The 1,034,801-nt window shown below is 51.4% G+C and overlaps 34 protein-coding genes, 9 long non-coding RNA genes, 1 other non-coding gene and 6 pseudogenes across 172 annotated transcripts, besides 188 other annotated features; 21 read left to right on the forward strand and 29 right to left on the reverse strand.

The window, feature by feature from the left end:
• Positions 715-1,652: an enhancer, noted in NCBI's record as "H3K27ac hESC enhancer chr19:38751829-38752766 (GRCh37/hg19 assembly coordinates)". NCBI's record gives its function as "activates a minimal SCP1, AML or CMV promoter by ChIP-STARR-seq in naive H9 embryonic stem cells {active_cell/tissue: H9 hESC(naive)}" and the evidence as "EXISTENCE:reporter gene assay evidence [ECO:0000049][PMID:30033119]".
• Positions 1,653-2,589: an enhancer, noted in NCBI's record as "H3K27ac hESC enhancer chr19:38752767-38753703 (GRCh37/hg19 assembly coordinates)". NCBI's record gives its function as "activates a minimal SCP1, AML or CMV promoter by ChIP-STARR-seq in naive and primed H9 embryonic stem cells {active_cell/tissue: H9 hESC(naive and primed)}" and the evidence as "EXISTENCE:reporter gene assay evidence [ECO:0000049][PMID:30033119]".
• Positions 2,730-3,647: an enhancer, noted in NCBI's record as "H3K27ac hESC enhancer chr19:38753844-38754761 (GRCh37/hg19 assembly coordinates)". NCBI's record gives its function as "activates a minimal SCP1, AML or CMV promoter by ChIP-STARR-seq in primed H9 embryonic stem cells {active_cell/tissue: H9 hESC(primed)}" and the evidence as "EXISTENCE:reporter gene assay evidence [ECO:0000049][PMID:30033119]".
• Positions 3,804-4,123: a silencer, noted in NCBI's record as "silent region_10565". NCBI's record gives its function as "represses an Ori minimal core promoter by ATAC-STARR-seq in GM12878 lymphoblastoid cells {active_cell/tissue: GM12878}" and the evidence as "EXISTENCE:reporter gene assay evidence [ECO:0000049][PMID:35858748]".
• On the forward strand, positions 4,099-32,141 carry SPINT2 (serine peptidase inhibitor, Kunitz type 2). Of its 2 annotated transcripts, NM_021102.4 has the most exons (7): positions 4,099-4,524; positions 23,153-23,323; positions 27,402-27,461; positions 28,664-28,717; positions 29,645-29,806; positions 30,063-30,101; positions 31,366-32,141. In NM_021102.4, exons 1-7 carry the CDS (start codon positions 4,419-4,421, stop codon positions 31,530-31,532), a joined length of 759 nt encoding a protein of 252 aa, NP_066925.1. In that variant the 5' UTR covers positions 4,099-4,418; the 3' UTR covers positions 31,533-32,141. The 2 variants fall into 2 exon arrangements, with proteins under 2 accessions (NP_066925.1, NP_001159575.1); NM_001166103.2 differs by lacking the exon at positions 23,153-23,323.
• Positions 34,039-34,540: an enhancer, noted in NCBI's record as "H3K27ac hESC enhancer chr19:38785153-38785654 (GRCh37/hg19 assembly coordinates)". NCBI's record gives its function as "activates a minimal SCP1, AML or CMV promoter by ChIP-STARR-seq in primed H9 embryonic stem cells {active_cell/tissue: H9 hESC(primed)}" and the evidence as "EXISTENCE:reporter gene assay evidence [ECO:0000049][PMID:30033119]".
• Positions 37,726-38,359: an enhancer, noted in NCBI's record as "H3K27ac-H3K4me1 hESC enhancer chr19:38788840-38789473 (GRCh37/hg19 assembly coordinates)". NCBI's record gives its function as "activates a minimal SCP1, AML or CMV promoter by ChIP-STARR-seq in primed H9 embryonic stem cells {active_cell/tissue: H9 hESC(primed)}" and the evidence as "EXISTENCE:reporter gene assay evidence [ECO:0000049][PMID:30033119]".
• Positions 40,046-40,738: an enhancer, noted in NCBI's record as "H3K27ac-H3K4me1 hESC enhancer chr19:38791160-38791852 (GRCh37/hg19 assembly coordinates)". NCBI's record gives its function as "activates a minimal SCP1, AML or CMV promoter by ChIP-STARR-seq in primed H9 embryonic stem cells {active_cell/tissue: H9 hESC(primed)}" and the evidence as "EXISTENCE:reporter gene assay evidence [ECO:0000049][PMID:30033119]".
• Positions 41,103-41,350: a silencer, noted in NCBI's record as "fragment chr19:38792217-38792464 (GRCh37/hg19 assembly coordinates)". NCBI's record gives its function as "represses an EF-1alpha promoter that drives an FKBP-Casp9 reporter gene in an ReSE screen in HepG2 liver carcinoma cells {active_cell/tissue: HepG2}" and the evidence as "EXISTENCE:reporter gene assay evidence [ECO:0000049][PMID:32094911]".
• Positions 42,899-43,636: an enhancer, noted in NCBI's record as "H3K27ac-H3K4me1 hESC enhancer chr19:38794013-38794750 (GRCh37/hg19 assembly coordinates)". NCBI's record gives its function as "activates a minimal SCP1, AML or CMV promoter by ChIP-STARR-seq in primed H9 embryonic stem cells {active_cell/tissue: H9 hESC(primed)}" and the evidence as "EXISTENCE:reporter gene assay evidence [ECO:0000049][PMID:30033119]".
• Positions 43,084-61,413, reverse strand: YIF1B (Yip1 interacting factor homolog B, membrane trafficking protein). Of its 8 annotated transcripts, NM_001145463.2 has the most exons (9): positions 55,395-55,473; positions 48,931-49,169; positions 48,750-48,854; positions 48,505-48,583; positions 48,318-48,375; positions 47,123-47,278; positions 46,954-47,047; positions 46,440-46,516; positions 43,084-45,033 (listed from the first exon to the last, which is right to left on the reverse strand). In NM_001145463.2, exons 1-9 carry the CDS (start codon positions 55,441-55,443, stop codon positions 45,015-45,017), a joined length of 876 nt encoding a protein of 291 aa, NP_001138935.1. In that variant the 5' UTR covers positions 55,444-55,473; the 3' UTR covers positions 43,084-45,014. The 8 variants fall into 8 exon arrangements, with proteins under 8 accessions (NP_001138935.1, NP_001034762.1, NP_001034761.1 ...); NM_001039673.3 differs by lacking the exon at positions 46,440-46,516; NM_001039672.3 differs by lacking the exon at positions 46,440-46,516 and having other exon boundaries at positions 55,386-55,473.
• Positions 43,637-44,374: an enhancer, noted in NCBI's record as "H3K27ac-H3K4me1 hESC enhancer chr19:38794751-38795488 (GRCh37/hg19 assembly coordinates)". NCBI's record gives its function as "activates a minimal SCP1, AML or CMV promoter by ChIP-STARR-seq in naive H9 embryonic stem cells {active_cell/tissue: H9 hESC(naive)}" and the evidence as "EXISTENCE:reporter gene assay evidence [ECO:0000049][PMID:30033119]".
• On the forward strand, positions 43,777-44,532 carry C19orf33 (chromosome 19 open reading frame 33). 2 transcript variants are annotated; one of them, NM_001317801.2, is made up of 4 exons: positions 43,777-43,809; positions 43,901-44,016; positions 44,091-44,212; positions 44,371-44,532. In NM_001317801.2, exons 1-3 carry the CDS (start codon positions 43,788-43,790, stop codon positions 44,208-44,210), a joined length of 258 nt encoding a protein of 85 aa, NP_001304730.1. In that variant the 5' UTR covers positions 43,777-43,787; the 3' UTR covers positions 44,211-44,212; positions 44,371-44,532. The 2 variants fall into 2 exon arrangements, with proteins under 2 accessions (NP_001304730.1, NP_277055.1); NM_033520.3 differs by having other exon boundaries at positions 44,150-44,212.
• Positions 44,375-45,112: an enhancer, noted in NCBI's record as "H3K27ac-H3K4me1 hESC enhancer chr19:38795489-38796226 (GRCh37/hg19 assembly coordinates)". NCBI's record gives its function as "activates a minimal SCP1, AML or CMV promoter by ChIP-STARR-seq in naive H9 embryonic stem cells {active_cell/tissue: H9 hESC(naive)}" and the evidence as "EXISTENCE:reporter gene assay evidence [ECO:0000049][PMID:30033119]".
• Positions 47,070-47,239: a silencer, noted in NCBI's record as "fragment chr19:38798184-38798353 (GRCh37/hg19 assembly coordinates)". NCBI's record gives its function as "represses an EF-1alpha promoter that drives an FKBP-Casp9 reporter gene in an ReSE screen in phorbol 12-myristate 13-acetate-treated (for megakaryocytic differentiation) K562 erythroleukemia cells {active_cell/tissue: K562(+PMA)}" and the evidence as "EXISTENCE:reporter gene assay evidence [ECO:0000049][PMID:32094911]".
• Positions 55,308-55,797: a silencer, noted in NCBI's record as "silent region_10566". NCBI's record gives its function as "represses an Ori minimal core promoter by ATAC-STARR-seq in GM12878 lymphoblastoid cells {active_cell/tissue: GM12878}" and the evidence as "EXISTENCE:reporter gene assay evidence [ECO:0000049][PMID:35858748]".
• Positions 59,199-59,822: an enhancer, noted in NCBI's record as "H3K4me1 hESC enhancer chr19:38810313-38810936 (GRCh37/hg19 assembly coordinates)". NCBI's record gives its function as "activates a minimal SCP1, AML or CMV promoter by ChIP-STARR-seq in naive H9 embryonic stem cells {active_cell/tissue: H9 hESC(naive)}" and the evidence as "EXISTENCE:reporter gene assay evidence [ECO:0000049][PMID:30033119]".
• Positions 59,371-71,602, forward strand: KCNK6 (potassium two pore domain channel subfamily K member 6). 2 transcript variants are annotated; one of them, NM_004823.3, is made up of 3 exons: positions 59,371-59,798; positions 66,119-66,514; positions 66,706-71,602. In NM_004823.3, the coding sequence occupies exons 1-3, from the start codon at positions 59,477-59,479 to the stop codon at positions 66,927-66,929; spliced, it is 942 nt and encodes a 313-aa protein (NP_004814.1). In that variant the 5' UTR covers positions 59,371-59,476; the 3' UTR covers positions 66,930-71,602. The 2 variants fall into 2 exon arrangements, with proteins under 2 accessions (NP_004814.1, XP_047295682.1); XM_047439726.1 differs by lacking the exon at positions 59,371-59,798 and adding an exon at positions 64,569-65,103.
• Positions 59,464-59,553: a silencer, noted in NCBI's record as "silent region_10567". NCBI's record gives its function as "represses an Ori minimal core promoter by ATAC-STARR-seq in GM12878 lymphoblastoid cells {active_cell/tissue: GM12878}" and the evidence as "EXISTENCE:reporter gene assay evidence [ECO:0000049][PMID:35858748]".
• Positions 75,095-75,389: an enhancer, noted in NCBI's record as "tiled region #11361; HepG2 Activating DNase matched - State 12:CtcfO, and K562 Activating DNase unmatched - State 1:Tss". NCBI's record gives its function as "activates a minimal TATA promoter and a strong SV40 promoter by Sharpr-MPRA in HepG2 and K562 cells {active_cell/tissue: HepG2 | K562}" and the evidence as "EXISTENCE:reporter gene assay evidence [ECO:0000049][PMID:27701403]".
• Positions 75,095-75,403: a biological region, named in NCBI's record as "Sharpr-MPRA regulatory region 11361".
• Positions 75,194-75,403: an enhancer, noted in NCBI's record as "active region_14570". NCBI's record gives its function as "activates an Ori minimal core promoter by ATAC-STARR-seq in GM12878 lymphoblastoid cells {active_cell/tissue: GM12878}" and the evidence as "EXISTENCE:reporter gene assay evidence [ECO:0000049][PMID:35858748]".
• Positions 75,356-110,469, forward strand: CATSPERG (catsper channel auxiliary subunit gamma). 2 transcript variants are annotated; one of them, NM_021185.5, is made up of 29 exons: positions 75,356-75,401; positions 76,747-77,030; positions 77,119-77,172; positions 83,106-83,250; positions 83,519-83,645; positions 83,822-83,894; positions 85,976-86,131; positions 91,787-91,958; positions 94,236-94,373; positions 96,010-96,069; positions 96,268-96,387; positions 97,804-97,854; positions 97,958-98,087; positions 98,996-99,107; positions 100,015-100,173; positions 100,257-100,369; positions 101,174-101,387; positions 101,736-101,798; positions 101,902-102,100; positions 102,240-102,358; positions 104,417-104,497; positions 104,587-104,643; positions 106,682-106,838; positions 107,035-107,098; positions 107,207-107,302; positions 107,574-107,663; positions 109,498-109,590; positions 109,685-109,784; positions 110,052-110,469. In NM_021185.5, the coding sequence occupies exons 2-29, from the start codon at positions 76,761-76,763 to the stop codon at positions 110,316-110,318; spliced, it is 3,480 nt and encodes a 1,159-aa protein (NP_067008.3). In that variant the 5' UTR covers positions 75,356-75,401; positions 76,747-76,760; the 3' UTR covers positions 110,319-110,469. The 2 variants fall into 2 exon arrangements, with proteins under 2 accessions (NP_067008.3, NP_001317425.1); NM_001330496.2 differs by lacking the exon at positions 96,268-96,387.
• Positions 75,524-75,603: a silencer, noted in NCBI's record as "silent region_10568". NCBI's record gives its function as "represses an Ori minimal core promoter by ATAC-STARR-seq in GM12878 lymphoblastoid cells {active_cell/tissue: GM12878}" and the evidence as "EXISTENCE:reporter gene assay evidence [ECO:0000049][PMID:35858748]".
• Positions 75,974-76,143: a silencer, noted in NCBI's record as "silent region_10569". NCBI's record gives its function as "represses an Ori minimal core promoter by ATAC-STARR-seq in GM12878 lymphoblastoid cells {active_cell/tissue: GM12878}" and the evidence as "EXISTENCE:reporter gene assay evidence [ECO:0000049][PMID:35858748]".
• Positions 82,871-83,820: an enhancer, noted in NCBI's record as "H3K27ac-H3K4me1 hESC enhancer chr19:38833985-38834934 (GRCh37/hg19 assembly coordinates)". NCBI's record gives its function as "activates a minimal SCP1, AML or CMV promoter by ChIP-STARR-seq in naive H9 embryonic stem cells {active_cell/tissue: H9 hESC(naive)}" and the evidence as "EXISTENCE:reporter gene assay evidence [ECO:0000049][PMID:30033119]".
• On the reverse strand, positions 88,535-88,636 carry LOC124904798 (small nucleolar RNA U13). The gene has a single exon (XR_007067381.1). It is a non-coding gene; the product is annotated as a small nucleolar RNA U13 (small nucleolar RNA).
• Positions 91,199-91,700: an enhancer, noted in NCBI's record as "H3K4me1 hESC enhancer chr19:38842313-38842814 (GRCh37/hg19 assembly coordinates)". NCBI's record gives its function as "activates a minimal SCP1, AML or CMV promoter by ChIP-STARR-seq in naive H9 embryonic stem cells {active_cell/tissue: H9 hESC(naive)}" and the evidence as "EXISTENCE:reporter gene assay evidence [ECO:0000049][PMID:30033119]".
• Positions 91,701-92,200: an enhancer, noted in NCBI's record as "H3K4me1 hESC enhancer chr19:38842815-38843314 (GRCh37/hg19 assembly coordinates)". NCBI's record gives its function as "activates a minimal SCP1, AML or CMV promoter by ChIP-STARR-seq in naive H9 embryonic stem cells {active_cell/tissue: H9 hESC(naive)}" and the evidence as "EXISTENCE:reporter gene assay evidence [ECO:0000049][PMID:30033119]".
• Positions 101,511-102,452: an enhancer, noted in NCBI's record as "H3K27ac-H3K4me1 hESC enhancer chr19:38852625-38853566 (GRCh37/hg19 assembly coordinates)". NCBI's record gives its function as "activates a minimal SCP1, AML or CMV promoter by ChIP-STARR-seq in primed H9 embryonic stem cells {active_cell/tissue: H9 hESC(primed)}" and the evidence as "EXISTENCE:reporter gene assay evidence [ECO:0000049][PMID:30033119]".
• Positions 102,185-102,264: a silencer, noted in NCBI's record as "silent region_10570". NCBI's record gives its function as "represses an Ori minimal core promoter by ATAC-STARR-seq in GM12878 lymphoblastoid cells {active_cell/tissue: GM12878}" and the evidence as "EXISTENCE:reporter gene assay evidence [ECO:0000049][PMID:35858748]".
• Positions 114,006-114,636: an enhancer, noted in NCBI's record as "H3K27ac hESC enhancer chr19:38865120-38865750 (GRCh37/hg19 assembly coordinates)". NCBI's record gives its function as "activates a minimal SCP1, AML or CMV promoter by ChIP-STARR-seq in primed H9 embryonic stem cells {active_cell/tissue: H9 hESC(primed)}" and the evidence as "EXISTENCE:reporter gene assay evidence [ECO:0000049][PMID:30033119]".
• Positions 114,097-123,350, forward strand: PSMD8 (proteasome 26S subunit, non-ATPase 8). The gene is made up of 7 exons (NM_002812.5): positions 114,097-114,487; positions 115,686-115,758; positions 115,878-115,980; positions 118,766-118,931; positions 120,425-120,525; positions 121,643-121,754; positions 122,779-123,350. Exons 1-7 carry the CDS (start codon positions 114,128-114,130, stop codon positions 122,914-122,916), a joined length of 1,053 nt encoding a protein of 350 aa, NP_002803.2. The 5' UTR covers positions 114,097-114,127; the 3' UTR covers positions 122,917-123,350.
• Positions 114,267-114,406: an enhancer, noted in NCBI's record as "active region_14571". NCBI's record gives its function as "activates an Ori minimal core promoter by ATAC-STARR-seq in GM12878 lymphoblastoid cells {active_cell/tissue: GM12878}" and the evidence as "EXISTENCE:reporter gene assay evidence [ECO:0000049][PMID:35858748]".
• A 442-nt stretch (positions 123,351-123,792) lies between the features above and the next one.
• Positions 123,793-127,910, reverse strand: GGN (gametogenetin). 4 transcript variants are annotated; one of them, XM_011526603.3, is made up of 4 exons: positions 127,713-127,910; positions 127,287-127,348; positions 124,947-126,555; positions 123,793-124,055 (listed from the first exon to the last, which is right to left on the reverse strand). In XM_011526603.3, the coding sequence occupies exons 3-4, from the start codon at positions 126,536-126,538 to the stop codon at positions 123,938-123,940; spliced, it is 1,710 nt and encodes a 569-aa protein (XP_011524905.1). In that variant the 5' UTR covers positions 126,539-126,555; positions 127,287-127,348; positions 127,713-127,910; the 3' UTR covers positions 123,793-123,937. The 4 variants fall into 4 exon arrangements, with proteins under 4 accessions (XP_011524905.1, XP_005258676.1, NP_689870.3 ...); XM_005258619.5 differs by having other exon boundaries at positions 124,947-126,806; NM_152657.4 differs by lacking the exon at positions 127,713-127,910 and adding an exon at positions 127,501-127,560 and having other exon boundaries at positions 124,947-126,806.
• Positions 127,356-127,595: a silencer, noted in NCBI's record as "silent region_10571". NCBI's record gives its function as "represses an Ori minimal core promoter by ATAC-STARR-seq in GM12878 lymphoblastoid cells {active_cell/tissue: GM12878}" and the evidence as "EXISTENCE:reporter gene assay evidence [ECO:0000049][PMID:35858748]".
• Positions 127,911-128,222: 312 nt separating the features above from the next.
• SPRED3 (sprouty related EVH1 domain containing 3) lies at positions 128,223-139,113 on the forward strand. Of its 5 annotated transcripts, none has more exons than NM_001394336.1 (6): positions 128,223-128,333; positions 129,825-130,005; positions 131,472-131,640; positions 131,738-131,814; positions 134,169-134,312; positions 135,006-139,113. In NM_001394336.1, exons 2-6 carry the CDS (start codon positions 129,829-129,831, stop codon positions 135,669-135,671), a joined length of 1,233 nt encoding a protein of 410 aa, NP_001381265.1. In that variant the 5' UTR covers positions 128,223-128,333; positions 129,825-129,828; the 3' UTR covers positions 135,672-139,113. The 5 variants fall into 5 exon arrangements, 4 of the variants coding, with proteins under 4 accessions (NP_001381265.1, NP_001381266.1, NP_001381267.1 ...); NR_073032.2 differs by lacking the exon at positions 128,223-128,333 and adding an exon at positions 133,887-134,002 and having other exon boundaries at positions 129,317-129,912; NM_001394337.1 differs by lacking the exon at positions 134,169-134,312.
• Positions 129,055-129,349: a silencer, noted in NCBI's record as "tiled region #13764; K562 Repressive non-DNase unmatched - State 7:EnhWF". NCBI's record gives its function as "represses a minimal TATA promoter and a strong SV40 promoter by Sharpr-MPRA in K562 cells {active_cell/tissue: K562}" and the evidence as "EXISTENCE:reporter gene assay evidence [ECO:0000049][PMID:27701403]".
• Positions 139,685-139,843: a silencer, noted in NCBI's record as "fragment chr19:38890799-38890957 (GRCh37/hg19 assembly coordinates)". NCBI's record gives its function as "represses an EF-1alpha promoter that drives an FKBP-Casp9 reporter gene in an ReSE screen in K562 erythroleukemia cells {active_cell/tissue: K562}" and the evidence as "EXISTENCE:reporter gene assay evidence [ECO:0000049][PMID:32094911]".
• Positions 142,406-142,735: a silencer, noted in NCBI's record as "silent region_10572". NCBI's record gives its function as "represses an Ori minimal core promoter by ATAC-STARR-seq in GM12878 lymphoblastoid cells {active_cell/tissue: GM12878}" and the evidence as "EXISTENCE:reporter gene assay evidence [ECO:0000049][PMID:35858748]".
• On the forward strand, positions 142,619-148,614 carry FAM98C (family with sequence similarity 98 member C). 3 transcript variants are annotated; one of them, NM_174905.4, is made up of 8 exons: positions 142,619-142,744; positions 142,864-143,012; positions 143,086-143,220; positions 144,434-144,639; positions 144,870-144,947; positions 145,045-145,161; positions 146,436-146,603; positions 148,277-148,610. In NM_174905.4, exons 1-8 carry the CDS (start codon positions 142,680-142,682, stop codon positions 148,406-148,408), a joined length of 1,050 nt encoding a protein of 349 aa, NP_777565.3. In that variant the 5' UTR covers positions 142,619-142,679; the 3' UTR covers positions 148,409-148,610. The 3 variants fall into 3 exon arrangements, with proteins under 3 accessions (NP_777565.3, XP_016881843.1, NP_001338604.1); XM_017026354.2 differs by lacking the exons at positions 146,436-146,603; positions 148,277-148,610 and having other exon boundaries at positions 144,901-144,947; positions 145,045-145,137; NM_001351675.1 differs by lacking the exons at positions 144,870-144,947; positions 146,436-146,603 and having other exon boundaries at positions 142,661-142,744; positions 148,277-148,614.
• Positions 142,926-143,125: a silencer, noted in NCBI's record as "silent region_10573". NCBI's record gives its function as "represses an Ori minimal core promoter by ATAC-STARR-seq in GM12878 lymphoblastoid cells {active_cell/tissue: GM12878}" and the evidence as "EXISTENCE:reporter gene assay evidence [ECO:0000049][PMID:35858748]".
• On the reverse strand, positions 148,584-165,745 carry RASGRP4 (RAS guanyl releasing protein 4). 8 transcript variants are annotated; one of them, XR_935732.3, is made up of 18 exons: positions 165,595-165,745; positions 161,495-161,679; positions 160,621-160,726; positions 160,434-160,496; positions 159,657-159,788; positions 159,386-159,539; positions 157,917-158,090; positions 156,578-156,694; positions 154,374-154,649; positions 152,920-153,000; positions 152,719-152,823; positions 152,457-152,575; positions 152,198-152,342; positions 150,871-150,907; positions 150,641-150,775; positions 150,412-150,524; positions 149,481-149,622; positions 148,584-148,896 (listed from the first exon to the last, which is right to left on the reverse strand). XR_935732.3 is itself a non-coding variant. In NM_001146202.2 (17 exons), the coding sequence occupies exons 1-17, from the start codon at positions 165,615-165,617 to the stop codon at positions 149,566-149,568; spliced, it is 1,980 nt and encodes a 659-aa protein (NP_001139674.1). In that variant the 5' UTR covers positions 165,618-165,745; the 3' UTR covers positions 148,584-149,565. The 8 variants fall into 8 exon arrangements, 7 of the variants coding, with proteins under 7 accessions (NP_001139674.1, NP_001139677.1, NP_001139676.1 ...); NM_001146202.2 differs by having other exon boundaries at positions 148,584-149,622; positions 159,386-159,497; NM_001146205.2 differs by having other exon boundaries at positions 148,584-149,622; positions 157,917-157,988.
• Positions 165,621-165,680: a silencer, noted in NCBI's record as "silent region_10574". NCBI's record gives its function as "represses an Ori minimal core promoter by ATAC-STARR-seq in GM12878 lymphoblastoid cells {active_cell/tissue: GM12878}" and the evidence as "EXISTENCE:reporter gene assay evidence [ECO:0000049][PMID:35858748]".
• Positions 166,573-167,087: an enhancer, noted in NCBI's record as "H3K4me1 hESC enhancer chr19:38917687-38918201 (GRCh37/hg19 assembly coordinates)". NCBI's record gives its function as "activates a minimal SCP1, AML or CMV promoter by ChIP-STARR-seq in primed H9 embryonic stem cells {active_cell/tissue: H9 hESC(primed)}" and the evidence as "EXISTENCE:reporter gene assay evidence [ECO:0000049][PMID:30033119]".
• Positions 169,202-169,402: a silencer, noted in NCBI's record as "peak3471 fragment used in MPRA reporter construct". NCBI's record gives its function as "represses an SCP1 promoter by STARR-seq MPRAs in K562 erythroleukemia cells {active_cell/tissue: K562}" and the evidence as "EXISTENCE:reporter gene assay evidence [ECO:0000049][PMID:32103011]".
• Positions 173,100-173,239: a silencer, noted in NCBI's record as "silent region_10575". NCBI's record gives its function as "represses an Ori minimal core promoter by ATAC-STARR-seq in GM12878 lymphoblastoid cells {active_cell/tissue: GM12878}" and the evidence as "EXISTENCE:reporter gene assay evidence [ECO:0000049][PMID:35858748]".
• On the forward strand, positions 173,217-327,090 carry RYR1 (ryanodine receptor 1). 6 transcript variants are annotated; one of them, NM_000540.3, is made up of 106 exons: positions 173,217-173,400; positions 180,271-180,390; positions 181,875-181,979; positions 183,084-183,158; positions 183,244-183,322; positions 183,675-183,787; positions 184,110-184,203; positions 185,998-186,091; positions 186,220-186,294; positions 187,881-188,037; positions 188,175-188,339; positions 191,290-191,411; positions 192,345-192,540; positions 194,761-194,896; positions 194,977-195,072; positions 195,159-195,277; positions 197,023-197,156; positions 197,577-197,818; positions 198,672-198,864; positions 199,901-200,117; positions 202,949-203,053; positions 203,273-203,376; positions 204,165-204,248; positions 205,617-205,924; positions 207,136-207,338; positions 208,492-208,666; positions 208,831-209,039; positions 212,903-213,297; positions 214,844-214,976; positions 217,236-217,396; positions 217,961-218,126; positions 222,553-222,639; positions 222,816-223,042; positions 225,116-225,728; positions 228,703-228,969; positions 229,602-229,802; positions 230,147-230,258; positions 232,016-232,162; positions 233,878-234,151; positions 235,741-235,855; positions 235,935-236,067; positions 236,386-236,480; positions 238,634-238,769; positions 239,161-239,347; positions 239,434-239,542; positions 240,132-240,252; positions 240,347-240,516; positions 242,033-242,253; positions 242,406-242,496; positions 243,746-243,886; positions 244,274-244,437; positions 244,529-244,607; positions 244,835-244,924; positions 245,332-245,472; positions 245,829-245,903; positions 245,997-246,072; positions 246,355-246,478; positions 247,238-247,353; positions 250,024-250,091; positions 250,186-250,307; positions 251,087-251,136; positions 251,598-251,658; positions 251,771-252,009; positions 254,552-254,633; positions 255,613-255,743; positions 256,885-257,217; positions 258,740-258,980; positions 262,554-262,641; positions 262,743-262,835; positions 263,441-263,455; positions 264,858-265,028; positions 266,519-266,578; positions 267,173-267,310; positions 267,832-267,944; positions 268,125-268,221; positions 268,477-268,583; positions 272,016-272,067; positions 272,197-272,262; positions 274,246-274,345; positions 274,667-274,746; positions 274,842-274,918; positions 275,523-275,596; positions 276,276-276,293; positions 277,406-277,486; positions 282,873-282,961; positions 283,058-283,186; positions 283,297-283,401; positions 285,971-286,052; positions 287,759-287,946; positions 300,639-300,980; positions 304,485-305,297; positions 306,437-306,513; positions 307,299-307,443; positions 310,133-310,219; positions 311,545-311,796; positions 312,703-312,833; positions 315,445-315,487; positions 317,444-317,574; positions 317,670-317,730; positions 319,508-319,654; positions 319,896-320,030; positions 324,469-324,625; positions 325,464-325,528; positions 325,617-325,717; positions 326,051-326,102; positions 326,851-327,090. In NM_000540.3, exons 1-106 carry the CDS (start codon positions 173,356-173,358, stop codon positions 326,944-326,946), a joined length of 15,117 nt encoding a protein of 5,038 aa, NP_000531.2. In that variant the 5' UTR covers positions 173,217-173,355; the 3' UTR covers positions 326,947-327,090. The 6 variants fall into 6 exon arrangements, with proteins under 6 accessions (NP_000531.2, XP_011525507.1, XP_006723380.1 ...); XM_011527205.3 differs by lacking the exon at positions 310,133-310,219; XM_006723317.3 differs by lacking the exon at positions 276,276-276,293.
• Positions 173,971-174,546: an enhancer, noted in NCBI's record as "H3K27ac-H3K4me1 hESC enhancer chr19:38925085-38925660 (GRCh37/hg19 assembly coordinates)". NCBI's record gives its function as "activates a minimal SCP1, AML or CMV promoter by ChIP-STARR-seq in primed H9 embryonic stem cells {active_cell/tissue: H9 hESC(primed)}" and the evidence as "EXISTENCE:reporter gene assay evidence [ECO:0000049][PMID:30033119]".
• Positions 181,249-181,424: a silencer, noted in NCBI's record as "fragment chr19:38932363-38932538 (GRCh37/hg19 assembly coordinates)". NCBI's record gives its function as "represses an EF-1alpha promoter that drives an FKBP-Casp9 reporter gene in an ReSE screen in phorbol 12-myristate 13-acetate-treated (for megakaryocytic differentiation) K562 erythroleukemia cells {active_cell/tissue: K562(+PMA)}" and the evidence as "EXISTENCE:reporter gene assay evidence [ECO:0000049][PMID:32094911]".
• Positions 181,868-182,828: an enhancer, noted in NCBI's record as "H3K4me1 hESC enhancer chr19:38932982-38933942 (GRCh37/hg19 assembly coordinates)". NCBI's record gives its function as "activates a minimal SCP1, AML or CMV promoter by ChIP-STARR-seq in naive H9 embryonic stem cells {active_cell/tissue: H9 hESC(naive)}" and the evidence as "EXISTENCE:reporter gene assay evidence [ECO:0000049][PMID:30033119]".
• Positions 192,313-192,840: an enhancer, noted in NCBI's record as "H3K27ac-H3K4me1 hESC enhancer chr19:38943427-38943954 (GRCh37/hg19 assembly coordinates)". NCBI's record gives its function as "activates a minimal SCP1, AML or CMV promoter by ChIP-STARR-seq in naive H9 embryonic stem cells {active_cell/tissue: H9 hESC(naive)}" and the evidence as "EXISTENCE:reporter gene assay evidence [ECO:0000049][PMID:30033119]".
• Positions 194,682-194,882: a silencer, noted in NCBI's record as "peak3472 fragment used in MPRA reporter construct". NCBI's record gives its function as "represses an SCP1 promoter by STARR-seq MPRAs in K562 erythroleukemia cells {active_cell/tissue: K562}" and the evidence as "EXISTENCE:reporter gene assay evidence [ECO:0000049][PMID:32103011]".
• Positions 202,619-203,120: an enhancer, noted in NCBI's record as "H3K4me1 hESC enhancer chr19:38953733-38954234 (GRCh37/hg19 assembly coordinates)". NCBI's record gives its function as "activates a minimal SCP1, AML or CMV promoter by ChIP-STARR-seq in primed H9 embryonic stem cells {active_cell/tissue: H9 hESC(primed)}" and the evidence as "EXISTENCE:reporter gene assay evidence [ECO:0000049][PMID:30033119]".
• Positions 203,631-204,227: an enhancer, noted in NCBI's record as "H3K27ac-H3K4me1 hESC enhancer chr19:38954745-38955341 (GRCh37/hg19 assembly coordinates)". NCBI's record gives its function as "activates a minimal SCP1, AML or CMV promoter by ChIP-STARR-seq in primed H9 embryonic stem cells {active_cell/tissue: H9 hESC(primed)}" and the evidence as "EXISTENCE:reporter gene assay evidence [ECO:0000049][PMID:30033119]".
• Positions 218,223-218,566: a silencer, noted in NCBI's record as "fragment chr19:38969337-38969680 (GRCh37/hg19 assembly coordinates)". NCBI's record gives its function as "represses an EF-1alpha promoter that drives an FKBP-Casp9 reporter gene in an ReSE screen in K562 erythroleukemia cells {active_cell/tissue: K562}" and the evidence as "EXISTENCE:reporter gene assay evidence [ECO:0000049][PMID:32094911]".
• Positions 235,361-236,252: an enhancer, noted in NCBI's record as "H3K4me1 hESC enhancer chr19:38986475-38987366 (GRCh37/hg19 assembly coordinates)". NCBI's record gives its function as "activates a minimal SCP1, AML or CMV promoter by ChIP-STARR-seq in primed H9 embryonic stem cells {active_cell/tissue: H9 hESC(primed)}" and the evidence as "EXISTENCE:reporter gene assay evidence [ECO:0000049][PMID:30033119]".
• Positions 244,716-245,915: an enhancer, noted in NCBI's record as "BRD4-independent group 4 enhancer chr19:38995830-38997029 (GRCh37/hg19 assembly coordinates)". NCBI's record gives its function as "activates an origin of replication core promoter dependent on BRD2, P300/CBP, MED14 and CDK7 cofactors, and independent of BRD4, by STARR-seq in HCT116 cells {active_cell/tissue: HCT116}" and the evidence as "EXISTENCE:reporter gene assay evidence [ECO:0000049][PMID:35650434]".
• Positions 246,827-246,956: a silencer, noted in NCBI's record as "silent region_10576". NCBI's record gives its function as "represses an Ori minimal core promoter by ATAC-STARR-seq in GM12878 lymphoblastoid cells {active_cell/tissue: GM12878}" and the evidence as "EXISTENCE:reporter gene assay evidence [ECO:0000049][PMID:35858748]".
• Positions 252,854-252,903: an enhancer, noted in NCBI's record as "active region_14572". NCBI's record gives its function as "activates an Ori minimal core promoter by ATAC-STARR-seq in GM12878 lymphoblastoid cells {active_cell/tissue: GM12878}" and the evidence as "EXISTENCE:reporter gene assay evidence [ECO:0000049][PMID:35858748]".
• Positions 252,914-253,003: an enhancer, noted in NCBI's record as "active region_14573". NCBI's record gives its function as "activates an Ori minimal core promoter by ATAC-STARR-seq in GM12878 lymphoblastoid cells {active_cell/tissue: GM12878}" and the evidence as "EXISTENCE:reporter gene assay evidence [ECO:0000049][PMID:35858748]".
• On the reverse strand, positions 275,039-276,639 carry LOC124904710 (uncharacterized). Its single transcript, XR_007067250.1, has 2 exons — positions 276,521-276,639; positions 275,039-275,460 (listed from the first exon to the last, which is right to left on the reverse strand). It is a non-coding gene; the product is annotated as an uncharacterized LOC124904710 (long non-coding RNA).
• Positions 283,719-283,778: an enhancer, noted in NCBI's record as "active region_14574". NCBI's record gives its function as "activates an Ori minimal core promoter by ATAC-STARR-seq in GM12878 lymphoblastoid cells {active_cell/tissue: GM12878}" and the evidence as "EXISTENCE:reporter gene assay evidence [ECO:0000049][PMID:35858748]".
• Positions 284,129-284,218: an enhancer, noted in NCBI's record as "active region_14575". NCBI's record gives its function as "activates an Ori minimal core promoter by ATAC-STARR-seq in GM12878 lymphoblastoid cells {active_cell/tissue: GM12878}" and the evidence as "EXISTENCE:reporter gene assay evidence [ECO:0000049][PMID:35858748]".
• Positions 296,818-297,007: an enhancer, noted in NCBI's record as "active region_14576". NCBI's record gives its function as "activates an Ori minimal core promoter by ATAC-STARR-seq in GM12878 lymphoblastoid cells {active_cell/tissue: GM12878}" and the evidence as "EXISTENCE:reporter gene assay evidence [ECO:0000049][PMID:35858748]".
• Positions 305,138-305,207: a silencer, noted in NCBI's record as "silent region_10577". NCBI's record gives its function as "represses an Ori minimal core promoter by ATAC-STARR-seq in GM12878 lymphoblastoid cells {active_cell/tissue: GM12878}" and the evidence as "EXISTENCE:reporter gene assay evidence [ECO:0000049][PMID:35858748]".
• Positions 308,842-309,042: a silencer, noted in NCBI's record as "peak3473 fragment used in MPRA reporter construct". NCBI's record gives its function as "represses an SCP1 promoter by STARR-seq MPRAs in K562 erythroleukemia cells {active_cell/tissue: K562}" and the evidence as "EXISTENCE:reporter gene assay evidence [ECO:0000049][PMID:32103011]".
• Positions 308,905-309,024: an enhancer, noted in NCBI's record as "active region_14577". NCBI's record gives its function as "activates an Ori minimal core promoter by ATAC-STARR-seq in GM12878 lymphoblastoid cells {active_cell/tissue: GM12878}" and the evidence as "EXISTENCE:reporter gene assay evidence [ECO:0000049][PMID:35858748]".
• Positions 319,077-319,578: an enhancer, noted in NCBI's record as "H3K4me1 hESC enhancer chr19:39070191-39070692 (GRCh37/hg19 assembly coordinates)". NCBI's record gives its function as "activates a minimal SCP1, AML or CMV promoter by ChIP-STARR-seq in primed H9 embryonic stem cells {active_cell/tissue: H9 hESC(primed)}" and the evidence as "EXISTENCE:reporter gene assay evidence [ECO:0000049][PMID:30033119]".
• Positions 323,435-323,684: an enhancer, noted in NCBI's record as "active region_14578". NCBI's record gives its function as "activates an Ori minimal core promoter by ATAC-STARR-seq in GM12878 lymphoblastoid cells {active_cell/tissue: GM12878}" and the evidence as "EXISTENCE:reporter gene assay evidence [ECO:0000049][PMID:35858748]".
• On the reverse strand, positions 327,167-357,479 carry MAP4K1 (mitogen-activated protein kinase kinase kinase kinase 1). Of its 3 annotated transcripts, none has more exons than NM_007181.6 (32): positions 357,323-357,479; positions 357,094-357,151; positions 356,880-356,970; positions 355,721-355,785; positions 353,916-353,971; positions 353,771-353,818; positions 353,569-353,611; positions 353,406-353,478; positions 352,137-352,268; positions 350,769-350,831; positions 350,577-350,658; positions 349,435-349,551; positions 349,122-349,200; positions 347,638-347,696; positions 347,516-347,559; positions 347,390-347,437; positions 345,699-345,741; positions 345,094-345,256; positions 344,935-345,017; positions 340,967-341,051; positions 339,603-339,679; positions 339,451-339,511; positions 337,012-337,120; positions 336,852-336,910; positions 336,560-336,663; positions 335,838-336,012; positions 335,465-335,527; positions 335,166-335,255; positions 335,011-335,081; positions 332,808-332,863; positions 328,704-328,801; positions 327,167-327,343 (listed from the first exon to the last, which is right to left on the reverse strand). In NM_007181.6, exons 1-32 carry the CDS (start codon positions 357,419-357,421, stop codon positions 327,336-327,338), a joined length of 2,502 nt encoding a protein of 833 aa, NP_009112.1. In that variant the 5' UTR covers positions 357,422-357,479; the 3' UTR covers positions 327,167-327,335. The 3 variants fall into 3 exon arrangements, with proteins under 3 accessions (NP_009112.1, XP_011524706.1, NP_001036065.1); XM_011526404.2 differs by lacking the exon at positions 328,704-328,801 and adding an exon at positions 346,422-346,541; NM_001042600.3 differs by lacking the exon at positions 328,704-328,801.
• Positions 335,873-341,220, forward strand: MAP4K1-AS1 (MAP4K1 antisense RNA 1). The gene is made up of 3 exons (NR_134907.1): positions 335,873-335,962; positions 336,779-336,921; positions 340,939-341,220. It is a non-coding gene; the product is annotated as an MAP4K1 antisense RNA 1 (long non-coding RNA).
• Positions 336,260-336,760: an enhancer, noted in NCBI's record as "H3K4me1 hESC enhancer chr19:39087374-39087874 (GRCh37/hg19 assembly coordinates)". NCBI's record gives its function as "activates a minimal SCP1, AML or CMV promoter by ChIP-STARR-seq in naive H9 embryonic stem cells {active_cell/tissue: H9 hESC(naive)}" and the evidence as "EXISTENCE:reporter gene assay evidence [ECO:0000049][PMID:30033119]".
• Positions 346,996-347,496: an enhancer, noted in NCBI's record as "H3K4me1 hESC enhancer chr19:39098110-39098610 (GRCh37/hg19 assembly coordinates)". NCBI's record gives its function as "activates a minimal SCP1, AML or CMV promoter by ChIP-STARR-seq in primed H9 embryonic stem cells {active_cell/tissue: H9 hESC(primed)}" and the evidence as "EXISTENCE:reporter gene assay evidence [ECO:0000049][PMID:30033119]".
• Positions 347,497-347,997: an enhancer, noted in NCBI's record as "H3K4me1 hESC enhancer chr19:39098611-39099111 (GRCh37/hg19 assembly coordinates)". NCBI's record gives its function as "activates a minimal SCP1, AML or CMV promoter by ChIP-STARR-seq in primed H9 embryonic stem cells {active_cell/tissue: H9 hESC(primed)}" and the evidence as "EXISTENCE:reporter gene assay evidence [ECO:0000049][PMID:30033119]".
• Positions 352,225-352,725: an enhancer, noted in NCBI's record as "H3K4me1 hESC enhancer chr19:39103339-39103839 (GRCh37/hg19 assembly coordinates)". NCBI's record gives its function as "activates a minimal SCP1, AML or CMV promoter by ChIP-STARR-seq in naive H9 embryonic stem cells {active_cell/tissue: H9 hESC(naive)}" and the evidence as "EXISTENCE:reporter gene assay evidence [ECO:0000049][PMID:30033119]".
• Positions 358,003-358,052: an enhancer, noted in NCBI's record as "active region_14579". NCBI's record gives its function as "activates an Ori minimal core promoter by ATAC-STARR-seq in GM12878 lymphoblastoid cells {active_cell/tissue: GM12878}" and the evidence as "EXISTENCE:reporter gene assay evidence [ECO:0000049][PMID:35858748]".
• Positions 358,714-376,480, forward strand: EIF3K (eukaryotic translation initiation factor 3 subunit K). 3 transcript variants are annotated; one of them, NM_013234.4, is made up of 8 exons: positions 358,714-358,853; positions 359,863-359,961; positions 363,603-363,723; positions 365,554-365,628; positions 371,956-372,022; positions 372,127-372,204; positions 374,519-374,644; positions 376,415-376,480. In NM_013234.4, the coding sequence occupies exons 1-8, from the start codon at positions 358,795-358,797 to the stop codon at positions 376,444-376,446; spliced, it is 657 nt and encodes a 218-aa protein (NP_037366.1). In that variant the 5' UTR covers positions 358,714-358,794; the 3' UTR covers positions 376,447-376,480. The 3 variants fall into 3 exon arrangements, with proteins under 3 accessions (NP_037366.1, NP_001295322.1, NP_001287921.1); NM_001308393.2 differs by having other exon boundaries at positions 358,714-358,843; NM_001300992.2 differs by lacking the exon at positions 372,127-372,204.
• Positions 361,746-362,606: an enhancer, noted in NCBI's record as "NANOG hESC enhancer chr19:39112860-39113720 (GRCh37/hg19 assembly coordinates)". NCBI's record gives its function as "activates a minimal SCP1, AML or CMV promoter by ChIP-STARR-seq in naive H9 embryonic stem cells {active_cell/tissue: H9 hESC(naive)}" and the evidence as "EXISTENCE:reporter gene assay evidence [ECO:0000049][PMID:30033119]".
• Positions 363,253-363,754: an enhancer, noted in NCBI's record as "H3K4me1 hESC enhancer chr19:39114367-39114868 (GRCh37/hg19 assembly coordinates)". NCBI's record gives its function as "activates a minimal SCP1, AML or CMV promoter by ChIP-STARR-seq in naive H9 embryonic stem cells {active_cell/tissue: H9 hESC(naive)}" and the evidence as "EXISTENCE:reporter gene assay evidence [ECO:0000049][PMID:30033119]".
• Positions 370,701-371,492: an enhancer, noted in NCBI's record as "OCT4-NANOG-H3K27ac hESC enhancer chr19:39121815-39122606 (GRCh37/hg19 assembly coordinates)". NCBI's record gives its function as "activates a minimal SCP1, AML or CMV promoter by ChIP-STARR-seq in primed H9 embryonic stem cells {active_cell/tissue: H9 hESC(primed)}" and the evidence as "EXISTENCE:reporter gene assay evidence [ECO:0000049][PMID:30033119]".
• Positions 371,493-372,284: an enhancer, noted in NCBI's record as "OCT4-NANOG-H3K27ac-H3K4me1 hESC enhancer chr19:39122607-39123398 (GRCh37/hg19 assembly coordinates)". NCBI's record gives its function as "activates a minimal SCP1, AML or CMV promoter by ChIP-STARR-seq in primed H9 embryonic stem cells {active_cell/tissue: H9 hESC(primed)}" and the evidence as "EXISTENCE:reporter gene assay evidence [ECO:0000049][PMID:30033119]".
• Positions 371,493-372,739: a biological region, named in NCBI's record as "CDK7 strongly-dependent group 2 enhancer GRCh37_chr19:39122654-39123853".
• Positions 371,540-372,739: an enhancer, noted in NCBI's record as "CDK7 strongly-dependent group 2 enhancer chr19:39122654-39123853 (GRCh37/hg19 assembly coordinates)". NCBI's record gives its function as "activates an origin of replication core promoter dependent on BRD2, BRD4, P300/CBP, MED14 and CDK7 cofactors, with strong dependence on CDK7, by STARR-seq in HCT116 cells {active_cell/tissue: HCT116}" and the evidence as "EXISTENCE:reporter gene assay evidence [ECO:0000049][PMID:35650434]".
• Positions 374,168-375,126: an enhancer, noted in NCBI's record as "H3K27ac-H3K4me1 hESC enhancer chr19:39125282-39126240 (GRCh37/hg19 assembly coordinates)". NCBI's record gives its function as "activates a minimal SCP1, AML or CMV promoter by ChIP-STARR-seq in naive H9 embryonic stem cells {active_cell/tissue: H9 hESC(naive)}" and the evidence as "EXISTENCE:reporter gene assay evidence [ECO:0000049][PMID:30033119]".
• Positions 374,230-374,279: an enhancer, noted in NCBI's record as "active region_14580". NCBI's record gives its function as "activates an Ori minimal core promoter by ATAC-STARR-seq in GM12878 lymphoblastoid cells {active_cell/tissue: GM12878}" and the evidence as "EXISTENCE:reporter gene assay evidence [ECO:0000049][PMID:35858748]".
• Positions 376,371-377,310: an enhancer, noted in NCBI's record as "H3K27ac-H3K4me1 hESC enhancer chr19:39127485-39128424 (GRCh37/hg19 assembly coordinates)". NCBI's record gives its function as "activates a minimal SCP1, AML or CMV promoter by ChIP-STARR-seq in naive H9 embryonic stem cells {active_cell/tissue: H9 hESC(naive)}" and the evidence as "EXISTENCE:reporter gene assay evidence [ECO:0000049][PMID:30033119]".
• Positions 376,744-376,883: an enhancer, noted in NCBI's record as "active region_14581". NCBI's record gives its function as "activates an Ori minimal core promoter by ATAC-STARR-seq in GM12878 lymphoblastoid cells {active_cell/tissue: GM12878}" and the evidence as "EXISTENCE:reporter gene assay evidence [ECO:0000049][PMID:35858748]".
• Positions 379,191-380,129: an enhancer, noted in NCBI's record as "H3K27ac-H3K4me1 hESC enhancer chr19:39130305-39131243 (GRCh37/hg19 assembly coordinates)". NCBI's record gives its function as "activates a minimal SCP1, AML or CMV promoter by ChIP-STARR-seq in primed H9 embryonic stem cells {active_cell/tissue: H9 hESC(primed)}" and the evidence as "EXISTENCE:reporter gene assay evidence [ECO:0000049][PMID:30033119]".
• Positions 387,015-387,204: a silencer, noted in NCBI's record as "silent region_10578". NCBI's record gives its function as "represses an Ori minimal core promoter by ATAC-STARR-seq in GM12878 lymphoblastoid cells {active_cell/tissue: GM12878}" and the evidence as "EXISTENCE:reporter gene assay evidence [ECO:0000049][PMID:35858748]".
• Positions 387,175-471,115, forward strand: ACTN4 (actinin alpha 4). Of its 7 annotated transcripts, none has more exons than NM_001440296.1 (22): positions 387,175-387,433; positions 440,126-440,240; positions 440,528-440,647; positions 444,460-444,546; positions 445,570-445,657; positions 447,643-447,721; positions 448,921-449,002; positions 449,783-449,868; positions 453,995-454,087; positions 456,612-456,842; positions 457,453-457,600; positions 461,064-461,214; positions 463,140-463,248; positions 463,463-463,603; positions 463,683-463,865; positions 463,957-464,091; positions 465,250-465,429; positions 466,483-466,629; positions 467,472-467,552; positions 467,842-467,907; positions 468,522-468,680; positions 468,800-470,057. In NM_001440296.1, exons 1-22 carry the CDS (start codon positions 387,272-387,274, stop codon positions 468,956-468,958), a joined length of 2,802 nt encoding a protein of 933 aa, NP_001427225.1. In that variant the 5' UTR covers positions 387,175-387,271; the 3' UTR covers positions 468,959-470,057. The 7 variants fall into 7 exon arrangements, with proteins under 7 accessions (NP_001427225.1, NP_001427229.1, NP_004915.2 ...); NM_001440300.1 differs by lacking the exon at positions 449,783-449,868 and adding an exon at positions 450,802-450,887; NM_004924.6 differs by lacking the exon at positions 467,842-467,907 and having other exon boundaries at positions 468,800-471,115.
• Positions 387,435-387,514: a silencer, noted in NCBI's record as "silent region_10579". NCBI's record gives its function as "represses an Ori minimal core promoter by ATAC-STARR-seq in GM12878 lymphoblastoid cells {active_cell/tissue: GM12878}" and the evidence as "EXISTENCE:reporter gene assay evidence [ECO:0000049][PMID:35858748]".
• Positions 388,698-388,896: a silencer, noted in NCBI's record as "fragment chr19:39139812-39140010 (GRCh37/hg19 assembly coordinates)". NCBI's record gives its function as "represses an EF-1alpha promoter that drives an FKBP-Casp9 reporter gene in an ReSE screen in K562 erythroleukemia cells {active_cell/tissue: K562}" and the evidence as "EXISTENCE:reporter gene assay evidence [ECO:0000049][PMID:32094911]".
• Positions 388,855-389,149: a silencer, noted in NCBI's record as "tiled region #11915; K562 Repressive DNase matched - State 2:TssF". NCBI's record gives its function as "represses a minimal TATA promoter and a strong SV40 promoter by Sharpr-MPRA in K562 cells {active_cell/tissue: K562}" and the evidence as "EXISTENCE:reporter gene assay evidence [ECO:0000049][PMID:27701403]".
• Positions 388,855-389,149: an enhancer, noted in NCBI's record as "tiled region #11915; HepG2 Activating DNase unmatched - State 1:Tss". NCBI's record gives its function as "activates a minimal TATA promoter and a strong SV40 promoter by Sharpr-MPRA in HepG2 cells {active_cell/tissue: HepG2}" and the evidence as "EXISTENCE:reporter gene assay evidence [ECO:0000049][PMID:27701403]".
• Positions 389,778-389,857: an enhancer, noted in NCBI's record as "active region_14582". NCBI's record gives its function as "activates an Ori minimal core promoter by ATAC-STARR-seq in GM12878 lymphoblastoid cells {active_cell/tissue: GM12878}" and the evidence as "EXISTENCE:reporter gene assay evidence [ECO:0000049][PMID:35858748]".
• Positions 391,651-392,260: an enhancer, noted in NCBI's record as "H3K27ac-H3K4me1 hESC enhancer chr19:39142765-39143374 (GRCh37/hg19 assembly coordinates)". NCBI's record gives its function as "activates a minimal SCP1, AML or CMV promoter by ChIP-STARR-seq in naive H9 embryonic stem cells {active_cell/tissue: H9 hESC(naive)}" and the evidence as "EXISTENCE:reporter gene assay evidence [ECO:0000049][PMID:30033119]".
• Positions 392,261-392,869: an enhancer, noted in NCBI's record as "H3K27ac-H3K4me1 hESC enhancer chr19:39143375-39143983 (GRCh37/hg19 assembly coordinates)". NCBI's record gives its function as "activates a minimal SCP1, AML or CMV promoter by ChIP-STARR-seq in naive H9 embryonic stem cells {active_cell/tissue: H9 hESC(naive)}" and the evidence as "EXISTENCE:reporter gene assay evidence [ECO:0000049][PMID:30033119]".
• Positions 393,408-394,276: an enhancer, noted in NCBI's record as "H3K27ac hESC enhancer chr19:39144522-39145390 (GRCh37/hg19 assembly coordinates)". NCBI's record gives its function as "activates a minimal SCP1, AML or CMV promoter by ChIP-STARR-seq in primed H9 embryonic stem cells {active_cell/tissue: H9 hESC(primed)}" and the evidence as "EXISTENCE:reporter gene assay evidence [ECO:0000049][PMID:30033119]".
• Positions 394,277-395,145: an enhancer, noted in NCBI's record as "NANOG-H3K27ac hESC enhancer chr19:39145391-39146259 (GRCh37/hg19 assembly coordinates)". NCBI's record gives its function as "activates a minimal SCP1, AML or CMV promoter by ChIP-STARR-seq in primed H9 embryonic stem cells {active_cell/tissue: H9 hESC(primed)}" and the evidence as "EXISTENCE:reporter gene assay evidence [ECO:0000049][PMID:30033119]".
• Positions 395,265-395,314: a silencer, noted in NCBI's record as "silent region_10580". NCBI's record gives its function as "represses an Ori minimal core promoter by ATAC-STARR-seq in GM12878 lymphoblastoid cells {active_cell/tissue: GM12878}" and the evidence as "EXISTENCE:reporter gene assay evidence [ECO:0000049][PMID:35858748]".
• Positions 397,357-398,002: an enhancer, noted in NCBI's record as "H3K27ac hESC enhancer chr19:39148471-39149116 (GRCh37/hg19 assembly coordinates)". NCBI's record gives its function as "activates a minimal SCP1, AML or CMV promoter by ChIP-STARR-seq in naive H9 embryonic stem cells {active_cell/tissue: H9 hESC(naive)}" and the evidence as "EXISTENCE:reporter gene assay evidence [ECO:0000049][PMID:30033119]".
• Positions 399,784-400,474: an enhancer, noted in NCBI's record as "H3K27ac-H3K4me1 hESC enhancer chr19:39150898-39151588 (GRCh37/hg19 assembly coordinates)". NCBI's record gives its function as "activates a minimal SCP1, AML or CMV promoter by ChIP-STARR-seq in naive H9 embryonic stem cells {active_cell/tissue: H9 hESC(naive)}" and the evidence as "EXISTENCE:reporter gene assay evidence [ECO:0000049][PMID:30033119]".
• Positions 404,615-405,304: an enhancer, noted in NCBI's record as "NANOG-H3K27ac-H3K4me1 hESC enhancer chr19:39155729-39156418 (GRCh37/hg19 assembly coordinates)". NCBI's record gives its function as "activates a minimal SCP1, AML or CMV promoter by ChIP-STARR-seq in primed H9 embryonic stem cells {active_cell/tissue: H9 hESC(primed)}" and the evidence as "EXISTENCE:reporter gene assay evidence [ECO:0000049][PMID:30033119]".
• Positions 405,305-405,994: an enhancer, noted in NCBI's record as "OCT4-NANOG-H3K27ac-H3K4me1 hESC enhancer chr19:39156419-39157108 (GRCh37/hg19 assembly coordinates)". NCBI's record gives its function as "activates a minimal SCP1, AML or CMV promoter by ChIP-STARR-seq in naive and primed H9 embryonic stem cells {active_cell/tissue: H9 hESC(naive and primed)}" and the evidence as "EXISTENCE:reporter gene assay evidence [ECO:0000049][PMID:30033119]".
• Positions 405,635-405,929: an enhancer, noted in NCBI's record as "tiled region #8317; HepG2 Activating non-DNase unmatched - State 14:Gen5'". NCBI's record gives its function as "activates a minimal TATA promoter and a strong SV40 promoter by Sharpr-MPRA in HepG2 cells {active_cell/tissue: HepG2}" and the evidence as "EXISTENCE:reporter gene assay evidence [ECO:0000049][PMID:27701403]".
• Positions 405,635-405,929: a silencer, noted in NCBI's record as "tiled region #8317; K562 Repressive non-DNase unmatched - State 14:Gen5'". NCBI's record gives its function as "represses a minimal TATA promoter and a strong SV40 promoter by Sharpr-MPRA in K562 cells {active_cell/tissue: K562}" and the evidence as "EXISTENCE:reporter gene assay evidence [ECO:0000049][PMID:27701403]".
• Positions 405,995-406,684: an enhancer, noted in NCBI's record as "OCT4-NANOG-H3K27ac-H3K4me1 hESC enhancer chr19:39157109-39157798 (GRCh37/hg19 assembly coordinates)". NCBI's record gives its function as "activates a minimal SCP1, AML or CMV promoter by ChIP-STARR-seq in naive H9 embryonic stem cells {active_cell/tissue: H9 hESC(naive)}" and the evidence as "EXISTENCE:reporter gene assay evidence [ECO:0000049][PMID:30033119]".
• Positions 406,255-406,549: a silencer, noted in NCBI's record as "tiled region #467; K562 Repressive non-DNase unmatched - State 14:Gen5'". NCBI's record gives its function as "represses a minimal TATA promoter and a strong SV40 promoter by Sharpr-MPRA in K562 cells {active_cell/tissue: K562}" and the evidence as "EXISTENCE:reporter gene assay evidence [ECO:0000049][PMID:27701403]".
• Positions 407,523-407,602: an enhancer, noted in NCBI's record as "active region_14583". NCBI's record gives its function as "activates an Ori minimal core promoter by ATAC-STARR-seq in GM12878 lymphoblastoid cells {active_cell/tissue: GM12878}" and the evidence as "EXISTENCE:reporter gene assay evidence [ECO:0000049][PMID:35858748]".
• Positions 413,922-413,971: an enhancer, noted in NCBI's record as "active region_14584". NCBI's record gives its function as "activates an Ori minimal core promoter by ATAC-STARR-seq in GM12878 lymphoblastoid cells {active_cell/tissue: GM12878}" and the evidence as "EXISTENCE:reporter gene assay evidence [ECO:0000049][PMID:35858748]".
• Positions 414,142-414,211: an enhancer, noted in NCBI's record as "active region_14585". NCBI's record gives its function as "activates an Ori minimal core promoter by ATAC-STARR-seq in GM12878 lymphoblastoid cells {active_cell/tissue: GM12878}" and the evidence as "EXISTENCE:reporter gene assay evidence [ECO:0000049][PMID:35858748]".
• Positions 414,242-414,321: an enhancer, noted in NCBI's record as "active region_14586". NCBI's record gives its function as "activates an Ori minimal core promoter by ATAC-STARR-seq in GM12878 lymphoblastoid cells {active_cell/tissue: GM12878}" and the evidence as "EXISTENCE:reporter gene assay evidence [ECO:0000049][PMID:35858748]".
• Positions 417,149-417,308: an enhancer, noted in NCBI's record as "active region_14587". NCBI's record gives its function as "activates an Ori minimal core promoter by ATAC-STARR-seq in GM12878 lymphoblastoid cells {active_cell/tissue: GM12878}" and the evidence as "EXISTENCE:reporter gene assay evidence [ECO:0000049][PMID:35858748]".
• Positions 417,725-418,310: an enhancer, noted in NCBI's record as "H3K27ac hESC enhancer chr19:39168839-39169424 (GRCh37/hg19 assembly coordinates)". NCBI's record gives its function as "activates a minimal SCP1, AML or CMV promoter by ChIP-STARR-seq in primed H9 embryonic stem cells {active_cell/tissue: H9 hESC(primed)}" and the evidence as "EXISTENCE:reporter gene assay evidence [ECO:0000049][PMID:30033119]".
• Positions 417,915-417,974: an enhancer, noted in NCBI's record as "active region_14588". NCBI's record gives its function as "activates an Ori minimal core promoter by ATAC-STARR-seq in GM12878 lymphoblastoid cells {active_cell/tissue: GM12878}" and the evidence as "EXISTENCE:reporter gene assay evidence [ECO:0000049][PMID:35858748]".
• Positions 422,865-423,648: an enhancer, noted in NCBI's record as "NANOG-H3K27ac-H3K4me1 hESC enhancer chr19:39173979-39174762 (GRCh37/hg19 assembly coordinates)". NCBI's record gives its function as "activates a minimal SCP1, AML or CMV promoter by ChIP-STARR-seq in primed H9 embryonic stem cells {active_cell/tissue: H9 hESC(primed)}" and the evidence as "EXISTENCE:reporter gene assay evidence [ECO:0000049][PMID:30033119]".
• Positions 424,192-424,331: an enhancer, noted in NCBI's record as "active region_14589". NCBI's record gives its function as "activates an Ori minimal core promoter by ATAC-STARR-seq in GM12878 lymphoblastoid cells {active_cell/tissue: GM12878}" and the evidence as "EXISTENCE:reporter gene assay evidence [ECO:0000049][PMID:35858748]".
• Positions 425,502-425,561: an enhancer, noted in NCBI's record as "active region_14590". NCBI's record gives its function as "activates an Ori minimal core promoter by ATAC-STARR-seq in GM12878 lymphoblastoid cells {active_cell/tissue: GM12878}" and the evidence as "EXISTENCE:reporter gene assay evidence [ECO:0000049][PMID:35858748]".
• Positions 433,245-433,836: an enhancer, noted in NCBI's record as "H3K27ac-H3K4me1 hESC enhancer chr19:39184359-39184950 (GRCh37/hg19 assembly coordinates)". NCBI's record gives its function as "activates a minimal SCP1, AML or CMV promoter by ChIP-STARR-seq in primed H9 embryonic stem cells {active_cell/tissue: H9 hESC(primed)}" and the evidence as "EXISTENCE:reporter gene assay evidence [ECO:0000049][PMID:30033119]".
• Positions 433,245-433,865: a biological region, named in NCBI's record as "H3K27ac-H3K4me1 hESC enhancer GRCh37_chr19:39184359-39184950".
• Positions 433,806-433,865: an enhancer, noted in NCBI's record as "active region_14591". NCBI's record gives its function as "activates an Ori minimal core promoter by ATAC-STARR-seq in GM12878 lymphoblastoid cells {active_cell/tissue: GM12878}" and the evidence as "EXISTENCE:reporter gene assay evidence [ECO:0000049][PMID:35858748]".
• On the reverse strand, positions 441,450-467,882 carry LOC107985291 (uncharacterized). Its single transcript, XR_001753937.2, has 2 exons — positions 467,714-467,882; positions 441,450-441,690 (listed from the first exon to the last, which is right to left on the reverse strand). It is a non-coding gene; the product is annotated as an uncharacterized LOC107985291 (long non-coding RNA).
• Positions 442,031-442,531: an enhancer, noted in NCBI's record as "H3K4me1 hESC enhancer chr19:39193145-39193645 (GRCh37/hg19 assembly coordinates)". NCBI's record gives its function as "activates a minimal SCP1, AML or CMV promoter by ChIP-STARR-seq in primed H9 embryonic stem cells {active_cell/tissue: H9 hESC(primed)}" and the evidence as "EXISTENCE:reporter gene assay evidence [ECO:0000049][PMID:30033119]".
• Positions 444,141-444,910: an enhancer, noted in NCBI's record as "H3K27ac-H3K4me1 hESC enhancer chr19:39195255-39196024 (GRCh37/hg19 assembly coordinates)". NCBI's record gives its function as "activates a minimal SCP1, AML or CMV promoter by ChIP-STARR-seq in primed H9 embryonic stem cells {active_cell/tissue: H9 hESC(primed)}" and the evidence as "EXISTENCE:reporter gene assay evidence [ECO:0000049][PMID:30033119]".
• Positions 447,330-448,116: an enhancer, noted in NCBI's record as "H3K27ac hESC enhancer chr19:39198444-39199230 (GRCh37/hg19 assembly coordinates)". NCBI's record gives its function as "activates a minimal SCP1, AML or CMV promoter by ChIP-STARR-seq in naive H9 embryonic stem cells {active_cell/tissue: H9 hESC(naive)}" and the evidence as "EXISTENCE:reporter gene assay evidence [ECO:0000049][PMID:30033119]".
• Positions 457,282-458,127: an enhancer, noted in NCBI's record as "H3K4me1 hESC enhancer chr19:39208396-39209241 (GRCh37/hg19 assembly coordinates)". NCBI's record gives its function as "activates a minimal SCP1, AML or CMV promoter by ChIP-STARR-seq in primed H9 embryonic stem cells {active_cell/tissue: H9 hESC(primed)}" and the evidence as "EXISTENCE:reporter gene assay evidence [ECO:0000049][PMID:30033119]".
• Positions 458,162-458,882: an enhancer, noted in NCBI's record as "H3K27ac-H3K4me1 hESC enhancer chr19:39209276-39209996 (GRCh37/hg19 assembly coordinates)". NCBI's record gives its function as "activates a minimal SCP1, AML or CMV promoter by ChIP-STARR-seq in naive H9 embryonic stem cells {active_cell/tissue: H9 hESC(naive)}" and the evidence as "EXISTENCE:reporter gene assay evidence [ECO:0000049][PMID:30033119]".
• Positions 466,155-467,038: an enhancer, noted in NCBI's record as "H3K4me1 hESC enhancer chr19:39217269-39218152 (GRCh37/hg19 assembly coordinates)". NCBI's record gives its function as "activates a minimal SCP1, AML or CMV promoter by ChIP-STARR-seq in naive H9 embryonic stem cells {active_cell/tissue: H9 hESC(naive)}" and the evidence as "EXISTENCE:reporter gene assay evidence [ECO:0000049][PMID:30033119]".
• Positions 469,718-484,219, reverse strand: CAPN12 (calpain 12). 19 transcript variants are annotated; one of them, XM_047438237.1, is made up of 22 exons: positions 484,059-484,219; positions 483,455-483,972; positions 482,559-482,628; positions 481,936-482,054; positions 481,303-481,436; positions 479,577-479,745; positions 478,100-478,174; positions 477,944-478,029; positions 477,799-477,873; positions 477,001-477,164; positions 476,682-476,914; positions 476,078-476,089; positions 475,636-475,844; positions 475,028-475,070; positions 474,896-474,955; positions 474,339-474,396; positions 473,845-473,915; positions 473,668-473,730; positions 473,229-473,307; positions 470,633-470,749; positions 470,491-470,549; positions 469,718-470,404 (listed from the first exon to the last, which is right to left on the reverse strand). In XM_047438237.1, the coding sequence occupies exons 2-22, from the start codon at positions 483,689-483,691 to the stop codon at positions 470,378-470,380; spliced, it is 2,160 nt and encodes a 719-aa protein (XP_047294193.1). In that variant the 5' UTR covers positions 483,692-483,972; positions 484,059-484,219; the 3' UTR covers positions 469,718-470,377. The 19 variants fall into 19 exon arrangements, 17 of the variants coding, with proteins under 17 accessions (XP_047294193.1, NP_653292.2, XP_047294194.1 ...); NM_144691.4 differs by lacking the exon at positions 484,059-484,219 and having other exon boundaries at positions 483,455-484,000; XM_047438238.1 differs by lacking the exon at positions 484,059-484,219 and having other exon boundaries at positions 482,559-482,659; positions 483,455-484,000.
• Positions 473,674-473,723: an enhancer, noted in NCBI's record as "active region_14592". NCBI's record gives its function as "activates an Ori minimal core promoter by ATAC-STARR-seq in GM12878 lymphoblastoid cells {active_cell/tissue: GM12878}" and the evidence as "EXISTENCE:reporter gene assay evidence [ECO:0000049][PMID:35858748]".
• Positions 475,753-479,380, forward strand: LOC124904711 (uncharacterized). The gene is made up of 2 exons (XR_007067251.1): positions 475,753-476,708; positions 476,870-479,380. It is a non-coding gene; the product is annotated as an uncharacterized LOC124904711 (long non-coding RNA).
• Positions 475,783-475,932: a silencer, noted in NCBI's record as "silent region_10581". NCBI's record gives its function as "represses an Ori minimal core promoter by ATAC-STARR-seq in GM12878 lymphoblastoid cells {active_cell/tissue: GM12878}" and the evidence as "EXISTENCE:reporter gene assay evidence [ECO:0000049][PMID:35858748]".
• Positions 476,680-476,729: a silencer, noted in NCBI's record as "silent region_10582". NCBI's record gives its function as "represses an Ori minimal core promoter by ATAC-STARR-seq in GM12878 lymphoblastoid cells {active_cell/tissue: GM12878}" and the evidence as "EXISTENCE:reporter gene assay evidence [ECO:0000049][PMID:35858748]".
• Positions 477,150-477,209: an enhancer, noted in NCBI's record as "active region_14593". NCBI's record gives its function as "activates an Ori minimal core promoter by ATAC-STARR-seq in GM12878 lymphoblastoid cells {active_cell/tissue: GM12878}" and the evidence as "EXISTENCE:reporter gene assay evidence [ECO:0000049][PMID:35858748]".
• Positions 509,379-509,548: a silencer, noted in NCBI's record as "silent region_10583". NCBI's record gives its function as "represses an Ori minimal core promoter by ATAC-STARR-seq in GM12878 lymphoblastoid cells {active_cell/tissue: GM12878}" and the evidence as "EXISTENCE:reporter gene assay evidence [ECO:0000049][PMID:35858748]".
• Positions 510,494-513,043, reverse strand: LGALS7 (galectin 7). The gene is made up of 4 exons (NM_002307.4): positions 513,013-513,043; positions 512,541-512,629; positions 511,355-511,556; positions 510,494-510,665 (listed from the first exon to the last, which is right to left on the reverse strand). Exons 1-4 carry the CDS (start codon positions 513,016-513,018, stop codon positions 510,552-510,554), a joined length of 411 nt encoding a protein of 136 aa, NP_002298.1. The 5' UTR covers positions 513,019-513,043; the 3' UTR covers positions 510,494-510,551.
• Positions 513,044-528,725: 15,682 nt separating this feature from the next.
• LGALS7B (galectin 7B) lies at positions 528,726-531,280 on the forward strand. Its single transcript, NM_001042507.4, has 4 exons — positions 528,726-528,758; positions 529,142-529,230; positions 530,215-530,416; positions 531,106-531,280. Exons 1-4 carry the CDS (start codon positions 528,753-528,755, stop codon positions 531,217-531,219), a joined length of 411 nt encoding a protein of 136 aa, NP_001035972.1. The 5' UTR covers positions 528,726-528,752; the 3' UTR covers positions 531,220-531,280.
• Positions 531,957-532,656: an enhancer, noted in NCBI's record as "H3K27ac-H3K4me1 hESC enhancer chr19:39283071-39283770 (GRCh37/hg19 assembly coordinates)". NCBI's record gives its function as "activates a minimal SCP1, AML or CMV promoter by ChIP-STARR-seq in primed H9 embryonic stem cells {active_cell/tissue: H9 hESC(primed)}" and the evidence as "EXISTENCE:reporter gene assay evidence [ECO:0000049][PMID:30033119]".
• On the reverse strand, positions 536,529-536,635 carry RNU6-140P (RNA, U6 small nuclear 140, pseudogene; annotated as a pseudogene).
• Positions 536,609-537,523: an enhancer, noted in NCBI's record as "NANOG-H3K27ac hESC enhancer chr19:39287723-39288637 (GRCh37/hg19 assembly coordinates)". NCBI's record gives its function as "activates a minimal SCP1, AML or CMV promoter by ChIP-STARR-seq in primed H9 embryonic stem cells {active_cell/tissue: H9 hESC(primed)}" and the evidence as "EXISTENCE:reporter gene assay evidence [ECO:0000049][PMID:30033119]".
• LGALS4 (galectin 4) lies at positions 541,200-552,471 on the reverse strand. Of its 2 annotated transcripts, NM_006149.4 has the most exons (10): positions 552,368-552,471; positions 551,957-552,045; positions 548,270-548,474; positions 545,987-546,121; positions 543,395-543,421; positions 543,268-543,306; positions 543,048-543,077; positions 541,842-541,930; positions 541,518-541,683; positions 541,200-541,436 (listed from the first exon to the last, which is right to left on the reverse strand). In NM_006149.4, exons 1-10 carry the CDS (start codon positions 552,410-552,412, stop codon positions 541,290-541,292), a joined length of 972 nt encoding a protein of 323 aa, NP_006140.1. In that variant the 5' UTR covers positions 552,413-552,471; the 3' UTR covers positions 541,200-541,289. The 2 variants fall into 2 exon arrangements, with proteins under 2 accessions (NP_006140.1, XP_011525275.1); XM_011526973.3 differs by lacking the exon at positions 543,268-543,306.
• A 2,476-nt stretch (positions 552,472-554,947) lies between these two features.
• Positions 554,948-571,320, reverse strand: ECH1 (enoyl-CoA hydratase 1). Of its 2 annotated transcripts, none has more exons than NM_001398.3 (10): positions 571,247-571,320; positions 570,835-571,042; positions 570,604-570,692; positions 556,977-557,101; positions 556,842-556,890; positions 556,591-556,655; positions 555,979-556,049; positions 555,810-555,881; positions 555,383-555,533; positions 554,948-555,243 (listed from the first exon to the last, which is right to left on the reverse strand). In NM_001398.3, the coding sequence occupies exons 1-10, from the start codon at positions 571,296-571,298 to the stop codon at positions 555,139-555,141; spliced, it is 987 nt and encodes a 328-aa protein (NP_001389.2). In that variant the 5' UTR covers positions 571,299-571,320; the 3' UTR covers positions 554,948-555,138. The 2 variants fall into 2 exon arrangements, with proteins under 2 accessions (NP_001389.2, XP_016881937.1); XM_017026448.2 differs by having other exon boundaries at positions 571,222-571,320.
• Positions 555,281-555,481: a silencer, noted in NCBI's record as "peak3474 fragment used in MPRA reporter construct". NCBI's record gives its function as "represses an SCP1 promoter by STARR-seq MPRAs in K562 erythroleukemia cells {active_cell/tissue: K562}" and the evidence as "EXISTENCE:reporter gene assay evidence [ECO:0000049][PMID:32103011]".
• On the forward strand, positions 562,366-579,377 carry LOC124904712 (uncharacterized). The gene is made up of 2 exons (XR_007067252.1): positions 562,366-562,923; positions 576,402-579,377. It is a non-coding gene; the product is annotated as an uncharacterized LOC124904712 (long non-coding RNA).
• Positions 563,699-564,256: an enhancer, noted in NCBI's record as "OCT4-NANOG hESC enhancer chr19:39314813-39315370 (GRCh37/hg19 assembly coordinates)". NCBI's record gives its function as "activates a minimal SCP1, AML or CMV promoter by ChIP-STARR-seq in naive and primed H9 embryonic stem cells {active_cell/tissue: H9 hESC(naive and primed)}" and the evidence as "EXISTENCE:reporter gene assay evidence [ECO:0000049][PMID:30033119]".
• Positions 571,219-571,368: an enhancer, noted in NCBI's record as "active region_14594". NCBI's record gives its function as "activates an Ori minimal core promoter by ATAC-STARR-seq in GM12878 lymphoblastoid cells {active_cell/tissue: GM12878}" and the evidence as "EXISTENCE:reporter gene assay evidence [ECO:0000049][PMID:35858748]".
• Positions 575,896-591,873, reverse strand: HNRNPL (heterogeneous nuclear ribonucleoprotein L). Of its 8 annotated transcripts, none has more exons than NM_001005335.2 (13): positions 591,822-591,873; positions 586,842-586,960; positions 585,379-585,616; positions 585,176-585,261; positions 583,534-583,630; positions 583,368-583,440; positions 580,014-580,085; positions 579,622-579,902; positions 578,420-578,541; positions 577,923-578,124; positions 577,120-577,177; positions 576,910-577,005; positions 575,896-576,306 (listed from the first exon to the last, which is right to left on the reverse strand). In NM_001005335.2, the coding sequence occupies exons 3-13, from the start codon at positions 585,601-585,603 to the stop codon at positions 576,248-576,250; spliced, it is 1,371 nt and encodes a 456-aa protein (NP_001005335.1). In that variant the 5' UTR covers positions 585,604-585,616; positions 586,842-586,960; positions 591,822-591,873; the 3' UTR covers positions 575,896-576,247. The 8 variants fall into 8 exon arrangements, with proteins under 8 accessions (NP_001005335.1, NP_001524.2, XP_047294693.1 ...); NM_001533.3 differs by lacking the exon at positions 591,822-591,873 and adding an exon at positions 589,226-589,512; XM_047438737.1 differs by lacking the exon at positions 591,822-591,873 and adding an exon at positions 589,397-589,507.
• Positions 582,275-582,354: an enhancer, noted in NCBI's record as "active region_14595". NCBI's record gives its function as "activates an Ori minimal core promoter by ATAC-STARR-seq in GM12878 lymphoblastoid cells {active_cell/tissue: GM12878}" and the evidence as "EXISTENCE:reporter gene assay evidence [ECO:0000049][PMID:35858748]".
• Positions 582,437-582,937: an enhancer, noted in NCBI's record as "H3K4me1 hESC enhancer chr19:39333551-39334051 (GRCh37/hg19 assembly coordinates)". NCBI's record gives its function as "activates a minimal SCP1, AML or CMV promoter by ChIP-STARR-seq in naive H9 embryonic stem cells {active_cell/tissue: H9 hESC(naive)}" and the evidence as "EXISTENCE:reporter gene assay evidence [ECO:0000049][PMID:30033119]".
• Positions 587,773-588,711: an enhancer, noted in NCBI's record as "H3K27ac hESC enhancer chr19:39338887-39339825 (GRCh37/hg19 assembly coordinates)". NCBI's record gives its function as "activates a minimal SCP1, AML or CMV promoter by ChIP-STARR-seq in naive H9 embryonic stem cells {active_cell/tissue: H9 hESC(naive)}" and the evidence as "EXISTENCE:reporter gene assay evidence [ECO:0000049][PMID:30033119]".
• Positions 588,550-588,639: an enhancer, noted in NCBI's record as "active region_14596". NCBI's record gives its function as "activates an Ori minimal core promoter by ATAC-STARR-seq in GM12878 lymphoblastoid cells {active_cell/tissue: GM12878}" and the evidence as "EXISTENCE:reporter gene assay evidence [ECO:0000049][PMID:35858748]".
• Positions 588,712-589,649: an enhancer, noted in NCBI's record as "H3K27ac hESC enhancer chr19:39339826-39340763 (GRCh37/hg19 assembly coordinates)". NCBI's record gives its function as "activates a minimal SCP1, AML or CMV promoter by ChIP-STARR-seq in naive H9 embryonic stem cells {active_cell/tissue: H9 hESC(naive)}" and the evidence as "EXISTENCE:reporter gene assay evidence [ECO:0000049][PMID:30033119]".
• Positions 588,840-589,379: a silencer, noted in NCBI's record as "silent region_10584". NCBI's record gives its function as "represses an Ori minimal core promoter by ATAC-STARR-seq in GM12878 lymphoblastoid cells {active_cell/tissue: GM12878}" and the evidence as "EXISTENCE:reporter gene assay evidence [ECO:0000049][PMID:35858748]".
• Positions 589,390-589,649: a silencer, noted in NCBI's record as "silent region_10585". NCBI's record gives its function as "represses an Ori minimal core promoter by ATAC-STARR-seq in GM12878 lymphoblastoid cells {active_cell/tissue: GM12878}" and the evidence as "EXISTENCE:reporter gene assay evidence [ECO:0000049][PMID:35858748]".
• Positions 589,800-589,889: an enhancer, noted in NCBI's record as "active region_14597". NCBI's record gives its function as "activates an Ori minimal core promoter by ATAC-STARR-seq in GM12878 lymphoblastoid cells {active_cell/tissue: GM12878}" and the evidence as "EXISTENCE:reporter gene assay evidence [ECO:0000049][PMID:35858748]".
• Positions 590,220-590,289: an enhancer, noted in NCBI's record as "active region_14598". NCBI's record gives its function as "activates an Ori minimal core promoter by ATAC-STARR-seq in GM12878 lymphoblastoid cells {active_cell/tissue: GM12878}" and the evidence as "EXISTENCE:reporter gene assay evidence [ECO:0000049][PMID:35858748]".
• Positions 591,370-591,749: a silencer, noted in NCBI's record as "silent region_10586". NCBI's record gives its function as "represses an Ori minimal core promoter by ATAC-STARR-seq in GM12878 lymphoblastoid cells {active_cell/tissue: GM12878}" and the evidence as "EXISTENCE:reporter gene assay evidence [ECO:0000049][PMID:35858748]".
• Positions 592,071-592,715: an enhancer, noted in NCBI's record as "H3K27ac hESC enhancer chr19:39343185-39343829 (GRCh37/hg19 assembly coordinates)". NCBI's record gives its function as "activates a minimal SCP1, AML or CMV promoter by ChIP-STARR-seq in primed H9 embryonic stem cells {active_cell/tissue: H9 hESC(primed)}" and the evidence as "EXISTENCE:reporter gene assay evidence [ECO:0000049][PMID:30033119]".
• Positions 596,734-596,793: an enhancer, noted in NCBI's record as "active region_14599". NCBI's record gives its function as "activates an Ori minimal core promoter by ATAC-STARR-seq in GM12878 lymphoblastoid cells {active_cell/tissue: GM12878}" and the evidence as "EXISTENCE:reporter gene assay evidence [ECO:0000049][PMID:35858748]".
• Positions 597,004-597,163: a silencer, noted in NCBI's record as "silent region_10587". NCBI's record gives its function as "represses an Ori minimal core promoter by ATAC-STARR-seq in GM12878 lymphoblastoid cells {active_cell/tissue: GM12878}" and the evidence as "EXISTENCE:reporter gene assay evidence [ECO:0000049][PMID:35858748]".
• Positions 599,676-599,844: a silencer, noted in NCBI's record as "fragment chr19:39350790-39350958 (GRCh37/hg19 assembly coordinates)". NCBI's record gives its function as "represses an EF-1alpha promoter that drives an FKBP-Casp9 reporter gene in an ReSE screen in K562 erythroleukemia cells {active_cell/tissue: K562}" and the evidence as "EXISTENCE:reporter gene assay evidence [ECO:0000049][PMID:32094911]".
• Positions 604,375-604,669: an enhancer, noted in NCBI's record as "tiled region #3140; K562 Activating non-DNase unmatched - State 6:EnhF". NCBI's record gives its function as "activates a minimal TATA promoter and a strong SV40 promoter by Sharpr-MPRA in K562 cells {active_cell/tissue: K562}" and the evidence as "EXISTENCE:reporter gene assay evidence [ECO:0000049][PMID:27701403]".
• Positions 605,229-605,804: an enhancer, noted in NCBI's record as "NANOG-H3K27ac-H3K4me1 hESC enhancer chr19:39356343-39356918 (GRCh37/hg19 assembly coordinates)". NCBI's record gives its function as "activates a minimal SCP1, AML or CMV promoter by ChIP-STARR-seq in primed H9 embryonic stem cells {active_cell/tissue: H9 hESC(primed)}" and the evidence as "EXISTENCE:reporter gene assay evidence [ECO:0000049][PMID:30033119]".
• On the reverse strand, positions 607,356-617,801 carry RINL (Ras and Rab interactor like). Of its 6 annotated transcripts, none has more exons than NM_198445.4 (12): positions 617,758-617,801; positions 616,219-616,307; positions 615,857-616,000; positions 613,412-613,514; positions 611,324-611,396; positions 611,173-611,237; positions 610,604-610,753; positions 610,096-610,518; positions 609,469-609,786; positions 609,099-609,230; positions 608,773-608,936; positions 607,356-608,692 (listed from the first exon to the last, which is right to left on the reverse strand). In NM_198445.4, exons 5-12 carry the CDS (start codon positions 611,365-611,367, stop codon positions 608,630-608,632), a joined length of 1,359 nt encoding a protein of 452 aa, NP_940847.1. In that variant the 5' UTR covers positions 611,368-611,396; positions 613,412-613,514; positions 615,857-616,000; positions 616,219-616,307; positions 617,758-617,801; the 3' UTR covers positions 607,356-608,629. The 6 variants fall into 6 exon arrangements, with proteins under 6 accessions (NP_940847.1, XP_011524757.1, NP_001182762.1 ...); XM_011526455.4 differs by having other exon boundaries at positions 607,356-608,936; positions 610,096-610,177; positions 610,274-610,518; positions 615,857-616,016; NM_001195833.2 differs by having other exon boundaries at positions 615,857-616,016.
• Positions 608,817-608,876: an enhancer, noted in NCBI's record as "active region_14600". NCBI's record gives its function as "activates an Ori minimal core promoter by ATAC-STARR-seq in GM12878 lymphoblastoid cells {active_cell/tissue: GM12878}" and the evidence as "EXISTENCE:reporter gene assay evidence [ECO:0000049][PMID:35858748]".
• Positions 608,947-609,517: an enhancer, noted in NCBI's record as "H3K4me1 hESC enhancer chr19:39360061-39360631 (GRCh37/hg19 assembly coordinates)". NCBI's record gives its function as "activates a minimal SCP1, AML or CMV promoter by ChIP-STARR-seq in naive H9 embryonic stem cells {active_cell/tissue: H9 hESC(naive)}" and the evidence as "EXISTENCE:reporter gene assay evidence [ECO:0000049][PMID:30033119]".
• Positions 609,257-609,476: an enhancer, noted in NCBI's record as "active region_14601". NCBI's record gives its function as "activates an Ori minimal core promoter by ATAC-STARR-seq in GM12878 lymphoblastoid cells {active_cell/tissue: GM12878}" and the evidence as "EXISTENCE:reporter gene assay evidence [ECO:0000049][PMID:35858748]".
• Positions 609,547-610,153: an enhancer, noted in NCBI's record as "H3K4me1 hESC enhancer chr19:39360661-39361267 (GRCh37/hg19 assembly coordinates)". NCBI's record gives its function as "activates a minimal SCP1, AML or CMV promoter by ChIP-STARR-seq in naive H9 embryonic stem cells {active_cell/tissue: H9 hESC(naive)}" and the evidence as "EXISTENCE:reporter gene assay evidence [ECO:0000049][PMID:30033119]".
• Positions 609,567-609,816: a silencer, noted in NCBI's record as "silent region_10588". NCBI's record gives its function as "represses an Ori minimal core promoter by ATAC-STARR-seq in GM12878 lymphoblastoid cells {active_cell/tissue: GM12878}" and the evidence as "EXISTENCE:reporter gene assay evidence [ECO:0000049][PMID:35858748]".
• Positions 610,154-610,759: an enhancer, noted in NCBI's record as "H3K4me1 hESC enhancer chr19:39361268-39361873 (GRCh37/hg19 assembly coordinates)". NCBI's record gives its function as "activates a minimal SCP1, AML or CMV promoter by ChIP-STARR-seq in naive H9 embryonic stem cells {active_cell/tissue: H9 hESC(naive)}" and the evidence as "EXISTENCE:reporter gene assay evidence [ECO:0000049][PMID:30033119]".
• Positions 617,588-617,637: a silencer, noted in NCBI's record as "silent region_10589". NCBI's record gives its function as "represses an Ori minimal core promoter by ATAC-STARR-seq in GM12878 lymphoblastoid cells {active_cell/tissue: GM12878}" and the evidence as "EXISTENCE:reporter gene assay evidence [ECO:0000049][PMID:35858748]".
• SIRT2 (sirtuin 2) lies at positions 618,081-639,144 on the reverse strand. Of its 7 annotated transcripts, NM_012237.4 has the most exons (16): positions 639,032-639,144; positions 637,905-637,951; positions 633,345-633,393; positions 632,940-633,053; positions 629,629-629,670; positions 629,381-629,487; positions 629,215-629,271; positions 628,613-628,681; positions 623,153-623,282; positions 620,958-621,017; positions 620,626-620,681; positions 620,347-620,423; positions 620,211-620,262; positions 619,158-619,228; positions 618,960-619,026; positions 618,086-618,836 (listed from the first exon to the last, which is right to left on the reverse strand). In NM_012237.4, the coding sequence occupies exons 1-16, from the start codon at positions 639,045-639,047 to the stop codon at positions 618,681-618,683; spliced, it is 1,170 nt and encodes a 389-aa protein (NP_036369.2). In that variant the 5' UTR covers positions 639,048-639,144; the 3' UTR covers positions 618,086-618,680. The 7 variants fall into 7 exon arrangements, 6 of the variants coding, with proteins under 6 accessions (NP_036369.2, NP_085096.1, XP_047294424.1 ...); NM_030593.3 differs by lacking the exon at positions 637,905-637,951; XM_047438468.1 differs by lacking the exons at positions 637,905-637,951; positions 639,032-639,144 and adding an exon at positions 636,882-637,901.
• Positions 618,178-618,297: an enhancer, noted in NCBI's record as "active region_14602". NCBI's record gives its function as "activates an Ori minimal core promoter by ATAC-STARR-seq in GM12878 lymphoblastoid cells {active_cell/tissue: GM12878}" and the evidence as "EXISTENCE:reporter gene assay evidence [ECO:0000049][PMID:35858748]".
• Positions 618,338-618,437: an enhancer, noted in NCBI's record as "active region_14603". NCBI's record gives its function as "activates an Ori minimal core promoter by ATAC-STARR-seq in GM12878 lymphoblastoid cells {active_cell/tissue: GM12878}" and the evidence as "EXISTENCE:reporter gene assay evidence [ECO:0000049][PMID:35858748]".
• Positions 633,091-633,592: an enhancer, noted in NCBI's record as "H3K4me1 hESC enhancer chr19:39384205-39384706 (GRCh37/hg19 assembly coordinates)". NCBI's record gives its function as "activates a minimal SCP1, AML or CMV promoter by ChIP-STARR-seq in primed H9 embryonic stem cells {active_cell/tissue: H9 hESC(primed)}" and the evidence as "EXISTENCE:reporter gene assay evidence [ECO:0000049][PMID:30033119]".
• NFKBIB (NFKB inhibitor beta) lies at positions 639,192-648,415 on the forward strand. Of its 8 annotated transcripts, none has more exons than NM_001243116.2 (6): positions 639,192-639,265; positions 644,541-644,646; positions 644,728-645,061; positions 646,747-646,835; positions 646,925-647,185; positions 648,257-648,415. In NM_001243116.2, the coding sequence occupies exons 2-6, from the start codon at positions 644,620-644,622 to the stop codon at positions 648,356-648,358; spliced, it is 813 nt and encodes a 270-aa protein (NP_001230045.1). In that variant the 5' UTR covers positions 639,192-639,265; positions 644,541-644,619; the 3' UTR covers positions 648,359-648,415. The 8 variants fall into 8 exon arrangements, 6 of the variants coding, with proteins under 6 accessions (NP_001230045.1, XP_006723290.4, NP_002494.2 ...); XM_006723227.4 differs by having other exon boundaries at positions 644,597-644,646; NM_002503.5 differs by lacking the exon at positions 639,192-639,265 and adding an exon at positions 639,495-639,737.
• Positions 648,506-651,712, reverse strand: CCER2 (coiled-coil glutamate rich protein 2). Of its 3 annotated transcripts, XM_011527219.4 has the most exons (6): positions 651,624-651,712; positions 651,338-651,378; positions 651,092-651,179; positions 650,089-650,609; positions 648,804-648,851; positions 648,506-648,715 (listed from the first exon to the last, which is right to left on the reverse strand). In XM_011527219.4, exons 1-6 carry the CDS (start codon positions 651,682-651,684, stop codon positions 648,707-648,709), a joined length of 768 nt encoding a protein of 255 aa, XP_011525521.1. In that variant the 5' UTR covers positions 651,685-651,712; the 3' UTR covers positions 648,506-648,706. The 3 variants fall into 3 exon arrangements, with proteins under 3 accessions (XP_011525521.1, NP_001230141.1, XP_011525519.1); NM_001243212.2 differs by having other exon boundaries at positions 648,506-648,851; XM_011527217.3 differs by lacking the exons at positions 648,506-648,715; positions 648,804-648,851 and having other exon boundaries at positions 649,643-650,609.
• Positions 651,312-651,938: an enhancer, noted in NCBI's record as "H3K4me1 hESC enhancer chr19:39402426-39403052 (GRCh37/hg19 assembly coordinates)". NCBI's record gives its function as "activates a minimal SCP1, AML or CMV promoter by ChIP-STARR-seq in naive H9 embryonic stem cells {active_cell/tissue: H9 hESC(naive)}" and the evidence as "EXISTENCE:reporter gene assay evidence [ECO:0000049][PMID:30033119]".
• Positions 651,939-652,563: an enhancer, noted in NCBI's record as "H3K4me1 hESC enhancer chr19:39403053-39403677 (GRCh37/hg19 assembly coordinates)". NCBI's record gives its function as "activates a minimal SCP1, AML or CMV promoter by ChIP-STARR-seq in naive H9 embryonic stem cells {active_cell/tissue: H9 hESC(naive)}" and the evidence as "EXISTENCE:reporter gene assay evidence [ECO:0000049][PMID:30033119]".
• Positions 654,792-670,289, reverse strand: SARS2 (seryl-tRNA synthetase 2, mitochondrial). 2 transcript variants are annotated; one of them, NM_001145901.2, is made up of 17 exons: positions 669,996-670,289; positions 665,731-665,826; positions 661,764-661,793; positions 661,528-661,604; positions 661,053-661,122; positions 660,918-660,972; positions 659,612-659,675; positions 659,288-659,393; positions 658,292-658,339; positions 657,948-658,056; positions 657,620-657,665; positions 657,447-657,534; positions 657,250-657,359; positions 655,747-655,840; positions 655,563-655,655; positions 655,367-655,432; positions 654,792-655,275 (listed from the first exon to the last, which is right to left on the reverse strand). In NM_001145901.2, the coding sequence occupies exons 1-17, from the start codon at positions 670,260-670,262 to the stop codon at positions 655,132-655,134; spliced, it is 1,563 nt and encodes a 520-aa protein (NP_001139373.1). In that variant the 5' UTR covers positions 670,263-670,289; the 3' UTR covers positions 654,792-655,131. The 2 variants fall into 2 exon arrangements, with proteins under 2 accessions (NP_001139373.1, NP_060297.1); NM_017827.4 differs by lacking the exon at positions 661,528-661,604 and having other exon boundaries at positions 661,053-661,193.
• Positions 657,665-658,535: an enhancer, noted in NCBI's record as "H3K4me1 hESC enhancer chr19:39408779-39409649 (GRCh37/hg19 assembly coordinates)". NCBI's record gives its function as "activates a minimal SCP1, AML or CMV promoter by ChIP-STARR-seq in primed H9 embryonic stem cells {active_cell/tissue: H9 hESC(primed)}" and the evidence as "EXISTENCE:reporter gene assay evidence [ECO:0000049][PMID:30033119]".
• Positions 669,914-670,373: an enhancer, noted in NCBI's record as "active region_14604". NCBI's record gives its function as "activates an Ori minimal core promoter by ATAC-STARR-seq in GM12878 lymphoblastoid cells {active_cell/tissue: GM12878}" and the evidence as "EXISTENCE:reporter gene assay evidence [ECO:0000049][PMID:35858748]".
• On the forward strand, positions 670,470-672,694 carry MRPS12 (mitochondrial ribosomal protein S12). 3 transcript variants are annotated; one of them, NM_033362.4, is made up of 3 exons: positions 670,470-670,524; positions 670,802-670,869; positions 671,859-672,694. In NM_033362.4, the coding sequence occupies exons 2-3, from the start codon at positions 670,821-670,823 to the stop codon at positions 672,224-672,226; spliced, it is 417 nt and encodes a 138-aa protein (NP_203526.1). In that variant the 5' UTR covers positions 670,470-670,524; positions 670,802-670,820; the 3' UTR covers positions 672,227-672,694. The 3 variants fall into 3 exon arrangements, with proteins under 3 accessions (NP_203526.1, NP_203527.1, NP_066930.1); NM_033363.1 differs by having other exon boundaries at positions 670,480-670,697; positions 671,859-672,546; NM_021107.1 differs by having other exon boundaries at positions 670,480-670,869; positions 671,859-672,546.
• Positions 674,349-680,924, reverse strand: LOC124904713 (uncharacterized). The gene is made up of 2 exons (XR_007067253.1): positions 680,740-680,924; positions 674,349-676,378 (listed from the first exon to the last, which is right to left on the reverse strand). It is a non-coding gene; the product is annotated as an uncharacterized LOC124904713 (long non-coding RNA).
• FBXO17 (F-box protein 17) lies at positions 680,927-715,268 on the reverse strand. 3 transcript variants are annotated; one of them, NR_104026.2, is made up of 6 exons: positions 715,112-715,268; positions 689,497-689,862; positions 688,093-688,204; positions 685,998-686,131; positions 684,495-684,630; positions 680,927-682,277 (listed from the first exon to the last, which is right to left on the reverse strand). NR_104026.2 is itself a non-coding variant. In NM_024907.7 (6 exons), exons 2-6 carry the CDS (start codon positions 689,843-689,845, stop codon positions 682,134-682,136), a joined length of 837 nt encoding a protein of 278 aa, NP_079183.4. In that variant the 5' UTR covers positions 689,846-689,862; positions 715,112-715,268; the 3' UTR covers positions 680,927-682,133. The 3 variants fall into 3 exon arrangements, 2 of the variants coding, with proteins under 2 accessions (NP_079183.4, NP_680474.1); NM_024907.7 differs by having other exon boundaries at positions 685,998-686,093; NM_148169.3 differs by lacking the exon at positions 715,112-715,268 and adding an exon at positions 692,099-692,213 and having other exon boundaries at positions 685,998-686,093.
• Positions 689,431-689,490: a silencer, noted in NCBI's record as "silent region_10590". NCBI's record gives its function as "represses an Ori minimal core promoter by ATAC-STARR-seq in GM12878 lymphoblastoid cells {active_cell/tissue: GM12878}" and the evidence as "EXISTENCE:reporter gene assay evidence [ECO:0000049][PMID:35858748]".
• Positions 692,335-692,629: a silencer, noted in NCBI's record as "tiled region #3914; K562 Repressive non-DNase unmatched - State 12:CtcfO". NCBI's record gives its function as "represses a minimal TATA promoter and a strong SV40 promoter by Sharpr-MPRA in K562 cells {active_cell/tissue: K562}" and the evidence as "EXISTENCE:reporter gene assay evidence [ECO:0000049][PMID:27701403]".
• Positions 709,629-709,839: a silencer, noted in NCBI's record as "fragment chr19:39460743-39460953 (GRCh37/hg19 assembly coordinates)". NCBI's record gives its function as "represses an EF-1alpha promoter that drives an FKBP-Casp9 reporter gene in an ReSE screen in K562 erythroleukemia cells {active_cell/tissue: K562}" and the evidence as "EXISTENCE:reporter gene assay evidence [ECO:0000049][PMID:32094911]".
• Positions 717,215-717,264: an enhancer, noted in NCBI's record as "active region_14605". NCBI's record gives its function as "activates an Ori minimal core promoter by ATAC-STARR-seq in GM12878 lymphoblastoid cells {active_cell/tissue: GM12878}" and the evidence as "EXISTENCE:reporter gene assay evidence [ECO:0000049][PMID:35858748]".
• Positions 717,715-717,814: an enhancer, noted in NCBI's record as "active region_14606". NCBI's record gives its function as "activates an Ori minimal core promoter by ATAC-STARR-seq in GM12878 lymphoblastoid cells {active_cell/tissue: GM12878}" and the evidence as "EXISTENCE:reporter gene assay evidence [ECO:0000049][PMID:35858748]".
• Positions 736,050-736,109: an enhancer, noted in NCBI's record as "active region_14607". NCBI's record gives its function as "activates an Ori minimal core promoter by ATAC-STARR-seq in GM12878 lymphoblastoid cells {active_cell/tissue: GM12878}" and the evidence as "EXISTENCE:reporter gene assay evidence [ECO:0000049][PMID:35858748]".
• FBXO27 (F-box protein 27) lies at positions 745,368-772,075 on the reverse strand. Of its 5 annotated transcripts, XM_047438172.1 has the most exons (7): positions 772,029-772,075; positions 771,390-771,779; positions 770,735-770,846; positions 770,555-770,650; positions 766,396-766,531; positions 753,913-754,073; positions 748,053-753,788 (listed from the first exon to the last, which is right to left on the reverse strand). In XM_047438172.1, the coding sequence occupies exons 2-7, from the start codon at positions 771,751-771,753 to the stop codon at positions 753,701-753,703; spliced, it is 957 nt and encodes a 318-aa protein (XP_047294128.1). In that variant the 5' UTR covers positions 771,754-771,779; positions 772,029-772,075; the 3' UTR covers positions 748,053-753,700. The 5 variants fall into 5 exon arrangements, with proteins under 5 accessions (XP_016881779.1, XP_047294128.1, XP_047294129.1 ...); XM_017026290.2 differs by lacking the exons at positions 748,053-753,788; positions 753,913-754,073 and adding an exon at positions 745,368-747,076; XM_047438173.1 differs by having other exon boundaries at positions 771,390-772,075.
• Positions 746,006-746,175: an enhancer, noted in NCBI's record as "active region_14608". NCBI's record gives its function as "activates an Ori minimal core promoter by ATAC-STARR-seq in GM12878 lymphoblastoid cells {active_cell/tissue: GM12878}" and the evidence as "EXISTENCE:reporter gene assay evidence [ECO:0000049][PMID:35858748]".
• Positions 760,671-760,950: an enhancer, noted in NCBI's record as "active region_14609". NCBI's record gives its function as "activates an Ori minimal core promoter by ATAC-STARR-seq in GM12878 lymphoblastoid cells {active_cell/tissue: GM12878}" and the evidence as "EXISTENCE:reporter gene assay evidence [ECO:0000049][PMID:35858748]".
• Positions 770,654-770,763: an enhancer, noted in NCBI's record as "active region_14610". NCBI's record gives its function as "activates an Ori minimal core promoter by ATAC-STARR-seq in GM12878 lymphoblastoid cells {active_cell/tissue: GM12878}" and the evidence as "EXISTENCE:reporter gene assay evidence [ECO:0000049][PMID:35858748]".
• Positions 770,872-771,054: a silencer, noted in NCBI's record as "fragment chr19:39521986-39522168 (GRCh37/hg19 assembly coordinates)". NCBI's record gives its function as "represses an EF-1alpha promoter that drives an FKBP-Casp9 reporter gene in an ReSE screen in K562 erythroleukemia cells {active_cell/tissue: K562}" and the evidence as "EXISTENCE:reporter gene assay evidence [ECO:0000049][PMID:32094911]".
• Positions 770,872-771,143: a biological region, named in NCBI's record as "ReSE screen-validated silencer GRCh37_chr19:39521986-39522168".
• Positions 770,904-771,143: a silencer, noted in NCBI's record as "silent region_10591". NCBI's record gives its function as "represses an Ori minimal core promoter by ATAC-STARR-seq in GM12878 lymphoblastoid cells {active_cell/tissue: GM12878}" and the evidence as "EXISTENCE:reporter gene assay evidence [ECO:0000049][PMID:35858748]".
• Positions 771,170-771,962: an enhancer, noted in NCBI's record as "H3K27ac-H3K4me1 hESC enhancer chr19:39522284-39523076 (GRCh37/hg19 assembly coordinates)". NCBI's record gives its function as "activates a minimal SCP1, AML or CMV promoter by ChIP-STARR-seq in primed H9 embryonic stem cells {active_cell/tissue: H9 hESC(primed)}" and the evidence as "EXISTENCE:reporter gene assay evidence [ECO:0000049][PMID:30033119]".
• Positions 771,294-771,373: a silencer, noted in NCBI's record as "silent region_10592". NCBI's record gives its function as "represses an Ori minimal core promoter by ATAC-STARR-seq in GM12878 lymphoblastoid cells {active_cell/tissue: GM12878}" and the evidence as "EXISTENCE:reporter gene assay evidence [ECO:0000049][PMID:35858748]".
• Positions 771,574-771,723: a silencer, noted in NCBI's record as "silent region_10593". NCBI's record gives its function as "represses an Ori minimal core promoter by ATAC-STARR-seq in GM12878 lymphoblastoid cells {active_cell/tissue: GM12878}" and the evidence as "EXISTENCE:reporter gene assay evidence [ECO:0000049][PMID:35858748]".
• Positions 771,784-771,853: a silencer, noted in NCBI's record as "silent region_10594". NCBI's record gives its function as "represses an Ori minimal core promoter by ATAC-STARR-seq in GM12878 lymphoblastoid cells {active_cell/tissue: GM12878}" and the evidence as "EXISTENCE:reporter gene assay evidence [ECO:0000049][PMID:35858748]".
• A 17,357-nt stretch (positions 772,076-789,432) lies between the features above and the next one.
• Positions 789,433-789,493, reverse strand: LOC124904801 (uncharacterized; annotated as a pseudogene).
• Positions 792,000-792,049: an enhancer, noted in NCBI's record as "active region_14611". NCBI's record gives its function as "activates an Ori minimal core promoter by ATAC-STARR-seq in GM12878 lymphoblastoid cells {active_cell/tissue: GM12878}" and the evidence as "EXISTENCE:reporter gene assay evidence [ECO:0000049][PMID:35858748]".
• Positions 798,031-798,532: an enhancer, noted in NCBI's record as "NANOG hESC enhancer chr19:39549145-39549646 (GRCh37/hg19 assembly coordinates)". NCBI's record gives its function as "activates a minimal SCP1, AML or CMV promoter by ChIP-STARR-seq in primed H9 embryonic stem cells {active_cell/tissue: H9 hESC(primed)}" and the evidence as "EXISTENCE:reporter gene assay evidence [ECO:0000049][PMID:30033119]".
• Positions 812,973-814,172: an enhancer, noted in NCBI's record as "BRD4-independent group 4 enhancer chr19:39564087-39565286 (GRCh37/hg19 assembly coordinates)". NCBI's record gives its function as "activates an origin of replication core promoter dependent on BRD2, P300/CBP, MED14 and CDK7 cofactors, and independent of BRD4, by STARR-seq in HCT116 cells {active_cell/tissue: HCT116}" and the evidence as "EXISTENCE:reporter gene assay evidence [ECO:0000049][PMID:35650434]".
• Positions 818,155-818,449: a silencer, noted in NCBI's record as "tiled region #11111; HepG2 Repressive DNase matched - State 9:DNaseU". NCBI's record gives its function as "represses a minimal TATA promoter and a strong SV40 promoter by Sharpr-MPRA in HepG2 cells {active_cell/tissue: HepG2}" and the evidence as "EXISTENCE:reporter gene assay evidence [ECO:0000049][PMID:27701403]".
• On the forward strand, positions 823,314-851,019 carry ACP7 (acid phosphatase 7, tartrate resistant (putative)). Of its 12 annotated transcripts, none has more exons than XM_017026807.3 (13): positions 823,314-823,483; positions 824,618-824,916; positions 837,984-838,184; positions 838,486-838,668; positions 839,753-839,876; positions 840,106-840,168; positions 840,265-840,379; positions 840,475-840,582; positions 840,676-840,733; positions 840,814-840,881; positions 840,992-841,063; positions 846,473-846,610; positions 849,579-851,019. In XM_017026807.3, exons 2-13 carry the CDS (start codon positions 824,796-824,798, stop codon positions 849,642-849,644), a joined length of 1,317 nt encoding a protein of 438 aa, XP_016882296.1. In that variant the 5' UTR covers positions 823,314-823,483; positions 824,618-824,795; the 3' UTR covers positions 849,645-851,019. The 12 variants fall into 12 exon arrangements, with proteins under 12 accessions (XP_016882296.1, XP_047294780.1, XP_011525268.1 ...); XM_011526966.4 differs by lacking the exon at positions 823,314-823,483 and adding an exon at positions 823,894-824,038; NM_001004318.3 differs by lacking the exon at positions 823,314-823,483 and adding an exon at positions 823,894-823,926.
• Positions 823,747-824,247: an enhancer, noted in NCBI's record as "H3K4me1 hESC enhancer chr19:39574861-39575361 (GRCh37/hg19 assembly coordinates)". NCBI's record gives its function as "activates a minimal SCP1, AML or CMV promoter by ChIP-STARR-seq in primed H9 embryonic stem cells {active_cell/tissue: H9 hESC(primed)}" and the evidence as "EXISTENCE:reporter gene assay evidence [ECO:0000049][PMID:30033119]".
• Positions 849,960-850,029: an enhancer, noted in NCBI's record as "active region_14612". NCBI's record gives its function as "activates an Ori minimal core promoter by ATAC-STARR-seq in GM12878 lymphoblastoid cells {active_cell/tissue: GM12878}" and the evidence as "EXISTENCE:reporter gene assay evidence [ECO:0000049][PMID:35858748]".
• PAK4 (p21 (RAC1) activated kinase 4) lies at positions 865,312-922,342 on the forward strand. Of its 17 annotated transcripts, none has more exons than NM_001014831.3 (11): positions 865,312-865,445; positions 907,756-907,838; positions 908,151-908,366; positions 909,058-909,283; positions 912,444-912,902; positions 913,102-913,536; positions 914,457-914,590; positions 914,838-914,964; positions 916,116-916,241; positions 917,201-917,335; positions 917,950-922,342. In NM_001014831.3, exons 4-11 carry the CDS (start codon positions 909,080-909,082, stop codon positions 918,103-918,105), a joined length of 1,776 nt encoding a protein of 591 aa, NP_001014831.1. In that variant the 5' UTR covers positions 865,312-865,445; positions 907,756-907,838; positions 908,151-908,366; positions 909,058-909,079; the 3' UTR covers positions 918,106-922,342. The 17 variants fall into 17 exon arrangements, with proteins under 17 accessions (NP_001014831.1, XP_011524618.1, NP_005875.1 ...); XM_047438037.1 differs by lacking the exons at positions 865,312-865,445; positions 908,151-908,366 and adding exons at positions 906,833-906,912; positions 907,390-907,611 and having other exon boundaries at positions 907,756-907,828; XM_047438038.1 differs by lacking the exons at positions 865,312-865,445; positions 908,151-908,366 and adding exons at positions 906,833-906,912; positions 907,518-907,611 and having other exon boundaries at positions 907,756-907,828.
• Positions 871,431-872,012: an enhancer, noted in NCBI's record as "H3K27ac-H3K4me1 hESC enhancer chr19:39622545-39623126 (GRCh37/hg19 assembly coordinates)". NCBI's record gives its function as "activates a minimal SCP1, AML or CMV promoter by ChIP-STARR-seq in naive H9 embryonic stem cells {active_cell/tissue: H9 hESC(naive)}" and the evidence as "EXISTENCE:reporter gene assay evidence [ECO:0000049][PMID:30033119]".
• Positions 872,013-872,593: an enhancer, noted in NCBI's record as "H3K4me1 hESC enhancer chr19:39623127-39623707 (GRCh37/hg19 assembly coordinates)". NCBI's record gives its function as "activates a minimal SCP1, AML or CMV promoter by ChIP-STARR-seq in naive H9 embryonic stem cells {active_cell/tissue: H9 hESC(naive)}" and the evidence as "EXISTENCE:reporter gene assay evidence [ECO:0000049][PMID:30033119]".
• On the reverse strand, positions 873,713-876,089 carry PAK4-AS1 (PAK4 antisense RNA 1). Its single transcript, XR_007067254.1, has 2 exons — positions 875,948-876,089; positions 873,713-874,730 (listed from the first exon to the last, which is right to left on the reverse strand). It is a non-coding gene; the product is annotated as a PAK4 antisense RNA 1 (long non-coding RNA).
• Positions 874,667-875,412: an enhancer, noted in NCBI's record as "H3K4me1 hESC enhancer chr19:39625781-39626526 (GRCh37/hg19 assembly coordinates)". NCBI's record gives its function as "activates a minimal SCP1, AML or CMV promoter by ChIP-STARR-seq in naive H9 embryonic stem cells {active_cell/tissue: H9 hESC(naive)}" and the evidence as "EXISTENCE:reporter gene assay evidence [ECO:0000049][PMID:30033119]".
• Positions 878,563-879,152: an enhancer, noted in NCBI's record as "H3K27ac-H3K4me1 hESC enhancer chr19:39629677-39630266 (GRCh37/hg19 assembly coordinates)". NCBI's record gives its function as "activates a minimal SCP1, AML or CMV promoter by ChIP-STARR-seq in naive H9 embryonic stem cells {active_cell/tissue: H9 hESC(naive)}" and the evidence as "EXISTENCE:reporter gene assay evidence [ECO:0000049][PMID:30033119]".
• Positions 883,616-884,612: an enhancer, noted in NCBI's record as "H3K27ac-H3K4me1 hESC enhancer chr19:39634730-39635726 (GRCh37/hg19 assembly coordinates)". NCBI's record gives its function as "activates a minimal SCP1, AML or CMV promoter by ChIP-STARR-seq in primed H9 embryonic stem cells {active_cell/tissue: H9 hESC(primed)}" and the evidence as "EXISTENCE:reporter gene assay evidence [ECO:0000049][PMID:30033119]".
• Positions 884,613-885,607: an enhancer, noted in NCBI's record as "H3K27ac-H3K4me1 hESC enhancer chr19:39635727-39636721 (GRCh37/hg19 assembly coordinates)". NCBI's record gives its function as "activates a minimal SCP1, AML or CMV promoter by ChIP-STARR-seq in primed H9 embryonic stem cells {active_cell/tissue: H9 hESC(primed)}" and the evidence as "EXISTENCE:reporter gene assay evidence [ECO:0000049][PMID:30033119]".
• Positions 889,965-890,466: an enhancer, noted in NCBI's record as "H3K4me1 hESC enhancer chr19:39641079-39641580 (GRCh37/hg19 assembly coordinates)". NCBI's record gives its function as "activates a minimal SCP1, AML or CMV promoter by ChIP-STARR-seq in primed H9 embryonic stem cells {active_cell/tissue: H9 hESC(primed)}" and the evidence as "EXISTENCE:reporter gene assay evidence [ECO:0000049][PMID:30033119]".
• LOC124904716 (uncharacterized) lies at positions 891,909-896,077 on the reverse strand. The gene is made up of 2 exons (XR_007067255.1): positions 895,877-896,077; positions 891,909-894,079 (listed from the first exon to the last, which is right to left on the reverse strand). It is a non-coding gene; the product is annotated as an uncharacterized LOC124904716 (long non-coding RNA).
• Positions 895,945-896,610: an enhancer, noted in NCBI's record as "H3K27ac-H3K4me1 hESC enhancer chr19:39647059-39647724 (GRCh37/hg19 assembly coordinates)". NCBI's record gives its function as "activates a minimal SCP1, AML or CMV promoter by ChIP-STARR-seq in naive H9 embryonic stem cells {active_cell/tissue: H9 hESC(naive)}" and the evidence as "EXISTENCE:reporter gene assay evidence [ECO:0000049][PMID:30033119]".
• Positions 897,277-897,942: an enhancer, noted in NCBI's record as "H3K27ac-H3K4me1 hESC enhancer chr19:39648391-39649056 (GRCh37/hg19 assembly coordinates)". NCBI's record gives its function as "activates a minimal SCP1, AML or CMV promoter by ChIP-STARR-seq in primed H9 embryonic stem cells {active_cell/tissue: H9 hESC(primed)}" and the evidence as "EXISTENCE:reporter gene assay evidence [ECO:0000049][PMID:30033119]".
• Positions 897,943-898,606: an enhancer, noted in NCBI's record as "H3K27ac-H3K4me1 hESC enhancer chr19:39649057-39649720 (GRCh37/hg19 assembly coordinates)". NCBI's record gives its function as "activates a minimal SCP1, AML or CMV promoter by ChIP-STARR-seq in primed H9 embryonic stem cells {active_cell/tissue: H9 hESC(primed)}" and the evidence as "EXISTENCE:reporter gene assay evidence [ECO:0000049][PMID:30033119]".
• NCCRP1 (NCCRP1, F-box associated domain containing) lies at positions 936,490-941,410 on the forward strand. Of its 2 annotated transcripts, NM_001001414.2 has the most exons (6): positions 936,490-936,845; positions 937,579-937,641; positions 937,728-937,779; positions 938,696-938,791; positions 939,872-940,010; positions 940,142-941,410. In NM_001001414.2, the coding sequence occupies exons 1-6, from the start codon at positions 936,509-936,511 to the stop codon at positions 940,280-940,282; spliced, it is 828 nt and encodes a 275-aa protein (NP_001001414.1). In that variant the 5' UTR covers positions 936,490-936,508; the 3' UTR covers positions 940,283-941,410. The 2 variants fall into 2 exon arrangements, with proteins under 2 accessions (NP_001001414.1, XP_011525208.1); XM_011526906.4 differs by lacking the exons at positions 939,872-940,010; positions 940,142-941,410 and adding an exon at positions 939,404-939,850.
• Positions 941,411-942,350: 940 nt separating this feature from the next.
• Positions 942,351-943,789, reverse strand: SYCN (syncollin). Its single transcript, NM_001080468.4, has 2 exons — positions 943,386-943,789; positions 942,351-942,522 (listed from the first exon to the last, which is right to left on the reverse strand). Exons 1-2 carry the CDS (start codon positions 943,778-943,780, stop codon positions 942,513-942,515), a joined length of 405 nt encoding a protein of 134 aa, NP_001073937.1. The 5' UTR covers positions 943,781-943,789; the 3' UTR covers positions 942,351-942,512.
• Positions 943,790-974,924: 31,135 nt separating this feature from the next.
• Positions 974,925-977,365, reverse strand: LOC124904717 (uncharacterized). Its single transcript, XR_007067256.1, has 4 exons — positions 977,124-977,365; positions 976,742-976,819; positions 976,333-976,482; positions 974,925-976,227 (listed from the first exon to the last, which is right to left on the reverse strand). It is a non-coding gene; the product is annotated as an uncharacterized LOC124904717 (long non-coding RNA).
• IFNL3P1 (interferon lambda 3 pseudogene 1) lies at positions 976,151-976,863 on the reverse strand (annotated as a pseudogene).
• Positions 977,348-977,437: a silencer, noted in NCBI's record as "silent region_10595". NCBI's record gives its function as "represses an Ori minimal core promoter by ATAC-STARR-seq in GM12878 lymphoblastoid cells {active_cell/tissue: GM12878}" and the evidence as "EXISTENCE:reporter gene assay evidence [ECO:0000049][PMID:35858748]".
• On the reverse strand, positions 982,981-984,776 carry IFNL3 (interferon lambda 3). Of its 2 annotated transcripts, NM_001346937.2 has the most exons (6): positions 984,594-984,776; positions 984,314-984,495; positions 983,943-984,020; positions 983,534-983,683; positions 983,350-983,433; positions 982,981-983,256 (listed from the first exon to the last, which is right to left on the reverse strand). In NM_001346937.2, the coding sequence occupies exons 1-6, from the start codon at positions 984,601-984,603 to the stop codon at positions 983,158-983,160; spliced, it is 603 nt and encodes a 200-aa protein (NP_001333866.1). In that variant the 5' UTR covers positions 984,604-984,776; the 3' UTR covers positions 982,981-983,157. The 2 variants fall into 2 exon arrangements, with proteins under 2 accessions (NP_001333866.1, NP_742151.2); NM_172139.4 differs by lacking the exon at positions 984,594-984,776 and having other exon boundaries at positions 983,079-983,256; positions 984,314-984,532.
• IFNL4 (interferon lambda 4 (gene/pseudogene)) lies at positions 985,840-988,382 on the reverse strand (annotated as a pseudogene). Its single transcript, NR_074079.1, has 5 exons — positions 987,955-988,382; positions 987,450-987,521; positions 987,234-987,377; positions 986,915-986,989; positions 985,840-986,757 (listed from the first exon to the last, which is right to left on the reverse strand). The product of NR_074079.1 is annotated as an interferon lambda 4 (gene/pseudogene), transcript variant 2 (transcript).
• MSRB1P1 (methionine sulfoxide reductase B1 pseudogene 1) lies at positions 993,555-994,907 on the reverse strand (annotated as a pseudogene).
• Positions 997,750-998,495: a transcriptional cis regulatory region, noted in NCBI's record as "candidate enhancer chr19.4063 targeted for multiplex CRISPR interference". NCBI's record gives its function as "positively regulates SARS2 gene expression with high confidence in K562 cells {active_cell/tissue: K562}" and the evidence as "EXISTENCE:mutant phenotype evidence [ECO:0000015][PMID:30612741]".
• Positions 1,003,904-1,004,482: an enhancer, noted in NCBI's record as "H3K27ac-H3K4me1 hESC enhancer chr19:39755018-39755596 (GRCh37/hg19 assembly coordinates)". NCBI's record gives its function as "activates a minimal SCP1, AML or CMV promoter by ChIP-STARR-seq in primed H9 embryonic stem cells {active_cell/tissue: H9 hESC(primed)}" and the evidence as "EXISTENCE:reporter gene assay evidence [ECO:0000049][PMID:30033119]".
• On the forward strand, positions 1,003,908-1,005,343 carry IFNL4P1 (interferon lambda 4 pseudogene 1; annotated as a pseudogene).
• Positions 1,004,483-1,005,062: an enhancer, noted in NCBI's record as "H3K27ac-H3K4me1 hESC enhancer chr19:39755597-39756176 (GRCh37/hg19 assembly coordinates)". NCBI's record gives its function as "activates a minimal SCP1, AML or CMV promoter by ChIP-STARR-seq in naive and primed H9 embryonic stem cells {active_cell/tissue: H9 hESC(naive and primed)}" and the evidence as "EXISTENCE:reporter gene assay evidence [ECO:0000049][PMID:30033119]".
• Positions 1,005,063-1,005,640: an enhancer, noted in NCBI's record as "H3K27ac-H3K4me1 hESC enhancer chr19:39756177-39756754 (GRCh37/hg19 assembly coordinates)". NCBI's record gives its function as "activates a minimal SCP1, AML or CMV promoter by ChIP-STARR-seq in naive H9 embryonic stem cells {active_cell/tissue: H9 hESC(naive)}" and the evidence as "EXISTENCE:reporter gene assay evidence [ECO:0000049][PMID:30033119]".
• On the forward strand, positions 1,007,922-1,009,714 carry IFNL2 (interferon lambda 2). Its single transcript, NM_172138.2, has 6 exons — positions 1,007,922-1,008,104; positions 1,008,203-1,008,384; positions 1,008,678-1,008,755; positions 1,009,014-1,009,163; positions 1,009,264-1,009,347; positions 1,009,441-1,009,714. The coding sequence occupies exons 1-6, from the start codon at positions 1,008,095-1,008,097 to the stop codon at positions 1,009,537-1,009,539; spliced, it is 603 nt and encodes a 200-aa protein (NP_742150.1). The 5' UTR covers positions 1,007,922-1,008,094; the 3' UTR covers positions 1,009,540-1,009,714.
• The last annotated feature ends 25,087 nt before the right edge of the window (positions 1,009,715-1,034,801 follow it).

Below are 1,034,801 nucleotides of genomic sequence, written 5' to 3' on the forward strand. Positions count from 1 at the left end.
TGTAATCCCAGCACTTTGGGAGGCCAAGGCAGGCAGATCACCTGAGGTCAGGAGTTCAAGACCTGCCTGGCCAACATGGTGAAACCCCATCTCCATAAAAATACAAAAATTAGCCGGGTGTGGTGGTACAAGCCTGTAATCCCAGCTACTTGGGAGACTGAGGCAGGAGAATCGCTTGAACCCGGGAGGTGGAGGTTGCGATGAGCCAAGATCGTGCCATTGCACTGCAGCCTAGGCGACAGACAGAGTGAGACTCCATTTCAAAAAAACTGACCAAAAGTTGGTCTAATTTTTATTTTACTTTGCAGTGACATTTCTAAACAGTGTCAATGATAAAATAGTCCTCCCCAGGGAAGAAACAGAAACAAAAACCTTTTGGTGGTCTGCTTTCTAAACAATTGATGCAATATAAAAAAGGGGGAAAAAAACAATTGATGCAATTACTGTCGGTTTTTTTTTTGTTTTGTTTTTGTTTCATTTTTTGAGACGGAGTTTCGCTCTTGTTGCCCAGGCTGGAGTACAATGGCACTATCTCAGCTCACTGCAACCTCCACCTCCCAGGTTCAAGCGATTCTCCTGCCTCAGCCTCCTGAGTAGCGCGGATTACAGGCATCCGCCACCACGCCCGACTAATTTTGTATTTTTAGCAGACAGGATTTCTCCATGTTGGTCAGGATGGTCTTGAACTCCCGACCTCAGGTGATCCGCTCGCCTCGGCCTCCCAAAGTGCTGAGATTACAGGTGTGAGCCAACCACGCCTGGCCTACTGTCAAGGTTTTTTTTTTGGTGTTTTTTTTTTTTTTTTTTTTTTTTTTTTTGAGACAGAGTCTCGCTCTGTCACCCAGGCTGGAGGGCAGTGGTGCAGTCTCAGCTCACTGCAACCTCCGCCTCCCGGATTCAAGCTATTCTCCTGCCTCAGCCTCCCGAGTAGCTGGGACTACAGGCGCCCGCCACCGCGCCCGGCCTCTTTTTTTTTTTTTTTTTTTTTTTTTTTGAGAACGAGTCTCGCGCCGTCGCTCAGGCTGGAGTGCAGTGGCGCAATGTCGGCTCACTGCAAACTCCACCTCCCAGGTTCAAGCGATTCTCCTGCCTCAGCCTCCCAAGTAGCTGGGACTACATGCGCCCACCACCACGCCCGGCTAGTCTTTTGTACTTTTTTTCAGTAGAGACGGGGTTTCACCGTGTTAGCCCAGATGGTCTCCATCTGCTGACCTCGTGATCCGCCCACCTCAGCCTTCTAAAATGCTGAGATTACAGGCATAAGCCACCGCACCCGGCCCTTCTTTTTTTTTTTTTTTTTTTTGAGACGAAGTCTCACACTGTCGCCCGGGCTGGTGTGCAGTGGGGCGATCTCGGCTCGCCGCAGCCTCCACCTCCCGGGTTCAAGCGATTCTCCTGCCTCAGCCTCTCCAGTGGCTGGGACTACAGGCGCGCGCCACCACGCCCGGCTAATTTTTGTATTTCTAGTAGAGACAGGGTTTCACTATGTTGGCCAGGCTGGTCTCAAATTCCTGACCTCGTGATCCGCCCACCTCGGCCTCCCAAAGTGCTGGGGATTACAGGCGTGAGCCACCTCTTTTTAATGAACTCTGAAGGATGATAAAGGCCAAGGGACAAACATTCCAAGCATCAGGAATGTTGATGCTTGGAATGTTTCTCAGGACAGATATGGAGATGCCCAGGCCTCCCAAAGTGCTGGGGATTACAGGCGTGTGAGCCCGGCCTCTTTTTTTTTTTTTTTTTTTTGAGAACGACTCTCGCGCTGTTGCTCAGGCTGGAGTACAGTGGCACAATATTGGCTCACTGCAAACCCCGCCTGCCGGGTTCAAGAGATTCTCCTGCCTCAGCCTCCCGAGTAGCTGGGACTACATGCTCCCGCCACCACGCCCGGCTAATCTTTTTGATTTTTTCACCGTGTTAGCCAAGATGGTCTTGATCTGCTGACCTCGTGATCCACCCGCCTTGGCCTCCCAAAGTGCTGGGATTACAGGCATGAGCCACTGCGCTCAGCCCTCCTTTTGAGTTTTTGTGTTTAAAGTTCAAAACTGGACAGATGCAGTGGCTCACGCCTGTAATCCCAGCACTTTGGGAGGTCAAGGTGGGCGGATCGTGAGGTCAGAAGTTCGAGACCAGCCTGGCCAACATGGTGAAACTCCATCTCTACAAAAAATACAAAAATTAGCTGGGCGTGGTGGCGGGTGGTGCCTGTAATCCCAGCTACTCAGGAGGCTGAGGCAGGAGAATTGCTTGAATCCAGGAGGTGGAGGTTGCAGTGAGCTGAGATCACAGCATTGCACTCCAGCCTGGGCAACAGGTGAAACTCTGTCTCAAAATAAAATAAAATAAAGAAAGAAGAGGCCTATACCTTCTTCCAAGCCTTGACGGCTCAGCACATACTTCTCTGTTTTCATGCTCAAGCCTAGGTTTAGTAGGCCTGAGTGGCAGTGGGAGATTCAAGTGCTGGGGGAGACCTTTGGCCTCACATTCAGATTCCACCTTGAGTCCCATGATCTCATTGCAAGGTTAGACTTCCATTGTTTAAGGTAAATACCATTTTGATAACTCAGTTACGGCTTTTCATGTATTATTATGCTAGGAGGGAGGCTGAAGAGTGGGAGTGGCCCTGGCTCCTGAACACACTATTCTCTTTCCTGCCTGAAGGCCTCCGCATGTGCCATTCCTGATTCTTGGAATGTTTGTCCCTTGGCCTTTATCATCCTTCAGAGTTCATTATCAAAGCCACCCCTCACAAAGCCCTTCCTCCGCCACCCCATTCAAAAGATCTCTTGTTATTTTCCATCCCAGCCCCTGATTCCTTTTCTGTATAGCACTGTCAAAGTGTTTTCAGGCCAGGTGTGGTGGTTCACGCCTGTAATACAACACTTTTGGAAGGATGAGACAGGAGGATCCCTTGAAGCCAGGAGTTTGAGACCAGCCTGGGCAACATAGCAAGTCCCCTGTCTCCACAAAAAATTTAAAAATTAGCTGGATGTGGTGGCTCACATCTGTAGTCCCAGCTACTTGGGAGGCTGAGGTGGGAGGATCCCTTGAGCCCAGGAGGTCAAGGCTGCAGTGAGCCAAGATCACTCCATTGCACTCCAGCCTGGGCAACAAGAGCAAAACTTCCATCTCAAAAAAAAAAAAAAAAAGAAATAATCTAAAAGTGTTTTCAATAATAATGCATTTATGTTGATTACCTTGTTGGCTATCCTCTACTCGTGTGCCTGCCCCACTCCATTCCCCTTTCTAGAGTCTGTTCACGTAACTCCTCTTCCAGGAAGCCCTCTTTGACTCCCAGGCTTGGTCAGGTGTCTTCTCTGGGTTTCCCCAGGGGCTTCCTTCCTCTCAATTCTGATGCTGCCTGTGCTAAGTATTTGTCTCCATATCTGTCCTGAGAACCTTGGAGCCAGGGCTCGGGGCTGTTTTTGCATGGGCCTATCACCTCCTCCAGGAAGCCCTCCTTGGCCCTCTCTCAGGCTGGATGGGAAAGCTGTCTGGGCTCCCATCATGCCCTGGTTTTCTAGCGACCCAGCCTCTGATCCCTAAGCTTGGCCTTCCCCATCACAGCTTTCATCACTTTGTGCTAAGCTTCCGCTATCACTACTCTGGGCCGTTCCTGTTTGGTGACTCAGGGACCAGTCTGGCATGGCCACCGCTGGGTCCCCAGCATTAAGCCCTGGAGCATGAGCCCAGTGAACTTTGAAATTCAGGAAGGAATTCACAGGAAAGCTGCGGCGAGGCGGGCAGAAAACCACAGGCTTCCAAGAAACGCGTGTCTGCCGCCCCCTCCTCCCACCCTGAGGCCAGTCCTAGAGCGAAGGCCCTCCTCCGACGTCGTCACCAAGCCCAAGGGAAGGGTGGCAGGTGCTCAGCGGGCAGACGCCCCGCCCCGCCCCGCCAGGTTCTGTTGGGGGCGAGGCCCGCGCAAGCCCCGCCTCTTCCCCGGCACCAGGGGCGGGCCCAGGTGCGCCCAGGGCCGGGGAGCGGCCGCGCAGGTGCCTGCCCTTTGCGCCTGCGCCCAGCTCGCCCTGCCTAGCCAGGTGCGCCCCGCCCCCTGCCTGCCCGGCCACCTTCGGGAGCCGCTTCCAATAGGCGTTCGCCATTGGCTCTGGCGACCTCCGCGCGTTGGGAGGTGTAGCGCGGCTCTGAACGCGCTGAGGGCCGTTGAGTGTCGCAGGCGGCGAGGGCGCGAGTGAGGAGCAGACCCAGGCATCGCGCGCCGAGAAGGCCGGGCGTCCCCACACTGAAGGTCCGGAAAGGCGACTTCCGGGGGCTTTGGCACCTGGCGGACCCTCCCGGAGCGTCGGCACCTGAACGCGAGGCGCTCCATTGCGCGTGCGCGTTGAGGGGCTTCCCGCACCTGATCGCGAGACCCCAACGGCTGGTGGCGTCGCCTGCGCGTCTCGGCTGAGCTGGCCATGGCGCAGCTGTGCGGGCTGAGGCGGAGCCGGGCGTTTCTCGCCCTGCTGGGATCGCTGCTCCTCTCTGGGGTCCTGGCGGCCGACCGAGAACGCAGCATCCACGGTGAGGGCCGGGCGGGTAGGCTGGAGGCGGGGCGCAGGGGGCAGAGGCTCGGGGGTCAACGGGGGTCTGAGCAGGGAGAACTGGCGGGGGAGGAAACTGGGGGCTACTTGATGGCGTTCAGCGGGTGTGGTGGAACCAGCCCTGGAGGATTGAGCCTTGAAATGAGGTTTGGGAGCCTTCGACAGCGAAGACGGGCGGAGGAGCGAGGGTTAGGAGAGTTTCCTTCGGGTGGAGGAAGAGTCAAGGGGTATTGACCAAGAAGGCGTGGCACTGCCCCTTCCTGTGGCAAGAACGGGGTGAGGAGCCGAATTGAAGACCAGCCTTCTCCTGGCGGTGGAAAGTTCCATGGCCAAAGCTCAGGGAGAGGCCAGGCCTGTGAGATGGTGGGGGTTGGGTTGGGTGACCTGGTGGCCGTTTTAGACTCGGAAGAAGCCCATCTCACCCCTGCCTCTTTGGAGATTGGACAAGAGCCTCCCCTGAAGTTTTTGTAGTTGAGTTGCAGTAAAGTAGGTGCCCGAGAAGGAGGGAGCAAGAAAGGAAACAAGCTTTGGGGAAGAGGAAGCTCTGCTAAGGCTCGAGAGAGTATTGGCGTTGAGCAGCTGGTGTTGGGGTCTTTGGATTGGCCCTTAGAAGTCGGTGGTGAATAAGGTGATTTAAACTTCTACACTCTTAAGGAAGTGTGGTCTGAAAGGTCTCTTTGAACAAGTGTTGTTATAACCTTAACTGCTTCAGACAAGCACCAGCGTGTTTTGAAAAGAGCTCTCTTGAAAGCAAGAATTCATTGATTCAGCAAAACTTACTGAGGCCCTGCTACGTGTCAGGCACTGGCGCTGGTTATAACAGTTAACTCAGACTAGCTGGGTTCCTGCATTCACAGAGCTAATATTCCAGTGGGAGAGGCAGAGCTAGTGAAGGTTTAAAAAGCACTTGCCATGAGATTAAGTTACTGAGAATTAAATGAACCAGGTGAAGTACACCAACAGGGTGACGTAAGATGTTGGGGGCGGCTTTAGCTCAGGTGGTCGGGGGACGTCTCCGTGAGGAGGGTGACATCTGAGCTCTAACATGAAGAATGAGGCAGTAGCCACACGGAGACCTGGGGGACCAGTGTCCAGTTGCAGGCAATAGAGTACAAAGGCCTTGAAGCTGGAACAAGCTTGGTTGGGTTCAGGGAAAAGACAGAGCCAGCCTGGCTGGAGCAGGCGTGAAGGAGGGGAGGACTGGAGGAGGATGGGAGGTGGGAGAGGTTGGCTGCAGCCAGATGGCCTAGGGCTTTATAGACAGGTGCTGGTGCTTGAACCCGGGAGGCGGATGTTGCAGTGAGCCAAGATCGCGCCACTGCATTCCAGCTTGGGCAACAAGAGTGAAACTCCCATCTCAAAAAAAAAAAAAGAAGGCCGGGTGATGTGGCTCATGCCTGTAATCCTAGAACTTTGGGAGGCCAAGGCGGGCAGATCACTGGAGGCCAGGAGTTCAACACCACCCTAGGCAACATGATGAAACCCCGTCTCTACCAAAAATACAAAAATTAGCTGGGCATGGTGGTGCACACCTGTAGTCCCGGCTACTCGGGAGGCTGAGGCAGGAGAATCGCTTGAAGCCCAGAGGCGGAGGCTGTAGTGAGCTGAGATCAAGCCACTGCACAGCAGCCTGGGCGACACAGCAAGACTCAGTCTCAAAAAAAAAAAAAAGAGCAGGCTAGGTGTGTACCAAGTCATCACCTGTGGTAACTTCTGGGGACTGGTTAATTTCTCTGTGCCCTAGGCAGGAGAAAAAAGTGAATTGGTGGGGAGAGGCTCAGCTGTAGGTGACTGGGAGTCAGGAATGCAGACGTTGATCATTCTTGCAATTCGAACCAGAATTTGGCAGCTCTGCTGGACTTTTTCAGTTTAAGTAATTACGTTAGGATGTACCTCCCAGTTACCTGGCCTCTTGCTACCTCTGGTGCTTACTCTGAGCTGGGACATGGCCTCTTGCTACCTCTGGTGCTTACTCTGAGCTGGGATGTGCCATTTAACCTTTGAAACAGCCGGGTGCGGTGGTGAAGTTACTTGCCTTGCCCGAGGTCACTCGGTAGTAGTAATTGACAAAGCCAGGTCTCACTGCAGAGGCCTTCTCTGTTCAGAGTGGCCTACCTGACTGCTGCTGCCGACTGGACCTACTGACCTTTCAGAAGTACTAGTGTCTGACTGGGTGAACTCATGCCCTCACTCATCGTAAGTTCTGTTTGTTTGAAAGCTTGAACAGCTTAATCGGAGGCAGAAGGCAGTTTTGACTTTTTTTTCCTCGCTCCTTCCTGATTGCTTCTGTTTTCTCCGGAAGCGAGTCATCCACTGGGAGTGTGGTGTTGCTGAAGCTCCATGCAGTGGCTCAGGTGCTGCTGGATGAGTGTGGTGGTGAGGGAGGAGTGAACAGAGAATGTGTGAGGGAGGGAGGATGGGGGTTGGTCAAGGAATTTATTCTGTATGAAAACATGAGGGGGCGGAGGGCCGAGGTAGATGGTAGGGCCAGCAGATTGTTGGAGTTGAGGTTCTGAAGGGAATGAACCAGACAGATAGGATGCAGTGGGTAGTGAGTGAGATGCATGAGAGGGAGGTTCTGAAGAGGTGGCAGTTACTGAGACAGGTCTAGGTGTGACCCTGAGAGGAAGCGGGGGGGCGAGGGTGGGAGGAGATCAGGTGGAGGTCTTGGGACCTAGAGGTCAGAGGACCATCTACCTGGATATAGAAATCTCCAAGAATGATCATAAGAGCAGCGGGAGAGGTGGCAGGCCCGGAGCTAAAGTTGGGAAGGAAGAAGTAGTTGTCTGGGTTGGCAGATAACGTGCCAGGCGGGGTAGTGAATGATTTACTCTAATAATGGAAGTCTCCCAGCTGGGGATTTTGGGGAGGGTGGAGGGAGAACAGTCCAGAAGCAGCTCCCAGGAGCAAGGAGACCTCCCCACTTGGAAGGGCCCCAGGAGGTGTGCCCTCAGGGGAGATTCCAATTAGGTAAGAGGGTGGCAACAATGTTCAGAGGAGATTGAGGACATGGAAGATTTGCTCAAGACCAGTCCTGAGTACCAGAGGGCCCAGGAGTTGGGGGAGGGGAGATGGGGACAAAGCAGGCCCCACCGTGTGAGAGTGAGGGTTAACTCAGGGGTCGGGGCTTCTTGTGAGAAGCATCATGTGGTCTATGATTGATGTGTTGGTGACGCTCTGAGTAGTGAGGGCAGGTGGGAAGGGACAGGTGGACGGGCCGGACAAAGAGTGTCCTGACTCCAACCTCTGCAGACAGAGGTGGGGGGAAAGCTGAGCTTATGCCAGGTGAGAAAGCTCCCCTATCTAGCGTTAGGGACAGTTACCGTCTGGAGTGGAAAGCACGCAGAGATTATAAACTGTCCACTCCCAGGAAGCTTCACACAGCCTTTATGTGACTTGTACTTTTTCCAGAATTGGGATTTTTTAAACGTAAAAATGTAGTTTTTGGCTTTGCCTGAAAGACATGAAGATGTAATGGAACCAAACCAGAACACAGGCCTGTTTTCCTGCCCAGCAGTCCCTGGCAGGAGCCGAGTACCTCTTTCAGGCAGGAGATATGCCATTCCCTAGCCTGTAGATCTTACTCAGCTTGCCTCATCTCAGCTACTGCTTGCCCTCTGTCTCTGTAGGCCTTTGGCTTGTGACCCCTACCTTAAACATATGCTCCATTTAGTAAATGGTAACACGTAACAGTTCTTTATAAATTGCACATTACAGTGTGAGACAGAGAGAGAGCATGCGCGCGCGCGTGTGTGTGTGTGTGTGTGTGTGTTACGGCTGGCTGTTGGGGAAATCCTTATATCAGGTAGCTGCAGATATGCAGGATTTTTTTCTTTTCCTTTTCCCCACCCAGGTGGTAAATCCTGGTATTTGGAGGGTCCTGAAATGTGTAATGTTGCTCAACACCAGGCCAGATCATATATTTCCTCAGCAGAATAGAAACTTGAAAGGTCCTTTAGGAGTGGCCAGTTAGGTGTAGTTCTTGCTGCCAATAACTTTGTGCCTGGCCCTGGGCATCAGAACTTGTGTTAATGGTTACTTGGCTTAAGGTCTTTTGTTTTTGTTTTTGTTTGTTTTTGTTTTTTTGGGTTTTTTTTTGAGACGGAGTCTCTCTCATCGCCCAGTCTGGAGTGCAGTAGCGCGATCTCAGCTCACTGCAATCTCCACCTCCCGGGTTCACATCATTCTCCTGCTTCAGCCTCCTGAGTAGCTGGGACTACAGGCGCCCGCCACCACGCCCGGCTAATTTTTTGTATTTTTAGTAGAGACAGGGTCTCACCACCGTGTTAGCCAGGATGGTTCAAGGTCCTTTGTTGATTCTTCTTGGGAATTTCCACTGGAGGCAAGCAGGGCAACACTTATTTGAGAACCTCTCCTGCACCTTTTTTTTTTTTTTTTTTTTTTTGAGACAGAGTCTTGCTGTGTCACTCAGACTGGAGTGCAGTGGCGCCATCTTGGCTCATTGCAGCCTCTGCCTCCTGGGTTCAAGTGATTCTCCTGCCTCATCCGCCTGAGTAGCTGGGGTTACAGGTGTGCACCACCACACCCAGCTAATTTTTGTATTTTTAGTTGAGATGGGATTTCTTTTCTTTTTTTTTTTTTTTTTTTGAGACGGAGTGTCTCGCTCTGTCGCCCAGGCCGGAGTGCAGTGGCGCGTTCTCGGCTCACTGCAAGCTCCGCCTCCTGGGTTCACACCATTCTCCTGCCTCAGCCTCCCGAGTACTGGGACTACAGGCACCTGCCGCCACGCCCGGCTAATTTTTTGTATTTTTAGTAGAGACGGGGTTTCACCGTGTTAGCCAGGATGGTCTTGATCTCCTGACCTTGTGATCTGCCCGCCTCGGCCTCCCAAAGTGCTGGGATTACAGGCGTGAGCCACCGCGCCCGGCCTGAGATGGGATTTCAACATGTGGGCCAGGCTGGTCTCGAACTCCCGACCTCAGGTGATCTGCCCACCTCAGCCTCTCAAAGTGCTGGGATTACAGGCTCGAGCCACGTGGCCCAGCCCTCTCCTGCACTTCCAAGGGATTTTCGAAATGCATGGACCTCTCAGGTTAATTATAGTGTCTGTAGAACCTTAACTGCTGTAAGCTTTCCAGCAGACTCCACAGACGTGTTATTAGTTGCCACCCTTTCTTTACTTTCCTCCTCACCCCCATGGATAGTCGTGACCCTGGTGGTCAGAGATAAGATGACAGAAGAGCTAAAGTAAAGCTGGTGTTGGCGATCAGCTGGGAATTCTCTAAAACAGCTTCTCACATTATTCTTATCCTCCATAGAAGGAGTGCTTGTCCTACTTGCAGGCAAGGCAGTTTGGTTCCAGGGTAGTTCGAAATCTTATTCACTGATATAGTCAGCAAATGTTTATTGAGCACCCACCAATTGCCAGGCACTGACTCACTCAAATTAGAGCACTGAACAAAATAGACCCCCTCCCCCATCCGTGGCAGACGTGTCATAATGAGAGGAAGACAGTACAATAAATGAACAGATGAATGTATGTCTGGTGATGAGTGTCAGGGTTGGTGTGCTTAGCACTGAAAATGGGGGCTTCTGAGGTTCAAATGGTTGCAGTTCCTAAAGAAGGTTGAGGGCCTTGCCTTCAGGTCACCGCGGGAGACTGGCCCCTTTCCACTGGAAACATTGCTTTGCCCAGTCAGTATTTGAGAGCTCAGCCTGCAATGGAGAAATCACACTTCTCCTCTTTCACCCTGCTCCCCACCCTGTTTCTCATTTTACCCATCCCCAGCCATTTGCAGAATGCATGCAGAGCTTCTGTTTGCCATGTCTGGAGGCTACAGGGGAGGCTGAATAAGGGGTGATAAGCCTGTGGCTCATGTGAGGCGGGAGAGAGCCCAGCAGGAGTCACACTGAAATGACTCCATTAGCCCCAGGAGGCCTTGGCCCACCGGCCATGACTAATGTGGACATTAGAGTGTGGATTCCGATGTCCTGCAAGATCCTCCTCACAAGTGTCATTTCATGGTTTTTTTCTGGCAACATCTTTTTGAAAACTCCCTGTAAAGAAGTGCTGATGTTGATGCTGAGGCCCAGGAACTTTGGAGTTTATTTACCTTTTTTTGTTGTTTTATTTTCCTTGGCAGGTGAAGTAGGAGCTAGAGTTTACTTATTTTGAAGTTTATTTGAAATATGCTTTTTATGATTAGAAGCCATTTTAGAAATGAGGGCGAGGCCGGGCGCGGTGGCTCATGCCTGTAACCCCAGCACTTTGGGAGGCCGAGGCAGGCGGGTCACGAGATCAGGAGATCGAGACCATCCTGGCTAACACGGTGAAAACCCGTTTCTACTAAAAATACAAAAAAATTAGCCTCGCGTGGTGGCGGGCGCCTATAGTCCCAGCTATCTGGGAGGCTAAGGCAGGAGAATGGCGTGAACCCAGGAAGTGGAGCTTGCAGTGAGCTGAGATCATGCCACTGCACTCCAGCCTGGGCAACAGAGCAAGACTCTCTCAAAAAAAAAAAAAATGTTATGCTAAGTGAGAGGAGCCACTTACAAGAGACCACCACATGTTTGGCCGGGTACAGTGGCTCATGCCTGTAATCCCAGCACTTTGGGAGGCCGAGGTGGGTGGATCACGAGATCAGGAGTTCAAGACCAGCCTGGCCAAGATGTTGAAACCCCATCTCTACTAAAAATACAAAAAAAAATTAGCCGGGTGCAGTGGCAGGCGCCTGGAGGCTGAGGCAGGAGAATCGCTTGAACTCGGAGGGTGGAGGTTGCAGTGAGCCGAGATCACGCCACTGCAGTCCAGCCTGGGAGACAGAGTGAGACTCCATCTCAGAAAAAAAAGAGGGCAAGAATTCACATGTTGTTTTACTCACACGTGTTGGAGATGGAGCTCAGGGTGATTCCTGACTGGGCCCAGGGTCCATGGCCTCAGAAGTCCCTTAATCTGAAGTCCTTCACTTTTATGTGATACTGCTGGGCACAATGGCTCACGCTTGTAATCCCAGCACTTTGGGGGGCTGAGGCAGGTGGATTGCTTGACTGAGGAGTTTCAACATGGTGAAACAAAAAATACAAAAAACTAGTCAGCCTGTAGTCCCAGCTATGTGGGAGGCTGAGGTGGGAGAATTGCTTGAGCCCAGGAAGTGGAGGTTGCAGTGAGCCGAGATCGCACCATTGCACTCCAGCCTGGGCGACAGAGCGAGACCCCATCTCAAAACAATTTTATATGTGATAGTTTGTCCATGTGTATGCCAGGGTCTGTCATTTAGAGTGTATGGCATGTTCTTAAAGGGGTGGGGGAACAAAAAGATACTATAATAGTTTGTGACCTTTTGAAGGGCCGCTCTACATGAATAGATATATAGTATGTCTGTGGTGTTAAAATTTTGTGGGGCGATTAGGAAAAACATTTCCAAAAAGTCTTAGGGGGAAGGTAGTAATGAAAAAAGGTTGAGAAACACCATTCCAGAGAGAGGGTCCAAGAGCTTTCCTCAGTTCTGAAAATGGTCCATGATTTGCACAAGGTAAAGAATGGCTGAATGCGAATTAACAGCAGACAGTTTCTTAGAAGATTTGAAACTATTGTTTCCTTCCCAGCTATTCAGATGGACTGCTCGGGTTCTTGTTATGGATTGAGGCGAGGGTAGACTTAATAGTCTTGTTTCAGAGTGGAATATGGAGTGATGGTAGGCATGAGTAGTGATGAGTTGCATTGTGCTGATAGGTTATGAAATGTAAATTTTTTATTTTTTGATATGGAGTCTCTGTCGCCCAGACTCTGGAGTGCAGTGGTGCGATCTCGGCTCACTGCAACCTCCACCTTCTGGGTTCAAGCGATTCTCCTGCCTCAGCCTCCTGAGTAACTGGGATTACAAGCATGCACCACCACGCCCGGCTCATTTTTTTGTATTTTTAGTAGAGACGGGGTTTCACCATGTTGGCCAGGCTGGTGTTGAACTCCTGACCTCAGGTGATCCACCTGCCTCAGCCTCCCAGAGTGCTGGGGTTACAGGCGTGAGCCACCGTGCCCGGCCTGAAATGTAAACTTTTATATCTAAATATTTTATATAGAAAATACCAAGATTTTATATCTGAAACACCAAGATTTTATGAGCCTCATAACTTAAGTAGGATTTGTAATTGTAAATGTTCTTTCCTCATAAATACCTGAGGTTTTTTTTTGAAAGGTTCTGAATTGTCTCAATAATGAAAACTTCCAGACACCCAAGCCTAGAGGAGATGGGTAGTTGGTAGCTTTCTGTACTGGAAACAGAAACACTCAAATATATAGAACCTAGCCAGCTAACCAAAGTAGGTAGATTTATAGATCATCTTAAAATAAGGCTGATTACACAGTAAATGTCACCTTTGGAATCTGGCTTGGTAGAATTGAAATAGGCTTCAGTACCTCCTGTCATTCAGTACCTGTTTTCTTGAACTCCTGACTTCAGGTGATCTGCCTCGGCCTCCCAGAGTGCTGGGCTTACAGGCATGAGCCACTGTGCCCGGCCTCAGTACCTCTTTTTAAGATGCTCTCATTCATTCCCTGGTGAAAAGATGCTTGAAGTGCAAGTGCAAGTAGGTGTGGAAAGCATGGAGGGTTTGTGTTGCTTCATTTGTTTTGGTATTTGTTTTTTCCACCAGTCCCTCCCTCTGGCTTTCTGCCTCCCAGCCCAGCATATCCTGATCTTGTAGCCATGCAGGACTTTGACCCGTGTGGTGGTTTGCCATTGTCTTCCTCCAGGTGAAGATAAGACATCATTGGTTTGGCTTGAGGTTGTACTTTTGGCCTTCCCTGTATATCCTCTTCCTCCTTATCCTCTCCGTCAGCATGCTTGGTTGGACTCTGTAGTGAAATGTGTCATTCTCTTTATTCTGACTGTCCCTATATTAGTCCTGTCTTCATAAAAAATACAATCGTAAAGATACAATATCTACTATTTGTTAAAAGTTTTGTGCTAGGCCAGGTGCGGTGGCTCACGCCTGTAATCCCAGCACTTCAGGAGGCCGAGGCGGGTGGATCATTTGAGCCCAGGACTTCAATACTAGTCTGGGCAACATGGTGAAACCTCGTTTCTACAAAAAATGCAAAAATTAACCGGGTATGGTGGCACACGCCTATAGTCCCAGCTACTTGGAGGCTGAGGTGGGTGGGTCACTGAGCACAGGTCAAGGCTACTGTGAGCCAAGATTGTACCACTGTACTCCAGCCTGGGTGACAGGGCAAGTCCCTGTCTCAAAAAAAAAAAGAAAGCTGTGTGCTAAATACTATTTTAAGCAATTATAATGGATTAAAAACTCCTTTAATCTTCACAACAATGTTTTTTCTTTCTTTTTTTTTGAGATGGAGTTCTTTGAAACTCTTGGATTAAATGACTCTTCAGAGCTTTCTTTGCTTTTTGATACTAAGGAGTGGCATGTCTGGGGATTTTTATAGCAAATAACTTCTCCTTGGCTACTATCCTTAGAATTCCAAGTGTTTTTAATGAAAAGAGGAGACTTGTTTTTAGTGATGTTAGTTGTTTTTAGGAAAGGTGTTCTGCAGTGTTTTTCGCTAAGGTGGCTCACGCCTGTAATCCCAGCACTTTGGGAGGCCGAGGTAGGCAGATCACTTGAGGTTAGGAGTTTGAGGCCAGCCTGGCCAGCACAGCAAAACCCTATCTACTGAAAATACACAAAGTAGCCAGGTGTGGTAGTACACTCCTGGAGTCCTAGCTACTCAGGAGGCTGAGGCAGGAGATGACTTGAACCCGGGAGGCAGAGGTTGCAGTGAGCCTAGATCGCACTATTGCATTCCAGCCTGGACGACAGAGTGAGACTGTCTTAAAAAAAAAAAAAAACATAAAATGGAGAGGTAGACCAGCTTACGGGAGGTGTTGCACTTCCCTCTGCCACTGGAGAGACTCTGGATCTGCAGCCAGGGAGCTTGTGAAGGCTTCTTGTCCACGGAAATGAGGGCGGCAGTTGTGACTTTCTGGATGGTGGCCCAGAGGAAGCAACACTGGCAGAGCCTCTTCTGTGAAGCAGCTCTGCGAGCAATTTTGTGACATTGAAAGAGCAAAGGATAAAACGTTGAAAGCTGATCCAGATCTAGAAAAGTGTTTGGCAATTGCTGGAAAAGGTGTAGAAATGATGCTTGCTCTGTATCGTAAGTTATATGGTGAGAAGACCACAAGCACGGTTCAAACTCCCCTTAGAAATTCTTTTGCACAGAAATTAACACTTTAATCCTAAATGTTTCCAATGTTTTAACTTACAGTATGCTAAATAAACATTCTTTCTGTTTGTTTGTTTTGTTTTGTTTTGTTACTCTGTGCATTTATAGCCAATAGAGTTTTTCTTTCCTTATTTTTTTGACACAGGGTCTTGCTCTGTCGCCCAGGCTAGAGTGCAGTGGTGCGATCTCAGCTCACTGCAACCTCCGCCTCCTGAGTTCAAGTGATTGTCCCGCCTCAGCCTCCCGAGTAGCTGGGACTACAGGCGCGCGCCACTGTGCCGGGCTAAGTTTTATATTTTTAGTAGAGATGGGGTTTCGCCATGATAGCCAGGGTGGTCTTGAAATCCTGACCACAGGTGTGAGCCACTGTATCTGGCCAAAAAAATTTTTTTATTTTTTGTAGAGACAGGGTCTCACTATGTTGCCCAGGCTGGTCTTGAACTCGTGACCTCAAATGATCCTCCTGCCTCGGCCTCCCAAAGTGCTGGGATTATAGGTATGAGCCACCATGCCCAGCTTGACAAAAAAATTTTTTTTTTTTTTTGAGAGATGAAGTTTCACTCTTGTTGCCCAGGCTGGAGTGCAATGGATCAGCTCACTGCAACCTGTGCCTCCTGGGTTCAAACGATTCTCCTGCCTCAGCCTCCAGAATAGCTGGGATTACAGGCATGCACCACCACGCCCGGCTAATTTTGTATTTTTAGTACAGACGGGGTTTCTCCATATTGGTCAGGCTGGTCTCGAACTCCTGACCTCAAGTGATCCACCTGCCTCGGCCTCCCAAAGTGCTGGGATTACAGGTGTGAGCCACCACGCCCAGCTGACAAAAATTTTTAAATGTCATTGAGCAGTATCATTTTTCCCACTGATTATGAGATTGCTTTGTGTGATCACACACTGACGGGCAGGCCAATTGCTGCTTGTATTCAGTATTTGGCCCCTTATAGAAAACATTTGCAGACCCTTGTTCTAGAAAAAACAGATGGGTGGGAGGAGGAGGAGGAGAAGCATTTCAGGAGTGGCTTTGGGCTTTCCTGTCCTGCACGTGGTGAGGCAAGAAGCTCTTGTGCCTCAGCTCATAGCACTCATGGGAGTCTGTCAATAACTAGAACCCTAGGAGTTATTTTTGCTTGTTTTAAAAATAAGCTTGTTTTGGGGCCAGGCGTGGTGGCTCACGCCTGTAATCCCAGCACTTCGGGAGGCCGAGGCGGGTGGACTTACAAGGTCAGGAGATCGAAACCACTGTGGCTAACATGGTGAAACCCTGTCTCTACTAAAAATACAAAAATCAGCCGCGTGTGGTGGCGGGCGCCTGTAGTCCCAGCTACTCGGGAGGCTGAGGCAGGGGAATGGCGTGAACCCAGGAGGCGGAGCTTTCAGTGAGCCAAGATCGCACCACTGCACTCCAGCCTGGGCGACAGAGCGAGACTCCATCTCAAAAAAACAAACAAACAAAGCTTATTTTAATGGATATAAAAACATGAATGAAATAAGACACCAAGTTCAAGGTGGTAGGGGGTTAATTTGGAAGAGGCAGAGCAAATGTGATTGAATGAGGGGTATGCAAAGGGTTTCTGCTCTATCCATATGTTTTATTTATTAATTTATTTTTGGAGAACAAAGTCTCGCTTTGTTGCCCAGGCTGGAGTGCAGTGGCGTGATCTCGGCTCACTGCAACCTCCACCTCTTGGGTTCAAGCGATTCTCCTGCCTCAGCCTCCCGAGGAGCTGAGACTACAGGCACGTGCTACCACACCCGGCTAATTTTTGTATTTTTCAGTAGAGATGGGGTTTCACCATATTGGCCAGGCTGGTCTCGAACTCCTAACCCCAGGTGATCTGCCCAGCAGGCCTACTCTATGTTTTAGTCCTTGAGAATGTTAGAATTTGATGACACTGAGATGTGGATATACCAGACATGGGGTATTTTCTGTACTCATCAGCATATTTGAAATATTTCATTAAAGTTCTTACTTTGCAAAGTAGACACAGCTGCAATTATGCATTTTTGGAAAATGATTAGGTACTATCTCATCTGTTTTGTTTTTTTGTTTTTTTGTTTTTGAGATGAGGTCTCTGTCACCCAGGCCTGAGTGCAGTGGCGCAATCTCAGCTCACTGCATCCTCTGCCTCCCGGTACAGGTGATCCTCCTACCTTAGCCTCTCAAGTAGCTGGGACTGCAGGTGCACACCACCACACCCGGCTCATTTTTTTTGTATTTTTGAGCTCAAGCAATTTGCTCGTCTCAGCCTCCCAAAGTGCTGGGATTACAGATGTGAGCCACTGGCCCAGTACTATCTTGCTAAGCCTATAAAATTAGATTAGATTGGTAGTACTTGGGACCCCTCAGAATTCTATAATGTCCTTCTTAGAAGGTGACAGCAGATCTATCCAGCAGACTGTAGATTGTTGTCTTAGTCACCGGCTGATTGTCTTGGTTAAAGCTCTAGTGACTTCAGAACCAGAGAAACTTGTTTTCCAACACATTCAAAGACCAGTTTGCTTTGCAATTTTGCAATAGCTGACATTCAGAATGCCTGCGAGGATTTTGTAAGTGAGGTTCATATTTCGGATAATGTGTGACTTTTGCCATTTCTGATGCTTTTCCAAAAGAAAGTTACTCTTCCCTAAAGGCAGGAATTCTACTTTTGCTTAGATATTCTGAAGCTTATGAGTTCATCCAAATTTGGTTCCTTTCAGCATTTTCCTGTTGGTCCGTCTCCGTTTTGAAAACATACAGAATGTACTTAATTTTGCCCTACCATTTGTGAGCATACAAAATAGCACTTGAGTCATATTTTTCATGATTGCTTCCCAATACTATTCTAAGACCAACATAGCATTTTGTCATTTCATAATAATAGAATTCCTCATTAAGGAATAACTTTCTAAAAATGTGTCCAGCCCATTTCCCCCCCAGCCCTGGCCGTTTCCTTTGGTATGTTGGTGTCCGTGACCCTGTCATTGAGTGTGACTGAAAACAGAGGCCTGGCAGAGGGCCTGGCCTTTGTGAGCCCTCAGATTGTGATAAAGACCCTGAGGAATGTTTTGGCTTTTAGGCAACCTCAGTTCTGTTTTCCTGCTGCCTGTTGATGCAGTGGCTTTTTCTTCCCATCAGTCTGAAGGGTCGTGTTAGTGCCTGGGCTCTCATCAGACCACAGGGAACTCATCCTGGCACTGCTGGCTGCCTCACTTTAACCACCTCAAGTCTCAGCATTCTCGTTTGTAAAGCGGAGATATTATTACGTGATTCACAGTTTTATTGTGACCATTAGAGGTAGGGCACATGATATGCCAGGCATCATGCTTGGCGAAGGCAATAAGTAATGCAGCCAGGTGCTGTGGCTCATGCCTATGATCCCAGCACTTTCAGAGGCGGAGGCAGCAGGATCACTTGAGACCAGCCTGGGCAACATGGTGAGAACCCCATCTTTACAAAAAATTAAAGTTAGCCAGGCGTGGTGGTGGGTGCCTGTAGTTCCAGCTACTCAGGAGGCTGAGATGGAAGGATTGCTTGAGCTCAGGAGGTCGAGGCTGCAGTGAGCTGTGATCATGCCACTGTACTCCAGCCTGGGTGACAGAGTAAGACTGAGTCTCAAAATAAATAAATACAAGGTTTTTGCAGAACAGTGAATGAGAAAATGCACTGTTGTTATTTGTGGTGGAAGTGAATACTATATGGCCTGTGTTTCCTGAAGGAACACTGCCTCCATTAAAACAAATGAGCAAACAAAATCCCTTTTCATGACTTCAGTTCTCTCAGGCCTGAGAGTAAAGTTTACATCATAGATGCTTAAAAACAATTCAGTTAGTGAAAGCATGTGACAAGATGAGACGATTTGTCTTCAACGAGGAGCTTCCTTCCATACTCACAAAAAGATGTGTGTCTTAACATAGTAAGGACATGGTTAAATTTAGTCTTATTTGGACCTAACTTCAGCCAATTAATCTGCTACTTAGAACTCTTTTACTCAAATGAAATTTGAGTAAAAAAAAAAAAAATTTTTTTTTTGGCCAGGTGCGGTGGCTCGTGCCTGTAAACCCAGCACTTTGGGAACCCGAGGCAGGTGGATCACCTGAGGTCAGGAGTTCGAGACCAGCCTCACCAACATTGAGAAACCGCGTCTCTCCTAAAAATACGAAATTAGCTGGTGTGATGGCGCAGTCCTATAATCCCAGCTACTCAGGAGGCTGAGGCAGGAGAATCACTTGAACCTGGGAGGTGGAGGTTGCAGTGAGCCGAGATCGCACCATTGCATTCCAGCCTGGGCAACAAGAGCAAAACTCCATCTTAAAAAAAAATTATTATAATAATTTTCAAGTATATACAAAGCAGTGACACATTTTGTAAACCCCCATGCACCATCACACAGCTTCAACAACTACCAACATCTGTCTTTCAGACATGTTTTTAGTCCAAGTTTTCTCTTAATAAAGAGACTTTTTCTTTTTCTTTTTTGTTTGTTTGAGACTGAGCGTTGCTCTGTCGCCCAGGCTGGAGTGCGATGGCAAGATCTTGGCTCACTGCAACCTCCGCCTTGCGGGCTCAAGTGATTCTCCTGCCTCAGCTTCCTGAGTAGCTGGGACTACAGGTGCCCACCACCATGCCCAGCTAATTTTTGTATTTTTAGTAGAGATGGGGTTTCGCCATGTTGGCCAGGCTGGTCTCGAACTCCTGACCTCAGGTGATCCGCCCACCTCACCCTCCCAAAGTGCTGGGATTACAGGCGTGAGCCACCATGCCTGACCATAAAGACATGTTTCTAAATTCTCCTGGGACAACAGTGAAGTTCTACCTTTCCTTCCTACTTTACCGAAGGAACCTGAAAATAAGGCTGCTTTCTGAAACTTAAACTACTAAGTCAGTGATATTTAGAGCAGATGTAAGCAGCTGTCTAGACACAGAATGGCTTCCCAGGCTCGCAAGACTTGTCATGAAGCCCCCAGCACGTCAACAGAAAGCATCCAAGCTAGAAGAGGCACTGGCTCACAGCAGCACCCCAGAAAGGAAGCGTCTCAGGGACAGATCGTGACCGTGCTCCGGAAGAGCTGTCCTCAGCCGCTACTGTGAGCATTTGGCCTGCCTGACAGATTCTGTTGGTGAGAATGTTCTTAGGAATCATACAGTAAACTAACTTTATTCTGACTTCAAGCATCGTGTTCCATTGATGCTTGCTTTCCAAGGTGTTTTGCTGATTCACATCAGCATGCAACCTGCTTGACAGAATACAGTGATGTTCTCACTGTAAATTCATCACCTGCTGCTGTGGTCTCATGTATCATCCCGTGCGCTGTTAGCTGAGGCCAGTGCTCCTGTGTCTCCTCAGCACGAGGGCACTGGCAAGAGTGCATGTCTGGGCCTATAAAGATGTTGGCCAGGTTCTAGGCAGGGTTGAATTCACCAAGGTAACTGCCATCCATCCCTCAATAGGCATTTTTTCTCCTACACACCCTCAGGCACATGCCACGTGTACCTGGCACCCTTACTTACGAAGTTACCGAATTCCTGCCATGATACTGTGGGTCACCCTGCTTCATTCTCAGGTGTGGTGTCGGGTGGTTCCTGCCTGGGCGCCGGGTGTTGTTGGGCCCTCCCTCAGGTTATTGGTTTTTGTTTTGAGATGTAATTCACATGCCATATGATTCACCCATTTAAGGTGTACAATATTCCCCTGAAGTTTATTGTGGAAAAAGGCTGTGTCTGACACTGCTTAGGAAGCTAAGACACAAAGCAGCCAGAGGGGCTGCCAGGGCTCACTGTGGCAGGGCGGCGGAGAGGCTGCTGGCGCCTCTGTAGCTGTTGGGTGCTCTTGCCTTGATGCTGTTTTCAGCTTTGGATTGTAATTGGGTCCCACGTGGGTCCTCTTCATCTCGTCTTGTTGGTGGCAGTGTTGCTCCCAGCGTTGGGGTGGGCAGAGTCACACACCAGAGGACCTCCTCCTGCTGTTTTCTCTGGACCTTGTTGATTATGTGTTTTGTGACCTTTGGCATATTGTACCTGTTCCAGGTGTACAGCCAGCTGGTTTTGGTTGATGTGTAATGGACAAAAGGTGCCCCTATTTAAAAAAAAAATTTTTTTTCTGCTTGTAGTCCCAGCTACTCAGGAGGCTGAGGTGGGAGGATCACTTGAGCCTAGGAGGCAAGGCTTCAGTGAGCCATGGTCCTGCCACTGCACTCCAGCTTAGGTGACAGAGGAAGACCCTATCTCAAAAACAATTATATAGGCCGGGCGCGGTGGCTCATACCTGTAATCCCAACACTTTGGGAGGCTGAGATGGGCGGATCACCTGAGGTCAGAAGTTCGAGACCAGCCTGGCCAACATGGTGACACCCCATCTCTACTAAAAATACAAAATTAGCCAGGTGTGGTGGTGCATGCCTGTAATCCCAGCTACTTGGGAGGCTGAGGCAGGAGAACAGCTTGAACCTGGGAGGTGGAGGTTGCAGTTAGCGGAGATCACGCCTCTGCACTCCAGCCTGGGCAACAAGAGTGAAACTCTGTCTCAAAAAAAAAAAAATTATCATAAAATCACTCGTTTTAAGTATATCATCCAAGGATTTTAGCACCTTCTACAGAGCTGTGCAGCTATTGCCACAATCCAATTTTAGAACATTTTCATCATCCCCTAAAGATCCTTTTACCCATCACTCCCCATTCCCACCCCCAGTACCAAGCAGCCACTCATCTACTTCCTGTGTCTATTGATTTGCCTTTTATGGACATACTGTACACTTTCATTCATATGAAGTGTCTAGATAAGGTACCCTCTAACGGGTGACTTTTCATGGTTAGCTTTTTTCAAATGATAGGGAATTTCCTGCTTCAGAAGATGCTTTTTCTGCTGTGCTACTTACCTGTGATCTATTGTGTGGGTGGGATTTCCTTGGAGGCATGTATGTGTTTGTTTGTTTTGCAGAGTAGCAACCTTTTTTGTCCGTTGATTAGTGTTCTGTGGAACATCTGGTTTCATGCCCATCACTGTGACATATTTGGGGAGACACAACAGAAGATATATCCCTAGTGGGTGAAACAAACCTAACAAACATGAAAACAACTAGCGAGGAGTCAATGACAACATCTAAGCAAGCGTTTGGCTGTGGGATGCTTTTATTGGAGACATGTTTATCAAGCATCCTGTGCCAGGCCCTGTGCAGGTTGGAATGCCCTTGTGCTGAGCAGGCAGAGGTGGGTGAAGGCCAGGGTTAGGGAGGGGTGATAACCGTGATACAGGAGCAGACATGGAGCCACACAGCCAGGCTGTTTTCTTTTCAGGTCGCCTTCAATCCTTCCAGTGGAAAGGCTTATTTTGGTGCAGGTGTTGCTTCTAGCAATTGTTTCTCTCTCCCTTTCAAGAGAGCGTACCGACCTTTTGCAAGAAGTGTTTCTGGCTGGAATTTTATAACATTGGCTTTTGTTTCCCTTTTACTAAAGTAGGGCCAGATTTGAGGGTGCCTTGAAACCCAGGCCCATCTTGGTGTGCCCAAATAGGAGCTGTAACAAGCCGTGGTGCAGGGGTAGGACCTGTGTTGTCTTTGGAGCCATGGGCTGGGCTGCAGGCACTCGAGTTAAGAAGCTTCCTTCTGAGGCTCTTCCAGTAATTTGAGTGTCCTGTGGCCTGCCTGGGCAGAGAGTGGACAGGAAAGATCAGGAAAAGCACGTGTGAGGACTACCGAGGGTGCTGATAGCGCCTCTCCTTCCCAACTTCACTTCTCTGGCTCTGACCTTTCAGCCCTAAGCTCCCCTTGGCCCTGTGGGATGGGGCAGCATCCAGAAGGGTCTTGGAGTCAGGTTTTGTTTTGTTTTTTTTTTTTTAAGTCATGTTTCCATTGGGCGTAGTGGCTCGTGCCTGTGATCCCAGCACTTTGGGAGGCCGAGGCAGGCGGATTGCTTGATCTCAGGAGTTGAAGACCCTCCTGGGCAACATGGTGAAACTCCATCTGTACTAAAAGTTCAGAAAAAAAAAGCCCAGCATGGTGGCGCACGCCTGTAGTTCCAGTTGCTTAGGAGGGTGAGGCAAAAGAATCGTTTGAACCTGGGAGGCAGAGGTTGCAGTGAGCTGAGATCGAGTCACCACACTCCAGCCTGGCGATGGAGTGAGACTCTCTCTCCAAAATAAATAAATAAAGTTATGTTTCTACACTGGATGTGCATGTCTTCAATAATGGGGACAGGGGACAAAACACACAACTGAAATACAGTTCAGTGGGTGGGTTGCTGTCTTTATTGTTGGGTGATGTGTTTATACAAGGAAGGAAGCACTGAGTGGGCCTGTTGACGATCTGGGCTTGGGAAACAGCTCACAGGGGAACTGCTGGAACTCAAGGCTCTGGTTCTCCTGGGGGATCCATGTACAGGTCTGTGCGTGTCCTTTGTTGCCAGGATTGCCCTGCCAAGCTAACCGGGTTGTGCTTCGCGTTTCAGACTTCTGCCTGGTGTCGAAGGTGGTGGGCAGATGCCGGGCCTCCATGCCTAGGTGGTGGTACAATGTCACTGACGGATCCTGCCAGCTGTTTGTGTATGGGGGCTGTGACGGAAACAGCAATAATTACCTGACCAAGGAGGAGTGCCTCAAGAAATGTGCCACTGTCACAGGTGAGATGGCAGTAGTTGGAGCTTTTGTTTTTTTCCTTTTTTTTTTTTTTTTTTTTTTTTTTGAGACGGAGTCTTGCTCTGTCGCCCAGGCTGGAGTGCAGTGGCGCGATCTTGGCTCACTGCAAGCTCCGCCTCCCGGGTTCACGCCATTCTCCTGCTTCAGCCTCCTGAGTAGCTGGGACTACGGGCACCCACCATCACGCCCAACTAATTTTTTGTGTTTTTAGTAGAGACATGGTTTCACCTTGTTAGCCAGGATGGTCTCGATCTCCTGATCTTGTGATCTGCCTGCCTCAGCCTCCCAAAGTGCTGGGATTACAGGCATGAGCCACTGCGCCCAGCCCCTGCTTTTTTTTTAGACAGGGTCTCACTGCAGCCTCCACCTCCTGGGCTCAAGCAGAACCTCCCACCTCAGCCTCCTGAGTAGTTGGGACTACAGGCACATGCCACCACACCTTGCTCATTTTGAAATTTTTTATAGAGGCGGGGGTCTCCCTATGTTACCCAGGCTGGTCTTGGACTCTTGGCCTCAAGTGATCCTCCCACCTGGGCCTTCCAAAGGGCTGAGATTACAGGCGTGAGCCACTGTGCCCAGCCAGATTTTGCTCTTTAGAGACAATTTATTAACTGGAATGTGGATACTTTCCTCTCTTTATTAGTTCTTGACAGTGGAATCTGGGTGACGTTTTAAAAAGCAGAAGAAACAGGCACCGTGTGAATGTCCTGGTGGCCGTACAGTGGTTTCACAGCAGACCCTCACTCCTCCTCTTCCCAGAAAGGGAGCAAAACAACAGGGCAGAGCTGGGGCCAGCGTGACCCAGCTTCCTTTCTCCCACTTTACTAAGTGCAAGTTTCAGAGCAGACCAAAGAGGAAGTAGCCTTGCCTTCTTGAGCAGAGGCTTTTTGATCCACTCCGACAGGGCTGCCCCTCTTGTTCCCTGGGTATTTGGGTTATTTTATTTTATTTTGAGACAGAGTCTTGCTCTGTCGCCCAAGTTGGAGTGCAGTAGAGCAATCTCGGTTCACTGCAACCTCAGCCTCCTGAGTAGCTGGGATTCCAGGTGTCCACCACTACGCCTGGCTAATTTTTGTATTTTTAGTAGAGATGGGGTTTCGCTATGTTGGCCAAGCTGGTCTTGAACTTCTGGCCTCAGGTGATCTGCCTGCCTTAACCTCGCAAAGTGCTGGGATTACAGGTGTAAGCCACCGCACCTGGCCGCTATTTGGGTTATTTTTAATTGTGGGACAAGTGACTTGAATAGCTCACCCAGCCAAGTTACCGATCAAGTTAAAACAAACATACGTCCTGGAATCCATCCTCTTTGCGGCCCTCACCTGCGAGGAGTTCTGTGGAATCAAGGTAATTTTGACCCTGATAACCTCACAGTTTAAATTAAAACCTAAACCTCCCAGCAGCGTGCCCTGGCTCTTAGCTGAGTGAGAAGGACTTCCTGAGAGCTGGTGGTGATGAGACATTGGCCCTTTGGGGCTGCTCCATCCCGAGTGTTCCAGAGACCCGAGGGTTTGGCCATCCAAATCCTATGTTAAAGATTTTCACTTTTTTCTTTTTTTCTCGCTTAGTCGCCTACCAGGCTGGAGTGCAGTGATGTGATCTTGGCTCACTGCAACCTCCACCTCCTGGGTTCAAGTGATTCTCGTGCCTCAGCCTCTCAAGTAGCTGGGACTACAGGCGTGCACCTCCACACCTGGCTAATTTTTGTGTATTTGGTGAAGATGGAGTTTCACCATGTTACCCAGGCTGGTCTCAAACGCTTGAGCTCAAGCAATCTGCCTGCCTCCCAAAGTGCTAGGATTACAGGCGTGAGCCACTGTGCCCAGCTAAACATTTCACTTTAACTGAAAAAACAAACAATTACACTGGCCTTTAAGTAAAAAATAAATAAAAATATTTTCAGCGGCACTCCCCCTAACATGTTTTTTTGATGACTTGGTGTTGTCTCTGTGAGCCACCGTTGACCCAGTTACTGTATTTCTATCGTCAGCTGTGATTCATTATGAAGGAGGACTTGGGAGAACTATCTTTTGCTACCTTTTCTGAGCTATCCCAGTCAAGAGTTGCCTTTAGCAAATGTATCTGTCCATCCTGGCTGTTTGTTACCTCCTCAGGAAGGGAGCTGAAGTGTTGAGAACTCAGGCAGTAGACAGTGAACATAGCCAGGGGACATGAGTGGCTGTGTGTTCCTGGGAGCAGGCAGGTTAGCTGTCTCCCTAGAGTCCGGCCCCGCCTTGCAGGTCCAGAAAGCACATATTGGCATCTGACTGGCTGCAATGTGTGTCTCTCGAGGCGCTCCCATGTGAGTCTGTAAAGAGCTAAACACTGCCAGGGCTGCTAGTGCCTGGGGTCCTTTGCCGGCATATTCTCTCCCAGGCAGGCAGGCTCTGTGGGAAGGCAAGTGAGAATGAGACTGCCAGTGTATTAATTCATCATGAGAACCAGGACCGCCCCGGGGAGCAGGCACTCGTGTCCCCGGGCCCACGCCTTTAGTCCGCATAGGCAAGTCTCTAGTCCAGTTGCCAGAAGACTGCTTGATGAAGAGAGAGGCAGAACGCGGGGAGCTGGTTTGCAAGGTGACCGTTTAATAGCATCAGGCTAGGCCAGGCCCGAGGATGCGGAGGAGCCAGGGTTCCCTCCATCTTGGACGAGGTGTGGGAGATAAGCGCTGTGTAAAATGTATCATGTGGGCCGGGTGCGGCGGCTCACGCCTGTAATCCAGCACTTTGGGAGGCCGAGGTGGGCAGACCAAGAGGTCAGGAGATCGAGACCATCCTGGCTAACACGGTGAAACTCCGTCTCTACTCAAAATACAAAAAAAAATTAGCCGGGCCTGGTGGCGGGCGCCTGTGGTCCCAGCTACTCCAGAGGCTGAGGCAGGAGAATGGTGTGAACCCGGGAGGTGGAGCTTGCAGTGAGCTGAGATCGCGCCAGAGCACTCCAGCCTGGGCGACAGAGCGAGACTCCGTTTCAAAACGAAAAATTTGTCATGTTAACCTTTAAAAAAAGTGTCGTGTTTTGTTTTGTTTTTCTCCCCCCAAAGAGATTAGGTCTTTTTATGTTGCCCAAGCTGGTCTCAAACTCCTGGCCTCAAGTGATGCCCCCCACCCTTCACCCAGTGTAAGCACTGGTATTACAGTTGAATTAGTTAGATGAGTTGATACAGTTAAGCAATTATTTGGCCCTGGAAGTCACTGTGTTTTGATTGTTTGTTTCTTTCTTTGAGACGGAGTTTCACTCTTGTTGCCCAGGTTGGAGTGCAATGGTCAATGGTGTGATCTCGGCTCACTACAACCTCTGCCTCCCAGGTTCAGGCGATTCTCCTGCCTCAGCCACCCGAGTAGCTGGGATTACAGGCATCTGCCATCACGCCTGGCTAACTTTTTGGGTTTTTTTGTTTGTTTTTTGAGACGGAGTCTCACTCTGTTGCCCAGGCTGAGTGCAGTGGTGCGATTTCGGCTCACTGCAACCTCCGCCTCCCGAGTTCAAGCAATTCTCCTGCCTCAGCCTCCGGAGTAGCTGGGACTACAGGCGCGTGCCACCACACCCGGCTAATTTTTTGTATTTTTAGTAGAGATGGGTTTTCGCAGTGTCGGCCAGGATGGTCTCGATCCCTGACCTCGCGATCTGCCCACCCTGGCCTCCCAAAGTGCTGGGATTACAGGCGTAAGCCACCGCACCCGGCCCTAACTTTTGTATTTTTAATAGGTTTTGCCATGTTGGCCAGGCTGGTCTCAAACTCCTGACCTCAGGTGATCCACCTGCCTTGGCCTCCCAAAGTACTGGAATTACAGCCATGAGCCACCACACCCGGCCAAGTCACTGTCTTTTTAAGGTCACTTTGCACATCTCTGCTCTGATTCCCTGCAAGTTAATCTTAAGTTTCCTCTTCGGGAGGCAATCTTGGTTCCTTATTTCCAAGTTGTGGTCTGGCATGCACATTGAAGGTCCCATGTAAAGGAGAAGTGGATGCTGTGGTGAGAGGCGCACAGGGCCAGCTCATTCTTTGTCCCTGGCAGTCTCTCGAAAGCTCTTTCACTGTGCTGTTTCTTTGTCCCCTTGCAGAGAATGCCACGGGTGACCTGGCCACCAGCAGGAATGCAGCGGATTCCTCTGTCCCAAGTGGTAGGTTCTTAAAGAGACCCGCGATGGAGTGAGGCCACCGGATGGGTCATTGTGAAAGGACACTTGTCATTTGGGAACTGTCACAGGCTTCCCTCTCATGGTTCTGTTTACTCAAAATTGGCAAACCGGGGGCTCTGCCTGGGCTGCCGGCTTCTGGCTCCAGCATCCTTATGGGGGAGTTTATACTGTCCAGCTGACACAGGGGCCGGGGATCCTGCAGCACTTCCTGGCTGGCCCCCATCTCCTCCTGGAGGATGGGATGGAGGTGGCTGCTGCCCATGAGGCTCAGGCCCCTCCTTGCTGTGCGGGCCTCCAGCTGCTCTGCTGACCCCACTCCCCACCCACCCTCCTGTCTGCCTGTTCTGTCTCCTCTGCTTCCTTTGCTCCCTGTTGCCATCGCTGTCCCCTGCCCCGTGGGCATCCTCTGTCCTCTGCCACCCCCGCCTCCCCGCCACTGCAGCTTGTGATCTCAAGATGTGTGTTAGCTTGCTTTGTAGTGCTGGCGGCTGCTGCCCCATTCCTCCTTTATGGTTTAAGGACTCTGCATCGGGCGCCTGGGGTGAGTGGTCCCGATGCACTACCAGGTAGCAAATGCACCCTCGGGGCAGACCTCAGGCCATGGACTCTGGGAGGCTGCTGTGGAGGGGGTACTGCACCGCACCCCTGCTGGAGGATGGGACTCCCCCGGCAGCTGCTACCCACCGAGTGCACTGTAGCTCAGCAGCTGTTGGGCCGGCTGGCTTGCAGAGTGCTGGGGCGTTAGGGTGGTCACTTTCCAGCTTTGCTAGGCCTGGAGTCCTGTGCCTGTCCTGGCTTTGCTCTGCCTGGCTCCCTGTTTATCCTCTGCTAGCCCCCCCACACACCAGCTCTGGTTTCCATCTTGTTGGAGAGGAACATGTCCCCCTCACTGTATTAGAAAGTGTGAACAAGACCGTGTTCCCTATAATATTAGGAGCTGTGGCAGGCTTGGTTTCTATAGGAACCCTGAGGTGGCGGCAGGGCCACCACATCCAGCACTCTCAGTGTGTGCGTAGAGCCCATTAGGGCTGGGGTGACGTGGCAGAGCCGGCCATGGAAGGGGCTACACACCCCTTCTTAAAGGCGTGTCCACACTCCTCAGTGGGCCCTTCCAGACCCAGACCCAGCTAGGCCTGTGTCCTGTGTCCGGCCCAGCCTCCCTAACACAGATGTTTGTGTTTCAGCTCCCAGAAGGCAGGATTCTGAAGACCACTCCAGCGATATGTTCAACTATGAAGGTAAAACTCCAAAGAGGCCAGGTGCGGTGGCTCACACCTGTAATCCCAGCGCTTTGGGAGGCTGAGGTGGGCGGATCACGAGGTCAGGATATCAAGACCATCCTAACATGGTGAAACCCTGTCTCTACTAAAAATACGAAAAATTAGCTGGACGTAGTGGCATGCACCTGTAGTCCCAGCTACTCAGGAGACTGAGGCAGGAGAATTGCTCAAAGCCTGGGAGGCGGAGGGTGCAATGAGCCAAGATTGCGCCACTGCACTCCAGCCTGGGCAACAGAGTGAGACTCTGTCTCAAAAAAAAAAAAAAAAAAAAAAAAAAAAACTCCGAAGAAACTTATATATGGGGCAAAACATGTATTCTTAGTTGGGTATTGAGAGACACTTGCGGATTTTCACTGAGGAAGTTGTAGAGCAGGGCTCTCCCCTCCCCAGGTGGTGGCAGCCCCCTGAGGTTGGGGTCAAGGTGACAGGCCCCACGTGGATGCCGCCAGCAGTGGGAAGGAGGCTGCGCCTGTGGAGATGTGCGTTAGAGGCGTAGCCTGGCACGTGGCTCTGCAATTTACATTGTCCCTGAACCTCTCGCCAGCGGCTTGGCTGTGGGCAAGTGACTGTTGCCCCGCCTCAGAGTTCCCATGTATAAAATGAAGGGTCCCAGATAGGTCTCATAGAGACTCAGCCACTGCATGTAAAAGGCCTAGAACAGGGCTTGGCAGAGAGCAGCCTTCAAAGCTCCGAAGCCGTCACCTGGACCCAAGGAGCAGCGCGTCAGAGCCGCTGCACTGGTCTTGGGTGTAATTTACAGGCTTCTTTACCAGAGAGATGTTTCTCCGTCTGCTGGAGCCGCAAGCCTCCTCAGGCACTTTCTGGCTTGCTTCCCCTCCTTGCGGGCCCTACTAATTTGTATTCCCTGGGCTGTCTTACTCCTAGAATACTGCACCGCCAACGCAGTCACTGGGCCTTGCCGTGCATCCTTCCCACGCTGGTACTTTGACGTGGAGAGGAACTCCTGCAATAACTTCATCTATGGAGGCTGCCGGGGCAATAAGAACAGCTACCGCTCTGAGGAGGCCTGCATGCTCCGCTGCTTCCGTAAGTCTGCAGCCCCTCAGCCCAGGAAGCCCTGCCCTTGAGGACCCCGGTCCATCTCCCCATCCCTAAAATATGAAGGCCTTGGAAATGCTGTTCTTGGGCCCACCAGGGCAGCAAGGCCTCTAAGCCCCAGAAAAGCTGGAAGAAAGCCCCTCAGAAAGAGCTCCCCATGGAGGCCCTGGCTGAGGGGATCCCCTGCGGCAGCTCTGTGGAATGGGGGCTGTGAGCTGACCTCAGGCTGTGTGTTCTCTTCCAGGCCAGCAGGAGAATCCTCCCCTGCCCCTTGGCTCAAAGGGTAAGTGGCCCCTTACCCTCCTCCTGCCATCAGCCTGCCTCCTCCCTTCCTTGACTGAGCTCAGCCCTGCCCAGCTGTGGTTTACATTATCCTTCACTGTGAACATCATCTTGGCAGAAAGTCATGTTTCTGCGTGAGAATGGCGAGGTGGTGGTTTGTCCCACCGTTCAGTGTACACAGTTGGGGCTGGAGTGAGTCAGTCACAAGGCAGGCCCTGCCCAGGCGGCGTGGGTGACTGGGGATGAGGTCTTCCTGTTGAGCATTTGAGGACTGCTGCACACGGGCCTGAGGCTGGCCTGAGGTGTGGAGGGAGCGCTGCTATGTGGGGCATAAGAGTTGGTCACGGGTGACAGGACGGAGGACCACGGGCCAGGGTGTTTCCCAACACAGTCTGGTCTGAGCGGGAGGCCAGGCCTCTGGCCTGTGTTTCTGAGCTTGAGTTGCAGGTGATAATGTTGGCACAAAAGACCTGCCATGCCAGTCTGGCCTCTTTCTCCACCTGTTTCCCGGTGAAGGAGCCAGGACCTGGCCTGCGAGTCTGTCCTGTTCTAGCAGTGAAGCCTGGTTTGCCAGGCACGGGGCTGGGAAGCAAGCAGTCTGGGTCTGGAGGGTGGCCCCAAAAAGGCCAACTCTGCAGCTCCACAGCCACATGGGGGAGGCTGCCACAGGTCACACTCCTTAGCCGGATCCCCTCCTGAAGAAAAGCATCTGAGCTGACCAGCGAGACTGCAGTGGGGCAGACACTATTAAATTTGCTGGCACAGCTCTGAGTACCCCCTCGCTTCCACCCTGACTTCATCCCGCAGTAGCTCTCAGCCCTCCCAGCCCCTGCAGGGCCACGTCTTTCTCTATTGCCGGTCAGCGTGTGTGTGCACAAAGCCCCTAAGGTTTCATGTGTACACACCGGTGCTAAGTGTTTTTTACACCCTTGTGCATCTCTCGGCCTGGGGCTCCTGTGCAGGTTGCCCTGAGAGTTGGGTTTTTAGTTCAAAAAGAAGGAACACAGATGACTACTCTGCTGGCGACACGGCCACTCTGCTGGCACGCACATAGCATGGCGCCTCCTTTTTTGGGGGACTCTCCTTGGTGGCATCTCTGGCAGGCTGTGTCCTCTCCAGCTGCAGTTCTGGACCCTGTCTGGGTTGGGGAGGGGCATTTGGTCCTCAGGCTGAGCCCACCTGGATTCCCCAGGCCCTTGGTGAGCGCCACTCTGGCTGCAACTCCCCTTGCCTGGCCCGTCCTGAGGCCCCTCTCTCGTCCTCAGTGGTGGTTCTGGCGGGGCTGTTCGTGATGGTGTTGATCCTCTTCCTGGGAGCCTCCATGGTCTACCTGATCCGGGTGGCACGGAGGAACCAGGAGCGTGCCCTGCGCACCGTCTGGAGCTCCGGAGATGACAAGGAGCAGCTGGTGAAGAACACATATGTCCTGTGACCGCCCTGTCGCCAAGAGGACTGGGGAAGGGAGGGGAGACTATGTGTGAGCTTTTTTTAAATAGAGGGATTGACTCGGATTTGAGTGATCATTAGGGCTGAGGTCTGTTTCTCTGGGAGGTAGGACGGCTGCTTCCTGGTCTGGCAGGGATGGGTTTGCTTTGGAAATCCTCTAGGAGGCTCCTCCTCGCATGGCCTGCAGTCTGGCAGCAGCCCCGAGTTGTTTCCTCGCTGATCGATTTCTTTCCTCCAGGTAGAGTTTTCTTTGCTTATGTTGAATTCCATTGCCTCTTTTCTCATCACAGAAGTGATGTTGGAATCGTTTCTTTTGTTTGTCTGATTTATGGTTTTTTTAAGTATAAACAAAAGTTTTTTATTAGCATTCTGAAAGAAGGAAAGTAAAATGTACAAGTTTAATAAAAAGGGGCCTTCCCCTTTAGAATAAATTTCAGCATGTGCTTTCTTTATGGGAGTCCTAATTTCAACCCTACCAAAATGATCACAAGACACTATCTGAGGTGTCCCATTCTAGAAATAGACCCCTCAAAATAGCGTCTTTCAGATCTTTTTGAATGAATCCACAAGATGAAATAAATGTCCTATTACTGAGTGCCCGTGAACTTTCGCCAAACCACACTTAGCCTCACCACCTGTGAACACTGATATTTTATTACTCTATTTCACTTTTTAAAACTTCTGGCTACAACCCTCTGAACTGATCTTGATGTCCCACTATAGACTGTAGCCCACACCTTGAAGCACTGCCCTCGAGGGCGCAGGAGGGGCGCATGCTGTCCAGGGAGGACCAAGACCTTCCGGGGTTGGAGGGGCTTAACCGAGTCCTTGTGGCGTCCATGACGCTTCTCCTCTCGTGGTTCTGTGCTCTCTGCATCTTGAAGGGGTGGTGGGAGGGCGCTCTAGGTCAGGCCTTGCACCGCCTGCCCTGGGCTTTTCTGTCAAGTCTCCAACACACCCCTGTGTGGGAACGGGGACAGAGAACTGCCCGGCTGAATTTGGCCTTCAGGCCCAATCCTGCTGCCTCCTGTGGGTGTTCCTTTCCTGACACTAGACTCTAGAAGCCCCTTTCCTCCCTCCTCTATTCCAACAAGGAGGTCCTGGGGTACAGGCATCTGGGCGCCCCATGAGGTCCGGCAAGCAGCTGGACTCTACCTGCCTCAGAGACACAGGAGGAGTGGCCAGGTGCAGTGCCACAGGCCAGACTGCTTTCGACTGCTTGGAACCAAAGAACTTCCATGTCTTTCCCTTGGCCCTTCCTAGAAATCCCTTAGGGCTTAAAACTCTCTTCCAGAAGCAAGTTGGGCAAATAGCTCATCTGCTCCTGCCCCGCCTCCCTCACAGCAGATGCCGCAAAGGGATCCTGGTGTCCTCCCAGCTGATCCCCGCATGCCTCAGCCCACTCTCCAGTGGTCATTGCAGCTGGCTCGGGGTTGGTGAACAAGTGGAATCTACTTACCACGTCCCAGACAAATCAGACACACAGGGGTCTGGGCGAGCCTGTGGTCCAGGGAAAGAGGGCCTGGGAGTTGGGCAGAGCCTCTCCACCTGCAGCGCTCTGTGTGTGGCAGTGGGCGCGGCCCCTAACCCCTGCAAGCCTGCAGAGTCTGCACATGCACCTCTGCCCAGCAGGAGTCTTTCTCCACCAACTCCAATATGGACTGTCTCCTATCTCAGTCATGTTGAAAAAAAAAAAATTGTGCCTTTGGACTTTTTTAAAAACTTGAGAATTGGCCGGGCACAGTGGCTCATGCCTGTAATCCCAGCACTTTGGGAGGCTGAGGTGGGCGGATCACCTGAGGTCAGGAGTTCCAGACCAGCCTGGCCAACATGGTGAAACCCCCTCTCTACTAAAAATACAAAAAATTAGCCGGGCGTGGTGGCGGGTGCCTGTAATCCCAGCTACTCGGGAGGCTGAGGCAGGAGAATCGCTTGAACCTGGGAGGCAGAGGTTGCAGTGAGCCGAGATCACGCCATTGCACTCCAGCCTGGGTGACAGAGCGAGACTCCTTTCAAAACAAAAAAGCAACAAAAAAACTTGAGAATCACTTAATTCTACCATAATAGGAAGTTAGATGAAGGGAATTCTCTGAAGCCCAGTTGAGCTTCTGTAGGTTTCTAATACAATGAGCCTTTATATGTTTCTAGTGCAGAAGCTGCTGCTCTGTGACCCACTTCTCCTGCCTAAACCTGCCCCTTCTCACGGCAAGGGAGGCCTCAGCCCCTCCGCTCCTGGCAGCTCAACTCCATCCGGGCCTCTGGACTCTTTCCAGGGCGACTGGTGGGCCTCACCACAGCAGACACTCTTCAGGCTGCTGCCGCCGTGGCCCTTGAAGCTCAGCTGTGTCATGTGTTCAATTCTTGGGGCATTTTACGGCCTGACAAAGGCCCTCTTTTTGTTGGAAAGGCCACCCAACAGTGGGTCAGTGGCCTCGGCATTCAGTGGCCACTTCACATCTCTGTCTCCCTCGGGTTGCTGGCACCATTGAGAGGTGGAATGGGCTTTATAAAAAATCAACTCATTGCTGGTCCAAGTGCAGTAGTGTAACAAGTAATTGATCACAACCAGTTACAGAGTTCTTTGTTCCTTCTGCTGCTTTCCTTGACCAGCCTGAAAAAAAATCAGCTCACCGAAAATCAGCTCAGAGCTTCTCACTATCTCTTCCCCTGGTCCACAAGCTTGAGGAAGGCAGACAGTGTGGCTGTCCCTAGAAAGGGTTCCCCTGGGCCATCTCCTGGGTAAAGATCAGGACAAAGGGCTCGGCGGTTATACAGACCCATAAACATTAGGGGCCGGTGCAGTGGCTCATGCCTCTAATCCCAGCACTTTGGGAGGCTGAGGCAGGTTTATCACTTGAATCCGGAAGTTCGAGGCTAGCCTGGGCAACGTGGCAAAACCCCATCTCTACAAAAAAACAAAAATTAGCCAGGCGTGGTGATGCATGGCTGTGCTCCCAGCTACCCAGGAGGCTGAGGTGGGAGGATCGCTAGAGCCCAGGAGATCGAGGCTGCAGTGAGACACGATTGCACCACTGCACTCCAGCCAGGGCAACAGAGCACGACCCTGTCTCAAAAAAAATACAAATTGGGCACAGTGGCTCACACCTGTAATCCCAGCACTTTGGGAGGCTGAGGTGGGCCAATCACTTGAGGTCAGGAGTTAGAGACCAGCTCGGCCAACATGGTTGAAACCCCATCTCTACTAAAAATACAAAAATGAGCCAGGCGTGGTGGCACACGCCTATAGTCCCAGCTACTTGGGAGGCTGAGGTAGAACTGCTGGAACCCAGGAGGCAGAGGTTGCAGTGGGCCGAGATCGCGCCATTACACTCCAGCCTGGGTGACAGAGCGAGACTCTGTCTCAAAAAAATAAATAAAAAACAGGCCGGGCGCAGTGGCTCGCACCTGTAGTCCCAGCACTTTGGGAGGCCGAGGCGGGTGGATCACAAGGTCAGGAGATCGAGACCATCCTGGCTAACACGGTGAAATCCTGTCTCTACTAAAAATACAAAAAATTAGCCGGGTGTGGTGGCGGGCGCCTGTGGTCCCAGCTACTCCGGAGGCTGAGGCAGGAGAATGGTGTGAACCCGGGAGGCAGAGCTTGCAGTGAGCCGAGATCGCACCACTGCATTCCAGCCTGGGTGACAGAGCGAGACTCCGTCTCAAGATAAATAAATAACAAATAAATAAAAATTAGGAATTCTACCCTTATCATTCCTGGGTATGTGTGCCTCTTTTCTTCCCACAACATCAAGCCCAGGCCTGCCTGATGGGTGCAGCCTCCAGGGGGCAGGCCCACCGGAACAGGACCTATGGGGCTTGGCCTTAGTTCAGGTTCTGCCCTTGGGACTCTCCTGGACTCGCTTGTCCTAGGTCCCAAAGACAGTGGCCACTTGGTCGAGTGTCCTTTTTGCCAAGTCTCCCTACTTGGCACATCAGACAACGTGAGGGAAATCATAAGTCTCTAAATTTGTAAAAATGCCCATGTTCCATTCACATCGGACTCTTCCAAAAACAAGTCTGGGTGTGAGTAGATGTTGAAAGAAGAAGTGAAGCGGTACTTCCGGGGTGGGATACAGACTGATTTCATGTCCTTGGAGGGAGACCAACAACCTGGCACCTGAGGAGGGAACACCTTAGACCCCAGGAGGTGGGGGGAGAGGGGTGGGGAGGGTGCAATCAGTCCTCCCTCTGGCCTCCAGACCCAGCACCGCTGCTTGGCCAGACTGTCACCTGATCCTCCCAAGTCCAGCAGCATCTGCAGCTGCTATTCTGACCCACTATAAAAACACACCTGTAAGCTGGGCGCAGTGGCTCATGCTTGTAATCCCAGCATTTTGGGAAGCCCAGCACTTTGGGAAGCCAAGGCGGGCAGATCACTTGAAGTCAGGAGTTCCAGACCAGCCTGGCCAACATAGTGAAACCCCATCTCTACTAAAAATACAAAAATTAGCTGGGCGTGGTGGTGCATGCCTGTTGTCCCAGCTACTCGGGAGGTGGAGGCACGACAATTGCTTGAACCTGGGAGGCAGAGGTTGCAGCAAGCGGAGATTGTACCACTGGCACCCCAGCCTGGGCGACAGAGTGGGACTCTGTCTCAAAAAAAAAAAAAAGAAAAACCCCACACTTGTAGACATGGCCAGTCTAGAGCCATTCTGCACCTGAAGCCATCAATGGCAGCTCCTGAATGTGGGGCCCCCTCCCCCAACACACAAGATGTTTCTAAACGTAGGGACAGGCCCAGCCTTGTTCCAGTCTGGCTGGTACAAAATCATAGGCTTCTGATGCCCAAGGAGCTCTGAGCTCTACCCCACGTAGTCATTGAGCCTGCAGCTCAGTAGCACTGCCCATGGGGCTTAACCAAACCAATGCTGTGGTGTTCCAAGTGACGTTTCCCAATTCCTGCCTGGGCACAGTACTCACGCCTGTAATCCCAGCACTTTGGGAGGCTGAGATGGAAAAATCGTTTGAGCCTGGGAGGTCAAGGCTGCAGTGAACCATGCTCACAATGCTACCACTGCACTCCAGCCTGGGCAACAGAGCAAAACAAGACCCCATCTCTAAAAACAAAAACAGAAAAATTCCTGAGCTGGGCACCCTGGACCCCTCAGGTTGTGTGTTTGCATGTGGGAAGGTGGCCCACAGAATGTCTCTCCTCTGGGGAGGAGGTTGTTTTTTGGGTTTGTAATGACAGGCAATGACACCAAAGATCAGATCAGACTTGACTCCCTTGTGTGAATCCTAGTGAAGTGCTCCCAAACCTTTCTGGCACCAAGGACTGGTTTTGTGGAAGACAGTTTTTCCACAGACCAGGGTGGTGGGGGGTAGGGGGTGGTTTCATGATGAAACTTCTACCTCAGATCATCAGGCATTAGATTCTCATAAGGAAGCTGGGTGCATTGGCTCACACCTGTAATCCCAGCACTTTGGGAGGCTGAGGTGGGTGGATCACTTGAGGTCAGGAGTTGGAGACCAGCCCGGCCAACATGGCGAAACCCTGTCTCTACCAAAAATACAAAAATTAGTTGGGTGTGGTGATGCACACCTGTAATCCCAGCTACTCGGGAGGCTGAGGCATGAGAATCACTTGAACCCAGGAGGCGGAGGTTGCAGTAAGCAGAGATCATACCACTGTACTCCAGCCTGGGCAACAGAGTGAGACTGTGTCTCAAAAAAAAAAAAAGATTCTCATAAGGAGCATACAACCTAGATCCTTCGCATGCACAGTTCACTATAGGGTTTGCACTCCTATGAGAATCTGATGCTGCTGCTGATCTGACAGGAGGCGGAGCTCAGGCAGTGATGGTCACTCGCCTCCTGTGCATCTGGGTTCCTAACAGGCTGGGGACCGGTACTGGTCTGTGGCCTGGGGGTTTGGGGACCCCTGTCCTAGTGAATAGGAGACTGTGTCTGGGATGTCTGAAGTAAGACCTGGTGGTCCCCTCGCCCCTGGAACCTGGCGGCATGGTTGAGGTTAATGCTGCAGATTGGAGTCCAGTTGATCATAGATGCTTAATGAGATGCTGTATGAAACAACACATTTGGCCCCAGCCTCTGTTGGTCAGATTCATCAGAGTGGAAGCAGAATGACACATTCATTCAATTTATCAGCAGCTAAGGTGGTAGAGGGGAGTCTCTCATTCCTACAGGTCTTGCTGAATGTACCAGGAATGCATGACCCTGATAGCTCTCTCCCTTGGTTTTATTTTTTTTTTCTTTCTTTCTTTCGAGACAGAGTTTCACTGTGTCACCTAGGCTGGACTACAGTGGCACAATCTGAGCTCACTGCAACCTCTGCCTCCCAGGTTCAAGTGATTCTCTTGCCTCAGCCTCCTAAGTAGCTGGGATTATAAGGGACACACCACCAGGCTCGGCTAATTTTTGTATTTTTAGTAGAGATGGGGTTTCGCCACGTTGGCCAAACTGGTCTCAAACTCCTGACCTCAAGTGATTGACCTGCCTCGGCCTCCCAAAGTGCTGGGATTACAGGCGTGAGCCACCACGCCTGGCCTCCCTTGGTCATTTCTTACGGTTGTGTTTGCAGCAAGCACGTTGAGGGGTGAGGGCAGGCTGCGTATAGCCAGGCAGGTCCCCAAGCTTAGCATGCCTCTTTCGTAACAACCCACTCCCTGTGCAGGTGTCCATCTGGGTCCCCGGCTCTGCCTCTACAGCCCAGGGGAATCCCACACATGGTGGCGTCTGTGCTGCTTCGTGCGAGCAGGAAAGCCTTTGTCTCTGACCCTGGAGTCTCGAGACTTCTCCCAGCATTTTTGAAACAGTAAGAGGCTCACATACTAGCCTGTTAAGTGGAATCATATCAAATCCCAGACCCAGCAGTCAGCTGGGTGGAGGCCAAGCCTGGGCCTTTCCAGCTGGGTTGTCAGCCCCTTGGCACTTCCCACGGACGGTCCGTCGAGATTTCCTGACGATCAGGATCCCAGAACATCAAGGACCAGAGCAAGACTGACTGTGGTCAGAGGTTCCAGTCCAGAGCTTTCGTCTTCTGGGAAAGGAAACTGGGTCCCTGCATACTGTGTGCTTAAGGTCATCTGTCTCCCAAGATGTGGTTGATTTCAAAGAAAACATTCAGGAACAGGGATTATGGTGTTTACAGAACCAAGGCACTATATTCCTGTGAGCTTCAGGAAAGAAACCAAACCAGCCTTGCTGCAGCCGCTTTTCCAGTCCACCCATCAGCCCTTGGGCATGCAGGAGTGTGAGACCTGCCGGGAGGGCTAGACAGTGCCCTTCTTGGTCCCACACCGTCTTGCCTTCCCAACGCAGTTAAATTGACATCCAGAAATCTTCCTAAATTGCAGAGATTAAGTAAAAGCTTTCAGGGTTAGAGTGTCCCTCGGAAGGATGGCTGCTGGTGAAATGTTAGAGAAGGGGTAAGCTGACCTAGCAGTGGATGACATCAATACTGCTGCCAGCTGGGAGCACAGGTCCCTTTTTCCTACAGGGGAGAAGGCACTGTTTATACCCTCAAGGCATTTTAGGCAGAGATCATCAGGGAATAAACAGGAAAGGGCAGGCTGGGTGCAGTGGCTCATGCCTGTAACCCCAGCATTTTGGGAGGCCAAGGAGGATCAGTTGAGCCCAAGAATTCAAGACCAGCCTAGGCAACATAGTGAGACCCCATCTCAAAAAATATATATATATTTTTTGAGATGGGGTCTCACCCTGTCGCCCAGACTGGAGTGCAGTGGCGCAATCTTGGCTCACTACAACCTCCACCTCCCAGGCTCAAGCGATTCTCCTGCCTCAACCTCCCAAGTAACTGGATTACAGGCGCCAAGTAACTGGATTACAGGCGCCCACCACTACGGCCTGGCTAATGTTTGTATTTTTAGTAGAGACGGGGTTTCATCATGTTGGTCAGGCTGGTCTCAAACTCCTGACCTCAGGTGATCCACCCGCCTCAGCCTCCCAAAGTGCTGGGATTACAAGTGTGAGCCACTGCGCCCAGCCCCCAAAAAATTTTTTGTATGAGCCAAGCATAGTGGTGCATGGCTGTAGTCCCAGCTACTCAGGAGGCTGAGGTAGGAGGATCCCTTGAGCCCAGGAGGTTGAGGCTACAGTGAGCTATGATCATACCACTGCACTCCAGCCTGGGTGACAGAGCAAGACCCTGCCTCAAAAAAAAAAAAAAAAAAAAGTTACTGGGTGCGGTGGCTCATGCCTGTAATCCCAGGACTTTGGGAGGCCAGGGTGGGCAGATCACGAGGTCAGGACATCGAGACCATCCTGGCTAACACAGTGAAACCCCGTCTCTACTAAAAATACAAAAAATTAGCTGGGTGTGGTGGCGTGTGCCTGTAATCTCAGCTACTCGGGAGGCTGAGGCAGGAGAATCGCTTGAACCAGGGAGTTGGAGGTTGCATTGCAGTGAGCCGAGATCAGGCCACTGCACTCTAGCCCGGTGACAGAGCAAGACTCCGTCTCAAAAAAAAAAAAAAAAAAAATAGAAGAAGAAAACAAAAACTAACATTGATTGAGCATCAGTTTAACTTGTGCCAGGCAGGTTCTGTGCAAAACCATTTCCTAGATGAGATAAGTTTTCCTTTTTACAGACGAGGAAGCAGTAGTCCAGAGTGGCTAGCTGATTTGTCCACAAAGCAGTAAGCGGTAGAGCGACTGACCTCCAGGACCCAAACTTGCAGCCCCTCTGTGCCGGTGGTGACTCACCCTTAGCACAGTACCTGGCAGCAGGCGATGCCACCTGTTCACTAAGGCATGGCGAGCAGCACCTCTGAGTCACACCATTCTGGGTGGTGCACAAAGCAGATGAGTTCTCACCCTCATGGAATGCGCACTCTGCCTCGAGAGACGGACACTTTCTCTCATATCCTGCGTCCAGTTGCAGGCAAAGCCACAATCATTGCTCACCTCCCAGTCACACTCAGGGTAAAGAGCAAAGGTCTTTGATTTACAAGTCCACACCCGCCACCCGCCTCTCCTCCCCTCTCCCTCATCTGCCTCTCTCCTTCTGCTCTCTCTGCCACTCTGACCTCAGCGCAGCTCCTCAGACACAGGCACATTCCTGCCTCAGGGGCCTTTGCATTTGCTCTTCCCTCTTCCTCTATATGCTTGCATCGCTTGCCTGCTTGTCTTCAGGTCTTTTTTTTTTTTTTTTTTTTTGAGTCTCGCCCTGTTGCCCAGGCTGGAGTGCAATGGCACAATCTTGGCTCACTGCAACCTCCGCCTCCCGGGTTCAAATGATTGTCCTGCCTCAGCTTCCCGAGTAGCTGGGATTATAGGCACCCACCACCATGCCCAGCTAATTTTTGTATTTTTAGTAGAGAGGGGGTTTCACCATGTTGGCCAGGCTGGTCTCGAACTCTTGACCGCCTGCCTCGGCCTCCCAAAGTGCTGAGATTACAGGCATGAGCCACTGCACCAGGCCTGTCTTCAGGTCTTTTTTATTTTATTATTTATTTATTTATTTATTTATTTATTTATTTATTTTGAGACAGAGTCTCGCTCTGTCGCCCAGGCTGGAGTGCCGTGGTGCGATCTCGGCTCACTGCAAGCTCCACCTCCCGGGTTCACGCCATTCTCCTGTCTCAGCCTCCCGAGTAGCTGGGATTACAGGCGCCTGCCACCATGCCCAGCTAATTTTTTTGTATTTTTAGTAGAGATGGGGTTTCACTAAGTTGGCCAGGATGGTCTCGATTTCCTGACCTCGTGATCTGCCTGCCTCGGCCTCCCAAAGTGCTGGGATTACAGGCATGAGCCACTGCACCCGGCCCACATACTACATTTTCTATCCACTCACCAGTTGATGAAGACTTAATTTGTTTCCAGTTTTCTTTTTTCTTTTTTTTGAGATGGGATCTCCCTGTATTGCCCAGGTTGGTCTTGAACTCCTGGGCTCAAGTGATCCTCCCACCTAAGCCTCCCAAAGTGCTGGGATTTGTTTCCGGTTTTTTTCCTACTATGCTATACTTTTGACTTTGTTTCCCTGACTAGGATGTCAATTCCGTGAGGCTGGATTTTTGCTGATTTTTTTTTTTAACCTCTGTACCCCTAGCTTTTTTTTTTTTTTTTTTTTTTTTTGAGATGGATTCTTGCTCTGTCGCCCAGGCTGGAGTGCAGCAGTGTGATCTTGGCTCACTGCAACCTCCACCCCCCGGGTTCAAGCAATTCTCCTGCCTCAGCCTCCCAAGTAGCTGGGATTACAGGCGTACGCCACCATGCCTGGCTAATTTTTGTATTTTTTTTAGTAGAGACGGGGTTTGACCATGTTGGCTAGGCTGGTCTCAAACTCCTAACCTCAGGTGATCCGCCTGCCTCAGCCTCCCAAAGTGCTGGGAATTACAGGTGTGAGCCACTGTGCTCAGCCTGTGTGTTTTGAGACAGGGTCTTGCTTCGTCACCCAGGCTGGAGTGCAGTGGCTCAATCACAGCTTACTGCAGCCTGGACTTCCCAGGCTCAAGTGATCCTCCCGCCTCAGCCTCTCAAGTAGCTGGAACTACAGGCGAGTGCCACCATGCCTGGCTAAGTTTTAATTTTATGTAGAGATGGTCTCAGTATGTTGCCCAGGCTGATTTCAAACTCTTGGGCCCAAGTGATCCTCCTGCCTTGCTTCCCTCCCAAAGTGCTAGGATTACAGGCATGAACCACTTCACCTGGCCCATGCTATATGTTTGCCCCTCGTCTTCTTACCTACTCCCTCAGTTTTCTCATCTGTGAAGCAGGGGTTGGAACAGTAGGGGTTGAATGTTTGTGTCTTCCCCAAACTCCTGTGCTGAAGCTGAGTGATGGTATTTGGAGGTAGGACCTCTGGGAGGTCATCAGGTGATGTGGGTGGAGCCCTTATTAATGGGATTTGTGCCCTTATAGAAAGGGACACAACATGAGATGATCTTGCTCTGGGCCATGCCGGGAGGAAGGGAGAAGGTGGCTGTCAACGAGCCAGGAAGCGGCACTCCTGACACTGGATCTACCAACACCCCTATCTCAGACTTCCAGCCTCCAGGACCGTGAGAACTGTTTCCTGTTGAAGCCACCCTCTCTATATTTGTTACAGCAGCCCACACTGATTAAGACACTTTTTTTTTTTTTTTTTTTTTTTTTTTTTTTGAGATGGAGCCTCGCTCCATCACCCAGGCTGGAGTGCAATGGCGCAATCTCGGCTCACTGCAACCTCTGCCTCCCGGGTTCAAGTGATTATCCTGGGTCAGCCTCCCAAGTAGCTGGGATTGCAGGCACCTGCCACCATGGCTGGCTAAATTTTGTATTTTTAGTAGAGACAGGGTTTCACCATGTTGGCCAGGCTGGTCTCCAACTCCTGACCTCAGGTGATCCACCTGCCTCGGCCTCCCAAAGTGCTGGGCGTGAGCCACCATGCCCGGCCTGACACTTATCTTTTATATCTATATATTTTTTTCTTTGTTGAGACGGAGTCTCACTGTGTCGCCCAGGCTGGAGTGCAGTGGTGTGATCTTGGCTCACCGAAACCTCTGCCTCCCAGGTTCAAGTGATTCTCGTGCCTCAGCCTCCGGAGCAGCTGGGATTACAGGCGTGAGCCACCATGACTGGCCTAAAACACCTACCTTTTATTTTTTAAAAAACCAACACATTATCAGTACTTCATGCCAGACACCATTCTAGGAAATTAACTCCTCTGACTTTCACATCAATCCCATGGGTAGCTGTTATTTACAGATGAGGAAACTGAGGCACAGAGGTAAAACAACTTTGCTGAGGTCACCTTGCTGCTAAGTGACACAGCTGGCATCTAGTGCAGCAGGCTGGCTCCAAGTCTATGCCCCTCACCCCTCAGACGCTGCTCACCAAGCCGGAGGGGCTGTGGGAGCGAGTTAGAACACGGGACGCCCCTGGCAGCAGCGCCCTGCGTGTTAAAGCGCCGCGGAGGAAGCTGTATTGTCGCGGTACGCAGGAAGGCAGGGGCAGCACCTCCCTCTTCAAGAACGAGCATCTGAGCTTTTGGGGGAAACCTGTAGCTCCCCGAATGCCATCCACAGAGCCCCCCTCAGTCGGCCTCCCCTGAGGCACCAAGGCTGGCGGAAGCAGTCACCTGTCCATCTCCCCCACTTCTCACAGAGGAAATCCTGGGTGGTGCCGGGCAATGAGTCAGGGCTGAGGACCAGGACAGAGGTTGGGTGGGGCGTCTCAGCATTCCTCCAACGGGCAGGTCTCAGCGCTCCTCCCCCTGCTCCGCTCCTCTGCAGGGCCCAGGCGCCCTTGGCCTTAGGACCCAACTTCTCTTACCGCCATGGAGTTCGACCTGGGAGCAGGTGAGCTCCTGGGGAGTGTGGACTGGAGGTGCAGGGGGCCGGACTCAAGCCCAGAAGCTGCCTGCACCAACCACCCAACTTCTCTCCACAGCCCTGGAGCCCACCTCCCAGAAGCCCGGTGTGGGGGCGGGCCACGGGGGAGATCCCAAGCTCAGTCCCCACAAAGTTCAGGGCCGGTCGGAGGCAGGGGCAGGTCCGGGTCCAAAGGTAAGTCGCCTCATCACCGGCTGCGGAGGGGCGGGAAGGCTGGGGTTGCCCCTGACCCCAGGGTCCTGCCTTAGGCCTCCAACTTCAGGGGGCTGGGTAAGGGGCGCCGCCTCACTGCCGCACCTCCATCCAGCAAGGACACCACAGCTCTTCCGACTCCAGCAGCAGCTCCAGCGATTCGGACACGGATGTGAAGGTAAGGGGCTCTCGCCAGCGTCCCCAAGCACGTGCCCTGCACCCCAGAGAGGCGTCCCCGCACTGGGGCTGGCGGGGAGGGTGCGGGGAGTGGTCCCCCTGTCTCGCTTCCAGCCCAGAACCATCTCTTCTCTCCCATCCCTGCCCTCGGCCCCACAGTCCCACGCTGCTGGCTCCAAGCAGCACGAGAGCATCCCGGGCAAGGCCAAGAAGCCCAAAGTGAAGAAGAAGGAGAAGGGCAAGAAGGAGAAGGGCAAGAAGAAGGAGGCTCCCCACTGAAGGGCCCTGGACAGGGCTCATTAAACCTTCCTCTCTGCCTTCTGCGACTGGTCAGCGTGGTGCCTACTCTGGCCCGTCCCCAGCTCCCTGCCCCCTGCCCAGCGCTGGGCCCGCCCATTCGTGCGCGAGGCCAAGGAGAGGCTGTCCACGCCATGCCCATCAGGGTTTATTGTTTCTGTAACAGCGGCCACGCCCTGGGGCGGTGGCCTGTGCAGCTGGAGATCTCTCAGCACCTTGGGTTGGGGGCGGGGCTGGGCGGGACATGGGATGGAGGCGGTGCCTGTGGCCAGACAGGGTGGACCTTGGGGCCTGCAGGCAGGAGATGAGTTCGGCGGCCACAGTGGCCCCCAGCAGCAGCAGCAGCAGCGGGAGGTTCAGCGGGCGCGCTCACCGCACCAGGTGGAAGGTGAGCCAGTACATGAGCATAGGCTGCGCCGCCGCCACCGCCATGGTCAGGTACATGCGCAGCTGGTTCCGGGCCCCACGCACCGGGACCCCCTCAGCTGCTGCGTCTGCCAAGATCTTCAGCCGCAGCGTCCGGATCTGGGTGGGAAAGAGAGAGAGGAACCAAGGGATTTACCCTTGAGCCCTCTGGGCCAGAGTGAGAGCCCGGACATACTTCCAGCCTCTGCCTAGAAGCCCCAGGCAGCTGGGGACAAGTCCCTGGCCCTCTGCAGCCTCAGGTTTCTGCTCCCGGGGCCTCAGTTTCCCCAAACCTCCTAACATGGTGAGGATTTGCTTCTCCCCGGGCCCTGTGGGCAAAATCTGAGAAGGTTCCATACTCAAATGCCAGGCAAGGTCTTGGAGCGGGTGAAGGGGGACTTCCCGGTGGACACCCGGCCTGAGGGGGTGGGAGACGTGGCCCAGGATGCTGCCCCCCCTTATGCTGGCCACACGGCAATTTCTGAAGACACGCCAGAAATGCTATCTTTATTTTTATTAAAGGACAGGGTCTCTGGCCTGGTGCGTTGGCTCACGCCTGTAATCCCAGCACTTTGGGAAGCCAAGGCGGGCGGATCACGAGGTCAGGAGATTGAGACCATCCTGGCCAACACGATGAAACCCCGTCTCTACTAAAAATACAAAAATTAGCTGGGCGTGGTGGTGAGTGCCTGTAGTCCCTGCTACTCAGGAGGCTGAGGCAGGAGACTTGCTCCTGAACCCAAGAGGCGGAGGTTGCAGTGAGCCAAGATCCCGCCACTGCACTCCAGCTTCCCGACAGAGCGAGACTCTGTCTCACAAAAAAAAAAAAAAAAAAAAAAAAAAAGTCAGGGTCTCACCCTGTCCGCCAGGCTTGACTGCAGTGGCGTGACCTCAGCTTACTGCAGCCTCAACCTCCCAGACTCAAGTGATCCTCCCACCTCAGCCTCCTGAGTAGCTGGGACTACAGGTGCACACTGCTATGCCTGGCTAATTTTTATATTTTTTTAGAGATGGGGTCTTGCTATGTTGTCCAGGCTGGTATCAAGCTCCTGGCCTCCAGTGATCCTCCTGCCTCAGCCTGCCAAAGTGCTGGGATCACAGATGTGAGTCACGTGCTTGGCCTAAACTTTTAAATGATGAGACTTAAGTCAAAGTTTATCCAAGGCTCTGCCCTGGCCCACCAGCCACCACAGTCTGCCCTCTGCTTCTCACATGCTCACAGTGAATCCTCCCAGCACCTTGAGGTGCAAGTATCATCATCCTATTTTACAAAAGGGGAAACTGAGTTTATTTTTTATTTTTATTTTTTTTTGAGACGGAGTCTCGCTCTGTCACCCAGGCTGGAGCGCAGGTGTGCGATCTCGGCTCACTGCAACCTCCACCTCCTGGGTTCAAGCGATTCTCCTGCCTCAGCCTCCTGAGTAGCTGGGACTACAGGCACACACCACCACACCCAGCTAATTTTTTGTATTTTTAGTAGAGATGGGGTTTCACCGTGTTAGCCAGGATGGTCTTGATCTCCTGACCTCGTGATCCGACCGCCTCGGCCTCCCAAAGTGCTGGGATTACAAGCATGAGCCACCGCGCCCGGCAAAAGGGGAAACTGAATTTAAAGAAAGGAAGTGATTTGCCCAGGATCCAACTAAGCTTGGGGTCCACCCAGCCTGCAGACCCCAGTGCTCTTCACCAGCACCCCTGACTCCAGTGGGAAGGGCTCTAGAGAATCTCCTTCCAGGGAAATTCTGGCAGGAAGGCTCCCATGTAAGGAGAGTGGAATGAGAGTGAGAGCCCAGCCTGGAGCCTGTGTGCTGGGGATCCCCAGCCTCTAGCAGCCTGGCTGGTGTCTCCTCTTCCAGGGCTCAGGATACCCCCTCTTCCAGGAAGCCCTCCTGACCCCCCAGGCCGGGCAGCCACTCCAGGGCTCCTCAGTTCAGCAATGTGTCTCTGGTCTGAACCCCACACCTGACATCCTCTGCTTGGATGCCTGGATGCCTCCGGGGCACCTGTGCCTCAGCCTCACCAGCCCCGAGCCCAGCTCACCATGAACACAAAGATGGCTACGCAGCACCAGCCCAGCACCAGGTAGTAGCCAATCTTCCCGAAGAGCAGGCCCATGAGGACCCCGCCAATCATCCTGGGGGAGGGAGAGGAGGCTGTGTGAGGACAAGGCCCAAGGGCTGGGGCTGGCGTGAAGGGCGGGGGTACTCACCCGACATATTTGTAGCCCAAGAAGGCCACCAGGTCGATGGTGGTGAGGTCGGTGTTGACAGTGACCAGATAGAGGCTGAGCAGGATGGCCAGCACCTCCAGGGTCAGCCAGGCCAGGGCTGAGCTCGCTTGCAGCCCCAGGAGGTCTGGGGAGAACCTGCAGGCACAAAGCCCCGCCACTTGGTTGGCTGGTTCAGACCCCCCACCCCCAGCACCCATCTGGGGACAGCTCTGTGTTGGGTAGGGCTGGACACCTGGCAGTGACCAAGATGGATGTGCGCGCTATCCTATTCCCACGGAAATCCCATCCAGAGAGGATGGCAGACCCATCCCTAGACAGTGACACCCAGAGCAGGCAGGGCTGGAGTCACAGGGGGCTGTGCTGACAGTCAGGAGACAGGTGTCAGAGAGGGCTTCCCAGGAGAGGGGACACCGAGCTGAAGCCTGCAGGAAGGAGCTGGTCAGGGACAAAGCCCTTGGCCTCTGCCACATCCCCAGGGCCTCACCAGTTAGTTAATGACAGATGTGTTCAGTGCCATAAAGGAAAAGAACAGGGCGATGTGAGCAAGAGGAGGGGCCTGATCTAGCCTGGGGGGCAGGAAGGCTTCCCGGAGGAGGTGATACTGGAATGGAGCCAGCAGGGATGTGCAGGTACTCGGCAGTAGTGGAGGGGAACACGCTCCTGGGCAGAGGGGAGTTGATGTGACAAGGCCCCAGGAGACAGTGCCAGCCCTCCCAAGGAAAGGAATAGACCGGAGCGTGCAGCGGGAGGGGCAGTGCCAGGCTGAGGAGCTGGGGCTTGATTGGGAGCCATGGATAGCAGGGCGGGGCAGGGTGGGCCAGGCCCGCACCTCAGACAGGACCATCCTGGCTGCTGCTGGAGTAGGGGTGCAGTGGGGAGCTGGTGATGACAGAGGGAGGATGAGGATGGGTCTGGTAGTAGAGGCCAAGAGGAAGGGTGGATGGAGAAGGGTCACCCAGCACAGGGGATGGTGACGCAATGCATGTGGGTAGGAAGGACAGGGAAGAGGCGAGGGTGATGCTGACAGTGACCCTGAGGGCTGTATCTTGGGCCAACTGGGAGCAAAGTGGGGCTGTCCTGAAAGGGGAACTGAGACCTTGGAACTGAGACCTTCCTGACCAACCATGGGCCTCCCAAACCCCACCTTATTCGGCCTGCCCCAGGCCTCCCTTACCTATCCTGGGTCCCCAGCGCAAGACCAGCCACCAAAACGTAGGTGATGAAAGCCATTGCTGTGGGAGACAGACACACAGACACTGGTCACCAGAGGAAGAACTGCCCTGGGCCTCCAGGCACCCACACACCCGCTCCATATAGGCCCGGAAGAGAGAGGAGGGTGCAGGGTAGGGGGAGGGTGAAACCTGGAATGTAGAGGTCCGGGGCATTGACGTCAAAGCGGGGGGCCACCGGGGTGTCCTGTTGGTACTGCACTTCCCAGTCCTGCGGGGATGGGGAGACGGGCAGGACCCTCAGAGCCAGGCCCCTCCCACCCTGCTACAGGCCCTCCTCCCTCGAGGCGAATCTCCCGGCTCCACCATGCACCTGCCCCCACCCCTGAGCCCCCCACAGGCCCACTGCAGACCCACATTCCCCTGGGGGTGCTGACCTGGTGTAGGTAGGGGAAGAACAGCAGGCCCAGCTTTCTGCCCACATACATGGTGTCCACAGCAAAGTAATACTTGAGCTTGGTGATGGGGATGAAGCGGTCGATCTGGGGAGGCAGAGCTCAAGTCTGAAGCCCTGTGGCCCCGTGCATCCCCCCACTCCCACCAGCCCCGCCCACTCACGTTCTTATCCACCAGCTCCTTGCCCTGCGCGGCCAGGCTGCTCCCATAGGCCATGGCCATGTTGGACACCGGGTCAGCCAGGAAGGCTGCATGGGGCGTGGGAGAGGCTGCAGGATAACTCAGGCCACCAGGTGCCCGCTGGGCCCCATAGCCCCGGCTCTGGGCTGAACTTGTGTCATCGAAAAGCTGGTGGGGGTCGGCCATGCCCGGCTGGGACACAGGGATCCTCCGCTTCGAGGCTGCAAGGGAAGAGAGTGAGAAGGAGCTGGGGACCCAGGATAGGTAAGGGAGACCTGGCGAACCTCATTCATCCCACAGCTCTGCCTCCTGCTGCAGAGGAGGGTGGTGTCACCATTAGAGACACTGGCTTTGATGTCAGATGGACTGGCAGGTGCAAGCTCTGCCATTCATCCACCAACCCACCCATCTAGCCAACTATCCATCCACTGATACATTCATCTATGCATCCATTCATCTACCCACCCATCCATCCACCTATCCATCTACCCACCCTCCCACTCACCCACCCATCCATCCATCTATCCATCTAACCATCCATCCATCCATCCATTCATCCATCCATCCATCCAGCCATCCATCCACCCACCCATCTAGCCAACTATCCATCCACTGATGCATTCATCTGTCCATCCATTCATCCATCCACCCATCCATCCATCCACCCTCCCACCCATCAATCCATCCATTCATCCATCCACCCACCCATCTATCCATCTATCCATCTACCCACCCACCCATCAATCCATCCATTCATCCATCCACCCATCCATCCATCCATCCATCCACCTATCCAACCATCCATCCATCCACCACCCATCTAGCCAACTATCCATCTAATGATGCATCCACCCACCCACCCACCCATCCATCCATCCACCTACCCATTCATCCATCCACCCACCCACCCATCCATCCACCCATCCACCCACCTATCTAGCCAACTATCCATCCACTGATGCATTTATCTTTCCATCTATCCATCCATCCATCCACTCACCAAGCTATCTATCCATCCACCAACTCATTCATCTATCCACCCATCTATCATCCATCCATCCATCATCATCCATCCATCTAACCATCCATTCACCCACCCACCCATCCACTTATCATCCATCCATCCAGATATCAATGATGATGATTATCTCAAAAGCTACTATGTGCGAGAGGAAGGGGGGGCTATTGGGCACAAAATCCTGTACCAAGCCTTTTACACAAGGCCGCTGTCCATATCTCCTATGCTCCCCCTCAATGACTTGGCTCCAGCCACCTGCGCCTCCCAATGCTCACTGAATGCACCAGGAAGGTGCCTGCCTCAAGGCCGCTGCACCAGCTGTGCCTCTGCTTGGAACGCTCTTCCCCCAACATCCTCAGAGCTCCCTCCTCTCCTCCTCAAGGGCTTTGTTCAGTGAGGCCTTCCCCAGCCATCCTGTCTACAACCGTACCTCCCTTGGTGGCACTCCCCACCCCCTGCCCTGCTTCACTGATATCCATAGAACTCGGCACTAGCTGACATGCTGGCTGTCTTATTTTGTTCACTGTCTCCCCCACTCAACTGTGAGTCCCCCAAGGTGGGGATCTTGATCTCGTTCACAGCTGAGTCCCCAGCCCCTTGCACAGGGTTAGAGTAGGCACTTGATAAAAACCTGATCAATGAATAAAGGCAGCCTGGGCAACATGGCGAGACCCCATCTCTACAAAATATAGAAAGATTAGCTAGGTGTGGTGGTTCACGCCTATGGTCCCAGCTACTCGGGAGGCCAAGGTGGGAGGATCGCTTCAGCCTGGGAGACAAAGGTTGCAGTGAGCCGAGACTGCACCACTGCACTCCAGCCTGGGCAACACAGTGAGACCCTGTCTCAAAAAAAAAAAACAAAAAACAAAAAACAGAATAAATGACCACTCCCAATTTACAGGTGTGGAAACCAAGGCCCAGACAGCTAAAATGACTTGTGCAAAGGGCCAAACTGAGTGAGTGGCAGAGCAGGAGTCCAGCCCTGCTGTGCCTGATAAATATTACAATAATCCTGTGGATGAACTCATCTCATCTTCACAACCACCCTGTTTCTGCCAGCTGCCAATGCTATCATCATCCCCATTTTACATATGAGAAAAGCAAGCCCTAAAGAGGCTCAGGCCTTTGCCCAAAGTCATAGTATGAGAGCCAGGTTTCAAAAGTTTTTAAAAGGTCCCTGTGGCCTCACGTGGGGAACAGATGAGGGGTGGGCAGGGAAGGGAGAGAGGCTGCTGGGGTGATCCAGGTGGGAGACCATGGCAGACAGGACTGGGGGTGTAAAAGAGGAATGGGTTATTTCTGGATCAGTTTCAGAGCTAGGAGGGACAGGACTTGCTGAGGGGTGCTCAGAGGAGGTGTGTTAAGAAGTGGGAAGAGGCCAGGCGCAGTGGCTTACGCCTGTAATCCCAGCATTTTGGGAGGCCAAGGCAGGTGGATCACCAGGTCAGAAATTCAAGACCAGCCTGGCCAACATGGTGAAACCCCATCTCTACTAAAAATACAAAAATGAGCTGGGCATGGTGGTGCGTGCCTGTAATCCCAGCTACTCCGGAGGCTGAGGCAGGAGAATTGCTTGAACCGGGACCGGGGAGGTGGAGGTTGCAGTGAGCCAAGATCGCGCCACTGCACTCCAGCCTGGGCTACAGAGCGAGACTCCATCTCAAAAAAACAAAACAAAACAAAACAAAAAACGTGGTAAGAGGCTGGGCATGGTGTCTCACGTCTATAATCCCAGCACTTTGCGAGGCTGAGACAGGCAGATCACCTGAACTCAGTTCAAGACCAGCCTGGCCAACATAGTGAAACCCCATCTCTACAAAATATAAAATAGCAGGGCATGGTGGCGTGCACCTGTAGTCCCAGCTATTCAAGAGGCTGAGGTGAGAGGACTGCTTGAACCTGGGATGTCAAGGCTGCAGTGCCAAGATCATGCCACTGCACTCCAGCCTGGGCGACACAGCAAGGCCCTCTTTAAAAAAAAAAGAAGTGGGAAGAGCCAATACTGTCTCTATAGATCCTGGTTTGAGTAATGAGGCAAATGGGAGTGCTCTCTACTGAGATGGAGAAAATAGGGAGGGCGGGATTTGAACCCAGCACTCTGCCTCCAGGGCCTCTGTTCCTAATCAATAACCAATGCTACCCTGCAAATATCTGCTGAGATCCTACTATGTGCCACCCACTATTGCAGGCACAGGGAATGAGTGATCAGATGACAGTGGGAATGGGGAGAGGAATCGAATTATCCACGTCATGACTTTCTCTGCACCTGGATGTTCTCATCTACACAACGGAGTTAACTGTCCCACCTTGCAGAGCTGTTGTGACACTCATAAACTCCTTGGCCCCACAGAAAGCAGTCCATCCATGTCACTCCTGATCAGCTACTAGCCTCGAACCCTTCCTCTCAATTATTCGAAGCCTGAAGACGGACCCAGGTCTCCTCAATTCCAAGGCAAGCAGCACTGGCCCCAGCCTCTCTGCAAGCCCCACTTCCCTTTTCTTTCCCCTACTTCTTCTTCTTTTTTTTTTAGACAGATTCTCGCTCTTGTCACCCAGGCTGGAGTGCAATGGTGCGATCTCGGCTCACCACAACCTCCACCTCCCGGGTTCAAGCAGTTCTCCTGCCTCAGCCTCCTGTGTAGCTAGGATTATAGGCGCACGCCACCAAGCCCAGGTAATTTTTGTATTTTTAGTAGAGATGGGGTTTCACCATTTTGGGCAGGCTGGTCTCGAACTCCTGAGCTCAAGTGATCTGCCTGCCTTGGCCTCCCAAAGTGCTGGGATTACAGGCGTGAGCCACCAGTGCCTGACCCAGAGTGATCTTTTTTTTTTTTTTTTGAGACGGAGTCTCACTGTCACCCAGGCTGGAGTGCAGTGGCGTGATCTCAGCTCACTGCAAGCTCCGCCTCCCGGGTTCACGCCATTCTCTTGCTTCAGCCTCCCAAGTAGCTGGGACTACAGACGCCCACCACCACGCCCGGCTAATTTTTTTGTATTTTTAGTAGAGACGGGGTTTCACCGTGTTAGCCAGGATGGGCTTGATCTCCTGACCTCATGATCCGCCCGCCTCGGCCTCCCAAAGTGCTGGGATTACAGGCGTGAGCCACCTAACCCGGCCCAGAGTGATCTTTTTAAATACAAATAAGACCACGTCATCCTCTGCCTAAGATCACTATTCACTGTGCTCTGAAAAAAATCCAAAGGCCTGCTAGGCCCTGCATGACCCACTCCTGCCAACCACCATGGTTTGCAACCTCTCCTGGGGATCCCATGCACCAGCCAGCCACATGGCCTTTCAGGCCCCGACTCTGCCAAGCTCCTTGCCCCCACTGGCTTTTGAATATGCAGAGCTTTCATCCTGGAACAACCTCCCTCCATCAGCACCTCCCAATATCACACAGAGGCCCCTGCCTTTGCAGAGACCTTCCTCACTCCTCCCTGTAATGCACTAACCTCGTCTGGTTCCTTCTCATAACATGTGGTGCTTTCTTTTTCTCTTCTGAGCACTCACAATAATTTCTGAATATATATTCATATGTCTACTTGTTTACTTGGCACAGGCCTCCAATGCCTTTCCTTCTCTCTCTCTTTTTTTTCTTTTCTTGAGGCGTTGTTTCGCTCGTTGCCTAGGCTGGAGTGCAATGGCGCAATCTTGGCTCACTGCAACCTCCGCATCCTGGGTTCAAGCGATTCTCCTGCCTCAGCCGCCCGAGTAGCTGGAATTACAGGTGCGCGCCACCACGCCCGGCTAATTTTTTTTTTTTTTTTTTTTGAGATGGAGTCTCACTCTGTCACCCAGGCTGGAGTGCAGTGGTGAAATCTCGGCCCACTGCACCCTCCACCTCCCAGGTTCAAGCAATTCTTCTGCTTCAGCCTCCTGAGTAGCTGGGACTACAGGCGCACACCACCACGCCCAGCTAAATTTTCTATTTTTAGTAGAGATGGGGTCTCACCATGTTGGCCAGGCTGGTCTCGAACTCCTGACCTCGTGATCCTCCCACCTCGGCCTCCCAAAATCCTGGGATTATAGGTGTGAACCACTGCGCCCAACCTAATTTTTTTGCATTTTTAGTAGAGATGGGGTTTCATCATGTTGGCCAGGCTGGTTGGCTGGGCACCGTGACTCATGCCTGTGATCCCAGCACTTTGGGAGGCCAAGGCAGGTGGATCACCCTCTTTTTTTTTTTTTTTTTTTTTTTTTGAGGCGAAGTCTTGCTCTGTCGCCCAGGCTGGTGCAATCTCGCCTCAGTGCAACCTCTGCCTCCTGGGTTCAAGTGATTCTCAAGCCTCAGACTCCCAAGTAGCCGGGATTACAGGTGCTCGCCACCACACCCGGCTAATTTTGTGTACTTTTATTAGAGATAGGATTTTGCTGTTACCCAAGCTGGTCTCCAACTCCTGGCCCCAAGTGATTCGCCCACCTCGACCTCCCAAAGTGCTGAGATTATAGGTGTAGGCCAGCACGCCCAGCCTGCCCTCTCACTACAAATCTCCTTCTCCTGGGTAACTTTTCATGATCAGAATTATCCTCTTCCATGCCGGGTGCGGTGGCTCACGCCTGTAATCCCAGCACTTTGGGAGGCCTAGGCGGGCGGATCACCTGAGGTCGGGAGTTTGAGACCAGCTTGACCAACATGGAGAAACCCCGTCTATACCACCCCGGGCGTGGTGGCCTGCGCCTGTAATCCCAGCTACTTGGGAGGCTGAGGCAGGAGAATCGCTTGAACCCGGGAGGCGGAGGTTGCGGTGACCTGAGATCGCGCCATTGCACTCCAGCCTTGGCAACAAGAACAAAACTAGGTCTCAAAAAAAAAAAAAAAAGAAAAAGAAGTATCCTCTTCCAGGAAGCTTCACTGACACCCCTAGGCTGGGTCATGTGCCTCCTCAGGGCTCCCACAACATCTCCATCCCAACACAGGGCCTGACACATGGGAGTTGAGACAAGTTAGGTTGAATGAATAAATGAAACACACAGCACACTCACGGAGATGAAGAGACAGGAAAAGGGGGCCAACAGCACAATACAGGTTCGCTTCTTAAATGAGCGGTAGGCATGGCCCTCTGCGCTCCCGGGGGGCCACGAAGCTGTCCTAAGGGTGTGGGCGACAGCAGGCGGGTACTGGGGAGCCACGGAAGGGTGGGGAGCAGGGAAGGGCGGATCGCTAACTGCAAATGAATGAAAGTTGCATTTCTCTGCATATCGCACGCTATCCAGTCCCAAGTTGTTTTCTTCTAAAGGAATTTCCTAAAGAATCGCCCCCCAAGGGGCCTCCTACCCGAACCTGGCATCCCAGCGCTGTGCACACCTCAGGGTTCCAGATCCTTGATCTCGTGACCTCTGACCTGCAGTGACCTCGCCAACCGACGCGGCCGCCCCGCCACGCCCCCGCCCGCCCGATCTCCTCCGCCGGCCACGTACGCCACTTACGCAGCCGGGGCGTCCCCGCAGCCGCCGCCGCCAAGCCTGCCGGGTGCATCCTTCGCCGCCGCCACCTAAGCCGCGGTTCGGAGCGTGCCCGCCCGGCTCCCGTACCCACGCCCCGCCGGCGAAGAGACAGCCAATGGACGTCAGGATTGAGGGAAGGCCTCGCCCCCACCCCCCCGACCCCTCCAGCCCCCCCCTTCACGGAGGCCTGGACGACTGGGCGGTGCCTTACGTAAGAGGCGGAGACTGGGCTACTGGGCTCATGCAGTAAAGCGAGTCAAGGCCTGAGTGGCAGGAGGGCGAGGCCGGGACCAATCCCAGGAGGAGGCGGTGTCTGCCACGACAGAAAATGAGTGTCTGCCCCTTGCCGGGGCTCACGCCCCTAACTCCAGCACTTTGGGAGGCCGAGGCGGGAGGATTGCTTCAGCCCAGGGATTCGAGACTAGCCTGAGCAACATAGTGACCCTCGCCCCGCCCCATCCCTACAATTTTTTTTTTTTTTAATTTAGCCAGGCTCAGTGGCTTAACGCCTGTAATCTCAGCACTTTGGAAGGCTGAGGATCGCTTGAGCCCAGGAGTTCGAGACCAGCCTGGGCAACAGCGAGATCTCCATCGCTACAAAACATTTTTTAAAATGTAAATATCGAGCGAAAAGGTCGATGGGAAATGCAGTTCTCTGCAGACAGCCGTTCAGTTTGGGTCATTGAGAGCACTGGAGAGCCAGAAAAGGCTGTGGAGCAAGGAAAAGAGAAACATTTGTGTTCCTGAGGGGCTAATTGGAGTTGTAGGGGCTTATACAATTTTTGACATCCCTTAGGTATTAAAGTAAATATTTATTTATTTTGAGACAGGGTCTTCCTCTGTTTTCCAGGCTGCCTCGGACCCCCTGAGCTCAAGTGATCCTCCTGCCTCAGCCTCCCCAGTAACTGGCACCACAGGCATGCACCACCATGCCCAGCTAATTTTTAAATTTTTTGTCAAAACAGGATCTTGCTATGTTGCCCAGGCTGGTCTCGAATTCCTGGGCTCAAGCCATCCTCCTGCTTCAGCCTCCTAAAGCATTAGGATTACAGACATGAGCCACAGTGCCCGGCCTTAAAGTGAATATTTAGAGTGAGAAAAGGAAACCCAACAAGTTAGGTGAGAAGAACCAGGTGTCTCTCTTGGAATAGATCTTAAGGCAGTTTCCCAGAAATTCATAAAAATGTTCTCACATTGCAACCTGGTTCCCTCTGTCCACCAAAAGCATTCTACAACCCCCAGCAACTCACAGCACACAGGCGCACCTGCAAGTGAAGAGCCCTGCCCACCTAGCGTCCTTAGTCTCTCCTCTCTCTGACTCTCAGTCTCCCCCCTTCTCTCCCTCTCAGACTCCCCGACTTATCTCAGGAAAACATAGTGGTGGAAGTTACTTCTGCGCAGCGATAGCGCATCCGGAAGGATGTCAGCAAGTGACCCTATCGCTGTGGCTTCCTCTTCCTCCTCTGAGACGTTGTCTTTTTGGAGACCTTAAGGGCTGCTCCTGGTTTCTCAGTGATGAGTGCTGGCTCCACTGTGGTTCCTTTTTGTGAGCGAAATGCCCGCATTCTTCTTCACCTCTGATTTAGCCTCTGTCCCCTGGGCTCCAACACCATTTTCTCCTCATCCTCAGCCCTCTCTTGCTCTGGTTGCTCCAGATACATCTCTTCCATAAATGTTTTTTTTTTTCTTATTGCTTTTTTGTTTGTTTTTTGAGATGGAGTCTTGCTCTGTCGCCCAGGCTGGAGTGCAGTGATGCGATCTCGGCTCACTGCAACCTTTGCCTCCTGGGTTCAAGTGATTCTCCTGCTTCAGCCTCCCGATAGCTGAGATTACAGGCGTGTGCCATCGCACCTGGCTAATTTTTTGTATTTTTAGTAGAGACAGGGTTTCGCCATGTTGGCCAGGCTGGTCTCGAACTCCTGACCTCAGGTGATCCACCTGCCTTGGCCTCCCAAAGCACTGAGATTACAGGCATGAAACACCGCACCCAGCCTTATGTATATATATTTAATTAATAAAGCAAGTACTGCCAAGTGCAGCGGATCACGCCTGTAATCCCAGCACTTTGGGAGGCCAAGGCGGGCAGATCACCTGAGGTCAGTTTGAGACCATCCTTGCCAACATGGCGAAACCCTGTCTCTACTTAAAATACAAAAATTAGCTGGGTGTTGTGGCGGGCATCTATAATTCCAGCTACTTAGGAGGCTGAGGCAGGAGAATTGCTTGAACCCAGGAGGCAGAGGTTGCAGCGAGCCGAGATTGTGCCATTGCACTCCAGCCTGGGAGACAGAGCGAGACTCTTGTCTCAAAAAAAAAAAAAAAAAAAAAAAAAAAGCAAGTTCATTAGTTCATTGGCTTCCTGCTGGCCTCATGTTCACCCCTTACCAGTTGTGTGACTACTACTTTTTATTTTTTTGAGGCAGGGTCTACTCTATCACCCATACTGGAGTGCAGTGGTGCGACCATAACTCATTGCAGTCTCTAATTCCTGAGCTCAAACGATCCTCCTGCCTCAGCCTCCCGAGTAGCTGGGACTACAGACGCATGCCACCACACTTGGCTAATTTTTGTATTTTTTGTCGAGATGGGGTTTTGCCATGTTGCCCGAGCTGGTCTCAAATGACTACTTCATTTTTAAGCCTAAATTTTCTCATCTGTTTAGTGGGAATTATATTGGGACGGGGTTGAGAATTCAGTGCAAGTTCAGGTGTCCACAGGGCCTGGCAGAATGTAAGCCTTCGATCACTGGCACCTATTGTGTTACTGATTCTATTATCAGGTGCCTCTGCTTCTGGATTGTCAACCCCAAGTTGGGCTCTGCCCGGTGATCTGCCAGCTCTTTAATAGAACCAGCTGGGACATGTCTGAGCTGAGCCCCAAGCCCCACTCCTCTGCCAGTCGGATGGGGTTAGGACTCTGGGCTGCCCTCCAAAAGGCTGTCAGGAAGGCGCTGAGTTCTGGCTGGAGGCAGAAGTGGAGAGACTTACGGGGGGGCGCAGAAAGAAAAATTTCCTCTTAAATAGAGGCGTGTATTTGTGATTCTGCCTGGCTTGTTTCCATTCATCCTTCATGCTTCAGCTCAGCTAGCCCCTTCCTCAGGAAGCTCTCTTGACCTCCCTAGGCAGGGGTGGTTGCTTCCTCTGGACTCCCAGGGCCCTCTAGGGCTCCCTGATTCCAGGCTTGATCATTGTACCCTTGCTTCCCTCATCACAGCCCTGACCACTCTGGGCTGTCTTTTTTCTTTTTTTTAGAGATAGGGTCTCACTCTCTCCCAGGCATAGCTCACTGCAGCCTCGAACTCCTGGGCTCAAGCAATCCTCCGACCTCAGCCTCCCGAGTAGCTGGGACAACAGGCGTGGGTCACTCTTGTGTCAGTCTCCCAGTTAGACTGGGAGCCCCATGAATGCATGGCGCAGGATGGTCTCATCATTACTGAGTCTCCAGGATCATCCAGCGAGGGGTCAGCAGAAAGTGGGCATTGAACAAAGCTTTGGTGAGTAGCTGAGGATCCCCACTCTGTCCACACGGGCACAGGGGACACCTGACTCTGTGGTGTCCGCTGTTCCCACTCCGAGGCTCACAACTTGGCGAATGGAGCGAGAATTGGATTTCAGTTTGCCCCTTGCTCCGTCAGCCGCGCGCCCTGATGCAGTGCACAACCTTAGCTGCTGTGCGCGATGGGGGGCGACTCCTCGGCCTGCGAGCAGAGAGGAAAGTTCAGATTCTTCTAACATAGAGAACCAGCCTTCCAGGAGGACGAGAAGGAAGGAATGAGGGGAAGAGAGGACTACCTCCACCCTTTCCATCCCGTTGGTCTGCTGGGTCTGGGAGCACTGGGCTCCACCCTCTCCGAACGAACACCTGGCGGTTGGGCGTGCCTCAGTTTCCCGGAGGCGGGGCATTCCTCCGTCGCCGCCCCCCACCTCCCCTTTTTCCTCTTCCTCTTGGGGCATCTGCTGCCGCGCCTGTAGCACTCCCGGAACTGGAACTAGGTGCCAGACGGTCCGGAGGCGGGGGCCACGTCAGCGGGGCCACCCAGGGCTCGCGGGGTCCCGGTGGGTGCCATGCGGAGGGGCGCGCTTCTGGCGGGCGCCTTGGCCGCGTACGCCGCGTACCTGGTGCTGGGCGCGCTGTTGGTGGCGCGGCTGGAGGGGCCGCACGAAGCCAGGCTCCGAGCCGAGCTGGAGACGCTGCGGGCGCAGCTGCTTCAGCGCAGCCCGTGTGTGGCTGCCCCCGCCCTGGACGCCTTCGTGGAGCGAGTGCTGGCGGCCGGACGGCTGGGGCGGGTCGTGCTTGCTAACGCTTCGGGGTCCGCCAACGCCTCGGACCCCGCCTGGGACTTCGCCTCTGCTCTCTTCTTCGCCAGCACGCTGATCACCACCGTGGGTACGTAAGCGCCTCACCGCAAGGCGGCGAGGACCCGGGATCCCCACTTCATCCTTAACCCCTGGGGACCCCGGGGCCCTCACGAATACCCTTATCCCAATCCCCTCTGGGCTTCGGATCCCCCGAAAAGACCCCAGTGAGGACCCGGGACCCAGGCTCATGATATCTGCTCTGCTCGGGGAGCCCAAGTCCGAGCCCTTCCTCCTAAGTAGGAAACACCCAGCTCCCCTCAGAGTACCTTTGCAGAGACCAGCTGGGACCCCGTTCCTCGGTCTTTTTTTTTTTTCTTTTCTTTTTCTTTTTTTGAGACAGGGCTTACTCTGTCGCCCAGGCTGGAGTGCAGTGGCACGATCTCGGATCACGGCAGCCTCCGCCTCCCGGTTTCAAGCTATTCTCCTGCTTCAGCCTGCCGAGTAGCTGGGATTACAGGCACATACCACCATGCCTGGCTAATTTTTGTATTTTCAGTGGAGACGGAGTTTCACCATGTTGGCCAGGCTGGTCCCAAACTCCTGACTTCAGGTGATCAGCCCGCCTCGCCCTCCCAAATTGCTGGCATTACAGGCTTGAGCCACTGCACTGGGACTGCATTCCCCGGTCTTAATCCTCTTGGTGACCCGGGTCTGTCCAGCCCCCTCTAAGCCTAGGACTGTCCTCAGAGACCTCCAGCAAGGACCCAGGACACGCCACCCTCCAAGGGAGATCCTTGCCCCCTCTGGACCCAGAACTCAACCATGCCAGGACCCCTGACTTTATCTCTAGTCTGGGCCTGCCACCCTTGCCATGTCTCCTGACCCTCCAGATATGTCCTTCTGGGAAACCCCCCTGGAGAAACCCCATCTCAACCTCCTCCTGACCCTGGCGCCTTAGCGAGGACCCTAAATCTCCAGACCTCTCAGGGTGTCCTCACTAAAGACCTCCCTCCCAACAGAGATTCCTCAGCAAGGACCTGGCACCGCCATCTGGGACTCCTGGCCCTCTGGACCTGGGCCTCTGCTCCAGACTGTCATCTGTCTCCTGGCCCCATACTCCCCAGCAGGCAACTCTGACCCCAGACACAAAACCCTTCCCTAGGTACCCCACCCCATCTTGACATCTCCCCTATATGGGGTCACTCTCAATGCAGGATTTTCCTCCCAATAGGGACACCACCTGTTCCCTCTGGACCTGGGACTCCCAATTCAGCAGCCCCAGCTAGGGATGTGTCAAAAGGACCCACCGTGGAGGGACCCCGAGTTTTGGGAAACCCTGAGAAGCCAGACTTGGGAAATCTCTTTGTTGCCAGGCTCTGCTGCTCCCCCAGCCCCTTCTCAGCTCCCAGACTTCCTCTTTGTTTCTTTGTTGGGGATTTGTTGAGGAGAGGAGGCTGGTGCAGGGTTAGCCCAGACTCCTAACTCGCCCTCCCGGCCAACAATAGGGGGCAGCTTTTGCTTTTGGTCCCCTGGCAGCAGAGCTGGGTGACTTCTCGTTAGCTGACCTCCCCTGGGTCTGCCCATGCTGCCAGGGCGGCCTGACCTGCTTCTGAGCTTCCCTGGGTCATGTGCACGCCTCCTACCTCTTCCCAGATCCTGGCTTCTAAGAAGTCATCCCTGGCAGGGCAGATGAGGGAAGCCAGACACACGTCAGGCACAGCCTGGCTACATCCCTGCTCAGCCGCGGCTCATTGCCAGGCCTCAGTGTCCTCCCCCATTGCTAAAATGGAGATAATAACACTCCCCATTTCCCTGTAATAGCAGTAGCCTGACAGAGGACTTGCCAATGCATGCTTTAACTCACTTAATCATCACAACAGCCTTGTGAGGCAGGCGCCTTTATAGGCTGTATATTTTTAGCCATGGAAACCGAAGCCTAGAGAAGTTGGGTAACTTTCCTAAGGTCACACAGCAAAGACGGCATAGAGTAGAGATTTAGTCAAGGCCATCAGGCTCTAGAGTCCCATGCTGCTAGCCAACACACCACACTACTTAGAAGAAGGGTGCTGTGTGTGTTGTAAAAGAAAAAAATATGCTAACACTTGTTAAAAATGGAAAGTTATTGTGGTAGAGGAGAGACCATTGCAAAGGCCAGAGAGACTGAACTCAACTGTGAATATAGCAAACACAGCTGGAGTTTTATGGCTAACAAGTAGAATAAGGGAGTCAGTGGATGGAAGAATACTAAGAGGAGAGACATTCGGGTAGGGGGATTCTTGCTAAACTCAGCTTAACAAGATTCTTGCTAAAGACAGGCCAAGGACTTAGATATTGAGAGGGGGTGGATGAGGGCCAGGCGCAGTGGCTTACGCCTATAATCCCAGCACTTTGGAGGGCCGAGGTGGGCAGATCACCTGAGGTTAGGAGTTCGAGACCAGCCTGACCAACATGGTGAAACCCCGTCTACTAAAAATACAAAAATCAACCGAGCATTGTGGCAGGCACCTGTAATTCCAGCTACTCGGGAGGCTGAGGCAGGAGAATCACTTGAACCTGGGAGGCAGAGGTTGCAATAAGCTGAGATTGTGCCACTGCACTCCAGCCAGGGCAACAGAGTGAGACTCCATCTCAAAAAAACAAAAAACAGGCCGGGCAAGTTGGCTCACGCCTGGAATCCCAGCACTTTGGGAGGCTGAGGCGGGCGGATCACCTGAGGTTAGGAGTTCGAGACCAGCCTGGCCAACATGACGAAACCCCATCTCTACTAAAAATACAAAAATTAGCCAGGCATGATAGTGCGTGGCTGTAATCCCAGCTACTTGGGAGGCTGAGGCAGGAGGATCACTTGAACCTGGGAGGCGGAGGTTGCAGTGAGCCGAGATCTCGCCCCTGCACTCCAGGCTGGGCGTTAGAGCAAGACTCTGTCTCAAAACAAACAAACAAAAAAGAGTGGTGGATGAGGAATTTGATCAGATATCGGGGTGGGTGGCTTGTAGGATTCTTGCTAAAACTGGGCCTACTTAAGGACTCAGGAGTCAGACTGAAGTGCGGTCAAGGAGGGAGTCTTTGTCCGTGCGAAGCGCTGGTAATAACTGATGTTTATTGAGTTAATGTTGACTGTTTTCATAGTGGGTGAAGCCTTGAATGCATCTGGAGAAGTGGAAAACCAATTAAACGTGATTCAGAGAGACCTCTTCCCACAATGCCCCTCGTTTGGTCATAGGCCCAAATCTTGGCCCTGGAATTGATCTGGGCAGCCTTGCTGCACTTGAGGCAGGAGGAAGCGGGTAGTCCTACCCGGAACTGGGAATCGGAGAGAGGAAGTGAGCATTACAATCCTTGTAACTCTTTCCACGCTCTTGCTAGGCACTATGCCCTATCCCAGCCTAGTAGGATTACTACCACATTTGAGGAAGGGATTGTTTTTTGTTTTTCAGACAGGGTCTTGCTCTGTCACCCAGGCTAGAGTGCAGTGGCGCAGCCTTGACCTCCTGGGCTTAAGTGATCCTCCCACCTCAGCCTCCTGAGTAGTTGGAACCACACGTGCACGCCACTGCACCCAGCTAATTTTTTTATTTTTTATTTTTTGTAGAAGGTGGTCTCCCTATGTTGCTCAGGCTGGTCTCAAACTACTCCTAGGCTCAAGCGGTTCTCCTGCCTTGGCCTCCCAAAGTGCTGGAATTACAGGTGTGAGCCACCTTGCCTGGCCAGGAAGGGATTGCTTACGAGCCCATTTTTGCAGAGAGGGAACTGAGCCTCAGAGGGGAGAAGTCATCTGGCCAAAGTCATGCAGGGAGTAAATGGCAAAACACTGTTTTGGACTCTTCTCTTTGAAATAGTAACTTGAGGCTCACAGGCCCCATGCTTTTCAAACTCTATGATTTGTCTATTTATAAAGATCTCTTTTATTATTATTATTTTTTTTTACAGAGATAGGGTCTTGCTATGTTACCCAGGCTGGTGTCAAACTCCTGGGCTCAAGTAATCCTCCCACTTTGGCCTCCCAAAGTGCTGGGATTATAGGAATGAGCCACCTCACCCAGCCTGTTTATAAGGATTTCATGTCATTTGCAAACCTGCCAGGCTGCTGGAGTTTCCCCATCAAAAACCCTTGTATTAATGAGGGTTGGGGGTCATAAGTGATACACCTCAAATTACAGTTGCTTAAATAAGAAGTGTATTTCTTGTTCACATTCCAGGTAGTCAGTCCAAGTCGTACTGCATGGTCAGAGACCTAGGCTCCTTCTCAGCAAAACCCTGGTGTTCCTGCCTAACTCCTCTGCGCAACTTCCATTCCCAAGGTCGCCTAATGGTCCAAGATGGCTGTGTAGCTCCAGCCTCCATGTCTGTGCTCCAGCCAGCAAGAGGAGGGAGGAAAGAAGGGAGACTGGCATCCCTCGCTCCTTAAGGACCCTTCCTGGAAGTTGCCTGACTCTTTCATGAATACCTCATTGGCCAGAGATTAGTCACAGAACCACACCTGGCTCTGCAAGGGAGGAGGGAACGTCCTGATTCCAAAAGGCCATGTATCCAGCTAAAACCCAGGGGGAGCCTTTTAAAATTATTATTATTGTTATTATTTTTTAAAGTAGAGATAGGGTCTTCCTATGTTACCCAGGCTGGTCTCAAATTCCTGGGCTCAAGTGATCCTCCCACCTTAGCCTCCTAGAGGGCTGGGGTTACAGGTGTGAACCACCATGCCTGGCTGGGATCATTTCTTTTCCCAAGTTTTTTATTATAGTAAAATACACATAACATAAAATGTACCATCTTAGTCATTTTTAAGGGTACAGTTCTGTGACATTAAATACATTCATATTGTTACCATCATCACCTTCATCTTTTTTTTTTTTAATAGATACGAGGCTGGCCATGCCATGTGGGAGATGGAGTTATTGCTCAACTCAAATCACTCTCCACCATCCATCTCTAAAACTTTTTTTTTTTTTTGAGACGGATTCTTGCTCTGTCACCCAGGCTGGAATGCAGTAGCACAATCTTGGCTCACTGCAACCTCCACCTCCCAGGTTCAAGTGATTCTTCTGCCTCAGCCTGCTGAGTAGCTGGGACTATAGGCGTGAGCCACCATGCCCGGCTAATTTTTGCATTTTTAGTAGAGACGGGGTTTCACCATATTGGTCAGGCTAGTCTTGAACTCCTGACCTCATAATCTGCCCGCCTAGGCCTCCCAAAGTGCTGGGATTACAGACCTGAGCCACCACGCCTGGCCCATTGTCTCGCCCATTTTAGAATAGGGCAAGCTGAGGCTCAGAGCCAGGCAAGAGCCTGCACCCTTCATTCTTTGTTTTGAGAAGTACTGATCGAGCGCCCACAGCAGTGATGAAACACGCAGAACCTCCTGCTTTGCTGAACTGGCAGCCTATGAGAAGACGGTAAACCATAGAGCATGCTAGAAGGTGTTAAGTGCTATGGGAAAAAAAAGTGTTGGGTAAGAGGATGTTACCATTTAGGGTGCTCAAGGGAAAGCCTCACTGAGAAGGTGACATTTGGATGAAGAAGACCTGGAGAGGAGAGAGGGGAGCATTCTTTGGGGAAGGAACAACCAGTGCAATGGCCCTGGGGTGGGAGCGTGCTGCCCTGGTGGACCCTGTGGGGCTTCATGGGTCATGATGAGGACTCTTTCCTTTTACCTGAGTGAGGTGGGGCCACAGAGGGGCTCTGTGCAGGGAAGGGGCATGACTGAACTCAGGTGTTGGCAGGCTCTGCTGGCTGAACAGATTGTAGGGGCTGGGGATGGGGAAGGGAGACCCAGGAGGAGGCTGCTGTGGTGGACAGGACCAGGGTGGGGGCCATGGGACTGGGTGGGGGAGAAGTAAGTGGGTTTTGGGCCTATTTGAAAGTTGAGATAATAGGCTTCACTGACAGATGGAGTGCGGCATGAGTGACGAGGGCGTCAGGGATGAAGGCAAGGCTCTTGGCCTGAGCGTCGAAGGACAGAGGTGCCATCACCTGGGACAGGAGGGGATGTGGGGAGAGGCAGGTTTGGGATGAAGCCATGTGTAGGTGTGGGTGTCCGCAGACCTCTCGCTGCAGGTGTTGAGTGGGCAGGAGGGTTTTCCCTGGCTGGGTCCTGGGGATCAGATCTGTAACTCCAACACCTTGGAAGGCAAAGGTGGGAGGATCACTAGAGTCCAGGAGCTCGAGACTAGCCTGGGCAACATAGTAGGACCCCATCTCTACAAAAAAATTTAAAATCAACGGGGCGTGCTGGACATGCCTGTAGTCCCAGCTACTTAGGAGGAGGCTGAGGTGGTAGGATCACTTAGGTCCAGGAGTTCAAGACTGCAGTAAGCTATGATGGCACCGCTGCACTCCAGCCCGGGTGACAGAGTGACCCCCATCTCTAAAAAGAAAAAGATTTACCCTTTACTCTCTTTACTCCCCTAGGCTATGGGTACACAACGCCACTGACTGATGCGGGCAAGGCCTTCTCCATCGCCTTTGCGCTCCTGGGCGTGCCGACCACCATGCTGCTGCTGACCGCCTCAGCCCAGCGCCTGTCACTGCTGCTGACTCACGTGCCCCTGTCTTGGCTGAGCATGCGTTGGGGCTGGGACCCCCGGCGGGCGGCCTGCTGGCACTTGGTGGCCCTGTTGGGGGTCGTAGTGACCGTCTGCTTTCTGGTGCCGGCTGTGATCTTTGCCCACCTCGAGGAGGCCTGGAGCTTCTTGGATGCCTTCTACTTCTGCTTTATCTCTCTGTCCACCATCGGCCTGGGCGACTACGTGCCCGGGGAGGCCCCTGGCCAGCCCTACCGGGCCCTCTACAAGGTGCTGGTCACAGGTGAGCTGGGTGGCTAGGGCAGGGCTTTGAGGAGGACCTAGCCCTGTCCCTGGGGGAGTTAAAGGCTCACAGTCCCACTCTGGGACTTCCAAAAGGGATCCAACCCCACCCTGCAGGGTCCAGTAGAACTGCGGCCCCGCCTGGAAAATCTGAGCCCCAGGATGACCAACGCCCCTTCTCCGCCTTTACAGTCTACCTCTTCCTGGGCCTGGTGGCCATGGTGCTGGTGCTGCAGACCTTCCGCCACGTGTCCGACCTCCACGGCCTCACGGAGCTCATCCTGCTGCCCCCTCCGTGCCCTGCCAGTTTCAATGCGGATGAGGACGATCGGGTGGACATCCTGGGCCCCCAGCCGGAGTCGCACCAGCAACTCTCTGCCAGCTCCCACACCGACTACGCTTCCATCCCCAGGTAGCTGGGGCAGCCTCTGCCAGGCTTGGGTGTGCCTGGCCTGGGACTGAGGGGTCCAGGCGACCAGAGCTGGCTGTACAGGAATGTCCACGAGCACAGCAGGTGATCTTGAGGCCTTGCCGTCCACCGTCTCTCCTTTGTTTCCCAGCATCTGGCTGGGATGTGAAGGGCAGCACTCCCTGTCCCCATGTCCCGGGCTCCACTGGGCACCAACATAACCTTGTTCTCTGTCCTTTCTCTCATCCTCTTTACACTGTGTCTCTCTGGCTCTCTGGCATTCTCGCTGCCTCTGTCTTTCCCTCTTGCTGTCTCTGTTTCTCATTCTCTTTCATGTTCCGTCTGTGTCTCTCAATTAACCACTCGTCAACTGCTGATTCTACTGGGCTGTGGGCTCAGACCTCATTTCAGGCACCAGATTGGTCGCTACACCCTGGACAAGTGACTGCCCGTCTCTGAGCCTTGATTTCCTCAGCTGCCAAATGGGAAGAATAGAAGAATTTGCCCCTAAACCCCTCCTGTGTGCTGGCCCTGTGCTAGACAGTGCTGGAGACATAGTTGGGGGTGGAGAACTGCCCTTATGGAGCTTGCAGTCCAGTGAGGTGGACAGACCTGTCCCCAGACAGTGATGGCCCAAAATGGTCAGGACTTTAATGGAGGAGGTGAGGTGTTGAAAGCACAGGCAGAGTGGTCAGGGCTGAAGTCGGAGAAGCATAGGGACTAGGCCCAATCCAGCCTGGAAAGTCAGGGAGGACTTCCTAGAGGAAGGGACATCGAACTAAGACCTGAACTATGAGAAATAGGCAGGAAGAAGTTGTACCTGACTCATTTTTCTCAGGTGTCTCCAGGGAGCAGGACCCATGGAGGGACCCCTGGTGTAGGCCTGGGCGATAGACTCTTCCTCAGCAGCCTGGCAGGCAGGAAACAGACATAGGACCCCAGCCCAGATCTGAATGGCATGGGAGGTGCTGCCCTTAACCATGACACCATTGTAAGAGCTGTCCACATTTGTATGTTGTGCCCTGGAATCAGCCTGGTTGAGCTCAAATCCCAACTTAGCCACGTCTGGCCTGTGTCCTTGGGCAGTCACACTACCTCTCTGATTTTGTTTCCTTATCTGTAAAATGGTGATCATCATAATACAACTTCAAAAGGATTTCAGGCTGAGTGTGGTGGCTCACGCCTATACACCCAGCACTTTGGAAGGCTGAGGAAGGAGGATCGCTTGAGGCCAGGAGTTTGAGACTAGCCTAGGCAACACAGTGAGGCCTTATCTCAACAACAACCACAAAATCTAAAAATTAGCTGGGTGTGGTGGTGCATGCCTGTGATCCTGGCTACTTCAGAGGCTGAGGTGGAAGGATCACTTGAGGCCAGGAGTTTGAGGCTGCAGTGAGTTATGATGGCACTGCTGCACTCCAGCCTGCGGGACAGAGTGAGACCCTGTCTGAAAGAAAGAGAGAAAGAAAGAAAGAAAGAGAGAGAAAGAAAGAAAGAAAGAAAGGGAAAGATGGAAGGAAGGAAGGAAAAAGAAAGAGAAAGAGAGAGAGAGAGAAAGAAAAAGAAAGAAAAGTAAGAAAGAAAAAAGAAAAAGAAAGAAAAGTAAGAAAGAAAAAAAGAAAAAGAAAGAAAGTAAGTCCTGGCTAACACGGTGAAACCCTGTCTCTACTAAAAATACAAAAAATTAGCCAGGCGAGGTGGCAGGCGCCTGTAGTCCCAGCTACTCGGGAGGCTGAGGCAGGAGAATGGCGTGAACCCCGGTGGGGGCGGAGCCTGCAATGAGCCGAGATCGCGCCACTGCATCCAACCTGGGTGACAGCAAGACTCCGTCTCAAAAAAAAAAAAGAAAGAAAGAAAAGAAAAGAAGGAAAGAAGCGGGGCACAGTGGCTCAGTCCTGTAATCCCAGCACCTTGGGAAGGCCAAGGTGGGAAGATCACTTGAGGCTAGGAGTTTGAGACAAGCCTGGCCAACATAGCAAGACCCCATCTCTACAAAAATAAAAATTTTAAAAAGGGCTGGGGCATTTGAGCTGGGTCCCAACAGTAGACAAGTAGAAAAGGCATGGAGAGGGCATACCAGGTGGGAGGAGCTGTGTGCAAAGGCCTGGAGATGGAAAAGCATGCTGGCCACCAGCTTCTGACAAGCAGTTTAGTATGAACGGTATGCAGGGAAAGAGGGAAGGAGGGCAGAGGGGTGCGCACGAGCACCCGTTAGTGTCCTTAAATGACCAGCATGGGAACCTGGTCTCTTTCCTGAGGGCCCTAGAGAGCCATGGAAGGGTTTAGAGTAGGAGTGGGTCATGGTTAGGTTTGGGTTTTAGGATGATCCCCCTAGTTGCTCTGGAGAGGTGGAGCAGAGCGGGTACTGAGGCTGGGTGCCTGTGGGAGGCTGAGGCAGGAATGAAGAGGGAGACGATGGGCCTGGGCTGAGCCATGGAAGGGAGGAGGGGTGAGTGCGGGCACACTCAGGAGCCAAGTGGACAGGCCATAGCCCCCACAGACTGGAGGGACGCGGCTAGGGAATGTCCCACAGAGTGGCCAGTTATCCCTGAGAGAAAGAGCAGGTTTTAGCGGAGACGCTGAGGCTGCTTTAGAATATGGTGGGTGTGTGGGGCAAAAGGGACACCCAGGGGTGTATCAAGAGGTCATAGGGGGCAGGCCAGGTGGCTCACGCCTGTAATCCCAGCACTTTGTGAGGCCGAGGCAGGTGGATCACCTGAGGTCAGGAGTTCAAGACCAGCCTGGCCAACATGGTGAAACCCCGTCTCTACTAAAAATACAAAAATTAGCTGGGTGTGGTGGCACATGCCTGTAGTCCCAGCTACTTGGGAGGCTGAGACAGAATTGCTTGAACCTGGGAGGTGGCGGCTGCAGTGGGCCGAGATCACACCACTGTACTCCAGCCTGGGCGAAACAGAGACTCTGTCTCAAAAAAAAAAAAAAAGTCATAGGGGCTGGGCATAGTGGCTCTCACCTATAATCCTAGCAAATCGTAGTACTTTGGGAGGCCGAGGCAGGAGGATTGCCTGAGCCCAGGGGTTCAAGACCAGCCTCAGCAACATAAAATACAAAAAATACAAAAATTAGCTGGGTTTGGTGGTGTGCACCTGTGGTCCCAGCTACTCAGGAGGCTGAAGTGGGAGGATCACTTGAGCCTGGGAGGTCAAGGCTGCAGTGAGCTGTGATTGCATCACTGTACTCCAGCTTGGGTGACAGAGCAAGACCCTGTCTCAAAAAAAAAAAAAGAAAAGAAAAAGAAAAAGAAAAAGAAAATATGTATATTGGATATACTATGTGCCAGGCACGATTCCAAGCCCCTGATACATTCTCTACATTTTACAGATGGGGGAAGGAGGTCCAGAGATGTTAAATACTTGCCCAAGGTCACACAGAAAGTGGAACACTGGGATTTGAACAAGGTTTTGGTTGGGCATCTTTTCCTATGGGAGCTCAGAAATATCTGTTGTCTAGCCCTTTCTCAGCCTCCCAACCTTCTCGGTTCCTTACCTATGTCACAGCTGACTTTGAGCTAAAGTCATCTCGGGGCAGCTAGGTGCCTATGTGAGCTGGCGTTCATTTCTCACTGTTTCTCCTTCCAAATACCTCCAGGAAGAAAAGCAAGTCCTTTTTGGTCCAAGACATTAAAAAAGCCAGGCTCAGCGGCTCATGCCTGTAATCCCAACACTTGGGGAGGCTGAGGCAGGAGGATCGCTTGAGCCCGGGAGCTGGAGACCAGCCTGGACATGTTAACATAGCAAGACCCCTCTACAGAAAATGTTAAAAATGAGCTGGGTGTGGTGGCGCACACCTGTAGTCCCAGTTACTCAGGAGGATGAGGCAGGAGGATCACTTGAGCCTAGGAGGTTGAGGCTGCAGTGAGCCATGATCACACTACTGGACTCCAGCCTGGGCCATAGAGCAAGACCCTGTCCTAGGAGAAAAAAAAGGGCCAGGCACAGTGGCTCACGCCTGTAATTCCAGTACTTTGGGAGGCCGAGGCGGGCGGATCACAAGGTCAGGAGATCAAGACCATCCTGGCTAACACAGTGAAACCCGTCTCTACTAAAAATACAAAAAAATTAGCTGGGTGCGGTGGCACGCACCTGTGATCCCAGCTACTCGGGAGGCTGAGGCAGGAGAATCACTTGAACCCAGGAGGTGGAGGTTGCAGTGAGCCGAGATCCCACCATTGCACTCCAGCCTGGGAGACAGAGCGAGACTCCGTCTCAGAAAAAAAAAAAAAAGAAAAAAGTGTGTGCTAAAAAATTCATCAGGTACTAAAGAGTGTACGGTGGAAAGTAAGTCTTTCTCCTACACTCAGATCATGGATGGATGTCTCAGGTCTTCCCAGGCACATTTGATGTTATGTACCAGCCATATGCATGTGTGTGTCATTTATTTTTCACTCTACACAAGTAGTACCTAATATGGTGAGGTTGTTATGATTACAGACTCTGGAGGCAAAGTTCCTGGGTATAAATCTGAACTCTGTCACTCCCAAGCTAAGTGGCTTTGGGCAAGTGATTTCACCTCCATGTGCCTCAGTTTGCTAGTCTGTACAATGGGATGGTAATAGCACCTACCTCATGGACTTGAGAAGTCAGCAACTTCATACCTCTAAAGCCCTTAGAGCTAGCAGTGTGTGGCACTCAATAAAATGTTGACTAATGATGATTCTCACTTCTGTACTATGCTTTTTCGTACCAATTATAAATATTAATATTTTAATGTCACCTTTCTTTTATTCATGTTTCTGTACCTTGCTTTTGTCACCAACACAGTGTAATTCAGAGATAATTTCAGAGACATACAATAGGTCTTTTTTTTTTTTTTTCTTTTTTGAGACTAAGCCTCGCTCTGTTGCCCAGGCTGGAGTGCAGTGGCACGATCTCAGCTCACTGCAACTTCCACCTCCTGGGTTCAAGCAATTCTCCTGCCTCAGCCTCCCGAGTAGCTGGGATTACAGGCACCTGCCACTATGCCCGGCTCATTTTTGTATTTTTAGTAGAGACAGGGTTTCACCATGTTGGCCAAGCTGGTCTCGAACTCCAGATCTCAAGTGATCCACCCGCCTCGGCCTCCCAAAGTGCTGGGATTACAGGTGTGAGCCACCACACCTGGCCACAATAGGTCTTATATCTTACGGTGTCTCCTCTAGGACACATTTCCCATAAATAATTTCAACATCCCCTGTTGATGATACGTGGGTGTTTTCCAGTCTTTTGCTGGTACAACAATGCTACAGCAAACATCTTATGGTTTAAGATCTAATGAAGGGATCGAATGAGGCAGGAGTTCAAGACCACCCTGGGCAACATAGCAAGACCCTCCCTGTACAAAAAATTTAAAAATTAGCTGGGTGTGGTGGAACACCAGCTAGTCAGGAGGCTGCGGCAGGAGGATCACTTGAACCCAGGTGTTTGGGACTAGCTTGGACATCATGTGAGACCTCATCTCTGCTGGACATGGTGGCTCATGTCTGTAATTCCAGCACTTTGGGAGGCCGAGATGGGAGGATTGCTTGAGGCCAGGAGTTTTAGACCAGACTGGTCAAAATGGTGAGACCCCATCTCTATTTTTTTTTTTTTTTAAAAGATGAATAAAGGTCGGGTGCAATGAAGCACATCTGTAATCCCAGCACTTTGGGAGGCTGAAGCGGGTGGATCGCTTGAGGTCAGGAGTTCGAGACCAGCCTGGCCAACATGGTGAAACTTTGTCTCTACTAAAAATATAAAAATTAGTCGGGTACGGTGGCAGATGCCTGTAATCCCAGCTACTCAGGAGGCTGAGGCAGGAGAATTGCTTGAAACGGGGAGGTGGAGGTTGCAGTGAGCTGTGATGGCACCACTGCACTCCAGCCTGGGCGACAGAGTGAGACTTTGTCTCAACAAAAAAAAAAAAAAAAAAAGGGAAAAAAAGAAGATGAAAAAGAAACCCCCATCTCTAAAAAAAAAAAAGTAAAAATAAAACAAATTAACTGGATATGATGACTCGCATCTGCAGTTCCAGCTACTTGGGAGGCTGACATGGGAAGATCACTTGAGCCTGGGAGTTCGAGGCTGCAGCGAGCAATGATTGCGCCACTCCACTCCAGCCTGGGTGAGAGAGTGAGACCCCGTTTCTAAAAAAACAAAATAAAAAAAAAAGGGCTCTGGTACATGGCTACTGAGTTTCTTCCCCTAGAAGATGTCACCGTTCCCTAGCCTGCGGGGGTGGGCTGGGGTGGGAAGGATAGACCACCATCATCGGTTCATTTACATAAAACAACTATTATATGCGGTGCCTGGCAGGGCTGGGGGACAACAGAGGCAGAGAAAGCCATACACCCTGCCCTCACGGAGCTTGTGATCCAGTGGAAAAGAAACACCCATTTCCAGTCATGAGTGGCCTAGAGGGGCCAAGAGGTAGGATGAGGGCTGGTCATGTATCACAGAGAAGACCTAAAGGAAGGAAAGTGGTGGGCCCTGTTAAAAAGCATGGAATGGTATTCCAGAGGGCATTACTGAGTCTGCACAGGTCTGGAGCATGCATGGCTCACACCTGACCAAGGATATTCAAGTCGCTCCATGTGACCAGACTGTGGACCACAGAGGTCTAAGGGGGAGAGGGCAGATGAGCCAGATAGAATGACAGGGAGGAGAGTATGAGGGGCTCTGGAAACCGAGGGGTTTGGAAGTTTTCCTGAGGGCCTAGAGGGTCATGGAAGGTTCTAGAGCACTGGTTCTCAAGGTGTGGTCTCCAGACCACTAGTATCAGCATCACCTAGGAACTTGCCAGAAATACAAATTATCAGGCCCCACTCCAGATCTACTGAATGAAAAATTCTGGAAGTAGCCAGGTAGTTACTCAGGAGGCTGAGATGGGAGGCTCACATGAGGCCTGAAATTCAAGGCTAACCTGAGATAGGGTGTTGCTCTTTTGCCCAGGCTGAAATGCAGTGGTGTGATCACAGCTCACTGCATTTCCGTGTATTTCAGAGCTCACTGCAGCCTCAAACTCCTGGGCTCAAGTGGTCTTCCTGCCTCAACCTCCCAGGTAGCTGGGGTCACAGGGATGGACCACCACACTGGGCTAATTTAAAAAAATTGTTAGCAACAGGGTCTTACCATATTGCCCAGGCTGGCCTCAAGCGATCCTCCTACCTCAGCCTCCCAAAGTACTGGGATTACAGGTGTGCAGCACCACATCTGGCTTAATTTTTTTTTTTTTTTTTGAGACAGGGTCTCATTCTGTCGCCCAGGCTGGAGTGCAGTGGAGGGATCTCGGCTCACTGCAACCTCCGCCTCCTGGGTTCAAGCAACTCCTGCCTCAGCCTCCCGAGTAGCTGGGATTACAGGTGCCCGCCGCCATGCCCGGCTAATTGTTGTATTTTTTGGTAGAGACAAGGTTTTATCATGTTGGCCAGGCTGGTATCCAACTTCAGACCTCAAGTGATCCGCCTGCCTCAGCTTTCCAAAGTGCTGGGATTATAGGCATGAGCCACTATGCCCAGCCAGAGACTCCATCTTTAAAACAAAAACAAAAACTCAGGGTGTGGTACCCACCAACCTGGCTTACCCAGCCTTTTAGGTGAGTCTAATGCATGCTCAAATTTGAAAACCACTGGGTTAAACGTCTGGTCTGGAGTTCATCAAAAAGTCATGGCCTGAATCCTTACCTGTAAGGCATCAGAATGCAAATGAAAATTAACTTAATGAATATTTTACTTGAGCCGGGCACACTTCCCACAACAGTATAGGATGGCTGTCCTTGTCCTGTTTTGTAGAGGACGGTGCTAAGCAGCCTATTCATTCTCACAAGGTCTCCAGGAAACCACACTTTTTTAAGGAGTAGAATTTTGGGGTAGGGCCGGGCGCAGTGGCTCACGCCTGTAATCCCAGCACTTTGGGAGGCCGAGGCGGGTGGTTCGCCTGAGGTCAGGAGTCGAGACCAGCCTGGCCAACATGATGAAACCCCGTTTCTACTAAAAATACAAAAAATAAATTAGCCAGGCGTGGTGGCGGGAGCCTATAATCCCAGCTACTCGGGAGGCTGAGGCAGGAGAATCGCTTGAATCCGGGGCAGGGGCGCGGAGGTTTCAGTGAGCCGAAATCGCGCCACTTCACACTCCAGCCTGGGAGAAAGAGCGAAACTCCGTCTCAAAAAAATATATATATATATATATTTGGGTAGGAAGCACAAGTAGGGACCGTGCTTGCTGCCAGAACAACCAATAGAAACTCCTTGAAGGCCTTCCTGGCACAAACGTAGTCTCCAGCACCCTCTGCCGACCAGGCCCCGCGCCCTCAGTGCTGAGACAGCCTCCAGCCCTCGGTGCCTTAGGGGTTGCGCGTCACCTTGGAGACCGCGTGAGAGGAGGGCGTGCCTCTGCAAAGGCGGAAGTCGGCTGTGGAAGTGTGGGCGGCCATTTTGAGACCGGGCAAGAGGGGCGGGACTGGTGCGGCCGAGTGACAGTTGACCGGTTTTAACCAAGTGACTGGTACCACGGGGCCGGGGAAAAAGCTGTGCCATCCAGGGGCGGGGGGATGCCGGGGACGGGGAGGAACTAGGAAGGGGAGGGGAAGGGGAAGGCGAGAAGGGGAGAGGCAGGGGAAAGAGGGGAAGAGTCGTGGGAGCTGGGAGAGGAGGGAAAGAGGGGAAGAGTCGTGGGAGCTGGCAGAGGAGGGAAAGGGGGAGCCGAACGTGAAGGGCGAAGGGCGGGGCGGGGCAGGAGAGTCGGGGTATAGAGCAGGCAGGTGTTAATGGCATGGGAAGGAAGAGTAAGAAGTGGGGCAAGAAGGTGTCGCGGTACGAGGGGAAGGTGAGACTCAAGAAGGTGCCGGCTAAGAAGCTGGTGCCGGCGTGGAAGGAGAAGGTGTGGGGCGAGGAAACAACGAAGGGCGAGGAAAGATCCCGAGGCGAAGAGACAGTTTTCATCGAGAAGGGGCAGGGCGAGGAGGAGGGGCGTTACCAGAGGGCGGGACGGGGCGACGGGCCCGCGCGGGAAGAACCAATCGCCGAGAACCCGGGGAAGGAACGGGTCCATAAAGACCAAGTGGAGGAGTAGGGGCGCGGTCAGGAGCGGAAGCAGAGTGAGGAGCAAGCCCCGGGCGAGAAACGGGGGCCCGGCCGGGAGCAAGAGCAGGGGCGGGGCCGGGAGCAAGAGCAGGGGCGGGGCCCGGAGACGGGCGAGACCAGGTACAGTACCCAGCCCCTGGGCAGACCCCGAGCGAGGAGAAAGCGGCGATACCAAGAGAAGTGCGAGGGTGGGGCAAGAGGTTGGGGCACAGCCGGGTGGAAGTACACGGGTGCGATCGCAGGCAGAAGCAGTACGGGGGAACTTAAGAGGGGGACTGTCAAAGCGAGAAATAGAAACCAAGACCAGGTGAAGAGCAAGAGTGGAATACAGGGAGGGGGCGGAATAAGGAGCAAGGTGAGGATAAAGTTAAAGGAAGAGACGTGGAGGCGGCGGGGCGGAACGAGGCGGAGGAGCAGGGGTGTGGCCAGAAACATTAGTAGGGCTGGGGCCCGGAGCAATAGCAGAGGTGCGATACCCACGAGGGTCGGGGGCAGGGCCAGGAGCAAGAGCAGGGGCGGGACCAGGAGCAAGTGCAGAGGCGGAGCCAGGAACAAGAGCAGAGGCGGGGCTAAAAGTCCGTGCGGGGGCAGGGCCAGGAGCAAGAGCAGGGGCGGGACCAAGAGCAAGTGCAGGGGCGGGGCCAGGAGCAAGAGCCGGGGCGTGGCCAGGAGCAAGTGCTGTGAGAGGCGCAGAAGCGAGGTGGAATCTTAAAAGTGGGCTCCAGAGAGCTGTCCGGCGCGTGGGTGTTGACTCCTGCGTTCTCCAGGTTCTAGCCACGTTATGTGCGGCCCAGCCATGTTCCCTGCCGGTCCTCCGTGGCCCAGAGTCCGAGTCGTGCAGGTGCTGTGGGCCCTGCTGGCAGTGCTCCTGGCGTCGTGGAGGCTGTGGGCGATCAAGGATTTCCAGGAATGCACCTGGCAGGTTGTCCTGAACGAGTTTAAGAGGGTAGGCGAGAGTGGTGTGAGCGACAGCTTCTTTGAGCAAGAGCCCGTGGACACAGTGAGCAGCTTGTTTCACATGCTGGTGGACTCACCCATCGACCCGAGCGAGGTGAGGGGACCAGGGTCAAGTGAACCAGAGGGATTTTGAACCCGCACTCCACTCATTTCTGGACGTGTGGCCTAACCTCTCTTTGCAGAAATACCTGGGCTTCCCTTACTACCTGAAGATCAACTACTCCTGCGAGGAAAAGGTGAGTGGGTGCAGCACGGATAGGCTCATTCTATGAGCCTTGGTTTTCCCACCTCTAACATTTTTATTTATTTATTTATTTTATTTTTTTGAGACGGAGTCTTGCGCTGTTGCCCAGACTGGAGTGCAGTGGCGCGATCTCGGCTCACTGCAACCTCCGCCTCCCGTGTTCAAGCGATGCTCCTGCCTCGGCCTCCCAAGTAGCTGGAACTACAGGCATGTGACACCACGCCCGGCTAATTTTTGTATTTGGTAGAGACAGGGTTTCACCACGTTGCCCAGGCTGGTCTCAAACTCCTGACCTCATGTGATCCACCTGCCTCAGACTCCCAAAGTGCTGGGATTACAGGTGTGAGCCACCGTGCCTGGCCCCCATCTCAATATGTGGTAGCACCATCCAACCCTGGTGGCTTTAAGGATTCAAGAAGGCTGTCTGTGTACAGTTCCCAGTAACCCACCAAGCACCTAGTAGGTGCTCAAGTAAGCTTTTTTGTTCCATGTTTTTTTTGTTTTGTTTTGTTTTTGAGACGGAGTCTCGCTCCGCCCAGGCTGGATTGCAGTGGCGCGATCTCGGCTCACTGCAAGCTCCGCCTCCTGGGTTCACACCATTCTCCTGCCTCAGCCTCCCAAGTAGCTGGGACTACAGGCGCCTGCCACCACGCCCGGCTAATTTTTTGTATTTTTAGTAGAGATGGGGTTTCACCGGGTTAGCCAGGATGGTCTCGATCTCCTGACCTCGTGATCCGCCCGCCTCGGCCTCCTAGAGTGCTGGGATTACAGGCGTGAGCCACCTCACCCGGCCTTGTTCCAGGTTTTTAAAGCTATGAGTAGGAGTTTACCATATATATAATTCACACACCATAAAATTCACCATTGTTATTTTTGTTATTTTTCTGAGGCAGGGTCTCACTCTGTTACCCAGGCTGGAGTGCAATGGTGAAATCACAGCTCATTGCAGCCTTGACCTCCTGGGCTCAAGTGAACCTTCTGCATCAGCCTCTTGAATAGCTGGGACTAGTTGTGCGCCACCACACCAGCACGGGAGGATCACTTGCATCCAGAAGCTCAAGACTAGCCTAGGTGAATTTGGCTGGGCATGGTGGCTCCCACCTGTAGAAATGCTAAGGCAGGATCATCATAATGAGCCTAGGAGGTTGAGGCTGCAGGGAACTGTGATCATGCCACTACACTCCAGCCTGGGTGACAGAGTGAGACCCTGTCTTTGTTTTTATTAATTAATTAATTAATTTTTGAGATGGAGTCTCACTCTGTTGTTGGGGTGATCAGACCCAACACCAGGTCGGGGGGAGGGGGTGGCGACGAAGTCCGGCGGAGTCAAAGGATTGAGAAAAAGGCAGTTTGAGAGAGAGAAGTAAAGTGGGACCAGAGGGCCATTGCTAGTGTATGGAGGCTGCTAAAGCCCCGAGCTCTGGGAGCCCACGCTATTTATTGGTAATCCAACAAAGAAACAGGTGGTGAGAATGTGGAGGTCAAAAGGGCACATTGCATTAAGCACATGATTTACAGCTGTGATGGTTTAGCATTTGCTCTGCTGCTTGAGATAATGGAGAGCAGGTTCTTTTAACTCAAGATACAATCAATCCTGGGAGCGCAAGGAGCAAGCAAGTCTAGACACATTCCAGAGCCATGAGCCCTGGATTCTATCGAGGCCATGAGGGATTTTATGCCCTTGGCTTAGATTATGGTGCATGATGGTAGGCTTCCACCCTTTAGCACAGAGCTTGGTGTTCCAAAGGCCACAAGGGGTTTTAGACCCTGGACCCCGGACATGTTCCAAGACTCTTTTACATTATGTCAGACATGCAAGCCCTGCCTCAGCTTCTCCTAACACTCTGTCGCCCAGGCTGGAGTGCAGTGGCGCAATCTCGGCACACTGCAGTCTCTGCCTCCTGGGTTCTAAGCGATTCTCCTGCCTCAGCCTCCTGAGTAGCAGGAATTAAAGTTTTTAATTTTGGTGAAGCCCAGTTTATAAATTTTTTTCTTTTTTTTGCTTGTGTTTTTTGTGTCATTTACAAAGGCCTTGCGTAACTAAAGATCATGAAGACTTACTCATATTTTCTTCAAGAGATTTTTAGTTTTAGCTCTTACATTTAGGTCTTTCATCCATTTTGAGTTAATTTTTGTATATGGTGTGAGGTCCAAGCTTTTACACGTGCATATCCAGTTGTCCCAATGCCGTTTGGTGAGATTCTTCTTTTTTTTTTTTGAGACAAAATCTCATTCTGCCACCCAGGCTGGAGTGCAGTGGCGTGATCTTGGCTCACTGCAACCTCCCCCTCCCAGGTTCAAGCGATTCTCCTGCCTCAGCCTACTGAGTAGCAGGAATTACAGGCATGCGCCACCATGCCTGGCTAATTTTTATATTTTAGTAGAGACAGGGTTTCACCATGTTGGCCAGGCTGGTCTCGAACTCCTGACCTCAGGTGATCCACCTGCCTTGGCCTCCCAAAGTGCTGGGACTACAGGCGTGAGCCACCATGCCTGGCCTGTTGAGATTATTCTTTCCCCGCTGAATTGTCTTGGCACCTTTGTCAAAAATCAATTGAATATAAATATAAGGGTTTCTTTCTGGACTCAATTCTATTCTAAATGAATTGATTTCTCAATAATTCATTGCTCTAAATGCCTATTCATATGCCAGTATCACAGAGTCTTTTTTTTTTTCTTTTTTTGAGACAGGGTCTCACTCTGTCACCCAGGCTGGAGTACAGTGGCATGATCTCGGCTCAGTACAGCCTACACATTCTGGGTTCAAGCGATTCTCCTGCCTCAGCTGCCCAAGTAGCTGGGACTACAGATGTGCGCCACCACGCCCGGCTAATTTTGTATTTTTGGTAGAGATGGGGTTTCTCCATATTGGTCAGGCTGGTCTTGAACTCCTGACCTCAGGTGATCCACCTGCCTCGGCCTCCCAAAGTGCTGGGATTATAGATGTGAGCCACCGCGCCCGGCCAATAATTTTATTTTTTTAGAGACAGGGTCTTGCGCTGTCACCCAGGCTGAAATGCAGTGGCTTGATCATAGCTCATTGCAGCCTCGACCTCCTGGGCTGAAGTGATCCTCCTGCCTCAGCCTCCCAAGTAGCAGGGACTACAGGCTCAAGCCATCACACCAGTGTACTTTCAATTAGACAGGGTCTCACTATGTTGCCTAAGGCTGGCATGAAAGAATTTCTGAGAGTAGTATTAATAAATGCAAATAATAAAATGAGGTAATACGTTAGAAAGGAGGGGGGGGCACTGTTTTAGTGGGGGTCGTTGGAGAAGGTCACTCTGGAAAGGCTTGAGCAGAGACTCAAATGATAAAAAGTGGGGATTATTAGGAGAGCCAGGTAAAGCTTTCCAGGCCGAGGGAAGAGCCAGCACGATGGCCCAGAGGTAGGAAAGAGGTCAGCATGTGTGAGAAACTATGAAGAGGACTTTGTGGCTGGAGCAGAGTGAGTGAGAGGGAGTGTGGGAGGAGAGGTCAGGGAAGTGATGGGGGAAGGTTTTTGGGGCTTGATGGGCCATGGTGAGGACTTGGCTTTTACTCTGAGACAGAGCCTGAGAGGGCCCTATGCAGAGGAGGGATTGGATCTGATTCCAGGCTTCACTGGCTCCCTCCTGTTGTTGGGGGAGCAGGGCAGGAGCAGTGAGACAAGGAGGAGGCTGCTACATTGCCCAGGCAGGAGATGACGGGGACAGGACCAGGGTGTTAGTGGCTACTGTCATCCTCACAGGAAGGAGGTCCCTGCCCCACTAGCACCTTCTCCTCTGCAATGGGAACTCAGGCAGGGCCAGGGACAGGTGTAGTTGACAGGATTGAAAAGAGCCTGGTGCTGGGTGTGGTGGCTCATACCTATAATCCCAGCACTTTGGGAGGCCAGGGAGAGAAGATTGCTTGAGCCCAAGAATTCAAGACCAGCCTGGACAACATAGGGAGACCCTGTCTCTACAAAAAAAATCAAAAAATTGGGCCGGGCATAGTGGCTCATGCCTGTAATCCCAGCACTTTGGGAGGCCAGGGCAGGTGGATCACCTGAGTTCAGGAGTTCGAGACTAGCCTGACCAACATGGTGAAACCCCATCTCTACTAAAAATGCAAAAATTAGCCGGGCGTGGTGGCGCATGCCTGTAATCCCAGCTACTTGGGAGGCTGAGGCAGGACGATCGCCTGAACCTAGGAGGCAGAGGGTGCAATGAGCTGAGATGGCGCCCTTATACTCCAGCCTGGGCAACAAGTGCAAAACTCCGTCTCGGAAAAAAAATAAAAAATAAAAAAATTAGCCAGGCGTGGTAGTGGTACCTGTAGTCCCAGCTATTTGGGAGGCTGAGGTAAGAGGATTGCTGAAGTCTGGGAGAGGTGGAGGTTACAGTGAGCTGTGATGGCACCACTGCACTCCGGACTGGGCAACAGAGCAAGACCTTATCTTAAAAAAAAAAAAAAAAAGCCAGGTGCAGTGGCTTACACCTGTAATCCTAGCATTTTAGGAGGCTAAGGCTGGAGGATTGCTTGAGGCCAAGAGTTCAAGACCAACCTGGCCAACATAGCAAGACCCTGTCCCATGTAAAAAATAAATAAATAAATAAATAAATAAATAAATTACAGAAATAGCCAGCCTGGGCAACAGAGTAGACTCTGTCTCTACAAAAATTAAACAGTTTTCAAAGAAAGAATGGCCTGGTGGCTCATGCCTGTAATCCCAGCACTTTGGGAGGCCGAAGCGCGCAGATCAGTTGAGGTCAGGAGTTTGAGACCAGGCTGGCCAACGTGGTGAAACCTCATCTTTACTAAAAATACAAAAATTAGCTGGGCATGGTGGTGCACGTGTGTAGTCCCAGCTACTCAGGAGGCTGAGGCAGGAGAATCACTTGAACCCAGGAGACAGAGGCTGCAGTGAGTCGAGATCATGCCACTGCACTGTAGCCTGGGCGACAGAGTGAGACTCCTTCTTGAAAAAAAAAAAAAAAAGGAAAAGAAAGGAGCCTGGCAAAGAAAGTAAAGAAAGTCAGCCCTCTCGATGAAGGGCTGTGCACAGGTGCTGAATCTGGTAAATCCCTCGCCCTGGTCCCACAGCAACCAAGGCCTCCCCTTGGTGGCCTGAGTGCCGCCTTCTCTCGGGGACGCCTCTTAGCCTTCACTGGTGCTGTTCTGCATGCCTGAAACATCCTTCTCCTCTTCTCCCATCTCCACTCTAAGCGCTCCCCACCCTTTTCTATTCAGCCAGGATCCCGCATCCCTGGGAGGTTGTCCAGGCATGCCCTGTCACCCTCGTCCTCAGTCCCTTCCTGTGTAATCGCCCCATCCTACACTCACCCCAAGCTCAAGGCCCAGAACTTGGCTGTCCTCTGACTTGCATAGGTGGCAGAAAGTCTGCTGCAGAGAGGGTGGAAGCCCACCTCAAGAGTGAGACTGGGGGCCAGATGAGATGGCTCACGCCTTTAATGCCAGCACTTTGGGAGGCCAAGGTGGGAGGCTCACTTGAGACCAGGAGTTCAAGACCAGCCTGGGCAATCTAATTTTTTTTTTTTAAGCCTGGAACTGGGAATCCCTGGAGTGGAAAGCAGCACCCTGGGTGCCACATCCCTCCCACCTTCCCAGCATCCCTCCCACCTGCACAGTTTTGTTCATCCCATGCTGCCCTTCCCTATGTATTCCCTACATGCACATTCTGTCTGCAGACACTGGCTCTGGAGTCATCTCCTCCAGGAAGGCCTCCGACTCCCTCCACAGCCCCTTACCCCTCTGCCCCCTCCTAGGCTGTTCCATCCCCCATCCAAGCCCCAAACCTAGACCATGTCCTCTGACCATCACATGGTGGACAGTGTGCTGCCCCCGGACAGCCCAGGAGACAGACTGTTAGAGGCGGGCTTAAGGCAGGGGGCACCCAGAGGCTACCATAAGGACACACTTGTGGGGCCATCTCACCCTCAGCCCTCTGAGGACCTGGTGCGCATGGGCCACCTGACGGGGCTAAAGCCCCTGGTGCTGGTCACCTTCCAGTCCCCAGTCAACTTCTACCGCTGGAAGATAGAGCAGCTGCAGATCCAGATGGAGGCTGCCCCCTTCCGCAGCAAAGGTGGGCCTGGGGGAGGCGGGAGGGATCGCAACCTGGCAGGGGTGTGGGGTTTGCTGGGGGCCTCTGTGGGGCCATGATCTGAGGAGGGTATGTGGGGGGCGGGAGCTCAGCACATTCCATGGCCTAGAGGGGCCACACAGAGGCCCCAGTGGGACCCATGGCGTGGAGGCAGGTATGGGGAGTTGTGGGGAGATCCCAGGGTGGTCTGGGGCCTGGAACCGGCCATTGGGAGGCCCCAGCAGTTTCAGTGCCCAGGGCCTCCCTGCAGAGCCATGCATGGCAGAAGAAGTGTGTAGCATGAGCTGGTACACGCCCATGCCCATCAAGAAAGGCAGTGTGGTCATGCGTGTGGACATCAGCAGCAATGGCCTGGGGACCTTCATTCCAGATAAAAGGTACCCTTTCCCAAGACGGGGGCTGGGGTGGACTCCGGGGGAATTCCTCACCCCAGGGTCCCCAGAGGAGCCAGTGGGAGATCCAAGGGAGAGAATGGGGAGAGGAGAGGCAGCTACGAGCTGTGGAACCCCTGACACTGGGACCTCACCTGCGCCTATTCTGCACCTGCTGCTAGGTTCCAGATGAATATCAACGGCTTCCTGAAGAGAGACCGGGACAATAACATCCAATTCACTGTGGGAGAGGAGGTGAGGGAATATGGCAGGGGAAAAAGACAATGGTCTGGGCCTTAGGCTGACGCCCTGGTTACTTCCCAGACAAGCAGCAGATCCCATTTAGGGAGCACCAACTTCATGCCAGGCCCCACATGAAGATCCCATTAATCTCCCCAGTGACCTGTCGAGGGGACGTACTCTCACATACTCCATTATAAAGAGGAGAAAACTGAGGTCCCAAAGGGATGGAACCATTTTCCCATAGTCCCTCAGCATGGAGGGAGTCTTGAAGTTATCTGTCTGACTCCTATACACACCTGTACATCCATACCTGTACATACATATATAGTACATACCTGTACATACATATATAGTACATACCTGTACATACATATATAGTACATACCTGTACATACATATATAGTACATACCTGTACATACATATATAGTACATACCTGTACATACATATATAGTACATACCTGTACATACATATATATGTATATACCTGTACATGAACAGACACACACACACACACACACACACACATATATATATATATATATATTTTTTTTTTTTTTTTTTTTTTTGAGACGGGGCCTCGCTCTGTCATCCAGGCTGGAGTGCAGTGGTGCAATCATGGCTCACTGCAGACTTGACTTCCTGGGCTCAAGCAATACTCCCACCTCAGCCTCCCAAGTAGCTGGGACCACGGGCATGTACCACCATATCCAGCTAATTTTTAAATTAATTATCATTATTATTATTATTATTTTTGAGACAGAGTCTTGCTGTGTCGCCCAGGCTAGAGTGCAGTGGTACGATCTTGCCTCATTGTAACCTCCACCTCCCAGGTTCAAGCAATTCTCCTGCCTCAGCCTCCCAAGTAGCTGGGATTACAGGCACCCATCACCACGCCCTGCTAATAATTTTTTTATTTTTTGTAGAGGCAAGGCCTCACTCTGCCACCCAGGCTGGAGTGCAGGGGAACGACCTCGTCAGGCTCAGGTGATACTCTCACCTCAGTTTTTGTATTTTTAGTAGAGGCAGGGTTTTACCATGTTGCCAGGGTGGTCTCAAACTCCGGGGCTCAAGTGATCCGCCTACCTCGGTCTCCCAAAGTGCTAGGATTACAGGCGTGAGCCACTGTGCCCGGCCCATGCCCATATTCAATTTTTTTTTTTTTTGAGACAGAGTTTCGCTCTTGTTGCCCAGGCTGGAGTGCAGTGGTGCGATCTCGGCTCACCGCAACCTCTGCCTCCCGGGTACAAGCAATTCTCCTACCTCAGCCTCCTGAGTAGCTGGGATTATAGGCACGTGCCACCACACCCAGCTAATTTTTTTTTTTTTTTGTATTTTTATTAGAGATGGGGTTTCTCCATGTTGGCAGGCTGGTCTTGAACTCCCAACCAGGTGATCCACCTGCCTCAGCCTCCCAAAGTGCTGGGATTACAGGCATGAGCCACCACGCCTGGCCTCATACCCATATTCTTAATCCCGATGCATTCACCCATTCATTGATGCAGTCACTCAGCAGGCACTTACTGAGCACACGTTGTTGCATCATGGGGACACAGCAGTGAACACACAGACCCAAATCTCTGCCCTCCTGGAGCTGACACTCTAGTGGGGGAGACAGATGGCAAACCGGCAAACTGGTAATGTGAAAATCAAGTGAATTCTGTAGTAGGGTAAAGGGCGGTAAGCGCTCTGGAGAGAAATGGAACAGGGCAACGGGAGTTGGGTCTGTGCAGAAGAAGAGTGCAATATTTAATGGGATGGTCAAGAAAGGCCTCATTGAGGAGGTTAAGCTTCCAAGGAGAGAATTGCATGGATACTAAGGGAAGAGCAGTTCATCAGGAGAAACAGCATTTCATCAGGAGAAACAGAGGCCCTGAGGTGGGCATGTTCCTGGGAGGTCTGAGAAGCAGAGAAGAGGCCTTGTGGCTGGGAGAGAGGGACCGAGGGGGAGAATGGTAAGGAATGAGGTCAAGGAAGTGAGAAGGACAAATCGCGTGGGGCCTTGTGGGTCCAGGTCAGGCCTTGGACCTAAATGAGATGGAGTCTCAGGAGAGTGGGGAGAGTGTTGGCGTCCCTCCTGTCCCTCCTTGGCAGCTCTTCAACCTGATGCCCCAGTACTTTGTGGGTGTCTCATCGAGGCCCTTGTGGCACACTGTGGACCAGTCACCTGTGCTTATCCTGGGAGGCATTCCCAATGAGAAGTACGTCCTGATGACTGACACCAGCTTCAAGGACTTCTCTCTCGTGGAGGTGAACGGTGTGGGGCAGATGGTGGGCGGGGCGTCTTGGAGGGAGCTGGGCCTCAGCCCCTGAAATAAGGTAGGGGCCTGGGGCTCTAGAAGTCCCCAAAGACATATCTGTCCCCATGAGAGGCAGATAGCATGAAGAAAAAACACAAGATTCTACAGCCAGAGGGCCTAGGTTCAAACCCTGGTTCTGCCACCTCCTGGCTGCCTGACCCTGGACCTGGCAGTTCAACGACCCGGTCTTCAGATTCCCATTTGTAACATGGGAGTAATATTTATATTTACTTCATAGGATTGTTGTGAGGATGATATAAGTTAATAGTTTCTGGCCGGGTGCAGAGGCTCATGCCTATAATCCCAGCACTTTGGGAGGCTGAGGTAGGAGAATCGCTTGAGAGCAGGAGTTTGAGACCAGCCTGGACAACATAGTGAGACCCCATCTCTACCAAAAATACAAAACTTAGCCAGGGGTGGTGGCATGAGTCTGTAGTCTCAGCTGCTCAGAAGGCTGAAGCAGGAGGATTGCTTGAGCCTGGGACTTTGAGGCTGCAGTGAGCTATGATCACACCACTGCACTTCAGCCTGGGAGACAGATCGAGACCCTGTCTCAAAAACAAACAAACAAAAAAAACTGGGCGTGGTAGTGGGCGCCTGTAATCCCAGCTACTCAGGAGGCTGAGGCAGGAGAATGGCATGAAGCCGGGAGGCGGAGCTTGCAGCGAGCCAAGATTGTGCCACTGCACTCCAGCCTGGGCGACAGAGCCAGACTCCGTCTCAAAGAAAAACAAAAAAAAAAAGTTAATAGCTTCCATAACCAATGGTATATATGTGCCATTACATTCTACACTCTGGAAAATTCTGCATTGCAATATACATCTCTGCCCAAGGGTTTCCTATTAGGCATTGAGAGCCTATATTATCCCAGAATAGGGAGGGAGTGTCTGAAGTAAGGATCTTTTGGCTTCAGCGACAGAACTATGTTGGAATTAGTGCAGCTACAGGAGAACGCCAAGGCAGGTTGGTTTACCCAGAGAACTGGCTTTAAGAAGTGCACCCACAGCCGGTGCAGTGGCTCACGCCTATAATCCCAGCACTTTGGGAGACCGAGGCGGGTGGATCACCTGAGGTCAGGAGTTGCAGACCAGCCTAGGCAACATGGTGAAACCCTGTCTCTACTAGAAGTACAAAAATTAGCCAGGCATGGTGGCAGGCACCTGTAATCCCAGCTACTCTGGAGGCTGAGGCTGGAGAATCGCTTGAACCTGGGAGGCGGAAGTTGCAGTGAGCCAAGATCGTACCACTGTACTCCAGCCTGGGCGATAGAGCAAGACTCTGTCTCAAAAAAAAAAAAAAAAAGATTGCCTTAACCTCCTCCCATCAAGGTCAAAAGCCCTACTCACAATTTCTGAGGATCCCACGTGGATTAGTATTCTCCTGACCCCTTCTGGCTCTGAATTCCTGCTTATGTGGAATTTGTTCAGTTTGTGGACCATCTTCCTGTCCTGTGTCAGCTTTCTCTGTTCTGAGCCAAGTCTATTCAGACATTGTTTAATTTACACCAACTTTTTTTTTTAAGAGACAGGCTTTTGCTCTGTTGCCGAGGCTGGAGTGCACTGGTGTGATCATAGCTCACTGCAGCCTCCAACTCCTGGACTTAAACGATCCTCCTGCCTCAGCCTACCAAATAGCTGGTATTACAGGCATGCGCCACCTTACCTGGCTAATTTTAAAAAATTGTTTGTAGAGACACGGTCTCACTATGTTGCCCAGACTGGTCTTAAACTCCTGCCCTTAAGCAATCCTCCCATCTAGGCCTCCTAAAGTGCTGGGATCACCGTGCCTGGCCAATTTCCACAAACTTCGTTTTTTTTTTTTGTTTTTTTTTTTTTGAGATGGAATTTCACTCTTGTTGCCCAGGCTGGAGTGCAATGGTGTGATCTCAGCTCACTGCAACCTCCACCCCCCGGGTTCAAGTGATTCTCCTGCCTCAGCCTCCCAAGTAGCTAGGATTACAGGCATGCACCACCACACCCAGCTAATTTTGTATTTTTAGTACAGATGGGGTTTCACTATGTTGGCCAGGCTGGTCTCGAACTCCTGACCTCAAGTGATCCACCCGCCTCAGCCTCCCAAAGTGCTGGTATTACAGGTGTGAGCCATCGCACCTGGTCATAGAGAAGGTGTTTATATTCACAGGAATGAAAACAAGTTCAATGTGAATTCAGGCATCCAAATTCTTGTTCCTTATTTTTTTTAACTTGTTGAAGTGAAATCCATAAATTTAACCATTTTAAAGTGAACATCAGTGGCATCTAGTTCATTCACAATATTATGCAACCACCACCACTATCTACTTCCAAAAAATTTCCATCACTCCAAAATAAACCCTGGGTTTGTTTTTATTTCATGTCAGACAGGTAATGGGCCGACACCATAACAAGGCTTGAGGGAGACACATCTCAGATGACGGTGAAAACCCAATCGCCACACGTAGAAACTACAAGAAGATCCTATGATCCTGTTTTAGTTCTTTTTCTTTTTTTTCTTTTTGTCATGGTCTCACTTTCTTACCCAGGCTGGAGTTCAGTGATGCAATCTTGGCTCACTGCAGCCTCCATCTCCTGGGTTCAAGCCATCCTCCTACCTGAGCCTCCCTAGTAGCTGGGACTACAGGCGCATATCACCATGCCTGGCTAATTTTTGTATTTTTGGTAAAGATGGGGTTTTGCCATGTTGCCCAGCTTGGTCTTGAACTCCTGACCTCAAGCCATCCTCCTGCGTTGGCCTCCCAAAGTGCTGTGATTACAGGCATGAGCCACCGTGCCCAGCCTTGTTCTTGTTCTCTAACCAAGGAGATTTCTCCCTGATGGCCTCATCTGTTTGTCTCCTCTCTTCCCTGCTCCTGTCTCTCTCCACCACTCCCTTCCACACTGCCCCCAGGAAACGAATCCTCCCCTGGCTCATGGTTGGGGTCCAGGTATAGATGCTGTAACAAAGAGACCCTGGAAGGGAATTACTTAAACAGAGACTGTTGCTCATTGTTTTTTTTTGTTTGTTTGTTTGTTTGTTTGTTTGTTTTTTGAGACAGAGTCTCGCTCTGTTGCCCAGGCTGGAGTGCAGTGGCATAATCTTGGCTTACTGCAACCTCTGCCTCCCAGGTTCAAGTGATTCTTCTGCCTCAGCCTCCCGAGGAGCTGGGATTACAGCCACCCACCACCACACCTGGCTGATTTTTGTATTTTTAGTAGAGATGGGGTTTTGCCATGTTGGCCAGGCTGGTCCCGAACTCCTGACCTCAAATGATCTGCCCGCCTTGGCCTCCCAAAGTGTTGGGATTACAGGTGTGAGCCACCGCACCCGGCCGTTGCTCATTCTCGTAACAGTCTGGAGATGAGGAACCTTGTTCCTTCCATTTTCTCTCTTCACCATCCCCTGGGCTCAAGGTGTTGGCCTCTGTATGATGGCAGCCACTGGGAAAGGGGAGGAGCAGAAGTAGAGGGCAAGCCATTTTCTTTTAAGCAAACTTCACTTCCACTGACATTCCACTAGTGAGAAGGGGTCACCTGGCTACATCCAACTGCAAGGGACACTGGGTGGTACATGCCCAGCTAAACTCAATCACCAAAAAATATGGGGAAATGGATTTGAGAGCTTTACTAGCCATCTCCTAAAAGTGGAGAAGAAAATTTATTGGTTCACGAGACCAGATTTCAAACAGTATCACTGAGACGGGGTTTCTCGCCTCATCTCTTGGACCACATTCCTCTGTTTTTTGTTTGTTTGCTTGCTTTTTGAGACGGAGTTTCGCTCTTGTCACCCAGGCTGGAGTGCAGTGGTGCAATCTTGGCTCATTACAACTTTTGCCTCCTGGGTTCAAGCGATTCTCTTGCCTCAGCCTCCCAAGTAGTTGGGATTACAGGCACGTGTCACCACGTCCAGCCAATATTTTGTATTTTTAGTAGAGATGGGATTTCACCATGTTAGCCAGGCTGGTTTTGAACTCCTGGCCTCAAGCAATCCACCTGTCTAAGCCTCCAAAGTGCTAGGATTACAGGCACTCGGCCACATTCCTCTGTATTGACTTGATGCTCAAAACAGTCCTGTTGGCTGGGTGTGGTGGCTCAGGCCTGTAATCCCAACATTTTGGGAAGCCAAGGTGAGCAGATCACTTGAGCCTACGAGTTCGAGACCAGCCTGGCCAACATGGTGAAACCCCGTCTCTACTAAAAATACAAAAATTAGCCAGGCATGGTGGTGGGCACCTGTAATCCGAGCTACTCGGGAGGCTGAGGCAAGATAATCGCTGGAACCCGGGAGGCAGAGGTTGCAGTCAGCCAGGATTGTGCCACTGCACTCCAACCTGGGTGACAGAGTGAGATCCTATCTCAAAAAACAAACAAACAAAAAATGGTCCTGTTTTCTGGAACTGAAGACTACAGAGGCTGCATCTTCTCAAGCCCACATTCAGTGGGAAAGATCTTTCCCAAGAATCACCACATCCCCAAAGTCACAAGATTCCTTCCACTTGGTACAGCTCAGGTCCCTACCACCCCAACAAAGCCAACACAATCACCATGCCCAACATGATGCCTAGTGAATTAAATGAGTCAGAACTTTCCAATGAGGCTGAGGCGGGAGGACTGCTTGAAGCCAGGAGTTCAAGACCAGGGCAATGTAGCAAGACTCCCGTCTACACAGTTATTTATTTATTTTAATTAGCTGGGAGGCCGGGTGCGGTGGCTTACGCCTGTAATCCCAGCACTTTGGGAGGCCGAGGTGGGCGGATCACGAGGTCAGGAGATCGAGACCATCCTGGCTAACATGGTGAAACCCTGTCTCTACTAAAAATACAAAAAATTAGCCAGGCTTGGTGGTAGGTGCCTGTAGTCCCAGCTACTCGGGAAGCTGAGGCAGGAGAATGGCGTGAACCCGGGAGGCGGAGCTTGCAGTGAGCCAAGATCACGCCACTGCACTCCAGCCTGGGTGACAGAGCAAGACTCCGCCTCAAAAAAAAAAAAAAATTAGCTGGGAATGGTGGCAAGCACCTGTAGTTCCAGCTACTCGGGAGGCTGAGGCGGGAGGATTGCTTGAGCACAGGAGTTCAAGACCAGCCTGGGTAACATAGCGAGACCTCACCTCTACAAAAATAAAAATTAAAAAATTAGCTAGGCATGGTGGTGAGCACCTCTCTTGCCAGCTACTCGGGAGACTGAGGTGGGAGGATCGTTCGAGCCCAGGAGTTTGAAGCTGCAGTGAGCTATGATCATACCACTCCAGCCTGGGTGACAGAGCCAGATCCAGCCTTTAAAAAAAATGTCCCTTGGGGCGAGCATGGGGTGTTGTATCCATGTAGGTATAACACTGACTGTAGCCAAGGGCACAAGGACCGCTAAGGACCGTTGAGCATGCTGTGCACTGCCCAACTCCAGGGGGCACACGAAGCCTGAACTGGCTCAGGCCTGGGTCACCTGCTTCTCTGGTCCATATGGGGGAGGTTTGGCTACCAAGGTGCTGCTGCGGGGTGAGCAGGGAGAGCGCCCTGGGGCAGCTACATGTGTCCCTCCCAAGCAGCTGTCAGAGCAGGAGCTTCCCCGCAAGGCAGGACATGGGGGCTGAGGCCAAGGCCACCTGCTCACCACTAGCCTCTGCTCCCCTGCAGCTGAGCATTGACAGTTGCTGGGTGGGCTCCTTCTACTGCCCCCATTCTGGCTTCACAGCCACCATCTATGACACTATTGCCACCGAGAGCACCCTCTTCATTCGGCAGAACCAGCTGGTCTACTATTTTACAGGCACCTATACCACACTCTATGAGAGAAACCGCGGCAGTGGTGAGTGTGCTGTGGCTGGACCCACGCCTGGGGAGGGCACCCTGGTGAACCCCTCCACTGAAGGTGGCTGGGGGCTGGAATTGCTGTGGGTGAGGCATTGGGGAAGGAACTTGCCAAGGCCCCAAATCACCCTTGCCCACCCCGAATGGGCCTTGCCTTGCCCTTTTTTTTTTTTTTTTTTTTTTTTGCTGGGATGAGGCTTCCACCCAGACCCTCCTGGGAATTGTGAGCAGCTGTGAGAAGAGGGGGTGCGAGAGTAAAGGGAGGTAGAGAGAGGCAGACCCACGCGTGTGCCCACACACAGTGGCAGAAGGACTTGCCAAGACAGACCAGACGGGGAGAGAAAGTCAGAGGGAGAGGGGCATGGCAAATCAGAAAGACAGAGCGGGAGGAGAGAGAGAAACAGATGGGCAAAGCCTCAAGGGAAACTCATTGGAGAGGAAAAAAGAGAGTCTAGGCACAGTGGCTCAGGAGGCCAGACTATTCAAGAGGCTGACGGGAGGGGGCATCGCATGAGCCCAGGGGTTTGAGGCTGCAGTGAGCTATGATCACACCACTGCACTCCAGCCTGGGCGACAGAGCAAGACCCTGTTTCAAAAAAAAAAAAAAAAAAAAAAAAAGCTGGGCATGGTGGCTCATGCCTGTAATCCTAGCACTTTGGGAGGCCGAGGCGGGTGGATCACTTGAGGTCAGGAGTTCAAGGCCAGCCTGACCAACCTGGTGAAACCCCATCTCTGCTAAAAATACAAAAATTAGCCGGGCATTGTGGTGGGCACCTGTTATTCCAGCTACTCAGGAGGCTGAGAAAGGAGAATTGCTTGAACCCAGGAAGCAGAGCTTGCAGTGAGCTGAGTTCACGTCACTGCACTCCAGCCTGGCCAACAGAGCGAGACTCAGTTTAAAAAAAAGAGAGAGGAAAAAGCGAGAGAGATGAAAAAGAGAGACTATTCAACTTAATCTTTAAATGATACCGTGGCTGGGTGCAGTAGCTCACACCTGTAATCCCAGCACTTTGGGAGGCTGAGGCAGGTAGATCACATGGTCAGGAGTTCGAGACCAGCCTGGCTAACATGGTGAAACCCCGTCTCTACTAAAAATACAGAAAATTAGCAAAATTAGCTGGGCGTGGTGGCACATGCCTGTAGTCCCAGCTACTCGGGAGGCTGAGGCAGGAGAATCGCTTGAACCCGGGAGGCGGAGCTTGCAGTGAGCTGAGATCGTGCCACTGCACTCCAGCCTGGGCGACAGAGCGAGATGCCATCTCAAAAAAAAAAAAAAAAAAGAAAAAGGCCAGGCGCGGTGGCTCACGCCTGTAATCCCAGCGCTTTGGGAGGGCGGATCACGAGGTCAGGAGTTTGAGACCAGCCTGGCCAATATGGTGAAACCCCGTCTCTACTAAAAATACAAAAATTAGCTGGGTGTGGTGGCATGTGCCTGTACTCCCAGCTTCTCAGGAGGCTGAGGCAGAAGAATTGCTTGAACCCAGGAGGCGGGGCTGCAGTGAGCCAAGATCGTGCCACTGCACTCCAGCCTGGGCGACAGAGTAAGACTCTGTCTCAAAAAAAAAAAAAAAAAAAAAAAAAAAAGATACCAAAGCTCTCTTATTTCTTCCAGTTTCTCCCGCCATCTCAGTGAGAACTGTCAGCTTACAGAGTCACTGGAAATTGGACTGTAACTTACATTTCATAAGTGAATGCGTGTTCCCAGCAGCTTTGCTTAGTCTCTTTCTTACTTTGGGCATTTTGACAGTGGGAGGAACCAAATTCAAATTGGCTTAATCCAAAGAAAAGTGGTGTTTATTGGCTTCCGTGGCTGAAAAGCCCAGGAGCATGTTGGTTTCAGGAAAGGCTGCACCATGGGGTCACTGTCACGGTTAGACAGTCACCTCCTTGTGCATGCCACGGTGATTCAGGCCTCTACGCAGCAACTGTAGACTTTTATGCCCCTCAGTAGCCCCAGAAAAGAGCATCTTGTTGCGGATTGCAAGCTGATATTGCCTCTGATTTGGCCGGCTTGGTCACATGCTAATCATTGTGGCCTAGGGAGTGCAAGGGAGGTGTCAGCCCAATCTGACCCTCATGGACAGAGTGTGAGCAAGGAGGATTTTCTCAAAGGCAGCGGGTGCCCTCTGCCAGGTGCTCCCTGACACCACACTGAACGGGTGCTTCAGCATGAGAGGACAGATAACAGGCTCACTAAAGCCAGGGAAATGTGGGCAGGGGGCAGAGGCCCCAGATCCAACCACCTGGGTCTGAGGCCCCATACTGACTTCACTAGGCAGTTGGATTCGTGTCCTGGCCAGCGAGTGCATCAAGAAGCTGTGCCCTGTGTATTTCCATAGCAATGGCTCTGAGTACATAATGGCCCTCACCACGGGCAAGCATGAGGGTTATGTACACTTCGGGACCATCAGAGGTAAGGGTGTGGGCCTCTGTCAGCCCCAGGGACCCCTCCATACCCTCTCTCACCTCCGAGAATTCTAACCTTGGGCCCTCACTCATTACCATGTGCCCTGAGGAGGGCCCCTAGGCTGAGGGTGATGGTGGTGGTGGAGGGATGCGTTTGTAGGGGTAGGGCTTGGGGGTATGTTATGTATCTTTCATGATGTACTTGGTTTTAAAGGGCAGAAGAGCTGGGCACAGTGGCTCATGCCTGTAATCCCAGCACTTTGGGAGGCTGAGGCAGGCGGATCACTTGAGGTCAGGAGTTCAAGAACATCCTGGCCAACATGGTGAAACCCCATCTCTACTAAAAATAAAAAAATTAGTTGGGCGTGGTGGCAGGCGCCTGTAATCCCAGCTATTCAGGAGGCTGAGGCAGGAGAGTCACTTGAACCCAGGAGATGAAGGTTGCAGTGAGCCGAGATTGCACCACTGCACTCCAGCCTGGGCAACAGAGTGAGACTCTGTCTCAAAAACGAACAAACAAATCCCCCAAAAAAACAAAAATAGCAGAAGCCCAATTCAAAAATAATTGAAGTACAGCTGGGCACAGTGGCTCATGCCTGTAATCCCAGCACTTTGGGAGGCTGAGGTGGGTGGATCACCTGAGGTCAGGAGTTCGAGACCAGCCTGGCCAACATGGCGAAACCCCATCTCTACTAAAAGTACAAAAATCAGCTGAGCATGGTGGCATGCACCTGTAGTCCCAGCTACTTGGGAGGCTGAGGCATGAGAATTGCTCGAACCTGGGAAGCGGAGGTTGCAGTAAGCCAAGATCATGCCACTGCACTCCAGCCTGGGCAACAGAGTGAGACTGTCTTAATAATAATGATAGTAATAATAATAATAACTTAAGCACAAAGAATTTGTGGACTTACATAAATGAAAAGACTACGGTTCAACTTCAGGTATGGCTGGATCCAGGGGCCCACAGGGTAGGTCATCAGGACTCCATCTCTTGGTAAGGTAGTGCAGCATAGTAATTAATTATAGCACAGATTCTGGAGAGAGACTGCTCCATCACACCTTCGCTGTGTGCCTCTCGATATGTAACTTGACCTCTCTGATCTCGTTTTCTTCACCTACAAAATGTGGCTAATGGTAGTACTAGCATCTAGGTCACCGGGTTGATATAAAGATTAAATAAGTTGGTTTTTGTAAAGGTCTTAGTGCTAGTGATGTGGTGAGTGTTACAAACAGTTTATTATTATTGGTCCTATAATTTGGGTCCATTTTTAGGTAGCTATTCCTCCATGGAGGTTAAAGGTGGCCCCTTAAAGCTTCAGACTCAAGTCACCTACTAGTCTGAGTCACGCCAAGAGAATGAAGACAGCATCTTTCCCATTAATTCTAACACAAATCCCAGAGTAAACTCTGATCGGCCCACCGTGGGTCACATGGCCAGACCTGAGGCATGAGACCCACAGTCTCATGACTGTGACCAAAGACAGACATGCTCTGATAGGCCAGGTGTGAGTGACGAAAGGCCAGAGAATGAGATCCCAAGGACGGAGGGGCTGGTGGGCATAAGGAGGGCAATCGGAGTTGGCTTGATGGGCTGCCAGACAGGAGGGAGAGGGCCTGAACATGAACCCGACCTTGCTCTGCAGATGGCCAGGTGTCCTTTGAGATGCTGCCCAGGCAGTGGTCTGTGTGCGAGCAGATAGGAGGTACTCATTACCCCGATGGGTCTGCGGTGGGAGGCTGGGGGAACTGAGGATGCAGAAGAGCAGGGGAGGGTGGCAGGGGTCATGGGAAAGAATGGGCAGTGTCTTAGGGAGGGGTGAGTTATGGGGAGGGGTACAGCTGGCACAGGACCAAGGCTATTGAGCCCTGGGGCGGCTCTGGACTGCCCCTTTCCCTCTCAGTTACCACCTGCTCCATAATTTGGTCTGAATACATCGCGGGTGAGTATACTCTACTGCTGCTGGTGGAGAGTGGATATGGTAATGCAAGTAAACGTTTCCAGGTGGTCAGCTACAACACAGGTAATGAGGGTGATGCAAGGGGCTGGGCACAAAGGGGCAGGATCCCAGACTGTGGACTGCATGCCCATCCTGAGGGATCTGTGCCCAGCAGACAGAGGGAGGGCAACATTACCTGTGTCACTCCTGGTTGAGGAGTAGCAGTGGAGAACAGGATATAGGCTTGGTGATCTGAAAGGGCCCTGTGGCTCACAATAAAGAGATTTTATTTTACCTGCAGTGAGAATAGGGCCCCTATGTAGATTTGTGCAGGCTGTGCAGTGCACAAAACCCCCAACCGAGGGGTCAGAGGAGACAGGTCCTGTGCCTTAACAGGACTGTTTCCTCTCAGGCAGTGCCTTTTTATAATTCACATGAAGAAATTCTAAAGGGCTAGGCAAGGGGCTCACACCTGTAATCCCAGCACTTTGGGAGGCCAAGGCCAGAGGATCCCTTGAGGCCAGGAGTTCAAGACCAGCCTGGGGCAACATGGCAAGAGGCTGTCTCTACAAATTAAAAAAAAAAAAAAAAAAAAAGTAGCTGAGTATGGAGTCGCACCTGTAGTCCCAGCTACTTGGAATATACCTGAGGTGGGAGGATAGCATAAGCCCAGGAGGTTGAGGCTACAGTGAGCTATGATCATGCTACTACCTGGGTGACAGAGCAAGACCCGGTCTCAAAAAAAAAAAAAGAGCAGAGCCAGGCGTGGTGGCTCGTGCTTATAATCCTGGCACTTTGGGACACCAAGGTGGGTGGAATGCTTGAGCTCAGGCGTTCAAGACCAGCCTAGGCAATATAGCGAAACCTCATCTCTACTAAAAATACAAAAATTGGCCGGGCACGGCGGCTCACGCCTGTAATCCCAGCACTCTGGGAGGCCGAGGCGGGGGGATCACCTAAGGTCAGGAGTTCAAGACCAGCCTGACTAACATGGTGAAACCCTGTCTCTACTAAAAATACAAAAATTAGTCGGGCATGATGGTGGGTACCTATAAACCCAGCAACTCAGGAGGCTGAGGTGGAAGAATCACTTGAACCTGGGAGGCAGAGGTTGCAGTGAGCTGAGATCATGCCATTGCACTGCAGCCTGGGCAACAGAGCGAGACTCCATCTCGAAAAAAAAAAAAATTAGCTGGGCATGGTGGTGGTGTGCGCCTATAATCCCAGCTACTCCATAGGCTGAGGTGGGAGGATCACTTGAACCGAGGAGGCAGAAGTTGCAGTGAGCTGAGATCACACCACTGCACTCCAGCCTGGGCGACAGGGAGATCCTGTCTCAGGGGGGAAATAAAAGAAAAGAAACTCTAAGGACTAGCAAACCCGAGTGGGAAGCTCTTTGGAGGGTTTTACAGGAGGCTGAGAAGCAAACAACTTGCTCCAGCTCCAGGTTTTGAAAGTGCAGGGCCTCAGGAGATTTTGCTGTGTTCTCCCCACCTGTAGCTAGTGATGACCTGGAACTTCTCTACCACATCCCAGAATTCATCCCTGAAGGTAGGAAGGGAAGGCAGACGTGGCCTCAGGGTGGCTGTGGGCCAGGAGGGGCCCAGGTGACTCCACTTCACTGCTGTGTCCTCTCTTCCTCTGCTCCGGTCAGCTCGAGGATTGGAGTTCCTGATGATCCTAGGGACAGAGTCCTACACCAGCACTGCAATGGCCCCCAAGGGCATCTTCTGTAACCCGTACAACAATCTGATCTTCATCTGGGGCAACTTCCTCCTGCAGAGGTGGGCCTCTACCACCCCTGGGTGGGCCAGGCATACTCTGTCTCCCCAGCAACTTTACGGTGGGGACCCTTTCAAGCCCAGGCTAGGCAAGTCTCACCAAGCCTTCAAAGGATGCACAAATCCAGAAGTTACCAGGACTGTGATGAGGAACACACCGTTAGGGTAGTCAGTGCTGGGATGGGGGAAGCCAATGTTTTAAAGCTGTGGGAGCCCTTTTCTTAAAATGAAACCTTATATAAAGACCCAGCCTGTGTGAGCAATAGATGAGCAGTTTCTAGGGTTTTTTTTTGTTTTTGTTTTTGTTTTGGGACAGAGTCTCACTCTGTCACCCAGGCTACAGGACAGTGGCAAAATCTCGGCTCACTGCAGCCCCCGCCTCCCAGATTCAAGCGATTCTCCTGCATCAGACTCCCGAGTAGCTGGGATTACAGCTGCATGCCACCATGCCTGGCTAATTTTTGTATTTTTAGTAGAGACGCGGTTTCACCATGTTGGGCAGGCTGGTCTCAAACTCTTGACCTCAGGTGATCCTCCTGCCTCAGCCTCCGAGAGTGCTGGGATTACAGGTGTGAACCACCATGCCCGGCTAATTGACAAACATTTTCTAGGGACAGTTTAGGATCCTCCCCACCCCAGCCACCCTCTCGACCCTCAGGAACCTAGGGGCCCCTGAGCCACCTTCTTGGGTGGCTGGCAAACTGCCAGGTTGGCCCAATGCTCCTGTTTTACAGATGGGGAGCTGAAGATTCTCAAAGGGTTTGGGGTGGGGGGCGGGAGCTAGGATTTCAAGCTTCCTTTGCATGTTCTTACAAGTGGAGAAACAGTAAGTGGCTCCCGTGTTATTAGGCCTGGGATTGGGGGAAGCGGCTGTCCAGCATGCGCCTAGCTCTCCATCTCTGTCCCTGCAGCTCTAACAAGGAAAACTTCATCTACCTGGCAGACTTCCCCAAGGAACTGTCCATCAAATACATGGCCAGATCGTTCCGTGGGGCTGTGGCTATTGTCACAGAGACGGAGGAGGTGGGCTGCCCCGCCCCTCTCCCCGTTCCCTCTCTGCCCACCCCCAAACCCCAGGGGCCCCTCTTTCCCCCGTCACAGTAAAGGAGCCAAGGGAAGGGGGCACCCTCGGGGACCCTGAGAAAGGGCAGTGAAGCTCCATTTATAACTGAAACTCCTGGAACTCAGGGTAAGTGTCAGCTCCAAAGTCACGCAGACCGGAGCTATGATCCGATGTTCAGAGGCGGCCCTCTTTCATCCCACAGTGTGGTCGTTCACTTCATAAATATTGAGCATTTACTGTGTGCCTGCCCCCGTGCTGGAGAACACAGAGTGATCAGGGCTGCAATGGGGAAAATATTACCTATGGAAGCAGGGGGACCTGGCCCCGTCTGGGGGCTTGTGCATGTCAGGGAGGGCTTCATGGGGGAGACCACATGGAGGGGGACATCTTGGAGGCTGGAGGGGATCCCCCAGGTTGTGGCTCAGGAAGGGGAGTGAAGGTTCCCTTCAGATGTGTATGGGGGTGGGCATCAGTGCAGAGATGGGAAACTGAGGCCAGGGAAATGGTGAGACCCTGGAAGCTGCAAAGAGTGAGAAGAAAAGAGGTCTCGGCTCTAGGAACCGTGGCTGTTAGGGAGTGTGTGTGTTAGAGATGCTTAGGTCGCAAGTGCCAGAAACCCAAACAGACCGAAAACATTGAAAAAAGTGATCATAGTGTGTGAGGGCTGGAACCAGAGGTGATTGGGCTCAGGGAAGTAGAGCCGTGGCACCACAGAGAAAAGGAAGGGGAGCGCCCTTGGTCCCAGTGGAGGTGAGTTTCCAAACTTCATCCCTCAAACAATGGGGCCACCACACTGGGCAGAGGGTGAGGTGGGATCAGAGGACCCCATGGTCCTGACACACACACATCCGGCTGTCATACCCGCAGATCTGGTACCTCCTGGAGGGCAGCTACCGGGTCTACCAGCTGTTCCCTTCCAAGGGCTGGCAGGTGCACATCAGCTTAAAGCTGATGCAACAGTCCTCTCTCTACGCATCCAATGAGACCATGCTGACCCTCTTCTACGAAGACAGCAAACTGTACCAGGTGCCCGGTGGAGCTATGCGGGGACATCGGGGCACCCCAGGAGGGCTGACCCCAGCTCACCTGGCCCTGCCTTCCCCCTGCAGCTGGTGTACCTTATGAACAACCAGAAGGGCCAGCTGGTCAAGAGGCTCGTGCCCGTGGAGCAGCTTCTGATGTATCAACAGCACACCAGCCACTATGACTTGGAGCGGAAAGGGTGAGAAGACACCGGACCATGACAGGGGTCTGAGGGCTCCCGGCACTGCCCTCCTGAAGCTACCATTCTTGAGAGAGGGGAGACCGAGCTAACCCCAGTGAAAACCTCAGGGCTATGATGGCAGGAGTTCAGCACTTATGGAAGCTCAGAGGAGGAGCCCAACCTAGTGGGGGGAAGGTGCATCAGGGAGGGCTTCAAGGAGGAGGAGGTGTATGCACTGTGGCAAGAAGGGTGAGGAAGGATTAGCCAAGTGATAAGGTGGGGAAGGGTGTTCCAGAAAGGGGGAACCACCTGTGCAGAGGCCCTGATGGGAGGGGGACAAAGTGAGCCTGGTGGTCATGGGGAGAAACTTGGGCTTCATCTTGAGGGTCTTGGGAGAGCCATGGATGGGACTAAGGGAAAGGACTGCAGGATCGGATTTTACCGCGTGCCGTAATGATGCCTCCGGTCATCGTCCTGCGGAGGGTGGATCAGAGCAACCCAGGGAGGCAGCTGGAGTCGGGACAGGGAAGGGGCGCTGGGGTGGAAGGAGGAAGCAGGAGATGGAATAAAGATAAGAGGTCAAGTGGACAGGCAGATGGCGACTGCCCGTTGAGTAGGGAGGACTCTGGTCTCAGGGATCAAGGGAGGGACGTCCGAGGGGATGTGTGCAGAGGCCTCTGGGCAGCAGGGGCTGACGCTGAGGAGGAAGATTCGGGCTGGATTCGATACGGGAAGTGGGTGGGGTGGGAAAGAGGCCTGCGGAAGCTTCCAGTGCGCGGGGTGCCTTAGAGCCAGCAGCCTTTCCCCCTTGCCACTGCCCAGGGGCTACTTGATGCTCTCCTTCATCGACTTCTGCCCCTTCTCGGTGATGCGCCTGCGGAGCCTGCCCAGTCCGCAGAGATACACGCGCCAGGAGCGCTACCGGGCGCGGCCGCCGCGCGTCCTGGAGCGCTCGGGCTTCCACAACGAGAACTCGCTCGCCATCTACCAGGGCCTGGTCTACTACCTGCTGTGGCTGCACTCCGTGTACGACAAGGTGGGCGTCCGGCGGCGGGCGGGCAGGCCTGAGACGGGACTGGGGCAGCCGGGAGCTGGCTTAGAGGGCGAGGCCTGTGGAGCGGAGCGCAGCGGGATTGGAGAACAGGACTGGTGGTGGGTGGGCGGGGGACCTGGGGGCGGGGCCTGGCTTGAGCAGGACTTCCAGGGGAAGGCGTTGGGGGTGTGGCCGGGTTGAAAGCAGGGTTTGGGGATGGGCTGGGGTGTGTATCTTCTGCTCTGGGTTGGGGGCTGGCTTTGAGGCTAGGAGGTGGTCTGGGGATGCCGCTTGCCTGGAGGCTCTCGCCCCGCTGCCCAATCCCTTCACGGTGCCGGGCGATCCCTGCAGCCGTACGCGGACCCGGTGCACGACCCCACCTGGCGCTGGTGGGCGAACAACAAACAAGACCAGGTAGGCGGAGCGGATTGGGAGCCGGGAAAGGGGCGGCGCCCGGACACCCCTCACCGTGCCCCACCCCCGGCGCTGACTCTGCCCCGCGCATCCGGTACCCCAGGATTACTACTTCTTCTTGGCGAGCAATTGGCGAAGCGCGGGCGGCGTGTCCATAGAAATGGACAGCTACGAAAAGATCTACAACCTCGAGTCCGCGTACGAGCTGCCGGAGCGCATTTTCCTGGACAAGGGCACTGAGTACAGCTTCGCCATCTTCCTGTCGGCGCAGGGCCACTCGTTCCGGACGCAGTCAGAACTCGGTCTGCGCGGGACCAGAGTGGAGCCCGAAGGGCGGGGCGAGGGCTACCAGAATCTGGGAGCCTGGGGGGCGGGGACACCATCGGAGGGGCGGGGCCTGTCTGTGAGGGAGGCCTTAACCCCGTTTACTGCCCGGAGCAGGCACCGCCTTCCAGCTGCATAGCCAGGTGGACGTGGGCGTGGTGCTGGCCGACCCCGGCTGCATCGAGGCCTCGGTGAAGCAGGAGGTCCTGATTAATCGCAACTCGGTGCTATTTTCGGTGAGGCCCCCCGGGGAGTTGGGATCAAGGGAGGTTTTGTTTTTTTTTTTTTTTTTTTTTTTTGGAGACAGGGTCTTGCTCTGTCGCTCAGGCTGGAGTGCCAGTGGAGCGATCACTGCATTCTTGGCCTCCTGGGCTCAAGCGATCCTCCTCCCTCAACCTCCTGAGTAGCTGGGACTGCAGGCACGCACCACAGTGCCCAGTGAACTTTTTGTTTTTCTTTTGAGACGGAGTCTTGCTCAGTCGCCCAGGCTGGAGTGCAATGGCACGATCTCGGCTCACTGTAACCTCTGCCTCCCAGATTCAACCGAGTCTCCTGCCTCAGCCTCCCTAGTAGCTGAGATTACAGGTGCATGCCACTACACCCAGCTAATTTTTTGTATTATTAGTAGCGATGGGGTTTTACCATGTTGGCCAGGCTAGTCTTGAACTCCTGACCTCAAATAATCTGCCCACTTTGGCCTCCCAAAGTGCTGGGATTACAAGCGTGAGCCACTGCACCCAGCCTTAACTTTTTATTTTTTGTAGAGACGGGGGTCTCCCTATGTTGCCCAGGCTGGCCTCGAATTCCTGGACTCAAGAGATCCTCATGCCTCGGCGTGAGGTGTGAGGTGTGAGGCATGAACCACCCTGTGCTTGGCCCCGTTAGCCTATTCCTTTTTTTTTTTTTTTTTTTTATTGATCATTCTTGGGTGTTTCTAGGACAATAGTGGAGGGAAGGTCAGCAGATAAACAAGTGAACAAAGGTCTCTGGTTTTCCTAGGCAGAGGACCCTGGGGCCTTCCGCAGTGTTTGTGTCCCTGGGTACTTGAGATTAGGGAGTGGTGATGACTCTTAACGAGCATGCTGCCTTCAAGCATCTGTTTAACAAAGCACATCTTGCACCGCCCTTAATCCATTTAACCCTGAGTGGACACAGCACATGTTTCAGAGAGCACAGGGTTGGGGGTAAGGTCACAGATCAACAGGATCCCAAGGCAGAAGAATTTTTCCCAGTACAAAACAAAATGAAAAGTCTCCCATGTCTACTTCTTTCTACACAGACACGGCAACCATCCGATTTCTCAATCTTTTCCCCACCCTTCCCCGCTTTCCACTCCACAAAACCGCCATTGTCATCATGGCCCGTTCTCAATGAGCTGTTGGGCATACCTCCCAGACGGGGTGGTGGCCGGGCAGAGGGGCTCCCCACTTCCCAGCAGGGGCGGCCGGGCAGAGGTGCCCCTCACCTCCCGGACGGGGCAGCTGGCCGGGCGGGGGGCTGACCCCCCCACCTCCCTCCCGGACGGGGCGGCTGGCCTGGCGGGGGCTGACCCCCACCTCCCTCCAGGACGGGGTGGCTGCCGGGCGGAGACGCTCCTCACTTCCCAGACAGGGTGGCTGCCGGGCGGAGGGGCTCCTCATTTCTCAGACGGGGCGGTTGCCAGGCGGAGGGTCTCCTCACTTCTCAGACAGGGCGGCTGGGCAGAGACGCTCCTCACCTCCCAGATGGGGTCGCGACCGGACAGAGGCGCTCCTCACATCCCAGACGGGGCAGCGGGGCAGAGGCACTCCCCACATCTCAGACGATGGGCGGCCGGGCAGAGACGCTCCTCACTTTCCAGAGTGGGCAGCCAGGCAGAGGGGCTCCTCACGTCCCAGACGATGGGCAGCCAGGCAGAGACACTCCTCACTTCCCAGACGGGGTGGCGGCCGGGCAGAGGCTGCACTCTTGGCACTTTGGGAGGCCAAGGCAGGCGGCTGGGAGGCGGAGGTTGTAGCAAGCCGAGATCACGCCACTGCACTCCAGCCTGGACACCATTGAGCACTGAGTGAACCAGACTCCGTCTGCAATCCCGGCACCTCGGGAGGCCGAGGCTGGCGGATCACTCGCGGTTAGGAGCTGGAGACCAGCCCGGCCAACACCCCGTTAGCCTATTCCTGAGTAGAAAATGGCAGCCTTCCGTTTTCCTACCAGCCACCACCTCGCCCCAGCTATGGGTTATTTGAACTGTTTGTTGGACTTTGGGGAGACCTGTTCACCCCTTCATTTCTGCCTCTCCCCTCCTTCAACCCCAGATTACGCTCAAGGATAAAAAGCTTTGCTATGACCAAGGCATTAGTGGACATCACCTTATGGAGACTTCCATGACGGTCAATGTGAGGTCCAAGCCTGGAGGGGAGGGTGCAGGATGGTGGGAAAGCCTGGGCCGGCGGGGATCACCATCTTCACCTGCTCCTACCCACAGGTGGTGGGTTCATCCGGGCTCTGCTTCCAGGAAACACACCTGGGGCCCCATATGCAAGTATTGGAGCTTGGGATACTGGGCCCTGGGAGGGGAAGGTTGGGGTCGGGTCTCAACAGGGCTAATCCCCCTGAGAATCCCACTAATGCATTCATAATTTCCTTTCTTCTCATTCTTTCTCAACATTCATCCACCCACCCACTACCACCCACTAACTCCTTTCATTCTTTTTTCTTTAAGACGGAGTTTCACTCTTGTTGCCCAGGCTGGAGTGCGGCGGCGCGGTCTTGGCTCACTTTGCCTCCTTGGCTCAAGTGATTCTCCTGCCTCAGCCTCCCAAGTAGCTGGGATTATAGGCGCCCGCCACCACGGCTGGCTAATTTTTTGTATTTTTAGTGGAGACAGAGTTTTTCCATGTTGGCCAGGATGGTCACAAACTCCTAAACTCAAATGATCCACCCGCCTCAGCCTCCCAAAGTGCTGGGATTCCAGGTGTGAGCCACCATGCCCGGCCTAACTCCTTTCATTCATTCACGTTTTCAGAAAGGGCCACCTTCCCAGTTGTGCAGGTTGCACACAAACTGGTATGTTCCCTCTGATAACTTTTCTTCAGAGGGAGAATAGAGTGAGCAACAGGGCCGTTTTTTTTTTGTTTTTTGTTTTTTTTTTAACGATGTCTCACTCTTGTCCCCCAGGCTGGAGTGCAATGGTGCAATCTCGGCTCACTGCAACCTCCACCTCCCGGGTTCAAGCGATTCTCCTGCCTCAGCCTCCCAAGTAGCTGGGATTACAGTTGCATACCACCATGCCTAGCTAATTTTTTATATTTTAAATAGAGACGGAGTTTCACCATGTTGGCCAGGCTGGTCTTGAACTCCTAACCTCAGGTGATCTGCCGGCCTTGGCCTCCCAAAGTGCTGGGATTACAGGTGTGAGCCACCGTGCCCGACCTAGGGCCACTTTTTGCAATTGGCACAAAGGTGGCATAAGGGCTGGCCTGGCCCTGCTTTCACATCTCTCTCTTCTTCTGCCCACTCACACATTCCTCATTCAGTTCTTTGGGTGCTTGGTGCTTCACTTGCTTATACACGTGATATCGCCTTTGCCCGGGGCAGACACTGAGGCTCAGAGAGGTGCAGAGTAACCCAGGGAGCTAATAAGTGGTAGAGGAGGGGCGTGCCCCAGAGTTCTTGTTCTCACCCATTTCCCTACCCACTCCCTGGCATGCAGATCCTGGTGTTCCTCCCTCCTGGCTTAGAATGACCTTGGGCAGTCAAAAGGGGTTGTAACAGCCCCCACCTCCTTAGAGTACATGAGATTTCATGTGCTAGACTGAATAAACAAGGAGGAAGTGTGATTGCATCAGGGTGGGCAAGGGGGAACGTGGTGGGATGAGCTCGGAGCAGTGATGGGGCAGAGTAAGCGGAGCCCTTATGGGCCATGGTATGTGAGCTGGCTCCTCGGGAGGGCTCTAAGCAGAGGAGGGACTCGGGTGTCCCCAGGGCCCATCTGGCTGCATGGGGTGGGGGGACATCAATGAGGGGACTGGAAGCAGGGAGACTCTGGAAGAGACAAGGTTGGACAAAACAGGGTGGGGGCAAAGGAGTTGGAGGTTTAGGGGAGAGAACAGGCAGGCTCTCGGTCTTTTTTTTTTTTTTTTTGAGACAGAGTCCTGCTCTGTCACCCAGGCTGGAGTGCAGTGGTGCAGTCTTGGCCTCTACCTCCCTGGTTCAAGCGATTCTCCAGCCTCTGCCTCCCGAGTAGCTGGGATTACAGGCATGCACCACCACACACCCAGCTAATTTTTTGTATTTTTAGTAGAGACAGGGTTTTACTGTGCTGGCCAGGCTAGTCTCGAACTCCTGGACTCAAGTGATCAGCCCGCCTCGGCCTCCCGAAGTTCTGGGATTACAGGCATGAGCCACTGCACCAGGCCGTGTTAATGATATTAATGACCATATTGCCCTTGGGGGTGAGGGAGAGCCAGGCAGCTGGTGGTGGTGTTTGTGGGAGGGGGACTGTCCTTCCTGCCCCTTACCCCTCCAGGGGCCTGAGGAGACCCTGGCCACCCCTGTGAGCCTTTTTTCCTCCCACCGAGGGCAACCTGATGGTGCCAGTGTTCATTGGCTGCCCCCCAGGCAAGCGCCTGGCCTTCGACATCACCTACACGCTGGAATACAGCCGCCTGAAGAACAAACACTACTTTGACTGCGTTAACGTGAACCCGGAGATGCCCTGCTTTCTCTTCCGGGACAGTGTGTGTCCAGTCCCTTCCCCTGCACAGTTCACTGCCCTCTTGCCCCCACTACTTTGTGCTCTCCCTCCCCATTCCTCTCCCCGCAGACTACCCACCCTTTTTCCTGCGGCATCTCACTTTCCCCCGTCTCGGTCCTCAGCTTCTCGGGCCAAGCTAATTTCTTCTTCTGGTCTCAATCCCCTCCAACCCCATAGTTTTCTACCCCTTCTTCTTGATTCAAGATTTGGTGACAGGAGACTCCGGCAGTTTCCAGGGCAGGTAAAGGCGTGGCCAGCTTGCAGCTAGGGCAGGTGGAGGGAGTGGAAGGAGATGGGTGCAGGACTCGAGACCCGGAGGCCAGTCTGTGTGCACTTCTGTCCCTGGTAGCTATGTTCTGCTGGTGGTGGGTGGCGGGCCCACACTGGACAGCCTCAAGGACTACAGTGAGGACGAAATCTACCGCTTCAACAGCCCCCTGGACAAGTAATCCCCGTGGGGTCCCACGTGTAATCCACCTTGCTTCCCCTGGAGGCCTTTCCCACTTCCAAGCCAAGCCCACCTCGCAAGCCCCCACCTCTGCGTCTCAGGCCCTGCCCACAGTGGGGCTCTTAGGATCTCACAGGCAAACTCCTGCCCGCCCCTAACACCATGTCCCCTGCACCCACCTGTGGCCTCCCTCCACACTGACCACTGAGGTCATACCTCCCCTACACCGCCCCCCAACCCCTGGCTGAGATGACCTGGGCCTGCACAGGACCAACAGCCTTATCTGGACCACGAGGACCACAAGGACCACCAAAGACTCAGCCTTTCACATCATGTCCCACGAGAGCCCAGGCATCGAGTGAGTGCGTAGCCTGGCCCCTCTTGGCCCCCATCTGTCGGTAGTCCATTGGGCCCACCTATCCTTTCTGCCCCTAGGAGGCCTCTTGATCCCCAAGTCACACTGACTGCCTTTGTGTTACTTAAATGGGGCTGAACTTTGCACAAGCTGAAGTCTCTGCCTGGAATGCTGCTCCCTCCGACTCTTTTCAGGCCTTAGGCAGATGCCCCTTCAGCCAGGAGGACTTTTCTGTTTCAAGATGGGACAATTGTCCCTTCATGGCTCCTATGGCCTCTTGGGGCTCTCCCATCCTGGCCCTGAGCCCCCTACCTGTGCGTCCCCATCCCAGAGTGGACAGCTCTGGGCAGTCACTGTCTGGTGTGGGGTCTGTCTCTCCTCCAGAACTGGGTCCTGAATAGACTCATAAATTTGTTTTTATTTTTGAGATGGAGTTTTGCTCTTTGTTGCCCAGGCTGGAATGCAGTGGCAAGATCTCAGCTCACTGCAACCTCCACCTTCCAGGTTCAAGCGATTCTCCTGTCTCAGCCTCCTGTTTATTTTTTGAGACAGGCTCCCTCTGTGGCCCACCAGGCTGGAGTGCAGTGGCACAATCTCAGCTCACTGCAGCCTCTGCCTCCTGGGTTCAAGCAATTCTCCTGCCTCAGCCTCCCAAGTAGCTGGGATTACAGGCACCCGCCACCATGCCTGGCTAATTTTTGTATTTTTAGTAGGGATGGGGTTTCACCACGTTGGTCAGGCTGATCTTGAACTCCTGACCTCAGGTGATCCGCCTGCCTCAGCCTCCCAAAGTACTGGGATTACAGGCACATGCCACCATGCCCGGTTAATTTTTGTATTTTTTTTTCTAGTAGAGACGGGGTTTCACCATGTTGGCCAGGCTGGTTAACATAGCATGTATTGAATGAAAGAATGAACAAATGAATAAATCAATTCGTGGCAGGCATTTATTGATATCTGAATGGGGGTATTAATGAATGAATAAAACAATGGAGAAACAAATTCATATATAGGGGCTCAGTAAGTTTCATTCAATGAAAGGAAAAAAATGAAGCCATGAGCAAATGAAGGCAGTGAATGAACGAACAACTTGCACCTAGTCAGAATTTAACCTGCTTTATTTTTTATTTTTATTTATTTTTTTGAGACAGAGTCTTGCTCCGTCACCCAGGCTGGAGTGCAGTAGTACAATCTCAGCTCACTGCAACCTCTGCCTCTTGGGTTCAAGTAATTCTCCCAACTCAGCCTCCTGTGTAGCTGGGATTACAGGTGCATGCCACCATGCCCCGCTAATTTTTGTATTTTTTGTAGAGACGGGGTTTCACCATATTGGTCAGTCTGGTCTTGAACTCCTGACCTCAAGTGATCCACCTGCCTCGGCCTCCCAAAGTGCTGGTATTATAGGTGTGAACCACTATGCCTGGCCTAACCTGCATTTATTGGATAATGAATAAAGAAGGGAATAAATGAAAGATGTGACTTTGTACCTAGTAAGTGCTCAAGCTATATTTATGGGATAAAGGAATGCAAGCAGCAAAGAATGAATAAGGATTTGGCATATGATAGATACACAGCCTGTAATCTGGATGGATGCACAGTGACAGAGGAATTGACAGATGGAGGTGTGAAGGCAGGAGGAAATGAATGAGTAGACAACCTGTGGCACAGTAGGCGTTCAGTCAGCATGAATGAATGAGTGAATGAAGGAATGAATGAGGGAAGGCATGAGATTGCACCCATTTGGTCCTCACCGAAAACATTGGGTGGAGGAAGAAATTGGGAGTTGGCACAGACTAGGCATGGTTGGTAGCACAACTGCCTGATCTTTGGCTTGCAGGTGGCTCTGTCTGGAGAATGCCCCATGCTATGACAATGTTCCCCAAGGCATCTTTGCCCCTGAATTCTTCTTCAAGGTGTTGGTGAGCAATAGGTGAGCCAGGCAAGTGGCCCAGGTGCGGGTCAGGGGCTGCCCATGGAATGCCTGGCTTCTCCTCTAATCCTGGATCCCCTCCCAACCCCTGCAGAGGAGTGGACACGAGCACCTACTGCAACTACCAGCTCACCTTCCTGCTGCACATCCACGGGCTGCCACTCAGTCCCAAGCGGGCCCTTTTCATCATCATGGTGAGTGGCTGTCCGGGAGCTGCCCTACTGGGTGGGCAGGGGCCCACGCCTCCATACCTATGCTTGTTATACCTTCGCTCATTCATTCCTTTATTCACTCATCTAGCCATGCTGACTGAACGCCTGCCATGCCACAGGCTGTCTACTCATTCATTTCCTCCTGCTGTCATGCCTCCATCTGTCAATTTCCCTGTCACTGTGGATGCAGATTGTGGACTGTGTACCTTATCATGTGCCAACTCCTTACTCATTCTTTGCTCCCTGCAGGTGTCAGCTAGCGTGTTTGTGGGCCTGGTGATCTTCTACATCGCCTTCTGCCTCCTGTGGCCCCTCGTGGTGAAGGGCTGCACGATGATCCGGTGGAAGATAAACAACCTCATTGCCTCAGAATCCTACTACACCTACGCCTCCATTTCCGGAATCTCGAGCATGCCGTCTCTGAGACATTCCAGGATGGGCTCCATGTTCAGCTCCAGGATGACAGAGGACAGGGCTGAACCCAAGGAAGCCGTGGAGAGACAGTTGATGACCTGAGTGTCCCACCTGCCCCAGCCCCCAGTTACTGTCACGCCTCTCTTATGAGGCCCATCTTGAAGATGCAACCTGTCACCCAGCCCAGGCCTCTCTTTCTGTTTTGCTTGATGTTTACTTCTCGTTCAGACTCAAATAAAGCCTTTTTTCAGGACCAGCAGTGGGCTCTCTTAAAAGCTCGAGTTCAGAAGGTTTGTACCAGCATAGCTGCACATTAAAATATCATAAACCTGGCTGGGCATGGTGGTTCATGCCGGTAATCCCAGCACTTCGGGAGATCGAAGGAGGCAGATCACTTAAGGTCAGGAGTTTGAGACCACCCTGGCCCACATGGTGAAAACTCGTAACCCTGTCTCTACTACAAATACAAAAAATTAGCTGGGCATGGTGGTGCGTACCTGTAATTCCAGCTACTTGGGAAGCTGAGACAGGATAATCCCTTGAACCTGGGAGGCAGAAGTTGCCGTGAGCCAAGATTGCGCCACTGCACTCCAGTCTGGGCAACAGACCAAGACTCCGACTCAACAAAACAAAACAATAAATAAAATATCAAAAACCTTCTAGGCCACCTGTTAAATAGTGGCTTCTCTGTGTGCCTGTTGGCTGAGCCTCTCCCCAGTGTACCCCAGACCTCCCTGTGGTCCAGCAGGATCCTCCACAATCCAGGCCCATTGCTATGGCCGACCATCTGTTCTGATTGTTCAGTGTTAAATATTCTGAATGTCAACACCTATCTAATGTCTTAAGGAGGGGACCCTGGAGACGTCAGGATTCTTATTTTAGTTGCAAGTAGCAAATATTTCCCTCAAATGGTCTACATGAAAATGGTAATTTACAGGCTTCAGGTACAGTTTGATCCAAAGTCCCAAGGTCCACAGGATTCAGCCTTCATTTCTCTGTAGTTTTTTCTTCTCTGTCCTCCTCAGAGTGCAGTCTCTGACCTCAGGACAACTCCCCTCACCATCTGAGGCTAGTTATACAGTCCATAATCTGGATGGATGCGTAGTGACCAATGAATTGACAAGATGGAGGAATGAAGGCAGGAGGAAATAAATGAGTAAAAAAATACCCTGTTGCATGGTAGGCATTTGGTCAGCATTAATAGATGAATGAATGAAGGAGCGAATGAGGAAAGGTATGAGATTGCACCTAGTTGGTGCTCACCCAGAGTGTTGGGTTGGAGGAATACATTGGGGTTGGCATTGACTAGGCATGGTTGGTAGCACAAAAACCTGATGAAATTTGACAATAACAAGAGTTGGCAACACTCATGTGTGTAAGGGCTGCTGGCTAAGGTTGTTTCCACCACCAAGATTCTACCGAGTCACCTCATGGTCCAGGTGAACACATCATAATCCTGTATCAGCCAAGTCAACATGTTATTTAAATATCACCATCTGCACTTCCAGCCAAGATAGAGTGACAGAGACTGGATTTCCCCTCATACTTGAAACTATTTATGTTTTTTGAGATGGAGTCTCGCTCTGTTACCCAGGCTGGAGTGCAGTGGTGTGATCTCGGCTCACTGCAACCTCCGCCTCCTGGGTTCGAGCGATTCTCCTGCCTCAGCCTCCTGAGTAGCTGGGACTACAGACGCATGCCACTATGCCCGGCTAATTTTTTGTATTTTTAGTAGAGACGGGGTTTCACTGTGTTAGCCAGACTGGTCTCCATCTCCTGACCTCGTGATCTGCCCGCCTCAGCCTCCCGAAGTGCTGGGATTACAGGCATGAGCCACCTGGCCTGGCCATATCAACGTGGTATTTTGTTTATTTGTGTCTTTTTCTTTTTTTTTTTGAGATGGAGTTTTGCTCGTTGCCTAGGCTGGAGTGCAATGGTGCGATCTTGGCTCACTGCAACCTCCACCTCCCAAGTTCAAGTGATTCTCCTGCCTCAGCCTCCCGAGTGAGTAACTGGGATTGCAGGCACCCGCCACCATACCTGGATAGATAATTTTTTGTATAGTAGAGACGGAGTTTCACCATGTTGGCTAGGCTGGTCTCAAACTCCTGACCTCAGGTGATCCATCCACTTCAGCCTCCCAAAGTGCTGAGATTACAGACTTGAGCCACCACACCCGGCCATCATTTTTGTTTAAAACATTTTTTACCACCACAACTTCTTTCACATATTAATTTACTCATTAATTCAACACATATATAATTTCTTTCTTTTTCTTTTTTTCTTTTTTCTTTTTTTTTTTTTGAGCACAGTCTCGCTCTGTCACCCAGGCAGGAGTGCAATGGCGATCTCAGTTCACTGCAACCTCTGCCTCCCGGGTTCAAGTGCTTCTCCTGCCTCAGCCTCCCAAGTAGCTGTACTACAGATGTGCACCACCACGCCCGGCAAATTTTTGGTATTTTTACATTTATTTATTTATTTTCTCTGAGACAGAGTCTCACTCTGTCACCCAGGCTGGAGTGCAGCGGCACAATCTCAGCTCACTACAAGCTGACCTCCTGGGTTTAAGCGATTCTCCTGCCTCGGGCTCCTGAGTATCTGGGATTACAGGTGTGTGCCACCACGCACAGCTGGTTTTTTTGTTTTTTTTTTTTGGTATTTGCAGTACAGATGGGGTTTCGCCATGTTGGCCAGGTTGGTCTCGAACTCCTGACCTCAAGTGATCTATCTGCCTCGGCTTCCCAAAGTGCTGGGATTACAGGCATGAGCCACCATGCCTGGCCAACAAATATTTATTGACTGTCTACTAATATTTGCCAAGCACTGAGATACTGGGAATTCAGTAGTGAAGGAAATCGTCCTGCCTTCATGGAGATGACATTCTAAATGGTGGAGACGGAGAGTGAAAGTCGGGTTTGAGAAAAACGTGCTGCCCAGGCGCAGTGGCTCACACCTCTAATCCCAACACTTTGCGAGGTCAAGGCAGGAATATCGCTTGAGCTCAGGAGTTCGAGACCAGCCTGGGCAGTATAATGAGACTCTGTCTCTATAAAAAATTTAATTTTTTTTAAAAAGAGAGAAAAAGCGATGTTGAATGTGCAGATGTAATATCAATCAGTGGAGGAAGAAGTTGGTATAAGAAGTTGTGAATACTGGCCAGGCAAGGTGGCTCATGCCTGTAATCCCAGCATTTCGGGAGGCCAGGGCCCAGGGAATCGCCTGAGTTCAGGAGTTGGAGACCAGCCTGACCAACATCTACTAAAAATACTAAAATTACGTCTCTACTAAAAATACGAAAATTAGCCAGGCGTGGTGGCACATGCTTGTAATCCCAGCTACTTGGGAAGCTGGGGCAGAAGAATCACTTGTACCCAGGAGGCGGAGGATGCAGTGAGCCAAGATTGCTCCATTGCACTCCAGCCTGGACAACAAGAGCTAAACTCCGTCTCAAAAAAAAAAAATTGTGAATCCTCCACTTACACATGACATTGAAAGCCATAGAGCTGGATGAGTTTTGTAACTAGTTAGTTCATATAAGCTTGGGAAAAAAATGTGGAAGGATGCATTGAAAAAGACTGGAGAGGGAGCCCCAGGTACACATCCTAGCTGTTAGTCCTTTGGAAGGTTACCCAGCCTCTCAGTCTGTCTATAAAATGAGAATAACACAGCTCTCCAAATGGCACGACACCCGCTACCTTTTGGCTTGGAGACGCTGCCCCGAAGGCGGAACCTCCAGGACAGCTACGTAGCGTCCCGAGCACTCAGACTGAAGCCAGGGCAGCCATGTTCATTATTGGAACCGTGAGGTGGGTAGGGGGGGTGGTGTTGAGACAGCTGTCATTTTCAGTTAGGGCAAAAGCCAACTTCCGGTCACCATCTTGAGTGACGACAGAGGCGGAGCTCCAACTGACATGTTCATTAAGGGCAGGGCTCCGAGGGCGCCACCTCGAGAGCGACGGCGGGCTACCCGGGGCGGGCTGAGGCAGGTTGTAGCCCCGCCCCGGGCCTTGGGCTCCACCTCTCGGCCCCACTTCCGCCGGGCAAGCGTTTGTAGGCGGCGCTGCCGTAAATCAGGCGGTCTGCTTGCCGCATCACGCAAGATGGCGGCCGCGGCGGTGAACGGGGCGGCAGGCTTCTCGAGCTCCGGGCCCGCGGCAACCTCGGGCGCTGTTCTGCAGGCCGCGACCGGCATGTACGAGCAACTCAAGGGCGAGTGGAACCGTAAAAGCCCCAATCTTAGCAAGTGCGGGGAAGAGCTGGGTCGACTCAAGGTAAAGTCGGCAGGCCCAGGAAACCGAGTGTTGCGGGCGTGGGAGGCGCTACGAGGTGTCTGGACCCAACCAAGTCCCGGGCCGCGGAAGCCACCTCGGTGCCAGCGAGACTGAGGCGGGCTGGGGGATCCGATGGGGTGAAAGATTTGGAACAGCCAAAGTGGGGGCTCGGAGGGCGTCAAGAAGCGAGAGAGGGACAGGGAGCGTTGATGGTCACGCCTGTAATCGCAGCGCTTTGGGAGGCCGAGGCGGGGGAGCGTCGCTTGAGCCCAGGAGTTCAAGATCAGCCTGAGCAACATAGCGAGACTCTGTCTCTACATTTTTTTTTTAAGTGAGAGATGACTGGAATGGACCCACGCGGGGGTGGTGGGGGAATGATTGGAAGACTTATGGCAGAACTGAGTGAGGGGTTAGATTTTTGGTGCGTGGAGGCTTAACTGGTCGGAGTGGCAGGATTGGGATTCGGGCTTTTCCTGATGGTGGATTCCAGGCAAGACCAAGTGGGAAGTGAGGACTGCCCGGAGTGATAAAAGAATGAGGCTGAAAAGGTGGGCTGTGTAGAGGGTGTGTGGTTAAGACCAGGCTGGGTTAGGATCTGAGAGATCTGGGGCTTAGGCTCGCATCTGTTGGGAGAGGGGGCAGCCTAGTTGTGAAGGCAGGACTGAACCTAGAAGAAATATTCTTACAAGTAGAGAACAAGAATACGGGGCCCAGAGTGCTTCAGACCAAACATCTGTTGGGAGGGAGTGTAAATCCAGTGGCTTGGAACAAGCTGCTGAGCCTGCTAAGGAAAGATGTATGGGCTGAACTGTGGGGGGAGATTTGGACCTCCCCCTCCCAGATATAGATTTTGGGGATAGCCCAGCTACCCCTTCCCCAATAGATTGTGGGGAAGATGGGCCAAGAATGGAATGTACTCCTGTCCCCACCGCCGCGTGATTCCACTGGGTCAGGCACTGAGTGTCCCTCCTTGTTTCCCCAGTGGGGCTATTAATAATTGTAATGTGATGTAATCTTAAATGGGCATGTGTTGCGTGCTCAGGCCCTGTTCTGAGTGCTTTATGAGAAAGCATTCCTCATGAGTCTGGATGATGGTTAGCTCCATTTTCCAAGTGGGAAGACCAGAGCGTAGAGCAGGTAAGTCATCTGTATTTGAATTCCCTTCTTTTCTTTCTTCCCTCCCTCCCCTCCCCATCAGCTAGTTCTTCTGGAGCTCAACTTCTTGCCAACCACAGGGACCAAGCTGACCAAACAGCAGCTAATTCTGGCCCGTGAGTGTCACTGGGGTTGGTTGGGGGTGATAATCTGGGGGTCATGGCAGGAATGGTAGCACTGGTGGTTGGGGAAGAGACCTCAGTCACCTCCTGAGAGCTCACTCTGTCACCCACAGGTGACATACTGGAGATCGGGGCCCAATGGAGCATCCTACGCAAGGACATCCCCTCCTTCGAGCGCTACATGGCCCAGCTCAAATGCTACTACTTTGATTACAAGTGAGAATGGGCCCTGCCCCCAACTGGGGGGGTGGTTGCATGGAAGCTCCTTTATTTCTGGAGCTCTGGCTGCTTGGGTCCTCTTCCTTCATCTGGGAACTCCTCCTGGCTTAGTTCTCTCCTCAGTGGTGCAGGGTCAGGGCTTGGCTTGGAGGTCCTGAGACTTGGCTTGACTAGTCAGTCTCCCCCTACCCATTCCCACATTGCACCCCCTCTGCCCAGTGGGGCTGCCATCACCTTTCACGTGTCCTGGCCCCAGCCTTGCCCCTCTGACTCAAACCCCTGTGGCAGCCAGTAGGATCATGTGACACTAAAATTTGACACTGTCCATACCCCGCTCAGAACCTGCCGTGGCTCTTCATGGTCCTCAGGCACAAGACCAAGTTCTTTCCTGTGGCTTCCAATGCAGTTCCAGCTCACACCCCTCTGCCTGTGCCTGCTCATCCCAGCCCTTTCTCTCACTGGACTGTGAGCTTTCTAAAGGCAGAGCTTGGAACTGTCTCAGTTACTGCTATGTCCCTAGCACTGCCTACCACAGGGCCAGGCCCAGAACAGGGACTCACTGGATATGTGTTGAATATAAAACTGAATGATACCTGCACAGATTAATGATTGGGAATTTGACATCAGACAAATCTGGCTTTGAAACATCCAGCCGCTTCCTGATTATGAGGTCTTGGGCAAATGACTTTACCTCTCTCAGTTTCCCTGTTAAAGTAGGGAGTGGTGATTCTTTTATTTATTTATTTTTGGAGACAGGGTCTTGCTGTGTTGCCCAGGCTGGAGTGCAGTGGTGCAGTCATGGCTCACCACAGCCTTGACCTCCTGGGCTCAAGCGGTACTCCTACCTTAGCCTCTCAAGTAGCTAGGGCTACAGGTGCACACCACCACTCCTGGCTCTTTTATTTTAATTTTTTGTAGAGATGGGGGTCTCGCTTTGTTGCCCAGGCTGGTCTCGAACTCCTGGCCACAAGTGATCCTCCTGCCTTGGGCTCCCAGAGTGTTGGGATTACAGGTGTTGAGTCATTGCATCTGACTCCAATAACTTTTTTTTTTTTTGAGACGGAGTTTCACTCTTGTTGCCCAGGCTGGAGTGCAATGGTGCAATCTCGGCTCACCACAACCTCTGCCTCCCGGGTTCAAGCTATTCTCCTGCCTCAGTCTCCCAAGTAGCTGGGATTACAGGCATGCGCCACCACGCCCTGCTAGAGTCCACCCAGGCTAGAGTGCAACGGCTGGATCTCGGTGCACTGCAACCTCCGCCTCCCAGGTTCAAGTGATTCTCCTGCCTCAGCCTCCCTCAGCCTCCTGAGTAGCTGGTATTACAGGTGCCCACGACCACGCCCAGCTAATTTTTGTATTTTTAGTAGAGATGGGGTTTTGCCAGGTTGGCCAGGCTGGTCTTGAACTCCTGACCTCAGGTGATCCACCCGCCTCGGCCTCCCAAAGTGCTTGGATTATAGGCGTGAGCCACCGCGCCCGGCCAGTAACTCTTAATATAGTTATAGCTAACACTTTGTGTTTATTTGGGCCAGGTATTGTTCTAATCACCTTACCTGGGTTGAATCATTTAATTCACTTAACCCTTGTTCATTCAACCCATCTCTACGAAATGGATACTGTGAGGCCGGGCATGATGGCACATGCCTGAAATCCCAGCACTTTGGGAGGCTGAGACAGGAGGATCACTTGAGCCCAAGATTTCCAGACCTGCCTGGCCAACATGGCGAAATCCTGTCTCTACAAAAAATATTGAAAAATTAGCTGGGCAGGCTGGGCATGGTGGCTTACACCTGTAATCCCAGCACTTTGGGAGGCCAAGGTGGGCGGATCATGAGCTTAGGAGGTTGAGACCATCCTGGCTAACACGGTGAAACCCTGTCTCTAAAAGAAAAATACAAAAATTAGCCAGGTGTGGTGGTGGGCGCCTGTAGTCCCAGCTACTCGGGAGGCTGAGGCAGGAGAATGGCATGAACCGAGGAGGCAGAGCCTGCAGTGAGCCAAGATCGGGCCACTGCACTCCAGCCTGGGCGACAGAGCAAGACTCCGTCTCAAAAAAAAAAAAAAAAAAATTAGCTGGGCATGGTGGTGTGCACTTGTAGTCCCAGCTACTTTGGAGTCTGAGGTGGGAGGATGGCTTGAGCGTGGGAAGTTGAGGCTGCAGTGAGCCTGGGTGACAGAGCAAGACCTTGTCTCGGAATTGAAAAAAAAAAAAAGGGCTGGGCGCAGTGGCTCATACCTGTAATCCAAGCACTTTGGGAGGCCGAGGTGGGTGGATCACGAGATCAGGAGTTCGAGACCAGCCTGGCCAGCATAGTGAAACCCCGTCTCTACTAAAAGTACAAAAAATTAGCCGGGCATGGTGGCATGTGCCTGTAGTCCCAGCTACTTGGGAGGCTAAATCAGGAGAATCGCTTGAACCCGGCAAGCGGAGGTTGCAGTGAGCCAAGAACGCACCATTGCACTCCAGCCTGGGCAACAGAGAGAGACTCCTTCTCAAAAAATAAATAAAAGGATACTATGGTGATACCCAGTTTACACTTTGGGAAACCGAGGTTGTCATTTCACTGAAGTGAGGTCACTCGCTCTTGTATGACTCAATATGACTCTTGTAAATGACTTATTCATGCATCTTTGGGACACAGTTTCCTCATATGAAAACCCAGGACCTGATACCTCTTCAGGAAGATGCATGGGGCGTTGTGAGGATTCCTGGAGCCTGGGGTAGAGGGCTCGCTAGGCCCTTAAATCCTCCTTAACCTGCTTCCCCATCCCACGTCCACAGGGAGCAGCTCCCCGAGTCAGCCTATATGCACCAGCTCTTGGGCCTCAACCTCCTCTTCCTGCTGTCCCAGAACCGGGTGGCTGAGTTCCACACGGAGTTGGAGCGGCTGCCTGCCAAGGACATACAGACCAATGTCTACATCAAGCACCCAGTGTCCCTGGAGCAAGTGAGATGGCAAGGGGCAGGGGAGGACCTGGCCAAAGTGGGTGGTGCAGGGGTGGTCTTAGGAGGGCTTTCCTGAAGGAGTGGCCAGGGTTCACCCATCTTTCCACCCACGGACCCATCCTCTTGTTTGTCCAACAAATACTGAGTCCCAGCTGTGTGCCTGGCACTGTGGTAGGTTGTCAGACTGTGCAGTGAGCCAAGCAGGTGAAATTCATGATCTTGTGGTGATGACACTGGGGTGTGGAAGCAGATAGTAAGCCCGAAGAGTGAGTGGCCTGCGCAGTCTGTCAGATGCTGAGTGCTGTGGAGAAAAAGCAGGAAGGAGGGTGGAGAGGCAGGGATGGGTGATATTTATCTCGGGGAGTCAGAAGGCCTCACCTAAAAGGTGAAATTGGAGAAAGACTTGAAAAGGGTGAGGAACTGGCTTATGCCTGTAATCTCAGCACTTTGGGAGGCTGAGGCAGGAGGACTGCTTGAGCCCAGGAGTTCAAGGCTGCAGTGTGCTATGATCACACCACTGTATTCTAGCCTGGGTGACAGTGAGATTCTGTCTCTATTTAGAAAATAAATGAATAAAAACATATTTTTTAAAGAAAAGGGTGGCCGTGCACAGTGGCTCACGCCTGTAATCCCAGCACATTGGGAGGCCGAGGCGGGTGGATCACCTGAGTTCAGGAGTTCGAAACCAGCCTGGCCAACATGGTGAAACCCCGTCTCTATAAAAATACAAAAACTAGCCAGGCGGATGGTGGGTGCCTGTAATCCCAGCTACTCGGGAGGCTGAGGCAGGAGAATCACTTGAACCCAGGAGGTGGAGGTTGCAGTGAGCCAAGATTGTGCCATTGCACTCCAGCCTGGGCAACAGGCTCAAAAAAGAAAAGAAAAGGGTAAGGGACTGAACCCTGTGGACAGCCGGGCAGAGGAACCAGCCAGTCCAAATGTCCTGAGGCAGTACTGTGTCTGCTGTGTTCGAAGGACAGCCAAGAAGACAGTGTTTTTGGAACAAAGTGAGCAGGGCCAGGGCAAAGCCTTAGGACCTAAGGTTAGGAAGTTGTTCCTGGAGCTGACATCTTATGGGAGGATTTGGTCAGTGGGGAGAGGATGGGAGAGAGGGCAGTTAGGGCGGGCAGCACAGTTCGGGCAAAGGTGTACAGGGATGAGCCTGTGGTGGAGCCAGCGCTGTCTCCCTCCTGGAAAATAGATGGATAATTGGACAGTAGATGAGATAATGAGATGCCAGCCCAGAGCAGGCTTGGGGGGAGGGAGGGAGGGAGGAAGAGGGGGTGAGAGAGAGAGAGAGAGAGTGTGTGTGTGTGTGTGTGTGTGCGCATAAACCAGCAAGGGCTTTCTGGAAGAGGGGGTACCCAGGGCAGGGGTGTGGCTGTGTGGCAAAGGGATTACAGGGGCACTAGGAGTGTGATGAGGCCCACACAGGTAGGCCCCTTTGCAGCCTCCTCTTCATTCTCTCTTCTTCCCCCTTCCCGGCTTCTGCAGTACCTGATGGAGGGCAGCTACAACAAAGTGTTCCTGGCCAAGGGTAACATCCCCGCCGAGAGCTACACCTTCTTCATTGACATCCTGCTCGACACTATCAGGTGCGTAGCGGGGCCGGGCCCTGTGGAGTTTGGAAAGAACTTGGGCTTGAGTCGGACAGCTCCGAGTCTGAATCTCATTCCAGCCATTGGTTGTCTGGGTAGGCTAGGTGTGTTTCTTATCCTCCTAGCACCTCAGCTCTCCTTTTCAGTGAATTGGGCCTGGTCATGGGATTGTGGATAACGGCTCTCATCTCACCACCCTTGGCTGTTGACATGTGTGGCCACGTGTGTCAAACCTGAGCATGGAATTGGTTCAGCAGGCAGGGATTGTGCGGCCTGTCTTAGCCCATCTTCCGTCCTAGATACCCATCCAGTGAGTCATGAGACTTCACCTCCGGCCACCAAAACTGTGGAACCCTCAGTTTCTCCTTCTCTAGAATGGGTTGACCAAATCCCAGCAGCCCCTTGGGTTGCCGTGTGCACAAGTGACATCCCACGGGCAGATGGATGTGACATACAAATCCCTTGAGGAGTAAAAGGGTGTCGAAGTGGTGGCTGAGCTGATGCACTCGGGCAGAGCACCAAATCAGAATGAGTTTCCATGCCTTAGGTGCAAAGGCAAGCCCAGAGGCATTCGAGTGAGGAGTGGTAGCCAGTACCCACTACCTACCGCATGGCCTAAGCGATATTGGAGGCACTCCTCCCCATCACTGGCTTTTCCCCAGAGCTTACCCCCTCCCTCACTACAGTGACTTCATGCCTTGCTCTATTTCTACTTCGGTGTTGTTCGTGGTGCCTCTTGATGGGTACAAGGAACCCCCTCAGGATCTATGAAGTGGGGTGCAGCACCCTGGTGATGGGTGTTATGAGAAGAGATGCCCTCATGTGAGTCCCAAGCTGGGTTTCAGACCTGAAATCCTGTGGCTGGGAGTGGGATTCAGAGTGTGGGCCCAGGAGTCAGAGATTTCAGTGGGGATCACCCGTGGCCCTTGCTTGCTTTGCGAGTCTGGTCAAGTTTCTCCCCTTCTGAGCCTTGATGAATAAAACAGGGCCCTTCACATATTCCTGCCATCAGTGCTGAACTCCAGGGTCAGAGCTGACACATGTCAGGTCTGGGGGGACAGGTCCTGGGAGGTTGTTGATGCTCAGTAATGAGGAGCTTCTCATCTTCCCCCAGGGATGAGATCGCTGGGTGCATCGAGAAGGCCTACGAGAAAATCCTTTTCACTGAGGCCACCCGGATCCTCTTCTTCAACACACCCAAAAAGATGACAGACTACGCCAAGAAGGTGGCTGGGGTACAGGGCAAGGGGCCGTGGGACCAAGGGGTGAAGTCACTAACAACAGTGTGGGGTGGCTTAGAGGGACACTGGAACAAGACTGCCCAGGTTTAAGTTCAACTGTGTGACTCTAGGCAAGCTGCCAAAGCTCTCTGACATCAGTTTCTCTATCCACAGAATGGGGCTAGATACATGGGATGAGCTTAGTACCTGGCAGCAGCTGGAGGTGGGCGCTGCACGCATGTTGGCTGCTGTCTTTATCAAAATTTCTTAGAGGTGGCAGCTTTTTCTGCAAGACTTTGCTTCATTTGGTCTCAGGCGTTTGAGCACGAGCAACGCTTGGTGTTGCAGGAGGAGGGCTGGGACCAGGCTATGGAAGGTGAAATTGGGCTGGGTGCAGTGGCTCCCGCGCACCAAGGTGGATCCTCCCACCTAGGCTCACTCTGGGAGGCTGAGGTGGGAGGATCGCCTGAGGTCAGGAGTTCGAGACCAGCCTGGTCAACATGGTGAAACCTCATCTCTACTAAAAAATACAAAAAAAATTAGCCGGATGTGGTGGCGGGTGCCTGTAATCTCAGCTACTCGGGAGGCTGAGGCAGGAGAATTGCTTGAACCCAGGAGGGTGGAGGTTGCAGTGAGCCGAGATCACGCCATTGCACTCCAGCCTGGGTGACAGAGCGAGACTCTGTCTGGGGAAAAAAAAAAAAAAAAGAAGAAGGTGAAATTGAATTTTAGTGATGGTGACAGCTGGTAACTGATCTGTCACTCAGGCCAAACACTATCCTCAGTGCTTTAAAGATGTTGATTCACCAAATCCTCACAGTTGACCCAGAGAGGTGTGTAATTAGGGTCCCAGTCTCAACACAGAGAAACTGAGGCACAGAGAGGTGAAGTTACTTGTCAAGGGTCGTTGGGCAGAGTACGATTGGTGAGAAAAGAGAGCATAGGACACGTGGGCAAGTGCTGGCCCCATAGGGTGGGGATGGAGCCTTTGTGATCACTCTACTCGTCTCTAATCCCTCCTTTCCTGCAGCGAGGGTGGGTCCTGGGCCCCAACAACTACTACAGTTTTGCCAGCCAGCAGCAGAAGCCGGAAGACACCACCATTCCCTCCACAGAACTGGCCAAACAGGTCATCGAGTATGCCCGGCAGCTGGAGATGATCGTCTGAGCCCCCCGGGCACTGGGTGGGGCAGGGCACGAGTTATTTAAAACAGTTACACTGCAGGGTTTCGCCCAATAAAGGTGGACTGACATTCCCTCTTCCAGGCCCTTGTCTCCCCAGTTGGGACGGCAGAGAGACAAGTTCTTATATCTGAAGAACTTGGAGGTTTTGGGGCATTCAGGAGTTGGAGATAGCCTCCAACTGGGTCAGCCTCTGTCTGGTGGGCATTGCTCAGGGTCTCAAACATGGACGCCCACTGTGGGGCCCCAGCAGCACTGTGGCCTGCAGGAGGGCATGGCCCCAGGTAGGGGGACTGTTCTAGCCAGCTGTGGACACATAGGAATGCTGGACCAGGGTACCAGATTTTTTCAACAAAGGGGGTGAAGTGTCCTACTAAAAAGAATAAATGTTGGCAGTGAATTAAACAATTTTTCAAATGACATGTGAAATGGAACCCATCTGTAGGCTGCCAGTTTGGGCTCTTTGTGGAACAAAAGGTGTGGGCCCTGGTGTGGGCTTGTGGGTCCCACCCTCCCTGAGCCAGCATGTGATTGAGGACCTCCCCGCACACCCCCCAGCCTAGGTTTCCTGCCTTGAAATTCTTGGGAAGGTGTTCAAGGCGCAGGGTCCAAATCTGGCTGAATCCCTTGTGGGATGTGGAAATTTCACAAGTCTTCCAGAGTTAGTTTTCCCAACTGTGAAATGGGAATGATCACTCCTTTGCAAAGTGGTTTGTGCTGAGCCTGTGAGCTTGGTACCAGGTTAGCTCAGAATTGGGGCTTATGGATTAAGGGGAATCAGATCCCCCCCGCCCTGGACCCATCAGTCTGGGTGCTGGGTGAATGGAACCTCAGTTACTGCTGCTCTGGTCCAGCTTCACGATTGTTTCCAAGATGTGCTTTAATGGCGATCCTGCCCTGCTGCACCCTACCCACTGCCTTGGCGAGTGATTGACAGGCTGCTGGCATCTGGATTGGTTATTTTATTGGCATGGAGGGGAAGGTGGAGGGTGTTGAGCCGACTACACTCAGTTGGAATGGGTGGCCTGCAAGTCGTAGTGCTCCAGCTTGGCCACCAGAGAGCCGGACAGCTTGATGGTGGCAACCCAGGGTGGCTCGCCCAGGTGGTTGGTGGATGTGCTCAGCCTAGTGGGGGAGGGTAGAGTCAGCAAAGCCCAGCAATGGGACCAGGCCTCTAGCCCTTCTAGGGCCTCCCTGTCCCCATATGAATAGGGAAGCTTCTGAAGGCTATATTGGAATATCCCAAAGGCAGTTTAGGGCAGGGCTGTGGCCACTTAATAGGAAAGGGAGCTGAGGGCTGGCGAGTGTCCCAGCTAAGCTTCAAGAGGTCCAGGGCAGTCTCCCAGTGGTTCAGCACTCCCAGGAGTCAGTATCAGACCCCAGTGGCCAGATCTGGTGATTCAGTGTGGGTAGGGGGTGGCTGGAGGATGCATTGTCCCCCTGGATGTGGGACTCAGGAGGAGCCTCCCCAGCACAAGGGCTGGGACATCAGTGCCCTCTGGCGGCTGAAGCCTTGAGTCCCAGAGTCAGGAGAAGTCCTCAGAGGCTAGAGGGGTCAGGAGTCCAGGGCTGCCCCTGTGCCCAGTAAAGTTGGAGGCGTGCATCTACCCCCATTTAGTTCCAGGAAGACAGTCATCCCCTCACCCCCATCCCTGAGTGGCCTCGGACGTGGTCCTCCTTGATACCCTCAGGGACAGGGTCAAGGCAGTGTATAGGGTCAGGCCAGCTGGGACCAGCCTCCCTCTCTAATGGCTCCAAGAGAGGTACAGGAGGGCCAAGAGTCCACTTAGGGATTGGATGCCATAGGGCTGGGCCAGGGTGTCCCCCTTTCCCCGTCAAAGGTCAGCATGGGATCATGGGTCCTCTTGGTCCTGAAGGGTGGGAGCTCAGCTAGGTTTGAGATGTGGCAGAGATGAAGGCCACGGGTCATTCTAGGGTCAGGAAGCCAAAGGGCTGAGTAGGACTCTATCCAGCAGTCTGGGGTTCGGCACCCTCCTGTCCCTTCTCCCCTCTCACCAGGCAGAGACGTTGCGTGGCAGGCGGCGATGGCGTGGCTGGTGGTGGCAGTAACACTTGCAGGGACAGGAGTTAAGCACCTGGAAGGGCAGCCAGTGGCGCGCAGCGCGGGTGTTAGCTGCCCCAGTCTGAGAGGCCCCGCTGCCACCACCCCCTCCACCACTGCTGTCAGGCACGGTAGCTGTAGCTCGTTCGCGAGGACCATCTCCATGCAAGCCATCCTTACGGGTCGCGCCCCGGGCTGCACGGGAACCCTTGTTCCTGCGCGTGCGGGTCTTGATGGGCGCAGCCGCGGGTGCGGGCGCGGACACAGGCGGCGAGGGCTCAGCCACGGTGGGAGCTGGAGCCGGGGATGGGGCCGGGGCCTGGTCGGCGGCTAAGGCTGGGGGCAGAGCAGGGGCTGCGGTGGGAGCCAGGGCTGACTCCTTGTGGCCCAGACCCGGGGTGAGCGGGGGAGCCACCGGCAGCGGCGTTGGCTGGAGCGCTGGTGGCTGCAGTGTGGGCGGCGGTGTGGGCGGTGGCAGCGGTGGTAACTCCTGCAGGCCTGGAGGCCCCGGGCGCATGGGCTCGCCATTGGTGGGTGCTGGGAAGATGAACGTAGGCGGCGCCAGCAGGGCAGGTGCGGGCCTCCGGGGCCCGGGAGCTGAGTGTATCTGCTCTGGTGGTGGCGGAGGGGAGCCCCAAGGCCCAGAGAGTGCGGCCGCACGCCGTCGCGGCGCCCCGATGCCTCCGCCAGCCCCGTTGAAGCGGAAGTGGCGTTCAGGGCCGTCGGGAGCGCTAACCCAGTCGAATTTGGGCTTCGAGCCTGGGAAGGTGGTGTAGGGTGGCGGCGGTAGGGCCCGGGCTTGGGACGCAGGCGCCGAGGGAGGACCAGAGCACCCTTCGCCGTCTCCATCACCTCCCTCGGCTTCCTGTGCCCCTCGAGAAACCTCTCCCAAGGGGCGAGCGGCTCCAGGAGGCAGGGGCCCTTGCTTCAGGACCTCGGCGTAAGAGATGGCACCTGAGGCAGCAAAGAGGCCGCCGCCTCCGCCGCCCCCCAGCGAAGCTTTGGCTGCTAAGGAACTCGAGGCTGCCGGAGGGGCCAAAGAGGGCCTCGACTTGAAGGTGATTTTACACAGCAGGCTCAGACCGGACTCGGAATCCGCAGGCTGGGCCATTTCGCCTTCGCCCGCATGGGGAGGCGCCCCTCCGCGAGCCCTGCCGGCCGTCTGGCCCTGGTTGCGGGGCCCAGCCTGGCTTTCTGTCGGGGGTGAGGCGGGTGTGGCCAGAGCAGGAGTGATTCTGCGGTCCGCCGGCTGCCGTTCAGAAGGTAATGGTGGTGGCGGCTTCCAAGTCTCCAGGGGCGGCGGAAATTGGGATGGGGCCCTCGGGACAGTGTCCTTCACGGATAGTTGCCGGGGCGGCGGCGGCGGCTTCAGCGGGCGGAGGCTCGGAGGGTCGCCCTGGCCGCGATGGCTCGCCTCCAGCAGGCGGCGGATCCGGGGAACTGGAGTGCCCGCGGGCTTTTGCCATTTAGACGGGCCGGGCAGCAGAGTCCCCGCGGGGGCCGGGGGTGGTGCAGAGACCGCGGCCGCCTCTTCAGGAGGGGGCATCACTGGAGAGGGCCGTTCTAAGGTGAGGGGCAGGGTCGAGGGTGAGGCCTGGGGCTCCCGGGGTACCATGAGTCCCGGGGGTGTGGCGCTGCCAGGGAACCAGACACCCAGCCCACGAGTCAGGCGCATGGCCTGGGAGGTCATCTCGGGCTCCACCAGGGACGTCCGGCGGGAGTCGGGGGCGCGGTCCGAGGGCTGCACTTTTCGGGAGCCCCCGCCCGCGGATGGCTCCGACTGCAAGTTCCCCATTTCTGACGGAGCTCGGAGACTAGTCAGAAAAATTTACTCCAGTCAGCCTGCCAGGGCCGTGGGGACCCTACGAGGCTGGCTGTACTTGATCTAATGCGTCCGCACCGGCCCCGCCCCTGTTCTCCAAGATCCGATCAGGCCCAAGTCCTTAGGTCGCACTCCTGTTCCCCGACCTTCGACACTCACGCCTTCTTGCCCATGTCCCCAACACAGCTGCTGTTAAGATACTTCACTACCAGCCCCATTATGTACTAAGGTTCCATGCCTGTCCCCTTGGCTGGTCATGCTGATCCCTCAGTCCTCTCCTCTAACTCTCCGACTCCCCGCCTCTCTCTAGAGCACCTGGGTCCCGCCCTCTTCCCAGGCAGGGGCAGATCCTCAGGCCTCACCCCTAAACCTCTTCCCGCTCCAGGTCTACTAGCTGGCATCCACAGTCAAGCTCCACCCCTGTCCCCAAGCTCCGCCCTGGCCCCGCCTCCCCCCAGAGGAACCCACTCACCGAGTCCTCCAGCCGAGCAGAGTTCAGACCGCGGCGCCCTGGGCCCGGGGCAGGGCAGGGAACTGCCGTAGCAGAAAATAACCGAAAAGAACGGGGGTGCGGGTGAAGGCAAGTGGGCGAGACAACTAGGGCGGACCCCGAGATGTAGGCCCCGCCCCCGGAGCTCGAGGCCCCGCCCTCCTGCGAGCCCGCGGGAGCCCGGCCCCTTACGAACCTAGGTCTCCCCTTGAAATACTCCGAGGTCTTGTTCCTCGCCCCCAGGCCTTCTGGTTCTAAGCTCCACCCCTTTGGGTTGTTCTCCTTAGCCCCTCCCCTTTAGAATGTCCCGCCCCTCTCATTCCCTCCCGAGGCCCCGCCCACGCGAACACCGATGCGTCGCTCCTCCCCTTTGGACCTCTCATCTGCCCCGCCCCTAAGGCAATTTACCTCTAAGCTCCGCCTTTTTAAGACCCGGCAACATCGCTTCTCAAGACCCTCTCCTTCCCCCCGGGCGCCGAGAAGGCCCATCCACCGTGGGCCCGCCCCTTCGTGACGCACGCACTAGTCCTCGCCTGCAGCATCCAAACCTCCTTATACCCAGGCCCTCCAACCCCACCCACTTGTGAAGGCTCCCCTCTCGCCCCACCCCTTATCGAACTCTGCCAGGCACCCAAGCCACAGCGTAGACCACCACCTCTTTAGAACCTTGAGACCAGTCCCTGTCCCTGCCCCGTCCCCTCCTCATAGCATTAGAGACCAATGGCGCAGATGGGTGGAAAAGTGGGGGATCCCCTCTGGATCTTAAGAAAATGGGGGCTGGGGGGTTGCTCTCTGGAGCTAGTGCCGGGCTCTAGGACCCAGCAGGCAAGTAAGCCCGCCTCGCTCTTACCCCTCCCCCAAGCCGCCCCTTCCCCCCCCACCCGTCTTCCAGGTTCCCCCTCCCTCCCCCCTCGCCCCGGCTCCCGGTGCCCGTCTCCAGCGCCGCCGGAGCCAGCCAGGGAGCCGGAACGAAAAGGAGGAGGAGGAGGCCGCGTCGCCGCCGCTCGGAGCCCGGCCGGAGCCTCGCAGGCAGGTGCCGAGGGGGGCGAGGGGGCGGGGGCTGACAGACTGCCTGCCCCGATGAGGGGGCGGCCGTGACCGCGCTGCGCCTTCTGCCCACCCAGGCGCCCCCAAGGCCCCGGCTAGGAGGACTAGAGAGTGGGGACCCCCCAAACTGCGCGGCAGCCATTCAGGGTACCAGTCTTCATTTGTGGGGTCTGGACTTTCTCCGAGGATGCCCCATTCACAAAATTCCGTCCTGGACCCTCACCGTTGAGGAACGCTGAGGACCACTCCCCCCGGGGGACACAGGATGTGTGGGGAGCGTAGGCCACCCTGAAATGCCAGTGCCCCATTCCAGCTAGGCCCTGGGGGGACCCCTGCTCTCATTCCCTGCTTCACCTGTTGTCGGGGGAGGCGGGCGGACAAAGGAAGCAGCGTCACGTGACTGCTCATTCACAAAATCCCATCCCATTGAGAAAAGGGGGCTGGGGGCGCTGCAGCCGCCCCTTCCCCTCCTGAAGGGCCCGGGAAACCCAGCAGCCTGCAGGTGGGGGAGGGGGCTAGAGCTCGTCCGGGTCCCTAAGGTTGGGACGCCAGGGTCCCTGTGCTGGATGGCAGTGAAGGGCTGGACACTGATCCCGATTACTGGGCGGAGGGCTACGTCCTCTGAGCTGGGGGGCGGGGTAAAATGGTTCTGAAGGATGCTGGGGCTGGGGGGCGGGAAGGGAAGAGGGAGGAAGGATCAATCTGCCCCCCCATCCCATCTTTCCCCCCTGGCTTCCCTCGGCTGGGGCCTGGGGGAGCAGCCTTGATTTTTGTGAATGAAATGCTCTCTGGATGTGTCTTCGGTCGCCCGTTTCTGACTTCCTCTGCCTCCGTCTCCCTCTGAGCCTCTCTTTCTGGCCATTTCTGGTTCTCTCCCTGTTCCCTGCCCATCTCCCGTTGCTGGGTGACTCAGTGAGCTTTGCATCCGGTCTCATTCATAAATCCGGGAAGGGGTGGGTGGGGGGGAAAGAGCCTGGGTTTCTCACCCAGCCTGTGGCCTGGACGACAGGGTGCGGAGGCAGGGTTGGGAGAACAGGAGCTGAGTTGATGGGCCCAGAGAAAATATATATGCGCAGGCACCCAGCTGTGAGGGGGAGCACTGGGTGGGGCTGTGGGTATGTGCTGAGGGAGGAGAAGGGGGTGATAGGGATAAGCAGGAGGGGGAGGGAAGGGCAACACCAGGGCTATGGGGGTGGGGACGGAGAGATGGGGGAAAGGTGGGTACAGAGAGAAAGGGCAGACATGGAGAAGAAGATAGAGGTGAGAGAGAAGAGATGGCATGAGGAAGAAAGGAGCTGTGTGGAAGACGGTGGCCATGGGGTTGAAGGTGGGTATTGCTAGCTTAGGGTGCAGTGGACCTGGACGTGAGAGATGAAGTTGGAGGGGAGATGAGGGTTGAGGGAACATTCCATGGGAGAGCAGGGTTTGAGCTCATGACTGTGTTGTCCCTGTCCTTCCCCCCACCTCCTGCAGGTACATGGTGCGGGTCCGAGCTGTGGTGATGGCCCGAGATGACTCCAGTGGGGGCTGGCTGCCTGTGGGGGGCGGGGGCCTCAGCCAGGTGAGCGTGTGTCGGGTCCGAGGGGCCAGGCCCGAGGGGGGGGCCCGCCAGGGGCACTACGTCATCCACGGGGAACGCCTCCGGGACCAGAAAGTGAGCCACCCTGGGGCATGCGGGGAGGGTAGGGACCTGGGGAGGGAGGGGAGAGGGGCTGGCATGTGGAGCAGAGGTCAGGTTGCCTCCCAGCCTAGGAATCAAGCTGGGGTGTGAAGTTTGGGAGTGAATATCTGTCCTGTAGATAAGAGTTGGGAATTGCAGGATACATGGGGTGTTTGGAGGGTCCTGTCCACTGCCACTTCCAGCCAGACTATCCTCGCTGTCTCCCTGTACTGCTCCTCCTCCCCGCTCCAACCCCAGGCTGTTCCACAGGGGGCACTGCCCCCCCCCCCCCGCCCCGACTCACACCATGTCCCTCCTCTGCTCAAAACCCTCCATCTTGCTCAGAGATCCTTGCCACGAGGCCCTACACCACCTGGCCCCTGTCTGCCCTAAGTATAGTGAAGCATTTGCTGGGGTCCATTTGAAAGTGTCAGAGATGGTTGACAATTCTATACATGGGTTCATCAGGAATAACTGGGCTGTCGGGCACAATGTGGAGGGACAGTGTTGAATCAGTTTCAGCTAGGGATGTAGTAGAAAGATATGGATTGTGTGAAAGGCTTGGGGGAAAGGTTTTTTTTTTGGAGCAGGAGTCAGTGGAGGGATTTGAAATGGAGTGAAGGAATATGGTGATACTAGGCAAGGATTTGAGGGAACATCAATAGGGTGTTGGCTAGCATCTGAAGGGGAATCTGTGGAAGTCTGATAAGACTGTTTTGGAGTAAGTGCTGGCTGGGTACAGTGCCTATAATCCCAGCCACTCATGAGTCTGAGGCCGGAGGAATGCTTGAGTCCAGAGTTTGAGACCAGCCTGAGCAACACAGAGAGAGCTCATCTGGAAAAAAAAAAAAAAAAAGAGAGAGAGAATATTTTTTGGGTAAAGTTTCCAGAGATTATTATCAGAAGAGGATTCACAATAATATTGTGAGATGTTCAGTAAAGTCTGGGAAGTATTGTTGAGCCAGAGGGGGGATGTTGGGTTATCAGAAAGGGGTTAACAATGTTTTGGGCCATTCAGCAAGATTCGGGGTTTCTACAGGGGCATCAGAGGGAGGTATTAGGAAAATGTAGGGATCAAGGGGTTGGGAAAATATTTGAGCATCAGAGGTGTGTTCAGTAAAATTGGGCGTAGCTGGGTGTGGGGGTTCATGCCTGTAATCCCAGCACTTTGGGAGGCTGAGGCAGGAGGATCACTTGAGACTGGGAGGTTGATTCCGTAGTGAGCCCTGATCACACCACTGCACTCCAGCCTGGGTGACAGAGTAAGACTGTTTCAAAAAACAAAACAAGTAAAACTGGGGAGTCGTATCAGTGTTGATCAGAGTTCAGGGTTACACTTAGGGTTGGGAAATGAGGTTTGTGAGAAGACACTAGGGTATGCATGGGGGCTGGTGATGGACGAGACGTCACAGGCATGTCTGGGTTGGGGTATCTGACCCTGCTTTCCTTCTGCCCCTCAGACAACCTTGGAGTGTACACTGAAGCCAGGCTTGGTTTACAACAAGGTGAATCCCATCTTTCACCACTGGAGCCTGGGTGACTGCAAGTTTGGACTGACGTTTCAGAGCCCTGCAGAGGCTGATGAGTTCCAGAAGAGCCTGCTGGCTGCGCTGGCCGCACTGGGTCGAGGTGAGCAGCCCAGGTGATGTGCACTGTGGGCTGGCCTGGGAGCGGGAGGAGAAGCTGGGCTCAAGGAACTCACTCTCTGCCTCTCTCCCTGCCCCAGGCTCACTCACCCCCTCCTCCTCCTCCTCCTCCTCCTCTCCTTCCCAGGATACTGCAGAGACCCCCTGCCCTCTGACGGTGAGTGTCCAGGATGCCTCTCTGCTGGGGGAGGGTAGGGGTTTTGTTTTTATTCTATGAACATTCTTGAGCACCTACTGTGTAGCAGGCACCATGCCACACACCGGGTACACAAAATTGGGCCGGAACTATGAGTGTCAATTCAATCCCAGTTATTCTAGTCTTTCTGCCCTGTCATGATTCACACGTTCATTCAAGGGTCCTTATTGTGTACCTTCTGTATACCAGGCAGTGCTTTAGGCACTGGGTTACATCAGTGAACAAAAAGTTCCTTTCCTCCTGGAGCTTCTATTCTAGTGTGGAAAGGCAGAAAATTAAAAAAAATATATATATAAACAATAAAAATGAATAAATATTGAAAGTAAATGGATGAACAAATTATTGACAACCCCATGCTTCCAGTTACTCAGGCTCTAAATCTTGGAGTCATCCCTGACTCCTTATCTTTTATGCGTCTCATCTCATCTGTCAGCAAATATTGGTTCTACTTTCCAAATCATCACAATCTGCCTCCAACCTGGTACCATCCAAACTCATCTCCCAACTGGACCATCTCAATAGCTTCTCACTGTCAACTCCTTCCCTCCTGCCCCCACACATAGCCAGAGGATCCCTATCAACGGCTGAGTCAGATCATGCCCCTCCCACACTCAGAAGCCTCCCAGGGCTCCAACTCACTCAAGTAAAGGACAAAGTCCTTACAGTGGCATATGAGATCCCATGCCATGTGGCCCTGTGTGTCTGGCCCCCTCACTTACTCGGCTTCGGCCACATGGCCTCTTCACTCTTATTCTAACGTGGCAGGCACAGCCCTGCCCCAGCGCCTTTGCACTGGCTGTTGCCTGGAACACTCTTTCCCAGATTTCCTTGTGGCTCATTCCCTTGTTTCTTTCAAGGCTTTATACAAATATCATCTTCTCAGGGAGGGCCTCCCTGAGTATTTAAACTTAAGTATTCCATTTAAAATTGCAATCTGCCAATGCCCCTTGTCTAGTGCTAAATTTTTCCCATGTTCTAAGGCATTTTCCTTATTTCCTTTCTGAAAATACTATTATCTTTTTTTTTTTTTTTTTTTTTGAGACGGAATCTTGCACTGTTGCCCAGGCTGGAGTGCAGGGGCACGATCTTGGCTCACTGCAACCTCCACCTCCCAGGTTCAAGGGATTCTTCTGCCTCAGTCTCCCAAACAGCTGGGATTACAGGCACCCAGCTATTTTTTTTGTATTTTTAGTAGAGACGGGATTTCACTATGTTGGTCAGGCTGATCTCAAACTCCTGACCTTGTGATCTGCCCGCTTTGGCCTCCCAAATTGCTGGGATTACAGGTGTATTTCCCGGCCTATTTTCTTATCTATTAGTTTACGGTCTATCTCCCATGCTAGAATGTCAGCTCCAGGCCGGCAAGGATCTTTTGTTCGTTTCTTGCTGTGTCTCCAATGCCTGAAACAGTGCCTGGCACACAGTAAGTGTTTAGTAAATATGTGTTGAATAAACGGAATGAATGAATGCACATAATATCGGGTGCAATTTGGCACTTGCTGGAAACCTTGGGAGTTGCCTAAAACACCTGGAGGAACAAAACTGATTCCCTGGGCAGAAAAGGGGAGGGTTCCAGGGTCATGGGAGATGAAGTGGGGCCACAACAGTTGCAGACAGTTCCCATCCATGGAGCACTTACCCGGGAAAGATGCTCTGCTGTCCAGGCCCCCTCTGGAATCTGCACAGTGGTCTTCGTGAGTCTGGCACGTCGTGGGTGCTCAATGAATGTCTATTGAAGGCAGTGTGCAGATAAGGTAGGAGTTATGTCCAAGTGGCAGAAAGGAAGCTAAGGGTCTGAGAAGTCGTTTCAGCTAGTTTCAGAACAGAGGCTGGTTTGCATGGGAAGGGGAGCACTCGGAGTGGGCGGGACTGCCCCAATAACAGTGTGGGGCTGGGAGTGAGAGAGGAAGGCAGCTGGCTGCCCAGGGGAGAGGGATTCTGAGAAGCGGGAAGACGATTAGATGTTCCTCAGGTTTGGCGAGCTGATTAGATCAGGAGAAGAGTCCCACAAAAATAACAATAACCATTTCCAGCTCTCCCAGTACTTCAGGCATATGCTGTGCCCTTGACAGTGGCCCTAACCGCATCCTTATGAATAGGTACTCTTAGGATCCCCGTTTTACAGAGGAGGAAACTGAGGCTCAAAGAGGTGAGCTCACTTGCCGGAGGTCACACAACCAGTCAGTGACAGAGCCGGGGTTTGAACCCAGGCCTTCCTGGCCGCAGAGCCCTCGCTCTCAATGGGAGGGGGTCTATGTGAGGGCATCGGCTGTGCGGGGGCGTGTCCCCGCGCTGAGGCCGCCAATCTCCTCCAGTCCCACGTGGACAGCGACTCCTCCTCCAGTCACAGCCGCCAGGAGACTCCTCCCAGCGCCGCTGCGGCCCCCATCATCACGATGGAGTCAGCTTCAGGCTTCGGGCCGACCACGCCCCCCCAGCGCCGCCGCTCCTCCGCTCAGGTGCGACCTGGGAGCCTGGGGCTCCTGGGGGAATGGGGCGGTGCACTCGGGGCCCGAAGGGAGCGGGAGCCATGGCCCGGGGAGGTGGGGAACACAGATTCCAGGGGATGGCTGACCTGATAACTGGGCCGGACTGGGAGAAAGCGGCGGGGAAATAGGGAGAGGCTTGGAGGCCTGGGTTTCTAGGAGGCTTGGGTGCGGGCCTCCCGAGTCTCCTTGCGCTCTTGGAGATTTTGAGGGGTTTCGAAGTCCAGAGAGGTTTAGGACCATTTTCAGAGTGTATATTTGGGGAACTCCTGGAAGAGGACTGTTAAATTCACGGGGAGGGTGGGAGAGTCGGTACCCAGAAGGGTAAAAGAGGCCCAGGAACCAAACTCCTGCGCCTTTAAGGAGGAGGTGGCTGGGTCCAGAACCCCTGGATCTCAAGGTAGAGGGGGCTGGGAGCTGGGGCTCTTGGATCTTAAGAGAGGACAGGACTAGGAACCTTCGGCCTCTGGGTCCTTAAAGGTGTGGGGTTGGTGCGTGGATTCCTCTGTCTGTCCCTGGAGAAAAGTGGGGATTGAGGGACCTTGGGAGAGAAGCAAGCTGGGGTCTTGAAAATCTGAATCCCAGACCCAAGAGTGCGCTAGGGAACTGGATCCTTGAGGCTAAGACTGGGATGGATTCTGATCTGTTTGTCCCTTCGTTCCGCAGAGCTACCCTCCGCTTCTACCGTTCACGGGGATTCCGGAACCCTCAGAGCCCCTGGCAGGGGCAGGGGGCCTGGGGTGGGGCGGCCGCGGCTACGAGGATTACCGGCGCTCCGGGCCACCCGCGCCCCTCGCCCTGTCCACCTGCGTCGTGCGCTTCGCCAAGACCGGCGCGTTGAGGGGCGCTGCCCTGGGTCCCCCAGCGGCACTACCTGCCCCTTTGACCGAGGCTGCGCCCCCAGCGCCCCCCGCTCGCCCACCCCCCGGCCCGGGCCCATCCTCTGCGCCTGCCAAGGCCTCCCCGGAAGCGGAGGAGGCAGCGCGCTGCGTGCATTGCCGCGCGCTCTTCCGTCGCAGAGCAGACGGGCGTGGCGGCCGCTGCGCAGAGGCCCCGGACCCGGGTCGCCTCCTGGTGCGCCGTCTAAGCTGCCTGTGGTGCGCCGAGAGCTTGCTCTACCACTGCCTGTCGGACGCCGAGGGCGACTTCTCGGACCCGTGCGCCTGCGAGCCGGGCCACCCGCGCCCCGCCGCGCGCTGGGCCGCGCTGGCCGCGCTCTCCCTGGCAGTGCCCTGCCTCTGCTGCTACGCGCCCCTGCGCGCGTGCCACTGGGTCGCAGCGCGATGCGGCTGCGCCGGCTGCGGGGGTCGCCACGAGGAGGCTGCGCGGTGAGGACGGCCTGGTGGGTCCCCTAGCCGGCCCGAGGACCCAAAATTGAGGGTCCAGGACCCCGGACTCCGTTCGGACCTAAAACCCAAACCTAGGCACATCCGGAACTTGGAGCTTGAGTTTGGATTGAGAGATCTCAGACCTGGAACCTGGAACCCAAACCTAGGACTGAGAGACCCCAGCCCCAGCTTCATTGGGGTGTCTGTCTAAGAAGTCCCAGGCGTCCTGAGTTCTGGCGTTCCCCCACCCCCACACCCCACGAGGAGGCTCCAGGCGTCCCCATACTTTGCATCTCAGAAAGGCCAGGGAGCACATAGATCCCGAAAAGGGCAGGTCCCTGTTGAAATGAACAACCTAGAACCCGGTCACGCCTGGCACCATGTCCCTCAGATTACAGCCCCACAATTAGTCAGGACTTGCCCATAACTGGCTCTGCCTTTATTCAACTCCCAGATCAGATCTTGAGACCATAGGACCTGGAGTCACCCACAAACAGTTCCTGAATATTCACCTAAGACCTGGTGCCCCCACATCTGAGACATTCTCATAGTCCCAGGACCCCTGAGACAGCAGGACCCCTGAGAAAGTTTCAAACAGAGTTTGAAACTCTGTTATGCTCTGGAATCTCCAGATGCTGCCCCTCAAATCTACCCACGACTTAGTGCCCACAGACCTGGCCTCCAGTCCGGGAACACTGAAGTCTAAGATGTCCAGGGAACTCCCAGACACCCTGGGACCCCAGACTCTTAAGATGCACTGAGTGCTCGGATATACTGAAACACGAGCTGTTCTCTTACCAAAATGACTTGGGAGACCCATCCCAGAGCCCCCAAGATCCAGATATCAGACACCAAGATGCTCTGGAAGCCAGGGATCAAAGACCTCCATAGGTCCACCCACCCCCAAGCCAGGGTTCTCAGGAGCTTTGGATATCATTTATAGGACTCAGAGGTGCCTGGGGTCCTCAGATGTGCGACTGAAGGCCACCAACACCTCAGGACCCGAGATACTGGTCTCGAGTTCTCAAATAGCCCTCTCTTGCAGTCCCTCCTGGACCTGGATTTTGAGACCCCAAATGTCCTGGAATCTTCAGCTTCTTTCTACCCACAGATTCCCAACCCCTTAAGGGCTGGGAGTCCAGCTCCCAGAAGAGGGGATGCTCATGGTGACCCAGACCTCTGATGCCCTTGGCCCTCAGCCCTTGAGTGACCCTAAGGTACTTTAGGAGCACTGGATCCAATACCCCAAAGGTGCCACTGACCCCCAAATGCAAGGCTCAAGACCCTACAACATTGGGATTGTTCCTGATCCAAGACCTTCATCCCTCCATACCAGAGGCGTTCAGATTCGAGGTGCCCCAAGACCCCAGCACCCTCAGACCCCAGATTTCTTTGGATTCAAACCTCTCTAGTCTGATGAACCCCAAGTTGCCTCTACACCTGATTCCCCCATCCCCACTTGTCGGACCTCAGAGACCTGCTGCCCCTTGAATCCTGTCATCCATAGGCCCCTAAAACCCCAAGGTTCCAGCCTCTGGAATTCTGGTCCCAAGGATCCCAGCCCAAGCCCCCAGCAATCCTCAGAATTACCCCTTTATCTTAGGGTGGGATCCCTACCATTTGGAACTCATTGTAGGACCACCCAGGGTGGGGCACAGTGGCTCATGCCTTGTAATCCCAGCACTTTGGGAGGCCAAGGGAGGAGGATCGCTTAAGGCCAGGAGTTTGAGACCAGCCTGGGCAATGTAGTGAGACCGTCTCTAAAAAAAAAAAAAAAGGACCAAGTAGGAGCTCCCTCACTGTCACGTCTAGGACCCAGCATTGTCACAGATGATTATGCAGGGTCTTCATTAAGTGAAGGCACACAGCCCAGGGTTTCGAGGAGCTGGAAGTCACACCAGTCTGCTGGCCACACTGTGCCCTCAGAAGAAGTGTGTGCAATGGAAACTTTCAGGCTAGTTATGGCTCTGCTGTCCCACAGCCCCCAGTCTTGCAGACCTTCCTTCAAGCACAACCTTAATTCCTAGTCCAGGTTCAAGTCCCACCTTTTATGTTCTCCCCCTCCATTAACCCCTTCTCTTCCTATTTATTTATTTATTTATTTATTTATTTTGAGACAGAGTCTCGCTGTATCACCCAGGCTGGAGTGCAGTGGCACAATCTCGGCTCACCACAACCTCCCCCTCCCGGGTTCAAGCCATTCGTCTGCCTCAGCCTCCCGAGTAGCTGGGATAACAGGCATGTGCCACCACACCCAGCTAATTTTTTGTATTTTGAGTAGAGACAGGGTTTCACCATGTTGGCCAGGATGGTCTCAAACTCCTGACCTCATGATCCACCTGCCTCAGCCTCCCAAAGTGCTGGGATTACAGGCATGAGCCACTGCACCTGGCTCTCTTCCACTTTAGAGTGAGAAGTTGCTTCAGGAAGTTTGAAAGCCTGTTTCATGGCCCACTGAGTCTCTTCTGTGCAAAGGGGGGTGCCACAGGCTTTTTTCCCCCAAGTGAAATGGGGCTTCCAGTGGATCGAAGATCTGGTGTCCTGTATGGGGGCCTCAAGGTCTTGGAGCAAGACAGTCTCAATGTTGTATGGGCTTGGGACCTGCATCTGGCCCCAAGCATCTGGAACTGTGCACTTAACCTTTCTTCATTACCCAGACTTGGATGGCCTTGTTGGGGTTCAAGGGATAGGTCCTCTGTCTCTTCCTTTAAATTATTAACTATTTATTACATCCGGAACCTGTGAGATTCAGCACTCCCAACCAGACCCTGGGATGGGTGAGAGAAAAGCGGGGGTGTCTCTCCCCTCCCCACTCTGCCCAGCTCTCATCACTGTCAGACCCACCAGAGCTGAGGGCGGAGGGATTGGGGGCTGGGGCAGCCTGGGTCCCCATGCCCCTCTCTGTGCCTCGGTCTCCCCCCTTCCATGGTGGGCGGGGGGGAAGCTCCATTCTTAACCTACCTCGTTTTGGGGAGGGGTGGGACGGGGGACCAGAGTGCTGTACGGTGCTGTGGGATCTGCAGATGAAGCGGTGGGGGCTAAGGAAAGGTCCCCTGGCCGCCACTTCCCAGCAGCGCCTCTCCCAGGTCCCCCAGTCCTGCTCCCTGCTGAGACCCACCTCTGATCCATGATTCCCCTTCATTGCCCCCAAATCAGGGGTACATGGAGGGCCGCCCTGGGAGCCAGGCAGACCTCAGACCCTGGAGCCCCCAGGCCCAATTTCCCAGCCGCTTGCCCCTCAGATCGGATGCTTGGCCCCCAGATTTGGGGGAGGCACCCCAACATATATCTTCCTGATCTTGTTTCTAAGCCAGTCTGTGACCTCAATATTGTTAGTGTCAGTGCAGGCTGAAGTGGTGGGGGAGGATGGGGGCCAAAGACCCAGCCTTGTCATCGGGGGAGGGGGCACGAGATCTGCTCCAAGAAATGTCTGTGACAAAGTCTCAGCCTGTGTTATTTATTTGCCTCTGTGCACCCCACCCACTCACCTTCCTGAACTGCTAAACCAGTCTCCTACTTAAATTCTCCCTTCTCCCATCAGACCCTCAAGCTGAGTTTTATAAGACACTCAACAAATGCATTTATTGAGCACCTAATTATGTGCCAAGCCCTGTTGAAAGCACTGGAGATAAAGCAGTGGGCAGAACAGACAAAAGTCCCTCCTGCAAAGAGCTTATGAGCTTTATAGTAGGGGAGACAATAAGTAAATGACTTAATATGTTAGAAATGATAGAAAGCAGAAAGAAAAAAAAAAGTGGGAATGGGGGATACATGCCATTTTAGCTAGAGTGGCCAGGTTAGACCCTCCTCAGGAGTTGGCATTTGTTGTTTTGAGACAGAGTCTGACTCGGTCACCCAAGCTGGAGTGCAGTGGCATGATCTCTGCTCACTGCAGCCTCTGCCTCCTGGGTTCAAGTGATTCTCCTGCCTCAGGCTCCTGAGTAGCTGGGACTGCAGGTGGGTGCCACAACGCCCGGCTAATTTTTGTATTTTTAGTGGAGTCAGGGTTTCACCATTTTGGCCAGGCTGGTCTCGAATTCCTGACCTCAAGTGATCCACCTGCCTTGGTCTCCCAAGTGATTCCAGGTGGAAATCTCCCAAGTGATTACAGGTGTGAGCCACTGTGCCTAGCCAGGAGCTGGCATTTGAACAAAGCCCTGACGGAGGTGAGGGAGTTCTGGGGATGTCTGCAGGGAAGGGTATTTTAAGTAAAGGGAACAGCCAGTGCAAGGCCCTGAGACAGGAGTGTGTCCGGTAAGTCTGAGGAGCTTCAGGGAGCTAGAGTGTTGAGAGGGGAGGAAGCAGAGAAGAGAGCGCTAGGAGATGAGGGCAGAGAGGCGATGGGGCAGATCTGTCAGGCCTTGAAGGGCATTGAATGGACTTAGGTTTTTACCCTGAGTGAGACGGAGCCACAGGAAATTTCAAACATGGGAGGCATGTGACCTGACTCAGTTCACAGGCTCCTTCTGCTGCATGTGGTCAGCAGAGTAGGAGTGGGGTGGGGGACAGCTTCACAGAGAGGAGGCTGCTGTGATGGTTCAGGACAAGACAGCAGCGGACAGGCCCAGGGTGAGGGCCCTGAAGGGTGGAGAAGTGGGCAGGTGTTGGGCCTACTTTGTAAATAGAACCCACAGATTTATGTATGGGATTTGAGATAGAGGAGTCAAGATAGTAAGTCCAGGTTTTTGGCTGGAGCAATTTTTTTTTTTGTTTTAAATTGAGTTCATCACCCAGGCTGGAGTGCAGTGGCATGATCACTGCTCATTGCAGCCTCAAACTCATGAGCCCAAGTGATCCCCCCACCTCAGCATCCCGAGTAGCTGGGATTACAGGTGCACACCACCAAGCCTGGCTAATTTTAAAAATGTTTTTGTAGAGACATGTTCTCACTATGGTGCCTGGTCTGGTCTTAAACTCCTGGGCTCAAGCGATCCTCCCACCTCAGCCTCCTGAAAGGCGGGGATTACAGGTGTGAGCCACTGTGGCCCACCTCTGGGCAATTTTTAACATTTGATTTATGTCAAAAAATAGCCCCCCAAGTGTCCTGCCTTGGGGTAAACAGGGTTATGGGGTTACTCGTATCTGCCCTTAAGGAACAAGTTCTACCCCTGTTCTTCCCTCCAGGCTCCTGGTCCACCCCCAACTTCCAGCAGAATTGTCTAGGAACTACTGGATACCAGGATACAGTAAGGAAGAGATTAGATCTGACACAATGTTTACTTAGCAACAGCAACAAAACAACAGCAGTAGTAACAGTGGAAATAGGTTCCGTGGTTTAAGAGTATAGAGTCTGGAATTTCATCTTCAAGCCTTGGCATCACCATGAATTCACTCTGTGACTTATCTTCTCTCAACCTTAGTTTTCTCTTCTGTAAAAGAGATAAGATACTTCGCCCAATAGTACACATTAAATGCTGTATATATATTAGTTATTCCTTATTAAGTACTCCCTATATATCTGCTAAGCACTTTTTACATATGAAACTCTAATTAATCCTCAGCAACAACTCTAAGAGGTAGGTACTATTATCCCCATTATACAGATGGGAAGCAATTTGGCAGGAACATGGAGCTGGCGAGTAACAGAATCAAGCCCTAACCCTTTGCCTGATTCCTAGGGTGTAATCTCTTAACCACTATGGTGCATTGCACCTGCTCACTCCAAGGCCTAAGAGGGAGAGGAGTGAAGGCCTAACAGGCACATCGTGATCGATGAGGAGGGCCTGGTGTGTGAGGGGTGTGCTGGGATTCCTGGGTCCCTTATGTAATTCAAACCCTGAGGTGGAAAGGAGGGAGGAAGTTTTGGATTTTAGGCAGAGTTGGGTGAACACCACTCCGTCTGGGCTGCTTTAAGAGCAGAGGACAGGGCCAGGAACACTGGCTCAAGCCTGTAATCCCAAGCTTTGGAAGGCTGAGAGGGAAGGATTGCTTGAACACTGGAGTTAGAGGCAAACCTGGGCGACATAGCTAGACCCCTCTCTACAAAACTTTATTTCTTTTTTGACACGGAGTCTTGCTCTGTCCCCAGGCTGGAGTGCAGTGGCGCGATCTTGGCTCACTGCAGTCTGTGTCTCCCGGGCTCAAGCAATTCTCCTGCCTCAGCCTCCCAAATAGTGGTGACTACAGGCGTGTGCCACCACGCCCGGCTAATTTTTGTATTTTTATTAGAGATGAGGTTTCACCATGTGCCCAGGCTGGTCTCGAACTCCTGACCTCAAGTGATCCACCCACCTCAGCCTCCCAAAGTGCTGGGATTACATGCGTGAGCCACCGTGCCCGGCCTCTACAAAACTTTAAAAAAAAAAAAAAATTGGCCGGTTGCAGTGGCTCACGCCTGTAATTCCAGCACTTTGGGAGGCCGAGGCAGGCGGATCGCTTGAACCCAGCAGTTGGAAACCAGGCTGGGCAACATGAGGAAACCTTGTCTCTACAAAAAAATTAAAAACAAATCAGCCAGGCGCGGTGGTCTGCGCCTGTGGTCCCAGCTACTAGGTGTAAGCCACCAAGGCTGACTGATTTTTAAAAATTTAGCTGGGAGGCTGAGGCGGGAGGATCTCTTGAGCCCAGAAGGTCGAGACTGCAGTGAGCCGCGATGGCGCCACTGCAGTCCAGCCTGAACGATAGAGCGAAATCTGCCTCAAAAACAAACCAACAAAACACCAGCAGAAGACAACTGAGGGAGGAAAAGGAAAATGGCACCGAAGTTGTTTTTATGTCGCCGCAACAGTGACACCCGCCGCCAGCTTGTCTTGACAGCGGAGATCCCGAACGCACTGCAATTTACAGCTCCAGGGGGCGTTCCTACAACCCCGACAGGTTAGCCGAGGGGCGGGGCGGGCGGGCCCCGGGGCGGGTTCGGCGTCCTCCTGCGCCAATGGGAGCACCCAAGCCCCTGCGCGGGAAGATGCCGATTGGTCAGTGCCGCCGGACGCTGCGGGGAGCTCGTGCGCGCGGCGCTTTTGGGGCGGAGCCTGCCACCGGCCGCCAGGGGGCGCGCCGAGACCACACTTTCATGGAGGCGGTGAAGGCGGAAGCGTGGGAGGGGGCCGCGGTGGCCCAGGACCTGCTGGCTCTGGGGTAAAAGGGTGTGCGGTGAGGCTGGTGGGTGCAGGAAGGCCAGGTCTGCCCCCTGGACGCGGACGAAAAGGGATTCCCAGTGACATCCCCGCCCCCTCCCGCTGCCTCGGTCCCCACAGGTATGGAGGTGTCCCGGGGGCGGCGTCGCGGGGCGCCTCATGCCCAGACTTCAGGGGGCTGTGCGTGCGGCTGGCGGCGGAGCTGGCGACGCTGGGCGCCCTCGAGCAGCAGCGAGAGGCGGGCGCGGAGGTGCTGAGCGCCGGCGACGGTAAACACGGAGCGGGAGGGTGGCAGGGGGGCCGCCACGGGGCCACCGAGCCCTGACACCCCTGTCCTCGCAGGCCCTGGCGCGGAGGAGGACTTTCTGCGGCAGCTCGGCAGCCTGCTGCGGGAGCTGCACTGCCCGGATCGCGCGCTCTGCGGCGGGGATGGCGCGGCTGCGCTTCGGGAACCCGGTGCCGGACTGCGCCTGCTGCGTGAGTCCCGGGATGCAGAAGTGGCAAGGCCATGGCCTCCGGAGCGGCGGGCTCTGACTTTTTAGGGGAAATCGAGGTTCCCAAGGGGTGTGGTCAGAACTTTGGGGCGGCCCAGAGGGTACGAGGTGGGTGGGGTGAGCATGTTGGGGCAAGCAGAGCGCTCTAAAATGGGCGGGGGTAGAATTTCGTTTTATTTTTTATTTATTTTATTATTATTATTTTTGAGATGGAGTTTCACTCTTGTTACCCAAGCTGGAGTGCAGTGGCGTGATCTCGGCTCACTGCAACCTCCACCTCCCAGGTTCAAGTGATTCTCTTGCCTCAGCCTCCCGAGTAGCTGGGATTACAGGCGCGCGACACCACACTCGGCTATTTTTAGTAGAAACGGGGTTTCACCATGTTAGCCAGGCAGGTCTCGAACTCCTGACCCCAGGTGATCTGTCCACCTCGGCCTCCCAAAGTGTTGGGATTACAGGCGTGAGCCCACCACGCCCGGCCCGGGGTTAGAATTTTAATTGGAGGGCCTAGGAGCTCAAGTGGGTTGGATTAGGAGGAAGGCTTGAGGTTTCAAAGTGGGCAGGAGTGGAATTCGTAGGAGGGGACAGGGTCTCAAGGTGGGGCTTACTCTGGAAGGCTTTAGGTGGGGGGGACTAGAAGGTGGAGGATTTTGTTTTGTTTTGTTTTTAAGTGGAGGTGGGGTCTCCCTATGTTGCCCTGTCTGGTCTTCAACTCCTGGCTTCAAGCGATCCTCCCACCTCAGCCTCCCAAGGTGTTGGGATTACAGGCTACAGGCATGAGCCACTGTGCCTGGGCAAAGGTGGAGGTTTTAAAGCCGGTGGAGCCTCTTTTTTTTTTGAAATGGAGTCTCGCCCTGTTGCCAGGCTGGAGTACAGTGACATGATCTCAGCTCACTGCAACCTCCAACTTCCTGGTTCAAGCGATTTTCCTGCTTCAGCCTCCCGAGTAGCTGGGATTACAAGCACTCACCACTATGTCCTGCTAATTTTTGTATTTTTAGTAGAGACACAGTTTCACCATGTTGGCCAGGCTGGTCTCCATCTCCTGACCTCGTGATCCGCCCGCCTCTGCCTCCCAAAGTGCTGGGATTACAGGTGTGAGCCACCGCACCCGGCCATCAGTGGAGCTTTTTGACCAAGATGGATGAGTGGGTAGCAGCCTCCCTGAGTGCACAGCACCCATTTATTACTTTCAGGCTTTCTCTGCTCAGAGCTCCAAGCCACCCGCCTCCTGTGCCTCCGCTCTCTGCTGGATCCGAGTCCTAGGCCACCCCTTGGTGAAGGGGTAGTGGAGGGAGCCGGCATGGTCCAAGAACTGGACCTTACCCTCCAAGCCCTGGGGCTGCCCAGACCTGCACCAGGGACCCCCGCCAGCCAGCTGCTGCAGGAGTTGCATGCTAAGGTAGAGAGTCAGAGTCCCCTCCCGACCTGGGCTACCCCACTTTCCTTGTGGGGGTGGGGGTCCTCTCTCCACTTCTGGAAGGAGTATTCCAACCACTGGCCTGTTTTTTCTGGAGCTGTGACTGGCATTCTCACATCTGTGGCCTAGGTCCTCAGGGGTGTGGGGAGCTGAGTTTACAGAGGGGCCCATCCTCTCTGCCCCAGTTGGCCTCTGACTTCTTCTCCCATCAGATCTCAGAGCTGCAGCCTTCTCTGCCCCCAGGGTCCCTGCAGCCCCTCCTCAGCTGCTCGCTAGATGCACCCAGATGGGTAAGACTGTGTGCGACTGACTGAATGTGAACTGTGTCCTCATCAGAGGTGGCAGTGAGAGGGACCCCTAGCCTGACCTTGAGACCTTTTCTCCCAGGAAGCGTTGGAGTCTCTGTCCCAAAGCCTCAGAGATCAGTACCGCTGCCGCCGCTGCCTCCTCCTCAAGCGCCTTGACCTCACTACATCTGCTTTCCACTGGAGTGACCGGGCAGAGGTGTGGTGGGCAGGGGACCATGCAGAATTGGAGAGGCCCAGTTGTGGGGGCTGCAGTTGCAGGGAGGAGGAATGAGGGCCAGGAGTATCACCCTCTTGCAGGTTCTCAGGCCATGGACATTTTATAATTTTTTGAGGTTTGGGGCTCCTAGAATCTCAGGGTCCCAGGGTATTGTTGAATTCCCAGCTCTGAGCTGGCAGTATATTCAGAGGCATACCCCATCATTTTTTTTTTTTTTTTGAGACGGGGTCTCACTCTGTTGCCAGGCTGGAGTGTGGTGGTGCGATCTCAGCTCACTGCAACCTCCGACTCCCGGGTTCAAGTGATTCTCCTGCCTCAGCCTCCTGAGTAGCTGGGATTACGGGCACATGCCACCATGCCCAGCTAATTTTTGTATTTTTAGTAGAGACAGGGTTTCACCATGTTGGCTAGGATGGTCTCGATCTCCTGACCTTGTGATCTGCCTGTCTTGGCCTCCCAAAGTGCTAGGATTACAGGCATGAGCCACTGCACCCAGCCTTTTTTTTTTATTTTTTATTTTTTGAGACGGAGTTTTGCTTTTGTTGGCCACGCTGGAGTGCAATGGTGCGATCTTGGCTCACCGCAACCTCCGCCTCCTGGGTTCAAGTGATTTTCTTGCCTCAGCCTCCCGAGTAGCTGGGATTTCAGGCATGCACCACCACGCCGGGCTAATTTTGTATTTTTTAGTACAGACAGGGTTTCTCCATGTTGGTTAGGCTGGTCTCAAACTCCCAACCTCAGGTGATCTGCCTGCCTTGGCCTTCCAAGGTTCTGGGATTGCAGGCATGAGCCACCACGCCTGGCCAAGTGTACCCCATCTTTAAGAGATACGAGCAGAGTCAGGCACAGTGGCTCATGCCTGTTATCCCAGCACTTTGGGAGGCCAAGGCAAGAGGATCACTTGAGCTCAGAAGTTTGAGACCACCTTGGGCAACATAGCAAGACCCCCGTCTCTACTAAAAATTAAAAAAAAAAAAATTAGCTGGGCATGGTGGCGCATGCTTGTCCATCTCAGTTACTCAGGAGGCTAAGGTAGGAGGATCACTTGAGCCCAGGAGATTGAGGCTGCAGTGAGCCACCATCACGCCACCACACTCCAGGCTGGGTGACAGCGAGACCCTGTCTCAAAAAATAAATATTTATTTGAGCTGTGGGCAGTGAGGTCTTGAATGGTAAAGTAATGCTTCCAAGATGACAGGTCCCACGTGGGGAAGGGCTCCAGGGTACCTTCTCTTACCTCCTCCCCACTCCAGGCCCAAGGAGAGGCCATGAGGGCAGTGCTGATCCCAATTCGAGAGGTTCTGACCCCAGAATCGGACATCTCCATTGCACACGTTCTGGCTGCCCGAGCCGACCTGTCTTGTCTCGTCCCAGCCACCAGCGTGGCTGTCCGCAGAGGGACCTGCTGTGCCATCAACAAGGTGGGCATCTGGGGTAGGGAAGGGCCCTGGCATCCTTGGCCTTCAGATTGGCCTTTCAGCCTCTGCTCCAGTCCAAGTTTCAGACTTACCACCTCTAATCCACCCACTAGACATGGCAGCTAGAAGGACCTCGCTCACACAAAAACTGACTGTGGACTCCCCAGCTCAGAATGCTTCCGTGGCTCCCTAATGATCTGAAAACAAAGTCTAGCTATTTACTGAGTCCCTGGCTACTTCTCCAGCTTGGGCTTAAAATCCTTCCCTATCACCAAACACTACCTATTTGTTGTTTTTTAACCTTTTTTTTTTTCAAGACAGAGTCTTGCTCTGTCACCCAGGCTGCAATGCAGTGGCTTGATCTTGGCTCACTGCAACCTCCACCTCCCGGGTTCAAGCGATTCTCCTGCCTCAGCCTACCGAGTAGCTAGGATTACAGGCACCCACCACCATGTCCGGCTAATTTTTGTATCTTTAGTAGTGACGGGGTTTCACCATATTGGTCAGGCTGGTCTTGAACTCCTGACCTTGTGATCTACCCGCCGTGGCCTCCTAAAGTGCTGGGATTACAGGTGTGAGAAACCGCACCCTTTTAACCATTTAAAAAAAAAAAACAAAGACAGAAATAGGCCAGGCACAGTGGCTCACGCCTGTAATCCCAGCACTTTGGGAGGCCGAGGCAGGCGGATCACGAGGTTAGGAGATCGAGACCATCCTGGCTAACACGGTGAAACCCCATCTCTACTAAAAATACAAAAAAAAAATTAGCCGGGCGTGGTGGCAGACACCTGTAGTCCCAGCTACTCAGGAGGCTGAGGCAGGAGAATGGCGTGAACCCAGGAGGCGGAGCTTGCAGTGAGCCAAGATGGCACCACTGCACTCCAGCCTGGGCGACAGAGCAAGACTCTGTCTCAAACAAACAAACAAACAAAAAACAGAAATACCCTCTGTTTTAGTGATTAGGTATCTAGCCGCATGCCTCTGTAAGTAGTCTTATGTAAAATGAGTATTAGGGAATAAAGTCTAACACAGCAACTATTGAGGCAAAATTTAAGTTAAGAAAAAAACTGAGCCCGAGGTGGGTGGATCACTTGAGCCCAGGAGCAGAGGTTGCAGTGAGCCGGGTTCTCGCCACTGAGCTCCAGCCTGGGCGACAGAGCCTAGGCGACTCTGTCTCAAAAAAAAAAAAAGAAAAGAAAAGTAGGCTGGGTGCAGTGGCTCACGCTTGTAATCCCAGCACTTTGGGAGGCCAAGGTGGGCGGATCACAAGGTCAAGAGATCGAGACCATCCTGGCTAACACGGTGAAACCCTGTCTCTACTAAAAATATAAAAAATTAGCCAGGCGTGGTGGCACGCACCTGTAGTCCCAGCTACTTGGGAGGCTGAGGCAGGAGAATCTCTTGAACCCGGTAGGTGGAGGTTGCAGTGAGCTGAGATCACACCACTGCACTCCAGCCTGGGCAACAGAGTGAGACTCCGTCTCAAAAAAAAGAAAAGAAAAAAGAAAGCTCATGCTAGTATCTTCCACCAGTTCAGTCCCCCCTCCCCCAGCCACTGTACTCAAATAGTCAACATCTGCTGTTTCTTCTTCAGCCTCATGCTGTTCCCTTCGCTCTCTGGCCCCCTTGTCCAAGATACTTTTTTTCTCTGCAACTCAAATCTCATAAACTCTCAGGTGCTTATGGGCAACGTTCCAGACCGGGGGGGCCGCCCAAATGAGCTGGAGCCTCCCATGCCCACCTGGAGGAGCCGAAGAGAGGATGGAGGCCCCCAGTGTTGGGGTCGCAAGAAGAAGAAGAAGAAGTAAAGGGGGACTGGTGGTCGGGGGCGGGGGGTCCTCCATGAGATGCTAATGCTATCGGTAATCTCTGGGGAGTCCGTTTAAGGCTTTCCTTGGTATTTGGCACCCAAGCCCCCCATCTCCTATTCCTGAGTCCCCAAATGCCCTGCTCCCATTCACGTCAATACCAAGAACCATGTTCTCCAGAGAATAAATTTAATTTATGACAGCTGTAGGACCTCTCTCTGTGGGGGCCAAGTCAGGGGTGTTGGGGTTTGTGAAGGGGTTGGGGGGGTCTCTGCTCCCTGGGACTGAATGGGCCCCTGCTGCTCGACCCTCAAAGTTCTTTGCCCTATAGCACATCTATCCTGTGCCGTGGGCATGGGTAAGGAGACATTCAGGCATCAGACAAGCATCTGTCAGGCGCCTACCACCTGCCAGCCCTGTTCTAGGCACTGGGGATGCAGCAGTGAATGACATTGATAGAAATCCCTGTTCTCCTGGAGTTGATGCTCCTGTTGAGGAAAGACAGACGTTCAACGAGATAAAGAGGGAAAAAGTATAGGCTGTCAGAGGGAGCACATTCTATGCAGAAAAACAGGAGCTGGGCGTGGTGGCTCACGCCTGTATTCCCAGCACTTTGGGAGGCTGAGGCTGGTGGATCATGAGGTCAGGAGTTTGAGACCATCTTGGCCAACATGGGGAAACCCCGTCTCTACTAAAAATACAAAAATTAGCCGGGCATGGTGGCGCGTGCCTGTAATCCCAGCTACTTGGGAGGCTGAGGCAGAAGAATCACTTGAACCCAGGAGGCGGAAGTTGCAGTGAGCTGAGATTGCATCATTGCACTCCAGCCTGGGTGACAGAGCAAGACTCTGTCTCAAAAAAAAAAAGAAATGGAGATGTAGGGAGTTGGTAGAATGAGGCCTGAGTCTAAATGTATCCAACACACAGCCGCACAGATACTAAGTGCAGGGAAAGGGAGCAGGATTAGCATCCACCAGGATGCAAAAGAGGAAAGTCACTTCCAGGGAAAAAGATGACGGACGTACCACTAAAGGCAGTGTGGATGGGAAGGCGGATGCCTCTGGAGGCCTACCTCTGGGAGCCCTGCCAGAGTCTGACGGCAGGACTCAGGACTGACTGGGGGAAGGGAGTGAGGAAGAGAGGAGACCAAGAGATGTCTAGGAATCCAGCTTGGAGGATGCAGTTGATGGTGGGTCCATCACCGGGCAGGGGACCTGGAAGGAGGAAGGGAGGAAGAAAGATGACAGATGATGTGGGGAGCATATGATGTCTAGGAGACGCTTCACTGCCAGGAACACTTCCCTGCCCAGACTGGTAAGTGGATGAATGAACGTCCCCTGTGGAATCCTTTTTGTAACCCAATCTGAGAGTCTCTGCCCTCAAATAGTGGCGTTTACTCCATTAACCCGTACAGTAGCTCCTGATATATTTGGCCTTATTCTTGCTATCTTATTGGCTAGAATCCTTTTTTCTGTTCTCCTAGTGGTTATTGTCCCCACCCTACCCCCAACATGTTGAAACTTCTATTTTTCTTTTTTTTTTTTTTTTGAGACAGGGTCTTGCTCTGTCACCTAGGCTGGTGTGCAGTGGCACAATCTCAGCTCACTACAGCCTCTGCCTCCCGGGCTCAAGTGATTCTCCTGCCTCAGCCTCCCGTGTAGCTGGGACTACAGGCACCCGCCATCACACTTGGCTAATTTTTGTATTTTTAGTAGAGATAGGGTTTTATCACGTTGGCCAGGCTGATCTCGAACTTCTGACCTCAAGTGATCCTCCCACCTCAGCCTCCCCGAAGTCCTGGGATTACAAGCATGAGCCACCACACCCAGCCTATTTTTCTATCAATATTAAAAAGTAACCAGTATCCATACCCTCCTACCCCAGCAGTCAAGGACTTCTGCATATTTGTACTTTCTATGGGTCTCCAAATCTGTCCAGTCTTCCCCACGCCAATGGCCTGTGTCCCCTGTATCCACTTGGGGGTAGGGGCGGTTTCTCCTCACCGTATCTGTTTCCCAGGAAGGGTGTGGGGATTCAGTCTGGGTCCAGGCATGGCGAAGCTGGCACCCAGTCTCAGGCTCCAGGGATAGCGTGTAGGAGTGATTTTCCTCGGAGCCTGTTTGTGGGTGGATGGAAGGGATGTGGGTCTGATGGGAAGGACCTCTTCTTGACCTTGGACTCAACCCCTTTCCCCCAGGCCCCTTCCCAGCACCGGTGTGCTCTAGGTCTTACCACAGCTGGCATGGGGAGCTGGTGTGGATGGGACAGGAGCTCCGGGGGGTCCTGCATCGCCCTTGGCCCCTGGCCTCTTCTTACATTCTACCTTCACCTGGTCTCTGCAGTGTTTGTGGCAACACAGCCCGCACTCTGGGGGAAGGCAGCGGCAGGGGTCCGATCTGTGTCATCCATTCTTCCAGCCTGCGGGCCAAGGCTTCCCTCCCACTCACTGACACCCCACTCACCCCGACAGCGGTAGCCTTGCTTGGTGACACCCCAGAGCTGGGAAGAGAAAGGAGAAAAGGTTACCCATCCTAGGAGAGGGAGGGCTGTGGATTGGCAGGGCAGCTGGGGAGTGGAAGTGTGGAAGCTACCCAGGTTTTGAAATTCTCAAGGCTAGAGATTTAACTGGAATTAAAGGAATGTGGGTGGGGTACAGTGGCTCATGCCAGTAATCCCAGCACTTTGAGACGCCAAGGTGGGAGGTTGGGAGGCCAAGGTGGGAGGATCGCTTGAGCTCAGGATTGGAGGCTGCAATGAACCATGATCGTACCACGGCACTCCAGCCTGGGTAATAGAGCAAGACCCATCTCTTAACAAAATAAATAAAGGAAACTTGGAGATTATCTCAAGTTTAGATAATCACCTCAGATATTAGATTTAGGTAAAATTTAGAGTTACTAAAATGCAAATTCTATGGGCAAGAGTTGTCTGCTGTATTCCTGCTGTAACCCCAGGGCCTAGGATTACCTGGCACACAGGAGGTGCTCAGTAAATATTTCATGAATGAATAAATGAATGTGGGAAGTAATCCAAGGTTTGTGAATTAGTCTCGGGTTATAGGTTGAGAGATTGATCCACTAGCCAGAGTTTGAGGATCTCTTGAATTTGGAAGTTATTCAGAGTTTGAATGATCTGGAGTCTAGAGATTTGGAGGATGATTCTGTTTGAACATAATCTACCCGGTTTGGAGATTATCCAGGTTTGTTGTTGTTGTTGTTGTTGTTGTTGTTGTTGTTGTTGTTGTTGTTGTTTTTGAGACAGAATCTCGCTCTGTCACCCAAGCTGGAGTGCAGTGCTGCGATCTTGGCTCATGCAACCTCCACCTCCTGGGTTCAAGCAATTCTCGTGCCTCAGCCTCCTGAGTAGCTGGGATCACAGGTATGCACCACCACATGCAGCTAATTTTTGTATTTTTAGTAGAGACGGGGTCTCTCTTGCTATGTTCCCTAGGCTGGTCTTGAACTCTTGAGCTCAAGCAATCCGCCCACCTCAGCCTCCCCAAGTGCTGGGATTACAGGCGTGAGCCACCACTCCTGGCCTCCTATCTAGAGTTTTAGGTATTATCCATGGTTCAGCAATTGTCTGGGGTGGACATTATCTGGGATTTTGGGATTATCTGGCATTTGGAGATTATCCAGGATATAGGGAATGTCTGGTGTTTAGGGTTTATATGAAACAGGATGATTTGAAGCTGGAGGATTTCTGGAATTTGGGGGTTATCTGGGGTTTGCGGACTGCCGGCTTCAGGACAGATGGAACCTAAGGGTGGTGATGGGGTGGGGTGCTCACGAAGCCACTGCAGCTGTCGCAGAAGGTAGGCTTTCGGAAGGTGACCTCATGGAAGGTGTGCAGGAAGGCCAGGCCCAACTTGGAGCAGATGGCGCTGGCCCGGAGCAGGTACCCTGTCAGCTCCTCTCTGCTGAAGGATCCTCTCCTGGGGGCAGAAACTGAGCCTCAGCATGACCTGCCCCAACGTCCTCCAGACCCAGGAGTCCAGGCAACCCCAGTGTCCTCATCTTCGGAGGATCCAGGAGTCACAACCACTTACCCCTGGCGTGGGGGTGGGTGAAGCCCATGGCAGGCGAAGGGAAAATTGCCCGAGAGTCGCTCAAAGTCCTCCTGAGAGATTGTTCCTCGGCCTTCAGGGTCATAATTCTTGAACACAGACTTCAGAGGAGTGTGGGGAAGCAGATAAGGCCCAGTTGTCGAAATATGATCCCCATGGCCATAAGTCCCCACCTCCAGGCTCAGGGTTCTACAGATGTCTTCCCTCCTGGCTGCTGGCGGCCGGGCCACCCTCCCCTCCTTACCTCCACCAGCTGCTCCACATGCCGACCCAGTGTGACCCTGTCCGGCTTGGGTGTCACACCAGGGGCCCACTCCACCACCAGAGGTGCATTGAAGGGGGAGGGTGGCTGGGGCGGGGACAGAGGAGCACAGTTAGTCACTGCATAGGCTTAGGGGGGGTTCGAGGTAATTGGGGGAGTCCGAGGCCAGGGGTTGGGTCTCACCAGGCTCTTGGGACAACGCGGCTCCCGGGCATAAGAAAGCTCATAGATCTCGTCTTCCGTGTAGAAGAGGTCCAGGGAGAGCTGGAGCAGACAGGGGTGTTACGGATCCTCCCATCTATAGCCCTGCCCCAGACCCCCACACCCACTCGCAGGCTCTTCCCAAAGCCCCTCCTGGGTTCAAATCCTGGCATTACTGCTGTGGGACAGTGGGCAAGGGACCTCACCTCTCTGGGCCTCAGTTTCCCAATCTACAGAATGGGCACAGTAAGGGTCCCGACCTCATAGGGTTGTAAGGTGGAATGAGGTACCTGGCACACAGTCAATGATCAATAACTGTTAGTAGCCTTTTGCTTAGATTCTTGGATATGTCAAAGCTTGAGATTTTGGGCTATCAGCATGAGAAGCTCAGAACCTTGGAGTTTAAGAATGTGAACCCCAAAGCAATTCCAGAGCTCAGATCAATGGATACTTGAGTCATTGGAGGAAGTGGGGAAAAAACATGTTACTTAAATAGAATACAGAGCTCACTCTGCTCCATATACTGTCGTTTTTTGAGACAGAGTCTTGCTCTGTCACCCAGGCTGGAGTGTAGTGGTACGATCTTGGCTCACTGCAACCTCCGCCTCCCAGGTTCAAGCGATTCTCATGCCTCAGCCTCCCAAGTAGCTGGGATTACAGGCGTGTGCCACTATGCCAGGCTAATTTTTTGTATTTTTAGTAGAGATGGGGTTTCACCATGTTGCCTAGGCTGGTCTCAAACTCCTCAGGCAATCCGCCTACCTCAGCCTCCCAAAGTGCTAGGATTAGAGGCATGAGCCACTGCGCCCGGCTAGACACTGTCTTAAAGACATTCTTTGAACGATGTCATTGGCTGTCTCTCCTCAACCACCCTCTGAAGTGGGTCCTTTTATTTTATTTTATTTTTATTTATTTATTTATTTTGAGAAGGAGTTTCGCTCTTCTTGCCCAGGCTGGGGTGCAATGGCGCAATGGCGCAATCTCAGCTCACTGCAACCTCCACCTCCCGGGTTCAAGCAATTCTCCTGCCTCAGCCTCCCAAGTAGCTGGGATTACAGGCACGCACCACCACTCCTGGCTAATTTTGTATTTTTAGTAGAGACGGGGTTTCTCCATGTTGGTCAGGCTGGTCTCGAACTCCTGACCTCAGGTGATCTGCCCACCTCAGCGTCCCAAAGTGTTGGGATCACAGGCGTGAGCCACTGCGCCCGGCTGGGTCCTTTTATTATTCCCATTTTGTGGATAAGGAAACTGAGGCTTAAGGGTTCAGTGACTTGCCCAAGATCACGCAGCTAGAAAAAAACCTAGAAGTTCTGGCTTCAAAACCCATGCACTCCAGCACTTTTCTATCCTGGTCCTGGAGACACTCACACACCCAGGACCCTATATCTCAGTACCCTTGGAAGCCCAGCCTGGGCGGGGCCAGGGGGGCTCACCGTGAGCAGGTGCAGCAGATCCTCATTGGCGCTGCAGGGTGGATGCTGCCCTTGGAGGGCCACCAGCTCCTGCAGCCGCAGGTAGAGGTTGTTCAGCTTGGGTAGGTGCAGGCGGCCGTCAGGCAACCTGTCGGGCTGTGCCTCATGCAGGGACACCAGGTCCTTGAGGTGCACGCCCAGTACAGGCAGCCGGAAACCCGCGCAGCCAGCCCAGGTGCGGCGGTAGCGGGCGTAGTTGTTGTGGGAGGCAAGGAGCTCAGTGAGCTCCAGGAGGGCCTGGGGAGGAGGGACATGGGATTGGGGCGTTATCAGGACAGTCCCATCCCCTGAGCAGCCTCCTGTGTGGGCTCTAGGCCTTCAGGGACCCAGTGGCATTGTGGAAACCTCTGGAGCCCTTCCATATCCCATGCCGGTCTCAGCATCTCCCCCAAACTGCTCTTCCTCTTGGGTCCCCATCTCAGAGAAGTTCCACAATCCCCCATTCTTTGGCTAAAATGATTTCTTTTATCTTTCTTTCTTTTTGATTTTTTTTTTTTTTTTTTTGAGATGGAGTTTTGCTGTCTTGCCCAGGCTAGAGTGCAGTGGCGTGATCTCGGCTTACTGCCACCTCCACCTCCTGGGTTCAAGCGATTCTCCTGCCTCAGCCTCCCAAGAAGCTGGGATTACAGGCATTGAGCCACCACGCCAGGCTAATTTTGTATTTTTAGTAGAGACAGGGTTTTACCATGTTGGCCAGGCTGGTCTCAAACTCCTCACCTCAGGTGATCTGCCTGCCTCGGCCTCCCAAAGTGTTGGGATTACAGGCGTTAGCCATCAAGACCGGCCTTTTTATTTATTTATTTTTTAGGCTAGGGTCTCACTCTGTCACCCAGGCTGGAGTACAGTGTCATGATCACAGCTCATTGCAGCCTTAAACTCCTGAGCTTGATGGCTGGGCACGGTGGCTCACACCTGTAATCCCAGCATTTTGAGAGGCCGAGGCAGGCGGATCATCTGAGGTCAGGAGTTCGAGAACAGCCTGGGCAACATGGTAAAAACCTGTCTCTACTAAAAATACAAAAATTAACTGGGTCTGGTGGTGCAGGCCTGTAATCCCAGCTACTCGGGAGTCTGAGGCAGGCGAATCGCTTGAACCTGGGAGGTGGAGGCTTCAGTGAGCCAAGATTTCGACACTGTACTCCAGCCTGGGAGATAGAGTGAGACTCTGTCTCAAAAAACAACAATGAAAAGGCTGAGGGGGAGGCTCCAGCAGTCCTCCCCCTCAGCCTCCCAAGTAGCTGGGACTACAGGCATGGGCCACCATCCCTGGCTAATTTATTTTTAAATTTTTTTTCAGCCAGGCGCGGAGGCTCACACCTGTAATCCCAGCACTTTTGGAGGCCAAGGTGGGTGGATCGCCTTAGGTCAGGAGTTTGAGACCAGCCTGGCCAACATGGTAAAACCCTGTCTCTACTAAAAATACAAAATTAGCAGGGCATGGTGGTGCACCCCTGTAATCCCAGCTATTCGGGAGGCTGGGGCAGGAGAATTACCTGAATCCGGGAGGCAGAGGTTGCAGTGAGCCGAGATTGCACCACTGCACTCCAGCCTGGGCGACAAGAGCGAGACTCTGTCTCAAAAAAAAAAAAAAAAAAAAAAAAAAATTTCTGGAGATGGGGTCTCGCTATGTTGCCCAGGCTGGTCTGAAACACCTGGGCTAAAGTGATCCTCCAATCTTGGCCTCCCAAAACGCTGGGATTACAAGTGTGAGCCACACTGTACCCAGCCTATAATTATTTCTTAAAAACCCAGATTTTATCAAGGGTGTGTCATCACTCTCAAAACTTCCCTAGCTTAGCCCATCTTACAAGGCGCTATAGGATCTTCCCAGGGCATCTTCGGCTTAATTTCCTGCCACTTTCTGACCTCAGCCAGTCCTCCCCATGGGGACTGCAAAGTTCTCTGCTAGCCTGTCTCCCATCTGTCTCCCTCACAGTCCAGCTCCGGACCAGACACACTGAAAGCAGAGAGGGATCAGCACCATGAGTGGATGGATGACAGGGAGGAGGAATGCTGGCAGAGCCTGGGGGTCTGGGATTTGGAGGAGCAAGGACTTCATGTGGTACCAGGACCCCTGGGCAGGAATGGACAGGGCTTGGGGAATTAGGTGTGGGGGCTCAAGACAGCTGACCACTTGGAGCTTTGGGGAGGGTAGTGGGATTCACCTTGGTGCTGTCAGGGCTCAGGTGGGCATGGGAGTCCTTGAGTCTGGAGATGGCACTGTGACACAGGCCCCCTGTGACTGCCATCAGCGTGTTGAAATTCTGCAGCTGGTGGAGCCTCTAGGAAGAGAAGCATGCACACAGGGCCGTCACGGGAGGGAGGGCAAGTCAGGAGTTCAGATGACAGCATCCCAGTTGAGGTGGGGTCCCAGGCATGTGTGGACCAATGTGGGGATCAGACAGGTGAGAGAAGGCGGGTGTGTGCGGCAAGAGTGGGACATGCCATGTGTGGGCCTCACAGGGGTGTCAGATGGCTATCTGAGCCGGGAGGGTCAAGCAAGTGATTGACTGATACGAGGTTAGAAAATCTGGGGAGACAGGAAGTACGAGAAGTTGGGCGGATTTGGGGAATAGACAGGTGTGTGTCAGGTGGAGGAGGCTTCAGACATGTCAGGGTGTCAGCCATCTGGGGGTCTGACTGCTCTGAGAGTCACACAGGTGCGGGGAGGCAAGAAGGTGCAGGCTCTGGGCAGGAGCTGGGAGCCAGGCAGAGGTGAATAGGGCCAGAGAGATATGGAGGAGTCAGACAGATGCTAGACAGGTGTGGGGCCACCAGGGCAGCTGGGGAATTCCCTTGCCCTCCTTTTGACAAATTTCGGCAGAGGTTGCTGTGGAGAGAGTGGGGCCAGGGAGGAATGGAAAATGCTCAGACTAAGGACACCCCAGGCGGACGTCGAGACCCCCAGGTCTCAGGGGCCCTGCAGGAGTAAGCAAGCCAGGGAAGACACCAGAGGAAGGGCGTGGTCTGCGTGGAAATACGCAAGGGGGCGCGGCCACAGCGGGGCCGTAGGGCTTCCCTTTTCCCCAGAAGGGCGAGAAGGTGTCCGGAAAGGAGGGGGAAGGGAGGGGAAGAGAAGGGCGTAACACAATGGGGCGGGGCGGGGAGAGCCCGGACGCAATGGGGAGCGATGCACAATCCCGAAGCGACCGCTGGGGCCTGGGGACTGGGGATTGAAGCCTCGGGCTTCCATGCCCCACAAAGGTGGGGGCATGGAAGAGACACTCTCATTGACCTGGGGATAGAATATTCGGGCATAGGGCTTGGGAGCCTGTCACGTCTAGGGCCAAGGGGTGGGGCCACGGTGGGTGCGACGCGGTGACATCAAGGCCAAAGAAGAAGTTACGGTCCTTGGTTGGAATGCCCAGGCTGTGGCCTCGGGGGCGGGGCCGGGAGATGCGTGACGTCACCGCCGGGATGACCCTGTGGGGTCGAGGGTCTGGAAGGGGAAGGACCAGGTGGCTGCGTGCAGTGGAGTTCGCAGCCCCAAGGGGCGGGCCTCACCTGTGCCACGTGAATGAACTTGTCCAGCACCTGTGCACGCTGTAGGGGCCCGGGACGGCTCAGCACCATCACCTGCACCCAGCGGGACACGCTGTTGCTGAGACCTACGGAGCCCTCCAGGGCCGGGCAGCCTCGTACTGAGCCCTGCAAAACGTAGCTCCGCAGGTCCTGGGGCTGGGAGCGAGGTGGGTGTCAAGGTGGGCCGTGGCGCTCAGGCCCTGCCCTTCCATGGCATCCAACTAGCAGTCACGATCTCTGATGTCCTAGCCTGGTCTAGCCGGAGTGACCTTTGTCATCTGTCCCCCAACCCTCAGGCTGCTACATGTCCTTAACGTCACCATGCTCCTCTCCCATCTGAGGAGGCATGTTTCAATATAGCCAGGCACTATATTTGACAAGTAATCATATTAAATAATTTAATCCTCATAACTCTATGAGGTGAGTATCATTCCATTTTAGAGGTGAGACAGTTGAGGCACATAGAGGATAGGTAATTTGCCCAGGGTCACACAGGTGTGAGTCAGGGTGGGCGTCTATATGCTCTTAACTGTACACCTGACTGGTATACAGTAAGCAAAGGGAAGGCTGGGGAAGATGAATTGAAATCAACCTCTATCTGTTCTGCCCAAGGAGTGTTCATTTCATACCCACATCCACTACACTGAGTATATTTGCATACACACTCACACACACAACACACACATACAATCGGGACAGTTTCACATGAAGGAAACAGATCCCCACCTTCCCTTGAAATGATGATGTCCAGATGGCAAAAGCTAATGCATATATATGTTGAAGCACATGAAACTGATCCTTGGGTAGGTAATATATGACAATTTCAAATGGTTCAAGCAGATAGCATTTACCCTGGACCAGGCACTGTTCCTGCAAGGCAGGAACTGTGCATATCCCCTTTTTACAGATGAGGAAACTGAGGCACCATGAATTTAAATGCTTGTTGAATAAATGATAAAATATTTTGAGCACTTACTAAGTGCCAGTCGCTGCAATAAGCCTTTTATTTATTTATTTTACTTTTTTGTTGTTGTTGTTTTTCGAGACAGAATCTCGCTCTGTCGCCCAGGCTGGAGTGCAGTGGTGTGATCTCAGCTCACTGTAATCTCCGCCTCCTGAGGTTCAAGTGATTCTCCTGCCTCACCCTCCCAAGTAGCTGGGATTACAGGCATGCACCACCACACCTGGATAATTTTTGTATTTTTAGTAGAGATGGGGTTTCACCATGTTGGCCAGGCTGGTCTCAAACTCCTGACCTCAGGCGATCTGCCTGCCTTGGCCTCTTTAACTCATTTTCCTGGACCTTCTAGCATACAGGTTTGAGTTTAAGACTTTGAGATCTCTGCCGAATGACCATGCAGGTGTCCTCTCAGTCCTACCTTCCCCCAGCCAATCCCTCCCCTACCCCAGTGTCTCCCCTGCTTGGGACGGGGATGGGAGGGGGTCCTCACCGTGATAGCCTGGAAGGACCGGAACTCCAGGTAGGTGAGGTGCTGAGCCAGCTCCCCCGTCTCCAAGTGGTCGAAAAGCAAGGACACTTTGCGCTTTTTGCCCAGGCCTGGGCTGCTCATTGGGAGTGGGGGGCCAGGGCCACCAGGGCTCAGGCTGGGGGCCAAGAGGGGCAGGGTATTGGAGTGGCTCACAGTTGAGGGCTTGGGGATATAGAGGGAGATGGCAGAATGGCGATGGGGCAGGGAAGAGGGGAGCACAGGGCTGACTCACAGGTCAGAAGAGTCTCCCAGTCTTCTCTGGGCTGAGTTGCCCTCCCGGGCCACGGTGGCCCAGAAACGACCTATGACTTCTTCTAGCTGGGGATCCTGGTGCATCACCTCAGGGTGTCGCATCAGCCAGTACCTGAGAGTGGTTTGGAGATGGTGAGATGAGGCCGGGGGTGGCGAAGGTCTCTACAAGGGGTATTTTGGGCTGAGGAATTTCTAGGTGCTGAGCTAGGGGGTCTCTAAATGTGTGTGGGGGTCCCTGGAGGGTTGGGGTTTGGAGGGGCACCAGGCTTGGAGAATCTCTGGAGTAGGATGGGGGTCTCTTAACAGAGACTGGGGGGATCTGTGGGAAACAGACCGGGGAGTCACTTGGAAGTGGGATTATTGGGAAGCAAGATCGTGGAGCGTCCTAGGAACTAGACTGGGGGCTTCCGGGGGTGAAATTTTTGGAGGGACAGAATGAGGGGGTCTTATGGGCTAGGCTGGGGTCTGTGGGAGGTAGAGATTTTGGGGATCAGAGTTGGAGGTCTCTGGGCACCAGCTAGGAGGGTCTATGGGATCTGGTTGGTGAGGGGGGTCTCTAGGAAGTGGGGGTTCTAAGGAACGGAACTAAGAGGGTCTTAGGAACCAAGCTACAGGTGTCTCAGAAGTGGGATTTTGGCCTGTGGGGCTGGTTGGGTCTGTGGGAACTGGCCTGGGGATTCTCTGAGGAATGTTTTTTGAGGGGGAAGCAGGATGGAAGTCGTGGGTCCTGAGAGTGGGGATCTCGGCCCAGCCCTACCTGACCAGGTGACAGATCTGCAGCCGTCTCAGCTCCTGGGTGTCCCCTGTGGCCTTCTGGTATTTGAGTTCTGGTCAAGGCTCTGTTTTCCAGGATCCATGACCTGCCTGCTCCCCATTCCCATTGCCCAGGTTCTCACGACTCTGCCCTCTGCCCTCCACCCATAGCTCACAGTCCTGGAGGATATGAGGTCAGCAGGCGGGCAGCCAGGTCGGCGGACGGCAGCACCCAGCTGTGCATGGCCAGCACCATGTTGAGCATGTGGTCCTCGTGGCACAGGCTGCCAGCTGAATCTGGGGTGGAAGGAGGGGTACTCTGTGACAGAATGGCCCTCAAGCAATGCAGAGCGTAGCTCCAGATCCTGCCGGACCACCTGGTTCAAAGACCAGCTCTAACGGTGATCCCCAGCATGACCTTGGACAGGCAACCTAACCTCCTGTGCCTCAGTTTCCTTATCTGTATTGTGCATGGGGCAGCATCACCCCTGGCAAGTCTTGCTGAAGATTGAAATAGCACCAGACTGGCCGGGCACAGTGGCTCACACCTGTAATCCCAGCACTTTGGGAGGCTGAATCGGGCGGATCATATGAGGCCAGGAGTTCGGGACAAGTCTGGCCAACATGGTGAAACACCGTTTCTACTAAAAACACAAAAATTAGCTGGGCCTGGTGGCATGTGCCTGTAATCCTAGCTACTCGGGAAGCTGAGGCAGGAGAATCTCTTGAACCCAGGAGGTGGGGGTTGCAGTGAGCTGAGATCAGGCCACTGCACTCCAGCCTGGGTAACAGAGCGAGACTCTGTCTCAAAAGAAAAAGAAAAGAAAAGAAAAAAGATTTATATAAATATATATAATATACACATATATTATATATATATATAAATGTATATATTTCCATTTCAGGAAAGAAGAAATGCAGGTGTTTCTGTTATCTCTAATGTAGTGATTGAGTTTCATTCCACCCAGCCCTGTTCTCATTTTACCTCCAAAAACTGAGGTGGAGAGAAGCGAGTGCTGAGCCCGAGGTTAGGGCCAGGGAGGCTGCTGGGGAGAGGACACTTACCGAAGGACTGGATGCATTTCTCCAGCAGCTCATCTTCGCTGCAGCCGCCCTCACTCAGCAGGCCCAGGTTCATGGAAGCCATGACCTTGCTGATTTCCCGAGGGCTGGGGCATGTCTTGTGGCGGCGCACTTGGCGGGGCCGGCCTCGCCCTCCTATTTTTCCGGTGCATTCCTGGTGGGACTTCCTGTGGGCACAGCCCCCAAGGAGTCATGGGAGCACCTTCTTTCGGACAGACCCTAGAATTCCTTTTGACTCTAATGCCCCAAGGCACCACGGGAGAGGCTTCCTAAAGGCAAAGCCCCAGGGTTACCCCTGACCTACCAGGGACTCTAGAGAGAATCCCCAGGAATATTCCAGATCCCTGGGGGAATCATGGGAGCCCTCTCCCACAAGCAAACTCCCAGGGATATTCCTGCTCCCTTCAGGGAATCAGAGAGGAAGATCCTCAAGACCAGGGGTCCCCAGCCCCTGGGACACAGACAGGTACCAGTCCGTGGCCTGTTAGGAACCAGCGGGCAAGCAAGCACCCCCGCCTGAGCTCCACCTCCTGTCAGATCAGCTGGGGCATTAGACTCTCTTAGGAGCATGAACCCTATTGTGAACTTCACATGCGAGGGATCTAGGCTGCGTGCTGTTTATGATGCCTGATGATCTAGGCTGCGTGCTGTTTATGATGCCTGATGCCTAATGCCTGATGATCTGTCACTGTCTCTCATCACCCCCAGATGGGAGCATCCAGTTGCAGGAAAACAAGCTCAGGGCTCCCACTGATTCTCCATTATGGTGAGCTGCGTAACTATTTCATTATATATTACAATGTAATAATAATAAAAATAAAGCACAGGATACATGTAATTAACTTGAATCATCCCCACACCATCCCCACCCCCTTCCACAAAACTGGTCCCTGATGCCAAAAAGCCTGGGGACCGCCGCTCAGGACTGCTCTGAATCTCCCAGGGAATCACAGTAGAAGACCCCTGGGACCACTCAAGACCCCTCAGGGAATCATAAGAACTCCTTCCCCAGGCATTGCCCCCAACTTCCTCTTGACTGCTTCCAGGGCATCCTGGAAGAGACTTCCTTTTGGCAGATCCCAGGATTACTCCTGGCCTACCAGGGACTCGGGAGAAGACCCCTGGAATCTCTTCTGTCCTCCCCAGGCAGAGGCATGGGAGGACCTGCCTTCAGGAATTGCCTCCTCAGGGCTCCCGTTTGGTCTCTAACACCCTCCCCTCCTTCCTCCCACAGCCCTCAAGAGAGCAAGGCTCTTGGACCAGTGTGATGGCTCACGCCTGTAATCCCAAAGCTTTGGGAGGCCAAGGTGGGTGGATCACTTGAGGCCAGGAGTTCGAGACCACCCCGGCCAACATGGTGAAACCCCCATCGCTACTAAAAATGCAAAAATTGGTCAGGCGTGATGGCGGGCGCCTGTAATCCCAGCTACTCAGGAGGCTGAGGCAGGAGGGTCGCTTGAACCCAGGAGGTGGAGGCTGCAGTGAGCCGGAACTGCATCACTGTGCTCCAACCTGGGTGACAGAGTGATTTCTGTTTCAAAAATAATAATAAAAAAATTAAAAAGAGAGGCCAGTCACAGTGGCTCACGCCTGTAGTCCCAGCACTTTGGGAGGCTGAGGTGGGTGGATCACTTGAGGTCAGGAGTTCGAGACCAGCCTGGCCAACATGGTGAAACCCCATCTCTATTAAAAATACAAAAATTAGCCAGGCGTGGTGGTGGGCTCCTGTAATCCCAGCTACTCAGGAGGCTGAGGCAGAAGACTTGCTTGAACCCAGGAGGCGGAGGTTGCAGTGAGCCGAGATCGTGCCACTGCACTCCAGCCTGGGCAACAGAGCGAGTCTTAGTCTCAAAATAATAATAATAATAATAGTAATAATAGTAATAATAATTCTCCCTCTGCCTGGTGCCTCCCAGAGGCTGCTGTTCCTGATAGGGGAAGAGGGTAATGGAGAGACAAGGATGGTGGGAGCAGGGAGGCTGCTGAATCCAAGCTTCAGACGAAAGTAGAATCCAGAAATTTTTGCCAGCTGTTGTGACTTCGTGTTAGTCACTTAATTTCTCTGGGGCTCAATTTCCTCGAAGGAAAAATGAGGATAGTCCTTGGACCTTCTCCAGGGATTTCTTTTTTCTTTCTTTCTTTCTTTTTTTGGAGACAGGGTCTCACTCTGTCACCCAGGCTGGAGTGCAGTGGTGCGATCTCAGCTCACTGCAACCTCCACCTCCCGGGTTCAAGCAATTCTCCTGCCTCAGCCTCCCAAGTAGTTGGGACTACAGGCACGTGCCACCACGCCGAGCTAATTTTTGTATTTTTAGTAGAAATGGGGTTTCACCATGTTGGCCAGGCTGGTTTCAAACTCCTGGGCCCAACTGATCCTCCCACCTTTGCCTCTGAAAGTGCTGGGATTACAGGTGTGAGCCATCACGCCAGGCTCCCACCTCTACCCTTTTTCAGACAGGGTCTTGCTCTGTCTCCCAGGCTGGAGCACAGTTGTGCAATCAAAGCTCATTGTAACCTTGAACTCCTGGACTCGAGTGATCCTCCTGCCTTAGTCTCCCAGGTAGCTGGGACTACAGGTGTGCACGACCATACCCAGCTAATTTTGTGTGTGTGTTTGGGTGTGTGTCAATGGGGGGGGGGGTCTCACTATATTTCTCAGGCTGGTCTAGAACTCCTGGCTTCAAGTTCTCCTTGTCTTATCCTCCCAAAGTGCTGGGATTAGAGGCATGAGCCATCGTTACTAGAAGGGACATTTTAAAGTATTATATATGTCCTAGGCTAAGGAAGGAGCATTCTAACTAAGTCAGCATTTCCCTAAGTGTGGGCACCCAGCTAGTACCAAAAGCATCACCTGGGAACTGGATATCAATACAGATTCTCAGGTCCCAACCCAGACCTACAAAATCAAACACTTTAAGGCTAAGGGTGGTGGCTCATGCCTCTAATCCCAGCACTTTGGGAGGCCGAGGTGGGTGGATCACGAGGTCAAGAGATCGAGACCATCCTGCCCAACATGGTGAAACCCCATCTCTACTAAAAATACAAAAAAGTAGCTGGGTGTGGTGGTGCACACCTGTAGTCCCAGCTACTTGGGAGGCTGAGGCAGGATGATCGCTTGAACCCGGGAGGCAGAGGTTGCAGTGAGCCAAGATTGTGCCACTGCACTCCAGCCTGGCGGCAGAGCGAGACTCCGTCTCAAAAAAAAAAAACAAAAAAAAAAAAACCAAACACTTTAAAGGTAAGCCCAGCAACCTGTATTTTACAAGCCCTCCAGACAGTTCTGAGGCTCGCTCCAGTTTGAGAACCACTGGTCTAGAGTGTCTCATTGAGTACTTACAGGCCTCTCCGAGGTAGAGGATATGATTGTTCTACTGACAGAAGAAAAACCCGAGACACAGAGCAGTTAAGTGACTTACCTAAGGTCACACAGCTAGGAAATTAGGCAGCCAGGAGTCTACCACTAAACTGCTGGGTGGGGAGGAAAGCCCTTTGCCCATCAGAGTGGTGCTGGGGGTGGCAGGAGGAGTTACCCAGGCTAGGGAGCCACCCACCATCTGCCTCTGTGGGGACAGAAGGGCCAGCTTGCCCAGGAGATGAAGCCCATTCCAGAACCGGCCGCACAGCCAGCCACTAGGCCCTGTCCTGCAGCCCCCTGTAGGGGTCTGGAACAGCCAGGAGTGGTTTAAGAGGCAGGGGAGTCGCCTTGCCCTGTGCCACACTCCCCTCTCCTGGGCCAGGCCCTGCAGGAGCCTGGAGTTTCCAGTCCACGGGGATGGGGAACCAGGAAGCCCCCAGGGAGGGCAGAGACACTCAGCCCAGGCCAGGGATGGAGGTGGGGTGATGAGGAGTGGAAAAGGGGCACGGAGCAGCTCAAACTCCAGGGACAACACGGTACAGATGCCACATACAAGCGACTGCAGCCGTAGCTGGCTCCAGACTCCCTGAAGCATCCACCTGGCCCCCCTGCGCCTGATCCCAAAGAAGTCAGGAATCCTGCCACCCTGGCGAGTGATCTCCCCAGCCCTCCCATGCAGAGGGAGGCCTCAGGGTGCTGCCGGGCTCCCTGGGGAGGGTCCTCTCACCTCTTACTGTCTTTTCTGTTCATGCTTCCCGCGTGGGGTGAGGAGGCCGGGGGTCTTGCAAGAGTAGGGCTCAGCTCCTCCCCTTGCCCAGGACTCCAGCTTCTCAGCCCCTAGGGAGCTGGGGCCTCCTCGGTGCTTGGGAAGGAAAGAGGAACTGCCCCTCCCCACCCACCCTCAGGCCAGGGGGAAGGAAGAGGCTGGGGAGAGACCGAAGGCCCCCCTCCCCCACACGGGGATCCCTTCTGCTGAGGTTTCCGGCATCGCTGGCTCTCCCACCCTCAAGCTCCCCGGCGGGCTCTCTATCTCCCCCATCTTTCGGTGTCGAGACCCGTCACTGTCATACTTCAATAAAAGAAGGGGCTTTTCTTTTTAAAGCATGACTGATATTTATGTAAAAACACACACACTCACTCAAAAAGATAAGTCTGTCTGTCTAGAAGGACATATTCATATATATAATTCATGAAGGTTTGAATGGAAACTCACAAGACATAGTATTTTGTATATTTCTTCATAGGCGTCTCTTATTCCTAGTTTAAGTGATACCATTTGTACCCTGGAAAACATTTTCACTTTCTGACTTTATTGTAACAAACCTCCACATAGCACCTACTGTGTACCACACACTGCTGTAAGGACTTTAAAAATATTAACTCATTTAATCCTCACACAATCCACTGTTACCTTAAAAAAAATTACATACCGGACCAGGCACGGGGGCTCACAGGGGCTCACGCCTGTCATCCAGCACTTTGGGAGGCCAAGGCAGGCGGATCGCTTGAGTCTAAGAGTTTGAGACCAGCTTGAACAACGTGACAAAACCCCGTCTCTACAAAAAATGTAAAACGTTAGGCCGGTGTGGTGGCTCACTCCTGCAATCCCAGCACTTTGGGAGGCCGAGGTGGGCGGATCACCTGAGGTTGGGAGTTTAAGACCAGCCTGAGCAACATGGAGAAACCCCGTCTCTACTAAAAATACAAAATTAGCCAGGCGTTGTGGCACATGCCTGTAATCCCAGCTACTCGGCAGGCTGAGGCAGGAGAATTGCTTGAACCCAGGAGGCGGAGGTTGCCGTGAGCCGAGATCGCGCCATTGCACTCCAGCCTGGGCAACAGGAGCGAAACTCTGTCTCAAAAAAAAAAAGTTAGCTGAGCGTAGTGATGCACACTTGTAGTCCCAGCTACTCAGGAGGCTGAGGCTAGAAGATTGCTTGAGCCCAAGGAGGTCGAGGCTGCAGTGAACCATGATGGTGCCACTGCACTTCAGTCTGCGTGGCAGAGCCAGACCCTGTCTCAAAAAACAAAAAACAAAAAAAAAAAACACACACACACATCAAAAAACATTAGAGATGGAGGTAAAGCCTTGGGGAAGCCCCTCCCCATCCCCTGCCTTTCTTAAGCAGGGTGTGACCAATATGACACGTTGTCGAGTTTCGTCCAAACTGCTGTCTGTGCGTTTAAGCACATCATATAAACATGTGCTCCTAGAAACAGACTTTTCTTTTGAGTGTGCATTTTTTTCTTTTTACCTAAATGTGTCATGCTCGACACTTTTTTTTAAATTGAAGTACAAAAAAGATCACGAATCATTAAGTATTTAGGTTGATGAAATGTCACCAACTGAGCAAACCTGTGTGACATTCATACAAATCCAGACACAGAACATTCTCACCCTCCACAAGCCCCCTGTCTTTCTTCCCAGCACGAATTCCCACAGATCCCCACTCGCCCGAAGTCTGGCGCAGTAGTTTTGTCTTGTTTTGAGCTGGATAAAAATGGACTCCTGTATTGAATCTGGGTTCTTTCTCTCCACGTCTTGTCTTTGCAGTTCTTCCATGTTATCATATTTGGTTATAATTTATTCCTTTTTTTGGCCGGGCGCGGTGGCTCACGCCTGTAATCCCAGCACTTTGGGAGGCTGAGATGGGCAGATCACTTGAGGTCAGGAGTTCGAGACCCGTCTGGCCAACATGGTGAAACTCCCATCTCTACTACAAATACAAAAATGAGCCAGGTGTGGTGGTGCGTGCCTGTAATCCCAGCTACTTGGGAGGCTGAGGCAGGAGAATCGCTTGAACCCGGGAGGAGGAGGTTGTAGCGAGCCGAGATTGCACCACTGCACTTCAGCTTGGGCGACAGAGCGAGACTCTGTCTCAAAATAATAATAATAATAATAATAATAATAATTCCATATAGTCTTTCATTATGTGACAATTCCATGACTTATATATATATATTTATTTATTTAGAGATAGGTGTTGTGGATAGTGACTAAGCGGGCTGGTGGCATGCTAACTTCTATTTTTTTTTTTTATTTTTGAGACAGAGTCCTGCTCTGTCGCCCAGTCTGGAGTGCAGTGGCGTGATCTCAGCTCACTGCAACCTCTGCGATTGAAGCGATTCTCCTGCCTCAGCCTCCCCAGTATCTGGGATCACAGGTGTGTGCCACCACACCCAGCTAATTTTTGTAGAGACGGGGTTTTGCCATATTGGCCAGGCTGGTCTTGAACTCCTGGTCTCAAATAATCCACCCGCCTCAGCCTCCCAAAGTGCTGGGGTTACAGGCGTGAGTCACAGCACTAAGTTCTATTTTTCATCAGTCTAGAGTCTGGTAATAACTAGACACTAAAACATTTTAAGTTAAGTGAGTTATCTATACAAGAGGACTATATGTCCTAGACTGTAAAAAAAAGACAAACTTATAGCTTCTCTGTTTTTTTTTTTTATTTTTATTTGGTCCTACCAACCTGACTCTTTTTTCTTAATTAAGACTCCACAGCAGGGTCTCCCTCTGTCACCAAGGTTGGAGTGCAGTGGCGAGATCCTAGCTCACTGCGGCCTCGGACTCCTGGGCTTAAGCCATCTTCCCACCTCAGCCTCCTGAGTGGCTAGGACTACAAGTGCACACCACTGTGCTCTGCTAATTTTTTTTTTATTATTTTCCTGTAGAAACAGGGTCTTACTTTGTTGCCTAGGCTGATCTCGAACTCCTAGGCTCAAGCAATCGTCCTTCCTATGCCTCCAAATTGCTGACTCTCCAGGCGTGAACCACTGTCCCCGGCCTCCGTGATTTATTGATCAATTTTCCTGTGATGGACATCTGAGTTGTTTCCAGGTTGGGGCTGCTGTGACTATTTGAGCATCTGACTTTTGATGAACATAGAGTGTACCATATTGTAGGGCAGTACCCAGGAGTGGAATAAATGGGTCATAGTAGTTACTGTGATTCTACCAAACATAGCATGTTAGCAATTCATTGAAATCGTTCTCTCAGAAGTATATTTTTCCACTTTTTTTTTCACTAAAAGAAAGAACCGTGGATGTATATTTTTTCCAATGCAGAACATTTAGACAGTCACTGAACTCGCCGTCTTTAGTTTTTCCATCACGCGATGTTACCATAGCTTCAGACTCTCTCTTCCTGCCCGTTTTCACCCTCTCTCCCCCTGGCCTCATGGTGTTCTGTCTGACTCTCTCAGACCATCTCCTGTAGCACCTGCATCTTGAATGTGACTTAACAATCCTGGCTGAGCAGAGACTTCGTAGTGTGGCAGTGTCTCCAGGCCCTGGGGACCCAGAAAAGCCTCAAGGAGGAGGTCAGAAATCCTGGCACTTGTTTCTACTGTACACAGGCAGCCTTAGTCCTCGGGCTGGCCAAGAATACCCACAATACCCGTGCTGATGACTACAAAGGAAGGGACTTCTGAATCAAACCACAGAAACTCCTAAGGCAGAAAAATGATGGACATGATAACATGCAAATACAGACTTTCTTCTTTTGTTGCTGTTCTTCTTTCTTTCTCTTTTAAATTTTAAAGATGGGGTCTTGCTATGTTGCCCAGGCTGGTCTCAAACTCCTGGGCTCAAGGGATCCTTTCACCTAGACCTCCCAAAGTGCTGAGATTACAGGCAGATTTTCTTTTAACGAAGACACCATGGGACAAATGTCAGATGACAGAAGGGGAAAAGGTGTTTGCAATATTTAAAAATCAATGAGATATTAATATCTAGAATATAGGTCAGGTGCAGTAGCTCATGCCTCTAATCCCAGCACTTTGAGAGGCTGAGGCGGGCAGATCACTTGAGATCAGGAGTTCGAGGCCAACCTGGCCAACGTGGCAAAACCCCGTCTCTATTAAAAATACAAAAATTAGCAGGGTGTGGTAGTGGGTATTGCTCTGTCATCCCGGCTACTTGGGAGGCTGAGGCATGAGAATCAGTTGAACCCAGGAGGTGGAGGTTGCAGTGAGCTGGGATTGAGCCACTGCACTCCAGCCTGGGAGACAGAATGGGACTCCATCTAAAAAAAAAAAAAAAAAAAAAGAATATAAAAGGAACAGCTGCAAATCAGCAAGCGAAAAAGACAGCAACCATAATAGAAAAATGGCCGGGCTCAGTGGCTCCTGCGCCTATAATGTAAGATTACATGCTTGTAATCTCAGCACTTTGGGAGACCGAGGTGGGTAGACTACCTGAGGTCAAGAGTTCAAGACCACCCTGGCCAACATGGCGAAACCCCGTCTCTACTCAAAATACAAAAATTAGGCTGGGCACAGTGGCTCACGCCTGCAATCCTAGCACTTTGGGAGGCCAAGGCAGGCGGATTGGCTGAGCTCAGGAGTTCGAGACCAGCCTGGGCAACACAGTGAAACCCGATCTCTACTAAAATACAAAAGAAATTAGCCAGGTGTGGCAGTATGCGCCTGTAGTCCTGGGGGTGCTGAGGCAGGAGAATTGCTTGAACCCAGGAGGCGGAGGTTGCAGTGAGCCGAGATGGTGCCACTGAACTCCAGCCTGGGCGACAGAGCAAGACTCTGTCTCAAAAAAAAAAAACAAAAAAAAGTGAGCAGGGATCACAATGAGCAGATAACAAAGAAACCCAAAACTCTGATAGGCACTTGAGAAGATGCTAGAAATTGTTGGTAACTCATCAGGGAAGTGGAAATTAAAATGACAGCGAGTCCAGGCGCGGTGGCTCTTGCCTGTAATCCTAACACTTTGGGAAGCTGAGGTAGGAGGATCACTTGAGACCAGCAGTTCAATACCAGCCTGGGCAATATAGTAAGACCCCACCTCTATAAAAAATTTAAAAGTTAGTTGGGCGTGGTGGCACAAGCCTGTTGTCCCAGCTGCTCGGGAGGTTGAGGTGGGAGGATCCCTTGAGCCCAGGAGTTCCGGGCAGCAGTGAACCATAATTGCGCCACTGCACCCCAGCCTGGGCAACAAAGTGAGATCTCATCTCTAAAAATAAAATAGAGAAAATAAATTAAAAAACAGTGAGTCACCCTATATAAATCTGGCAAAAATTAGTTAAGTTGGAAATGCCACATGAGGGTTGGGGATATGGGGACCCGGGGACCCTCATGCACTGGTAGTGAGTAGCCATTCCGAGGGCTACCCAGCACTACTTACACAAATGGTGCGCATGGATATGTCACCCAGCAATTAGCTTCTGGGTACGCACAATAAAACATTCTCCCTCAGCTTCCTGGGGGACCAATACACAGATGTTCCCTCCAGCATTATTTCGGGAGAGCTGGAGGCAGCCTGGGTGTCCGCTCCCAGTAGGGGTAGGTGGAAAAACAGAAGGGATCAGTCACCAGAGAATCCTGCAAAGCCACCACTGTCACACACCAGGTGTCCACAGAGCAACAAGGGTAGGTCTTAAAACACATAATGATGACTGACAAAAATAAGAAACACTATTAATATCTTATGATATAATGCTCAATGACACAGAATCATTTTACATTTACATAAAGTTTTAGGGAAAAACAATATTTAATATACAACTATGCGTTGGATAATGTATAACAGATACAACATAGAATTGTATTGTACTGTATAATTATATTAGCCTAAATATATAATTATATAATTATACATTATATAATGCCAAATTATATAATTCCATAATATGACACAAACTTTTGTGCTATTTATTGCAGTTGTGTTAACATCAGTATTTAATTATGGAACACCTAGAAACCTGCTATACCTTGAAGAACGGTTTCTATGTAATTTTGTTTAACTATGGGATATTGTTTTATATAACTTACTGTATACCACTACATGTTAATAAAAAAAATTTTTTTTTTTTTTTTTGAGGTGGAGCCTTGCTCTGTCACCTGGGCTGGAGTGTAGTGGTACAATCTCGGCTCACTACAACCTCTGCCTCCTGGGCTTAAATGATTCTTGTTCCTCAGCCTCCCAAGTAGCTGGGATTAGAGTCGTGTGACACCATGCCCAGCTAATTTCTGTGTTTTTAGTAGAGTCAGAGTTTCACCATGTTGACCAAGCTGGTCTCAAATTCCTGGCTTCAAGTGATCTGTCTGCCTTGGCCTCCCAACGTGCTGGGATTACAGGCATGAGCCACTGTGTCTGGCCTAGTAATAATTTTAATAGGGCTGGACGTGGTGGTTTACACCTGTAATCCCAGCACTTTGGGAGGCTGAGGTGGGCGAATCATGAGGTCAGGAGTTCGAGACCAGCCTGGCCAACATGGTGAAACCCCGTCTCTACCAAAAATACAAAAATTAGCCGGGTGTGTTGGCAGGTGCCTGTAATCCCAGCTACTCAGGAGGCTGAGGAGGAGAATCGTTTGAACCTGGGAGGTGGAGGTTGCAGTGAGTCAAGATCTTGCCACTGCACTCCAGTCTGGGCAACAAGAGCAAGAGTCCGTCTCAAAATAAATAAATAAATAAATAAATAATAATAATAGCAACACTTACATTACATTAACCAGGCACTGGCACTGTTTTAAGTTTTATCTCATTTAATTAATTATCTCATTTAACTCTCCCAACAACCACGTGAGGTCGGTACTATTAATATTCCCCTTACTGGATGGGGAAACCGAGGCACAGAGAAGCTAAGTGGCTTATCCATGTAACTCAAGGAAGTGGCAAGGCTGGGTGGGATTCAGATCCAGATTATCTGGCTTGGAGTCGGAGTCCTTGTTCTTTTTTTTTTTTTTTTCAGACGAAGTCTCGCCCAGGCTGGAGTGCAGTGGCTCAATCTCGGCTCACTGCAGCTTCTGCCTCCCGAATTCAAGGAGTTCAAGCAATTCTCCTGCCTCAGTTTCCCAAGTGGCTGGGATTACAAGCATGTGTCACCACGCCTGGCTAATTTTTGTACTTTTAGTAGAGACGGGGGTTTCACCATGTTGGCCAGGCTGGCCTCGAACTCCTGACCTCAAGTGATCCACCCACCTCGGCGTCCCAAAGTGCTGAGATTACAGGGGTGAGCCACCACTCCCGGCCGGAGTCCTTGTTCTTAATCACTATGTTTGGTGCTTTTTAAAGTCAGGAGATCTGGTGCACATCCCTGCTCTGCTGCGTGATATCTTGCAAGAACTTCCCCACTCAGAGCCTCAGTCTGCCCTCTGTGAAATGGGAGAATGATGGCACGTTACTTACCGTGGTGGGGAGAAAGCGCAGGTACCTCCTAGATACTCTCTCTCCCACCCCACCTCCGGCGGCCAACGGCCAAGCAAACCTCCAGCCAAGATTTGGGGTATGTGGGCAGGGCTCCGGCGAAGGGGAGTGGCCGGGGAGTCCTGGTCCAATGGGGCCCGGGGGCGGGGACTTCCTCCCATCTCTGTCCAGCATGCGTGTACTCCTCGCAGTTCCATCTACCTCGCGGGTGCCTCTGGTGTCTCCAGAGGTCTCCGACCCCAGCCCGCCCCCAGCCCTCCCGCCCAGCCCGCAGCCCCCTCCCTCTGTTCCCCGACCTCAGACCCTGGGCTTCCGACCTCGACATCATGGGTGACGCAGAAGGCGAAGACGAGGTCCAGTTCCTGCGGACGGTGCGTATCTCTGGGTTAGGGGCCTGTGGGGCTATCTCTTGGGGCTCTCTGAGGGTCTCTCTGTCTCTGAATGTCCCTGTCCGGCTTGCTGGTGGTCTCTGAGACTCGAGGTCTCTTCCTATGTCACTTTGAGTGACTGTCACTCTGTCTTTTAGTCTCCTTCACCTTTCTCACTACAGAGAATTAGTAGGATTGGGGACTCCAGAATGGGAAAGGGATCTTCGGTTGCCCTCTCTTCTGACTTTAGCGATTTGTCCCCCACAAGAAGGACCCCCGAGGGAGCACACCCTCACACCATCTTGGAAGCAGGCACTTGGGGAAGGTGGTTCTAATTCCTGGGCTTGATTTAGCCATCCCCCCACCCCCACCTTAGCCCTAATTCTCTTTTTGCTCCAGACTCTGACCTATTTAAATTCTTGAGAAGGGAGCTGGAGTGAGCTGGAGGACACAGCTGCTTCCAACTCCTAGCCCTTGAGGGTCTTGTGGGGGAGGGATCTCTTGGGTTCTGGGTCTTTCTTTCCTTCTTCGTTTTGGGCAGGAGGGCTGCTCCCAATGGCTGCTAATGGTCTTGCAGGGTCTCTGGGTGGTGTCTCTCCCCATCTGTCTCTTTGGGTGTCTCCATGTCTCTGTCTCTTCCTCCATCTCAGTCTCCCTGTCTCTGTTTCTTAGCTTAAGGCCCTCTGATTTTCGCTGTCTCTCTAGCTGGGTTACTCCCTGCATCTGAGCCCCAGCTGGGGGCAGGGATGGGAATTGGAACAACAGGTGTCCCTCCCAGAATAGCCGGCTTTTCTGGGGCCTGGGCAGGGGATGGGGAGGGGATGAGAGGGAGGAGGGGCTGCCATCTCCTTGTCCTTCCCATCTTCCCCTCCCAGTGGCTCCGCAGGGTGTGGGGTCGTAAATATGGGAGGGGACGTCCTCTCCTCTGGGCTAGGTCTGCTGACCAGACGCTAGCCCCGCCCCTCCCCCCGGGGCCCTGGAGCCACACAGGAAATGCTGACACAGCATTCCTGCCCCAGAATAGGACCCTGGCGAGCCGGGTCCGGTTTCCTGGGAGAGAGGAACAAACAGCTGGGGCTGGTAGTGAAGGATGGGGACAGCTGGGAAGGGGCCTAGCTTCAGCCGAGACTCTCTCCCCAGCCCCAGCCCCTCAGCAGACACCATGGGTCGGGCCCTCCCCAGCCCTAATAAGACCATGGCCATGGCCACTGGCTCTTGAGCTGTCGCTCTAAACCAGGCCCTGTGCCCTGGGCCTCTGCCTCCTGAGACATCTAATTATATCCTTGCTGCCCTGTCTTCTGAGGTAGGGTCCTATCTTTATCTCCCTGACAGATTTGAGGGAAACCAAGGCCCGAATGGTAGAATCACTCACCCAAGGTCAAGGCCAGGAAGTGGCATCTCTGGATGCCCCTGGTGCCCAGCCCCATTGCCTTCACCAGAGAAAATCTGGGCCCAGACTTGCCAAAGTAGTCAGCGTTAGGGTTCTGGAGGCTTGGCCCTGGAATCTCTCCACCCCAGACTGGGTCAGTTTTTCTGATTGTTACTGAGGTCGTGGTGGATTTCTCAAAACTTTCTGGAGGCTGGGCTCAGTGGCTCATGCCTGTAATCTCAGCACTTTGGGAGGCCAAGGTGAGCGGATCACTTGAGGTCAGGAGTTTGAGACCAGCCTGGCCAACATGGTGAAACCCCGTCTCTACTAAAAATACAAAAAAATATTAGCCAGGCGTGGTGGTGCATGCCTGTAATCTTAGCTACTCGGGAGGCTGAAGTGGGAGGATTGCTTGAACCTGGGAGGCAGAGGTTGCAGTGAGCCGAGATTGCGCCACTGCACACTCCAGCCTGGGCGACAGGGCGAGACTCCATCTCAGAACAAAAAACCTTCTGGACCACATCCCGCCCATAAGAAACATTCTGTCTTACAACTCAGTACATGCACACATGCATAGACATGACTAAAAACCAACTTTATTGAGGTATAATTGACCTGCAATAAATTTTACCCAGTTTATGTGTTCAATGAGTTGTTTTGTTTTTGTTTATTTATTTATTTTTTTGAGATGGAGTTTCACTCTTGTTGCCCAGACTGGAGTGCAATGGCGTGATCGCAGCTCACTGCAACCTCTGCCTCCTGGGTTCAAGCGATTCTTCTGCCTCAGCCTCCTGAGTAGCTGGGATTACAGGCGCGTGCCACCAAGCCGAGCTAATTTTTTGTATTTTTAGTAGAGATGGGGTTTCACCATGTTGGCCAGGCTGGTCTTGAACTCCTGACCTCAGATGATCCACCCATCTTGGCCTCCCAAGGTGCTGGGATTACAGGTGTGAGCCACCACGCCCGGCCTTTTTTTTTCTTTTTGAGACAGAGTCTCAATCTGTTGCCCAGGCTGGAGTACAGCAGTTTGGTGGTTGGTTCAACGCAACCTCCACTTCCCAGGCTCCAGTGATCCTCCCACCTCAGCCTCCTGAGTAGCTGGGACTACACGTGCATAGCACCATGCTTGGCTAATTTGTAAAATTTTTTGTAGAGGTGAGGTCTCACTATATTGCCCAGGCTGGTGTCAAACTCCTGGGCTCAAGAAATCCTCCGGCCTTGGCCTCCCAAAGTTTTGGGATTACAGGCATAAGCCACCATGCCCGGCCTTTCTTCTTTCACTCAGCATAATATTTTTGACATTCATCCATGTAGCATGTATTGAGTTTGTTGCTTTTTGTTGCCGAATATTATTCCATTGTGCGACTATACTGTGGTGTGTTTATCAGTTCACCTGCTGATGGACATTTGAGTCGTCTCCAATTTTTACTATTATAGACAACACAGGGCCTGTGACCATTCACTTGTACCTATTTTTAACTGAAACAAGTCTCATAAAATGTAGATGGCCCCTGAAGCATGATGGGCACGCTGTGATTTTCTATTCTTGCTCCATTTTGCTTCGTTTGGTTAAGTATGATGGCCACAGCCCCCCCAAACTGATTTCACTTCCCTTTGGTGGGTGGTGACCTCTACCCTTACCCAGGCTGGGGTTTCTCAAACCCTGGCCCAAGTTAGAAGCTCCTGGGGTCTGGTAAACAGTACGTATTCCCTGCTGACCCCAAATCAGGCTCTTGATGGTGGTAGGGGACTGGGCCAGCAGGGAAGCTATATTTTTAACCAGAACCCTCCGCTTCCTTCATTTTTTTTTTCTTTTTCTTTTTTTTTTAAGATGGAGTCTTCCTTTGTAGCCCAGGCTGGAGTGCAATGGCACAATCTCGGCTCACTGCAACCTCCGCCTCCTGGGTTCAAGCGATTCTCCTGTCTCAGCCTCCCGAGTAGCTGGGATTACAGGCATGCACCACTACGCCCGGCTAATTTTTGTACTTTTAATAGAGATGGGGTTTCACCATGTTGGCCAGGCTGGTCTCGAACTCCTGACCTCAAGTGATGCGCCCACCTTGGCCTCCCAAAGTGCTGGGATTACAGGAATGAGCCACCTCGCCCAGCCTGCCTTCATTCTAATTCAGGAAAAGTTTGAGAATCAATGTGGTAATGATTGGGCTCTCTGTCGCTGCTTTGCACTCTGGCTTTGCCATTTGCCTGCTTCCTAATTTGGGGCAAGTGATTTTTATTTTTCTCTCTGAGCCTCAGTGTTCTCATCTGGAAAATGGGGACAAGATTATATACAATAGCCAGACCCCATGGCTCACACCTGTAATCCCTTCGCTTTGGGAGGCTGAAGCAGGACGATTGCTTGAGGCCGGGAGTTCAAAAACAGCCTGGGCAACATAGGGAGACCTTGTCTTTACAAAAAATGTTAAACTTTAGCTGGGCGTGGCAGTGTGCACCTGTAGTACCAGCTACTTGGGAGGCTGAGGTGGGAAGATCACTTGAAACCAGGAGTCGGAAGCTGCAGTGAGCTGTGATCTCGCCACTGCACTCCAGTCTGGGCAACAGAGCAAGACCCTGTGTCTACAAAAATATATATATCTTAAATTAGCTGGGTGTGGTGGCATGAGCCTGCAGTCATAGCTTCTCAGGAGGCTGAATGGAGAGGATCACTCAGCCTAGGAGTCCAAGGCTGCAGTGAGCTATGATCGTACCACTGCACTCCACCCCAGGAGACAGAGTGAGACCCAGTCTCTTAAAAAAAAAAAAAAAGTTATTTTTCAAGGGGCCCATGCAAGTATCTCTCTGACCTCATCTCCTCCCTGTTTGCCCCTCCTCCTTGCGGCCACCATCCTGCTCCATCTCCTGTGCTGTCCCTCAACACCCCAGCACCCAGACTCCCTCCTCTTACCCCAGAGATGAGCAGGCCTGATTCCTTCTTGTTATTTGGACAAGGCTCAACTCAAATGTCACCTCCTTGGAGAGGCTGTCACTTCACTCCCTCACTGATCTCATCCCCATCCTAAAAGCCACTCTCTTACATCAGCCTGGGTTATTTTTTCTATAACACCTATCACTGACATTAACATTACATATTAATTCACCTGTTTATTCCCTGTCTCCACCATGAGGATTTAAGCTCCCTGAGGGCCGTGATTTTTTTTTTTTCCTTTTGAGACATGGTCTCAATCTGTCTCAGGGGCCCCAGGGAGGTGGGGCTTGATTATGACTCACTGCAGCCTCGATTTCCCAGGCTTGGCAGTCCTCCCACCTCAGCCTCCCGAGTAGCAGGGACTACAGGAACATACCACCATGCTCGGCTAATTTTTAATTTTTAACTTTTGTAGAGATGGGGGTCTCATTATGTATATTGCCCAGGCTAGTCTTTTTTTTTTTTTTTTTTTTGAGATGGAGTCTCGCTCTGTCACCCAGGCTCGAGTTCAGTGGTGCGATCTCGGCTCACTACAAGCTCCGCCTCCCAGGTTCACACCATTCTCCTGCCTCAGCCTCCCGAGTAGCTGGGACTACAGGCGCCCGCCACCACACCCGGCTAATTTTTTGTATTTTTAGTAGAGACGGGGTTTCACCATGTTAGCCAGGATGGTCTCGATCCTCTGACCTTGTGACCCTCCCACCTTGTCCTCCGAAAGTGCTGGGATTACAGGCGTGAGCCGCCGTGCCTGGCCCCAGGCTGGTCTTAAACTCCTGGGCTCAAGTAATCCTTCTGCCTCAGCCTCCCAAACTGTTGAGATTTGCAGGTGTGAACCACCGCGTCCAGCCAAGGCAGGGATCTTGATCTTCATTGACTTTATTCACTGCTCTATATTTAGTGCCTAGAACAGCACCTGGCCCATGGCAGATGCTCAACCAAAGTCTGTTAAATGAGTGTAAGGCCCAGAGCATAAGGCCTGGGAGCCAGTAAAGTGCCTAATAAAAACAGCCTATACCATTACTATTTTTTTTTTTGTTTGTTTTTTGAGATGGAGTTTTCCCCAGGCTGGAGTTTCACTCTTGTTGCCCCAGACTGGAGTGCAATCTGGTGGTAGCAACCTCCACCTCCCAGGCTCAAGCCATTCTCCTGCCTCAGCCTCCCAAGTAGCTGGGATAACAGGCATACGCCACCATGCCCGGGTAATTTTGTATTTTTAGTAGAGACAGGGTTTCTCCATGTTGTTCAGGCTGGTCTCGAACTTCTGACCTCAGGTGATCCACCTGCCTCGGCCTCCCAAAGTGCTGGGATTACAGGCGTGAGCCACCGCACCCGGCTATTTTTGGTTTTGTTTGTTTGTTTTTGAGATGGAGTCTCACTCTGTCACCCAGGCTGGAGTGCAATGGCTCGATCTCAGCTCCCTGCAACCTCTGCCTCCTGGGTTCAGGCGATTCTCCTGGCTCAGACTCCCGAGTAGCTGGAACTACAGGCGTGCACCACCACACCCCGCTAATTTTTGTATTTTTTAGTAGAGATGGGGTTTCACCATGTTGGCCAGGCTGGTCTCGAACTCCTGACCTCAAGTGATCCACCTCCTCGGCCTCCCAGAGTGCTGGGATTATAGGTGGGAACTACTGCGCCCGGACTCAATACTGTCCTTTATGGTACTTCCAGGATCCAGCCCGGGCTGTCACATTGCATTCAGGTGCCATTAGAAAGCAGTCTATAAATAAAGATAAAATAGCAGTCTATTATTAAAACAACACGCAAAAGAGAGAATTTAGAGAAAGATGAGCTTAAAAAGCAATTTAACTTGAGCAAGTTTCCACCTTCCAGTGGATCACTTTGCAGACCCCACTTGGGAGGCCTCTGGAGCCAGTTGGACTGAGGTTCAAATCCCAGCTCCTCCTGTTACCAACTGTGTGGCCTTGGTCCATCTGTGTCCCACTTTGAGCTTCAGTTTCCCCATTTTAAAATGGGGATAAGCCAGGCACAACAGTTCATGCCTGTAGTCCCAGCTACTCAGGAGGCTGAGGCAACAGGATTGCTTGAGTCCAGGAGGTCAAGGTTGCAGTGAGCTATAATTTACACCACTTCACTCCAGCCTGGGTGACACAGCAAGACCCTGTCTCTAAAAATAAAAATAAATGGGATGATTACTTGAGGTCAGGAGTTCGAGAGCAGCCTGGCCAACATGGCGAAACCTTGTCTCTACTAAAAATATAAAAATTAGCCAGGTGTGGTGGTGCACGCTTGTAATTTCAGCTATTTGGGAGGCTGAGGCAGGAGAATCGCTTGAACCCAGGAGGTGGAGGCTGCAGTGGGCTGAGATTGCACCACTGTGCTCCAGCCTGGGCAACAGAGACTATTTCAAATAAATAAATAATAAAAAATAAAATAAATGGGATGATGCTGGCTTGTATCTCAAGGAGTTGTCAGGAGCAGGTAGAGGGCTTGGGTGGGTTGATCTTGTCAGTCACTGTCTTTTTCATAAGGACCAGGGTGGGAGGAGGGGCCTGTGGTCTGCAGTATTTGTGGTATCCGGGCCAGGCCCCCCTGGAGACGCTGCCCCTCGGTTCCGCAGGACGATGAGGTGGTCCTGCAGTGCAGCGCTACCGTGCTCAAGGAGCAGCTCAAGCTCTGCCTGGCCGCCGAGGGCTTCGGCAACCGCCTGTGCTTCCTGGAGCCCACTAGCAACGCGCAGGTCTGTGCAGGAGGGAGAGGGGCCTGGGGACAGGGGCGTCTGAAGGGGCAGAGAATCTTGGGTCCAAAGAAGAGGGTTCTGGGAGTCTGAAAGGAGGTGCTGACAGGAGAGAAAGTGAGGAGGGGGGCTAAGGCTAAGAGGGGCTACCTGAGGTGGGGAGGGGTGGAGGTCTGAGAAGGGAGGGGCAGGGGGTCTGGGGTGTTGGAGGGAATCCCTGTGTGCACAGAAGTGTGGTAGGCCAGGGCGGGGGCTGCTGATCCAGAACGTTCCTTGGCAGGTGGCTGAGTGGGCAGAAAGCCTCGGGTTTAAGGGGAGGTAGCCTGAGAGTCCAGAAGAAGGGCTGGTTGGGGAACGGGTCTCAGGAGGGAGGAGCAGGGAAACTGAGGGACGGCTGGGGCGTGGGGAGGGGGGGTAGGGAGGGACGAGGCAAAGGACCTGGAGCACAAGGAGGAGGGGTTTTATTTTTTATTTTTAAAAGTTTTTCAGGTAACAAGACTGAATTATTATGGGGTGTTTTAGGGGGAAGGAGGCCCTCGGCGGGGGCGGGGGAGGATGGGACAGGGCCTGAGATGCGGAGGGCATCTGATGGGGGTGGGGGCTTGAGGGTCTTAGGTAGTGGAGTCTGAGGGAAGGTGATCCCCAAGTCCGAGCTCGGGAATTCTGAGGGTGGGGGCAGCTGGAGTCTGAGAGGGCAGGGGATCGAGGGGCCGAGGGCCTTGGATCCAAGGCAAAGGGGCCTGGAGGGTCAGGGGACACCCGCAGGGGCCTGACTTGGGAGACTGGGGGCTGAGAGGTGGAAGGAGCCTGGGGTCTGAAAGGAGGAGACCTGGAGGAGGGGCAGGGGCTGGCAGACCAGGGGATGTGGAATCTGATGGGGGGGAAGTTTCAGAGTCTGAGCGAGTGGGGTCTGAGGAGCAGAGTCTTGAGTTTAGGAGTTGGACGGTGGGAGACTGAGGAGGGAGTATAAGGTTGAGCGCCCTCCTGTGTCTGTGAAGCAGAGGTCAGAGGTGTTTGAAGGAAAAGGCAGGAGCGAGGACTGTGTGATGGTGGAGGCAGGAGGTGGGGCTTCCTTTGGGGTTGGAGGGATGTGGGGTCATCTGCAGAGGAGGACACAGAACAGGAGATTCCTGTCCTTGGAGCAGGGTCAGTGTGTCTCAGGGGAGAGGCATGGGGGTGAGGCTTCCTATGAGATTAGGTGGAACACGGGTTAGTGGGGAGGGTTAGGGTTAGGGAAGTTTCTATGGAGTCTGGGTGGGTCTGAGGTGTTTGAGGGAGGAGGCACAGAAGAGGTGTTTTCGTGATGTTGGTCTAGATTCAGTGTGTCTGAGGGGGATGGCAGAGGGCAGGGCCTTCCTGTGGGGTGGGGGTGGGGTCTGGCGTCTCAAGAGTGTGGGCATCCAGACTAGGGGAGGGAGTGTGGCAGGGAATGTTGCTGGGGTGGGGGGGTCTTCTGACCCCTCACTTACATCCCCCTCCCACCCCAGAATGTGCCCCCCGATCTGGCCATCTGTTGCTTCGTCCTGGAGCAGTCCCTGTCTGTGCGAGCCCTGCAGGAGATGCTGGCTAACACGGTGGAGGCTGGCGTGGAGGTGAGGACCCCACCTGGGGGTGGGCGGGGTGGCAGAGATGGGCGAGAGGACCCAGGGGTCGTTTAGGGCACGGTGGCAAGGATGGGTGAGAGGACCCGGGGGTCGCTTACCATCTGCTCTTCTTCCTCTCTCTGCCCTGCCCCCCACAGGCCCTCAATTTGGATAAGTGGGTAGGTCCGGCCTTGGATGTCACCTGTCCTTCCACCCCTCCTGACCCCAGGCAGGCCCGTCTCTCAGGCCCACGCCCTGCACACAGGGGCTGGAGGGTCCTCCCCCACCCCAGTTGTCAGGGGCTGTGGAGCCCAGAACAGGCCAGGCAGGAAGGAAGGAAGGGGATGGGGGCTTCTGAGCCCCTGTCCCCGACGCCTGCTCCTTTCTCCTCTTTCCAGTCCTTTCCCCCAACCCTGATCCCAGCTCCTCTCCGCATGGGACCTCTCCCACCTCCCCCATCCCAAGCGTGAGTCCCTCTGGTCCAGGAGTGGGTCCACCATGTGATCACCTGGCCCCATCACATGGTACCCCCATGGCGCCCTTGGAGCATGGGCATGTGACAGCCATGATGGGAGGCATGGTGACATCGAGCAGTCAGATGTCTGCCCCAAGGTCCGGGTTGGGGACCTTGTGCTGGGGAGGGGCGGCTGTCTTAGACTGCGGGTGACATTCACCTATGGAACAACTGCTAGGCCTGTCCCAGAGCACACGGGCTGCAGCGCAGCATGATGGGGGAGGTCAGAGCAGAGGGGCCAGAGTACACGGAACACGAGATCTTGGGGGTGTCCTCAGGGTCCCCAGGAAACTAGAAGACGGGTTCATTCTCCTGAGTGATTTCCAGCCAAGGTGAAGGCAGCAGAGAGGACAGAGTGGGCTTTGGGGAATATAAAATGCTCCATCCATAGGCATCTCAGAGATATAGTCCCTGCTTCCGTGAATGGGGAAACTGAGGCAGAGAGTCCTGCAGGAGTCTGAGCTGAGGCTGTTTTACCTCTAGGCCTGAGCATGGTATTTTACAGGGAGCATCTTGTCACCTGTGACTAGGCCAGACCTCTTGGGGATCTGGAGAGTCCGGGGATCTGTGCTTATTCTGTTCCCTCCCTCCCCCTGCAGTCATCCCAGGGCGGGGGACACAGGACGCTCCTGTATGGCCATGCCATCCTGCTCCGGCATGCACACAGCCGCATGGTGAGTGCAACCTCGGTGGGCGTGGGCAGGGGCCAGGGCATGTGGGGCCTGCTAGAAGGAGGCTGACCTCCCTCTACAACCCTAGTATCTGAGCTGCCTCACCACCTCCCGCTCCATGACTGACAAGCTGGCCTTCGATGTGGGACTGCAGGAGGACGCAACAGGTGCAGCAGCTGGAGGGGATGGGGGTGTGAAGGGGCCCCGCAGCAGGGATTCAGGGGGTAGAAGGTCTGCAGAACGCCAAGGCAAGCATGAGACTACCCTGGGGACATGAATGGGGGCTTCGTAGCAGAGAGTCTGCGGTACAGTCCAGACAGGGAGACAGACACACGTTGGGGACCACTAGGCAGAGAGTCTGAAGTCAGGAACGGGGAACTGTTAGGCAGAGAGTTGGTGGCAGTGATAGGAGAGTTGTGGGCCAAGGGCCCGGGAGGCCTGGTGGAGGGAGAGCCCTGGGGAAGAGCATTCTGGGAAGCCATCATCTGACAGCCACCCCCATTCCATCCCCACCCATAGGAGAGGCTTGCTGGTGGACCATGCACCCAGCCTCCAAGCAGAGGTCTGAAGGAGAAAAGGTCCGCGTTGGGGATGACATCATCCTTGTCAGTGTCTCCTCCGAGCGCTACCTGGTGAGCCATTGCGGTTCCTCCTGCTCCCAGGTCTGGGGGCGCATGGGATGGTCCCCATCTTCTCACCATGGGTTTGCCTGGCTGATCTCCCACCCCCAAGGTCCTGACTCCCAATTTCCCATTTCCTGACCCCTGACATCCAATTTTCTGATTTCTGACCTCCCATTGCCCGACTTGATCATTTCCTGATCTGTGATCTCTGATGACTCTGTCTCCCATCTGCCGGTTTCCGGGTATCCACCCTTGATTTCTGGCCTCTGACGCTGGGACTCTCGCCCACCCCTGCAATCGTCTCTGACTGCCGCATCCTGGTGGCCCCCAGCACCTGTCGACCGCCAGTGGGGAGCTCCAGGTTGACGCTTCCTTCATGCAGACACTATGGAACATGAACCCCATCTGCTCCCGCTGCGAAGAGGGTGAGGGCCCCAGACCTCCCCCTAAATGGAGATCCCCCCAAAACAGACCCTTAATGTTGCCCTTCAGGCATACCCAAATGGAGCCTTGGAACCTCAGACCTCAAACCTAGATCTCCAAATTATGGCTCTCACACTTAGATCTCCAGCTGACCCCAAATCCAGACCCCCAGAGCTCAGAACCCCCCCAAACCCCGAACTAAATATCAGGCTCCCAAACTTAGACCCCAAAGTATTAGCCCCCAAGGCTCCTAAACTCAGATTCAAATCTTAAAACATCAAGTTTAAAGCTTGTTTAAAGGCCGGGCATGGTGGCTCACGCCTGTAATCTCAGCACTTTGGGAGGCCGAGGCAGGTGGATCACCTGAGTTCAGGAGTTTGAGACCAGCCTGGCCAACATGGCGAAACCCCATCTTTATTAAAAATGCAAAATTATCTGAGTGTGGTGGCATGTGCCTGTAATCCCACCTACTCAGGAGGGTGAGGCAGGAGAATTGCTTGAACCTGGGTGGCAGAGGAGCCTGGGTGACAGAGCCAGACTCTGCCTCAAAAAAAAAAAAAAAAAAAAAAAAAAATTAAACTCCTTAGACAATAAGCATAGACTATGATCTCAGCCCCTCAAACCCAGACCCCCAAATTCAAACCTCAGATCCCCAAACCAAGACTCCAATCTTCAGCCCTCCAACCTCAGACTTCCAAACTTCAATTTCAAATCCCAAAAACCAAAATCCACCAAAGCAAACTCCCAATTCAGATTCCCATGCTAAGACTCCAGGCATGGCCCAATACTTTGACCCCAAGTCTCATACCCCAAACTTCAGAGTCCTAAACCAGACCCACGCTGGGACTCAAACCACAGATGGTTTTTGACCCTCAAACTCAGACCCTGAAACTCAGACTCATCAACTTCTAACTACAAAGCTCAGATCGTTCCTACGTCATACCCCAAAGCTCAGACTTCCAAACCCTAGATTGTAACCTCAGATCCCCAACCTCACTTTCCAGCTTCTGGCCTCCAAAATCAATACTCAAGGCCAAGCGCGGTGGCTCACGCCTGTAATCCCAGCACTTTGAGGGGCCAAGGCGGGTGGATCACTTGAGATCAGGAGTTCGAGACCAGCCTGGGCCAACATGGCAAAACCCCATCTCTACTAAAAATACAAAAATTGGCTGGGCATGATGGCGGGCGGCTGTAGCCCCAGCTACTTGGGAGGCTGAGGCAGTATTGCTTGAATCTGGGAGGCAGAGGTTGCAGTGAGCCAAGATTGCACCACTGCACTGCAGCCTGGGCAACAGAGCAAAACTCTGTCTTAAAAACAAAACTAAACAAAACGAAACAAAAAAACCCTCAAAATTCAGGCCCTAACTCCAGAACCCAGCCTCAGACCCAACCATCACCCTTCTAAACCCAGAGGCCAAACCTCAACCCTAGAACTCAGACTCCAACACCAGTGAACATTAGACCTCCACCTTTCACCACACACACACTCTGACCCCAACCTCAAAAGTCCAAACTCAGAACCTTAAATGACAGACTCACAACTCCCCCAGCCTCAGCTCTGCAGACCCAGACCCCCCAAATTAGGTGCCCAGCTTCAGACCCCAAGTCTCATATCCCCACTTCAGGCCTCAACCTTGGCCTGAAAATACCCTGAAACTCAGACCTCCAACTGCAAAACCCCAAACTCAGCCCTCAGGTTCCCCCAGGGGAGGAGCAGGGCCCCTGACTTCATCTTGGCTCCTGGTCTTCCTGGGGCTCCAGCCTCCCATTGACCAACTTCCCTTGCTCCTCTCCAGGCTTCGTGACGGGAGGTCACGTCCTCCGCCTCTTTCATGGACATATGGATGAGTGTCTGACCATTTCCCCTGCTGACAGTGATGACCAGCGCAGGTCTGGGCTGTGGACGAGAGGGCCTGGGGTCTAGGGGTGGACGTGGAGGGCTGGGACCCTATGAGTAGGATTAGGGACCAGATTCCGGGGAGCTGAACCCTTGACTTCACTCTCTTCTGTGTCCCCAGACTTGTCTACTATGAGGGGGGAGCTGTGTGCACTCATGCCCGCTCCCTCTGGAGGCTGGAGCCACTGAGAATCAGGTAGGGCGGGGAAGATGGGGAGAGACCAGGGAGAGGCTGGGGTCACCTGGCAGGCTGGGAGGACAGAAAAGGTCTTGAGGGAAGATCTGATAAAGAGACTGAAGGGTCTCGAGGGAAAATCAGAGCAGCCTGAGAGAGAGATGAAAATCTCGGCCAGGCGTGGTGACTTCATGCCTGTAATCCCAGCACTTTGGGAGGCTGAGGCAAGAGGATCACTGGAGGCCAGAAGTTCAAAACCAGCCTAGGCAACATCATGAGACCCCCGTCTCTGCAAAAAAAATAAAATAAAATAAATAAAATAAAGAATTAGCCGGGTGTGGTGGTGTGCACCTTTAGTCTCAGCTACTTTGTGGGGCTGAGGTGGGAGGATCACTCGAGCCCAGCGGGTCAAGGCTGCAGTGAGCTGAGATCCTGCCACAGTACTCCAGTCTGGGTGACAGAGCAAGATCCTGTCTCAAACAAACAAACAAACAAAACAAAAACAAAAAGAGGCCAAGCGTGGTGGCTCACGCCTGTAATGCCAGCACTTTGGGAGGCCGAGGCAGGTGGATCACTTGAGGTCAGGAGTTCCAGACCAGGCTGGCTAACGTGGTGAAACCCTGTCTCTACTAAAGATACAAAAATTTGCCTGGTGTGGTGGTGGGCACCTGTAATCCTTGCTACTGGGGAGGCTCAGGCAGGAGAATCCCTTGAACCCAGGAGGTGGCGGTTGCAGTGAGCTGAGATTGCACCATTGCATTCCAGCCTGGGCGACAGAGCGAGACTCCATCTCAAAAAAATACAAAAACAAAGGCCGGGGGCGGTGGCTCACACCTGTAATCCCAGCACTTTGGGAAGCCGAGGCAGGTGGATCATTTGAGGTCAGGAGTTCAAGACCAGCCTGGCCAACATGGTGAAACCCCGTCTCCACTAAAAATACAAAATTAGCCAGGCGGTAGTGGCACGCACCTGTAATCCCAGCTTCTCGGGAGGCTGAGGCAGGAGAATCACTTGAGCCTGGGAGGCAGAGGTTGCAGTGAGGTGAGATTGTGCCACTGCACTCCAGCCTGGGCAACAGAGTGAGGCCCTGCCTTAAAAAAAAAAAAAAAAACAAGCAAAACAAAAATAAAAAATGAAGTCTCTCTGGAGTCCTGTGGGAAAAGGAGGTTTGGGGGGTTTTTGAGGGAGAGATTGGGGGCCCTGAGTAAAATGATGGGGGAATTTAGGGGTCTGGAAAAACGAGGGCACTGGAGACATTTGGGAAGCCCTGAGGAAGCTGTGAAGGCCTGAGAGAGGATTGGGGTTCCTAAGGGAGGACTAGGGGTCCTAATTAAGATGGTTTGAGGAACACTGGAAGAGGGTTCGGGGCTTGAGGAGGTTTGGACCAAGACTATAGTGTCCAGGCCGGGTGCAGTGGCTCATGCCTGTAATCCCAGCACTTTGGGAGGCCGAGGTGGGAGGATTGCTTGAGCCCTGGAGTTCAAGATCAGCTTGGGCAACATAGCAAGACCTGGTTTCTGTAAAAAAAAGAAAAAGAAGAAAAGACTGTAATGTCCATGGGAGAACTGGGGGGTCCTCTGACTCCCCTTGGCTCTCACCCTCCACAGCTGGAGTGGGAGCCACCTGCGCTGGGGCCAGCCACTCCGAGTCCGGCATGTCACTACCGGGCAGTACCTAGCGCTCACCGAGGACCAGGGCCTGGTGGTGGTTGACGCCAGCAAGGCTCACACCAAGGCTACCTCCTTCTGCTTCCGCATCTCCAAGGTCAGTGGGGTTTGTGGCGCCCTCCCTCACCTGAAGCCCCCAGTCCCAGCCCAGCCTGCACTCTGCAGTCCCTCAGGGGGGCTCCCCTGCTAAACACACAGGCAGAGGAGGCTGACCTGTGTCCCCTGCCCCTGTAGGAGAAGCTGGATGTGGCCCCCAAGCGGGATGTGGAGGGCATGGGCCCCCCTGAGATCAAGTACGGGGAGTCACTGTGCTTCGTGCAGCATGTGGCCTCAGGACTGTGGCTCACCTATGCTGCTCCAGACCCCAAGGCCCTGCGGCTCGGCGTGCTCAAGAAGAAGGTGGGTGTAATCCCAGCTACTCAGGAGGCTGAGGTGGGAGAATCGCTTGAGTCCAGGAGGTCAAGGCTGCAGTGAGCTGGTGATCATGCCACTGTACTCCAGCCTGGGTGACAGAGTGAGATGGGGTGCAGGAGGGTACTGAGGGGTGGTGCTTGAGACCTTGGGAGTTTGAGGATGAGACTGAGAGAAAGATAGAGACTGGGAGAGAAACTGAGACTGAGAGAAACAGCAAAAAAGACAAAGGGATATATCTACATGGAGAGAGAGAGAGAGCAGAAATCTGTAGACAGACAGGGAAAGGCAGAGATAAAGAGGCATGGAAACAGAGAAATAGAGAAAGATAGAGACAGAGAAACAGAGACACGGCCGGGCGTGGTGGCTCATGCCTGTAATCCTAGCACTTTGGGAGGCCCAGGCGGTTGGATCACCTGAGGTCAGGAGTTTGAGACCAGCCTGGCCAACATGGTGAAACCCTGTCTCTACTAAAAATACAAAAATTAGCCAGGCGTGGTGGCAGCTGCCTGTAATCCCAGCTACTCAGGAGGCTGAGGCAGGAGAATTGCTTGAACCTGGGAAGTGGAGGTTGGGAGTGAGCCAATATCGTGCCATTGCACTCCAGCCTGGCTGACAAGAGTGAAACTCCGTCTCAGAAAAACAAAAACAAAACAAAACAAAAACAAAAACAGAGAGAGTGAGAAAAAGATGGATAATGACCAACTGAGAATAACTTTCAACAAACAATTACTGAGTACCCGCGTTGTTCTGGTTGTGTGTGCAGAAAATAGATGAGCTGTAGCGACCTGTTCCCTGCCCTCCCAGTGCTCAGAAATTGTGAACAAACTGCCTTTAGTGAAGTACATAGTTTTACAATTAAGGAGTGGGAAAACTATTTTTGGCAGCAGGAACAGCATGTGCAAAGGTCCTGAGGTTAACATGAGCTTGGCTTGTTGCAGTAGCAGAAAGAAGCCACAGTGTGGAACAGGGTGAGCAGGCTGGAGTAGTGGTTGGTGAGGAAAGAGAGGGGATGGGAACAGCTCGTGTGAGGCCTTGTGGGCCATGGGAGAGGTCTAGTTTTGTTTGTTTGTTTGTTTTTTGTAGAGACGAGGTCTCATTATATTACACAGGCTGGTCTCAAACTCCTGGGGCTCAAGTGATCCTCCTGCCTCAGCCTCCCAAAGTGCTGAGATTAAAGTGAAGTGTGAGCCACTGCTCCTGGCCAGGTTCTAGTTTTTATCCTGAGTGAGATGGGCTCACAGGAGATTTTGAGCAGGGCAGGGAAGTGACCTGACGCAGGATCACAGAATTCTTAGGCTGTCTCTGGGAACAGACTACGGTCAGGGGACAGAGCCAGAGCAGGGAGACCAGAGAAGAGACTGCCATGATGTTACAAATGGGAGATGACAGTGGACAGGACCAGGAGGGGACTGTGGAGTTGGGAAGAGTAGTAGATTCTGGTGGGGTCCTGAGGGTAGAGCCAACAGGATTTGCTGACAGATTGGCTGTGGGGTGAGAGAAGGGGAGGGGTTGAGGATGATGCCATGATTTTTTGCCCCAAGCAACTGGAAGGATGGAAGTGCTGAAACAGCCTCATTGTCTGGAGTATCACCCAAGGTTTGTGGTCTCACAGCCACAGAGAACAAGGACGCAGACACACAAAGAGTGAGGTTAAGAGGGGACATTTAATAGGCGAAAGAAGGAGCTCTCTACTGCAGAGAAGGGTCCCAGAAAAATGGGTTGAAATGCAGGGGGTTCCATGGTGAAATGCAGGGGGCTTTACAGATGAGCTGGTGGGGAGGTGGTATCTGATTTACCTAGGGTGCAAAAGACTGGTTGGACCAGTTGTGCCATTTGCATAGGGCACAAATTTCTGGCTGCCTCCACCCTAAGCTTTTATTGTACAAGCGGGTCCTCTGCCTGAGCTGGCCATGTTGCCCATTCCTTTTCTGTACAACGTGGAAACAATAAATAAATAAATAACTAAATAAAGGGAAGATGGAGCCTCCATGTTGGACATGCGTAGCCCCAGGTATACCTTTTCTATCGGCACATTCCCCCATGCAAGCTTGTAGCTCGATTTTCCAGGCTGCTCTTTGTTAGAAAAGAAATTATTTTGGGGGCTGCTTTCCGTTAGAAAGGAAACTCTGCCGAGGACTCTGTTGCCCTTACTCTCTGCCTAAATAATTTTTTTCTACCTCTTGTATCAGTGCCATCAACCAAGTTAGGGGACAGTCAGTGTTGGCTCAGAAGGACAGGGATCTTAGGCTTTACTGCCAGTGCCTAGAACAGAGCCACTTACTACAGCCTTGCTGAATGGACAAGTAGGAATCCTTGGGGAGGCACTCGTTTGCAAAAACAGGCCTGTAGTTGAATACATGAGCCAAGGGCGTAGAGACGGGGCCTGGGCCATGTCCAAAGTGGGGACACGTGAGCATCATCAGCAGGTGGATGGTGTTTACAGCCGCAGACTGGATGAGTTCTGGGGAGGTCGGCTTGGGGTGAAGCTGGCAGCCATGATGGTCTCACCTCGTGGAAAGGTGGTCTGGCATTCTATCTGGGACAGGTTCAATTTGGGGGTTAGAGCTTTCTGGTCGGGGGGAATGTTAAGTCAGCAGTAGGTACAGGTGGAAAGGGTCTGGCCTGGAGACAGAGACAGGAAGGAGATAGGGATAGAGAGATAGAGAGGGAGAGGCAGGGACAGAGGTGAGAGAGATAGAGAGACAAAGACAGACAAAACCAAAAACAGGGACAGAGAGAGACAGAGAGGAGAGAGAGAATCAAAGACACAGAGGAGACAGATGACGGGGGACAGAAAAATGAGGAGGAATTTGCAGTGAGATTCTGCAGAGCAGGGAGGAGGGGGCAAGTGCAGAACTCAAGTCTAGACAGACGTCTTGGGGGCATGGCCCTGGGTGGCTGGGCCCACTCCAGACCTCTGTCTCCCCACTCCTAGGCCATGCTGCACCAGGAGGGCCACATGGACGACGCACTGTCGCTGACCCGCTGCCAGCAGGAGGAGTCCCAGGCCGCCCGCATGATCCACAGCACCAATGGCCTATACAACCAGTTCATCAAGTGAGCAACCTGCCCTCCCTGCTGGGGTGACTCCTGTGCTGTCCCATGCTCCGGGCATCCATACACTTGGCCTCTTTCATCTCTACCTCTGTTGCCCACACCCTTGTCTAACATATACATGGGCCAAGCGCAGTGGCTCACACCTGTAATCCCAAGACTTTGGGAGGGCAAGGCATGAGGATCGCTTGGGCCCAGGAGCTTGAGACCAGCCTGGGCAGCATAGGGAGACCCCGCCTCTACCAAAAAAAAAAAAAAAAAAAAAAAAATTAGGCTGGGCACAGTGGCTCATGCCTGTAATCCTAGCACTTTGAGAGGCTGAGGCGGGCAGATCGCTTGAGCCCAGGAGTTCGAGACCAGCCTGAGCAATATAGTGAAACCCTGTCTCTATAAAAAAAATAACAAAATATTGGCCAGGTGTGGTGGCACGTGCCTGTAGTCCCAGCTGCATGGGAAGCTGAGGAAGGAGGATTGCTTGAGCCGAGGGGGCAGAGGCTGCAGTGAGCCACTATACTCCAGCTTCACTGACAGAGCGAGACCCTTCTCAAAAAATAATAACAATAATATACACATGACCCCTAACCTCTAAACTCCTGACCTCTGTACACTTGACCCCTAATCTGACCTTGACAACCATGATCACATTCCTGATCATCACCCAACTTTCACACCCCTGACACCCAGAGCCTGGACCCTGGACCTCTCCATCCCTGAGTTCCGGGACCCCCCTGTACCTACACAGGAGCGAGTCCCAGTCCCAGCTCTGCCCTTGGCCATTGTGTGACCTCGGACAAATGCTTTTCCCTCTCTGCGTCTCGGTCTCCCTCTCTGTAAAACGGGTGGGTCTGGGGGAGTCTTGCGGGAGTGAGGTTGCGGCAGTGACGTTGCGGCAGTTAGCGCTCCCAGCCGTGGCTGACAGCTGCGAGGTCCCTGTAGGAGCCTGGACAGCTTCAGCGGGAAGCCACGGGGCTCGGGGCCACCCGCTGGCACGGCGCTGCCCATCGAGGGCGTTATCCTGAGCCTGCAGGACCTCATCATCTACTTCGAGCCTCCCTCCGAGGACTTGCAGCACGAGGAGAAGCAGAGCAAGCTGCGAAGCCTGCGCAACCGCCAGAGCCTCTTCCAGGAGGAGGTGAGGACGTGGCGAGGGCGGAGCGGGGCCTGTGGGCCCAGGGGGCGGGACCACTGAGGGGCGGGGCCACGGCGCTGGGCGGGGCAGGGCCTGAGGGACCTGGGGAAGTAGGGTCTGAGAAGGGGGCGGGGCAGGAGAAGGAGCCGGACAGGAACCCCAGCCAGTGAGAACACGATGGGGCGGGGCCTTGGGAGGGGCGGGCCTGCTGTGCTGGTGGGCAGGACCTTTGGGAAGGGGCAGGGCGTATGGCCGACCAGGGGGCGGGGCCTGGAGAGAAGGATGGAATAAAAGAGCTGAGGGGCGGGGCCTATGTGAAGCTCAGGTATAGGGTGAGGCCTGGGGAGGTGAGGCCAGGAGTGGGGCCAGAGGTCAGAGGTAGGGCTGCCGACTCAGCGGGCGGGGTCTGCTGGCGCGGGGTCTGTGGGGTGGGCGGACAGAATCAGTGTGGGGTATGGGAGGTGCCGAGGCAGAAATAGATCTTTGGGCATTAGGGAGGGGAGGCCAGCTGTGAACAAAACAGAAAAAAATCTCTGTCCTTATGGAGTTGACATGGCGGGGAGAGACAGGAGATCAATAAAATAAATAAGTAAATTGTATGGCATATTAGATGGTAATAACTGTTAAAGAGAAAAATTCAGCAGGTAAGGGGTAGGGAGTGTTGGGGTTTTGCAGTTTAAGACAGAGCTGTCAGACAGGGTGACCTGGAGGAAGAGAGGAAGCCATGTGCAAAGGCCATGAGGTGGGCGGGTGTTTGGCATGTTCCAGAAACAGTCAGGTGGTGATTGGAGCAGGGAGGCTTGGGTGGGGGAGTGGGAGGAAATGAGGGCAGAGAGGTGACGAGGGCCAGGCCTTGGTGAGGACTTTGGCTTTGGGAGCCACAGGAGGTTTTGGTCCTCTACAGTCACAGCTAGTTAGTGGCAGAGCCGGTCAGTGTGATGCCACTTTGGTTGTGCTCTCCACTTTGAGGCACTGCTCCTCTCACTACTGATCTAGGCCCCAGGATGCAGATACAACAATTGTTTTGTTTTGTCTTGTTTTTTGAAACAGAGTCTCTCTCTGTCACCCAGGCTGGAGTGCAGTGGTGTGATCTTGGCTCACTGCAACCTCCACCTCCCAGGTTCAAATGATTCTCCTGCCTCCTCAGCCTCCCAAGTAGCTGAAACTACAGGTGTGAGCCACCACGCCTGGCTAATTTTTGTATTTTTAGTAGAGATGGGGTTTCGCCATGTTGGCCAGGCTCGTCTCAAACTCCTGACCTCAGGTGATCCACCCGCCTCCACCTCCCAAAGAGCTGGGATTACAGGCGTGAGCCACTGCACCCAGACAGTTTTGTCCTTTTTGTTGATTTCACTGTTTATAATGTCTCCCAAGTGTAGTGCTGAAGTGCTGTCTAGCTTTCCTAAGTGCAAGAAAGCTATGATGTGCCTTACTGAGAAAATATGTGTTAGATAAGCTTAATTAAGGCATGAGTTATAGTACTGTTGGCTGTGAATTTAATGTTAATGACTCAACAATATATATTAAATAACTGTCTTTAAACAGAAACATAAAAAACAAGGTTATGTAATAAGTGGTTGATGAAAATACTGTCACAGACTCTCAGGGACTCCCTGTATTTCCCCTAGAAGCAGTGGTTCAGTATTTGATAATTCAGTCTTCATAATCACTTTATAGAACATAACTATGAATAATGAGAATTGATTGTATATGTTTTATGTACTTTTCTGTATGTATATTATGATTCACAATGAAATAAGAAAAAATATTAAAATGTAAAAAAAAAAAGAAAAGAAAAGATAAAGTGAGAAAAATCTTTCTGATGGTTGGTGTGGAGAATGAACTGGGCCTCTCCAGTTGGTGGGAGTGGGGTTCCAGTTGGATGGTTGGTGGGAGTGGGGTTCCTGGAAGTGAGTAGGATGGAGAGAAAAGTGCAGGAAGGGGAAGTATAAACTCAGTCCTGGTGTTAATAAGGACTGAATTATCATAGACTGAATCTCATATTGGGGATAGAGTCAGAGAGGACAAGAATAGATATGGGGAGCCAAGGAGGAGAGGAGAGCAATGGGACTGATTGGGAATATGAAACCAAAGGGGCTGATTTAGATCTGGGAACACACCGTCACTAGTTGTTGAAGGAATATGAATTCGTGAATCCAAGAAAGACAAGGAAGGGAGGGCCTGGGTCTCCTATTGTGATGCCTCTTATTTTCCTCATCCTAGGGGATGCTCTCCATGGTCCTGAATTGCATAGACCGCCTAAATGTCTACACCACTGCTGCCCACTTTGCTGAGTTTGCAGGGGAGGAGGCAGCCGAGTCCTGGAAAGAGATTGTGAATCTTCTCTATGAACTCCTAGGTAGGGGTCCCAGTCCTGACTCCCCTGAGAACACCCCAGATCCCCAGTCCTATTGGATCTGACACCTCTTCCCCCCTCAGCTTCTCTAATCCGTGGCAATCGTAGCAACTGTGCCCTCTTCTCCACAAACTTGGACTGGCTGGTCAGCAAGCTGGATCGGCTGGAGGCCTCGTCTGGTAGGAGAACCCGGGGGAGTGGGACAGAGGCTTGTGGGAGGGGATGGGCATGGCCGCTTCACCTCTCATTCTGGGCACCCTGGCAGGCATCCTGGAGGTCCTGTACTGTGTCCTCATTGAGAGTCCAGAGGTTCTGAACATCATCCAGGAGAATCACATCAAGTCCATCATCTCCCTCCTGGACAAGCATGGGAGGAACCACAAGGTCGGCCCCTCACCCCTGACCTCTCATCCCCTGAACTCTGAATGCTGGCCTCTCCCCAGGGCTCCAGAACTCTGCTCACTCCCTCACTTCCCTCCTCCATCTCATCTCTCACCTGTACGCCACTCCCACTGGCTTTCATCTCCACACAGGGGTCTCAAACAATGACTCTTAAGTTGATTCTGGGCCACAGATGTGCTTGGTTAGATCTCTGAAATGTTTTTTTTTTTTTTTTTTTTTTGAGACAGAGTCTCACACTGTCGCTCAGACTGGAGTGTAGTGGCGCTATCTTGGCTCACTGCAACCTCTGCCTCCTGGGTTCAAGCGATTCTCCTGCCTCGGCCTCCCAAGTAGCTGGGACTACAGGCACACACCACCACGCCCAGCTAATTTTTGTATTTTTTTTTTAGTAGAGACAGGGTTTCACAATGTTGGCCAGGATGGTCTCGATCTCTTGGCTTCATGATCCGTCCACCTCAGCCTCCCAAATGCTGGAATTACAGGCGTGAACCACCAGCGCCTGGCATTTTTTTTTTTTTTTTTTTGATACAGAGTCTCGCTCTGTCACCCAGACTGGAGTGGGAGTGCAGTGGCATGATCTCAGCTCACTGCAACCTCTGCTTCCCGGGTTCAAGCAATTCTCCTGCCTCAGCCTCCTGAGTAGCTGGGATTACAGGTGCCCGCCACCACGCCCAGCTAATTTTTGTAATTTTAGTAGAGACAGGGTTTCACCATGTTGGCCAGTCTGGTCTCGAACTCCTGACCTCAGGTGATCCACCCACTTTGGCCTCCCAAAGTGCTGGGATTACAGGTGTGAGCCACCGTGCCCCACCGGTGGCGCTGAAATGTTTTTAAAATTTTCAAATATTACAGCCTCTAGGTGGACTGTATATATATACACACACTCTGTAGTTTGCCATAGCCCTACAAGTTCCTGTTGCATTATTTCTAACCACTTCACACATTTATTCAGTCGGAGCAAAAGTAATTGCAGTTTTGCTATTAAAAGGAATGACAGCCGGGCATGGTGGCTCACGCCTGTAATCCCAGCACTTTGGGAGGCCAAGGCGGGCGGATCACGAGGTCAGGAGATCGAGACCATCCTGGCTAATGCGGTGAAACCCTGTCTCTACTAAAAATACAAAAAATTAGCCAGGCATGGTGGCAGGCGCCTGTAGTCCCAGCTACTCGGGAGGCTGAGGCAGGAGAATGATGTGAACCCGGGAGGCAGAGCTTGCAGTGAGCTGAGATTGCGCCACTGCACTCCAGCCTGGGCGACAGAGCCAGACTCCATCTCCAAAAAAAAAAAAAAAAAAAAAAAAAGGAATAACAAAAACCAGAATTACTTTTGCTCCAGCCTAATACATTTTCCACTTGGCCCCTAAAGACACAAGTTTGCAACCCCTGCTGATTTAAAATTTCATCTTGATTCCTGTGTCTCTCACTGGTCGTTTCAGTCTGCCTTCTGACCTCTTACCTCACTACTCCAGTATCTCCTTCCTTACATTGCTGATACCTTATCCCAACTCATGTGACCCTCCCTCAGCCTCTTGCCAGATCTTCCTCTTTGACCCCTAACCTTTCTCTGATCCCTGACCTTCCACTTTCACCACCTCCTCTCAGTCAAAATTGCCACATCTTATCCCGATGCGCTGTCCTTTCCTCCTGGCTTCCCTCCCTCCCAGGGTTCTTCTGTAGATCCTGCCCTGGTGCCTACACACCCTTTAACCTCTGACCTTGACCTCTAGGTCCTGGACGTGCTATGCTCCCTGTGTGTGTGTAATGGTGTGGCTGTACGCTCCAACCAAGATCTTATTACTGAGAACTTGCTGCCTGGCCGTGAGCTTCTGCTGCAGACAAACCTCATCAACTATGTCACCAGGTCTGGCTCTCAACATCTGACCCCAGAACTCAGAACCTCTCAACCCTCTCCCTGACTTAGAGACTCCACACCCAGATGGATGTCCTTTCCTTAATCTCCCACCCCAGGGTTAACAACCAGTCCTCACAGATGTCCACTGTGGCCCCACTCTCCCTTGGCATCCACTCCTCTTGTTCTGTCTTCCTGGCTCCATTTCTGCCTCTATCTGTTTCTCTTTCTTTCTCCCTCTCCCTCTCTCTCTGTTTTCTCTTTTTATCTTTGCCTGTTTCTGTCTTGATTCTTCCTCCATGTCTTTCTCCCTGTCTCTCTCCCATCTCTCTCTCTCTGTCTTTGGATGTCTGTCTCTCTCTGGCTTCCCACCACTTGGCTCTCCTCTCTGCCTCTCCGTCATCCCCCTCTCCTGTCCCATCTCTCCTGCAGCATCCGCCCCAACATCTTTGTGGGCCGAGCGGAAGGCACCACGCAGTACAGCAAATGGTACTTTGAGGTGATGGTGGACGAGGTGACTCCATTTCTGACAGCTCAGGCCACCCACTTGCGGGTGGGCTGGGCCCTCACCGAGGGCTACACCCCCTACCCTGGGGCCGGCGAGGGCTGGGGCGGCAACGGGGTCGGCGATGACCTCTATTCCTACGGCTTTGATGGACTGCATCTCTGGACAGGTACCTGACCCCTTCCAGGGGACCCTCACCCCTGACCATTGACCCCAGCATTTCTAAGTCTCTGACCATACACCTTGGGGTTCTCAGGATCCTGACTCCCTGAAAAGGTCAACTTTTGACCTTTTAGTCCTCATTTCCCAAGACCCTAACCCCAGAGCTTCTAGATTCCCGGCTCTGACTTGTATCCTCGTTACCTACAGAACTCTGATCCCAGAGTAGGTGTGACCTCTGACCCTAGATATCCCAGAAGACCACGCAGATTACTGTGATCTCTGATCTTTGACTTCTAACCCCAGGAGAATTTATTTATTTATTTATTTTGTTTGTTTGTTTGTTTGTTTGTTTATTTTGAAATGGAGTCTCACTCTGTCTCCTAGGCTGGAGTGCAGTAGCATGATCTCAGCTCACTGCAACCTCTGCCTCTCGGGTTCAAGTAATTCTCCTGCCTCAGCCTCCTGAGTAGCTGGGATTACAGGCATGCACCACCACGCCCGGCTCATTTTTGTATTTTTAGTAGAGACAGGGTTTCACCACATTGGCCAGGCTGGTCTCCTGACCTCAAGTGATCCATCCGCCTTGGCCTTCCAAAGTGCTGGGATTACAGGTGTGAGCCACTGCATCCGGCCCCCAGGAGGATTTAATCTCTGGCCCCACAGCTCAGAATCCTAACTTCAGGGGAACCCTGACCTCTGCCCTTCATTTCAGAGCTACGGGAGCATCCAAGGGAGCACTTTCCATTAGGGTTTCCAGGATGCAATCTCCACAGGAGCCTCCAATATCTGTCCCTTTTCTCTTGTTATCATTGGTTCTGTGGGACCTGTGACGTCTGACCCATCTCTGGTGACTGATGCAGGACACGTGGCACGCCCAGTGACTTCCCCAGGGCAGCACCTCCTGGCCCCTGAAGACGTGATCAGCTGCTGCCTGGACCTCAGCGTGCCGTCCATCTCCTTCCGCATCAACGGCTGCCCCGTGCAGGGTGTCTTTGAGTCCTTCAACCTGGACGGGCTCTTCTTCCCTGTTGTCAGCTTCTCGGCTGGTGTCAAGTGAGAACTTGCCCCCACCCCACGGCCAGTCCTCAGACCTAGGACTGACCTGAGACAGCTTCCCCAGTCACTCCATGGTCCCCCAGGAGGCCAGGACACTGCAGCCTACCATCAAGACTGACTGGTGTCCAGAACCCTTACTTGAAGATCCCAGGGACCTCCACGTGACTCCAGACTCTTTCCAATGACCTCAGATTCTCCCTAACCCCACGTCCTTCCAGTAACCTCTGAGATAATGGTCTCAGACTCTCCTAGTGGTCTCTCAACAACCCAAGGTTCTTCCGGTGACCTCCCAATGACCTCAGACTTTCCCAGTGACTCCAGAATCTGATGATCTCATGACTCCAGACCTTCCTTGACTCCCCAGTGGCCTCAGACTCTCCCAATGACTCCAGAATCTGATAATGATCTAATGACTCCAGACCCTCCTTAACCCCCTAATGACTTCAGACTCTTCCAATGACACCATACTCTCTCAATAATCTCTTAATAATGCCAGCATCTCCCGATGACCTTTCAATAGACCCAGACTTGCCCAGTGACCCTGCTCCCGAATAACCCCATTTATTCCAAAGACCCCCCAATGATCCAGTCCTTTCCCAATCACCCCAAGCTCTCCGAATGTCCATTCAGTGGTGTTTATGTTTATTTCATAATTGTAACAGATGCTCAGTGACTTCTCAAATGACCTTCTTATTGGTCTCCCCAACCTTCCAATGACCCCGAATGCTCTGTTGACCTGGGGTCTCCTCTGAAGGACTGTTCCATGACCTTGCAGTCATCTGAACTCTTCTAGATTAACCAGAGACCCTCCCGCTCTCAACTCCCTGGCTCTTAATTCCCTTATGATATTCCTTTGACTCTAGACTTTCTTTTATGACTTCTAAATGACCTCCAGGACACTATGACTGCCCGGTGACCTTTGGTCTCCCCAGAACTTTCCATTGATCCCAGGACTGCTTCCATGTCCCCCACTGACCACAGACTGTCCCCCATAACCTCCCCTCAATGATCCCCATTGTCCTTCCTTACCCAGGGTGCGGTTCCTCCTTGGTGGCCGCCATGGTGAATTCAAGTTCCTGCCCCCACCTGGCTATGCTCCATGCCATGAGGCTGTGCTCCCTCGAGAGCGACTCCATCTTGAACCCATCAAGGAGTATCGACGGGAGGGGCCCCGGGGGCCTCACCTGGTGGGCCCCAGTCGCTGCCTCTCACACACCGACTTCGTGCCCTGCCCTGTGGACACTGTCCAGGTACTGCCTGCCCTGCAAAGGTTTTCTGGCGAGGCAGGGTCTCTTAGGAGTCAGAGAGGGGGCAGGGTGCCATCGTTCATGCCTGTAATCCCAGCACTTTGGATGGCCAGGCGTGGTGGCTCACGCCTGTAAGCCCAGCAATTTGGGAGGCCGAGGCGGGTGGATCACCTGAGGTCAGGAGTTCAAGACCAGCCTGGCCAACACGGTGAAAGTGAAACCCTGTCTCTACTAAAAATACAAAAAGTTAGCTGGGTGTGGTGGCGGGCGCCTATAATCCCAGCTACTCGGGAGACTGAGGCAGGAGAATCGCTTGAACCCGGGAGGTGGAGGTTGCAGTGAGCTGAGGTCACGCCATTGTACTCCAGCCTAAGCAACAAGAGTGAAACTCCATGTCAAAACAAAACAAAACAAAAAACAAAAATTAGCATGGTGGCAGGTGCCTGTAATCCCAGCTACTCGGGAGGCTGAGGCAGAATTGCTTGAACCTGGGAGGCAGAGGTTGCAATGAGCCAAGATCGTGCCACTACACTCCAGCCTGGGCAACAGAGTGAGACTTCATCTCAAAACAAACAAACAAACAAAAACAACCAACATTTTGGGAAGCCGAAGTGGGGGCCTCGCGCTTGAGCCCGAAAGTTCGAGATTAGTATGGGTAACATAGTGATACCCCGTCTTTATAGAAAAAAATTTTTAATATTTACAAATTTAGACAATTTTTTAAAAGGAGTGAGAGAGGTGGGGAGCTGCCCTAGAAGCTGGGAACCTCGTTGTTTAACAGATGGAGAAACTGAGCACAGAGAGGCAAAGGATTCTGTCAGAGCAGAATCGCAGTCTCAGGGAGTCCTCACCACTGCCCCACAAAGAAAGGGTGGCTCACACCTGCGATCCTAGAACTCTGAGAGGCCGAGGCAGGATTGCTTGAGTCCACGAGTTTGAGACCAGCCTAGGCAACATAGCAAGACCCCATCTCTACTAAAAATTAAAAGTTAGCTGAGGTGATGGTCCACGACTGTAGTCCCAGCTACTTGGGAGGCTGAGATGGGAGGGTCACTTGAGCCCAGGGATTCGAGGCTGCAGTGAGCTATGATTGTGCCACTGCACTCCAGCCTGGGTGACAGAGCAAAACCCTGAAAAAAAAAAAAAAAAAAAGAAAGGGAGAGAGAGAGAGAAAGAAAGAAAAAGGCTGGGTGTGGTGGCTCATGCCTGTAATCTCAGCACTTTGGGAGGCTGAGGCGGGCAGATCACCTAAAGTCAGGAATTCAAGACCAGCCTGGCCAACATGGTGAAACCCCATCTCTACTGAAAATACAAAAATGAGCCAGGCATGGTGGCAGGCACCTGTAATCCCAGCTACTCAGGAGGCTGAGGCAGGAGAATCACTTGAACCCGGGAGGTGGAGGTTGCAGTGAGCCGAGATCGCACCACTGCACTCCAGCCTGGGCGACAGAGCAAGACTCCATCTCAAAAGAAGAAAGAAAGAAAGGACTGTTTTTGCCTTCCCTCCAAGCATGTCCCTATAGGAGGGAATATAGGTTAGGTTTAAAAGCCTGACAGCAAAGGTTTGGTTTTCAGTCACGTGATCTTGGGCATGTGACCTCCCCTCCCTGAGCCTCAGTTTGTTCCTCCGTGAGGAAAAGGGGATAACACCCTGATATCTGATAGCATTGTTCATTGTTGTGAAGGTAAGATGAATGGATATAGGCAAGATGCTTAGTCCAGTCCTGATTAAACAGTAAGCACTCAAGACAGTCACTCATTATTAGTAGCAGTGATATCATCTGCGGGGGTGACTTCATCCCCCTGTCCCCAGACCAGTGCCCTGGGCCTCACCCTGGATGCCTCTGTCCCCATCCCCCAGCCTGTCAGCCTCGTGGGCTGTCCACTCGGCCTCCCAGACATCCCCCCGACCCCGCTTTCCTCATCCCCATGTCCCGCCCAAGTCCAAACCATCATTGCCTCTTGCCTGCGGAACGCCAACACCGCTACTGTCTACTAGGCTCTTACCCTCTGCCAGGCATCGATATTAACTATGTAACATTTAGTAATTTACATTAATGATCTCACTGAGTCCTTATTAGGTATCGCTATGATCCTCATACGGAGAAGGAAGGAGACTCCTCCATTCTTTTCATTCAGCAAACATTTCCTGAGCCTCTCTTCTGGGTCTGAGTCTGGTTCTGGGCTGGATAGGGCTGGGGACTTGGTGGAGACCAGGGCAGCCCCAGGCCCTGCCCTCATGGAGCTCCCAGTCCACGGGGGAGACAGACCCGTCCCAGATAATTCCTTAATACTCTCTCTTCTTTTTTTTTTTTTTTTTTTTTTGGAGACAGAGTCTTGCTCTGTTGCCCAGGCTGAAGTGCAGTGGCACAATCTTGGCTCACTGCAACCTCTGCCTCCAGAGTTCAAGCAATTCTCCTGCCTTAGCCTCCCAAGTAACTGGGACTACAGGTGCGCACCACCACATCTGGCTAATTTTTTGTATTTTTAGAAGAGAAGGTGTTTCACCGTGTTGCCTAGGCTGGTCTTGAACTCCTGACCTCAGGCGATCTGCCCCCCCCCCCCCCACTTAGCCTCCCAAAGTGCTGGGATTACAGATGTGAGCCACTACGGCTGGCCCTGGATAATTCCTTAATTCTGAGAATGCTAAGCCCTCACCCATCTGAGTGTCAACCCTGGAGTCAAGGCGAGGGATGGGGAGCAGGGCTGCTGGATGGTGGGAAAGGGGGTGCTGGAGGAGCCTCCCAGGGCTCACAGGTGTTCTTGGAAAGAGGGGTCATGATGGAGGAGGGTAGAGGGACCTTGGGGTCTCAAGAACGTCCCTCTGCCTCTAGATTGTCCTGCCGCCCCATCTGGAGCGCATTCGGGAGAAGCTGGCGGAGAACATCCACGAGCTCTGGGCGCTAACCCGCATCGAGCAGGGCTGGACCTACGGCCCGGTGAGGGGCTGCCTGCAGCCTGCGGGAGGCCGGCTAGACTTGCGGTGCCAGGAGGGAGAGCGGCTCACCGGCGGAGAGGAGGGAGGGACCACAGGGCACCAGGGGGTCCTTGGACTGAGGGTGGCAGAACTAGGGTTGGAGGTCAGGGGTCATAGTCTGGGCATGTGGGGAGTGGGAAGGAAAGGGGAGCACATGGAGTTGACCCTGGGTTTTCTCCAGGTTCGGGATGACAACAAGAGGCTGCACCCGTGTCTTGTGGACTTCCACAGCCTTCCAGAGCCTGAGAGGAACTACAACCTGCAGATGTCTGGGGAGACGCTCAAGTGAGGGCCCAGGGGAGCCGGGGGTTGGGGCTGGCTGCTGGTGCGGTGGGGGAGGGAGGCATGGAGAGACAGGGCAGGAGGTAGAGACTGAGAGAGAGAAGGATGGAGGGGACAGGGATTGTGAGACATAAACAAATGGGGAGTGGCCGGGCACGGTGGCTCACACCTGTAATCCTAGCACTTTGGGAGGCCGAGACGGGTGGATCACTTGAGGTCAGCAGTTCGAGACCAGTCTGGCCAACATGGCAAAACCCCGTCTCTACTAAAAATACAAAACTTAGCCGGGCGTGGTGGTGCACCTCTGTAATCCCAGCTCCTCAGGAGGCTGAGGCAGGAGAATCATTTGAACCTGGGAGGCAGAGGTTGCAGCGAGCCGAGATCACACTACTGCACTCCAGCCTGGGCGACAGAGCGAGACACCGTTTCAGAAAAAAAAAAAAAAAAAAAAAAAAAAAAAAAGAAGCAAACGGGGAGCAAGAAAGGGACAGAGGCAGAAAGAGAGAGAAAGAAAAGGTGGGGATGGAAAGAGAGAGAGATGCAGAAAGAGACAGGGAGACAGGAGAAAGTGGCAGACAGGAAAAGACAGACATAGTTAGTTATACAGACAAGGCGCAGGGAAAGACAGAAGTCATGAAGCCTGAGGCCAGGATCAAGAGAGACAGGGCCAGAGCGCCCCAGGCACTGAAGCAGCAGAGGTAGAGGGAGCTGGAGACCCTGAGGCCGTGGGAGGAGACGGGGCAGGGAGCTCTGAGGGGCGTGACCTGTCGCCTCCACTCCCCCACCCCCAGGACTCTGCTGGCTCTGGGCTGCCACGTGGGCATGGCGGATGAGAAGGCGGAGGACAACCTGAAGAAGACAAAACTCCCCAAGACGTGAGTGTGGGCAGCCAGGTCCCGTCTGGGGATGGACTGGGGGCTGGGGATGCTGTGCTAAGGGCTGGGGAGGTCGAGGGGTCTTGTGGGGAGGCTGAGGTTAGGGAGGAAGGAGACTTGGGTTAGGGTGAAGGTCATAGGGTCAGGGCTCTGGGGTCAGAGGTGAATGTCCAGGATTGAGGAGTTAGGAGTTTCAGAGAGAGAGAGAGGGAGGGTATGAGTCCAGGATCCAGGCTCAGGGTCTGCCTAGAGTCAGGGAAAATGAGAGCAGAGGTCACATGTCCACGTAAGGGGTAAGGGGCCAATGGTAAGAGGTGAGAATCTGGAGGTCGTTGGAGTCGTCTAAGTAAGGGATCCTGAAATTATAGGTGAGCAGTTACACGTCCTGAGTTCAGAGGTCAAGGACTCCAGACCCAGGAGTTTGGGGTGGATGAGGACTGGGATCAGAGTAAGAAACCTCAGAGTGGGCTGGGTGAGGTGGCTCACACCTGTAATCCCAGCACTTTGGGAGGTTGAGGCAGGAAGATCACTTGAGCCCAGTTCAAGACCAGCCTGGGCAACATGGTGAGACCCCTCTACAAAAAATTTAAAAATTAGCAGGACATGGTGGTGGGACATGCCTGTAGTTCCAGCAACTTGGGAGGTTGAGATGGGAGAATTGCTTGAACCCAGGAGTTTGAGGCTGCAGTGAGCCATGATTGCACCACCGCACTCCAGCCTGGGTGACAGAACGAGAAAACAACCTCAAAAAAACAAAAAGAGCCGGGCTCAGTCGCTCACGCCTGTAATCCGAGCACTTTGGGAGGCCGAGGCGGGCGGATCACCTGAGGTCGGGAATTCGAGACCAGCCTGACCAACACGGTGAAACCCACCCTCTACCAAAAATACAAAATTAGCCGGGTGTGGTGGCACATGCCTGTAATCCCTGCTACTCCGGAGGCTGAGGCAGGAGAATCACTTGAACCCAGGAGGTGGAGGTTGCAGTGAGCCGAGATCGTGCCATTGCACTCCAGCCTGGGCAACAAGAGTGAAACTCCGTATCAAAAAAAAAACAAAGAGAGAGAAAAACCTCAAAGTTAGTGGTGAGAGGTCTGAGAGAGTTCCGGGGTTAGAGATAGGGGTCCCAAAGTCAAGACAAAGGGGGCTAGAGGTCATTGATGTCAAAGCCCTTGCTAGGGTCCCAGGATCCTAGGGTCAGAAGCCAGGGATCTCAAAACTTATTCTAAAATTTCATAGAACTGCAACATTATATCAAAGGTCAGAAACGCCGAAGCTGGGACAAGGGTCAGCAGTCAGGGATCCCATATAGTGCAGAGCCCGGAAGTGGAGGTGAGGGCCTTGTCCCATGGAGCCCTACCATGCCCGCAGGTATATGATGAGCAATGGGTACAAGCCGGCTCCGCTGGACCTGAGCCACGTGCGGCTGACGCCGGCGCAGACGACACTGGTGGACCGTCTGGCAGAAAATGGGCACAACGTGTGGGCCCGAGACCGCGTGGGCCAGGGCTGGAGCTACAGCGCAGTGCAGGACATCCCAGCGCGCCGAAACCCTCGGCTGGTGCCCTACCGCCTGCTGGATGAAGCCACCAAGCGCAGCAACCGGGACAGCCTCTGCCAGGCCGTGCGCACCCTCCTGGGCTACGGCTACAACATCGAGCCTCCTGACCAGGAGCCCAGTGAGTGCTCACCCCTGGCCCTGGCCCTGACTCCTACCCCAACTCTGACCCCAGCCCCGATCCCTGATCTCTGACCTGACTCAGCCCCCAAATGGGCTATATCTTTTTTTTTTTTTTTTTTTTTGAGACGGAGTCTCGCTGTCCCCAGGCTGGAGTGCAATGGCGCGATCTCTGCTCACTGCAAGCTCCACCTCCTGGGTTCACACCATTCTCCTGCCTCAGCCTTCCGAGTAGCTGGGATTACCGGCGGGTGCCACCACGCCTGGCTAATTTTTTGTATTTTTAGTAGAGACAGGATTTCACCGTTTTAGCCAGGATGGTCTCGATCTCCTGACCTCGTGATCCGCCTGCCTCGGACTCCCAAAGTGCTGGGATTACAGGCGTGAGCCACTGCACCTGGCCCAAATGGGCTATATCTATCACATCGAGCAGACTGACCAGGAGGTCAGAAAGGACTGACCCCTCCCCGAAACTCTGAGCCTTACCCCAGTTCCAACTCGGAACCTGATGGAACCACTTCCCTTTACCTGACGCCAGCCCTGCCTGGGCTATGACTGCAAACCAGAGCCGTCAGCCTAGGAACCCAATGAGTGCCAACCCCACCTTTGACTCTGATTCCTGACCTCTAGCTTTGATCCCTAATCACTAATCTCTGAACTGTAGCTACCACATGAAGGCACCCAACCAAGGGCTTAGAGAGCCTGGTCACCCCTACCCCTAACCTGACTCCTGACCTATCACTGGCTTCCAATCCCAGCCTTGACCCCAAACCCTGGCCATGGTCCCCAACCTTCAGTTTCTCAACTCTTGGCCCCAACCTGAATTTCCATCCCTTCCATAATCCTGGCTCTGACCCTCCAATCCTGGTCTCAGCCCTTCATTCTAATCAACCCTGATCTTGACCCTTAACCCCAGACCATAACTCTGACCAGTTCACTGAGCTGGCTTTTTCCTTCTGTGTCTCTGCCAGTATCCCTGTTTTCTGAGAATTCTGACTGCTACAGAGATGGGGGTCTCTCTCAACAGGTCCCTGCCTCTCTCTGACTTTTCTGAGGTTCCCCAATTCTCCTCTAACTCCAAGAAATTGACCCTCTTCCAACAGTTCCCCAAAGCCCTTACTGTCCCCCAAAGCCTGTCTTCTACCAACTTCTCGATGTCTTGGGATCCACATCTTCCCTAGCCTCTCTGACTCTGCCTGGCCTCATTTATAGGTCAGGTGGAGAACCAGTCTCGTTGTGACCGGGTGCGCATCTTCCGGGCAGAGAAATCCTATACAGTGCAGAGCGGCCGCTGGTACTTCGAGTTTGAAGCAGTCACCACAGGCGAGATGCGCGTGGGCTGGGCGAGGCCCGAGCTGAGGCCTGATGTAGAGCTGGGAGCTGACGAGCTGGCCTATGTCTTCAATGGGCACCGCGTGGGTACCTCCCTGGGCACCATTCTGCCAGGTCCTGTGGTCTCTCCCACAGCTTGTCTACTCTGGCCCTGCCTCTGTCTGTGCCTCACTCTGTCCCCACTTCATGCATCTACTGTACCACTCATCCACCCATCTATCCATCCATTCAACCAATGATTCATCCATCCATCCATCCATCGATCTATCAGACATCCATCTATCCAACCAACAATTCATCCATCCATCCATCCATCCATCATCCATCCATCCATCCATCCATCCATCCATCCATCCATCCATCCAACCATCCATCCAGCTAACCAACCATCCATTCATCCAGCCAACATAGGGAGACCCCATCTCTACAAAAAATAAAAAAATTAGCTAGGCAAGGTAGCATGCACATATAGTCCCATCATCCATCCATCCATCCATCCATCCATCCATCATCTATCCATCTGACCAGCCAACCATGCATCCATCCATGCATTCAACCATCCATCCATCATCCATTCATCCCTCATCCATCCAACCAACCATCCATCCATCCATTCTTCCAGCCAACTGTCCATCCATCCATCCAATAACCATCTGCCCATCCAACAACCATTTATACAACCATCCTTCCCTTCTTCCCTCTATCTGTCATCCATTTATTTATGCTTGCCCCTACTTACACTTTGTTCTTTCTCTGTATCAACCCAGGTAAACTCTCAACTTTCCAATCATTCTTCTGTCCAGCCATGTACCCAATTTCTCATCCATCTATCTGTCTCATTAGCCACTCATCTATTTTGTGCATGTATATAAGCATATATGGATCTGTATGGGGACACTGATAGGTTCATTTTTCCTTTCCATCCCTCTACTTACTGCTGCTTCCAGCCCCCCACTACCACTTTGGTGGTCTGCATAATGCTAGCCATGGCAACAGCAGAGAACCCAGGCAGAAGGGATGAGACACAGAGATTAGTGGGGAGAAAAATTCCTGTGATCATGGATGCAAATGTGAGGAAAGATGGAGACACTGTGGGGTGACCCCTCTTCCATACCACCTGCCCTGAACCTGACACTTCGAATGTCTGTCTTCATATATCTCTCCCTCCCTGCTTCCTTATCTCTCCATTTCTCTGTGTGTCTCCCCACACCATGTCTTCTCTGGCTGTCCTCACAGGGCCAGCGCTGGCACTTGGGCAGTGAACCATTTGGGCGCCCCTGGCAGCCGGGCGATGTCGTTGGCTGTATGATCGACCTCACAGAGAACACCATTATCTTCACCCTCAATGGCGAGGTCCTCATGTCTGACTCAGGCTCCGAAACAGCCTTCCGGGAGATTGAGATTGGGGACGGTGAGGGCTGAGACCCCTTCACATGCCCTTTCTTGTTTTCCTCTGTCTCTCCCAACCCTGCACTGCCCTTCTGCCTCCAACTCTCCCATCCCTACCTCCTCCCCTCGGCTCCCTCTGCCCTGCCCACCTGCCCTCACCCCTGCCCATCCATCCCCTCCCACCAGGCTTCCTGCCCGTCTGCAGCTTGGGACCTGGCCAGGTGGGTCATCTGAACCTGGGCCAGGACGTGAGCTCTCTGAGGTTCTTTGCCATCTGTGGCCTCCAGGAAGGCTTCGAGCCATTTGCCATCAACATGCAGCGCCCAGTCACCACCTGGTTCAGCAAAGGCCTGCCCCAGTTTGAGCCAGTGCCCCTTGAACACCCTCACTATGAGGTAAGGACTGAGCCCCTCAATGCCTTCTCATCTGCCTCCAAAGCTCCTTCCTTCCACAGTGCTCTTCTTTGAGTTTCTCTTTTCCCTCCATGTTAGGACACAAACCACATGGAAGCAAGTGTCAGAGTGATGGGCTCACGGGCTGTATGACTCCGGGTGTAACTTTGGCAAACCACAGCTTCCTGAGGTCCAGGTGCCTCACCTATAAAATAAGGGAAACCCTGCCTGGGCAACAAGCAAAACTCCATCTCTAAAAATAAAAAAAAATTAAGTCTAGGCATGGTAGCTCATGCCTGTTATCCCAGCACTTAGGGAGGCTGAGGCAGGAGGATCCCTTGAGCCCAGGAGTTCAAGACCAGCCTTGGCAACATAGGGAGACCCCGTCTCTACAAAAAATAAAAAAAAAAATTAGCAAGGTGTGTAGTATGCACATATAGCCCTAGCTACTCAGGAGGTTGAGACTGGAGGATTGCTTGATTCCAAGAGGTCAAGACTGCAGTGAATTAGCCAGATGTGGTGGCACATGCCTGTAATTCCAGCTACTTAGGGGGCTGAGGCAGGAGACTCGCTTGAACACGGGAGATGGAGGTTGCAGTGAGCCAAGATTGCGCCCTTGCACTCCAGCCTGGGCAAGGAGAGCGAAACTCCATCTCAAAAAAAAAAAAAAGTTAAAGGCTGCAGTGAGCTGTGTTCACACCACTGCACTCTAGCCTAAGAGACAGAGCAAGACCCTATCTCAAAAAAAAATTTTTTTTTAATAAATAATTTTTAAAACTTAGCTGGGTGCTGTGGCACATGCCTGGTGTCCCAGCCACTCGGCAAACTGAGGCAGGAGGATCCTCTGAGCTCAGGAGGTCGAGGCTGCAGTAAGCTGATTACACGACTGCACTCCAGCCTGAGTGACAGAGAGGACCCTGTCTCATTGAAAAAAAAAAAAAAAAAAGAGCTGGGCATGGTGGCTCATGCCTGTAATCCCAGCACTTTGGGAGGCCAAGGCGGGCAGATCACTTGAGCCCAGAAGTTCAAGATGAGCCTGGCCAATATGGCAAAAACCCATCTCTACTAAAAATACTCCCCCAAAATTAATGGCGTGGTGGCGGGTGCCTGTAGTCCCAGCTACTCAAGAGGCTGAGGCAGGAGAATCACTTGAACCCAGGAGGTGGAGGTTGCAGTAAGCTGAGGTTGCACCACTGCACTCCAGCCTGGGTGACAGAGCAAGACCCTATCTTTACAAACAAAACAAAACAAAACAGAAGGACTCTGCAAAAGGAGTTTTAAGTATGGGAACGTCCAGTTGAGGTCTGAGTTTTGGAAAGGTCCCTATTGGCAGTGGATTGTAGGAGGTGACAGTGGAGTCAGAAGGATCCTAGAGGTGGCTGGGACGGGGCAGTACTGCAGAGTGGACGCAGAGTTCCTGACACCTGCCACTACCAGATGTCCCCAACCCAAGGCACAGCATGCTACACGGAAGTGAGAATGAATACCTGGAAATACACACAGCCATGTGGACGAATCTCAGACATAATGTCGAGTAGAAGAAGCCGGAGACAAGAGAGCACAGGCTGTGGGATTCCATTCACAGAAAGTTCAAGAACAGGCAGAGCGGATCTGTGGTGTGCTCAGTTGGGAAATTGGTTACTATGAAAGAATAACTCAGAGACATTGTTAGTTACTTTGAATGCAAATCACAGGAGGGAGCTCAGTCAGTAGACTATTGCCAAAGAACAAAGGCTGGTTGGATGCGGTGGCTCACGCCTGTAATCTCAGCACTGTGGGAAGCCAAGGTGGGAGGATCACTTGAGCCTAGGAATTCAAGACCAGCCTGGGCAACATAGCAAAACCCTGTCTCTACACAGAATAAACAAAATTATCTGGGCATGGTGGTATGTGCCTGTGGTCCCAGCCACTTGGGAGGCTGAAGTGGGAGGATTGTTTGAGCCCAGGATTTCGGGGCTGCAGTGAGCCGTGGTTGCACCACAGCACTCCAGCCCAGGTGACAGAGCAAGACCTGTCTCTAAGAAAAAAAGAGTGAATGCAGAAACCAGATTTATAAGACAGAGGGGAGAAAGAGGAGAGAAAAAAGACCCCTAAAGAGTCTGAGAACAGGCTGGGCTCGGTGGCTCATGCCTGTAATCCCAGCAGTTTGGGAGGCCGATGTGGGTGGCTCACCTGAGGTCAGGAGTTCGAGACCAGCCTGGCCAACATAGTGAAACCCCGTCTCTTCTAAAAATACAAAAAATTAGCCAGGCATGGTGCCGGGCGCCTGTAATCCCAGTTACTCGGGAGGCTGAGGCAGGAGAATTGCTTGAACCCAGGAGGCAAAAGTTGCAGTCAGCCAAGATTGCACCATTGCACTCCAGCCTGGGTGACAGCGAGACTCTGTCTCAAAAAAAAAAAAAAAAAAAAAGATTCTGAGAACAAAGAATCTTGTATGCACAGTTTTAGGGCAAATTCATTGGCTGGCAAGGAGTACCTAGGTTCATCTTGGCAACTGGTCCTTGGAGAGGTCAACGTGAGGAGGGGCATGAAAGAGAACAACTTTCATTGTTTACCGAGTCTCTAGGAGACTTTTGAGAGTCCATTGTTTTTGGTTTTTGTTTTTTGAGACTGGGTCTCACTCTGTCACCCAGGCTGGAGTCCAGTGGCAAGATCTCAGCTCCCCACAACCTCTGCCTCCCGAGTTCAAGCGATTCTTTTGCCTCAGTCTCCTTAGTAGCTGGAATTACAGGCATGTGCCACCACGCCTGGCTAATTTTTTTGTATTTTTAGTACAGATGAGGTTTCACCATGCTGGCCAGGCTGGTCTCAAACTCCTGACCTCAGGTGATCAGCCCGCCTCAGCCTCCCAAAGTGCTGGGATTACAGGCATGAGCCACTGCGCCCTGTCGCTATTTGTGGAATTGTAACTGAACACAGGTTCAGTTGCTCATCAGTTACAGAGTCCAATTAACAAGAGCGAGGTCTGGTAGAAAGAAAATGACTTTATTCATCAAAACTAGTCATGGAGAAGTGACCGGATTCCCATCCGAAGCAACCACTTCAAATCTAGGGGGGAAAGCAAGGGTTTAAAAAGGGGAAACTTGGCTGGGGGTGGTGGCTCACGCCTGTAATCCTAGCACTTTGGGAGACTGAGGCAGGCGGATCACATGAACTCAGGAGATTGAGACCAGCCTGGGCAACATGGTGAAACCCCGTCTCTACCAAAAATACAAAAATTAGCCAGGCGTGTTGGCTCATGCTTGAATCCAGGAGGCAGAGGTTGCAGTGAGCCAAGATCACACCATTGCACTCCAGCCTGGGTGACAGAGCAAGACTCTTGTCTAAAAAAAAAAAAAAAAAAAAAAGAAGTCTGAGAACAAAGAATCTTGTACGCACAGTTTTTGGGGCAAATTTTCAGGAGACTGAGACACAAGAATCATTTGAACCCTGTAGGCAGAGGTTGCGGTGAGCCGAGATCCTGCTATTGCACTCCAGCCTGGGCCACAGAGCAAGACTGTGTCTCAAAAAAAAAAAAAAAAGCATTGAAGTTGAGCTGCCTGGTTACTGGTTACAGAATGACAGAGTAGATTGTTAGATGGATGTAGGGAGGTTTTGGAAGTTACCCCAAGTGATTCCAGTGTGTGTCCGGGGCTGCTAGTGTACACGACGCCCAGAGAAATGTTGCAGAGGGCTGCAAGCACCCCAGGGCCCAGCGGTGTACCCGGCCGGGAGCTTCATCCCCCTGCAGGAGTGGGGGGCCCTTGACTAATTCCCATGCAGGTGCACTATGGCCTAATGGTGGCTCCGTGTGTGACCAGGTGTAGGACCAACGGCCTGGCCTAGCCCGCCTGCCCAGCCCAGTACTCCATTCCCTGCCACCTCAGGTATCCCGAGTGGACGGCACTGTGGACACGCCCCCCTGCCTGCGCCTGACCCACCGCACCTGGGGCTCCCAGAACAGCCTGGTGGAGATGCTTTTCCTGCGGCTGAGCCTCCCAGTCCAGTTCCACCAGCACTTCCGCTGCACTGCAGGGGCCACCCCGCTGGCACCTCCTGGCCTGCAGCCCCCCGCCGAGGACGAGGCCCGGGCGGCGGAACCCGACCCTGACTACGAAAACCTGCGCCGCTCAGCTGGGGGCTGGAGCGAGGCAGAGAACGGCAAAGAAGGGACTGCGAAGGAGGGCGCCCCCGGGGGCACCCCGCAGGCGGGGGGAGAGGCGCAGCCCGCCAGGGCGGAGAATGAGAAGGATGCCACCACCGAGAAGAACAAGAAGAGAGGGTGAGTCGAGGGGGGCCCAGAGTGGGGATTGGGGGCTGCCTTGGGACCCCCAAGTAGGCAACCACAGTAACCTGAGAAACCCCCATTGTACCCCAAAGTAGACCCATATATGCTAAGTGGAGTAAGAATACCGAGAGATTCTATCATGTCTCCAATGAACCCCATTATTTTCCTGGGATGCCCTAATGTCCCCAAGAATATATAATTGGGTACCCTAGTATCTATATGGAGAACTCTATTATCCTTGAGTACCTGGAGGGCCCCAAAGGGCTTCGCCCAATGGACCTTATCATCCGTGGACACTAAAAGGGACTTCAGTATCTTCCTAGGAGAGTTTACTGCACAGTAAGGTATCCCAGTGAATACCCAGTGGTCTTCTAAATGGGGATCCTTTCTGTGTCACAAATGTACCCCCCGAAATCTAACTTAAAGGGAGATTCTGAGAAGGTACTAAATCTGCTTTTTCCCTACAATGGCAGTGGTTTCCTTTTTTTCTTTCTATCTTTTTTTTTTTGAGGAGGAATCTCTGTCGCCAGGCTGGAATGCAATGGCGCAATCTCAGCTCACTGCAACCTCCACCTCCCGGGTTCAAGCGATTCTTCTGCCTCAGCCTCCTGAGTAGCTGGGATTACAGGCACGCGCCACCATGCCCAGCTAATTTTTGTATTTTTAGTAGAGACGGGGTTTTGCCATGTTGGCCAGGCTGGTCTCAAACTCCTGACCTCAGGTGATCCACCCACCTCAGCCTCCCAAAGTGCTGGGATTATAGACATGAGCTACCACGCCCGGCTCCTTTTTTTTTTTTTTTTTTTTTTTTTTTTGAGATGGAGTCTTGCTCTGTTGCCCAGTCTGGAGTGCAATGGCACGATCTTGGCTCTCTGCAATCTCCGCCTCCTGGGTTCAAGCAATTCTCCTGCCTCAGCCTCTTGAGTATCTGGGACTACAGGTGTGTGCCACCACACCCGGCTAATTTTTGTATTTTTGGTAGAGACAGGGTTTCACCATGTTGGCCAGGCTGGTCTTGAACTCCTGACCTCAGGTGATCCGTACGATGGCAGAGGTTTTCAATGGGATTGAAAACCCATTGTGTCTCTTGGTGGATGTTTGGAAATGATGGAGTCTTTGTGGTCATTACAGTTTGGGAGGGGCTGCTGCTGCTGGGCGGGGGCCCCAGGGTTCCGCCTGCCTTGCAGTGTACAAAACAGTGCCGCACAATGAAGAATTGTCCTTTTCCAAGTGCATTTAGCACCTATACGAGAAATGCATGTGGGAAATGCTGACTTAGGGGGACCCCCATATAACCCAGTGGGGACCTCCATATTCCCAGAAGGCGCCTTTAATTTGGGTAACTCAGCATCCACAAGCGCAGAGCATAGCACTTCTAGAATGGATTAGTCTGGGGTAGGTGGGAATCCAGCCCTCTAGAGGCAAGACCTGGGGTATTAGAAGCAGGGTGTATCCAAGCTGGATGTGGGGGCATGAATATTGCGGTGGGAGGGCTGGGCTTGAAAGCTGGCTCTCATGGCGCCTCTCCTCCCACTACCAGCTTCTTATTCAAGGCCAAGAAGGTCGCCATGATGACCCAGCCACCGGCCACCCCCACGCTGCCCCGACTCCCTCACGACGTGGTGCCTGCAGACAACCGCGATGACCCCGAGATCATCCTCAACACCACCACGGTGTGGACCAGTAACCCTCAATTTTGGGGTCCCCCCGCATAGCATAGGCACTCCTGAATTTCCAAGTTTAGTGTGACAGTCCCCAGTAGCTGCCCACCTTACACTGGGGACTCCCCAATATACACTAGAAACTCATAAAATATGGCACACACAGATTTAATCCTTTGAACCCCTAAATCCATATAGCTATGGCCCACAAACGGCAGGGAGTACAGTAGAGGTGTACAGCACACTGATATAACTCCTGGGGATCCCCAAAGCCATGATATAAGCCAATATAGACTAGGGACCCCAACATTTGGGCTCACTCATATAAACACAATACCCTCAATGTAATACCTACTCTAATATATTACTGGGAACAAAAATTCATAATTGTCTTAATATAGTTTTGGGATTTCCCCAAATCCAAAATATTTCATAGACAGACAGCCTAGTGCAGTGCTCCCCAACTATTTTGGCACCAGGGATCAATTTTGTGGAAGACAGTTTTTCCGTGGACCACGGATGCGGGGAAGGATGGTTTCAGGATGAAATGTTCCATCTCGGATCATCAGGCATAGATTCCTTTTTTTTTTCTTTTTATTTTTGAGATGGAGTCTTGCTCTGTTGCCCAGTCTGGAGTGCAGTGGTGTGATCTTGGCTCACTGAAACCTCTGCCTCCTGGGTTCAAACGATTCTCCTGCCTCAGCCTCCTGAGCAGCTGGGATAACAGGCTCCTGCCACCATGCCCAGCTAATTTTTGTTTTCTGTTTTTTGTTTTTTTGAGATGGAGTCTCAGCCTGTCGCCCAGGCTGGAGTGCAGTGGCGCGATCTCGGCTCACTGCAACCTCTGCCTCCCGGGTTCAAGTGATTCTTCTGCCTCAGCCTCCCAAGTAGCTGGGACTATGGGCACACGCCACCATGCCCGGCTAATTTTTGTGTTTTTAGTAGAAACGGGGTTTCACCATATTGGCCAGGCTGGTCTCAAACTCCTGACCTCGTGGTCTACCCGCCTCGGTCTCGCAAAGTGCTGGGATTACAGGCATGAGCCACCGTGCCTGGCCTAATTTTTGTATTTTTGGTAGAAACGGGGTTTCACCATGTTGGCCAGGTTGGTCTCAAATCCCCGACCTCAAATGATCCTACTGCCTCAGACTCCCAAAGTACTGGGATTACAGGTGTGAGCCACCGCGTTCGGCTGTAGATTCTTACAAGGAGTACTCACCCTAGGTGGCTTGGATCCCAGTACCAGCCCACAGCCTGGGGTTGGGGATCCCTGGCCTCGAGATTAGATCATGGGCCGACTGGGTGCCACTTGGGCAAAAGTCATTTCACCACTCTATGCCTTCTCTCCTATGGAGGTGCTATGGTTTTCCATCAGTAGAATGGGGGTAAAAATTATACCTACCTGATATGGAGGATGAAGTGAGTTAATCTGTGTAGACCTTAGAACAGGCCTGGCATGATGGCTCACACCCGTAGTCCCAGAACGTTGGGAGGCCAAGGTGAGAGGATCACTTCAATCCAGGAATTTGAGGCTGCAGGCTACGATGGTGCCTCTGCACTCCAGCCTGGATGACAGAGGGAGACTGCAACTCAAAAAAAATAAAAATAAAAAAATAAGGAAAGAAAAAAAAGAAGAAGAAGAAGGAAAGAAAAAAAAGACCTTAGCACAGTCAGTGCTATTTGTGAGCAATTATTTAATTATTTTTTGTATTTTTTTATTTTGAGATGGAGTCTCACTCTGTCACCCAGGCTGGAGTGCAGTGGCACGATCTCGGCTCACTGCAACCTCTGCCTCCCAGGTTCAAGCGATTCTCCTGCCTCAGCCTCCCGAGTACCTGGGACTACAGGCGCCCACCACCATGCCCGGCTAATTTTTGTACTTTTAGTAGAGACAGAGTTTCACCATATTGGTCAGGCTGGTCTCAAACTCCTGACCTCAGGTGATCCACCTTCCTCAGCTTCCCAAAGTGCTGGGATTACAGGCGTGAGCCACCATGCCTGGCCTGCAATTATTTATTTGTCAGTCTACTGTAACCTGGGAGGAACCCAAATATGGCACTGTCACACAATATTCCCAAGGGACTCCTAAATCTAGAATTGCACAAATTGACACAGAAACAGACATAACCAGGGGGTGGGGGACTCAGATCCAACAACTTCCTGTTAAACTCCCAGAGGACCCAACAGTCCAGGGAAACCAATTTCGAGTCCCAGGGAGCCCGAGTCCCTGACTTCCAGACTGACCACTAGTTCCCCTCCTTGTGTCACCAGTACTATTACTCCGTGAGGGTCTTTGCTGGACAGGAGCCCAGCTGCGTGTGGGCGGGCTGGGTCACCCCTGACTACCATCAGCACGACATGAGCTTCGACCTCAGCAAGGTCCGGGTCGTGACGGTGACCATGGGGGATGAACAAGGCAACGTCCACAGCAGGTGCCGGGGCTGGGGGGAGGTGGGAGGTGCAGGGTGGGGAGGGCAGGAGGCAGTCAGAGCTCCCGACACCAGCTCTGTGGCTGCCTGGTTGTGGGACCTAGGAACTTTCTGGAGCGGGAGGATTCTCTGGGGCACTGGGCACCCAGCTCGGAAGCTTCCCTCCTCCTCTTTTTCCTCCTCTCTTCCTGCCCTGGTATTTTTCTTCTCCTCCTCCTCCTCTTTATGCATTTCTCCTATTCCATTTTCTCCTTTTCCTTCTCATCCTGTTTCATCTCACCCTTCTCCTTCTCTGTCATCTCATTCTCTCTCCTCCTGCTTCCCTTGCTTTCCCTCCTTTCAGACCCCCACCCCCATCCTGACTCCCCACTGCGCCAGCTGCTAGGAATCCCAGCTCCGAAGAGCTCAGTGTCCGGGGCGAGGGGTTTCAGCTCTCAGGTCTGCAGGCGGTGGGTGTTTGGGGATGGGACTCTGAGGTTGTGTGTTTCCGGGAGCTTGGGGAAGGGGGTGTCCAGGGTCCAGAGCTACTCACATGAGGAGTGCAGTGACCGCTTCTGTCTCCTGCAGCCTCAAGTGTAGCAACTGCTACATGGTGTGGGGCGGAGACTTTGTGAGTCCCGGGCAGCAGGGCCGGATCAGCCACACGGACCTTGTCATTGGGTGCCTGGTGGACTTGGCCACTGGCTTAATGACCTTTACAGCCAATGGCAAAGAGAGCAACACCTTTTTCCAGGTGAGTCCAGGCCACAGCAATTTAGCGAGAGCATCATGTCCCAGCATCCCAGGACAGCTCTTATAGATGTCCCCTGAGGCCAGACCTCAGAGATGGAACAAAAACAGCTCCTAGGCTGTCCTCAAGAGGTCGCTGGGAGACCACCTTGTTGAAACTTCCATGAAACTAAGGCCCAGACTGGAGGAGATACAGAATCTCACTCTGTTGCCCAGACTGGAGTGCAATGGGACGATCTTGGCTCACTGCAACCTTCGCCTCCTGGGTTAGAGGGATTCTCCTGCCTCAGCCTCCTGAGTAGCTGGGATTACAGGCGAGCACCACAACAGCCGGCTAAGTTTTATGTTTTTAGTAGAGACGAGGTTTCACTGTGTTGGCCAGGCTGGTCTCAAATTCCTGACCTCAAGTGGTCCACCCACCTCGGCCTCCCAAAGTGCTGGGATTACAGGCGTGAGCCACCACACCCAGCCAGAGTCCAGCCTTGACCTTGGAAAGAGGTTTCTGTTCCCTCTTGAGCTGGGTGACACCAGTCACCAACTTCTCTCCAACCAGGGAACACGCTAGGATGGGCCAGAATCCTAAGGTGGCCTTTTCCTTTTCAACATTTTATTCTGAAAAATTTCAATCATACAGCAAAATTGAAGGAGCTATGTAGATAACACCCTGTACCCACCACCTGGAATCTACTATCAATGTTGTAGATATTGGCTTTATCACATATTCACCTACCTGTCCATTAATCTAAGGTGGGTTTGTACAACTTTATTTTAATTTTTTGGCATCCATTGTTGGTTATGAAATTTTATTGCATTTTATTTTCTTTATTTTGAGACAGGGCCTCACTCTGTCCCCCAGGCTGGAGTGCAGTGGTGTGATCACAGCTGACTGCAGCCTCAACTTCCCAGGCTCAAGCAATCCTTCTGTCTCAGCTTCCTAAGTAGCTGGGACTATAGGCATGCACCACCTTGACTAGCTGATTTTTTGTGTGTATTGTTTGTAGAGATGGGTTTTCCTCATATTGTCCAGGCTGGTCTCTCGCTTCTGGGCTCAAGCGATCTCCCCACCTTGGCCTCCCAAAATGCTGGGATTACAGGCTTGAGTCACTGTGCCTGGCTTATTTTTTATTTTTATTTTTTGAGACAGGGTTTCGCTCTGTTACCCAGGCTGGAGTGCCATGGTGAGATCACAGCTCACTGCAGCCACAACCTTCCTGGACTCAAGCGATCCTCCCACTTCAGCCTCTTGAATAGTTGAGAACACAGGCACGTGCCACCATGCCCAGCTAATTTTTTTTGTATTTATTGTGCAGACGGGGTCTCACTATGTTGCCCAGGCTGGTCTCAAACTCCTGGTCTCAAGCAATCCTTCTGCCTCAGCCTCCCAAAGTGCTGGGATTGCAGGCGTGAGCCACTGCTCCTGGCTAAAGCTTTATGTTAAATGGAGAATTAAAAACGTATACAAGAATGGAATAGTATAATGAACTGCCATGCCCCTGTCACACAGCTTCAACTGTCACCCACTCACAGCCAATCTTGTTTCATCTTTTTTGTCTGTTTGTTTTTTGAGAGAGGGTCTCCCTCTGTCACCCAGGCTGGAGTGCAGTGGCGCAATCTCGACTCATTGCAACCTCTGCCTCCCAGGTTCAAGTGATCCTCCCACCTCAGCCTCCTGAGTAGCTGGGACTACAGGTATGCACCACCATGCCTGGCTAATTTTTTTTAGTTTTAGTGGAGACAGGATCTTGCTATGTTGCCCAGGCTGGTCTCAAACTCTTGGGCTCAAGCAATCCTCCTGCCTCAGCCTCCCAAAGTGATGGGATGACAGGTATAAGCCACTGCGCCTGGCTTGTTTCATCTTTTTATATCTACTTCCCTTCCACACCCACTGGATAATTTTGAAGGAAATTGCAGACATCAGATAGTTTCCTCTGTTTTCAGTGTGTAGCTTTAAAAGATAAGGATGATCTTAAAGAGCATAACCACAATACCACTATCACCTAAAAGAAAAAAAAACAATAGTTTCTAAATATCATCAAATATCCAGTTTGTGTTCAGATTTCTCTGGTTGTCCCCAAAATGTCATTTTACCATTTCTTTGTTTGAATCAGAATCTAAGTAGGGTCATATATTTTATTTTATTTATTATTTATTTTTATTTTATTTTTTGAGACAATGTCTCACTCTGTCACCCAGTCTGGAGTGCAGTGGCATGGTCTTGGCTCACTGCAACCTTCGCCTCCCGGGCTCAAGCCTCCTAAGTATGTGAGATTACAGGTGTGCGCCACCACACCCAGCTAATTTTTGTATTTTTAGTAGAGACGGGGTCTGGCTATATTGCCCAGCCTGGTCTTGAACTCCTGGGCTCAAGTGACCCTCCTGCCTTGGCCTCCCAAAGTGCTGGGATTACAGTGTGAGGCAGCATGCTCAACCTTATTTATTTAATTATTTATTTTAATTTATTAAGACAGAGTCTTGCTCTGTCACCCAGGCTGGTGCGCAGTGGTGCCAACCGTACTCAACCTTATTTATTTATTTATTTTAATTTATTAAGACAGGGTCTCATTCTGTCACCCAGGCTGGTGCACAGTGGTGCAATCTTGGCTTACTGCAGCCTCAACCTCCTGGGATCAAACGATCCTCCCACCTCAGCCTCCCAAGTGGCTGGGACCACAGACACGCACTACCACACCTGGCTAATTTTTGTATTTTTTGTAGAGACGGTGTTTTGCCATGTTGCCCAGGCCAGTCTTGAACTCCTGACCTCAAACTATTCGCCCACCTCCACCTCCCATGTAATCCCAGAATATAAAACGTGCTGGGATTACAGGTGTGCACCACCACGCTCGACCAGGGTCATATATTTTAGGTGGTTGCTCTGTACCTTGAGTTTCATTTCATATGTAGATTTCCCCCTCCATTCCTTCTTCTTTCCCAACCCCCCAGAAATGTATTTGTTGAAGGAACCAGGCTATTTGTCCTGTGGCACTTTGCTCCTCAAAGTGTGGTCCCTGGACCAACCAGCAGGAGAGCTGCAGGATCTTTAGCTGGGTCTAGTCATGGGCACCTGCAGTTCCAGCTACCCTGGAGGCTGAGGCAGGAGGATCACCTGAGTCTGGGAGGCAGAGGTTGTAGTGAGCTATGATAGCGCCACTGCACTCCAGCCTGGGTGGCAGAGCGAGACACTGCTTCTTTTTAAAAAAGTTAAAATGGGCCGGGCGTGGTGGCTCACACCTGTAATCCCAGCACTTTGGGAGGCCGAGTTGGGCAGATCACCTAAGGTCAGGAGTTCGAGACCAGCCTGACCAACATGGTGAAACCCCATCTCTACTAAAAATACAAAAATTAGCCTGGCGTGGTGACGGGCGCCTGTAATCCCAGCTACTTGGGAGGCTGAGACAGGAGAATCGCTTGAACGTGGGAGGTGGAGTTTGCAGTGAGCCGAGATGATGCCACTGCACTCTCTAGCCTGGATGACAGAGTGAGACGTCATCTCAAAAAAATAAATAAACAAAATTAAATAAACCCAGAGTCTCAGACCCCTTCCCATGCCTGCCAAATCAGAATCTGTATTTTGACAGGATCCCAGGGGCTTCCTGTGTATATTAAATCTGGAGAGGGCTGGCCTGGTTTCCCATAGCCTGGATCTGGCTGGTGCATTCCTGTGGTGGCTTTTTAACATTTTCCTTTGTCCCCCATATTTCCTGTAAACTGGGAGTTGGGTCCCAGGGTGCAATTAGATCAGGTTTGGTGTGGGCGGGACTGCTTCAGAGACAATGTTGTTTGTGGAGGCAGAGGCTGGCTGGATGGGCTCCACTGGGAAGACGGGAGAGGGGCAAGACAGTCTGAGGACACTTCCTGGAATTTTTTGTTTTGAGATAGGGTCTTGTTCTGTCACCCAGGCTGAAGTGCGGTGGTGCAATCATGGCTCACTGCAGCCTCGACCTCCCAGGATCAAGCGATTCTCTCATCTTAGCCTCCTGAGTAGCTGCAACTACAGATATGGACCGCCATGCCTCGCTAATTTTTTATGTTTTGTAGAGATGGGGTCTCACTACGTTGCCCAGGCTGCTCTTGAACTCTTAGGCTCAGGTGACCCTCCCACTTCAGCCTCCCAAAGTTCTAGGATTACAGGTGTGAGCCATCACACTCTCTGGGTTTTGAATGAGTATGCTTGGGAGAGAAATGCGAAGGGCATTCCCAGTGCGGGGTGTGATGTGTGCAGAGACAGATGACAGGTTGCTCTGGGAAAGTTGGAGGAGGTTGGCCTGGCTGGATCAGAGGTGGGACAGTCTAAGGGTGACCTCTGAGCCATTTTGGAGCCTCTAACGCCCAGATGAGGACCTACAAATTGGCCCCAGAGTTTGAGGTCCAGAGTCAACCCTCCCTCCAGCCCACCCGTTTGCTCACCTCGTCCTCTTCTCCTCTGCCAGGTGGAACCCAACACTAAGCTATTTCCTGCCGTCTTCGTCCTGCCCACCCACCAGAACGTCATCCAGTTTGAGCTGGGGAAGCAGAAGGTACAAGTGCAGTGATGGGGGCACTAATGGGGCCAGGCTGAGGCAGGAGATGTGGGGAGGCCAGGCGGGCAGAGCCACTGAAGGGGAGGGGGCAATCCAAGAGGTCTCCCTGGAAGTGGTGTGGTGGGACAGAGGGGGCTGGCCATCTTGACCCATGTGTGTCTCTCTGCCCTCAGAACATCATGCCGTTGTCAGCCGCCATGTTCCAAAGCGAGCGCAAGAACCCGGCCCCGCAGTGCCCACCGCGGCTGGAGATGCAGATGCTGATGCCAGTGTCCTGGAGCCGCATGCCCAACCACTTCCTGCAGGTGGAGACGAGGCGTGCCGGCGAGCGGCTGGGCTGGGCCGTGCAGTGCCAGGAGCCGCTGACCATGATGGCGCTGCACATCCCCGAGGAGAACCGGTCAGGGCCAGCCCAGCTATGCAGGGGTGGGCAGGTGTTGCAAGCCCTCTGGGGTCTGGGTCCCACTCAGTGCCCCTCCTCAACACAACCCCGGGATTCCAGACTACACCCCAGGAATCTCCAGACCTACCTCAGGGGACTCGGGCTCAGCTCAGACATCCCCAGATTATGTCCCAGGGGGATTCAGACTCAACGCAGGAGGCTCTACACCATCCCAGTGGACCGCAGGCCCACCCTAAGGGAACCCAGACAATACCCCAAGGACCCAGACCCACTCCACAGGGCCCCAAACCCATCTCAGGGAGCCAGACCCACATCAACACCCCAGGGGGCCCCAAGTACACCCCAGGATCCCTGGACATGATTCAGGGAGGCTTGGATGCACCCTAGAGTCTCTTGGGCATATGCAGGGAGGCTTTAAGAAGAATCCCGTGGATATTTCAAACCCACCCCAGGGGACCCAGACACACCTAGGGCCACAGATGCGTTCACATGGATGGCAGGGTTACTCTTAAGAACTCTGAACGTGGCCAGGCACAGTGCCTCACACCTGTAATCCCAGCACGTTGGGAGGCTGAGGCAGGCAGGTCACCTGAGGTCAGGAGTCTCTACTAAAAATACAAAAATTAGCCAGTTGTGGTGGTGTGCACCCATCGTCCCAGCTACTCGGGAGGCTGAGGCATGAGAATTGCTTAAACCCAGGAGGCGGAGGTTGCATTGAGCTAGGATCACGCCACTGCACTCCAGCCTGGGCAACAGAGCAAGATGCCATCTCAAAAAATAGAATTCTGAACGTGGGAGGAATCCCAGACTCACCCAGGAGGCTTCTGACATGCCTCTTTCTTTCTTTCCTTCCTTCCTTCCTCCCTCCTTCCCTCTCTCCTTCCCTTCCTTCCTTCCTTCCCCTCTCCCTCCCTCCCTCCCTTCCTTCCTTCCTCTCTCCCTCCCTCACTTCCTTCCTTTATTCATTCATCCATTCAACAAATAGCTTTGGGTCCCTCCTATGTGCTAGGTAGTATTCCAGGCTGGAGACACCAAGCCCCTGTGAAGTGACATTCTAGTAATGCTTGTACATAACTCAGGATGCTCGGACATGCCCAAAGGGACCCAGGGTCATCCCCAGGGCCCCAGACACACCCGTTTATTAATTTATTCATTCAACAAATATTTATGGGTACAGTGGCTCATGTTTGTAATCTAAGCACTTCAGGAGGCTGAGGAGGAGGGAGGGTTGCTTGAGGCCAGGGGTTTGAAACCACCAGGAAGCACAGTGAGAACCCGTCTCCACATTTTTTTTTTCTTTTTAATTAGCTTGGCTTGGTGGCACACACATGTAGTCTCAGCTACTTGGGAGGCTGAGGCAGGAGGATTGCTTAAGCCCAGGAGTTCAAGGCTGCAGAGCTAGGATCGCACCACTGCACTCTAGCCTGGGCAACAGAGCAAGACCCCATCACTAAACAACAACAACAACAAATGCTAAGCACTTTACTATGTGCTAGGTGTGGTTTTAGGTGCTGGGAATATAACAAACAAAAGCAGAAACAAAACAGGCAGAAATGTCCTGCCCTTGGAATTTACATTCTAATGGCACTCAAACACAACTAGTATACTCAGACCTGCCAGAGGGGGACCCAGTCTGGGGGCCCAAACACATCTTGGAAACATCAGATGTTCTACATGGACTCTCAGACTCTTACGAAGTCCCAGACCATCCCAGGGACCCCAGAGGTATCCCAGGGGCCCCCAGATCCCTTAGGGACTTCCAGAACCATTGAAAGACTCCTAGACCCAGCTCCACTGCCCTCACAGAACCCTAAGCTAGGAGGCCACTGGAACTCCCTGCTGCAGCCTTCGACACTCGTCTAAGCATCTCTGCCTTTCTGGGGTCTGTGCCTCTGTCTCCCATCTTCTCCCAGGATGGGTGAATTGATAGATGGAATGGTAGGGGTTTGAAGGAAAGACGAATGAATAAATGGGTGGATAGTGATGAAGGAAATGGAGGAAGAGATGGTGGCTTGACTGATGCAGGAGGCTCATTCATCTGTCCCTGTCTGTTTCCCACCTCTGCTGCAGGTGCATGGACATCCTGGAGCTGTCGGAGCGCCTGGACCTGCAGCGCTTCCACTCGCACACCCTGCGCCTCTACCGCGCTGTGTGCGCCCTGGGCAACAATCGCGTGGCGCACGCTCTGTGCAGCCACGTAGACCAAGCTCAGCTGCTGCACGCCCTGGAGGACGCGCACCTGCCAGGCCCACTGCGCGCAGGCTACTATGACCTCCTCATCAGCATCCACCTCGAAAGTGCCTGCCGCAGCCGCCGCTCCATGCTCTCTGAATACATCGTGCCCCTCACGCCTGAGACCCGCGCCATCACGCTCTTCCCTCCTGGAAGGAGCACAGAAAATGGTCACCCCCGGCATGGCCTGCCGGGAGTTGGAGTCACCACTTCGCTGAGGCCCCCGCATCATTTCTCGCCCCCCTGTTTCGTGGCCGCTCTGCCAGCTGCTGGGGCAGCAGAGGCCCCGGCCCGCCTCAGCCCTGCCATCCCGCTGGAGGCCCTGCGGGACAAGGCACTGAGGATGCTGGGGGAGGCGGTGCGCGACGGTGGGCAGCACGCTCGCGACCCCGTCGGGGGCTCCGTGGAGTTCCAGTTTGTGCCTGTGCTCAAGCTCGTGTCCACCCTGCTGGTAATGGCTTCCTCCTGCTTTCCTCTGTCCCATTCTTCTCCCACATTCCCAAAACTCCAGAGATACATGCATCAATCCTCCTCTATTTATGCATCCAACCACCCATTCATTCCCTCCTCTATACATCCATCCACCTTTCTTTTTATTATTATTATTTTTTCGAGACGGAGTCTCACTGTCGCCCAGGCTGGAGTGCAGTGGCGCAATCTCAGCTCACTGCAACCTCCGCCTCCCAGGTTCAAGCAATTCTCCTGCCTCAGCCCCCCGAGTAGCGGGGACTACAGGCATGTGCCACCACGCCCCGCTAATATTTGTATTTTCAGTAGAGACTGCTTTCACCATGTTGGCCAGGCTGGTCTCAAACTCCTGACCTCCTGATCTGCCCACCTTGGCCTCCCAAAGTGCTGGGATTACAGGCGTGAGCCACCGCGTCCGGCCTCCATCCACCTTTCTATGTATCCTCCCACCATCTCCCTATCTTTCATTCACCTTTCCCTCCATCTGCTCACCTGTCATCTCTTTATGTTTATTCATCTCTTCTTTCTTCCTATTCATCTATCCAACCAACCATCATTCATCCATCCATCAATCCATCAGTCCTCCACCAGCCTTTCCATCCACCCATTCATCCTATCCATTCATGTGTATAGATCATCTTTCCATCAACAAGATCTTTCCATCAACATCTTTCCATCTGCCTTTCTATCCTTTTGTTCTCCACCCACTCCATTCATTCATTCATGTACCCATCTATCCAAGTTTCAATCTATTTGCCCATCCATCTTTTCATTCATTCATACAGCAGTCCATCTACCATTCCATCTGTTCATCTATCCACCTACCCATTTATGTATTAATCTATCTTTCCTTCCGTAGGTCCAATAATCATCTCCTCCCACCTATGCGTCCATCCATACCTACATCCACAGATCCATCCGTTCCTCCAGTTCCCACCTACCCTTCATCCATCCATCCATCTCTCCATTCATATGTACGTACACCCATCCACCTACCCACAAATCCATTTAGCCATCCACACCCATCCATCTACCCGTTCCCTATCCTTCTCTCCATCCCTTGTATCATGTACCCTTTTATTCGTAGACCCATCTAACTATTCATTTATATATCCATCTTTTTGGTTTTGTTTGTGTGTTTGTTTGTTTTGAGACAAAGTCTTGCTCTGTCACCCAGGCTGAAGAGTGCAGTGGAGCAATCTCAAATCACTGCAACCTCCGCTTCCCATGTTCAAGAGATTCTTCTGCCTCAGCCTCCCAAGTAGATGGGATTACAGGTGCCCGCCACCATGCCCGGCTAATTTTTGTATTTTTAATAGAGATGGGGTTTCACCATGTTGACCAGGCTGGTCTTGAACTCCTGACTTTGTGATCTGCCCACCTCGTCCTCCCAAAGTGCTGGAACTATAGGCGTGAGCCACCGTGTCCAGGCAAGACAGGGTCTCGCTCTGTCACCCAGGCTGGAGTGCAATGGCACAATAATGGCTCACTGTAGCCTCAACCTCCTGGGCTTCAGCAATCCTTCTGCCTCAGCCTCCTGAATAGCTGGGACTACAGGTGTGCACTACCATGCCCAGGTAAGTTTTAAATTTTTTGTAGAGGTGGAGTCTCGCTATTTTGCCCAAGCTGGTCTTGAACTCCTGGGCTCAAGCAATTCTCCCACCTTGGCCTCCCAGTGTTAGGATTACAGGCATGAGACGCTCTGCTCAACCTAATTTTGTTTTTATTTATTATTTTTAATTTAATTTTATTTTGTAAGAGACAGGGTAATGCCCAGGCTAGAATGCAGTGGTATGATTGTAGCCCACTGCAGTCTTAAACTCCTGGGTTCAAGTGGTCATCTTGCCTCAGCCTCCCGAAGTACTGTGATTACAGGTGTGAGCCACCACACCTGGCCCCAACTTTTCATACACAAACCTATCCAGCCATGTGGCCAACCATCCCCCCACCCTCATGGCTATTCACTAATTTATCTATTTATCCACATATTCATTTACTTCCTCATGCATCTATCAACCCATCCATCACCTACTCACCTACCTATACATCATTTATCCTTCTCTCATCCATCCACCCATCATCTCTTCCTCCATCATTTCCTTCATCTCTCCATCATCATCCACTTATTCATCTTTCCTTCAAACCTCTACCATTCCGACTCGGGATTCATCCAGCCAGCCATCCAATCCTCCCTCCATTCATCCATCTCTCTCTCTCCCCTGCACTCTTCTTCCCTTTCGTCTACTCCCTCTTTACTTCCATATGTTAGCATCTTTTAAACTTTAATTTATTTTGTTTTTGAGACAGACTCTCCGTCTGTCATGCAGGCTGGAGTGCAGTGGCATAATATCAGCTCCCTGCAACCTCTGCCTCCCAGATTCAAGTGATTCTCTTGCCTCAGCCTCCTGAGTAGCTGGGAATACAGGCGTGCACCACCACACCCAGCTAATTTTTTTTTGTATTTTTGTAGAGACGGGGTTTCACCATGTTGGCCAGGCTGGTCTCGAACTCCTGGCCTCAAGTGATCTGCCCGCCTTGGTCTCCCAAAGTGCTGGGATTACAGGTGTGAGCCTCGCCTCATGTGTTAGCATCTTCATTATGTTGACTGAGAGCTGGTGTATGCTGGGAGCTATGCAGGCGTAGGGTGTGTCCTGGGCCAGAGGACACAGCACATGCTTAGGCTTGGGAGAAAGGACACTCGCCTGTGATGGGAGAGGCACTCATATTTGGGTCTGTGGTCTGGGCTGTGTGGGTGGGACACAGGGTGTGGACCTGGGTGGATCTTAAGGAGGGTGGATGGCAAGGCGGGGGATGCCATTCCTGCTGTGGGAGGAATCGGATCAGCCAATGCAGGAATGATTGGCATGTGCATGAGGGGCAGGTCTGGAGAATGAGGCCAGGGCCTGATGATGGAGGCCTTGCAGGCCACAGTGAAGAACCGAGACTTTGTCCTGTAGGTGATGGGCATCTTTGGCGATGAGGATGTGAAACAGATCTTGAAGATGATTGAGCCTGAGGTCTTCACTGAGGAAGAAGAGGAGGAGGACGAGGAGGAAGAGGGTGAAGAGGAAGATGAGGAGGAGAAGGAGGAGGATGAGGAGGAAACAGCACAGGAAAAGGAAGATGAGGAAAAAGAGGAAGAGGAGGCAGCAGAAGGGGAGAAAGAAGAAGGCTTGGAGGAAGGGCTGCTCCAGATGAAGTTGCCAGAGTCTGTGAAGTTACAGGTGGGCTGCTGCTTCCTGCTTTTCGGCCTCTGTCCATCTGGGCTGGGAGACACAGGGTAGGTGGGATGTGAGTCTGGACTTCGTCCTCAGGCAGTGGGGAGCTGTGGAAATGCATATGGCAGTGAGCAATGCCAACTTGGAAAGATCTCTGTTTTCCATGGAGATGAGACCATGGAGAAGGCAGTCTTTTTTGTTTGTTTTTTGCGACAGAATTTTGCTCTGTCACCCAGGCTGGAATACAGTGGTGCGATCTCGGCTCACTGTAACCTCCGCCTCCCGGGTTCAAGCAATTCTCCTGCCTCAGCCTCCTGAGTAGCTGGGATCACAGGCATGTGCCACCACGCCCAGCTAATTTTTTGTATTTTTAGTAGAGATGGGGTTTCGCCATGTTGGCCAGGCTGGTCTTGAACTCCTGACTTCAGGTGATCCACCCACCTCGGCCTCCCAAAATGCTGGGATTACAGGCATGAGCCACCATGCTTGAGGAAGGCAGGCTTAAGGTTCCAGGCGGGAAATGATTTTGGCTGGACCTGGGCAGGGCCATGGAGAGGGGAGAGGAAGCAAGAGAAGTTTCAAGGAAGTCCTGATGGTCTCACCTCCATCTCTCCTCCCACACGGCTGTCCTTCCACAGATGTGCCACCTGCTGGAGTATTTCTGTGACCAAGAGCTGCAGCACCGTGTGGAGTCCCTGGCAGCCTTTGCGGAGCGCTATGTGGACAAGCTCCAGGCCAACCAGCGGAGCCGCTATGGCCTCCTCATAAAAGCCTTCAGCATGACCGCAGCAGAGACTGCAAGACGTACCCGCGAGTTCCGCTCCCCACCCCAGGAACAGGTCATCTGACCCCTGACGCTGGCCACTTTTACTGTCTAAACCCCAACCTCAACATCTCCTGACTCTGATCACTGAGGACCCTCAACCTCTAAACCCGTGCTTGACCCCTGACCCTAGTGATACATTTATCTCCTACTCTCTGAATCAACCTGACCTCTGAGTCACCTCAGACTGATGCTGACTCTTTTCAAACCTCTGGCCCTAGTCTCCCAAATAGTCTTCATTAACTCACACTTCGACTCATGACCTTAGACATGGACTAACAATTGCATCTTCTATCTCTGATCTCAGAGTTCCTGCTTTGGGATCTCAGACCCTCATTCTAATCTTTGACCTTCCCCTAGATCAATATGCTATTGCAATTCAAAGATGGTACAGATGAGGAAGACTGTCCTCTCCCTGAAGAGATTCGACAGGATTTGCTTGACTTTCATCAAGACCTGCTGGCACACTGTGGTAAGGAGTGGGGATCAGAGAGTCCTCCCCATGCTAACTTTCTCTCGAGACCTCTCCAGAAGTTTCCCTAAGATTTCCTGACAACCCTCTACAGTATCGGTGCTATGTAACTATTGGTTGAATGAATGAATGAGTGAGTGAATGAATGTGTTAGTGAACAGTTAGACAATGCGTGTTTATATGGGTATTTGGGTGGATGGCTATAAGCCAGATAAATGAATGGGTATGTGAATTGATGGATAGAAGAAGTGGGTAAAAAATGGCTGGCTGGATAGATGGAAGGATGAAGAGAAGGATGGATGGATGGTTGAGAACTGGGTGGAGAGATGGCTGGCTGGGTGGAAGGACAGATGGATGACCTCCATAGTTTCTGATGAGAAGTCTGCTGATAGTCTTACTGAGATTCCCTTGCACATGATGAATTATTTTTCCTTGGCTGACTTTTAAGATTTTCTCTTTGTCTTTGCCTTTCAACAATTTAGTATGACGTGTCTAGGTGTAGAGCTCTTTGAATTTATCCTGTTGAAAGTTTGTTGAGTTTCTTGGATATATACTTACTTTTTATCAAAGTTGGAATATTTTTGACAATTATTTATTCAAATACTTTTCTGCCCCTTTCCTCTTCCTCTGGGACTCTCATTATGCATATATTGGTACACTTGATGGCATCCCACAGGTCTCTGAGGATTTCTTTCATTTTGCTTTTTTTTTTTTTTTGAGACGGTCTCACTCTGTCACCCAGCAGGAGTGCAGGGGCACAATCTTAGCTCACTGCATCCTCTGCCTCCTGGGCTCAAGCCATCCTCCTACCTCAGCCTCCAAAGTAGCTGGGAGAACAGGTGTGTGCCACCACGCCTGGCTAATTTTTTAATTTTTTTATAGAGTCGGGGTTTTGCCATATTGCCCAGGCTGGTCTTGAACTCCTGGGCTCAAGCAATTTGCATGCCTGGGCCTCCCAAAGTGCTGGATTACAGGTGTGAGCCACTGCACCTGGCCCATTTTTCTTCATTCTTTTACTTTTCTGTTCTTCAGGCTAGACAATCTCTATGTCCTATCTTCAAGTTCACTGACTGTTTCTCCTATCAGCTCAAATATGCTGTTGAACCCCCCTAATAATTTTTTATTTCAGTTATTTTATTTTTCAACTCCAGAATTTCTATATTTTAACAGTCTGCCTTTTTATTAGTATTCACTACTGGATAAGTCACTATTATGATATTTCCTTTTAATTCTTCAGACATGGTTTCCTTTAGTTCTTTGAACATATTTGCAAAATTGATTTAAAAGATAAATGTTTGATAGAATGAATAAATGAACAAATACATGAACATACAAAGAAATAAATGAGGCCAGGGGTGGTGGCTCATGCCTGCAATCCCGGCATTTTGGGAGGCTGAGGTGGGTGGATTGCTTGAGCTCAGGAGTTCAAAACCAGCCTGGGCAACATGGCAAGACCCCCATCTCTACAGAAAAAGATACAAAATTAACAGGGCATGGTGGCATACACCTGTAGTCCCAGCTACTCAGGAGGCTGAGGTAGGAGGATGGCTTGAGCCTAGGAGGCAGAGGTTGCAGTGAGTTGACATCATGCTACTGCTCTCCACTGCAACAGAACAAGACACTGTCTCAAAAAAAAAAAAAAAAAGGAAATGAAAAACTCCATGCATGCATGCACATATGCACAAATAAATGAGTGTGTAAGCAGGTGAATAAGCAAACTAATGAATGACATTTCCCGCCTTCTTGACCACTTCCAGGAATTCAGCTAGATGGAGAGGAGGAGGAACCAGAGGAAGAGACCACCCTGGGCAGCCGCCTCATGAGCCTGTTGGAGAAAGTGCGGCTGGTGAAGAAGAAGGAAGAGAAACCTGAGGAGGAGCGGTCAGCAGAGGAGAGCAAACCCCGTGAGGACTGGGGTCACTGGGGAGAGGGCAGGGGTGGGGTGGGTAGCCCCATGCCTGCGGAGCCTCTGGGTCCCAAAGAGGGCATGAGGACAGATGCAAGGGAGGGGTAGATAGGCAGGAGTGAGAGGGGAAGAGTGGCGGGCAAAGTGGAAGCAGGCGTGGTGGCTCACGCCTGTAATCCCAGCACTTTGGGAGGCTGAGGCGGGTGGATCACTTGAGGTCAGGATTTGGAGACCAGCCCGGCCAACATGGTGAAACCCCCTTCTCCACTAAAAATACAAAAATTAGCTGGGTGTGGCGGTGCATGCCTGTAATCCCAGCTACTTGGAGACTGAGGCACGAGAATTGCTTGAATGCAGGAGGTGGGGGTTGCAGTGAGCCCAGATTGCGCCACTGCACTCCAGCCTGGGTGACAGAGCGAGACTCTGTCTCAAAAAAAAAACAAAAACAAAGATGCATGCTGGAGGTTTGCCTCCAGAGATGGGGGCTGTAGAACGTGTGTGTTGGACCAGGGTGACACAGCCTACCAGCTTAGTGGCAAACCTCTAACTAAGGGATGGCGGTAACCCTGAACCACTGTGGCTTCCGTGGCCTTGGGGCTTCTCTTTTCTTTCTTGATGAGAGGATTACCATGCTGAGGGATTAGACAAGCAGCTATCATTAATGTTGGGCCAATGTGTTATTTTGCAAACTGTATATTAGCCACATCTAACAAGGACAGATTTCCTGACGTTGGTACAGGTTTTATCCCACAACATTCAGGAAACTTTTATGGGGCCAACTATGGGCCAGGCACTGTTACCAGGGCTGGGAAATACAGCCGAGGGGGGAAAGTCAAAGCCCCTGCCCACGAGTTTAGATTTTTTCTTTTTCTTTTTCGTTTTTTTTTTTTTTTTTGAGGCAGGGTCTCACTGCGTCGCCCAGGCTAGATAGAGTGCAGTGGCGCGATCTTGGCTCACTGCAACCTCCGCCTCCTGGGTTCAAGCGATTCTCCTGCTTCAGCCTCCAGAGTAGCTGGGACTACAGGCGCGCAGCACCATGCCTGGCTAATTTTTGTATTTTTAGTAGAGACGGGGCTTCACCATGTTGGCCAGGCTGGTCTCAAACTCCTGACCTCAGGTGATCCACCCGCCTCAGCCTCCCAAAGTGCAGGGATTACGGCTGTGAGCCACCGCACCCAGCCAAATCCACAGTATTTTTATAGAACAAGTGGGATTGTGACATGTGCCTTCAAAGGTGCATGGCGAAGTGCTTCTGGTCGGCTCTGGTATCTTGCAGTTGTACAGTTTATTATTCCTATTGAAATTTTTAGGAAGCCCTTGTGGGCTGGATATTAGGGTGAACAGAACAGAGAGATTCTTGGGCGAATAGAAAAAAGTTTGCCAGGCTGGGCACAGTGGCTCACACCTATAACCCTAGCCCTTTGGGAGGCCACAGTAGGAGGATCACTTGAGCCCGGGAGTTCGAGGCTGAAGTGAGCTGTGATAGCCCCACAGCACCCTAGCCTGGGCAACAGAGCAAGACACTGTCTCTAAAAGAAAAAAAGGAAAACAATCTGCTAGAATCTGCCTGCTCCCAGCAGGTGGAGGGCGCAGGTGGTAGTAACTGGGAAAACTTCTGGAACAGGGGGCCCCTTCCACATTGTTCTGGTCCAAGGCCCCATGTGCCGACCTGCCCTGCATGGTGCTCCAAGCCTTGCATTGTCTCCTTCCCAGGGTCCCTGCAGGAGCTGGTGTCCCACATGGTGGTGCGCTGGGCCCAAGAGGACTTCGTGCAGAGCCCCGAGCTGGTGCGGGCCATGTTCAGCCTCCTGCACCGGCAGTACGACGGGCTGGGTGAGCTGCTGCGTGCCCTGCCGCGGGCGTACACCATCTCACCGTCCTCCGTGGAAGACACCATGAGCCTGCTCGAGTGCCTCGGCCAGATCCGCTCGCTGCTCATCGTGCAGATGGGCCCCCAGGAGGAGAACCTCATGATCCAGAGCATCGGGTGAGACACCGCCCTTCCCCCTTACTTTGCATATCCCCTTGGGTAATGAATACCCTCAGGATACAATAACATTCCCTTCCCCAACTTCTGGCCCATCCTCTGGGTGATCTCAGTCTCTCGATGGCTAGCTCACCTCCTGGGTAATGTCTCCTTCCCTTACCTCTCCGCCCTCAGTGGTAGCAGCTCCGCTTCTGTGTGACTCTCAGCAGGACATTCCCCACCCCCCCCTTTTTTTTTTTTTTTGTGAGACTGAGTCTCACTCTGTCACCCAGGCTGGAGTGCAATGGCGCAATCTCAGCTCACTGCAACCTCCGCCTCCCAGGTTCAAGCAATTCTCCTGTCTCAGCCTCCCAAGTAGCTGGGATTACAGGCACGCACCACCATACCAGGCTAATTTTTTATATTTAGTAGAGACAGGGTTTCACCATGTTGATCAGACTAGTCTCGAACTCCTAACCTCAGGTGATCCACCCGCCTCGGCCTCCCAAAGTGCTGGGATTAGAGACGTGAGCCACCACACCCAGCTGAGGTTTACCCTTTTTGAGCTTCAGTTTCCTCATCTGTAAAACCGGGGAGAGCCAAGCCTACTCTGAAGGGTTGTGCTGTGGCTTCAGTGAGCTCATGCGAATAATAATAATTATGGTAGCAGTATTGAGCACTCATTGTCAAATAAATCTCATTCACACAGTAAACATTTATTAAGCACCTACTTCGTGCCAGGCATTTCTAGGTGTTTTTGAGACAGGGCCTCACTCTGTTGCCCAGGCTAGAGTGCAGTGGCCCAATCACAGCTCACTGCAGCCTCAACTTCCTGGGCTCAAGCGATCCTCCTGCCTCAGTCTCCTGAGTAGCTGGGACTACAGACACACACCACCATACCCAGCTAATTTGTAAATTTTTTTGTAGAGGTAGGGTCTTGCTATGTTGCCCAGGCTGGTCTTGGACTCCTGGGCTCAAGTGATCCTCCTGCCTTGGCCTCCCAAAGGGCTGGAATTACAAGGCAAAAGCCACCATGCTGGGACAACATTTGACAAAGGGCAACATGGCAAAGATCTCTGCCCTAGAGGAGCCTGCCTTGGGTGCACGCCTCAGTCTCCTTATGAGGGAAACAGGGACCCTTCCTCCCACAGTGGCTGTAGGAATTTTTTTTTTTTATTTTTTGAGATGGAGTCTTGCTCTGTTGCCAAGCCTGGAGTGCGCAATGTCTGCTCACTGCAACCTCCGCATACCGGGTTCAAGCGATTCTCCCACCTCAGCCTCCTGCGTAGCTGGGATTACGGGTATGCGCCACCACGCCTGGCTAATTTTTGTATTTTTAGTAGAAATGGGGTTTCACCATGTTGGCCAGGCTGATCTCGATCTCCTGACCTCAAGTGATCCTCTAGCTTCGGCCTCCCAAAGTGCTGGGATTACACGCATGAGCCACCGCACCCGGCCAGCTGTAGGAATTGAGTGAGTTCAGATCTGTAAAGGCGGTGGTGCTAGGCACAGAGTGAGAGGGTCAAGAATGCCAACGCTGTCACAGTGGTGGCTATGGCCCTCTCCGGACCTGGGCCCCTGGTGACCCCGCACACTCTGCCCGTGCACAGGAACATCATGAACAACAAAGTCTTCTACCAACACCCGAACCTGATGAGGGCGCTGGGCATGCACGAGACGGTCATGGAGGTCATGGTCAACGTCCTCGGGGGCGGCGAGTCCAAGGTGAGGGCCCAGGCAGGTGCTGGGGAGCTCAGGGGAGGCAGCCACAGAGGGCAGGCCCTGACCACCCTGCCTGTCCCAGGAGATCCGCTTCCCCAAGATGGTGACAAGCTGCTGCCGCTTCCTCTGCTATTTCTGCCGAATCAGCCGGCAGAACCAGCGCTCCATGTTTGACCACCTGAGCTACCTGCTGGAGAACAGTGGCATCGGCCTGGGTGAGAACCCCCGAGCCCAGGGGCTGTCCCCCAGAACCCACTCCTGGCACCCCGTCCAGGCCTGCCCCACTTTCCACCAGCTCACTCATTCAACAAACACTCCCTCTCAACTGTGGTTCTGGCCCTGTAATGAGTAATGCTGGGGACACAATAGTGACCCCAATAGTGACAGCCCAGAGTGGTCAGAGCTTGGATGAGGGAAGTACAGACCAGAGGAGGCACCTGATCCAGGCTGGAAAAAGGGTGGTCAGGGAGGGCTTCCCAGAGGAGGCGAGACAAGCAGGAGTGAGATGTTCTCCCCACCTCTCGCCCCTGCAGGCATGCAGGGCTCCACGCCCCTGGACGTGGCTGCTGCCTCCGTCATTGACAACAATGAGCTGGCCTTGGCATTGCAGGAGCAGGACCTGGAAAAGGTGTGGAGGGCAGGGCTGGGCCCCAGGCCTAAGGGAGGAAATCGGGCCGCTACCCGGCTGCTTGGGACACCTGCTGATTCCAAACTCATTCTGGGGGGCAATTCTGGATGGTCCAGTGCCCAACCAGAAGGAGACTAATTTGCAGGGAGAGAACGGCACCCAGTTGTTCATTCATGGGATGCTTCCTGGCTGTGGGCCGGTCCGCACTCCACGCTTCCCGTCTGGGGGCAGGTCCACAGTCTACGCTTCCGGGATGGGGGCGGATCCGCACTCTAACTTCCAGGCTGGGGGCGGATCCGCAGTCTACACTTCCGGGCTGGGGGCGGATCCGCACGCTACGCTTCCGGGTTGGGGGCCGATCCACAGTCTAGGCTTCCAGCCAGGTGGCCTTGGCACATTTCTTCGCTCTCCGAGCTTCCACTTCTGTGTACAGTGGTGAAATGCGTGGGCTCCAGACTTCAGCAACTTTGCTTCTGCTCCCCTCGCTCCCTGGCTGTGTGGCCTTGGATAAGTGACTTAGACTCTCCAGACCCCTGTTGTCTCATCTGTACAATGAATGTAGTCATAGAAACGACTTCATGGAGTCATTCTGAGGATTAAATGAATTAATCCAGTAAAGTGTTTGTAAAGGGGCAGTCAGTAACGTTAGCTGCTGTTATATTATCATTCAACAAATATGTAGTGTTAGCTTACCATATGCAAAGCAGTAGCAATATGACAGTCAAAAATCCCTGTCTGGCCAGGCAAAGTGGCTTACATCTATAATCCCAGCACTTTGGGAGGCCGAGGCAGGAGGATCACTTAAGCTCAGGAGTTTAAGACCAGCCTGGACAATATAGGGACACCTTGTCTCTACAAAAAATACAAAAAGTAGGTGGGTGTAGTGGCACGTAACTGTAGTCCCAGCTACTCAGGAGGCTAAGGTGGGAGGATTTGATAGAGCCTGCGAGGCTGAGGCTGCAGTGAGCTATGGTCACACCACTGCACTTCACCTCAGGGACAGAGCGAGACCCCTTAAAAAAAAAAGTGGCCAGAGAAAGCCTCATTGAGAAAGTGACATTTGTGTAAAGCTCTGAAGGAAGGTGACAGGTCAGGTGGTCATCATGGGGAAGAGCATTCTAGGCAGCGGGAACAGCCAGTGCAAAGGCCCTGAGGCAGGAGCAAACCTCATAAGCTGGAGGAACAGCAGAAAGACAGCTGTGGCTGGAGCAGAGGTAGTGAGGGTGAGGGCAGGAGGTGACAGGTGGGTCATGTGGCATCTCATCGGTCACAACAAGGGCTCTGGCTTTTACCCTGAGTGAGAGGAGGCCAGGATTCTGAGCAGAGGAGGGACGTGACCTGACTCAGGTGTTCACAGGGTCCCTCTGGCTGTGTGTGGGGAACAGATTGAGGGGAAGGCAGAAGGACAGAAGGACAGGGAGGAGGCTCGTGTTGTGGTCCAGGTGGGAGACAAGGGTGGACAGAACCGCTACAGGAAAGGGGTCTGGATCCAGGCCCAAAGAGAAGGTTCTTGGATCTCATGTAAGAAAGAATTCAGGGCAACTCCATAGAGTAAAGTGAAAGCAAGTTTATTAGGAAAGTAAAGGAATAAAAGAATGGCTAATCCATAGACAGAGCAGCCCCAAGGGCTGCTGGTTGCCCATTTTTATGTTATTTCTTGATGATATGCTGTTTAGCATAACAAGGGGTGGATTATTCATGCCTCCCCTTTCTAAACCATGTAGGGTAACTTTCTGATATTGCCATGACATTTGTAAACTGTCGTGGCGCTGGTGGGAGTGCAGCAGTGAGGATGACCAGAGGTCACTCTCGTTGCCATCTTGGTTTTGGTGGGTTTTGGCCGGCTTCTTTACTGCAGCCTATTTTATCAGCAAGGACTTTATGACCTGTATCTTGTGCCAACCTTCTATCTTGTTCTGTGACTTAGAATGCCTTAACCATCTGGGAATGCAGCCCAGTAGGTCTCAAGCTCCTGTTCAAGATGGAGTTGCTGTAGTTTACAGGCCTCTGACAGGACCAGGGCTAATGGGCCGAGGGATCAGAGCTGAACCGGACTGAGGAGCCGCAGGGCAGGGCAGGGCAGGGCAGAGGGCTGAGCCCCAGGAGGAAGGTGGCATGGGTCTGGTCTCTGACTGAGCCCCTTCTGCCCCCAGGTTGTGTCCTACCTGGCAGGCTGTGGCCTCCAGAGCTGCCCCATGCTTGTGGCCAAAGGGTACCCAGACATTGGCTGGAACCCCTGTGGTGGAGAGCGCTACCTGGACTTCCTGCGCTTTGCTGTCTTCGTCAACGGTGAGGAGGGGGTGGCAGTGGCAGAGCGGGAAGTATGGAGTCACTGGTCACACACCTCCCTCGAGATGACTGCTCGCACCCTGAGCCACAGATGGGGTCCAGGCAGGAATCCCTTCCAGCAGGCCTGGGGCTGGCAGGGGCCTGTGTTACCCCTGGAGGTGTTGGGTCCTGTGGCTGGCAGTGTTGGATCCTGGGGCTGGCGGGAGCCTGGTGTTACCCCTAGAGGTGTTGGGTCCTGGGGCTGGCAGGGGCCTGGTGTTACCTCTGGAGGTGTTGGGTCCTGGAGCTGGATGGGACCTGTGTTACCCCTGGAGGTGTTGGGTCCTGGGGCTGCATGGGGAGGTCTCTGATGGTGGCTCATGAGACCCCCTTTCCCCATGCGGGTGGCCAGGCGAGAGCGTGGAGGAGAACGCCAATGTGGTGGTGCGGCTGCTCATCCGGAAGCCTGAGTGCTTCGGACCCGCCCTGCGGGGTGAGGGTGGCTCAGGGCTGCTGGCTGCCATCGAAGAGGCCATCCGCATCTCCGAGGACCCTGCGAGGGATGGCCCAGGCATCCGCAGGGACCGGCGGCGCGAGCAGTGAGTCTCCCGGCCCCCTCCTCAATAGGGCAACCCGCCCTCCCTGGCCCCTGGCTGCCTCCCCAACCCACCCACCTTCCCTGCAGCTTTGGTGAGGAACCGCCTGAAGAAAACCGGGTGCACCTGGGACACGCCATCATGTCCTTCTATGCCGCCTTGATCGACCTGCTCGGACGCTGTGCACCAGAGATGCATGTGAGACCCTGAGCCAGGGCAGGATGGGAAGGGAGGGCAGGCACAGCCGCTTTGAACGCCTCATGCAGGCACTCGGTGACACGGAGTGAGCTCCCATATGTGGGTGGTCCTGGACTAGCAATGTTGGGGACACAACAGTGACCAAGACAGCCCCAGGGCCTGGTCTCACAGAGCTCCCAGTCCAATGGGGGAGACGGACAGTGACACCCAGAGTGGTCAGGGCTGGGATGGGGGAGCACAGGAAGAGGGGTCGGGGCTGGGATTGCAGGGCACACGGAGAGGACTCAGGATGGGGATGGGGAACACAGGGAGAGGGGTCAGGATGGGGATGGGGTCACAGGGATAGGGGTCGGGGCCAGGATGAGGGGTCGCAGGGAGAGGGGTCAGGATGAGGTTGGGGGGAACAAGGAGAGAGGTCGGGACTGGGGTGGGGGGGCACAGGCAGAGGAACGAGGGCTGGAAACTCTAGACAGCCTCCTGAGAAAGAGGCCTGCTCTACCCTCCTGTGTGGTAAGGGAGGGAGCAGAGCAGTCACTGAGTGGGGCACCAGCGCCTGATGAGTGCCCCTCTCCCTCCCTCTACTCCCCAGCTAATCCAAGCCGGCAAGGGTGAGGCCCTGCGGATCCGCGCCATCCTCCGCTCCCTTGTGCCCTTGGAGGACCTTGTGGGCATCATCAGCCTCCCACTGCAGATTCCCACCCTGGGCAAAGGTGCAGAGGGGATGGAACTTGGCGAAGGAGTGATGCTGGGGAGGGAGCGGCTGGGTCCGCAGGGCATCCCCGAACCCACCCTCCCTGCCTGCAGATGGGGCTCTGGTGCAGCCAAAGATGTCAGCATCCTTCGTGCCGGACCACAAGGCGTCCATGGTGCTCTTCCTGGACCGTGTGTATGGCATCGAGAACCAGGACTTCTTGCTGCACGTGCTGGACGTGGGGTTCCTGCCCGACATGAGGGCAGCCGCCTCGCTGGACACGGTGAGCAACCCTGCCCAGCCTGGCCACCCTCCCCACTTCCACAGAGGGACAGGAGATGGGTCACGGTAGAGCAGCAGCAGCTGCTTTTGTTTTTCTTGGGATTGTGGACATATCATAATCCCCAATACCATCATCAAGATAGAAAATGAAAACGAAGAAACACTGAATTCCGATGAAGGGTGAGTAGGAATCTCCAAGACCTCCAGTTATAAGAAATCATCATTTGAGGTCAGGCGTGGTGACTCGCGCCTGTAATCCCAGCACTTTGGGGAGCCGAGGCGAGCGGATCACAAGGTCAGGAGTTCGAGACCAGCCTGACCAACATGGTGAAACCGCATCTCTACTAAAAGTACAAAAATTAGCCAGACGTGGTGGCGCACACTTGTAATCCCAGCTACTCAGGAGGCTGAGGCAGGAGAATCACTTGAACCGGGGAGGCGGAGGTTGCAGTGAGCCGAGATCGTGCCGCTGCACTCCCGCCTGGCAATGGAGCGAGACTCCATCTCAAAAAAAATATTTTGTTCGCAGTATTGGTTTGGTACTGTGGGCACACAGAACTCTGTACAGGAACAGCAATAACAGAAGGGTGACAGGGCAAGGAAGATGAGCACTGAGAAGTGACCACCGATTTGGCAAAGTCAAGGTCACTGGAAATGGGGATGAGCAGTTTCAGCAGGGGACAGAAGCCTTCCGAGAGGGGGTTTAAGAGAGCCTGGGGCTGTGCATGGTGGCTCACCCCTGTAATAACTTTGGGAGGCCGAGGCGGGTGGGTTGCTTGAAGCCAGGATTTTGAGACCAGCCTGGGCAACATGGAGAGATCCTGTCTCTACAAAAAAAATTTAAATATTAGCTGGGCATGGTGCTGCACACCTGTAGTCCCCTCTACTAGAGAGGCTGAGGTGGGAGAATCACTTGAGGGACAGACATTGAGGCTGCAGTGAACCATGATTACATCTCTGCATTCCAGCCTGGGCGACAGAGCGAGACCTTATCTCAGAAAAAAAAAAGAAAAATAAATTAGCCAGGCATGGAGGTGCGTCCCTGTAGTCCTAGCTACTAGGGAGGCTGAGGCAGGAGGATCACTTGAGCCCAGGAATTCGAGGCTGCAGGGAGCTATGATTGCACCACTGCACTCCAGCCTGGGCGACAGAGACCCCTGTCTCTAACAGATGAAAAAGAATGTATTACAGGAAGAAAGATGAGGGTTAGAGAGGAGATAAGCGTGCAGACCATTGATATTTACAGAAGAGCCAAATCTGTAATGGGGTTCATTAATCTCATCGACCAGTTGTGTGTGTTTGAAATTTTGCATAATCCAAAGTAGTAAGTGGTGGGGTGGGGGCTGTGGGCATAGGGGTGTGGGCATAGGGTGGGAGGAGGGTGGTAGAGATTGGGAGGAGCAGGTTTTGGGGGAGTCATCAGAAGCTTGGATCCTTTGGCCACAGTCGCTCAAGACAGGTGCCAGAGCAGCCCCAGGGGTGTGCAGCGGGCCTGATGTCCTCACCCTGCGCCCTAGGCCACTTTCAGCACCACCGAGATGGCGCTGGCGCTGAACCGCTACCTGTGCCTGGCCGTGCTGCCGCTCATCACCAAGTGTGCGCCGCTCTTTGCGGGCACAGAACACCGCGCCATCATGGTGGACTCTATGCTGCATACCGTGTACCGCCTGTCTCGGGGTCGTTCGCTCACCAAGGCGCAGCGTGACGTCATCGAGGACTGCCTCATGTCGCTCTGCAGGTGGAGCGGGGCAGGCTTCAGGGTGGGGCAGGGGCAGGGGCAGGGGCAGGGGCAGGGGCAGGGGCAGGGGCAGGGGCAGGGGGAGGAGCAGGGGCAGGGGCAGCAGAGCGGGCCTGGACGGGGGATTCTACATCTTGTGCATTGTCCCGCAGGTACATCCGCCCGTCGATGCTGCAGCACCTGTTGCGCCGCCTGGTGTTCGACGTGCCCATCCTCAACGAGTTCGCCAAGATGCCACTCAAGGTGAGGGCAAGCGCTCTTTAGCATCTCATTTCCAGGCCGCACCCACTGGTTTGCTCTTCCCTCCTACTGCGGGGCTCATTTGTGTCGGCACTGCCCAGCCCAATAAACCTGCACTAGTTAGGGCAGCGTCCCCGTAGAAATCTCTTAGCATCCTTATTTGCATACTAGGATTCCCAGAACATTCACTTTGCTTCATTGATGCCTCTAGCGTTCCCTAATTAGCATTTAATTTGCTTAACAGTGAGCCAGCCCCCGCTTCAATTAGCATATATTTGCATGGAGCACACCACTTTCCCTAATTAGCATGTTTATTTGCATGCCTGGACCACCAGACTTCCACTATTCAAATGAGTGCATTTATTTGAATAAACATTATCACAGCTATTCTGAATATTTGCACACTGTCTCTCTTATTTTTTCATTTGCATGCTAATTTGCATAAAGAGATACCCCCAACTCAGATATTTTGACTATTTTGCATAATACATCGAAATCAGCTCCTATTTCAAATTTGCATTTTAGCCAGGCGCGGTGGCTCACGCCTGTAATCCCAGCACTTTGGGAGGCCGAGGTGGGCAGATCACTTGAGGTCAGGAGTTCGAGACCAGCCTGGCCAACATGGCGAAACCCCATCTCTACTAAAACTACAAAAATAAGCCAGGCATAGTGGAGCACGCCTGTAATCCCAGCTACTCTGGAGGCTGAGGCTGGAGAATTTCTTGAACCTGGGAGGCGGAGGTTGCAGTGAGCCGAGATCGTGCCACTGCACTCCAGCCTGGTCAAGAGAGTGAGACTCCACCTCAAAAAAAAAAAAAAAATTTGCATTTTGGATAGTGGAGGCCCTCTTCCCAATTACCATATATTTGCATGGGGTGCAGCCTTTGTTTCTACTTGGTATGTTAATTTACATAAGCACAGATTGCTGCATCCATATGCCCATTTACTCACTACATACCCATGGATTAATATTAGCACGCTTATTTGTGTAAAGCAATACCAGACACAACCAGCTCTAGTTTAATGCCCATTTTAACTCTAAATTAAGAATGCTAAATTTGCATACTAAGCTGTCTAGGACCACTCCTCAATAAACATACCATTTCTTCCCTTATTAGCATATCATTTGCATAACCCACACCTCCTTCATAATTTAAAAGCACTGGCATGCCTGTGTCTCTCTGGGCCTTCGTCTGCCTGCCATTCGCTGGTGCCCCCCTCATTTGTGTGTCCCCCTCTTGTTCCCACCCAGCTCCTCACCAACCACTATGAGCGCTGTTGGAAGTACTACTGCCTACCCACGGGCTGGGCCAACTTCGGGGTCACCTCAGAGGAGGAGCTGCACCTCACACGGAAACTCTTCTGGGGCATCTTTGACTCTCTGGCCCATAAGGTCTGGGCAGCAGGGAGCCCCAAAATGGCCTATGTGGAGGGTTTGGGGCCCAAAATTGGGGGTCCAGAGTGAAATCCCTCAATTTTGGGGGGTTCAAGGAGGAGAAGGTTCTGCAAGTTTGGATCTAGGAGGATCTATGGGTTGAGGCTTCGATTTGGAGGTTATGAAAGAGGGGGTGGACCTCTAGTTTGGGAGCTTGGAGAGGGCAATATGGGGATGATTTGAGCATACAATTGGGACTGACATTTGGGTTTCAAGGAGAGGGACCATAATTCAGGTTTGGGGTTCAGGGAGGAGGGCTGATGATTGCAGTGTGTGAGTTTGAGGTCCTGGGGGTCAGTAAGGCTTATAGCGACCTCCTACCCCTGCTTCACCCGGTTTTCCCAGAAATACGACCCGGAGCTGTACCGCATGGCCATGCCTTGTCTGTGCGCCATTGCCGGGGCTCTGCCCCCCGACTATGTGGATGCCTCATACTCATCTAAGGCAGAGAAAAAGGCCACAGTGGATGCTGAAGGCAACTTTGATCCCCGGCCTGTGGAGACCCTCAAGTGAGGCCTGGGGGCTGGGAGACAGAGAGGAAGATTTCAGGGGTGGAGGGAACCCCAGCTCCAACATCTGCTGACCCTGTGCCCCCAACAGTGTGATCATCCCGGAGAAGCTGGACTCCTTCATTAACAAGTTTGCGGAGTACACACACGAGAAGTGGGCCTTCGACAAGGTTGGCCTCAGGGTCCTCCTATCCAAGAAACCCTCAAGACCCCAGCTTTCCCCCCGACCTGGTTCTTCCCTGAGGCCCCAGATCTCCCTGAGACCCCCCAGCCTTCCCTAAGACCCTTAGCTTGTTCTGGGACCCCCCCAGGATTCTCTGTCCTCGGCTCCTCCAGGGTCGCCCCGTGTGTCCCCAACTGCTGCCTCCCCCTCACCCTGCCTCCCCTCCATCTCTAGATCCAGAACAACTGGTCCTATGGAGAGAACATAGACGAGGAGCTGAAGACCCACCCCATGCTGAGGCCCTACAAGACCTTTTCAGAGAAGGTGACCAGGCCTTGGGGCCCAGCATTGAGGGTCAAAATGAAACCCCCAAATTTGAGGATTCGGGGAGGAGTGAGGCAATTTCACATGTTTGCATCTAGGTGGATCTGTGGGTTAGGTCTCCCCATTCATGGACTTTGCCTTCTCTCAAACTTGGTAGAGTGGGTAGAGACTCCGAGAGAGTGGGTTTGATTCCTTGGCTGTAGTAAGACTTCTCGGAGACTCAAGTGTCTAATGGGATAAGGAGATTGGGTTTGGGAGGCTCTGTTACAGAGCAGGTAAGAGACTTGAGTTGGAATCCAGACTGGACCATTGCCTAGCCACATGGTCAGGGTTTTCTCCTTTGGGGTCCTTCCTCCACCCCTCTCTCATCCCATTCCACCAACTCCCCACCCTCCTGTCCACCCCAGGACAAAGAGATTTACCGCTGGCCCATCAAGGAGTCCCTGAAGGCCATGATTGCCTGGGAATGGACGATAGAGAAGGCCAGGGAGGGTGAGGAGGAGAAGACGGAAAAGAAAAAAACGCGGAAGATATCACAAAGTGCCCAGGTGAAGGCGGGGCCTGGGTGGAGGGCAGGGGCACGATGGGGGGAGGGTCTAGAACAAGGGGCATGGCCAGACAGGGAAGGGATGGAGAGGAGAGGGGCCCAGGGAGGTAGGTGGGGCAAGAGGGGTGCAGAAACCTGAGATCTGGGAAAGGAGAGGGCAGGGGTCTGAAGAACTGCAAAGGGCAGAGGAGAGAAGGATGGGGTGGTTTAGAGACAGGGCCTTAAGGAAAGGACAAGGGGTCTTGAGCCAGGGGAGGGTGGAGGGGGTAGAATGGACTAGTGGGGCCTGGGGAGGGGCTGGCCTGGGCTTCCTGCTAGCCCATCAGCCCACCTCCCATCTTCCCCTTGTCCTCTCAGACCTATGATCCTCGAGAAGGCTACAACCCTCAGCCCCCCGACCTTAGTGCTGTTACCCTGTCCCGGGAGCTGCAGGTGAGAGCCCTGATCCTTTTGGGGGGACATAGGGTGTCTTTGGGGGGGCTGGCATCCTCTGAATCTAGCCCTTGACTCTGCATCCACTCCCAGGCCATGGCAGAACAACTGGCAGAAAATTACCACAACACGTGGGGACGGAAGAAGAAGCAGGAGCTGGAAGCCAAAGGTGAGGGCGCCCATGCCGCCCCCACGCTACCCCCGTGGATTCACCGTGTGGTTTTGCTGATTGCCTTCATGCCCCTGAAACTCGGTTTCTCCATCTGTAGATGGGAATAATAACAGCGTTTACCACCATGGGGTAATGAGATGAGCACCAGCAAGCAATGTTTCCGTTATTCGTATCTTCTTTATCACCATAATTACGCATGCCGGGCACTGCAGGAACCACTTCAGTGAGAGTGGCCCGGGTCTTCCCCAGAGCCCTGATTTCTGGTCTTTGCCTCCCCAGGCGGTGGGACCCACCCCCTGCTGGTCCCCTACGACACGCTCACGGCCAAGGAGAAGGCACGAGATCGAGAGAAGGCCCAGGAGCTACTGAAATTCCTGCAGATGAATGGCTACGCGGTTACAAGGCACGCGGGTTGGGGCTCCCGCGGAAGAGCAGCAGGCAGAACACACCCGGCAAAGGCTGGAAGGGGCGGGGCCAGAGAGGGGTGGAGCCGAGAGGAACGGGGCCTGAGGAGCAAAGATGGAACCAGAGGGGAGGAGCTAAGGGAGTGGGGCCTGGACACAGAGGCGGGGCCAGATGGGGAGGAGTTCGAAATGGGCGGGGCTTAAGCACAGGCGGGACCAGAGAGGAGAGGAGGAAGAGAAGGGCGGGGCCCAGGGAGCAGAGGCGGGGCCAGAGAGTGGAGGAGACTGAGAGGGGCGGGGACCGGTGATTGGAGGCGGGACCAAAGAGGAGAGAAGGCTGAAAAGGGTGGGGCCCGGGGAACAGAGGTAGGGCCAAAGAGGAAGAGGCTGAGAGGGGCGGGGGCTGGGGAGCACAGGCGGGGCCAGAGAGGGGTGGGGAGGTACAGAGGGGCGGGGACTGGTGAGTGGAGGCGGGACCAAAGAGGAGAGAAGGGCTGAGAAGGGCAGGGCCCGGGGAACAGAGGTGGGGCCAAAGGGGAGGAGGCTGAGAGGGGCCGGCCCTGGGGAACAGAGGTGGGGCCAGAGAGGGGAGAAGGCTAAGTGGGGTGGGGCATGGGGGACTCAGAGTGGAGCCCCAACCTGGGGTGAAGCCAAAGCTGATAGAGACGGGGCCAGCAGGAGCAGAGGCGGACCTGAGAAGGGTGGGAAACTGTAGGGCCGGCGTCTGGGCTGATCCTTCTCTCCACATCTCCATGCAGAGGCCTTAAGGACATGGAACTGGACTCGTCTTCCATTGAAAAGCGGTTTGCCTTTGGCTTCCTGCAGCAGCTGCTGCGCTGGATGGACATTTCTCAGGAGTTCATTGCCCACCTGGGTACGGAGAAATACCCCCCGCTTATGCCCGCCCCACCTGCAGACACCAGTTCTGCAGACCAGACTCACCTAGGACACCTGTTCATGCACTCAATCCGTCCTCCCCTTATCTGATGTTTATTGAGCTTCTACTATGTGCCAGACACTGTTCTAGATGCTGGGGTACAGCAGTGAAGATGACAAATGACCCCTGCTCTCCTGCAACTACTCCTATGTTGGATTCAGGCAATTAGCATCATAAATAACTAAATCGTTTAGTGTTAGAAGGTGATCAGTGTTATGGGAAGAAGAAAACAATAGAGCCAGGTAGAGGGGATTGGGAGTGTGGAGCCAGTTGTAATTTTATTTTATTTCATTTTATTTTATTTTTATTTTTTATTTTATTTATTTATTTATTTTTGAGACAGAGTTTCGATCTTGCTGCCCAGGCTGGAGTGCAGTGGCACGGTCTCGGCTCACTGCAACCTCTGCTTTCTGGTTTCAAGCGATTCTCCTGCCTCAGCCTCCTGAGTAGCTGGGACCACAGGCACGGGCGCCGCCACACCCAGCTAATTTTTTGTATTTTTTAGTAGAGACGGGGTTTCACCATGTTGGCCAGGATGGTCTCGATCTCTCGACCTCGTGATCTGCCGCCTCGGCCTCCCAAAGTGCTGGGATTAAAGGCGTGAGCCACCGCACCCGGCTTGCCAGTTGTAATTTTAAATAGGGTGTTCCAGAAAGACTTTGATGAGAATGTGATATCTGAGGCAAGCCATGAAGGAGGTCAGAGAGGAGCTGTGTGGACCTCTGGGGGCATCTGTTCCTTGCAGGCAAAGGAACAGCGAGTGCAAAGGCCCTGAGAGGTCCCTGGTGTGAGTGTCAGGATGCCCTGTAGCTGAAGCAGAGTCATCGAGGGGGACGGTGAGATAAACGAGGTCACAGAGGTGACTGGGGCAGATCATGCAGGGCTTTGCAAGCTGTGATGAGGACTTTGACCTTACCTGGAATGAGATGGAGTTGGGGGTTGGGGGCTGAGCCGAGGAGGGACGTGATCCATAATTCTGGTGTTCACAGGGTCCCTCTGGCTTGACTGGGGTGGGGACAGGAGCCGAAAAGGGTGAGAACTGGGCAGATTTCTGGATCTATTTTGAAGGCTGAGGCTGCTGGGGTGCCCCCCAGTGCCTCTTACAGGCCACTAAGAATTACAGCTAGGCCCTACAATCCCCTCCAGTTTCCCTTAGAGACCCCCCCCAGCATTCCCCTTGAGAGCTACCCTCAGGAACCCCCAAATTCCCTCCAGGTGAGTGGCAGAGCAGGATTCGCTGTCACGTCTCACCTCAAAGCCTGCCTGCTGAGCTTCAGTGCTGCACATCCCCCTGACAATTCCCTTCCCTCTCTAGACCTCAGTTTCCTCACCTGTGATATGGGCATATGTTCACCATAACTAGCCATGGTTCTGTTACTTACTGGGTGACCTGGGGTTAGTTACTTCACCTGAGTTTCCTCATCTGAAAAATGGGGGTTGGGAACCAACTGCACAGACCTCCAAGTTGTAAGGAGACTGTGTGAGGATGACATGTCTCACAGTGCCAAGGACATAGCAAGTGTTTAATAATTGGAGCCAGTATTATTATTATTATTATTATTTTTTTTTTTTTTTTTTTTGAGACGGAGTCTTGCTCTGTCACCCAGGTTGGACTGCAGTGGCGCGATCTCAGCTCACTGCAGGCTCCGCCTCCAGATTCACGCCATTCTCCTGCCTCAGCCTCCCGAGTAGCTGGGACTACAGGCGCCTGCCACCATGCCCGGTTAATTTTTTGTGTTTGTATTTTTAGTAGAGATGGGGTTTCACCATGTTGGCCAGGATGGTCTCGATCTCCTGACCTCGTGATCCACCCGCCTCGGCTTCCCAAAGTGCTGGGATTACAGGCGTGAGCCACTGCGCCCGGCCCAGTATTATTATTTTAATAGTATCAGTTATGACTGTCACCATTATTATTGTTTGAAATTTATTTCCATTTTGAAATTAACTCTAATTTGTTTACATTGACTTCTTGTTTCATTTGGTTCATTCATTCATTTATTGCAGATTAACTCAGTGCCATGTATTCAAGTTTAGAATGAAAAGCACTTATGGTGGGTGAGGAAGGGCATGTTCCATGACCTTAACCCATTCCAGTTTGTTTTCCCCATTGTCAGCTTCAGAAAGGGTTTGATCAAGGAGTTGTCAGCTTCAAGAAGGATTTGATCAAGAAGTTGGGGGAAAGCACATTGGGAGGTTGAGGCGGGTGGATCACCTGAGGTCAGAAGTTTGAGACCAGCCTGGACAACATGGTGAAACCTTGGCTGTACTAAAAATACAAAAATTAGCTTGGTGTGTGGGAGCATGTCTGTAATCCCAGCTACTTGGGAGGCTGAGTCAGGAGAATCGCTTGAACTCAGGAGGCAGAGAGTGCAGTGAGCCGAGATCGTGCCATTGCACTCCTGTCTGGGTGACAAGAAAAAAAAAAGGAGTTGGGGGAATCAGATGAAAGATAGGAGAAAGGTTTATCTCAAAGCCAACACAAATGACTTCATACCAATACTTTATCCCCCATCATTTCCCAACTCTGCTCCCAGCATCCTTCCCATCAGAACACCCTGGGTTCCCCAGCCTTGAACCCACTGTGAACCCTATTTGCCCTCCCTACAGAGGCTGTGGTCAGCAGTGGGCGAGTGGAAAAGTCCCCACATGAACAGGAGATTAAATTCTTTGCCAAGGTGAGAGGTGGGCTTAGAAGCTGGAGGGCGCTGGGGACTCATAGGCTCTCCCCACCCCTCATTGGACCCTTTATCTCCCCCAACCCGTCTCCAGATCCTGCTCCCTTTGATCAACCAGTACTTCACCAACCACTGCCTCTATTTCTTGTCCACTCCGGCTAAAGTGCTGGGCAGCGGTGGCCACGCCTCTAACAAGGAGAAGGAAATGATCACCAGGTGGGCCGCCTGTGACCCTGGACCCAGCCCCCTGACCTCACAGGATTGTAATCCTTTGCCCATGGAGGCTCTGTCCTGGGTGCTGGGTGTTGGGTACTGACCGTCTCCTGCAAAGGCGATTGAAGGGTGACCAGCCATCCTAGTGTACCCGGGACTGAAGGGTTTCCCAGGATGTGGGACTCTCAGGCAACTTGGGACAAATCGATCACCCTGTCCAGGAAGGCCAACTCAAGGCCGGGCGTGGTGGCTCATGCCTGTAATTCCAACACTTTGGGAAGCTGAGGTGGGAAGATCACTTGAAGCCAGGAGTTTGAGGCCAGCCTGGGCAACATACTGAGACCCCATTTCTACAAAAAATACAAAAATTAGCCGGGCTTGGTGGTGCATGCCTGTAGTCCCAGCTACTCAGGAGGCTGAGGCGGGAGGATCACTTGAACCCAGGAGTTGGAGGCTGCAGGGAGCTGGGATCGTGCCACTGTACTCCAGCCTGGGTGACAGAGCAAGACCCTGTCTAAAAAAAATAAACAAACAAAGAATAATAAGAAAGGCTGACTCACCCCTCACCTCCCCAGCATCCCAGTTACTGCCTGTGACATTCCAGCTTGCCCATCTCTCTGCCCCTTCCCATCCCTCCTGTCTCCATCATTTGGACCCCCTCCTGGTTCCTCTCTCCTTGTCTTCTCTGTCCCTGTCTCCTCTAATTGGGTCACGCTGTCCTCGTCTCCTTGGCCTCCTCACTCGCTGTTTCTCCTGCCTTCTGTCCCTTTCTCTTTCTTCAGCCTCTTCTGCAAACTTGCTGCTCTCGTCCGCCACCGAGTCTCTCTCTTTGGTAAGTGGCTCCACACCTTCGGTCTTCCTCCCTAATCTTTCTCTTCCCCACCCTGAAGAAATAGCTCCCAGGTTCTGCCTTAATTTGAACAACCTTTGTTGTTTTCTTCCCCTGGACCTGGAGACATGGACCAGGTATCCGGGGGGTAGGGCAGTGACTGAGATGCCCTGGGCCTGCCCTCAATGGAGCTCCCAGGCCAGTGGGAGAGACAGACCTATCTCCAGACAAGGACAGCCCAGTGGGGTCAGGGCTGGGCAGGAGGAAGGCCAGGAGAGTGGTTGGGCTGGGGAGGAGGGACATTTGGAGGCGCTGTAGGAGTCTGGGGGGGTGGGGGTGCAGTAGCATTCCAACTTAGCCCGCAGGTAGCCTCAGGAAGAGAGCGGTTGGGGTGGATGTAGAGGGAGGCACTGTCCTCTGTCCTCTTAGCCATGGCATCCCCCCGGCCCATCTTCCTCTCCCAGGGACAGACGCCCCAGCTGTGGTCAACTGTCTTCACATCCTGGCCCGCTCCCTGGATGCCAGGTAGGGCCATAGGCAGTGGCGCCCACTCCCACCATCATCGGGCCCCCACCCCAACCCCTGGTCTCCTAGACTCTCCGATTCCAGAGCTGATGTTCCCCCGCTGCCCTTCTAGGACAGTGATGAAGTCAGGCCCTGAGATCGTGAAGGCTGGCCTCCGCTCCTTCTTCGAGAGTGCCTCGGAGGACATCGAGAAGATGGTGGAGAACCTGCGGCTGGGCAAGGTGTCGCAGGCGCGCACCCAGGTGAAAGGCGTGGGCCAGAACCTCACCTACACCACTGTGGCACTGCTGCCGGTCCTCACCACCCTCTTCCAGCACATCGCCCAGCACCAGTTCGGAGATGACGTCATCCGTAAGGGCGCCTGACCCAAGGGCAGGTTGCGGGGAGTCAGTGTGGCCAACACCACCCATCCGGGTGCCTGTGAGAGTCCCTGGGTGTTTGAATGTGTGGATTTCTTGCTGTAAGCAAAGCATGCAGTCAGTACCTTGGCAGGTGGCAAATGAGTTAATGAGGACGCGAGCTCAGCAGCTCTAACAAAAGACCCTAAGTGGACTGGCGCAGTGACTCACACCTGTAATTCCAGCACTTTGGGAGGCTGAGGCAGGAGGACCGCTTGAGCTCAGGAGTTCAAGACCAGCTTGGGCAACATAGCGAGACCCTGTCTCTACTAAAAAAAAAAAGAAAAATTTAAAGATTAGCCAGGCATGGAGGCACATGCCTGTAATCCCAGCTACTGGGGAGGCTGACAAGGGAGGATCACTTGAGTCCAAGAGTTGGAGGCTGCAATGAGCTATGATCATACCACTGCACTCCAGCCTGGACAACAGAGCAAAATTCTGTCTCTAAAATAAATAAATAATAAAATAGGGTCCTTGATGTTAAAAAAGAGAGTCTATTGATAAAGGTTAGGAAAAGTAGCACTTGGCCGAGCGCAGTGGCTCACGCCTGTAATCCCAGCACTTTGGGAGGCCAAGGCGGACAGATCACCTGAGCTCAGGAGTTCAAGACCAGCCTGGCCAACATGATGAAACCTTGTCTCTACTAAAATACAAAAATTAGCCGGGCATGGTGGTGGTCGCCTATAATCCTAGCTACCTGGGAGGCTGAGGCAGGAGAATTGCTTGAACCCAGGAGGCGAAGGTTGCAGTGCACCAAGATCGTGCCATTGCACGCCAGCCTGGGCAACAGAGCGAGACTCCATCTCAAAAAGAAAAGAAAAGTAGCAGTTGGTGGCCAGCCACAGTGACTCATATCTGTAATTCCAGCACTTTGGGAGGCCAAGGTAGGAAGATCTCTTGAGCCCAGGATTTCAAGACCAACCTGGGCAACATAGCAAAACCCCATCTTAAAAAAAAGAAGAAAAGAAAAGTAGCACCTGGATAGGGTTCTTCTCCCATCCAACTTTGTATTTTGAAATTTTCAAAACATACAGGAAGGTAGAAAGAAGAAAATTGTTGGCGGGGCATGGTGGCTCACGCCTGTAGTCCCAGCTACTTGGGAGGCTGAGGCACAAGAACTGCTTGAATCTGGGAGGTGGAGGTTGCAGTGAGCTGAGATTGCACCACTGCACTCCAGCTTGGGCGACAGAGCAAGACTCCATCTCAAAAAAAAAAAAAGAAAATTGTTAACAATTTGCCCTGTGTGCCTACCCTTCACTGTATGGTTGAAAGTATTTAGTTTTTTTTGTTGAACTTTTGGGTGTAAGTTGCACACACCAGGGTAACCTCATCCCTTAATGTTCATCAGCTGGCTTTCCTAGAATAGGAACCTTCTCTTGTGTAACCACGGTATCATTATCATACCTAACCTAACCATATTTAAATTTCCCTCATTACCCACAAAATGTCTTTGATTTTTTTAAAAGAAATTCAGAATCCAGTCAAGTTTCTCCTGCTGCATTTGGTGGTTGTGTCTCTGTAGTGTCTTTAAAGTCTAGAATAGCCCCGCCCTCTTTTTGCCTCATGATGAGCTTCTTAACTTGGCCTTCTGGAGGGCATGTGGTTAACCTAAAATTGGTCTGGGCACAGTGGCTCGCACCTGTAATCCCAGCACTTTGGGAGGCCGAGGTGGGCAAATCACTTGAGACCAGGAGTTTGAGATCAGCCTGGGCAACATACTGAGACCCCATCTCTAAAAAAATTTTTTTTTAATTTTTTTTTTTTTTTTGAGACAGAGTCTCGGTCTGTCACCCAGGCTGGAGTGCAGTGGCGCAATCTCAGCTCACTGCAACCTCTGCCTCCCGGGTTCAAGTGATTCTCCTGCCTCAGCCCCCCGAGTAGCTGGGATTACAGGCATTCACCAACACACTCAGATAATTTTTGTATTTTTAGTAGAGATGGGGTTTCACCATGTTGCCCAGGCTGGTCTCGAACTCCTGACCTCAGGTGATCCGTCCACCTCAGCCTCCAAAGTGCTGGGATTACAGGCATGAGCCTCTGCGCCAACCCTAAAAATATATACATTTTAAATAAAATGAAAAAGATAGCCTAAAATTGCAGCAATATTGCAGTTCTGTTTGCATTTTTCTGGAGGAAGTACCCCTCACTTTCATTATAGAGGGCCATGAGTCCTCTCCACGGAAGAAACAACATCTAGCCTTTATTGAGTGCCTACTGTGTGCCCCGTTCTAGTGGCTTTCCAAGTAGTAACTCATTTGATACTCACGACCACCCCGTGAGGAAGGTACTATAACTATCCCCATGTTACAGGTAGGGAAGCTGAGGCTGAGAGAGAGTTGGTAACTTGCTCAAGTCACAAGACTCGTACATGGAAGGCTGGCTGTACATCTGCTTGCTCTTCCCCACTGCATGGGCCTATTTGAGACAAGGGAGGTGGGGTGGGGAGGGCTTGTCTTGTGAGCGCATGCCGCAGCCTCGCCCCCTGTCTCCCTCAGTGGACGACGTCCAGGTCTCTTGCTACCGAACGCTGTGCAGTATCTACTCCCTGGGAACCACCAAGAACACTTATGTGGAAAAGTAAGGAGAGGGAGCCATCGTTTGGGGCTGGGTGGGGCTGGAGGGGAAGGGAGGGAGCAGGGGAAGAAGATGGGGTGGGTGAAAAGCAGGGTAGATGTTAAGAATTTTCCCGCACACGGCGGCAGCCGCGGTTCCCCACGGCGGCCGCGTGAGGGCGCTCAGGGACAGGTCAGCCACGGAGGTAGAGCCGCCAGGTCTGGGGCTGTGAAGCAGGCAGGCCTCGCTGGGGAAGAAAGGGAGGCGCAGACCACGGGGGCTGCACACAGGAGCCACGCAACACTGGGGTCACTGGGGAGGGCCCCTGGCAGTGGCCATGTGACCGCTTCTGAGCTGAGATTACTGATACAGCAAGAGCGAGGCTGCGGCTGTTTCCACCAGCTCTGAAGTTATTCAGATTTCAAGTGACACCAGCGGTGCGCGGTGGCTCACACCTGTGAGCACTTTGGGAGGCTGAGGCGGGAAGATCACTTGAGCTCAGGAGTTTGAGACCAGCCTGGGCAACATAGTGAGACTCCATCTCTACAAAAAAAAATTTTTTTTAATTAGCCTGGTGTGGTGTGGTGTAGTGGCGCTGGTGCCTGTAAATCCACCTACTCCTAAGGCTGAGATGGGGGGATCGCTTGAGCTCCAGCCTGAGCAGCATAGGGAGACTGCATCTCTACAAAAACGACTTTTTTTAAAACTAGCTAGGCATGGTATGGTGTGTGCCTGTAATCCCAGCGACTCAGGAGGCTGAGGTGGGAGGATCACTTGAACCCAGGAATGTGAGGTTGCTGTGAGCCAAGATCAGGCCACTGCACTGCAGCCTGAGTAACAGAGCGAGACCCTGTCTTAAAAAACAAAACAAGTGGCACACATGGATGAATGGCAGCTCTGTCCCAAAGGGTTCTGGGAGGAGCCGTTTCTATGGAGATGGGGCTGGGACCCAGGACCCCAAAGAGGGGGACACGTGGCAGCTAAACACAGCCCCGTCTTCCAGGCTTCGGCCAGCCCTCGGGGAGTGCCTGGCCCGTCTGGCAGCAGCCATGCCGGTGGCGTTCCTGGAGCCGCAGCTGAACGAGTACAACGCCTGCTCCGTGTACACCACCAAGTCTCCGCGGGAGCGGGCCAGTAAGCTGTGTGGGGCGGGAGCAGTGCTGGGAGTCCAAATCTCCCCAGCACAGGGCCTTGGGGAGACCCTAATTTGGGGGTAGTGTGGCTGGGCTGGGCTGTGAGCGGCTGAGGATTCCCCAGGTTGGGAGTGCCACACATTCAGGAACCCCAGAGTTTATGGTTCGGGGGCATTTCAAGGCCGTTACATGGGGAGAATTTAGAGATTAATTTGATTTTTGAAAACAGAATCTATTGATAAAAGTTAAGAAAAGTAGCACTTGGTGGCCAGGCGCAGTGGGTCACGCCTGTAATCCCAGTACTTTGGGAGGCCAAGGTAGGAGGATTGCTTGAGTCCAGGAGTTCAAGACCAACCTGGGCAACATAGCAAAACCCCATCCATGGAATTTGGAGCTATGGAATTTATTTTAGTGATGGTGACATTTGAGGGCATCATCAAGCTTGGAGACATAGGGTGAGGGGTATTTGAGCATAAGAGGATTGAGGGAAGGCAGGGTTCATTCATTCATTCAGCAAATATGTATCGAGCAGTTACTATGTATGAGGCGCTGTCCTAGTCACCTGAGGTTCAGCAGTGAACAGATAAAACAGACAAAAATCCCCTGAGTCCTGGGTCCAGAGGCTAGAATGAGGTGTGGACCTGGGGGAAATATACGCTCCAAGGCAGGAAACTTGTCTTCTTGGTCAGCTGTTCTCCCAGAATGGCACCTGGCCCAGAGTCAGCAAGTGAGCAAGTGACAGGTTGTCGGTTTCAAGGGACTGAACCGGGTGTGGGATTCAGAGAGACAAGGCGGGGAGACAGGGTGGGGTTGGAAAAGGTCTCTTTTGGAGTATGCTGTACAGCAGGGGTGAGGGGAATGGGCTTGGGATGTGGGAGATTTTAGGAGGGAAGGTTTCTAGGGGTGAGATTTTAGGGAGCAGACAGGCTCGGGGGTGTGAAGTGTTTGCGGGGCCACTGAGTTTCAATGTGAGGGTTGGGAGAGGTAGTTGGGTTGGAGGGTGAGATGGGAAGAATAGGGTTTGGGAGACTGTTTAAGGGGGGTGGCAATTCAATGGTGTCTGATGTATTGCGGGGGAGGCCAGGGCACTGAGGTCTGGGGGTGATGGCTTGACATTCCCTGCCCCCGTCCCTGTACCCCAGTCCTGGGGCTCCCCAACAGTGTGGAGGAGATGTGTCCCGACATCCCGGTGCTGGAGCGGCTCATGGCAGACATTGGGGGGCTGGCCGAGTCAGGTGCCCGCTACACAGAGATGCCGCATGTCATCGAGATCACGCTGCCCATGCTATGCAGCTACCTGCCCCGATGGTGGGAGCGCGGGCCCGAGGCACCCCCTTCCGCCCTGCCCGCCGGCGCCCCCCCACCCTGCACAGCTGTCACCTCTGACCACCTCAACTCCCTGCTGGGGAATATCCTGAGAATCATCGTCAACAACCTGGGCATTGACGAGGCCTCCTGGATGAAGCGGCTGGCTGGTGGGTCGGGGGGCACTGGGCCTCTGAGGGGTGGGTCAGCAGCCTGGGCTCCCTTGGCAGATGGTCTGAAAGGGAGACCCATGGTCCCCTCGGAGTTGGGAGGAGTCAGAGTGTAGGTTTTTTCAGCATCAAAAGACCAGGGGTCAGCTGGGCACCGTGGCTCACAGCTGTAACACCAACACTTTGGGAGGATCAGTTGAGGCCAGCCATTTGCGACCAGCCTAGGTAACATAGCACGACCCCATCTCTTTAAAAAACAAAACAAAACTTTTTTTTAATTAGCCAGGTGTGGTGGCACATGCTTATAGTCCCAGCTACTTGGGAGGCTGAGGCAGGAGGATCTCTTGAGCCCAGGAGTTGGAGGCTGCAGTGAGCTGTGATTGCACCACTGTACTCCAGCCTGGGTGACAGAGTGAGATACTCTCTCAAAACAAACAAACAAAACAAAAGGAAAGAAAGAAGGAAGGATGGAGTGAGAGAGGGAGGGAATAAAAGGGAAGGAAAGAAGGAAGGAAGGCAGGAAGGAAGGAAGGAAGAAATGGATCCTCAAAGCGTTAGGTTTCCTGATTCAGAAGTTTCATGTCAGGGCCAGGCACAATGGCTCATGCCTGTAATCCCAGCACTTTGAGAGGCCAAGGTGGGTGGATCACTTGAGACCAGGAGTTCAAGACTAGCCTGGGCAACATGGTGAAACCTCGTCTCTATTATTTAAAAAAAAAAAAAAAAAAAAAAGAAATATTTGTGTAAGGAAACAGGTTGTAGATCAGGGTCAACCTAGAAATCAGGAGCTGGGATCAGAGGCCAGGGTAAGGGGCCAGAGGCTGGGGTAAGAAGCCCATTCACAACCTTGGGGTCATAGCCAGAAATCACATAGTGAGGTAAGACTCTGGGTATGGGCCAGGTCAGAGGTTAAAGATTGGGGTCAGGGGTCATGCTAGTTAAGGGTGAGGTAACAGGCCAGGTGCAGTGGCTCACGCCTGTAATCCCAGCACTATGGGAGGCCGAGGCGGGTGGATCTCCTGAGGTCAGGAGTTCGAGACCAGCCTGGCCAACATGGTGAAACCCCATCTCTACCAAAAATACAAAAGTTAGCTGGGTGTGGTGGCAGACGCCTGTAATCCCAGCTACTCGGGGCTGAGGCAGGAAAATCGCTTGAACTCGGGAGGCAGAGGTTGCAGTGAGCCAAGATTGCGCCATTGCACTCCAGTCTGGGTGACAAGAGTGAAACTCTGTCTCAAAAAAAAAAAAAAAGTTAGGTAACAGGTGAGGCGTCTGTTGTTGGGGGTCAGAGGTCAGGGATTTGTGCCAGGCTGGGGTCACAGGATAGGGACTGGGTCTTAGGTTCAGGTTAGGGGCTATGGCTGGGATCAGTGTTCAGGGACTATATCCAAGGTTAGGGTCAGGCTGGGGTCAAATGGCAGCTGCTAGGTTGGAGATGCTGTTTGGGAGTCGGGCTGGGAACGGAGTTTGGGGCCTGTGTCAGAGGCCGGAGGTGGCATCAGAGCCCATCGCACCCCTGCAGTGTTCGCACAGCCCATTGTGAGCCGTGCACGGCCGGAGCTCCTGCAGTCCCACTTCATCCCAACTATCGGGCGGCTGCGCAAGAGGGCAGGGAAGGTGGTGTCCGAGGAGGAGCAGCTGCGCCTGGAGGCCAAGGCGGAGGCCCAGGAGGGCGAGCTGCTGGTGCGGGACGAGTTCTCTGTGCTCTGCCGGGACCTCTACGCCCTGTATCCGCTGCTCATCCGCTACGTGGACAACAACAGGTCAGCGGGGCCCCGCTGTCCCCATGCCCTCCGCCCCGACCTCCCACGTCCTCCAGCCCCATCTGATCTCCGCCTCCTGACTGGCTAGAAACTTCTTCCAATGCTCTGGCCCCACCAACCTTCTGACTCTTCCTCCTGGTTTCTTCTGGCTTTGAGCACATTGGTCCAACGACAGCCAGCCCACTTGTTTGTTTCTTTTTGTTTTTGGTTTTTGGGTTTTTTTTTGTTTGTTTTTGTTTTTGGAGACAGAGCCTCGCTTTATTGCCCAGGCTGGAATGCAGTGGCGCGATCTCGGCTCACTGTAACCTCCACCTCCCGGGTTCAAGTGATTCTCCTGCCTCAGCCTTCCCAGTAGCTAGGATTACAGGTGCATGCCACCACGCCCAGCTAAGTTTCGTATTTTTAGTAGAGACAGATTTTCACCATGTTGGCCAGGCTGGTCTTGAACTCTTGACCTCATGATTTGCCTGCCTCGGCCTCCCAAAGTGCTGGGATTACAGCTGTGAGCCAATGCAGCTGGCCAGTGTGATTTTTTTTAAATCATTCTCCTAATGCTGGACATTTAGATTGTGTCGATTTCTTTGTCACTATGCACAACACCGTAAGGAATAGTTTGCTTTTTTTTTTTTTTTTTTTATTGAGACAGGGTCTCTCTCTGTTGCCCAGGCTGGAGTGCTGTGGCATGATCATGGCTTGCTGCAGCCTCGGTTCCTGGGTTCAAGCGATCCTCTGCTTCTGCCCCTGAGTAGCTGGGATTATAGACTCACACCAACATGCTCGGCTAATTCTTGTATTTTTATGGGGTCTCACTATGTTGCCCAGGTTGGTCTTGAATTCCCGGGGTCAAGTGATCCTCCCACCTCAGCCTCCCAAAGTGTTGGGATTACAGAAGTGAGCCACCACACTTAGCTGCTTTTTTTTTTTTTTTAACACAACAATACACCATGAAAGACATATAGGCCGGGTGTGGTGGCTCATGCCTGTAATCCCAGCACTTTGGGAGGCCGAGGTGGGCAGATCACCTGAGGTCAGGTGTTTGAGACCAGCCTGGCCAACGTGGCGAAACCCTGTCTCTATTATGAATACAAAAATTAGCCAGGCGTAGTGACGCAGGCTTGAAATCCCAGCTACTCCAGAGGCTGAAGCAGGAGAATCGCCTGAGCCTGGGAGGCAGAGGTTGCACTGAGCTGAGATCGTGTCACTGCACTCCAGCCTAGGAACAGAGCGAGGCTCCACCTCAAAAAAAAAAAAAAAAAAAAAAAAAAGATGTATAGATTCACCTCTTTTGTCTTGGTGGTCGTGTGACATTCTCTGCTGTTGGATATAGTTCAATTTTTCAATCAGTAAATATGAACAAATTGTGGTTTATTCATACAACAGAAGACTCCACGGCAGTGGGAGTGAACAAGTTGTTTCTATGCACAATGTGATTGGCTTTCACAAATGTTAGGTGGAATGAAAGAAGCCAGAAAACCAAGAAATAAACTACATATTTTACCATCTGTTTAATGTTCACGAGCAGATAAGAATAAGTTTGGGGCCGGGTGCAGTGGCTTACAACTGTAATCCCAGCACTTTGAGAGACTGAGGCGGGAGGATCACTTGAGCTCAGGAATTTGAGACCAGCCTAGGCAACATGGCTAGACCCTGTCTCTACAAAAAAAGAAAAGAAATACAAAAATTAGTCAGGCATGGTGACACACACCTGTAGTCCTTGCCTCAGGCTGGGACTGGGAGGCTGAGGTGGGAGGATCGTTTGAGCCCAGGAGGTCAAAGCTGCAGTGAGCTATGATCACACCGCTGCACTCCAACCTGGGCAACAGAGATAGACCCTGTCTCAATAAGGTTTGTTTTTTTTTAATACAAGTAAATGAATAAAATAAAATATGTGAACCTACTTAGATTCTGACCCTGTCTCAAAAAAAAAAGAAATTTTATGCTGGGTGCAGTGGCTCGTGACTGTAATCCCAGCACTTTGGGTGGCCAAAGAGAGTGGATCACTCAAACTCAGTCTCAAACTCAGAAGTTTGAGACCAGCCTGGGCAACATGCAAAAACCCTGTCTCTACTGAAAATACAAAAATTAGCCGGGCGTGGTGGCGCATACCTGTAGTCCCAGCTAAGTACTCCTGAGTGGGAGGCTGAGGCAGGAGAATCACTTGGAACCTGGGAGGCAGAAGTTGCAGTGAGCTGAGATCACACCACTGCACTCCAGCCTGGGCGACAGAGCGAGACCCTGTCTCAAAAAAGAAAAAAAGAAAATTTTTTTTTTTTTTTTTGAGATGGAGTCTCGCCCAGGCTGGGGTGCAGTGGTGCGATCTCTGCTCACTGCAAGCTCCACCTCCCGGGTTCACGCCATTCTCCTGCCTCAGCCTCCTGAGTAGCTGGGACCACAGGTGCCTGCCACCACACCCGGCTAATTTTTTTGTATTTTTTAGTAGAGATGAGGTTTCACCGTGTTAGCCAGGATGGTCTCGATCTCCTGACCTCGTGATCTGCCCGCCTCGGCCTCCCAAAGTGCTGGGATTACAGGCATGAGCCACTGCGCCCAGCTGAAAGAAAAAATTTTAAAAAGTTTTTAGCCTAGAAGTTAGAATATGGATGATTTTTCAGGAGGAGGAAGGGGGAGTGGCTGGGAGGGGCCATGATAGTACTTCCAGGGACCAGAAATGTCCTATTTCTTGACTTCGGTGCTGGCTACACAAGTGTGTTCATTTGTGATAATTCACCAGGTTGATATTTCTTAATATGTAGGTTATATAATACATATGTATGTATCATGTGTGTCTATGTATTGCATGCATGTATTATATTTATGTATTTCGATGAAAAGGTTAGACAAAGTTTTTTAAAAAAGGAATAGTCAGGCCAGGGAAGGTGGCTCACACCTGTAATCCCAGCACTTTGAGAGGTCAGGGAAAGAGGATCTCTTGAGCCCAGGAGTTCAAGACCAGCCTGGACAACCTAGGGAGACCCTCTTCCTACAAAAAATAAAATAAAACATTAGCCAGGCCTGGGCATGGTGACGTGCACCTGTAGTCCCAGCTACTCAGGGAGGCTGAAGTGGGAGGATCACTTAAGCCTGGGAGGTTGAGGTTGCAGTGAGTGGAGATCGCATCACTGTACTCCAGCCTGACAGATTGAGACCCTGTCTCAGAAAGAAAGAAAGAGAGAGAGAGAGAGAGAATGGATCGTTAAAAAATTTTAAATGTTCAGCTGGGCACAGTGGCTTACACCTGTAATCCCAGCACTTTGGGAGGCCGAGGTGGGTGGATCACGTAAGGTCAAGAGTTCAAGACCAGCGTGCCCAACATGGTGAAACCCCGTCTCTACTAAAAATACAAAAATTAGCCCGGTGTGGTGTCGGGCCCCTGTAGTCCCAGCTACTCGGGAGGCTGAGACAGAGAAAAAAAATTTTTTTAATGTTCATCTGCATGGCCAGATGACCCTAGAAACCCCATCCCTCTGACTGGATGTCTCCTGGTCCCCATCTCCTCCTCCAAGATCTCTCTCTGGGCAGCCCCCTTCCCTGGGATCCCCACCCCCTCCCTCACCTCCCCTCCGCTGACCCCAGGGCGCAGTGGCTGACGGAGCCGAATCCCAGCGCGGAGGAGCTGTTCAGGATGGTGGGCGAGATCTTCATCTACTGGTCCAAGTCCCACGTGAGTGCCCACCCCAACCGCCCTCCCCACAACCAGAGGAGCCGCAGCCCACAGGCGCCTGCCTTCACCTGTCCGGTCTGCAACACTGCTTCCCCCACCAGAACTTCAAGCGCGAGGAGCAGAACTTTGTGGTCCAGAATGAGATCAACAACATGTCCTTCCTGACTGCTGACAACAAAAGCAAAATGGCTAAGGTCGGGGCTTGGTTCTGGGAGGAGCACTTGGCAGAGAGGGCGGGAGCACCCTCTAGGACTTCCTACCTGGCCTGTCCTCACCCAGCCAGCCCGTCCTGGGCGCAATCCCTGCAGTCCTCAGAGCAGCCCCTCTTACCTCCTCTCCCTCTCCCTTCCTCCCCAGCTCCTTCCTCCTCCTGTATCTTCTCCCTCCTCCCATCTCCCTCCTCCTCTCCATCTCCCTCTTCTCTCATCTCTGTCTCCTTCCTCCTCCTGTATCTTCTCCCTCCTCCCATTTCCCTCCTCTCCATTTTCCTCTTCTCCAAGCCTCTCTCTCCTCCCATTTCCCTCCTCCTCCTCCTCCCCATTTTCCCCCTCTTCCATTTCTTTCTTCCTCTCCCCATTACCCCATTTCCTGCTTTCCTCCCTATCCTTCTCAGCACTGCCCTTCTCAGGTCTCAGAGAACGACCCCCCACCCCGAGCCAAGGCCTGGAAATGCCCAGCTAGAGAATACATGGCGGGTGGGGCAGAGGAGGTGGGGTGCTGGCAACTTGGAGTTGGGCCTGGGCTTCTCTGCGGGGCTGGGGTAACCCTTCTTGTCTCTGTCTGCGGTCCGGTGAAGCAGGCGGGAGATATACAGGTCAGCCCCACATCTGGGACCTTCCGCATGTCTCTTGGCTAATGCCCTCTTCCCCCAGCCTCTGCACGCCCCCGCCTCGAGAAAACCCCTGCTTCTGTTCCCCACCCCCGTCCTCCCCTCCCAGCCCCCACCCATCCTCCTTCCCTTCCCTTCCCTCCCCACCACCCCCATCCGTTCCCATCCCAACCCTCAGCTTTTGGCAATTTGACTTCTTTTCTTTTTCTTCTTTCCTTTTTTTTTTCTGGACTTTTGTTCCCAAAAAAAAAAAAAAAAAGAAAAAAAGAGCAACTCTCAGCTTTTACCAAAGCATCGTGGGCTGAGGTCAAGGGTAATGGGGGTGGGAGAGGCACACGGAGCATGGTTGGGGAGGGGGCAGCACCCTCGCCGTGGATGGTTTAAAGCTTGGGCTCTGGACTGTATGGACTGGGGTTAGAATCCTGTCTTGATAGTTAGCCGTGTGACCTTGGTTGGGGTCATCCTTTTGAGCCTCTGAGGGCATCCAGCCAGCAGCCCCCACCCCAGGGCTCTGCGAGGACTCAGGGAGAAGCTGCATGTGTGGCCTGCAGCAGTGCCTGGCACAGGGGTCATGCTCAAAGTTGCCAGCCGGCGTGGATGTGGCTCTGCCCAAAAGCTTGTCATCAGGGCTTCTCGCTGGCGTGACTGGGGTGGCCCTGGCCCCGGGTCTGCACCCAAGGCTCCAGAACACGGCTGTGGGACTCTGTGCCCTGTGTCTCTGCTTCCAGATCTTTCTGGATGTCTCTTGCATCTTTGGTCTTCCTGTCTCCTTGTCTTTTTCAGTCTCTCAGTGTCTTTTTCTTGCAACTTCTCTTGTCGCTTGAACTCTTTGTGGACCTGCATCTTTGTTTCATTCTTGAGAACTTGGTTTTGGGATGTGAAGTGTGGGGTTGTGCATGCTGTGGAGGGGGTATTGTACTGGGGTTCCTAGGGGATTCTGGAAGAGGACTGCTAGAAGTTGAGACAGGCCCAGAACGGGGGAAAATCTGGATGGGCCTGGGTTAGAAATTGGAGCCAGGCAAGCATGGTGGTATGTGCCTGTAGTCCCAGCTACTTGGGAGGCTGAGGCAGGAGGATCACTTGAAGCCAAGAGTTCAAGTCCAGCCTGGGCAACATGGCAAGACACCATCTCTAAAAATAAATTTGTTTAAAAAACAAGAAACTGGGAATTTGGGTTGTGGACTTGGGTCTGGAGGGTCTCCGGTCATGGCTGTGGGCCTGAAGTGTAGAGTCAGCAAGTCTGGGGTGGAAATTGAGGTGTCGTCGGCAGTTGGGGAGGGAGTGCCTGGTGTCCAGACTGGGGCCTGGGGTGTGGATGATGGCCGCGGGTTGGGGCTGAGGCATGGGATTGGGGCTTGGGCTGGTGCTGAGCCCTGTGTCCCCACAGTCCGGTGGCTCGGACCAGGAACGCACCAAGAAGAAGCGCCGGGGGGACCGGTACTCTGTGCAGACGTCACTGATCGTGGCCACACTGAAGAAGATGCTGCCCATCGGCCTGAATATGTGTGCGCCCACCGACCAAGACCTCATCACGCTGGCCAAGACCCGTTACGCCCTGGTGCCTGCCCAGCCCCGTCCTCGGAACCTTCCAGGATGCCGCCCAGCACCCACTGAACCCCTGGGACCTTAGGGAACAACCACAATGCCACTGAGCCCCCCAGGTCCCTGGGAGCCTTCCCTTCAGACCCCACTGAGTTCTTTTCCGGGATGCTGAGGACTCACTGTGCCCCTGGGATGCCCTGAGGACCCCGTTCAAGATATTGCCAGGGCACCACAGACCTAAGAGCCCTCACTGAAACCTAGAAAAGCTCTAGGACCCCTGGGACCCGCATGAGGACTGCAGGACCCCACTGCCCCCCCACCGGACCATGCCAAACCTGCTGAGACCCTGAGAGTCCCCCCAACAAGATGAGCCCCTGAGATCCTCTGAACCCTCCACCAAGGCCCCTTCAAGCCCCTTGGGACCTACTGAGACCCTCATGACCCCTCCTTCCCTCCCTGCCAAGACTGAACCTCTGGGTTCCTGCTGAGCCCTTGGCTCACCATCCCTTTCCTTCAGGACCCTGCTGACACCTGGGCCCTGTTGAAGCCCAACTAAGCCCCCAAGACTCTCAGGGGCTCAGGGAGCCCTGCGACCCTGCATAACTCCCCAGGATCCATGAACCCCAAGCCCGGGACTGTACCCAAACCTCTGAGGTCTCAACTGTCCTGGAGACCAAAATACCCGGGCTGTAGAACCTCTTAAGCTTGCTGGGATATCAAGGAGGCCTCCCGGGACCCCACTTACCCCTTGTGTGGGACAACAAGGACAATCTCCCTCCTCTCCGATCCTTTCCAGCTTCAGGGACTCTAAGGAACCCTCCCAGGATTCTGCCCCAAGACCCCTATAGCCCTCCCCCCAGGACCACACCAACACCCTGACAACCTACTAACCCCCTGGACCCCTAAAGACCACCGACTTCTCCCCTGCTACCACCAGGACACCCCTTCCCTCAGAACCTCAGGCACCTCCCAGGACTGCTGAGTCCTGCCAGGACGCCAGAGAGCCCTCCAGGGCTCCATGGACCCCTCACCTTGGTCCTTGAGGGCTCCCCGTCCTAGAACCCCAGTGAACCCCCACCCTGCTGATGCCCCCTTTGGCCCCTGTGTAACCAGTGACTCCGTTGACCTACGTGATCCCCCATGACCTCTGCTGACCCCTTCTGATCTTCAAAGACTCCCTGCCCCACTCTGACCCCCCAGTCATCCCTCTTTGGCCATATTTGACCTTTGATGAGATCCTCTTGTCACCCTTTGCCTCTTCCCAGACCTCCACGAGGCCCCTCGAATCCTTACTGTATCTTCAAGGTGACTCTGTGACCCTCCGGCCCCTCTAGGACCCCTTCTGACCCCGTCAACCTCTGCATCCTTTTGTTTCTCTCAGACCCCCACCCCCACCCCAGAAAAACCTCTTCAGTTCCTGGGGTGCTGGGCCTGGAAGGAAAGGGTTGTGGGTCAGGAAGGAGGATGGGACCTCCAGAGTGACCCAGCCTGGCTCTGTCTCCCCAGAAAGACACAGATGAGGAGGTCCGGGAATTTCTGCACAACAACCTTCACCTTCAGGGAAAGGTATGCCTCCTTCCTCTGCAAGCAAAAGAAGCAAGTCAGAAAGTAACCACAATATTAGTGAAGGTTTGAGCATTTACCAAAGACCAGGCATTGAAGAAAGACCTCAAAGGTCAGGAGTTTGAGACCAGCCTGGCCAATGTGGCGAAACCATGTTTCTACTAAAAATACAACAATTAGGCCGGGCACAATGGCTCATGCCTGTAATCCCAACACTTTGGAAGGCCAAGGCGGGCAGATCACCTGAGGTTAGGAGTTCGAGACCAGCCTGGCCAACGTGGTGAAACCCCGTCTCTACTAAAAGTACAAAATTAGCTGGGTGTGATGGCGGGTGCCTGTAGTCCCGGCTACTCAGGAGGCTGAAGCAGGAGAATCGCTTGAGCCCAGGAGGCAGAGGTTGCAGTGAGCTGAGATCGCACCACTGCACTCCAGCCTGGGTGATGGGGCGAGGCTCCGTCTCAAAACAAAAAGATGAAGAAGAAGAAAGGCCTCAACATGCACTCACCCATTGAGTCCTCCCAAAAACGGAAAGGGGACATCCGGCGGACACTGTGGGAAGGGTCCCTCACGCCGGCCACTCCTTCTTCCTCCCTTCAGGTCGAAGGCTCCCCGTCTCTGCGCTGGCAGATGGCTCTGTACCGGGGCGTCCCGGGTCGCGAGGAGGACGCCGATGACCCCGAGAAAATCGTGCGCAGAGTCCAGGAAGTGTCAGCCGTGCTCTACTACCTGGACCAGGTGGGTGGGGCCGGAGGGGTCTTTCTACTGGGTCTCTGGGCGGAGCCTGGCGGGGGGAGGGGCTTCAAGGATGTGGGTGGGGTCTGGAGATGACTATTAAGTTTTGGGGCAGGGCAGGAGGTGGAGCCTCGAGTTTAAGGCGAGGCTTAGAATGGATCGGGGGAGGGGTCTGCTGCTTAATCTTGCATCTGGGGGCGGGACAGGGAAGGGGCAGATCTTTAGGTCTAGGGGTGGGGCCTAGAGGAGATGCGTTGAGTTTGTGGGCAGGGCCTTGGGTGGGTCGTAGAATTGGTCGTGGCCTGGCTCGTGGTCCTGGCTCTGTGGGACCTGGCCTAGGATGGAAACTTAGGTCTGGAGGCGGAGTCAGGACCCTGACTCTGTTGGTGGAGACAAGGTTTTCCTTCTGCCGTGTGAGTCTTAACCTGAATATGGACTTCGACACAGCTGGGCAGTTTCATCCAGGGCTGGGAGTGAGAGGGGCAGGGTCTGGGGATGTGACTGTCCTGCTATCCCCTCCCCAGACCGAGCACCCTTACAAGTCTAAGAAGGCCGTGTGGCACAAGCTTTTGTCCAAACAGCGCCGGCGGGCAGTCGTGGCCTGTTTCCGTATGACGCCCCTGTACAACCTGCCCACGTAAGGCCCCCAGGGACAAGGGAAGCGTGAAGGGCTGCGGAGAAAGGGTGGCTGGAGAGTCTGGAGAATGGAGGGCCAACGTGATGGGGCCTTGAGGGTGGTTGGGGGCTGCAGGCGCATGGGAGGTCGGGAAGCACGGAGGAGGGCGCGTCCCAGTGACGTCACACCTCTCCCCTGCAGGCACCGGGCATGTAACATGTTCCTGGAGAGCTACAAGGCTGCATGGATCCTGACTGAAGACCACAGTTTTGAGGACCGCATGATAGATGACCTTTCAGTGAGCTGGGACCCGCCTGGGGGAGTGGGGGGCGAGCTGGATAGGGCTGGGGCGGAGGCCACCCTTGGCACACCTCCAGGGGTCGGCCCTCCACATCAAGGGGTATAGAAATGCCAGCTCCTGGCTTGAGTAGAACCAAAGTAGGGCGCAGGATGTGGGAAAAGAGAAAAAAAAATCCAGACCAACAGGGACATGGGGGCAGTGACAGGAGGGGACTCTAGAAACCCTCTCCCCAAGTCTCCCCTCTCCCACCAGAAAGCTGGGGAGCAGGAGGAGGAGGAGGAAGAGGTGGAAGAGAAGAAGCCAGACCCCCTGCACCAGTTGGTCCTGCACTTCAGCCGCACTGCCCTGACGGAAAAGAGGTGAAGACTCTTGCCAGGGCCCCAGAAATGCCCCCAAGGTCCTGGGGCCACCCCCAGCCCAGCAGCTTCCCTGTGCCTCAGGAGAGGCCCTCCAGGTCCTGGGGGAGCCCAAGACAGACGGATCTTTAAATATCACTTTGCTGGTCAGGCACGGTGGCTCACGCCTGTAGTCCCAGCAATCTGGGAGGCTGAGGCAGGCAATCACTTGAGCCCAGGAGTTCAAGACCAGCCTGGCCAATATGGCAAAACCCCGTTTCTACAAAAATACAATAAATAGCCAGGCTTGGTGGTGGGCACTTGTAATCCCATCTACTCAGGAGGCTGAGGCGGAAGAATCGCTTGAACCTGGGAGGCGGAGGTTGCAGTGAGCCGAGATCATACCACTGCACTCCAGCCTGGGCGACAGAGCGAGACTCTGTCTCAAAAAGAAAAGAAAAGGAACGTAAATGTCACTTTGCTAGGACAGGCACAGCCAACATACACCGTTGCATGGCTGAACACTTCACAAGGGCATGTCTGAGGGGTTCGTATCACAGACAATGTAGATTAACTAGGCTTTTCTAGAAGAAAGTGTCTTGCTCAAATAAAATCAGTATATTATGAAAAAAATCCATATGTATGACAAATTTCCAACAGACAGAAGTAGTGGGGAGGTTTTCTGTAATTCCCTCAAAAGCTTCATGTAGGCTAATGACAGGCTTAGTAATAAATAATTGTGATGCAGATGGCGCAGCTGCTGCCGCTGCTGCTGACAGTAGCAGGCAGCCATTCATCAAATGCTTATTATGTGTCAGGCACCAAGCTAAGCGGGGATATCTATATCCTCTCACTTAACCGCCACACTGTGAGACGGATTATTGCATCTCCTTTGTGTGGATAAGGGAATGAAGGCACAGGGATTTATTTTTCATTTTGTTTATTTATTTATTTATTTATTTTTGAGATGGAGTCTCGCTCTGTCACCCAGGCTGGAGTGCAGTGGCACAATCTCAGCTCACTGCAACCTCCGCCTCCCAGGTTCAAGCAAGTGGGATTACAGGCGCCCACCACTACGCCCAGCTAATTTTTGTATTTTTAGTAGAGACGGGCTTTCACCATGTTGGCCATGCTTGTCTCAAACTCCTGACCTCAAGTGATCTTCCCGCCTTGGCCTCTCAAAGTGCTGGGACTACAGGCGTGAGCCACTGCACCTGGCCTACTTTTTTATTTTTTGAGAAGATCTTGCTCTTCTTGCCCAGGCTGGAATGCAGTGTCATATCATAGCTCATTGCAGCTCAGACCCCCCACTCCACATCACCCCAGGCTCAAGAGATCCTCCTGCCTCAACCTCCTGAGTAGCTGGGACTACAGGCACGTGCCTCCATGCCTGGCTATTTTTTTTTTTTTTTTCTGGTAGAGATGGGGGTCTCACTATGTTGCCCAGGCCGGTCTCAAACTCCTGAACTCAAGCAATCCTCCCCACTCAGCCTCCCAAAGTGTTGGGATTACAGGCATGAGCCACCGCGCCTGTCAGGGATTTGTTTTTCTTACATAACGTGAAGTCAAGAGCTAAAGACTTCAGGACTGGGCAGTGGCACAGGGACACTGACAGGGGCCCAGGGTCTTTCTAGCTTTCTGCTCTGCCCTTCTTAGCTTTTGTCTGTAGTCCTGGGTGGATGCTGCACTTCTAGGCATCACAGCCACATGCCAGGCAGAAAGAAGGACAAAGGGTCCCCACTCTTCACCCTCAGCAAGATCTTTGGTCTCTCTCTCTTTTTTTTTTGAGACGGAGTTTTGCTCTTGTTGCCCAGGCTGGAGTGCAATGGCGCAATCTCGGCTCGCTGCAATCTCCACCTCCCGGGTTCAAGCGATTCTCCTGCCTCAGCCTTCCGAGTAGCTGGGATTACAGGTGCATGCCACCATGCCCAGCTATTTTTCTTTTTTCTTTCTCTTTTTTTTTTTTTTTTTTGTATTTTTAGTAGAGACAGGGTTTCGCCATGTTGTCCAGGCTGGTCTCAAACTCCTGACCTCAGGTGATCTGCCCACCTTAGCCTCCCAAAGTGCTGGGATTACAGGCACGAGCCACCGCGCCCAGCCTTCTTTGGTCTCTTTATCTCTCTGGTGAGCTTCCACACAGATCTCATTGGCCAGAAATTCTGACATAAGGCCATCTCGGGCTGCAAGGTGATGAAGAATTTGAGCATCCCATTTTGCATCCTGTGGGAGAGCGATGGCTCTGGAGTTTGGCCATCCAAGTTGAGTCCCAGCGCAAGCTGTGTGATCCCAGCCGAGAAGGGTCTTTGTATCTTAGTTCCCCCACCGATAAAATAGGGCTATTAACATACCCACCCAATTGGATGACTGTGAGGGTCAGTTTGTTAATATATACAAGGCACCTAGAACAGGCACTGACATGGTGTTAGTGTAAACACTCAGCAGGTGTTGGCCATTGTAGAGGAGACCCAAGCAGAAAGGGATTGGCCATACTTGTTATTGAGCTGACAGGTGGCAAGATGGCTCTGGGAGCTCCAGCCTTCCATCACTCCATTTTAGCATCCCCAGTGGAAAGGGAGTGCCTCCACCATTAGCTCCAGCAAACCTCACTGAATGGGCCAGGCGCGGTGGCTCACACCTGTAATTCCAGTACTTTGGGAGGCCAGGAGTTTGAGACCAGCCTGGGCAACATAGCAAGACCCTGTCTCTACAAAAAAATGGAAAAATTAGCCAGGTGTGTTGGTATGTGCCTGTAGTCCCAACTACTCAGGAGGCTGATGTGGGAGATCACTTGAGCCTGGGAGGTTGAGGCTGCAGTAAGCCTTGATGGCACCACTGCACTCCAGCTTGGCCAACAGAGCAAGACCCTGTCTCAAGAACAAAATAAACAAACAAAACAACTCCCAGAATGGATTTTACTGGACAGCATGGACAACATGACCATTTCTTACCTGTCATCATGGCCACACAGATAAAAGTCCTCATCGGCCATGCATTTGTCACAAGCCACCCTGGCAATGGCCACTCCAGCCACCTGAGTCACACAGCCTGAACATGGGGAGGGTTGGCCCTCCAAAGAAAACCAGAAGCTCTTTTTTTTTTTTTTTTTGAGATGGAGTCTTGCTCTGTCACCCAGGCTGGAGTACGGTGGCGCAATGTCAGCTCACTGCAACCTCTGCCTCCCGGGTTCAAGCAATTCTCCTGCCTCAGCCTCCCGAGTAGCTGGGATTACAGGCAAGCACCATCACACCCGGCTAATTTTTTGTACTTTTAGTAGAGACGGGGTTTCACCATGTTGGCTAGGTTGGTTTCAGACTCCTGATCTCAAGTGATCTGCCTGCCTCAGCCTCCCAGAGTGTTGGGATTACAGGCATGAGCCACCGCACCCTGCCCAGAAGCTCTTATAAGATGGGGGTCCTCTCCACCGGGTCCTGACCACTCCCCTGCTTACTTCCCCAGCAAACTGGATGAGGATTACCTGTACATGGCCTATGCTGATATCATGGCAAAGGTGAGGCCCTACCCCCCTCTTCTGGGGCAGATTTCCCTCTCCCCACCTGCAGTGCTTGTCCACAAAAAGGGCTGGGGCGGGATGGAGGGGTCTGCTTTGTTCATCCCTTAACTGATGCCCCCTCCCCAGAGCTGCCACCTGGAGGAGGGAGGGGAGAACGGTGAAGCTGAAGAGGAGGTTGAGGTCTCCTTTGAGGTAGGTGGGCTCAGGAGGTCCTGGAGGGAAGGGATGGGGGACCCTGACTGCAGTCATCTCCCATTCATTCAGCATGTGTTCACAGAGCAAAGCTCTGGGGACACAGCAGTGACCAAGTCAGTCCACTGGGGAGACAGATACACCCGCCAAACTAACACCACGGAGTGTACACCATGGTCATGGGGGAAGCTCAGGCAGAGGGGTCAGGGCTGGAATTGGGGAGGCTCAGGCAGAGGGGTCAGGGCTGGGATTGAGGAGGCTCAGGCAGAGGGGTCAGGGTTGGGATGATGGGGATACAGGCAGAGGGGTCAGGGCCAAGATGGGGGAACCTCAGGGGGATAAAGCAGCCCAAACAAGGTGCCTGACCCAGCCTGCAGGAAAATGTATCAGGGAGGGCTTCTCGGAGGAGGGGACTTCTGAGCAGAAGGATAAAAGGAGCCTGCCAGTTGAAGAAAAAGAGAAAAATGTTCTACGTAGGGAGAATAGTATATGCCAAGGCCAGGCAGCAAGAAAGAGCTAGTAAACATGCAATTCACCGATCCATTCATTCATTGAGACAGTTAGCAAGCATTTACTTCATAGTTTTCTTCACTGTTTCTGTGCCAGAGTCCCTTCTGGCATCTGGTGAAGACTTTCTCAGGATCATGTTTTTAAATGTATAAAATGAATTCATAGCAGAGGAAACAAGTATTGAATAGCTATCAAAATATTTTAAAAATGAATTTGTGATCCAGTAATACTTGTACATTGTTAATCTATCAAATAAGATCTAAGGCTGGGCGCAGTGGCTCACACTTGTAATTCCAGCACTTTGGGAGGCCAAGGCGGGTGGATCACCTGAGGCCAGGAGTTCAAGACCAGCCTGGCCAACATGGTGAAACCCCATCTCTACTAAAAATACAAAAATGAGCTGGGCATGGTGGCAGGCACCTGTAATCCCAGCTACTCAGGAGGTTGAGGCAGGAGAATCGCTTGAACCCGCGAGGTGGAAGTTGCAGTGAGCCGAGATCACGCCATTGCACTCCAGCCTGGGCGAGACTCCATCTCAAAAAAAAAAAAAAAAGATCTAGCAGTAGATCCAACAGCTACTATAATTGAGAAGTAGTGATGAACATAACTGATATTTAAAGACATCTTTGAGCCATTGTGAGTGAGTCTCTCTTCCTGGACCAAAAGAGCAGAATTTGAATAGGAAATGGTTCTAATTCTGCAACAATAATGTGATATGGAATATACAGCAATAATAATGTGATATGGAACCATCTGTAATTTTTTTTTTTTTTTTTTTTGAGACAGAGTCTCGCTGTGTCGCCCAGGCTGGATGGAGTGCAGTGGCGTGATCTCAGCTCACTGCAACCTCCACCTCCCGGGTTCAAGCAATTCTCCTGCCTCAGCCTCCCAAGTAGCTAGGACTACAGGCTCATGCCACCACGCCTGGCTAATTTTTTGTATTTTTAGTAGAGGCGGGGTTTCACTGTGTTAGCCAGGATAGTCTTGACCTCTTGACCTCGTGATCTCCCTGCCTCGGCCTCCCAAAGTGCTGGGATTACAGATGTGAGCCACCTTGCCCAGCCACATCTGTGATTTTTATTGGTGACAAAGCCACAGGTTCTGCTAATATCGCTGTGATTTATGGCTTCATCCATATAGGAAGGAAATGCTTCATTTCTGTTAGAGGGCGGAAAACATAAAAATGTAACTTTTCATCATCCAAGTTCACAGATGGCCTGGAGGCCCATGGGCCCAGGTTAAGACTGCTGCATGCCCAGCTCTGATTTATGTAGATCTTGCCTAATGCCTAGCCCCGTGCTAGGTACAGGAGATACATCGAGGGTGTGAGCCCCAGGGGATGGAGGGAGCTCATGGTTGAAGGAGTGAGTTGTGGATGTGGCTGGAACAGGGAGGGCAGAAGTGAGAATGTGAGGGGGAAAGGCTGGGCTGGAAAGCCTGGACTTGCCTTCATGTGTCTGCCTCCCTTCCCAGGAGAAACAGATGGAGAAGCAGAGGCTCTTGTACCAGCAAGCACGGCTGCACACCCGGGGGGCGGCCGAGATGGTGCTGCAGATGATCAGTGCCTGCAAAGGTGCCCCTCACATGTGCACTGGACTCTTCCGAGTGCACTCATCCTAACCTCACTCCTCCTGGCTCGCCCATTCCCTGTGGACCCATTTGCCGCCCCTCAATGCCTGTGGTTTGCACGCACACCCCAGCCCTTGCAGCTTCCCCTTGTATACCTGCCTTGCAATTTCTCACTCATCCTTCAATCACGATCACCCCTGCATGCACACCTTGGCACACTCTTAAATCCCCTTCTCTCACATCCCTTGGGATGGCTGTTTTCTGGTGGGTGGAACACACTGCCTTCCAACTGGGTGGACCATCTTTTTTCTCCCACTCCCTCCAGGAGAGACAGGTGCCATGGTGTCCTCCACCCTGAAGCTGGGCATCTCCATCCTCAATGGAGGCAATGCTGAGGTCCAGCAGGTAACAGAGGCAAAGGGACTTCAGAAGAAGGCAAGGAGGGATGAGAGGTTCCTGTGTGACTCCCAGTTTCTCCTCCCCTGCCTCGCCCTCTGCAGAAAATGCTGGATTATCTTAAGGACAAGAAGGAAGTTGGCTTCTTCCAGAGTATCCAGGCACTGATGCAAACATGCAGGTAGGTTCGAGTGGACCTCTTCTTGTTAAGCTGTGTTTGGTGCCACTGCCACCCCACTCCTGGTACCATTTCCAGTTCTGATTCTGCTCTTTCAGTCCAGGGAAAGAGACTCACTCAGAATCGCTCAAATAACAGGGAATTTATTATAAGAATTAATGTAGAACAATAAGGGAGGCAAAATGTCATAGACTTGAAGAATGAGTTGCATTATGAATTCCAGACAGTGGAACCAAAAACTTGAGAATTTAAGGGGAACTTGGCAGTGGGAGATTTAGGAGCTCTCTGATGATCCCAATTAATCTGCCTCTACTGTTGTCTGCCTTTATTCACCTCTTGCTGCCGGCTGATTTTTCCTACCCTCTGCAGCTTTTGCTAAATGGGTGGTTTCTGGTTCCTCATTATTTCAGCTTGCGCATGGTTCATCCTGGCCCAACCATATGTCCTAGCTTCTGCCAACTCTTCATTTCTGCTTCCTCTTGATTTCAGCGCATAGATGGTTTACTGTGGCTCTCCAGGCTACCATGGTGGGGAGCTGCCAGGCCCTGGGAGAGAGGAGGGCAGAGGCTTCATCACATACCCCCTATCTTTCCTTTCTTTTCCTCAGCGTCCTGGATCTCAATGCCTTTGAGAGACAGAACAAGGCCGAGGGGCTGGGCATGGTGAATGAGGATGGCACTGGTGAGGCCCTCCCTTGGGCTTCCCACCCCCTGAGACATCTTCCTTTGGGATTCCTCCCACCCCACCCCCACCCGCCATTGCCCAGAGCTCCCTTCCTCCAAGACACTGGTTCCCAAGGGCTCCCTCGGGTCCCTCCCTCTGCTGTGGTCCCCCAGTCCCACCCCCTCCATCCCCCTGGGGTCTCCCTCCCCATGTCCACCACCCACCTCCGCCCCCCCCCGCCACCAGAAGTCATTCTGTCTTGTGTTCTCACCCATCACTACATGGACCCCACCCTCCACGTGCCCCAAATGTCACGCCCTGGTTGCTGTTCTCTTATTAATGTCCCTAATCCGGGTTAATCGCGTCTCCTCTTTGCCGTGTTGTGACGTGTCTAACCTTTCTACCCGGATCCTCGCTCCTGCCTTTCTACCTCTATGTCTTCATCTCTCTCTCTCCCTCTCCATCCTCTTCTTTCATTCCCTCTGCTTTTACCCTCATTTCCTACCCTCTTCCCTGCTAATCCATTTCCTTCTGTCTCCTTATCACTCTGCCTTTCTCTCTGTGGGTTGTTCCTCTCTCTCTGTGTGTCTTTCTGTGTCTCTGTCCCTGACTGTCATTGTGTGTGTTTGCGGTCTGTCTCCCTCTCTTTTTCTCTCTTTTCTCCTGCTTCCTCCTCCCATCCTGTTGGCTGCCCCAGTCATCAATCGCCAGAACGGTAATTCCCCCAGCCCACCCCCGTGCTGTGCTGCTGTCACCCACCCCTCCTAACCCCGTCCACCCCTCCACCTAGGGGCTGAGGATCTGGGACGTGGAGGGGAGGGAGGGACCCTTCAGCAGGTGCACCCTGCCAGTGCAAAACCTGGAGATCAGGAGTCTGGGGAGCATGATTCAGGTCCCAGATCAGCCACTGAGAATACATGGGCCTGTGAACAAGTCTCTTACCTTCCCTAAGCTTCACTTTCCCCATGTGTGAAGCAGAAGCTAGAGAACATGGTAAAGATCTCTTTCCAGCTGGATATTGTCGGACTTCCAGACCCAGATTCGCAGTCCCGGTGTGGAGTGATCCCCACTCCCACCTACTCTGCTCTCTGCACCCCGACCTCAGATTGGTCAGTCAGCGTTTCCCATCCACCAACCGAATTGGTTGCCTCCGGCATCCACTCTGATTGGTGTGCGCCTGCCTCCTCTGCGCCTGCCTCCTCTGTGCCTGCTCTGGTTGGCCCATTTGCGGTCTAGCCTCCTCCCCTACCGCCCACCATGATTTGCTTCTTTCAGATGCCCATTCTGATTGGCCCTTGTTTACACGCCTCCCCTGTGCTACTCCTGGATTGGCTGCTTTCAAGGCATCTGGGCCAATTGGCTGGCTTTCAATCCCCATCCCTTATCCCTCCCAGCCCAATCTTCCCCTGCCCAGAGCCTTTGTGTGAAGGTGACCCAAACCCCCATAATCCATTAACCTCCACGGTCTGAAGGGGGGCTGAGGGCATTACCAGCTGCCTGAATGTCTGCTAGGTCAGCAGACTCTCCCGAACGTAACACAAGTGGTGACATCAGAGGGCACTGATGTAGAAAGACACTTGAGGCCCCAGCTTCATGACTCAGGGCCCCTTGGGTCTCCGTCTGCTGATGTCATGGGCTCTGAGGTCAAGACCGCCTGGCGTCATGGATGCCCATGGCCCTCACAGTGTCTTTGGAGTGGCAGCTGCTCCTCCCAGCACCCCCATGCTTTGTGCATGCGTGTGCAGTGTGCATGGGCCTTGTGCATGTGTGCGCTGTGTCTTGGCGCATCTGACCCCTCCTGGGCCCTGTCCCCTCCCTTCCACCTAGGAGAGAAGGTCATGGCGGATGATGAATTCACACAAGACCTGTTCCGATTCCTACAATTGCTCTGTGAGGGGCACAATAATGGTGAGGAGGAGGGGTGTGGGGTGGAGGGGAAGCCGAGGTTTGGGGCTGGTACGGAAGGGTTGACTGAATTAGTTTCCGCCCCTCCTCCTCCCCCGGTCAATGATGGCCACTCTCCAGCCAGTGTCAATCCACCTAGCTTTCAAAATCTCTCTGGAGGCTGGGCGCAGTGACTCAGGCCTATAATCACAGCACTTTGGGAGGCAAAGGCTGGTGGATCTCCTGAGGTCAGGAGTTCGAGACCAGCCTGGCCAACATGGTGAAACCCCGTCTCTACTAAAAATATAAAAAAAATAGCAGGGCGTGGTGGCACATGCTTGTAGTCCCAGCTACTCAGGAGGCTGAGGCAGGAGAATCGCTTGAACCCATGAGATGGAGGTTGCAGTGAGCCAAGATCGCACCATTGCACTCCAGCCTGGGCAACAGAGCAAAACTCCATCTCAAAAAAAAACCTCGCTGGAATTTCTGGAATCTAGCCACTTTGTTTCCCCCTCATCTCCTCTGGCCAGTCCAATTCCCCAAAAGCAACCTGCCAAAAACCAATTTGGCCAAAAATCAATTTGCCCAAATGGACAATTTGTCACATGCTATTTTCCCACAGGCGCTCTGCAGTGGCTGCCAAAGTTCTATACACGTGGTGGATTTCTGTACTTTAGGTCCAGAAAAGACCTAAGGGAAAAAACTGCCTGGCATTTAAAAATAAATCTATTAGAATCACTTGTTTATTTTGCTTATAAAATCTTTGCAGAGGAAAGATCTGTACAAAGGCCTACAGATTCTTTCCTATCTTAAGCAAGAGTTTTGTTTTGTTGTGGTTCAGCCAATTTAACAAGATTGAGGATGACAGCAAATTAATTACACAACATCAATGATGAGAAATGCAGTCTCATGCAGCAAACCTAGCTTACAACTTTACAGAACAGACAAAATTCTGCACAAAAAACATTCTACCCAATGCCATTTCCTATAACAAACATGTACAGTCTCAAGATTGTGGTTATAACCTTTAGCAGGTGATTAGGAAACCACAGACTACCCGGAAATCAACTTTCGTGACAAGAATTGGAGTAATTAGTAATCTTACTTCCATAGAACCTTCACCCACTTGGTTAGTGCTCTTTAAGGTAACTGATTTGTAAATATCTTTAATCTTCATTCTTTTTCTTTCAACAAAGGATAAAGTATGATCTCTTTGTCTTGAATTTTCAAAAGCTCTTGTGTCCACAACGAGTTTTTCAAGGTTTATTAAATACCTTTGTGCCATGGGACTAAGATTTTTTCTTTTTTTTTTTTTTTTTTTTAGACAGAGTCTCACTCTTGTCGCCCAGACTGGAGTGCAGTGGTGTGATCACAGCTCGCTGCAACCTCTGCCTCCTGGGCTCAAGTAATCCACCCCTCAGCCTCCCGAGTATCCAGGACTACAGGCATGCATCACCATGTCTGGCTAAGTTTTTTATTTTTTGTAGAGATGAGATCTCACTGTGTTGCCCAGGGGATCTCAAACTCCTGGATTCAAGCAATCCTCCTGCCTTGGCCTCCTAAAATGCTGGGATTACAGGTGTGAGCCACCATACCCAGCCGGGACTAAGATTTTCATTCTTTAATTTTAACTAAGATGGAATCAGTCTTTGGGTTTAAAATAAATTTTATTCCTCAGGAATATGAAGTTTTGAAAATGAGAATGTTGTTATGAAAGGGATTGCTGTCTCCCAACATATTTGCAACCCAGTCCTCGCCTAAATTCATGACCTAATCAAATAGATATTTGAAATATCTTTCAAATCTCAGACCCCTTGCATGTCTTGAGGAGTCAGTGCTATTCAAAGCAGACAAAAGGTTTGTCTCTCACTTATTTGCACATGTCTATAACAGGTGTTGTCAGTTGCCAGAATTTTTTTTACAGGAGCTGTGTATCTTTTATTTTTGCATATAGCCCAATTTAAATTAACACAATTTAATTTAACAATTTAAATTAACACAAATAAAGGAGTTAGAAAGCAGGGTTGATGGGAAAACCTGTACCTTTGCTTATAAAATTTTGAATATTTGAGTATGCTTTGTCTATGTCATGAAACTAGGCAAAATGGGCCTTCTGTTGAGCCAACCTGATAGAGCAATTGTGAACTGACTGTAAAAAAGTTAAGGGGAAAGAAAAACGGGGGGCAAAAATACTTTCAGGGGCTGTTAAAACCTTCCTGTGCAACATGATGTTGCTATAAACATTTAAAAGGACTTGGCTGGGCACTGTGGCTCATGCCTGTAATCCCAGCACTTTAGGAGGCTGAGGCAGGAGGATCACTTGAGCCCAGCAGTTCAAGACAAGTCTGGGCAACATAAGGAGACCCTGTCTCTACCAAAAAAAAAAAAAATCATATACTACAGTATAATAAACCTCCAATCATATACTACAGTATAATAAACCTCCAATCATATACTACAGTATAATAAACCTCCAATCATATACTACAGTATAATAAACCTCCAATCATATACTACAGTATAATAAACCTCCAATCATATACTACAGTATAATAAACCTCCAATCATATACTACAGTGTAATAAACCTCCAATCATATACTACAGTGTAATAAACCTCCAATCATATACTACAGTGTAATAAATCTCCAATCATATACTACAGTGTAATAAACCTCCAATCATATACTACAGTGTAATAAACCTCCAATCATATACTACAGTGTAATAAACCTCCAATCATATACTACAGTGTAATAAACCTCCAATCATATACTACAGTGTAATAAACCTCCAATCATATACTACAGTGTAATAAACCTCCAATCATATACTACAGTGTAATAAACCTCCAATCATATACTAAAGTGTAATAAACCTCCAATCATATACTACAGTGTAATAAACCTCCAATCATATACTACAGTGTAATAAACCTCCAATCATATACTACAGTGTAATAAACCTCCAATCATATACTACAGTGTAATAAACCTCCAATCATATACTACAGTGTAATAAACCTCCAATCATATATTACAGTATAATAAACCCCCAACTACCCATCACTCAGCTTTAACAGTTTGCTTTCACAGAACAATGTTTTTTAAATAGTGGGAACCAACCCATCAGACAGACGTTCATGAATCAGTTTCACGCAGAGGTTCTCATTGTAATTGTACACTGGCATGCCTGGGGAGCTTTAAAAGAGACTTAAGCCCAGGTTTTGCCTTTACAGGTTCTAATTCAATTGATCTGGGGTTGGGCCTGAGCACTGGGGTTTTTAAAAGCCTCCTAGTTGTCCTGATGTGCAGCCAAGGTTGAGAGGATGAGAAGCACACACTTCTTCTTTTGTAGTTAACTAGAGCAGTACAGGACAGAAAAGAACAGAATGCATGGCACAGAGTAAGGCAATGTGAAACTTCTCTTTCGGGAATAGGTGAATATAATTTCAGATTGAACACATGTATCAGGTCTCAATGTAAAAAGGATTTCCTCGGCTGGGTGTGGTGGCTTACACCTGTAATCCCAGCACTTTGGGAGGCCGAGGCAGGTGGATCACAAGGTCAGGAGTTGGAGACCAGCCTGTCCAATATGGTGAAACCCTGTCTCTACTAAAAATGCAAAAAAATTAGCCGGGCGTGGTGGCGCATGCCTGTAATCCCAGCTACTCAGGAGGCTGAGGCAGGAGAATTGCTTGAACCTGGGAGGCAGAGTTTGCAGTGAACTGAGATCATGCCACTGCACTCCAGCCTGGGTGACAGAGCAAGACTGTATCTCAAAAAAAAAAGGATTTCCTACCATAGATTGCAGTCAGAAAAGATTAAAAAATTACTGCACAAGAATATAAACTTCACAAGGGCAGGGGCTGGACATACGGCTCATGTCTGTAATCCCAGCACTATGGGAGGTCAAGGTAGGAGGGTTGCTTGAGGCCAGGAGTTCGAGACCAGCCTGGGCTGGTCTCAACAAAAAAATTAAAAATTGGCCGGATGTGGTGGCTCACACCTATAGTTCCAGCTACCTGGGAGGCTGAGGTGGGAGGACCACTTGAACCCAGGAGGTCAAGGCTGCAGTGAGCTATGATCATGCCACAGTACTCCAACCTAGGCAACAGAGGGAGACCTTGTCAAAAAAAAAAAAAAATCCCCCCCAAGGCCGGGGACTGTTTTTTTTTTTTTTACTACTGTATCCCCAGAGCCTAGAATACTGCATGACACATAGTAAGAACGCAACAAATTTGTTGTAGCAAAGAGGATGTGACAATCTTAATCTCGTGAGGATGTAGTATACACTCAATAAAATATGTTGAATAAATGAACAAGTGACCAATCCATATGTTCCCTGGCCTTTAGTAGGTGCTCAATAAATATTTGTTGGATAAATGCATGAATATCCCCAGCACATAGGAGGAATTTGATAAAATTGTTTGGAAACTAACGAGGAACTGAATCTCTATTTCTCCCTGCTACATAGTTGGTGGTCAATATACAAATTTGTTGGAAAAAACTGAATGAATAAATGACGCTCCACCACATTTGACACATAGCAGGCCCTCAATAATATTTATATTTTATTTTTTTATATTTATTTATTTTTTGAGACGGAGTTTCACTCTTGTTGCCCAAGCTGGAGTGCAGTGGCATGATCTAGGCTCACTGCAACCTCTGCCTTCCGGGTTCAAGCAATTCTCCTGCCTCAGCCTCCCAGGTAGCTGGGATTACAGGCACATGCCACCACACCTGGCTAATTTTGTATTTTTTTTAGTAGAGACGGGATTTCACCATGTTGGCCAGGCTGGTCTCAAACTCCTGACCTCAAGTGATCCACCCACCTGGGCCTCCCAAAGTGCTGGGATTACAGGTGTGAGCCACCGCTCCCAGCCTATTTTAAAATTATTTATTTATTTATTTATTTATTTTTGAGACGGGGTTTCCATCTTGTTGCCCAGGCTGGACTGCAATGGTGAGATCTCCACTCACTGCAACCTCTGCCTCCGGGGTTGAAGCGATTCTCCTGCCTCAGCCTCCCAAGTAGTTAGGATTGCAGGTGCCCACCACCACACCCAGCTAATTTTTGTATTTTTAGTAGAGACGGGGTTTCACCATGTTGGTCAGGCTGGTCTCAAACTCCTGACCTCAGGTGATCTGCCTGCCTGGGCCTCCCAAAGTGCTGGAATTACAGGCGTGAGCCACCCGGCCAGTATTTTTAGACAAATGAATAAATGATCATCCATCTTTCTCTGTCACATAGTAAGTACTTGATAGTTATTAAATAAATTGATGATGATATGCTTTCTGGCATACAATAGGAACTCAACACATGAGTATTGCATAAATGAATAAATGACCCACTGTTCATCTCCCCTAGCACATGGGAGGTGCTGGATAAATGACTTTTCATCTCCCCAGATTTCCAGAACTACCTACGGACACAGACAGGGAACACGACCACTATTAACATCATCATTTGCACTGTGGACTACCTCCTGCGGCTGCAGGTGAGGACGTGAGACGGTTCAGGTGTGACTTGGGTCGGGGGCTGCAGGGCCATGGTCGGCCCCAGCACCCCCTCACACCCTACCCGCCCCCACCAGGAATCCATCAGCGACTTCTACTGGTACTACTCGGGCAAGGATGTCATTGAAGAGCAGGGCAAGAGGAACTTCTCCAAAGCCATGTCGGTGGCTAAGCAGGTGTTCAACAGCCTCACTGAGTACATCCAGGTAGGGCGCTCCCCCTGGGGCGGGAGTGGGAAGGGAGGGGGTCCCGCATCGTGATCCCTGATCCCTTCTCGGGGATTCCCTTCCCCCCCACACGGCACTCTGCCTCCCAGGGTCCCTGCACCGGGAACCAGCAGAGCCTGGCGCACAGTCGCCTATGGGACGCAGTGGTGGGATTCCTGCACGTGTTCGCCCACATGATGATGAAGCTCGCTCAGGTTCGAGCCCCTCTGGTCTCCATCCACCTGCTTCCGGGCGTCCCCCAAGTGGTCCATTTCCAAGTCTTGCCCCTTTGGTCAGTTTGTCACCCGAGTGCTCCCGGCATGTTCCAGACTGGTTCCCTCTCAGTGGCCAAATCCATCCTCTTTCTGGATTGGCTGTCTGCATGACCCCGCCTCCTCCTCTGCCCCTCCCTCCCCACCAATCAGCTGGTTTTCCATCCACGCTTCCATTGGTCTGACGTGTTGGCCCCGTCCCAATGGCCGGAGCTCCTCTATGATTGATTGCTGTTTTTCTCTCTGATGAGTCATCGCAGATGTGGACAGTCCTTGGGCTAGGATGGGGCTGGTTTCTAGATTAGAGCCTGGGGCTGAGGAAATGTTTTGCTTCTTTATCTTACTTGCGGCAGATGACACCCATATCAGGCATTCATGATGTAAGGTCCCTGTTGAGCACCACCTTCCATTTCCATAATCCTTGTTCCTCTTTCCCTCACCCCTTTGCAGCCTTGCCAATGTCTCACGAACACTTAATCCATTTGCTCTGCTTCTGTCTGGTAACTATATTCAAGGCTGCCATATACTGTTCCGCAGGTCGTGCACTGCACAAAGGCACGATCTCTGAGAGCATTCACATCCTACACATAATGGTGTATTTATTACAATAGTTTAGTTTTCCAGCAGATGGCAGTAAAGCATCCAGCATGTTATAACTTCCCTACAGGAAGTGTTTTAGGGGACGCCTTTTTTTCTAATTTGCTCAAAGGTGCCCCAGGGGCTGGCAGAAACCCTAATTCGTTGTCATCTGACTTTTTAAAAGGAGTTAAACTTAGAATGCAATTCCTCCGTGTCACAGCAGCTGAAGTTGTGCTGTTGGTATCCTAAAATTCTAGAGAGTGTTGGTATCATCATGTAGAATTCCAAATCCTGCAGGGCTAATTCATCCGCCACCATCTAGTCTAGGTTGCAAAAGCTAGAAATCCAGTGCAAAGTGGTGGCTTAAGAAAAATAAAGAATTTATCAGTTCATATTACAGATCCAGGGCTTAGAGTGATGTCAGCAGAACTGCCTCCTCTTTGACTGCATTTGCAAGCAGGCTGTCTCCCTGGGCTGGAAAAAATGGTGCCTCAGGCTCCTATCCACTCTACTTCTTAACAGCCCTAGAGGGAAGAGATCTCCTCTTTCCTGAAAGCTCCAAGAAAAAAAAAAACCTGAGATTCTCTCTGACTAGCCTATTGGGTCACATGTCCCTCCCTGAACCAATCATCATAGGCTTAGGAAAGAAAGCTTTGACTGACCAGGCCCGGTCATATACCCACCTATAGAACCAGGAGGTAGGGTTAGCCCCATGTGCTCTGACTGTGGGATGGGGGACTCCGCAGGTGAAAATTGAGGGATTGTAAAGAGAGGAGGGGGACTGAATCATGGGTAGGCACAAACCACAGGCGCCCACCCACTGTAAGATCTTGAGATTAGGAGTGTCGGGACCTTAGGCGCAGAATGCAGAGCTTTGGAACTGTGGAAATACATTAGGATTGGAATCAACAACTGATAGAACTAGCATGGGAGCAAAAGATCCTTACATCCCATTTATCTGGTATCATCTCCTCCCCTCTCCATTTTATTTGGTGGAACCATATGAAATTACCACTTTGGATCTGGCACGGTGGCTCATACCTGTAATCCCAGCACTCTGGGAGCCCTAGGCGGGCAGATCACCTGAGGTCAGGAGTTCGAGACCAGCCTCACCAACATGGAGAAACCCCATCTCTGTTAAAAGTAAAAAATTAGCTGGGTATGGTGGCGCATGCCTGTAATCCAGCTACTCGAGAGGCTTAGGCAGGGGAATTGCTTGAACCTGGGAGGCAGAAGTTGCAGTGAGCCGAGATTGCGCCATTACATTCCGGCCTGGGCAACAAGAGCAAAACTCTGTCTCAAAAAGAAAGAAATTACCACTTTGTGAGCCAAAAGTGATCACATGTTGGCAATTTTATGTGACTCAACCTAACATAAATAGGGGCCATGAGGCAAAACTTTGTATTGGAGGTTTCTATGGGCCCTACACTGTGGCCCTATGTTCCCCGCAGACGGCTTACCAGAAAGCACATGGCTGTCTCTGCAGCCTTCCTCCTGAACCCAGAGTCCCACTCTTGCCATCACACATTATATTCAACATACATCTGTCAATCCCACCGTAGGCCAGGCACAGTGCTGGGCTCACATCCCTTCCTAGACCTGGGTCTCTGTCCCCAGTGTTTGTCTCTGTCTGTCTCTGTCTCTCTCTGCCCCAAATGTCTGCCCCGCAAGCCTCTCAGTCCTCCTTGTCTGCCAGCCTTCCCACTACCCATCACCTATCGAGCCCGTCCCCCAAGTGCCAACCCCACCCCCACAATCTTGTCTCTCTGCCCCTTCCCCTGCTTCCGAGGAACATGTCTGGACTCGGGTCCCCTCGGAGGTAAGAGGGGAGAAAACGGGTTTAGGCCCTGCTGGGTAGGTGAGGAGGGGGAGAAGCAACAGAGGTGGGGGAGGTGTATGCTGAGACCAGCCCTCACCGAGCTGGGATCTCTAGGACTCAAGCCAGATCGAGCTGCTGAAGGAGCTGCTGGATCTGCAGAAGGACATGGTGGTGATGTTGCTGTCGCTACTAGAAGGTAAACACCCAGGAGTGAGGGTGAGGGAACAGTAAAGAGGTTCAGAGAAGCCTGAGAATGGCCCCCTGAGACCCGGGAGACCCTAATCCTCAACCCCATCTGACATCGTGTCAGGATCCATGGGTTGATGAAGAAGCCATAATAGGCCAGATGCGGTGGCTACACCTGTAATCCCAGCACTTTGGGAGGCCGAGGTGGGAAGATCACCTGAAGTCAGGAGTTTGAGACCAGCCTGGGCAACATGGTGAGACCCTGTCTCTACTAAAAATACAAAAATTAGCCTAGTGTGGTGGTGTGTGCCTGTAGACCCAGCTACTCGGGAGGCTGAGGTGGGAGGATCACCAGAGCCCGGGAGGTCCAGGCTGCAGTGAGCTGTGATCACACCACTGCACTCCAGCCTGGGTGACAGAGCAAGACCCTGTCTCAAAAAAACAAACCCCAAAAACAAACCAAATGTCCAAATGTGGCAAAAGATAAACAATTGATGAATGTGGATATATTAGGATCCCTTTTTTTTTTTTTTCTTTTCTGAGACGGAGTCTCGCTCTGCCGCTCAGGCTGGAGGTGCGGTGGCGCGATCTCGGCTCACTGCAAGCTCCGCCTCCCAGGTTCACGCCATTCTCCTGCTTGGCCTCCCCGGTAGCTGGGACTACAGGCGCCCGCCACCACACCTGGCTAATTTTTTTTTTTTTTTTTTTGTATTTTTAGTAGAGACGGGGTTTCACCATGTTGGTCAGGATGGTCTGGATCTCCTGACTTCGTGATCCTCCCGCCTCAGCCTCCCAAAGTGCTGGGATTACAGACTTGAGCCACTGCGCCCAGCCTACATTAAAATTTAAAAATTACAAAAATAAACTGGAGCCAAGCTTCAGCTGCTGCCTTTAGAGGGAGTGTGGGATCGCAGTTTGCCAATCTCTACCTCTCCTTGCTGCTTACCACTGGCTAGCCTCAGTCTTCTGTGGACCCTCCTGACTGTGTGTACTGGTGGAAGTTTTAGTTGTGTAAGCCCTGAGGTCATGCAGCTCTGAGTTCAAATCCATTCTCCCCACTTTACTGGCTATGTAACTTTGAGTGCATGACTTTCTCTATGTCTCAGTTTCTCTTCCTAAAAGTAGAGTCACACACTTCCCTTTTTGTGTGATTGTGCCAGGGTAGCATTTGGCACCTACCTTTAGCGTACATCATCATTATCTTTTTTTTTTTTTTTGAGACAGAGTCTCACTCCATCACCCAGGCTGGAGTGCAGTGGCACGATCTCGGCTCTGCAACCTCCGCCTCCCAGGTTCAAGCAATTCTCGTGCCTCAGCCTCCCAAGTAGCTGGAAATACAAGCACATGCCACCACGCCCAGCTGATTTTGTATTTTTAATAGAGACGGGGTTTCACCATGTTGGCCAGGCTGGTCTCAAACTCCTGGCCTCAAGTGATCCACCCACCTCGGTCTCCCAAAGTGCTGGGATTACAGGCGTGAGCCACCACGTCCGACCTGACATCATTAGCTTTACTGGGGGAGGTGGGCAAAGGCAGGATCAGCCAGGTTGGCACAGGAGGCTGACGCAGGTCAGGAAGGGACCTGTGGAGGGGAGGCTGTGGCTGGCCAGGGACACTCCAGCAGCGTGGTGGCTCCTGGGCTGGAAAGAGAGGCAAGCCTGGTGGGGCCCCAGAAGGGAGTGTTCACCGGCCACACTGACCTGGGGCTGCCTGCAGGGAACGTGGTGAACGGCATGATCGCCCGGCAGATGGTGGACATGCTCGTGGAATCCTCATCCAATGTGGAGATGATCCTCAAGTTCTTCGACATGTTCCTGAAACTCAAGGACATTGTGGGCTCTGAAGCCTTCCAGGACTACGTAACGGATCCCCGTGGCCTCATCTCCAAGAAGGACTTCCAGAAGGTGGGTGTGGGACATCGTGTGGGCCCAGGACTTGGGTGGGGTTGCCAAGGGCCAGCCATACCCTTCTGGCTGGCTGCCTCAGGCAAGAGACATCTCTGCAAGCCTCACTTTCCTTGTTTGTAAAATGAGGATAAAACAGTCCTTGGGTTATATGTATTCTGTTTTATTTCATTTTAGAGACAAGGTCTTTCTCTGTTGCCCAGGCTGGAGTGCAGTGGCGTGATCATAGCTCACTGCAGCCTTGACCTCCTGGCTTAAGCAATCCTCCCACCTCAGCCTCCTGAGTAGTTGGGACGACGGGTGTGTGACATCATGCCTGGCTAATTTTTAAGTTTATTTTTTGTAGAGATGTGGTCTCACTACATTACCCAGGCTCCTCTTGAACTCTTGGGCTCCAACAATTCTCCTACCTTGGCCTCCCAAAGTGCTGGGATTATAGGCATGAGCCACCTCGCTCAGCCCCCTTGGGTTATTTTGAGGATGAAATGCATTAACACAGATGAGAACCGTTATTACTGTTATCTTTATTGATAGTCATAACATTATCATTATTGTGAATAGGCATCAGTTATTCCATCAATAAACATTGGCTGGCTTTCTTCTCTGTGTAGGGCCTGTAGTGACACTATTGACGCATCAATGACCAAGATAGACACAGCCCGTGCTTTCATGGGTTTATAGTCTAATGGGGGAGGCAGTCACTAACTAGACCATTCCAAGTCTAAATAATGAGCCTGCTAGGAGGGAAGTGCTGGAACATCCTTATTCAGAAACCCACTCCTCCTCCTCTAACCACCTCTCCCATCCTAACTCTCCATCTTTTCTTCTGAGCCTCAGTTTCCTACTCTGTAAAATGGGGATAGGATAATCACATTAACCACTAACTATTGGCAGTGTGCGGTGGTTCATGCCTATAATCCCAGCAATTTGGGAGGCCGAGGTGGGAGGATCGCTTGAGCCCAAGAGTTCGAGATCAGCCTGGGCAACCTAGTGAAACCCTGTATCTATAAAAATAAAAATAAAACAACTATTAACTATTGTGAGGATGGGCAGTGCGGGCAGTACCTGGAATATGGTGAGTCCTCAAGAGATGTTAGCTGCTATTACTACTCCCTGATCTTTAATGTTACCATTTTGTTAACTTTTTATTTTGAAATAACTTCAGGTTTATAGAGACGTTGCAAGAACAGCACATAGAATTTCTGAATACCTTTCACCCACATTGCCCAAATGTTTTCTATTTACTATTTACTCCATCATGATTTCCCTTTCCTTTCCTTTTTTTTTTTTTTTTTTTTTTTTGAGACGGAGTTTTGCTCTTGTTGCCCAGGCTGGAGTGCAGTGGTGCAATCTCAGCTCAGTGCAACCTCCGCCTCCTGGGTTCAAGCGATTCTCCTGCCTCAGCCTCCTGAGTAGCTGGGATTACAGGCACGCACCACCATGCCCAGCTAAATTTGTGTGTGTGTGTGTGTGTGTGTGTGTGTGTGTGTGTGTGTGTGTGTGTGTTGTATTTTTAGTAGAGATGGGATTTCACCATGTTGGCCAGGCTGGTCTTGAACTCCTGGCCTCAAGTGATCTGCCTGCCTCGGCCTCCCAAAGTGCTGGGATTACAAGCATGAACCACCTCGCCTAGCCAATTTCCCTTTACTTTGAAACACTTCAGCGTGTATCTCCTGAGAACAAATTCATTCTCCTACCTAAGCACAGGACAATTATGCTAATCAGGAAATTAACATTGGCACAATGCTGCTATCTAATCCTAGACCTTATTCAGTTTCCCTTGTTGAATAAATTTCTTTCGTCAATGTCTTTTCTTTGCCAACCCAGAACCAGGGATTGTATTTAGGTGTTCTGTCTGTTTTCCTCCTTCAGTCTGGAACTGTGCCTGGGTCTGTCTTTATCTTTCCTGACATGTTTGAAGAACGCAGGCAAACTGTTTTGTAAAATGTCGTTCAGTGTGGGTTTGTCTGAGTTTTCATCATTATCAGACTAGGGTTATGCATCTTTTGCAGGAATATCAGAGAAGTGATGTGTCCTCAGTGTAATGTATTAGGAGGCACATGTGGTTTCATCCCATTACTGTTTATTTTCTTATTTATTTGTTTTTAGAGTCAGAGTCTTGCTCTATTGCCCCGGCTGGAGTGCAGTCAAACAATCCTAGCTCACTGCATCCTTGACCCCCTGGGCTCAGGCGATCCTCCTGCCTCAGCCACCCAAAGTGCTGGGATTACAGGTGTGAGTCACTGCACCTGGCCAATGTCTCTTCCCATTACTGTTGTTAACTTGGATGGCTTGGTTAACTCGGTGTTCACCAGGGGCTCCACAATGAAGTTACTGTTATTCCCTTTGGAATCAATAAGTGTCTCATGAGGATATACTTTGAGGCTATGTAAATATTCTGCTAACTCTGGGGTCATCATCCATTGATGATTCTTGCCTGAAACAATTATTCCTCTAGTAGCTGACAAATGGTGGTTTTCTCATTTCGCCGTATGCTTTACCATCACTAGGCACCATTTTACTGTAAGAAAGAGTGTTTCCTTCTTGTCCATTTCATTTCATTTTCTCATTCATCCATTCATTTATATCAGTGTGGATTCACGGCTTTTTTTTTTTTTTTTTTTTTTTTTTTTTTTTTTTTTTTGAGACGGAGTTTTGCTCTTGTTGCCCAGGCTGGAGTGCAATGGTATGATCTTGGCTCACTGCAACCTCCGCCTCCTGGGTTCAGTGATTCTTCTGCCTCAGCCTCCCAAGTCGCTGGGATTACAGGTATGCACCACCATGCCTGGCTAATTTTGTATTTTTAGTAGAGACGGGGGTTTCACCATGTTGGTCAGGCTGGTCTCGAACTCCCGACCTCAAGTGATGGTCAGGCTGGTTTCAAATTCCCAACCTCAAGTGATCCGCCCGCCTCAGCCTCCCAGAGTGCTGGGATTACAGGTGTGAGCCACTGCACCTGGCCCATGGCTTCTTAGTCTATGGGTTGCAGCTGTGACTGGCCATCTGCACTTAGGTAAGCTCAGGGTTCCCTGAGTTAAAATCAAAGTGCCCCATGCCTTCCAGTTGTCCCCCAAGAGCCTCACTGTGTCTCTCTGCTTCTCAGCCACGCCTTGCAAGAGTCATCTGCCCTTGATCATCTGTTCTCACCTCCCACTCCTTCCCTGATTCGGGGCTTGCCGGCTTCCGTCCCTGTCAGGCTCCTGAAACTCCTCTGACCAAGATCATCAGTGACCTCTTTACCTCTGACTGTCCCCTCTGACTTGTCATCTTGGCAGCCTTTGTCACAGCTGGCCTTTTCGTTTCCCTCCCCAACCCTGAGGGGCAATGCCTGCTTCCCTGAACCTGAGCCTCACATCCTTCGGACCCTGCCTCCCAGCTGATCCCTCCTAGCCTCTTACCCTTCACTGTGCCTGAGCCCTCCACCTTCATGAAGAGCTCATAGTTACCATATTCTCACTCTGTGCCCTGCGTATAAATGAATTTGCTCATTTAGTCCTTACAGCAACCCTACATGGTAAAACATTTTTGTTTTGTTTTGCTTCTTTGAGACAGGGTCTTGCTTTATCAGTCAGTCTGGAGTGCAGTGGCGTGATCACAACTCACTGTAGCCTCCACCTCCCAGGCTCAGGTGATCCTCCTACCTTAGCCTCCCAAGTAACTGGGACTCCAGGTGTGTGCCACCACACCCGGCTACTTTTATTTATTTATTTATTTTAGAGACGGGGTTTGACATGTTGCCCTAGCTGGTCTTGAACTCCAGGACTGAAGCAATCAGCCCACCTCAGGCTCCCAAAGTGCTGGGATTACCAGCATAAGCTACCATGCCCAGCAGGACTGCTTTTTTTTTTTTGAGATGGAGGAGTCTCACTCTGTCACCAGGCTGGAGTGCAGTGATGTGATCTCGGCTCACTGCAAACTCCGCTTCCTGGGTTCAAGCGATTCTTCTGCCTTAGCTTCCCGAGTAGCTGGACTACAGGCATGCGCCACCACACCCAGCTAATTTTTGTATTTTTAGTAGAGACGGGCTTCACCATGTTGGCCAAGGTGGTCTCGATCTCCTGACCTCATGATCCACCTGCCTCGGCCTCCCAAAGTGCTGGGATTACAGGCGTGAGCCACCGCGCCTGGCCAGGATTGCTTTTTATTCCCATTTTATGGATGTGGAAACTGAGGCACAGGGAGATTAAACGGACATGCTTAAGGTCACCCATCTTAATAAGTGACAAGGTTAGGGTTAGACCTCAGGCGGTCTGGCCTCAGAGTACACTGCCTTCAGATTCATCTGTTAATCTGGTCTAATCGATAGTCAGTGAGCACTTCCTGGGGGCTGGGCCCTGGCTGGGGGTCTCAGCCCTACTCTCGAGCCTGGCAGGTTTAGGGAGAGAGTCTGGGGTGGCTACAAGAGAAGCAAAAAGCATTTGCAGGAGCTAAAGTACACATGATTCACAATTGAAAATGAGTAATGATCTCTCCTGACTGGGGCTGCACAGATCACAGGGTTTAATGTCACCTACCTGACATTTTACAGCTCAACATCTGTTACACAAAGTTATAATCTGCAACTGGGAAAAGTGTATTCATTTTATTTTTTGAATATATAATTACTCACGATTTTAAAAATCAAAATATAGGCTGGGCACAGTGGCTCACGCCTGTAATCTCAACACTTTGGGAGGCCAAGGCAGGCAGATCACTTGAGGTCAGAAGTTCAAGACCAGCCTGGGCAACATGGCGAACCTCCCCATCTCTACTAAAAATACAGAAATTAGCCAAGCATGGTGGCAGGTGCCTGTAATCCCGGCTACTCAGGAGGCTAAGGCAGGAGAATCCCTTGAGCCTGGGAGGCAGAGATTGCAGTGAGCTGAGATCACGCCACTGCACTCCAGCCTGGGTGACAGAGTGTGACTCCATATCAAAAAAAAAAAAAAAAAAATCAAAATATAGCCAGGTGCTGTGGCTCACACCAGTAATTCCAGCACTTTAGGAGGCCAAGGCAGGAGGATTGCTTGAGGCCAGGAGTTCAAGACCAGCCTGGACAATATAGCAAGACCCCATTGCTAAAAAAAAAAAAATCAAAAAATTAGCTGGATGTGGAGGTGTGCACCTGTAGTCCCAGCTCCTCTGGAGGCTGACTGAGCTGGGAGGATCCTTTGAGCCCAGAAGGTCAAGGCTGCAGTGAACCATGATTGTACCACTGCACTCCAGCCTGGGCAACAGAGCACAAGACTTTGTCTCAAAAAAACATTTATCAAAATACAGCAAGGCGTGAAGTGAGAAGTCTTACTCCTGCTCTTTTCCAATCCACTCTTCCCCACATCTACCATGGTAAAGCCCTTTCGTTAGTTTCTTTTGTATCCTTCCATCATTTTTTAAATGAAAATACAAACAGATATTTTTGTTTTTCTCGTTTTGTACATAATAGGTATAACATCACTGGTCTGCATTATTTAATAACATATTCTGGAGATATAGGAAGTGTCGTCATTCTTTTTTACAGGTGTCCAATATTCCACGCTGTGTGTATATTATGGTTTATTTGCTATTCCTTGTTGATGGACACTGGCTTTATTCCCAATGTTTTGCTATACAACCCATGTTGCAGTCAGGGCTGTCATGGATAGTTGCACCCATTGTGCACTGCACAAGGATGTCATTTATACCACAGACATTTTACATTTGTACATGTTTTACTGCAGAGTTCCAGCAGATGGAGGGAAATGTGCTGAGGAAGGCTGTAGTATTTGGGCCTAAAGCAATGCTGGCTATAACAATTACTCTTGCTACACTTTGAGAGGCTGAGGCATGTGGATCACCTGAGGTCAGGAGTTCGAGACCAGCCTGACCAACACGGTGAAACCCCATCTCTACTAAAAATACGAAAAAATAGCGGGCATGGTGGCATGCACCTGTAATCCCAGCTGCTTGGGAGGCTGAGGCAGAGAATTGCTTGAACCCGGGAGTTAGAGGTTGCAGTGAGCTGAGATTGCGCCACTGCACTCCTGCCTGGGCGACAGAACAAGACTCAGTCTCAAAAGAAAAAAAAAATAAGTAGCATTGTTCTATAATTTCCCAAGTTCTTCATGGTTGCCAGAGTTCTTGACAGTTTACAAATCACATCTTCATTGATGAAGTACTTTGTAGATTTCAAAACATCTACTATAGCTTGGAAGGCCCTTTCTGGTGTTTGAAATCACATTTTATTTATTTATTTATTTAAATGTTTAATTATATTAACAGAGATGAGGTCTCCCTATGTTGCCCAGGCTGGTCTTGAACTCCTGGGTTTAAGGGATCCTCCTGCCTCAGCCTCCCAAAGCGCTGGGATTACAGGAATGAGTCACCTCACCCAACAGAAACCACATTTTAGGTTACTGATTTATTCCTGGTCAGTAAACAGTCTTGAGGTTATCTTCATTGTTTTCCTATCTGCAAATTTTATTTGTCTCTTAATTAAAACACTTCCTTTTTAAAGTGTCTTTACTGAAATAGAATGTACATACCATAAAATCCACCCATTTAAAATGTACAGTTCAGTGGTTTATAGTGTGTTCACAGAATTATGAAGCCATCCCTGCAATCTAATTTTAGAACATTTTAATCATCCTTTGAAAACGAACCCCATACCCATTAGCAGTCATTTCCCACTTCCCCCACCCCAGCCCCCGGTAACCACTGATCTTTCTGCCTCTATAGATTTGCCTATTCTGAACACTGCATATAAATGGTATCATAAAATATATATGGTCTTGGCCAGACACGGTGGGTCACGCCTGTAATCCCAGTACTTTGGGAGGTCCAAGAGAGTGGACTGTTTGAGTCCAGGTGTTTGAGAAGAGCCTGGGCAACATGGCGAAACCCTGTCTCCACTAAAAATACAAAAAATTAGCCGAGTGTGGTGGCACATGCCTGTAGTCCTAGCTACTTGCGAGGCTGAGGTGGGAGGACCGAGAAGTTGAGGTCGCAGTGAGTCCTGAACACACCACTGCACTCCACTCCAGCCTGAGCAACAGAGTGAGACCCTGCCTCAAAAAAAAAAAAAAAAAAATGCATGTGTGTGTGCGCACGTGTGTGTGTATGTGTGTGTGGCCTTAAAAGACGTTCCTTTTATTTAACAAACCACAATGTCATCACTCCTAACCCAAAATAAAACAGTACAAATAAAAAAGTCACAGTCCTTTAAATCATCAAATATCTAGTGAGTGTGCAAATTTCCAAATCTCATAACTTTCATGTAACTATCAGGATTTTTTGTAGCTTCTTTAAATCAGAATCCAAACAAGGGCCACCCATTGCAATTGGCTGATACTTTTTAAAATCATCTTTCATCTCTTGCTTCCCCTCTATTATCTTTTCTTTTTCCTTGCAATTTATCTCCTGGAGATCCAGTCCTGCAGATCTTTACTGTCCAACAGAAATACAATATGAGCAATATGTATATTTTTAAATTTTCTTCTTTTTTTTGAGACAGGGTCTCACTCTGTTGTCCAGGCTGGAGTGCAGTGGGGCAATCTCAGCTCACTGTAACCTCCACCTGTCAGGTTCAAGTGATTCTCCTGCCTCAGCCTCCTGAGTAGCTGGGATTACAGGCATGCGCCACCACACCTGGCTAATTTTTGTATTTTTAGTAGAGACAAGGTTTCGCCATGTTGGCCAGGGTAGTCTCAAACTCCTGGCCTAAAGTGATCTGCCCTCCTCACCCTCCGAAAGTGCTGGGATTACAGGCGTGAGTCACCATAATTTTAAATTTTCTAATAGCCATGTTTTTTAAAAAGTAAAAAGAGGACCGGCATGGTGGCTCGTGCCTGTAATCCCAGCACTTTGGGAGGCCAAGGCGGGAGGATCACTTGAGGCCAGGAGTTTGAGCCAGCCTGCGTAACACAGCAAAACCCTATCTCTATAAAAACTTTAAAAAATAACCAGGTGTAGTAGTGCATATCTGTAGTCCCAGTTACTGGGGAGGCTGAGGCAGGAGGATCTCTTGAACCTTGGAGGTTAATGCTGCAGTGAGCCATGTTCATGGCACTGTACTTCAACCTGGGCAACTGAGCAAGACTCTGTTAAAAAAAAAAAAAAGTAAAATGAAACACTACACATAATCTAGTACACTCAGGATATTATTTCAACATGGAATCAATCCTGTTTATTTATTTATAGAGATGGGGTCTTGCCATGTTGCCCAGGCTGGTCTCAAACTCCTGTGCTCAAGCAATCCACCCTCCTCAGCCACCCAAGGTGCTGGGATTACAGGCAAGAGCCACTGTGCCTGGCCATAATCAATCTAAAAAATGATTAGCTCGACATTTTTCATTCTTTTTTCACACTAAGTCTATCAGTGGATAGTGCTGTCCTAGTTGTAGAGCTTCCCATAGTCTGGACCTGACCAATGCGTCCTTGTGGTGTCATTTCATGTGTTCCTGTGTCCCCTGGGTTTCCTCCAAAGTGGGACTCAGCCAAAGTTCGAGCAGATTCAGATTTGGGTGTAAGGAGTTTTTTAGCCAGAACCTTCCTATGTGGGGCTACTGTATACCTCCACCAGGAGGCACCTCCTTTCCAGATGCCAGCAGCTGTTTCTGCTCAACACTCAGACATATTCATTCATTAGAGATTGCAAAATGGCGATAGTCTCATTTCTTTTTTTTTTTTTTTTTTTTGTGACAGAGTCTCATTCTGTCACCCAGGCTGGAGTGCAGTGGCATGCTCTCGGCTCACTGCAACCTCCGCCTCCCAGGTTCAAGCGATTCTCCTGCCTCAGCCTCCCAAAGTGCTGGGATTATAGGCATGAGCCACGGCGCCCAGCCTCTTAGTTTTCATGATGCTTCCTTCACTTGACAAATGAGTATGAGTACCTACTGTGTGTCAGGCACTGCCCTGGTCCTGAAGGTACAGCAGTGAACAAAACAGAGAGCCCACTGTGGGGGCTGATAGTCCAGTGGGAAGGGGCAGATGCAAATAACGAAATACACGAAGTAATTGCAGGTTATAATCTGTGGTCTGAAGGGTGTGGGAGTGAGCAGGGTGTGGTAAGCCCTGTAAACCGGCTGGTGGCGGAAGGCCTTCTGCAGGAGGGGACAGCGAAGCTGAGAGTTGAAAGATACCATATGACTCAGCGAGGCTGTGGTGTCCCAGGCAAAGGGGACAGTAAATGGAAAGGCTGAAAAATGGGAACAAGAGGGACAGAGAGCAGCCTGGGCAACATGGCGAAACCAAACCCTGTCCCTACAAAAAATACAAAAATTAGCTAGGCATGGTGGCCTATGCCTGAAGTCCCAGCTACTTGGGAGGCTGAGGCAAGAGAATCACTTGAACCCAGGAGGGGGAGGTTGCTGTGAGCCAAGATCGCGTCATTGCACTCCAGCCTGGGTGACAAGAGCGAAATTCTGTCTCAAAAAAAAGAAATAAAAATACAAAAATTAGCTAGGCATGGTGGTGCATGCCTGTATTCCCAGCTACTCGGGAGGCTGAGGCAGGAGAATCGCTTGAACCCGGGAGGCGGAGGTTGCAGTGAGCCGAGATTGCACCACTGCACTCCAGCATGGGCAACAGAGTGAGACTCTCTCAAAAATAAAATAAAATAATACAATAAAATATAAAATAAAATAAAATACTAGCCAGGCACGATGACTCATGCCTGTAATCTCGATACTTTGGGAGGCTGAGGTGGGAGGATCGCTTGAGCCCAGGAGTTCAAGACCAGCCTAGAAAACATAATGAGACCTTGTCTCTACAAAAAAACTGTTTAAAAAATTAGCTGGGTATGGTGGTGCATGCCTGTGGTCCCAACTTGGAAGGCTAAGACGGGAGGATCACTTGAGCCCAGGAGGTCGAGGCTATGGCAAGCCATGATCACTCCATTACACTCCAGCCTAGGTAGTAGAGACAGACTTTGTCTCAAAAAATTAATAATAAAGTAAAACAACTAAAAGACTATAAGTAGACTGTAACACAAAGAAAGGATAAATGCCAGAGGGAATGGATAACGCATTAACCCTGATGTGAGTACGTATTGCATGCCTATATCAAAATAGTTCATCTACCCCATAAATAAATACAACTACTATGTACCCACAAAAATGAAAAATAAAAAGGCCTGGCTCATGCCTGTAATCCTAACACTTTGGGAGGCCAAGGCGGGCAGATCACTTGAGATCAGGAGTTCAAGACCAGCCTGGCCAACATGGCGAAACCCCATCTCTACTAAAAATACAAAAATTAGCTTGGCGTGGTAGCACATGCCTGTAATCTCAGCTACTCAGAAGACTGAGGCAGGAGAATCGCTTGAACCCTGGAGGCAGAGGTTTCAGTGAGCCAAGATCACGCCACTGCACTCCAGCCTGGGTGACAGAGCAAGACTCTGTCTCAAAAAATAAAAATAATTTTTTAAAAAAATAGTCCAGGTGTGGTGGCTCACACCTGTAATCCTAGCACTTTGGGAGGCCCAGGCAGGCAGATCACCTGAGGTCAGGAGTTCAAGGCCAGCCTGGCCAACATGGCGAAACCCTGTCTCTACTAAAAATACAGAATTAGCCAGTGTGGTGGCACACGCCTGTAGTCCCAGCTACTCAGGAGGCTGAGACAGGAGAATCACTTGAACCCAGGAGGCGGAGGCTGCAGTGAGCCAAGATCGTGCCACTGCACTCTAGCCTGGGCAAGACAGAGCAAGACTCCGTCTCAATAAGTAAGTAAGTAAATAAATAAATAAAGGGATGGGCAATGAATGATGACACAGAGAGATCAGCAAATCACAAGAGCAAAGTCTAGGAGTGAATGGAGGTGATAGTGTCCCAGGCGCCTGTGGAGAGGTGGGCTTCTTTTTTTTTTTTTTTTTTTTTTTGAGACAGGGTCTCGCTCTTATTGCCCAGGCTAGGTGCAATGGCACAATCTTGGCTCACTGCAACATCCGCCTCCCAGGTTCAAGCCATTCTCCTGCTTCAGCCTCTCAAGTAGCTGGGATTACAGGCACGCACCATCATGCCTAACTAATTTTTGTATTTTTAGTAGAGACGGGGTTTCACCATGTTGTCCAGGCTGGTCTCGAACTCCTGACCTCAGGTGATCCACCCGCCTCGGCCTCCCAAAGTCCTGGGATTACAGGCATGAGCCACCACACCTGGCCAGAGGTGGATTTTTGAGACAGACAGTGTCACACTGCTCATGATAGAGGGGTAGGCAAGCAGACGAGGTGAGGGCAGAAGGTGAGGGGTTCCGGTGTGATTATGTCTCCATGCTCTGTGGTTTCTAGAGCCCTTCATGATTTGCAAAGCATGTTACTCATTTAGAAAGCATTTTGCAAAGTTCTGGGGTTTTTACAAAGCACTTTTGAGAGCCAGAAAATTTTGCTTCTGTTCATACCCCAGAGCAACATTTCTCACACTGCATGTTGCTACCCGTCTGGAGGTAATGAAATTAATTTAGCAATGCGTAACTCGTGACCAGCATCTTTAGAAATAAAATAGAACACTGCAGAGTGTGCTACACAGCAAAGGTCAGAATTATGTCATGAAACCTTTTTTTTTTTTTTTGAGTCACATTGTAAAATGTATTCTTATGGTTGAGTGAGTGCGGTCAAGAACATTTTATGCTGCTCTAGAGAACCTCTTGCAAAAATGCATGGGCAATCAGCACAAGAATGTTCAAGAAAAGTGTTGTCTGAAAGAAATCTGTGGGTGAACTTGGTGATTTATGCTTGTAATCCCAACACTTTGGGAGGCGGAGGAGGGCAAATCACCTGAGTTCAGGAGTTTGGGACAAGCCTGGGCAACATGGCAAAACCCCGTCTACAAAAAAATACAAAAATTCACCAGGCACAGTGGCATGCACCTGTAGTCCTAGCTACTCAGGAGGCTGAAGCACGAGACTCATTTGACCCTGGGAGGTGGAGGCTGCAATGAGCTGAGATCGTGCCACTGCACCACTCCAGCCTGGGTGAAAGAGTGAGACCCTGTCTCAGAAAAAAAAAACAAAAACAAAATACAAATCTGGAAGCAACCTACATTTCCATTAGCAGGATAACAGATAAAGAGTGTTATGGCTGGGCGCGGTGGCACACACCTGTCACCCCTGCACTTTGGGAGGCCGAGGCGGGTGGATCACCTGAGGACAGGAGTTCGAGACCAGCCTGGCCAACATGATGAAACCCTATCTCACTAAAAATACAAAAAATTAGCCAGGTGTGGTGGCGGGCACCTGTAATCCCAGCTGCTCAGGAGGCTGAGGCAGGAGAATCACTTGACCCTGGGAGGTGGAGGTTGCAGTGAGCTGAGATCATGCCACTGCACTCCAGCCTGGGCGACAAGAGCGAAACTCCGTCTCAAAAAAAAAAAAAAAAAAAAAGAGAAAGAAAAAGAAAAAAAAGCAAGTTTCAGCTGAGGTGGGAGGATCCCTTGAGCCCAGGAGTTTGAGACCAGCCTTGGCAACATAGGGAGACCTTATCTCTACAAAAAAAAATTAAAATTAAAATTAGCCAGGTGTAGCGGTGTGTGCCTGTAGTCCCAGCTGCTCTGGATGCTGGGTACTTGAGCCCGGGGGTGGGGATGGGGACGAGAGGGGATGTCTTGAGGCTGGGTTGAGCTGTGATTGCGCCACTGCACTCCAGCCTGGGCGACACAGCGAGACCTTGTCTTAAAAAAAAAAAAAAAAAGAGAGAGAATTGAGGCTCTCCAGGTCACCCCACTGACCTCCCTGCCCGCCCCCAGGCCATGGACAGCCAGAAGCAGTTCAGCGGTCCAGAAATCCAGTTCCTGCTTTCGTGCTCCGAAGCGGATGAGAACGAAATGATCAACTGCGAAGAGTTCGCCAACCGCTTCCAGGAGCCAGCACGCGACATCGGCTTCAACGTGGCGGTGCTGCTGACCAACCTGTCGGAGCATGTGCCGCATGACCCTCGCCTGCACAACTTCCTGGAGCTGGCCGAGAGCATCCTTGAGTACTTCCGCCCCTACCTGGGCCGCATCGAGATCATGGGCGCGTCACGCCGCATCGAGCGCATCTACTTCGAGATCTCAGAGACCAACCGCGCCCAGTGGGAGATGCCCCAGGTCAGGGAACCCGCGCGCGTGCAAGCTCGCCTCCTGGGGCTTCGGGCATGCGGGTGCTCACTTCCTGCACCCTCAGACCCCACGGGGGCTGTGCGTGCCTCGCATATCTGCCCTGCTCCGGCAAGCCCACGCCCACCCTTTTGTACACATTTCGTCCAGCTGCGCCCTTGCACATCCCTGGCTCGCCCCTGGCCACTTCTTGCGGACCTGGCCCACACAAGGATGCACACCCCTTGGGCATGAAGCAGGGTCAGTGTGTCCTGACTGTGGCTGCTCACACGCCATGCTTTCCCCTTACACCCACACCCTGGGAGCTCTGGCAGGCCCTTATAGCCCTGATGCAGCCCTACCCACACTCTCACCTCCTCGAACCTGCATGGCGACACACCCCTTGCTCACCTTCCCAGTAGCCCCCGGCGTGCCGTCTCTTGGTCCTGGCCCGCTCATGCTCACTCTTGTACACGCTCGCCTTGGGGGCTCTGGGGTGCCCTGGCATGCTGACCCACCCTTCACCAGTCATCACGTTTGCCCCCAGATGCCTTCTGAAGTCCTAGCATATGTGTACCCCAACTTATTCTGGGCCCACACGTGGGTGCACACCTCTTGCACACACACCCTGAGGATGCCAATGAGCCCTCTCAGAACCCTGGCATGCTTCATTTGTTCACTGTCCACTTGCCCTCACTGTAGCCCTGGCACAACCATGCTCACCCATGCACACTTGGGCCACGGTCTCAGGCTCACCCAGAAGAGCCCTCAGACCTACTCTCTAATCTGACATGCCCTATCTCAGCTCCTCCTATGCCCAGCCCACAAATGCTTGAACATCCCTCACACACTCGCTTGCCCCAAGGGTACACTCACGTGGTCCCGGCATGTCCCCAGCAGAGCTGGCACACCTGGCTGACATATGGTTCCCCTCCCCATTCCCTCACACTCCCCACACGCCCCTGACACACCCTCACCTCATTCTCTTGCACACACACTTGCTTGTTGTTCCTCAGATGCCGCCAGGTACTTGCACACCCCTTCTTGTCTCACACACATAGCCCGGGAGGTTTGCGCACCCGTCACCTCCTTCATGAGTGGGCCCTTCATATGTCTCCTCAGGGGACACCAGCTCATGCACGCGGGCTCATGTCCCACACAGAGCCCTGTCCTCATGTTCTGGGAGCCAGTACACAAACCCTTGGCTCCCCTTCCCACATTCATGCCTGCCTCACGCACACTGCATAACTGCAGGCCCCTCTCACACTCATACTCCTCCTGTCCCCCCACAGAGTCCCAGGCCCTTGCACACCTGCCCCGTGTGCCCACGTCCACCGTGCACACTGAGCCTCTCGTGGTTGCACACTTTTGGCATCTTCCCATGCCGCCACGCCCTCCTTACTCCTGATCCCTCCCTGGCCCCCGGTGTCTCCTCACATACTCCGCAGGAACCCTTGAGATCTTGCACACTCATCTGTGCCCCTCGGGGCCCCACTGCATACACACCCCCATCTGGCACACAAGTGGTTGCAGCATCCTGGCACCCAGGATGTCCACACATCCCTGCCTCTGCAGGAAGCCCCTGTTCACCACGGCCCTTCCCACTCATTCTTTGCACGTGCTGGGGGAGCTCTGCCCTCCTCTCTTCCTCTGACCCTGCGTGCTCCCCATACAAACACTCTTTGCCTTAGTGCTATTCCTCCAAACACCCGCTTCCTTCTGCTCACCCCTTCCCATTCCACTTTCCCCTGCTTCTCAGGCATCCACGTATGCCCATGTGGCCTTGGAGCACCTGTGGGGCAGTATAATAATAGGTAACACTACGGTGTTGTTGTTGTTTGAGACAGAGTTTCGCTCTTGTTGACCAGGCTGGAGTGCAATGGCACGATCTCAGCTCACTCAACCTCCACCTCCTGGGTTCAAGCGGTTTTCCTGTCTCAGCCTCCTGAGTAGCTGAGATTACAGCCATGTGCAACCATGCCCACCTAATTTTTATATTTTCAGTAGAGGCGGGGTTTTGCCATGTTGGCAAGGCTGGTCTTGAACTCCTGACCTCAGGTGATCCGCCCGCCTCGGCCTCCCAAAGTGTTGGGATTACAGGTGTGCGCCACCGTGGCCTGCCCACTATACAGCATTTATCAGGCACCGGGCGCTGTTCTAATCATGCAGCATCTATTAACTCATTTAACCCTCACACCAACCCTATAATGTAGGTCCTATTATGCCCATTTTACAGAGGGGAAAACGGAGGTCCAGAGAGTTAATTCAAAATCACCCAGCTACTCAGTGGCAGAATCAGGATTTGAACCCAGGCAGGCTGGCTGCAGAGCCTTTGCCTTTAAGCACTATGCTCCTCCTCTCAAGGAAGCTAAACACATCCATTCTGGAGCCAGCTCTCTGGGGGTTCGAATCCTATATGTGCCACCTTGTCTGTGTCACCTGGGCATGTAACTTTCTGGGCCTCCCTGTCCTCATCTATAAAATGGGAAGAAAACCCGCTAGCCCTAGGCTTGTTTGTGAGGATTAAATGAGTTTTATGGAAACTGCTTGTATGGGGCCTGGCCTTATTGAAGCATTTACAGGAGTACCCACAGTGAGTGCTCTCTATAAAGCTCTCTCTATAGGTTTGCTATTGATAATCAAAACAACAACTTGGCCAGGCGCTGTGGCTCCTGCCTGTAATCCCAGCACTTTGGGAGGCCAAGGCCAGAGGATTGCTCGAGGCCAGGAGTTCGACACCAGCCTGACCAACACAGACAGACCCTGTCTCTGCAAAAAAATTTTTTTTAGAAATTAGCAGGCCAGTCATGGTGGCTTATGCCTGTAATCCCAGCACTTTGGGAGGGTGAGGCGGGCAGATCACTTGAGGCCAGGAGTTCCAGATCAGCCTGGCCAACATGGCAAAACCCTGTCTCTACTGAAAATTCAAAAACTCAGCCCAGCATGGTGGCAGGCGCCTGTAATCCCAGCTACTCAGGAGGCCGAGGCATGGGGATCATGTGAACCCTGGGGACGAAGGTTACAGTGAGACAGCGTCACTTCATTCCAGCCTAGGAGACAGAGCTAGATCTTGTCTTTTTTTTTTTTTTTCTTGAGACAGACTTTCACTCTGTTGCCCAGGCTGGAGTGCAGTGGCACGATCACAGCTCATGGCAACCTCCGCCTCCCGGGTTCAAGTTATTCTCCTACCTCAGCCTCCCGAGTAACGGATTACAGGGGTGCGCCACCACACCGGCTAATTTTTGCATTTTTAGTAGAGACGGGGGTTTCACCATGTTGGCCAGGCTGGTCTCGAACTCCTGACCCCAAGTGATCTGCCAGCCTCAGTTTCCCAAAGTGCTATGATTACAGGCGGAGCCACCGCGCCCAGCCTGACCCTGTCTCAAAAACAAAATACCAACAATGCATTTAGAACAGCGCCTGCCGCGGTGACCCCTTGTAGCTGCCACTGCGCTGTCGCTGCTGTCCGAGCCCCCGCTGACGGCGCCCTATCCTGTCTGCCGCCCCTCGCTTCAGGTGAAGGAGTCCAAGCGCCAGTTCATCTTCGACGTGGTGAACGAGGGCGGCGAGGCTGAGAAGATGGAGCTCTTCGTGAGTTTCTGCGAGGACACCATCTTCGAGATGCAGATCGCCGCGCAGATCTCGGAGCCCGAGGGCGAGCCGGAGACCGACGAGGACGAGGGCGCGGGCGCGGCGGAGGCGGGCGCGGAAGGCGCGGAGGAGGGCGCGGCGGGGCTCGAGGGCACGGCGGCCACGGCGGCGGCGGGGGCGACGGCGCGGGTTGTGGCGGCCGCAGGCCGGGCCCTGCGAGGCCTCAGCTACCGCAGCCTGCGGCGGCGCGTGCGGCGGCTGCGGCGGCTTACGGCCCGCGAGGCGGCCACCGCAGTGGCGGCGCTGCTCTGGGCAGCAGTGACGCGCGCTGGGGCCGCTGGCGCGGGGGCGGCGGCGGGCGCGCTGGGCCTGCTCTGGGGCTCGCTGTTCGGCGGCGGCCTGGTGGAGGGCGCCAAGAAGGTGACGGTGACCGAGCTCCTGGCAGGCATGCCCGACCCCACCAGCGACGAGGTGCACGGCGAGCAGCCGGCCGGGCCGGGCGGAGACGCAGACGGCGAGGGTGCCAGCGAGGGCGCTGGAGACGCCGCGGAGGGCGCTGGAGACGAGGAGGAGGCGGTGCACGAGGCCGGGCCGGGCGGTGCCGACGGGGCGGTGGCCGTGACCGATGGGGGCCCCTTCCGGCCCGAAGGGGCTGGCGGTCTCGGGGACATGGGGGACACGACGCCTGCGGAACCGCCCACACCCGAGGGCTCTCCCATCCTCAAGAGGAAATTGGGGGTGAGAGAGCAGGCGGGGTTTTGGGGTTTTGGAAAGATGGGGGATTGGAGGGAGGAAGAGAGCCCGGCTGGGTGGAGACACACACAGAGGAGAGAACTGGCTAGGGGGATGGGCACACGCACCCACGGAGGACGCACCCATGGAGGACGCACACGGGGACAGCGGGCGCCGGGCAAGAGAGACGCTCAGAGACAGAGGGATACTCAGACCCACAGAGAAAGAGACTCAGAGATGGAGACCTGGAGAAAGGGCCGGGGAGAGAGAGTGCAGGGCCGGACAGAGTGCAGGGCCGGACAGAGTGCAGGGCCCGGAGAGGTAGAGAAAATGATACCTGCAGAGCCAGAGAGAGTAAGAAACCCAGAGACCAAATTAGAGGGCAGGAAAGACCAAAACTAAGCCAGGCGCGGTGGCTTACACCTGTGATCCCAGCACTTTGGGAGGCCGAGGCGGGCCGATCACCTGAGGTCAGGAGTTTGAGACCATCCTGGCCACCGTGGTGGAACCCCGTCTCTACTAAAAATATAAAAATTAGCCGGGCATGGTGGTGTGCGCCTGTAATCCCAGCTACTCGGGAGGCTGAGGCAGGAGAATCGCTTGAACCCGGGAGGCAGAGGTTGCAGTGAGCCAAGATGGTGCCACTGCACTCCAGCCTGGGCGACAGAGCGAGACTCTGTCTCAAAAAAAAAAAAAAAAAAAAAAAAAAAAAGGAAAAGAAAGACCAAGACTAAAAAAAGTCCCGAGACAGGGTCAGGGCCACTAGGAAAAGACCCTCGGAGATACTCGTTGTGGGAATGAAGTACACCGTGGAGGAAGGGACCCCAAACATCCTCAGGCCCTTGGTGCTGGGAATGCCTTGGGAATGTGGAGGTCAAGGTGGTGGGAAGCCCTGGGGACAAGCAGAGCTGCACTTGGAGTCAGCCCGACCCTGCGCAGTGCTTTGGGCAAAGGGCTTCACCTCGATGAGCCTCAGTTTCCCCTCTGTAAAACGGGAATCATAATCTGCCTCTTTCTGGTGGAGGGAAGTGTAAAACTTAGATTACCCAGGGGAAATAAGAGAGAAAGGAGATGAGAGGAGCAGGCAGGCAGCCTGAGAAGCGCTTAGGGTGAGGACTCAGCCCTGATGCTTGCCCTGTCCCTAGGTGGATGGAGTGGAGGAGGAGCTCCCGCCAGAGCCAGAGCCCGAGCCGGAACCAGAGCTGGAGCCGGAGAAAGCCGAGTGAGTGGCCTTGGGGCTGAGGGGCCTAGCCCCTATCACTGCCTCCCTCCTAGAGTAGGAGCCTCCAGAGGTCAGGCCCCAAGGCTGTCCTGGCCACCCTGTGTCCTCGGCATCACCCAGCCCAGACTCAGGCACGGAGGAGGGGCTCTGAGTAAAAGAATCAAGAAATAAATGCTCCAACCTGGGCAACATAAAAAAAAAATTAAAATTAGCCAAGCATGGTGGTGTGTGGGGAGGCTGAGGTGGGAGGATCACTTGACCCCTGGAGGTGGAGGCTGCAGTGAGCCCTGATCGCAGCATTGCCCTCCAGCCTGGGTGACAGAGCAAGACCCTGTGTCGAAAAAGAAAAAAAAATATGGAGAGATAGAAAAATGAAAACTCCCATCTAACTGCCAGGCCTTCGCATGTGCTTTCCCGCTGCCTGGAACACAGGCCCCCATGCCTACTCTGAGTCTTTCTCATCCTTTCCAATTCTCCAGGACACCTGACCCCCTCCTAAGTTGAGGAGGTGTCTCCTCCAGATTCCCACAACCCCCTGAGCTTCCTCCATCCCAGCCCCGACCACTCTGGGCTGTCACTGCCTGGTGTCACTGTCACTGCCTGTCTCCCACATTGGACTGGAGCCCCATAAGGGCAAGTCCTGATTATCTCATCATCCCATGTACCCAGTACCATCCAAACCTGGGCCAGGCACAGGGCGGGCCCTTGGTGAATGGTTTTGAATGAATGAACTCATGCATTGCCTGCCCAGGCACCTCCTGACCTCTCTCTGTCCTGCCCTGCAGTGCCGAGAATGGGGAGAAGGAAGAAGTTCCCGAGCCCACACCAGAGCCCCCCAAGAAGCAAGCACCTCCCTCACCCCCTCCAAAGAAGGAGGAAGCTGGAGGCGAATTCTGGGGAGAACTGGAGGTGCAGAGGGTGAAGTTCCTGGTAAGGATCCAGCCAGGTCACCTGAACCTTCTTCTCCCCGGGAGCCCCACCTCTGGTGCCCACCTCTCCTGCTCACCTTGTTCTTGAGTTCATCTGTTCAAGCTCGTCTCTAAGAAGAACCCTAGCTGGGGAAAGGGCAGAGGTATCCCCAGACCTGCGGACAGGGTAGCATTTTCAGATGGCCCTCACTTGGTTCCTTGTCCCTTCCCTGCTCACTATCCTTATTCCAACCTCCATACCTCTGTTCATCGGGGCCACCCACCCACACTTCCACCTCCATCCTCTGTCCAGAGCTACATTCAGTGAGGCCACCACTCTGGCCTTCCCACCGTGGCCTGTTCTTGGCTGTCAGCCCTTACAGTCTCAGTCCCTCCACCACTCCCAGTGCTGCTGTGGAGGTCTGAGCTCTCCCAATTCCTGGGGAAGCGTTCATCTCATCCAGGCCAGGAAGAAGGGTGGGTGTTGGGAGGCAGGTCCCAGGGTTCCCTCCATCCTGTCTCCCCTCCAGGCCTGGCCCGATAGGAGGGGGTGAGGGAGGCTGGGCACGGTGGGTCACACCTGTAATCCCAGCACCTTGGGAGGCCGAGGCAGGCGGATCGCCTGAGGTCAGGAGTTCAAGACCAGACTGGCCAACATGGTGAAACCCCATCTCTACTAAAAATACAAAAAAAAAAAAAAAAAAAAATTAGCCAGCCATAGTGGTGCATGCCTGCAATTCCAGCTACTCAGGATGCTGAGGCATGAGAATCGCTTGAACCCAAGAGGCAGAAGTTTCAGTGAGCCGAGATCGTGCCACTGCACTCCAGCCTGGGCGACAGAGTGAGACTCTGCCTCAAACAAAGTGGTGGTGGGGGGCGGGGGGGCGGTGAGGGAATCATGTGGAACGAAGGTGGTTCCGTCAGAATTTGTGGGAAGAATGAGGGATGGAGGGAAAGGTGGAGAGAAAGAGGGAGAGATGGAAGATGTTCCTGGCCGTGCGAGGGGGCTCATGCCTGTAAGTCCAGTACTTTGGAAGTCCAAGGTAGGAGGATCACTGGAGCCCAGGAGTTTGGGGCAAGCCAGGGCAACATAGGGAGATCCCTGTCTCTACAAAAGAATTTTTTTTTTTTTTGAGACGGAGTCTCGCTCTGTTGCCCAGGTTGGAGTGCAGTGGCACAATCTCGGCTCACTGCAAGCTCTGACTCCTGGGTTCACGCCATTCTCCTGCCTCAGCCTCCCGAGTAGCTAGGACTACAGGCGCCCGCCGCCACGCCTGGCTAATTTTTTGTATTTTTAGTAGAAACGGGGTTTCACCGTGTTAGCCAGAATGGCCTAGATCTGACCTTGTGATCCACCCGCCTTGGCCTCCCAAAGTGCTGGGATTACAGGCGTGAGCCACTGCACCTGGCCGAATATTTTTAATCTTTTTTTTTTTTTAATTACTGCTCCTTGCAGAGCAGGGCTACCCTCTAGGCAGTGCACCCAGAGTAGCCAAAAATGTTTTTTTAATTAGCTGGGTGAGGTGACACATGCCTGTGGTCCCAGCTGTTCAGGAGGCTGAGGCGGGAGGATCACTTAAGCACAGGAGGTTGAGGCAGCAGTGAGCTATGGTTGTGTCACTTCACTCCAACCTGGGTGAGAGTAAGACCTTGACTCAAAAAAAAAAAAAATTCCCTTTCATCTTCTGTAAAGCAGGCAGGGCGACAGGTGGGGTGACCTCACTCAGGAAGCAGCATGGCCAAGTGGCTTGGAGCTTGGACTCTGGAGGCTGACTGCCCGGGTTCAAATCCCATCTCTGCCACTCGTTGGTTATGTTACCTTGAGCAAGACACCACTTCCCTGAGCCTCAGTTTCCTCATCTGTAAAGTGCGCATAACAGTAGTGCCCACTTCACAGGGGTGTACTGAGAATTAAACAAGCTCATGCAAATAAAGTTCTTAGCCCAGATGTTGGTATAAGCAAGCACTCAACAAATAGGAGGTTGAGGCCAGCCGAGGTGGCTCACACCTATAATCCTAGCACTTTGGGAGGCTGAGGTGGGTGGATCACCTGAGGTCAGGAGTTTGAGACCAGCCTGACCAACATGGTGAGACCCCGTCTCTACTGAAAATACAAAAACTAACTGAGTGTGGTGGTGCATACCTGTAATCCCAGCTACTTAGGAGGCTGAGTCATGAGAATTTGAACCCGGTAGGCAGAGGTTGCAGTGAGCCGAGATGGCGCCACTGCATTCGAGCCTGGGTGACAGAGTGAGACCTTGTCTCAAAAATAAATAAATAGGCTGGACGTGGTGGCTCAAGCCTGTAATCCCAGCACTTAGGCTGAGGAGGGCGGATCACGAGGTCAGGAGTTTGAGATCAGCCTGGCCAATATGGTGAAACCCTGTCTCTACTAAAAATACACAAATTAGCTGGGCGTGGTGGCACACGCCTGTAGTCCCAGCTACTCGGGAGGCGGCAGCAGAGGAATTGCTTGAACCCGGGCGGCAGAGGTTGCAGTGAGCCAAGATCGCACCACTGCACTCCAGCCTGGACGACAGAGCAAGACTCTGTCTCAAAAATAATAATAATAATAATTAATAAATAAATAGGAGGTTGTAGGAAAGATATTGAGAGCCCAGGTACTTTGATTGCAGGTAAATGATGGGATGAATTCTCCAGGGAAGAGGCTGATCTGTGAGCGCTTTCTCTCTTTTTCTCTTCTCTCTCAGAACTACCTGTCCCGGAACTTTTACACCCTGCGGTTCCTTGCCCTCTTCTTGGCATTTGCCATCAACTTCATCTTGCTGTTTTATAAGGTGCTGGTCCTGAAGGGCTGGGAGGGTCAGGCCCTTTTCCATGCTGTGGGATGGGAGGCTCAGCCCCTATCAGAATTTCAGGGTTCCTCCACTGAAGGGATAAGGTATTGGGCTTTGGGTCGTTAGGAGGGTTCAGGCTGGACACCTGGATCCTGGGACCCCCCTCCATGGGGGTGAGTAGGGGATATCTGGATCCATCTGGGACAGAAGCCTGAGTGTCTGTGGGAGTTAGAGCAGGAGCAGGAGCTGAGTTCTCTGCTCAGCTCGGCCACATGCCAGTCCTGTGCGCCTGGGTGCAGGCCCTCAGCTCTTGGCAACACCCACTGATTCTGTTAAGCATCTTTGGTTTCACATAAGCTAAACAGAAGTTTGCAGGGAGGAAGAAATGGGCCACTCACAGAATGGAAGGAATGGGTTAAGAACCAGGCCTCCTGAAGGACAAAGGGACCCTTGGGGTCTTGCCAGGGGTCTAGATAACAGGACAGTAAGGTAGACTAGAGAGATCGAAGCATGGCTTCTGTGGGACCCAGAAGTCCCACAGTGGGACTGCCCACTGGCGCATGACGATAGGCAAGGTGCTTACCATCCCTGTGCCTCAACTCCCTCATCTGTAAAATGGAATACCTCTTAGAGCTGTGGGGATTGAAAGAGGATAAGGCACCAGGCACAGTGGCTCACGCCTGTAATCCCAGCACTTTGGGAGGCCGAGGTAGGTGGATTACCTGAAGTCCGGAATTCAAGACCAGCCTGGCCACATGGTGAAACCCCGTCTCTACTAAAAATACAAAAAAAAATTAGCCAGGCCTGGTGGCGGGCACCTGTAATCCAAGCTATGCAGGAGGCTGAGGCAGTAGAATCCCTTGAACCCAGGAGGCAAAGGTTGCAGTGAGCCGAGATTGCACCACTACACTCCAGCCTAGGTGACAAGAGTGAAACTCCGTCCACCCCACCAAAAAAAAGAGGATGAGTGTGTGTAAGGCAGTTAGAGCAACAGTACCTGGCATATAAAAAGCACTGTGTAAATGTTTAGCTGCTACTAATTTTCATGTTAGTGTTAATATTAGTGGGCAGTCTCTTTAGGGCTCCACTATCAAGATGAACCAACTCTGTCTTCAGTTCTGTGCCACTCAGTTCAATAGGCTAATTCCCAGGTCAGAGTCTGATTTGCTAGCTACAGCCCTAGGCCCAACCCTTGATCTTGATTGACAGCCACACCAAGACTGTATCTGGTATGGTCCCAGTCCAATCTCGGGAATGGAGGCTCAATTTTGTGAGTGGGCTCTGCATGTGGCAGACCCACAGATGAATCTCTGTCCCCATTTCAGGTCTCAGACTCTCCACCAGGGGAGGACGACATGGAAGGCTCAGCTGCTGGGGATGTGTCAGGTGCAGGCTCTGGTGGCAGCTCTGGCTGGGGCTTGGGGGCCGGAGAGGAGGCAGAGGGCGATGAGGATGAGAACATGGTGTACTACTTCCTGGAGGAAAGCACAGGCTACATGGAACCCGCCCTGCGGTGTCTGAGCCTCCTGCATACACTGGTGGCCTTTCTCTGCATCATTGGCTATAATTGTCTCAAGGTGGGCCCATGGCCATGGTTCTGGGGCAAGGGCTTATTGGCTGGGTGGGGGTGGGGGCAGTGCTGGAGCACTGGCTGGGGCTGGGGGCCCTCAAAGTGGTTGGGACAGAGGGGGCCTAGGGTTGGGGTGAGGGCTGGGGAACTGGGTACAGGATTGGGGTCTCCAGCAAGGATGACAGGGGTCTCCAGTAAGGACGACATTCAGATTGGGAACGGACACGGCTTATAGCTGAGGAACCAGGTTCTGGACCACTGTCTTGATACTTTGCTATTGAACTAGAGTTCTTTGGGCTTAAAACTTTCATACATGCTATTCCCTCTGCCTGCAATACTTTGCCCTGCTTCCACCTCCTTGCACCTGCCTGTTTTATTCATCCTTCAGTTCTGAGTTCAGACCTCCCTCCCTTGGGAAGCCCCAGGTGGCATCAGGCACCACTCCTGGGCTCCCACAGCTCCCCTGTTCTCACATCCTGGCCCGATCCCTCTGCCTGTGCCCCACCCCCATTCCAGCCCTGACCCCTATATGCCCCTACATCCCAGCCCTGACACCCCTGCCTGTGCCTCTCCACTGCCAGCCCCGACTGCTCTGCCTGTGCCCCCCAATTCCAGCCCTGACTCTTCTATCTATGCCCCCTATCCCGGCCCTGACCCCTCTATCTATGCACCACATTCCAGCCCTGACCCCCCTGCCTGTGCCTCCCCCATCCCTGCCCTGACCCCTCTGCCCATGTTCCCCACATCCCAGCCCTAAGCCCTCTGCCTGGGCCTCATTTCTACCCTTATCACTGGGAAAGCACTTCTGATGTGGGGTCACACACAGACCCCAGCAAGATGTCATGGCTTCTGCTGAGACTATGGTCCAGCCAAGGTGCCTGACGCCCACCTTTGGCCTCCTCCCACTATCCAGGTGCCCCTGGTAATCTTTAAGCGGGAGAAGGAGCTGGCCCGGAAGCTGGAGTTTGATGGCCTGTACATCACGGAGCAGCCTGAGGACGATGACGTGAAGGGGCAGTGGGACCGACTGGTGCTCAACACGCCGTAAGGACCCAGCCCCCACCTCAGGGTGGCAGCAGGAGGGGACCTGGGTTTCCACCCAGTCCAGGCCTGGACCCCAAAAAACTAGGGTTTCGGTCCGGGCACGGTGGCTCACACCTGTAATCCCGGCACTTTGGGAGGCTAAGGCGGGCGGATCACGAGGTCAGGAGTTTGAGACCAGCCTGGACAACATGGTGAAATCCCGTCTCTACTAAAAGTACAAAAATTAGCTGGGCGTGGTGGCGGGCGCCTGTAATCCCAGCTACTGGGAAGGCTGAATCAGAAGAATCACTTGAACCTGGGATGTGGAGGATGCAGTGAGCCGAGATCGCACCATTACACTCCAGCCTGGGCAACAAGAGTGAAATTCCACCCCCTTCCCCCCAGACAAAAAAAAAAAAACCTAGGGTTTCAGTCCCTGCAGGCCCTGCCTCATTCTCCCCAAGTCTTACTCTTTCTTTCCATAAAAGAGGCACATTTCCCATGCATTACAGCATCTGTGTGGGTGAGGTTGGCACACAGAGATTCCTAGACTTGAGGCCTGGAGGTTCCTGTTCAGTGACTCTGGGGTGTGAGCCCAGGAACCCGTGTTTTAAACCCTGTCTCCAGGTGTGATTCTTACTCAGGTGCAATGAGTGCAAAATAAAAAAACATGGCCAGGCACGATGGCTCATGCCTGTAATCCCAACACTTGGGAGGCCAAGGTGGCAGATCACTTGAGGTCAGGAGTTCGAGACCAGCCTAGCCAACATGGTGAAACCCCATCTCTACTAAAAATACAAAAATTAGTCTCTACTAAAAATACAAAAAGTAGGCATGGTGGTGGGTGCCTGTGGTCCTAGCTACTCCGGAGGCTGAGGCATGAGAATCACTTAAACCTGCGAGGTGGAGGTTGCAGTGAGCCGAGATTGTGCCTCTGCACTCCAGCCTGGGCAACAGAGCGAGACTCCATCTGAAAAAAAAAAAAAAAAGGAAAAGAAAAAGAAAGGAAAAAAAAAAAAGAAAGAAAAGAAATCATTAGGGGCCCTAGGGGCCGCACTCAGTGGCTCACGCCTGTAATCTCAGCACTTTGGGAGGCTGAGGCAGGAGGATCCCTTGTGCCCAGGAGTTCAAGACCAGCCTGGACAACATAGAGAGACCTATATCTTTAGAAAAAAAAAACTAAAAAGTTAGCCAGACATGCTAGCCTGGCTAGCGCATGCCTGTAGTCTTAGCTGTTTGGGAGGCTGAGGCTGGAGGATGGCGTGAGCCCAGGAGTTCTAGGCTGCAGTGAGCTATGATTATGCCACTGTCCTTCAGCCTGAGTGACAGAGCAAGACCCTATGTCTGGGGGCCAAAAAAAAAACAAGTAGGAATTGGAAGTGCAATGAATCAAAGCACTTCAAATAATTGCAAATCCGTGAATTCATAATCAATCATCGCTCCACCCTCTCAAAAAACAAAACTCGTGGCTGGGCACAGTGGCTCACATCTGTAATCAATCCTAGCACTTTGGGAGGCCGAGGCAGGCGGATCACGAGGTCAGGAGATCCAGACCATCCTGGCTAACATGGTGAAACCCTGTCTCTACTAAAAATACAAAAAAATTAGCTGGGCGTGGCAGTGGGTGCCTGTAGTCACAGCTACTCGGGAGGCTGAGGCAGAAGAATGGCGTGAACCGAGGAGGCGGAGCTTGCAGTGAGCCCAGATGGCACCACTGCACTCCAGCCTGGGCGACAGAGCGAGACTCCGTCTCAAAAAAAAAAAAAAAAAACTCGTTGGCCATATTTGAGGATGTTAGGGCATCAATTTGTCACTTGGAAAACTGGTGAATAAAGGGCCAGAATCATGAAATTAAATGAAATCAACCAGTATGAGGAAGCAGGCAGTTGCACTGGAGTTGGTGCTGAGTTAGGCTGCTGTTTTGGACTCCTCCCCACCCATCACCACGCCAGAGCCTCTTTATCAGAGTGCCATTCTGAGGTCTTTTTTGCACATCTGGCTCTGAATGCAAATTCTCTGCCTCATTTGGGGTCTAGCAAAGATGGCAGTGGGGTCCCCACTGTTCAAGGTTCCTACAAGAAAAGCAGTGGAGCCAGGCGCAGGTGGCTCACGCCTGTAATCCCAGCACTTTGGGAGGCCAAGGCGGGAGGGGGGATCACCTGAGGTCAGAAGTTTGAGACCAGCCTGGCCAACATGGCAAAACCCTGTCTCTACTAAAAATACAAAAATTAGCCGGGCGTGGTGGTGGGCGCCTGTAATCCCAGCACTTTGGGAGGCCAAGGCGGGTGGGGGCATCACCTGAGGTCAGAAGTTCAAGAACAGCCTGGCCAACATGGCAAAACCTCGTCTCTACTAAAAATACGAAAATTAGCCGGGCGTGGTGGTGGGCGCCTGTAATCCCAGCTACTCAGGAGGCTGAGGCAGGAGAATCGCTTGAACCTGGGAGGCAAAGTTTGCAGTGAGCAGATATCACACCACTGCACTCCAGCCTGGGCAACAGAGTGAGACTCCATCTCAAAAAAAAAGGAAAAAGAAAAACAGTGGAGTTTCAGCCAACCCTGTCGTGGCTGACAGCTCTGATCCCTCTGGCCCTAACATCTTATACTCACGCTTTCTCTCTCTCTCTCTGCAGGTCTTTCCCTAGCAACTACTGGGACAAGTTTGTCAAGCGCAAGGTGAGAGGACATGGATGCCCTGGGTCCTGGATTGGGTCCCTGCCTGCCACCAGGCCATCACAGGCCTGCCAAGCACTTGCTTGGTGTGTGACCTTGGGCAAGAGGTTTTTTTGCCTTTCTGAGTAGCACCTCAGTTTCCCCATGGGGAGATGGGCATAGTAAGCTTGCTTCCCTTTCTTGAATGGGCACATGGAAAGAGCAGAGCATCAAGGCCAAGCGTGGTGGCTCACGCCTGTAATCCCAGAACTTTGGGAGGCTGAGATGGATGTAACACTTGAGCTCAGGAATTTCACAGCAGCCTGGGCAACATGGCAAAATGCCGTCTCTACCAAAAATACAAAAAATTAGCACGGTACCGCATGCCTGTAGTCCCAGCTACTCAGGAGGCTGAGGTGGGAGGATCGCTTAACCTGGGAGGCAGAAGTTGCAGTGAGCCAAGATTGCACCACTGCACTACAGCCTGGGTGAAAGAGTGAGACCTCATCTCAAAAAAAATAATAATAACAAAAAATAAGAAAGCATAGCATAGTGCCTGGCACAGAGTGAATACTCAAGAAATACTGGTTGAGGCCAGGAGCAGTGGCACACGCCTGTAATCCCAGCACTTTGGGAGGCCGAGGTGGGCAGATCACTTGAGGTCAGGAGTTTGAGACCAGCCTGGACAACATGGCAAAACTGCATCTCTACTAAAAACACAAAAATTAGCTGGGCACCTGTAATCCCAGCTACTTGAGAGACTGAGGCAGGAGAATCACTTGAACCCGGGCGGCAGAGGCTGCAGTGAGCCGAGATCGCGCCATTGCATTCCAGCCTGGGTGACAGAGCGAGACTCCGTCTCAAAAAAAGAGAGAAATACTAGTTGAAAGAGAGGAAGTTAGCAATATGTCTTAAGCACACACACTCTGGAACCAGATTGCCTGCTTTTCTTTTGTTTTTTTCTTTGAGACGGAGTCTCGCTCTGTTACCCAGTCTGGAGTGCAGTGGCACAATCTCAGCTCACTGCAACCTCCACCTCCCGGGTTCAAGCGATTCTCCTGCCTCAGCCTCCCGAGTAGCTGGGATTACAGGCACCCACCACCACGTCTGGCTAATTTTTGTATTTTTAGTAGAGACGGGGTTTCGCCATGTGGGCCAGGCTGATCTCGAACTCCTGACCTCAGGTGATCCACCCGCCTCGGCCTCCCAAAGTGCTGGGATTACAGGCACGAGCCACCGCGCCCAGCCGATTGCCTGCCTTTCTATTTCTGGCTTATTGACCTTTCTGTACCTCATACTCAAAGTGGGGTAATAATACGGCCAACCCTACAGGGTTGTTGTATTATGTACTACATGAGCAGTATCTGGCATATAGGAGAACACTAGATATGTTGGCTGTTACTATAATTCGTTCACTCATATTTACGGAGCACCTATTATGTGCCAGGAACAGTTTTAGAAACCTGGGATCCCGTGTTAAACAAAACAGTGATTCTGACCTTCAAGTTGGAAAGATAGATGATGAACCCAAGTACAGTATGTCAGTGGTGATAAATGCTGTAGAAAAAAACAAAGTGGGCTGGGCACGGTGGCTCACGCCTGTAATCCCAGCACTTTGGGAGGCCAAGGAGGGCAGATCACTTGAGGTTAGGAGTTCAAGACCAGCCTGACCAACACAGAGAAACCCCGTCCCTACTAAAAATACAAAATTAGCCGGGCATGGTGGTGCATGCCTGTAATCCCAGCTACTCAGGTGGCTGAGGCAGGAGAATCGCTTGAACCCGGGAGGCACAGGTTGCAGTGAGCAGAGATGGCGCCACTGCCCTCCAGCCTGGGTGACAGAGGGAGACTGTCTCAAAAAAAAAAATGCACCTCCCATTTCTCACTCAGAGTTTGGAGTGTCCCCAGAACCCCCTTGCAGGCCACGACACACACCCACACTCCAGCTGTGTCTACACAGCCTGATGCTCTCTTGTGCAGGTCCTGGACAAACATGGGGACATCTACGGGCGGGAGCGGATTGCTGAGCTACTGGGCATGGACCTGGCCACACTAGAGATCACAGCCCACAATGAGCGCAAGCCCAACCCGCCGCCAGGGCTGCTGACCTGGTGAGCCCAGGACACCCCTGCACAGGCCTGGGGCATGCAGGGGAGGTGACTGGAGTCTGACACTCAAGCATCTCTCCCCACCCCCGCCCCCACAGGCTCATGTCCATCGATGTCAAGTACCAGATCTGGAAGTTCGGGGTCATCTTCACAGACAACGTGAGCAGGGGCCCACAGACTGGGGAGGGACTCTGCAGGGGTGGGGCGTTAGGAGGGTTCCCAACGTCGGGTGTTCCTGACCAAAGAATGACTCCTGGGACCCTGAGTGGCTGTGACCCTAGGGTATCTTCTTATCCACACAAGGCTCCTTATCCCCCTAGACATCTTATTAGTATTATTATTACTATTTTTTTTTAAATAGCTGGGATTGGGTGTGGTGGCTCACGCCTGTACTCCCAACACTTTGAGAAGCCAAGGCTGGTGGATCACTGGAGCCCAGAGTTTGAGACCAGCCTGGGCAATATAGTGAGATCCTCTCTCTACAGAAAATTTAAAAATTAGCTGGGGCTGGGCGTGCTGGCTTACGCCTGTAGTCCCAGCACTTTGGGAGGCCGAGGCAGGCAGATCACTTGAGGTCAGGAGTTCAAGACAAACCTGGCACTGGGCATGGCAGCAGGTGCCTGTAATCCCAGCTACTCAGGAGGCTGAGGCAGGAGAATGGCTTGAATCCAGGAGGTGGAGGCTGCAGTGAGCCAAGATCGCACCACTGCACTCCAGCCTGGGCGACAGAATGAGAATCCATCTCAACAACAACAACAACAAAAACACAAAAAATTAGCCAGGCAGACAGGCACAGTGGCTCAGGCCTATAATCCCAGCACTTTGGGAGGCGGAGGCAGAGGTTTGCTTGAGCTCAAACGTTTAAGACCAGCTTGGGCAACTTTTGTAGAGACGGTGAAACCCTGTCTCTACAAACAATACAAAAATTAGCCAGGCGTGGTGGTGCACACCTGTAGTCCCAGCCACTCAACAAGCTGCGGTGGGAGGATGGCTTGAGCCCAGGAGGCAGAGGTTTCAGTGAGCTGCATGTGCACCACTGCACTCCAGCGTGGATAACAGAGCGAGACCCTGTCTCTAACAAAAAACAGAGAGTGGCCAGGTGCGGTGGCTCAGGCCTGTAATCCCAGCACTTTGGGTTGGGAGGCCGAGGTGGGTGGATCACTTGAGGCCAGGAGTTAGAGACCAGCCTGGCCATCATGGTGAAACCCATCTCTACTAAAAATACAAAAATTAGCTGGGTGTGGTGACCCACGCCTGTGGTCCCAGCTACTTTGGAGGCTAAGGCAGGAGAATCGCTTGAACCCGGGAGGCGGAGGTTGCAGTGAGCTGAGATTGCAACACTGCACTCCAGCCTGGGCAACAGACTAAGACTCCATCTCAAAAAAAAAAAAAAAAAAATTAGCTGGGTGTGGTTACCCACACCTGTGGTCTCAGCTACTTGGCAGGCTTAGCCTCCTTCACTTGAACCTGAGAGGCGGAGGTTGCAGTGAGCTGAGATTGCGCCATAGCATTCCAGCCTGGGTGACAAGTGTGAAACTCCATCTCAAAAAAAAAAAAAAAAAAAGACAGAGGAAGAGATGATGGAGTCTCGCTATGTTGCCCAGACTGGTCTTCAACTCCTGACCTCAAGTGATGCTCCTGCCTCAGCCCCCCAAAGCACTGGGGATACAGGCATGAGCCACCACACCCGGCCCAGAACATCCTTTGGCTCCCTCAGTGTGCCCTTAGATTGCCAGATTATTTCCTTCTGGAGGGGGCTCTCATCTCCCCGCAGGATGCCTTCTCACCCGGAATGCCCTGATCCTCCATGTACTCCCCAAACAGAGCTGGCACCCGACCCCCAGGGCACAGCTGACTCTCGAGTGGCCCCTACCCTCCAGAGTGCTCCTCGTGTGTCCCTGCCTTCCCCCTGACCCCTGGCCCTGTGTGCCCACAGTCCTTCCTGTACCTGGGCTGGTATATGGTGATGTCCCTCTTGGGACACTACAACAACTTCTTCTTTGCTGCCCATCTCCTGGACATCGCCATGGGGGTCAAGACGCTGCGCACCATCCTGTCCTCTGTCACCCACAATGGGAAACAGGTGTGGGGAGGACCTGGCTGTGGGGCGTGGGCCAGCAGGGACCAGCGTGGCAGTGGGTGGTGAAGGGATAAGGGCCGGGCAGCTGGGCTGAGGAGGGGCAAGGCCAGGTGCGCTGAGCCGGGGGTGTGTGGGGCAGCAAGGTAGAGCCACAGGGACTGAACCGGGGCCAGGACCCAGCATGGGCAGGGTGGGGGGAGGGCAAGCCCAGGGCGGAGCTGACCTGGCCCCATCCTGCCCCCAGCTGGTGATGACCGTGGGCCTTCTGGCGGTGGTCGTCTACCTGTACACCGTGGTGGCCTTCAACTTCTTCCGCAAGTTCTACAACAAGAGCGAGGATGAGGATGAACCTGACATGAAGTGTGATGACATGATGACGGTGAGCCCCTCCCCTAGCACTCTGGGACCCTTCCTTCTCGCATCTGTTGAAGGAGTTAATAATGGTACCTCCAGGCCGGGCGTGGTGCCTCCAGCCTGCAATCCCAGTGCGTCGGGAGGCCGAGGCGGGACGATTACTTGAGTCCAGGAGTTGGAAACCAGCCTGGGCAACAAAGCAAAAATCCTGTCTCTATAAAAAAAAATTTAAACGTTAGCTGGGTGTTGTGTTGTGTGCCTGGAGGCTAAGGCAAGAGGATCACTTGGTCCCAGCAGTTTGAGGCTTTAGTGAGCTACGAATGGGCCACTACACTCCATCCTGGCAGACAGACAGAGACCCTATCTCTAAAAAATGAAAATAGTACCTACAGTTTGGCAAGCTGATGCATGCCAGGCACATTTTTTTTTTTTTTTTTTGAGATGGAGTCTCACTGTGTTGCCAGGCTAGAGTGCAGTGGCGCAATCTCAGCTCACTGCAACCTCCGCTTCCTGGGTTCAAGTGATTCTCCTGCCTCAGCCTCCCAAGTAGCTGGGACTACAGGCGCATGCCACCACACCCAGATACTTTTTGTATTCTTAATTTTCTTTCTTTCTTTTTTTTTTGAGACAGAGTCTGGCCCAGGCTGGAGTGCAGTGGCGTGATCTCAGCTCACTGCAAGCTCCGCCTCCCGGGTTCATGCCATTCTCCTGCCTCTGCCTCCCGAGTAGCTGGGACAACAGGCGCCCGCCACCACGCCTGGCAAATTTTTTGTATTTTTAGTAGAGCCGGGGTTTCACCATGTTAGCCAGGATGGTCTCGATCTCCTGACCTGGTGATCCGCCCGCCTGGGCCTCCCAAAGTGCTGGGATTACAGGCATGAGCCACTGCGCCCGGCCAATTTTTGTATTCTTAGTAGAGACGGAGTTTCACCATGTTGGCCAGGATGGTCTCCATCTCTGCCTGTGCCGTCGTGATCTGCCCACCTCGGCCTCCCAAAGTGCTGGGATTACAGGTGTGAGCCGCCGCACCTGGCCATGTCAGATACTTTGAACAGTGCCAGGCATATGAGTGCTCCACACCTCTTCGCCATTGTTTCAATATTATTTGAGCTGAGGTTTTTTGTTGTTGTTGTTCCTGAGACAGAGTCTCGTTCTGTCACCCAGGCTGGAGTGCAGTGACATGACCTCAGCTTACTGCAACCTCTGTCTCTCAGGTTCAAGTGATTCTCCTGCGTTAGCCTCCTGAGTAGCTGGGATTACAGGCGCACACTACCACACCCAGCTGATTTTTGTATTTTTAGTAGAGATGGAGGTGGGGGGGTCTCACAATGTTGGCCAGGCTTGTCTCGAACTCCTGACCTCAAATGATCCACCCACCTCGGCCTCCCAAAGTGCTGGGATTACAGATGTGAGCAACTGCACCCGGCCTTATTTGAGCTTTTCAAACTATTATTATTGGAAAGGTACTCAGGGAGCGTGCCCCTGCCACTTATGAGCCGTGTGATTTTGGGGCAGGCTACTCAACCTCCTCCCTATGCCCTGGGGGCCTCACCTGTAAAATGAGTGTGTAATAGTAGTTGCTTTTAGGACTAATAGGTGCTCCCTGGCTATCGAAGACTTAAAAGACTTAGACCATTGCCTTGCACGGTGGCTCATGCCTGTAATCCCAGCACTTTGGGGGGCTGAGGGGGGCAGATTACCTGAGGTTGGGAGTTTGAGACCGGCCTGACCAACATGGAGAAACCCCATATCTACTAAAAATACAAAATTAGCTGGGCATGGTGGCGCATGCCTGTAATCCCAGCTACTCGGGAGGCTGAGACAGGAGAATCACTTGAACCCGGGAGGTGGAGGTTGCCATGAGCCGAGATTGCGCCACTGCACTCCAGCCTAGGCAACGAGAGTGAAACTCCGTCTCAAAAAAAAGGAAAAAAAAAAAGACTTAGACTAGTGCCTGGCACATCCTCAGGATTATATAGATGTTAGCTTCTATCATCATTATCCACAATTAAAAGTTTCACCCAGGCCGGGCGCAGTGACTCACGCCTGTAATCCCAACACTGTGGGAGGCTGAGGCAAGAGGATTGCTTGAGCTTAGGAGTTTGAGGTTGCAGTGTGCTATGACTGCGCCACTGCACTCCAGCCTGGGTAACACATTGAGACTCTGTGTCAAGTTTAAAAAAAAGTTTCACCCAAGGTATACCCAGCGTTCAATGCACATTTATATTTTCTCTTCTATTCTAATAATGGTGATCATAACCCAAATTGATGCGAACTTACTAGAGACACAGGCCACAATCCACAATTAAAAGAATCATTTCTGGGGTTTATCTCCAAAGATGTCCTGCAGTCTGGCTCCGTGGGTTCCTCCCTGCTCTCAGGACAAAGTCCAGCTCCTCAACCTGACATCTGAGGCTCTTCCAGACACGGCCTCGCTGCCCACAGCCTCGTTCTCATTATAGTCACTTATCTTAGTTTTTACTCTAGGATGACTGTGTTCTCTCACATCCTGGGGACACGGAAAGAACAAGTGTATGCCGGGCGCTGTGGCTCACGCTTTTAATCCCAGCATTTTGGGAGGCCAAGGCAGGTGGATCATCTGAGGTCAAGAGTTTGAGACCAGTCTGGCCAACGTGGTGAAACCCTGTCTCCACTAAAAATACAAAAATTAGTGGGATGTGGTGGTGGGCGCCTATAATCCCAGCTACCTGGGAGGCTGAGGCAGGAGAATCTCTTGAACCCCGGAGGCGGAGGTTGCAGTGAGCCGAGATCACGCCATTGCACTCCAGCCTGGGCAACAAGAGCAAAACTCCATCTCAAAAAAAAAAAAAAAAGAAAAAAGTACAAAAATTAGCTGGGTGGGGTGACACGCACCTGTATTCCCGACTACTCAGGAGGCTGAGGCAGGAGAATCTCTTGAACTCGGTGGTGGAGGTCGCAGTGAGCCAATATTGCACCACAGCACTCCAGCCTGGGCAACAGAGCAAGACTCTGTCTCAAAAAAAAAAAAAAACATATGTAAAGTTGTTCCCAAATGCCAGGTAGACCATGCTCCCTCCCCACCCCCACTCAGACCCTTCTTGTGGCTCCCCAGCCCACTGTAGATAAAGTCGAATCACCCTGCCGTGGCTTACAAAGCCTGGGAAGGGCTGGCCCTGCCTGGGTCTAACCGCAAACCCTCTTGCTTTTTGCTTTCTAGCCGCCTGGTCCTCTTTCAGTTCCCCTAGGACTGTGTGTTTTCTCCCAATTCAAGCCCTTTGCACCTGATGTTCTCTCTGTCCCCTACCCCAGGCCTGACATACACACACACCCCATTCACTTGATACCTCACCTTTCCACTTAAATGCCACATCCTACAGGAAGCCCCTTGACCGCGGGCTGGGCCAGGGCCCACAGAGCCACATGCCCAGGCCCTGCCTCATCTCTCCCTGCTCTCCTGCACAGGAGCTCTATTTTCCAGCCTCACCCAACCATTTTCAGTTCCTCACAGCAGCAGGATGTACTCTTTCCTCACTGATGGCGAGGCAGCATGTGGCCTTCTCTGCTGGGAACACTCTCCCACCACCCCTCCACCTAAGGCCTCCTTTAGGTTTCAGCTCACACCTGCCTCCTCTTCCAGGAAGCCTCACCTGATCACCTAGGCTGGATCAGATGCCTCCAGCGGGCTGTTAAAGCTTCCAGTGCTTCCCCTAGCTCATCCCTGGTCACACTGTGCCTCCCCACCCCAGCCTCGACCCTCTGCCTGTGCCCCTCCCATCCTCGCCCTCACCCTTCTGCCTGTGCCCCCCTATCCTGGCCCTGATCCCTACACCTGTGCCCCCCCCCACCCATCCCGGCCCTCATCCCTCCGTCTGTGCCCCCCATCCATCCCGGCCCTGACCCCTCTGCCTGTGCCCCACTATCCTGGCCCTAACCTCTCAGCCTGTACCCTCCATCCTGGCCCTGACCCCTCTGCCTGTGCCCCCCACCCAACCTGGCCCTGACCCTTCTGCCTGTACCCCCCATTCCAGCCCTGACCCCTCTGCCTGTGCCCCCCCATGCTAGCCCTGACCCCTCTCCCTGTGCCCCCCTATCCTGGCCCTGACCCCTCTGCCTGTGCCCCCCTTATCCTGGCCCTGATTCCCCTGCCAGTGCCCCCCATCCCAGCCCTGACCCCTCTGCCTGTGCCCCCCTTATCCTGGCCCTGACCCCTCTGCCTGTGCCCCCCATCCTGGCCCTGACCCCTCTGCCTGCGCCCCACACCCAACCTGGCCCTCACCCCCCTGCCCGTGCTGTTCCTGTCACAGCCCTGACCATTTCTGGCTGTTGGTCCCTGTCTGATGCCGTATCTGTGAGCCCTTTGAGGGCAGGGCCCAGGGCTGTCTCAGTCGTTACCATGTCTTCAGCCCTGCCTATCCCGGGGCCTTGGCTGGTACTCAGTGAATGTCGAATGAATGAGTGACCAGTGTGCTCCCCTCCCTCAGTGTTACCTGTTTCACATGTACGTGGGTGTCCGGGCTGGCGGAGGCATTGGGGACGAGATCGAGGACCCCGCGGGTGACGAATACGAGCTCTACAGGGTGGTCTTCGACATCACCTTCTTCTTCTTCGTCATCGTCATCCTGTTGGCCATCATCCAGGGTCAGTGCTGGGAGTGGGCGCTCAGGGCCCGGAGGCAGGCTAGCTCCATGGCTAAGAATGCAGGCCCAGGATCCAGTCGGCCTGCATTCATACCCCATCTCTACCTCTCGCTACTGTGAGACCTTGGGCAAGTCACCTCTCGGGGCCTCCGTTTCTCCATCTGCAAAACGAGGGTGTCAATGGTACTAACCTCATAGGTTGTGATCAGGATTAAGTCAGTTCATAGGCGCTCGGTGTCTGGCTCATATGAGTGCTCAATAAAGGCCTGAGATATATATATATATATATGTTTATTTATATATATATGTGTTTATATATATTTATATATGTGTTTATATATATTTATATATATGTGTGTGTGTCTATATATATATATGTATAATTTTTTTTTTGAGAGGGAGTCTCGCTCTGTTGCCCGGGCCAGAGTTCAGTGGTGCAATCTTGGCTCACTGCAACCTCTACCTCCCAGGTTCAAGCGATTCTTCTGCCTCAGCCTCCTGATTAGCTGGGACTACAGGCACATGCTACCACACCCAGCTAATTTTTTTTATTTTTTTATTGTTAGTAGTGAGGGGGTTTCACCATGTTGGCCAGGCTGCTCTTGAACTCCTCACCTCAGATGATCCGCCCACCTCAGCCTCCCAAAGTACTGGGATTACAGGCGTGAGCCACCGCACCCGGCCAATAAAGGCCTAATACTATCTTCTTAGGAAGCGAGATTAGGGGTGAGATTAGGGAAATGGGGGATGGAGGGCAAGCCCTGGAGGTAGGTAGCTGGAGAGGGGGGAGTCTGAACCAGGTCAGAGGTCGGGCACTGACTTGTGTCCTGCCACCCCAGGTCTGATCATCGACGCTTTTGGTGAGCTCCGAGACCAACAAGAGCAAGTGAAGGAGGATATGGAGGTAGGTCATGTCTGGGGGTGACCCAGAGGGATTACGGGATTCAGGGGGTCAAGTGGGCCTCCACTCTGATGTCTCTTGCCACTCACAGACCAAGTGCTTCATCTGTGGAATCGGCAGTGACTACTTTGATACGACACCGCATGGCTTCGAGACTCACACGCTGGAGGAGCACAACCTGGCCAATTACATGTGAGCAGACACACTGGCCAGTCAGGAGGGTGGGGGGCATGGCTGCCAATAGCCAGCAGTGGGGTACTTAGCTTTGGCCAGTTAGGAAAGGGGGTGTAGTGTCCATGTGGGCAGATTCCCTGCCAGCCAATCAGAAGGTAAGGGTGGGGCCCCGCAAGATGGTTCACACCTGTAAGCCCAGCACTTTGGGAGGCCAAGTGGGGAGGATTACTTGAGGCCAGGAGTTCGAGACCAGCTTGGGCAACATAGCAAGACTTCCTCTCTACTATAAATGAAAAATAAAATAAGGTAAGGGTGGTTCTGACTTGTCTCCTGTGGTCCTCTCACCCTCAGGTTTTTCCTGATGTATTTGATAAACAAGGATGAGACAGAACACACGGGTCAGGTAAGGGGGTGTTAATGGGAGGACAGTGGGCAGGACGTGGAGCCCTTTAACATAAGGCCAGTCAGTAGGTGGCAGTAAAAAGCTCCTATCAATATCAAGGGTTAGGGCTGGGGGCTGGGCACGGCGGCTCACGCCTGTAATCCCAACACTTTGGGAGGCCAAGGCGGGTGGATTACTTGAGGTCAGGAGTTCAAGACCAGCCTGGCCAGCATGGTGAAATTCAGTCTCTACTAAAAATGCAAAGATTAGCAGGGCGTGGTTGTGCATGCCTGTAATCCCAGCTACTTGGAAAGCTGAGGTGGGAGAATCGCTTGAACCCAGGAGGCAGAAGTTGCAGTGAGCCAAGATCATGCCACTGTACTCCAGCCTAGGTGACAGAGCGATACTCCATCTCAAAAAAAATGGGTTTGGGCTGGGCGTCCTGGCTCACGCCTGCAATCCTAGCACTTCGGGAGGCCACAGCGGGAGAATTGCTTGAGACCAGAAGTTCAAGACAGCCTAGGAACACAGCGAGACCCTTTCTCTATTAAAAAATTAGCCAGGGGTGGTGGTGTGCACCTGTAGTCCCAGCTACTCTGGAGACTGAGGTGGAGAATCGCTTGAGCCAGGAGGCTGTAGTGAGCTGTGATTGTCGCCACTGCACTCCAGCCTGGGCAACAGAGCAACACCCTGTCTAAAAATATATATATATATATGTCTCAAGGGTTTGAAGATGTGACCAATGAACTCTTTCTATCCCCAATCCTAGGAGTCTTATGTCTGGAAGATGTACCAAGAGAGATGTTGGGATTTCTTCCCAGCTGGTGATTGTTTCCGTAAGCAGTATGAGGACCAGCTTAGCTGACACACCCCCAGCTGGCCCTCCACCCCCACCTCAAGTGCCTTATTCTCACAGCAAGCCCCTTAGTCCCCAAGCCCCTCCCCCTAAGGCAGCTGGGGGAGAGGTGACCTAGTACTGGAAAATAAATCTGTGCTACGCCCCCCAGCATCACTGTGTTGGCCTGCTGAAATTTTGGAGGAGTGGACATCCAGGAATTGTTTCCCCCAAGAAAAACAAGATGACAGCAGAGGCTAAAGTCATGTTTATTGGGAGATGAGGACATGCCATGACCACTAGTGTGTCTATGGGGGAGGGGGTGCAAGGACTAGTTCCTGACACCCCCCTAGGGACTCATTCCTGGATGTAGAGGTTGCTGGGAGCAGTAGGATCATCCACTGGGCGTGTCTCCACCACTACAGGCCTGTGGAAGGAAGAGATAAGTCAGTTCATTTATTCATTCATATGTTCATTGATTCATTAATTCACAAAGTAGTTAATAGAGACTGTGCCAGCCCCATGCTGAACTATAGCAGTGAATGGGCAGACACGGTCCCTGCCCTTAGGAAGCTTGCATTCTAGAGAAGGAGATCAACATGAATCAGTGAATTACATGAGTGCAAAAAAGCATGGCATGTCTGGCAGGGAAACCTAACCCAGGAGGTCAGCCCAGACTCCCCAGAGAATGGATGGTGCAGCCTGAAGGGGGGTTAGGAGGGAACTTGGTGAAAGGGCAAGGAAGAGTGTTCTGGCTGGGGAGAACAGCCTGTGCAAAGGATTTGAGGTGGGAGAAAGGCTGGGACTTGGCTGGAGATGTCATGGCCTTGTGGGCTGTGGCCAGGATTGAGTCTTTATCTTGAGGCCATGGGAGGATTTTAAGCAGGGAGACAGTGACACGATCAGATTTGGATTTAAAGTGACCCTTCTGGCATGTCAAAAGGACACAGGGGCTACTTAAAGTGGTTCCCACTGGCTAAATTTAAGACCATTTGTGCCTCAAAATAAATAATGACAAGGCCGGGCATGGTGGCTCATGCTTGTAATCCCAGCACTTTGGGAGGCCAAGGGGGGCAGATCACTTGAGGTCAGGAGTTCAAGACCAGCCTGGCCAATATGGTGAATCCCATCTCTACTAAAACTACAAAAATTATCCAGGTCCATCCTGGCTAACACGGTGAAACCCCATCTCTACTAAAAATACAAAAAAAAATTAGCCAGGTGTGGTGGCAGGCACTATAGTCCCAGCTACTCGGGAGGCTGAGGCAGGAGAATGGCGTGAACCTGGGAGCCAGAGCTTGCAGTGAGCCGAGATAGCGCCAGTGCACTCCAGCCTGGGCGACAGAGCGAGCCTCTGTCTCAAAAAAAAAAAAAAAAATTTATCCAGGCATGGTGGTGCACGCCTGTAATCCCAGCTATTCGGGAGGCTGAGGCAGGAGGATCGATTGAACCTGGGAGGCAGAGGTTGCAGTGAGCTGAGATCACACCACTGCACTCCAGCCTGGGTGACAGAGCGAGACTCCATCTCATAAATAAATAAATAAATAATGACAGTAATAGACTATAACCCACAGAATAAAAATCCATGAGACCATGCTGGTATAAAGAAAGAAGAATGGAGAAGACACAGCTCTTCTTTAGAGTAGAATGCCAACTAACACACGCAGAAGGAAACATAGAATCAGAAAATCACCATTTATTGTTAGTAGCCACCTAACAATAATAGATTCAGGGAAAAATCAATTGATTCTAAAACTAGTGGGCAGGCCAGGTGCGTTGGCTCAAACCTGTAATCCCAGCTACTCGGGAGGCTGAGGCAGGAGAATTGCTTGAACCTGGGAGGAGGAGGTTGCAGTGAGGCGAGATCGTGCCACTGCACTCCAGCCTGGGGGACAGAGTGAGACTCTGACTCAAAACAACAACAAAAGACAAACAAAAAACAATAAAACTAGTGGGTGAAAATCTGATGAGAAACAACGTATTTACAGACTATTTACCTCGTCTCAGTGAATCTCCCCAAAAGATACTTCTTTTTTTTTTTTTGAGACAGAGTTCACTCTTGTTGCCCAGGCTGGAGTGCAATGGCGCGATCTCGGCTCACTGCAACCTCCGCCTCCCGGGTTCAAGCGCTTCTCCTGCCTCAGCCTCCCGAGTAGCTGGGATTACAGGCATGCAACACCATGCCCGGCTAATTTTGTATTTTTAGTAGAGACAGGGTTTCTCCACATTGGTCAGGCTGGTCTCAAACTCCCGACCTCAGGTGATCCACCTGCCTCGGCCTCCCAAAGTGCTGGGATTACAGGCGTGAGCCACCGCGCCCGACCGGTGGGATACTTCTTATTACAAAGAAAAACAGAGGCTGGGTGCGGTGACCCCTGCCTATAAGCCCAGCACTTTGGGAAGCCTACACAGGTGAATCTCTTGAGTCCAGGAGTTCCAGACCAGGCTAAGTAACATGGCGAAACCCTGTCTGTACAAAAAATACGAAAATAAGCCAGGTGTAGTGGTACGCGCCTGTCATCCCAGCTACCCGGGAGGTTGAGGTGGGAGGACTGATTGAACCCAGGAGGTCGAGGCTGCAGTGAGCCATGATCGCGTCACTGCACTCCAGCCAGGGTGACAGAGAGAGAATCTATCTTTAAAAAAAAAGAAAAAGGGAGAAAAAAGCAACTTCACAGTGGAGAGAACTGGCTGATTCTACCTTAACCAAATGACCGAAGTTAATATCACCAGTAATGGGACAAACTAGCATTGTGTACTTCCTGAAATGATGCACTGAGAAAGACATCTTTCTGCAGTATTCCTGCCCAAAATTCAGAACGTGGAAACCTCAAACACAGTTAAGGGACATTTTAGAAAACAAATTTCCTTTAATTTTTAAAAAGGTCAAAGCTCCTTTAAGACAAAAGAAGTTTTAATTATTTTTTCCGGCTTAATTATAAAGAAACATGGCTCCTAAGTGCCACCTATGATCTTGGACCAGAAAAAAAAAAAAAAAAAAAAAATATATATATATATATATATATATATATATATATATATATATAATCACGGGCGTCACTAGGACAACGGGTGAAATTTTTTGTTGTTGTTGTTGTTGTTTTCTGAGACAGAGTCTCGCTCTGTCACCCAGGCTGGAGTGCAGTGGCGTAATCTCGGCTCACTGCAACCTCCACCTCTCCGATTCAAGTGATTCTCCTGCCTCAGCCTCCCAGCTGGGATTACAGGCACGTGCCACCACACCCAGCTAATTTTTGTATTTTTACTAGAGGTGGGGTTTCTCCATGTTGGCCAGGCCCATCTCCAACTCCTGACCTCAGGTAATCTGCCCACTTCAGCCTCCCAAAGTGCTGGGATGACAGGCGTGAGCCACCACACCTGGCCAACTGGTGAAATTGAGTAGGGGTATGAATTAGAAGGTTGTGATGTTTCAGTGTTGTTTTCTTGATTTTGACAGCTGTGCTGTGGTTTGTAACATTATGTCCTTGCTTTGATTCAGGAAACATACACTGAAGTATTTTAGGGGTAAATGGGCATCACGTCTGCAATTCATTCCCAAATATTCATTAAAAAATCACACACACACACACACACACACACACACACACACATATACTTGTATGTGTGGTGTGTGCGCATAAGAAAGAGAAGAGGCCGGGCATGGTGGCACATGCCTGTAATCCCAGCTACTCGGGAGGCTGAGGCAGGAGGAGTGCTTGAACCCAGGAGTGGGAGGTTGTGGTGAGCTGAGATTATGCCATTGCACTCCAGCCTGGGCAACAAGAGCGAAACTCTGTCTCAAGAAAAGAAAAAAAAAAGAATAATAAGGCAAATGCGGTTAAAAAGATTAACATCTGGCCAGGTACAGTGGCTCACGCCTGTAATCCCAGCACTTTGGGAGGCAGAGGTGGGTGGATCACCTGAGGTCAAGAGTTCGAGACCAGCCTAACCACCATGATGAAAGCCCACATCTACTAAAAAAACAAAAAAATTAGCTGGGCGTGGTGGTGTGCAACTGTAGTCCCAGCTACTCAGGAGGTTGAGACAGGAGACTTGCCTGAACCCGGGAGGCAGAGGTTGCAGTGAGTGGAGATCCACTGCACTCCAGCCTGGGCCACACAGCAAGACTCCATCTCAAAAAAAAAAAAAAAAAAAGATCTGGTTAATCTGGATAAAAGGGATTTTTGCAACTTCTCTGGGAGTGTGAGTTTTAAATTATGTCAAAATAGTTAAAATAGTTATTTTTAATAGTTAAAAATTTTTAATAAGATAAAAATCTAAAATAAAAATGCAGCCAGGGCTGGGCACGGTGGCTCATGCCTGTAGTCCCAGCACTTTGGGAGGCCGAGGCGGGCAGATCACCTGAGATCAGGGGTTCAAGAGCAGCCTGGACAACATGGCGAAAGCCTGTCTCTACTAAAAATACAAAAATTAGCCGGGCACAGTGGCACATGCCTGTAATCCCAGTTACTCGGGAGGCTGAGGCAGGAGAATCGCGTGAACCCAGTGGGTGGAGGTTGTGGTGAGCTGAAATCACGCCACCGCATTCCAGGCTGGGCAACAGAGCAAGAATCCGTCTCAAAAAAAAAAAAAAAATGCAGCCAGGTGTGGTGGCTCATGCCAGTAATCCTAACATTTTGGGAGGCCAAGGTAGGAAGATTGCTTGAGGCCAGCAGTTCAAGGACAGCCAGGGCAACATGGCAAGACCCCGTCTCTACAAAAAAATTTTAAAAATTAGCCAGTTGTGGTGGTGTATGCCTGTGGACCTAGCTACTTGGGAGGCTGAGGTGGGAGGATCAGTTGAGCTCAGAAGGTCAAGACTGCAGTGAGCTGTGTGTGTAACACTGCACTTCAGCCTGCGCAACAGAATGAGACCTTGTCTCAAAAATGAAATAAAATTAAGGCCAGGTGCAGTGGCTCACTCCTGTAATCCCAGAACTTTGGGAGGCCAAGGCAGCTGGATCACCTGAGGTCAGTAGTTTGAGACCAGCCTGGCTAACAAGGCGAAACCCCGTCTCTACTAAAAATACAAAAAATAGCCAAATGTGGTGGTACACACCTGTAAACCCAGCTACTTGGGAGGCTGAAGCATGAGAATCACTTGAACCTGGGAGGCAGAGGTTGCAGTGAGCTGAGATTGTGCCACTGCACTCCAGCCTGGGCAACACAGCGAGACTCTGTGTCAAAAATAAATTTTAAAAAAATTTTATAAATAAAAGAATTAAAATTAAAAAATAAAAGGATTGGCCAGGTGCAGTGGCTCATGCCTATAATCCCAGCACTTTGGGAGGCCGAGGCAGGTGGATCACCGAGGTCAGGAGTTCGAGACCAGCCTGGCCAACATGGTGAAATGCCATCTCTACTAAAAAATATAGTATTAGCCGGGTGTGGTGGCACATGCCTGTAATCCCAGCTACTTGGGAGGCTGAGGCAAGAGAATCGCTTGAACCTGGGAGGCAGAGGTTGCAGTGAACCAAGATCACACCATTGCACTCCAGCCTGGGCAACAAAAGCAAAACTCCATCTCAATAAATAAATAAATAAATAAATAAATAAAAGAATTGCTGGGCATGGTGGCACATGCCGGTAGTTCCAGATACTCAGGAAGCTGAGGTGGGTGGATCACTTGAGCCTGGGAGGTCAAGGCTGCAGTGAGCCGTGGTCGTGCCATTGCACTCCAGCCTTTGAGTACAGTGAGAAACAAAACAAAAAGAGAGAACGCCCCCGTGGCTGCAGTGCAGAGAACAGACTCTAGGGAGCAGGGATGGAAGCAGGGTGACCAGGTGAGACACTGTCCAGGCTAGAGATACCTTGCTGGGGACACCTCAGAATGCTCTCTTCACATCAGAAGCCCCCTCCCAGGTCCTTCTGCACCCCACCCCACAACATACCTGGGGGAGCCAAGCAGACGGAAAGTGAGGGTAGGGTCTCTCAGCTCCTGTAGCAGCTAGGGAAAAAAAGTGTGTGTCTCAGTGCCTGGAAGATACCTCCACTGTCACTACGAACATGGCTCCCTTAAAGACAGCAAGGAGCTGGGCACGGTGGCTCACGCCTGTAATCCCAGCACTTTGGGAGGCCGAAGTGGGTGGATCACCTGAGGTCAGGAGTTCGAGACCAGCCTGGCCAACATGGCAAAACCTCGTCTCTACTAAAAATACAAAAATTAGCTAGGCATGGTGGTGCGCGCCTATAGTCCCAGCTACTCAGGATCTGAGGCAGAAGAATCACTTGAACCCGGGAGGCAGAAATTGCATTGAGCTGAGATTGCGCCACTGGGCGTGCCACTGGAGCCGAGATCTCCAGCTGAGATAATTTTTGTATTTCTACTGAAAATACAAAAATTAGCCAGCTGTGGTGGCGCATGCCTGTAGTCCCAGCTACTTGTGAGGGTGAGGCACGAGAATCGCTTGAACCTGGGTGGCAGAGGTTGCAATGAGCCAAGATTGTGCCACTAACACTCCAGTCTGGGGAACAGAGCGAGACTCCATTTCAAAAAGAGGGAAGGAACTGAGTGAGCAAAAATAAATAAATAAAAATACTAAAGTGTAAGGGCAAAGTCTGACACAGTATTCTGTGAGATAAACACCATTTTCCAAATGAGGACAGTGAGGCACAGGAAGGTTAAGTCATTTGCCCAAGGCCACTCAGCTGAATTCCAACCCAGACAGTCTTGTCTTAACTATCCATATATCTCTATAGTGGTCCCCATTTTACAGTTGGGGAACAGAAGCTTAAAGAGAAGCAACGTTGCCAGCCCAAGGTCACAGTAGTGGCCCAGGATGAGATTGGGACTCAAGAAATCCAAGAGCAGCCAGGTGCAGTGGCTCACACCTGTAATCCAAGCCACTTGAGAGGCTGAGGAGGGAGGATTGCTTGAGCCCAGAAAGTCAAGGCTACAGCTAGCTATGGTTGCACCACTGCACTTCAGCCTGGACAAGAGAGAGAGACCCTATCTCCAAAACAAACAGGCCGGGTGAAGTAGCTCACGCCTGTACTCCCAGCACTTTCGGAGGCTGAGGCGGGCAGATCACTTGAGGTCAGGAGTTCGAGACCAGTCTGGCCAACATGACAAAACCCCGTCTCTACTAAAAATACAAAAATTACCTGGGCATGATGGAGTGTACCTGTAATCCCAGCTACTCGGGAGGCTGAGGCAGGAGAATCACTTGGACCCAGGAGGCAGAGGTTGCAGTGAGCTCGGATCATGCCACTGCACTCTGCCCTGGGTGACAGAGCGAGACTCTGTCTCAAAAAATATATAAAAATGGCCAGGAGTGGTGGCTCACACCTGTAATCCTAGCACTTTGTGAGGCCAAGGAAGGCAGATTGGCTGAGCTCAGGAGTTTGAGACTAGCCTGGGCAACATGGTGAAACCCTGTCTCTACTAAAAATACAAAAAAATTAGCTAAGCATGGCGGCATGCACCTGTAGTCTCAGCTACTCAGGAGGCTGAGGCAGGAGAATTCTTTGAACCTGGGAGGCAGAGGCTGCAGTGAGCCGAGATCGCGCCACTACACTCCAGCCTGGGTGACAGAGCAAGAATCCATCTCCAAAAATAAATAAATTTTATCTATCTATCTATCTATCTATCTATCTATCTATCTATAAAATAGGCCGGGTGTGGTGGCTGACAGCTGTAATCCCAGCACTTTGGGAGGCCAAGGCGGGTGAATCACCCCAGGTCAAGAGTTCAAGACCATCCAGCCTGATGAACATGGTGAAACCCCGTCTCTACTGAAAATACAAAAATTAGCCAGCTGTGGTGGCGCATGCCTGTAATCCCAGCTACTTGGGAGGCCGAGGCAGGAGAATCGCGTGAACCCGGGAGGTGGAGGTTGCAGTGAGCCGGGATCGCACCACTGCACTCCAGCCTGGGCAACAAGAGTGAAACTCCGTCTTAAATAAATAAATAAATAAAAATAAAATAAAAAATAAATCCTGGGGCAAAGAAGGGGATCTATCTGAACTGAAATTTGGAAGATGTTTCCCCTCCAGGACTTCACACTCTGACTCAGGAGTTCTCGGAGCCCATCTGATGAATGTCATGATGGAGGCTGGGGGGCAGTGATGTGGAGTTTGGATGGAGGGGCTTACCTGATCCGAGCCTAGAGCCCACACCTGCACTCCATGCTTCCAGAAGGCCTGAAGCTGACCTCCAACCATAGCTGGGGAGAAAGCAATGCCCGTTACCCTTGGGGATCACTTGAGTTTCCACCCCTGATCCTGGGCTCTCCCGTCCCTGCACAGACCCACGGCCTCCACCGCTTCGGTCATGGGGATCTCAGGTGTGCGAAGTCCCCGGACTGGGGACCCCTCCGGGGTCACCAGCTTCACAGAGCCTGGAAGGAGATAGACGGTTTTAAGAACTGTGAGCAAGGCTTAGAGGGTTACTAAGGGACCAATCCATAAATTCAGTGTGAAAGCTATGTAGGACAGGGGCAAGGCCCAGAGGGGCTCAGGGGGTTCTGAGAAGCACAAGTTCGGAGGCAGAGATCTAGGGACTGCAGCTGGAGGGGTGGGGAGGAAGGGGAGGAAGGAGGGTTCTCACCATCCATCAACACCATCACCATATCTTCCTCTACCTGGGTCACCTGCACGGGTCCCCTGTGCTCTGTTTGGGGGGAGTGGGTTAAGGATTGACCCCACCCCATTCCCCTTTCCCCACACCACCCCCAGAAGGCCAGTACCTGTGCTTTAGCCACCGCCTCAGTTCACAAGCAAGTGGGCTAAACCCCGCCCACCATCCCGGTCCCACCCCATCATCAATCTCCCCAGTTAACTAAAACCTGCCATTCTCCCTTCTCCGCCCTTCCAGCCCTTTCTCAGTCCCGTAGTGCCTCAGGCTAAGCGAAGCCCCGCCTCCAGCTCCGCCCCTCCGGATCTGATAAGCCCCGCCCTCAGCAAGACTCCGCCCCACTCACCGGTGCTCATCTCGCCCAGCCAGCAAGAGAGCGCGCCAAAGCGCACCGTGTGGAAGAGCACCGACTTCCCCGGCCGCCCGGGGCTCACGCCGATGCACACAGCGGGCAGCTCAGAGCCTGGCCCGGTCAGCAGCGCGAACACGGACAGAGGCGTCGGCAGTGGGAACAGCACCTGCTGCGGGCCGCACAGGGAGGGGCGGGCTAGGGGGTGGTTCAGGACGGGGCCTCAGGGGGCGTGGCTTGTAGCTGGCCTGGGACTTCCGAACCAGGGCCCTAAGTCTTGGGGGATGCCGTCTAGAAATGTCAGGGGATAAGGCCTGGTGCCTCCGCGGGAACGGGGGTCGTGACCTCCGAGTGGGTGTGGCTTCCATGTGGGGGCATGCCACCTTGGCGGCAGACGGGCAGGGCCCCAAAGATAGCAAAACCTGCTTAGACACTCAAAGAGACAGGCTCTAAATGGGCTCTACTAGGACACCCAGGGAGTGGCAGCATTGAGCCTGAGGAATAATTAGGCCCAGGTGTGAGGGGCGGCGCTTAAGGATCAGGATGGCTTCAGAAGGACGAGGCTCCAAGCGCAGACCGCAGGTGGGCGGGGCCTCGGGAGATTGGGGCGGGGCCTCGACGGAGGTGGGGCTTCATGGAGCTCTTGATAGAAGCGCAAAGGGTGCAAGGCCTTAGCCACCCACTCCTCAGAGTTCCCAGCACCCTCCCAAGCCCCTTACCCGGACAAGCAGGAATTTGTTCATGGGCTGGTACCACTGAAGCAGGACAACGGACGTCTCCAATGCACCGCACAGGAACGGGCCCCCAGAGCTCGCACCCTCCGCTGTGGCATGGGCAAGGATGAGTCAAGATCAATGCCCTCTATCCTCCTCGCCACCCACACTACCACCCATCTTCTGGGTTCTGGACACATTGCCTTAACTCTGTAACCTTCTCAGGTGGATGCAGTTCAAGCCCCTCCTCTGGCCTGGCCCCGCCCACTCTCTGCACACCCGTGAAGCTCTCTCTCACCCACACAGCACGCCCGGCAGCCTTTGGTGTCCTGGATCTTGGTGGAAACCATGTTCTTCCTGGAGAATAGGTAGGTGTGAAGGGGGGTAGGACAGCAGGAGGCAGAGGGGCATGGGAGGAATTATAAGGCTGTGTGGTGCCATTCATTGGGAGCTGGTACCTTGCCAGTAGGCGGTGGGGGCTAATGTGAGCGATGGGGTTTCCTGCTCTGGTCTCTTTCCGTTCCAGCAGGCCAAGGATGCTATGAGAATACAGGTGGGGGGTCTTTCCTGCAGGGTGTGTGTATGTAGGGGGAAGCAGGAAGTTATAGGATCCCATATACCACTTCCTTTCCTCCATCCCTTCCCTCAGCCCCATCCCTTTGTCTGAAACTCCCAAGCCTGCAAGTCTCAAGTACTTGTCATTCATTCATTCATTTCTCACTCCACATAGATTGAACGTCCATTGTAGGCCAGGCCTGCTGTGCTTGGCTCTGGTGAACAGTGATGAGCATAAAAAATATGTTCCCTACCCTCGTGGTATTTGTAGCCGTATCAGAAACTCTGGACACATAACCAGTCAGATGAAGTTACACATCTTACAAAGTTTTAGAAGAAACACATCTAGAAAATCTTCTAGTTTGTCATCACAGATGTGGCTTTCACTAACTCATGAATCCCATTTGGCTTGGTGTTTCCCCCAAAACTAGAAATTATTTCATTTATTTATTATTATTATTATTATTTTAGACAGTCTCGCTCTGTCACCCAGGCTGGAGTGCAGTGGTATAATCTTGGCTCACTGCAGCCTCTGCCTCCCAGGTTCAAGCAATTCTCATGCCTCAGCCTCCCAAGTAGCTGGGAGTAGAGGTATGCGCCACCATGCCTGGATAATTTTTGTATTTTTAGTAGAGACGGGGTTTTACCATGTTGGCCAGTCTGGTCTCGAACTACTGACCTCAGGTGATCTACCCGCCTCGGCCTCCCAAAGTGTTGGGATTACAGGTGTGAACCACCGCACCCGGCCTATTTATTGTTATATATAGACAGGGTCTCATTCTGTCTTCCAGGCTGGAGTGCAGTGGTGTGATCATGACTCACTGCAGCCTCTAACTTCTGGGCTCAAGTGATCCTCCCACCTCAGCCTCCCGAGTAGCTGGAACCATAGGTGTGTGCCACCACACCCAGCTAATTTTTTTTTAATTTTTAGTAGAGACGAGGTCTCACTATGTTGCCCAGGCTGATCTAGAACTCCTGGGCTCAAGCAGTACTACTGCCTTGGCCTCTCAAAGTGCTGGGATCACAGGCATGAGCCACTGCACCCCGTCCAGATTTTGAAATCTATAACTTGCTCACTCTATCTTAGTAAAGTATGGAATAAGTTCTGATTGTCATCTGAACATGAAAGCTATTTAAAGACTAACTTAGGGCTGGGCACGGTGGCTTACACCTGTAATCCCAGCACTTTGGGGGGCTGAGACGAGTGGATCACCAGGTCAGGAGTTCGAGACCAGCCTGGCCAACATGGCGAAACCCCGTCTCTACTAAAAACACAAAAAATTAGCCGCGTGTGGTGGCAGGTGCCTGTAATCCCAGCTACTTGGGAGGGTGAGGCAGGAGAATCGCTTGAACCTGGGAAACGGAGGTTGCAGTGAGCCGAGACTGCGCCACTGCACTCCAGTCTGGGCAACAGAGTGAGAGTCTATCTCAAAAAAAAAAAAAAAAAAAAAAAGGACTAATTTAGGCCAGGTGCGGTGGCCCACACCTGTAATCCCAGCACTTTGGGAGGCCAAGGCGGGTGGATCACCTGAGGTCAGGAGTTTGCGACCAGCCTGGCCAACATGGTAAAACCCCATCTCTACTAAAAATAAAAAATAAAAAAAGTAAAAAAAAAAAAAGCCAGTCATGATGGCTCACATCTGTAATACCAGCTACTCGGGAGGCTGAGGCACGAGAATTGCTTGAACCCAGGAAGTAGAGGTTGCAGTTAGCCAAGATCACGCCCCTGCACTCCAGCCTGGGCAACTGAGTGAGACTCGGTCTCAAAAAAAAAAAAAAAAAAAAAGGCTAATCTAAGGCCAGGTGTGGTGGCTCATGCCTGTAATCCCAGCATTTTGGGAGGCCAAGGCAGTTGGATCACCTGAGGTCAGGAGTTTGAGACCAGCCTGGCCAACAGGGTAAAACTCTGTCTCTACTAAAAATACAAAATTTAGCCAGGTGTGGTGGTGCACACCTGTAATTCCAGCTACTCAGGAGGCTGAGGCATGAGAATCACTTGAACCTGGGAGGCAGAGGTTGCCGTGAGCTGAGATTGTACCACTGCGCTCCAGCCTGAGTGACAGAGGGAGACTCTGTCTCAAAAAAAGAAAAAAAAAGACTAATTTATTGTAGAAACTACCTCAAAATTGACTTGAGAGGTGAGGACTATTGTGAACCCCATTTTACAAATGGAGAAATTGAGGCTTGGGGAGCACAGTCAAAAAGTGTCTGGGATTTGAACCTAGGACTTTGTGACCAAGCAGTCTAAGTTTTTTTTCAGCTGTGCCCGTCTACTTCCCAGCCCCCGAACCCTTGGACCCCTTAACTTCCGACCCCATCCCACCTGCTACCCACAGCCAGACCTGAGAGAGACATGAGAACGTTGTTGATGGAGTACACCCACGTAGTCCGGCTAGGAAAGAGCTGCAGGGAATGGGAGAGATGGCTCTGGTGACACCCCAGCAACCCCCGACTCCGGCCCTTGCCCTTGCCCTGGCCCGGTATGGTTCCTCACCATTTCCAGCGTGGCCTCCTGGTCATTCCGGTTCAGGATGAAGATGCCTTCCTCTGCCCCCAGGAGCAGGTGCTGGTCTGGAGGCACAGACAAGGACGCTGGGACCGACTTCATCCTCAGGGACCTCCCAGATCCCCACCTGTCTGACCTCAAACACTGACACTCTGTCCCCAGCTCTGACCCTCTATTCTTTCTCCAAACCAATACTCCCAGCCTCTGTTTCCCCAAACAAAGCCAGAGCGGACGGTCCCGCAAGCCAGTCTCACTCTCCCTCCTTTTGACTACCCATATTCTGGTGGTTCTTTCTTCTCTGCCCAACTGTCTTCTGAACCAAACTGACCCCAACCTTAGACCTGTCCCCCAAAATAGTCCTCTGATTTCCTCCCCTCTTTCTCCCCAGTTCTGATACCCTAATGCCAATCCTAACATTGACCTTCAAACTCAGACACCCCCAAACAGGACTTTTTCTGTCCAGTGTGACCTGTTCCTTTAACACTGACCTTGTCTTCATCTCTTTGATCTCTAGATTCTGTCCCTTTCTGGCTGCATCCTAATCTCTAAAATTCCTCACCCCAAAATGCTGCTCCCAGTCTCCCTATCATTAACCTCCAGCTGTCCATCTTTCTCGTGCTCCAAACTCTAACCTTTTTGTTATATTCTGACACTCCTGGCCCCTGAATTCCAATATTCCTACTTTCACTCTCCAACTCATCCCTCTACCCATTTTTTTTTTTTTTTTTTTTTTTTGAGACTGAGTCTTGCTCTGTTGCCCAGGCTGGAGTGCAGTGGCATGATCTCAGCTCACTGCAACTTCCGCCCCCTGGATTCAAGCAATTATCCTGCCTCAGCCTCCTGAGTAGCTGGGATTATAGGCACGTGCTACCACGCCTGGCTAATTTTTGTGTTTTTAGTAGAGACGAGGTTTTACCACGTTGGCCAGGCTGGTCTCAAACTCCTGACCTCAAATGATCCGCCCGCCTCCGCCTCCCAAAGTGCTGGGATTACAGGCGTGAGCCACCATGCCCGGCCTACCTAGCTTCTTTTGTATTTTTAGTAGAGACGGGGTTTCACCATGTTGGCCAGGCTGGTCTTGAACTCCTGACCTCAAATGATTCACCCGCCTCAGCCTCCCAAAGTGCTGGGATTACAGGTGTGAGCCACCACACCTGGCTGCCCTCTATGCATCTTTGATCACCAAATCCTGAGTGTAAGGACAAGCTCCGCCCCTGTTTCAGCCTGGCCACACCCCAACTCCATTAAGCTCCTCCCCGTCCCTGCCTTTGTGCCTTCCTTAGGCTTCTCCCCACCCCTACTTTTGCTCTCCCATTCCCTACAGGATCTCCTTGACCCTCCAGAATGCCCACCCTTGGTGGAGGGATGTGTCCAGGCGGCCGTGCTGTGGATCCGGAGGGGGCAGCCATTGAACAACTTTACGAGAAGGGCACATCCCTGGGCAGGTCGCCGCGGGGCCAGGCAGCAGATCCGGCAAAGAGAGCAGGGAACAGGAAGGGGCAGTGGTTACGACTTTGGAGCGAGAGTGCCAAGGTTCAAATCCTGCCTCTTACCTTGGTGCAATTTCCCATAATCTATCCCTGTAATACACTTTTTCATACATTGAGTTTTCTTTTCAGTTTGTTTTTGTTTTTTTTTGTTGTTGTTATATATTTCTTTTTTTAGTTTTTCCTCCACTATCCTAAATCATCAGCATTTGTTTTTTTTAAGACAGAGTCTCACTCGGTTGCCCAGGCTGGAATGCAATGACATGATCTCAGCTCACTACAACCTCTGCTTCCCAAGTTCAACTGATTCTCATGCCTAAGCCTTCTGAGTAGCTGGGACCAAAGGCGTGTGCCACCACACCCAGCTAATTTTTGTATTTTTAGTAGAGATGGAGTTTTGCCATGTTGCCCAGGCTGGTCTTGAACTCTTGGCCTCATGTGATTCACCTGCCTCAGCCTCCCAAAGTGCTGAGATTACAGGCGTGAGGCACCACTCCCAGCTGTCAGTTTTGTTTTTGGAGATGGAGTCTCACTCTGTTGCCCAGGCTGGAGTGCAGTGATGCAATCTCAGCTCACTGCAACCTCCACCTCCTGGGCTCAAGCAATTCTTCTGCCTCAGCCTCCTGAATAGCTGGGATTACTGGCACACAACACCACGCCTGGCTAATTTTTGTATTTTAGTAGAGACAGGGTTTCGCCATGTTGGCCAGGCTGGTCTCGAACTCCTGACCTCAGGTGATGCGTCTGCCTTGGTCTCCCAAAGTGCTGGGATTACAGGCATGAGCCACTGTGCCTGGCCAGCATATATATATATACACATATACATATATATATAGACACACACACACACACACACATATATATACACACACACATACATATATACACACATATACATATATACACACATATACATATATACATATATACACGTGTACATATATACGCATATACATATATACACATATACATATATATACACACATATACATATATACATATATATACACATGTACATATATACGCATATACATATATATACACATATACATATATATACACACCTATACATATATACATATATACACATGTACATATATACGCATATACATATATACACACATATACATGTATACATATATACACACATATACATGTATACATATATACACATGTACATATATACGCATATACATATATACACATATACATATATACACACATACATATATACATATATACACATGTACATATATACGCATATACATATATACACATATACATATATACACATGTACATATATACTTATATACACATGTACATATATACACACATGTACACATATACGCATATACATATATACACATACATATATACACACATATACACATGCACATATATACGCATATACATATATACATATACATATATACACACATATACATGTATACATATATACACATGTACATATATACGCATATACATATACACATATACATATATACACATGTACATATATACACATGTACATATATACACATGTACATATATACGCATATACATATATACACACATATACATGTATACATATATACACATGTACATATATACGCATATACATATATACACATACATATATACACATATACATATACACATATATATACACATGTACATATATACGCATATACATATATACACATACATATACACACACACATACATGTATACATATATACACATGTACATATATACGCATATACATATATACACATATACATATATACACACATATACATATATACACATGTACATATATATGCATATACATATATATACACGTATACATATATACACACATATACATGTATATGTGTGTGTATATATGTATATGTATATATGTATGATTAATTATGCTATGCATTTCATCTTTGAATCATTTCCAGTGCTGGAGGTATAAATTATACATACTTTTAGCCGGTAGCCAACCAGGCACGGCTGTAATCCCACCAGTTTGGGAGGCCGAGGTGGGAGGATCACTTAAGCCCAGGAGTTCAGGACCAGCTTGGGCAACATAGTGAGACCCTGCCTCTATAAAACATTTTTTTAAAAATTAGCCAAGCTGGGCCGGGCGCGGTGGCTCACGCCTGTAATGCCAGCACTTTGGGAGGCCGAGGCTGGCAGATAACTTGAGGTCAGGAGTTTGAGACCAGCCTGGCCAACATGGCAAAACTCCGTCTCTACTAAAAATACAAAAATTAGCTGGGCGTGGTGGTGGGCGCCTGTAGTCATGGCTACTTAGGAGGCTGAGGCAGGAGGATCACTTAGACTGGGGAGGCAGAGGTTGCAGTGAGCCAAGATAGCACCACTGCACTCCAGCCTGGGCGACAGAGTGAGACTCCATCTCAGAAAAAAAAAAAAAAAATTAGCCAAGCGCTACTAGGGAGGGTGAGGTGCATGGATTGCTTGAGTCTCCGAGGTCAAGGCTGCAGTGAGCCATGATCGCGCCACTGCACTCCAGCAGCCTGGGCGACAGAGCGAGATACTATCTCAAAAAAAAAAAAAAAAAAAAAAAAAGACTTTAGAGAGTTCTAATTCATTTTATGCATTTGTTGGCAAATTTGATGCCACAAAGGTGCATTATCACAACACTGACTACGTGTGTAGGCATTATGCATGTACGTAAAAACACTGAAACTTCCTGAATAAAGAGATGTTCTTTTTGTACATCTCCATTTATGAGAGGTAAAATTTCTTGAGATCTTGGCTCTTTGGGCAACTGCATATGTGGTAGTGACTCATGGAGGTTTTGATGGATCTTGTCAAAAGACTCTAACTTCTGGACTCAAGCAATCCTCCCACCTCAGCTTCCCAAGTAGCTGGGACCATAGGTGTGTGCCACCACGCCCAGCTAATTTTTTAAATTTTTAGTAGCTGGGCGCGGTGGCTCATGACTGTAATCCCAGCACTTTGGGAGGCCGAGGCGGGCAGATCACAAGGTCAGGAGATCGAGACCATCCTGGCTAACACGGTGAAACCCCGTCTCTACTAAAAATACAAAAAATTAGCCGGGCCTGGTGGCGGGCACCTGTAGTCCCAGCTACTCGGGAGGCTGAGGCAGGAGAATGGTGTGAACCTGGGAGGCGGAGCTTGCAGTGAGCCGAGATCGCGCCACTGCACTCCAGCCTGGGTGACACAGTGAGACTCTGTCTCAAAAAAAAAAAAGCATGCCAGACGCGGTGGCTCATGCCTGTAATCCCAGCACTTTGGGAGGCCGAGGCAGGTGGATCACCTGAGGTCAGGAGTTCAAGACGAGCCTAACCAACATGGTGAAACCCCACCTCTACTAAAAATACAAAATTAGCCGGGCATGGTGCTGCATTGCCTGTAATCTCAGCTACTCCGGAGGCTGAGGCAGGAGAATCACTTGAACTAGGGAGGCGGAGGTTGTAGTGAGCTAAGATCGCGCCACTGTACTCTAGCCTGGGCAACAAGCAAAACTCCGTCTTTAAAAAAAAAAAAAAAAAAGCAGAAACAACAATCCTGCCTCAGCCTGCCTCCTCAAAGGTATTTATATGACCTTGGGTAAGCCACTTACCCTCTCTGTGCTTCAATTTCCCCATTTGTGAAATGGGGGATAACATCTCTGTGATATCTTCTTCACTCTGTGAAGCTTTATGCCATGTAATGATAGGAGATAAGTGTAGGGCACAGAGAAGCGCTCAACAAATGTCACCTGTTGTTACTGTCAGTCCTGCCACCCCCTCCCCACCCCACCAGGCATCCCCAGCCCCGTCCAGAGGTGTAAGTCCTCAGCAGAGCTGAACCTCACCTTTCTCTTCATCTTTTCCTTCTTGGGGGGCAGAAGTGGGGGCTTGTCAAGCTCCCGGGAGGGTGGGTTCCAGAGTGAGGGTTCTGAGAGGGGTTAGGAGAAAATCAGCCCCCAAGAACCCCCAACCCTCCCGCCCTCCACCCTAGCCTGTCCCATTACCTGAATGGGCGGTGAGGTGGGGGCTGCTGGTGGATGGGGGAGGCCCAGGACGGGGGCTGTTTGGTGGGGGCCCACTGGCACACCGGACCAGCACCCCCGGGCTCAGCTGCCCATCATCCCCCATGCTCCCAGGACCCTCGTCTGATGGAGAACGGAACTTGGGCTTTGGAGACGGGAATGGAGCGTGGGGAAATACATCAGATGATCTCAGAGAGGGCACCCTTTTGCAACTCAAGTCCCTGCCTCCACCAGAACTAACAGCTGTGGCTCTGACCCACCCCCCCGACAACATCTTGTGCCCCCTCCAGCCTTCCCCTGACATCCCCAGCCTGGACATCAACACACTTCAGAAACTAATGGGTTAATGCTGGATATATAGCAGGGGCTTCCTAGGACCAGCTACTGACCAGTGTCTAAGAGGCTAAATATTTTGAATCCGACCCTGAGGTTGAGGGATGCCACTTCCAGATCCCAATGTAGCCATCATCCTGGTCTCCCCAATTCCCTGCCCTGGAGAGCCCAGTATCCCAGCATCTAAGGACCTGGCCTCCTGGCCCCCAGTGGCCCTGAGGCCCCAGCCTCCCAGCTCTGGCCCAGGGCCTTACCTTGGGGGGAAGTGGAGGAGGTGTGTCCTCTGCAGGGGTGGGGCTGAAACACAAAGATGGGTTAAATAGCTGGGGGGCTGGGGAACAAGGACTCGGGGAAGATGGCATGGTTCTGGGCTGGAGGCCCGGGACTGGGGTCTGAGGTGAGGAGGATTAAGGGATGACTGGTTCTGCCTGGAGCAGAGGATTAAAGGATTAATAGCCAGGCTGGACATAGTGGCTCATGCCTGTAATCGCAGTGCTTTGGGAGGCCAGGGCAGGATGGCTTGAGCCCAGGAATTCGAGACTAGCCTGGGCAGCATAGCAAGACCTTGTCTCCAGAAAAAAATTAAAAATTAGCCAGGCGTGGCAGGTGCGCCTGTGACCGCAGCTACTCAGGAGGCTGAGGTGGGAGGATTGCTTGAGCCTGGGAGGTTGAGGCTGCAGTAAGCCATCATTGCACTCCTGCACTTAGCCTTGGTGCCAAAACAAATCATGAGTTTGAGACCAGCCTGGACAACATGGCAAGACCCCATCCTACAAAAAAATGATTAGCCTGTTTCCAAAAAAAAGACTAATAACAGTAACAGCAACTCTTGGAGGTGGAGTGCTGACAGTGCACCACGGCTTTGCACCTTTACACCACCTAGTAACACAGGTGACATCAGCGCCGTGGCCCTGCTCTCCCTGTGCTGGCGCCACACACAGGCTGTCGCACGTGATGGGTGAAGTGAGTGCGCGCACCTGGATGGAGCCTGACTCGGCCTGTGGGCTGGGGAGTATGGGGGCCTGGGCTGACTGTTGGGTCTGGATCTGGGGCTCAGTATCTGGTCTTTGGGAGATTTCCAGGTGCCAAGGTTCAGCCTGAGGGCGGGCAAAAAGATAGGAAAAGCTGAGGGCTGGGGCTGAAGGCTGGAGGGTGGGTCTGGGGTGAGAGTGACATTCGGGAGGAGTTTGAGACTGGGATGTGGCTGAGGGTGCAGGGTCATGGAGGATAGGTGGGGTCAAGTCAGAGATTGGAGCAGCAGCACATTCTAGAAGGAACTGGGGTCAGCTCTGGGGTGGAGAGCAGGTGGGGGGCTGACGCTGAGGGTCAAGTCAAAAGATTGTATAAGAAGATGGAAGGAGGCCAAGTGCAGTGGCTCACACCTGTAATCGCAGCACTTTGGGAGGCTGAGATGGGCGGATCATGAGGTCAGGAGTTTGAAACCAGCCTGGCCAACATGGTGAAACCCCATCTCTACTAAAAATACAAAAAATTAGCTGGGCATGGTGGCAGGTGCCTGTAATCCCAGCTACTCAGGAGGCTGAGACAGGAGAATCGCTTGAACCCGGGGAGCCGAGGTTGTAGTGAGCTGAGACTACGTCACTGCACTCCAGCCTGGGCCACAGAGTGAGACTCCATCTCAAAAAAAAAAAAAAAAAAAAAGAAGAAGGTGGAAGGAAAGAAGGAAAGTGGGAGCTGGAGCTGGGATCAGGTTGGGGGTCAGGGGTTGGAGGTGAAGGGTTAAGGGAGGTGGGGTTAGGGAACAGGGCCTAGGTAGCTGGGCAGAGGGGCTGCATTGAGGGTCTAATCAGGGCTCAGGGCTCGGGGCTAGAAGAAAGGCAGGGGTGCAGCGGGGTCAGGAGTGGAGGAAAGGCCACATCAGGGGATTGTAGGAAGGTGGGGGCTGAGGTGGGGCCTGTGGAGCTGCAGGCAGGGCCTCACTTACATGTCCACGTCGTCATAGTCATCGTCAGACGACTCTGACAGTTGCTTCCTGAAGGGTGACAGGTATGAGCCTTGGGGGCCTTGTCCACATTCCAGCCCCCTCCCCATCCTCCCTGGGGTCCCTGACCTGGGGCTGCTGCTCCTGAGGTCTCGAGGAGGCTGTAGGCGAGCCTGTGGGGTAGGAAAAGGGTCAGCAGTGGCCTCAGGGAAGCAGGCGGTGTGGTGGGGAGTGGGGGGACAGCATCTCACGGTGTTGGCTGGGGGTCTGGTCTCCATTCCTCGGAGCTTCCTGAACTCCATGTGCCGCCCTAGGGTGGGTGGGGGAAGATAACCTGCTGTGAGCTGGGGGCAAGGGGTAACGAGATGGGTTTAAGAACAGAAAGAGTAGAATTGGCGGGGGGGTTGCAGTCAGGATCTTGGGGACTGCAAATGATCTCAGGGAACTGTCCCTTGGGGAAAGGGGTCTTGGATTACAGGGACTTCATTTGGGGGTCAAGTTTGGGATCAAGACCAGGTGCAGTGGCTCACGCCTATAATCCCAGTACTTTGGAAGGCTGAGGTGGGCAGATCGCTGGAACCCAGAGTTTGAGACCTGCCTGGACAACTGGGCAAGAACCCATCCCTACAAAAAATGATTAAAAATTAGCCAAGTGACTGGGCACAGTGGCTCACGCCTGTAATCCCAGCACTTTGGGAGGTGAGGCAGGCAGATCACCTGAGGTCAGGAGTTCATGATCAGCCTGGTCAACATGGTGAAGCCCCGTCTCTACTAAAAAAAAATACAAAAATTAGCCGGGCATGGTAGTATGCGCCTGTAATCCCAATTACTCTGGAGGCTGAGGCAGGAGAATCGCTTGAACCCAGGAGGCAGAGGTTTTGGTGAGCCAAGATCGCACCATCGCACTCCAGCCTGGGCGACAGAGTGAAACTCCGTCTCAAAAAAAAAAAAAAAAAAAAAAAAAAAAAACATTAGCCACGCGTGGTGAATAAGCCTGTAGTCCCAGCTACTCAGGAGGCTGAGGTGGGAGGATTCCTTGAGCCCAAGAAGTTTGAGGCTTAAGTGAGCTGTGATCACACCACTGCACTCCAGCCTGGGTGACACAGCAAGATCCTGTCACAAAAAAATAAACAAATAAATAAGTTTTGGGATCAGGAAGTTGGGGGCTCAATGTAGTTACAGGGTGTTTTCAGGATCCGTTTGGGTATTGAGGTTCTGATGAGATTTCTGAGGTCTCCCTGGGAACTCTATGGTCATTTTGCTTTTGTTTTTGTTTTGTTTTGTTTTGTCCTTGAGACGGTCTCGCTCTTGTCACCTGGACTGGAGTGCAGTGGCGCAATCTTGGTTCACTGCAACCTCCACCTCCCAGGTTCAGGCAATCCTCCTACCTCAGCCTCCCAAGTAGCTTGGACTACAGGCGTGCACTACCACACCCGGCTAATTTTTGTATTTTTAGCAGAGACAGGGTTTCACCATGTTACCCAGGCTCGTCTTGACATCCTGACCTCAGATGATCTGCCCACCTTGGCCTCCCAAAGTGCTGGGATTACAGGCATGAGTCACCACGCCTGGCCTCTACGGTCATTTTGTAGTTCAGGTGCTGATGAGATTGTCTGGGGTCTCTTATAGGATCAGATGATGCTGAGGGTCTCTGGAGGCCTGATGGTAGGGGAAGGTGGTCTCTTAGGTCTATTATAGGGTCAGGTGTCCCCAAACATAAGGATTCTCTACTCACGACAGCAGTCTGCATCTGGGATCCCCAGAGAGCTGGAGCGGTGGGTGGATCTGATCCGCCGAGGGATAGCAGGGGGTAGCTGGGCAGAGGGGCAGCCACGTCAGGGCTCAAGACCCCCAAGCAGCCTCCTACCCTGCCCGGGGTCCATCTGCTCTCTCCTGTAACCCTCTGGGCACACAGCCTTTTACCAAGCTCCCCATCCTCCCTCCCTGTTTTCCCCCTAAGAGAGGCAGCAGGAAGGCACTGCTGGCAGCAGGCACAGCCTGAGAAAGACCGAGAGGTCCCCAGTGCTCTTGTCAGCCAAGGCTCTCACCTCGGGCTCCTCATCCTCAATGTCCCCAATGGAGGGTCCTTTCCCGGGATTCTTCAGTTTGTCAAGAAGATCCAGGATCAGGCCTCGATTCAGCCCAGGCTGGGATACCAGTTGATGCTGGCGGAGGGAAGAGGTGTCCGTATCCAGAGGGATGGTGTGGACAGAGAGGGCTGGTGTGGACAGAGAGGACTGGTACAGGGCCTTGGGGACTGGACTAAAGGAATCTAGCTGGGGAGAAGGTGCCAGTGAAGGCAGAGGGCGGGGAAATCCAGGGAACTCAGAGGCCTGGGGTATTCTTTTTTGTTTGTTTGTTTTAAGACAGAGTCTCACTCTGTCACCCAGGCTGGAGTGCAGTGGCACAATCCAGGCTCACTGCAACCTCCACCTCCTGGGCTTAATTGATTCTCGTGCCTCAGCCTCCCGAGTGGCTGTGATTACAGGCTCGTGCCACCACGCCCAGCTAATTTTTTTTTTTTTTTTTTTTTTTTTTTTTTTGAGACAGGGTCTCGCCCTGTCACTCAGACTGGAGTGCAGTGGCACGATCCTGGCTCACTATAGCCTCCGCCTCCTGGGTTTAAGCAATTCTCCAACCTCAGCCTCCCAAGTAGCTGGGATTACAGGCGTGCGCCACTATGCTCAGCTAATTTTTGTATTTTTAGTAGAGACGGGGTTTCACCATGTTGGCCAGGCTGGTCTCAAACTCCTGACCTCAAGTGATCCATCTACCTCAGCCTCCCAAAGTGCTGGGATTACAGGTGTGAGCCACCATGCCCAGCCGACCGGTGGGAGTCTAAGACATTTTTAGGAATTAGAAGAATTTAGGTTTCTCAGAGCGGGGCTAGGAGAATTCCAGAGTTGTCTTGGAAGAGACTGTGGTTCCCTGGGGATTCAAGAGGACACTCAGGACAAGTCTTGAGTCCTTTGGGAATTTGTCAGTTCCGGCAACTCGGGGTATTTGGGAAAGGTCTGGGGTATAACCCGGAGGGTCTCTGGTGGTCGGGGGTGGTCCTGGGAAATTCTGAGGCACTAGGGACTTTGGAAAGGCCACGGGGACTCCATGGAACAAAGTTATCCATGTCCTCGGGAGTTGTGGAAGGCCCCAGGGAATCCTAGGCTGAGGATCTTGGGGAAGGGAGGGTTACACTGAGCATCTTGGTGGCGCTGGGTCGTTTCTTGGGACTCTTAGTCAGAGTGACTTTGATGAAGTTGTGGAAGGCAGCCGACCTTGGGAAGAAGAAGCCAGGTTCTGGATGAGGGGACCAGAAACCCTCCCATCAGGCCACCCAGCCCCAGCCCTGCCCTCTCTCACCCTCCCTCCTGTTACTCTCTCGTACCATTTGCCTTTTTCCTTCAGTCGGGGAGGCTGGTAGCCACTCTTGGTCATGAGGAAGAGAACTCTAGAATAGTAGGGAAAGGACATGGGGTTCAGACCCTCAAGGGGGCCAGACCTCATGGCTTGAGGGGTTCCTAGTAGCATTGTGGTCAGCAGAGGGCAAAGTGAGAAACAGCATGGAAGTGAGGTTCAGGTTTTACAGTGCACCAGGGTGCCTCTCCTAAGGGAAGCCATTTATGAAGTGATAGAGCTATGGCAAGGCCAGGTGTGGTGGTTCACGCCCGTAATCCCAACACTTTGGGAGGCCAAGGCGGGAGGATAGCTTGAGCCCAGGAGTTGGAGACCAGCTGGGGCAACATAGTGAGACAAAAAAAAAATTTTTTTTTTAAATAGCTGGGTGTGGCAATATGGGTCTGTAGGACCAGCTATGTGAGAGGCTAAGGCAGGAGGATCATTTGAGCCCCGGCATTCAAGGCTGAAGTGAACTACGATCGTGCCGCTGCACTCCAGCCTGGGTGACAGAGCCAGATCCTGTCTCTAAAAATAATAAGAATTAATTAATTAATTTAAAAAATGTCTGGGCGTGGTGGCTCACACCTTTAATCCCAGCATTTTGGGAGGCCAAGGCAAGTGGATCACTTGAGGTCAGGAGTTCAAGACCAGCCTGGTCAACATAGTGAAACCCCGTCTCTACCAAAACATACAAAAATTAGCCAGGCATGGTGGCGTGCACCTGTAATCCCACACTTGGGAGGTTGAGGTGGTAGAATCACTTGAACCCTGGAGGCAGAGGTTGCAGTGAGCTGAGATCTTGCCACTGCACTCCAGCCTGGGCAACAAGAGTGGGACTCCATCTCAAAAATAAATAAATAAATAAAAATAAAAATAAATAAATAGGCTGGGTGCAGTGGTTCACGCCTGTAATCCCAGCACCTCCGGAAGCCAAGATGGGCAGATAACCTGAGGTCAGGAGTTCGAGACTACCCTGGCCAACATGTTGAAACCCCGTCTCTACTAAAAATACAAAAATTAGCCGGGCGTGGTGGTGCACACCTGCAGCCTCAGCTACTCGGGAGGCTGAGGCAGGAAAATAGCTTGAACCCAGGAGATGGAGGTTGCAGTGAGCCAAGATTGTGCCACTGCACTCCAGCCTGGGCAACAGAGCAAGACTCTGTCTTAAAAAATAAAAAATAAAATAAAATAAAATATTAAATTAAATTTAAAAAATAGAGCTGCAGCACGTGCAAAGGTAGGCTCAAGTGGTGATCCCTGAATTGGAGGTTCCTGGGATGGAAGGCGGAAGCTGAGGGTGGGCTTTGGGCCAGGGCTAGACAGGATCTCTGGGCCTGGGGACCCCACGCCTGCCTACCTGAGAGGGTGCACATCAAAGAGCGGTGGCTGTAGCTCGGCCAGTTCGATGGCCGTGATGCCCAGGGACCAGATGTCACACAGCTCATTGTATCCTCCCTTCAGGGCCACAGCTGCCACTTCCGGAGCCATCCTGGGGGCAGACACGCTCAGAGAGCCAGAGGTGGCATGGGGACAGGAAGGGAAGGAGGGGCAGAGAAGGAGAAGGAGTTGAGGGGAGACGCAGCACACAGAGAGTCAGATGGAGAGACAGAGGGACAGGAGTAAAGACAGACACAGGCAGATGAAGACAGAGATGCAGACGGGGCGCGATGGCTCACGCCTGTAATCCCAGCACTTTGGGAGGCTGAGCAAGGAGAATGGCTTAGGCCCAGGAGTTTGAGACCAGCCTGGGCAACTTATCAAGACCCTATCTCGGCTGGGCACGGTGGCTTTTGCCTGTAATTCCAGCACTTTGGGAGGTCAAGGCGGACAGATCACCTGAGGTGAGGAGTTCGAGACCAGCCTGACCAACATGGTGAAAGCCCGTCTCTACTAAAAGTACAAAAATTAGCCGGGCGTGGTGGCAGGCGTCTGTAATCCCAGCTACTTGGTGGCTGAGGCAGGAGAATTGCTTGAACCTGGGAGGTGAAGGTTGCAGTGAGCTGAGACCATGCCACTGCACTCCAGCCTGGGCAACAGAGCAAAACTCCGTCTCAAGAAAAAAAAAAAGAACGAAAAAGAAAAAAAAAAAAAAACAACACCATCTCTACACAAATTTTAAAAATTAGCCAGGTGTCATGGTGCACACCTGTGGTCCCAGCTACTTGGGAGGCTGAGGTGGGAGGATCTCCTGAGCCCAGGAGTTCTAGGCTGCAGTGAGCCGTGACTATGCCACTGCAATCCAGCCTGGGCCACAGAGTGAGACCCTGTCTCTAAAAACAAAACAAAATGAAAAGACAGAGAGGCAGAGACAGAGAGTGAGAGAGACAGAAACAAAGAGACAGAGAGCACTGCAAACTGAGCTAGAGGAAAAAGACAGAAATGGATATGGAGGGACAGAGAAATCAAGATAAAAATCAACACAAACACCGAGAGCAATGGCCAGAAAAGGGCACAAAGAGAGAGGAAAATGGAAAACTCAAGCGACACCCAGAGAGAATGAAAGAATCTTCCAAGGAGAAAGGACGAGGCAGGGGAACGGAGCCAGGAAAGAGGATCCCGGGGAACCAGGGTAGGAAAAACCACTGACCCCCACTCCACCCCTAGCTGCCCGCTGGGCGCCACTCACCAGTAGGGTGTCCCAATGAAAGAGAGGCGTCTGGCCAGTGTAGCCCCAATCTGGGCCGAGATGCCAAAGTCAGCTGGAAGCAGAGGGAGACATAGTGATCTGGGGTCCACTGCGCTTCCGGCCCCCCAGTCAGCCCCCCTGCTCAACCCCCAGCCTTACTCACCCAATCTGACCTCCCCAGCATCATTGATGAGGATGTTAGCTCCCTGGGAATGAGAGGGGATATGGGAGGCTGCAGAGACTCTCCCCAGCCCAGTGCTAGCCCACTCCGCCAGCTCAAACTACCCTGATCCCTGAGCCCCTGAAATGCCACTCCCATCTCCTGGGCCCCACCCCCCAACAGCACCCCTACACCCCCAGACCACCTTGATGTCCCTGTGTATCTTCTTCTGTGAGTGCAAATAGGCCAGTCCCTGGGGAGAAGGGTGGACAAGGGGACAGTGAGTGTTTGGGGGCTGGAGTGGGGCCACCCTCCCCTCCCATCCCCAGAATCCCCAGGCCTCTCCTTACCTGGAGCACTTCCCGGCAGACATAGCTAATCTGGAGCTCTGACAGGGAGCCTGTCACTGCAAAGGTCACCCCGGCCAGGCCAGGCATTGGATGGGAGCCAGGGAACCTGGGCTGGGGAGTCCTGCCCCCCCACACCAGCTAAGAGGGTGCCATAGGGAGAGGGGAAATAGGATAGGACCAGTGGGAGGGGGAGATGGTGGGGTGGTCAGTGACAGAAAGAGGCAGCAATGCAAATAAAAGAGGCCAATAGGCCTGGCGCAGTGGCTCATGCCTATAATCCCAGCACTTTGGGAGGCCAAGGTGGGTGGATCACTTGAGGTCAGGAGTCCGAGACCAGCCTGGCCAACATGGTGAAACCCCATCTCTACTAAAAAATACAAAAATTAGCCAGGCATAGTGGTGCATGCCTGTAATCCCAAGTACTCAGGAGGCTGAGGCAGGAGAATCGTTTGAACCCAGGAGGTGGAGGTTGCAATGAGCCGAGATCGTACCACTGCACTCCAGCCTGGGCAATAGAAGGAGGCTCTGTCTCAAAAAAAAAAAAAAAAAAAAAAAAAAAGGAAAGAAGGAAAGAAAGAAAGTAAGCAAGATAAATAAGTAGAATATGATATAGTTCCTCAGACGCTGATAGACAGCAAGAAGAAACATAAAGCAAGAAAGGTGCGCGTAGGAGGAGCTATGACATTTCACAGAGGTGGTCAGTCAGGGCTGCTCTCTGAAGGTGACAGTGGGTGAAGACATGAGGGCTCCCACTCTGAGTGGGACCAGCCACAGCAAGTGCAGGGCCCCAGGTGGGATAGTCCCTGGTGGGTCTGGAAAGCAGCAAAGGGGGTGGGGTGGAGTGGAGGGGGAGGAGGAAAGTGGGAGGAGGTGAGATTGGCCAGCATGGGGTGGACCCTGATGAGGAGTCTGGGCTTCTCCTCCGAGAGAAATGGAAGCTGTAGGAGGGCTCTGAGCAGGGGCGTCATGTGACTTTGCAAAATAAGGAAAGGCACAGAGACAGAGAGAGACAGAGAAACGGAGACAGATCATACATGAGACATACAAAAGGAACAGGATTGAAAAAAACAAAAAAATGAGACAGAAGACAAAGACAGAGGTCAGAGGCCAAAATATGGGGAGACAGACAGATTTAGAGAGAGACCCAGAGGGTAACGAGGTAAGAACAACACACAGGCAGAGAGACAGAGAGACAGACAGACAGAGAGAGGCCGTCAGACATCAGGTCTGACAGACCAGCTGTGGGATTCACTTCCTCTCTTTGGGCCTCAGTTTCCCTCCTGAGGACTTCTCAATGACGTCCTTCCTTTTCTAACATTTGAGGTCTAGGGCTGGAAGGAATCAGAGGTTTTCCGCCTCCCAGAATCAAACGATTCTCCTGCCTCAGCCTCCCGAGTAGCTGGGATTACAGGCGTCTGCCACCACGCCCGGCTAATTTTTTGTATTTTTAGTAGAGGCGGGGTTTCACCATGTTGGCCAAGCTGGTCTTGAACTCCTGACCTCAGGTGATCCGCCCACCTCGGCTTCCCAAAGTGCTGGGATTACAGGCGTGAGCCACCACACCAGGCCCAGCAGTTATATTAAAAAAAAAAAAAAAAAAAGCCAGGCACAGTGGCTCAAGCCCGTAGTTTCAGCACTTCGACAGCTGAAGGCAAGAGGATCAGCTCAGCCCAGGAGTTTGAAATATGGCCCAGAAAGACAGTTCCTGTGAGATACACACACAGAGACGGAAGAGGTGAATTTGGGTCGGGGTTGGGGGGTGGGGATAGGGAGGGGTGCTTGGGTCCCGTTGTCCTTTCTCTAACCTTGGTAGATGTCCTGGAGAGAACCAGCCCCACAGAATTCCATGCAGATCCAGAGTTTCTGCAACCTGCAGTGGTTCAAGAGTAAGAATAATAATAGCAGTAAATACATTATTATTTGCAGGAAAGCCCCTGGTTTGCTTCTGTCTTGTTCTAGTTCAATAAGAACTTTAACGTAACAGCTCTCATCACTCCACCTCTCCTTGTCTACCAGAGTGAGGTTGTTTCATTCCCATTTTACAGACAAGGAAGTTAAGGCTCAGAGAGGAAATGTGAGTTCCGGGGCAAGTCAACTCAAACCTAGGCCTTTGGGCGGGACCCCACTGCCGTCCCACGCCAACCTAGGAGGCAGGGCAGAGATCTCACGGGTTGTGGAGATTTGGAGGGGACAGAGGGGCCCAGGGCACCTGTTCTGGGGAGCAGAGGTCATTATTGGGGCATCTGGAATATTAATTTGGGGATCAGGGAATTTAGGAGTTTATATTAAAGGAGCAGAGAGTGAAACTGGGTGAGCCAAAGAGCAGAATGGTGAGAGCTTCGTTTCAAGGGAGTTGATTTCAAATTCAGTTACTATGAAGAGATCAATTTGGGGTACTCTTGGTCAGAAATGGGAATTTTAGATTGGAGATTAGATTAGAGGCTGCTCTGGTCAGAAAAGTGGGACTTAGGAGTGAGGATCATGGTAGGGTTAGCCCAGTCAAAAATGGGGGTCCAGGATGGGAGGTCGGGTTATGGTGAGAAATGGAAGTTCAAGGTTAGAACTGAGGGTGCCAAGACCAGGCGCGGTGGATCACACCTGTAATCCCAGCACTTTCGGAGGCCGAGGCGAGTGGATCACAAGGTCAGGAGTTCAAGACCAGCCTGGCCAAGATGGTGAAACCCCATCTCTACTAAAAATACAAAAATTTGCCGGGCAGGGTGGTGAGCGCCTGTAATCCCAGCTACTCGGGAGTCTGAGGCAGAGAATTGCTTGAACCCAGGAGGCAGAGGTTGCAGTGAGCTGAGATCATGCCACTGCACTCCAGCCTGGCAACAGAACAAGACTCCATCTCAAAAAAGAAAAAGAAAAGAAAAAAAAAGAACTGAGGGTACCCCCATCAAGAAATGGGGACTCCGGGTTAGGGGCTGGGCTGGGTGCCAGGGTGGGTCTGAGGTTCATCACCAGAGATAACTCCCATGGTAGGCCACGATGTTGGCGTGCCGGCAAGTTTTCAATATGAGGATTTCCTTCTGAAGGGTGGAGACATCATCATCTGTGAGGAGGGCGGGAGAGAAAAGGCAGCTCGCATGGGGAGAGAGCTACAGGGGAGGTGATCCCAGTGTCCCAGGAGGCGAAGGTGGGGATGTGGGGAAGGAGCTCCATGTTCCCTCCTCACCAGGCTCCATCTTCACCATCTTCAGTGCCACCAGGTCCCCTGACACCTTGTCTCGAGCCTTGCAAAGGGGAAGTTGGCAGTCAGGCAGGCTCCATTTGCCAGAGTCCCTCCACAGCATCCCTGAGTCAAGGTCAAGAACTGGGACCCCCTCTTGCAGCCTCCTCCCTGCCGAGGGCTTGCCTTAAAGGTCACTGGTTGTAGGGTGTTGGGGACAGAGGGGCTTCCTCACCTTAAAGACTTCCCCATACGTGCCGCCACCCAGCCGCTGTAGCAGGTCATAGTGGTCCCGGGGGTCTCTATTGAAAATGTCAGGGTCCACGACGTCCATCCCTGGGGGCCTGAGCTGGGCCTGCGCCCAGGGGCCAGCAGGGCCTCAGGGCTCAACTTCTGGCACCTCCCTCCGTCCCCAGAAGCCCTGCACCCGCCTTGCCTCCGCGGGCTGTGGCCTCCCCCCTCCTCACTCTCGCTTCCTGCCCCAGCTGCACTGCACGACTGTGCAACGGGCTCCACCCCCCCGTCCCCTGGGCTCTGAGAGCCTCTGAGGGGCAGCTTGTCTTGGGACCCAAGGGACCACCCTCAACCTCCAAGGCCCAGGGCTGGATGTAAATGTGATGCAAATGATCTTAATCGTAACTGGGTTGGAGGGGGGTGCCTTAGAACCCCCGCCCCCGTCTCCTAGGTAGTGTCTAAACCTCTGCTGGGTGCTTGAAGGTTTGGCCACAACCCGAAGGCGGCAGGTCTGCAAAGGGATGGCTATGCAGTGTACATGCCTGTTCACCTGTCACATACATGCACTTGGGTTACCTCCTCTGCACTGCGCAGGCGTGTAGACGTGCATCTGCCTGGATACCTGTGTGCACAGTACACACGTGGATGTACCCAGGACATATACCTCCACATGCATGGCACATAACTGCATTTTGTAGGCCTGCAGTGTACAAAACCTATACATAATATATAATTCATGGCAGTACAAATGGGACGCTCGCCCTCAGCTCCAAGACCGGAACCTAATGGAGACGGGGCGCGATCCGGCGAAGTCCAGGAGCCCTCACCCCAGCCCCTGCCCGGCAGAGCACAGTAGCTTTGTGGGACCCTCCTCCTGGAGCTGGGGACCAAGGGCTGAGACTTGAAACTGGAGAGCTCAGGATCCTGCACCAGGCGCCCAGGCCTGTGGCAAGAGGGACCTCAGAACACCTCCCTCGGAACTTGGCCATGGCCTAAACGTAAGGCTGCTGCGTGCATTCCCGCAGAGCTCCGTGGCCTCATGGCCGCGCGCAATACAACGCGCGCGCACGCCGCCAGAGCTCCGGGTGCTTCCCGGTGAGTTCGCGCGCGCACGCTCCCGCGCTACCGGCACTGGAACTGGGTCTGTGAGGCCCGGGAAAAGCTTAGCCCCGCCCCCTCGCCACGAGAGGCGCCTGCGCACTGGGATCCAGTAAGATTTTTCTCACGCTGTCTGTCCAGCTTGAGTGGCGCGAATGCGCACGCGCCAATTGCGCCTGCGAGGAAGAAGTCACGTGGCAGCCGGAAAGCGTGGCGGCTGCTGCTAGAGCCTTTCCCTTTACCGCACCCAAGGAGCTGGAGCGACAACAACGACGTCGTTTCCGTTTCCACCACCTCTTCCTGTTCCCGTCCTTGAGGACGCCGTGCCGGGTCAGTGTTAGCCTCCAGCCCTGGTTGTGGAAGGCGACAGAAGTCATGGCGATGTTTGAGCAGATGAGAGCCAACGTGGGCAAGTTGCTCAAGGGTATCGACAGGTCTGAGCCCGGTTGGAGGAAGCGCTCTGGCCAAGCGGGGCGGAGGAGAGGGTTTTCCGGAGACAGCAAGGGGTGTTCAGGGTCCTGGGCTTGCCGCGGGGTGGGGTTTCTCTATCCTCCTGGAGGAGGAGATGCTTAAAGAAACGGCACTGAGCTGGGGGTAGTGGCTCACGCCTGTGATCCTAGCACTTTGGGAGGCCGAGGTAGGTGGGTCGCCTGAGCCCAGGAGTTAGAGACCAGCCTGGGCAACAGCCAAACCCCGTCTCTAAAAGAAAGAAACAAAAGCACTGCAAAGGCCTAGAAGCGAGAGAATCTTGGTACCACTCAGTCTCTTCGTAAATTGCCTTAAGGTTTCCTTCTCTGCTCCGCCTCCTTTGAGTGCCTCTTAATCTCTCCCTTCTCTGCTCTATAAGTCATTCATTCTCCACACGTTTACTGAAATAAACTGTCAGTGCTAGGCAATGCTGGGAACCACAGGCGAATCAGACAGCGGCAGATCATGCCTTCACGGTCTGAGTTCCCTTTCCATAAGGGAGACAAACCTGACAGCAGACAGCGATAGCCGGGAGAGATTAGAACTGAAATGGGGGAAGCAAAGGCCAGAGTGTTCAGGTGGACATGGAGGAAGTAGGCAGCGAGGTAGGCAGGAGAGGATGGGGCTGGATCAGGGTGGAGGCCTGAACAGGGGAGGAAGGGGTGAGTAGCAGAGACATTCAGGAGGCCAGGTGTACAAGCTGCAGTGACTGACTGGCTCAGAGGTTGAGGAGGCATCCTAGGGAAGAGCCAGGGCTCCAGTGGAGTTTAGAGCTTAGGCGAGAGGTCTGGGATAAGAATAAGTTTTACTAGAGATTATACTGGACATAATTCACTACCTGGATAGAGCAAGTGGCCAGTGCCAGATTTAGAGGGGAAGGGCGGGAGGAGCAGGTTACAGTGGCCCCTTGCTCCATAAGGTGGCTGGCCTCAGCTTCTGTCTCCTCTGTGCTCACCTATCTTGATTCTCCTTTAGGTACAATCCTGAGAACCTGGCCACCCTGGAGCGCTATGTAGAGACGCAGGCCAAGGAAAATGCCTATGATCTGGAAGCCAACCTGGCTGTCCTGAAGCTGTAAGTGTCTAGCTCTCTGTCTACACTCCCATTGCAGCAACTAGCAGGGTGCCACTCCCAGTACAGGGCAAGGGGGTGGCTGGTAGTATCCTGAACAATGCAGCATCTCTTGGTGTGCAAGACTAGGAAGCCAAGGAAGTTGGGACAGGAGGAGGGATGGTTTTTGAAAAATCAATTGCCGGGCGCGGTGACTCACGCCTGTTATCCCAGCACTTTGGGAGGATGAGGCAGGCGGATCACCTGAGGTAGGGAGTTTGAGACCAGCCTGGCCAACACGGAGAAACCCCATCTTTACTAAAAAATACCAAATTAGCCAGGCGTGGTGCCACATGCCTGTAATCCCAGCTACTCGGGAGGCTGAGGCAGGAGAATTGCTTGAACCCAGGAGGCGGAGATTGTGGTGAACCAAGATCGCGCCATTGCACTCCAGCCTGGGCAACAAGACCGAAACTCCGTCTCAAAAATAATAATAAAAAATCAATTAGGGTGGCCGCAGGGGCTCATGCCTGTAATCCCAGCACTTTGGGAGGCTGAGGCGAGAGACTCACTTGAGCCAAAGAGTTCGAGACCATCCATGGCAACATAGCGAGACCCAACCCTACGAAAAAATTTAAAAATTAATGTAGCGGTGTGTGGCTGTAGTTCCAGCTACTTGAGAGGCTGAGGTGGAAGGATCGCTTAAGCCTGGAAGATTAAGGTGCAGTGAGCCATGATAGTGCCACTGCACTCCAGCCTGGGGGACAGAGTGAGACCCCTCTTTTTAAAAAAAAAAAAAAAAAAAAGAATTACCAATTTGGGTGACATGGCACAACCCTGTCTCTACAAAAATTAGCTGGGCCCAGTGGCGCATGGCTGTAGTCCCAGCTCCTTGGGAGGCTGAGGCAGGAGAATTTTTTGAGCCTGGGAGGCAGAGGTTGCAGTGAGCCAAGATCATACCACTGCACTCCAGCTTGGGCGACAGAGTGAGACCCTGTCTCAAAAATAAATAAAGGTTAATTACAGAACACATGTACAGGCTAATACATTAAGCAAACATGTAGTTTAACAAATCATTATAAATGAAAGCCTACATAATCACCATTTATGTTGCAAAGTTATTGCTAGCACCACAGGCTCTTTGCCCCCTATGCTCTATGCCAACCAATTCCCCTGCTCCCCCATGCTCTCATGGCCTGGCTTTATGTGATGGTTTACTATGCATGCATACATCTGGCTCAGCTCAGCTCAGGTTTCCCTGCTTTGAACTTGATACAGATGGAGTGCATACAGCACAAACTCTTCTGCATTTGCCATTTGCTACTCAGCACTGGGTTTGTGAGATCCATCCAGTGTTTTTTGTTTTTTTGTTTTGTTTTTGATATGGCTGCAGTTTGTTGTCATGGATGTATAGCTCTCCACTGTGTCACTTGTGTGGCTGTCCTAATGATCTCTTCTGGCTCTTGATGGACATTGTGGGTTCTTCGTGCCCTTTTTTTTTTTTTTTTTTTTTTGGAGACAGGATCTTCTGTTGCCCAGGCTGGAGTACAGTGGCACAGTCATGGCTCACTGCATCCTTAGCCTTCTGGACTCAAGTGATTCTCCCGCCTCAGCCTCCTGAATAGCTGGGACTACAGGCATGCACCACCATGCCCAGCTAATTTTACTTGGGTGCTTTCTTTCTTTCCTTTTTTTTTTTTTTTTGAGACAGGGTCTCACCTTCTTGCCCAGGCTAGAGTGCCTTGGCGTGATCTCATGATCTCAACTCAGTGCATCCTTTGCCTCCCAGGTTCATGTAATCCTCCTGCCTCGGCCTCCTAAGTAGCTGTACGTATCGGGGGGCCTGCCCCGATAATCACGTAGGTTCTTTTCTATATTCCTAAGCATTGGCTGGCTTGAGAAATAGAAGGACAGAGTACAAAAGAGAGAAATTTTAAAGCTGGGCGTCCGGGGGAGACATCACACATTGGTAGGATCCGTGATGCCTCACAAGCCACAAAAACCAGCAAGTTTTTATTAGGGATTTTCAAAAGGGGAGGGAGTGTGCGAATAGGTGTGGGCGACAGACATCAAGTACTTAACAGGGTAATAGAATATCACAAGGCAAGTGGAGGCAGGGCGAGATCACAGGACCACAGGATCAAAGCGAAATTAAAATTGCTAATGAAGTTTTGGGCACCACTGTCATTGATAACATCTTATCAGGAGACAGGGTTTTGAGATCAACCGGTCTGACCAAAATTTATTAGGCGGGAATTTCCTCTTCCTAATAAGCCTGGGAACGCTATGGGAGACGAGTTTATTTCACCTCTGCAATCTCGACTATAAGAGACAGGTACGCCCCGGGGGGCCCGTTCAGAGACCTACCCCTAGGTGCGCATTCTCTTTCTCAGGGACGTTCCATGCTGAGAAAAAGAATTCAGCGATATTTCTCCCATTTGCTTTTGAAAGAAGAGAAATATGGCTCTGTTCTGCCCGGCTCACCGGCAGTCAGAGTTTAAGGTTCTCTCTCTCATTCCCGGAACAATTGCTGTTATCCTGTTCTTTTTCCAGGGTGCCCACATTTCATATTGCTCAAACACACATGTTGTGCAATTTTTGTAGTTAACGCAATTATTACAGGGTCCTGGAACGATATACATCCTCCTCAACTGACAGGATTAAGAGATTAAAGTAAAGACAGGCATAGGAAATCACAAGGGTATTGATTGGGGAAGTGATAAGTGTCCATGAAATCTTTACAATTTATGTTTAGAGATTGCAGTAAAGACAGGCATAAGAAATTACAAAAGTATTAATTTGGGGAACTAATAAATGTCCATAAAATCTTCACAATCCACGTTCTTCTGTCATGGCTTCAGCCGGTCCCTCCGTTTGGGGTCCCTGACTTCCCGCAACAGGTACGCACCACCATACCCAGCTAATTTTTGTATTTTTAGTAGAGACAGGGTTTTGCCATGTTAGCCAGGCTGGTCTCGAACTCCTGACCTCAGGTGATCCACCCGCCTTGGCCTCCCAAAGTGCTGGGATTACAGGCGTGAGCCACTGCACCCAGCCTAATTTTTGTATTTTTAGTAGAGACGGGGCTTTGTCATGTTGGCCAGGCTGGTCTCGAACTCCTGATCTCAGGTGATCCGCCCATCTCGGCCTCCCAAAGTGCTGGGATTACAGGCTTGAGCCACCCACCTACCCACCCCCACCGCCACCTTCTGTTGTCCTCTTTTGCAAGGGAGGAAACCGTCAGCCCCTCAGTTTCCTTTCTCTGCTCCTCAGCCTTTCAGTGCCTCTTAATCTCTCTCTTCTCTGCTCCTCGTGTCATAAATAAGCAGTCCAAGGTCACTCAGCAGGGAAGTTTAAACCGAGGCAGTCTGGCTCTGGTTCCTTAGCCACTACTCCAGACCACTGCTGCTGTTCTCATTTGTTTATAAATCACTTAGCAGTGTCTGCCCCATTGGGTAGTTGTGAGCATTAACTGTCCCTGTTCACAGAGGAGAAAGGTAGGCTCAGGGAGGTGAAGGTTACACAGCTGGGAAGCACTGGGACTGGGATTGGAACCCAGGCATGTCCAATTCCCAAACTCCAGAATAAAGCAGCTGCCTGGCACCTGGTGAGGATTGGGGACTTGGAGGTGCCACTGTGGCCACGTCTCTTGTTCTTTTTCTTAGGTACCAGTTCAACCCAGCCTTCTTTCAGACCACGGTCACCGCCCAGATCCTGCTGAAGGCCCTCACCAACTTGCCGCACACAGACTTCACCCTGTGCAAGTGCATGATCGACCAGGCACATGTATCCTTCCAGCACTGGGGCCGGGGGGTGTGTGGGAAGGGGTCAGAGTCAAGGTGCATGAATTCCCAGGGAGATGGTCTGTGGGTGTATCCACAAACAACAAGTGCCTGCTCTGGTCCAGCGTGGCAAGGTGCTGGACAGTGCTGGGACACTGGTGACTGAGACAGTCCTGGGCCCTGTCTTCACAAAGTTGTCGCAGTCCAGTGAAGAGTCAGTGATAGACTGGAGTGGTCAGGGTTGGGTTACAAGAGTCACAGCAGCCGGGCACAATGACTCAGGCCTCTAATCCCGGCACTTTGAGAGGTCAAGGTGGGTGGATCACCTGAGGTCAGGAGTTCGAGACCAGCCTGGCCAACATGGCGAAACCCCATCTCTATTAAAATACAAAAAATTAGCCAGGCACAGTGGCACACACCTATAGTCCCAGTTACTCAGGAGGCTGAGGCAGGAGGATCACTTGAAGCTGGGAGATGGAGGTTGCAGTGAGCCGAGATTGCGCCACTGCACTCCACCCTGGGTGACACAGTGAGACTCTGTCTCAAAAAAAAAAAGAAGAGCCAGAGTAGGCACCTGACCATTTGGGTGGGGGAATATGTGGACATGAACACAGCCATCTGTATTTACATTCTATAGAACAATGTCTGGAAAGGTGGAAAGGTACCCAAGAATTGGAAATGACTGTTACCTCCCAGGAAGGATGGCTGTGAGACAGGGAAGGGAAGACCTATTTTGCCACTGTTCACTCTTCTGTATTTTTAACTAGAAACTATAAACCAGGGCCTCCTGGAGGAGGGAACATCTAAAACATAACGAGTTAGGTGGAGGGGTAGGCAAAGGTGATCCAGGCAGAGAGGACACTCATGGGCTAAAGGAAGCAGAGCTCGGTGCTGTCTTTCAGGAATGGTAGAGGAAGCCTGACATAGGAATGATTTAAGGTGGGTTTTTTTTTGTTGTTGTTTTATTTTATTTATTTTATTTTTTTTTTGAGACGGAGCCTTGCTCTGTCACCCAGTCTGGAGTGCAGTGGCGTGATCTCGGCTTCCTGCAACTTCCACCTCCCAGGTTCAAGCTATTCTGTCTCAGCCTCCTGAGCAGCTGGGACCACAGGTGCATGCATGCTACCACGCCCAGCTAATTTTTGTATTTTTAGTAGAGACGGGGTTTTGCTATGTTGGCCAGGCTGCTCTCGAACTCCTGACCTCAGGTGATCCACCCGCCTCAGCCTCCCAAAGTGATAGGATTACAGATGTGAGCCACCGTGCCCAGCCTATAGGTTTTATTTTATTAGTAATAATAGTAGGGTTTTTTTGTTAATATTTTCTTTTTTTTTGAGATGGAGTCTTGCTCTGTCATCCAGGCTGGCGTGCAAAGGCGTGATCTTGGCTCACTACAACCTCCTCCTCCCGGGTTCAAGTGATTCTCCTGCCTCAGCCTCCCAAGTAGCTGGGACTATAGGCACGTGCCACCACACCCAGCTGCTTTTCGTATGTTTAGTAGAGATGGGGTTTCGCTATGTTGGCCAGGCTGGTGTCGAACTCCTGACCTCAGGTGATCCACCCGCCTTGGCCTCCCAAAGTGCCAGGATTACAGGCGTGAGCCACCAGGACTGGCATGTCATTTCTCATCTTTTGCCATTACAAACAGTCCTGCAGCCAACATCCTTTCTCCTGCATACACCTGCAGGAGAAATAAGCTGGCTTCCTTTTCCAGCTGTTTTTCTGAGCTGAAGCTTTGGAAGAAAGCAGCCAGAAGAAGGTAGGTGGGGAGGGGTGATCTGGGGTCCAACCTTACGCTCCGAGGCCAGTTTTCCTTAATGCTTCCTCCTCCCAGCAAGAAGAACGGCCAATCCGACAGATTTTGTACCTCGGGGACCTGCTGGAGACCTGCCATTTCCAGGCCTTCTGGGTAACTTCCCTGGGGTCCAGGGGCAGGGGAGATGGCAGGGCCATGTGGAGCTGAGTGCTAAAAGTAACAACGGTGCACACTGACTGGCTTCCTGCTTTGGCGGTGGGCCCAGTGCTCTGCATGTGTGTGTTTGTGGAATTATCATCCTCTCGCGGAGCAGGTACTCACAGGTCATCCCCGTGCCCACAGGCTGAGGCCGACCCTTTCCCCTTTCTCCCATCTTTCCACTGAGCCCTCTAGTACACACCGTTGATCAGAAGTCCTCCAGTGGCTGGGTGTAGTGACTCACCCCCGTGATTCCAGTACTTGTGGAGGCCAAGGTGGGAGGATTGCTTGAGGCCAGGAGTTCCAGACCAGCCTGAGCAACATAGTGAAACTTCATCTCTACAAAATTGAAAATTAATTGGGTGTGGTGGCATGTGCCTGTACTCCCAGCTACCCAGGAGGCTAAGGTGGGAGGATCGCTTGAGGCTGCGAGTGAGCCGTGATCACACCACTGCACTCCAGCCTGGGCAACAGAGCAAGACCCTGTCTCAAGAAAGAGAAATTCTCCGTCTCTTCTACCTGTCTGACATGCTCTGCCCTTCTTGCTCTAACTGGAACCTGGCCCCCCACTTCTGCAGCCCCCTAAGTGGGAGGCTAGATCACCTCCTGGCTCCTATCTCTTCTGATACCCTCAGTCTTTTTTGTTGTTTTTTGTTTGTTTGTTTTTTGGTTTTTTTGAGATGGAGTCTCACGCCATTGCCTAGGCTGTAGTACAGTGGCACGATCTTGGCTCACTGCAACCTCTGCTTCCCGGGTTCAAGTGATTCTCCTGTCTCCCGAGTAGCTAGTACTACAGGCACACGCCATCATGCCCAACTAAATTTTATATGTATTTTTTATTTTATTTTGTTTTATTTTTGAGACAGAGTCTCAGTCTTGCCCAGGCTGGAGTGCAGTGGCGCGATCTTGGCTTACTGCAACTGCCGCCTCCCGAGTTCAACTGATTCTCGTGCCTCAGCCTCCTAAGTGGCTGGGGTTACAGGCATGTGCCATCACGCTGGCTAATTTTTGTATTTTTAGTAGAGACGGGGTTTTGCCATGTTGTCCAGGCTGGTCTTGAATTCCTGACCTCAGGTGATCTGCCTGCCTCAGCCTCCCAAAGTGCTGGGATTATAGGCGTGAACCACCACGCCGGGCCAGAAACCCCCAGTTTTGAAGTGTGTGTGTCGTCACTTCCTGCCCGGTATCAGTCCCTCTGGTGACTGCTCTTTGTTTCTTGAAGAATTCAGCCCCTGGCTGGCCACGGTGGCTCAACGCCTGTAATCCCAGCACTTTGGGAGGCCGAGGCAGGTGGATCACCTGAGGTCGGGAGTTCGAGACCAGCCTGACCAACGTGGAGAAATACTGTCTTAACTAAAAATACAAAATTAGCTGGGTGAGGTGGCACATGCCTGTAATCCTAGCTGCTCGGGAGGCTGAGGCAGGAGAATCACTTGAACCCAGTGGGTTCAACCTCACCCAGAGGTTATGGTGAGCTGAGATCATGCCGTTGCACTCCAGCCTGGGTGACAGAGTGAGACTCCGTCTCAAAAAAAAAAAAAATTCAGCTCCTTCTCACTGGCGCTCTCTACCACTCCTGCCCTAATTCTTAGACGCTTAGAAAGTAACACAGAGGATCCTTTGACCACCCAGACCTCTGGGTCCCTTGCTCTCTTGGCCAGCTATCTTGTGCTACACCTGACCTCAGCCCTTCTCTTCCAATCATACCCCAGGCCAGTTCTCTGCACATTAGACCTCTGAGGCATTTATTTTCTTTCCTTTTTTTTTTTTTGTTTGAGACCATGTCTCGCTGTGTCACCCAGGCTGGAATGCAGTGGCACAATCTCAACTCACTGCAACCTCTGCCTGCTGGGTTCAAGCAATTTTCCTGTCTCAGCCTCCCAGGTAGCTGGGACTACAGGCATGCACCACCCCGCCGGCTAATTTTTGTATTTTTAGTAGAGACGGGGTTTCACCATGTTGGCCAGGCTGGTCTCGAACTACTGACCTCAAGTGATCTGCCCGCCTTGGCCTTCCAAAGTGCTGGGACTACAGGTGTCAGCCACCACGCCCGGACCTCTGAGGCATTTTTAAAAATTAATACTGATACTTGGGTCCTCCCTCACAGAGTCTGATGTAATTGCTTCAGTGTAGCCTAGGCCTTGGGATTTTAAAAGGTTACCCTGGGTGATTTGGACATCTGGCCAATGTTGGGAGCCACTGCCGTCACCAATAATGGCTCCCCTCCTCCCTCTGTGAGTTTCCAGCATCTCCATTCTCTGACCGCTTCCTCCTAGCTTCTCAGCTCACCCCCACAGGGTCTCCATCCCCACATTCTTGGGCCTGACCATTAGCTCCAACCCTCTTTCTCTGCAGGCTTCTCTGTTCCGCTTCCTTCTCTTAAATCGCATGTGCTGGCTGGGCATGGTGGCTCACACCTGTAATCCCAGCACTTTGGGAGGCCGAGGTGGATGGATCGCCTGAGGTCAGGAGTTCGAGACCAGCCTGACCAACGTGGAGAAACCCCATCTCTACTAAAAATACAAAGTTGGCCGGGCGTGGTGGCGCATGCCTGTAATCCCAGCTACTCGGGAGGCTGAGGCAGGAGAATTGCTTGAACCTGGGAGGCGGAGATTGCGGTGAGCCGAGATCATGCCATTGCACTCCAGTCTGAAAAAGAGCGAAACTCCATCTCAAAAAAAAAAAAGAGAAAAAATGTCGCATGTGACTCCCCTGTCCCCAGCTGCAGCTACGGTCTTGCTTCCTTCCCCAACTCCTGGATGTTTCCTCATGCTTTATCTGTCTCCCTTTCTTCTCACCTCAACTTATGATCTGGCTTCTTGTCTCGGGAGAAAATGGAAGCAGCCACTGTAGAAATTGCACCTGTTCCTATCCCAGACCCTGACATTTTATGTGCAGCTGACTGCACACTTTTTTTTTTAATTCTTAAACATTTTATTTTTTATTCAAGTAAGAAATTATTGATTAGCTTCAGTTAATCCCACAAAGAAAATGATCAAATGCTTAAAATAATAGAGTTTACTAGTTCTACAACTGTTCTCACTAGCAAACTAGCAAATGAGATGTGTTGGAGATCTTAGACCTATTCCATGGAACAGATAGACAGGTTTTTTTTGTTTGTTTGTTTTGTTTTGTTTTGTTTTGTTTTGTTTTGTTTTGTTTTTTGAGACAGGGTCTCACTCTGTCGCCCAGGCCGCAGTGCAGTGATGCAAACACAGCTCACTGCAGCTTTGACCTCCCAGGCTCAAGTGATCCCCGCACTTCAGCCTCCTGAGTAGCTGGGACTAACAGGCCCACGCCAACACGCCTGGCTAATTTTTCTATTTGTAGTAGAGGTTGGATTTCGCCATGTTGACCAGGCTGGTCTTGAACTTCTGGCCTCAAGTGATCCTCCTGCCTCGCCTCCCAAAGTGCTGGGATTACAGGTTGAGCCACCACGCCCGGCCACAAATCTGGATTTCTGCCCACCTCACTGGCTACACCTTCCCGGCATCCATGTGGGGGATTCCCTCCCTTTTGTTGGAGAGAACCTATACCACAGACCTAACCTTTGAGCAGAAATCTGAAGGAGGTGAGGGTGGTAGCCATGGAGGAGAATTCCATACACAGGCCCTGAGGTAGGCGGGTGTCTGGCGGGTTTGGGGAGCAGCAGGGAAGCCCCTGTGGCTGGAGCAGGGTGAGTGAGTAGCGAGTAGGTGGAGGTGAGGGCACAGAGGTGACAGGCAGATTCTGTGTGGCCTAATGGGCTATGGTAGGAAAATTGGCCTTTTCTCTGAGTGAGACAGAAGCAAGGGGAGGTGGCTGAATACACTTAGCCAATATGTGTCTGCCCCCTTTCTCAGGGCTCTGGTTTCTGCCTGCCAGGTTCAAGCCTCACCTCCAGGATTTTTGGAAAATCATGTAGCTGCCCTGGTCTCCTCATCTCTAAAATGGATATAACTTACATCACATGGCTACACTTAGAAGAATGGCTATAGCATGTGGGGTCAGTGCTCAAAGTGGTAGCTGCTTTTTTTTTTTTTCTGAAATGGAGTATGGCTCTGTCGCCCAGGCTAGAGTGCAGTGATATGATCTTGGCTCGCTGCAACCTCTGCCTCCCAGGTTCAAGTGATTCTTCTGCCTCATCTTCCCAAGTGGCTGGGATTACAGATTTCAGGCATCCACCACCACACCCGGTTTAATTATTTATTTATTTATTTATTTTTTTTTTTTTTTGAGATGGAGTCTCGCGCTGTCGCCCAGGCTGGAGTTCAGTGGCACAATCTCAGCTCACTGCAACCTCTGCCTCCTGGGTTCAAGTGATTCTTCTGCCTCAGCATCCCGAGTAGCTGGGTCTGCAGGCACATGCCACCACACCTGGCTAATTTTTTGTATTTTTAGTAGAGACGAGGTTTCACCATGTTAGCCGGGATGGTCTCGATCTCCTGACCTCACGATCGCCCGTCTCAGCCTCCCCAAGTGCTGGGATTACAGGTTTGAGCCACCACGCCCAGCCAGCCTAATTTCTGTTTTTTGTTTGTTTGTTGTTTTTTGTTTTGTTTTGTTTTGAGACAGAGCCTCCCTCTGTCGCCCAGTCTGGAATGCAATGGTGTGATCTCGGCTCACCACAACCTCCATCTCCTGGGTTCAAGCGATTCTCCTGCTTCAGCCTCCTCAGTAGTTGGGATTACAGGAATGTGCCACCACGCCCTGCTAATTTTGTAATTTTAGTAGAGTCAGGGTTTCTCCATGTTGGTCAGGCTGGTCTCGAACTCCCGACCTCAGGTGATCCGCCCGCCTCAGCCTCCCAAAGTGCTGGGATTACAGGCATGAGCCACTGTGCCTGGCTGATTTCTTTATTTTTAGTAGAGACAGGGTTTCACCCTGTTGGCCAGGGTAGTCTCGAACTCCTGACCTCAAGTGATCCACCCACCTCAGCCTCCCAAAGTGCTGGGATTATAGGTGTGAGCCACCACACATGGCCTGGTAGCTGCTATTCTTGTTAACATTACTGAAGGGGTGGGTTGCCCCTCCACACCTGGGAGTGTTTCTCGTTAGGTGGAATGAGAGACTTGGAAAAGAGACATAGAGACAAAGTATAGAGAAAGAGAAAAGGGGGCCCAGGGGACCGCGTTCAGCACACGGAGGATCCCACCGGCCTCTGAGTTCCCTTAGTATTTATTGATCATTATTGGGTGTTTCTCGGAGAGGGGGATGTGGCAGGGTCATAGGATAATAGTGGAGAGAAGGTCAGCAGGTAAACACGTGAACAAAGGTCTCTGCATCATAAACAAGGTAAAGAATTAAGTGCTTTGCTTTTGATGTGCATACACATAAACATCTCAATGCCTTGAAGAGCAATATTGCTGCCCGCGTGTCCCACCTCCAGCCCTAAGGCGGTTTCCCCCTATCTCAGTAGATGGAACATACAATCGGGTTTTACACGAGACATTCCATTGCCCAGGGACGGGCAGGAGACAGATGCCTTCCTCTTGTCTCAACTGCAAAGAGGCGTTCCTTCCTCTTTTACTAATCCTCCTCAGCACAGACCCTTTACGGGTGTCGGGCTGGGGGACTGTCAGGTCTTTCCCTTCCCACGAGGCCATATTTCAGACTATCACATGGGGAGAAACCTTGGACAATACCTGGCTTTCCTAGGCAGAGGTCCCTGCGGTCTTCCGCAGTGTTTGTGTCCCTGGGTACTTGAGATTAGGGAGTGGTGATGACTCTCAAGGAGCATGCTGCCTTCAAGCATCTGTTTAACAAAGCACATCCTGCACCGCCCTTAATCCATTTAACCCTGAGTTGACCCAGCACATGTCTCAGGGAGCACGGGGTAAGGTTACAGATTAACAGCATCTCAAGGCAGAAGAATTTTTCTTAGTACAGAATAAAATGGAGTCTCCTGTGTCTACTTCTTTCTACACAGACACAGTAACAATCTGATCTTTCTTTTCCCCACACATTACTGATAAGAACGTTGTTGATAGGTAAGATTACCAGTGTAGGCTGGGAGTGGTGGCTCACCCCTGTAATCCCAACGCTTTGAGAGGCCAGCGTGGGCAGATCACTTGAGCCCAGGAGTTTGAGATCAGCCTGGGCAATATAGTGAGACCTCGTCTATGTAACAACAGCAGCAACAAAATCTTAGCACTTTGGGGGGCTGAGGCAGGAAGATCACTTGAGCCCAGAAATTCAAGACCAGCCTGGGCAACGTAGTGAGACCCCATCTCTATAAATAAATAAAAATAAAAGCAAATAATTTAAAAGAATAAACATTGTGAACATCAATTCCCATCACAGCAAGCCCTGGATGAAAACATGGACCTCTTGGAAGGTATAACTGGCTTTGAAGACTCTGTCCGAAAGTGTAAGTCCCTCTCTGAGGCTGGGCTCCCCAAGGGGAAGGGGTAGGGAGTGGCAGCCAGGTCCGGGGGGACAGCTGCTCACCGGTTTTGTCTCTGACCTCCACAGTTATCTGCCATGTTGTGGGTATCACTTACCAGCACATTGACCGCTGGCTGCTGGCCGAGATGCTCGGGGATCTGTCGGGTAACGCCCTCTGGGTCCTGGTGCACATCTGGGAGGTTGGGGGTGGCTAGGGCAGTGGACCTCAGTCAGCTCCTCCAACAGGCCTGTCTGGGTCTCATCAGGTCAGCATGGAAGGCCCAGCCCAAGGAGGAAATAAGAACTTGGTATAAGACAGTCTCTGCCTTGAGGGAGATCCTATGCCATTTGCTCATTTATTTTGCATTAATTGAGTGCCTACCGTGTGTCAGTGTGCTAAACTGGGCGTGCAGCAGTAAACAAAGTGGGATGGCTCCAATTCATTCTCATGGAGGTAGCAAAGCACATGGCGACATGGAGGTGTCCAGTGGTGATTCCTGTCATGAAGGAAAGCAAGACAGCTCACAGACCAGCGGCATCTGAGCCCTTACCTCCGTAGAGAGAGGCCCGTGGCCTGAGGTAGTGCAGAGGAGGATAGTAGAGCAGGGCCCTGACTTGTAACGTTCATGGGTAGCCAGGGTGTATGTGGCCAGAGCAGAGTAAGCATGGGCGAAAGTAGAGAGCTGGGGGTTGGAGGGGCATTTCCAGGTCATGTGGGGCCTCGGGAGGACCTTGTCCTTTCCCCTGACTGAGAAGGAGCCACCGGAGGGCTCTGAGCAGGGTAGGGCTCTGATCAGATGGATATTTTTTAAAGATCCCCCCAAGAACAAAAAAAGAAAAAATAACTTATTTGCTTACTTTTGTAAAAAGAAACGTAGAAAAGGAAGTCAAGAAACTAAGGAAGGCCGGGTGCGGTGGCTCCCGCCTGTAATCCAGCACTTTGGGAGGCCGAGGTGGGCGGATCATCTGTGGTCAGGAGTTCGAGACCAGCCTGCCCAACATGGTAAAACCCCCTCTCTACTAAAAATACAAAAAATTGCTGGGTGTGGTGGCGTGCACCTGTAATCCCAGCTACTTGGGAGGCTGAGGCAGGAGAATTGCTTCAACGCAGGAGGCGGAGGTTGCAGTGAGCTGAGATCGCACCATTGCACTAGTGATAAGATCGAAACTCCATCTAAAAAAAAAAAGAAACTAAGGAAGGCCACGTGTGATGGCTCATACCAGTGAGGGAGGCAGATCACGTGAGGTCAGGAGTTCGAGACCAGCCTGGCCAACATGGGGAAACCCCGTCTCTACTAAAAATACAAAAATTAGCTGGACGTGTTGGCATGTGCCTGTAATCCCAGCTATTCGGGAGGCTGAGGCAGGAGAACCGCTTGAGCCCAGGAGCAGAGGTTGCAGTGAGCCAAGATCACACCACTGCATTCCACTCTGGGCACTTTTAGTAGAGAAGGAGTTTGACCATGTTGGCCAGGCTGGTCTTGAACTCCTGACCTCAAGTGATCTGCCCACCTTGGCCTCCCAAAGTACTGGGATTACAGGCGTGAGCCGCTGCATCCAGCCAAGTAAAAGCTAACTTTTTTTTTTTTTTTTTTTTTTTTTTTGAGGTGGAGTCTGGCTCTGTCACCCAGGCTGGAATGCAGTGGCATAATCTCGGCTCACTGCAACCTCCTCCTGGTTTCAAACAATTCTCCTGCCTCAGCCTTCCAAATAGCTGAGACTATAGGCCTCTGCCACCTCGCCCAGCTAATTTTTTTTTTTTTTTTTTTTTTAGCAGAGATGGGGTTTCACCACGTTGGCCAGGACTTGGCACGGTGGCTCACACCTGTAATCCCAGCACTTTGGGAGGCCAAGGTGGGCGGATCACCTGAGGTCGGGAGTTCGAGACCAGCCTGACCAACATGGAGAAACCCCATCTCTACTAAAAATACAAAATTAGCCAGGCGTGGTGGCGCATGCCTATAATCCCAGCTACTCGGGAGGCTGAGGCAGGAGAATTGCTTGAACCTGGGAGGTGGAGGTTGCAGTGAGCCGAGATTGCGCCATTGCACTCCAGCCTGAGCAACAAGAGCAAAAACTCCGTCTCAAAAAAAAAAAAGTGTATTGTTTCTGGTAATGGTCATGTTATAATTTTGCAACCGTTTCATATAGGTTGTGGGAAAAGGTAGATAAATACGCTGCTCTTGTTAGGAACCAAAATTTGCCCAGGGAGAGAAAACAGAGGAATAGAAATTAAGGCAGAAGCCCCACGATGAGGCTGAAAGAGCTCACAGGCTCCCTCTGGCGGCCATTCAGAGAATGACCCGTGGAAGGGCAGGGGCGGAAGCAAGGAGACCAGGCCAGCTGCTGCTGTCCAGGAGATGTCAGTGGGCAAGGGGGGCTGCCCTGGCTTCCTGAGCCATGACTCTGTTGCCTCTCAGTCCCCTGGAACTGTGGGATCAGGCTGACTGAAGCCCCTTGCTGCCCCTGTCACCTGCAGACAGCCAGCTAAAGGTGTGGATGAGCAAATACGGCTGGAGTGCCGACGAGTCGGGGCAGATCTTCATCTGTAGCCAAGAAGAGAGCATTAAACCCAAGAACATTGTGGAGAAGATTGACTTTGACAGTGAGTGGTGACCCACGGCCTCGGGCTTTGGGGCTAAGGGGGTGCCCCTCAAGGGAGGCCGAGGCAGGGGCCCAGAGGACCTGGGTAGATCTGCTCGTGTTCTGGGCTGGGAAGTCTGCACCTGCCAGATTCCATTCACCTTGTGTCTTGGGGCTCCCGCCCAGGAGGAATAGCGGGGAGCTGGGTGATCTTCCCTGGAACTTCTAGGCCCTGTGTCCTGCCCCATAGCACTCAGCAAGACTTCCTGGGGCCCAGCGGGGCCTCACAGGGGGTCTCTGCACCCTTATTTGTCCCTGAGGCCTGTCTCGTTGGCCATCTTTTATTCTTGGGGTGCCCAAGCCTCATGTGCAGACTTGGAATCCGGTGAACAGTAGGAATCTTGATTCTCTAGTTTGGGTGATTCCACATTTTTGTGCCTCAGTTTTCTCATCTAAAAAATGGGGACGACTGCAACAGTAACTATGATAAACACTGTGTAGGTCCTTACACTTACATCATTTGATCCTCAGTTGCTAAATGATATAAATAGTATCATACCTACCTCATGGCATCATAAGTGTGAATGCATGTATAACACTTAGCAAAGAGCTAAGTGACCACACAGTTCATTAAATGTTCATTATGACCATCGTCTACACACATGTAACTAACACAGGCTCAACTGCTTGCTCAACTAAAAAGATTGCAGTGGCTACTCCGGCAGCGGGTGCTGCTTCACTGCCGCTCATCATGGCACTGAGCAGATGTCCTGGAGCCAGGGAGAAAGGCACAGGCGGGCTGCTGCCTTCATCCCGGGTCTCCCCCACCCGCTTGAGTGTGATTCAGGTGTTTTAAAGATGTGTTTGGTACAACGTGGTTTCTTAACACAAACCAGCTAATTTTGTACTTAACTGGGGAACAGCATTGAGCAGGCAGCCATCTGCGCACTTGCAGCCCGTGGTATCTCACCTCTAAACGCCGCGTGACTGCTGTGTCGGGGTTCTCAGTGAGAACTCCAGCAAAAGATTCTGTAGTGAGGAAAGGGCCTCCTTTCTTCTCCCCTTTGGCTTCTGTTGCCCCACCCCACCTTCCTGACCTTTTAGGTCACAGGTGGAGAGGGCAGTGCTGAGTCAACAAGGAAAAGGAGGAGGAAGGTGTGAATCTCAGGGAAGTAGGAGCCCAGCCCTGCCGGGGGAGTAGACGGGAGGGTTCCCTCTGTCTCAGTTCTGGCTCCATTGCTCTGTGTCCTGGGTCAAACAGGATAGGTTCAAAATACTCAGGAGGCTGAGGCAGGAGAATCACTTGAACCCGGAAGGTGGAGGTTGCAGTGAGCCAAGATCGCTCCACTGCACTACAGCCTGGGCAACAGAATGAGACTGTGTCTCAAAAAAAAACTTAAGAGTATCCTGCAAATAGTACCTAGTAAATATTATCATGTAGGTAATTACAAACAACACTTCCTTGGCACTTTGTTCTAAGCACCTCGTTTGGTCCTACAATCCTATAAGGTAGGTGCTTCTTAAAGATAGGAAGGTAGGTGATGCTCAGAGATGTTCAGTAACTTGTCCAAGTGACCCAGCTGTTAATTGGCAGAGCTGGGATTTGAACCTAGCCCTCCTTGCTCCAGAGTCCATCTTTTTAAAATACTGCACCAAACTGCCTTTGTGATGGTAACTGGGGCCTGGAAGGAGTTTATGATCTCCCCCTAAAGAATTGTGGGTGCTGTAGCAGGTGGCTGGAGGTTTGTCTCCCGCCCTTCTCACCTTCAGTCTGGTCTCTCCTTCCCCACAGGTGTGTCCAGCATCATGGCCTCCTCCCAGTAACTTCAGGTGTTTAATAAAGATGTGTTGACTCAGCCCTACTGTCTCCTCCCTGGCTTCCTGCCTCTGCCCCTTGCCCACCAGAGGGAGCTCAGGAGCAGGCCTCTGCTCTGGGTTGGCCCCCGCACCGTACCCCCAGCCCCCACCACACCACACCCCATGGCGGGGTTTCCGCCTCCTTTTTCCCCTGCTTCGACTTCCTCCCTTGCCCCACCCTACCTTCCTGACCTTTTAGGTCTTGGGTGGGGAGGGCAGCATTGAGTCAGCAAGGAGGAGGGAGTATGAATGGGATGTGGCAGCCCAGCCCTGTGGTGGAGGCTGAGCACCTCTGGGAGGAGTGAAGGTGAAGTTTCCCTCTGTCTTGATGGTGGCTCTTGCTTTGTGACCTTGGTCAAGGGACTGTGCCTCTTTTTTTTTTAGACGAAGTCTCGCTCTGTCGCCCAGGCTGGAGTGCAGTCGCGCGATCTCGGCTCACTGCACGCTCCACCTCCCGGGTTTATGCCATTCTCCTGCCTCAGCCTCCAGAGTAGCTGGGACTACAGGCGCCCGCCACCATGCTCGGCCAATTTCTTGTATTTTTAGTAGACAGGGTTTCACCGTGTTAGCCAGGATGGTCTTGATCTCCTGACCTTGTAATCTGCCTGCCTCGGCCTCCCAAAGTACTGGGATTACAGGCGTGAGCCACCGCGCCCAGCCGGGATTGTGCCTCTCTAATTCTCAGTTTCTTCATCTGCAGAAGGGGAAGAATAATGCACCCTTCTGAAACCTGTGAGGGTTTCTCCGGCCCTTGCCAGTAAAGGCCTGAGATTGGGGCCTGTCCTGTCCTGTCCTTGCTCTTAGAAAATGTGAGCCACAGGCCGGGTGCAGTGGTTCACGCCTGTAATCCCAACACTTTAGGAGGCCAAAGCAGGAGGATTGCTTGGCCAGAGTTTGAGACCAGCCTGGGCGACAGAGTGGGACTCCGTCTCAATATATATATATATATATATATATATATTTTTTTTTTTTCTTTTTCTTTTTCTTTTTTTTTTTTTTAGAGACAGAGTCTCACTCTGTCGCCCAGGCTGGAGTGCAGTGGCGCGATCTCAGCTCACTGCAACCTTTGCCTCCCAGGTTGAAGCAATTCTTCTGCCTCAGCCTCCCAAGTAACTGGGACTACAGGCACACACCTCCACGCCCGGCTAATTTTTTTGTATTTTAGTAGAGATGGGGTTTCATCGTGTTGCCCAGGCTGGTCTCGAACTCTTGGGCTCAGGCAGTCTCCCTGCTTCGACCTCCCAAAGTGCTAGGAATACACACGTGAGCCACCGCGCCTGACCAAAAAGTTTATTTTAAATAGCTAGGCATGGTGGCGCGTGTCTGTAGTCCCAGCTATTTAGGAGGCTGAGGTCGGCAAATCACCTGAGCCCAGGAGGTCAAGGCTGCAGTGAGCTGTGATCACACCACTGCACTCCAGCTTGGGTGACAGACCCTGTCTCAAAAAAGAAAATATAAGCCATTGTTAATTTCAGGCTCAGAAGTGTTTGTCACCAAGGTTGCAAGCTAGTCCTCAGTACTATTCTGTATGGAGAGACTTCATGAGAAAATTAGTATATATATATTTTTTCCTCTCAAGGTGTCATAGGTAGACAGCTCCTTCAGCCACACCATTCTTTCCAAGTCGCATGCCGCTCCCCTGGTTAGTGTTACCTGACAGGAGACCTGACTCACCTTACATGTTCATTCCCTTCTTACCTGAGGAATTTGGGGCACTCCCAGTGGCCCTTAGGCAGTGCTTTTCCCCTGTGAGCATATTGCCTGGAGGGCTAGGGGGTTGGGGGAATGCAGGAATTAAAAAGACCCAGTAGAGGCTGGTTTATGCCTGTAATCCCAGCACTTTGGGAGGCTAAGGGAGGAGGATGACTGGAATCCCTCTACGCAAAAGTAAAAATTAGCTCAGGTTGGGCATGGCGGTCCATGCATGTAATTCCAACAGTGGGAGGCTGCAGCAGGAGGATTGCTGAAAGCCAGGAGTTCGAGACCAGGTCAACAAAGCGAGACCCTGTTCCTATAAAAGTTTTAAAATTAACTGGGCCTGGCCAGGCACAGTGGCTCACGCCTGTAATCCCAACACTGGGAAGCCAAGGCAGATGGATTGCTTGACCTCAGGAGTTCGAGGCGAGTCTGGGCAACATGGTGAAACCCTGTCTCTACAAAAAACTACAAAAGAAAATAGCCAGGCATGGTGGTACACACATGTAATCCCAGCTACTCTGGAGGCTAAGGTGGGAGGATCACTTGAGCCTGGGAGGCAGAGGTTGCAGTGAGCCAAGATGGCGTCACTGCACTCCAGCCTGGGTAACAGAGTGAGACCCTGTCTCAAAAATAAGTAAGTTGGCCAGGCGCGGTGGCTCACGCCTGTAATCCCAGCACTTTGGGAGGCCGAAGTGGGCAGATCACGAGGTCAGGAGATCGAGACCATCCTAGCTAACACGGTGAAACCCCGTCTCTACTAAAACTACAAAAAAATTAGGCAGGCGCCTGTAGTCCCAGCTACTCTGGAGGCTGAGGCAGGAGAATGGCATGAACCCGGGAGGCGGAGCTTGCAGTGAGCTGAGATCGCACCACTGCACTCCAGCCTGGGCGACAGAGCTAGACTCCGTCTCAAAAAAATAAATTAAAAAAAAAAAGTAAGTAAGTAAAAATTAGCCAGGCACAGTGGTATGTGCCTGTAGTCCTGGCTACCCAGGAGTTTGAGGCTGCAATGAGCTATGATTGCACCACTGCACACCAGCCCAGGTGACAGCAAGACCCTGTCTCCAAAAAAGGAAAAGAAATGCCCTAATAGATGTTCATTACTTAGAGTAGACTGGCAGCTGCCCCTTGGTGATTTATTGATGGATGCTGGTGTGCATAAGCGTTGCCTTGGAGAGGGCAGCTGTGGTACCCAAGCTGCCAGCCGGCCTGACCTCCCTGTGTGCACTCACAGCCAGCATTCCTCAGAGGGCCCTGCCTGTGGGAGCAGACACCCCTTGCCCTGGGGCCCAGACCTCAGCAGGGCCCCAGTAGCCAGGGAGTGCCTAAATCCTGGGGACTGAACAAAAGTGTGCCTCTGCAGCTCACTGGGATAAAAAGGACTGGGAGGCCTGGCACAGTGGCTCATGCCTGTAATCCCAGCACTTTGGGAGGCCGAGGTAGGCAGATCACCTGAGGTCAGGAGTTTGAGAACAGCCTGACCAACATGGTGAAACCCCGTCTCTACTAAAAATACAAAATTAGCCGGGCGTGGTGGCGGGCGCCTGTATTCCCAGCTACTTGGGAGGGTGAGGCAGGAGAATCGCTTGAACCCGGGAGGCAGAAGTTGCAGTGACCCGAGATCGCGCCATTGCACTCCAGCCTGGGCAACAAGAGCGAAACTGCCTCAAAAAAATAATAATAAAAAGGACTGGGATGCCTCTACCACCCATGAACTTGGGCACATTAGCAAAAGGCACCCCTTCTGGGTGGGGACAACTCCCAGTTACCCACTTGGCAGGTGCCCTTATGCAGGATACAACCTGCACAATTGGCCATGGCTGCTCTGCAAGGGAAGAGGAAATGACCTTTTTCCCCTCCTCTGGGAGCCACATCTCATCCTGCCTCACTGGGCTGCTTTCACTATCAGAGGGTCATTCATACTCCGAACAGCTAGGAGGTGGCTCTGGAGAAAAACTGCCTGAGTTCACTCCCCAGCCCAGCCGCCTCAGGGTATGTGAGTTGTCTTCTCTGTACCTGTTTTACAGCTGGGGAAAGTAGTAATTGTACCCACGTCAGTAGTTAATGCCTGCAAAGAGTTTAGAACAGCTTGGTGGGTGCAGTGGCTCACGCCTGTAATCTCAGCACTTTGGAGGCCAAGGCGCGTGGATCATCTGAGGCCAGGAGTTCGAGACCAGCCTGGCCAACGTGGTGAAACCCCACCTCTACTAAAAATACAAAAATTAGCTGGGCTTGGTGGCGGGTGCCTGTAATCCCAGCTACTCAGGAGGCTGAGGCAGGAGAATAGCTTGAACCAGGGAGGTGGAGGTTGCAGTGAGCTGAGATCACGCCATTGCACTTCAGCCTGGACGACAGAGTGAGACCTTGTCTCAAAAAAATAAGCTGGGCGTGGTGTCTCACTCCTATAATCCCAGCACTTTGGGAGGCTGAAGTGGGCGGATCATGAGGTCAGGAGTTCAAGACCAGCCTGTCCAATATAGTGAAACCCCATCTCTACTAAAAAACACAAAAATTAGCTGTGTGTGGTGGCGCATGCCTGTAGTCTCAGCTATTCGGGAGGCTGAGACAAGAGAATCGCTTGAACCCGGGAGGCAGAGGTTGCAGTGAGCCAAGATCATGCCATTGCACTCCAGCCTGGGCAACAGAGTGAGACTCCGTCTCAAAAACTAATAATAAATAAATAAATAATAAATTAAAAAATAGCCGGGGCGCAGTGGCTCATGCCCGTAATCCCAGCACTTTGGGAGGCCGAGGCGGATGGATCAACTGAGGTCAGGAGTTCAAGATCAGCCTAACCAACATGGAGAAACCCCGTCTCTACTAAAAATACAAAATTAACCAGGCGTGGTGGCGCACGCCTGTAATCCCAGCTACTCGGGAGGCTGAGGCAGGAGAATCACTTGAGCCTGGGAGGTGGAGGTTGGGGTGAGCCGAGATCGCGCCATTGCACTCCAGCCTGGGCAACAAGAGCGAAACTCTGTCTTAAAAAAAAAAAAAATAGCCAGGCCTGGTGGCGCGTGCCTGTAATCCCAGCTACTCAGGACACTTGAGGTGGGAGAATTGCTTGAACCCGGGAGGTGGAGGTTGCAGTGAGCCAAGATTGTGCCACTGCACTCCAGCCTGGGTGACAGAGCGAGACTCCATCTCAAAATAAATAAATAAATAAATAAAAATAAAAGAAACTCAAATTGGTTCTGTCTCCAAATTCCATCCTGGTGGGTGCTTGTCATGCTCACTTGGGGTTCAGGGCTGCTGCTCCAGCTGCTTCCTGAGACATCTCTAGACATTGCAGTATTTGTTCATGTCCCCGCCCTGTGAGGACACACCCTCTCTAGTTGCCTTCCCTGAAGTAGTGTTAACAATGGGATACAGCATTTAATAAATTCTGACTGAGGTCTCACGGGTTCAATGGTAAACCTAAAAACGCCTGTAGGGCCCACTGGCCATACCCCTTCTCTCAGAGCCCCTCCTGGTCCCTTGGACATCAATAGACACATCAGCTATTATTACTACACTGCCCATAGATGGCTGCCAGGAAGTAGCCTCAAGGCTGACAATTAAAGGGAGGCTTTAATTTAAACTTCAATGGCTGGGGCTGTCGCCTCCATCTGGGAGCACTTGGTCTGGACGGTTTCTCAGAGTCCACCAGGAGCTGCAGCGAGGGGCAGATGGCCCATCCCCTGAGGAGTTTTTCCCCCAGGCCAGACCATGCATAAGAGTCCTGAGCTAGTTCTTCAAGTCAGGCTGGAGGAGACCGCCCTGCCCTGCCCCACTCCAGCCCAGCTCTGGAAACAGCCAACACGCCTGGGGGTCTTTGGCCAGGTCCTGGCATCTCCTAGGACATCGGGCTGCTGCCTGGGCCTCGTCCCCTTCCTCTGCTGTCACTGGATCCATCCCTTCGCGTTCCTTTGGCAGAGGCAGAGAAGCAGAGAAGGATCCTTGCAACTCCCATAGCTGGAGAAACCATAAACCATGGTGGTTGGTTTTTTTTTTTTTTTTTTTTTTTTTTGAGACAGAGTCTCCCTCTGTTGCCCAGGCTGGAGTGCAGTGGTGCGATCTCAGCTCACCGCAACTTCTGCCCCCTGGGTTCAAGTGATTCTCCTGCCTCAGCCTCCTGAGTAGCTGGGACTACAGGCGCGTGACACCACACCCAGCTAATTTTTTGTATTTTTAGTAGAAACGGGGTTTTACCATGTTAGCCAGGATGGTCTCGATCTCCTGACCTTGTGATCCGCCTGCCTCGGCCTCCGGAAGTGCTGAGATTACAGGCGTGAGCCACCGCACCTGGCAATATTTTATTTTATTTATATTTTTGAGACAGGTTCTCACTTTGTCACCCAGGCTGAAGTGCAGTGGTGCGATCTCAGCTCACTGCAACCTCGACCTCCTGGGCTCAAGTGATCCTCCTGCCTCAGCCCTCCAGGTAGCTGGGACCACTGGCATGCAACACCACACTTGGCTAATCTTTTGTATTTTTTGTAGAGACAGGGTTTCACCATGTTTGCCAGGCTGGCCTTGAACATCCCATGCCCGATGGGATGATATTTTAAATCAGGTGATCCGGGAAAGTCTCACTGAGGATGTGGTATTTCCACAGAGACCTATAGGAAATGGGGCTGTGAGCCCTAGGGACTCAGTGTCTGGGGAAAGTGTTCCTGGGAGTCGTGACTCCACCTCACAAGTACAAAGGCCTCATCAGAGGCTGAGTTTGGCACCTGGTGTGCTTGAGGGACAGCAAGGTGGGGGGTACTCGAAGGCTTTTTTTTTTTTTGAGACAGTCTTGCTCTGTCACCCAGGCTGGAGTGCAGTGCCGTGATCTCAGCTCATTGTAACCTCCACCTCCCAGGTTCAAGCAATTCTCCTGCCTCAGCCACCCGAGTAGTTGGGATTATAGGCGTGCACCTCCACACCCGGCTAATTTTTGTATTTTTAGTAAAGACGGGATTTCATTATGTCGTCCAGGCTGTTCTCAAACTCCTGGTGTCAAGTGATCTGCCCGCCTCAGCCTCCCAAAGTGCTGGGATTACAGGTGTGAGCCACCATGCTAGCTGACTCTAAACTGTTTCATAAACTAGGTTGAGGCAGGGCTTGGGTGGCTCACACATAATCCCAGCCTGTAATCCCAGCATTCCCTGAGGTAGGAGGATCACTTGAGGCCAGGAGTTCCAGGCCAGCCTAAGCAACCTAGCGAGACCACCCCCACACACTCCCCTCACCCCCACCACTTGTCTCTACAAAAAATTTAGCAATTGCCGGGCACAGTGGCTCACGCCTGTAATCCCAGCACTTTAGGAGGCCGAGGTGGGCGGATCACAAAGTCAGGAGATCAAGACCATCCTGGCTAATACGGTGAAACCCCGTCTCTACTAAATATACAAAAAATTAGCTGGGCATGGTGGCAGGTGCCTGTAGTCCCAGCTACTTGGGAGGCTGAGGCATGAGAATGGCGTGAACCAGGGAGGCGGAGCTTGCAGTGAGCCAAGACCGTGCCACTGCACTCCAGCCTGGGCGACAGAGTGAGACTCCGTCTCAAAAAAAAATAGAAATTAGCCAGGCGTGGTGGGGTGCACCTGCAGTCCCAGCTACTTGGGAGGCTAAAGCAGGAGGATCATTTGGGCCCAGGAATTTGAGGCTGCAGTGAACTGGAACGGTGTCACTGTACTTCAGCCTGGTGACATAGCGAGTTGCTGTGTCAAACACCATCACCACCACCAGCACCAAGAACAATATCAACAAAACTTGGCTGAGCTGGATGTGGTGGTACGTGTTCACAGTCGCAGCTACTCAGAAGGCTGAGGTAGGAGAATCAAGAGTCTGAGCTCAACTTGGGCAAAATATTGAGAACCCTGTCTCCAAAAACAAAAAACTAAAACACTGGGCTGGCCGGGTAGAGTGGCTCATGCCCGTAATCCCTGCACTTTGGGAGGCTGAGGCAGGCAGATCACCTGAGCTCAGGAGTTCAAGACCAGCCTGGCCAACATGGCAAAACCCCTCTTTACTAAAAATATAAAAATTAGCCGGGCATGGTGGCATATGCCTGTAATCCCAGCTACTCTGGAGGCTGAGACAGGAGAATCGCTTGAACTCGGGATGCGGAGGTTGCAGTGAGCCGAGATCATGCCACTACACTCTGGTCTGGGTGACAGGGCGAGACTCCACCTCCAATAAAAAAAAAAAAAGGAAAAAAACACTGGGCTGGGCTGGGCTGGGCTGGGCAAGGCAGGGCAGGGCAGACTCCTCTGCAGCCTTTCTTCCTTTCCTTGACTTTGACTGTTACCCTGAGCGTGGAGCCACAGGAAGGTTTGAACAGAGGAGGGAGGAATGTGATCTGACTCAGTCATTCATTCACAGGCTCCCTCCAGCTTCTCCTGGGAAAGAGAAGGGGGTGGGAGGGGGAGCTGGGAGACAGTGGGGAACTGCTGCAATGGCCCAAGGGAAGGCGAGGCGAGGGTAGACAGAACCTGGGTGGCGCAGTGGGGCAGGGGGAAGTGGGTGGGTTCTGTGTATTCTTTCAAGATGGAATGACAGAATTTCCTGAAGAACTGGATGGGGTTGTGAAGACAAAGAGGCATTAAGGATGACCGCAAGGTCTGTAGCCTCAGCAACTGCAAGGCTGGAGGTGCACGAATTGAAGAGGGATGACTGTGGGATGGGATGACCAAGCTTGGGGGGAAGATCAGGAACTCTATTTTGGATATTTATTATTATTATTATTTGAGATGGAGTTTCGCTCTTGTTGCCCAAGCTGGAGTACAATGGTGCAATCTTGGCTCACCACAACCTCCGTCTCCCAGGTTCAAGCTATTCTCCTACCTCAGCCTCCTGAGTAGCTGGGATTACAGGCATGTGCCACTATGCCTGGCTAATTTTGTATTTTTAGTAGAGACGGAGTCGTTGGCCCGGCTGGTCTTGAACTCCTGACCTGGGGTGATCCGCCCACTTCGGCCCCCCAAAGTGCTGGGATTACAGGCGTGAGCCACCACACCTGGCCGGATATTTATTTATTTATTTTTATTTTTATTTTAGACGGAGTCTTGCTCTGTCGCCCAGGCTGGAGTACAGTGGCGCGATCTCGGCTTACTGCAGCCTCTGCCTCCCGAGTTCCAGTGATTCCCCTACCTCAGCCCCCTGGGTAGCTGGGATTACAGGTGCATGCCACCAAGCCCGGCTAATTTTTGTATTTTTAGTAGAGACGGGGTTTCACCATGTTGGCCAGGCTGGCCTCTAACTCCTGACCTCGTGATCTGCCTGCCTCGGCCTCCCAAAGTGCTGGGATTACAGGCATGAGCCACTGCGCCCGGCCATTTATTTTTAATGTAAACATTTTTTTGTAGAGATGAGATCTTGTTATGTTACCCAGTCTGGCCTCAAACTCTTGGGCTCAAGCACTCTTCCAGCCTTGACTCCCCAGAGTGCTGGGATTGCAAGAGTAAGCCACCAGTGCCTGGCTGAATATTTAAATTTAAGATGCTTCCTGATGCAGTGGCTCGCACCTTTGTTTAAATGTCTGCCTTCTCCATGAAGCCTACCTGAGTAGTTTATTTGCATTCCAGCCCATGCTTGATTTTTCTCCAAATACTCAACACCTTGGAATATACAATACTACCTATTTTTTACTTTTATGTATATTTTTGAGACAGGATTTCGCTTCTGGAGTGCATTGGTGTGATCACAGCTCACTGCAGACTGGAACTCCTGGGCTCAAGTGATGTCCCTTCCTCAGCCTCCTGAGTAGCTGGGACTACAGGTGCACACAGCCATGCCCAGTGAATTTTTACATTTCTTGTAGAGACAGGTTCTTGTTATGTTGCCTAGGCTGGCCTTGAACTCTTGGGCTCAAGCCATCCTCCCGCCTCAGCTTCCCAAAGTGCTGGGATTACAGGTGTGAGCCCCTGTGCCTGTCTACATATTTTTTAAAATTTTGAGTGTTGAGGCCAGGCGCAGTGGCTCATGCCTGTAAGCCCAGCACTTTGGGAGGCCGAGGTGGGCGGATCACCTGAGGTCGGGAGTTTGAGACCAGCCTGACCAACATGGAGAAACCCCGTCTCTACTAAAAATACAAAATTAGCCAGGAGTGGTGGCACATGCCTGTGATCCCAGCTACTCGGGAGGCTGAGGCAGGAGAATAGCTTGAACCTGGGAGGCGGAGGTTGCAGTGAGCCCAGATCACGCCATTGCACTCCAGCCTGGGCAACAAGAGCGAAACTCCGTCTCAAAAAAAAAAATTTGTGTGTTGGTTGGGCGCGGTGGCTCACGCCTGTAATTCCAGCACTTTGGGAGGCTGAGGCGGGAGGATCGCTTGAGCTCAAGAGTTCAAGACCAGCCTGGCCAACATGGTGAAACCCCGTCTCTACTAAAAAAATACAAAAATTAGCCGGGTGTGGTGGAGCATGCCTGTGTTCCCAGCTACTCGGGAGGCTGAGGCAGGAGAATTGCTTGAATCCGGGAGGCGGAGGTTGCAGTGAGCCGAGATCGCGCCACTGCACTCCAGCCTGGGAGACAGAGCGAGACTCCGTCTCAAAAAATAATAAAAATAAAAGTAGATTTGTGTGTATGTGGCTTCCTTTACTAGAAGGTAGTTTCATGAAAGTTGGGATTTTTTTCTGTTTTTAGTGCCTGCGTAAAACATAGTCTGGCACAGAATAGGTGTTCAATAAATATTTGTTGAATTTGTGTCGCTGAATGGGAACCCGGTGCAGTGCATTCCAAGCCTGAGCTGGTTCAGGTCCGATGGCGGGGCCTGCCCTTATGAATCATTCATGATCTGGCCCCGCCCATACGCGAACGACGCGCGCGTTCACGCCGGAGAGGGGGCGCGGCTCGCCCCCGGGCTGAGTCGGGCGGCCAGGAAGCGGGACTCTGCGCAGGCGCCAAGCTCCGGAGCGCGGCCTTGGTGCCTTTTCTGGTTTGGCAGGCGCGCGCGCGCGGGAGGGCGGCAACCTCGGCGCTGTGCGCAGGCGCGGCGGGCAGTGCGCAGGCGCGGGCGGAGGGCGGGCTGAAGCAGCTGAAGCGGCGGTAGCGGCGGCGGCTCGGGCAGAGGGGCGGGAGCTGAGGCGGGAGCGGACAGGCTGGTGGGCGAGCGAGAGGCGGCGGAATGGTGGACTACCACGCGGCGAACCAGTCGTACCAGTACGGCCCCAGCAGCGCGGGCAATGGCGCTGGCGGCGGGGGCAGCATGGGCGACTACATGGCCCAGGAGGACGACTGGGACCGGGACCTGCTGCTGGACCCGGCCTGGGAGAAGCAGCAGCGCAAGGTGCGCGGCCCGCGGGCCGGACGGGCTGGAGGGGCTTTTCTGAGGGGGCCCGGGGAGGGGTGGGAGGTCCTGAAAGGTAACTGGAGCGTCTGTGATGGGAACGGGGGGGTCCCGAGAAGGAATTGGCGGGTCCGGGAAGGGAATTGGAGTCCTGAGGAGGAATCGCCGAGCTAGAGGAAGGAATTGGGAATCTGAAAAGAGAATTGGCGGCTGGGTGGGGAATATGGGAGTCAAATAAAAGGAATCGGGAAGGCTGATGAAGGATTTGGAGGGTCTGGGCGTGCCATTAGGGGAAACCGAGGAGATGACTGGGCAGGCTGAAATGGAACTGGGATCCGAGGCGGGCTTGAAGGGTCGGAGCATGGGTTGGGGGTGCTGGGAGGAGAATCAGGGGAGGCTGAGAAGGGAATTTCTGGGTCTGGGAAGTGTGAGGAGGAGCTTGAGTGTGGAGGGGTTGGTTATTTGGAGAGCAGAAAGATCTGAAGGAGATTGGAATTGGGGGAGCCTCAGGTTGGGGGAGTTATAAAGGGGATGAAGAATCAAGTGTGAGGATGGAGTGGAGATTGTGGGGTCTGAAGACGGGTGGGAAGACTAGGGAGGCTGGGAAGATGAAAACAGGGGCTAAGGGTAGAATTGAGCATGAAAAGACATGGGCTTAGGGTGTGAGGAGGGTAGAGGTGCCAGGACTGGGGGTCTGAGGAGGGTGGGGTGCGGAAGGAAGAAGTTAAGGGGCCCGTGAATCAGACGTTTTTGAAGGGGGTGAGATTTATTTGTGGTGCCCTGTTCCAAAGGGGAGAAGATTAAGAGATAGGAGGAATAATAAGAGGAATTGATGAGGGATGGAGAAGCCGAAGTAGAGGGGATACGGAGAGTGGGGATAATTTGGGGAGGGATTTCTAAAGAATTGATGGGAAGCTGAAAAGCTAAAGCGTTGGAGAGAATGAGGAAGTGTAGAGGGAGAAGGTGAGATCGGTGGGAGGGAGGGTGAGCTGGAATGGTGGATAATGGGAGAGAGGTTCGTTTAGGAAAATGAAAGTCTCATTAGAAAGGGAATGCGTAATGGATAGACTGAGAAAGGAATTTGAGGAGGGGGTGCTGGCTCCTGGAGGTGCAGTCCCGGGACTGGAGAGCGTGTGTGTGTCGTGCAGGCAGAATGAGTTTGGGGAGGAAGCGTTGAGAGTGTCCAGGAAGAATTGTGTCTTTTTTGGAGAGACCGGAGGTAGGTGAAGGGATCCTGAAGCAGAGACTGTGTTCAGGTGGCACTGTTTTTTTGGGGGGCGGGGGGGGCAACTTGGTAGGGCCCCACAGCAGTGAAAAGGTGATCAGAAGTGGAGTGGGATCCCCGAGCGAGGTGTCAGTGTCTGTGGGGGGGGGATAAATCCAGTGTGGTTGAGGGGGGAGCTCTGAGTGTGTGCAGGAAGAGCTAAAGAAAGGAGCGTGGTGAGTGGGTGTGTGTGGGGGGAAGGGGTTGTTCAGAAGTTTTGTGCGTGAAATGGGTGGGAGGTACTTGAAGTTGGAAGCATTTCGTGGGATCTGGAGATCTGGATTTTCTTTCCAGATTTGTTACTGATTCGCTCTGTGGCCTTGGACAAGACCCTTGAACTCTCCGGGCAGTTTTGTTATCTGCAAAATGCAAAGGGATCCGAGGGTTCCCTGCGGTGATTCTGTTAATAAAGAGGGATGTGTGTAGAGTTGGGACTTTGGACAGGGCTCTGAAGGTTTGGGAGAGTGAGTTTGGTGGAGATTTTTCAGGAACAGGCTACAGGGCTTTGAGTGGTGACCTGGCAGAGTGGGGAGTGACTGGAAGCCTCTCGAGGGCGCGAGTTGGTGGCCAGGAGCTTGGCACAGGCAGCCTAGCCCAGGCTGGAGGGGAAAGGGTGGGAAGGGTGGAAGGAGCAGCTGTTCCAAGGCAGCCTGAGGTGGGGCCGGGCATAACCTTGGGTCCATTACCAGCGTTGCTTGAATTTCCTCATCCGTAGTAACTGAGGGGCATGGCAGTGGCTTGGTGGGAGGGGTGTCCTTATCCGTGGCCCCACCTACTGCAGGATGGACAGGTTGCGATAGTTGGCATAAATTCACTTTTTGAGGGGAAGGTGAGATCTGTTCTGGAGTCTCAACAATAATTTATTGCCTGAGGCAGTGCCAGGTTGGAAAAGGTTGCCAAGAGACCTGGAAAGTTGGGAGGGAGCAGGGGCCACAGTGGTGGTTTTGAGAATGTCTAGGCTTTGTCTTCTGCAGCTGAAGGTGCTGGAGAAAATAAACCCCTCCCCCTTTTTTCTCAGGTGATAAGGGTGGGGGGACCTTCCTTTTCTCTCCCTTCCTGTCTTCTGCCACTCCTCAAGTGACTCCTTTTGCGAGCCGGGTTTCACTCCCTCCCGAGAGTTAGGGTGTGGGCTTTGTTCGTGGTTATAGTGTCCCTTGCCTACAGGGTGAGGCTGGGGCACCATTCAGGCCCTGGGTGGAAACCAGGACTCCCCAGAACCTCCAGGCCTTGCTGCCATGTGTCATTCTCTTACCTCCCAGCTCCCTTCCTCTGGGGCCGGGCAGGTTTGAGGGAAAAGGGTGGCTCACAGAGTCCGCTAATACCATCTGCTTTCGTGTCTCAGCCAGAGCCAGATTCTAGTACCTCCTGCTTTACACCTCCTCCAGCAAATATTTACCCTTAGCTGCTCTGTGGGGGAAACTACTGCTTCACCTCTGTGCCCTTTCCTGTTATGGGGTAGGGATTCTTTTTGAAATGGGGGAAGGAGTAATGGAAAGGAATACACCAATCTGTGTGGCTCTCTACCTTCCTACTAAGAAACATCCCTGCACTCCCAGGCTGGCTGGGTTGTTTGTTTGTTTGTTTGTTTGTTTTTGGAGACGGAGTTTTGCTCTTGTTGCCCGGGCGTGATCTTGGCTCACCGCAACCTCCGTCTCCCGGGTTCAAGCGATTCTCCTGCCTCAGCCTCCCGAGTAGCTGGGAATACGGGCATGCGCCACCACGCCTGGCTTTTTGTATTTTTAGTAGAGACGGGGTTTCTCCATGTTGGTCGGGCTGGTCTCAAACTCCCGACCCCAGGAGATCCGCCCGCCTCGGTCTCCCAAAGTGCTGGGATTACAGGAGTGAGCCACTGCACCCAGACTGGCTGGGTTTTTTCTACATTGCAGTGTTGCTTTAGTGAATGACAGATTGCCCTTCTTGCCTCTCCAAGGCTGAGCCACTGGGCACGGGAAGAATGACAGTCCTGGGGGTTCTGTACATGCATACTCCAAAAAAATATGCATCCAGAACAGCTGTAGGCCCTCAAAGTGGGTAGAATTGAATTCTTCTAGGAATTAAGCAAGAGTTGGCCCAAATCAGAGGGGACGTGTGTCTCACTTCTGCTTGGAAGCCCTTTGCTCTGACTTCTAGGGACCCCTGTAACCCGTAAGTAGGTTATGCAACGGTTTTTACATGAGAGGGCCATGAGTGTTCTCCTGGCGGGATGGAGAAGCATTGTTCTGGTCTTTGAGCAAATTCTTGAGCAATTACAGTTCTGGGCCACAGTTCCCTCTCCCAATTTCTAAAAGTGGCCTGGGTAACCTCATCACCCTCTGTTGTCCTGGAAGGGTGAGATCTCTTGAAGGTTATGCCAAATCTCATTACAGCAAGAAGAAATGACTCACTTGCTAAGTTTTCGTGTTCATTGAAACATCACTATTTCAGGGGCCTCAATGTTTCAACCCTGACCGTTGGCTTTTTTTTTGGAGACGGAGTTTTGCTCTTGTTGCCCATGTGGCTGTATTAGGTATGAGTTAACTATTTGAAAGTTTTTGTTTGTTTTTTGTATTTGTTTTTTTTGTTTTGTTTTGTTTTGTTTTTTTTGAGACAGAGCCTCACTCTGTCACCAGGCTGGAGTGCAGTGGTGTGATCTTGGCTCACCACAACCTCTTCCAGGTTCAAGGAATTCTCCTGCCTCAGCCTCCTGAGTAGCTGGGACTACAGGCGTGTGCTACCGTGCCTGGCTAATTTTTGTGTTTTTAGTAGAGACAGAGAGTTTCACCATGTTGGCCAGGCTGGTCTGAAACTCCTGACCCCAAGTGATCCGCCTGCCTCGGCCTCCCAAAGTGCTGGGATTACAGGCGTGAGCCACTGTGCCCTGCCTTGTTTTTCTTGAAGTAGATCTTTTTTTCTTTTTAAAGGCTGATAATGGAGGCCCCAAAGTAGCCATCTGTTACTTTGTTCCATTACTCTAATTGCTTGCCTCTTAGGATCTGGCTAGGACTAACAGTTTTCAAAATTGAGTAACACACTTGACAAAAAAAAAGGAACCAAACTCAAACTCAACTGTTATCTAGAAAAAAGACTGTGTAAATATGTGTGAGAGGCAAGTATACTCTGTTTGCCCTCTTGTAAGAGGGATAGGGGAGGCCACTCAGCTGCTAGCACTCTGTTCTCTCCCCTCATCCTCTCCAGAATGTATTTTAGAACTTGACTCTTCTAATGACTGAAGAAAAGGTGGGGTATGGGAAGATGGCCTGGGACTGCAGGGTCACTTACACTCACCTGGCTAAGAGTTGAGATCTGGCTGGTGCCCTGGAGTGGCACCTGCCACTCACCTAATCCTAAACAATCCAGGGTGTGGGCCCAGGATTGCCCTCTGCCTTTTGAAACACCCTCCCTGGTTCCGGCTTCTAAGACCAACAGGGAGGCTACTTTGGTGGCAGGGAGCTGACTCACCCTCCAGTTGGAACTGGTGCTAAAAGCCTCCATTTAACGGCAGCCGACTGCTTGGCCCCAAGTGGGCTGCCTTGTGGGGGGGAAAGTTCAGTGGAAAGTGTTGGAGGAAGCAGGGTGGTGTGTGAATATCCAAGTAGTGCTGGTGCTATTAAGCTCTGACACAGTCAGGGAGGTCAGTTAAAATGTGGTCTTATGGCCGGGCGCAGTGGCTCGCGCCTGTAATCCCAGCACTTTGGGAGGCTGAGGTGGGCAGATCACCTGAGGTCAGGAGTTCGAGACCAGCCTGGCCAACATGGTGAAACCCCGTCTCTACCAATAATACAAAAATTAACTGGGCATGGTGGCAGGTGCCTGTAATCCCAGCTACTTGGGAGGCTGAGGCAGGAGAATCGCTTGAACCTGAGAGGTGGAGGTTGCAGTGAGCCAAGATCGCGCTACTGCACTCCAGCCTGAGTGACAGAACAAGACTCCATCTCAAAAAAAAAAAAAAAAATCAGATGACAGAGGGGAGCGGGGACAAGTTTTAAGTCTAAGCCTCCTGGGTGGGGAGTTCTGCTGTTTCAACATATGCTCCAGTCATGGCAGACTTTGGCCAGACAGCGCCCTTTTTCAGAGTGAACTGAGTGTAGCACAAGTTATCTGCCAGTGCTAGTTAGCAAACAGAATGGAGCCAAAAAAGAATTGATTTGGGAAGGCCCAAGGAATTTGAAACCGTTGAGATGAACACTTTCCGTTTTTGCTACACTGATTTATGTTGTGCTGGGAATTGTACAAGCCTTTGACCAGACCTTAGGGTTGTTCTTTAAAAAAAAAAAAAAAAGATTCCCTTGCTGCTGCTTTTACTTTTTTGAAGGGCAGAAGGGAAGGGCAAATATAATTAGTGAACAGCTGTTTGCTCTAGTATCACTTGCTCGTTCAGGTTTTCTGAATAGCTGAAATATCAACATGTTTATCTCTTCCCTTGCCTTAGTATATCCTAGAGCAGTGTTTTCCCCGGCTTTATCTTTATTCCTTCATTTAATGAACTCCGTGTTTTCATCACTCACATTTTGTTCCCTTCCCTCAGTTTCCTTCCTTTGCCTTCATTTATGTATTTAGTTTACAGAATAACAAAAGCACTCGTGTTACTTTTAAACAAGGTAAAACTTAAACAGTTTTTTCCTCCGTTTCTTTTTTTATGGAAATAAGAGGCAAGTGATAGCAAGTGGGTAATTCAATGGCAGTGGTAACTGAAGCACTGACCTGTTACAAGAGAGACGGAAGCTTCTACTTGAGCAGATACAAATACTGTCATCCGTGGAGATTTGAAAGAAGTCTTTCTATCACTGGGTAGTTTGAGAGCTCATTAGTCTTCTTTAGAATGGGTTTAAACTTGGAAACATCAAAGCAAGTTACAAGGAAACTTAGTTTTACAGTGTTGGCAGCCTAGGCGCCAGAATTTGTTATAAAGTGTCTGAAAGTGGCCCAGGTATCACTTAACTTTTCTTCAAGAAGGTCTATGAGTTACATTTTACTCGGTATCCCAGGCATCAAGGAGTGTAACTTTCAATGAATCAAAGAGAAACAGAATCATTTTAAATTCCAGCCTCTGTTTAAAGAAGGATCTTATGAAGGGGAGAAATTAACCACCTGACCCAGGGAAGGATCCCGCCTCCTCCAGAAAGTGAAATCGCCGGGTGTGGTGGCTCACGCCTGTAATCCCAGCACTTTGGGAGGTCGAGGTAGGTGGATCACGTGAGGTCAGGACTTCAAGACCAGCCTGGCGAACATGGTGAAACCCCATCTCTACTAAAATGCAAAAAATTAGCCGGGCACGGTGGTGCACCCCTGTAATCCCAGCTACTGGGGAGGCTGAGGCAGGATAATCACTCAAACCTGGAAGGTGGAGGTTGCAGTCAGCTGAGATCACGCCACTGCACTCCAGCCTGGACGACAGAGTAAGGCTCCGTCTCAAAAAAAAAAAAAAAAGAAAAAGAAAAGGAGTTAAATCTTTGCATATATTTAACTGGCAAGAGCATCCTTACATCAGTGCATGGGAAGTTTTATCCAAGTAGCAGTTTCCCTGGGATTATAAAAATCCCCGAGGCATTTGTCTTGGTGTTGTGCCTTTTTTTGGTTGTGTTTTTTCACGTCCCTCCCCTCCCCTTTCTCCATAAACAAGAGAGGCATTAACTTGGAATGTCCGTGGAAAGTCTTAGAAGCTGATTGGTGTAATTTGCCTGCCTTCCCTTTAGTTTGAACAGCGTTTACTCTGGAAGAGGTCAGTGGCCTTTTTCTTGGTTGTGATTTATGCAAGTGTTATCTGAAGGCGAGTGGAGTGAGTTTACGTGGGATTTGCTGTTTGCCACCTGTTGTTGTGCTGGCTCCTTCCTTCCTGGGATGAGTTCCATTCTCTCCCCCTCCCCCAGGAGTGAGGCTCCCCAGCCAGAGCAGTCCCCCTGTGCTTATCCCCTTCCTTCGTAAACTGCAGCCATTTGTGATTTTCCATAACCACTTTTATAGACACATAATAATTTCCTTTGAATCAGTTTGCATTTTAAATTAAGTTTTGAAAGGAAAACTGACAAGAGTATGGCAACTGGAAAACCCAGCTCCCCTGGCCATAAATATAATAGAAGGAAACTGCAAAAATAAACACATTGAAAACAAAACAGTGTTGTTTCCAGGTGGTTACCACTCGGGCTGAAGGCCCCCCAGGCTTGAGGCCTGCTCCCTTTGTTAGAAAGGGATTGGCAAGTGTTGGTGAGGTGTTAAAGACCCACCAGCACCAAGCAGAGACTTTCTCTTTGAAGTCATCAGGTTTACAAGAGAATCAAAGGAAATAACTTTCTCAATGTGATTCAGGGTGTAATGTAAGGTGTAGATAACCCTTAAAATTTTCCATGTGTGTATGTCACACTTGGGAAAAAAACTTGATCTCATCTGGTCGAGGTGGGCAGGGCAGCACCTTGTCCAGGAGCACACAGCCCCTCTTGGCTCTGTGTGTCATCCGGCCATACTAGACTCGAACATATGGCTCATGACTGGATGATGCTTGATTCATCTTCAGTTTCAAGTGTTAGTGCTTTTGAGGTTTTGTAAGAAACCAGGACACATTGAAAATACAGTCATTTCTCAGTATCTGTGGGGGATTGGTTCCAGGAACCCCCTTATATACCAAAATCCACAGATGCTCAAGTTCCTTATGTAAGATAAAACGATGTGTAATTTGCATTTTAACTATGCACATCCTCCTGAATACTTTAAATCATCTCTAGATTACTTATAACCTAATGCTAAATGCTACGTAAATGGTTGTTACACTGTGCTGTTTAGGAAATAATGACAAAAATATGTACATGTTCAGTGCAGATGCAACCATTCATTTTTTTTCTTCCAGTATTTTCGATCCATTGTTGGTTGAATTCACAGATAGAGAACCCATGGATACAGAGGGCTAGCTGTAAGAAATGTGGGTTTATCATTTGTTCCTCACACAACTTTTTTCTTTCTTCGTTTTTCTTGCCTTTGTTCCTTTTTTTTGAGACAGGGTGTCACTCTTTTTACCAAGGCTGGAGTGCAGTGGAACAATCTTGGCTCACTGAAGCTTTGACCTCGGGCTCAAGCCATCCCCCCACCTCAGCTTCCCAAGTAGCTGGGACTAGAGGTGCACACCACCACGCCTGACTGATTTTTGTGTTTTTGTAGAGATGGGGTTTTGCTGTGTTGCCCAGTCTGGTCTCAGCCTCCCAAAGTCTTGGGATTACAGGTGTGAGTCACCACGCCCAGCCAACTTTTTCTCTTAAGGCTCCAGTTTTCTTCTTAGAGTTGGGCCCCTCCCACGAAGAAAGCACACTGCCACCCCTTCATCGGATTTGAACCCTACATTTTGAAAGGAAAGCAGTGCCCTCCTGCTGAGTTAACAAGGCTTATTTAAATGTTTTTCTTCCAAATATCAGAGCAGAACAGATTCTTTGTCTTCCAGTGGAACTATCCACATGGGGCAGAAGTAGTTGGAAGCGGCAGTTACTACCCTGCAGAACACAATGAAGTCATCTTGGGAAATATCGTGGATGGTGTTGCAATGATTGAATGGGATGCTAGAACACCAGCAATACAATAGCATTTGTGTCTTCAGCTTCAGGCAGGAATAAAGAAGACTTTGTGGTTTGTTTTATGTTTTTTAAAGTTTCCCCCCCAAAGGTGTGGGGCTGAGTGATGTCTGTCACTAGCTTTCTAGTGGGTTTTTCTTTTCATCTTTTCCCCTCCCTGATGTCTTTTGAGAGTGGGTGGAAGCCACAGTCTAGGTGGATCAGAGGAAGCACAGAAGGCAGGCAGTATACCCCACTTTGTGTTTTCCATGTCTGAAGGGAACACATTTGGTTTTTGTTCTGTTTTGATTTTTTAGAGACAGGGTTTCACTGTCACCCAGGCTGGAGTGCAGTGGCCTAATCATAACTCACTGCAGCCTTGAACTCTTGGGCTCAAGGGATCTTTCAGCCTCAGCCTCCCTAGTAGCTGGGATTATGTGTGCACCACCATGGCCAGCTAATTTTAATTTTTTTTTTTTTTGAGATGGAGTCTCACTCTGTCACCCAGGCTGGAGTGCAGTAGCACGATCTCAGCTCACTGCAACCTCTGCCTCCCCGGTTCAAGTGATTCTCCTGCCTCAGCTTCCCAAGTAGCTGGGATTACAGGCGCGCGCCACGACGCCCAGCTAATTTTTGTATTTTTAGTAGAGACAGGGTTTCACCATGTTGGCCAGGCTGGTCTTGAGCTCCTGACCTTAAGCGATCCACCCACCTTGGCCCAACAAAGTGCTGGGGTTACAGGCATGAGCCACTGTGCCCGAACTAATTTTTAAATTTTTTGTAAAGACTGGGTCTCACTATGTTGCCCAGGCTTTTAATCTGCAAAAAGCCCAAGATAAAGAGTTTTAATATCTTACCTCCTGAGTAGTAATGACTGATTCCAGTTCTAATAATGTCTTAATTACAGCTATACAGATTGAGGGGACTGCAGGAAGTGAAATAGATGCATTTCTTTTTTCTTTCTTTCTTTTCCTTTTTTAAATACACACTTCGTTTCGGTGGTGAAGGCCAGTTTGAGGTTAGGAGAGGCATCTTGGAAGGAAGCTCGCAGGTGGTTCGGCATCTGGACATGCTGGGAAGTTGCCTGAGGGGGACGTCACAATAAGAGGACTGTGGGTCTACAGCCTGCCTTAGCAAAATGACAGGCCTTCTTTTACCAAGGCCAAGGGCAGTGGTGGAAGCTGACTTCAGTTGGTGTCATCAAGGCCTCAGTATGTGTAACGGTTAACAAATTACTATTCTATGATCAATCTCCATCTGGGTGTGAGTAAAAGGTATTTAGTTGCTATCACCATGGAAACCAAGTTGCTTACTTACTGTTTTGGGGAGTGCCCTCATACCAGAGGCAGTGCTAATGGTGGAGTGTTAGGCCCCGGGCAGAAAAAAAGATCCTGCCACTTGGTATCACAGGAAAATACCTACAGGCACAGCAGCCTTGCCAGGTAGGGGATGAAGGCCCTCTGTCCTCGGGGCAGGAGTTGGGCCAGTTGATTGTGTTGATGAGGAGTGTGCATTTGTGCATGAGAGAGGGAGAAGAAAAAGGAGAGCACTCCATGAAATCCGCTGCTGGCTTTGTAGCCTAGAAGAGTGCTTTTTTTCTCTAGGAGTTTGGAACTGGAATCTCAGCTATGTGACTTCTTAATAATAGGACAAAATATGCCTGTATCTTTTGCCTACTTCCACAAACACTGATAAATTAAAAAGAACTCTAAATTTCCCACAAATCCCAAGCACAAGTAACTTTTTTTTTAAATCCACATCCTCCCTAATCCAAATCTAACAGCAAATCCTTTTCTCTCTGTCACTCCCTGCTTTTCTTTAAGAAAATGAGTACCTTGCCTTAAACTATATATTGGATGAAAATATTAAACACTTTCACAAAGTGCTTCTTTGGCTGTTACTGGTATGCCTTGCATTTGGAAGGGTCAGAGATTTGAAGACTTCTGTGATCTTCCAGTTCTGGCCTATGAAATACAGTCAGTTTCAAAATTCAAAATGTCTGGAAGAGCCAACTTGCCAGGCCGGTTCAAGGGCAGTCAGATGAATCGACCCTTCTTACAGGCTGTCTACGAACCAGTCATGATTCAGATATTCAAGTCCTGGAAGGTATCCAGACGGTAAACATCACCAGGATTGTGAGGCAGTTACTTTTTTTTTTGGATCGTTTGAGCTACACTGCCAAGACTGTGGTAGGACTTGTCTGTGTAAAACAGAAAGGGCTGTCTCTAAATGTCTTTTTCAAGAATGTCGGCTATAATCACCCGACACTGTGTCTCATGGTGGGGTGAGATGAAATACCTAGACCGGTTAGGGGAGGGCCTTCTTGGCCATTTTTTGAACTAATTTTCCCTTTCCCTTTGTAACTTTTTTTTCTTCTTTTCTTTTCTTTTTTTTTTTTTGAGACGGAGTCTTACTCTGTCACCCAGGCTGGAGTGTAGTGGTGCAATCTCGGCTCATTGCAACCTCCGCATCCTGGGTTCAAGTGATTCTCCTGCCTTAGGCTCCCGAGTAGCTGGGACTACAGGCATGCATTCCACGCCCAGCTAGTTTTGGTATTTTTTAGGAGAGACGGAGTTTCACCATGTTGGCCAGGCTGGTCTTGAACCCTTGACCTCGTAATGCCCACCTAGGCCTCCCAAAGTGCTGGGATTACAGGTATGAGCCACCGCGCCCAGCCCCTTTGTAACTTTCATTAACACTGATGAGGCACAAGCCATAGGATAGAATTGAATCCATTGAGAGCTGTGAGCCAATTGAGGGATGATTGGTTAATAGATTGTGGCTTGAAGCTGTGGAAGGTAAGGGGTGACACTTGACTCCTATTAGCCTTGTAGAAACACCTCAGAGATTCACAGGAAGCAAACTTTGACCATAAAAATATAAGACTCACAGCGCACCGAGTTCTCTTAGCAGCTACCTTAGAGTTGAGAAAGTTTTGGGCCTCTTTAATAAACAAGCACAAAGCAGTTCTTGCCAAATACGGCCTGCTCTGGGGCCACAGGGTTAGCTTAGGAGACAACTTTCTTGCCTAAAAATAAATGCATGTTCCTATCAGACATTCCAAGCATAGTTTAAACATGAGACTTCTGAGCAGCAGCTCAAGCTCTGTGGGTTCAATTATGTCAGAGTATGGGCAGTGAGGGTCTTTGGGGAGTGTGCCCCCTTATTTGGGATTGGTTGTGGCTACCAAGGAAATCAGATGATCAAATGCAAAACTTCCTCCATCTTATTTCTATATGATCTTTTTTTTTTTTTTTTGAGTTGGAGTCTTGCTCTGTTGCCCAGGCTGGAGTGCAGTGGCAGGATCTCAGCTCACTGCAGCCTCTGTCTCCCAGATTCAAGCTATTATTCTCCTGCCTCAGCCTTCCAAATAGCTGGGACTACAGGCGTGGCCATCATGTCCGGCTAATTTTTGTATTTTTAGTAGAGACAGGGTTTTGCCATGTTGGCCAGGCTGGTCTCCAACTCCTGACCTCAGGTCATCCACCCGCTTTGGCCTCCCAGAGTGCTGGGATTACAGGCATGGGCCACCGCCCCCAGCCTTATTTCTACACGTTCTTGATCTATCACAGGCTGGTGGGGGAGACAGCATGCATATAGATAATGAACAAGGTAACTTCAGATAGGATTATGTGCAATAAATTAAATAACAGCTAGCATTTTACCTTGTGCTAGACACTATTCTAAGTGCTTCCCATGGACTGACTGGTTTTTGTTTTTTTTTCTTTCCTTTGAGACTGAGTTTCGCTCTTGTTGCCCAGGCTGGAGTGCAATGGCGTGTTCTTGGCTCACTGCAACCTCCGTCTCCTGGGTTCAAGCAATTCTCCTGCCTCAGCCTCCCGAGTAGCTGGGATTACAGGCACGTGCCACCATGCCTGGCTAATTTTTGTATTTTTAGTAGAGACGGGGTTTCTCCTTGTTGGTCAGGCTGGCCTTGAACTCCCAACCTCAGGTGACCCACCCGCCTCAGCCACCCCAAGTGCTGGGATTACAGGCGCGAGCCACCATGCCCGACCCATGGACTCACTTGTATAATCTTGTGAAGCAGGTGTTGTTACCCTTACATGCAGAAATGGATCCATGGGCCTTTAAGCCACTTGCCCCTGTGACAGTGCCAGGATTTGAATGTAGAAGTTGAGGCTTTCAAGTTTATGCTGTTATTTCTACACTACACTGAAGTCTAGTGATTGGGAATGGCTTTGCGAGCGGGTGGTGAGGGGAGGAGTGTGCAGTGCAGGTACTTCAGATGGAGAGGAAGGTCTCAAAGAGGTGGCATTTCAGCTGTTCCTTAACGGATGAGAAAGAGAGAACCAAGAGAGCACCAGAGGAACGCGCTTCCAACAGAGAAAACCAAGCAAGGGGGCCCCCGAGGAGCAGAAAGGCCCGAGTGGTCAGAGCGGAGCCCGTGGAAGAGATGGGCACAGCCAGATTGCTTAGAGCTGTGTTGTTAGAAGTGCTGATGAGTCTACATTCAACTTGCGCCTGCAAACTCAGTCCCTCTTAGATGCCAGTAGGTCAGGAACCTCATGCTTCCAGGACTCTGGCGCTCCTACCCTTTCCTCCCAGGCCTCCTGGACAGGCCAAACCAGAACTGACTTCTAAAGTGGGAACCCCAAGACGGCAGAACATGAATCAGCCAAACAAAAGCTGCAGTTATCTCTGTGATGATTTCGGCAGTCGGCACGTGTATTTGATTAAAGCGTTGGTAACTTTGAATCTGGAGTTTTATGGCACTGTGTACTACTCATAATGGCTTTGTAGTGTGGCTCTCTTAGGGAGCTTAACTTTTACAACATGAACAAGTTCCAGCCTCCTTTGGTCCCATCAAGAGGCCATTTCTACCTGGTGGGATGCCACTTGCTTTACAAAGCATCTTTTGTAAAATGTTGAGTCTCCTTCTTTGAAGTTGGAAGCCAGGAAGCCTGATTTTTTTTCCAATAAGTATTGTAGAAGATGGCAGCCTGATTTATTTTTATTTATTTATTTATTTTGAGACGGAGTCTCACTCTGTTGCCCAGGCTGGAGTGCAGTGGCACAATCTCGGCTCACTGCAAGCTCCACCTCCCAGGTTCACGCCATTCTCCTGCCTCAGCCTCCCGAGTAGCTGGGACTACAGGCGCCCGCCACCATGCCCGGCTAATTTTTTGTATTTTTTGTAGAGACGGGGTTTCACCGTGTTAACCAGGATGGTCTTGATCTCCTGACCTCGTTATCCGCCCGCCTCGGCTTCCCAAAGTGCTGGGATTACAGGCGTGAGCCACCGCGCCCGGCCTGGCAGCCTGATTTTTAAACTGGCTTTTCTCCTAGGTCCTTTCCTTCTCTATAAATCCCTCTTTCACTTAGTATTTCCTCCTTGTTTCCTTTGGTCAGTTGGAGTGAGGGTGGTTCTAGTTCAGAGAAAGAGACAGGCATACAGGCTGATTCAGTCTGAGGTGCTTAGCTTTCTGTACCTCACTGGAAACCAGTCCAGGAATATGACAGGTTTCAGTAGGTTTCATTGGACCCACAACTCCCCATTTGAAGGCAGAGCTTGTCAAACGAGTTATGTGGCTTTTACTCAAGGAGGGAGGAACAGCAACAGGGAGCTCTGGGCTATTGATAGACACTCCTGCCTCTGAACACACAGCACCCAGCAAGAAGTTACCTTCATGGGTTGTCTAGAGTGAACATGGGCTGGGATTCTCTCAGCCTTAGCACTGATGATTTGACAACAAAAATCGCCCCGTGGGTAGAGTATAACGGAGCAAATGATTATGGTGGCCTGTGATGGTGCAGCCAGCCCAGCTGCTTCAGCTGGAAAGAAGATGGCGAGGTTTCCATTCTCCTGGCAGCATAGCCATGTGAACTTGTTAAATCTTTTAAGTAGCTGTATAGGAGGGGAGATAAGTGTGTGTGTGTTTATTCTTATCCCCTTAAATACAAAAACAAAACTTCCACTTTATAAAATCAATTCAGAGTGGGAAGAGGTGCATGGCACATGGAAAATGTGTCGGATTAGGTTGAGTCCTACCCCACGTTTGGGACACAGCTGTAAGTTTCCATGGTGGGTGGCTTATTATGCATTTATGCTGAGCTGAACCTGCTCCAAGCTGCTGCAGATAGGAAAGTCTGTCTTGGAGGGGGAGCTGCCTCTTTCTATCACACTATAAAGACATAAAAGGTCCTTTGAAAGACTCCAGCAGTCACCACTTGGGTAACAGAATTAGGGGCTGCTGAGCAAAGTGGGTCTGTTTTTTTTTTTTTTTAAAGACAGAGTTTCCCTCTTGTTGTTCAGGAGTGGAGTGCAATGTCACAATCTTGGCTCACTGCAACTTCCGCCTCCTGGGTTCAAGTGATTCTTCTGCTTCAGCCTCCCAAGTAGCTGGGATTACAGGTGCCGGCCACCACGCCTAGCTAGTTTTTTGTATTTTTAGTAGAGACGGGGTTTCATCATGTTGGCCGGGCTGGTTGTGAACTGCTGACCTCAGGTGATCCACCCGCCTCAGCCTCCCAAAGTGCTGGGATTACGGGTGTGAGCCACTGCGCCCGGCCACATTTTATAGCCAACCGGCTTCTTGTGTAACATGAGTTGGGGCTTCTTGGGCCCCAGAGTCCAGCACTCAGGTAGAAATATGACCGCCATGGCCAGACAGCAGCCCTCGCTGGGCCCCTCTTCAGAGCAGAGCTCTGTGCCGAGCCTTTAGGGGTATGAGAGAAACCGGAGACCTGGTCCGTGCTCTCAAAGAGCTCGCGGTGTAGCTGGGGAGAGAGCAAGGCCACATGAGACCTCAGAAGGACACTAAACGGCACACCGACAAGCTCACAGCACTCTAGCTGTGTCCCGGGAGAGGAAAGGGGTGAATCAGGGCAGGTGGGGTCAGTCATGGAAACTTTCATAAAGGAGGTGAGTGTGCAGGAGGGGCGGGCCTTTGCCCCCGCTGCGGGCAGGTTGCCGAGGGCAAGTATTAGGGGGTCCGGCGTGCAATCGAACATTTCTTAGCTGCCTCTTTGGAGTAGCGCTACCAGTTCCTGTCCCCATGAGCATCGTCTTCGGGGAGCTGCTGGTTTGAAGGATGAGGTACCATGCTCATCTTGGCCATGTCTTAGAACCTGTGATAGCCAGACCTGTCGTTCTGGGTCCGTATCCATTCATGCGTCCTGTCACTGTCACAGATATCGTGAGTGGGCCAGACTCTTCTCCCCAGGTGGGAGGGGGTGCCTTCTGAGGCATATGTTTTCAGCCTGCTGATGGCCTCTTCAGAATTAGCACAGGTTTCGACAAAAAGAATGGAGAGACTCCCTTCTCATGTCCAAGGGTCTCCCCAAGCCCTGTGTCTCAGCCCCTCAGGGCGTGTGGTGCTGCACACTGCCGCCCAGATGACCACGCGCAGCCGGAACGGCCGCCCTGTATTGAGAAGTGGGATCGGCTCCCAGTCTGCTGGCGAGGCTGGGTTGCCACAGCTCCTCTGTTGCCCTGCAACGCGGGTGGCCTAGGAGTGTGCTGCCTTCAGTTTATTCCTGCCTGCCAAGCTACGCTTCCAGGTGCTATTCTTTTCTTTAAATAACTGCCTTAGTGCTGCTTGTGGAACTTAGCGTTCCCATCCCAGGAAATACTCCAGTGTTGTGTTTTTTTTTTTAAACTCATTCAGATGCTCATGGCCAAATGTGTGACTTAAATACCGCAGTGTCCTTGATATTGCCTTCCCCACACCGACAAACCGAGTTGCATTCTGGTCCCACTGTGGGATAAGGTTAGGGTAGCGGCGCTTGCCTCTTTGTGTGGTTTCAGATGTGTTTCTCCCCACTTCAGATAACACATGACAGCTGTAATATAGCTCAGTTCGTGCAAGTAAGGTAGGGGCAGAAATCATCCAGGAGAACTCCAGCCTCCATCCTAAAGGATTAGACTGCCTAGCATCAGTAGGTTTACCATAGAAGGATTCAGTGGAGATAGCGAGGGTGGTGAGTGTTGCTGGATTGAGCCCGTCCCTGCAGCCTGGGCACGGGAGCACTGCAGTGCCATGAAGGAGAGGGCTGGGGGATATTAGCACAGCCGGTTCCTATTTCCTTTTCCACCTGGTTAAGACTTCCGGGGAGGCCCTGCCCAGCAGTCCTTATGAGATGCTGCCTTCCTCTTTTTTGAAAGGCATAGATGATAAGGAGGTGGACATGTTTTGAGAAGAGAACCTAGAGCTCATTACTTGTATTTGAGGCATGTATTGCTTCACTCCCACTTTGGGAGAGTTTTTTCTGGGGAAGTTAAAGGCTATTCAGGATCAGAGAGTTTCCTGCATGGTCCCAGGGGCTGGGAGGAGCCACCTGCTCAGCTGGTGGTTAGCTGATAGCACCCAGCCTACCCACCAAGATAGGAGGCAGCTCAGATGTCACTGGGATTCGCAGTACCACAGGCTGTCCCTGGGCCCAAGCAGTTAGCTAGCTGCACCCCGGGAGGGGGTGTTGAGAGCACTGAAGCTCCTGTGGGAGAGTGCCTTTGACATCCCCCACTCCCCACTGCCCAGAACTAGGAGGTAGTGAAAGGTGTCAGTGGCAAGAAGGCTGGGCCAGAGCATGGAGGGAGGCCGACCTGGGCTCCACACCCACCTCCTCCACCACCGGCTGGCTGTGCGACCCTGGGCAGGTGGCGGGGGTTAAGCCTCAGTGTCCTTCTTTGAAAAGGGGCATCATCCTATCCTCAGTTTGAGGATTAGACGTGATAGTGCGCAGGAAGCACTCTGGTGCCTGGTACATTGTAAGTGCTCAATAAATGCAGCTTCCCAAAATGATTTCAATGGCACATGGTCCTGCATCCAGGTGGGATCTGCTACTTGAGTCTCCCCCTCAAAGGGGCCTGCTGAAATACGCAGCTCAGTGGGAAACCAAAACATACACCCCTTTCCTCCAGTGCTCCCCAGGAAGCGCCAAGTCCTGAGCCCAGCCAGCAACTTCGAAGAAGTGCCCTCCAACAAGTGGCAGTGGGCACTTGAGCAAGTGACTTAACGCAGCCCTCTCCCCAGCCCCTGCATCCATCTGGGCCTCATTATCTGGGAGGTGGCTTCTTGTTTCAGAGTTACAGGCCCTGAACAATTTTGTGTTGGGATGTGCCATAGGCAGTGCCAGGAAGGTTCTTTCATGAGTAATTTAACTTGTTACTAAGTTTGCTATCAGCCGGGGGGCTCTTTCCCCGGGTTCCCTTCTTTCCCTGGGTCCCCTTCCCCGCAAAGCAAAGTCCAACTCAAGTTAGAAACATCCCACAGCCTGGAGTCAGGCTGCCCTCTCTTCAGTTGGTGTGTGATGTAGAAGCAGGAAGGGCTTCCCACTGATAACCCTAAAAATAACTGCCCAGAAATGCTGTCAGATGGGGCCAAGAGGTGCACAGGAGCCTGTGCCCAGCTGCCGACCTGGAACGTGGGACTTTCTAGAGGGCTTGGAGGAGCCCTGCCCCTTCCAGGCCTCTTCCCAACAGTGCTTCTCACGCCTGCTGCTCCATTCCCTTTTCCTCCTTCCTCCCGCGCCCCCCCCTTTCCTGGGGTCACTTCCTGATGCCATTCTTCAACTTCGCCCCTGTCCCCCCCAAAAGCAATCAAATCCACAACCTAATAAGGCAAAAGAATGAGGAGAATGTCCGCCTCCCAGCCTCTCCCCTAACAGGGTGCAGGCCTGAAGCAAATTTGGAAAATGTTACAACGGAGTGACAACCGATGGGGGCTGGGGGTGGGGCGGTGCAGCCTTGTTCAGGAGCTGCCCATTGTTGGCCTGAGGCAGGACCCTAAGGGAAGGCCACCCGGTTTGCGCTTTCCTGATCAGGCTGTTGACACCCTTCTAGCACAAGAAAATGTATGGAAAGTAACTGCCTGAGTCAGCTGCATCTCCAGTTGTGGGATCCACGTGCCAGGAGAACACGAAGTACACACAGGTCCGCAGTGGGAGCCCGCTCGGAGACACCTCCCCGCCATCACGGCTGGGACTGTGCATATCCAAACACTTCTTGCCTCTGAGATGAGCAGTTTTCTTCCCCTTGACTGTGCCAGGGTTCAATTAGCCTGGGCATTAATTAAAACTTGTCAACACTTAGAGTGGGGCCCCCAGAAATCTGTCACCCCTCCTAGATCATTATCCCAGGCTAATCAACCCTCTCTAAGGCAGTTTCCATTCTTGACTTAGTGGGAGGGAGGAACAAGCCCCTCGGTGCTGGGGAGCTCTGGGGGAGGTAGGGACTGACTGGGCCCAACCCACTTTGTTTTGGAAGGTCAAGCTTAGTAATTAACCTGAATGCTTGGGGGAGGGGGTGAAGGAGAAAGAACTGAGTCTAGGGATGTGCCAGGTCTTTCAAATTGCTAATTATCAGCGAGCATGAGGTCATCCGTAAATATATCTAATTCTTTAGCTTGTAATTAAGGTGCTCATTAAAAGTGCAGGGAAGTCTTGTTTTCCTAAAAGGGGAAAAAAACAACAACACAAAAAGTCTTTGTTTTGACCTGACACGATGGCTCAGAACAGGGGGAGGACTCAAGGCACAGGACTAGTTTCCTGCCTTAAAGAGCCTTTACAGGAAATTGACTGCAAACAGTATTGGTGACCCTGCCAAGGAGGCAAACCTAGGGTGATGTCATTGTTCGAAGCTGTCACCGCCAAGCCTCTGGCCTTGGGGCGAGGAGAGTTGGTGGGATTAAAAAATGAGTGTGTGTATGTGTGTGTGTGTTTAGCAGTCTCTAAAGAGGCGAGTCAAGGGAAAATCCTAGCGGGAGAAAAATCACAAGGGGTGGGGGGTGTCTCAGAAATATTCTTAGCTGGGTTCAACTTTCCTCGTTTTTCTAAGTTTAAAAAATCCTCTCTTACTATTTTTGCTCATCAAAATGCTGCTGCTTTTTCAGAGACAGCCTTTTTTGAGCCATTCCCTATTTAGTGTTTTGGGTAATTGGCTGTTACAGTATGGAATTTGTGGCCCAAAGGCAGCGTGGTAAGTTAGACACTAGGTGCACGGTGCCCCATTGTTATGAAGTGTGGAAACTGAGACGCTGGACTAGTCTGATGTATCTGTTTCTTCCACCAAAAAAAAAAAAAAACCATTTTGGAGAACTACCCAATGCCAGTGACTTGGCATCTCTGAGTCGCTAATCTTCCCATGTGCCTCCAGGAACCGTCTGGAGCGTCCCTGAAAAAAGGACAAGGTTTGTATCTTGTCATTTTTCCTCTGGCTGGAAGTCTAAGAGGTATAAACACAGTCTTAAAATGAAAGCAACAAAAATAAACTCAAAGCAGCCCTGCGTGAAGGCATTAATGCAAAATATGCAAGCTGGCTTCCTATTTATACGGCGGAAGGCAGTCAGAAGAGCCAGGCCTGGTTAAGGAAGGAGTTATGTCTCTGGAGGTGCCTGTTCCTTAGAATTACAAATAAACCCTGGGTGATTACTCAGATGAGGTTGTAATGTGGTGTCTCATTTCATGCTTTGCACAGTCCAGTTTCTTGATGGAACCAACGGCCTCTGAAATGCTAATGCAGGATCAGGATACAGTTAGAGTGCCCCCCTTCCTGTGCCCCTCCTAACATCCTAACAGCTTTAGAAGGAAGTTTGAAGATTAAACAGGAGAGCCATGTAAGTTTCCTGTGATCCTAGATCCTGTGATTTGTTAATATTCTTTCTCTTCAATCCACCTGACATTTACCCAGATACCATATTAGGCTTGGAGATACAACAAGAAAGAAAACCAACCCAACCCTGTCCTTAAAGAAAAGATGGACGATGAAGGGCCAGGCGCAGTGGCTCACTCCTGTAATCCCAGCACTTTGGGAGGCCAAGGCGCACAGATCACGAGGTCGGGAGTTTGAGACCATCCTGGCCAACATGGTGATACCCCGTCTCTACTAAAATACAAAACATTAGCTGGGCATGGTGGTGCGCGCCTGTAGTCCCAGCTACTCAGGAGGCTGAGGCAGGGGAATTGCTTGAACCTGAGAGGCGGAGGTTGCAGTGAGCCGAGGTCGTGCCACTGCACTCCAGCCTGGCAAGAGAGTGAGACTCCATCGCAAAAAAAGAAAAAAGAAAAAAAGAAAAGATGGACAATGAATTGCATGATGGAAGTGAACAGTGTTAGGGCGATATGCAGATGTAAATGTGGTCTTGTTTTACTGCTCACTGACTTACTGAAGTAAACCCATTGACTTCGCCTTCATGGGTTTGAAAAGGGTTTTTCCAATGTGCTCTGTGTGTCTCGGAGCTCAGGTGTTCAGAGCTGCCTCCCTTATAAATCGACCTCCAGGAGAGTTGTGTGTTTGGTTCTTGGTGTATGGTTTCGTAGGCTCCCCAGGGCTGAGGAGTCACCTTGGGATCCAGCTTTTTTTCTTTTTTCGAGACAGTCTCTCCCTGTCGCCCAGGCTGAAATGCAGTGGTATGCACTTGGCTCACTGCAACCTCTGTCTCCTGGGTTCAAGCGATTCTCCTACCTCAGCCTCCCAACTAGCTGGGATTACAGACGCCTGCCACCGTGCCCAGCTAATTTTTGTATTTTTAGTAGAGACGGGGTTTCACCATGTTGGCCAGATTGGTCTCGAATTCCTGACCTCAGGTGATCCACTGCCTTGGCCTCCCAAAGTGCTGGGATTACAGGCGTGAGTCACCGCGCCCAGCCAAAATCCAGCTTTTTCTTAGTTCCTGGCTTGGGGCATGTTGCTGGAAAGGAATGACAGATTGAGGCAAGAAGGAGGCAAGAAGGATGCATCTCCTGGCCAAGGAAACTAGAGTTTGGAGGTGTCCCCTGTCAATGGCATCTGAAGAATTTCTACATTGGAAAGGCATAGGTGACCCAGTCTGGTTTGGAGTAGATGGGACTGGGTAGGGGACTAGTCTTGAAGCTGCAAGCATGCTGTTTTTACTTAGAGCACAGGTAGCTGGGGAGGAGATCACTGTGGTGTGGGTGGCAGAAGCCATCCCTAGCCATCACCTAGGAAGATGGTGGCCCTTGGGTTGCCCGAGCTGCTGCTTGTTTTAGTAGCTGCATTTGGTGCCACATTTTTGTGGTAACTGCCAGGAAGCGGAGCCCAGCGTGGCCTCAGGAAGTTGGTGAGGTTTGCACCACTTTTTAACAGGCTGGTAACAGTGCCGGAGCTGACACCCTCATGGTTGCAGCCCTGGGATTTTGTTATTTGGGGACACTTTGGAATATGTCACTCAGAATGCTGGCTCACTAGCTCCACAAGCAAAAGACTCCTTGGGTAGCTGGAAGCAAGCGTTGGGGGAAGGAGGGAGAGGCAATTGCAGTCCAGCCAAGAATCTCAAGGCTCAGTCTTCAATGTATGGAAACTTCAGTCCTTTTCTGATCTTTAGTGGAAATAGCTGTTCACTCTTAGCGCCAATTGGAAAGTGTTGGCAGCTGAAGGGGGTCGTTCCTCAGGGGTCCCCAGAGCCAGTGTATCTGGTATTTCTAACATTTTCCTAGCCACCCCTTTCTCCTCCATATGCCCCTCCCAGCCCCACCATTCAGATAGGGTGGCTGGAAAGAACATCTCCTAGGTCCTCTAGGAAACTTGGTGTTTCCACTCAAGGGAGTTGGGGATCACGTAACACCCTCCACTTCCACCTGGGATTTCAGGCCATCTGTGGGAGTGCAAGAGCATGGTGGGGTGGAGGTCACAGGAAGGTGGAAGCAAAGCCAGGGCAGCTCCACATGCAGCCCCCTTTCAGGAACAGCAAGGATAGGCCGGCCTGTATCTTGTTGCTCAGAGCAGGTGATCCTGTCATTTGGACCCTTGTGAGGAGAATGGATGTGAGTGTGCACCTGGTTCTCTTCTCCTGGGGCTGAGGGACTGTGGTCTTGGATTATCACATGGTAGGTGAGGTGACAAAATGGAGGGAAGTAGCCTGGGTGGGGACTGGGGTGGCCACTGCAGAGCTCTAGCTGATGGTGGCCAGGTGGGAATGGGGACCTGGGACTTCACGAAGCTGGAAATGGAGAGTTTTATGGGGCATTTCATTCAACTTAAAAACCTGGCCGGGTACAGTGGCTCACGCCTGTAATCCCAGCACTTTGGGAGGCTGAGGAGGGTGGATCACGAGGTCAGGAGATTGAGACCATCCTGGCCAACATGGTGAAACCCCATCTCTACTAAAAATACAAAAATTAGCTGAGCGTGGTGGCTTGTGCTTGTAATCCCAGCTACTCGGGAGGCTGAGGCAGGAGAATCCCTTGAACCAGGGCGTCGGAGGTTGCAGTGAGCTGAGATGTCGCCATTGCACTCCAGCCTGGTGACAGAGCAATACTCCAACTTAAAAAAAAAAAAAAAAACCTGCAGGCCATACAAAATAGGGCCTATTGGGTGTGAAGAGCTACCCATTTGTGACCCCTAACCTTGCATGGTCTTGACCCTGTCTCTGCCTCTCCTCTAGTCTCCCCTTTCCTCTTGTCTGAATTGCTGCTGCTTAATCCTCTCACTAGGAGCGAGAAAATTGTACTTTGCCCCTTAGTGACAGCTCTGATAAAAGGTGGTTGAAGTGGATGGTAGTAAAAAGGGTTTGCTTTAGCTGTGGTTTTCCAGCCTCCGGACTCCTCCCCCTTTCCCATCACCATAGATAATTAAGAGTTGACTCCTCAAAATTCCTCCCACCATATTGCATATTTTTAGGCTTCAGGTTTTTGTGAACCAAAATAGTGGAAAGTTTTTTTGTTTGTTTGTTTTGGGTAGCCCAAAGCAACACTTTTCTACAGAGGCAGCCATTCTGCACGCACAATAACCTGGTGAACAATGCCAGCTTTCTATTAATAAATGAACTGCCAGTTCAGAATTTGTACCCATGTGGCAGATGGACAGAAATAGTTTCTTTAGGATTGATCTCTTAAATTTGACTTTGGGAAGATACTGGCAGTCCAGGTTTTGTGACAGAGATCCATCCTGAGATCTTTGTAAATGGAAAAGCCTGAATGCAGCGTTTCTTATTGATAGGAGAGTTGATGGATTTCAGGAAAATGGGATATAGTAGATGTGCAATGAATTTGTTGACTTGGAAACAAATTTGGACACTTATCCCTGAAAACTTCAGGCCATTTTTTCCTAAACTCTAATTGAGTCCCTGTGATTGGAGTACTAGCCCCACAGTCCTTATCAAACTTCGCATTTGGAGCAGGCAGTCTGTCTGGGAAAAGCCAGGAAGCTCGCCATGAAGGCATCGCCCTCTGCTTTTAACTTTTTTAGGCTCTGTTACCTCTGCACTGGCTTGAGTATTTCCTGGCTCAATTGTTTCTCAGGCTGGCCTTGAGTCCTTAGATGTTATTTGTGTGCCTAGAAATAGCTGGAAGAAAAATGGTTGTAATGCTTTGCATTGCTCACTGCTCTCCATGGATGGAAATTCTGTGAGGGAAAGAGGGCTTTCCACCCAGAAAAAGAGCTGGGCAGCGTAGACTTCATTGTCCTGCTGGCCTGTCATGTTATTCTGCTATACTACAGCGATTAGGATGAGAGAGTTTCTCGCTCTCCCTGGGTGTGCCACCTAAGGTACATTAGGGTAGGGACGAACATGGCGGGAGTTCTCATAGTGGGCTTTCCTGCCAGACGTATGGCCCACACAGCAGTATTTCTTACATGTGGTTCTTTTTTTTTTTTTTTTTTTTGAGACGGAGTCTTTCTCTGTCGCCTAGGCTGGAGTACAGTGGCGTGATATCGGCTTACTGCAACCTCCACCTCCCAGGTTCAAGCAATTCTCCTGCCTCAGCCTCCTGAGTAGCTGGGACCACAGATGCATGCCACCACACCTGGCTAATTTTTGTATTTTTAGTAGAGACGTGGTTTCTCCATGTTGGCCAGGCTGGTCTTGAACTCCTGACCTCAAGTGACCCACTCGCCTTGGCTTCCCAAAGTGTTGGGATTACAGGTGTGAGCTACCACACCCTGCCAAGGTTCTATTATTTGATCTATGTTCTTTGTTTGTTTGTTTGTTTGTTTTGAGATGGAGTTTCGCTCTTGTTGCCCAGGCTGGAGTGTAATGGCACGATCTCGGCTCACCGCAACCTCTGTCTCCCGGGTTCAAGCAATTCTCCTGCCTCAGCCTCCTGAGTAGCTGGGATAACAGGCATGTGCCACCACACCCGGCTAATTTTGTATTTTTAGTAGAGACGGGGTTTCTCCATGTTGGTCAGGCTGGTCTCAAACTCCTGAACTCAAGTGATCCACCTGCCTTGGCCTCCCAAAGTGTTGGGATTACAGGCGTGAGCCACCATGCCCGGCCCCTGTAACCATTTTTAAGTGATTGATCATCTCAGCATGATTGATGGAGATGATGGGGTTGGCCATCCATTCTTTTTTTTTTTTTTTTTTGGAGACAGTCTCACTCTGTCTCCAAGGCTGGAGTGCAGTGGCACAATCTTGGCTCACTACAACCTCTGCCTCCTGGGTTCAAGCGATTCTTCTGCCTCAGCTTCCCAATTAGCTGAGATTACATGCATGCACCACCATGCCTGGCCAGTTTTTGTGTTTTTAATAGAGACAGGGTTTTATCATGTTGGCCAGGCTGGTCTCAAGCCCCTGACCTCAGGTGATCCCCCCACCTCAGCCTCCCAAAGTGCTAGGATTACAGGCATGAGCCACCACACCCGGCCTATTCATCATTTATTGAGCATTTATTTATACCCACTATGTGCCGTAAACAAGGTGCTGAGTAATGAGATGTGAACAGAATAGTCCTTCTTCTTGTCCTCATGGAGCACACAGCCTAGTCGGGGACAATAGGCATTAAAAAATACCAACAATGAAAACCCAAGACATACATAGAGTGTTCCAAATTGTGGTTTTATTTTTTATATATATATATTCATATATATTTATATATATTTATATATATATTCATATATATTTATATATATGAATATATATTTATATATATTCATATATACTTATATATATTTATATATACTTATATATATTTATATATATTCATATATATTTATATATATTCATATATATTCATTTATATTTATATATATTCATATATATTTATATATATTTATATATTTATATATATTATATATATTTATATATTTATATATATTATATATATTTATATATTTATATATTTATATATACTTATATATATTTATATATTTATATATATTTTTATATATATATATTTATATATGTATAATTTTTTTTTTTTTTTTTTTTGTGATGGAGTCTCTATCACCCAGGCTGGAGTGCAGTAGCGTGATCTCAGCTCACTGCAACCTCTGCCTCCCAGGTTCAAGCAATTCTCTGCCTCAGCCTCCTGAGTAGCTGGGATTACAGGTGCCTGCCACCACGTCCGGCTAATTTTTGTATTTTTAGTAGAGATGGGATTTCACCATCTTGGCCAGGCTGGTCTTGAACTCCTGACCTTGTGATCTACCCGCCTCGGCCTCCCAAAGTGCTGGGATTACAGGCGTGAGCCACTGCGCCCGGTGTGATTATTTTTATGAAGGAAAAGACCAGAGTCCTTTAAGAGGGGACAGTGGGGGACTTGCAATAGATTGTGTGGGAGCTGTCAGGGGAGACTTTCCAAGATGATGACAGTGAAGTGAGGCCTGGAGGGAGAGTTAGAGCCAACCTCAGAGAAGGGAACACTGTTCTAGGCAGGAGGACCCAGGGTTGTGGGAAGAGAGAAATAAAATGAGACCAAGACAGTGGGGAGAGCAGTGTGAGTTGAAGTCAGAGGGGTGACAGCAGCCAGAATGTGCCGGTAGCGAGGATCTTGGATTTTATTCTAGCTGCAATGAGAGCTTTGATTCTACAAATATTTATTGCGTGCTAGTCACTGTTTTAGGTACTGGGTGTACAACAGTGAAAAAAGAACTTCCCAGCCGAGTGGAATGCCGTGGAGCATATCTGTTTCGATGCTGGGACAGATCCCTAACACAGCTCATTAAAGCAGATAGCACCATTCCGTCTCTTTCTTCAGCTTCACTTTACGTCAGTCCCAGCATTTTTATCCCTACCCTTACAGATGAGAGAACTAAAGTTCAGAGAGGTGACGTGACTTGCCCCAGGCCCCTCAGTCAGTAAAAGACAGAACTGAGAATCCAACCAGACTCTTCCCTTTTTAGGTTATTTCTCTAACATTAGGGCCGAGTATCGATTCTCTTTACCTCTGACTTCGTGTCCCTGGTATTAAGACTCAGGGCCCACAGTGCCTCTTGGAATTCAGGCATATGGTGACATCAGTGTGCCTACCATTCAGGTCTTGGAGAATAGGGTATGGCGAAAGGAGAGAACTCGTGATATCGCTGATTCAGTAGCCCAGAGTTGTACGAGTCCTTGGGTGTTTCACCTTCATCCAGGCATCTGAGATTGGAGACAAGCATGTGGCTGAATGACGTATCTGGGGGAAGCTGTCTAAACAGCCGTGTGGAGTTGGAGAGTTGAATTAGCTCTGTGGCCAAACCTCTGGGCTCAGTCTGCCTATATATGGCTTGATCTCAAAGAACAGGTGATAGCAGTAGGAGTTGTTTTCTGTGTTGCTGGTGGGAGATGCCCAGGCACATTCCTTTGTAGACAAGCACAAACTAGATATTTTTGAAATCGGAGGTCTGAAACCAGCCGAAGAATTAATCCTGGCCTGGAAAGCATATGGGAGAGTACAGCCAACCTGGCTTGGGTGTTGCTTTCTTGGTTTTGTTGCATTTTTGAGGCAGGGTCTTGCTCTGTCACCCAAGTGGGATCACAGTGGTACAATCATGGCTCATTGCAGCCTTAACCTCCTGGGCTCAAGTGATTCTCCTGCCTTATTTTTTGATTTTTTTTGTAGAGGTGAGGTCTCACCATGTTGCCCAGGCTGGTCTTGAGCTCCTGGGCTCAAGTGATCCTCCACCTTGGTCTCCCAAAGTGTTAGGATTACAGGCGTGAGCCGCTGCCCCTGGTGACTTTGTTGCTTTTTAATAAGCCCAGAAATTTCTTTCAAGAGGGAGGATCTTTGTGAACATCTTGAGCCGCGTTCTTGATCGCTGGCTGTGGAAGCCTCCACCTATCAGGCTCAAGTCCATGTTGCTATCATGTGCACTTTGGCTGGTGAGGTGCTGAGCAGAGGTTTCAGCCTCTACCACAAGGTTTCCTGATGAAAGGTCAGCTGGGTGGGCCCAGCTTCTCCTTACCCAACTGAGAGGCCTCATAGAGCACAAGGCCTGGGTACGGAGGTTCCTGGGGCTCCTGCCATACCCAGCCAGGCCAAGCAGAGGGCCCCAGTGTGTTGTTGGGTGCTGAGAGGCTGCCCGCAGCTCTCGCCTGTGTTGGAAGGCTGTAGACTTGGCTTCTCCCAAACGTAAGCTGTGAAGCCATGGACTCAGATTCTCAGCCTGGCCCTGCTACTTACTGTGGGACCTTGGGCAAGGAAGTCTCCATTTTCTCTTTTACAAAATGGGGCCAATAATCTGACTACCACAGGGCTGTCAGGATGCAGCGGGATGGAGCCTTTATAGGGTCTTGTTCTGTGGGATCTGGAGTCCCATATGGGAGTTATTAGTTGAGGGACGAGGCATCTGGGAATCTTTATTCAACTAGGAAACTTCAGCCAAAGAACTAATGCCATAGAGATGTCTTATGGTGTCTGCATTTGAAGCCAGCGGTTCTTTGAAAATTTATCCTGAGTTCCAGAAAGCCAACTGCTAGATAAGTAAGCATTGAGCATTTAAGGGGTCCTGGAAGTAAGATTCCTGGAAAGAAGCAGCAATCTCTTACTCATCCCCGATTATCTCAGACACAGAGTGGTGGATGGAACCTTTGTGGTTTAGGGGCTGACTCTTGGTATTGCTGGATAAGGAATATGAGCCAGTAGAGACGAGTGTGTTGTATAGCAGTGTCCTGCGACTGGGCTGGAGACGTGGCTGAGGGAGGCCAGGGGGCCTCAGAGTGCACGGGAGGAGGCTTACAGAGGTCTTTTGCATCCTGCAGAACACCACATGTGTCCTTCCCTCTGGGAAACCTCCCACCCGGGCAGGGCCTCTGGGGCCGGATGTGGAAGGTAAACAGGCTGCCTTTCTGCTCTCTACCACAGACAGGCCCGGAAAGGCCTGAGTAGGAGCTTTTCATCTCAGGAAGCCCTGAGGTCCCACAGCTTCTCCTGAAGCAGCCTCATTGTCCCTTTGTAAGAGCATGACCAGGTGCTCTAGCTCCTGGAGCACCAGTGGAGAACTAGAGTGGCCCAGGTGCTGATGCCAAGTTCGAGCAACAGCTCCTGGCGGGTTTCCCTGCATCCCCCCACTCACTCCCATCTATTCTTCACATAGGGGCCAAAGAACATCCTGCTTGACATCTTGATCAGTGTCCCTTGCCCTCAGGATCAAACCTGCAAGTCCCCAAGGCCCTGCAGGATCTGTTTTCTCCTCTCTGTGCTCCGGGCGCATGCCAGCTGCCTCTCTGCTCCATGCTCATTCCTGCCTCCTGAGGGACTTCACACGGGGCCCTTGCCTCTGCCCCTTTCGCCTCAGCTCGCCACCTACCTCCTCCTCATTCTTCAGATGGCAGTTTATGCTTCACTATTTGTAGGGCCGTCGCACCTGACACCTCCAGCCTAGGTTAGGAGCATGTCCATCACCTCTACTTCTCCTTTTAACTCCAACCATCCTTGGCTCTCCCTCTCGAGGGTCACGAGAGCAGAGAGAGAATCTATTTTGTTCACCACTGTGTCCCTACCATGTGGGACATTGTCAAGGCAAATGTAAGTGTGCACTAAATAAATATGTATTGAATGAATAGATAGCCAAACAGACAGAATGGATCTGCCACAACACAAACAGGATGCTTTTCAAGTGGGCAGAAGATGGAGACATCACTTGTCGAGACACTCAAACAAGTGGCTGGATGGATGAGTGGCAGATCCATTCTGTCTTTCTGCTTGGCTTTAGGAGTAGAGGGATCACCCATGGTCCATCCTCTGAGGACAAGGGTATCATGACCGCCCAGGCCCCACTCACCCCTGCCAGGCTCATTGCATCCCATCTAAAAGTGTGCTCTGGAAGGTCATAAGAAGTCCTCACCTGGGACACTTCTAGGCCCAGTGTTCAGCCAGCTGTCCTGAGTTCTGCATCAGTCCCTGCTAGATATGAAACACAAACAGGATGCGATGCTTTTCTTTTTTTTCTTTTTCTTTTTTGAGACGGAGTCTCGCTGTGTTGCCCAGGCTGGAGTGCAGTGGGTGCAACCCCTACCTCCCGGGTTGAAGTGATTCTCCTGCCTCAGCCTCCCAAGTAGCTGGGATTACAGGTGCACACCACCATACCCGGCTAATTTTTGTATTTTTGGTAGAGACAATGTTTCACCATGTTGGCCAGGCTGGTCTCAAACTCCTGGCCTCAAGTCATCTGCCTGTCTCAGCCTCCCAAAGTGCTGGGATTACAGGTGTGAGCCACCGCGCCTGGCCAAACAGGATGCTTTGCAAGTAGGCAGAAGAGGGAGACATCACTGTCCCATGGAGAGGTGGGAAAATCATCGTTAGCACAGGATAATTCATCCTATTTTGTGCTCATGTTTACTGAGCTAGGATTGACCTGTGTCCGGGCAGCAGGGACACAGAGGTGAGTAAGACAAAGAGAAGGCCCTTGCCCTTAAAAATGATACGTGTGGCTAAAACGCTGTAGACCTTTTTGTTTTTTCCTTTTTGAGACTTCCTTTTTATACAGAAATTGCTACCTGCAGGTAAAATTAACTTACATCGTGAAAGCGACAGTAAAGTGTTTCTAGGGATAGCTAAAGACCTAAGAACACAGCCCTGTGGTTTGACTGGCTGGCCACCTTCCTGCAGCTGGGTTTACTATGGTGCTGTGTTCTGGGACAGCCCACTCGTCTCCATTTATTGGGCTGAGCCTCGAGACCTGCAATACCAGGGAAGGAAGGGAAGTCTAGGCTGTCTTTGGTGGCCATTGTTATTTATGGGGCATCGGCAGAGAAGTCAGTACCATGGAAAATCTAGAGAAAGATAGAGGATACGCAGTGTGGTTGAGCAGAATCTGATAGCTCCCTGGCTCTCTCCGGGCCATGGGACCCAGGGCGACACAGCCACCCTTTTTCTCTCTGCTGTCTGGCTTGGGCTTGGGCTTTGTCTCCTGTGTCCCTCCACACCTTCTTCGCTGTCAGTGGTGACCAATCCCGTGGAATCAGCCACTGTGTGTTACCCCAAGTCCTTGCCCCTGGGACCTCGCTCTGTTCGGAGACAAAACCCGGGACTGTTTCTCCTTTTAAATGCAACCTTGTTCCACAGGAGAGGAGAAAAGCAAGAAAGAGGTGGCTTGTTTATCTGATGGTAGTGGGGTGTGCTCTGATATGCCTTTGAAAGGGGCCCAGCTTTGCTTTGCCCAGCGGCCTTTGCAGGATAATGAGAGAAGGAAAACACAGGGAACTTAGTGGGAATTTGAAACTGGAGTGTGGGAGTGGGAAAGTTCAGCTTTTACCTTGGAGCAATCCAGTCTTTCTCCTGTAGGAAAACAGAATGGTGCTGTATGGCCTCCAAGCTGGGTTACATCCTGGGAAAAAGACACGTGCTTGGCTATTGGCCTGGGCGCAGTTTATGTGTAAGCCTTTCCTTGTGGATTCCATTTTCTTATTTCCCGAATACTTCTCAGCCCCACAAGTCCACTGAGTCTTCTGTCTCCAGAGACTGCCTGGTTTCCATCCCCGAGGGCATCTGCGCATCACTTACCATGGTGTACCATGCACCTCCAGTGTGCCCGGCACTGTGTCAGGAGCTGGGGATACAGGTGCTGGTCCCCACCTCACTCCCCTCAACCTCTGCAATATATGATACATAACCCACACACACAGACCATATGCAAAAGTGGTGGGACTCCTTTGTACCTGTCACCTGCATCAGTGATTATCAGCATTTTGCCAGACTTGTTTCATCAGTGTCTCCCAACACACTCCCCCCAGACATTACCCATACGTGCTCAAATAGATTTGGGTGTGCGTGTGTGTGTGTGTGTGTGTGTGTGTGTGTGTATTTTTTTAGAGACAGGGTCTCGCCCTGTCACCCAGGCTGGAGTACAGTGGTGAGATCATAGCTCACTGCGGCCTCTGAACTCCTGGGCTTGCTTTGTTGCCCAGGCTGGTCTCAGAACTCCTGGCCTCAAGCGATTCTGCCACCTTAGCCTCCCAAAATGCTGGGATTACAAGTGTGAGCCACCGCACCCGGCCAATGTATGTATTTTTAAACATAACCACATACTGTTATATTTAATGCTTCTGACCATGTCTTAAGAAAAAAACAAAAACTCCCTTTGGCTTCCTTGACATCACAGTCTCTCTGTTTCTCTGACTCTTCTTCCTCATCTCCTATGGCTAAATTCTCTCCCTCTGTCCACTGCTTACACATGGGCATTTCACAATGTCCTTTTTCCCTGAAGGAACTTACCCCCTCCCCTCAGCCTTAAGTACCCCATCTGTGGGGATGATGCCCATGCCTGTAGTCCTGACTCACTCACCACGCTCTATCGCAGTTATTTACTGATGCATCTCTCTCCCCTATCAGACGCTGAGGTCTTTGATGGAGCAACCTTGTATTTGTCCGTGTATCCCCAGCACCACACCTGTCCATAGCTGGAGCTCAGGAAGTTTTTTTTTTTTTTTTTTTTTTTTTTTTTTTTTAAAGTCAGAGTCTCACTCAGTCGCCCAGGCTAGAGTGCAGTGGCACAATCTTGGCTCACTGCAACCTCCACCTCCTGGGTTCAAGCAAGCACGTCTGGGTAATTTTTGTATTTTTAGTAGAGATGGGGTTTCACCATTTGGCCAGGCTGGTCTCGAAGTCCTGACTGCAAGTGATCTGGCCGCCTTTGGCTCCCAGATTGCTGGGATTACAGACAGGCATGAGCCACTGCGCCCGGCCTCAGGAAGTAGTTGAATGAGTGACTGAATGAATGCCCACGTGAGCAAATGACCTGTTTGCTGAACTTTAGACTGACGTTGCCTGATGCCCACTGCTTGTGCAGTACGTACTTCAGTCTCAGCGTGTCTGAGACCAAACTCATTTTCAAGTCCCACTTCTTGGGCTTGGCATTGCCCATTTGTCAGCCATCCGAGTCAGAAACCTTGGAGTCAGCTTTTGACTTCTCATCCTGTAACAGGCACCAAGTTTGATTTCTTTCCCTTGAATATCTCTTAGAACCCTCACCTTCCTCCTTCTCTTTATTCCTACCATTGTCCTTACTCAGGACCATATAGTGAGGGTTTAAAAGTGCAGAGTCTTGGCCGGGTGCGGTGGCTCACACCTGTAATCCCAGCACTTTGGGAGGCCAAGGCGGGTAGATCACCTGAGGTCAGGAGTTCGAGACCAGCCTGGCCAACATGGTGAAACCCCGTCTCTACTAAAAATACAAAACTTAGCTGGATGTGGTGGTATGTGCCTGTAATCCCAGCTACTCAGGAGGCTGAGGCAGGAGAATTACTTGAACCCGGGAGGTGGAGGTTGCAGTGAGCTGAGATTGCGCCACTGTACTCTAGCCTGGGTGACAGAGTGAGACTCCAATCTCTAGAAAAAAAAAAAAAAAAAAAAAAAAGCAGATTCTAAACTCACAGTGCTGCTGCTGGCTGCCTGAGCTTGTGTGGCTTTGGACAGATGACTTAACCACTCTGTGAAGATGGTATCTGATGCACAGGAAATGCTCCAACGTTGGCTCTTGTCGTCATCTGTGCCCATGTCTCCCTCAGCAGCCTCCTGACTGGCCTTCTCCAGTCTCCTGGTTTGGATTGAGGCTCCCTAGACCCTACCTTTCTGAGACTGGTATCTAGTCAGGTTACTCTGGGAGATCTCCACCCCCCACTGCCCAGAGAGCAGGTTCTGAGCTCTTCAGTCTCTCCACCTTCTGGCCCCGGCTGACACCATCCCTGCCACTTCTCCTGGGGTCCCCAAACATCTGTGGTACTTTTGTCTTTCTTGCCCTTGGTGTTCCCACTCTGCAGAACAACCTTCTCTCCAGGTCACCACTGATCGCAATCGCGCTCTCCTTTCAAGGCCCAGATCAGGTGTCACCTGACCTTTGCTGTCCTCAGATCACACCTCCCTGTAGCGACTGGCTCGCCAGTGTCCCTCTCTGACCGAGCTGTGCACTCCTCCAGGGCAGCACTGTCAGGGTCTCCCCCAGACCCTTGGTTGTGATTCTCTCTCCTTGTCCTGAATCTCAGTTTTCCTGATACATGGGATGCTACCTGAAGGCAGGTTTCAACTTTCAATCTTTTTTTTTGTTTTTTGGGTGAGATGGAGTCTTGCTCTGTTGGTCAGGCTGGAGTGCAGTAGCGCCATCTCGGCTTACTGCAGCCTCCGCCTCCTGGGTTCAAGGGATTCTCGTGCTTCAGCCTCCTGAGTAGCTGGGACCACAGGGGCCTACCACCACACCTGGCTAATTTTTGTATTTTTAGTAGAGACGGGGTTTTGCCATGTTGACCAGGCTGGTATCAAGCTCCTGGCCTCAAGTGATCCACCCACCTCAGCCTCCCAAAGTGTTGGGATTACAGGCGTGAGCCACCGCTCCTGGCCTGGAGGATTTCAGATTTAAAGCAAAGAGGATATTTTCCAACAAAGCAACTGCTTTTCTTTTTTCTTTTTAAATTTTGTTTATTTATTTTTAATAAAGATGGGATCTTGCATCTTGCCCAGGCTGGTCTCAAACTTCTGGCCTCAAGTGATCTGCCTGCCTCAGCCTCCCGAAGTGCTGGGATTACGGGTGTGAGCTACCATGCCCTGTCTCTTTTTTTGTTTGTTTTTTTTCCAAATTGAAACAGGGTCTCACTATGTTGCCCAGGCTGGATTGAACTCCTGGCCTCAAGCAGTCCTCTCGCCTTGGCCTCCCAAAGTGTTGAGATTAGAGGTGTGAGCCACCATACCTGGCCCTGTAGAGGGGAGGCATTGATGAAGGTCAAGAAGTCCTGTTAGCTCTGCCTTCAGAATCTACCCCAGGTCCTTTTAGTTCTCTCCAGCCTCACTGCTGGAACCCTCACCCAAGCCACCACCTTGCAGTCCACACACGGCCACTGGGATTGGGGCGGCGTTCTCCGCGCGAAATCTGGCTGTGCTCCTCCCCCATGAGGCCCTCCAAAGGCTTCCTCTTCTTAGGATGAAACCCACACTGCCAGCCGAAGCTCCTCAGGCTCCCACCCTCTACAAGCTCCTTCTGCTCCAGCCACACTCACCAGGCCCGAGTTCCCACCTAGCACCTTCCCTGGGAATGATCTCCCCCTGGTTGGCTCTTTCTACTTATTCAGCCTCAAATGTCATCTCCACTGAGAGGCCTTTCCTGACCTGCTGAGCTTGATTCCCTCCCCTCCCCAGTCACATTACTCCGTGTTATGGTACCCATCCCTGTCTCCTTAGCTTGTTTTTGTCTGTATTGGCTCTTCCACTAGACTGTAAGTTGCATGAGGGCAGGGATGTCTGTTTAATCCCAGTGCTCAGGATAGTGTATGGCTCGTGATAGATGCCTAGTACATTTTAAAATGAGAACGAATGAAGTTTGGGAGAGGCTCAGAGCAGTGAGTCTCCCCCTTGTTGGGGGACTGGGGAGTGCCTGGGAGGGGCTATCTGGTGCCAGCGGTTTGGAGTGGCTGGGATGACTCTGGAATCCTGTGAGGCCCAGTCAGTTTCTTTGGTTCTCATGCAGTGCAGTGCCCTCAGACCTAACCATTTTGTTCCGTGCTGGCTTGAAAGGGTCTGCCTCCCTCCCAGTGCAGCCCCTGCCTCTCCTCTTTCTCGCCCCCCGCCCTCCTCCAGAGAAAGCAGGTGGTGAGGGCTCTCTAACCCAGACAGGACTTGCTGTTCAGCCCCAGCTTGAAATTGATTTCCTCCAGCCCTCCTTGAGCCAGGCCCCGTGAACAGAGGAGGGGTCTGAGCCAGGCCTCCTAGGCCATTGGTGGGAGGGAGAATGAGACAGCCATTTGGCCCACAGGCCACCAACTTTTCCCCCCCTTCTCTAAAAGACACACAATGGCAGTTGGGCTGCACCTTTGTGAGTCACCGGTGATAGCCCATCATAAATTGTTATTTCCTATATTTCCAGAGCAGCTTTATCGGGCGTTGCCTGTGCAGTCCGGGAACCGATTTGGTATGGGGTCAGTTAACATGCTGTCTTGTTGAAATCTGTCATCATGCCCATATAAGGCAAACTCCTTGGATTACTTTTTACCTTGGCAGAATCACAGGAATGTCAAGGTAACCAGGCCACCTCAGCATAGCTCTGATTCTCACCCGGTCACCTGACTTGCCCGCCCTCCCCCATGACTCACCCAGTGGCTCAGCATGGGGCCTGCTGCACTGTGGCTGCTGGAATCTGCCAAGGACCTCCTGGGACTGCCCTTGGTTTTGTGTCTTCCTTAGAGTAGATCAAATGAGAGGAACCATGTGAAGTAGCTCACACAGGGCCTAACAGAGCAAACACAAGACGTGGAAAGCAGACTTGGTGAGGCTTGAGTTTAGTTTGGGGGTTGCGGGGGTCCCAGCTCTGCTGCTTAACAGCCCTGTGGCCATGGGTATATCCCCCAGCATTCAGAGCCTTATCTGTAAAATTAGAGCACGCAGAACAAACCCTGGTACACACTAAGTGCTCAATAAATGTGAGTCATTTGTGTAATTATAGTAGGGTAGGCCTTATGCCCCACCCAGTCATAAAAATGCCTCTTGCTGTTGTTGGTTCAGGCTCAGCCCCTTAGTGGCTTTCATGGGGCAGGTTGACATGGTACCCAGAGTCCTCCTCGGTCCTCTTCCCATGGTGTAGTGAGAGCACTCAGGACCACCTAGGCCTTTCCTAGAAAACTGAACCCACACCTTCCCAGTGCTGCCCCACCCTGGTCCCCCACCCCCTGCAGGACAAACCACTCCTCCCTTGTTTTGGGGCCAGGAGTCAGATCTGCCCCTGAGAGCAGCAGGGGCCCCTTTGTCCTTTGACGTCATACCCACACCGCTCCTGGAGACAGCCACCCCTTCATGCCAGCCCCAGGAAGGCTTGTAGGTGGGGCGAGCCAGGGTGAGAGTGTAGCCCTGTTCCTCGGCCAGGGCAGATGTTTCACCATTTTTAATGGAGCAATTATGAGTCAGAGGTTTCAGTCTCTACTGGTTCCTCCCGATCCTATAATTACTCTTTGGCTATAGAATCCTATTTTGATCTCTTCTTTTCTTTTCTCTTCTTTCTCTCTCTGTGGTCATGGTCAGGTTTTTCTTTTTTTAAATCCTCCCAAGACACTGCTAATGTTGTCTGTCTCATGCATCCAAGGAATCTGAGATGGACTGAATATTGTCAAGGGAAAAAAAAAGAGACCCCCAAATCCAGAGTGATTTCTTAACCCACCCAAATGGCTTTTTGTTTGTTTGTTTGTTTGTTTGAGACGGAATCTCGCTCTTTAGCCAGGGTGGAAGGCAGTGGCGTGATCTCAGCTCACTGCAACCTCTGCCTCCTGGGTTCAAGCGATTCTCCTGCCTCAGACTCCCAAGTAGCTGTGATTACAGGCACATGCCACCAAGCCCAGCTAATTTTTGTATTTTTAGTAGAGATAGGGTTTCACCATGTTGACCGGGATGGTCTCGAACTCCTGACCTCGTGATCCACCCACCTTGGCCTCCCAAAGTGCTAGGATTACAGGTGTGAGCCACCGTGCTTGGCCAACCCACCCAAATTGTGTACCCTACACCATCCTAGTGCTTGGGAGCCAACACCCACTCACAGGAGGCTAAGGGCAAGTTTAGGTAACTCTTAACACCACGAATTAGTTGCCTGCTGGCAAACTTCAAACTCCAAGCCTGAAATTTCTGGTTGGAGTCACCTCCCAGATGGACTCAGGGATTCATTCACCCCCTCATCCAGTGCTCACGGAGCCTCTGTGAGGTGCAGGCCTGGAGAGGAGCCCTGTGGCCTCAGCAAAGGGCAGGCAGGCTGGTGAGCACCCAACCTCTGGATCGAGGGGACTCAATTATGCGGATAAAGGCCCCTAATCCTCTCAGTGCTCCAAACTCACTCTGCTTCTGAAAGGGATCTTCGTACCCTGGGTTCAGAGAGTAGGAAGCCCGCAGGGACCGAGTATGCATGAAACAAGCCCAAGTCTGTGGGGGCTGTACATGGTCAAGATCACAGATTTCCAGACCAAGCCAGCTCCACCCTAGCTGGGATGCCCACCCTGAGACACCCCTCTCTGCTTTCACTGGAATAGGATGGCCCTGACTTGGCCGGGTGGACTGTTGAATCAGAGCCTCTCAAAACAGGAAAAAGGAAAAGGATCACCAAGCAGGAGTTTCAGTTGTCAAAGACAAAACCCTTACCACGATTAAAGATTACTCCAGGGCCTCGCATATTCACCCTTCCACCAGCAGGGCCCAGTTTACGGATCATTTGAATACTAGCAAAAAAACAAGCCATCTGCTGGAGAGATTGAACAGAGGGAGAAACAGGAGTGTTTGCCCTGCTTCCAGACACCCCTTTCCTGTGGCAGTTCCTGCACCTGGCAAGATCTACTGGGGAATTCCCGGGGTCCCACTAGCTCAGGACGGGTGTGTAGCACTTGCCTAAATAACAATCCCATCAGTGCCCTGTCTGACCTTTTCTCCCCAAATGCCAAAGGCCTCTTGTCTGGATGAACAAATCCCTGGGCGGATTTGTCCAGACTAAAACGTTAATTCTAAAGACTGGGCCCCTTAGGCACTCGCTAAGATTCCAGGCCACACTGTCTCAAGGCCAGAATTGGCTTACTTGGCTATCTTTTTGAAAGATCAAAGTTTAAACCAGATGATCTGTAGTCCCCCACCCCCACCCTGAAACCTGAGCTTAGCTGTAAGCATTGAAAGTAAATGGGGTGTTTGTAGCTCACCCTCCCTGTTCTCCAGGTGAAGGGCCCCGTGTGCCTGATCATTTCATAGCAAAATGCTAGATGGGGCCAGAGGAGGCCCCAGCCTCTGCTGCTGCCCTAATTTTAAAACTGCCTTTTGGGAGTGTAAGTTTCCTCTGTTAAAGGTAGTTATTTCAAGGTAGGCCTCACCATCTCCTCCTCCTGGTGAGAAGCTCTGCCTGGAGGGCTGAGCACTGCCTCCCGCTCTGTGGGCCCCACCTGCCTTGGGTTGAGACCTATCTCTTCCTGGACTCTGTGTGGGGAGTGCAGGCTCTTCCCCTTGGGGAGAACCCAGTTCTTTGACGTATAATCTGAGTGGTTTGGGTTGGTTGGTTGGTTGGTTGGTTGGTTTCCCATGTGTGGGATGGCTCCGGAAGTCTGTTTGAGAACAGAGGCAGGCTCAGATGGGAGCAGCTCCTACCCCGGGCCGCCTATCCCCCTTTACCCTGGGGTTTCTTTTAGCTCCAAGCATCCATTCCAGTCTAACAAATCTGGTGGCAGAGTCTCTTTTTTTTTTTTTTTTGAGACAGAGTCTCACTCTGTTGCCCAGGCTGGAGTACAGTGGCACAATCTCGGCTCACTGCAGCCTCCGCCTCCTGGGCTCAAGCGATTCTCTTGCCTCAGCCTCCTGAGTATCTGGGATTACAGGCGTGTGCCACCACGTCTGGCTAATTTTTCTGTATTATTAGTAGAGACGGCTGGTCTCTACTAATAGTTCAAGACGGCTGGTCTTGAACTCCTGACCTCAAATGATCCACCTGCCTCAGCCCCCCCAAAGTGCTGGGATTACAGGCGTGAGCCCCTGCACCCAGCCCCTCTGGTTCTACTGAGACCTCAGATCTTTCATTTATGGAACAAGGGGGTTGGATTAGATTGTTCGCTCTCAGCCCTCACTTCATGTTAGACTCACTAGGTGGACTTTGTCAAATGTCATTGCCCAGGGCCCACCTTGAGGGAATCTGTCTCATTTTGCCTGTGGTGAAATTCAGGTATTTTTAAAAAGCTCCCAGGTCCCATACATCTATTGTCAATTGATTTTCAACAAGGGTGCAGGACCATTCAATGGGGGAAAGAATAGTGTTTTCAACAAATAGTGCAGGAACAACTATTAATAGATACCCATCTGCAAAGAATGAAGTTGAACCTTTACCTCACACCATATACAAAAATTAACTCCAAACGGATCAGATACCTAAATGTAAGAGCTAAAACTGTAAAACTCTTAGAAGAAAACACAAGTGTAAATCTCATGACCTTGGGTTAGGCAATGGTTATTAGATATGACAGCAGAAACACAACCGAAGAAAAATAGATAAATCAGACTGTTTCAAAACTGGAAACTTTTTGCTTCAAAGGACACTATTAAAGTAAAAGGACAACCCGCAGAATATTTACAAATTGTATATCTGATAAGGGTCTACTGTCCAAAATGTATAAAGGACTCTTAAATTCAACAGTAAAAAGACACACCAGTTAAAAATGGGCAAAGGATTCAAATAGACACTTCTCCAAAGAAGATCTACAAATGGTCAATAAGCACATGAAAAGGTGTTCGATGTCATTACTAATTAGGGCAAATCAAAACCATAACCACTACAAATGGTCAATAAGCACATGAAAAGGTGTTCAATGTCATTACTAATTAGGGCAAATCAAAACCATAACGTGGTTGGGCCTGGTGGCTCATGTCCATAATTCCAACATTTTTGGAGGTAGAAGTGGGAGGATGGCTTGGGGCCACGAATTGGAGACCAGCCTGGGCATCATAGTGAGACCCTGCCTCTACAGAGAATTAAAATAAAAAATTAGGCCGGGTATGGTGGCTCATGCCTGTAATCCTAGCACTTTGGGAGGCCGAGGCGAGTGGATCACCTGAGGTCAGGAGTTTGAGACCAGCCTGGCAAACATGGTGAATGAAACCTTGTCTCTACCAAAAAAAAAAAAAAAAAAAAACCCACAAAAATTAGCTGGACATGGTGGTGGGCGCCTGTTGTCCCAGCTAGTGGGGAGGCTGAGGTGGGAGAATCGCTTGAACCTGGGTGGGAGAGGTTGCATTGAGCCGAGATCACGCCATTGCACTCCAGCCTGGGCAACAGGGTGAGACCCTGTCTCTAAATAATAATAAAAATGAGAAATTGGCCAGGTGTAGTAGCATATTCCTGGGAGGCTGAGGTGGGCAGATTGCTTGAGCCCAGGAGTTCAAGGCTGCAGTGAGCTATGATGACACCACTGTACTCCAGCCTGGGCAACAGAGTAAGACCCCAACCCTAAAACAAAAAAAAACAGAAAACCACAATGAGATACCACTGCACACCCACCATGATGGCTATAATCAGAAAGTCAGATAATAAGTATTGACTAGGATGGGAGAAATCAGAACCCTCACATTGCTGGTCAAAGTGTAATGTGGTGCAGCTTCTTGGGAAAACAGTCTGGCAGTTCCTCAAAATTTAAACATGTTTTGTATTTTTAGTAGAGACGGGGTTTCACCATGTCACCCAGGCTGGTCTTGTCTCAGCCTCCCAAAGTGTTGGAATTACAGGCATGAGCCACCACGCCCAGCCAAGTTCCTCAAATTTTTAAATATAAGAGGTATCATATGACTCAGCAATTTTACTCCTAGGTATATGCCCAAGGCAGTTGAAAACATGTCCACATAAAACTTGTACATGAATATTCACGGTGGTGCTAATATCCAAAAGATAGAAGCAACACAAATAATGCCCATCAGCCAATGAATTGATAAATAAAATGTGGTATATCCATACAATGGAATGTTATTCAGACAGGAACGAAGTACTGGTACATGCTACAACATGGCTGAACCTTGAAAACATGCTAAGGAGAAGCCAAACTCAAAGATCATATACCATATGGTTCCACTTATATGAAATGCCCAGAATAGGTAAATTGCAAGAGACGAAAGAAAGGTAGGTTAGTGGTTGCCAGGGGCTGGGGGCTGGGTAGGAGGGAAGTGGGGTTGGAGAGTAACTGTACCAGTTTTGCGGTGGTAGACATGTTCCTTGTATTTTTGGTTTTTTGTTTTGTTTTGTTGTTTTGAGATAAGGTCTCACTGTCGCCCAGGCTAGAGTGCAGTGGCGCTGTCATAGCTCACTGTAGCCTCGAATTCCCAGGCTTAAGTGTTCCTCCCACCTCAGCCTTCTGAGTAGCTGGGACTACAGGCAAGAGTCACCATACCCAGTTAATTTTTAATTTTTTTTTTCTTTTTCTTTGAGATGGAGTCTCGCTCTGTTGCCCAGGCTGGAGTGCAGTGGCGCGATCTTGGCTCATTGCAACCTTTGCCTCCCGGGTTCAAGCGATTCTCCTGCCTCAGTCTCCTGAGTAGCTGGAACTACAGGCGTGCGCCACCATGCCCGGCTACTTTTTGTATTATTAGTTAGAGACGAGGTTTCACCATGTTGGCCATGAGAGACAGGACTAGCTGGATTTCCTAGGCCGACTAAGAATTGCTAAGCCTAGCTGGGGAAGGTGATCGCACCCACCTTTAAACACCGGGCTTGTAACTCAGCTCACACCTGACCAATCAGGCAGTAAAGAGGGCTCATTAAAATACCAATTAGGTTAAAAGCAGGAGGTAAAGAAATAGTCAAATCATCTATCATCTGAGAGCACAGGAGGAGGGACAATGATTGGGATATAAACCCCAGGCATTTGAGGCGGGAGTGGGCCACCCCCTTTGGTTCCCCTCCCACTGTATGGAAGCTCTGTTTTCACTCTATTAAATCTTGCAACTGCACACTCTTCTGGTCCACGTTTGTTTTGGCTTGAGCTGAGCTTTCGCTCACCATCCTTCACTGCTGTTCACCGCCATCACAGACCCACTGTTGACTTCCACCCCTCCGGATCCAGCAGGGTGTCTGCTGCATTTCTGATCCAGCGAGGCGCCCATTGCTGCTCATTCGGGCTAGAGGCTCGCCATTGTTCCTGTGCGGCTCAGTGCTCGAGTTTGTCCTAATCGAGCTAAACACTAGTCGCTGGGTTCCATGGTTCTCTTCCATGACCCACGGCTTCTAATAGAGCTATAACACTCACTGCATGGCCCAAGGTTCAATTCCTTGGAATCCGTGAGGCCAAGAATGTTAGGTCAGAGAACAAAAGGCTTGCTGCCATCTTGGGAGCAGCCACTACCAACTTGGGAGCTCTAAGAACAAAGACCCACCGGTAACAGCCAGGCTGGTCTTGAACTCCTGACCTCGTGATCTGCCCGCCTTGGCCTCCCAAAGTGCTGGGATTACAGGCGTGAGCCACCTTGCCTAGCCTTGTTCTGGAATTAGTGGTGATTGTTGCACGATCTTGTGAATATACTAAAACTCCCTGAATTTTATGTAAAAGGGTGAATTTTTTGGTATGTTATGTGAATTACATTTCAATTTTTAAAAATTGATTCTCCAAATTATGTACATATTTAAAGAGTACATGAAAGAGAGGGAGAGAAAGAAAAGCTGGATGCGAGATGCCGCAACCTGATTCCACTCACTCCTAGATTTGTTGAGTACCTGCTATGTGAAAGGTACCAGTCCAGGCAGTGGGTTCCCACAGCAAACAGAACCCTCCTCTGGGGAGCTTATGCTGCACTTGGGAGGGAGACTGGTTATGAACAAAGAACATAGTTTTTGATGATGAAAAGTGCAGTGAGTAAAACAATGCAGTGTGAGGCCGGGTGTGTTGGCTCACGCCTGTAATTCCAGCACTTTGGGAGGCCGAGGTGGGCGGATCACCTGAGGTTGGGAGTTCGAGACTAGCCTGACCAACATGGAGAAACTCCGTCTCTACTAAAAATAAAAAATTAGCCAGGCCTGTAATCCCAGCTACTCGGGAGGCTGAGGCCAGAGAATAGCTTGAACTCAGGAGGCAGAAGTTGCGTTGAGCTGAGATCATGCCATTGCACTCCAGCCTGGGCAACAAAAGTGAAACTCCGTCTCAAAAAAAAAAAAACAAAAAAAACAAAAAAAAAAACCCAACAACGCAGAGTGGAGTGATAGCCTAGGGGAGATGACAGAGTCCAGGAAGGCCTCCTGGGTTGCTGACATTTGAGGCAAGTCCTGAGTGATGAGACAAAACCAGCTCTATAAAGAGCTAGACGAAAGTCTTAGACCAGTATTTCTCATGAGGAGGAGACAGCACTCCAAAATCCATCCTTTGGCCTGGCGCGGTGGCTCACGCCTGTAATCCCAGCACTTTGGGAGGCTGAGGCGGGTGGATTACCTGAGATCAGGAGTTCGAGACCAGCCTGGCCAACATGGCAGAAACCCGTCTCTACTGAAAATATAAAAATTAGCCGGGTGTGATGGTGGGTGCCTGTAATGCCAGCTACTCGGGAGGCTGAGGCAGGAGAATCACTTGAACCCGGGAGGTGGAGGCTGCAGTGAGCCGAGATCATGCCACCGCACTCCAACCTGGCGACACAGCGAGACTCTGTCTCAAAACAAACAAACAAACAAAATCCGTCCTTTGCAGCAGCAACACGCACGCTTTCTGGCACCTCAAAGGGGATTGTCCAAGACTGGAACACTGGCTGCAGGGAGGGGGCCGGGTGCAAAGAGCTGGTTTCTGGGTGGACACGCAGGACCTTTGGAATGCTCGCTACCCCACTCAGCAGTATTTATACCTCTTCTCCAACTGCGAAGTCAGAGCTTTTTCATGCAGGCTGAGAAAACTCCGAATAAGGCAACTTCAGGCCAGGACATAAGACGCATTCCATATTTCACTGTAATTGCTTTCAAATTAGGTTATGTCGTCATGTAACAGGCACACACAGTGCACTTGCTTTGCCCCTGGCTGGGGTTGGGTCCTGGACAGGCTGCCCCGTGTGTCGCTGAACTGCCGCAGTGCTAGCCCTGATTGCCTGGGCAGTAGGGCTGTCTGCGTCCCACGTTGCTGCACCCATCTAATTTGTGGCTGTGTTATTGTGACCTGCTCGTTTTCTGTTCTTTCAACCTGCTTCCTGGCTTTTATCTCCTTCAGAATCTGGTGGCAGTGGATCTTCAAAAAGTGCTCAGGTGTGCAGTCTCACAGGCCAGAGGCTCCACGGGCCCCCTTGCCAGGGCGAGCATCTCTGCCTGTGCCGCTGGTAACCCAGATTCCAGAAGGCTTAGCCGTCTGGCCCTGAAAGCGCCTTTATAGTTGGTGATGAAGCCCATGGGCTGGGGAGCCGTTTCTGCTTTCAGGAACTGAAAAGATGCCCCAGTGGGGCTAGGCCTTGCCTGAGGTCTGGCAATAGCCTGCCAGATGGGTGATAAGAAGGCCTACCCAGGTGATAAGCCTACCCAGGAATAAATAGCTGTACCTCCCCTGTGTCCAAGCCCTGGACACCCTTCCCTAGGACCCATGGAAGCAGGAACCATGGGCAGCGTCAGAGGCCACAGCAGGCAAGGTGGAAGTTCAGGAGGTGGGACGGCGCCCTCCCCCTCAAAGCAACTGATGCCCCAGCGGAGCGACAAACCCTACACGGTATTTCAGAGCCAAGGTTTGAAAACTCCCAGGGTGCTAGGGAGCTCCGTCTGGCCTCCGGGTACCTGGGGTTGGGGCTGGCTGTGGCCAGTTGCAGTCAACCCTGAGCCTGGGCAAAATGCATGCAGGCTGGTCCTCCTGGGTGATATCCTGCTAGGCGGGTGGGCAGTGTACACGGCAGAAGAGGGTTGCGGCATGAGGCAGCAAACGTTTTTTTCTAAAATCTTGTCAAGCGTGGGGTCCGTGGAATCCACATGTGAGCATCAGCCTGGTGGGTGGGGAGAGTGAAGCCTGCGATCCAGTCTGGATCATGTGCTACACAGTGCAGAGCCGGCATGCTCACCCCTCCTGAGGGATCGCTCGAGCCTATTTCTAGGCCCAAAGCGACTTTGCAAGAGACTCCCTTTATTCTGGGCTTAGTGGAATTCCAGCTTCCAACAGCCATTTCCCTCCACCCCCTTCAGTTCTGAGAACATGTTTTGTAACAGGAAGGCAGGAAGAAAAGAGAAGGCGAGTTTGTTCAGCTGGGTCAGCCGCATCCCACCAAGGCCCTTTCTTCCCTCCAGCTCACCATCGCTCTGCCCACTGGAACCACTCGGTTGCCCTGTGTCTGCCGAATGTTTGTTTCTTAATCAGCGCCCCAGAGTAGAGAGGGCTTTGCCTCTTCGGGTTGAGGGAGGGAATCATTGATGAATGGCTCATTAAAGCCCACTGCTGCCACATTCCTGGGTGCTTAGGTCACCTCCTGAACAATATCCATCATTCATTCACCTACCGCCCCACATCCTGGCGGCTGGGAGGGGTCCCTGTGACGCAGGAAGGACTTTATGACCAGAGATGCTAGGTCTCCGTCTCCCTCCTGCAGCCCACAGTGACAAAGCAGAAACTGCTCTTGGGGCCCCCTGAAGCCCGCCTTAGCTGGGTCACCATGGGCCTTGGCACACGGAGGGGTGACAGTGGATCCCAACTCAACTGACAAGCTTGCCTTTCTCTGTTCTTCCACCCCCCTTCCCCGCACTCACACCCTGTGCTATTTTAGCAACCAGAGAAGCCTCTTTAATAGGCTGCCCGTGTGCAGGGGCAAGCTCTGAAGCCTCCTCTCTGTGGTTTGGTTCACATGTGTTCTCAAAGACAGATGAGTCCACATCCTTCCTTCCTCCCTAGATAGGTCAAGGGCTGGGTGCAGGCTGCCTTCACAGGAGGGCCAGGGACAGGCTGGGAGGAGCGGGGCCACCTTTTGCGAAGCGGGTGATCTGCTGGGGCGTTGCTCTGCCTGCCTGCCTTGTTCTCTGAGTTTACCTCTAGCTTGGGGACCAAGGGTGGGCTGGGGCCTTCTTTTTTTTTTTTTGAAACCGAGTCTTACTCTGTCTCCCAGGCTGGAGTGCAGTGGCGCGATCTTGGCTCACTGCAACCTCTACCTCCCAGGTTCAAGCGATTCTCCTGTCTCAGCTTCCCGAGTAGCTGGGTTTATAGGAGCCCGCCACCACGCCCAGGTAATTTTTGTATTTTTAGTAGAGACGAGGTTTCACCATGTTGGCCAGGCTGGTCTTGAACTCCTGACCTCAAGTGATCCGCCCGCCTCGGCCTCCCAAAGTGCTGGGATTACAGGTGCGAGCCACTGCGCCCGGCCCTGGCTGGGGGCTTCTTGACCTGACTCTGCTGTCTCTCCCTCACTGGCCAGCACCTCCCATTCTACTCAGACATCGTGGAATGAATGCCCACCCCGTGTTTGTATGTATCATCTGTGTCTGTGTGACATTAAGCAAGTCACTGAACCTCTCCCTGCCTCAGTTTCCTCATCAAATGGAGATATATCGCATGTGATCATGGGGTTGGAGGTTTTAAAGAGTTGCTAATGTGTAAATAGTAAGAACTAGCAATTAGCCGTTATAGCATAATTACCTTTAATATGTCATGCCCCCCGCACCCCCGTGCTGAATGTAATTTTGCGGGGGGGCGGGTTGAGACAGGGTCTGGCTCTGTCACCGAGGCTGGAGTGCACTAACACAATCTCAGCTTACTGCAACCTCTGCCTCTCAGGCACAAGCTGTCTTCCCACCTCAGCCTCTCGAGTAGCTGGGACTACAGGCGCTCAGTACCACGCCTGGCTAATTTTTGTAGTTTTTGTAGAGATGGGGTTTTGCCATGTTGCCTAGGCTGATCTCAAACTCCTGTGCTAAAGCAATCCTCCCGCCTCGGCCTCCTAAAGTGCTGGGATTACATGGTGTGTGCCACCATGCCTGGCTGGCCAGAATGTAAATGATAACTGTTTTGCTTCCTCCTGTGTCCAGTACATAATAGGGCTCCAAGTCAGTATTTGTGAGGCAGGTGCATGCCTCTTAGTTGCGGTCCTGAGGGCATGGCCACTGCCACGTTCTGGACAGTCAGAGTCGCTGCTGCCCCTGGAAGATGACCGCGATCATGAAGCCCAGGAGAGCTCGATGCTTTTTGCCTTTCCCTCCTCCCACAGAGGGCTGGCAGCTCTGGTTCCTCCCAAATGAAATAGAAACCTTGAGTTTGCATTTCTTCTTTGGCGTGCCGGCAGGGCACCTCTGCCTTCCTCTTCCTGCCAGGGGGAGGAAGTTTCTCTCAGGGGCTCTTCACCCTGCTTTATTCCTGGCCATCACACATTGACCCTTGTCCCCTTCGGCTCTTTCCCTGCATGGCAGGGACAGCATGACCGTTTAATGGCTTTGTGAGGCCAGCATGCCAGCCTCACTTCTTTACTCCCTTCCTTCTCGGAGTGGGCTCTGTCCCTTCTGCAGGAGGGCTTTGGCACATGCTCTTCCCAGTATCTGGAAGGTCTCCCTCATTTTTATCTTATTAACTCCTCATCCTTCAGCTCAGAGTTTGAGAATGACTTCTTCAAGGACACCTTTCTGTGTCTGCCTCACCAGTCGCTTGGTGCCCCCCCACCCCGCCACCATGCTGACCGCACTCTTCAGCTCCCATCCCAGGGGAGGTGACACAAACTCGGCCCCAGGAGCCCAGCACCTGGCTTTAAACCCAGCTCTGTAACTTTCTAGGTGTGTGACTGATGGGAGCAAGCCACTTCACCTCTCAGGCCCTCCGTTTCCTCATCTGCAAAATGGAGGCAGTACTAGCACCTCCCTCCAGAGATGATTACGAGGGTGACAGAATTAGTAAGTGACCAAGTGCCTCGAGCAGTGCCCGCCCCTAGTAGACTCTATGGAAGTGTCTGCTGCAGTTATTGCTGTTATTATTACCACTTTTCCTAAGGGCGTTATTTCTGGAGTGGACTGATCGCTTGATTAATGAGATCAGACCTGGAGCCTCATGAGAGTGTCTGCTTTTGCTCACTGTTATGGATTCAGCACAGGGCCTGGCCCTCTGCTGACCCCCAGCATATGCTTGTCCAGAGAATGAATATGTACGGACCCATGGTGGCCTGGGGCATCATGAGGTCGGCTGCCCACATTCTGAGAATTTTGCATGGTGGAGGGCGGCGTGGTGGGCGCATAGGGCCCCCATCTATAGAAACCACCTCTCCACACCATCCACCCCACGCAGCGTAGTCTAAACCGGGTAGGGAGAGGAAGGATGGAAGCAGAGTGTTATTTTTGTAACCAAGTAGAAGAAGCGATGAATTTTTAATGTCCCATTCGAACTCCAGCTCCTACTCACCAGTCTCTCCGCATGGAGAAGTGGCCGTCATGGTCGACCTGTTCCCAAGGGTGGCCTTGTGAGTGCAGGCTCTCCTCACCAGAGCTGAGGGCTTTGTGAACCTCTGATGTCAATAGATGCCCCTCATCTTCCAGGAGGACAAAACAGGGCAAAGCAAGACATGGGGTGAGAACAGGAGTGCATCAGTGGGGTTCCCCAAGCCTGTGTCAGGTCCGGATCTGGGTGGGAGTTCCCTTCTGCGTCATCCAGGCCAGGCGAGTGGGCATCCTCCCTGAGCACCTGTGCTTGGGGCTTTGCCTGTGTCAGTCAGGAAGACAGAGTACACGGAAGAGTTACCATTGCTTTCAGAGCAAACCTTCCTTTGACATGCATTTAACACAGCACGGAGTGATTGACATGTGTCCTTGTGTTTAATCCCTATCTTAACCTCTCGGTTACTGTCCTGTTTATCAGTGAGGAAACTGAGGCTTATTGCTTGCCTGAGGCCTCAGTGGCAGAAGCAAGATGTGAATCCGCACCTGTGTGATGCCCAAGCCAGAGCTCTTGTTTACTACCCAGAGAAGATGAGCACAGGTGGGATGTACGTATGGAGGGCGGGTAGGGCAGCAGCCCCTCTGAGGACAGGTGGCCAGAACCCAAGCGGCGAGGTTTGTTCACAGCCTCCACAGGGTGGGGTGGGGCCATCCGCAGAGGGTCTCCTGCCATCCCATTTTCCCTGCATACCAGTGGGTGGTCTGAGAGCCTTTGCAGAGAAGAGACTGGATCTCAGCACGTGCTTATGTGCGTGTGTACATGCACACACATGCGTGTGATTCATCTGGCTCTTACTTTATGCCAAGGAGCCTGTCACATGCTTTAAATGTATTTTCCCTAGTTTAATTCTTAGAGCACACTGCAGGAGGTAGATTCTGATAAATCCATCTTACAGGGAAGGAAACAGACTTAAGTAGGTAAAGTCACTTGGTTGAAAACATGGAATGAGTAAGCCAAGGGGCAGGTATTCAAACCCAAACCCAGGTCTGTGCCCCTGCAGAGCCTGCAGGAGCAGCCCACACAGGCCAAGGCTGTGAGGGGTGCTGTTTGCACGCGTGCGTGGCCCTCCCTGCAGCCCAGGTGCCTAGGTCTGGGCCTGGCAACACCAGAGCACGGGGCCTTGCCCTCGGGGAACAGCCCTCTTTTGTCCTCAGGCTGTGGGATGTGTCTTGGCTACTTTGCTGCCCAGCAGTGCCTGCTCTCAGGCACATGTGAGAGTAGAGGCCTAGCATCCGTGGCCACTTCCTTCCCAGCCCATTTGCTGCTGCCCTTTGCTCTGCAGGGCTGCTGGGCTCCTGGGCTCCACGCCTGCTTGCTGCCTGCCATCAAGGCTGGCAGTGCTCTGGGGCTGTAAAGGTGCAGGCGCCGTACTTCCCAACCCCTGGAGCTCGCACATGGTAGGAGAGAAAGCTCATGTGCATGCAACATCCAATAAGACTAAAAGTGACTGGGGGTTGCTACGGGAGAGGTGCTGAGGGTGGGCCGGGGACAGAGCAGGCACACTGTGGAGGGGGTGGGCAGGACTCCTGAGACCAGGGCAGGGAGGGAGGAGATGCTGGGAGGCACAGGGCCATCCAGAGAGCTGCCACTTCCTGAGCATTGCCATGCACGCTGCAGGCATGGCCATCTTGAGTCCTCACACTGCCCGTGGCCTAGGTGGGGTCTTCATCCCCACGTTGCAGAGGAGGAAATGGAAGTTAGGAAGGTTAGGTGACGTGCCCACATGAGTGGTGTAAGCATGGTTCCCGCCCTGGGCTCTCTGAATTCAGTATTGTATGGGGGAGGCTGGGAAGGTGAGTTAGTACTCTCCGCAGTGAGAACCTGCCTTGGCTCCCCTCCCCTCAAGGAGTTCATAGCCGTGGGAGGGAGGGAGACAAGAACTGTTGGAGACAAGAACTGTTAGAGACCAGAGAGCAAGGGCGTGATGTGGTCTGCAGGGAGGAGGCTGTCTGAGGCAGAACCGGGTCAGGGAGGCCATGGTGCGGGTACCCTCCAGGCACGGCATTTGGCCTGACTTTTGAGGGGTGCCCAGGGTTGGCTACATGGCGGGGCGGAGGTATCTTTAGTGGGGGAACAGCGTTGTGCCACCAGGAGGGGTCTCTGTCTCCCAGGTAGAGGAATTCTCCATGGTGAGAGGTGGTGGTGGGGGATGGTCTAGCTGTCCACTCTTGCCCCCTTTCGGATTTGGAAGGAAGCCCCATGCTGGGTCCACACTGGTATGGCGTATTAATTAGGCAGCTGCTTTGTCTGGGAGGGGGCTTTGTGTCGAGTCTCCCTGAATGAGCAGGGCTGGCGACAGTTGTCAAAACACATGGTGCTTGGTCAGAGCCCCCGTAGAAGCCCCTTGTCCTCCGCATGGCCTCCGCCTGCACCCGGGGCGTGGAATGTGCTCTTGTGTGTCCCTGGCTGTCTGCTTGCTTCTACACTGGCCCCTGCAGATGGAGGGGGTGGGGTACAGGGGTTCCTATAAGAAGCAGACACTTGGGGTTTTTCCCAGGTCCTGTTGCAGGAGGGTGCGTGGGCTGGTTTCCCTGAAGGCGCCTGGGCGTGTTGGTGTTAACTGATCTGAGATCTTCTGTGGCCCTGATGTCTATGAGCATGCCCCAGCTTGCAGGGGGCTGAGTAGCCGGGCACCACCAGGAGGCTGCGTGCCCTGTGCTTGGGTGTACCCATGCCCTGTCAGCATCGTTGGTCTGTTAGGGTCAGGGACTTCGGCTTCTTGTTTAGTACCCTCCATCCCTTCCAGTTGATCATCAGAAACATTCTCCTTAGATGCGGCTGCCTGACCCCGGTGAGGGGGCCTGCCTCCCACTTGCCTTCCAGCCTCCTCTAAGCTGCACTGAGTCTTAAAAATAGGAAGGATAGGGCTGGGTGTGGTGGCTCACGCCTGTAATCCCAGCAGTTTGGGAGACCGAGGCGGGTAGATCACTTGAGGCCAGGAGTTCAAGACCAGCCTGGCCAACATGGTAAAACCCCATCTCTACTAAAAAGACAAAAATTAGATGGGCATGTTGGCATACACCCGTAGTCCCAGCTACTCAGGAGGCTGAGGCATGAGAATCGCTTGAACCCAGGAGGTAGAGATTGCAGTGAGCTGAGATTGCGCCACAGCACTCCAGCCTGGGTGACAGAGCGAGACTCCTTCTCAAAAAAAAAAAAAGGAAAAAAAAGAATAGGAAGGATAGGGCATGGCATGTTCTCCAGGAGACAGAGGGACGGGGGCATCTTGCTTGCAGGAAGCCAGGCGACACAGGCGTGTGTGCAGGGCTCAGAGGGTCTGTGTTCCTGGCCTTTCCTGGGAGGGCTTGCTCTTGGGCTGCCCAAAGCTCAAAGAGAGACTCGAGGAAATCCTGCATTTATGGGAGCTTTTCTTTTCCTGCCACTTTCCTGTTCTGGGTTGTATCTGTGCACGTGATTGGAACGTAGCAGCCTGAGCTCCTGCCTGAGGAGAGCAGCCACGGGTCACGGAAGCCAGGGTCCAGCTGGGGCCTTTGGGTCTAGCTGGCAGATGAAGGGCTGGCCTTCATCAAGAAAACAAGCCCCATGAGGGCAGGAGCCCGACCTGTTCATTCCACACCACCGAGCCTGGTGCTCAGTCATGTTTGTGTGACTGAGTGAGCCGGCGGCGGGCTGAGGCGCTTTTGTCTGGTGTGCGTACTGGTCTCCCTTGAGGCAGCTTGGGGGTGTGGAAAAAGCACATGTTGCCAAAATTGACAGACCTGGGTTCAAATCCAAGCTCTGCCACTTACCGCCTGGATGGTCTTGTGATGGGTCATTAACCACCCCGAGCCTCAGTTTCCTCACATCTGCCTCCCGGGGTCACTGTAAGGATCAGAAACAATGTGTGTATCGGCCATGTACGGTGTGTGTCGGCGAGTGCTCCGTGGCAGCTGCGGTTCTCCTGAGGTCAGAGCTGCGGCCCTGCAGGTGTGTGGAGAGAGCCCCGACAGCCAGGCTGACTCTGCGCACTGTCCTTTGTTCTGCTTCCCCAGACCTTCACGGCATGGTGCAACTCCCACCTGCGGAAGGCAGGCACACAGATCGAGAACATTGATGAGGACTTCCGAGACGGGCTCAAGCTCATGCTGCTCCTGGAGGTCATATCAGGTGAGACTCCCAGCCACGCAGTGCGGCCGAGCCCTGGCACAGGTGCTCTGCCACAGCGGTCCCCAGAGACCCTGCCCACCCAGCTGTCCCATTGCTCCTGGGGAGGAGAGGGCACCCCTTAATAGCTGCACGGTGGTCTGATGGGTGGGGCCAGAGTGGCCTGGTGGGCCAGCAGAGGAACCTGCTTTTGGAGAACAGAGGAGACTCTAAAGCCTCTCTCCCTCTCGCCCTCTCTCCCTTTCTCTCTCTCTGTCTCGCCCCCTCTTTTCTCTTTGTGCACTTCTCAGGGGAGCGGTTACCTAAGCCGGAGCGGGGGAAGATGAGAGTGCACAAAATCAACAATGTGAACAAAGCGCTGGACTTTATTGCCAGCAAAGGCGTCAAGCTGGTCTCCATCGGGGCAGAAGGTGAGCTGGAGGTGGGGCAGCGAGGGTCCTGCTCGGTTTCTGACCTTTAGGCTCTGAAGCACAACATCTGCATCCTGAAGAGAAGTTTTGTTGGTGGCAGGGCGCTTGGGGCACTCAGAGCCCCAGTACATACTCAGCAGTGATCACAACAACTGCTCTTGATATGATGCTGGGCCCACAAGCTCCCCCAAACCCTTGGAAAAATCCGGTGGGCGCAGTCCAAATCTAGGAAGTGCAACCCACCCAACCACGGGGGCGACGGCTTCTGCAGGGGGAGGAATGGTTTTGACTCGGACTCAGGTCGCCCTCACTGGTTCTCCTTGTGCCAGGCTCAGCAGACAGTGACAAACATGTGCCATGGCCTCTCTCTGTACCAGGAACACCTTTCTCATTATGCCCTGCCCGGTATCAGAGAAGGACTGGAGGCCCCATGTCAGGCATTGGGACAGGGAGTGCACGGCCAAAGGTCAGTGCCTAGACTTTGCCCTGTGTGCATGGGCTTGGAGAATTTTGCCTCTGACCACCCCAGGATCCTCCTGGGCCCCACGTAGATAACCAGGACCACAGTCCACTACCTGCAGGCCCTCACTAGAGCAGCAGGCTCTCAGCAGGGGCCCCTGGGTTGAGCTCCCAGGCGCTTTTAGAGACAGGCGAGGCCTGATGGAGCCCCAGCAGCATGAGCTCGCAGTCCACTCATTAGTCAGAGTAAGATTTCTTCACCCTGACATCCATGTTGTCCCAGCTTCTAGAAAAACAAAGTAAACTAATTGCCGTTAATGACAGGGCTCTGAGAGTTTGGCCAAGACTCCGGGCCAGAATGTGTGTGCTGAGTTCCAAGGCTCTGCCCCGGCCCAGGACCTCTGCGATGAGGGGTGCCAAGCCTTGCATGCCACAGTCGAGGTGGTTGGTGTTTGTTTAAAAAAATCACAACCCAAAAATTCAGTCAGGCCCTGAGATTTTCTGTCCTTGCATGGGTCTTTCCTCCAGGCTCTGTTCCAGCCTTCTGCTTCTCACAGCTGCATTTATTTTGCTCAAATGCTAGTCTGTAAATACAGAAGGGGTTAGAGGAGAGACCCATGTCAGTCATCAGTTTTCATTTGGAGAAAAACTTGGTCTAAAAATGTTCTCTGTTCATGCCCAAATTGGTTCACTCCCAATCCCTGTGACTGTGGGGCCTTGGAACAAAGCCTAATGGAGGCGTTCCTGGGGCTCAAGGCACCTGAGAACCCCGCCCCACCCTGTCCCCCTGTCCTTCCACATGATTGGGCATTCGCGGGAGCATTGGCTTCCCGTGGGGGTGATGAGAGGGGCCGGAGGCACAGCTGCAGGTCAGAGAAGCAGCTGGTGGATGTGTCATGAGAAACGCCATCCTCCTCTCCTCACCGGAACTCCATAAGCCCTCCGTTACCAGCTGCACCTGTACTTGCTGAGCCGGGGAGCTGCGGCCTTGCCCAGCTCTGCAGGCCCGGCCCTCAGGAGGTGCACAGAATAGATTTCCTGAGGCTCGAGCTGCCTCGCTGCACTAAGGGGCAGGTGGTGCTGCTCAGTTTCTGGGTCTGGGGCTCTGAACCCTAGGACAGGGTGGACACTGGGTCCCTCCCCTGTCTCTGGGCAGCAGAATGAGCATATTTCCTCCTCTCAAAACCCGAAAGCTGTGGCTCATGGACACCCCCTTCCTCTGGGTGTGTCCCCGGGGGAAGGTGAGCCCCATCTTCTCTGTGACCTCTCCACCTGCTTCCAAGCAAGCCTGCCCTGGAGTATTCTGCTCAGAGGTCAGTGAGCAGGGTCTCCTGTGGTGTCCTGGGCCTCCAGCTCTGCAGTTAGCTTTGGAACTCACCCCTGTGCCCAGCCCTTCCCCGAGAGTGCTTGCAGCAGTGGCGCCCCTCTGTCTTCTTTGGAAGCCACTCCATCATGCCCCTTGCATATGGCGTGTTGACAAGTTGGGAGGACTGCCCTAGGCACGGCTGGCTGATGGACTCTGGGATGAGGCACTGCCTTCTCTCACCCAGCCGCAGACACACAGCTGTCCTGGGCCTTGCAGAGATGATTTTTCTCTTAAGTTACTGAGGCTGAAGAAGGTGTGGTCCAAGCCCTTCTTTTGAGAAGTTTCAGCAATTTTTTTTTTTTTTTTTTTGAGATGGAATCTCACTCTTGTCACCTAGGCTGGAGTGCAATGGTGCAATCTCAGCTCACTGCAACCTCTGCCTCCCGGGCTCAAGCAATTCTCCTGCCTCAGCCTCCAGAGTAGCTGGGATTACAAGCACCCGCCACCACGCCAGGCTAATTTTGTGTTTTTAGTAGAGACGGGGCTTCACCATCTTGGCCGGGCTGGTCTCGAACTCCTGACCTCAGGCGATCCACACCTGCCTCAGCCTCCCAAATTGCTGGGACTAAACAGGCGTGAGCCACCACAGCCGGCCGCAAATGTTTGTTTTTAGGTTAGTTCAGAAAGCGTGCAGTCTGGCCTCAGGCCCGTGCTCTCCCCTTCCTGACAACACAGCAGCCATGCTTGTTCCTCACTGGCCTTCCAGGCACTGGATCCAGTGGTGGTCAGAGCAGCCCCGCCCTCACGAGGGCAGGCAGACAGTGAACAAGTAAACAGCCCGACCAACATGTGATTTCACTAGTGATGCCTTGGGGCAGCACAGGGGCCAGGGAGAGGAACTGGGTGGCGGGTTGGGGAGCTCCTTGGGACGGGCAGTCAGGGAAGCCACCACGAGAGGTGACACAAGCAGAAGCTTACACGATGAGAAGGACCAGCCAGTTGAGGGTCGCAGGCTAGGGGCGTGCTTTGTGAGTGGACAGAGCGTATCAAAGCAAGAAAGAGCCTGGCTTGCCCAGAGGATGCAGCTAGAGAATTCCAGCAGGATGGCAGGGCCTGGGCCTTCAGGGCAAGCCCTTTCCCTGTGGGCCAGGCATGGTGGCTCACACCTGCAATCCCAGCACTTTGGGAGGCCAAGGCAGGAAGATCACTTGAGCAGGAGTTTGAGACCAGCTTGGGTAACATAATAAGACCCAGCCTCTACAAAAAGTTTAAAAACTAGCAAGATGTTGTGGCATGCGTCTGTGGTCCCAGCTACTCGGGAGACTGAGGCAGAAGGATTGCTTGAGCCCAGGCAGTCAAGGCTGCAGTGAGCTATGACTACACCATTGCACTCCAGCCAGCCAGACCCTGTCTCAAAAGAAGGAAACCAACCATGCTCGCTGCTGTGTCGATGTGGATTATGGGCGGGAAGGGTACATAGGAGGCAGCCGCATTGAGCTCTGGAGATGACAGTGGCTTGGTGGAGAGTGTCGGCAGTAGGATTGGAAGGAAGTGGACAGATTCACAATAAACAATAATGTAGTGCACATTTGCTGACTGCGAGATGAAAAAGACCACCTTTGCCCTGAGAGTGGGGGCCCGGGGTGCCCCCCTGTAGTCAGGAGGTACGCAGATTACGGCAGAAATGTACAGAGCACTGAGAGTTGAGAGAGGTGTGAACAGAGGCCACACGCCTGGGACCAGCCTCTTGGAGGAGCGGTTTTTTGAGTTGGGTCAGGAGAAGGAGCTGGCTGCGGGGCCAGGGACCCTTGTGGCCAGAAGCCTGCAGGCGCTCAGCAGCAGGAGGCTCTGGGACAGTGCTGCCTAGAGACTGTTCCCTGCATTTTCTCCTGAGGGAGGTGGAGGAGGACAGGCCTGGGAGATGCAACCAGGGGGTGGTTTGGAGCCTTTCTCTAGATGGGGCTGGAAGGCCACCTTCAGGTTGGGCGGAGGAGCCTCACTCTGGTTTTAACGACCTTCTGCCCTCTGCCCCCTTCCCTGTGTGCAGAGATTGTGGACGGCAACGCAAAGATGACCCTGGGAATGATCTGGACCATCATCCTTAGGTTCGCCATCCAGGACATCTCCGTGGAAGGTGACAGCCACCTGTACTGCCCCCGCTTCCCACCTGAGTCAGGGCGGGTTAGAGGAGAGCTGAAGTGTGATCTTCATGCTTCAAGCCTCTTCCTGTTTCCTTGGGGTCACTCACAGGGCCTGGCCCTTGCAGGGGTAGTCAGTGGGTGGCAGGTGAAGGGAGGCTCCTCCCAGCTGCCTGCCTCTTGGCTCCAGTGCCTTCCGAGTGCCTTTGCTCTCACAGCCTCATCTCAGTGGACCCTCACGCCACCCTCATGAGATGGGCTAGGATGGCTGGGCCCGTTTTACAGTCCAGGAACCCAAGTCCCAGAACAGACTAGTGAGAGAGTTGGGCCTGGGCCTGGTTCTCTGTCTGCTTGACATCCCCATCCTTGAAACTTGGCCCCCATGGACCCGTTATGAGCTCAGGCCGTCCAGGAATGGACAATTTCGCTTCCCTGCAAGCACCTGTGTGCACACAGGATGGGCAGAGCCACCTGGGCTAGCGTGCAGGGGCTCCCAGGTGCCAGGTCGCAGTGATGACTGGGAGAGATGTGCTTCCTGCCCTCGAAGGGCTCCCGGTCTGTGAGGACAGCCGAGCTATCCACGGGGAACAGAAGGGCCCCCTAGGCCTCTCTACAGCTGGTATTTCACCTTGTTCAAAAGAGGCCAAGGCCGGTATCAAGGGCCTGTCTGCAGTGTGTTCTGGTGGTGAAAGGCACAGGCTTGGTGGCCAGGCACATGGCACAGATTCAGGCCCTGACACCACCACCTCCTGGGGCAGCCCTGGTCAAGCGACTCTCCTCGGGGCCGTGAGGATTAAGCAGGGCCGTGTGTCCTGGCAGTTGGGCCTGGCAGCATCCGTCTGCATCCGGAATGGGAGTGGCTGTCCCGCTGCTATCACTGCTGCTGTTGTTAGGACAGATATCCTCTCCCCTTGGGTTTCGTTTGACCCCAGGCCTGAGCCGAAAGTCCCATCCAACTTGGGCTGAGTTCTGAGGGTTTATTTTTGAGCCAGTGCTCACTGTCTTTGTGTGTTTTGCAGAGACCTCGGCCAAGGAAGGGCTCCTTCTCTGGTGCCAGAGAAAGACAGCCCCGTATAAGAACGTCAATGTGCAGAACTTCCACATCAGGTAAGCGCCAGTCCTGGTCATCCTCTCCTTTCCTCTAGGAACCTGAGATCCTTCCTCCCACCTGCCCTGTTTGCTGTGTTTTTGTCGTGGTCTGTGAGATGCCAGCCCTCAGTCAGCCCCTCCCTGGCCACGGGCCCTACAAGCCCATGGGAAGGTCACCTGGTCCTCTCTGAGGAAGAGGAGGCAGTTTCCCAGCCATCCTGGCTGAAGGCAGTAAGGTCAGCCCTCTCGCCGGCCTAATAGAACGTTCTTCGTCCCCAGGCAAGGTGACTCTCAGAAGCAACAATAAAGCTTTTCATTTTTGAGACAGGGTCTTGTGCTGTCACCCAGACTGGAGGGCAGTGGTGTGATCACTCATCCCTGCTGCCTTGGCCTAGGCTCAAGTGATCCTCCTGTCTCAGCCTCCCAAGTAGCTGGGACTGCAGGTGCATGCAGCCACACCTGGCTAATTTTTAATTTTTATTTTTAGTAGGAACAGGGTCTCCCTATGTTGCCCAGGCTGGACTTGAACTCCTGAGCTCAAGCAGTCCTCCTACCCCGGCCTCCCAAAGTGCTGGGACTACAGATGTGAGCCACTGCCTGCCTCTGGCCTCTTCCTTTATTTTGACAGCTCAGGAGTGAATTGTTTTTAGAATTGCTAGTAAATTTAGTGTTGGGGAAAAATGTACTCTGTGGCTGCTAAGATGAACAAGCCTCAGCTCCACCATGAACCTGCTTCCCTCAGGGTGAGCGGGAGATGAGACATGTCCACCATCCCCGTAGCTGAGGCGAGCATGGGCACTGCCGCATGAGGTCCAGGGGGCGGCAAGAGGCAGGCCTGCCTGGTGGTTGGGAGCACTGGCTCTGGGGGCGGTCCTGAGGTCAGATCCGGTTTGCCTTGTGGCTCCACCCTCTGAGTCTCCTGGATGGCCCGCACAGGAATGAAGAGCAGGGCCTCATGGGGTTTGCAGCGGCCTCAGGCTCTCTGGGACCCTTGCTGGGTACAGAGGGCTTTTCCCATCGTGCTCACCCTGATAGCATGTGGTCCCTCCCTTGGTCACTCTTCTCTGTGTGTCTTCTTTTTTTTCCTGCCACTAACTGACTGAATCTTTCTATAGTTTCCATTCATTTTCTTCAACTAGTAAGTATCTAGCATGCCCGCTGCATGCCGTTAGTGGAGATACAGTGGCACCCAAACAAAGTTCCCATTTGTGGGAAGTTTACACCACAGCGCGGGGACCAGCTGTTAGCACAGCGGCCAGTAATCCTGCAGCATAACTTCAGTGAGAAGTGCTGCACAAAGACAGGGAAGTCAGATGAAGAAAGTTCCCTGGGTGGCCTTTCTGAGGAGGTGACATCGAGCTTGACCTCAGAGGGAACCAACCCTTAGAGGGTCTCAGGGAGGAGAATGTGACCCATATAGCTTGTAACTGACCAACTTGTGGCCTTGGGGAAGGTCTCTTTCCTCCAGAGACCAGCATGCCAAGTGAAATCCTGGCATTTAGCCAGCCCACGGACTGGCCTTCCTGTAAGTCAGGTCCGCCAGGGTGTGGAGGCCACACAGCACAAACACCAGCATCCTGCAGTGGCCACCTCCCCCGAAGCGGCCTGTCTGGTTCAGGGCGGCCTCCCATGGAAGGTGCTAGCAGTTATAAAGCAGTTGTCAGGAGTCAGGCACTGATCCAAGCATTTACTCATTTAATCCGCACAACAGCCCTATGTAGCAGGTATGTCACTATCCCCATCATACAGATGTGGAAACCGAGATAGCCTGGCTTACCCGAGGTCACACTGTCAGTAGGCAGAAGAGTCAGGATTTGATCACAGACTGCCTGGCCCCAGAGGTCATGCTTGCAGCCTCTCTGCCACACTGTCTCCATGCAGTGCCTGGCACAGGCCAGACTGCAGTGAATGGGAATTAGTCACTGCTGTGGGTGCACAGGGCCATACGGCACTCTCATGACAGTGAGCGGGCCCTCCTATAACCTTTGCCTTTCCTTCCCCAGCTGGAAGGATGGTCTTGCCTTCAATGCCCTGATCCACCGGCACAGACCAGAGCTGATTGAGTATGACAAGCTGAGGAAGGTGAGTGTCTCCAGCTCCCCTTGATGGCCCACAGACGTGCCCTGTCTGACCCCCTAACTCCGGGTCACCATCCCCATGCCCTTCCATCGCCAGCCTCCAGATCTGGGTTCTGCACGCAGATGGGCAGCCTGGGAGAGCCTTGTGCAGGCTCTCCGCAACCCCTGGCTCGGTGGCTGACTCTCACCTCCCTTATTCCCCTCGTGGACTGTCCAGTCTCCCTCCATGGCACTGCAACCAACCCGGGGTTATTTAAGGGCCTGGCCAGCCATGCTTTATAACTCCCCTTCCTCAATCTTCTGGATTCTAGAACCTCCTCTGCCCAAAGGGGCAGAGGGCAAGGAATTCCAAACCATCACCACAAGCCCATGTTGCCCATGCAGGGTCCTGCTGTCATTTGCCTGTACAAAGCCTGTATGGATCCAGGCCCTGGCCACCAGAAGCTGCCAGCCTCGTGGGGGAAGGCAGGACAAAAATTGTGTCCAAAGCAAAGCACCACACCAGGCCGTGTACATGTGCTCAGGCTGAATGGGGTGGCAGGGCATGGGGTCAGATCAGTGCTGCGGAGGAGGCTAGTGTACCCCGAGCGAGCAGGAGCCAGGAAAGGTCCCGGAAGAAGAGGCAGCTTAGAGCCAGAGGAGGGCTTCCTGGGGGAGGCACCAGATGGCACCCAGCCCGTTCCAGCCACAGTGAGCAAGAGAGCTGGGCCCCGGCCAGGGAGAGTTGGAGTGCAGTGGGCTTTAGTCCTGTAAGCAGTGGGGAGCCTGTGAGGGGGCTGGGGGACACTTTAGGGTGGTTGGGACCTGGGACCTCTCGGTTTGCTCCCCTTACCCAGTCCCCAGTGCTCTCTCAGGCCTGGCCCACATCTTCCAGTCAATGTGAAAACCAGGTTTTAGGGCAAGGGGCTTAAGCTAGGGTCTGTGGGTGGCTGGAAATTGTATGAAAAGAGTACACCTGCATTTTTCTGGAGAAAAAGCCCTGGTTTGCCCCACAAAGATTTCACGAGGCACTCCTGTGAGTGGGAATTGAATTTATCCAGGCGGTGCCCTCCCGCTCACACATCACACGTGGCTGAGAACTGCCTGAAGAAACCCCCAACCCTCGCCCTCCCGGGTCTCTCCCTCTGGGCCAGCCCTGCCTCCCTCCTGCTCCTGCACCCTGCCCTGACGGAGTTCTTGTTGTCCCCACTTGCCTCCTTCTAGGACGACCCTGTCACCAACCTGAACAATGCCTTCGAAGTGGCTGAGAAATACCTCGACATCCCCAAGATGCTGGATGCAGAGGGTAAGTCATCTCTTCTGTTCAGCCACCACTGTGCTTCCTGATGGCCTTTTCTGTCCAGGGCTGGCCTCGGGCAAGGGGCTGTGGGCACATCAGAGCTTTGGGTCACCTTGGGGAGCTGGCAGAGCCAGCAAGAAGGGCTGAATGATTCTGGGTGAACTGGGGACAGCCATGTCGCCCTGGGAGACAGAGCAAGGGTAGCCTGGGCTGGCCAGATGCCTTCAGGGATGAAGAAGCGTATGGGGAGGGGGAGCTGAAGGATCAACTCTCCTGAGGGTGCATCTCCTCAGGGCCCAGGAAGGGCAAGGTGGCTGAGGAGGGGTGCTTCAGGCTTCCTGCGAGCAACCCTGGCCTCTCCCTCCCTACCTGCAGCAGGCATGGAGTATGGAGCCCGACAAAGTGGAGTGTTTTGTTTTTTCCTTTTCCGGCTTTGCTCCATTTCCCAGCCATGCACTGCCCCATTTCCTAGCCATGCACTGCCCCAGCTGGGACCTGTGTCTCTGGCCTCTGGTGGCCCTTGGAGTTGACTGTCCTGCTGCTCCTTGAGGCCATTCTCAGAGAGAGGAAGTGGCCTCATTTTAATCCGCTTCCCACAGCCTTGTCCTTTCCAGACCCATGGGAGAGGGAGGGGCTGAGGGTGTGGCTGAGCCCACCCAAGTCACGCGTCACTCTGCAGGTCCCTCTCCCCCAAGGCCGTGGCCTTGGGAGCCCGTGGATCCCAGTGAGTGACGCCTCCACCCCCCGCCCTACTCGGGCAGTTTAACCCTTGTTGTTCACTTGCAGACATCGTGAACACGGCCCGGCCCGACGAGAAGGCCATAATGACCTATGTGTCCAGCTTCTACCATGCCTTTTCAGGAGCGCAGAAGGTACCGAGCAGGGCCAGGCAGGCCCTCCTCGCCGCCACCGCGCAATGCCGCCGCTGCCTCTCGCCTCCCGTGCTCACCTCATTTCTCTTGCAGACGGCAGTGGCCTCTCTCCAACTGGAAGCCACCCCCAGCTCCCTGGCGTTGCTGCCCCCTCAGCCTTAGCTCACACACCTATTGGGTACCTCATCTGTGCCAGGCTTTTCCAGGCATTGAGGATGCCCTGGTGACTGAGTCAGACAAGGTCCCTGTTCTCAGGGCACTTCCATGCTAGTGGGAGAAACATACAGCAGGCCTGTCACAGGAGTGGAATAGAGAAAATGGGGCCAGATGGGGGACAGAGATGGCTGGGGTGACCTTCAGCTGGTGCTGTCAATGTGGAGGGGTGAAGTGAGCAGGTACTTGCAGCAGGAGCTGCTAGATGCAGGCTGGGGCACAGGTGTTCCAGGCAGAGGGTGAAGCACTACGAAGGCCCTGAGACAGGAAGAAGCTTGGCGTATTCAGGGACCAGCTAGAGAGGAGTGAGTGACACGCAGTGATGGGTCAGGCCCAACAAGACCCTTGTGGTGTGGGATAAGAAATTCATGTTCCACTCTGAGGGCCATGGGAGCCCCTTAGGGTCTTACTCCGTGGTGGGAGCTGCTCACTCACATTTTCAGACAGATCATTTAGCAACTGACTCCTCCAACCCAAAACAAAGCTGCCTTTATAGGGCCCACAGCTAGTCTGTCTCCAGCCCAGGCCGGTTAGAAAAGGAATGCACCCTATTCGGACTCCACAAAACCCCGCAAGGCATGTCCACGCAGGCCTGGGGCTGGCTTCCAGTCCAGAGCAAGTGCTCTTCCTCCTGCATGAGCCTCAGGCCGGCCCGGCCGCCCTCCCTGCGTCTTTCACTCTCTCCTGCCTCTCTCTCTCTTTCTCTCTCTCTCTGTGCAGATATTGTGGGCACTCTGAGGCCAGATGAGAAGGCCATCATGACTTACGTGTCCTGCTTCTACCACGCTTTCTCGGGGGCTCAGAAGGTGAGCTGGGCCAGGCACACCTCGCTGCTGGGGCTGCAGACCTGCCTTCACCACCGCCCTTGCATCACCGCTGGCCATCTGTGGTTGGAGCCCTGGCCAGGCCGTGGGCCGCCACACCACACAGACTGACCCTGCCGGCCTCTGACTCGGAAGGTCCCCTGGGGCAGGTTTCCCGCCTGGCCGGTGCTGGGCCTGTGCTGAGGAGTCACAGACCTCTGTTTGAACACAGCCCACCCTGGGAGGTGGGTGGTGGCATCCTAGGCTCTCAGGCGGGGAAACTGAAGCCCTGCATTACAGTCAATGGCAGAGCTGGGATTTGACTGCCCGGCGTTCCCACTCGCCCTGTCCATCATCTGCACCAGGGCTGCCTGCCTGCCCCTGCCAAGCCCTTCGTGGGGAGCACTGGGCTTTACCCGTTTTGCAGCTCCTTCCTGCCAGGAAAGGCTCAGCATGTGCAGCCCAACCTGCACTCACGGTCCCAGCCCTCCAGAGGCCAGGCAGAGCCCACAGAGCTTGCGTGGCAGTGGCCGCCCTCCTGGGCCCAGCTGACCTCATGCTGCCTCACAGCTCCTGCCGGGCCCTCAGCGTTCACGCAGAGGCCCAAGCACTGCTCCCCCCGCTTGCCTTGTGGTCTCTGAAGTATCTCAGGCAGCATTCCCGATGCCTGCTTTGAAGTGTCAGCAGTTGGCACAGGTTCAGAGGAGGAGGCAGAATCGATTCTTGTTTACTGAACATGTACTACACGCTAGGCACCCTCCAAGGCCTTCACATGCACAGGCTTCCAGAGGGTCCCTGTGCACACCCCCAGGAGGGCTAGGCGCAGTTAGCCCCATTTGAGAGAGGAGGAATTGAAGTTTAGGGAAACAGCTATTCCTAAAACTAGAAGGGGGGGGCCGTACCTTCTGTGGACCCCTGCTTTGAGCCTCCCAACTAGCAGGTGCATTACCTACCGTCAGTCTGGCCTGGCCCCACTCTGCCACCTCTTGGTACTGTGACCTTGGGTGGGTCACTTGACCTCAGCTTCCCCACCTGTGAAATGGGCATCGCTGTAGTTCGGTCTCACAGGATTGTTCTGGGCGTGAAACGAGCTCCTGCAGGCAAAGGGCTTAGCACAGTGCCTGGCACGGCAGCTGCCATTTAGGCAGCTGCCAGGGAGCCACAGTGGTGGGGAGTGTGGTTCTTCCCAGCCTCGGGCCAGAAAGGCCTCTTCACCTCCTCAGCATGCGATTGGAGCTTGTGTTTGGAGTGTTCTGCTAGAGGGCACGGGCCAGGAGGGTGGAGGGAGGACCCCTGACCCACACTCCCGCGGGAGGGTGGGCAGGGACCAGCAGCAATGGACGATTCGTCACCACAGACCCCAACTAACAGCATGTTTGCCATTGGACTCACCCCTACGGGCCCCGAACCAGCCCCCTGCCCACCACATGGCCTCACCAGATTGCTTTTCTTTCTACCCACACTGCTCCCCTGTGCTTAGGGCTGAACTCCAGTCTGGAGGCTCTGAGGGATTTTGGGGGAGCAGGGACTGGCAGGCAAGCCCAGGACAGTATGGGTGGGTGCTGAGGCACTGGGCCTGGAGGCTTGTCACTGGCCCCTCTCTGAGGGGGTAGTGGAGGCCCGGCTGCAGGGCGCTGGCTGGTCAGAAAGGAAAGTGCTGGGTCCCTGTGTGCTCCTCAGGACAGCCCCGTGGTGCTGCTCCTGCTGCCTCGTTTCCCCAGAGACCCAGTCCAAGCTCTTGCAAGAGTGCTCTCTGGGGTTCATGTTTTATAAACGCAGAGTGAACCCCAGGTCTAGCGCCAGTGTGCCCATTCTGTCCTGAGATCATTTATTTCTAGTCACCGAAGCGTTCCCGCCTCGTTCCTTTATTCACTCACTCATTCAGCAACCCTGAACACCGCCAGTGCACTGAGCCCCAAGCTGGATGCGGGAACTCAGCGGTGAAACATGATTCCCTTGCCTTGCGGCAGCCCCGTGCTCACAGAGAGGACTTGAGTTTCGGGTGCCAGTTGTCTCTGCCAAGTTAGGAGTCAGGGACTGACCTCTGTGACCCCCACAAGCTGCAGCCCTGGCTGTGTTTTCCACACTGGCCTGGGGCCCATGTTCATTGGCTGAGGAACCTCTTGGACCTCATCTCTGAGGAGCACCGCCTGGGGCCCTGGGTGTGTGTCCCGCAGCATGGCGCGGGGTGTGCACGTGCGTGTGTGCGCTCACACGAGCACCGGCTGCCGCCTCCCCGCCTGTCTCCAGGTGCCATGTGTGGAGGGGAGAGGCTGGGCGTCGCTGCCTGCAGCACTGGCTCTGAGCCGTTGGCCAAGCCTCTCCATTTTCCTTCCCCATCACTCTGTAGACCCTCCTCACTCTTTCTGTTCCTGTTCTGTTGCCGTTTCAACTCCTCCTCTTGGACCCTTTCTGTGCTTCCTGAAAGGTACCTGGTCTCTCTCTCCCCGTGTGCACCCCCTGCCTCCTCTACACTGTTCACTGCCCCCTAGCAGGACAGGGCAGGACGCTCTCCTGTAGTTCAGGCCCAGGGACTATGTCCACCACTCTCACCCTCCAAAGCCCCAGCACTTTTCTGCCCCACGGATGGTGACTTCTGTCCTCTGGAGCTCCTATTAACATTGCCTCCAAGGCAGGAGAGTGGACAGGCCTGAGTGTGCTCCTGTGCACGGACCACTAGGCTCCTCCGGGACCCGGGCGCCCCTGCTCTGTTGCCCCCAGCTCTCCAGCTCTCGGCTTCCCATCCTTTCACCTTCCCACCGGGAGAGACTCCTCCGCAGTCTTAGGTCCAACGCAGCCGACCCGTCCAGCCTCACCCTCCTCTGTGTGGGGCACTAGAGGGTTTGCGAGCAGCAGTGGGAGGGCTCCCCAACCCTCCTCGGTGCCTCCAGGGTCTGGGCTTTCTGGACCCAGGGGCATTTTGCAGTCAGCAGTGAGGATGCCAACAAGGCCTATTGGGACAGGGCACCATCTCACTGGAGCTGTGCTTCCTCTCCTTCCCCTCTGTGAGGAGTTCCGTGGGCCATGGACCAGCTGCTTTCAAGGGACGTGCCCGTCAGGAGGGAGGGTGGCCAGCCCCCAGGCAGCCCTGACTGTGTGCTCCCCTCCAGGCTGAAACTGCCGCCAACCGGATCTGTAAGGTGCTGGCTGTCAACCAAGAGAACGAGCACCTGATGGAGGACTACGAGAAGCTGGCCAGCGACGTGAGTGTTCCCCCAGTGAAAGTCAGGGCCACCTCATTATCCTCAGCCAGAGGTCACTGTGACTCTTGCAGGGGGAAAGCAGGTGTGGCAGCGAGATGACCTAGAAAAGGCTGCGTGGTCACAGACCATGGCATTTAGCCAGCTGGTGTGTACACGACCTCTCCGTTTGCTTCCACAAGGCTAAGGGTCAGACCGGCAGCCACCTTGCCAGCCAGCCCCTGGGCTCCCGAGCTTGGGTTCCTACAGAGATGCTCAGGGACAGTGTTTCCTGGGCACCTCAGTGCTTTAGAATCACCTGGGGAGCTTTGTGAAAGCCCCTCTTCCCGTGCCCTGGCCCTGGAGAGAGTGATTCAGAAGGATGGAGAGGGGCCTGGGAACCAATAGGATAGCAGGCCCTGTGCAGGTGCTTAACGAGCAGCCCAGCAAGACGGGAACTCGGATTATCCTCCTTTCCAAGTGAGGAAACTGAGGCCCAGGGAGGGTCAGGCACGTGCCTGCTGTTACATGACTAGTGGGACAGAGAGCTGGGCTTCACCCAGGCAGCCCTGCTCTAGAGTCCAAACCCAATGCTTCAGTTGGAAATAAGGGTGGTTAGTACAACTCTTCTGGAGGCTCTTCATTTTTGAAATCTCCATATTTAAAAAATAAACGTAGGCTGGGCGCAGTGGCTCACACCTGTAATCGCAGCATTTTGGGAGGCCAAGGCAGGTGGATCACTTGAGGTCTGGAGTTCAAAACCAGCCTGGCCAACATGGTGAAACCTTGTCTCTACTGAAAATACAAAAATTAGCCGGGTGTTGTGGCACACACCTGTAGTCCCAGCTACTTGGGAGGCTGAGGCAGGAGGATCGCTTGAGCCTGGGAGGCAGAGGTTGCAGTGAGCCAAGATTGCGCCACTGTACTCTAGCCTAGCGACAGAGCAAGACTCCATTAAAATAAAAATAAAATAAAATAAAATTTCCCAAAGAGCAGTGGTTTGACTGCTCATCTAGAACCAGTGGTTCCCAGATTTTGCAATCTCATAGACCAGGAAAATTTGAAAAACTATTGGATGTCCAACCTAAGAGGGCCAGCTTTTTATTTTGCCAAGTTACGGATGTTTTAAAAAGAAACACTACCATCTGTTACCACCAGCACTTCTAACACCAAGATAAGGTAAAAAGGTTATTCTTAGAACCCCAGCCATTGCCAAGAAAGGGCAGCTGGCAGCACGCCTCACAATGTATCCACACAGAGGTATTTCTGTCTTTGAATTTCTCACTTTGCCAGAAGTTGGCATTTGGGAACCACTTCTCCAGCTTGTCCGTGCTGGCAGATAACTGATTTTGTACTTCTAGAATTGTTTTATTATTTTTTTGAGATGGAGTTTCACTCTTGTCACCCAGGCTGGAGTGCAATGGCACGACCTTGGCTCACTGCAACCTCTGCCTCCCAGGTTCAAGCAGTTCTCCTGCCTCAGCCTCCCAAGTAGCTGGGATTACAGGCGCGCACCACCACGCCCAGCTAATTTTTGTATTTTTTTTAGTAGAGATGGGGTTTCACCATGTTGGTCAGGCTGATCTTGAACTCCTGACCTCAGGTGATCCACTCACCTCAGCCTCCCAAAGTGCTGGGATTACAGGTGTGAACCAGCGTGCCTGGCCTAGAATTGTTTTAGAATGTCCAACTGTTTGTTACCCTTTCTCACTCCATTAAAGATCTGAGTAGTTCCTAAAAGAATATGTTTGTTTCTTTTTCAATTTTATTTTCTAATTTATGTCCCAGGCCCAGTGCACATACTGGCCTAGCCAGACTGAGCCAGGTGGGCTTGTCGGCCTTGCCCTTGAGGCACTTAGTGAGCCCAGAAGCAGTCAGGCTCTCAGCATGGAGCTCAGTGAAGACAGCGGCAGTGGGGCATGTGACAGCATGGAAAGGGACCTTTTTGGCGGGGGCATGGGAGTGGAGGTTTCCCCTCTTAGACCTGAGGGAAAAGACTAAGAGCAAAGGCATGGGCCAGGCATGGTGGCTCACCCCTGTCATCCCACCACTTTGGGAGGCTAAAGTGGGATTGCTTGAAGTTCAGGAGCTCAAGACCAGCCTGGGCAGTATACTGAGACCCCCTTCTCTATAAAAACTTAAAATAAAAATCAGCCAGGCTCGGAGGTAGGCACCTGTAGTCCCAACTACTTGGGAGACTGAGGTGGAAGGATGGCTTCAGCCCGGGAGGTTGCTATGATCATGCCACTTCACTCCAGCCTGGGTGACAAAGCGTGAACCTGTCTTTAAAAAGAAAAGCACAGGCAGGAACAGGAAGTAACAAGAGAACAGTACAGTGATGCAGGGACAGGGAGGGAGCCCACGCTCCCAGAGTTCCAGGTTGGGGGTTCTAGCAGGAATCGTGGAGAAGTTGGGCTGGGGAGCAGGGGTAACCCCCTAAGGTGGGGCCCTCAAAGATCCAGATCCCATGTGCCCATAAGCTGGGGGGCAGCCCGTCAGCACTCTGAGGGTCCCCCACAAAGGCCACGCTGGCTTCTGTGGCCCACAGCTCCTGGAGTGGATCCGGCGCACCATCCCCTGGCTGGAGGACCGTGTGCCCCAAAAGACTATCCAGGAGATGCAGCAGAAGCTGGAGGACTTCCGCGACTACCGGCGTGTGCACAAGCCGCCCAAGGTGCAGGAGAAGTGCCAGCTGGAGATCAACTTCAACACGCTGCAGACCAAGCTGCGCCTCAGCAACCGGCCCGCCTTCATGCCCTCCGAGGGCAAGATGGTCTCGGTGAGCACCAGGATTCACATGGGAGCAGCTGTGAGGGGCAGAGGCAGCCCTAGAACTGCCTGTGGGCAGTTTGGCCAGCGTAATCTTTCCTAAGTTGTTGATGTCCTGTGGGACATGGCATGGCCTTTCGGATGCAGTGGTCGGGGAGGGGTGCACTTCACTCGGCATTGTGCTCCCCTTTGGCCCTCACTCACTGTATTTTACACCCAGGGTTTTATACGCATCCCAAATCCTTGCCACGGGTTGTGTGGGTGTGGAGTGGTGTGAATTTGGAGCCGTGGTCTGCCATGATGGCATGACCGCCATGTGCTTGAGGCCCTTCATCAGCGGAGGGGCAGTGCGCCCTGGACGGTACCACCTCCCCATCTATGGTATTCATCCATTCATTCATGCACTCACCCGTTCACGCATTCATTTTGTTAATCCAGAATTGATTGTACCTGCTGAGTGCTGGGGGGCCCTGTGTAGGCATCCAGGTATAATAGCAAAGCATGACACAGACATGACCCCAGCCAAGTTCTGCCACCTTCCCATCAGCATCCCTTGGAGACATCCCCCTGGGTGCCTCCACTTCCTTGTGATAGCCCTGCCTGCTCCTGCCCTGCCCCAGGACATCAACAATGGCTGGCAGCACTTGGAGCAGGCTGAGAAGGGCTACGAGGAGTGGCTGCTGAATGAGATCCGCAGGCTGGAGCGGCTCGACCACCTGGCAGAGAAGTTCCGGCAGAAGGCCTCCATCCACGAGGCCTGGACTGACGGTACGGCCCAGCTCTGCCCCACTCTGCCCAGCCCCGCTCCCGTGCTCCCCTCCTGTCTCTCAGGCATGCATGGGTGTGCACACACAGCCCCCTGCCACGTTGGGTCTGTTTCTCAGGTGCCCTTTCTTGCTGCTTGGGAGCATGTGTGTGTGTCAGAAATGCTGCTTTAGAGCCAGGTTCAGTGGCTCACACCTGTAATCCCAGCACTTTGGCAGGCCAAGGCAGGAGGATCACTTGAGCCCAAGAGTTTGAGACCAGCCTGGGCAACATAGCGAGACCCTGCCTATACAAAAAAATTTTAGAATAATAAAATTAGCCAGGCATAGTGGTGCACACCTGTGGTCCCAGCTACTTTGGAGGCTGAGGTGGGAGGATTGATTGAGCCAGGGAGGTCAAGGCTGCAGTGAGCCGTGATTGTACCACTGCACTCCAGCCTGGGTGACAGAGCAAGACCCTGTCTCAAAAAAAAAGGAAAGAAATGCTGCTTTGGATTCCTTCAGCCCCAGAAAGCAGGGACCATTCAGGGGCCAGGTCCTCTTTGTTGCCCAGTCTGCCCTCGCCTCAGAGGTGGGACCCTGTCAGTCATCCAGGAACACAGCCAAGCCCCCTCCAGCACTTCAGGGAAGTGACCTTACACCCATCTGTTTGTCCCCTCTGCGTGTCTTCCCCATCCAGGGCGAGTGTGTGGGGCAGGCCTCTTCCATCCCCCGCACCCTGTGTTCAGAGTCGGCTTCCCTCTCCCACACCTCTGTGAGCGTGGACGGAAGGCTGGGGAGCCCATGTTCACTGGCACGTCCCTCAGGCTAGAGGAGGGCCTGCCTCCTGGGCCTGCTGCCGGACCACAGCCAGTGCTCACCCTCAGACAGTGCTCACCCACTGCCTTCGGCCCACCCTTCAGCATGGCCCACCTGTGAGCTCCTCCCACCTCCCATCCCTTCCCAGAGCCTCCTTCCCGGGCCTGGCTCCCCCTGCAGGAGCGCCACTGTGCTTTCTGTTCTCGGCAGCCCTGCAGCTGCCTGGCCGTTGGCTCCAGATGTGGGATTTCATCACGTCCCTGGCCCTCTTTTGGGTCATGCCAAGGTTGAGATTTCAGATCCCAGGGGTCTGGAAGCCTTCAGAAAGCTGCCAGTGCCTGGGAGAGCCACAAGAGCCACTCACAGGACTCCTCTCCCACTCTGGCCACCACCTTCCCAACACAGTCTCCCTGGCCCTCCGGCCGCCACTCCGCCCAGCTGAGCCCTTCCTTGCATTCCTGAGTGCATTTTCTCACCCCTCCCCACCCTGGCCCGCATGCGAGTGTGCAGCTCCACACGGCCTGCAGCCCTGGCCACGGCCCAGCTTGTGCCCTCCTCACATGAGCTCAGCTCGCCATTCCCGCGGCAGCTGCCAGCCTCAGAGCAGCCCAGCCCCTTTGCTACCAGGAAAGAGTGCGAGTGAGAGAGTGGATAGTGAGGGAGGAAGGGCCTGGCCAGGCCGGGTGCCGCACTTCCCTCTTGCCTGGCAGAAAGGCACCCATGTGAGGAGAGCGTGTTAGCACCGATGCCATCTTGTGTGGTTGGTGGCCTCCATCCATTCCCGGATTCACTCATTCGTTCAACAGACAGCTCAGGTGGCTCCAGCCGTCCTTATCCATGGAGGCCTGGGCGTCGCCCTGTGGCTGAACCTTCTGGGGGTCTTTCTGCCCACCCATCAGCTCTTCAGTCCCTCTACAGGGCTCCATGAGGCCCTGCAGATGGTTTCCTGAGGCCAAGGGGCTGGGTGTGGTGGCCCCACTGGCATTCCTCCCCTGGGAAGGGCTCTGGGGCAGCCTTCACCTGAGGTGTTTAGAAGCCAGCTCAGTCTCCGGCCAGGGCCCAGCTGGTTCAGCGGCCTCCACACGTCCCTGCCCCACCCCTACCTGACTGGGCATCCACGCGGGTCTGCCCATGGCGTCTGCCAGAGCCCCCAGGCAGGCTGGCCTACTAATTCCCAAGACTCAGAGCCTCTGTCCTCTCAAGTAGCAGTTACGTGAAACAGGACAGGCAGGCCCTCCACACCCCAGGGTCTGGTCGTAGCGGCCTCCTCCGCCCTGGGGTGGGTGGGCCACCTTCACTCCACACCCCTCACCATCCCCCACAGCCCGCAGCGGGAGGGTCGTCGTGGATGCTTCTCTGAGGGACTTGATTTCCTGGGAATACGACCAACCCCGAACGACCCCTTGTCCCCACTCCAGTTGTCCCTTGGCCTGGATCCCAGATAGCTGTGGCAATGGTCCGCTGCCCACATCCTCTCGGTGCACCCTTGCCAGGACTCTGCGGAGGCAGAGGGAGATGTCACCTGCTGTTTCTGGTTCCTGCCCCTGGGAGAAAGCAGTTGGAGAAGGGAATTGCAAGGCCGCCTTGTGGCTGAGCCTCCTGCCCCAGGGCTGCGCAGCAGGGCCGGTGGAGCCAGAGTCTCCCAGGCCTCCCACTTCTTGGCCATCAGTGCCAGAGCCGATCCTGTGGGGAGTCTGGTAGGTGCCTGACAGTTGAGACTGGGAGAGGCTGAGGTGAGGCTGGTACTGGCTCCATGCCTGCTGTGCTCGAACACCACCTCACTGAAACTTGAGAATAGTTCCATGCCACACAGGTACTGGGGCTGGCCCCATTTTACAGATGAAGGCACAGGCCCAGAGAGGCCTCGGTGGCTGCACTGGGCGGGCAGCTGTCAGGTGCTGGGACAGAGCTGAGGGGATCTCCGCTACCACTTGGGGGAAGCCCAAGGTGGTGTGCCTGAGGCAGGGCCCCTGTAGGAGCTGGGGTGCAGCCACCTTCCCAGGCTGGCATTTTCCCTGCGGTTCCCTAAAGACCTTCACTTGCTTGCAGGGCTTCCTTGAGCTTTGGTTCTGGGATGTGTAATTAGCCAGGATCAGGGACTAATAACAGCGTTCCTCCTTTCCTTTAAAGGGCCTGATGGTGGGCCCGCCCCAATGCACACAGGACACCTTAGGACAGCGTGGGGCACTTAGACGTGGAGAGGACCACCACCTGTGCGGGTGCAGGGTCAGGGTCCTAGAAGAAGCTGGCTCTGATGCTTCCCCTTCCCCAAGCCTGCTGGGACATGGGCTTTGACCCCGGGTGCTTCTCCGGATCAAAGCCCTCCAGAAACAGGTGCTACCTTTCTAAGCCGTGCTACCACGGCCCGATTTGTATGGTTTCCTACTAACAAAAGTTGCTAAGTTTAGGACACACAGGTTGAGATGGAATCTCTCTCTCAGGCTGAGCAACCCTGAAGTGTCCATCCAGGTCCATCCAGGTTACAGTTGGGCTTAGAGATCCCTGGAGGGTACGGAAGAAGATTCTGGAAGTTTCCATGCCACTGTCATTGGCATGGAAGGATGTGGGGTCCACAGTCTCTCTTTCCCTCCCTCTGCTTGGACAGCCCCTCCAGACTCCTGCCCCACAGCTGCCGTGCTGTGGTCTAAGCGTCTCTCTGCTCCTACCAGGGAAGGAAGCCATGCTGAAGCACCGGGACTACGAGACGGCCACACTATCGGACATCAAAGCCCTCATTCGCAAGCACGAGGCCTTCGAGAGCGACCTGGCTGCGCACCAGGACCGCGTGGAGCAGATCGCCGCCATTGCCCAGGAGCTCAAGTACGTGCGGGCTCAGGACACTATCATCACCTGGCTCTCACCACAGCCTGCCCAGACTGGTGGCGGCAGCACGCCGAGGCCCAGCCTGCCTCAAGGCCTGGAATAGGGTCCCCAGTGCCCCAACTGCACCTCCTTCCAGAAGCCAGGGAAGGGCCTTATGGGATGAGGCCTTTTGCCCATCCTGTCTCAGCCCCAGGTGGGACACCTGAAGGATTTGGATTCTCTAGCAGGAGGGAGGTGTCTGGCCCCTTGTCTTGATTCTTCAGGCTTTAGGGGTCCCTGGGGGTGTCACCTCTCCTGGCCACCCCAAGTAGGCCCTGGTCCCCTGATGGGATGGGCCCCAGCCTCCGTTGCTCCCAGCCATAGGTCCCTGAGGGAACCAGGCTGCACAGTGAGCCTATTGTTCTGCTCGGCCCCTTCCCTTTCTTGCTCAGAATACACTTATTGTAAGAGCTTCCAGGCAGCCGGGCTCCTTCCCCTCCCCACCCAGTCAGATAAACTTGTGTACACAATTAGTACGCTGAGGGTCGCGCTGGTGAATGGGGCCTTATTCCACCAGTGCAGCGGCCAGCAGCAGGGCGGGCCCAGGCAGCAGGAGGCCCAGGCCATTACTTCATGGAAAATCCACAGGCCCTCGAGGGGCAGCAGGGCTCCCAAAATAGCCATCTGCTCAAAAATAGGATCCTTGGCTATAACTGCTCTTTCCACCGACACCCCCACCCCACCACAGTCACCCCCAAAGGTCTGCTTATTCCTATGAGTCCAAGGCCCGTTTATTCCTGAGTCCAAGGCCCAGCCCTGATGCCCCAGTGGAGCCCCATGCTGGGCAGAGCTGGTTTCCTCCCCGACTCACTACCCACTACTGTCCGGGTGCTTTGAGGGTTCCCCATTGGCTCAGCCAGAGGCAAGAGTCCCGTGGGGCCATCACAGCATTTGGCACAGTTGGGGCACTCCAGGGGTCCTGCCACCACCACGTCCAGGCCAAGGAGAGCAAGGTCACAGATGCAGCACCCTCGGGGGTGTGGGGGTGGGACACAGGCAGCTTCCCCAGTGACGGAAGAGCCCCTGGAAGCTGGTAGGAAACAGACTTGAAATAAACCCTAGGCTTGCCCCCTTCTCAGGCCCTGGGCAAAGCTATGTGAAACCCATTACTCTGCTCAGGAACAGGCGGTCCCCGAAGCAGCTCTCTGGACGGTAGCCCTGAAGGAACGGAAGGGAGGGCTGTCCGGGTCCTGTCTTTTCTGCTGAGGGGGAATTACAGAGGCCTGTGGACCGTCCAGGATGAGCCGGATGGGCAGCCCTGCTGAGCACTGATTAATGGCGATAGCAAAAACTCACTGAGCTCTCAGGGCTTTATGTGTACCAGCTCATTTAATCCCCACAGCAACTGTGTAACTGAGGGAACCGAGGCACAGAGAGGCCAAGAGGTTTGCCCAGGGTCACACAGCAAGGGAGTGGTTGAGATGGGAATGGAGCCCAGGCCCCCAGCCCTACTGTGGAGCACAGCCTCAGCCCCTGTCCGCTGTCTGTGGCTGGCTCGCCTGCTCCCCATGTCCTGTTCCTCCCCAGAGTCGTTCCCTGCCCCCTACCCCTCCTCAGGCCCCAAGGCCTGGTTGAAGGGCCACACTCTTAGCTGATAGTGGCAGAATGAGTCAGGGATGGGTGAGCAGGAGGAAGCCGCTTCCCTTCTCACCCCTGGTTATCACCTGTTAACCAGCTCTGTTATCACCCCTTCCCTTCTACCCTGGGGGTCCCATGGGCCAGAACCAAGCTGTGATTTGATTGACCAATTAGTGATTGGTTGCTGATATCCTGGAATGTTGACTGCCCCAACACCCTGGCCTGGGAACCTTGGGGGTAGATGGGTCCAATCCATCTAGCCACTTGCCCTTGCCGAGTCTCATTGCTCTCTGCCCGGCCCGCAGCGAGCTGGATTACTACGACTCCCACAATGTCAACACCCGGTGCCAGAAGATCTGTGACCAGTGGGACGCCCTCGGCTCTCTGACACATAGTCGCAGGGAAGCCCTGGAGGTGAGGAGGGGGTGACATCACCCACGGAGCTCTGTGCCCCTGCTGCCCCGGGGCTGGTGGTGTGGATAGTGTCCAGACCTGTGAGCTCCCCCCACCTCCCACGGAGAGGATGTTCTCTGACTCCTCAGGGCCCTCTGGACCCCTCCCCACCCCTCCTGCTCACATACTGACCTGCCTTCCCTCTGTCCCTGCCCCCTTCCCTCCCACACACTAGAAAACAGAGAAGCAGCTGGAGGCCATCGACCAGCTGCACCTGGAATACGCCAAGCGCGCGGCCCCCTTCAACAACTGGATGGAGAGCGCCATGGAGGACCTCCAGGACATGTTCATCGTCCATACCATCGAGGAGATTGAGGTTCGCACCCCCCGGCCCCCCATCTTCCCAAGAGCCTCTGTGGGGCTGGGCCGCCCCCTCACTCCAGCTCCTCCCCTAGGGCCTGATCTCAGCCCATGACCAGTTCAAGTCCACCCTGCCGGACGCCGATAGGGAGCGCGAGGCCATCCTGGCCATCCACAAGGAGGCCCAGAGGATCGCTGAGAGCAACCACATCAAGCTGTCGGGCAGCAACCCCTACACCACCGTCACCCCGCAAATCATCAACTCCAAGTGGGAGAAGGTGGGCCGGGGCCATCCGTAGGGGCTGGGGCAGGACGGCGGGGCTGGGGGCCACCTCCCTGACCGCTCCCACACCGCGTCTCCTCTGCCAGGTGCAGCAGCTGGTGCCAAAACGGGACCATGCCCTCCTGGAGGAGCAGAGCAAGCAGCAGTCCAACGAGCACCTGCGCCGCCAGTTCGCCAGCCAGGCCAATGTTGTGGGGCCCTGGATCCAGACCAAGATGGAGGTGAGGCACGGCTGAGCCCCACAGAGCTGAGAAGGTTCCAAGAGAGCTCCCGTAGTGAGGGGGTCCCCGGCCAGCCCAGGGCCTGCAGACTGAGGCGCCTGGCAGAGCAGGTCCCAATTCTCACCACCCAGGGGCCGTGATCACCCTGCGGGGTTAGGAGAGTCCACAGAGCTTGCGCCTGGAATCCCGGCACCTGGGGAGGCTGAGGCGGGCGGATCGCTTGAGCCCAGGAGTTCGAGACCAGCCTGGGCAACATAGTGAGACCCCAACTCTACAAAAAATACAAAAATTAGCTGGGCATGATGGTGCGCAGCCCAAGGAGGTCGAGGCTGCCGTGAGCTACGATCATGCCACTGCACTTCAGCCTGACAGCGAGACCCTGTGGTCTCTAGTGGGCTACCTATGGGAGGTGGGTTTGATCCCTGAATGCCCTGGTCTGATGATTGTGAGACTCAGGCACTATTGAACCTCTGATCCTGTCCTCCCAGCTCTAAAATGGGGATGAAAACAGTTACCTTATTACTTCAACAAATGCTTTTTGCACCAACTAACCAGCCACATGAGTGCTGTCATTCTTACAGCAGTTCTGACCACCACTCACTGAGCACTCACTACATACCAGGCAACCAGGCTGGCAGCAGGCAACCTCGTTTAAACCCAGCAAGCCTGAGAGGGGGTCCGGGTGCCAGGCAGGTCAGCCCTGAGGTTCATGCCAGCCACGCAGCATGTGGACTTGTGGGTGCCGAGACATGGAGTGCCCGAGGTCAGGAGCTGCAGCCAGGCCAGGGTTCAGATCCCAACTCTGCCTCTAACAGCACTGAGCTGTCCTCCGTGAGCCTCGGTTTCTACCTCTGCAGTCAGGGCCTGCCACAGCCCTGGCCTCACAGAGAGGTCAAGGGTAAAATGAAGTTGGGCACAGGGAGCGCTTGGCAGAGAAAACCTCCCTGTCATTGTCATAGCTGCTTTAACATGAGAGGGCAGGACCGGAGGGGACAGTTGTGAGCAGTGGGCCTTCCCTCCCAGGGACCCATGGGCCAAGGCCCCAGGCCAAAGGGGCCCCGGGGAAGATGCAGGCCAGCAGCGCGAGTGGGCTCCTCCAGGTGGTCAGTGGGGGCAGGCCCACCAGCCTCACCCCACCGCCTGCACCCACCCCCGTAGGAGATCGGGCGCATCTCCATTGAGATGAACGGGACCCTGGAGGACCAGCTGAGCCACCTGAAGCAGTATGAACGCAGCATCGTGGACTACAAGCCCAACCTGGACCTGCTGGAGCAGCAGCACCAGCTCATCCAGGAGGCCCTCATCTTCGACAACAAGCACACCAACTATACCATGGAGGTGCGCGGCTGCCCCGCCCGCTGGCCTTTCCACCAGCATGGCCGGCTTCCTCACTGGAAATGGTTCGGGCCAGTGAGAAGATAGCTGTCTGCTGTCTGTTGTTTTTCACTCTGTTTAAAAATTATTGAAGAGACCAGCACTTTGGGAGGCCAAGTGGGAGGATGGCTTGAGCCCAGGAGTTCAAGACCAGCCTGGGCAACATAGCAAGACCCTGTCTCTACAAAAAATGAAAATATTAGCCAGGCATGGTGGTGCATGCCTATAGTCCCAGCTCCCCAGGAGGTTGAGGTGGGCAGATTGCTTGAGCCAGGGAGGCAGAGGTTGAGGTGAGCCGAGGTCATGCCACCACACTTCGGTCTGGGTGACAGAGCCAGACTCTGTCTCAAAAAAAAAAAAAAAAAAGATTGAAAAGACTAGATCAAAATGTTTAGACATTTTTAAAAATTACACTTTCCCTAGCACTGCTCTCATCACCATGACAATGCCCCTCACAGGACAAGCTGTTCTAGGGGCCCACAGAGGGCACCGTTTGCCCTGTGGCCTTAGCAGTATCAGCCTTGCTCAGGGCCAGAGCCAGCCAGCGGGTGCCGGGTCAGGGCAGCAGCTCCCACTGGCTAACACTCCGGGGACATTACAAGCTGGTCGCCGTCATATTGGTAGCTTGAGAAACCAAAAGACTGGACACTCTTGATCCAACCCATACAGGTCCACAGATGCTTCAAACCAGAGTTGGCTTTTTTGTTTTTTTCCCCTGAGAGCCAGTGGTGAGACACTGACCAGAGTTTGTCCAAACAGTCTCCACAGGGATCCCGGCACAAGATTCATGGGTCCTTGCCCTTCTGCTGCCCCTGTAGCTGGGAAACACACTTACTGTGGAGACAGACATTGGCAGAGGCAGCAGGGAGGCACCATGGCCCGTGTCCCCTGTGAGGTGTACAGGAGAGCAGGGGCTTTCCCCAGGGCGGGAGGACAGTTCACAGTCCTCCACGTGTGAACCACGGTGAGGACAGTTCACAGCACCCGGCCCACGATCACGCCCCCGTCTTTCCGCAGCACATCCGCGTGGGCTGGGAGCAGCTGCTCACCACCATTGCCCGCACCATCAACGAGGTGGAGAACCAGATCCTCACCCGCGACGCCAAGGGCATCAGCCAGGAGCAGATGCAGGAGTTCCGGGCGTCCTTCAACCACTTCGACAAGGTGAGCAGCCTGCCACCTCCTCGGCCTCTCCCCTCCCGCCGTTGCCGTACCAGCCCACACCTTCGTCTCTGCATCTGTTCGTCCATTCCCATCACAGTTGCTGAGCGTCGGCCGCCACTCCCAGGGCCAGCAGGGCCCTGCCACTGTCAGGGTGTAGGTGTGCGGCACCAAGACCCCAGCCTGGGCCACTTCACACGCACAGGCAGGGGGCCGGAGGTCCCAAGTCCTGCCTTCTGGGGTGGCATCCTCACCACCCCCAGGGCAGATGAAGTCTCAGCACACCCAGGCTTTGCGACCCGGTCTGTGAACCTGGACACAGACACCCCGCACAGTGCTTTTAGAATTCAGATTTGGTCCGGCAGCCTCATCAGAGGGGCCCTGAGCGCCAGAGTTTGCTGCCATCCCCAGCCCACCCCTGCCGGGCTGACGGACTGAGAAGTGTGCAGCCTCAGCTCTGCACCTGGCGCCCCCAGGACAGGATACAGTCCCCTCTGTCCCACTCCAAATCCCAAAGGCAAGGAGAACCCCCCCCCCGACCCTCCACCAGTCCTGGGACTTGTCCTCAGTTCTGTAGCATCCAGCTGCCACCCCTGCTGTGGGCAGAGAGGTCGGGGAGGCCTCTGCCTTCCTTTGAGCTTCCGAGGTTGGGGAAAGGATGAAAGGGGCCCGTGCCGCCCCCGACCCCACGTGTCCCTGGCCATCTCCTTGTCCATGTTGCCTCTAACTCTGTGTTTCCCTCCCCTACGTGTCCCTTCCCCCTGCCCTCTGCATGTGACCCCGATCCCTCATCCTGGTCTCCACGCCGCCCCTCCCGCACACCTGCCTTCGGATGGCCCCGGCAGGATCATGGCGGGGCGCTGGGGCCCGAGGAGTTCAAGGCCTGCCTCATCAGCCTGGGCTACGACGTGGAGAACGACCGGCAGGTACTGCACCCTGGGCCCCAGCGGACCATGGCATTAACTGCTCTCTCTCTCTCTCTCCTTCTCTCTTTCTCCCCTCGCCATCCCACCCCTGCCATCCTGTGTGCCATCTCATGGCTCTCTTGCCTCCCTGCCCACATCTCCCTGGACCCCTTCCCTTTTACCTGGTCTCTTGGGGCCGCTGTCTCCCTGCTCCCCGCCACTGTCCTGTCTGCCTGCTGTGCACATGGGGCGGCCCCTCTTGCCTACTCTGGGCCCGGCCTCCTCTGCTATGCCTGCGTCCTCGGAGCAGAAGCAGACAGGCAGCATGGACTCCGATGACTTCAGGGCTCTGCTTATCTCCACAGGATACAGCCTGGTATGCAGCTCTGTCTCCCCAGCCACCCGCTCCTCCTCCTCCTCCTCCTCCTCCTCCTCCTCCTCCTCCCCCCCACCTCTCCCCCTCACCGCCTCCAGAGCTTCCTCGTCCTCGGGGACACTCCTCCGCCCGAGCAGCGCAGCCGTGCCTGCCTCTTCCTCTGCTGCATCTGCCGGGGTGGGGTCCCTCCGATGACTTCCCGAGCCCCCCTTCTTCCCTAGAAGTCTCCAGAAAGAGGGGGCAGCTCTCCCACTCTCTCCCCTTTTTCTTTCTCTTTCTCTCTTTCTTCCCCATCCTCCAGAGCTTACTCGTGAGCCTGGGCTGAGGGCAGTAGACCCCAGTTCCCTGCTGTGGGAGACCACGAGAGGGGAGGGTGCAGAGAGGCCCTGCTTCCCGGCCTGGGGCACTGGGGGCTTGGAGGCCTGGGTCAGCTGGAGCAGTGGCAGGCTCTGCCCGGGGCCAAGGCTGCTGGAGCAGGCGGGGAACAGGGCGCACGCACACGTGGGTTGGGCCCTACTCTCTCGGCTGTTTCCCTGGAGACCCCACCAGTGTGGGCCTGGCTGCCCCTGCCCCACTAAATGTCGGGTGTCCCCCACCCCACCCTCTCCTTGCAGGGTGAGGCCGAGTTCAACCGCATCATGAGCCTGGTCGACCCCAACCATAGCGGCCTTGTGACCTTCCAAGCCTTCATCGACTTCATGTCGCGGGAGACCACCGACACGGACACGGCTGACCAGGTCATCGCTTCCTTCAAGGTCTTAGCAGGGGACAAGGTGAGCGAGACCCCTACGAGGTGCATGGGGGCTGGCGAGAGGGGTCCCTGCAGTGGGAGGGGCTGAGGGGGCCAGTGTGTGGGTGGGGATGGCTCAGAGTCCCATCCTGCCTGCCCCAGAACTTCATCACAGCTGAGGAGCTGCGGAGAGAGCTGCCCCCCGACCAGGCCGAGTACTGCATCGCCCGCATGGCGCCATACCAGGGCCCTGACGCCGTGCCCGGTGCCCTCGACTACAAGTCCTTCTCCACGGCCTTGTATGGCGAGAGCGACCTGTGAGGCCCCAGAGACCTGACCCAACACCCCCGACGGCCTCCAGGAGGGGCCTGGGCAGCCCCACAGTCCCATTCCTCCACTCTGTATCTATGCAAAGCACTCTCTGCAGTCCTCCGGGGTGGGTGGGTGGGCAGGGAGGGGCTGGGGCAGGCTCTCTCCTCTCTCTCTTTGTGGGTTGGCCAGGAGGTTCCCCCGACCAGGTTGGGGAGACTTGGGGCCAGCGCTTCTGGTCTGGTAAATATGTATGATGTGTTGTGCTTTTTTAACCAAGGAGGGGCCAGTGGATTCCCACAGCACAACCGGTCCCTTCCATGCCCTGGGATGCCTCACCACACCCAGGTCTCTTCCTTTGCTCTGAGGTCCCTTCAAGGCCTCCCCAATCCAGGCCAAAGCCCCATGTGCCTTGTCCAGGAACTGCCTGGGCCATGCGAGGGGCCAGCAGAGGGCGCCACCACCACCTGACGGCTGGGGACCCACCCAGCCCCTCTCCCCTCTCTGCTCCAGACTCACTTGCCATTGCCAGGAGATGGCCCCAACAAGCACCCCGCTTTTGCAGCAGAGGAGCTGAGTTGGCAGACCGGGCCCCCCTGAACCGCACCCCATCCCACCAGCCCCGGCCTTGCTTTGTCTGGCCTCACGTGTCTCAGATTTTCTAAGAACCAAAAAAAAAAAAGGAAAAAAAACACAAAACAACAAAAACCAAAAAAAAAAAAAATCACAAAAACAAAAAAACTATAAAAAAGAAAGAATTAAAAACTTTCAGAGAATTACTATTTACTTTATTAACTTACGGATTTATTATATAAATATATATTCACCTAGCAACATATCTCTGCCGTCTCTCCTGCTCTCATAATGAAGACATAGCCGATTCTCTGCCCGGGCCCCTTGCTGATGCTCCTCCGGGTCTGCGTCGGGCGTGGGTCTCTGGGGACCCTCCAGAGGTGGAGGTGGGCTGATGGCCTGGCTGCCTGGTGGTTGATGGTTTTGCTCCCCCTACCTTTTTTTTTTGAGTTTATTCTGATTGATTTTTTTTCTTGGTTTCTGGATAAACCACCCTCTGGGGACAGGATAATAAAACATGTAATATTTTTAAGAAGGATTCCTGCAGCATCATCTTTTTTTATTTCTCCTGTGTCTGTCCTCCACCTTCTAGGAGAGCCAGGGCAGAGCTAGCACTGTCTTAAGCTGTCAACGTGGACTAGCTCGTGTCATCTGCTCGAGAAGGGCTGTCGCTGTTCTTGTTTCTGAGTGAGGAGTACGCAGGCCAGAGTGGTCACCCGGCCGTGAGCAGTGAGGGCCAGAGACTAGCCCCAGACAGGTGGATGCCAGAGAGAGTGGCACCCATGCCAGGCAAGGCCTAGGGAGGTGGTCTTGCTCAGCAACCCTGCCCTGAGCAGCAGGTGCGCCCATCCGGAGATCCTAGGAGAAGGTGGCCACCTCCATCCACTAAGGAAGAGAAGGAAGACAGTGGCTTGAGGCAGGGAGCTCGCAGGACAGAGCCTGAGCCACCCTGTCCCTCCCACCTGGCTCACCTGTCTGTGGGTCAGGCAGATGACCCCCTCACCCCCATCCAGGTGCTGGCTGCAGTGGCCTGTGCAGAGAGGGGCAGGGTGAGTGCCCACCAGTCCCCGTACCCCTTCCCCCCATGCCCCACCATGCCGGGGTGGTACTCACAGAAGATGCAGGTGAGGTGGGCCACACAGGACACGAACCGCTCGAAGTCCACACGCAGACGGCTATCCCGGTAGCGGCTGGTGAGGGTCTGGGTCAGCTGGTTGTTCAGGTGGAAGCCTAGGGGGAGGCTGCTTCTGAGCCCAGTGGCCCACAGGGAACCCACCTTGGCATTGCATCCCCACCCCACCTCCTCAGGGAGGACATGAATGCCACAGGGTGTCACACCCCAACTCTGCCCCATCCCGGCAGGGTGAGTACAGGCTGATCCCTTCAATCCTCTGGGCCTGTTTCCTCATCCATCAAACGGACTAAGACAGCCCCGACCCCATAGGGTGTGTGAAGACAGAACGCTCAGGACAGCGTCTGACACGTGACTCGATGTGTGGGTACTGTTACTCCTTAAATCCTGTGGGGCTTTCTCCTTGCCAGTGGGCACTGGAGGATATTTCTGTGCAGCAAAAAATATAGTCAATCCCATATGGAGTCAGTTTCCTTACAGTCTACCTCAGAGGCGATTTCTAAAGCTGAGAAACCATGTCTGCTGTGGAGTCTCATTGGAGGCTTTTAAAAACCCAAAACAATGGGTTCTTGACCCCTTCTGAGATGCAAGGTTGTGCCTGATGACCTTTGTCTCCCACACGGCCAGACAAACCCAGTTCCAAGTACCGTTTCATGGGCTTCTGCTGCTTCCAAAGCCCATCTTCACCCCCATTCTGTGTGTTCATTCTCTTCACAAATATCTACCAAGTAAGTGCCATTTCATGCTGTGCCCAGTGCCAGGTGCTGTTTTAACAGGAGGGCAGGTGGCCTGCAGCCTCTTCCTGCCCGTGTGACCTGCCCCAGGTCACTCCCTCTGGCATTCATCTGCCCTCGGGCATAGGGGTGGAGGCTGCCATGCCCAGGGCTATGGGGAAACCCAGCCAGATGGGGTGGAAGGACCCGAGAAGGCGCTGGAGCCCCTCAGCTGCCACTGCAGGAGTTCCCGTTTGAGAAATTCTCAAGGGCACTTTATCAGTTTCCTTCTTCCTGGAATAACTCCTGGCATGTAACAGGCACTCACTGGTGCCAGATGCGTGAACACAAGCCTGCCACCTGCCACCTGCTGTGAGTCCTTGCTCCCTCACCTCCACTCCTGTCTATCTCCGGCCCAGCCTCTCCCTCTCTGCCCCACGTCTCCCAATCCTTGGCTGTCTCTGACCCCATTTCTCCCCCTTTGACTTGGGCTTTTTCTTTTTTCTTTTTTGAGACGGAGTCTCGCTCTGTTGCCCAGGCTGGAGTACAATGGCATGATCTTGGCTCACTGCAACCTCCACCTCCCGGGTTCAAGAGATTCTCCTGTCTCAGCCTCCCAAGTAGCTGGGATTACAGGCACGCACCACCACGCCTGGCTAATTTTTGTAGTTTTAGTAGAGACGGGGGTTCCGCCATGTTGCCCAGGCTGGTCTTGAACTCCTAGGCTCAAGCAATCTGGCAATCTGCCTGCCTTAGCCTCCCAAAGTGCTGGCATTACAGGCGTGAGCCACCACGCCCGGCTGGCTCTTTTGGACACTTGACCACCTTCTCTGGGTCTCACACTCACAGCCACACCCAAACCCTCTCCCTCTGGCTCTCCGACTCCATCACAGTCACCCCAGCCCCCATCTCCCTGTGGCTCCATCTGCTGTGTGGTGGCAGACAGGCCCCAGAGTGGGGTTGGGGATCTGGGAACTCCAAGTTCTGACCCCAGCCCACTCTCCAAATCCCCTCCACATGAGGGTCACAGTGCTGTACTGTCTCATCTGCCTTGGAGCCCATGGAAAGCCTTTCTCTCTGGCTCTCTTTCTTGGTTAGGATGTTGTGCTGGGCTTGTTCCAGCTCATCAGGAGGAACTCAGCCTAGTAGCAGAGGCCATTGGCCGGCTCTCTTTGGGGCTTTTGGTAATGAAAGCTGCATTCTCCAATCACTAAGTGCTATGCCCTGCAGTGCATGGACGACTCCTCACCACCCTGTGTACTAGCTTTTTTTTTTTTTTTTTGAGAGGCAGGCTCTTGCTCTGTCACCCAGGCACAATCACGGCTCACTGCAGCCTCAGCCTCCCGGGCTCAAGCCATCCTCAAGCCTCAGCCTCCTGAGTAGCTGGGACCATAGGTGTGAGCCACCACACCAGGCCCTGGCCATTTTAGAGAGGAAAATGGAGGCTCAAAGAGATGAAGTCAAGTGCCCAGGGCCCCTCCTGGAGTCAGTAGAGTGAGGATTCCAACCCCGGTGCACCAGAATCCAGAACATTCTACCATGCTGCCCTGGGGGCCAGACCCTCTCAGATACCAGCTCCTAATCTTCCCCTTCCTGGAGGGGCCTCTCCCTGCCCCAGAACCCCTACCAGGCACATCCCCCTTTCATGTCCTCCCCACCCCACACACGCCCCTTGCCCTTCTCCTTCCTTATTTGGCCTCTTTCAGGGTCACCCAACCCCTGCCAGGGACTGGCAACAAGCTAAGGTGTGGGCCTGTGGATGGCCACAGTGCAGACGGCCACAGCTGAGCAGGGGGACTTGGAGACAATGGGATGGGAGAGAACAGGTCCTGTCCCCACGACCACCCCAGGACCCTGTCCACACCTGCTGCATTCAGTGCCAGCCTCAGCTCGTAGGAGTTCATGGTTCCAGAGGTGTCCTCATCGAACTTGTTAAATATGGCCTGGGCAGGAAGGATGAGTCAGGGCTGCCCTCCATGCCCTGAAGAGGGCTGCCAATGGGGCCTCCCAGGCAAGACAGCCTGGTGCCCATCCCAACTCCCTTTCTTCTGGTGTGGACCCCCAGCAAGCAGCCTAGCCACTTGGGACTTCTGTTTCCCAATCTGTAAAATGGGAATAAGAGCAATGACCCAGAGGACAAGCTGAGGCTGGGTGGGGGCAGGGATATCCCAGCCAGATCTCTCCAAGTCAGCCTAGTCCAGTACCCCCTCGTTCCCTGGGGACCTGATAGCCCACAGGGTGCCTATGTCTCTGTTAGTAAAGGTTTCTCTCTTTCTGGGAAGAGGCCCAGTCTCCCACCTCACCTGCCACTCCAGGAGGTAGCCCCAGAGCTGCTGGAAGTGGTGTAAGGCCAGGCTTTGCCCATGCTGTGTTGGGGGTCGGGGGCATCTGGTTAAGGTCAATCTCTCCAGAAGGGGAGGAGAGACCCCAACGTCCCCTTCCCCACTCCCTCCCTCACCCAGGCACTGCCCCCCATGTACCCCGAAACACTGCAGCAGCTGCTCACAGGTCCTGAGCCCGATCTCTCTGGGGGTGGAGGTATGGGCCCTGGCTACAGGAAAAACAAAGTCAAACCACAGCACTTCCTGCATTCTGGCCACCACTTTAAGGGCTGGGTGGATGTGACTCCCTTAAGCAGGTGATGTTGTCAGTCCCATATTATAGAAGCCGAGGCACAGGGAGCCAGTGACTGCTGCGCCTAGCAGAGCTGGGATTCAAATCCAGGCAGGGGGTGCCCAGTCTGTGCTCAAGGCAGCCTTGCCTTTCAGCGGAAGGGGAGCTTGCGAGCAGCCGTGGCCCAGGTCACGGGGCCCACACAAGATCCCCTGCAGGGAGATGCTGCCAGGCTGAGCCCTGGCTTCCTGAGCCCAACTCCCAGCAGCGCGGTGGGTTCATAGACATAGGGTGGCACCGGCTCTGGTTGCAGGACCCCTGGCTAAGACCCCTCCTCCTGCCCCTATCCCAGCCAACTCACCAGGCTCCAGGGCAATGCTTAGTAAGGCCTGGAGCTGAGAGGCATTGAGTTCTTCCTCCTAGTCCAGGAAAGAGGGCTTGTGAGGCCATTTACTCATCCAGCTGCTCTGGGCCAAGCCCTGTGCTAGGGACACGGCAGGGGCTGACAGAGCCTCAGAGCCCTAGCTCCAGGAGTGGGGGAGACAGACCTGTCCCCACAGGGCCAGGGCTGTGACGGGGGAAGCACTGGGCTGTGGTTGCTGGTGGGGGGCCAGCAGACCGGCCTGGGGCAGGGGGGTGGTCAGGGAGAGCTTCCAGGGCTGGGCACCTTAGATGAGACCTGAGCCTGGCTGGAGGTGTCAGGAGGGAGAGGGTGGTCCTGGGAGAGGGTATGGACTGAGCCCAAGGCCCTGAGGCAGGGAGGAGCTGTGAGCATTTCAAGAAAAGGTCAGGAGATTTAAGCCCGGAGGGAGGAAAAAGCAAGCAAAATGAGACACCTGAGATGCTGGGGTGGGGGAAGGGGGGTCCCCAAGGGGAGGCCGCAGCGGGATACCCCCTCAGTCCAATCCCCCTCCTCACCTCTCCAGCCAGCTCCTGAAACAGCTGCTCCAACCCCAGCTCCAGGGGCAGGTAGGGGCCCTGCCGCATGGCGGAAGTTTAGCGCTGGCCAAGATCCCCGCCCCATGCCGCCCCTCCAGGAACAGTCCCCACCTGGAGAGACTGCAGGTCTGCGCTGATCACGTCGTCGATCTCCCTGCAAATTACAGATGGGAAGTGGGGAGGGGGCTGTTTGCCCCAGCTGGGGCTGTGTGGGACGGGGTCTCAGGTGAGGAATCGCGTGGGGTCTAGGTAGGGACCGTGGAGCCCTGGGCTCATCCTCGCGGGGCGGGGGTTCTGGGGGCGGGGCGGGGGTTCTGGGGGCGGGGCGGGGGTTCTGGGGGCGGGGCGGGGGTTCTGGGGGCGGGGCGGGGGTTCTGGGGGCGGGGCGGGGCGGGGGTTCTGGGGGCGGGGCGGGGCGGGGGTTCTGGGGGCGGGGCGGGGGTTCTGGGGGCGGGGCGGGGCGGGGCGGTGGTTCTGCGGGCGGGGCGGGGCGGGGCGGGGCGGGGCGGGGGTTCTGGGGGCGGGGCGGGGCGGGGCGGGGGTTCTGGGGGCGGGGCGGGGCGGGGGTTCTGGGGGCGGGGCGGGGCGGGGCAGGGGTTCTGGGGGCGGGGCAGGTCAGGTCTCGGGGGTCTCGGGGGTCTCGGGGGTCTCGGGGGTCTCGGGGGTCTCGGGGCCTGTCTAGGCAGGGATGGGGTCGGATTTGGGTGCCCGGGGCTCACACGGCCGTGTGGCGGCGCTCGGAGAAGACACGCAGAGTGAAGTCAGCCTCGTCGCCGGCGTGGGCGGTGCTCGGCACCACCAGGTAGTGGCCTGGACGCAGGCAGCAGCGGCGGGTCACGTCGCGGCGGGCGCTGAGGGGCGAGCGGTCGGCGCGCAGCAGCCGGGGCAGGAGCGCATGGCTGCGCGGGGAATCCCAGAGGCCCAGCAGCTGGGGACGGGGCGGCATGACCACGGACCAGGCTCACCCCCGGCCCTTCATCCCCGCACCCTCCAGCGCGCCCCGTCCACCCTGCCTAACCCCTGTCCACGCCTCCCCTGCCCCCGGACCCGGCTCTGCCCCCCCACCCCCAGGGCAGTTTGACCAAGCCCCAGGGCAGGTTGACCAAGCCCCAGGGCAGGTTGACCAAGCCCCAGGGCCGGTTGACCCCATCCCAGACTCACCTCCTCTGGAATCTGAAAGAAGCAAGAGCAAGGGGCGTCGGGGCAGGGGAGAGGTGGCCGCCGCTCAGGGTCTCCTCCCTGCCCCTTCTCACCTCTGTGCTCTCTCCCTCCTTCTTCGTCCTATTAGACCCTTATTGAACCTTTGCCCCGCAGTCCCCGACCCAGGCCCTCGCCGACCCCTCCCCAACTCTTCCTTCCCCATCTGCGCTCCCAGCGCCTTCTCTGTATCCTTGGTCCCCTCTGGCCCTTCTAACCCCCAGCCTCTCTCTGTCCCTAACCTCGTCCCTCTGTCTGTCCCTGAGCCCCTCCCTCTCATTCCCTTAGCTCCCTCTCCCCTCTGAGACCTGGCCCCCCAGCCCTACTAGCCCCCTACTCCCCTCCCAGCGCCGCCCCCTCTTGGCCCTGCTCCTCCACTCCTCCCCTCCTCCCCGATCCTCTTCAGTCCCACCCCTCCACCACTCCCCCTCTTCCCCCTTGGCCCCGCCCTCCACACCTCCCCTCTTCCCACTGGCCCCGCCCCTCCATGCCTCCCCCGCTCCTTGGCCCGGCCCCGCCCCTCCACCCTCCGGGTTCCCTCCAGCCTCAGCTTTGCCCAGGACCTCACCTGGAACACGTGGAAGCCAACGGTGAGGTAAGTGAGGCCCTTGGCTCTCAGGCGCCGCCGGTTGCGCTGGATGAGGGACAGAAGGACCGTGCACTTGGGCGTGCGGCCCCCCCGCGCTGGGCCCCGTGCCCCTGCAGCCCCCCAGCCCCCCCAGGGCCCTTCCTCATCCTCGTCATCCTCCTCATCAGGCTCCAGCAGCGTTAAACGGAACTGAGGATTGGTCCAGAAGGTTTCTAAGGGAGGAGGAAAAAAGGGGGTTTCCTAGCCGGCCACAGCGCCCCCCACCCCAGGAAGCCTCTCAGGGCCCCTCAGGCCTCACCAGCATTAGGCTGGCTCCCGCCGGAGTTGAAGCCACGCACCCAGCGGCCTTGGAAGGTGTGGACGTGCCAGCCGCCCCCCTCCGGGCTGGGGCCCAGCACCTCCGGGCTCAGCGAGCAGATCTGCACGGTGTCGAAATGGAGGAGGAAGTCCCGCAGCTCCATCCTGCACGGTGGCCCAGTCAGACCCTGCCCGGCCCCACCTCGAGGGGGTCCCAAGATCCCGGAAATGACTCCCAGATCCCAAAGCCCCTCACATTTCTTAAATATTGTCAAATACCCTTCAGGCTCCAGAAATGAACCCCAAATGCCTGGGCCTCTAGCTCTGCCAAATTCCTCCAAGTCCTCAGACATGCCCCACAAATCGCCAAGATTCACAAGCTGCCCCCAAATATCGTTAAATTGCCACCAACCCCCAAATAGCAAGACCCTCAGACTCTAAATTACCAACAAGTACCCTTCAGCCCCTCAACATTGCCAAATCTCAAGAAATGCCCCAAATATCACCAAGCCTTCCTCCATTGCCCTAAATACTGCCCATCCCTTTCAATCCTCCACAGATAACTAGGCCTTCAAATTCCCCTCATATTACTACTTTTTTAAACCCACTCCAATCAGAGGTTCTCTAATATTACTACCAATTCTTCCTTGATTTCCCAAAATAGAACCTGGCCCCAAAATTACCACCGATGTACACAGTTTCTCCCTATTAGGACCCATCCTTCAACTGGGGCTCGCCCTCCCTGAACCCCTTGGCAGAGACCCTCCCAGAGGCAGAGCTGGGACCCTGACGAACTGACCAGAACTCGCCATCCTCCTTTTTCACCAGCAGGGCATCGCGGCACTCGGTGGGGAGTGTGTCCCAGCGTGGGCAGCTGGAGAGACTGTGGTGTGAGGGGCGGGCAGGTGGGGTCCAGCCCCACACCCACCCCAGACCCATCCCACCTGTCGCTCCAGGCCCCCGTCCACTCCACGCAGCCCCATGGGTTCCGCAGCCGCAGCAGCCGCACCTTGGTGAAGCCCAGGAACACCTGGGGCAGCATCGTCAGTGGGGGTGATGCCTGGACATGGCCTGCCACCCCACCCATGGGGGACACTTACCTTGTGTGTGCCCGTGATGGAATACGCGTGTCCCTTTACCAGGCCCTCTTCTGTGCGGTACTCACCCCGATCACTCTGGGCAGGGGATGGGATGGTGAGGCCAAGGTAGGGGACAGGAGGGCAGCTGCTCCTCCCTGCCCCCAACCTCCTGCCACCAAGGCAGGAGCCAACCAGAGCACTGAACTGAATGGCACGCAGCTCAGAGACCATGTCAGGGTTAGTGACTGAAGGCGAAAGAGAAAAGGAGAGGAAGGGAGATGGAAACGAGACAAAAGGAGATGGAGGTACGGGCTCACGCCTGTAATCCCAGCACTTAGGGAGGTCGAGGTGGAAGGACTACTTGAGGCCAGGAGTCCAAGACCAGCCTGGGCAACATAGCAAGACCCCAAGTCTACAAAAATTTTAAAAATTCAACAGGCGTGGTGGTGCACACCAGTGGTCCCAGCTACTCTGGAGGCTGAGGCAGGAGGATCCCTTGAGCCCAGAGGTCAAGGCTATAGTGAGCTATGATGACACTACTGCACTCTGGCCTGGGTGACAGAGTGAGATGAGACCCTGCCTCCAAAAACAAAAACAAACAAAATAGATGGAAAGAGGCCTGTTGTGGTGGCTCACACCTGTAATCCCAGCACTTTGGGAGGCCGAGGCGGGCAGATCACAAGGTCAGGAGATTGAGACCATCCTGGCTAACACAGTGAAACCCCATCTCTACTAAAAATACAAAAAACTAGCTGGGCATGGTGGCGGGCGCCTGTAGTCCCAGCTACTCGGGAGGCAAAGCAGGAGAATTGCTTGAACTTGGGTGACAGAGGTTACAGTGAGCCAAGGTCGTGCCACTGCACTCCAGCCTGGGTGACAGAGCAAGATTCCGTCTCAAAAAAAAAAAAAAAAAAAAAAAAGATGGAAAGAGTAGAGAGACAGAGACAGAGACAAAGAAAGATACAGAAGAGAGAAACAGACACAAAAGAAAAAGAGAAGCAGTAACTCAGAGGATTTAAGTAAATGAATGAGTGAAGGAGTTAGACCAACTCAGTGAATGAATGAGTGTGTCATGGGGTCACAGATGAACACATGACCCAAGCTAAGCCCACGAGAATCAATCCTGGGACTTTTACTGAAATTCTCAGAAAGAGGCACTTTTTTTTTTTTTTTTTAAATAAACCCTAGGGTGGTAGGAGATACCTGCAGCTATGGGGGATCCTTTTATGCCCATGAGGGGAGAGCCTGGCTGAGAGTGACACTAACACAGAATGAGAAATAAACATAGTTGCAACACCCTCAGCATCTGGATCCAGCTGTGCCTGAAGCCCCTGATTCATGAGAGCAAATGAATTTATTTTTGACTAGTTAGATTTATGAGCGAGCCTAAGCCAGTAACGGAAGCAGAGAACAGAGGAAGCACTCCGCCCACCCCACCACACCCCTGACTGTGCTCTGGTCCTGGTGGGGGTTCCGCATGCGAGTCCAGGTCTCTTACCAGGGCAGTGGCGCCCACGAGGGACTCCTTGGCCAGGGCATGGCGCAGGGCAGAGAACAGCCCCATGCTGTTTTGTCTCAGATAGAGCACCTCGCCCACGCCGCCTGTGAAATCCACAAAAGCCTCATTCATGTGGCCGCCCCGCATCACCTCATAGGAGCCGTGGAGCCTGTGGGGGCAGATCTGGGGTGAGGGTTGAGGCAAGTACAAGCGTCTCAGGCACCCCTGCCCTGGGATCTGCAGGGGCCTGTGTCTCAGGGTGTGGAATCCCCAGGGGAAATTCCTGAAGTTTTGAGACTTTTTCCAGGGTCACCCTGTGGCCCAGGCCGGAGTGCAGTGGCGTGATCTCATCTCACTGTAGCCTCAAACTCCCGGGTTCAAGCGATCCTCCTCCCACCTCAGCCTCCCGAGGAGCTGGGCCCACAGGTGCACACCACCACACCCAGCTAAAACAATTTCAGACTCTTGGCCAGGCATGGTGGCTCACGCCTGTAATCCCAGCGCTTTGGGAAGCCGAGGCAAGTGGATCACCTGAGGTCAGGAGTTTGAGACCAGCCTGGCCAATACGGTGAAACCCCGTCTCTACTAAAAATACAAAAATTAGCTGGGCGTGGTGGCACATGCCTGTAATCCCAGCTACTCGGGAGGCTGAGGCAGGAGAATCGCTTGAACTCGGGAGGCGAAGGTTGCAGTGAGCCAAGATCACGCCATTGCACTGTAGCCTGGGCAACAAGAGTGAAACTCCATCTCAAAAAAAAAAAAAAAATTCAGACTCTTGACGGGGGGAACTGTGGCACATACAGAAGCCCTTGGAGATTGGGCCTGTGGTCCTTGGGGTGACCAGGACTTCGGTTTGGTGGGGGGCATGGGAGAGCTGTGTTAGAATTCTGAGAGTCCTGGTGCTGTCTGAAACCTTGAACCTCTGGTAGATGTCCGCTTTGGGGGATCATCCCTATGGGGGCTTGTCAGGAATTTCAGAGCCTCAGAATGGGGAAAAGGCAAAGATTTGAGGGTCCCAGGGTGACCCCCAATATTTTGGGGGTGCTTTAGATTTCTCAATGGACCAGGAGAGACAATCTAAGATATACAGCTCACCCGAGGGGATAAATCCCAGATTTGGTGAATCCAGGGCCTGATATATGAGATTTCAGGATCCTTAAGAATTATGAGTGACTGGGGGTCTCCAGGAATGTTTTGTGTGAAATATTGATGGAGAGAGGGGTTTAAGATTTGAAGGTACAGCTGAGCACAGTGGCTCACACCTGTAATCCCAGTACTTTGGGAGGCCAAGGAAGGTGGATCACCTGAGATCAGGAGTTGGAGACCAGCCTGACCAACATGGTGAAACCCCATCTCTACTAAAAATATAAAAATTAGCCAGGCATGGTGGTGCGCTCCTGTAATCCCAGCTAGTCGGGAGGCTGAGACAGGAGAATCGCTGGAACCTGGGAGGCAGAGGTTGCAGTGAGCCAAGATCGCGCTACTGCACTCCAGCCTGGGCGACAGAGTGAGTGAGACTCCGTCTCAAAAAAAAAGAAAAAAAAAAAAAACATGAAGTTGCTCAGGTGATGTTGTGATATGAGGGTTCTGGCGGTTGTCACTTGGTTTGGGATTCTTGGTGGGGTGTTTGGAGGATTGCAGAGCTTGGGGGACTCTGGGTCCCCCTGTGGCTTGATGCCTGCTGTGGGGACTTAGGGCTGCAGCTGGTTGGAACTGGGGTCCTCACTTGGCGTAGGCCTTCTCCAGGAGTGGGGCCCAGAACTCATTCCGCTGTTCCGAGCGCACGAACATCAGCTTCCCCTCACGCACGGGCAGCCTGTCATCCACCACGACGTCCATCCAGCGGCCAAACTGCCAGAGCTGGTGGGAGAAGATGCAGGGCCGGACTCGGCTTCCAACCTCCAACCCTGCCTGGGCCCTGCCTCTGCTGTGCCAGTCCCAGAGTCAGGAATTACAGCCCCAAGTCAACGTTAACTATGAAATCCATATGGCTGGCCGGGTGCGGTGGCTCACATCTGTAATCCCAGCACTTTGGGAGGCCGAGGCGGATGGATCACGAGGTCAGGAATTCGAGACCAGCCTGGCTAAGATGGTGAAATACCATCTCTACTAAAAATAAGAAAAAATTAGCTGGGCATGATGGCGGGTGCCTGTAATCCCAGCTACTCAGGAGGCTGAGGCAGAGAATTGCTTGAACCTGGGGGCGGGGCGAAGGTTGCAGTGAGCCGAGATTGTGCCACTGCACTCCAGCCTGGATGACAGAGTGAGATTCCATCTCAAAAAAAAAAAAAAAGAAAAATCCATATCACCAAGTCACCATGGGGGAAACGGAGGCATGGGCAGAGGAACTGAGCTGTACCTGGAAGTGGAAGACGCCTGCGTAGCCATGCTGGAAATCCTGTCCAGGAGGGACCACCCGGCGCAGGAGCCGGGGATACAGAGTAAGGGAGGCGGCAGCTGCAAGGAACCAGCAGTTACCTGGGAGGAGAGGCCAGGATTAGGTGAGGATGGAAGGAGGGAGGCCTGGTGCGGTGGCTCATGCCTCTAATCCCAGCACTTTGGGAGGCCAAGGCAGAAAGATCACGTGAGCCTAGGAGTTCAAGACCAGCCTGGCCAACATGGCAAGACTCCACTACAAGAAAATTTAAAAATTAGCTGGGCATGGTGGCATGCACCTGTAGTCCCAGCTACTTGGGAGGCTGAGGCAGGAAGATTGCTTGAGTCCAGGAGGTTAAGGCTGCAGTGAGCTATGATGGTGCCACTGTATTCCAGAATGGGTGACAGAGTGAGACCCCATCTCAAAAAAAAAAAAAAAAAAAAAAGGAAGGAAGGAAGGAGGGAGGAGGGAGAGAGAGGCCTAGGGAGAGAAGAGACTGAGGAGGGATCCAGGGGCCGGGAGTGGGTGGACAAAGGGATGGAGCTGTCAGGATCTCAGCTGAAACTAGCTGGATCTGAGGACTCCAGGTGGGTTCAGGGTCTCACCCAGGCTCCCCTGACACACGTCTGTGCGGCTCATGTCTTCACAGATGAACTTCGGCTCAGCACAGAACTCCTGTGGGTGGTGGGGGATTCCAGGCCTCAGCCTGAGAAAGCGAGGAAAGGTCTCATCCAGAGGAGTGAGGGCCTCCAAGCCCATGAAAGGCCTGGAAGCCTGTGGGCAGGAGCATGGCTTCCCTGGGTCTCCAGAAGTTGTGCTGAGCCAGTCCCATGGTAGCCCCCTCCTCCCTCAGACCCGGGAGTCCAGGCCCAGCCCCTCCTCCCTCAGACCCAGGAGTCCATGTCCCGAGCCCCTCCTCCCTCAGACCCAGGAGTCCAGGCCCAGCCCCTCCTCCCTCAGACCCAGGAGTCCAGGTCCCGAGCCCCTCCTCCCTCAGACCCAGGAGTCCAGGCCCAGCCCCTCCTCCCTCAGACCCAGGAGTCCAGGTCCCGAGCCCCTCCTCCCTCAGACCCAAGAATCCAGGTCCCCAGCCCCTCCTCCCTCAGACCCAGGAGTCCAGGTCCAGCCCCTCCTCCCTCAGACCCCGGAGTCCAGGTCCCCAGCCCCCTCTTCCCTCAGACCCAGGTGTCCAGGCCTTGGCCTCTCCTCCCTCAGATCCAGAAGTCCAGGTCCAAGCCCCCTCCTCCCTCAGACCCAGGAGTCCAGGTCCCCAGCCCCTCCTCCCTCAGACCCAAGAGTCCAGGCCCAGCCCTTCCTCCCTCAGACCCAGGAGTCCAGGCCCAGCCCCTCCTCCCTCAGACCTAAGAGTCCAGGTCTCGAGCCCCTCCTCCCTCAGACCAGGGAGTCCAGGCCCCCAGCCTTCCTTCCTCAGACCCAGGAGTCCATGCCTCCAGCCCCTCCTCCCTCAGACCCCAGAGCCCAGACCCCAGCCACACTTTACATGGGGCCTCATCCATTTCACGCCTTTGGCCTTCTCCGAGTCCGGCCCCAGCTGGTCATAGCCAAGGGCATCAGGGCCAGCAGGGAAGTAAGGGTCGCGGAACAGGATCCCCGAATCCAGGCAGGCTGCCCGAATTGCCTCATAGCTCTGGCCCCGAAAAAGCTGCAGGCGCCCGGCTCCGACCCCAGCCTCCTCATCCACGAGCTGGATGGTGACCCTCCCACTGCTGGATGCCATCTGGACACTGGCCTCACAAGCCGGCACCAGGCCCTTTAACCTCCTGAGTCACGGGGGCGGGGCCTCTCTTCCATTGGAGCCCCAGTGGGGTCTTTAGGCAATGAGGAGCCTTCCCTCGTTAATATTAATTGATGGTTTGGGGTGCTGGGGAGCAGGGACGCCTCTTCAGTAGCTTTCTTCCCAGGGCGTGGGGCCTTCAGTTGTGGCCAAGGTAGCAGCTTAATGGGCTTGGCCAGCAGCAGGAGAGAAGGCGGGCAGAGCTGAGGGAGGACCGGCTGCCGCTGTCAGAGCACCAAGAAGGAGGTCAGTGTGGGGGTGAGCTTCTGCCTACTTATGCCTGTGGGGCTGGGGAAGGAGGCGGGTTTACCTCGGTGTCTCTATCTCTCAGACTGCCTCTCTCCCCCTCCCTCTGACAGTTTCTCTCTCCCCGCCTTCATGTTTCTTCTCCATCAGTTTCTGGAGTGCAGTGGCACGATCTCAGCTCACTGCAACCTCCGCCTTCTAGGTTCAAGTGATTCTCCTGCCTCAGCCTCCCAAGTAGCTGGGATTACAGGCTCGTGTCACCATGCCCAGCTAATTTTTGTATTTTTTGTTAGAGAAGGGATTTTACCATGTTGACCAGGCTGGTCTTGAACTCCTGGCCTCAAGCAATCCGCCCACCTTGGCCTCCCAAAGTGCTGGGATTACAGACGTGAGCCACTGTGCCTGGTCAGGTTTTGTTAATTAAAAAAAATTTTTTTTAAAGTAGAGACAGAGGGGTGGCGGGGGGCGGTCCCATATGTTCCCCAGGCTGGTCTTGAACTGCTGGCCTCAAGTGATCCTCCTGCTTCAGCAGCCTCCCAGAGAGCTGGGATTACAGATGTGAGCTACTGTGCCTGGCCCTTTCTTGTTTTTTGTTTCTGGCAATATTTGTGTCTCTGTATTTCCCCAACTCCACCCCTCTCCCCACCCCACCCTCTTTTTTTTTTTTTTTTTTTTTTTGTAGAGATGGGGCGGGGATCTCACTTTGTTGCCCAGACTGGTCTCGAACTCCTGGGCTCAAGTGATCCTCCCCGCTTGGCCTCCCAAAGTGTTGGGATTACAGGCGTGAATCACTATGCCTGTCCCCTCTCTCTTTGTGTCTCTTTCAGCGTGTGTCTGTTCCTCTCTGTACCTGTCAGACCCAGGAGTCCAGGCCCCCAGCCCCTCCTCCTTCAGACCCTGTCAGTGTACCTTGTGTCTGCCTCCCTGTCTCTTCCTCTCCATCTTTCTGTCTGTCCCTGTAACCCATATGTGGCTCCTCCATCATCCACCGAGGGACCCTGAGCTCCCCTCCGCTCACGCCCCCTAAGCCCTCAGGATGCGCCTCCTCCCCTCCCGGACAAGGTAGACTCAGCCTGCTTGCCCAGGGAGGCTGACCCTGGAGGGATGGCTCTGTACCTCTCCTGTGCTGGGAGCCATCTGGTGACCATGATGCCCTGCCCTGGCCCACGCCACTCAGAGTCTGGATGGAGCAGTATTTCCCCCAAAGGACTCTGGAGCCATTGGAGGAAATGGGAGAAACAGGTACGGAGATGCCAGAGCCTCAGCAGTGCTGGTCCCAGCAGACCTTCCACCCTCGTTGAGGGTGTCTGCTGCCCTCCCAGAGCCTTGTCACCTCCACGCCACTCAGATGTCCCTCAAGCCTTTTGGCCTTCTTCCCTCCAAGTGGACCCACAAATATTGTCCAAGCCACCCACGTACACGGCTACCAAAAGTGGGTTACAAAACAGGCTTTCTGGCTGGGCGTGGTGGCTCATGCCTGTAATCCCAGCACTTTGGGAGGCCGAGGCAGGCAGATCACCTGAGGTCAGGAGTTCGAGACCAGCCAGGCCAATGTAGTGAAACTCCGTCTCTACTAAAATACAAAAATTAGCCGGACATAGTTGCGGGCACCTGTAATCCCAGCTACTCAGAAGGCTGAGGCAGGAGAACCGCTTGAATCTGGGAGGCGGAGGTTGCAGTGAGCCGAGATTGTGCCACTGCACTCCAGCCTGGGCAACAGGGCAAGACTGCATCTCAAAAAACCCCCCAAAACAGGGCCGGGCATGGTGGCTCATGCCCGTAATCCCAGCACTTTGGGAGGCTGAGGTGGGCAGAACACTTGAGGCCAGGAGTTCAAGACCAGCCTGGCCAACATGGTGAAACACCATCTCTATTAAAAATACAAAAATTAGGCTGGACGCGGTAGTTTACTACGCCTGTAATCCCAGCACTTTGGGAGGCCGAGACGGGCGGGTCAGGAGTTCCAGACCAGCCTGGCCAACATGGTGAAACCCCATCTCTACTAAAAAATACAAAAAAATTAGCTGGGTGTGGTGGCACGCACCTGTAATCCCAGCTACTCAGGAGGCTGAGGTAGGAGAATCGCTTGAACCCGAGAGGTGGAGGTTTCAGTGAGCCAAGACTGCACCACTGCACTCCAGCCTCGGCAAGAGAGCAAAACTCCATCTCAAAAAAAAAAAAAAAAAGGCCGGGCACGGTGGCTCAAGCCTGTAATCCCAGCAGCACTTTGGGAGGCCAAAGCAGGCAGATCACGAGGTCAGGAGATCAAGACCATCCTGGCTAACACGGTGAAACCCCATCTCTACTACAAAAAATACAAAAAATTAGCCAGGCATGGTGGCGGCCACCTGTAGTCCCAGCTACTCGGGAGGCTGAGGCAGGAGAATGACGTGGACCCAGGAGGCGAAGCTTGCAGTGAGCCGCCACTGCACTCCAGCCTGGTTGACAGAGCAAGACTCTGTCTCAAAAAAAAAAAAAAAAAAAAAAATTAGCTGGGCATGGTGGTACACACCTGTAATCCCAGCTACTCAGGAGGGTGAGGCAGGAGAATCGCTTGAACCTGGGAGGCGGAGGTTGCAGTGAGCCAAGATCACGCCACTGCACTCCAGCCTGGGTGAGAGAGTGAGACTCCATCTCAAAAAAAAAAAAAAAAAAGTTTTCTTCGTGTAGGATTGCCAAGCCCACCCCAGCCCCACGGGAGTCATATGGGAGTGCTTCCAGCCTGCCGGGATTAGGAGCCACAGCACCTGGGGTCCAATCCCAGCTCTGCCACCTACACCTGTGTGTCTTTGGGCACATCACTTAACTTCTCTGTGCTTCAGTTTCCTCATCTCTGCAATGCGGATGATGATAGGGCGTACCTCGGAGGGTTGCTGTGGGAAGCGAATGAGTTCGTACGTGGGATGAGTTCAGAGAAGTGCCTGACACAGAGTCGCTGCTCACTGCACGAGGCATTGACCATGCCTTGGCGTTCAAGAGTGTCTGCTGCCCTCCCAGAGCCTTGTCACCTCCATGCCACTCAGATGTCCCTCAAGCCTTCTGGCCTCCTTCCCTCCAAGTGGACCCACAGATATTGTCCAAGCTGCCTACGTACATGGCTACCAAAAGTGGGTTACAAAACGAGCTTTCTGGCTGGGCGTGGTGGGTCACGCCTGTAATCCCAGCACTTTGGGAGGCCGAGGTGGGCGGCCTCGGCCATCCACAGTCAACCTGTCTCCTTGGATCTGGGCTGCTGTTTCTTTCACTTGTTTGTTGGTTTATTTTTTGGGACAGTCTCGCCTCGTCACCCAGGCTGGAGTGCAGTGGCGTGATCTTGGCTCACTACAACCTCCGCCTCCCAGGTTCAAGTGATTCTCCTGCCTCAGCCTCCCGAGTAGCTAGAATTACAGGCATGTGCCACCACGGCTGGCTAATTTTTGTATTTTTAGTAGAGACAGGGTTTCACCATATTGGTCAGGCTGGTCTTGAAAGCCTCACTTCAGGTGATCCACCCGCCTTGGCCTCCAAAAGTGCTGGGATTACAGACAGGAGCCACCGCGCCATGTCTTACTGTTTCTTTTTTTGTATTGTTTTGTTTTGTTTCTGAGACAGGGTCTGACTCTGTTGCCCAGGCTGGAGTGCAGTGGCACAATCTTGGCTCACTGCAGCCTTGACCTCCCGGGCTCAAGCAATCCTCCTGCCTCAGCTTCCTGAGTAGCTGGGACCACAGGCTTGTGCCACCATACCCAGCAAATTTTTAGACTTTTTGGTGGAATGGAGTCTCACTTTGTTGCCAGGGCTGGTCTTGAATCCCTGAGCTCAAGCAAACTTCCCATGTCAGCTTCCCAAAGTGCTAGGATTATAGGCCTGACCCACTGCACCTGGCCAGATGTACAACTTTCAAACCACTGAAGTAGCTTAAAATGAAAGGAAAAGAAAATGTAATCTATTTGGCAATGGTCGAAAAGCAAAGGAAAATGCAGCGAATCATAGAAAATAAAAGCAAAAAGCATCACACAATGACCTAAATAAAACCAAGCATATCAGTTATAACAACATTATGCAAATGTGTGAAACGTACTTGGGAACATCAACAAACAAAATTCAACTGTTTAGCTTTCAAAACACTTTCCAAAGATAACACCACCAAGTTTTAAAATAAAAGGATTAGAAATAGCTATCAGTCAAAAGCAGATACACAAAAATCAGGGCAAATCTGATATTAGAGAAAACCGGATTTAAAGCAGATAGCATTACTTTGGACAAAAGGAGTTATTTTCTATTGATAAAGTGTATGATCCAGAATGAAAAGTGATTGGATGGGTGCAGTGGCTCATGCCTGCAATCCCAGCACTTTGGAAGGCTGAGGCAGGTGGATCACTTGAGGTCGGCAGTTTGAGACCAGCCTGGCCGACATGGTGAAACCCCGTCTCTATTAAAAATACAAAAATTAGCTGGGCATAGTGGTGCATGCCTGTAATCTCAGCTACTCGGGAGGCTAAGGCTCAAGAATCACTTGAACCCAGGAGGTGGAGGTTGCAGTGAGCCCAGATTGTGCCAGTGCACTCCAGCCTGGGTGACAGGACAAGACTCTGTCTAAAAAAAAAAAAAAAAAGGCTGGGAGCGATGGCTCACGCCTGTAATCTCAGCAGTTTGGGAGGCCCAGGCAGACGGATTACTCAAGGTCAGGAGTTCAAAACTAGCCTGGCCAACATGGTGAAACCTGGCTCCACTAAAAATACAAAAAGCCAGGTGTGGTGTGTGCCTGTAATCCCAGCTACTCACGAGGCTGAGGCAGGAGAATCACTTGAACCTGGGAGGCAGAGGTTGCAGTGAGACACTGCACTCCAGCCTGGGTGACAGTGTGAGACTCCATCTCAAAAAAAAAAAAAAGTGATCATTTATTACACTATTAGAAACAAAAGGAAAAATACACAGAAACACAGTAGTGGTCATGGGTAATTTGAAACCACCATTATTCTTCAAATATCAAGTCTTTTAAAATGTGATATTTTGAATAATAGAATACAGTGAATTTAATATATATGCACACTCATTACATCTATATACACTCATGATTTTCAAGCATATATCAAACATTTGCAAAGACTCAATTTAAAAAATAAAAGGCCGAGCACGGTGGCTCACGTCTGTAATCCCAGCACTTTGGGAAGCCGAAGCGGGCAGATCACCTGAGGTCAGGAGTTCGAGACCAGCCTGGCTAACATGGTGAAACCCCGTTTCTACTAAAAATACAAAAATTAGCCGGGCATGGTGGCAGGCACCTGTAGTCCCAGCTACTTGGGAGGCTGATACAGGAGAATCACTTGAACTTAGGAGGCAGAGGTTGCAGTGAGCCGAGATCGCACCACTACACTCCAGCCTGGGCAACAGAACAAGACTCTGTCTCAAAAATAAAAAGGCTGGGTGAGGTGGCTCACGCCTGTAATCCCAGCACTTTGGCAGGCTGAGGTGGGCGGATCACAAGGTCAGGAGATCCAGACAATCCTGGCTAACACAGTGAAACCCCATCTCTACTAAAAATACAAAAATTAGCTGGGCATGGTGGCGTGTGCCTGTAGTCCCAGCTGCTGGGGAGACTGAGGCAGGAGAATGGTGTGAACCCAGGAGGCGGAGCTTGCAGTGAGCCAAGATTGCGCCACTGCACTCCAGACTGGGCAACAGAGCGAGACTCCATCTCAAAAAAAAGAAAAAAGAAAAGCGCCTCTGAGACCAGCTGAATAACATCAAGCAAACAAACATATGTATAATAGGACTCTGGGGAAAGGAGAGGAAGGAGAAAAATTTTTGAAGCATTAATGGCTGGAAACTTTTCAAACTTGGTGTAAACGTTAATTTACACAAACTCCAAGAAGTATAAATACAAAGAGAGCCATATCTAGATTCATCGTAGTAAATGTCAGGCCTTTGAGCTTAAGCTAAGCTATCATTATCTTTTGTGACTTGCACATACACATCTAGATGGCCGGTTCCTGCCTTAACTGATGACATTCCACCACAAAAGAAGAACCCCTCAACCCCTTCTCCTTCACCGTTAGTGGCAAGTCCCGCTTTTCTGGGGGAGGGGCAAGTACCCCAACCCCTTCTCTCCGTGTCTCTACCCCTTCTCTGCTTTTCTGAGTGGCAAGAACCCCTCAACCCCTTCTCCTTCACCCTTAGTAGCAAGTCCCGCTTTTCTGGAGGAGGGACAGGAACCCCGACCTCTTATCTCTGCACCCCGATCCCTTATTTCCATGCCCAGACCTCTTATCTCTGTGCCCCATCCCTTATTTCTGCACCCCAACCTCTTATCTCTGTGCCCCAACCCCTTCTCTGCTTTTCTGGAGGGCAAGAACCCCCCCACCCCTTCTCCATGTCTCTACTCTCTTTTCTCTGGGCTTGCCTCCTTCACTATGGGCAAGCTTCCACCTTCCATTCCTCCTTCTCCCTTAGCCTGTGTTCTTAAGATCTTAAAACCTCTTCAACTCTCACCTGATGTAAAATCTAAGCATCTAATTTTCTTCTGAAACGCCGCTTGACCCCCATACAAACTTGACAGTAGTTCCAAATAGCCAGAAAACAGCACTTTCAATTTTTCCATCCTACAAGATCTAAATAATTCTTATCATAAAATAGGCAAATGGTGTGAGGTGCCTGACATCCAGGCATTCTTTTACACATCAGGCTCTCCCTAGCCTCTGTTCCCAATGCAACTCGTCCCAAATCTTCCTTCTTTCCCTCCCACCTGTCCCCTCAGTCCCAACCCCAAGTGTCACTGAGTCTTTCTAATCTTCCTTTTCTACAGACCTATCTGACCTCTCCCCTCCTTGCTAGGCTGAGCTAGGTCCCAATTCTTCCTCAGCCTCCGCTCCTCCACCCTATAATCCTTTTATCGCCTCCCCTCCTCACACCCGGTCCCCCTTACAGTTTCGTTCCGTGACTAGCCCTTCCCCACCTGCCCAGCAATTTACTCTTAAAAAGGTGGCTGGAGCTAAAGGCATAGTCAAGGTTAATGCTCCTTTTCCTTTATCCCAAATCAGATAGTGTTTAGGCTCTTTTTCATCAAATATAAAAATCCAGCCCAGTTCATGGCTCGTTCGGCAGCAACCCTGAGACACTTTACAGCCCTAGACCCTAAAATGTCAAAAGGCCGTCTTATTCTCAATATACATTTTATTACCCAATCTGCTCCCGACATTAAATAAAACTCCAAAAATTAAATTCCGGCCCTCAAACCCCACAACAGGACTTAATTAACCTCGCCTTCAAGGTGTACAATAATAGAGGCAGCCAAGTAGCAACATATTTCTGAGTTGCAATTCCTTGCCTCCACTGTGAGACAAACCTCAGCCACATCTCCAGCACAAAAGAACCTCCAAACGCCTAAACCGCAGTGGCCAGGCGTTCCTCCAGAACCGCCTCCCCCAGGAGCTTGCTACAAGTGCCAGAAATCTGGCCACCAGGCCAAGGAATGCCCGCAGCCCAGGATTCCTCCTAAGCCGTGTCCCATCTGTGCAGGACCCCACTGGAAATCGGACTGTCCAACTCACCTGGCAGCCACTCCCAGAGCCCCTGGAACTCTGGCCCAAGGCTCTCTGACTGACTCCTTCCCAGATCTTCTCGGCTTAGCAGCTGAAGACTGATGCTGCCCGATTGCCTCGGAAGCCCCGTAGACCATCACGGACACCAAGCTTTAAGTAACTCTCACAGTGGAAGGTAAGTCCGTCCCCTTCTTAATCAATACGGAGGCTACCCACTCCACATTACCTTCTTTTCAAAGGCCTGTTTCCCTTGCCTCCATAACTGTAGTGGGTATTGACAGCCAGGCTTCTAAACCTCTTAAAACTCCCCAACTCTGGTGCCAACTTAGACAATATTCTTTTATGCACTCCTTTTAGTTATCTCCACCTGCCCAGTTCCCTAATTAGGCCGAGACACTTCAAATTATCTGCTTCCCTGACTATTCCTGGATTACAGCTGCATCTCATTGCCGCCCTTCTTCCCAATCCAAAGCCTCCTTTGCATCCTCCTCTTGTATCCCCCCACCTTAACCCAAAGGTATAAGATACCTCTACTCCCTCCTTGGCGACCAATCATGCACCCCTTACCATCTCATTAAAATCTAATCACCCTTACCCCGCTCAATGCCAATATCCCATCCCACAGCATGCTTTGAAAGGATTAAAGCCTGTTATCACTCGCCTGTTACAGCATGGCCTTTTAAAGCCTATAAACTCTCCTTACAATTCCCCCATTTTACCTGTCCTAAAACCAGACAAGACTTACAGGTTAATTCAGGATCTGCGCCTTATCAACCAAATTGTTTTGCCTATCCACCCTGTGGTGCCAAACCCATATACTCTCCTATCCTCAGTACCTCCCTCCACAATCCATTATTCTGTTCTGGACCTCAAACATGCTTTCTTTCCTATTCCTTTGCACCTGTCATCCCAGCCTCTCTTTGCTTTCACTTGGACTGACCCTGACACCAATCAGGCTCAGCAAATTACCTGGGCTGTACTGCCTCAAGGCTTCACAGACAGACCCCATTACTTCAGTCAAGCCCAAATTTCATCCTCATCTGTTACCTATCTTGGCATAATTCTCATAAAAACACACGTGCTCTCCCTGCTGCTTGTGTCCGATTAATCTCCCAAACCTCGATCCCTTACAAAACAACAACTCCTTTCCTTCCTAGGCATGGTTAGTTCGGTCAGAATTATTACACAAGAGCCAGGCCCGCACCCTGTAGCCTTTCTGCCCAAACAACTTGACCTTACTGTTTTAGCCTAGCCCTCATGTCTCCGTGCAGCGCGTGCCGCTGCTTTAACACTTTTAGAGGCCCTCAAAATCACAAACTATGCTCAACTCACTCTCTACAGCTCTCATAATTTCCAAAATCTATTTTCTTCCTCACACCTGACGCATATACTTTCTGCTCCCTGGCTCCTTCAGCTGTACTCACTCTTTGTTAAGTCCCACAATGACCATTGTTCCTGGCCCGGACTTCAATCCGGCCTCCCACATTATTCCAGATACCACACCTGACCCCCATGACGGCATCTCTCTGATCCACCTGACATTCATCCCATTTCCCCACATTTCCTTCTTCCCTGTTCCTCACCCTGATCACGCTTGATTTATTGATGGCAGTTCCACCAGGCCTAATCGCCACACACCAGCAAAGGCAGGCTATGCTATAGTACAAGCCACTAGCCTGCCTCTTAGAACCTCTCACTTCCTTTCCATTGTGGAAATCTATCTTCAAAGAAATAAATTCTCAGTGTTCCATCTGCTATTCTACTACTCCTCATGGATTATTCAAGCCCCCTCCCTTCCCTACACATCAACTCGAGGATTTGCCCCCACCCAGGACTGGCAAATTAGCTTTACTCAACATGCCCCGAGTAAGATAACTAAAACACCTCTTAGTCTAGGTAGACACTTTCACTGGATAAGTAGAGTCCTTTCCTACAGGGTCTGAGAAGGCCACCACAGTCATTTCTTCCCTTCTGTCAGACATAATTCTTCAGTTTAGCCTTATCATTCCCTTCTGTCAGACGTAATTCCTCAATTTAGCCTTCCCACCTCTATACAGTCTGATAACAGACCAGCCTTTATTTGTCAAATCAGCCAAGCATTTTTTCAGGCTCTTAGTATTCAGTGACAGACTAAAACACACCTCACCAACCTCAGCCACCAACTTAAAAAGGACTGGACAATATTTTTACCACTTTCGCTTCTCAGAATTCAGGCCTGTCCTCAGAATGCTACAAGATACAGCCCATTTAAGTTCCTGTATAGACACTCCTTTTTATTAGGCCCCAGTCTCATTCCAGACACCAGACCAACTTAGACTGTGCCCCCAAATAACTTGTCATCCCTACTATCTTCTGTCTAGTCATACTCCTATTCACCGTTCTCAACTACTCATGCATGCCCTGCTCTTGTTTACACTGCCAGTTTACACAGTTTCTCCAAGCCATCACAGCTGATATCTCCTCGTGCTATCCCCAAACTGCCACTCTTAACTCTTGAAGTAAATAAATAATCTTTGCTGGCAAGGCTATGCTGAACCTCCTTAGGCACTCTCTAATTAGATGTCCTAGGTCCTCCCAATTCTTAGTCCTTTAATACCTGTTTTTCTCCTTCTCTTATTCCGTTTAGTTTTTCAATTCATACAAAACCGTATCCAGGCCATCACCAATCATTCTACACGACAAATGTTTCTTCTAACAACCCCACAATATCACCCTTTACCACAAAATCTTCCTTCAGCTTAATCTCTCCCACTCTAAGTTCCCACGCCGCCCCTAATACCGCTGGAAGCAGCCCTAAGAAACATCACCCATTATCTCTCCATACCACCCCCAAAAATTTTCACTGTCCCAACACTTTACTACTATTTCATTTTATTTTTCTTAATATAAGAAGACAGGAATGTCAGGCCTCTGAGCCCAAGCTAAGCCATCATATCCCCTGTGACCTGCACGTACACATCTAGATGGCCGGTTCCTGCCTTAACTGATGACATTCCACCACAAAAGAAGTGAAAATGGCCTGTTCTTGCCTTAACTGATGACATTGTCTTGTCAAATTCCTTCTCCTGGCTCATCCTGGTTCAAAAGCTCCCCTACTGAGCATCTTGTGACCCCCACTCTGCCCTCCAGAGAACCCCCCTTTGACTATAATTTTCCTTTATCTACCCAAATCCTATAAAAACAGCCCCGCCCTTATCTCCCTTCGCTGACTCTTTTCAGACTCAGCCCGCCTGCACCCAGGTGAAATAAACAGTTTTATTGCTTACACAAAGCCTGTTTGGTGGTCTCTTCACACGGACGCGAGTGAAAGTAAAACTGCTGAAAACAATTCAAAAAGGGCATTTTTTTTTTTTTTTGAGGCAGAGTCTCACTCTGTCGCCCAGGCTGGAGTGCAGTGGCACAATCTCGGCTCACTATAAGCTCCATCTCCCGGGTTCACACCATTCTCCTGCCTCAGCCTCCCGAGTAGCTGGGACTACAGGCACCCACCACCACGCCTGGCTAATTTTCTGTATTTTTAGTAGAGACGGGGTTTCACCGTGTTAGCCAGGATGTTCTCGATCTCCTGACCTCGTGATCCACCCTCCTTGGCCTCCCAAAGTGCTGGGATTACAGGCGTGAGCCACCGTGCCAGGAAAATGGAAAATTTTAAAGGAGCAAGTGAAAAACAGCTCATTATGTACAGGGGAACAATAGAATTAATGGCTAGATTCTCCTAGGAACAATGGAGGCCAGAAGGCAGATGAATGATTTATTCAAAACACTGAAAGAAAAATAAAACTGTCAACTGATAATTCTATATTCAACAAAACTATACTTCAAAACAAAAGGCAAAAGAAAATCATTCCCAGATAAACAAAAAGAGAATTCCTGACTAGCATATACCTAAACGCAGGGAATACTCAAGGAAACCCCTCACACTGAAAATGACAGTAGACAGAAACTCAAATCCACAGGAAGAAATGAAGAGCCCCAGAAATGTATTTTTCTTTTCTTCTTTTAATTTATTTTAAAACATAAGGTCAGGCTGGGCACGGTGGCCCACGCCTATAATCCCAGCACTTTGGGAGGCCGAGGCAGGCAGATCATGAGGTCAAGAGATCGAGACCATCCTGGCTAATGTGGTGAAACCCCGTCTCTACTAAAAATACAAAAAAAATTAGCCGGGTGTGGTGGCGGGTGCCTGTAGTCCCAGCTACTCGGAAGGCTGAGGCAGGAGAATGGCGTGAACCTGGGAGGCGGAGCTTGCAGTGAGCTGAGATTGCACCACTGCACTCCAGGCTGGGCGACAGAGCAAGACTCCATCTCAAAAAAAAAAAAAAAAAAAGAAAAAAACCATATAAGGCCGGGTATGGTGGCTCAAACCTGTAATCCCAGCACTTTGAGGCCAAGGTGGGTGGATTGCTTGAGCTCAGGAATTCAAGACCAGCCTGGGCAACATGGTGAAACCCCATCTCTACCCAAAATACAAAAATTAGCCAGGCATGGTGGTGCAAACCTATAGTCCAGTCCCAGCTGTTCAGGAGGCTGAGGTGGGTGTATTGCTGGAGCCTGGGAGGTCGGAGCTGCAGTGAGCTGTGATTGTGCCACTGCACTCTGGCCTGTGTGACAGAGCAAGACTCTGTCTCAAAATAAATAGACAGACAAATAAATAAAATTGTAAAAAATATATATATATAAAATTGTTTAAAGTAAAGGTTATGCCAGGCACAGTGGCTCATGCCTGTAATCCCAGCACTTTGGGAGGCCAAGGACAGTGGATCATCCGAGGTCAGGAGTTAAAGACCAGCCTGGCCAACATGGCAAGACCCTGTCTCTACTAAAAATATAAAAATTAGCTGGGAATGGTGGCAGGCACCTGTAATCCCAGCCACTCGGGAGACTGAGGCAGGATAATCGCTTGAACCTGGGAGGCAGAGGTTGCGGTGAGCCAAGATCATGCCATTGCACTCCAGCCTGGGCTACAAGAGCGAAACTCCATCTAAATAAATAAATAAATAAATAAATAAATAAATAAAGGAAAGGTTATAAGGCCGGGCATGGTTGCTTACGCCTGTAATCCCAGCACTTTGGGAGGCCGAGGCGGTGGATCATGTGAGGTCAGGAATATGAGACCAGCATGGTCAACATGGTGAAACCCTGTCTCTACAAAAATACAAACTTAACCAGGCATGATGGTGGCTGCCTGTAGTCCGAGGTACTCAGGAGGCTGAGGCAGGAGAATGGCTTGAACCCAGGTGGTGGAGGTTGCAGTGAGCCAAGATCACGCCATTGCACTCCAGCCTGGGCGACAGAGCAAGACTCCATCTCAAATAAATAAAAATAAATAAATAAAATACAAAAAATTAGCTGGGTGTGATGGTGCACGCGTTTAGTCCCAGCTACTCAGGAGGCTGAGACAGCAGAATGGCTTGAACCTGAAAGGTGGAGGTTGCAGTGAGCTGAGATCATGCCATTGCGCTCCAGAGCGAGACTCTGTCTCAAAAACAACAACAACAAAAAAACGCGAGGCACAGTGGCTCACGCCTGTAATCCCAGCACCTTGGGAGGCTGAGGTGGGGGGGATCACCTGAGGTCAGTTCAAGACCAGCCTGGCCAACATGGAAACCCCATCTCTACTAAAAATACAAAAATTAGCCGGGCATGGTGGCGGGTGCCTGTAATCCCAGCTACTTGGGAGGCTGAGGCAGGAGAATCACTTTAACCCAGGAAGCAGAGGTTGCAGTGAGCCAAGATCGCGCCACTGCACTCCAGCCTGGGTGGCAGACTGAGACTCCATCTCAAAAAAAAAAAAAAAAAAAAACCCAGTTATATAGCACTGTATTTTTTTAGAGACATGATCTTGCTCTGTCACTCAGGTTGGAGTGCAGTGGCATGATCATAACCCATTGTAACCTCAGACTCCCAGTCTCAAGCAATCCCCCTGCCTCATCCTCCCTAGTAGCTGGGACCACAGGTATACACCACCACACCTGGATAATTTTTGATTTTTTTTTTTTTTTGTAGAGACAGGGTCTCACTATGTTGCCCAGGCTGGTCTCAAACTCCTGGCCTCTAGCAATCATCCCACCTCGGCCTCCCAAAATGCTGGGATTCCAGGCGTGAGCCACCACACCTGGCCTGTATCCCTGACTAGGTGACATACACAGTCGGGTGCTGCATCACCACGTTTCAGTCAGTGATGGACTGCACATGCGACAATGTCCCATAAAATTACAACGAAGCCGGACTCCTATCACCTAGTGATGCTGCAGCCATCACAATGCTGTAGCACAATTACTTTATTTTTTTAAATTTAGGGTAGCCTAAGAGTACAGTGCTTATAAAGTCTACAGGAGTGTACAGTGCTGTCCTAGCCTTCACATTCACTCACCACTCACTCACTCACACCTGGAGCAACTTCCGGTCCTGCAAGCTCCATTCCTGGTAAGTGTCCCATACAGGCGTACCATTTGTCATCTTTTATTTATTTTTCTGAGATGGAGTCTCACTCTCTCACCCAGGCTGGAGTGCAGTGGCATGATCTCCGCTCACTGCAACCTCCATCTCCCAGGTTCAAGTGATCCTCCTGCCTCAACCTCCCAAATAGCTGGGATTACAGGCGTGCACCACCACACCTGGCTAACTTCTTTGTATTTTTTTTTTTTTTCAGCCAGAGTCTCTATCTGTTGTCCAGGTTGGAGTGCAGTGGCATGATCTTGGCTCACTGCAACCCCCGCCTCCCGGGTTCAAGCGATTCTCCTGCCTCAGCCTCCCAAGCAGCTGGGATTACAGGCACGTGCCACCATGCCTGGCTAATTTTTGTGTTTTTAGTAGAGATGGGGTTTCACCATGCTGGTCCTGCTGGTCTCAAACTCCTGACCTCGTGATCCGCCCACCTCAGCTCCCAAAGTGCTGGGATTACATGCGTGAGCCACCGTGCCTGGCCTAAACTTCTTTGTATTTTTAGCAGAGACGAGGTTTCACCATGTTGGCCAGGCTGGTTTCGAACTCCTGACCTCAAGTGATCTGCCCACCTCAGCTTCCCAAAGTGCTAGGATTACAGGCATGAACTACTGCTCCTGGCCCATTTTCCATCTTTTATACCATAGTTTTACTGTACCTTTTTTATGTTCAGATATGTTTATATACACAAATACTTACCATTGTGTTACAATTGCCCACTGTGTTCAGTACAGTTAAATGCTGTGCATGCTTGTAGCCTATGAGCTGTAGGTTACTTTATATAGCCTAGGTGTGGGGTAGGCTGTACCATCTACGTTTGCATAAGTCACTCTATGATGTTCACACCCTGACGAAATTGCCTAACCATGCATTTCTTAGAACTTAAGACCGTATAGATGACCATATAGAAAACCAGAGACTGGGCCAGGTGTGGTGGCTCACACCTGTAATCCCAGCACTTTGGGAGGCCGAGGTGGGTGGATCACCTGAGGTCTGGAGTTGGAGACCAGCCTGGCCAACATGGTGAAACCCTGTCTCTATTAAAAATGCAAAAAATTAGCCGGGACTGGTGGTGGGCACCTATAATCCCAGATACTCAGGAGGCTGAGGCAGGAGAATCACTTGAATCCAAGAGGCAAAGATCGCACCATTGCACTCCAGCGCCTGGACCACAAGAGTGAAACTCCGTCTCAAAAAAAAAAAAAAAAAGGAACCGGGAAGGTCATGAAAGGAGCGTGCTCATGCACAAATGCCTGATAGGAACGATTGCGGAAGACTCTCCAAAAACCACAACCTCGCACAAAGTCCACTGCAACGTTACACAGAAAGTACTTTTGTCCAGTAACTGCCTGTCCAACCTTGGACTGATGCCACCCTTGTTTCAAGTCTCGTAGCCAAGGATAATTGATTCAAAACACTTTATGTAATCCTCCTCATTTTGCCTTTGAAAACTTCCCCTTGGCTGGGCATGGTGGCTCACACCTGTAATCCAAGCACTTTGGGAGGCTGACCCAGGCAGACCCCTAGAGTCCAGGAGTTTGAGATCGGCCTGGGCAATATGGTGAAACTCTGTCTCTAGAAAAGATACAAAAATTAGCTGGGCATGGTGGTGTGCGACTGTATTCCCAGCTACTCAGGAGGCTGAGGTGGGAGGATGGCTTGAGGACGGGAAGCGGGGGTTGCAGTGAGCCGAGATTGCACCACTGTTCTCCAACCTGGGCAACAGATCGAGATCTTGTCTCAAAATAATAATAATAATAATTATTATTGTTATTATTATTTAAAAATTTAAAACTTCGCCTTGCCTCAATCTCCTCTTTTTTTTTTTTTTTTTAAGATAAGGAGAGGCCAGCTATGCAGTGGCTCACACCTGTAATCCCAATACTTTGGGAGGCCAAGACGGGCAGATCACAAGATCAGGAGTTTGAGACCAGCCTGGCCAATATGGTGAATCCCCAACTCTACTAAAAATACAAATTAGCTGGGTGTGGTGGCAGGCACCTGTAGTCCCAGCTACTCGGGAGGCTGAGGCAGGAGAATCACTTGAACCAGGTTGCAGTGAGCTGAGATCACACCACTGCACACCAGCCTGGGCAATAGAGAGAGACTCCATCTAAAAAAAAAAACACACACAAAAAAAGAGAGAGACATAGGATTGGGCCGGGCACAGTGGCTCACGCCTGTAATCCTAGCATGTTAGGAGGCTTAGGCAGGTGGACCACCTGAGGTCTGGAGTTTCAGACCAGCCCAGTTAACATGGCAAAACCCCATCTCTACTGAAAATACAAAAATTAGCCAGGTGTGGTGGCACCTGCCTTTAGTCCCAACTACTTGGAGGCTGAGGCAGGAGAATCACTTGAACCCAGGAGGCAGAGGTTGCAGTGAGCTGATTGCATCAGTGCACTCCAGCCTGGATGAGAGAGACTCCATCTCAAAAAAAAAAGAAGAAGAAGAAAGAAAGAAAGAAGGAAGGAAGGGAGGGAGGGAGGGAGGGAGGGAGGGAGGGTGGGAGGGAAAGAAATTATTATGTGAGATAAGACAGGTGGATCTCGTGAGCCCAGGAGTTTGAGGCCATCCTGGGCAACATAATGAGACCCCCATCTCTATTAGAAAATAATAATAGTAAAAATAAAAAATAATTTAAAAAGTATTACTTCTAACTATAATGGAACTAAGCTAAAAGCCAACAATAAAATGAAATTTAGAAAATCTCTAAATATAAGAAAACTAAACAACATACTTGTAGATGACCTATGTGTCAAAGAAGGAATCTGGCTAGGTGTGGTGGCTCATGCCTATAATCCCAGCCAAGGGAGGCCAAGGCCAGTGGATCACCTTAGATCAGGAGTTCGAGACCAGCCTGGCCAACACGGTGAAACCGTGTCTCTACTAAAAAATACAAACATTAGCTGGGCGTGGTGGCTCATGCCTGTAGTCCCAGCTACTTGATAGGCTGAGGCAGGAGGATTGCTTGAACCTGGGAGGTGGAGGTTGTGGTGAGCTGAGATCACGCCACTGTACTCCAGCCTGGGTGACAGAGTGAGACTCCATCTAAAAAAAAAAAAAAAAAAAATCAAAAATGAATTTAGAAAATACCTTGAGCTGAATAAAAACAAAAACACAGGAAATAAAAATGTACAGGATGCTGGCAATGTAGTAATTAGCGGGAAACTTATAGCTTAAAAAACATATTAGTGTTGAGTCAGCCTGGTGAAAATTTTAAAAACCCCAACACATTAGAATGGAAAGAAGGCCTAAAATCAATAATTTAGGCTTCCACCTCCAAAGCTAGAAAAAGAAGAGTAAATCAAACTCAAAGAAAATAGTAAGAAGGAAGTAATAAAGATCTAAATGGACAGCAATGAAACAGAAATATAAAAACAATAGAGAAAAAGCAATGAAACTGAAATTGGCTCATTGAAAACATCAACAAAACCGGTATTGAAAAGATTAACAGGCCAGGTGTGGTGGCTCACACCTGTAATCCCAGCAGTTTGAGAGGCCAAGGTGGGTAGATCACTTGAGGTCAGGCGTTCGAGACCAGCCCGGTCGACATGGAGAAACCCTGTCTCTACTAACAATACAAAAATTAACTGGGCATGGTGGCACACACCTGTAATCCCAGCTGGAGGCTGAGACAGGAGAATCACTTGAACCCAAGAGGCCGAGGTTGCAGTGAGTCGAGATCATGCCACTGTACTCCAGCCTGGGTGACAGAGTGAGACTCTTGTCTCAAAAAAAGAAAAGATCAGCAAAACTGGGCCGGGTGCAGTGGTTCCCACCTGTAATCCCAGCACTTTGGAAGGCCGAGGCAGGTGGATCACCTGAGATCAAGAATTCAAGACCAGCCTGGCCAACATGGTGAAACCCCGTCCCTACTAAAAATACAAAAATTGGTGGGGCATGGTGGTGGGCACCTGTAATCCCAGCTACTCAGGAGGCTGAGGCAGGAGAATCGCTTGAATCCGGAGGTGGAGGTTGATGTGAGCCGAGATCACACCACTGCACTCCAGCCTTTGGCGACAGAGTGAAACTCTGTCTCAAAAACAAACAAACAAACAAACAAACTAGTATACTGGTTTTCAATGAAATCAGTTAGCTCATTAAAAAGTTCAACAAAAGAGTAAGAAAAATAAAAAAGACAGAAGCCCTCAATTACCAAAAGCAAGAATGAAGGAGGGAAAAACACTAACATGGTACACAAATTTTAAAAAATCACAGGGGAATATTATGAACAGATTTAGGTCAACTAATTAGGCAATTTAAATGAAATGAACAAATCCCTAGAGAGACACAAATTACCAAAACTGACTCAAGAACAAAATAGAAACACAGATACAATTTTTGTACAAGTATCCATTGAAATGTATTGAAAAATGAAAATGACATAGAATAAACAAAACAATTTTGAGAAAGGAGAACAAAGTTGCAAGGCATATAATGTGACTTTAAGACTCACTATTCACTTTGGGAGGTCAAGGTGGGTGGATGGCTTGAGCCCAGGAATTCCAGACCAGCCTGGGCAACATGGCGAGACCATGTCTCTCCAAAAAATACAGAAATTAACTGGGTGTGGTGGCATGTGCCTGTAGTCCCAGCTACTTAGGAGGGTGAGCCCAGGAGGTTGAAACCACAGTGAACTGTGATCGCACCACTGCACTCCAGCTTGGGAAACAAAGTGAGAATCTGTCTCAAAAAAAAAAAAAAAGAAGAAGAAGAAGCCAGGCGCAGTGGCTCATGCTTGTAATGCCAGCACTTTGGGAGGCCGAGGTGGGCAGATCACCTGAGGTCAGGAGTTCGAGACCAGCCTGACCAACATGGTGAAATCCCATCTCTACTAAAACTACAAAAATTAGCTGGGCATGGTGGCAGGCACCTGTAATCCCAGCACTCAGGAGGCTGAGGCAGGAGAATTGCTTGAACTCAGGAGGCAGAGGTTGCAGTGAGCTGAGATTGTGCCATTGCACTCCAGCCTGGGTGACAGAGAGAGACTCCGTCTTTTTTAAAGGAAAAAAAAAAAAAAGGCCAGGCGCAGTGGCTCACGTCTGTAATCTCAGCACTTTGGGAGGCCGAGGCAGGTGGATCACAAGGTCAGGAGTTAAGAGACCAGCCTGGCTAACACGGTGAAACCCCGTCTCTACTAAACATACAAAAAAATTAGCCGGGCGTGGTGGTGGGTGCCTGTAGTCCCAGCTACTCTGGAGGCTGAGGCAGGAGAATGGCGTGAACCCAGGAGGCGGAGCTTGCAGTGAGCAGAGATCACGCCACTGCACTCCAGCCTGGGCGACAAAGTAAGACTCCGTCTCAAAAAAAAAAAAAAAAAAAAAGAGAGAAAGACTCACTATAAAGCTACAGTAATCAGGAATATGCTATCATGATAAGGATAGATATATAAATCAAGGAATCAGAAGAATGATTAAGTCCAGATTTAAAACAACAAAAATGGTCAATTAATTTTTAACAAAATTGCCAATATAATTCAATGAGGAGAAAAAACAGTCACTTCAACAAATGGTGCTGAAATAACTGGACATCTATAGAGTGAGAAAAGAACCTTGACCCTTAACTCATACCACACACAAAAATTAACTAAAAATAACTAAAAATTAACTAGAAATAATATATTAACTAATGAGACAAAAATTAACTAAAGTTAGGCCGAGTGCTGTGACTCACGCCTGTAATCCCAGCACTTTGGGAGACCAAGGCGGGTGGATCACCTGAAGTCAGGAATTCAAGAACAGCCTGGCCAACATGGTGAAACCCTGTCTCTACTAAAAATACAAAAATTAGCCGGGCGTGGTGGCGGGTGCCTGTAATCCCAGATACTCAGTAGACTGAGGCAGGAGAATCGCTTGAACCCGGGAGGTGGAGATTGCAGTGAGCCGAGATCACGCCATTGCACTCCAGCCTGGTTGAGAAGAGTGAATTTCCATCTCAAAAAAAAAAAAAATTAACTAAGGTTTAAAAACTAAACTTAAATGCTAAAACTATAAACCTTCTACAATAAAATGTAAAAAGAAATCTTTGTGACAAATGTTTCTCACGAAGATTTCTTAAGCAAAGATTTAAGTAGGTCACAAAAGCACACTACATAACAGAAAAAATAACTGATAAAATGAACGCCATCACGATTAGACTTTTGTTCTGAGGAAGACATCTTTAAGAAAATAAAAAGGCTCGGTCAGGCGTGGGGGCTCACCTCTGTAATCCCAGCAGTTTGAGAGGCCGAGGCGGGTGGATCACCTGAGGTCAGGAGTTCCAGACCAGCCTGGCCAACATGATGAAACCCCATCTCTACTAAAAATACAAAAATTAGCCAGGCATGGTGGCAGGTGCCTGTAATCCCAGCTACTTGGGAGGCTGAGGCAGGAGAATCACTTGAACCTGGGAGGAGGGGGTTGCAGTGAACTGAGATTGTGCCACTGCACGCCAGCCTGAGCGACAGAGACTCTGTCTCAAAAAATAAAATAAACTAAAAATAAAGAAAATGAAAAGGCTAGCCGGGCACGGTGGCTCACACCTGTAATCCCAGCACTTTGGGAGGCCAAGGTGGGTGGATCACCTGAGGTCAGGAGTTTGAGATCAGCCTGGCCAATGTGGTGACAACCCGTCTCTACTAAAAATACAAAAATTGGCTAGCGTGGTGGCGGGCGCCTGTAATCCCAGCTACTCTGGAGGCTGAGGCAGGAGAATTGCTTGAACCTGGGAGGTGGAGGTTGCAGTGAGCCGAGATCCTGCCATTGTACTGCAGCGTGGGCAACAAGAGCAAAACTCCGTCTCAAAAAAAAAAAAAAAAAGAAAAAAAGAAAAGAAAATGAAAAGGCTAACCACAGAAGGAGAGAAAATATTCATATTACATATATTTGACAAAGGAAATATCCAGAAAATATGAAAAGCTCTTGCAACTCAATAAGAAGAAAATAAACAATCCAATTGAAAATGAGCAAAAGATTTGAACAGGCGATTCACAAGAGAGGATATCGAATGGCCACAGGCATGTCAAATAATGGTCAAGAACATTAAAGGAAAATGCAAATGGAAACAGCAATGAAATATCAATAAACATCCACTAGAATGGATAAAATTAAAACAAACAAAAAAACCCCAAAACCTGACAATACCAAGTATTGATAAGGATAAAGCTTAGCTGAAATGTTCATATACTGAAGGTTGGGAGTATAGAGTGGTTCAATCATACTGAAAAATAGTTTGGCCATTTCTTTCTTTTTTTCCTGAGCAGATCACAAACTTGAAGTGTTTTTTGTTGTTGTTCATTTTGTTTTTTGTTTTGTTTTGTTTTGGAGACGGAGTTTTGCTCTGTCGCCCAGGCTGGAGTGCAATGGCATGATCTCGGTTCACTGCAACCTCCGCCTCCCGGGTTCAGGCGATTCTCCTGCCTCAGCCTCCCGAGGAGCTGGGAATACAGGCACCTGCCACCACACCTGGCTAATTTTTGTATTTTTAGTAGAGACGAGGTTTCATCATGTTAGTCAGGCTGGTCTCAAACTCCTGACCTCAGATTATCCACCTGCCTCAGTCTCCCAAAGTGCTGGGATTACAGGCATGAGCCGCCACGCCCGACCTGAAATTTCTTATAAAGGTAAGCATATTGGGCAGGGCACAGGGGCTCATGCCTGTAACCACACCATTTTGGGAGGCTGAGGCAGGAGGATTGCTTGAGCCCAGGAGTTTGAGACCAGCCTGGAGAATACAGTGAGACCTTGCCTCTAAAAAAAATTTAAAAATTAGGCTGGGCGTGGTGGCTCATGCCTGTAATCCCAGCACTTTGGGAGGCCGAAGCAGGTGGATAACCTGAGGTCAGCAATTCAAGACCAGCCTGGCCAATATGATGAAACCCTGCCTCTACTAAAAATACAAACAATTAGTCGGGCATGGTGGCACACGTCTGTAATCCCAGCTACTCGGGAAGCTGAGGCACAAGAATCGCTTGAACTCAGGAAGTGGAGGTTGCAGTGAACAGAGATCGCGTCATTGCACTCCAGCCTGGGTGACAGAGTGGAACTCCATCTCAAAAATAAATAAATAAATAAATAAATAAATAAATAAATAAATAAAATCAAATAAAAATTATCTATGCATAGTGGCATACACCCATAGTCCCAGCTGCTCTAGAGGCTGAGGCAGGAGGATTGCTTGAGCCAAGGTGGAGGCTGCAGTGAGCTATGGTGGTGCCACTGCACTCCAGCCTCAGTGACAGAGGGAGACCCTGGCTCAAATAATAATAATAATAAATAAATAAACTTAAACATACACTTATATGACACAGCAACTCAACTCCTGGGTATTTACCCAAAAGAAATCAAAACATCAGCCCACAAAAAGACTTTTCATACAATCTTTATTCATAAACATCCACACTGGAAACAACTCACGTGTACATCAACAGGTGAACAGATCAGCAAACTCAGGTTCACACAATGGATTACAACCCAAAGAAATGAACTGCATGAAGAAAACACACGAATGAACTTAAACATTATGTGCGCTAAGCAGAAGTAGCCAGACTTTTACAAAAAGAGTACTATACTTTTCTACCCAGATTTATTTATTTATTTATTTATTTAGAGAAGGAGTTTCGCTCTTGTCCCCCAGGCTGGAGTGCAGTGACGTGATCTCGACTCACTGCAACCTCCACCTCCCAGGTTCAAGCGATTCTCCTGCCTCAGCCTCCCGAGTAGCTGGGACTAGAGGCATGCGACACCATGCCCAAATAATTTTTCTATTTTCAGTAGAGACAGGTTTCACCATGTTGGCCAGGCTGGTCTTGAACTCCTGACCTCAGGTGATCCACCCACCTCAGCCTCCCAAAGTACTGGAATTATAGGAGAGGGCCACCGCGCCCAGCCTCCACCAAGTTTTAGAGCAGGAAAAACTAATTTAAGAAGCTTGAGAGTGGATCAGTGGTCACCACCCAGGTGCCAGGGGTGTGGCTGGGAGGGGTGATGGAAATCTCATAAGTAGACTCTACCTTGATCATGGTGGCCACACAATGGGATGTGTTTGTCTAAATTCACGGAAATGTACACTTTTTAAAATTTTTTTTATTTACTTATTTATTTTTTTGAGATGGTGTCTTGCTCTGTTGCCCAGGCTGGAGTGCAGTGGCACCATCTCGGGTCGCTGCAACCTCTGCCTCCCAGGTTCAAGCGATCCTCCTGCCTCAGCCCCCATAGTAGCTGGGATTACAGGCATGCGCCACCACGCCCAGCTAATTTTTGTATTTTTAGTAGAGATGGGGTTTCACCATGTTGGCCAGGCTGGTCTCGAACTCCTGACCTCAGGTGATCCACCTGCTTCGGCATTCCAAAGTGCTGGGATTACAGGCGTGAGCCACCCCACCCAGCCAAAACTGTACACTTTAAAAGGAAGAATTTTACTGTGTATAAATGACATCTCAATGAAGTTGATATTAAAAACACCAAGGCTAGGTGAGGTGGCTCACGCTTCTGTTCCTAGCACTTTGGGAGGCTGAGGCAGCAGGATTGCTTGAGTCCAGGAGTTCCTACTGTGTCTAGCCACTGTGCCAACCCTTCCTTGAGTTCCCAATTGGGAAACTTCCCAATGAGGAATTTGATGCCTACAGAGGTTGAGTGACCCTGTCCTTAAAAAAAAATTTTTTTTTTTAATTAGCCAGGAACGGTGGTGCGTGCCTGTAGTCCCAGGTACTCTGGAGGCTGAGTCAGGAGGATCGCTTGAGCCTTGGAGGTCGAGGCTTCAGTGAGCTGGGATCATGCCCCTATGCTCCAGCCTGGGTGAGACAGAGCAAGACGTTGTCTTTGAAAATATATAAAAAGTGGCTGGGTGCAGTGGCTCACATCTGTAATCCCTGCACTTTGGGAGGCTGAGGTGGGTGGATCACCTGAGGTCAGGAGTTCGAGACCAGCCTGACCAACATGGTGAAACCCCATTTCTACTAAAAATACAAAAATTAGCTGGGCATGGTGGCACACACCTGTAATCCCAACTACTCGGGAGGCTGAGACAGGAGAATCGCTTGAACCCAGGAAGTGGAGGTTGCAGTGAGCCAAGATTGCGCCACTGCATTCCAGCCTGGGCAATAGAGCGAGACTCTGTCTCAAAAAAAAAAAAAAAAACAAAAACGGATATATATATATGTATATACATATATACACACACATATACACATATACATATACACAAACACACACACACACGCACACACACACACACACATATGTATAAAGTAATAAATGAAAGCAAACAAAATGTAATTTCCAGAGGCTAAGACCCCAAGGAGAGGAATCGCATTCACTTGGGTCCACCATCTACTTGATGTGTGATCTTAAACCAATTCACTCAACCTTCGTGGGCACCAAATTCCTCATTAGGAAACTATGCATAGAGGATCTCCTTCAGAAGGTTGTTTCGGGGATTGAAGGAATGGTTAGCGCAGCGGCTACACATAGTAGGAACTCAGGGAATGCTGCTGGGACTCACGTTCCTAAGCCATGAAAACCGTCCAGTGGGTGGAGGGTGCTACCATTTATGCATGGAGGGGAAGAAACTACCCGTGCATATGTGCAGAGGTCCACAGGGGATTTTCTGAAAGATACACATGAAATGAAGACCAGGGAAACAGCAGTATTCTCCCAGTAAAGAGGATAGATGTATGTGTACATATATGTGCATATACATATATACACGTATATTTATAAATGACAAACACACAAAAATAACAGTATAAATCTCCATTTGTTATATATTTAAATTTTTTGTAGCGATCGGGCTGTTGCTATATTATCAAGGCTGGTCTCATACACCTGGCCTCAAGCGATGCTCCGACATCAGCCTTCCAAAGTGCTGGGATTACAGGCCTGAGGCATCGCGCCCAGCTCCAAATCTCCATTCTCGGTGAACCATTTGAGAAAAAATCGCAAACATGTTGCATCTCCAAATACCTAACTATGTTTTCCACAAACAGGGACAGGTTCCCACGTGCACACTGTAAGGCACGGTGAAAATCGGGACATTAACACGGCTGAATCGCTACCATCTAATCCGAAGGCCCAACCACATTCACCACTTGTGCCAATAATATGTTCATTTCACTGTATGTTTTGAAATGTGTACCACATGTATATGTTATCTTTACGAAAAAAAAAATAGTATGTTGAAACCACTCGTCACAGCCAAATGAAATAAGAGCTAACTCATTCAAGCAGGAGCCCCGGAGGACTAAAAGAATCCGGCCTCTCCCAGGCCTCCTCACCTGAGCAGGGCTCCCTCCTGACTACCGCCCACCCACTCCAGGGCAGGACGCGGGAAGAGACTGCCCAGCCCGAGGGTCGCAGGGGCAGAAAACCCCAGGTCCTGAACGCGCCTGGGCCCCGCGGCGAACCTGGCGTCCCCACCAGACACCAGAATCAGATTCAGGCCAGGCCAGGAACCACCCCAGCTTCCTGCATCCGCCTTGGTCCAGGCAGCAATGACGGCGGCGGCCGCCAGGGGGACGGAAGCTCAAGGGCGGGGATCCAGGCCCAAGCCTGGGCGCGCCCACCAAGGCGTGGATCCGGACGAAGGTTCCGGAACAGCCGGTCCCGAGCACCCACGTGCAGCTTCCGATCACAGCCCTGGCGTGGCTTCTCTGTCCCCGGCTAAGGCCCGCGGTCGCTGCAGGGTGCCTCGCCGAGGGTGCGGGCTCGGGGCTCACAGTGCTCCCAGCCTCTCCCACCCCAACCCCGCCATTAAGGGGAGCCCCAGCGACGCCCTGAACCCTGAAAGTCACACTGGGGCCGGGGCTGCACTTGGCGTCCGCTTCCCCTCCCGTCACAGTGACCAGGGCTAGGGCCGCGGTCGGGGCCGTCGGGGAGAGCGGAGGGCGCGTGGGAATGGGGCTCGCTGCGCCACGGAAATCCCGCGCCGCCCTTCGAGTCCTCCCAGCTGCTCCGCAGAGCCGGGGCCGCTGCCATCGCGTCTGCCCCGAGGGTGCGCAGGCGGGTACCTGTCCCGACTCGGGGAACAGCGGGAGCCCGGAGACGCCCGTCGGGCTTCCCAGCCCCACCTGGGACGTCTCTAGGGGCGGGAGGCCAGGAGAGAAGAGGGTGGGAGAGATGAGCTGCAGGGGGATACGGGACCCAGGGACCCGGGATCTTATAACACGCTTTCCACCCGTAGGATTGGGGCCCACAAATGACCAGAAAGGTGGGACTCATTCGCCCCCTTTGCAGATGGACCCATGTTGGCGCCCCTTAGATCTGCAGTGGGGGCACCAGGACCTGCGGTGAGCGCCTCTGCGCCCCAAACGCCAGCAGGTCCGCCCGACCGCATTCCCAGCTGGCTTGCTTTGCACAAATGCTGCGTCAGGGCACGCCCCACACCCACTCCTTCCCAGATCGCGACCCTCACGCCTTCGCAGACAGAAAGTGTCCTAAGCACAGGCAGGCTCAGAGCCCGCCTCCGCCTCGGATTCGCTGTGTGGCCCGGAGCCAGTATCTTGGCCTCTCTGGGTCTCAGTTTGCTCATCTCAGTGAATGGGACACAGACACAGTCGCGCTGCGGGCTAACGCTTTATTTGCCAGCCAAGGCCCCGGGCCCGCCTGGGCTTCTGCTCAGAAGATCCTCACGGAGTCCAGCTGCACGTCCCCGCCCACCTCCACCAGGCGCACGCGCGCCAGCGGCAGGCGGTGGCGGAAGTGGTGGTACTGGGCGTCCCCAACCACGGCCTGCAGGGGAGGGTCGGTGGTGAGGATTCCGGAGGCCCGTGCTGGGTGGCCCTGGGGAAATCACTCATCCCCTCTGGGCCTCAGTTTCCTCACTGGGAAAATGGGGCTATTGTTCATTCTAACTCTTGCGTGAGGATCAAACGAGTTGACTGTGTGGCACAGTAAAAAGAGGCTTTTTTAGTGCTGGTAATGGATATTCTCATTTCAGCGACCATTACCCGCTATTAAAGCGCAGAGGAGGGAGGTGAATTCGCGTAAGCTGTGGGTGGTGGAGGATCTGCCGCCACTCCCACCCGCCAATCCTTGCTAGGACGAGTTCCTGGGCGCTGTTTCCAACCCATCCCTCCCCATGCCTCAAACCCCGGACCTCAGGAAGGAATGAACTGGGAGTAGGGTCTGGGATGGCGAGTCTGGGCCACGCCTTCCCGCTAGGACGCCCACCCCTTGGACACTTGGCTGGTGCTCGCCTCGTCCTGACCCTGCTGTCTCTCTGTCCCTCGGACCCAAGTGGGAGTTGTTTAGGCGAGAGAGAGGGTCGAAGGACACCCTTCTCCGCCTTGGCCACGACTTCCCTACCCCCCTCACCCCGCCCCGAACCTCCCTGCCTTCCACCAATAGCCTGGCTTTGCCCAACCCTCTGCTCCAGGGACCTAAGTCTTGGCGTCCACGCCCCTGTCGCAGAGACGCACCTTGAAGCCGTCGTCTGACGCGATGATGAGCACCTCGAAGGGCTGCCCGCGCTGGAAAGGAACGCCCGGCCCGCGCTCCTCGCGGCCCCAGGAGCCTTGCTCCTTGCTGTTGAAGACCACCTCCGACGTGTCCAGCCGGGGGTTGAAATGCAGCGCGGCATCGGAGCCCTGCTCCTCCCCGCACAGCAGGTTTACATGGAACCTGGAAGAGGAGGATGGTGGCCGTCAGGGCTCAGAAACCACCCAGACCAAGAAATGTTGAGGGTGAGGAATACCGATGTCTACAATTTACTTTGAATGAATAAGTAAATGAAATGTTGGCTGGGTGCAGTGGCTCACCCTGTAATCCCAGCACTCTGGGAGGTGGAGAAGGGAGGATCGCTTGGGCCCGGAAGTTAAAGACCAGCCTGGGCAACATAGCGAGACCCCACCTTACAAAAAAACGAAAGAACAAACAAAACATAAACCGCCCAGACCAAAGTGAAGGTCTTATGGACTGGCACTCCCCATTCCCAGAGTACCCCCAAATTAACAGGGACCTGAAGACAGGCACACACCGCAGAAGGAGAGGTAGGCGACTAATGACCAGGGAGCTTAGATTCCCAAGGCAGCCAAAATATCATGAGGCCCTTGGCAGAAACCTACCCAGACCAAACTCACTACGCTTAGGGCAGGGTGCCCTCATTTCCAAAGAGCCTGGGAGCTGCCCAGGAGGTCTGGGTGATAGCCAGGGTGCTCCTGATGCTCAGGGAACCCTCAGCTTCTACAGGACAAAGAATAATACCAGGAACCCCAGTATTTCCAGGGTACCTCAGAATCCAGAAGGCCCGAAGTTCCTTAGCCAGGAAGTCAAAGGATGGCTTGGCAAGGACTCCCAGGGTCCAGGGTGTCTCCAGGACTTGGAGTATTTCCAGAGTTCCCTGGGACTCAGACATGGAAGTCATAGGACTATATCTAGGAACCCTGAGATTACCCAGGGACCTCAAATGCTTAGGGAAACTTAGGGACCCCAGCCACAAAGGCACGGGGGCAAATACGAATACATCAGATTTGAGGTCAGAAATGGCCTCGGACTCCTAGCCTGGTGGATACAGGTGGCCTCGGGCCCCTACTTCTGGACTGCAAAAATTGGGAGTCAGCTGATCCTGAGACCTGTACCCTTTACCCCTAGGGCCTGGGGCCTCACCTGCTGGCATTGGGAGGAACCAAGCCGCGAATTCTCAGCACCGTGCCAGGGCGGATGCCCTCGGGCAGTGAGGACTTGTGGGGGACGTTCTGCAAGAGTGGGGTGCAGGGGCCACTGTGAGCCGGTGAGACCGAAGGAGGGAGGCAGAAGGTGGGTCACCCCTCAGAGGAGCCGACCAGGGCTGAGACTGGCAGAAATCAGTGGAAGAGGAAAGGGTGGCGGAGAGGCAGGAAAGAGACCAGAAACAGACAGGGAAACAGATGGGGAGAGCAACAAAGACAAACAGAAAGATCCTCAAAGAGGGCCCCAGAGGAAGCCACAAAGAGGTAGAGGGGACAGTCGGGATGGGGGTTACCCGGAGGCCACAGCCCAGGCCAGTCCGTGGCACACTCACTGCCCACTTGCTCCTTTGAAAGAGGAGCCCCCAGCCCCCTCCCTGCTTGGCCCCGCCCCGGGCCCCTGGAGCACTCACGGACATGGCTGGGACCGGGTTGGGCAGCCGTGGTGGTGGGGCCTGCTGGGGACCTTAAATAAAAGCAGGGCGGGGCTGGCCCTGATGACTCACCCCACCCCTTCCCACCCACCACCCACACCTGGCACGGACCCTGGCCCTGGGGCAAGCCCGGCGAAGCGGGAGTGGCACCTCTTCTTGGGGGCCCTGATCCCCCCATCACCCAGGGCCCGGGTGCACTGCCCCTCTCCTAGGAGCTGATAATAAGAGGGAATGTTTAATAGTAATAAACTCACAGCAGAGAAGGCTCCTTGTGCCACTGCCCCTCCACCCCTGTCTTCCCGCTGCCTGGCACACGGAGAGCCTCTATCTCATTTCATGTATTTATTTGTTAGTAATTTCTCTTATTTTATACACAGACATATTAGGTCCTGGGAGGCCAATCTGGGTGGGAACTCCAGACCCTTCTCTCCAGCTGAGAACCTCCTGCCTGGACTGATCCGTGCTGAAATCTAAGCTTCTGCCTCTGTAATGGAACAGCGGCCACAATAGGAGCACTAGTGACTGACAGGGTGGCTTCATGGGTTCACAGGGGGCCTGCCTGATCCCCTCAGCGCTGCACCCCTGGGTCCTGGAGTGTGCCCAGTTCATGGAAGTCCTCAGTCAGGAGGGGTGAAAGGAGGGGATCCACTAGGACTATGCCTGTCATTTCCAAGGCCCCTCGGCTGCCCAGGAGATGCAGGAAATCACTGATTGGGACCCCATCATTCCAACAGGGAGGAGTATGGGTCACCCCCATTGTACAGAGGAGGAGGCTGAAGCTGGGATGGGAAGCGATTTGCCAAAGGCAGGAGCGTGCAGGACCCGTTGCCCTGACCTCTGGCTCTCCTCACCTCTGCTCGCACCTCTCCTGTGGGTTCTGTCTCTGGGGCTGGCTGTCTCACTCTGTCCGTCTCTGCCCCTAACTCTGTCTACCACATATTCCTGTCCCACTTCTCTCCTTCAAGTCTCTCTTCTTCCTCCTTCCAGGACTGCTACCATCATGCCACCAAGTTTGTAGGTCAGGATGAGGTGGGTTTTGGGGTGGTGGGTGGCCTAGCATTCCATCACCACCTAGATCAAAAGCAGAGCAAGGCGGGGACCCTCCCGCCAGGCCCGAAACAGCCCCCTTGGGCCTAAGACTCTGCAAGAGAACTCAGGGTTGGGGAATTGGCTTGGTGGAGGGGCGGGTAGGGCTGAAAGATGCTTCTGAAAGGCAGGGATGGTGTGGGAGCTGAGCAGAAACCACTCCTAGCAGCCCAGCAGCCCTCCTGGACCTTTTCCACTCGCCACTCCAGCTCCTGCCCCACCCAGCAGGCTGCTGAGAGGCCTGGGCAGAGGCAGGCTGGCAGTGGAAAGTTTGGGTGGAGACAGCAGACCCAGAACCATCCTCCACCCTCTGCGTCCCAGGCCCCCAGCCTCTCGCCCCCTCCCCACACACTCCAAGGCACCAAGCTCAGGGACCAGTTCTTGGGAACATGAGCTCAGAGAGGGAGGCTAGCAGCTGCATTTCAGTAGGGGCTGCAAGCACCCCCATTCTGCAGAGGACAAAACTGAGGCTTAGACAGGGGCCACCTCTCAGTCAAGGAAGAGGCCAGCCCCTCAGCTCCAGAGGGGTCTTTGTGCCAAGGACATGTCATGGGCACGGACAGAGAGGATAGCAGGGTGTCCGGTGATCATACCACCAGCCCAGCTCAGTTAGTTCCCGAGAATGTTCCCCTGAATGGTGGACTCCATTGTTCTAACATTATTGACCATTCTAAAGAAGACACTCTCGCCTGGGCAACACAGCAAGACCTCATCACTACAAAAAATAAAAATAAAATAAAATAGCCCAGTGGGTTGGCGCACATCTGCCTGTAATTCCAGCTACTTGGGAGGCTGAGGCAGGAGAATTGCTTGAGCCCAGGAGATCAGAGGCTGCAGGGAGCTATGATCACACCACAGCTCTCCAGCCTGGGCAACACAGTGAGACCTCAGTCCACAAAAAGAAAAGACACTCCTTACATTACTTGATACATCATTCTGTACCTTGCTATTGTTTCCCAAGAACATCTTTTTATTTATTTCTATTTCTTCACTGTGGCTGGATATGACTTCACACCCAACCAACGTGCAAGTCCCAACTTGCCTTAAGTGATTGGTCAAATGGTTGCAGTCAATCTGTTACCAGTCTAAAAGGCTGGCTCCTTTCCTGTAACTGAGATATGCATCCTCGATGGGCTCTTATTCATTAGTGTTGGTTATGTTTCTCATCAGTTGTGAAACAATATTTTCTTTTGTTTTTTTTTTCTTTTGTTTTTTTTTTGAGACAGAGGCTCACCCTGTCACCCAGGCTGGAGTGCAGTGGTGCGATCTCGGCTCGCTGCAACCTCCACCTCCCGGGTTGAAGTGATTCTTTGGCCTCAGCCTCCTGAGTAGCTGGGATTACAGGCACCCACCAACATGCCTGGCTAATTTTTTTGTTTGTTTGTTTTTGGTTTTTTTTGAGACAGAGTCTTGCTCTGCCGCCCAGGCTGGAGTGCAGTGGCACCATTTCGGCTCACTGCAAGCTCCGCCTCCCTGGTTCACGCCATTCTCCTGCCTCAGCCTCCTGAGTAGCTGGGACTACAGGCTCCCGCCACCACGCCCAGCTAATTTTTTGCATTTTTGGTAGAGACGGGGTTTCACTGTATTAGCCAGGATGGTCTCGGTCTCCTGACCTCATGATCCGCCCGCCTCGGCCTCCCAAAGTGCTGGGATTACAGGCATAAGCCACCGCGCCTGGCCTAATTTTTGTATTTTTAGTAGAGACAGGGTTTCGCCATGTTGGTCAGGCTGGTCTCGAACTCCTGACCTCGTGATCTGCCCTCCTCGGCCTCCCAAAGTGTTGGGATTACAGGTGTGAGCCACTGCGCCTGGCCTGAAATAATATTTTCGTGAGCCTTTTTTCTTTTTCTTTCTCGTTTTTTGAGACAGAGTCTCGCTCTGTTGCCCAGGCAGGAGTGCAGTGGTTTGATCTTGGCTCACTGCAACCTCTGCCTTCCAGGTTCAAGTGATTCTCCTGCCTCAGCCTCCCAAGTAGCTGGGATTTCAGGTGCCTGCCACCACGCCTGGCTACTTTTTGTATTTTTAGTAGAGACGGGGTTTCACCATGTTGGCCAGACTGGCCTTGAACTCCTGACCTCAGGTGATCCACCTGCCTCAGCCTCCCAAAGTGCTGTGATTGCAAGTGTGAACCAACGCACCTGGTCACCTTTTTTCAATTTTAAATAGTTAATGTAGGCCGGGTGTGGTGGTGCACACCTGCATTCCCAGCTACTCGAGAGGCCGAGGCAGGAGAATTGCTTGAACCCAGGAGGCAGAAATTGTAGTGAGCCAAGATAGCTCCATTGCGCTTTAGCCTGGGCAAAAAGAACAAGACTCTGTCTCAAAAAGTATATATAATAATAATAATAATAATAATAATAATAATAAATGTATATATTTCTCAATAGTCTTTCTATCAAGGTATCCTTCCCATAAAATAAAAGATGCAGATATTAAAGGTATAGTTCACTGATTTTGAGAACTGTGGAGACCTATCTAACCACCTCCTCAATTAAGTTTCCTGGTGTCCAGGAAATAGTGGCCTCTCTTCTAGTTCCAGGAAGCCACTGGCCAGTGTCACTCCTGACCATTTTTTTGTTTTGTTTTGTTTTGTTTTGTTTTTGAGATGGGGGTCTCACTCTGTCACCCAGGCTGGAGTGCAGTGGTGCAGTCTCCGCTCACTGCAGCCTCAATCTTCCAAGCTTAAACCTCCTGGGCTCACCACCTCAGCCTCCCGAGTAGCTGGGGCTACAGACACACGCCACCATGCCTGGCTAATTGTGTATTTTTTGTAGAGAGAGGGTTTTACGATGTTGCCTAGGCTGGTGTTGAACTCCTGGAGTCAAGCGATCTGCCTGCCTTAGCCTCCCAAAGTGCTGGGATTACAGGCATGAGCCACTGGGCCTGGCCACTGCTGAGCATTGACTAGCCACCGAGGTTCTTTTGTCTCAAAATAAAGAAGAGGGAGTAGACTGATTTTTCTTACTTTATGCCTCTTTTAGGAAATAATTTAGATGAAAAGTAGCTAATTGCACACTAGGTGGTTGTAGAGATTTAAAATTCAGGCTCCATGAATGTCATTTGTTGGTCACATTTTGGTTATTTTTTATACACAGTGAAGGTAATTCTGGGGCTGCTTTTTGTAAATCAACATTCTGATGATGAAAATGACACTTAGAAATCTCACTTTGGCTGGGCACGGTGGCTCATGCCTATAATCCCAACACTTTGGGAGGCCGAGGCGGGCGGATCACCTGAGGTCAGGAGTTCGAGACCAGCCTGGCCAATAGGGTGAAACCCCGTCTCTACTAAAAATAGAAAAAATTAGCCGGGCATGGTGGCAGGCACCTGTAATGCCAGCTACTTGGGGGGCTGAGGCAGGAGAATCGCTTGAACCTGGGAGGCAGAGGTTGCAGTGAGCCAAGATCACGCCATTGCACTCCAGCCTGGGGGACAAGATCGAGACTTCCTCTCAAAAAAAAAAAAAAAAAGGAAAGAAATCTCACTTTGTTCTTGGCCAGGCGCAGTGGTTCACCCTGTAATCCCAGCACCTTGGGAGGCCAAGGCGGTGGATCACCTGAGGTCAGGAATTTGAGACCAGCCTGGCCAACATAGTGAAACCCTGCCTCTACTAAAAATACCAAAAAATTATATATATCTATATTAGCTGGGTGTGGTGGCACACACCTGTGATCCTAGCTACTTGGGAGGCTGAAGCAGGAGAATCACCTGAACCCGGGAGACGGAGGTTGTGGTGTGTGATCGCACCACTGCACTTGAGCCTGGGCGACAGAGCAAGACTCCATCAAAAAAAGACCAAACAAAAAAACAAAAACAAAAACAAAAAAACCCCAGAAACTCACTTTGTTCTTAAGCTTTTATGCCCATTGGAAATCTCACGACTCTATTTTTATAAATATAGTAAATATTAATAAAACAATCCAATTACCGCTAAGAAAAAGTCTATTCTCTAGTGTTCAGTTCCATTTATAAACTTAGTTAATTAAACTCTCTTAAATATTTTAAACTGAATGCATAATTTTAGAGGTTATTCATTTTTCAGTGTTTCAATTGCTCTATAAACTCATCCAAGTAATTCTTGTAAGTTTCCTAGTGATTCTTGTACATTTCAATGCTTAAACAGTAAAATACATGCATAGCTTTTTCTTCTTCCTTCCTTTCCTTCCTTTCCTTCCTTTCCTTCCTTTGCTGAACAATTGGGCCCTAAAGCTATTATGTGGGGCTGAGCAAGGTCATGGTGGCCCTGAATGGGCTGATTGGGGTGGGATGTCCTTGGGAGAGGTGTTTGGGGGTCAGGGCTGAGCAGGATGAGGAGCGCTCAGCAGAGGCTGCGCGTAAGTGCCCAGTGAGGGCCAGCAGGACACGTGACAGGGAGCCTGCACTCCCAGCATGGGAGGAGGACACCTGTGTGGGGTGGGTGCCCGACGAGGGGCATTGGAACCAGCCTCGGGGGGAGGTGCCATGTGGGAGTCAGAGATGAGGACTGGAACTGCTTTTTTTTTCTGGGAGGGAGTTACAGATATGGAAAGGGAGAGGTAGGCACCAGCCCTGTGGAGCTGGACTGGAAGTGGAGGCATTAGCGTGAGCTAATGGTTTGAGGATTGGGTTATTTGGTGGGGCAGGTTTGGACTCTTTTTATTTTTATTTAATTTAACATATTTATTTATTTATTTAGACAGAGTCTTCTCTGCCACCAGGCTGGAGTGCAATGGTGTGATCTCGGCTCACTGCAACTTCCGCCTCCCAGGTTCAAGCAATTCTCCCACCTCAGCCTCCCGAGTGGCTGGGACTACAGGCATGTGTCACTGCGCCTGGCTACTTTTTGTATTTTTAGTAGAGACGGGGGTTTCACCATGTTGGCCAGGCTGGTCTTGAACTCCTGACCTCAGGTGATCCACCTGCCTCGGCCTCTCGAAATGCTGGGATTACAGGCGTGAGCCTTCTTATACCAGTTTTTTTTTGTTTGTTTGTTTTTGTTTGTTTGTTTTTTAGACAGAGTGCAATGGCGTGATCTCGGGTCATTGCAACAACCTCTGCCTCCTGGGTTCAAGGGATTCTCCTGCCTCAGCCTCTCAAGTAGCTGGGATTACAGACATGCACCACCATGCCCGGCTAATTTTGTATTTTTAGTAGAGACAAGATTTCTCCACGTTGGTCAGGTTGGTCTCAAACTCCCGACCTCAGGTGATCCGCCCGCCTTGGCCTCCCAAAATGCTGGGATTACAGGAGTGAGCCCTGCGCCCGGCATTCTTATGGTAGTTTTATACCCAAGCCCACTGAAGACCGTAGGAGGGAGAGGTAAAGTTTTCTTTCCCCTGCAAAGGACATTCGAGTTGTTTCCACTGTTTGGCTGTTATGAATAATGAACGCTTCTACGAACATTTTGTTTAAATATTTAGCACGAACATGTTTTTATTCCCCTTGGGCATATCCCTAGGAGTAGAATGCCTGGGTCCCAAGGGTAACTTATGTCACACTTTCCTCCCTTATTCAGCAGTCAGTAAAGGCTGGTAAATTTCATCTGGCTGTCCTGTCATTCTCTTTGAATTTGGAACAATCATCCACCCTTTTTGGTTTATATGACATTGACTCTTCAAAACTCCCAACTATGGCCGGGTGTGGTGGCTCACATCTGTAATCCCAGAACTTTGGGAGGCTGAGGTGGGCGGATCACCTGAGGTCAGGCATTTGCGACCAGCCTGGCCAACATGGGGAAACCCTGTCTCCACTAAAAATACAAAAAATTAGCCGGGTGTGGTGACGCACGCCTGTAATCTCAGCTACTCTGGAAGCTGAGGCAGGAGAATCACTTGAACGCAGGAGAATCGCTTGAACCCGGGAGGCGGAGGTTGCAGTGAGCCAAGATCACGCCATTGCAATCCAGCCTGGGTGACAGAGCGAGACCTTGTGTCAAAAAAAGACATGGGACCTTCATTCAATTAAGATTCATAGTATGCAGCAAGATAGAACCCCCTAGTAGGGAGCAGTGGCTCACGCCTGTAGCACTGTGAGAGGCTGAGGCAAGAGGATCGTTTGAGACCACGAGTTCAAGGCCAGCCTGGGCAACATAGCAAGACCCTCATCTCTAGAAGAAATAAAAAGCTGGACATGACCAGGCGTGGTGGCTCATGCCTGTAATGCCAGCATTTTGGAGGTGAGGTGGGTGGATCACCTGAGGTCAGAAGTTTGAGAACATGGCAAAACCCTGTCTCTACTAAAAATAGAAAAATTAGCCAGGCGTGGTGGTGCTCGCCTGTAGTCCCAGCTCCTCGGGAGACTGAGGCAGGAGAATCACTTGAACCTGGGAGGCAGAGGTTGGTTGCAGTGAGCCGAGATCCTGCGCTCCAACCAGCCTGGGCGTCAGAAAGAGACCTTGACTAAAAAAAAAAATCCCCTGTTTAAGACAGATGGATTAATTCCTTCTGTTTCTGTCCATAGGCTCTTGATTGCTTCTTAGGACTTCTCCAAAAGTGGAAGAAACAAGAAAACGTTGTCATTCTGAAACATCTTTACTATTTTTCTGAGGCTGCAGCCTTGGCCAGCCCGCAATCTGCCTTTCCAGGCACAGCAGGTGACAGTGTGAGTGGATAATTTGTTACCATGTAGCAAGAGACACTGGCTTTCCACCCTGCAATACAGGAGTCCTTCCTATCAGCCTCTCCTCTATCTCCTCCAGCCACGCCCTCATTTTAAGTTCTGCTGCCTGTATCAGCCACTTCTCCCACTGTCATGTTGGGGTTGCTGGTTGCTGGCAACAGAACCCTCCTCCGCTAGTTTACAGAGATTATTAGCGGCTATGACAGCTTACAGAATTTTTTTTTTTTTTTGAGACGGAGTTTCGCTCTTGTTACCCAGGCTGGAGTGCAATGGCACGATCTTGGCTCACTGCAACCTCCGCCTCCTGGGTTCAAGAAATTTTCCTGCCTCAGCCTCCCGAGTACCTGGGATTACAGGCATGAGCCATCATACCCAGATAATTTTGTATTTTTAGTAGAGAGGGGGTTTCTTCATGTTGGTCAGGCTGGTCTCGAACTCCCAACCTCAGGTGATCCGCCCGCCTTGGCCTCCCAGAGTGCTGGGATCACAGACATGAGCCACCATGCCCGGCAATAGCTTACAGAATTTTCAGAGGACTAGGGAATAAGCTTCCGTGCTGCAAAGCTAGAGGGTGGATGCGGAGAGCATTCCCTGGCCAGAGCTTCCTAGGCTGTTCTAGATAAAAATAAATACCTCCATCACCTAACTAGCCAGAAGGCTCATCTCCCTCCCGTAAGTGTTACCTCATTTTCACCTTCTAAGTTTTGCAGGTGGTGGAGTGCAGTGGCTGATACCTGTAATCCCAGCACTTTGGGAAGCTGAACTGGGAAGACTCCTTGAGGCCAGGAGTTTGAGACCAGCCTGGGCAGCAGAGGAAGACCCTGTCTCTACAAAAAAAAAAATTTAAAAATGAGCCAGTTTTGGGCCAGGCATGGGGGCTCACACCTGTAATCCCAGCACTTTGGGCAACTGAGGCTGGTAGATCGCTTGAGCCCAGGAGTTCAAGACCAGCCTGAGCAACACAGTGAGACCCTGTCTCTAAAAAAAAAAAAAAAAAAAAAAAAAAGCCGGGCACAGTGGCACATGCCTGTAATCCCAGCTACTTAGGAAGCTGAGGCAGGAGGATTGCTTGAACCTGGGCTGTTGAAGCTGCAGTGAGGCGAGATCACACCACTGCACTCCAGCTGGGGTGACAGAGTGAGATCCTGTCTCAAAAAAAGAAAAGAGTCAGGCGCGGTGGTTCACGCCTGTAATCCCAACACTTTGGGAGGCCGAGGCGGGCAGATCATGAGGTCAGGAGATCGAGAACATCCTAGCTAATACGGTAAAACCCCGTTTCTACTAAAAAATACAAAAAATTAGCCGGGCATTGTGGCGGGCGCCTGTAGTCCCAGCTAGTTGGGAGGCTGAGGCAAGAGAATGGCATGAACCCAGGAGGCAGAGCTTGCAGGGAGCCCAGATCACGCCACTGCACTCCAGCCTGGGCGACAGAGCGAGACTCCGTCTCAAAAAAAAAAAAAGAAAAGAAAAGAAAAGAAAAAATTAGCCAAGTGTGGTAGCACACAACCGTTGTCCTACCTACTACTCCAGAGACTGAGGAAAATTGCTTCAGCCTGGGAGTTCTAGGCTGCAGTGGGCTATGATGGTGCCACTGCACTCCAGGCTGGGTGACAGGGCAAAACCACAGAGCAAGACCACTTCTTTCTTGGCTGGCTGGCTTTCTCTTTCTTTCTTTCTTTCTTTCTTTCTTTCTTTCTTTCTTTCTTTCTTTCTTTCTTTCTTTCTTTCTTTCTTCTTTCTTTCTTTCTTTCTTTCTTTCCTTCTTTCTTTCTTTTTCTTTCTTTCTTTCTTTCTTTCATCTCTCTCTCTCTTCCCTCCTTCCCTCCCTCTCTCCCTCCCTCCCTCCCTTCCTTCCTTCCTTCTCTCTCTCTTTCTTTTTGGACAGTCTTGCTCTGTCACCCAGCCTGGAGTGCAGTGGCACAAATTCTGCTCACTGCAACCTCCACCTTCTGGATTCAAGTGATTCTTGTGCCTCAGCCTACCCAGTAGCTGGGATTACAGGTGCGTGCCACCATGCCAGGCTAATTTTTTGTATTTTAGTAGAGACGGGGTTTTGCCATGTTGCCCAGGCTGGTCTTGAACTCTGGAGCTCAGGCAAACTGCCCACCTCAGCCTCCAAAGTGCTAGGATTACAGGTGTGAGCCACAGTACCTGGCCACGAGGGCATGTCTTCAAAAAAAGAGTTTTCCAGGGGTGCAAACTCAGCTTGGGGAAACCCAGTCCTATGTGAATCTAGCTACAAATAACTCTGGGAAATGTAGTTTTTAACTGCCTAATGCAAGAAAGCAGGCCAGGCTGGGTGCGGAGGTTCACGCCTGTAATCCCAGCACTTTGGGAGGCCAAGGCAGGAGGATACTTGAGTTCCAGAGTTTGAGACCAGCCTGGGCCACATAGTGAGGCATCAGCTCTACTAAAATAAAATAAAAAAAAAATTAACTGGGGGTGGTGTCACATGCCTGTAGTCCCAGCCACTTTGGCGGCTGAGGCAGGAGGATTGCTTCAGCCCAGGAGGTTGAGGCTGCAGTGCATGATGATCTTGCCTGGGCAATAGATTAAGGCCCTGTCTCAAAAAAAAAAAAAAAAAAAAAAAAAAAAAGGTGGGCCCGCTGGGGAGTGAGTTAGAAGCTGAGTAAGCCAATCTTCAGTGGTGGTTACCAAATTACTTGGAAAGATATAATTAGTTACATAGTGGGTAAATGTCTTTAACTGTGGGAACAGTTAGAATTCACTAAAAAGATTTTTACCTGTATCATTTTCATCACTGGAATGTTAATATATAAAACCAAAGGAGTCCCTGAAGTATCTTCACTGTGTTTAAAAAATAACCAAAACCACAGGGCATGGTGGCTCACACCTGTAATCCCAGTACTTTGGGAGGCCAGAAGTTGGAGGATCACTTAAGCCCAGGTTCCAGACTAGCCTGGGCAACATAGCCAGACCCTTGGCTAGGCACAGTAGTTCACATCTGTAATCCCAGCACTTTTGAAAGCTGAGGTGGGTGGATCACTTGAGGTCAGGAGTTCGAGACCAGCCTGGCCAACATGGTGAAACCCCATCTCTACTAAAAATACAAAAATCAGCCAAGAGTGGTGGTGCATGCTTGTAATCCCAGCTACTAAGTAGGCCAAGGCAAGAGAATCGCTTGAACCCAGGAGGCAGAGCTGAGATTGAGCCACTGCACTCCAGCCTGGGCAACAGAGTGAGACTCCATCTCAAAAGAAAAAAAAAAAAGAACCCATCAAGGACGTAGATCTGTTATCAGAAATGAGTCAGGACTTCGGGCTGATAACAGAGTTAATGTGCAAACCCTTGGCCAATCAGCAAAGGCACATTGGGACTTGCAGTATGTTGGCTACATGTGAAGTTACATCCAGCCACAGTGAAGCAATCACTAAAAAAAAATCAAAAATAAAACAAAAAACAATAACTCAAAATATCACTAACAAAATGGCACTGACAGAACCTGGGGTTTTAAATCCCTACAAACACTTAGTGTGCGATTAGTTACTTTTCAACTAAGTTATATCCTGAAAGAGGCCTAAAATCAGAAAAATCAGTCTGTCCCAACCCACTTTCTCATTTTCACGGCAAATGAACTTATTTTTCTTTTCTTTTCTTTTCTTTTTTTGAGACGGAATCTTGGAGTCTTGCTCTGTTGCCCAGGCTGGAGTGCAGTGGCGCGATCTTGGCTCACTGCAAGCTCCACCTCCCAGGTTCATGCCATTCTCCTGCCTCAGCCTCCTGAGTAGCTGGGACTACAGGTGCCCGCCACCACGCCTGGCTAATTTTTTGTATTTTTAGTAGAGACGGGGTTTCACCGTATTAGCCAGGATGGTCTCGATCTCCTGACCTCGTGATCCGCCCGCCTCGGCCTCCCAAAGTGCTGGGATTACAGGTGTAAGCCACCGCGCCTGGCCTTTTTTTTCTTTTTTGAGACCGAGTCTCGCTCTGTCACCCAGTCTTGAGTGCAGAGGTGCGATCTTAACTCACTGCAGCCTCCGCCTCCCAGGTTCAAGTGATTCTCTTGCCTCATCCTCCCCAGTAGCTGGGACTACAGGCAGGCGCCACGCTGTCGCATTGGCCAGGCTGGTCTCAAACTCCTGACCTCAGGTGATCCGCCCGCCTTGTTACCCAGGCTGGAGTGCAGTGGTGTGATCTTGGGTCACTGTAGCCTCCACCTCCAGGGCTCAGGTGATCCTCCTGCCCTAGCCTCCCGAGTAGCTGGGACTACAGGCACATGCCACCACAATGGATCAAAGGAAACTTTGTGGCTACTAACTGCTCAGGAGTGACAGTGGCTTCATGTGGCAGAAGGAGCAGTGACTGTTTCTAGGGGCACCAGGAAACTTGATTGGGGAGGTGGTTACACAGGTGACTATATGTGTCAAAACTCATTGAACTATTCCATTAAAATCTGAACCCTGAGCAGGGGCTCACACCTATAATCCCAGCACTTTGGGAGGCCAAAGCAGGTGGATCACTTGAGTCCAGGAGTTTGAGAACAGCCTGGACAACATGGCGAAACCCCATCAGTACAAAATAATACAAAAATTAGGCAGGTGTGGTGGCACACTCCTGTAGTCCCAGCCACTCAGGAGGATGAGGTGGGAGGATCACTTGAATCTGGGAGGCAGAGGTTGCAGTAAGTTGAGATCATACCACTGCACTCCAGCCTGGGCGACAGAACAAGACCCTGTCTCAAAACAACAACAACAACAACAAAATCTGAACCTTTTATTTAATGGGAAAAATACCTCAATGAAATAACAATTGGGAAATAAACACATTAGTTATTTAAAACCGAAAAAAGACACACAAATATTACCGTGGCCAGGCCTGTAATCACAACATTTTAGGAGACCAAGGTGGGAGGATCGCTTGAGCCCAGGAGTTTGAGACCAGCCTGGGCAACATGGTGAGACCTCCTCTCTAGGAAAAAAAAAAAAAAAAAAAAAAAAGCTGGGCATGGTGGCGTGCAACTGTAGTCCAAGCTACTCCAGAGGCGGGAGGATTCCCAAGCCCAGGAGGCCAAGGCTGCAGTAAGCCATGATCACAGAGAGAGCCAGACCCTGTCTCAAAAAAAAAAAAAAAAAAAATTATTGCACAACTAATGAGAAAGATAACACAATTGAATAAGAACTCATCAAGGGCTGGATGCAGTGGCTCATGCCTGTAATCCCAGCATTTTGGGAGGCTGAGGTGGGTGGATCACTTGAGGGCAGGAGTTCAAGACCAGCCTGGCCAACATGGTGAAACCCTGTCTCTACTAAAAATACAAAAATTAGCCATGAGTGGTGGCACATGCTTGTAATCCCAGCTACTCAGGAGGCTGAGGCAGGAGAATCACTTGAACCTGGGAAGCAGAGGTTGCAGTGAGTCGAGATCGTGCCACTGCACTCCAGCCTGGGTGACAGAGCAAAACTCTGTCTCAAAAACAAACAAACAAACAACAACAACAACAACAAAAACCCATCAAGGATGCAATCAAGGATGCAGATCTGTTACCAGAAAGGAGTCAGGACTTCAGGCTAATAATAGAGTGAATGGAAAGCTTTGGCCAGTCAGCAAAGGCACGTTGGGACTTGCAGCATGTTGGCTGCATGTGAAGTTACATCCAGCCACAGTGAAGCGATCACTAAAAAGTTGAGTTCCTGGGAAACACGGTACACAGCATGAGGCGTCAGTAATGTGAGGAGTGTGTTCTTTAGAATGGTCAATAATGTTAGAATGATGGAGTTCACCATTCAAGGGAACATTCTCGGGAACTAACTGAGCTGCGCTGGTGGTGTGATCACCGGACACCCTGCTGTCCTCTCTGTCCGTGCCCATGACATGTCCTTGGCACAGACACCCCTGTGGAGCCCAGGGCCTGGCCGCTTCCTTGGCTGAGAAGCTGTCCCTGTCTAGGCCTCAGTTTTGTCTTCTGCAGAATGGGGGTGCTTGCAGCTCCCACTGAAATGCAGCTGCAAGCCTCCCTCTCTGAGCTCACGTCCCTAGGAACTGGTCCCCCACCTTGGTGCCTTGGAGTGTGTGGGGAGGGGGCAAGAGGCTGGGGGCCTGGGACAAAGAGGGTGGAGGATGGTTCTGGGTCTGGTGTCTCCACCCAAACTTTCCACTGCCAGCCTGCCTCTGCCCAGGCCTCTCAGCAGCCTGCTGGGTGGGGCAGGAGTGCAGGAGTTGGGTGGGGAGTGGAAAAGGTCCAGGAGGGCTGCTGCATTGCTAGGAGTGGTTTATTTTTATTTATTTATTTGTTTGTTTGTTTATTTATTTTTGAGATGGAGTCTTGCTCTGTTGCCCAGGCTGGAGTGCAGTGGCGCGATCTCGGCTCACTGCAAGCTCTGCCTCCCGGGTTCATGCCATTCTCCTGCCTCAGCCTCCCGAGTAGCTGGGACTACAGGTGCCCGCCACCATGCCCGGCTAATTTTGTTTTGTATTTTTAGTAGAGACGGGGTTTCACCGTGTTAGCCAGTATGGTCTCGATCTCCTGACCTCGTGATCCACCCGCGTCGGCCTCCCAAAGTGCTGGGATTACAGGCTTTATTTTTATTTTTTGAGACAGAGTCTAGCTCTGTCGCCCAGGCTGCAGTGCAGTGGTGTGATCTCGGCTCACTACAACGTCCGCCTCCCCAGCTCAAGCAATTCTCCTGCCTCAGCCTCCCAGGTAGCTGGGATTACAGGTGTCCACCACCACACCTGGCCAATTTTTTGTATTTTCTATAGAGAAGGGGTTTCACCATGTTGGCCAGGCTGGTCTTGAACTCCTGACCTCAAGTGATCCACCTACCTTGGCCTCCCAAAGTGCTGGGATTACAGGCGTGAGCTACCATGCCCAGCCAGGAGTGGTTTCTGTTCAGCTCCCACACCATCCCTGCCTTTCAGAAACAGATTTCAGTCCTGCCCGCCCCCCCCCCCCCCCCCGCCTCCCCCAGTCTACTTCCCCAACCCTGGATTCTCTTCTAGAGTCTTGGGCCCAAGCGGGCTATATTGGGGCTGGCGGGAGGGTCCCCACCTTGCTCTGCTTTTGATCTAGGTGGTGATGGAATGCTAGGCCACCCACCACCCTAAAACCCACCTCATCCTGACCTGCAAAATTGGTGGGAAGATGGTAACAGTCCTGGAAGGAGGAACAAGAGAGACTTGAAGGAGAGAAGTGGGACAGGAATACGCGGTAGACAGTTATAGACAGAGACAAACAGAGCCAGACAGCCAGCCCCAGAGACAGAACCCACAGGAGAGGCACGCCCAGAGGTGAGGAAAGGCAGAGGTTGGGGCAATGGGTCCTGCCCGGCTTGTGGAAAATCACTTCCCATCCCAGCCTCAGCCTCCTTCTCTGTACAATGGGGGTGACCCATGCTTCTCTCTGTTGGAATGGTGGGGTCCCAATCAGTGATTTCCTGCATATCCTGGGCAGCCCAAGGGCCTGGGAAATGACAAGCGTAGTCCTAGTGGATCCCCTCCTTTCACCCCTCCTGACTGAGGACTTCCCATGAACCCGGCACACTCCAGGACCCAGGGGTGCAGCACTGAGCCAACCAGGCCGCCCTCCGACCCTGTGAAGTCCCCCTGTCTGGCACTATCGTCGTTGTTGTGGCTGCTGTTCCACTGGAGACTTAGAAGCAGGGATTTCAGCGCAGACATTTCCAGTCTAGGCAGGAGGTTCTCAGCTGGAGAGAAGGGTCTAGAGTTCCCGCTGGGCTTGGCTTCTCAGGACCCAACATGTCTGTGGATAAAATGAGCATGAGAGACTCTCCTGTGTGCCAGGCAGTGGGAAGACAGGGGTGGAGGGGCGGTGGCTCTTATTATCAGCTCCTAGGAGAGGGGCAGTGCACCCGGGCTCTGGGTGATGGGGGGATCAGGGCCCCCAAGAAGAGGCGCCACTCCCACTTCGCCAGGCTTGCCCCAGGGCCAGGGTCCGTGCCAGGTGTGGGTGGTGGGTGGGAAGGGGTGGGGTGAGTCATCAGGGCCAGCCCCGCCCTGCTTTTATTTAAGGTCCCCAGCAGGCCCCACCACCACGGCTGCCCAACCCGGTCCCAGCCATGTCCGTGAGTGCTCCAGGGGCCCGGGGCGGGGCCAAGCAGGGAGGGGGCTGGGGGCTCCTCTTTCAAAGGAGCAAGTGGGCAGTGAGTGTGCCACGGACTGGCCTGGGCTGTGGCCTCCGGGTAACCCCCATCCCGACTGTCCCCTCTACCTCTTTGTGGCTTCCTCTGGGGCCCTCTTTGAGGATCTTTCTGTTTGTCTTTGTTGCTCTCCCCATCTGTTTCCCTGTCTGTTTCTGGTCTCTTTCCTGCCTCTCCGCCACCCTTTCCTCTTCCACTGATTTCTGCCAGTCTCAGCCCTGGTCGGCTCCTCTGAGGGGTGACCCACCTTCTGCCTCCCTCCTTCGGTCTCACCGGCTCACAGTGGCCCCTGCACCCCACTCTTGCAGAACGTCCCCCACAAGTCCTCACTGCCCGAGGGCATCCGCCCTGGCACGGTGCTGAGAATTCGCGGCTTGGTTCCTCCCAATGCCAGCAGGTGAGGCCCCAGGCCCTAGGGGTAAAGGGTACAGGTCTCAGGATCAGCTGACTCCCAATTTTTGCAGTCCAGAAGTAGGGGCCCGAGGCCACCTGTATCCACCAGGCTAGGAGTCCGAGGCCATTTCTGACCTCAAATCTGATGTATTCGTATTTGCCCCCGTGCCTTTGTGGCTGGGGTCCCTAAGTTTCCCTAAGCATTTGAGGTCCCTGGGTAATCTCAGGGTTCCTAGATATAGTCCTATGACTTCCATGTCTGAGTCCCAGGGAACTCTGGAAATACTCCAAGTCCTGGAGACACCCTGGACCCTGGGAGTCCTTGCCAAGCCATCCTTTGACTTCCTGGCTAAGGAACTTCGGGCCTTCTGGATTCTGAGGTACCCTGGAAATACTGGGGTTCCTGGTATTATTCTTTGTCCTGTAGAAGCTGAGGGTTCCCTGAGCATCAGGAGCACCCTGGCTATCACCCAGACCTCCTGGGCAGCTCCCAGGCTCTTTGGAAATGAGGGCACCCTGCCCTAAGCGTAGTGAGTTTGGTCTGGGTAGGTTTCTGCCAAGGGCCTCATGATATTTTGGCTGCCTTGGGAATCTAAGCTCCCTGGTCATTAGTCGCCCACCTCTCCTTCTGCGGTGTGTGCCTGTCTTCAGGTCCCTGTTAATTTGGGGGTACTCTGGGAATGGGGAGTGCCAGCCCATAAGACCTTCACTTTGGTCTGGGCGGTTTATGTTTTGTTTGTTCTTTCGTTTTTTTGTAAGGTGGGGTCTCGCTATGTTGCCCAGGCTGGTCTTTAACTTCCGGGCCCAAGCGATCCTCCCTTCTCCACCTCCCAGAGTGCTGGGATTACAGGGTGAGCCACTGCACCCAGCCAACATTTCATTTACTTATTCATTCAAAGTAAATTGTAGACATCGGTATTCCTCACCCTCAACATTTCTTGGTCTGGGTGGTTTCTGAGCCCTGACGGCCACCATCCCCCTCTTCCAGGTTCCATGTAAACCTGCTGTGCGGGGAGGAGCAGGGCTCCGATGCCGCCCTGCATTTCAACCCCCGGCTGGACACGTCGGAGGTGGTCTTCAACAGCAAGGAGCAAGGCTCCTGGGGCCGCGAGGAGCGCGGGCCGGGCGTTCCTTTCCAGCGCGGGCAGCCCTTCGAGGTGCTCATCATCGCGTCAGACGACGGCTTCAAGGTGCGTCTCTGCGACAGGGGCGTGGACGCCAAGACTTAGGTCCCTGGAGCAGAGGGTTGGGCAAAGCCAGGCTATTGGTGGAAGGCAGGGAGGTTCGGGGCGGGGTGAGGGGGGTAGGGAAGTCGTGGCCAAGGCGGAGAAGGGTGTCCTTCGACCCTCTCTCTCGCCTAAACAACTCCCACTTGGGTCCGAGGGACAGAGAGACAGCAGGGTCAGGACGAGGCGAGCACCAGCCAAGTGTCCAAGGGGTGGGCGTCCTAGCGGGAAGGCGTGGCCCAGACTCGCCATCCCAGACCCTACTCCCAGTTCATTCCTTCCTGAGGTCCGGGGTTTGAGGCATGGGGAGGGATGGGTTGGAAACAGCGCCCAGGAACTCGTCCTAGCAAGGATTGGCGGGTGGGAGTGGCGGCAGATCCTCCACCACCCACAGCTTACGCGAATTCACCTCCCTCCTCTGCGCTTTAATAGCGGGTAATGGTCGCTGAAATGAGAATATCCATTACCAGCACTAAAAAAGCCGCTTTTTACTGTGCCACACAGTCAACTCGTTTGATCCTCACGCAAGAGTTAGAATGAACAATAGCCCCATTTTCCCAGTGAGGAAACTGAGGCCCAGAGGGGATGAGTGATTTCCCCAGGGCCACCCAGCACGGGCCTCCGGAATCCTCACCACCGACCCTCCCCTGCAGGCCGTGGTTGGGGACGCCCAGTACCACCACTTCCGCCACCGCCTGCCGCTGGCGCGCGTGCGCCTGGTGGAGGTGGGCGGGGACGTGCAGCTGGACTCCGTGAGGATCTTCTGAGCAGAAGCCCAGGCGGGCCCGGGGCCTTGGCTGGCAAATAAAGCGTTAGCCCGCAGCGCGACTGTGTCTGTGTCCCATTCACTGAGATGAGCAAACTGAGACCCAGAGAGGCCAAGATACTGGCTCCGGGCCACACAGCGAATCCGAGGCGGAGGCGGGCTCTGAGCCTGCCTGTGCTTAGGACACTTTCTGTCTGCGAAGGCGTGAGGGTCGCGATCTGGGAAGGAGTGGGTGTGGGGCGTGCCCTGACGCAGCATTTGTGCAAAGCAAGCCAGCTGGGAATGCGGTCGGGCGGACCTGCTGGCGTTTGGGGCGCAGAGGCGCTCACCGCAGGTCCTGGTGCCCCCACTGCAGATCTAAGGGGCGCCAACATGGGTCCATCTGCAAAGGGGGCGAATGAGTCCCACCTTTCTGGTCATTTGTGGGCCCCAATCCTACGGGTGGAAAGCGTGTTATAAGATCCCGGGTCCCTGGGTCCCGTATCCCCCTGCAGCTCATCTCTCCCACCCTCTTCTCTCCTGGCCTCCCGCCCCTAGAGACGTCCCAGGTGGGGCTGGGAAGCCCGACGGGCGTCTCCGGGCTCCCGCTGTTCCCCGAGTCGGGACAGGTACCCGCCTGCGCACCCTCGGGGCAGACGCGATGGCAGCGGCCCCGGCTCTGCGGAACAGCTGGGAGGACTCGAAGGACGGCGTGGGTTTTCCCTGGCGCAGCGAGCCCCATTCCCACGCGCCCTCCGCTCTCCCCGACGGCCCGGACCCCGGTCCTAGCCCTGGTCACTGTGACGGGAGGGGAAGCGGACGCCAAGTGCAGCCCCGGCCCCAGTGTGACTTTCAGGGTTCAGGGCGTCGCTGGGGCTTCCCTTAATGGCGGGGTTGGGGTGGGAGAGGCTGGGAGCACTGTGCGCCTCGAGCCCCCACCCTCGGCGAGGCACCCTGCAGCGGTCGCGGGTCTCTCAACCGGGGACCGAGGAGCCAGGCCAGGGCTGCGATCGGAAGCTGCACGTGGGTGTTCAGGGCCGGCTGTTCCGGAACCTTAGTGCAGAGCCACATCTTGGTGGGCGCGCCAGGCCTTGGGTCTCGATCCCCGCCCTTGAGCCTCCGACCCCCTGGCGTCCGCCTTCCGCATTGCTGCCTGGACCAAGGCGGATGCAGGAAGCTGGGGTGGTTCCTGGCCTGGCCTGAATCTGATTCTGGAGTCAGGTGGGGACGCCAGGTTCGCTGCAGGTCCCAGGCGCATTCAGGACCCGGGGTTTTAGGCCCCTGCGACCTTCGGTCTGGGCGGTCCCTTCCCGTGTCCGGCCCTGGAGTGGGTGGGCGGTGGCCAGGAGCGAGCCCAGCTCTGGTGAGGAGGCCTGTGAGAGGCCGGTTTCTCCCAGTCCTCCGGGGCTCCTGCTTGAATGAGTTCGCTCTTATTTCATTTGGCTGTGTCGAGTGTTTTTAAAATATCAGTTTTTTCATAAAGATAATATATGCATCTGGTATACATTTCAAAACATACAGTGAAATGAACACACATTATTGGCACAAGTGGTGAATGTGGTTGGGTCTTCGGATTAGACAGTAGCGATCCAGCCGTGTTAATGTCCTGAATTTCACCGTTGACTGACAGTGTACATGTGGGAACTTGTCCCTGTTTGTGGAAAATAGAGTTAGGTATTTGGTGGTGCAGCATGTTTGCGACTTATTCTCAAATGGTTCTGAGGCAGGAAAATAGGGTCTGGAGGCAGGGAACATAAGGCTGATTCACACTTCAGCTATGACAGGAAACATCCTCTCCATTTACATAGGGCGTACAGCAAGTAACCAATGGAAACCTCTAGAAGGTATTTAAATGCCAAAAAATTATGTAACCCAGCCCTTGAGCCCCTATGCTCCGCCGCACCCACACTGTGGGGTGTATTTTTATTTTCAATAAATCTCTGCCTTTGTTGCTTCATTATTTCCTTGCTTTGTGCGTTTTGCCCAATTCTTCATTCAAGAGACCAAGCACCTGGACACCCTCCATCGGTAACAGTTCATCAAAAATTTTTAAATAAAAAATTTTTTTTGTTGAGGCAGGGTCTTGCTCTGTTGCCCAGGCTGAGTGGAGTTGTGGATAAGGGCTTACTGCAGCCTCAACCTCCCAGGCTGAAGCCATCCTCCCACCTCAGCCCCCCAAGTAGCTGAGACTACAGGCACGTGCCATGGTGCCAGGCTAATTTTTTTGGGGGGGGCGGGTGTTTGTAGAGCCAGGGTCTTGCTATGTTGCCCAGGCTGGTCTTGAACTCCTGGACTCAAACTCCTGAGCTCAAGCGATCCTCCCACCGAGGCTTCCCAGAGTGCTGGGATTACAGGTGTGAGCCATGGTGCCCAACCTAAATCCTTCTTTATTAAGTTTGTCTTCAAAGAAATTTAGAATTTATGATTCAGCTTCCCTTCTCTCCTCCCCATCCTCCTGGATCTTTCTGTAACAGCTCTATTGACATATAACTCATATGCTATACAAGTCACCCATTCAAAGTATACAAGTCAATGTTTTTCAGTATATTCACAAGGTTGTGCATCCATCAACACAATCTAATTTTAGAACATTTTTATCATCTCAAAAGACCTTGGCTCACAGATGTAATCCCAGCACTTTGGGAGCCTGAAGCGGAAGGATTGATTGAGCCCAGGAGTTCAAGACCAGCCTGAGGCCGGGCGCTGTGGCTCACACTTGTAATCTCAGCACTTTGGGAGGCTGAGATGGGCGGATCACTTGAGCTCAGGAGCTCGAGACTAGCCTGGCCAACATGGCAAAACCACATCTCTACTCAAAATACAAAAAATTAGCCAGGCGTGGTGGCACGCACCTGTAATCCCAGCTACGTGGGAGGCTGAGGCAGGAGAATTGCTTGAACCCGGTAGGCGGAGGCTGCAGTGAGCAGATAGCACCATTGCACTCCAGCCTGGGTGACAGAGCAAAGCTCTGTGTCAAAAAAAAAAAAAAAAAAAAAAAAAAACAACCTGGGAAATATAGGGAGACCTCATCTCTACAAAAAATAATTTTAGCTGGGCATGGTGGTACACACCTGTGGTCCCAGTTACTCGGGAGGCTGAGCTAGGAGGATGGCTTGAGCTGGAGAGGTCGAGGCTGCAGAGAGCCGTGATCGCTCCACTGCACTCCAGCTTGAGCAACAGAGTGAAACCCTGTTTCAGAAACAAAACAAAACAAAAAAGAACAACTAAAAGAAACCCCATACCCATAAGCAGTCACTCCCCAACTTGCCCCTCCCCCAGCACCTGGCAATCACTAACCTACTTTCCAGCTGTATGGATTTATGAATCTGCTTGTTTTCCACACGTGGAATCATACAATATGTGGCCCTGTATATCTGGCTTCTTCCACGGAGCATCATGTTTTCAGGGTTTGTCCATGTCATAGCATGCATCAGCACTTCATTCCTTTTCATGGCTGAATGCTGTTCCAATGTGTGGATCGAATATACGCGTTTACCCATTCATCATGGTGAATAATGGATATCTGGGTTGTTCCTACATCTTGGCTATTATGAATAATGCTGCTATGAACCTATTGTGTGAACATGTTTTCATGTCTCTTGGGTAAGTACCTAGGAGAATTTCTGGGTCAGGCCAGGTGCTGTGGCTCATGCCTGTAATTCCACCACTTTGGGAGGCCAAGGCAGATGGATCACCTGAGGTCAGGAGTTCGAGACCAGCCTGATCAACATGGAAAAGCCCCATCTCTACTAAAAATACAAAATTAACCGGGCGTGGTGGTGCATGCCTGTAATCCCAGCTACTTGGGAGACTGAGGCAGGAGAATCGCTTGAACCCAGGAGGTGGAGGTTTCAGCGAGCCGAGATCGCACCACTGCACTCCAGTCTGGGCATCAAGAGCGAAACTCCGTCTCAAAAAAGAAAAAAAAAAAAAGAATTCCTGGGTCACATGACTCTTTTAAGTTCCGTTTCAAAGAACTGCCAAACCATTTTCCAAAGTAACTGTAACATTTTACATTACCATCAGCAACATATGTGTTCCTATTTCTCCATGTTCTCTCCAACACTTGTTATTGTCTTTTTTTTTTTTTTGAGACAGGGTCTTGTTCTGTTGTGTAGGCTGGAGTGCAGTGGTGAAATCATGGCTCACTGCAGCCTCCACCTCCTGGGCTCAAGCAATTCTCCTACCTCAGGCCTCCCAATTAGTTGGAACTATAGGTGTGCGTCCCCATGCTTGGCTAATTTTTAAAAATTTTTTGTAGAGACAGGTTCTTGCTATGTTGCCCAGGCTGGTCCTGAACTCTTAGCCTCAAGTGATCCTCCCACCCCGGCCTCCCAAAGTGCTGGGATTACAGGCATGAGCCACCACACCTGACCTATCTGTCTTTTTTATTATAGCCATCCTAATAGGTTGGCTTCACCACTTGGTGAAGAGATATGTCATGTGGTTTTGATTTGCATTTCCCTAATGACATGGGTTGCCGTTTATATATCTTCTTTGCAGAAATGTTTATCGAAATTTTCTGCCCATTTTAAATTGGATTTTTAAAAGGTGTTATATAATCTTATCCATAAATATGTGTATAATTCTAAATGATATTTATTTTTTAATTTTTATTTTTGAGATGGGGTCTCACTATGCTGCCCAGGCTGGTCTCAAACTCCCAGGTTCAAACAGTCTTCCCACCTTAGCCTCCCAAGTAGCTAGGATTACAGGCATCTGCCACCACGCCTGGCAGGCTCTCTTTTTAAACAAAACCTCATTACCATTCTAACTCCTAAAAAATTTACAGTTCATATCATTGTATGATACAATGTTTGCAAAGTTTGTATGCAAAGGTTTCCCCCAACATTTTATTATGAATTTTTTCAGACATGCAGAAAAGTTAAAAGAATTATTCTATGAATACCTCATATACCCTAACCAGATTCTATATAACATTTTACTCAACTTGCTTTATCACACATAGATCCATCTATCCACCCTTCTATCCATCCATCACCATCTTCTTTTTTTCTTTTCTTCTTCTTCTTTTTTTTTTTTTTTTTGAGAGGAGTCTCACTCTGTTGCCAGGCTGGAGTGCAGTGGCGCGATCTCGGCTCACTGCAACCTCTGCCTCCCAGGTTCAAGCGATTCTCCTGCCCCAGCCTCCCGAGTAGCTGGGATTACAGGCACCCACCACTATGCCCGGCTAATTTTTTGTATTTTTGGTAGAGACAGAGTTTCACCACGTTGGCCAGGCTAGTCTCAAAAATTCCTGACCTTGTGATTCGCCTGCCTCGGCCTCCCAAAGTGTTGGGATTACATGCGTGAGCCACCACACCTGGCCAAAAAATATGGAACACTTCACAAATTTGCATGTCATCCTTGCGCAGGGGCCATGCTAATCTTCTCTGCATCATTCCAGATTTTAGTATATGTGCTGCTGAAGCGAGCACTATTTCTTTATTTTATTTTAATATTTTGTATTTTTGTATTTTTGTATTTTTTTTTTATTGATCATTCTTGGGTGTTTCTCGCAGAGGGGGGATTTGGCAGGGTCACAGGACAATAGTGGAGGGAAGGTCAGCAGATAAACAAGTGAACAAAGGTCTCTGGTTTTCCTAGGCAGAGTGTGTGTGTCCCTGGGTACTTGAGATTAGGGAATGGTGATGACTCTTAACGAGCATGCTGCCTTCAAGCATCTGTTTAACAAAGCACATCTTGCACCGCCCTTAATCCATTTAACCCTGAGTGGACACAGCACATGTTTCAGAGAGCACAGGGTTGGGGGTAAGGTCATAGATCAACAGGATCCCAAGGCAGAAGAATTTTTCTTAGTACAGAACAAAATGAAAAGTCTCCCATGTCTACTTCTTTCTACACAGACACAGCAACCATCCGATTTCTCAATCTTTTCCCCACCTTTCCCCCTTTTCTATTCCGCAAAACTGCCATTGTCATCATGGCCCGTTCTCAATGAGCTGTTGGGTACACCTCCCAGACGGGGTGGTGGCCGGGCAGAGGGGCTCCTCACTTCCCAGTAGGGGCGGCCGGGCAGAGGCGCCCCTCACCTCCCGGACCGGGCGGCTGGCCGGGCAGGGGGCTGACCCCCCACCTCCCTCCCGGACGGGGCGTCTCGCCTGGCGGGGGGCTGACCCCCCCACCTCCCTCCCGGACGGGGCGGCTGGCTGGGCAGGGGGCTGACTCCCCCACCTCCCTCCCGGACGGGGCGGCTGGCCGGGCAGAGGGGCTCCTCACTTCCCAGTAGGGGCGGCCGGGCAGAGGCGCCCCTCACCTCCCAGACGGGGTGGCTGGCCGGGGCGGCTGGCCGGGCGGGGGGCTGACCCCCCCACCTCCCTTCCGGACGGGGTGGCTGCCGGGCGGAGACGCTCCTCACTTCCCAGACAGGGTGGCAGCCGGGCGGAGGGGCTCCTCACTTCTCAGATGGGGCGGTTGCCAGGCGGAGGGTCTCCTCCCTTCTCAGACGGGGCGGCCGGGCAGAGACGCTCCTCACCTCCCAGACGGGGCGGCGGGGCAGAGGCGCTCCCCACATCTCAGACGATGGGCGGCCGGGCAGAGACGCTCCTCACTTCCTAGATGGGATGGTGGCCGGGAAGAGGTGCTCCTCACTTCCTAGGTGAGATGGCGGCCGGGCAGAGACGCTCCTCACTTTCCAGACTGGGCAGCCAGGCAGAGGGACTCCTCACGTCCCAGATGATGGGCGGCCAGGCAGAGACGCACCTCACTTCCCAGACGGGGTAGCGGCCGGGCAGAGGCTGCACTCTTGGCACTTTGGGAGGCCAAGGCAGGCGGCTGGGAGGTGGAGGTTGTAGCTGAGATCACGCCACTGCACTCCAGCCTGGGCACCATTGAGCACTGAGTTAACGAGACTCCGTCTGCAATCCCGGCACCTCGGGAGGCCGAGGCTGGCGGATCACTCGCGGTTAGGAGCTGGAGACCAGCCCGGCCAACACAGCGAAACCCCGTCTCCACCAAAAAAATACGAAAACCAGTCAGGCGTGGCGGCGCGCGCCTGCAATCGCAGGCACTCGGCAGGCTGAGGCAGGAGAATCAGGCAGGGAGGTTGCAGTGAGCCGAGATGGCAGCAGCACAGTCCAGAGGGAGACCGTGGAAAGAGGAGAGGGAGAGGGGGAGGGGGAGGGGGAGGGAGCTATTTTGTATTTTTTTAGAAACAGAGTTTTGCTCTGTTGTCCAGACTAGAGTGCAGTGGCCTGATTATGGTTCACGGCAGCGTTGAACTCCTGGGCACAAGCCAACCTCCTGCCTCAGCCTCCCTAGCAGCTGGAACTACAGATGTTTGCTACATCTGGCTTACTTTTTTATTTTTTGTAGAGACAGGGTCTCGCCATGTTGCCCAGGCTGGTCTTGAACTCCTGGGCTCAAGCAATCTTCCCACCTCGTCTCCCAAAGTGCTGGGATTACAGGCTCATGCCATCGCACCCAGCCATCATTTTATTTACTTATCCATTCGAAGTAAATTGTAAACATCAGTATTTGTCACCCCTAAACATTTCAGAAGTACATCATTAGCTAGAGTACAATATTTGTTTATGATTCTTTCCTTGTGGTAAGCTTTGCGGAAAGATTCTTTGTTTATATTGGTGAAATGCACAAATCTAAAATGTACAGTTGGCTGGGCACAGCGACTCACGCCGGTAATCCCGACACTTTGGGCGGCTAGGGCAGGAGCATTGCTTGAGCCCAGGGAGTCGAGATCAGCCTGAGCAACATAAGGAGACCCCCGTCTTTATAAATATATATATTTTTAATTAGCTGGGCATGGTGGTGCACACCTGTGGTCCCAGCTACCTGGGAGGCTGGAGTGGGAGGATCACTTGAGTCCCAGAGGTTGAGCCTGCAATGAGCTGTGATCACACCACTGCACTCCAGCCTGGGCAATAGAGTGAGATCCTGTCTCAATAAAAACAAAAATAAAAAGAATTTAATAAAATAAAATATACAGCCAATGAGTTCTAACAAATGCACAGAGCTGTGTGACCTAGGGTATGGAACATATCCATCACTCCAGAAAGTTGCTTTAGACATGCAAACATTTAAACTTAGTTTGAGTCATGCTAATAACCGGTTTTACAGCATTTTATCCAATTAATAATATAGAGGGTTTAATTCGTCACTTCATGGTTTGTCCTGAAGCTTGCTAACCCATTACATCAGAAAGCCAACCCAGCTAATTTGAAAGTGGATGAGTCAGTGACTGGTGAATAAGTAAACACGAGAGTGAATAAAGAATAGATGGATGAATGAAAATGTAAAGAAATCAGCTGGGGGCAGTGGCTCACGCCTGTAATCCCAGCACTTTGGGAGGCCAAGGTGGGTGTATCACGAGTCAAGAGATTGAGACCATCCTGGCCAACATGGTGAAACCCTGTTTCTACTAAAAATACAAAAATTAGCTGGGCATGGTGGCGCATGCCTGTAGCCCCAGCTACTCAGGAGGCTGAAGCAGGAGAATCACTTGAACCCATGAGGCGGAGGTTGCAGTGAGCTGAGATGGCACCACTGCACTCCAGCCTGGCGACAGAGCAAGACTCCGTCTCAAAAAAAGAAAGAAAAAAAAGAAAGAAATCAATGAATGGGCCAGGCACGGTGGCCCACGCCTGTAATCCCAGCACTTTGGGAGGCGGAGGCAGGCGCACCACCTGAGGTCAGGAGTTCAAGACCAGCCTGGCCAACATGGCAAAACCCTGTCTCTACTAAAAATACAAAAATTAGCTGGGCGTGGTGGTGGGTGCCTGTAATTCCAGCTACTCAGGAGGCTGAGGCAGGAGAATTGCTTGAACGGGAGATGGCAGTTGCAGTGACCTGAGACAGCACCATTGCACTCCAGCCTGGATGACAAGAGCAAAACTCTGTCTCAAAAAAAAAATAAATAAAAATAAAAACAAGAAATCAATGAATGATGAAATCAGCAAAAGAGTGATTTGATGAAAGCATGGTTGGGTGGACAGATGGAGAGAAGAAAATATAAATGAATGGATAACTTTCCAGCTTGAGTTGGAAAAGGGTTGGAAAAAAATAGATAATGAAGAGATGAATGGATAATTGGATAGAAAGAGATGGAAAAGTGATGAATTGCTGAATGGAGGGATGAATGGGCATATGGAGGACAAATGGATGACTGTGATGGAAAGCAGAGAATTACATGGACAAATGGAGGGATGAATAAATGAATGGATGGACGAAAGTTAGACTTCGTAAGGATGGCTGAATGAATAGACAGATAGACTGGTATATGGTTAGATGTTTGGATGGATGGAGAAGATGATGGATGATCAGATGCATGGGTGATGGATAAAAGGTTGAATGAAAGAATGGATGGATAAACAGCTGGATAGAGCTAGACAGACTGGTGAGTAGATGAATAGTTGCATGTTTGGATGAATGGGTGAACATATGGTTGACTGGATGTTTGGAGAGATTGACGATGAGATGATGAGTGCAGAGGTAAATGGATGGGTAGATGGATAAAGGGTTGGATGAAAGGATGGTTGAACAATCAGCTCAATGGATGGATTGATGAGGTCTAGATGGTTGGATGTTTGATTGATGGATGGTTGGATGGACTTTTGGTTGGATACATGGAGAGATTGATGGATGTTGGGATACACGAGTGGAGAGATGGATGCATGGATGGATGGAACGACAGGCTGTATAGTGGTTAAGTGTGCAGATCCTTGGGAGCCAGATCAGCTGGATTTGAATCCTCCTTCTGCCATTTATGCAATGTATAATTTGGGCAATTTGTTTTATTTTCCTTTGTTTCCTCATCTGTTACAGAGGGATGATAATAATTGTTTCTACCTCTTGGGGTTGCTGTGAGAAGTGAATGAGCCCTAAATCAGTGCTTGGGGCATAACCAGATTTATGATGACAGGAGGATGGATGGTCAGATGACTGGATGGATGAAGGATAGATGAAGTGCATGACTGAACCAAGGAAGGGAAGAGTAGCCGGGGAGCAGATGGAGACACACACTCATGAGACACCCTCAGACATTTTATTAGGGGCTTAGAAAGGAGTCCTAGGGGATAATTCTGTTTTCCCATGAGTTATGGCCCCAGGAATAGATTAGATCTGGACATAGGACAAGGTGACATCACCCTGGATTTCCAATGTGTCCACCCTCTGGAAGGCCGAGAGGCGATGGGCAAAGTCAAAGAGGTGCTGGCCATTGGCGTAAACCTTGAAGCGATCCAAGCCACAGCGAATGGACAGCTGCAGGGAGAAGGGTGGGCATGAGGCCAGGGCCAGGACTGAGGCCCTGGAAGGAAGTGGGAAAAGAGAGCTCAGACTCACATCAAAGAACTGTCCGGGACCAAATGGGTTGTGGGTGATCTTCTTCTCCTCGGATCCCCACGAGCCATTCAGAAGGCTGTTCCGGACCACGGTACCGTTGCCCATGCGGGGATTAATGTGCAGAGCTATGTCCCCTGAGGAGCCCACCTTGAAGTTGATAGCAAAGCTGGGGACAGAGAGGGATGGGGGAGTCAGATGGAGTCCAGTGGGAAGAGGCCAGTGGGCTGGACCTCTGAATCCCTAAAGGAGGAGGGGACAGAGGGTCTAGATTGTTGGGTCTGAGGGAGGAGGGGGCTGGGGGTTCCCACCTAGTTTACGTTATACCTCTTGCCTGTGGGAGGCACATAGCCCTTGATGATGATGGTTCTTCGAGCTGTGAGCCCTCCTTGCAGCCTCCCGAAATATGGCACAGGCTGTGGGAAGAGAACGGGGGGTCCCATTCTCTCTCAGCTTAGCAGAGCCAGATGTGGGAAGAAATTTTCTTTTTCTTTTCTTTTCTTTCCTGTCTTTTTTTCTTATAAGAGATGGGGTCTTACTCTGTCACCCAGGCTGGAGTGCAGTGGCATGATCAAGCCTCACTGCAGCCTCAAACTGCTGGGCTCAAGCAATCCTCCCATCTCAGCCTCCCGAAGTGCTGGGATTACAGGCGTGAGCCACCACGCCCAGCCTTGCAGGAACAAAGGAACAAATTTTGTTTTTTTTTTTAGGCAGAGTCTCCCTCTGACGCCCAGGCTGGAGTGTAGTGGCATAATCTCAGCTCACTGCAACCTCTGCCTCCTAGGTTCAAGCAATTCTGCTGCCTCAGCCTTCCTAGTAGCTGGGATTACAGGTGTGCGCCACCACACCTGGCTAACTTTTGTCATTTTAGTAGAGACGGGGATTCATCATGTTGACCAGGCTGATCTGGAACTCTTGACCTCAAGTGATCCACCTGCCTTGGCCTCCCAAAGGGCTGGGATTATAGGCATGAGCCACCGTGTCTGGCCAAGAATAAATTTTCTTTTTCTTTTCTTTTTCTTTTTTTTTTTTTTTTTTTTTTTTTGAGATGGAGTCTCGTTCTGTCACCAGGTTGGAGTACTGTGGCACGATCCCGGCTCACTGCAACCTCCGACTCCCTGGTTCAAGCGATTCTCCTGCCTCAGCTTCCTGAGTAGCTGGGATTACAGGCGCGCGCCACCATGCCCAGCTAATTTTTGTATTTTTAGTAGAGACAGAGTTTCACTATGCTGGCCAGGATGGTCTCGATCGATCTCCTGACCTCGTGATCTGTCCGCCTTGGCATCCCAAAGTGCTGGGATTACAGGCGTGAGCCACCATGTCCAGCCCAAGAACAAATTTTCTGAGAGGTCCCACTCCTCCTGGAAAACATCCCCAATTCCTTCTGCTCCCTAAACCTGACCACGAACTCTATCTACCCTTCCCCTACCTCCCACCCCAAAACCCTCAGCCCACTCCCTTTCTGGCTGTCTCAGATTCCCTGGAGATCCGTGCCCCCTCCCCACCATCCATCTCTGTTTCCCCAAGCCATACCGGGTTGAAGGTTGGGGGTCCTTCCATGGTCTGTGAAGTGAGGAAGAAGCGATATTATTCTCCAAGAGTCGACAGATATCTATGACACACCCATTAGACTCCGGCGTTTCTCTAGGTGCTGGGTTAGTACACCTTGGGCTGCAACCCCTCTTAGCTCCCCCTACCCCAATTCTCACCATTCCCACTCCTCACCCGGGGCCCTCCCAGCCCTCCCACTCACGGGCAGGCTGTTCAGCTGTTGATGGCAATGTCCGGGACCCTGAACGATGGACAGAAGGCAGGAAGGGTGAGAGGGGCTGAGGGACCCCACTAGGGAGGAAGACCCTCACCTATCAGCAAGTACTTACAGGGTAAGGTGGCATCATCGGGGGTCCCTGTGGGCACAGAAAGAGAAAGCGGTTATGAGAGGGTCCCCAGATTTGCGACTGAAAGATGTCGAGAGTGCCTGCCCTGGGGTGGCCCACCACCACCACCACTATGCCAGAGAACTCTGGCATCAAAGGGTGGCACCCCGATCACAGATTCACGGAGAGGGGCACCCCATGTTCTGGGATCGCTGATGCCCAGTGAGTCACCCCAAAGCTTTAGGACAATGCTTGGTCCATTTTGTTCTCTGTGCCCTTCCCCTTGCTGTCTTCCTGCTGTCCCGGGGCCCTCACTCGCTGATCTTGATCTCAGTTTCTGCCTCTGTCCCTGTGTCTCTGCCTCTCTCTCTGTCTTGGCCACACCTCAGCGCAGGGGCTTCCTTCTGCCAAACACTTTTATTTATTTATTTGAGATGGAATTTCGCTCTTGTTGCCCAGGGTGCCGTGCAGTGGCACGATCTCTGCTCACCTCAACCTCTGCCTCCTGGGTTCAAGTGATTCTCCTGCCTCAGCCTCCGGTGTAGCTGGGATTACAAGCATGCGCCACCACGCCCAGCTAATTTTGTATTTTTAATAGAGATGGGGTTTCTCCATGTTGGTCAGGCTGGTCTCAAACTCCCGACCTCAGGTGATCCGCTCGCCTCACCCTCCCAAGTCTAACACCTTTAACTTTTACTCTCTCTCTTTCTCTCTGTTACCTTCTCTTTTCTCCTCCTTGTAATTAACTCCATTCTGCCTTGACTTCTATTCTCAGCCAGCTATTCTGAAGGCCTTTTAAAAGTAGCTTTATATAGCCGGGCGTGGTGGCAGGTGCCTGTAATCACAGCTACTTGGGAGGCTGAGGAAGAATTCCTTAAACCTGGGAGGCAGAGGGTGCAGTGAGCTGAGATCATGCCACTGCACTCCAACCTGGGCCACAGAGCAAGACTCCATCTAAAAAAAAAACAAAAAACAAAAAACAAACAAACAAATAAACGTAGCTTTATAAGCCGGGGGCTGTGGCTCACGCCTGTAATCTCAGGACTTTGGGAGGCTGAGGTGGGTGGATCACCTGAGGTCAGGAGTTCAAGACCAGCCTGGACAACATAGGAAAATTCCTCCCCTCTGTCTTTACAAAAAATTTAAAAACTAGCTGGGGCTGGTGGTGCGTGCCTGTAGTCCCAGCTACTCAGGAGACTGAGGTGGGAGGATCACTTGAACCCAGGAAGTCAAGAATACAGTAGGCTGTGATTGCACCACCACACTCCAGCCTGGGTGACAGAGCCAGACCCTGCCTCAAAAATAATAATAATAATAATAATAATAATAATAATAATAATAATATTGATAAACTCAATTTAATTGTATGTTATTTATTTTTAATGATTGTGTTAAGCAACCTCTAGGGAATTCATTCACTATCGTGTGTTCTTTGCCTTTCCTTATCCTCACTTTCTGACTCACCTTACACACTTCCTCCTACTCCAGGAAGCACTTCCTTCCTGACCCATGACTAGTCAAGCCCTTCCTGTAGGCTCCCAAACCTCCTGTATACTCCATATCCCAGCCCCTGCCCCTCTGCCTGTGCCCTCCCTATCACAGACCTGACCATTTCTGGGCTGTCACTCTCTGATGCCATGTCTGTGAGCCCAGTGAGGTCAGGGCCCAGAGATATCTCAGTCATTCCTGTCTCCAGCCCTGGGCCTGACCCCTCTGCCTGCCTCCACCCACCCTCCTGTCCTGGCCCTGATCCCTCTGTCTGGGCCCAAACCCAACTGCAACCCTTCAGCCAGGGCCTCCCCATCCCGGCCTTTATCCCTTGCAGTGATGGGTCTGTCTTCCCAGTGGGATCCCTTGATCATCACTGGGCTCTTGGCATAACTCAGCAGAGGGAGATGCTTGGGAAATAAATGAATGTGGAATGCGCTGGGCACCATGGCTCACACCTGTAATCCCAGCACTCTGGGAGACTGTAGCCAGCAGATCACTTGAGGCCAGGAGTTCCAGACCAGCCTGGCCAACATGGTGAAACCCCGTCTCTACTAAAAATACAAAAATTAGCCAGATGTGATGGTGGGTGCCTGTAATCCCAGCTACTTGGGAGGCTGAGGCAGGAGAATTGCTTAAAACTGGGAGGCAGAGGTTGCAGTGAGCCAGAATCACACCACTGTACTCCAGCCTGGGAGACAGAGCAAGACTCCATCTCAAAAAGAAAAAATAGACCAACTGCGGTGGCTCACGCCTGTAATCCCAGCACTTTGGGAAGTCGAGGTGGGTGGATCATGAGGTAAGGAGATCGAGACCATCTTGGCTAACACAGTGAAACCCTGTCTCTACTAAAAATACAAAAAAATTAGCCGGGCGTGGTGGCAGGCTCCTGTAGTCCCAGCTATTTGGGAGGCTGAGGCAGGAGAATGGCGTGAACCTGGGAGGCGGAGCTTGCAGTGAGCCAAGATCGCGCCACTGCACTCCAACCTGGGCGACAGAGTGAGACTCCGTCTCAAAAAAAAAAGAAAAAAAGAAAAAAAGAAAAAAAATGAATGTGGAACTGAATTTAGAAAGAAAGGACGCAAGAAGGGATGGGACCCCTCACACCTGGGGCCGGAGGGGCTGGCCTCCGATGAAGTTGATTGATTGAAGTTGCAGATCCCCATCCACTTGCAGGTGGGTGACCATCTGTAGGGGAAGCCGGTGCCCGTACTCATAGAAGGGATTTCCATTTACCACCACCTGGAGGGCAGAGATGGGAGGTCAGGAGTCAGCACCCATGATCCTGGGAAGGTACAAACAGGAAGCAAGGGCAGGGCACCCTGGCTCACGCCTCTAATCCCAGCACTTTGGGAGGCTGAGGGGGGTGGATCATTTGAGATCAGGAGTGTGAGACCAGTCTGGCCAACATAGTGAAACCCCATCTCTACTAAAAATACAAAAATTAGCCAGGCATGGTGGCGGGCTCCTGTAATCCCAGATACTCAGGAGGCTGAGGCAGGAGAATCGCCTGAACCCGGGAGGTGGAGGTTGCAGTGAGTGGAGATCACGCTGCTGCACTCCAGCTTGGGTGACAGAGCAAGACTCTGTCTCAAAAAAAAAAAAAAGCAAGGATCAGGGATCTTTTTCATTGGGAGTCGATAGTCTTGGGGATGAGCTGGGACAGCCTCAGCATCAGGAACCTTGGAGTCCACAGCTCAGAGGTCAAGCTAAGGTCAAAAATCAGCTCACTGGCCGGGCGCAGTGGCTCATGCCTGTAATCCCAGCACTTTAGGAAGCCAAGGTGGGGGATCATTTGAGATCAAGAGTTCGAGACCAGCTTGAGAAACATAGCAAGACCCCGTCTTTACAAAAATATACAAAAATTAGCCGGGCGTGGTGGTGTGCACCTAGAGTCCCAGCTACTCCGGAGGCTAATGTGAGAGGATCACCTGAGCCCGGGGAGGTTGAGGCTGTAGTGAGCTGTTTGCATCACTGCACTCCAGCCTGGGCAACAGAGCGAGACCCAGTCTCAAGAGGAAAACAAAAAGTACACGTTTTGCAAAAAACACAAAGTGGTAGGAGGAAATACACATGAAATGTATTACAAGACTCTCAGCAGTAGGGTAATGGGACTAAGGAAAAGCGCTAAAAGAGGATTTTTAAAAATAGGCAGGAAACGGCCGCCCTTCGTCTGGGAGGTGAGGAGCGCCTCTGCCCGGCCGCCCCGTCTGGGAAGTGAGGAGCGCCTCTGCCAGGCCGCCCTGTCTGGGAAGTGTACCCAACAGCTCCGAAGAGACAGCGACCATCAAGAATGGGCCATGATGACGATGGCGGTTTTGTCGAAAAGAAAAGGGGGAAATGTGGGGAAAAGAAAGAGAGATCAGATTGTTACTGTGTCTGTGTAGAAAGAAGTAGACATAGAAGACTCCATTTTGTTCTGTACTAAGAAAAATTCTTCTGCCTTGAGTTGCTGTTAATCTGTAACCTTACCCTGTGTTCCCTGAGACATGTGGTGTGTCAACTCAGGGTTAAATGGATTAAGGGCTGTGCAGGATGTGCTTTGTTAAACAGAGGCTTGAAGGCAGCATGCTCCTTAAGAGTCATCACCACTCCCTAATCTCAAGTACCCAGGGACACAAACACTGTGGAAGGCCGCAGGGCCCTCTGCCTAGGAAAACCAGAGACCTTTGTTCACGTGTTTATCTGCTGACCTTCTCTCCACTATTATCCTATGACCCTGCCACATCCCCCTCTCTGAGAAACACCCAAGAATGATCAATAAATAAAAATAAATAAATAAATAAATAATAAAATAAAATAAAATAGGCAGGAAAGAAGGAAAAGAAAAGAAAGAAGTTGACATAAAAAGTGGGGATGGAAAAAGGAAATAAATGAAGGAGGGAAGGAGAGAGAAGGAAGAAGAGAGGAGGGAAGGGGGAAGGAAGGAGGGGAGGAAAGAGGAGAGAACAGAGAAAGAGGAAGGAAAAAGAGGAAAAAGAAGGAAGGGGCTGGGTGTGGTGGCTCACGCCTGTAATTCCAGCACTTTGGGAGGCCAAGGAGGGCAGAACACCTGAGGTCGGGAGTTCGAGGCCAGCCTGGGCAACATGGTGAAACCCCATCTCTACTCAAAATACAGAAATTAGCTGAGCGTGGTGGCACGCGCCTATAATCCCAGCTACTCGGGAGGCTGAGGCAGGAGAAGCTCTTGAACCCAGCAGGCAGAGGTTGCAGTAAGCTGAGATCATGCCACTGCACTCCAGCCTGGGCAACAGAGTGAAACTCCATCTCAAAAAAAAAAAAAAAAAAAAGAAAGAAAGAAAGAAAAGGAAGGAAGGCGGGAAGGAAGGAAGCAGCCAAGATGGCGCCACTGCACTCCAGCTTGGGAAACAAGAGAGAAAGCATGCAGACCTTGTAGTGCTCAGCCAGGACTATGAAGACCAGCTCAAAGGCGGCACCCTTTTTGAAGGGCATGCTCCTCTTCCTCTCCTCGCTGCCCCACTTCCCGCCCTGCAACGTGTTGAAGACCACCTTGTCCCAGCCGTCAAACCGCGGATTGAAGTGGAAGGCGACGTCTGAGCCCGGATCCTGCCCAACCACAAAGTTCACGAAGAACCTGGCGGGACACAAAGGGCTCATTCCCCTGGTGCCACCTCCCGGGGCCTGGGGGCCTCCTCCAGGAAGCCCTCTCCCTGCCGCCCTGTCCTCGGCCTCCCTGGCCCGGACCTCAGCACCAGCTCTGAGGGGCAACCTTGGCACTGTGGGCCACAGCGTGGAGAGGACCTGAGTTCTGAGGGGGGCAGATTCCCACCACCACACCTTCGCTCACAGCCTTTCCTTCTTTTTTTTTTTTTTTTTTTTTTTGAGATGGAGTCTTGCTCTGTTGCCCAGGCTGGAGTTGGAGTGCCGCGATCTCAGCTCACTGCAACCTCCGCCTCCTGGATTCCAGTGATTCTCCTGCCTCAGCCTCCCAAGTAGCTGGGATTACAGGCGTGCACCACCACGTCCGGCTAATTTTTGTATTTTTAGTAGAGACAGGGTTTCACCATGTTGGCCAGGCTGATCTCAAACTCCTGACCTCAGGTGATCCACCTGCCTCGGCTTCCCAAAGTGCTGGGATTACAGGTGTGAGACACCGTGCCTGACATTTTTTTTCTTGAGACAGGGTCTTGTGTTCTCACCCTGTCCCCCAGGCTGGAGTACAGTGGCCACGATGGTGGCTCACTGCAGCCTCAACCTCCTGGGTCAACTGATTCTCCTGCCTCAGCCTCCCTAGTAGCTGGGACTACAGGTGCATGCCACTATGCCTGGCTTTTTTTTTTTTTTTTTTTTTTTTTTGTAGAGATGGGGTCTCACTATGTTGCCGAGGCTGGTCTCAAACTCCCGGGCTCAAGCAATCCTACCACCTCGGCCTCTCAGAGTGCTGGGATTACAGGTGTGAGTTGCTGTACCCAGCCCACCTTGCCTTCTTAGACCACCTCCTCCACCCTCTTCCCAACTTCCAGTTATGACTGTTACAAGTCTGCCACGGGCCAGGCCCTGTCCTATGCACTTTGGGTCTCCCTGCTCCCCTCCTGGCCCTGAAGATCATTTCCCTCATGCAGCCAGAGGGTCCCTGTGTACACCCATGACGCATCATATTCCGCACCCCTGGGCACACCAGCATCCTTGAAATTACTCCCCAGGACAGGCCTGTCTCAGGGCCTTTGCACTGGCTGTTCCCTCTGCCTGGAAGGCCCTTCCCTCAGCTGTCCCTGGGGATCCCTCTCTCCGTTCCTTCTGTTCTTTGCTGATATGTTCCCTTCCCAGGCAGGCCTTCTCTGGCCACCTTTTTAATTTTTTTGAGACAGTCTCCCTTTGTCACCTAGGCTGGAGTGCAGTGATGCGATCTCAGCTCACTGCAAACTCTGCCTTCAGGATTCAAGTGATTCTCCCACATCAGGCTCTCAAGTAGCTGGGATTACAGGCACCTGTCACCATGCCTGGCTAATTTTGTATTTTCAGCAGAGATGAGATTTCGCCTTTTTTTTTTTTTTTTTTTTTTTTTTGAGATGGAGTCTCGCTCTTTCGCCCAGGCTGGAGTGCAGTGGCGCAATCTTGGCTCACTGCAAGCTCCGCCTCCTGGTTTCACGCCATTCTCCTGCCTCAGCCTCCCGAGTAGCTGGGACTACAGGCACCCGCCACCATGCCCAGCTAATTTTTTGTATTTTTAGTAGAGACGGGGTTTCACTGTGTTAGCCAGGATGGTCTCGATCTCCTGACCTCGTGATCCGCCCGTCTCTGCCTCCCAAAGTGCTGGGATTACAGACGTGAGCCACCACGCCCAGCCAGATGCGATTTTGCCATTTTGGCCAGGCTAGTCTCGAGCTCCTGACCTCAGGTGATCTGCCTGGCTTAGCCACCCAAAGTGCTGGGATTACAGGCGTAAGCCACCATGCCCGGCCAGGCCACCCTATTTAAGGGGACAATTTAAAGGGAACCTCTGTCCGCACATACACTCCCCATCTCCCTTCCCTCCTCATTTTCTTCATAGCACTTAATATCATCTGACATCTTACATATTTGACTTTTTTTTTTTTTTTTTTTGAGACAGAGTCTCACTCTTGTTGCCCAGGCTGTAGTGCAATGGCACGATCTCGGCTCACCGAAACCTCCACTTCCCAGGTTCAAGTGATTCTCCTGCCTCAGCCTCCTGAGTAGCTGGGATTACAGGCATGCGCCACCACGCCCTGGTAATTTTGTATTTTTAGTAGAGACAGGGTTTCTCCATTTTGGTCAGGCTGGTCTTGAACTCCCGATCTCAGGTGATCTGCCTGCCTAGGCCTCCTAAAGTGCTGGGATTACAGGCCTGAGCTACCGCGCCCGGCCTGGACTTATTTTTTATGTTTCCCCTACTAGGACATCAGCTCCACGAGGGCAGGGGTCTCTGTCCTGTTCACTCCTCCATCCCTAGTGCCAGGACACAGAATAGGCACTCAGTGAAGAAGTAAACAATAAATAAATAAACAACAGGCTGGGCAGAGTGGCTCATACCAGTGCCTGATCCTCCCAGCACTTTAGGAGGCCGAGGCTAGAGGATCGCTTGAGCACAGGAGTTCAAGACCAGCCTGGGCAACATAACAAGACTTTGTCTCTACAAAACAAATAATAATAATAAATAAAAATTAAAAATTAAATTAGTTGGGCATGGTGGCACATGTCTGTAGTCCCATCTGCTTGGAAAGATGAGGTAGGAGGATCACTTTAGCCCAGGAGTTGGAGGCCGAAGTGAGCTATAATATTGTGCCACTGCACTCCAGCTTGGGCAACAGAGCAAGACCCTATCTCTAAGGAAAAAAAAAGTCCTATGAGGCCAATCATTATCAACGTGTTAAGGCCCTTTTTAAAAAGCTAAGACTGGGCCAGGCGCAGTGGCTCACGCCTGTAATCCCAGCACTTTGGGAGGCCGAGATGGGAGGATCACTTGAGGTCAGGAGTTCGAGACCAGCCTGACCAACATGGTGAAACCCCATCTCTACTAAAAATACAAAAATTAGCCAGTGTGCTGGCACATGCCTGTAATCCCAGCTACTCAAGAGGCTGAGGCAGGAGAATCGCTTGAACCTGGGAGACAGAGGTTGCAGTGAGCCAAGATCATGCCATTGCACTCCAGCCTGGGCGACAAGAGCAAAACTCCATCTCAAAACAAAAAAAAAAACAAAAAAAACAAAAACAGAAAAGAAAAGAAAATGAAGCACAGAGAGGTATAGTCACTTTCACTCTTTCACCAACACAGAGCTGGGGAGTGGCAGAGCTGGGATTTTAACTCGGGGACCCGGCTCTGAGCCTGTGATCTGAATTCCTGCCATTGCACCCATCAGCTTCAGTCTAATGTCCAACTCAGGGACTGCCTCTCACGGTGAGCCCTCCCTGAACCTTCTGGCCCCCACGTCCCCACTCCTGATCTGCCCCAGATTCATCTCTGGCTATTGGGTGGGGCAGAAAAAGAGTCCCCTCTCCACCAGGGTGGGGTAAGGGCAGAAAGCCCCCAACAGCCAGGCCCAGAGCACCCAGTTGGAAGTCCCCTGCCAGCCCGGCCTGGCTTGGGGAGGGTCTTACCGCTTCATGTGCTCGCTGGCCACTCCTTGGATGTAAACAGACATTCCCACGTTGAGCCCGCCCGGGATGGGCTGGTAGTAAGGCAGCGTCTGGAGAAGAGGCCTGGTGAGGGGACTCACAAGCCATCTGCCTGTTGCAGCCTTTACCCCTCCCAGAAAAGCCCCCCAGTCCCTTAAGCAGGAGAGAGGAAACCATGGGGGAGGACCAGGTTGAAGATGACGAGGGCCAACAGTTAGACGTGGACACAGACAGCCTGAGGTCAGGGTAGGAGTAAATCGAGGGTCGGGGTCAGCTTTGGGTAAATCAGACCACAGAGTCAGATGGGGCCCCCCAGGATCAGAGTGGGGAAAATTGGTGTGAGGGCTTATGGACGGAGCTGCGGGCGGAGTGGGGCCTGAGCTGGCATCTCACCGGGTTGTAGGTGGGCTGGTAGCCCGGTGCGGGGACATAGGCCATCGCTCGAGGCTGCGCTAGTGGCTGGTCCTGTGAGAAGAGCTGCAGGAGTGGGAGATGGTGGCGGATGGCAGGCGGTGGTGGCTCTTATACCCAGGGTAAGGGAGTGGCTGGCAGGGGAGGGTCCACAGGGCTCCTCTTCTGGGACTCTCAGGCTGTCGGCTTCTCCTAGAGCGCACCCTAGTCTCCCTTCCCTTGCCAGCTTCCCTGGTGACCAGCCAGGACCCAAATCACCTGGGTCCCCTCCCCTACGCCCTCCTGCAAAGAGGAAGTGCTCATGAACTTCGGCCCTGCCAGGGCCTTATCAGAGCCCATAAAACCCTGCCCAGACTTCTGTTGGCAGAGGGAGGGTGAGACCAGGCAGGGCAGGGCAGGCTGCAGGAATGACCCAGGACAGGTGGGCAGCGGAGGAGGAGAACGCGGAGGAACTGCAAATTCCTGCCTCTCCCAGCAACTGTGAAGGGACCTACGTTGATTGCGTGCCCACCACACATCTTTACCACGTATGTTGTATTGTAGGGAGAGTGGTTTAGATTACTAGTGTGTGGAGCCAGAGGTTCTAGGTTCAAATCCTGCCTTTGCCACTTCTCAGCTGTATGATCATGGGTCAGTGCCTTACCCTCAATTTGCCCATGTGCTCATCTGTAAAATGGGGATATAGTAGTATCGGCTGGGTGCAGTGGCTCATGCCTGTAATCCCAGCACTTTGACTGGCCGAGGTGGATGGATCACCTGAGGGCAGGAGTTCGAGACCAGCCTGGCAAAATCCCAGTCTCTACTAAAAATACAAAAATTAGCCAGGCATGGTGGTGGGTGCCTATAATCCCATCTACTTGGAGGCTGAGGCAGGAGAATCACTTGAACCTGAGTGGAGGAGAGTGCAGTGAGCCAAGGTCACGCCACTGCACTCCAGCTTGGATGACAGATGGAGACTCTGTTTCAAAAAAAAAAAAAAAAAAAAAGGAATTCATAAGAGAGGAAACAAGTATTGAATAGCTATCAAAATATTTTAAAAATGAATTTGTGATCCAGTAATGCCTGTATGTTATTAATCTGCCAAATAAGTTCTAGCTGTGGGTCCAACTGCCACTCAGAAAAATAAATAAATAAAGAAAAGAGTAGTATCAACCTTAGGCTGGGTGTGGTGGCTTGTGCCTACAATCCCAGCAATTTGGGAAGCTGAAGCAGGAGGACTGCTTGAGCCCAGGAGTTCAAGACCAGCCTGGGCAACATAGTGAGACCCCCATCTCTACAAAAATAAAATAAAAATTAGCTGGGCATGGTAGCACACATCTGTATTCCTAGCTACTCAGAGGCTGAGGCAGGAGGATCGCTTGAACCCAGGAGTTAAGGTTACAGTGAGCTATGATCATGCCACTGCACTCCAGCCTGGGTGACAGACTAAGAGTCCGTCTCTAAAAATAGCAACAATAATAGTCATAATAATAATAATCATAATAGTATCAACTTCATAGAGTCCTTGATCATTAAGATAATAAATGCTCAGAACAGGACATAGCATATAGAAGTCATTAACTTAATGCTTGGTCTCTTGCAGTCATTCCAAACATAAATCCGGAAGATTGGGATGATATATGGATAAAAAATCCCAAAGTTTTGTTTGCTCATTTTTGAGACAGAGTCTTGCTCTATCACCCAGGCTGCAGTGCAGTGGCACCATCTCAGCTCACTGCAACCTCCACCTCCCAGGTTCAAGGGATTCTCCTGCCTCAGCCTTCTGAATAGCTGGGATTACAGGCTTACTCCACGCCTGGCTAATTTTTGTATTTTTAGTAGAGACCAGGTTTTGCCATGTTGGCCAGGCTGGTCTCAAACTCCTGACCTCAAGTGATCCACCTGCCTCAACCTCCCAAAGTGCTGGAATTACAGGCATGAGCCACTGCACCCGGCCAGAAACCCCAAAGTCCTTTTTTGTTTTGTTTTTTCTTTTTTTGAGACAGAGTCTCACTCTGTCACCCAGGCTGGACTGCAGCAGCATGATCTCAGCTCACTGCAAACTCACCTCCTGGGTTCAAGGATTCTCCTGCCTCAGCCTCCCGAGTAGCTGGGACTAGAGGCACCTGCCACCACACCTAGCTAATTTTTGTATTTTTAGTAGAGACTGGGTTTCAACATGTTGACTAGGCTGGTTGCAAACTCCTGAGCTCAGGCAATCCACCTGCGTCAGCCTCCAAAAGTGCTGGGATTACAGGTGTGAGACGCCAGCATCAGATCCCATGTGCTGTGCAGTGAGAGGTGCCAGGCAGGGCACGAACGCCACCCTCAACCCCAGGGCAGGCAGGGAGACCAGGAAGCCTTGCAACCCAGAGGGACCCCAGCGACTTTTGCTCACTCCCTCCGCCCCGGAATTCCTTGTGCCCCTCGCCTGCCCGCTGCCAGTCTGAATGGCCATCACCTCCATGCCACCCATTCCCATGCATCCAACCTCTAGCCCCAGCCTTCAGGACTGCAGTCTCTGGAGCCCCTAGGTGCATCCCAGCCCCTCCCACCTCTCCTCTATCCAAGAAGGGCACCAGGTTCTTTACTTTGCTTTATTGTTTGTGGGGTGAAGATAAGGCCTTGGGCTTGAGAAACTCATTGTCATAAAGTTATAAACTGGGAAACTGGGTCAGAAGGCATAGAAACAACTGTCATCGCCCATCCTCCCTTTCTGTGGATGAGGCGGGACAAGGCCGGCCCCCTGGCTGGGGCCTGGGACGCGAGGGCTCTCAGAGCTTGGAGAAGGTGACGGTTTTCAGTTCCTTGTTCTCAGTCGTGGCCTGGACCGACTTCACGAGGTCTTGGGTCTGCAGCATGCTCATGTTCCAGGACGCCTGGTACCGAGGGTGTTGAGAGAGAACGAGGAGAGAGATTAGCAGGGGCCAATCAGGATAAAGCATGAGAGCACCCTGCACCCTGGTTGGTCGCCTGGGGTTAGAGGAGGGCTGTGATTGGTCGGAGCGTGCACCTTACCACGTAGTTGAGGCTCTCGGCCACCGAATGGTCGCGGGAATACAGCAGGTTGACCTTGGTGCTCTGCACCGCCACGGGGCTCTTGCTGGAAATCTCGGCCGCCAGCGCTAAGGCAGCATCCAGCATGACCTCTTTGTCTGGGAACACCCGGCTGCAGTGAAAGAGATCAGGGACCGGGTGGGCTGGGAAGGGCTCTCTCCTCCAGCCTCCCGCAGATGAAGAAGTGGCCACTCACAGAGGAAGGCCCAAGACCCCAGAGAAACAGCCCAATCAGAGCAGGGGGCTGACCCCACAATAAAGAAATGAGCTCACCAAGAAAGGATGCCACTAGGAATTCTAGAGCGAGGAGACAAGGGGACCCGGAGAGGCCTCCAACCCTCCAGGCCTGGCTGCCCCCAGCACTGAGCTACCACGGCCATGGCCCTACCTGACCAGCCCACTGCCCAGGGCCTCGTCAGCCATCATCTTGCGGGCGGTGAAGGCCAGCTCGTTGACCAGGCTGCAAAGGCAAGCGTGCATCAGGAGGCGGCTGCCACCCCGGGGCTGGGAGATGCTCTGGGGTCTCCTGCCCACACCCCCACACCCCCTGCACCCACCTCTGGTTCCCGATGACCTTGGGCAGGCGCTGCAGTGTTCCTACATCGGCAGCCAAACCCACGTCCACCTCCTGGGGGAGGAATCGGGTCAGTGTTTGGTTTCTGCCCAATACTGTGCCCCTCGCAATGTCAACGTCCATGAAATTTCATGTCTACTGGAGAGTCCCGCCCCACCTTCACCCCAGTGACTTCCTCCAAAGTCCCATTCCATTGCCCAGGCAGCTTCTTGACTCAGGCAAGTTCCTTCAACCTAGAATAGAGCCCACCTTCCCACTCATGCACCCTCCCATTCCCTCAGGGCAGCTCCATCTGTGAGAGAGGAACCCTCCTCACCCTACCTGAGACCCCTTTACTGCATCCCCCGGCTCCATCCTGCCTCCCACCCTCACCAGTATGGCCCCAGGAGCAATCTCTGCCTCTGACACCTGCCAGCCTCAACCCCACCTCATACCTTACCCACTCACAACTTCACCTCTTGACTTCCTCTATGGGCAAGTCTTACTTTGTCGGGTTCAACTCCGACTCTTCCATGAAGCCCTCGAGGCTCACTCCAGGCCCCCCAACCTCACCCCACTGCCCAGCTCTAAGCAGGAGCTCGGGAGGATGACTCACCTTCACCTGGAAGAAAGCATCCTGGGCACAGTACCGGATGTCACAGGCGGTGACAAGGTCCACACCTAGGAGGTAGAGGCCAGGGATGCTGAATGACCACCAGAACCAACCCTGGCTCCCGGGAGGTGGGGCTGCCTCTTGGGACACAGTCTGGCCCATGACAGAGCTGAGGCTGGATGCCAGTGGCCGCGGCATCGGAGCAGCAGCCCCACCTGGGGAGCACCCGAGCAGGAGGATAGCCGCAGACTCACCTCCGCCAATGCAGCCCCCATGGACGGCAGCAATCACGGGCTTGGGGCACTGAGAGGGAACAGGAAGAGTGGGGTCAGGGCTGGCCCAGGGGAGGCGCGTATGGAGAAAGATCCCCTCCAGACCCCTAGAGTCACCCTCTCGATGACGTTGAAGGTCTCCTGGTATCGAGTGATGATGTCACGGAGGTACCAGCTGATCCGGGCCACATCATCTCCTTTGGGCTGCAGGATGTCCGAAGCCATGTCCATCAGGTCAATACCTGGTGAGAAGGCATGATGGAGCTCATCCAGGCTCCCAGGCCCCACCCATTGACTCAACCAGGGATCAGAACCCAGGCACAGCAGGTTCGAACCCCCAAACCACCAAGGCGGAAAAAAAACAACTCACACAGGACTTGGTGAGGGATTGATTGCATGTTGGGTGGGAAGGAAATAAAAGCTAATATTTGTGGAGTCATTACTCACAGAATCCTCACAGCAACCGTACCAGCTAGGTCCTATTACTATTTGTGTTACCAATGGGTAAACTAAGGCACAGAGAGGTTAAGCACTTGCCCAAGGGGGTCACACTGGCTGGTGAGTAGTGAGTAATGAACTATTTAAATTAACTCATTAATGTTTTTAGAGACAGGGTCTCACTCTGTTATACCAGCTAGAGTGCAGTGGCACGATCATGGCTCACTGCAGCCTCGAACTCCCAGGTTCAAGCAATCCTCCCACCTCAGCCTCCTGAGTGGCTGGGACTGTGCCGAGGCTGCTCTTGAACTCCTGGGCTCAAGCGATCCTCCCACCTTGGCATCCCAAAGCACTGGGATTACACGTGTGAGCCACCATGCCGCATCAGAAGTAGGATTTTAAAATCTGGAACCATGCAGCTGGCTCCAGAGGCCATGCTTTTCCCCAAGATGCCAGACAGCCTGGGACTCAAGGTCTGCAGCGTGAGCAATGCAGTCAATGGTGGTGATGTTTCCTGAGATGAGAAACATCTCACGATGCAGCAATTTCTGTGGCTCCAACTTCAAGATGATCCTGAATCTGACCTTTCCTGCATCAGTTGTTCTCCATGAGCCCACCCTGCTCTCCCTGTTTCCACCTGTGTCCCCAGTCTATTCCCTACAGGCAGCCAGGGGAAGCCAGTGGACACCTTCTTGGGTCAGATCCTCTTTTTTTTTATTTTATTTTTTTTATTTCAGACAGAGTCTCGCTCTTGTCGCCCAGGCTGGAGTGCAGTGGCAGGATCTCGGCTCAATGCAACCTCCGCCTCCCGGTTCAAGTGATTCTCCTACCTCAGCCTCCCAAGTAGCTGGGATTACAGGCGCCCACCACCATGCCCGGCTAATTTTTGTATTTTTAGTAGAGACGGGGTTTTGCCATGTTGGCCAGGCTAGTCTCAAACTCCTGACCTTGTGATCCACCCACCTCGGCCTCCCAAAGTGCTGGGATTACAGGCGTGAGCCACCGTGCCCGGCCCAGACCCTCTTTTTCCCACCTGTGGCTCTTAGAACAAAATGGAACGTCCTTGTCATGACTACCCTGCATGAACACTGTTCCCAACCTGTTACTTTGGGCACACTGGCCTCCAACTCTGTGTGTGTGTGTGTGTGTGTGTGTGTGTGTGCACTGTTCCCAACCTGTTACTTTGGGCACACTGGTCTCCAACTCTGTGTGTGTGTGTGTGTGTGTGTGTGTGTGTGCGGGCACGTGCATTTGAGCCCAGGAGTTGGAGGCTGCGGTCAGCTATGATCGCACCACTGCACTCCAGCCTGGGCGACAGAGCAAGACCCTGGCTCAAAAATAAAAAATAAAAAGAAAAGAAAATGGCAGGACAGAGAGGTGAAAAGACAAGTGGAAATAGGATCCAGATCACTGCCTGAGGGCTGTGCAGTGGTACAGAATCTTCTCATTGAGAAGGTGACCTTGAGTAAAGACCCAGAGGAGAGGGAGGGAGCCAAGGACCTTTGGGCTGACAACCATCCCTCCCTCTTCAACAGCCACAGACTGACTCCTTCACTTCCTTCAGCTATAGCTCAAAGGTCACCTCCTAGAGAGGCCCTCCCTGGCCAACCTGGCTCAACGATGGCCCCATCCCCCGCATCCTGACCCCGCCTTACCTCCGGGCTGCACAGCTGCTATCCTATAATTAGGTCCTTATCTGCTTGAGGGTCTGACTCCCTTTCTAGAATGTGAGCTCTGAGAACACAGGAGTTTTTGTCTTTCTGTCCACTGCTGCATCCCCTGGGCCTAGCACAGGGCCTGGCGCACACGAGCTGCTCAATAAATGATCAATACAGACAACAGTCCCTGTCCTCATGGGGAGGCAAACAAATGAATAAAAAAGTATATTTTGGGGCTGGGCGTAGTGGCTCACACCTGCAATCCCAGCACTTTGGAAGGCAGAGGCAGGAGGATGGCTTGAGGCTAAGATTTTGAGAACAGCCTGGGCAACATTGCAAGACCTCTTCTCTACAAACAATGAAAAAATTAGCTGCACATGAGGCTGGGCATGGTCACCTGTAATCCCAGCACTTTCGGAGGCTGAGGTGGGCGGATCGTTTGAGCCCAGGAGTTGCAGGCTGCGGTCAGCTATGATCGCGCCACTGCACTCCAGCCTGGGCGACAGAGCAAGACCCTGGCTCAAAAATAAAAAATAAAAAGAAAAGAAAATGGCAGGACAGAGAGGTGAAAAGACAAGTGGAAATAGGATCCAGATCACAGCCTGAGGCCAAAGTCCCCCTTACTTTTTTTTTTTTTTTTTTTTTTTTTGAGATGTAGTCTCACTCTATCGCCCAGGCTGGCGTGTAGTGGCGCGATCTCGGCTCACTGCAAGCTCCGCCTCCTGGGTTCACGCCATTCTCCTGCCTCAGCCTCCCTAGTAGCTGGGACTACAGGCGCCTGCCACCATGCCCGGCTAATTTTTTACATTTTTAGTAGAGACGGGGTTTCACTGTGTTAGCCAGGATAGTCTCCATTTCCTGACCTCGTGATCCGCCTGCCTCAGCCTCCCAAAGTGCTGGGATTACAGGTGTGAGCCACGGCGCCCGGCAATCCCCCTTACTTTTAACCAGCATGCCAGCTACTCAGATGACAGACATTTAGCAGCTAAGAGCAAGGACTCTATAGCCAGGCAGCATGAGTTCCAAAATCCCAGCTCTGCCACTTACAAGCTGTGATTATTGGGTAAGTTTCTTGCTCTCTGGATCTGTTTCACCTTTAAATGGGGCTTATAGCAGAACCTGTCTTGTGGACTGTGATTAGAATTAATATGTTTAACGTGCTTAGAAAGGGGCGTCACACACCATGAGTGCTACATAATTGTGGCCACCTTTTTCTTTCTCTAATTAGTAGTTCTACTCTATCACTGGGTCACTGCATGACCTGCCGTTTCTTCCTTCTGGCCTTCGGGGTCTTGCTGCTGAAAATAAGATAAGACGGCCACATTCAGCTGGGAGCTGAAAGATGAAGGACCTGGGCCCGGCACAGCCACAAAAAAGCCCCATTTTTCTGTTCTCAGACATGATCTCTATGAGAGCAAGGGGTCAGGAATCGGGGCTGCTTCCCGTTTCCACATCTGCAGCACCCAGGAGGGGGCTCTGGCACTGGACTGTGTCACTGAATGTTTGTCAAATGAATGAACAAATGAACAAGAGGAGGAACAGAGGGAGATGCAGAAAGAAAGCAGGAGGCTGGGTGCGGTGGCTCATGCCTGTGATCCCAGCACTTTGGGAGGCTGAGGCAGGAGGATCGCTTTAGATCAGGGGTTCGAGACCAGCCTGGGCAACATAGCAAGCCCTGCCTCTACAAAAAGTGAAAAAACTTGCTGTGCATGGTGGTGCACACCTGTGGTCCCAGCTACTTGAGGGGCTGAAGTGGGAGGATGAGGGGAGGTGGTAGGGGCTGAGGTGGGAGGGGTTGAGCTCAGGAGGTGGAGGCTGCAGTGAGCTGAGATTGCTCCACTGCATTCCAGCCTGGGTGACAGAGGGAGACCCTGTCTCAAAAATGAAAGAAAGAGAGAGAGAAGGAAGTGAGAGGTGACAGCATGCTGGCAGCCCTTGCTCGCTGGCCTCAGAGCCCACTCTGGCCATGCTTGAGGAGCCCTTCAGCCTGCTGCTGCACTATGGGAGCCCCTCTCTGGGCTGGCCAAGATCGGAGCCGGCTCCCTCTGCTTGCAGGGAGGTGTGGAGGGAGAGGCGCGGGCGGGAACCCAGGCTGCACGCAGTGCTCTCCGGCCAGCGCAAGTTCCGGGTGGGTGTGAGCTCGGCGACCCCGCACTCGGAGTGGTGGGCCGGCGCCACCTGCCCTGAGCAGTGAGGGGCTTAGCACCTGGGCCAGCAGCTGCGGAGGGTACACCGGGTCCCCCAGCAGTGCCGGCCCGCTGGTGCTGCACTCGAATACTTGCCGGGCCTCAGCTGCCTCCCTGTGGGGCAGGGCTTGGGACCTGCAGCCTGCCATGCCCGAGCCTCCCCCCGCCGCCGTGGGCTCCTGCACAGCCCGAGCCTCCCCGAGGAGCGCCACCCCCTGCTCGGCGGCGCCTGGTCCCATCAACTGCCCAAGGGCTGAGGAGTGCTCCGCCTGCGGCCCTGGTGCAGGATCCACTGGGTGAAGCCAGCTGAGCTCCTGAGTCTAGTGGGGATTTGGAGAACATTTATGTCTAGCTGAGGGACTGTAAATGCACCAATCAGCACTCTGTATCTAGCTAATCTGGTGGGGACTTGGAGAACGTTTATGTCTAGCTAAGGGATTGTAAATACACCAATCAGCACTCTGTTTCTAGCTCAAGGTTTGTAAATGCACCAATCAGCACCCTGTGTCTAGCTCAAGGTTTGTAAATGCACCAATCAATGCTCTGTGTCTAGCTCATCTGGTGGGGACTTGGAGAAACTTTATGTCTAGCTAAGGGATTGTAAACAACCAATCAGCACTCTGTGTCTAGCTCAAGGTTTGTAAATGCACCAATCAGCACCCTGTGTCTAGCTCAAGGTTTGTAAATGCACCAATCAGCACTCTGTATCTAGCTAATCTGGTGGGGACTTGGAGACTCTTTATGTCTAGCTAAGGGATTGTAAACAACCAATCAGCACTCTGTGTCTAGCTCAAGGTTTGTAAATGCACCAATCAGCACCCTATGTCTAGCTCAAGGTTTGTAAATGCACCAATCAGCACTCTGTATCTAGCTAATCTGGTGGGGACTTGGAGAATCTTTATGTCTAGCTAAGGGATTGTAAATACACCAATCAGCACTGTGTGTCTAGCTCAAGGTTTGTAAATACACCAATCAGCACCCTGTGTCTAGCTCAAGGTTTGTAAATGCACCAATCAGTGCTCTGTGTCTAGCTAATCTAGTGGGGACTTGGAGAAGTTTTGTGTCTAGCTCAGGGATTGTAAACGCACCAGTCAGCACCCTGTCAAAATGGACCAATCAGCTCTCTGTAAAACAGACCAATCAGCTCTCTGTAAAACGGACCAACCAGCAGGATGTGGGTGGGGACAGATAAGGGAATAAAAGCAGGCTGTCCGAGCCAGCAGTGGCAACCCACTCACGTCCCCTTCCATGCTATGGAAGCTCTGTTCTTTTGCTCTTTGCAATAAATCTTGCTGCTGCTCACTCTTTGGGTCCACACTGCCTTTATGAGCCATAACACTCACCGCGAAGGTCTGCAACTTCTCTCCAGAGGCCAGCAAGACCACGAACCCACTGGGAGGAATGAACAACTCCGGACGGGAGGAACGAACCACTCTGGACGCACCGCCTTAAGAGCTATAACACTCACTGCGAAGGTCTGCAGCTTCATTCCTGAAGCCAGCGAGACCACGAACCCACCAGAAGGAAGAAACTCTGAACACACCCAAACATCAGAAGGAACAAACTCCGAACACATCAGAAGGAACAAACTGCGGACATGCCGCCTTTAAGAACTGTAACACTCACCACGAGATTCTGCGGCTTCATTCTTGAAGTCAGTGAGACCAAGAACCCACCAATTCCGGATACATTTTGGTGACCCAGATGGGACTATTACCTATCGCCAAGCGGTGAGACCACTGCCTATCGCTGAGCGGTGAGACTATCACCTATCGCCAAGCAGTGAGTACCACTGGACCCCTTTCACTTGCTATTCTGTCCTATTTTTCCTTAGAATTTGGGGGCTAAATACCAGGCACCTGTCTGCCAGTTAAAAGTGACTAGCATGGCCGCTGGACTAAAGACATGGGTGTCAGGCTTTCTGGGAAAGGGCTCTCTAACAACTCCCGACTCTTTGGAGTTGGGAGCGTTGGTTTGCCTAGAACCAGCTTCTGCTTTTCCTGTACTTCTGGGCTGAGCCGAGGGTCGACAGAGAGGAAAGCCATGCAGCTCTAGGGTCCCGACAAGACAACAAGTTCGTTGACCCTGCAGCCATGAGCGGAACACTCAAAGGCATGTCGCCCAAGCGAGACTCGCCCATCTATCCTATCTATCCTGACTCTTGCCCCCGGGTCCTAATGCCTGCCAGACAAACTTCCTCTCACCTCTCTTCTCCGAGTTTAGTCCTGCTTCTAAAATTTGCTGTCTCTGGTGCTTTTCTAGTTTCTCCTATAAGAACGACTTCTAGAACTCTGTTACATTCTTTAGGCACCCAGGCTCACCAATCAGAAAGACATAATTTTTGCCCAAAGCCCTGTCATAGTGGCGACTACCTGGAATTTTACGATCCCTCCTCAGACTAACAGGCCTAACAAAGGTATTCCTGAAGCTAGGATATGGGGAGCCTCAGAAATTGTAGCTTTCCTATTCATATAAGTGAGGACAAAAGGTGTCACTCTTCCAACCCTGGAGATCCCTTCCCTCCCTCAGGGTATGGCCCTCCACTTCATTTTTGGGGCATAACATCTTTATAGGACAGGGGTAAAGTCCCAATACTAACAGGAGAATGCTTAGAACTCTAACAGGTTTTCAAGAATGCGTCGGTAAGGGCCACTAAATCCGACCTTCCTTGGTCCTCCATGTGGTCTGAGAGGAAAACTAGTGTTTCTGCTGCTGCGTTGATGAGCACAACTATTCCGATCAGCAGGGTACAGGGACTGTTGCAGTTTCTTGGGCAGGGGGAGAAACAAAACAAACCAAAACCGCGGGTGGTTTTGTCTTTCAGATGGGAAACATTCAGCCATCAACAGGCTCACCCTTGAAATGCATCCTAAGCCGTTGGGACCAATTTGACCCATAAACCCTGAAAAAGAGGAGGCTCATTTTTTTTCTGCACTATGGCCTGGCCCCAGTATTCTCTCTCTGATGGGGAAAAATGGCCACCTGAGGGAAGTACAAATTACAATACTATCCTGCAGCTTGACCTTTTCTGTAAGAGGGAAGGCAAATGGAGTGAAATACCTTATGTCCAAGCTTTCTTTTCATGGAGGGAGAATACACAACTATGCAAAGCTTACAATTTACATCCCACAGGAGGACCTCTCAGCTTACCACCATATCCTAGCCTCCCTATAGCTCCCATTCCTATTAATGATAATCTTCCTCTAATCTCCCCTGCCCAGAAGGAAATATGCAAAGAAATCTCCAAAGGACCACAAAACCCTCCTGGCTATTGGTTATGTCCCCTTCAAGCTGTAGGGGGAGGGGAATTTGGTCCCACCCGGGTACATGTCCCCTTCTCCATCTCTGATTTAAAGCAGATCAAGGCAGACCTGGGGAAGTTTTCAGATGATCCTGATAGGTACATACATGCCCTACAGGGTCTAGGGCAAACTTTCGACCTCGCTTGGAGAGATGTCATGCTACTGTTAGATCAAACCCTGGCCTTTAATGAAAAGAATGCAGCTTTAGCTGCAGCCTGAGAGTTTGGAGATACCTGGAATCTTAATCAAGTAAATGATAGAATGACACCTGAAGAAAGGGACAAATTCCCTATCGGTCAGCAAGCCATCCCCAGTATGGATCCCCACTGGGACCTTGACTTAGATCATGGGGACTGGAGTCGTAAACATCTGTTGACCTGTGTTCTAGAAGGACTAAGGAGAATTAGAAAAAGCCCATGAATTATTCAATGATGTCCACCATAACTCAGGGAAAGGAAGAAAATCCTTCTGCCTTCCTCGAGCAGCTATAGGAGGCCTTAAGAAAATATACTCCCCGGTCACCCGAATCACTCAAGGGTCAATTGATTCTAAAAGATAAGTTTATTATCCAATCAGCCGCAGATATCAGGAGAAAGCTCCAAAAGCAAGCCCTGGGCCCTGAACAAAATTTGGAGGCATTATCAAAACCTGGCAACCTCAGTGTTCTATAATAGGGACCAAGAGGAACAGGCCCAAAAGGAAAAGTGAGATTGGAGAAAGGCCGCAGCCTTAGTTATGGCCCTCAGACTAACAAACCTTAGTGGTTCAGAGAGGACAGATAGTAGAGGCCAATCACCCGGTAGGGCTTGTTATCATGCGGTTTACTAGGACACTTTAAAAAAGATTGTCCAATGAGAAACAAGCTGCCCCCTCGTCCATGTCCACTATGCCGAGGCAATCACTGGAAGGTGCACTGCCCCAGCGGACGAAGGTTCCCTAGGTCAGAAGCCCCCAACCAGATGATCCAACAACAGGACAGAGGGTGCCCGGGGCAAGCGCCAGCTCATGTCATCACCCTCACTGAGCCCCGGGTACGTTTAACCATTGAGGGCCAGGAAACTGACTTCCTCCTGGACACTGGCGCGGCCTTCTCAGTGTTAATCTCCTGTCCTGGACGACTGTCCTCAAGGTCTGTTACCATCCGATGAATCCTGGGACAGCCTGTAACCAGGTATTTCTCCCACCTCTCAGTTGTAATTGGGAGACTTTGCTCTTTTCACATGCCTTTCTTATTATGCCTGAAAGTTCCACACCCTTATTAGGCAGGGACATATTAGCCAAGGCTGGAGCTATTATCTACATCAATATGGGGAACAAGTTACCCATTTGTTGTCCCCCTACTTGTGGAGGGAATCAACCCTGAAGTCTGGGCATTGGAAGGACAATTTGGAAGGGCAAAAAATGCCCGCCCATTACAAATCAGGTTAAAAGATCCCACTGCTTTTCCTTATCAAAGGCAATATCCCTTAAAGCCTGAAGCTCATAAACGATTACAGAATATTGTTAAACATTTAAAAGCTCCAGGCTTAGTAAGGAAATGCAGCAGTCCCTACAACACCCCAATTCTAGGAGTACAAAAACTAAATGGTCAGTGGAGACTAGTGCAAGATCTTAGACTCATCAATGAGGCAGTAATTTCTCTATATCCAGCTGTAACCAACACCTATACCCTGCTCTCTCAAATAACAGAGGCAGCAGAATGGTTCACAGTTCTAGACCTCAAGGATGCCTTCTTCTGTATTCCCCTACACTCTGACTCCCAGTTTCTCTTTGCCTTTGAGGATCCCACAGACCACACGTCCCAAATTATGTGGACGGTCTTGCCCCAAGGGTTTAGGGATAGGCCTCATCTGTTTGGTCAGGCACTGGCCCAAGATCTAGGCCACTTCTCAAGTCCAGGCACTCTGGTCCTTCAATATATGGATGATTTACTTTTGGCTCCCAGTTCAGAAGCCTCGAGCCAGCAGGCTACTCTAGATCTCTTGAACTTTCTCGCTAATCAAGGGTACAAGGTGTCTAGGTCAAAGGCCCAGCTTTGCCTACAGCAGGTCAAATATCTAGGCCTAATCTTAGCCAGAGGGACCAGGGCCCTCAGCAAGGATGGAGAGGGAGGACAGGGAGGAGAGGGAGAAGGAGGGGAAGGAGGGGAAGGAGGAAGGGAGGAGAGGGAGGGAGGGGAAGGAGGAAGGGAGGAGAGGGAGGGAGGGGAGGGAGAAAGGGGAGGGAAAGAAAGAAAGGGACCTGGGAATATGTTAATGGACAAAACAGAAAGAAATAGTTTACTGTCTGTCTTCCCCACTGAGTTGGGAACGCCATGACAACAGGGCCTGGGACTGTCCTAGTCAAGACTGGGTTCCCAGCACCAGGCTCTGGGCCCTGTGCAGAAATCAGTGTATGAAATATTTTGCTTCTGGTTCAGTCCTAAAGGGCCAACCCTCCCACGGACAACTACATACGCTGGCTGGACAAGAAACAAACAATTATCTGAAGGCACTGGGCAGATTCTGGAGGGAGTGACCACTTAGGAGAGTGGCAGAACACTCTCTCGGTGTTTTTGAAAATGGTTTTGAAAACTTTCAGCCTGAGGGCAGACTGAAATTGTGCTTGAAGAGCCACAGGATAGAGTCCAAGGTGACCAAAGCTGCCGGGAAGTGAGGGGGGATATTCCAAAGAGGGGAGAGCCAGAGCGAGGAGTCCCGAATTCTGTGTATCAACTCTGCCCTAATCTCTTGCTGGGAGATGTATGTTTTTGTTGTTGTTTTTGTTTTGAGATGGGTTCTTGCACTGTCACCCAGGCTGGGTGCAGTGGCACGACCACAGCTCACTGCAGTTTTGACCTCCCTGGTTCGAGCCATCCTCCCACCTCAGCCTCCAGAGTAGCTGGGAGTGTGGTCATTCATCACACCCAGCTAATTTTTGTTAGAGACAAGGTCTCAGTGTGTTGCCCTGGCTGAAGATTAGTTTTTAAATCTTTTGCTGGGGGTGCATGTATGGTCTGTAAATCAGCAAGAAGCCAGGCACAGTGGTTCACGCTTGTAGTCCCAGCACATTGGGAGGCCGAGTCAGGAGGATCGCTTGAGTTCAAGAGTTGAAGACCAGACTGGGCAACATAGCAAGACCTCATCTCTACAAAAAAATAAAAATAAAAACAGAAAAACCAAAAAAACTAATTCCAACTAAGCTACCAAAACACGAAACTCAACACTCTTTGGAACTATATGATAGAATCCAGAGTATCCACATCTTATTCCTATATCCCAATATCCAAGAAACAATCCAAACTAACTCAAAATACAAAGAAACAGGAAAGTGAAGCCGTTTTCTTTTTTTTGAGACAGAGTCTCGCTCTTGTCACCAAGGCTGGAGTGCAATGGCGTGATGTAGGCTCACTGCAACCTCTGCCTCCTGGGTTCAAGCGATTCTCCTGCCTCAGGCTCTCCAGCAGCTGGGATTACAGGCATGCACCACCACGCCGGGAAAATTTTTGTATTTTTAGTACAGACGGGGTTTCACCATGTTGGCCAGGCTAGTCTTGAACTCCTGACCTCAAGTGATCCACCCACCTCAGCTTCCCAAAGTGCTGGGATTACAGGCATGAGCCACTGAGCCCAGCCTGCCATTTCCAAGCGAAAAGATGATAAGGAGACTGACCCCAAGATGACCCAGATGTTGAGATTAGAAGATAAGGAGTTTTTGTTTTGTTTTTATTTTGTTTTTAGAGGGAGTCTCGCTATGTCACCCAGGCTGGAGTGCAGTGGCGCCATCTCGGCTCACTGCAACCTCTGCCTCCCAGGTTCACGCCATTCTCCTGCCTCAGCCTCCCGAGTAGCTGGGACTAAAGGTGCCCGCCACCATGCCTGGCTAATATTCTTTTTTTTTATTTTTAGTAGAGATGGGGTTTCACCATGTTAGCCAGGATGGTCTCGATCTCCTGACCTCGTGATCCGCCTGCCTCGACCTCCCAAAGTGCTGGGATTACAGGCGTGAGCCACCACACCTGGCCAGAAGACAAGGATTTTAAATCAGTCATTATAACTATGCTCAATGGCAGGAAGAAAAACATGCATGACAAAAAATATACAACTGACCAGGCACAGTGGCTCACGCCTGTAATCCCAGCACTTTGGGAGGCCGAGGGGGGCCGATCACTGGAGGCCAGGAGTTCAAGACCCGCCTGGCCAAAATGGTGAGACCCCGTCTCTACTAAAAATATAAAAATTAGCCAGGCGTGGTGCCGGGTGCCTGTAATCACAAGTACTCAGGAGGCTCAGGCAGGAGAATGGCTTGAATCTGGGAGGTGGAGGTTGCAGTGAGCCCAGACTGCACCACTGTACTCCAGCCTGGTCAACAGAGTGAGACTCCTTCTCCAAAAAAAAAAAAAAAAAAAAAAAAAATTAGCTAGGCCTGGTGGCGGGCATCTGTAATCCCAGCTATGCAGGAGGCTGAGGCAGGAGAATTGCTTCAACCCAGGAGGCAGATGTTGCAATGAGCCAAAATTGCATCACTATACTCCAGCCTGGGTGACAAAGCGAGACTCTGTCTCAAAATAAATGAATAAATAAAATAAAATAAAATATGAACCAAATGGAAATTGGAGAATTGAAAACTACAATATCTGGGCTGGGCGTGGTAGCTCACGCCTGTAATCTCAGCACTTTTGGAGGCCGAGGCGGGCAGATCACGAGGTCAGGAGATCGAGACCATCCTGGCTAACACGGTGAAACCCCGTTTCTACTAAAAACACAAAAACTTAGCTGGGTGTGGTGGCAGGCACTGGTGGTCCCAGTACTCGGGAGGCTGAGGCAGAAGAATGGCCTGAACCCGGGAGGCAGAGCTTGCAGCGAGCCGAGATCGCACCACTGCACTCCAGCCTGGGTGACAGAGCGACTCTGTCTCAGAAAAAAAAAAAAAAGAAAGAAAACTACAATATCTGAAATTTAAAATCAGTGGGTAGTAGCTGGGCACGGTGGCTCACGCCTATCATCCTAGCACTTTGGGAGGCCCTAGGTGGGTGGATGACCTGAGGTCAGGAGTTTAAGACCAGCCTGGCCAACATGGTAAAACTCCGTCTCTACTAGAAACACAAAAAATTAGCCGGGCGTGGTGGCGGGCACTTGTAACCCCAGCTACTTGGGTGGCTGTGGCAGGAGAATCACTTGAACCCAGGAAGCAGAGGTTGCAGTGAGTTGAGATTGCACCATTGCAACAAAAGCAAAACTCCGTCTGAAACAAAATAAAACAAAATAAATCACTGGATGGGCTTTACAGAAGGATAGAGATGACTAAACAGTTAGTAACTGTGACCAGTGGAAATTCTCCAATCTGAAGAAAAGGTCAGTGGGTCAATCCAAAGATCCAACTGACCTGTAACTGGAAATCAATTAGTGAGTTGAATAGTTGCACGAAAGCATGTTATTATATTATATGCTGACACAGCTATAGGCTGAGAGGTTAAGCATGTTGTTCATGGCCACAGATCCAGGATGGAAACCTAGACTTCAGAGCCTATGATCCCATCGTGTTCTGTCAGACTAATACTTATATTTGAATGTTTTAAAGTAGGCCTTTTTTTAAAAAAATGATAGGGCTGGCCATGGTGGCACCTGCCTGTAATCCCAGCATTTTGGCAGGCTGAGGTGGGAGAATCGCTTGACCTCAGGTATTTGAGGTTACAGTGATTTATGATTAGGCAACTGTACTCCAGCCTGGGTGACAGAGAAAGATATTGTCTCCAAAAAAAAAAAAAAAAACACACAGATAAAAGTGTGAGTTAGGGGCCAGGAGCAATGGTTCAGGCCTATAATCCCAGCACTTTGGGAGGCTGAGGCAGGCAGATCATAACGTCAGGAGATGGAGACCATCCTGGCCAATATGGTGAAACCCCGTCTCTACTAAAAATACAAAAATTAGCTGGGTGTGGTGGCCCACGCCTGTAGTCCCAGACAGAAGAATTGCTTGAACCCGGGAGGTGGAGGTTGCAGTGAGCTGAGATTGCGCTACTGCACTCCAGCGTGGCAACAGAGCAAGACCCCGTCTCAAAAAAAAAAAAAAAAAGTGTGTAAGTCAGAAGCTGCTTAAAACCCTAATTCAGAAGCACTGCTCCACTGTCTATTGCCAGGAGCTAGGAAGGCTGGCAGGGTGTGTGAAGAGCGTCTGGTACCTGCAGTGAACATTTTTCCTGCACCAGAGATCACCACCGCCCGACAGTCAGCGTCTCTCGAAATCTTGTTGAAGCACTCTACCATCTCTCTGTGAAGCAACGAGTGAAGGGTTACAAATGGGGCGGGAATACCCTGCCCTCATGTCCATCTTCCCACAACGTTCCACTTTCACCCAGTCCCGCAGCCCCGCCTCCCCCCGCAGGCAGGCCTCCAGGATCTGCAGGTCAGACCTCCAGAAGACCTTGTTCATGGCATTCCTCTTGTTGGGCCGGTTGAGCTGGACATGCAGAACATGTTTCTGCGCAGACGTCACACGAAGGGACTCATAGCTGTGGTCTGGGGCTTCACCGAGGGCTACTCCGGAAGCCTCCTCTTGTGCAGAGGAGCCAGTGAGGCGAAGGCTAATACTGAGTCCCGGGTAGTTGGAGCCTGTCAGTCCTGGGGAGAAAGGAACAGCCTTTGATGACCCCAGACTGCAAGACACAGGCCTATCGAATTAGGGAGTCCTTCAAAAGGGAGCACACGCACCCCTGAATTTAGGGGACTCGGGCCCTTCGTGACCCCGGATAGCCCTCCCCGTCCTACATCTGCTATAACAGCACGACAGCGCGACGCACCCCCATAAGGCAAGAGGTGACTCACGCCGGGTCAGTAGGTCGCGGAGTCTGCGAGAAGCCACTATCCCCGCCGCCATCGCCGCCGCCTTCGTCTACTGCGTTCGGACGGAGTAACGTGCCCGTTAGCGGAGGGGGCGGGCACAGAAGGCCGCCATGTTGAGCGAGGGCACCGATGCCGCAACCTGACAGGCAATGACGCCGTTCTTTCCGCCATCTTTACTAAGGGCAGTCGATTTCCGGTTGCCTTACATAGAGCCAGGCTCAGAAATGGACCCTTTGCCCCAGTGGGAACCTGGCCAAAGAAAATAGCTCCTGCAATGGCGTGAACCTGGGAGGCGGAGTTTGCAGTGAGCCGAGATCGCGCCATTGCTCTCCAGCCTGGCGACCGAGCGACACTCCGTCTTAAAAAAAACAAAACAAACAAACAAAAAAAAAAACAGAAAAGCAAACAGCTCCCGCTAAAGTTCATCACACAGCTGTTTCATAATGGTGGAATAATAGGCGACAGCTGAAATGTCCAAGGACATAATTGCAGCAGAGCTTGTAATCATGCATGTATATATCATGTTAACTAAAAATAAAAGAAAACTTGCAGTACTGTGAGTTTACTCAGGTAAAGGAATGAGTACAGACGGGCCAACATTAAGCGCTGACTGTATAATATGAACTCCCACCAGGAGGTCGTACTATTTCCTACTATATGCAGAGGAAACTGGCCCAGGCACGGGAAGACACTAGGTTCAAGGTCGGTGGGCTTCAGAAGGGCTAAAGCAGGATTACCTGGCACCAGAGTTCATGTTCTTAGCCTGGCGCAGTGGCTCACGCCTGTAATACAAGCACTTTGGGAGGCCGAGGCAGGCGGATCACCTGAGGTCAGGAGTTCAACAGCAGCCTGGTCAACATGGCGAAACCCCGTCTCTACTAAAAATACAAAAATTAGCCGGGTGCGGTGTCCGGCACCTGTAATCCTAGCGGGAAGAGAATGGCTTGAGCCCAGGAGGCGGAGGTTGCAATGAGCAGAGATGGCACCACTGTACCCCAGCCTGGGCGACAGAGCAAGATCTCAAAAAAAAAAAAAAGAAGAAAAAAAAGTTCATGTTCTTAAAAAAAACAAACAAAACAAAAAAACCGAAATTCCCTTGGGAAAAGCCAGCTACCAAAAGGCATAAAAAGTACTGTAAAACTGCTGGCCGGGCGCGGTGGCTCACGCCTGTAATCCCAGCACTTTGGGAGGCCGTGGCGGGCAGATCACGAGGTCAGGAGATCGACCTCCTGACCTAGCTAACACAGTGAAACCCCGTCCCTACTAAAAAAATACAAAAACTTAGCGGGCATGGTGGCGGGCGTCTGTAGCCCCAGCTACTGGGGAGGCTGAGGCTGGAGAATGGCGTGAACCCCGGAGGCGGAGCTCGCAGGGAGCCGAGATGGCGCCACTGCACTCCAGCCTGGGGACAGAGCGAAACTCCATCTCAAAAAAATAAAAAAAAAAAGTACTGTAAAACTGCTTAAGTATGCTTTTTGGGGAGACATTGAGCAAGGCGGTGAACAGATGTCTCTGGGCCAGTGAGATTGAAGGAAGTATCTTTCCTTAATGAACCTGTCTCCTGTGTGTTTTCACAGACTAGAAAAGCAGGCTCTTTTGAAAGACAGAACCATTAACTACCCATCAACAGTAGACTGTTTATACCATAGAAAACTCTGAAACCTCTATGCAAAAATAAAAATGTGTGAGAAAAAAATGTGAAGATGTAATAGAACATTTAGTATGATCCTTTGTTCCTTTGGTGTAAGAAAGTATAGCTGGGCTGGGTGCGGTGGCTCAGGTCTGTAATCCCAGCACTTTAGGAGGCCCAGGCAGGCAGATCACCTCAGGTCAGGAGTTTGAGACCAGCATGGCCAACATGGTGAAACCCAATCTCTATTAAAAATATAAAAATTAGCCAGGCGTGTTGGCTCATGCCTCTAATCCCAGCACTTTGGGAGGCCAAGGCGGGTGGATCACAAGGTGAGAAGATCGAGACCATCCTGGCTAACACGGTGAAACCCCATCTCTACTAAAAATACCAAAAATTAGCCGGGCGTGGTGGCGGGCGCCTGTAGTCCCAGCTATTCGGGAGGCTGAGGCAGGAGAATGGCGTGAACCCAGGAGGCGGAGCTTGCACTGATGTGAGATCACGCCACTGCACTCCAGCCTGGGCCACAGAGCAAGACTCTGTCTAAAAAAAAAAAAAAATTAGCGGGGCGTGGTGGCAGGTGCCTGTAATCCCAGCTACTTGGGAGGCTGAGGCAGGAGAATTGCTTCAACCCAGGAGGCAGAGTTTGCAGTGAGCTGACCTCATGCCACTGCACTCCAGCACTTCAGCCTGGGTGACAGAGTGAGACAATGTCTCAAAAAAAAGAGTGTAGCTGGACCTGCACAGAATATGGTGTATGTATGTAATATCTCTGGAAGGAGACTCAAACTGGTAACAGGAAATGAAATTGGATGCTAGGAGACAAACTGGTAAAATTCACTTTTTATCACCTTGACTGGCTTAAAAACAATAAACCCTAGTTGATTTTATTTATGGCTGCAAGATGACTGTAGTTTTTCCTTGTCTAAAGATTGTTTGAAACTTCCCATAGTGAAGCAAAACTTGTTCATCTGCCAAATGATGCTTTTGTGATGTCATTAAATGTTAAAAATGTAAGGCCGGGCGCAGTGGCTCATGCCTGTATCATAGCTACTTTGGGAGGCCGAGGCCAGTGGATCTCAGGAGTTCGAGACCAGCCTAGCCAATATGGTGAAACCCCATCTCTACTAAAAATACAAAAATCAGCCAGGCATGGTGGCACATGCCTGTAATCCCAGCTACTTGGGAGGCTGAGGCAGGAGAATTGCTTGAACCAGGAGGCAGAGGTTGCAGTGAGCCAAGATTATGCCATTGCACTCCAGCCTGGGTGACAGAGCAAGACTCCATCTCAAAAAAGAAAATTTTATTCACAGTAAATTCCCCAGAGTGGGCTATTCTCAAGCACACATGCATAAACTTCAAGGTTTGTGACCTGCTCCTCTGCAGGTCACCTCTTCCCTCCAGTAGGAGTCAAAATCCTTAAACCAGGATCCTTCCGGGTGGTACCCGCCACCGCAAGGCATCTTCACAGATTTGCATCTGCAAGTGGGAAGCTATCTACCGTATGATGCAATTATATAGATCCTTTAAGTTTTGAGACATGGTCTCGCCCTTTCGCCCAGGATGGAGTATAGTGGTGCCATCACAGCTCACAGCTCAAGTGATCCTCCTGCTTCAGCCCCCATGAGTAGCTGGGACTATAGGCACAGTGTGTGCCACCATGCCCACATCATTTTTCTATATATTTTTTTCTCGAGACGGAGTTTCACTCTCGTCACTCAGGCTGGAGTGCAATGGCACAATCTCGGCTCACTGCAACCTCTGCCTCCTGGGTTCCAGCGATTCTCCTGCCTCAGCCTCCTGAGTAGCTGTGACTACAGGAACGTGCCACCATGCCCGGCTAATTTTTATTTTTTTAGTAGAGACAGGGTTTCACCATGTTGGCCAGGCTGGTCTCGAACTCCTGACCGTAAGTGTTCCGCTCACCTCGGCCTCCCAAAGTGCTGGGATTACAGGCGTGAGCCACCATGCCCGGCCCACTTTCTTATTTTTTGTAGACAGGGTTTTGCCATGTTGCCCAGGTCTCAAAACTCCCGGCCTTAAGTGATCTGCCTGCCTTGGCTTCCCAAAGTGCTGGGATTACAGGCATGGGCCACTACATCCAGCTATATATATCCTTTAACCCAGCAATTCCACTGGCAGGAATTTATCTCCTGATCAGTATCAGGGAAGCTGGCCAAGATACTTGTGTAGATACGTGTTACAGCGCTGTTTGCAATAGCAAAAATAGACCTGGAAACTACCCTTTGGGACCAGGTTAAATCATGACACATCCACACAATGATACTGCAAGGGTAAAGACAAGTCACTCTGAAATGATACAGAACACAAAGGTTTTGGGTTTTTTTGACACCCTGTTGCCCAGGCTGGGGTGCAATGACCCCATCACAGTTCACTGCAGCATCACCCTCCAGGGTTGGGGTGATCCACCTCAGCCTGCTAGGTAGCTGGGACTACTGGCATGCGCCACTATGCCCGGCTGATTTTTGTATTTTTAGTAGAGACAGGGTTTCACCATGATGGCAAGGCTGGAAACCTTTTTTTTTTTGAGATAGGGTCTCATTGTCACCCAGGTTGGAGTGCAGTGATGTGATCACTGCACTGTTAACCTCCTAGGCTCAACTGACCCACCTGCCTCAGCCTCCCGAGTAGCTGGGACTACAGGTGTTCCACCAAACCCACCTTTTTGTAGTGACGTTTCACCATGCTGCCCAGGCTGGTCTTCAACTCCTGAGCTCAAAGTATGTGCCCCACCTTGGCCTCCCCAGATTGCTGGAATTATAGGTGTGATGACCCACTGGGCCTGATAGAGCTTGCTCGGGCAGGGCCCAGTAAGAATGCCACTAAGCCTGATGGATTTTCCTCAAAGACTCAATTGCTAGCACCATTCTCAGTCTGCAGCCCACCCTGCTCCTCTTGGGTCTCTGTATGCCTCCAGAGGGCCTGTGACTGTGCTCAGGCCTGCCTGTGTCTTCAGGACAGAGAGGGAGAAAAGCAGACATCCTGGAATCCCAGCAAGTGCTGTGTTTATTTTCCAAACAATTTTATTGAAATGTGCCAAGAGTACATGGGCAGCACAAATGTATGAACAGGAAAAAAAAAAATCACATGTACAATAATTTTTTAAAAGTGAAGGTTAATCTTGGGAGATAACAGTTCCCCTCTCCCTCCCCCTGCAGATTTCCAGCGTTTCCATTAAGGTTAAGTAAGCCTCTACAAACCTAGCATTTAAAAAAAAAAAAAAAAAAAAAAAAAAGGAATACAAGATCTTTTGCAAATAACAAAAACAAAAAATGGCATAAAGGAAAGAGAAATGTCTTCCTGCTCAGATGGGACTCTTCCTAGGCACCTAATTAGGAGGCGTGCTGAGCAGTGGAGAAACACAACTTCAGAGTGTAAGGGTATGGACCATCTGCAAAGGAGAGACAAGTTTGGTTGGTTCCCGTCTTTGGAGGCTCCCCAAACCCAGGTCCCCTCAAGTTTGTACCCATCTCCCATTTTCTGCAGGTCAACGGCAGGGGTCTAAGGAGTGACTGCCCAACGTGAGGCTTCAAGATGAGCCAATTACCAATTATGCACGGCGTTTCTCCTTCTCTTCCTTCATTCCCATAGAGAATCCCATTCCTATCTCCTTCGCCAGCCCAAGGCAATGGGCCTCTCCCAGCAACTGGGTGGGCAAGTTTTACCTGCTGGATAGTGTTGCCTCTTTCCTAGGTAACAGAGTGGCTTTCCTACCTAAGCCAGTCTCTGATGCAAAGAAGAGAATGCCACCTCCCTGGAGGACAAGCCTGAGCAACTCCCAAGCTGGCAGAGTGAGTGGCAGCAGGCAGTCAGGCTGGCTCTCCCAAGAGGAGCACAGGCTGCTCTCCTGATGAGCAGGTCCCACCTGCCTGTGTCACCAACAGTGCGAAGATCCCGGGGTCCTATCTCAAGGGCAGGAAGGACATCCCTGGCCTGAAGCCAGCCAACCCATTAGGTCACCAGGTTGATGCCTGCAGGACACACAGATACTCACTTGGGTTTTTCATCTGGTAATGGTTCAGGAAGCCCAGAGTCTCCAGGGCATCGCTCTTGGATTCCCACTCCAGCAGTCCAGAGGAGCTGCGCTCACCTGATTGCAAACCAAGGGGAAAAGTAAAGGTTTTAGACTCACCCAATAGGAACTAGGCAGCTGCCCACCAACCACCATGCAATTAGGGCAAGGAGGTGGGCACACTCGACTCACTTTTGCCTGAGAATACTTTCACAGAAGATGGCCGCTTCACTCCCAGCTCATCGCAGATCTGCAAAAGAAAACAGGTAGTAAATGAACTCTGAAACAAAAGGGCCGCCACACAGGATTCAAGCAGACCAGGCCCTGCATGACTCAGTACTTGAAGTTTTCAGGAGAAAAGGCTTGTAGATTTTATCACATACCCTAAGGCATCCCTGTGTCATAAAAAGGCCAGCAACAATGCTCTTTAATTATTAAGTTGCCTGAGACTGGGAAGCTGCTTTTTCGTTCCCAACTTCAACAGCTATGTGGATATCTGCACCCGGCTGTTTGCTGAACACTGTTTGCTGAATGCAAGGTCAACATTTCAGACCACAGCCAGATCCACTTGAGTTCCTCCTCCCTTCCGCTGCCTCAGTTCCCCCTGACTGAGCTTTACAGGGCCCCACCTTCTGATGGTATCAGGGTGATGGCACCCGAAGCCTACGCCAATGCGGTTCTTGTGAAATTGGGCCCTCATCACTGGGCCTGTGAAGCAGCTTTCCCAGCAAACGAGCAGTTGCCCTGCTTGCCAAAAATGTAAAAGGAAGGAACGCGGCAAATGGTGTTGCTAGAAACTTGGTGCCATTCTCACCCTGTCCAGTTTGAGAGCACAGATTCCTATCTGTCCTGGCCTCTGCTGTGTCCCTAGCACTCAACCCAGGGCCAGGCAGGACAGGAGTTCAACAGCTATTTGCAGAAAAGACTGAAATGAATGGCCTACTCAGACGGCCGTGGCAAGGACCCGACTGCCTGCGCAGCTCCACGGCACACACCTCAAAGAAGTTCTCCTCGGTCACCTCCAGCGGGGCGTTGAAGAAGTGCAGCACGTTGCTGGGGTGCTGGATGCGGTTCTTGGCTGCCTGCTCTGGGGTGGAGAACCGATTGTTCCGGGATTCACTGAAGTCTTTGTAACTGCAAGACCCGTCTTCCAACCCGTATGACTGACCAGGCATGATGGCTGGCTGCTTGGAGACACTGCAGCAAGGAAGAAAGGGGAGCCTTTGTCATACCCAAAGTTGTCCCTGAAGCTTTCCCCTGTGGCCTCCAGAGGCTTAGCTTGCCCTGTGTGCCTTGGGGCATTGCTCTACACCTGAGGCAAGGCTGACTCACTTTCTCCTGTGGTGTCAGAGACACGTCTGGGAACACACCTGCCACATCCCATTTCTGTGTGAGTCAACACCTCGGCCTCACTGTGCTCCTCTGCTGGGCCCCATTCCCCTCCTTTTCTCTCCCCTGTACCTCTGCTGCCCTCCCGAGCCTGAGCACCTACCAGACATTCAGCTTCTGCCCAAACATGAAGTTGTTGTTGAGGTGGGTAATGGCCCGGTCTACAGCGTAGCCATCAGCCATCTCCACCATGGCGGCCCCCGGCTTGCTTTTCATGAATTTCACCTTGGGGAGAGTAGCTGCAGTCAGCACCTCTGTCCAGCTGCCAGGGTCCCCTCTCCTGCCCCTCCCAAGTTAGTGATAATAACCCCTGCTCTGGCCTCCCATGTCCTCACAGTTAATCGGGACCACTAGAAAAACATGCCTGGCCCACACCAAGTGCTCAACCCATAGTGAGAAGCAGAGCCTGGGCCATGTTTTTAACTGTGGGACATAACCCACCAGTAAATCATTTAGTGAAGCATGACAGAAAACTGTACAGGAATCAGAAATCAAATCAGCCATTTTCACCATTTTGTCTGTTACACACAGACGTGTGTGATCTATGGATGGCTGTGTCTACAGTCACAAGGTAAAATACTCCTTCAGCTGGGTTACAACAGAGCAGTGCCGGCTCTGGAGCCAGGCAGTCTGGCTCTGAGTCCTGCTTCACATAAAGGCTATGTGAACCTGGGCGCGTTATTTAAGCCCCGTCCTCCACTTCCCCTGTCCATCTCATTAAGGATTAATGTGAGAAATTACACAGGTCACTACATGTAAAGCATCTTTAACAGTGCCTGGTAACTAACAACACTTCACCTGTGTTACGAACTACTCTAAGTAATGGGCCAAGTCATGAGCTGCACAAAGGCCCCCAAGACCCAGACGGGTTTAATGTTAAGCAAAATGCCGCCTGGTCTCAGGTAGACACTCAGCCACCGCTAGCCCCAGTCAACTGTCCCATGGGAAGGCAGAAGGCCCGGTGTTGCCAGGTCTTAAGTTTTCAGGAGGAAATCCTTAAACGATGGTGTTTCACTATAATGGATTCATTTTTATGTTTTATAAATCTCTATGTTCATGTACTGGTATTAGTACTTTTATGTGATAAAATCTTTTTTTTAAACATTGGTAATTCAAAAACACAACACCCACATACAGTGAGGACCAAACAAAACCCGTCTGCAAGCAGGCTGCCTGAGCTCACTGAGTCACTCATTGGCGTCTGCCCGCCCAGCGCCACACCAGGCTCCCCCCTGGTTCTTTCCCGTGCTGACTGGCAAGATACGAGGCTCAGCGAGGAACCCAGGGGGCCCGGCAGCAGCTCACCTTCTCCACATTGCCATATAAGCAGAAGACATTGAAGACTCGGTCACAGTTCATCTTAGATTGATCCAAGCCATAGACCATGAGCACAGGGCTGTCGGCGTGAGGGCCATACTCGGGTGGTGGGGGAGGGGGTGGGGGGTGCCCATACTGGGGGCCGTAGCGACTTGGGCCCCGACGGTGACCCCCCACTGGTGGACCCATCCTTCTCCCTTCGTAGTGAGGTGGGGGGGGCCCGTAGCCCTCATCATGGTAATGGCTGTGGTACCCACCGTGGGGCCCTCCTGGGGGGTGGGAAGGAAAGAGAGGGAGGACGGGTGAGAATTTGCACGGCGGGCGGCGGGCAGGGGCACATGAGCCACGGGAGTCCACGGAGGGGAACCCCCTGCCCTCACCATATTCTGCGGGGTGATCTCCCAGGAGAGGGGGCTGCCTCTGGCGTTTGTTGGGGTTGCTGCCAGGGTCACCTGTGGAGAGAGAAAACAGTTAGGAGTCTCACTCAGAAATTGGGGTCTCTCCCTCCCTCCTGACTGCACAGGCTGATCTGAGCCCCCAGCTCCTGCCAACTGCAAGCCCTCCCTTCCTCGAGGGCTGTGGGGCCTCCTTTTGTGATCTGACCTACGGCGGGCATGAAGCCCGAGCCTCAAAGCTGGTGCCCACTCTCCTTCCCCTGCTCATACCAAAGGGCTGGCCTTGTTCTGTGAAGGACAAGGCCAGATTCTGTGCTCTCACCTACCCTGGCCCTGGGAGAAAGCCCAGCTCCCAGGCCCTCTGGGGAATGTGCAGCTGCTACAGAAGCTGATATATTATGGCGGGCCAAAAGCAGCTTTCTAAAGTGACTCCCAATGAAGGGAGAGTAGATTAAGAGGAAAATAACCCCAGAGGGAAGCAAGCAAGTTTGACCCCCAAAGCCCCCAAAGTTCTAGGAGCTCCAGACTGTCTCTGTTAGATCCCTTCTTTCTTAATCCCAGTCCCCCCTCCCTCCCAGTCCCGCCAGCCCAAGAGGGACTGACTGTAGCTGACAAGCAGGGCAACAGCAGAATCAGTTCAAATAAGCAATCATGTACAAGGCATCGACATTCCCACACCCAGCAATGGCGCAGATCCACCCCGACCCCAGCAGTTCGTAATCACTGCCTTTAACTTAGCGCTTAAGTGGCAGGCACTGGGCTAAGCGCTTTACAGACATCACAGCTTCTGAAATTCCTCACAACAACCCTATGAGGTAGGTTCTGATATTTCAGCCCCATTTTACAGATAAGAAGACTGAGTTGTTAACTTTTAACTGAGCAGTTAAAAGACACTTTGGCCCAAAGTCACAAAGCAAGACAGTGGCTGAGCCATATTTGAACCCAGGTCTGGCTGACTCCAAAACCCAGGGCTCGAAACCACTGCCCTTTCCTGCCACCCGGCCTGGGTTTTGTTACCAGTCATTACAAAATGGAAAAGGACTACTTACAGCAGAAGTACAGAGTACAATGTCCATTTGTCACAAAAAACAAATCTGTATTTTCTCTTACCATTGGACGCTTCAACAGTGAGTTAGCACAGTTCTGAAAGATGGCGTCCCATCAAACATACACTGCGACCCTGCATCACATGGTTTTACAGTCATAAATACAAGTCACGGTACACATCCGCTACAATTTTTTTAAAGAATTGTTTTAAAAGTCAATATTTTGATTAAATCAAAAATGGCTCACAGATGTTCTGTCCTCAGAAGATATCAGAAAAGTGGAAATAAAGGTGTATGAAGTGGGTAGTGTCCCTCCATGTTGTCACCTCCTCACATATGTGCTGCAGTGCGGTGGTGCGGTGCTTCTGGCTGTGTAGCGCTCCGTGTGCGTGTCTCCTGGTATGAGGTGTGCCAGTGGCCCCACTACGCTCGCGCTTTTGGCCTTGGGAGCGCGCCTGGTTACCCGGCAGCAGGTAACTGTGTGCCTCTGAGCTGTTTGGCTGTCTGGTTTTAGGTCTGTTTTGGTTTTTTTGATTTTTTTTTTGTTGTGGTTAAAATTTTTTTTTTTTTTTTTGGTTTCTGATCTCCAGTTGGTGCAGATTATGTTGGCAGCCGGTGACTGCAGAAAAAATAAAAATATCAAAACAGAAAAAAAACAAGGCCCTCCCCAAACCAAATGACTTAAAAAACAAAACCCATATGGCGAGGAATGGAGAGAGGATCCTATTGTCTTGGAGGCCCATGGAATCTACTTCCGTCTATGAAACGTTCTCCGAAAAGAGCATCGCTCGCTGGCTGGCTGGGACAGCTCTGTTCTCTGTGTTTCCTACTTCTGTGTACATTCTCGGGTTCAAGTTTGCTTGGATTTTGACCTTTTTTTTAATGTTTAATAAAAAAAGCAGTGTCTGCTGCCATGTTGCGTCTCTTTCTCTCTTTGTCTCTGTATGCCTCTGTCTCTGTGCTTGTAGCTGTTCCTTGGAGCGCGGTGTGGTGTTCTTGATGTAGTGAGCTCAAGTCTGCGGCTGTTTCTGGGGACGTGGTGGAGGCTGCATGTTCTGTTCTCTCCAGGAAGAGCTAGTGGTTTTCTACCCTGTGTGTTGGTGAGCAATGTGCAGAGGCAGAGCCGCTGAAGTATGGTTCCTGAGGGGTGGCGAAGCACCGCCCTCACTCCAGGTCACCTCATCAGCCCTCGTTTTTTTTTGGGCCCCAGCCTTGGGGCTGCCAAAGCTGAGAGGCATCAAAACCAATGCACAGCCAGCCCCCTGCCACTAGCCCCTGCCGGTCTGCACATCTTCTATTTATGTTCCTTGGAGAAGAAATGGTTGTTGCCATGTTTCTGTTAGCAGTCATGTAATGCCATTGCCCGCTCTGGTACATTCACTTGGTCACCAATTTGCCTCTGACCTTTGGAGGGAGCAGCCAGGCCCACAGGGCCCACTGTGAGGATCCTGGGGAAGAGTCTAGCCCACCCTGCCCACTGCTTCCCAGATGCAAGGGCGAGCAAGACAGGCCTGCCTAGGAATGGGGGGCTCTGGCCTCTCAGGGCCTGTGCGATGTCAGCATCGAGCCTCCTCCCTCAGCCCATGGCCTGGTCCGACGTATCAGACCAAGACAGACACCGAGATGGATGGTCTTGTTGGGGGGCTGCCGCTGTTTCTCATAGGCAATCCTCCACCTCTCCCTGCTACCAAAGGCAAACCATTCTTGACAGACACTAGGAAGGGAGTTGTCCATTTGGGCCACCTGCAGAGATGTTGCGTCCCCTCTACAAATGATGTGAGGCATGTCCGCCCTGGTCCAATCCAGAGTGTCTCACCTCCACAGGGTCAGCTTGCTCACAAGGCTCACTGCAAGAGCCCAGGAGACCTCATCGCCCCCCAACACTGTCACTCCCCCAAATCAGACCCTCTCAACAGCGCAGAACAAGAGGACAATTCCTGGTCCAGCAAGAATGGAGTGAGTGACCCTCACCAGACTCTCAAAGGAGCCACTGCTGGTTTCTAAGGCCGCCCCCACGCCTCATCCTCAGTGAGGCCCTGCTCCCCGCCCATCCAGGCTTCTGCCTTGCCTCTGTATCCTGAGCAGCATCGGAGGGCCCCAAGCAGCAGTGAAGACCCATGGAGGCCTCTCACTCCCCCATCCCACTAGGGTGTCCAAGTGCTGACCCCAAGGCCCTCCCATGTCCATGGGGGGCCCAATGGCATTACATAACCCTGAGCCCAGGCCTATTAAGTGCACTAGTCGAGTGAAAGCAAGGCGGGTATGTTTAGAACAAAGTGGTCGTCAAGATTACCTTGTCCACTGAGATTGGGGTTTGTGTAGTCCCAAGTATCCTGATCATTCTTGAACACATTCAAGCGTGTAGGCTGCAAGGACAGGACAAGACAAGACTTGAGGTCAGCCATGCCCCAGCTCACCTGGAAGCTGACAAGGGGCAGTCAGTCACCTCCCAGATGTACCTTTGCGTATTCGATCTTCAGAGTGCAACAGCCAGAATAGATATCAGCCCCATTGAGAGAGGCCTTGGCCCGCTGGGCACTTTGAACTGAGTCAAATGTGAGTCAAGTTAAGGAAAGTCCCATCACAGGAGATCTTTGAGAAGGGCTTCAAGTTACCCCAGAGTGTGATAAGGACAAGGTAGCACCCCAAGACTGTGGTACAGACGGAAGCTTTGGGATTAGCTCACTGCCCAGCCACTAGCCTCAGGTTAAGAGACCAAAACGGTGTTGATGGACTCAACGCTGCCCCGGGTGAGCAGTCACTGGCCAGAGTTCTCTCATAATCTGCACCCCGACCCATGGCCACCAGCAACCTCTTCTGCCACACCACTTTCTCCGTCTCAGCCCTCTCACACCCTTCGACTAAATCTGAAACATCAACTCGATTACAGCTCTGCCCTGAAAGTCCATCAGTGGCTTTTTCCTGCCCCTGCCCCAAGCATCGCAACGCTGTCTAGGATGCCCTAAAAGCTTCTTCCAATGTCTATTCCAAACCCGTCTGCTTGCCAGCCACTTTGCAATCCTCAGGTCTTTCAATTTCTCCATCCAACACAAGCTCCTTCTGACTTTACAACCTTTGCAGAGGCTGTTTCCTCCACCTTGAGTATAAGCTCCTATTTGCTCATAGGACATCACCTCCTCAGCAACCTTCACACATGCCCCACCTTTTTTTTTTTTTTTTGGATATGGAGTCTCGCTGTGTTGCCCAGGATGGAATACAGTGGCACAGTCTCGGCTCACTGCAATCTCCGCCTCCCAGGCTCAAGCGATTCTCCTGCCTCAGCCTCCAGAGTAGCTGGGATTACAGGCGTTCACCACCATGCCTGGCTATTTTTTGTATTATTAGCGACAGGGTTTCACCACGTTGGCTAGGCTGGTCTCGAACTCCTGACCTCAGGTATCTGTCCACCTCGGCCTCCGAAAGTGCTGGGATTGCAGGCATGAGCCACTGTGCCCGGCCCCATATCCCCTTTTAAATAAATTCCTTTTCCCAGGGGCACATTTTCTCAGGACCTCTTGAGACTATGTTCCCCAAATCTTTGTCACTCATATTTGAACTTAGAATAAACATCTTTAAAAATAAATTCCTAGCCAGGCGCGGTGGCTCACACCTGTAATCTGGGAGGCTGAGGCAAGTGGATTGCCTGAGGTCAGGAGTTCGAAACCAGATCTCTACTAAAAATAAAAAAAATTAGCAGGCGCCTATAATCCTACTAGGAAGGCTGAGGCAGGAGAATTGCTTGAACCCAGGAGGCAGAGGTTGCAGTGAGCTGAGATCGCACCACTGCACTCCAGCCCAGGCAACAAGGGCTAAACTCCATCTCAATAAATAAATAAGTAAATAACAGAAAGAAAACAAAAAGAAAAATAAATTCCTTTGTATCTCCCAACACACTGCTCTCTCCCCTAAGATCTGCACGTCCACACGATATGCCTGGTCCTTTAACTGCCTCCCTACTCAGTCACTGGGCTCTGTGAAGGCATCTGGCACATGGCAGCCACTCCCGTGGTCAGCAGACACATGCTGGCTCAAAGAATGGCCACTGTCAAGCCCTGCAAGAGTCCCTACCCTAAGGAACACCTGTTTTCCAGCAAAGGATATTCCACCATCGCCTGAACTCCATTCTTCCTGAAAATGACAATTCTCTGGACAGGGCCACAAGGATTACAGATAGTGTAAAGAACATCCTGCAAAAGCAAACACAGGCAAGATGAAGGGGCACTGGCAGATCAGTCTGGCTTGGGGGAGGGAATAAGGGGAGAAAAGGAAGGGAGACCTCACAAGAAATGCCTGCTGGCACGTACCGTGGTGATCGAATAAATGGGGTTCAGGATGGTAAAGAGAAGCACACTGTTCACGCTCCGGGAGTCATCCGAGTCCCCAGGGCGGGAGATCTTCTGGCTGGTAGAGTAGTTGACAAAAGCTGGGTGACCAGCAATGTATATTTGGTTGTCGGCTGCGTAGTTCACTGCGTTGCAAGCCCCCAACACATCTTCAAACTCCACCAGTGCTTGTCTCTTTTTAGGCATTACCACCACATAGCTGGCAGAGAGAACACAGGTTTCAATCCTCTCAGGAAAATGTAGACAGGAGGAGGGTATCATTTGATTTTTTGAGAACTGACTCCTCCATGGCCTCTGAACTCCTCTGCAACCCTATCATGGTTCCCCGACCTGAACACCCTGTGCCACAAGTAGTACCAAAAGCCAAAGAGGTCTAGCTGAGCCATCATGTCCCTCTGGGAAGCCTTCCTGACCTCTCCTCACCAGACTGTCAGATGCCACCCACAGACGGCTTCTTGAGCTTACACTATGACAGTGCAAATCACTCTAGGAGGGCAACTTTCTAAGAGAAGCATCCAGATACAGCTCACTACTGTATTTGCAGTATATAGCATGCACCAAATATTCAGTAACTACTTGCTGAATGAAAGAACACTGGCCAGGAGCAGTAGTAGCTCATGCCTGTAACCCTAAAACTTGGGAGGGCTAGGTGGGCAGACTGCTTGGGCCTAGGAGTTTGAGACCAGCCTGGCCAACATGGCAAAACCTCACCTCTACAGAACAATATAAAAATTAGGCCGGGCGCAGTGGCTCACGCCTGTAATCCTAGCACTTTGGGAGGCCGAGGCGGGCAGATCACGAGGTCAGGAGATTGAGACCATCCTGGCTAACACAGCGAAACCCCATCTCTACTAAAAATACAAAAAATTAGCCGGGTGGGGTGGCCAGCGCCTGTGGTCCCAGCTACTCGGGAGGCTGAGGCAGGAGAATGGCGTGAACCCACGAGACAAAGCTTGCAGTGAGCTGAGATTGTCACTGCACTCCAGCCTGGGCGACAGAGCAAGAGACTGTCTCAAAACAAACAAACAAACAAAAAATATATATATGTAAAAATTAGCCGGGCATGGTGGCGCATGCCTATAGTCCCAGCTACTCAGCAGGCCGAGGCAGAAGGACTGCCTGAGCCTGGGTGAGACTGCACCACTACACTCCAGCCTGGGCCACAAAGCGAGACCTTGCTCTGTCTGAAAAAGAGAACACTGACTAGAAACTACAAGGCAGAGGAAAAACGAAGGAAGGAAAAAGGGTCATGGAACTTGCTGTAATCTGACACAAAGTACAATGGCCAACCCAAAAGCAGAGCGGCCACAGAATCTAGACCAGGATGGCAACAAAATCACTATTTCCAACCAGAAATCGTGGACACACAAGGACACCCAGGAGTCAACTTTGGAAGCCCAACACCTGGCCTCTGAGCCCAGTACCTGATGGGTCCAAACTCCTGCAAGGCCTCCACAAGGTCTGCTTCCACCACACCGTCAATCAGGCCCCTGATGTGGACAACTGGGGAGGCAGGGGTTTTGTGCGGGTCATCGTAGTTCTCCTGAGAAAGGAAGCAAAAACAAGAATTATTTTCTTGCTGTACAAGATGACGCCCCACTGGCCTCTGTACTGTTGTAGACCCAGTCAGATAAAACAGTTGGAGGTCATCCGTGAAGGATGCACAGGAAAGACTAGGGGCAGCAATTGAAGCCAATCAGCCCAGAAGGATTCTGGGTCAGCAGAACAGTGGTCCTGAGTGGGTGATCACTTGCCCACTGGCTCTTGCTGTAGCTTCTGAGGAAGGTATAACGGAGGGAGGGCCACACAAGTCCCAAATCTTACGTTCTTCCAGGGACCCCCCTCTCTTCCCACTGGTCCACTCGACCAAGGAAACATGGGAAAAGAGTAGCTGGAAAAGGAGATACACTGGCAGCAAGGGCTCTAACAGCTATCTGCTACAGTTTGAATGAGGACATCCCCTTTGCATGTGCCCCAAATTCCTTGCCCTTTAACTGGCTGAGCCACCATCATCTAGCTAAGCACACCTGTTCCCCACCACTCACACCCAGGTTCAGTCAGGGCAAAAAACAACACATGCCCCAGAAACTGGGGCAGCCAGGCCAGTCTTGACCCCTTCTAGTCTTGAATCGCCCTCCCACCAAAATCTGCTTTGGAAATTACTGCCTAGGTCAGACTAAGAAAAACCAGACAAGAAAAGTCTTTTATTTATTTTTTGAGATGGAGTCTCACTCTGTCACCCAGGCTGGAGTGCTATGGCGTGATCTTAGTCCACTGCAACCTCCGCCTCCCAGGTTCAAGCGATTCTCCTGCCTCAGCCTCCCGAGTAGCTGGAATTACAGGCCCTCGCCACCACACCTGGCTAATTTTTTTGTATTTTTAGTAGAGACGGAGTTTTGCCATGTTGACCAGGCTGTTCTCGAACTCCTGACCTCAGGTAATCTGCCTGCCTCAGCCTCCCAAAGTGCTGGGATTATAGGCATGAGCCCCCACTCCCGGATGGAAAGTCTTTTAGAAAGACCAGAGACTCCAACCCATACCATTAAGAACCGACTGCTCCTTCCTAAGAGAAGTATCTTACACCCACCGACAAAAGCCTCTGGTCATCAGGAGAAAGATTAACTCTCTTCCGCCTCTCCTGGGCTCTGGGGCCGGCCCCCTGTCTGAGAATCACTGGGCAGAAGTGCGTGGAAGGTGGGTAGAATTGGATTCTATTTCAGGAGCGATCCACGCGAACCACAGGGTGAGGCACTCCCGCCAGGTTAGCAGCTCCCACAAATGGGAGTTCTAACTCCAGCCCTGCCCCTCACTAGCTGTGCCACCTACAGTAATTCACCTCATCTCATCTCTCTCCTGGCCCATTTCCTCCTTTGTAAATCGGGAATCCCAGTATCTCCCCCAACCTCAGGAAGCGTTAAGGATTTTCAATTAAGATGTCTTTAAAATGTGTGGGACAAGGCCAAGATTAAAACGCTAGCAACTCGTAACCCCTAAACCCTGGAAAACCCTGCAAATAGGCGGCCCTGTAAGACTTCAAGATTTTGGAAAGAGTGGGGACTGGGCCCCACTCCAAAAGCAACGACTGGTGTTTTCGGAGGGACTGATTACAGGGGGTCGAAATGCTTCCAACATGGCCAGGAAATAGTTTGGTTTATCAAATCCTCGGTACCCAGTGAATCCCCGGAAACTGTAAGCAAACTTGTGATGGTTTCAAGGCTTCGCTCAACTCCTAAAAGGCTAAAAGTGCATTTCACAAGTCCTCTTCCCATTTTCAATGCCTACAAAAATGAGAGCATCTAGGCTCAAACACATCCATTTCTGTATAGACACAAGGCTGGGCCTTAGAGATTAAGCTGCCATCAGACGGAATTCCCCACTCTAGAGAACAAGGCCGCCGCCCACCCGTTCCCGCTCACCAGGCGCTCCCCTAACCGCCCACGAGGCCGGGCGGGAACACTGCGCCTGCGCATGGAGCCAGCGAAGAAAATGATAAAGGGGAAAAAAACCGGCCGGGCCGCGTGCCCGGCCCCCACACGCCAGCCCGCGGCGCCTGCGCACTGGGCCATTCGCCTCACGAGCTACTTCCTCTGCGCTCCCCCACACCCCGCTCCGGACCCCGCGCACGCGCAGGCGCCTGTCCTCGCGCAAACCCCGCCGTTTGCCCAACGGCCGCCCCTCCCCCACACCGTCAACGACGCGATGGCCTGGGCGCGTGCGCAGAGGCCCCCCTCAAAAAATAAAATGCCCTCAAGCTGGGAAATTGTCCCCCAGTTCCCGGCCTTCCCAGCGCCTAGGGCCCTGGCCTCACCCCACCGCCGCCGCCGCCCGCCGCCCCGGCTCCTCCACCGCCACCGCCGCCGCCTCCGTGCTGGTCGCCGGCGTTGTCAGTCTTGAGCCGCTTAGGGGCCCGGCCGCCCTCACTGCCGCCGCCGTAGTAGCGGCCACCGCCGCCTCCGCCGCCCGCCGCCGCCATCTTCACCATCGCTCCCGACCGCCTCCGCTGCTCGTCCGGCTGCTGCCTCTGCTCCAGCCGCCGACGCCGCTTCTCCGCCCGGGGCAGCAGCCTCCGCGACATGGCGGCGCAGAACCCGCCTCCCCCCGCCTCTCATTGGGGGAGGGACACGCCCGTCACCCGCCGCCCCCACCCGATAGGGGGAGCCACTGGTCCCGCCGCGGGGGGAGGGTAGGCCGCCACACGCCTTGCGCGCTTATTGGACATTGCCCACGCCGTTCTGCAGGAGGGCCCGCCCTTGTTTGTCTGAGACACTCCTTATAGGTGGTCGCTTTCTGCCAGTCTTTCCGTCGACCCCGCCGCCTTAAAATAAAATCCAATTTGATAGGTCGGATTTCTGGCGCTGCTGGCCTCCCTAAAAGCACCTGATAGGAACGGCGCTCTAAACCTCCCAAGAATCTCCGCCTCCCTCCCACTTTCATTGGTCTCCTCGCTAATCCGTCAGCACCAGTCACAATGACGACCTTCCCGCGCCACTTCGCAAGGAGACAAGGAAGCCCCGCCCTTTTTTGGTCTCTCTCCAGTGGTGGTTACAGATGCCCATTCTTCTGCGTCTCCACTGATTGGTCAATGGAGAGTGGAGCGCACCCTCTCACCAGATGGTAGGACTGTTGATACGCTCTGATTGGATGAAATGGGGAGCCCCGCCCCAGGGTAGGCGCTCTTTGGTGCAGTATACGAAACGAGCGAAGGCGAGAACGCATGCGCAAATACGCTTTCAGGCACCGCCCAGAGGCGGGGCCCCCTTATGGAGCGACCGCTGTGTGTGCGCCGGAAGGCTAGACCAAGATTGACAGGAACTCCCAGGGTATCTCTGTCGCCATCACTATACCGTGTTCATTTCTACCTCTAGGAGGAATTGTTAAAATCCCAAATCTGAGCCTTTTCCTCAGTAGAAAACCACTCGCTGCTGCCGACTGTCTTCGGACCCTGTCCAGTTCTAAATTCAGCCGCAACCCCTTTCAGTTTCCCTTGGGAGAAGGCTCTTCCGCGCACTCTCCATGTGTGCCCATGCAGTCCCTTCCACCTGCAATAGTCCACTACCCCTCCTGCAGGAGCTAAGGGCCAAGTCATCTTGTCCGTGCGATCTAAATTAACAGGTCCCTGCCATCCCAGACCCCCAGGATTCCCTTCAAAGCCATAACTCGGGCCAGTGGTTTTCACCTGACAGCTCGACCCCTCTGAGCACCACAGGAGGTCCTGGCCCCGACCCTGGAGAGGGTGGCCACCTACCAAGCGCCCAGTACAGCACCTGGCACAGTGCAAGCCCCCTGCACAGGGGAGGCGTTCTTGTGATCTGTGCCTGCGTCGGGCCTTTCTTCCTCAAGGGCGGGGTAAGACCACCCGCACTGCACCAAGAGAATGTCGGAGGGTATCTCCAGACTCCGGCGAAGCCCAACTGGCGGAGCCTGGGGGGTGGAGAGGAGCGCGCCCCAGTTATCACGCGCAGGCAGCGGGGTCAAACGGGGATTAACCCGGGATCCCGTCCTACGGCATTTAACATTATGGGGCTGCCCGCGCAGGGTGTGGGGGGGAACACCTTAGCGAAGCTATTGGCAAGTGACGATATCGCCAAAGGGGGGAAAAGAAATAAAAGCGAAGCTAGCGTCGTGAGAAACGCGGCGGACGCCCCAAAAGTGCTCCAGGACCTTTCTGCCCGGCTGATGGGGGATTTCGAGTTGAGGTCCGGGTGGAAACTAAGTTTGAAATGGAGGCCGTGTGTGGTGGCTCACACCTGTAATCCCAGCACTTGGGGAGGCCAAGGCGGAAGGCTCGCTTGAGCCCCGGATTTCGAGGTTGCAGTGAGCCGTGATCGCGCCCCTGCACTCCAGCGTGGGCGACGGAGCGAGACCCTATCAGAAAAAATGGGGTTTATGGCAATACAAGAGGGGACAGGCCTGGTGGCTCTGCCGGTGAGGGGAAATAAAGTTAGGGGAGGGGGCCTTGCTGGGGACCTCGGTCAGCTCCCCCGGACACCAGGAAGATCCGACCACGCCAACGGAACAGAGACGGGGGCGGGGCCGCGTCTGAAGCACGTGGCCCGCGTGACGGGAGGAGGCCGGGCCGGTCGCGACGAAGGGCGGGGTCGCTCCGTCCCAACGTCAGAGGAATGCGGTGGGGGGAGGGGGAGAGAGAGGGCCCCTCCCCTCCCCGCCCCCGCGGCCGGCCCGGACGCCCCTCGCGCCGGCGCGCACGGCCGGAGCACGGCGGAACGGTCTCCCCGGCGCCGCACGTTCCAGGCCGCCGGCCCGGCCTGGTGACCCGCACCCCCCGCGCTCCCGGCCACCGCCCCGCCCCCACCCCGCTGCTCGGACCCTGGCCCCCGGCCGCGCGCGGCGCCGCCCGCCAGTGCCCCGGTCACCTTCCCGCACCCCTCGCCCCCAGCCCCTACCAGCTCGGCGGCGAGCCTGACCGGCCGTCCCGGATCGAAAAGAGCAGACACTGGGAAGTTTTGGGAGAGGGAGGGGCGGGCCTTAAAGGGACCACGACCTTTTTTCAGCCCCGTGGGGGGAAGAAAAATTGGGGGCAGGGGGCGCGGGAGCGGGGACACGGCAGGAGACCGAGGGTCGCCCCGCGGGGGAATGGAGGAAACCAGGCGAGAAAGGAGCGGGAAGACCTTGGAGCCGCGGTGTTCGGGCTCCGCGTCCCTTTTCCCCAAAAATCCACCCCCGCCCCCCGCAGACGGAAAGTCACGCAGTTGTTTGAGACTCGCGCATCTTTCCTCCTGGTCAGGCAAGTGTCTTGGCTGAGGCAAGTGTTTGGGGTGTACATTGCTCACATAAGGAAATGGGCTGGAGGGACGCAAGTGACTAACCCAGGATGCCACAGCTTGCAAGTGGCATGGCGGGGCTGGTCTGACGCCGGAGCAGACGCATCACCACTGCACTTGCAGGGCTTATTAGGGTGATGGGGTAGGCTGTAGAGATGGGGGGTTCAGAGCAGGGGACTGGAGCCACCCTACCGGGGTTCCAACGTGGAAGCTGCATTTACTGTCTCTGGCCTTAGGAAAGTAACTTAGCCTTCCTCATCCGTTAGGGGGATGGCAGTAGGAGCTTCGTCTGGGTCGTCATGAGGAATGCAGAGAATGGAAACGGGACCTTAGAGGACTACCCCCATTTCACAGTTGAAGTAAAACTGGCCCAGAGAGTGGAAGAACCGCGAAAAATTACCACAGCTGGGCAGCCTCTGAAAGAGCAGGTCGCTCCCGTTCTTAATCCACACAAAACTTAATCGGACCCTTGCAGATCCTTGTAAACCCATGCCAGCCGGGCACGGTGGCTTCCCCTGTAATCCCAGCACTTTGGGAGGCCGAGGTGGGCAGATTGTTTAAGTCCAGGAGCTCGTGACCAGCCTGGGCAACATGGTGAAACCTTCTCTCTACATAAAATACAAAAAAATTAGCTGGGCGTGGTGGCGTGCAACTGTAGTCCCAGCTACTGGGGAGGCTGAGGCGGAAGGATCACTTGAGCCCAAGAGGTGGAGGCTGACAAAGCGAGACCCTGTCTCAAAAACAAACAACACCCCAGAAAAATATGGCTGGGCGCCGTGGCTCACGCCTGTAATCGTAGCACTTTGGGAGGCCGAGGCAGGAGAATCGCTTGAGGTCAGGGGTTCGAGACCAGCCTGGCTAACATGGCGAAACCCGGTCTCTACTTAAAATACAAAAATTAGGCTGGCGTGGTGGCAGGCGCCTGTAATCCCAGCTACTCAGAATGCTAAGGCAGGAGAATTGCTTGAACCCGGGAGGTGAAGTTTGCAGTGAGCCGAGATTGTGCCACTGCACTCTAACCTGGGCAACAGAGTGAGACTCTGTCTCAAAAAACTAAAATAAATAAAATAGGCCGGGCACGGTGGCTCACACCTGTAATACTAGCACTTTGGGAGGCTGAGGCGGCTGGATCACGAGGTCAGGAGATCAAGACCATCCTGGCTAACACGGTGAAACCCCGTCTCTGCTAAAAATAAAAAAAAAATTAAAAAAAAAATTAGCTGGGCATGGTGGCAGGCGCCTGTAGTCCCAGCTACTGGGGAGGCTGAGGCAGGAGAATGACGTGAACCCAGGAGGCGGAGCTTGCAGTGAGCCGAGATCGCTCCACTGTACTCCAGCCTGGGCGACAGAGCGAGACTCCGTCTCAAAAATAAATAAATAAAAGTAAAAAATAAATAAATAAATAAAATAAAGAAAAAATAGTAATGCTGCTGTGACCATTCCTAGTGATATCTTCTTGTGTCCATGTGTGAGAGTTTTAAGGGCATGTAGGTAGGAGTGGGATTGCTGGGTCGTGTAACATATTTTGACATTATTGGGTAGTAACAAATTGTTATTCAATATATCTGTACCATATATTCCCACCAGCAGTATATGAGAAGGTCTCATTCTTTTTTTTTTTTCTTTTGAGACAAGAGTTTCAATTTGTCCCCCAAGCTGGAGTGCAGTGATGCATACACAGCTCACTGCAGCCTCGACCTCCTAGGCTCAAGTGATCCTCCCACTTCAGCCTCCTGAGTAGCTGAGACCGCAAGCACATGCCATCATACCCTAATTTTTTTTTTTTTTTTTTTGAGATGGAGTCTCACTTTGTTGCCCAGGCTGGAGTGCAGGGGTGTGATCTCCACTCACTGCAACCTCTGCCTCCCAGGTTCAAGCGATTCCTCTGCCTCAACCTCCTGAGTAGCTGGAATTACAGGCACACGCCGCCATGCCAGGCTAATTTTTGTATTTTTAGTAGAGACGGGGTTTCACCATGTTGTCCAGGCTGGTCTTAACTCCTGGCCTCAAGTGATCTGCCCACCTCGGCCTCCTAAAGTGCTACTAGCATTACAGGCATGAGCCACAGCGCCCAGCCACCCTAATTTTTTTAAATTTTTTTAATTTTTTTATTTTTATTTATTTTTTTTTTTGTAGAGGCAGGGGTCTCACTATGTTGCCCAGGGTGATCTTGAACTCCTGGGCTCAAGCAATCCTCCCACCTCAGCCTCCCAAAGTGTTAGGATTGTAGGTGTGAGCCATGGCACCAAGCCTAGGTTTCTTTTTTTTTTTTTTTAATTTAATTTAATTTTATTTTATTTTATTTATTTTTTTTTTATTGATCATTCTTGGGTGTTTCTCACAGAGGGGCTTTTGGCAGGGTCATAGGACAATAGTGGAGGGAAGGTCAGCAGATAAACAAGTGAACAAAGGTCTCTGGTTTTCCTAGGCAGAGGACCCTGCGGCCTTCTGCACCGTTTGTGTCCCTGGGTACTTGAGATTAGGGAGTGGTGATGACTCTTAAGGAGCATGCTGCCTTCAAGCATCTGTTTAACAAAGCACATCTTGCACCGCCCTTAATCCATTTAACTCTGAGTGGACACAGCACATGTTTCAGAGCACAGGGTTGGGGGTAAGGTCACAGATCAACAGGATCCCAAGGCAGAAGAATTTTTCTTAGTACAGAACAAAATGAAAAGTCTCCCATGTCTACCTCCCTCTACACAGACACGGCAACCATCCCATTCCTCAATCTTTTCCCCACCTTTCCCCCCCCTCCATTCCACAAAGCCGCCATTGTCATCCTGGCCCGCTCTCAATGAGCTGTTGGGTACACCTCCCAGACGGGGTGGTGGCCGGGCAGAGGGGCTCCTCACCTCCCAGATGGGGCGGCCGGGCAGAGGCGCCCCTCACCTCCCGGACGGGGCGGCTGGCCGGGCGGGGGGCTGACCCCCCCACCTCCCTCCCGGACCGGGCGGCTGGCCAGACGGGGGGCTGACCCCCCCACCTCCCTCCCGGACGGGGCGGCTGGCCGGGCGGGGCCTGACCCCCCCACCTCCCTCCCGGACGGGGCGGCTGGCCGGGCAGAGGGGCTCCTCACTTCCCAGTAGGGGCGGCCGGGCAGAGGCGCCCCTCACCTCCCGGACGGGGCGGCTGGCCGGGCGGGGGGCTGACCCCCCACCTCCCTCCCGGACGGGGTGGCTGCCGGGCGGAGATGCTCCTCACTTCCCAGACGGGGCGGCTGCCGGGTGGAGAGGCTCCTCACTTCTCATACGGGGCGGCTGCCGGGCGGAGGGTCTCCTCACTTCTGAGACGGGGCGGCCGGGCAGAGACGCTCCTCACCTCCCAGACGGGGTGGCGGCCGGGCAGAGGCGCTCCTCACATCCCAGACGGGGCGGCGGGGCAGAGGCACTCCCCACATCCCAGACGATGGGCGGCCGGGCAGAGACGCTCCTCACTTCCTAGATGTGATGGCGGCCGGGAAGAGGCGCTCCTCACTTCCGAGATGGGATGGCGGCTGGGCAGAGACGCTCCTCACTTTCCAGACTGGGCAGCCAGGCAGAGGGACTCCTCACGTCCCAGACGATGGGCGGCCAGGCAGAGACGCTCCTCACTTCCCAGACGGGGTGGCGGCCTGGCAGAGGCTGCAATCTCGGCACTTTGGGAGGCCAAGGCAGGCGGCTGGGAGGTGGAGGTTGTAGCGAGCCGAGATCACGCCACTGCGCTCCAGCCTGGGCGCCATTGAGCACTGAGAGAACCAGACTCCGTCTGCAATCCCGGCACCTCGGGAGTCCGAGGCTGGCGGACCACTCGCGGTTAGGAGCTGGAGACCAGCCTGGCCATCACAGCGAAACCCCGTCTCCACCAAAAAAATACGAAAACCAGTCAGGCGTGGCGGCGCGCACCTGCAATTGCAGGCACTCCGCAGGCTGAGGCAGGAGAATCAGGCAGGGAGGTTGCAGTGAGCCGAGATGGCAGCAGTATAGTCCAGCTTCGGCTCGGCATGAGAGGGAGACCGTGGAAAGAGAGGGAGAGGGAAACCATGGGGAGAGGGAGAGGGACAGGGACAGGGAGAGGGAGAGGGAGAGCGCCTAGGTTTCTTCTGCTGTTCTTTTCCAAAACTTCTTAAATTTTGATACGTCTTTCTCCTTTTCTAATATAAGCACGGAGGCTCTGAATTTCCCTCTCCATTTTAATTTGGCTGCATTTTACAGAAAGGTGTTTTGGAACTTCCATTCTAATTTCTCTCAGACAGATGGCATTTTTAACTTATTTTGTTGTTGTGGTTTGCTAAAATACTTGCAAGTTGGTACATTTTGCATTTTGAAAGATTTTGCCAAATTACCCTCCATTAGCACTGTAACAATTTGAGTTCTCAGCATTTCTATGTAAAAAATGAATTTTCCCCACTATCTCAAAATACTGCACATTTTGTTTTACATTTGTCAATCTGAGGTAAAAACTGGTTTTAATTTTAATTTACTTTATATTTACCTTATTGAATGAATCGTGTGTGTGTATGTGAGCGTATACCATATGTGTTCACATGGGAATTGGAACAGCTAGAGAAAAAACATCCCAGGGAGAAGAAACAGCAAATGCAAAAGCCCTGAAGTCGGCTGGGCATGGTGGCTCACGCCTGTAATCCCAGCACTGGGAGGCCGAGGTGGGCAGATCACGAGGTTCAAGACCAGCCTGGCCAACACGGTGAAACCCCATTTCTACTAAAAATACAAAAATTAGTTGGGCGTCGTGGTGGTTGCCTGTAATCCCAGCTACTCAGGAGGCTGAGGCAGGAAAATCACTTGAAACCGGAAGGCTGAGGTTACAGTGAGCTGAGATCACACGCCACTGCACTCTAGCCTGGGCAACGAGCGAAATTCCGCCACACACACACACACACACACACACACACACACACACACACAAAAAGCCCTGACATGAGAACTGAAGACCTTTGTGGCTGGGCAGAGGGAGTGACAGGGTGAGTCTGAGGGGACAAGGTCAGAGGGGTGATGGGGGCACGTTATGTGGGGCCCACTGAGACGGGCTGAGGATGAGGACTTTGGTCTTATTACTAAGTGAGAAAAGAACCATGAGAGGGTTAAAAACCAGAATGACAAGCTGAGCATGGTGGCTCAAGCCTGTAATCCCAGCACTCTGGGAATGTTAAGGCAGGAGGATCCCTTGAGGCCAGGAGTTTTAGATGAGCCTGGCTAACATAGTGAGACACCATCTCTACAAAAAAAAAGTAAAAGGCCAGGTGCGGTGGCTCATACCTGTAATCCCAGCACTTTGTGAGGTCAAGGCGAGTGGATCACCTGAGGTCAGGAGTTTGAGACCATCCTGGCCAACATGGTGAAACCCCATTTCTACTAAAAATACAAAAATTAGCTGGGCATGGTGGTGGGTGCCTATAATCCCAGCTACTTGGGAGGCTGAGGCGGAAGAATCAACTTGAACCTAGGAGGCAGAAGTTGCAGTGAGTCAAGACTGTGCTATTGCACTCCAGCCTGGGCAACAAAAGTGAAACTCCATCTCAAAAAAAAAAAAAAAGGAAAAAAATTAGCTGGGCATGGTGTAATGCCCCTAGTCCCAGGTCCTCAGGAGACTCAGGCAGGAGGATCACTTGAGCCCAGGAGTTTGAGGCTGCAGTGAGCTATGATTGCACCACTGCACTTTAGCCTGGGCAACAGAGTGATAACTTCTTTCCAAAAAACTCCACAAAAAACAGAAGAGTGATGAGATCAGATTTTTTTTGGATTAAAAAATATAACATCTTTATTAAGCTATATTTCACATACCATAATATTAACTCTTTATATATTTATTTATTTATTTGAGACGCAGTCTCGCTTTGTCGCCCAGGCTGGAGTGCAGTGATGCGATCTCATCTCACTGCAACCTCTGCCTCCTGGGTTCAAACGATTCTCCTGCCTCAGCCTCCCAAGTAGCTGGGATTATAGGCACCTGCCACAATGCCCGGCTAATTTTTGTATTTTTAGTAGAGATGGGGTTTCTGCATGTTGGCCAGGCTGACCTCGAACTCCTGACCTCAGGTGATCCGCCCGCCTCAGCCTCCCAAAGTGCTGGGATTACAGGCGTGAGCCATTGCACCCAGCCAAATATTAACTCTTTTAAAGTGTATGACTGGCTGGGCTGGTGGCTCACACCTATAATCCCAGCTATGTGGGAGGCCGAGGTGGGCAAATCACTGAGGTCAGGAGTTTGAGACCAGCCTGGTCAACATGGCGAAACCACCTCTCTACTAAAAATACAAAAATTAGCCAGGCGTGGTGGTGCACGCCTGTAGTCCCAGCCACTCTGGAGGCTGAAGCACCAGAGTCACTTGAACCTGGGAGGAAGAAGTTTTGTGTGTGTGTGTGTATGTTTGTGTATATGTATGATTGAGTGTTGAGTGGTTTTTAGTATGCTCACATAGTCATGCAACCATCATCACTGTCTGATTCTGGAATATTACCCTCAAAAGGAACTCCATACCCTTTTTTTGTTTTTCGAGACAGAGTCTTGCTCTGTCGCCCAGGCTGGAGTGTAATGGCGTGATCTCGCCGCACTGCAACCTCCGCCTCCTGGTTCAAGCAATTCTCCTGCCTCAGCCTCTGGACTAGCTGGGATTACAGGCGCCCACCACCATACCCCGCTAGTGTTTTGAATTTTTAGTAGAGACGGGGTTTTGCCACGTTGCAATCCGCCCACCTCAGCCTCCCAAAGTGCTAGGATTACAGGCGTGAGCCACTGTGCCCAGCCTCCATATCCTTCAGCAGTCACTCCCCTCAGCCCCCGGCAGCCGCCAATTTACTTTCTGTCTCTATGGATTTGTCTAGTCTGGACATTTCATATTGTAGGGTCCAGCCCTACGGGGCTTAGCAGGTGTTCTCCCCGTGTGCAGAGATGAGAGATGGTAATAAATAAAGACACAAGACAAAGAGATAAAGAGAAAACAGCTGGGCCCGGGAGACCACTACCATCAAGTTGTGGAGACTGGTAGTGGCCCCGAACGGCTGGGCGCGCTGATATTTATTGCATACGAGACAAGGGGGGCAGGGTAAGGAGGGTGAATCCTCTAAGTGATTGATAAGGTGAAGCAAGTCACGTGATCATAGGACGGGGGTGGGGGGCCCTTCCCTTTTAGGTAGCCAAAGCAGAGAGAGAAGGCAGCATACGTCAGCGTTTTCTTCTATGCACTTATAAGAACGATCAAAGACTTTAAGACTTTCACTATTTCTTCTACCGCTATCTACTACCAACTTCAAAGAGGATCCAGGAGTACGGGAGGAACGTGAAAGTGGACAAGGAGCGTGACCTTTGGAGCACAGCACCACAGGGAGGGGTTTAGGCCTCCGGTGACTGCAGGCAGGCCTGGATAATATCCAGCCTTCCAGAAGAAGCTGGTGGAGCAGTGTTCCCTGACTCCTCCAAGGAAAGGAGACTCCCTTTCGCGGTCTGCTAAGTAATGGGCGTCTTCCCAGACACTGGCATTACCGCTTGACCAAGGAGCCCTCAAGCGGCCCTTATGTGGGCGTGACAGAGGGCTCACCTCTTGCCTTCTAGGTCACTTCTCACAATGTCCCTTCAGCACCTGACCCTATACCCACCGGTTATCCTTAGGGTATATTAGTAATGCAACAAAGAGTAATATTAAAAGCTAATGATTAATAATGTTTATAATAATGATTGATAATTGTCCATGATCATCTCTATATCTAATTTGTATTATGACTATTCTTATTCTAACTATTTTCTTTATTATACTGAAACAGTTTGTGCCTTCAGTCTCTTGCCTCGGCACCTAGGTAATCTTTCACCCACATCATATAAATGGAAAAATATAGTATGTAGCCTTTTGTGTCTGATTCTCTTAGCATGTTTTCAAGTTTCACCCATGTTTTTTAAATTAAATTAAATTTTTATTTTTGGGGGACGGAGTTTAGCTCTTGTCGCCCAGGCTGGAGTGCAATGGTGCAATCTCGGCTCACTGCAACCTCTACCTCCAAGGTTCAAGCGATTCTCCTACCTCAGCCTCCCAAGTAGCTGGGACTACAGGCGCCCGCCGCCATGCCCGGCTAATTTTTGTAATTTTAGTAGAGACTGGGTTTTGCCTTGTTGGCCAGGCTGGTCTCTTATCTCCTGACCTTACGATCCGCCTGCCTCGGCCTCCCAAAGTGCTGGGATTACAGGCATGAGCCACTGTGCCCGACCTGCTTTCTTCTTTTTTGTTGTTAAGCCTCCTCCGGCTCCAAGCAGAAATAGCTTCACGGTCTGCTGTGCTTCAGATTGAAAACTCAGACACCCTCAGGGACCAGTGGGGAAAGCCACCCCTTAGAGGAAAGTTTCTCATTTGCATTACGCAGTCCTGACCCTTTCCCTACCTTTCCCCGCCCCCAGCTTCAATCAGGTCTAACTGATATGTGAGAAACCAGACCTTTAAAGTGTACAATTGATGAGTTTTAACTTACATATACACCTGGGAAACCATCACCACAAATCAAGATAGTGACCACAAGGTAAAAACAGTATTCATCATCCCCAGGAAGTGTTTTTGTTTTTTTGTTTTTTGTTTTTTATTTTTTTTTTTGAGATAGTCTTGCTCTGCTATCCAGGCTGAAGTCCAGTGGTGTGATTATAGCTCACTGTGGCTTACTCCCAAGTAGCTGGGACTACAGGTTCCTGCCACCCCATGGCCATTTTATATATATATATATATAATATATATGTATATAAAATATATATATAGTTATATATATACACACTATATATACTATATATTATATATAATAGTTATATATACCATATATTATATATACTATATTATATATAGTATATCATATATAGCATATATTATATATACTATATTATATAGTATCTCATATATAGCATATAATATATACTATATTATATATAGCATATCATATATAGTATATATAATATATACTATATTATATATAGTGTATAATATATACTATATTATATATATATTATATATATAAATATAATTGGGTTTTTTTTTGTTTGTTTTTTTGGTAGAGATGGGGTCTTGCTACGTTACCTCGGCTGATCTCAAACTCCGGGCCTCAGGCAATCCTCCTGCCTCAGCCTCCCAAAATGCTGGGATTACAGTAGTGAGCTACCACACCCACAGAAGTTTTCTTTTCGTTTTTGAGACGGAATTTTGCTCTGTCGCCCAGGCTGGAGTGCAGTGGCATGATCTCAGCTCACTGCAGCCTCCACCTCCTGGGTTCAAGCAATTCTCCTGCCTCGGCCTCCCTAGTAGCTGGGATTACAGACATGCACCACCATGCCCAGCTAATTTTTTTTTTTTTTTTTTTTTGAGATGGAGTTTTGCTCTTGTTGCCCAGGCTGGAGTGCAATGGTGTGATCTCGGCTCACTGCAACCTCCATCTCCCAGGTTCAAGCGATTCTCCTGTCTCAGCCTCCTGAGTAGCTGGGATTACAGGCATGTGCCACCATGCTTGGCTAAATTTTTTTGTATTTTTAGTAGAGACGGGGTTTCTCCATGTTGATTAGGCTGGTCTTGAACTCCTGACTTCAGGTGATCTGCCTGCCTTGGTCTCCCAAAGTGCTGGGATTGCAGGCATGAGCCACCACACCCAGCCGCTAATTTTTATATTTTTAGTAGAGACAGGGTTTCAACATGTTGCCCAGGCTGGTCTTGAATTCCTGACCTCAAGTGATCCCCCTGCCTTGGCCTCCCAAAGTGCTGGGATGGGTGTGAACCACCACGCCTGCAGAAGTTTTCTTGAGCCTCCTTGTAAACCCTCTGTTTTTCACTGTCCCCCGCCCAGTGTTACAGACCACAAGTTCTTGGGATCTGAATGCAACTGAAATTGACTTGAGGCCAAAACAGTTTTCCCAGACAAGACTTCATTGGAGTTTATGCCTGGGTATGAGGGAGACAGCACAAGAGAAAGAGAGCAAATTTGCTGGCTGACTCTTGGAAAAGAGCCAGTAGGGCTTTTTTATTAGGCAAAGCTCTGGAATTGACATTAGCGGGAGGATATACAGGCTGAGCTGGGCAAAACATGTGAGGAGTAGAGCACTCATGAGGACACTTGTCTGGCTGCGATGGTTATCTTGAGTAATGGGCCACATGGTGTTCTGGCAGGTGCAACAAGGCTGTAAATCAATTGTTCAGCTTTCCTTCCGGAGCTGGGACACTCACACCCTCGGTTACTTCCTAAGGCCAGTTCCTGAAATTCTTTTTTTTTCTTTTGTTTGAGACAGAGTCTTGGTCTGTTGTGCCCAGGCTGGAGTGCGGTGGTGCTATCTTGGCTCACTGCAACCTCCTTCTCCCAGGTTCAAGTGATCCTCCTGACTCAACCTCCCGAGTAGCTGGGATTACAGGCGCCTGCTACCACGCCCAGCTAATTTTTATATTTTTAGTAGAGATGGGGTTTCACCATGTTGGCCACGCTAGTCTCGAACTCCTGACCTCAAGTGAGCCACCCGCCTCGGCCTCCCAAAGTGCTGGGATTACAGGCGTGAGCTACCGCGCCCGGTCTCGCTATTGATTCTTTTTGCTTCCACGGACAACTTTTTATTTCCTATCTTCCATCTGTGAGGGCGTTCAGGACTTTTGGGCCTTTGTGAGTAAACAGTCAACTCTGTGGAGCGGAGACCCTAGAGAATATGGCCAGAGAGAAATGTGAGCTGTACTCCATTGGCAGCTAGCAAAACTTTCCTTTCTTTGAGCTGTCTTTGCAGTGGTTCTAGATCTTGGGAGGACGGCTGTAGATGCCCTGCATCCTTGGTTAAGTCATAACCTTGGTTAAGGCTTATAGGTTTCACTTGGGAGAGTACCTGTGGTGAAGAAGTTCACAAGCCAGGAATACCAGCTGTTTGTCCCAACTAAAAGCTGGTAATACGGCTGGGCACTGTGGCTCTCACGCCTGTAATCCCAGCACTTTGGGAGGCCAAGGCGGGTGGATCACCTGAGGTCTGGAGTTCGAGACCAGCCTGACCAATATGGTGAAACTCTATGTCTACTAAAAATACAAAAATTAGCCGGACATGGTGGTGTCTGCCTGTAGTCCCAGCTACTTGGGAGGCTGAGACAAAAGAATTGTTTGAACCCAGGAGGCGGAGGTTGCAGTGAGCTGAGATTGCACCACTGCACTCCAGCCTGGGCAACAGACAGACACTCCATCTCAAAAATAAAATAAATAAATAAATAAATTTATTTATTTTAATAAGAAATTTAATCTGGTAATAAGAAATTTAAGAGTAGTTATTTTAAAGAGCTTTATAGTTAGAAGTCAGCTTAATCAAAAGCTAATATCCAAGTTTTTTTTTTTTTTTTTTTTTTTTTTTTTAAGACTGAGTCTTGCTTGTCACCCAGGCTGGAGCGCAGTAACACGATCTCGGCTCACTGCAACCTCTGCCTCCTGGGTTCAATGAAGCCATTCTCCTGCCTCAGCCTCCCCAGTAGCTGGGATTACAAGGGTGCACCACCACGCCCAGCTAATTTTTGTATTTTTAGTGGAGACGGGGTTTCACCATGTTGGCCAGGCTGGTTTCGAACTCCTGACCTCGCGATCTGCCCGCCTCGGCCTCCCAAAGTGCTAGGATTACAGGCGTGAGCCACCATGCCCGGCCCCAAGTTTTATATATATATATATATATATTTAAAAGGGCTTTCTGACTTTTCTCTTTGAATCTTTTTTCGTGGACTAGAACTTTTTTTTTCAAAAACAAAAAAACCCTGTGTGCTTGGTATGACCACTTCCTTTGTTCACTTCCTCCCTTTTTCTTTTTTTCTTCTTTCTTGAGGTGGGGTCTTGCTCTGTTGCCCAGGCTGGAGTGCAGTGGTGTGATCACAGCTCTGCAGCTTTGACCTCCTGGGCTCAAGCAATCATTCCACCTTCACCTCCCAAAGTGCTGGGATTACAGACATGAGCTTCTATGCCCGGCCCACTTCCTTTATTAAAAATTATTTTTCCATGATGTGAGTGAGAGCCCAAGGGGAGACTTCTAGCATGAAGCCCAGAGCTCCACAGCAAACAGGAGCTTGAGTTTGACCCTAAGCCCTCAACCAGCGATACCCCAAACAGCTGCCATTTGAGTTTCACGTCCCTTTTTTTTTTTTTTTTGCCACACATTCATGCATCACCTGCCCACTTCACTGCTTAATAATTTTCTTTAAATCAACCCACTCTTTTGTTTTTAATTCAACACATTTATTTAAACAGGAGATGTCATTTCACTCCAGGAAGTGGAAAACCAGTGTCAGTTGGCACACATAGACTCTAATAGTACAAATAAATCCAATGATTCAGCAACAACAGAGAAGTGCTAAAAGCATTGGGTGAAAGGTGTTGAGGAACAGGTTGGTCACCAGGTCTCAAGGTGACACCCACAGATGATGCAAGAATTCAAAGGCTCACGCCTATAATCCCAGCACTTTGGGAGGCCGAGGCGGGTGGATCACTTGAGGTCAGGAGTTCAAAACCAGCCTGGGCAACATGACGAAACCCCATTTCTACAAAACATACCGAAAATTAGCCGGGCATGGTGGTGGTGTGCACCTGTAGTCCTAGTACTACTAAGCTGAGGTGGGAGGATCGTGGGAGGTGGAGATTGCAGTAAGCCTAGATCACACCACTGCACTCCAGCCTGGGCGACAGAGTGAGACCCTGTCTCAAAAACAAACCGACAAACAACAAAAAATAAAACAAAAAACAAGGGGAGAAGATGACCATCTGCAAGCCAAGGAGAGAGCCCTCAGAAGGAAGTCTATTGTGCTGACACCTCGAACTGGAACTATTGTAACCGCCCAAGGGGTTCACGTTTCCTGCTGCCTAGACAGAGCCCATACATCAAAACAGGGGAATTGCAATAGAGAAAGAGTAATTCGCTGGGCGCAGTGGCTGACGCCTGTAATCCCACCACTTTGGGAGGCTGAGGTGGGCGGATCACGAGGTCAGGAAACCGAGACCATTCTGGCTAACACGGTGAAACCCTGTCTCTACTAAAAACACAAAAAATTAGCCGGGCGTGGCGGCACGTGCCTGCAGTCCCAGCTACTTGGGAAGCTGAGGCAGGAGAATGGCGTGAACCCGGGAGGCGGAGCTTCCAGTGATGCAATGAGCTGAGACCACGCCACTGCACTCCAGCCTGGGCAACACAGCAAGACTCCGCCTTAAAAAAAAAAAAAAAAAAGAGTGATTCACGCAGAGGAGCCAGAGCCCGCTGTGCGCTGTGCGGGAGACCGGAGTTGTATTATTACTCAAATCAGTCTCCCTGAGCATTCTAGGATCAGAGCTTTTAACAACAACGCGGTGGGTGGGGGGAAGCTAGTGAGCCAGGAGTGTTGATTGCTCAGGAATGAAATCATAGGGAGTCGAAGCTGTCTTCTTGAGCTGAGTCAGTTCCTGTATAGGGGGCCACAAGATCAGAAGAGCCAGTTTATTGATCTGGTGGTGCCCACTGATCCATCAAGCGCAGGGTCTGCACAATGTTCCAAGCACTGATCTTAGGAGCAGTTTAGGGAGGGTCAGAATCTTGTAGCCTCTGGCTGCATGACTCCTAAACCATAATTTCTAATCTTATGATTAATGTTAGTCCTACAAAGGCAATCTAGTTCCCAGACAAGAAGGAGGTCTGCTGTTGGGCGCGGCGGCTCACGCCTGTAATCCCAGCGCTTTGGGAGGCCGAGGTGGGCTGATCACAAAGTCAAGAGATCGAGACCATCCTGGCCAACATGGTGAAACTGTGTCTCTACTAAAAATACAAACATTAGCCAGGCGTGGTGGCACATACCTGTAGTCCCAGCAACTCAGGAGGCTGAGGCAGGAGAATTGCTTGAACCCGGGAGGCGGAGGTTGCAGTGAGCTGAGATTGTGCCACTGCACTCCAGCTTGGGCAACAGAGCCAGACTCTGTCTCACCAAAAAAAAAAAAAGAAAAAAAGAGGGAGTTCTGCTTTGGAAAGGGCTGTTTTCAACTTTGTTTAAACTATAAACTCTTTCTCTCAAAGTTAGTTCGGCCTACATCTAGGAATGAACAAGGACAGCTTGGAGATTAGAAGCAAGATGGAGTCAATTATGTTAGATCTCTTTCACTGTCTCAGTCATAATTTTGCAAACACAGTTTCACTGGGAGGAAATAAATTTCTGTTGTTTAAGCCACACAGTCTGTGATCTTTTTTTTTTCTTTTTTGAGACAGAGTCTCGCTCTGTCGCCCAGACTGGAGTGCAGTGGCACAATCTCAGCTCACTGCAACCTCCGCCTCCCAGGTTCAAGCGATTCTCCTGCCCCAGCCTCCTGAGTAGCTGGGATTATGGGCGCGCATCACCATGCCTCAGCCTCCCGAGTAGCTGGGATTACAGGCGCGTCACCATGCCCGGCTAATTTTTTTTTTTGTATTTTTAGTAGAGACGGGGTTTCACCATGTTGGCCAGGCTGGTCTCGAACTCCTGACCTCGTGACCCACCTGCCTCAGCCTCCCAAAGTGTTGGGATTACAAGCGTGAGCCACCGCACCCGGCCATCTGTGGTCTTTTTGATGGCAGCTCTAGCCGACTAGCCTATCTCCTTAGCTCAATGGTCAAAGTTAGCTTTACCAATCACGGCCCCTGATGGGATTCAGGTACCGAGAAGGACACAGCGTCCCTGCGGAGTATTCTTCCCCACAGCTGCAAGACCAGATTTTAATCATGAGGAAGCAGCAGACGAGGCCAGAAACTGGGACTGTCCACAGGACAACTGGCCAGGGCTCTTCGAACAGCCAGGGTCAGTCCAGCTGCTACACATGTGAGGTAAGAAAAAAAAAAGCCAACGTCAGGAGCCTCTCTGAACCTATTGTGGTTTGGAGGCTGTCCAGTTTATTTACAAATTGAAAAAAAGTTATATATATATAAATTATTATATTATTGTTTTATAATATTTATATTATTTTATAAATTAATATAATTATTATGATTATAAATTAAATATTTTAATTTATATATAAATTATTTTTTATTTTTGTAAATATATAAATCTATCTATATATAGATATATCTATACGTATAGACACAGATAGATACCTCATGTAGCTAGTGCATACTTGAAATGTGACTAGTCCAAACTGTGATGTGATTAAGTGTAAAATGCACAGTAAATTTCAAAGCTTTAGCATACACACACACAAACATACAAAGTTTTAAATATGTCAGTAACTTTTTAATATGGATACATGTTGAAGTGATAATATTTGGGATACATTGTGTTAAATCAAATATATTATTATTAACGTTAACTTCACTTGTTTCTTTTTATTTATTTATTTATTTTTGAGATGGTGTTTCACTCTTGTTGCCCAGGCTGGAGTGCAATGGCGCAATCTCCGCTCACCGCAATCTTCGCCTCCCGGGTTCAAGCCATTCTCCTGCCTTAGCCTCCGGAGTAGCTGGGATTACAGGCATGCGCCACCATGCCCGGCTAAGTTTGTATTTTTAGTAGAGACGGGTTTCTCCATGTTTGTCAGGCTGGTCTTGAACTCCCGACCTCAGGTGATCTGCCCACCTTGGCCTCCCAAAGTGCTGGGATTACAGGCATGAGCAACCGCACCCGGCCTCACTTGTTTCTTTTTAGTTTTTTAAATTGTAGTTACTATGAACAATGAAATACATAAATATATGGTTTGTTAGCATGTGATACATTCTTTGGGAAAAACGATCACAATTGGGCACGGTGGCTCACGCCTATAATCTCAGCACTTTGGGAGGCCGACGTGGGCAGATTGCTTGAGGTTAGGAGTTTGAGACCAGCCTGGGCAACAAAGAGAGACCTCATCTTTATAAAAAATTTTAAAAATTAGACAGGCACGGTGGTAGGTGCCTGTAGTCTCAGCTACTTGGTAGGCAGAGGCAGGGGGCTTGTTTGAGCCAGGAGGTTAAGGCTGCAGTGAGCCGAGATCATGCCACTACACTCCAGCCTGGGCAACAGACAGAGACGTTCTTTCAAAACAAAACAAAACCCCCTGTTCCTCAAGCAAGATGCCAGACGTACCTGGGTCAGTCCAGACTCCTGACCTATGTGGTTTAGGAGCAGCAAGGAGGAGGGAGGGGTCCCAGGAAAAGGGAACAGCCTACCTCTGGGCCTTTGCACTGGCTCATCCTGCTTCTCGGAATGCTCTTCCTAATACCCACTCTGCTCCTCCCTTCCCCTCCCCTCCTTCAGGCCTTTCTGCAGATGTCACCTCAGTGAGGCTTTCTCTGATACGCCTGTCTAAAACTGCAAAGCCTCCTGAGTAGCTGGTACCACAGGAGTACGCCACCACGCCCGGCTAATTTTTGTTTTTTTTTTTTTTTGGTAGATGGGGGTCCCACTGTTTTGCCCAGGCTGGTCTCAAACTCCTGGGCTCAAGCAATCCTCCCACCTTGGCCTCCCAAAATGTTGGGATTACAGGCATGAACGGAGGGGTGTGAAACCCCTAGTTGTCACTGGTCCCTGTCACAGTCTCTTCTGCCCATGGCTCCTTAAAGGGCAGGTTGGCCTGTGGGGAGAGGTGGGAGCTGGGTCAGAAGGGCACCAGGTCTCACCCTCCCTTCTACTTGCAGCCAGATGGGCAGTCACCTGGGCTCTGGGATGATCCTTTCTGTGCAGCGTCCGCCTGCGGTGCCACTGGTGCAGGGAGGCGCGGGCCTCGGAGCTGAGCCCCCGGGGAGCGCGGTCTGTTTCGGGCTGGTAGTGGGCAATGTGGTGCAGCGCCCCAAACCACGTGGTCAGGTAGTACCCAGCTGGGGACAGAAAGGGAAGTCAGCTCCGCCCTCTCGGCTTCCCTGGTCGCCCCAAATCCCCCTGCAGTTTGCCTGCCGTCCCTCCTGCTGCGGGGGGAGGCTGTTTGGGATCCCGGAGGTACTGGATCGCTGGGCTCCAGCATTCTGGAGTTGGGGGCTCACCCTCTCCCCGCAGCTCATCTGGATCTAAGAGCTCCATAAGAAACTCTACGTCCAGCTGCGTGTCCCCAATGTCCGGGCTCCAGATGAGTTCCTCGGTCAGCGCCGGCAGGAAGGCGTCGGCCCCCAGGGGATCTGGGAAAACCAGAGGAAAGGTCTTGAGATGGATCCCCATCTCAAGGCGCGTAGACACCTTCCATCCGATCCCCAGGACCACGAGGGCTGGCTGCCCCTCCACCTTGTCGGGCATGACAGCGCCTCCTACCAGAATCTTCAGGACCGCATAGATTCCTCCCACCAGTGCTACCCTCTCCCGCCTGGCTCCAACTCTCAAGGCTCTCCCCACCACGCTAGACGTTGACCCCTCCCTTACCTTGGTTCTCGCCTCGAGCCAGGCCCGCATAGACATCTCTGCACACCTCCAAGAGGAGCGCCACCTTGCGGCGCGGGGCGCAGGCAGCGTGGAGGTGCGCAAGGCGCTCGTGGATGCGGCTCCGCAAGGCGGGGGCGGGGCTCTGCCCTTCCGGTCCCGGCCCCTGTGCCCCCGGAGGCCCCGCCCCCGCCCGCAGGGCTGTCTGTCGCCGCCGCAGCCGCCGCAGCTCCGGTGCTCGGAGTGTGCGGAGTCGTGTCCACAGGGCCGGCTTCAGGGGCGCCAGCACCGCCTGGCACACCGCCGTCTCCAGCGCGGGGCCTGCGGGGTGTGGGGGACGGGTGAGCACAGGACCGCCAAGTTGTCCCACGCCCACCCACGCGCTCCAACAACCCACCCTGGCCCACAGCCACCCCTGCCTAGCTCTGGTCCCCCGTGAGTGTAGACATGGTTGTGAACATGTGTGGAAGAGTTAGCCTGGGTGTGAACTTGCGCGCATACGTGGGCGATAGAACGCGTGGGATGTGTAGGAAGGGCGTGTGGGTGCAGAAGGAAACGTGTGCGCACCGATGGAGAGGACGAAGTTGCACACTTGAACCCGTGGGGGCTCCCTTCCAGTCCTCCCATTACCTGGATCCTCGTCCTTCTTGGGGAGCCCAGGACCCCTGCTTCCAAAGACAGCCCTGATGTAGGAGTCCTTTGCCAGGTGATCCTGGAGGTCAGTAAGGAGGTGCCGCACATCCTGAAGCAGCTCCGTGGCCGGGTCCCCAGACCCGTGGGGACCCCCAGAATCTGAGGCGATGCGCACCCGAAGGCTTCGGTACTGCCTGGCCACGTAGCTGCTCCGGGCCCTGACCAGAGACTGGACGTGAATGGTGAGCACGTCCTCAGGGCCTTCCTCTTCAGGGTCGTCCTCCCTTCCTTCCTCCTTTCCTTCAAGGTCTTCCTCCTCCTCTTCCAGTAGGCTGGCGAGAGCCGGCCCAGGATGGTCCACTTCCGGGCTGAGCGGGCCTTTCACCCAGGAGACCCCGTGAGGCGCAGGGTTCCTGGGGGCTGGAAGTGAGGAGGGCATTCGGTCGCCTAGAACAGGGGCAGCAGCTCCCTCCCCTTCAGAGGCCCAGGGCCCCGCCCAGCTAACCTGGATCATGTCTCTGAGCAGCCTCTGGCTCTGTTTCTTGAGGGGTCTGCTCCCTCCCCCAGCCTCTGTGGGTCTCCAGGTAGAGCTGGTTCACAATGGAAAGCACCTTCCCTGGGGTGTCCTGTTGGACCCTGCCGATCTGCACAGGATCTGGAGCCAGCAGAAGTGAGAAGGTGTCCTAGGTATCCAAGGGACCAACCCTGGTCCCCTCAAGGCGCCAGGAGACTTACTTCCCAGCTTCATTGCTGGAGGTGCTGAGGCTTAGCTCCTGGCCCCTCCTCAGTCAGACCCAGGAGTCCAGGCCCCTAGTCCCCTTCTCACTTAGGCCCAGGCGTCCGGGACCCCCAGTTCCTTCCTCCTCCAATCCTCTCCTCTGTTAGGACCTAGGAATACAGGCCCCCATCCCCTCCTCCCTCTGGGACTACAAAGTCCAGGCCCCCAGCTCTCTCTAGTCTCCAGTTCTATATTCTCCTCAAACCCAGTAGTCTGGGCCCCAAAGCCCCATTCATTCCCTTGGAGCAAGGAAATTGGCAGGTTGGCTGTGCCCTCTTTAGAGAACCGTGCCTCACCTGTGTGTTCATCTCTGGGCCCTAGAGTGGGAGGGGGCAAGAGCAGGGTTCTGGGCAGAACATCCCTGAGAATAAAGAGGTGGGAGCCACAGTGTCAGTGGGGTGTCTTAGGGAAGGGTCCCCCTTAGTGCCTCAGATGGGTGACCTGTACCTGCTGGCTGATAGAAAGGCCAGGAGATGGGGCAGGTCTGGCATGCAGAGGTTGGAGGATTCCAGGGACACACCTGTGGTGGGGGGAGGAAGAAGGAGAAAGTAAACTTGAGTGGTGGCAGTTTTCTGTCCCCTGGGATGCTCTTGCTCCTCCATTCCTTCAGAATCCCCCCAGGGACCTTCAGAACAGGGAAGTTCCCACTCTTTGGAGTCTCCATCTTTACTCTTGTGTACCACTTATGCCACCAACAAGGATTCATTCATTAGACAAACATTTACTGAGCCCTTAGTCCTTTCTAGGCACTGGAGATACAGTTATCAAAAGGCAGACAAGTTCACTGCCTTCCTGTAGCTTACCTTTTAGCGGGGGGCGGAGGGGGAAAAGGCAGAATATAAATGAATAAACAGTCAGGGTACGGTGGCTCACGCCTGTAATTCTAGCACTTTGGGAAGCCGAGGTGGGTGAATCACCTGAAGTCAGGAGTTCGAGACCAGCCTGGCCAACATGGCGAAACCCCATCTCTATTAAAAATACAAAAATTAGCTGGGCATGGTGGTGGGCGCCTGTAATCCCAGATACTTGGGAGCCTGAGGCAGGAGAATCACTTGAACTCGGGAAGTGGAGGTTGAAGTGACCTGAGATTAAGCCATTGCACTCCAGCCTGGGCGACAAAAGTGAGACTATCTCAATAAATAAATAAATAAATAAATAAAAATAAATTTTAAAAACGAGTAAACAAAGTGGATATTGTATTGAGTGCTATGAAGAAAATGGAGTGATTGAAAGTGACCAAGAGGCCAGGCATGGTGACTTACGCCTGTAATCCCATCACTTTGGGAGGCTGAGGTGGGTGGATCACTTGAGGTCAGGAGTTCAAGCCAGCCTGGCCAACATGGCAAAACCCATCTCTATTAAAAATACAAAAAATTGGGAGGTGGGGGCCTAGGGGAGGGATAGCATTAGGAAGAAATACCTAATGTAGATCATGGGTTGATGGGTGCAGCAAACCACCATGACACCTGTATACCTATGTAACAAACCTGCACATTCTGGACATGTATCCCAAAACTTAAAGTACGATAAAAAATAAATAAATAAAAATAAAAATAAACCAAAAAATTAGTCATGTGTGGTGGTGTGCACCTGTAATCCCAGCTACTTGGGAGGCTGAGAGGCATGAGAATTGCTTGAACCTGGGAGGTAGAGGTGGCAGTGAGTTGAGATTGGGCCACTGCACTCCGCCTGAGCGACAGAGTGAGACTCTGTCTAAAAGAAAAAAGAAAAAGAAAGTGACCAAGGTGCCATCTTTTAACTATGATGGTCAAGAAAGGTTACATTTCTGCAGAGGCCTGGAGGATGGAGACTAAACCAGCCCCTCTAGGAAAAGCATTCATACAGGATGAACCCAAGCAGAGGTCCTGAAGCTGGAACACACTTAGCATGCTAAAGACACACAGAGTGTAACAGTGTGTATGGGGCAGAGTGAATGAGGGGCAATAGATAGAGAGACAGGAAGGAACTACATCACACAGCACCTTATAGATCATGACAAGGAGTTTACATTTTGTATCTAAGGACGTTGCATGCTCTTTGCAGGATTTGGGGCAGGGGTGTATAACATCTGATTGATACTGAAAAATATCTTGGGCTCAGAATGGATTGTGGGAAGGAAAGGGAGACAGGATTGGAAATATTCATCAGATATTTTGGAAACAAAGCTGACAGGTGTTTTTGTTTTGTTTTGTTTTGGCAGGGTTTCCCTCTGTTGCCAAGGCTGGAGGGCAGTGGTGTGATCTTGGCTCACTGCAACCTCTGCCTCCTGGGTTCAAGCTATTCTCGTGCCTCGGCCTGCCAAGTAGCTGGGATTACAGTCGCGCGTCACCAAGCCCGGCTAATTTTTGTATTTTTTGTAGAGACGGGGTTTTGCCATGTTGGCCAGGCTGGTCTCAAAATCCTGGCCTCAAGCGATCCACCCGCCTCGACCTACCAAAGTGCTGGGATTACAGGCGTGAGCCACCGCGCCGGTCCAGCTGATAGTTCTTAGTGATCAATTGACTGTGGGCTGGAACCTCAGGGGAGGTGCCTTACCTCTGGGAATCTTCTGGATCTGGTAGGTATTGACTTCTCCTGGTAAAGGTCCTGACCTCAACACCAGGGCCTGGCTGGGGTCACGTCCTGTGACCAAGAAACTCTGGGGGATAGAGACAAAGGCCAGCGTGACAAAGGTGTGCGCAGATGTCTGTTGCTTTTGCCTGACTAGCATCCATTTCCCTTATTTTGGGTTCCACACCCCAAATTTCCTTTAGGGAAACCCTCTCCCTACTTTCAGTCCATGTGTGTTGGGCTGACTTCCCCCAAGCCCTGGCGGGGTGGGCCCATGACCTGATCTAGCCAACAGGATGAGGGTGCTCTCGGCCCACTGTTTGGTTCAGGGAACAGGCATGTGACTCAAGCTCAGCCAATGGACATCTTCCACAGGATTTTTTTTTTTTTGAGACGGAGTCTTGCCCTGTCGCCCAGGCTGGAGTGCAGTGGCACAATCTCTGCCCACTGCAACCTCCGCCTCCCGGGGTCAAGCGATTCTCCTGCCTCAGCCTCCCAAGTAGCTGGGATTACGGGCGACTGCCACCACGCCCGGCTAAGTTTTTGTATTTTTAGCAGAGACAGAGTTTCACCACATTGGCCAGGCTAGTCTTGAACTCCTGACTTCAAGTGATCCGCTCTTCTCAGCCTCTCATAGTGCTGGGATAATAGGCGTGAGCCACTGCGTGCTGGAGCTCTTTTGGAAAGACTTCATTTGTTACACTGGTGTTGCTAAACTGGTGGGATACAGCTCTGAGCTGGGAAGGATGATACCCTCCTGAGGAGGAAGCTGTGGTAGCCCCCGTTTGCTGTCGTCTCCAAACCTATTCCACATTCCTTGCAGAATTCCTTGTTCACGGCATTAATATACCCAGCCATGAGTATGATTGATATATGGATCATGATTGATATAGGTGGTGGTTCTTAGCTCTGGCTGTATACGTCCCAAGAGAGCTGTTAAAAATATTGCTACAGCCGGGCACGGTGGCTCACGCCTGTAATCCCAGCACTTTGGGAGGCCGAGGCGGGTGGATCACCTGAGGGCAGGAGTTCGAGACCACCCTGGCCAACGTGGTGAATCCCAGTCTCTACTAAAAATACAAAAATTAGCCGGGTGTAATGGCGGGCGCCTGTAATCCCAGCTACTCGGGAGGCTGAGGCAGGAGAATCGCTTGAACCCGGGAGGCAGAGGTTGCAGTGAGCCAATATCGTGCCACTGCACTCCAGCTTGGGTGACAGAGGGAGACTCCATCTCAAAAAATAATAATAAAAATAATAAATAAAAAAATTAAAAATATTGCTACCTGGGCCCCATCCTTTTTTTTTTCTTTTTTCTTTTTTTTTTTTTTTTAATAGAGACTGGGCCTTGCTCTGTTGCCCAGGCTGGTCTTGAACTCCTAGGCTTAAGCGAGCCTCCTACCTCAGCCTCCCAAAATGCTGGGATTACAGGCGTGAGTCAGCACACCCGGCCAGCCATCTATATTTTCTGAATCAGTTGTGAAAACCTTTATTTTGGCCGGGGACGGTGGTTCACACCTGTAATCCCAGCACTTTGGGAGGCAGAGGTGGGTGGATCACCTGACGTCAGGAGTTTGAGACCAGCTTGGCCAACATGGTGAAATCCCATCTCTACTAAAAATACAAAAAATTAGCCGGGCGTTGTGGCAGATGCCTGTAATCCCAGCTACTCAGGAGGCTGAGGCAGGAGAATCGCTTGAACCTGGGAGGCGGAAGTTGCAGTGTGCCGAGATCATGCCATTGCACTCCAGCCTGGGCAACAAGAGTGAAACTCTCAAAATTAAAAAAAAAAAGAAAAGAAAACCTTTATTTTTCCTGTAAAATAAACAGATGCAAGTGGTGCCTCTGTTCTTCCTGCCTGGAATGCACGCAGGTGCTTGGGCCTGGGGCAGCCCCCGGGAAGCTGTGAGAGAAGTCCAAGAGAATTATAGCTATGCTGGCCTCAATGTCACTGCACTGCTGATCTAAAGCCAGCAGCTGCCTTTTTGGTTATGTTAGGAAGATAAATGCCTATTTGTTTAAACCGCTGTAGGACAGGTGTTTGTTATATTCAGTCCCAAATATCCAAAATTCCCCGCAGTTGAAAGCAAAGCCAAGAAATGGGATGAAGAGGAATTTATAAGTGTTCTGAAGTTCAGGATCCAGAGCTTCTTGAAATTACATTTTTTTTTTTTTTTTTTTAGACAGGGTCTTGCTCCATCACCCAGGCTCAAGTGAAGTGGCATGATCTCAGCTCACTGCCGCCTTGACCTCCTGAGCTCAAATGATCCTCCCACCTCAGCCTCATGAGTAGCTAGGACTGCAGGCATGAGCCATTGCACCCAGCAATAAATAGCCTTTTTGGTTTGCCCAATTTGTGTCATGTTTGTCACTAGTAACCAGCAGAGTCCTAATCTAGGGTGTCAGGATGGGCCCCCAGCTGTGAGTACTCACCCCTAGTGGCCACAGCCCCACAAGGGCCTCCGCATCCTGGGTATCCAGCTCTGGCACATGCCACACCCCCCATGTCCTCTGCAGGCGAGTAAGTGGCTCTAGGGTGCTGAGGACCCCTAGAGGGGTCCTGTCTGCTTTGTTCACCTGTGGTGGGACCAGCCTGGGATGGACAGTGTCCAGGGAGTCAGGGGTCAGAGGTGGGCAGTGGGACAATGAGGTGAGGTCAAAGGTACAGGAAGGGGCAGGCCCAGGGCAGAGGCTCAGAGATGTGATTCAGGATTCTGTAGTGAGGGAGGTATTGGATGGAAAGGGTTTCTGGATGCAGGGGAAGGAGGGCATAGCCTCAGCCCTAGTAGCCTCACCTCACCCCCTCTGTGGGGACTTCAGGTGCCTTGTCTTCTGGCTGGGCCATCGTCAGGTTGCAGGAAGCCAGTGAGTCATGACCTGGCCTCTGGCAGGGAGAAAGGTAAGACTCAAAGCTGCTCTAGCCCTCGGGTCATGTTCAAGATATTTACAATCAATATGGCAGAGACCCTGACCAATCAGAATGGACCCCAGAGGCCGCTTGCCGTGGCAGGGGTTAATTCTTTATTTTATTTTTGAGACGGAGTCTCACTGTATTGCCCAGACTGCAGTGCAGTGGCACGATCTCAGCTCACTGCAACCTCCGCCTCGTAGGTTCAAGCGATTCTTGTGCCTCAGTCTCCCGAGTAGTTGGGATTACAGGCGTGCACCACCACGCCTGGGTAATTTTTGTATTTTTTAGTAGAGACAAGGTTTTGACGTGTTACCCAGGCTGGTCTCAAACTCCTGACCTCAAGTGATCCCCCCGCCTCGGCCTCCCAAAGTGCTGAGATTACAGGCATGAGCCACCACACCCGGCCGGCAGGGGTTAAATCTTTAGTACCGGATGGTGGGGAATCTGGGGATCCCAGGAGAGAGGCCAGTGTGTCTTGCGGTGTGGGGAGAGGACTCAAAACAATAGCTCTTTACTGAAGTGGTAGGAAATATGTTAAGATTTTTAACAGCCATGGGGGCTGTGTAAATGTGGGCCAGCCCTTGGCAAAACCCAGTCAGCGCCTGGAAAAGTTCTTGGCCCAGAGTAGGCAGTCCCTATATCTGGAAAGGTAATAACATCCCCTCTTCCTCCCTTCCCACACCATGGAGGGGCCACTGAATCTCTTCCCCCAGCATTTTATTATGAAAAATTTCAGACATAGAGAAAAGCTGAAAGAATTGTACAGGAAACATCCCTATGCCCACTACCAAGATTCTACCATGAACATTTTACTCATCTTGCTTTATCACACATCTGTTCCTCTCTCTCTTCATCCACCCATCAGGCCCCAGCTCCTAACCAGGTACAGAGTCCTACGTAGGTTATCACTTAGGGTGGCACTTATCCCAGCAGCAGTCCCAGGAGCAGGAGACCTGGATCGGGGGAGGATCCATCCTCCCTCCCTCCCTCCCTCCCTTCCTTCCTTCCTTCCATCCATCCAGTATTTACTGAATACAGGCTGGAATTAGGTGCCTCTGCCCTGGAGAGAGGGTGATGAACAGGACAGGCTCCTCCCCTCAGGGCCTTCCATTCTTGTTTGGGGCAGGTGTAGCATATGGATAATAGGCAGCTAAACAAATACATTAGGCCATTGACCAGAAGGCCAGGGTGTTATTAGGAAGGAGGGAGGTGGGCAGGGAGGCGCAGGTGCCCTGCCCAGGCAAGAGCAGGAAGGAAGGGAGGGGAGGGGAGGGGAGAGGGAAGCAGATGCCTGCTTGTGTACCGTGGCAGGAGAGGAGGCTGTGGGCAGTGCGTGGCAGGGGTGGGTCAGGGCAGCTGCCTCATACCAAAGGGAGGCAGCAGGGGCTGAAGATGCCAGATGCTCGGTTCCTGGGGGCCCTACCTGTTCTCGGAGGAGAGGCCTGCAGTAGCAGGAAGTGGAGAGAGGAAGCTGAGCAGGCAGGGGGAAGAGGCGGGGCTGGGGTATCTGAAGTCAACTTTCCTCCCTCTTTCTGGGGCCTCAGGCCTTTAGTGACGGGGCTTAGAGGAAGGGACACTGGCAGGCTGGGAGTCCAGGGGTCAGAGCCACGAGGGCCCCCGTGAGGACCCTCTTGTTACCCCTCACTCTGGATCCCGGAGACTTTCTGGTTCCTTAGTGGCCCAAGATCTAACCCCCTCCCTTCAGAGATTTCCCTGGGTGCCCACAGAAAGAAACAGGAGGCCAGACCGGATTGTTAGTTGTTTTTGTTTTTAATTTGTCTCCAATAAGCAATGTCTTCTGCCCATCCAGCATGGGAAGTGGGTCCCACGTGAAGGGGGCCCACCACCCACTTTGGGAGCTGAAGGCAGAGACTCGGGAGCCCTCCCGGCTCAGACTCCCCCTACGCTGGGTGTGGGTTATATTCAGAGGCCCACACCCACACTGGGGTAGGTTAGGTATGGTTTACTTAGCCACAGGCCCCCGGGGGCAGGAGACAGAGTGGGGGCCCGAAGCTCCCTGTCCTGGAAGAGTTAAAAGTTCTGGGGTAGCCCTGGCCCCGTGGGGGCAGTTAGAGATGAGGGAGGTTACTCCTTAGCCCAGGAGTGGTTAGAGACAGTGGGGCTGGTAGAGATGCCTGTTTAAGCCTTGGCCTCTAGGAGGTGTTAGAGATTTGCTGGGGTTGGGGGCCAGGGTTGCTGGGACCCCAGTTTTGGGGAGGGAGCTGTAAGAGATTGGGGGATGTTCTGAGCTCCCCAGACAAGAACTGCTGGTTAAGAGGGGGCCAGGCCCGGTTGGGGCTCAGCTGTCCCTGAGGAGCTCGGCATCCCGCCTGGGAGATGCAGCTGTCACTGGGGTTTCTCCCTCTCTGTTGTCCTGGCCTCGTCCTTGGCAGGTGGCGGGGACTTCTTGGGGGAAGCTGAAGTGCTGGGGTTGGGGACCCCCGCCCCCGACTGGGCATCTATGCTGGCGTGCTCCCTCCGGACAAGGTCCTCCAGCTCCTTCTGCAGGAGCAAAGGTCACAGAAGTCAAAGGTCACTGTGCATCATGGGGTCAGAGGACCCATGGGGTGGGGAGAGGGTCCAGGGATGGGGCTCAGGACAGGCTGGGGTTGCTCAGCTCCTCACCTTCCATCCAAGGAGCTCAGCAAGGGCCAGGCAGCCCTGGTCGCATTCACCCAGCCAGGCCACGTCCCTGCGGTGCAGCAGGAGATCAGAGTTCCCAGGCGGGCTCGCCCCTGCCTGCTCCTCTCATCTGCCTTCGTGCCCCCGCTCCCACCTCACCCTGTCCCTTCCAGGCTGCCCCAACCCCCGGCGGGGCCTCACCTGTAGGCCTTCTTGGAGTCAAAGTCCATGCCTCCTCCGAGGCCCATAATCATCCCCAGGAAAGGGTCCGACTGTCAGGGAGGGGGTGGGTCAGGGGCAGGAGCAGGGAAGGGAGAGCTAAGAGCACAGACCCTGGAGCCAGGTGGCCTGGGTTTGTATCCTAGCTCTGTGACTTTGTTTTTTTTTTGTTGTTGTTTTTTTGGTTTTTTTTGAGACAAAGTTTCACTCTTGTTGCCCAGGCTGGAGTGCAATGATGTGATCTCGGCTCACTGCAACCTCCACCTCCTGGGTTCAAGTGATTCTCCCGCCTCAACCTCCCGAGTAGCCTGGATGACAGGTGCCCAGCACCATGCCCGGCTAATTTTGTATTATTAGTAGAGACGGGGTTTCACCATGTTGGTCAGGCTGGTCTCGAACTCCTGACCTCAGGTGATCCACCCGCCTCGGCCTCCCAAAGTGCTGGAATTACAGGCGTGAGCCATTGCGCCCAGCCAGCTCAGTGACTTTGGTCAAGTGACTTGTCCTCTCTGTGTCTTAGTTTCCTGTAGAATAGGGGTGATCACAAAACCGCGATGGGGTTGTGGCGCCAGTGAGTTCACGCAGGCTAAGACTTGGGACAGTGTCTGCCCACAGCGTGCGCTGCTTGCCCGGTGACCCTGCCTACTTCCCCTGAGGGGAACACCTAGGAGGGAGCACCTGCCCTAGAGTGAGGCTGCCCAGGAAAAACAGACCTGAGAGACCCAGAGCGTGGACCCAACCCCGCCCCCCGCACTGTCTCTCCTGACCCCTGCACCCCCTCCCACCTCCTCAGTCCCTGGAAGCCCGGCCTTCCTATCTGGCTTCAGCTGGTTTGAGTTGGAATTCTATCACTTGCTCAAAAGGGCAGTGAATGTCCCAGAGGCCTGGAACCCGACCCCTCTGGATTCTAGAGCCCCAGGTTCTGAGCTGAGGAATGCAAAGTGCTGGGGTTCCACAGTGGGGGTTCCCTCTGAGGAAAAGGGTGAGAGGGAAGGGGGAGCCTGTGACGACGGGGGCTTGAAGAAGGGCTCTTACCTGGCCAGCTTTCTCCTTGTTGATGAGCAGGCGAGGGGTGGAGAGGGGTGCCCTGTGGGGAGGGGGAGCTAAGGGGTCAGGGTCTGTCCTGGCCCTGGGTGCCCAGCCGTCCTCCCAGCCACAGCCCCCAACCTACTTGCTGATGAGGGAGGCAAAGGGCTGCACCTGCAAGGAGGTACCCATGACCAGGAGGAGGTCCACCTTCAGGAAGTCCTGCGGGGAGGGGCGTGAGCTTGGGAGCCTCCGCCCAGGCTGCGCCACCGCTCCCTCCCCCGCCCCCAGCAGCAAACCTCCCTGCCGCCCCCCATAGCTGGGGAGGTGACCTTTCCTGAGGCAGGGCCCAGGCTGCCCCCATGGGGCCCAGCACAGGTGGAGGCGGCGGTTGGGGATGCGGGGAGGCTGGGGGGCCACTTACTGACTGCATACAGGAGAAGAAACGCGCTGGGAGGCTCTCACCAAAAAAGACGATATCTGAGGTGGAGACAGATGGACGGACAGAGACAGTGACATGGGGAGGCAGAGAGGACAGGTGGGAGCAATGGCAGACCCGGAGGCCACAGTGGGAGTTGGGAGCAGTGGGGACCGGCCAGGGGCACAGACCCCATTCTCCCCAGGATGGATCTGGGGCACTGTTCAGAGAGACAGAGGTGGCCAGATGTGTGCGGGTGTGGCCTTTGGGAGGGGGTCAGGGGGAGGAGGGGACCCCCACCCAAATCCACCTGGGCAGGTCCCTGGCCAGAGGCTCACCAGGCTTCACCAGGCTCTGACAGTCTTCACACTTGGGCGTCACCTCAGAGAAGATCTTCTCTGGGTATGGGGAAGGGGAAGAAAGAGAAGGCAGTAAGAGGATCTGGGCCGGAGTCTGGAGGTGCAGCACCCCCACCCCTCTTCCACTGTTAACATGAACACACCTCCATCACTTGGAGTGTGATGGGTGTCTCCTGAGGTGTCCACTCTGCTCAGAAAAGACCTCTCTTCTTGTTGTTGCATTTTTTTTGTTTTTTTCTTTCTTTTTTTTTTTGAGATAAGGTCTCACTCTGTTGCCCGGGCTGGAATGCAGTGGCACGATCATGGCTTACTGTAGCCTCAACCTCCCAGCTTCAAGTGATCCTCCTGCCTCAGCCTCCTGAGTAGCTGGGATTACAGGTGCATGCCAGCACGCCCGGCTAAATTTTGTATTTTTTGTAGAGACAGGGTTTCGCCATGTTGCCCAGGCTGGTCTCAAACTCCTGGGCTCAAGCAAATCTGCCCACTTTGGCTTCTCAAAGAGCTGCAATTACAGGTGTGAGCCACTGCGCCCGGCCTTATTGGTTTGTTTGTTTTTTTGAGACAGGTTCTCACTCTGTTGCCCAGGCTGGAGTGTGGTGGTGCAATCATGGTTGAGTGCAGTGGTGTGATCATAGCTTACTGCACCACCGACTTCCCAGGCTCAAGTGATCCTCCTGCCTTAGCCTCCCGAGTAGCTGGGCTCACAGGCATCCACCATCGCACCTGGCTACATTTTATTTTTTTTAGAGATGGGATCTCCCTATGTTGCCCAGGCTGTTCTCAAACTCCTGGGCTCAAGTGATCCACCCACCTCGACGTCCAAAAGTGTTGGGATTACAGGCATGAGCCACTGTGCCTGGCCTTATTTCTTATTGATTTAGGAAGCTTGAAAGCATTTCTGGCCGGGTGTGGTGGCTCACGCCTGTAATCCCAGCACTTTGGGAGGCTGAGGCGAGTGGATCGTTTGAGGTCAGGAGTTTGAGACCAGCCTGGCCAACGTGGTGAAACCCCGTCTCTACTAAAAATATAAAAATTAGCCAGGGGTTGTAGCACGTGCCTGTAATCCCAGCTACTTGGGAGGCCGAGGCAGGGAGAATTGCTTGAACCCGGGAGGCGGAGGTTGCAGTGAGCCGAGATTGCACCACTGCACTCCAGCCTGGGTGACAGAGCAAGACTCCATCTCAAAAAAAAAAAAAAGAAAGAAAGAAAGCATTTCTGTCACTTGCAACCCACTGAATTCTAAGTCATTTGCTCAACTGTCCATTCATTCATTCAGCACACATTTATAAAGCATTGTTTCAATGTCAGTAGTCGGTAATTTTCTTTAAAATATTTCTGCATGGACAGCATGACACCGTGGGTGCTGCCTGTGACGCTGCTGTCAATGACACATAATGGGGGTAATGTGAATTGTACACTGCCCCCAGCTGCTTGCAGTTGGGCTATTCAGGAATCCTCAGCCCAGGGGCACTCAGCTGGCATTTTATCAGAACAGCCACACTCCAGAGGCCCTTCTGCAAATGCTGCAGCTGTCCTTATCTCACAGGGACACCAGAGGCTTTGTTAAATCAGCATAAAGAATGTCAGAAATGGCTTTCCATGAGTGGAATAAGTGACTTCTTGTTTTTTTTTTTTTTTTTTTTTTGAGACAGAGTTTTGCTCTTGTTGCCCAAGCTGGAGTGCAATGGTGCGAACTCAGCTCACTGCAGCCTCCGCCTCCCAGGTTCAAGCGATTCTCCTGCCTCAGCCTCCTGAGTAGCTGGGATTACAGGCGCATGCCACCACACCAGGCTAATTTTTTTTTTTTTGTATTTCTAGTAGAAACGGGGTTTCACCATGTTAGCCAGGCTGGTCTTGAACTCCTGACCTCAGGTGATCTGCCCGCCTTGGCCTCCCAAAGTGCTAGGATTACAGGTGTGAGCCACTGCTCCTGGCCTACTATCATATATTAAAAACAGCCAAAGACAGGAAATCAGGCAGTTGGGCTGCAGTGAGCCATGATCACCCACTGAACTCCCCGCGTGGGCGACAGAGTGAGACTCTGTCTCAAAAACAAACAAACAAAACAAAAAAACCCCAAAGAATTGAGCAGGACAGAATGGGTGCCCACTGCATGGAGACACTGCTCCTGGTGCTGAGAGGAGGCCTGCCCTCAGGATGCCCTCCAGCCTCACCTTTCATCCAGCTTAGCGGGTATTCGTGCCGGCAGCTGGCGCTGACGCAGTGTGATGTGTAGAAGGTGCCGTGCGCCTCCACCAAGTCCTCCTGTTCCAGCCCGGCTATTCGCTCCAGGGTATCTATGTTCTAGAGGGAGAGATGGAGGGAAGAGGGGTGAGGAGTGAGCCACCCCTTGTAGGCCAGAAGGCACAGTAGGGAGTTGAGGGCCACGAGGAGCAGTGAGGTGGTGGGGACAGGTGGAGAAGGGAGGGAGGAGAAGCAAGTGGCAGGGTTTATCTGAAGACTCTTCTGTTCATCCCAATGGTGCCACTTAAAGGGTGACAGTCAAGGCTGCTTAAAGGCAGGGGCCAGGCTGGGCATGGCGGCTCACGCCTATAATCCCAGCACTTTGGGAGGCTGAGGTGGGAGGATCACTTGAGGCCAGGAGTTCAAGACCTGCCTGAGCAACATATCAAGACGCTTGTCTCTACAAAAAATTAAAAAAAAAAAAAAAAAAAAAGGGGCCCAAACCTAAATATCTATGAGGCCAGGCCCACAGCCACTCCACAGCCTGTGTGGCTTTTATTCTGCAAATTCAGGCCATTTGCTTTCATTTTTCAGAAAAAAAATGTTGTTTTATTAGAGCCAGATGCTTTATTTCCACCTGTCATTAATTGCTGAAATTAACATACATTTACAATGTCTCTGTTATTAATGGAGCCCCCTCAGATGTGGCATCCTTGTGCAGTGCGCACCCTGCACAGCTGCATGTGGCAGCTCTAGGCAAGCATTAACATAAATGAATCAGGAGGGCTTACTAGGTGTGGTTTGTTTGTTTGTTTGTTTGTTTGTTTTTTGAGATGGAGTCTTGCTCTGTCACCCAGGCTGGAGTGCAGTGGCACAATCTCGGCTCACTGCAACCTCTGACTCCCAGGTTCAAGAGATTTTCCTGCCTCAGTCTCCCAAGTAGCTGGGATTACAGGCACGCACCACCATGACTGGCTAATTTTTGTATTTTTAGTAGAGATGGGGTTTCACCATGTTGGCTAGGCTGGTCTCGAACTCTGGACCTCGTGATTTGCTTGCCTCGGCCTCCCAAAGTGCTGGGATTATAGACATGAGCCACTGTGCCTAGCCATGTTTTTTTATGTATTTGAGACAAGGTCTCACTCTGTCGCCCAGGCTATAGTGCAGTGGTACAATCATAGCTCACTGCAGCCTCCAACTCCTGGGCTCAAGCAATCCTCCCACCTCAGCCTCCACATCTGGCTGATTTTTAAAATTTTCTGTAGAGATGGGGTCTCACTATGTTGCCCAGGCTGGTCAGCGAGCCTTCTGCCTCAGCCTCCCAATGTGCTGGGATTACAGTGTGAGTCATCATGCCTGGCCCTTCCTTGGCTTTAATCACTATCTTCCCCTTTAGTAGCCAGGGTCCTTTCTTACTATGGCCTGTTTCATAGATGGCATATTCACCTGTGTTCTTTTCTTTTTTTGGAGGCAGGGTCTTGCTCTGTCACTCAGGCTGGAGTGTAGTGGTCTGATCACAGCTCACTGTAGCCTTCACCTCCTGGGCTCAAGCCATCCTCCCACCTCAGCCCACTGAGTAGCTGGGACTACAGGCAAATGCCACCATGCCCGGCTAATTTTTTATCTTTTTAATTATTTTTGTAGAGATGGGGGGTGGGGTGGTCTCCCTATTTGCCCGGGCTGGTCTTGAACTCCTGGGCTCAAGTGATCCTCCCACTTCAGCCTCCCAAAGCGTTGGGATTACAGGCGTGAGACACCATGCCCAGCCACTGTTTTCTTTTCTTTTCTTTTCTTTTTTTTTTTTTTCAGATGGAGTTTCACTCTTGTTGCCCAGGCTGGAGTACAATGGCGCTATCTCGGCTCACTGCAACCACTGCCTCCTGAGTTCAAGCAATTCTCCCTGCCTCCGCCTCTCAAGTAGCTGAGATTACAGGCACCCGCCACCATGCGTGGCTATTTTTTTTTTTTTTTTTGAGACGGAGTCTTGCTCTGTTGCCAGGCTGGAGTGCAGTGGCGCAATCTTGGCTCACTGCAAGCTCCGCCTCCCAGGTTCAAGTGATTCTCCTGCCTCAGCCTTCCAGGTAGCTGGGAACACAGGCACGCGCCACCATGCCTAGCTAATTTTTGTATTTTTAGTAGAGACGGGGTTTCACCATGTTGGTCAGGATGGTCTCGATCTCCTGACCTCGTGATCTGCCCACCTCAGCCTCCCAAAGTGCTGGGATTACAGGTGTGAGCCACTGCGCCCGGCCACTGTTTTCTTTTAAGACAGTGAGACTTTCCATATTAAACAGGTGGGAATGTTCTTTTCTGCACAGACATTTGTGCGCGCTCATTTTTCTTAAAACAACCACCCCCTTTGGAGCAGCTGTTGTTTGCCTGTGAGGAATGCCGCTAAAACAGGTGCTGACAGAGGACACTGGCAGAGGTTACGCAGAGATGGCTCGCATGTGTGGCCCAGGGCCAAACTGACAGCGTTTCCCAGGGACTCCAGAAACAACGGGAAGGGTTTGTTTCCCTTCAAGGGCAGAAAGAATGCTCTAACTGCCTTCTGGGCTCCCTACCAGCAACCACCTTATCTCCAAAGCCTACAGACAAGAGTCACTGTCACTGTTCCCACACGCCCTGTAACTTTCCTCCCTTGCCCACTATTCTAAATCTTGGTTTTGCCTTTGGTACTTGACTCAGTCTACCCACTGACTCCCTCACATGTGAGTGAGCAATTTGCAAATAACTGAACAGTAAGCAAATAACTGAACAGCGTGGAAAAGAACCACCGAAATACCTCTGCGTTCTGTTATTCTTTGACAACATGGTTTTTTTTTTTTTTTCTTTTGACAGGATTTTGCTCTACTGGTCCAGGCTGGAGTACAGTAGCTTGATCATAGCTCACTGTAGCCTTGAAATCCTGGGCTCAAGCAATCCTCCTCTCTCAAGCTCCCAAGTAGCTGGGACTACAGGTGTGCACTACCATGCCTGGCTAATTTTTTTTTTTTTTTTTTTGAGATGGAGTCTTGCTCTGTTGCCCAGGTTGGAGTGCAATGGCGGAATCTTGGCTCACTGCAACCTCTGCCTCCCAGGTTTAAGTGATTCTCCTGCCTCAGCATCCTGAGTAGCTGGGATTACAGGCACGCACCACCACACCCAGCTAATTTTTGTATTTTTAGTAGAGACAGGGTTTCACCATGTTGGCCAGGCTGGTCTTAAACTCCTGACGTTGACTTTGGCCTCCCAAAGTGCTGGGATTACAGACGTGAGCCACCGCGCCTGGCCTTTATATAATAGTTTGTATGTGATGTGTCATTTTTTTTCTTTTTTTGAGACGGAGTCTCTCTCTGTCACCCAGGCTGGAGTGCAGTGGGGCAATCTCAGCTCAGGGCAACCTCCACCTCCCAGGTTCAAGCAACTCTCATGCCTCAGCCTCCTGAGTAACTAGGACTACAGGCATGTGCCACCACGCCTGGCTAATTTTTGTATTTTTCGTAGAGATGGGGTTTACAACAGCACCCCCTTTCCCGAACACATACACCGTTTCTGACTCCCCTTCCAGCTTAACTGTGTTCCAGGGACCCATGACCATCTTATATGCTCAGTATATGGTGTCTCCATCTTGTCCATCATCTCCCTCCCTGCTGTAGGGAATCAACTCAGTGAACATTTACTTTGACAGAAGCTGACAAACAAGGGCCAGCGGGGTCTTGGGGTGAGTGTCATGACATCAACCACAAAAAGCACTTGGCTTCAAGCAAGCTGTTATCATATCTGAGCCACGTCCTGGAATAATGGTGACTCTCTGGGCAGAAGGTTTATTCTGAGCCCGGAGTCTCCCTATGTTGCCCAGGCTGGTCTTGAACTCATGGGCTCAAGCGATCTCCCACTTTGGCCTCCCAAAGTGTGGGGATCACAGGACTCCTCCTCTTGGAAGAAGGAGGCCTCCGCTGCCCTCTGCCTCCTACCAGCCCCAGGTGGGAACACCTCGCCCACCTGAGAAATCTGAACTTAAAGCCAGTTGTTCCTCCCCCTGGCGGTAGCTTTTGGGGCTGCAGGTGCCAAACTGCAGGTACAGGGAGAAAACACTAGAACACTTATTTATTTTCAATGTTACCACTCTTTTTTGTTTGTTTGTTTGTTTTTTTAAATTGAGATGGAGTCTTGCTCTGTCACCCAGGCTGGAGTGCAGTGGCACAATCTTGACTCACTACAACCTCTGCCTCCCAGGTTCAAGCGATTCTCCTGCCTCAGCCTCCCGAGTAGCTGGGGTTACAGGCACCACCACACCTGGCTAATTTTTGTATTTTTAGTAGAGACCAGATTTCATGATGTTGGACAGGCTGGTCTTGAACTCCTGACCTCGTGATCTGCCCACCTCGGTGTCCCAAAGTGCTGGGATTACAGGCGTGAGCCACCGCGCCCGGCCACCTGTTTTATAATTCGGGGTTCTGAGGTGTGATCTAGAGCTTGAATTAATACTGTTGTAGTGCATCATGTCATTTCTATACATATTCATAAAACAGGTAGAGGCAGCAACATTTTGTTGTTGTTTTGATTTGTTTTTTGTTTCTTTGAAACCAGGTCTCCCAGGCTACAGTACAGTGGCACCATCATAGCTCACTGCAGTCTTGACTTCCTGAACTCAAGCAATCCCCCTACCTCAGCCTCCTGAGTAGCTGGGGCTACAGGCACACGCCACCCTGCCCAGCTAATTTTTGTATTTCTTGTAGAGACAGGGTCTCCCTATGTTGCCCAGGCGGGTCCCAAACGCCTGGGCTCGAGCTATCTCTCGCTTTGGCCTCCCAAAGTGCTGGGATTACAGGTGTGAGCCACTGTGCCCAGCCCATCAAGATTTTTTTACTGTTAGGGGTGTGAGACTCTCCAAACCAGAAGCCAACAATGTGAGCCATCCTTGCTTGAATGCCCCAGGGAGAGGCCCTTGGCTAAGCACCTGACGTGTACGAGACATGTTTATAATTGGGCAAAGCACAAAAAACTATAAAAAGGTGCCCCTTCCTTAAGGCACAACATCTACTTGTTGGACACGTGTCATAGTGTATGGATTTTGTTAGATGAAGTCACTTTGGAAACTCGCTCATAACCAATGTGAAATCTGGGGTGCCTATAGTGCACACAGAGTCCCTTCAGCCATAGGCTCCTTCCACATCACACATGGGATGGCCCTGAGAGGAGGTCACTGCCACCGCACTGCAGACCTGAGAGGGCAGACCTGAGAGGGCAAACCTTTTCTGGCCCCTGTTTGACGGAAGGGGAAACTGAGGCAGAGAAGACGTGACTCACGGCAGGTCATGCAGCAAGGAGGCAGTAGGCCAAGCCCTGGCCCCGCATTGCTGGAGTCCCCGCCTGAGCTCTTGGGCACGCAGCTCTGCTCCTCTGCTGAGGACACCATGCCCGTTCCACCCGCCCATCCTCCTCCCAGGATGCTCGCATCCGCCTACCTGCGTGTAGCAGCGCAGGAGTAGCCCCTTGTCCTTCAGCAGGCGCATGAAGTAGTGACAGATGGTTGGCTGCAGGGAAGAGCGACAGCACTGCTGACGACTGCAGGGAACAGCCACAGGCCACTGCCGCATGCCAGGAACTGTTCTAGGCACTGTGACTGTTTTACCCCCAGGGAACCGTCACAGCAGCCGCGTCGGGGAGAGACCACTGCTATCCCCAGATCACAGATGAGGAAACTGAAGGACAGGGAAGGGGATTGTGTTGCCAAAGTCACACGGTGGGTAAGCTGCAGAGCTGAGATTCACACCCAGGCAGCCCGGCTGCAGGGTCCCGGGCTCTCAACGGCATCATTAGTCAGCTAAGCCTCGCAGCAGCCCTCTTCAGACAGTACCATTAGCTTCACTTCACAGGAGGCAAATCGGAGGCTCAAGGTCGTAAGATGAAGACACGAGGAACCAGGACTTGAACCGAGGCAGTCTGGGCCCAGCACCCATGTACTTAATGGCTACATAATATTTGTCTGCAGGGCCTTGGCGGGGCTTCTCATGCGTGCCCTCCCCCAACCCTTCCTGTTTCGCCCCCTGCAAAACAAAGATCTCACCTTGAACTGCCCAGGATAGAGTTCCTTGGCGAGGGCGAAGAAGGGTTCCGGATGTTTCTGTAGGAGAGACAGCCAGAGGGCCAGATGCCCCAGGTAGCGTGAGGGTTGGAGCCAGGTGACCCCATCCCCACCCCTCACAGACGCCCCTTCCTGGGGGAGCACAAACCTTGAAATAGCTGATCTCAAAGATGGCCTCTGGGTAGGGAAGATGGTACTTCTCTAGGTTGTCATAGAGGCCGGTGGATGGAGAGCGAAAGTCGGGGATGCCTGCGGCTAGGAAAGGGGGGTCAGGGAGCAGTTGGTCTATACCATACTAACCCTCCCAGGACAGGGCTCAGATAGGGCTCCTCCCCAGCCCTTGGGAGGGACTCCCCAGTTCCTGGGGGTAGCTGCTGGGGGAGAAGGGTTACTTACATGTGGAGATTCCAGCTCCCACCAAACAGATGACTCTGCGACCTGGAGGAGAGGAACTTATGCACCATATGACACCGTTTGCTCAGTCCCTACGATAGCACCACCCATCACAGCCCCTGACATCGTTTACTCCATGCCAGGCCCTGGGGCAAGCATCTCAGATGCATGACGGGCCTTCCAATCATCTAGACGGGGATGGTGTTAACATCCCCATTTTATAAATGAGAAAACTGGGGCTCAGATAGGGGAAGAAGTCACACAATCAACTGCGGAAGAGCCAGCCAGCGGATAAAGAATCCAGTGTTGGGCTGGGTGCAGTGGCTCATGCCTGTAATCCCAGAACTTTGGGAGGCTGAGGCAGGCGGGTCATCTGAGGTCAAGAGTTTGAGCCCAGCCTGGCCAACATGGCAAAACCTCATCTCTACTGAAAATACAAAATTAGCCAGGCGTGGTGGCACGTGCCTGTAATCTCAGCTACTTGGGAGGCTGAGGCAGGAGAATCACTTGAACCCGGGAGGCGGAGGTTGCAGTGAGCCGAGATCATGCCATTGCACTCTAGCCTGGGTGACAGAGCGAGACTCCATCTCAAAAAAAGGAAAAAAAAAAAAAAAAGAGAATCCACTGTTGGAAATCACACCAACTTGGACTTGAGAAAAGGCCACTTTAGGATAAGAACCCTGGGCTGAGCAGAAATAGCTAGCTGGTGGCTGGTGAGTAGCCACCAGGCCATAGTACCCTGGCATCTGCCCATCAGCTGATAGACAGGCACAAGTGTGATATGCTGTGGATCAGATGCCTCTGGGATGCCCTGTCCAAGGGAGGACAGCAAAGGTGAACAGAGCACAAAGCCTGCCACAGCTTCAGCCCTGAGCTTCAGCTCTGAGATGCCATCAGGCCAGGCCTGGTTGAATCCAGTGGTGGCTACATGTGGTCTGGATTCAGGGGACCTGGGGTCAAATCCTGGCTCTGCCACTTGGCAACTGTTTGACCCTACACTGAGTCGTGACCTTTTTGTGCCTCCTTTTCCTCCTCTGTTCAGATCACTTCCATAATGATCTTACAGGTATAATGTGAATATCAAATAATAGGGCACTTGTAAAGTGCTGAGCCCAGTGCCTGGCAAATAGTGAAGCCTCAATTAAGTGGTTAAAAAGAAATTTTTAGGGCCGGGCCCGGTGGCTCACTCCTGTAATCCCAGCACTTTGGGAGGCCGAGGGGGGCAGATCACCTGAGGTCAGGAGTTCAAGACCAGCCTGGCTAACATGGTGAAACCCCGTCTCTACTAAAAGTACAAAAATTAGCCGGGCGTGGTGGCACGCGCCTGTAATCCCAGCTACTCGGGAGGCTGAAGCAGGAGAATCGCTTGAACCCGGGAGGCAGAGGTTGCAGTGAGCCATGATAGCGCCACTGCACTCCAGCCTGGGTAACAGAGTGAGACTCTGTCTCAAAATAATAATAATAATAAATTTTTAGAGCAGTGAGGTGAGGGTTGGAGCCTCACCTTTAAATTTTTGCAGAGAGGGGGTCTCGCTTATTGCCCAGGCTAGTCTTGACCTACTGGCCTCAAGCGATCCTCCTGCTTTCAGCCTCCCAAAATGGTGGGATTATAGGCCTGAACCACCACTCCCGGCCTCAACTAATTGTTATTTTTCATTACTATCTCCTCCTGGGCACCCTCATGAGCCAATTACCCCAGAATCCAGGTGCAGGAGGACACAAGGAACAAATGCTTTGTAGCCACTGCCTGTGTTGTCTTTGGGGCCTGCCCAGGCTAAAAGATGGCTGCAGACAGCTGCTCGCCTGCCGCAGGAGAGGGAGGCTCAGGGCAGCAGGCCTGGCTGCCTGAGGAGGGAGACAGTGGCAGCTGGAGGACAGGGACACAGGAGAAGATGTCCTCAACAAAAGGCTGCTCAGGAACCACAAAGGGTCGATTGTTCTAGTTGAGGACTGCCAAGGGCCTGGTTTCTCAGACTTTGGTGACCTCAACTTGTGGCAAGAAATATAAATTTCAGGCCGGGACGGGTGGTTCATGCCTCTAATCCTAGCACTTTGGGAGGCCGAGGAGGGTGGATTGCCTGAGCTCAGGTGTTCAAGACCAGCCTGGGCAACATGGTGAAACCCTGTCTCTACTAAAATACAAAAAATTAGCCAGTCGTGGTGGTGTGCGTCTGTAATCCCAGCCACTCGGGAGGCTGAGGCAGGAGAATTGCTGGAACCCGGGAGGTGGAGGTTGCAGTGAGCTGAGATTGTGCCACTGCACTCCAGCCTGGGCAACAGAGCAAGACTCCATCTCAAAAAAAAAAAAAGAAAAAGAAATATAAATTTCATGCTGACTCAGTAAGTGGACACCTATCCACCACATCTGAAATAAGCCTCCTGTAGTAATAACCACGGCACACCCTGCCACAGCTCTCGCTATGTTCCAGGCCCTGCTCTAAGCATTTGCATTTTTATTTATCTTTTAAATTTTATTACTTTATTTTTTTTTAGAGTCAGAGTCTCACTGTGTTGCCCAGGCTGCAGTGCAGTGGTGCCATCATAGCTCACTGCAGCCTCCAATTCCTGGGCTCAAACAATCCTCCCTTCTCAGCCTCCTGAGTAACTGAGACTACAGGCAACGCCCCCATATCTGACTATTTTTTTTTTTCTTGTAGAGATGGCGGGGGGGTCTCACTATGTTGCCCAGGCTGGTCTTGAACGCCTGGCGTTGAGTGATCCTCCCACGATGGCCTCCCAAAGTGCTGAGATTACATACATGAGCCACTGCCCCTGGTCCTATATTAATTTATTTAGCCCCGCCAATAACCTTATGAGTTAGATACTATAATCATTATCCTCATTTTATGAAACAGGCCTGGTCAATCAGAGTGCAGTAATTCACTCAGCAATGGAGAAGCGACCCAGGTCTGGCCAATCAGAGGCATGGGGGCAGGCATTTGACTCAACCGGGACCAATGGGAGCCAATCTCTGCTGTTTGGTTTGAACTACTGGGAAAAGGTGCTCTCTCGGTGGCAGCTCCTAGGCTAGTGGAACCTGCATTTGCAGCTGCCAGGAGTTACCTTTACCCCAAAACAAGAAAAGCAGCATCAGAGAGAGTTATGATTTTTAACAAAGTGGAAGCACCTGGACCCAGCCGTGCTTCAAGCTGGATTAGAGCCAACACACTCCTTTTTGGCTTAAGCCAGTTCCAGCTGGGTTTCTTGCTACTTATAAAGAAAAGGTTTCAATAAATGGTTCAAGTGGCTGGGGATGGGAGGTCACTTGGGGCCAGGAGCCAGGCAAAGTGGCCCAATCCTGACAGGGGACTCACAGCGTTCGCTCTGCATGTACCGGGCCACCCCTTCCAAGGTCAGCTCGTCCAGCAGACGCTCCTTCTGGCTGCCCAGGCTGAGCGTCTGGGAGAATAAGTTCCGCAGGAAGTCCACTGACCGGAAAGAAGAGAGACAGCGGCAGGACGGGCATTCAGCCAGGGGCATGGATGTCTCCGGCACCCTGGCCCCAGCCCTGGGGTTCCCGGCCTCCCCACATCTAAAGGCACAAGGCCCGGCCCAGCCAGCGGCCTCCAGGAGCCTGCTCTGGCACTGGTACCCAACCCACTGCTACATACTTTGGATGTCACTCCTGATGGAGTTGAGGAGGTATCACCCACACCCCTGCCCTGAAATCCCCCCGCCCCCCAGAACCCTGCTCCCTGTCCCTCCAGGAAGATACTCACTGTCTGCTTCTCCACCAGCGGCTCCTCCCTCAGAGTCTGAATCTGAGTCCTGGAAGGGGTGGGGTGGAGTGGCCAGGCCCGAGAGGTGGGATTAGGGAGGGAGGAGAGGGGGTGATACCAGGTTTGGGGAAAAGGCTGTGGCAGGAAGGTGGCCTGAGGAAGTGCGGGGTGGTGGAGAGACTGCACTGGGGCTAGCTCCAGGGCTCTGGGACAGGCTGCCGGGGTTGGAGTCCTGGCCATGCCCGTCCCCAGGAGCAAGACCTCATGTGAGTGGCTTTGCTTTGCTTTTCTTTTTTGAGACAGTGTCTCGCTCTGTTGCCCAGGCTGGAGTGCACTGGTGCAGTCACAGCTTGCTGCAGCCTCAACCTCCCAAGCTCAAGGGATCCTCCCACCTCAGCCTCCCAAGTAGCTGGGACCACAGGCACGTGCCACCATGCCAGGCTCATTTTTTGTTTGTTTGTTTGTTTGCTTTGTAGAGACGAGGTCTTCCTCTGTTGCCCAGGGTGGTCTTGAACTCCTGGGCTCAAGCAAGTCTCCTGCCTCGGCCTCCCAAAGTGCTGGGATTACAGGCGTGAGCCACTGTGCCTGGTCGTGACTTTGATTTTCTAAGTCTTGGTGTCCCTCACCTTGGAAAGGGAGCTTGGGTGCTGGGCGCAGCACCAGGGGCGGGGGAAGTGCTTGGTAAGCGCTGGCTGTTGCTGTTATTATCACAGCCTGGGGTCTTCCCTTCGTTCCCGGGTCCCCTGGAGCGTGGGCCTGCTGTCCCTTCCCAGCAGCCCTGGGGGCCTCTGAATAATGTCCCAAGTCACTCTGGGAATGATTCCAATGCAAAGCCTTGGCCCTCACTTCAAGGACCTATGTGCCCCCTGCTCGAGGCCTCAGACACTCTGCCCACCTCTCCAGCAACCTCTGTCTCCTTCCTCGAAGCCTCCCCTCAGCCCAGCTCCAGACTGGCAGGTCTCTGGGACTCTGTCCAGGGCCTCTCTGCTTTCTCTTTCCACTTTCCTGGGGTTACCTGTCTCATCCATGCCAATGACCTCTGCCTCGTCACTCATGATACCATCTCTCTGCCCTCAGATCCGGGGTTCCCTGGCTTCCTGGACACCTTGCCCTAGGTGCCCCCCAGCCTCTCACTCCTACTATGTCCCAAATGGACCCTGGCATCTCCTCCAAGCCCATCCTCCTCCCAGGCCTCATCTCAATGCGATCGTACTGTCCCCCCCATCAGCCAGATGTTTCCTGCCCCCGCCTCCCTCCTCGCCCTCCTGCCACAGCCCTTCAGCTCCAGAGCATGTACGCTGAGCCTCCTAAGGGTCTGTCCACCAACCCCCTTTCCCTCCCCGGCGCTCCACCTGGTCCAGCCTGTCCTCTCCTCCGGGGGTCCTGCCCCAGCCTCCTCCCCCAGCCTCCCAGCCTCAGTCTCCACCTCCCATCCACCCTGCTGCCCTGCATGTGAGGCTGTCTGGGTCAGCTCGCCCCTCTCCACTTCAAAGGCCCTTCTCTCTGGCTTCTGCAGTCTTCCCAGACATCTATGGAATTGCCAGGATGTCCACAAGGGCAGGGACTTTGTCTGGGTGCCCAGCACTGAGAACAGGGTCTGGCTCCTGGCAGGAGCTCCAGGAGCTCCTCTACCTTGGAATGAATGCCTGCTTCAGGCTGGACCACGGCTGGGCCCTGCAATGGATTTCACCAAAATGCAGTTCTGACCAAGCCACCACCTCAGACAACTCCCTTCCCCGGATACTCACTGCTCTGCGTCCAAGTCTTTTTGAATAAGACCCTCCCTTCCGAACATACGACAATTTAAAAAATTGCTTTTTAAGACTGTGCAACTCCGGCTGGGCGTGGTGGCTCATGCCTGTAATCCCACCACTTTGGGAGGCTGAGGCAGGAAGGTTGCTTGATGCCAGGAGTTCAAGACCAGCCTGGGCAACACAGTGAGACTCTGTCTCTATTTAAAAAGAGAGAGAAAGGCTGAGCACGGTGGCTCACGCCTGTAATCCCAACACTTTGGGAGGCTGAGGTGGGTGGATCACGAGGTCAGGAGATCGAGACCATCCTGGCCAACATGATGAAACCCCGTGTCTAATAAAAATACAAAAAATTAGCCAGGCATGGTGGCACGTGTCTGTAGTCCCAGCTATTCAGGAGGCTGAGGCAGGAGAATCGCTTGAACCTGGGAGGTGGAGGTTGCAGTCAGCGAGATCACCCCACTGCACTCCAGCCTGGGTGACAGAGCGAGACTCCGTCTCAAAAAAAAAGAGAGAGAGAAAGAGAGAGTGAGAATGAGAGAGAGAGAGAGACAGAGAGAAAGAGAGATTGGACAACCTCTGCAAAAACCTTGATTATACTCATGTATACTTCAACAACATATAACTTGCGGCACTCACCTTGTAATTGCCCAAGCCCACCCTTATAAAGATAACCACTGTTAGCTAAGCTTAATGGAAATTACTCCAGTTTTCTCTGCATAAAACTAATATTTTTTACAGAAATAGGTCATAGTACAATACAACATCTTGAGTTTTCGGCAGAACAATATGCTACAGACCCACCTAATTTAAAAAATAATTTTTTAAAAAAGAGACGGCATCTTGCTATGTTGCCCAGGCTGGTCTCAAAACTCCTGGGCTCAAGTGATCCCCCTGCCTCCCAAAGTGCTGGGATTACAGGTGTGAGCCACCGTGCCCGGCCTCACCTCGTTTTTCAGAGCAGCTACATAGTATTGGATTGTATGGATGAACCATAGTTCATTTAACCCATCCACTGACAGCCATTTGGACTGTTTCCAGTTTTGCCCTGTGACGGACAATGCTGCATTTTACATCCTCGCCTCTCTCTCTTTGGGACTGAGGATCCTTTTTAACATTCAACCTTTTTCTCTGACAGTGGTCGTGCTTTGGGAGCCAGGCGAGTGAGTTGCCACAGCCTAACAGGAGGCTCTTATATCCTTAGCAAAGCTCCACTGTGCATTTGTGAGGTATTCTGATGCCCGCTTCTGCACCACCCCACGTCTGAAAGGCAATCTCAGGGGTGTGGGTGGGCTGGCACTCTTTCAGGCTGTACACAGTGAGGCTGTGTGGAAGGCCTGTGCCCAGCATGTGTCTGCAGCTTGGCCTAAGGGAGAGCCGGAGGTGCTGACGGGGGCCTTCAAGCTCCTATGAGACTGCCTGTCCACCTCTCCTGGCAGCCTCTGACAGGTGGCGTGCCCAGTGCTGGGGGACTCAAACCCTTCCCTGCTCCTGTAGCCGAGGGACGGGGGATAAGTGACTTAACAACTCTGCCTCAGATTCTGCATCTGTAAAATGGCCGTGATAGGCGTTTCTCTTCACAGGGATGCCAGGAAGATGAAATTGAGATGAGGCACGTTTGGCACTAAACAGTGGGCCCAGCTTTAGTAAGCCGTCAGTAAATGCTAACCACGACTATAACAAGCTGACCACCACCAGCCACCCAATTATGGAACACATCACACCCCTTCATGCCCCCCAGGTCTTTGCACAAGCGATACCTGTTGTGTGGATCACCATTTCTCACCTTGTCTAAGAAAATTCTAAGTCACTCTTCACTTATGCTGTGTCTGTATCTTGGTCTGACAGCTAGACCAGCCTGTGGATTCCTCCAGGGAATGGCCTGGCTAGAATCTTCTTTGACCCAGAAAATTTTCTCTGTGCTCCCACAGTACCCTGAGTTTCTTTACTTTTCTTCCTTTTTTTTTTTTTGAGACCGTGTTTTGCTCTGTCGCCCCGGTTGGGGTGCAGTGGCACAGTCAAGGCACACTACGGCCTTAACCTCCTGGGCTTAAGCAATCCTCCCCCAACTCAGCCTCCTGAGTAGCTGGCAATGCAGGCATGCACCACTACACATGGCTAATTTTTAAATATTTTGTAGAGGTGGGGGCCTCCCTATGTTGCCAAGACTGGTCTGGAACTCCTGGGCTCAAGCGATCCTCCTACCTCAGCCTCCCAAAGTACTGGGATTACAAGCATGAGCCACTGTGTCTGGCCCTGAGTTACTTTCTTTCTTTTTTACTTTTTAGAGAAAGGGTCTTGCTCTTTCACCCCGGCTGGAGTGCAGTGATGCAATCATAGCTCACTGCAGCCTCAAACTCCTGGGCTCAAGCGATCCTCGCGCCTCAGTCTCCTGAGTTATTGGAATTACAGGCATAAGCCACTGCATCTGGCCCCCTGAGTTACTTTCGTCATCACGCTGTGAGATCATTTTTTCCCATCACTTGTCCACGAGATCTGTGCGTTCCAAGACCAAATGGGATACCTGTCTCTTCCAGTCCCAGGACAAATGTGGTTCAGAAGGGATGGCAGGCAGTGGCAAGGAAGAAGGAAAGTTTGGGAGGACAGGCCTGGACTTGAGGCTGGAAACTCTTCTCTGACAATCCCCAGAATCTGCCTTTCCCCAGAAAGCTGCACTGGGTGGTGTGAGGGATTGGGGCAATGAGCCGAGGGCCCTGGGGTGACTGTTTCCCCTTTGCCACCTCCCCCCAGTGTGGGATGTGGAACAAGTCCGTCTCTCTCCTCCCCTCCACCCTTTCCCCCATCTCACCTGAGCCTCCTGCACCTTCCCTGCCTGGGTCTCCAGAGGGTGAGAGGCTGGGGGAGGGGAGCAGAGGTGGTTACAGTGGGGAGAACGATTAAGGGGGGAATAAAGGGGTTCAAATGGTCAGTGAGGGGGCAAGAACACCCACCAACCTAGTTACACTGGGATGGGATGGTGGTAAAAATGGAGCAGAGGGAGGGAGGGGACGGAGAAAAGATCTTATCTACATGCAAAGTGATGCCGGGAGAGGTGATTAGTGAGGGGCAGAGAGGCTGGAGAGGAAGATTTAGGGGGACAGGGAGAAAGTAGGGGCTTTTGCCCAGGCTGGTCTTGAACTCCTGGGCTCAAGCGATCCAACCACCTTGGCCTCCCAAAGTACTGGGATTACAAGCATGAGCCATTGTTTCTGGCCCTGACTTACTTTCTTTCTTTTTTACTTTTTAGAGAAAGGGTCTCGCTCATGTCACCCAGGTTGGAGTGCAATAGTGCGATCATAGCTCACTGCAGCCTCAAATTCCTGGGCTCAAGCGATCCTCCTCCTCCTACCTAGGGGATTCAGGGCATGAAGGAACACTCAGGAGGAGTTAGGAAGGACACGACAGTGTGTGAGTGTGTGTGCGGGGAGGGTTAGATTTACAAGGCAGAGGGAAGTTTAGAAAGGAAAAGAGAAGGGAAGAGACGCTTTGGCTGGGAGGCAGGTTTAGGAGGGAGGTGCAGTGGTGCAGTGGAGGCGGTAGGTTTAGGAGAGGCGCGGAACAAGGGGAAGCCATAGGAGGGGTCAGCAGGGGTCCCTCAGCATCCTCTGGTTGCCTCTAACAATCAGGTACCCATAGCAAGCGGGACCGGGGCAACTTATGTTCTTTGCAGCGAGGGACCTTAGCAACCAAGGTGCGAGAAACACGCGATCATTGGCAACTTGGCAAGTGGATGTGGTAAACGAACCCTGAACACACTGCGACCCAGAAACCCACCAGCCTAGCGATACAGATCGCTAAGCAACAGCCCTCAGAATCCCACTCCCCGAAGCGCTCCCTACTTCCCGCCCCACCGCGGCCACCCTTGGGCCCCGGGGCCTGCAGCATTCAGCCAGGCCCCGGCGCGGCCCGACCCTCCTACCCGGATCCCCGACTCACGGTCTGGCTCTGCCATGGGCGCGGTGCTGAAGCCCTTGAGGCTGTCACCGACCGCTCTGTCCCGTCACCAACCACTGTGTCCCGTCACCGACTGCTCTGTCCTGTCACCGACTGCTCTGTCCCGTGACGGCACCAGAAATGGGAGTGGCCGTGATAGGGCACAGAACTACAACTCTCAGCAGACATTGCGGCCGCAGACGCGCTTTCGTACAACACCCAGAGCGCCCCAGTTAGGTAAGAAAGCGCGCGAGGACCGGACTACGAGTCCCAGAAGGCGTGGCGTCAGCAGCCATGTTGGTAAAGGGCGCCCGGAAAATGTGGGAACGGCTAGAGAGTTGTAGTCCTCCCGAATACTCTGATTGGTCAGGATGCAGTACGAGGGCGGGGTGTGAGCGATTCAGCATATTATCATTGGGTGAATCAGGGGGCGTGGTGGGGAATTTCCCGCAGGGCGGAAGCTCCAGAACTCCCGGCAAAGCCCAGCTACAGGCGGGCGACTGCGGGGGGCCCCTGAGGCGGCGGGGGCCATGGCTGGGGTCGCGTGCTTGGGAAAAGCTGCCGACGCAGATGAATGGTGCGACAGCGGCCTGGGCTCCCTGGGTCCGGACGCAGCGGCCCCCGGAGGACCTGGGTTGGGCGCGGAGTTGGGCCCGGGGCTGTCGTGGGCTCCCCTCGTCTTCGGCTACGTCACTGAGGATGGGGACACGTGAGTGAACCTTAGGCTGCCAAACGGAGCCCTAGGACCCGGCGTCACATTCCTCATTAATCTCTGATCCCTGAGGCTTCCTAACCTCATACTCCTAAATCTGACTTCCGATGCTGAACTTCCTGACCTCTAACCCCCGAGTCCTAACTTTTAACAAAACCAATCTTCTATCTAGCTATGATCCTAACCCAATCATTTCTTACCTTCTTTTCTTGAACTATGATTCTCAGCTCCTGGAATCCACATTGTATCCACTGATACCCAAACCTGACTCCAGTCCTGAGACTTCTGTTAGAACTGTGGCTTCTCCTGACTTCTAACCTCCAAATATGATCTTTGATTCTTAGTTCCCGATTTGAGCCCTAGAGTTTGATTTCCGAAATTAATACTTGGTCCCTGACTCTAAGATCCTGTCTTCTGAGCAGTGTTCTTCAAATCTTAAATTCAAAGAGAGAGAATGTAAGCTCTTCTATGTTGAATTCCTAATTAAAGTAAAAAAATAGGAAAATTAAAAAAAAGAATGTTAGCTCCATGAGACCAAGGATTCATCTGTTAAACAAATATTCTTTACACATTACCACGTTCCAGGCTCCGTTTAGGTGCTAGTGATAAAGGCAGTGAAGAAAACAAACAAAAACTTAAGCCCTTGTGGAGCATACATTTTAGTGGAGCTAAATAAACAGATTGATAAGACCACAAGGAAGGAAAGAAATGGAAAGACAGGAAGAAACAAAGAAAGACACGCAGAAAGAAAGAAACATAGAAAGTAAGAAAAGGAAATAAAGTCAGAGGTAGTTAAGTACTTTGGAGAAAAATAAAGCAGGAAAATGAGGCAATAGATAAACAAGATAAGAGCATTTCAAGGAGAAGGAACTGCAGTTGCAAAGGCCCAGATGAGGGATTGTACTGGGTTTTTTGTCTGTTGTGTTTACTGCTGTATGCCCAGTGATGCAAGCAGGGCCTGATCCAGGAGGCACTGAATATTGATCTCAACCAGCTTTATAGTCTCGTTAATTTTCATTAAATTTCATTAATTAATTTTGGTTTCATTAATTTTTTTTTACTTTCTATTCAATTGGTCTCTGTTCTGACTTTTTTTTTTGAAACGAAGTCTCACTCTGTCGCCCAGGCTGGAGTGCAGTGGCATGATCATGGCTTACTATAGCCACAACCTCCTGGCTCAAGTGATCCTTGCACCTCAGCCTCCTGAGTAGCTGGGACCACAGGCACATGCCACCATGCCTGGCAAATTTTTAAATTTTTTTGTCCCCCTATGTTCTCAAACTCTTTTTTTTTTTTTGAGACAGAGTCTTGTTCTGTCACCCAGGCTGGAGTATAGTGGCACTATCTCTGCTCGCTGAAACCTCTGACTCCTGGGTTTAAGCAGTTCTACTGCCTCAGCCTCCCAAATTTGGGATTACAGGCACGTGCCCCCACACCTGGCTAATTTTTGTATTTTTAGTAGCAACAGCAGTTTCACCATGTTGGCCAGGCTGGTCTCAAACTCCTGACCTCAGGTGATCCACCCGCTGTGGCCTCTCAGAGTGCTGGGATTACAGGTGTGAGCCACTGTGTGCAGCTGTGGTCTCAAACTCTTGAGCTCAAGCATTCTTCCCACCTTGGCCTCCCAAAGTGCTGGGTTACAGGGATGAACCACTGTGCCCAGACAGTCTCTGCCTTTTAATTAGTGTTTAGACCATTTACATTTAATTTGATATTGATATGATTGTGTAAATTTATCCCATGTCTATTATATATATTCTACTTACCTATGTTTTCTTTTTCCTCCCTCCTTTTTGCCTTTTATTGGGTATAGTTTTTGTTACTTTTTTTTCAATCCTGCTCCTTCTGTATAGTGTTTTTCATTTTATTTCTTTTTTTTTTTTTGAGATGGAGTCTCGCTCTGTCACCCAGGCTGGAGTGCAGTGGTGCAATCTCGGCTCACTGCAAGCTCCGCCTCCCAGGTTCATGCCATTCTCCTGCCTCAGCCTCCCGAGTAGCTGGGACTACAGGCACCTGCCACTTCGCCTGGCTAATTTTTTTTGTATTTTTAGTAGAGACGGGGTTTCACCGTGGTCTTGATCTCCTGACCTTGTGATCCGCCCGCCTCGGCTTCCCAAAGTGCTGGGATTACAGGCGTGAGCCACCGCGCCCGGCCTCATTTTATTTCTTTTGTTTGCTTATTAGATATTCCTCTTTTTGTTATGTTAGTGGTTGCTTTAAGGTGGGGGTTGGCAAACTATGGCCTCCAGGCAAAATCTAGCCAGCCATCTGCTTTTGTATGGTTGTGAGCTAAGAATGGTCTTTACATTTTTAAACAGTTTCTAAAAATCAAAAGAATAATAATATTATATGGCTTTTGTATGGTTGTGAGCTAAGAATGGTCTTTACATTTTTAAACAGTTTCTAAAAATCAAAAGAATAATAATATTATATGGCAAGTGAAAGTGTATGAAATTCATATTTCAAGCTCCATAAATAAAGTTCTTTTGGAACGCAAGCAAGCTCACTCATTTACATATTGTCAGTGGCTGCTTTTGCACTGACACAGCAGAGTCGAGTAGTCAAAAGAAACTGTATGGCTGCTGGGCTCAGTGGCTCATGCCTGTAATCCCAGCACTTTGGGAGCCAAGGCGGACAGATCACAAGGTCAGGAGATCGAGACCATCCTGGCTAACATGGTGAAACCTTGTCTCTACTAAAAATACAAAAAGTTAGCTGGCAGTGGTGGCGAGCGCCTGTAATCCCAGCTACTTGAGAGGCAGGAGAATCGCTTGAACCCGGGAGGCGGAGGTTGCAGTGAGCTGAGATCACGCCACTGCACTCCAGCCTGGGCAGCAGAACGAGACTCCATCTCAAAAAAACAAAACAAACAAACAAAAAAAGAAAAAGAAAAACAAAACCAAAAAGAGAAACCATATGACCTACAAAGACTAAAATAGTTATCTGGCTCCTTACAGAAAAAGTTTGCTGACTCCTGCTGTAGGGTTGATAGTTTACAACTTTAGGTTATCATGGGCTACCTTAAAGTGATATTATGCCATTTCACATAGAGTAAAAGAAATTTATTTTATTTTATTATTATTATTTGAGACGGAGTCTCACTCTGTTGCCCAGGCTGGAGTGCAGTGGCACGATCTCAGCTCACTGCAACCTCCATTTCTCAGGTTCAAATGATTGTCCTGCCTCAGCCTCCTGTGTAGGTGGGATTACAGGCGCATGCCACCATGCCTGGCTAAATTTTTTTTGTATTTTTTGTAGAGACAGGGTCTCATCGTGTTGGCCAGGTTGGTCTCAAACTCCTGACCTCAAGTGATCTGCCCGCCTTGGCCTCCCAAAGTGCCAGGATTACAGGTGTGGGCCACCGTGCCCAGCATAATGAACTGTTTTAATATTCTTGTTTGCAAATTCTAACATCTCTGTCATTTCTGGGTCAGTTTCAATTCACTGATGGTTCCTATTATGGATCATGTTTTCCTGCTTCTTTACATGCCTGATAATCTTTGGTTAGGTGCCAGACATTGTGAATTTTGCCTTGTTAGTCTGGAGAATTCTGTATTCCTATAAATATTCTTGAGGCCGGGCGCCGTGGCTCACACCTGTAATCCCAGCACTTTGGGAGGCCAAGGCGGGTGGATCACGAGGTCAGGAGTTCAAGATCAGCCTGGCCAACATGGTGAAACCCTGTCTGTACTAAAAACTGCAAAAATTAGCCAGGTGTGGTGGCACGCACCTGTGGTTCCGGCTACTCGGGAGGCTGAGGCAGAAGAATCGCTTGAACCCAGGAGGTGGAGGTTGCAGTGAGCCACGATCGTGTCACTGCGCTCCAGCCTGGGCGACAGGGCAAGACTCTCTCTCAAAAAATAAAAATTAAAATAAATAAATAAATAAATAAATAAATAAATATTCTTGAATATTATTCTGGGATGGAGTTAAATTACTCGGAAGTAGTTTGAGTCTTTCCAGTTTTGCTTTTATGATTTGTTAGGTGGGTGTTGAGCAGTGCCCCATCTACAGTTAATTATTCCCCACTATTGAGGCAAGACCTTCCTGAGTATCCCACCCGATAGCCTGTGATGATGTTTTTCCAGCCTGGCTGGTGGGAACACTCACTATTCCTGGCCCTGTGTGAGTAACGAGCACTTTTCTGAAATCCTTTTGGATGGTTTTCCCATCCCCACAGACTCACAGGCATGGCTGATCCGTATTCTCCGGAATACACAAGAGAACCTCCTGCAGTTCCCCAGCAATCTCTCCTTTGGCAACTCTGTTTTGTACTCTGTCCTGTGACTCTAGCCACGCTGGCCTCCACAGACTCTTCCTCCATATCCATCTCCTGACCTCAGACAACCTGATGCGCTCTGCTTGGATTCCCCTCTCTGCACCGTGGCTTTGAAACTCTCTCAAGACAATAAGCTGTGGCAGTCAAGTGTGGGGCCCACCTCGTGTTTCCTGTCTTTCAGGGGTCACTGTGATTCATTGCACGATGTCCAGTGTCTTCAACACTGTTGCTTCATATACCGTATTTCGTCTGACTCTTGTTTGTTTGTTTGTTTGTTTCACGTGGGAGTGAATTCTGGTCCATGTTACTTCATTTTGGGCAGAAGTGGAAATCCCACTGAATAAACATTGATTCCACGAATTTGCTGATGAAACTCTGACCTCTGACCTCCCAGATAGCTGACAGGGGGTTCCAGAACTGTGGTCACAAGGCCTAGCATACAGTAGGCGCCCCATGTTTGTTCAATGAAGGAATGCAAGAGGACTTGAACTTTGCCCTCTCACCCCGGTCTTTGTCCCCAGGGCACTGCACTTGGCTGTGATTCATCAGCATGAACCCTTCCTGGATTTTCTTCTAGGCTTCTCGGCCGGCACTGAGTACATGGACCTGCAGAATGACCTAGGCCAGGTGAGCCACGAGGGATGGTGTAGGGCTTGGGGTCCAGGGTTCCCAGTGTGACTCCCTACCGCCTGTCCTCTGCTTCTGCAGACAGCCCTGCACCTGGCAGCCATCCTGGGGGAGACATCCACGGTGGAGAAGCTGTACGCAGCAGGCGCCGGGCTGTGTGTGGCGGAGCGTAGGGGCCACACGGCGCTGCACCTGGCCTGCCGTGTGGGGGCACACGCCTGTGCCCGTGCCCTGCTTCAGCCCCGCCCCCGGCGCCCCAGGGAAGCCCCCGACACCTACCTCGCTCAGGGCCCTGACCGTACTCCCGACACCAACCATACCCCTGTCGCCTTGTACCCCGATTCCGACTTGGAGAAGGAAGAAGAGGAGAGTGAGGAGGACTGGAAGCTGCAGCTGGAGGCTGAAAACTACGAGGGTGAGGGTCGTCACCAGGGAAGGACTCAGCTCCTGGGCTAGGCGAGAGCACCTGGCCCTGGGCTCAGCTTCCCTGATTTGAGACTGAGCTCCTTGGGAAATCATGCCTAGGCTTCAGGAGCCCACACATCGGGACCAGGGACCTCCACTCAGGGCCCAGATGATTGAGAATTGGATATGTAGGACCCAGGACCCCCACCTGGAGGCCCCAGGTCACTTGGGATGCAGACCTGTCACCCACAGACCCAGAGCTGCCAGGATCCAGTTGTCGGGCCCCCGGGCTCCCCACCTGCAGAGTGTATTGCAGACCCCTACCCTACCCAGGACCGGGGAATGCAGAGCTCAGGCCCTCTGTGAAACTCTGGCACCCCAGGCTCCCAGCAATGGGCAGCAGGGTTCAGAGACAGCCCTCCTCAGCCTCATGGGAAGAAGGGCTCATCTGCCCACAGCCCTGACATCCAAGTTTCTGCTCCCCTGCCTATAAGCCCAGCCACCTGAGACCAGACCCCTCCTCAGATGGACTGACGTCATTCAGGACCCAGTGTTCAGGGCCTGCCTCTCGCCCCCAGGTCACAGGCTTTTCAGCTACTTGGTACCTTTTTTTTTTTTTTTTTTTTTTTTGAGACAGTCTCACTCTGTTGCCAGGTTGGAGTTCAGTGGCGTGATCTTGGCTCACTGCAACCTCCACCTCCCAGGTTCAGGTGATTCTCCTGCCTCAGCCTCCCGAGTAGCTGGGATTACAGGGATTACAGGCACATGCTACCATGCCCAGCTTATTTTTGTATTTTTAGTAGAGACGGGGTTTTACCATGTTGACCAGGCTGGTCTTGAACTCCTGGCCTGGCCTTAGGTGATCTGCCCGCCATGGCCTCCCAAAGTGCTGGGATTACAGGTGTGAGCCACCGTGCCTGGGCAGGAACCTTAATTTAAGGTTTTTTTTTTTTTTTTTTTTTGACATGGAGTCTCACTCTGTTGCCCAGGCTGGAGTGCAGTGGCGCCATCTCAGCTCACTGCAAGCTCCGCCTCCTGGGTTCACACCATTCTCCTGCCTCAGCCTCCCGAGTAGCTGGGACTACAGGCGCCCGCCACCATGCCCAGCTAATTTTTTGTATTTTTAGTAGAGATGGGGTTTCACCATGTTAGCCAGGATGGTCTCGATCTCCTGACCTCGTGATCCACCCGCCTCAGCCTCCCAAAGTGCTGGGATTACAGGCGTGAGCCACTGTGCCTGGCCTTTATTTTTTATTTTTAGTAGAGACGTCTTGCCATGTTGCCCAGGCAGCTTCTTGAACTCCTGAGCTCAAGTGATCCTCTTGCTTTGGCCTCCCAAAGTGCTGGGATTACAGGTGTGAAATAGCGTGCCAGCTCAGGTCCTTTGAGTGATAAGAGCAGAGACTTGGGTCTCCTCCTGGCCCCAAAATCCAGGCTCCCTGTCCACAGACCCCAGGCTGTTTACCCGCGGGCCCCAGGCTTCAAACAACTCAGGCACTAGCACTTGCCAGCAAGCTCAGGCCATCTGAGATAGGCATTTGGTACCCAGGTACCTCTTTGCCATACCCAAGAATTCAGGAACCAGCCCCCAAACCTAATCACCCTCACGCCACATGACCCTCCCCCAGGATCAAAGCACGGTGGGGTGGGGGGGGCCCTCACCTCATCATCTGACGCCAATCACTCTGTCCCCAGGCCACACCCCACTCCACGTGGCCGTTATCCACAAAGATGTGGAGATGGTCCGGCTGCTCCGAGATGCTGGAGCTGACCTTGACAAACCGGTGAGCCCCAACCTCGGGGAAGATGCCGTCGGCGGGAGGGGGCTTGTCCCCTCTTCGGGCCCTCTGACCTTTCTGTTGCACCCCCACAGGAGCCCACGTGCGGCCGGAGCCCCCTTCATTTGGCAGTGGAGGCCCAGGCAGCCGATGTGCTGGAGCTTCTCCTGAGGGCAGGCGCGAACCCTGCTGCCCGCATGTACGGTGGCCGCACCCCACTCGGCAGTGCCATGCTCCGGCCCAACCCCATCCTCGCCCGCCTCCTCCGTGCACACGGAGCCCCTGAGCCCGAGGGCGAGGACGAGAAATCCGGCCCCTGCAGCAGCAGTAGCGACAGCGACAGCGGAGACGAGGGCGTGAGTCAGGAGGAGAGACAGGGCAGCCCAGCTGGGGGGTCAGGATAGACCGGCAGGCAAGAAGCCCAAGAAGATAATTAGGCACCGACCTTGGGCTGCTGTTAGAGAACTCAGGCAGCAGCGCCAGTGACACGGGGCACTAGTCAGGAGAGACCTGGACAGGGGTGGTGGGAAGAGCTTGGGCAGAAGTGGCTGAAAAACTAAGGCAGTGGCAAAGGTAGAACTCAGGCAGGGGTGGAGAAAAGGCGTTGGTCGCAGTGATTGGTGAACACAGCGGGGGTGGGTGGTAGCGCTGGGGGTGATTTTAGGCAGCAAGAATTGGAGAACTCACACTGCGAAAAGAAAACCTTGGGTGGCAGTGATTTGAACACCGGCAGTGCTGGGGCAGGACCCGAGCCAGCGGTGGGGAGAGATATAGTCAGAGAACCCAGCAATACAGATCCGTCCTTGGGCAAGGCGCGGTGCTGGATGATGGGTGCGGAGGAATTTGGGTAAAGGCAGAGGGAAGGGGTGGAGGAGGGCCAGCTCAGTTGCCGAAACTCTGGAGTGGCGGCTGGCTAGAAATTGGTCTGTAGAAATGACCTTGAAAATGGAGTTCTGGCCAGGTGCGGTGGCTCACGCCTGTAATCCCAGCACTTTGGGAGGCCGAGGCAGGCAGATCACGAGGTCAGGAGTTCGAGACCAGCCTGGCCAACATGGCAAGACCCTGTCTCTACTAAAAATACAAAAATTAGCTGGGCGTGGTGGCGCATGCCTATAATCCCAGCTACTTGGGAGGCTGAGGTAGGAGAATTGCTTGAACCTGGGAGGTGGAGGTTGCAGTGAACCTAGATCACGCCACTGCATTCCAGCCTGGGCAACAGAGCGAGACTCCATCTTAAAAAAAAAAAAAAAAAAAAGAAAGAAAAGAAAATGGAGTTCTGAGAGCTAGGAAACTGGGAGGTTGAGCCAGGAGCAGGGGAACTTGGGCTTTGAGGCGAGACCTAATTCTTAGGGTGCTCTATGAGGACATGGGTGGTGGGCAAAGTGACAGCCGCCTGAGCCCCTCTGCCTGGTCCCCTTTGCCCCCAGGATGAATACGACGACATTGTGGTTCACAGCAGCCGCAGCCAAACCCGGCTGCCTCCCACCCCAGCCTCAAAACCTCTTCCTGACGACCCCCGCCCCGTGTGATTTGTTTCATTGTTAATATAATTTCCAGTTTAATAAACAAAACCCTAGTTCTGACAACCAGAGACCAGACTGATCTTGTCTTCCCAGTCCTCCGGGTCCTTCTGGGGCCCATCCCTGTCACATCAAGTGCTGCTCACGGAGGCAGGGTGCGTTTCTTTGTGCTTTATTCACTCAGAAGGGTTGGAGTGGGAGTGCATAGGTGTGGGGGTGCTTCCTGTGTCAGGGCTGAGCCCAGCCCCCGGCCCAGCTCAGACTCACCTCCTTGGGTGTGGTTCCAAGGCACGTCCGCCTCCTCCCCTGTTTGGGTAGGGGTGGCGTGGGGTGCTAGGTGAGGTGGAGGCTTCGGGGTCAACAGTCCTAAGCCACAGGGTGTGTCAGGAGGAAGGAGGGACTGAGGTAGGGGTCAGCCCTCCCTCCTGAGCTGCTCCCCCAGCGTCTCTGTCACCTTCTTCAGTTCGTCTCTCAAGTGCTCCAGCTGCTCCACCTCCTTTTCCTGGTGGGGTCAGAAACGGGGTAGTCAGCACCCACCTTCAAAGGCAGGCCACCTCGGTCACTGTGATTGTGGGCCATGTCGGTTCTCATAGTGGCATCCAGCAGCGGTCGTTCTGATCGTCGTGGACCGCGATGGTGACCATGCTGATTGCCATAACCCCGGAAGAGTGGTGCTGGCTAACGCGACCACAGCCAACAGCAGTAGCTTGGCACTGGCAAAGGTGCCTGGGATGAGCACCTCGTGATGGCGCTTTATTTTTATTTTTAAGATGGAGTCTCGCTCTGTCACCCAGGCTGGGGTACAGTGGCACGATCTCGGCTCACTGTAACCTCCACCTCCCGAGTTCAAGTGATTCTCCTGCTTCAGCCTCCCGAGTAGCTGGGATTACAGGCATGCAACACCATGCCTGGCTGATTTTTTGTATTTTTAGTAGAGACAGGGTTTCACCATGTTGGCCAGGCTGGTCTCGAACTCCTGACCTCAGGTAATCCTCCCGCCTCAGCCTCCCAAAGTGCTGGGATTACAGGCACGAACCACCATGCCCAGCCATTTTTTTTTTTTTTTTTTAAGATGGTTTTGCTCTGTGGCCCAGGCGGGACTGCTGTGGCACAATCATGACTCAATGCAGCCTCAAACTCCCGGGTTCAAGCAATCCCACCACCTCAGCCTCCTGAGAGCTGGGACCACAGGCGTGCGCCACCATTGCTGGCTAATTTTTTAAATTATTTGTAGAGTCACGGTTTCACTATGTTGCCCACGCTGGTCTCAAACTCCTGGCCTCAAGGGATTCTCCCACCTTGGCCTCTGAAAGGATTAACCCTCCCTAGGATTACAGGTGTGAGCCACCATGCCCACCCTGTTACGGCACTTTTGGTGCCACCAATCATGGTGACATCTTGTTTTCCATGACCCAGCAATGGTGTCTGTCTGTCACCTAGTGAAGTAGGCACAGCAGCCACTTTTCACAGTGGCCAACTTGCTAGTGATGGTGGCTTGCTTCTGTGCAATGGTGCCATCTTGGTTGCTGTAGTCCATACAGTAGTGTGGAAGTATAAGGTAAAGGCCTTGCACGGAAGTTGTTAGCCAGTCGTGGTGTCAGTCTTGGCCACTGTGATCCACTAGTGATGGATCTGGTGGTGCAGGGCCAACACCGGTGGCTGTGAGTTGTGACTCCACTGACCATCATCAACCCTGCCTCCAAACTGTGTTGGTGTTCCTCCTTCATCCCCCTACTCACCTCCCTCTCCGAAGCCTCCTCCTTCTCCTGCCTGGGCTCAGCCTCTGGCTGGTGGTGGTGGTGGTGGTGGTGGGGCAAGTCCTCGCGCCTCTCTCCTCCGCCTCTCTCGGCCCCCTGCCACAGGCTGCGGTCCCCGCCCAGCACCCGCACCCCCTTCTCCTCTGCCTGGAACTGGGCCGTCTCTTTGTCACTGGCCTTCTCTGCCACCCGCTTCTGGAGGTCCCCTCCATTCTCTAGATGCCGCTGCCACAGGTCCTCAAAGGTCTCCATGGGCCCCCTCTTCCTCTCCTCCTTCTCCTCCTCCTCGTCCTCCTCCTGGTGGAGCTGGCGATGCCCTTGCATGCGGATGGCTTGTTCCTGGACCTCAGACTTGTGGGTCCTCTCTGCTACCTCCTCCTCTTCCTCATCCCTCACCTCCTGGCTGGACCTCATCTTCCCAGCCTCCTGCTTCTTGAAATCCCCAAGCAGCAGGCCTTTCTCCTCGGTGGACGCACAGCCGTGGGGCTCTGTCCCGCACAACTCTGGCAGAAAGGGAAAGGACACTCTCTAAGCATCCAATTGGGAAACTGAGGCCGAGTATGGAGGCTCACGCCTGTAATCTCAGCACTTTGGGAGGCCGTGGCGGCCGATCACCTGAGGTCAGGAGTTTGAATTGGGAAACTGAGGCCTTGAGGAGTTCTGGGCCCTGCCGAAGGTCTCACAGGGGGGCTGCCCAGACTACAGGGGGAGGGTCCTATTTCATCCCACCTGGGAGGGGATGTTCCCTGCCCCATCTGGCCCCTCTGCAGGGAACCACAAGGGTGTTGCTGGTGGCCAGGCTCTGTCAGGTGTGAATGCTGGGCAGTGCCCCGCTGGTCCAGGCAACAGGGCTCTGGGAATGAGGACCTCTTCCTCCAGGTAGCCTGGGTGGGAGAGCATGTGGGCACCTGGGCAGGACCCTGGGTGGGGTAGGGTAGGGTCCCATGGGGTTGTGGAGGGCAAGTGGGGCCCGGGGCCTCCTTACCCTTGTGGAGAAGAGCAGTGCAGGGTCCTCTCTGGACCTGGCCCACGGTCAGCACCTCTGTGACCACCTCTGCCAGACAGCGGGTCAGCTGGGGGGCAGGGGTGCCGGGTCAGAGGGGAGGTTGAGGGCAGGGGAGATGGGGAGGAGAGCAGCTGGTTTGAGGGCAATGAGGATCATGGGGCAGGCTGTGCAGGGAGGGCAGGGCCCCAGCTAGGTGAGGCAGGGCAAGGCCTCCACACTCCTCACCTCCTCCTTGGAGGGTCTCGGTGCCAAGGGAGCAGCGGTGGCTGTGGAGAAAGGAGATGGCACTGGGCTTTGCCGCCCTGGCTGCTGTCCCCGGTACCGACCCCAGCTCCATGGGCGTCCCGGTCCCCACACATCCCCTCCCCATCCCACCCGGCGGGTGTACTGTCCCCCGCTGGAGGCTCGGCCCCTGAAGCCTCTCCACTGGGTGCACTGCCTGCCCCCTCCCACTGGAGTCCCCGCTCCCCGGCCCCTGGCAGGTCCCGCACTCGGCAGGTCCCGCACTCACCCGCCCCCAGCAGGAGCAGCCGCAGCAGCAGCAGCTCAGAGGCTGGCCCTCGGGGCGGCATGGTGGGCGTCCAACGGGTCCAAGGCGCTGTGCGGGCCAGGGTTGCAGCGCCTTATAACCCACGCGGGGACCCTGCAGGGGAGGAAATGATGTCACCCCCGCCCCCTCCCCGCCCGCGGCGGGGCGACATCTGCGGGGCGGCTGCCTGCCTGAGACCCTCAATTATTCATGAGGCCTCCGCCCTGCACGCGCTCCCCTCGAGGCTTCAGGCCAGGAGCTCAGCGCAGATGGTGGAGGCCTCCCTTTTTTCGTTTTTTTGAGACACGGTCTGGCTCTGTCACCCAGGCTGGAGTGCAGTGGCGCCATCACAGCTCACTGCAGGCTCCTGAACACACTTGATCCTCCCACCTCAGCCTCCCGAGTAGCTGGGACCACAGGCGTGTACCACCATATCTGGCTAATAATGTTTATTTTTTGTAGAGGCAGGGTCTCACTTTGTTGGCCAGGTTGGTCTCAGACTCCTGGGCTCAAGTGATCCTCTCGTCTGGGCCTCCCAAAGTGCTGGGATTACAGGCCTGAGGTGCCACACCTGGCCTGGGGGGATCTCTTCCCAGAGCAGCAGGGTCTGGTACACTCGCCCTCCACGCTGGCAGGTGGACCGGGGTGGGAACCCAGAAGCAGCCACTCACAGATGGTCCCCAGGCAACTCCTTCCCTTCCTGGGCCTGTTTTCTCACAGGGTCTTGTTACAGGCTGGAGTGCAGTGCCTCAAACTCTCACACAAGGGATCCTCCTGCCTCAGCCTCCAGATCAGTTGGGACTGCAGGCTTGCATTATCATGCCACAGTAATTTTTTTCATTTTTTGTAGAGAGGGGTTCTTGCTATGTTGCCTAGACTGGTCTGAAACTCCTGACCTCAAATGATCCGCCCACTTGGGCCTCCTGAAGTGCTGGGACTACAGGCGTGGGTGAGCCACTATGCTTGGCTGAGAGTGGGTCTCATAAACCCGCTTCCTCAGAGGCTGCAGTTGGCTTCTGGCCTAAGCCCCAGCTCCACCACGTGCCAGCTGTGCAGCCCAGGATAACCGCTTAACTTCTCTAAGACCTGTTTCCTCACTGTAAATAGGGTTGGTGACAACCTACTCTACAGTTGGACAGTGAGGATTAAATAGTTGTGTGTACAGTGTTTAGGGAAGTGCCTGGTACTGGGAACGGCACACGTCCAAGCATCTTCAGTGCAGTAATTTTTGTTGAGCATCTACTACATGCCAGGTCCTCTTTTAGACCTGAGGCTACAGCCCTGAGCCAATGGGTGGATACCTCTGCCCTCCTGGAGCTGGTATTTGACACACATCAATACATATTAAGGAAAGAAGGCAGAAATGCATCAAAAATATAGTATCTCAGGCTGGGCGTGGTGGCTCATGCCTGTAATCCCAGCACTTTGGGAGGCCAAGGCAGGTGCATTACCTGAGGTCAGGAGTTCAAGACCAGCCTGGTCAACATGGCGAAACCCTGCCTCTACTAAAAATACAAAAAATTAGCCGGACATGGTGGCACCTCCCTGTAATCCCAGCTATGCGGGAGGCTGAGGCAAAAGAATCTCTCAGAGGTTGCAGTGAGCCGAGATCACACCACTGCACTCCAGCCTGGGACAGTGAGACTCCATCTCAAAAAAAAAAAAAAAAAAAAAAAAAAGTATCTCAGATGTAGGTACTGAGTGCTGGGGGGGTTTTACTGTGGTCACGGAAGACTTCTTGGAAGAGGTGACATTTGAGCTAAGGCCTGAGTGACAAGATGGAGGCCAGCACACACCATCTAGGGGAGAGACAGCCAGAGAGGGAGACTCACCAATGTAAGTGCACGAGTCAGGAAGGAGTTTGGAGAGTTTCAATGTCAAGGCGGGTCGGGTGGACCAAACAAGACAGAAAGATGGGCTGAAGAGGAAGGTGGAGCAGCTCAGGTGGGGTCTTAGGGGCCTCGATGACCACTTTACCCTTTTACTCTGAGACGAAGCCACAGGAGACCTCTGAGCAGGGGTGGGACACCCAGCTGAGGTGCTCACAGGTCCCTCTGGCTGTGTGGCGAGGATGGAGAACAGGGAGCCAGTGAAGAGGCTTCCAGGGTTAACCAAAGGGGAGGGATCGGGGAGCAGGGCCCAGGTGGGGTCAGGGAGGAGAGAACAGTAGGCAGAGTCTGGAAATCTTTTTTGAGACAGAGTCTCGCTCTGTCACCCAGGCTGGAGTGTAGTAGTGTGATCCCAGCTCACTGCAACCTCTGCCTCCCGGGTTCAAGAATTCTGCCTCAGCCTCCCAAGCAGCTGGGATTACAGGTGCCCGCCACCACACCCAGCTCTTTTTTTTTTTAGATGGAGTCTCGCACTGTAGCCCATGCTGGAGTGCAGTGGCGCGATCTCCACTCACCACAACCTCCGCCTCCCAGGTTCAAGTGATTCTCCTGCCTCAGCCTCCCGAGTAGCTGGGATTACAAGCGTGCGCCACCACGCCCAGCTAATTTTTGTATTTTTAGTAGAGATGGGGTTTCACCATGTTGGCCAGGCTGGTCTTGAACTGACCTCAGGTGATCCGCCTGCCTTAGCCTCCCAAAGTGCTGGGATTACAGGCGTGAGCCACTGTACCTGGCCAGATTCTGGAAATATTCTGAAGGCGGTGTTGCCAGGGTTGCTAATGAAGTGGAGTGGATATGAGATAAAAGTCGAGGCTAACCCGAAGGGCTGTGGCCTGGGCAGCCGGGAGAATGTGCTGGGATGGGCATGCCTGAGGAGGAGCAGGTGCAGGCCAAGTGATCAGAGGACCAGGTAGCTTCCCTGAGTTTGGGATGCCCACTGGGCCCCTACCTGGAGCTGCAGAAGGGACAGCTGCATGGGGAGCTGGGGACTGAGGGGTGAGGCTGGGGCTGGGGTCAGCTCGAAGGAACCCTCAGAGGGTGACTCTGTTCTGGCTTGTCCCAGAGGAAGGGGAGAGAATTCAGCATCCTCTCAGCAACCCTGGTGGCCCCAGGCCAGCCTCCATGTGCACTGGGGGGTGGCTAGGCACTTCCAGCCATGGTCTTTGCAGCCACAGACCCTTTGAGGATAGTGCCTCCAAGCGGCTGCTCAGCAGCTCCTAGAGAGCCAGGCATCTCCCTTGTTCACAGATCCACAGAGGCCTTTGTCCTGACCATTTATTGGGGACTTTTTGCTCAGCACTGTAGGAGGAAAGAAGGAAGGAGGGATGGAAGCCTCTTCCTCTGCTTCTCCTGTCCCTAGAACCGTAAAGCCCAGACGTCCTGCTTCCCACTGGGACCCTCAATGATAACAGGGTCAGTGACTGACTCTGAGGCAGCAAGGACAGAGGAGAGGTGGACCCCGTGGTCCAGGGGCCCGGGCGTGGAGCTGACAGGAAGAACACAGATGTCAGGACGGGCTCAGCAACACAGGTCCCAGGTGTCCGGGGTCTCCTGAACTCCAGGAAGCAGTGACACCCCCGAGGGCTGCTGTGGGTGGGTTCTTAGCTTACAGCAGGCTGGCCAGGCAGCCCAGGCTTCCGGGGCTGGTTGGGGCCGATGTACTGGAGAGGCACGTGGGTAGGGGCTGTGATCCGATCAGTGCCGAGGTAGGACTGGAGGGCAGGGGGCACGAGCACTGAGCCGTCCTGGGGACAGAGCAGACCTCAGGACACTGCAGATGCCCCAGCCCTCCCCGGCGCTGAGCTGCCTCTCTGGGTGGGCCCCTCAGCCCCTCACCTTCTGCTGGTTACTCTCCAGGAGCGCGATGAGAAGGCGGGGGACAGCACAGGCGGTGGCGTTCACCTGTGAGACAGCCATGCTCGGAACTGGCGCCCACCCCAAGCTGAGCCCGGGGAGGAGCCAAGGTGGGTGGGTCTAGGGCGGCAGAGGCTGCGGGCGAGGGCACGCGGGCAGGAGGCTGTGCGGGCCTCACCGTGTGGGCAAACTGCAGCTCCCCAGCCTCGGTCTGGAACATGATGTGGAGGCGGCGGCTCTGGAAGTCTGTGCAGTTGGAAGCACTGGTGACCTGGGGTGGAGGAGCGGCAGGCTGAGCGGATCAGGGATGGGGGGCAGGCCTGTCCTCCTGCCCACCCCGTCCCCAGCGGCACAGGGCTCACCTCTCCAAAGCGGCCTCGGCCTGGCATCCAGGCCTCAATGTCAAACTTGCGGTAGGCGGGGAGGCCCAGTTCTTGGGTGGGCATATCCAGGACCCTGCGGTCAAGGACGAAGGTGTGGGGAAGGTCAGCGGGTGAGAGGAGGAGCAAGAGGAACAAATGGAAACGATGGAAGAGAAGGCAGCCAAAAAGCAGGAAAAAGCCCAGGAGTTTGAGACCAGCCTGGGCAACATAAGGAGACCTCATCTACTCCAAAAAAACAAACAAAAAAAAGGAGACGATAGTGCCAAAGGAGAGAGTTGTGAGGCCAGGGGTGGTTATGGAGAAGGTGGTACATGGAGGGGGAAGCACAAAAGAGGTTGATGGGAGGGGAAAAAGGCACGTGGCAGGGTCCACCGGCTCTTCACAGTGGCCATTCACACATTTGCACCTTCTAGGCACCCTCGGTTTTTTTTTTTTTTTTGAGACGGAGTCTGGCTCTGTTGCCCAGGCTGGAGAGCAGTGGCGCGATCTCGGCTCACTGCAACCTCCACCTTCAGGGTTCAAGTGATTCTCCTGTCTCAGCCTCCTGAGTAGATGGGATTACAGGTGTGTGCCACCATGCCCGGCTGATTTTTATATTTTTAGTATAGATGGGGTTTCACCATGTTGGCCAGGCTGGTCTTGAACTCCTGACCTCAGGTGATCCGCCTGTCCCGGCCTCCCAAAGTGCTGGGATTGTAGGTGTGAGCCACCGTGCCTGGCCTTTATTTTTTTTTTTTAGAGACAGGGTCTCACTCTGTTGCCCCAGGCTAGAGTGCAGTGGCATGATCACAGCTCATTGTAGCCTCCACCTCCTGGGTTCAAGCAATTCTCCTGCCTCAGTCTCCCAAGTAGCTGGGACCACAGGTGTGTGCCACCATACCCGGCTAATTTTAAAAAACGTAAAGACGAGCTCTCGCTGTGTTGCCCAGGCTGGTCTTGAACTCCTGGCCTCAAGCAATCCTCCTGCCATGGCCTCCCAAAGTGCTGGAATTACAGGCGTGAGCCACCACACCCGGCTTACGCTCCCAGTTTTTTACAATGGGTCACCCAGAAAAGAAGTCCACATTTCTCAGCCTCTCTTGAAAGCTGCGTGTGACTGACAGGGTGAGAGGAAGTGGGGTTCCCAACCTCTGGCTCCCCCTTTTCCCACCCCCACTCTCCACTGGGAGGTGAAAAAGTATCTTGGGTTGCACAGATGAGGCAGTGGCCCAGAGAGAGGGGGAGCAGCAGGAGGAAAGGGGCCCGGGTCTCCACTCTGGCACACCGTGCACTGTTCGTGCTTCTGTTACAGTCCTGTGAGGGACGACCGGCACACGGCAGACAGATTGGGATCCTGTATATGCTCCTGTAATCCTTGTACAGGAAAATGGGGGCAACGAGGGGGCTGGAGAGGTGGTTCCAGAGCGAAGAGCAGCTGGCCAGCCCCTTGTCCCTCCCCTACCCCACCCCTGCCATCCCTGGATCCCTGGCCCCTCTCCACACCGGAAGTGCAAGCCCAGCTCTGTCAAGATCTCCATCTGAAGGGACAGGAACTCCTCCAGCAGCTGTGAGCTCTGCTCCAGCCCAGGGCCTGTCACCCCAAACATCTCCACCTGGGACAGAGGGCACAGGAGTCAGGAGGCTCTGAGCTCTTGGGGTGGCCCCCCACCCCAGCCCCGTTTAGTCCCAGCGACACCAGCCTTGGTGAAGTGGTGTACTCGATACAGCCCCCGGGGTTCCTGTCCCGTGTTTGTCTCTGCCCGGTAGCAGGTGCTGGAGCAAACCATCCTGGCAGAGAGCAGGGAAAGTCGGGTCAAGGAGGGAAGACTGATTGTCACAGGTGGGGTCAAGGTCTAAGGAAACCAGGTGTCACCTGACTGGCAGGTCCCTGAAGGCCACGGTGTGGTCCATGAAGTAGCCTGGGAGGAGAGACCACAGGGTGAGCCAGGGCTGCCAGTGCCCAGAGGAAGCCTTTGGAAGATTAAGAGGCACTCCCTCTGGTGGATGCAACCCCAGGTCAAGGCCCGGGGCTGGATTATCACTGTACTGCTGTACAGTAAACAACCTACACAGCCGTACATGTTGGCCCTGGGGCTGCTGAGCTGCTCGGGGCAGGTGATCCCCCCCAGTGCTCCCTGGACGCTCCCAGTTGTCCTTCCACATCACTCCTGCTCCTCCCCACCACCCACACAGGTCCTCACCTGCAAGCCCCACCTCCGCTGTTCCAGCCAGGTTGAGATCTTTGAAGCGGGCAGGGTCGATGTTGTAAATTTGGGATGGGTTGGCATTTGGTGTCATCCCACAGCCTTCCTGGGGGAGGAGGCCAGGCCACAGGGATCAGGGGACAGGTAACCCTGGCCTCTCGTTTTACAGTCCCAACCCCAGCTCCTCCCCTGAAAACATCTGGAGCTGCCCTGGCCTCCCTGGTATGGCCTGGCCCCCTCAACCCAGCCCCAGGGCGGTCTCCTCAGGTTTCCCTGCCTCGGGCACCCACGGCAGGGCCTGACACCCAGGTGGGCGAGGGAAGCGGAGAGGCCTCACTCACAAACACTGCTCCGCGGAGAAGGTCTGGCACCGTCATGGGGGTGAAGCCCTGTTCAGGGGAGAGGATGAGTGAGCAGAGCTGGGACCCCTACCAGACCCCAAGCTCAGCCCTGAAGAAGGGGTGCTGCAGAGCCCCTTCCTCCTCAGACGAAACTGAGGCAGGGGCTGGCGCAGTGGCTCACCCATGTAATCCCAGCACTTTGGGAGGCTGAGGTGGGCGGATCACTTGAGGCCAGGAGTTTGAGACCAGCCTGGCCAACATGGCAAAACCCCCTCTCCACTAAAAAGGCAAAAATTAGCCGGCATGGAGATCGTGCTACTGCACTCCAGTCTGGGTGACAGAGCGAACTCTGTCAAAAAGAAAAAAAAAAAAATTAGCCAGCATGGTGGCATGTGCCTGTAATCCCAGCTACTCAGGAGGCTGAGGCAGGAGAATTACTTAAACCCGGGAGGTGGAGGTTGCAGTGAGCCAAGATTGCACCACTGTACTCCAGCCTGGGTGACAGAGCGAGACTCCGTCTCAAAAAACAAAAAAGTACAGATTTGGCCACACCCTCCCCTGCTTAAAAGCCTCCCATGGCTCCCTAGTACCCTCTGAAAATGTCTGAGTTCCTCACCGTGACCAATGCTCCATGCAACCAGTCCCTGCCATGTTTCAATGGATGCTATGATTCCCAAATGCTCCCTTTATACCGCAAGCAGGCAGTGAGGTGCAATGATTACAAGCACAGGCTCTAGGCCCAGCTCCAGACTGGCTGTGAGACCTTGGGCTATAGGTACCTCCCCTCTCTGGGCCTCAAGCCCTCTCTGTAAAGTGGGGATGATGACAGCACCCACTTCATAAAGTTGTCGTAAGGACTAAATGTGTCAATGATACACATGAAGCTCTGAGAGCAGTGACTAGGGCAGAGCAGAGATCACTCCCATCCCCGTTGGGCCCTCTGAGCTCAGCTTCGATGCCACCCCCTCCAGGCAGCCCTCCTATCTTGGCCCATACCCGGCGGAGAAGCTTGTTGAATGTGAAGTTGACCAGGCCGTGCTGCAGGAGGGCTCCAGCCCCGCGCAGGTAATAGGACCGGTGGCCAGACACGTGGGACAGGCGCCTGGGAGACAGACAGACAGGCGGGTGCACATGGGCCAGGCTGGCAGGGAATGTGGGGATGAAAACACCCGGGGGAAGAGGCCCGGCTGCTGGGTGGGGCTGGGGCATCAAAGATTCATGGCATTTCCACATCTCACGCTGAGGCCAATGAGGCAGGAGCCAGCTGTCGGGGTGCAGGCAGCTGGGAGAGGGGCGTGGGGAGCCAGGGGAGGGGCTCACTTCTGACGGATGATGTCGAGTTTCTCGCCAATTTCCAGGTGGCCCCGAGGTTGGAAGGAGAAAACTGGATGTGGGTGAAAAGCACCGGTGTAAGGCAGCGGGGAGAGAGGGATGGGGCCCAGATAGAAGCTTCCAGAGACAGCAGAGAGGAGGGACGGTGAGAGAAAATAAAGGAGGGGCAGGAGGAGAGAAGGGAGAAGAAGACACGGAAAGGGAGGGAAAGGGAAGAAAAGACAGACAGGAAGGGAGGGAGATAAAAACAGAGACAGGGAGAGGAAATGAGAGGAGGCAGAGAGGGAAATAAGAGGGCGCGGGGTGGGGAAGGCAGAGTTAGAAACAGAGGAGAGAGGCCAGAGGAGAAGGAAACACCACGAGGAAGGGAGGAGGAGAATCAGAGAGGAGGCACAGAGTTGGGGAGAAAAAGCCCCGGAGACAGGGACCAAAGCAGGGGGGTCAGAGAGAGAGACAGAGACACACACACACTCACACACATACATACACACACAGAGATACACACAGAGGTACGAAGACACACACACATATACAGACACACAGAGACAGACACATACACAGACACGCAGAGACAGACACACAGATACACGGATACAGACACACAAAGACAGACACGCACACACAGATACACACAAAGACACAGATACACAGACACAGATACAGACATACACACAGAGATACACGGAGATATGCAGATACACACACAGACACACAGAGACAGACACATACACACAGACACAGAGAAAGACACACAGATACATACACACAGATACATAGACACACACAGACACACACACACACAAACACAGATATACACACACAGAGATAGACACACACATAGACACACACACACAGACACAGACACAGATACAGACACACACAAACACAGACACACACACACAGATACAGACACACACAGATACACAGATACAGACACACACAGATACACAGATACAGACACACACATACAGATACAGACACACAGATACAGACACACATGACACACAGTCACACAACACATACATACACGACACACACTCACACACATACGATACAATCACACAACACAGGGTGAGACTGCCCAATGGTGAAGGGGGAGAGAATGAAAACCCAAGGACCGCCTCTCAGAGACAGCTCGAGCTCGGCCAAGGCAGGAAGCTGGAGCCACCTCCTGTACCGCCAGGAGTTCTCCAGGCTCCAGACATGTTCCCAGACCCCAGGGGCCCCCACCCCGAGACCCCAGAACCCCCACACCGCAGGGCTTGTCAGCTCCCAGGCCTGGGGTGTGGCCCACCTGGCTTGTCTCCGACCATGTGGAGCACTCGAGCCTGGCTCTCATCCCCGACGGGCTGCAGGGAGACAGCAGGAGTCACGGAAAGGTGGCACTAGGTGGGCCCCTGGCCTCCCTGCCACCCAGCACGGTGCTCACCACGTCTGGGTGGGTCTGGTTGGGCAGCTTCAGCGCCTGCAGGTAGAACTGCTCCTCAAGCTGGGCCTCCCTGGGGTACAGGTGAACAAGCTCCTTCCGGATCTCCCGGCCACGTGCCCGCAGACCCTGGTACTTGGGGTCCTGGGGGCAGCACAGGTGGGCTCAGCCCGGGAGAGGGTCAGGACTCCCTCATCCAGTGTGACCTTGATCCTGACCGGCAGAGCCCCTGTGGTGGACATTCATGCCTCTTCTCCAGGCCCAGGATCCTGAACGTCTTCGCAGAACTTCCCTTACCACCACATGGCAGGTTTGTGGGGAAAAGAATCAGGCCTGGCCAACTAGAACGTTCTATTGCCTTGGCCACAATGACTGGCTCAGAGACAGGCACCTGATGTCAGCTGAACTCATGAGAATCAGCCCCAGGACTTTAACTGGAACTATCAGGAAAGCGTGCTTGACTTTGCCTCCTACTTACACAAGGAGAGAAAGCTGGCCTGGGAATGGGAGGAACGTAGGACCAAATATGGAGCCAGCACCTGGATCCAGCCGCACCTGAAGCCAGTTTTAGTTTCATGCATCAATAGAGCCTATTTTTTTTTTCCCCTTAAACCTGTTTGAGTTGTTTTCTGTTACAATAGTAGAATCGTGACTGGCAGGGTATCCTCCCTGCCCACCCCCAACCCTGGATAGGACATCAACTCTTCACAGTACCTGCTGCACTTCACCACTGTCCTGGTTTGCCTGGTAGAAAAGAGACAGGGTGGGTGATTAGGTTGACAAAGTCGAGGGTGGGGAAGAGAAAAAATGGTGAAAGGTCAAACAAGGCCAGAGGATCTTAGTCTCCTGCTCTGTCAGTGCCTAGCTGGGTCCCTCTGCAACTCTGTGTTTCTGTTTCTCTATTGCTAACGCTACAAGGAGGCAAGATAATTAACAGTAATCACAGCCGCAGATCCGTATAGGAAGTGATGCCTCCATGCCAGGCTCTATGTACAGGGCTCTCCCATGCCATGATTTCTTCAAAATCCACTTTAGGAGGTAGGCATTCGTGTAAACCCTGTGATATGGTTTGGCTGTGTCTCCACCCAAATAATATCTCAAATTGTAATTCCACCTGTTGAGGAAGGGACCTGGTGGGAGGTGATCGGGTCCTGGGGGCGGTTTCCCCCATGCTGTTATCCTGATAGTGAGTTCTCACGAGATCTGATGGTTTAAAAGCATTTGGCAGTTACCCCCTGTGGCTGTCTCCAGCCACCATGTGGAAGGGAAAGTGCCTTGCTTCCCCTTCCGCCATGATTTTAAGTTTCCTGAGGCCTCCCAGCCATATGGAACTGTGAGTCAATTAAACCTCTTTTCTTTATAAATTACCCAGTCTCAGGTATTCTTTTTTTTTTTTTTGAGACGGAGTCTTGCTCTGTCGCCCAGGCTGGAGTGCAATGGCGCGATCTTGGCTCACTGCAAGCTCCACCTCCTGGGTTCACGCCATTCTCCTGCCTCAGCCTCCTGAGTAGCTGGGACTACAGGTGCCCGCCACCACGATCGGCTAATTTTTTTTGTATTTTTCGTAGAGACAAGGTTTCACCATGTTAGCCAGGATGGTCTCGATCTCCTGACTTTGTGATCCACCTGCCTTGGTCTCCCAAAGTGCTGGGATTACAGGCGTGAGCCACCGCGCCCAGCCTGATCTCAGGTTTTCTTTTTTTTTTTTTTTTTTTTGAGACGGAGTCTCGCTCTGTCGCCCAGGCTGGAGTGCAGTGGGGGGATCTCGGCTCACTGCAAGCTCCGCCTCCCGGGTTCACGCCATTCTCCTGCCTCAGCCTCCCTAGTAGCTGGGACTACAGGCGCCCGCCACTACGCCCGGCTAATTTTTTTGTATTTTTAGTAGAGACGGGGTTTCACCGTTTTAGCCGGGATGGTCTCGATCTCCTGACCTCGTGATCCGCCCACCTCGGCCTCCCAAAGTGCTGGGATTACAGGCGTGAGCCACCGCGCCCGGCCTCAGGTTTTCTTTATAGCAGTGTGAAAATGGGGCCAGGCGTGGTGGTTCACAAATGTAATCTCAGCACTTTGGGAGGCTGAGGTGGGCAGATCACCTGAGGCCAGCAGTTGGAGAGCAGCCTGGCCAACATGGAGAAACCTCATCTCTAAAACCTTGTACTAAAAATACAAAAATCAGGCCGGGCTTGGTGGCTTACGCCTGTAATCCCAGCACTTTGGAAGGCTGAGGCGGGCGGATCACGAGGTCAGGAGATCGAGACCATCCTGGCTAACATGGTCTCTACTAAAAATACAGAAAAAAAATTAGCTGGGCGCGGTGGCGGGCGCCTGTAGTCCCAGCTACTCGGGAGGCTGAGGCAGGAGAATGGCGTGAACCCGGGAGGCAAAGCTTACAGTGAGCCGAGATAGTGCCACTGCAGTCTGGCCTAGGTGGAAGAGCGAGACTCAGTCTCAAAAAAAAATTAGCTGGGTGCAGTGGCACGTGCCTGTAATCCCAGCGACTCAGGAGGCTGAGGCACGAGAATCCCTTGAACCTGGGAGGTGGAGGTTGCAGTGAGCCGAGATCGTGCCACTGTACTCTGGTCTGGGTGACACAGTGAGACTCTGTCTCAAAAAAAAAAAAGAAGAAAATGGACTAATATACCCTGTCTGTAGATTCGAAAATGGAAGCTCAGAGAGGTAAAGTCTATCAGTGTGCATTTGAGGGCCTGCAACCAAGGCCCCTTGACATTCTGAACCTTCCATGATCCTAAGCAGCTGAGGGAATCGAACAGCCTGGGTCTGAATGTTGGGCACCTACATGCTGTGAGCCCTTGGGAAAATCTCTGCCCCCTCTGAGCCTCAGTATCCCCATCTGTGAAGTGGGATGATAACAGGACCTCCCTGGGCAGGGCTGTTGTGCAGCTTCCCTGAGATGAGTTAGCACTCAAAGAACATTAAATGATCCATTGTGTTGCTTTCATTGGTTGTCCATGATGTAGACAGCCCGAGGCTGGCCACTCAGTAGGTGCTGGGAGATGTGATTCTTGGTGGCAGAGGCCTCCAAACAGAGTGGTAAAAACCAACTGCCTAGGTGCGAACCTTGCCTCTCCCACTTCCTGGCTGTGAGACTTACGTACTTTTTCTGGTTGTTTTTTCTCGGAGACAGGGTCTCACTCTGTCGCCCAGGCTGCAGTGTGATGGTGCGATCATAGCTAACTGCAGCCTCAAACTCTTGGACTCAAGCGATCTTCCTGCCTCAGCCCCAGAGTAGCTGGGACTACAAGTGCGTACCCCCATACCCGGCCATTTAGGCCCGTTTTAATCTCTTAGGGCCTCACTTTTTCCCAGCTGTAAAATTGGGTTTGTATTGTTCCTGTGTGACAAATGGCTGTGAGGATTAAGAGTATGGAAAACACCTGGTATGGTGTGTAGCGACTTCTACATAAAGGTCTGCTGTTGTTTTTATGATTGTTTTTAAGCCGTCTGTGGCAGACACTGTTGGTTGTATAACCCAAGATCCCTCCTTCCAGGCCAGGCGCAGTGGCTCACACCTGTAAGCCCAGCACTTTGGGAGGCCAAGGCGGGTGGATCACCTGAGGTGATGAGTTTGAGACCAGCCTGGCCAACATGGTGAAACCCTATCTCTACTAAAAATACAAAATTAGCCGGGCGTGGTGGCGCATGTCTGTAATCCCAGCTACTGGGGAGGCTGAGGCAGAAGAATCACTTGAACCCAGGGGGCAGAGGGTGCAGTGAGCCCAGATCATGCCACTGCACTCCAGCCTGGGTAACAGAGTGAGACTCGGTCTCAAAAAAATAAAAACAAAATAAAGATCCCTTCTTCCTCCTTCCCCACAGAACTCTGACGCAGTTCACCCTTCCCTGGTAGCCTGTAGTTCAGGGGAAGTGGGCCCAGGTGGAGGATGGCCTCTGATCAGCCTATGCCGGCTGCCGGAACTCCATTCCTCCGGCTGACAACTGGAGTGTGGTGGGGGTCTGGGCCCAGGGGACACGAGGGGACTTTGCTGGATGCTTCAGGAAAGGTGTACTTGCTCCTGAAAAAGGAACTCAAGCCAGAGAAGTCTCTGTCTCCTTCCCCTGGCACAGTCATGTGAGGAGATGCTGGACTACAGCAGCCATCTGGAAACCCTGATGGGAAACTGAGGAAAGATCAGTGCAGTGAAGTTGCCGGTACAGAGAGAAGGAAAGGACCTGGGCTGGGGATGCTGGAAGAACCGCTAATTAATCAGCCCTAGGGATGCCAGGGTCCTGCAACAGCTCGCTATGTGAGGTAATGCATGTCCACATTGTTCACGCTTGCTTATTTATTTATTTAGGGAGTCTCGCTCTGTCGCCCAGGCTGGAGTGCAGTGGCGCCATCTCAGCTCACTGCAACTTCCGCCTCCTAGGTTCAAGCGATTCTCCTGCCTCAGCCTCCCAAGTACCTGGGATTACAGGTGTCCACCGCCATGCCGCCTAACTTTTGTATTTTTAGTAGAGATGGGGTTTCACCATGTTGCCCAGGCTGGTCTCAAACTCCTGACCTCAGCTGATCCACCAACCTAGGCCTCCCGAGTAGCTGGGATTATAGGCGTGAGCCACCGTGCCAGCCTGTTCAAGTTCTTTAAATTCGGTTTCCTGTTACCTGTGTCTAGAGACACCCTCGTGGCCACTCCCCACCTACTCAGGGCACCATGCTCACCAGCAGGGCCCGCACTGCCTCAGTCACAGCTGCCTTCTCTTCCTCCAGGCTCCGGATCTGCTCCTGCAGCTGCCTCAGCTCCTGCCATGTCGAGATCTGGGGTGGATATAAGAGAAAAGGAGATGAAGCAGCCATCACCCCTACCCTTCTCTCTGGAGCCCACTGGCCACCTGGACCTGCGGCGCAGTGAGGCAGAGATCCCTACCTAGCCCTCAGTGGCCATCCTCCCCTCCTCCCTTCAGTACTGGAATGCCCTGAGGTTCAGCTGGCCACACAGATGCCCAGAATTCAGACACACTGGCCGAGCATAGTGGCTCATAACTATAATCCCAGCACTTTGGGAGGCCAAGGTGGGTGGATCACTTGAGATCAGGAGTTCAAGACCAGCCTGGTCAACATGGTGAAACCCCATCTCTACTAAAAATACAAAAATCACCCAGGTGTGATGGCAGGCACCTGTAATCCCAGCTACCCAGGAGGCTGAGGCACGAGAATCGCTTGAAACCAGGAAGCGGAGGTTGCACTGAGCTGAGATCGTGCCACTGCACACTCCAGCCTGGGCAACAAGAGTGAAACTCTGTCTCAAACAAAAAAAGTCTCTAAACTAGCACTTTAAAAAATCATGGCTGGGTGTGGCACTTTGGGAGGCCTAGGTGGGAGGACTGCTTGAGTGAGCCCAGGAGTTCCAGACCAGCCTGGGCAACACAGGAAGACCTGCCTCTAAGAAATTTTTTTTTTTTTTTTTTTTCTGAGACAGAGTCTCACTCTGTCACCCAGGCTGGAGTGTAGTGGCATGATCTTGGCTCATTACAACCTCTGCCTCCCAGGTTCAGGTGATTCTCCTGCCTTAGCTTCCTGAGTAGCTGGGACCACAGGTACGTGCCACTGCACCTGGCTAAGTTTTGTATTTTTTAATAGAGGCAGGGTTTCACCATGTTGGCCAGGCTGGTCTGGAATTCCCGGCCTCACGCAATCTGCCTGCCTTGGCCTCCCAAAGTGCTGGGATTGCAGGTGTGAGCCACAGCACCCGGTCTCTACAAAAAAACTTTAAAAAAATTAGCTGGGTGACAGATTGACACCTTGTCTCAAAAACAAAAAAAATTGTTACAATGTACATAATATGGGAGGCTGAGGCAGGTGGATCATTTGAGCCCAGGAGTTCGAGACCAGCCTGGGCAACATGGAGAAACCCTGTCTCTACAAAAATTAGCTGGGCATGGTGGCACATGCTTGTAATCCCAGCTACTTGGGAGGCTGAGGTTGGAGGATTGCTTGTGCTTGAGCCTGGAAGTCTCACGGAGCCTGAGAGGCTGCCATGAGCCAAGATCATGCCACTGCACTCCAGCGTGGGTGACAGAGTGAGACCTTGTCTCCAAAAAAAAAAAAAATTTATTATTTTTTTGAGGAACTGCCATACGGTTTTCCATGGCAGCCGTACCACTTTATACACATTCCCAACAGCAATGCACAACGATTCCGACGTTTCCACAACACAATTCTTGCCAACACTTGTCCTTTTCTGTTTTGTTTTTAATAATAGCTACTTGAGGCTGGGTGTGGTGGCTCACACCTGTAATCCCAGCACTTTGGGAGGCCGAGGCAGGTGGATCACAAAGTTAGGAGTTCGAGACCAGCCTGGCCAAGATGGTGAAACCCTGTCTCTACTAAAAATACAAAAATTAATTGGGGGTGGAGGCGTGCGCCTGTAATCCCAGCTACTCAGGAGGCCAAGGCAGGAGAATTGCTTGAACCCGGGAGGTAGAGATTGCAGTGAGCCAAGACTGCACCACTGCACTCTAGCCTGGGCGACACAGCAAGACTCCATCTCAAACAAACAAACAAACAGCTGCTCAAATGCACGTCTAAACTACTACTTTGAAAATGAAGAGAATAGCCAGGCGCAGTGGCTCATGCCTGTAATCCCAGCACTTTGGGAGGCCGTGGCCAGTGGATCATTTGAAGTTAGGAGTTCGAGACCAGCCTGGCCAACATGGCAAAATCCATCTCTACTAAAAATACAAAAATTAGTTGGGTGTGGTGGTGCACAACTATAACCCTAGCTACTTGGGAGACTGAGGCACGACGATCACTTGAATCAAGGAGGCGGAGGTTGCAGTGACCGGAGATTGTGCGACTGCACTCAGGCCTGGGCGACAGAGGAAGACTCAGTCTTAAAAAACAAACGAACAAACAACAAAAACACACCCCTGGCCCCCCCCCCCGCAAAAAAAAAAAACAACAACTAGCACTTTACAAATGAAAGAGAATATAATTAAAGAACAAGAATGCATCACACGTGGTAAGAGCAATAATTGTTAATGAAACCGGTTTCAATTTTGGGTGTGTGTACTGGGTCAGGATGTGAAATGTATTTCTTACTCTTGGCCACAAAGTTTGAAAAAGCCTGCTAAAGGATGTGACGCTCTAAATTATCTACATGGCCATCAAATGGAATTTTCCATCCTACCTCCAGGCTTTTGTATATTCTGGTCCCCTACTTGGGATACTCTTCTTCCCTCTTCCCTGGTGATTTCTCAATCCACAGATCTTTGTTTAATGCCACCTCCTCTGAGAAGTCCTCCCAGGCTGTCCTCCACTTTGCCTTCACAGCATTTACCACAGATTATAATGAGTATATCTGTCTCTATGAATTTGATTACTCTAGGTAGTCAAATTTACCAGAAATTGTAATTAGTATATATGTATAGTTGTATATGTTAAATGTCTTTTAGTGGGGCATGGTGGCTCACATCTGTACTCCTAGCACTTTGGGAGGCCAAGGTGGGTGGATCACTTGAGGTCAAGAGTTCGAGACCAGCCTGGCCAACATGGTGAAACCCCGTCTCTACTAAAAATACAAAAATTATGCAGATGTGGTGGCATGTGCCTGTAATCCCAGCTACTCGGGAGGCTGAGGTGGGAGAATCACTTCAACCTGGGAGGCAGAAGTCGCAGCGCACTCCAGCCTGGGAGACAAGAGCAAAACTCCATCTCAAAAAAAAAATGTCTTTTACTAGACTGTGAACTCAGATCATGAGAGGGCACAGCAGGGTACTTAAGATTGTGGAGTCTGGGTGTGGTGGCTCATGCCTGTAATCTCAGCATTTTGGGAGGCCAGGGTGGGAGGATCACTTGGGCGCAGGAGTTCAAGACCAGCCTGGGCAACATAGTATGTCCCTGTCTCAACAAAAAATACAAAAGTTTAGCCGGGCGTGGTGGTGTCTGCCTGTAGTCCCAGCTACACGGGAGGCTGAGTGGGAGGATTATTTGAGCTCAGGAATTCAAGGTTCCAGTGAGCTATAATTGTACCACTGTACTCCATCCTGCCATCCTGGGCGACAGAACAACACCCTATCTCAAAAAAAAAAAAAAAAAAAGTGGATTCTAGGCCAGAAAGCACAGGTTAAAATTCCCACTCTGCCACTTCCCAGTTGCATGACCTAGCGCAAGTGAATTAGCTTCTCGAAGCCTTAGTTTCCCCTCTGATAAAATGGGAGAAATAATGGCACCTACTTCATAGAGTTGCTGTGAAAATTAAACGAGGTTAAAGTGAATAAAGCACTTCAAACAGGCTGGGAGGGGAGTCCAAGAGAGGAATGGGAAGACGTGGGGACCCCACTATCGTTAGCACCTCAACACAGAGATATTGTGAACCCGGTCCTAATTCCCTTTTATAAGTGCTAGCAATTTTATTATTATTCACCGCATATTTGCAACATCTAGAACACCGGAATATAGCAGTTGCACCTTAAGTATCAGTTTAATAGAACCATTCATTAATGGATTCATTCATTCATTCATTAACTCTATTTAACTGCCTGCTATGTGTGGCGGAGGTGCACAACTCTCCCTACCTCTCTCTCTAAACGCAAGAGCTCCACCACACCCCAGCCCTGACCCCGTCCGATTCACACTTGGCTCCCCATTTTCCTTTGTGGTCTTAGGGAAAGGCTGGCATGAGGTTGCAGCACGGAGGGCAATGTCACATAGCAAGTTCCTAAAGGACAGGAGGTACCCAGCGAGCAGTATGAAACAAGCGCATAATGGGTGTCCAGGACACAGTAGGCATTCTTGGCACATAGTAGGGCCTCAGCACTCACTGGACAACTGGCACATAAGTGGGTGCCATGCACAAGACGTTGGCTAACTTGGGAAATAACTAAAATTCCTACTACAGGTTCGCCCCCTGCCGGAGGGCATCTTGCAAACCCAATTCTTCCGTAAAGCAAACGTCTGCGCCCCCCGGCCGGCGCAGGCGCACTCACGATCGCGGGCAGGTCCGCCGAGCGCAGCTCCCCCTTGCGGAGCTCCAGGGCGTGTGCGGCCTCTTCTGGGCATGCGCAGAACCGCTCTATGTCCAGCTGAGGGAGTGCGCTGTAGCCCTCGCGCGCATACTCGTACAGGAGGTTCCGGTTTCGTTTCTCTGTAGTGAAACTTCTCCTTGGACTATCGTTGGAGATGCAGCCTCCCCGGGGCCGGAACCCCCGACGAGTCAGCAAAGGCCACAAGCGCCGCGCCATGGACGCAGCCATCTTGGACCGGGAACAAGGCGGCACTTCGTCCCGCCCACTCCGCGTTTAGACCAATTGCAAGGCAGCGAACCTGACCGTGACGAGCCAATCAGATCCTGAGGAAAGTTGACCGCGATAGAGTCCTTCGTCGCCCAATCGTCGTCTGTGTCCCGCCTCTTCAGTGACGCGAGGCAGAACCAGCCAATCCCTGCACGGATAGCGCCCGGAAGAGGCTAGAAGCTGGATTCAGCGTGTCCGCGACCTCACCTTTAGGTCCTGTGAGGTCGGTGGAATCCTGGGGTCCTCCAAATCTACCAGGCCATCTCCCCAGTTTCCCAGTTCTTCCTGCGTGCGGGCGAGAGTGGTTGGGCCCTCGGGAACCCACTCAGAGCGAGGCTAAATTTACGGAGGGACTTTCTGTTAGCAGCATGAGGGCCTGTGGTTAGACCTATAGAGGTATTTCCTTTGATTTAAGCCAGAAAGTCCTGAGAGCGGATCGGGGAGCATTTGCGGATCGGTCACTTTTTCCTCCTTTCTGAGTCTCTTATCCCCTACCACAGGGACGGCCCAGGTGGCAGGATGTCCTGGTCTGGCCTTCTCCATGGCCTCAACACGTCCCTAACTTGTGGTAAGTGGGGGACTTGGGCTTCAGGGACGAGGCTAGAGGGGGAGGGTTATTCGCTCTTGGACTTGTGTGCCTCCGTCGGAGCCCCGAGGGAAACGGGGGTGGAAAAACACGGTGGGGTTTTGGCAGAGCTAGGGCTGCTAGAGCAAGAGGTGGGAAGCAGCTGCATGGAGGGCTACTGCGTGTCAAGCGGCGTTTGGGTCAGTTTTATTATTTATTTATTTAAGATCTCCCTCTGTCGCCCAGGCTGAAGTGCAGCGGTGTGATCACAGCTCACTGCAGTCTCGACCTCCTGGGCTCAAGTGATCCTCCCGCCTCAGCCTCCCAAGTAGCTGGGACCACAGGCCTGCAGAACCACAACCAGCTAACTTTTTGATTCTTTGTAGAGAGGGAGGTCTCCCTGTGTCGCCCAGTCTGGCCTTAACTCCTGAGCTCAAGTGACCCTCCACAGCCTCCAAAAGTGCTAGGATTACATGCATGAGCCACTGAGCCTACTATTATTTTAAACAGCATTAAAAATAATGCTTCCTGGCCAGCCGTGGTGGCTCACGCCTGTAATCCCAGCACTTTGAGAGGCCGAGGTCAGGAGTTCGAGACCAGCCTGACCAACATGGTGAAACCCCGTCTCTACTTAAAAATACGAAGATTAGCCGAGCGTGGTGGTGGGTGCCTGTAGTCCCAGCTGCTCAGGAGGCTGAGACAGGAGAATTGCTTGAACCCAGGAGGCAGAGGTTGCAGTGGGCCAAGATTGAGGTACTGCACTCCAGCCTGGGCGACAGAGTGAGACTTTGTCTCAAAAAAAAAAAAGAAAAAAAAAAAAAAGGTAATGCTTCCTTGAAGAATAAAGAGTTACTTTTGTCTGTAGATAACATTAGATGTGAACAAATGCATCTTTGTAAAGTGCTTTAAACAATGCCTAAAACACCAAAATTGAGTTGCTACTACTCTAAGATCTGTTCTCTGGGATAATAACCCCTTTCGGCCCTCTCCAGGCCCAGCTCTGGTTCCCCGGCTCTGGGCTACCTGCTCCATGGCTACCCTGAACCAGATGCACCGCCTGGGGCCCCCCAAGCGGCCGCCTCGGAAGCTGGGCCCCACGGAAGGCCGGCCGCAGCTGAAGGGTGTGGTCCTGTGCACGTTTACCCGCAAGCCGAAGAAGCCCAACTCAGCCAATCGCAAGTGCTGTCGAGTGCGGCTCAGCACTGGCCGCGAGGCCGTCTGCTTCATCCCTGGGGAGGGCCACACCCTGCAGGAGCACCAGATTGTCCTTGTGGAGGGCGGCCGCACCCAGGACCTGCCAGGCGTCAAGCTCACCGTTGTGCGTGGCAAGTACGACTGTGGCCACGTGCAGAAGAAGTGACGGCTGGGGGCACAGTGGGCTGGGCGCCCCTGCAGAACATGAACCTTCCGCTCCTGGCTGCCACAGGGTCCTCCGATGCTGGCCTTTGCGCCTCTAGAGGCAGCCACTCATGGATTCAAGTCCTGGCTCCGCCTCTTCCATCAGGACCACTATTAAGCCATAGGAGTCCTGGGGGTGCAAAGGGTGCCCCTCTGTCAACACCCTTGGCTCCTGTGTTTAGAGGGGTGGCCTGAAGGACCTTTTCTGCTGGGACAAGACACTGTACTGCCCTCTGCTGGGAAGGGGTTTTAATAAACAGACCCTGGCGCTTGTGATGTAAATCCCCTTGTGGAGTATTTGCCCTCTGTGTGGCTGTGGCAGTGGACATCTCTGAGCTTCAGTTTCCTCCAGAAAATAGCTCCATTGGTGGTATCTCCTTTGTTTGGTTTGGTGAAGATTAAATTCGATGCTCTATGTGCATAACACGCACGGAGGGCTCTTTTTTTTTTTTTTAGACAAAGTCTCACTCTGTTGCCCAGGCTGGAGTGCAGTGGCCTGATCTCAGCTCACTGCAACCTCTGCCCCCCGGGTTCATATGATTCTCCTGCCTCAGCCTCCCGAGTAGCTGGGATTGTAGGCACACACCACCAGGCCTGGCTAATTTTTGTATTTTTAGTAGAGACAGCGTTTCACCATGTTGGCCAGGCTGGTCTCAAACTCCTGAGCTCGGGTGATCTGCCCACCTTGGCCTCCCAAAGTGCTGGGATTACAGGCGTGAGCCACCACGCCTGGCAGAGGGCTACTGTATTTTAAGCTTAGGAGTCAGGTAGGTGGCACAGAGGCCCAGGTCTTCTTCCTGCAGGCCATGGGTTCTGGGCACATAAACTCTGCCCTCAAGCATGGACAGCTGGAAAATGGCAGTAATTGTAATGTTGATGTGGAAGGGGTGTGGAAAGGATTCAATGGGGTGTGCTGCTCCACACCCGGGAGCTGTTCTTTTATTTTATACGTGTGTGTGTGTGTGTGTGTGTGTGTGTGTGTTTGTGTGTGTTTGTGTAGAGAGAGAGACAGAGTCTCACTGTGTTGTCCAGGCTGGAGTGCGGTTCTATGATCAAAGCTTACTTCAGCCTTGACCTCCTGAGCTCAATAGATCCTCCCGCCTCAGCCTCCTGAGTAGTCAGGACCACAGGTGTGTGCCACCACACCTGGCTAACTTTTCCATTTTTTTAGAGTGGGAATCTGGCTTTGTTGTCCAGGCTGGTCTCGAACTCTTGGCCTCAAGAGATCCTTCCACCTTGGCCTCCTAAAATGCTGGATTATAGGTGTGAGCCACTATTATATTATATAATAATATAAAATTATTACTGGGTTCACCTGAGCTCAAATTCTGCTCCCCGTCATAATTGCTATGAGACCTGGCTATGTTGGTTCCCCCTATGGGCCTCGGTTTCCTCCCTTGGAAAATGGCACTGATGATAATGCTGACTGCACCTGATCATGTTTTTGGCCATGTAAGATTTAAGAAGTGGGGCCAGGTGCAGTGGCTCATGCCTGTAATCTCAACACTTTGGGAGGCCGAGGTGGGCCGACCACTTGAGGTCAGGAGTTTGAGACCAGCCTGGCCAACATGGTGAAACCCTGTCTCTACTAAAAATACAAAAATTACCCGGGCATGGTGGCATGTGCCTATAATCTCAGCTACTCAGGAGGCTGAGGCAGGAGACTTGCTTGAACCTGGGAGGTGGAGGTTGCAGTGAGCTGAGATCAGCACCACTGCACTGCAGCCTGGGTGACAGAGTGAGACTCTGTCTCAAAAAAAGAAAAAAGAAAAAACAATGTTGGAACTGTGTTTATATCATTGGGCTCTGGAGCCCAGCACTGCTCCAAGCCCTGCCTCCCCTACTTACTGGCTGGGTGACCTTGGGCAGGTTGTTTACACTCTGAGCCTGGACCAAATGGCGCTGATAAGGGTGCATGCTTGAGAGCTGTTTGGAGCATCATAGCTGTCTCCGAGTTCCTCTTGACGCTCAACACACAGCCTCCTGAGGGTCTCCTGATTGTAAACATGAGGCCACAAGGTCTTTTAGGATCAGAGCTGGTGGCAGATAAGTGCACTGATTACAGATAAAAATTGCCCATCCCCTCATATTTGGCACCAGTTTTATTGAGCTAGTTTGTTGGCCATGCCTAGCTGAGAAATAGAGAAGTGGAGGGAGATGGGGGGATGGGAGAGCTTTTCCTCATGGCACACTCTGCTCCAGGAGTCTGTATACAGGAGTGTGGAGAAAAGGAAGTGTTACCTTGCAGGAAGTTGCCCCCAAAGCAAGGGCAGGAGGTGGGGGTGGGGGACTTGGCCTCTGATGGAATTCTGGAATTCTGATGAGAGAGGTGCTAGCCTGACCTGAACAGGAGATGCTGACAGGCAGTGCTGGGCATGTTGCACAGAGATGGCTGGTTACACAGCCCCGTGGCAGGATCCCAGAGTGCCGAGACCAGCTGGGTCGTGGAGACCCTAACCCAGTGGCGCTAGAGGAATTAAAGACACACACCCAGAAATACAGGGTGTGGAGTGGGAAATCAGGGGTCTCACAGCCTTCAGAGCTGAGAGCCTCGAACAGAGATTTACACACATATTTATTGACAGCAAGCCAGTGATAAGCATTATTTCTATAGATTATAGATTAACTAAAAGCATTTCTTATGGGAAATAAAGGGATGTGCCAAAATAAACGGATGGGCTCTGGCTAGTTATCTGCAGCAGGAACATGTCCTTAAGGCACAGATCGCTCATGCTATTGTTTGTGGTACAGGAACCCCTTTAAGCCGTTTTCCATCCTGGGTGAGCCAGGTGTTCCTTGCCCTCATTCCAGTAAACCCACGACCTTCAGGGTGGGGGTCATGGCCATCATGAACATGTCACAGTGCTGCAGAGATTTTGTTTATGGCCAGTTTTGGGGCCAGTTTATGGCCAGATTCAGGGGCCTGTTCCCAACATGTCCCCTTTTTTGTTTTGCAAAGTGATAAAAGCAAAGGCAGCTTTGTCACGGTGAGCTACTTCTCACAGGAGTCAGGATCCGCATCTGCACACTATACAAAGACAAACAACACAGAGTAAAAGCACAATCATCATTGAAATCACAGAGCCTCCAAGTGTTTTTATCCATTTGAATGGGTTACTAGCTGCTAATCTGTCTGCAGCTCCTTCAAGCACTCCAGTTCCTGGCATTAAGTTCACGTGTGCCTGGGATACTTTAAATATTTGTTCTTTCAATTTTGCAATATCCAAATACAAGTTTGTAGAGTGGCCTTCTAGATGCTTTTTTATTCTTTCCCAAATTTTGATTTTATTAAGAGCTATTAACAGTTTCCACAAATGCTTATGTTTAGCTCCTAGAGCAGGCCATATCATTTGAGGCTGAGGTGCCACTATACTGCCATGGTTCCAGATAATAGGAACTCTTGCTGTATTTCTTACCATTTCTATCATCTGACCATTTTGTTCAGATGAGCTGATCACAGTGTGGCCATGGCATGCAGACTGAGAGGTGCAGTTCAAGCTAAACATCCCCATAGGTGACCAATTAATAATGATTCCATAGGAATTGTTGTGCAGCACCTCTGCCTGTTCTGCAAAGCAATCTTCCTAAACAAGTACGTTCATTTTTGCTAACTGGGTCCAATCCTGTTTACAAATATGTTTTTGAGGGCAGTATGCCTCAATTATAGGAGCAGATTTATTATGAGATCAGAAAGCTTGTATAACTGTGTCATAGAGTGATTACATCCAGGCATTATTGCCAGCCAAGATTGATAAATATGCCCAATAAGTATAATTGTCCTCTGTGTCAGCCCTTATTGAAGGAATACTCATGGCAGTGGTGATCATCGCTATCATAGCTACCATTAAATTACTCATTGCGACTGGTTGTCCCACTTTCCTCAGGTTTTCTTCCACCATCTGTGACAGCTTCTTGATCTGTCTCCAGGTGGGTGGCTGTGTTTGACAGGTGTTGCTCGTGACAGTTGGGGTCTTCCTCAGCGTCAGTCTCGACATGGCTGCAACCGGGGGTGGGGGGGGTCCTCAGTTTCCTCCCGGAATCTCTTCCTCAGCATCTGGCTCATGATAAGGTTTCAGGTGTCTTGATGGTATCCAAATCGGCTGTTGAGTCAGTCCTGGAGAAACACAAGCATAACCTCTACCCCAAGTTATTATTTTACCTATTTCCTAACTTTTTGTTATTGGATCTCTCCACCAAACTAGTTGTTCTGCTTCTGTCTTTGCAGCTGGTTTCTGTAGATGCTGTTCAGCTACTGATAGGATCTGGCCTTTAGGCAGGCTCAAAAAATTTAAAGTTAACAATGCTAGATTCAGTTGCATATGGGGTGTCCCGTAGTCCTTGTTTTCCCCCCTTTTTTTTGCTTTTGCAACTGCTGTTTCAGGGAGAGATTCATTCTTTCCACTATGGCTTGTCCTTGAGAATTATATGGGATACCAGTAATGTGTTTAATATTCCGTATAGAGAAAAATGTAGCTAGAGCTCGGCTAGTGTAGCCTGGGGCTTTATCTGTTTTAATAGAAGCTGGAATGCCCATCACTGCAAAACACTGCAAAAGGTGACGCCTGGAAGAGGTGTATGAGCCCTAATGTGAGTGATGTAAAAAGGGTGCATTCTACTCCTAACTGCTGTTTGCAGTTGGGTAAATAAAATCATCAGTTGTTCATCTGCAGGAAATTGTAACTGAGCATTTTCAGTTAATTGTGTGGAATGAATCACGTATGAAGAGTCAGAAATCACATTAATAGGCATATGAAAAGCAGTCACTACCTCAATTACAGCTACAGGCTCCACTTTTTGAGCTGAAGTATAGGGCATCTGAAAAACTTTACTTTTTGAGCCAGAATAAGAAGCTTTACCATTACTAGACCCATCTGTAAAAACATTTTCAGCACCTTCAATTGGTTTAAATTTAGTTATTTTAGGGAGAATCCAATTAGTTAATTTCAAAAATTAAAACAGTTTTGTTTAGGAAAATGGTTATCGAGAATACCCACAAAGTCAGCTTAATTGGTTTGCCAAGTAAGACTATTTATAAAAGCTTGCTGTATTTGTGCCTTTGTGAGAGGGATAATAATTTTTCCAGGATCATATCCATGTAATTTAACAATCCGAGTTCTCCCATTTCCTATCATAGTAGCAATTTGATCCAAATAAGGAGTTAGAGTCCGTGAATTAGTATGTGGAAGAAAAAGCCACTCTACAAGATCTCACTCTTGAACAATAACACCAGTAGGTGAATGCTGAGTTGGAAAAATTAGCAAATCTAGAGTCTTCTCTGGATCTAATCTATTTATTTGAGCTTTATGGACTTGCTTTTCGATTAGCCGCAGCTCTGCCTCAGCTTCTCTTGTTAATTACCGAGGGCTTGTGAGACCAGGATCTCCTCTAAGGATAGAAAATAGATTACTCATGGCATAGGTAGGAATGCCTAGAGCAGGTCGTATCCAATTAATGTCCCCTAGTAATTTTTGAAAGTCCTTTAATGTTTTCAATTGATTCCTATGTATGGTTGCTTTCTGTGGCACAATGGTAGTGTCATTTACTAAGGTCCCCAAGTAGGAGTAAGGAGTAGTAGTCTGAATTTTGTCAGGAGCTATAATTAAACCAGCGCAAGAAATCGAATTTTGTAAGTGATCATAACATTGGAGTAATACTTCTCGAGTGGGGGCAGCACAAAGTATATCATCCATATAATGAATAATGTAACACTGTGAAAACTTTTAACGAGTAGGTTCAATTGCTTGCCCTACATAAGTCTGGCAAATTGTTGGGCTGTTTAACATGCCTTGTGGCAATACTTTCCAGTGAAAACGCTTAGCAGGCTGCAGGTTGTTTACTGCAGGAATTGTAAATGCAAACTGTTCACAGTCTTGCTCAGCTAAGGGGATAGTAAAGAAACAGTCTTTTAAATCTATGACTATTAAAGGCCAATTTTTTGGAATCATAGCAGGAGAAGGCAATCCTGGCTGTAATGTACCCATGGGTTGTATAACTGAATTAATGGCTCTTAAGTCAGTTAACATTCTCCGTTTATCTGATTCTTTTCTTAATTACGAAAACTGGAGAATTCCAAGGGGAAAATGTTGGAGCTATGTGTCCGTTTTCTAATTATTCAGTAACTAATTCCTCTAAAGCCTTCAGTTTCTCTTTACTTAGCGGCCATTGTTCTATCCAAATTGGCTTATCTGTTAACCATTTTAAAGGTATAGGTTCTGGAGGCTTAACAATGGCCGCCATCAAAAATAATATCCTAAACCTTGGCGGAAACTTGTATTTCTGCTTGAAGCGGTTCCTTCAAACCTTGTAAATTTTTTCCTAGTCCCATACTAGGGACATACCCCATTTCATGCATCATATGTTGACTTTGAGGGCTATATAATTGTTCTGGAATTAGAACTTGTGCTCCGCATTGTTGTAATAAATATCTTCCCCATAAATTTATAGGTACAGAAGTTTTGGTTGAATAGTCCCAGGTTGTCCATCAGGCCCTTCACAATGCAAAATATAACTACTTTGATATACTTCAGGGGCTTTACCAACTCCAACTATGTTAAACTGAGCAGGTTGAATTGGCCATGTGGACGGCCATTGCTATAGAGAAATGAAATGTCCGCTCCTGTATCTACCAAACCTTTATATTTCTTTCCCTGAATAGTTATTTCACAGGTAGGACGTTTATCAGTAATTTGATTCACCCAATAAGCTGTTTTGCCTTGTTTATTTGTGCTTCCAAATCCTCCTGTTCGTTTAATTTCACTTTTTCCCATTCCCACATATGGCACATTCAGGAGCTGTGCTATGCGCTCTCCTGGCTCTGCTTTCCAGGGAACAGAAGTAGAAAAAACAATTTGAATTTCTCCATTGTAATCTGAATCAGTGACTCCTGTTTGTACTTGTACCCCCTTTAAATTTAAACTACACCTCCCTAGAAGTAATCCTATTGTCCCCACTGGCAAGGGTCCACAGACCCCTGTTGGAACTTTTTGCGGGGGTTCCTCAGGCAGAAGGCTCACAGCTTTTGTGCAGCATAAATCTACTGTGGCATTACTGGCTGTGGCAGGGGACAGACATTGTACAGGGGTGAAGGAGTGGCCTGAGGCGGAAATGCCCCTGGTTTCGAACAGGGCCCGGGATGGGCCCCTCATGGCATTTCCCGAAATCGGGTTCCCATCTTTATCAAACTTAGAGTGACACTGATTAGCCCAATGTTTTCCTTTTTTTACATTTTGGACATATATCAGGCTCAGCAGTTTTCTTTTTTCCCCTGTCTGCCGGCCTGACTTGCTGATTTTTTTCTGCATTCTTTTTTAGTGTGCCCATGCTTCCCACAGTTGAAACAAGCTCCAGGAAATGGAGTATTTCCTTTATCCACTTTCAGTCCTGCCATTGCCTGTGCCAACAAAGTAGCTTTATGCAGATTACCTCTGATACCATCTCAGGCCTTGATATAATCAACTAAATGTGCTTTCCCTCTAATAGGTCACAGAGCAGCCTGGCAATTGAGATTAGCATTGTCAAAAGCTAATAACCGCAACACTATATCCTGAGCAGCCGAATCTGCAATCACCTTTTTAAGATACTCCTGTAACCGAGCTATAAAATCTGTGTACGGTTCTTTTGGTCCCTGTTTTACAGCACCAAAGGAAGGGTACTGTTCTCCACCTGAAGTGATTTTTTCCCAAGCTCTGATGCACACTCCTCTAAGCTGCTCTATGGCATCATCCTGCATGACCACCTGTGCATCTAAACCAGCCCAGCCGCCGACCCCCAAAAGTTGGTGTGCAGTTATATCAATTTGAGGTTGGGCCTGGGTGTTGCGAGGAGCCTGAATGGAAGCTTCATCTGCCCACCAAGTTTTAAATTGTAAGAACTGAGCAGGAGTTAGACAAGCTCAAGTAAGAGCGTCCCAGTCAGGAGGAATCATCCGACTGGAAACAGCAACATTCTTTAACAGTCCCGTTACAAAAGGAGAACCTGGTCCATATTGATTAATAGCTTGTTTAAATTCTTTGAGTAATTTAAAAGGAAAAGGCTCAAATGTAGCTGTAATATTTCCCTGTTGATCTGGGGGATGTATTCTAACAGGGAACTGCCAAGCCTCTAAATCACCCTCTCTTCTAGCTTGCTGAATTCCTGCCTGAATGGAACTGAGAGCAGTCGCTTGAGGCACTGCCCAAACAGTCACTGGGGCAACTACTTTTCACCCAGTGTCCTCTGGAAAAGAAAGATCTGGAGGGTCAGGTCACTCTTTTTCTTCACACTAAGGAGGGGATGCAGAAGGGTAGGGATGAACCTCTTCCTCCTTTGCCACTTTAGCTTTAGCTGGCAAACAAACCTGCTCTGTTACCTCTTCCATTACTTCATTACACTCTCCCTGCTCCTCATCAGTGTGAAAAGGTTCCAAGGTGGAATGAACCAGAACCCACACCTGTCCCATTGCTACCCTGATGCTTCCGAGCTCCCCTTCTTACTCACCATGGGGATTGCTTAAGAGTACTCGGGTGTCCTCCAGCTTAGTTCCACGTTCTCCAACCGTCGCTCCAGTGACTCTTCGACCTGGGTTCGAGCCCCCACGTATGGGTGCCACTTGCCGAGACCAGCTCGGTTGTGGAGACCCTAACCCAGCGGTGCTAGAGGAATTAAAGACACATACACAGAAATATAGGGTGTGGAGTGGGAAATCAGGGGTCTCACGGCCTTCAGAGCTGAGAGCCTTGAACAGAGATTTACCCACATATTTATTGACAGCAAGCCAGTGATAAGCATTATTTCTATAGATTATAGATTAACTAAAAACATTTCTTACAGGAAATAAAGGGATGGGCTGAAATAAAGGGATGGGTCTGGCTAGTTATCTGCAGCAGGAACATGTCGTTAAGGCACAGATCACTTATGCTATGGTTTGTGGTTCAGGAACCCCTTTAAGCGGTTTTCCGCCCTGGGTGGGCCAGGTGTTCCTCGCCCTCGTTCCAGTAAACCCACAACCTTCAGGGTGGGGGTCATGGCCATCACAAACATGTCACAGTGCTGCAGATATTTTGTTTATGGCCAGTTTTGGGGCCAGTTTATGGCCAGATTTGGGGGCCTGTTCCCAACACCAGAGATTTCCCCAAACAGCAGATGACTTTGTTAGTCTCAAGGACAGACTGCCTCAGCGGACCTCTGCTCCCTGCCCACGATCATTACCCCCAAAACATGCCGGCAAGTCTCTGCTCCCTGCGTCGGCAGAGGGATTTATAAGCCCTCTCTTATAAATCCTGGTTTAGCCTTTGTTTTGTGACTGAGTCCACCGAGATCCTTGCAGGAGAAGAAAATTTGCAGGCAAATGAACTAAATGTCTCTTCCTGACACTCCCCTTCTGGGGGGCTGAGGAAGCTGTGAACAGCCTGGTTTGTCACACAGCATGATGGCCACCACACTGAAGCAGCAGCAAGCAGATTCATGGAAGGTGTGCTGAGAACCAGCCACCTGGGAGCCCTACTGTCCCTGGGTATCCTCTGGCTTCTGGCTGCAAAGCTGGTCTTTTTTTTTTTTTTTTTCATTGATATAGGGTCTTGCTTTCTCACCCAGGCTGGAGTGGTGGTGAAATCACGGCTCACTGCAGCCTCAACCTCCTGGTCTCAGGCAATCCTCCCACCCAAGCCTCCTGAGTAGCTGGGACTACAGGCGGCACCACCATGCCTGGCTAATTTTTTAAAAATTATTTGTGGAGACGGTTTCACTATGTTGCCCAGGCTGGTCTTGAACTCCCGAGCTCCAGTGATCCTCCCACCTCGGCCTCCTGAAGTGCTGGGATTCCACAGGTGTGAGCCACTGCACCTGGCTGCAAGGCTGGTCTTGACTGACAACGTCAGGCAGTAGTCCAGTCGCTAGGACAGACGGATCCTGACCCTCACACTGGAGTGGGTCACAAGGGCGCCATAGTGCCCCACCCAGGAACTCACGTCTCTCCCGTACTGCTCAAAAGATACGTAGCGGATGCCCTTGCCAAAGTTGGTGAAGACGTGGGAGACCTGCAGGGGGAAGGGGAGTGAGAGGGTGAGGGCCTGCGGGCCCCTTCTCTTCCTCCACTTCAACAGATAGGCCCAAAGGACTGAGGAGGTGCCAGTCCTGCGCTAGTTTGCTGGGGACGGAGCAGTGAATAAAACCGGAAAAGGACCCCGCCCTGGTGTCAGTGCCATTCTAGCAGGGGGCCCAGACACTGGAGATAGGTGGGGGTGAGGGGCCAGGGGCATTCTGCCAGGAAGGTGGCAGGAATGTGAGTAGAGTGAGTTAGCAAAGGCCCCACAGAGGTGACACCTGAAGGAGGAGAGGGAGCCGGGAGGGGCTCTGGAGGGTGTCCCAGGCAGCAGGAACGGCCCGCGCAAAGGCCCTGAGGTGGGAGAATGCCTGGAGCTGAGTGAGGGGAGAGGTAAGAGAGGGGTCAGGGAGGTCATGGGCAGATCATGGCCTTGTGGGCCACAGGAGGACTTTGGCTTTTTTTTTTTTTCCAATTTAAAAAAGTTGAGATAAAATTTTCGTAAAACAAACTTTTTATTTATTTATTTATTTTTGAGATGGAGTCTCACTCTGTCGCCCAGGCTGGAGTACAGTGGCATGATTTTGGCTCAATGCAACCTCCACCTCGCAGGTTCAAGCGATTCTCCTGTCTCAGCCTCCCGAGTAGCTGGGATTACAGGCGCGCACCACCATGCCCGGCTAATTTTTGTATTTTTAGTAGAGACGGGGGTTTTGCCATGTTGGTCAGGCTGGTCTTGAACTCCTGACCTCAGGTGATCCACCCGCCATGGTCTTCCAAAGTGCTGGGATTACAGGTGTGAGCCACTGCGCCCAGCCAAAATTTACCATTTTATTTTATTTATTTATTTTGAGGCCAAGACTCGCTCCATCGCCCAGGCTGGAGTGCAGTGGCATGATCTCAGCTCACTGCAACCTCCACCTCCCCCGGTTCAATAAATTCTCCCGCCTCAGTCTCCCCAGAAGCTGGGATTACAGACGCCCATCACCGTGCCTGGCTAATTTGTGTATTTTTAGTAGAGACAGGGTTTCACTGTGTTGGCAGGCTGGTGTTGAACTCCTGCCCTCAAGTGATCTGTCCGCCTTGACCTCCCAAAGTGCTGAGATTACAGGCATGAGCCACCACACCCGGCCCAAAATTCATTTTTTAAAGTGTACAATTCAGTGGTTTTTAGTTGATTCACGATATTATGCAGCCATCACCACTACCTAATTCCCATCACCCCAGGAAAAAACTCTGCATCCATGAGCTGTCATTTCCAAGACCTCCCTCCCCCAGCCCCTGGCAGTCGCCAATCTTCTTAGTGTACATTTCATATATGTGGAATCATACAGTATTTGTCATTTCATGTCTGGCCTCTTTCAGCATCATGTTTTCAGTTTATCCACGTTGCAGTGTGAATTCATGCTTCATTTCTTTTCCGTGGCTGCATAACTTTGGCTTTTACTGTGAGATGTAGCCACAGGAGCATTACAAGCAGTGAGACTTCTGATCTGACTCATTATTATTATTATTATTATTATTATTTTTAGTTAGCGTCTCAGTCTGTTGCCCTGGCTGGAGTGCAGTGGGACCAACTGGGCTCCAACCATCCTCCCACCTCAGCCTCCTGAGTAGCTGAGACTGCAGGTGCAAGTCACCATGCCCGTCTAATTTTTAATTTCTTTGTAGAGATGGAGGTCTCGCTATATTGCCCAGGCTGGCCTCAAACTCCTGCCCTCAAGCTGTCCTCCCATCTTGGCCTCCTAAAGTGGTGGGATTACAGGTATGAGCCACTGTGCCCAGCCGAAACATTTACTTTGGTAACTGAGGTGTGAGGATCAAGACAGCATAGTCTTGGTGCCAGATTGGGCTTGAGTCCAGCTCTGCACTGGACCAGTCACATAACCTCCCTGTCTGTGCCTCTGTTTCCTCAACTCTAGAATGGAGATAGGATTTTGCTTCACTGCTGCATTTCCAGCACATAGAGTGGTGCCCAGCACACAGTAGGTGCTCAATCAGTGTTTGTTGAACATTAAGGGGTTTTGCTAATGAAATGAATCGATATGTAAGCGTCTTGACACAGGGCTTGGGATGTAAGAAGGGCTCGATACTTCTTAGCTGTTATGATTATAGATATCCAGGAGTGACAGAAGGGAAACCGAGCAGACGAGAGGCTGGGCGTGTGTGCCTTTAGCGGGTCGGGGGGAGCTGGAAGCTAGTCTGGACCCACCTGTCGGCAGCCCCTCTCAGTCCACTGAAGGACCGGGTCAGGTGAGGCTGAGAACTTGACCACTTCCTTTTCATACACATCCAGAAGGCGGACCCGGAGCTGGTAGACGCAGCCGCAGTTCTCTCGAGCGCCCCACCTGCCAGGCAGCAGTCAGCCTCTATGCCCCCGTCACCCAGCCAGCTCTCTGGGTTTCGGGGCGGGAGGCTGAGGGCTGGCTCCATCTTGATGAAGGTCCTGCACATCTGGACCACATTTGGAGACGTCCTGGCCTGGGAACCTCTAGGGGAGGAGCCTTGGTGGTTCTGGGGTGGAACCAGAGCCTGGCGGAGGAGCCTGGGTGGTCCTGGGGAGGAGCCAGAGCCTGGGGGAGGAGCCTGGGTGGTCCTGGGGTGGAGCCAGAGCCTGGGGGAGGAGCCTGGGTGACCCTGGGGTGGAGCCAGAGCCTGGGGGAGGGTCCTGGGTGGTCCTGGGGGAGGAGTCTGGGTGGTCCTGGAGTGGAGCCAGAGCCTGGGGGAGGGGCCTGGGTGGTCCTGGGGGAGGAATCTGGGTGGTCCTGGGGTGGAGCCAGAGCCTCGGGGAGGGGCCTGGGTGGTCCTGGGGGAGGAGTCTGGGTGGTCCTGGGGTGGAGCCAGAGCAGGGGAGGAGCCTGGGTGGTCCTGGGGGAGGAGCCTGGGTGGTCCTGGGGTGGAACCAGAGCCTGGGGGAGGGGCCTGGGTGGTCCTGGGGGAGGAGCCTGGGTGGTCCTGGGGTGGAACCAGAACCTGGAGGAGAAGCCTGGGTGACCCTGGGGTGGAGCCAGAGCCTGGGGGAGGAGTCTGGGTGGTCCTGGGGTGGAGCCAGAGCAGGGGAGGAGCCTGGGTGGTCCTGGGGGAGGAGCCTGGGTGGTCCTGCGGTTGATTCTGGAGGCTTTTGGGTAGGTAGTTGGGGGACGGGAAAGGATGCTCTGGGGAAGAACCACAATGCAGGGCAGGTGCCTGATGACTTCAGGGAAGAGCCAGAGCCCCAGGGAAGAGACCAGATTTTCTATGGAAGAGCCACAGCCTGAAGGAGGAGCTGGAATGCTTTGGGGCAGAACCTGGGTGTTTTGGGAAGAAGGCATTCATCCTAAGCCTGTAGGCTCTGAAGCCAGTCCTGTCCCAACTATGCTCCCTGAGCCTCAGCTCACAGGGCACCATGCTCCCACCCCTTCAGAGACCCTGGGCATCCACAAGGTGGTCAGGGGAGGTGTCTCGTTTCAGAGGGGTATCAAGCCAGTCAGTGGCCCCCTGTGGACCACCCCAGCCTGCTGGGATGAGGGTGGGCAGGAGTGCAGAGTGGGGGCTCTGGCTTCTCCAAAGCTCTACCTTCCCCGGCTCTGCATCACTTCCCCTCTCAGCCTCATCACAAAGGGTGCACAGTGACAGCCGCTACCCGTGGGGTTGATGGGGCGGGAAATGAGCCCCTGTTGCAGAGCCGCTGCCAAGCCTGCTGCTGCTCTGGGGCAGGGTGCCGCTCCTCACTCACCAGTCAGCCACACAGATCTCAATCTGGGCGCTGTCCAGCAGCTCCTGCCACACCCCTTCCATCACCAGGTCCACAAGCTGCCTCTTGGAGCACCATCTGGGAAGGAGAGATGGCAGGGGGCAGGGCAAACAGTCCTGGCATTCAAGTCACAGTCAGAAGCCACCTCCTCCAAGAAGTCTCCCTTGATAACCCTCTCTAAAGCAGCCCTCAGGGTTTGCTCTAGCAGACCTGAAGATGCATGATGGGCTATACATCTCTCCTTGGCCTCTTGGAGTCCCTTTGCCATTCTCCACCCTGCTGCGGGCTCCAGGCAGCTGACCTCTATGAAAGCCTGACCCTCATCTTTGTGGGACAGGACATGACTACAAATGAAGGCCACATACTAGACATGTGAGCGGGGAGCTCTGTGGCCTCCTAAAGTGTGAGGGCCCCGGGTCTAAAGCTGGACAGCCTTGTCTCTGTCACCCATTGCTTCCTGTTGGATCAGCCAATGGGATGCTCCGGCAGGGGATGGAAGTGAAAGAGGTGACTAAAATCAGGGTATTTATCCTCTTAGGTCCTTCTCAAGGGACTGCCTTGTCCCCCAAGGAAAAAGCAAATCTCCATGGCACTCTCTCCTCATTTTCCAGTAACTGTTTCCTCCCCTCACCTCTAGCAGTCTAGGGGTGGTAACGTTCCTTTCCTAACTGTTACTAGCTCAGGGGCTCCTGCCTACAACTTTGTAAACAGTCCTTCTCCTCAAACTAGAATGTGCCATAATAACATAAATTGTGCAGTATTGGTGGAAGGATGGGTAAGTTGAGCAATGGAATAGAACAAAGTGCCAGGAACCGGCTGAGCGCGGTGGCTTAGACCTGTAATCCCAGCACTTTGAGAGCCCGAGGCAGGCGGATCACCGGAGGTCGGGAGTTAGAGACGAGCCTGGTCAATATGGTGAAACCTCTTCTCTACAAAAAATACAAAAATTAGCCAGGCATGGTGGCGCACCTCTGTAGTCACAGCTATTCGGGAGGCTGAGGCAGGAGAATCATTGGAACCCAGGGAGGCAGAGGCTGCAGTGAGCCAAGATTGCGCCACTGCACTCTAGACTGGGCAACAAAATGAGACTCTATCTCAAAAAACAAAAACAAAAACAAAAAAAACAGAGTGCCAGGGACAGACGTAGGTATACACAGAAACTTCATAAACTGTAGAGGTGGCACCATCATTCCATGGAGAACAGATTCTCATTTTTTCTTTTCTTTTGAGTCAAGGTCTTATTCTGTTGCCAGGCTGGAGTGCAGTGGCATGATCCTAGGCTCACTGCAACCTCAAACTCCTGGGCTCAAGAGATCCTCCCACTTCGGCCTCCCAAAGTGCTGGGATTACAGCTATGAGCCACCGTGCCCGGCCTTCAGTTTCCTGTTATAAAGTGGGGGCAATAATAGTATCTATGTCACAGGGTTGTTGCCAGAATTATATGTAAAGTGTCTAGTATAGAGTAACTCCTTGTGGAGGCAAAAGCGACTCCATCTTGGGTGCTAATCTGCCATGTTCCCTTTTTTTTTTTTTTTGAGACAGAGTCTCATTCTGTCGCCCAGGCTGGAGTGCAGTGGTGCAATCTCGGCTCACTGCAACATTTGCCTCCTGGGTTCAAGCGATTCTCCTGCCTCAGCCTCCACGTCCAGCTAATTTTTGTCTTTTTAGTAGAGACGGGGTTTCCCCCTGTTGGCCAGGCTGGTCTCGCACTCCTGACCTAAAGTGATCTGCCCACCTCGGGCTCTCAAAGTGCTGGGATTACAGGCGAGAGCCACCGTGCCCGGCCCAAAACCCTGTCTTTAGATCAAAGCTGTCTTGCTGTTGTCTCACAAACTGCAGGCGATGATGCACAGAGCATTGCTGCCTGTGGTTGCTAACCTTCCTGATCTTTCCTTGTATCCCTGGCATATGAAACAGTACCCTCAACAAGTATTTGTTGATTGATGGAATGAATCAATGAATAAATAAATGGGGGAAGGAGAGGGTGAAGGTGACGATGAGGACAGTGTGGGGGGTAGGGTCCCTTTCTTTGGGGCCTTTGCCCCAGGGATCGGGGCCTCTCACTTGGGCCACTCACTCGAAAGAGGTCACGAAGCAGGTCTGCGAAGGAGCCCCAGGCACCGGTGTTAGGTTCTTTTCTATGGCCCAGCCGTTCCCGCCATGCTCCACCTCCCAGCCTCTGAAGCCCTCTGTGGGAAAACAAGAGTTGAACATATGGTTCACCTGCCAGCCTGCCCAGAAGAGACCCCGCAACCAGCCAGCTTGTGCTGTCCACCAGCCTCTCCCTCTTGTGCTCCAATCCTCCCTGGTTTCTCCTACCGACTCCTCCTCCCATTATTCTGTATTCCTGGTCCTACCCCACAACTGTGACTCTCAGCGGTGCCCATCCACTCAGCTTCTCTTCAGCCACCCTTACTTGCTCTTTCTCCTTCAGTCCTGCTCTTCATTGTGTGTGTGAGAGACAGGGTCTCACTCTGTCGCCCAGGCTGGAGTGCAGTGGCTCCATCATAGCTCACTGCAGCCTCAAACTCCTGGGCTCAAGCGATCCTCCCACATCAGCCTCCAGAGTAGCTAGGACCACAGGTGCATGCCACCACGCCTGGCTAATTTAATTTTTTAATTTTTTTTTGAGATGGAGTTTCAATCTTGCTGCCCAGGCTGGAGTGCAATGGCATGATCTCAGCCCACTGTAACCTCCGCCTCCCAGGTTCAAGCAATTTTCCTGCCTCAGCCTCCCAAGTAGCTGGGATTACAGGCGTGCACCACCACACCTGGCTAATTTTGTATTTTAGTAGAGATGGGGTTTCACCATGTTGGTCAGGCTGGTCTTGAACTCCTGACCTCAAGTGATCTGCCCCCTCGGGCCTCCCAAAGTGCTGGGATTACAGGCGTGAGCCACTGCGCCTGGACTAATTTTTAAATTTTTTAGAGACAGAGTCTCACTTTGTTGTTCAGGCTGGTCTCAAACTCCTGGCCTCAAGCGATCCTCCCACCATAGACTCCCAAAATGCTGGGATTACAGGCGTGAGCTACTGCACCCCACCATTTTTTTTTTTTTTTGAGACAAGGTCTCTGTCACGCAGGCTGTAGTGCAATGGCACGATCATAGCTCACTGCAGCCTTGAACTCCTTGGGCTTAAGCGATCCTCCTGCCTTGGCCTCCCAAAGCGTTGCCATTCCCACCGCGCCTGGCCCCTGTCCTGTTCTGCATCCCCTCTGCATACCAAACTACTTGCTTTCTCCCCCGGCCCAGCCAGGGTCTTCCTGCCTTGCCCCGCCCACTCGTTCGGATTCCCGGCTTCACCTTCTCCAGCCCCGCCCACCGGGCCTACCGCCCAGGCACTGCGTCCCTCAGCCCCGCCCCCTGGCTCCTCCAGCGGTCTCGCCCATTGGCTACATCTCTCAGACTCTGTCCCGGCCCCGCCCCCGCCTCGCTCGCGCGGCCCCCCTCAGCCTCCTGGGCCCCGCCCCCGTCACCCACGCTCTCCGCAGGAGTTGAAGATGAGATTGCGGCCGAAGGGCGCGCGCAGACAGTAGCGCGCCAGGGCGCACAGCGGGAACTCCTCCTTGTCTTCGTTGCTGGGCAGGCAGCGTTGAGCCACTGCGTAGAGTGCGCGGCCCTCGGCGCTGCGGTCGCGGGCCAGCTGCAGCAGCCACACAGTGGGCCCGTCCACTATGTCGCGCCAGGCGCGGCACACTGGGCGGCATCGCGTGACCAAGGAGCGTGGCGGCACGTGGCTCAGCACCTGCACCAGCAGCTCCGGGGGCAGCGCGTCCAGGGCCAGGGATGGGTCCGCCGGCAGCCGTCGCCGCGATAGCCGGGCGCCCATCTCCAGTAGCCAGAGTCCTGCAGGTCGAGAGGGGTCGGTAGGCGGGTCAGCGCAGCCAGGCCACCCCCTCCCTACCTTGTCCCCCAGGGCGCAAGGCCCCTGCTGCTCGAGAGACCCCATTAGGTCCATGGGCAACCAGGGACCCATTTCCCTCTCTGATCCTAGGCCTTTCCCAATCTTCCCCACTTGGGTAAAAGACCCCTGGTCTGACTCTGACCCCCGTCAGGACCGCTGATCACGGCTTCCGTCTGGCGTTCAATTGTGTCAGGCTAAGCGCTTCAGGTATATGACCAGTGAAATGGCAAAAGAACTAACATAACTAACCCCATTTTTGTTTAAGGGGACTTTACCCATTCCTGCACATGGCTAGGTTAATTTTAGACCGCTGAGATAATATGCAAAAACAGCAATCATGTAGTTTTTAAAACTAACTCTGGGATTAAAGAAGTATGTAAACAACTATGTTTTGTCAAAGATTTTTTTTTTTTGAGACACAGTCTTGCTCTGTTGCCCAGGCTAGAGTGTGCAGTGGCACGATCTTGGCACATTGCAACCTCCGCTTCCTGGGTTCAAGCGATTCTCCTGCCTCAGCCTCCCGAGTAGCTGGAACTACAGGCGCCCGCCACCACGCCCGGCTAATTTTTGTATTTTTAGTAGAGACGGGGTTTCACCATCTTGGCCAGGCTGGTCTCGAACTCCTGACTTCGTGATCCACCCACTTCGGCCTCTCAAAGTGCTGGGATTACAGGTGTGAGCCACCACGCCCAGCCTGTTTTTTCAAAGATTTATAGGGGCATTGTGACCCAACCAAGGACAAAGAAGTCATCAACCTCCTCGGACCCTAGCTGGCACTCAGATGTCTGCAGTGGTCACCTCCTTATTTTTATTATTATTACTTTTTTATGGAGCTAGAAACCAGGACTATAGCCTCTACCTCCTGGGCTCGAGTGATCCTCCTGCCTCAGCCTCCCAAGTAGCTGGGACTATAGGTGCATGCCACTATGCCCAGCTAGTTTTTTATTTTATTTATTGTTTTGTAGAGATGGGGTCTCACTACATTGCCCTGGCTGGTCTTGAATTCCTGGGTTCAAGTGATCCTCCTGCCTCAGCCTCCCAAAGTGCTGGAATTGGTATGAGTCACTGCGCCTGGCCTGTTGGTCACCTCTTGATCACAATGCCCTTCTCTTCCCTCTGCCCCTAAAAAAAAAAAAAATTGTACTGATTTAAGATGGTACTTTAGGATGATAGTCCACTGTGTTCTCGGTTTGCTGGCTCTCCAAATAAACTTGCTTTTCCTCCCACCAACTGTCATCTCTCTTGAGTTTGGCTTTCTATTTTTTTTTTTTTTTTTGAGGCAGCCTCACTCTGTCACCCAGGCTGGAATGCAGTGGCCCGTCTCGGCTCACTGCAACCTCTGTCTCCCAGGTTCAAGTGATTCTCCTGCCTCAGCCTCCCGAGTAGCTGGGACTACAGGAATGCACCACCACACCTGGCTAATTTTTGTATCTTTAAGGAGAGACAGTTTCACCATGTTGGCCATGCTAGTCTCGAACTCCAGACCTCAGGTGATCCACCCACCTCGGCCTCCCGAAGTGCTGGGATTATAGGCTTGAGCCACCACGCTCGGCCCGAGTTTGGCTTTCTTTTCTGAAACCGAGTCTTACTCTGTTGCCCAGGCTGGAGTGCAGTGGCACAATCTTGGCTCACTGCGACCTCCGCCTCCCGGGTTCAAGCGATTCTCCTGCCTCAGCCTCCCAAGTAGCTGGAATTACAGATGTGTGCCACCACACCGAGCCAGTAATTTCTGTAGTAGAGATGGGGTTTCACCATGTTAGCCGGCTGGTCTCAAACTCCTGACCTCAAGTGATCCACCTGTCTCAGCTTCCCAAAATGCTGGGATTTCAGGCGTGAGCCACCACGCCTGGCCTGAGTTTGGCTTTTGAGTGTTGAGCGGCCAAACCTCAGTCGGGTTACAGACCCACAAGGAAACCCACTGCGGAAGAAACCATTTCTACCCCATACCCCAATGTGTGCCAGCTACTGTGACCTTTGGAACCCATGACCCATCTTCAACAAAATCTCTTCTTGCCTCAGTTACTTCTCTGAACATTCCTACCACCTTCTTGCTCTAACTGGAACCCAGCTCTCCTGTGGGCCTTCCAAGTGGGGAGGTCTCCGTGCTCCTGGGAGCTACTTCCTGACCATTCTCCCTCCACCCTCCCCAAAACCCCCAGCGATGAATCTCATCACTACCTTGCTTCATGCGTCATCTGCTGACCCAGATCATGACTCCTCTCTTCTCCCTAATTTTAGCTCTGGGCTCACGGCCGCTCCCGCTGCTCTTAGCATCATTCTCAGTGATTTCTATAACCAGATAGTTCTTCCGCAGCCCCAACCTCTCTGTTCCCTGACCTCTCTCTAGTGACTTTTTCCTTCCCCAACATCTCCCTCTCGTGGTCAAACCCAGACCTTGTTTGAATAACAGCAGCCTCTTCAGAACCTCAATCTCACACTCACTCTCCACCCATCACTTTTTCTTTCCACCTCATTCCCTCCAGTGCCCCACTCGCATGATCCTTCCAACCCACTGTGATCTCCCATCCGTTGTCCCTTTCATATTTTACTCCCCCTCACCCTCCCATGCCCTCATTTCTTCCTTAGCCAGCTTAAATTCCATGGTTAATCATTAAAAACATTCTTGACCTGGCACGCTGGCTCATGCCTGTAATTCCAGCACTTTGGGAGGGCAAGGTGGGAGGACTGCTTGAGGCCAGGAGTTTGAGATCAGCCTGGGCAACACAGCGATACTCCACCTGTACAAAAAATAAAATGAAAAAATTAGCCGGGTGTGGTGGTGCACACCTGTAGTCCCACCTACTCCAGAGGTTAAGGTGGGATGATCGCTGGAGCCCGGGAGTTGGAGGCTGCAGTGAGCTATGATTATGCCACTGTACTCCAGCCTGGGCAACAAAGCGAGACCCTGTCTCTAAATAAAATAAAAAGAATAGCAAAAAAAGTGGGGCTGTAGCTAGAAGGGGAGGTGAAGTCAAGAGAGGGTTTGGGCTGGGCACGGTAGCTCACACCTGTAATCCCAGCACTTTGGGAGGCTGAGGTGGGCAGATCACTTGAGGTCAGTAGTTTGAGACCAGCCTGGCTAACATAGTGAAACCCCATCTCTACTAAAAATACAAAAATTAGCTGGGTGTGGTGGCGCACCTGTAATCCCAGCTACTCGGGAGGCCAAGGCAGGAGAATTGCTTGAACCCAGGAGGCAGAGGTTGCAATGAGCTGAGATCGCACCACTGCACTCCAGCCTGGGCGGCAAAGTGAGACCCTGTCTCAAAACAAAACAAAAACAAAAACAAAAAAAGAGAGAGGGTTTGTTTTGAGATGGGAGACAGGATGCTGTGTGGGCTAACAGGAGATCCAGTGCATGGGGGAAACTGAATGAGCAGCAGAGAGAGGTGAGAACCAGGGACGGTGGCTGGAAGTGGGCGGGAAGGTGGGAGCAGGTGATGGGACAGTCACAGCAGGAGAACGGGTGTGGGCAAGGGTGCAGGTAGGTGGTAGAGGCGGGGGTGGCTGTGGAAGTTCACTTCTCATCTCTTGCATTTTCTCTGCAAAATAAGAAGCCAAGGGAGAGTGAAAGGGGGGGAGGAGGTGTTGGAAAGGATTAGAGGAGAAGGGAAAAGGTGTGAATTAGTTGTCTAGAAGACAGGAGGAAGGAGGGGATCAGAGAAATGTCATATGGCTGCCAGGCAGCATTGGGGTCCGCCTGAGGGTCAAGTTCACAGACTTGAAATTAGCCTGGCCAGGGGGCTGTGTTGTTTTTTAGCTCACTCAAGCTGTGTGGGTGCAGGCACGGCAGAGAGGAAGGCTGGATTTAACCAGGGTCTCATGCAGGAGGAAGCCAAAGTGGGCAAGGGTGTGTGCAGAGAATGTGTTATTTTTTATTTATTTACTTTTTTGAGATGGAGTCTCGATCTGTGGCCTAGGCTGGAGTGCAGTGGCGCGATTTCAGCTCACTGCAACCTCCACCTCCTGGGTTCAAGCGATTCTCCTACCTCAGCCTCCCAAGTAGCTGGGATTACAGGCCTCTGCCACCACGCCTGGCTAATTTTTATATTTTTAGTAGAGACAGGGTTTCACCATGTTGGCCAGGCTGGTCTCGAACTCCCGAACTCAGGTAATCCACCTGCCTCAGCCTCCCAAAGTGCTAGGATTACAGGTGTGAGCCACTGCGCCGGGCCGAGAATGTGTTTTTTTTTTTTTTTTTTGAGACAGAGTTTCACTCTTGTTGCCCAGGCTGGAGTGCAGTGGCGCGATCTCAGCTCACTGCAGCCTTCACCTCCCAGGTTTAAGCAATTCTCCTGCCTCAGCCTCCTGAGTAGCTGGGATTATAGGCGCCCGCCACCACACCTGGCTAATTTTTATATTTTTAGTAGAGACAGGGTTTCACCATGTTGGCCAGGCTGTTCTCAAACTCCTGACCTCAGGTGATCCGCCCACCTCAGCCTCCCAAGGTGTTGGGATTAACAGGCGTGAGCCACTGCGCCTGCCCTGACAATGTGTTATTTTATTATTATTATTATTATTATTATTATTATTATTATTATTATTATTATTTTTGAGACGGAGTCTTGCTCTGTTGCCCAGCCTGGAATGCAGTGGTGCGATGTCGGCTCACTGCAAGCTCCGCCTCCTGGGTTCACGCCATTCTCCTGCCTCAGCCTCCCGGGTAACTGAGACTACAGGCGCCCACCACCATGCCCAGCTAATTTTTTTGTATTTTTAGTAGAGACGGGGTTTCACCATGTTAGCCAGGATGGTCTCGATCTCCTGACCTCATGATCCGCCCGCCTTGGCCTCCCAAAGTGCTGGGATCACAGGCGTGAGCCACTGCAACTGGCCTTTTATTTTTATTTTTGAGACAGGGTCTTGCTTCTTCACTCGGGTGGGAGTGCAGTGGTGTGATCATGGCTCACTGCAGCCTCAACCTCCCAGGCTCAAGTGATCCTCCCACCTCAGCCTCCCAAACTGCTGGGATTAGAGGCATGAGTCACCGCATGCAGCGTCTTTGTTTCTCTTTGTGGTAAAACTTCTCAAAAGAGCTGTCTACCCAGTATTTTCTGCTTCCATTCTTTCTAAAACATTTTCTTTCTTTCTTTTTTTTTTTTTTTTTGAGACAGAGTCTCCCTCTGTCACCCAGACTGGAGTGCAGTGGCACAATCTCAGCTCACTGCAACCTCTGGCTCCCAGGTTCAAGTGATTCTCGTGCCTCAGCCTCCTGATTAGCTGGGACTACAGGTGCGTGCCACCAGGCCCTGCTTATTTTTGTATCGTTAGTAGAGACAGGGTTTCACCATGTTGCCCAGGCTGGTCTTAAACTCTTGGGCTCAAAGGATCCTGCTGCCTTGGCCTCCCAAAGTGCTGGGATTATAGGTGTGAGCCACTGTGCTCGGCTCCAGCTCCACTTCTTGCTATAAATTATATGACCAATGGCAAGTCACTTAATCTCTTTATACCTCAGTTTCCCTTTCTGAAAATGGGGCTGCTAACGGTGCCTCCATCATAGGGCTGTTGTGAGGATGAAATGAGTATTTTAAAGCACTTAGGAAAAGCCCCTGTAGGCTCCTAAATAAGAGTGATATTAATTTAATATTAGTCCAGGCATGGTGGCTCACACCTGTAATCCCAGCACTTTGGGAGGCTTAGGTGAGCGGATCACCTGAGGTCGGGAGTTCAAGACCAGCCTGGGCAACATGGCGAAACCCCATCTCTACAAAAAATACAAAAAGTAGCGGAGCGTGGTGGTGGGCACCTGTAATCCCAGCTACTCAGGAGGCTGAGGCAGGAGAATCACTTGAACCCGGGAGGTGGAGGTTGCAGTGAGCTGAGATCGTGCCTCTGCACTCCAGCCTGGGCGATAGACTGAGACTCTGTCTCAAAAAAAAAAAAAAAAGATGATGTCAGGAATTTTTGCTACATTCATGGACTACTTGCCTGACACAGGCTTATTTCTTTTTTTTAAGTAAAACCTTAATTTGTTTAAAAATGACAATAGCTGACATGAATTGAGCACTTATTGGGCACATGAAGATAACAAGCATTAGATCATTAAAGCCTCTTAACCAAGGGCATCCTCAAAGGAGAGTTTTGCCCATTAAACAAGATGATAGAATTCATGAGCTGATCCAGCTTAAATGCTCAGCACCGTGGCTTAATAAGGGCCAATAAATGCCACTAAATGAAAATGTCACAGCTAAAATAGTTGCTGTCAGCCAGGCACAGTGGCTCATGCCTGTAATCCCAGCATTTTGGGAGGCGGAGGTGGGTGGATCACTTGAGGTCAGGAGTTCAAGACCAGCCTGGCCAACATGGTGAAACCTGTCTCTACTAAAAATACAAAAATTAGCCAGGCATGGTGGTGGGAGCCTGTAATCCCAGCTACTCAGGAGGCTGAGGCAGCAGAATCGCTTGAACCTGGGAGGTGGAGGTTGCAGTGAGCCAAGATCATGCCACTGCACACAGCGAGACTCTGCCTCAAAATAAATAAATAAATAAAATAGTTGCTGTCACTTTTTAAAAATGATGTGTCATAATAATGGCAACTAACATAATTTAGTGTTTCACATTAATTTTTAAAATATTAATATTAATTTTCACAGGTGTGAGCCACCATGCCCAGCCTCTGACATCATCTTTATTCCTACCGCAGAAAGAATGAAGCTGTGGAGACAGACTTTACAAAGACCAAGCTGTGCTTTTCTCCAGGTGGTTCTGAGTTGCATTAATAGTTCACTGAGGCCCGGCGCTTGAACCCGCGAGGTGGAGGTTGCAGCGAGCAGAGATCACATCACTCACTGCACTTCAGCCTGGGTGACAGAGCGACTCTGTCTCAAAAATAAATAAATAAATTCCCTAGGTTTATAAACAAGTCTACCAGTCTGCCTGGCATGGGTGTGATGTGCACCAGAGTTTAGTTTCCTGGAGTTCTTCTTAGGAGGAGTTCTTAGTTCCCACTCTTCTTCTTTTTTGTTTTTTTGAGACGGAGTCTCACTCTGTCGCCCAGGCTGGAGTGCAGTTGCATGATCTCGGCTCACTGCAACCTCCGCCTCCCGGGTTCAAGCGATTCTCTGCCTCAGCCTCCCGGGTAGCTGGGATTACAGGCACCTGCCACCACGCCTGGCTAACTTTTGTATTTTTAGTAGAGACAGGGTTTCACCATGTTGGCCAGGCTGGTCTTGAATGCCTGACCTTGTGATCCGCCCGCCTAGGCCTCCCAAAGTGCTGGGATTACAGACTTGAGCCACTGCGCCCGGCAGTTCCTGTTCTTCTTAGGAGTGTGTTCCCACTGGCAAAAGGAGGATCTCTGGGGCTAGGGGTAGGCCCCTCGCCCAACAAGGGCAGCCAGACTTCACCAAGGAGCAGAGATGTTCAAGAAATGTACTGAATGAGCCCTCAGCTATCCACACAAACCATATTAAATGCTTGTATGGGGCCCCAGTGTGGTGGCTTACGCCTGTAATTCCAGCACTTTGGGAGGTGGAGGCGGGAGGATTGCTTGAGCCCAGGAGTCCAAGACCAGCCTAGGCAACATGACGAAACCCTCTCTCTACAAAAGAAATACAAAAAAATTAGTCAGGCATAGTGTCATGCACCTGTAGTCCCAGCTACTTGGGAGCTGAGGGGAGAAGGATCACCTGAGCCAGGGAGGTTGAGGCTGTGGTGAATCGTGAAGGGGCCACTGTATTCCAGCCCAGGCAATAGAGTGAGATCCTGCCTCAAAAAAAAAAAAAAAAAAGTTTGTGGCCAGTCACAGTGGCTCATGCCTGTAATCTCAGCACTTTGGGAGACCAAGGTGGGTGGATCACCTGAGGTTAGGGGTTTGAGAGCAGCCTAGCCAACATGGTGAAACCCGTCTCTACTAAAAATACAAAATTAGCCAGGTGTGGTGGCATGCTCCTGTAGTCCCAGCTACTTGGGAGACTAGTGGGAGAATCCCTTGAACCCAGGAGGTGGAGATTGTGGTAAGCTGAGATTGTGCCACTGCACTCTAGCCTGGGCAACAAGAGTGAAACTGTCTCAAAAAAAAAAAAAAAAAAAAAAGGAAAGAGGAAAGAAACACGAAAAGTGGCTCAACAGTCAAAGACAGGCTTATTTTGGAGAATAAGCCTGAGAGGGGCTTCTGGCCAATTTTGGGAAAGGTTGAAAAGTACCCACTGCAAGATTGAATGCCAACTACTAGCTGGGTCACAATAGGACAAGTAGGGCCTAGTATTGCCTGCTTCCAGGGTTTTTGGGAGAGTGTGTGTTTGGAGGAAGGTTACTGGCTGTCAGAGTGACCGGGGAATGCTATTGGTACTCAGCTACCCAAAGGGACCCAGGATGCTACTACAGCAGACTGTATTTTTCAAAAGTGGCTATGAGAACATTTCCTATCTGACACGCTTTTTCAGTTCACCACTGCTCGTGAAGCTGTGGGGTCCACATTCCTCCCCTGGGCACGTGCAGGCTTTTGCAACTGCCTCAACTTTCAGAGCACTGCAGAAGGGACATTGCTAAGGGATTTCATTCTCTCTCTCTTTCTCTCTCTTTTTAAGAGACAAAGTCTCACTCTGTCGCCTGGTTGGAGTGTAGTGGCGTGATTATGGCTCACTGAAGCCTCGAACTCCTGGGCTCAAGCGATCCTCCCAACTCAGCCTCCTGAGTAGATGGGACTGCAGACACATGCCACCATGCCCAGCTTCGTTTGTTTTATATTTTTTTTTTCTAGAAGTGAGGGGTCTCCCTATGTTGCCCAGGCTGGTCTCTTCCTGGGCTCAAGTGATCCTGTCGCCTTGGCCTCCCAAAGTGCTGGGATTATAGGTAGGAGCCACTGTGCCCGGCCTGCTAAGGGATTTCTGAGGCTGGATCATAAAAGAGTATGCAGCCTCTGCCTGTCTTTCTTTCTTTCTTTCTTTCTTTTTTTTTTTTTGAGACAGAGTCTTCCTCTGTTGCCCAGGCTGGAGTGCAATGGCCCAATCTCGGCCCACTGCAATCTCCACCTCCTGGATTCAAGCAATTGTCCTGCCTCAGCCTCCAGAGTAGCTGGGATTACAGGCACACGCCACCATGCCTAGCTAATTTTTGTATTTTTTTTTTTTTAGTAGAGACGGGATTTCACCATGTTGGCCAGGCTGGTCTCGAACTCTTGACCTTGTGATCAGCCCACCTTGGCCTCCCAAAGTGCTGGGATTCATTAGGCTGTGCAATTTGTGCACTTTCTATAAAAGGTTTGCTAAAAATGAGCTGGGTACCATGGCTTATGCATGTCATCCCAGCACTTTGGGAGGCTGAGGTGGGAGGATCGCTTGAACCCGGGGGTTCGAGACCAGCCTGGGCAACACAGTGAAACCCCATCTCTAAAAAAGTAAACATTAAAAAATTAGCTGGACCTGGTGGTGTACACTTGTAGTACCACATACTCGGGAGGCTGAGGTGAGAGGATTGCTTGTGGCCAGGAGTTCAAGGGTACAGTGAGCTATGATTGCACTACTGCATTCCAGCCTGGGTGACAGAGTGAGACTCTGTCTCCAAAAACAAACAAATAAAAAACACCACCACCACTACCAAAACAGAACACATACCCAAAACCCTCAACGTTTGCTAAAAATGATGAAAACAAGAAAAACAGATATGGCAGTCCATGGAAAGGAACAAAAAGATGTCCAAAAACTTTCCTCAAAGCCATCAAACAAAAGATGTTACTATTTTAAAATAGAAGAATCTGTGAAAATGATTAAGAGTTAGCTTATAAGTATCTCCTCAGCAGATTCTCAAATTGTATAGTTTTTTTGAGGCCAGAGACCTTTTTATACTGACTGGAAAATTCTGCACAAAAAATACCTCTGTGAATCATGATACCAGTTTGTTTTTGGTCTGTCCAGAGTATAATTTTGCCAGAGTATATTTATAATAAGCCATTATTCCTTTTTTTTTTTTATGGCTCTGGGGACTGGGATCAGCTATGCGGTCCTCACTTAGGGAACTTGTGCCTTTGCCGTCAGATGGTGGATGGGGCTGGGTCATCTGAGGCTTCTTCCATCCTAGTCTAGCAGCTGAAGTGAGGAGACCCGAACAGCTGGCGCTCCTTAGACATTTCTCTCTATTTTCACCTGGTCTGTCCAGCTACTTTCGGAAACAAACCAAATAATATCTTTTTTTTGAGACAGAGTCTCGCTCTGTCCCCCAGGCTAGAGTGCAGTGGCACGATCTCGGCTCACTGTAACCTCCGCCTCCCAGATTCAAGGGATTCTCCTGCCTCAGCCTCTCGAGTAGCTGGGATTACAGGTGCGTGCCACCCACACCGGCTAATTTTTGTATTTTTAGTGAAGACAGGGTTTCACATGTTGGCCAGGCTGGTCTTGAACTCCTGACCTCAGGTGAACCACCTGCCTCGGCCTCCCAAAGTGCTGGGACTACAGGCATGAGCCCCTGCACCCGGCCACTTTTTTTTTTTTTTTGATATGGAGTCTTGCTCTGTCGCCCAGGCTGGAGTGCAACGGCATGATCTCCGCTCACTGCAACCTCCGCCTCCCAAGTTCAAGCAATTCTCCTGCCTCAGCCTTCTGAGTAACTGGGATCACAGGTGCGCACCACCACGCCAGGCTGATTTTTTGTATTTTTAGTAGAGACGGGGTTTCACTGTGTTGGCCAGTCTGGTCTCGAACTCCTGACCTCAAGTGATCCTCCCGCCTTGGCCTCCTAAAGTGTTGGGATTACAGGCGTGAGCCACTGCGCATGGCCCAGATAATATACTTTCATCTTCAAGGTTCATTGTATTGAACGGGTTTTACTAACACAGCAGCAGCCTCAATTAACTGTGTTCATTTTATAAAGTATTATTTTTACTTTATTAGTTAAGTTTTATTAATTGTATCTGTTTAAAATGTAGCAATTTTATTTCAATTGATTTTAAATCTTTTTTTTTTTGAGATGGCGTCTTACTCTGTCACCCAGGCTGGAGTGCAGTAGCATGATCTCAGCTCACTGCAATCTCTTCCTCCCAAGTTCAAGCAATCCTTCCGCCTCAGCTTCCCAAGTAGCTGAGATTACAAGCGTGCGCCACCACACCCAGCTAATTTTTATATTTTCAGTAGTGATGGGATTTCACATGTTAGCTAGGCTGGTCTCAAACTCCTGACCTCAGGTGATCCACCCAACTCGGCCTCCCAAAGTGCTGCGATTACAGGTGTGAGCCACCGCTCCCAGCCGATATGGAACATTTCTATTGCCCCAAAAGGTTTATCCCTTCCCAGCCAACCTCCCTACTCCCACCCAAAGTCAACTACTATTCTGTTTTGTTTTGTTTTGTTTTTGAGACGTAGTATTGCTCTGTCCTCCAGGCTGGAGTGCAGGGGCGCGATTTCGGCTCACTGCAACCTCCGCCTTCCGGGTTCAAGAGATTTTTTCTACTTCAGCCTCCGGAGTAGCTGGGATTACAGGTGCGCACCACCACACCCGGCTAATTTCTGTATTTTTAGTAGAGACAGGGTTTCACCATGTTGGCCAGGCTGGTCTTGAACTCCTGAGCTCAAGTGATCCGCCTGCGTCGGCCTCCCAAAGTGCTGGGATTACAGGCGTGAGCCACCGTGCCCGGCTTCTTTCTGTTACTATAAATTCAATTTTTCTTTTCTATAATTTCACGTAAATGGAATCATATAGAGTGTCGGCTATCAACCTACGACCTCATTGTTCTAAGCTGCGAAACTGGAGTTTGGTTCTAGCCCACCCAGGGACGCTGTTAAAAAAAAAAAAAAAAAAAAAAGCTCCGGGAACGGTGGCTTACGCCTGCCTCCTGCCTGGACAAGAAGAGCGAAACTTCGTCTCAAAAAAAAAAAATAAAAAAAAATAAATAATAATTGGAGTTTGGCCCTTTAAATCTTCTTCCTTTGCTGACTGACATGATGCTAAGTTTTTTTCAGTAGAGGGCGCTGGAGAGACGTTGTAGGAGGAAAGGGTTTGGCTTCCAGTTTCCAGACTTGGCTCCTGCAGGGCAGCTACTCCTGCAGCGAGCATGCTTCTCCAGCCTCTGACTCCTACATGCGTGCGGTTTCTTTAGTGTCAGGAAGTTTCTCTGGCACATGGCTCCTGAAATATGGCAGTCAGCAGCACCCACCTCAGCTGAGACACTTCCCTGTCAGCTGCTCTCCCCACCATCTTACTGAATGGACTTCTGCCGCATTCTACTGGTGCCGCACCATAGGGATGCCTTTGTCCTTCGGTGAGCCATGGCCAAGACTACTCCAGCAAGGTCGGGGTCTCAGCCTGGGGCTCTCATCTTTCTCGGGCTATCTTAGACTTAGGAGGAGTGGCTGCTCCTTGTATCTGCTATTTCTTTCTTTCTTTTTTCTTTTTCTTTCCTTTTTTTTTTGAGATGGAGTCTCTCTCTGTCACCCAGGCTGGAGTGCAGTGGCAAGATCTCGGCTCACCGCAACCTCTGCCTCCTGGGTTCAAACTATTCTCCTGCCTCAGCCTCCTTGAGTAGCTGGGACTACAGGCACACGCCACCACGCCCAGCTACTTTTTGTAGTAGGGACGGGGTTTCACCATGTTGGCCAGGATGGTCTCGATCTCTTGACCTCGTGATCCACCTGCCTTGCCTCCCAAAGTGCTGGGATTACAGGTGTGAGCCATTGTGCCCAGTCTATTTCTACATTCGTTAGCATTCTCTTTATTTCTTAGTAACCAGTTCCTCTTACTCAAATCCCCTATCATAGTTAACAATTCTGTATATTAAACAATCGCTGTTTAAATTACTGTGTGGTTTGTCTCCTGGTTGGATCCTGACTGATACACACAGTATGTGTCTCCTTGTGAAGAAGTCATCTGGGCCAGGCACAGTGGCTCATGCCTGTAATATTCCTTGAGTTGTAGGCATGGCTTAGGGTTATTTGTCCTCTCCTTCAGCATAATGTCCGTGTGATTCACTCATACTTTTTTTTTTTTTTTGAGGCAGGGTCTCACTCTGTTGCCCAGGCTGGAGGGCAGTGGCGCCATCATAGCTCACTGCTGCCATGACCTCCCAGGCTCAAGCAATCCTCCCATCTCAGCCTCCCAAGTAGCTGGGACCACAGGTGCACCCCACCATGCCTGGCTAATTTTTAAATTTTTTTTGAGACAGGGTCTTGCTATGTTGCCCAGGCTAGCCTTGAACTCCTGGGCTCAGCGATCTTCCCAGCTTGGCCTCCCAAATTGCTGGGATTACAGGCATGAGCCACCGCGCTTGGCCCATCCACTTGTTGTGTATCAATCAGTAGTCTATTCCTTTTTATTGCTGGGTAATAGTCCACTGAACACATAATCTACAACCTGTTTATCCACTCAGTATGATGGACATTTGGGTTGTTTCCAGCTTAGGGGTATTATGAATAAGGCTGCTATGAATATTCATGTACAAGTGTTTGTGTGGACATATGTTTTCTTTGCTTTTTTTTTTTGGAGACAGAGTCTTGTTCTATCACCAAGGCTGGAGTGCAGTGGTGCAATCTCGGCTCACTGCAACATCCACCTCCCGGGTTCAAGCAGTTCTCCTGCCTCAGCCTCCCAAGTAGCTGGGATTACAGGTGTGCGCCACCACACCTAGTTAATTTTTGTATTTTTAGTAGAGACAGGGTTTCACCATGTTGGCCAGGCTGGTCTCAAACACCTGACCTCAAGTGATCTGCCTGCCTCGGCTTCCCAAAGTGCTGGGATTGTAAGAGTGAGCCATCGTGTCCAGCCATTTTCATTGCTCTTGAGTAGATACTTAGGAGTAGAATTTTTGAGTCACATGGCAGGTGTATATTTAACGTTACAAGAAAATGCCCAGCAGTTTTCCAGCATGATTGTGCCATCTGCATTCCCAAAAATTCTATATGCATTGCAGTTGCCAGCACCTGGTATTGGTATTGTCAATCTTATAAAAAGTTTACACAGAATGGTTTCCTTTTCATACCTTCAGGATACTTTCCTCTACCCGATTCTCCCTTATTAATTTTTGTTTGTTTGTTTGAGACGGAGTCTCACCCTGTCACCCAGGCTGGAGTGCAGTGGCGTGATCTCGGCTCACTGCAACCTCTGCCTCCCAGGTTCAAGCGATTCTCCTGCCTCAGCCTCCCATCCCTTATTAATTTTTAACTATTTTAGCCAGGCATGGTGGCTTATGCCTGTAATCCCAACATTTTGGGAGAATGAGGCAGGGGGATTGCTTGAGGCCAGGAGTTCCAGACCAGCCTGGGCAACATAGCAAGACCTCCATCTCTACAAAATATAAAATTAACCAGACATGGTTGCAAGCGCCTGTAGTCCCAGCTACTCGGGAGGCTGAGGTGGGAGGAGTGCTTGAGCTCAGGAGGTGGAGGCTGCAGTGAACTATGATCACACCACTGTGCTCCAGCCTGGGTGACAGAGTGAGACCCCATTTCAAAGAAAAAAAGAAAAGAAAAAAAAATTGCATGCAGCCCCTGGGAAGTGTGGATGCTGCTGGTGTTACTGAGTAAAGCCCTCCCCATCTGGCATCCGGGAGTGAGCTCCCAGCACAAAGACTGTTTTTGTCCCTGCTAACATGAACAAGTGCTGTCCACAGAACACAGAGTTCACAGTCATCCATCCAACTTGACCAAGAGGCCAGTGGGAAAGGACTGTATTTATAACAGCCCCAAATGTCATACCAGTGACTTAAAAACAAGCAAACAAAAAACCACAGTCACCCAGCCTCTTGTTTGAAAAAGTGGCGGGATAGCAAGGACCATCAGATGTTTAAGAAAACTAGCAGCCTGAAAGAGAAACATTTAAGTAAACAAGCAGAAGGAAAGTGAACTGACCCCAGAGGAAACAGACAATTCACAGGACCAAAAGAACATGGAGGAAAAGAAAAAACCCTAACTGGTACACTCAGGACTGGCTTCATGGGCATGCAACCTGTGCGTTCACATGTGGCCCACCCTCTTTTCAATGCTCCACTGTGGCCATCTCAACATTCTTTTTCTTTTCTTTTTTTTTTTTGAGATGGAGTCTCTCTCTGTCGCCCAGGCTGGAGTGCATGACACAATCTCAGCTCACTGCAACCTCCGCCTCCTGGGTTCAAGTGATTCTCGTGCCTCAGCCTCCTGAGTAACTGGGACTACAGGCGCCCACCACCACATCTGGCTAATTTTAGTATTTTTATTTTTATTTATTTTTGAGATGGAGTTTTGCTCTTGTTGCCCAGGCTGGAGTGCAACAGAATGATCTCAGCTCACTGCAATCTCCACCTCCTGGGTTCAAGCGGTTCTCCAGCCTCAGCCTCCTGAGTAGCTGGGATTACAGGCACGAACCACCAAGCCAGGCTAATTTTTGTATTTTTAGTAGAGACGAGGTTTCGCCATGTTGGCCAGGCTGGTCTTGAACTCCTGACCTCAGGTGATCCACCCACCTCAGCCTCCCAAAGTGCTGGGATTACAGGCATGAGCCACCATTCCCAGCTAATTTTTATATTTTTAGTAGAGACGGGGTTTCACCATGTTGGGCAGGCTGGTCTTGAACTCCTGACCCCAGGCAATCTGCCCACCTCAGCCTCTCAAAATGCTGGAATTACAGGCATGAGCCGTTGCTCCCAGCCTCAACATTCTTTTTATTTATTTATTTTTATTTATTTATTTATTTTTTGAGATGGAGTCTTACTCTGTCACCCAGGCAGGAGTGCAGTGGCGTGATCTTGGCTCACTGCAACCTCCACTTCTGGGTTCAAGCGATTCTCCTGTCTCAGCCTTCCGAGTAGCTGGGACTACAGGTGCGCACTACCACGCCCGGCTAATTTTTGTATTTTTAGTTGAGACAGGGTTTCACCATGTTAGTCAGGCTGGTCTCGAACTCCTGACCTCAGGTGATCCACCCACCTCGGCTTCCCAAAGTGCTGGGATTACAGGCATGAGCCACCATGCCCGGCCAACATTCTCTTAAATTAAAAATTTTGTGTGTGTGTGTGTGTGTGTGTGTGTGGAGATGGGGTCTCACTATGTTGCCCAGGTTGGTCTCAAACTCCTGGCCTCAAATGATTCTCCCGTCTCAGCCTCCCAAAGTGCTAGGATTACAGGCCTCAGCCACCGAGCCTGGCCTCAACATTCTTAATTATTTCTGAACAAGGGACCTTGCATTTTCATTTTGCAATGGGCCATGCAAATTATGTAGCTAGTCCTGGGAACACTTAGATTTGCAAAGATGTTCTAAACAGAGTAAGAACAGGATACTATAAAAGGAAGAATGTCTACAAGAAGAAAAAGAAATCCAAAGAAATGGATTGGATGAGTTACTAACAGAAAAACGCCTCTTTCAAAATGGAAAAATTAAAGCTATGAGAAATTCTAGGAAAAACATAAAACTGTATCTGTGTTACAGCTATTTGATAAAGTTCACAAAAAAGGAATCCTTTTGACCTGGAGGCTAGGGGCATTCTCTTTACATTGGCTTTACTTACGGGTTTTCTTGGGAAAAAGACTCTTTTCAACAAATGGTGCTGGGACAACTGGAAATCTATATGCAAAAAGATGAATTTAGACTATTACCTCATACCAGAATCAACATGAAATTAATCATACATCTAAATTTAAGAGTTAAAACTATAAAACTTTGAGAAGAAAACAGGAGAAAATCTCATGATCTTGTGTTAAGCAGAGATTTTTTAGATCCAACACCAAAAACTATGATTCATAAAAGAAAAACTGGATAAATTAGACATTATCATAAGTTAAAACTTTTGTACTTGCACATTATATATCTGATAAAGCACTTGTGTATAGAATATATAAATAACTCATAAAACTCAATGAGATAAACCAGTTAAAAAATGGACAAAAGGCCGGGCACAGTGGCTCACGCCTGTAATCCCAGCACTTTGGGAGGCTGAGGCAGGTGGATCACCTGAGGTCAGGAGTTCAAGACCAGCCTGGCCAACATGGTGAAACCCTGTCTCTACTAAAAATACAAAAAATTAGCCTGTAATCCTAGCTACACAAGAGGCTGAGGCCGGAGAATCGCTTGAACCTGGGAGGCAGAGGTTGCAGTGAGCTGAGATCACGCCATCGCACTCCAGCCTGGGCAACAAGAGTGAAACTCCATCTCAAAAAAATAAAAATAAAAAAGAAAGAAAGACAAAAGATTTGAGTAGACATTTCACCAAAGAACATATACAAATGAGTAATGAGCACATGAAATGATGCTCCACTTCATTAGTCATTAGGAAAATGCAATTTTTTTTTTTTTTTGAGATATGGTCTTCTCTGTTGCTCAGGCTGGAGTGCAGTGGCACGATCTTGGCTCACTGCAGCCTCAACCTCCTGGGCTCAAGTGAGTCTCCCATTTCAGCCTCCCAAGTAGCTGGGACTACAGATGCACCCACCACCACATTCAGCTAATTGTTGAATTTTCTATAGAGATGGGTCTTCCTATATTGCCCAGGCTGGTCTTGAACTCCTGGGATCAAGGGATCCTCCTTCCTTGACCTCTCAAAGTGCTGGGATTATGGGCATGAGCCACCATGCCCAGCTGGGAAATGCCAATTAAATTCACAATGAGACACCACTTCATACCCACTACCCTGGCTATTACTCAAACTGACGATACTGACAGGTGTAGTCGAGGATATAAAGAAACTGGAACCCTCAGGCATCGCTGGTGGGGATGTAAGATGTACAGCTAACCTGGAAAACCATTAGGCAGTTTCTTTAAAAGTTGAGGCCAGGCTCGGTGGCTCATACCTGTAATCCCAGCACTTTGGGAGTCCTGAGGTCAAGAGTTCGAGACCAGCCTGGCCAACATGGTGAAACCCTGTCTCTACTAAAAACACAAAAACTAGCCGGGTATGGTGGTAGGCGCCTGTAATCCCAGATACTCGGGAGGCTAAGGCAGGAGAATCACTTGAACCTGGGAGGTGGAGGTTGCAGTGAGCCAAGACTGTACCACTGCACTCTAGCCTGGGCAACAGAGCAAGACTCTGTCTCCAAAAAAAAAAGTTGAACATGGCTGGGTGCAGTGGCTCATGCCTGTAATGTCAGCACTTTGGGAGGCCGAGGTAGGAGGATCCCCTGAGTCCAGGAGTTCCAGGCTGCAGTGAGCTATGAATGCGCCACCACCCTCCAGCTTGGGAGACAGAATAAGAGCCTGTCTCTAAAAAAAAAAAAAAATTAAAAAAAAAGTTAAACATAAACTTATATGAAACCTAGCAATTCTACGACTAGATTATCTACCCAAGAGAAATGAAAATACACCTTCTACCTCCATGCAAACTCTCATATGCTAATGTTCATAGCAGCTTTATACATTTGGAAACACTCCAAATGTCTATTAGCTGATGAATGGATATATAAAATGTGCCATGTCCACAAAATAGAATATTTTTAAGCAGTAAAAAGGAATAAACATGCTATAGTATGAATAAACTCCAAAGCAATATGCTACATGAAAGAGGCCAGATGCAAAAGGACACATATTATATGATGTGCTTCTATGAAATGACCAGAAAAGACAAATCTTTTTGATCAGAAAGTAGATTAGTAGTTGCCTTGGGCTAGGCTGGGAACAGAGTGACTACAAATAGGCACAAGGGATATTTTGGGGGTGATGAACATGCTTTGTTACGGTGGTGATGGTTGCACAACTCTGTAAAGTCACTAAAAGCCACAAAGTTGTCCACTTTAACAGGGCTGAATTTTTTGGTATGTAAATTACACCTCAAAAAAGCTGATTAAAAAAACACAGCAAACTTTGCAATTAAAGCATGTAGGGCTTAAATATGGAAACAGAACAGACTGTAGATGTTTCCACCTTGACAATGTAAAAGCAAATGTACAGCTGGGTGCGATGGCTCACACCTGTAATCCCAGCACTTTGGGAGGCTAAGGTGGGATGATCGCTTGAGCCCACGAGTTCAAGACGAGCCTGGGCAACATAGTGAGACCCCCGTCTCTACAAAAAAATTAGCAGGGCATGGTGGCGTGTGTGTGTAGTCCCAGTTATTAGAGAGGCTGAGGTGGGAGGATCGCTTGAGCCCAGAAGTTGAGGCTACAGTGAGCCAAGATCCCGCCACTGCACTCCAGCCTGGGTGACAGAGACTCCATCTCCAAAAAAAAAAAAAAAGAAAGAAAAGAAAAAAGAAAATGAGCAAACACAAAACAGTGCAATGTTACTGCAATTCACTAAAAATACTATCAAAGAGAACTCCCATACATTCCTGGTGGAATCCATTTGGAATCACTTTGGAAACCACTGGGCTTTTTTTTTTTTTTTTTTTTTTTTTTGAGACTGAATCTCACTCTATCGCCCAGGCTGGAGTGCAGTGGCATGATCTCGACTCACTGCAACCTCCACCTTCTGGGTTCAAGTGATTCTTGTGCCTCAGACTCCCAGGTAGCTGGGATTACAGCTACTCTGCCACCATGCTCTGCTAATTTTTGTATTTTTAGTAGAGACAGGGTTTCACCACGTTGGCCAGGCTGGTCTCAACCTCCTGAGCTCAAGTGATCCTCCTGCCTTGGCTTCCCGAAGTGCTGGGATTATAGGCATGAGCCATTGTGCCTGGCCCACTGGACATTTTTTACTGAAGTAAAAATGAAAATGTGCCTGCCCCATGACCCAGCAACTCCACCCCAGAGCCAGAAAACACATACAAGAATATTCATGGTGGTGGTGTTCCTAACAGCTTCAGATTGGAAAAGTCCCAGATGCCTGTCCACTGTAGCACATACAAATAAGTCATTAATAAGATAAGATGGACTACTATATAGCACAATAATACAAATATTGCAAATACAAATATTATAAATAATACAAATACAAAATAAGGAATAAGCCACAAGTACCCAGAACATGAATGATTATCAAAAGCAAAAAAAAAAAAAAATTTTTTTTTGAGACAGGGTCTCACTGTGTTGCCCAGGCTGGAGTGCATGGCCACGATCATAGCTCACTGCAGCCTCCAATTTCTGGACTAAATCGATCCTCCTGACTCAGCCTCTTCTGGACCTGGGACCACAGGCACACACCACCATGCCTGGCTAATTTTTGTGTTTTTAGTAGAGATGGGGTTTCACCATGTTGGCCAGGCTGGTCTAGAACTCCTGACCTCAAATGATCTGCCCACCTCAGCCTCCCAAAGTGCTGGGATTATAGGCGTGAGCCACCACGGCTGGCCCTTTCTCTCTTCGTGTGTGAGGATGTCCCCTCTGCAAGATGGGAAATATGCAGGTCCACATCTGTCATCCACAATCTACATGTTCAAAAGCTCAGAAAACCAACAGTTTTTCCCAGACCCATTTGGTGGCAGGAGCTGACTTGAGCTGTCATGAGGTTTTGTATAGTCTTTAGTTACTCCCCTGAGAATGAACGTGCATTTCACTGAAGGCCTATTAGTGTTTGATTACACAAATGCTCCTCAGCCCTACTAGGGGACTTATGTAACATACCAAATGGGCTCCGTATGACTTGCTTAATATTCAAAGTCTAGGCTGGGCATGGTGACTCACGCCTATAATCCCAGCACTTTGGGAGGTCAAGGCAGGCAGATCACTTGAGGTCAGGAGTTCGAGACCAGCCTGGTCAACATAGTGAAACCCATCTCTACTAAAATACAAAAATGAGCTGGGTGTGGTGGTGCATGCCTATAATCACAGCTACTTGGGAGGCTGAGGCAGGAGAATGGCTTGAACCTGGGAGGTGGAGGTGGCAGTCAGCCAAGATCACAACACTGCACTCCAGCCTGGGTGACAAAGGAGAGTCCATCTCAAAAAAAAAAAAAAAAAATTCAAAGTCTAGACTCCCAAATGCATCTGGCCCCAAGAGCTTTGGATCAGAGATGATGGACCTCTAATAACCCCTGCCCCTCACGGTTGTAGGGAAATTTCATGAGATCAGGGTCTGGCCCTCGACAAATGTTTGCTGCCACTGTGAGGAGTTACTATGATTAGCAGCAAACACCCAGCTATGGGATTGGAGGAGTCCACGTGGGCACCTCCATATGCTGCCATCAGAGACTAGAAGAATGTGGGATAAGGACAGACACGCTTAGGAAAAAACAAGGCGAAACACAGCAGGACAAAAACTGAACCTCTGGCACGATCATTCGTTGAATTTGCAAAAGGAAAAAGAAAATACCAAGTTCCAAATCTATCCCTAGAAAAATGGGTGGTGACTGGGTGCTGTGGCTCACGCTTGTAATCCCAGCACTTTGAGAGGCCAAGGCAGGAGGATGGCTTGAGCCCAAGAGTTTAAGACCAGCTTGGGTAACATAGTGAGACCCCTGTCTCTACAAACAAAATTTAACAATTAGCCAGGCATGGTGGTGTGCACTTGTGGTCCCAGCTACTCGGGAGGCTGAAGTGGGAGGATCACTTGAGCCCAGGAAGTTGAGGCTGCAGTGAGCCAAGACTGTGCCACTGCACTCCAGCCTGGGTGAGAGTGAAACCCTGTGCCAATTAAAAAAAAAAAAAGAAGAAAAGAAAAAGGGCCCAGCTGCAGCAGTTATGTTGACAGTGTTAGTCATAGGTGAACAGGCTATAATAGTTAAGGAGATGCCTTCACAGAATACTAACAGCTACTGTTAACTGAGCACTTACTTTGCTCTAGGCATGTGGGAATTGCTTTACAAAATCTCACAGAAGCCTCAAACCACCCCATGAAGTAGGCACATGGGGAAACTGAGGCTTGGAGGATGACAGCAACGTGCCCAAGGTCACCCAACAAAGAAGCAACAGAGCCATGTCAAAAGACAAAATTACAACAAATTTAGTTATAGATCTAATGGGCTTTTATTCAAGATTCTTGAATGGGGCAGCCTCCATTTTACAAAACAGACTGAGACCCCCACTGGGTAGTAAGAGAATGGTGGGTTTTATAAGCTGGGACCAAGGGAAAAGAATGATAGAAAAAAACAAACAAAAAAACTAGGCCGGGAGCAGTGGCTCACTCACACCTGTTATCCCCAGCACTCTGGGAGGCCAAGGCAGGTGGATCACCTGAGGTCAGGAGTTCGAGACCAGCCTGGCCAACATGATGAAACCCCATCTCTACTAAAAATATAAAAATTAGCTGGGTGTGGTGGCACGCACCTGTAATCCCAGCTACTCAGGAAGCTGAGGCAGGAGAATTGCTTGAACCCAGGAGGTCAAGGTTGCAGTGAGCTGTGATTGTGCCACTGCACTGCAGCCTGGGCGACAGAGTGAGACCCCATCTCAAAGAAAAAAAAAAAAAACCTGCTGGGATTTGAATCTTGGTATATTGGACTCCATAGTTTGTGCTACTGTATACATGTCTTCTGTCTCTTTCTTTGTTTCAAAATAATCTTACTTTATTTTCTCCCAATTTTTACTATGAAATTTCATTCTATAGACAAGTTGAAAGAGTAATCAAATGAACATCACTATCTGCTCCATATTTTGCCATATTTGCACTCTCTCTTTTCTTTTTGGACAGAGTTTTGCTCTTGTCGCCCAGGCTGGGGTGCAATGGCGCGATCTCGGCTCACTGCAAGCTCCACCTCCTGGGTTCAAGCTATTCTCCCGCCTCAGCCTCCTAAGTAGCTGGGATTACAGGTACCCGCCATCATGCCCTGCTAAATTTTTATTTTTGTCGAGACAGGGTTTCAACATGTTGGCCAGGCTGGTCTCGAACTCCTCAGCCTCCCAAAGTGCTGGCATTACAGGCATAAGTCACCGGCCTGGCGGCCTTGATGAACTACTCTTCAGTACTTCCTAATGAATCTCCTAAGATTAAGGGCAACCTGGCCAGGCGTGGTGGCTCACGCTTGTAATTCCAGCACTTTGGGAGGCCAACGCGGGTGGATCACGAGGTCAGGAGTTCGAGACCAGGCTGACCAACACGGTGAAACCCCATCTCTACTAAAAATACAAAAAAATTAGCCAGGCGTGGTGGCACATGCTTGTAATCCCAGCTACTAGGGAGGCTGAGGCAGGAGAATCGCTTGAACCCAGGAGGTGGAGGTTGCAGTGAGCCGAGATTGTGCCACTGCACTCCAGCCTGGGCGACAGAGAGAGATTCTGCCTCAAAAATTCATTCTGCCATCAATACCCACTCCGTGAACAATTTCCCCTGCTGTCTCTAGCAGGTCTTCTGTGGCTGTTTCCTCCTAACAAGATCCCCGTGGGGGCTCAAACACCAGTGGGGGTGGCAGGTCTCACTCATCTCTTTTAATCTAAAACACTTCGTTTTCCATTCTTCTAAAAGAGATTACATACTTTTATTATAGAAAAAATTAAGGCAAACTTTTCTATTTGATTTCTAAGCCATATGTAGAATTTGATTAGAATTGAAGAAATTAATATTTACATAAATACAAAAATGTTATTTTAAAAATATATCTTTTTGTTTGGGCGCCGGTGGCTCACACCTGTAATCCCAGGACTTTTGATGGCCAAGACGAGCAGATGGCTTGAGCCCAGGAGTTCGAGACCAGCCTGGGTAACACGGCAAAACCCCGTATCCACAAAAAATAAAAAAATTAGTGGGGTTTGGTGGGGGGGCGTGCACCTGTAGCCCTAGTTACTCAGGAGGCTGAGGTGGGAGGATCTCTTGAGCCCAGGAGGTTGAGGCTGCAGTGAGCCATGATTACGACACTGTACTCCAGCCTGGGCAACACAGTTTTGATTTGATTTGATTTGATTTGAGACAGGGTCTCAAATATATATGTGTATATATATATATACATATATATATATACACATATATATACACACATATATATATGTACATATATAGTTTTTTTTTTTTTGAGACAGAGTCTTGCTCTTGTCACCCAGGCTGGAGTGCAATGGCACAATCTTGGCTCACTGCAACCTCCACCTCCAGGGTTCAAGCGATTCTCCTTCCTCAGCCTCCTGAGTAGCTGGGATTACAGGCGCCTACCACCACGCCTGGCTAATTTTTGTACTTTTAGTAGAGACGGGGTTCATGTTGGCCAGGCTGGTCTTGAATTCCTGACCTCAGGTGATCCGCCCGCCTCGGCCTCCCAGAGTGCTGGGATTACAAGCGTGAGCCACCGCGCACGCCCGGCCTAAAAATATATTTTTTAAAAAGAAGCTCCTTAGCCAAGCCTTACAAAAAGAGAGTCAACAGATACTAGGTATATTTAATGGAACAATAAATACAAGTTAAAAAAATTATTTTATGTTAGAAAAGTAGCCAATAGAGAAGCCGAAAGTAATGTCCTGACTATACAGGGAGGTGATTATATAGGGAGGAGGAAAACCACGGAGATGATCAAAGTTGTCTCCTATTTTTAGCAAGGGATCCATGGACGCGTTGTCTAAAAGTTGATGAAATAAGAAATAACAATCCAAAAATATGCTGTAAAGATTTGGAAATAGATACCAGAGGAATAAAAAGTGGAAAAAGTTAAAAACGAGGCACCAGCGATCACGAGTTACTTCTTGCCATTTTTGAAAAGTAATGTAGTTAACAAAAAAATGTATTTGGCCGACAGGGGTTGGGGGCGGTGGTGAGGGAGAGGTTGTTGTTTAAAGGCGTGTTGTTTTCCATGCAAAGCTCTGTCCTGTCCTACGTGTCTGAGTGTCGTGTATTACTGGAACATTTTTAAAGAAGTATTATTTATTTTACAACTAGACTCCCATAATATTTGTCTTTCAAAATATGGAGTAAATAGACGCTGTCTAAAGTTGAAGAGGCAGTATACAGAGCTTTCGAACATATCACTGAACATTGCAAAAGTAACTTGGCAGAACAAAATTTAAATTGAGGGTTGGGGCCGCAGCGAAACACATAATGTGCCCAAGTTGCTAAATCGAGAAACCGCCCTCCAAGGCTTCTGATTCACAGATTCTGCGAAGGGACTGACGGCCAGAAGACAGAAAATCCAGCAACGGTAAAAAGCGGCCTGGCCTTCCCCGGGCTGTTGCGCCCACGTGTTGGTTTGCAGCGTTTGGCAGGGGTTTTGGATGGTGGCCTCCGCGGACGAGCGCAGGGATGGAGAGGCCTGGGCGTTCGAACACCCACGTTCAAAGCAAAGCCCTTCCAGATTTAGGGCTTTCTAACGTGCATTTGTATAACTTTGGGTTTAAAGGAGCCTCAGGCCGAGGGAGGGCCCGGGAAAGCGACGCTGCGGGTTATGGGACTCCCAGGGACCCGCCCCTCCGGGCAGGGCCTGGCGCGGGAATCCTTCCCGGGGCGCCCCAGCTGTGGGCGAGAACGGGACTGACGCTTGGGTCCCGACCTGGGTCCCCTACCTGTCCCGGCGCTCACCTGGCGGGCTGCTCGGAGGCGGCAGCGGCGGGCTAAGCTTCCCTTTCCCACTTTGTTCTGGGAGGCAGTCGAGGGGCTCCCCGTGATCGGCGTGGCCCAGGGGGCCCCGGGACCGGCGGTCTGGGCGGTCGGTCCTCTCCCGGGGCGTGGCGGCTGCAGCCCGGCGCCGGGGGCGGCGACTCTGAGATCCAGCGGGCGGGGGCGGGAGGCCGCCCCTCCTCCGGCTGCGGGGCCCAGCGGGAGCGAGGGCGGGCGGGCGGGGGAGCTTGGAGGGCTGCGTGCAGCGAGGGGGAGGCCCAGTTGCCGCGAGGCCAGCGGGGAGCGGGGCCAGCCCCGCGCCCCTAGGATCCGGGGCCCACCCCTGGGAGAGCCACCTCCTCTGGGTGTGCGAGTTCCACATCCCCAAGACGCCCCCGCGGGGGGACTGGTCCTAGCTCCCCACCCCCACCCAAATTCCGTTTCCTTCTGGTCCTGGCCTCCTGCTTGCGGCCGTCTCCACCCCTCACATCCATGGGATCCTGCACAGGTCCACGGTTGGTAAACCGCTTAGCTGTGAGCCCGACCCAGGGCCTGATTCGAAACACTTGGATCAAAGTCCCTGGCCACAGGGATTTTCTTGTATTTACGTTGCTTCCCAGGGCCAGATTCTCAGAAGCCCGGGGCTGATCTTAAATTAAATCCCTTCACCACACGCACTCTCTGTGGCAATGACAAACCTGTACCCTTCCACCTTAGGACTCCCCTGTCCTCCCCATCCCCCCAGCTATAGACAACTGAATTAATCCGGAGGTTCAGTTTCGGTCAGGCTGGGGCCGCGACCCATTTTCTCCCTTTACCTCTGCCCTTGGGTCTTTGCAGTCCCTTCTGATGGCCCTAGATTGCACCAGGGACCTCAAGGTGACTGATCTCAGACACCCCAGAGCTAGTTTTCTGGAAGCCAGGCCTCCCCCACGCTGGTAAATCATTCTCCAGGCCCACTGGCTCATATCTGCCACTGTGCTAAATGCTTTGTATGCATGACCTCCTCATGGACGCCTCTCCCGAGAAACTGAAGTCCAGAGATACCTGGTCTGTTGCACGTAGTCCAAGTCGCTAGCTTGGAGGGGTCACACAGCCAGAGAGCCTGGATTCCCTAAAGCCCCTTCCCCTAGAAACCTCAGCCAGGCCCCACAGCGCCATCGTGAGGACGGCGTGAGACTGCGTGTGCAGCGCGGAGCACAGTGCTGGACTCAGAGCCAACGCTAATTTGACTACTATTACATTATTTGTAACAACCGCCTTTGAAAGCATTTTCTGCTGTGGGTTGTAAAATTACTGTATTATTGGTAGAGTTTTTAGCACAGATCCACACGCAGTTCCTTATGTGAAAGGCGTAGGCCTAGGTTTGTTTTGCATTCCGGATTTTGGGGGGTTTATTTATTTTATTTTAGTTTTTTGAGACGGAGTCTCGCTCTGTTGCCCAGGCTGGAGTGCAGTGGCTAGATCTTGGCTCACTGCAAGCTCCACCTCCCGGGCTCAAGCAATTCTTGTGCCTCAGCCTCCCGAGTAGCTGGGATTACAGGAACGCGCCACCACGCCTGGCTAATTTTTGTATTTTTAGTAGAGAGGGGGTTTGGCCATGTTGGCCAGGCTGGTCTCGAACTCTTGACCTCAGGTGATCTGCCTGTCTTGGCCTCCCAAAGTACTGGGATTACAAGCGTGAGCTACCACGCCTGGCCGTAAGTAGCCATTTCTTCATGCTGCTCAATTCTCTGACATCCAGGGGCTTGCATATGTAGGGACAAGAATACTAACTAATCTTTGTTCTTTGATAAAACATTAAACAGTTGTTCCTCTAAGTCTTCCTCGAAACCAGATTTCCCTAATCATTTCAACATTCCTTCCAAAAGCCATCGCTTAAAGCCTTCCCAAATCTAATGTCAGATGTTTGCGATTGTTGTAAATACCTTAACAAATAGACAAAGCAATTGTGTGTTATTATAATGATTACAAAGCTAATGCATACTTGTGCTGACACGTGTCACCAGTGTGCTGATACCCATGGACTTGAGCTTGTTTCTTTATTGTTATTATTACAAAAAGTGGAATTGTTTATTTTTCATTTATTGATTTATTTTTGAGTCAGCGTCTGGCTCTGTTACCCAGGCTGGAGTGCAGTGGCATGATCACAGCTCACTGCAGCCTTGATCTCCTGGGCTCAAGTGATCCTCCCACCTCAGCCCCTCAAGTAGCTGGGACTACAGGGGCACGCCACCATGCCCGGCTAATCTTTGTATTTTTTGTAGAGATGAGGTTTCGCCATGCTGCCCAGGCTGGTCTCGAACTCATTAGCTCAACAATCCGCCTGCCTTGGCCTCCCAAAATGCTGGGATTACAGGCATAAGCCACTGCATCTGGCCTTGTTTCTTTATTATTGGTATTCTAGTTTTTAGACTCCTTTCCTGCAGGGAGTGTGATTTGACTCACCCAATATAAGGAGCCCTGGTAACCGCCTCAGACCTGCTGAGGTTTCGGCTTTAGGTCAGAGCCAGTTTCAGGAAGGCTGATGATTCAGGACCGGTGGAGAGGCCTGGGGAACCTCTAGCAGGGCAGCCCACTGAATGCGGTTGTCACTCAGAGCCTGTCCATGTGCTTGGATCTGAACAGGAAGAGAGGTTTTATTTATGGTCTTGGTCGTGCTTTCCCTCGGAGTCACATTTGTTCCTGGTGTCTCCTCACATGGTGCAGGCTGATGTGCCTACTTTGCAGCTCTTTCTGCTGAGCAAGGCCTGTTTCTACCCAATTAAATCTAAAGCCTTCTATCACAATAAAACCTCAACTGTCATTCCCATCAACCAAGAAGAACTGAACTAGGAGGCCCTGACATTTGCCAATCTGATGTGTTATCAAATGTTTACATTGGCCGGGCACGGTGGCTCATGTCTGTAATCCTAGTGCTTTGGGAGGCAGCAGGATCACTTGAGACCAGGAGTTCAAGACCAGCCTGTGCAACATAGTGAGACCCCCATCTCTACAAAAAATTTAAAAATTACCTGGCTATGATGGTGTGTGACTGTGGTTCTAGCTACTTGGGGGGCTGAGGCAGGAGGACCGCCTGAGCCTGGGAGGTTAAGGCTGCAGTGAGCTGTAATGGTGCCACTGTACTCCAGCCTGAGTGACAGAGCAAGACTCTATCTCAAGACAAATAAACAGGCCGGGCGCGGTGGCTCACGCCTGTAATCCCAACACTTTGGGAGGCCAAGGCAGGCGGATCACCTGAGGTCAGGAGTTTGAGACCAGCCTGGCCAACATGGCAAAACCCCGTCTCTACTAAAAATACAAAAATTAGCTGGGTGTGGTGGCATGTGTCTGCAGTCCCAGCTACTAGGAGGGCTGAGGCAGGAGGATTGCTTGAACCCAGGAGGCGGAGGTTGCACTGAGCTGAGATTGTGCCACTGCACTCTAGCCTGGGCAACACAGCAAGACTCTGTCTCAAAACAAACAAACAAACAAACGAAGTTTACATCTTTGCCTATCTAAGAAGTCAAAAGAAAACAAAAAAAGGTATTGCCCTGGTATCTTCCTTCGCATTTCTCCTAAGATGAGGACATTGGTCATCTTTTCATGTGTTTAAGAGCTATTTGCATTTCTTTCTACATAGTTTGTCATTAATCACCTTTGCCCATTTTTCTGCAATTACTGGTCAGGTGTTGTGTTTTAAAAATGGTGCAATGGGCCAGTGCAGTGGCTCACTCCTGTAATCCCAGCACTTTAGGAGGCCAAGTCGGGCGGATCAGAAGGTCAGGAGTTTGAGACTAGCCTGGCCAATATAGTGAAATCCTGTCTCTACTAAAAATACAAAAATTAGCCAGGTGTGGTGGAGGGCACCTGTGGTTCCAGCTACTTGGGAGGCTGAGGCAGGAGAATCACTTGAACCCAGGAGGCGGAGGTTGCAGTGAGCTGAGATCGTGCCACTGCACTCCAGCCTGGGTGACAGAACAAAAGTTTGTCTCAAAAATAAATAAATATAAAAAAATACAAATATAAATACAAAAATTAGCCTGGAGTGGTGGCAGATGCCTGTAATCCCAGCTACTTGGGATGTTGAGGTGTGAAGATCACTTGAACCCAGGAGGTAGAGGCTGCAGTCAGCTGAGATTGCTCCACTGCACTCCAGCCTAGGCGACAAAGTGAGACTCCGACTCAAAAAAAAAATGGTGCAATTATTGCAAACAGTGAAAAATGGACGGATGTCACATACAAATCTAACTTTCCAGCCTCTGGAGAGATGGCCTACGCTATAGGGCACGTGTTCTCACAGTCCCTTACCTTGTGCAGTGCATTGCCTGGGCCCATCATCCATAACGTTAATATCCTGGCTTGTGGTTATCTGTGGTGGTGATAGTGGCAGGAGGCAGTCAAATCCCTTGGCAGATAGGGGTGGTTCCCCAGTGAAACCTCATCTTCAAGCCAAAGACAGTTTTAAGCCTGAAGGCCAAGCTGCAAGTCTCAGATAAATCCACGGACCAGATTGAGAACTTGTCTTCCTGTTTGGTGCACTTTCCTCTGATTCCTCCCCACCCTTCATCTATTTTACATGTACCTACCCTTCCCTAATTTTTTTTTCTTTTCTTTCTTTTTTTGAGATGGAGTCTCGCTCTGTTGCCCAGGCTGGAGTCCAGTGGCATGATCTTGGTTCACTGCAACCTCCGCCTCCTGGGTTCAAGCAATTCTCCTGCCTCAGCCTCCCAAGTAGCTGGGATTACAGGTGCCCGCTACCACGCCTGGCTCATTTTTGAATTTTTAATAGAGACAGGGTTTTACCATGTTGGCCAGCCTGGTCTCAAACTCCTGACCTCAGGTGATCTGCCTGCCCTGGCCTCCCAAAGTGCTGGGATTACAGGTGTGAGCCACCACACCCAGCCCGTAATTGGTTTTTTACACTGTCATGCCCATCTTTGAATGGTGCCTTTGTTTTAGCCTCTTTTGCATACTCACAAACCAATCAGCATGCACTCCCCCATTCTAAGTCCATAAAAGCCCCAGACCCAGCCACACTGAGGGAGAGACCACCTGACTTCAGGTGGGGGACTACCCTCACATCCCCTCTCTGCTGAGAGCTTTTATGTCACTTAATAATAAAAATCTTCTCCACCCTTCTCACCCTTGGATTGTAAGTGTGATCTCATTCTTCTTGGACGTGGGACAAGAACTTGGGACCCTGCCGAATGTAGGTACAAAGAAGGCAGTAGCACCATAGCTCCCCACGATTGGTGCCTAGCGGCCACCCCATGCAACAGAAAGCAGTGGCAAGACCAGGCCAGCCCTGGAGCTACAGGCCAGAGTGGGGCAACATAACAGAACTACTAACATGCCTCCTTTCGTCAGGCTGTGGAGGGACTAACAGAGCTGTTAGCATGCTATAACACCACCTCTGGGACTTCAGGGTCATGGGCTTCCCTGTTTGGGTGCCGCCGTGTTCTCCTTGTCTGAACGCCAGAGTACACAGTGGGAGCCGCTTGCAACACACCTGGTCCAGCCACAAACCCTACATGGAGCCTGCCCCTGTGTCAGTGCTTGCAGGGGCCAGTGGGACCCCACACTTGCTAGTTCACACACCCCCTCCCACCCAGGGGCTGAGTGCAAAGTCACGGTGGCTGTGGGATCCATGCCAGAGTGCAATCCAGCTGTGCCCTGGTGGGCTGAGTGGGCAGGGTGCCTCCTGCAACAAACCTGGGAACAGTGCAAGGCCAGGGCAGTGGCATTGCTGGCCAGAGGTCTCTGGGCAGCAATGTGGCTGAGAAAAATCCTGCATCGGTGGCAACTCCTGGGATGATCCTCTCGAAGCACTCAGCCGGGAGCCTGGCCCTGCAGACTCCTACATTATGAGCCTTTAGAAGACAAAAGAAATGCCCAAAACAAAGCAGTCCAGCTTTGCCTTAGTGATGGCTGTCAAGGGACCCAGTTAATCAATTAGAGATACATCTGCACTGTGAAGATGTGCATAGTTGGAGGGCAGAAAGTTAAAAATTAAAAGCTTACCAGATAGAGAAAAATCTTTTTTTTTTTTTTTTTCAGGCAGAGTCTTTCTCTGTCGCCCAGGCTGTGTGCAGTGGTGCCATCTCGGCTCACTGCAACTTCCGCCTCCCGAGTTCAAGCAATTCTCCTGCCTCAGCCTTCTGAGTAGCTGGGATTACAGGCGCCCACCACCATGCCTGGCTAATTTTTGTATTATTAGTAGAGATGGAGTTTCACCATATTGGCCAGGCTGGTCTCAAACTCCTGACCATGTGATCCACCTGCCTCAGCCTCCCAAAGTGTTGGGATTACAGGTGTGAACCACCGTGCCCGGCCAGGAAGATCTTCTGAACAAAAAAGGAAACTTGCAAGGAATCCTCTTGGAAAATGTAGGGCACAAAAAATATCCATTTAGATATAAATAGAGACATAGAGACACAACCCCTGGTAGGGATAGAGACAGGTACACACACACACAGAACTGAAGGCACACACACACACACACACACACACACACACACACTTTTTTTTGTTTTGTTTTGAGACAAGGTCTTGCTCTGTTGCCCAGGCTAGAGTGCAGTGGCATGATCATGGCTCATGACAGCCTCGACCTCCTGGGTTCAAGTGATCCTCCCACCTCAACCTCCCAAGTAGCTGGGACTACAGGTGTGCACCACCACACCTGGCTTTTTTTTTTTTTTTTGGGGTAAAGATAGGGTATCACCATGTTCCCAGGGCTGGTCTCCTGGGCTCAAGCAATCCTTCCGCCTCAGCTTCCCAAAGTGCTGGGATTACAGGCGTGAGCCACAATACCTAGACAGGCACAGACTCATAGAGTAAGCTCCAAAAAAATTCTCAAGCCACATGCCACCTGGAGAGACTACTGTCTGCAAGGGTGTCACAGGAGGCCGTGTGGGGGTCTGGGTTGCCTCCCACCTAGATACTCCAGGATAATCTTCTTGTCTCAAAACCTATAACTTCGGCCAGGTGTGGTGGCTCACACCTGTAATTTCAGCAGTTTGGGAAGCTGGGGCAGGAGGATAACTTTAGCTTAGGAATTCGAGACCAGCCTGGGCAACGTAGGGAGACCTCGTCTCTAAAAAACAAAGATCCCCCCACCCACCTTAACGTCATTATATCTGCAAAGTTATTTTTGCCATATAAGGAAACATTCACAAATTCCAGAGGTTAGGACCTGGATAATTTTGGCAGAAGGGGGGATTATTCAGTCTACCATACACCATAGTTATTTATTTAAATTTTTTTTGAGACACAGTCTCACTCTGTTACCCAGGGTGGAGTGCAGTGGTGCGATCTTGGCTCATTGCAATCTCCACCTCCTGGGTTCCAGCAATTCTCCTGCCTCAGCCTCCCAAGTAGCTGGGATTATAGGTGCACTCTGCCACGCCTGGCTAATTTTTGTATTTTTAGTAGAGATGGGGTTTTACTATGTTGGCCAGGCTGGTCTCAAACTCCTGACCTCATGTGATCCACCTGCCTTGGCCTCCCAAAATGCTGGGATTATAGGCGTGAGCTACCATGCCTGGGCTCTTTTTTTTTTTTTTTTTTTTTTTTTTTTTTGAGATGGAGTCTTGATCTGTTGCTCAGGCTGGAGTGCAATGGCATGATCTTGGCTCACTGCAACCTCCATCTCCCAGGTTCAAGCAATTTTCTTGCCTCAGCCTCCCTAGTAGCTGGGACTACAGCCATGTACCACCACACCCAGCTAATTTTTTTGTATTTTTAGTAGAGATGGGGTTTCACTGGTGTTGGCCAGGCTGGTCTCCTGACCTCAAGTAATCCTCGGCCTCCCAAAGTGCTGGGAATACAGGCATCAGCAACCACGCCTGTCGTCTTGCTATGTTGCCCAGGCTGGTCTTGAACTCCTGACCTCAAGTGATCCTCCCACCTCGGCCTCCCAAGGTGCTGTGATTACAGGCATGAACCACCATGTCTGGCTCGGACCATAGTTCTTTTATAATAATAGTGGTCATCATTCTAGTAGTTGTTATCTAATCACATTTTATAATCATTAGTTCTAAAATATTAAGTGCCAAAATAAATAAATAAAAAAGAAAAAAAATAAAAATAAAATAAAATCTTAAGTGCCAGGTTCTGGGCTAAGAGATCTAGGTACAGTATCACATCTAATTCTTCCAGCAACTCTCTGGAATAGGGACCTTTGCTACCCTGAAGAAACAAGTAGAGACAATAGCGCTAAGAAACAGAGAAGCCTAGGCCGGGTGCAGTGGCTCACGCCTGTAATCCCAACACTTTGGGAGGCCTAGGTGGGTAGATCACCTGAGGTCAGGAGTTTGAGACCAGCCTGGCCAACATGATGAAACTCCATTTCTATTAAAAATACAAAAAATTAGCCAGGCGTGGTAGCGGGTGCCTGTAATCCCAGCTACCTGGGGGACTGAGATAGGAGAATCGAGGTAACGGTTGCAGTGAGCAGAGAGAGTGCCACTGCACTCCAGCATGGGTGACAGAGCAAGACTCCATCTCAGAAAAAAAAATAAATAAAGAAATATAAAAATACAAAAAGTTATCCAGGCATGGTGGTACATGTCTGTAATCCCAGCTACTTGGGAGGCTGAGGCAGGGGAATCACTTGAACCTGGGAGGTGGAGGTTGCGGTGAACCAAGATCGCACCATTGCACTCTGGCCTGGGTGACAGAGCAAGACTCTGTCTCAAAAAAAGAAATTATATATATATATATATATTTGTGGAATGAATGAGTAAATTAATATGTGAAAGAAGCTGTGGTGTTAAAAAATATTTTAAACAAAAACGATGGCCGGACACGGTGGCTGACGCGTTGAATCCCAGCACTTTGGGAGGCTGAGGTGGGTGGATCACTCAAAATACAAAAATTTACCCGTCTCTACTAAAAATGCAAAAATTAGCCTGGCGTGGTGGCACATGCCTGTAACCCCAGGTACTCGGGAGGCTGAGGCAGGAGAATCGCTTCAACCGGGCAGGCAGAGGTTGCAGTGAGCCGAGATCGTGCCGCTGCACTCCAGCCTGGATGACAGAGTGAGACTCCATCTCAAAACAAAAAAAAAACCTCGGTGAAGTCTGGTCTGACCCCGGAGCCCTTAATCACCACCCCAGGATACCCCATTCACAAGCACAAGAAACACAGTTACACTCAGATGCCCCCTTCTCTGGGCAGAGGTTTCCTAAGACTTTGTATATATTAAGTTTTGTTAATTGCACCTCACTGAAAGGTGTTGGCCCTCTGTGCTCTCCGCCTGCCATGATTCTGGGATTTTGGTCCTCCCTGGCATCGACCCTGCTGAATCCAGACAGTAGAGACTGGGGAGTTGCTTGTTGGTGTCAGGGGATCTCTGAAAACCATGGGCTCAGGTCGTGACTTTGCAAATAATACTTCCCGGGGGAACACTGGGCATAGCATTTTTTTTCTTTTTTTGAGACAGAGTCTTGCTCTGTGGCCCAGACTAGAGCTCAGTGGCATAATCATAGCTCACTGCAGCCTCAACCTCTTTGGCTCAAGTGATTCTCTCCTCTCAGCCTCCCGAGCAGCTGAGACTACAGGCATGTACCACGGAGCCTGGATAATGTTTTGTTTATTTTTTGTAGAGACGAGTTCTCACTAGGTTGCCCAGGCTGGTCTTAAACTCCTGGCCTCAACTGATCCTTCTGTCTTGGCCTCCCAAAGTGTTGGGATTCCAGGTGTGAGCCTGGGCATAGATTTTTTATAAGTCAGTGTTTGCCAGATGTCAAATATTTGTGCTGTGGCCTGAATGTTTGTGTCTACCCAAATTTCTGTGTTGAAAGCTAATCCACAGTGTGATGGTATTAAAAGGTGGGATCTTCAGGAGGTAATTAGCACTTGAGGGTGGGCCCCTCATTAATGGGATTAGTGCCCTTGTAAGGGATTGAAGAGACCAGAGTTCTCGCCTTCTGCCACTTGAGGACAGAGTCCAAAGGCACCATGGGCTGGGCACTGAGGCTCATGCCTGTAATCCCAGCACTTTGGGAAGCTGAAGAGGGAGCATTGTTTGAGCCCAGGAGTTCAAGACCAGCCTGGGTAACAGTGTGAAACCCCATCTCTACAAAAAATATAAAAACTAGCCAGGTGTGATGGTGGGTGCCAGTAGTCCCAGCTACTCAGGAGGCTGAAGTGGGAGGATCGCTTGAGCCCGGGAAGTTAAGGCTGCAGTGAGCTGAGATCGTGCCACTGCACCCCAGCCTGGGGGACAGAGCAAGACCCTGTGTCAAAAAAACAAAAACAAAAACAAACCAAAAAAACCCACCATCTATGAACCAGAGAATGTGCCCTCACCAGACACCAAATCTACTGGTGCTTTGGTCTTGGACTTCCCAGCATCCAGAACGGTGAGAAATACATTTCTGTTGTTTATTGAAATACCCAGCTTATGGTATTTTGCTACAGCAGTCCAAAGGGACTAAGACAGTTTGTAAGTGGATCTCCTTTGAAGATCCAGGCTCAAAAAGAAAGGCAGCCAGTGGCTTTGGTCTAGCTGGCCAGCTGGGTCACCAGGGACCTGTGCATTCCCAGAGGGGCTAGCCCATGGGAAGAGGATTTGAAAAGAAATGTGAGAATCTTGCTTCACAGACAATATTTCCCTGGGGGAGAGAAAGAGAAGAGCATGTTTACATGACCAGTTTCATGTGTATTAGTGGTGGGTTGCCCTACCACTAGAAATACACATTCCTAGGAGAGAATGTAAATTTCCTTCCTTCCTTCCTTCCTCCTTCCTTCCTTCTTTCCTTCCTTCCATCCTTCTTTCCTCCCTTCCTCCCTCCCTTCCTCCCTCCCTTCTTTTCTTTCTTTCCTTCTTTCTCTCTTTCCTTCTTTCTCTCTCCTACTTTCTTATTTCTTTCTTTTTGAGATAGGGTCTTGCTCTGTTGCCCAGGCTGGAGTGTAATGGTGCAATTATGATTATGATCTTTCTTTTCTTTTCCCTCTCTTTCTTCCTTCCTTCCTTTCCTTCCTTCCTTTCCTTCTTTCCTTCCCTTCCTTCCCTTCCTTTTTTTTTGAGACGGAGTCTCGCTCTGTTGCCCAGGCTGGAGTGCAGTGGTGTGGTCTTGGCTCACTGCAACCTCTGCCTCCCGGGTTCAAGCAATTCTCCTGCCTCAGCCTCCCGAGTAGCTGGGATTACAGGTGCTCATCACCACGCCCGGCTAAATTTTTTTTTTTTGAGATGGAGTCTCACTCTGTTGCCCAGGCTGGAGTACAGTGGCATGATCTTGGCTCACTGCAAGCTCTGCCTTCCAGGTTCCCGCCATTCTCCTGCCTCAGCCTCCCGAGTAGCTGGGACTACAGGCACCCACCACCACGCCTGGCTAATTTTTGTATTTTTAGTAGAGACGGGGTTTCACTGTGTTAGCCAGGATGGTCTCGATCTCCTGACCTTGTGATCCACCCGCCTCAGCCTCCCAAAGTGCTGGGATTACAGGCGTGAGCCACCGCGCCCGGCCAATTTTTTGTGTTTTTTGTAGAGACAGGGTTTCACCGTGTTGGTCAGGCTGGTCTTGAACTCCTGACCTCATGATCAGCCCATCTTGGCCTCCCAAAGTGCTGAGATTACAGGCATGAGCCACTGTGCCTGGCCCAAATTTTTTTATACATTGCAAATACTTAAAACACCAAATAGCCCAGATGATTCTTTTTTTTTTTTTTTTTTTTTGAGATGGAGTCTTGCTCTGTCGCCCAGGCTGGAGTACAGTAGTGCAATCTTGGCTCACTGCAACCTCCATCGCCTGGGTTCAAACGATTCTTCTGCCTCAGCCCCCCAAGTAGTTGGGATTACAGGTGCACACCACCACTCCTGGCTAGTTTTTATATTTATAGTAGAGATGGGGTTTCTCCATGCTGGCCAGGCTGGTCTTGAACTCCTGACCTCAGGCAATCCACTCGCCTCAGCCTCCCAAAGTGCTAGGATTACAGGCTTGAGCCAACGTGCCTGGCCTGATGATTCTTAAATATAATATAAAAGTCTTAATTCTGGGGCTTTGATTTCCTTCATCTCTGTATTCAATTTTAAGGCTTCGTGGCTGAACATGAAAAGACACATAAGAAAACAATTTTATTGGCCAGGCACAGTGGCTCACGCCTGTAATCCTAGTACTTTGGGAGGCCAAAGTGGGAGAATCACTGGAAGCCAGAAGTTTGAAATCAGCCTGGGCAACAAAGCAAGACCCTATCTCTGTTCTTATTTGTTATTATTTTATTTATTTATTTATTTTTTGAGATGGAGTCTTGCTGTGTTGCCCAGGCTGGAGTGTGCAGTGCAGTGGCGTGATCTCAACTCACTGCAACCTCTGCCTCCCGGGTTCAAGTGATTCTCCTGCCTCAGCCTCTGGAGTAGCTGGGATTACAGGCACCTGCCATGACGCCCAGCTAATTTTTTTGTGTATTTTTAGTAGAGATGGGGTTTCACCATGTGGGCCAGGCTGGTCTTGAACTCCTGACCTCAAATGATCCATCTGCCTTGGCCTCCCAAAGTGCTGGAATCACAGGCGTGAGCCACCACGCCCGGCCTCTTATTTATTATTGTTTTTTGTGGTGGGGACAGGGTCTCACTCTGCAGCCCAGGCTGAAGTGCAGTGGTGCAATCATGGCTCAGTGCAGCCTCAGCCTCCTGGGCTCAAGTGATCTTCCTGCTTTCGCCTTCCGAACAGCTGGGACTACAGGTGCGTGCCACCACATCCAGTCAATTTTTCTATTTTTTGTAGAGACAGGGTTTTGCCATGTTGCCCAGGCTGGTCTAGAACTCCTGACCTCAAGTGGTCCACCCACCTTGGCCTCCCAAAGTGCTGGGATTACAGGTGTGAGCCACCTCCTGTCTCACCTCACAGGAGTGCTGGCCTCCTGTCTCTATTCCTAAAAAAAAAAAAAAAAAAAAAAAAAAAAAGAAAGAAAGAGAAAAGATAACAATTTTGCTAGCTAGGTGAGATTAATTCTTGGCCAGATAATTTATTATTGGGAAGGGAGTTCTGACTTTCTAGTTACGGAAAAAAAACCTTAGCCTGGCATGGTGGCTCACACCTGTAAGCCCAGCACTTTGGGAGGCTGAGGCAGGAGGATCACTGGAGCCCAGGAGTTTGAGACCAGCCTGGACAACCTAGGGAGACCCCCGTCTCTACAAAAAATTTAAAAAATTAGATGGGCATGGTGGCATGCACCCATGGTCCCAGCTACGTGGGAGGCTGAGGTGGGAGAATCGCTTGAGCCCAGGAGGTCAAGGCTGCAGTGAGGTGTGTTTGCACCATAGCACTATAACCTGGGCAACAGAGCGAGACCCTGTCTCAAAACAAAACAAAACAAAACAACCTTTTCAAAAATGCTGCTGAGCCCTTCTAAAATTGTTACCATAACAAATGGGCTTCATGGGCTACAAAGGTTTGGTCCTCTGGCCTTCAGTCTGGGTTCATGGTGTACCATCAGCTCACTTTCCTAACCAGTGACATTAGAGGGAAGTCTGTAGCTACCCAGGTGGCTCGCGGCTGGACTGGCATCAGCCGGTCTCTCTGTCGCCCAGCTCTATTCTGCATTCTTTCTGCATTCCATCTCACCGTCTGGCCTGGCCACGGCCCCTGAGAGTAGTTACATGATGCCTGGCAGGCCGATGATATTGCCTGTCACCCCTTCGGCCAGCTTTCCTCCTGGCCAGGCTGATGTTGGGGTTGTGACCCAGAGATGAACAGGCAGGTCTCAGGGGGCCCCTTGGGGAGGCTGTAGATTGTTCCTGGGAGGGATCAGCTCTCATAATGTCAACAGAGTGCAAGGGGGATGCAACTCATCTGTCATCTACCAGCCCAGGGGCGGCACCGTGTGTGGCTGCCAGGCTCAGCTTACAAACCTCAGAGTCTGGAGACCTGGAGGAGGGGAGGCGAGGAGCCCATGTTGGGGGAGATCAAATAACAGGCTCTGGGCAGGCTGGAGGGGGACAGAGGGAGGAGGCTGGCCAAGCAATCTCCAAGCCCAGCCCTGCCACCAGTCAATCCACAGATGAGCGCCTACTGCATGCAGCCCTCCCTCCCTCCCTCTCTCCCTCCCTCCCTCTCTCCCTCCCTCTCTCTCTTTCTCCTTCTTTCTTTCCTTCTTTCTTGCTTTCTTTCTTTCTTTCTTTCTTTCTTTCCTTTCTTTTTTCTCTCTCTCTTTCTCTCTCTTTCTTTCTTTCTCTCTCTGTCTCTCTCTCTCTTTCTTTCTTTCTTTCTTTCTTCCTTTCTTTCAGACAGGGTCTCACTCTGTTGCCCAGGCTGGAGTGCAGTGGTGCCATCATAGCTCACTGCAGCCTCCAACGCCTACACTCAAGCATTCCTACTGCCTCAGCCTCCTAAGTAACTGGGATTACAGGTGCACACCACCACACTCAGCTAATTTTTTTATTTTTATTTTTTTAATAGAGACAGAGTTTCACTATGTTGCCCAGGCTGGTCTTGAACTCCCGGGCTCAAGTGATCCTCCTGCCTCAGCCTCCCAGAGTGCTGGGATTACAGGTGTTTGCCACCACGCCCAGCCTAACACCTGTTATGTGCAGTGCGCTCTCTTAGGGTTCTGCTGTCTCGAAGGTGGAGGAGTGATAACCCAGCTGCGGGATGATCCTGTCTGAGGGATGATGGCAGAAGTCAGGCGTGTTCTGAATGTCCTTTGAAGGAAAGATAAAAGGATTTGCTGCTGGACTGGATTTGGTGTGAGAAATGGGGAGAGACAGGAGTCCAGGACAAGGCCAGGCTCTTGGGTCTGGCAGCTGGTGAAATAAGAGTGCCGCTCCCTGAAGATGGCGTGCGGAATCTGAATAGGTTCAGAAGGTTGCAAAATCTTTCTGGGTATGTGCTATGAACTTCAAGGCCAATGTTTCTCTACATTTTGTAACCATAGTCTGAGTAAGAAATGCATTCTGGCCGGGTGCGGTGGCTCACACCTGTACTCCCAGCACTTTGGGAGGCCGAGGTGGGTGGATCACCTGAGGTTAGGAGTTCAAGACCAGCCTGGCCAACATGGTGAGACCCTGTCTCTACAAAAATACAAAAATTAGACAGGTGTGGTGGCGGGCGACTGTAATCCTAGCTACTCGGGAGGGTGAGGCAGGACAATTGTTTGAACCTGGGAGGCAGAGATTGCAGTGAGCTGAGATTGTGCCATTGCACTCCAGCCTGGGTGAGAGAGTAAGATTCCATCTAAAAAAAAAAAAAAAAGAAATGTATTTTACACAACAATCAATACACCTGAAAGTAGAATTTCTGCAGCAATGTTTACCCGTTGCTGTGTGCAGTGCACTCTGATGTTTTCTATTGAATTTCATTTTTTAAAAATTGTGCTGGTTGTGACTTTTATCCGTTGGTCATGATCTAAAAATTGAAAATTATCATTCTAGGTTCTACCTCTTCAAGACTTAGCTTGAGTTCTTTACTGCCCTGGAGAAGTCTGGGAGTGTGGCCGGGTGACCACGGGGCAGCCAGAGCCTGGCAGGGATGACTGGAAGGAGGGGAGCTAAGACTTTGCAGTGTTCCTCCAGGGATGATGATGTAATCATGGAAGGGCTCAAAGCCTTTCCCAAGGACAGGGTCAAGGCTACTAAGTCCAAGTAGCAGGGACAGGCACAGCCCGGCCAGTAAGGGTGTGTGGCCCGGGGCTGGTGCCTCCCTTACTCCCTGGTCCTGCAGAGGACGCCTGGGATCTGCAGCACTGTGGCAATGACATGTTGGGGAGAAGGGACCCTCGCAGGCTCCCAGACCTGCTTTGTGACTTACTGAGTGAGTGCCCGACCCCTGCCTCACCAGCCCTGGGCTTCAGAGCCTGAGAATGAAACCCGCCCTTCTTCCACCTCCTCTCCTGCCCATCTCCTTCCCTCCTTCCTCTTCCCAGCTGGTGCCACGAGGAGCTGGCGGACCTCCAAGAGAATTGGCCAAGAATGCAGCCTCTGGACAGTGACCTGGGTGAGAATCATCACAGTGGCTCACCCCGGACCCAGGAATTTCACTTAGTCCTTGTCATCATCCACCAATGCGGGACAGCTCGGCCCAGATTGTTCATGGCTCAAGACCCCCACCCCACCCCATTCTGCTTGGTTGGGCTGTGTTGTTTATTTTATTTAATGAATTAATTTATTTATTTGAAACAGAATCTTGCTCTGTTGCCCAGGCTGGAGTGCAATGGCACGATCTCAGTTCACTGCAACCTCTGTCTCCCGGGTTCAACTGATTCTCCTTGCCATGGTCCCCTAAGTAGCTAGGATTACAGGTGCCTGCCACCACACCCGGCTACTTTTCATGTTTTTAGTAGAGACAGGGTTTCATTGTGTTGGCTGGGCAGGTCTTGAACTCCTGACCTCAGCTGATCTGCCTGTCTCAGCCTCCCAAAGTGCTGGGATTACAGGCATGAGCCACCATGCCCGGCCGCACTGTGCTGTTTTTAAGCCTCTTGAATATCATCACCTCTCTTTGTTTACAGATGGGGAAACAGTTTACAGACGGGGAAACAGGCTCAGAGGGAAAAAATACCTTTTCAGGGTTTTCCAGGCAAAGAGTGGCAGAGCAGAGACCAACCTCCGCCTGGCCAAAGCCCTTCTCTGCTTCCTGTCCATTTGTGGGTGATCTGGTGGTTTCTCCTTTTCTTTCTTTCTCTCTCTCTCTCTTTCCTTTCTGACAGAGTCTTGCTTTGTCGCCCAGGCTGGAGTGCAATGGTGTCATCTCGGCTCACTGCAACCTCTACCTCACGGGTTCAAGCGATTCTCCCACCTCAGCCTCCCAGGTAGCTGGGACTACAGGCGTGTACCACCACACCTTGCTTTTTTTTTTTTTTTTTTTTTTGTATTTTTAGTAGAGACGGGGTTTCACCATGTTGGCCAGGCTGGTTTCGCACTCCTGACCTCAAGTGATCTGCCCACCTTGGCCTCCCAAAGTGCTGGGATTATAGGCATGAGCCACTGCTCCCGGCCAGATCTGGTGGGGTTTTTTTGAGACACAGCCAGATCTTCACAGTGCCAGGTGGGGTGATGTGCAGGACTGCAGCTGTGTCTGGATTCTGGACAAGGCTCCAAATGATCACCACCATATCTTGGCTGTTCAGTTAGGTGGGTCTGGGCTAGAGATGAGAAAGGAGGGGTGAGGGAGGAGGAGAGGAATCTGAGCCTCAGATCTGAGGCTGCAGGCCTCTCTGCATCATCTCCTCTTCCACATGGTACCCACTTTTGGGAAAGGCATCCGGATGTGTGCATTGAACAGTATACAAGGGCCTGTGGTCCTGGGACAATATTTTAACACAGGCTTTATTATTATTTGGGTATAGTAAAACCAAGAGATCCTGAGATGACAGTTATTAGGAAGGTTGTTGTACTTACAAATTCCAAGAGGAGGGGACATGCCATACTATGGAGACCACACAGGGACTCACCAGGGTAGGTCAGGAGGCAGAGGGAACACAGGGAGCTCTGGGCAAGAGGCTTTATTGTGGGCAAGATGGGGACACACAGTAAAAGCTTACTTCTCATTCCTGTTATTGCCCAGGCTGCCTGGGCAGATGCTCTACTCCACGCAGTCATTTAGGGATCCAGGCTATTTCCATCTAGTGGCCCCACCATCCTCCCAGGCCTCATAATATTCCACTGGATCAGTCCAGCAGGTGAGAGGGATGAGGGCATGGAGAGTTATGGGGGAGATATTTGTGGGTCAGCCCCAGAAACGTAACACGTCACTCCTGCCCACATTCTCTACTGAACTGCAGAGGAGGCTTGGAAGTGTAGTCAGGCTCTGTGTGCCCAGAAGGAAAACAAGACAGGGCTTGATGAACACAGATCCCAGTCTCTGCATTGAGAGCATTTCCCAGAAGCCACCGTAAGGGCTTCTCCTTTTGAGTCACGGATCAGAGCTGAGTCACATGCACACTGGCAAGAGGAACCAGGATCACCCTGATATCTAAACCATCAGGATTTCCTTCCAGACTTGGGAATGGGAGGAGATGCCAACAAACTCAAGGCTGTATTAGACAGGAAGTGGGGATGGCTAATGGATAGGTGACAGACAGTTTCAGCCCCTTCTTCTCACAGCTCCCTGCCATTTCTCCTCACCACTCCACAATCCCCATCCTTTTTTTTTTTTGAGACGGATTTTTGCTCTTGTCACCCAGACTGGAGTGCAATGGCGTGATCTCAGCTCACTGCAACCTCTGTCTCCCGGGTTCAAGCGATTCTCTTGCCTCAGCCTCCTGAGTAGCTGGGACTATAGGCACATGCCATCACGCCTGGCTAATTTTTGTATTTTTAGTAGAGACATGGCAGCAGGCAAGAGAGAAATGAGAACCAAGTGAAAGGGGTCCCCCGTTATAAAATCATCAGATCTTGGCCAGGCGCGATGGCTCATGCCTGTATTCCCAGCACTTTGGGAGACTGAAGCAGGCAGATCACCTGAGGTTGGGAGTTCGAGACCAGCCTGGCCAACATGGAGAAACCCCGTCTCTACTAAAAATACAAAAATTAGCTAAGTGTGGTGGTGCACGCCTGTAGTCCCAGCTACTTGGGAGGCTGAGGCAGGAGAATCACTTGAATCTGGGAGGCAGAGGTTGCAGTGAGCTGAGATCACACCATTGTACTCCAGCCTGGGCAACAAAGCCAGCTCAAGAAAAAAAAAATCAGATCTTGTGAGACTTATTTACTACCATGAGAACAGTATGGGTGAATCCGCCTCCATGATTCAATTATCCCCCCCAAGTCCTTCCTATAACACGTGAGAATTATAGGAGCTACAATTCAAGATGAGATTTGGGTGGGGACACAGCCTAATAATATCACCCCCTCCCTCACTAACCTCCATTAGTTCTTCTTCCCTGAGGGTTGAACAGAAACCAGCCTTTTGTGTTTTGTTTTTTATTTGTTAGTTTGTTTTTGAGACAGTCTCGCTCTGTTGCCAGGCTGGAGGGCAGTGGCATGATATCAGCTCACTGCAACCTCCGCCTCCTGGGTTCAAGCGATTCTCCTGCCTCAGCCTCCCGAGTAGCTGGGACTACAGGTGCGTACGACCATGCCCAGCTAATTTTTGTATTTTTAGTAGAGACGGGGTTTCACCATGTTGGTCAGGATGGTCTCGATCTCTTGACCTCAAATGATCCGTTCACCTCTGCCTCCCAAAGTGCTGGGATTATAGGCATGAGCCACCATGCCCAGCCAAACCAGCCTTTTTGAAAGGCTCATTCCACTGTTGATATCAACCAATTGCCCGATGCTACCTGTTTTGTGATTTTGACACAACTGACCAGCATTCCTTCGTGATAAGATACTATCAGTCACAGAGTGGTTCTGGCCAGTCTACAGAGTTTGCACACTGAGGGCCCTCATGACCTCGGCTTCGCCTTTTGTTTTTGTTTGTTTGTTTTTTGAGAGAGTCTTACTCTGTCTCCCAGGCTGGGGTGCAGTGCAGTGGTGGGATCTCGGCTCACTGCAATCTCCGCCTTCCAGGTTCAAGCGATTCTCCTTCTTCAGCCTCCCCAGTAGCTGGGATTACAGACACCTGCCACCATGCCTGGCTAATTTTTGTATTTTTAGTAAAGACGGGGTTTCGTCATATTGGCCAGGCTGGTCTTGAACTCCTGACCTCAAGTGATCTGCCTGACTTAGCCTCCCAAAGTGCTGGAATTACAGGTGTGAGCCACTGCACCCAACCCTCTGCTTCACCTTTTGATGTATAGGGCCTAATTGTAATGTGTTTAAATGTTAAATTGTAATACATTTAAATATTCACCCCAGATGAACATGGGATGCATGTGCATATGTTGGCCTACTATGCATGCACACGTTTCCCCTTTGTGAATATTCATAGCTCCTCCTGTAACCTGTTGAATATATATATTTGGCCACCCCATTCAGCATAAACCCCTGTCTTCATCTTCCCACCTTCAAAGTGCCTGTTTTTGGCTTCTGGCCAGAGGCTACACTTCTGAGCTTGTCAGAATAGACCACCTGCAGGCTGCAACCCCTTATGAGAAATAAAGCTCTCCTTTCCAAGTGTATGAACCTCATCATTCTTCAGCTGACACAGCTAAATTTCAGGGAACACTACAACTAAAGGGAAGAAGGGAAGAAAGGCTGTGGGGATGCTGCTTAGTTTCTACCATGACATGATGGCAGGCACAGTGCTAAGCTTGCTCATGTATCTTTTTTTTTGAGACAGAGTCTCACTCTGTCACCCAGGCTGGATTGCAGTGGCACAATCTCAGCTCACTGCAACCTCCACCTCTCAGGTTCAAGCAATTCTCATGCCTCAGCCTCTTGAGTAGCTGGGACTACAGGCACCCGTCACCACACCTGGCTAATTTTTTGTATTTTAAGTAGAGGCAGGGTTTTGCCATGTTGCCCAGGCTGGTCTCGAACTCCTGAGCTCAGGCAATCTGCCCGCCTTGGCCTCCCAAAGTGCTAGGATTACAGGCATGAACCACTGCACCTGGCTGCTCATGTATCGTTTAATTGAACCTCCCGCAATCCTATGAGGATGCTGGATCAGGGAAAAGGACTTTGGTTACAAGCAGCAGGAAGTCCAGTTAACATTGGGGCCTGCTAATACAAGGGTACTTATTGTTTATTTAACAAGCACTCTTGAGATAAGCTATCTTGGGATCTTGGGGTTGGTCTAGCAGCTCAGTTATGTCTTCAGGGAGCCAGCCTGCTTCTCTTCCTTTCCATCACCCTCAGCATGTTGGTGTTTGTCTTAGAGGTTGGCAGCCTCAGCGGCTGGGACCATAACTTCACACACAAAGGCAGGAAGACATAGGAAGGGAAGGGCGCCCAGCACACTTCCCCTGATGCCTTCTTGAGCAGAACTGGGTCAAAGGGCTACCTTTAGCTGCAAAGGAGGCTGTGAAAGCAAACATCCAGCAAAGGGGAACAAGCTAGCCACATCTGGTGTATTCTTTTTTTTTTTTTTTTTTTTGAGATGGAGTCTCGCTCTATTGCCCAGGTTGGAGTGCAATGGCACGATCTCATCTCACTGCAAACTCCGCCTCCTGGGTTCAAGCAATTCTTTTGCCTCAGCCTCTCAAGTAGCTGGGATTACAGATACCCACCACCATGCCCAGCTAATTTTTTGTATTTTTAGTAGAGACAGGATTTTGCCATGTTGGCCAGGCTGGTCTTGAACTCCTGACTTCAGGTGATCTACCCGCCTCGGCCTCCCAAAGTGCTGGGATTACAGGCGTGAGCCACTGTGCCCAGCTACGTCTGGTGTATTCTAATTCATCATCCACGGCTGGGCACATGGCTGCACCAAAAAAAAAAAAAAAAGAAAAAAATAGCTAGGTTCTGTTAGCCAGGAAGTGGGGGATGGCCTGCAAGTAACAGAATCTGCCACAGTAGGAACAAGGTGACATCTACAATGTTTAATAATGGCATGGTATGGCGGTGGCCATCATTGCTGACATAGGCTGGGGCACCTGATTAGGGTCTCAGACACTCCCTTGTGTGCCCCTTTGATTATGGAGAGACAAGGAAACTCCAAAGAAGGAGCAAAAGAAAGGAGGGCACTTGGCAGTGAACACTCAACAAGCAGTGTAGAAGATTTTAACATTTACTGCAATCCCAGCACTTTGGGAGGCTGAGGCGGGAGGATCACTTGAGGTCAGGAGTTCGAGACCAGCCTGGTCAACATGGGGAAACCTCATCTTTACTAAAAAAAAAATACAAAAATTAGCTGGGCATGGTGGCACGCACCTATAATCCTTACTACTTGGAAGGCTGAGGTGGGAGAATTGGTTGAATCCGGGAGGTGGAGGTTGTAGTGAGCTGAGATCGTGCTGCTGCACTCCAGCCTGGGCAACAGAGCGAGACTCCGTCTCAAAACAAAACAAAACAAAATTAACATTTAAATGACCTGTTCGGCTGATAGAGAGTTCCCACTCCAGACCCCCATGAAGGCAATCAAGAGCCCTCTGGTTGCTCTGTGGCCCCCTAGGAATGTTCATAAAGGCAGAACATCACTGTCTCAGTCTGTTTGTGCTGCTGTGACAACATATCTATGACTGGGTAATTTACAAAAAACAGAAATTTATTTTCTCACTGTTCTGGAGGCTGGGAAGTGCAAAATCAAGGTGCCAGAAGATTCAGTTTCTGGTGAAGATCACTCTCAGCTTCCAAGATAACAGCTCATTTTTTTTTTTTTTTTTTTTTTTTGAGATAGGATCTTGCTCTGTCACCCAGGCTGGAGTGCAGTGGTGCAATCATGGTTCACTGCAGCCTTGAACTCCTGGGCTCAAGAGATCCTCCCCTGGCCAGGCACGGTGGCTCACACCTGTGATTCTAGAACTTTGGGAGGCCAAGGCAGGCAGATTGCCTGAGCTCAGGAGTTCGAGATCAGGCTGGGCAACATGGTGAAACCTCGTCTCTACTAAAAATACAAAAATTAGCCAGGTATGGTGGTGCATGCCTGTAATCCCAGCTTACTCTGGAGGCTGGGGCAGGAGAATTGCTTGAACCCAGGAGACAGAGGTTGCAGGGAGCTGATATTGCACCACTGTACTCCAGCCTGGGTGACAGAGCGAGACTCTGTCTCCAAAAAAAAAGGTCCTCCCATCTCAGCCACCTGAGTAGCTAGGACTACAGGTGCATGCCACTGGGCCCGACTAGTTTTTTAATATTTTGTAGAGACGGGGGTCTCACTATGTTGTCCAGGATGGTCTCAAACTCCTGGACTCTAGTGATCCTCCCGCCTCAGCCTCCCAAAGTGCTGGGACTACAGGTGTGAACCACCATGCCCAGCCAATAAAAACCACAAGAATCTAATAGTCATCCCCTGGGCCAGACCTTGTTCTAAGCACATTGCACATATTAATATGCAGCTTGTGCAGGTATATACGGTTATATTATATGGGTAGGTAGAATATATAATATATATAGAATAATAAGTAGATACTTTATTGGCACTATTATGTAGAGGAGAAAGGTCTTAGAAATTAAGCAGTTTGTAGCCACGCGCAGTGGCTCACGCCTGTAATCCCAACACTTTGGGAGGCCGAGGAGGGCGGATCACTAGAGGTCAGGAGATCGAGACCAGCCTGGCCAACATAGTGAAACGCTATCTCTACTAAAAATACAAAAATTAGCCAGGCGTGGTGGCTGGCGCCGTAATCCCAGCTACTCGGGAGGCTGAGGCAGGAGAATCACTTGAACCCAGGAGACAGAGTTTGCAGTGAGCCGAGATTGCACCACTGCTCTCTAGCCTGGGCGACAGGGCAAGACTCCGACTCAAAACAAAACAAAAAAAATAAGTGGTTTGCCTAAAGCAGTGGTTTTCAGTTGGGAATGATTTTTCCCCCTGGGGATATTTGGCAGTATCTGGACACATTTTTTGGCTCTCACAACTGAGAAGCAGGGGTGCTATTGGCATCTAGTGAGATGAGGCCAGAAATGCTGCTAGACATTTTCCAATTCCCAGGGTGGGCCCTTCCAGCCAGAATTATCCAGCCCCAAATGTCACCAGTACCAAGAATGAGAAACTCTGCCCTACAGACATTGCTGCCCATGGCCCCTGGAGGAAGGTAGATAATGTTCACAGCAACATGGGTGAGAAATAGTCCCCAAACTGGGGGCACTAGCACACTAAGGACACAATGACACATAGATTGTAGTCCACTCCCATATTGGACAAAATTGATGAACAGTAGTTATCTTCATCAAAATGGATGAATCTCATATTAATGTTGAATGAAAGATGCAGGTCACAGAAGAATCCAGGTGGTATGCTTTCATTTGTATCATTTATATCATTTATATCAAACACAGGCCAGGCACGGTGGCTCATGCCTGTCATCCCAGCACTTGGGGCGGCCAAGGTGTGTGGATCACTTGAGGTCAGGGGTTTGAGACCAGGCGTGGTGAAACCCCATCTCTACTAAAAATACAAAAATTAGCAGGACGTGGTGGCGGACACCTGTAGTTCCAGCTACTCGGAAGGCTGAGGCAGGAGAATCGCTTAAATCCAGCAGACAGAGGTTACAGTGAGCCAAGATCACGCCACTGCACTCCAGCTTGGGCAACAGAGTGAGATTCCATCTCAAAAAGAAACAACAACAACAACAAAAAAACTACACACACGCACACACACTCACACACACGATAGATGGCCAAACACTAAAAAAAAAGCCTGCAAGAGATTATTACAAAAAATTAGGATATTGCCAAGCATAGTGGCTTTCACCTGTAATCTTAGTGACTTGGGAGGCTGAGGTGGGAGGCCAGAAGTTTGAGACCAGCCTGGGAAACATAGTGAGACCCCATTTCTGCAGACAAAAAATAAAAAGTTAGTTAGGCATGGTGGTCCACACTTGTAGTCCCAGCTACTTGGGATGTTGAGGTGAGAGGATCGCTTGAGCCCAGGAGTTTGAGGCTGCGGTGAGCCATGATTGCATCACTGCACTCCAGCCTGGAAAACAGAGTGAGGCCTCCCACTCTAAAAAAACAAATCAGGCCAGGCGTGGTGGTTCAAGCCTATAATTCCAGCACTTTGGGAGGTCGAGGTGGCCAGATCACTTGAGGTCAGGAGTTCGAGACCAGCCTGGCCAACATGATGAGACTCCATCTCTACTAAAAATACAAAGAATTAGCCGGGCATGGTGGCACATGCCTGTAATCTCAGCTACTCGAGAGGCTGAGGCAGGAGAATCATTTGAACCCAGGAGGTGGAGGTTGCCGTGGGCCAACCTTGAGTGGAGGTTACACCACTGCACTCCATCCTGGGTGACAGGGTGAGACTCCATCTCAAAAAAAAAAAAAAAAAATATATATATATATAATTATATATTTTATATATTATTATATATATTATATATTATATATTTAAAAATATATATTATATATTTAAAATATATATTATACATATTATATATTTATATATATTATATATTATATATATATAAATAAATAAAAATTAAAAAACAAATGAGAGGCTGGGCATGGTGGCTCACGCCTGTAATCCCAGCACTTTGAGAGGCCAAGGCAGGAGGAGCACTTGACCCCAGCAGTTTGAGACCAGCCTGGGCAACACAGTAAGACCCCGTCTCTATAACAGCAAAAACAACAACAAAAATTAGCCAGGTGTGCTGGCTCACACTTGTAGTCCCAGCTACTTGCGAGGCTGAGGTGGGAGGATCCCTTGAGCCCAGGAGACGGAGCCTGCAGTGAGCTGAGATCACAGCACTGCACTCCAGCCTGGGTGACAGAGCAAGACCCTGTCTCAAAAAAAAGATCAGATTATTGATGATCTCTGAGTATGATGGAAGGGAAAGGAAAGCAGGCTTCTAAAGCACTGGTAATATTCCATTTCAGAACTTAGTTGGTGGACAGAAAAGTATTTTATTGTTGTTTAAAAATAAATACACAAGCACACACACTTTTTTACTTATGTAGGGTTTCCTGGGAAACAGATTCTGAGGTGGAGATTTGCAGGCAGATGGTTTTGGAGGAGTGCTCTGTGGGGGGAAACTTCTAAGGGAGAGAGGAGCGCAAGGTGGGCAGAGGGAGACGTGGAAGTGTGATGTGCTTGCCACCAGAGCCTCAGCCAGGATGGCAGAGAATGCGGAGCTGGGGTGGCCTGTCCGAGGGATCCCCGGCTGAGGCATGGAGCCAGGCCTTTGTACTTCCTTATGAACCAGATATAGAATGTGGGCTGCCCCTGGGGATTGGGGATAACCTTGGGCCAGATGGCTTTCTTCAGCTGAAGTCCCAGAGAGAGGTGCAGCTGTAAGCCATCAGCTACCAACACCCCAGGCTGCTGGCAGAAAGAATGCCTCAGTCCTAAAGAGGGGGTGTGGGTGGCATATTACAGCATCCAGCACGCCTTTGTACCTACGATGTATTTGACAACAAAAATTTAGAAAGAGGCCGGGTGCAGTGGCTCACGTCTGTAATCCCAGCACTTTGGGAAGCTGAGGCAGGTGGATCACTTAAGGTCAGGAGTTCAAAACCAGCCTGGCCAACATGGTGAAACCCCGTCTCTACTAAAATACAAAAATTAGCCAGGTGTGGTGGTGGGCGCCTGTAGTCCCAGCTACTTGGGAGGCTGATACAGGAGTATCACTTGAACCCAGGAGGCGGAGGTTGCAATGAGCCAAGATCTTGCCCCTGGACTCCAGCCTGGGTGACAGAGAGAGACTCCATCTCAAAAAAGAAAAAATAAATTTAGAAAGAAAATATATTCATGTAATACATCATATTAACAGATGAAAAGATACAAATAATTTGATAGAATTTGACACTCTAGGCTATGCACAGTGGCTTACACCTGTAATCCCAGCCCTTTTCGAGGCCGAGGTGGGAGGATCGCTTGAAGCCAGGAGTTTGAGACCAGGCTGGGAAACAAAGAAAGACCTTGTTTCTACAAAAATTAAAAAATTAGCCACACACTCCTGTAGTCCCAGTTAATCAGGAGGCTGAGGCAGGAGGATTGCTTGAGTCCAGGAGTTTGCGGCTACAGTGAGCCATGATAATAGTCTTCAATCTGATAAAAGGAACCTACCAAAATCCTATAACAGGTATCCAACTTAATTAGAAAAATTACCTTTAAAGAACTGTCTTAGTCCATTTTATGTTGCTGTGACTGAATACCTGAGACTGGGTAATTTATAAAGAAAAGGGGTTTATTTCTTACAGTTCTGGAGGCTGGGGAGTCCAAGTTTGAGGGTTTTTTTTCTGGTCAGCCTCTGGTGAGGGTCTTGTACTGTGTCATAATATGGCAAAAGGCATCATGGCCAAGAGGGGTGCACTGAAGTCCAAACTGGCTTTTTATACCAAACCCACTGTGGCGATAACTCACCCACTCCCATGATAACTCATTCAACCATTAATTTTTTTTTTTTTGAGAAGGAATCTTGCTCTGTCACCCAGGCAGGAGTGCAGTGGTGCGATCTCAGCTCACTACAACATCCGCCTCCCGGGTTCAAGCGATTCTTTTGTATCAGCCTCCTGAGTAGCTGGGATTACAGGTGCGTGCCACCACATCCGGCTAATTTTTGTATATTTAGTAGAGACAGGGTTTCTCCATGTTGGCCAGGCTGGATTCGAACTCCTGACCTCAGGTGATCCCCCTGCCTCAGGCTCCCAAAGTGCTGGGATTACAGGCGTGAGCCACTGTGCCTGGCCAATTTTTGTATTTTTAGTAGAGATGGGGTTTAACCATGTTGGCCAGACTGGTCTCGAACTCCTGGCCTCAAGTGATCCACCCGCCTCAGCCTCCCAAAGTGTTAGGATTACAGGCGTAAGCTACCGTGCCCAGCCTCACCCCCAGTCTTTCATCTGATGCCTGACGATGTCCAGGCAACGTGGTAATAATCATCCAGTTCCATTTTCCTTGTATTTAGTTTTCCTGCCGTACATCTCAAAAGGCTGAATCAACTCATTTGCCCATGCATCTCCTCCACCAGCACATTCTCCCAAGCCTCCATGGGTGACAGTTTCAACAACTGGACTGTCACCTGTGCCAGGGACTGTGCTTCCCCTACCCCCTGGGATGGTGTCCTCATTGTCAGCCAGGCACCGAGAGATTTGGTTCCCAAGCCTCATGTTACCATCTGCTTTCTCAGACCACTCCTGGTAGAAGCTATGCGGTTCTGCTTCACTAGGAAGCAATCCTGAGATGGATTTTGAAGTGCAGGCCAGAGACGCTGCCTCACACTTATAATCCCAGCACTTTGGGAGGATCACTTGAGGCTAGGAGTTTGAGACCAGCCTGGGCAACATAGTGAGACCCTGTCTCTACAAAAAATAAAAAATTACCTGGGCATAGTGGTGCACATGTAGTCCTACTTACTCAGGAGGCTGAGGCAGGAGGATCACTTGAGCCCGGGGGGTTGAGGCTGCAGCAAGCTATGATTGTGCCACTGCACTCCTGGGCCTGGGCAACAGAGCAAGACCTCACTTCCAAAAAAAAAAAAAAGTGCAAAAGCATTTTCAAGGAGTTACACTTGTGAAATGAAAAGTATTGACCGGGTGCTGTGGCTCAAGCCTTTAATCCCAGCACTTTGGGAGACCGAGGTGGGCGGATCACCTGAGGTCAGGGGTTCGAGGCCAGCCTGACTGACACGCTGAAATCCCATCTCTACTAAAAATACAAAAAATTAGCCGGGCGTGGTGGCGCATGTCTGTAACATATATATATATGTAAAGGATTAGATAAATAAATATCTTCTGCAGTAGGACTGTTGAAAGAAAAATTAAAAAGAAAAAATAAAAATAAATATAGATAGAATGTGTGTTTATCTCCATCTATCCATGTATTCATCTATCAACATTATACACACACACACTCCCTAGTTCTGTCCACTGAGAGGTCCTGGGAGTGGTGACACCCCAGTAGTAATGAATACACCAAGCACCCAGATATGGTGTGCTTGGTGTGTTCTACATCCCTCCACTATGGAAGTATGACAGGAACTTGGCACATATCGTTGTGCCGGAAAAGTAAGGAAGTGCTTGAGGAATGATGAGGGCATATTAAAATGACATAGGAATCAGCCTGAAGGATCTCTCAATGGCCAAATCTGGGGCAATTTTATTTATTTATTTATTTTTTTTTTTGAGATGGAGTCTCCCTCTGTCACCCAGGCTGGAGCACAATAGCGCGATCTTGGCTCACTGCAACCTCCGCCTCCTGGGTTCAAGCAATTCTCCCACCTCAGCCTCCCGAGTGGCTGGGATTACAGGCATCCGCCATCATGCCCAGCTAATTTTTGTATTTTTGTAGAGACAGGGTTTCACCATCTTTGCCAGGCTGGTCTAGAACTCCTGACCTCAGGTGATCTGCCCTCCTCGGCCTCCCAAACTGCTGGGATTAGACGCATGAGCCACCACTCCCGGCTAATTTTAGAACCAAAATGAATAAGAAGAGTGTGATGAACGGAATTGTGTCTCTGTCCCCAGATTCATATGTTGAATCCTAATCTCTAGAGTGACTGTATTTAGAGACAGCGTCTTTAGAGAGGTAATTAAGATCACATGAGGTCATGAGGGTGGAGCCCTACCCCATTATGCTTTGGGTTTTTTTTTTTTTTTTTTCTGAGATGGAATCTAGCTCCATCACCCAGGCTGGAGTGCAGTGGTTTGATCTTGGCTCACCGCAACCTCCGCCTCTTGGGCTCAAACGATCCTCCCACCTCACTCCCTGAGTAGCTGGGGCTACCGGCATGCGCCACCATGCCTGGATAATTTTTGTTTTTTTAAGTAGAGACAGGGTTTTGCCACGTTGGCCAGGATGGTCTTGAACTCCTGACCTCAGGTGATCTGCCCACCCTGGCCTCCCAAAATGCTGGGATTACAGGCGTGAGCCACAGCACCCGGCCAATTATGCTATGTCTTTATAAGAAGAAGGAGAGAACAAGGATGTGTGCCCACAAAGGAAAGGCCATGAGAGAGAGGACACAGCCAGAAGGTGGCCATCTGCAAGCCAAGGAGAGGCATTAAGAGAAACCAAGCCTGCCAGGCTGGGCACCGTGGCTCATGGCTGACGTAGCAGGATCACTTGAACCCAGGAATTCTAGACCAGCCCGGGCAACAAAGAGAGATCCCATCTCTACAAAAAAATTTTAAAAATTAGCCGGGCGTGGTGGTGCACGCCTTGTAGTCCCGGCTACTCTGGGAGGCTGAGGCAGGAGGATGGCTTGAGCCCAGGGAGCCCGGGAGGTTGAGGCCGCAGTGAGCTATTGTCGCACCAGTGCACTCCAGCGTGGGTGATAGAGCATGACACTCAAAAGAAACAAAAACCAAAAAAGACATCAACCTGCCAACACCTTTTTTTTTTTTTTTTTTTGACAGAGTCTCGTGTCCTCCAGGCTGAGGCTGGAATACAGTGGCGTGATCTTGGCTCACTGCAACTTCTGCCTTCCAGGTTCAAGTGATTCCCATGCCTCAGCCTCCCAAGTAGCTGGGATTACAGCATGAGCCACCATGCCCATCTCATTTTTTTGTATTTTTAGTAGAGTCGGGGTTTCACCATGTTGGCCAGGCTAGTCTCAAACTCCTGACCTCAAGTGATCGCCCACCTCCGCCTCTCAAAGTGTTGGGATTACAGGCATGAGCCACCACGCCCGGCTATGCCAACACCTTGATCTTGGACTTCCAGCTTCTAGAACTGTGAGAAGTAAATTTCTGTTGTTGAAGCCCCCAAGTCTGTGAATTTTGTTACGGGAGCCCAAGCCAATGGATACAGAGAGTAACATTGTAGCCCACTGAATAAAATAGGAAACCACAAGTCAATACTGATATATGTAGATAAATGAATGAATCCAAAGGTTGATGAAGAATGGGATATTTACAGTGTTTTAAAGAACTTATGAAACACTAATTACAAAGAGGAAAGTAACTTGACAGTGAAGGTTGGCTGACACCACTTTAAATCAAGTGATCAAGGTGAAATGTCATCAATACTGGGACAAATTGAAATTGTGCAGCACATGAAAAATGCAGTGGGGACACACAGAAAAGTCTCTTTGGTGATATTCTTGCCAAAGATGTTATAATCTGAATCTAATTATAAAGAAACATCAGACAAAAGCAAATGGAGAGACACTGTGCAAAGTAAAACTGGCCTGGCCAGGAGTGGTGGTTCATGCCTGTAATCTTAGCACTTGAGGCTGCCGAGGTGGGCGGATCACTTGAGGTCAGGAGTTCAAGACCAGCCTGGCAAACATGGTGAAAAACCCGTCTTTACTGAAAATACAAAAATTGGCCAGGCAAGGTGGCCTACTCCTGTAATCCCAGCACTTTGGGAGGCCAAGGTAGGTGGATCACCTGAGGTTGGGAGTTCGAGACCAGCCCAACCAACATGGAGAAACCCCGTCTCTACTAAAAATACAAAAAATTAGCCTGGCGTGGTGGTGCATGCCTGTAATCCCAGCTATTCGAGAGGCTGAGGTAGGAGAGTCGCTTGAACCCGGGAAGCAGAGGTTGCGGTGAGCCTAGATCACGCCACTGAACACCAGCCTGGGCAACAAGAGCGAAACTCCTTCTCAAAAAAAGAAAAAGAAAAAAGAAAAAAAAGCACATCCCGCTAACCACAGAGATCTATCTTCGAAAGCCAAGTGGCTTCCTCCTTGTTTCTGTATGAATTGTTTTATGTGGTTCAAGACATTGACTCAGGCACAGCAAGTACAGCTGACCAGTAAGTTGAAGCTGATCTGAACAGTGTTCAGGGCTGAGACAGTGTCCTAATAATCAGGGGACAACACACACACGAAATATAATCCCAGGCCAGGTGCTGTGGCTCATGCCTATAATCCCAGTACTTTGGGAGGGTAAGGCGGGAAGATCACTTGAGCCCAGGAGTTCAAGACCAGCCTGGGCAACATAGAGAAACCCCATCTCTACAAAAGATGCAAAAAAGGCATGGTGGTGTGCGCCTATAGTCACAGCTCCTTGGGAGGCTGAGGTGGGAGGATCACTTGAGGCCAGGAATTCGAAGCTGCAGTGAGCTGAGATCATACCACTGGACTCTAGCCTGGGTGTCTCCAAAAAAAAAAAAAAAAAAAAATACAGAAAAGTACAATCCCAGAGGGCACACGTGGTGCCCCCTGGAGACAGAGAGTTTACAGTTTTTAGGGAACCCCAGGCAGGAGGTGCATTCATAAGAGGTTCAGGGGCCCCAGTGTGGTGTTCCAGCCTGGGCCTCCAGCCCTAAAGTTGCCAGACCAGTCCAAACGGATCTGCTCAGTCCTTGCTGTCAGAGGGAATGCCCAAGGCAGTCAATTCCAGATGGGTTTTGCATGTCCATGACAACAGTGTCTCTGCCTGAGGAGTGTGGACAGCAACCCCAGCTGGGCGTTCTGGTGGAATATCCAGGAGCTGGGCCACCCCAGGTGGCAGGTGAGCAGGTGGAAGTATAGGGATCAAATGGAGGGTCACAGTCAATTTGAATTCAAATCAGTCCAGCAGCTTGGAAAGGCAAGACCGGGTGTTTCTTCTTATTTTTCTTTGGGAGGAGGGGAAAGTTCTCGGGAGTAGTTCTGAAAGGCAGAGGTCATTACTGCCCACCCCCAACTCTGCATCTCCCCAGATGCCAAGTTTGTGTTTGGGCTTTTTTTCAAACATTAATTAATTAACTAGTTAATTTTTAGAGACAAGGTCTCTCTCTGTCACCCAGGCTGGAGTGCAATGGCGCGATCTCAGCTCACTGCAACCTCCGCCTCCCAGGCTCAAGCGATCCTCCCACCTCAGCCTCCCAAGTAGTTGGGACTACGGGCACATGCCACCACGCCTGGCTAATTTTTGCATTTTTTGTAGAGATGGAGTTTCCCTATGTTGCCCAGGTTGCCCAGGCTGGGCTCGAACTCCTGGGCTCAAGAAATCTGCCTGCCTCGGCCTCCCAAAGTGCTGGGATTATAGGTGTGAGCCACCGCACTCTGCCTGTGTTTTGGCTATTTAAAAATGTTTTATTGGCTAGGCATGGTGGCTCACATCTGTGATCCTAGCAATTTGGGAGGCTTAGGTGAGCGGTTGCCTGAGCTTAGGAGCTCGAGACCAGCCTGGCCAACATGGTGAAACCCCCATCTCTACTAAAAATATGAAAAATTAGCCAGGCATGGTGGTGCACGCCTATAGTCCCACTTACTTGGGAGGCTGAGGCACAATACTCACTTGAACCTGGGAACCAGAGGTTGCAGTGAGCGGAGATGGTGCCACTGCACTCCAGCCTGGGCAACAGAGTGAGACTCTGTCTCAAAAAAAAAAAAAAAGAAGGTTTTATTTATTTAAATATAAATGGGGTCTCACTATGTTGCCCAGGCTGGACTTGAACTCCTGGGCTCAAGCGATCCTTCTGCCTCAGCCTTTTGAGTAGCTGGGATTACAAGCATGTGCTAATGTAACCGGCTCTGTTTTTGCCTTTTTGTTACAAAATCAGTATGTCTCATTCGGTCATTATAACTTTAGATTTTTTTCCATTTTTACGGAGGTAAAATTCATACAATATATAAATCACTATTTTAGCCATTTAAAAATGTATATAATTCAGTGGTTTTCGGTACATTCACAATGTTGTACAACCATCACCACCATCTAGTTCCCAAATCACCCCAAACAATCCGTGTACCTGTGAGCAGTCACTCTCCATCCTCCCTCCTCCTCCCTGGCAACCGCTAATCTATTTCCTGTCTCCACAGATTTTCCGATTCTGGGCAATTCATATAAATGGATTCATAAAATATGTGGCCTTCTTTCATTTAGCATGTTTTCAAGGTTCATCCATATTGCAGCATATATCAGTATTTCATTCCTTTTTTGTACGTTTGTTTTGAGACAGAGTCTCGCTCCATCGCCCAGGCTGGAGTGCAGTGGGGTAATCCTGGCTCACCACAACCTCTGCCTCCCAAGTTCAAGCAATTCTCCTGCCTCAGCCTCCTGAGTAGCTGGGATTACAGGCACCCGCCACCATGCCCAGCTAATTTTTTGTATTTTTAGTAGAGACGGGGTTTCACCATATTAGCCAGGCTGGTCTCGAACTCCTGACATCAAGTGATCTGCCCGCCTTGGCCTCCTAAAATGTTGGGATTACAGGCGTGAGCCTCCATGCCCAGCCTATTCCTTTTTATGATGGAATAATTTCCCATTGTATGGATGGACCACTTTTGGTTTATCCATTCATCAGTTGAAGGACATTTGCTTGTTTCCACTCTTTGTCTCTTATGAATAATGTAGTTATGAACATTTGTGTATAAGATTTTATTTGAGCACTTGTTTTAAATCCTCTTGGGTATATATGTAGGAGTGGAATTGCTATGTCATGCAGTAGAATTCTACGTTTAGCTTTTTGAAGAAATGACAAACGGCTTTCTAAAGCAGCTGCACCATTTTACATTCCCATCAGCAATGTGTGAGGATAATCTCCATATCATCACCAACACTTGCTGTTTTCTTCTTTTTTTCTTTTTGCTCATATTCATCCTACTGGGTAGGAAGTGGTATTTTACTGTGGCTTTGATCTGCATCTCCCTAAGGATTAATGCTGTTGAACGTCTTTTCATGTACTTACCGAACACTGGTATATCTTCTTTGGAAAAATACCTATTCAAGTCCTTTGCCCATTTGAAAACTGAGTTGCTTATCTTTTATTGTTGAGTTGTAAGAATTCTTTATATATTTTGGATACTAGACCCTTATCAGATATATAATTTGCAAAACATTCTCTCCCAGTCTGTGGGTTGTCTTTTCATTATTTGGTTGTGTCCTCTGATGCACAAAAGTTGTGGGGTTTTTTTTTTTGTTGTTGTTGTTTGTTTGTTTTTGAGACAGAGTCTCACTCTGTCCCTCAGGCTGGAGTGCAGTGGCGTGATCTCAGCTCATTGCAACCTGCGTCCCCTGGGTTCAAGTGATTCTCAGGCCTCAGCCTCCCGAGTAGCTGGGATTATAGGCAGCTACCACCACTCCTGGCTAATTTTTATATTTTTAGTAGAGGTGGGGTTTCACCATGTTGGCCAGACTTGTCTCGAACTCCTGGACTCAAGTGATCCTTCTGCCTCAGCCTCCCAAAGTGCTGGGATTAGAGGTGTGAGCCACTGCACCCAGCCTAAAAATTTTAAATTTTGATGAGGTTAAATTTACTTTTTTTTTTCCTATTGTTGCTTGTGCTTTTAGTGTTATCTAAAAATCAATTACCAAATCAAGATCATAAAGAGATATCCCTGTATTCTTCTAAGAATGTTATAGTCTTAGCTCTTAGTGTTTGAGGCACTTTGACTTAATTTCTGTAGATGGTGTGAGATAGGGGCCCAGTTGCACTCCTTTGGATGTCGTTATCTGGCACCATTTGTTGAAAATATGATTCTTTCCCCCACTGAATGGTCTTGGCACCGTTGTTGAAAATCAATTGATCATCGAGGTATGAGTTTATTTCTGGACTCTCGATTCTATTCCATTGATTTATGTCTCTCCTTATGAGGTAGGAGGTGGGACTTGACTCCAGAGGCAGGGCTCGGACACTGGACCAAATTGAGGACTAGCTGAAACAGGGCTGGGGTGGAATGAGCTTTCCGTAAGACACGCTCATCAGTTGCCATGTCAGTTTACCGTTGCCATCGCAACACCAGGGGGTTATCCCCCGTCTCTTCCATGGCATTGACTCGATGACCCAAAAGTTATTACCCATTCCCTAGAAATTTTTGCACAAATCACCCCTTAATCTGCATGTGTTTAAAGTAGATATAAATGACTGCAAAACTGCCCTGAGCTGCTAGTCTCTGCCAGAGCCCTGCTGTGCAGGAGTAATCAGAGTTGTAACAGGGCTGGAGCTATAACACTGCCCCTTCAATAAAGCTGTTTTCTTCTACCATTGGCTTGGCCTTGAATTCTTTCCTGGGCAAAGCCAAGAACCTCATGGGCTAAGTCTCACTTTGGGGCTCACTTGTCCAACATTACTTATGCCAGGACCACACTGTTCTGATTACTGTAGCTTTGTAGTAAGTTTTGAAACTGGAAAGCGTGAATCCTCCAACTTTGTTCTTTTTCAAGATTGTTTTGGCTATTTGGAACCTCTTGCAATTCCATGTGAATTTTGAGATCAGCTTGTCCATTTCTGCAAAAAAAATGGCTCTTAAAATTTTGACAAGTGGCCGGGTGCAGTGGCTCACGCCAGTAATCCCAGCACTTTGGGAGGCTGAGGAGGGCGGACCACCCGAGGTCAGGAGTTTGAGACCACCCTGGGCAACATGGTGAAACCCCGTCTCTACTAAAAATACAAAACATTAGCCGGGCGTGGTGTCACCCGCCTGTAATCCCAGCTACCTGGAAGGTGGAGGCATGAGAATTGCTTGAACCTGGGAGGCGGAGGTTGCAGTGAGCTGAGACTGTGCCGCTGGACTCCACCCTGGGCAACAGAGCGAAACTCTCTCTCTCAAAACAATTTTTTTTTGATAGGCATTGCAACTGAATCTGTAGATCAATTTAGGGAGTATTGTCATCTTAAAAATATAAAGTCTTCCAGTTGATGAACATGGGGTATCTATTTATTTAGCTCTTATTTAATTTCTTTCAGCAATATTGTAGCTTTCAGTGTAAAAGTAGAATTGTTTTCTTAATTTCATTTTCAGATTGGCATTGCTAGTGTATTGAAATACAACTAATTTTCTTTTCTTATTTTTCGCAGAGATGGCGGCGGGGGAGGGGGGGTCTCCCTTTGTTGCCCCGGCTGGTCTTGAACTCTTGGCCTCAAGCAATCCTCCCACCTCGCCTCCCAAAGTGTTGAGAATTATAGGCATAAGCCACTATGCTGAGCCCTGATTTTCTTTTCTTTTTTTTTTTTTTTTTTTAGACGGAGTCTCTTTCTGTCATCCCAGGCTGGAGTACAGTGACGCAATCTCGGCTCTCTGCAAGCTCCACCTCCCGGGTTCACGCCATTCTCCTGCCTCAGCCTCCCGAGTAGCTGGGACTACAGGTGCCCGCCACCATGACCAGCTAATTTTTTGTATTTTTTTTTTGGTAGAGACGTGGTTTCACCATGTTAGCCAGGATGGTCTCGATCTCCTGACCTCGTGATCCGCCCGTCTCGGCCTCCCAAAGTACTGGGATTACAGGCGTGAGCCACCACGCCCGGCCGAGCCCTGATTTTCAATATTGATTTGTATCCCAAAAATGTCCTGAATTTATTAACCTTTTTTTTTTTTTTTGAGACAGTTTCGCTCTTGTTGCCCAGGCTGGAGTGCAATGGCGTGATCTTTGCTTACCGCAACCTCAGCCTCCCGGGTTCAAGCAATTCTCCTGCCTCAGCCTTCCGAGTAGCTGCGATTACAGGCATGGGCAACCACGCCCGACCCATTTTGTATTTTTAATAGAGATGGGGTTTCTCCATGTTGACCAGGCTGGTCTCAAACTCCCGACCTCAGGAGATCCACCCACCTCGGCCTCCCAAAGTGTTGGGATTACAGGCGTGAGCCACCACGCCCAGCGTCATTTTCAAATTCTCATCTAAATGTTTCATCCAGAAGGGTTGGATACAAAAGGGATGGAAGCATTTCACAGAAGAAACATTTTTATACAAGTTGACTAGAAACACACATCACATCCAGGAATTGGTCAGGATGAAATTCTAAATTTTCTTCTTTTTTTTTGTTTGTTACCAGCTTATATATCAAGAAAAGAAGCGGGGCACGATTGCTCATGCCTGTAATGCTAGCACTTTGGGAGGCCGAGGAGGCCGGATCACCTGAGGTTGGGAGTTTGAGACCAGCCTGGCCAACAGAGTGAAACCCCGACTCTACTAAAAAAATACAAAAATTAGCCAGACGTGGAGGCGCGGGCCTGTAGTCCTAGGTACTTGGGAGGCTGAGGCAGGACAATTGCTTGAACCTGGGAGGTAGAGGTTGCAGTGAGTCAAGATGGCGCTACTGCACTCCAGCCTGGGCAACAGAGTGAGACCCTGTCTCAAAACAAACAAACAAACAAACAAACGAACAAACAAACAACAGAAATCCTAAATTTTCAAAATGTTTTTCTATAACCTCTTTCCCGATCATCATCCAATGAACTTCCTGCAAAAGCTCAATCCCTTTCTGGGGACCGCTGCATCAGTAATCAAACTGCCTTCCTAAGGTGTGTGTTGTAGCAGGAGAGAAGTGGGGAAGTAGAGTCAGGCTACAGGCCACAGTTGCAACCTACAACTAATCCAGAAAGTTGAGCACAAGGCAACAGAAATGAGGCGTCTCCCAAGTGTCCAACCTGTCAGAAGCAGCCAGAGGGGTCACAGTCCCTGAGAGGTGCCCTCCTTGAACTTACAGCTTTTGGCAGGAATCACAGGTTAGAAATACATTCGATGGCCAGGCGCGGTGGCTCATGCCTGCAATCCCAGCACTTTGGGAGGCTGAGGCGGGAGGATCACCTGAGGTCAGGAGTTCGAAACCAGCCTGGCCAACATGGTGAAGCCCCGTCTCTACTAAAAATACAAAAATTAGCCAGGCATGGTGGCGTATGCCTGTAATCCCAGCTACTTGGGAGGCTGAGGCAGGAGAATTGCTTGAACCCAGGAGGTGGAGGTTGCAGTGAGCTGAGATCACACCACTGCACTCCAGCATGGGTGACAGAAGGAGACTCCGTCTAAAAAAAAATTAAAAAAAATAAAAGAAAATAAAAAGAAAGAAATATAGAGCCAAGAAGCCAGTTGATTGTAGATGGTTTCCTCAAAGAAGAAGCCCTTTCCTTGGCCTGGCGTGGTGGCTCACATCTGTAATCCCAGCACTTTGGGAGGCCAAGGCAGGCGGATCACGAGGTCAGGAGATCGAGACCATCCTGGCTAATACGGTGAAACCCCGTCTCTACTAAAAATACAAAAAATTAGCCGGGTGTGGTGGTGGGCGCCTGTAGTCCCAGCTACTCGGGAGGCTGAGGCAGGAGAATGGCGTGAACCTGGGAGGCAGAGCTTGCAGTGAGCTGAGATCACGCCACTGCACTCCAGCCTGGGGGAGACAGTGAGACTCCGTCTCAAAAAACAAAAAGAAGCCCTTTCCTGTGGGCATTTTTATGTGATCCAGATGGTCCAGTCAGCATCCATGATGTTTTCAGTTTAGGTCCCACGGAGGGTGCCCTAAGTCTGCAATGGTCTCATAGTCGAAGTGCTGTTCCTGGAGTGTGCGCCCGTTTTTAATTTAGCACAGCACATGCTGAGACTGAAACAGCACAGAGCAGACAGCAGTATCAGGTTTTGGCTTACAGTCAGGTCCAGGCCAGTAGGATCTGTGAATTCAGGAAGCCACAAGTCAGTGGCTGTTCTTTGGCAGCAGCAAAGCCAAGATGCTGCAGGCTAGAAGGTTCTGTTTCAAGTGCAAGTGACAAACAAGGCTTTCCTAAGCCTTTTTACCTCGTCAATCTTAGAGCTGGAATTGGTGCACTCAAAAACACGCACGGGCTGGATGCAGTGGCTTGTGCCTGTAATCCCAGCACTGTGGGAGGCTGAGGCGAGAGGATTGCTTGAGCACAGGAGTTCAAGACCAGCCCAGGCAACATAGTGAAACTGTGTCTCTACAAAAAAAAAGAAAAAAAAATTAAAATTAACTGGGCGTGGAGGTGGGCACCTGTAGTCCCAGTTACTTGGGAGGCCGAGGTGGGAGGATCGCTTGAGCCCAGGAGGTCGAGGCTGCAGTGAGCCATGACTGCATCATTGTACTCCAGCTTGGGTAACAGAGTAAGACCCTGTCTAAAAACAAAAAAACAAACAAACAAACAAACAAAAATGCATACCTTCAAGAAAAAGAGAAGACAACCACAGACCGGGAGAAGGGATTTGCAGAAGACATATCTGATAAAGGACTATTATTCAAAATGTACAAAGAACTCTTAAAACTCATCAATAAGGGTGGTGTGTGCCTGTAATCCCAACTACTTGGGAGGCTGAGGCAAGAGAATCACTTGAACCTGGAAGATGGAGTTTGCAGTGAGCCGAGATCACGCTATTGCACTCCAGCTTGGGCAACAGAGCAAGACTCTGTCTCAAAAAAAAAAAAAAAAGGTTGGGGGCAGTGGCTCACACCTGTAATCCCAGCACATTGGGAGGCCAAAGTGGGTGGATTGCTTGAGTCCAGGAGTTTGAGACCAGCCTGGGCAACGTGGCAAAACCCCCTCTCTACAAAAAAATAAAAAAACATTAGTTGAATGTGGTGGTGTGCCCTTGTGGTCTCAGCTACTTGGGAAGCTGAGGCAGGAGGATGGCTTGAGCCTGGGAGGCAGAGGTTGCAGTGAGCCATGATCACACCACTACACTCCAGCCTGGGTGACAGAGCAAGACTCTGTCTCAAAAAAAAAAAAAAAAAAAAAAAAAAAAAAGGCTGAGTGTGGTGGCTCATGCCTGTAATCCCAGCACTTTGGGAGGCCAAGGCGGGCGGATTGCTTGAGCCCAAGTGTTTGAGACCAACCTGGGCAACAAAGCAAGACCTCATCTTAAAAAAAAAAGTATTAGCCAGGTGTGGTGGCATGCGCCTGTAGTCCCGGCTACTTGGGAGGCTGAGGCAGGAGGCTCGCTTGAGCCCAGGAGTTTTAGGCTGCAGTGAGCCATGGTCTGATCATGCTACTGCACTTCAGCCTCGGCAACAGAGTGAGACCCTGTCTCTAAAAGTGATCTATCAAGCCATGAAAAGACCTGGAGGAACCTTAACTACATATCACTAAGTAAGAGACCAATTAGGTAAGGATACATACTGCATGATTCCATCAATATGACATTCTGGAAAAGGCAAAACTATGGAGTCAATATAAAATCAGTGGTCGGCCAGGCGAGGTGGCTCACGCCTATAATCCCAGCACTTTGGGAGGCTCAGGCGGGTAGATCGTTTGAGGTGAGGAGTTCAAGACCAGCCTGGCTACATGGTAAAACCCCGTCTCAACTAAAAATACAAAAAAATTAGCCAGACGTGGTAGCAGTCACCTGTAATCCCAGCTACTCGGGAGGCTGAGGTGGGAGCATCTCTCGAACCCGGGAGGCGGAGGTTGCAGTGAGCCAAGATCATGCCACTGCACTCTAGCCTGGGTGACAGAGTGAGACTCCATCTCAAAACAAATACAAAACGAAACAAACAAAAAGACCAGTGGTCCTCTGGGGTTGAGGGAGGGAGGAGTGAACTGGTAGAGCACAGAGGACTTTTAGGGCAGTGAAACTAGTCTGTGTGATACCGCAATGGTAGATACATGTCGTTACACATTTGTCCAAATCCAGAGAATGCACGACACCAAGTGTGACCCTAATACAAACTATGGAGTTTGGGTGATAAGGATGTGTCAACATAGGTTCATTGATTATAACATGTACCACTCTGGTGGGGGATGTTGATAGCGGGAAGGGTGTGTGTGTGTGTGTGCGTGAGGGGCTGGGGGAAACGGGATATAGGAGAACTCTGTACTTTCTGCTCAATTTTGCTGTGAACCTAAAACTGCTCTAAAAATAAAGTCTAGGCTGGGCGCGGTGGCTCACGCCTGTAATCCTAGCACTTTGGGAGGCTGAAGTGGGAAGATAACTTGAACTCAGGAGTTCGAGACCAGCCTGGGCAACATAGTGAGACCTTGTCTCTAATTTGAAAAAAAAAAAAAAAAAACCCAAAAGCCAAAAAAACAAAAATTAGCTGGGTGTGGTGGCACACGCACCTGTAATTCCAGCTACTCAAGAAGCTGAGGTGGGAGGATTGCTTGAGTCTAGGAGGTCAAGGATGCAGTGAGATGAGATTGCACTGTTGTACTCTAGCCTGGGCAACAGAGTGAGAACGTCTCAAAAAAAAAAGCATATTAAATAAACGAAACTTTTTCAGACATACAAAAAAATATGCACACCAGGCTGCCTCATCAGCTGCCTTTAAGGGTCCAGCATTTGATTTTAACAAGGGCTTATTAGCAAACTAGAAAGTGTTTTTTAAAACTCTAAAAGTAGCTGGGTGTGGTGGCATGTGCCTGTAGTCCTAGCTACTCAGGAGGCTGAAGCAGGAGGATCATTTGAGCCCAGGAGGTCGAGGCTGCAGTGAGCCATGATCGCGCCACTGCACTCCAGCCTGGGTGAGAGTGTGAGATCCTGCCTCAACAAATAATTTTTTTGCTTTAAAGTGAAACTCCAAAAGTTTATTTCCATCCAGAGATTGCGTCGCTCTTTTTACTGCTTCTTCCTTTCTCCAAAGGCTCCAGTAAGCCAAAATCATGGCAGAAATCATCGTTTACAGACACTGTACTTGTTCTGTTTCCAATACTCAGAGAATTTAAATTCCAATCCTCCCATTGTTGGCAAAAAGCAAGGGATTTGTTTTATACACACACAATGATTTTTGCAGCTTTCCCTAATCCAGATGATCCTCATAGTGTATAGTGCAAGCATAAACATTTTACATTGATTTTAAAAAATCATACGTTTAGGCCAGGTGTAGTAGCTCACGCCTGTAATCCCAGCACTTTGGGAGGCCGAGGAGGGTGGATCACCTGAGGTCAGGAGTTTGAGACCAGCACAGCCAACATAGTGAAACCCTGTCTCAACTAAAAATACAAAAAATTAGCTGGGCATGGTGGCACGTGCCTGTAATGCCACTTACTTGGGAGGCTGAGAATCACTTGAACCTGGGAGGTGGAGGTTACTGCACTCCAGCCTGGGCAACAGCGAGACTGTCTCAAAAAAAAAAAAAATCATACATCTAGATGAAACAGTCACAAAATACAAAGGAGCTTTTCAAATTTCTCCCTTTTTTTTTCTCATTGCAAACCTACTCAAATGTCTATCAATAAATTCAACACTTAATAGTTGGAATAGAAGGCAGGGTTGCTGCAACCTGTGGGCTGAAGAAATGGGTAGAATCTACAGTCAGCCTTTGGTATCCATGGGATTGGTTCCAGAAACTCCCATGGATCCCAAAATCCACAGATACTCAAGTCCTTATATAAAATGCAGTGATATTTGCATATAACCTCCACACATCCTCCCATATACTTTATTAATTATTATTTTTTCGTGATGGAGTTTCACTCTTGATGCTCAGGCTGGAGTGCGATGGTGCGATCTCGCTCGCTGCAACCTCCACCTCCCGGGTTCAAGCAATCCTCCTGCCTCAGCCTCCCAAGTAACTGGGCTTACAGGTGCCCGCCACCATGCCCAGCTAATTTTTTGTATTTTTAGTAGAGATGGGGTTTCACCATGTTGGCCAAAACTTACACACATAAACACAGACTTTGCATGGTACCATTTGCAGTTGAGACAAATGTAAATCAATACAAAGAGGCAGTGTGAAATCATAATTGCACGAAATTAACTGAAGTAATACTGTACTACTGTAATAATTTCATAGCCACCTCCTGTTGTTATTGCAGTGAGCTGAAGTGTTGTATCAGCTTAAACACCATGTGATGCTAATCATCTCCAGGAGTTCGTTTCTCCAGTAAATTGCATAGCGCAGTAAACAGTGATATCTTCCGGTTCTCGTTCATTTTTCATCCTGTTGAGTGCAATATCGTAAACCCTGAATAACACCACGGGACCCATGCAAAGTGCCACTGATGAAACTGACAGTGCTCCCAAGAAGTAGACAAGTCATGACATTACGAGAGAGTTGATTTGCTTGATATGTACCATAGATTGAGGTCTGCAGCTGCAGTTGCCTGACATTTCAAGATGAATTCAGCATTGAGGAGCATTGTAAAAAAAAGAAAATGAAATTCCCGAAGTGGTCACAGTTATGCCGGCAAGCAGGAAATCCTTGCACTTTTTGTGAAATACCTTTTTATCTCATACTGAAAATGCAAAGCCAGGTGTGATGGCTCACGCCTGGAATCCCAGCACTTTGGGAGGCTGAGGTGGGTGGATCACTTGAGGCCAGGAGTTCGAGACCAGCCTGGCCAACGTGGCGAAACCCTGTCTCTACCAAAAATACAAAAATGAACTGGGCATGGTGGTGGGTGCCTGTAATCCCAGCTACTTGGGAGGTTGAGACACAAGAATCACTTGAACCCGGGAGGCAGAGGTTGCAGTGAGCCCAGATCATGCCACTGCACTCTAGCCTGGGTGACAGAGCAAGACTCTATCACAAAAAAAAAAAAAAAAGAAAGAAAGAAAATGCAGTTTTTCTGTGGGTGCAGAATTGCTATAAGAAAGGCATACTTGCCGAGCACGGTAGCTCACGCCTGTAATCCCAGCACTTTGGGAGGCCAAGGTGGGCGGTCACGAGATCAGGAGATCGAGACCATCCTGGCTAACATGGTGAAACCCCGTCTCTACTAAAAATACAAAAAAACTTAGCTGGGCATGGTGGCGGGCACCTGTAGTCCCAGCTACTCGGGAGGCTGAGGCAAGAGAATGGCGTGAACCCAGGAGGCGGAGCTTGTGGTGAGCCGAGATCGTGCCATTGCACTCCAGCCTGGGCAACAGAGTGAGACTCTGTCTCAAAAAAAAAAAAAAAAAAAAAAAAAAAAAAAAAAAAAAAAAAAAAAAGAAAGACATACCTATAGACTCTAATATAATTCTAGAAAAGTGTAGCCATTATATGACAACTTAAAGCTAAAGGAAGGTGAGGGACATAAATCTGGAGAGTTTAATGCCAGCAAAGGATGGTTTGATAATTTTAAAGAGTTTGGCTGAAAAAAATATCAAGGTAACAGGAGAGGTGGCTTCTACCAACCAAAAGGCAGCAGATGGGTTCCCAGGTGCCAATGAGAAAATCATTGAGGAGAAAAGTTATCTGCCTAAAGAGGGTTTTTTGTTTGTTTGTTTTGTTTGTTTGTTTGTTTTTGAGACAGAGCCTTGCTCTGTTGCCCAGGCTGGAGTGCAGTGGCTCCATCTCAGCTCACTGCAACCTCCGCCTCCTGGGTTCAAGCGATTCTACTGCCTCAGTCTCCTGAGTAGCTGGGATTATAGGTACCCGCCACCATACCCAGCTAATTTTTTGTATTTTTAGTAGAGATGGGATTTCACCATGTTGGCCAGGCTGATCTCAAACTCCTGATCTCAAGCGATTCTCCCCACTTGGCCTCCCAAAGTGCTGGGATTACAGGCAGGAGCCACACCTCGCCTGGTCATGAAGAGGTTTGTAATGCAGACTAAAGTGCCCTATTCTGGAAAAAATGCCTCAAAGGACATTTATTAGTAAGGAAGAGAAGCAAGCACTTAAGGCAGGTAGGGATAGGCTGACTCTACTGTTTCGTGCAAATGGTGTCAGATTTATGATGAGGCTGCCCTTACACAGAAAACTGCTAACCTCCAAGACTTGAAAGATAAAGCTGCCAGTCTTTCAGTTGTACAACAAGAAGGCCTGGACAACAAGAACCCTTCTTCTGGATTGGTTCCACCGACGCTTTGTCCTTGAAGTTAGGAAGTACCTTGCCAGTTAGTTACTTTGATATTAGACAGTGTCCCTGGCCACCAAGAACCCCACGAATGCAACAATGAAGGTGCCGAAGTGGTCTCATTGCCCCCAAACACAGCATCTCTAATTCAGCCTCTAGATCAGGGGGTCATAAGGACCTTTAAGGCTCATTACACACTGTGGAAAGGACTGTCAACACTATGGAAGAAAAGCCTGATGTAGAGAACATTAGAAAAGTCTGGAAGGATGACACCACTGAAGAGGCCATCCTTGTTAGAGAAAGGCTACAAATACCATTGAGCCAAAATAATAAATTCCTGCAGGAGAAAACTGTGTCTATATGTTGTACATGACCTCACAGGATTTATAACAGAGCCAATCAAGGAAATCATTAAAGAGATTGTGGATATGGCAAAAAAAAAAAAAAAAAGGTAGGGGGTGAAGGGTTTCAAGCCATGGATCTTGGGGAAATTCAAGAGCTAATAGATACCACACCAGAGGAATTAACAGAAGATTTTTTTTTTTTCCCTGAGATGGAGTCTCGCTCTGTCACCCAGGCTGGAGTGCGGTAGCAAAATCTCAGCTCACTGCAACCTCCGCCTCCCGGGTTCAAGTGATTCTCCTGCCTCAGCCTCCTGAGTAGCAGGGATTACAGGCACCCGCCACCACGCCCAGCTAATTTTTGTAGTTTCAGAGACAGGGTTTCGCCATGTTGGCCAGGCTGGTCTCGAACTCCTGACCTCAGGTGATCCACCCCCATCCCAAAGTGCTGGGATTACAGATGGGAGCCACCGTGCCTGGCCAGAAGATGTTAACTGAAGATGTTTTTGACTTCTTTCACAACATGGACCCCTCTGTGATACAGGAACTGACACTAAAGCAAACCGTGGAAGAAGTTTTGGTGCCATATAGAAACATTTTTAGAGAAATGAAAAAGCAAAAAGTCAGACAGAAACTATGATGTATTTCTGTAAAGTACCTGCCTGTCCTGCCTCCCTCTCCACCTCCATCACCTCATCCACTTTTGCCACCTCTAAGACAGCAAGACCAGCCCTCCTCTTCAGCCTACTCATTGTGAAGATAACGAGGATGAAGACTTTTATGATGACCACCTCCACTTACTGAATAGTAAATGTACTTTCTCTTCCTTATAATTTGCTTAACAACATTTTCTTTTCTTTAGCTTACTTTATTGTAAGAATACAGTATATAATATAATAACATACAACATATGTGTTAATTGACCATTTATGTTATCAGCGAGGCTTCTGGTCAACAGTAGGCTATTAGTAGTTAAGTTTTGGGGGAATCAAAAGTTATACTCAGATTTTTTTTTTTGAGATGGAGTCTTGCTGTGTTGCCCAGGCTGGAGTGCAGCGGTGCAATCTTGGCTCACTGCAACCTCTGCCTCCTGGGTTCAAGCGATTCTCCTGCCTCAGCCTCCCGAGTAGCTGGGATTACAGGTACCTGCCACCACGCCCAGCTAATTTTTGTATTTTTAGTAGAGATGGGGTTTCACCATGTTGGCCAGGCTGGTCTTGAACTCCTGACCTTGTGATCCACCTGCCTTAGCCTCCCAAAGTGCTGGGATTACAGGTGTGAGCCACCACATCCGGCTATCCTCAGATTTTTAACAGCAAGGAAGGTCAGCACCCCAACCGTCACGTTGTTCATGGGTCAACTATATAATATTTCCACATCACTTCATTCTCACGGATTCAACATGGTACTTGGCATGGGGCAAATTCAAGTTTTTACTTTTTGAAACTTTGTGGAAGTTTTTTTCCCCAAATATTTTCTATTCTTTTTTTTTTTTTTTTTTTTTTTTTTTGAGACAGGGTCTCACTCTGTCTCCTAGGCTGGAGTGTTGTGGTCTCAATATCGGGGGCTCCAGTGATCCTCCCACCTCAGCCTGTCAAGTAGCTGAGACTACAGGCACACGCTCCCCCACCACACCCAGCTAATTTTTTAAATTTTTTTGTAGAGATGGGTCTCACTATGTTGCCTAGGCTGGTCTTGAACTCCTGGGCTCAAGCAATTCTCCTGCCTAGGCTTCCTACAGTGTTGGGATTATAGGCGTGAGCCACCACATCCAGTCTTTCCCGAATATTGTCTTTTGTTTGAGACAGAGTTTTGCTCTGTCACCCAGGCTGGAGTGCAGTGGTGTGATCTTGGCTCACTGCAACCTCCGCCTCCCAGGTTCAGGTGATCCTCCCACCTCATGCTCCTGAGTAGCTGGGACTACAGACGTGTGCCTCCATGCCTGGCTAATTTTTTTGTTTGTTTGTCTGTTTTTGAGACAAAGTCTCTGTCGCCCAGGCTGGAGTTCAGTGGAGCGATCTTGGATCACTGCAACCTCTGCCTCCCGGGTTCAAGCGATTCTCCTGCCTCAGACTCCCAGACAGCTGGGATTACAGGCACCTGCTGCCACGACTGGCTAATTTGCATTTTTATTTTATTTATTTATTTTTTGAGACAGAGTTTTGCTCTTGTTGCCCTGGCTGGATAGCAATGGCGCGATCTTGGCTTACGGCAACCTCTGCCTCCCAGGTTCAAGCAATTCTCCTGCCTCAGCCTCCCAAGTAGCTGGGATTACAGGTGCCCACCACCATGCCTGGCTAATTTTTTTTTTTTGTATTTTTAGTAGAGATGGGGTTTCGCCATATTGGCCTGGCTGGTCTCGAACTCATGACCTCTGGTGATCCATCTGCCTCAGCCTCCCAAAGTGCTGAGATTACAGGTGTGAGCCACCATGCCCAGCAATTTTTGTATTTTTAGTAGAGACGGGGTTTCACCATGTTGGCTAGCCTGGTCTCGAACTGACCTCAAGTGATCCACCTGCCGCGGTCCCCCAGAGTACTGGGATTACAGGCGTGAGGCACCAGGCCCAGCCTCCCGAATATTTCCAATCTACAGTTGGTTGAATCCACAGATGCAGAAGCTAGCCACATGGAGGGCCAACTGTGTATGTTTATCTTATTCTTTTTTTCCCATCTGGCTTATCGAAAGCTTTGAGCTGGCCGGCAATAGATTTAATTTCTTTTACTCCCAGTTGGAGGAAAGAGCACCTATAAACTGTTTACTGTCTTTGACCCACCAAAAACTCATTTTGGGAAAGTCTTGGCCCTTTCTCTTGCAGCCTACAGAAGAGAGGGAAAAAAGCCAAAGGTGTCACTTGGGCCATGCTTTTCTTCCTCATTGTAGCCAGCACTCACCAAAATCAGCCAGGGGATCCAGGGAGTCAGCTCTCTAGAGGCTGGACCTATTGTCTTTTTTTTTTTTTTAATTTGAGACGGAGTCTCGCTCTTTCGCCCAGGATGGAGCGCAGTGATGCGATCCTGGCTCACTGCAACCTCCACCTCCCGGATTCAAACGATTCTCCTACCTCAGCCTCCCGAGTAACTGGGATTACAGGCGCGTGCCACCATGCCTGGCTAATTTTTTGTATTTTTAGTAGAGACAGGGTTTCACCATGTTGGCCAGGCTGGTCTTGAACTCCTGACCTCAAGTGATCCGCCCACCTCGGCCTCCCAAAGTGCTGGGATTATAGGTGTGAGCCACTGCGCCCGGCCTCAGCTAGTGTTTGCTTTCGTACAGTTTTCCCTCCTCAACTGGGACTACTTATGATTCTCAACCAAGGCAGTAACTCTGCATTTCTATTAAAAAGATCTGAAGTGGTTTTGGCAAAATAAGAAATTTATTACATATGATTGGCAGATACATGCTGCTGATATATTATTCTTACTGTTTGAAAAAAAGTCAAAATAAAAATAATGTTATTTTAATTTTAAATACCACACAATTACAGGTCCTTGAGGATCAGGGTTGGGCTCAGGGAATTACCTCGTTTTTTCAGAGAAACCAGAGTGGGCAGAACCATCTCCAAATTCTTTTTTTTTTTTGAGACAGGGTCTCGCTCTGTCACCCAGGCTGGAGTGCAGTGGTATGATCATGGCTCACTATAGCCTCAACCTGGGCACAAATGATCCTCCCACTTCAGCCTCCCAAGTAGCTTGGACTACAGGTGTGTACTACTGTACCTGGCTAACTTTTGTATTTTTTGTAGCGATGGGGGTCTTACTACATTGCCCAGGCTGGTCTTGAACTCTGGGGCTCAACTGATCCTCCCACCTTGGCCTCCCAAAGTGCAGGGATTACAGGTGTGAGCCACCCTGCCTGATCCAAACTTTTTCTTTTTGAGACGGAGTCTCGCTGTGTTGCCCAGGCTGGAGTGCAGTGGCATGATCTTGGTTCACTGCAGCCTCTGCCTCCCGGGCTCAAGCAATTCTCCTGCCTCAGCCTCCCGAGTAGCTGGAATTACAGGTGCACACCACCAAGCCCGGCTAATTTTTTGGATTTTTAGTAGAGACGGGGTTTCACCATGTTGGCCAGGCTGGTCTTGAACTCCTGACCTCAGGTGATCCGCCTGCCTCAGCCTCCCAAAGTGCTGGGATTACAGGCATGAGCCACTGTGCCTGGCCCAAACTTTTTTTTTTTAACGTAGACTTTCAGCTGCATGACCTGGTCCCAGCCCTGTAGCTCGGAAGCCCCAGGAGGTGAGGTTCACACCCTTAGGGCTGGGACTCTCTGAGCCCTAAGGATGAGATTCTAAGTTCAGAGATGAGTTGAGGGCTTCCCTGAAGGGACCAAGGAAGTCCCTGTGGCAGAAACAACAGGAGACAAGAGGTCAGTGGTGCGGAGGGGAGGGGATGGTACAGAGGGGCCTGGGGCTGGATCGGAGGGTTTTGGTTGGGAGGAGAAGAGAGGGGAGGGCAAGAATTCTTCTCCAGGATGGGCATTCCCCCATGCTCACTTGTGGGTTTCCCCTCAGTACAGTAGGGCCCCCCCGCAAAGCAGCAGCTGCAGTAGGTAGATAAGATGGAAGAAGCTTCTTCTGGTAGTTTCTAGAACCTGAAGACAGGGCCCGTCAGGGCCTTTGATTGGACCCAGGAATTCTCAGTATGCCAGGGAGGTACAAGTGCTTGGTTGGTTAATGAGGGGTCCCAGCCAATGGTCCCAGGCCCTGGAAGGCACAGTCAGGCTGTCTTGCAAGAAGGGTAGTGCTGGACTAGGACAGACGGACTCGCACGATCACACTGGAGTTGGTCACACGGGCTCCATAGTGGCCAGCCCAGAACTGTGTGTCCTGGCCCCGGTGTTCGAAAGACACAAAGCGGACGCCCATCTTGATGTTGGAGAACACGTGGGTGACCTGTAGGCAGAGGAGGGGCTCAGCTCCATTGTGCCACAGCCTCCCCTCCAAAGCTGAGGTTAGGGCCTTCTGGAAGATGGTTATTTTCCAAGGATGGCTATAAAATCTCCAATTGGGCCACATGTTCTTCTAGAATCTTATAGAATCTTCCACTCCCTCATTAAAAAGTAGAATCTGGTCGGGTGCGGTATGGCTCGTGCCTGTAATCCCAGCACTTTGGGAGGCCGAGGCAGGTGGATTGCTTGAGGCCAGGAGTTCGAGACCAGTCTGGCCAACACGGTGAAACCCTGTCTCTACTAAAAATACAAAAAATATTAGCTGGGCTTGGTGGCACGTGCCTGTAGTCCCATCTACTCGGGAGGCTGAGGCAGGAGAATCACTTGAACCTGGCAGGCGAAGGTTGCAGTGAGCAGAGATCATGCTACTACACTCCAGCCTGGATGATGGAGCGAGACTCTGCCTCAAAAAAAAAAGAAGTAGAATCTAACTCCCTTCCCCATGAATCAAGGTGGGTTTGCTTGTCACCAAGAATGTGGTGAAAATGATGCTCAGTGACTTTGGCCAAGTGACTTTTTAAGGCTAGGTCAGAAAAAGCAAGGCAGCTTCTACTGTTTCTCTGGAACCCTCCTCCCTGAGCAACCACATGAGCAATCTGACTGCCTAGGAGCCGCCATGGTGTGAGGAAGCCCAAAGGAGCCCAAGCAGAGAGATCCCATGGAGAAGCTCTGAGACTAAATGAAGAAAGAGATGTTTGGCCAGCCACCAACAGCTACACACATACTACCCACCACCCTGGCCTGCAGCTCCAGGCATCATCAGAATGTCACTGTCTGAACGCTGAAAGACAGGAGCCAGAACTGCCCAGGTAAGCCCTCCTGAAATTACTGACTCACAGAAATCACGAGAGGTAGTCAAATGACTGTCATTGATTTTTTTTTTAGACAGAGTCTCGCCCCGTCACCCAGGCTGGAGTGCAATGGCGCAATCTTGGCTCACTGCAACTTCTGCCTCCCAGATTCAAACGATTGCCTGCCTCAGCTTCCCGAGTAGCTGGGATTACAGGCATGTGCCACCACGCCCAGCTAATTTTTGTATTTTTAGTAGAGATGGGGTTTCACCATGTTGGCCAGGCTGGTCTTGAACTCCTGACCTTGTGATCCGCCTGCCTTGGCCTCCCAAAGTGCTGGGATTACAGGTGTGAGCCACCGCACCCAGCCAGACTGTCACTGATTTTAAGCCACTAAGTTTTGGGGTGATTTATTTTGCAGCAATAGGCCCCCAGCATCCTTTCCCCAAACCCCCATAGGAGACTCACGTGAAGGCAGGCATTGTTGTTCCACTGCGGGATGGGATCAGGCACAGCAGAGAATTTATCTAGAACAGTCTGGTTGGCGTCTAGAAGTTGGACGAGGAGTCTGTACATACAGCCGCTGTCGTGTCGGGCTCCCCACCTGTGGGAGGAAGGAGCCATGAAGGCTGGACCTGCCACCCCATCTCTTTGGGTGTCTGCCTACCTTGTCCGAATGCCCTTCCCATGTGTGCAAATCCAGTTCCTCTAAAGAGACTCCTGGGAGGTGATCTCTGGACCTTTGGAATGTTGTGTCAGACAGGAGTGTCTTTGATGGGGACCCAGGTGGTACTGGATAATCTACCAATATGATTTAGGGCAGGGGCCAGCCACACTCATATAAATAGTCTCAGTGGGGAGTCTCCGGAAAGACCCACAATGTGACTTTCGGTGGGGGCTGGGAGTCAGGGAACGTCAGTTGACCTGGAGGCTGAGATTAACCACGTGGGCAATCGATCAATCCATCAGGCCTTGTGATGAACCCAAGAAACACTCTGGACACCGAGGCTCAAGTGAACTCCCTTGGTCAACAAAATTCCATGCATCTTGTCACACATCAGTGCCAGCACGGTAACATGTCCTGATGCCATGGGAGAAGGACAACAGAAGCTCTGTGTTTGATCTTTTCCCTGGATGCTGCTCTATGCCCTCCTTTTCTTGGCTGATTTTAATCTGTATCTTTTCCCTGTAATAAACCAGAAGTGTGTAGTAGCTTTCTGTGAGTTCGTCCAGTGAATTATTGAATTGTGAAGGTGGTTTTGGAAGTCCTCCAAACTTGTAGTTGGTAAAGATGTAGAGATGGGGTTTTGCCATGTGACCCAGGCTGGTCTTGAACTCCTGGACTCAGGCGATCTTCCTGCCTCCGCCTCCCAAAGTGTTGGGACTATAGGCGTGAGCCACCATGCCCAGTCAGATTTTGTTTTTAATTATTACTCATCAAACTACATAACATATTTGTGTTGTTGTGACATATCATGTCAGAAGCGAGGATGGTCTTAGGGATTCCATCCCCGAACTTTGTAGCAAGCTCTAAACTTCTCACAAATATTGATGCCTGTCTGGGCGAGGTGGCTCACGCCTGTAATCCCAACACTTTGGGAGGCCGAGGTGGGTGGATCACTTGAGGTTAGGAGTTCGAGACCAGCCTGGCCAACATGGTGAAACCTTGTCTCTACTAAAAATACAAAAATTAGCCAGGCGTGGTGGCAGGTGCCTGTAATCCCAGCTACGAGGCAGGAGAATCGCTGGAACCCAGGAGGCAGAGGTTGCAGTGAGCTGAGATCGCACCATTGCACTCCAGCCTGGGCGATAGAGGGAGACCCTGTCTCAAAAACAAAAAACAAACAAATATTGGTGCCTGGCTCTCACCCTCAGATGCTCAGATTTAATGGGTATGAATGGTGCCTGGGCATTTTATGTTTTAAAAGCTACCTTTATGAGGTGCGGCAAAATTTGGGAGCCACTGATTATCACAATCAAATAGTACCCACTGATCAAAACAACACAAATATGTTACATAGTTTGATAAGTAATAACAAAAAATAAAATCTGGCCAGCCGTGGTGGCTCACACCTGTAATCCCAGCACTTTGGGAGGCAGAGGTGTAAGGACTGCTTGAATCCAGGAGTTCAAGGCCAGCCTGGGTGACATGGCAAAACCCCGTCTCTACAGAAAATATGGCTGGGCATGGTGGCTCACACCTGTAATCCCAGGACTTTGGGAGGCAGAGGCGGGCAGATCACCTGAGGTCAGGAGTTCGAGGCCAGCCTGGCCAACGTGGCCAAACCCCGTCTCTACTAAAAATACAAAAATTAGCCAGGCGTGGTGGTACACACCTGCAATCCGAGCTACTGGGGAGGCTGAGGCAGGAGAATCACTTGAATCCAGAAGGCAGAGGTTGCAGTGAGCTGAGATTGTGCCATTGCACTCCAGCCTGGGTGACAAGTGAAACTTTGTCTCAAAAAAACAAAAAATTCAAAAATTAGCCAGGCATGTAAAATTAGCCAGTATGCACCTGTAGTCCCAGTTACTCAGGAGGCTGAGGTGGGAGGATTTTTTGAGGCCAGGTGGTAGAGATTGCAGTGAGCCGAGATCACGCCACTGCACTCCAGCCTGGGTAAAAGAGCAAGACTCTGTCTCTAAAAAAAAAAAAAAAAAAAAAAATCTTATTGGAGATGTATCTCTTAATGAGATGGAGTTGGGGAATAGGGTTATGGTGCCTTGATTAAGAGTGAATTTGCTGGCCAGGCACAGTGGCTTATGCCTGTAATCCCGGCACTTTAATAGGCTGAGGTGGGCAGATCACCTGAGGTCAGCAGTTCAAGACCAGCCTGGGCAACATGGTGAAACCCCATCTCTACTAAAAATAAAAAAAAATAGCCAGGTGTGGTGGTGCACACCTGTAATCCCAGCTACTCGGGAGGCTGAGGCAGGAGAATCACTTGAATCTGGGAGGTAGAGGTTGCAGTGATCTGAGATTGCACCATTGCACTCTAGCCTGGGCCACCTAGTGAGACTCTGTCTCAAAAAAAAAAAAAAAAAAAGTGAATTTGCTAAGGCCCCAAATTTCCAATGGCCACTTTGCCTGGCTCCCCAGTAGTCCTTACATCTGGGGACCACACCTTAGTGAGGGGCTTTTTTCCTATAAAACTAGAGAAGGGGGACACTGAGAAAGAGATTGGGGAACGAGAATCATATGATACTTCCCACACAGATGTAACCTATAGCAGATTAATTGTGTAATAGGGGGCTCATGGCTGTAGTGGACCTGGAATTTGACTCCCATAAAACCATCTGGGTCATATATCCCCTGGAAAGTCTTCATGCACCCCAGTTTCAAGACCATCACTACAGAGGACAAGCTCTGGAGTCAGAATCTGACTCTGAGCCTTATGCCAGGTTCTGCCAAGCCCAGGCTGTGTGACCAGACCAGGGCAAGTCATCTCCCCTTTCTTTTTTTGATGGAGTCTCGCTCTGTTGCCCAGGCTGGAGTGCAGTGGTGCCATCTCAGCTCACTGCAACCTCCACTTCCCGGGTTCAAGTGATTCTCCTGCCTCAGCCTCCTGAGTAGCTGGGACTACAGACACTTACCATGACGCCCAGCTAATTTTTTGTATTTTTAGTAGAGATGGGTTTTGCCATGCTGGCCAGGCTGGTCTCGAACTCCTTAGCTCAAGAGATCTGCCCACCTCGGCCTCCCAGAGTGCTGGGATTACAGGCATGAGCCACCGTGCCCAGACTGCCATCTCCCCTTTCCCAACCTCTCAATTTCCTGAGAAGCTCTGAATGATCTGAGGGCTTGAAATACACCTTCCCACAGGATCAAGGTTCAAAAAAAGGTGCTCACATAAAGTACTTGCTATGTGTTTGCCATATAATAATTGTCATTGCAAGAGCCCTATCTTGTAAACAGGGGAAACAGAGGTATGCTGTGACTTGCCCAAGGCTACAAAGCCACAGAGCTAGGGTTTGAATCTGGGAGGTCTGGCTCCAGAACCTAAGCTCTTGGCTAACTATGCTGTTTTCTCCTCCTAAGGCAAGGAGCATCTCATTCATTCACAGACAAGACTGAGCTGGGCCAAAGGTCTCTGTACTGGATCTCATCTTCTGTCTTCCAATCCACATCCTTTTGGGCATGAGCAGAAAGTGTGTACTCTGCTAATTACTAGAACTGTGAGTGTGTTTTTCACTTCACCTCCCTGAACTTCAGTTTCTTTTCTTTCTTTTTTTTTTCCAGGACTGAGTCTCACTCTGTCGTCCAGGCTGGAGTGTAGTGGTACAACCTCCACCTCCTGGGTTCAAGTGATTCTCCTGCCTCAGCCTCCCAAGTATGTGGGACTACAGGTGTGCACTACCAGGCCCGGCTAATTTTTTTTTTGTATTTTTAGTAGAGACGAGGTTTTGCCATGCTGGTTGGGCTGGTCTCGAACTCCTGACCTCAAGTGATCTGCCTGCCTCGACCCCCCAAAGTGCTGGGATTATAGGTGTGAGCCACCATGGCTGGCCTGAACTTCAGATTTTTTATCTGTAAGGAGGGGTTAGGAGGCCTAAATTAAGTCACCCATAAAAAGGCCATGTCACATGCAGTCAGTGCTTAGCAAGGGGCTATTTTAATCGTCACACTCACCAGTCAGAGACACAAATCTCAATCCTGCCACTATCCAGCAGTTCTGGCCACAGACCCTCCTCCTCTAGGTCCAAGACCTGCTTCTTGCAACACCAGCTGGGAATGCAGGAGACAGGGTAATGAGAACAGGCAGGCCTTTCTCAACAAGGGGCCGGACCTTTGGATAGCAGGGGCATTCACCTGAATGAAGTCACGAAGCACGTCTGAGAAGGGGCCCCAGGCACGGTTGTCCTGTTTTCCTCCACCACCCAGCCGTCCCCACCGTGTTGCACCATCCACTTTCGGAGGCCTTCTGTGAAATAAAAAAGGCTTGTGCCCAAGTTCCAGTCGCCCGCCTGTTGGTTCCTAGTGAGACCCCGCCCCTAGCCCCTCCCACGTGCTCACAGTGCAGCTCACTCACCTGACCCTTCCCACCGAGGCCCCGCCCCCTTCCCCTCCCACCAGCTCAGGGCAAAGCCCCGCTCCTCTGGCCCTTCTCACTGATTTGCAGCAAAGCCCTGCCCCTCCAACCCCTCTCTCGGGCTCCCAGAACTGCCCCACTCCCACCCCTCCCACAGGCAAACGGTGAAGCCCTGCCCAGTCAGCCCTGCACCCTGCGTGCCAATGCTGCCTCGTCCCTCCGACACCTCCCACCGGCTCCCAATGCTGCCCCGCCCCTCCGGCACCTCACACCGGCTCCCAATGCTGCCCCGCCTCTCCGACTCCTCCCACCGGTCCCACTGCGGCCCTGCCCCTGCGGCCCCTAGTACCGGTCCCAGTGCGGCCCCGCCCCTCCGGCCCCGCTACCGCTCCCACTGTGGCCCAGCATCCTGGACTTCCTCTTCCGAGATCCCACCTTGGCCGCAGGGGTTGCGAATAAGGTTGCGTCCGATGGGTCTGCGCGCGCAGAAGCGGCCCAGGGGGCAAGGCCTGGCGTTACGGGCGGGAGACTGGCAGCTGCGGGCGAGGTGCAGCAGCGCGCGGCCGGTGGCGCCGTGGTCGCGGGCCAGGATCAGCAGCCACAGGGCCTGGCCGTCCACCAGGGCTCGCCAGCCCCGGCACACTTGGCGGCAGCGCCCGAGCAGCGTGCGCGGGGGGACGTGGCTCAGCACCACCAGAAGCAGCTCTGGGGGTAGTTGGCTCAGGTCCAGCGCCTCTTCGGGTTCCGGCTCCGGCGCGGGGACCCGGGCGGCCCGGCCCCTGGAGACCGAGGCGCCCATGGTCCCCCCGCCAGGCCCGGCTGTGGCTGCGGGAGAGGAAGGGTCAAGGCGTCAGGGACCAGCAGCCTCCGCGGCGCGCAGCCTCTGCCTGCCCTGATTCTGCCAGCCGCACCCCCGTCTTCACCATCCCTGGGCCCCGTCCCCAAGTCCCCATCCCCCAGCCCGTCCTTGATAGCCCCGATATCCCGGAGACCCCGCGGTCTGTGTGTATGCCCCGAATTGCATGCAATCAGCCCCCCTCGGCGGCCGCACCGACACCGCACCCCAAGTCCTACCCCGGGGCCTGGCGGCGCTCCTCGCCGGGATGCCCTAGCTGTGCCGCAAGCTCCCCACGCCCCTCTGCGTCCTTTTTACTCGCCGGCCCCTCCCCTCTTACTAGCCAGCTTCACCCACCCCTGCATCCTCTTTCTTACTCGCCAGCCCCTCCCGCCTGCTCCCTCCCGCTCTCCAAACCCAACCTGCTTCCCGCGACGGGGCCAGGTGCAGCCAGGAGCCAAGGCCTGCTGCTCACAGCCGTCCCCTCCAGCCGGCCCCTTGAAGTGTCCCTAATTCGTTAGTAGCAATGAGACGTCTGGCTCTGAGCAACCATTGTTATTTTGGTCAGGCTTCTGAGTGGGAGGCCTCGTATCCGTTAACGTGTTAAAAAATTTCCATCACCTTTAAGGTCGGGCGTGGTTATCTTCATTTCACAGGAGAAAACAGGCTCCGGCTGCTAAAAATTAATGCAACCAATAGTAACACCAGCCAACTTTTATGGACGGTTTTACTGCCAGCCAGGGTGGCAACCCCATGAAGTAGGTGCTGTTATGCCCTTTACTTCACAGGTGAAAAAACTGAGACCAGCAGAGGCCAAGTGGCTTGTCTATGATCACCAGCTAGTAGGGATTTGAATCCAGCCAGCCTAGCTCCGGAATTCCTCATTTTAACCTCTAGATCAGCTCTGTCCAATAAAAATACAATTGTGGCTGGGTGCGGTGACTCATGCCCGTAATCCCAGCACTTTGGGAGGCCAAGGCAGGCGGATCGCTTGAGGTCAGAAGTTCGAGACCAGCCTGGCCAACATGGTGAAACCCCGTCTCTACTAAAAATACAAAAATTAGCTGGGCGTGGTAGCACGCGCCTGTAATCCCAGCTAATTTGGAGGCTTAGGCAGGAGAATTGCTTGAATCCGGGAGGGGGAGGTTGCAGTGAGCAGAGATTGCACCACTGCACTCCAGCCTGTGCAAAAGAGTGAGTGAGACTCCGTCTCAAAAAACAAACAGAAAAAAAAAATTGTGAAAGTTGATCATGTGAATTGGATCCTTCTTGTCATATCCAACTAAAACAAAGTTGAGAGGCCGGGGGGAAAACACTTAGGGCAGATACCATTGCTCCAAGAAAGTGATTCTCTGCAAGCCTGGCTGTTAAAACTGCCTGTTGTAACCTGGAAGCAGTCTAACTGGTACTGAAAAAACCTGCCGTGACTCTAAGACTAGTTTTTCCCTCTGCTGTCACTTACCAGTCAGAACTTGCCAGCTCCCCAGAACGTTGCTAGTGTCAATGAACTTTCTTGCAAAACAATACCTAACATTTCTGTTTCTTATAAAAACCTCTAACCTCTTTGTTCTTTGAAAGTTCTGAAGACCGCCTGGTCTGTGTGGATGCCTCGAATGTCAATTCTTGCTTCCCAAATAAAACATTTTATTATTTTTTTGAGACAGAGTCTCGCTCTGTCGCCCAGGCTGGAGGGCAGTGATGCAATCTCGTCTCACTGCAACCTCCGCCTCATGGGTTCAAGCGATTCTCCTGCCTCAGCCTCCCGAGTAGCTGGGATTACAGGCGCATGCCACCATGCCCAGCTAATTTTTGTATTTTTAGTAGAGACGGGGTTTCACCATGTTGGCCAGGATGGTCTCAAACTCCCGACCTCAGGTGATCTGCCCGCCTCAGCCTCCCAAAGTGCTGGGATCGCAGGCATGAGCCACCGCAACAAAACATTTTAAATCGAGAGATTTGTCTCTATATCTCTATATTTTATTTGGCTTCGACATAACGTGAGCTGTATACATAGTTTAAGACATCAACAAACAAAACCAGACATGGATTCTTCCCCACAAAGAACTTACCTTCTAGAGGGAGAGACATGATAAACAGTTGGCATAATGAGCAAATTACGTAGTATCAGGGAAATAATTAAATATAAAACCTCCAGGCCGGGCATGATGGCTCACGCCTGTAATCCCAGAACTTTGGGAGGCTGAGGCAGGCGGATCACTTGAGGTCAGGAGTGTGAGACCAGCCTGGCCAAAATGGCGAAACTCCGTCTCTACTGAAAATACAAAAATTAGCCGGGCATGGTGGCGCATGCCTGTGATCCCAGCTACTCGGGAAGCTGAGGCATGAGAATCACTTCAACAAGGGAGGCAGAGGTTGCAGTGAGCTGAGACCTCACCACTGCACTCCAGCCTAGGCGACAGAGTGAGAAGCTGTCTTAAATAAATAAAATAAATAAAACCTCCTTTTGACCCTCTTAGAATCCTCTCCACAAATGCAGAAAAGAATTAAATGGGTCCTGGCATGGGGGCTCACACCTGTAATCCCAGCACTTTGGGAGGCCGAGGCAGGAGGATCTCTTGAGCCCAGGAGTTTGAGACCAGCGCTGGCAACACAGTGAAACCCCGTCTCTACAAAAAATTTAAAAAGTAGCTGCAAATAGTGGTGTGCACCTGTAGTCTCAGCTACTTGGGAGGCTGAGGTGGGAGGATGGCTTGAGCCTGGGAGGTTGAGGCTGCAGTGAGCTGTGATCATGCCACTGCACTTCAGCCTGGGCTACACATCGAGACCCTGTCTCAAAAAAAAAAAAAAAAAAAAAAGAAAAAGAAAAAGAAAACAAGTAAAAAAAAGAATGAAACGGTTGTATTAGTGTATACACTTCAAACTAGCCTGTAATGTGCTTCTGTCATGATGAACAGTAAACATAATAAGTGTGTGTGTGTTAAAAAGTGATTAGTGCTGTGAAAAATTAGAGCAGAGAAGGGAAATGGGGCATAACGAGGCTGGGTTGGGTGGATAGGAGAGGGAGACCCTGAATTAGGAGAGATGGATGAACTATTATGCTGGTCTAATTTCTTCTCAATATGTATATTTTCATTTTTAAAATTTTGTTTCAACTGGACACGGTGGCTCACACCTGTATCCCAACACTTTGGGAGGCCGAGGCAGGTGGATCACCTGAGGTCAAGTGTTTGAGACCAGCTTCACCAACATGGTAAAACTCCGTCCCTACTAAAAATACAAAAACCTAGGTGCAGTGGCTTATGCCTGTAATCCCAGCACTGTGGGAGGCCGAGGTGGCAGATCACGAGGCCAGGAGTTCGAGACCAGCCTGGCCAATATGGTGAAACCCCAACTCTACTAAAAATACCAAAAAAAAAAAAAAAAAAAATTAGGTGGGCATGGTGGTGCGCACTTGTAGTCCCAGCTACTCAGGAGGCTAAGGCAGAAGAATCACTTGAACCCAGGAGGCACAGGTTGCAGTGAGCTGAGATCCCACCATTGCACTCCAGCCTGGGCGACAAGAGTGAAAATTTGTCTAAAAAAAACTGTTTATATATATATATTTGAGACCAGGTCTCACTCTGTCGTAGCTCACTTTAGCCTCAAACTCCTGGAGTCAAGCCATCCTCCTGCCTTAGCCTCTGGGGTAGCTGGGACTAAAGGAGAGACAAGGTCTTGCTGTTGCCCAGGGTGGTCTCAAACTCCTGAGCTCAAGTGGTCCTCTCGCCTCCACCTCCCCAAGTGCTGGGATTATAGGCATGAGCAACTGTGCCCACTAAAACTAATATATTAGTTTTAATGTAATATATAAGCAGTGGGAATCTTGTTGATAATGAGATATGATGACTCAAGTATTTGACTTTTTTAAAAACTTTTTTCACTTTGTCATCCAGGCTGGAATGCAATGGCTTGATCTCAAACTCCTGACCTCAGGTGATCCTCCCGCCTTGGCCTCCCAAAGTGCTGGGATTACAGGCATGAACCACTGCACCTGGCCTGATTTTTTTTTTAACAGTTAAAAGGTTTAAAAAGTTTGAGTAGGTTGGCCAGGGACTGTGGCTGATGCCTGTAATCCCAGCACTTTTGGAGGCCGAGGCAGGCAGATCACTTGAGGTCAGGAGTTCGAGACCAGCCTGGCCAACGTGGTGAAACCCCATCTCTACTTAAAATAAAAAAATTAGCTGGGTGTGGTGGCACACACCTATAGTCCCAGCTACTCAGGAGGCTGAGGCAGGAGAATCGCTCAAACCTGGGAAGCGGAGGTTGGAGTAAGTTGAGATTGAGCCACTGCACTGTAACCTGGGTGACAGAGCAAGACTCCATCTCAAAAAAAAAAAAAAAAAAAAAAAAATTCCAAGTAGGTCAAAAGGGCAGATACTGAAAAGTCAGTGTCCTTTTCCAGTCCCTGGTTCTCCTCCCAAGGGCAAGACTCTTGGTGTCCACCCCAAAGACACCACACCCAGACAGGATTCACCCATCTCTCTGAGGGCTGCTACCTGAGAGACTTTATCTGCAAATAAGATGACCTTTGTTCTTAGTGCAGTTCTGCCCTTCACCCTACCTTAGCTTGTCACCACCATGGTCCAGAAGCCTCCTAGCCCCTATCTATTTCTGTATCTCAAAATGCTATTTAAGCTTCAACCATCTGGACCTTCTTTGAATCTCATACTTTGTGGGGTTTCTCTGTGTGTGCACATAATGGATTTGTGTGCCTTTTCTCTAGTTCATTTGTCTACTGTCAAGTTTATTTCAGAGACTCAAATTATCAAGCCTTCAGAGACGGTGGATGGAAAGTTTCACTTGTCCCTTCACTTGTTAAAAATTTTATAAAGTTCTTTTGAGATGAAGTCTCACTCTGTCACCCAGTTTGGAGTGCAGTGGTGTGATCCTGGCTCACTGCAGACTTGACCTCCCAGGCTCAAGCCATCCTCCCACCTCAGCCTCTCAAAGTGCTGGGATTGCAGGCATGAGTCAGGTCACTGCAGCTGTGACCTCCCAGCCTCAAGTGATCCTCCCATCTCAGCCTCTCGAATACATGGGATTATAGGCACAGCTATAGTCCCACCATGTCTGGGTAATTTTAAAATTTTTTTTGCAGAGATGGGGTCTTGCTACAATGTCCATCCAGTCTCATCTCAAACTCTTGGCCTCAAGTGATCCTCCTGCCTTGGTCTCCCAAAGTGCTGGGATTACAGGTGTGAGCCATCACACTGGCCTTGTCCCTATACTTTATAGCCAGAAAAGGGCTGAGGAAAGCAGAAACAGAGAACAAAAAAACGGATTGGCACTTTCAAAATTACCTTCCTTGTAATGGATAAAGCAGAGTTGTTCTTCAGTTCAGCAAACCAGGAAATCTCTTAATTCAGGAGGGCCAGCTGTGGGTTTTATGGAGCTGTTGCTTCAGAGACTCCACACAGAGGGGGAAATGTTCTAGAGATATACCAAACCCCCTGGGGATTCCAAATCATCAGGCCCACATTTGTAACAAACTCCCAGAAGATGCCAAAGCCTATGCTCCCAGGACGAAGCATTGAGTAGCTGAATCTTACAGGAATCAAGCCAAACATCCCTTGCATGTTGATACACATTTTTTTTTTTTTGAGATGGAGTCTCGTTCTGTTGCCCAGGCTGGAGTGCAGTGGCACGATCTCGGCTCACTGCAACCTCCGCCTCCTGGCTTCAAGTGATTCTCCTTCCTCAGCCTCCCGAGTAGCTGGGATTGCAGGCACACGCCACCAGGCTCTGCTAACTTAAATTTCTCTCCTTTTATTTCCCCTTTACCTTATAGTTAGGGCATTTTGGAGCTAGGTTTTATTATCTAAGTGTTTCATTTCAAGGTAAGAAATTATTTGCTATACATCGGGAGCACTGGCTCTGATGAGGTTGAGCAACACTGATGCAAAGCAAACGTGAGTGGGGGCTGCAGTCTTCTCTCTCTGCTAGGGGTGTGGGTGGGAAGCTGGGGAAAGTCCTGCTGGTCCAGTTTGCAGAAGTAGAAATGTCATGGACCTCCGGGAACAGAGAAGTGGGCTGCACGACTAATTCCAAGGGTGTTAGAGGTTCCACCAATGCGGCTTTCTGGACTACAGCTCTCCCTGGAGGCCATTGTTAACAGGATTAGAGTGAGGTAGGAGGCGGGACTCGACTCCAGAGGCGTGGCTTGGACACCAGATCAGACTGAGGACTTGGTAGAACAGGGCGGTGGAGGACAGCAGGAGGGTGGGAAGCAGTTTTATTTATTTATGTATTTATTTATTTATTTGAGATGGAGTCTCGCTCTGTTGCCGGGCTGGAGTTGGTCGGCTCACTGCAACCTCCGCCTCCCAGGTTCAAGCGATTTTCCTACCTCAGCCCCTCGAGTAGCTGGGACTACAGTCATGTGCCACCACGCTCGGCTAATTTTTTGTGTTTTTAGTAGAGACTGGGTTTCACCGTGTTAGCCAGGATGGTCTCCATCTCCTGACCTCGCAATTCGCCCGCCTCAGCCTCCCAAAGTTATGGGATTACAGGCGCGAGCCACGGCGCCCGGCCAGCTTTCTATTATTATTATTATTATTATTATTATTATTATTATTATTATTATTAAGACAGAGTCTTGCTCTGTCGGCCAGGCTGGAGTGCAGTGGTACAAGCTCAGCTCACTCCAACCTCTGCCTCCCAGGTGCAAGCGATTCTCCTGCCTCAGCCTCCCGAGTAGCTGGGATTACAGGCGCACCCCACCACACCTGCCTAATTTTGTATTTTTAGTAGAGACGGGGTTTCACCATGTTGGCCAGGCTGGTCTCGAACTCCAGACCTCAGGTGATCCACTCACCTGGGCCTCCCAAAGTGCTGGGATTACAGGTGTGAGCCACTGCGCTCAGCCGGAAACGGCTTTCTATGAGACAGGCCCACCAGTGTGCCATGTCAATTTACTATCGCCATGGCAACACCACGAGTTACTGCCCCTTTCCACAGCAATGACCCAATGATTACTCCTCCTTCCCTAGAAATTTCTGCATGAAACGCCCCTTAATCTGCATGCAAAATTAAAAGTGGGTATAAATATGACTGTGGAACTGCCCTGGGCTGCTACTGCCTGCCTATGAATAGCCCTGCTCTGCAGTAGCGACCACCGAGCTGTGACACTGCCACTTCAATAAAGCTGTTTCTTCTACCTCTGGATTGCCCTTGAATTCTTTCCTGGGTAGGCCGGGCGTAGTGGCTCATGCCTTATTCCCAGCACTTTGGGAGGCTGAAGGGGAGGTGGATCATTTGAGGTCAGGAGTTTGAGACCAGCCTGGCCAACATGGCGAAACCCCATCTCTACTAAACATACAAAAATTAGCCAGGCATGGTGGTGCACACCTGTAGTCCCAGCTACTCAGGAGGCTGAGACAGGAGAATCGCTTGAACCCAGGAGATGGAGGTTACAGTAAGCCGAGATGGCGTCACACTGCACTCCAGCCTGGTTGACAGAGCAAGACTCCATCTCAAAAAAAAAAAAGAAAAAGAAAACCTTGACAAATAGAGCCAGGGAACGCCATAAAGACAGAGTTCTCATGTTTATACGCCTGATAACAAAAATGATTACAAAAGACTCTACAGAAACCATAAACTTGCCCAAAGGGCATTACAACTTTACACAAAAAATGGTTCTACAAAGCCCTCCGTGGAAGAGCTGCCTGTCTGACCTCGAACGGGCATCACCCTCGATTTTGATCTTTGTAGTCAAGGATAATTATTTCAAAACAATTATGTACTCCTCATTTTTTCTTGTAAGAGCCTTTGTCTTCCTTTACCTTCCTGAATCTGCACATAGTTCACTATGGCATGCAGATTCTCATTGCAGTGCTGTATTCCCAAACAAACATCTTTTCTCTCTTTTTTTTTGAGATGGAATCTGGCTCTGTTGCCCAGGCTGGAGTGCAGTGGCGCAATCTCGGCTCACTGCAACCTTTGCCTCCCCAGTTCAAGTGATTCTCCTGCCTTGGCCTCCTGAGTGGCTGGGATTACAGGCGCCCACCACCACACCCAACTATTTTTTTTTGTATTTTTAGTAGAGATGGGATTTCACCATGTTGATCAGGCTAGTCTTGAACTCCTGACCTCAGGTGATCCGCCCACCTCAGCCTCCCAAAGTGCTGGGATTACAGGTGTGAGCCAACGTGCCTGGTGCAAACATCTCTTCTTTTATAGAACCTCTCTCTGTTTGTTAATTAGGTTCACACTGCAGCCTCAATCTCCCTGGGCTCAGGTGATCCTCCAGCTGAGCCTCCCAAGTACCTGGAACTATAGGTGTGCACCACCATGCCTAGCTAAGTTTTTTATTTTTTGCAGAGACAAAGTTTTGCTATGTTGCCCAGGCTGGTCTTGAACTCCTGGGCTCAAGTGTTCTGTCTGCTTTGGCCTTCTAAATTGCTAGGATATAGGCATGAGTCACTGTGCCCAGCTAGCTTCTTTTTCTCTTCTTCTTCTTTTTCTTGTGATGGAGACTCGCTCTGTCTCCCAGGCTGGAGTTCAGTGGCATGATCTCAGCTCACTACAACCTCTACCTCCTGGGTTCAAGAGATTTTCCTGCCTCAGCCTCCCAAGTAGCTGGGATTATAGGCACCCACCACCGTGCTGGGCTAATTTTCGTATTTTTAGTAGAGATGCGGTTTCACCATGTTGGCCAGAGTGGTCTCAAACTCCTGACCTCAAGTGACCCACTCACCTCAGCCTCCCAAAGTGCTGGGATTACAGGCATGAGCCACCATGCCCAGCTCCAGCTGGCTTCTTATAATTATAAAAACTAAATATTTTGGAGTCTATTAATACACGAAAATTATGGGAAAACATGTTTGTAAAGTTATTAAATGATTTTCGTTTATAAAATACTCATATGTGACAGGCAATGCAATATTTCTTGCTTCCCAGGTTTTCACTAAAATTTAAGGTTACTGTATTAGTCCGTTCTCAAGTTGCTATGAATAAATACCCAAGACTGGATAATTTATAAAGGAAAGAGGTTTAATTGACTCACAGTTCTTCAGCATGGCTGGGCAGGCCTCAAGAAACTTACAATCATGGCAAAAGGGGAATCAACATGCCCCTCTTCACAGGGCAGCAGGAGAGAGAAGTGCTGAGCAAAAGGGGAAAAGCCCCTTATAAAACCATCAGGTCTTGGCCAGGCGTGGTGGCTCATGGCTGTAATCCCAGCACTTTGGGAGGCCGAGGCAGGCAGATCACTTGAGGTCAGGAGTTCGAGACCAACCTGGCCAACATGGTGAAACCCTGTCCCTATTAAAAATACAAAAATGAGCCAGGCATGGTGGGACACACCTGTAATCCCAGCTACTTGGGAGGCTGAGGCAGGAGAATTGCTTGAACCCAGGAGACAGAGGTTGCAGTGAGCCAAGACTTTGCCATTGCACTACAGCCTGGGTAACAGGTGATAGAGCCAGACTCCTCCAAAAACAACAGCAACAACAACAAAAGGTGAAAGCATTTGCTTTTTCTCCTCACTTGATTCCTCCAAAATCTGGAAACTCTTCGTGAGTATTCTTATTTTTATTTACATAAGTTCAGAAAAAGTCTGCCCTTTCTTTATAAGCAAGATATAATAGAAAACACTGGCTATATCACCAAGGCTTTGACTGAAGTGTCATATTTTATTTTAATTAATTAATTAATTAATTTATTTATTGAGACCAAGTTTCACTCTGTTGCCCAGGCTGGAGTGCAGTGGCACGATCTCAGCTCACTGCAACCTCTGCCTCCCAGGTTCAAGTGATTGTCCTGCCTTAGCCTCCCGAGTGCTGGGATCACTGGTGTGCACCACCATGCCCAGCTAATTTTTTTTTTTTTTTGTATTTTTAGTAGAGACAGGGTTTCACCATGTTGGCCAGGCTGGTCTCGAGCTCCTGACCTCAGATGATCCACTCACCTTGGCCTCCCAGAGTGCTGTGGTTACAGGTGTGAGCCACCATGCCTGGCCTGAAGTATTATATTTTAAAATATACATAAATGCCTGGCTTCAAGAGTTCCCAGTCTTACAATGAATGAGTAAAAATGGCCCCTTTCTGGCAGGCCCAAGAACCTTAAGAACCTGTTGGTAAAATCTAAAGTCTGCCTTGGTTTGGCTTCTGAGCCTCAAGAGGTTTCTAAATCTGAGATTCCTATATGATAAATGTGGAGAGAAAAAGTTACATTTCTAAAGAAAAACTATAATATACCTATTAATAGATTGCAGCCCTGTGCACTGTTTTTAAGTTCTTGTTATCTACCTATAGACTGGACGAGTTCCTGAATTCTCCTGACTTCCTCCAATATATTGCTACAACTCTCTGACTAAAAGCAACGGCTGGATGGGCGAGGTGGCTCACGCCTGTAATCCCAGCGTTTTGGGAGGCCGAGGTGGGCAGATCACTTGATATTGGGAGTTCGAGACCAGCCTGGCCAACACAGTGAAACCCCATCTCTAATAAAAATACAAAAATTACCCAGGCTTGGTGGCATGTACCTGTAGACCCAGCTATTCGGGAGGCTGAGACACGAGAACTGCTTGAACCTGGAAGGTGGAGGTTGCAGTGAGCTGAGATTGCGCTGCTGCACTCCAGCCTGGGTAACAGAAAAAATTCTGTCTAAATAAATAAATAAATAAAGTAAAAGCTGCTCTGTTTCCAAAGCCCTATACGCTGAAATGAGACCAATTTTAAGGAACAAACTTTGTGCCCAATGTATGGGCCACACAAAAGCTCACCAAACTGTCTGACATCATGACCAAAGACACACAAAGTGAAAATCAGAAGTTGATGTTTTCACACTGCAGACAGCTTTTCCCAAGACATTTGGAAGAAGACTAACTCATAATAAGATTTGTACCCCCTCAATGCTATCTTTTTCATTTGGCAGGATAATGATGTAGTTGAAATTTCATGACCAATAGCTTCCATTGGCAACTTAACAAAACCTAACTTAAGAAATCCTTTAGTATCCATTGGTTAACTAAGACATGTCTGCGCTATTGCTAATACTACATGCTGTACCTGTAGTACAGGCCAGTTCTTCCGGGAAAAGTTGAGATCCATATACATAAAAGAAGAAAACAGATCACTTGGTTACAGTTGGTCTCACCTAATTTCCTAAGGCCTTTTGATTCATTCAATTCATTCTGTAAGCCTATGAAGTTGTCTGAAAGCATTATGAAGAGTGGAATTTTCATATTACTACTAATTTTACTTTGTATTTCTCCATTTTAAAACCCTGTATGTGTAATTCGAGCACTTTGTGGGGCTGAGGTGGGAAGATTGCCTGAGGCCAGGAGTTCGAGACCAGCTTAAGCGACACAGCCAGGCCCCATCGCTAGAAAGAAAAAAGAAAATTAGCTAGGTATAGTGGCATGGGCCTGTAGTCCTGGCTACCTGGCAGGTGAGCAGGAGGATCACTTGGGCCCAGGAGTTGGATGCTGCAGTGAGCTAGGATCATACCACTGCACTCCAGCTTGGGCAACAAAGCAAGATCCTGTGTCTAAAAAACAAAACACAAAACCAAACAAAACAACTTTGTATGTTGTTAAATTTTTGCATTAAGTACAACTCCTAACAAAATAATGTTGGCCTAACATTTTGAGATGTTAATAAAAGACTACAGAACAGATAAAACTGAACTTAATAACGGACACCATGAAAACTTAGTCTGAGAGCCACTCCCGTCACACTTCCCTTGTTGTTCAAATATGTTGTTTTTTTCAGTTCCTTCTCAGGCTTTAGATTAAAAGGGTTTTGAGGCTGGGCGCAGTGGCTCATGTCTGTAATCCCAGCACTTTGGGAGGCCGAAGCGGGCGGACCGCTTGAGGTCAGGAGTTCGAGACCAGCCTGGCCAACATGGTGAAACCCCATCTCTACTAAAATTGCAAAAATTAGCCAGGTGTGGTGATGTGCTCCTGTAATCCCAGCTACACAAGGCTGAGGCAGGAGCATCGCTTGAACCTGGGTGATGGAGGTTGCAGTGAGCCAAGATTACGCGACTGTACTCCAGCCTGGGCGACAGAGTGAGTGAGACTGTCTCAAAAAAAGAAAAAAAAAAAAAGGAGAGGGGTTGATAGGGTTTTGATACTGACTTCTAGACACCAGTCACTCCCCCACAATATGCATTGAGATCAGCAATTGGGACAGGTACATCACAGCATCAAGATACATCAAAACCCAAATACAGGATGATCAATCAGTGATGCTTTTGGAGAAAGATCTTAATCAAAAAGGGGAAAGGTGAAAGTTGTCAGAGTCACTATGGAGTCACTAATATTAAGAAAACCCTGAAAAACAGAGCTGGGGAAGGCCATGAAGAGAGGGTTCTCACACTTGTGTGGCTGATTATAAAACTATCACAAAAGACTGCAAAAACCACAACCTTGGCCAGGCACAGAGGCTCACATCTGTAATGCCAGCACTTTGGGAGGCTGAGGAGGGAAGATTGCTTGAGGCCAGGAGTTTGAGACCAGCCTGAGCAAAATAGCAAGACCCCCTGTCTACAAAAAAATATAAAAATCAGCCAGGCATGGTGGCATGTGCCTGTAGTCTCAGCTAGAGGCGAGAGGATTGCTTGAGCCCAGAAGGTTGAGGCTGCTGTGAGCCAAGATCATGCTACTGCACTCCTGCCTGGGCAAAAGAGCAAGACTCTGTCTCAAAACACAAAACAAAAAGCACATAAAACAATGCTATACAGTGTAATAATTTTGGAACAACAATATGTAGAAAAAGGAGAAAATAACCCAATGTATATCATTTATGGGAGAGGAGAGTCTTCCCAGCAAGGCTGAGCTGACCTTTGAAGCAAGAACAGATGAGGCAGAAGGAAATAAGGACTTTTGAAGTCATTAGTTCTGCCCATCAAATATTTCCAGCTGGCAGCAGGATGCGGTGGTGTGTGCCTGTAATTCCAGGTACTTGGGAGGCTGAGGCAAGGGGATCACTTGAGCCTGTGAGTTCGAGACCAGCCTCAGTAACATAGCAAGACCCCATTAAAAAAAAAAAAAAAGGAAAAAAGAAATCAGAAGTAGAAAGTCAGGTGCAGTGGCTCACTCCTGCAATCCCTGCACTTTGGGAGGCCAAAGCGGGTAGATCACCTAAGGTCAGGAGTTTGAGACCAGCCTGGCCAACACGGTGAGACCCCGTCTCTACTAAAATACAAAACTTAGCCAGGTGTGGTGGCAGGCGCCTGTAATCCCAGCTACTTGGGAGGCTGAGGCAGGAGAATCGCTTGAACCCAGGAGGCAGAGGTTGCAGTGAGCCTAGATCATGCCATTGCACTCCAGCCCGGGTGACAAGAGCGAGACTCCATCTCAAAAAAAAAAAAAAAAATTTCTTCCTGAATTAAACGTGGGCTGTCACCTTTATTCCCATAGCCAGGCAATGATTTCCTGACATGGCCCGTAACTGTCCTCACGTGGCAGCCCCACACAGAAGCTAGTTAAAATGAAACCATGGCCCTGCGAGGAAGTGCCATCCTCCCTCACATTCCACAAGCATTTGCTGAGCACCAGCTTTTTGCCAGGCTTTGGGTTAGGCACTGGGGACACAACAGTGAAAGAGAGGGGTAAAATGTCTGCTATCCAGGAACTGATGTTCTATAGCATAAAACAGGCAGTAAGGAAGGATGTAAATAAGTAGAACCTACAAGGGTGGTAAGTGCTATGGAGGCAGAAAGCAAACTAAGCCAGGGAGGTGGTAGGAAGAGGGGGAGGGAGTTGTAAGTTTCAGGCAGGGCACCCAGGGAAGGCCTCTCTGAGAAGCTGACGTTTGAGCTGAGATCTGGCGGGGATAAAGGATTAAGCCAGACTGAGGTAGGAGACCAGCAGGACTTGTTTTCTGGTCACAATCTTGCTGACCAAAACAGGATCTGGTCCAGACGGGATGAAGTAAAGAAACTGGCAGGAACCAGCCGACCCCTAGGCAGCAATCCCTAGCTGCTCTCATTGTCTATTAGCATAAGACACTCCCACCAGAGCATGACAGTTTACAAATGCCATGGCAACGACCTGGAAGTTACCGCCCCTTTTCTACCAGGAAGTTATCTCCCATTTCACACAGTTCTAAATGACCCACCCTCTCAATTTGCATTAACCCACCCCCTAATTTGCATGTAACTGAAAGTGGGTAGAAGTGAGTGTAAATAGTTGCCAACAGCTCATATGTTGTCTACTCTGGGTGCACTGCCTATGAGCCGGTTCTGTTCTGCAAGGAGCAGCACTGTTCTATGAAAGATTGTTGTCAAACACCACGGGCTCATCCTTGAATTCCTTCCTGGGTGAAGACAAGAACCCTCCCAGGCTAAGCCCCAATTTTGATGCTTTCCTGTCCAGCATCAAGATCACTATCTGGGGAAGGAGTGCTCTTAGAATAGAGAACAGCAAGTGCAAAGCCCATGAGGCAGGAGCAAGGGACAAGAAGGCCATGGGGCTAGAGCCAAGGGGAGATTGGTAGGAAATGCACTTTGAGAGGTGATGGGGGCAGACTGTGGGGGCTTTGTGGTCTGTGGTAGGAACTTACTTTTCCTCTGAGTGAGATGCAGCCATGGGAGGGTTTGAAGTAGGGATGTTATCTGATTCAGGCATTGTGATATTGTGATTTACAATAAGATATATGTACAATTGGCTGGGCGTGGTGGCTCGGTGGGAGGCCGAGGCAGAAGGATCGCTTGAGGTCAGGAGTTCAAGACCAGCCTGGCCAACATCGTAAAACTCCGTCTCTACTAAAAATACAAAAATTAGCTGGACATGGTGGTGTGCACCTGTAGTCCCAGCTACTCGAGAGGCTGAGGCAGGCGAATTGCTTGAACCTGGGAGGTGGAGGTTTCAGTGAGCTGAGATCATGCCTCTGCACTCCAGCCTGGGTGACAGAGCTAGACTCCATCTCAAGAAAAAAAAAAAAAAAAAGAAACATCCTTATCATATCTTGCTGGACAAAAGTCCAAGGAACACCATGATGATATCCTACTGGAACAAGGGCCAGAACTGCCTTATCATGGGAGCGTCTTATCAATATCCTGCTGGGCAGCAAGCCATACTGCCCAGACCCCTCCCACCCATACCTATAAATTGCCCCAGCCTGTAAGCAGTGATGGGCTCTGGCATTAGGCTGGTCCCCCACTTCTGTAAGTTTTATGCTGGACATAAAGCCTGTATTTGATGTCCAGCCCCCCCTTCTTTCTGTGTATCTTTCTTTAACCCTCACCATCGCTTCAAAACCTAACAAAGACGGGTTCTCACTATTTTGCCGAGGCTGGTCTTGAACTCCTGAGCTCAGCCGATCCTCCTGCCTTGGCCTCCCAAAGTGCTAGGATTACAGCAGTGAGCCACAGCACCTGGCCTGAAATTTTTTTAATTAATTAATTATTTTGTAGAGCCACGATCTTGCTATGTTGCCCAGGCTGGTCTCAAACTCCTGACCTCAAGTGAGCCGCCCGTCTTGGCCTTCCTAAGTGCTGGGATTACAGGCATGAGCCACCACACCCAGTGAGTGTCAGAACTGAACTGAATGAGAAAACACCCAAGTGGTGTCTGCTGTCAAATTGCTTGGTGTGGGACAGAAAACCCCCCTATACACCCAGAGTCCCTGAAGTATTCTGTGTTGTGAGAATACAGCAGGAGAAACTGGATTTGTTTTTCTTGTGTGGGGGGACAGGAGGAAGTAAGGAACAGAGAAAGAAGGATGCTGCTCAGAGACAGGTGAGACAGGAGGGTGGACCAGCCCAGGACCGGGGCATAGGAGCCAGGAGAAGTGGCTAATTCTGGATAGATTTGAGGGTGCCCACAGGATTTGCTGAAGAATTGGGCATGGGATGCTGGGCCACACAGAACACGTTCAGGATATCAGGCGATGTTTTTTGTGAAGTCCTTGTCTATAGAAACAGTTTGATTGAAAGATGTGGCCAGGTGTGGTGACTCACGCCTGTAATCCCAGCACTTTGGGAGGATGAGGTGGGAGGATCCTTTCAGGTCAGGAGCTTGAGACCAGCCTGGGCAACATGTAGAGAGCCCATCTCTATTTTTTTAAAAAAGGGAAAAAGCAATTTAATTTCTTTTTTCTTTTTTGACTAGAGACAGGGTTTAGCCATGTTGCCCAGGCTAGTCTGGAACTTCTGGGCTCCAGGGATCTGCCCACCTTGGCTTCCCAAAGTGCTGGGATTACCAGCACCCTAAAAAAAGGAAAATTTTAAAAAAAGAAAAATTTGTTACAAAATTCATGGACCTAAGTGAGGTATAGTGATTTATCAGTGATAGAGAATAATGCACAGAGAAGAGGTACTTAGGTATTTGCTTTTTGTTGAACCCACCACCGTGAAATCCACCAAAGCGTCCAGGTACCATCTCCTCATGTCCCTTTTTTGTCATCCTGTGTCATTTTGGGCTAATTTAATATCCCTCAGCATGCAAAAGAGGCAGCATTGCTGTTACACTCAACATCCTTGCTTCTGCTGATCTTTTTTTTTTTTTGAGACAGAGTCTTGCTCTGTCGCCCGGCTGGAGTGCAGTGGTGTGATCTTGGCTCACTGCAACCTCCGCCTCCTGGGTTCAAGTGATTCTCCTGCCTCAGCCTCCCAAGTAGCTGGGACTATAGGCATGCGCCACCATGCCCGCTAATTTTGGTATTTTTAGTAGAGACGGGGTTTCACCATGTTGACCAGGATGGTCTCGAACTCCTGACCTCAGGTGATCTGTCCACCTCAGCCTCCCAAAGTGCTGGGATTACAGGTATGAGCCACCGCGCCTGGCCACCTCTGCTGATCTCTATGGCTATCTGTTTAACACTGGTCACATCGTTCCTCATGACACTGCCCCAGGAGGCTGCTTCATCTGTTGTGACATCCATGAATACCGGCTTCTGGTGACTTCGTCAGAGGTTTTCTTGGGCTGAGTGGATGACAAACACAAATGCCAATGCCAATCTTTATTCTTCTTGTCAGACAGTAATGTGCTGATGTCATAAGAAGGCTTAAAAGGGAGGCGCATTGTATTACTCCGTTTTCACGCTGCTGATAAAGACACACCTGAGACTGGGTAATTTATAAAGAAAAAGAGGTTTAATGGACTGACAGTTCCAAGTGTCTGGGGAGGCCTCACAATCATGGTGGAAGGCAAAGAGCACGTCTTATATGGCAGCAGAGAAGAGAGAGAATAAGAACCAAGTGAAAGGGGAGAAACCCTTACAAAACCATCAGATCCGCCGGGCACGGTGGCTCACGCCTGTAATCCCAGCACTTTGGGAGGCCGAGGCGGGCGGATCACGAGGTCAGAAGATCGAGATCATCCTGGCAAACACAGTGAAACCCCGTCTCTACTAAAAATACAAAAAAATTAGCTGGGCGTGGTGGTAGGCGCCTGTAGTCCCAGCTGCTAGGGAGGCTGAGGCAGGAGAATGGCGTGAACCCGGGAGGCAGAGCTTGCAGTGAGCTGAGATCGCGCCACTGCACTCCAGCCTGGGTGAAAGAGCGAGACTCCATCTCAAAAAAAAAAAAAAAACCCATCAGATCTCGTGAAACTTATGCACTACCAAGAGAACAGTATGGGAGAAACCGCCTCGATGATTCCATCATCTCCCACTGGGTCCCTCCCACAACACATGGGAATCATGGGAGCTACAATTCAAGATGAGATTTGGGTGGGGACACAGCCAAACCATTTCACGCATCTCACTTAAGAGCATGAAAACCCAATCATCAAGTTTACGAACTACAAAAGGATCAAATGCAAGTCTTTTATTTATTTATTTATTTATTTATTTATTTTTGAGATGGAGTTTTACTCTGTCACCCAGACTGGAGTGCAGTGGCACGATCTTGGCTCACTGCAACCTCTGCCTCCCGGGTTCAAACAATTCTTCTGCCTCAGTGTCTTTTAAAAATTTTTCAAATATTTTTTAGCAGTGGTGAGGTCTTGTTCTGTTGCCCAGGCCGGCCTCGAACTTCTGGTCTCAAGCAATCCTCCAGCCTCTGCCTCCCAAAGTACTGGGATTACAGACGTGAGCCACTGCACCCAGCCAAAAGCAAGTTTTTGTTTGTTTGTTTGTTTGTCTGTTTGTTTTCTGAGACAGAGTCTCGCTCTGTCACCAGGCTGGAGTGCAGTGGTGTGATCTCGGCTCACTGCAACCTCTGCCTCCCAGGTTCAAGTGATTCTCCTGCCTCAGCCTCCCATGTAGCTGGGATTACAGGCGTGCACCACCACGCCCGGCTAATTTTGTATTCTTAGTAGAGATGGGGTTTCACCATGTTGGCCAGATTGGTCTCAAACTCTTGACCTCATGGTCTACCTGCCTCGGCCTCTCAAAGTGCTGGGATTACAGGTGTGAGCCACCGCGCCTGGCCCCAAAAAGTTTTAACCAGAGTAATGTGAGCAAGAACTTTTCTGGTCATGTTAAATGATCATATTTGGAATTTCCTGGTGGAAATGTAGAACCACACACCTTCCACCCAAGTCTGTCTTTAGGCCACCATCCCCGCATTCAAAAAGCCTTTTTTTTCTTTTTTTTTTAGACAGGGTTTCACTCTGTCACCCAGGCGGAGCGATCGCAGTTCACCTAAGCCTTGGCCTCCCAGGTTTAAGCAATTCTTTCACCTCAGCCTCCCGAGTAGCTGAGACTGCAGGTGCATGCCACCACGCCTGGCTAATTTTTCTGTATTTTTAGTAGACATGGCGTTTCCCTGTGTTGGCCAGGCTGGTCTCAAACTCCTGACCTGAAGTGATCCACCTGCCTCGGCCTCCCAAAGTGCTGGGATTACAGGCATGAGCCACCACACCCAGCCAAGATTTTTAAAACTTTTTACAATTTTATTTTTAGAGCTGAGGTCTCACTATGTCACGCAGGCTGATCTCAAACTCCTGGGCTCAAGCGATCCTCTTGCCTCAGCCTCCCAAAGTGCTGGGATTACAGGCGTGAGCCATCGTGCCTGGCCCCTAGAGTCCTTCAACACTGACCTTGTCTTAGCCTTCAATATCCCTGCAACCTGTGAGAATAAGCAAAGCAAATACAGTGACCACGTGTCTGTCCCTCCTGGAGCCCAGCTGTAGCTGACCGGAGAGCATCGGGTGCCCATCATGTTGTGGAGTCACGGTCTCGAAAACCCTGGGAGGGGAGAGGCACAATTTGCCCATTATGGAGAAGAAACTGGCCAGTTCTTCAAGAGCTTGATGTCTCTTTTCCTGGCAGCAGGAGTTACAGGCCATGAATACTAGTTTCTGTGGGAGAAATAAAGGAATCTTTGCAGATGGCAAGGGAAAAAAACAGCTCCTTTCTAAAAGGACATTGCCTGCCAGGGACGGTGGCTCACGCCTGTAATCCCAGTACTTTGGGAGGCCAAGGCAAGCAGATCGCTTGAGCTCAGGAGTTCAAGATCAGCCTGGGCAACATGGTAAAATCCTATCTTTACAGAAAAATACAAAAATTAGCTGGGCATGGTGGCACACATCTGTGATCCCAGCTACTGGGGGAGGCTGAGGCAGGAGGACTGCTTGAGCCCGGGAGGCAGAGGTTGCAGTGGGTGGAGATCAGGCTGCTGCACTCCAGCCTGGGCAACAAAGTGAGACTCTGTCTCAAAAGAAATAACAATAATAAATAAAATAAAATAAAATAAAGGGGCATTGCCTTATTGTAAATCCAAGTTTACTAAGTAACTAGCCTCAGTCTAAACACTGGGGAAAGTACAATTCTGAGATGATAGGCCGTTTAGATATGAAGTACCAGATGACATCCTACGTGTATATAATCTGTATTTTGGCTGGGCATGCTGGCTCATGCCTGTAATCCCAGCACTTTGGGAGGTCGAGGCAGGTGGATCGCTGGAAGCCAGGAGTTTGAGATCAGCCTGGCCAATGTGGCAAAAACCTGTCTCTACTGAAAACACAAAAATTAGCTGGGCATGGTGGCAAGCACCTGTAATCCCAACTACTTGGGAGGCTGAGGCAGGAGAATCGCTTAAACCCTGGAGGAAGAGGTTGCAGTGAGCCGAGATCGCGCCACTGCACTCCAGCCTGGGTGACAGAGCGAGACTCTGTCTCAAAAAAAAGAAAAAAGAAAGTTGATACATGGACCCATCTACCTGGCTCCACGCTAAGAGGTGGTCATGGACCATTGATGACCCAGTGTCCTGAATGTGTCCTGTGCCCAGGGTACGTCCAGAAGCTTCGTGGCAGCACCATTCTGGTGGCCGCCAGGGGGCGCCATGTGCTTGCCAGGCAGCAGTCCTGGAACTGGGGTCCAGCCACAGGGCCCCAGGACCACGCCACAGGGCAAGAGTCCTAGAGTTCCTGGTAGTTTCCAGCTGAACCTATGCACACGGGGTCGTTGGTGGAGGTGGAACTAGATCTCTGCAGAGCACCCTAAAGGGGAGAAACGGGACAGGCCCACACAGGTCTTGGTCTGAACTGGGAGTACCCTGCCCTGAGAGCACTGTGGCTTGGCTGGCCCCAGCTGCTGGAGAGGGACTTAGAGGAAAGTGCCACACAGTGTAGGATGCCCACTTGCCTGGTCCAAGGATGCTCCTGGTGGGTGTGAGAGAAACAGCAAAGTCCAGCATTTCCAGACTTGGATTTCTCCAAGGTTTCCAGTCATGTTGCCATTTATTGGGAAGGGGAATGGTGCAGGACTGGGGGAAGGAATAGGAAAATCAGGGCTTCATTTTGGGGAAACTGAGGCTCAGAAAAGCCCACAGGCACCGAGCAAGGATGTGAAACCATTTCCCTCGTAACCCCCGGGCGACACCGCCTGCCCCAGTTCCACGTGAGGTTGTAAAGCACTGATGCTGCTGAACATTTTCATAAATGACTTCATTTAGTCTCATCAACAATGAGCATTTTGATCCCATTTAGGGGGAACAAAGGGAGGCTCAGAAAGACCTTGCCGAGGCCTTAGATGGAGGAGGTGGCAGATTTTAGTGTGCTCTGAGTCCAGGCCCACTTTAGGCTCACAGAACCACCTCAACCCCTTTCTGCCCTAGGCCGGGCTTTTCCGAGCCTCCCTCTGCCCACTTGCCTCCTCCTTCCAGGAGTCAGGGTACTGGGGGGCTTCCCGCCTGCGCCCAAGGGGCCATAGGGCCTCATTCCCATCCATTCCTGCCTCTGTGCCTTGCTCTAACCCAGCTGGCCACAGCCCCACCTGGCCCAGGTGCCGCCGGCCCTGCTTGGTCCCCATACAAAGGCCTGTGGGAGAGGCTGGGAAATTGCCATCCACCTGGGGACAGTGGGAAACAGTCATCGTCAGCCTGTCCATATCCAGGACACCGTGCTGCATCCTGGCTCACAATCAGGAACCAGAAGGCAGCACGGCCCCCACAGGGCTGGCACGGGCAGCCTCACTGTGGCCTGTGCCCTGGGCAGTACCAGGCAGCTCCATCCTGTGGTACCCAGGCTGAGTCCATCTCTTACGCCCACGCCCAACCTCTCAGCAAACCCAGGCAGCTCCAGGTGCACAAAATCTGCACAGCACCTGCCCTTTCTCGCCCGACCATGGCCACCACCCTGGCCCCATCCACCCCTGTCTCCATCTGGACCATCACTCCCATCCACAGACTCCCTGCTCCTTCCCACCCCACCCTCGCAATCTGTTCCACAGCCACAGGGAGACTGTGAACACCTGTGTCACTCCTCCGCCCAGAACCCTCCCGGGGTGCCATCCTGCCCTGAGTAAAGGGCAAAGTCCTCCCCTACGGCCCACCAGGCCTCACATGATCTGCCCCGCCCCACTCTGACTCTGTGGCCTCCCACAGCCTCCTTGCTCACCCAGCCTGGCCACTGCTTATTATTCTGTTCCCACCACGGGGACTTTGCTTGGCTGCCCCTCCCCATAGGTCACTCCCTACCCTCCTTCCAATGTTTGCTCAAATCTTGCCTTCCCAGCCAGGCTTCCCCTGACCACTGCCTTTAATACTTTAACCACCCTGCCTTTTTTTGAACTCCTAATTTTTTATTTTTATTTTTATTTTTTGAGATAGGATCTAGCTCTGTTGCCCAGGCTGGAGTGCAGTGGCGTGATCATAGCTCACTGCAACTTTGAACTGCTAGGCTCAAGGGATTCCTCCTGATTCAACCTCCCAAGTAGCTGGGACTATAGGTGCACACCCAGCACTTATAATTGTAATTTTTAATAGAGATGGGGTTTCACTATGTTGCCCAGTCTGGTCTCAAACTCCTGGCCTCAAGTGATCATCCCACCGCAGTCTCCCAAAGTGCTGGGATTGCAGGTGTGAGCCACCACACCTGGCCACCACACTGCCCTTTTTACCCCCTTTGCCTACTCTGATTTTCTTGGAAACCTTCCATAGACTTCACAGCTTCCTCTCACCATCCCACTCATCCAGCCACTGGCCATGGCCACCTTCCCTGTTACTGTACGCAGGCTCCAGGAGGGCTGGTCAGCTCAGCCTCTCTGCTGGAGTCCTTTATTAGTTTCCCATTGCTGCTGTAACGAATTACCACAAACTTGGTGCCTTCAAACACATTTATTCTCTTGCTGCTCTGGAGGCCAGAGTCTAAAATCAGTTTCACTGGGCTGGAGTCAAAGGAGCGGAAGGACTGCCTGCCTTCTGGAGGCTCGGGGGAGCCATTCATTGCCTCTCCTGGCTTCTGGAGGCTGCCAGCATTCCTTGGCTTGTGGCTGCATCACTCCAATCTCTGCCTCTGGAGTGATTTTGCCTTCTCCTCTTCTGTGTGCAACCTCCCTCTGCCTCTAATTTATAAGGACACTTGTGACAGCATATATGGCTTACCAGGTAGTCCAGGATAATCTCATCTCAAAACCATTAACTTGGCCAGGCGCGGTGGCTCATGCCTGTAATCCCAGCACTTTGGTGGGCCGAGACAGATGGATCACCTGAGGTTAGGAGTTCGAGACCAGCCTGGCCAACATGACGAATCCCTGTTTCTACTAAAAATACCAAAATTAGCCAGGTGTGGTGGTGCGTGCCTGTAATCCCAGCTACTTGGGAGGCTGAGGCAGGAGAATTGCTGGAACCTGGGAGGTGGAGGTTGCTGTGAGCTGAGATTGTGCCATTGCACTCCATCCTGGGCGACAGAGCGAGACTCCATCTCCAAAAAAAAAAAAAAAAATCATTAATTTACATCTGCAAAGACGCTTCTTTTGTATAACATAACATTTATAGGTTCCAGGGATTGGGTTGCTGTCTTAGTCTATTCAGGCTGCTAGAACAAAATACCATAAACTGGGAGGTTTAAAAAATTTATTTCTCACAGTAGTAAAGCCTGGGACATTCAAGATCAAGGTGCTGGCAGATTCGCTGTCTGATAAGGGCCCTGCTTCCTCATAGAGGAGGTCTTCTCCCTGTGTTCTTACAGAGTGGAAGAGGCAAGGGCTCTCTCTATGGCCTGTTTTATAAGGGCACTAATCCTATTCATGTGTACTTTGCCCTCTTGACCCAATCACCTCCCGCAGGTCCCACCTCCTAATACCATCACCTTGGGGGTTGGGATTTCCATATATGAATTTTGGGGGTTTTTTCTAGAGACAGGGTCTCTCTCTGTTGCCCAGGCTGGAGTCACAGATCACTGCAACCTCAACCTCCCAGGCTCAAGTAATCTTCCCACCACAGCCTCCCAAGTGTCTGGGACTTCAGGTGCATCCCACCATGCCTGGCTAATTTTTTTGTAGAGATAGGGATCTTACTATGTTAGCCAGGCTGACCTTGAATTCCTGGGCTCAGGCGATCCTCCTGCCTTGCCCTCCCAAGGTGCTGGGATTACAGGCGTGAGCCACTGCTCTTGGCCTCAGTATGTGAATTTCAGAGGGGATACAAACATTGAGACCATCGCATACCTGAATATATTTGGGGGTCGTTATTCAGCCTACTGATAATCAGGTCCTGACTGATGGTGGTTCTAGGAGAACAGAGCCTCAGGGAAGCTCATCTGCAGCTGGTTCTCTAATCTACAGGGCTTAAGAGCATCATCAACCCTGTTGCCATGGTTAAGGGGGCACTGGTAGTTCACAACATGCAGAGACAAAATGGTGACTTATACTGTGACCTGTCGTCACCTGTCATTTACAGGGTCAGGTCCATTCTGCACTGGTCTCCCTGTTGAGCAAGGACGGTGGCCATTGTCAGTCCAGGCTCCCCACTTCCTTGTTCTTTTTTTTTTTGATAGAGTCTCTCTCTGTCACCCAGGCTGGAGTGCAGTGGCACGATCTCTGCTCACTGTAACCTCCGCCTCCTGGGTTCAAGTGATTCTCCTACCTCAGCCTCCTGAGTAGTTGGGATTACAGGCGCCCGCCACCACGCCCAGCTAATTTTTGTATTTTTAGTAGAGATGGGGTTTCACCATGCTTTCCAGGCTGGTCTGGAACTCCTGACCTCAGGTGATCCGCCCACCTCGGCCTCCCAAAGTGCTGGGATAATAGGCGTGAGCCACTGTGCCTGGCTGCTTGTTCTTATCCCTTTTTTTTTTTTTTTTTTGAGACAAGGTCTCGCTCTGTCACTCAGAGTGGAGTACAGTGGCGCGATCATGGCTCACTGCAGCTTCGACCGCCTGGGCCCAAGCAATCCTTCTCCCTCAGCCTCCTGAGTAGCTGGGACCACAGGTGCACGCCACCACCCCCGGGTAGGTTTTTCCAATTTTTTTTTTTTTTTTAAGATGGAGTCTAACTCTGTTGCCCAGGCTGGAGTGCAGTGGCACAATCTTGGCTCACTGCAACCTCTGCCCCCACCAGGTTCAAGTGATTCTCCTGCCTTAGCCTCCCGAGTAGCTGGGATTACATGCACATGCCACCACGTCCAGCTAATTTTTTGTATTTTTAGTAGAGACAAGGTTTCACCACATTGGCCAGGTTGGTCTTGAACTCCTGACCTCAGGTGATCTTCCCGCCTCGGCTTCCCAAAGTGCTGAGATTACAGGCGTGAGCCACCGCACCCGGCCGACTTTTACAAAATTATTATTATTATTTTGTAGAGATGGGGTCTTTCTATTTTGCCCAGGCTGGTCTTGAACTCCTGGCCTCAAGCCATCCTCCCACCTCAGCCTCCCAGAGTGCTGGGATTACAGGCATGAGCCACCACACCCAGCCAACAAGGGGAGCCTTAAGTACAGAGCAAAGTCTCCTGGTAGCTCACCAGCCAGGTGGTGGACTGGTATTGGGGAGTCCACCCCAGTGGGGACTCACTGAAGCAGACCAGTATGTGGGAAAACCATGGACATGACCCCCAGATCTAAGAGCAGTGGACACTGGGGAAGACCCTCTACTCCCACTCAACCCTTTCTCCGGTAAGGACCCAAGAGGGCAGAGGCCTAACCCAGCCCCCGGCGTTCATCCTGATTCATCCAATGAGTCTAATCTTCTGTGGTGTGACTTGTTCAGGAATGGGCATCCAACCTAGTTCTGGCCAATGGGGTGCAAGGGGAGGAGGATGTTCTGAAAAAGTGTAGAAAAAAGAGGATCACAGATCTAAGGTTTGTAGTAAGAGTCTGTGGTTTCCAGAATGACATGGAAGAAGGAATGAGGGAGGACACCTACAAGTTAGATGATGGCTACACCCCAAGACTTCAGAGGTGTGGACTGAAAGCCACAAAAGAAGGAAGTAAATGGTCAGATAATGCATTTCCTTTAGGAATGTAAGTCATGAGGCCAGCTGACCACGGTGAAATCTTACATTGGGAAATAGTGTGGGCTGTTGACTTGACAATGGAGCCATAGGTTAGCCGCCATTTTGCAGAGCTATCTGTGAAGGTGCTGATGACACTCTTGAAAGGATCCCAGTACTGGTCGAAGGTGAAGACACAGGAATCCATCATGTGGTGAGATTCTAACTTCATCCCTAACTGGCGGTCTACATTACGTGTAGATCTGTTTACTAAGGCAGTTGATCTCTTCTTTGGCGTGTCTTTGAAAGGGGTTTTCTCATTCCTTATGTTACCAAATAAAGGAGGTGTTTTTATTGCACTCTCCAGGAAGGACAAGTGGAGGAAGAACAGCTGCAGTTTGTCTCTGTCCCTCATGCCTTCCCTGGGGGTGACGGTGGGGGAGGACCCATGGTTTAGTGGAACTTATTCTTGTGCCTATAAACCAGCTAGAGAGGAGCCGCCATTATTTATGTATTTATTTAGAGATGGAGTCTTGCTCTGTCACCCAGGCTGGAGTGCAGTGGCGAGATCTTGGCTCACTGCAACCTCTGCCTTCTGGGCTTAAGCGATTCTCCTTCTTCAGCCTCCCTCCCAAGTAGCTGGGATTACAGGCGTGCGCCAACATGACTTGCTAATTTTTTTTTTTTTTGTATTTTTATTTTTATTTTTTTTTGTTTTTTATTATTATTTTTTTTTAATTTATTTTTTTATTGATAATTCTTGGGTGTTTCTCACAGAGGGGGATTTGGCAGGGTCATGGGACAATAGTGGAGGGAAGGTCAGCAGATAAACAAGTGAACAAAGGTCTCTGGTTTTCCTAGGCAGAGGACCCTGCGGCCTTCCGCAGTGTTTGTGTCCCTGATTACTTGAGATTAGGGATTGGTGATGACTCTTAACGAGCATGCTGCCTTCAAGCATCTGTTTAACAAAGCACATCTTGCACCGCCCTTAATCCATTTAACCCTGAGTGGACACAGCACATGTTTTTGTATTTTTAGTAGAGACGTGGTTTCACCATGTTGGCCAGGCTGGTCTTGAACTCCTGGCCTCAGGTGATCGGCCCATCGTGGCCTCCCAAAGTGTTGGGATTACAGGCATGAGCCACTGCACCTGGCCAAGGAGCCTCCATTTTAGATGGTAAGTTCAATTTGGGGGTGTTGGGAAGCCCGCTGCGGCCACCCAGCTAAGCCTTTACCAACAGGCTGATATATATTTTTTTAATTTTTAATTTTTGTAGGTGTACTTATTTATGGGGTAAATGAAATGTTTTGATACAAGCATGGAATGTATAATAATCACATCCTGGAGAATGGGGCATCCATCCCCTCAAGCATTTATCCTTTGTGTTACAAACAATCCAATTATACTCTTTCAGTTATCTTTAAATAGGCGAGTTATTATTGACTATAGGCGCCCTGTTGTGTGATCAAATAGTAGGTCTTATTCATTATTTCTATTTTTTTATACCCACTAACCATCCTCTCCTCCCCCCAACCTCCACTATCCTTCCCAGCCTCTCTATGTCCATGAGTTCAATTGTTTTGATTTTTAACTCCCACAAATAAGTGAGAACATGTGATGTTTGTCTTTCTGAACCTGGTTTATTTCACTTAACATAATGGTCTCCAGTTCCATTCATGTTGTTACAAATGACTAGATCTCATTCTTTTTTATGGCTAAATAGTACTCCACTGTGCATATGTACATTTTCCTTATCCATTCATCTGCTGATGGACACTTAGGTTGCTTCCAAATTTTGGCTACTGTGAGCAGTGCTGCAATACACATGTCAGTGTAGATATTTCCTTAACAGATACACTGATTTCCATTCTATGGGGTATATACCCAGCAGTGGGATTGCTGGATCATATGGTAGCTCAAATTTTTAGGTGTTTTGTTTTTTTTTTTTTTTTTGAGACAGAGTCTAGCTCTGTCCCTCAGGCTCAAGTGCAGTGGTGTGATCTTGCTCACTGCAACCTCTGCCTCCCAGGTTCAACTGATTCTTCTGCCTCAGCCTCCTGAGTAGCTGGGATGACAGGCATGCACCATGACGCCTGGCTAATTTTTGTATTTTTAGTAGAGACGGGGTTTCACCACATTGGCCAGGCTGGTCTTGAACTCCTGACCTCAAGGGATCCACCTGCTTTGGCCTCCCAAAGTGTTGGGATTACAGGTGTGCGCCACTGCGCCCAGCCTCAATTTTTAGTTTTTTGAGGAACCTCCAAACTGTTCTCCACGGTGGTTGTACTAATTTACATTCCCACCAACAATGTACGAGGGTTCCCTTTTCTTCACATCATTGCCAGCATTTGTTATTGCCTGTCTTTTGGATATAAGGCACTTTAATTGGGGTGAGATGATATATCTCACTGTAGTTTTGATTTGCATCTCTCTAATGATCAGCGATGTTGAGCCCCTTTTCATATGCCAATAGGCGGATATTTCTAGCTGTCTGTGTGATTCCTGGGTCTACTTCTCCAAAATCAGACTGGAAGCAGAGAGGCAGTGTGGAGAGCAGATAAGAGTCAGGGCTCTGCTGCCAGACTGCCCGAGTTCAAATCCTGGCTCCACCTCTGGCTCACTGGGGGGACTTTGAGCATGCCACTCAGTCTTTCTGACCTCAGTTTCCCCCTGTATAAAATGGGGATGATAATGCTACCTATCTCATAGGGTTGTGGAGAGGACCAAATGAGCTAGTATGGGGTATTTCATGGATCCACGGAATTGGGATGGGTGTTAAAATAGATGATCTGTTGTGGTTTAATCAACAGTGGTCTTTTTTGCTTCCTTTTTTTTTTTTTTTTTTGAGATGGAGTCTCACTCTTGTTGCCCAGGCTGCAGTACAGTGGCGCAATCTTGGCTCACTGCAGCCTCTGCCTCCTGGGTTCAAGCAATTTTCCTGCCTCAGCCTCCTGAGTAGCTGGGATTACAGGCATGTGCCACCACGCCCGGCTAATTTTGTATTTTTAGTAAAGATGGGGTTTCTCCATGTTGGTCAGGCTGGTCTCGAACTCCTGACCTCAGGTGATCCACCTGCCTCCGCCTCTCAAAGTGTTGGGATTACAGGCGTGAGCCACTGCGCCTGGCCTTTTTTATTTTTATTTTTATTTTTTTTTTAGATAGAGTCTTCCTCTGTCGCCCAGGCTAGAGTGCAGTGGCACGATCTCGGCTCACTGCAACCTCCGCCTTCCGGGTTCAAGTAATCCTCCCGCCTCAGTCTCCTGAGTAGCTGAGATTACAGGTGTCTGCCACCATGCCCAGCTAATTTTTGTCTTTTTAGTAGAGACAGGGTTTCACCATGTTGGTCAGGGTGGTCTCAAACTCCTGGCCTCAGGTGATCCACCTGCCTCGGCCTCCCAAAGTGTTGGGATTGCAGGTGTGAGCCACTGCACCTGGCTGCTTTATTTTTTTCTTTCTAAGATGGCTCTTATGCACAGAGCACCTTAGAGTTGGTGTAATAGGGCACATGGGAAGGCTAAGAGCAGTGCTTGTAGCACAGAAAGTAGCATGTGACTGTTGATCAGTATCATTACTGTTAATTCCCCTCAAACACCCCACAGCTCCCTCCGCTCTCTTGAGGGAGTCCCGCAGAAAGACAGCTTCTCTCTCTCTCTCATTCTGTCTTTCTCTCTCCCTTGCCTCTGCTGAACTCAAACAAGAAAGCGTGTTGCAGTGGTGTTGGCAGCCTTTCACTTACAACCTTATCTTCAGGATGAAGATAAAACTAGATAGAGATTGCAGAGCAGAGAAACGGGAACCCAGGATGCCAATGACATCAGTGAGCATCTGGACAGACTACACATCTTCTGTGGGTTTCCTGTTACTTGCAGCCCAAAGCATTCATATGTGGAGTGTGTGTGTGTGTGTGTGTGTGTGTGTGTGTGTGTGTGTGTGAAATGTTCTCCTGAAAGCACTGGGGGGTTTCTGAGACTTCTGAACATGGGCTATCTTTACTAGTGTTTTTTCAGGCCTGTCTCCCACTCCTGAGCCCCCTAAGCCAGTATTCTCTCCAACAAGGCCTCTTTCCCTACCCCATGCTACAGATCTCTGGGAAGCTGAGCCCAGTGGTCTGATTGACAGGTGACTCCAAGATGTTGCTTGTTCAAAGATGCTGAGATCTCTCTGGAAATTGTCACTAATTTCCACTTAGGACAGCATTTCCCAAAGAGTGGAATATGCTAGTGAGATTTGACACATTTAGGTGGTACACAAAACATTTGTTATGTGAATAGCTCTGTGTTTTCTTTTTTTCTTTTTTAGAGATAGGGTCTCACACTGTCACCCAAGCTTGAGTGCAGTGGTGCAATCTTGGCTCACTGTAGCCTCGGCCTCCTGGGCTCAAGTGATCCTCCCACCTCAGCCTCCCAAGTAGCTTGGACTACAGGCACACGCCACAGTGCCCAGCTAATTAAAAAACATTTTTTTTTTTTGTAGTGATGGGGTCTTGCTATGTTACCCAGGCTGGTCTTGAACTCCTGGCTTCCATCAATCCTCCTGCCTTGGCCTTCCAACATGCTGGAATTACAGGCATGAGCCACTACACCCAGCCCAGCTCTGGGTGTACAGGCGCCTGGGTGTTTTTTTTTTTTTTTTTTTTTTTTGAGACAGAGTTTCACTCTTGTTGCCCAGGCTGGAGAGCAATAGCTCGATCTCAGCTCACTGCAACCTCTGCCTCTGGGTTCAAGAGATTCTCCTGCCTCAGCCTCCTGAATAGCTGGGATTACAGGCGCCCGCCACCATGCCGGCTAATTTTTTGTATTTTTAGTAGAGATGGGCTTTCACCATGTTGGCCAGGCTGGTCTCGAACTCCAGACCTCAGGTGATCCACTCGCCTCAACCTCCCAAAGTGCTGGGATTACAGTCGTGAGCCACCACGCCCAGCCCTGTATTTTCTTTGAAAAAGTATTAAATGATTTTGGTTTTCTCTTTATAGTAGTGATACAATGTTGCCTTCAAAATGAATTAAGCCTAAACATTATTTAAAGAAATTAAGTAAATAAGAGTTTAAGTAGTCCTTGAATAGGACAAAAAAATCTCAAGTGGTATGTGAGCCACTGAAGTTTGGGTAGCTTGGTTTTAGAGAAACCCTGCACTATTTTTTTTCCCCCTGGCGACGGTCCCCAGTTTGTCTGGCCTGGGGGTGAGACTCGCTCTTCTTTCTTGGGTTTGCTTTTCAAATGCACAGAGCAGGGCACTCAGCCGACAACATGAGGGCTGACGGTTGTCACCAAGCAGCGATGTCTCTCCACTGGGAGCCTTTAAAAAGGCTACACTTGGCCCGGCGTGGTGGCTCACGCCTGTAATCCCAGCACTTTGGGAGGCTGAAGGGGGCAGATCACCTGAGGTCAGGAGTTCGAGACCAGCCTGACCAACATGGAGAAACCCCGTCACTAAAAATACAAAATTAGCCGGGCATGGAGGCGCATGCCTGTAATCCCAGCTACTCGGGAGGCTGAGGCAGGAGAATCGCTTGAACCTGGGAGGCGGAGGTTGCAGTGAGCCCAGATCGCGCCATTGCACTCTAGCCTGGGAAGAGCAAAACTCCGTCTAAAAAAATTTTAAAAAGGCTACACTTGCAGTGATTTAAAATAAACTGAGGCTTTTAGGAAATCTCTGCTGAAGCGGCTCCTGCTTCAGCAGAAACACCTGTGTGTTTTAATGCTGAGGATGGGCGGAGTATGGAGCCTTGGGCAGAGTACGGAGCCTTCGGTGAAACTGCGGACTGGGAGAGACCTGGACCAGTTACAAGCTGTGTAATATCAGACAAGCTACCTGTATTTGTCTGTTCTCGTATTGCTATAAAGAAATACCTGAGAGGCCCAGCGTGGTGGCTCACGCTTGTAATCCCAGCACTTTTGAGGCCGAGGTGGGCAGATCATTTGAGGACATGAGTTTGAGACCAGCCTGACCAACATAGTGAAACCCCGTCTCTACTAAAAATACAAAAAAAAAAAAAAAAAAAATTAGCCAGGCATGGTAGCGGGCGCCTGCACTCCCAGCTACTTGGAAGGCTGAGGCAGGAGAATCACTTGAACCCAGGAGGTGGAGGTTGCAGTGAGCCGAGATCGCACCACTGCACTCCAGCCTGGGTGGCAGAGTGACTCTGTTTCAAAAAAAAAAAGGAAGAAATGTGCCCAGGCCAGGCGTGGTGGCTCACATGTGTAATCCCAGCATTTTGGGAGGCTGAGGCAGGAGAATCTCTTGATCCAGGGAGATTGAGGTTGCAGTGAGCTGAGATCGAGCCACTGTACTCCAGCCTGGGCAACAGAGTGAGACTCTGTCAAAAAAAAAGAAAAGAAAAGAAAGAAAGAATAAATAAATAAATAAATATGCCCTGGGGCGGACGCAGTGACTCATGACTGTAATCCCAGCACTTTGGGAGGCCACGGTGGGAGGATCACTTGAGCCCAGGAGTTTGAGATTACAGTGAGCCATGATCATGCCACTGCACTCCAGCCTGGGTGACAGGGCGAGACCCTGTCTCAAAACAAAAAAACAAAATTACCTAAGCCCAACATGGAACTCCATTATACTCATAACCAGGTTTGTTGTCGTCGTTGTTAGAGACAGGGTCTCGCTCCATCACCCAGGCTGGAGTGCAGTGGTGTGATCATGGCTCACTGTAATCTCAAACTCCTGGGCTCAAGCGATCCTCCCAACTCAGCCTCCCAAACTGTTGTGATTACAGGCATGAGCCACCGCACCGGGCCCGTAAACAGTTTTAAATTTTTCAGGAATGCAACTACTGGGTAGAACCAGGAATGTGTGTTCATTGTTCACCATTTGGTGCCAGAGTCACAAAGCTGTGTCTGTCTTTATTTGTGGCTCTCCAGCTGGCATTCACAAAGCTTCTGCCCCTGGCACACCCCTAACCCTTTATTATGTTTTATAGCTTAGTTAAGTCTGAGCTTTTTGAACATTTTACTATAAATTACTTTCCGCTTATTCTTTCTTCATTATAATAAGGACATTATCTTGATTAAAAATTTTATTTTGTATGTGGGTGGGTTATATTATCCATAAACTTTATTTCAGGGTGGTAAAGGGAGCATATAAAATATTTATTATAACACTAATCTATGCTAAAAATCAAAACAGCCGTTACCCCTGGGGGTGGGGGGCGGGCGGTAAGAGGATTGACTGCAAAAGGGCACAAAGGAATGTTCTGGAGAGAAATGTTCTCTGCCTTGATTGAGGTGGTGTACAATTGTCAAAACTCATCCAACTGCACACTTAAAGTGGGCGCGTTTTACCGTAATTATAATGTAAATTATACCTCACTCGAGTGGAATAAAACAAATTTTAAAATATCTGCATAGAAACTTTAAAAGTATAGATTTGGCCAAGCATGGTGGCTCAGGCCTGTAATCCCAGCACTTTGGGAGGGCAAGGTGGGTGGATCACCTGAGGTCAGGAGTTCAAGACCAGACCAGCCTGGCCAACATGGAGAAACCCCACCTGTACTAAAAATACAAAATTAGCCAGGCGTGGTGGCGGGTGCCTGTAATCCCAGCTGTCTGGGAAGCTAAGACACAAGAAGCGCTTGAACTCGGGAAGCAGAGGTTGCAGTGAGCCAAGATCTTGCCACTGCACTCCAGCCTGGGCAACAGAGCAAGACCCTGTCTCAAAATTAACAAAAAACATAGACTTGTTCTAGAAAGCAGATAGAGATCTGCTAAGGCCTTGAAATCAATTAAGTGGATTTAGACCAGCATTTAAAAACAAAAGCAAAAACAGAAGAGATTAGAGGCTGGCACTGCCCACATTGTGAGTCTTGCACAAGTTATATAAAACTTTTTTTTTTTTGAGACAGAGTCTCACTCTGTCACCCAGGCTGGAGTGCAGTGGCATGATCTCAGCTCACTGCAACCTCCGCCTCCTGGGTTCAAGCAATTCTCCCACCTCACCCTCCCGAGTAGCTGGGATTACAGATGCGTGCCACCATGCCCGGCTAAATTTTTTTGTACTTTTAGTAGAGACGGGGTTTCACCATGTTGGCCAGGCAGGTCTTGAACCCCTGACCTCAAGTGATCCACCTGCCTTGGCCTCCCAAAGTCCTGGGATTACAGGCGTGAGCCACCGCAACTGGCCAAGTTTTGTAAACTTTAATTATGTAATAGATATACATATATGCATGTGTGCTAGGTTGTGATATAAGTACATGTCTTATTTTGAACTGTAGTCAAAAACATTGAAAAAACTAAAATGGTACTTGCCAGACTTTCAAACATAGATCTCTTACCTCTTTTGCAGCAATGTCTGAGATATGATTAGATCATCATGATTTTATCCGAGAAGACTGACAGTCAGAAGCTTGTGTTTGAAAGAGGATTAAACGTGGTAGAGTGAGTTCTAATAACAGAAATCACAGGGATGGGGAATAAAAAGAGTGTTGGGGTGAGAGCTGAATGCTCATCGTTCATAATGATGTCTATATTTGATCAATCCAGAATTAACATGACAAACCTGGAAAAATACTTCCAAATTGCATCACATGCAAAGGGCTAATTTTAATAGATTTCCCACAAATGAATAAGAAAAGGAACAATCTCATCAGGGGAAAAAATACACAGAGAATGTGAACAAATAGTTCATAGAAAAGGAAATAAGAATGGCTCTTAAGTCCGGGCGCCGTGGCTCACGCCTGTAACTCCAGCACTTTGGGAGGCTGAGGTGAGTGGATCACTTGAGGTCAGGAGTTCGAGACCAGCCTGGCCAACATAATGAAACCCTGTCTCCACTAAAAATACAAAAATTAGTCGGGCGTGGTGGTGGGGGTCTGTAATCCCAGCTACTCGGGAGGCTGAGACAGGAGAATCGCTTGAACTCAGGAGGCAGAGGTTGCAGTGAGCCGAGATCGCACCACTGCATTCCAGCCTGGGCAACAGAGCGAGACCGTCTTTTTTTTTTTTTTTTTTTCTGAGACGGAGTCTCGCTCTGTCACCCAAGCTGGAGTGCAGTGGTGCGATCTCAGCTCACTGCAAGCTCCACCTCCCGGGTTCACGCCATTCTCCTGCCTCAGCCTCCCGAGTAGCTGGGACTACAGGCGCCTGCCACCGCGCCTGGCTAATTTTTTGTATTTTTAGTAGAGACGGGGTTTCACCATGTTAGCCAGGATGGTCTCGATCTCCTGACCTCGTGATTCACCCGCCTCGGCCTCCCAAAGTGCTGGGATTACAGGTGTGAGCCACCATGCCCGGCTGCCACACACTTTTAAATGACCAGATCTCTTGAGAACTCACTCACTACCAAGGGGATGGTGCTCACCCATTCATGAAGGATCCACCCCATGATCCAATCACCTCCCACCAGGCTCCACCTCCAATGTTGGAAATTGCAATTCAACATGAGATTGGTGGTGATAGCACCTAGACTATATCGGCCACGGTACCTAGAGCATAACGTGCAGTGATGAAAAACAAATCCAACAGCTTGTCAAGGTCATCAGTGACTTCCATGGTGCCAAATCCAAAGTTCAATTCTTTTTTTTTTTTTTTTTTGAGATGAAGTCCCTCTCTGTCACCCTCTCTGTCCAGGCTGGAGTGCAGTGGTACAATCTCAGCTCACTGCAACCTTGGCCTCCTGGGTTCAAGCGATTCTGCTGCCTCAGTCTCCTCTGTAGCTGGGACTACAGGCATGTGCCACCACACCTGGCTAATTTTTGTATTTTTAGTAGAGATGGGGTTTCACCGTGTTGGCCAGGCTGGTCTCAAACTCCTGACCTCAAGTGATCCGCCCACCTCAGCCTCTCAAACTGCTGGGATTACAGGCATGAGCCACCGCACCCAGCCTCAATTCTTATTTTCTTTTCTTTCTTTTTTTTTTTTTGAGACAGTCTTACTCTTGTCACCCAGGCTGGAGTGCAGTGGCCAATCTCGGCTCACTGCAACTTCCACCTCCTGGGTTAAAAAGATTCTCCTGCCTCAGCCTCCCAGGTAGCTGGGATTACAGGCACCCGCCACCACTCCCGGCTGAGGGCCTCGTATTATAAGAATATTTGTGATTGCATTTGGAGCCTACATGGATTATCCAGGATCATCTTCCCATTTTAATATTCTTTTTTTTTTGAGATGGAGTTTCGCTCTTGTTGCCCAGGCTAGAGTGCAATGACACGATCTCAGCTCACTGCAACCTCTGCCTCCAGGGTTCAAGTGATTCTCCTGCCTCAGCCTCCTGAGTAGCTGGCATGTCCGCAATTTATTCCTTCTGATGGGTTCTTGGTCTTGCTGACTTCAAGAATGAAGCCATGGACCTTCCTTCGGGGTGAGTGTTACAGCTCTTTAAGACGGTGTGTCTGAAGTTTGTTCCTTCAGATGTTCACATGTGTCTGGAGTTCCTTCCGGTGGGCTCATGGTCTCACTGACTTCAGGAGTAAAACCGCAGGCCTTCACAGTGAGTGTTACAGCTCTTAAAGGTAGTGTGGACCCAAAGAATGAGCAGCAGCAAGATTTATTGTGAAGAGCCAGAGAACAAAGCCTCCACTGTGTGGAAAAGGACCAGAGCAGGTTGCCACTGCTGGCTCCAGTGGCCAGCTTTTATTCCCTTATTTGGCCCCGCCCACATCCTGCTGATTTGTCCATTTTACAGAGTGCTGATTGGTCCATTTTGCAGAGTGCTGATTGGTCCATTTTATAGAGTGCTGATTGGTGCGTTTACAATCCTTTAGCTAGACACAGAGTGCTGATTGGTGTGTTTTTACAGAGTGCTGATTGGTGCATTTACAATCCTTTAACTAGACACAGAGCGCTGATTGGTGCGTTTACAATCGTTTAGCTAGACAGAAAAGTACTCCAAGTCCCCACTCGACCCAGGAAGTCCAGCTGGCTTCACCTCTCACTGGGATTACAGGCATGTGCCACCACACCCAGCTAATTTTGTATTTTTAGTAGAGATGGAGTTTCTCCATGTTGGTCAGGCTGGTCTCAAACTCCCGACCTCAGGTGATCCACCCACCTCAGCCTCCCAAAGTACTGGGATTACAGACATGAGCCACCACCCCCAGCCTCTGTTTCTTTTTTTTGGGCACCAGTAATCCCAGCTACTTGGGAGGCTGAGGCAGGAGAATCACTTGAACCCAGGAGGCAGAGGTTACAGTGAGCCAAGATGGCACCACTGCACTCCAGCCTGGGCAACAGAGCGAGACTCTGTCTCAAAAAAAAAAAAAAAAAAAAAGAGAGAAAAAAACCTGAGGGTGCTGTTATAGAAGGTGCAAATGTGCAAATGGCCACTGTGAACAGCCAGTGGACCCTGCTGCACCTTTCCTCCCCTCCCATCAACCTCTTTTGTGCCTCCCCCTCCGTGTACCACCTTCTCTGTCACCAACCCTGGCCTCACAACTCTCTCCTTTGCCACTATCATCAACAAACAAACAAACAACAACAACAAAAACCTCAGACTTCTCAAGAACAATACTGCAAACAAGATGAGAGAAAAATGCCTTTAAAATTCTGAAACAAATGGAGTTTGGTCCCTGAATTCTGTGGCCAGTCAACTATCAATCAAGTCAGAGGAGAGTTTGAAGACATTTTCAGACGTGTAAAGTCTGAAACGTTTACCTCCCATGACCTTGCTCAAGAAGCTCCAGGATGGCCAGGCACGGTGGCTCACGCCTGTAATCCCAGCACTTTGGGAGGCTGAGGCGCGTGGATCACGAGGTCAGAAGTTCGAGACCAGCCTGACCGACATGGTGAAACCCCATCTCTCCTAAAAATACAAAAATTATTTGGGCATGGTGGTGTGTGCCTGTGATACCAGCTACTCGGGAGGCTGAGGCAGGAGAATCGCTTAAACCTGGGAGGCGGAGGTTGCAGTGAGCCGAGATCGCGCCACTGCACTCCAGCCTGGGCGACAGAGCAAGACTCCATCTCACAAAAAAAAAAAGAAGAAAAGCTTCAGGATGCACTCAACTGAAATGAGAGCACCACCAAGAAAAAGGGGAGCACTGAGATCCAGGACACAGGGGACCTGACATAGGAGAGAAGTGAAGAGGCACCTCAGGATGGCAGTAAAGGAGGTCCCAGCATGGCAGCAGGGCACCACAGTCTGAGGGCAGGCCGGGTATGGTGTTGTGTGCCTGTGATCCCAGCTACTGGGGAGGCCGTGGCAAGAGGATCACTTCAACCCAGGAGCTCGAGGCTGCAGTGAGCCATGATCATGCCACTGCACTCTAGCCTGGGTGACAGACAGAGACCCTTTCTCTAATATAGACATAAAAATATTATATAAAAATAAATATATAATATTTCTATTATATAAAAATTATTTCTACATATTTCTATAATTATATAATATACAAATTATTTATTTATTTATATTATATAAAAATAAAATAGAAAAGGTTAGAGGGCAACAAGTCCAGATAGGACCGTGTGACTCATGAGGCCAATGTGGGGGCAATCATCGCCAGCATGCCAACTGCCATTGTACTGTTTTTTTTGTTTTTTGGTTTTTTTTGAGACAGTGTCTCACTCTGTTGCCCACGCTGGAGTGCAGTGGTATAATGATCTCAGCTCACTGCAGCCTTGACCTCCTGGGCTCAAATGATCGTCCCACCTCAGCCTCCCAAGTAGCTGGGATGACAGGTGCACACCACCACACCTGGCTAGTTTTTGTATTTTTTTGTAGAGACGGGGTTTCACCGTGTCACCCAGGCTGATCTCGAACTCCTGAGCTCAAGCAATCTGCCCACCTTGCACTGTGGCCTCCCAAAGTGCTGAGATTGCAGCTTGAGCCACTGCACCCGGCCTTTGTTTTGTTTTTTAAGTTGAGGAGAGTATGGCTGGGTGAACATGAACCACATTCTTCCTTTCTTTTTAACCAGAGACAGGGTCTCACTACATCACCCAAGCTGCTCTTGAACTCCTGGGCTCAAGAGATCCTCCCACCTCAGCCTCCCAAAGTGCTGGGAGCCACCACACCCGGCTCACATTCCTGTCTATACTTGACTTGCCTTGACCATGGCAGAGAGCCTGTTCTCCCTGCGAGACCTGCCATGGACCATGGCAGAGAGCCTGTTCTCCCTGAGTGACCTGCCATGGACCCAGGGGTATACTCGTTTCCCTCTAGTAACTGTGCTGCTGGGCCCACGCCTGAGAGCCTGTGGAGGGCTGGGGTGTTCCTGGAGGTAGGATACACAGAGCTGACCACACTCCTGCTGACCATGCACAGCGTGACCCACGCTTCAGCCCTGACAGATCCCCCAGTTGGTGGTGAGTCATGTGCCCTCTAGGACTCAACTCCTGTTCTCACCCACTGAACTCACGAGGAAGGATTAGTGTAGACCCTCAGGGAAGATCACACCAGATTTGATCTTGATATGACCCAGCTCATCCTTCACACAGCAGGGGCCAGGCTGCCCTTTCCTCACACAGAAGGATGAGCCTTGCTCTCCAGTGGGTTTTTATTTATTTATTTACAGACAGGATCTACCAAGGCTGGAGTGCAGTGGTGAGATCTTGGCTCACTGCAACCTCTGCCTCCCTCCCAGGCTCAAGTGATCCTCCCATCTCAGCTTTCTGAATAGCTGGGACCACGGGCACACACCACCACACCTGGCTAATTTTTGTATTTTTTGTAGAGACGAGGTTTAGCCATGTTGGCCAGGCTGGTCTCAAACTCCTGGGCTCAAGCGATCGGCCCGCCTCGGCCTCCCAAAGTGCTGGGATTACAGGCGTGAGCCACTGCGTCCAGCCTAATAAGATATTTTTTAAGGCAATTTTTTGGGGGGGACAGGGTCTTGCTCCGTTGCCCAGGCTGGAGTGCAGTGGCATGATCACAGCTCACTGCAGTCTCCTGGGATCAAGTGATCCTCTCACCTCAGCCTCCCGAGCACACCCCCGTAGGACTTTAAAATCTTCCAACACTCCTCAATGTGACTACAGTGGAAAATGGTGTACCCAACAATGGTACAATAAATAGTTGGGGCCAGGCATGGTGGCTCACACCTGTAATCCCAGCACTTTGGGAGGCCGAGGTGGGCAGATCATTTGAGGTCAGGAGTTCAAGAGCAGCCTGGCCAACATGGTAAAACCCTGTCTCTACTAAAAAAAAAAAAAAAAAAAGTCCGGGTGCAGTGGCTCACGCCTGTAATCCCAGCACTTTGGGAGGCCGAGGCAGGTGGTTCACGAGGTCAGGAGATCGAGACCATCCTGGCTAACAAGGTGAAACCCCGTCTCTACTAAAAAATACAAAAAAAAATTAGCCGGGCATGGTGGCGGGCACCTGTAGGCCCAGCTACTTGGGAGGCTGAGGCAGCAGAATGGCATGAACCCGGGAGGTGGAGCTTGCAGTGAGCCGTAATCGCGCCACTGCACTCCAGCCTGGGCAACAGAGTGAGACTCCGTCTCAAAAAACAAAAAACAAAAATTATCCAGGCATGGTGTCATGTGCCTGTATTCCCAGCTACTTGGAAGGCTGAGGCAGGAGAATCACTTGAACCCAAGTAGCAGAGGTTGCAGTGAGCCAAGATCACACCACTGTGCTCCAGCCTAGGCGACAGAGCAAGACTCTGTCAAAAAAAAAAAAATAATAATAAAATAAAAATAAATAAATAGTTGGGCCAATATTTATAAGAGCTCATGTTTGTTTGAGGGTTTAGTCTGTCCCTGGCCTCAATTCCGGATTTTATGGAACTGTTATGTCCACCTGATGATACAGTGATGCTTGGAGGCCACGTGCAGTGGCTCACGCCTATAATCCCAGCACGCTGGGAGTCCAAGGCAGGTGGATCGCTTCAGCCCAGGAGTTTGAGACCAGCCTGGTCAGCAAGGCGAGACTGTGTCTACAAAAAATTTTTAAAAATCAGGTGGGTGAGGTGGTGTGAAACTGTAGTCTCAGCTACTAGGGAGGTTGAAGTGGGAAGATCACTTGAGTCCAGGAGTTCGAGGCTGCAGTGAGCTATGATCATGACACTGCACTGCAGCCTAGGCAACAGAATGAGACCCTGTCTTAAAAAACAAAATACATGGCCAGGAAGGGTGGCTAACGCCTGTAATCCTAGCACTTTGAGAGGCCAAGACAGGTGGATCACCTGAGGTCGGGACTTCGAGACCAGCCTGACCAACATGGAGAAACTCCGTCTTGACTAAAAATGCAAAATTAGCTGGGCGTGGTGGTGCATGCCTGTAATCCCAGCTACTCAGGAGGCTGAGGCAGGAGAATTGCTTGAACCCCGGAGGCGGAGATTGCAGTGAGCCAACATTGCGCCATTGCACTCCAGCCTGGGCAACAAGAGCAAAACTTCATCTTAAAAAAAAAAAAAAGAAAAGAAAAAAAGACAAAAACAAAACCATGCTGGGAGATGACACAGGACCTGAGGCCTGAAATCCAGGATGAGATGGCAGAGGGATGAATCGGAGACAGTGGGGCCTGGTGGTTAAGGCCAAGTGTGCAGAAAGGAATGAATCTCAGGTTTTTTGTTTGTTTGTTTGTTTGTTTTTTGACACAGAGTCTTGCTCTGTTGCCCAGGCTGGAGTGCAATGGTGCAATCTCAGCTTACTGCAACTTCCACATCCCAGGTTCAAGAGATTCTCTTGTCTCAGCTTCCTGAGTAGCTGGGAACACAGGCGTCCATCACTATGCCTGGCTAATTTTTGTATTTTTAGTAGAGACAGAGTTTCACCATGTTGGCCAGGCTGGTCTCGAACTCCTGACCTCAGGCGATCCACCCGCCTTGGCCTCCCAAAGTGCTGGGATTACAGGCATGAGCCACCGCACCTGGCTTAGCTATTCTTCTTACTGACAGTGTGATGTCAGGTAAGTGAGCTCACTCCTCTGAACCTCAGTTTCCTCTTCTGTAATACAAAATGGGACCATGTGAAGTGGTGAGGAATCCATGCAATCATACACGGTTCACAGGAAGCCTCCAGTGAACTGGCTGTGGCTGTGATTATGAGGTGAAGTGTGGGGTGGGCTGTCCTGGGTCCGTCACAGGAAGCCTCCACATCTGAGAGGGTGAGTCACTCTTCCTTCCTGCTGTAATTTGAAGCAGGGTGGCATCTCTCGGGAGGTGAGCTGTGCCCTGGGCATGCTGCTCACCTCCGGTGGCTCACAGGTCCCCTGACATGTGACATCATATGCAGTCAGGATGAAATCATGGAGCTCAAAGTTTGGGATGAAAGGAAATGGTTCTGCTGGGAGGCGGAGATTGCAGTGAGCCAAGATTGCACCATTGCACTCCAGCCTGGGCGACAGAGTAAGACTCGGAAAAATAGAAAAGAAAAAGGAAAGAAAAAAAGAAGGAAAGAAGGAGGGAAGGAAGGAAGGAGAGAGAGAGAGAAACGAAAGAAGGAAGGAAGGAGAGAGAGAGGAAGGAAGGAAGGAGAAAGAAAGAAAGAGAAAGAAAGAAAGAAAAGAGAGAGAGAGAAAGAAAGAGAGAGAGAGAAAGAAAATGATTCTGTGCTCTCCTCCTCCTCTCAATCTCAAATTCTAGGGTCCAGCACTTAGCCGGGCAGCAAGAATGGGTTCATGATCCCAACAGTCATTAGGATTCATCCATGTATTTGATCATTTAATAAATCCTTACTGCACACCTGCTATGTGCCAGACAGCCAACATCCCTGCCTTCCTGGAGCTGTTAGGAAGCTGGGGCTGATAGCTCCAGGGGAGATGCTAGAAAATAAACATAATAAACAAGTAAATATTACAGTCTGTTAGAAGGTGATGAATGCTATGAAACAAATATTAGCCAGGGTAAGCTTAGGGCAGGGGTCAGCAAACTACAGTCGGGTGGCCAAATCCAGCCTGTCATTTGTTTTTATACAGCCTACAACCTAAGAATGGTTTTTACTTTTTTTTTTTTTTTAAAGACGAAGTCTCTCCCTGTCACCCAGGCTGGAGTGCAGTGGTGTGATCACTTCTCACTGCAACCTCTGCCTCCTGATTTCAAGTGATTCTCCTGCCTCAGCCTCCCGAGTAGCTGGGATTACAGGCAAACACCTCCATGCCCAGCTAATTTTTGTATTTTGAGTAGAGACGGGGTTTCACCATGTTGGCCAGGCTGGTCTCAAACTCCTGAACTCAGGTGATCTGCCTGTCTTGGCCTCCCAAAGTGCTGGGATTATAGGCATGAGCCACCATGCTTGGCCTAGTTTTAACTTAAAAAAACTTTTTTTTGAGACAGGTTCTCACCTCTGTCACTCAGGCTGGAGTACAGTGGTGCGATCATGGCTCACCACAGCTTCAACATCCCGGGCTCAGATAATCCTCCCACCTCAGCCTCCCAAGTAGCTGGGACTACACGCGTGCACCACCACACCCTGCTAATTTTAGTATTTTTCTAAGAGATGGGGTCTTGCTGTATTGCCCCAGCTGGTCTCAAACTTCTGGACTTAAGTGATCCTTCTGCCTCAGCTTCCCAGAGCACTGGGATTACAGGCATAAGCAACCATGCCCGGTTGATTTTTATGTTTTTTAATGGTTGGAAAACAAAAACAAAAGAAAAATAATATTTTCTGGTGTATGAAAATTATATGAATTTTGGCTGGGCGTGGTGGCTCATGCCTGTAATCCCAGCACTTTGGGAGGCTGAGGCGGGCGGATCACCTGAGGTCAGGAGTTTGAAACCAGCTTGGCCAACATGGTGAAACCCCATCTCTACTAAAAATGCAAAAATTAGCCTGATGTGATGGTGGGCACCTGTAATCCCAGCTACTCGGGAGGCTGAGGCAGGAGAATCGCTTGAACCCGGGAGGCAGAGGTTGCAGTGAGCTGAGATCGCGCCATTGCACTCCAGCCTGGGCAACAAGAAAGAAACTCCATCTCAAAAAAAAAAGAAAAGAAAAGAAAAGAAAATTATATGAATTTCCAATTTCAGTGTCTGTAAGTTTGTTTGTTTTTTGGAGATGAGGTCTCACTATGTTGGCCATGTTGGTCTTGAACTCTTGGCCTCAAGCAATCCTCCTGCCTCGACCTACCAAAGTGCTAGGATTACAGGCATGAGCCACTGCGCCTGGCCTCCATAAAGTTTTACTGGAATACACCCACACTCATTGGGTCCTGTAATGTCTGTAGGTGCTTTTGTTTGATGACAGAGTCCAGTAGCTGTGACGGAGGCTACGTGGCCTGCAAATCTTAAAATATTTAATATCTCGCCCTTTACCAAAAAACTTTTGCAGACCCCTGGCTTGTGGGGTGGGGAGTAGTGTGTGGAGGTGGATTGTAATTTTAAATTAGTCAAGGGGAGGGCTGCCTGAGAAAGTGTCATCTGGGTAAGGCCTGAAGGAAGGAGAGAAGGGGCTACATGGGCACCTGGGGAAGAATGTTCTAGGTCGAGGGAACAGGCAATAAGAAGGCCCTGAGAAGTGGGGACATGACTAATATGTTCAAAGAACAGTGTAGAGGCCAGGTGCAGTGGCTCACACCTGTAATCCCAGCACTTTGGGAGGCCGGCGTGGGCGGATCACTTGAGGTCAGCAGTTCAAGACCAGCCTTGGCAACATGGTGAAACCCTGCCTCTACTAAAAATACAAAAATTAGCCCGGCATGGTGGCATGCACCTGCAGTCCCAGTTGCTCGGGAGGCTGAGGCAGAAGAATCGCTTGAACCCAGGAAGCAGAGGTTGCAGTGAGCTGAGATTGCACCACTGCACTCCAGCCTGAACAACAGAGCAAGACTCCATCTCAAAAAAACAAAACAAAACAAAAAACAGCGTAGAAGCCTGGTGCCTGAACCAGTGTGGGTGAGGGGCAAGTAGTAAGAGATAAGGAAAGAGAAGTGACGGGGAGGTCACGTGGGGTCTCGTGGGCCATAAGGAGGTCTCTGGCTTTCCCCTGAGTGAGAGGATCAGGAGGGCTTTGAGCAGGTGAGAGACGTGATCTGACTCAGGTGTTCACAGGACCCCTCTGGTTACATGTGAGGGACAGACTGCAGGGGGTGAGGAGGGGGACAGGATGGGAGCGGGAAGACCAGGGAGGGACCTGCTGAGACAGCCCAGGAAGGAGAGGATGGGTAGGGGCTGCAGAATTGGGCAGGTTCTGGATAGATTGGAAGGTGGAGCTGACAGCATTTCACACTGGATAATATTCTAAGCAGGGAAGAGTCACTCCTAAACGTATTCACACACCTGTAATCCCAGCAGTTTGGGAGGCCAAGGCGGGTGGATCACCTGAGATCAGGAGTTCGAGACCAGCCTGGCCAACATGCCGAAACCCCATCTGTACTAAAAATACAAAAAATTGACCAGCCATGGTGGTGCGCACCTGTAATCCCAGCTACTCCATAGGCTGAGGCAGGAGAATCGCTTGAACCCGGGAGGCGGAGGTTGCATTGAGCCGAGATCATGCCATTTCACTCCAGCCTGGGCAACAAGAGCGAAACTCTGTCTCAAAAAAAAAAAAAAAAAAGTTTTCACACACCAGGCTTTGAAATCAGACACACCAGGGTTCTAGTCCTGGCTTCTCTGCCACACACCAGTTGTGTGATTTTAGGTAAACTGCTCAATGTCTCTAGCCTCAGTTTCTCCATCTATAAAATGGGCTTAATAAGCAGCATGCAGTATCAATGGGATTACTCATGCAGAGCATTCGGCACACAGCCAAGCACTCCATACAGGGAAGCTGCGATAACGGGGATCATTCCCGGGGGGACCCCAAGACCTGTTAGCCCTGGTCCCTGTCCCCAGGTGCATGCTACCGTTCTTTCTGGAAGGGAGCTGTCCCTCTACCATTCACCTTGTCTGCCCCCCACCCAGTCGGTGACCTGTAGGTCACACGACAAGGTGCTTAGCCTTGCTGAGCCTCAGTTTCCTCGTCTGTAAAATGGGTCCATCTGTAAAATTTCTAAAGTCTGCATTAAAGATTGTCAGGGTCATTAAATGAACACACAGCGTGTCAATCACTCGGGAATCAGTTGCTGCTGTGGCTTCACCATAAAGGTCGACAACAGCAACTACGTGGATGTCCCCAAGCATTTTCCCCAACATCTTATTATGAACATTTTCAAATGCACAGGAAAACTGAAAGACCTTTACAAGGAACACACATATATCCGCCATATATCCAACTGGATTCTATCATTAACATCTTACTATTCTTGGCCAGGCACAGTGGGTCACGCCTGTAATTTCAGCACTCTGGGAGGCCAAGGTGGAAGGATCCCTTGAGCCTAGGAGTTTGAGACCAGCCTGGGCAACATCGCAAGTCTTCGTCTCTACAAAAAATACAAAAATTAGCCGGGCGTAGCAGTGTGAGCCTGTAGTCCTAGCTACTCAGGAGGCTGAGGTGGGAGGATTGCTTGAGCCCGAGAAGTTGAGGATGTAGTGAGCTGAGATCGCACCGCTGTACTCCAGCCTGGGGAACAGAGCAAGATCCTGACTTTAAAAAAAAAAAAAGAAAAAGAAAAAACCAAACCCAAAAAGCCTACATCTTACTATTCTTTATATATGTACATATATAACTATACATATATAAATTAGAGATGGGGGTCTCACTATGTTGCCCAGGCTGGTCTTGAACCCCTAGGCTCACATAACCCTCCTGCCTCAGCCTCCCAAGTAGCTAAGACTGCAGGTATGTACCACCGCACCCAGCTAAAACCTTGAAATATTTCTATTAAGATTTTTAAGGACTCGGTTTATAACAAGTGCTGTTTTTACCACAGGTCTTAGTTCATTACATCCATTCATTCACTCATCTAATTCTCACAACTCTCTAAAATACGTCAAATATACAGCATGGTTTATTATCCCCATTTTGCAGATGTGGAAATTGAGGCACAGAGAGGCAAATGGCTCACAGCTACTCAATGCTGGAGCTGGGTTTAAACGCAAGCTGTCTGTCTCCAAAGCCCTGGCTTTTTTCCATGGATGGCATCTCTCAGATTGGGTAAAGTAAACCACACAATGGAATATTATGAGCCAGTATCAAAGAATGCTTAGAAGAGTCCAGTAAAAATAACGTCAGACTGTGGTATGACCGTGATTCAGCCCAATTCCTGTGTACAAGAAAAAATGCTCCAAGCATTCTCAATGGCCACTGAGTGATTGAATGAAATCTTTTGTAAATAATTGTGGCTATTATCTATGGAGCTCTTTCTTGATCAGCCCCACCCCGTGTTACACGTTTTACTTGCTGTATCTTTCCAAGCATTTGCAAAGTAGGCACTGTTGTATCAGTTTTAGATATTAGGTCACTGAGGCTAACACAAGAGCAGACACTCACCCAAGGTTACCCAGTCACAAAGTGGCAGAACCAGAATTCAAACCCAGGTTTGTGGCTATGCACAGTGACTCACGCCTATAATCCCAGCATTTTGGGAGGCTGAGGTGGGAGGATTGCTTGAGGACAGGAGTTTGAGGTCACAGTGAGCTATGATTGCATGATTACACCAATGCACTCCAGCCTGGGTGACAGAGTGAGACCCTGTCTCCAAAAACAAAAACAAAACCCAGGTTTGTTAGTTCCTTGAGCCATGAAACCTCCCTGGCTCTTTCTAAGTTTTCAGTAATGAGATGTGAATATTTTCTTTTTTCTTTTTATTTTTTGAGACGGAGTCTGACTCTGTCGCCCAGGCTGGAGTGCAATAGTGTGATCTCAGCTCACTGCAATCTCCGCCTCCCGGGTTCAAGCGATTCTCCTGCCTCAGCCTCCTGAGTAGCTAGGATTACAGGCGCTCACTACCATGCCTGGCAAATTTTTGTATTTTTGGTAGAGATGGGGTTTCACCACGTTGGCCAGGCTGGTCTCGAACTCCTGCCCCCGTGATCTGCCCACCTTGGCCTCCCAAAGTGCTGGGATTACAGGCTGGCCAATGATGCTACTATTTTCATAATGGAGAAATAGTTTTTAAAGAAGTCTCCTTAAGAAAGTAGACTCATTTATTTTTATTTTATTAGCTATGTGCATTACTTTGATAAAATTTAAAACCCTAACTTACACCGTACACAAAAATCAGTTCCAGATAGATTGCCAACCTAAGGGTAACTCACATGAGAAAGCTATTGGAAAATAACAGAAGAGGCCAGATGCGGTGGCTCACTCCTGTAATGCCAACAGTTTGGGAGGTCAAAGCAGGAGGATCACTTGAGTCCAGGAGTTCAAGACCAGCCTGGGGAATATGGCAAGACCTTGTCCCTACAAAAAAATTAACAAAATTAGCTGGGCGTGGTGCACGCACCTGTAATCCCAGCACTTTGGGAGGTCGAGGCGGGTGGATCACCTGAGGTCAGGGGTTCGAGACCAGCCTGGCCAACATGGTGAAACCCCCGTCTCTGCCTAAAATACAAAAATTAGCCGGGCATGGTGGCAGGCGCCTGTAATCACAGCTACTCGGGAGGCTGAGGCAGAATAGCCTGAACCCGGGAGGCAGAGGTTGCAGTGAGCCGAGATCATGCCATTGCACTCCAGCCTGGGCAACAGAGTGAGACTCTGTCTCAAATAAATAAATAAATAAAAATAGAAATAAACAAAATTAGCCAGGCATGGTGGTGGTGCATGCCTGTGGTCCCAGCTACTGGGAGGCTGAGGTGGGAGGATTGCTTGAGCCAGGGAGGTAGAGGCTGCAGTGAGCTATGATGCCACTGCACTACAGCCTAGGTGACAGAGCAAGACCCTTTATCTAAAAAATAAAATAAAATAAAAATAAATAAACCAATAAAAATGGACAACCCAGTAGAAAACCGGACAAGACACTTGAACAAGCACATCACAAAAAGGATATCCAAAAGGCTGATATGCAAATGAAGAGATGTTCAATTTCATTACTCAGCAGGGAAATGCAAATTAAAGCTACAATGAGCTACCTCTACACACCCACCAGAATGACTAAAAATAAAGCACCTGACAATGCTTTATTGGTTCCAAGTGTTGGCAGCGATGTGGAACAATGGAAGTGTTCTAACGTGGCTGGTGGGAGGAGAAGAAATACCACTTTGGAAACCTCTTTGGCTGTATCTACCAAAGATAAAGATACATGCACCTTATGACCCAGCCATCTTATACTTCTAGTTTACATCCAAGAGAAATGTGTATATATGTTTAACAAAATATGTACTAGAATGTTGATCACAGCACTATTTGCAAAAGCCGAAAAAAAAGGAAGTAACTCAAAATTCCATTGACAATTGGTTTTGATAGATAAACCAACTGATAAATAAATTGATAAATAAACCACTGATGGCTGGGCACGGTGGCTCACGCCTGTAATCCCAGCACTTTGGGAGGCTGAGGCAGGCGGATCACCTGAGGTCGGGAGTTCGAAATCAGCCTGGCCAACATGGTGAAACCTTATCTCTACTAAAAAATACAAAATTAGCTAGGTGTGGTGGTGCATGCCTGTGATCCCAGCTACTCAGGAGGCTGAGGCAGGAGAATCGCTTGAACCTGGGAGGCGGAGGTTGCAGTGAGCCAAGATCACCCCATTGCACTCCAGCCTGGGCAACAAGAACGAAACTCCGTCTCAAAAGAACAAAACAAAAACAAAAACAAACAAACAAAAAACCACCAGTGATACATAAATTGGGGTGTATTCACACAGTGGAGGGCTGCTTGGCAATGAGAAAGAAAATGGGTTGCAATTATGCGCCCAACTCAGATACATTTCCCAATCATAAAGTTGAGTGAAAGAGTTAAACCTGTATATTTCTATTTACGCCATGTGCAAAAATAGGCAAAATGAAACCACTGTGTGTAGGGAGGTGTACTTAGGTGGGGAAACCAAAGTCAGGTAAAAGTTAAGTGGATTTCTTCATGGGAAGGAAGAAAGCTGTGCTGGAGAGGAAGCAGGAGGGGGCTTGGGGGAAGGCGATAAGATTATTTTTCTTGCACCCGGTTGGTGGTTACACAGTTGTGTTCACTTTGTCATATTTATTCAGTGGGACATTTATGTCTCATTACTTTTCTGCATGTATATCACATTTCATAATTTAAAAGGTTTAAATTGACTGGGCACAGCAGCTCACACCTGTAATCCCGGCACTTTGGGAGGCCGAGGTGGGCAGATCACTTGAGTCTAGGAGTTCGAGACCAGCCTGGCCAACACAGTGAAACCCCGTCTCTACTAAAAATACAAGGCCGGGCGCGGTGGCTCACGCCTGCAGTCCCAGCACTTTGGGAGGCCGAGGCGGGCGGATCACGCCGTCAGAAGATCAAGACCATCCTGGCTAACAAGGTGAAACCCTGTCTCTACTAAAAATACAAAAAATTAGCTGGGTGTGGCGGCACGTGCCTGTAGTCCCAGCTACTTGGGAGGCTGAGGCAGGAGAATGGCTAGAACCCGGGAGGTGGAGTTTGCGGTGAGCCGAGATCACACCACTGCACTCCAGCCTGGGGGACAGAGTAAAGTGACTTAGAAAACTAGGCTTATTAAAACTCTGCCTTACAAACTGGGCAGACTAGATGTCTTGGTAATAATTAGAAGATTATTATCAATAATCTTCTAATTATTATAATGATAATTAGAAGATTATACGGGGGCACTTGCTCTGTGCTAGGCACTGTTCTAAGGGGTTTATTATTTAATCCTTGCAACAACCCTATAAGGTGCTACTATTGTTCCCATTTCACAGATGGGGAAACCGAGGCACCGTGCGGTTAAATCACTTGTCTAAGTTAGTCAGTGCTGAAGATAGATTTATAACCAGGCCATCTAGCCCCAGAGTCGATGCTCCATTCCCCACCGCAAGCTTATACCTGAGCTATAAGCCCTCATCCGCCAGTCAGGGTCCAACCAGAGGCAACTCCAGTGGGCTCTTTTCACCTGGGCTGGTGGTTGGGAATTCAGGAGCTACGTGAACTTGGATAGGGGAAACTTTTTTTACCTCTCCTTTTACTACACTTTAATCTAGCAGTTCTCAAAATGTGGTCTGGGGGCACCTGTGGGTCCGCAAGACCTTTCTCAGGGGCTAGTGAGGTCAAAAGTATTTTCATAATGATATTAAGACGTTTGTCCTTTTCATTCTCCAGAGACTACCTGACCTGTGATAATGTCATCACTCTGATGGCTAATAGAAATATATGCATGTATATTCGTGTGTTTTTAAAACTTCTCGTTTTCAGCCAGGTTCATGCCTGTAGTCCCAGCTACTCGGGAGGCTGAGGCTCGAAAATCGCATGAACCCAGGAGGCAGAGGTTGTAATGAGCCAAGATCGTGTTACTGTGCTCCAGCCTGGGCAACAGAGTGAAACTCTGTCTCAAAACAAAAACAAAACACACACACACACAAAACCAAAAAACAAACACAAAAACAAAACAACAACAACAAAAAAACCCCCCAACACCTTGTATCACAATAGCACTGGTTTCCTTTGTATTTCTGTGTATTTATATTATGCATGTAACGACATGATCCTGAGAAGGGCTTGACCAGCTTGCCATAGGCATCTTTAGCACAAAAAAGCTTAGGAACCTCCCATTCTGGACGAACTAAGAATACGGGGAGGTTATAATTGGGGGCCACAGGAGTGGCAGGTACTCAAGTTTGGTTATGAGAGCTACTTTCATTATATTTTAGGCTGTAATGGAGACTCTGGAAGTGGGAAGAAAAAAAAAAAAACTCAAACAGTGCAAAGGGCTCGTTTTGATTTTCCCACACTCCTAGTGCCAATTTCTGAAATTGGTGTCCACAATCAGTAGAAGCCTATGTGCTCTGAATTTACAAAGCCAAGTGGTGGCGGGTCATTGTATCTGCAGTCAGGAAGGGGAAACGACTGGAAATCCGGGCCCCCCCAGTTCTTCCCTGCTTCTCTTTTTGTGGCAGCCGCTCCTCACGTTCAAACAGATTGCAAAGGTTTACAGGGGAGAACCCTAACTTGTTCCCTAGACGTCAGTTTCTGGAGTTCCTGCATTAATACGATTAAAAAGAACAGCTGATTCTTATCCAGCCCTTACTCTGGGCCGGGCCCTGTTATCGGCATGAAATTTCATGCAGCAACTCGTTTACTCCTCACAACAGCCCACGGGGTATATACGAGCATCACCTCCTTTTTACAGGTGAAAAAACCCAAGGTCCAGCGAGGTTGAATAACTCACCTAGGTCGCACAGCTCAGAAAGCCCACTGCAATTCCGGGATTCTGGTTTTGTTTTGAGGTTGCCCCGGGCTTCTGAGGAGGGGTCAGTGGGCTCAGCATGGAAAGGAAGGAAGCCGGAAGGCTGGAGGAAGATGCAGCGAGGCTGGAAAGGTTGGGGATCCCCCGGTCCTGCACACCTGGGTACCTGGGGATCGGGCAGGGCCAGGATAGGGGCCGGTGTCCGTGCCCTGGGGCTCCCCAGCTGATGAGTGGGCGCCTGAGGGACGAGCGCAGGGTTACCTGCCTGGGCTCTCACCTGGTGGCCGGCTCAGAGGTGGCGCGCCGGAGACGTATCATAACCTTCCTGGGTCCCCCTTCCCGCGCCACGCCCTGGTGGGGTGGGCGGGTGGGTGTGGGGCGCCCAGGCAGGACCGGCCGGACCTGTGGGACCCGGGGCCCTGGCTGTCTAGGGAGGCTGTCACCCCGAGGCGACCGGCTCTTCCGGGGCTGGGACGGCTGTAGGCGGCAAGAGGCCTCGGCACCCGCGAACTCATAAATACCGGGGCGGCGCTGGTGGCGGGAGAGGCGCGTGCGGGCAGCCGGCGCCCCCGAGGGTGAGCCGGGGTCCGGGAGGGCGTCCCCTTTCCCGGATGGTCCCGACCCGGCTCCATCCTGGCAGCTGGAGACGGAGCTGGAGCAGGCGGGAAAGCGCTGGAGAGAAGGGGGGTGGGTACAGATGGGGGAAGGGCAGGGACGCTGGGGATGGGGAGAGAGGATGCGGCCGCTCTGGCCATGATGGGCTCTAAAGGATCTGGGGGTGGTGTGGGAGGATTGGGGTCACTAGGAGCAAAATAGAAGGCTAAGGATGGAGTAGGGAGGCGAGGTCCCGGGGGCAGGCGGGAATGCTTGGAATCTCGGGAGTAGGTAGGAGAACTGGGGTTTCTAACAGCAGGATGGAAAGCTGGGGATGGGGCTGCGGAATGCAACCTCCTACACAGCCTCCACCCCGCTCCCAGACCCCCAGCACTGAGAGTGAGCTCTGGTTAGGAGCAAGGCTCTGGAATCAGGCCCTCCTGGGTTCAAATCCTGGCTCCATCCCATCCTAGCTGTGCAGCTGAATCACTCAGCTGCTCGGTTTCCTCATCTGTGATATGGGGATGACAATGCTCACAGCCACCACTTCATAGCAATGTCGTGAGGCTTCCGTGAATTAATCTATGTCAAGCGGTTGGCACACTGTGAGTGAGGCTCAGAGAGCTCTGCTGCTGTTCCTTAGCGATTCTTATTTTTGGTTTCTCTCTCCAGCACCTGGATAACCACCCATCTTGAAGGAGACCTCCCTGCCCTGCCTCTGTTGTCCCCCAGAGCACTGCCTGATCATCCTCTGTTCCCCATCCTCCCAGCCCTTCCTGCTGTACCTGTGGGGAGCTGATCTCCTCAGTCCCCCTGCTTTTCCCCGGTCTGCCATCACCACCCCACCACCATGCACCCCCTTCCTGGCTACTGGTCCTGTTACTGTCTACTCCTGCTATTCTCCTTGGGAGTCCAGGGGTCCCTGGGGGCTCCCAGCGCTGCCCCAGAGCAAGTCCATCTGTCTTACCCAGGTAAGTGTCCCTGACTCATTTCTATGCCTCTACCAGAGAGGCCCAGCGGTGCTTCGTTGTTTGAGGGCTCAGGAATCCCACACTGTGAGCCCCTAGGCGGGTGGCTCATTCCTCCTGAGCCTCCATCATCCACCTCTGTGGAATAGGAAGTACAGGCTGTGGAACACCTGGAAGTGTGGGGAATGATCATGGTGCTCAGCCCACAGAGAGTGCTCCCCTGCTCTCAAAAGGGGACCGCTGCTGTCCTTGTTCATTGCATCTCTGTTGTGTTTCCGGGACCTGGCACGTTTGTTCGTTCATGCACGGTAGGCCTCAGAGCCAGTTGTGGAAGGAACCAGTGGATGAATGATAACAGAGCTGGGTTACCCAGCCCCTTCTCCATCCCTCTTCTCCTCTTCCCCACGAGGCTGACTGCCTCCCGATCTTTGATTAGGATCCTTCCACTGTGGGAGTAAGAGCTTGGACTCTGGACCATTGGCACCCAGACCACGTGGGTTAGAATCCCAGCTTTGCTATGTACCTGCTGCCTAATCTTGGGCAAGTGGCTTAACCTCTCTGTCCTCAGTCTCCTCATCTGGATAATGGGGTAATATTAGTACAACCTCATGGTGAGGTGTAAATGAGTTGCTACCTGTAAAGGGGCAGAACTGAGGCTGAGTGTGGGGGCTCACACCTGTAGTCTTAGCAGTTTGGGAGGCTGAGGCGGAAGGATCACTTGAGCTCATGAGTTTGGGACCAGCCTAGGAAACATAGTGAGACCTCTGCCTCTTAGGGAAAAAGAAAAAATCTTAGACAGGTGTGGTGGCATGCACCTATAGTCCCAGCTACTTGGGAGACTGAGGTGGGAGGATCGCTTGAGCCCAGGAGTTCAAGGCTGCAGTGAGCCATGATTGGCCACTACACTCCAGCCTGGGCAACAGAGAGAGACCCTGTCTTTAAAAAAAAAAATGTGGAGGAGGCCAGGCACAGTGGTGCATGCCTGTAATCTCAGCAATTTGGGACACTGAGGTGGGTGGATCACTTGACCTCAGGGGTTCAAGACCAGCCTGGGTAACATGGGTGAAACCCGGTCTCTACAAAAAAATTAAAAAATTAGCTGGGCATGGTGGCTCACGCCTGGTCTCAGCTGCTTGGGGAGCTGAGGCAAGAGGATCGCTTGAGCCCAGGAGGCAAAGGTTGCAATGAGCCAAGATCATGCCATTACACTCCAACCTGGCTGACAGAATGAGGCCCTGTCTCAAAAAAAAAAAAGGGGGGGGGGAGGGGGATAGAACGGAGCTTGGCATGTAGCAGCAATTTCCATACACTTTAAATCTCAGGACTGTTTGTTTTAAACTGTTAATCTCAGGACCATTTTACATCACTAAATTTTATGGAGAACTAAAATTTATGGAGAAGTTCAAAGAGCTTTAGTTTATGTGCATTACAGCTAGCAATATTTACTAAATAAGGTATTAAAACTGAGGCATTTAAAATTTTTTATTGTCATTTAAAATTAACAATAACAAACACCTTCAGTATTAATGTATATGATATTTTTAAGGAACAAACTGTATTTTGCAAAAGAAGAAATTGAGTGAGGAAAGTGGCATTGACTTGCATCTTTTAAAAATCTTTTATTTATTTATTTATTTTTGAGACAGGGTCTCGCTCTGTCAACCAGGCTGGAGTGCAGTGGCACAGTCTTGGCTCACTGCAGCCTCTGCCCCGCAGGGTTCAAGTGATTCTCCCACCTCAGCCTCCCGAGTAGCTGGGATTACAGGCACCCACCACCCCATACTTGGCTAATTTTTGTATTTTTTATACAGATGGAATTTCACCATGTTGCCCAGGCTGGTCTTGAATTCCTAAGCTCAAGCGATCCTCCAGTCTCGGCCTCCCAAAGTGCTGGGATTACAGACATGAGCCACCGCGCCCCGCCTAAAATCTCTTTAGTATCTGGTTTGGTAACTGACAACTGGATTCTCCTCAGATCTGTTTTCATTTTAGTCTGTTGTGATTTGTTGTTTTGGATTTTGCCTGTGAAGAAAATCTGTTCTTGCACAGACATGTGGTTGAAACAGGGAGAAAAGTTGCTTGTTTTTTGACACAGGGTTTGGCTCTGTCAGGGTTTGGCACTGGAGTGCAGTAGCACAAACATGGCTCACTGCAACCTCAACTCCGAGACTCAAGCGATCCTCCCACCTCAGTCTCTTGAATAGCTGGGACCACAGGGGCATGACACCATGCCCAGCTAATTTTGTTTTTTTTTTTTTTTTTTTGAGATGGAGCCTCACTCTGTTGGCCAGGCTGTAGTGCAATGGCATGATCTTGGCTCACTGCAAGCTCCACCTCCTGGTTTCAAGCGATTCTCCTGCTTCAGCCTCCCAAGTATCTGGGATTACAGGCATGCACCACCACACCTGGCTAATTTTTGTATTTTTAGTAGAGACGGGGTTTCACCATGTTGGCCAGGCTGGCCTCGAACTCCTGACCTCAAGTGATCCACCCACCTCTGCCTCCCAAAATGCTGGGATTACAGGCGTGAGCCACCGTGCCTGGCTCTAGTCCTACTCTTTTCTATCTGTGCCAGTTCCTCAGTCATTCCTTATCTTTCCTTGTTTTTCATGTCTTTTACATCTTCAAAGAAGATAGTTTCTTCTTTTTTTTTAGATAGGGTCTCACTCTGTCACCCACGCTGGAATGCAATGGCGCAATCATAGCTTACTGCAGCCTCTAACTTCTGGGCACAAGTGATCCTCCTGACTCAGCCTCCTGAGTAGCTGGGACTACAGACGTGCACTACCATGCCTGGCTAATTCTTTTTATTTTTTGTAGAGACAAGGTCTCACTATGTTGTCCAGGCTGGTCTCAAACTCCTGGGCTCAAGTGATCCTCCCACCTCAGCACCCCAAAGTGCTGGGATGACAGGGGTGAGCCACCATGCCCAGCAGAGAGAGGGTTTCTTAAAGGTTAGTTGCAATGTGGAATCAGAAACCACATGAATGAACTGGCTTGGCATTTGCCAGCCTAGTGACCTTGGACAAAGCGCTTTGCCTGGAGGCCTCTGTAAAAATGGGAAAGGCAGTAAAAACCCATCTCGTAGTGCTGCTGTGACAATCCAGTGAGATCATGGCTGTCCTTTTTCAGCCTACACAGTAACAATGGCAAATACACTCTTATAAGTGCTTTAGACGGATAACTCATTTAACCTGGTATCAACCTTAAGCTGTAGGTACCATTGCTACTCCCATTTGACAAGAGAGACTCACAGCAGGGGAAGAGTCTGACCCCAGTTCACACAGCCTGGGAATCTGAATGCCGGCAGGCTAGCTCAGAAGCCCACGATCTTTGTGGGTTTGTTTGTTTGTTTGTTTGTTTGTTTGTTTGTTTTGAGACAGAGTCTCACTCCGTCGCCCAGGCTGGAGTGCAGTGGTGTGGTCTTGGTTCACTGCAACCTCTGCCTCTCAGGTTCAAGGGATTCTCCTGCCTCAGCCTCCCGAGTAGCTGGGACTACCAGCGCGCATCACCATGCCTGGCTGATTTTTGTATTTGTATTTTTGCATTTTTTTTTTTTTGAGTCGTAGTCTCACTCTGTTGCCCAGGCTAGAGTGTAGTGGTGAGATCTTGGCTCACTGCAACCTCTGCCTCCCAGGTTCAAGCGATTCTCCTGCCTCAGTCTCTCAAGTAGCTTGGACTACAGGTGCATGCCACCACACCCAGCTAATTTTTGTATTTTAGTAGGGACGGGGTTTCACCGTGTTGCCCAGGCTGGTCTCGAACTCCTGACCTCAAGTAATCTACCCACCTCGGCCTCCCAAAGTGCTGGGATTACAGGCATGAGCCACTGTACCCGGCCCCTAATTTTTGTATTTTTCAGTAGAGATGGGGTTTCACCATGTTGGGCAGGTTGATCTTGAACTCCTGGCCTCAAGTGATCCACCCGCCTCGGCCTCCCAAACTGCTGGGATTACAGGTGTGAGCCACCATGCCCGGCCTATTTTAAAACTTTTAAATTTTGTACTACTTTTGGATTTAGCAGAAACATTCCAAAAATATTACAGAGTTCCTGTCTCCCCTCACTCAGTTTCCCCTGATGTTAACATTTTACGTAACCATGAACAATGATTAAAACTGAGAAATCAAGATTGGTACAATCCTGTTAACTAAACTACAGATCTCATTTGAATTTCACCCGTTTTTCTACTAATGTCCATTTCCCCTTCCAGAATCCGATCCAGGATCTCACATTGCATTTAGCTGTTGTGCCTCCCTAGTCTCCTCCCATCTATTAGTTTCTCAGTCTTCCCTTGTCTTTCATGCTCTTGGTATTGCCGAGTACCGATCAGCTATTTTGTACAGTATCTCTCGTTTGGGATTTGTCTGATACTTTCTCACCACTGGAATTAAGTTATGTATTTTTGGCAAGACTATCATAGATATGATGTTGTGCCCTTCTTGGCGCATGATACGAAGAATCAAGATGTGGCTGTGACTTATTGCTGTGACTTATTGATGTTGACCCTGATTGTTTCATTAAGGAGGTGCCTGCTGGGTTTCTCCACTATAAAGTAATTATTCTTCCCTTTGTAGTTAATAAATATCTTGAGGGAGATGGCTCAAGACAATGCAAATCCCATTTCTCCTCAATGTTTGCTCACTAATTTTAGCATCTTGTTAAAAGATCCTGCTGATAAGTGGATCTTATCGGCAACAATTAGTGTGGTATTTGCCTAATGGTGATTTTCTAATTTTCTAATGCCCTCCTTCTTTTTTTTTCTTTTTAAATTTTATAACCTTTGTTTTGTTTTGTTTTTGAGACGGAGTCTTGCTCTGTTGCCCAAGCTGGAGTGCAGTGGCGCAATCTCGGCTCACTGGAACCTCCACCTCCCAGGTTCAAGCAATTCTTCTGCCTCAGCCTCCTGAGTAGCGGGGATTACAGGCGCACGCTGCCATGCCTGGCCAAGTTTTTGTAATTTAGTAGAGACGGGGTTTCACTGTGTTGCCCAGGCTGGTCTTGAATTCCTGAGCTCAGGCAATCTGCCTGCCTCATCCTCCCAAAGTGCTAGGATTACAGGCATGAGCCACTGTGCCCGGCCAATAACTTTTAATTAATTAATTAATTAATTTTGAGACAGAGTCTTGCTCTGTCACCCAGGCTGGATTGCAGTGGCGCGATCTCAGCTCATTGCAACCCCTACCTCCCGGGCTCAAGTGACCCTCATCACTTCTGCCTCTTGAGTAGCTGGGACTACAGGGATGCACCACTATGCCTGGCAATTTTTGTATTTTTGTAGAGACAGAGTTTCACCATGTTGCCCAGGCTGGTCTGGAACTCCTGGGCTCAAGCAATCCACCTGCCTCAGCCTCCCAAAGTGTTGGGATTATAGATGTGAACTACTCGCCCAGCCTTCCCACTTCTTTTTTTTTTTTTTTTTGGTCTATTGTTCCTATTCAATATAGTAGCTCCTTCCATCTAATTGAAATTTTATTATAAGAAAGAGCTGTCCCTCCCTGCTCCCTTTATTACTTTATTCAATGATTTATTTACATCATGGACTCATGGATATCCATTTTATTCCATGGGTGAAAAATCTGATGTTATGATTGTCCCAGATTTGGTCTCTCAGAATTCCTTCAGATTGCGTTCTGTGTTCTTACAACAAGCCTCCATCATTTGTGAGCACTTCCTCACTTGATGACATCACAAATGATTCCAGGCTCCTCTTGTGTATTTCCTGTTCCATCCTGGGAAGCACCTATTTCCCACAATAAGTTCCAGTTTCTTTTCTTTCTTTTTTTTTTTTTTTGAGATGGAATTTTGCTCTTGTCACCCAGGCTGGAGTACAGTGGCGTGATCTCAGCTCACAGCAACCTCCGCCTCCTGGGTTCAAGCGATTCTCCTGCCTCAGCCTCCCAAGTAGCTGGGACTACAGGCGTGCACCACCAAGCCCAGCTGATTTTTGTATTTTTAGTAGAGACGGGGTTTCACCATGCCGGTCAGGCTGGTCTCGAACTCCTGACCTCATGATCTGCCTGCCTCAGCCTCCCAAAGTGCTGGGATTACAGGCATGAGCCACTGTGCCCAGCCCTCCAGTTCCTTTTTATTGGAGTATTTAGAAACTAAGATCTGGGCACTAGGTGTGCTCATTGCCACTGGGATGTCATTGCTTCTAGTTCCTCTCAACAAACACAGCGAGGCAATACATGCATGTACACGAAGCTGCATATTCACACATCTATGTTTGAATCTGTATAAAAATTAATTACCTGGTTGGCCACAGTGGCTCAGCACTTTGGGAGGCTGAGGTGGGTGGATCACTTGAGGTCAGGAGTTCAAGACCAGCCTGGCCAACATAGTGAAACCCCATCTCTACCAAAACTACAAAAAATTAGCCAGGCGTGGTGGTGTGTGCCTGTAATCCCAGCTACTCAGGAGGCTGGGGCAGGAGAATCACTTGAACCTGGGAGGCGGAGGTTGCAGTGAACCAAGATCACACCACTGTCCCTCCAGCCTGGGTAACAGAGCAAGACAACAACTAAAAAAATAAAAAAATAAAAAAATTGAATTACCATGAGATCATACTGATATCCCTGATTTCAGCCCAGCACCATGGGTTTATTTTAGCCTTATCTTTCCTTATTTGTAACTTCTTTCTCTAACACTCAGAAACTTCACTCTGTCTACGATATATTTATTTGTTTAATCCTAGTGTATACATAAAGCATGCGGTGGCTCACACCTGTAATCTCAGCACTTTGGGAGGCAGAGGCAGGTGGATCACCTGAGGTCAGGAGTTCAAGACCAGCTTGGCCAACATGGTAAAACCCGGTCTCTACTAAAAATACAAAAAATTAGCCATGTGTGTTGGCAGATGCCTGTAATCCCAGCTACTTTGGAGGCTGAGGCAGAAGAATCGCTTCAACCCGGGAGGCAGAGGTTGCAGTGAGCCGAAATTGTGCTATTGCACTCCAGCCTTGGCAACAAGTGCGAAACTCTGTATATATATATATATATATATATAGCAGTTGCAGAATCATTTACAGGTGTGCCTGTGGGAAGCACACGATGCCAAGGTGACAGCCTTTATGCACAGTCCTTTTTGTCTTTTGTCTTGTAATAATACCCAGTTAGGACACTGTTTCTTGCGGTTATTATTCTTCCTCACCCCCTTCCATGTGGTTATGTTATGCTTTTTTTTAATCTGGTTAGGTCCACTTATTAGTGTTTCTATTCCATATTGGGTTCCCCCCACACCCTGATAGTTTTAATTATTTATTTTGTGGGTGTGTGAGGGAAATGTGAAACATGACTATAGTTCCAGGAGTCAAAATTATACGAAAAGCCTGACTCAGACCAGTGTCTCTGTTTCTTCATCCCTACTACTCTTTCCCATTCCTCTTTTTTTTTTTTTTTTTTTTTTTTGAGATGGAGTCTCGCTCTGTCACCCAGGCTGGAGTGCTGTGGTGTGATCTCGGCTCACTGCAACCTTCGCCTCCCAGATTCAAGCGATTCTCCTGTCTCAGCCTCCTGAGTAGCTGGGACTACAGGTGTGTGCCACTACACCCAGCTAATTTTTGTAGTTTTGGTAGAGATGGGGTTTCACTATGTTGGCCAGGTTGGTCTTGAACTTCTGACCTCAGGTGATCCACCTGCCTTGGCCTCCCAAAGTGCTGGGATTACAGGCGTGAGCCACCGCGCCTGGCCCCCGTTTCTTTCTTTTCTTTCTTTTTTTCTTTTTCTTTCTTTCTTTCTTTCCTTCTTCCCTCACTCCTTTCTTTCTTTCTCTTTCTTTCTTTCTCTCCTTCCTTCCTTCCTTCTTTCTTTGTTTCTTTCTTTCTCTCCCTCTCTCTCTCTTTCTCTCTCTCTCTCTTTCTTTCTTTCTCTTTCTTTTTTTCGAGACGGGGTCTTGCTCTGTCACCCAGGCTGGAGTGCAGTGAGTGGCACAATCTCAGCTCACTGCAACCTCCGCCTCCTGGGTTCAAGTGATTCTCCTGCCTCAGCCTCCTGAGTAGCTGGATTACAGGCACGCGCCACCCTGCCCAGCTAATTTTTATAGTTTTAGTAGAGACCGGGTTTTGCCATATGGGCCAGGCTGGTCTCGAACTCCTGACCTCAAGTGACCCACCTTCCTGAGCCTCCCAAAGTGCTGGGATTGCAGGCATGAGCCATCGCGCCCAGCTAATTTTTGCATTTTTAGTAGAGATGGGGTTTCACCATGTTGGCCAGGCTGGTCTCAAACTCCTGGCCTCAAAGTGATCTACCCACCTTGGCCTCCCAAAGTGCTGGGATTACAGGCTGAGCCACCATGTCTGGCCTCCTCTTTTCTTCTACCTCATTTTCCACTCATCCCCTGTAAGTAATTCATCTCTTTAGTACCTGGTGTACCCTTTCTTTATTTCTTTTGTACAAATGAACAGAGACACCTGCATATTTTCTATACCCCCTTACATTAAGGGCAGCTAACTATACTCTTATGCACTTTGCTTTTTTTGGTTTAACAATATGTCCTGGAAACATTTCATAGCAGTTCTTGGAACTTGTCCTCATTCTTTTTTACACCATTGTGTGGATGTTATTGAGTCACTCTCCTAAATATGGGCATTTAGGTTGTTTCCCGTATTTTGCAATTACAAAGAGTACTGCCATAAATAACCCTGAGCACATGCATTTTTGTATGGCTGGAGGAAGAACTCTTAACATTACACTACACCACACGGTATTTTTAAAACCTTGACTTGGGTGCTAACGTTTAAGAATTTGAAGCTATCACTTCAAAATCTGGATTTTCGTATCTATCTGTATATGCTCCTGGGATATAAAAACCACTGTGTAAAGATATGTTGTAGGCTGGGCGTGGTGGCTCACCCAAAGTGCTGATCCCAGCACTTTGGGAGGCCCAGGTGGGTGGATCATGAGGTCAGGAGTTCGAGGCTAGCCTGGCCAACACGGTGAAACCCTGTCTCTACTAAAAATACAAAAATTAGCCGGGCATGGTGGCACGCACCTGTAATCCCAGCTACTCAGGAGGCTGAGGCAGGAGAATCACTTCAACCCAGGAGGTGGAGGTTGCAGTGAGCCAAGATTGCATCACTACACTCCAGCTTGGGCGACAGAGTGAGACTTAGTCTCAAAAAAAAAAAAAAAGATGTGTTCTAGAAGTCAATAGAAAAGCCGGGCACATGTTCACGCCTGTAATCCCAGCACTTTGGGAGACCGAGGAGGGAGGGTTGCTCAAGTCCAGGAGTTCAAGACCAGCCTGGGCAACATGGCAAGATCCCATCTCTATGAAAAAAAAAATTAAAAATCAACTGGGCATGCTGGTTCATGCCTGTGGTCCGAGCTACTCAGGAGGCTGAGGCGGGAGGATCACTTGAACCCAGGAGGCAGGGTATATTAGTTTTGATGCTGTTGATAAAGACATACCTGAGACTGAGAAGAAAAACAGGTTTAATTGGACTTACAGTTCCACATGGCTGGGGAGGCCTGAGAATCATGACAGGAGGTGAAAGGCACTTCTTACATGGTGGTGGCAAGAGAAAATGAGGAAAAGCAGAAGCAGAAATCCTTGATAAAACCCTCAGATCTCATGAGACTTATTCACTACCACAAGAACTGCCCCCATGATTCAAATGATCTCCCTCCACGTACCTCTCACAACATGTGGGAATTATGGGTGTACAATTCAAGATGAGATTTGGGTGGGGACACAGAGCCAAACCATATCATTTTGCCTCTGGCCCCTCCAAATCTCATGTCCTCACATTTCAAAACCAATCATGCCTTCCCAACAGTCTCCCAAGGTCTTAACTCATTTCAGCATTAACCCAAAAGTCCACAGTCCAAAGTCTCATCTGAGGCAAGTCAAGACCCTTCCACCTATGAGCCTGTAAAATCAAAAGCAAGCTAGTTACTTCCTAGATACAATGGGGGTACAGGTATTGGGTAAATACAGCCATTCCAAATGGGAGAAATTGGCTAAAACAAAGGCATTACAGGGCCCATGCAAGTCCAAAATCCAGCAGGGCAGTCAAATTTTAAAGCTCCAAAATGATTTCCTTTGACTTCAGGCCTCACATGCAGGTCTCACTGATGCAAGAGGTGGGTTCCCATGGTTGTGGGCAGCTCTGCCCCTGTGGCTTTGCAGGGTATAGCCTCCCTCCTGGCTGCTTTCACAGGCTGGCATTGAGTTTCTGCAGCTTTTCCAGGAACACAGTGCAAGCTGTTGGTGGATCTACAATTCTGGAGTCTGGAGGACAGTGGCCCTCTTTTCACAGCTCCACTAGGTGGTAACCCAGTAGGGACTCTGTGTGGGGGCTCCAGCCCCACATTTCCCTTCTGCACTGCCCTAGCAGAGGTTCTCCATGAGAGCCCCACCCCTACTTCTGCCTGGGCATTCAGGCGTTTCCATACATCTTCTGAAATCTAGGCAGAGGTTCCCAAACCCCAATTCTTGACTTCTGCGCACCTGCAGGCTCAAAACCATGTGGAAGCTGCCAAGGCTTGGGGATTGCACCCTCTGAAGCCACGGCCCAAGCTCTATGTTGTCCCCTTACAGCCACAGCTGGAGCAGCTAGAATGCAAGACACCAAGTCCCTAGACTGCACACAGCACAGGGACCCTGGGCCCTGCCCATGAAACCATTTTTTCCTCCTAGACCTCTGGGTCTGAGATGGGAGGGGCTGCCGCAAAGGTCTCTGACATGCCCTGGAGATATTTTCCCCATTGTCTTGGGGATGAACGTTCATCTCCTCGTTACTTATGCAAATATCTGCAGCCAGTTTGAATTTCTCCTCAGAAAATGGGGTTTTATTTTCTATCCCATCATCAGGCTGCAAATTTTCTGAACTTTTATGCTCTGCTTCCCTTTTAAAACTGAATGCCTTTAACAGGACATCTTGAATGCTTTGCTGCTTAGAAATTTCTTCCACCAGATACCCTAAATCATCTCTCTCAAGTTCAAAGTTCCAATAATCTCCAGGGCAGGGGCAAAATCCACCAGTCTCTTTGCTAAAAGATAACAAGAGTCACCTTTGCTCCAGTTCCCAACAAGTTCCTCATCTCCACCTGAGAGCACCTCTGCCTGGATTTCATTGTCCATATCATTATCAGTATTTTTGTCAAAGCCATTCAACAAGTCTCTAGGAAGTTCCAAATTTTCCCACATTTTCCTGTCTTCTTCTGAGCCCTCTAAACTTTCCGACCTCTGTCTGTTACCCAGTTCCAAAGCTGCTTCCACATTTTCAGGTATCTTTTCAGCAACACCCCACTCTACTGGTACCAGCTTACTATATTAGTCCATTTTCATGCTGCTGATAAAGACATACCCAAGACTGGGAAGAAAAAGAGGTTTAATTGGACTTACAGTTCCATATGGCTGGGGAGGCCTCAGAATCATGGCAGAAGGTGAAAGCCATTTCTTTTTTCTTTCTTTCTTTCTTTTTTTGAGACAGACAGAGTCTTGCTCTGTTGCCAGGCTGGAATGCAGTGGCGTGCTCTTGGCTCACGGCAACCTCCATCTCCCGGGTTCAAGTGATTCTCCTGCCTCAGCCTTCCAAGTAGCTGGGACTACAGGCACATGCCACCACGCCCAGCTAATTTTTGTATTTTTAGTAGAGATGGGGTTTCACCATGTTGGCCAGGATGGTCTCGATCTCCTGACCTCGTGATCTGCCCACCTTGGCCTCCCAAAGTGCTGGGTTTACAGGCATGAGCCAATACACCTGGCTAGTGAAAAGCATTTCTGACATGGCGGTGGCAAGAGAAAATGAGAAAGAAGCAAAAGTGGAAACCCCTGATAAACTCATCAGATCTCGTGAGACTTATTCACTACCATGAGAACAGTATGGGGGAAACCACCACCTTGATTCAGTCTCCCACTGGTCCCTCCCACAACACGTGGGGATTACGGGAGTACAATTCAAGATGAGATTTGGGTGGGGACACAGAGCCAAACCATCTCACCGAGGTTGCAGTGAGCCGAGAATGCGCCATTGCACTCCAGCCTAGGCAACAGGGCAAGACTCCTCAAAAAAAAAAAAAAATTAGCTGGGCATGGTGACATGTGCCTGTGGTCCCAGCTACTTGGGAGGCTGAGGCAGGAGGATCGCTTGAGCCCAGGAGGCCAAGGCTGCAGTGAGCTAAGATGGCACCACTGCACCTCCAGCCTGGGCAATAGAGTGAGACCCTATCTCTAAGAAAAAAAAAAAAAAAGTCAATAGCTTTGCTGGTACTGGGCCCGTTTCCTGCTTGCTTTGTGGCTATTGCCAGATCTGAGTGATGGCTGCCCCTTTGAGATAGGGCAGGGTCTACAGTCTTGGCCTCCAGACACCCAAGCTGGCAACCCTTAAATGATATCATGTGTGTACAATAGTTGGCACAAGACCTGCACACAGTAAATAATGATATTAATAATAATACTCATTCCCGCATATAACCCTAAGTGTACTAGGTACTGTTTCACGTGCTTTATTTATATTTATTCATCTAAGCCTCATAACAACCATATAGGGCAGAGACTATTATTTTTCCATTTTACAGACAGGAAAACTGAGGCTCAGAGAGGTGAAGTGATGTGCCCCAGGAAAGCTCAGCTTAGAAATGGCAGAGCTGGCTCATGCCTGTAATCCCAGAACTTTGGGAGGCCAAGGTGGGTGGATCACCTGAGGTCAGTAGTTCAAGACCAGCCTGGCCAACATGGCAAAACTACATCTCTACTAAAAATGCAAAAATTAGCCAGGCATGGTGGCACATGCTTGTAATCCCAGCTACTCGGGAGGCTGAGGCAGGAGAATCGCTTGAACCTGCGAGGCGGCAGAGATTGCAGTAAGCTGAGATTGCACCACTGTACTCCAGCCTAGGAGGCAGAGTAAGACCCTGACTCAAAAAAAAAAAAAAAAAAAAAAAAAAGAAAAGAAAAGAAAAGAAAAGAAATGGCGGGGCTGGGATTGAACTTGGGCAGTTCCAGAACCTGTGTCCTTAACCACTAACTGTTCAACAGTGGTCAACGCCCCTCACTTTTTCTGCATATCCCTCCCACCCTGCCCAGGCTTCACTCCCGGTCTACCCTCTGTCCCTTTCTCCCCAGGTGAGCCAGGCTCCATGACTGTAACTTGGACCACATGGGTCCCAACCCGCTCTGAAGTGCAATTCGGGTTGCAGCCGTCGGGGCCCCTGCCCCTCCGCGCCCAGGGCACCTTCGTCCCCTTTGTGGACGGGGGCATTCTCCGGCGGAAGCTCTACATACACCGAGTCACGCTTCGCAAGCTGCTGCCAGGGGTTCAGTATGGTGAGAGGGGCCCCAGGCTGAGCTGTTGAGGAGGAGTGGGAAGAGGAGTGGGATGCAGACTAGAAGCTACCACTGGCCGGTGGCTCAGGCTGGGCTGGTAACTCCACTGCCTATCTGCAAGCCTGTTGTATGAGACCCCAGGATGAAAACGGAAGGTGCCGGGGAAGGCAGACCGAAGGGGCATGGGCCAGCCCCCACCAGTCCCCCCATCTCCTCCCCTCCACCAGTCGGGGAAGGATGGGGTTGGAGGGAGGGTCCCGGGGCGCCCCAGCTGACTGCGACCTTTTCCTCTCCCATTCAGTTTATCGCTGTGGCAGTGCGCAGGGCTGGAGCCGTCGGTTCCGCTTCAGGGCCCTCAAGAATGGGGCCCACTGGAGTCCCCGTCTGGCTGTGTTTGGAGACCTGGGGGCTGACAACCCGAAGGCCGTCCCCCGGCTGCGCAGGGACACCCAGCAGGGCATGTATGACGCCGTTCTCCATGTGGGTGAGGCATCCGCAGGGGCGCGCGCAGGGACGGTGGGGGGCGCGCGCAGGGATGGTGGGGGGCGCGCGGGTCGGGGGCGCGCGGGTCGGGGGCGGTGCTAGGACCGTGGAGGGGACAGGGCTGGGGCCAGTGTGTCTCTGAAGGGACAGGGGATGAGACTGGCTACGGAGACGGTGTCTGTGGCCAACCAGCCTGCCTAGGTTAAAATCCCAACTCTGGCGCTCTTGCCAGGAGCAGGGGTTTTCCCCCGTATATTTTGATTAGAGAGAAAGCTGGTTCCGAGTTCGCAGGACTGTTGTGATGACTACGTTAGTTCGCTTTGCCTCGCAGGGTGCAGGTGCACTTCGGTGTCCTTGTGCTGGTTATTATTATTATTGCTGCTGTTGTTATTTAAGAGGGGGAAGGGAATTAGATGGGTAATGGGGATTGGGGATTGTGTGCTTCAAAGTGCAGACTCTGGAATCAGGCTCCCTAGGTTTTATTTCTACATCTTCACTAGCCAGCTGTGTGACCTGGGGCCTCAGTTTCCCCATCTGAAATGGGAATAATAATAATAATACTCATCTTGGGCCAGGCGCAGTGGCTCATGCCTGTAATTCCAGCACTTTGTGAGGCCAAGGTGGGTGGATCACTTGAGGTCAGGAGTTCGAGACCAGCCCAGCCAACATGGTGAAACTCCATCTCTACTAAAACTACAAAAATTAGCCAGGTGTGGTGGCAAGTGTCTGTAATCCCAGCTGCTTGGGAGGCTGAGGCAGGAGAACCGCTTGAACCCAGGAGGCAGAGGTTGCAGTGAGCCAAGATGGCACCACTGCAGTCCAGCCTGGGCAGCAGAGGGAGACTCTGTCTCAAAAAAAAAAAAAAAAAAAAAAAGTGCCCATCTTGGCCCGGCACAGTGGCTCACACCTGTAATTCCAGCACTTTGGGAAGCTGGTTTTGAATTCCTGGGCTCAAGTGATACTCTTGCCTTGGCCTCCCGAAGCGCTGGGATTAACAGGTGTGAGTCACCATACCTGGCTCTCTCAATTCCAGTGAAAGCAGAGCTGGGCCTGGGTCCTCACCCTCCTTCCGCCCCCTCCCCCAGGAGACTTTGCCTACAACCTGGATCAGGACAACGCCCGTGTTGGGGATAGGTTCATGCGGCTCATTGAACCCGTGGCTGCCAGCCTGCCGTACATGACATGCCCTGGGAATCATGAAGAACGCTAGTGAGGACTGAGGGTGGTGGCGGTGGGCGAGGGCTGGATCAATGGAAATGGTCTCGTTCTTCTTAGTGTCTCCCTTGAGTCTCTCATGCTGCAACATTTCAATTGTGGTAGCAAGAGGAGATGGGGGTGGGCTGGAAGCTGGACTCAGGGCCTGACAGTGGCGGGGTATAGGAGTAGGGCTATGAAATTCAGTCCTTCACCTCCATCCCTTGTACTTCCTTTATTCCAGCAACTTCTCTAACTACAAGGCTCGCTTCAGCATGCCGGGGGATAATGAGGGCCTGTGGTACAGGTAATGTGGGGGTGCTGGGGGACTGGCCCTCTCCCCTGAAGGATGGGAGATGCAGGGGAGCCCTGGTCCCTGACCCCTGCCCTTTGACTCCTCCAGCTGGGATCTGGGTCCCGCCCACATCATCTCCTTCTCCACCGAGGTCTATTTCTTTCTCCATTATGGCCGCCACTTGGTACAGAGGCAGTTTCGCTGGCTGGAGAGCGACCTCCAGGTAACCTGGGTGGAGGCCCCTATAGTCCCCTGGCCAGCCCCACCTCCCCCTCCACCCCTGACTCCTAGCCCCTCACCCTGGGCCCTTCTCCCTAGAAAGCCAATAAGAACCGGGCAGCCCGGCCGTGGATCATCACTATGGGGCACCGGCCCATGTACTGCTCCAACGCAGATCTGGACGACTGCACACGACATGAAAGCAAGGTGAGGTCCCTCCCTGGGAGACAGTGGGGACATGCTGAAAGCCAGGTGGGCGTCAGTCTGCGTCACCCTCACCCGCTCATTCACCCTGCCCAGGTCCGCAAAGGCCTCCAAGGCAAGCTGTACGGGTTGGAGGATCTTTTCTACAAATATGGTGAGCGACCCTCAGGACCCATGCCCCACACCCCACCTCTCCCCAATTCAGAGGTCTGATCCCCGCTTGCTCTATCTCAGGAGTGGATCTGCAGCTGTGGGCTCATGAGCACTCGTATGAACGACTGTGGCCAATTTACAACTACCAGGTGAGGCACGTGAAGGGCTGAGCGCCCACACAGCTGGGGTCAGGGTGGTCAGAAGGCCCAGGCATGGCCTCGAGTGACTGCCTGCCACCCAACGTTGTTCCCTTCCCCAGGTATTTAACGGCAGCCGAGAGATGCCCTACACCAACCCGCGAGGGCCTGTCCACATCATCACAGGATCTGCTGTGAGCAGGGGGAAGGGTGGCTTTGCCTTCTCTCTCTATTCCTATCTATGGAGGGCTAACTTTGTTCCAGACTGAGTGCTGGGTGCTTTATATAGTGGATATCACTTAACCCTCAGCCCTAAGGTCGGGAACTCCTAGCGGTATGTTCATTGGACGGATGTAGGAACAGAGGCACAGACAGGAAAATACTTGCTCAAAGTCGCAGGTCAAATAAGTGGCAGAGGTTGGGAGCTCCCCCACCATAAAGTTACTCTAGTTCCCTTTTTAATTAATAACTACCATGGAGGTCCAGGCACAATGACTCATGCCTGTCATCCTAGCACTTTGGGAGGCCGAGTCTGGAGGATCACTTGAGGCCAGGAGTTGGAGACCAGCCTGGCAAATACAGCAAAACCTTGTCTATACAAAAAAAAAAAAAAAATTAAAAAAGAAATTAGCTGGGCGAGGTGGTGCTTGCTTGTAATTTTAGCTATTCAAAAAGATGAGTCAGGAGGATTGCTTGAGTGCAGGAGGTCAAGGCTGTAGTGAGCTGAGATCTCACCATTGCACTCCAGCCTGGGCAACAAAATGAGACCCTTTCTCTCACACACACACACACACACACACACACACACACACACAAAAGATACTGGGTGGCTAGGTGCAGTGGCTCATTCCTGTAATCCCAGTACTTTGGGAGGTTGAGGCAGGAGGATTGCTTGATCCTAGGAGTTTGAGGCTACAATGAGTTATGATCGCACCAATGCACTCTAGCCTGGGTGACAAAGCAAGATCCCATATCTAAACAACAACAAAAAAACTATCTTGGGGGAGATCCTGTTAGACCATGCAAATGTCATGTTTCTTTTTTTTTTTTCGAGACGGAGTCTTGCTCTGTTGCCCAGGCTGGAGTTCAGTGGCATGATCTCAGCTCACTGCAACCTCCGCCTCCTGGTTCAAGAGATTTCCGGCTAATTTTTGTACTTTTGGTAGAGATGGGATTTCACCACGTTGGCCAGGCTGGTCTCAAACTCCTCACCTCAAGTGATCTGCCTGCCTCGGCCTCCCAAAGTGCTGGGATTACAGGTTTGCCTGGCCCAAATGTCCTGTTTCTCCTCAAACTTTCACCCTCTTATTTTCAAACCCATTAGTGGACGCTGCCTGTTAACAGTTATTACTAAGCTGTTCCAATGAAGACTTTTCTTTCTTTCTTTCTTTCTTTCTTTCTTTCTTTCTTTCTTTCTTTCTTTCTCTCTCTCTCTCTTTCTCTCTCTCTCTTTCTTTCTTTCTTTTCTTCCTCCCTCCCTTCCTTCCTTCCTTCTTTCTTTCTTTTTTTTTGAGACGGAGTTTCACTCTTGTCACCCAGGCTGGAGTGCAGTGGCACGATCTCGGCTCAATGCAACCTCCACATCCCGGGATCAAGCAATTGTCTTGCCTCAGCCTCTCAAGTAGCTGGGATTACAGGTGCCCACCCCCATGCCCGGTTAAGTTTTATATTTTTAGTAGAGATGAGGTTTCACCATGCTGGCGAGGCTGGTCTCAAACTCCGGACCTCGGGTGATCAGCCCACCTCGGCCTCCCAAAGTGCTGGGATTACAGACAAGAGCCACTGTGCCCGGCCTTACAGTGCCATTCTAATGGGGATTTTCTGTCGCCCTCACTCTTCCAAGATTTACGAATTGAGATCCTCTTGCAAGGCTGACTTGTGTCTTCTGCCACATTTGTTCAGTTGGTTAATTGTTTATTTATGTCCGTGTGAACTCATGGGTAATTTATTTTACTCTGCGGGTTATTATCCAACATGAGTGTTATTTATCTGGATGTTTAAGTTGTGCCAGCTTTGGCCATCAGTGGGCTCCTGTCTCCTTTCCACTCATCCCCTCCTTATTCTCTGGCACTTCAAAACATTCCAGGATCATCATGTGTTTTTTTTTTTTTTTTTTTTTTTTTGCTCAGCCTTAGAATCTACCCCTTCTCCATGGAGCGAGGCTTAGTTTTTTAATTTTTTAATTTAATTTTAAAAATTTTGGCCACATGCAGTGGCTCACGCCTATAATCCCAACACTTTGGGAGGCTGAGGCAGGCAGGTCACTTGAGGTCAGGAGTTTCAGACCAGTCTGGGCAACATGGTGAAACCCCATCGCTATCAAAAAATACAAAATTTAGCCATGCGTGGTGGTGCACACCTGTAGTCCCAGCTACTTGGGAGGCCAAAATGGGAGGATCATTTGAGCCCAAGAAGTCAAAGCTGCAATGAGCTGAGACTGTGCTACTGCACTCTAACCTGGGGACAGAGCGAGACCCCATCTCAAAAACAAAAATGTTTTTAATAGAGACAGTCTCACTATGTTGCCCAGGCTGGTCTCGAATTCCTGGGCTTAAGTGATCCCCCAGCTCGGCCTTCCAAAGCTGCTTCTTACAAATGATTAAGAGCAAAGTGAGGCTGGGTGCGGTGGCTCATGCCTGTAATGCCAGCACTTTGGGAGGCTGAGGTGGGTGGATCGCTTGAGTCTAGGAGTTCGAGACCAGCCTGGGCAACATGACAAAACCCTGTTTCTGGTAAAATAATAATTATTATTATCATTATATATATGTATACATATATATAAAAGTAAGAATCACTTGTAATAAAAATTCAAACAGTTACAGAGGGCAGGAGGTGAACAGAAGCCACTCACACCACACATTGCCCCACTCTCGGTTGTTGACTCTTTTTAGGCATTTTACAATGTTCTCTGCATATACAAAGGAGTAATTGTTTAGATAGAGACATGTTACTGTATTGCTTACTTAAAAAAAAAAGCACTTAGATCGTGGGTCATGCCCTAGTGGTTCTCAAACTTGGTGCACATCAGAATTACCTATGGAGCTTTCAAAAGTCCAGTGCTTGGGCCTGACCCCGGACAAAATACCAGAATCCCTGGCATTGATCTCCCAGAGTAGCTGCCACACGGAGCATGAAATAGAATGCTGTGAGCACCAGATGGCTTCTCACGGCCCTTGGCAGCCAGGCTCTGCCCATGGGTGATTGCTATTCTGATTTTATCAGCACAAATTGGTTTTTTTCTTTAATTAAGAAATTTGAGGCCGGGCGCGGTGGCTTACGCCTGTAATCTCAACACTTTGGGAAGCTGAGGCGGGCAGATCACCCAAGGTTAGGAGTTTGAGATCAGCCTGCCCAACATGGCAAAACCCCGTCTCTACTTAAAACACAAAAAATTAGCCGGGCATGGTGGTGGGCACCTGTAATCCCAGCTACTCAGGAGGGTGAGGCAGGAGAATCGCTTGAACCCAGGAGGCGGAGGTTGCAGTGAGCCGAGATCGTGCCATTGCACTCCAGCCTGGGCAACAAGAGCAAAACTCTGTCTCAAAAATAAAAAAGAAAAAATAAATTGAAATTATTTCAGACCAACAGAAAAGTTGCGCTAACAATACAAGGACTTTCCATATCCACTTCACCAATATTTCCCAAATATGAACATTTAACCACTTTTATTTATTTATTTATTTATTTTGAGACACAGTTTCACTATTGTTGCCCAGGCTGGAGTGCAATTGGCGTGATCTCGGCTCACCACAACCTCTGCCTCCCAGGCTCAAGCGATTCTCCCACCTCAGCCTCCTGAGTAGCTGGGATTACAGGCTTACGTCACCACGCCCGGCTAATTATTGTATTTTTAGTAGAGACGGGGGTTTCACCGTGTTGGCCAGGCTGGTCTCGAACTCCTGACCTCGTGATCTGCCCGCCTCGGCCTCCCAAAGTGCTAGGATTACAGCCATGAGCCACTGTGCCCGGCGTCTCTTTCATTCCTTTCATCAGAAACATTCTCTACTCTTTCTTCATTTTTCATGACCTTGACAATTTTGAAAAGCACAGCGAGTTGTTTTGTGGAATTTCCTTTGGGTTTGTTTGATGTCTGCTCATGATTAGATAGAAGTTGTGCATCTTTGCTAAGAATACACAAAACAGATACTGTGTTCTTCCCAATACATCCTGCAAGGAGGCGCATGGTGTCTTTTTTGAGTTAGGATCTCACTCTGTCCCCAAGGCTGGAGTACAGTGTTACAATCTCGGCTCACTACAGCCTGGACCTCCCAGGCTTAAGCAATTCTCCCACCTCAGCCTCCTGAGTAGCTGGGATTACAGGCATGCACCACCACGCCCAGCTAATTTTTGTATTGACAGGGTTTCGCCATGTTGCCCAGGCTGGTCTTGAACTCCTGGGCTCAAGCAATCTGCCCGCCTCGGCCTCCCAGAGTGCTGGAATTACAGGCGTGAGCCACTGTGCTCGGCTGCACGATGTCTTTTTAACCTCTTTGAGCCTCTGATTTCTCAGCTGAAAGTGTGGTACGGATGGGTCTCATTACTGATGATGCTTACTTTGATCACTTGGTTAGGGAGGTATCAGCCAGCCATCTCCACCATAAAGTGACTCTCTTTTTTCCTTTGTAATTAACAAGCATCTCCTGGAGAGATACTTTGAGACTATGCAAACATCCTGTTATGCCTCAAACTTTCCCTGCTAGTTTTATCATCCATTCATGATCCTTGCTTCAATCCAGTACTATAATGCTGGGTGCAAAATGGTGATTTTCCTCACCCTGGCATCCTCTCTGCTCCTCATGCCTGGCTTTTCTGCTGCAAGCACGAGCATTCTGTTTCCCCAGGCGCTGTTGTTTTAAAAAGCTTTCTTGGAGGGTCTACTGTGCAGCCAGGCTTCAGATCCAGTGATTTCTCTGTTCTTCAAATTGCTTTTTCTCCTTCACACACATCTTGGCCATCTTTCTGTATCACCCCGCTTCCCTGCTTTGCGATGGCTGTGCTATAATGTATTTAACTGACTCCCTGATGGGCGTTGGGATGGCTTCCAGTTCAGGGCTTTCACTGTAATGCTGTAGTGGGCAGCCTTACACAGCCGTGTACTTTTCTAGAAGTCAGAGACCCGGAGCAAGGGAAGCCTGCCTGGGACAAATTGTTCAATTGTGAGTATTATTGTGGCCAAGTCTTTTTGTTTTTGTTTTTGTTTGAGACAGTGTCACTCCGTCTCCCAGGCTGGAATGCAGTGGCACAATCTCGGCTCACTGCAACCTCCACCTCCTGGGTTCAAGCAATTATCCTGCCTCAGCTTCCCAAGTAGGTGGGAGTACAGGTGCCCACCACCACACCAGGCTAATTTTTGTATTTTTAGTAGAGACAGGGTTTCACCATGTTGGCCAGGCTGGTCTCTGACTCCTGACCTCAAGTGATCCGCCCTTCTTGGCCTCCCAAAGTGCTGGAATTACAGGCATGAGCCACTGCGCCCGGCCTCTATGGTGGTCAAGTCTTCACTGTCTTCCTTGAGGGCAGCAGGGTCCTGGGCTAGCAGGTCATTTCTGCTTCCCCGCGGGTCCTCCACCTGCTCTGGGTCTGATCAGTTCTCCCCGCCCCAGGGCTGTGAGGAGCGGCTGACGCCCTTTGCTGTCTTCCCGAGGCCCTGGAGTGCCGTGCGTGTGAAGGAGTACGGGTATACGCGGCTGCACATCCTCAACGGGACCCACATCCACATCCAGCAGGTGTCGGACGACCAGGTCAGTGAGGGGCAGGCCGAAGTCACCTGACTGTACAGCCAGGCCCCTCCAAGCAAATGAGCTGTTAAAAACGTGGGCTCGGCCGGGCGCAGTGGCTCATGCCTGCAACACCTGCAATTTGGTGGGGCTAAGGTATGAGGATCGCTTGAGTCCAGGAGTTCAAGACCAGCCTGGGTACCATGGTGAGACCTAGTCTCTACAAAAAATACAAAAAATGGCCAGGCACGGTGGCTCATGCCTGTAATTCCAGCACTTTGGGAAGCCGAGGCAGGCGGATCACAAGGTCAGGAGATCGAGACCATCCTGGCTAACATGGTGAAACCCCTTCTCTACTAAAAATACAAAAAAAATTAGCCAGGCGTGGTGGCAGGTGCCTATAGTCCCAGCTACTCGGGAGGCTGAGGCAGGAGAATGGCGTGAACCCGGGAGGCAGAGCTTGCAGTGAGCCGAGATCGCACCACTCCAGCCTGGGCGACTGAGCAAGACTCTGTCTCAAAAAAAAAAAAAAAAAAAAAATTAGGCCAGGTGCGGTGGTTCATACCTGAAATCCCAGCACTTTGGGAGGCTGAGGTGGGCAGATCACTTGAAGTCAGGAGTTAGAGACCAGCCTGGCCAACATGGTGAAACCCCGTCTCTACTAAAAATACAAAAATGAGCTGGCCATGGTGGCGGGTGCCTGTAATCCCAGCTACAAGGGAGGTTGAGGCAGGAGAATCACTTAAATCTGGGAGGTGAAGTTTGCAGTGACCCAAGATGGCACCACTGCCCTCCAGCCTGGGAGACAGAGTGAGACTCTGTCTTGGAAAAAAAAGGAAAATTAGTCAAGTGTGGTGGCAGATGTCTGTAGTCCCAGCTACTTGGGAGGCTGAGGCAGGAGGATCACTTGAGTGCAGGAGTTAGAGTTTGCAGTGAGCTATGATCTCGCCTCTGTACTCCAGCCTTGGCAACAGAGTGAGACCCTAACTCAAAACAAAAAAACGAACAAATGTGGACTGTAGAACTAGAAACCTGCTCCTGCTGCTTACCAGCTGAGTGACCTTGAGTCACTCATCTAATTTTTTTTTTTTTTTTTTGAGATGGAGTCTCGCTCTGTCACCCAGGCTGGAATGCAGTGGTGCAGTCTTGGTTTACTGCAACCGCCACCTCCCAGGTTCAGGCAATTCTCCTACCTCAGCCTCCCGAGTAGCTGGGATCACAGGCGCCCACCACCACACCCGGCTAATTTTTTGTATTTTTAGTAGAGACAGGGTTTCACTGTGTTGGCCAGAATGGTCTCGAACTCCTGACATCAGGTGATCTGCCTGCCTCAACCTCCCAAAGTGCTGGGATTACAGGTGTGAGCCACTGTGCTGGGCCCACTTATCTAACTTCTTTGCCTCAGTTTTCCCATCTGTGAGAGGGGATAATCATAGTTTCCACCTCACAGGACTACATGGGGGTTGAAGGACTTATTATATATAAAATGCTTAGAAGAGTGCGGAACTTGGTAAATTCTGTAGGTATTTACCATTGTGAGGCAGGGGAAGATAAAGATGGGGGGTGGGACACAGGTAGGGGAAAACAATAAGATGAGTATGTGGTACAGGTGGCTTAAGGTTAGGTGGATCCAAATAATAATGGCTCACCTTTCTTTATTTTTGCCATTGTAGTTTTAAAATAATGACAATATTTATGATTTATTGAGCACCTACTGCATACCAGGCACTGCCTAGATGCTCTGCATTTAGTAGCACTTTATTTATTTATTTGTTTTTGAGACAGAGTTTCACCCTGTCGCCCAGGCTAGAGTGCAGTGGTGCAATCTAAGCTCACTGCAACCTCCACCTCCCAGGTTCAAGCAATTCTCCTGCCTCAGCCTCCCGAGTAGCTGGGATTACAGGCACATGCCACCACACCCGGCTAATTTTTTGTATTTTTAGTAGAGATGGGGTTTCACCATGTTAGCCAGGCTGGTCTTGAACTCCTGACCTCAGGTGATCCACCCACCTGGGCCTCCCAAAGTGCTGGGATTACAGGCATGAGCCACCGCATGCGGCCCCAGTAGCACTTTATACACCAAAACAATCCCACAGGAGTGGATTTCCTCTCCATTTTATAGGTGAGGGAACTGAGGCTCAGAGAGGGGAAGTAATTTTCCCAGGGTCACACAGTTGGAGGACGGCCAAGCTGGGATCTGATAGCTACCATTTATCGAGTGGCACATGCACCGGGCGCAGACTTTTGTGTGCATGATCTCACTCTGTTCTCATGATGACTCTGGGCATCTATTACTTTGTGCATTGCATAGAACATGGAAGTTTTGCTCAGAGAGTCCAGCAACATGCTTAAGGCCACCTAGAGGGTGGATGCGCTGGCCAGGTGCAGCAGCTCATGCCTTTGGGAGGCTGAGGCAGGCGGATCACTTGAGGTCAGGAGTTCGAGACCAGCCTGGCCAACATGGTGAAACCTTGTCTCTAGTAAAAATACAAAAATTAGCCAGGCATGGTGGTGCATGCCTGTAATCCCAGCTACTTGGGAGGCTGGGGCAGGAGAATGGCTTGAACCTGGGAAGCGGAGGTTGCCACTGCACTCCAGCCTGGGTGACAGAGCAAGACTCTGTCTAAAAAAAAAAAAAAAAAAAAAAAAGGAGAGAGAGAGAAAGAGTGGATGTGCTGGAATATAAAGCAAGGTCTGTCTGACTCCAGAGTTTGTGCTCTAATAATAGCCTACACTTACATAGCCCTTTCCATATGCTGGGCTCTGTTTACAAATACTATCTCATTTAACTCCCACAACATCTATGATGTGGGTACTGTTACTCTTCCTATCACTTTTCAGATGAGGAAAACTGAGGCCCAGAGAGGCCTAGCCACTTGCTCAGGGTTGTACAGCCCATCAGAGGGCAGAGAGGGGACTGGAACCCAGGCCATGTGGCCCCAGAGTTCAGGCTTTCAGCTCTAACTACTGTCCCTGTTTTTGTCCCTCACAGGATGGGAAGATCGTAGATGATGTCTGGGTGGTGAGACCCCTGTTTGGCCGGAGGATGTACCTCTAGGGATGGCGGCAGCTCTCCTCCAGAAGCCTAGGTTTTGCCGCCTTGGCTGCTGTGACCAGAAACTGCCCAGGCCTGGGTGGGGAGTTGGGTGGGCCCTGACTCCCCTGCCCTCCAGAGGCCCCATGTAGGGTACATGCAGCCCTATGGAGCTGGGGCAGCTGTTCCCTCCTGGAGAGGTGGGAGTCCTGGCTGGCTGTGGAGGGAGGGCAGGTGTGCGGGCACAGAGTGACACACGGCAGGTTTCTGCTGGCAGGGCCCCACCCTCCTGCATAGCTCTGATCGGGCGAGGTGCCCACGGGGCTTCAGGAATGAAGAGGCTTAAGCTCTGGCTCCATGGATTCTGCACATCTGCGGGGGATGCCGCTGGGCTTCCTCCTCTCCTGCCCACCTGGCAAGGGCATCGCCAGGTGGGCACAACCGTCATGACACTACTCACCAGCAGGTGGCGTCAGGGGCTTTTTCTTCTGAGCCCGGCACTGAGAGTTGGTCTGAAGCCTGGCTCCTTCTTCACTGCTCCAGGACTGCTATGAAGAGTCCCTTCATGCCTCAGTTTCCCAGCCTGGCACCATCTTATTCGGGAAGAGGAGACGTGTTAACACTCTTGCCTCCTAGCTAGGACAGATGACAAACCGCAAGAGCCACAGACTTGCCAGTTCCTTCCCTCTTTCCTTCCTTTCTTTCCCTTCTTTTATTTATTGAATCATAATTTATTGAGCATCTACCATGTGCCAGGCTCTGTTCTCAGTGCTGGAGAGACAGCTGTGAATGAGACAGAGATCTCGGCCCTCACAGAGCTGACATCCTAACCAGAGAGTTGGACAAAAATCACGATAAATGAGTTGGTTAAATAGCGATTTGTGAGTAGAAAACGCAGGGACGGTGAGAGAGCAGTTTCAATTTTCAGGGGGATCTCACTGAGAGGGCAACATTTGATCTGAAGGAGGTGGGGAAGGAGCCAAGTGGGCAGACATCTGGGGGAAGAGCATTCCAGGCAGAGGAACAGCCAGTGCAAAGGCCCTGAGACAGAAATGTGCCTGGCCGGCTGGGTACAGTAACTCACATCTGTAGTCCCAGCACTTTGGGAGGCCGAGGCGGGCAGATCACTTGAGCCCAGGAGTTTGAGACCAGCCTGGGCAACACAGCGAAACCCTTTCTCTACCAAAAATATGAAATTTAGCTGGGCATGGTGGTGTGTGCCTGTAGTCCCAGCTGCTCAGGAGGCTGAGGCGGGAGGATGGCTTGAGCCCAGGAGGTTGAGGCTGCAGTGAGCCATGATTGCGCCACTGCACCCCAGCCTGGGCAACAGAGCAAGACCCTGTCTCAAAAAATATATATAAATAAAAAAGTTTTAAAAAGAGAAAAATAAACAAAGAAACGTGCCTGCCCTGTTGGAGTGTCCACGAGGAGGCCACTGTGGCTGGAGCAGGGAGAGTGAGAGGGAGACCAAGCTTGAGGACAGGGCAGTGGTGGGGATGGCTTGTATGGAGCCTTACAGGCCACGGTGAGGACTTTGGGTGGAGCCAGGGGAGGCTCTGAGCAGGTGAAGGAAGTGATCGGACTCCACGAGTCACAGGCAAAGGCCCCAGGGCTGACAGCTGCCCCAGGGCCTGCGGGCTCCCAGCCCTGCCAGATGACCTGAGATCTATCTATTCCCCCGTCATGGGGCGCGGTTTCTGCCTCCACAGATTTCATTCCCTCCCACCCGCCCCTCACTTGGCCCAAGGCACGCAGGACTCCTTGCCGTTCCTGGAACACAGCCAGCTCTTTCTCACTGCGGGGCCTGGGCGCTGGCTGTCTGCCCCCTGTGTGCCCTCTCCCCAGCTCATCCCAGGCTGGCGCCTTCTCAACCTCAGGTCTCAGACTCGGTGTCCCCTCCTCAGAGGCCTTCCCTGCTGACCCCAGCTAAAGTAGCCTGTGTTGCTGCCTGCCCCACCCCCGTTTTACTTCGATCTGCAATTCTTTCCTTGATTGGTTAACTTGTTCATTGGCTGTTTACACCCGTAAAGCTAAGTCTGTGAGGGTGGTGACCATGAGTTCAACGCCTCTGCCAAATCCTCCCAGGCCCCTTCTTGGGCTGGATTGGGGACTCTGGGCTCCCCGCTAGTTCCAGTCCTGCGCATTCTAGGCCATCACCGTTTGGGGATGGGTCTCTCTGACTCCCCCACTGGACTTCAACCTCAGAGGGATGGGGCCCAGAGCTGCGTCCCAGCATTGCCCAGCACAAGATAGATACTTAATAAATATTGATTGCCTTAATGAAGGCCACCACATGCCAGGCTCCAGCCGGGCAATGCCAGGGACAGCGATGAATCAGCTACAGTCATGCCCTCTGGGAGCTCGCAGGCAGGCAGGGAAACACGGTTACTCAACACAGGTGATGAGCAGTAAGAGAATCCCGTGGCGGGCCGGGCCAAGACGGTGAGGTCACAAGCTGGACGGTCATGGAGTGCTGTGGCCGCCGACTGAACTGGTGCCCTGTGTGGGTCTGGCATGCCCTGTCCCGGGCTGGGTGAGGCTGTGGACATGCCGGGAGGTGGCAACCTCCACAGAGGGCAGAGGTCAGACACTGGAGTCAAACAGAAACTGGTTCAAATCCCAGCCCCACCAATTCCTGTGTGACCATGGGCAAGTCGGCAACCCTCTCTGAATCTCTGTTTCTTCATCTATAACCCAAGAATGATAATACTCTGTGAGGCTGCCTTGGGGTTAAATGAGATTGAAAGCCTTGGGATCGATATTGATTCCTCTTTTTCTCATGCTCCACATCCAAGTATCTGGAAAATCCTGTTTGCCTTGCCTTCGAAATCGATCTAGACTCTTTTTTTTTTTGACATGGAGTTTCACTCTTCTCGCCCAGGCTGGAGTGCAGTGGTGTGATCTCGGCTCACTGCAAACTCTGCCTCCTGGGTTCAAGCAATTCTCCTGCCTCAGCCTCCCAAGTAGCTGGGATTACAGGAGCCTGCCACCACACCTGGCTAATTTTTGTATTTTTAGTAAACATGGGGTTTCACAGTGTTGGCCAGGCTGGTCTCAAACTCATGACTTCAGGTGATCCACCTGCCTTGGTCTCTCAAAGTGCTAGAATTACAGGTGTGAGCCACTGCGCCCAGCTCGATCTAGACTCTCTACGCTTTTGGCACCCCCAAAGCCCCCACCCTGGTCCTGTCTACACTCATTTCCTACAGACTCCTTGGACTTCCTGCTCCCTCCTTTTCCCGGGAGTCTGTTCCCCACACACAACCAAAGGCACCTGTGAACACCTGCATCAGATCACATCCGCCCCTGCTCAGAGCCCTCCTGTGGCTCCGTCTCAGGTCCACGAGGCCCCAGACGATCTGCCCCTGTCACCCCTGTGTCCTCACCCCCTCCAATCACCCCCCTCGCCCACTCTGCTGCAGCCACACTGGCCTCTGCATTGGACTCCCCACCCACTTTTGCACTGGCAGTTCCCTCTGCCGGGGACACTGTTCCCCCAGGGATCTGTATGACTCCCTTTATCCCCCCCTCAGGCCTTTGCTCAGTGCCACCCTCCCTGACCCTCTTGTTTAAAACAGCTCCACCTAACCGGAGGTCATCAGGTTCGGTGAAATAAGCCAGGCACAGAAAGACAAACCTCGCATGGTCTCACTCATTTGTGGGAGCTAAAAATCAAAACGATGTCATGGACACGGCGAGTTAGAAGGATGGTGACCAGAGGCTGGGAAGGGTGCTGGGAGGCTGCAGGGGATGGGCTTTTTTTGTTTTTGTTTTTGTTTTTTGAGACGGAGTCTTGCTTTTTCGCCCATGCTGGAATGTAAGGGTGAGATACCGGCTCACTGCAAACTCTGCCTCCTGGGTTCAAGCAATTCTCCTGCCTCAGCCTCCTGAGTATCTGGGATTACAGGCACCCGCCACCACACCTGACTAATTTTTATATTTTTAGCAGAGACAGGGTTTCACCATGTTGGCCATGCTGGTCTCGAACTCCTGATCTCAAATGATCCGCCCGCCTCGGCCTTCCAAAATGCTGGGATTACAGGCGTGAGCCACTGCACCCAGCCTCGGTTTTGTTAATGGGCTAAAAAAAAAAGAATGAATAAGACCTACTATTTGATCACACAACAAGATGACTATTCTCAATAATAATTGTACATTTTTAAATAACCAAAAGAGTGTAATTGGGTTGTAACACAAAGGATAAATGCTTGAGGGGATGGATACCCCATGCCTGTATCAAAATATCTCATGTACCCCATAAATACATACACTTACTATGGACCCAACAAAAATTAAAACCTAAGGCTGGGCACTGTGGCTTATACCTGCAACCCCAGCACTTTGGGAGGCCGAGGTGGGAGGATCACTTGAAGTCAGGAGTTTGAGACCAGCCTGGCCAACATGGTGAAACTCCGTCTCTAGCAAAAATACAATTAGCTGGGCGTGGTGATGTGCACCTGTGGTCCAGCTACTCAGGAGGCTGAGGTGGGAAAATCGCTGGAGTCCGGGAAGTTGAGGCTGCAATGAGCCAAGATCGCACCACTGCACGCCAGCCTGGATGACAGAGTGATATCCTGTCTCAAAAGTAAAAAAAAAATTAAATAAATTCTTAAAAAAGTAATAATTAATAATAAAATAAAACAGCTTTACCCTCCATACACCTCCCATCTCCCTTCTCTGCTTTATATTCCTTCAAGACACTGAGGGCTGGGAGCGATGGTTCATGCCTATAATCCCAGCACTTTGGGAGGCCAAGGTGGGCGGGTCACCTGAGGTCAAGGAGATCAAGACCAACCGGAGGTCATCGGGCTGGCCAACATGGTGAAACCCCGTCTCTAGTAAAAATACAAATTTAGCTGGGTGTGGTCATGCACACCTGTAATCCCAGCTACTTGGGAAGCTGAGGCAGGAGAATTGCTTGAACCTGGGAGGCAGAGGTTGCAGTGATTCAAGATAGCACCACCTGCACTCCAGCCTGGGTGACAGAGCAAGATTCCATCTCAAAAAAAAAAAAAAAAAGCATTTAGATCTTGTGACCCACTATATACATACATGTTTGATTATTTTTTTCCTTTTCTCCCCCAAGAGAATGTGAGCTCCCTGGACAACAGGGTTTTTTTGTTTGTTTGTTTTTTGCCAGTTCTGTCCCCTGCTGTTACCTTGGTCACTGGTATATAGTAGGTGCTCAATAAACATGGTTTACGTGGAAGAAAGAAGGAATGAGAAATAAAGGTAAGCTTAGCACAGGGCCTGGCACTGAGGGATGCTTATCAGTAGGAATGACAGTGACTTAGGTGACTCAGATAAAGGCTCAGCCCTCGGGAGCTCCCCGTGGCTGGGTGCGCAGCAGACAGGCACGCAGGACTGGTTGCAACACCTGCCCTGTGTGACGTGCACAGGAAGTTGCAGGTTGCAGGGCCAGAGACCCTGAAGCTTCTGAGAGGCGAAGCTGAGCAAGGTCTTTTTTTTTTTTTTTTTTTTTGAGACAGGGTCTCACTGTGCCGCCCAGGTTGGAGTGCAGTGGTGCAATCATGGCTCACTGCAGCCTTGGCCTCCCCAGGCTCAAATGATCCTCCCACTTCAGCCTCCCGAGTTTCTGGAACTACTAGGCGTGCCACCATACCCAGCTAATTTTTGTATTTTTTGTAGAGATGGGGTCTTGTTATGGTGCCCAGGCTGGCCTCCAACTCCTGGACTCAAGCAATCAGCCAGCCTTGACCTTCCAAAGTGTTGGGATTATAGGCGTGAGCCACCACGTCCCCCGCCACAAGGCTTTCAAAGGCCGCACAGATGCCTACGCTGCAGGCTGGGGTTGGGAGGTAGCGGGTGGTCCCAGAAAGGGAAGCAGGGCCACGGGGAGAGCTCATGGGAAGGCTGGGGGATCCATGGGGCTCTGGATTCATTCATCAATAAGTATTTATTTATTAAACTCCTTTGTTGCTCAAATCAGCCAGAAGTGGTTTCTGTTGATGGCAACTGAGAACCATGAAAGAAACATTGACCCCCTGTGAAGGGAAAACCTTTGAAACTGTGTTTTTTCTCTGCTCTCACACCACAACGGCCAGGTGCGGTGGCTCACACCTGTAATCCCAGCACTTTGGGAGGCCGAGGCAGGCGGATCACTTGAGGCCAGGAGTTGGAGACCAGCCTGGCCAACATGGTGAAAACCCATCTCTTCTAAAAATACAAAAATTAGCCAGGTGTGGTGGCAGGTGCCTGTAATCCCAGGTACTCGGGAGGCTGAGGCAGGAGAATCCCTTGAACCCGGGAGGCAGAGGTTGCTGTGAGCCGAGATCGCACCACTGCACTCCAGCCTGGGCAACAGAGCAAGACTCTATCTCAAAAAACAAAACAAAACGAAACACCACAACAACAATCATCAACATAGACTGTGATCAAACGCAGGGGGCGGGTTCTTCCACAGACCAGGCAGCAGACACCAGCTGGGTGTCCTCCAACTCATTTCTGACACCATCTACCCAAAGACGGCCTCAGATCCCACAGGTTGAGGGTTCAGTCCCACACACTGCTCCCTCCCTCCCCAGCCGCATGTCTGGGTCTCCGGAACTTCTGACTGGCCAGCTTCAAGTTAGGGTTTCCACGACCCCCTCTTGGGGTTCGATTTATTTGCTAGAGCGGCTCACAGAACTCAGGGAAACAGTTACATTTGCAGGTTTATGACTAAGGATATTTTAATGAAGAGATGCATAGGGTGAGCATAGCAGCTTCTGTCCCCATGGAGTTGGGGCGCACCACCCTCCCAGCACCTGGATGAGTTCTTCTTTTATTCTTATTTTTTGAGATGGAGTGTTTCACTCTTGTTGTCCAGGCTAGAGTGCAGTGGTGCAATTTTGGCTCACTGCAACCTCTGCTTCCTGGGTTCAAGCGATTCTCCTGCCTCAGCCTCCCAAGTAGCTGGGATCACAGGTACCTGCCACCACACCTGGCTAATTTTTGTATTTTCAGTAGAGACGGGGTTTCACCATGTTGGCTAGGCTGGTCTTGAACTCCTGACCTCAGGTAATCCACCCAACTTGGCCTCCCAAAGTGCTGGGATTATAGGTGTGACCGACTGCACCTGGCCTATTTTTATTTTATTTTTTGAGACAGCGTCTTGCTCTGTTGCCCAGGCTGGAGTGCAGTGGTGCAATTACAGCTCACTGCAGCCTCAACGTCCAGGGCTCAAGCAATCCTCCTGCCTCAGCCTCCCAAGTAACTGGGACCACAGGTGAGTTCCACCATGCCCGGTTAATTTTCTAAATTTTTTTTTTTTTTGTAGAGACAGCGGTGTGGGGCGAGGGGTAGGGGACGGGTCTTGCTGTGTTTCCCAGGCTGGTCTTGAACTCCTGGGCTCAGGTGACCCTCCTGCCTCCCAAAGTGCTGGGATTCCAGGCGTGAGCCACCACGCCCGGCCTGCATCTTATATTTTTATTGGCTAAATTTGGCCATCCTAAGATTGAGCAAGGGGGACATGGAGGGAGATGAGAATAGAGCATGTGGAGTGGGCAAAAAGTTGAGAAGGAGACTCGCAGATCCTACAAACACAGCCAAAGAGACAAACCTCTTGGAAGTTTTTTGCAAGGGCTTCTGTTATATGGGCTCCCTCCTTGGACAGGAGTCCCTCCTCCCAGCCCCTTCCTCCCTCCAGATCTTCAGTGCTTCTTTTCAGCAAATTTTAAAAATGGTAATAGTTTTATTTTATTTCAGGTGAGAAAGCAACACACTCATTGCTAAAAATATATAAACTCAAACCATGCAAAAAAGAATAAAGCAGACACAAACATGATAGTTATGTGAGGTAATGCATATGTTAATTAGCTAGAGTTAGTCATCCCAAAATGTATATATACTTCAAACATCGTGTTGTACACGTTAAATACATACACTTTTATCTGTTAATTTTTAAAAAGAGGGCTGAAATCCCACCACTTTGGGAGACCAAGGCAGGAGGATCGCTTGAGGCCAGGAGTTCAAGACCAGCATAGGCAACAAAGTGAGACACTCTCCCCGTCCTTGCTACCTAGCTAGCTAAATAAAAAAGAAATAATAAAATAAAATAAAAAGAATGTAGGCCAGGCGCGGTGGCTCACTCCTGTAATCCCAGCACTTTGGGAGGCTGACAAGGGCAGATCACCTGAAGTTACAAGTTCGAGATCAGTCTGGCCAACATGGTAAAATCCCGTCTCTACTAAAAATACAAAAAGAAATTAGCCAGGCATGGTGGTGTGCACCTGTAATCCCAGCTGCTCTGGAAGCTGAGGCAGAAGAATCACTTGAACCCGGGTGGTGGAGGTTGCAGTGAGCCTAGATTGCGCCACTGCACTCTAGCCTGATGAGAGAGAGAGTCCGTCTCCAAAAAAAAAAAAAAAACACAACATATTTATATGGCCTTTTGTTAAAATTGATAAACCAATATTGATATATTATTATTAACTAAAATCTAAATTTTATTCTACTGCATTTTAAAAACATTTTAATATAACTCTATTGAGATATAATTTTTTTTTTTTGAGACGGAGTCTCGCTCTGTTGCCCAGGCTGGAGTGCAGTGGCGAGATCTCGGCTCATTGCAAGCTCCACCTCTTGATTCATGCCATTCTCCTGCCTCAGCCTCCTGAGTAGCTGGGACTACAGGCACCCGCCACCACACCCAGCTAATTTTTTGTATTTTTAGTAGAGATGGGGTTTCACCGTGCTAGCCAGGATGGTCTCAATCTCCTCACCTCGTGATCCGTCTGCCTCGTTCTCCCAAAGTGCTGGGATTATAGGCGTGAGCCACTGCGCCCGGCCTTTTTTTTTTTTTTTTTTTTGAGACAGGGTCTCACTCTGTCACCCAGGCTGGAGTGCAGTGGTGTAATCTAGCTCACTGCAACCTCTGCCTCCCGGGTTCAAGTGATTCTCCTGCCTCAGTCTCCCGAGTAGCTGGGATTACAGGAGTGTGCCACCATGCCCAGCTAATTTTTTTTTTTTTTTTGAGACAGAGTCTCGCTCTGTTTCCCAGGCTGGAGAGCAGTGGCGCGATCTCGGCTCACTGTAACCTCTGCCTCCCAGGTTCAAGTGATTCTCCTGCCTCCGCTTCCCTAGTAGCTGGGACTACAGGTGCCCGCCACCACGCCAGACTAATTTTTTGTATTTTTAGTAGAGACGGGGTTTCACTGTGTTAGCCAGGATGGTCTCAATCTCCTGACCTCGTGATCAGCCCGCCTCGGTCTCCCAAAGTGCTGGGATTACAGGCGTGAGCCACTGCGCCTGGTAAATTTTTTGTATTTTTAGTAGAGATGGGGTTTCACTATGTTGACCAGGCTGGTCTTGAACTTCTGGCCTCAAGTGATTCACCTGCCTCAGCCTCCCAAAGTGCTGGGATTATAGGCGTGACCACCACGCCCGGCTTAAGCATCAGTTTTGAAATCAAGATTTCCTGGTTACAAGCCCAGCAGAGTTGCTTCCAGGTGGTGGGACTTTGTTCTACTTTCCACTCTATTTCTGTGCCTCAATTTCCTCATCTGTTAAGTGGAGCTAAAGATCCCACTTTAAATATAAATAGTGACAATTAGATAAGATCAAGTAGTTAGGCAGGGCATGGTGGTTCATGCCTATAGCCCAGCACTTTGGGAGGTGAAAGTGGGAGGATCACATGAAGCCAGGAGTTGGAGACCAGCCTGGCCAACATATCGAGACCCTGTCTCTACACAAAATTTAAAAATGAGCTGGGTGTGGTGGCGCATGCCTGAGTCCCAGCTACTCAGGAGGCTGAGGCAGAAGAATCACTTGAACCCAAGAATAAGAGGTTATAGTGAGCTTTATGATCCAGCCATTGTACTCCAGCCTGGGTGACAGAGAGACCCTATTTTTAAAACAAAACAAAAGATATGTAGGTAAAGTGGATTTAGAGAAGGTCTGGCATAGAGGGTAGGGAAAAACTTGGAAGCAACCCAAATGTCCAATAATAGGGGATTCAAGTACTTTTTTTTTTTTTTTTTTTGAGACAGGGTTTTGCTCTGTCACCCAGGCTGGAGGGCAGTGGCCGATCTCAGCTCACTGCAACCTCCACACACACCCCCTCCCCAACTGGCTCAAGTGATCCTCCCACCTCAGCCTCCCAAAGTGCTGGGCTATAGGCATGAACCACCATGCCCAGCCTGAGTGCCCAGAGTAGCTGGGATTACAGGCATGTGCCACCATGCCCAGCTAATTTTTGTATTTTAGTAGAGCTGGGGTTTCGCTATATTGGCCAGGCTGGTCTTGAACTCCTCATCTCAAATGATCTGCCTGCCTTGGCCTCCCAAAGTGCTGGAATTATAGGCATGAGGCACTGTGCCCGGCCCAAGTACATTATGATACATCAATAATATTACATATAAAAAGCAATAGTTATAATAAACATTAAAATAGTACTTACTAATGATGAATATTTGCATATATACACCTTTATCTATGTTTTTTTCCTAAAGAAAGCAACACTAGTCTTTCTTTCCCTTTAAGATCAGTTCCTAGAAGTAGAATTGCTGTATCAAGAGGTAGATAGGAATATTAAGTCTCTTAATAAATATCACCAAAAAGCTGCCCAGATCCAGTCCACAGTGGGGTATGAGAGTGCTGATGGCGTGTACTCTCATCAGCACTAATTATATATTATAATATATTAATATTTAAAAACATTTTTCTGAGAGACCAAAAGCAAATCTCAGTTTAATACTTATTTCATTAATTGCTTGTTCACCAATTCAATTTTTTTGTATTCACTGTTATTTATTTATTTATTTATTTTAGGTCCTTTGCCTGTTTTTTTCTGTTGTATGTTTACCTTTTTCTCTTATTGATCTGCAGATGTTCTTTACATATGAAAGACAGAAAGCTTTTCTTGCCATCCATATGTCACAACTTATCTTTTTCCTTGATGTACTGAAATGTATCATTTTTATGAAGCCAAATCCTCTTCACCCTCCTCGCCTTTTTCCATCCCTCAAGAGTCACCTCCTCAACATCCCCACTGGGAAGCCTTCTGTAGGAGGCTCTTTGGAGTCTGATTTTCCTCTCCCAGGGTCCTGGAGTAGCAGGGCCTGATTGCTCACCCTGAGTAAGCCCTTGGGGTAGATCTGTCCCTGGGATTGTTCCAGGGGTCTGACTATTGATGCAATCCCCAACTAAGTTACAAGGGGACTTCCCCAAAAATGAGTTCTAGAACCTAAGGCTCTGAAGTTTGTGCAGGGCGTTAAAGAGGCAAAGGCTGCACCTGCCCCTCCTCCCGTTACTATGACCTGAATAAGGTGTTGTCATCTCAGCTCCTGGTCTTGGTTTTTTGTTTTTTTTTTTTAATGAAGATTCTGCAAGACACACAAGCATTTCAAAAGAGTGCAAAAACAAGAATGTTTCATGCTGACAAGGATTATTTTTATTTATTTATTTATTTATTTATTTATTTATTTATTTATTTTTGAGACAGGGTCTTGCTCTGTCACCAGGCTGGAGTGCAGTGGTGCAATCTTTTTTTTTTTTTTTTTTTTTGAGACAGAGTCTCGCTCTGTTACCAGGCTGGAGTACAGTGGCTTGGTCTCGGCTCACTGCAACCTCTGCCTCCTGGGTTCAAGCGATTCACCTGCCTCAGCCTCCCAAGTAGCGGGGATTACAGGCACGTGCCACCACGCCCGGCTAATTTTTGTATTTTTAGTAGAGATGGGGTTTCACCATGTTAGCCAGGCTGGTCTTGAACTCCTGACCTCATGATCCTCCCGCCTCGGCCTCCCAAAGTGCTGGGATTACAGGCGTGAGCCACCGCGCCCAGCCAAGTGGTGCAATCTTGGCTCACTGCAACCTCCACCTCCGGATTCCAGCGATTCTCCTGCCTCAGGCTCCTAAGTAGCTGGGATTACAGACGCCTACCACCACGCCTGGCTCATTTTTGTATTTTTAGTAGAGACAGGGTTTCACCAAGTTGGCCAGGATGGTCTCGATCTCTTGACCTTGTGATCCGCCCACCTCGGCCTCCCAAAGTGCTGGGATTACAGGCGTGAGCCACCACGCCTGGCCCCCAGTGCTGACAAGGATTCTTTAAAGGGCGCATTCTCTCTGAAGGCTGGTGGGAGCGTGAGTTGGATCCCTACAGCACAATTTGGCAATGTGTGTCCCAGGCCATGAGGAGGCAGCAGAGGGCAGTCAATGAGAACAGTGCCCGGGAGTCAAAGCTGGGTTTGCCCCATTGGTCCTTGAGTTTGAGCAAGTGAAGTTACTTCTCTGAGCCTCAGTTTCCTCCTCTGGAAAAGGGATGAATATTCACAGCTTTAGCTGTTACAATTACATGGCTTAGCACCCTGCTTCCTGATGCACAGAAATGCTTGAAACATGGGAACTGTTACTATTCTTTTTTTTTTTTTTGAGAGTCTCACTCACTCTGTCACCCAGGGTGGAGTGCAGTGATGCCACCTCTGCCACCTCGGCTCACTGCAACCTCCGACTCCCAGGTTCAAGCGATTTTCCTGCCTCAGCCTCCTGAGTAGCTGGGATTACAGATGTGCACCACCATGCCCGGCTAATTTTTTGTATTCTTAGTAGAAACGGGGGTTTCACCACGTTGGCCAGGCTGGTCTCGAAATCCTGACCTCAAGTGATCCGCCTGCCTCGGCCTACCAAAGTGCTGAGATTCCAGGCGGAAGCCACCACACCCGGCCACTGTTACTATTCTTAATTCTTAAAGATACACCTTCTCCTTGACCCAGAAGTTTCATTTGTAGTAGGAACAATAATTAGAGACAGGCACAAGGAAATAATTAGAGATGGTCACAAATATTTAGCTGCTTGGATTTTGCATGACAGGGAGGGGGATTATTTATAATGGCAAGGTACTACAGCATAGATGTTCAAAAGGACAGTGATTAAACAAATTCGAGTTCATTGATAGGATGGCATCTTATGCAGCCATTAAAACTAATCTTCTTGAAGAATATTTAATGACATGGAAAGACACTGGTGATATTTACAATCTTGTGGTTTAAAAGACAACATTCTAGGCTGGGTGTGGTGGCTCACGCCTATAATTCAAACACTTTGGGAGGCCAAGGCGGGGCGGATCACCTGAGGTCAGGAGTTCGAGACCAGCCTGACCAACATGGAGAAACCCCGTCTCAACTGAAAATACAAAATTAGTTGGGCGTGGTGGCACATGCCTGTAATCTCAGCTACTGGGGAGGCTGAGGAGGGAGAATCGCTTGAGCCCGGGAAGCAAAAGTTGCAGTGAGCTGAGATCATGCCATTGTACTCCAGCGTGGGCAATGAGAGCAAAATTCCGTCTCAAAAAAAAAAAAAAAGACACAACATTCTTTACAAACGTATGTTTCCAATTCTGTCAAAAGAAAAAAGGGGTCAGTCATGGTGGCTCACACCTGCAATCCCAGCACTTTGGGAGGCTAAGGTGAGAGGATTGTTTGAGGCCAGGAGTTCAAGACCAGCCTGGGCAACACAGCGAGACCCCGTCTCTACTAAAAATTAAGAAAATTAGCCAAGCCAGGTGCAGTGGCTCATGCCTGTAATCCAACACTTTGGAAGGCCAAGGCGGACAGATCACTTGAGACCAGGAGTTCGAGACCATCCTGGCCAACATGGGGAAGCCCCGTCTCTACTAAAAATACAAAAATTAGCCGGGCATGGTGGTAGGCGCCCAGGAGTCGTTTGAACTCTGGAGGCGGAGGTTGCAGTGAGCCAAGATCATGCTACTACACTCCAGCCTGGGTGACAAAGTGAGATTCTGTCGAAAGAAAGAGGAAAGAAAGAAGGAAGGAAGGAAGGAAGGAAAGAAAGAGAAAGAAAGAAAGAAAAAGAAAGAAAGAAAGAAAATTAGCCGGTGTGGTGGCTTATGCCTATAGTCCCAGCTACTTGAGAGGCTAGGTTGGAAGGATCACTTGAGCCCAGGAGTTTCAGACTGCAATCCCGCCTGGGCGACAGAGTAAGACCCCTATCTAAAAAAAAAAAAAAAAACAAAAAACAAAACAAACAAAAAAAAAAACGAATGAACAAATAAAAAGAAAAAAGATAGGTAAACATAAAGAAAAATTAACTCATCATTCAATCATTCATTCATTGTTGCCACCGACATTAGTAGAAATTAATTAAATGCCTACTATGTGGCTGTTCTGGGGCAGAGGAGAAGCACCAAACATTTAAGAGTATCTCTGAAGGGGTGGAATTACCACGCATTCAAACAGCCCTTCCACCAATGTTTACTGAGCATCTACATGCCAACAGTGCTGGGGCACTGGGAATGCAGCAGTGAACAAAGACAGAAATCCATGTTGTCATGGGGCTGACATTCCAGCAGAGGAGACAACCAACAAGCAATAACTACAATTAGGAGTGAGAAATAAGAACAAAGCAGACAGAGTTTGGTAGTATGTGAGAGGGATGTTTGCTGCTTTCCTTAGGGTGAGCGAGGGAATTAGTTCACAGAGAAAGTGACATCTGTGTAAAGCCCTGAAAAAAGGGAGGGAGAGATAAGGATACCTGGGGGAAGAGTATGTTCCAGGCAGAGGAACAACCAGTGCAAAGACTGTGAGGTGAGAGCGCACCTGACAAGAGTTCAGGAACAGCATGAAGGCTGGAGTCCAGTGAATAAGATCCAGGAGGAGAGATGTCTGGCCGGGCGCAGTGGCTCACGCCTGCAATCCCAGCACTTTGGGAGGCCGAGGCAGGAGTATAGTTTGAGCCCAGGAGTTCGAGACCAGCCTGGCCAACACAACAAAACTCTCTCTTTAAAAATAAAAGAAAAAGGCCAGCTTGGTGGCTCACACGTGTAATCCCAGCACTCTGGGAGGCCGAGGCGGATAGATCACCTGAGGTCAGGAGTTCGACCTGGCCAACATGGTGAAACGCTGTCTCTACTAAAAATACAAAAAATTAGCTGGGTGTGGTGGTGGACGCCTGTAATTCCAGCTACTCAGGAGGCTGAGGCAGGAGAATCTCTTGAACCCGGGAGGCGGAGGTTGCAGTGAGCTGAGATCGCGCCATTGCACTCCAGCCTGGGCAACAAGAGCGAAACTCTATCTCAAGACAAATAAATAAGTAAAAATAAAATTTAAAAAAATTTTTAAAGAAGATGTCTGCTGTTTGTTTTCAATATTTTGACCAATTACTTCGTAAAAACTTATTTAAAAATTGAAGAGCAAACAGTCTCAGGTTCCCGGGCTCAGACAGACCAGCGTTCAAAACTCATTACCTTCTTTCTATGATGCTAAGCCAGCTATTTCACCCTCTGAACCTCTGTTTCTTTATCTGTAAAATGGGTATTAATGATATTATACCACAGGGTTGTATATGCAGCGAGAAAATGCAAGTAAAACACTTATCCCGGTGCCTGCCTCCTAGTAAGTGCTTAAGAACTGTTTCTGCCCATTAACTCATTACTTTCTCCCAGCCCCTAACTCCTTCTGGGGGGGAAGTTAGAAAATCGGTATCACACGAAAACAGTCATTTCCCCTTTAAGGACCTCAGTGGGCCGGGAGCCAGCCTTCCCGCACCTTTTCCAAAATTTCCAATCCCCGCTTGGCATTTTCTGCCCGAAGGTCTCCGATTGGACGCTCTGTACCAATCGGAGGCTGGAGCGGGCCCTGAGAGGCGCCCGACTCCGCCCCCGCACTGGCCCTGCCCACTGCCCGGTCAGCCTCGTTGCTATGGGGACTGGTGGGCGGTGAGGGGGGAAAGCCCCGGATGTTCGTTGGGGATTCAACATGGCGGCGGGAGTGTCCGCGGTGGTGGCGGTGCAAGAGAGCTGAGGGAGGCGCGAGGGCGCGGAGTTCCAGGTCGAGCAGTTAGGCCGCGAGCGACTGCGGCGCCGAGCCGGTAGGATAAGGGGTCCGGCCAGGGGCTTGCGGTGGGCCGGGCGCTGGCGGCGGGACGGCGTTTCCGCGAGGAGGGGGGCGGGGCCGCCGGGGTCAAAGGTCACTGGTGGAGGGAAGGGTCGCGTCCGAGGGGTCGGGGGTTAACGCAGACTGGAGGGAGTTGTAGTGGAGGTCGGAGATCAAACCAGCGAAGGGGGCGTGGCGAAGGGGAGTGCAAAGTTTGAAATTCGAAGTGGGGGCGCGTTCGAGGGGTTCTGGGCGAGTCTCAAAAAAGGCAGGGTCAAAGTTAATAATTTGAGGGAAGGCTGCCCCCACGAGGGTCAGAGGTCACAGCCCCAGGGGCGCCAGGTTGGAGGTTTAAAGCTGCCCCTAGCGGAGCAGATGAATGAGTTTTAGGTTCGGGGGCGTCTTTTAGGGGTTCAAAGCTGGGGCGTGCCTAGAAGGTACAAAGGTGAGAATCTGACAGCGGGGCAGCTGTTTCCCAGAGTCAAAAATTAAAACCCAAGGAGGGCGTATTGCGGGGGACGGGGGGGGGGGGGGGGGCCGGGTCAGAGATGCTTCCTGGTGACAGGAGAAGGGGGAACCCTCCCACAAATAATAATGGCAAACACTCATGAAACACTATGGGCTAGACCCTCTTTTTAACGCTTTACTTGTATGAGCTTATTCAGTCCTCACTATAGTCTTAGGGGGTCTTAACCTGGTATTAAGAGGTTAAGTGATTTGCACAAGGTCACCCGATGCATAAGTTGTGCGCTGGGATTCTAACTCCGGAGTTCTGGCCCAGAGCCCTGCTCTGGCCGACCGCCTCTCAAATCATCATAATGTCGGTTAATGTTTAATGAGGGCTCACACTGTGCTCCACGCCCTGTGTGCCCGGTCGTATTTCACTCCTGCTGCAATCTTGTGAAGTGAGTGCTCAAGATGAACCTACTTTACAGACGGGAAAAATGAGGCTCAGAAGCTTCTGCTGAAGGCAGAGTTAGAATCGAAGCTGGGCCTGGGTGATTCCAGGGCTCCTGCCCCTGGTCGCCACATTGTCCGCTGCCAGCCATTAGGTCTCTCCTGGAAGCAGGGGGCTGGGCAGGGCTGGGCCACTCCCTGGGCGGATCGGATTGTCTGCTTGGTTTCCTTGGAAGGGTGTGATCTGGCAGGGAAGATTCCTGTGAGCCTATGGGAGTAGGGTGTTTGTAGGTGGTCTGGAGTCCGAGCAAGGGAGTCCGACGGGCTTCTGACTGGGGAGAGTGTCCCTGGGTGGTACCCTGGGCAGAGCGGGGTGTTCACTGTTCTTAAAACCCTAAGCTCTCACTGTGGTCCTTAGTCACTCCCACCTCACTTCTTATGGCTCTGCCCATTTCTCCCCAGCCCCTTTACTGTTCTCCAACTCCAGGCCCATGCCTCCCGCCCGGTCTTTGACCTTCCTGTTCCTTCTGCTGGGAATCCTTTCCCCACCCTGCCCTCTCTCACTGACGGGTCGCTCACTCTCAGCTGGCCCGGGACCACCCTGGCTCGCCTTGCTGCAGGCTCTTTTTCTCTCATCTGACCAGCCCTTACCTCCCTCCTTACCTTAATTATTAGGGTGCATGGTGGAATTGCTCTGTGGGGTTCCTTGCCTCGGTCCCCACTGAAGCCCTGCCTGGCCTGCAGAGGATGTGACATTGCTGGGGGTTGACTGTTGGGCACTGTGCCGGGTGCTGGGAGTGTGGCAGGGGACGAGATCCACAGAGCCCCTAGCCTCAGAGGGCACTCAGTTCCCTGGTGGGAGCAGAGTGGAACCAGCCCCCAAGCCAGTGACACAAGACTGCGTCTCTGCAAACGGTGATGTGGCTTGCGAGGGCATCTTCAGAGAGCCGGGAGAGTGCCCCTACCCTGGGCTGAAGCCTGAGTCCCTTTCCCCTGGGAAGGCTCTGAAGGATGGGGAGGAGGGCTGGGAATGGGCTTACCAGGCAGGAGGAGCAGTGTGTGCAGAGGCCCTGGCATGACTGGAGGTCAGGACTCGGGTGCACAGTTGGGGATCTGGGCAACACGTAGCCTGTGCAGGTTCAGGGCAAGACGCTGAGGGGACTCAGCTTTGGAGGGACGGTGGGAGCAGGGGAGGGCTGAGGAGTACCTGTATGTGTGGAGCTGCCTGAGGCCTTGATGGAGCGTGATTCAGAAAGCAGTGCTGGGCCAGAGATGCCTGGTACACACCCCTCTCCATCACTCACAGAGCATGTGAGGACCTCCGTTTCCACTTCTGCAAGATGGGCATAGTGTTAGCGCTGCCTCATAGAATTGCTGTGAGGATGCAGGCTAGAGAGCCTTGGCCCAAGGCCTGGCATACAGTAGTTGCTGTGTAAGCATTAGTCTTGCTGCTGCTGCTGCTGCCACCCCACCACTGCCTGGGGAGGGCCTCAGAGACAGTGGAGGCCCTCGCTCCACCTGCCTCCTGGCTTTCTCTGGCAGCCACCCCATCCCTACCTGGCTCTGGCAGGGTCAGGGAGCCGGCACACTGCCAGGCAGCCCTCTGAGGCTGGCCCAGCCTCCCAGCCTTGCAGTGCCAGCTCACTCAGCATCTCAGGGTTTGGCACAGATAAAGAAGGATAGGGTTTGGGCATTGGAGACCCATATTCAGGTCCCTCCCTTGTCACTTACCAGCCATGGGACAAATGATTTATTTGCCACTTTTATTCCTTCAACACGTTTGGCTAGGGGAAAAAGGGCTTTCAGTATAATGAAACACTCATGCATCCGGCCATCGTCTGGCCTGGGACAGAACACACCGTGATACAGTTAGAGGCCAAGGGTCTCCTCCTCACCCCCCCTCCTCCCTCCCTTCCAGGGGCAGCCTCTGTCCTGGGTGTGGCAGTCACCATTCCTCTGCAGCCTTTCATACTTTGACTGCCCTTGAATGTATTCACCAACAGTAGAGCAACAGCTCTTGCCCCTGGCTGCACATTGCAACTCCCTGGAGAGCTTTGAAAAGATGCCTTGGCCCAGGCCCGCCATGGAAATTCTGCTTCCAACTTACTTGGTCTGGGCTGGGGCTGGCCTCAGGCTTTTGGAAGCTCCCTGGGCAGTTCTTATGGCCAGCAGGGGCTGACGACTGTTGTTTCACAGTTCAGATAAATGGTGTCACCATAAACATGCCTTTCTGCAAGTTGCTGTTTTTGTTCAACATTATAGGTATATTTGAGATGGGATCTTGCTATGTTGCCTAGACTGGACTCTTAACTCCTGGGCTCAAGCTATCCTCCCACCTCAGCCTCTGGAGTAGCTGGGATTACAGGCGCGCACACCTGCTCCCCGCTTTGAGCTGAGCATTGGAGTCTGGATGTCTCTTGGTGGGGATGTGTGTAGGCCTGGGACAGGCCATTTGTTTTTCCTGATGGTGTTTCTTTTTGTGATCGTGTCACACAGGAGTTGCCTGTTCACCTGTTGATGGCCACTGAGGTGGTCCGTTGGAGCTATAACCGTGCAGCAGTGGGCCTTCTGGAACGCGTGTTCCTGTAGACCATGGCCAGAGTCTCTCTGGCATATGCCTAGTAGTGGAAAAGCCGGAGCTCCCCGCTTTCCTAGCGGTTGCCAAGTCATGCCCCCAGTGGCTGGACCACTGTGCTCCCCAGCAGGCTCCGGGGCTCCCTTTATTTCAAGTCCTGCTTTGGGCAGCTTTGTGGCCCTCACTGAAACGATTTCCTCGGCCGTGACATGGGAGGTTTATGGGCCCACCCACCCACCCACCAGGCTGTTTGGAAACAGATGGGGAGATGGTTCACACAACTGGCTTAGCTGGGACCTCGTCCCCACTGACTCCCTACAACCACAGGAGAAGAAAGGATGGAAGGGCTTTCACCTTTACCCCCTTGGGCATCCAGGACGGTGACTGCAGCTTTGCCCCAACTGCCCTTGGGGGCAGGTGCCAGGGGTGACAGCTGGGAAAGAGAACTATACTGATTCGAACCTCTCAGGAGGGAGGCAGGGAGGACGGAGGTGAAAGTTGGAGGATGGGTGAGGCCTTGTAACATTCTTTCTGTGTATCTGACTGTTGGTCCCAGTGGTAACCAACACAGCCCAGCTCTACCCTTGTAGATTATAGTACAGTGAAGGAGACAGACCTGCTGTCCCCAGACGGTGACAGCCCAGAGAGGCCAGGGCTGTGAAGGAGAGGCCTAGGCGAGGGTCAGGGCGGGATGTGGGGGGGACCCAGGCAGAAGGGTCAGGGCGGGATGTGGGGGGGACCCAGGCAGAGGGGTCAGGGTGGGGTGGTGGGACCCAGGCAGATGGGTCATGGCGGGATGGGAGCGGGGACCCAGGCAGAGGGATCAGGGTGGGACTGGGGGGGACCCAGGCAGAGTGGTCAGAGAAGGATGGGGAAACCCAGGCAGAGGGGTCAGGGCGGGATGGGGAAACCCAGGCAGAGGGGTTGGGGCTGGATGGTGGGGAGGGGCACAGAGAGGGATTGGGACTGGGATGGAGGCGCAGGGACCGTAGGAAGCCCGAGGAGGCATGTGGCCCAGCGTGGGGAGTTGAGGAGGGCTTTCTGGATAAGATGACATCTGACTGATGAGAACATATGAGCGAGGCTGGAAGGAGGTGGAAAGAATGTAACAGGTCATGGGTACGGAAGTGCCAAGGCCCTGAGGGTCGGAATGACCTCGGAATGGTCGAGGATCATCAGATAGGCCGGTGTAGGCTATGCTGTGCACCCTGACTGTGTGGTAGCCTTGCTCTGCAAAGAGCAGTTAAAGAAATACATAAAATATAAAATAAATAAATAAATAAAAAAGCAAAAAAAAGAAGCCAGTGTGGCTGAGCAGGGGGTGGGGTCAGAGGCTTGGAGGCGGTGTTGGATACAGCAGGGCCTAGCAGAGCCAGGTGGGGTGTGTGGATTCCATTCTGTGCATAATGGGAAGTCATCAGAGGCTTTAGTGACATCTGGTTTTCCCCTTATAAAGATTGCTCAGGCTGCTGTGTGGGGGACGGATCGCGGGGGGTGGCGACAGGGAGGCTGTGGGGAGGCTGCTGTGACAGTCCAAGCAGAAGAGGGTGGAGAAGACGAGGGGACAGTGATGGAGGAGCGTCCTCGTGCCAGCTGAGGTCATCAGCGCTTTACCCCTGTTACCTCACTTCATCTTCACAGCAACCTGTGAAGTAGGTGCTAGTATCATCCTCACTCTAGAGATGAGAAAGGAGGCCCAGAGAGGTACGGGACTTGCTTAAGGTCACACAGCAGGCAGTGGCAGAGGTAGGATTGAACCCCAGGCCTTGGGGCTTCAGTGTCACTGATTACTGGGGCTGCCCTCCCGTGGTTTGGAACTGGCTCGGACAAGACAGGCCTGATTCCTGTTCAGCTGGTTCTTACCCAGGCTCCTTTGTTGACAGAAGTTCCGTGGAGACCTGTTCCCCCTGGGTAGTTTCTGGGCGCTGGGTCCCTACCTCCCTCAGGGCCTCCCTTTCCTTTCTCATCTACTCCTCGTCCCACTGGCTCGTGGTGAGCCAGACTTCCTGGCCAGACACCGGTCAGGGGTGTCCCCAGCAGCTGTTTCTCCCATCACCGAGCCCAGCCCCGCACATGCTGCCAGCAGGAAGCAACCTCCTTCCAAGTCATGGCCAGGGAAGTGGGACCCTTCCCGCCTAGTCACCCATCCGGGGCCAAGGCTTCTTGTCTGCCAGACGCCTTGGCCCACAGGAAGGTTGGAGGGGCCGAGGAGGGTGAGAAGGGGAACACTCTCCCATCCCAGGGGAGCCAGCGCTGGCGGATGCGACAGAAGCCACCGCTCACTGAAGCCTCTCTCCTGGGACCCTCCGGTCCTGCCCCGACCCTTCCCAGGCTGGGAGGCCATCTGCTGCCTTCCCGAGGGGCAGTGGAACTTCCCTGCCAGGGCTGCTCAGTCCACACACATCCCTTAGCCTTTTTCACTAGCTGGGAGCCCCTGGGGAAGAGACAAAGAACTTCCCTGGGCCTCTGATTCCTCACCTGTTACAGGGAGTATTGGTGGCCACCTCTCAGGGCTGTGGGAGGGCGGAAGATCATGTGTGTGCGTCGTGCTTAGCCCGATGCTCAGCACTCAGTAAGTGCTTGGTAAATGTTGAACTTGGTGCGTTCGATGGTTTCCGTCCCTTGCACCCTGTCCCCCTCTGGGTTCTCATCCCGTAGTGAGCTGTAATAACCCCAGCCCCCCGCCCGGGGTCCCAGCTCCACGTGCCAGGCACGCGTGTGCTGTGAGTCTATGAGCATGGTCATGTGGCTGTACCCAGAGACCCTGAGGAGGAGGTGTTTTTAACCTCGTTTCTCTTTTCCCGTGTTTCAATTTTCAGAAAGCACGTTTTTCCTCCATGTGCATGCATTACCTATTCCCCTAAATAATCACTGAAAAACTGCACACAGCACAAAAGGATGTACAGGGACGAGCAAATCTCTTTCCCACCCGCCTGCCAGGCCCTTCCCAGAGATAGCATCATCACCCCCGGTTTCTTTTCTTTCTTTCTTGAAATATTTGTTCCCCCAAGTGCCCGCCCCTCCCTTTTGTTTTTACTCAAATGGAGCGGACTTCCCATGTTTATATTCTGTCCTGTGCTTTGCGTTTCCCACTCCGAAGCTCGCTGTCAGGACACAGAGTGCCGCCTCGTGTCCCACGCACACGCGTGCCCCCACGGACAGCACAGCCATTCTGTGCTGATGGCCATCAGGCCATTCCCATCTTTCCGTGCTGTGAACAGGGCTGCGCCCGCCTGAGTGTGGCTGTGCATATGTCTCTAGGTGTGAGTCTGAGCTTGTGGCCTCGTGGTCTGAGACAGGTGCCCCGTTAACTTTGCCGGTAGTGTTAGTGTTTCACCCTGCTGGGGAGGTTGTCTGGCTCACACTCCCACCCCCCAGTGTCTGATGACACCGGGGTTTCCTCACTCCCTTGCTGGAATAGACGGGTGTCACCTGACATTCTCACCTTTGCCAGTCAGATAGGTGACAAACAGTCTCATCATGGTTCTGATTTTAATCAGAGCAAAGTGGGACAGCTTTGTGTTGTTGAAAGCCATCTTGAGCTTCCTTTTCTTGGAGCTGTCTATTCCTGATAATTTTACTTTCTCTGAGAAGGGGAAACTGAGGCACAGGCCAGCAGTCCCACAGCAAATACGTGGCAGATGTGGCACTCAAACCTTGGCTCCGTTCTGGAGCTCCTAACCCATCTGACACAGAAGAGGTCAAGGGCTTGGCCTCCGGAGCCAGCTTTGTCTCTTACTAGCAGTGTGACCCCAGACAAGTCACATCACCTCTCTGTGCCCGGGTGTCCTCATCTGTAAAATGAGGGTGCTAATGATATCTACTCTTAGAGTTGTTTTGAGGATCTAAATGTATATTCGGCAGGCAAAATGTATAGTAAGTGCTCAAAGACTGTTAGCTGCGTTACTAATAGCCGTATTATTAATATTATAGCTATGTCACCAATAGCCATGTTATTAATATGAGCAGGCACTGTTTGAGTGCTTTCTGTGAACTAACCTACTGGACCCTCCCATCAACTCCAAGACACACGTGTTCTTAGGATCTCCCTTTTCTAGGGAGGAGACTGAGAGCCTGGGGGACCTGGCCCCGTCACAGAGCAAGAGGAACTGGGATTTGGATGCTGGAGGCCTGGCTGGTAATCGCTGTGGCCGCTTCCCCTGCTACCCGGGGCTAAGCCTGAGGGTTACAAAGCTCTCCCTCCTGCTTCCCCCACCCACCTTCTGCTGTCTGCATTCCAGGCAGGCTGCCCAGGAGCTTTCGAGCAGACACCTTGAGGGTTGGGAGCACCGGGTGGGCAGGGTCCTCACCTAGAGAGCTCCCCGTCCCAGACCCTCCCTGCTCCTGCCACCTGTCCTGGGAACTCCTGATAAAGCAGCATTGTGCAGCGGTTTTGAGTTCACTTCCCAGCCCGGTTTTGCCACTCCCACACTTCACTCCCAGAGGCGGAAGGCGGCCGGTCTTCCTGGGCTGCGTGGGGTGCCAGCCCCCCTCCCCTTCCCTTCCCTCCCTCACTGCGCCCACAGTCACCGGTCAGCACTGGCCATGGGGAGAAAGTAGGACCCTGCGGGCCACTGGCCCCTCCACAGACCCGTCCCCAGGTGAAGACCCCTCCCTGCCCTCCCCACAGGAGGCCCCTGTCCTTCTCTCCCGAGGAACCCTCCTTCCCTGCCGCCCACAGGGGCCTCCATAGTTCTGTCGTCCCTTCCCCGCAAATCTTCCACTGCAGCCTGGGCCCACGTTATTTGACTCTCAAATGCTATATATATACACAGCGCTTCTAACTCCACTGCTTTTAAAAAACCTTTAATAATTGTCAATTATAATATGCCCATAGAAAAGTGCATAAAATGCACAGGTAAGTTTAGCAAAGAATTACAAAGTGAACAACGCTTCCCCACCACCTCGGTAAAGACAGAACACAACCTCCCAAAAGCCGCCTGCCCATAACCCCTGTCCATCACGACCACAGTCGTGAGTGCTCTCCTGACCTTGGTGGTCACTGTGTCCTTGCTTTTCCTGATAGTTTTTACCATGAGGTATGCATCCTTGAATTACAGAATGTCATCTTGCCTGCTTTTGAACTTGACATAAATGGAATCTTCCAGTATGTCCTTGTCTGTGCTTTCTTTCGCCCTTAGGCCTGTGAGATCCATCTGTGTGCTGAGTGTATCTGTAGTCATTCATCTTTGTTGCTGTATAATATTCTTTTTTTTTCTTTGACACAGAGTCTCGCTCTGTCACCCAGGCTGGAGTGCAGTGGTGCAATCTTGGCTCACTGCAGCCTCTGCCTCCTGGGTTCAAGCGATTCACCTGCCTCAGCCTCCCGAGTAACTGGGATTACAGGCATACACCGCTATGCCTGGCTAATTTTTTTTTTTAATTTTTAGTAGAGAGGGGGTTTCACCACGTTGGCCAGGCGAGTCTTGAACTCTTGACCTCAGGTGATCCACCCACCTCAGCTTCCCAAAGTGCCGGCATTACAGGCGTGAGCCACTGTGCCCAGCCCCATATAATATTCTGTTCCTCCATCTCCTGCTGCGCTGATGCGAGCCATCTCTTTGTAGCATCTCCTGGGGTGCCGGTGCCTGCGTTTCTTCAGGGAATATACCCAGGAGTGCGTAGCCCAGGGCAGAGGGTGGGGTAGCTTCAGATTTAGTGGGCGCTGCCACACAGCCTCCCAAGGTGGTCAAATCTGTGTATCCTCCTAGCGGTGGTGACTGAGGATCTTAGTTGCTCCACCTCCTCACCAACATTTGGTACCGTCAGACTTTTTGGTTGACCTTGGAACATTTTTATTCTTTTTTCCTGCAAAAGTAACACCACTGGTTATCATCGGGCTGAGCCCCTCATGTTATTTTGTCCTCCCCTTGCTCCTGTCCATTCCGACTCTCACCCATTCTGTGGACAGGAGTCAAGTGCTTATTCTTTTTTTTTTTTTTTTTTTTTTTTTTTTTGAGATGGAGCCTTGCTCTGTCACCAGGGCTGGAGTGCAGCAGCGCGATCTCAGCTCACTGCAACCTCCGCTTCCCAGATCCAAGCCATTCTCCTCCCTCACCCCCTCAAGTAGCTGGGATTACAGGCATGTGCCACCACGCACGGCTAATTTTGTATTTTTAGTAGAGACAGGGTTTTACCATGTTGGCCAGGCAGGTCTCAAACTCCTGACTTCAAGGGATCCACCTGCCTCAGCCTCCCAAGGTGCTGGGATTACAGACGTGAGCCACTGCGCCCTGCCCAAGCGTGTATTCTTTGACCAGCTTTGCGCTGGGGCCCAGCGACTGAAGGGTGAACCCAAACAACAGGCAGCCCTCCCCGAGCTCAGTCCAGTGGGAACACAGACCTCGACTGCAGAGCAACAGAAAGATAAGCCGGGCTGGAGGCTCCCGGCCCCCATCTTCCCACAGTGACCCCATTTTGGGAACAGGAACCCCCATCCCTCGTCTTGTTTCGGGATTAGGCTTCTCCAAATCTGGCACCCTATCACCTTGACTCCTCTCTTGCCCCCCCGCCACATCCAAAGTGTCTGGAAAGCCTGTCACTCTACATGACAATGTAACCTGGTGCTGCGGGCTCCTCTTCCTTGTCACTCCCCTTCCTCGTCATCCCCCTTCTTCGTCACCCCCCTTCCTCGCCACCCCCTTCCTGGTCACACCTCTTCCTCGTCACCCTTCTTCCTTGTCACCCCTCTTCCTCGTCACCCCCCTTCCTCATCATCCCCCTTCCTCGTTACCCCCCTTCCTTGTTACCCTTCTTCCTCGTGGCCCCCTAGTTCAAGCCACCCTCATCTCCCTCCTGGACCATTGAGGCGTGCTCCCTGCTCCCTTCTCCCCCACTGTCCCCACAGTTGTCCGCACACAGCCAGAGGTAGCCGTGCACACCTGGTCAGGGCAGGAACCCTCCCCTGGCTCCACCTCTCCCAGCAGAGAAGCTTGCAAGGTCCCAGGCAACCTGGCCACTTTCCTGCCTGCCCTGCTTCCCTCTTCTCCTGCCACCATTCCTGGAACATTCCAGGCAGGTCCTACCCCGGGGCCTTTGTTCTTGCTGCCCCCTGGGCAGGCAGCACCCTCCTTCCTTCTGTTCAGTCAGCCTCTGCTGACAGTGGCCCCCTTGGGGAGATGTTTCTTCCCGACCATGGGTCCCCAGGAGCAGCCCCTGTCACCCTCCCTCTAGCACCTTCCCCCGGTAACCCTCATGATGGTTACTTCCATTATGACATGTGGGTCTGTTGGTTTATTTTGTCTCCCGGCATAACGTAGCCTCAGGGCATGGGGGTAGGGGTAGAACCACAGGGCCTTGCCCTGCCCCTTGCTATGTTCTCAGGGATTGGAGTGTGGTAGTCTCTCAGTAAATGCTGGTTGACTGACTGACTGACTGACTGACTGAACTGTAGTAAGCTGGGCTGCCAGAGCGTCTAATGGGGACCCGCCCTGGGTGGGGCACACCGGGAAGGTTTTCCTGAGGAGGAAATGCCACTTGAAGGATGAACTTGGCCTCGACTAAGGGAGGAGGCTGAGGCAGCTGCCATTGCAGAGGTCTCCCGGCGGGGGAGTGCAGGGGGCCTTTGAGGAATTGAAGGAAGACAGGTAGGTCGGTTCTTGGGTTGGTCTGGATTCCAGTCTTGACAGCTGCTTGGGCCTCTCTCTGCCTCAGTGTCTTCCTCTCTAGAAGGTGGCTGCTTCAGGTGTTCCTGGACATTCCTGAAGTTCTGCTCCTAACACACTTATCCTGGTGCCTGATACATAAATATAAATGTGATTGTTTATTTTTTTCCAACAAATTTGGTGGAGTGCTGACCCGTGTGGCCTCCAGGGATGCGGTGGTGGATAAACAGACCCGGTTGCCGCCCATTTGGAGCCTGGCCTCTGGAGCCATCTGGGGCACCCCTGCTTGGAGGCAGGAGAAGGCCTGGTGTGACCTTGGGCCCGGGGAGTCCTTATTCTAGATCCGGGAAGCTCTTCAGGGTGATGAATAGGAAAGACGAATGGAGGGTTTGTGCGTGCCGGCCCTGTGTCCCGGCCAGTGCTCCCAAGCTGCTGCCTGGGCCTCCCTGAAATCCCAGGAGGTAGCTGCACCCGTGTGACCCATTTCACAGATTGGGAGGTGAGGGGGGCACCAATGCTAAGTCCTTCGCCCATTTTGCAAACTAGAGTAGATCTGGTGGTGTTTCCTCTGTGGTCTGATGTGTTTTTCTGGTAGCCAGTCAGGTGGGGCAGCTTTCAATTTGTTCTTCCAGACTCCTGTGAAGGAAGGGCCAGTTCAGGTCACTTTCCTTTTTTTTTTTTTTTGAGACAGAGTCTCACTCTGTCACCCAGGCTGGAGTGCAGTGGCACGATCTTGGCTCACTACAACCTCCGCCTGCCGGGTTCAAGCGATTCTCCTGCCTCAGCCTCCGGAGTAGCTGGGACTACAGTCGTGCGCCACCATGCCTGGCTAATTTTTTGTGTTTTTAATAGAGATGAGGCTTTGCCGTGTTAGCCAGGATGGTCTCGATCTCCTGACCTTGTGATCCGCCCACCTTGGCCTCCCAAAGTGCTGGGATTACAGGCGGGAGCCACTGTGCCTAGTGTCTTAGCCATTCCTGAGGTTTTTTTTTTTTTTTTGAGACAGGGTCTTGCTCTGTCACCCAAGCTGGAGTGCAGTGGTTCAAGATTGGCTCACTGCAGCCTCCACCTCCTGGGTTCAAGCAATTCTCTTTCCTCAGCCTCAGTAGCTGGGACTGCAGGTACACGCCACCACCCTGGGCTAATGGGCTAATTTTTTTTATTTTTAGTAGAGGTGGGGTTTCACTATGTTGGCCATCCTGTTCTCAAACTTTTTTTTGTTGTTGTATTTTTATAGAGATGGGATTTCACCATGTTGCCCAGGCTAGTCTCAAACTCCTGAGCTCAAGCCAGCTGCCCGCCTCAGCCTTCCAAAGTGCTGGGATTACAGGCATGAGCCACTGTAATGGGCATCCAGCCCATTCTTGACTTTTTGTAATTCCCTTTAAATATTAGACAAGCATGTTGTCAGTGTATGTACGTGTGCTCGTGCGCACACACCTGACACTGAGTCTCCCAATCCATGAACGTGGTATGTCTCTCCATTTGTTTATGTCTTCTCGTTCATACTTTTCCAGCCGACGCCTTGCCCACCTCTTGTGGGGTTTTTCCCAGGGTAGTTCATGATGTGGCAGGGAGTCTGTGCCCTCCACTCCCACAAGATGCCGTGCACCCTGGGTTTAGCCTTGCTGGCTGAGGACCTCATGGCGGTGGCAGGAGGCCACTTCTCCCATTCTCTGCTTCTTCCCTGGTACCGCCCCTGGACCCTGGCGGAGGGCGGGCAGGGTGCCCAGAAAGGAGGCTGTAATTTTCCTGAATGATTTCAAGGGCTAATTAAAGGTTTGCCTTGACTAATCAGCTTACGGTTTAATTATTAGGGAACAGGCTCTGGGATGCGGGAAGCAGCTCAGCTGGGGTCTCCCCACAGCGTGGCAGGAAGGAGCCAGGACCCAGCCCTACTCTGGGGGGCTGGCAGGATATGGGGATACCCCAGCACCCTCCAGTGGGTCAGTGGGGGGTTCTCCATCCCCCACTGAGCTGTGACAGGTGGAGGGCAGCAGGTGTGATGGAGATTACAGCCGATTCCTCCCCTGATTCACATCATCCCCCACAGCCCATGGCTGGCTGGGGAGGGGCTGGCCCTGTCCCTCCAGCAGCTTTGGCAGGGCCCGTCCCTCCCCACTTTCCTGCAGCACCCCAGCCTCGCTGGCCTTTGTGGAGTGCTCGGACTTCATTTATTCTGTGGGTCTTGGCTTAAAGGTCAGCACCTCTGGGAAGCCTCCTCGGGCCTCCCTCCTGTCAGAGCTGGTGATCAGCCGCACGGCCCCTTGCCAGTTCTTGGGATCATGGTTGTTCATCTGCTGCAACTCCTGCAGACACTGAGAAGTACACTGAGGGGGATGCCTGAGCTGGGCCAGTGTCGGGGTACCCAGCGGGATAAAGGGTTCGGGACCTGGGCTCCAAGGAGGGGGCTGGGAAGGGGTGTTCAGGGAGGACTGAGTGATGGCTTGGAGGCGGCTGGACCAGGAACACCTCATGGGAGTTTGCGAATGGGGAGGGGACTCTGGAGATGGCTGTGCCAGGCCTGACTTCATTCCTTGCATTCCTCAGCAGGCCCCAGACTCCTGATGGTCCTAAGTGGGGGAAGGTGAGCCAGAGAGGGCCTTCTGGGTACTGCCCTCCCCCCACTCCATCAGTCTGTCTCAGTCTCTCTTTACACCCTCCCCCATCCAGGTCTCAGGGCTGGATCCATCCTCCTGCCCACTCCCCAATCTCCTTATCCTTTGGCTGCGCCTTAGGGTCACCCGGGGTGGGAGGCACTGCAGGGGCCCAAGCTGGACCATTTGAAGCTGACTGTACAGCTGTGGGGTCTGGGCCTTGGGGTTTTTTAATGCTCCCCTGGCGACTCTGACATGCTTCTGAGCTGGAGTGAGGGCTGCTGGCCTGCAGGAATGGCAACAAATGTGTTTTAGCTTTTGGCATGTTCTGGGTGCTTTTCTAGGCTTCTGACATGGAGGGGTTAAGTCACGGCACGCTACGGGGACATGTGACTGTGATTCCTGTGTTCCAGATAAGGCAACTGAGGCCCAGAGAAGGCCTCGAGCTTGGCGATGGCAGTCTCTGTCACTGTCTTATCTTCCCATTTCTGGTCTGTCCAGATGTCTGTCTGGGCCTTCTCTGTTTCACCTCTGTCTCTCTCCCTGTTTTTCTGCCTCTTATCTCCCTTCCCCACCCCACCCTCCTGCATTTCAGCTTCCCTCCTCCCCTGGCAGAAACTTCCCAGATTTCTGTGTTTTGAGGCAGGATCTGGCTGAAGCCACAGAGGGGAGATGGGTTCTGCAGGCCCAGGACATCCTTCTGAGGGGAAGGATGCTGATGTCACCACGCTGGCCTCCCTAACAGCTCCTGACACGTGGAGTCTGGGGCTGGGGGCAACACACCATCTGACTGACAGTCCAAGGGTGGCTAGGGCTGGCTCTGCAAGTTTGCAGGGAGGACTGTCCCCACGGGTTGACTCTGACATGCCCTGTGACACCAGCCACCTCTACGGTCCCGGGAGTCCTCTACTGCCAGTTAATGTTTCAGCTTTTGTGGGTAGGACTGCCTGTCGGTCAGTAGTTTAATTGCAACAAAGGTTTGTGCTAGAAAGGCGAATATTACATTGCAAGAGCCTTTATTATTTGATGGGACTAGGGGGGACTGATAGCTGATGGTCCCGTATGTCCCCACTCACTGAGGGATGAGGGCTCCCCTTGCCTCCTCTCCCCCTACCCCTCTCCAGCGAAGGGCTCAGGAGTCCAGCTCCACCTGCAGCCTCTCCCTGCTCCGGCACAGCATCCTCTGACCTTGGGCGAGGCCCTGAGCCTCAGATGTTTTTGAGTTCCCACATCTGGAGCAGGAGGATAATGATTCCTGCTGCCTCCCAGGGTTGCTGGGAGGATGAAGTGAGTCTGCTGTGTGATGCTCAGAACAGGGCCACTGTCATTATGCCATTCTGGTTACTAGTACTCTTATTACCATTACACTTATTAGAGAGGCAGGATCCGTGCTTGGATTTAGTAGTTAGGATTCACAGGGTGAGTGATCCATAATTCTTTGCCATTACGATGAGGTCACATTTCCTTTGGTAAAATGTTGAACACCTTTGTATTATGGAAATGTTCACACATACCCAGAAGAATAGTCTCGCGCCCTCCTGGGGTCCCTGTCAGCAGCTCAGCAGGTAGCAGCTGTGGCCAGGCCTTGTCGCCTGTGCCTGCTCCTCACCTCCCTGCTTATTTCAGAGCAAATCCCAAACGTCGTACAGCCAGAAATATTCCACACTTTTCCAGAACAAGCCTGCCTCAGTCTCCTCATGCTTCCCCAGTTGTCTTATAATCCTTTTTTTTTTTTTGAGACAGAGTCTCACTCTGTCACCCAGGCTGGAGTGCAGTGGTGCGATCTTGGCTCACTGCAACCTCCGCCTCCTGGGTTCAAGTGATTCTCCTGCCTCAGCCTCCCGAGTAGCTGGGACTACAGGCGTGTGCCATGATGCCCGGCTAATTTTTGTATTTTTAGTAGAGATGGAGTCTCACCATATTGATCAGGCTGGTCTTGAAGTCCTGACCTCAAGTGATATAACCATCTCAGCCTCCCAAAGTGCTGGAATTATAGGCGTGAGCCACCGTACCCTGCCATAATCCTTTTTCATTTGTTTTTTGTTGTTGTTGTTTGAGACAGAGTCTCACTCTGTCTCCCAGGCTGGAGTGCGGTGGCACGATCTCGGCTCACTGCAACCTCCGCCTCCCAGGTTCAAGCACTTCTCCCTGCCTCAGCCTCCCGAGTAGCTGGGATTACAGGCGCCCGCCACCACGCCTGGCTAAGTTTTGTATTTTTTAGTAGAGACAGAGTTTCCTAGGCTGGTCTCGAACTCCTGACCTCAAGTGATCCACCCGCCTCGGCCTCCCAAAATGTTGGGATTATAGGCGTGAGCCACGGCGCCCGGCCCATTTGTTTGATTTGGGTCTGGACAAGGTCTACACTTTGCATCCGGTTGATAGGCCTCTTTTTTTTGTTTTGTTTTGTTCCCTTTGTTACCCAGGCTGAAGTGCAGTGGAGCGATCAGAGCTCACGTGCAGCCTTGACCTCCCCTGCTCAAGCAATCCTCCCGCCTCAGTCTCCTGAATAGCTGGGACCACAGGTGTGCGCCGTCATGCTCAGATACTGGCATCAGCTCTTTGGCGTGCATGTTGTCGTAGTTTTTCTACAGGCGACCTAGGCCATTTGTCCTGGAGTTTTGCAGTCTGGGGCCAGCTGATACATCCTTGTGGTGTCATTGCACGTGTTCTCTGTCTCTGTGCTTCCTGTAAGTTAGGACTTAGGTCTAGAAGCTCGATCTGATGCAGGTTCAGTTTCTTCTGGCAAGCACGCTTTCTTAGGTGGTTGCTTGGATGAGCATCAGAATTACTTACATGTCTGTATGACTGTCAAGTTCAGTTTTCAAGTAAAAATTAAGTTTTTTTTAAAAAAGCGAGTGGGTTGAGAAGAACACTCTGAAGTCACTCCTAGTAAGGCTGGTACCCAGATCCAGCAGAAGTAGGGTGGGAGGGACCAAAGGACTGAGGCTCGGGTCCCCCCTTCCCCACCCCCCGGGGCCTGGGAGCAATAGGCTGGGTGCCCCGGCTTCAAGTAAACCAGTGGCATTAACATGTGGGCCTCTGGTTCCTGCTTTGCTAGGGCCACAGGCTTCCAGCTGAGAGCTGCTGCCACCCACCCTGGCAACCCCTTCCGCATCGCGTGGTGGTGACACCTTCAGAACAGAGTGGTCTCCCACCCCAGCTCTACCCTTGGCTGCCTGTGTCACCCTGGGTGGCTTTCCCAGCCTCTCTACCTGCTTCCTTCTTGACAGCCTGATGGTGGCCATACGTCCCTTGGGCTGTGGTGACTGGGCCTCTGGGAGCTGCCCTTCCACTTCTGCATTTTAACATAAACCTCCTTGACCTCAGCTGCTCCATTCTCTGCTCCCTTCCAGCCACTCGGATTCCAGTCCTGGGGGCCTCCTCACTGACCATGCCCTCCACCCTCAGTGCTGTTCCCTGGTACTCTGCATGGCTTCCTCACCTGTATCCCGTCTTTGCTCAGACGCCACCCCTTTAGAGACCTCCCTGACTGTGCCCTCTGAAAGAGCACCTTGTCACTCTCTGTCCCTTCTCCCACTTGTTTACTTGTATATTGTGTTCCCACTAGAATGTCAACTCCAGGAGAGCAGAGACTCTTGTCTTATTCACTGCTGTGTCCCTGGTGCCTAGAACAGTGCCTGGCACCTGCTAAGTGCATATTAAGGAGTCGTTGCTCACTGGGTAGAAGCATTAAAAAAAAAAAAAAAAAAAGGCTGGGTGTGGTGGCTCACGCCTGTAATCCCAGCACTTTGGGAGGCAAAGGTGGGTGGATCACCTGAGGTCAGGAGTTCGAGACGAGCCTGGCCAACACAGTGAAACCCCGTCTCTACTAAAAATACAAAAAAATTAGCTTGGCGAGGTGGCAGGTGCCTGTAATCCCAGCTACTTGGGAGGCTGAGGCAGGAGAATCGCTGGAACCCAGGAGGCGGAGGTTGCAGTGAGCCAAGATCACACCAATGCACTCCAGCCTGGGTGACAGAGCAAGACTCTGTCTCAAAAAAAAAAAAAAAAAAAAAAAAAAAAAAAGAATTGTTGAGTGCATGAATGAATAAAAGAAAGAAAATGACTGGGCACAGTGGCTCACATCCCAGCACTCTGGGAGGCTGAGGTGGGCAGATCACTTGAGCCCAGGAGTTTGAGACCAGCCTGGGCTATAGTGAGACCTCTGCTCTACAAAACATTTTTAAAATTATTGTTTTAAAATAATTTAAAAATTATTTAAAATGTAAAAGGGCGTGGTGGCATGTGCCTGTGGTCCTAGCTACTCAGGAGGCTGAGGTGGGAGGATTGCTTGAGCCCAGGAGTTGGAGGCTGCAGTGAGCTATGATGGGGTCCTAGCTACTCAGGAGGCTGAGGTGGGAGGATTGCTTGAGCCCAGGAGTTGGAGGCTGCAGTGAGCTCTGATTGCACCACTACACTCCAGCCTGGGTGACAGAGCAAAACCTATGATGATAGATAGATAGATAGATAAGATAGAGCGAGCAAGACCCTATCTCAGGTAGATAGATAGATAGATAGATAGACAGACAGACAGACAGACAGACAGATAGATAGATAGATAGATTAGATTAGATAGATAGATAGATAGATAGATAGATATGGTTAAGTGAGTGGACTTTGGTCCTGGTCAGACTTGCCACGGAATCCCAGTTCTGATACACTCGCCGTGTGACTGAGGGCTGACATGTCTTCTCTCTGAGCTTCACTCTCCTGCTTCACACACCGTGTGAACGGCACCCTCCTCGCTGCCTTCTTTTGCACCAGGATGGAGCCTGCACGTAACACTTTGTAGTGGTCTCACTGCTGTCCTGTCTCCAGCACGGGGCACCGATGAGCCAGCCAGAAGCCGTCCCTGCCGGGGGGATGCTTGACCCAAATCTTCAGTAATAACTCCTTCCACTCTGGGTGACCAGCTGTGGTGCCCCAGGGCAGGGACTTGTTGATCTGGGTTTGTTCTGGAGGCCAGAAGGGTTTCCTGGGGACTGGGATTGGAGCAGGATTGAGAGTGCCTGGTATGTGGAGAGACCTGGCTGTTGTGGCATGAGTCCGAGGGCTCAGGGGCCGGCTGCTTCCCGGCCTTTGTCTTCCTTGCAGGAAACAGGCCAGGAGTTACAAGGGGCCAGAGGATGCTGCTGTGGTTATGGTGGAAGTTAACAGCTTTGGGAAGTGTGCATGTGTGTGAGTGTGTGTGTGTGTGCACTTGTGCTCATTGTAAAGAGAGACGGTAAAGAAATGAGGAGAGACTGCAGGCACATGCAAATACAGAGAAAGCTTTCAGTTGTCAGGATCGCTCTCCCGGTTTTTCCTGCATGGTGGTGTAAAATCTGACATGTGTACAGAAAAGTGTGTAAAACCTCCATGTTCAGTTTAATGAATAATTATAAAGCAAACAGCCATGAAACTACCACCCAGATCAAGAAGACAGGCATCACCAGCTCCCTGAAAGCCCTCTCCTTCACCTGCCCTTCCCAGTGCTAACAAAAACATTCTCCTCCCTTTCTTTTCATTGTTCCTCTTTTTTGGTGAATTGTGAAAGATTTCAGACACCCCCAAGAGAAGAGAGAATCACCTGCTGACCACCCTCAGGCCCGCTGCCCAGCTAAAAGACGAAATGCTTGCTGTGGGTGCAGCCCCCAGGTGCCTCCCCCAGGGCCCCAGGCGTCGCTGGCCCTGCGTCTGCTTCCCTAAACAGTGTCCCGCATTGTTCTGCAGGATTTTAAACTGCGTGTAAATGGTACGAGGCCAGCGGCACTTGGCTGCAACTCTCTCAATATTTTGTTCTTGAGATTTCTCTGGGTGGAGTAATGAAGCTCTGTGCCAGAAGGAATGGTTCCCAGCGGGGGTCAGGGCACCCCTACCCCTGGCCAGAGGAAAGCAGCTCTGTCCTGGGGGGGCCCCAGGAGGACGCTCTGGGCTCCTCTCACCCAGGCCCGCAGCCCCCTGCTCCACGTGGGTTTGAGGCGGCCACCTCCAGTGGAAGTGGTAGAGCGCCGTTGGCTTCCTAGGGCACCACATAGGACCCAGTTACAGCCGTGATGTGAAGGGGCCCTCCCTGAGCTTATGTAAGGTGTAATGGGGCGCTGGTGCCGCCTGGGGCCTGTGTGCACCACGGAGGGGCCTTCTCTGGAGGAGGGCATAGATCAGCAGCTGGGGCAGGAGGGCCTCTTCTCTTCCCATACTGCCCTCCCCCTGCGCCCGCCCACTGCCCACCCTCACCCGCCCTGTTTGCCAGGCTCACACAGCCTTTCTTGGAGAGGCCCTCTGGCGGGGAGTTTACTCTCAAAGGCTCTATATCTAGCTGACCTGGGATTGCCACCCAGCTCCGCCACCTTCTAGCTGGACGGCCCTGGGCATGTGTTGACCCCTGCCCCACCTCTGTTGGCCTCAGTTTCCCCATTTGTAAAATGGAATTGTGTGAGGGTTATTTCATCCATGCAAAGCCTTCGTAGAAGCTAGTGTGTGGAAGCCTCTTAATGAGCCTTAGCTGTTAGTATCTTTGTCATGCTTGCCATTCATTCACTCATTTTTGTTGATAGTAACTTTTTGCCTCCTCTGAGTCCAGCCCTGTCAGGCTGAGGTCCTGCCTTCATGGAGCTTATAATACAGTGAGGGAGACAGACATGGTACTAGGCAGTGACAAACCAGAGTGACCTTGGAAAGCACAGGCCAGAGTGTGACAGCTGTGATGGGAGAAGACCCAGAGGACTGTGGGAGGCCCTGGCTCCAGCCTAGGAAATCAAGGAAGGCCTCCTGGAGGAGGAGACTTCAGAGCTGAGGCCTGAAAGAGGAGCAGGGTTAGTTTGCGGAACATTGTCCCAAGGAGAGCAAATAGCATGTTCAAAGGCTAAAAGTTGGGAAAGGGTCTGGCATTTTAAATAAACCATTACTATTTTTAAGAAAACTTTAAATTCTGAGATCATTGTAGATTCTCCTACAGTTGTAAGAAGTAACTCAGAATGGCCAGGCGCAGTGGCTCACGCCTGTAATTCCACCCCATTTGGGGAGGCCAAGGCAGGAGGATCGTTTGTGCCTAGGAGTTCGAGATCAGCCTGGGCAACCTGGGGAGACACCATCTCTTCACAAAATAGAAAAGCTTATCTGGCTGTGATGCTGTGCACCTGGAGTCCCAGCTACTTGGGAGGCCGAGGTGGATCACTTGAGCCTGGGAGGTTGAAGCTGCTGTGAGCTGTTAATGGCACCACTGCACTCCAGCCTGGGCAACAGAATTAAGGCTCTGTTGCAAAAGAAAGAGAGAAAGAGAGAGAGGGAGAAAGGGAGAGAGGGAGGGAGGGAGAGGGGGGAAGGAAGGAAGGAGAGAAGGAGAGAGGGAGAAAAGAAAAGAAAAGAAAGAAATAATACAGAGAGGAGGTCTGGCGCACCTTTACCCAGTTTTCCCCAATGGTAACACCTGCGAGACTGTAGTACCAGATACCAGAGTGTCAACTGACATTGACACTGTCATTGTCAATTGACAATTGTCATTGTCAATTGTCAATGACAATGTCATTGACATTGACATTGTCAGTCACAAGGATCCCTCCTAATACCTTCTCATAGCTACACCCTTCCCCTGCCCATCCCTAACCTCTGGCAACCACTCATCTGTCTATTCCCCCATTGTTAGGATTTTGTCAATTCAAGAATGTTATGTAAATGGAGCCACCCAGTATGCACCCTTTTTGCATTGACTTTATCCCCTCAGCATGATTCTCTGGAGGTGCATCCGCATTGTGGTGCTGATAGTGACTACTGAGTAGTATTCCGTGGTCTGGATGCCCCACCGTTTGTTTAACCATTTCCCGTTGGAGGACATCTGGGTTTTTCTAATTTTTTGGCTATTACAGACAAAGCCACTATAAACCTCGACAAAGAGGGTTTCGTGTGAATGTCAGTTTTTGTTTCTCTGGGGCCAATACCCAGAGGTACAATTGCTGGGCAGCGTGCTGGTTGCATGTTTTAAGAAAACCATCAAAACCATTTTCTAGAGTGGCTGTACCATGTTATATTATCACCAGCAGCAGGTTCCCCACATCCTCACCAGCATTTGGTGTTGTCACTATTTTTTATTTTAGCTCTTCTAATAAGTGTGCAGTGATAACTCATTGTGGCTTTAATTTGCATTTCTCTAATGGTAATGATGTTGATTAGCTTTTCACGTGCTTATCTGCCATCTGTGTATCCTCTTCAGTCAAAGGTCTCTTCATGTCTTCTGCTCATTTTCTTATTGGATTGTTTGTTTTCGGGTTTTTTTTTTTTTTTTTTTTTTTTGCTGTTGAGTTTTGAGTTTTCACTGTTGTTCTTTTTTTTTTTCTTAGCCCCACCAGGTTCTCATATGAGATCTTTATCTATTCTCTCTCTTTTTTTTTTTTTTTTAGATGGAGTCTCACTCTGTCGCCCAGGCTGGAGTACAGTGGTGTGATCTCGGTTCACTGTGGCCTCCGCCTCCCGGGTTCGAGCGATTTTTCTGCCTCAGCCTCCCGAGTAGCTGGGATTACAGGCATGTGCCACCACGTCCAGCTAATTTTTGTATGTTTAGTAGAGACGGGGTTTCACCATGTTGGCCAGGCTGGTCTCGAACTCCTGACCTCAGGTGATCCGCCTGCCTCGGCCTCCCAAAGTGCTGGGATTACAGGCGTGAGCCACCGTGCCTGGCGAGATCTTTATTCTACATACTAGTCTTTTGTCAGATACGTGGTTTGCAAATATTCTCTCCCAGTTTGTAGCATGTCTTTTAATACTTTTCATACGGACTTTTGCAGAGCAAAAGTTTTTAATTTTGTATTAATTTTTTTCTTTTATGGATTGTGCATTTGCTGTCAAGTCTCAGAACCCTGTGCCCTGTCTTAGGTACCAAATAAGTTTCTTCTGCTTTTTTTTTTTTTTTTTTTTTGAGAGAGAGTCTCGCTCTGTTGCCCAGGCTGGAGTGGGCTCACTGCAGCCTCTGCCTCCTGGGTTCAAGTGATGCTTCTGCTTCAGCCTCCCAAGTAGCTGGGACTAGGGAGGCGCCCACCACCATGCCTGGCTAATTTTTGTGTTTTTAGTAGGCACAGGATTTCACCATATTGGCCAAGCTGGTCTTGAACTCCTGACCTCGTGATCCGCCTGCCTCAGCCTCCCAAAGTGCTGGGATTACAGGCGTGAGCCACCACACCCTGCCTGCTTTTTTTTTTTCCATAAAAGTTTGATAGTTTTACATTTAAGTCTGTGATCCATTATGAGTTAATTTTTGTACAAAGTATAAGTTTTGGATTAAACTTCTTTTTTTCCCCCGTTTGGCATGTGGATGTCCAGTTGTTCCAGCCAGCATTTGTTGAAAATGCTGTCTTTCCTCTGTTGAATTGCTTAGGCTTCTTTCACAAGAATCAGTTACCACGATGAGATACTACATCACACCTACTAGGATGGCTGCTGTCAAAAAAACAAAAATAACAAGTGTTGGGAGGATGTGGGGAAATTGGAGCCCCGTGCATTGCTTGTGAGAATGTAAAATGGTGCTGTCGCTGTTCGGCATAGAATTACCTTGTGACCCAGCAATTCCGCTCCCAACTGTTCGTCCAAAAGAATTGAAAGCAGGGACTCGAACAGATATTTGTACACCCAGGCTCATCACAGCATTATTCACAAGAGCTAAAAGGTGGAAACAGCTCCGTGTCCATCAGTGGATGAATGGAGGAACAAAAGATGGTATACATGATGGAATATTATTCAGCCATAAAAAGGAATGGAATTTTGGGTAGAAAGCTATCATGTGGATGGTCTTGAAAACATTATGCTTAGTGAAATCAGCCAGACACAGAAGGAGAAATCCTCTATGATTCCACTTGTACGAAGGACCTAGAGTAGGCAAATACAAAGAGACAGAAAGCATGCATGGAGTCCCAGCTATTCGGGGGCAGGAGGATCACCTGAGCCTAAGAGGTTGAGTTCAGCCTGGACAACATAGTGAGACCCGGTCTCTTTTAAAATATATGTATATAGGCCAGGCGCGGTGGCTCACGCCTGTAATCCCAGCACTTTGGGAGGCCGAGGCTGGCAGATCAAGAGGTCAGGAGATCGAGACCATCCTGGCTAACACGATGAAACCCTGTCTCTACTAAAAATATAAAAAATTAGCTGGGCGTGGTGGTGGGCGCCTGTAGTCCCAGCTACATGGAAGGCTGAGGCATGAGAATGGCTAGAACCCGGGAGGCGGAGGTTGCAGTGAGCTGAGATTGCACCATTGCACTCCAGCCCAGGCAACAGAGAGAGACTCTGTCTCTAAATAAATAAATAATAAAATATATGTTTATGTATATATAGAGAGAAAGAAAGTAGAACAGAGGTTATCAGGGTTTGAGGGGAACAAGGAGCTGTTGTTTATTGGGTACATAGTTTTTGTTGGAATGATAAACATGTTTGAATATAGATGGTGGTGATGGTTATACAACATTGTGGATATATTTAATGCCACTGAATTGTATACTTACAGATGGTTAACAATGATAAATATGCTGTATATTTTACCATAATAAAAATAAATTTTTGAAACCAGCTAGGTATGTTGGTGTAGATCTGTTTCTGAGTTCTCTGTCCTGTTCCGCTGCTCTGTTGCTGTGACTGTCCCACCCCATCTGGGTTACTTGCTGCAGCGCTGGGAGAGGGATTCCTCTGGCTTCCTCTCTCTTTTCTCTTTTTCAAGATTGAGCTCTTGAAAAAAGAGCTCTGGGAGCTGGCATTTTGGAGCTCCTCTAGGGTTCCGCGTGTAGAAGATGGCACTGTGTTGGGCCTAGGTTCAGAGTCGTCCTTGACACCACCTCATCCTCAGCCCGTGTCTGACTCATCAGCGAGCATTGCCTTTTCTTGGTAGACATAGCCCAGGTCTGTCCCCCTCTCTCCACTGCCACTGTCCTGGCTGCCTCACAGTTGCCCAAACAGCGCTGCCTCCTTGTCACTCATCCTCACGCCCACTCAGGCCCCTTGATTCCGTCCTTCACAGGGCAACCAAAGTTACATCTGTAAAACCCAGGCCTGGACCAGGTGGAGTGGCTCCCACCTGTAATCCCAGCACTTGGGGAGGCCGAGGTGGGCAGATGGCTTGAGCTCAGGAGTTCAAGACCAGCCTGGACAACGTAGTGAGACCTTGTCTCTAAAAAAAATAAATTAATAAAAATTAAAAAAATGTAAAAACCCAGGCCTGTCCTTGGCACCCACGTTGTCTCCCCTTGCTCTCTCATGATCTGCCTCCACCACACCGTCCCCGTTCAGGCCTGCTGCCCACCCATCCCTCCAGCCAGTGTGTGTCCGCTGGACTTTCACATTTTTTGCGTGTGGTGCTTGACTATAAGCCTGATGGGGTAGGGCCCACACTGCACTTCTGCCCCCGCACAGGCGGCACGTGACAGACGTGCATTAGATTTCTGTCGGTGGACGCCATGAACGTGGGAAGGAGGCTGCCTGTGGCCGGAGCAGGTGGTTGGGGGCGGAGAGTGTGCAAAAATGAGGACAGAGAGGTGGGCGCGACCTCGGTGAGGAGACGGCTTTAGCTCTGTGGGCCTGAGTAGGTTTTTAGCAGGAGAGGATACAATCAGATTAGATTTACAAAGGTCTCCCTGACCTAGCAGAAAAAGGCAAAGGCTTTGAATAGACACTTAGCGGAAGAGGACATTCTGATGGCTTTTATAAATATGAAAAATGCTCAACCCTACTAAATAGAAAAATACAAATGAAAACTAGGCTGAGGGGGGCCACACCTCACATATCAGCAGAGATCAGAGAGACTGGCCACGCCCCGTGCTGCAAGGCCGAGGGGAGATAGGCCCTGGCACCGCCGAGGGGCTGTGAGTGGGGACAGGCCTCACGCAGGGCCACTTGGCAGTGGTGAACTTCACTGGACATTTACCCACAGACAAACTTGCACACCTGTGAAATGACAGCTGCACACAGTGAGTGTTGCCGCACCATTTATAAGAGCAAAAGACAGGAAACCACCACTCTGGCCCGATGGGGACTGGCTCCAGACATCACGGTCCTTCCACACAGCTGCCAAAGCAGCAAGGCAGTGCTCTGCCAAGATCAAGGCAGGGAAAGATCACCAAGACCCACATATATATGCAGCATGTCTGTGGTTTCAGTTACCTGTGACCAACCATGGCCCAAAAGTACATGGAAAATTCCAGAAATAACCAATTCATATGTTTTATTTATTTATTTTTTTGAGATGGACTCTCTGTCACCCAGGCTGGAGTGCAGTGGCACCATCTCAGTTCACTGCAACCTCCGCTTCCTGGTTTCAAGCGATTCTCCCACCTCAGCCTCCCAAGTAGCTGGGATTACAGGCATGCGCCACCACGCGCAGCTAATTTTTGTATTTTTAGTAGAGACAAGGTTTCACCATGTTGGCCAGGCTGGTCTCAAACTCCTGACCTCAAGGAATCCACCCAAAGTGCTGGGATTACAGGCATGAGCCACTGCGCCGGCCCAACAGCTCATACATTTTAAATTGTGCACCATTCTGAGTTATCGTGATTTTTTTTTTTTTTGTAGAGACGAGGTCTCCCTATATTGCTCAGCTGGTCTCGAACTCCTGGGCTCAAATGATCCTCCTGCTTCAGCCTCCCAAAGTGCTGAGATTACAGGCAGGAGCCACTGCACAGCCTCGTGATGAAATCTTGAGCCATCCCACTCTGTCCCGCCCGGGACGTGAATCACCTTTCTTACCCCACATATCCATGGTGTATGTGCTACCCATCTGTGGCTACTCAGTAGCTTTCTCGGTTCTCACATCCACTGTTGCCGTATCACAGTGCTTATGTTCAGGTAGCCTTTATTTCACTTAACATTGTCCCCAAAGTGCAAGAGTAGCGATGCTGGCAATTTGGATATGCCAAAGAGAAGCTGTAAAGTGCTTCCTTTAAGTGAAAAAGGGGAAAGTATTGAACCTAATAAGGAAAAGAAAAAAAATTGTATGCTAAGGTTACTAAGCTTTACAGTAAGAACGAACCTTCTATCCATGAAATTGCGAAGAAGGGAAAGAATTTGTGCTGGGTTTACTGTCACACCTCAAACTGCGAAAGTCAACAGCCACAGGGCATAAGGGCTTGGTTAAGATGAAAAAGGCATTACGTTTGGGGGGGTGGAAGACAGGAACAGAAACGTGTTCCAACTGATGGCAATCGGGTTCAATGTTATCCACAGTTTCAGGCATCCCATTGGGGGTCTTGGAACATACGCCTTGCAGATAAGGGGAACTGCTGTATATATAGTTGGCCCTGGGTATCATGGGCCCTCAGGATCACGGGTTCTGCACCCACCCATTCAACCAACGAAGGACTGAAAATTTACTATGGAGGGCCAGCTTTTCCATCCGCGGTTATGGAGGGCTGACTGAGGGACGTGAGCATCCCTGGATGTGGTACCTCCTGCGGGGGTTCTGGAGCCAATCTCCCTCAGCTACCGAGGGAGAATTGTATAGATATATCAATTTTTTTCTTTCAAATCATAATTATAAATTGTTAGGATACACAGTGAAAATTGCATAAAACATAAATGTATAGCAAAACCAATTACTATAAAGGGAAAAATCTATGTAGCCACCCCTCCAGGTGAAGAAACAGATGGTGCCAGCCTCCCCCAACCCCCAAAAGCTCCCAGTCCCTCCCTTCCCCCAGAAGCATCCACTCTTTTTAATTTTAATTTTTTTTGAGACAGAGTCCCACTCCATCACCCAGGCTGAAGTGCAGTGGCACAATCTCAGCTTACTGCAACCTCCACCTTCTGGGTTCAAGCAATTCTCGTACCTCAGCCTCCCGAGTAGCTGGAATTACAGGCATGTGCCACCACACCCGGCTAATTTTTGTGTTTTGTTGTTGTTGTTTTATTTTTTTGAAACAGAGTCTCACTCTGTCACCCAGGCTGGAGTGCAGCGGCACCATCTCGGCTCACTGCAACCTTCGCCTCCCAGGTTCAAGTGATTCTCCTGCCTCAGCCTCCCGAGTAGCTGGGATTACAGGCGCCTACCGCCACGCCACGCCAATTTTTATATTTTTAGTAGAGACGGAGCTTCACCATGTTGGTCAGGCTGGTCTTGATCTCCTGACCTCAGGCGATCCACTCGCCTTGGCCTCTCAAAGTGCAGGGATTACAGGTGTGAACCACCCCACCTGGCCTTAATTTTAATTCTCTAAAAATGTAGAGATGGGGTTTCACAATGTTGGCCAGGCTGGTCTCGAACTCCTGGCCTCAAGTAATCCTCCCGCCTCGGCATCCCAAAGTGCTGGGATTACAGGCATGAGCCACCGTGCCCAGTCCAACTCTCCTGACTTTTGAGGCCATCATATGCTTGCTTTTCTCTCTGTTTGCCACCTCTGTATGCAGCCTGAAGCAGTTTCCTTTTGCCTGGCTTTGAACCTTAAAGTCCGAGGATGGAGTATTGTTCGATGTTTTTGCCTCTTCTGTGTGGCGTCTTCTTTGATGCTCATCCACATGTAGCTGTAGTCATTCATTCATTCATTCTCCCTATCATGTGCGGTGCCATGGAGCCTTCATTCACCACCTCCTGGGGACGAGCATTTGTCTTGTTTCTAGTCTCTTCTCGCGTGTGCTCCCTGCCCCATGGGCCTGCGTTATGCTGGAGTGTGTACCCAGGAGAGCTCTTGCTAGGTCAAGCGTGTGTCCCCACTTCCACTCGATGCTGCTAAGCTCCTGCCAAATGCCAGCAGCGTGGGAGAGCCACGGAATGTTTTCGAGAAGAGCAAAGTACAGAATATTGTGTGTCATGTGGCTGCCATTTCTCTTGTTTTTTTAAAAAGCAGGTAATCATGTGTGTACCCATACACACACGTAGGATCTCTCAGAAAGGAAAAGAAAAAACCTGAAAGTCTAGTAGCGGTTGCCTCCAGGGCTGAGCTGGGCCAGGGTGGAAGGAGGACATCCTGTCACAGTTTACCCTTTGGTGCCTTTTGTCTTTTGAACCGTGTGCCTGTATTACAAAGACAGAGAGAAGGAAAAGAAGGAAAAGGGGTAGATGAGTGTAAATGTGGTAAAGTGAGAATCACTGAGAATCGCCCAGTGCAGCTCCCTCTCCGTCCATTGGGGACCTCGTTTCCTGTGGCTGTCCAGAGCTGTCCAATCCCCATCCACTCCCCGCCAGAGCCCAAACCTGCCCGTCTGGTTTGCAGAGCTGCCCCACGTGGCTCCTCTGCGGGTGGTTACTCGACAAATGCCCCACCCCCCACCCCATGGGGAGGCAGTGGCCTGAGATCTGGGACTTCTGGATCTAGGCCCCTAGACCTGCCCTGCTGTGGTCCAGAGCCTGGCCCAGCCCCTCCTTGGACTTCCTCCTCACTGTGACAGGGGGTGGACAGAGGTGGGGATGGGAGTTCCAGGCCCTGAGAGCAAGCGCTGGCCTCCCAGCCCACGTTCTGTGTGTGGAGATAACATCTGCCCTTGAGGAGTTGGCTGCAGGGGCAGGGGTGTGCCAGAGCAGGGTAGTGGGAAGGACCCAGGTGCGTCTGTCTGCTGTGTGCCGGGGCGCTTGCTCACTGTTGTCCCTGGATTCACCATGGCCTGGGTGCCCATCCTGGGTCCGGGCACCCAGCAGCCTTGGTCCCTACCGCCTACCAGACTGGAGTCCCTGGTAGAGCCCCTCTAGGGTGTCAACTCCCGTGGGCAGGAAGTTTTGTGGAGTTTGTTCAGTGCTGAACTATCAGGGCCTCCCACAGGTGTGCCTGGTATGTGCCTGGAGCTCAGTGAATGAATGAGAGGCGGGCAAGCTGCAGACAGTGACAGCCTGGGTGCTCAGGGCTGGCATGGGGAGGTGCAGGGTGGAGTGCACAGGGCTGGAGCCCAGAGGATACCTGACCCAGCCTGGGGTGGCAGGGAGGGCTTCGTGGAGGAGCAGGTGCCTCAAGTGGGGCCGGAGGGTGAGAAGGGATGAACCAAGCAGCCCTCCGGAGGCCTCGAGGGGAACAGACAGTGTTCACAGGAGAAACAGTTACACCTGCGAGCTCTGCCTCGGGCCAGCCTTTGCACTGGAGGTGGGATTTGAAGGGGAGGGAGGGGTGCTGTGGAGCATCTTTTTCTTCTGTTCCTGAACGGGGGTTCTGATCACATCAGCCTCATGCTTGGAGCAGCTGGTTAAGGGCACAGACACCGGGACAGACATCCAGCCTGGGAGTCCCAGCGCCTGACCTCCCCTCGGGCATCAAGTCACTCCGCCTCTCCGCGCCTCAGTTTCCTCCATGATGAAAGGGGCCTGCTGAAGGACCTGTCTCATTTAGGGCAGCAGTGAGGCAAAGCCCCGGAGCCCATGCCTGTGCCAAGAGCAGGGCCTGGCCCAGAATATGGCCTTGTCACGTTGAGCTGCCTTTTTTCAGCAGGGTTAGTTTCATCCTGGTGAGGCGGCGCCAGCATGGCGTTCCACCTTCTTGGCCTCCTCTCCCTCCTCCCTTTCCTGCCATCCACACCTCCCGGCCCTATTCTCACACCTCAGGATGGCGATATGGGGGCTTCACCGTGGTCTCCCCTGACCTCGCCCCTCCCCCGGTCAGGCTAAGTCTCAGATTCCTCCTCATGGGTGAGGGGGGCAGAGTGGCCCCTTTCCTCCAGCCCATGCTGGGCACTTGCTAGAATCCCAGCCTTGGTCGGGGTGGAGGAGAAGCAAGTTCCAGCTCTCCAGTTCTGCCTCCATATCAGAGAGCCCACCCACCCCTCTCCCCAGGGCTCTATCCTGCACCTAGTGGCCCCTGTCACTCCCCAGCCACCCCCACGTACATACCCTGGTCCCTTGTTTCAAACCTGGCTGCCCCTTAGCCGCCTGGCCAGCCGCTTGCAGGTACTCAGCCTTGCTGTGTAGTCACCCCCTCCAGCCCCTGGCACCTAGCCTGGCATAGGGGGGTGAGGCGGGGTGTGCCTGTTGGTGGGAGGCTGACCCTGCTGAAGCAAAGGCTGTGGTTGGGGTCCCCGCCCAGCCCTGCCCTCTGTCCAGGCAGCTATGAGCCACGTGGCCCAGGCCCACCCACCCCAGCTCCAGGCCCAGCCCCGCCTCCCTCCCGCCCTCCGTGGGTGGAAACCACAGCCGAGGCTCAACTCCTGGCCGCGTCACCACCGCTGCCCTGCAGGCTGGAGCATAGAGCCCAGGCAGCCCTCCTCGGTGGGTGCCCATGTTGAGGGCCTGGGGAGCCCTGGATCTACTCTGCTTTCCCAGCTGGAAGCCTGTCTGTCCACAGGCCCGCCCCATTGAGGGTGGCCCAGGAAGTGGGAAAGAGCGTGGTGGAGGTGAGCTGGCCAGGCCTCGGGAGGGGAGGGGGAGGGCTAGACTGGCTGCCAGGGAAGGAGGGTCTGCCCCTGGCCACTGGAGCCAGTGTGAGCATGTGCGAAGGCCACACCTTTCTTGGGGTTGGAGCGGGGTCACTGTGTTTCCATGTGTGCGAGATGGCAGGTGCCTGTCTGCTGGGGACTTGCAGGCATCTGAGCATAGGTCCCTGAGCCTCTCTGTGGGAGCACGCTCCTGGGGTCTGGCTTGCACGAGGGCAGAAGTTTCCGTGAGACTGTGCCTCACTCAGTCACTCTGGGTGACCCTGGAGTTGACTGGGTGTGCCTAGGTCCATGGAGGTCTCCTTGCCTACTGTGTGTGGTTTTGGGGTCGGGGGGGTGCCTCCTAGTGTAGCTTTGTATCTTGGGGGTTATTCCTAGGTGCGTGTGTGTCCTGGGGTGCAGTGCGGCTTTCCCTCGAAGTCATGGAGTGTCTGCGGCATTGTGTGTATACACACGTGTCCCTGTGTATCTATGTGTGGATCTCTTTGGGAGTCTCTGCATCTCTGGGTGCACGAGTCTTTGCAGTGTGTATGAAAGGGTCGCAGTCCACGGTCCATCCATGGCTCTTCTGGGGCCCATGTGCAGGCTGGCTGAGCCGCGGCCTTCCCATTTGCTGCGCATGTACTCTGAGCCAGGCTGGCTTTAAGAGCCGCTCCCCCACCTTCTCCCACTGAAGTCTCAGAAGCTCCCTCTGGGGCACGCTCTGCTGGTGCCCCATATTCTAGAGACATGAACGGAGGCTCTTGGTAAATGTCCTTTTCCCCTGCCCCACGGCAAGCAAGGCACTGACCCCTGGCCACCAGCCTCCTGAGCCCATGGTCCTGTACGGGCCGCCGCGAGGTGCTCAGGATGTTGTAGGGTTGAGGGTGGATTGCTGCTGTTGCCGGCTAGCCGGGAAGTTTTCTTTTTTTGGCCTAAGATAAATATTGGAGAAGAATGGCCCGGGAGCTTTCCATGTGACCAGTTCATGTGCCTGGAGGCCTGTGGTTTGTGTGGCTGGGTATGTATCTGCATGTCTGTGTGATGGTCTTAGGACTCGGCTCTATGTGGTGTCAGCTGCGGACATCTTGCATGCTCTGGCATGTCCTCACATGCATCTGTGTCTAGGGATCATGCATGTGTGTATGCATGTGTGTGAGTGTGCATGTATGTGAGCATGTATTTGTGAGCGTGTGTGTGAGCATGCATGTGTGTGTGTGCATGTGTGTGCATGCATGTGAGCATTGTGTGAGTGCGTGCGTGCATGTGTGAGCGTGCGTGTGTGCACATGTGTGCATGTTTGTGAGTGTGCATGTGTGTGAGCGTGCATGTATGTGCATGTGTGGGTGTGCGTGTGTGTGCATGTGTGTGCGCGCATGTGTGAGCATGCATGTGTTGCGGGATGGCTTCGCTCGCTGCTGTGTGTTGGGTCTGTGAGGAGAGGCCGTGGTTGCTGCCTGGTGTATGTCCTGGCGTCTGTGCACGGCCTTGTGTGTTGCATGGCAGGGGAGGTAGACAGTGAGAGGGCTTGGGTGCTGGAGCCTGAGAGGGGCAGGGCCTCTTTCCTGCCACATCACCCCCTTCCCCCTGCCCAGCCTCAGGCGAGGAATAAATGACGTCTGCTCTGATTTCCCAGGCCGTATGGGCTCCCACACACTCTCTGTTGTGGTGTCCATCCCCACCCTGAGTACCTCTGGGGGGTGAAGGGCACCAGCAGTGCCCTTTGTGTCTGTGCCCTTTTGTGCTGGGCCAGATTCGGGGCAGGAGGGCTTGGCCCTGGCATCACTGGGGGCTCTGAGCGCCAGCCTGGGCCTAGCTGGGTAAAGGAAGCATCATCTCTTCGTTGAGCCACACTCTCTGCGCTGGGCAAGCCTGGGGACACAGAGATGGCCCCAGGCCCTGCCCTCCTGGGTCTCCCAGTCCAGTGGGAGAGGCAGACCTGTTATCAGACAATAACAGCCCATCAGGCTCCTCCCTCCCAACCCTGGAGAAGGTAAGACTAGCATATTTGCTCGGCAGAAGGGACCATGCCCGGCATCCTCTGTAGTGTGTTTGTTCATTCATTCATTCATCATTCAGCAGCAAGAATGGCAGTAATGATAACAGCAGCGAGCCTGCAGTGAGGCCCCACTCGGCACCAGTCACTGTTGTAAATGTTTTACATGTGTCGTCTTATTCGCTCGTCCAACATGCTCAGGAGGTAGGGACTATCACTACCCCCAGTTTGCAGATGAGGACACTGAGGCCCAGAGAGGTTGAGTCACTTGTCCAGGGGCACACAGCTTGGAGTAGTAGAGCCAGTACCTGGGACTGGGCAGTCGGCTCTTAACCACCAGTACAGGCCTGCTGAGCCCCTGTACTGCGCCAGGCCTCTGCTGAGGACAAAGCAGTGGCTAGGAGAGACAGGCCCTGTCCTCGTGGGGCTGCCCGTTCATTGCAGGAGACATACTAATTAAGGACTATAAGGACAAAGGTAAAATTACAGCTGTGACAGATGCTGTCAAGGGGAAGGCACGGGACATGCAGGGTTTTTTTCAGACAGAGTCTCACTCTGTCGCCCAGGCTGGAGTGCAGTGGCGTGATCTTGACTCACTGCAACCTCCGCCCCCTGGGTTCAAGTGATTCTCGTGCCTCAGCCTCCCAAGTAGCTGGGACTAGAGGCACATGCCACCACGCCCAGCTAATTTTTGTATTTTTTTAGTAGGGATGGGGTTTTGCCATGTTGGCCAGGCTGGTCTCGAACTCCTGACATCAGGTGATCCACCTGCCTCGGCCTCCCAAAGTGCTGGGATTACAGGCATGAGCCACTGTGCCCGGCCATGGACCTGCAGTTTGAAGGAAGAGGAAGGGATAACAAGGTGAAGGTTGAGGGGGCAGGGGGCTCTTCAGGACCCAGGCTAAGGGCACAGTCCATGCAGAGGCCTGGTGGCGGGGACGGCGCTATACCTGGAGGAACGAAGGAGAGCAGGGCTGCCCCCTCCACCCTCCACAGACGCTGCTGAATCCAGGCCCCACTTCCAAAGGCGTCCCCCCCACTGGATCTGTGTCTTTATGGGCTTTTACCCATTGTGGGGGCTCATGGATTTCCAGAGGCACCCCCCATGTGATTTGGCTTTTGCCAGGATACGCTGCCACTTCCTGAGATTCCCAGCGTAGGCCATGTGGCTGGGTGGGCCCCCCTGCAGTGGGGAGGGCCTGGGCGTTCACAGTGGGGGTACCTTTTGTGGTGCTGGGACACACACCAGCTTACTTGCTGAACAGCCAGATTCAGTCTCTGAAGACCCATTTTCTCCCCAGGCGTCAAGGTCAGACTTCCAGGGAGTGAGTGTACGAGGCCCAGGGACTTGTGTCTGTCTCGGCCCCATCCCCGTGCCCTGCGCCTCCTCAGGGACCAGGCTCATTACTTTGGTAATGGCATCACCCATTTGTTCCACAGATATGTCTCGAGCACCTACTGTGTTCCAGCCACTGCTCTAGATGCCGGCAAGAACCAGACAGACAGACAGGTCCCTGCCCTCAGGGCACTGACATTCTGCTGGGGGCACTGCCAGTCAGTAGGTGTAGGATGCCAGGGGGTGGTAAGTGCCACAGAGACATAAAAAGCGAGGTGCACATTTTGTTCAGGGGTCAGGCAGCCTCTCGGAGGAGGTTTTATTTGCACTAAGACCTGAATATCAAGAAAGGCTGAGCAGTGCAGTTCTGGCTGAGGGAAGATAGGTGCAGAGGCCCGGAGGCTGGAACAGCTGTGATGAGTCCAAGACATACACGGAGGCAGCCAGCGCGGCTGGAGAGAAGCGAGGGGAGGAGATGAGGTTTGCGAGGTTGGCAGGGCCCTCCCAGTCAGGGCCGTGTTGAATCAGTGTTTGAGCCAAAGTGGGAAGCCCTGTAGAACTGTGTGTGTACATTTGTGTAATGTCTTCAGATTCCCTTCTAACCACGGTGGCTTTTCTGGTCTTGGTCTGGTCATTGTCAGGGACATTGTCCCTTCCTGTTTTTGTCCCATAAACCTCCAAGGTCCTTTCTTTAGAGTGGAGGCCTTGGCTGGAGCCGGGACCACTGGGGAACAGGAGGCTGGGGGATGTTGACTTGCCTTCTCTGTGGGACAGAGTGGCTGCTTTTGTGACCTGGCACTGGATAGCCCTGGGCAGTGAGTTCCCCTCTCGGCCTCAGTTTCCTGGTTTGGGGAACAGGAAGGAAGAGGACTCCCCACCCAGCACCCAGCACTGTTTAGAGGGCTCCGCGTGGCCTGGTCTGTGTGCCTGGCACAGCCTGGGCAAGTCCACAGCCACGAAGGGGAGCCCTTGTGAGTCCACGCCCTGCTGTAGGCACTGAAATGCAGCCATCATGAACCAAAACGCGGTCCCTGTCCATATGAGTCACTGACTTAGCGAGGAAGATGGCCACAGACAGGCAAACAACTGTAATGTGTGAGGCAACGCTGAGGGCCCTGGAGGGAACGGACCTAGGCTGACTGCGCCAGGCTCCGCGCCAGGTGCTGGGGGTGCCACATGGAGCAAGACCAGGCCAAGCCCCTGCCTATGAGCTCACGCTGCAGCCCTCGGCCAGTCCTGCCACCTCCACCTTTACAGTGTGCCCAGAACCTGCTCATGCCGCCCCCTCTGCAGCCCCCACAAGGTCCTGCCCCCTTGATTTCCACTGGGCCATCACAGCCTCCTCCTCCCTGGTCCCCCTTTCCGTTCTGCCCCCACAGACTGTTCCCAGCCAGTGGGAGCCTGTGAACTCCTGAGTCAGGCGGTGGCCCTCCTGGGCTCAGAGACCCCTGCAACTCCGTCTCACTCGGGAAAGGACCAGGCCCTCCCGGTGGCCCCCAAAGCCCCACACGATCTGCCCCATTACCTCCTTGGCCTGTCCTTCCACTTGCCCCCTCGCCCACCCTGCTCCAGCCACGTGGCCTCCTCGCTGTCCCTTGACCATATCAAGCAAATTCCTACCGCCCTGGCTGTTCCTTCCTCCTGGGCTGCCCTTCCTCCAGAGCCCTACATGGCTCCCTCTCCCCTCCTCACGCAGGTCCCTGCTCACGTGTCCCCTTCTCAGCAAGGCCTGCCTGACCACTTTATTTTATAATAATAGTTATTATTATTATTTTGAGATGGAGTCTCACACTCTGTCGCCCAGGCTGGAGTGCAATGGTGCGATCTTGGCTCGCTGCAACTTCCACCTCCCAGGTTCAAGCGATTCTCCTGCCTCAGCCTCCCAAGTAGCTGGGACTACAGGCGCCTGCCACCACGCCAGGCTAATTTTTTGTATTTTTAGTGGAGATGGGATTTCACCATGTTGGCCAGGCTGGTCTCCAACTTCTGACCTCAAGTGATCTGCCTGCCTTGGCCTCCAAAAGTTCTGGGATTACAGGCATAAGCCACTGCACCCAGCCTGTTATTCTTATTTTTGAGACAAGGTCTCACCCTGTCACCTAGGCTGGAGTGCAGTGGCACGATCACTCACTGCAGCCTCGACCTCCCAGGCTCGGGTGATTCTCCCGCCTCAGCCTCCTCAGTAGCTGGGACCACAGGCGCACACCACCACACCTGGCTAAATTTTTATTTATTTTTTATTTTTGGGGTAGAGACAGGGTCTCACTAGGTTGCCCAAGCTGATCTTGAACTCCTGGGCTCAAGCGATCCTCCCTCCTTGGCCTCCCAAAGTGCTGGGATTACAGGCGTGAACCACCGTGCCCGGCCTTGACCACTTTATTGAGAATTCCAGCCTCCCCTCCCCTCAGCTCCTTTCTGATTGCTGCGTTATTTTCTATGTCAGCATTTCTCACCCGACTTAGTAGATGTTTTTCTGATTTATCTCATACATTGACTGCCTCCTTCCTTCTAGAATGTGAGTGCTGCGAGGACAGGGATGTTTCTGACTGTTGGGTGCACTGCTATGGGCCCCAGGCCCAGCAGAGTCAGCCCTTGGTAGACATGGACGGGTGCGTGGGTCGATGCGTGGGTGGGTGTGATCGGGTCACTTGTGGGTGGAGTAGGTGTTTGCTAAGGCAGACTCTGGGGATGTGTCGGTCCCAAACCTGAGGACTCCTTGGAGGAACGAGGCTCAGTGTGGGAGGCCTGAAGAGAGATGTGGTTAGAGGAGGGTTGGGGGCCGTGCAGGATGGGGGCAAGAGCTAAGCCAAGGTTTGGAGGCAGGAATGGCTTGGGGGACTCAGGACAGCGAGGAGCCTGCTGTGCCGGGACGGGAAGCCAAACTCCCAGCGCCTCCACCATCAAAGCACATGCCAGAAGGTAGGAGGTAAACTGAGGCAGGGAGGGGCCCTCCCAGAGCTGGTAGGTGAAGATTGTGGCAGGGTGGTGAGTGGGACCCAATGGTGGAAGGCTGAGTGCAGGCTGGAGGCAGTGAGCGGTCTGGGTCCCCTTCCTGATTCGAGTTTCATTTTGGTAACGATGAAAGGATGCCTGTGGTCCTGGCCACCTCCCCTGCTCTGCCCCTGGGCCCCTGTGTTCTGGGTGGGCCAGCCCCCTCCCTTCCAGGGGCAGCAGCTTTGATCAGAGCCTGGAGGGGGCGGGGCAGGAGGTAAGGGTTTTTGCACGCTCACGTCTGCTGACACTGACAGCTTTGTCGCACGGTGGATCTTGCTTTTCCATTTGGGCCAGTTAACCTTGTGGGGGAGAATGGGGGTGGTGGGACCCTTTTCCTCCCAGAAAAGGTCAGAGGATGCAGGGGGTGACTGGAAAATCTGAAGTGTCTGCTAGGCCAGGTCAACGCTGCCTGTCCCGCATGTTAAAGAATTCAAAAGATTTTTTAAAATTTGAAATAAACATTTTAGAGTAGGATACAAAATGCGCTTGCATTTCTGGGATCAAATACTGGACTTCAGAGGCATCTGTGCCCCGGCTGGGGCAGAAGGCTGCACCTTCCTGCTGCTCTGGGACTACTGCCCCCAGGTCCCAGCTGCTTATCTGAAAGATTTCCCGGGTGCTGCTGGGCCTTGTCCAAGGCCTCTGAGCAGGGGAATAATGCAGCGGACAGGGACGATCATTCCACGGAGTCCCTACTGTGTGCTGCCCTGGGCTACGAGGGGGTAAGACAGAGGACAGTCCCTGCCCTGTGAAGCTGACACATTCTAAGGGAGAGGCAGATGCTAAAGAATTACACATATGGCTGGGCCCGGTGGCTCACGCCTGTAATCCCAACACTTTGGGAGGCTGAGGCAGGTGGATCACCTGAGGTGAGGAGTTCAAGACCAGCCTGGCCAACATGGTAAAACCCCATCTCTACTAAGAATACATAAATTAGCCGGGTATGGTGGCGGACGCCTGTAATCCCAGCTTCTTGGGAGGCTGAGGCAGGAGAAGCACATGAACCCACTAGGCGGAGGTTGCAGTGAGCCAAGATCATGCCATTGCACTCCAGCCTGGGCAACAAGAGTGAAACTCTGTCTCAAAAAAAAAAAAAAAAAAAAAGAATTATACACACACACACAAGCACGCCATATATGTGGTAAGAGCCCTGAGGAAAGATAAAGCAGAGACAGGTGTAGAGGGCGACAGGACAGGAGCAGGGCTTGTGAGCACAGGCGGGCCTGGGAAGTCAGGGAAGGTGGGAGATCAGTGAGAGGAGAGTTCCAGGTGGGGCACTCGCCCATGCAAAGGCCCTGAGGTGGAACCATGTCTAGGATTTGAGGAACAGCAGGGGGACCTGTGTGGCCAGGGCACAGTGAGTACAGGGGTGCTTGGGAGAAGAGGAGGGCAGCATGGTGATGGGCGCATCCTGTGGGGACTCTCAGGCCACGAGGAGGCATTTTGGGGGCCAGCAAAGGGTTTAAGGCTGTGAACTCTGGAGTGGGCAGGACTCTGGAATGGGCAGGACTCTGGCTTCCAGGCCCAGCTCTGCTCGGTGAGCTTAGTGAGAGATTTTACCTTTGTGAGTCTCTGTTTCCACAGCTGCAAAATGGGGCTCAGAATGGCCACTCCACCGTGGTTGAGGGCGCCTGCGAGCTCAGCGTCAGCGTCTGCTCTGGGCCATGGGTCCCTTGTGGTGGTGGCGATGGTGGTGGGAGTACCGAGCTGAGCCTCAGGCCACATTTGGTGGGAGGGGTTGGTTTTAAGCATCTTTCCTGCTGCACAGGCCCATGGGAAAGGCTGGTGTACAGCCATTGGGGAGGTGGGGGCCCCGGGGCCCACTTTGTGCTTCCTCCCACTACCCGTGGGGTCCAGGACAGGTCACACAGGAGGGAGGGACCCTCACTCAGCAGAGACTAGGCAGGAGAGGAAAGGCAAGGTCTGGGTGTAGACAGAAAGAATGGGAACGGAGGGAGAGGGGAGGCCAGGACCAGCCTTGAGAGGATGATGATGATGATGATAATAATAATAATAATAATAATAAGGCCGGGCGCGGTGGCTCACGCCTGTAATCCCAGCATTTTGGAAGGCCGAGGCAGGTGGATCATGAGGTCAGGAGATCGAGACCATCCTGCCTAACACAGTGAAACCCCATCTCTACTAAAAATACAAAAAAAAAAAAAAAAAAATTAGCCGGGCATGGTGGTGGGCACCTATAGTCCCAGCTACTGGGGAGGCTGAGGCAGGAGAATGGCGCAAACCCGGGAGGCGGAGGTTGCAGTGAGCTGAGATTGCACCACTGCACTCCAGCCTGGGCGACAGAGCAAGACTCCCTCTCAAAATAAATAAATAAATAAATAAATAAATAAATAAATAAAATAATAATAGACAAAACCAACAGTGTCACCTCAGCCCTCCAGGGCAGCAGGACAGGCAGGTAAGAGCCCAGCCTTCAGTGCCTTCCATACACAACCGCCCAGGTTCAAATCCTGGCTGCTTCTCATGTCTGCCTCTCACTGGCTGCTTCTCCTGTCCATGCCCTGGACAAGGGCCTTCCCTTCTCTGGGCCTCAGTTTTCCCATTCATGAATTGGGATGAGGATGCTTGTGAGGATGGAACGGGATTAGACGCACAGCAGGGCCGGAACCCGCGAATCTCTGCAGACAGGCCTGGAGTCTGGTGTCCACTCTGCCACCCTAGCTGGGCCACCTGGGTTAATGAGGTCCCCCTCTGTGCCTTGTTTTCCCTGTCTGTAATCCGGGGCTTATTAATGGCCCCTCCCTCCAGGATCATATGTGGGACTCCGGGTAAAGTGCCTGGAAGAGGGCTGGTATACAGTAGGTACTCAGTAAGTGCTGGCTGCTATTGGAATGGTGACCGGCACTTACTGAGCACTTACTGTGTGTGTGATTTGCCTTGGTTCTGATCCCAACCACTGTCTCTGGGCCAGGCCCTCCGTGCCCTCTGTTCTGCGTAATTCCTTATAAAAACTCCAGGAAGGCCAGGCGCAGGGCTCACGCCTGTAATCCTAACACTTTGGGAAGCCAAGGCAGATCACTAGAGGTCAGACCAGCCTGGCCAACATGGTGAAACCCCATCTCTACTAAAAATACAAAAATTAGCTGGGCGTGGTGGCAGGCGCCTGTAATCCCAGCTACTTGGGAGGCTGAGGCAGGAGAATTGCTTGAAGCCGGGAGGCGGAGGTTGCAGTGAGCCAAGATCGCACCACTGCACTCCAGCCTGGGCGACAGAGCAAGACTCCGTTTAAAATAAATAAATAAATACTCCACGAAGCAGCTACTATTATCGCCGTCTTTGAACAGAGGAGGAAACTGAGGCACAGCGTGGCTGAGTTGCTCACCCAGGGCCACATATTGAGGTCCCCAGGTTGGGTTAGAGCTCCAGTTCACAGACACAGAAAGTGAGGTCATATAGGGCCAGTCGTGGCAGCCCTGCTGGGGTTTGGAGCCCTAGGCAGCCTGACTGCCAAGCTTGGAGCTGGCCTGGGAGCCCAGCCCCCACCCTTCCCTCCCTGCACCTGGGCAAGCCCAGCCTTTCTGCCTAGCTCTTCTCCCTCTTCCCAGGCCTGGCACGGCCTCTGTGGCCCCCATGAGGTCAGGAGCATCTGTTGGGAAGGGAGCGCCTGCTGGGGAAGCCGGCAGGGCTTGGAGCTGCACAGGACGGCCCAGGGTGGGGTCCCTGCCTGGTCATTATAAACATGTTCAGTTCCTCTGTTTGTCCTGCCCTCTGTGCAGTGCCCAGAGGGAAGGGGTGGCCCCAGGCAAATATCCGGAGGCGTGCCCCTTGCCCCCTTCCCTTGGGGGTTTATGGGTGGGAGGGCAGGAGGCCAGGCGTCGGAGGACATCCCCCAGACCCCATGCTGCCAGCTGGGCCAGCCGCCCGCCCTCCAGGCTGCTCTTGCCCCGTCCCCAGGTGTCCCCCACCTCAGGGTCTGCCCCGCTGTCCGCCCTCCGGGCTTAGTGAGGGGTCACATGGCTGATCCTCTTCCCGTGGCTCTGGGAACTGCCTAGTGCCCCGCAGTGGGGAGGGAGCGGGATGGGGCGGGGCGACAGGTTCACGATGAAGAGGCCTGGGCTGGGCATGGGGCCAAAGGGGGTGGAGGGACATCTGGGAGGACGGAGAGGCCGGAGGACATGGGACGCAGATCTGGAATGACAGCAGGCAGAGTGGGCAAATGGGGACTGTTGGGGTATGTGGATGACCCTGGGAGCTGGGCCTAGAAAGCCATGAGAGAGTAGGTCAGGGCCACCAGGGGTGGGCTGGGCTGGAAGGCCACGAGGGAGGGGTGGGCAGCACTCAGGGCGCCAGCATTGGGCTCAGAGAAGGGGCTGGGCAGAGACAAAGGAGGCCCCCCGTCCGCCCTCCATCCTGGGCCCCAGGGCAAGCAGGGAAACTGGGCCAACCCTGGGAGCCTTGGCCAGGCCCGGCTCTGACCACCCGCTGGCCTCTTGGGACCAGCTGAGACAGGTTGGCTGCCGGGCCCCCACCCCCCTCCCACGGGGCTCCCGCTGCCAAACCGGTTCCCCTGGCTGGCTCCCATGGATGGTCCTAGCTCTGGGCAGGGCCTCACCTTTCCCAGCTGCTCCCAGGAAGGCAGCCTGAGCCGGGAGGAGAAGTAGGTGTGGAGGGGCTACGTGCATCTGCGCGTCCTCTGTCCTCTCACTAGGGCTACAGGACTTGCTGTGCCACGCGCTGTGCCAGGCGCGGGGGAGCCAGCTGGGACAAGACAGAACAGAAACTCCACCTGCATGTCCCCTCGTCCCCTGGTCTCAACTCTTCCCCTCTTCCTGGAAGCCTTCCTGCTGCCCACCCCGCGTCCCTCCAGACTGGGTCCCGTGCTCCCGTCCCCCAGCCCTGACCACCCTGGGCAGCTGCTGCATGGGGACAGGTCTGTCTGCCCCACACGAATTTCCCATGAGGTCAAAGGCTGTCTGGGTCACTGCAGTGGCCACAGAGGAGGCCCATTGCTGAGTTATTCCCAAATGAATGAATGAATGAGTGAGTGAATGGATGCATTCCTCTCATTTTACAGATGAGTAACCCGAAGCCCCTAGAGGAGTGGTCACCTGCCTGAGGGCACTTCTGTCCCACCAGCATCAGACCAGGTGTGTGCAGGTGTGTGCGACTCCAGGGCCCAGGCCCGGGGCAGCTGGGGTGGGGCCTTAGGGGGGAGCAGGACCTGGGCCCCTCCTCCCACAGGCACTGTGGGAGCCGCCCCAGCCATCACAGTGGTCCCCACCGATAGGCCCCCCATATTTGCCCAGCCCTGCACCAAGCTCTTTGCTCCCAGTCACCCATTACCCCTCGCAGCAGCCCTGTGGGGGTTCATCCACAGCACAGAGAGGTTGTCACCTGCCCAAGGTCACGGCAGCATGTGATGGAGAGTCGAACTCTGGCCTCTTGGCTCCCCCTCCCATCTTTCTCCAGGCTCTCTATGGGATGCCGCCATCAGAATGTCTCTTCCTCAGCCCCTTTGTTTTTTAAAGTGGCTTTGGTCGACCATTTGCTCTGTGCTTGGTACTGTGTCAAGGGCCCGATTGAAGACCACAGATCCTAAAGATAGGGGAGTGTCGCGACAAGGCTGCCTGGGGTGCCCTCTTAACCCAGGGGATCAGTAACCCTGTGCTGAGTCAATATCCAAAGGTGTGGGCGTCCCCAGCCCAGACTCATGGCTGGACCAGTGGCAGTGGCCAGGCCATCAGTGACCGTCCATCCAGTACACACCATGTACCAGGCATAGCAGGGGATGTGGGGAAGCGGGGCAGACGAGACCCAGCCAGAATGTGGCACTGACACTCTAGCGGTGCGGTGTGGATGCTGCACTCATGAACCTAAGAAGGAACAACAAACAGGATTTCCATGAGTTCCGGGCTGTGACTGTGATGTAGAGCGGGGGGACGGCGGGACACGGGGCTCTTTGCCTTGGGGTGGTCAGGAAAGGAGTCACTGCTGCTCTGAGAACTGAAGGAGGGGACGGGGAGCCCTGTGCAGACACTGGGAAGTGAGCTCCTGGCAGAGGGGCCAGCCCGTGCAAAGGCTCTGAGGTCTCCAGGGGGGGTGAGAACAGAGAGGTGATGGGGCCTTGTGGGCCCGCAGGAGACAGAGCGGCAGGAAAGTTCTGAGCAGAGGGACGTGACCGCTCGGGTGCTCACGGGTACCCTCTGGCTGTGTGTGCCACACAGATGGGCGCAGGGGGTGGGCAGGGAGACCCAGAAGGAGGCTACTGCCTCCTGTTGGTCCCGGTGTAAGATGAGGATGGGAGGGACAGAGCAGGGGCAGAGGAGGAAGAGACATGGGCAGGCTCTCACTCACCCACCGTGATTCCCTCCCGCAGGCCGCACCGAGTCCCCGGCACCATGTTTGGGAAGAGGAAGAAGCGGGTGGAGATCTCCGCGCCGTCCAACTTCGAGCACCGCGTGCACACGGGCTTCGACCAGCACGAGCAGAAGTTCACGGGGCTGCCCCGCCAGTGGCAGAGCCTGATCGAGGAGTCGGCTCGCCGGCCCAAGCCCCTCGTCGACCCCGCCTGCATCACCTCCATCCAGCCCGGGGCCCCCAAGGTATGTGGCACCCACCACCACCTCCCCCAGCCCACCCCAACCCCCGAGTGGCCCTGGCCCTCAACCCCACACTCGACCCTGTGACCGACACCTCCTCACTGACATGGAAATGGAGACAAACCCCAGCCTTCCACCCCTATCCTGGGTCCAGTGCTGGCCTTTCACCCTCCACCCACTGGCTCCAAGTCCTAAGAACCCATGCCACCCCAACCTGAGCCTCCCCCACGGCCCATCTGACAGCCCCCACACCAGCCTCCAAGCTCTGCTGTCTCCCGCAGACTCATGTCCCGGGGGCCATGCTGCTGTACCCCGGACCACACTCCTGTCTCACCCAACCTTGAGCCTTTCCAGAGCTCCTGGCAGTGGAAGACAGACCCATTCCCAGAGGGTGACAGCCCCAAGTGGTCAGGGCTTGGGTGGGGGAGCCCGGAGGAGGCACCTGACACAGACCAGGGGTCCAGGCAAGCTTCTGGGAGGAGGGGACACCGAGGCAGAGCCCAGGGCTGAGGAGGAGGAGGAGAAATTCCAGCAGATGCTGGGGAAGCCGGGCTTTAGTGGAGAAAATCACTCCTGTGAAACGCTGGGGGCTTTTTGGTTTTGGGTTTTTTTTTTTCTTCCTGCCATCTAGAGCAAAATGGCAAGGTTGGGATTTGAACCAATGTCTGTTTCCAAGGCCCGTGCTCTTAACCCCTCTGCTGCCTCCATGTGAAATCATAAGAGTTGTGGAGCCGGTGTCTGGGTGTGGCCTGGCATGAGGCTGGCCTGGCCTGAGCCCGTGCTGGGCCTCTGAAGCCAGCCTTGGAGCCTGGACTCTCTCCCATGGTCAGTGGGGACCAGGAGGGGCCGCAGGCCAAGGGGAACTCGGCCAGGTTTGCATCCAGCGGGTGGAGATGGGTGTGCCTGGGGACTCACCCTCCCGGTGCCCAGCCCAGCCTGGCGGGGAGAAGCCCCAAGGCCCACAAGTTGGCCATAGACACAAGTGCAGCCTCAATGTGGTAGCCCACTGAGGGGTCCGTGTGGTCCTTGCAGGGTGCTTTTGAATGCTTTGACTTCTTTGCCTCCACTGAGAAAGTGACAGACTTCACTTCCAAAGCCGTTTCTGGCATCTGGTGACAGACCAGCTGGAGGCGAGTGGCAGCTGCCTCCACGGGCAGGGCACTGGCTCTTCTGGGCCACAGGCCGCACCCGACCCACCTCAGCTCCACGCCCTGCCTGGCTCTGTGGCCACTTGCATGTAGGCTTTGCCCCCACCAAGGTGTCTCCAAAAACCCAGCCCCTGCCTGGCTTGCCAGATGTGAGGCCTGCCTGTGACTGTCCCAGCAGGAGGCAGGGCACTTGAATTCACACATGGGGCCTTGTGGCCAGCACTGTCCTGGGGCCCCATAGGCACTTGTGTTTGCTGCCCTTGACCGGGCCTCAGGCCTCCCAGGACCTTCTCGACTCCCTGTTGGTTTTTTTTTTTTTTTTTTTGAGAGACATTCCTGCTCTGTCTCCCTGGCTGGAGTGCAGTGGCGCCACCTCGGCTCATGCAACCTTCGCCTCCTGGGTTCAAGCGATTTTCCTGCCTCAGCCTCCCGCGTAGCTGGGATTACAGGCGCCCACCACTATGCCCATCTAATTTTTGTATTTTTAGTAGAGACGGGTTTTCGCCATTTTGGCCAGGCTGGTCTCAAACTCCTGACCTCAGGTGATCCTCAGCCTCCCGAGGTGCTGGGATTATAGGCGTGAGCCACTGCTTCTTGCCTCAACGCCCTGTTCTAACAGCAAAGTCTGGCCTTGTGTCCACCTTGACTTCCTGGGGCCCCTGGGCAAGGCCCGGCTTCAGGCAGACAGCCACGGCCAGGAGAGACAGGGCAGCGGCAGACCACGGATTTTGTGGGATCAGTGTTTTCTACACGTTACAGGCAGGCCTCTGGCTGGAGGATGCCTGGCAGCCCCAGGCAGGGTCCGGGTTTCGTGGGATCAGTGTTTTCCACACATTAGAGGCAGGCCTCCGGCTGGAGGACATCTGGCAGCCCCGGGCAGGGTCCTTGTCAGCAGGGCCCACGTTCTCAGCTCACTGTGGCCTTTGCACAGACACCTCACTCACTACGTGGTTTAGCAAAAGTTCACTGAGCCCCTGCTGTGCGCCAGATGCTGGTCTAGGTGCTGAGATGGAGCAGGACCCGAAGCAGACAGGAAAAAACAATCCCTGCCCAGAGCATGCACTAGGCAGAGCCGGGAGCAGACAGATGCCTGTGTGCTCTGTATCAGCTGCTGTTAGGTGCTCTAGGTAGAATGCAGGCAGGGCAGGGGCCGGGGAGGGCAGGGGCTGGCATTTTAGATGATGGGAGGCCAGCAGAAGCCTCACTGAGAAGCTGAGTTTTGAGCAAAGACCTGAAGGAGTGGAGGGAGGGAGCCACAGGGACCCTGAGAGCTGATGTTCCAGGCAGAGGGAGCCGCCAGCGGAGAGGCCCTGGGCGCAGGGGGGCGGGGGTGGGGGAGACACCCGTGTGTCTGGAAATGGAACGGGGGCAGAGGGGGCCTGCAGGACACGACTCAGACCACAGAGGGTGGGGACCGGGTGACTCGGGATGCACTGGATGCTCTGCCTGGTCCCCATCTGCATTTGCATTTGCCACCCGGCTCCTGGGACCCCCTTGCCCTCTACTTTGGGACCAGGCCTTTCTGACTCTCCCTGTCCCCCACTCCTTGTTGTTCATGGGAGCAGAGAGTGTGGTTTTGGGGCTAAGGAACACTGGCGCCCACATGGGAGGAAGTGCCAGGCCAGGCCCTGGCCCCAGCGCCCTGTCATTTGCAGCCCTCGGGGCTGATTATGGGGTGGGTCAATTTCTGCCCTTCCTCCCCCAAACCCCTCAGGGCAGGACTATTCCACCAGTGTGAGGAACAGGAGAAAAACAAGGGGGGCCTCTCCAGGGTCCCACCGAGCCCAGGGGGCAGCAGCCTGGCCATGGCGATCACTCCTCTGGCCCCTGCAGCTGTGTCCCCAGGGAGGGGAGGGGCTGCACTGCCCATGCCATTGTCACTCCATGGCATCTCTTCATTGCGTCTCTGTCTTGTCTCTGTGTGTGTCGTGCTGTCCTGTCCCTGCGTGTCGGATGCACGTCCTGTGTGCCCCACTCCTTGCTGGGCCCCCACCCACCATTGCCTGGGACCCCAGACCATCGTGCGGGGCAGCAAAGGTGCCAAAGATGGGGCCCTCACGCTGCTGCTGGACGAGTTTGAGAACATGTCGGTGACACGCTCCAACTCCCTGCGGAGAGACAGCCCGCCGCCGCCCGCCCGTGCCCGCCAGGAAAATGGGATGCCAGAGGAGCCGGCCACCACGGCCAGAGGGGGCCCAGGGAAGGCAGGCAGCCGAGGCCGGTTCGCCGGTCACAGCGAGGCGGGTGGCGGCAGTGGTGACAGGCGACGGGCGGGGCCAGAGAAGAGGCCCAAGTCTTCCAGGGAGGGCTCAGGGGGTCCCCAGGAGTCCTCCCGGGACAAACGCCCCCTCTCCGGGCCTGATGTCGGCACCCCCCAGCCTGCTGGTCTGGCCAGTGGGGCGAAACTGGCAGCTGGCCGGCCCTTTAACACCTACCCGAGGGCTGACACGGACCACCCATCCCGGGGTGCCCAGGTAACCCATCCCCCGCCCCAGGGCCCCCACTGTCCCCTGCCCGTTGCTCCTCTGTCCCCACCTTCCAGCCCCGCCCCACCACCGTGCATCTCATCCTGACCACCCATGTGTCTGTCCCATCGCTGGGTCTCTCTCCTGCTTAGGGAGCAGAGCTGCTCCCTGGCACCCATCACTGACAGCTACCTCTCTTCTGTTTCAGGGGGAGCCTCATGACGTGGCCCCTAACGGGCCATCAGCGGGGGGCCTGGCCATCCCCCAGTCCTCCTCCTCCTCCTCCCGGCCTCCCACCCGAGCCCGAGGTGCCCCCAGCCCTGGAGTGCTGGGACCCCACGCCTCAGAGCCCCAGCTGGCCCCTCCAGCCTGCACCCCCGCCGCCCCTGCTGTTCCTGGGCCCCCTGGCCCCCGCTCACCACAGCGGGAGCCACAGCGAGTATCCCATGAGCAGTTCCGGGCTGCCCTGCAGCTGGTGGTGGACCCAGGCGACCCCCGCTCCTACCTGGACAACTTCATCAAGATTGGCGAGGGCTCCACGGGCATCGTGTGCATCGCCACCGTGCGCAGCTCGGGCAAGCTGGTGGCCGTCAAGAAGATGGACCTGCGCAAGCAGCAGAGGCGCGAGCTGCTCTTCAACGAGGTGCGGGCGCTGCTGCCCTGCCGCCCTGCTGGTCCTCCCACCCCTCCCTCCCACCCTCCCTCCCCTCCTCCCTCCTCTCCCTGCACTCCTCCGTGCTGGGCCAGGCTCCCCTCCTCCCCTCACTCTTCTCCCTCCCCAGGCCGTCTCGTCCGCCCCAGCTGGGTCCCTGCCTCTGTCCTCACAGCACCCTCACCCACATCTCTGTCCCTGAGCCCCAGACCCAGGGTTCCTCGGGCCACTGACCCCCGACCCAGTGTCTTCCAGGCCCCTCGCACCCACTGAGGCCCGCCTGGGCTCCAGGGTACAGTGTCCTCCAGACCTGCCCCTCCTGGGTTCCCTGTGCCCCGCCCTGGCCTCCACTCCTGGGTGTCCCTCGGCACAGCCCACACAACCACCAAGAGTATGTTTCTGACGTTCAGGCCCACCCCCTCCCCGTCCCTCCTTAGAGACCCTGGCAGTGCCCCGTAGCACCCTGACGATAGGAAGCCCAGGTCCCTTTGCCGGGTGTGTGAGGCCCCTCTCGACCCCGTTGCCCATCACAGTGCCGGGCTGCACCATGGAGCTCCTCGCCTGGGTTCCTCATCCTCCCGCCGACACACGCCTCTTCTCTCATCCTTGCCCTTGTCCGGGTCTCAGCCCTGTGATTGAACGCTCTCTTCCCACCTGCCCCCCAGCACTAGCCCAGGACTGACCTGAGATGGGCGTGTGCCCAGGGGGGCGCGCCCCCAGAAGGGAGGCGTGGGCTTCAAGCTGGCTCTGAGGCCCACGTGGCTGTGGCAGTAGGGGAGGGCAGTCCAGGTGGCCCCAGTGAGCACAAGCTTAATGTGGAACTGCAGGGGGAGCCAGGGGGGTGGCGGTGGCTGGGTCTGGCACTGGCAGCCCTCCCGCCTCCCTCCACCACTGACCCAGCCCCTGCACAGGTGGTAATCATGAGGGACTACCAGCACGAGAATGTGGTGGAGATGTACAACAGCTACCTGGTGGGGGACGAGCTCTGGGTGGTCATGGAGTTCCTGGAAGGAGGCGCCCTCACCGACATCGTCACCCACACCAGGTATTTCTGGGGCCTCAGACCCCTCCTGTGACACGACCAAGTCCCCTCCAGACCACTAGGGGTGGGGCCACATCTCCAAACCAGCTGTGCTCCGGGCCCCTGGGATGGGGTCGTGTCTTCCATTCCTCCCACTCCAGAGTGGGGTCGAGTGGTCTCAGATTCCTCCCACTGCAAGGCAGGGCTGCGTCCCCCTCGGCACCCCGGGGTGCTGTCCAGCTGGCTGCTCACCCCCCACCCCACCCCGCAGGATGAACGAGGAGCAGATCGCGGCCGTGTGCCTTGCAGTGCTGCAGGCCCTGTCGGTGCTCCACGCCCAGGGCGTCATCCACCGGGACATCAAGAGCGACTCGATCCTGCTGACCCATGATGGCAGGGTGAGGGGACGGGCGGCGGGGTACGGGGGCGGCAGGTTTCCGGCTGCGGGGCTTCCCTGCCTCTTCCCATCCCCTGTGAGGGTAGGTGAGCTCTGACCCCCAGGTCTGTGTCTTGAGGAGCTGGGAACTTCGTCCCTCCCTGGTGGAGCAGCCCAGAGTCAGGTTCCAGCTCAGTGGGGACTCTGTGCAGTGGGAGGGCACAGGCTGGCGGGGGCTCTGCCATCAGCACAGGACACTGGGCCCAGGGGCAGGGATCTGGGCAGACAGCGCAGCCCCCGCCACAGGCTTCTTCCTCCACTGAAAAGCTGCTCCCTGCCCAGCACCCAGGGCGGTCCATGGACCCCAGTCCTGTCTTCCATGCTTTGGACTGAGGTTCCAAATCTGAGGCTGTGACAATTATAACGTCGGGTGGACATGATTTTCTGTGAGAGAGGGCCCTTGACTTGAATGAAATGCTTGCAGAAGTGGATGACTCCATCCCCTCCCCCAAGGAAGATTAAGCCACACCATTAGTCCAGGCAGAGGCAGAGAGAGCTCTGTGTCACTGACAGTCTGAAAATCTCCAGATGTCTATAGATGTGTTTTGGGGGCGATGTCTATGGGCCACCTGAGATTGTCCACACACGGTTGTGGGGATGTTTGCTGGAGGCAGGAAGACCCATAGAAATCCTCAAAAATCGGAAAGGGACCCACAGTTCCTAAGAAGGTGTGAGAGGCCTGGTTGTCGCAAAGGCAGGCTGTGTCCCCTCACGGCCCTAGTGCAGGGCTACTTTCTGCTCCAACCGAACTAAAGACTTGTTCCAGGGCAGCAGGGCCCCAGGGCACAGGCTTTTGGGGCCACCCCTGTTCCCAGCTCCGGCCCTGCCTTTGCTATCTGCAGTACTCAGGCCAGTGTCCCCAAAAGCCCCAGAGGCTGTCAGGGAGGGAAATGGGGGGATCGTGGGGGAGGTGACTTGCCCGAGGGCCCCCACCAGGAGGTGGTGGAGCTCCCCATTGGTCTGGCTCTAGACCCCAGCTCTGACCCTAGACCCCAGCTCTGACCTCTGGGCCGCACATTGTGTCTGAAGCCAAGGAATGACGCAGGCAGACGCCCCTGCTCGCCCTCCTGCTGTGCCAGCTCCTCTGACCCCACTGCCTCTGCCCTGTCCCAGGTGAAGCTGTCAGACTTTGGGTTCTGCGCCCAGGTGAGCAAGGAAGTGCCCCGAAGGAAGTCGCTGGTCGGCACGCCCTACTGGATGGCCCCAGAGCTCATCTCCCGCCTTCCCTACGGGCCAGAGGTGAGCCCCGGGGTGGCTTGGTTGTCCCGCCGTGGACAGCGTACGCTGCCATTTTCCAGCTGCAGCGCTGGCGGGAGATGGGGCCCAGTCTGGGGAGTCATTGCCAGGAATGGTGCTCTGGACAAGGAGGTACTGCAGGCATGCATGTATTCATTCTTCTTTTTTTTTTTTGAGATGGAGTCTCGCTCTGTTGCCCAGGCTGGAGTGCAGTGGTGCAATCTCAGCTCACTGCAACCTCCACCTCCCGGGTTCAAGCGATTCTCCTGCCTCAGCCTCCCGAGAAGCTGGTTTTACAGGCACCCGCCACCATGCCTGGCTAATTTTTGTATTAGTAGAGATGGGGGTTTCACCATGTTGGCCAGGTTGGTCTTGAACTCCTGACCTCAGGTGATCTATCCGCCTTGGCCTCCTAAAGTGCTGGGATTACAGATGTGAGCCACCGCGCCCAGCCTTGGCTCTGCCTTCTGAGCATTGTTTTCACAGGCCGGCTTTCCCCTTGTGGGAGCAGAGCTGGTCCCGGCAGCTCTGGGAAGTGTCTCCCACCTATGGGCTCCTCTTTTTCCCTGGGTGTTTTGGGTAAAGTCCCCAGGTTGGCTCTGATTGGCTCAGCCTGGGTCCTGTGCCTGTTTCTGAACCAATCACTGTGTCTCCACTGTGGTGATGAGGCCGCATGGGTCCTGAACCCACCAGTGGATGCTACCTGGGCTGAGGGAGGGAGGACACCTGGGGGCAGTTGACAGAAAGAAGAGGGGTGGGTGCTGGGGGGGCAGCTCTCTTGAGGGGCTCCCTGGAGGACTAGTGCTCTGTGGACTGCTGGCTGGGTGCCCAAGAGGGAGTTCTGGGCCAAGGACTCCAGGAGCCAGAGGCAGAGACAGCGCTGGAGCGGTCCCTGCCTGAGGCCTCCCCAGGACCCACCATCCCCCAACAGCTCAGCCCTGCTGTCCCTTCTCCCGCCCCAGGTAGACATCTGGTCGCTGGGGATAATGGTGATTGAGATGGTGGACGGAGAGCCCCCCTACTTCAACGAGCCACCCCTCAAAGCCATGAAGATGATTCGGGACAACCTGCCACCCCGACTGAAGAACCTGCACAAGGTAGGCCCCTCCCTGGCTGGGAAACTGTGCGCCAGCTGGCGGGTGGCAGGGCTCCAGGTGGAGCATGGGGTGTGGATGGGATGGGGACAATGATGGCGCCTGGGATGGCGCTTACTGTGTGCTGGGCCCCCCACCCCCGGGCCTCATGTGTCTGTGCAGACCCCCTCTGTGGGGCCTGGGCGACAGAGGCAGCAGAGCCACAGGCCCTCTGCACCCTCACCATTGCCCTGGGCCCCACCCAGCCCTAGAGAGATTTGCACGTTTAGAAGTGGAGGACAGGGCCGGGACCTTCCTAGTGGAGGACTTGCCAGGAGGGAAAGGGGCACCTCTGGGCCCCAGTTGCTTTCAGCTTCTTGCTAAACCATGGAAATAGGGAGTACATGAGCCCCCAGGGTTTGTCACTTCCTCTGGGGCCACATAGTAAGCGCCATCACAGGTGCCATCACTGTCCCTGTCCCGTCTACACCCCAAGATCTAGACACCCATGACCTCCGCCCCCTGCCCTCCTGCACAGTACATGCCGCCAGCCGACTTGGCAGAGGCGGACACTGCAGCCCTACAGCAAATGAACAGTGGGGAGCCTCGCCCCCTGACCCTCCCCTCCTTCTCGACAGGTGTCGCCATCCCTGAAGGGCTTCCTGGACCGCCTGCTGGTGCGAGACCCTGCCCAGCGGGCCACGGCAGCCGAGCTGCTGAAGCACCCATTCCTGGCCAAGGCAGGGCCGCCTGCCAGCATCGTGCCCCTCATGCGCCAGAACCGCACCAGATGAGGCCCAGCGCCCTTCCCCTCAACCAAAGAGCCCCCCGGGTCACCCCCGCCCCACTGAGGCCAGTAGGGGGCCAGGCCTCCCACTCCTCCCAGCCCGGGAGATGCTCCGCGTGGCACCACCCTCCTTGCTGGGGGTAGATGAGACCCTACTACTGAACTCCAGTTTTGATCTCGTGACTTTTAGAAAAACACAGGGACTCGTGGGAGCAAGCGAGGCTCCCAGGACCCCCACCCTCTGGGACAGGCCCTCCCCCATGTTCTTCTGTCTCCAGGAAGGGCAGCGGCCCTCCCATCACTGGAAGTCTGCAGTGGGGGTCGCTGGGGGTGGAGAGAACACTAAGAGGTGAACATGTATGAGTGTGTGCACGCGTGTGAGTGTGCATGTGTGTGTGTGCAAAGGTCCAGCCACCCCGTCCTCCAGCCTGCAAGGGGTGTCTGGCGCCTTGCCTGACACCCAGCCCCCTCTCCCCCTGAGCCATTGTGGGGGTCGATCATGAATGTCCGAAGAGTGGCCTTTTCCCGTAGCCCTGCGCCCCCTTTCTGTGGCTGGATGGGGAGACAGGTCAGGGCCCCCCACCCTCTCCAGCCCCTGCAGCAAATGACTACTGCACCTGGACAGCCTCCTCTTTTCTAGAAGTCTATTTATATTGTCATTTTATAACACTCTAGCCCCTGCCCTTATTGGGGGACAGATGGTCCCTGTCCTGCGGGGTGGCCCTGGCAGAACCACTGCCTGAAGAACCAGGTTCCTGCCCGGTCAGCGCAGCCCCAGCCCGCCCACCCCTGCCTCGAGTTAGTTTTACAATTAAAACATTGTCTTGTTTTGTGTCTGTGTGCGATGTGTGGGGGGCAGGGGGCCCTGCCCGGCTGTCTTGGGTGGGAATTTGCAGGGAGAGGGTCTGGATCTGGGAGCAAACCACGATTCCAGCCAAGGCAGGGCAAGGGTGGGGTGGGGAGTGGGGAGTTCAGGTCATAGCAGCCAGTAAGCTCCCCCAGCCTGCCACTCCCCAGAATGGGGCAGGATTGTCCCCACCCCTGGAAGCAGCCAGTTTGCCACAGTCCATGTGCAGACTGATCCCAGTTTGCCAAATCTGCAATTTCCTGGAACCTTTTAAAGGCTGTCTTGAGCGCGTTTGGTGAGTAGGAGCTAACCCAAGTTAGTAAATTGAAGGCCATTTGGCAAATTGGTCAGTGGGCAGATGGGCTTTTGGGGATTGACTGAGGCTGACTGGCCTGGAGCTGCTGGCTTCGGAGAGACACCCTGTGAAGTGTGTCCTTCCACGCAGGAGCCCAGAGCCGAGCCCACGCTGGGGGGAATCTGACTGGCATGGAGGTGGCCATGCCACCATCGCTGCTGCAGCTGCATCCTGGCACTTTGCGCCTCAGGCCCTGTTGGGCTCCACTTTCTGCATCCTCCCCAGCCCCCAGGGAGGCAGTGGAGTGGGGAGAGAGCCAGGAGTGAGCCTCCGTCCCCAAAGCCAGCCAGGCGTCATCAGCACCAGAGACCTCAGCCTGGTCCTCTCGGGAAGTGAGTGGCCAGGGCAGAGATTCCAGGTTAGTCCACGCCTCCCACCCTTCACAGGTCCTGACCCCAAGAATCAGAGCACTGTGTGTGTGGCAGGGCCTATGCCAAGTGCAAACACAGCCTAGATGGATCATCACAGAGTGAAACCCAGCGGTGCAAGCAGCTGTGCTCTCTGCGATGTATTGGAGGCTTAGGTGAGGTGGATGCCTTTCTGGAAAAAAAAAAAATGCTAACATTGGCAAAAGAAGAAATAGAAAACAAGACCAAAATAACTGTCTCCTCACTGCACACACACTCCAGAATAAATAAAAGGTTTCAGGCTTGAATGCACTTTCAAATGAGATTTTTTTTTTTTTTTTGAGACGGAGTATCGCTCTGTCGCCCAGGCTGGAGTGCAGTGGCACGATCTTGGCTCACTGCAACTTCTGCCTCCTGGGTTCAAGCGATTCTCCTGCCTCAGCCTCCCAAGTAGCTGGGATTACAGGCGCTTGCCACCACGCCAGGCTAATTTTTTGTATTTTGAGTAGAGACTGGATTTCGCCATCTTGGCCAGACTGGTCTTGAACTCCTGACCTCGTGATCCACCCACCTCAGCCTCCCAAAGTGCTGGGATTACAGGCATGAGCCACCATGCCTGGCCTCAAATGAGGTTTACCAGACTTTGAAGGAGCAGGTAATTCCTTCTACCTTGTGAACAAGTTGTTCCAGAAAGATAGCAGCTCAGGAGGCCTCTGTGACCATGGTTCCAGACCCAGATAAGGACGGCAAAGAACAGAGCATCTCAGAAACGCAAGGCTCACAGCCAGGGTGCCCGGCGACCCCACGGGCACTGAGAACAGCTAGCTCTAGGAGCTCCACTCTCCTGCTGAAGAAACCACGGGCTCAGAGACGGGGAGCTCCCTCGCCCAGCCACATCTGTGACCCCACGGTAACTCTGCTGGTTTTGGTGCCTTCAGTCACTCACTGCAGGTTTGTTTTGTTTTGTTTTGTTTTGAGTTTTTTTGTTTTTTGTTTTTTGTTTTTAGAGACAAGATGTTGCTATGTTGCCTAGGCTGGTTTCGAACTCCTGGCCTCAAGGGATCCTCCCTCCTTGGCCCCGCAAAGTGCTGGGATTACAGGCGTGAGCCACCGTGCCCAGCCCGCTCACTGCAGTTTGAAGGCATGGCTTTGGGTGGCGTGGGGTGAAAGCTGCCCGAGGCCCCGTTCCTCCCCACGTGGCTGCCTCCTGCCAGAGCCAGTCAGGAAAACAGACCCCAACTAGAGTTGTTTCAAATGGCAGGGATTTGGTACCGGTGGTTGGATCATGACAAAGCTCTGAGAAGGCTGGAGGAGCCACAGAGTGCCAAGTGCCCAGCAATCATTAGAGGAAGGAGGCTGCTGCCACCTGTGTGGCTAGAGGAACAGAGGGGCCAATGGCATTCCCCAAACCCCACTCTCGCCTCTGTCTGGCCAGAGCAGAATGGCTTCTTCCAGCTTCCCACCCTGGACTCCCACCCAGGAGCCTCCTCCTGGCAGACCCTTCCTGACCCCACCGGCCCGGGGGGTCTACAGATCCATGTTTCAGGCGTCCGCCTGGAGCGGAACAGGGGAGTGCTTAGGACAAGGGTGGTGCCAGAGGATCCACTCTGCCCACATTTAGTTGACCAGCTGAGGCACTCCACGGGAATGAATGACTCTCGACAGGTGCCGGAGGTGAGGAGGGGCCCGGAGGCCCAGGAGGGGCACAGGGATGGATTCGTCCGCCTGGGGGCTGGAGGTGTGTTTACAGAGCCCCAAAATAAACAATGCAACCAGGTCAGACCAGCGGTTCTCACAGTGTGGTTCCCAGACCAGCAGCATCACTGGGAGCTTACTGGACACGCAAATAAATCCCTGTGTGCCACCCCAGCTGCATCAGATGCTGGTGGGGCCCAGTGATCTGTATTTAACACACCCTCCGGGGGATGCCGGTGCCCACTCACGTTTGAGAACCCCTGCGATCCACGACTGCCCTCCCGTGTAAAAGGCCCACCTCTGTGGGACTCCAAGTCATCAGCACCCTAGGGTCCTTCCGTCTTTTTCCTTCCTCCTGGGACACCTGCCTCTCCCATGTCGTATTAGAGAATTCCTTATGCTCCCAAGTGGGCACGGGGAGAGGAAGGCACTCCTCTTTAAGGACCGACCCAGAGGTTTTGCCATTGCTTCACTGGCCAGAGCTTAGTCACGCAGCCTCACCCAGAGGCAAGGGAGGTTGGAAAATGTAGTGTTTGTGTGTGTCTAACACAAATTCTATTACCATGCAGTCAGGATTCTCCACTCTTGCTCTTTCATTAGATTTGCTGGGCTTCACCCTGGACTTTCTGATTTAGTGACAGAACAGAGAACCCAGAGGCAGACCCAGATGTGTACAAGGGCTTCATATACAATCAGGAGATTTAATAATCATGCTAGGGGCCGGGTGCAGTGGCTCACGCCTGTAATCCCAAGCACTTTGGGGAGCCGAGGCAGGCAGATCACTTGAGGTCAGGAGTTTGAGACCAGCCTGGGCAACAAAGTGAGACCCTGTCTCTACTAAAAATAACAAAAATTAGCCGGGCGTGGTGGTGGGCGCCTGTAATCCCAGCTCCTCGGGTGGCTGAGGCATGAGAATCACTTGAACCCAGGAGGCAGAGGTTTCAGTGAGCTGAGATCACATCACTGCACTCCAGCCTGGGTGACAGAGTGAGATTCTGTCAAAAAAAAAAAAAGACAAAAAACAACAGGTACGGTGGCTTACACCTGTAATCCCAGCAGTTTGTGAGGCCGAGGTGGGCAGATCACCTGAGGTCAGGAGTTCAGGACCAGCCTGGCCACCATGGTGAAACCCTATCTCTAGTAAAAATACAAAAAAATTAGCCAGGCATGGTGGCGGGTGCCTGTAATCCCACCTATTTGGGAGGCTGAGGCAGGCGGATTGCTTGAATCCGGGAGTTGGAGGTTGCAGTGAGCTGAGATCACGCCACTGCACTCCAGCCTGGGCAACAAGAGCAAAACTCCATCTCAAAAAAAAAATAATTTTCATTTGTAATAGGTATCAGAATGGGGAAAAATATTTGCAGAGTCTAGCACTGATAAGATATCTTCTTAACAAGAAAAAGAGACCAGCCATAACAGGACAATGGGCAAAGGATATGAACAGGCAATTTAGAGAAGAAAGAACTCAAAGCCCAGTAAGGGTGTTCACAGCTGCTCAAACTCGTTAGTCATCAGAGACATGCACGTTCAAACCGTGCGGCGGTATTTTACACCATGAGTCTGATAAAAACAGATCCAGCTTAGTCAAGTGTTGCACATATGTATCTCCCAATGATTCCAATAGTCACACCCGGGTGACTTCCCAAAGAAACTCTCTGGACCTGAGGAAGAGTCGATGAGGACGTTCACTGTAGCATTATTTGTGGGGTGGAGCTGGAGGCAGGGGCATGTCCACCCCAGGGGAGTGGGTGGCTAAACAGAAGGGGTGCACCCCCAAAATTCCTGTCCAGACAGCAGGTAAGAAAAACAATAATAAGATTCATAATACAAGGCTGGGTGTATAAATAGCAAATTATGGACATAAAACAATGGTCCTCATTTTGCAAGGTTAGGAGACTCATTTGCATATTAGCATGGCTGCCACTGGGGAGGGAGAGGGGTGAGGGAAAGAATGAATGAACTGCAGATCTTGGGAGAAATGAAGGCCTTGAAGGCCACACTGAGGCTTGGTTCTCTAAGCAAAGGGGAACTCCCTTTTGTGTGGCTTGGGGCCTGGTCACAGGTATTTAATATAAAAATAAGCCAGGTGATCCTAACATACAGCCAGGATTGAGAATGGGAGAATGGGCTGGGCAAGGTGGCTCACACCTGTAATCCCAGCACTTTGGGAGGCAGAGGTGGGTGGATCACCTGAGTTTAGGAGTTCCAGACCAGCCTGGCCGACATGGTGAAACCCCGTCTCTACTAAGAATACAAAAATTAGCCACGCATGGTGGCGGGCGCTTGTAATCCCAGCTACTCGGGAGGCTGAGGCAGGAGAACTGCTTGAACCTGGGAGGTGGAGGTTGCAGTGAGCCAAGATCGTGCCATTGCACACCAGCCTGGGCAACGAGCGAAACTCCATCTCAAAAACAAAAAACATTGATCGAAGTCTGGCTGTGTTCAGGGGCTTTGCTAAGCTCCTAGTTTTGCGCCATTTAACTCCTGTAGTGGTTACCACCCCCCAAGGAAAAGGTTCCCCCCACCAAAAAAAAAAATAGATTCCCCCCCACTCACAAAAAAAGATAGGTCCACGGAAAATCTGTGAGTGTGGCCTTATTTGGGAAAAGGGTCTTTGCAGATGTGTCCTGAGTTAAGGATCTGGAAATGAGGTCACCCTGGTGTATCCGGGTGGGCTCTTATCTACTGAAAAGTGTCCTTTAGAGAAATGCAGAGGAGATTTGGGGCACACAGAGAAGCAGCCATGAGTCAGGAAAAGCCAGGGGCCTTCCAGGAGAAGCCAGAAGGGGCCAGGAAGCAATCTGTCCTGAAGGCTTCAGAGGGAGGAGAGCCCTGTCCACACCTGCACTTCAGACTTCGGCTTCCAGAACTGAGAGAATACAGCCAGGCATGGAGGCTCACGCCTGTAATCCCAACACTTTGGGAGGCCAAGGCAGGTGAATCACTTGAGGCCAGGAGTTCGAAACCAGCCTGGCCAACATGGCGAAAACCTGTCTCTACTAAAAACACAAAAATTAGCCGGGTGTGGTGGTGGGCACCTGTAATCCCAGCTACTCAGGAGGCAGAGGCAGGAGAATTGCTTGAACCTGGGAGGCAGAGATTGCAGTGAGCCGAGATCGCACCACTGCACTCCAGCCTGGGCAACAGAGCGAGACTCGTCCTCAAAACAACAACAACAACAACAAACCAGAACTGAGAGAATACATGGCTGCTGTTTCAAGCCACCACGCTGGGAATTTGTGATCGCAGCCCAGGAAACATGACCCTCGTAGCCGCCTTCTGCGGAACTACTGTACCTTCCTTGGCCTGTTTCACAGATGAGAGACAGGAACAAAGATGTCAACCTGAGGTCACAGAGCCAGAAAGTGATAGAGGCAGGATTCGAATCCTGGCATCGGGCCTGGGAGTTCCTGCATATCCTCACCATGCAGCACTGAGAAGTGGGTCAGGGCTCCCTTCACTACCCCACTTGTGGGACCACAGTTACCAACAGAGAAGTGCCTGTGTCTTCCCAGGTGGCTGGTCACGGAAGGAGGGCAGGCCCCAAGCCGCAGACTCCAAAAGGGAGGCTGTCGTCCTAGGGTGATCCATGGAGACTTGGGGTGGAGAGGTGTTGGCTGGGGGATGAGATGGGGCAGCAAGCAGGGTCCTGGACTGCCCTTGGGGGACACGGGGGCAGCTCAGAGCCACGCTTGGGGACTGCTGGATTATACGAAGGTGAACTCTCTGTTCCCTCCTCTCCCTGCATCTTTTTTCTTTTCTTTTTTTTTGAGATGGAGTCTCGCTCTGTCGCCCAGGCTGAAGTGCAGTGTCGAGACCTTGGCTCACTGCAACCTCTGCCTCCTGGGTTCAAGCAATTCTCCTGCCTCAGCCACCTGAGTAGCTGGGATTACAGGCACAGGCCACCACGCCCGGCTAATTTTTGTATTTTTAGTACAGACGAGGTTTCACCATGTTGGCCAGGCTGGTTTCGAACTCCTGACCTCAAGTTATCTGCGCGCCTCAGCCTCCAAAGTGGTGGAATTACAGGCATGAGCCACCGCGCCCAGCCTCCTCCTACGTCTTTGTCTCTGCCTTCCTTTGTCTCTCTCTTTCATTCTCCTGCTTAGTCTTTTTCATTATTTGAACAGGTGGCCCAAGCCCATGGTACAAAATGTAAAAGATCCCAAAGGGAATAAATGGGAAAATCAGCCTCCCTCCCACCTTACCTCCTTCCCCATGCCCAGCCTCTCAGTTCTGCTCCCCAGAGGCAGCCACTGATACAAGTTTCTTGTGCTTCCTTCCAGATATGTCTGCATGTACCAGGAAATACTTACATGCATATACAGACATGTATTTTCCTTCATACAGATAGCATAATGGGCCAGGCACGGTGGCTCATGCCTATAATCCCAGCACTTTGGGAGGCTGAGGCGGGTGGATCACCTGGAGTCAGGAGTTCGAGACCAGCCTGACCAACATGGTAAAACCCCGTCTCTACTAAAAGTACAAAAATTAGCCGGGCATGGTGGCTTGCGCCTGTAATCCCAGCTACTTGGGAGGCTGAGGCCGGAGAATCACTTGAACCCGGGAGGCAGAAGTTGCAGTGAGCCGAGATTGTGCCATTGCACTCCAGCCTGGGCGACAGAGAGTCTGTCTCAAAAAATAAAAATAAAAAAAATGTTGAATGTTGGCATAACGGGCACATCCCTCTGCCCCTTACTTTTTCCTACTTAACAATGTATCTTGGTGGTTGTTCCCTGCTGGTACATAAAAAGCAATTTTGATCCTGTTAGCGGCTGTGTAATATTCCATTGAACAGAGGAACCATGAATGATAGGAACAGCCACTGTCACTGGACATTTAGGGGGCTTGGAGTCGTTTGGTGTTTTTTATTTTATTTTGTTTTTTATTTTATTTTGAGACAAGGTCTCACTCGCTCTGTCGCCCAGCCTGGAGTGTAGTGGCACAATCTCAGCTCACTGCAACCTCCGCCTCCTGGGCTCAAGTGATTCTCCCACCTCAGCCTCTCAAGTAGCTAGGATTACAGGTATGTGCCACCACGCCTGGCTAATTTTTTTATTTTATTTTATTTTATTTTTTATTTATTTATTTTTTTGAGATGGAGTCTCGCTCTGTCGCCCAGGCTGGAGTGCAGTGGCGTGATCTCGGCTCACTGCAAGCTCTGCCTCCCGGGTTCACGCCATTCTCCTGCCTCAGCCTCCCAAGTAGCTGGGGCTACAGGTGCCCGCCACCACGCCCAGCTAATTTTTTTGTATTTTTAGGAGAGACTGGGTTTCACCGTGTTAGCCAGGATGGTCTCGATCTCCTGACCTCGTGATCCACCCGCCTCGGCCTCCCGAAGTCCTGGGATTACAGGCGTGAGCCACCGTGCCCGGCCAATTTTTTTCTTTTTTGTAGAGATGGGGTTTCACCATGTTGCCCAGGCTGTTCTGGAACTCTTGAGCTCAAGCGATCCTCCCGTCTTGGCCTCCCAAAGTGTTGGGATTACAGGGGCCCTCTCTTCCTGTTTTCTGGCTCTTTGTGTATCTTGTTGCTGTCTCTGCCTCTCCCTGTCCACACTCTTCCCTCCTTCTATCCAACCTCAGTCCTGCCTCTCTGTCGCCCCCTGCAGGGTGAAGTGGGCTCACTGCCCCTCCAACCTCACAAACCTCTGTGGTTTGTATCTGGGGCAGACAGCACCCACCCCAGCCCACCTTTCTACTACCCCTGCCCCCTCCCGACCTGGCTGCACTTTCCCACCCTCCACAGCCCTGATAGAGAGCCCAGGATCTGCTCCCCCAGCCCCAGGTGCCCACCCTCCAGGACCCCTGCCCTTCCCCCTCTACCAGCAGGCTTGGGCCCCAGGACGTGCTGACTCCTGGGGGTGACAGGTTTTGCAGCAGGTGCAGTGGGAGCTAGGCTTGGGCAAGTTGGAAGCGGTGCCTCGGCTGGGTCAGAGCCTCTTCCTCCTGCCGCCCAGCCGGGCCTTCCTGCCCTCCCTGCCCAGCAAGCAGAGCAACGTCAGGTCAGCCCTGGGCTGGGGACAGACAATAAACAGACCTGCCCAAGGCCCTGCCCTGGTGAGGATGACATTCGGGCAGGGTGAGAGACTGTGATCCAGTGACAGCCACACGCACAGAGGTATTTACAAAGCATGCTGAATGCAAGAAAGGACGAATGGGGTGTGATAGAGAATAGCAGGGAAGGGGAATTTATCTGGCCTGGGGATGGCCCAGCTCTCTTTCTTTGTACCAGTAGAGAACAATCACCAAACCATCTTGTTAGGCAGAAAAAAGCAAGAAGGGTGTGTGCCGTATGACAAGGTGACTTGTTTTGTTTTGTTGAGACAGTCTCTGTCACCCAGGCTGGAGTGCAGCGGCACGATCTTGGCTCACTGCAGCCTCGACTTCCCAGGCTCAAGTGATCCTCCCACCTCAGCCTCCGAAGTAGGTGGAACCAGAGGCACTTCCCACCATGCCTGTTTTTTTTTGTTGTTGTTTGTTTGTTTTTGGTAGAGACAGGGGTCTCGCTATGTTGCCCAGGCTTGTCTCAAACTCCTGAGCTCAAGCCATCCTCCTACCTCAGCCTCCCAAAGTGCTATAATTACAGGCACTGCACCAGGCCAGTTTTTTTGTTTTGTTTTGTTTTGTTGAGACGGAGTCTTGCTCTGTCACCCAGGCTGGAGTGCAGTGGCACTATCTCAGCTCACTGCAACCTCTGCCTCCCAGGCTCAAGCGATTCTCCTGCCTCAGCCTCCTGAGTAGCTGGGATTACAGGCATGCACCACCATGCCTCGCTAGTTGTTGTATTTTTGGTAGAAACGGGGTTTCGCCATGTTGGCCAGGCTGGTCTTGAACTCCTGACCTCAAGTGATCCGCCTGCCTCAGCCTCCCAAAGTGCCCGGATTACAGGTGTGAGCCACCATGCCCGGCCATTGGCCGGCTTTTATTATTTCATCTAGTTCCCTGGTTGTCGACAAGGTGATGCTTCCCAGATTTTCATCTCAGCCCCGACCCCTCTCTCAGACTCCAGCCGGTACATCCAGTTGCCCCTGGCATCACCCCTGCGGATACCTCGTACTTCACATATATGCATGGAGTACTTGATTTCCCAAGAACCCCCTCAAAGAGCTGCCCCATTCTGTCTGACCTCATCTCCCCTTCATTCTCTTCACCCCACACTGGCCTCCGTGCTCTTCCCCAACCCACCAAACCCCGTCGCACCTCAAGGCCTTTGCACTGACTGTTTCCTCTCCCAGAATGCTCCTCTCCTAGGCCTTTGTGCAGCTAATTCCTTCCCCTTCTTCAGGTTTCTGCTCAAATATCACCTCCTCCGAGAAGCCCTCCCTGACCACCCCAACTAGGCAAGGCTTCCACCTGCTCTTCTCTGCCCTGACAGCGCATTCTTCACCTTCAAGGCACTTAGTGCTGTTTGTCAATTAACTAGTTACTTGTTGAATTGTAACTAGTTAATTGACATCCCTTCCCCCACAAGGCTGCAAGCCCCGTGGGGACAGGAATGGTGTCTGTTCTTTCACCACATTACACCCCAGTGCACAGGGCTTGGCCATTGAAGGCATCTCATAAACATCTGTTGAAAGAACAGGTGGTAGAAAGCAATGAGAGGCTCCGGACCTTGTTTGCTTTATAAAAATTATATTTTTTATCAGCCTGGGTAACATGGGGAGACCCCCATCTCTACAAAACATTTAAAAATTAACTGGGCATGGTGGTGTGTGCCTGTGGTCCCAGCTACTTGGGAGGCTGAGGTGGGAGAATCACTTGAGCCCAGGAGGTTGAGGTTACAGTGAGCTATGGTGGTGCCACTGCACTACAGCCTGGTGACAGAGAGAAACCCTGTCTCAAAAAAAAAATTACACTTAGGCTGGATGTAGTGGCTCATACCTGTAATCCCAGCACTTTGGGAGGCCACAGTGGGTGGATCACCTGAGATCAGGAGTTGGAGACCAGCCTGGGCAACATGGTGAAACCTCGTCTCTAGTAAAAATACAAAAAAAAATTATTTGGGCGTGGTGTCACATGCCTGTAATCCCAGTTACTGGGGAGGCTGAGGCAGGAGAATGGCTTGAACTTAAGAGGCAGAGGTTGCAGTGAGCCGAGATTGCACCACTGCACTCCAGTCTGGGCAACAGAGTGAGACTGTCTCAAAAATTACACTTAAAAGTGTAATAGGCTGGGCACAGTGGCTCATGCCTGTAATCCCAGCACTTTGGGAGGCTGAGGTGAGCAGATCACTTGAGGTCAGGAGTTTGAGAACAACCTGGCCAACATGGTGAAACCCCATCTCTAGTAAAAATACAAAAATTAGCTGGGTGTGGTGGCAGGTGCCTGTAATCCCAGCTACTCGGGAGGCTGAGGCAGGAGAATCGCTCCAACCCGGGAGGTGGAGGTTGCAGTGAGCCAAGATCGTGCCACTGCACTCCAGTCTGGGTGACAGGGCGAGACTCCATCTCAGGAAAAAAAAAAAAAAAGTGTAATACTTAAAAGAAGTAATACGCATAAGTGATACCAAATCCAAAAGTTTCAAAGGACATAGAGTACAAAGTCATTGTCCCCACCTTGCCTGTCTCGGACGCCACCAGATCTCGCCCGCAGAGTCACTTTCTGGAAGAGATCTGACAAATCTTCATTTTATATACATATATATATATATATATATATATGTATGTATATTTTCTTCTTCTTTTTCTTCTTCGGCATCCATTTTGAAGCACAAGGCCCACTGTTCCATATCTTGCTCTTCTACTTAATAACTGCCTCGTAGATACTTTCTTATTAGCAACATAGAGAGAATTGGCATACTGTTTTTGTTTTGTTTCTTATTGAGGTATAATTTACATACAATAAACTACGCCCATTTTAAATCTACAGTTTGCTGAATTTTGACAAATGTATACACCCATATAATGACAACTGCAATTAAAATGGAACTTTCTCATCAGCCCACAGCATTTACTCTTGTGCCTTTTTGTAGTTAAGCCCCACCAGCCTCGTGAAATTACAGACCTGCTGTATCTGATTCTAGATTAGTTTTGCTTTTTCCAGAACTTTAGATAACTGGAATCACATAGTCGGTACTCTTTTATGTCTGGCTTCTTTCTTTCCTTTTTCTTTATTGTTCTTTTGTTTATTTATTTACTTTGAGTCGGAGTTTCACTCTGTCGCCAAGGCGACACTGAGCAGTGGTGCAATTTTGGCTCACTGCAACCTCTGCCTCCCGAGTTCAAGCGACTCTCGTGCCTCCCGAGTGGCTGGGATTACAGGCGTGCATCAACGCTTGGCTAATTTTTGTATTATTAGTAGAGACAGGGCTTCATCATGTTGGCCAGACTGGTCTTGAACTCCTGAGCTCAGGTGATTCGCCCGTCTCGGTGTCCCAAAGCGTTGGGATTACAGGCGTGATCCGCCGCGCCCGGCTTTCTTTTTTCTTTATGCTCTAAAATCTATCACTGGCCAGGCCTAGTGGCTCACACCTATAATCCCAGCACTTTGGTAAGTCGAGGCAGGACTATCTCTTGAGCCCGGGAATGTGAGACCAGCCTGGGCAACACAGTGAGACTCCCATCACTACAAAAAATACAAAATTTGTAAAATAAATAAATTTTAAAAATGTATCACTGTATTGCCTGGCTTCTTTCATTCATCACAATGTGTTTGAGAGTCATCTGTGTTTTGTATGTACCCATAGATCATTCCTGGGCTGGGCGTGGTGGCTCACACCTGTAATCTAACACTTTGGGAGGCCGAGGCGGGAGGATTGCTTGAGCTCAGGAGTTCGAGACCAGCCTGGGCAACATGAGGAGACTCCCTGTCTCTACAAAAAAATACAAAAATTAGTTGGGCTTGGTGGTGTGTGTTTGTGGTCCCAGCTACTTGGGAGGCTGAAGCAGGAGGATCGTTTGAGCCCAGGAGATGGAGGTTGCATTAAGCCGAGATCGTGCCCCTGGACTTCAGCCTGGGAGACAGAGCCAGACCCTGTCTCAAAAAAAAAAAAAAAAAAAAAAAAAAAGGTGATTCCTCTCCTTGCTGAAGTGTGCTCCATTGTGGCCATTCCAGTTAGTTTATGCACCCACTCGTTGCTGGGCACTCGGGTTCCCCTCAGTTTGCAGCTGTTATGAAAAAGTACCGTGACCAGGTCTCTGTGTGGACAATGTTTTCATTTCCCTTGGCTAACTACTTCAGAGCAGGGTCACTGTGTCGTAGGTTGTGCATATTTTTTGTTTTATAAGAAATTGTCGGCCAGGTGCAGGAGCTCATGCCTGTAATCCCAACACTTTGGGAGGCCGGGGCGGGTGGATCACAAGATCAGGAGTTCAAGACCAGCCTGGCCAATATGGTGAAACCTCATCTCTACTAAAAATACAAAAAAATTAGCTGGGTGTGGTGGTGCATGCCTGTAATCTCAGCTACTCAGGAGGCTGAGGCAGGAGAATCGCTTGAACCTGGGAGTCGGGAAGTTACAGTGAGCCAAGATCACGCCACTGCACTCTAGCCTGGGCGACAGAGCAAGACTCTGTCTAAAAAAAAGAAAAAAAAGAAAAGAAATTGTGCAATCCTTTTCCAACGTGGTCATACCACTGCTCGTGCTTTCTGTACTTCGTGATATATGAGACGTGGCTTTGGGGAAGAGGGACTGTGTTGGTCACCCAGGCTTTGACGTATTTGGGAAATAGCCTGTCGGGGCTGAACCCCCATATTAGGGACTTTACCATCCCCCTGCTGGAGAGAGGGGGACGTTTGGGACTTATTGTTAGAATGCACTTGGAGGCCGGGTGCAGTGTGGTTCACCCCTGTCATCCCAGCACTTTGGGAGGCCGAGGCTGCAGTGAGCTGTGATCAGCATCACTGCACTCCAGCCTGGGCAACAGGGAAAGATCCTAACTCAAATAATAATAATAATAATAATAATAATAATAATAATAATGCACTTGGCTTTGCAGGGCCCAGCTGTGGCCCTGGATCCCTTGGATTGAAGTAAAAGGGTTTCTCATAGATTCTGGGGCCCATCACAATTACTGAAGCCGGCTCCTTGGAAATAAATGCACATTTCTCAGAGGCTCCCTGGGTGAATCTGACAGAACCTGCCCTAAAGTTTGGGAACCGCTGAGTTTGGGAACCACAAAAGCCCTGAGATGCAAGAGAACAGGTCCTGGAGGCAGAGACCAGAAACCCAGGACCTTGGATGCTGGCCAAAGAGATGGGATTTTTCTCCTGAGGGCACTGGGGAGTCATGGAGGGCTTAACTGGGGGAGTGACACAGTTCAGGCTTTAGTCCAACCCCTGTGGCTGTCATGTGTATGGGTGTGTGTGGAACAGATGTGAGCGAGGCACCCAGAAAGGAGATCATGTGAAAACCACAGCCAGGGTAGGGGTAGGCAGGAGGGGATGTCAATCTCTACAGACTCTAGTTTTCTTTATTTTCCTTTATTATTTTTTTTTCAATTCTTTTTATTTTTTATTTTTTGAGACAGAATCTCTCTCTGTTGCCCAGGCTGGAGTGCAGTGGTGCCATCTTGACTCACTGCAACCTCCACCTCCCCAGTTCAAGTGATTATCCTCAGTAGCTGGGATTACAGGCATGTACCACCATGCCTGGTTAATTTTTGGTATTTTTAGTAGAGATTGTATTTTTAGTTTCACCATGTTGGCCAGACTGGTCTCAAACTCCTGACCTCAAGTGATCTGCCCACCTCAGCCTCCCAGAGTTCTGGGATTACAGGTGTGAGCCACCGAGCCCGGCCTATTATTATTGTTTTTTGAGACAGGGTCTCGCTCCATCACCCAGGCTGCAGTGCAGTGGCGGCGCCATCTCAGATCACTGCAACCTCCACCTCCCAGGCTCAAACAATCCTCCTGCCTCATCCTCCCAAGTAGCTGGGACTACAGGCATGTGCCACCACGCCTGGCTAACGAGGTCTCACCACGTTGCCCAGGCTGGTATCCAACTCCTAGGCTCAAGTGATCTGCCCGCCTCAGCTTCCCAAAGTGCTGAGATTACAGGCACAAGCCACCGCATCCAGCCACTCTACAGACTCCTGGCTGCCCTTCTGTCCTAGTCTCCTCCGGCTCCCAGCCACTCCCTGCCCTGGATTCTGACCTGGGCACAGCTCTGACTACACTCACCAGACACCCCTCCTTCTCCTTCTCCTCCTCCCCCATGGCGATGACAGGTCTCAGGCAGGGAGGGTGGGCAGCCAGGACAAGGGCGTGGGTTTGTGTGCGTGTGGTGGTGGTGGGAGTGTCTGGTCGTGCGTGTGTTGTGAGCTCTGCCAGTGTTTGCCTGGGAATCTGCTGGGGACTTCCAGGTGCAGTATTTGTTGATCTGCTCCCTCCCCTGGTTTTTCCCCACCCGCTGGGCACTGGTTAATTCCCAACTTTCCAGGGCAGTCACTTCACCTCTCTTGCCTCAGTTCCCTGATCTGTCAATAGAGATACAATTACCAGTTCCCAACTCTGCAGGGTTGTGAGGTTCAAAGAGTCCAAGACTCAATAAATGTAACCATCATCTCCTGCTTGCTTCTGTATGAGCCCATGTTTCTTCCCAGGGGCGATTTGTTTTTTGTTTTGTTTTGTTTTTGAGATGGAGTCTTGCTCTGTTGCCCAGCCTGGAGTGCAGTGGCACGATCTCAGTTCACTGCAACCTCTGCCTCCTGGATTCAAGCGATTCTCCGGCCTCAGCCTCCCGAGTAGCTGGGACTACAGGCACGCACCACCATGCCCAGCTAATTTTTTTTTTTTTTGTATTTTTTTTTTTTTTTAGTAGAGATGGGGGTTTCACCATGTTAGCCAGGCTGGTCTTGAACTCCTGACCTCAAGTGATCCGCCTGCCTTGGCCTCCCAAAGTGCTAAGATTACAGGTGTGAGCCACTGCGCCTGGCCTGTTTTTGTTTTTTGTTTCTTTGAGACAGGATCTCATTCTGTCACCCAGGCTAAAATGCAGTGATGCGATCTCAGGTCACTGCAACTTTGACCTCCTGGGCTCAAGCGATCCTCCCACCTCAGCCTCTTGAGTAGCTGGGACCACAGGTGTGTTCCACCAAACTGAGATAATTTATTAATTTTTTTGTAGAGATGGGGTCTTGCCATGTTGCCCAGGCTGGTCTCAAACTCGTGGGTTCAAGTGATCTTCCTGCCTCAGCCTCCCAAAGTGTTAGATTACCGGTGTGAGCCACCACACTCAGCCCTTGGGGGCAATTTGAATCTGTGTCCCTGTGTATGTTCTCTAAGATTCTGTATGCGAGTGTGTCTAACTCGTTGTGTACCAGCTGTGCAACCTTGGGTGAGTTACTAGACCTCTCTGTGCCTAGTTTCTTCATCTGCTAAATGCACATGACTTCCTAGTCATGCTACTTCCTAGGGTGGATGTGGAGACTGAATTAATTGCCTAATTAATTACCTAAGTCCATTGCAACTAATGGACTTAGTGCAATGCCTGGCATGAGGGCAGCCTCAATTACATGATCATTATCACTGGGGCGTGACTTCTGTCCCCCACCCGCTGAGTGTCTGTGAGTGTCTGAGCGTTGGGGCAGGAAGTGCCTGTGAAAGCATGTGGAGTTATCTGGGACTATATGGGACCCAGCCTGGGAAGGCAGCTTCTGTTTCCATGGCACCCCTCACAGGGTTGTTGTATTGGAAAGACCCGTCCCAGAGGGCATCCGCCAGCACACAGCTGCACACACATGTTTGCTGTTACTTTTCCTTTACCTATAAAATGCCAGTCATAGTAGCACCCACCTTGTCTTTGTAGGAGAATGAAATGAACTTAGAGGCGCTCAGTAGAAAGCACTCACGCCTGTAATCCCAGCACTTTGGGAGGCCAAGGCAGGTGGATCACTTGAGGTCAGGAGTTTGAGACCAGTCTGATCAAGAGGGTGAAACCTCGTCTCTTCTAAAACTACAAAATTAGCTGGGTGTGGTGGCACATGCCTGTAATCCCAGCTACTCGGGAGGCTGAGGCAGGAGAATCACTTCAACCCGGGAGGCGGAGGTTGCAGTGAGCTGAGATCGTGCTTCTGCACTTCAGCCTGGGTGACAGAGTGAGACTCCATCAGAGAGAGAGAGAGAGAGAGAAGCAAGCGCTCAGTGCTGAGCTTACCTGGGCCAGGTAGAGGGATGTGGCCACGGGCAGGAAGTGGCTGTGGGAATCTGGCGCTACAGGTTCCTCTGCCACCCCACTTCCTCCACACCTGACCTCCTGTCCCCACCTGTGCCCCGTCCCTTGCTCCCACCTCCTCGTGACCTCTGATGGGGGAGGCTTCTGCAGCCCCCCACCCCAGTCCCAGGCAGGGGTGCAGGCCCCCAGAACACCCAGTTGGGATCACTGCTTCCCTCTCACTGCCATCTTTGTGCCTCCCTGGGGTCCCCCATCTCTGAGGCTCCTCATCTCTGGTTTTGGGTGTCTCTCTGCTCTCCTCACCTTGGTTTTCTGGACAGTATGTGTCAGGGCCCCAAGGGGGTGTCCCAGGTGAGGACAGAGAAGGAAGTGGCAGAGGCAGGACCTTCCCTTTGCACCTCAGCTCATCCATCCACTCCCCCTCTGCAGAGTGGGGAGGGGGAGGAGGGGGGTCTTCGTTAATTAGCCTCTTAATCCTGCCATGCTGGATCTTAATGAGGTGCACGGGTCCCATTAGACAGCCCGGAGCCCTGGCATTAGCACATTAGTCACACGCTCTGTCAGGCTCACGCTGGGTCCTCAGCTGGCCCTGGGAAAATTGGGGCAGGAAGTCTGGGGACCTAAGGAGGGGGCTGGTGCCTGGACTTCTGGGTCTGAAGAAGGAGGGGCTGGTGCCTGGACTCCTGGATCTGAGGGAGGACGGACTGGGGGCCTGGATTCCTGGGTCTGCGGGAAGAGGGGCTGGTGCCTGGACTCCTGGGTCTGAGGGAGGAGGGGCTGGGGTCTTGAATTCCTGGGTCTGAGGGAGGAGGGGCTAGGGGCCTGGACTCCTGGGTCTGAGGGAGGAGGGGCTGGGGTCTTGAATTCCTGGGTCTGAGGGAGGAGGGGCTAGGGGCCTGGACTCCTGGGTCTGAGGGAGGAGGGTCCGAGGGACAAGATCCTCCCCCGACACGCCCCTCTCTTAAATGTCAGCCAGGGTGCCCTGCCCCTTCCCGCTCCCAGTTAACCCCAGCCCTGTGAAACCGGGACAGTCGCGCAGCCTCGAGGGATGGAGGAGGTGCGTGAGGGACACGCGCTCGGTGGCGGGATGGAAGCCGATGGGCCCGCGAGCCTCCAGGAGCTGCCTCCCTCGCCACGGTCGCCTTCACCGCCGCCGTCGCCGCCACCACTGCCCTCGCCGCCGTCGCTGCCATCGCCCGCAGCCCCGGAGGCCCCCGAGCTCCCCGAGCCGGCGCAGCCGTCCGAGGCTCACGCCCGGCAGCTGCTGCTGGAGGAGTGGGGGCCGCTGAGCGGGGGCCTGGAGCTGCCCCAGCGCCTCACCTGGAAGCTGCTCCTGTTGCGGCGGCCGCTCTACCGCAACCTGCTGCGCTCGCCCAACCCCGAAGGTGCGCAAGGGCCCAGAGCAGCCAGGAGGCACCACCCTGACCGTCTGTCTCTTCCTCTTTCCCTGTTTCCTTATCTCTCTACCTCTTTGTCTCTCTCTGTCTATGCATTTCTCTGCATCCCTCTGTCTCTTTTTCTGTCATTGTGCCTCTCCATTTTACCACCTGTCTCTCTGTCATGTCTCTTACCTACCTCTCTCACACCTCTCCCTCACACCTCTCCATCTCTCTTTCTCTCTCCTCCTCTCTCTCTCCCCCTCTGCCTATGTTTCTGTCTCTTGAGACGGAGTCTTGCTGTCGCCCAGGCTGGAATGCAGTGGTGCAATCTCAGCTCACTGCAACCTCCGCCTCCCAGGCTCAGGCAATTCTCCTGCCTCAGTCTCCCGAGTAGCTGGGATTACAGGCATGCACCACCATGCCTGGCTAATTTTTGTATTTTTAGTAGACACAGGGTTTCGTCATGTTGGCCAGGCTGGGCTGGTTTCAAACTCTTGGCCTGTCTCTTTCTCTGGGTTCTTCTCTCTGTCCCTCTGTCTCTGTCTGTCTCACCACACCCCACTTACCCCTGGCATTGCCCTCTCCCCAGCCCAGAGCCCTGACTCACTCATCCCTGCCGGGCTTCCCTGACCTGGCACAGATTCCTGCCCTTCCAGTGTATAGCCCTGCGGGTAGGGAGGGGTGAGGCGGTGGAAGATGGAGGGGCTGCCCAGAGGCTCCACTCACCTGTCCATTTCAGGCATCAACATTTATGAGCCAGCACCCCCTACTGGTCCCACCCAGCGACCCCTGGAAACTCTGGGTAAGTGCTTGGAGGGCCAGGTTGCTGAGGGTGGGGAGGGTCCTCCAGCGTTGGGGTGTCCTAACCCTTTGCTCCCCAACCTGCAGGCAATTTCCGTGGCTGGTACATTAGAACTGAAAAGCTCCAGCAGAACCAAAGGTGAGTCGCCAGGGCCAGTGTGGCTTACACTCCATTCCCTGCTCCACCCTTCCTCACTGTGAGACCTGGAGAAACTGACTTGGCCTCTCTGGACCTCCATTTCCTGCTCTGTAAACAGGGTTAGCATAAGAGAGAATGCTTGTAAAACACACAGCATAGGGCCCGGCCAGGTCTGGCTAGCACCAGTCAATAGCAGCTATTATTGGTTTTTGGTTTTTGTTTTTAAGATGAAGTCTCACTCTGTTGCCCAGACTGGAGTGCAGTGACGCAATCTCAGCTCACTGCAACCTCTGCCTCCCAGGTTCATGCAATTCTCCTGCCTCAGCCTCCTGAGTAGCTAGGATTATAGGTGTGCGCCATCATGCCCAGCTCATTTTGTATTTTTAGTAGAGACGGAGTTTCACCATGTTGGCCAGGCTGGTCTCGAACTCCTCACCTCAAGTGATCTGCCTGCCTCAGCCTCCCAAAGTGCTCAGATTACAGGCATGAGCCACCGCGCCTGGCTATTCTTGTTATTGTTGTAATTATTCTAAGGCTCTTTCCCTGGGAGGGGAAGAGTCACCCCAGGCCCCTGTCCTCCATGAAACAGAGCCTTGCTCCTGCACAGTAGATGAGCTGGTGTGACTTGGAGGCTCAGGGTCACACAGGCCAGGGTTGGGATCCTGGCTCTGCCACATGTTTGCTGCTTGACCTTGGACACGTCTCCATCCTCAGCCTCAGGTTCCTTGTCTGTAGCATGGGGTTCAGGATGCATTGCCCTCAGAGGGGCCCGTGGGAACTGAGAGTGGAAGGTGCTGAGGGAGCACCCCACGTGTGGGGACCCAAGCTATCCCTAAGAAAGCACTAAGACAGGGCTTCCTGCTCCCTGGATCCTGGCAGATCGCAGACCCCGCCTCTCCCGGCCCTTCTTTCACAGCTGGACAGTGAAGCAGCAGTGTGTGGACCTTCTGGCCGAGGGCCTGTGGGAGGAGCTGCTGGATGACGAACAACCAGCCATTACGGTCATGGACTGGTGCGTGCCCCTCCCCTGCCAGCCTGACCCCGTGATCGCGCAGGGCTGCCCAGAGCATGAGCCTTACTCTGAGCTCCCCTTGCTTTCAGCCCTTCACCAAGACCCTCCTGGTGCTACAGGGTCCTGCCCTGCCCACCTCCCTGGCCCCTTCTGTTTGAGCCTTTCAGATTTTGAAATGTGCCAGGGGGTTACTGAGGCTGATCTTTATTTCTTTTTCTTTTCTTTTTTTTTTCTTTTTTCTTTCTTTTTTTTTTTTTTTTTTTTTTTTGAGACAGCTGACTCTGTCGCCCATGCTGGACTGCAGTGGTGCCATCTCAGCTCACTGCTACCTCTGCCTCGCAGGTTCAAGCGATTCTCCTGCCTCAGCTTCCCAAGTAACTGGGACTACAGGCGCGCGCCACCATACCTGGCTAATTTCTGTATTTTTAGTAGCGATGGGGTTTCACCATGTTGCCCAGGCTGGTCTCGAACTCCTGACATCAAGTGATCTGCCTGCCTTGGCCTCCCAAAGTGCTGGGATTACAGGTGTGAGCCACTGTGCCCAGCCTATTCCTTATTTCTTAAAAGCCTGTCACCCTCTATTCTCAAGACCAATTCCTTCTTATTCCTTAGGAGTCACTTCCACATGGCTGCACCAGGAAGCCCTCCCTGATCACCCCTCAGCTGGGTCACGTGCATTTTCTCCAGTGCCCTGTGCCTCCAATTCCAGCCCCAACCCCTCTGCCTGGGTCCCCAATTCCGACCCCAACCCCTCTGCCTGTGTCCCCAGTTCTGTCCCCAACTCCTCTGCCTGGGTCCCCCCATCCTGGCCCTGACCCCTCTGCCCGTGCTCCCCATCCCAAACCTGGCCGTTCCTGGCTGTCATGTTTGGTGGCATGCCTGCCTCCCTCACTGGACTGTGAATCCCATGTGGCAGGGTGTGGGGCTGTCTTGGTCACTGCTATGTTGCCAGCACCACCCAGCTCAGGGCTGTGTACAGCATGGGTAGCAGCATGTGTGTTGAATGGGGAATGGGGCCAGGGGCTGGGGCTGGGTAGCTGAGACTGCAGTGACAGCTGAAGGCCTTGACTCCGCCTGCAGGTTCGAGGACAGCCGGCTGGATGCGTGCGTCTATGAGCTGCATGTCTGGCTGCTGGCGGCCGACCGCCGCACGGTCATTGCTCAGCACCACGTGGCCCCCCGAACTTCTGGGAGAGGACCCCCTGGCCGCTGGGTCCAGGTGAGACTCTCCGCGCCGGGGCCCTCAACCCCAGACGTGTGTTCTTGTCCCAAGACCTCACAGAGGGAGGAGAACAGGTCCGCGGGTCCTCAAAAAGGGCTCCTCCCTAACCCCAGGTGCTGTCACCACAGGTGTCCCACGTATTCCGCCATTATGGTCCCGGTGTGCGCTTTATCCACTTCCTGCACAAGGCCAAGAACCGCATGGAGCCTGGTGGGCTGCGGCGGACACGGGTGACCGACTCCTCCGTGTCTGTGCAGCTCCGGGAGTGACTGGCTGGCTCCTCTGTCCTGACCCCACAGCACCTCCCTGACCTTTAGGAGCCCCAACTCTTAGTCACCTCCTAGGCCTCTTATTTCTCCCTGGCCCTTGGCTTCTCACTTGATGGACAGCTTCACACACCCTTAAGCGGTGGACTCCAGCATTTTCCCAGCACTGTCTGAGCCCCATGAGGGCGGAGCCACTCCTTGTAAATTCAGTGCCCGACAGATGCTCTGGCACAGATGCTTTGTAGATCTCTGTTGAGAGAATGCATAGACACCTGTGCCCAAGGATGCTGAGGGCTGGTCTCTGCTTCTTTGAACTTCACTGAAACTGAATGCTCACTGCTGTGTTGCCAGCACCACCCAGCCCAGGGCTGTGAACGGAGTGGGTGGCAGCAAATGTGTGTTGAAAGGGGAATGAAGCCATTCACTTCACTCAGTTCCTGTCCCATTTAACCGCCCCGATCCTTGATCTTCCATTACCTTCACATCCCGGGGTCCTTCTGAACTGACCTTGACCTCTGATCTCTTCACACATCTCCCCTTAGCATCTCCACTTACCTACTTTTTTTTTTTTTTTTGAGATGGCATCTCACTCTGTCACCCAGGCTGGAGTGTAGTGACACGATCTCGACTCACTGCAATTTCCACCTCTCAGGTTCAAGTGGTTCTCCTGCCTCAGCCTCTCAAGTAGCTGGGATTACAGGTGCACAGCACCTCCCCCGACTAATTTTTATATTTTTAGTAGAGACGGGATTTCGCCATGTTGGCCAGGCTGGTCTCAAACTCCTGACCTCAAGTGATCTGCCCACCTTGGCTTCCCAAAGTGCTGGGATTGCAGACGTGAGTCACTGCGCCCAGCCATTCCATGTCTCTTAAGTCTCAGAATCTCCCCTAGCTCCCTCCAGGTGTCTGCAGTGGTTGTCCCCTCAAAGCTGTCCCACACCCTCCTCCGAGGACCCTTTGTGTATCTCCTCCAGCTACCGCAGAGCCCACAAACCCAGGCATCTATCAAAGTCCCTCATTCATGAGGGTGGTGAGGACACAGACTGCGACCAGAACAGAAATATGAAAATGTGAATGACAGCGTCCCCCGTGTGTGGAATGTGGGGATTAAAAGCATTTATCAACCTCTAAGTCCTGATCTGATCACTTGCAGATCCTAGCCCTAGTGCAGGGCTGGGTACTAGAAGGCCCCCTGCTGTCCCCTGCAGGAACCATGGAGGGAGTCCGGAGGCCCCTGGAGGCCAGAAACGGCTCAAGGAAGAGTGTTTGTTTGTTTGTTTTGAGACAGAGTGCTCCCTCTGTTGCCCAGGCTGGAGTGCAGTGGCACGATCTCGGCTCACTGCAACCTCCACCTCCCAGGTTCAAGCGATTTCTGGCTAATGTTTGTGGGGTTTTTTTGTTTGTTTGTTTGTTTGTTTTGTTTTGAGATGAAGTCTCGCTCTGTCACATGATCTCGGCTCACTGCCAGCTCCGCCTCCAGGTTCAAGCCATTCTCCCGCCTCAGCCTCCCGAGTAGCTGGGACTACAGGCGCCCACCACCACGCCTGGCTAATTTTTTTGTATTTTTAGTAGATACGGGGTTTCACTGTGTTACCCAGGATGGTCTCAATCTCCTGACCTCGTGATCCGCCTGCCTCGGCCTCCCAAAGTGCTGGGATTACAGGCGTGAGCCACCGCACCCCGCCCTAATGTTTGTATTTTTAGTAGAGACGGGGTTTCACCATGTTTGCCAGGCTGGCCTTGAACTCCTGACCTCAGGTGATCCGCCCACCTCAGCCTCCCAAAGTGCTAGGATTACAGGCCTGAGCCACCACACCAGGGCTAAGGAAGGGCTATTACTGAAAAGGATGGGGCATGTTTCATATTTAACAATCAGCCCAAGGTTCCCCTGCAGTTCACTCACATGTCCTTCTGTGGGCGTGTGTCTTCGTGCACACCTAAAACCATGTCCGAGTCGATGGCGTGTCCTTATCCATGGCATTGTCCTGGGTATGGGCTGACCCAGGCCCAACCACCCTGCTGTCTCCTCCATCCCACCCGGTCCTTGCATCCCAGGGACAAGCAGATGACAGACGGGGACAACTGCACAAAGGCTGTATTGCAGGGGAGGTGGGAGGGGGCAGGCAGAACGCTCCTCCTCCTGGGTCTTGGGGCCCCGGAGCAGAGCCCAGGGATGGGCTGAGTGAGGGGCTTGGCACTCTGTGGAAGCTGCAGATGAGAGACCAGCAATGCATCAGCTGCACCTGAAATGTAATCAAGAATTCCTTCCAGGGGCTCTCAGAGACCCAGAGTCTGGTGAGTTCTAGAAGCCTGAGACTGGGTGGGGGCTGGGGAGTCTGGGTCTGAGGCTCCAAGTTCAGGAACCAGGGATCCTAGCCTGGGAGTTTGGAGCTGGGGGCTCCTTGGAGCTCTTGGGGGACAGGAGTGGCTGGGGAGGGTTTGGGAGGGTGTCACCGCTGGATCTAGGTCCCAGGTCTGTGAGTGCAAGGTGGCCTCAGGGACCTCCAGGGTTGGGTCTTGGGGGTGGGCTGTGGGACTGATTTTAGGGCTGAGGCTGGTCTGGAGGGTCTAGGGGAGTGGAGAGCATGAAGGCTACACTGGGTGTTCCTATAATCGAGTCTGGAGTCTTGAGGTCTGGGTTAGTTTTGGAGTCTGGGAGCTTTGAGATGTGATGATCTGGGGAGTGGGGGCTGGCTTTGGTTCTGGGGACTCCAGGGTGAGGGGGTCTAGGAGCTCTCAGTCCCCAGAATTAGCCAGCCCTCTCTGGGAAGTACAGCTGTGGGCGGGTGGGTAGGCGGAAGATTCCAGAAGGTGGAGGGTTGGCTCTGAATCTCAGAGCTGGGGCGGAAATCTCCGTCCCAGGGGCCTGGGCTGCAGGTGGAGTGGGGACCGGGTGCTGGGGGTGAGGAGAAGGAGGACCTGGTTTGGGTGAGGACTCTGAGATGGGGGCCTCCAGGACTGGTTCTAGGGAGGCCTGGTGCTCCCTGTTACAGTCGGGAGCTCAGGGGTGTGGAGCAGCCTCGGGGCTTGGGTGGTGGGTGTGGGGGCTTATGCGGAGCTGGGGCCTGGGCCTGGGGTGGGCTCGGAGCTTTGGGCGGCCGGGCACCTGCAGTAGAGCGCGGAGATAGCGTTGGACCAGTCTCCTAAGATGCCCCGGCGGTACTCCTCCAGGCGCGGGTAGGTGCCGGCAGAGAACTTGTGCGTCTTGCCCGCCTTGCCTTGCCGGGACCACACGGTGAGCTCGCAGCGCGGGGCCACCACAAGTGAGGAGGCGGTGTTGGCCCAGTTGGAGGGCAGGTAGGGCAGGTCTGCGCCCGACTCCAGCGACAGCTCGGCGCCCCCGCAGCAGTTCTCATAGTAGGGGTCGCTCTTGTCATAGAGCTTGGCGCAAGTGCGCGTCCCGTCCGAGTGCTTGAGGTCGGCGGAGGCGGGGCAGGCGCCCTGGGCGCAAGGCACGGAGGCAAGGGCCAGGGCCAGCAGCAGCGGGCGCAGCGGGGACATGGTGGCAGTGCCCTGCCGCAGCCCCGCGCGCTTTTATGCGCCCGACCCGTGGGAAGGGACAAGCTGCGAGATAAGGACTCATCGAGGGAAGGGGAGGGCGCCCCTCCCTCAGGAGCCGGGAGACCTGCCTAACCTAGGTCGGAAGCCCACAACCCTGAGTACAAGGTGGACGCTGTGTATACAACTTAGCACCTTAAGATGTTAGGTGACCAACAACATTATAAAGAGAGACAATAGACAGAACTTGAGGAGGAGTCATTTGCAACACAGAGGGTGGCATAGGTTAATAGACAGAAATGGGAAGAGCTCTTAAAAATTGACAAGGGGCTTGCTGGTTGCTCACGCCTGTAATCCCAGCACTTTGGGAGGCCTAGACGGGTGGATCGCTTGGGCCCAGGAGTTTGAGACCAGTCTGGGCAACATAGCAAGATCCCATCCCTACTGAAAAATAAAATTAGCTCAGCGTGGTGGCATGGCCTGTAGTCCCATCTACTCACAAAGCAGAGGCGGAAGGATCGCTTGAGCCCGGGAGTTCGAGGCTGCAGTGAGCCGAGATCGTTTCACTGCACTCCAGCCTGGGCAACAAAGACAGGAAAAAAAAGATAAGGAATGGAACAACCCTTATTCTAAATAAGGAAAGACTGGGAGGGGGAGGCAGGAGTGGGAGGCTGGGGCCTCCTGGCTGGGCAGGCTCCCTCCCTGGGAGGCAGGACCTTGGGAAAGGAGAAGCTGGAGATAAGGATAGAGGCCCTCGTGGTGGGGCGGGGGGGGGCAGGTAGAGAAGGAGATGGGGAGGAGCCCAACGCCCCACCCCCCACCCCCACCAGGCTCAGACTGGGCAATCTTCCCAACCAAGGCTGGCAATCCAGAATCTGTGAAGTACAAGATAGCAGTATTTGCATAACACGTTAAAAACCTTTTGCAAGACAGTGTACAAAGGCTTGAGGAGATATTTGCAACATTTCAAAAGCATAGCATTGCAAGCTATAATATATAAAGAGTGCACACAGGTTGGGCGCGGTGACTCACGCCTGTAATCACAATACTTTGGGAGACTGAGGCAGGTGGATCATTTGAGGCCAGGAGTTCGAGACCAGCCTGGCCAACATGATGAAACCCCGTCTCTACTTAAAGTACAAAAATTAGCCAGGCGTGGTGGCACATGCCTGTAGTCCCAGCTACTCGGGAGGCTGAGGGATGAGAATCACTTGAACCCAGAAGGTGGAAGTTGCAGTGAGCCGAGATCGCGTCAAAAAAAAAGAGTGCATACAAATTGACAAGAAATGCACTCCTCCCTCCCACATGCTAAGGACAGGCCTAGGAGAGGGAGAGGGAGGGAACAGCCTGCAACTCCCACCCCAGGAGCCAGGAGACTTTCTTAACTAAGGTTGGAAATCTTCAATCTATAAAACTTCAATCTTGTTTTATAGATTTTGAGCTGTATAAAACTGTAAAAACTGTCATATAGCAAAAACAAAACAAAACCCACAAACCCATCCAGGGAAAAATAGACTCAATTCCTATCATATAAAATGAGCTCTTACCAATCAGCCAATAGAAATGAAACAAGGGCCGGGAGCAGTGGCTCACGCCTGTAGTCCCAGCACTTTGGAAGGCCCAGGTGAGTGGATCACTTGAGGTCAGGAGTTCGAGACCCGCCTGGCCAACATAGTGAAACCCTGTCTCTACTAAAAATACAAAAGTTAGCTGGGCACGGTGACACACAGAGCCTCGGGAAGCTGAGGCAGGAGAATTGCTTGAACCGAGGAGGCAGAGGTTGCAGTGAGCCGAGATCACACCATTGCACTCCAGTCTGGGTGACAGAGTGATTCTGTCAAAAAAAAAAAAAAAAAAAAAGAGAGAAAGAGAAAAGAAACAAGCAAAGGAAAAATTAGAGCAGTATAGGAAGGAGAGGGAGATTGGAACCCTCGGGCTGAACAGGGACCCGGACCTCTGGGAGCCTGGCCAAAGCCCTTCCAAGGTTCTTTGGAGTTCCCAGCCTCTTCCCAAAACAGGGTCAAGTGTGTGGATGCGCTGATTAGAGAGACAAGGGTCCACTGGCTCTGTCAGTACAGGTGTGGGCCTTGGTTTCCTCATCTGTGAAATGGGTAATGTTTCCTCCTACGCCATACGAATGTTGAAAAGGTTGCAGGAGATGGTAGAAGGGATGTGGTTTAGGAGGACAGTCCATGGAGTCAAACTGCCTGGGTCCAAATCCCAGCTCCTCTACAAGCTGTGCACATGAAGGCCTCAGGGACACGCTGATGGTACCTACCTCAGAGTGCTGGTATAAGGAATAAATTAATTGGGCTGGGCGCAGAGGCTCACCGCCTGTAATCCCAGCACTTTGGGAGGCCAAGGCAGGAGGATCACTTGAGGTCAGGAGTTCAAGATCAGCCTGGCCAACATGGCAAAGCCCCATCTCTACTAAAAATACAAAACTTATCCGGTCGTGGTGGCAGGTGCCTGTAATCCCAGCTACTTGGGAGGCTGAAGCAGAAGAATTGCTTAAACCTGGGAGGCCGAGGCTGCAATGAACTGAGATCGTGCCATTGCATTCCAGCCTGGGTGATAGAGTGAGACCCTGCCAAAAAAAAAAAAAAAAGGAATAAATGAATTAATCCACATAACAGCACTTAGAGAAGGGATCGGCCTTTGCTAAGTGCCATATGAGCATTTGCCATCATCATCACCACCATCTTTTTTTTTTTTTTTTAAGAGATAGTCTCACTCCGTCTCCCAGGTCTGCAGCCTCAACCTCCTGGGCTTAAGCAATCCTCCCACCTCAGCTTCCCAAGTAGAGAACATGCCACCACAGGCCCGCACCACCACACTCTGCTAATTTTTTGGTTTTTTTTGTAGAGATGGGGTTTCACCATGTTGCCCAGGCTGGTCTCGAACTCTTGGGCTCAATCGGTCCTCCTGCCTCCCACAGTGCTGGGATCACAGGTATGAGCCACTGCACCCGGTGCATCATTATTATTATTAAAACCTTTAGCACAGTGCCTGGCACATAGTAAGGACTCAATAAACCTCAACCATCACAACAACATAACACCAACAATTTGCTGTTATCCACAGTCACTCAGCTAAACCTATGCCCTGCTGGTCCTCCTTAGATGCTGTGGCTTCCACCTCGGGTGGGGTAGGGCTGTTGTAGAGAGCCAAAGACTGGAAACACTTGGAAGTGGGTTCGGATGTTTACTCTGCCACCTGCTTGCTGAGCAACCTTGGGAAAATGAACTTACCTCTCTGAGCTTCAGTTTCCTCCTACCTTCAATGGGATAATAGAAAATGAGGTCTCATGAGCCAGGCATGATGGCACATGCCCATAGTCCCAGTTACTTAGGAGGCCAAGGCAGGAGGATCACTTGAGTCCAGGAGGTCGAGGCTGCATTGAGCTGTGATTGCATCACTGTGCTCCAGCCTGGGCAATAGACGGAAACCCTGTCTCAAAAAAAAAAAAAAAAAAAAAAAAGACGTCTCTATAAAGTAATTTACAACTGATATAATACATTATGAACAATCCATATAATTGTTATTTATAAATATAATATAGGCTGGGCACGGTGGTTCATGCCTGTAATCCTGGCACTCTGGGAGGCCGAGGCGGGAGGATCACTTGAGGTCAGGAGTTCCGAGACCAGCCTGGCCAACATGGTGAAACCCTGTCTCTACTAAAAAAATACAAAAATTAGCTGGGCGCGGTGGCACATGCCTGTAATCCCAGCTACTCAGGAGGCTGAGGAAGGAGAATCGCTTGATCCTGGGAGGCGGAGGTTGTAGTGAGCCAAGATCGTGCCATTGCACTCCAGCCTGGGTGACAGAGTGAGACTCTGTCTCCAGAAAAAAAAAAAGAAAGAAAAAAAGAAATATATATACATACATATATATGTATATGTATGTAATATGAATACTTAATATACAATATTGCATTAACACAATAGTATAAATGCAAATACATAAAGCATGAAGTACAGTGCCCAACACATGATAGGTACTCAATACATGGGAGCTACTATGACTGTTCTCCTAACAGCTCTGAGACCCTGGCCATTGGCCTGGCCCTGCCCAGGGATCCTTCTTTCTCATTTCCTTTTGTGATCCCTTGAAATCTAATCTCCAGCTGCTGACTTCCCAGAGAGCCTCCTTGGTCCCAGGGGCACAGAACACCCACCCTCTGGCTCTGCACCGCCCCAGACACAGGGATGGAGGACAGCAGAGTCACTTAGAGTCCTGCCCACCCCGGAGGGCCATGAACTTCAGACACAGAGAGCGACATGGCTAGGGAGACCCTGACAGGGAGACAGACACAGGCACAGGAAGGAACACGGAAACCACTGAGGCACAGTACACAGCCCGTGTCTGACAGAGCCCACAGAGACCCAGGGCCTGGGCACAGCATTTTCAATCCCGCCTCACACACGGGCAGGGAGTAGGGACACGCATCACACAGCCAGCCACTGATGGTCCTGGATTCTCACTGGTGAATCCTAAGGTAGACACATGCACAGATCTGGGGCAACACGTACCCCTGTCCCCCAACGGAACCACACACAGCCATTGTCACAAACAAGCCTCCAGTCTTCCTCCACTCCCGCCCTACACTCTACAAATCTCACAATCTCACACCTGTGAAATCTTTTTTTTTTTTTTGAGACAGAGTTCCGCTCTCGTTGCCCAGGCTGCTGCAGTGCAATGGTGCGATCTCAGCTCACTGCAACCTCTGCCTCCCGGGTTCAAGCGATTCTCCTGCCTCAGCCTTTCAAGTAGCTGGGATTACAGGTGCCCGCCACCATGCCCAGCTAATTTTTTGTATTTTTAATAGAGACAGGGTTTTGCCATGTTGGCCAGGCTGGTCTCAAACTCCTGACCTCAGGTGATCCACCCACCTCTGCCTCCCAAAGTGCTGGGATTACAGGCGTGAGCCACCGCGCCCGGCCTCTTTTTTTTTTTTTTTTTTTTTTTACATTGTCGGGGTCTCGATCTGTTGGCTAGACTGGTCTCAAAATCCTGGCCTCAAGCAATCCTCCCACCTGAGCCTCCCAAAGTGCTGGGATTATAGGCATGAGCCACCACACATCATGTGAAATCTCACACACACACATCTGACTTGTTCACATAAGCACACGTCACACACACACACACACACACACACACACACACAGGCGCACAGCGTCCTCATCCAGAAACAATTTCCTCAGTATTTATTAACACAAACTAGACAAATGGTAGAAAAGCGAACATCTTATTACACAATTTTTTCTAATAGGAGAATGTCCTGCCCTTGAGGAACCATGAGCCCTTGAGAATGTCAGATGGTAAATAAATCAATAATTCGAACACAACGTGAAAAGAGTTAGAACAGGGGCATACAAAGGAATGCAATGGGAAGAATGACAGGTTGGTTTGTTTGTTTCATATCCACTGATATATTTTGGTTTGTATAATAAGGAATCCTCTTTTCAGGTTTTACAACCTTGATTTGACATTTTTCAGCACAGCATAAAAAGAGAGATTGCTTATACATGTGAAATTGCCACTAGAAGAAAAACGGAAGTATTTGTCTCCATCAGGGTGGTACTTGAACATAAACAACATTATAGGTTGTACATAATTTAAATGAAAATGCTGTGTGTTGCATAAATACAGGAAAATACTCAGATCGGTACTTAAGTTCATACTGGGTCATCAGAATGCATTACAATTTTGTAAAGATATGACACTGAATGACATTTTCTTTCTTTTTTTGAGACAGGGTCTTGCTCTGTTGTCCAGGCTGGAGTACAGTGGTGCGATCACAGCTCACTGCAGCCTCAAACTCCTGGCCTCAAGCAATCTTCCTGCCTCAGCCTCCTGAGTAGCTGGGACCACAGGTACACACCACCAAGCCCAGCTATTTTTTTTTTTTTTTTTTGAGTGGAGTCTCGCTCTGTTGCCCAGGCTGGAGTGCAGTGGCACGATCTCAGCTCACTGCAAGCTCCACCTCCCAGGTTCACGCCATTCTCCTGCCTCAGCCTCCCAAGTAGCTGAGACTACAGGCGCCCGCCACCACACCCGGCTAATTTTTTGTATTTTTAGCAGAGATGGGGTTTCACCGTGTTAGCCAGGATGGTCTCGATCTCCTGACCTCATGATCTGCCTGCCTCGGCCTCCCAAAGTGCTGGAATTACAGGCGTGAGCCACCGTGCCCGGCCGGCCCAGCTAATTAAAAAAAAATTTTTTTTTTTTTTAGAGATAAGGTCTTGCTATGTTGCCCAGGCTGGTCTCTAGCTCCTGGGCCCAAGCGATCCTCCTGCTTTGGCCTCCCAATGTGTTGGGGTTACAGGTATGAACCACTGCACCCAGCCAGATTATTTCCATATAATTCTTTTTTTTTTTTTTTTTGAGATGGAGTCTTGCACTTGTCACCCAGGCTGGAGTGCAGTGGCGCGATCTCGGCTCACTGCAAGCTCCGCCTCCTGGGTTCACGCCATTCTCCTGCCTCAGCCTCCCGAGTAGCTGGGACTACAGGTGCCTGCTACCACGCCCAGCTAATTATTTTGTATTTTTAGTAGAGATGGGGTTTTACCCTGTTAGCCAGGATGGTCTGGATCTCCTGACCTTGTGATCTGCCCGCTTCGGCCTCCCAAAGTGCTGGGATTACAGGCGTGAGTCACCACACCTGGCTATTTCCATATAATTCTTAAGGGATAGTATAATCCCAAAGCAGCCGTAACTGTGTGGTTTGGAGACAGTGGTTCTCAAAGGGTACTCCCTGGACCAACAGCATCAGCATCCTGTCAGAACTTGCTAGAAGTTAAAATTCTCACCCCCACCCCAGCCCTACTCTGGGATGGGGCCTTGCAATCTGGGTTTTCACAAGCCCTCCTGGTTACTCCAGTGCACACTCAAGTTTAAGAACTGATGGCTAGGGCTTCAGTCTGAGGCTTCCTATGTCACGAATGGTTTATTATACCTAGAATTTTCTTCTCTTTTTCTTTTTCTTTTTTTTTTTTTTTGAGACGGAGTTTTGCTTTGTTGCCCAGGCTGGAGTGCAGTGTCATGATCTTGGCTCACTGCAACCTCTGCCTCCTAGGTTCAAGTGATTCTCCTGCCACAGCCTCTCAAATGGCTGGGATTACAGACACACGCCACCATGCCCGGCTAATTTTTGCATTTTTAGTAGAGACGGGGTTTCACCACGTTGGCCAGGCTGCTCTCGAACTCCTGACCTCAAGCGATCTGCCTGCCTCGGCCTCCCAAAGTGCTGAGATTACAGGCATGAGCCACCACGCCCAGCCTACGTCTAGAATTTTCTGTATTGATACTTCAATTTGTTTAGATCCTTTAAAAGTATATTTCATGTAATTCTCCTGATTACAGAAAAATATTGTCATTAGCAATTAGAAAAGGGAACATCTCCAGTGCCTGGAGCTCCAAATGCCCAGACTGAACTTGAATCTCCTGCAACACAGACAAAAGATTGGTCATCAGCTAACCTCAGGACACAGCTCACCTCCATTTTCTCAGATACACCTATGGCAGGTGAGGTGCCTTGTCTTAAAGGTTCCCGGGGTCCCACAGTCCCTTTCTGGTCTAGGCCAGAGCTACTCAACTTTTAAGGTGCTGCCAACCTCCTAGAGGGAGAGGGAGAGGGAGACGGGAAAGGTCTTAAGCTACAGATTCTGCTTCAACAGGTTTGGGCTTGGGTTTAGGTCCTGAATTTCCTTTTTTTTTTTTTTTTTTTTGACAGAGTCTTGCTCTGTCGCCCAGGCTGGGGCACACTGTAGACAGGATTTCACCATGTTGGCCAGGCTGATCTCGAACTCTTGACCTCAAGCGATCCACCCGCCTCGGCCTCCCAAAGCGCTGGGATTACAGGCGTGAGTCACTGCGCCCGGCTGGGTTTAGGTCTGAATTTCCTGCAAGTTCCCAGAGCATGCCAGGCTGCTGAGGGCCATTGCTTGAGTGGCGAGGCTCTCTGCAAACTGACAGTCTAAGCTGAGACAGATAATGCAAGAATACAGCCCAAATTTGGAACCTGCCACCAGGAGGAGGTGGCAGGAATACAGAGGGAAGCCAGGCCCAGAGAACTCAGGGAAGCGATGGAGATGGAAACTCAGATTAAATTCTGAAGGAAGCCGGTGAAGGAAGCTGGATCTGAAACTCTTCAGGGCTGCAATAGCGTTGGTCCAGGAGCCCCTGCGGGTGGGGAGTGAAAACCCTAAGCCAAGCCCAGATTGGGGACAGGGTTTCGCTGGTAGCAGGGCCCGGGAAGGGGGAACCCAGAAGCGCTCAGGAGGTGGCGCCATAGCACAGAGATTGAGTGGGTCCAGGACTGTGGGTTCAAATCCTGCCTCTGCCTTTTATGGGCTGTGTGAGTTTGAGCAACTTACTCAGCCTCTCTAAGCTTCAGTTTCCCTCATGCATGAAGTGGACACAATACACACACAAAAACTGCTTACGTGTTCTTAGAGTTTTGAGATTTGTAGGGAGGTTTCCTGTTTCTTATTGCTTAATATTGGTCATCGATACATTCTGTCTCGCTCTCTCTTATTTTTTAAAATGTTATTAATTTTTATCAGGCACTCTCTGAGCCAGAGTAGTCTCAGAGACTCCCTCATTTTTTCTTTTCTTTTTTTTTTTTTTTTTTTTTTTTTTTTGAGATAGAGTCTCGCTCTGTCACCCAGATTAGAGTGCAATGGTGCAATCTTGGCTTACTGCGACCTCCGCCTCCCAGGTTCAAGCAATTCTCCTGCCTCAGCCTCCTGAGTAGCTGGGACTATAGGTGCACTCCACGATGCCCGGCTTATTTTTTGTATTTTTAGTAGAGACGAGGTTTCACCATGTTGGCCAGGCTGGTCTCAAACTCCTGACCACAGGTGATCCACCGGCCTCAGCCTCACAAAGTGCTGGGATTACAGGTGTGAGCCACCACGCCTGACCTCATTTTTTCTCTATCAGTTTTGATTTATAATTGCAAAACTTTTTTTTTTTTAGATGGAGTTTTGCTCTTGTTGCTCAGGCTGGAGTGCAGTGGTGCAATCTCGGCTCACTGCAACCTCTGCCTCCTGGGTTTAAGTGATTCTCGTGCCTCAGCCCCCTGAGTAGCTGGTATTACAGGCACCCGCCACCACACCTGGCTAACTTTTGTATTTTTAGTAGAAACAGGGTTTCACCATGTTGGCCAGGGGCTGATCTCGAGCTCCTGACCTCAAGTGATCCACCCGCCTCAGCCTCCCAAAGTACTGAGATTACAGGCATGAGCCACCGCATCTGGCCTTATAATTGCAACATCTTTATTAGACTCTTCGCCAATGATAACTAACAGTTGGCTTTGTGGGTTCGGGTTCTCCTATTGTACATTTGTTTCTTTAATTTGATCTTATTTCATTAATGATAAATAGCATTAGTTACCATTGTGGATTTGGTTATTATACCTTTTTTTTGTTTGTTTGTTTTGAGTTAAGGTGTTGCTCTGTCACCCAGGCTGGAGTGCAGTGGTATGATCACAGCTAATTGCAGCCTCAACCTCCTGGGTTCAAGCAATCCTCCTGCCTCAGCCTCCAGAGTATCTGAGAATGTGCCACCATACCCAGCTATTTTTTTTTTTTTTTAGTACAGCTGGGTCTCACTCTGTTGCCCAGGCTGTTCTTGAACTCTTGGGCCCAAGCAATCCTCCTGTCTCAGCCTTCCCAGTAGCTGGGACTATGGGTGCATGCCACCATGCCCAGCTAATATTTTTTCTTTTTGTAGAGATGGGATCACTCACTGTGTTGCCAAGCTGCTTTCAATCTCCTGGGCTCAAGTGATCCTCCTGCCTCGGCCTGCTAAAGCACTGGGATTTCAGGGGTGAAGCGCTGCTCCCAGCCTATTATATCTTTCATGCTTGCTTTCTTTATTCTTTTTTCCTTTGAGTTTTTTGTTTGTTTGTTTGTTTGTTTGTTTTTGAAACGGGGTCTCGCTCTGTCATCCAAGCTGGAGTGCAGTGGTGCGATCTCAGCTCACTGCAACCTCCGCCTCCCAAGTTCAAGGGATTCTCCTGCCTCAGCCTCCCAAGTAGCTGGGACTACAGGCATGTGCCACCATGCCCAGCTAATTTTTTGTAGTTTTAGTAGAGATGGGGTTTCACCATGTTGCCCAGGCTGGTCTTGAACTCCTGACTTCAAGTGATCCACCCACCTTGGCCTCCCAAAGTGCTGGGATTACAGGCATGAGCCACCATGCCTGGCCCTTTTCTTTGAGTTTTGCGTGCTGTTCTTTTCCTCACATTTAAGATAGATGGTTAGCTGGCTTATTTTCAGCCTCGTTCCTTTTCCCACATTTGTATTTAAGGCTTTACACTTTTTTTGTGGGATTGTTGTGTGTCTTACATAAGCAAAAAGTATAGTGGGTTGAGGTTATTTCAGGCACATGGAAAGTGCTCAGTGTGTTTACTGACATGGATGATGGTTTTGATTATTATTTAATTTATTTATTTATTTTGAGACAGAGTCACACTCTGTTGCCCAGGCTGGAGTGCGGTGGCGCGATCTCACCTCACTGCAACCTCCACCTCCCGGGTTCAAGCAATTCTCCTGCCTCAGCCTCCTGAGTAGCTGAAATTATAGGTGTGCACTACCACACCTGGCTAATTTTTGTATTTTTTAAAATAGAGATGGGGTTTCCCTATATTGGCCAAGGTGGTCCCGAGCTCCTGATGTTAGGTGATCCACCTGCCTCAACTTCCCAAAGTGTGATTATTATTATTCTTATTAATCAGGAGCTTTAGAGTCAGAGAAAGATTCAAGCAAGAAGTTTGGATTAATTATGAATCAGTTTCCTATTGCTGCCGTAACAAATGATTGCAAACAGTGCTTTACAACAACACAGATTCATTATCTCACAGTCCTGGAGGTTGGAAGTCCAAAATGAGTCTCCTTTGGCTAAAATCAAGGTGTCATCGGGCTGCCTTCCTTCTGGAGGCTCCAGGGGAGAATCCTGTTTCTTGCATTTTCCAGATTCTAGAGGCCACTTGCATTCCTTAGCTTGTGGCCCCTTCCTTGTTGAAGTCAGCAACAGAGAATCTTTAAATCCCTCTATGACTCTGTCCTTTTCTGCTGCCTGCTCTTCCACTTTAAGGGATCCTTACAATTACTCTGGTCCTACCCACATAATCCAGGATAATTTCCTTTGTTGTTGTTGTTTTTTGTTTTAAAGACACGGAGTCTTACTCTGTTGCCCAGGCTGGAGGGCAGTGGTGTGATCACCACTCACTGCAGTCTTGATTACCCAGGCTCAAGCAATCCTCCTGCCTCAGCTGCCTGAGTAGCCGGGACTACAGGTATGCACCACCACACCTGGCTAATTTTTGCATATTTTTGTAGAAACAGAATCTTGCTATGTTGCCCAGGCTGGTCTCAAACTCCTGGGCTCAAGTGATCCTCCAGCCTCAGCCTCCCAAAGTGCTGGGACTACAGGCATGAACCACCGCACCCAGCCTAGAGTCCATGTTTTTAGCCACTCAGCTCCAGGATACACTGAGCCTGGTTGCATAGTCAATTTCTTTTCTTTTCTTTTTTTTTGAGATGGAGTGTTGCTCTGTCGCCCAGGCTGGAGTGCAGTGGCATGATCTCAGCTCACTGCAACCTCAGCCTTCCAGGTTCAAGAAATTCTCCTGCCTCAGCCAGCCTCCCAAGTAGCTGGGATTACAGGCACGTGCCACCATGCCCAATTTCCTTATTTTAAAATCAATGGGACATGCGTGGTGGCTTATGCCTGTAATCCCAGCACTTTGGGAAGCCGAGGCGGGCAGATCACTTGAGGTCAGGAGTTTGAGACCAGCCTGGCCAATATGGTGAAACCCCATCTCTACTAAGAATACAAAAAATTAGCTGGACGTGGTGGCATGCACCTGTAGTCCCAGCTACTCAGGAGGCTGAGGCATGAGAATCGCTTGAGCCCGGGAGACAGAGGCTGTAGTGAGCCAAGGTCACACCGCTGCACTCCAACCTGGGTGACAGAGTGAGACTGTCTCAAAAAAATAAAATAAAATAATGATTAGTGACTTTAATTCCATCTGCAACCTTAACTCTTCCTTGCTGTGTAACATAATATATTCGCTAGTTCTGAGGACACCTCGGGGGGCTGTTATTCTGCCCAAAAATTAGTATTTTGTTTTACAAATGAGGAGTATTCTTGTCTTTCATATGAAGGGAGACAGCTACCAAGGCTGTCTGGGGCTCCAGTGTCAGGGCCCAGGCTCCTTCTGTCTTGTTGCTCCAGCATCAAATGTGGCTTTTTCTTGTGGCCCAATATGGCTGCTTGAGCTCCATCCTTCCCATCTACATCCCAGTCAACATGTGGAGGAAGGGAGGGAGGGAAGAAGAAGGAAATGCTCTTCCAGGAGCATGGTACATGACACTCCTGTCTACATCTTGCTGCCAGAACTTAGCTAGAGATGGGCACTCAATGCCTCAAAAAGATGGATCTAGGCCAGGCGCAGTGGCTCACACCTGTAATCCCAGCACTTTGGGAGGCCGAGGCAGGCGGATTACGAGGTTAGGAGTTCAAGACCAGCCTGGCCAAAGTGGTGAAACCCCATCTCTACTAAAAATACAAAAAATTAGCTGGGCATGGTGGCAGGTGCCTGTAATCCCAGCTACTCAGGAGGCTGAGGCAGAAGAATTGTTTGAACCCAGGAGGCAGAGGTTGCAGTGAGCTGAGATCGCACCACTGCACTCTAGCCCGGGCGACAGTGCGAGACTCCATCTCAAAAAAAAAAAAAAAAAAAAAAAAGATCTGGCCTTGGGTTAGCTGTATGCCTGGTCACAAATCAAATTTCCTATTACTGAAGGAAGAACAGATATTGAGGCCATGTCACAGATTGAAGGAATAAGAAGCACATTGAAGGGATGACAGAGTCAGAGAGGACATAGATGTCCAGGAAAAAGTGGAATCCAGCCTTTCTACAATCTGGGTACAGTAGAAAGAAGGGGGGTGTGGTCACTGATAATGGCTTTCAAGATATCCCGGAACCTGTGGGTGACCTTATTTGGCAAAAGAAACTTCACAGACGTGATTGAGTTCAGGATCGTTCAATCAGAGGTTGTCCTGGAAGATCTGGGTGGACCCTAAATGGAATCACTAGGCTCCCTAGAAGAGGGAGGCAGAGGAAGATTTGGCTACAGAGGAGGAGGCAAGGTGAGGATGGAAGCAGAGGTTGGAGAGATGTTATTTGAAGATGGAGGAGGCCACGAGCCAAGGAACGCAGGCCAACACTGGAAGCTGAAAAGGTCGGCTGAGCAGGGTGGTTCACACCTGTAATCCCAGCACTTTGGGAAGTCAAGGCAGGCAGATCACTTGAGGCCAGGAGTTCAAGACCAGCCTGTCCAACATGGCGAAACCCCATTTCTACTAAAAAATACAAAAATTAGCCAGGCATGGTGGTGCATGCCTGTAATCCCCTCTACTCTGGAGGCTGAGGCAGGAGAATTGCTCGAACCCAGGAGGCAGAGGTTGCAGTGAGCTGAGATCGTGCCACTGCACTCCAGCCTGGGCAACAGAACAAGACTCCAGCACAAAAAGGAAAAAAAAAAAAAAAAAAAGAAGCTGAAAAGGTCAAGAGCATGGATTCTCCACTGGGGCTTCCGTAAGGAACCAATCCTGCTGACATCTTAATTTTAATCTTGTAAGACCCAAGTCAGACGTCTGACCTCCACAGCTGAAAGAACACATCTGTGGTGTTGTAAGCCACTAAGTGCATTGCCATTGGTTACAGCAGGCACAGGAAATGAAAACAGTAACTCTGCCCTAAAATCTCCCTTATTCCCTAAGAGATATAACTGGGGGAGGAGATCCCCTGCGAAGGTGGGTGTTGGCTGAAGTCCTTCAGGGAACCAAAATGATTCTGGGGGGCTGGGAGAGGGGACTTCCAGTAGGCAAGGGGCAGATTCGAGTGACTGGTGTCACTTTGCTCAAAAGTAGTAGTAGGCTGGGTGTGGTGGTTCACACCTATAATCCCAGTACTTTCGGAGGCCAAGCCAGGAGGATTGCTTGAGCCCGGGAGTTTGAGACCAGCCTGGGCAACATAGTAAGACCCTGTTGCTACTAAAAATTTAAAAATTAGCCCGGTGTGGTTGCTGTAGAGAGGGAACAGCCCCTGCTACTGGGGAGGCTGAGGTGGGAGCATCACTTGAGCCCAGGCGATCCAGGCTGCAGTGAGCTATAATTGCACCATTGCATTCCAGCCTGGGCAACACAGCAAGACCCTGTCTCAAAAAAAAAAAAAAAAAGAAGTAGTAGTAATAAAAAGAATGATAAAAATGGCAGTAATAAAAAGAATACCAATAACAACTACCGGCATGTGCATCTTTATTGCATGCCGGACTCTCCGCTAATAGCCTTACACACGTGTTCTTTTATCTTCATAGCTACCCTATGGGACAATGAGTCCATCAAAATGGGCTGCATTTTCCTGCAGTAACAAATGACCTCAAGTCTCAGCGGCTTACGCCTGCGAAGGCTGATTGCCTGCTTACACCGTGTGCTCATCCCAGGACACTTTGGTGCTGTGCTTGTCATTGTCCTCACCCAGGCTGAGAGAGCAGCTAATCCCTGGCTCATTGCCAGTCTCTGATCCCAGGGAAAAGCAGGTGGGATAGGCACCGGCACTTAGTGCTTAAAGCTTCATTCCCAGATGACACAGGTCACACCACTCTCTCCCTTTTTTTTTTTTTCCTTTCTGAGACAGAGTCTTGCTCCGTCACCCAGGCTGGAGTGCAGTGGCGTGATCTTGGCTCACTGCAACCTCCACTTCCCGGGTCCAACCGATTCTCCTGCCTCAGCCTCCCAAGTAGCTGGGATTACAGGCACACGCCACCATGCCCTGCTTATTTTTGTATTTTTTAATAGAGACGGGGTTTCACCATGTTGGCAAGGCTGGTCTCGAACTCCTGACCTTGTGATCCGCCTGCCTCAGCCTCCCAAAGTGCTAGGATTACAGGCGTGAGCCACCACGCCCAGCCACATTTTAAAATTTTACAAGTGACTTCATAAAGTAGATGAAAACGTTGCCCTTGTGGAGATTACACTCCAGTAGAGGGAGACAGGCAATAAACAATTTAAAATAAATGTAGTTGCCAGGCACGGTGGCTCACACCTGTAATCCTCGAAACTTGGGAGGCTGAGGCGGGCAGATTGCATGAGGCCAGGAGTTCGAGACCAGCCTGGTCAACATGGTGAAACCTCATCTCTACTAAAAGTACCAGAAATATTAGCTGGGTGTGGTGGTGTGTGCCTGTAGTCCCAGCTACTCAGGACACTGAGGCATGAGAGTTGCTTGAACCCAGGAGGTGGAGGCTGCAGTGAGCTGAGAATGTGCCACTGCACTGTAGCCTGTGCAACAGAATGAGACCCTGTCTCATAATAATAATAATAATAATAATAATAATAATTGCAGTGATTGAATGCCATGCCCAGTAGGTGCTATGGAGACAAGTACAGCCGGGAGGGAGGATGGAGTGAGGCGGGTGCCCTTTTGAATAGCGTGATCAGGGGACCCTCATGCAGAAGCATTTGGTCGAAGACTCGAGGAGGAGAAGGAGGGAGACATGGTGATACTGGGGGAAGAGCATTCGAGGTAGAGGGAACAGCCAGTGCAAAGGAATATTTGAGGAATAGCAAGGAGTGGACAGAGGTAGACGGAGAAAGGGAGGAGATGAGGTCAGAGTGGTCACAGGGGCAGGTCATGGGGGCCTCACGTAAGGTCTTTGTCACTAAATATATAAAGTGAATGATTCGGGTCACTCCCTTTACCCTGAGTGACATGGAGCCATGGGCAGATTCTGAGCAGGGGAGGGACATGACCTGCCTCAGGTGTTCACTTCTGGACATCAATGTCATGGGCTTAAAACAGTCACATGGCCAGATCCAACATCAAAGGGCACAGAAGTACACTCTGCCTTTGGCAAGTCCGTGGCGAGGGTATAGATGGAGGGAGGGGTGAAGAATTTGCATCAGTAACTGGATCTTCCCCAGGAGTCATCACTGTAGCAGTGGGGTTGGGTTTTAAACCATGAGAATAGACAACTGCATCACAGATAGATGCGGGAGAAGGCTGGGGCTGAGCCCTGGGGTAGTCCAGTGTTTTTGATTTTTTGTTTTTGTTTCTGTTTTTTTTTTAATTTTATTTTATATATATATTTTTGAGACAGGGTCTTGCTCTGTCGCCAGGCTGGAGTGCAGTGGTGTGACCTTGGCTCACTGCAACTTCCACCTTCTGGGTTCAAGTGATTCTCCTGCCTCAGCCTCCCAAGTAGCTGGGATTACAGGCGGGCACCAGGACGCCCAGCTAATTTTTGTATTTTTAGTAGAGATGGGGGTTTCACCATGTTAGCCAGGATGGTCTCGATCTCTTGACCTCGTGATCCGCCCGCCTTGGCCTCCCAAAGTGCTGGGATTACAGGCGTGAGCCACTGCACCCAGCCTGTTTCTGTTTTTGAGATGGAGTCCCAGTCTGTCACCCAAGCTGGAGTTCAGTAGCACGATCTTGGCTCACTGCAACCTCCACCTCCCAGGTTCAAGCAATTCTCCCTGTCTCAGCCTCCTGAGAGGCTGGGATTACAGGCACCTGCCACCATGTCCGACTCATTTTTGAATTTTTTAGTAGAGACTGGGTTTTGCCAGGTTGGCCAGGCTGGTCTTGAACTCCTGGCCTCAGGTGATCCACCCGCCTCGGCCTCCTAAAGTGCTGGGATTACAGGCTTGAGTCACCAGGCCTGGCCTTTGTTTTTGTTTGTTAACATAGGATCTTGTTCTGTCATCCAGGCTGGAGTGCAGTGGTGCCATATCATAGTTCACTGAAGCCTCCGCCTCCTGGGCTCAAGAGATCCTCCCACTTCAGCCTCCCAAAGTGCTGGGATTACAGGCGTGAGCCACCATGGCTGGCAGATGCCAGTGTTTAGAAATGAGGAGGGAGAGGAAGAATAAGCAAAAGAGACCGAGGAGGAGCAGACAGTGTCAGGAGGGGACCTAGACCATGGAAGGACGTGAAGAATGTGTCTCAGCAGCAGAGGGTCATCACCCATGTCACCACTGCTGACACATCAGGAAAGATGGAACTGAGAAGTTAGTTACTCCTGGATTCAGCAACATGGAGGTCATTGGTTGTCTTGACAAGAGCTGAATCTGCAGTGGTTGGGGCAAAAGCCTCATTGGAATGTGTGGAAAAGAGACACAGGGGAAGAGGAAGTAGAGACAAGAGGAAGTAGGAAGAGAAGAAGAGGATGGAGACAATGCTTGACAATTGTTGCTGAAAAGACAAGCAGAGGAATGGAGTAGAAGCTGGAGGGGTAGGGGTGGAGATAGAATTTCTTTTCTTTCTTTCTTTTCTTTCTTTTCTTTCTTTCTTTCTTTCTTTCTCTTTCTCTTTCTCTCCCTTCCTGCCTTCCTTCTTTGTTCCCTCTCTTCCTCCTTCCTTTCTCTCTTTTACTTCCTTCCTTACTTACTTTTCTTCTCCTTCTCCTTCTTCTAATTTCTTTCTTTCTTTCCTTTCTTCTTTCTCCTTCCTTCCTTCTTCCTTCCCTCCTTCCTTCCTCCCTTCCCTTCCCCTTCCTTCCTTCCTTCCTTTCCTTCCTTCCTCCCTTCCTCCCTCCCTCCTTTCTTTCCTTCCTTCCTTCCTTCCTTCTTTCTTTCTTTCTTTCTTTCTTTCTTTCTTTCTTTCTTTCTTTCTTTCTGTCTCTCTCTCTCTCTCTCTCTTTCTTTCTTTCTTTCATCTTGCTCTGTCACCTAGGCTGGAATGCACGATCATAGCTCACTGCAGCCTCCAAACTCCTGGGCTTCAGTGATCTTCCCACCGCAGCCTCCCAAAAGTGCTGGGATTACAAGCATGAGCCACTGTTCCTGTCCAGAATTTCATTAAATAAGGTGCAACTGATGATGCAAGAATGTGGGGAGAACTGTGGAGCATGTTCTTGAGAGAGAGGGTGGGACACAGAGGCCAAGTGGAGAAGTTGGGCTTGGAAAGGAGGTTGGGGATCATATCATATTGGAACAGGAGGATAGCAGAGTATCTAGGCCTAGACGCTGGGAAGTAAGTAGAGCTGCTGGTGGGAGCACAGGGGATTTCTCTTCTATGGCTTCTGTGTTTTCAGTGGAAGAAACAAAGCCATCCGTGAGCGTGGACATGTGGGAGGAAGAGTTGGAGGTTTAAGAAGAGAGGACACAGCTGAGAGCGGTTGCCCACGCCTGTAATCCCAGCACTTTGGGACACCAAGTTGGGCAGATCACTTAAGGTCAGGAGTTCGAGACCAGCCTGACCAACATGGTAAAACCCCGTCTCTACTAAAAATACAAACATTAGCCGAGTGTGGTGGCACACACCTGTAATCCCAGCTCCTCAGGAGGCTGAGGCCAGAGGATCGCTTGAGCCCAGGAGGCAGAGGTTGCAGTGAGCCAAGATTGCACCACTGCACTGCAGACTGGGGGACATAGTGAAATTCCATCTCAAAAAAAAAAAGCAAATCTGGCTAGATGGGCAAGGCAGGAAGATTGCTTGAGCTCAGGAGTTTGAGACCAGCCTGGGCAACATGGCGAGACCCCGTCTCTACTAAAAATAGAAAAAAATAGTCAGGTTTGGTGGCGTGCACCTGTGTTCCCAGCTACTTGGGAGGCTGAGGTGAGAGAATTGCATGAGCTCAGGAGGTGGAGGCTGTACTGAGCCAAGATCGTGCCTCTGCACTCCAGCCTGGGTGACAGAGTGAGACCCTGTCTCAAAAAATAAAATGAAATAAAATAAAATAAAATAAATAATAAAATAAAAAAATAAAAATAAGCACATTTATGATAAGTTAGAAGGTGATATATGCTATAAAAAAAGTAATACAGTACAAGATATCAGGAGCACTTGTGTGTAATTCCAAAAGTGCTGGAATTACAGGCATGAGCCACCGCGCCCGGCCCAAAAAAACTTTAAAAACGGGGGACACTGGGTGCGGTGGCTCACGCCTGTAATCCCAGCACTTTGGGAGGCCGAGGCAGGAGGATCACTTGAGGTCAGGAGTTCGAGACCAGCCTAACCACCGTGCTGAAACCCCGTCTCTACTAAAAATACAAAAATTAGCCAGGCGTAGTGGTGCACGCCTGTAATTTCAGCTACCTAGAGGCTGAGGCAAGAGAATCGCTTGAACCCAGGAGGTGGTTGCAGTGAGCCGAGATCGCACCACTGCACTCCAGTCTAGGCAACAGAGTGAGACTCTGTCTCATAAATAAATAAATAAATAATTTTAAAAAAGAAACTCTAGCCAGGCATGGTGGTTCATGCCTGTAATCCCAGCATTTTGGGAGACCAAGGTGAGGGAATCACTTGAGTCCAGGAGTTCAAGACCAGCCTGAGCAATGTAGTAAGAATCCATCTCTACAAAAAAAAAAAAAAAAATTAGCCACACATGGTTCCAGTTACTCAGGAGGCTGAGTGGGGGGCATCACTTGCCCCTGGGAGATTGAGGCTGTGGTGAGCTGTCATCACCCACTGCACTCCAGCCTGGGTGACAGAGCCAGACCCCATCTCAAATAAGTAAATAAACAAAAAACAAAACAAAACAAAACAAACAAAAACAGCTTGTAGAGATGAAACAAAGCACCCTGCTCTAGCAGACAGTGGAGTTCAGAACCACGGAGAGCAGCCCAGTGGTGCTGCCTTCCCGGCAACTGTACTAGCTCCTCTCATGGGGGTTTCCATTGGCCAATCCCTTCCTTAGATCATTGTTCTGAAGATGACAAGGAAACCTTTAGGATCAAAGTCTTTGCTGCTATTGGCTTGTCAGGTGGCCCAATTTGAATCTGAACTGGAGTTCGTTTGTATACACAATCATAAAACTAATTTGTCCTTTTTGACATCAGAATTGGAGATACATGAATGTAGGATGTATTAGACTGCCTTGTCATTCAAAGCAAGGAATTAATTCTTCCCTTACAAAGCAAGGAATTAATTTCTTGGGGAAAATTATAAATCTCTGACTTATTTACCTCAGGCTTGGCTATGTCACGTGTTTTTGCCAGTGAAATGGGAGAGGAAGTAAAGTGGTTTGTATCATTTCTTTTCTTTTTTTGAGATGGGGTCTCACTCTGTCACTCAGGCTGGAGTGCAGTGGCACAAGCATGGCTCACTGCAGTCTCAAACTCCTAGGCTCAAGCAATCCTCCTGCCTCAGCCATCCCCCTCCCCACCCAAGTAGCTGGGACTGCAGGTGTGAGCCACCAAACCCGGCTAATTTTTTGTATTTTTTTGTAGAGATGGGGTCTCACTATGTTGCCCAGGCTGGTCTCAATCTCCTGAGCTCCAGGAACCCTCCCACGTTGGCCTCCCAAAGTGCTGGGATTTCAGGAATGAGCCACTGTGCTCGACCAAGTGTGTATCATTTCTGAACAGAAACTCCGAGAGCCAGTGCATCGTCCACTACGGGCTCTACTGTAAGACCAGCAATAAGATGCTTAAGATGATTTTGGCTGCAAGTAACAGGGCAAGACCCTGTTTTTTAAAAAAGGAAAGAAACAAAGAAAAGGAAGGAAGTTTTGAAAATAGAGGAAAAGGGAGGGGCAATTTATGGAGGAATGAGACAGGAGGGGCCAGGGCCAGGCACCGGCCCAAGTTAGGAAGAAAGGGCACTCATCCCTCATGACAGGGAGCAGGGCAAGTGTGGGGCCAGGTAGGAGATGAGGAAGGTCCACCCAGCAGCTTCTGTGAAGTAGATGGCAAAGTAATGCATTTGGAGAGGGGCAGGGTGACAGGTAGTGGATATGAGGAAGCAGAGAAGGGTTGAAAAAGCCAGAGTGAAACTTTGAAGAGACAAGTGTTTGAAGAAGTGGTGTTGCCACAAGAGGGGGCAGTTGAAAGAGCCTGGTGCCCCCAGATGATTCATCCCTTCTCCGACCCCATGGACACCAAACACAAGAACGTTGACAGCTTCATACCGTGGCAGCTTTGGGGAATGGTGATGGCAGAGCAGGCCCATTGAGCCAGAGTTCTTCAACTTTGAGGGAAACTCATCTTTCCTTTTCATGGGTTTCATCAAGGATGATTTTGGCTGCAAGTAATAGAAAACCCTAACTCATTTGAGAGGCTGACGTAGGCAGATCACGAGGTCAGGAGTTCGAGACCATCCTGGCTAACATGGTGAAACCCCGTCTCTACGAAAAATACAAAAAAATTAGCCGGATGTAGTGGCAGGCGCCTGTAGTCCCAGCTACTCAGGAGGCTGAGGCAGAAGAATGGCATGAATCAAGAGGTGGAGCTTGCAATGAGCTGAGATCTCACCACTGTACTCCAGCTTGGGTGACAGAACGAGAGACTCTGTCTCAAAAAAAAAAAAAAAACCCTAACTCAACTGGCTTTTAAATTTGTATATATATCCCAAGTAGCTGGCATTACACCACGACACCCAGCTAATTTTTTTATTTTTAGTAGAGTTGGGGTTTCTCCATGTTGGCCGGCTGGTCTCGAACTCCTGACCTCAGGCGATTTGCCCACCTTGATCTCCCAAAGTGTTGAGATTACAGGCATGAGCCACCGCGCCCGACTAACGCAGAAACTCTTAACAAAATATTTGCGCATAGAATTCATCAATAGATCAAAAGAATTATACACCATGACCCAATGGGGTTCATTTCAGAGATGCAAGCCCGGTTCAATATTTAAAAATAATCAGTATAATCCACCAAAACAGGTGGAAGAAGAAAAATCACATGATCATATCAAATAATGCAGAAAAAGCATTTGCCATACTTCAGCACCCGTTCATGATTAAAAAGAAAAACTCTCAGAAAAAGTGGAATGGAGGGGAACTGCCTCAACTTGATAAAGAACATCTATAAAAAGCCTACAGCTGTGGGGCCAGGCACGGTGGCTCATGCCTGTAATCCCAGCACTTTGGGAGGCTGAGACAGGCAGGTTGTTTGAGCTCATGAGTTCAACACCAGCCTGGGCAACATGGTGAAACCCCATCTCCACAAAAAATGCAAAACTTAATGATGGAAGACTGAGTGCTTTCTCCCTAAGATGAGGAAGAAGGCAAAGATGTCCTCTATCACCATTCTTATTCAACCACAGTACTGAAAGTTCCATCTGGTGCAATCAGGCAAGAGAAGGAAATAAAAGGCAACTAGATCAAAAAAGAAGAAATAAAACTGTTAGCAGGCTGGGTGCAGGGGCTCACACCTGTAATCCCAGCACTTTGGGAGGTCGAGGCAGGTGGATCACAAGGTCAGGAATTCGAGACCAGCCTGACCAACATGGTGAAACCCCATCTCTACTAAAAATACAAAAATTATCCAGGCTTGGTGGTGCATGCCTGTATTCTCAGCTACTCAGGAGGCTGAGGCAGGAGAATCTTTTGAACCTGGGAGGCGGAAGTTGCAGTGAGCCGAGATCACGCCACTGCACTCCAGCCTGGGCAACAAGAGTGAAACTCTGTCTCAAACACACACACACACACACACACACACACACAATCTGTTTGCAGATGACATAATTGTCAACATAGAAAATCCAAGTAATCTACAAAAATTCTCATAGCACTGAGTCCAGCAAGATGAGAGTATATAAGACAAACATACAAAGATCAACTGTCTACATTAGCAACAAATGCACTCATTCTATCAAGAAATACTTACACCTAAAGTGTGCCAGGCACTGTTTTGTGTGCTGGGGACATAAAAGTGAACAAAACAGACAGAAATCTCTTTTGATTGTTGGTTGTGTGGGGGTTTTTTGTTTGTTTTTGTTTTTTGGTGTTTTTTTGTTTGTTTGTTTTTGTTTGCTTGTTTGTTTGTTTTTGAGACTGAGTCTTTCTCTATTGCCCAGGCTGGAGTGCAGTAGCACAACCTCTGCTCACTGCAATCTCCGTCTCCTGGTTTCAAGCAATTCTCATGCCTCGGCCTCCCAAGTAGCTGGAACTACAGGCACCTGCCACCACGCCCAGCTAATTTTTTTGTATCTTTAATAGAGACAAGGTTTCACCATGTTGGCCAGGCTGGTCTCAAACTCCTGACTTCAAGTGATCCTCCTGCCTCAGCCTCCCAAAGTACTGGGATTACAGGCATGAGCCACTGCGCCTGGCCCAGAAATCTCTTTTGAACACCAAAACAAAAAATACAGCTAGCCTCAGTGGTTCATGCCTGTAATCCTAGCACTTTGGGAGACCAAGGCAGGCTGATGGTTTGAGGGCAGGAGTTTGAGACCAGCCTGGGCAACATGGCAAAACCCCATTTCTATTAAAAAAAAAAAAAAAAAAAAAAAACCTTGGCATGGTTGCACGTGTCTGTAGTTTCAGCAACTTGGGAGGCTGAGGTGAGAGGATCACCTGAGCCCAGGAGGTGGAGGCTGAACTGAGCTGTGATTCCGCCACTGCGCTCCAGCCTGGGCAATAGAGCAAGACCCTGTCCTCACCAACCCCCCAAAATACCATTTATAATAACTTTTAAAAAAAGAATCGCTTAGGTGAAATCTAAGGACTCATATAGTGAAAGCTATAAAACCCTGATGGAAAACATTAAAGGAGACCTAATTAAAAGGAGAGACACACTGCATTTGTGGATTGGAAGACTGGACGGAGTAAAGACCTCAGTTCTCTCCATATTGATATGTAGACTTAATGCAATTCCTATTCAAAACTCCAGCAAGACTTTTCAGATATAGACAAGATTATTCTACAATTTACATGAACGCTAAAGGAACTAGAATAAGTAAACCAATTTTAAAAAGAATAGGCCGGGCGTGGTAGCTCACACCTGTAATCTCAGTACTGTGGGAGGCTGAGGCAGGTGGATCATCTGAGGTCGGGAGTTTGAGACCAGCCTGGCCAACATAGTGAAACCCCACCTCTACTAAAAATACAAAAATTAGCCAGGCATGGTGGTGGGTGCCTGTAGTCCCAGCTACTCAGGAGGCTGAGGCAGGAGAATCACTCGAACTCAGGAGGCAGAGGTTGCAGTGAGCCGAGATCGCACCATTGCACTCCAGCCTGGGTGACAGAGTGAGATTCCGTCTCAAAAAAAAAATTTAAATCAGCAAGAGAATCGCTTGAACCCAGGTGGCAGAGTTTGTAGTAAGCCAAGATCGTGCCACTGCACTCCAGCGTGGACAACAGAACGAGACTCCATCTCAAAATAAATAAATAAAATTAAATTAAACATTTTTAAAAATTAAAAGAAGAATAAAATAAGAGGAACTAGCCTGCTGATTTCAAGACTTAGGATACACTACAGTAACTGACAGTGTTGTTTTGGTAGAGGGAGAGACACATAGACCAACGCAACACAATAGAAAACCCAGAAATAGACCCACACAAATACGCCCAACTGATTTTTGGCAGAGGTGCAAAGCCAACTCAATTGAGGAAGAATAGCCTTTTCAACAAATGGTGTTTGGACCAATTGGATATCTATAGGCAGAAAAGTGGATCACAATATAAACCTCAGATCTTACGCTCAAAATGGATCAAAAATTTAAATTTAAAGTGTAAAACTAGGCCGGGCACAGTGGCTCACACTGTAATTCCAACACTTTGGGAGGCCAAGGTGGGCGGATAACCTGAGCCCAGAAGTTCGAGACCAGACTGGCCAACACGGTGAAATACAAAAATTAGCCAGGCGCAGTGACATTTACCTGTTATCTCAGCTACTCGGGAGGCTGAGGCAGAAGGATCACTTGAGCCCAGGAGGCGGAGGTTGCAGCAAGCCAAGATCACACCACTGCACTCCAGCCTGGGCAACGGGAGTGAAACCCTGTCTCAAAAAAAAAAAAAAAAAAAAAAAAGTGAAGCTAGAATATATTTTTAAAAGAACATAGGGGAAAATCTTTGGGATCTGAGGCTTCGGAAAGAGTTTTTACACTTGACACTCAAAGCACGATTCATAAAATGAAAAGCTGAGAAGTTGGACTTCATCAAAATTTAAATTTTTAATCTGTGGAAGACCCCATTAAGAAGATATAAAGAGTTGGCCGGTGTGGTGACCCACACCTTTAATCCCAGCACTTTGGGAGGCCGAGGCGGATGATCACTTGAGGTCAGGAGTTCGAAACCAGCCTGGACAACCTGGCAAGACCCCATTTTTACAAAAAGTACAAAAATTAGCCAGGCATGGTGTTGCATGCCTGTGGTCCCAACTACTCGGGAGGCTGAGGTAGAAGATCATTTGAGCCCAGGAGGTCGAGGCTACAATGAGCCAAGATTGTGCCACTGCACTCCAGCCTGGGCAACAAAGCAAGACCCAATCTTAAAAAAAAAAGAAAAGAAAAGAAAGAAAGAAAAGAAAAGAAGAAGACAGAAAGACAAGCTACAGATTAGGAGAAAATATTTGAAAACCACATATCTGACAAAAGACTAGTATCTAGAATATATATTTATTTTTTAAAGCCTCTCAAAACTAAAAAGTAAAAGAAAAACAATAATCTAATTAGAAAATAGGCAAAAGGCCAGGCATGGTGGCTCACGCCTGTAATCCAGCCCTTTGGGAGGCCAAGGTGGGTGAATCATTTGAGCCCAGGAGTTTGAGACCAGCCTGGGCAATATAGTGAGACTCCTGTCTTTACAAAAAATAAAGAATAAAAAAATTAGCTGGGCATGGTGGCACACACCTGTAGTCCCAGCTACTCAGGAGGCTGAGGCAGGAGAATCGCTTGAGCCAGGGAGGCTGAGGCCACGGTGAGTCATGATCTCACCACTACCTGCAGCCTGGGCAACAGAGCAAGACCCTGTCTCAAAAAAAAAAGAAAGGAAAGGAAAGGAGAGGGCAGGGGAGGGGAGGGGAGGGGAGAGAAGGGGAAAGGAGAGGGGATAAAGGAGAGGAGAGAAAGGAAAGGGGGGAAGGGAAAGGGGAAAGGAAAGGAAAAGAAAGGAGAGGAGAGGAGAGGAGGGGGAGGGGGAGGGGAGGGGAGGGAGGAAGGAAAGGAAAGGAAAGGAAAGGAAAGGAAAGGAAAGGAAAGGAAAGGAAAGGAAAGGAAAGGAAAGGAAAGGAAAAAGTCTGGGGTTGGCAGATGCCAGACACAGAATGTTCATAATTAATTACGTCATCCTAATTCAGTCCCAAGCCCCTTCCAGCTCTCTCTCTCTCTGTGTGTGTGTGTGTGTGTATGTCTGTGTGTGTGTGAGAGAGAGAGAGAAGATAGGGTTTCACTGTGTTGCCCAGGCTGGTCTTCAACTCTTGGCCTCAAATGATCCTCTCACCTTGGCCTTCCAAAGTGCTGGGATGACAGGCGTGAGCCATTGTGCCCAGCCCCTTCCAGCTTTGTTCTGTCATTTCAGTATTTCAGTATTTCAGTTTGTCAGCCTGAGCCTCAGCCTGTCTCCCCTCATAGGCACAAGGTGGCTGCCACAGTTCCAGGCATCACATACAAAGAGGACAACACTAACAAGAGGAAAATATGCTCCCTTTACCTTTCTTCAGAGCTGAGCTCTAAACCCAACAGGTTTTATTTCACAGCCTGTGCCCTCCAACATTTTGCCATCCTGAAGAAAGGACAAGAGGCAGCACTCCAATCACCACTCCATTCTGATCACTAGTTCCAGGCCTTTCCTCGTCTTTGGGTATCTCCTTTTCTTTCCTTTCCTTTCCTTTCTTTCTTTCTTTTTTTTTTTAAGAGACAGTCTCACTCTGTCACTCAAGCTGGAGCACAGTGGTGTGATCATAGCTCACTGCAGCCTCAAACTCCTGGGTTCAAGCAATCGACCCTCCCACCTCAGCCTCCTGAGTAGCTAGGACTACAGGTGTGTGCCATCACACTTGGCTAATTTTTTAAAGTTTTTCTGTAGAGATGGGGTCATGCAATGTTGCCCAGGCTGGTCTGAAACTCCTGGGCTCAAGCGATCCTCCTGCCTTGGCCCCCACAAAGTGCTGGGATTACAGACATGAGCCTCTGCACCTGGCCTACCTTTGGGTATTTTCATTTTCATTTTTAGTTTTGAATATAAAATATTTGAGACCCACAAAAGAATATTTGAAGTGCACATGAGTCACGCATCTTAATGATCAATGAATATTTATAAACCCATCACTCAACTTAAATCCTAGAACATCATAATACTATTGGAGCTACCTATGTGTCCTTCCTGACTTTTTTTTTTTTCTTTGAGATGGAGTTTCACTCTTGTTGCCCAGGCTGGAGTGCAATGATGTGATCTTGGCTCACTGCAACCTCCACCTCCCGGGTTCAAGCTATTCTCCTGCCTCAGCCTGCATAGTAGCCAGGATTACAGGCATGCACCACCACGCCCAGCTAATTTTGTATTTTTAGTAGAGGCAGAGTTTCACCATGTTGGTCAGGCTGGTTTCGAACCCCTGACCTCAGGTGATCCGCCCGCCTCGGCCTCCCAAAGTGCTGGGATTACAGGCGTGAGCCACCACACCCGGCCTCTGACTTTTTGTTTTGTGTTGTGTTATCCTTCCATTGATTTTTCCTTCTGTTTAACCACACTAGAGTGGGTCGTTTTGTTGTTGAGCCTTACAAAAATGTTATTTTATTATATGTAGTCTTCTATAGGTTGGTGTTTGAACTCAACATTGTATTCCTGCGTCTGTTGGCATTAGATGCTAAGACAGAGCTAGGGGTGTGAAGTTTTTTGGTAGGTGATGCCTAAAGAAATACAAGGGGGAGGAAATAGAATCTGGCAGGAGGAGCCTGAGACCATGATGTTGATCTGATTCATCTGGGAGAGGAAAAAGGTGAGGTGGGATTGGGCAGGGAAAGGCTCAGAATGTGATATTATTTTTTTTCCTGTAGACACGGAGTCTTGCTGTGTTATCCAGGCTGTTCTCAAACTCCTGGCCTCAAGTGATCCTCCCACCTGGGCCTCCCAAAGTGCTGGGATTACAGGTGTGAGCCACCATGCCTGGCCTGAATAAGATGCATTTCTGGCAATGTTGACCAATGCCACAGGGAGCTCAGAACACAGGTCATTCATTAGAGGAGCCTCCCATTGGGTAGGCACGGCCTGATCTGAGAAGCCATGCTCAATAATCACTGATGTCTTCCCCAGGTCTTGGCTCAAAAGCTGATGCAGATCCTGAAGGCACTGCCCTGCTTGCAACAGAATGGCACGGTCTTTTTTGAAGGGATGGCTGGGCTCAGTGGCTCACACCTGTAATCCCAGCACTTTGGGAGGCTGAAAGAGGCTGATCACTTGAGGTCAGGAGTTCAAGACCAGCTTGGCCAACATGAGGAAACCCCACCTCTATTAAAAATACACACACGGCCGGGGGCGGTGGCTCATGCCTGTAATCCCAGCACTTTGGGAGGCTGAGGTGGGAGGATCAGCTGAGGTCAGAAATTCGAGACCAGCCTGGCTAACATGGTGAAACCCTGTTTCTACTAAAAATACAAAAAATTAGCTGGGCGTAGTGGCACATGCCTGTAATCCCAGCTACTCGAGAGGCTGAGGCAGGAGAATTGCTTGAACCTGGGAGGCGGAGGTTGCAGTGAGCTGAGATCGTGCCATTGCACTCCAGCTTGGGCAACAAGAGCAAAACTCCGTCTCAGAAAAGAAATACACACGCCTGTAATCCCAGCTACTTGGGAGGCTGAGGCACGAGAATTGCCTGAACCCGGGCGGTGAAGGTTGCAGTGAGCCAAGATCATGCCACTGCACTCCATCCTGGTGGCACTCCTCTTTGGTTGCCACAGTGCTAAGATTTATCCATGTGGAAATGTGTGGTAGTTCATGTTCCTGCTGCATGGTATTCCACACCCCTCATTTCAGTGATTCATTTGTTAGCAGCTATTTGGGTTGATTCTAATTTTTTGCTGTTACAACAAACACTGCAAAGAATATTCTTTTTTTTTTTGAGATAGGATCTTGCTCTGTCACCCATGCTGGAGGGCAGTAGCTTGATGATGACTTACTGCAACCTCCACCTCCCAGGGCTCAAGCAATCCTCCCACATCAGCCTCCTGAGTACCTGGGACTACAGGCATGTGCCACCCCACCCACCTAATTTTTGTATTTTTTTTTTAATAGAGACAGGGTCTTGCCATATTGCCAAGGTTTGAACTGCTGGCCTCAAATTATCCTCCCACCTTGGCCTCCCGAAGTACTGGGATTACAGGTGTGAGCCACCTCTTCTTTTTTGAGATGGAGTCTCACTCTGTCACCCAGGCTGGAGTACAATGGTGTGATCTTGTCTCACTGCAACCTCCACCTCCCAGGTTCAAGCGATTCTCCTGCCTCAGCCTCCCGAGTAACAGGTGTGAGCCACCACGCCCGACCAAGTCACCTTTTTCCTCAAAGAACATTCTTGTACCACCTGTGTCTCTATTGCATGTGTATAAGAGTTTCTGTTGATATATCTTAGATTTGGAATTTCTGGCTCATGCAATCTGCATATATTCGACAAGATAGTGCCAAAATGTTTTCTATTAGATTCTTTAACACAGCCTTTAACCTTGTACTACATTCCTCTTTTCATTTAAGCTAGCTTGAGTGGGTTTCTATTGCTTGCAATTCTAACCTACCTAACTCATCAAAAATGACTTTTTGATGACAACTCTGTGACATTCCTCCCAAGAGGTCCCCACCCTGACAATAGTCACCTCAGGTTTAGAACTACAGGAGGTTATGGGTGAATGAGGCACAAACACAAGTTTGACACGTCCTTAGCAATACACTCACACTGGCTGGACACGGTGGCTCACACCTGTAATTTCAGCACTCTGGGAGGCTGAGGCAGGAGGATCACTTGAGCAAAGGAATTCAAGACCAGCCTGGGCAATGTAAAAATGTAAAAAAAAATGTAAATGTAAAAAACAAAATGCAAAAAATAAAATGTAAAAAAAATAATAGTAGGCCAGGTGCCGTGACTCACACCTGTAATCCCAGAATTTTGGGAGGCCGAGATGGGTGGATCACAAGGTCAGGAGTTTGAGACCAGCCTGGCCAACGTGGCGAAACCCTGTCTTCTCCACTAAAAATACAAAAATCAGCCTGGTGTGGTGGTGGGAGCCTGTAATCCCAGCTACTCAGGAGGCTGAGGCAGGAAAATTGCTTGAACCCCAGAGGCAGAGGTTGCAGTGAGCCAAACTTGTGCCACTGCACTCCAGCCTGGGAGACAGAGTGAGACTCTGTCTCAAAAAAAAAAAAAAGTAGTAAAAAGACTTTTTAAAATAAGATAAGACATACACTCATACATGCAGATCCTCGGTCCATGATGATGCCATTTTCCTGCTGCTCTGACCCAGGCACAGCCTCCCTCTGGACATCTTATTAGTTGGCCTAATGACTGCTTGTGATGTTTAAGTCATTTGCAATTAAATCTTCCACAACTTGTAACTGAAAGCATCCTTAGTGACTTTTTCACTCTTCATTCATTCTTTCATATTCTTACTCTCTGTCCCTCCCTCTTTCTCTCTCCCTTTCTTCTTTTTCTTTTCTTTTTTTTTCTTAAAGGAGGGGTCAGCTGGATGCAGCGGCTCATGCCTGTAATCCCAGCACTTTAGGAGGCCAAGGTGGGTGGATCACTTGAGGCCAGGAGTTCGAGACCAGCCTGGCCAACATGGCAAAACCCCGTCTCTACCAAAAATACAAAAATTAGCCAGCATGGTGGCACACACCTGTAGTCCCAGCAACTCAGGAGGCTGAGGCAGGAGAATCGCTTGAACTCAGGAGGCGGAGGTTGCAGTGAGCTGAGATGGCACCACTGCACTCCAGCCTGGGGGACAGAGTGAGATCCTGTCTCAAAAAAATAAAAATAAAAACAAAAATAACAAAAAGCCAGGGTCTCACTCCATTACCCAGGCTGGAGTGCGGTAGTGGGATCATACTCACTGCAGCCTCGACCTCCCTGGCTCAAGTGATCCTCCTGCCTCAGCCTCCTGAGTAGCTGGGACTACAAGTGCACACCACCATGCCAGGCTAATTTTTTTTATTCTTTATTTTTTATAGAGATTGGAGTCTTGCTATGTTGCCCAGGCTGGTCTCAAACTCCTGTGCTCAAGCAATCTTCCCAGGACGGCCTCCCAAAGTACTGGGATAATAGGCATAAGCCATCCTGCCCAGCTTTCTCTCTCCTCTGTCTCACACACACACACACAAACACGCACACACACACACACACACACACACAAACACGTACAGCTACAGTCACATATGCAGACAAGTGGCGTTCAGTCATTAATAAAGTCACATATACAAGCAAGGTCAATGTCACAGACAAATTTCTTATTGTTTGTTGTCACAAATTGTATAAAAAGAACAAGAGCAAACATTTTTTGGGGGCTTCACAAACAAATAGGGATCTGGAGGTGGTAATCTAGGCAAGGTAGTTGGTGCATACATACCTAAGGTAATGGATGGTGCTATGGTTTGAATATTTATCTCCTCCAAAGCTCATGTGGAAACCAAATCCCCAGTGTGGCAGAATTAAGAGGTGTGGCTTCTAAGAGGTGATTGGATTATGGATTCGTGGACTAATGGATTAATGGGTTGATGTGTTACTATGAGGGTGGCACTGGTGGCTCTATTTATTTATTCATTTATTTAGACAGAGTCTCGCTATGTCACCCAGGCTGGAGCGCAGTGCCATGATCTTGGCTCGATGCAACCTCCACCTCCAGGGTTCAAGCGATTCTCCTGCCTCAGCCTCCTGAGTAGCTGGGATTACAGGCTTGAGCCACCACAGTCAGCTAATTTGTTTGTATTCTCAGTAGAGACAGGGTTTCACTATGTTGGCCAGGATGGTCTCAAACTCCTGACCTGAAGTGATCCACCCACCTTGGCCTCCCAAAATGCTGGGATTACAGGTGTGAGCCAACTGGTGGCTTTATAAGAAGAGGAAGACAGACCTGAGTTGGCATGCTTGGTGCCCTCGCCCTGTGATGCTTTGCACCACCTTAGGGCCCTGCAGAGTCCCCACCAGCAAGAAGGCCCTCAGCAGATGAGGCCTCTCGACCTTGCCGTTCTCAGCCTCCAGAACTGTAAGGAATAAATTCCTTTTCTTTATAAATTACCCAGTTTCAGATATTCTGTTGTAAGCAACAGAAAACAGACTAAAACAGACAGATGGCAGGTGGGTCTCAGGGGCAGACACACGGGTCTCCACTGGCCACACACTTCAGGTCCCAAATAGAGAGGCAGAAAAGGCCAGGTGTGGTGGCTCATGCCTATAATTCCAGTGATGTGGGAGGGCTAGCAGGGAAGATCGTTTGAACCCAGAAGTTAGAGGCTGCAGTGAGCTAGGACCTCACCACGGCACTCCAGCCTGGGTGATAGTGTATGTCTCTCTTAAAAAAAAAAAAAAAAAAGGAGAAGGGAAGGGGAAGGTTCAAGACAGTGGAGGCACGAGGAGCCCCAGAACTCTGTTGGGGAGACACTAATTCGTGCACCTGCCATCCTCCCCCAGGACCCAAAGGACCCGGGTCTGTCATCTTCCTCGGGGCCTCCTGGAGCTGGTGCAGCCAGTGGTGGAGGCGGCCCCGGGGCCTGGGCCTTGCTGAGGCTGGATCTGTGAGCAGAGGAGGGCGGTGTGTGAGGCGGGGCCTGGGCCACCACAGGGGAAGGATGCTGCTCAGAGCCCACAGACCTGGGTGCCCGGGCCCCGAGGACTCACACTGGCCCCAAGCTGGGAGAGGATGTTGTGGAGGGTGTGAAGGAGCTGGTCCAGGACATCCCCCAGGGCCGGATCAGCATCAGCGGTGACCTCCAGGACCTTCAGTGTCAGGGCCAGCTCAGCCTCCAAAGCCACAGGGCGCTCCCTCACCTGAAGAGAGGTGAGAAAGAGCAGGTGAGGGGGCGGGTGAGGGGAACAGATGGGGGGAGGAGGATAGAGAGGAACAAGTGAAGGTGACAAGCACAGGGGAGAGGGCACAGCCAGTGTGGTCAGGTGGGAGTAGAGGGAAGGGGGAGCAGGTGTGGGGAGAGGAGAGAGGGACAAGGGAGAAGGAGAAGATGAAGGGGCCACTACAGAGCCAGGTGAGTGGGGCTGGGAGAGCAGGGGTGGGCCTGACTCCCCCTCTCACCTGCAGCTGCCTCAGGTCCCAGGTCCTGGGGAAGAGGCGGGAGCGGCACCTGCAGTCCTTCAGCAGAAGCGACACTTCCTAGACAGCAAAGGCACAGGTTAGCCCCAGCAGGAGGGGTGGAGGTTAGACCACTCTGATGGGATTGGAGGATGGCTGACAACAGGATAGGGAAGTTAACTGGTGGGAGGATAGTAGAGGACCCTCTTCTACAGAAGAACATGCGTCAGTCCCTGCAGTAGGAGCATGAGATAGCCTACTGCAGGGAGGGTGGAGGCTAGCCCAGTGAAGGAAGCTGGAGGTCTTCGCTCAACAAAGTCAGCATGGTGACCCATAGAGGGTGATGGAGGCTAGCCCACGGCAGGAGGGGCAGGGGGAGACTCACACAGGCCTCGTTCTGTCTATTAAAGCCTGAGCTGCATGGACTTCCTGTCTGGTTCCTGCGCCTTTTTCACCAGGGGGATGCAGTGTCCTGGGCTCCACGGCTTTGGGTCTCTATTCAGTCTTATTCAAAGTCTCTGGCTTCGGTCTCTTCTTCTGGATCTCCACCTGCTGCTCTGGGTTTGGCTGTTTCTGATTTCCAGCTCGGTCTGGGGTATCATTCCTGCCTGAGCTCCAGGGCACACTGTTTAGCTGGGACAGAGGCCAGTCCCACGGGTGCAGAGCGGCCTGAGGCACCGGAGGGGGTGGGGTGGGGGAGGCCCAGGCTGGAGAAGTCCAGAGCAGGGCGGGGCCAGGTGCCGCAGCTGCCCCTGGGGAAAGAGAAAGTGACACGTGCCCGGGCCAGGCTCTGTGTTCGCCTACAGGAAGGTGACTTCCTGAACCACACATGCCTGGGGCTGTAGCAGCTTCAGCTCAGGAGGAGGAGCCACGGGTGCCCCCAGGGCAGGACTAGGGTTTGAGGGGGCGGGTGAGGGGCTTGTGTATCTGCAGATTGCTCAGATGTGGAGGGGGGTGGCTGAGGGAAACCCGGGAAGTATTTCCCTGAGGGGTGGAAGGGGGGACTCTAGAAGGAGACTGCTTAGGGTAGGGGAGACCACCCAGGGAAAGGGATACTGTGGGGATGGGAGGACGGAGTCAGTGAGGCCAAGACCACAGAGTATAAAGAAAAGGACAGGCCACTTTGGTACGCCAAGGCAGGAGGATCACTTGAAGTCAGGAATTTGAGACCAGCCTGGGCAACATAGCAAGACCCCCGTCACTACAAAAAAAAATTTTTTTCGACTAGCCAGGCATGGTGGTGTGCCCCTGTAGTCCCAGCTACTCCGGAGGCTGAGGCAGGAGGATCACTTGAGCCCTGGAGTTCAAGGTTGCAGTGAGCCATGATTGCACCACTGCACTGCAGTCTGGGTGACAGAGCTAGACCTCGTCTCAAGGGAAAAAAGGAGAGCCCTCCCTGCACTCCCAACTCTCCCCAACCTGCCATCAGTTGGGGGGTGGGGGAGGCAGGAACAGGGGAGTGACAGTGTCTACTCAGGAATTCAGGTACAGCTGAGGGCTTCAAAGGAAGCAGGTTGATTGTAACAGACCCATTCCTTTATTCATTCATTGAATCTGTCATTGGTTCAAAAAGTATTTATTGAGCAGGAACTATGGGCCAACACTGTCCTGTGCACTGAGGGCCCAGCAGAGAACAAAATACACAAAATTCCCTGTCTCTCGAGGAGCTGACATACCAGTGGGAGAGTCAGGCAGTAACAAATAAGTTAAATATGTACAATGTCACTGAAAGAAGCGCTTTTGAGAAAAATTATGCTGCAGATGGAGCCGGCTGAACCCAGAAGAAGTTGCCTGCTCTAAGGCAGCCAGAGAAGGGGACATCTAGTTGAAAACCTAAAGGAGGAGGGAGGGAACAGCATTCTAGGCAACGGGAACAGCCAGTGCAAAGTGAGGACAACGACAAGTTTCTCTAACGGATGCCACCCTGTCCCGGAGGCTTTACACATGCAAGAGCAGTGAATTCTCCCAACACCTCTGAGAAAGGTACCATGCTTTCTTCTACCTTGAAAATGAAGAAGCTGGTACTCAGAGAGGTTAAGAGACTTGGCCAAGTTTACACAGCAGGTATGTGCTAAGAGCAGTCTGAGTTTTCCCTGACACCCAGGCCTTAACCCCTGCACCTCCTGCCTTCAGAGGTTTTGAGTTTTTCTTTTTTTTTTTCTTTTGAGATGGAGTCTCGCTCTGTTGCCTGTCGCCCAGGCTGGAGTGCAGTGGCACGATCTTAGCTCACTGCAACCTTCACCTCCCAGCTTCAAGTGATTCTCCTGCCTCAGCCTTCTGAGTAGCTGAAAACCATGTGTATTCCTGGGCCTGTGGATTTGGAAGGGCAGGGAAAACCATGTGTATTTTCATTTGGAAGGGCAGGGAAAACCGTGTGTATTTTCATACAGGCATCCGCCACCACACCTGGCTAATTTTTGTATTTTTAGTAGAGATGGGGGTCTTACCTTGTTGGCCACGCTGGTCTGGAACTCCTGACCTCAGGTGACCCTCCCACCTCAGCCTCCCAAAGTGCTGGGATTACAGACCTGAGCTACCGTGCTGACCAGAGGTATTGAGTACTTTGAAGATACTTTTCTGAGTCCTTGGTCACCTGAATTCTGCCCATCCAGGGAGTCCCTTGAGGAAACCTGGGGGCTGATCTTGCCATGTGCACATGTGCTCCGAAACCCTCTTGCCCCTCCATCCTCAGCATTATTAGATATGGAGACTAGTACTGGCCACCAAACCCAAGACTACATTCTCTAGCATCCTGCATGCTAGGGATGACCATGTGACTAACCCATCACCACCATCTAGGCCTTAAAACACAGGGTGGGTGGTCCCTGCTCTGTTTCCTATTGTCACCACTGAAAAACTGGACATGTCTGAGAGCCGAATCCTGCTGTACAGGTGAGAACAAACTCCAGGACAGGGCTTCTAACCTGGCAGAAGAATTCCTGGGCCTGTGGATTTGGAAGGGCGGAAAAACTATGTGTATTCTCACTAACCTCTGTCTGAAATTTGATATTTCCTGAATGTATGTTTCTTACACCTGCTGTAACAAATGACCCCCAACTTAGTGGGGTAAAACAACTCAGACTTTCCAGGGATGGATAGACGGATGGGCAAAATATAGTCTACACATATGATGGAATATGATTCAGCCTTCAAAAGGCAGAAAATTCTGGCCGGGTGCGGTGGCTCCCACCTGTAATCCCAGCACTTTGGGAAGCCGGAGCAGGAGGATCGCTTGAATCCAGGAGTTCCAGATCAGCCTGGGCAACATACTGAGGCCTCGTCTCTATAAAAAATTTAAAAATTAGCCAGATGTGGTAGCACACATTTGTAGTGCTGGCTACTCAGGAAGCTAAGGCAGGAGGATCACTTGAGCTGAGGAATTTGAGGCTGCAGTGAGCTGATTGCACAACAGTACTCTAGCCTGGGTAACAGAGCAAGACCCTGTCTCTAAACTTAAAGACAGAGAGAGAGAGTCCAGGCGCGGTAGCTCATGCCTGTAATCCCAGCACTTTGGGAGGCCAAGGCCAGTGGATCACCTGAGATCAGGAGTTCGAGACCGACCTGGCTAACATGGTGAAACCCCATTTCTACTAAAACTACAAAAAATTAGCTGGGTGTGGTGGCAGACACCTGTAATCCCAGCTACTCGGGAGGCCGAGGCAGGAGATTCACTTGAACCCAGCAGGTGGAGGTTGCAGTGAGCCAAGATCGCGCCACTACACTCCAGCTTGGGCAACAAGAGCGAAACTCTGTCTCAAAAAAAAAAAAAAAAAAAAAGAGAGCAAGAGGAGGGAAGGAAGTTCTGACACATGCTACAATAAAAATGAACTTTGAAGACATTATGTCAGTGAAATAAGCCAGTCTCAAAAGAACAAATGCTGTATGATTCCCCCTACATGAGGTGCTGAGAGAAGTCAAATTCCTAGAAACAGACGTGTCTAAATATTTGCCGGGGTAGCGGGAGGGGTTAATAGGAAGTTGTTGTTTAATGGGTACAGAGATTCAATTTTGTAAGATGAAGAGAGTTCTGGAGATTGCTTGCCGAACAATGTAGCAAACACCACTAGGACCAGACCTGTAATCCCGGCACTTTGGGAGGCCAAGGGGGGCAGATCACTTGAGGTCAGGAGTTCGAGACCAACCTGGCCAACATGGCAAAACCCCATCTCTACTAAAAATACAGTAATTAGCCAGGCATCTGACTGGCTAATGGCACACACCTGTAGTCTCAGCTACTCAGGAGGCTGAGGTGGGAGGATCACTTGAGCCTAGGAGGTCGAGGCTGCAATGAGCTATGATCATGCCAGTGCCCTCCAGCCAGGGTGACAGAGCAAGGTCCTGTCTCAAAAAAAAAAAAATAGAATAAATAAATAATAAAATTGCACTACTGAACAATGTGCTTTAGAAAGGATAAGATGGTACATTTTGTGGGTTTCCCACAATTAAAAAAAATATTTAAATTACCTGAACAAAAAGAACAAAACAAAATGCATGCACATTTCTATTCCTACAGTTCTGACAGTCAAGATGTCAGCAGAGCGGGTTCCTTCTGGAAGCAGCAGGGGAGATCTCTCTCCTTTCTCAGCCTCTGGGGGTGTCCAGCATCCCTTGACCCCGGTTCCCTTCCTGACATCACTCCAATGTCCTGTTTCTGTGGTTACATCTTCCGCTAATGATGCTGACCCCGGCCTCCTTCTTAGAAGGACTTTTGTGATGACATTGGGTCCAGGTGGACAACCCAGGATAACGCCCCCATCCCAAACCCTTAACTTACTCACATCTGCAGAGTCCCTCGTGCCATGGAACATAACATATTCCCAGGTCCAGGAATCAGGAACATCTCTGGGGACCAGTCTTGCATCTAGCACGAATCCATTACAAATGCAGCAACACACCACAGCAGTGTTAGCAGAACTTGTGACTGTTACCAAAAGAAATCACAGGCATTTCCTATCACGTTATCTTCCAGCAGGCACCTTGAAATGTCATTTATGCTCATCTCTGCTTCTAAGTCACAGTGGTTATTAAAGCTGCCACAGGTGATTTTTTACTTAATGCATTCATGAAGAAGCACATGAATTGCTATGTCACAGTGTGAAAAAATATTTTGATCACTGTATTACAATCAGAGTTGGATTCCTTTGTCCTGCACGTGTTCTTTCCTTCTGAGAAGGGTCCGTAGGCTTTTCAAGGCTGCCGTGAGGTCCGGTGGGTGAAGATGATGAGGGAGCCCTGTCCCGGGGACTGTGGAGCACAGAACTGCCAGGAACCAGGGCCCCTGGATGACTGAGTGGGGCCATCCTGCCAGGGGGAGCGCTCACCTTGGGAGGAGGAGCTGGTGGAGAATGACACTCTGTGGTTTGTAATTCATGATCACTGTATTTGGGGGACTCTTTGTTCCAGCAGCTCAGCCAACTCTACTCAGCAGGGGTCCCTGATCCAAGTTGTCCTCCTCATCTGTAGGGGCTTATCCAGGGTTAGTGAGACCTCATGTTTGCTTATACAATTCAGGGGCTTCTTGGAAAGAGAATGGGCTGGACCCGGTGACTCAAGCCTGTAATCCCAGTTCGGGGAGGGGCTGGAGAGGGTGGAGGATGGTGCCGAGGAGAGAGAATCACTTGAGCCCAGGAGTTTGAGGCTACAGTGAGATGTGATCACGCAAGAGACAGGATCTTGCTGTTGCTCAGGCTGGTCGTGAACTCCTGACCTCAAACAGTCCTCCCATCTCAGCTTCCACCAGTAGCTGGGATTATGGGCTTGTGCCACCACACCCAGCCAATTCTCTAATTTTTTATAGAGACAGGATCTTGCTATGTTGCCCAGGCTGGTCTGGGCTCAAGTGATCCTCCCAACTCAGCCACCCAAAGTGCTGTGATTACAGGCTTGAGCAATCACATCCAGGCTCTAAATTAATTTTAAAGATGCTTCATTTCACCCAATACATCCAAAGTGCTATCATTTCAACATCTAATGAATATATAAATTATAATTAAGCTGTTTTACTTTTTTTTTTTTCTCCACAGTAAATCTTCAAATTCTGGGGTATGTTTTACACTCACTGAAAAAATGAGGTTGCACCACCTACATTCCAGGTGCTCGATAGTGACATGTGACCTGGGGACCCCAGTGGACAGCACAGACTCAATGAACCTGCTGTTCTAGATGCTACTTTTAGGGTAATTTGTTATGGCAGCAATGCAAAGGAAATACACACCAACGCACACACAGTCCCACGTCATGGGTGTCTTTTCCTCATTGTTTATTTCAACAAGGATTTCAAAAAGTAGAAAAATAAACATTTTCCTGGAGGTGAGTTGGATTTACATACACAAATACATAAATAGCGACTGGGTGACAATAAATTAAGCCAAGTGGCTAATTTATAAATAAAATCTCAGGTTGCATGACTGGCGGAAGGGTCAGACACACAGGTCCCCGCTGGCAACACAATTCAGGTCTCGCGTGAGGAGGCGGAAGAGGTTGAAGGTGACAGAGGCCTCGAGGCAGCCAGGGGACTCCTGTAGGGAGGAGGGGATGGGTCAGGGGCTGTCTGGGTTCTGGGCTCCCAGTGGCTCCCCAGACCTCAGTCCCTCTCTTCCCGGGTCACTCACCTTTTTTGGGGCCTCCTGGAGCCGGTGCAGCCAATGGTGGAGGCGGCCCCGGGTCCTGGGCCCTGCCGTGGGCTGAGGCTGGATCTGTGGGCAGAGGAGGGCGGTGTGTGAGCCGGGGCCTTGGCCAGGGGAAGGACGCTGCTCAGAGCTCACAGACCTGGGTGCCCGGGCCCTGACGACTCACACAGGCCCGGAGCTGGGAGAGGATATGGTGCAGGGTGTGAAGGGGCTGGTCCAAGACATCCCCCAGGGCTGGGTCAGTGTCAGCGGTGGCCTCCAGAACCTTCAGCGTCAGGGCCAGCTCAGCCTCCAAAGCCACGGGGCGCTCCCTCACCTGAGGAGAGGTGAGAAAGAGCAGGTGAGGGGGGAGGTGAGGGGAACAGGTTGGGGGAGGAGGATAGAGAGGAACAAGTGAAGGTGACAGGCACAGGGGAGAGGGCACAGCCAGTGTGGTCAGGTAGGAGCAGAGGGAAGGGGTAGCAGGTGTGGGGAGAGGAGAGAGGGACAATGGAGAAGGAGAAGGTGAAGGGGCCACTACAGAGCCAGGTGAGCAGGGCTGGGAGGGCAGGGGTGGGCCTGACTCCCCCTCTCACCTGCAGCTGCCTCAGGTCCCAGGTCCTGGGGAAGAGGCGGGAGCGGCACTTGCAGTCCTTCAGCAGAAGCGACTCTTCCTAGACAGCAAAGGCACAGGTTAGCCCCAGCAGGAGGGGTGGAGGTTAGACCACTCTGATGGGATTGGAGGATGGCTGACAACAGGATAGGGGAGGTTAACTGCTGGGAGGATGGTAGAGGACCCTCTTCTTCAGGAAAACATGAGTCAGTCCCTGCAGTAGGAGCATGAGATAGCCCACTGCAGGGAGGGTGGAGGCTAGCCCAGTGAAGGAAGCTGGGAGTGGGAAAGCATGGTGACCCTTGGAGTGCGGGTGGAGGCTAGTCCATGGCAGGAGGGCAGGGGGAGACTCACTAAGGCATCTTTGGCCCTCTTAAAGGCCTGCAGCTCCTGTGGAGACAGGGACTTGAACTGGGCTATGTGGCAGCCCCTTGCATCCGGGAGAGCCCCGCGGAGCCTGGCGACAGGAACTGCTCCAGTCACGGTCAGCACTGCGGCCATCAGCACCAGCACTGGCATGCAGTCCCCGGTCATGTCTGTGTCACAGAGAGAAAGGGAGCTGAGGGAATGCAGAGGCTGCCCACTGAGGGCAGGGGCTGCAGGAGCTGAGCACGGACAGAGATGTGGGACTCACCTAGTTTCATTCCTGATCTCTGGTCTTTGTCAGCAGAAGAAACACTCTGAGGCTGTCACCCAGGGTCTGTTTGGGTCTTGTCTGGAGTCTCTGTTCTTTTCAGTCCCCTCTTCTGGATCTCAGACTGTGTCCTGGCTTTGACTCTTTCTGTCAGTTTTGAGCTCTGTCTGGGATGTAATTCCTGCCTGAGCTCCATGGGGCAGCTTTTATCCCTGACAGAAGGGCAGTCCCAGCTGATGTAGGAAAAGTGAAAACACAGCCTCAGGTAAGACACCGGCCACCAGGGGAGCCCCAGGCTGGGAAAGCCCAGAGCAGGGCAGGGCTAGTGAGCCAGATGAGCAGCTGGAGGGAAAGAGAAACTGATGGAGACTCAGGGGTAACCTACAGGAAGGTATGTTCCCAAGAGGATTCCACCTGCTCTGGTTTTGTTGTTGTTTAAGACAGGGTCTCACTCTGTCACTGCAGTGCAATGGCATGATCACAGCTCACTGCAGCCTCAAACTCCTGGGCTCAAGCCATCCTCCTCACCCAGCCTATTAAAGTGCTGAGATTACAGGCCTGAGCCACCACTCCTGGCATATATATATATATATATATATATATATTTTGAGACAGGGTCTTGTTCGGTCACCCAGGCTGGAGTGCAGTGCAAAATCTTGGCTAACTGCAACCTCCGCCTCCTGGGTTCAAGCAATTCTCTTGCCTTAGCCTCCCAAGTAGCTGAGATTACAGATTTGTGCCACCATTCCCAGCTAATTTTTATATTTTTAGTAGAGATGGCGTTTCACCATGTTGGCAAGGCTGGTCTCAAATTCCTGATGTCAAGTCATCTCTCTGTCTAGGCCTCCCAAATTGCTGGGATTTCAGTGTGAGCCACCATGCCCAGAGGCCAATATTTCTTAATTGCCCAGGCAAGGAAGGACTCAGGAATATGAGGCTCTGCTCAAGAATTGAGGTGTGACGAAGGACTTGAAGGACACCACGTGGGTGCCGTCTTTCTTAGGGAAGTTCAGGCAGTGGTGAAGAGCATGGGTCTTGGAGATGAAGGGTCTGGGGTTCAAACCTGGTTCTGACCCTCACTAGCCGTGTGACCTTGGCAAGGAGGGGTGCATTCAGCAACGCAGATTGCTAATGCACAGATTTGGAGAAAAAATTAATAACACAATTGTTTGTGTATTTATGTGAGTGATTATTTAATAGAATCCACTCATTAAGACCATACTAGGACCTCAGCTGGAGAGTTTAAAACGTGATCTCAACGGACACTACTCCTCCACAAGGCAAGTATGCTAACCCATCCTATAGGTGAGGAAACAGAGGCTCAGAAAAGTAATTTGCCCTGAATTCCACTGTAATTAACTGGCAGGGTCAGAACTGAAACTCAGGCCACCTGAGTCCCTGGCTCGGCCTCTTTTTTTGCTGTAAGGTGCACCTCACAATCATCATACGGAAAACAACCAATGCGATCAAAACACTCTTTGATAACTGGCAATAAATTTAAACCGGGAGACAGAATAGCAAATGCACAGGAACTTCACAAATACAAACACACGTAAGGGAATCCAAAGAACCACAGTCGGTTAAGGACCCTTGGGCCTTTCACTACCAAATCCCTCATGGATTGGTGTCCCTTAGATGCCGGATCCAAGAGTCACGGATTCACAGAATCTCAAAGCTGGCTGTGGGGCTACAAATCCGGGGTTAGGACCTGGTGTTGGGGGTGTCCTGGTAACCACACAAGGAGGAACTGGTCCCTGTTGCCTGGGGTCAGCCACGGTTTCCAGAGCTCAAGTTTTTTCCTGCCACAGCAACCGTTGGAGGGTCGTACAATGCACCCCGAGGAAATATCGTGGCTTCCTGGAGAACTGTGGTCTCTTCCCTGTAGAAGGACCCGCTCCTCTTATATCTGAGACAGTGGATCCAAGTCAGGCCCAAGGCTGCGAAGAAGTTTTCGTGCCTCAGCACCCATTGACTGAGAGCCTCGCCCGGCCAGCCCAATGGACGACAGGAGCTGCTTTCGGCAGCCAATGGCGTGGAGGTTTCCGTGCTGCCAGAGGGGGCGGGGTCAGAGGCAAGGCCCAGAGTGTGCAGCCAGCCGGAGCTCCCACGTGAGCAGGCGCAGGAGGTTGAAGACCACGCTGGCTTTGCGGCACCGAGGCGAGTCCTGGAGCCAGGGAGGGAGGGCAGCGGGGCTAAGCCAGGCTCTTCCCCCCGCCCCCGGAATCCCCCTCCAGTCCCGCTGCTCGCAGCCTCAGTCCCGTCCTTGTCAGCCTCGCCTGGTCCTCCCTGCGGGCTAACCCTGTATTGCCTGTTGCACTCACCGCTCTCCGGGGTTTGTGACGCCTCTTCTGGGCCCCGGGGACCTTCCTGGAGGAGCCTGGCCGTGCCAGCTCAAGCTGGAGGTGGGACATGAGGCAAATGGAAAAGGCGAAGGACGAAGCCCCTCTCTGCATCTGCCCGTGGCCCTCCCAGCCGCAGACTCGAGCCCGGATTTCAGGACACCCAGAGGACCCGACTCCGGTCTGGATGGGTTTTTCCGCTAAGCAGGACAGATTGGCAAAGCGCTGGGGCTCGCCGTGGGCCTGAGGATGCAGAGAAGCTGGCGGGGGAGAGGGGCGGCGGGGCGCGGCCGTCACTCACGCAGGCCGCCACATCCCTCCCCGCGGCCGCCAGCAGCTCCAGGATCGGGCCGGCGCCGGGGAGCAGCTCCGAGCGGTGCAGGCCGCTGAGCACTGCCTGGGCGTCCGCGATGCCCCGGGCCACGTGGCGGAGCCGAGCGCAGGACTGCGGGGACGAGAGGGCGTTAGAGCGGGCCGCGCCCGGGCCATGCCTCTCCCGCCCACTCCCGGGCCTCACCGATGGCCGCGGAGGATCCCTCCTGGGGCGGAAGGAGCAGTTGCGCTGCCCCCAGCTCAGCGCCTCTTCCTCCTGCGGGACAAGCGGCGCTTATCGCATACGGCTAGGCCCCCTCGCCAGGGCCCCTAACCTCTGCACAGTCTGGGATTCCTGGACGTGGATGGGTACTGGCAGCGCACGGTCGTGCCTGTCGTGTACTGAACCAGGGAGCTCCCCGAAGGCGCGAACCAGGGTTGAATTGCACTCCGCGCTCCCCCAGCAAAGCCCCTCGCCCCGACCTGGAGCCGAGTCCTCCCGGCAGGGCTCCCTTCTGTGATTGACCCTGAGCCTGCGTTCGCGCTGACGACGGGGACTGCGGGGGTCTCGTGGTGGGAATTGTGGGCGCTGACATAGGAGAGGCGCCTGCTGGGCGCTAGGACGCAGGACCCCTTGGGACAGGAACGGGTGTATGGGAACCCGGTGGGGCCAGGGTCCCAGGGGGCACAGGGGCTGGGCGGTGACTTACGTAGCGGTCCCTCAGCGCCTTGGCAGCCGCCAGCGTCCGGGGCTCCAGCGAGCGGTAGTGCGAGAGCAGGCAGCGCCGGGGGGCCTTCTGCGATCACCGTGCACAGGACCCACAGCCCCGCGGCCACTGCGGCCCAGACACTCGGCCGCATCTCTGCTTCTGCAGCAGGCGAGAGACGTCAGGGAAGCCAAAGAGAGGGTCCAGCGCGTCCAGCCCCCCGCCTTGGGTTAGGATCCCAGGGAAGGCAATGCTCGGAGCGTGAAGGCACAGCACACACAGTGGGAGAGAGAGTGGGAGCCGGCCCCCTCCTCGCCTTGGCCTCTGCCCTCACTCCTGTCTGCAGTGCACCCTCTGTGCCTCGTGCTGCAGCAGGTGCTGCCGTCCACTGTCCCCTGGGAGGCGTCCAGAGCCGTCTCCACCTGGGCAACAGTGCCTCGACGGTCCATGCTGGCTTTTATGCGCAGGGCTGAGAATGGGGTTTGCAGCCGGGCTTTCCCGTCCAGGGCAAGCTTTCCCAACATCAGAGCTGGCCCCAGGCCTCTGGGATCCCAGTCGGGTGTGAGGACTTCAACCCGAGGTTGGCCTGTGCCCGGGATGGCTGCCCTCCAACACTCGGTTTCCAAATTGTCTCTGTCCCTGTTTCTACTGTCTGTTTCCTCTTTCTTTGCTTCACCCTGGTTGTCTTTATCTTCGTTCTGCAATCACAACCAGCCCTTGTGTAGTGTTGACTGTGCATCAGGCTCTCTTCTATGTAATTGACACAGACATATCATCTCATTTTTGTACCAGGGCAGCCCTGGAGGTGTAGCTGAGAAAGAGAACGCTTAATTTATTTTATTTTATTTTATTTTATTTCAGAGACAGAGTCTTGCTTTGTTGCCCAGCCTGTAGTAGTGGTGCAGTCACAGCTCACTTCAGACTCAACCTCCCAGGCTCAAGCAATCCTCCCACCTCATTCTCCATAGTAGCTGGGACTACCGGTGGGTGCCACCACCATTTTTTGTAGCAACCTGGTTTCGCCATGTTGCCCAGGTTGGTCTCTAACGCCTGAGCTCAAGACATCTGCCCGCCTCAGCCTCCCAAAATTCTTGGATTACAGGCATGATCCATTGCACCTGGCCTCATTATTTTCTTAAACCGTTTTTTTCTAGTCTCTTTATCTATGGGTGCATTGATTAAAAGAACTGCAGATGCCCGAAAGGCCACACGAGCTTCAGGACGCTTCCTTTGCTTATTACTGGAGGAAGAAAAGGCTGGGGCAAAACAAGTGCAAACCAGACACAGTGACCCACGGTTACCTTTAGATCATTAATATATAATTATCATGGTAAACTCCCTACCCATGGAGGAAAATACGCTCACCATTTGCTGAACATACATCATATGAAGAGGCATGCTTATGATCTGCACCTGCGTCTGGAGTTGCTCTCTGCGCATGCTTACATACCTCCCCACCCCACAGCTAACTCCTTAAAATTTCCCAGCTCCCCACAGCTGGGCGATAAGGTGTTTTTTGTTTTTTGTTTTTTTTGAGATGGAGTTTCACCCTTGTTGCCCAAGCTGGAGTGCAGTGGCGTGATCTCGGCTCACTGCAACCTCCACCTCCCGGGTTCAAGCAATTCTCCTGTCTCAGCCTCCTGAGTAGCTGGGATTACAGGCACATGCCACCATGCCTGGCTAGTTTTTTGTAGTTTTAGTAGAGATGGGGTTTCACCATGTTGGCCAAGCTGGCCTCAAACTCCTGACTTCAGGTGATCCGCCCGCCTTGGCCTCCCAAAGTGCTGGGATTACAGGCATGAGCTCGCCCAGCAATAAGGTGTCTTTAGAGCAAGAGTTCTCTCCTTCCCCATCCTAGCTAGGAATAAAACCTGCTTGCCTTTTTGTTTCCAATTGGGTGTTCTTTCTTTGCAACCAATGCAGAGTAGGGAAAGAACTGCATTTACAGGTGACAATTTCATTGTCAAAAATGACACAAGCCCGGGTACAGTGGCTCAGGCCTGTAATCCCAGCATGTTGGGAGGCTGAGGAGGGAGGATTGTTTGAGCCCAGGAGTTCGAGACCAGCCTGGGCAATATAGTGAGACCCTGTCTCTACAAAAAGTAAGGGATTTAAAAATTAGCTGGGCATGGTGGTGTTACTGGAAAAGCATCCTGATCCAGACCCCAAGAGAGGGTTCTTAGATCTTGTGCAAGAAAGAATTTGGGGCGAGTCCACAGTGCAAAGCAAAAGCAAGTTTATTTTAAAAAGTAAAGTGGTGGCTGGGTGCAGTGGCTCACACCTGTAATCCCAGCACTTTGGGAGGCCGAGGCAGGTGGATCACTTGAGGTCAGGAGTTCAATACCAGCCTGACCAACATGGCAAAACCCTGTCTCTACTAGAAATACAAAAAAATTAGCCGGGTGTGGTGGTGCACACCTGTAGTTCCAGCTACTTGGAAGGCTGAGGCAGGAGAATTGCAGTGAGCCAAGGTTGCGCCACTGCACTCCAGCCTGGGTGACAGAGCGAGAAAAAAATAAGCAAAGTGGCGAAGGAATAGCTACTCCATAGACAGAGTAGGGTGTTCCTGAAAATAAGAGGAGGAATGGGCCCACCCTAGGTACAATGCTTGTTTATAACAAAAAATATCATGGGGAGATGTGCTCTGCTACCAGGGTTTGTGACAAAGGATTAAATTTCTTAATTATCATATTTTGCAAAAACCGATATTACTATCTTTAAAGCAAAACGAGGAATGCTTCTGATGAAGAATGCTTCTGTTCTCAAGATACCGAGATTTCAGGACATTCCTGAGCCTGAGTCTCTTTAGTAAATGTTATCAATCTGTTCCATTAACAGTAAACATCTAGAGGCTAGGAATGCCTAACTTCCTGGAAATGCAGCTCAGCAGGTCCCAGCCTCCTTTTTCCTAGCCCTCACTCAAGATGGAGTCGCTCTGGTTCAAATGCCTCTGACAGTGGCACACACCTGTAGTCCCAGCTACTCATGGGGCTGAGATGAAAGGATCCCTTGAGTCTGGGAGGTTGAGGCTGCAGTGAGCTGTGATTGTGCCACGGCACTCCAGCCTGGGCGACAGAGTGAGAGACTGTCTCAAAAAAAAAAAAAAAAAAAAAGACACAAACCAGGCACAGTCGCTCATGCCTGTAATCCCAGCACTTTGGGAGGCCGAGGTGGGCAGATCACCTGAGGTCAGGAGTTCGAGAGCAGCCTGACCAACATGGAGAAACCCCATCTCTACTAAAAATACAAAATTAGCCAGGCATGGTAGTGCATGCCTTTAATCCCAGCTATTCGGGAGGCTGAGGCAGGAGAATCACTTGAACCCGGGAGGCGGAGGTTGCAGTGAGCCGAGATCACGCCATTGCACTCCAGCCTGGGCAACAAAAGTGAAACTCCGTCTCAAAAAAAAAAAAAGACACAAAAGGGAGGTTCTATTACCTTATTTTACAGATGGAAAACTGAGGCCCAGGAAAGTAAAGGAACTGTTCCAAGATACACAGCTAATAAATGGCAGAGGTGGGGTTTGAACCCACACACTCTGCAGTTTCAAAGCTTGTTCTCTATGCCATAACTGCCCTTATCTTTTTCAGCGTCTCCTCCTGTGTCTTGCTTTCTCTTTCTCTCTCTCTCTCTGTTCCTGTCTCTGTCTCTGGCGTGACTCCATCTTTCTTATTCATTTTTCCAACAAGCATCCTGCCCCAGGTCGCTCTGTCTGTCTCAATCAATCTCTTTTTGTTTAAACATAAAATCTACTTCTTTTTCTGATAAAATTAGCCATGCATGTTCAGTGGATAAAGCTTGAAAAATACACAAAAACATAAAAGAAAAAAAACATCACCTATAACTTCACCATCCTCCTCTCATCCCTCATCCCACTTCTGGAACAAATCGTCCCAATACATAGGAATTTTCCATGTGTTTATTTGTGCATATGTTTTCTGACTACCAAAGTAACACTTGTTCCTTGTAAAAGATTCCATCCATACAAAAACATACAACATGGAGAGTTAAAGTAAGTCTTGTATTTCACCTCCTGGAGGTAAATATTTTTTAACAATTTGTCACTGTTCCTCCTTTTGTTTTCCTTTCTGTGAGCAATTTCACCCAAATTGGAACCATGCTGTATACAGTTTGGTAGCTGGCTTTTTATGTCTTACCATTATCTCTCATTTGCATTCTCCCACATCTTTAATTATAGCGTATCAGTTAGGGCCCAGCAGGAAACAGATGGCCCGTCAATTTAGGATAATTTGAGGTGGGGTTGATACCAGAAGCCTTTATAAAGCGATTGGATAGTAAAGGCAAATGACAAGAGCTAGTGCAAGCTCCTGGGGCCAGCATGGGTGAGGGGCCTCATCCACAGGCCTAAAGGAAGGGGAGAGGGTTGAGGGTGTGCATGTGGTTGCCTGACTTGGGGAGGAGAGAGTCACTTAGATTTGTGGAGGAAACAGATGAATTGTGGTGGCCCAGCACAGGGAGGAGCCCTGGGGAAAAAACACCTGACCTCCTCTCCCCTCTACCTGGGGCCCAGAGTAGGTTGGAGAAGCAGGGACAGTAGATAAGGAGGGGCAAACGGAAGACATCCCCCACCCCCACACCACTATTAGAGCTTCCATTCCAGCAGGATCATTTAATAACCAACCCCTGATTGGTAGGGTGGCAGGTTTTTCATTTCCTCAACAGTGTCTTTTGCAGAGCAGAGGTTGCTTTTTGTTTTTGTTTTTTTGGACATGGTCTCAGTCTGTAGCCCAAGCTGGAGCATAGTAGTGGCACAATCGCCACTCACTGCAGCCTCCATCACCCAGGCTCAAGCCATCCTCCCACCCCAGCCTCACAAGTAGCTGGGGCGCCAGCTACCTGTAGTAGGCACGTGCCACCAGGCCCAGCTAACTTTTCTTTTTTTCCCCAGAGATGCAGTCTCACTTTGTTGGCCAGGCTGGTATGTTTCCATTCCAACATTCTTGAGATGACAAAATTATAGAAATGGAGAGCAGATTAGTGGTTGACAGAGGTTAAGGAAGGGGTCGGATGGGAGAGGAGTGGACGTGGCTACTGAAAGGGCAACACAAGGGATCTTGTGGTATGGAGTGTTTTGTATCTTGTCTGTATCAATGTGATATGGTTAGGCTTTGGGTGCCCACCTAAATCTCATCTTGAATTGTAATCCCCAGGTGTTGAGGGACAGACCTGGTGGGAAGTGATTGGATCTGATCATGGGGGTGGTTCCCCCATGCTGTCCTTGTGATAGTGAGTGAGTTCTCACGAGATCTGATGGTGTTTTAAGTATTTGGAAGTTCCTCCTTCTTTCACTGTCTCTCTCTCCTGCCACCATGTAAGAGGTGCCTGCTTTCCCTTCCATCATAATTGTAAATTTCCTGAGGCCTCCCCAACCATGCAGAACTGCGAGTCAATTAAACCTCTTTCCTTTATAAATTACCCAGTCTCAGGTAGCATCTTCATAGCAGTATAAGAATGGACTAATACACAATGTCAATATTCTCTATGTGATATAATACCATGGTTTTCGCAAGATGTTACCATTGGGGGAAACTGGGTAAAGGGTACACAGTAACTCTTTGCATTCTTTTTTTTTTTTTTTTTTTTGCACGTTTCATTTGTTTATTGATTTCCGCCTGATTACTCCAGAAGGTAATTACTTAAGATGCTTAAGATGGGTGGGGGGGTGATTTCAGCATCGCCCACCTTCACCTGTGGGAAGACCTCCGAGCATGTACAGTAAGACACACAGTCATATCTTGGGGAGCTCTCTGCAGGTGAACTGCAGGCCCCCAGCCCCATGCTGGGTAAAGTAATGAAGCAACAGCCGCTTTCCTAAGCCCGAGTGACCCAAGCTACTTCTGCGCAGGTTGTGAAACAGGGTTTAGGTTTCTCCCCTCTTGGACAAGAGGCCAGGGGTCTGCCCCATCAGCCTGCTTTCCTGGTGGGTCACGGACCATCATCACCTGGCTGGTCTGGAAGGGTTTAACCACAGCGGATCATGTGGCGACCAGAGCCGGGGCAGCTGTCAAGGGCAGCCTCCATTTCCATTCTGTCTCGTAAGCAGCCTGGGAGATGTGGGCCTAAGCTTTGGTGAGGATGAGAGTCTGTCTTGAAATTGGGCCCCACAGGGGTGAGTCCAGAGGCAGGACCGGGAAGGAAAGGTCGAAGGTCGGGCGTAACATCATTCAAAGACCAGCCACGCCCAGACCACACCCCTGAGATGCCTTATCAGGTGAGCAGGAGGCTAAGTCAGCCGACAGTGTGGCCACACAGCCCAAGCCTGTCCTAGCAGAAGGCAGGAACCATCAGCAAATAAGTGACTTTTCCAAGAAACAAGATCTTGTTCAGAGCTGCGGCCTTGGGAGCCTTGATGTTTCAGCCATTGTGCCCTGCCTTCCTGTCTCAATGTCCAGGTCTCGAATTCCATGGTAGAATGGCCAGTGTGTGGCCTTAGTGCCGTGGCCATCTGGGGTCGGTGTGGGCTGCCCGCCTAGTGCGCCTGGGAAGCAGAAGTTTCTTTGCCTTTAGGGACAAACTTCAGCGAGCTGCTGAATATTCATTCAGAATCGGGACTGCCGCAGCTTGGGGCCATCGTTCAGGAACTTGTGGCTCAACGTGTTGCCACACTTGCACGAGACACCTTCAAGACTTCAGGATGATTGTGCTCTGGGCGCTTGGCCACGCTGTCAGAACGGATGGTCTTGGTGAACACCGGCCAGGGGAATGAGTATGTGTACTTTGAGCGGCTGGGAAACAGCTCATAGCCACACTTGGCACACATATAGACGCCTGGCTCAAAGTGATTCTGGAAAACCTTGCCCCCGAAGAAGCTGCAGAATGACATGGCGCCGCCAGGACCACTGTGCACTTGCCCCCTCCAACAGACCCAAGGCCGCTGACCCCATGACCACTGGGACCCGCGCCCACCTCCCTGCACCTCCCAAGAACCTATCTCTTTGCATTATTTCTTACAATTGCACGTGAATCCACAATTATGTCAAAGTAAAAACTCTAATTAAAGCAATCATACAGACATATTTCCTTGGGAAATATGATTTCCTAAATCATGATTTCCTAAATATGATTTAGGAATATGATTCCTAAATATGATTTCCTAAATATGATTTCCTAAATATGATTTCCTAAATCATACAGACATATTTCCTTGGGAGCTATACATGCATTATGCAAATATATAAAATATGGATAATATATAAAATGTTTAGAAATGTATAAAAAAGTGTGCAAGGATATGTCCCAAACTGATTAATAGTGAGTTATTTATCACTGGAGAGAGCATGGGAACTGAGGAGATGATCACTGGAATATTTAAATGTATTAGCAATATTTTAATTTCTTTTTTTTTTTTTTTTTTTTTGAGACGGAGTCTTGCTCTGTCGTTCAGGCTGCCGTGCAGCGGCATGATCTTCGCTCACCGCAACCTCCGCCTCCCAGGTTCAAGCGATTATCCTGCCTCAGCCTCCCAAGTAGCTGGGATTACAGGTGTCTGTAAAAATTAGCCACCACACCTGGCTAATTTTTGTATTTTTAGTACAGATGGGGTTTCACCACGTTGGCCAGGCTGGTCTCGAACTCCTGACCTCAGGCAATCTGCCTGCCTCAGCCTCCCAAAGCACTGGGATTACAGGCATGAGCCACTGCGCCTGGCCGTATTTTAATTTCTTACAAGGAGAATGAATTCTGCCTAACTAAACAGTAAAACAAACAAACTCACTGGATATGAGGGAAATGGTAGCTCACTGCTTCTTCAGTTGCTGGTCGGGTAGATCATTTGTGAGACTTTCTTAAAAAGTACATTAATCCAATTTCTAGAGCTTCTCTTTTTGTTTTTTTGAGACAGAGTCTCGCTGTGTCACCCAGGATGGAACTCAGTGGTGAAATCTCAGCTTACTGCATCCCAGGTACAAGCAATCCTGCTACCTCAGCCTCCCAAGTAGCTAGGATTACAGGCACCCACCATCACACCTAGCTAATTTTTGTGTTTTTAGCAGAGACGGGGTTTCGCCATGTTGGCCAGGCTGGCCTGGCACTCCTGACCTCAAGTGATCCACCCACCTTGGCCTCCCAAAGTGCTGGGATTACAGGTGTGAGAGTCCCTGCACCAGGAGAGACTGGCCTCTAGAGCTTCTGATAATGGCTTTGTAAAACGTTGTCCTTATCCTCTGCCACTTTGCTGCTGTGTGGGTGTTCACTGACCCCTCCTGATCTGCACCTCTGAGGCTTGCCTGCCCTCTTGCTTATGGTTGGTGTTTAGCCAGTGGAGGTGCTGGCAGGAGATTGAGGGAGGGCAGAGAGCAAGGTGGGGGTGTTTATTCTCCTATTTGCTGGCTGCCCCCTGCAAGTCTGGAGTTAGACAGTGGCCGTGATCCTCTATCTACAGCCACAGTCTTTGTCCTGTCATGCCTAGGAGTGCTAACAGCTCCCCCTGTTACTTGCCTCTGGGTGCACCACCACCTCTTGTGTCTTCCTTAACCCTGCCCACTTTTCCCGTGCTTAAATGTTCAAGTAGGTCATCTACTTCCTGAAGATTTCTATTTTTTTTCCCCTGAGTTTTCTTAATAGAAATGTTTGAGACTGAGGTCATTAAAGACTCACATGCTGCTATAAGCAAAAATTCAGGCTAGGCTTGGTGGCTCATGCCTATGATCCCAACAATTTGGGAGGCCAAGGCAGGAGGATTGTTTGAGTCCAGGAGTTCAAGACCAGCCTGGGCAACATAGCAAGAGCCCATCTCCACACACAAGATATAAAAATTAGCTGGGTGTGGTGGCACCCACCTGTAGTTTCAACTACTCAGGGGCCTGAGGTGGGAGGATCACTTGAGCCTGGGAGGTGGAGGCTGCAGTGAGCCGTGATGGTGCCACTGCACTCCAGCATGGTGACAGAGCGAGACCCTGTCTCAAAAAGAAAAAGAAAGAAAGAAATATTAGAGATTCTGTGCACCCTTTATCCAGTTTCCCCCAATGGTAATATCTTACAAAATGCTAGTCCAATACCGCAGCCGGATATTGACATTAATACAGTCCACCCATCTTATTCAAATATCCCCAGTTTTACTTGCATTGAGTGTGTTTGTGTATTCTTGTGTGTGTGTTTAGTCATACAGTTTACTGTATACAATTTAGTTATATAATTTCATCACATGCTTAGGTTCATGTATGCATCACCACAGTAAAGACAGAAGAGTTCCATCACCATGAATATCCTTGGGGCCATGCCATCTTTTTTTTTTTTTTTTTTTTTGAGACAGAGTCTTGCTCTGTCGCCAGGCTGGAGTGCAGTGGCGAGATCTCAGCTCACTGCAACCTCCACCTCTCAGGTTCACACCATGCTCCTGCCTCAGCCTCCAGAGTAGCTGGGACTACAGATGCCCGCCGCCACGCCTGGCTAATTTTTGGTATTTTTTTTTTAGTAGAGACGGGGTTTCACCGTGTTAGCCAGGATTGCCTTGATCTCCTGACCTCGTGATCTGCCTGCCTCGGCCTCCCAAAGTGCTGGGATTACAGGCGTGAGCCACCGCACCTGGCCCTTTTTTATAACCACACCCACCTTCCTCCCTCCACCATCTTTCCCTAACTCCTTGAAACAACTAATTTATTCTCCACTTTCAAATTTTTCTCATTTGAAAAATGTTATATAGCCCAGGTGCAGTGGCTCATGCCTGTAGTCCCAGCACTTTGGAAGGCTGAGGTGGGAGGATCACTTAGAGCCCAGGAATTTGAGACCAGCCTGGACAATATAGGGCAACCCTGTCTCTACAAAAAATACAAAAATTAGCCAGGCACGGTGGCATGTTGTAGAGTCTAGCCCCAATGGCCTGTGGGTTTTTTCTTTGTGTGCAGAGACGAGAGATTGTAGGAAAATAAAAACACGAGACAAAGAGATAGAAGGAAAGACAACTGGGCCCAGGGGACCACTGCCACCAATGTGCGGAGTCTGGTAGTGGCCTCAAATGCCTGGACGCACTGCTATTTATTGTATACAAGGCAAGGAGGCAGGGTAAGGAGTATGAGTCATGTCAAGTGATTGATAAGGTCACGTGAGTCACGTGTCCACATGACAGGGGGCCTTTCCCTTTGTGGTAGCTGAGGCGGAGAGGGAGGACAGCATACGTCAGCATTTTTTCTATGCACTTATCAGAAAGATCAAAGACTTTAATACTTTCACTAATTCTGTTACTGTTATCTTCTAAGAACTCAAAAAGAGGAGCCAGGTGTACAGGCGGAACATGAAAGTGGACAAGGAGCGTGACCGTTGAAGCACAGCACCATGGGGAGACGTTTAAGCCTCCAGATGACTGCGGGCAGGCCTGGCTAATGTCAGGCCTCCCACAAGAGCTGGTGGAGCAGAGTGTTCTCTAACTCCCCCAGGGAAAGGGAGACTCCCTTTCCCGGTCTGCTAAGTAACGGGTGCTCTCCCAGGCACTGGCGCTACCGCTAGACCAAGGAGCCCTCAAACGGCCTTTATCCGGGCGTGACAGAGGGCTCACACTCTTGTCTTTTGGTCACCTCTCACAGTGTCCCTTTAGCCCTGACTCTGTACGGCCTGTTTTCTCCTAGGTTATAATTATAAAACAGAAATTACTATAATAATAAAACAAAGAGTAATACTACAAACTAATGATTGATAATATTCATATATAATCATATCTATATCCTATTTCTAGTATAACTTTTCTTATTATAATTATTTTCTTTATTATACTGGAACAGCTTGTGCCTTCAGCCTCTTGCCTCGGCACCTGGATGGCTTGCCGCCCACAGCATGTGCCTGTGGTCTCAGCTACTCTGGAGGCTGAAGTGAGAGGATTGCTTGAGCCCAGGAGGTCAAGGCTGAAGTGAGCCATGATTTTGCAACTGCACTCCAGCCTAGGTGACAGGGCAAGACTCTCAACTTTAAAAAATGTGTGTGTGTGTGTGTGTGTGTGTGTGTGTGTGTGTGTGTGTGTATGATAATGAAGTAGTATGTAACCTTCTGGGATGGGCTTTTTTCACTCAGCATAATTCTCTGGATATTCATCCAAGTTGTTGCATGTATCAATAGTTCATTCCTATTTGATGGTATATATTTGCCAGAATTTGTGTAATCATGCACCTTTTGGAGGACAACTGGGCTTTGTAGTTTGGGCTATTACAAATAAAGTTGCTGTGATCATTTGCAAAGCAAATAACTATGTTATTGCATGGACATAGGTTTCCATTTCTCTGGAATAAATATCCAGGCATACCATTCTGGGCCAACTAGGAGTTGCATATTTAGTTTTACAGGAAACTACTGAACTGTGTTTCAGAATGGCTGCACCATTTTTCCATTCCCACCAGCAATGTATGAGTGATCCAGTTCCTAGATCATTTTTGAGTTATACTCACAAATAAATGTTCTCCAAAGCTTTTTATTATTTCTTAAATTCCTGAAGTAGTGTTTCTAACAGACTAGGGGTCTCAAGCAGTGGATCACAAGACACATTTCTATTGGGACAGCATTAAATTGAATTTTTTATTGCACATAACCTGCTCTGTGGTGGTCAGAGCTGGATCACTGATTGTCAATAATTTGCATCTGGCGCTTTCCTCCAACCAATCTATGACACTCCGTTCTTTCTGCCATTACTAATTTTCCTTCTAGTTCTTCAGTCTTTGGACATATATAATTTTATTTCGGCCTCATGGTATCTATCAGTTAGGACACTTTTGGTTGTAAATAACCAAAAACTCAACTCATGCTGGCTTGAACACTGGAGAATTTTTGAGCTTACAAAACTGAGAAGCCTAGGGTTAGTGGTGAGGCTTCAGGTTAAGTTTGATCTAGCAGCTTAAGACATGAGTAACCTCCCAGTTGGTTAGTTGTCTGTTTGTTTGTTTGTTTGTTTTTTGAGATGGAGTCTCACTCAGTCACACAGGCTGGAGTGCAGTGGCATGATCTCGGCTCACTGCAACCTCCGCCTCTAGGGTTCAAGCAACTCTCCTGCCTCAGCTCCCTGAGTAGCTGGGGTTACAGGTGCACATCACCATGCCTGGCTAATTTTTGTATTTTTAGTAGAGACGGGGTTTCACCATGTTGGCCAGGCCTGTCTCGAACTCCTAACCTCAGGTGATCTGCCTGCCTCGGCCCCAAAGTTCTGAGGTTACAGGCATGAGCCACGGCACCCAGCCTCAGTTTGTTTGCTTGTTTGTTTTTAAATATTTCAGGTCTCCCTTATGCTGATGAGAAGCCTGTTTACTCTTGTAAATCCAACATGGGTCTAGCAGCATCCCAGGCTTCAGGCTTCAGGTTTTATTTTTCTTCAGTAGATAAAAAAAAAAAACAAAAAAACAGCATCTTTTTCCCAAGATGTTCAGGACCGAAGATCATTCTGATTGAACTGGATTAGGTCACATGCCCACCACAAACCCAATCACTGTGGCTAAGAAGACAAACTGATGTAAATGGCTACAGCCAGATCACATACCCCATCCCAGGGATGGGGAGGGGGCTAAATCATCTTCCCAAAACTATTTAGCTCCCCAACTGAAATGGGGGATCTCAGGAAAGACTGGGGAGAGGTGATAGAAGCTTGGAAATTATATTCCATGGACACTTTTTGAAATCTTTTTTTTTTTTTTTTTTTTGAGACAGGGTCTCTCTCTGCCACCCAGGCTGGAGTGCAGTGGCACAATCTCGGCTCACTGCAACCTCCCCATCCCTGGATCAGGCAGTTCTCCTGCCTCAGTCCCCTGAGTAGCTGGGATTACAGGTACGTGCCACCTGACCAGCTAATTTTTTTATTTTTAGTAGAGACGGGGTTTCACCATGTTGGCCAGGCTTTGCTGGTTCTTAAAACCTCTATGCCTTTGAATAGGAAAATATGCACTGGCAAACCATAAAATAATTTTCTCATACTCATGCTGAGGAAGACATATAACCATGAAAAACAGTCACTACTTACCCATAATTATCAATATTTATATAAACCTAATTAGAATTAATTAAAAGTGGTCTCAAGTAGGAAGCGTGCCTGACTTACTCAAAACATACCTAGGGCTGGGTGCAGTGGCTCACACTTGTAATCCCAACACTTTGGGAGGCCAAGGCAGGAGGATCGCTTGAGGCCAAGAGTTTGGACCAGCCTGGGCAACATACTGAGATCCTGTCTCTACAAAAAATTTAAACACTAGCTGGCATGGTGGTGCATGCCTATAGTCTCAGCTACGTGGGAGGATCGCTTGAGCCCAGGAGGTTGAGGCTACAGTGAGCTGTGATCATACCACTGCACTCCAGCCTGGGAACAGAGCGAGACTGTATCTCAAAAACAAACAAAAAACATATGTAGGCTATTCTGTATGGGATAGATCAGTCATACAGATGAGAGATGGCAGAGTATTGCCAATAATAACCCAGGGAGCCTGGGATCAAATCCCCATTTCACACCTACAAGCTGTGTGAGCTCGTGTTTCATTCATAACCTCTCTGTGCCACCGTTCTTTCTTCTACAAAATGTCAGCCAATAACCAGTCAACTACCTAACAGTTGCTGGGGAGAAAAAAAAAAAAACAGATATTTACATGAGAAGAGCTTAGAATGGAGCCAGGAAGTGCTGAGTATATATTAGCTATATATATATATATATACACACACAAAACAGTAGTTGAGAAAAACATGTCTGTAATTCCAATTTTCAACAGCAAACTAACAATACTTTATTAAGTGGTAAACAAATAAATATTATATTCATATAACAATATGAAAGCCAGAGATAGCTCGTCTGAGACACAGATGAACAAAAACCAGAGAGAGGGGGCCAGGTGCAGTGGCCCACACCTGTAATCCCAGTGCTTTGAGAGGCCAAGGTGGGATGACAGCTCGAGGCCAGGAATTTAAGACCAGCCTGGGCAACAGAGTGAGACCCCCATCTCTACAAAAAAAAAAATAGAAGAATTATCTGGGCATGGTGGTGGGTGCCTGCAGCTCCAGCTGCTTAGGGACTACTTAAAGCTGAAGCAGGAAGATCCTTGGAGCCCACAGGATTGAGGTTACAGTGAACTGTCATCTCACCACCACACTCCAGGCTGGGCCCAGAGACAGTGAAGCCCTGTCTCTAAAAAAGAAGAAAGAAAAGAAAAGACAAACAAACAAACAAACAAAAAAAAAAACAGAAGAGAAGGGGGAGTATTCAGGGTGTAAACCAAAATTAAAATTCTAAGGCCCCCCGCAACCATCTGAATGGATCCTGTCCTCTCCGCCAAGGGCATTCCAAAGTTAACCTGAAAAACCAGTTCGGGCCATAATTGCAAGGGGGAGTGGGACGTGCCTCATCATAGCCTCCTGCTTTTTGGAATTACTGATAGAAGAGAACTTTAAGTCTGATTTTTTTTAAAATTACAATCTATTTTCTCTGAAGCCTGCTATCTGGAGGCTTCATCTGCACACACACTCAATGTAAGTAAAACAGGATATCTGAATAAGATAGGTGGATTGTGTCAATATCAATATGCTGGTTGTGGTATTGGACTGGAGGTTTGTAAGATGTTAGTTACCATTAGGAGAAACTGGGTAAAGGGTGCACAAGATCTCTGCATTTTCTTCCCTTCCTTCCTTCCTTCCTTCCTTCCTTGGTCTCCACAACCCCTTATGGTAACCCAGACCTTCCTTTCTATTGATAATAACTCAACCAATTGCCCATCAGAAACTCTTTGAATCCCCCTATGACTTGGAAGCACACCCTGGCTTCCACTTGTCCTGCCTTTCTGGATGGAACTAATGTACATCTTACGTGCATTGGTTGATGCCTTATGTCTCCCTAAAGTGTATAAAATCAAGTTGTGGGCCAGGAGCGGTGGCTCACGCCTGTAATCCCAGCACTTTGGGAGGCTGAGGCGGGCGGATCACCTGAGGTCAGGAGCTCAACACCAGCCTGGCCAACATGGCAAAACCCCATCTCTACTAAAAAGGCAAAAGTTAGCTGGGCATGGTGGTGCACGCCTGTAGTCCCAACTACTTGGGAGGCTGAGGCAGAAGAATCACTTGAACCTGGGAGGTTGCGGTTGCAGTGAGACAAGTTCGTGCCAGTGCACTCAAGCCTGGGCAATAGAGCGCGACTCCGTGTCAAAAAAAAAAAAAAAAAGTTGTGGCCGGACAACCTTGGGCACATGGTTCTCAGGATCTCCTGGGGGCTGTGTCACAGGCCATTGGTCACTCATATTTGGCTCAGGATAAATCTCTTCAAGTGTTTTTTAGAGTGTGACTCTTCTCATTCATTGACAAGGGAAAGAAAGATACAAAGACAGGGACAGACAAACAGAAATGTAATGAGAAAGCAGAGAAAGATGAAGGAGACAGCATGGGAAAGCCAGTTGTGAACACCCGATGGCAGGCATTTAAATGATTTGGTAGCTCTGCCAAGCCTGTAGCTTCAAAGAAAAGGAAAAAGTGTCTCGGTTCATTCCTAGAGTACAGAAGACAGATCAGACAGAGGCAAAGAGAGACAAACAGATGTCCAGAAAACAGACACAGGCAGTTGGCTCAGGATAGAGAGTTGGAGGCCAGCCGTCCCTGGCATAGGCCCACCGTGGGTTAAAGTCCTCACACCCCGACTGGGATCCCAGAGGGCTGGGGCCAGCAGTGACGTTCCGAAATCTTGTCCAGGACGGGGACCGGCTGCAAACCCTCTCAGCCCTGCACATAAAAGCCAGCATGGTCCGTCGAGGCACTGTTGCCCAGGTGGAGACTGCTCCGGACGCCCCCCAGGGGACAGTGGCCGGCAGCACCTGCTGCAGCACGAGGCACAGAGGGTGCACTGCAGGGAGAAGTGAGGGCAGAGGCCAAGGCGAGGAGGGGGCCGGCTCCCGCTCTCTCTCCCTCTGTGTGTGCTGCGCCTCCCCTGTGAGCCTAACCCAAGGCAGGGGACTGGACGCGTGGGACCCTCTCTTTGGCCTCCCTGACGTCCCTCAGGAGCAGAGATGCGACCGAGTGTGTGGGCCGCGGTGGCCGCGGGACTGTGGGTCGTGTGCACGGTGGGCGCGGCGATCCGCCAGCGCTGCCTGCTCTCGCACTACCGCTCGCTGGAGCCCCGGACGCTGGCGGCGGTCAAGGCGCTGAGGAACCGCTAAGTGAGTGACCGCCCAGCCCTTGCGCCCCCCGGTACACTGGCCCCGCCGGGTTCCCACACACCCGTCGCTGACCCGAGGGGTCCTGCGTCCTAGCGCCCAGCAGGCGCCTCTTGTACGTCAGAGCCCACAGTTCCCACCACGAGATCCCCGCAGTCCCCGTCGTCAGCGCGAACGCAGGCTCAGGGTCAGTCACAAAAGGAGCCCTGCAGGGCGGACTCGGCTCCAGGTCGCGGGCGCAGGGCTATGCCGGGGGAGAGCGGGATGCAATTCAACCCTGGTTCACGCCTTCGGGGAGCTCCCTGGTTCAGTACACGACAGGCACGACCGTACGCTGCCAGTACCCATCCACGTCCAGGAATCCCAGACTGTGCAGAGGTTAGGGGCCCTGGCGAGGGGGCCCAGTCGTATGCGATAAGCGCCGCTTGTCCCGCAGGCGGAAGAGGCGCTGAGTTGGAGGTCGCGCAACTGCTCCGTCCGCCCCAGGAGGGATCCTCCGCGGCCATCGGTGAGGCCCAGAAGCGGACGGGAGAGGCATGGCCTGGGCGCTGCCCCCTCTAACGCCCTCTAGTCCCCGCAGTCCTGCGCTCGGCTCCGCCACGTGGCCAGGAGCATCGCGGACGCCCAGGCAGTGCTCAGCGGCCTGCACCGCCTGGAGCTGCTTCCCGGCGCCAGCCGGATCCTGGAGCCCCTGGCAGCCGCGGGGAGGGACGTGGCGGCCTGCGTGAGTGACGGCCGCGCCCCGCCGCCCCTCGCCCCCGCCAGCTTCTCTGCATCCTCAGGCCCATGGCGAGCCCCAGCGCTTTGCCAATCTGTCCTGCTTAGCGGAAAAACCGATCCAGACCCAGGTCGGGTCCTCTGGGTGTCCTCAAATCCGGGCTCGGGTCTGCGGCTGGGAGGGCCTCGGGCAGATGCAGAGAGGGGCTCCGTCCTTCGCCTTTTCCATTTGCCTCGCGTCCCACCTCCAGCTGGCACGGCCAGGCTCCTCCAGGAAGGTCCCCGGGGCCCAGAGGAGGCGTCACAAACCGCGGAGAGCTGTGAGTGCAGCAGGCAGTACAGGGTTAGCCTGCACGGAGGACCGAGTGAGGTTGACACGGACAGCACTGAGGCTGGGAGCGGCGGGATTGGAGAGGTCTTCTCGGGAGGGAAGAGCCTGGCTTAGCCCCGCTGCCCTCCCTCCCTGGCTCCAGGACTCCCCTCGGTGTCGCGAAGCCAGCGTGATCTTCAACCTCCTGCGCCTGCTCACGTGGGAGCTCCGGCTGGCTGCACACTCAGGGCCTTGCCTCTGACCCCGCCCCCTCCGGCAGCACGGAAACCTCCACGCCATTGGCTGCCGAAAGAGGTCCCTGTCGCCCATTGGGCCGGCCAGGCGAGGATCTCAGCCAGTGGGTGCTGAGGCACGAGAACTTCTTCGCAGCCTTGGGCCTGACTTGGATCCACTGTCTCAGATATAAGAGGAGCGGGTCCTTCTACAGGGAAGAGACCACAGTTCTCCAGGAAGCCACGATATTTCCTCGGGGTGCATTGTACGACCCTCCAACGGTTGCTATGGCAGGAAAAAACTTGAGCTCTGGAAACCGTGGCTGACCCCAGGCAACAGGGACCAGTTCCTCCTTGTGTGGTTACCAGGACACCCCCAACACCAGGTCCTAACCCCGGATTTGTAGCCCCACAGCCAGCTTTGAGATTCTGTGAATCCGTGACTCTTGGATCCGGCATCTAAGGGACACCAATCCATGAGGGATTTGGTAGTGAAAGGCCCAAGGGTCCTTAACCGACTGTGGTTCTTTGGATTCCCTTACGTGTGTTTGTATTTGTGAAGTTCCTGTGCATTTGCTATTCTGTCTCCCGGTTTAAATTTATTGCCAGTTATCAAAGAGTGTTTTGATCGCATTGGTTGTTTTCCGTATGATGATTGTGAGGTGCACCTTACAGCAAAAAAAGAGGCCGAGCCAGGGACTCAGGTGGCCTGAGGTTCAGTTCTGACCCTGCCAGTTAATTACAGTGGAATTCAGGGCAAATTACTTTTCTGAGCCTCTGTTTCCTCACCTATAGGATGGGTTAGCATACTTGCCTTGTGGAGGAGTAGTGTCCGTTGAGATCACGTTTTAAACTCTCCAACTGAGGTCCTAGTATGGTCTTAATGAGTGGATTCTATTAAATAATCACTCACATAAATACACAAACAATTGTGTTATTAATTTTTTCTCCAAATCTGTGCATTAGCAATCTGCGTTGCTGAATGCACCCCTCCTTGCCAAGGTCACACGGCTAGTGAGGGTCAGAACCAGGTTTGAACCCCAGACCCTTCATCTCCAAGACCCATGCTCTTCACCACTGCCTGAACTTCCCTAAGAAAGACGGCACCCACGTGGTGTCCTTCAAGTCCTTCGTCACACCTCAGTTCTTGAGCAGAGCCTCATATTCCTGAGTCCTTCCTTGCCTGGGCAATTAAGAAATATTGGCCTTGGCTGGGCTCAGAGGCTCATGCCTGTAATCCCAGCACTTTGGGAGGACGAGGAAGGTGGATCATGAGGTCAGGAGTTCAAGACTAGCCTGGCCAGCATGGTGAAACCCTGTCTCTACTAAAAATACAGAAATTAGCTGGGCATGGTGGCACATGCCTGTAATCCAAGCTACTCAAGAGGCTGAGGCAGGAGAATCACTTGAACCCAGGAGGCAGAGGTTGCAGTGAGCTGAGATGGTGCCTCTGCACTCCAGCCTGGGCAACAGAGCGAGACTCCATCTCTCTTGCTCACTCACTCTCTCTCATGCTCTCTCTCTCTCTCTCTCTCTCTCTCTCTCTCTATATATATATATATATATATATATACACACACATATATGCCTCTGGCCGGGCGCGGTGGCTCACGCCTATAATCCCAGAACTTTGGGAGGCCGAAGAAGGCAGATCACGAGGTCAGGAGTTCAAGACCAACCTGGCCAATATGGCAAAACCCCGTCTCTACTAAAAATACAAAAATTAGTTGGGCGTGGTGGTGCATGCCTATAGTCCTTTCTACTCGGGAGGCTGAAGCAGAAGAATCCCTTGAACCAAGGAGGTGGAGGTTGCAGTGAGTCGAGATCACGCTGCTGCACTCCAGCCTGGGCTACAGAGCAAGACTCCATCTCAAAAAAAAAAGAAAAAAGAAAGAAAGAAAGAAATCATGGCCTCTGGGCACAGTGGCTCATGCCTGCAACCCCAGCAATTTGGGAGGCCAAGACAGACAGATCACTTGACGTCAAGAGTTCGAGACCAGCCTGGCCAATTGGTGAACTGTCATCTCTACTAAAACCATAAAAATTAGCTGGGAATGGTGGCACAAATCTGTAATCTCAGCTACTTGGGAGGCTAAGGCAAGAGAATCGCTTGAACCCAGGAGGTGGAGGTTGCAGTTAGTCAAGATTTTGCACTGCACTCCAGCCTGGGTGACCGAACAAGACCCTGTCTCAAAATATATATATATATATATGCCAGGAGGGGTGGCTCAGGCCTGTAATCTCAGCACTTTAATAGGCTGGGTGAGGAGGATGGCTTGAGCCCAGGAGTTTGAGGCTGCAGTGAGCTGTGATCATGCCATTGCACTCCAGTGACAGAGTGAGACCCTGTCTTAAACAACAACAAAACCAGAGCAGGTGGAATCCTCCTGGGAACATACCTTCCTGTAGGTTACCCCTGAGTCTCCATCAGTTTCTCTTTCCCTCCAGCTGCTCATCTGGCTCACTAGCCCTGCCCTGCTCTGGGCTTTCCCAGCCTGGGGCTCCCCTGGTGGCCGGTGTCTTACCTGAGGCTGTGTTTTCACTTTTCCTACATCAGCTGGGACTGCCCTTCTGTCAGGGATAAAAGCTGCCCCATGGAGCTCAGGCAGGAATTACATCCCAGACAGAGCTCAAAACTGACAGAAAGAGTCAAAGCCAGGACACAGTCTGAGATCCAGAAGAGGGGACTGAAAAGAACAGAGACTCCAGACAAGACCCAAACAGACCCTGGGTGACAGCCTCAGAGTGTTTCTTCTGCTGACAAAGACCAGAGATCAGGAATGAAACTAGGTGAGTCCCACATCTCTGTCCGTGCTCAGCTCCTGCAGCCCCTGCCCTCAGTGGGCAGCCTCTCCATCCCCTCAGCTCCCTTTCTCTCTGTGACACAGACATGACTGGGGACTGCACGCCAGTGCTGGTGCTGATGGCCGCAGTGCTGACCGTGACTGGAGCAGTTCCTGTCGCCAGGCTCCACGGGGCTCTCCCGGATGCAAGGGGCTGCCACATAGCCCAGTTCAAGTCCCTGTCTCCACAGGAGCTGCAGGCCTTTAAGAGGGCCAAAGATGCCTTAGTGAGTCTCCCCCTGCCCTCCTGCCATGGACTAGCCTCCACCCCCACTCCAAGCGTCACCATGCTTTCCCACTCCCAGCTTCCTTCACTGGGCTAGCCTCCACCCTCCCTGCAGTGGGCTATCTCATGCTCCTACTGTAGGGACTGACTCATGTTTTCCTGTAGAAGAGGGTCCTCTACCATCCTCCCAGCAGTTAACCTCCCCTATCCTGTTGTCAGCCATCCTCCAATCCCACCAGGATGGTCTAACCTCCACCCCTCCTGCTGGGGCTAACCTGTGCCTTTGCTGTCTAGGAAGAGTCGCTTCTGCTGAAGGACTGCAGGTGCCACTCCCGCCTCTTCCCCAGGACCTGGGACCTGAGGCAGCTGCAGGTGAGAGGGGGAGTCAGGCCCACCCCTGCTCTCCCAGCCCCACTCACCTGGCTCTGTAGTGGCCCCTTCACCGTCTCTTTCTCCCTTGTCTCTCTCTCTTCTCCTCACACCTGCTCTCCCTTCCCTCCGCTCCCACCTGACCACACTGGCTGTGCCCTCTCCCCTGTGCCTGTCACCTTCACTTGTTCCTCTCTATCCTGCTCCCCAACCTGTTCCCCTCACCTCCCCCCTCACCTGCTCTTTCTCACCTCTCCTCAGGTGAGGGAGCGCCCCATGGCTTTGGAGGCTGAGCTGGCCCTGACGCTGAAGGTTCTGGAGGCCACCGCTGACACTGACCCAGCCCTGGTGGACGTCTTGGACCAGCCCCTTCACACCCTGCACCATATCCTCTCCCAGTTCCGGGCCTGTGTGAGTCGTTGGGGCCTGGGCACCCAGGTCTGTGAGCTCTGAGCAGCGTCCTTCCCCTTGCCAAGGCCCCGGCTCACACACCGCCCTCCTCTGCCCACAGATCCAGCCTCAGCCCACGGCAGGGCCCAGGACCCGGGGCCGCCTCCACCATTGGCTGTACCGGCTCCAGGAGGCCCCAAAAAAGGTGAGTGACCCGGGAAGAGAGGGACTGAGGTCTGGGGAGCCACTGGGAGCCCAGAACCCAGACAGCCCCTGACCCATCCCCTCCTCCCTACAGGAGTCCCCTGGCTGCCTCGAGGCCTCTGTCACCTTCAACCTCTTCCGCCTCCTCACGCGAGACCTGAATTGTGTTGCCAGTGGGGACCTGTGTGTCTGACCCTCCCACCAGTCATGCAACCTGAGATTTTATTTATAAATTAGCCACTTGTCTTAATTTATTGCCACCCAGTCGCTATTTATGTATTTGTGTGTGTAAATCCAACTCACCTCCAGGAAAATGTTTATTTTTCTACTTTTTATAACCCTTGTTGAAATAAACAAAGGAAAAGACACTCATGACGTTGGACTGTGTGTCTGTTGGTGTGTATTTCCTTTGTGTTGCTGCCATAACAACGCTAAAAGTAGCATCTTCCAAAGACACACTTGATGAGCTGGGAGTCTGCAGGTCAGAGGCTCGCTGGCCCTGGCTGGTTTCTCTCCTGTGGGACTCACAGGCTAGAATCCAAGCATTGCTGCTGGGCTCTTACTGGGAGCTCTGAAGAGAAACTCTTTCCAGGGTCAGTCACATTGTTGGCAGATCACTGTTCCTTGCTGCTGTAGGACTAAGGTTCCTGCCCCCTCCTGGCTATGGGTCCATCCTGAGCTGACTCTGCTGAAGGGTTCTCCACTCCTCTCACTAAGCTAACCTCTACCCTCCCTGCAGTGGGCTATCTCATGCTCCTACTATAGGGGCTGATTCATGTCCTCCTGCAGTGGAGGGTCCTGTAACATCCTCCCGGGAGTTAACCTCCACTATCCTGTTGTCAGCCATCCTCTAATCTCACTGGAGTGGTCTAACCTCCACCCCTTCTACTGGGGGCTAACCTGTGCCCTTGCTCTCTAGGAAGAGTCGCTCCTGGGGATGGATGGCAGGTGCCGCTCCCGCTTCTTCCCCAGGACCTGAGATCTGAGGCATAATACATAACGTATTCTATCCCTCATGACAGTGGAAGACAGAATAATTTCACTGCCCTGAAAATTCACTGTCCTTCCCCATTCATGCTTATCTGGCTGTCTGTGGTCCCTACTAATAGGCCCTTCCAACTCAGAGCCAGGAACAGTGCTTCAAACCTTTCTCATGCTTGGAACCTCTCTGACCTCTCCTGCCATGTTGCTCTTGTACTTCCAGCTAGAGAAAGTCTTCCACGTTTCAGGGCTCAGGTGGTTAGTTTGGCATCCAGGGTGATCTCCCCATTGTCAATCCACATGCCATAATCGCATCTGCAAAGCTCCTTTGCCGAGTAACATAAGATATGCACAGGGTCCAGGGATGCGGTGCTGGGTGACTTTGGGGTGGCATCTTCGGCCTCCTACAGTGTGTGTATGATTGTGCTTCTGATTGTGCGTCATTGTAGTTATGGGATTGTGTGTGTGCCTGGTCTACCTGAGAGTGTATGAGGGATCATTTAGAATGCATTGTGCTATAAGTAAAGTAACAGAAGCTAGAAATGCCTTGGTAATAAGAACTTTCATCAGCATCCATGGTGAGACATCTAGAACAGCAGGTTCATTGAGGGCTGTGCTATCCACTGGAGTCCGCGGGCCACATGTCACTATCGAGCACCTGGAATATAGGTGGTGCAACCTCATTTTTTCAGTGAGTGTAAAACATACCCCAGAATTTGAAGATTTACTGTGGGAAAAAAATAATGTAAAACAGCTCGATTATAATTTACATATTCATTAGATGTTGAAATGATAGCACTTTGGATGTATTGGGTGAAATGAAGCATCTTTAAAATTAATTTAGAGCCTGGATGTGATTGCTCAAGCCTGTAATCACAGCACTTTGGGTGGCTGAGTTGGGAGGATCACTTGAGCCCAGACTAGCCTGGGCAACATAGCAAGATCCTGTCTCTATAAAAAATTAGAGAATTGGCTGGGTGTGGTGGCACAAGCCCATAATCCCAGCTACTGGCGGAAGCTGAGATGGGAGGACTGCTTGAGGTCAGGAGTTCACGACCAGCCTGAGCAACAGCAAGATCCTGTCTCTTGCGTGATCACATCTCACTGTAGCCTCAAACTCCTGGGCTCAAGTGATTCTCTCTCCTCGGCACCATCCTCCACCCTCTCCAGCCCCTCCCCGAACTGGGATTACAGGCTTGAGTCACCGGGTCCAGCCCATTCTCTTTCCAAGAAGCCCCTGAATTGTATAAGCAAGCATGAGGTCTCACTAACCCTGGATCGGCCCCCACAAATGAGGGGGACAACTTGGATCAGGGACCCCTGCTGAGTAGAGTTGGCTGAGCTGCTGGAACAAAGAGTCCCCCAAATACAGTGATCATGAATTACAAACCACAGAGTGTCATTCTCCACCAGCTCCTCCTCCCAAGGTGAGCGCTCCCCCTGGCAGGATGGCCCCACTCAGTCATCCAGGGGCCCTAGTTCCTGGCAGTTCTGTGCTCCACAGTCCCCGGGACAGGGCTCCCTCATCATCTTCACCCACCGGACCTCACGGCAGCCTTGAAAAGCCTACGGACCCTTCTCAGAAGGAAAGAACACGTGCAGGACAAAGGAATCCAACTCTGATTGTAATACAGTGATCAAAATATTTTTTCACACTGTGACATAGCAATTCATGTGCTTCTTCATGAATGCATTAAGTAAAAAATCACCTGTGGCAGCTTTAATAACCACTGTGACTTAGAAGCAGAGATGAGCATAAATGATATTTCAAGGTGCCTGCTGGAAGATAACGTGATAGGAAATGCCTGTGATTTCTTTTGGTAACAAAGTCACAAGTTCTGCTAACACTGTTGTGGTGTGTTGCTGCATTTGTAATGGATTCGTGCTAGATGCAAGACTGGTCCCCAGAGATGTTCCTGATTCTTGGACCTGGGAATATGTTATGTTCCATGGCACGAGGGACTCTGCAGATGTGAGTAAGTTAAGGGTTTGGGATGGGGGCGTTATCCTGGGTTGTCCACCTGGACCCAATGTCATCACGAAAGTCCTTCTAAGAAGGAGGCCGGGGTCAGCATCATTAGCGGAAGATGTAACCACAGAAGCAGGATGTTGGAGTGATGTCAGCAAGGGAACCGGGGTCAAGGGATGCTGGACACCCCCAGAGGCTGAGAAAGGAGAGAGATCTCCCCTGCTGCTTCCAGAAGGAACCCGCTCTGCTGACGCCTGAAGCCTCACGAGTGGGATAGAAAACACCAGTAGAAGAACCAGCTGGCCACCTGAGAATCTTGAGAAATTACAAATCACTGGCAATTGTTGGGGGGAGCGGCTGTTGTTTTGTTCTTTTTGGGGTTTCTTTTGCTTTTTTGAAACAAGGTCTCACTTCTGTGTGCAGTTTGGGCCAAAGTAGCTCCAGGACAGGTGTACGGGACAAAGAGTGGGTCATCAGTTCAATAAATAGCCAGCCCAGCCAGGTGTGGTGGTTCAAGCCTGTAATCCCAGCACTTTGGGAGGCCAAGGCAGGCAGATCGCTTGAGGTCAGGAGTTCAAGACCAGCCTGGCCAACATGGTGAAACCCTGTATCTACTAAAAATACAAAAATTAGCTGGGCATGGTGGCAAGAGCCTGTAATCCCAGCTACTCGGGAGGCTGAGGCAGGAGAATCACTTGAACCTGGGAAGCAGAGGTTGTAGTGAGCCGAGATAGTGCCACTGCACTCCAGCCTGGGTGATACAGAGAGACTCCATCTAAAATAAAATAATAAAAATAAATAAATAAAACTTGTACGAGGCCGGGGCAGTGGCTCACGCCTGTAATCTCAGCTATTTCCAAGGCTGAGGTGGGAGGATCACTTGAACCCAGGAGTTCTAGACCAGCCTGGGCAACATAGTGAGACTCTGTCTCTACCAAAAACAAAAATTAGCCAGGGGTGGTGGTGCACGCCTATAGTCCCAGCTGCTCAAGAGGCCGAGGCAAGAGGATCACTTGAGTCCAGGAGTTTCAGGCCACAGTGAGCTATGATCCTGCCTCTGACTCCAGCCTGAGCAACAGAATGAAATCCTGACTCTAAAACAAACAAAATACTAATGTATGCTACAACATAGGTGAACCTTGAAAACTCTGTGCTTGACCTCTGATTTGGGGGAAGAAAAAAAGAGCAAGAAAGGCCAGGCGTGGTGACTCACGTCTGTAATCCCAGCACTTTGGAAGGCCGAAGTGGGTGGATCACCTGAGGTCAGGAGTTCGAGACCAGCCTAGACAACATGGTGAAATCCCATCTTACTAAAAATACAAAAATTAGCCAGATGTGGTGACTCATGCCTGTAATCCCAGCTACTCAGGAGGCTGAGGCAGGAGAATCACTGGAACCCAGGTGGCGGAGGCTGCAGTGAACTGAGATTGCACCAGTGCACTCCAGTCTGGGTGACAGGGCAAGACTCCATCTCAAAAAAAAAAAAAAAAAAAAGCAATGAAATAAGTAAATAAATAAAAGAAAAAGAAAACACTATCCTGAGTGAAAGAAGCCAGGCACAAAAGACCACACATTATATGATTCAATTTATATGAACTATTCAGAATAGGTAAATTTGTAGAAGAAATTCACAGAAAGCTGGCCAGGCACAGTGGTTCACACCTATAATCCCAGCACTTTGGGAGGCCGAGACCGTCAGATCATTTGAGGCCAGAAGTTCAAGACCAGCCTAGCCAACATGGCGAAACCCCATCTCTACTAAAAATACAAAAACTAGCTGGACGTGGTGGCAGGTGCCTGTAATCCCAAATGCTCGGGAGGCTGAGGCAGGAGAATCTCTTGAACCTGGGAGGCGGAGGCTGCAGTGAGCCAAGATCACGCCACTAAACTCCAGCCTGGGCAACAGAGCAAGGCTCCATCTCAAATAATAATAATAATATAAAGAAAATGTTCAGCTGAATTAAATTTAAAGAAGTTCAGTTGAGTAATGAATCATTTGTGAATCGAGCAGCCCCCAGAGTCACAGAAGATTCAGACTCCAGCACGGTCTCGTGATCAGAACAAATTCATAGACAGAAAAAGCGAAGTGACGTATGGAAGTTGGAAGTTTTGTACAGAAACAGCTGGATAGGCTGCAGGCTGGCGTTTGCCTTATTTGAAAACAGTTCGAACACTTAGCAATCTATGAGTGGTTGAAGTATGGCCGCTGGGATTGGCCAACCCTCAGCTATTGTTATGGGCACATACTCCTAAATTAGGTTTTCAATCTTGTCTGCCTATTAAGCTAGGTTACAGTTCATCCACAAGGACTCAAATATAGAAGTACAGAGTCTCCTTCTCAGGCCATATTTAGTTTGCTTTAACAGCTTCATAATCTGCCTCTCTGCCCTCGCCGATCATCTGTGAACTTCCCAATGCCCTTGACTGCTCAAATTAGCCAGTGTGGACTCTATGCTAAGAGCCCTGACCTATGCAGCCAGGAATGGGCTCTTAATTCATGAAACAGCAGTGCAGGTTAAGCACAGTGGCTCACGCCTGCAGTCCCAGCACTTTGGGAGGCCACGGCAGGAGGATCACTTGAGCCCAGGAGTTTGAGAGCAGCCTGGGCAACATACTGAGACCTCATTTCTACAAAAAATATAAATAAAACTTTTTTAAAAAATAGCCAGGCATGGTGGCACCCACCTGTCATCCTAGCTACTCAGGAGGCTGAAGCGTGGAGGCTCGCTTGAGCCCAGGAGATAAGGCTGCAGTGAGCCATGATCATGCCACTACACTCCAGCCTTGGCAACAGAACAAGACCCTGTCTCAGAAAAAGAAAGAAAGGAACAGCAATGAGGCCAGTGTGATGGAGCTGCGAGGGGGAGGGTCCAGACCTCCAAGAGCTTTGTAAGGGAAGGCAGGGGTTGGATATTTTTTTCTAAGCAGAATGGGAGCCACAAGATGGTTTTGAATAGAGCGGGGATGTAATCTCTGACTGTAGGTGGGAAAGAGGGTGTGGGAGTGAGGGGTGACCAGGAGGAAGCTGCTGTGATCATCCAGGCAGGAGGTGACAGTAGACAGGTAGATGAGATGTATGGGGAGGGTGAGAAGTGCGTGAATTTGGAAACGCTTTGAAAATACAGCCAGTGGAACTTACTGATGAATTGAAAATGATGTGGTATTGTGTATGTGTGTGTGCACATGTGCATGCAGGCGTGAGAGAGAGAGAAGGATGGCCTGATGGTTACAATGAAGCCTCAATTTCATCAGTGGAAAAGGAGAACAATACTCACTGCCGAGGCTTGTTGTGGGGAATCTATATAATTGTGGGTGTAAAGCACTTAGCACATTTCATGAAATATAGTCACTGTCATCATTATTCATTACGAGATGTGTTCTAAGGTAAGCAGGTCTGTGCAAACCTACCCCCAAAGGCCAAGGGAGAAAGAGCCTGACAAATCCAGTTTCTTTTTTTTTCTTCTTCTTCTTCTTTTTTGAGACAGAATCTCCTGTTGCCCAGGCTGGAGTGCAGAGGTGCGATCTCAGCTCACTCTGCCTCCTGGGTTCAAGCAATTCTCCTGCCTCAGCCTCCCGAGTAGCTAGGATTACAGGCGCCCACCATGACGCCCGGCTAATTTTTGTATTTTTAGTAGAGATAGGGTTTTACCATGTTGGCCAATCTGGTCTCAAACTCCTGATCTCAGGTTATCCGCCCACCTTGGCTTCCCTGAGTGCCAGGATTAGAGGCGTCAGCCACCACGCCCGGCCGACAAATCCAATTTCTTAGAAGGAAACGTTTAAGAGGAATTCACAAACCGAAGCCATGTCTCAGGAGGCCCTAGGAAGACAGAGGGGATCCCCCACACAGTTATCCCACAAATGTAGGGCTTATACACTATAGGAAATTTGCCTCAAGGCAGGATTTATGGTAAGTATGTGTTTATGATAACATAAAGGTTATTTTGACCTAAGGGCAGGATTTTTGGTAAGTACATGAAAATAGAAATCTTAGAGGCATTCCCAGAACTGGAGTTAATCAGAAGTCAACATGGGCCTGAATCTCAGCACTTTGAGAGGCCGAGAATGGAGGATCGCTTGACCCCACAAGTACAAGACCAGTCTGGGCAACATAGTGAGACCCCGTCTCTACAAAAAAATTTAAAAATTAGCTGGGTGTGGTGGTGAAGGCCTGTAGTCCCAGCTACTCAGGAGGCTGAGGTGGGAGGATTGCTGGACCCTGGGAGGTCAAGATGCAGTGAGCCATGATCGTGCCACTGCACTGCAACCTGGGCAACAGAGCAAGACTCTGTCGCAAAACAAACAAATAAAAAAGAAGTCAAGATGGCAGATTAGCATCCAAGATGGAGTTACTTTAATCTCCCCTGGGTGTGTTTGTCATTGTTGTTGTTGTTTAAGACACAGTCTTGCTCTGTTGTCCAGGCTGGAGTGCAGTGGCATGATCTCAGCTCACTGCAACCTCCACCTCCTGGGTTCAAGCAATCTCCTACCTCAGCCTCCCGAGTAGCTGGGATTACAGGCACGTGCCACCATGCCCAGTTAATGTTTGTATTTTTGGTAAAGACAGGGTTTCACCACGTTGGCCAGGCTGGTCTCGAACTCCTGGGCTCAAATGATCCACCTGCCTCGGCCTCTCAAAGTGCTAGGATTGCAGCACCCAGCCCACTGGGTGTGTTTGAGACAAGTCAACCAAACCCATCGTGTTTCTTCTGGCAGCTCCCGCAAAACTGTACATGTGCCCCCTAAGATTCCAAGAAAGACCTCCACCATGCCCCAATTGCTTCAAAAACATCTGCCCCCAACTCGTTTGTGCTTTCACCACTGCTAGGAAATAGGGGTGACTCAGGGCGATTTCCTCTCCTTTCACCACTCTATGGGTTCTGAGGGTTTTCCGTCAGGGATCTCTTTCTAGAAGAATTCCAAGCTCTCTGCTCTAGCCTCCTTTCTGTTTCTCTTTCGAATTCAGTCTGTCCTCTGTCATCTCCTGACCACTGCGTATCTGAGCTTCCCCAGCCCTGCCCTGGCGGCACATTCCAATTTCAGGAGGTGTGTTTGCTTTTCTTTCTTCAGCTGGGATTAGCCAATCCAGTGGTTCATGGCCCTTGCTTGCTTCATAATCACCTAGGGAACTCAAAAGATGTCTGGCCTGCAATCCCAGAGATGTGATTGGTTTTAATCATTACATTCTATCAGTGATTCCTAAACTTTAAAGCGCATCGGAATCAGCTAGAGTCTTGCTAAACCGTAGAACCAACCTCATTGGCACCACCTTGGCAGAGTGTTAGAAATACTGAATCTCAGGCCCTAGCCCAGACCCACTAAATCAGAAATGTGCAGGTTAGGCTGGCACAGTGGCTCACACCTGTAATCCCAGAACTTTGGGAGGTGGGGTCAGGGAGATTGCTTAAGCCCAGGAGTTTGAGACCAACCTGGGCAACACGGTAAAGCCCCATCTCAATAAATAAATAAATAAACCATGTGTGGTCGAGTGCACCTGTGATCCTAGTTACTTGGGAGGCTGAGGCAGGAGGATCACCTGAGCCCAGGGAGGTCTAGTCTGCAGCAAGCAGTGATTGTGCTACTGCACTCCACCCTGGGTGACATAGTGAAAACCAGTCTCAAAAAAAAAAAAAAAAAAAAAACAGAAAAAAGAAAAGAAGTGTGCACTTTAACAATATTTCCAGGTAACTCTACACATGTGAAAGTTGAAGAAGCACTGGGCTCAACCCCTGACTGCTGTGCAGCTGGGGGTAGACCAGGTGGAGTGGGCCTGCCAGCTTGCCTTGCAGAACCTCAGATCCCACAGCCAGATCCCAACCCCACTGTAACCTCCATTTCCTACACAGCCTTCTCTGAACGCTCCTCCCACCTCTGCCTATGGAGCATCATAATAATAATAAATAATATTTTAATAACAAAATGGCAAAAGTTTATTTGGTGCATCTCCTATGCAAGGAATTAAATGAATTAAGTTAATTCATTTAATCCTTACTACCACCTTAGGATGTAGGTCTTACAATTAGTCCCACTTTACAGATGAGGACCCAGAGCATCAAGATGCATCCGGCCAGGCGCGGTGGCTCACGCCTGTAATCCCAGCACTTTGGGAGGCCATGGCGGGCAGATCACAAGATCAGGAGTTTGAGACCAGCCTGGCCAATATGGTGAAACCCCGTCTCTACTAAAAATACAAAAATTAGCCAGGCATGGTGGTGTGCATCTGTAGTCCCAGCTACTCGGAAGACTGAGGCAGAAGAATTGCTTAAACCTGGGAGGTGGAGGTTGCAGTGAGCCGAGATGGTGCCACTGCACTCCAGCCTGGGTGACAGAGTGAGGCTCTATCTCAAAAAAAAAAAAAAAAAAAAGAAGAAGAAGATGCATCCAGCCGGGCTCGGTGGCTCACAGGCAACATAGCCAGACCCTGTCTCTACAAAGGTAATAATACTAATAATAATAATCATAGGCAGGCACACCTGTAGTCCCAACTACTTGAGTGGCTGAGGCAGGAGAATCACTTGAGCCCAGGAAATGGAGGCTGCAGTGAGCTGTCATCACACCACTGCACTCCAGCCTGTGCAATAGAGCAAGACCCTATCTCAGAAAAATAAATAAAATATTATAGACTTACAAGAAGTTGCAAAAATACCACAGAAGCGTTTCCCATATCCCTCACCCAGCTTTTCCTAATAGTAACATCTTGCATAACTATAGTAATTCTCAAAACTAGGAACCTGACATTGTCACAATACTATTCACTCAACTACAGACTTTACCGGGATTTCACCAGTTTTTGCATGCACTCATTTCTTTCTGCATGTCTTTGTGTATAATTCAGTGACAGTTTATCACAGGTATAAATCCCATAATCAAAATACAGAATTGCTTCCTTACTACAAAGAAATGTACAAGTCACACCTTTACAGTCACATCCTCCCTCTCCTTCTCTTACCCTTGACAACCACTAATCTGTTCTCCAGCTTTGTAATTTTGTCATTTCAAGGATGTTATATAAATGGAATCACATAGCATGTCACTTTTTTTTTTTTTTTTGAGACAGAGTCTTGCTCTGTTGCCCAGGCTGGAGTGCCGTGGTGCAATCTCGGCTCACTGCAACCTCCACCTCCTGGGTTCAAGCGATTCTCCTCCCTCAGCCTCTCGAGTAGCTGGGGTTACAGGCACGTGCCACCACACCCGGCTAATTTTTTGTATTTTTAGAAGAGATGGGGTTTCACCATGTTGGCCAGGCTGGTCTCGAACTACTGACCTCGTGATCTGCCTGCCTAGGCCTCCCAAAGTGTTGGGATTACAGGTGTGAGCCACCACGCCCGGCCAGAATGTCACTTTTTGAGACCGACTTTTTTCCCCACTCAGTAAAACATGCTTAAAATCCATCCAGGTTGTGTGTATCAATAGTTGAATCCTATTAATTGCTGAAAGTAATTGTGGTTTTTGCATTGTTGAAATTTGTCATTTGATATTGGAATACATTCTTAAATAAATGTGGTTATGTTATACATCATTTTAATGTCCATTTCTTGCTTTATGTTTTTTTGCTCATGACATTACTTGCTGTTGATTTTATGTTTACTTTAGACTATGGAAATTATATTAGGCAGAAAGCAAATTCAGGCAATTTTCTTATTTGGGTTCAAAACGGGTTGTTAAGCAGCGGAGACAAATCGCAATATCAACAACACATTTGGCACGGGAACTGCTAATGAACGTACAGTGCAGTGGTGGTTCAAGAACTTTTGAAAAGGAGAAGTTTTGCCTTGAAGATGAGGAGCATAGTGGCCGCCGTAGGAAATTGACAACAACCAACTGAGAACAGTCATCGAAGCTGATTCTCTTACAACTACACAAGAAGTTGCCGAAGAACTCAACGTCGACCATGGACCATTCTATGGTTGTTCGGCATTTGAAGCAAATCGGAAAGGTGAAAAAGCTCCATAATGGCCAGGCGCAGTGGCTCACACCTGTAATCCCAGAACTTTGGGAGGCCGAGGCAGGCGGATCACCTGAGGTCAGGAGTCCGAGACCAGCCTAGCCAACACGGCAAAACCCTGTCTCTACTAAAAATACAAAAATTAGCTGGGTGTGGTGGTGGGTGCCTGTAATCCCAGCTACTCAGGAGGCCGAGGCAGGAGAATTGCTTGAACCTAGGAGGCGTAGGTTGCAGTGAACCGAGATCGCGCCGCTGCACTCCAGCCTGGGAGACAGGGCAAGACTCTGTCACAAAAAGAAAAAAAAAAAAAAACTCGGTAAGTAGGTGTCTCATGAGCTGAGCGAAAATTTTAAAAATCGTCATTTTGAAGTGTCATCTCTTATTCTATGCAACAGCAACGAACCATTTCTTAATCAGATTGTGACGTGAAATGAAAAGTGGATTTTATACAACAACCGGCAACGACCCGCTCAGTGGCTGGACTGAGAAGAAGTTCCAAAGCCCTTCCCAAAGCCAAACTTGCACCAAAGAAAGGTCATGGTCACTGTTTGGTGGTCTGCTGCCCGTCTGATCCACTACAGCGTTCGGAATCCTGACGAAACCATTACATCTGAGAAGTAGCCTCAGCAAATCCATGAAATGCACCAAAAACTGCAATGCCTGAAGCTGGCATCGGTCAACAGAACGGACCCAGTTCTCCACGACAACGCCTGACTGCATGTCACACAACCAATGCTTCAAAAGTTGAATGATTGGGCTATGAAGTTTTGCCTCATCCACCACATTCACTTGACCTCTCGCCAACCAACTACCACTTCTTCAAGCATCTCGACAACTTTTTGCAGAAAAAAATGCTTCCACAATCAGTAGGATGCAGAAAATGTTTCCCAAGAACTCGTCGAATCCCAAAGCACAATTTTTACGGTACAGGAATAAACAAACTTATTTCTCATTGGCAAAAATGTGTTGATTGTAATGTATCATATTCTGACTTATAATAAAGATGGGTTTGAGCCTAGTTATAATAGTTTTTAAAATTCACTGTCCAAAACTGCAATTACTTTTGTACCAACCTAATAATATTCTCTTGCATGGACGTGCCACACTAACCATTCACCTGTTGGAGGACATATGAGTTGTTTCCAGTTTGGGACTATCACAAATAAAGCTGCTATGAATATTTGTATCAGCTTTTTGTTTGGACATACATATTGATGTCTCTAGGATAAATGAGCAGGAGTGTGGTTGCTGAGTCATGTGGTAAGCACACACTTAAATTTTTAAGAAAGTGCCACTGTTTTCCAGAATGGCTGTATCATTTTACATTTTCACCAGTGGTGTGTGGAAGACTGGGTTTCTTCACGTCCTCAGCAGCATTTGGTCCTATTGGTATTACTGTTACTCATTCTAATAGGGGTGTACTGGTATCTCATCTTGGTTTTAATTCACATTTCTCTAATGGCTAGTGATATTGACATATTTTCATGTGTTTGTTTACTATCTGTGTATCCTCTTTGACTGTCTGTTCATGTCTTTTGCCCATTTCTATTGGATTTTTTCTTGTTTTTATGGATGAGTTTTGAGAATAATATATATTTTTTTCTAGCTACTATTCCTTGTTGAATACATGATTTGTAAATATTGTCTTCCAGCCAGTGTCTTGTTTTCTCATCCTTTAACAGGGCCTTTTGCAGAACAAAAGTTATTAATTTTAATAAAGTCCAATTGATCCTTTTTTTGTTTTAGAGACAGGATCTTGATAAAGCAATCCTACCACCTCAAGTTTCCAAGTAGCTAGGACTACAGGCATGTGCCACCATGCCCAGCTAATTTTTTTATTTTTGTAGAAACAGTCTCACTGGCTGGGCATGGTGGCTCACGCCTGTAATCCCAGAACTTTGGGAGGCAGAGGCAGGTAGATCATGAGGTCAGAAGATCAAGACCATCCTGGCCAACATGGTGAAACCCCGTCTCTAATAAAACACAAAAAATTAGCTGGGTGTGGTGGCACACGCCTGTAGTTCCAGCTACTCGGAAAGCTGAGGCAGGGGACTTGCCTGAACCTGGGAGGCAGAGGTTGCGGTGAGCCAAGATTGTACCACTGCACTCCAGCCTGATGACAGAGTGAGACTCCATCTCAAAAAAAAGAAACAGTCTCACTATGTTGCCCATGCTCGTCTTGAACTCCTGGACTCAAGCAATCCTCCCACCTTGTCCTTCCAAAGCGCTGGGATTACAGGCATGAGCTGCCTCACCTAGCCCCTTTTTGTTTTTTAAAGAATCATGCTGGTTGGGAGCGGTGGTTCATGCCTGTAATTCCAGCAATTTGGGAGGCTGAGGTGGGCAGATCACCTGACTCAGGAGTTTGAGACCAGCCTGGCCAACATGATGAAACCCTGCCTCTGCTAAAAATACAAAAATTAGCTGGGTGTGGTGGTATGTGGCTGTAATCCCAGCTGCTCAGAAGGCTGAGGCACAAGAGAATCGCTTGAACCCGGGAGGTTGCAGTGAGCCGAGATGGCGCCACTGCACTCTAGCCTGGGTGACAGAGTGAAACTCCATCTCAAAAAAACAAAACAAAAACAAAACAAAAAAAAAAATCATGCTTTTGGTATCAAGTCTAGGAACTCTTTGCCTAACCCTAAGTTATAAAGATTTTCTTCTATGTTCTGTTTTTAAAGTTTACAGTTTTACATTTTACATTAAGATCTATGATATATCCTGAGTTAATTTTCTTTTTTCTTTCTTTTTTATTTTTTTTGAGCAGATTGTCACTCTGTTGCCCAGGTTGGAATGAAGTGGCGTGATCTTGGCTCACTGCAACCTCGGCCTCCCAGATTCAAGTGATTCTCGTGCTTCAGCCTCCCAAGTAACTGGGACTATAGACCTCTGCCACCATGCCAGGATAATTTTTGTGTTTTTATTACAGATGGGGTTTTACCATGTTTGCCAGGCTGGTCTCAAACTCCTGACCTCAGGTGATCCACCTGCCTTGGCCTCCCAAAGTACTGGGATTACAGGCATGAGCCACTATGCCAGGTCCTGAGTTAATTTTTATATAAGGGGTGAGGTTTAGGCTGACATTCGTACTTTTCACTCTTGATGTCTCATTGCCCATTTGTTGAAAAGACTATCTTTTCTATATTGAGTTCTTTTGTACCTTGATCAAAATTCATTTGGGTATACTTATGTGGTTCTGTTTCTGGGTTCTCTTCTGTTTCATTGACCTATGTGTCTGTGCTTCCACTAATATCATACTGTCTTGATTATCATGGTCATATAATAATCTCAAAACCAGCAAGTGTGACTCCTCCTACCTTCTTCCTTTTAAATATTGTTTCAGCTATTCTAGTTCCTTTGCCTTTCTATATACATTTTAAGATAAGCTTGTCTATACAGACCAAAAAAAACTTGGAATTTTTATGGGAACTGCATTGAATTATAGATTACTTTGAAGAGAATTGACATCTTTACTATGTTGAGCATTCCAATCCATGAACATGGTATATCTGTCCCTTAATTTAGATAGGTTTTGATGTCTTTCATCCGGGTTTTACAGTTTTCAGCATACAAATCCTATTCATGTTTTGTTGGATTTATACCTAAGTATTTTTCAGTAATTGTAAGTGGAATTGTATTTTTAATTTTAGTTTCCAAATATTTATTGCTGGTATAAATAAATATAATTGATTTTCTGTGTTCATGTTGTATCTTGTGGCTTTGATCAACTCACTTATTAGTTCTAGGAGTTCTTGTAGTTTCCTGGGGCTTTATACATAATCATGCCATCTACAAATAAGGAGAGTTTTATTTCTTCCCTTCCAATCTCTGTGTATTTTATTTTATTTTTGCCTTATTGCACTGCCTAGGACTTCTGACACTATGTTAAATAAGAGTGATGAGACATCACACCCATTAGGATGGCTACAACAAAAACAGAAAATAACAAATGCTGACAAGGACATGGAGAAATTGGAACCCTTGTACACTGTTGGTGAGATGTAAAATGATACAGCCATTATGGAAAACAGTATGGCAGTTCCCCAAAAAATTAAAAATAGGATTACCATATGATCCAGCAATTCCACTTCTGTGTATATACCCAAAAGAATTGAAAGCAGGGACTCAAAGAGGTATTTGTACACCCATGTTCATAGCAGCATTATTTGCAATAACTAAAAGGTGAAAACATTCCAAGTGTCTATTGACTGATAAATGAATAAGACAAATGTGATATATACATGCAACAGAACATTATTCAGCCTTAAAAAAAGAAAGAAAGAATTCTGACCCATGCTACAATATGAATGAACCTTAAGGCCGTTATGCTAAGTGAAATAAGCCAGTCACAAAAGGACAAATATATGATTCTGCCTATATGAGGCATATAGAGTAGTCAAATTCATAGAAACAGTAATATAGCAGTTACCAGGGGCTTGGAGGAGAGGGGAATGGGAGTTATTGTTTGATAAGTAAAGACTTCCAGTTTTGCAAGATGAAAAGAGTTCTGGAGATAGATGGTACTGATGGTAGCACAACAATGTAATGTATTTAATGCCACTGAATTGTATACTTAAAAATGGTTATGATAGGCCAGGCACAGTGGCTAATGCCTGTAATCCCAGCACTTTGGGAGGCCAAGGTGGGCAAATCATCTGAGGTCAGGAGTTCAAAACCAGCTTGAGCAATATGATGAAACCCCGTCTCTACTAAAAATACAAAAATTTGCCAGGCATGGTGGCACGCACCTGTAATCCCAGCTACTCAGGAGGCTGAGACAGGAGAATCGCTTGAACCCAGAAGGCAGAGGTTGCAGTGAGCTGAGATCGCGCCATTGCACTCCAGCCTGGGCAACAAGAGCAAAACTCTGTCTCAAAAAAAAAATGGTTACGATAGTAAATTTTATATTATGTGTATTTCATCCCAATGAAAATAATGAAATAATGAGGGGTGAGAATGAGTATCCTTGCCATGCTTGTGATTTTTAGGAGGAAAAGCAACAAGTATTTCACCATTTTGAGGCTAGCTGAAGGTTTTTCATAAATTTTGTTATCAGGCTGAGAAAGTTTCCTTCAATTTCTAGTTTTCTGAAAGTTTTTTATATCAGGAATGGATGTTAGATTTTGTCAGATGCTTTTTATGCATGATTTTTCTTTTTTAGCCTGTTAATATGATGAATCCCATTGAGAAATTGCAAAATATTTGGCTAACCTTGCATTCCTGGAATAAATCCCACATAGTCATGAAGTATAATTTTTCTTTAATGTGAAACATCTTTATTTACTTTGGACCACCACTCTTCCAGTGAGATTAACTTTTCCACCTTTAACTGCAGTAAAAGATATATTAAGTTGGTGCAAAAGTAATTGCAGTTTTTGCCATTATTTTTAACGACAAAAACCACAATTACTTTTGCATCAACCTAATATAACGTAAAATTTGCCATTTTAACCACGTTTAAGTGTACAATTTAGTGGTATTAATTACATTCACAATGGTGTGCAGCCATCACCACTATGTGTTTTCAAATTTTTTTCAACACCCCAAACAGAAAACCTGTATGCATAAAGCAAATAACATCCCTTCCTCACTCAGCCCTAAGTAATTTCTAATTTCCTTTCTGCCTCTATGAATTTCCCTATTCTCGATATTTCCCATAAGTAGAATCATAAAATATTTGTCTTTTTTGTGTCTGGCTTACTTCACTTAGCCATAATGGTTTCAAGGATAATCGATATAGCAGCATGTATTAGAATTTCATTCTTTTTTATACATGAATAATATTTCATTGCATGTACATATCATATTTTGTTTATTCACTCATCTGTTCATGAACACATGGGTTGTTTCCATCTTTGTGAATAACAGTGTTGTGAATATAGGTCTATAAGTGTCTGCATGAGTCCTTGTTCAGTTCTTTTTTTTGACATGGAGTCTCACTCTGTTGCTGAGGCTGGAGTGCAGTGGCGCAATCTTGATTCACTGCAACTTCTGCCTCCCAGGTTCAAGCCATTCTCCTGCCTCAGCCTGCCGAGTAGCTGGGATTACAGGCATGCACCACCACGCCCTGCTAATTTTTGTATTTTTAGTAGAGATGGGGTTTCTCCGTGTTGGCCAGCCTGGTCTCGAACTTCTGACCTCAAATGATCTGCCCACCTTGGCCTCCCGAAGTCCTTGTTCAATTCATATGGCAACATATTTATTTTTACATATTTTTTATTGCTGTATAAGATTTGCTTTTTTTGTATGTACATTCATAAAAAATATTGGTCTAAACTGGGCACTGTGGCTCATGCCTGTAATCCTAGCACTTTAGGAGGCCAAGGCGGGAGGATCGCTTGAGCCCAGGTGTTCAAGAGTAGCCTGGGCAACATGGCGAAATTTTGTCTCTACAAAAAAATCCAGAAATTAGCCAGGCATGGTGGTGGGCACCTGTAGTCCCAGCTACCCAGGAGGCTGAGGTGGGAGGATCACCTGAGCCCAGGAGGTTGAGGCTGCAGCAAGCTGTGATCATGCCACTGCACCCAGCCTGGGTAAAAGAGTGAAACCTTGTCTCAAAAAAAAAAAAAAAGATAAGAAAAGAAAAGGAAAATACTGGTCTATAGCTTCTCTTTTTCTTTATTTGTTTTCATTCTGCCTTTGTCTGGTTTTGGAATCAGGATAATGCTGACTTTATAAAATGAAATGAAAAGTATTGCTTCCTCTTCTGTTTTCTGGAAGCGATACTAAAGAATTGGTATCAATTCTTCTTTAAATGTTTGCTAGATTTCTACAGTGAAAACATCTGGACACAAAGATTTCCTTCTTGGGAGCCTTTTAATTAGAGATCAAGTTTTTTAAATAGTTATAAGACTACTCATAATATCTATTTCATCTTAGGTGAGCTTTGGCCAAGCGATCCTCCCGCCTTGGCCTCCTAAAGTGCTAGGATTACAGCACTTTGCGGTCTTTGAGCAATTTGTCCATATTGTCTAAGTTGAGTTTATATGCATAGACTCATTCACAGTATTCCCTTATTATTCTTTTAACGTCCATGAGGTCTGTAGTGATAGTGGTCATTTGTGTCTTCTCTCTTTTCTCTTCTTCTGTCTTGCTAAAAGTTTATCAATTTTATTCATCTTTTCAAAGAACCAGCTTTTGATTTTATTGTCTTTATTGCTTTTCTGTTTTCTATGTAATTGATTTCTCCACCTCTTTATGATTTCTTTCCTTCTGCTTGATTTGAGTTTACTTAGCTTTTTCTAGTTTCTTGAGGGAATGCCTTGTTTAGTAATTTGAGACTTTTCCTTCATTTTTTTGTTTTTTTGAGACAGAGTCTCGCTCTGTCATCCAGGCTAGAGTGCAGTGGTGCCATCTCGGCTCACTGCAACCTCTGCCTTCCAGGTTCAAGCGATTTTTGTGCCTCAGCCTCCCAAGTAGCTGGGGTTACAAGTGTGCACCACCACACCTGGCTAATTTTTGTATTTTTAGTAGAGACAAGGTTTCACCATGTTGGCCAGGCTGGTCTTGAACTTCCATCAAATGATTCACCCACCTCAGCCTCCCAAAGTGCTGGGATTACAGGCTTGAGCCACCACATCTGGCCATTTCTTCATTTTTAATATAAGCATTAAGTGCTATAAACTTCTCTCTAAGACTGCTTTAGTTGTATCCCACAAGTTTTGGGGGAGGTTTCTTCCTGTTTTTTTTTTTTGAGACAGGGTCTCATTGTGTCACCCAGGCTGGAGTGCAGTGGTGCTATCACTGCTCACTGCAGCCTCAACCTCCTGGGCTCAAGTGATCCTCCCTCCTCAGCCTCCCAAGTAGCTGGAACTACAGGTGCACACCACCACACCCAGCTAATTTTTAAATTTTTTGTAGGACCGTGTCTCCCTATGTTGCCCAGGCTGGTCTTGAACTCCTGGGCTCAAATGATCCTCCTACTTCAGCCTCCCAAATTGTTGAGATTACAGGCATGAGCCACTATGTCCAACCACGAGTTTTTATATGTTGTATTTTTGTCCTCATTCATTTTGGCTATTTTTTTTTTTTTTTTTTTTGAGATGAAGTCTCACTCTATCGCCCAGGCTGGAGTGCAGTGGCACAATCTTGACTCACTGCAACCTTCACTTCCCAGGTTCGAGCAATTCTCCCTGCCTCTGGCTCCCAAGTAGCTGGGATTACAGATTCCTGCCACCACACCTGGCTAATTTTTTGTACTTTTAGTAGAGACAGGGTTTCGCCATGTTGGCCAGGGTGGTCTGGAACCCCTGACCTCAGGTGATCAGCCCTCCTCAGTCTCCCAAAGTGCTGCGATTACAGGCATGAGCCACCCTGCCCAGCCTAACTTTTGTATTTTTGATAGAGGTGAGGTTTCACCATGTTAGCCAGGCTGGTCTCAAACTCCTGACCTCAAGTGAGCCACCCACCTCAGCCTCCCAAATGCTGAGATTAAAGTGTGAGCCATCACGCCTGGCCTCCATCCATTTACTTTTAACCTACCTATGTCATTATATTTGAAATGAGTTTCCTGTAGACAGCATACAGTTTTTTAAAATATATTCTGCCAATCTCTGTATATAAACCATTTGCATTTAATGTAATTACAGATATATTAGAACTTAAGTCTCCCATCTTATTTTTCTTCTGTTCCTTCTGTTTTTTATTCTTGTTTCCTTTTCATTGCCCTCCTGTGGATTACTAAGCTTTTTTTTAGTGTTTCATTTAGCTTTATCTATAGTTTTTTTTTTTTTAGTATATCTCTTTATATAGTTTTTTAGTGGTTGCTCTGGAATTACAGTATATATATAACATCACAATGCAATAGTATTAATATTTTATCTCTTCAAATGGAATGTAGGAAACATCACAATTTAGGTCCCTTTATCCTCCCTGATTTATAAATATATAGGTATCTTTATTTTGTGGTGGGGGAACAAAGTCTCGCTCCATCACCCCATTTGGAGTGCAGTCACAGCTCACCGCAGCCTCATCTCCCTGTCTCAGGTGGTCCTCCCACCTCAGCCTCCCAAGCAGCTGGGACCATGGGACCACAAGCACCTGCCACCACGCCTGGCTAATTTTTGTATTTTTGGTAGAGATAGGGTTTCGCCATGTTGCCTAGGCTGGTCTCAAATTCCTGAGCTTAAACAATACACCCACCTTGGCTCCCCCAAGTGCTGAAATCATAGGCATGAGCCACCATGCCCGTCCCCACTTTCTTTCTGTTCATCCAGAACATCAGTGATGTGAGTGTTAAAACTTAATGTACTAAAGGTCCCTGGAGCTCTTTTCTTTTCTCTTTTTTTAGAGACAGGGTCTCACATTGTCCCCCAGGCTGGAGTGCAGTGGTGCGATATTGGCTTGCTTTAACCTCCACCTCCCTGGAGTTCTTTTCATTTTTAAAAATCTACTTTCTATCCTTTGTTCATACTTCAATCTATTTGCTACTTACTCTCTGTTGTTCAGAATGAGTAATTTCTATTGACCTATCTTCAAGTTTTCTGATTCTTTCTTCTGCCATCTCCATTCTGCTATTTGGCCCTTTCAGTGAGTTTTACTTCAGTTCTTGTATTTTTCAGTTCTTATATTTCTCTGTTCTAAAATTTCCACTCAATTCTTTATACCTTCTATTTCTTTGATGAAACTTTCTATTAAAAATTTTTGTGTCAGCCAGGTGCAGAGGCTCACTCCTGTAATCCCAGCACTTTGGGAGGCTGAAGTGAGTGGATCACGAGGTCAGGAGATCGAGACCATCTTGGCTAACACGGTGAAACCCCGTCTCTACTACTAAAAATACAAAAAATTAGCCAGGCGTGGTGGCAGGTGCCTGTAGTCCCAGCTACTCAGGAGGCTGAGGCAGGAGAATGGCATGAACACGGGAGGTGGAGCTTGCAGCCACTGCACTCCAGCCTGGGCGACAGAGCAAGACTCTGTCTCAAAAAAAAAAAAAAATTGTGTCAAAAGTATTCATGATTGTTTGTTGAAGCATTTTTATGACAATTACTTTAAAATTATTGTCAGAGAGCCAGGCATGGTGGCTTACACCTGTAATCCCAGCTACTCGGAAAGCCAAAGAGGGACGATTATTTGAGGCCAGGAGTTTGAGGCCAGCCTGAGCAACAAAGTGAGATTTCACCCATATCTTAAAAAGCAAATAAATAAAAATTTTTTAAATATTTTTGTCCAATAATTTCAATATTTGTATCATTTTAGTGTTGGCATCTATTGATTGGCTTTTCCCATTCCACTTGAGATTTTCCTAGTTCTTGAGATGATGAGTATAACAAGTTATTTTCTCTTGTATCCTGGACTTTTGAGACATTACATTATGAAATGCTGGTTTCTTTTTTAATCTTGTCATTGCTGAGGCAATAATCAGAGCTCTGTTCACACATTTCTGGTGCTAGTCACCTTACACAGTGAACAAATCACAAGTTTTGGGTAATTTGTTACATAGTAATTGTAACGAGACACACACACACACACACACACACACAAACAAGCCTATTTGTACATAAAAGAAGAAATTGTCTACGTGTGCAGGTATAATTCTTTTGCTCCTTGGGCCCCAGGACAGCAGTAGAGTAAAAATGGCTGTGTGGGGTCCTTGGTGGGGTGGGAATTAGAGGTGATAGGGCCCCCACCATAGTTTAGGTGACCTGAAAGCTGGGCTGTATATCTGTTTTAGTGCATTTGTGTTGCTATAAAGGAATACCTGAGGCTGGGCAATTTATAATGAAAAGAGGCTTATTTGGCTCACAGTTCCGCAGGTTGTACAAGACGCATGGCACTGGCATCTGTTCCTGGTGAGGGCATCGGGCTGCTTCCACTCAGGATGGAAGGCAAAGGGGAGCTGCATGTGTGGAGACCATGTGGCAAGAGAGGAAGCAAGAGAGATGAGAGGTGCCAGGCTCTTTTTAACAAGCAGCTCTTGAGAAACCTAACAGAGTGAGGACTCACACATTACCTCAAGGATGGCACCAAACCATTCACAATGGATCTGCCCCCAGGACCCAAACACCTCCGACTAAGCTCCACCTCCCAACATTGCCATACTGGGGATTAAACTTTTTTTTTTTTTTTTTTTGAAACAGAGTCTCACTCTGTCACCCAGGCTGAGTGCATGATCTCAGCTCACTGCAACCTCCACTTCCCGGGTTCAAGCGATTCTCGTGCCTCAGCCTCCCGAGTAGCGCCACCACACCTGGCTAATTTTTTGTATTTTTAGTAGAGACAGGGTTTCACCCTGTTGGCCAGGCTGGTCTTGGACTCCTGACCTCAGATGATCTGCCTGCCTCGGCCTCCCAAACTGCTGGGATTACAGGTGTGAGCCACCACGCCCAGCCCTTATTTTTTTTTTTTTTTAATTTGTAGAGATGAGGTCTTGCTATGTTGCCCAGGCTGGGCTCAAACTCCTGGGCTCAAGCAATCCTCCCTTCTCAGCCTCTCAAAGTGCTGGGATTATAGGCATGAATAATCGTGCCAGGCCAAAGACAAGTTTTAACAGTCAGCTCTCTGGCCACAAATTATTTATATTCCTTCCACATGCAAAATAGACTCATGTCTTTCCTCAACCTCAAAAATCTCATCTACTATGGCAGGCTCAGATGCAAGCCCCAGGATCTCATCATCTAAATCAGATCCAAGTGTTGGGGAGGCTACAGTATTGCCAGCATATAGACCCTCGAGCACTTCTGGAGAGAGGGATACAGGTGCAACTATTTGGGAGAGCAAAGGATGAATATGTAGAGCTGTGCTGCCCATCATGATAGCCACTAGCCACATACAGTAATTAAATTTAAATAAAATGAAATAAATTGAAAATTCAGTTCCTGCATTGCACTTGCCAAATTTTAAATACCTAACAGCCACATTGGACCGTAAAGATGCACAATATTTCTGTCATTGCAGAAAGTTCTAATGAACAGCACTGATTAGACCATATAAGCACAGGTATGCCCTGTGACCCAGCAATCTTCAGTTCAGGTTCTCCCAAAAGCATATCCTGAAGCCAAAGATGCAGGTGGCTTATTTGGGAGCTGTTTCCCAGAAGCACAAGCGAGTGGGGAAACTGAGCCAGGAAGAGCAAAAAGCCAATAAATGGTGCAGAGTCTGGAGTAGAGGGAGGCACCTAGAGCACTTCCCTGACTCAGAGTGAGCACCTCCTTAATTTTTGTTTGTTTGTTTGTTTGTTGAGACAGAGTCTCACTCTGTCACCCAGGCTGGAGTGCTGTGGCACAATCTCGGCTCACTGCAGCCTCCGCCTCCCAGGCTCAAGCGATTCCTGTGACTCAGCCTCCTGAGTAGCTGGGTTTACAGGCACATGCCACCACACCCAGCTAATTTTTGTATTTTTAGTAGAGACAGGGTTTCACCATGTTGGCCAGGCTGGTCTCGAACTCCTGGGCTCAGGTGATCTGCCCACCTCGGCCTCCCAAAATGCTGGGATTACAGGTGTGAGCCACCACGCCTGGCCCCCTGCTTAAATTTTGACTCTGGTCCCCTAATTTGACCCACCCTAATTCCAGCCCCCAAAAAGGCTACTGCTGTGAGCAGCTAGAAGTCATTTGTTCTGGGGACAGTCAGAAGATCAAGGAGTCATGTAGAAGTCGCCCGAGAATTGACCCTCCAAGGGAAAGGGAAGCTGCAGTATTTATTCCATTGCTTTCAGCCCTCACTGTTTGAGGACTGCTACTGGGGGAATCAATCCTGCTACTTCCAGTCCATTCTGCATGTGGGCAGTAGAAAGGCCTTGGTCTCCAGCAGAGAAGCAGAAAGATCCAAGCACGTGAGGCAGGAAACTGTCAGCCTGTGTGGGAACTGACCACCATATCCACAAGCCGAGGGGATACAGTAGAGGGCATCAGCTGGTGTGCTACCGTATATTCCAGAAAGCCGCCCACCCAGAGGACAGGTGTGAGCCTTATGGTAATGGGGAGCTAGAGGCAACCTAAGTGTCCATCACTGGGGGAATAGGTAAGTAAAAGTGCTGTGGTTGTATACACCATGAAATACAGTGCACAGGAAACTTGATGTACACAGCTTGTGAAGAGATCTCAGAAGCAGTGTTAAGTTAAAAAATAAAAAAGAAAGAAGTAGAAGATTTATAGCACAATTCCACTTATGTAAATTGGAAACACATACACACACGAGATCACAAATTATAAAGATACATCTTTGCAGCTATTTATCAAGTGCATTATAGTGGGTGTCTGTGGGGGTGCGATGGGAATGGGAATTGGCAATGGAGGAATAAAAGCCTTGGAGGGTCTTTCATGGGCCAATTGTGATCCTGTGTTATGATCTGAAGAGTATGATTAATAACTTTCTGCACCAAAGGGCTAAGAAAAAAAATAAAGGAGTGAAAATAGGAAATGTCTGCACATCAGAGCAGTTTCTTACCTGCTACACAATTACTATTACTGCAGGGATGATGATAGCAAGGCAACCAGACTCACCGCCTGCCTTCTCTCCAGGCAGCCCCTCCAGTCCCCAGGAAATGCGCTTGCCCCCAGCGAATAAGGAGTTCCCTACCCCTCTCATGCTACCCAGAGGGACAGAAAGGAGAAGTGGGCCTGCTACCCCCAGAGGTTCTCATCTTCTACCTGGGCTGCATATGGAATAGGGAGCAAGTACATAGGACTCATCATACCCCATTTCTGCCTCTATCCCACTGTGGGACCTTAGGCAAGTCACTTTGCCTTCCTATGCCTCAGTTATCTCACTAGTAAAATGGGCATGATTATTGTATTAGTCAGGGTTCTCCAGAGAGACAGAACAAATAGGATGTTTGGATAAATAGATGATAGATAGAGAGATATAGACTAGATAGATGAGAGAGATAGACTAGATAGAGAGAGAGAGAGAGAGAGAGAGAGAGAGAGACTAGATAGATGAGAGAGAGATAGGAGGGGATTTATTAGGGGAATTGGCTCAGACAATTAGGGAGGCTAAGAAGTTCCACAACAGGCCATCTGCAAGCTGGAGAACCAGGGAAGCTTGTAGTGCAGCTCAGTTCCAGAATAAAAGCCTCAGGACTTAGGGGGTAGCTAGTGCAAGTCCCAGCATTTTTTTTTTTTCTGAGATGGAGTCTCACTCTGTTGACCAGGCTGGAGTGCAGTGACATGATCTCAGCTCACTGCAGCCTCCGCCTCCAGGGTTCAAGCGATACTCCTGCCTCAGCCTCCCAAGTAGCTGGGACTACAGGCCTGTGCCACCACGCCTGGCTGATTTTTATATTTTTAGTAGAGATGGGGTTTCACCATGTTGGCCAGGCTGGTCTCGAACTCCTGACCTCAAGTGATTCACCTGCCTCAGCCTCCCAAACTGCTGGGATTACAGGCGTGAGCCACCATGCCCAGCTGCACATCCCAGCATTCAAAGACCAAAGAGCCTGGAGTTCTGATGTTTAAGGGCAGGTGCAGGGTGTCCCAGCTCATAAGAGAGAGCAAATTCTCCTTTCCTCTGCCTTTTTGTTCTATTCAGGCCCTCGGCCAATTGGATGGTGCCCACCACATTGGGTAACAACGGGTCTTCCTTACTCAGTCCATTGATTCAAATGCCAATCTCTTCTGGAAAC

This window comes from Homo sapiens, chromosome 19, assembly GCF_000001405.40.
Source record: "Homo sapiens chromosome 19, GRCh38.p14 Primary Assembly".
Taxonomy (NCBI): Eukaryota; Metazoa; Chordata; class Mammalia; order Primates; family Hominidae; genus Homo; species Homo sapiens.

Excerpts from the sequence above, each read along its gene's own strand:
- ACP7 (XM_017026807.3), top strand. The coding sequence starts at position 824,796 with ATGCACCCCCTTCCTGGCTACTGGTCCTGTTACTGTCTACTCCTGCTA. Across the intron at positions 838,669-839,752 it reads TGACGCCGTTCTCCATGTGG|GAGACTTTGCCTACAACCTG; the intron begins GTGAGGCATCCG and ends CCCCTCCCCCAG. Across the intron at positions 840,583-840,675 it reads GCACACGACATGAAAGCAAG|GTCCGCAAAGGCCTCCAAGG; the intron begins GTGAGGTCCCTC and ends CACCCTGCCCAG.
- HNRNPL (NM_001385651.1), bottom strand. The coding sequence starts at position 589,492 with ATGTCGCGGAGGCTGCTGCCCCGGGCGGAGAAGCGGCGTCGGCGGCTG. Across the intron at positions 580,086-583,367 it reads CCCCAATCTCAGTGGACAAG|GTGACCCTGGCAGCAACCCC; the intron begins GTAATCTTGACG and ends CTCTCTCCACAG. Across the intron at positions 578,125-578,419 it reads GGGCAGAAGCTGAATGTCTG|TGTCTCCAAGCAGCCAGCCA; the intron begins GTAGGTGCTCAG and ends TCCTTGCTGCAG.
- GGN (XM_005258619.5), bottom strand. The coding sequence starts at position 126,787 with ATGGGGAACTTGCAGTCGGAGCCATCCGCGGGCGGGGGCTCCCGAAAA. Across the intron at positions 124,056-124,946 it reads CCACGCAACGTCTCTGCCTG|GCTGAGCACATCCACCAACC; the intron begins GTGAGAGGGGAG and ends CTCCCCCACTAG.
- RINL (XM_006723015.4), bottom strand. The coding sequence starts at position 616,268 with ATGGCCCAGCCAGAAGACAAGGCACCTGAAGTCCCCACAGAGGGGGTG. Across the intron at positions 610,754-611,172 it reads GCCCAGAGATGAACACACAG|ATCCTGTGCAGATCGGCAGG; the intron begins GTGAGGCACGGT and ends TGCTGGCTCCAG. Across the intron at positions 610,519-610,603 it reads TGCTCAGAGACATGATCCAG|CCCCCAGGAACCCTGCGCCT; the intron begins GTTAGCTGGGCG and ends CCTCACTTCCAG.
- PAK4 (NM_001014831.3), top strand. The coding sequence starts at position 909,080 with ATGTTTGGGAAGAGGAAGAAGCGGGTGGAGATCTCCGCGCCGTCCAAC. Across the intron at positions 909,284-912,443 it reads TCCAGCCCGGGGCCCCCAAG|ACCATCGTGCGGGGCAGCAA; the intron begins GTATGTGGCACC and ends CTGGGACCCCAG. Across the intron at positions 917,336-917,949 it reads GACTGAAGAACCTGCACAAG|GTGTCGCCATCCCTGAAGGG; the intron begins GTAGGCCCCTCC and ends CCTTCTCGACAG.
- IFNL3 (NM_001346937.2), bottom strand. Across the intron at positions 984,021-984,313 it reads AGAGGGCCAAAGATGCCTTA|GAAGAGTCGCTTCTGCTGAA; the intron begins GTGAGTCTCCCC and ends TTTGCTGTCTAG. Across the intron at positions 983,434-983,533 it reads TCTCCCAGCTCCGGGCCTGT|ATCCAGCCTCAGCCCACGGC; the intron begins GTGAGTCGTCAG and ends CTCTGCCCACAG.
- NFKBIB (NM_002503.5), top strand. The coding sequence starts at position 639,559 with ATGGCTGGGGTCGCGTGCTTGGGAAAAGCTGCCGACGCAGATGAATGG. Across the intron at positions 639,738-644,540 it reads GTCACTGAGGATGGGGACAC|GGCACTGCACTTGGCTGTGA; the intron begins GTGAGTGAACCT and ends CTTTGTCCCCAG. Across the intron at positions 647,186-648,256 it reads GCGACAGCGGAGACGAGGGC|GATGAATACGACGACATTGT; the intron begins GTGAGTCAGGAG and ends CTTTGCCCCCAG.
- RASGRP4 (NM_170604.3), bottom strand. The coding sequence starts at position 165,617 with ATGAACAGAAAAGACAGTAAGAG. Across the intron at positions 150,776-150,870 it reads GCAAGGCTACCGCTGTCGGG|AGTGCGGGCTGTGTTGCCAC; the intron begins GTGAGTGGGGTG and ends GCCTTCCCCCAG. Across the intron at positions 149,623-150,411 it reads CTTCCTGGGAAACAGATACG|GTCCCCTGCCCGGTGATGGA; the intron begins GTGAGGAGAAAC and ends TCCTCCTTCCAG.
- FAM98C (NM_174905.4), top strand. The coding sequence starts at position 142,680 with ATGGAGGCGGTGAAGGCGGAAGCGTGGGAGGGGGCCGCGGTGGCCCAG. Across the intron at positions 142,745-142,863 it reads CAGGACCTGCTGGCTCTGGG|GTATGGAGGTGTCCCGGGGG; the intron begins GTAAAAGGGTGT and ends CGGTCCCCACAG. Across the intron at positions 146,604-148,276 it reads CCTGCTGTGCCATCAACAAG|GTGCTTATGGGCAACGTTCC; the intron begins GTGGGCATCTGG and ends ATAAACTCTCAG.
- CATSPERG (NM_021185.5), top strand. The coding sequence starts at position 76,761 with ATGTGCGGCCCAGCCATGTTCCCTGCCGGTCCTCCGTGGCCCAGAGTC. Across the intron at positions 97,855-97,957 it reads CCCAGAATTCATCCCTGAAG|CTCGAGGATTGGAGTTCCTG; the intron begins GTAGGAAGGGAA and ends TGCTCCGGTCAG. Across the intron at positions 107,303-107,573 it reads TTCAACAGCCCCCTGGACAA|GACCAACAGCCTTATCTGGA; the intron begins GTAATCCCCGTG and ends GGGCCTGCACAG.
- EIF3K (NM_013234.4), top strand. The coding sequence starts at position 358,795 with ATGGCGATGTTTGAGCAGATGAGAGCCAACGTGGGCAAGTTGCTCAAG. Across the intron at positions 359,962-363,602 it reads AACCTGGCTGTCCTGAAGCT|GTACCAGTTCAACCCAGCCT; the intron begins GTAAGTGTCTAG and ends TCTTTTTCTTAG. Across the intron at positions 372,205-374,518 it reads GATGCTCGGGGATCTGTCGG|ACAGCCAGCTAAAGGTGTGG; the intron begins GTAACGCCCTCT and ends TGTCACCTGCAG.
- NCCRP1 (NM_001001414.2), top strand. The coding sequence starts at position 936,509 with ATGGAGGAGGTGCGTGAGGGACACGCGCTCGGTGGCGGGATGGAAGCC. Across the intron at positions 937,780-938,695 it reads AAGCTCCAGCAGAACCAAAG|CTGGACAGTGAAGCAGCAGT; the intron begins GTGAGTCGCCAG and ends CTTCTTTCACAG. Across the intron at positions 940,011-940,141 it reads CCCCTGGCCGCTGGGTCCAG|GTGTCCCACGTATTCCGCCA; the intron begins GTGAGACTCTCC and ends CTGTCACCACAG.
- LGALS7B (NM_001042507.4), top strand. Across the intron at positions 529,231-530,214 it reads GTTCCTCCCAATGCCAGCAG|GTTCCATGTAAACCTGCTGT; the intron begins GTGAGGCCCCAG and ends CCCCTCTTCCAG. Across the intron at positions 530,417-531,105 it reads CGTCAGACGACGGCTTCAAG|GCCGTGGTTGGGGACGCCCA; the intron begins GTGCGTCTCTGC and ends CCTCCCCTGCAG.
- ACTN4 (NM_001440296.1), top strand. The coding sequence starts at position 387,272 with ATGGTGGACTACCACGCGGCGAACCAGTCGTACCAGTACGGCCCCAGC. Across the intron at positions 449,869-453,994 it reads CCTTTTCAGGAGCGCAGAAG|GCTGAAACTGCCGCCAACCG; the intron begins GTACCGAGCAGG and ends GCTCCCCTCCAG. Across the intron at positions 463,249-463,462 it reads GTCGCAGGGAAGCCCTGGAG|AAAACAGAGAAGCAGCTGGA; the intron begins GTGAGGAGGGGG and ends CCCACACACTAG.
- LGALS7 (NM_002307.4), bottom strand. Across the intron at positions 511,557-512,540 it reads GTTCCTCCCAATGCCAGCAG|GTTCCATGTAAACCTGCTGT; the intron begins GTGAGGCCCCAG and ends CTCCTCTTCCAG. Across the intron at positions 510,666-511,354 it reads CGTCAGACGACGGCTTCAAG|GCCGTGGTTGGGGACGCCCA; the intron begins GTGCGTCTCTGC and ends CCTCCCCTGCAG.
- ECH1 (NM_001398.3), bottom strand. The coding sequence starts at position 571,298 with ATGGCGGCGGGGATAGTGGCTTCTCGCAGACTCCGCGACCTACTGACC. Across the intron at positions 557,102-570,603 it reads AGGAAAAATGTTCACTGCAG|GTATTGACCTGATGGACATG; the intron begins GTACCAGACGCT and ends CCTTCTCACCAG. Across the intron at positions 555,534-555,809 it reads CTGGGCAGTGGGCTGGTCAG|CCGGGTGTTCCCAGACAAAG; the intron begins GTAGGGCCATGG and ends CTTTCACTGCAG.
- PSMD8 (NM_002812.5), top strand. The coding sequence starts at position 114,128 with ATGTTCATTAAGGGCAGGGCTCCGAGGGCGCCACCTCGAGAGCGACGG. Across the intron at positions 115,759-115,877 it reads ACAGCAGCTAATTCTGGCCC|GTGACATACTGGAGATCGGG; the intron begins GTGAGTGTCACT and ends TGTCACCCACAG. Across the intron at positions 118,932-120,424 it reads ACCCAGTGTCCCTGGAGCAA|TACCTGATGGAGGGCAGCTA; the intron begins GTGAGATGGCAA and ends CGGCTTCTGCAG.
- FBXO17 (NM_148169.3), bottom strand. Across the intron at positions 688,205-689,496 it reads CTTCAACTCCTGCGGAGAGC|AGGGCTTCAGAGGCTGGGAG; the intron begins GTGGGTGACGGG and ends GTTTTCCCACAG. Across the intron at positions 686,094-688,092 it reads TGCTTCGTGACCTCTTTCGA|ATGGTGCTCCAAGAGGCAGC; the intron begins GTGAGTGGCCCA and ends TCTCCTTCCCAG.
- CCER2 (XM_011527217.3), bottom strand. The coding sequence starts at position 651,684 with ATGCCGCCCCGAGGGCCAGCCTCTGAGCTGCTGCTGCTGCGGCTGCTC. Across the intron at positions 651,379-651,623 it reads GCTGCTCCTGCTGGGGGCGG|CCACCGCTGCTCCCTTGGCA; the intron begins GTGAGTGCGGGA and ends CTTTCTCCACAG. Across the intron at positions 651,180-651,337 it reads CGAGACCCTCCAAGGAGGAG|CTGACCCGCTGTCTGGCAGA; the intron begins GTGAGGAGTGTG and ends CCTGCCCCCCAG.
- SIRT2 (NM_012237.4), bottom strand. Across the intron at positions 633,394-637,904 it reads GGAAGGTGCAGGAGGCTCAG|GACTCAGATTCAGACTCTGA; the intron begins GTGAGATGGGGG and ends CACCCCTTCCAG. Across the intron at positions 633,054-633,344 it reads CGCTGGTGGAGAAGCAGACA|TGGACTTCCTGCGGAACTTA; the intron begins GTGAGTATCTTC and ends CTTTCCGGTCAG.
- LGALS4 (NM_006149.4), bottom strand. The coding sequence starts at position 552,412 with ATGGCCTATGTCCCCGCACCGGGCTACCAGCCCACCTACAACCCG. Across the intron at positions 543,307-543,394 it reads CGATGATGCCACCTTACCCT|GGTCCCGGACATTGCCATCA; the intron begins GTAAGTACTTGC and ends TCCATCGTTCAG. Across the intron at positions 543,078-543,267 it reads AACAGCTGAACAGCCTGCCC|ACCATGGAAGGACCCCCAAC; the intron begins GTGAGTGGGAGG and ends CTCACTTCACAG.
- FBXO27 (XM_047438172.1), bottom strand. The coding sequence starts at position 771,753 with ATGGGCGCCTCGGTCTCCAGGGGCCGGGCCGCCCGGGTCCCCGCGCCG. Across the intron at positions 770,847-771,389 it reads TCGCAACCCCTGCGGCCAAG|AAGGCCTCCGAAAGTGGATG; the intron begins GTGGGATCTCGG and ends TTTATTTCACAG. Across the intron at positions 754,074-766,395 it reads ACAACAATGCCTGCCTTCAC|AGACACAGTTTCACTATGTT; the intron begins GTGAGTCTCCTA and ends TTTTTTTTGTAG.
- SPINT2 (NM_021102.4), top strand. The coding sequence starts at position 4,419 with ATGGCGCAGCTGTGCGGGCTGAGGCGGAGCCGGGCGTTTCTCGCCCTG. Across the intron at positions 29,807-30,062 it reads CTGCATGCTCCGCTGCTTCC|GCCAGCAGGAGAATCCTCCC; the intron begins GTAAGTCTGCAG and ends GTTCTCTTCCAG. Across the intron at positions 30,102-31,365 it reads CCTGCCCCTTGGCTCAAAGG|TGGTGGTTCTGGCGGGGCTG; the intron begins GTAAGTGGCCCC and ends TCTCGTCCTCAG.
- KCNK6 (NM_004823.3), top strand. The coding sequence starts at position 59,477 with ATGCGGAGGGGCGCGCTTCTGGCGGGCGCCTTGGCCGCGTACGCCGCG. Across the intron at positions 59,799-66,118 it reads CACGCTGATCACCACCGTGG|GCTATGGGTACACAACGCCA; the intron begins GTACGTAAGCGC and ends TTACTCCCCTAG. Across the intron at positions 66,515-66,705 it reads CTACAAGGTGCTGGTCACAG|TCTACCTCTTCCTGGGCCTG; the intron begins GTGAGCTGGGTG and ends CCGCCTTTACAG.
- SYCN (NM_001080468.4), bottom strand. The coding sequence starts at position 943,780 with ATGTCCCCGCTGCGCCCGCTGCTGCTGGCCCTGGCCCTTGCCTCCGTG.
- SPRED3 (NM_001394336.1), top strand. The coding sequence starts at position 129,829 with ATGGTGCGGGTCCGAGCTGTGGTGATGGCCCGAGATGACTCCAGTGGG. Across the intron at positions 130,006-131,471 it reads AACGCCTCCGGGACCAGAAA|ACAACCTTGGAGTGTACACT; the intron begins GTGAGCCACCCT and ends TCTGCCCCTCAG. Across the intron at positions 134,313-135,005 it reads GCCGCCGCTCCTCCGCTCAG|AGCTACCCTCCGCTTCTACC; the intron begins GTGCGACCTGGG and ends TTCGTTCCGCAG.
- YIF1B (NM_001039672.3), bottom strand. The coding sequence starts at position 55,443 with ATGCACCCGGCAGGCTTGGCGGCGGCGGCTGCGGGGACGCCCCGGCTG. Across the intron at positions 48,376-48,504 it reads CCCGGACCTCTACATTCCAG|CAATGGCTTTCATCACCTAC; the intron begins GTTTCACCCTCC and ends TGTCTCCCACAG. Across the intron at positions 47,048-47,122 it reads TTGGGCTACAAATATGTCGG|GATGATTGGCGGGGTCCTCA; the intron begins GTGAGTACCCCC and ends TCCCTCCCCCAG.
- RYR1 (NM_000540.3), top strand. The coding sequence starts at position 173,356 with ATGGGTGACGCAGAAGGCGAAGACGAGGTCCAGTTCCTGCGGACG. Across the intron at positions 217,397-217,960 it reads CAAGGCAACGTCCACAGCAG|CCTCAAGTGTAGCAACTGCT; the intron begins GTGCCGGGGCTG and ends TGTCTCCTGCAG. Across the intron at positions 251,137-251,597 it reads CCACCGAGTCTCTCTCTTTG|GGACAGACGCCCCAGCTGTG; the intron begins GTAAGTGGCTCC and ends TTCCTCTCCCAG.
- IFNL2 (NM_172138.2), top strand. Across the intron at positions 1,008,756-1,009,013 it reads GGGACCTGAGGCAGCTGCAG|GTGAGGGAGCGCCCCATGGC; the intron begins GTGAGAGGGGGA and ends ACCTCTCCTCAG. Across the intron at positions 1,009,164-1,009,263 it reads TCTCCCAGTTCCGGGCCTGT|ATCCAGCCTCAGCCCACGGC; the intron begins GTGAGTCGTTGG and ends CTCTGCCCACAG.
- C19orf33 (NM_033520.3), top strand. The coding sequence starts at position 43,788 with ATGGAGTTCGACCTGGGAGCAG. Across the intron at positions 44,017-44,149 it reads GGGCAGGTCCGGGTCCAAAG|CAAGGACACCACAGCTCTTC; the intron begins GTAAGTCGCCTC and ends ACCTCCATCCAG. Across the intron at positions 44,213-44,370 it reads ATTCGGACACGGATGTGAAG|TCCCACGCTGCTGGCTCCAA; the intron begins GTAAGGGGCTCT and ends TCGGCCCCACAG.
- CAPN12 (XM_047438237.1), bottom strand. The coding sequence starts at position 483,691 with ATGGCATCCAGCAGTGGGAGGGTCACCATCCAGCTCGTGGATGAGGAG. Across the intron at positions 475,071-475,635 it reads GAGCGCCGCCACACGGCCGT|GGAGATCGACGACGTGATCA; the intron begins GTGAGCCCCGGG and ends TGTAATTTGCAG. Across the intron at positions 474,397-474,895 it reads TTCAGGAGCTGGCTGGAGAG|GAGGAAGAACTCAATGCCTC; the intron begins GTGAGGAGGGGG and ends TTCCTGGACTAG.
- MAP4K1 (XM_011526404.2), bottom strand. The coding sequence starts at position 357,421 with ATGGACGTCGTGGACCCTGACATTTTCAATAGAGACCCCCGGGACCAC. Across the intron at positions 349,201-349,434 it reads TTGAGGATGAGGAGCCCGAG|CTACCCCCTGCTATCCCTCG; the intron begins GTGAGAGCCTTG and ends CCCTCTGCCCAG. Across the intron at positions 336,664-336,851 it reads CTGCCGGGCGTGCTGTGTGG|CGGAGGGTGCGAGCTCTGGG; the intron begins GTGAGAGAGAGC and ends CCCATGCCACAG.
- SARS2 (NM_001145901.2), bottom strand. The coding sequence starts at position 670,262 with ATGGCTGCGTCCATGGCGCGGCGCTTGTGGCCTTTGCTGACTCGTCGG. Across the intron at positions 660,973-661,052 it reads ACCAGACCCACCCAGACGTG|CCCGTCGGGGATGAGAGCCA; the intron begins GTGAGCACCGTG and ends GTCTCCCTGCAG. Across the intron at positions 655,276-655,366 it reads TGGAGAGTAACCAGCAGAAG|GACGGCTCAGTGCTCGTGCC; the intron begins GTGAGGGGCTGA and ends CTCTGTCCCCAG.
- MRPS12 (NM_033362.4), top strand. The coding sequence starts at position 670,821 with ATGTCCTGGTCTGGCCTTCTCCATGGCCTCAACACGTCCCTAACTTGT. Across the intron at positions 670,870-671,858 it reads CAACACGTCCCTAACTTGTG|GCCCAGCTCTGGTTCCCCGG; the intron begins GTAAGTGGGGGA and ends GGCCCTCTCCAG.